Source organism: Panthera tigris, chromosome F3, assembly GCF_018350195.1.
Source record: "Panthera tigris isolate Pti1 chromosome F3, P.tigris_Pti1_mat1.1, whole genome shotgun sequence".
Taxonomy (NCBI): Eukaryota; Metazoa; Chordata; class Mammalia; order Carnivora; family Felidae; genus Panthera; species Panthera tigris.
Genome location: NC_056678.1, coordinates 36,054,288 through 37,207,720, shown reverse-complemented (window position 1 = coordinate 37,207,720; position 1,153,433 = coordinate 36,054,288). Strand labels below are relative to the sequence as shown.

Genomic DNA, 1,153,433 nt, shown 5'->3' with positions numbered 1-1,153,433 from the left:
ACTATAAGTAAGTACAAGGTTATATTTTTGTCCTTTAAAATTTACCTTCTAAGAAACTGAACTCAGTTGCTGCTATATTATTCTTGATATCACAGAACCGAACTAGTCTTTGAATGAATTATACAAAGTTAACACAGGCAGCTGCTAAGCAAACTTTCTCACCAAACTCTGCCAAGTTATTCCAATCCTGACCTGCACCATCTTGTAATCGCTCTCTTGCTCTTTTCCACAAACCACAACATCATGCCAAACTGTGTGCGTATGTCTTTTAATGTACACAAACATATACTGGAAATAAATGCACTTTTTCTGACACACTTATTAAGTGAAACTGTGATCTTTCCGGAGATATCCTCCAAAGAATAAAGACTGTTACTTTAAATTAATAGTAGGAATCACAAACATAATGGTGTTTGTTTACCAGAAGCTATCTAGAAGTTTATATGACAGACTTTAAATATAAATAACTCCCCCAAAAATTGAAAATTGAGTTAATAGTGATTATAGACTTACAAACACTAAAACAGAATTACATAATTGAGGACATCTACCTAATTTTATTTTTGGAAACCTTCTGATTCTGTGAAAATCCATTCTTCTAACTAAAGAATGATAAAATCTTAGAAAGACAGCATAGAAACAGCATTATTTGGGTTTTCACAAGAAAATACCTTACATATTATACTTAGAACTAAAGTCAGACAGCAACACGAATTGACTTTTAGTTTCTCCCAGTATTCATTGAGAATTTATTTACCTTCTAATGAAATTGCCCATTTAAGTGAACAAGGATGAACAGGACCCCCAACACACTTTCCCTAGACAGACTCACCTGCTACCATGCATAATCCACTGCCCCCTCTCTAGTGATGACGCCAAAGCTCTACCCCAGGCCAGACTTCTCTGCTGAGCTCAAGCCCCATATAACCAACTGCCTAGATATAGGGTCACCTGTATATCCCATAAACAGCCCAAACTCAACATGAGAGGCCTCCTCCTCCCACCACACTCAGTTAGCTTTGATGAATGTAGATTCAATGAGAAAAGAACAAGTTACTCTCTACTCTCTGCTTCAATAACAGGACTCTGAATTCTAAGTTGATCTGGTTAAGATTTCTACTTTGTTCTTCATCAGCAGTAGGCACTATGACATCTTTATAACAAAAGCAAAACTTGTATTCCCTTATGTCTTAGAGAATTTCAACTCTCACTTTCCCTAGTCAACAAACAGGAATTTATATGATTTTGATAGCCATTTGATTTGTAGGTACTCTGCATGGAAGGACCTATATGATTATCTTAACACCAAAACGACATGTAAAGGCCAGCTGCAAGCACATTTTGTGTAATATATGAGAAGGCTTCTAAAACCATACTGGGACAAAGTCTGTCCTGCCTAACACTCATGATCATGTTCCAACTGCTTATTAAAGACTACAAAGACAGTCAAAATTGCAAGAGAATGAGAAAATATTCCAATAAGAAAGAAAGACTACTTCTTCATGCTCAGTGATAGCCATCTATATATACCCCCACCCTTCCTCAATGAGGCAGCAAATACCATGACATAAATAAAATGTCCTAAGAATCTTCAAGAAACTTAAGTCTCTAATTTCTTTATTTCATCTCAATAAAGAGCCATGGCTACTCAAAGGTGGGGGTGAGAGGGGTAGGGAGAAAAAGGTGCTAGAACTGGCAATAAATGGCACCACCATCTACTCAGAGCCCCTGCCAAAACTGGGGGCTATCCTAGACTCCTCCTCTCTCTTATCTTCTCCAACTCATGCGTTGGGTCAGCTTTTCAGCCAACTGAGGTGTCTACCAAAGCTGCTGGGAAGACAAACAGATCCCGGCAATTCAGATCCCTCAAGTTATTCCCAGGGGAGACAGAGGGAGGGAGGGAGGGAGGGAGAGAGAGAAACAGACTTTTACAGCACAAGGAGGCAAGTACTCTGACAGACACCATCCCAGGTGGCAAGAAAGATGCCAAAACAGGCTGTCAGGTCAGCAAGACGTCGAGGAGGAGACTCTGGAAGCAAGTTCTAAACAATGCATGGGAGCCAACCAGGCAACAAAGAGGGAGGACACTCCTGACTAAAGCAGGGAGTGATGAGGGAACTACAAATAGTGAGGTAAGACAGGAGCATCAGAGGCAAGAGCCAAGGCCCAAGTCATGCTTTTAAGAGACTAGAGGATTGGAAATTATTCCAAAGATAGTAATTTTAAGCAAGAAAAAAAACCCACCTCGAAGTGGGTAGGAGGTGTTGAGGGTGGATCATAAAAAAAAAAAAAAAAAAAAAGCATAGATTGAACAAAGATGTAAATACGTAAATAAATTTAACTCAATCCTAAATTTTAAAAGGGGAAAAAAAAGTATATACTACAGTAAGTTCTTTTTATAAAAAAACAAAGTAACACTTTTTCTTGGTAAATTTTTTAATTTTTTTTTTAACGTTTATTTATTTTTGAGACAGAGAGAGACAAAGCATGAACAGGGGAGGGGCAGAGAGAGAGGGAGACACAGAATCTGAAACAGGCTCCAGGCTCTGAGCTGTCAGCACAGGGCCCGATGCAGGGCTCAAATTCACGGAACGTGAGATCATGACCTGAGCCGAAGTCGGACGCTTAACCGACCAAGCCACCCAGGCGCCCCTTTCTTGGTAAATTTAAAGTATACACATACTATCACCAAAGTCTAGATTTTCAAGTCCAAACTTATTTTTTTCATACATCCCTTAATATATTTTTCTTAACACATTTTTTTAACAAATCTACCTGAAGTTGCCTTTATGGTAATCTTGAGTCAATTCTGACATTCGTTCCTGATGGATTTATGACCAACTAAGAACCAAGTAAAAAGATATCAAAGCACTATAGCTTTTATCGCTATTAAAATCAAACTCTGAAAACATAAAGGTACAAGTAACTCTTTACAATCACATTACGGGAGAGTAGAAGGCCAATCTTCTTAGTAAGTATGCAAGGCCTTTCATAATGCAGTATCTGGGTATCATTCCAGGCTCATTTTTTATGTGCTTCTTCATCAATTCATGAATACACAGTACATCTTTGGTACTCTTGGCATAGGCCTTTTTGTAAGTCCTTTATATGCTTTTAAAAATAATTATTGACATTGTGATTGTTGGGTTTTTTTTTTTAACTTTCAGCAATGAAAGCTATGAAAAGCTACTAAATAAAATGTATCTATTTTGAAGTGGAACAATTTTTCTCTATGGCAGCATCTGATGGCCTCATATCAAACAATAACCCTCATCAATTCCCACTTAGTAATTATTCTTAAGAGAGGACTAATTTCCAGTATTAAGCTAGTTATTTCTTATTTAACTCCATTCAATATTTTCTTCATGAGAGGATGGTTAGAACATCAAAACAGGATTCATCTGACAAATATGCAGTCAGCACTTTTTATGGGCAGAGAGAAGTTGCTCCCCCTTTACAAAAAGCCACACCCACTTAACTTGAACTAGGAATGGCCTTGCCCCTAAGGAAAGGAAATATAAGGATACCTAGTAAACATTTAGTAAATCAGCCTTAGATCAATTTAATCCGACTGCTGGCCCATTTTAACTTCAAGTCCTAATTCCAGGAACTCAGACCCTTCTTCCTTGTTGCCTGAGCCTCTAACTTGTGCCTAATTGCCAAACTTCCCTCTGTCTCTACTCCATAATTCCTCCTCACTTCCATCAACCTCACGTCTGGCATACCCCTGTTTTTCCTAGTCCTGGTTCCCATGTCATCCTATTCTGAGATCTTTCAGAATGCAGAATCCAAACCCAGACTCGTGCACTAGATCACTGAATACCTCAACATTTACCACTTACAGATCAGACCTTTAATTTATATCACATAGTAAGACCTTCCTCACACTATGCCCTACAGGCCTTACAGGGACATGTGCCTGGCATCCAGCACAGACTTCCCTGAAACCAATTACTCAATTGTTCTGGACATTCTTTCATTCTAGGATCTGCCCAGACTTTCTGTCCCATATCATCACTGGGATGCAGGCATCTGCCATTCCCTGAATGGCCAGTTGTGACAAAAATGGTCCTAAGTCCTGCAGGAAACACAAATATGTACAGGACATGATTCACACCTTCCAGATACTTACATTCCAGGAAGGAAGCTAAGATAAGTAACTACAGGGAGAGTCAACAGGTACTAAAAGCTTAAAGAAGCAAAAGAAAGATTTCTTTATATCCTCTGTATAATATCAGAGCAAAGCCTTAAAGGATGAAGATTATTTTAATATACTGAGATTGAATAGCTGGAATGTAGAAAATAGACACTAAAAGAAGTGAGAAAAGCGTATTAAAGCAATAAAGCCACACAGGTACAAAATGTATCCAAAAAAAAAAAAAGGTAAATGGTCAGATGTGACCAACCTATAAAAGAGTATAAAGAAGTGAATCTAGACAGATAGGTCAGGGTCAGTCTGAAAGCGGTTCCAATGCAGAGCCATTAAAAATAGTTGAGCCAGGCAATATGATACAGTATTTGGTCACTGCCTGCTCCCATATTCTGTAATTAATAAAAACTGAAATATTTTTAAAAGCATAAAGCTAGATCTTGCTTAGATTATTTTTTTACTCACCCCCAGCTACCTACCAACAACCTCCGAATTTCTCGTTCTTCAATCAGTGAATTGGTGGGACCCAGTAGGAAAATGGGGAGAATAATAAAGGAACAAATAGAAAAAGAACCATTAAGTGAACAGAAGCATAGACTCTTTCATCTTACAAATGCTGGAGAACCCCAGAGATCAAATGGTCTGTCCCTCTGCTTTCTGACAAGTATGCCTTCCAAGTTCAGAGAAACCTCACCTCACTGTGAAACGAAGTTTAACACCAAATCCTATCCAATCAACTGGATTGTCTTCTGAACAGCATATGCAAATACCCTGCAAAATTCACACAAAAAAAAAAAGAAAAGAAAAGAAAAGAAAAATGGGCATTCAGGTCTTACTGTAGAAACACTGGCATTCAAAAGATGACAACTCAACACATGAACAAAAATGGCCTAGGAAAGGGAGCACTGCCTGTTCAGGGACCACACACCGCGAGACATGAGTCCCAACGTATCCTAACTCAACATCATCAGTGCCTCGTTAGAGCCCAGGCTCCATTTATATTATCTGAACCATTCAGCACACTACCAATGCTCTCTCCTAAACCAGACATTCAACTCTTAAACTGAGTTCTTTGAGTATTAATTCAGCTCACACAAAGAATCAGACTCTGTGCTTGGCATTTGAAAAGATATAAAAATGAACCTGAACTTAATCCAGGACTTCAATACCTTCTTTGTCAAGCTGCCTCTTCTTACTATATGAAAAAAGAAGGGGGCAGAAATGGTCATAAACAAAAAGGGCCTGGATTGATTGATAAACTACAAATCAAGAAAAAGGTGTTAAAGAAAAACACTGATAGAAAGTAGTTTTTAAATGACCAAGCAGGTTTTGTTGAATAAAGAACACAACTTGCATGCAAAGATCGGTATCTAATGACAAGAAGGGAAGTTAGAAGCGACTCAAGCATCAGACACTTGTTATCAATGGAAATAAGACAGTCATGGAAAAAGGAACAGGTTACTCATCATGATGTTCTTGAACACTTTCCAGCGTGGCTGGATAGGCAAGGCAGGAGAGCTCAGTGCAGCCAAGCCCAGGAACAGGACTGAAAACCACAGGAAGGACTGAGGTAGTGGTCACTGGAGGCAAAATCTCTGAGCGCAGGCAAAGGGTTTTTGCCCTGAAGCAGAAAGCAAACCATCTCAGAGGTAAGGGAAGTGGTAAGCTTTCACACCTAGCTGAGAGAAATACTGTAGAAATGCCAAAAATGGTGAGAACAGCCTACGCTATAAGCAGTACATTAACAAGGGACCATTTGTCGGGATAGAACACTAGACCTGCTATTTTCTTTCACTTGCTTAAAGTGAAGTTTTCTCTCCTGCAACTAGTATACTAGTAAACTATATATTTATTTATAAATATATACTATTTATTTACAAAATATTTAGACTTTATCTAGTTGATTCTAATTGCTTTGTAAGCATCATTTCAATAACACCCATCCACCATTTGAGCTGAGACATGGGCACCCATGCTAGAACAGCCTAATCATTAGATACAATCTGTGCCAAGCGGCTGCACACCCCAAGCCAGAAATGCTAGCGGTGGGAATGGGCTCTCATTATAAACAAAAGTTTTCTCCATTAAAAAAATATTTTTTACAAAGACCACGTGGCATTTCTCAGTGTGGCCTGAGGAACACCTGCCTTACTTATTGTAAATGTAGGTTCCCATCACAGTCTTTTTAAAGTAATCTCTATACCCAACATGGGGCTCAAACTCACAACCCCGAGAGCAAGAGTCCCACGCCCTACTGAGTGAGCCAGCCAGGTGCCCCTCAACTTGTTTTTAAATGTCAGTGCTTGTACTTATCAAATCAGAATCTCCAGACACAGACATTCTGAGGACTACAGTTTGAAAAACATAGTCATAGGACAAATGCTTTGAGAATATAACTTGTCTTGGTAGTAGCAAAAAAGTCACCCATATATTCGTAAACAGCTCTAAATATTTTGTAAATTACCTTCAATATACAAATAGATGTAACTATTTCAAGAAATCATGAAATAAATCCTTTAGGATTCATTTGATTAATCTCTAATCATTCTGCTTTGTAAAGCAGAACTTTCACTGAAATAGGAAACACATATAATAAACAAATTGAGAACCAACTTCTAAGAGACAGACATGACTACAGAAATAAAGGAAACAGAACCAATCATGTTCTCTGAACCACAGCAAGAGAAGAAACTAGAGGGAGACACTGCCAGTGGCACTGCCCAACATTTTGGGCTTATATACAAGAAGCAATAGGGGCATCCAAGTTATCTTCAATATACCAAGATGACAAACAACATGAAGGCTGGCTTTTATGAATCAAGGTGTCTAATATAATGAAATACGTGTTTACGAAATATTGATCAAACAACTACTCATGAACTTTCTGGCCTTTACTCTCCTATCTATTGCCTCTAAGCGCTCCTTCCTAGGAGTAGCCTCCACATCTCTCCAGGGAGACAGCAATCCTGTTGTTCCTCACTTTAGATGCAAAAGAAATACTTCACCCCTGCACCGTCAGGCAGGGGTGATTCACTCAAATATTCGCTGACTTAAATCATGGCCCTGATAGGGGCAATCAGAGGTACAATGTCATCACCCCATCAGCAAGTCTTTATTGAGCACGTACCATGAACAGAGCAATATTTTGTTAAATCAGGAGGAGTGAAAAAAAAAAAAAAGAAGAAATCATGCGCCTACTATTGAAAACATTACAAAGGTAACACAAGGCAATATTGACTGTTATGGAATCAAGCACAGCATGGATTAGCAAGTTTACATCCTTAGGTTTTAGTTTATTTTCACAATAAATGAAAAGGTCAGTTTACACAATTTATAAGTTTCCTTCCAGTTCTGAGAACATCTGATGTAGTGAATCATGCACTTAAGGTCTCCTAAGGGGAAGCACAGGATGATAATGGTGAATGGAAAACCTGATTTTAGAAGAGCTGTTTAATGGCAGCACTAGGATACTAACTACAGATTACATATGTACACGATAATGTGGGTGTCTTTATCTCTTAGGTACAATTTCTTTTTTTTATTTATTTATTTTGAGAGAGAGAAACAGAGCACATGAGCAGGGGAGGGGCAGGGAGAGAGGGAGAGAGAGAATCCCTAGCAGGCTCTGTTCTGTTAGTACAGAGCCCAATGTGGGGCTCAAACTCACAAACTGTGATATCATGACCTAAGCTGAAGTCAAAGAGAGGATGCTCAACCAACTGGGCCACCCAGGCGCCCCAACTCTTAGGTACAATTTCTGCACAAACTTAAAATATTCTCTTCAAAACAGAAAGGTCAGAAATCTAAAAACCTGTACGGTAATGAATCTAAAAGAAAAAGTATAGATCTTGCTTATTAAACCTTAAGTGTAAGAGTAACTGGTGTCCTTAAAAGAGTACCAGAGACTCATACAGAGACACCCAGTAAGAACACCATGTGACAGAGGCAGAGATTTCAGTGATATCTGTCTAAAGCCAAGGAACTTCAAGGGATGCCGCCAACACCCAAAGCTAAGAAAAGGCATGGAACGTCTTCTCCCTAGAGCCTTCACAGACAGCATGGCCCTATGCACACCTTGATTCCTAATATCCGACCTTCAGAACTATGAAAGAATAAAATTCTGTTGTACTAAGCCACTCAGTTTGTGGTAATTTGTTGGGGCTGCCCTAGGAAACTAATATAGGTGTTAAGAGCCAGGGTCCAGAGCATACAGTTCCTGGACCACGGCAGTCACAGTATGGTTCTGGGGGCCCCCAAAACAGCAGTATCTTCCTTATTGTGGCTGTGTCTTCGTTAGGATGGCGACGGTGCGCTGTCCCACTGGCAGCCTTACGATCAGGGATGAGGCAGCAACTCCCTTGGTGGCCTGGTAATGGGAAACCTTGCTGGAAGCTCAAACTCCACCCCTAGCCCCTGCCCTGCAACCATCAAATACTATTAAATACAATGTCATGAATTCCTTCCTACTTATAAAAACAGAGAATGATTACAGGAGTGATAGGAGAACTGCCTGATAAAATACAACTCTTCATCAACAGCTGGTATTTTAAACACTCAAGGTCATAAAATGATAAAGCCATGTTGAAAACAACATGACATTTAACAATGAAAATATTTATCAAATGTAGAAACTTTATTAAAACTTTAAATGTATGTTGAAAGTTGTTAAAAATGCCAGTTTTTACTGAGTACGTTCCCTGCCATACTATTCTTAATGTGTTCTAACACCAGACTGTAAAGAAAACAAAAGTGAATTTGTACGTTGCCATAAGAAACTGAGAATAAAATATCGTCTCCCATAAATTAAACCATCAATAAGCATCCTTTCTGTATATCTTTCAACTAACTTGTATTTGTTAAATAAAAAACCATGCCTATAAAGTGTTTGCAATAAGGGCATGTCATTTTCCTAAAACAAATTACCTATTGTCCAGTTCTGGTGTCCTTACGACAGTATGCAAACAGATCACATTACTTTACTGTATGGTCCACCAGTTAGATATAAAAAGCAATGGAAAGTTTGCAATCCCTTTCATTTTAGAAGTACAACAACTTTTCATAAACATATCTGTTCAATTTTCCCAATCCTAATGTAGTAGAGGATATGTGGCTTTGTTATGGTTACAACCACAACAAAAATTACAGTAATCTGCCAGGTAAATATGAGAATATGAGGAAAATATTCTCACGATAACAAAAAGCAAAACTGTAAGACTACCAGAAAGAATATTTTTAATTTTGCCATTTCCAATTAGTATTTAAGGATCGTTTTGCAACTCCCATTTTTCATTATCCAAAATATAACCCGCCCCCCCAAGCCTCTTGTGTTTTTTCCTGCCTGAGGAACCAAGGATTAATGCCTTCTCCCCATACTCCAAAAAACATAAAAACATTCTCAAACATGGGAACCAGTAAATTATGAATATGGAAATCACAGAGCAGAGAGGAAGAAGAATTCAAGCAGAGAACACAGAACAGACAGCAGACCTAAGGCACAGTGGGCAACAGGGCCTGTCATCAGAAGAAACTGAGAACAGCAGATGCGTTTCCTACCACTGAAGGTCCTAAAAACAGAAATAGGTGAAATGAAACTAACACTTAGAGCCTACTATCATACCTTTACAAAGATGTTTTCATTTATTCCTCAAAGCAATCTTACCTGAGCTGAGAAAACTGGAGTCCCAACCAATCAAGTAATTCAACCAAGGTCATAGAGTAAGAGGCAAACCCAGGCTTAGTCTTTTTCACATGATGGTAAACACAGAAAATGATCAGTATTTGTGCAGCAGGGTTGGATAAAGGAAAGAGGCTCCTTGTAGCTGGTGGCAACCAGCCTGGAAGTTCCGAATGCCCCAGGCCCTACCTGGCTACCCGGAGAGACAAATACTCTGGCACACCCAGAACTCACTCCTGGCTAGGGCTAGGAAACTCCACTGAGTGATGTCAAAGCCATTGCATTTTCCATTCCATTCTCTGGCTTCTCAGCAGCTGCACCCAGGTCAGCCTACAGCCAATTCTTAAAACAAAGGGAGGAGGTATCCCACACACAACCCAAGCCACATACACCCTGACTTCAGGCCCTCTCCAGTAATTTTTTTAAACTGGGAGAAAGTCTTTTATAAAAGACTACATCAATTTTTTCTAAACAACAACAACAACAAAAAAAAAGACGAAGAAGAAGAAATCTGCCCACTGTCTTGCTCATGCCAGAAATTCCCCCTAAAAGTAACAGAAGCAGTCATTCCAATCAGCCTAAAATAAAAACTATGAGTTAAAGAAACACACCAAAATACATTTATATTAAAGTGTTATCTGTCAATCAAGCAAAGATTAAATATATGACATCAGATTCCATCTTGGTTTAGTAAGAGAGAAGCTAGAGAGGAGCACATTCATTCAGTGTCACAGGATAGGTGTGGGGACCCCAAGAGGCAAAGAATGATAGAAAACTTTGAAAAAGCAGATAAATGTAAAAGAGGTTCTAAGACTTATGAAGTCTCTGAGATGAAACACAAAATTGGGGTATGAATAACTGGGCATTATTCTGAGGGGACTGGGAAAGATCAAGAGATTGTCGCAAGCATTCAAGAACCAAAAAAGGCTATGAAATACTCCTGTGGAAAATACACATCAAGCCAAACATCAAAGGTCTAGAATCTTATTTAAATCTTTGGTATTATCTTCTAGAGCTGGGGTGGGCCTCCAGCCTATTTGTGCAAATAAAACTTTACTGGAACACAGCCAATGACAGAGACCATACAGCTCACAAAGTCAGAAACATTTACTCTCTTGTCCTTTAGAAAGTTTACAAACCCCTGTTCTATACAAAAGCAGCCTGGAATGAGAAAGTTACCCTTAACTACTCACTTACACTGATTATCAACAGAAGACCCATAGCAAGATTTACAGAAAGGTCTATCTCCATTAAGTAACAGTATTTCTAAATTTTTACAGACCAATTAAATAAGTTCCATTCACTTATACCCTGTTCTGATTAACACCGTGGATAGCTATTACAAAACAGTTCATTGTGTAAGCTCATTATATAAATAATACGGCAGAGCTGTTACTTTGACAAATGTTACAGTTTTCCTGCTCAAGAAAAATAAGAAATGTTTCATGATCGGGGCCCCTGGGCAGCTCAGTCAGTTAAGCATTTAACTTTTGATTTCGGCTCAGGCCACGATCTCATGGTTCATGAGTTCCAGACCTTGAGTCAGGCTCTGTGCTGGCAGTGCAGAGCCTGCTTGGATTCTCTCTCTCCGTCTCTCTGCCCTTCCCATGCTCTCTCTCGTGCTTTCTCTCTCTCGCTCGCTTTCTCTCTCTCTCTCTCTCTCAAAATAATAAACTAAAAAAAAGAAAAAAGAAAGAAATGTTTCATGATCATCTATCTGCCATCCTTATTCTCACTGCTCACTAAAAACCATGAAACACATTCTCTGTTTTCATCAGAATGAAAAAATATTTTATGAAGATATGTAACATGCGGTGGTAATCAAATTATTACTCATCAAAAGAAGAACCAGTAGTTTGGAAGTTTTCTAAGAGTGAATTGTTATACGTTAGTTTTACACACATGAAAAAATTCTCAACTGCCATTTTATCCTGCAAATAAACATATTTCATTACAATTATATAACCAAATGTTATCGGGGAGCCTGAGTAGCTCAGTCGGTTAAGCGTTTGACTACGGCTCAGTTCATGACCTCACGGTCTGTGAGTTCGAGCCCTACATCCGGCTCTGTGTTGACAGCTCACAGCCTGGAGCCTGCTCTGATTCCGTGTCTCCCTCTCTCTCTCTGCTCTTCCCCTGCTCGCGCTCTGTCTCTCTCAAAAATGAAATAAAAACATAAACAAAAAAAATTATAACCAAATGTAATTTGCCTATATTCCCTACAAAAATGAGGGGAGGAGGAATTAAACTGAAACACTCAAAAATATGAAGAAACACTTCTTAAAGCATCTAGCAATATATTTATGAAAATGTCAATAAAGTAATTGCGGATAAAGCAGTTCAGAGAAACAATAATCACATACGTCATTTCCAAGACATCCTCAAGCATTACACTAAGTATATTACCATGTTTTATATATAATGTACTAACTAAAATTCCACCCACAAAACTCTAGAGCAAATACCTGAAAGGACAAATATTTTAATTTGAAGGAAACCAGGAATGTAGACAAGAGGGCTGCTTTGTGTAACTGCAGCTACAGTGAAAATTTTTTAAATACCAAAACCTATTTAAAAAAAAAAAATCAAAGGAAACAAACCTGAAAGGAGTTTTGCAACTTATCTAATTAAACAACTTCTTTTCCAAAACTGCATTTAATCACCATTCTCTCTTTTCAGATACCCTGAATGGTGGCTACCTTAGTAACACTACAGAGATACGTTTTAAAACATGAGACAGTTTGGTTCTAGAAACTCTGTAGACGTCTCTAATGATATCTCAGACCACATCTTTATGGAGAGGAAAAAAAAGGAAATCTACATTTCAGTAAGGGCACACTAGTTGAGAAGAAAAGAGCACCTGAATGTTTGCAATAAATCAGAGCTCAAAACTTTCTATTGTAACCAGCAGGAAGATGAAGGGGAGGGAAGCGTGAGATTAAATACTTACATACACAAACTATAACCGCGTTTTCAGTCATTTAAAACGACAATTCTGATTTTTACAATTTGGGTACGTTATTAAGCTGGCCTTAAATCTCCCCTCCTCCACCAGTATGTTGCCATCATACCAGACGTGCTTTCCTCATTCTTGGAGTAAGTGCTGTTTTATTGCACTGGAAAAGAGCTCTTGAAATTGTCCAGCCAGGAAAATGCCTAAGTGGGAAAAGGAATGGAGGGTGCTACAGGTATAATCTTCATAAACGAGCCTGAATAGTATAGAGTATAGAATAAAACTGCACTGAAGTTACGCTCTTTCCTTTTTAAATTGATACAGATTTTTAACCGTGGAAAGATTCCCAAGTAACTGTGGAAGAGTTTAACAGTTTAGATTCTGACATTCCCTGGTTTTCGTTTACAGGTAATTTCAGAGTAAAACTCCGTGAGTCCACCTGGACATTTAGTTTGATCACCTTCGTTTCTTATCAACTATAAAGCTTCAATCGCGGTGGTGAGTCCAAGATGCAGCTCAATTATGAAACGAGACGTACACGACGGGTCAGAGAAAATTGGAACTTCCTCTCCTTTATTCTTACGTATCTATTTCTCATCCCTCAGACTGGGAACCCTCCACCAGCAGACATCCTTCCAGGAGGAACTTTCTCTCCCTCCTCCGAGCCCAGGGCTGGGGTAGGAAGTACCCGCCCTCCCGAGCGGGGAACCGCGGTGTCCTCGCCGCTTATTGGCTGTGGAAGCCGTCAGTGCCGCAGAGGGCGGGGCCTCCCGGCTGAGAGCAGAATCTCAGGCCCGCACCTCTCCGAGGGTCCGTGGGCTTCCCAGACCAGAGAAAGCAGCCAGCCTCCACTAGGGGTTCCTTCCCCTTTTTTATTTTGCGAGCCCTCCTCTCTCAACGTCCCCATACAGTTTCTGCCCGTTTGACTCCTCCACGAGGCAATTTTTTCTAAGCTCCAACATCTCTTCCCCACCCCAACAAGCTCCCAGTCTGGGACCAAACAGAAGATGCTGTGGTTTGGGGAGTTAAGCAAGCTGTGGACTGCATCTCCCGAGGATAGCAGAGTATTCCTTCCTCTGTAAATGATAACTGTTTAAGTTTTATGTTAACTGTTTTAAGTGCATTGGCCTTCGGCAAGCATTAAAGCCAAGAAAACTCGGCACCTCTTCAGTAAGAGTTGCCACTTTCAAAGTTACAGGGTTCATTGTATCTCCTGTTTAACTATCCACCGTTTTCAGTGTTTTGTCCGGTTGTCCCTAATACTAGGTCACACCTGCAACAGCTCAAGCTCCTGTACAAAATAAGTTTATCATACATACATTCTGTACTTTATCCTATAGAGCAACCTGGCGAGAGACACAGCTATCGCCTGCAAGGAGTGTGCATACTTCTTGAAACTACAAACTCTTTGGAGGAAGAATTAGACACAGTGGTTCTCTTATGATGGATACATGATGTTCTACAAACTACACGCATTTGATTTTTTTCAACAGCATCTCTATGATCAGCAGAAGAGGAAAATCATTTCATTTTTGTAATGTGTTTCAGACTTTCAGTTCCATCACCAGAACTGCCTCATGATGGGAGCCTATCTTATTGTAAAATAAACACAGTTTTAGTATTTATGCCTAACAAGGACTACAGCTACGAGAGAACACGATTTATCTATTTGATACATCATCTCCCAAGGCCTACAGCATACAGGAAAGAGACAAGAAGGTTCTTCAGATCTCACTGCAGCATCTGCTAGGTTGTGTTGCTTCCTGACACCGTCCTTGGGTAATGTGGCCAACTCATTTTTCTTTTGGGGGGTGCCCTTCTTCTCTCTAGCCTTGGCCTCAATTCTCTATTTCTTTTCCATTACCACGATTACCAGCAAAGTTCTCTATTGCCTTGCAATCTCTCTCACATTTGCTAATCCTGACAGGGTCCCACTAAAGCCCATTCTCCAACAGGTCCGCCGTCCTCTCTCTACTTCTCAAACCACTTCAGCTTCTCGCTTAGCTGCACGGCTCCCACCACCCACTGCCTCCAGTGAACTTCACTCCTCTAAATCTGGCTGCTGCCGAATCCTGACAGCTGGACTTAACCAATCGGCGAGGGATAAATAACCGCCGCCGCCAATGAGCGGCAGCCGGGGGGTGGGAGGCGGGACTTCGCCTAAGTTCCTCGGGTCCTGAAACCAAAGACCTGTTGCCGCCGCCGCCGTGGCCGCGGAGTTTCTTAGTTACCGCGGCGCCCACGGCGGCCGAGGCCGCCAGAGCCCCCGCCGGGCACAAAGCTCCTGCCGCCCGCTCCCGCCACTGCCAACGAACTGGACTGAAACCCCCACCCAGCCCGAACGCGGCGCGCCCCGCCCCACCTCCCCCGGCGGGGGGATCCCGGAGGCCGCCCCGCGCCCTCCCGACCTCCCCCCCCCACCCCTCCCGGCTCCGCAGGCGGTCCCACCCGGCCGGGGCCGCCCGAGACCCCGGCAGCCACTCACCAGGAAGTTGGGAGTTTTCCGTTCTCCTGCCCGCGAGGGACCCGGGGCGTGCGGGCGGGCGGCTCGGCCAGGCGGCGCCGCGGAAAGGCCCGCTGGGCCGGGGGCTGTAGCTGCGAGGCCGGGAGCCGATCGCCACCTCCCGCCGCGCCGCCCCCGCGGACGCTGCAGGCGCGGGCCCCCACCCTGCGCAAGGAGAGGCGCGTCCCGAGTGCGAGCCTAGCGGCGGCCCATCCTCCCGAGACTCCCGCTCCTCCTCCCGCGGCCGCCGCTGTCAGGAGTGTAAACATCCCGGCATCCCCGAGGAGAGGGGCGGGGCGGGCGCCGGCCCCTCCCCGCGCCCCGAGTCCCGCGCCGCAGGTCCCGCCGGCTGCGCGCCCCGGCCTCCCGCTCTCCTCCTCTAGGCGCCGTGCACCCCGCCGCTTCCCCGCTGGAGCCGAAGCCGTCGGAGGGGGCCCCTCTGGCGTGTGGCTCCCTGTTGTCAGGCCTGGCGGGATGGGCGGGGGGTGTCCATCTGCCCACCCCCCGCCCCGAGCCCCCTTCCCTTACTTGGAGCCAACTTCCCTCTGGGCCGGGTCGGCTGCTTTTTGAGAACTTGTCTTTTATCCATTTATGTTCAAATTATCCCACTTGCAAGCAGTAAGCCGAACCGGTGACGTCCCCTTTCTTCTGGATCACAGCGTTTTGATCCCATCCTCTTTCACTAGGTGGTTTAAACTGACTTTGCGCTAAGCACACCTTACATTAAAGAGGCCTAGCTTAGAGAACAATGGCTTTTAGGACATGTCTGAAAGGTGAACGAGGTGGTTTTGTATTGGGAATCTTTGGCGGGGGGGGGGGGCGGGAAGTAGGGGGGGGAGGATATACCAGAACCCTAGTACAGGAACTGCAAAAGGCTTTACTACTTCGATAACTGGACACGTATTACTGGGAGACGACAGCTAGGAGGCAGTATGGAGTCAACCCCACTTTGATTCTAATCTCAGTTCAGGGATTATTAACTTTGTGACCTGGCCTCAAGTTATTTTACCTCTCCCGGGTATCAGTCTCTTTGTATAACGAGAATAGTAATAATACTCATCTCTAGGATTACGGTTAGAAATGAGATAAGCAAAGTGCTTAAATACAAGAGCCTAACATGTAAGTACTCATTAAGTAGTTGTTACTGCCCTTAGGTCTTTCACTAGTTGGACTTACCTACCAAAGGGTAGAGAGCCAAGAATGAGTAGATTATAGCTCAAATACTTCAAAAGTTAACGCTATGTAGTTAATATTTGGAAAGTTTATTTTTAGCAAAAAATAATAATAAAGATCTCAAGAAAAGATGTTGATTCGATTGGCTCAAGAAGTAATAATAAATATACTAGGCACTGTTCTAAGTAATGAAGATACAATACTTACCAAGATACAAAGTCCCTGCTATCATGGAGCTTATATTGTAGTAGAAAGGCAATAATAATAATCAAAAGCCAGTAAATACATACTATGTCAGATGGTGATTCATACAAAAATGAAGCAGGATAAGGACACGGACAGGGAGCATGCTGTTTGAAATATACTTATGTGGGAAGGCCTCTGACATTAGAGCAGAGACCTGATGGAAGTGAGAAAATGAGCCATGAACAGCAAATGCAAAGATCCTGGGTAGAAGTGGGCTTGGCATGTTTGAGGAATAACCCAGAGGTAAGCATAGCTAGAATCCAGTGAACCAAGGGAAAATACTAGCAGATGAGATCAGAAGAGGGGGTAGGTACAGGAAGGGGCAAAATATAGAACCTTGTGAAGTTTTAGAATTTATTCTGAATGAAGTGGAGAGCCATTGGAGGGGTGACCAAATCAGACTCAGTTTAGGAGAGAATAGCTGCACTTTGGGAATAGACTGCAGAGTCAGAACAACTAGAAGAGGAGACTATTCCAATGGCCAGGTAAAAGATATTGATGACTTAGACCATTGTAGTAATAACAATGGTCAGATTCCAGATATATTTCTAAGATGCACCGGTTATATTTGTAAGATGCAGCCAACAAGACTGGCCAGTGGGTTGGATGGGGGGTAAAAAAGGAGGCAAAGATGAAGCCAATGAAGTTGGTATTTGAACCAGATCATTCTGCCACATCACACCAAATTAAAATCAGTCAAATAAGAACAGTGTCACTTGAGTCATACATAGGCAGGAAATAGTCAAACTTTTGCAGGAAAAATAATCAGATATTGCCCAGGTAAAGACACTTCAACCTTCCTACAGGAAGTAGGATTAAAGCTTGGGGGGAGGGGAGCTTTTTGTGTGTGTTTTACTATCTTTTGCACTATCTTTTAAAAAGTGTAGATAGATTGATAGATAATAAAACATCCCAGTTGAAATAAATTTCAGATTCATCTACAGACCAGATATTTCATTGATGTGAAGAAAATGCATACACCTTATGAACACTGATAAGCAAATAAAATGAGCTCAGGAAGCCCTTGTAGTCACAAAGACTTTGTCTAGGAAATATCCTATTAGTGGCTACAAGGTGTCCAAAGTATTGATATCATCTGTGTGTGTCCTATTCCTTCACTTGAAAAGACAATAAAGTTACAGCTATGTAGTAGTAACAACCTTTCAAAGGTTAAGACTGTCAGACCTGAATCCACTGCACTTTCTCCTTGTGACTTTTTACCACCTTATGTGGAGGAATGGGAGGGCTGCCCACGCCACCTGCCCCTGGCCTGGAGCAAATGCTAATGGAAAAAACCGAGAGATCTGGCCAAGGGGGCTCCTCTAGCCCCACAGAGCAGAGTTCTGCTTCTATTCATCTCCCACGCAACCTTAATCCAAAAATGCTGTTTGGATCCACGAAACACCCTGATTGTAATCCTTTACCTAATTACCTAATGAACTATGTTTATACCTAATTACCATGTAATACATGCCATTAACTATCAGGTTAACTTTGCTGTGAATGATATTTGATTATTATACCTAAAGCCTGTCAGTTTATGCCGAGTCTTCATATTTTATTATTCGTATAGCTTTGCTGGCCCCCCATAATTAAACATAAAAATTAAAAGTAGCATTGATTACCAAAACCATTTTTATCCATAGGCTAAACCAGACCAGACGTTACATATACCAGGTTCATCGTAAATTCACCTCCTCTGTAAGGAGAGAAGCTTGCTAGAAAAAAATGTTTTTTCTAGTGAAGGATGATGAAGTAATATTAAAAATAAGTCTCCTTTGAAAAAGATCCTAGCCACTGGGGTAGACCAGAAATGTCTAGTCTTCTGGACTCACAAACATAGGGCTGGCAACAGGTGTACTTAAAAAGCTACTAGTGATATTGGCAGCCACTGAATTTGGCAGCTAAATGGTGATGAGGCTTAGTCAAGCTGTTGAAATGTCTGGACTAAACTGGGCCAAGAGGAGGAAGTCAAAGTGCAGACTGCAGACAACCCAGGGGAGATCACTTTTCTCTAGTCCTGGCTGTGGTCACTGTTCAGTGTCAGAAAATAAATCTTTATCTTTCTTTGAAAACACTCATGAAAAATATTAGAAAGCTGTTTTTTCACTTTAACAGCCCCTTGCAATTAATTTTCAATGGATCATGTAAATGAGCTTCCTATGCAAACAATAAAACCAGCTTTAATTTTATTCTCACATCAAATCCCTAGAATTCAAAATCAGAAGGGCAACTCTGCTATGTCCCCATGATCTAGTTATGGTATTCTGAGAGTACAGTTCATAGTTAAAAGTTGTGGTATGTGTGGGGCGCCTGGGTGGCTTAGTCGGTTACGCGCCTTATTCTTGATTTTGGCTTAAGTCATGATCTCACGTTTCGTGAGATCGAGCCCTACATTGGGCTATGCCCTGACAACGGGGAGCCTGCTTGGGATTTTCTCTATTCCTCTCTCTCTCTTTCTTTCTCTCTCTCTCAAAATAAATAAACATTTTTAAAAATTGTGGCATACTGACAGTGGCTTTTGCCTGGCTATTTTTGCAGTAGTTACAAAACTGGGGAAACATTTTAATGCACCATATACATATTTTTATAATATATATTCTTAATGTAGGGAAATGTAATATTTTGTATCGGTTGCAAAACAGGAAACAATACAACTAGCAGTCATGTTTGTATTATGATTTTCTGTGGTTAACAATCCAGTTGAATTTATGCTTTTTTGTCTCCTTAATGTAAAAGCCAGAAGGCCAATATGCAATGGGCCAAAAGTCAAAGCAATGAAGGAAATACATTTAAAAACGACTTCCCTTTTCACACTTGTACACTCTATCCTTGATTTGGAGCCAGACTGTGAGGCCATTTCACAGGACACACTCTCTTCAAACAATGGTGGCCTTCTCACAGAATGTTCACGAGCACTCCTCAATTATCTGTGTTCACAGAGATTTGTGGTGATTTGCTCATCAATCCCAAAGATAATTTTTAAAAGTACAGGTTTCTCTAGAATATTTTGTGTGCATGCATCCACCCTGAGAAAGGGATGTGACAAATATCCTGTGATTTCACAAAGCAGAATGGAAAGGTGTCCAAGAGGTCTACCTAATCTGTGCCTTTCCTCTACATCTTCTGACTCGTCAAGCTCTTTTTTGTGCTTTTCTCCTAACCCTGGGATGCACCGTATCCATTCAAATCTGAACAAATGGAGCAATTTTCATTTTTCCAAATGGGAAAAAAATGACAAATAATAAGTGTTTCTCTTTACTTTTAGTATTTCCGCATGGTTAAACTGAGAGACTACTCTCAGGCTACAGATCTGAAAGTACGTCCTAACAAAGTCAACGCAAGAGGTGAAAAGTTGCATTCACTATTGTTTTTATCTTTCTAACCCTCTTTGCTGATACTTAAGCCTTATTGCTTAAAACATACATCTCACCAATCTTTTCCTCAACTGTTCTACTTAATGCCTGAAGTGTACTTTAAAACGCTTCAGTAATTATTTCTTAAGAAGTTCAATTGTACTGTTAATGTTCAATCTATTTGGAAATACAGGATGTGAGTAAAGCCAGATTTGGAATCATGCCACATCAAACTCACAGACATTCTTAAAGCCGACTCTTATTGTCTTTCTGACAATAAGCCTAGTTAATCATAAGCAGTCTCAATATCCTCCACAATTTTGTCACTGAATTCATTGTTGGGTAAAATTCAAATTATGGAGACATTTTATTTCTTCTTTATTATCTCTATCATATCAGCTTTTTCATCTAAAAGTTAGTATTATGTAGAGGAAGGAATACCTAAGACAACACTCTGCAGAATAAAACAGTATCATTTCCAGAGCTTGAGAATTCGGGGGCAAAAATCAGAAACGTGCTTAAAAACTTGATGAAGTGCAGGTTCTCAAAGTCAGGGCAAGAACCTTTAAATTCATAAACCATTCAAGTACTGAAGAAGGCAAGCCAATATTTACCTATAGGCTTATGGGATAATCCGTTCTTTGAAAGAGTAGGAGCAAACAGCAGACTGTCAGCATGGAAACTGCAAACAGTCCTAATTGGACAATATTGTTACATTTGCTCATCAGTGTTATTTATCACTGTATCACTAATGGATTCATTTAATCTGTGGAACTTTTAAATCATTTCCCAAAGTAATTTATATATAAATATATGATTATTATTTTTGTATATAGGTTATTTTTAAATGTTATTATAAAAGCTTATTTTGAAGTTGTATTTTAAATATACATGTAAAATTTATTTAAAGGTTTTATATATGTAAACAGCTTCAAATAATAATTTCGGGGGCCCCTGGGTGGCTCAGTCAGTTGAGCGTCTGACTTGGTTTCGGCTCAGGTCATGATCTCGCAGTTTGTGAGTTCAAGCCCCATGTCAGGCTCCATACTGACAGTGCAGAGCCTGCTTGGGATTCTCTCTCCCCCTCTCTCTCTGCCCCTCCCCTGTTCATGCTCTCTTTCTCTCTCTCAAAATAAATAAATAAAAATAATAATAATTTTAAAGTATATAAATACACACACACACACATACACACATACAATGCATAGTTTGGGCAACCCAAGTATGCAACTATTTAAAACTCCATTTTTTTTCTTTGTTCTTTCCTTGCTCAAATTGAGAGATAAAAATAATCACCTTTTTCTGAAGACAAATAACTAATAAAATATTACTTCTTTGTGTTCTAAATTAAGTGAAATTACATACTTTATCAGGTCTATATCTTTAACTCTTAAATAGACAGATATGTTTTACTCTTTACAATAGGAAGTTTGTAGAAATAGCATAATGTAAATTAGAGATAACTGGGGGGGAAAACATGAAAATGAATTCTGTCATGTTTTGGTTTCATGAAACATGAATTAGTTTCAATTTCCTGTATGAATTTTTTAAAAATATATTTCTATTGTCACTACATAGCCAAGCCTTTATTTCTAATACCTAACTAACAATATTTTAGTCCACTTCCTGTCTTGAAATCTAAACATGTATAGCGATTATATTAAGTCAGAACAATCACACCATCTGAATCTTTGCGGCTGATTGTTTAGCCTCTAAAAGCTAGACATCTACTTTTATCACTTTCAGAACCTAATATTTTAATTCCCTTTGTGGATATTCTATGTATTTCCCTATTTCACAATTCTTTGAAGTTACGTGTACCTAAATGCTACAAAAATCAAAAGCAATACCCACATCTGTTTCTTAACACATGTGGAGATAATCAGCTGCTACATTAAGAGATTTTCACACCAATAAGGTGGCAGCAGCTCATGAGCCAGTGCTGGGGCCAGTACAACTTTGGGATAGAATTCCATCAGTAGTTCACCTGTGGGGTTCTCCCTACGATGGCAGAGTATGATGTGATGCAAAGGAAAAGATGGTGGGACCAAGGTGCGGAATGTAGGTACCAACTCTAACAAAATGCGTGGAGGGTTTCCTGTTATCACCGCCCAAGATAGCAAAGGGAAAATGAAACTCCTGTATTAATAGACTTGCTCTTCTCCTTCACCAGTGAAGACAGAGTAGTAAAGTGTCCTCAGGTGAAACACGAAAAACTTCCAGAAGATGCAGCCAAGAATTAACTGCAAGAAGGAATCCCTAACTTTGCAGAACAGGCTCTCAAATACCCTTCTCTGATGAAATTTGAAATTGAATTTAGCTCATCTCTGGCCTGGTTTAAATATAACCTGTCCCAAAACAAGATGGGCTAGAATCACATAAGCTTACCTATTAGTTTACGTAAATCACAATAAGCTTACATAGTAGCTAGGTAGCAGTCCGGCTCCAGGAAAACATGGAAATAAGTCCAGTTTGTCCTTGTTTCACTTTTATTCCCCTCAGTACAGAGCTTTGTTCTTATTTGCCATCGTGGATTAACTGTACGTGTTTACTTCTGTAGTTTGAAGAGTACTAAGTGTTAGTGCATATCACTGTGTTTATTTTTCTGGCTGAAACTTGTGATTAGTATGCAGGCTTCCGTTCCTTTGGTTCCTAAATGTTTTTTGATCTTTGATATCCTTGTCAAAGTGTATATGCTTTTGGGGGAAAGCCACAGCACCTTTGAGGAGGAGCAGACAGTCTGAAGAGAACAAAGAATGAGATGCTCTACAAAGGAATAACGAGAAGGGACCCACTTTAGATTGGACAGTCCAGGAATGCTGCACTGAGGAAATGACACTTAAAGTAGCAGCTAAAGGGTATGAAGGAGGCAGCAAGGAGAAGCAGCTGCCCTGATATGCAAAGGCAGCCACATCTGTCTTTCCTCCCTTCCACACGGAAGAAATGCAAGCAGGAGCTTACAGCCTCAGTTACAAAGATGTTAACTCAGTGGCTTCATTTTTATTAACTGAGAAATGGATTACTACTGATGTAATAAATAAAGTTTCCATCTGTGAAAAGGAAAACTGGAAAATTTTTCTACCAAGAACACCTCAGAATTATGCCAATGCTTTGGGAAGGGTATATAATTATTCTTTGCTGCTTTTTCTCTTGCTTTTCTACCTCTCTCCCTTCTCACCCCTTCCCTCCACCATCTTCTTCCCTTCTTCCTCACATACTTCTTCCTTCCTTTCTTCCTTCCTTCCCCAGACTTATTTATTAAATGTTTCCCATGAGTTAAGATTCTAGTAGATTCTGCAAATACAGCATTTCATTACTTCTTTTTTTTTTGTAACATTGAACCTCTGTGAGTTGGAATGCATCCCATAATTAATGATATCTTAGAATCAATGAACTTTGATACAATGGTACACAGAATGAATCTCTGTTAAAAAAAAAAAGAATATTCTGATTGAAATCTGAGTCTGAAATACAAATTATAACTAAATTATTATGCAAGGATTAGTGAAGAAGGCACTAAATCAAATTTTTCCTATTTCTTTTTAAGTTCTATTTAGATTTAGTTTACAATTCAATGTTTGCTGGTTTCATTGTTTTAATAATTTTAGAAATCTGAAAATAATGGGAAAATAATTTTGAGTATATCTCGAAAAGCACATCCAGTAATTGGCCACTATGAATAAAGCATTTATCACCACCAAGTGGCTGAATAACTTAATTGCAGGAAAGAGTATAGAAGGAAGGAAGGAAGGAAGGAAGGAAGGAAGGAAGGAAGGAAGGAGAGAGGGAAGTGAGGAGGGAAAGAAAGAAAAAGAAAGAAAGAAAGAAAGAAAAAAAGAAAGAAAGAAAGAAAGAAAGAAAGAAAGAAAGAAAGAGGAAAGGGGAAGGGAAAGGGGGAAGGGGAATGGAAGGCAGAGAAAGGAAAGGAGAGGAGAGGAGAGGAGAGGAGAGGAGAGGAGAGGAGAGGAGAGGAGAGGAGAGGAAGGAAGAGGAAGGAAGGAAGGAAGGAAGGAAAGAAAGAAGTTGCCAAGCAAACTCTTAAATGTTAAAAAAAACTCTCCTAGGTGATAGCAAGTAGAGTGTATTGAGACTGGTTATAATCTCTACATTTCCAGTAGAAAAATTGAAAAAGAATAATAAGTGCCCAGAAAAGGTGGGAGTAACAAATACTTGTGAAGAAAAAGAGAAAAAGTACTCCTTTATATATTTGTGATTGTATTATCTTGGAAAAGAGTTCCATAAAAATGTGTGTGTGCGCACACATGCACACGTATATGCACACACGCATACACACACACATACACATAAGCCCAATCAGACGGATGTGAAATGCATGCATTTGCTAAAGTAGAGGTCCAAGGAAAGATACAGCTCAGGGGTTCTCAACCCCAGCTATACCAGACCTCATCTGCAGATATTCTGCTTCAATTAGTTTGAGGAGTCTTTGATAATTAATACTTTTAAGAAGCTCTCTAAGGGATCTTAATGTTCAGCTTAGGTTAAGAACCATGAGTGATTGCTATTTATTGAGTTCCTACTATGGCTAAAACTCCATAGTAAGTACCCTTGGGGGATATAAAGGGTTAAGGAATATAAAGTTAAATACTCTGAGGGGTGTAAAGAATAAGTTCTATAAAGAACACACAATAATATGATCCCCAACCACCATAAACTCTACCACTCTCATTGCTAAGTATTTGTGAGACTGGTATTAGATTAGTAGTGTCATCTGTTGGTATTGGCAGGATGCATGTGAACCTTCCATGTGCATACACACACACACACACACACACACACACACACACGCCCAAATAGCACATTAATAAGACACACATAAAACATCGAAAGTCTCATGATTTGTTTCATTGTGCTACACAAGCAGTACCCTCCACCAGTGTTTCTCAAAATGTGGTCTGCGTTAGAATCGTATGGAGAGCTTTTTAAAAATATCATTGCCCTACCCAGGACTATAGAATTTCAGAGAGTAGGCCTAGGGATTCTAGAAATCTGCATTTTTAAATAAGCTCCCTGATGATTCTAATTCACAAAAAATTTCCAAGCTACTGCTATAAATCAGTATTTTTTTTTTCCCTCCTGGGGATAGTGTTTGCCTATGTGAATGTGATCTTGGGACTTGGGGGTAGAGAGTGATATTATATCTAGGTAGTGAAATAAGTTTTGCCTGTGGTCAAAAACATTGCCTTAAGTCTTAATTACCAAATGTGTTAATGATGTATCAGTAATGGTCATTGTCAGGTGCAGGGAAATAGATTAAGTCGTTGTTGGCTATGTACAGTCCCTACATCCTAGCTGCTATATTCATTGCTTCCTTCTACAGAAGAAAAGTCAACAAGTAAGTCATATTATTATAAAGATAATCTTGGAGACACTCCTGTTTTTAAGAAAATGCTTGATATACCTGGTATTCTAACTATTATTGGTAACACATTATTTGCGCAAACTGTGTTCACCACAGTGAACTCATATAGGAATATTTAGGGATATTTTAAAAATTCAAGGGAATCACAACAATATCTGGCATTTGTCAGACATCTTATGAACTACTAACTCAAGGTATTTCACTGGACATTAAATAGAATTATATTCCTTTTAATGACATCATATCTTTGTCTGCAACTGAGTTCTGAGAGATCGCTGAGATTAAAAAGGAAGTATCACGAGGTAATCAATGTGGAACCAAAAATGATATGGAGATGTCCAATCTGATGCTGAGGTTTGAGAAGCTGTGCAGTGCCCAACAGACATTCACATCTTACTAGTAAGCAATTTGATTGTTCAAGAATGAAATAAAAATAGCATTTGCTGGACCACTTGGGTGGCTCAGTCAGTTGAGCATCTTGATTTCAGCTCACGTCACGGTCCCAGGGTTGTGGGATCAAGCCCCAAGTCTAGTCCTGCATCAGGCTCCATGCTAAGTGTGGAGCCTACTTGGGATTCTCTTTCTCTCCCTCTGCCCCTCTCCTCTGCTTGCTCTCTCTCTAAAAATTAAAAAAAAAAAAAGCCTTTGTTCTTTCTAATTGTATGTATTTTTTTTTTTCAAATGGCTACTAAGTTGTTAGAACATGAGTTCTAAGTTGTTTAGATTTAACTACTTGGTGAACTAAACTGCTAGGTTCTGTATGTTTGTTTCTTTGTTTCTTTGTTTTGCCAAGGATCTCTGTAAAAAAAAAAAAATTACTGATACACTTCAGGGCACCATGAACTGAGAAAGTCTGGGAATCTCCGCAATCTCTACAATCTGATTGTAGCATACCAGTGAATTGCAGCATTAGAGCTGAGAATTAGTGCTCTTGACAATCTGAATTTTAATATACCCGAATTTGGTTTGTCTCCATATAAACTCATCTATTCAACCAATATTGACTGAAAATTCGCTGTAAAGTACAAAGTACTCAGGGGCACATACTGATGAATGATACAAGACTTCCCTTCTAAGTACCCTTTATAACTTTCCTACACAACTACACTTTCTACAAAATGAACTGTTTAGTTATAAGATCTTTCTTCTGTGCAACACATGTAAAAATGCCCTATCCCTGAAGAGAGAATTAGAGCAACCATTAATTCCATCACGTTACCATTTTCAACTTCCCCAAATTATGCAGATTTATCAATAATTCAAGAACACTTCATGTGCCATATACTTGACAATTTGAAGCTGTCAGAGCAATAGCTTTAGACAGAGTAGCAAGATGACATTTGTGGCTAAGGAACAGGCAGGCCGACTCAGCATTCACTAACATGATCATTACCCTTCAAGGGAGAAAGATTAGTCACTTCACCTTTAGAGATTCCACTGGATGTGTTGGGCAACAAGGAAGGAAAATTTTAACTTTAGAACAATCTTATCCCACAGGATAAACACTCTTGGGAAAGTTCTACTAGTCATTTTTTTTTTCCTTTTTTAAACTGACTAACCCTACTAGCATTTTAAATAGGGAGACTCCCGATACCAGAGTAAAGTGATAAAAATTTAGTACTTGAAAATTTTTAAGTGCTGATCTAAAGAATTGTTTTATATTTTACCTCATAGCCAGAACGACTGTGCCATTGCCAATGCGTGCCAAGGGGGCACTGAACCAATTCAGGCCCTCAAATATTTTAAAGTTCTGCCTGACTCCCCAAATTATTATCATGTCTTTTAGTGCGACAGATTTGGACTTAGAGAAAAGCATCAGGAAAAACTTAAACTTTTAAAACATTCCTCCTGTTTCTTCAACGATTCCCTAATTAGACTTTGAATTATTGAATTATCAAGAAAATGACAAAAGAAGGAGGCGGGGAAGATGAAGGAGAAAGAGGTGGAGAAGCAGTGGAGGGGAAGAAGAGGAGGAGGAGGAGAAATACGTAAATATAACTACAAGAGACCTGGAATAAGTAAAATTTACAATAGTTCATCAAGGTGAAAACTGAACCTGGCATTACAAAATTTGCCCTTGTGCCAAAGGACTTCCACCAGTAAAAATAGCCATCCTTCTCTAGCTTAGAAGGAAACAACCTCATTTTACACAAGTCTTCTTTGTTGAAGAGATTTTTGTTGAAAACACTCACTACATCAAATGGAAGACCACCACCTATTGAAGCCACCAATACTTAAGGGTGGAAATAATAAGCAGTTTTCATCATATGTCTCCTTTGCTCCCCGTGTGTGGCCCAAATATGTTATCTCAACATTTCCACGTTTCTTTGTTCTTTCCCCGATTCGTCCATCAGGTGGAAAAGTGGTTCTTCTTTCACTAACCTTATGTGCTGGTGGATTATCTATTTTGTAGATCTGAATATAAATTAAATATGTTCATTTGCATAGGAAATTATAACTGCTAATCACTAGGATTTTTTTCTTAATTTTTTAAATGTTTATTTATTTTTGAGAGAGACAGAGCATGAGTGGGGGAGGAGCAGAGAGAGAGGGAGACACAGAATCTGAAGCAGGCTCCAGGCTCTGAGCACAGAGCCTGACACAGGGCTCGAACCCATGAACCTTGAGATCATGACCTGAGCCTAAGTCAGATGCTTAACTGACCGAGCCACCCAGGGCCCCACCATTTAGGACTTTTATAAATGTTTTACCTATACAACCTCCGAAGGTCAATTGGTACTCTTTTCAATCTGAGTGACGTAAGTAGGTAGCGGGTAGGTATTTTGGGGGGAGAGGAGCGGACATTGAGAAGGTTATTTACAAAGCTATTACTTAAATTCTGAAATACTGAGCTGGCTTGGCATTTGTTACAGGCTGAGTTGTGACCTTCCCAAAATTCATACTGTTGAAGCTCTAACCTCTAGTACCTCTGAATGTAACTGTATTTGGAAATGGGGCCTTCACGGGGATGATTAAGTTACTGAGAAGATGTGAGGGTGGGCCTTAATCCAATCTAACTGGTGTCCTTAAAGGAAGAGGAAATTTGTACACACAAAGGAGACTAAGGATATGTGTGCACAGAGAAAAGATAGTGTGAAGAGGCAGCAAGAGGGCAGTCACCTATTAAGTCAGGGAGAGAGACCTCACAGGAAACAAACCCTGCCGGCATCTTGATCTTGAACCTCCAGCCTCCAGAACTGTGAGAAAATACATTTCTGTTGTTCAATCCACCTAATCTGTGGTATTTTATTATGACAGTCCTAGCAAACTAATGTGGCATCTTAGGTGAATAACTAAAGTGTATTTGAAATCTTACCATGTTACTCAACCATGTTTTTGTCTGTTATACAAGCCTCCAAAAACCAGAGGAGATTCAGTTTTCTTAATTGAAGAACCCAAATGGAGGATGATGTTTAAATAATTGTTATAAAAATCTTCAATATTCTCCATCAGTAAGAATGCTGGTTAGAATTTTGGAAAAGAAATAAAAATGGTTCTGAGTTTACTTCTCTTTTAAAACTCCATGAGAGAAACAGTGCTCTGAAAATTCCAGTGGCACGTGATTTTCTCAACTCATTTAACAAGTATAATGTTTTTGAGATATGCCCAATTTACAGTGAAGGGTAGTTATTGCATTTGAGCTTAGCTGGCCTTTTACCTATGTCTCGTTAAATTTTTTAGTACGTTCTGATAGTTCTTTTGAATTTCATAGCTTTCTCTGAATTCCTATTTGCACAACACGTGCAAGTTCATTTAAATCTGATCGGTTTTGGTGGTTTGTTCCCATGAAAATGAGATCCATTCATTAAAACATTTCTAGAGCTCTTTGTCTGTAGAGTCTTTATATCTACCTCCACAAAAGTAATTAAGCTAATAAAGCTTGTATTTTGTAACCAACAAAAATGTAATTAAGAGGGGCGCCTGGGTGGCTTGGTTGGTTAAGCATCCGACTTCGGCTCAGGTCATGATCTCACGGCCGTGAGTTCGAGCCCCGCGTGGGCTCTGTGCTGACAGCTCAGCCTGTTTCGGATTCTGTGTCTCCCTCTCTCTCTGCCCCTCCGCTGTTCATTCTCTGTCTCTCTCTGTCTCAAAAATAAATAAATGTTAAAAAAAAATGTAATTAAGAGAAGATCTTAAAAATGTTAAGGTGATATGATGATGGTTATGAAGCATTAAGGATCCATAAGAAGAAAATAAATACTTATATCTCTCTACTAAATATCGGTTCTTAATGTGAGTTTAGTAAAATTTTGAGTCAAAAACTGTAATTCCCAAGGGGTTTATGTTAATATTCTTCTGCTGAGAATTCGCTAGAGAATCTATAGGACTACTGTGCTTAGTAACTACTTTCTCTGTTCCTATAAATTCTACAATTGACAGGTAGCTTAAAACCGAGGTTGCCTCCCTGAATCATTCATTAGGAAGGACAGTAAACAAGGAGAAAGAGCTAAGTTGGTAAGGTTTTTTCTGTTAAGATTTTGAGGGTTACAGAGGTCACAATGGTTAAGGGTGCTAATACTAATTTGTTTTCTTATTAAAATAGGTTATGCTCTTTTTCTTTTTTAACTAAACTAGGTTTCTTTCTCTAAAACATCTCTCTCAGTCATTCATCATCATGACAGCATTACCAGAACTGGGAGAATTGATCACACAGTCTCTCCTGAGGCAGGTGGTAATACAGCTCATTAATTTGGTGAGTAGGACAGATTTAAGAGTGATGTGACTTCCCTGTTCTCCAAGCCAGTCAGCTGATGCCCACTGTCCTCACTGAGTGGTAGATTATAACCAGGTAGAAGAAATGTTTTAAAAGGCCATTAAAAGAGCAATTAAAAACAATATGATATACTGGGGATAGCGTTATTATACATTTCTTACCAAAATGGCAGTATACATAACAGATTAGAGATAGAGTTGCAAATTTCAATGGAAACAACTGAGATTAACACCTATTATTATTCAGAGGATGAGTTTGGCACCCAACAATTAGATTTCTAGAGTCATAAATTTGAGTTTCAGTTATGCCCAAGAATGTATAATATCTTTATAGGGTAATTTTCAGATCCTGTTCTCCCGGTTACACACATGTCATATATTCCATACATATTTTTGCCTTTAGGATTTGACTGGTACTATTTATTAAACAAAATATTTAGAAATGTAATTCTGAACTATATTTTGTCTAGTGAAATGCAGCAGCATTATTCTACTTATAATTTATGAAATTCCTTCCAGATAACACATGTGCTATTACCTTTACTATTAAAAAAGGTGTAGAGTCATCTGTCAATACTTTAGTTGCGAACCCCATACTTAGTTCATGAACTATCTATACCCATATTTGGACTCACGTCAGGCAAGTGAAAGAATAGGAACCTAAAAATAAGGGTAATGTTAGGATTTGACAAAGCTAAGAGGTGGGTGTATTCATTCTTTGCTTAAAATCTGCCTTCATAAAAATTAAAAAAAAAACTAGCACGGTATTTTGTCCCAAAGAAAATTGTTGAAATTACTTCATTATTTTTATTATATTTATTATGGTTTTTACTTATGTTTTAGTCAGTTTAGGGTTGCTATACCAAAGTACCATAGACGATGTACCTTACAGGCAACAGAAATTTATTTCTCACAGTTCTGGAAGCTGAAAGTCTGAGAACAAGGCACCAGCATGGTCAGGGTCTGGTGAAAGCTCTCTTCCAGGTTACAGACTGCAAACTTCTTATATCCTCACATGGCTGGCAAGAGGGGACTCTGGGTTCTTCATGCCTTTTAAGGGTACCAATCCCATCATGAACGCTCTACCCTTACGACATCATCCAAATCTAATTTACTGCCCTCAAAACCCCTCCTCTAAATATCATCACATTGGGTATTGGGCTCCAATATGTGAATTTGAGGGGAGAGGAAGACACAAACATTCAGCCTGTATCAACTTCTCCTTGTAAATTCCACCTTCTACTAATAAGGAGAATGTAATGACTTTTTATTATGTACTTAGAATTTTTCTATGCCATTATAGTTCCTTTTTATTGATTATATTCAAACAGAAGTTTTTTGTCGAAATGTTACATCCATGTGACTTTTAAAAATCAAAGAGTTCAGAAAGATTGCATATGAAAAGTCACAGTGCTCTGCCCTACTTCCTTCTCACCTAGTCCTGTTCTGCAAACACAACCACTTTTACATGTTTTTGCTTTTAGCAATTCTGGTAGTTACCACCATAATTCTAAATACTATATGCTTGATCCATCAGTTTTAGGATCTATCTATTGGCTTTCTGCTCTGATAAACCAGGTTTTAGGTAAAAACTCCTCCAACTCTTCCCTGGAAAGTTTTATATCAATTATTCATTCATCCGTCCATTCCTTCACTCAGCAATTGCTTATTATTTTCCTATTCTAGGGAGATTTCTAAGTGCCTGGATACATCAGCTAATAAAAGAGATAAAATTACTGCCTTTCCTGAGACAGAAGCTGCACAATCATAATTATGTAAATTATATATAATATATAGGAGGTAATTAGAGCTATAGAAAAAAGGGTAAAATGGTAAAGCAGAAAGGGTAAGTGAGACTTGTCATACTTAGGGCAGGTGGGTCTCCAAGATGTAAGAGAATGGGCCATGCACATACCTGGAGAAGAGTGCTCTGGGTAGAGGAACCAACCAGTGCTAACGGCCAAAGCAGGTGCTTAGGAGCTTGTCACTCATATTTGATGAAGGAGAAGAGACCACAGCGGCAAGAATAGTGAGCAAGGGCAGGAGTGCCACATGAGGTCACAGTGGGACCACAGAGGGAGAGCCACAGATCATGGAGGACCCAGCAGGCTCTTAGAAGTCCTTACGCTTTTACTCAGTCATCTGTGAATTCTTTGCATGGTTGTGAGCAGAGGCATAACAGGATCTTTCTCATATCTTGAAAAGATCTCTCTGGCTGCTGAGTTCGAATATACTGTAAAGGGACAAAGAACGAAGCAGAGGGACCAGCTGGGAAGCTATTTTAGTAATTTAGGGCAAAGACTGCAGGAGCTGGGATGAAGATATAAGCAGTAGAGGAATTAGGAGAGGTCATTTTCTTTATTTTAAAAGTAGAACTAACAGGATTTCCTAAGATTTGGATTCAGGTTTTAGGAAAAAGAGATAAACAGATGATACCGCAGTAATTTTAGTCTCTCTTCAAATTATCCTTGTAACTTTAAACATAACATACTTAATGCTTTTATGTATGGTTTCATCAGGGTGGTAGACATCTGCCGTTACCTCCAGCCACGTTTCAAAGTCCCGTTTCTCTTGCATCTATAGCAGAATCACGGGACCCGGTTTCTCCCAACCAGATGCGTCCATTTCATGTGAACAACATGTGGGAAGAGAAACAGGCTCCTCTGGAATTTCCATTTGTGTGGGTGTGTGGATGGCAGTGTGTGGCAGATGGTGGCAGTGATAGTGGTAGTGGTTTGCCAGGGACGCATCATGGAGTTCCTGGAACAAAGTCCAACTGGTGGAGCAGCAGAAGCAGGTTCCTCTCAGTGGACAGCACCAAGGGTTACAGACCTGTTCTGCGACATACTTTTAGATACTATTCTCAGAGACAGCCTTAAGCCTGTTTTTGTTTGGTTCTGTTTTTAATTCCGCCAAAACTGAACTCTTATTGTTAGCTTTCCAATATAATTTTAATGATCTCCTTTCCGCTTAGTATAAAGTCAACGTCACCCGCCCTTGCTCGCATCTCAGTAACACCCTTGATGAATGCCAGCAACCAGAGATCTTGTCTTTTCACTCCCTGTTTTGTAAGAGGAGGGTGCTGATGGCCCTATCTTTCCCATCAGCTTACTCTCTACTTCCAAGGGCAATAATCTAAACTTGAACTTTTAGGGAATCAAGGTTGATAACATTTATATTTCGTTTTGTCGCCATACCGAAATCTTCTATGCTTTGTCTATAAGTTAATTCCAGAAGTTAAGAAACAATGAAACTTCAACTTTATGTAAATCTTGTTTGTTTCACATCCAATTAGTAGACCAACTATCCTATGTACCTTTTTTGTTTATCCTGCAGTGTCTTATTGTCTTTGGGCACTTCCTGTACTGACAACATTTATTTCATTCTTCAGACCATCCAGCTCCTTAAATCTAGGAATCTGATCAAATTTCTGGATCCTGTATTTTGTCCTAGGAACTTGTAATGTCCTCTATCCTCTGGTTCCAATCAGGACTAATTGTCATCTCAGCCATCTCTACAGCTATTTTCAGACCTTCTTTCTCTCTTCACTTTTCTTTGTTATCGTCACTAATTCTTGCATTCCCTGTCTCCACCCTACCCCCCCCTTTTTTTTTTTTTTTAGACATTTTTTTTTTTTTAATTTTTTTCAACGTTTTTTATTTATTTTTGGGACAGAGAGAGACAGAGCATGAACGGGGGAGGGGCAGAGAGAGAGGGAGACACAGAATCAGAAACAGGCTCCAGGCTCCGAGCCATCAGCCCAGAGCCTGACGCGGGGCTCGAACTCACAGACCGCGAGATCGTGACCTGGCTGAAGTCGGACGCTTAACCGACTGCGCCACCCAGGCGCCCCCTACCCCCCCTTTTTTAATTCCCTCATTTTTAGTAGGACATACTCAAATAATTTCCTGAGGAAGGTAATGTGGGAGATAATTTTCTAAATCCATGCATGTCAGAAAAAAATGTTTTTACTTTGCTCTTCTAATTGGCTGGTCTTTTTTTTTATTTTCTGGATACAGGAATATGGATTATGAATAATTTCCCTTCGAGATTTGAAAGGTATTATTCCATTACCTTTTTAGCATCGATGGTCCGATGTCTTGTAATTCTCATTCTTTTGAATGTGACCTTTTGCTCTAACAAGAATTCTATAAGGCAAGTATTTTTTTTGTTCCTATTTTACTGGAGAGCCAATATGAAATGAGAAAACTCAAGTAGAGCAAAGAATCTCCCTATGATTGCACAAATAGAAAAGCCAGAGCCAGACTTCAAATCCAGGTAGGCTTGCTCTCAAGTCTGTACTCTGAACCACCGTGTTATATGGCTTCTACAGTCTAGCAATTAGTACTAGTTCAGACCTGTGTGAGGACCTCGAGAGGAGAGAGAGCATTGCATGTTCCAGAACTGCAACTGAAAAGAGTCCAGTGTGGCTGCGGAGACAGGTGTCAGGAAACAAGACCCTGGCTGGAATGCGGAGTGATGGAAAAAACATGATGAGTATTTTGAACTGCATCATAAGGCCAAACATTTTAAGCAGAAGGCTCACAAGTTATGATTGGCAAATAATGGTAATAATACCTCATATCAGGATTCTCTGATGACTCTGTTGCCAGATCCATTGGGTACTCCTCTGTCCTCAGTTTACTCATCCTTTGAGCAGCACTTCCCCTTTCTTAAAACACTGTCATTTTCAGCTTCTACAATACCTCCTTCTCCTGGTTTTTCTCCTATCTCTCTGACAGTTCCTTCTTGGCCTCCATTGGTGGCTTTTCCCCTACCATTCAGTCTCTAAAGATACGTGCTCCTTAGACTCTTTCCTGTGTCTACTTTTCTTACTATATTCTCACTCTCTTCCATTTTTCTGGCTACAAATACCATCTTCTACTGATAAGTCCCAAATTTATTTCATTAGCCCAAACTCCTCTACTGAGCTCCAGACTTATGTACACAAGGGCTTACTTAACTCTCTACTTGAACGTATTGGAGGCATCTCAAAATTAATATACTCAAAGTGAAATTTTTTATTTCTCCCTGAAACTAATACCTTTCCCTATCTTCCATAATTTTCAATTACTCTCTTTCCTTTACTTCCCACATCCAATCTGTCAGCAAGTCTTGTCAATTAAACCTACAAAATATTTCAAGAATTCTTCCACCTCTCATCACTGCTTTTACCTCAGCCCAACCTCCCTCAACGCCCACTGCTAAAGCCTCCTCATTACTGTAGTCTCTTTGATTCCACTAGTGCTCCCTACAATCCATTTTTCCATACAGCAGTCAAAGAAACCTTGAAAAGGGTGAGTCATTGCATGTGACTTCCCCACCCCCAAAACTCTTTAATGGCTTTCCTTTTCATTTGGAATAAAATTCAAACTTCTTCTCATGGACCACCGGGTCCTTCAGATCACACAGTTAATATTTGGAAGAGCTAAATTTAGTATTTTTTAAAAAGATGATGTTGGTTAATTAGGGAAAAATAGGTTGAAAGTGGCCAAGAGTGGATACAAGAAGACAAGTAAAGGAAATTTTTGCAAAAATCCAGGCTACCTATTATGATGGCCTGACTGAGGCATTAACAGTGAAAATGGATAGCAAAAATGGACAGATTGAGATAAATTTACTTTTTTAATGATACAAATGTACCATAATGAAAAACACGCACAATTGCAGATGAAAGAAAATTGCAGAACAATATATATGGCCTAATCCCATTATTGTATTGAGTTGGAGGTAACTGAGTTATCTAAGTGGTTATCAAGTAGCCAGTTGATTGATTACACAGGTCTGAATATATAGGTAATAACTATTTTTGAAACATAAATGTAAAGATGGCAAATGAAGCCAGGAAGGTGGATACCATTGCTAAGGGGGAAAAGAAGCAGGATTAGGACAATGCGAGTGAATAATGCCAACGTTTCAGAGCAAGGTGTGCTTTTCTGATTCACTTTAATATATTCCACATACATGGAGTATCCTAATTGTTTTAATCTTTGCCAGTGTGGAAGAGGGGTGAGGGAAGAGGTCCTCTCATTGTTGTAATTCACAGTTCTTTGATTATCTATGCAATTATATATTTTTTTTCCATTTTTACCAATAACTGATACACATTTTCACCATAGAATCATTGGTTCCTGTCCTGGTTCTTAAATTGTTGTGTATGATTTTTATGAGTTAAGAGGGAAATATATACATGAGTGCAGTAACCCCAGTAAAGATCAATTCAATCTTAGATAGGTGAATATCTTTTATTTAGACTTACCAATCTCAAAGGTGACACATTCCACTGACAAGATTAATATGAAATGGTAAGCATGATGAATGTGAAGTGTGAAATTACACATTTGTAAAGGACAGTGGGACTATTTCTGAGACTTTCTGACCATATCTCTTAATTGAAAGATAATTAAGTGCTTTTTGGGAATGAGGAAATTTGACTAAATAAGCAATCTGAATCCTTGTAACTCAGAAATTCTGTGACCCATTCACAATATTATGTGATCACATCACCACACAGATTCATATAATTTATAGTAAGAAAGAAACTTAGAGACCCCTGAATTCATTTATTACATTTCAAGTGCATGTTTTGTACTATAGTTTGTTCTTTATAGGTTAGGAATTCTGGTATTTGATGTTGTGTGTAATAAAGTACTTCCTATTGCCTGATGCATAATAGTCATTTGATAAAATATTAAATAAACTCTCCCCCAACATGTTCTGTTTTGTAAACATGCAAGAAAACCAAGAACCAATAAGTTCAAGCATTTTCAAAAACTCACTCAAATAACAGCCCATTGGTTGTTGGTAAATATGACCACCGGTTCAATCTGAAAAGACAGAAGTAGTTTTGGACAAAACATTCAGCCAAAAGTGACATTCTAAGAGTAGCTACCCAATACTGTTAAACTACCACAGTAAATTTTTTTCTTTTTCTTTTCTTTTTTTTTTTGCCCTTTGTTGTATTGTGACTTGTCCCCCTCCCCAACTCCACCAGACAACCTCTGCCTCAAAGTAGATTAAAGGTAAAAACAAACACACACTCAATATTCAGCTTTTCAGTTCCAAAAATAGGTCTTTGAAGTCTGACAGAAACAACAGATGGGAAAGCCAGGTTATCCAATTCAAAAACAATATGATTAAACCATACAGTGAGGAAAATCTTGATGAGAGAGTGATTTATTGCCTGACAAAGGGTGGGGGGAAGACGGTTATTCCAGAGTGGGATCCTAGAGATAAAGGGAAAGGGGGGGATGGGTTGGAGGTAGAGTGTATCTAGAGATCAGAGATTCTGAAATGCCTTTTGGCCTGTGGCTGAGAATGTCGAAAGTGTATGTAATTAGAGACCACTAGATAGACTTCCTGTCCTGAGCACAGAGGTTTATTCCTACTTCCTGCCTAGAGCTCTGGGAAGAGATAACCTCAAAGTCCCACACTAATATGGAACAGACCGAGTGAAATATAGACAGTGGTATGGCAGGTCTGGGGAGAGAGAAGACGCTGAGATTGTGTTGGGGCCAAGGGCAGATTGCCCCAAGATGGATCACTTTGGCATAAAGATTATTTTGCATTAAAAGCAATCAAGACCCAGCCAATTTGGGAAAAGTCCTTTACCTCCCCTGACAACTGCCTAAAAAGAATTTAGATAAAGGACCTGCTTCAGGGAGAGAGCTCTTACCATTATACTCATCATACTCCATTATGATCTGAAGTAGGGAGAATAGTCAGGGAGGAACCTAGGGAGGCCTGTTTGATCAAAGTCCTCTTTGTCCCATTGAGGGGCTAAGTTATCTAGCAAACATTTGTTTACAGAACATTTACTCATTTTCATCTCCCTGAGGATTGTTTTCCTTCCCCTTGAAGTCCCAGACCCCCACCCACTTCTCCTTAGTTCAGGATGACATATATACCTATTTTTCGTGAGTATCTTTGGAACTTTCATGTCCATGGGATTCCCCATACATACACTATTAAATTTTATTTTCTCCTGTTAATCTGTCTCATGTCAATTTGATTCTTTGTCTGCCAAGATGGACCTTTCAGGGAAAAATTCTTGTTCCTTAGCAACTGCTACACCACGTAGGATACCACACACACCTGCCGCAAGCCACTCCACCTGAACTCCAACAGTTGGGAGACTGGAAAGTGTTGAAAGACCAGTGAGGGAAAGAGATCAGAGTCTGCATAGGGAGGCAGAGTTGCCAGAAAAAACACAACATGCCCGATTACATTTGAATTTCAGATAAACAACACATAATATTTTAGCATAAGTATGTTATATATAATACTAAAAAAAAAAAAGCTCTTCAACTGAAATTCAAATGTAATTGGGCATCCATAATTTTATTTACTAAATCTGGCAACTCTAGTTCAAAACTAGGTGCCAGGTTGATATACTGTTATTATTCTTAAAGTCAGAAGTGACCTGAAGGTTGGTGGCTGGAAAAATTACTGTGTCTATACTGGATTGGACAAAGGATCATGTTTTGAATTAAAATTCCTGTTCACCAGCAAATTTATTATTTACCTTTCTTATGTTTTCAAATATTTAAATTTTGCAGTTATATTTTCCTGCCCCGATGACAGTAAGAAGTCCATGTTTTGTATATGACAAGTGATATTAAGTGAAATGTAAGTTTATATTTACCATTAGAAAAAAAGAACGGAGAACTTTCTAACTTCACTGGTTGACCCTTTTAAATTATAAAAACATGAAATCATCTTAACAATATTTTATGAGATTTGGACTCCTAACCCTGCTAGTTACTAATTACTAGAAAATACTTGACCTGGGGGTCATTGTTATTATTGAAAGTGGCTTAAAATTCATAACATAAATATTACATAATCAATATTTTATGTGTTGAAATGTGAGAAGCTGAACGGTCACTTGCCAACAGATTCTGTTCTTCTTGTACTTCTCGTCATTTTTTAAAAAGTCATTTAAAGAGTAGCAGAGTAACCAATTGGAAAGCAAGTTTTAACTCTCAACATTCCATTAGGTTTATAATATACAATAAACCTCAAGGCTACCACTTTTCACTAGCCCTGCAAATTAGCCTGTCTACATCTAGGGTGGAAACGAAGCCAAGAATTGAGTGTTAAAAGAAGTTAACACGGTCTCTATTTAATCCATAATTCCTGCAATCCAGGCCTCACCACTGTTATGAGTAAAAAATGAGGAAGGTTTTAGCACTGACCAGTTCTAGGAGGAATTTACACTGTAAGGAATTTGACAGTGATGAGTGAGCTCTGATATCTCAGAGACTGATTTCTTTGGTGGAGTGCCAGTGTTCAAAGTCCCTGGTATTTAAAGCTCATCCTAATTGAGTCTTCTGTATTTTGTATTCTCAGTGAAGATTCGTGAAAAATTTTCACTCAGAGCTGCTTGGGGAGAGGGCAGGATTTATTATTGGAGAGTTCAGATTATTCTTAACAGAATAAAGTTGATGGAAACATTCAACTTTCTACATTTTAATTCTACTCCATCACCCATTGTAAGACACTCTGGATTTTAAGACAGCTTTTGGGCACCGAACAAGAAAGCAATATTAATTGCACATATGATGTAATGTATATAATGTATAATTAATGACCAAAACCCAATATATATGAATTATAAGTGTTTTCTAAATTCTAAATTTAAATTTCTATATAAATCATTACTAAATTTCCACCCAAATATTACATTTTTAAATCTTTTAATTTAAACTTAAATTTATTAAATTTATTCTCTTATTCAGCTAGTATTTATTGAGTTCCTACTTTTGCCAAGTGCTGTAATAACAAGACAGGCAAGGAGCTCACATCCTACTAAATAAAAAAGAATTATCTGAGAATTGGAGACATACAGTACTTTAAGTGAATTATTTAGAATCAGTAGCCTCAGTCAGGAATTAGTGGAAATAAAGATAATTGAATTTGACTATTACATTTCTGAGAAGCGTGGCAACCTGACAGTCATCATTTTTTTTTAACATTTTAGCAAAATTGCAACATGGAGGGGTTTTGTTTGTTTGCCAAAGTCACTGATTCTCTTGTTTTAAAAAATCTAGACTGAACCACATGAATATAGTTTGGGATGGCAACCTTCCATTAGAAACTGCAGAGAGAATTATAGATGACACCTTAGTCCCTAGTTTAAAATTACTAAATACCGTCATCGGTTGTGTTGGCATGATCTCAGGTAGCTTCATAGAGAAAGGGAGGTATATGAGAACAGTTTGTGTATTTTGATGCAGTCCCTTAAATCTTGTTATCACCTTTTCTATTAGCTTCTCTTTGCTTGCCAGTTTCCTCATTTGAAAGGGCTTTCAAGTTGCTGATTTTGTACGAAAGGAAGAATAGTCATTGCCAGCACTATCCTTTTTTCTACAATTAGTATTTCTAATCACATTAGACATGTTTTCAGTATCTAGAGAGGATGCCTGCTCCCTACAGCTATCATGAACCATTAACTTTAATTAAAATTTACAAGTCTAATGTTGTTACATCTGCTAAATGCATTAACTTCCATGTTAATTACCAAAATGTTAATGTTGCATTAAAATAATGTTCCCTTTTGACAGTTCATCTATAGTTTAATTATTTATTTTGTTAGGGAATATGTTCTAAACATTGAAAAGAGAGTAGACTATGAAGACAAATCAGAAAAATGAGATAGAATAGAAAAACTTCCAAGGAGTGAACCTTACGGTTCAGGCAGATGTGACTGAGGAATACCTGTATTCTTTACTCTGGATTGCAAGGCATTATGTCCTCTTGTCTTACATCTGAAATATTTTTTAAAGTAATGTTTCCTCTTGTTTTGCAGCTAGCTTATAGTGATAGCACTAATATTCATGTCTGATTCTTCAACTCCCAAGAGTTTACAAGGCTACACATTCCTTTATCCATATAAATCATTTAAAAAGAAAACTTCAGCTAAAAAAAAAAAAAAACCCAAAAGACTCTATATTTTCTATTTCAGCATTTATCTTTTAAAACAGATTTATTTCAAGAAGCTATCCAGTATACATTTGAGCAAATAAAAGTAACCAAAGGGAATTCTCAATGATCTACATGGATCACTGCAGTGAACTAATCAGTATGAATCAGCATCTCACACTTCATTGACAGGGATTATTCTATAATAATATTAATGTTTAACAATAGCGTTTTCTTGCCATGGGTGTACTTACTGGATAAATCCTTGACATATATAAGTTTATGCGCATGAGTTACTTTTCAAAAGGGATGCATCCTTCCAAAACAGGATTACATTTGAGGTTGAGCAAAATCTTAATCCAGTTTATAGGTTGCAGAGACCTTGCCTGTGTTTTTCATCACTGTGTGCCCCGTGCTTAGAACCCTGCCTAGTGTATGGTAGGCACTCAATAAATATTTAATAGTTGGTTGAATGCCTCTGTCATTTTTTTCCATTTTATAAAACATTATTGTATACTTTTTTTCTCTTGTGAGCTTTTCTGCGTGACTATATAATTTGTTTAAGTAAACATGCAAGTCTGCAGTAGTCTCTTTAAAAATTCTTAGTGGGCATATTATTTCTAAATACTTATCGTATACAGATCAAATTAAGCTGGTTATTTGGAAAAAATATCCATAGCATAAAGTTCTTTGTATATGAGAGCAATGAATTAGCTTCAAAAATAACACTCTATCAAAAAGAATGAGGAATCCCAATATTTCTTGAATTGCTGAGCAATGAACCCTTAATTCAAGTAGGTGCTGCCTTCAAAAGTTGCCAAAAGTCCAGATGGGGGAATTACAGGGCTCTATCTCGTTCTCCAAATTGGTAGTTCCATATCTTAGACACACAGCTGGACTGTAAGGCAGTTGTTGAAAGACTAAAGCTCTTGTATTTATCTCCTTATGTTTGTACATTTACAGTTATAGTTTAGAAAATGTTTCATATGCATTATCTCTGTGTCAGATCTTGCTCTAAAATGGATTTGAAGCAACTCACTGAAAACATGTGCTAAAAAACATTTGAGCCAACAGGGGAAAAATGGAATGGATAGCTAAGGCCCAAGAGAAAAGAACACAAAGAGATAAGCCACAAGTTCCTCATTGAGTTGGAATTTGGCCCTAAGCTTCCAGGATGACAAAGCAAAAGTTTACTGTAATAAATTATGTAGTCTTCAATGTCTGGAGGATAAAGCAAATAGATTCTAGAGTCAACAAAGCTATTCTGAACCACGGGCTCTAACCTCAGAAGAAACAGATCACGGGTGGCTGTTCATAAACAGACCTAGAGAAATGAGGTACAGTGGTTTCTCCAATAATTTTGTTAAGAAAATATTTTTAATTAATTTTTTTTGAATAAAATCTTAAGACACAATCCAGTATGTAAAACAGGTAAAGTCCAGCTCTCTCATTGTTCTGTGGCCCCAGGCAGAACTCATCAGCTAAGCTTCCCCATCACTTGGCCCAGAGACTCCAAGGGGGGTGGGGCCACAGTACCACCCACCAGTTAGGAGCTCAGACACTGGGTCTGACTAGCTCTTGCACCGCTGACTGTATTTGTAATCTGGTAAGCTTCTTAACTTCTCCGTTAGTTTTCACATTGTAAAATAGGAACAGGCATAGAACCTATCTCTTGCTTGAAACAGTATTGCACAAGCCTGTCGCTTGGTAAGTATTCTATAAATATTTGTTAAATATGTGAGCCAATGAAAGAAGCAAGGGCACTAATGGAGATGTTTTTGTAGATCTGATGGTGAGCTTAGGTTGTATTGTTCTGAGCGTTCACATTTCACATGAAGTAGAAGTCCAAGTTCTCTGCAGAAAGGGAGGGAGAGATTGAACTGGATTGCCAAGTGTAAGAGAGCATACCAACTCCAGCAATGGAGTGATTAGCACCCATTAGGGCAGGTGACCCTGAACTCATACTGTACCAATCCCTCCTGCTGTGCTCAGTGGCGAGAGTACAAGCACTGAAGGGTGGGTCCTGGGTTGGGTATTGCTAGGCAGAAGCACAGAAGGAATAAAAGGGCAAGAAAACTGAAAATTTGGGCAAGAAAAAAAATGAGGATTAAAATGAGTGCTTACCTCATTAAGTTATTGTAAGCGTTAAAGAATTAATATAGTAAAGGACTTAGAACAGTGTCTGCCACATAGCAAATAGGAAAAATTGTTTTATTTTTACTACTTTAAAAATCTAAGCTAAAGAGAGAGGGAAGTGAAATGAAAGGGGAGCGCAGGAAGAAAAAGAATGCAAAGGGAGCGGCTGATTTGTATCAAGAGCAATTGTAATGGGAACAATGGAGAAAATGATCTAGAAGGATAGGAGATTCTGGTTACAGAATGTGATGTTGAGGTAGTTTCTGATGAAAACCAAGTTTAGCACAGTAGTTCTGAAAGTCACTTTGCCTAAGAATCACCTGGGAGGATTGTTACAATGTCAGGACCCTTTCTCAAAAACTGTGATTCAACAGGAGTGGGCAATTGGCCTTGGAATCTGTATCTTATCAAGCTTCCTAGACAATCCCGGCGCAGCCAGCCCCAGGACCACACTTGGAGAAGTCTGGGCTAGGCTGTGACCCTGGCTGGTTGACGTGGAGTAGAAAGGCAGGTAATTGGAGATGAGGAGACCAACGAATAGGGAGGCCTGGGTGTGTGATGACTCAGCCCAACGGTTGCTGAGGTCACTCAGGATGGAGACCAGACAGGGTGGAGAAAAGGACTGTGAGCCAGAGGGCAAAGTCATCAATGAACAGGAGAAGGTACAGTGAGGGGTAAAGAACAAAAGGCTCTTCATGACAGAGGAGCTGGGGGGCAGGGTAAGGGATATAACTTCACAGCAAGAGTCTTATAGGAGCACGAGTCTTTCCAACAGACTAGAAAGTAAAGGTCAGTATTAGCTTTGAAAAGCAAGTTAGTAAAAGAATATGTAAGGAGATACTTATGAGAGAATAATAAGAAGCTTCCATTTAAGAAGGCTATTGGAAAAGCCATGTACACAGGGGAAAACTCGGTTTTGGTTAAAGAGTAGCATACATGCTATTAAGAAACTCAGGATATGGGAGAGTCATTAAATCACGGACAAAGTTCCAGAGAGTACAATGAACAGAAATTAAGGAGTGTAAACCGAGATTACAGAACAGGAGGCACAAAGTATTAGGAGACTAAGAATTTGAAAAAATAAAATTGGCCAGAGAGGGTTGACATTTATGGGAGAGATAGAGGAAATAGGATGTGTAGCACACGGACTAACATACTCACAAACTCAAGCAAACAAGGAAACTGCTCTTCACTGGGTGCCATGGTGGCTGGGGAAGAGGTTTTAGAAAGGAAAGGTGGCCAAGAGTTTTTAAAATATCTTTTGTTGGGGCACCCGGGTGGCTCAGTTGATGAAGTGTCCAATGCTTGATTTTGGCTCAGGTCATGATCTCACAGTTCTGTGAGTTCAAGCCCCTCATCGGGGTTTGTGCTGACAGCATGGAGCCTGCTTGGGATTCTCTCTCCCTCTCTCTCTGCCCCTCCTCTCTCTCTCTCTCTCTCTCTCTCTCTCAAAATAAGTAAAAATAAACTTAAAAAAATAAAATATCTTTTGTTAAATTTCTGTCTCATATGTTATGTGCAAGGTTCCCAAACTTTCTCAGCTTAATGTGTCCTTAGCAACTCAGTAATTTTTTCATGGCAGTCATAGGACAAATGAAATACTTAACAGTTCTGTTTATTAAGTAATTGGTCCAAACTATTTAATAAGTAATCGTGTCCTAAAAACTTAACTCTTTGAAAATAAAATACATGTAAATTGAACAAAAAGTAAGCTTTTATATTATTCTTTAATAATCTAACAGATTGCACACCACCACCCTTATTTCCTATCCCACTCTTTTTTTTTTTTTCTTAAGTTTACTTATTTTGAGAGGAGGGGGCAGAGAGAGAGGGAGAGAGAGAATCTCAAGCAGATGTGGGGCTTGAACTCTCAAACTGTGAGATCATGACCTGAGCCAAGATCAAGAGCTGGATGCTTAACCAACTGAGCCACCCAGGCCACCCTGGATATTATCTATATCATGAGGAGCCACCAAAGAGATTTTAACAGGAGGTAACATAGTCTTAGAAATATCAGTGTGGGGAAGAGATGGGAGGAGAGTGAGAATAGAGGCAAGGAGACAAGAGCTGCTGACAACAGTTCAGGAAATAAACTAAAAGCTAAAGCAAAGTACTGGTGGTGACTATGGAAAGAAGGAGGGTGGTGGTGTGGAAGGAAAGAGCTATGGTGGTTTCATAACTTGGCCCCTCAACCCTTTGACAATCTGCCCTTCAGAAATTGTTGTGACCCCTCTACTTGAATCTGGGTCCTGTGATTTGAATAACAGAATATGGTAGAAGCGACAGTGTGCCAGCTTCCGGGCTCAGGTCTTAAGCTACTAACAGTTTCCACTTCTTGTTTGTGGGGTGCTTGTTTTCGGAACCCACCTCTTGTCTCCTGGGGGTTCATTCCTTATACTGTGAGGAAAACTAATGGGCAGAGAGGCACACATGGAGAAGAACCTAGGTGCTGGGCCAGAGCCCCAGGTGAGCTCAGCCACAGCCAGCACCAACTTGCCAACCATTTGAGTGAGCCATCTTGAAGAAGACCTTCCAGTCTGACTCCAGCCACCTCAGCAGATGCTGCACAGGGCAGTGGTGAGCTGTCCTCTCCAAGCCCTAACTAATTTACAGCTTCATGAGCAAGTACATTCATGAGTTGCTTGTTTTAAGCTATGAAATTATGGGGTAGCTTGTTAAATACATCAGTCGATAACTGATACAAAAGCTAATGTTTACTTAAGGCATTATATGCACTAGACACTGTTCGCAGTACCTTACGTGAGTGTTGCATTTAGTCTTCTAAACAAATATTACTGATATCTCTGTTTTAGTTATGAGAACACTGAAGTCTAGAGCATTTCCCCAAGGTCATGCAGCTAGTTGGGGATGAATGAGGGGTAGGAAAGAGGAGGACCGAAGGTGGAAGGGCCAAGGATGGTGACCAACTTGTAAGTTCAAGATGTTGTTGCTGGACATGATGAATATACAAACATAAGCAAATACAGGAAACAGAAGAAAAGGGTAAATCAGGTTGGAGGGGGGATATGGTACTTGTGATTTGGGACATTTAGGTAAGGATGCATCCTTGACAGCATTTGGGGGTCTGAATCTAGACTTCAAAAGAGGACTTATTACACCTAGAGAGAGAAACTTGGAAACTACTAGATATAATGATCATTAAAACCTTGACGGTTGGCGAAATCATCCAGGGAAGGAAGGAAGATTTCGAGAATAAGAAGAGCCTGATACTCTGATTGTGATAAGATTTGTGACTTGAGGAAAGGAGAAAAGAAAATGCAGAGGCACAGGAGGAAAACCAATCAAGAGTGAAATGAAGAAATTCAAGGCATAAGGTCACTTAAACCAAGGAGAGGTTGGCCAATATTTTCAAATCCTACAGAAAGGATGAGCTACATAACACCTGGCCAAGAAGAGATTAACTTAGTGACAGAACTTTTAGTGGTGTGGTGAAACTAGAAAACAGTACAGTGGGCTGAAAAATGAACATGGGCTGCCTGGGTGACTCAGTCGGTTAAGCCTCCCAGTCTTGATTTCCACCCAGGTCATGATCTCGTGAGTTTGAGCCCCGCATCACTCTCTGTACTGACAGTGTAAAGCCTGCTTGGGATTCTCTGTCTCCCTCCCTCTCTCTCTGCCCCTCTCCCGCTTGCGTTCTTTCCCTAAGTAAATAAACTTAAAAAATATGAACGAGAAACTGGAAACAGTGAGGAGCATCACATAAGACTCTTTTTTTGCTTGAAAATGTCAAGGAAAACACAAACGAGACGACTTATGCAAAAAAGCTATCTATTGGCTCATATAACTAAAATATCCAAGACTATTTTTGGCTTTAGTCACTGCTGGACTCAGCAGCACCGATGACGTCACCAGAATCCAGTTTCTCTCCTTTTCTCAGCTAGTCTTCCACGTTTGCTCCATTCTAGGCTGGGCTCTCTCCTCGCGTGGGCAGACAGTCTGTTGCAGCTCCAGCACTGTGGATTTCCAGGTGCTGAGTCCTCCGTAAAGAAGACGTACTTTCTCCAGGACTTGAACAAAATTACTGAACTTGAGTCTAATTGGCCTGACTTGGGTCACACGTCCATCTCCGACTCAATCAGTGTTGCTCATGCCAATCAAGACATTGTTTCGGTCAGGTTCCCATCCCTAGGGGGCAGGAGGGACGGGTTCCTCTGAGGGAAATCAGATGAAGGAAGAAGGGATGCCAGCAACAAAAATAAGTCGTCGTAGTGATTATGTTCTTTCATTTTAGGGAGTTTGGCTGCAGAGGCAAGAAGAAAGGGAGAAGTATAGATACAGTGGGGGTGAAGGAGAATTGTAAGAGTAACAGCTGAAACAGAGGCTTGCGGTGTCAGGAGAGGGACTTGGATGAAACCACGGAGGAGGGTAGGGGTTGATTGCATCAACAGAACAGCTGGCCAAATTAACTTTGAGCTTGGAGGAGGGTTACCACTTCCTCTGAGACCAGACAGAAGGTGGAGGAACACCACGTTGAGGCACTTATGCCTCATGACCTCCATTTGATCTGTGATTTAGCAAGAGAGGACAGGGGCGGAAATTGGGAAGGGAGAGTTAGCTGGGGAAGGAACACGATGGTCTCTGTGGCAAACGGGAGAGTTTGGACATGCAGACAGGTTGCTGGGGCATAACATGAAGTTTTAAAAGAACATTATCCCCAGTTTAATTTGTTTGACATTAATGCCATTAGGAATCTCAGTGAATTAAACGGAACATAGACATCAGCTCATACAGTGGAAACCTGAGATAAAATTATGCTAAACTATGAAGATACTTTTACTCACTTATTGGCTAGCATGGGGATATTTTAGTGAGAAATCTTTGTTGGGAAATTAATACAGTCACTTGGGGATTCTGAGACCTCTGGTGTCTTCCATGAGGGTGGAGCTGATCCACTGAAGACAAGGACAGCAGTATTTTCTCTGTTTCTTAAGGAGAGGAAGAAAATGAGAGAGGGAAAAAAGAGCACACAGAAGACAGCACACTAAGACTGTGTTGTCTGTTCTGTGATCTTCAGATCCTTAGTGAAATTTTTGAACTTTTCAAATGGTTGCTAAAAGTAACTTTTTGTTTTGTCTTACTGTATATTAGTGGAGCTGTGTTTCTAACCTGGTCGAGGCAAGCACAATCAAGGCAATGCTGTGGACGCGAAAACATGGAAGCTGGTGATATCTGGGACTGGCATCTCCAGGAGTGATACAGGTCTCTGGAATTGCTCTTCGGGTCATTTAAGTTTTCTTGGAGGGCATATTCACCAGCGACCATACATATTTTTCTGGTCATCCTCATACATTTATTAAAATGATAACAGAAATGAGAAGGCATATGGGTAAAATTAAATGTAAAACAGATTTTATGTACCATGACATATCACCACTCAATTCATATAAATTATTATTGGGACTCTATTGGCAAATGTCTTTATAATGTTCAGATTTCTGTTTTCTTCATTCAAATCTACTTGGCTTTTTCTTTCAGGGATTGGACGTATTCTACGCAACACGAGAATAATGGCTGCAATTATTACTGTATCGGGCACCCTTTCAGATGTACATTGCTTTTGTACATTGCTTTACAAACTACAAAGTAGTAAATTCTCTGGTGTGAGATAGATTACAATGATTCTGTAAGCAATTTTGTGCATTTGAGAAAAAAATAATGTATTCCACACATTCCAGCTTTGGATTTTGGAAGGTATCAGGTATTACCATCCAGATTTACTACCGTGTTACTTCATCCTCATAATAAACTGTGGGGAAGCAGGGAAGGGTGTTAGCCTTATTCTGATAGCTCCTGTGATCTGATCAGGGCCACATATCCAATAATCCATTCAGGGCTTCAACCCAGGTGTTCTGTAGTTAGGAGCATGATGAGATATACTGATCCCCACAGCCTTCAAGCAACAGGAAATGCTCACTAGACTGCCACCCCCCACTACACACACACACACACACACACACACACACACACACACACACAGAGCAGTTTCCACTTTGTACCACAATTACCGTTTTGAACTGTGCTGTGACATAAAATTGTGATAGAAGAGCTGTGAGTCTGACTCCGAAGGTGGAATCAGTTCTCCTTCACCCCACTGCATCTTGAGGAACACCGTGGAATTATTTTCTTGGAAATTCATTTATCATGAAACGAGTAAGGTTTTACTCATATGTGTTTTCCTAATTCAATGCATTCAATATCTATTTAGCTATTTAGCTCTACAATGGGCCAGCCACTTCCTAGGCCAGGTTGATACTTCATCACATCTAGACAGTCACAAAGAATCAGTGGGTACTGGTAGAAAATACCAATGGATCTGTTTCTCAGTCTGTTATCATCTGTCTCGTCAAAAAAGATGTCCACTCATCATGCCTGATCTGAGTACCAAATCTTACAACTCACCTGTGGTAGATCGTTGCTGCACACTAAATGTTTATGTTCCCTCCAAAATTCATATGTTGCAAACCTAATGCCGAATGTGGTGGTAGGAGGTGGGGCCTTGGGAGATGATTAGGCTGTGAGAGCAGCACCGTCCTGAATGGGATCAGTGTCCTGATCAGAGAGGTCTGAGGAAGGTCCCTTTCTGCTTCCTCTAGATGAGGTTACAGCAAAAAGATGGCTGCCTAGGAAGCAGGTCCTCAACATACACCAGATCTGCCAGTGTCTTGATCTTGGACTTCCCAGACTCCAGAGCTGTGAAAGATACATTTCCCTTCCTAAGCTCCCCACGCTGCTATTTTGTTATAGCACCATGAATTAGTGAGCACAAATTCCCCTCATCCCAGTATACACACTCCACTGCCATGTGACTTTGTCACTTCTCTTATCCAGAGGTGGAATCTCTTTCTCCACCCCCTTGGATCCAGGCTCTATTCGTGACTTGCTATGACCAAGAGAACGTGGCAAAAGGGATGCTGCCAGATTCTGGAGCCTAGACCTCTGAAAGGCTTTACAGTTTCCACCTTGAGCCTCTTGGAGTGCTCCCCTAGGCTGCCATGGCATAGAGAGTTCCAGGATGTGAGACTACTTGGAAAAAGAGGCCTGGGCACCTGGGTGGCTCAGTCGGGTTAAGCCTCTGACTTCAGCTCAGGTCATGATCTCACGGTTCATGAGTTCGAGCTCCGTGTGGGGCTCTGTGCTGACAGCTCAGAGCCTGGAGCCTGCATCAGATTCTGTGTCTCCCTCATCTCTGGCCCTCCCCCGCTCACGCTCTGTGTCTCTCAAAAATAAGTAAACGTTAAAAAAACTAAAAAACAAAAGAAAGAAAGAAAAAGAAGACCAACTGTCCCACTTTAGAACAGAAAATGGACGGAGTAGAATGAGTGAACCCGGGAAAAATCAGCTAACCCACAGAATTGTGAGAAACCATTGTTACTCTTTTAAATCACTGTATTTGGAAGTGTTTATGTAGCACTAGATAACTGATAAAGAACTCTGGGGAGATGTCGGGATGTCTGTAGAGCTTCCATTCATTTTCTATGTCTAACGGAATATTTCAGATACTTGATAGACCATAAATAAGCAATGACATTTTTAGATTCTTTCTACATATCACTGGGTCCATAGATTTATTGGCCTTTCTGAAAGCCACTTTCAAAGGTGCAATCAAATATTTTTGCATTTGGAAACATTTCAATTATGTACTTTTTTTTTCCAAATGGAAAAAATGTGTATGACTTAGGATTGTGCTTTTTGGCAATGAAAAGGCTTTTGGGAAATGCACATAATTTCTGAAGGGCCAAGGAATGAATTCAGCCAATCACTACATATTCCATTTTTGTGTTACCTTCTTCCTCCTTCCAGAGGAAAGGATGCAAATCATCATAGATTCATTTCCTTTTACATAAATTTGAGCTCACTTAAGAATCATTTTACTTTATCTTTAATGCAGAACAATATTTAGAGAATCATTTTCAAGAATAGAATAAGAGAAAGGCAGTTTTTAGGGAAATCTTTTTTTCTAATAGTGCAGCAGAAGGCAGCCTTGCTCCTGGGCTTTGTTAAGTTACATAGATTTAATTGCCTGGAGCAGGTCTTCTAAAGTCAAGTTTACTAAAATGTGGGCCTTTGGGACCATACTTTCTGGAAACAAATGCTTTTCAAACATCTCATTTTATAATATATAGTTATATCCGGACTCTGCAGAATGTGAATATTTTAAGAATTAGGCTGTTGATTTGAAAAGAAATCAATATCAAATATACAATTCCTGAAAGTCACTCAAATTAAGGTAATTTTTTGCACATTTAAATGTTACTACCATTCCTAACTCACCCCACCCCCACCTCCTGAGCCTTTTAGCTCTTAAAACTGTCTGGAAACCAAACCGTACTTTAAAAATTATTTTTATGGGGGAAAAATGAAAACACATTTCACTTTTCTTTATGTGCGATGGTGCACCTTCCCATGACTCCTGTGTTTTGCCAGGGACCAGGAATGGACTTCATGACTTCTTACATACAGAAAGAGACAACAGTCAGAAAGCCTTCATTTGCTAATCCCAGGGTTTTTCTTCAAGATTATCAAAATGCCTGCTCTAATGGCAACTCCAACATAACTTTGCTTTAGTCAATGGCCCCTGCTGCTCCTTTTTTTTTTTTTTAACCCCACATGAGCTTAAGTATCTTTATTTAACTCTTTCACAGCACGGCTAGACCTGTTTCTCTCATCAAGAATGGGGCGGGAGCAGGGGTGGCGGGTACTTGTCAGAATAAATTACAATTTTTGGCAAGCATCTGTGTCTCTTACCCACTTAGGAACTAGAATATTGCCTTGTAAAACAGTGCAGCCCTTCTATTATTACTTAATTATAAGGCCAAAATAAGGACACTGTTTTATAGGCTCTTTTAAGGTCTATACATAGGATTTTCATCTTGGAACATATCAAAAGAGATTAGATTTTTCCTAGTCACCAGTGGTCTGGTTGTGAGGACACCAGCTTCTCAGATTGGTCAAGAACGCCAACCTCATGGCCCAAGGGGAAGTTATGCTACACATTGTCTTTGTCTACTTTCTCCTTCCCATAAATGAAAGGTTAACCACCTCAAACCTCAAACCACCTCAAACTGTTCCCATTCTTAACAACACAAGTCCCTCTGAGTCCCAAGAGAGGGGTTCACAATGATTGCTCCATGATGTTGGAGAAACAAGTCTCCCCAGTTCCATGAGGCACTTCAGGTTGACCGCAAAGTGCTCGTCTCTCCTCCAAACCTTACTCAACATGACACACACGGGGAGCTCTGTCTCAGCTGGCACCAGAGTCATCTGGAATCCCTAACCTCTACCCTGCCTTCTTAACCAAACTGTGCAATGTTATGCTGCAAAAAGGAGCAGACTTATAATGAAGAAGTATCATTTAGGAAAGAGCATGAGATGGTTTGATACATTTCTGTAGGTCAAGATTTGATTCTCTACTCCACTCCATCTCCAATCTTTTCCCTTTTTTTAACGTGTATTTATTTATTTTGAGAAAGAAAGAGAAAGCATGCATACACATGTGAGCTGGGGAGAAGCAGAGCGAGAGGGAGAAAGAGAATCGCAAGCAGGCTCTGCACCGCCAGCTCAGAACCCTACCCAGAGCTTGATCCCACAAACTGTGAGATCACAACTTCAGCTGAAATCAAGAGACGGATGTTTAACTGACTGAGCCACACAGGTACCCCCATCTTCAATCTTTATAATTAATTTTCTTCAAGGATCACGAAACCCCTGGGAGAACTGGCTTTTACCACCAAAACTTAGGGTGAGACATGTAAATTGGAAAATATATTTGATATCTAAAAATAATAAATATTAATTGGCATGCTAATAGGTGTTGAGTACATTATTTTTTTACTTAAGGGTATTTATTGAGAAGACACACATTTCAGTGGCTTGGTATGAAAGTGGGCTTCCTAAACCAGGGATCAATCCATGGAATAAACCTGCCCAGGTTTTTGTCTAAGCTGCCTTAACCAGTTTTAGGATTATACCAAGAACTAATTTATTTAATATACTAAGTACGAAAAGATGTACATATACTACAGATGACAATTTTTTTTCACTTATATTTGCACTGGATCTCAAGCTTTTTGAATTTTATGGGGTATTTCATGGTCTATATGCTGGAGTAACATAGTTAGTGGTTCTTGAATGTAAAGGGAACCATATGCCTGATTTTCCATGCCCAGATTTTCCATCCAGGTCTTTAGTTAAATTAGTGTATCCGTTGTATCAGTTGAGAGATAATGAACCAGATATTGATGAGAATATTAACAAATAATATTTATGTAAATGTTACTTTGTGCCAGGGACATTGCTGAGCACTTTTCTGGCATTATCTTCCAACCATCATAAGTATCCTATCCAATGAAGTTTTACTGTCCATTTTACAGATGAAAGAACAGGGGCTCCAAGAGGAACAGTCATTTGTGCAAGGTCACAGATAGAGGGGGCTGGTCTTTGCAGGTGGATGGGTATCTATACATGTAGTCTGGCTGACTAAGATCCTCAGGGTTTGAATCATAGGTTCTATTTGGTGGGCTTTTGAGGATCAACTTTTGTGACATGGGCATGGAAAGAACAACTGTAACACAGCAGAAGAGATTTACTGTGACCTAGACTCACCAAGAGACACAGTCATTTCAATAATGCTAGCAAAAGATTCAGTGATGTGGCTGGTTCACTGGGGGGTTAAACATAAATGGCAGAAATGAAAGGACATGCAGGATGTATTAGTTTTCTTTTTTTTTTTTTAATTTTTTTTTTCCAACGTTTTTTATTTATTTTTGGGACAGAGAGAGACAGAGCATGAACGGGGGAGAGGCAGAGAGAGAGGGAGACACAGAATCGGAAACAGGCTCCAGGCTCCGAGCCATCAGCCCAGAGCCTGACGCGGGGCTCGAACTCACGGACCGCGAGATCGTGACCTGGCTGAAGTCGGACGCTTAACCGACTGCGCCACCCAGGCACCCCTGTATTAGTTTTCTTAATACCATAAATGTGGAGGCTGAAACCAATATACATTTATCTTATAGTTCTGGAGATCAACAATCAGAAAAGGATCTCACTGAACTAAAACAAGAAGTGTGCATTCCTTCTGGAAAGAATTTGTTTCCTAGCCTTCTCCAACTTCTAGAGGCTGCCCACATTTCTTAGCTCATGACCACTTTCCTCCCTCTTCAAAACCAACAATAGCCAATCCAGTCTTTCTCATTCTGCATTACTCTGACGCTAACATTTCTGCTTTCTTCTTCCACATTTAAGGGTTCTTGTGATTATACAGTTAACCTGAACAACATAGCAGTTAAGGGCATTGACACTCACACACACACACACTCACACACACACATACACACACACACACACACACACACACACACACACACACAGCGGAAAATTTGAGTATAACTGTTGACTCCCCAAAACTTAACTACCGACAGTCTTCCTTTGACTGGAAGCCTTACCAATAATGTAAACAATCAACACTTATTTTGTGTGTTATATGTATTATATAGTGTATTCTTACAGTAAAGTAACCTAGAGAAAATTGTTAAGACAATCATTAGGAAGAGAAAATTCATTTACAGAACCGAAATGTATTTATAGAAAAAAATCCACATATAAGTGGACTTGTGCAGTTCAAACTCATAATGTCCAAGGAGCAACTGTATTGGGCTCATGTAAATAATCCAGAATAATCTTCCTAATTTAAGGTCAGTGACTGGCAACTTTAATTCTATCTGCAACCTTAATTCTACTTTGTCATGTAACTTAACATCACCGAAGGATCATTGTTCTACACATGAATACTATAGCAACAAGTGGTCCAATGGTAGAGAACAAAAAGGTATTTTTCAAGAGGACAAAGGGCTTCAGACTCCACTGATTTTATGGGCAGAGAATGAAAAACTGACAAACAGAAAGCAGGGCTTCAGGTTTAGAGACAAGCTTTGAAGAAAGGGTCTTAGGTTCCAAAACATTTGACCCTGGAGCCACACCAACAGCAAGGCTGATGATGCTGAACTACCTAAGTGTTCAATACGAATGATGTAAAAATCTTCCAAAGACATTTTTGTTCCAGGACCTGAAGTAAAACTGAACTCACAAGTGCAGATCAAGTATTGGGTGTTTTGTTTACTCATTTGGGAATCATCAGCTATATGACAGAGGCGCCATAACAGGAAGTAGAAGGTTTCAGAAGCCGACAGAAATAATTGGACGGTGGGTAAATTTATATATATATATATATATATATATATATATATATATATATATATGTGTATATATATATATAACCTTGGTCTCTCTCTCCTTTCTTAATTTCTTCCTATGGCATTCAAATTGTATTTTGTATTGTCAGTTTGTTTTAAAATTGTAATGGGCTCCAAGGATTTAAAAAAAAAGAAGCGTGGCTTGTTGAAACTAAAAACAGAGGAGTATTCTAATGGAAATGAACACCAAGCCTGTTTCAGATGGACTTGTGGGAAGCAGATTGATTGCTGCTGGGGTCTTTTGTGCTTGTGTGTGTCACAGTCGCAGACTTGGAATGCCAAGCCAACCGGGTGACTGAACAAAAAGAGCTCTCAGAAGCCTCCACCCAATCACAGCCAATGATGATGATGGTCCCAGAATATCCAAGGAGAGACAAAGTCAAAAGAGCTACAATCTAAAAATAATTCCACTGCATTCCCATCTCTAATATCATCTCTATCTTTGAAAAGGAAGGACAGGAGAAAAGACAAAGGAGCTGAGAGTTCGAGGAGAGAAGAGAGGCAAAAAAATGCTGTGAGAAATGGGCACTTGGTGTGTTATTTTCTTAGATTTATTTTCACTTGTTTTGATATTTTACAAAGAGGTAAAAAAAAATCATACTAAAGACTGTTTACTTACATAATAAACATGACTTTTGATACTATATAGATCAGCTGGTAGTTTTCCAAGTCATTAGTGGGACAGCTGCTTAAAATGAATTCATATCCTACATGGGCCTCTATCCTCACCCAAAGATAATAACACAAATAACAAACATTTGTGTGGTATTATACAGCCTACAGAGATCTATGCCCTTTCTTTAAAAAAAAAAAAAATCTTTCTACACTGAGATAAAACCACAGTTTAATGGTTTAGTTTCCGATTTGGTGATCTTTCTTTTTTTCATATTTCTCAACCATAAAATGGGAAGAATTCTAACACTGTATCTTTACATATTTGAAGACTACCATAAAAATATGTTGCCATGCTCTCTTTTGAGATTGCAAAATAAAATACTTTTTTTTACATATCAAATGTAAAATGATATTTTCAATCTTTTCAAGGTTGTTTGTCTTTAATATTTCTACCTCTAAAGTTTTGGCTTTTTTCTTCTCATTATACAAAATGATAATAATTCCCCTGATCTTAATGAATAATTTCAAATTCTAACAGAAAAACAAAAGAGTTATCATCACTATTATCCTTCAAACTTCTAAAGTCCAATTCATTTGCACACAATAAGAATATGAAAGATCTTATAGTAGTTTTCATTGGAAGTACCCAATATTCCAGACAATGCGGTATGCTAGAGTAGAAGGCAGTATGATAGAGTGGAAAGAGACTTGATTTTGGAAATCAAACAGAAATGGTTTGAATTCGGCATTTTACTGCTGTGTTTTAATTTCTGCATCAGCACAATAGATAAAATGATCCTTAACTCCAAGAATTCTGGGGAAACTTAAGTAAGTTTATATATTTTTTGAATACCTGGAAAATTAATCGTTCTATAAGTGTTAGATCTCCTGCTACTGTCCCTTTAAGTAGGCTCCACTGCTTGGGGTTGTCATAAGTGGGGATGTTTCCATAAGAATTTTACAGGATAAGATAGAGCACAATAATCAGTCTCCTGGAACCTCATGGCCAGAAACAAAGGCCAGATTATGTTAAAGAGCCCCGCCTATTCCTGATTTGAAACTCACTCAGAATGCATGAGACACTGGTTTTTTATGGTAGTTTAGCAAGATCGTATTTGATCTTCTACACCTTAACACCAGGCTTGAACTGTCACTGATTAGGAGGTGCCCACTGTTAGGTTCCTCAGTATCATGGCATCTGACTTAATTTGTCCAGGCTGCTTGAGTGGTAGCCTTGCGAGAAATGGCAGAGGCAAGACTCCAATGTTGGTCCTCTAACTTTAAGCTCTACGTTGCCTCTTCATTAGTTGCGTTTTTGTTAGAGTTTTTTTTTTTTTATATTTGCCCAGCATTTAAACCGTTCTTAGAAAACCAAGGTTAAGATTGCCTTCTGTCTTCTGAAAAATGTAATCCCAATTGTCCCAGAAATTTTCCATATTCACCTCTCGTTATTTACAGACTTATGGTACTTTGGCAATAAATGGCATACCTAGAGGCTGTGCCTCCATATAGTTGATATAGCATAAGAATAAAAAAATGGTTCCAGGCTATAGCTAGAAAAGCAAGATTGTATCTAGTTTTGCGTCTGTCACCATCTCTCTGATTCTGGGCTGGCTGTTTGGATCTCTGTTTTGTAATCCTTGCACCGTGCAGGTGACTATCATCCAAAGATACAACTTACAGCTTACAAACCAACGCCAAACAAAGACTTTTGTTCGACAACTGTCATTGCATCAAAATACATAAACCAAAAACTCTTTGACTCTAGGGAAAATGGACAAAAAATATAATTTTAATAGAAAAGCCACCCCTCATTGAGTGGGAGATGTCCAACGGAGGGGGTTGGCTTTAGGAGATCTCCAAGGTTCCTCTCCACCGAGGAGCCTTTATTCTAGTTATGAGGTCAGCGTTGATACAGTCGCCTTGCTGTGTCACCACATTGCAACCTCAGCCTCACTCTGCATGTCCAGTGGCACAGAATGTGTAAGGCAGAACTTCCAGGTCCAGTTTTGTTCAAGCTCTCCTTGTAGACAAAGCTACATCTTCAACTGAAGATTTTGGAACTATCTCACGGATTTGATTGCTGATGAGCAGAACTCATGGTTATGAAGCACTGAACCTATTTTTTTATCTTTCCAGGGGAAATGTTTGTGTGTTTGACTTAGGTGAAATGCAGCATAGGCATTTTTTTTTTGTTATCTTTCTTTTAATATCTATTTCTTTGCTACATTTAATGTTTTCAACTGCCCTCCTACTTCCTGGCTTAGGAGGAGATTCAAAGGTAGAGGAAAGTTAAAGAGTTTGAAAGTGTGGTTAAGAGTGTGCTGTGACTGCTTTCAGCTGAAGTGTTAAAATTGCCAGTAAATCAGAAAGAAAAGAGAAGACAGAGCATTTGCCCAAAGCCCAAAGCAGAATTTCACCAACATCAATAATTTTCAGGGCTTAGGAGGCTATTAAACATTTTCTCTACACATAGTTTTAAGCTCCTTTGAGATCTCTCACTGCATTCACAGATGTTTATAATATCTTGATGAGTCAAGCAATGTTCAACCTTAGAATCAAATTGTAAGTCCCCTCCAGCTCAAAAAATCTTTAATTTTATTATCTTTACTAACAAGTCTGGCATGCAGCTTTAAGACCATAATATGAAACTGGATCAGATGGTTGGTTGAACTAGTGGCTTATGACTTAAGTCTCAAAAATTTAGGAAAGTGCTACATCTAATTACACAAATAATACATTCACCACTTTTCATTTACGTTTTATTTCAACAAACAAAAACTGAGTCACTGTTCTCCACCAGTGCCTGAGCTAGGAGAGATTACAAATATGTCATCCCTGTACTCATGGGAGATCTTAAATAGGCCCCATGTATACACTATTAGTTTACTTTATAGTTTTCATATCATAAAATTCCTTATTTCATCTTGCATGGCATCGTGCCAACTGTTCTTAAACTCTACAATCTTAGGTACAACCACCATACAATTCCTTTGGTATTACTTCAACGTAGTAACAAAACCCAAGGCTTTTCTGTGGTTCTTCCAAAGATGAATGAGGACCAATCTCTCCCCAAACACATCCAGGTGTACAAAGACCCCTAGATCCCTTTGTAATGCTGGGGGAACCACTAAATTTGAATGAGTCTAACATACTTGAAAAAGAAAAGAGAAGATCGTCACTTGCCTTGTGAAATTCTAGCCACGTGGGTAATTATCTCAGGAAAGATGCCATAAGAGGATCCCTGGGTGGCTCAGTCGGTTGAGTGTCTGACTCTTGATCTCAGCTTGGGACTTGATCTCAGGGTCTTGGGTTCAAGCCCTGTATTGGGCTCCACACTGAGCAGGAAGCCTACTTTAAAAAAGAAAACAAAACAAAACAAAACAAAACAATACAAAGTTTCTGTCAGTGTTTTACAACCAGAAAAGATATGATATAGAAAATAGAGACATGTCTTATAGTAACAAAATATCCTTGGTTACACTGACATGAGCTAGAATTAGTAAGTAAAGTGATTTCCAAATGGGTACTTTCAGGACCCTTTGGCTTCTTGAAGTTTTGCAGGGACCATTGGAGCAGTAGTTACACCTAGAACTCATTTGATTATTTTTTTAAACTATGTTTTGTTTTACTTTGTGTAAGCTCTTTGCAGAGCTTAAAAAAAGAAGTGGGGCAGGAGAGTATGAGAAAATAATATAACAGGAAGCTGGCAAGTGGTCTTGAAATGATGGCATTATATATTTATTTGAACTATGCTTAAGTTCCTTGGTATTCATGGATGAACAGATTGGGAAAATACGGTGCAAATAACCTTGACTGGAAGGTGATCTGAAGTTCAATCAAATGCTGTGAGAAACCGAAAAAAAAAAAAAAAAAAAAAGCTTCTTATCAGATTCTGAACCCATTTCAACAGCCCTGGCTACATTTCTGAGATTACTCTTCATGCTATAGATATAGAGAAAATATGCCAGAATCTTCTAGCGTAATTACAACCAAATCTCCAGCCTCCATTGGTCCCTACCACACTGCCACAGGGTTAAAGCTAAACACTTCCTGTCATAAAGAGTCACTGTCAATTTTGTAGTCAGAAAACAGAGAAAGATATGAAAACACTACAATCCATTCCTTCCTTTAACATTTTATGAACTAAATACAGGTCCATATAGCTTGTGTCCAAAATAATCAGGGCAGAAATAGTCAATGAGTCCAATTAGAATGGCTCTGCAGAGTTAATATACAGTTTAAACATATTCTACATGTGTTTCCATTTTATTTTCCTGGTTCTATTAATTTTTTCAAATAAATCAGTGAAAAAAATCCTTGAGTATTTGTTTTTCTGAGGGGAGAAAACAGGTAAATTTGGGGAAGACCTACAAATGCACTGAATTTCTGTGGAGAAAAATGCAGAATTTATGACATGAATAAAAAGGAGGTTCACTTACTATTGCATGTCAAATTTATTTGACCCACTAATAAACACGCTACTCAGCATATCTAAATTATCTACGTAATAGAAAATATCAAAGCTACTTTTTACCTTAAATGTTTGAAATGGAAACACTACCGATATACACTAACCTGGACTAAACCAGCTGTCTTTATTTCTGTTCCCAATTCTTTTTTTTTTTTTTTAACATTTTTTTTTTATTTTATTTTTGAGACAGAGAGAGACAGAGCATGAACGGGGGAGGGGCAGAGACAGAGGGAGACACAGAATTGGAAGCAGGCTCCAGGCTCTGAGCCATCAGCCCAGAGCCCGACGCGGGGCTCGAACTCACGGACCGCGAGATCGTGACCTGAGCTGAAGTCGGACGCTCAACCGACTGAGCCACCCAGGCGCCCCTCTGTTCCCAATTCTAAGCGGCTGGGGGTTACTGGATCTATTCCCATGATCTAGATGATCATGTCTCCATAATGGATAATCTTACTAAAGTGCACAGGACACTTTGATGAACCCTCAATCTGTCTCCTCTATAAGTCACCAGGCCAACTATTTCAATTTCCCTTGTTAAGCCCACAGGCTCACTCTTTTAAGATACTACTTTGTAAACTAATTCATTAATGAAATGATAAACTTCTTTCCTCGAATTTCCCCTTTTCCTTTGGTCTTGGAGGATGAAATGTCCCTCTTGTCAAGGCAAAGTTTCCACCTGTGCTTTTGAACCAATTTATTATAATCCCATCAGGGGATTGAGCAATACTTATCTACAAATTTGTGCTTAGGTCTTAAATCTTAGGTACAGTTTTAGCCACATCTCTCTCATCTAAAGATACCCTCCATCTCTTTAAACTATTCTGACCAGGTATTTATACCTCCCACTCATTACCACTGACCGGTACAATGATAAACTCAAGAGTTTGTTTTCAGCACGCATCATACTTGACCTGTCAGCAGTATTTCACACAATCACCCTGTCTTAGTATGTTCAGGATGCTGTAACAAAATACTATAGACTGGGTGGCTTAGAAACAACAGAAATGTATTCTTCATGGTTCTGGAAGATGAGAACTCCAAGATCAAGTCACCAACATGGTTGGATTTGGTGAGAACATACTTCTTGGTTCACAGATGGTCCTTGTTGCTGTGTCATCAAATGACAGAGAAAAGGAAGACGGGAGAAAGCTCTCCGGGGTCTCTTTCATAAGGACACTAATCTCATTCATGTGGGCCCCACTCCTATGATTTAATCATTTGCCAATGGTCTCACTTCCAAATACTATCACAGTAAGGATCCGATTTCAACATATGAATTTCATGGAGACACACAACATTTAGTTTACAGCCATACTCCTTCTTCAATCATTTTCTCACTTAGATTTCAGACCACATTCTTCTGGCTTTCTTCCTTCCTTACTGAACACTCTTTCTCTGGGTTCAGTTCCACTTCTTGATCTTATGTGGTGCATGACCCAGAATTTGGTCCTAGAAGCCCTTCATTACCTCTCCCCTACTCCTCATGGGACCTCATCCAATCATTTGCTTTTAAGAACAACGTATATATTGAGGACCTAAAACATATGCGTGCGTGTGTGTGTGTGTGTGTGTGTGTGTGTATTTCTAAACTCTCTTCAAGCTTTAGATTTATTATATCTAACTGCTATTTAACATCTCCACTTAAGTGTATCATAGATATTTGAAGCAATATGTCTAAAATTGAATTATTGATTTCCTACCTAAAACCTAGTCCTCCACAAAAGCTACTTATCACTGATTCTTTCCCTTTTGTCCATTAGCTCTTCCACCTCCCCACATGTCATGTCCTATTCATGCACTGTCTTTTGGCACCAAAATTGAAACTGTGTCCAGTCAGAACCCAAACTCACTCATTACTTCTATCATTATTACTCAGGTCTACGCCACTATTAATTCCTGCCAGGACTACAAAAGCCTTCTAACTGGTCCCATTGTTTTTTCTTTTTTTTGACACTTATTCATTTTTGAGAGACAGAGAGAGACAGTGTGAGTGGGAGAAGGTCAGAGAGTGAGGGAGACACAGAATCTGAAGCAGCATCCAGGCTCTGACTGTCAGCACAGAGCCCAACATGGGGCTCAAATTCACAAGCCGTGTGATCATGACCTGAGCTGAAGTCAGATGCTTAACCAACTGAGCCATCTAGGTGCTCCCACATTGTTTTTATCTTACCCCCTAGGGTCCAGTCTTCACAAAGGAGCCCAAGGTCCAATTACAACAATATATATACATAATAATAAATATTTTAAGTTAATATGTAGGATAAAATCCACAGTGTTCTCTATGGCCAAGACCCTACATGATCTGGTGCCCAGCCTACCTCTCCAAACATCTCCTACCATTTTCCCATTTGCTCACTGAATTCCAGACCCACAGACTTTCTTCCTTCTCCTCAAATACTCTAAACTTGTTTCTAGCTTGTCTCTTTCCCATCACATTTACTTTGTTGAAATATTCCTCTTGTAGATCATCAATGACCCAAGAGGCCAAATTCAATTAACCTATTGCCAGATCTCAAACTATTGACTTTTCCATTGTGTTTGAAACCATTAATGAATCTGTTCATTACTGAAATTCTATCCTCCTCTGGATTTCTTGATATTGAATTCTCTTGATTTATCCATTAATTCTCCAAATATTTTATTTGCATTCTCTTGGTGGAATCCCTTTCCTCTGTCCAAACTTCAAATGTAGACTTCCAAACAAATAAACAAAAAACTATATGTAGAAAAACAGCTTGAAATAAATCACCAAAATGTTTCCTCAGGGTGTTGAGAGAGTTATCTATTTTCATTTTACTACTGTATATGTTCTATTTTTCTTTAATGAGAATAATTAACTTCTGTTTGTCAAATAGTGCATTCACATGCTTAACATTAGATAGAAATATTTATAATGAAAAGTGGTGTTTATCTTCTATCCAACCACCACCCCACACTCAATTCTACTTTTCAGAAAACAACTTGTAATCATTTCTTCTTTCTTCCTTTCTTTCCTTCTTTCTTTCTGTCTTTTATTTTTAAAGAGAGAAAAAGAGAGAGAGAGAGAGACTGAGGGAGTGGGGCAGAGAGAAAGAGAGAATTTTAAGCATGTTCCACGCTCAGAACCAAAATCAAGAACCAGATGTTCAACCAACTGAGCCACCCAGGCGCGCCTAACTTTTATCATTTCTATCTTGAGTCTTACATGCCTTTATGTCCCTAAACATTTATTTGCAGGAGTAGGATAGAGGCTGTTCTAATGTGGAACTGAAAAATACAGTGATATAAACTCTGGCCTCCTGGTGGAGGATGTGGCTCTTTTCCACAGACTTCATTGACTTTCTGCTTTAGCTGCACTCTAGCCCAGGGAAGGTGAAGAGAAAGAAGAAGGCAAGGCATGCTTTATTTTAAGGACATGATCTAAAGATTGCACAATACTGCATCTCAGCCTACTGTTGGCTATACCTAGCTGCAAGGAAAATGTCATTTTTGGCTGGGTGGCCATGTACTCCGATTTATTTTTATTGTATAGAAAGGGAGGATGAACATTAAAGGATCAATTAGAGGCCACGTGTATACACCTCTTTTTGAATAACCAGCTTTGGATGTTATCTGTTGACTTCTGCAACGTGACATGAAGATCTAGTTCATCCATACCCCCCTTCCCTTCTTCCCCCCCTTTCTCAGTAGAGCTCTATCACTAATATCGGTCCCACTATTGGTTATCTTTATTCCCTGTTGGTAAATGGCCATGCGGCCACCTGCATCCTTCCCTCCATTTCTCCATGTGGCAACTAAATTTCACTTTTGTGTTGTCAAGGTTGATACCATTTACATTCTTTTATGGGCCCAAAAAAGTCTTTGGTGTTTGCCTGTAGGTTGATTCTATAAGCTGGAAAACCAGATACAACACTTGGTGGCATAAACATTGATCACTCTTGTGCCCAGTGGTGTGCTTCAACACATTCTCTTCTCTAAAGAGAAGAGTTCATGAACACTCTCAAAAGAGGATCTTCCTGGAATCAAGTTTAAGTTGAAGATTTCTTATATCTTCGCCATTTATTCAAAATCATGTGACATTTTAGTTTTCTCTACTTTCGAATGGTGAATTTACTACGGTGAGTTTATTACAAATGAGACCTACTGAGTAGAACCCTTAAGCCTCAACCTTTCAATTCAAATAATATAATTCCCATGGTCAGTAAAGAATCATTCATCTATTAATTCAAATACAAAAATGAGTTAGCATATTACCTACTCTTCTAATTATGCATTCTTCCAGAACTACCAGTAATTTTGATTTACTGACAGAGAGCATATGTTTTGTTTTCATGACATTTAGTAGGAACATGCCATTAATCAGCCTTTTATTTTTCCTAAATCTGAAAATTCATTCCAAAAGAGTTTCATAGAAACTCTTAATTACTGAAAGTCATAGTTCTGCTACTAAATAATGTTCTGAATAATAAATACTATACTTATGGGGATTCATTATTAAATCCAGCTAGGAAACATAGCTAGGAATCACCTTTCCTAAGGCAAATAATAATAATAATTGCATATAATAATGTCTAACTTCTATGATGGGTACTGAAAATGAGAGTGCATTAATGCTAATTCTGTATATCATAGTAAAATAATTCTAAGAACTTCTCCAAAAGTAACTATTGGTCAAGCTGATAAGCATGAAATATCTACTACCAGAAATCTGTATGTCCTTCCTGATTGATCTTTTAGGACACTGTGTCTCTTCCAATACTACCCACAGGGGGTGGATAAGGCCAGAACAGGACAAGGTAATATAGATAATAATATTGACTTTGTGCTGAGATGATGTTGACATTAAATTCTGGCTCCAAGTTCAACCACTCACTAGCTTTGTGATCTTGGGCCAGTTATTTACTCTCTGTGGACATTAGGAAGGCAATTAGAAGCCTCACAGGAGGTAATCTTTTTTTCAGAGTCCTGAGTGATATAAAGGACTGACATTTCTAAGAAGTACACAAAACCTCAAACTCATAAAGGAAAAAAATTTATATTTTTTTCATACAATCTGAAAAACCCAATTTGCAAGGAAAACAAGAGACCTAGAGATGGTTACCACAACTAATAAAGAGCTCACATAAATCAATAAGAGAACAACCACATAAATTTAAAATGTGTCATAGGGCACCCGGGTGGCTCAGTCAGTTAGGCATCCAACTTCTGCTCAGGTCATGATCTCACAGTTGGTGAGTTCAAGCCCTGCATTGGGCTGACAGCTCAGAGGCTGGAGCCTGCTTTGGATTTTGTGTCCCCCTCTCTCTGTGCCCTTCCCCCACTCATGTTTTGTCTCTCTCTCTCTCTCTCAAAAATAAACATTAAAATAATTAAAATCAAATGTGGTAAAAAAAAGAATTTTAGAAAAAAAATACCTACAGTCATTGAGTATACGAAAAAATGTCTAACTTCTTTCATAATATCGAATATTATTGATCTAAAAACTAGGAGATAGGATTTTTCATGTAGCAGAAATTTTAAAAACTAACAAAAAACTGATGCCACCCAATTTTTGAGAAGATGTAGAGGAAAGGACACTCTCGTTCAGGTTGTTACAACCTCATCAACACTAAAAACGACCGATTGTTTGATCCAGTAATTCCGTTTCTGGCAATTTGGCCTGTGGATTTACTGTCACCATTTTTCCAACATGTGCAAGGATATTTATCGCAAAAATGATTGGTGATAGCAAAAAGAGGAACAAAGAAAGCAAAAATCAAAGGTATTATCAATAGGAATCTGAGGAAAGTGTCGTAGGGCGCAGATGGTTTGACTTAAAAAACTTGTTTTAACATTACGGGGGTGCGAAAGTATTCTACTGTATTCAGCAGAATCTGTATGCTGAATTTTGAATGTTGATCTTTTCCTGGGCTAGTGATATGTGTGTGATACGCTCTCATGATGCTGGGCAGTGACAGTGACCCACAGCGCCCTGTCAGCCTCCTGATCACGTGCATGAACCACCGGCACACTTACAACCATTCTGTACTTACACAACGCTTCGTTTTTCACTTACGGCAGAGTATTCAATAATTACATGAAATATTCGACACTTTCTTATAAAACAGATTTTGTGTTAGATGATTTTGCCTAACTGCAGGCTAATGTAAGCGGTCTAAGCACATCTAAGGCATGCGAGGCTAAGCTGTGATAGTGGGCAAGTTAGGTGTACTAAATGCATTTTTAAACTTAGAAGGTTTTCAGTTTGCAATGGATTTATTGGGCTGTAACCCCACTGCAAGTCAAGGAAGATCGACATATACATATGATATCATAATATACAGGAATTAAAAAGAATAATATAGATATTCTTTAAGTCATGTAAATACTTAAAATGGAGACTCCCTTGAATATATAATTTATTTAGGGGAATCTGATATTTTTACAAAATAGAATCTTCCTATTCAAAGCAAGGTGCTATTCTCTATTCACTTGAAATTTCTTTTATGTCCTTCTTCTCTACTGTCGTGCATATTTTTTTTAATGTTTGTTTATTTTTGAGACAGACAGAGAGTATGAGGGGCGGAGGGGGAGGGGCGCAGAGAGAGAGGGAGACACAGAATCTAGAACAGGCCCCAGACTCCAAGCCATCAGCACAGAGCCCAACCCAGGGCTTGAACTCGTGAACTGCAAGCCAAATCTGGACGCTTAACTGACTGAGCCACCCAGGGGGCCCCTCAATGACTTTTCTTCATATATAGTAGAGGTCAGCAGGCTACCAACATGAACTGAATCTGGTCTATTGCCTCTTTTTTGAATAAAATTTTATTGAAACGCAGCCATGCCCTTGTGTTTTCACCTTGTCCGTAGCTTCTTTTACACTGCAACAGCAGTGTTGAGTGATTGTGATAGACTATATGACCACACGCCTAAAATATTTACTCTGTCCCTTTACAGAAAAAGTATGCCAGGAAAGCTACTAAATTTTATGTATTAATTTATAAGCAACTTCCCTACTGAATTTTCTTACTGTCTGAATCATTTTTATTTCTCTTGGGTTTTCTAGATTTAAAAAATCATATCATGTGCAAGTAATGATGATACTGCTTCTTCTTGGGGTGCCTGGGTGGCTTAGTTGGTTGAGCGTCCGACTTCAGCTCAGGTCATGATCTCACACTCCGTGGATTCGAGCCCGGTGTCGGGCTCCATGCTGACACCTCGGAGCCTGGAACCTGCTTCCGATTCTGTGTCTCCCCCTCTCTCTGCTCGTGCTCTGTCTCCCTCTGTCTCAAAAATAAATAAAAACATTAAAAAAAATTTTTTTAAATACTGCTTCTTCTTCCCTTTTTTGAAAACGTTGACTCTGTCCTTGCTCTTACTGCATTGATGGAATTTCCAGAGAACTAGCGCATAATTCTGGCTTCCTACCTTTAACAGAAATTGTTCCTAATATTTAATTGTAAATTGTGACACTGGATTTTAGCTTGAAATGTGTGTTTTTATCATGCTAAGAAAACATCAATCAATTCTAATTTTACTAGAGTTTTATGTTAATCAGACTGGACCTTCTAACCTTTACCAAAGAAACGTTCACTATTTACGATCAGTTTTTAAACAATATGAACCCAATACTATAGTGCATTGATAAATTTCCCAACATGGTATACCCAGAGATGCACCATCCATACCTCCCTTATAGGCAGGATTTGCTTCCCAGTTGTAGGAAGTGTGGGGATAACATAGGTGCCCACTGTCAGGGTCCTCCAGGGTCTGCCTCAGCTGCAAAGAGTATTCTCCCCCATAGTCACACCCTTTATGGGCCATCATGCAGATCTGGTGACTCAACAGTGACAAGGCAGAAGCTCCTTGCTGGACTGAGATTTAGTAAGTCCTGCTTTGCAGTTCTCCCTCTGCCTCAATCCTTTCTCCTTCTTCCTTTCAGAGATGTTGATCCCTAATAAATATCTAATACCCCCAAACTCTGTCTCAATACACACTGCCAGGGAACCCAACGTGCTGTGCCTAGGGAGTTACCAAAGGGCTGAATCTGAAGTCCTTGCTGTGGGAAACATCTAAAACCTATATTCAATTCCTGTGATAAAAAATTTTCTAACATCCTAAGACATTTTCATATGTCACAGTAATTCTTATACTTTTGGTAGTTCTACTATTTGTGGTTTATAACTTTTATTTTAAAAGGTAATTATCTAATTGTAGCTAAAGATAGCTTTTGCTATCAATGCAAAAGATCCTTATTAAATACAGTGAAATATGGTTAAAATTTTATGAAGAGATACATTAGTTCCAGGATTATTTATTGACATAACTAAATATCGAACAAGAAGGAATTTGTAGAGTAAGTTGGGATATGTCCATGTGATGAAGTATCTTGTAACCATTAAAATTATATTTACAAAGACTTTTTTTTTTAATTTTTTTTTCAACGTTTTTTTAAATTTATTTTTGGGACAGAGAGAGACAGAGCATGAACGGGGGAGGGGCAGAGAGAGAGGGAGACACAGAATCGGAAACAGGCTCCAGGCTCCGAGCCATCAGCCCAGAGCCTGACACGGGGCTCGAACTCACGGACCGTGAGAACGTGACCTGGCTGAAGTCGGACGCTTAACCAACTGTGCCACCCAGGCGCCCCTACAAAGACTTTTAATGATAAGAGAAAGGGATGCATTACTATGGAGTTTAAAAAATTTTGTGCTTAAAAGGAGAGTATGAAATGTGCTCCATTTGTAGAAAGCAATGAGTATGGAAACACCAAAGCATGTTCTCTGGGGGAAAGATATGATCAGAATGTAAAATTGTACATACAGAACGATTTCAACTTTTCAAAAAAACCTTTTCATGGAAGAAGGGCTAGAAGAAAATAATTCCACATGTCTACAGTGGTTAATTACCACTTGGTGAAGAAATTACAGATGATTTAAAATTTCTTCATCATGTTCATTTTTATAATCAGAAAAAATACTCTTAAAGTATTTCCATTAGTTTTCTGGAAACATCCAATTCAGCCATACATAGTATAATATGACTCTTTTGAACTTTATATTAATGGAATTCACAAGGACTTAAGAAAGGATGCTTAGCAAGGCAATAGCCAAGTTGTTAAATATAAGTTGGCACTTGGGTAAGAAGTTTAGAATTTGATATTTGTAAACTGTACAGTTAGAAGCATTTATTGTCTACAGTATACTTGAAGTTATTTTTTAAAACAGCTTCATGACCAATGATATTTCATGCTTATATTAATTCTTAATTCTCTTAAATAAAAGTCTACTGTTTTATTCCAAGTGTCCTCTATAAAATAAAAAATATATATTACTAGATTAGGACTAAGAAGCTAAATAGGTTTGCATTAACTACATTCTAAGCTTAAAATTTTGTTTGATAAGAAGTAAAATAAGGCCACCTGGGTGGTACAGTCATGATCCCAGCATTGTGGGATTGAGCCCCACATCAGGTTCCACACTGAGAATGAAGCCTGCTTGGGATTCTCTCTCTCTCTCTCTCTCTCTGTCTCTCTCTCTCTCTCTTTCTCTCTCTCTCTCTCTTTCTCTCTCTGTCTTTCTTTCTCTCTCCCTCTGCCCCTCTCCCCCACTCGTGCATGTTCTCTCTAAAATTAAAAAAAAAAAGGAAGTATAATTAAATATAATTCTAATCTCTATGGTTAGTTCCTCAGGTAATTAAATAGTTTATGGAATATTATCTTTGAGAAGCATTTCTCTCCCTAGCACTCCTTGGTTCTCTCCTTCTCTAGAATGGTCAAGATAGGCCACCCTCACTTCTTCAGAAGTGCTTATGATTCAAGATTACATAGGAAAATGTAATTAATGGAAAAATACATAATAGAAAAAAGTATATATATAGAGAGAGAGACTGTCTATGGTCACTGAAAATTCCAGTGAGAAAACTTGGTGTTCATTAAATGTCCCTACTCTCTCAGATGGCTGCCATGAGAAGACACTCAATTCCCCTTTGGCTTGCCCCCTCTGAAGTCTTGGCCCGTTGTGATGCTTCCAGGACTTGATATAACACTGCCAGAAACTCAAACAAGGGACCTGAGTTCAAACCATTTGTTTAGTCACCTAGGCTGGCTTGGTGTCTGTATCACCTAAGGTTTATTCTTCACCCCACAGAACACACTTAGTCAAAAGCCACTAAAAGAAAAGAAAGAAAAAGAAAGAAAGAAAACTGCTCCAGTCCTGTTGAGACTACCAAGTTTTCTCAATGTCTTTTCCTACATTGTTATTTCTCCTGAGATGCCAAGGAAAGAACAAAATTTTTGTCTGTGAAAATTGGGGCAAGTTTCAAAACCTGGCTAGGTCTCCCCCTAGTGACAAAGTCAATTCATTTCTTCTAAGATACATTAGTTTTGCTTTTGTATTTATTTCACAAAATGTAAAAGGTACACTTTTTCCGAATATAAAACCTAGATGAAATTCTATTTACTTATTTACTTATTTATTTATTATTTAAAAAATTTAAATCCAAGTGAATTAACATATAATGTAATAATAATTTCAGGAATACAATTTAGTGATTCATCAGTTACATATAATACCCAGTGCCCATCCCAACAAGTGCCCATCCCAACAAATGTCCCTCACCCCTCCAGCATTTCCCCCCCACCCAACACTCCACCAGCAACCCTCAGTTTGTTCTCAGTATTTAAGAGTCTCTTACGGTTTGATTCCCTCTCTGTTTTTATATTATTTTTGCTTCCTTTCCCTTATGTTCATCTGTTTTGTATCTTAAATTCCCCATGAGTGAAATCAAATGATATTTGTCTTTCTCTGACTGACTTATTTTGCTTAGCATGATACACTCTAGTTGCAAATGGCAAGATTTCATTCTTTTTGGTCACCAAGTAATATTCCATTGTGTGTATATGTATCTTCTTTATCCATTCATCAGTTGGTTGACATTTAGGCTCTTTCCATACTTTGGCTATTGTTGATAGTGCTTCTATAAACATTGGGGTGTATGTGTGCTTTCAAATCAGCACTCCTGTATTCTTTGGATAAATACCTAGTAGTATAATGGCTGGGTCTCGGGGTAGGTCTAGTTTTAATTTTTTGAGTAACCTCAATACTGGTTTCCAGAGTGGCTGCACAACTTTGCATTATAAAAATGCTATGGAATGCATATGAACAGTATTAATGTATTAATGAGAATCCTGATTACATGGTAAATAAACATCGCAATTTGAACATTCAGGCATAATTCATAATAAACTCCAAAAACAACTCAAAGGCACTCTGAATTGTTATCGGTTAGCTAGTTATTGTGGATGAAGTCATAAATTCAATAATAGCAGAATTCCAAGATTAGTTTTCCCAATGCTAGGTAGATGTTAGTATCCATTACCTATTTTACTATGTAGTATTTATTCATGATTGTTAAAGAAACTGAGGCTCAAATAAGGTTGATGTATTGAAGATAATGTAGCTAGTAAAAGTTGAACCTGTGGTTTCAAGTTTTCCTGTCTGCTTTCCCAGTCTTTGAGCTCTGTCCTGCACTGTGCTAACACCCTGTGCCTCCCTATCATATGGCCTCACATTGTAACTGTACTGAGTCCGACTTGAAAATTTAGTACAACTTCATGCTTTTGTGCATTGCTCTGTTCTAACAATTCCTGTTTATCCTTTAAGCTCATCTCAGTCTTTGCTTCTTTGGGGACGCTTCCTTTAGTCCCTAGGCTCCCATTTATACAGCATCATGTACTGTCCAGTACCTATCATAATTCTAATCAAATAAAAATGTTGTCTGCCTCCACCCCCACCTCCTATACCCCTCAATTTGAGTCCCATAAAGGGATGGGCCTTGCACAGTCTTATAGATGTTTGCTGAATGAATGAGTGAGTGAGTGAGTGAGTGAGTGAGTAAATGAATGAGCAAACCTCACTCAAAAAATCTATGTGTCTAATGTCATTTTTTTCTGGCACCTCTGTGTAGTTAAAATTCTGATTACTGTGTTTCTGACACTGATCTGATTATTTCATTGTGATTTCAATTTCTGGCTACATCCTTGCTCCAGGGTTCACACTTTTTGACTGGGTTGAATCTCAAGTATCATACATGTAGCTTTTTCACCTTAACTGGAAGAAAATAAGCCCTTTCCCATGTTATGGTCAGTGTCGTTAAACTAATGGGGGAAAAAAAAAGGAACAGAGGATGCCCTCTAGATACAACTCTCCTCAAAGAAAGTGTAAGAAAATATATTTACTTTATAACCCACCACTTTTTGAGAAATTCATCTGTTCTGCCGATTAAGAGAAATGCAGTGAGAAGGAAGATACTTCACTTAAAATCTTCAAAGTGTAGCTCTCTTAATAGGTTAATATCTAGTAGGTTCATTGACCTTAGTGACAGACACAAAACCAGGTGTCTAAATTTTCTATTTAGAGTCAATATGCTACCAACTTCACTGTGTGGAGAAAAAGGGCACATGGTGAATCCCATTTTCTCACCAATTTATTTTAAAACTATTTTATAAATATGTAAAAGCTATAAAAACAATATTATTTATTAAACACAATACAGAATGGTTACTTTTGATCCTGTTAGCACATGCATTATTTTAAAACAAAAGATTTTCAGTATTTGCACCTGACCGAAAATACCTTGCAGATCTGTGCTTACCTTATGCATTTTACTACCTTGTAACCATAGGGTGTGATTTGCAACAATCCTTAGAATAAGCTGTTTTATTAGTTCAGTGACCCAGTAAGAGTATATATGTACAAAGCATATACATCAGAATATTTGTGATGCTGATTAATTACAGAGCACGGCACCTTAGAAGCATGTAAATGAAAAAGTGAATAACATATTCCATTATTAACATTCCTTTGTGAAGTGAGATGTTCAGAGAAAATGGAACAATGGCGTGCAGAGAAGTTGGGTCAGACAAGTGATAAATCAGTTGTGGAGAAATAGGGAAGGAATTATCATAAGCATTAAGCTATCATTCTAACACAACGAATGCAGAATGATAATACTAATATGGTAGTATTTGTAATTATAATTATGTTCCTTATAAATTATAGATCAGTTCAGAAAATAGCACTTTGATATTTTTAAGTAAACGTAGACAATATATCCACAACAATAATGAAAGGGTGCTTAGTAAGCCGCCATGGTATATTAAATCTGAAAATACAGTTCTCTATATTAACTCAAAGTAGGAATTTTTAGTTATTCCTATCTCCTCCATAAGACAAAGAGCATTCAATGTCCTCAATCTGCATTAAATATTTCACTTGCTCTTCATCTCTGAATGAATGCCAGCTAGGAAGCCCTTCCAATGACACCACACACAGATTAAAACAACCAAGACTTAGGAGAAGCACCATCAGTTTCTTGTGAATGGAACAGGTAGTGTGATGATGTTTCCCATAGACTTACCATTTTCAGGTTATCCTTTATCTCCCCTACCAAATTCTAACCTCCTTAAAAGCTGGATCTTGAATGAGATTTTGCCGTTTTGCAACATGGACAGACCTAGAGGGTATTATGCTAAATGAAGTAAGTCAGAGAAAGACAAATACCATAGGATTTTACTCATACGTGGAATTTAAGAAACAAAACAAAGAACAAAATAAAAAAGAGACAAACCAAAAAACAGACTCGTCACTATAGAGAACAAACTGATGGTTACCAGAGGGGAGGTGGGTGAGGGGATGGGTAAAATAGGTGAAGGCGATCAAGAGTACACTTACCATGACGAGCACTGAGTAACATATGGAACTGTCTAATCACTATATTGTATACACCTGAAACAAATACAGTAGTGGATGTTAACTATACTGGAACTAAAAATTTTAACAATTTTTAATTTAAAAAAAATAATAAGAAATTACAAAAACCCCAACAAATAAACCAGAAACAGACCATCAATACAAAGAACACACTGGCGGTTGCCAGAATATTGGGTGACAGGATGGTGAGTAAAATGGGCAAAGGGGAGTGGACAGGGTTCCAGTCATGAAATGAATAAGTCGCAAGGATAAAAATACAGCATAGGGAACGTAATCGATGGCATTATACCAGCATTGTGTGGTGCCAAGATGGTAGCTACACTTGTGAACATAGCAAAATGTACAGGGTTGTCAAATCATTATGTTGTACACCTGAAACTAATGTAACAAAGCACGCGAACTGTATTTCAATTAAAAAAACATTGGATCTTATTTGCATTTCCAATAATGCTGTTGACGATGCCATGTACATGGTAGATATCTGGTCATTTTTTTTAAATGACCACTTTTAGAGACAAGCCTGTTCTGTAATCTAGAACAAAGGAGAGTGGGAAGAAATCAGAGTGGAAAAAGGAAAGGAAAATCCAGTAGCATGGATGGATATCAGAATACTTCTATAGTTTTAAAAATATACAGATTCCTGGACACAACATCAGACCTACTGATCTCACATCTCTGGAGTAAGGCCTAGGAATCCTTACCTTTAATGTGGACCCAAGGCGATTTCCATGTTTAGCTGAGAACAAGAACCACTGGTTAGGTACCTAACCTTTCTTTTCCTAGCTGGTGTGCTATAAATTAGTGAAAAAAAATAACACCTTCTAGCTTTACATTTCTCAAAGTGCATACATATTATTTATATGTATATGAACACATATATTCACATATACATATTTTTTATGTATCATCTAATTTGAGCAATGTTTATTCAACAAATGATTACGTTGGTAGAAAAGTGACCTGGGCAGATTCCTGCACAGTCAATCAGTTTGCGCCTAAGTGGGTCCCTCCCCCAACACGGGTCCTCTTGTGTATCGTTTTGTGAGCTCACACAAGTGAAAGACATCTAATAGTCACATGCATAGGGACCAGTGTTTGAACTTTGGTCTCTGTGACACAATGAAGCAAAGAGCAGACTTTTCCTCTACTCAAACTCTCTCTAATCTGTTCACAAAAGGAAAACAAGAAAGAGCGTCCCTCAACACAGACAAAAAATTTCAAACTTTTTCAGGCTAGGATGATTAAAATAAAACTGACCAGGTTATAGATTGTATATTCCCTAGTATTGCATAGACACAACTTCTAGTGCATAATACTGGCAAGAACTATATCTTTTTCAGTCATACAAAAACATGCTACAATGAAGAGAGGATTGACAGATCAGAGGAGAGGTGAATTTCACTTCTGCTTCCATGTCAACTAAGACTTATTAAAAAACAATGTAAAACAAAACAAAATTTAAAAACTAAAAATTTCATTAAACGAAATGTATTTTCTGCCAACCCAGTTCCATAGACATAAAATTTGAACATTATTTAATACTAACATTTTGTTGACAATTATCTACCTCAAGTAAGAAATTTTAACTTTAAAAACTACATTACAAGTAGGAAGTTTGGGGGAACCTATTACACACAAAAACCATCCAAGTGGTCACAAGTAATCCCATATCCTACTTGATCATCTGCCTAAAAAGGTTTTGCATTTCATTTGTTAAAAAAACACTTTGGGGTTACAAAAAATGATAATTTGAAGAATAAGAAGGGTGAGATGGTGGGTGGGCAGCATTTATTAAAGATTTTAGTATATAGAAAGAAATGGAAAGGCATATCCATACCAATAGTGCTAAGTATTCAAAAGTGGTATCTGATTTGAAAAATGTTATTAATAATGCTGCAGAAAGAGACAATGTAAAATGAGGGAAAGTATATATTGTCATTGAACTCACACACAATTCCATTTTTGGCGAGATAATCATGGTGTTCACAGAATCATCCAAGAGATTTTATGAACCTAGTAATGGGAATTTCTTTTTCATTTGGCAGAAACCACAGCAATGACTAGTAATAATATAGCATAATAATGTATATATCATATTTATCATATATAATATACATGCTATTTAGGGAATGAAATACAAAACCAAATTGTTAAGATTATAACAGATGCAATGAATAAAATTATTTTGGACGATACAAAGCAATGTTAAATATTTCTCAATTATTATAGATCAAATTTTCATGTAAGCCATGCAGCATTTTTTAAAAAGTTATTATTGGGGGCACCTGGGTGGCTCAGTTGGTTGAGGGTCAGACTCTTGATTTGGGCTCAGGTCATGATCCCGGAGTCCTGAAACTGAGCCTCGCATCAGGCTCTGCACTGAGTGTGGAGCCTGCTTGGGATTCTCTCTCTCTCCTGCCCCTCTTCCTCACTCATGCTCTCTCTCTTTCTCTCAAATGAAAATGAATAAACAAGTAAAGTGATTATCAGATTTTTCAGATTTCCAAAATGCAGATATTTAGCCCAATGGCACAAATGGCTCCAAAAGAATTACATACACGTTAGTGAACTGTTTAAACCACATCTAGATGAAGCTAATTTGAGAGACTAAGCATACAACAGTATCACAAGCGTGTATGGACTTCCAGCACCTAATGCTTGCAAGAATGTGGAGAAACTGGATCACTTATTTACTGCTGTAAAACAATTTGGCCATTTCTAATAAAACTAAACATGTAACTAGCATTTGCATTCAGCAATCACACTCTGGGTCATCTATTCTAGGGAAATCAAAACTGATGTTCCTACACAAACGTGTACACAAATGTTCATAGTAGCCTTAGTCATAATAGCCCCCAAATGGCAATAACCTAGACGTTTGCTCTTCCACAGGTGAACAGCTAAACTGTGATACACTGACAACTATGAATACTACTTAGCAATAAAAAGAACGAACTAACCAATGTATACAACTTGGATGAATCTTGAGGGAATTGTACTGATTGAAAAAAGCCAATACCAAAATGTTGTTCACTGTATTATTCCATCTATGTAACATTCCAGAAATGAAAAAACTATAGAAGTGGCAAATGTTATTGGTTTGGGGATTAGGGATTGAGGAGAGGTGAAGCAAGCACGTTATGAAAAGGCATCGTTAGGCACTGTTGGAAGGGAAGAACACAGAAGAATAAAGTATAAATATAATGGTTATAGGGTAATTTAAGGGGGGGGATTACTTAAATAAAGGGATAATCTTTTAAGTTGGAAGAGGAAAAACCAACAAGTATGTATGGAAAACAGAATCGATTGCAAAAAAAAAATCCTCGGAAAAAGATTTAGGCATTGTATATTACGCATAGTGTACATTATGTAAATCTGATCGTGAAAAATTCAGGTAAGTTCTATCTTGATACCACTATATTTTAAATTATCCAAGATCAATACAACTATTTTTCAGTTACAATGAAATTTTGGAGTGTAGACACAACTTGAGATTTTTATTGACTAAGCTATGAAAAGTTTTTGCTACACTGATAAAGTCCTAAGAAACTTCTCACTCTTTTAAGGAGATACACCTGAATTTAGTAGATCCCACCAGCAATCACAGCTGGAGTATGGTGTGTGGACAGGGAATTGATGTCCTTACAGAACAGTTCCTAAATGTCTAATTTTTTCTGGGTGTGTCTTATTCCTCAGTGAAAGCCATTTAATATTCCATTGTTGTTTGGTCCCCTGGTTCCTTGTTCAGTAGCTCTGTAGAAGTTGTAACCTTGAACATGCACTATTGAATCTAGATTTTCAATTGTGCGAAAGGTACAAAATTGAGTAGGAAAGGGAAGTGATTCAAGTGTCCAGATCCAGTTTTGCCACCAATTTATGATATCTTATTTATGTCTCTTCCTTCCCTGTGCCTTTGGGTTTTGCTCATATTTAAAAAAGAATAATAATATGACTTAGCAAATATGTGTTAAGTGCTTCCTGTGTGCCCCATATAAAATGTGCAGCATACAAAACGTGCTTTCTCTGCTAGTCACCGGTGCTACAACCTCAGGTACATCATTTTCCTTCTTTGGGTCTCAGTGTGACCATATAATATGGATTTAGGGTAGACAATCTCTAGGATTCTCTGATCATACCACAGTGTGTTATTGTAGGAGTCAAAAGAAACAGACAAGGGTTGTGAAGTTGTTTGAAAAGCATAAAGTCTTTCATAGCCCTGCTCCAGTGATGATACCAGAGGACTGGAGCAAAAGCAGAGGGCTGGCTTTTTCTTTTAAAAAGCATGTTTTATTCAAAGCCCACTGATATCTAGACCTCATGGGCACTCTCTAGTTGGAAGTGAAACAAAGATGGAGTCACTTATAGTGGTCATGCTGAAATTGGATGTTCTAGGCAGGGATTGTGCCTCCCCCACCCTCACCTTTGAACTGCCTTATTACCATTTTCAAATTTGGTTCTTTAAAGAGTGGGTCTTCCATACGTCTGCTCTCTTTTTTTGTCTGTAAATCAATCTGAATTAGTTCAAGCTAGCGGTTTATAATCAGGCCCATTTTTTTTCTCCTTTTCAAATTTAGAAGTTGGTTTGAAAACACTTTGAAAGGAAGAAAAAGGGTTATGGACACTGAAAATAAGATAACATAAAAAATAATTTTTACACATGTATGCATCCACAGAACCACGAAGGGAAATTATCATTCATTGAAAGCATCTTCTTGCTGACAGGTAATAATGATGGCTAATGAGACTGACATTTACACTGTTCAACAAAAAAAAAAATATTTTTCTAAACATGATGTATAATTAACACAACTTGCACACAAATCATACACACGAAAAGCATCAAATTATCAAGACTTATGGGTGAATAATGTCCTCCAAAGGATTCCATTCAATCTTTTTGTGTTTTATGAGTAATTTTAAGACTGCTTTAGAATTTCTTCTTCTCCCATTCTTTGAAGGGAAGGTAAACCAGTTTACACTGATGAAAACTATCAATACTTTCATCTTGGAAGGAAGAACAAAAGGAATGCAGGGAAAGGAAAAAAGGAAGAGGGAAAAAAGAAAGGGTAACACTAGATTTTGAAGAAATGCCACTAAAAAAATGTATGTTACCTTCTATAGAGTATACATAATGTCTCATTATGTTTGGATCCTTTTTGTTTTTCTTCATAAGTTGGATTTTCTGACATTAGAAATAGTGTTCCCTCTCGGGGTGCCTGGGTGACTCAGTCGGTAAAGAGTCTGACTTCGGCGCAGGTCAGGATCTCCTGGTTTGTGAGTTCGAGCCCCGCGTCGGGTTCTGTGCTGACAGCTCAGAGCCTGAAGCCTGCTTTGGATTCTGTGTCTCCCTCTCTCTCTGCCCCTGCCCTGCTAATGCTCTGTCTCTGTCTCTGTCTCTCTCTCTCAAAAACAAATAAACATTTAAAAAAGTTAAAAAAAGAAAAGAAAAAGAAATAGTGTTCCCTTTATTTCTATTAACAATTATTTATTTTTCAAATATGATATGCTTGGATATGCATATTTTTCAAATATGATATGATATGCTTTTTACATTAGCAGCTGAGAGAAATAATGCTAGAGTAATCACAGACTTTTATATATGATGAAGGATAAGCCTCTTACCAGTCTACGTGGAATTATAAACACCAAGTGTGACTATATAGGTAAATATAGTAAAACTGTTAAGTTAGGGGGTTTATTTTGAGAATATTGAACTTGATTATAACTTTAGAAAAGACTTTCAAACTGACGGATGCAGGGGAATAATAACATGCTGAGAAAATAAAAATCGAATCACGCTTTACATCAGTGAACAGGGCCAGGGAAGCTTCTAGTCATAACTGTGGCAGAGTTCTGTACGCTTTAATTCCGCTTCATGAATTTCCCAGAAGTCTCCACTGCTTCGGTTCTCACCCGAGTCAGGAGTCAACTTTTCCATCAGCACTGCCTTTCCTGCAGCTTATCAACCCCAGTTCATCAAAGTCTTTTTTCCGCTCATTTCCTCAGAACTCTACATTCCGATAAACAAACAGCATTTCAACTTAGCATACATCTGTTAGAATATAGCTTACGATGGGCATTAACACTTCTTTTTCTCCAAAATTTCTCCCCGTAGGTCTTTCTTGAACCCGACCAAATTTCAAACTAAAAATATCCCCTAAAAATTTCCTATAAGTGCTATTTCTGTTCAAAAACCTACACTCATTCAGATCAAGGGCTTCGTCAAGTGATTTTTTTTCTTTCTCAGGTCAGTGTCTCTTGGATAGTGATCTGTTGAATTCTGTCTAGTCAGGTCAGGCTTTTCAACTGTTCCTCACGTATGCTGTTCATGGCCGCACTTGTGTTTATGTAATTCTTCTGTCCTGAAATGTCTTCCTGCCCAGTCACATCAATCTTTGTTTAACATGTAGTCAGCTACAGGGCACCTGGGTGGCTCAGCCCTGTTGGGCATCTGACTTCCGCTCAGGTCATGATCGCACAGCTCGTGAGTTCAAGCCCCACGTCAGGCTTTGTGCTGACAGCTCAGAGCCTGGAGCCTGCTTTGGATGCTGTGTCTCTCTCTTTCTCTGCCCTTCTGCTCATGCTCCGACTCTCTCTCTCAAAAATAAATAAACATTAAAAAAATTAAAGAAAATATAGTCAGCTAAACATCTGCATATAACTGCATGTATTTGCTAGAATATAACTCGATTTCCATCTCCCTAATGAAGTCTCATTTCCATAGTGATCTAATTCTTATGTAATCTGCTTCACTGACTTGCAATGGTACCTGTTCTTTTTATTTTTTAATCATACCTTGGTATTATTAAAACATTTCACATGAACTTGCAACTGTTTGTGCCCTTAGCAACTTAGAAATCTTAAAACAATCTGACCCTTAGGGGTGCCTGGGTGGCTCAGTCAGTTAAGTATCTGACTCTCGGTTTTGGCTCAGGTCATGATCTCCCAGTTTCACGAGTTCAAGCCCCATGATGGGCTCTGCGCTAAGTGTGGACCCTGCTTAGGATTCTCTCTCTCCCTCTCTGTCTGTCCCTCCCCACTTGCACTGTCTCTGTTTCTCCCAAAATAAATAAATAAACTTTAAAAAGTAAAATAAAATAAATAAAATAAAATAAAATAAAATAAAATAAAATAAAATAAAATAAAATAAAATAAAAATAAAAATAAAACAATCTCATCTTGATTGAGAAGCCTATAAGGAAGCATTCAAAATTTTTGAACTATGACAGGAGCTGCAATTTTTGAAGACTCCATCTTCTCTGTATAGCATGGATAAGAATTGGAATACTGTACCATTCCCAATGTTTAAAATCCTTTGGTAGTGTCCTATAACTTTCAGTTAAATAATGGTCTAGCACTGACCTGCCTTTAGAATTTTTTCTACTACAGATTTGTGCTGCCCTTTCCCTTTGCTCTATGCCTTTCACTTCTGCCACATAGAACTGTGTCTAAACTTATGAACTCATCATGCTTCCAGGATAAAGGATAGATGAGCAGCAGAGAAGGAGAAGCCCAGAGTAGACAATTACTTCAGAACAAGACAAAATGCTTAGTCATAATCTGTATGTAAGTCATTTGCTCTAAAAGATGAGAAATAATTGTTCCTGAACCTGAAAACAATCAATAAGTCGTTGATGGAATGAGCAATAAAAAGGACTTAGATGCATTTAATAGTTTAAGGAAGCAGGACTGGGTTAGATAAGAAAATCATGAAGAAATGTCCAGCTAATCGGATCAACTAAACATTTGGAAAATCTCCCACATGTATCAGCAACTGTATGTAGAGCATCATGATGTTTGCAAGTTTGTATTTCAGATGAAACTTAAAATACTGTTGTATTACTACTCATCATATTCCTTTATTTAAATCTTTGTACATCTCTAAACTTCTCACATTTTTATCCTGGAAAGCTGAAACTTCTGTCACTTCTGAGCTACCTGAAAGACACACTTGGACTCATTCTGGTGAAAGTGACCAGTGTACAGACAACACATTATAAAAAAACAAAATGGCCTCCTTAGGAAATTGTCTGATATCTCCTGTGTAAGTGTGATCAGTGACTAAAGGGAAAAAATGGCCTGTGACACTTGCAACTATGCCCAATCCCCATCTCAATAAAACCAGAAGATTGAAGAACATCTAAAATGATCCTTTACTCCCTGGAAAAAGACCCCCAAAATGGCCAAGAGATAGCTGAGAGAGGCCCCTCTCCATTTGCAGCCAGTCTAATCTTTTCTGAAGACAAATCTTGTATCTTTCTTTTGTGAAAACATTTCCATGGCTTCCTACTGCTCTCAGGATAGGAAAAAATTTGTGACATGAACCAGAAGACCCTGTATCATCTAGCCATGAGATGTCCAATACAGTTACCACTAGTCATATGTGGGTATTATTTATAAATAGATTAAAATTAAATACAATTTTAAACTGTGTTCTTCAATTGTATTAGCCACATTTTAAGTGATCAATAGCCACACATGTTTGGGACCCTGGCAGGATTCTGTTTCTTGATCTAATCACATAAATGTGTTCACTTCATACAAATTCATTGAGCTGAACATTTATATTTTTACACTGTCATATTTATATGCCCTACTTAAATTATTATAAAAACTTAAAAATGAATTTACTTCTTTATCTTATTTAAATGTTTGCTTCTAAAATATTGGTAAGGGCTTTCATCTAGCTCAAGATGGCAGACTGAATATGTGCACTTACCTCTATCCTTTATGGAGGTCTTACTGAAAAGACTCAAAGAGTATTTTTAAAGGAATGGAACCATAAGAGGGCAGGTAAACTGGAAGGAGGACTACCAAAGGACCAGAAAATTTCTGATTGATGGAGAAAACAAGTCAGGAAAATTTTATCCCAAAATACCAGAAGGAAGAATTGCCCTTTCCAAAAAAAGGCTCAGAGTCAGTCACCACAAAGAGAAAGAATGAACTGTGAGGACAATTAAATAGATAGTTGCCTTGGGTACAACTGAATCTTTAGGAAGTTTTCCTCCTTTCCAGCCTCTTCATATACAAAGTATATAAAGCAGAGATTTTATCCCTCAAGAATAAGACTCAAATTTGTTCCCCTATATGGAAAAGAAGTCCATATATTGTTGGAGCCTCCAAGAGAAGCAGAGCAAAACCATTAATGCTGAACCATCACATTGGTCACTAAGGAAATTAATAGAAAGAGAAGGCAGCTCCATCCAGTGGTGAAACATACTAAAACACTGCACCTTGGAGTAAAGCTCTCTTTACTTTATTAATGGTAAAGGTTCCTACAGGCCTCAGAATTTGGAGAGTCTAAAAGTAACCTTCCCATTTAAGAATGTGGCATGTCAGAAAAACAAACCATACAACTATACAACTTCAGAAGAAACACACACCAAATTCCTACAATAATCAACTAAATATTTATTCAAAAATATGAACAAAAAACAAGGATTCCAGTCACATAAGTAAAACTAATAACAAAGAGGAAAAAAATGCCATCAGAGAAAACAGAGACAATTTAAGAAAAAAATAATAAATTTTAAAATACATACATAATTAGAATTTCTATTGGCAAATTGGTAGGCAGTGCAAATAAGGAGGTAAAATAACTAACAATGGTATAAATAAAAGAAGAACAAAAGAAATTAATACAAATTTGAACGTGGAGGCAAATTCCTAAGAAACAAAAACAAGACAATAAACAAAATGCTGTGGATCTAGGGGATTATCACATAAAGAAGTAAATTCAAACAACAAGGCACTTGGATTCTAATATCCATGCTGGAATAGAAGAAGAGATCTTTGGTGTATAAATGTGTAGTAATTGAAATTCAGAGGTTTATATAAAACCAGTCTGAAGAGAGACTAGAAAAATACTGTTCAACAGTTTATGTATGTGACAAGGAAATTTATCCTTGCCCAAAGCTTAGGATTAGCAAGAAAAAAAAAACAGTATCAGAACCATATGGGAATTCAGAGTCAGAATTTAATCTATTTGAGGAAAGTATCTCCATGCCAAAAAATAATGTAAAATTGTCCCCAGTTTGGGGCGCCTGGGTGGCTCAGTCGGTTGGGCGGCCAACTACAGCTCAGGTCATGATGTCGCGGTCTGTGAATTCGAGCCCCGCATCGGACTCTGTGCTGACAGCTCAGAGCCTGGAGTCTGCTTATGATTCTGTGTCTCCCTCTCTCTCTGCCCCTTCCCTGCTTGTTCTCTGTCTCTCTCTCAAAAATAATAAACATTAAAAAAAAAATTGTCCCCAGTCTGGTTTCACTACATCTGATATCTGGCAGAAGCAAATCTAAAACTCTTATGTGTCAACCCTCCCACAAACAGGACCCAACAACTGTCACAGAGAAACCATAATCCATTGAAGATAAACTCATGATTAAAAATTACAGAACACATGCAAAAATGATTGAGCATGAGTAAGAGTCAGAAAATACAACAAACAAAATGATTTGCATGTCAAGCACTTAAGAAAGTATGATGCTCATAAATAGATCACGAAATAATTATGTTTAAAATAATTTAAATGACAAAAGGAAGCAGAAACTACAACAGCTATAGAAAACACTACAAAAGGAATAAACATATTTGAAAATGAACCAGATATAGCAGGTAGAAATGGAAAATATAGTCACTAAATTATAAAACTAAATGGATGGACTAAACAACACGCTAGATACTGTTGAAGAGATAATTAGCAAACTGGAAGATAGATTTGAGGAAAATATCCAATTATAGCACAAAGATATAAAGGGATTGAGAAGAGTAAAGAGAAGTTATAAGACATGGAAGGTAATATATGAAGATCTAGTGCAAATCTAAGAGGAGTTTCAAGAAGAGAATTCAAATAAAAAGAGGAGAGGCAGTGTTCAAAGAGATCATGGCTAAGGATTTTTCAAAATTGATTAAGACATGAATCCTAAAATCAGAGAAAGTCTTCAAGAAAAATAGATAAAGGTAAACTCTCATCTTGTCCTATTGTTGATAAACTCAGAACATTAAAGGCAAAGAAAATCTTAAAATCAACCAAAAAGAAAAGACAAATTACCTCCAAAAATAAATGAACAGTAAGGAGAGACATTAATTGATTTCTTCAAAATGCTAAACTATTTTTCAAGAGAAAGAGAAAAATACACATTTTTAGAACTTCAAAGACTGAATTTAGCCAAATATTCTCAGTGACAGAACTTCTCAACAACATAGTTTGAGAAGAAGGAAATTGGACTCAAAAGATACAAGTGTTTGTAAGAAGCAACAGGAAGCAAAGAAATTAGTAAGCATGTGAGTAATTAAAAAATTAATGGAAATAAAGTCAGATGAAAATAGGATTTAAGTTTAAAGTGGTTATTCAGAGTTTAATTGTTCTAAGGTTCTGATTCTCTTTGAACAAAAGATATAGTCACTGATTAACTTTAGGCTTTTATGTCAAATATGGATATTAAAATTCCATGTTAATAATTAAGAGACTTGATATGGAATCTGTCACTTCACACCAATAGTGGGAAAAGAGGGGAATAAGATAACTCAATCTAATAAAAGTCAGGAAAAGAAAAAAAGAAGCAGTGTAATATATTTTGAAATTATTACAATTAGTAATTTTTAAGGTAAATTATAGTCATCTAAACCAGAAATCACAATAAATTTAAACTAATTAAATATATCTATGCATATGTATGTGATCCACAGAGATTAAAGATCTCATAATGTTAAAAAAAAAGGAAGGTGCTACAAAAAAATAGCAATCTGAGAAACACTTGGGAATTTAAAAAGGTGATTGTTGAAATAAAAATTCAATGAATAATGTGATTAGAAAGAAAAGCTCTCAAGTCCAAACTAGTAACTATAACATGAAATCAAAAAATTTCCCATAATGCAGAATTATTTGTAAACCTACTATATTTCACAGAATACATATTTAACTCCTACTATAATGCACTATTCTAAGGACTTGACATTACCAAATAATCTAATATGATATTATCACCCTCATTTTGTGGATGGGAAAACTGAAGCACAGAAAAATTAAATAATTTTCCAAAAAGACAAAGAAAATAGCAAAGTCCAGAAACACAGAGGATAGATCCCAAAGTTCAAATATATAGGAATAAGAGTTCCAGAAGCAAAAATCAGACAACAGAAGGTAGAAAATAAATAATAGACATTATTATTTTAACCAAAAAATTTCTGAGTTAAAAAAAAATAGTTGCGTATTTTAATTAAAAGAGCCTACCACATACAAGCATATTAAATGGATAAAATGTCTATGCCTATAAATGGTCTAGATTTTGAAAACAGAAAGAGAAATCAAGAAAGTTTCCAGAGTGGAAAACCTGGTATCTTACAACAAAATGAAAATCACATTTCTCTTTAGCCTCAGTGAGTGCTAGAACACTGTGAAATAATTTCCTCTCACATTTTTGAAGAATATTAATAGAAACTATCAGTTATAAAGGAAGACATAAAGAGACAAAGATATAAAGATAGTTTGGGATATACAAAGCAAATGAAAAGAAAATTACCATCCATGCACTCATGTGAAAAAGTGTAAGTAGATTCCTTTCATGTTTTAAGTTTAAAGTGGTTATTCAGAGTTTAATTGTTGTAAGGTTCTGATTCTCTTTGGACAAGAAACATAAAAGGAATACCCACAAAGGATAACCGGGATACAAGAAAGAATGGTGGCAAGAAAAAGTGATCAAAAAAAAAAAAAAAAAAAAAAAGAATTCCATTGGACTGTGAGATTAAATTACTCATCTTAAATATTAGAGGATTGGTTATATAAAATTTCTTTCTTTTTTTATGTGTCCATTTACATCAATTATTTCTCCAGTGTATAATATTTATATCATAATTTAATGCACTTCAAGTACATTTACAGTACTGGGGGAAAAAATCCACATATAAGTGGACCTGTGTATATCAAACTCATGTTCAAGGATCAACCATACATATGAGAATATAACCACAGACAATATTCCTCATTAGAATAGATGCACAATGTCTAAACAGAATTTTACAAATCTTATTCAACAATTTATAAAGTGGATATAATACATCATGACCAGGTCTGATTTACCTCAGGAACACAATATCTATATTTCAGAAGAAGAAATAAATTTGCAAATAAATGGCAAAGTGAAATGAGCAGTGCTTTTAAAGGTTTTACATTTTCCTTTTTAAAAAAAAAAGTTTATGCACATAGTTGGAATTGAGTTCTTTGCACAATCCTGCAAATCCCTGAGCACTTTTGAAATAGAGGGAGAGAAATATCATAAGCATTAAAAGGTGTCACTGTGGCTAATGTAACATGAGTCTCGGCTCTGGAAGAGTTCACCTTGGGTTATTCTAGCTGAGCCAGTTAAGCACCTGGCAGTACGTACTGAGGGGACCAGGGCTCTCAACAAGCCACCCTGATGCTTCAGAGACACCTCCCATGCCACCATGAGTTCTGCATGCTGGGGACCAGAGGAAGAAATATACACCATGATTAGAAAAAACAAAGATGAGGCAGGTATTAATTGGAAAATTGAAAAGAGCTTTAACAGAAGTGCCAAAAATAATGTTTTTAATGCTTAATTTACTTTTATTTTCGTAATTGTCCCTAGAACTGTGAATCATTCTCCTTTATATTTCATACAAAAGATTTCTTTTTTTTTTTTTTAACATTTATTTATTTTTGAGACAGAGAGAGAGCATGAACGGGGGAGGGTCACAGAGAGAAGGAGACACAGAATCTGAAACAGGCTCCAGGCTCTGAGCTGTCAGCACAGAGCCCGATGTGGGGCTCGAACCCACGGACCGTGAGATCATGACCTGAGCCGAAGTCGGACGCTTAACCGACTGAGCTACCCAGGCTCCCCACAAAAGATTTCTTAAAACTATCTTTGTGACACTCCTAGGTTAATGGACCCCCCATTTTACCTTGTATTGTGTTATATATTAAAGAAAATGTCATCTATTTTTACAGTTAATGAATATTAATTAATTCTAATTCTAGAATAAAATCATAAATGGTAAGTTAGTGTCTAAAGTAAAATCATACATTGCTTTTAAAATTTATTTCCACAAACAGCTTAAAATTCAAACTAAAATTATATTATACCTTTTGGTGAAAACTAGATGGTAGGATTAATTTTTATACAACTAAAAATTCAAATAATCCATATAATCAAAAATCACTCTTTTTTCTTTTAAAAAAATCTTTTAAAACTCAATTTCATAATCACCTTGAGCCTACTGCTCTCTCTGAAGGTCTTGCATAGCCTATAGGCAAATGCAAGAAAATTCTGAAGGGTGGAACAAAAGGAACCTTTCCTGCCAAAATCTAGAGGAAAAGAACAGTGGGTCCAAGCAACCCACTTTCCAGACAAATGTTACTGGTCTTTATATTGTAGTTCCTTTGTGCGAGCTTTTCAATTAGTTGCTTCGAGCACAGTATTAATAACGATGAAGTCATAGTGTGAGCCCTTATTGAGCAGGACAGAGGTGTAAAGAGAAAAGATCCATGACTATAAATTGCACCCAAACTCTATTCAGCTATCTTACAAACCAATATTGCCGATTATAAAGAGAACCACGCAGGAAGATACAAATGGCTCAGGGCAAACTATCTTCATGATCAGAAAAAGAATTCAGAGAACCAATCCTACTGACTGCAAGCTTGCAGCATTGCTACGTTAGAAAGAATAGTCCCCTTATGATAAGCGGTATTATCCCCTTAATAGCTCATAATACCCTGTTGTACGCATTCCCCTTATGTTTTAATGCCAACACATCATCATAACAATTATTATTTTATTTTAAATATATACCTGAAAAAAATCTATCTGCGCTCTCTTTCTACTCTTTGGTCTCAGGGGAGAAAAAATGTTTTTCAAATACTCGTTGGCCTTGTTAATTTTTGGTCCTTCAAAAATATTATTTTATTTTAATTCCCTCTGCTGATCCTGACATTCAGTGTGCACTTGTAATGAGAAGCACAAGACATCTAATCGGTAGGTAACATTTGGTGCATTTTTCCGTCATGTTGAGACCACAGGCAAGACTTAGGATCATGCACTTTATATGTTCAAATATAGATTTAACACTAAGGCTAGAATTTTATTTAGTCTATTTATTTTAGTAAAAAGAAATTATATTTGGTTATACTTTGGTTATGGTTAATTCAGATTTTTCTACATTAATGTCCTAGGCTGGATCCTCTGAGAAGCAAGATAAAGACGAGATTAACAGTGTAAGAGTTCTATCAGATAAAATGTCTGGTGAGAGAAAATGGAAGGAGCTAAAAGAACTGTCAGACCACGATGCAAATCGGACCCCAGGGGAGAAAATGCAGGAGAAAAGAAGGAGGAAAAGGTTGAATGAACAGAAACATTCCAGAATACCATGCAATCTAATAAAAGTTCAGTAATAAAGTTTGCAAGTCTTGAGCCAAAGGAGGCCATCAGAGGCGACCCCATGTTTTCAGTAACAGGCCTGCCTTAATATCCCTGTCACATTCAGTCACTGGCTGGAAGAGTGATGGTGATGGATCTCAGAGGGCAGCACCTGGGACCCTTGGCCTATCACAATCCCCGTAGTTGGAGATCAACAAGGCTCATTCTCAAGGCTGTCAAAACTGTCTGCCATCAAACTTTTGGAAAGTATTTTTCCAAAGTTATGAGATAACTTAATCCAGACAAAATAGTACTACAACAGCCTTTCAAAGTGACATTTTTTGGTTAGAAAAAAAAACATGTGGTTCCAGGTTTTTAAAAATCTCACAAAGATTCTAATAGAGACCATTGTTGTTAATCTATAAGTGTTACAGGAATCAATTATGATATCAAATACTACAATAACAACATATTTTACTTCAAATATTTTTCATGGTGATTTTAAAGAAAACTCTTGATTTAAAACAAAATGGTGGCGATATATGAATTTAAAATAGTTTTGAAGATGGTTTTATAAAAGTAGATAAAAAGATAAATGATACAATGGGATCAAAGTTATATATCCTTGTCTTTAAAATATAGTATTTTAGGGATACCTGGGTGGCTCGGTTGGTTGAGTGCTGGACTCTTGATTTCGGCTCAGGTCATGATCCCAGGGTCATGGAATCAAGCCCCTGTCAGGCTCTATGCTAAGGGTGGAGTCTGCTTAAGATTCTCTGTCTCTCTCTCCCCTGCTCTCTCTAAAATTAAAAAAATAAATAAATGAAATAAAACAATCCTCATTAAAAAAATAAAGTAAAATACAGCATTTTAATCAGTTACCTTTCTTATTTCACTTGCTTTTCCAGAAAGCCCATGAATCTTGGTATATCTAAAAGCAAGATATGAAAACTATAGAAAGCTTATGAAAGAAACTGAAGAAGACACCAAAAAAAAAAAAAAAAAGGAAAAATGTTCCATGCTCCTGGATAGGAAGAACAAATATTGTTAAATGTCAATACTACCCAAAGAATCTACATATTCAATGCAATCTCTATCAAAATAACACCAGCATTATTCACAGAGCTAGAACAAAAAAATCCTAACATTTGTATAGAACCAGAAAAGACTCCAAATAGCCAAAACAATCTTGAAAAAGAAAACCAAAGCAGGAGACATCACAATCCCAAACTTCAAGCTGTATTACAAAGCTGTAATTATCAAGATAGCATGGAACTGGCATAAAAACAGACACATAGATTGATGGAGCAGAATAGAGAACCCAGAAATGGACCCACAAACGTATGGCCAACTAATTTTTGACAAAGCAGGAAAGAATATCCAATGGAATAAGACAGTCTCTTCAGCAAGTGGTGCTGGGAAAACTGCACAGCGACATGCAGAAAAATGAACCTGGACCACTTTCTTATACCATACAAAAAAATAAACTCAAAATGGATGAAAGACCTAAACGTAAGACAGGAAGCCATCAAAATCCTCAAGGAGAAAGCAAGCAAAAACCTCTTTAATCTTGGCTACAGCAACTTCATACTCAACATGTCTCCAGAGGCAAGGGAAACAAAAACAAAAATGAACTATTGGGACCTCATTAAAATAAAAAGCTTCTGCACAGTGAAGGAAACAATCAGCAACACTAAAAGGCAACTGGCGGAATGGAAGAAGATATTTGCCAATGACATATTAGATAAAGGGTTAGTATACAAAATCTATAAAGAACTTATCAAATTCAACACCCAGAACCAAATAATCCAGTGAAGAAATGGGCAAAAGACATGAATAGACACTTCTCCAAAGAAGACATCCAGATGGCCAACTGACACATGAAAAAATGCTCCACATCACTCATCATTAGGGAAATACAAATCAAAACCACAATGAGATGCCACCTCGCACCTGTCAGAATGGCTAACGTTAACAACTCAGGCAACAACAGGTGTTGGTGAGGATGCAGAGAAAGAGGATCTCTTTTATACTGCTGGTGGGAATGCAAACTGGTGCAGCCACTCTGGAAAACAGTATGGAGGTTCCTCAAAAAATTAAAAATAGAGCTACCCTATGACCCAGCAATCACACTAGTAAGTATTTATCCAAGGATACCAGTGTGTTGTTTCAAAGGGGCACTGCACCCCAATGTTTATAGCAGCACTATCAACAATAGTCACAGTATGGAAAGAGCCTAAATGTCAATCAACTGATGAATGGATAAAGAAGATATATATACACACAATGGAATATTGGCAACCAAAAAGAATGAAATCTTGCCATTTGCAACAACATGGATGCAACTAGAGTGTATTATGCTAAGCAAAATAAGTCAGAGAAAGACAAATATCATAAGACTTCGCTCAAATGAGGACCTTAAGACACGGAACAGATGAACACAAGGGAAGGGAGGCAAAAATCATATAAAAACAGGGACGGGGACAAAACATAAGAGATTTAAATATGGAGAACAAACAGAGGGTTACTGGAGGGGTTTTGGGAGGGGGGATGGGCTAAATGGGTAAGGGACATTAAGGAATCTACTCCTGAAATCATTGTTGCCCTATATGCTAACTTGGATGTAAATTAAAAAATTAAATTAAATTAAATATATATATATATATATATATATATATAAACATAAATGAATAAAAAATAAAAGCAAGACAAACTTCCTTAAATGACACAGAAATTTGTGACATCTCTAGAAAATTTCATTAAGAGGAAGGAAGTAACAGTATTAAAACATCTCACACAATCTCTTAAATGACTAATCTATGTTGAGAGTTTCCCAGTTTTAAGCAGCTAGAGAATAATAAAAAGACTTCCACATGTTTTCTATGTGTAACTAAAGTATGTGCCATACTTTCCCCGTGCATTTAATAATACACACGTATCGATTTGTGTTCACCAATTTATTGTAACCATTATTGTTTTAGGTATTTTGCCTCCAAATATGTCCTTGGATTTATCAAAATTATAAATATCAAGAGATTTGTTGTATTCTTTAAAAACATATTGAACCAGAACAGTGAAGGGAGAAGGCCAGGCCAGAAAGGGGAGCTCCAGCGCCTTCCAGAGTGTGAGACCCAGCACCCCTCTCCCTCCCCGGGAAGGAGTTGGTCCCCTCTACGACGGAGCTAATCCAGAAGAAGCTACAGGGAGACATGGACAAAGGGCTTGAGCTACAGCAGGGTTGAGTAAATCCATGTTAGGGAGGCAGAAGCTTGAGGCGCAACTAACAGAAAATGATATCGTGGCCCTGCTGGATGGGCCCAACGTGGTCTTTACACTTCTGGTTTCCTGCTGGTCAGGCAGGAGCTGGGAGAGGCTCCAGCCACAGTGGGGAAGAGGCTGGACTACATCACTGCGGATATTGAGCCGGCGACCTCAGAAGGCAGTCGAGCAACAGAGGGACAGGCTGGCTCACGTGCAGCAGCCCCGGGCAGCCCTGGGCAGGGGCTTCTGGGAAGGTCTGGCTCCTTGTGGGGGGAAGGGCAGGGGACCAAATGGGGCAGCTCTGGGGTCTCTACTGTAGCTAATAAAATGTGAAAACACCTGCCTGTGTTCTGACCAGCCAAAACAAAACAAAGTAGGGAGCCAAAGTTATTCAGTACACATACACAGGGTATTTTAGGAGTCTGTTAACATTTTTTCTCAATTTGCTGTTGTAAAATATTTAATAGCACTTTAATTCTTACATATTTTAATGCATTTGCCCCAGATTTAACAATTCAAATGTCACTCAAAGGACTCTCGTGTGCTATTTTTGTTTTAAAATATTTTATGAAAACACTTAAAACATACAAACATTCACAAATTTTGTGCTTTAGTCTTACTTCTACGTGTGCAATCCTAAGGAAATAATCCGAAATGTTAGAAAATTATGAGCTCTCAGATGTTCTTCACAGAACGTGTATAATATTGATATATTAAGGGAAATTACAATATTAGGGGAAATGTACAATTATATCTACTCAATAGAATATGAGGCAAACATTTAAAATTTTGTTTAAAAATTATAAAGAAATGTGGGGGTACCTGGGTGGGTCAGACTGTTAAGTGTCTGACTCCTGATTTTGGCTCAGGTCATGATGTCACAGCTCTTGAGATCAAGCCCTGCCTCAGGCTCTGTGCTGTCACAATCTCTCTCTCCTTCTCTCTGTCTTTCTGGGATTCTCTATCTCTCTCTCTCTCTCTTTCAAAATGAATAAACTTTTTTAAAAAATTATAAGGAAATGTAAATTCGGATTATGACATCGTATATTTAAAAATATGTTATATGTTACACATAAGTAGTTCTGTTTTTTTAAAATCTTAAAAATACCATCTGAAACAAACAACATTAGGATTGTATTTATATTGTTGTGTTTTACTTACTTAAAATCTACTTTCCCATACTTTGTAACATTACATTGCTTTTCAGAATTGAAAAATAATTTATATCTTCCAGAAAATGAAGGATGCAATACTTTCCAACTCATTCTATGAGGCCATCATTATTGTGATACCAAAACTTAACAAAGACATCACAAGAGAAAATTACTACAGACCAATATCCCTCATGAACATAGACGTAAAATGTTTAAAAAGAATCTTACAAGTATAGTTCAACAATTTATAACATGAACAATACATCATGACCAAGTGTGATTTATCCCAGGGATGCAAGGTTGGTTTAATATTAAATATCAACCAATGTAATTCAGTATAATAACAAGCTCTTAAAAAATGGAATGTGACTATCTTGGTAGACATAGCAAAAACACTTGAAAAAAAACCCACATCCATTCTTTATAAAAACTCTTACCAATCTAGGATTAGGAAAGAATTTCCTAAATCTGATACTAGGCCTCTACAAAACACCTACAACTAATATCATATTTAATGGTGAAAGGCTGAGTGCTTTGGCCCCCAGAGTGAGGAAAAACAAAACAAAACAAAAGGGATGCCCATATAAGAGATCAGCTTCTTGAATTCTTCTCTTCCCATGCTCTTGCATTCCACTCTACCCTAGTCACTAAAGCCCACGGTCATACCTTAGGCCTAGTAACTACCAATGACTGCAACCCCTCCATCAGCTCGATTTCCAAGGATATACTTTCTAATGCCTACCATATATCTTCCTAGCCCTTCCTTTTAATCAGTTAGCTACTGTTTTATAACAAACAATGCAACCTCAGAATTTGGTGGCTTGAGATAACAGCTTTTTTTCAAGTTTATTTATTTTGAGAGAGAGATAGCGGGGGCAGGGGGGGGGGTGGGAGAGGGGCAGAGAGAGTGGAGAAGAGAGAATTCCAAGCAGGTTCCATGCTGTCAGCACAGAGCCTGAGGTGGGGCTCACACTCATGAACTGTGTGAGATCATGACCTGAGCTAAAATCAAGAGTCAGATGCTTACCCGACTGAGCCGCTCAGTCGACGCTCTGAGATAACAGGCTTTTATTATTATGAGTCTATGTGTTGATTGGACGGTTCTGCTGGCCCGGGCTGGGCTGATCTCAGAGAGTCTTGCTCGTTTGTGGTCAGCTGGCCGGTAGGCTGTGTGCTAGCTAGATTCGCTTCATTTGGGGTGATTCAACTCTGCTTCACGTGATCTCCCATGTCCCAGGCTGATTCTCATGACAGAGGCAGAGATCTAAGAAAATGAGCAGATATGCTTAAGGCCTTACACCCTAAGATGACATTGGGTCGCTTGAACCACATCCTATTAAGTGAAGGAAAGTCACAAAGCCAGCCTACATTCAAGAGGAGAGGCCTGGATGCATAGGGGATTGCATATCAGGGCCATTTTCTGCAATTAGTCTATCACATCCCCCCACAACTCTGACTTGACATCTTTCCACAGAACTACCTACAACCCATCAAAATCACCCTTCTGGTGTCACCTCATCCGCTTGTGTCCTCACTTCCCTCCTATCTGGTTTAAACTCAATCGCTGATCATTGTCATCATTTCCTCGCATTCATTTCTCCATGGCATTCTCTGAAGTGAGATACAGGCTGGGTGAAATCACGGCTCTTGTCAGTGCACCTTTCCGTCAGCTTCAGTCCCGCATTCCTGTTGCCCCAGCTGGCTGCAGAATAAATGCACAACGCTGAGTTGTCTGACTTTAAATTCAAGACCATGAACTTCATGAACGTCTGTAATACTGCTGCCACTTCCCCGGTGCTTTCACTGTGCATCTCCCAGGGAATCGTTTCATACCCCCTCTCTCCTCCAACCTCCAACACTAGCTGCTTCTACGCTCACTGTCGGCTGGAAATGTGACACAGTGGGTGTCTCTGGACTTTTCATACTTCATCTGCCACCGATCAGCATCTCTGTTTCCTTGTACTACTGGAGATGTAGAGATGTTCTACGAAAGATACATACTCCCACCTGCCTGGGGAAGCCAACCCATCTATATTAGATTCCGTTCCCACTTTTTCCTTTCCGCCATCATCCATTTTTCTCTCCTATACTAGGTCACTCCCACCGTCAATAAAGATCTTTAGGGAAAAAAATTAAAAACATCAAAGAATCCTACTTCCCTCTCCAGAGACCTCACAGTCTCCTCTTCTCTTTATAGCAAATTCTCACAAGTTTTATCTGGTCTTTCCACGTCTCCAATTCTGCCCTGCCATTCTCTTTTACAATCACTCTCTTCGGGTTCCCATCTTCCTTCACCTTCAAGAAACATTTGGCACAGTCATTACTTCTTTCTTGAAAGCTTCTGTTCACTTGTCTGTCTGTATACCGCTCTCTTTTTTAAAAAATACACTCATCTCCAGACCTTTGTGCTTGTTGTTCCCTCTGCCTAAAATTCCCTTCCATCAAATATCAGTATTTCTAGCCCTCCCCCCACCACCTCCTTCAAATCTTTGCTCAAATATAATCTCAGGGAGTCATTTCCTAACCTTATTTAAAACCCGTATCACATACTCACACACATTCTGGCGCTCACTATTTTCTCTTAACTAAATCATATCATTATTTCCATTCACTCTATGTATTTATTTTCTTCTGTCTATCTCTATAAGATGTCAGGCCTCTGAGAACAAGGATATTTTTCTATTGTATTCACTCTGGGTAACCAGCACATAGAAGAGTGCCTGATACAGAGTAAGTGCTCAGCAAATATTCATTGAACGAACTTGATGAATTTCAATTATTTCACAACTGAGGACAAGAACGAGTGTTTCACGGTGGTTATCATCATGTTCTTAATTTGAAACCTCAATTGTCATCATTCTGACAACACATGCAAATCTTAAGTCACAAATATCTTGGTTTAAAAATACCATAAAGAAGTTCAGATAAAAATATAAGGCCTAGTCAACATGGTACAGTCCAGAGAGTGGTTCCCACACTAGAACCCCGGGCTTCTCTTTACACTTGCTCGATCACAACCTTCAGGGGTGGTGCCAGAGAGTCAGAATTTTTATAGAAGAGTCCTAAGAAATGTTGATGACTAGCTGAATTTGGGAACTACTACCGTTTTTTTTTTTTCTTTGCCCATATATTTTAAAACTTGGGGAAACATGTTATTATATTTTTACAATCAAATGAAAATATTTTCATCATTGTTTATGATACATTAATTATTTTTCCATTACCTAACACAATCACAGCTGTTGTTTTGCCATACATGTCGCTGAATAAGATCACTTTTTGTGCTGTCAGACCCTATGCTATCTGTCGAAATGTGTTGACATTTGACATCACCAAAGGAGAAGGTTGTATCTTACTGCATAGAAAACATGACACATGGGTGTATTATATTTAGGGCAAGCTCTATTTTCTTTCGTGAGGGTAGTTTGCTCTAAATAGCGGTTGAGTTTTGTGATGTGTTTTCAACATTTTTAGAAGAGGAAAATAAACTCAAAATGAGCTAGGCTGTGTAAACTAATTGCCGGCACAACTCTTTTGCTTTAACCTCACCCTTCTAATCAATGGGGAGAGTTTAGCTCTGGGTCTTTCTTACGGTTTCCAAGTAGAGAATGGATGAAACCAACCCTGGGTGGAATGAAGAAAACTGGCTTTAGACTTGGGAAGGTGTGTTCACCTTGCCATGTGACCATGATGAACAGTCAGGCATCCAATCCCAGGGCCGAGATACAGACATATGCACACACATGTTCTTTAGATCTCAAAAGTAGAGCTGCATTCTCTTTAGAATTCAGCACTTATTAAAGGCAGAATCACCAACAAATTGACACACAGTGACTTTACCTTTATCTCCTTCCTTTTGGAACGTTTTTATCAGTGAAGCTCCTAGGAAATAATGGTCTCAGGGACAAAATCGATTTTAAAATACAATATAGAAATAACAAAAACAACTGGCGTTTATTGAGAGCTTACTATGTACTAAGCACAATAGTTAACGCTTTAAATACATTATCTCATTGAATCCTATGAGGTAGGTGCTATTTCATTATTGTCGGTGTCTCCATTTTCCTGTGCCAGATTAAATCGCTTGCCTGAGCTCATACAACCCATAAGCGACTGATCCAAGACTCTGCTTCAGACCCGTTTGGCTGCAAGGCTATCAATCAGTTGGCTAAATTTCTTTGCTGTGCTGTAAATTTAATCAAAGACTTTGTAGGTTTCAAAATATTTCTCTTAAAGAGATATTATCCTGAAAATTGAGAAGATGAGTAATTCTTCTTTACTCAGTTTGGGTCCACTTCAAGAGAAATGCCAAGTGTCTGGGACCACAGAGAGGAAAGGGGGCTTTAAAGAAAAAACAGACCACGGCTATAAAGAGTCAGATGGCCAACATCTGGACAGCTTGTGGTCGAGCTGAATTTGCTGCTGTGTGAATTACAAAGGTATGACAAATCTTATACTCTGTTCTAATTGGCTCAGCCTGCTTGCCTTCGGTTTTTTTGGCACAGCTTCCCACATTTGAACTAAAATGCCCTTTCATGGAGCAGTGTATTGCTGAGGATTATCATGCAGACTTTCTGTTTTGTTTTCCACCTCACTTTGTTTATGTGCTGCAGGGGAGGGATCTCATAATGTTTGATGGCTCTTTCCATCATATTCTCTACCCTGTGCATAGAATGCCCCTTTGCATAAACCTTTGCAGTTATATGGGGATTTGTTCTTTGACTCTGGTTCTCCGGGACACCTACAGGAGTCCCCTTTTGCTTACCTCTTTGGATATCATGGACTGAGGGGCTCTCTGTGAGATTTTTTATACACATTGCTTCTTCAGCAGTAGCACCCCTTACATTCAAATGAATCGGGACAGATTTCTGTTGGCAACTTGGGGTTTCAAAGCAGATTTTAAATCTTGATCAAGGCTTTCTATTATTATTATTACTATTATTATTATTGATTTTAATTCCTACACAGGAAATAACTCATATTGTGATGTGGCAGAAACATAGCTGCTAAAACAATAATATTGAATCGCATTGGAAGGGCCAGACAATGAAGTGAGCATTTTATATGGATTACAACATGCTGTTCGCGCAACTATGAGTCAGTCCTAGAGATAAGGTAGCTCTTACCCTCTGTATCTTCCTGACATGGAAAGTGAGGTATAGAGAGCCAAATTAGTTCAGGGCACATAACTCTGGAGTGGCACAGACACAATTAAAACTCAAGTATGTCGGGGTGCCTGTGTGGCTCAGTCGGTTAAGCGTCTGACTTCAGCTCAGGTCACGATTTCACAGTCCGTGAGTTTGAGCCCCGCGTCGGGCTCTGGGCTGATTGGAGCCTGCTTCCGATTCTGTGTCTCCCTTTCTCTCTGCCCCTCCCCCGTTCATGCCCTGTCTCTCTCTGTCTCAAAAATAAATAAACATTAAAAACAAATTTAAAAAAATACTCAAGTATGTCTTATTTTAAAGTCATTATTTTTAGCTATTTATATTACATAGTCACTAGAAGAGATCAATTTGCCCTATGCTGGATCAGCGCTGGGTTAACCCTTTGGGAATTTGAAGATATGTAATAAGGAAACACAGGGAATGAAGTCATAAATGGCCCATTTCTTCCTCTATGTATGAAAAATAACACTGAAGAAAGCAACATGCTTACAGGTTCTAACCCCAACACTATCGGACAAAGCTTCAACGCATGTGAATCAGGGAAATTGTTTCACTTCTCACAGGCCTGGGTCTCCTCAATCAATGGGTTTTAGTTATCCTCTCAATCTAAGATTATAACTGACTATTTAATTACTGTGATAGTATTCTGTTTATAGACATGTGACCCAAAATTCTTTTTATCCAAATGTTAAACGCTTCTCCGATATCCTCTTAAGATTCCTAACTTCCTAAAGTTATTTATAACATCATTTCCATGTTTGTACTGGAACTCTGTTCTGAATGGCACACTCTGAGTCACCATCACTGTTCCATTTTATGCTGGAAATTTTGTCTTATATGTACTTTGCTTTCAGAGCTAGTTTGCAACTTCTTTCCCAAGAGGATACTGCTTTTCCTCTCAGTGAAAGAAACTTTGGAGGAGAAAGAAAGGGCATATATGGTTTGGTCGTCTCTCACCATCTAAGTACCTTCTGCAACCGCATGGGATTATTCACCGATCGCCAGCCCTGAGTCAACCCGCTCAGGTTTGTAATGACCAGCCTGGGTTGCAGAGGTGGGCGGGTGAGCGTTTGGCAGCAGTCTTAACCTTGCTGTGGAATTCTAGAAGCCTCTCCAGGGACCTCCAAAATCCTCCTATTCCTAAATTATTTTTCAGCAAAGTACAAGAGCATTGGGGAAGCCAGCAGGGGGAGAGAGAATGAAAAAGCAAGCTGGAGGCTGACCAAGAAATCATCAGAAAGGACAGCGATTTCCCCACGCTGAGAAGAAGTAAAAGATAAACCGCTTGAGGTGTTCAACTATTGAGGTATGGGGTTATGATAAAAGCAATGAAATCCTTCCTTACAGATAATAAAAAAAAGTTTAAGGAAGGTGAAGAATCAAGTAGAGGAACAAGAAAATTACAGGCCGTTCTCATTTCCAAAGCCTTTTTAACATCCTGGCACAAAAATGGATGTGATTGTGCAAGCAATGTGGGGGGGAAAAGCTCATCTCCGATATTTCAGGAGACTTTAATAAAAAAAAAAAAAAAACTGCAGTGAGAAAAATGTGTAAGTAAAATCAACTTATATGAGGATTTTTATTAAAAACAACAAACGACCCTAAGTCTCTAATGCCTGTTAAATCTTTCTAAAATCTAAATTTTGAACCTTTCTTGAATCTTTTTGAATCTTTCTTGAATCTTATGTTCTTAATGCAAACGTTCATCTTCATTTTGCCTGCACTAAAAAACTTCAAGTGCTCAGTAAATATCATGTTTGTAATTATTTATGTCACAAAATGGACATCTGGACTTTGGTTAAAAATTTAATTCCCTATAATAACACAAAAAATTCAGGTCTGACCTCCATTATTTAGATTTAGATGCCAGTATCTAAAACCATGGTCCATTGTAACTCAAAAAAAGTGTCTATCAATAATTCCAAATAAAGGGGTGCCTGCCTGGCTGAGTCGGAAGAGTGTACAACTCTTGATCTTGGGGTTGTGAGTTCGAGCCCCACGTCAGGTATAGAGAGTATTAAACAACCACAACAAAAACCAAGAATAATAATAATAATTCAAGATGCATATGTATCAACTTTTAAAGTTGAAAATATTTTTAATATATGCATAAGTACACAAAAAATATTGTACAAGTATATTTCTATCATTCCATCTATATATACATCAAGCTATTGTAGGTTTTGTTCCTTTACGATGGTGGAATTCTTAGAAATTTATTTTCAGGGTGCCTGGGTGGCTCAGTCGGTTAAGCGTCCGACTTCAGCTCAGGTCATGATCTCACGGCTCGTGAGTTCGGCCATGTCAGGCTCTGTGCTAACAGCTCACAGCCTGGAGCCTGCTTCAGATTCTGTGTCTCCCTTTCTCTCTGACCCTCCCGCATTCATGCTCTGTCTCTCTCGGTCTCAAAAATAAATAAACGTTAAAAAATTTTTTTAAATTTATTTTCTTCTCTCTGCTTTTGTACATTACACTAACTTTCCAAAATAGACAAATATTATTTTTGTAATGAGAAAATGGTTATTTTTGAAATATTTTAAAATTATGTTTCATTTTTCATCTTACTAAGCTCTCTTGATATTTGTTACCTAAATTATATTTTACTTATTGAAATACTATGTAAACTGGTGAAGGTGAATACATTTGCTGTCAGAATATCTAAATATCAGATACAGTTACTAAACAGAGAAAATAAAGATTAATAATATGAAACAATGCAAAGGAAGTGACATTTTTGTCATAGCTCTCTCGTTTTTTTAAGTTTATTTAGAGAGAGAGAGAGAGAGAGCGAGCAGAGGAGAGACAGAGAGAGAAAGGGGAGAGAGAATCCCAAGTAGGCTCCACGCTCCATACTGAGCCTGACCTGGGGCTCCAACTCATTACCATCTCACTACCGTGAGATCATGATCTAAGCCCAAATTAAGAGTGAGAGGCTTAGCTGACTGAGCCACCCAGGCACCCTTGTCCTAGCTCTCTTGATGGGGATTTACTATTAATAGCTAGGCTGACAAAGATATCTGTAAACAGTGAGGCTTAAGATAATAAATGGCAAAAAAAGCTGTGCTAGAATTTTAAAATTATTCTTCCTGTAAAAATAGGGCTCAGATGACCTTTAAAGTCTTTTTCAACTTTAGTATTCTCAGTTTATGTGACCCTTGAACAATGTAGGTTTCAACTGCACGGGTCCACTTATAAGTGGATTTTTTCCAATAGATACAGTATAATACTGTAAATGTATTTTCTCTTCCCCATGATTTTCTTAATAACATATTCTTTTCTCTTTTCTACTTTATTTTAAGAACACAATGGATAATACATATAACAAACAAAATATATTCATCAACTATTTCTGTTATCAGAAGGCCTCGGGTTATCTGCAGTCTATTAGTAGTTACATTTTGGGGGAATCAAAAGTTATATGCAGATTCTCGACTATATTGGTGGGGAGGGTTGGTTTTTCTAAGCCTGCACACAGTCTAAGGGTCAACTGTACACGATTTTAGATTCAAATCCAGTTTATTTTGTGGGCTGAATAGCCTAATAAGGAAGCAAGTTCTGAAAATATGCAATTGAATGCCATTAATTCATTTTTGCTGTTTACACTTCAACTTGTAAAATAAATGCAATTAGTGTTTTTAGTACTTAAGAAATCATCTGTCAAATAAAGATTTGTTAAAATGCATTTTGGGGGCAAAATAATTTTCTCTCTACTTTTCTACATTTTTTAAAAGTTTATTTATTTTGAGAGAGAGAGAGAGAGAGCATGAGAGTGCGAGTGGAGAAGGGACAGAGAGAGGGAGAAAGAGAATCCCAAGCTAGCTCAGCGCTGTCAGCCAGAGCGCAACATGGGGCTCAATCCCATGAACCGTGAGATCATGACCTGAGCCAAAATCCAGAGTTGGATGCCTAACCCACTGAGCCATCCAGGTGTCCCTCTACTCATCTAGGTTCCTGGCTGAGACACCCTTGTAATAAAAAAGCAGATTCACAGGAAAACAAACAAACAAACAGGTTTAAAACAGGTATACCTCCTGTACAGACCCAGGAAAAATTCATTAATGCTCTGAAACAGCCAAGACCATTACCTTAAATACCACCCTCAGCTAAAGACAAAATAAAAGTGTTAGGGAGACCACTTATGGGAGGTCACCAGGAAAGAATGGTGAACAAGGGTGTACAGATATGTCAATGCCTTCTCCATTGGCAAATTTCTAGAGATTTGGTCATTCCCCTCTTCCTGGTACACAGAGGGAGACACCCTTACAAATGCAGATTTCCCTTATAAATGCAAGTGTCTCTTAACAAAAGACTAACTTCTGCTCAGTGTTCAGAATTTCACCTGCGTCTGTTGCTTCTTAAAAATAATTAGCCTAAAATAATCCTTTTGCCAGAGGCATATTTTGGGGCATAAATTCTGTTCTCCTTTATACTGAGAAGCCAAAATGAAGATATCACATTCTATAACTTCATTTAAAAAAAAAAAAAAAAAAGCATTGTGAGGGGCGCCCTGCTGGCTCAGTCAGAGGAGCATGTGACTCAATCTCGGGCCATAAGTTTGAGCCCCATGTTGGATGTAGACAGTACTAAAAAAAAAATAAATAAACTTAAAAAAAAATCATTATGGCAATAGTCCAGGAAAGTAACTAAAATGACCCAGTGGAGTCAGTGGCTTCCTGTGAAGATTGGTTAAAAAGGCTGTGGCCCCTCATGCTGAGATAATTAACGCTGAAGCTCAAGACTGAATAAAGAAAAATAACAAATACTTGAAATTTGAACAATATATCAAGAGATGTAAAATAAGAGAAAATTCTATTTATCTGACAGAATAAAAATGCAGTTTGTTATTCAACAGACTGTATAAGTTGAAAATTTAAATATAGTTATGCCATGTTTATAAAAGCAATGTACATGAAAAAAAATATTATAAATTAAATTTTGGTAAATGGCATCATGTTAAAAGTAGTACAGGGAGCTCACTATTTAAAGTTAAATTTGCCTTACTTTTCCAAAGACTCACTCTTTTTCAAAATTTCTAATTTTTCAACTGTTAAGGTTCTGTATATTAGTGTCTCACAGTGAGGCATTATTATAGATTTAGATTTCATGTCACAATTGGTCCTTAATAGGTTATAAAGAATAGTTACGGATAATTTTTTTAACTTTTGAATTTAGCTTTCTTAAGAGACTTTTGTGCTCTCCCAGAATATCCCCTGAGTTCTACATTATAAAAGAAACCACTGTCCTGCACCAGGATGGCATTTACAATTCTTACCGTCTAGTTTAATTCTCAGCTCTATTATTTCCATGAAAAGGAAGAAGAAGAAGAAAAAAAAAAAACAGCCAATGGAGATGCTTACAATAAGCAGATTATCTTCTCCTCAGTTAATTTTGTAACGTAGGATGTTTTCTCATCACCACAAATATAGAAATGAAAGAACAGGTGCTCGACCCCTTATCCCTTACCGTGCCAGTCCACGTGAAAGAGATTCGGCCAATTCACATCACTTCAAATGGAGGATTATTTTAGATACATACATTTATTACCTTTTCTAAAATGGCAGAACTGTAAATACCCTGTTCCAGACACCATGCAGTTTTTGCCGCTTCAAACTTCCTAAAAGCCCCCAGGAGATGAGTCGGTATTCCTTTCCCGGGATAGAAAACCAAGACTTAGGTCCACACTGCTGAAACATGACTGAAGCGGGTTTATCGGTCTTCCGAAGTCATGCTATTTTTTAAAATGTCGTCTTTAAACCTTCCGGATAAAAACCTCCTGATTCGCCTTAAATATTTAAAATGCAGATTCCTGCTCTCCCCTCCCTCGCCCCTACACCCTAAATTCTTAGTCTGCCTGTCTTGAGGCTCAGGAATCTACAGTTTTATACTGCACTTTCTCCTTTGATCTCTTCATAAACTCGTGTATTTGGAACGCCCCTCTTTTCTTGCATCCTCTCCCCATTCTGCTCACATTGGCTTGTGTAAGTATATCTCCCTGCCTCCCAAACAGGCAGTGCAGGTGGGGGCCCTCCTGTTTTTGAGCAGACGTGAACATTGCTCCAGAGAAAAGTATGGCCACCCATCATCCTGGTATAAGCACCACCCTGGAATAGGTGACATTGACCCGGTTCCAGTATCTCAGTGAGAAAAAAATGAATTCATGTTTTGTAAGAATATGGAAAAGAAACTGCTTTTAATCCTTCTTTTGTTTTCCCATGGGCATCAAGCTTCCCTGCATTTGGCAGATTGCAGTGAGCATGACTCACACAAAGGTGAAAATCTCTTCAGCTGCTCTGTTGATCTCAGAGTGCTAAGACTGATTTTTCTTGCTTTTGTTTTTACCTCCTGGCTCTCGGTGCACTTAAAAGACTTTCTTATCCGGGAGTAGAAAATAGATAGAAGTGACACAACAACAACCAAATGTGAACCGATAATGTAGCAAATTGTCACTCTGATGCTGAGGAAGGCAAAGTAAGAAAAATCTTGGAGGCAGTAAGGTGAGCCTTGGATTGATGAATATGGCAGGCTTCTGCAGGTGGAAAGATGGCAGGGCCGTCTGAACAGGGGAAACCAGCATAAGCAAAGCCATGGGGTGGAAAGGGAGGTATGTGGTGTAGAGAGTGGATGTAAGGAAGTGAACTTGGCTGTAGAATAGCGATGTATGAGGTCAGATACATCAGCACACTTATGGAAGCGTCCATCTAGATAGCTGCTCGGAACAAGCTGTAGCTTGACCTCTTACGTGGAAAAGCTATTTGTCAAATCCTTCGGCATCTGAGATCACTGTAGGAATCCATCAAAAAGATGCTGGAAGAGTGTGGTGGAAGAGGCTACCATTCCAGAAACATTCTTTTCTCAGGCATGATTCCTCATAAATCAAAGGACCGGAGCCTGGGGAATGTGGATCCAATTGTTTTAAGGGCCTTTCAGTTGACCATGAATCATGATTTACTGGTTGATGACCACTCACTGAATGCTTATTCCTTAACAGTGTTACAGAGTGTGTCCTGATCTAAAAAACGAATGCCTTTCTAGTACTGTCAATTTCCGGTACTATTGAAATGTCTAGTAGAAGCTCGTTAGTCAGTTTTTTCATCTATGCTTAATGAAATGTTGAAAGGTCTCTCTACCGTAAAATCCATATGATTCCCTTTGTATCTTTTCTCAGAGATGTTATCACCAGCAAAGAATTTGATGCATCCGTGGTAAAATAGGGTAAACTTAACTTTTTAAAACCTATTTCCAGCCTTTATAAAAAATAAAAAAGTTACATCTAACTAGTAACATACTATTTTTTTTAAGTTTATTTATTTATTTTGAGAGAGCGAGAAAGAGAGCACAAGCAGGGGGAAGGGCAGGGACCCTGTCAGCACAGAGCCCAACGTGGGGCTCGAACTTATAAATGGTGCGATCAGGATCTGAGCTGAAATCAAGAATCAGACGCTTAAACCAACTGAGCCACGTTACGTCCTATTCTTTCTATGGAAATCCAATATTATTATTAGTCAATGGTTAGCTATATTGCTCAACTAACGATGACCTTCTGCAGAACCCATTTAATTCAAGCCAATGTAGCATGGTCCCAAATCACTCATCATTCTTTTTACAGAGATGATAAATTCTTACCTCCCAGTTGTCCGAAGATTTAATTAGTACCGTGCTGATTATTGATGGTATAATTTATATACCCTTTGCTCAGGTCACAACCTTTGTCTTTCAGTGAAATAACTTATTCAGTACACAAATTTGTAAGTATCCTTTTCTCAATGCTAGTGAAAGTGCCTATGGATATGTTGGAAGCCATGGAACAGGGTCCTGGGAAGGACTGCAAGGTGAGAAGGGGTTTGGGCATTGAAGTACATGACAATCATGGGATACATTAAAACAAGAATTAGCAAGCTTCCAAAACTGATTCTGTCTTATGCAAGCCAATTCTGTTGATTCTTGAAATCGTAGTGATACTGTCCTATTAGATAGAGTAGGATGAGCAGGTAAGGGTATGTATGATGGACTAGAGTGCTGGTGACCGTTTCCCCTGGGTTTCTTACATTTCTGCATGTCTTGCAAGCACAGGAACCAACTGCTTTTGTTTGAGACTACCATTTCAAGGATGTTTCATAGCAAACATCTTTGGAAGTTCTTTGGAAGGTAGAGATAATGCTTCCCTCCAGAGCAAGGGAAGACATATTTACTCCTCATTATAAAAGATATGGGTTCCATAAGCTTAGGGCTCCTACTCCAACCCAACGAATGTGCAGGTGTCACCTGACCCTTTTCACATCTCCCTGTGGGAATGAGTGTTCGGGAGGTTCAGGGAAGGTGGAGCCAGAAAACGCTGATACTCTGGCTACTTCTAATGCTATGAGGAATAAAGTCCTTTGTCTCTGACCTACAAGTCTCGTGTTTTCTACCAGCATCCATGTAAGTGGCAGGCTAACTTATTACCATGCAAGTAGGATAATATCTTGGGGCCTTCCCAATTCTTAACGTAAAGTAGTCCTTTAACTCTCATGAGCAAAAGAAGCCCTTTGATGTGATTGTCATTTGCAAGAAAGAAAGGAGGTGTTTTGGTAGGTCGCTCAAGTGAAGACTAAATTCTGATATTTAGCAAGGGCTTTCTGTGTTTAATACCTACATGAGACTTAAAATTTAAGACCAATTCTATCTTTGATAAATAAGCCTCAGGGTGCCAAGTCTGTAACAAGAAGATCAGTTTTCATTCTAAGGCAGAATCTGGTTTCTGGCTGTTGTAGCAAGATATTGCAAACCCTTCTACTTTGCCACCTTCTCAATGGAGGATGAATACTAATTTCCTTGCTTTTCTCAAAACCAGAAGAAGTTCTGGCCAATAAGACAAAACTGTAAGTCTGCTGGAGACTTTAGAAAGTCATTTGCTTTTTTTATTCTTATTAACAGAAGCAAATATAACAATGGCTGCACTCTTTTCCTCCCTTGAACATAGACATCATGTCGGAAGCTGCTGGGGAAGCCATCTCTCGACATGGAGGAAAATCCGTGAGAATCTAAGAGATCATCAAATGACCCCTCAGCCAATAAGCCAACAGCAACACTGTAAGAACAACAGATTCTCATTTATTTAGGTCATCATAAGTTGGTTTTCTGGTACTTGCAGATGAGGGATTTCTAACTATTATTCTCGTCTCGTTCTTCTCGCCTGTAAAAGAGATAAAGGACCTGCTTGCCATGCTCTGTGAGGTTTATGCTTTGTTTGGAAATCCAAAAGCTGATTCAGCAGGCATGTGCTGCAAATGAATTTCATTTGTTCCAACATTTGTTAATAAAAGCCAGAAAAAGACCAACGAGATAAAATTTATATTTCACTGCCACTAAAATATCCCATATGATGGATAAATATTCTTAATACTTAGAAGTAGAAAGAGTTGGTAAGAGATTTAAGAAAACAAAACAAATTTGAAAAAGGACCCACAAATATTTACAATAAGAATTCTAAGAGGAGGGAAATCAACAAAAGCAGGAAAAGAAATAGAAAGAGAGCAAATCTCAGTAGCTTTGAGAAGTATGGTAGGCCAAAAAATACCACCGCCACTCCCCAAAGATATTCATATTAAATCCTTGGAATCTATGAAAATTACCTTCTATTATAAATGCTAGTAGGTTAAGGATCATGAGGAATGTCCTTATAAAATAGAGGCAGGAGATTGGACACGGACCCACAGAGGAGAAGTGATGTGAAGACAGAGGCAGAGATTGGAGTGATGTGGCCACAAGTCAAGGAGCACGAGGAGTGTTGGGCAGCCACTAGAAGCTACAAGAGGCAAGGGATAGACTCCTTCTAGAACCTGCAAGAGAGCGCAGCCCTGCCAATACCTCAGTCACAGACTTTTGGCCTCCAGAACTGGGAGAGAATGAATGTTTGTTGTTTCAAGCTACCAAGTTTGTGGTAACGTATCATGGCAGCTCTGAGAACTAATACAACGAGTTAACTGAAGCACCAGTGTATGATAAAGGAATCTCCTGACAACACATAGAATAAATACATGATTCCATTTGTTTTAGCAAATGTTTATTGAGAAATGACTATGTGATGCCCCAGGTTAGAGGTTTTAAGGTGAATAAAAAATTCTTGCCTTTGGGAGATCTCAATATAGTGAAAGAAGACAACATTTACATAGAGAATTGTAATATGAGGCAGATATGATAAATCCTTTATTAGTAGTACAAATGAAGTCTTCTAGGGATGTGAAACAGTTTCTGTCTTTTGGCGATCCAGGAAGACTTAGTGACCATATTAGAAGATACTAGGGTTTGGAATGGACTTTGAAGAATACACACTGAAGAAGGACCCAAGGGCAAAAGACGTATCTTGAGTGAAAAAAAAAAAGAAGGAAGGAAGGAAGGAAGGAAGGAAGGAAGGAAGGAAGGAAGGAAAGAAAGAAAGAAAGAAAGAAAGAAAGAAAGAAAGAAAGAAAGAAAGAAAGAAAGAAAGAAAGAAAGAAAGCCTGAAGAGAAGAGCTATACAACTCCTCTGGCTAGAACATAAAATTGTGGGGATCTCTGAACATCATGCAAGGAATTCAGACTTTCCTCTGTGTGCAGTAGGGAATCACGGCAAGTTTTTGAGCAGGAGCACTGTATGACCACTCAGTCCTCTGTTTACAGTGACAATCCTGGTGGCAGTGTATGGGACAGACTGGGCAGAGGATATGGAGAAATAGTAGGTAGGACAGTTGAGAAGCAGGGAGATCAGTTAAGAGACTATTGTAATTCTCTGGAAAAAGGGCCAAAATTCCTGAACAAAACAGTGACACTGGTAATAGAAAGGAGAAGATAAATTCAAGGAGCATAGCAGAAGTAGAGTTCTCGGAATAATTCAGAGTGAACATGGATGGGAAGAAAGGGGAGAGTGAAACAATTTCAACCCTGAGCAGCTGGTATTCTATTGTCTGTTACTACATAACAAACCATCCCAAACCTCAATGGCTTAAAGCAAGAACCAACTAATTATGCTGTTTTGGAAAGACATTGCTACATAACAAGACACCCCAAATTCAATGTCACAAAACAATAACTATTATATTGTACTGATAGATTATGCATACTACTAGATTATGTACTACTAGATAACTTTTCTTCATTTTTGCTCAGGGCTGTATTGAACCAAGGCCTGAACGGATAACTCATTAGAGCCTCCAAGCACAGCCCTCCACACATCCTGAGATTGGGAATCCAGGCGTGGCTCTGTCCTTGGCTTTGCTGTTTCCGTGACATTTTGTCTTGAAAATTTCCAAGCCTTAGAGTGTAAAGGTTTTGTCTGTACAGACAGACACACATATATTCCTGCCATAGGCTGTCATGCTCACTGAAATGCTTCCACTCAGCAGTTTGTGTGTGCAGGGCATTAGGCATCCACGGCTATCCATCCATCTATCATCCATCCATTTGTCCATCTATCCATCCACAACAAGATGGCAGGATTTTAGACGGGGCACAGTGGGGATGGCTTGTCTCTGTTCTATAATGTCTGTAATGTAATGGGAAGTATCTAATGTCTAGGGGTGACTTGGACATCTAGACCCAGAGCTATTTGGAGGCTTATTTATTTATATGTCTGCCACCTGGGCTAGGATGACTCAAAGCTGGACTTAGCTGGAACGGTTGTCCATAGCACCTACATGTAGCCTCTCCAAGTGGCCTGAGCTCCTCTAGCATGATGGCTGGACATTGAGAGGAAGAATCCCTGAAGGGAGCATCCAGAGGGCACAAGACCAAGGCAGAAGCCACATGGTGTTTTATAACCTAGTTTCAGCAGTCACAGAGCAGCATTTCTTCTGTACCCAGTTGATAAAGCACTTGAAAGCCTGTGCAGATTCAAGGGTAGGGGACTTATATCCCACCACTCTATAGGGGGAATGCCAGTGCAATAGAGCATCTAGAATGGGGAGTTTTGTTATAGTCATGTTTGGAAGACACAATCTGCCACACTCATGATCTGTGGGTCAAGAATTCAAACAGGGTATGGCAGGGATTACCTATCCTTACTCCACAATGTCTGGAGCTTCAGCCAAAAAGAGTTAAATGACGGGGATTGACTTGAAGCCTGGGAGCTAGAATTGTCTGGAAGTTTCTTTACTCTCAGGTCTGGCACCTAGTCTAGTGTGACTAATGGCTTGAGCTTATGGTGCCTCTCTCTGTCTCTGGCTTTCCTTGGAGACTATCCATGTGGCCTCTCCATGGTTGTCTCAGGAAAGTCAGACTTCTTACATTGCGCCTCAGGGCTCTAAGAGCAAGCGTTTCAATATAATAAGGAAGAAGTTCATGGCCTGCTATGAGCCTTGGAAGTCACATTCTGTCACTTTCACTGTACTCTGTTGGTCAATGGAGATTAAGGCTATGCACGTTTACAGTGTAGGCACACAAACCCACCCCTCAATGGGAGGAGCATCACAGAATTTGAGTGTCTATTTTAAAATGGCCACACTGGAAAAATGGTGCTATCAAAGTCAAAGATATATAAGCTTAAGAGTTTAGATGATGAGATTTATTAATATAAATGTGTGATATCTAGTAGAATCTTGGCAATATGAATCTGAAGTTCAAGAGTCACTCCCAGAGAAATAATAAACTCATGAGTTAATTAAAACAATGAGAAAATTAACAGTGAGTAAATTCAAAATAAGTAAATTAAAATTCAGTGAGAAGGGGCCGAAGAACCCAGGTATAGTGGATTCTGTTGGTTATTCATCCAGTGTTCATCCCCCACTCTTTTCTTCTGACGGAATCTCCAATTTGCTCATGGGCGCCACCCTGGATCTAGGGTTATAGCCTAGCTTGTCTAAGCCAGCCCTGGGAGTCCTGTTCTCATTGTCATTGATTGGGTTTGTGACATCATTCTTGTCAGGAGACATGACATAAAGTTTGTTGGGGGTTTCTAGGAAGGACTTCCTCAACCTCTATAAAGAAGCAGGGAGAGACTGTCCTTTTTTTTTTTTTTTTTTCCCTTTGCATCTAATCATGTCTGAGGATCTGAGAGTAGGCAAAGAAAAAGCATGGCCAAGAAGATTCTGAATGATCATTTCAAAACTCCAGACTGCATGTTTTGTGATCTTGTTATTTAAGTCAGATTGAGTTGAGGTTTTCTGATACTTTGAACTAAAATAATCCAACCTAAATATGATCCCTGCCAATATCCCCAAACTACAAAATTTCCAGGATACACCTCAACTTTGTCTCTAAAATTGAGGAATTAATGGGTCACCTGGTGGCTCAATTGACTAAGCATCTGACTGCAGCTCAGGTCATAATCTCACTGTCTGTGGGTTCGAGCCCCACATCCAGCTCTGTGCTGATAGCTTAGAGCCTGGAGCCTGCTTCGGATTCTGTGTCTCCCTCTCTCTCTATACCACCCTCACTCTCATTCTGTCTCTCTCTCAAAAATAAACAAACATTAAAAAAAATGACAATAAAATAAAATAAAATTGAGGAGTCAAGATAATCCAGTTAAAAAGAATTTTGAAAACATTTAGCATTATTTACTTAGTATTTTTTAATTACAGATATTATACCAATACCCTCTATTATATAGTATTTGACACACATTTTAACACATAATTATGTCATTTGCTCCTTACATCTTTTGGAACTGGGTAATGTGGGCATCATTTCTTTCATTTCCAAATGAGGTAAATGAACATTCTGCCTAAATATCTGTGAAAATTAGAAATGATTTAAATAATAAATCTTATTCTACTTGTCACATTTCACTTTGCTTTGTAGATAGTACCTGTTCACTGCATATTTGCATATCTTAAATTTATAGCAGCTGCTAAGATAATTTTGAAGGCAAAAAATAATGATTATCTTTAAACACTGGCCAATATAAAATACTCTGGCAAGGTTTTACCCATAGACAGGCAAAGAATTGCAAGGTTTGTTTACATTAAATGCTCAGTCAGCTTGAAAAATGGTGGCAGATTTGTTTGGTGCTTAGTAACCCTTATGCTTTATGGGAAGAGGTCAAAGAAAGAGGAGGAAGTTCAAGACATTATTCTTTGAGTCTAGCATAGTACCAGGAGCACCGGTGAGCCTATCTTATTATTTCACTGACGATAAATTTAAGTGCTGGGCTATGTCCCATGAAATGAGCATTGAGGAGCATGCTATCCATTTTAAATCATCTGTTTATGATGGCTCTTTCCTTCGCTGTTACAGATATTAATTGTAAAGGTAAACATTAGTTTTAATGGCTAGCTCTTCCTTTACCATTTTTCTTAGTCAAACTCCATCAAATTTGACAAGCAAACTTTGACAAAAACATATTGTTTTATCACGTCTGCTAAATTAGCTTGTTGCTGTGTATTAACTTAAAAGATTACTTTAACTGTTACGCCAACAGTCAGAAACAGATGGGATTGCTGCAAGACGGTGCAGAGAGAGAAGCTCTTGGGACGTAGACTGGTTTTGTTGTCTTAATGAGACCTATTTGGGAATAGTTCTGTTTTCACATCCTCGCCACAAAGGAGAACGATTTTTTTCCTGTTTACAAAAAAAGTGGAAATTCTTAAACCAAAACAATATTCTCTAGTGGAAAGGTGTTATACAAAACCTTAAAAAAAATTAATTATTTAAAGTGCGTGTTCACACTACCAGAAGTCTATATGGATCTTGAAAGGAAAGTTGTTCTCCTTAAGCAATCCTTTTGCAAGCATTTGCAAATATTTCTTGTGTGGAAAAAAAAAAGGAATAAGAAGTTTGAGAAGCAGTAAAGATTGCAAATGAGAGAAAAAACTGGAAAGAACAGGATACAAAAAGTATCAAGTTTCCTCCCAATGCTCGATGACTTTGGGTGTTCTGTGTCTTCATACTTTTAATAATTCGGTGTTAAGGCAATGCAGAGTTTGAGACTAGGCTCCTGACTCTGGAAATCATTTATTCATTCCTCAAATATTTATGAAGCACCAACTATACGCCAGGCATTGTAGTAGGTGAGCGCAAATGAACACTGCCCCAATCTCATTGAGCTCGTATTCAAGAAACTAAACACGCAAAATGGCATGAGTCTGCTGCGTCACATTTTGCTATAAAATTCCATGAAACTTTTGTTTTGGTTTTGGTTTTTCCTCTTTGAGCTATAATATCTACCATCTGGATTGTTTTTATAGATGTCCATTCTTTTCATTTTCCCCATTGCCCCTCATTTCTTATTTTCTACCCATAGTCAAATCTCGTAAATATATTGTTAGTATTTGTCTCATCAGGACATTCATTTTCTGCCTAGGTATCCATCTGAGAGTTATTCCTCACTTGATCTTCCAACCAGTAGACATTAGGGTAAAGACCATTCCCAAATAAAGCAGCTGAAAAACACCAGGGAATATTTCAACTTGGGATTCTGTGCCTTCCTGTTTTACAACTTTATCCCGCCCTTCATTTTATTTTAAATGTTTGAGAATAAAGGAGCAGCTATGGGTACCATCTGCTTAAATCCCTCTACCTTGTCCAGATCATTAATGAAGACAATAAAAACTAGTTCTCATGAGAAAATAAACCATTATTAAGAGGAAATCAGGATATATACACCGTTTTCTACTTCCCATGAGCAACATATTTTGGATGTAATAAATATCTTATTTTCACTTAAAAATTGATATTTCATGCACACTAGACATTAAAGACTATATGTGGTGTTTCATAATAGATTCTGCTTTCAAGGACCATGGCTTTTAGTGTGGAAGTTAAGACATACACAAAACTATAACAACATGATGGAAAATGATGTGTGCATGGAGGGAAAGAGTTTTATATATTCATTTATGTGGTGCTTGTTGTGTGCCAGGCACTCTGCTAGGCACTTGGTATACAAAAGTGGATCAGACATGGTCTGTCAGAGGTCTGGGATGGCGGAAGTCTATGGGAGTTGAATCACCTAAAGCTTATAGATGGCATTTGTCAATGCAACTCTAAATTTTTTTCTTTAATTATTTTAAATGGATCTTATTCAGTTATTTTGTTTAAGCATCAAGTATTTTTTTAATTTTTTTAAAATTTATTTTGAGAGAGAGAGAGAGAGTGAGTGACAAGCAGGGGAAGGGCTTAGGAGGGGGAGACAGAGAATCCCAAGCAGACTCCATGCCACCAGTGCAGGGCCCAACAAGCGGCTCGATCGCATGAATCGTGAGATCATGACCTGAGCTGAAATCAAGAGTCAGACACTGAAACCAACTGAGCCACTGAGGTGCCCCTAAGCATGAAGCATTTTAAGTAGGAGATCCCATGTAATTTCCTGTGTGGTGTGTTCAAGCCTAGGAGGCTTTACTGGATGGTACCTATACCTCTCACTTATACCTCATTCAGAGGCAAACTTGTGGGGAGAAGAGGAGGGCAGACATATTACAGATTGGGGGGGGGGGGGAATCTATTTTAATTCATTGTTTAAAAAGGTTTACTTTAGTGTTGATGGGAAATGTTAATTGCAATATGATAGCACAAGCCCCTAGTATTTTCTCAATTTTAACAACTAGAAGTGCTTAACAAGTACCTGAACTCTAGCACATTCCACATCAAAAAGCCGGCTTTTCTGTTCACTTGCTAACCAGATGAAAGATGACAACTCTACAAACCTAACTAGCACTTCACACAAAACTGATGTTTTGTTAATGGGGGAGCTAATTACTATGCCACTTTCTTGGCTTCAATGTCTTGAATTCTTCTACTTGCTTATGCCTGGGGCACAAAGAATAACAAAACCCAACACAAGGTTTTCTGTGAGTTACATTAATGAAATAACCCAGCCATGTTTTAATGGAATAGTTTGTCATGAAATATACATGAAGGACCCGGTGCCCTACCTGACTAGACATGACAATTGAACTTGGTGTTTCCCATTGTGGCAACATGACCATAAACATATTAACAAGTCCCATAGTGTGATCAACAACAGATGTAGAATTAAAAGTGTTGACAAGTTTCATCAGGTATTTGGGCTTTATGTATTTTCCACCACGTTGAAATCCCATCGCTCCTAAAAACTGCCTAAGCAACTGTTCTCTCTGAAAAGCTGTTTGCCGTGAAAACATTCCCTTTTGTTTCATGCTTCGACTGGATAAGCAGGCATAGATTCCCTTGAACCGGCTCTGGGGGGGAAAAAATCTACTTTACAATGCCAGCTTCTTATCACAGAATGGATCCTAAACAATTCTCCAAAATTTGAAATAGGCACCCCTCAACGCATTTTTTTTTACCATACACAGTTACTGAAATACTTTTTTTTTTCTTTTTCCCCCACCTTGGGAAGCAGCAGTATGAAATACTTTTTAAAACAAGCCTAATGAAATAAAATCAGCGATTTGATGAATATCCATCAAAGCAAAAAAAAAAAATCGTTTAAATAATATCAAGGGTGGGTTTTTAGCGAACATCTGATGCTTTGTGTCTTCTGACATCTTTCCCTTTTGGGAATTTTCCACCAACCACTAGTGGGGTTATCTGTACTCTGGCCTCAGGACCTCAGAAACAAGGTTGAGCACATCCCCCCGGGTGGTTAATCAGAACGCTTCCCTCTCCAGGCCCAGAGATCCCATCCCATCAATGAGCTATAGTTCCAAGGCAGAGCCATCAGAATTTTCCTCTGGGCTTTCGCCAAAGTTCTTGGGAAATATATGCTGTCCGGGTTCACTAACCATAAGAACAATATAAGTCTAGAGCTGCTAGTGGTATATTTGCTACCACTTGGGAAGAGCATTCCTGCCAACAAAACTAACCTAGAAAAAAAGCAGAGCTGAGGGATGGCAGGAAAGGAAAAGCGTGTAAGAGCAAGATTGAGAATAAGAAGGACACAGAAAAATCTTGGGGACCTCGTTAGAGGTCCCTAGTCCTAGCCAGGCCTGAAAACATCCACCTCTGCAATTTTCGGTGATGTTAGCCATTTACTCCGCCAACCCCACCTTTTTTTTTTTTCTTAAGCTAATTTAGATGGTCTAGTACTGGGGTTGGCAAACTTTTTCTCAAAAGGGAGTAAATAGGCTTTACTTAAGTTCTGGATACCATATGATGTCTATTGCAACTACTCTGGCTGTAGCATGAAGGCAGCTGTAGACAACATATAAACAAATGAACATAAGTGGGTTCCAATGAAACTTTTATTGTGGACACCAAAATTTAAATTTTGTACAACTTTCTTGTGTCACAAAATGTAATTTTTTTAATTTTGTAAAAACCATTCAAAAACATAAAAACCAGGGTGCCTGGGTGACTCAGTTGGTTAAGCGTTCGACTTGGACTTCAGTTTAGGTCACAATCTCACGGTTCATGATTTCCAGACCCACATGGGCTCTGCTTGGGATTCTCTCTCTCCCTCTCTCTGTCTCTCCTGCCTCTCCCAACTCATGCTTTTGTGTGCACTCTCTCTGTCTCAAAATAAATAAATAAACTTTAAAAAAAATCTTAAAAAAAAAAAAAAAGACCCGTAAAAACCATTCTTAGCCCCCAAGGTATACTAAATAGTCAGTAGGTGACCTTTGGCCCACAGGCTATAGTCTGCCCTGTCTTGGTCTAGTGTGGATTCTTCCCCCCTACCCCCGCCCCTGCCCTTTCCACCAAGACACTTAGATTTTTCTTTAGAGATATAACTCTTTCCCCATTCTATGCTATTCAGTTAGAGTAGGATTAACGATACGTTTAGCTCTAGGAATGGGTTTGATTGGTATAAGCCAATAAGAGAACACCATCTCCCTGGCCATAGGGTTAATTCAGGAGTGGATCAAGATGGAATTTAATCCAATGAGACCTGAGGAAACAGTTGCTAGGGCTCTGAAAAATAAGTTTCCTCTCTTCTCCCCCTACCCTCTCCATATTCCAAGCCATCTCTCAGAGATGTGCTTTCTTTTTTTAGTTGGTAATGCAAGGAAAGAGTATTTGAGAATCAAATTGCTACAGCCATTAAAAAACAAACAAATGGGGGCACCTGGGTGGCTCAATCAGTTGCATGTCCAACTTTGGCTCAGGTCATGATCACACGGTTCATGAGTTCGAGCCCCACATCGGGCTTGCTGCTGTCAGTGTGGAGCCTGCTTTGGATCCTCTGTCTCCCTCTCTCTTTGCCCCTCCCCTGCTTCTGCCCTTTCTCTCAAAAGTAGATAAACGTTAAACAAACAAACAAACAAACAAACAAAAACAAGCTGGGTTCTAGGAAGCAACCCCATGAAGCCTGGGGGTAGAGCTGACGCAGAGCTGAGAGATCACGTGAGTTGCTCTGAGCTAGATCATTTCTGAAGCCAAGCTACCCATGGGCTCTTCCTTTATAGAAGTTGATAAATCTCTTTCTTTGCTTAGCCTTTAGGGGAAAAAATTGGGACAAATATTCTGATAGGTTTCTATGTCTTAAGATAAAAATAATCCTGATGAATTCAAAGAAAAAATCGAAAAGCAACAACCTGCCTGATCCATGAAGGGGTCACCTGGCTGAGTTTAGGATCAGGCCTTCAGACTCAAGCACTTTATTTGTGTGTGTGTATCAAAAGTTGTCTGGACTCTGTAGGAATTAATTCACGTCAGACAAATACACAAAAGGCAGTATACCTATTTATAAACAGAAATTCCTGCCCACTGCACACTTAGGAAAAACTCCAAACTCCTTACTTCTGCTACAAGGCCCTGAAAGGCTTCCCTCCTCTGCCTCCTCTCTAACCTCACCTCCTACCACTGTCCTCCCTGCTCACTCCACCCCCACCAGAATGGCATCCTTACCCTTTCTCAAACATGGTAAGTGAGAAGGATATTATAATTGCTTTTCCCTTCACCTGAAGTCCTGCTGATTCAAATCTTAATGTGGCTCACACTCATTTTATTTCGGCGTCTGATGGAAAATCACTCCCACAGAGGCCTTTTCCTGATGACTTTGTCTAAACTAACATGGTCTTCCTCCCCTACTTACATACCTCCAGCCCTTCTATGCCCTGATTCTACTTTAGTGTATTCATAGAAATTTCACCCAACTGAAATTATATTCCCATTGTTTTTAATAATCTGTTTTCCCCACTAGGATACAAGTTCCATAAGGAAAAGAACCTTGTCAACCCTTGTTGACCCTTGTCAACAGTGTCAACACCACTGTATTCCCAGTGTAATGTCCCAAATACTCATAAATGGTTGCTGAATGAAACAAGATAGAAAGAGAGAGACAGAGATGGGTTGGGGGGTGGGGGGTGGAGAGGGAAAGAGAGAGGGAGAGCAAGAGGGAGAGAGAAGGGAGGGAAGGAAGAAGGCAGAAAGGCAGGAAAGGAGGGAGGAAGGAAGGAAATCAGTCCATGCAGTCTTATTCCTCTAAGAAAATCCACAGAAGCAAACAACTGACTTGCAGAAAATATCTGGAAAATATAAGTCATACTGAAATTTTCTCACCTAAAGATCACAGATGGATAATTTAAAAACAGACCATTATCATGAATGTAAGTGTAAACCATCTCTAGGGTAAGATACTTGCCAAATAACATAATTTAACTGATTTACATGTATATAAGAATTTATAGCTTGCAAAGCATTTTCACCTAGATTTGCATTTAACTCTTATAAGACCTTCCTCAAGAAGATGTTGTTATATCTCTTGTATCAATGAAACTGAAGCCCAAAATTTAAATAAGGAATAGCTTATAGTTAGCAGATAATAAATGGAAAAACAAAAACAGAACTTGAACTCTAAATCCTCCGGCTTTGTTCTACTCTAATATGCTACCTCCTTTTAGCAATGACAAATCCTACCTAGAATGTGTTGATTTACTTGCTTCAATTTCCAAGGGTGACCTAAACTCGTCTCCATTTTCTCAGGATCTGTGCACAAAAACTCTAGTGGAATAGACCCCAGGAGGGCCTGAAAATCTGTGTTAAGTTCCTTAGCTCTATCCAAGATCTATTGTGCTCTAGTGTTTCTCAGACTCGACTGTGCATATAAGTCACCCTGGGAGTCTTGTTAAAATGCAGATTCTGATTCAGCTGTTCTTGAGTGTGGCCTGAGTTACCCAATTTCTAACAAGCTTCCAAGCTATCCATCCACAGGATTATACTTAAAGGAGCATGTCTAGAGGATATTTATATGGATTTTCAAATTGCAATGTAAGTATCACAAACTGAGTATTTGTGTCCCTCCAAAATCCACATGTTGAAATCTCAGCCCCAGTGTGATAGTATTTGGAAATGGGGCCTTTAGAGGTAATTAGTACCTTTATAAAAAGAGGCCAGGGAGCTAGCGCACTCTCTTTCTACCATGTAAGGACACAAGAAGTTAGCTGTCTGCAACCTGGAAGAGGGTCTTCACCAGAATCCCACCTTGCTGGCCCCCTGATTGCAGACTTCTGGCCTCCAGAACAGAGAAATAAACATGTTGCATATGCCACCCAGTATATAGTAATTTGTTATAGCAGCCTGAATTAAGACAAGTAATTAGCATTGCAAATAAGATCAAATATTTATTTTAATGTAATGGATGTTTGCCATAACTTTCTCCCCTCCAACTACCACCACATCTCAGTTTCCCTGATTTTTTTGGTCCTATTCTCTTCGGGCAAGATACCTGGATGACTCGAACTCATCATTTGTCACTCTGCCTCTACTGCTCCTGGTCTTCTACTTGTTCTAAGGCAAAATGTATGGGCCAAAGTAGAGCCTAAGTGATGCCAGGAACTATATTGAAAGTTACCATGTACCATTTACCAAGATCATGAGTTGCTACCCAGCTTACAGGTAGCAGCTAGCAGGCTACTGTGTACAAATTCAAAACCAGTCATTGAAGGCCACCCAGTGACCTGTTGTAGCCAAAGTATACCTATTTGATTGCCAAATAGTGTTGCAATATGTTGTTACCAAGAATATTTTTCTGCCATGTAATGAAATCCTCAGTGTAGCAATCATTAGGTGGCTCAAAAGTAGAGTGTATCTTACTCATGAGATAACCTCCAAATGTTTACCATCTGTCCTCTAGCTCTCTTTCACATTCGATTTCTGTAAAGGTGTAATTACAGAAGCTGGTTTCCCCAGAAGGTTGCTGAGTATTTTTCAGTGGAGATAAGAACCTCCTTTTTCTAGGTGCAACATAAGAGGGAGTTTGGGGTTTCTGGTTATTTAACCTCTGTGGTAGTTTCCATCTAAAGAGTCATCCAGTGGTTGAATTCATTTACTCAGGACGCCGACTGATTACTGCAAGGAACTAGAGCCAAGGGAAACTAGGTGGCCTCCTATACTAGGTAGAACAGTGACTCCCCCCACAAATTCTAGCCCATCGGAAACGTGTATGAGTGAATTTATTTTGTAATAAGGCCTTTGAGGATGTAATCAAGTTAAGATGAAGTTATACTACACTAGAGTGGCCCCTAATCCAATGACTGGCGTCCTTACAAGGAGAAGGAGATTTGGACATGGGAAAATGCCATGTGGTGATAAAAGCAGTAATTGTTGGGATACAGCCTTGAGCCCATGGTCGCCACTAGGACAGAGAGAGAGGCAAGGGAAAAATTCTCCCTCACAGTCTTCAGAAGGAGCAGGCCAGCTGACACCTTGATATTGGACTTAGAGCCTCCAGAACTATGATACAAAAAAAAAAAAAAATGCTGTTGTTTTAAGCCGCCTGGTCTGTGGTCATGTGTTATGGCAGCCCTTGGAAACTAACACACCCCTAAATAAAAATGTGCACAAACCCAGCTGTCAGTTCACTAATGAAGCATGATACTGGGCTCTTATCAATGAGTGATTGAGGATGCAAGAAGCAGCATTAAGAATAGTGGCTTTATTCTTAATAAATCTTTATCTAATTCTTAGATAAAGGTAGCCCTAAACCAGCAAAAGAGGAAAACGGGTAGCTGGTTTACACCTAATTTACACCCACATCTATCCCAGTACCTATTTTCTGAGAAGCTGGATACAAGCATTCTATGATAGCCTCTTTCAACTTTTCCAGAGATTTAGTTAGGCTCTTAGGAAAGTCTATCTGCCTGGCTTCATGATCAATCAAGGCATTTCATTTTATTTTTTTTAGTCTCCAGGCTAGCTATAAGCACCTACTTTTGTAATAGCACGTATTTTTGTTCAAGCACTTACTTTTGTAATAGACGTCTTAGGAAGTTTTATAAGGCTCTAAAGTTCTTTAGGTTGCTGAGCATTTTTAATTGGGATTCTTAATAAGATCAGGATCCCTTTTTGTTCCAAAGCATTCCAAAACTATGTACCACCCCCAAAAGGATATCTTATCTGTATATTTATTAATCTCTAGCTAATAACACACTCTGATGTGCACAATGAGCACTGCCATCTGGTCAGGTTTTACCACTGGCAAGAAGTCATATTCTAGAAGATCTGTTACAGCATATTCTACCTGATATTTTTCTGTTTCAGACGAAAGATATGACCCACAATAGAGAAGATTAAGTTTGTTTTCTCCTCAAGTATTTCTAACAAATATATTTTGACTATATCTAGCTCATAACTAAAAGTTTGGTGTTCATGAATCTCCTCCTCTTTAAGTTATAGAAGAAGAATATAAGAATTCAAACTATTACAATGATAAATGGAAATATGTGCACAGGAAAATAATAGGATTTCATAGGTCGTCAGGCTACTTGTTAGTAAATGTGTGTGTTTCAGCAACAAAGGCTCTGCATCACAAAAGACCATCAAATTTAAAGGAAAGTCTCAGATTAAATTGGTAGAAGCCTCCACTAGTTTAGCTGCTTAGACAAGGTGAGTAGACTTTGCCACTGGATGATCAAGAAAGAGATCATTGATCTCTGATAGTTACTATGAAATTGAATCAGAAGTCCAAAGGCTTATCCATATCTCTCATATACGAACAGAAGTTCTAATGATAGTCAAGGTCAAACCAGAGCAGGTGGTGATAGAAGGGCTAATTTTAAATCTGTTCATGTTTAGAATTCCAGAAATTACCAAGGATTTAGTTAAATCATTTGGGGGCATAACAATTTCAGAAAAGTTGCAGAATCATTGCCTAGAGTAGACAATGAGACTCAAGACATCCACTTGATTGTTTCTTAGTTACTAGCTAGGAAGAGTGTGAACAAGCCAAGGGTCTGTCGGAAATAAGGGATTCACCACCTTGGGATACCACTCTTTGGGAACCTTATGTCCTTTCTGAGCTAAAACAATAAATACCTAGAGGGACCCAGAGTTGACCTTATCTTGAGAACACAACAAACGGTCATTCACATATTAGATAAAATAAATCACAATGAAATGTATGTCCTTGAAGTCTAGATTGATTATGTAAAGTAGAATGGTGCCTCAGCAAATTCTTAGAGCAAACAGCCCAAGTATATTGTTGACTTTCCCAGGAGAAGGGAAAAAAAAACTATTGACTGTTTTGATTTAAGCTTCATAATCTAAAGGAACATTAAAGAAATTTTCACAGAACAATAATCTACAACTGTAAAATATGTCACCTCAAGAGGCACCAGAGATGAAAAAATGTTTGGGTTTAGCCCAATAGGGAGGTAGAGAATTATTATTCTAATAATGTTCTGAGGTTGCATAGAAAGCTTTTAACCTCACCTATTGGGAATTTTAATGGGGACGATCAGAGTGTTACAAGGGCTGTGGAAGGTATGATGAATCCTTTAATTATTATTCTTTCAGCTATTAGTTTTGGTCTTTCTTTAGCTTTTAGTTTAAGAAGGTATGGTGCAAGTTGGGGTAGAGGTTAAAATGAATCAATCTGAACCTTGATATGTGCAGCCCCAATAATCCTGCCTATATCTGTGGGACTTTGTGTCCCCCTAAAAGGCTGCATCTCCTTGAGATCTTTAGTCTGGGCTTGATTTAGACATAAAGGTGTTGATAAATCAATATCCAAATTAGATCTGATTGCATTATGAATAGGGTGGTCTTCAGGGGCATTGAGGAAAACATCATCAGAAGTATATTTAATCTGGCAATAATATTTGAACAGTAAATTCTTCCCTGTCAAGTTAGCTGGTATGGTATCACAGAGGAGGAAAGAATATTTCTCGGTAAAGGTTCAAGGGTAACAGTTAATGGCTGGGACATGGAAAATGTCTGAAGATTCTTAGATATATCCATGATCTGAGAAGCTCGTTGACTTCAAGGGTGATGTGTAACAGTGGTAGGATTAAGATTGATAAATCTATCAGTATCAATAAAAAAATTTGCAAGTTTGTTTATATTTAGACAAATTTTTTTTCTCTTTGTGAATTCAAGGGCAAAACGAGAAATTAAGTGCTTGATTCTCCTTCCTTCAGAGCAGGGTCCAAGGTGCTTCAGATCAGTGTGCTGATTCTCAGGTGAGGGTCCTAGACTGCAGAGGTTAGTCTCTGATGGATCCCAGGTGCCCTACGATACTGTTGAATGCCTAATGTCCAAATATCACCAAACTTTGCACCCTCAGAATTCTGCTTGTTCCACTCCCTAAAACTGTTGGAGTTCTCTCCTCAGGATGATGCTTACCGTGAGTTGTTTTTCCATGTAAAATAACATCACAGCAATATCTTTAGACAGTGACTGATGGAAACATAATCTGGTTTTAGAGGGAGAGGGCCAGGATCTGAGTAACCTGATAATCACTTTCCAAATGAGTGAACGTCAATGGGCAATGTCATATCTCTGATTTTTTTTTCTCACCTGTGAAATGAAAATGCTAAAGTATAAGCTTACAGCATAACAGAAGAAACTAAACAAAGTCGCACTAAACAAATTTGTTAACTATAGATTAATAAGAAAAATAATTAATGCAAAATTATTAAAAATGATAACTAGTGAAGTTAGTGGTAGAAATTTTAGCTTCTCTAAAACTGTAATGAGAAATAGTATTTTTGTCAATAGACTGCACCACTATCTAACATCTAACACTTTATATTAATTTTTTATTAGCAGTACACAGATATTTTCAATTTCCAGTGAAGGCATAGGACCCACCTGGTTCTAAAGTTGTCATTGGCTAATATTTTTGCATTCTTTGTACCATTTCCAGGGTTGTCATTGTTGTTTTCTCCTCTGATATGTGACGCCTTGGAAATTTAGCTATATTAGTCACCATCTTCATTAAAATGAAACTTTATAAATTATAATACTAGTCATTAATAGATATGAGATATTGACAAGTTCAGAGGAAGTATAGAAAAGAATTAAGTATTTCCTTTTAAAACGGAATAATCTCAAAATAGCTACCTAGTATCATTGGGTAGTTTTTCCTTTCCCTTACCCAAAATCCTCTGTCCCTGCCTCCTGGGTCCATCCTTCCCTCTCTTGGCCTGTAAGGCATTAGAGACTGCTTTGAAGGCAACCTCTTGGGAAGCCATGGCCCTGATTTTCCTCCGGTGAATTAAGTATTCAGGTTACCTGAGTGCCCAGTTCCTGCTCATAGTTGCTGCTGCTTTCATTTTCACCTCTGCTCTGCACTTGAAGGCTCCTAAGTGCCTTCTAACAAGCATCTTCATTCACATCCTCACTTGCTACGTGACAGTCTATTTTCCACATCGCAGCCAGCTTATCTTTAAAACACAAATCTGACCGTATCCCTCCTTGCTTAAAGCTCTTCAGTGACTTCCTGATGCGATAAGGCAGTAAAGCCAAGTATCTCTTCCCAGATTACTAATTCTGACATGATCTGGATCCTGCCTGCTTCAGATCTCAACTCCCTATTACCTGTCTCCCTGCTCAGTCTGCTCCATCACGCCCCCTTTTGCGGACTCAAACACAGCAGGGGCAGTCCAATCTGTTTTACGTTTGCTTGCCTTCTCCTGAAATGTTCCCCCAGACAAGGGGGTCTTTATTAGAATTCAAATCTCTGTTCAAGCATCACCTCTTTAAAGGAGACTCCCTGCTATCTAATTGCTATCACACTAACTACCCTGTTTGCTGCCATCTTATTACTTCCCACTCTGGCTTTTTTAAGTTTACTGATTGGTTCATATGTTTACTTTCTATCTCCTCACAAGAATATAATCCCACCTTTCTGCTTAAATCTGCCACCATTAAATCCTCAGCACCTAGAACAGTGCCTGGAACAGAGTAAGTGCTCGATAAATATTTATTAAGAGAATAAATACAACCCATATAGATAAAATTCTCAAATATTCTTGAGAGTCATAAATGCAAACTTGACTCTCTAGAGAGAGATACCATGTTTCCTCTCTAGAGGGCTTGATATTATAAAGATGTTGATTCTCCCCAAATTTAGCTTTTAAATTAACACACTCATAGTTCCAATTCTAATCAATGAAAAGATTCTAAATTTTATCGGAAAATAATTGTTAGTGAAAAATAAATTTGCTAAGTAGTCAAAATATTTTTTAAAGCAAAGCAAAATATAAAACAAAGAAACAGCAGGAAGGGGGACTTGCCCACCAGACAATAAAATATATAGATGCTTATCCTGAAAAAGAAAAACAAAACTGGAGGCATCATGAGTCCAGCTTTCAAGCTATATTACAAAGCTGTGGTTGTCAAAACAGTATGGTACTGACACAAAAACAGACAAATAGATCAATGGAACAGAGCAGAAAACCCAGAAATGGACCCACAACTATATGGTCAGCTCATCTTGGATGAAGCAGGAAAGAATATCCAATGGAAAAAAAGACAGTCTTTTCAACAATGGTGTTTGGAATACAGAAAAATGTAACTGGGCCACTTTCTTACACCATACACAAAAATAAATCCAAAATGGATGAAAGATCTAAATGTTAGATAGGAGAGTGATGAACCACTGAATTCTACTTCTGAAACCAATATTGCACTATATATTAATTAACTAAAATTTAAATTAAAAAAAAATAAAATAAAAGCCAAAACAAAACAAAACAAAACCCAAAAGTATATATATAGATGCTTAAAGTACTAGGGATAGAAAAAACCAGAAATTCCAGACAGAGGCAAAAGAAATAACTATTGCCTCTATCCTGTTGAAAAAAAATCAGTAAAATTTCCCTCTTGTAGCTAATAACTTTTATATAACAACAACAACAACCCATAGAGTCAAAGTATGAAGTAGGATAACATTCACAAAATGCATTATACTTAAAAGATCACCTCCTTAATATGTCAAAAGCTTTTCAAATTATTAAGAAAAAAGATGAATGCTTTAGCAGAAAACAAGTCTAAAAATTCAAAGCAGCAACTCACTGGAGGAAAAATATAAATGTCGAAAAAATTATTCTCTCTAGCGATTTAACAAATGCACATAAGAACAAGATGAAATTTTTATTATCAGATTGACAAAGATTAAAAACAAACTACCTAGAGTTAGCGAGCATGTAGGGAAATCAGAATCCCTCATCCACAAGAAAGCATAGAAGAATGTTTTGGTATAGCTCTTAATGGAAGCCATTTTTTCCACTGTGATTCATAAACCTTTAAAATTGGCAACTTTGGACAATTCTCCTTTTAGCAACTTATTGAAAAATTTAACTGGACAAATCATAGATATGAGAACGTTTCTTGTTTAGTTGTTTAGAAGGTCAAAAAATAAAACACAGTATAGGGACCCCTGGCTGGCCCAGTTGGTAGAACGTGCAGTTCTTGATCTCGGGATTATGAATTTGAGCCCCAGGTTGAGATTACTTAAAACTAAAATGTTTAAGAAAATTAGAGACGGTGTAAACGTGTATATCATGTGAGTCTAACTGTGGACTATTATATAGCAATAAAGAATGATTGAATAGCAGTGTGTTAACATGAAAAGATATTCATAACATATTAAGCAAAAAAAGCACATTTGCAGTTTATAGAGTTTGCATTGTAAAATGAATATATTTATGTTATATTATAAATTATACTATATTATTAGAAAAAAGTCTAAGCACTTACAGAAGGTTAACTATTGTTATCTCTAGTGATTTTTTTTCTTTGTGCCTACCTGTATTTTCTAATTGTTATGTAATGAATGTTATTTACATAGTAGAGAAAGCTTGGGAGCTTTTGTGGAGGAGTTAATAACTGATATCTACTTGGCTGCAGATATTGTTTCCAAGCCTATATTTCATGAGCAAAATCTATATTAAAAATCCAAGTATCTTTTGAGTTAGAAAAAGAAAAGTATGTGGCGACTGGGTGGCTCAGTTGGTTGAGCATCTGACTTCAGGTCAGGTCAAGATCAGGTCATGATCTGGCAGTTCGTGAGTTCAAGCCTCACACTGGGCTTGCTGTTCTCAGAGCATAGCCTGCTTCAGATCTTCTGTCCTCTCTCTCTCTGTCCCTCCCCTGCTTGTGTGCTCTCTCTCTCTCTCAAAAATAAATAAAACATTAAAACATTTAAAAAAAGAAAAAAAAAGGTATTACCCAACACATAATTTCAGTACTCCACCCACATAAGAAACTAGGTTTACAATTATAGCAACCCCTTTGTGTTTTCCATTACTACCAAGTAATGTAGCCAATAAAGAAGCTTTGAAAAGCAAAAATTAAGCAATAAAGTGTGACAGATAATGCGATTATTGTATGGTAATGAACTCCAGAGGCATCAAAAGTTTGATATATTGCTGAGTACAACTATTTCCCTCGGGTATAATTAAAATCTGAAAAGCTTGCACCAGAATCACTGATATAAATAGTCCTTCTTGTAGATAAATATGTTTCCAACTGTTGTATGGGTGCTTTAGTTGTATTCAATTATGCTGCACGATAAAAACATAACTAAAACTGATTCTGAACTAAGGTTTGGGAACAATCAAAGCAGCCCAAATGATTAAACCTAATTCTAATAGCATAACTACACCAGATCAGTAAAAACACCACCACAACAATTACTAACACAGCATAGCTCGGAGATACTTCGGGTTTGGGTCCAGACCACCACCATAAAGAGAATATCACAATAAAGTCAAATGAAATTTTCGGTTTTCTAGTGCACATAAAAGTTATATTTACGCTACGCTGTAGTTTGTTGAATGTGACATAACGTGGAGTCTAAAAAAAAAAAAGTACATGCCTTAATTTAGAAATACTTTATTGTTAAAAATTGCTAACCATCATGTGAGCTTTCAGTGAGTCATAACCTCCGTGCTGGGATAGGGTCTTCCTTCCATGCTGATGGCTACTGATGATCAAGGTGACTGTGGCAATTTCTTAAACTAAGACAACAGTGACGTTTGCTCATTGAGCGACTCTTCCTTTCATAAACGATTTCTGTGTACCACGCGATGCTGTTTGATAACATTTTACCTGCAATAGAACTTCTTTCAAAATCAGAGTCGTCCCTCTAAATCCCTACTGCTGCTTTATCAACAAAATTTATTCTAAATATTCTACGTCTTTGGCTATCATTTCAGCCACCTTCACAGCATTTTTTTTTTTTTTAAATACTTTATGTACTAAAAGTGTTTATTTTTGAGAGAGAGCAAGCAAGCAAGGGAGAGGCAGAGAGAGAGGGAGACAGAGTATCTGAAGCAGGCTCTGCGCTGACAGCAGCAAGCCTGGTGCGGGGCTCCAACTCATGAACGATGAGATCATGACCTGAGCCAAAGCTGGACGCTTAGCCAAGGGGAGCCACCAGGCACCCCTTCACAGCATCTCCACCAGGATGAGATGCCAAGAAACCGCTTTCTTTGCTCATCCATAAGAGGCAACTGCTCATCTATTAAAGTTTTATTATGAAATTGTAGCAAGTCAGCCCCATCTTTATCAGGCTCCTCCTCTAATTCTAGTTCTCTTACTATTTCCACCACATGTGCAGTTACTTCCTCCCCTGAAGTCTGTACCCTTCAAAGTCATCCATGAAGATTGCAATCGACTTCTTCCAAACTCCAGTTCATGTTATTTGACCTCTTCTCATGAATCACGAATGTTCTTAATGGCATCTGGAATGGCGAATTCTTTCCGGGGTTTTCACTTTACTACTTTGCCCAGATCTTTCAGAGGAACCACTATCTATGACGGCTATAGCCTTACAAAATGTATTTTGTAAATAATAAGACTTTGAAGTCTCACGGGCTGCAGAATGGATGTTGTATTAGCGGGCATGAAAACAACATTAATCTGATCGTACATCCCCATCAGAGCTCTTGGGTGACTAGGCTCATTGTCAGTGAGCAGTAATATTTTGAAAGGCATCTTTTTTTCTGAGCAGTAGGTCTCAACACTCGGCTTAAAATATACAGTAAACCATGTTGTAAACAGATATGCTATCATCCAGGCTTTGTTGTTTCATTGAGAGAGCACAGGCAGAGTAGGTTTAGTGAAATTCTTAAGGGCCCAAGGTTTTCAGAATGGCAAATGAGCATTGGCTTCAACTTGAAGTCACCAGCTGCGTTAGCCCTGAACAGGAGAGTCAGCCTATTCTTGGAAGCTTTAAAACAGGCACTGCCTTCTCTCTAGCTGGGAAAGTCCTAGATGGCATCTTCTTCCAATAGAAGGCTGCTTTTGTCTGCATGGAAAATGTGTTGTTTAATTATCTTAGGTGGTCGGGGTGCCTGGGTGGCCCAGTCGGTTAAGCATCCGACTTCAGCTCAGGTCATGATCTCGCAGTTCGTGAGTTTGAGCCCCACGTTGGGCTCTGTGCTGACAGCTCAGAGCCTGGAGGCTGTTTCAGATTCTGTGTCTCCCTCTCTCTCTGCCCCTCCCCTGTTCATGCTCTGTCTCTCTCTGTATCAAAAATAAATAAACGTTAAAAAAAAATTTAAAAAAAATTATCTTACGTAGACCTTCTGGATCGCTTGCTGCAACTTCTACATCAGCACTGGCTGCTTCACCTTACCCTTTTATGCTATGGAGACGGCTTCTTTCCTTAAACTTCAGAATTCAACCTCTGCTGGCTTCTGACTTTTCTTGTACAGCTTCCTCACCTCTCTCAGCCTGCATAGAATTGAAGAGAGGTAGTGCTTTGCTCCGGATTAGACTTTGGCTTAAGGGAATCTGTGGCTGGTTTGATCTTCTCTTCAGACCACTCAAACGTTCTCCATATCAGCAATAAATCTGTTTTACTTTCTTAGCATTTATGTATTCACAACTTGGCTGTTTCCTACAAAAGGCCTAGCTCTCAGCCTATCTTGGGTTTTGACATACCTTCCTCACTAAGGTTAATCGTTTCCAGCTTTTGATGTAACACGAGAGATGTGTGTCTCTTCCTTTTTCTTGAACACCTGGCGGCCACTGTAGGGTTATTCATTGGCCTAATTTCAATATTGTTATGTCTCAGGGAGTAGGGAGGCCCAAGGAGAGGGAGAGAGATGGGGGAGTGGCTGGTCAGTAACGGAGTCAGAAGACGCACAACATTTATCAACTAAGTTTGCCATCTGACATCGTTTGTAGTGCCCCCAAACAATCACACTACTGACATCAAAGATCACAGCTCACCATAACAAACATAATAATAATGAAAAAGTTTGAAATATTGTGAGAATTATCAAAATGTGACACAGAGACATGCACTGAGTAAATACTGTTGGAAAAATGGTGCTAGTAGACAGACTTGATCAACACAGAGTTGCCACAAACCTTCAATTTATAAACAACATAATTTCTGAGAAGCACAATAAGATGAGGTATGTCTATACAATTACAAATATCACAGTATTGATAACAGCAAAAGACTTCTAAATATCTGTCGGGACAGATAATCGCCTATGTCCTATAGACCTAGAAAATAAGCCCATTAGATATTGAACATTTTATTATTTCAAACAGAATGGATTCACCAAGCAGAAATTAAATCTGAAATTTCGAGCCTATTCAACCTTATGTGGATCCTAACTGGAATGCTCTGTTAAAAAACATCAAAACAAAATCAAGGAAAAGTAAAAACCAGGCATTTGATATTAGCTGATTTTTAACTTTTAAAGTTGGTAAGGGAACCGTGATTATACTTTTTCGAGTCCTTATTCTTAAGAGATATATTTTAGGGGCACCTGGGTGGCTCAGTCGGTTGAGCGTCTGACTTCAGCTCAGGTCATGATCTCACAGTTCGTGAGTTCGAGCCCCGAGTAGGGCTCTGTGCTGACAGCTCAGAGCCTGGAGCCTGCTTTGGATTCTGTGTCTCCTCCCTCTCTGTCCCTCCCCCTACTCATGCTCTGACTCTCTCTCTCTCTCAAAATTAAATAAACATTAAAAAAATTAAAACAAAAACATGTTTAAGAGATACATTCTGAAACATTCAGGATAAATGATATGTCGTCTGGGATTTGCTTCAAAATAATCCAGTCGGGGTGGGAGGTGACAGATGCAACAAGACTGTTGAAGCAGGTGTCAAACTCAAAAATAAAATAGTCAGTTATTTTACTTGGAAATAACAGAAATTGCAATTCGAGACAAGCAAACTATGACAAACCATAGGCAAGTCCGAAGAGACAAAAGGAAGGTCAGCTTTTTTTAGGTTAAGAAGAAATTAGGGAGGGTTGTTTTCAACAAAAGCTCATTGGAGAAGAACTACGGCTTGAGGCTGTGGCAGGTTCTCATTGGCTGCAAGGGGCAGCTGGTGCATTATTGCCAGGCAGGGAGGAACCTTCCTTCTTTTTCTTAAGAGCAGAAAGTAAATTCCTATATGAAAAATGGAGGTCCTTGGGTGGCTCAGTCAGTTAAGTATCTGACTCTTGATCTTGGCTCGGGGCATGATCTGACAGTTCGTGGGTTCAAGCCCCACATCTGTGCTGTTAGCACAGAGCCTGCTTGGGATTCTGTCTCTCCCTCTCTCTGCCCTTCCTCCACAGTCTCTCTCTGTCTCTCTCTCTCTCAAAATCAATAAACTTTTTAAAAAAACTCCTATATGAAAACTGTCCTCTCTTATTAAGATAATTTGTAGCTTCCTCCTTCCTCCTGATTATCCAGGATGCAGTGAGTGGTATATGGGCGAGAGGTCCCCCTTCAGGGCATCCCAACTCCAGGTTAAATGAGTTTTTTAAATTTATTTTCACAAGTGTGATGATCACATGTGGGTTCATTATACTATTCTTTTCATCTTTTGAATGTCTGAAATTTTTCATCAGAATTGTTTTTAAAAACATATTTGCTTCAAAAAGAGTTCCTATACACTAACCATTCTGCTTTACTGTATATTGTGTACCATTTGATGAAAGAAGTCACTAGAAGGTAAAGTCATTTTTAAAAAATTAGCTTAGTTGGTGATGCATAAAATCTCATTTGGTTCAATAAGAGTTGTACATTTTTGAAAAGGGGGCAATAATGATCATCAAAATATAAAATCAAATGAGTGTAAACCATTGAGATGAAAGCAAATTAAAGTATAGAACTTTGAGTGTGAGTCAGATTTTAATATTCTGGAGTTGGCGATCATCACCAAAATGGTGGATGGACAGTTGGGAAAAGCATCCTATTTGAACGGAATTGAGATAATTGCTGAAAGTAGTGATTTGTAAAAAATCAAATTTCTTGGGAAGGGCAAGTATTATGAAATAAAAGGAGTCTAGGGGCGCCTGGGTGGCGCAGTCGGTTAAGCGTCCGACTTCAGCCAGGTCACGATCTCGCGGTCTGTGAGTTCGAGCCCCGCGTCAGGCTCTGGGCTGATGGCTCGGAGCCTGGAGCCTGTTTCCGATTCTGTGTCTCCCTCTCTCTCTGCCCCTCCCCCGTTCATGCTCTGTCTTTCTCTGTCCCAAAAATAAATAAAAAACATTGAAAAAAAAATTAAAAAATAAATAAATAAAAGGAGTCTTAGCAGCTGTTTATCAATGAAGTGGAAATAATTCTATTGACCATATAAAATAAATAAAAGGGAAAGATGGAGAAATAAACAAATCAATTTGCTTTCAGATACAATTTGAAAGATTGCCAAACATCACACTTTCTCTCTTTAACTGGTAATTAGATTTTCTCAACATTCTGTTTCTCTTCTGATTTTCAGATATCTTCTTAAGACCCCTAAATGAGTACAAACAAAATCAGTTTGTTCAATTGTCCACAGTAGGTCTATGTGTAGAGAAGGCCAAATGGAGGGTCACCTGATGACTGTTCAGCTGCAGATATTCCACCTTCATCTATGTATTCTTGCCTTTATTCTCTTAACTATTTATTGCGTTTCCTCTATGTGTATGAGCCTGTGCAAGTCACTAGGAATCTAATTGGGCAGAAAATACTGACATTTGGCAATAATATCGGAGCCTCAGGTTCCACATAAAGTCACCAAAAGCCAGTTGACTAAAGTAATCGTGCATGACCTTATTCATCAAATCTGGCAATTCACTGGTTTACTACACTTTAAAATATATATATTGTAAAGTTCACGGAAATTCACATTGGATGGCTTGGCACCCTCTTCCCTGCGCTAAAATCTCCTCTTCTCTCTAATTGTTCTTTATTCTCCACTGTCTTCTCTCTTTCACCTCCCTCTTTCTCTAAACATCTCCTCCTCTCTCTGACCTTCAGTCTCCTCTTCTCTCAGACACCCAGTTTCCCTGAATCTGCTCCTCAGTTCCTCTAGTCCCCAAGCAGGCAGCTCAGAGAGTTGTTTCTCAGCTCTTTGTCCACATTCTCCAACCTAAAGTCCCCACTGTGTCCCCAATCCTCCACATGGAGCAGAAGCTGAGCAAGAGACAGATCAAATATTTAAATGTAGTTATGAAAACCTATCAACTAGAACATTTTTTAAGTTTATTTATTTATTTTGAGAGAGAGAGAGAGAGAGAGCACAAGCAGGGGAGGGTCAGAGAGGGAGAGACAGAATCCCAAGCAGGCTCAGCACCATCAGCTCAGAGAGTCCCATGCGGGGCTCAAATCCACAAACTGCGAGACTGTGACCTAAGTCGACATCAAGAGTTGGTCACCTAAGTAACTGTGCCACCCAGGTGGCCCTATCAACCAGAACATTTTAAAAAATTCTCAAAAGAAACTATCTGAAAGCAATTTTATTCTACAGAAATATCTCTAAAGTTTATGAATATGTTTCTTAAAGTACAAGAAACAAGTGTTTTGAAATCAGTAAATTTAGAAAATTGGTCCTAGGGTAAAATGATTCTTTGATGAATTGGCATTTGCAAATTTGGCTTTCGTTCAAATGTCATCAGGCAAATCACATTGCCTCCAAGTCTGAGAGAGACACTCAAGAGAGCCATGCAGGTGACATAAAATACATGTCCAGAACGAGAGTCGCTTGACTTTCCCCAAGGGCTCCAGGCCCACCTTAGGCTCTAGGACAAGGGTAAAATGAACCTGCTCATTCAGAGCTAAACTGACTGGCAAACCCTATGTGTGGATATAATAACCAGGTTCCTGCATGGAACCTTCTTCCTTTTCTTTTTATTGAGGTAAAGTTGACATATAACATCACATTAATTTCAGGTATATAACATAACAATTCGGTGTTTGTATTTATTGAGAAATAATCACCACAATAAGTCTAGTTAACACCTATCACCATACATAGCTACGCATTTTTTATGTGTATGTTGAGAATTTTTAAGATTTATTCTCTCACCAACTTTCAAATACTGCAATATGGTATTATTAACTACAGTCTGTACATTACACACCCATGATTTACTTATTTTATAACTAGAAGTTTGTACGAATTTGTTTATAGTAAAAGCAAGGCTCGTCTCTGGAGACTGAAAAGCTTTAATCAATATAGAGCAACATTTCTCAAAACATGTTCTGCTAAATATTGTCTCTATTAGATGTTCTGCCAAAAAATCAGTTTAATCTTAAATAAGTTGGGGGGAATGTCAAACACAGTGTCCTTTATTGATGATGCATAATGCACATTAGTATATTAAATTCTTACAATACACTATGAAAAAAAAATGAAATCCTGTCTTATTGTGATTTTTGTTGTTGTAGTGGTTATTTGATTCCTCTCTCTTTGATTTATTTAAATAACTCATTACTTTTTAGAGGTCATTTAGGACATGCCCTGCCATTTTGACACTGTGGGGGTTAGTTTCATGCTGTTTTTTATTCTGAAGTTTCTTCAAGGAGGGCCTTTGCTTGGCAGGGTATGGGGAAGGGAGGCATGGAGGGAATTAGCCACACAAAGCTGTGGTGAATGAGTATATCATCGAAAATAATCAGAGCTGTACTACAAACTAACAAGTGAAATCCCCCAAGTGATGTGATCAAAAATGCTGAAATTAACAAATTATAATTGATGCTGTGATAGCTGTAGGCAGCTCAGGGTAAACCATCAGCATAATAAGGTGCTAATCCCGTATGAGGCCTGAAAACCCCGATATTGAGACTTGCATTGAATAAGTTAAGCAGAATTAAGGCCAAAAAGTCATAATAAAAAAATAATGTAAGTGAGATTGTCACTTTCTCCAGGGGCCGATGAAGACCCGGAGTAAAAATAAGTTAGGTTTGATCTCCTTGCCCTGCTGTTTATACAACTCAACCCAGACAGAAATCCTGCTGACAGATTCAGGGCACACCTTCCAGCAGTTATAAGTGGCAAGTGCTCCACTAGCATTGTTCCCCGATTCATTCCAAATACTTATGACTTCCATGACCTCGCTCTGTCTACACCTTCCCAAAGAATTCCAAGACACCTATAGCAGAAAGGCAGTCCCAATCGCAGTTATTACTTCCCACTGCCTCCTGTATCTAATCAAAAGTATTCTGGATTTTCACCAAGTTTCCTTTATTACTTCCTGATTTTTTTTTTCTACCTCTACCCACTTTTTTCTGCCCTTCGGTTCTGAAAGATTTAATTCCTGTGTTGTAGTAGGTTTTACCCAAATGACTCAGAGCGATGAATAAGTAAATATATAAACACAAATAAATAAAGGAATAACTAAATAACTAAATAACATTAAACATAATGTTTAACTCTTGGCACTTCTACTGAGTATACGTTTGTCACTTTTGACTTAGTAGTCCAATTTCTCGATCCCCTATTGTGCCCATTGTTTTCAACCGTAAAACCTGAAATGAGGAAATAAAAAAGCAAATGCCTTACTCTCACAACAATTGTTTCTATTGCTTTCTTAAATTCAGGCTCAAATCATATCAACATAGAGTATATCAACATTGAGCTCCACGGCATTTTATTCCCATATTCTTTATGTTTGGGGGTTCCCAATAACCTCATATAATACATAATCACCTTATTGTTTTGCATCATGAAAATGTTTTTTACGGGTATGAAATCCTCTTATTTATGAACCCAAAAAGGAAACCTAGAAGCTATAGATGTTCAATTGTGAGAGATGCAGTCCGAGTATGCCGAAATACCTAAAGAAATCTTTAAGTGGCTCATAAATAATTGAATAAACCAACCAGCTAGCTCAATTATACCAAAAAATGATTGCTTAGTACCCTATGTTATATCATTTGTGGTAAGAAGCATTTGAAGTTAAATATAAATTTAAACTCCCTTACCACTGCTTATGGTTTCCAAAAAGGCCTGTCTGGTAAGGTGAAACTTTCCATGCTTGGTCTCAGCCCAAAGGGGAAACACTGATGGGGAGTTGAAGAAAATGCTCGACAAAGACTAATGATTTATGAAAGGTAAAAAATGTTTTTTTTTTAATTTTACCACAAAGAAATTATTTTGAGAATACATAGTTAATCTAAAATATGTGTGTTAAAACCTCTACACGAATTTGTTACCTGGTAAGGAAAGTTATCAAATAATTTGAGGAAATTTATTTCACTCTAAGATAAAAAATTTACATTGGTGTATACTCAGAATAAGGATATCAACTACATTTAGAAATGTATACATTTACACACCTGACAAATTCTCAAAAGCTTATACATACACAAAACTTTGCTATCAAACAGTAAAATGTATTTTTGGTTTTGCCTAAATTTGCTTGGGTTTTATTTACCAATCTCCACCTTAGGTAGGTGGTAAGAAAGCACAACTACTTTGAGAGTGACTCTTGACATCTTATTTGTGACCCAGAGTTTGTTGTAACAATGTACCTTCAGATCTTCTAATTCCTAAGTGTATCTCACCTCCTTCATGAAGTCTTCCCAGATTAACTTCACCTGAGAGTGCATGCCATTCATCCTTGAATATTCTTTCATGAAGTCACCCTTAGCAATATGTTGTGTCCCTCCTTTCAGCTTTAGAACTCAAAAGCCCGGGATTTAGATCTATTATTAATTTTGTCTTCCCCAGACTCCTAGTCCAGGAGAGTGATCTTGACAGATACATGCTAAGTACATCCACTCCATCTTTCTCCTCACCGAGTTTAGAAAAAACTGCCATCCGACCACAGACAACAACCCCACATTATACCAGCAATACTATAACTGAACTAGGAAAATGAAACAGAAAGGGAAACAAGATTTAATGATTCTATTTAGAGTGTGATAGTAGTTATCTTCAAATACATGAAATCTACTTACAAAAAGATTCAAAATTATTTAGCGTGTTCCAAAAAGTTGCATTATTTCACTTTAAAGAAGAATTTCTGAATGACTTGAGAAGTCAAGAAAAATGGAATGAGTTGCATTAAGAAAGAGTAAATTCTCTCGATACTGGAAGACTTCAAACTGAAACTGGATTCCCAATCAAGATATTGTGGAAGGAACCCAAGCCTTAGATAGAGAGTTGGACCACGTGTGTCACCTCTAGGGCAACTTCAGACACTGAGGTTCTCGGCGGGTTCACTAATTTTCTAGACATCTTTGCTAATTTATTTCAGGCTTCTGGTACTGAGGCAATTGCCAACACCTAAAATTCTTTTGAAGACAAAGCTAAATCGTCAACAGACCATTCTTATCTCTTCTTTAAAATGCTCTTTAAAAATGTTTTAAAAACCTTCATTGTAACGAGCCACTGAAAACCTTTTGGTGAAGAGCTTTTACTGGAAAGATAAGTACTCAGAAAGAAGATAATTGCACCAGGAAATCAGAATTTTTCCTCAGTAAGGTAACATTTTTTTAAAAATCAATCTAACATGGCCAATTAATGTGTCAGAGAATAATATGCCTTCAGAGAGATAAATACTTGAGCCTCCTTCCCCTTGAAATAAATGACATCCTAATGCTCACAGAAGATCCTTGGGGAATTTTTCTCTGACACTAAAACAAATATATGCAATTCATCATCAGAGAATTAGGAATGAGCACTCAGCTACTTGGTTTACTTCCACTGTGATGCAGCAGATTTTGGTACCCCCCGGTGGCAAGATTCTAAAACATGGAGGCTGTTCCTCTCCAGAGCCACACCCTCTATATACTCGGTTGGGAAAAGGGGAAAAGGTTCTTTCCTCTGCTCTCAGCCCCACCATCTTTTCTTCCCATCTCTCTCTTCTTTGGCTTTCTCAACTCAAAATAAATTAGTAGAATCAGCTAAGAGAACGTGATGGTACAAGAGGGGTATTTAGAAAAGGAATACCAGTTTGAAACAAGCCATTCAGCCATCAAGTTTCACCTGCATTCTCGAGATCTTCAATGCAGTAAAATGTGTGCTCCTTTTAGACCACAGCTCATGACATTTTTTTTTTACCCGAAAACTATCCCTGATAAAGGTCACTTAATCTCCAACCTGCTAGCACTATTTTTAATACCTTTCCTTATTACTCCTCAGTGCATTCAAATAATCACATAAACATTCCATTTATCTGTGCCAGAGCTGGCTCACTTAACAGTCACAGACTAGATCTGCCAAATCTGATGCTGGTCTGGGGGCAGTGCTTTGTTAAGATATTTTTTGTGTTATTATTATTTCAATGTCTTCATTTTCACCAAACGTCCCACCAATCCCAGATGCCTTACATATGCTAACCTTCGCACCTTTAGATTACCTGTCTGGCCCCTGTAGGCATTTGAATTTGCATCTCTGAATTTTATGCAAAAGTACTTCCCTAATGACCTTTAGGTTTGTATGTCTATCATACGGCAAATTGAAGGTAGGATGTGTCTCATATCTACTGCACCTTTCCTAACATCTAAAACAGTGTAGGCATTGAGTATTGTACAGATTTGGCAAACACTTAATATTTGAGAAAAAAATGATTATCAGAAAGTCTGTTTCTTAGAATTTCTTATGCGTGTGTGCAGGACGGAGTCAAAATATGACTTTATTCTGCCTCCATACTAAATAAAACTCCTGTTCCTTATTATGGCCTAATAGGTGGAAACATTTTTTTATAAACAGGTTTAAAATTTTTATTTTATTTTTTACAGAGGGCAAGGATTGGTGGAAGAAAGAATATGACTTTGTTAAGCCTAAAAAAAGCCTTTTTTTTTTTTTTTTTTTTTTTTCATCTAACTGGGTCCTGGGCTTGATTATAAACTCCCTGGAGGAGAATGCTGTGGCCATTTGACATTCTGGGCACACACAGGAAGAGATATTTTAATGAGGAGAGCTACTTTTTTTCTTTTCTCAGTGTCCAGAGAAATCTCATGGAAATAGAGTGTCTATTTAAATAAATATGATTTCAAATCTGTCATATGAATTTGGATATGCTACTCCCTGAGCAAGATCTAGCTTGAATTGAACCGTTTTTAAGTAAAATTTTGAAAATGGAAGGCTGAAGATTTAGAATAGGCCCAAGAGTCAAAACAGGGACAACATAGAAACACAAAGAGGTCTGCCAAGTATATGAGGGTGGATTTCAGACAACAAAAAAAATATAATTGGAAATTTTCTTCACAAGTATAATTCCCTATTTTTGGCACATTTCCCCACTTCCTTTTTCTTCCTTTCCAGGTTTCCTGTCCCTGTTCTTTTCTATAGGCTCCTCCAACACCTCCTCACCATCCTATTGTGTCTGTGGCTCGCCTGGATGCTCCATTTTTCTAAATGACTCCACCATTCACGTCCCTGTTCTCACAAACACCCACACTGCTACCCTGCTGTCATGACTGCTTCCAGTTACAATGCACACATATCAGATACCAGTCCACAGAAACGATTTCAGGTACAGCATTCAGCCAGCACATTAAAAAAACAACAGAAACAAGCACATGGTTGGGAACTTTTATTGAAGGGTAAAACATTTGTGCAACTACGTCCCATAGAAATGAGTGGGTTTTAGAAGGCCATTTCTTCTCTCACAGAAACTCAGATGTTCTTAATTCTTTTCCTCTCAGCACATTGGATAGCATGCCTCTTTCATTTATGTACTCAACTCCCAGGCAAGAGGCTAAATCAGACTTTCAGGGCCAGGCTGTCTCCAAACTTGCTTTTCTTTTCTTTAGTCTTATCTTCCATTGGCACATGGGCATTTTTTTAGTGTTTCCGGTAACACTGCTTTTATTTAGTTGCCATGTATTTTGTAAGGTTACACACAATTCCTCTTGATAACTTCTGCAGTTTTCATTGTGAAAACTTAGCATCCACAGTCAATGACTAACTTTTTAGAGAAATGTATGGCCCATCTGTCATCACACAAAAGTGGAGTTGACCACATGTCCTTTGAGAGTTTTCAAACAACTCCCAGAGCAAGTGCCATGACCCTTTCTCTGCCTGATTGAATTCTATCAATAGCCTTTCTTGCGGCCAAGGAATGATATGGAACCTGATTAGAAATTATGAAAACAGTGTGTTTAACAATTCTTAAAACACCCTCAAAAGGGAAGCACTGTTTAATCCATTGTGTAGATAGCTGGAGACACAAAAAATCTAGTTACTCAAGTGACTGTCTTTCTTGACTTATGGTTTCCTACCATCTCATCAGTCAAATGTCTGAAGAGAGCTGATGTCATATTTTTAAGTGGCCTGAAATACCAAAATGATCATTTTTCAAAGGGCTGTTTCTTCATTTAGATACAATGTCCAGGAGTCTTTTCACGAAGGGCTCTCTCATTACTACCAGAGAGCACTCCTTTCCAAACCACTGTTAAGGAAAAGATTATTCATGAGAAACTTCTCATACTTTATTTAAAGTTTTCATGGGATTATGAATAACTTTATTTTTCTTTTTTAAAAATAGTCCCAGTATCTCTTATCATACTGCAGATTGAAGGTAGGAGGGACAGAGAAAGAGAATCCCAAGCAGGCTCCATGCTCCTTGCAGAGCCTGACACGTAGTGGAACTCACGAACCGTAAGATCATGACCTGAGCTGAAATCAAGGGTCGGTCACTTAACCAACTGAGCCACCCAGGCGCCCTGAGTTATGAATAACTTTAAAACAAGAATACTTCAAAAGAACACATTCCTGTTTAACTCTAATGAACTAGGAAGAAACTGTACTGAAATATTTCTTGCTATTTCATCCATTTTGATGTGATGAAATTTGCTGACAAGTTTATGGGTTTAGGAGTTCAAACTCAGAATCCAGCTATCTACCATGCAATCTGGGACAATTTACTTAACTTCTACAGCCTGCTTTTCTTTGTCTGTAGGCTGGAGATAATAAAACCAACTTTATAGATTGGCTAAGAAGATTAAATAAGATAATACATGCAAAGCAGCAATCACAGTACCTGATAGAGCATGCATTAACAGGTGGAATTAACATTACCGATTTAAATCAAAACATTGCTTAGTTATAATGATTTAGGTTGGACTTTCAAAACTGTGAGATACTTATGAGAGAATAATTTTAAGGACTCTAGATTAGGTCTATCAGTTTATTCATAGACTTCTTTATATCAATTTATTCATAGACTTCTTTATATCACCATTATTATGACGTTCATGTAAAAAATGTGTAAAATAAAAACAAAACTACTTATGTAAACCTTAAATCAAATAGTTTGGTATTAGAAGGGACCATGCAGAAAAAATACATATTCAGTTATTCGAGTTAAATGTCATTGTCAAGCAGGTGCACCAGCAGCAGTCCCTGCCCTGAGATGAAGAATATGCAAGGGATTTATTAGGGAAGCACTCTCAGAAGGAACCAGTAACAGACAGGGGAGGCTGGATAGGAAGGAAAAGAAGTGAAGCAAGGAACCACCTCAGGCCAAATCCCAGTCTTCCTGAATCTTACGGGAGTTCTCGAGTACAAATTGTGTACAGGGTTGGGTTTATCCTTGCTCAAGGCAAGAGAGCTGGGCTTGGCACCCTTTAGTCTTTGGCAATGGGCTGCAGACTGTGGGTTGGAAGAGTGGAGAATCTAAACTCCAAACACTTCAGACTCTGGGGCAAGTAGACCAAGCAGCTCCCGTAGGCCAAGGGCAGTGCTCCAGAGAGAGTGATAGGTGGGCTGTAAAAACCCCAACCACACAGAAGTGAGAGGGGAGTGGGGGGCTGGGGAAGGTAGGAGGAGGGAGCACACAGGAACAGTACAAGGGATAAGGGGATCTAAGAGAATCCGAGCGGAGCACTGACAGTGTCCCCTACTGTTACACATCTTACAATGCGCGAATAAACCCAACTTCGTAAGAGAACCTATTTGCAAATTCATGTGATTGTTTAGAAATCAAATAACAAAATAAACTAGCATATGTTTCCTAGCTGCCTGCTTAGCAGTCTTTCAGGAGTGTCCTCACATAAAGAAAAGCCTGAGGGGCACCCGGGTGGCTCCGTCGGTTAAGCATCCAGCTCTTGATTTCAGCTCTCGTCCTGATCTCAAGATTCCTGAGTTAGAGTCCCGTATCAGGCTCTATACTGACAGTGCAGAGCCTGTTTGGGATTCTCTCTCTCTCCCTCTCTCTGCCCCTCCCCCATATTCTCTCTCTCTCAAAATAAATAAAACTTAAAAAAAACAAAAAACAACCAAAAAAAGGCTGATCCGTTCCTCTGGATTCCACGTTCTCACTATCTTATTCCTTTATCCCCTTCTTCCCAGCCACAGTGATATTTGTTAGAGCAGCAAAATGCAACTCTGATCATTTTGTTTCTACACTTAAAATATTAGAATTTTCAGTCACTCCCATCGTCTAATGTCCAGACACACACTGTTCTGTAAGGCCCTCATGGTTGAGCTTCTGTCTACACCTCCAGCTTCATCAGCACGGCTCCCTGTGTCCCATTTCCAGCTGTATACTACAGAAATTCCCCAAACATACGTCTTCTCACACTGCTCCTTCTTCTGATCATACTCTCTGCCTTCCCTCATTGACCTGAATTTTTGATTTTATGACTTACTTTAAGGTAATGTCCTTAATGTATTTCTATTATAAAGTGAATAGCAACTTTACACTTATTTCATTTACATATCTGTGTCCTCTTTCCTCTCATCTCTCTAGTCTGTACTTTCTTCCAAGTTGGGGAATTAGTCATTTATTTTTGCATTCCACATGTCTAGCACAGTGTTGACATTTCATAGATGCTCAATAAGTTTTTACTGAATTAATGAATTAGAACCAACTTAGAATGCTAGATCTGTTACACAAACCATTTGATCAACATGTGACAGATGTTACCTCCATAGACCTAGCAACCTCTAGATTCCATCCTCTTAGTTTAGAAATATCCCTGTCCTTGCCAACAGACACATTAAAAGATGCTCAATATCATGCATCATCAGGGAAATACAAATCAAAACTATAATGAGGTATCACTTCACACTTGTCAGAATGGCTACAATTAAAAACACAAGAAACAACAAGTGTCGGTGAGGATGTGGAGAAAAAGGAACCCTGTTGCGCCGTTGGGTGGGAATGCAAAGTGGTGCAGCCATAGTGGAAAACAATATGGATGTTCTTTAAAAATTGAAAATAGAACTACTCTTACGATCCAGTAATCACACTACTGGGAATTTACAAATAAAACCTACGAAAACACTAATTCAAAGGGATACATGCACTCATATGTTTATCGCAGTGTTGTTTACAACAGCCAGACTATGGAAGCAGCCCAAGTGTCCATCCATAGATGAATGGATAAAGATAAGGTGGTGTATGTACAATGGAATATTATTCAGGCATAGAAAACAATGAAATCTTACCATTTGTAGCAACATGGTTGGAGCTGGAAAGTATAATGCTAAGTGAAATAAATCAGAAAAACACAAATACCATAGGATCTCTCTCACTCATATGTGGAATCTAAGAAACTAAATGAACAAACGAGAAAAAGGAAAAAGAGACAAACCAAGAAACAGACTCTTAACTATAGAGAACAATCTAGTGATTACCAGAGGGGAGTTGGGTGGGGGATGGGGAAATAGGAAATGGGGATTAAAGAGTACATTTATGGATGATGAAAAAATCAATTAAATGATAAAAAAACAAATAGCCCTCTTTTTTTTTTTTTTTTTTTTTTTTTTTGAGACGGAAAGAGAGCAATGCACACAGGGAAGGGGCAGAAAGAGGGGGAGAGAGAGAGATAATCCTCAAACTCAAGAACCTCACGAACCATGAGCTCATGTCCTGAGCTGAGGTTGGATGATTAACCAACTGAGCCACCCAGGCACCCCAATATCTCTGTCCTTTTAAGGGAGCATTTCCACGCAGAGTACTATGCTAAACATTTAATATAAATTTAGCTTTCATCTCTCAATGAATGAATTCTTTCTCCAAAAGTTTCCTCAGGGGTTTTAGACGACAATTCCTGATGAGAGAACTAAGCGATTTTTGATAAACATTTCTATAGCGTGAGGTAAACAGCTCTACATAATCAATCCTTTTTTAAAAATTTTTTTAAATTATTTATTTTTGAGAGAGAGAGAGAGAGCGTGCGCATGAGCTGGGAAGGGGCAAAGAGAGAGGGGGACAGAGGATCCGATATGGGCTCTGTGCTAACAATGGCAAGCCCGATGTGGGGCTCAAACCCACAAGCCATGAAATAATGACCCAAGCTGAAGTTGGATGCTCAACTCACTGAGCCACCCAGGAGCCCCTCTCATAATTAATTCTAAGCCACAGTTTCTTCTCAGCAAACAACAAATGCTAGAACTGCCACTTTAAAAAGAATGACATGGTTCTACATTCTTTTTCTGTTACGGACATTAGTAGCCTGATTCCTCAGACACTAAATACTTATTGTGATAAAATTTATGAAAGTAGATTTCTTTTTTAAAAATCCATATAATCCATCCACCTAGTTAAACACTAAGATGTGTCTACATGTGACTTAAAGTAACTCTCATTAAAGAGTTGGGTTCCCAGATGGTTAGATCTCTGCTTGGCCATGTGTGTCCCTGGTGCCCAGCACTGGGCTTTGACCCCAAATGCCCATTGGTTGAGTGGACAGATAAATTAATGAGAGCCATAAGAGAAAAGTCAAAAATACCAATCATAACATGTTTCTTCAATAATTTTCTTTGTTGAGAAATTAGAACAGATAGTATCTCTGTAATTCCTTTTAGTTAAGTGGTCCTAATTTTGCTGAAAATACTTTCATATTAGCAGCAGAACTCTAATGTAGTTGGGATAGAGTGGGGGGAATGAGAATCAATCTCACTCACATTATGATCCAGATCCAGGCGTGGTAATATGCTCATTTTCAAGGAAAGGAATTACTTTGTTTTAACTAAGTTTCCATTAGACCTTAACTCTTTTTTATTTCCCCCATGTTTTATTTTGAAAAGTTTCAAACCTACAAAGATGTTGAAATAGTATAATGAACACTCATATATGGTCCACCTAGAGTTACCAATTTTCAGCATATTGGTAGTTTTGCTTTATTTCTCTCTCAAATATCTGTGCAACGTATACACACACACACACACACACACACACACACACACACACACACATCTTATATATTTCAATTTTTTCTCAACCATTTGAAAACAAGTTACAAACATGATAATCCACCTTAAATACCTCAGTAACTTCCTCTCCTAAGAGCAAGGATATTCTCCTTCACAACCACAATATGATTATCACACTAAATAAATGCAAGACTACAAAATAATTTTATTTTTTTTAACATCTTTATTTATTTTTAAGAGAGAGAGAGAGAGAGAGAGAGAGAGACAGCATGAGTGGGGGAGGGGCAGAGAGAGAGAGGAAGACACAGAATCTGAAGCCGACTCCAGTCTCTGGAGCTGTCAGCACAGAGCCAGATGCGGGGCTCGAACTCATGAACCGTGGCATCATGACCTGAGCTGAAGTCAGACAACCAACTGAGCCACCCAGGCACCCCCACAATAATTCTAAAATACAAGTCCACATTCAAATTTCCCCAATTGTCATCAAAATCTTTATAGCTGTGCTGTGTGTATGTATGTACAGGCGTGTGTCAGTGGTATCCACAATCCAACCAAGGAATACACCTTACTTTTGGCTGCCAGGTCTCTTTATAGAGACTTCTTTAACCTAGGATACACCCCCCCGCCCCCCGCCTCGTCTAGTATGATCTTTCATGACATTGATATTTTTGAAGAATTCAACTGTCTTGCAGATGTTGAGCTTTTTACAACCTGGATTTTTCTGATTCTTACCTCATGATTGTATTCAAGTCGCACATTTCTTGAAAAAGTACTACATGGGTGATGGTATCTACTTTCCATGGCATCACAGGAGACACATAAAGTGAGTTTGTCCCATCATTGGTGACTGTACATTTGATCTCTTCTTTAACATGATATCTGCCAGATTTATCCATGGTAAAGGTAACTTTTTCCTGTTTATATTTAATACATAATCTGTAGGTAATAACTCAAGACTACGTAACTACCTTGTTTGCTCACAAATGCTTACCTAACAAGTTTCATATCCATTGATAATCCTCGCCCGAGATGGTTATACAGGGGGCTGTAGTCATTTCTTTTCAATTCTATTATTCCTTTTGCATTTATAAACCACTGCTGTTCTGTACAGAACTTTAAAAAATATCCTTATGTATTCACACATTCGTTGTTTTTTTTTTTTTTTTTTTAATATTTATTTATTTTTAAGACCTAGAGAGACTGAGCGCGAGTGGGGGAAAGGCAGTGAGAGAGGGAGACACAGAATCCGAAAGCAGGCTCCAGGCTCCAATCTGTCAGCACAGAGCCCAATACAGGGCTTGAACTCCTGAATCTTGAGATCATGACCCAAGGCAAAGTCAGATGCCCAACCAACTGAGCCGCTCAGGCACCCCTCACACATGGTTTTTTTTATTTAGGTTTATCGTACATTTCTCCTTTTTTTTTTTTTTTTGGATGAGATTGCCCAGTTTGGTTTGTAGGATGTTTCTATGCAGCTCCTGTGTCCCTTTGACATACACCCATTATTCTTTGTGTATACTCTTGCTTTCTGAAACAACAGAATGTTTCAGGCTTACATTGTACTTTTCCTTGCCCCAGGCATGGAATCAGCATGGAATCTCAATGGAGCCTAATTCCTTTAAGGGTAGAATGGAATTTGGAAACCACCAAAGATTTGTTGGTGTGCTTTACTGCTACAATTTAAACTTCTTAAAAAAAAAGGTTTCTGGTTTATCTTGTGTCACCAGTGCCTAAGCTCACAATCCCACTCAGTGTCGGTGCTCAATAAACACATGTCAAATGTTGACATTCTATGAAATGCATACACTTATAAAAATTATTATGTATTTTTTAAGGGTATTAGAATTTGGAATATCTTTCATCCGCAGGGTCTCCAATCGCATTTTATTATGTCACATTGGCAATCACAGACTTGGACTTGGAGTGGAATCTTAAATGAACTCTTTCCCTTTACGAACGTTGATCGAGTCATAAGTGTGTTCTCATTTTTTAGAGTCCTTTTGATAATGACAACTATGTGTCTGGATAGATATATATATATATATATATGTATGCATATATATATATATGCATATATATGTGTACATATATATGTATATACACATATATATATGTATATATGTATATGTGTATATATATATATATATATACATATATCCATATCCATACAGAGGACCAGATACGTATGCAGCAAAAATCACATAAAAGAAATTTGGGATTCAGTGTTAAAGATTTTTTCCCAAAATTTACAAATTGTACCATTTTGAGTATCCCCATTCCTTAGTTGTTTGCTGATTTTCAGTGTATCCAGATTCAAGTGGAAGAATGGTATCCATATTCCGTCACTCTAAGAGGAGCTGAGTTCTTTAAAATTATTCTATTTAAATGGCTACTGTGGATGCTGTGACTTCGACTCTATTTCTACCAAATGTTGAAAGAGTTTTGAACTAGGAATTAGGCATCTTTTTTGCTCACCCTACTTATTTTTTCCTTAACTTACATTAGTTCCAAGGGGGTGAATTAAATGGCTTACTGGGTTTTTTTTTCTTCTTTCAAAAGCTACAATTTTCCGAAATGGCAGGCTGCCATTGAAAGCAGAGTGGTAAGGCGCCTCTCTTGTGGATTTAAGCTGTGGCTGCTGGCTAAAAGCTGAAAGGGCCATTTTTCAAGCAGCACTTAGGTTTTAGGAGCCAAGAGAGTCCTAAAATCTAAAGTGTCTCTGCTTTTACTGGGGGAAAAAAAGTTAATTTTTTTTTGAAACCAGGAGAGAGTCGGTGTTTTCACTAGTTTTTCTCCTTCACAGTCATCATAATTAAGAAAACCGTTTACCCAAGAGCCTTGACTAGCATATAATTGGCATACAATATATTTTCCTGAAAGTGTCACTAGTCGAGAAGCCACCTTCAAGATTCCTATCTTAAACCTGGATAGGGATACTTCAAACGTGCATCTTTTATGATCTTGTTTATGTAAATAATATTTTATATCAATCTTCAATAAATAAATATAATGCATATTTAGTTATATGCTTAGAAGGGCCTTCATTTGTAAACCAACAAAATAGACATTGTTCATGTTATAAAAGCATTTTGTTTACATAAGGAAAGGGACGGCACATTATGCTAAAGCAACATATTTTAAATAATGTTTTTGCTATAATTTATCACCCAAAAGACTGAAGGTGACCCCTTAGGACTTCAGCACCTAATGAAAGGAGAAAAGGAGCTTCAACTTTTTCTAAAGAAAACACAGAGAGGACTATAATTCTAGGTCAAATACCCTGATGCCATGCTATATTGGCTGAATGATTTGAAGGAATCCTTGAACAAATATGTGATTTATAAATAACAAACTTCAATAAGTCTTCCTTGACAACTTAGCTCTTCCTGGCTCTGATTCCAGGCATTGCCTTGTCGGAGATTGTTCTTGGTTAGAAATCCCTCATTCTTTTAGTTGAGGAACTTCTCTCTGGGTTCAGCTTTCTGTTATCAGTAATGGCCCCTTCTAATAGAATAATAGGACTGCTTTTTCTTGACCTCCACTCTTCACATATGCTTAAAATAATTCTAACAGCTAGTAGTCAGTATGAATTTATCACTTGCCATCAGGGTGCATATGCCCACACCAGGACACCAGGTTGCTTGTTACCTTGATGTCTTTTTTTTTTTTTTTTTTTTTTTTTTTTTTTTTTTTTTTTTTACTGCTGCCAGTGAAACTGGCCTCTGTCTTTGCTTCAGCCAAAGGCACTTTGCAACTGCTAGAGGTCACCCACCACTCGCTCATTTGCCTAAGGAAAGTTTAGTTTGTGACTTCATTATAATCTACAGCAGCATTTGACTAAAGGTGGACTTTTTCATCATGATTTGCTAAAAGTGAGATAATGTTTATTAATTATATTCAGTCCGTTTAGACCCCTAAAAACAATCTAACACATGGCATGTTTAGATGATTTGAAGAAAATTATTTAATAAAAACATGGGTGGCTTATTTTCTATGAGGCATAGAAATGATAAGAAACAAATATTCTAGGGACTAAACAGGAACATCTAGGGATCACACCAACTGAACTGCTATCATTAATGCCCAAAGATATTTGATCAGTTATTCATTTGACATTCTTTGTGAGAAAAGAGAATTGTTAATAATTAATATGTCCATCCATTGATGGTCAGTTGCTAATTGATAAATCTATTGATAAGAGATTGATTAATAGTAATGCACTACCATGCAGCCATGTAAAAGTTGCCCTCTATAAACTGACTCAAGAGATATTCTCAAGTGAAAAATGCAATTTGTTGAATAGTATGTATCACATGATCTCACTTCTGTTATTATCTATACGCATATACATATTTTAAATATGAAATCTAATCTACCATCAGCACACATATGTATGCATACTTCACGTACATAACACATATATGCACATATAATAAGTATGTATCATTTTTACATTCAGAGGGAAAAAAAAGCAATTAGGATTTTTTTTTTTTCTTTTTTTAATTTTAGAGAGAGGGAGAGCATCAGCCAGGGAGAGAGGCAGAGGGAGGGAAGAAAGGAGGGAGGCAGAGGGAGGGAGAGAGGGAGAGGAAGAGAAAGGAAGAGGGAGAGGGAGAGGAAGAGAGAGAGAATGAATCTTAAGGGAGAGTGAATGCTCAGTGCTCCAAGCCCAATGTGGGGCTCAATCCTATGACCCTGGGATCATGACCTGAGCCAAAATCAAGAGTCAAACGTTCAACCGACTAAGCCACCCAGGCTCTCCCAGCAATTAAGATTTCTTAAATAAAGAGGATTTGTTAATGATATGATAAAATACTGACAATATACACAACTTAGAGGAAAAAAGTCACAAAGCAGCTGTATGGTGTGATGCCAATATTTTAAAGAAGTGTGTGTGCAGACACATGCATTCAAGTAACCACATGCAGCTGCATAGGAAAAAAAAAACTGAAATAGTCACAAAAATGTGCAAAGTGCCTATTTCTTGAAGGTAGACTTTGTTTTCTTTTTCCTTACTTGTCATTTTCCTCATTATCCTTTTCTTAATATTCCATGCTCTAGTAAACATCAACTATTTTGCAAATAGCTTTTAAAGAAAAAGACTGTACATAAGAGAATTTATTGAAGCATTGTTTATAATAGTCAAAATATAGAAAGATATACATCAGATAATTAACATTGCTCACCCTGAAAATGGGTGGGGATGGGGACGGAAGGATAGGAATGGAGAAAGGTAGAGAGATTATATAATGTGTGTGTATGTAGTGTGTATTTGCGTATGTGTGTGTATATAATGTATACCTATACTATATATATGTACACATACATACACACACACACACAGATACATACATATACATAACACACGATTCAGCCAACAGTCAGATATGGTAGGATGAATATGCTTCATCCCTTTTGCCCTGCAGCCCTGACTCTTCCCCTTCCCCAGCTCAGGAGGGGGATCATGCGAGGTGAACCATCTGTCTGATTCTGGACCATCAGTCCATGAAAAGTTTTTCTGATTTTATTCATGGTGTCAACATCTCCAAGAAGCTTCCTTAACAACTCACTCCAGCCCATGTGCTATTTTTATTTCCATTTTCAGTGCTCCCATAATAACCTTTATCACTGCACTGGGAAAACTATATTTTAGGTACCAGCCTGTATTACCTTATTCTTCTTTGTACTTTGTACCTCTACTATCTACACAGTGCAGCACCTAGTAGGTGCTCATTGAAGATAGGTGTGTATTTGTTGTGTATGAGTGAATGATCAGATTCATTCATGGAGATGTCTGCCAAAAGGTTGGACCCTGCCAGTCACTCAGGAGCTGCCCTATGGCAAATTCAAATGCCAAAGTCAATCTCTGATATATTTCTAAGTCAAGACACCAATTCAGATGTTATACATGAAGACCTGAAATACTGTGTCCCCAAATGGGGAAATAATATCCCATGGGGACAAAAATCTATTCTTGGGTGTGTGTGAGAAAAATATCTAGATATTACAGTGGTTTCCAGTCTCCTAAAACTTAATTGCACCAGATAACATCTTATTCCATAATATTTAATTTATCCCAATAGAAAGAAATTAAATTTATTTATTTTTAACTTCTTTAAGTAAATTTAATTAATTAATTTAAAATAGATTCCCATTAAGAATCACTGATTTCAAATCACTGGCACTCTGCCTGGATGAGGACCAAAACTCTACGGTAAGAGATAAAAAGTAAATTGCCTAATTAATGAGCTCCCATGTATCTTATTTTAATTAGAAGAAATCCAAGGTATATATTTGGGTCTATAAAATACTCTTGTACTTTTTGCTAATGTCCTTATCACACCTGACATAATACGTTAGCAGAATAAAGACACTGACATGGAAGAGAGAGGAGACTTGATAATGTGGAATCAGGACAAGAACACTGGCATGAGTCCATGAGAAAAGGAATAGAGCATGGGAAGAAGGAGGGTTGAGCTGTGTCTTTCCATTGAGAGATTTGTGAGCTGACAAAGTAACAGAAGACAGGTATGGCCTGCAGCCAGCCCCAGGCATTGTCTTAGATTATGCTCCAAAATATAATATTAGGAACCATGTTGTTGCCATTCTCTTGCTTCAAGGATCAACTCTGCCAGTTGTATTTCTATACCAATTACCTAGCTTGATCAATTCTCTTGGCCTTAATTCCTGCTGGTCTGGCTTCTTCCTTTTCTTCTTCTTCCTGTCACTGAGGTCTCAACAGTTCAAATCTTGGCACCAAGGGCCTTTCCAATTATGTTTATTAAGTGACAGTTTCATACCACATGGACTCTACCATCTTATAAATTATTGTGTGTTACCTATCCCACATATTTTTTTAAACAAATAAGGATTACGTTAGTCTCTAATTCATCATTTTCCAAACTGTGTTCTACAGAATGCTAGTGTACTAAGATGTGAAAGTTGTTTCTTTAATATGAATGATGAATATGTCTACTATTTACTTAACAGATAGTTGATATTTCTTCTCACACAGGAATGGAGGAAAGAGACCTGTTCTGGGATCCAACCCTAGCTTTATTACAATTTTCCAGATGGTCATTGGCAGGTCCTTCTCTCTCCTCGGCCTCAGATTGTTCACTACAAAATAACAAGAGCCTCTCTGAGGTCACATCTAACTAGGAATCCACAAACATTCAAGTAATGCCCAGGATGAGAGTCTTTAAGTTATTTTCAGATGAAGAAGCTTTTTCAAAAAGCTAGTTCTCACAAAGATACCGCAAAGTGCACTAACCATCAAATAAGAACATCTGATATTTAAAGTCCTGGCAGCTAAGTAACCAAAAGAAATCTGAAAAAGGAGTAATCAAGGCAAAATTTTGTTTTCCTTGAGATATTTAAATTATTCTATGAACTTAGACATAATACATAATAGCTGCTTGATCAAACTCTTGAATTTTCTGAGAATTATGAAGTTTTAAGATAATATTTCTTTCTTAAGCTCACATATTAATACTATCTCCAATTCTGTATCCTAAAGACCAATTTAAAAATATCTATCCAGGGGCACCTGGGTGGCTCAGTTAATTAAGCATCCCACTTTGGCTCAGGTCATGATCTCACGATCTCATGGTTGGCGAGTTTGAGCCCCACATTGGGCTCTGTGCTGATGGGGCAGAGCCTGCTTGGATCCTCTGTCTCCCACTCTCCCTGCCCCTCCCCTGCTCGCTCTCTCTCTCTCTCTCTCAAAAATAAATAAATATTAAAAAAAAAAAAAGATCTATCCAGATCTATTCACTCATTAATTTGTTTGTGATTTAGAAATGTGAAGGCATCAGAACTGAGTCTGAATGACAAGTTCTTATACTTGGGAAACCCCATTAAATCCTCTCCACTTTAATTTCTTTATTGGAAGGGCAACAATGTCAATATCTGGCACAAAGTAGCTGAGCAGTAATTGGCACTTAAAAAAAAAAGATGTTTCTTTAAAGAAATATGAAGAGATTCAAGGTGTACATAATTATGTAAAAGTCCCTATGAACTCTCAGAGGGCAGAATTTGTTGACCCAGCGATTTTCAAACTTATTAGTAATTACTTTTCTTTAGTGCACCACTTATTAATATCTTAAGGGACACAAATATTTATTGGATAGTCTAAATATTCCTTGAAATAAAACACCGTTATAATTTTATCACATAACTCTAATTTAATCCCTTTCAATGAGATTTTAGTCTCTTATTTTTTTTAGAGCCAATGTAGTACTGAGAATATAATAGATATTCAACAAATGCTTGTTAAATTAATCTTCAAAGAACTTGTAAGGAACATGGGCAGAGTAAGGTCTTAGCAGACGTGGTTCTCAATGTGCTGGTGGCTAAACTGGCCTAAGAATATTTCCAAAGAACCGAGAAAACGTTTCTGAGGCTGCCCAAAGCTGCCAAGGGACCCAAATTGATTGAAAATTCCTGTGTTTGCTTTTTGGTCATTAGGACATGCTGCAGGACATGGTGACTTCCCACTCAGCAGGACCAACTACCTAATTTGTGGGGCCCAGAGCAAAATGAAAATGCAGACCCTTTGCTCAAAAATTAAGAATTTCAAGACAGTAACAGCAAGGCCCTTCTTAGCATGAAGTGCAGTGTGTCTGTACAGATTACATGCCCCTGAATGCTCAAATCTGAGAGGGAAGTCAAAAGCAACAGTGGAAACTGGAAAACCGTTAAGTGAGGAAATGATAGTGTATTCATTAGGAAGAATTTGGAGAGTCCTCTGTGTAGGAACATTTTCCTTCTGAATCCTTCCTTTGGACTATGAGGCAGAAATACATGAAGACCTCATGGAAAAGGGGGAAGAGAAGCTTGGTTCCATGATTGAATGTAGCATCCTACACTCTCCACTGACTCAAAGTGTTGCCGGATCTTTTACCCGGGGTTTGTTATCTTGTGGCTTTGAAGAAGGAAGAGGTGGGCACAAAATAAAATGAGCAGCAGGCAAAAGTTTATCAGAGAATAAGATTAGAAAGTAAGAATAGTAGGAAAGCTCTCCTTACAGAGAGGGGGCATTCAAAAGTGATTCGAAAGTGAATGCCTGAGGACTATAGGCAGGGTTTTTGTTTTCTAAAGTTCTGGTCAGCCCCCACTTCCCTTTCCCCTTATTCCTTCTCAGGTCCTACCCTTATGGGCTGGGTAACTCTAGGTTGTCCATTCCTGATTGTCCTACCCTTATCGGCTGGGTTGTCCATTCCTGATTGGCTCGTTTCCATCGTATGAGGGGTGGTCTATGGCCAAATCTTTCCTTGTTGGTCATAGGTTTTATGGTCTACTTATTTTTAGTCAGGTCTTTTGTAAAAATTCCTGAGGGAAACTTGAGGGGGAGTAGGTGGTGTCTATTACATTCTTAAGAGGGACCTTATGCCTGAAGGGGTTTGTAGTCAGACATTCCCAGCATTGTTACAAAATATGTGTCTTTCACTCATATGTGAATCTTGAGAAACAGAAGACCATGGGGGATGGGAAGGGGAAAAAAATAGTTACAAACAGAGAGGGAGGGAGGCAAATCCCAAGAGACTCTTAAATACAGAGACAAACTGAGGGTGGATGGGAGGGTGGGGGAGAGGGGAAAATGGGTGATGGGAATCGAGGAGGGCACTTGTTGGGATGAGCACTGGGTGTTGTATGTAAGCTAATTTGATAATAAATTATATTCATAAAAATGAATAAATATGTGTCTTCTCCCCCCCTCCCCCCACCCCGCTGTCCCCAAGACTTCAGGTCCTAATCCTTTCCTTCTCTGCCTATTTTATCCTATTTTTCCCTATCATAAAAGTAGCACAGGAAGGCTAATTGACCTCATGGGTGACTGCTGCTAGCATAGGGAAGGGTAGTCAGTATAAAGAGGAAGGGAAGTGGTTTGAGATTCAAAAGGAAATTGTATATGTAGTAGCAACATACTGTGCTGTTATAGTGAAGCAGTTTCTTTTTATTATATATGGGAGCTTATAAACATATAAATGAAAGAAAAATGTTATTTTTTAAACAACACTATTATTGGAGAGGTAAGCTAACAAATGAAGATACAGTATTATTTCTAAATAACCCAAAGGAATTGTGTTTTCACTTATTCTACAATAATGACAACTGTCTAGAAATGAGTTCCACTTTTAGCATGACAATCTCAGGACTTCCAAGGACCCACTCCCAGTAAAACTAGTGAAAATTACTTTAAAAAAATTTTTTTTTAATCTTTATTGTTGAGAGAGAGAGACAGAGTGCGAGTGGAGGAGGAACAGAGAGAGGGAGACACAGAATCCCAAGCAGGCTTCAGGCTCCGAGCTGTCAGCACAGAGCCCGATTCAGGGCTCGAACTCACAAACCATGAGATCATAACGTGAGCTGAAGTCAGACGCTTAACCGACTGAGGCACCCAGTGCCCCGAAAAAAAAATTTTTTTTTTTTAATTTTTAACGTTTATTTATTTTTGAGACAGAGAGAGACAGAGCATGAACGGGGGAGGGTCAGAGAGAGAGGGAGACACAGAATCTGAAACAGGCTCCAGTCTCTGAGCTGTCAGCACAGAGCCCGACGCGGGGCTCGAACTCACGGACCGCGAGATCGTGACCTGACCCGAAGTCGGCCGCTTAACCGACTCAGCCACCCAGGCGCCCCGCGATAATTATTTTTTAAAAAACCAAACATTTAAAGTCCCCAGAAATAGTCTTAAGGGCATACAGCAAATGAAGAAATATTTATACAAGAAAACCTACAAAAGCTCAGTAAGAAAAATGAGAAGTGAGTGGTATTTGACCAAGACTTACTTCTTTCTTCCAGCTCAGTGACTGAAACTTTACTCCAGATTGATGCAGCCAAGAACAGAGTTTGCTCTCTCCTCAGTTCCTAGTCAAAGGCCTATCCTCTTAGGAAGGGGATGGGGCAGGGGAGAAGCAGGATATCAACATTTCTCATCCTGCCCCCAGCTACCAGTTGTTGAATCTAATTTCCTGACAAGTACAACCAAAAGATAGAGGCTCCCTTCTTCCACCTGTACCCCACTCATAAGGTGGAAACTCTGTCTTGGGTTTGGCACCACTAAGAATTCTGGAGCATTAATTGCTCTTGCCCAGGATTATAAAATGGAGGTTCTTCACAGAGCACTCAGTTCCTAAAGTGAAGATGTAATTAAAAGAAAAGCATGCCCTTGTCCCAACCCCCAGCTTCAGGGTCTTGGCTCAGAGATTGGGCGGGGCTATGGAAGGGAGGGAAAGCAAGTTGTAAGACAGAGAACTCCATATCTCTTTCCATAATAGGGAAGAGACTGGTAGATTCTTTGGAGATAGAGGCTACCCCGTAAGGTTTCTAGTTTCCTGAAGACATCTGGGGAATAAGACTGCGGGGTGGAGCCCTCCTGAGGTGAGAACAACTCTCAAACTCTGCTGGCAAGGATTATTCTGTCAAAGGAGCCTGCCTTTGATTGGATCCATCTGTGGAACAATTCGTGCCTGGGGGCATTGTTGAAAACAATGGAGAAGCAGCCTGCGGTGGAGTTCAACAGCTGGTGTGGTCAGGAAAAGAGTCAGAAAGAAGCTTGCCAAAACCACCATCATCCAAAGGTGACCGTGGGCATACCTAAGGCTGTACCCCTGAGGAGAAACCTCAGAAGCTTCACAATGTGGATGGAAACAGACTTCACTAAAATAATTCAGCCAGTCACTACAAATAAAAAAGTCAGTAACAAGCCCCTAGGTGAGGGGAAACCAGTACCCAGAGTTGCTATAATATATTAGCTAAAATCTCTAGTTTCCAACAAAAAAAAGATTTATTAGATGTACAAAGAATCAGGAAAGTATGACCAATACATGGCGGGGGCGGGGGGGGGCGGGGGGGGGGAGGTGGGCAGGAAGCAGGCAACAGATACTTATCAGAGTGATCAGATATCAGATTTAACAGATCAAGATCTCAAAGTAATCATTATAAATATGTTCAGTGAGGTAAATGAAACCACAATTAAAGAATTGAAGGAAAATGTAATGATACTATCACACCAAATAGAAAATATCAATAAAGAGAAATTACACAAAAGAACCAAATGGAAATTCTGGAGTTGTGTCTATGGCAACGGATTTTCTCCAAAGGTGCCAAGACCATTCAATAGAGAAAGAATCATTTTTTCTCAAAAATGGTGCTGGAACAACTGGATAGGCACATGAAGAATGGGCACTTTGTACAAAAATGAACTCAAAATGGATGAGAGACCTATAAATAAGAGCTAAAGCTATAAAACTCTGAGAAGAATACCAGGAGTAAATCTTCAAGATCTTGGATTTGGCAATTGATTCCTCGATAGGACACCCAATGTATGATCCACCAAAAAAAAAAAAAAGATATGTTGGAATGCATCCAAATTAAAAACCTGTTGTGCTTCAAATGACATTATTAAAGAAGTGAAAAGATAATTCAGGAAAGGGAGAAAATACCTGCAAATCACATATTTGATAAGGAACTGGTATAGATCTTTACAACTCAATAATAAAAAGACATATATAACCCAACTTAAAAATAGGCAAGGACAGGGGTGCCTGGGGTGGCTCAGTCGGTTGGGCATCTGACTTCGGCTCAGGTCATGATCTCGTGGTCCATGAGTTCGAGCCTCGCGTCGGGCTCTGTGCTGACAGCTCAGAGCCTGGAACCTGTTTCCGATTCTGTGTCTCCCTCTCTCTGACCTTCCCCCGCTCACACTCTGTCTCACTCTCTCTCTCACAAATAAATAAACATTAAAAAAAATTTTTTTTAAATTAAAATAGGCAAGGACATTTCTTCAAATGGATATATCAAATTGGATATACCAATATCCAATAAGTACATGAAACAATGCTTGATATCATTAGTCAACAGAAGAATGCAAACCAAAAACACAATAAAATAGCACTTCAAACCCACTAGATATTCAAAAAGTCAGATAAAAACAAGTGTTGGTGATGATGTGGGCATACTCCTATTTATAAGGATTCATCAAAGTAAGGATCCCCAAGTTCCTGGGAAGAGGAAAGTGGGTTGGCCATACAGCCTTCCCCTGGCCTGTCTCTGATCTTGCCAGGCTACCTGAATTTATGGCATATGTTAGCAGCCACCCAGCACAAGTCAAAAGCCTCTGTTCTAGCTTTCTGCTATTCATGGAATATGAAAGGACCCTTTCTAATATGTAAGCAATAGTCATCCAAATATAGTCTTTCCACCCTCAAATCCTGTGCCTGGGATCACAGGAAAGCACTATGATATCTTTTCAACAAGATGTCTTTATTCACTAAATGCTGCTTTGTTTGACTTCTGAATCAATACAGTCTGGTACAACTTTTGGGGAAAAAAAAATTACCTTAGATCGGTGTATCTGGAAATAGTTCAAAAGTCAGAAAAGAGAAGAATAAAGGAAATGCCTTTTTCTCATTGCTACAGAATTTTCCCTCTAGGTTCCCAAAGTCCACTTTTTGCTATAGGTTGATCCTAGTTTGAAGAACCAGGATTAACCAAATGACCATGTGAAAAATAAATTTCTGTAGGCAAATTCTTATGTAAGATTGAAAAGAAAACCCTCTGGATAAGAAAATGATTAGTCTGAAAAAGGAGGAATTAGTCATCTTCAAGTAGTTGGCAGGTTGTTATGATAGATGTCAGAGTCGTGTAGTCCAAAGAACATAGGAGGGACTTTGTACTTCAGGGAGTGGGATTTGAGTAGGTACTGGAGTATTCCTTCATGAACACAAGCTGACCAGAGAACCACTGAGGCTCCTGAACTGTGAACTCAGGAGCTCTACTGGGCAGCACGAAGGAGCTTCTCCTCCTTCTGCTTCCCTATCCTCTCTTTGAATTCTTCTAGCTCTCAGCGCTGGTCCCCCTTCTCAGGTGGCCACAGCTCCCTCTTGTGCTGTATGACCTAGTCATCAAACCACACAGCCTGCCTTTGTATCACCTTGAGATCCAACAGCTGTTGTAGGTCAAGTATCCACCATGTATCTTGCACACAGTACATACTCAATAAAAATCTGATTAATGAATTACCTATCATCTTCTAGAAATATGAGCAAAACTGAAAGATTATGTTGGAGGAAAAAAATACCCAAAAACTAAGTCCATACAAACTAAAATTTATGCTAACAACTTAGGAATTTTCAAGAGACAATTGATGATGAAAATGATTATGTCAGGGGCGCCTGGGTGGCGCAGTCGGTTAAGCGTCCGACTTCAGCCAGGTCACGATCTCGCCGTCCGTGAGTTCGAGCCCCGCGTCAGGCTCTGGGCTGATGGCTCGGAGCCTGGAGCCTGTTTCCGATTCTGTGTCTCCCTCTCTCTCTGCCCCTCCCCCGTTCATGCTCTGTCTCTCTCTCTGTCCCAAAATAAATAAAAAACGTTGAAAAAAAATTTTTTTAAAAAGAAAATGATTATGTCAAAAAACAAAGTAACGACAAAAACACCATTGCCAAAATGCTTCTCATCTTAAGTGGTCAATATTGGTTACGAAAATCACCATTCATTTTCTTGTCCAGGCTGGAAATCCCAACGCTATCCTCAGCTCCTTGGCTCCAGGGCTCCATCTAACCAACCACCTGTTCCAGTAGATTCTACTTTAGTGATCTCCATGTCCATCATTGCTTTTCTAGGCTTGACACTCATCCTTTATTCTTCCAAATTATTGTAAAGCTGCTCTTATAAACCATAATATTTCTTCCACTCCACCTCCCATTTTCCACACACATCTAATCATGTCACACAATGCTTAACCCCCACCCCCAACCCCCGCCATGATATCCCAACTCCATGCATAAAAGGCTCTTCAAAATCCGGTCCCATTCTGACTTCCAGTCTTGTTTCCCTGTCACCCGCCAGAAGCACCCTCTTCTGGCTTGCTCCAGCAGCTTACCTCCATTTACTCTTCTATAACAAGCCCTGTGTTTTCCTGCCTCCAGGCCTCTTCCGCTGCCTAATATGGTATTTCTCTTTCTCGGTCCTTCTCCCCTGCCTGAGTCCTACTTCGACTTTAGGACTCACCTGACTCATCACTTCTCATTTCCTACCTACAGTGCCCTCTCATCCCCCTCCCTCAGGCTGAATTAATTTCCTCCTCATCTATATTCTCATGGCCTCATATACTTCCTTACTTATCACCTTGTATTATGGTTATGTCACTTACGTGTCAATAAAATTTTTAAAGGAAAGGACTTAGTGTTATATTTTGGCACCAGGCCTGGTATAGAGTAGATACAGAGTCTGTTGAATGAAACTTCCAGTAAAAACAATTCAGGCATTATGATCTTTGGACCTGAAGTTCTAAAATTTCTATTGACCAAAGAGGCAGGGCAGTAATAGGTAAGAGGTCAAACCTGCTTAGACAGCGTAGATTCAAGTCATGACTTGGGTCACCCTGAGGACTTATTTAACTTCTCTGTGACCCAGTCTCCTCAACTACACATTGTTGATGATAGTACTATCAACTTCAAAGAACTGTCCCTTGGAATAAATAAAATTACCCATGTCAAGCAGGTTCAATAATATCTAGTACATATTAACTGCTAAATGAATGTTAGCTGTATAAAACTTCTGTCATATTGACAAGAAGACTCTGCATTATATATTTTATTTTCAAAATATAAAACTTCTACTATAATCAGGACTTAAGGACATTTAAAGTTAAGATTAGGGTTATTACAAAACTTAGATATTAGTTAACGCTTGATAGTAAAAGTAGGAAGAATCAATGTTAGAGGGAATAAGTTTTGAGTCAGCCAGAACTGCTTTCACATCCCAACTCAGTCAAAGTCAAGCTATGCAACCCTCAGCAAGTCAATTAACCTGTTCTGGCTTCAGTCTCCTGACCTCTAAAATGGATGTTATAATACATAGCCTGTAACCCACAAGAGATAACATGAGCCTGGTGGTATGTAATAGGCTCAAAAAAATAATAAAATAAGAAAGACAGTGATTATTACCATGAGATCAGCCATCTGTGAAAGAAGTCCACCTTGAAATATGGTCTAAAATTAGATTGTTGAAGGAGTATCTGAGTGGCTCAGTCCACTGAGCGCCCAACTTCAGCTTAGGTCACGATCCCACATTTCATGGATCCGAGCCCCACATCAGGCTCACTGCTGTCAGCAGAAACCCCGCTTCAGATCCTCTGTCCCCCATTCTCTCTGCCCCTCCCCCACTCGTGCTTACTTGCTCTCTCTCAAAACATAGGACATAAAAAAATAAACAAATAAAATTAGACTGTTGAGAAACATTTAGAACCCGCAGGTCAGTCAACCTTACTGGGCACTTAGCTACAGGAAAATATGATTAACTGGGAAAAAAAAAAAAAAAAACCAGAATGACTTATTAAAAGAATGTGTTAACAGAAGGGCTGCAATCTGCATAGAATGTAAATGCATGGAAACACAAGAGCCAAGATTTTGACAGTGTTTATCCAACTCTGAGTCAGAAAAGAGAAAAAGAGACACTGAGCATAGAAGATGAGTCACAACAGAAGCATATGCTGTGGAGCAGAGAACATTCACTAAAATTTACCATGGCATCATTAAAATATCATTCAAAGTAATTCAACTCGTGGGATGCCTGGGTGGCTCGGTCAGGGGACCAGCTCTTAATTTTGGCTCAGGTCATGATCTCACGGTTCATGGGATCAAGCCCCTCATCAGGCTCTGAGCTGACAGTGTGCCAGAACCTACTTAGGATTTTCTCTCTCTCTCTCTCTCTCCTCGCTCTGCCCCTCCCATGCTCGCTCTTTCTCTCTTAAAATAAATTAATAAGCTTAAAATTTTAAAAAGTTATCAAACTCCTTTTGCTTTGATTCCACAGATACCAAGTGATATTCCATCTATTTATATGTCCTGCCTTGTGACTTAATTCTAGGAACTGCCATTCCTGAGGGGCAGAAACAAACACCTGGATATTAGAAGGATATATTTTCTGGAAGTTAATACATTTTTGCTTTTAATAAAATTAAATGTTCATTGCTGTTTTTGTTCAGACGGTTAACATGAGCCAGACTGGAAGAGGCTGGTGAAGTCTGAAGACACGGGGAAAATTTAGGATGCTTTGCTTTCAAACCAGAGGAAAAGTTCCCTGGGTCAGAAAACACCACCACATGACTGTTTCCCTGAGAAAACCTGTCTAGCTGGCCGGCTCACTTACCTCCACGACATCCCGACTCTGACAGTATGTCTTTAACACCAACCACTGATGTGTAGTATGAATTACTCAGTTTGATGATTTTCAGCCCTAAAAAGAACATCCATTAGATACTCTTGTCTTTCTCACACATAGAACAAGAAGAATCTTGAAATTATATTAGGTATCTTGCTAAAGTCCATACATCATGTGTTAACAGAGCAGGGATAAAAATCCTTAGTCCCATCCTAGACTCTGATATTATCTCAAACCTACTTTCATACTGATGGTCATTTTCTCTTACAAAATATTATTTACTGTTGCTAACAGGCCAAGAGTAGGAAAGATTATATTAATAATGCCTATAAAGGTATATTAATCTTGGCATACTACAATAATCTTCATACGTCATAAGGTAATTTACATACTCATCAAACTTGGTTTCCAGTCTGGTCCTCACTAAGATGTTTGTAACAACTCACCCACAAAAGATGTTTTAAGGTTTAAATGAAAATGGAATCTAGCATTCTATTTTCAAAATATAGTCATATCAACACCACCAAACACAAGCTAAATGTTTTCCAAGTATGTTAAATCTAAGGATTACAGAGCATTTCACAGTTTACTTCTTGGTTAAGGGTGGCATCTCAAAATATGGACCATTGGTTTTTAAAAGCTGCTCAGCAAGACATATATGTGAATCAAAAGGCATGCAAAACTGGGAAAAGAAAAATGAGCCCTGATTTTTATTTCCAAAATCTATTACATGAAAACATATATCCTCTTAAGAAAAGAGAGAGACACTCCCCTCCCCATTTTACTCTTAAAACGAAGGATGTGTGAAGTATTACAGCCCCCAGAGAGGAGTATTTGACTCACAACAGACTACGTGGTTTCACACCTTTGTTACTATACTAATCCAAACAGATGTAGAAATACACAGCCACTCATTCCATAAAGAGTTTCTAGGTTACTTATAAAATTTAGAAATCTTCCTTAAAGATGCAAATTTTCCTTCTGTTTATCATGTTCCTACCATGGGAATATGCTACTAAATGGGCCTGTGGTCAAATTTATTGAAAATCCTTTGAGCTGCATTTTCATCAAATATTTTTAAATGTAACAAAATAGATATATTTAATATTTACTAAATCGGTGTTAATGTGTTCAGAGATCAAAGAAAAAATGAGCTTCACCTTAGTGCCATCCATGGGTTCCAAGTCATTGCACTAAAGAGAGAGAAGGATCCAAAAGGCACCTAAACCCTTATTTAGTGGTGAATTCTACACATTGATACCATGTCACCTAAAAGGCTTGTGAATATGGCAGAACAGTGATGCACTGGAAAGGAGAGCCAGACTGAGCCATAGCAATTAACTATGATATATGATATTCCCCAAATCTACTCCAGTCTCAGTGGAGAAATTGCTCAACCTGTCAACAGGAACACAGTTGTACAAAAACCCGAACCACTATGCAAACTATGTACCTATGCAAAGTCCCATTTAAATCAACCTAGTGATATACAGTCTTTTATATTCATCACTCCTGAGGTGTTGCCCCAGCCCACAGCCTTGTCAGAGAACTTCCATGGCCCACCCACGTCCAGGGAAAAATTTGGCCTTCTGGTTTGTACCATATGACCCCACCTCTCTGGCATGGCCCTGACTACATGGGACCTATCAGAATCTCTCTCCAGGAGTTTAGAATTATGAGAGGGGAAAATCGGTAGCCACTCTGATCTTTGATCTCAACATGTGCACACAGGAGCTGTGGTGCAGCCATGTTTGATCCCATGTTGAGTAGCAGAGCGGCAAATGCCCAACCAGAGAGAGGGGAGGAGGAGGAGAAAGAGAAGGCAGAGGAGGAAGAAGAGGAGGAAGAAGAGGAGGAGGAAGAGGAGGAGGAGGAGGAGGAGGAGGAGGAGGAGGAGGAGGAGGATGGGGCCGATGTGTGTCTGAGTCAGTTGAGTGTGGACTCTTGATTTCAGCTCAGGTCATGATCTGACGGTTCATGGGTTCACACCCTGGGAGGGGCTCTGTGCCAACAGCTCGGAGTCTACTTGGGATTCTCTGTCTTCCTCTCTCTCTATGCCCCTCCCCTGCTCACGTTCGTTCTCTCTCTCTCTCTCTCTCCCTCAAAATCAATAAACTTAAAAAAAGGAGGAGGATGGGTGCCTGGGTGGCTCAGTCAGTTAAAAGTTCAACTTCAGCTCAGGTCATGATCTCACGGTTCGTGGGTTTGAGCCCCGCATCGGGCTCTGTGCTGACAGCTGAGAGCCTGGATCCTGCTTTGGATTGTGTCTCCCTCTCTCTCTGCCCCTCCCCCACTCACGTTCTGTCTCCCTTTCTCTCAAAAATAAATAAACATCAAAAAATTTTTTGTAAAAAGAGGAGAAGGTGATAGAGGAGGAGGAGAAAAAACAGTAGAGACAAAAAACCATGTGGAGATGTGGGGCGGAAGAGGGGAGGGCAGGGAAAAGAGATACGACCTGATTCCCAGTATCATTCCACCTCCTATTTCCAGTCCCTCAAATTTGGCTGCGTTTATTTCCTCCAGTTCAATTTTCCCGGAGGCTGGATGGAGTGAGTTCTGCAACTTAGTCTATTATGGCTCTTCTTACCTTCCTCTTTGAGATGTCTAATCATGTCCACCTTGAAACAGCATATTTCTTCTTCCCAACTGCTTCCTTCTCGTAATTTTCAGGCAGAATTCTCTGAAAAATATTTCTCTAGGCGTCTATTGCTGCAGCCAACGAGGCAAGTTTGAAATAATCGATCCTTGTTCTCACGTCTCTCTTGAATTTGGGACTTTTAGGCCCCTTTTTCTTAACGAGTATTCCCTTTTAAAAGCTACTTACGTTTAATCAGAACCAGAAACATACAAGCAACGGCCACCGCAACAATGCCTTTAAGAAGCAGCTGTTTTGCCTTCACTTTGATTTCCGGTTAGTCTGTCTGCCGGGCTTGTTTCCAGGCTTTACAAAGAAAGAAAAAAAGGAAGAGAAGACCTTCTATCTGGCTTTCCATATTTTTTAATGATTTAGCACACTGACCTGCCAAAAAGCCCAAGGCTCAGAGACCCTAATAAGGCCTTATAATAATAGAGTTTCTCCTCAGAGCAAACTTCTCCTCAAGAGCAACTGAGTCAGCTGGTTCACTGTGTAACAAGTCCCCTAACGAGCTGTGTGTCTACAGATCCCCGCAGAACCAGATAGGAGGACCGAGTTCCCGGGCAGCCAAGCAAGGGGATTCGGAGTCGGATTCGGGCCGATGCAAAGCCTCGGCGAAGACACGGCTCCAACCTCTGACACGATGTGGATTCTGGTCTTAAAATTGTGGGGCTCACGGTTTTTCTGGATGAGATGTCACGCTATTCTTGAGAGTTCAGATGCCGGTCGAGAAGGTCTTGTTTTGTTTTAACATGGGGGGGCGTGGGACAGTTTCATGTCAGGGCACTGTCATGAATTTGCTTACGGGCCTTTCGCCACCTCTGCCTCCCTGCCGGGTGAAAACCTTCTGCCTGGTGACACTGGGTAAACACCAAAGTCTAAGTGGAAGTTGCCTGCCTGTGTTTTAAGGGTTAATAAGCAGATGATCTGCACCTGTTCCCCCCCCCCCCCCCCCACCCGCGCTAAAGGGGAAAGAAGTTGAAGTCCACAGGCTTTCAATTCAGGACAAGCATGTCACAAAACTGTGCCCTGACAAAGAGTTCTAGGGCAGATAGATGACTGACTGATTCAGTCATTGGTGGCCATTCTCCAACGTGTGTCGAACCGGTGGGAGAAGGTGAGGTAATCCGAGCTAGGGCCTCTTGAAGTTGCTCCCAGCCATACGGTTTTATTCTTTGCAACTCCCAGGAATACACTGACGCTTTTATTTGCCTGCCCCCTGTTTGTGGAAATAGTCACGAATCGAAGTCACGGCCGCGGGGCACGCGCCACCTTTATTTAACACTCACATTAATTAATGAATTTTACCTGTTAGTCAAAGGCCTTTCTGTAAATTGTATTTTGAGGACTCGGGCTCTAAGACGCAATCCCCATTTCCGGGCTCTCCACGTCTGGCCGCCTCCTCCTGTCAGGCCCGCTCATTTCCTCCGGTACCGTGACTCCAACAATGCTTGGCGGGTCCAGGGAACCTCAGTCTGTTGCTCCTGCCACCTTTGCAAGGTCCTCGGCCCCCCTCGTGTCATCGCTCGTCTCCTGGAGCGGCTCCGCTTTCCTTGTCCATCATGATAATTGCTCCCTCCGTTAGGCCTTCACTCCCAAGACCCTCTCTCACTTTGTCTTCCTTCCTTGGCAAAGCTCCAGGTCCTGCCTAATCCGCGCCTGCACCTGCTCAGCCGATTGGGGCTGCAGACAGGCTGGGCTCTGTTTAAATTCACCACCAGAACCTTAAAGGGGCCCTTCCGGCTGGCAGGCCACTCGGCCATCCGTTCCCAGTCCATTGTTTCGCATCCACTTTTCAGCAAACCTCCAACGCCTCCTCACCTATTTTCTCGCTCAGCTGGTCACCTCGCTTCCTCTTCCACTGAGAAAATGGAAGTAATCAGTAAGGAACTCTAACCACCGCCCCCCCCCCCCCCGCCCTGTTTTCACCATCACATTTACCCACTCCTTGCATCTGTGCTACGAACTCTTTTTTCTCCTTATTTCAAATAAACTGCCTTGCCCCTTGGGGGCACTCAATCCCTCATTCACCTCCTCCAGAAAATTCACCCTGCAGACCTCCGCCTCTATCGACACTATCAGTTTCCTATCTCGGCCACATCTTTCCCGCCAGCAAACACACATCACGTCATTTATTCCATTTTAGCCAAATAATGTCAGTTAATTCCACAGTAACTGCTTACGGAGCATCTCCACTTGAATATCTAATTAGTACCTCAAACTTAACTTTTCTAAATCCAACCTCCTGATGTCCCCACCCCAGGCCTTTCCCCCTATAGCTTTCCCACCTCAGCCAATGGCATCTCCATTCTTCTGGTTGTTGAGTTGGAAGTTTTTTGAGTAGTTCTTAATTCCTTCTTTTCATGGCCCATATCCAAGCTGTCATTTTAATCTTAAAAATATATCCAAATCTGGGAGGCCTGGTGGCGAGCGACAGACTTTTGATTTCTGCTCAGGTCACCATCTCATGGTCGTGAGATAGAGCGCCCCCTTGGGGCTCCTCGTGGGTGTGGAGCCTGCTTAAGATTCTCTCTCTCCCCCTCCCTCCTCTACCCTGCTCCCGAGTGCATGTGCACTCTTTGTTCCAAAAAAAAAAAAAAAAAGAAAGAAAGAAAAAAAATGGGTCATCTGGATGGCTCAGTTGGTTAAGCAGCTAAGCATCCGACTTCAGCTCAGGTCACGGTCTCACAGTTCGTGAGTTCGAGCCCCGTGTTGGGTTCTGTGCTGATAGCTCAGAGCCTGGAGCCTGCTTCAGATTCTGTGCCTCCCTCTGTCTTTGCCCCTCCCCTGCTCATTCTCTCTCTCTCTCTCTCTCTCTCTCTCAAAACAAATAGACATTTAAAAAAAAAAAAAGTCCAAATCTGATTGTTTCTTGCCACCCCCATTTCCTTATCCTGCTTAAACCCGCTGTTTCTCAAAAGGTCTATCACAGTGGTCTCCTAACAAGCCTCTTAGCTCCCTTCAGGTTCTTTTCAACATAACAGCCCAAGTGATCTTCTTTAAACATTAGACATTTAGACATAGTGCATCACACCTCAGCTGCTAACCCTCCAGTGGCTTTTCCCACCTCACAGAGAATTCAAAGTAGAGTCCAGTGAACACCTGGCAAGACTCTAAAGATCCACATTGTTCCCCCGCAGTAAGGCTCTGAGCTTATCTCCTTTGGCTTTCCCACTCCTGCCACACTGGCCTCCTTTCTGTTCTTCCAGAACATTCAGGCCACTCGGGCCAGGAATTGCCTTTCCCCAGTTAGCCGCATGGCTCCCTCCTTCCTTTTTCCTGGTCTTTATTCAACCTCAGCTGGCTCCTCATTTGAAATTCTGACCCCAGCAAGCACTCCCCTACTCTCCTGCTTTGCTCTATTCTCCATAGCAATCCATCAGCATCCAACGCCATTTCCATAGGGAACCATTTGTGGTTCTGCTCTCTTTCACCACCACGGACAATGAACTGAGAATGCAGCCTTCATGAAGGCAGGGGTTTTGTCTGCCTGCTGCTTTATTCCCAGCACCTGGGGCAGTGCCTGCCACATGTATGCCCTCAAAAACTGTTTCATGAATTAAGAATTTTGTAGTGACACGACCCTAGTTTGTAGTGCACCAGTGTTTTAGGTCGTGCCCTTGTATTACCTGCAAAGCAAAAATGGTGAAAAGTCACTCTTGCCGTCTTACCTCTGGGCTGGCAAGGGGGGGAGGGTTGGGGGGGACTGTTTGTTGATACAAATTAGGAGCAAAGAGAGGAAAGTTACTGGGCAGCCATAACAAAATACCATACACTGAGTAGCTTAGCCAACAAAAATTTATCTTCTCAGTTCTGGTCATAATCAGGGTTCTGGCTGATTTTGTTTCATCGTTTCAGATGGCTGCCTTCTCTCTAGGTCCTCACAGGGCCTTTTCTCAGTAGGTATGCAGGGAGCTCTCTGGTATCTCTTCTTAAGACACCAAACTTAGGGCATCAGGGCCCAACCCTTACAACCTCATTTAACCTTAATTTCTTCCTTAGAAGTCCCATCTCCAATGACTGCCACTCTGGGGGTTACAGTTTCAACATATGACTTTGGAGAGGACACAAATATTCAGTCTATAACCCGGTCCCATTGAATCATCTTGCCTCAGGCCTAGCACAGAGTAAACTATCTTCTATTTTTCTTTTTTAAGTTAATTTATTTTTTGAGAGAGAGAGAGAGAGTGAGTGAGCATGAGTGGGAGAGGGGCAGAGAGAGAGGGAGAGAGAGAGAGAGAATCCCAGACAGGCTCCAATGTGGGCTCGAACCCACAAACCAGGAGATCATGATCGGAGCTGAGATCCAGAGCGGTGGCTTAACCCTCTGAGCCACCCAGGTGCCCCCCCGCCTTGCTTTTCCTAATGAGTGATGGCATATATGGAATTCAATTCTTAGGATATTTTTTTGTTTGTCCTCACACACAATATCCTTTTGATGGCGATAACTATGCTTTTCCTCCCTGATATGATTATTATGGCTCTACTCACTGCTCAACTGTATTACGTCTCATTCACAAACACAAAATAAAAACACTACCTAGTATTGGAGTTTCAAGGTTCTACTCATGATCTGATTCCTTAGTAGTACACAAAGGGTCCAAGATTTGCAAGTGGTTTTTCTTACTCCAGTCATACAGCTACTAACATTTGCTATGCTCAGGCACAAAGATACAGGCCACAAAGACCACAGAAGAAACATGTAACACTGTCCCTAGGTTTAAGAAGCTTGTGCTCTTAGAGAGGAGAAAAGATTTACGCAGAGCACAGCAGTACAATTAATACAAGACATGATAGAGTGAAGCGGCAAATAACGTGTCACAGACAGTATGTGCTGTAGAATGACAGAAGCTTTCTGTGCAATTTGAACCCAATGAAGCCTCTTGATGGCATTTCTATGTATGAAAGTACTGTTGTGGTATTTTTTTTATATAAATTTTTTTTCAAGTTTATTTATTATTGAGAGGCAGAGAGACACAGAGTATGAGCAGGGGAGGGGGCAGAGAGAGGGGGAGACACAGAATCTCAAACAGGCTCCAGGCTCCGAGCTGTCAGCACAGCCCGACGCAGGGCTCGAACTCACAAACTGCGAGATCATGACCTGAGCCAAAGTCGGTCGCCTAACCAACTGAGCCACCCAGGTGCCCCTATTGTGGTATTTCTTAACGTTTATTTATTTTTGAGAGAGAGAGAGAGACAGAAAGAGCGTGCACATGCATGAGTCGGGAAGGGGGCAGTGGGACAGGGACAGAGGATCCCAAGGGGGCTCTGTTCTAATAGTGAGCCCACGCGGGGCTCAAACTCAGGAACCATGAGATCTCGGCCCGAGCCGAAGTTGGATGCTCAACCAGCTGAGCCACTAGGGTTGGTTTTTTAATCTCAGTCAACTTTGATCTAATATGCTATGTGAGGATGCAGAGAAAGGGGAACCCTTTTACACTCTTGGTGAGAATGTGACTGGAGCAGCCACTTTGGAGGCTCCTCAGAAAGTTAAAAATAGAATTACCCTATGATCCAGCAATTGCACTATTAGGTATTTACCCAAAGGATACAGAAATATTGATTTGAAGCCACACATGCACCCCGATATTTACAGCAGCATTATCAACAATGGCCACGTAATGGAAAGAGCCCAGATGTCCAACAACTGACGGGTTGATAAAAAAAGATGTGGTATGCATGTACAATGGAACATTACTCAGCCATCAAAAAGAATAAAATCTCGCCATTTGCAACAACATGGATAGAGCCAGAGTGGATTATGCTAGGCGAAATAAGTCAGTCAGAGAAAGACAAATATCGTATGATTTCACTTATATGTGGAATTTAAGAAACAAAACAGATGAACACAGGGGAAAGAAAAAAAAAAAGAAAGAAAGGCAAACCATAAAACAGACTCTTAACTATAGAGAACAAACCGAGGGTTGCTGGGAAGGAGGTGGGCAGGCAGATGCTCTAAATAGGTGATAGACATTAAGGAGGGCACTTGTTGTGATGAGCACTGGGTATTATATGTAACTGATGAATCACTCAATTCTACTCCTGAAACTAATACTACACGACTTGTTGACTAACTATAATTTAAATAAAAACTTCAAAACAAAACAAAACAAAACAAAAATAATATGCCACATGAATTTCAAAAACACACCAGTAGAAAACGATCCTGATTAGGAGAGCGGAAACATGCCACAACACGACTTCCTGGTCACCAGTAGGAACAGGTAACTCCTCTTTGGACACCGTAAGTCTTTAAGGAAGGGAAGATAGCTGGGTACTGGTCAGAATGATTCCCTTTGGTTGCATACTCACTGTTTTCTCTACATCAGGACAAAATTGTCAGTCACCAGAGGCAATTGACACATGAGGCAAACTGTTACCTTGTAAAGTAAATGTGTGAGAGGGCAGAATGTTTCTTAAATATTGCTTTCACACTTGTGAAACGGGTAGTAGAATTTTTGAGTTCTTTCGGGGAAAAACTTTTTTCCTCCCTAATTTCTTAGAATGGATATGAATATAAAACATTTGGCAAATTTCGTAGCATAATGTTTACTGTGTAACCTGTATGAATATATGAAATGAAATGCTGAAATTTTCTGACCATGTAAAAAGAACCCGAGTCTTACTTAACTCGATTCCTTATCTATGGAGTGTTCACTGCATAAAGGAAAGAATCCAAAATTTTTGATATTTCATTATCCTGAAAAAATACCATGTGTATAAAGTGATGTATTCTGTATTCTAAAGCCAAGAGCTTCCCCTGCATATAAATCCAACAGCTGCGTTTCTAAAGATATTAATGACAACTAGCCTGTGTCAAGTTTGACACACTGTCACCTAATTGTGATTATGAGTGGAAGGCTGCCACTTTTCAAGGCACATGACTTCCTTATGACTTAAGTCCTTGTGTCCTGAGCAGGGCACATTCTACAGTAGCCCTGGGTGTTTTGCAATTTATCTCTGAAAATGGTTGGACACAACAATAGCTGTAAAATCTACTCAGACCATACTGATGTTTTTAGTACCCTTCATAAAAAAGTAGAATCTTAATGGGTTATGATAACTTCTAGGATGTGCTTTTATCACCTAAAAACCAAGCGTTGCAAAAATTTGGACGCTTTGGTTCCTACGATGTGTCTCTATCAACATCATACTAGAGATTGTAGTGATAGAATGGAGCACATAGTAGTTCACGGTCTCCCCACCCCCCAGCTTATAGAAGAAGCCTTTGGTTTTCCCCGGGACCATTGTTCCCTTATCAATGAGGCAGGTAGTGAATGGAGAATGAGAAATCAATATAGATACGATTTGGCCCCCCACACACAAATGTTATAGTCTCCCTTTTCTTCTATTAGGCTGTTCTCACTGCTCATAAGGCTTCTTCCCTTCTTTCCACTTCCTGCCTAATTTTACAGTCTTCCTTTACGAGGATCCTAGGGCCCAGGTAAATTAGCTGCTTCTCTACACCTCCACATGCAGTATTTGCCTCCTTTTCTTGGTACTATTGTTGTAACCACTCTTCGTTCATATATTTTTTCATCCTATTCCACCCTGAGAATTCACCTCCTCAACCCTTCTTAAATTCCTGTAAAGCTGATTGTAAATCCCAAGAACTATTTCTATAATCATTTCAGTCTGAACTGATTTTTCTTTTTCATAAACACCCATAGCAATTATTGGCCACAATAACTCTGGCTCCCACCAATTTTTAAATGTTGTCGTTTTTGACTCAAATTTCTCTTATCTACTCTTTGCACCTGGGCAGAATTGTAAATCTCTTGAAGGCAGTAACCGTGTCACCATCATGTATTTAATTCCCTAAAGCAATGGTCCTCAAATTGTGGTCCCTGGGCCGGCAACATGAGCATTACCTTGGAACTTGTTAGAAATGTAAATTCTTATATGACACCCAAGACCTACTGAATCAGAAATTCTGGAGTTGAGGCCCAGCCATCTGTGCTTTAACAAGCCTTCAGGTTATCCTGATGCTAAAGTTTAAGAACAGGTGCCCTAGAGCATCTAAAACAGTGCCCTGAACATACTATTATATATTCAATCCACATTCACTCGATAAATATTTATGGAGTGCCTACTACATGCCAGGCATTTTGCTAGGGATATAGTGGAAAAGCCGAAATGTCCCTGCCCTCATGAGTTTATAGGCTACTTAGGAAGGCAGACATAATTAAGTAATCTCACAAATAAATATAAAATGGCAGCTGTCATAAGTTGTATAAAGGAAAGGCACATGAGGCTATGAAACCTTATAGTGGAGAACTGATCTTGTCTAAGCTGTGCTTCTGAAAAAGTGTCACTCAAGCTAGAAATGAAGGATGAATATGTGTCTAACAGGTGCAGAGGGACTAATGCACATTCCAGACTGAGGGAACAGCATGTGCAAAGGCCTGGGTGGAGGGGGAATGTGACCCGTGTGGCTGGAGCATAGAAAGTCAGGAGGACCATGATGAAAGATGGGCCTTCCATCCCAAGTTAAAAACTGGTCTTTTTTTTTTTTTAAATGATGGGATGCAATTTAAGAAAGTATAAAAGCAGGAAGATGGGTGGGATTAGTGTGGTGATTAGACGTGTCTCGAACAGATCGCATAGTACGGGACAGGGATTAAGGGCAGCAGGAGTGGCTGTGGCAGCAGGGATTAAAGGCAGCAGGAGGAACCAGTTAAAAGCTTTTATTTTCATCCAAAAAAGGAAAGGCACAAGGTTCGACCACAGAGGTGGCAAAGGTGGAGGCAGATTTCAAAAACATTTTGGAGTAAAAATTGACAGAAATTGATGATGGGTTGGATATTAGAGATGAAGAAAGTTAGGTGTCACAGATCGGTCCAGGGTTTCTGGCTTACATAATGGATAAATGATGGTGTCATTCCCTAAAATAAAACAATAAATAAAATAAAAAAAACAATCAGATCGGTTGACAAACAGGACAGAGTGGAATGAATTTCTGTGTATGGCTCCTGAAAACACTGGAGAATATGGCCACACGGGGGAAGAACTGTATATAGGAGATGTAAACCTCCTGTACTGTGACAAGGGAGAAGAGATCTGGCATCCTGATGTGGCCAGGTTGGTATGTGTTAGCAAGCATTGACACAGTCCTGTCTGATAGATGATATTTTCTAAGTCATCTGCATACGAACAGTGGGATGGTGTGGTGTCATGGAGGGATGATGTCAGAGGCTTGACAAGAGTGGAGCAGATCTGAATTGTTGCAGAGGGTGAGAGATTCGTTTATCAGAAGAATACTTGAACCACCAGGAAATCTTGAGGTAAACATTGGGAATTTATCACAAAATCCCTGTGACCTATTGTGCAAATCTCTCCAGCCATGCTCAGCTGTTTCACTGCGGTCATGGGAAAAAATGGTCAGGCTCATCCAAATCTGAATGTTTGTCAGTCAAATGTGGTGAAAGATGGAGTGACAGAGACTAGACTATTAGCAAAAGTGTACAGGTGAGTGAATGAATGAATGAATGAATGAGTGAGTGATGAAAGAACTCTATTCCATAAATATTTTAAATTTAGTTCCTTGAACATGATGAAAATAATCACAGCCAGACCATAGTACATGTGATTGTCTATCATATAACCTTACACTACTTCTTCTAACCTTGCTTGAAGGCAGCCCACATCTAACTATTCCAACATTTGCTTAGGATTTTGGCTGTCACCTCCCCTCTTCATATGTTCCATCTGATGAGCCAAAATTGCAGTGAGCTTGACTTTAACATCCGGGGCTGACCCTGGGGAACGGTTCCAGGATCTCATTACTGGTGACCTGATTGGGAATGAAAGGGCCGGAGTTATGCCTGTGGCATTGATAAAAGCCACCATGTCCCTTCTCATGCTGCCTGCATTCCAGCAGGGGTTGAAACCAGCCTCTATCTGCCTCGCCTATGTGATATGTATCTTCTCTGAGACAAAATGAGAATATGGCCCTGGAAAAGTTAGAAAGAAAAAAAGAACAACGGGAAGGAAGGAAGGAAGGAAGGAAGAAAAAGGAAGGAAGGAAGGAAGGAAGGAAGGAAGGAAGGAAGGAAGGAAGGGAGGGGGGAAGGAAGGAAGGGGGGAAGGAAGGGAGGGGGGAAGGAAGGAAGGAAAAGGAAGGAAGGAAGGAAAAGGAAGGAAGGAAGGAAGGAAGGAAAGAAGGGAGGGAGGGAGGGAGAGGGGAAAGGGAAGAAGGGAGGGAGGAAAGAAGGAAAGAAGGAAGGAAAGTGGGAAGGGGAGAGATCAGGAACTTAACAGGTCAGAAATCATATGAAAATTCATTAAGAATTTGCATGAAAATACAAAAACTCAAGTTCTTTGTATACTCAGTTCTTCTATGCTTTTCCTTTTTTTTTTTTTTTTTTTTTTTTGATTTCTGCATTGTGAATATCCAAGCAGAGGACTATTTTTAAGAGAGAGGGAGAGAAGAATAGCCCAAGTAATGAGGCATTTCCAAGTACATGCAGAGATTTGGAAGCATCCAGCACTTACCTTACGGCTTCCAGACTCTGCAACGGTCATGACAAACTGGGCCCTAATTTCACGACCATTGGGCACTGCTAATACATATCATGCAATGACCTGGGCACATCTTGGCTCCTTCTCAGGAGTAGAAACACCATAAAGTAGGGTTATCCAGACAAAAGTGTCATTCTCCTTTTCTGTGAGCACATCTCTGCCACAGTGACCATGACACCTGCTCTCCCTACATCCTCATTTGCGGAATACAAAAGGGTGGTGGGTATTAATTCCCTTCTCCAATCTTGGATCTCTGGTATTGTTTATCAGTCTCCAGTATTCTTCTTCATCCCTACTTTTCAGTTTTATTCCCTGGAGATCTAGTAATGATCCTAACACTTTGTTGTCAGGCAGATTTCCCAAAGAATGCCCTTAATTGAAACAAAATCCAGACAAAAATTTCCATGAGAAAGAATCATGCCAGAGCTTCAACAATCAACACATAAGAACGGAAAGAGAACTAGAGGTATTACAGGATGATTACTTTTCAAATTCCTGGTGGACCCTAATGAAACCAAATAAGGACAGAAGAGCAGGAAGTTCAAGAGAGAAACAGCAGCACGCGACCGACTTGAGAATGAAATTTTGCTATTTTGATAACCTTTTAGAACATCTGTTCTCAAACTTTTGGCCTCACTCTTAGACTCTTGATATTCGTGGAGGACCCCAAACATCTCTTGCAGGTTATTTATATCAATATTTGCTGTATTAGAAATTAAAACAGATTCTCAGAGCTGCTTCTGCTTTCAATCTGTTACAATGTGTTGTTTTGGTTACAGTATATAAAGAAAATTTGGCCTCATTAGAATAGGTAATTGGAAAAGAGAGGACTATTTTAATTGCCTTTAAGATAATTGTGAATAGTCTGATGGCACCCAGCCTTGGCAATGGTAGTTTCTTAAAGGTTAGCAGCAATATGGGATCTGGAAATATGACCATGAACTTCTCATACTCTCTACACTCATGAGAGAATAAGAGTGAAAATGGCAAATAACATCTTCGTGTTATTAGGCAAATAATGTTGACCCTGTGGAAGCCCTGAGACCCCCCCCCCTTGGGACTCCCAGTGGCCCTGGTACCATACTTTGAGACAAGTTTGTTTAGAATCCCCACAAGGAGACTACATGACTCTGACACGGAGTGGATAGATTCAACTGTAGTGTAAAATACTGTGTATTATCACCTCTGTCTCTAAAAGACATGTTTTTCACTAACTAGAAACTATGATAGGATTGTGAAGCATTAAAGTTGAAAGAAACGTTGAGAGATCATCCCATTCGGTTCACTTGTTTTTAAGGTGAGGAAACTGTTAAAGAAGGCCAGGGCTAAGTTACGTGGTAAAACTGGAGCCACTCTGCTAATTTGGGAGACACAGACACATAATCTATCCCCTTTGTGGATTGTGGAAAGAATACTGGGAACCTTAACTGTGTAGAGTATTTTTACTGCCTCAGTTACTCTTCCCACACACCCCGATGAGGAAAACAACACACCCTGGTGTTACTATAATTCTTTAAATCCTAGAGGAGCAAAAATCCCTTTGTTTAAAAAAAATTTGTTTCATTTTCCAGCCTTACCCATTGGTGTACATCTGATCTTAAAAGAAGCCATCTTAGAGTTCTGAATGGCAGTTAATCTAAAGGAAAACTGAGAAAAAGTTAAGCCGAACACCTTTTTGTTATATAGTCTGTGAAAATACCATCCTTGAACTTGCACAGTCCACAGCCTGCGCAGCCATATGTGGCATCCCTCTGCAAACTTCCAACAATGTTAAAATGTTTATGAAAAAGCAAGACGCAAAATCAAACCTTACAGATGATCCCAATGGTGTGAAAAACATAATGCTCCTGTATGGTTTGTCCAGTAGAGATTCATTCCCAGTCTTACCACTTTGAGTCTGTTCACGCACCATGCTCGAGGGATCAACAACCTCACACCACTGGCTCATAGTGAGTTCACCTCGAACTAAAACTGATTAAGTTTCTTTCACATTCCATGTTCAGTCCTCCTATCCCTTTCTCCCCACGCTTTCCCCACCACCCCAGAGTCCAAGAGTTTTCAAGCTATGTCTTGCCAAAACACAGAGGCTTTAAAGAAAGGTGGGGAGGAATTGGAAGGGGGTCCCCAAGTCTTCCACTCCCATCTCAACCGGAACAGGTTTTATCTTAGATATGAGAATTCGGGTAAGGTTTTATCTGATGGAAGTATTATATGGTAAAATAAATCTAAACCTCATCACCATAGCTTAAAACGGCAGGTTGATTTTAGGGCCTCCATGTAGCTTTACATTCTCTTTCTACTAAACTATCTCTTGGGTTCAAACCAGCGTTCCAACTTCTTGGTATCTTTTCAATTCTGATTTTTCCATCCGCCGTATTTTCTGTCCCTCCCAGCTTTGTGCCATATGCAAGTGTGATCAGCTTCACAGCTCTGTCCTCACGCTAATCCAGTTAATATAAATGTTGAAAAGTACAGAGTCCTTGAAAAAGCCCCTAGATGCCCCCCTCAGGGTATATTAATTCATTAATTGGCACTCTCTGGGACTGGATTTGTGAAATCAGTTATCAATCTATGCAGCTAGACGTAGCAGCTCTCCTGCCTTGGGCCCAAATTGAGACTGAAACCTGTTGAATCGCGTCTGGCAAAAGGGGCAGGCCTAAGAATAGATTTGAAGGAGGTAGTTGGCTGAGGACTTTTGTCTGGGGCTGAAGAAGGAAGGAGGGTTGTGTACAGATGCCTGGGAGTGAAGTGGGGGTGATTTTAAGATGGTATTTCTCTGGGCTCTCTGGCCGGCTCAGTGGGTCAAGCGTCTGACTCTTGATGTTGGCTCAGATCGTGATCTCATGGTTTGTGAGTTCGAGTTCTGCGTCAGGCTCTGCACTGACAGTGCAGGGTCTGCTTGGAATTTCCTCTCTCCCCCTCTCTCTCTGCCTCTCTCCCCCATGCTCTCCCTGTCTCTCAAAATGAATAAATAAACATTAAAAAAATAATAAGATAAAATGGTGTTTCTCCCACACATAGTCCTGTGGACTGGTATCAAGGTCTGGGGATAAAAGAGGCCATAGGCAGAAACGGAGGGAAGGAGTGTGATAAGGGGGTTCCCGCAGCACTACTCAGGTCCCAAGTGATGAAGTGCACCAGTGAGTGGGGGAGAAGGCATGTTTCTTCTTTGGGAACATTGAGGAAATAGCACCTTTGGCACAAATGTTGCATTCTCACAGTTGGCATGGTCACATGGCTTTACAAGCAGACGACACCCAGAGAAACCAGAACAGAAGGGGGGAACATGAGGGCTCCTATTATGTACCCAACAGACGGATACATTGGTAACTCTAAAACACCCCTCGGGGATTTGCAGACGTTTCCAGAAGGGGGTGTTAAGAGAATGGTGGAGGGGTCCCTGAGTGACTCAGTCAGTTTTAAGCATCCAACTTCAGCTCAAGTCGTGATCTCGCAGTTCGTGGGTTCAAGCCCCGCATCAGGCTCTGTGCTGACAGTTCAGAACCTGGAGCCTGCTTTGGATTCTGTGTCACCCTCTCTCTCTGCCCCTCCCCCCGCTCAAAAATAAATAAAACATTAAAAAAAAAAGAATGGTAGGGATGTGTAAGTCCTTTAGAAGCAGAAGGTGGGTAAAAATTGAGATTTGGATGTTTGAGGTTAATGTGATACCTCCATAGTCCAGCTTGATGAGGTCTGGAGAGATGCTAAACTAGGCATTTTATTACTCAGTACACATTTCACCCCAAAGGACATTTATAGCTTATTGAACCCCAAATGCAGTCTTCCAATGTATACCCTAGTTTTTGCTACTTTCTAAAAGATGCCTGACAGCTGTTTGGGTGAGTTTTCTAAGAGGAAAACACCTTTTATATAATTGCCATTCCTTCCTCATGTTGAAGTTCCTGCCTTTCAGACTTTCTATACCCTTCCCAATCTGAAGAAATGTCCCCATCACAGAAGTTATGGAGGAAATAGAGGAACTGAGTGGAATCCCAACAACGGTTGGTGATGAATGTTATTGAAGAAAATATCTAAACTTGTGTTTTCTTCCCAAACTTACCTGATCGCTTGAGAATAATTGTGATATAACAGAGTTTAGTCCTCTTGCATGGAGTAAGGGTAAGGCAAGACCCCCCGCCCCAACTTTTTTTAGCACCTAAGGTCCAGGTAAACCTTGGGATCAGGTAAATGTTAGAAAGAGGGTAACCTCTCTTTTTTACAGATGTTGAAACTCACACCAGCTCTGTTCAAGTGATTCATTCAAGGTCATACCTTCACTTTCCATCTCCCTCCCTCTGGCTGCCACAATCACTTTTGTTCCTCTCTGCACTTTTGTCAAAATCTGTAACAGGTCTCAGGACTAGATGCAAAATTGTGGTTTTCAAAGCGAACACCTAAAATCCCCCCGGGCCCCAAGATGAGGCCCGGGGTTGCTGTGTTCGAAGAGGTTGGAGACAGAAAGGTGGAGCCACAATTTTCCACACGCCTTTTTCTCTCCAGCAGAACAAGCCTGATTCTTACCTGTTTTTTATATTCGCTTTTGTGAAAACAGTTTGGCAAGCGAGCTTTTGTTGCTGAAAAGAATTTGAGAGAAGCTGATCTAAAATATTCCCGTCTGCAAACTTGATCATGCTTAAAGTTCACCTATCTCGAAAAAAAAAGAGCCTCTTATTTCAATGTTCATTAATCCTTGTTGCTAATAACACCTACATATATCTATCTAAAGGTCATACTTACTTTATTAATGGGAAGATGGCCATAGTATACTGATTACCATTTATCTCAAAAAGTTCATGCTTAATAAGGACTATTAATATAGATTTGGTGGAGGAAATTAATATGTTTTCTATTGTGAAGAATACCAAAACCAACAACCATCCTCGGAAAATAATAGGATCTATAAACACCAATGAGCTGTGGCCTCTTGGGAAGAAAACAGCATGCTGCCTTCTCTTAACATGGGCATTCTCGACTGAATGAGGCAGCCTGTGGAAGCGAGGCTGTGAATACCGCAAAGGTTTCATACCAAACTTTGATCTATGTGTAAAATTTGCTTTCGCTCTGCATTTATACCCTGATACGATAATGTTGTTGGTTAGGTGTTAGACGTACTTGGTGCCAGCAAGAGGAGAAAATGGAGCTTAACACTAATCTGGCACCAAAAAAAAATATTTATGCTTATCGAAATGCGAAGTCTGCTTGGTGAATATACAAGAAAGTCTGATCAGGGCAATACACAATCTCACGCAAATCAAGACTCAGAACAGAAAGACAGACAAGTGATGGGGGCAAGAAATAAATGCCTTTGTCTTCCTGTAAGACGTTATGATTCAGTAGTATGATTGTGTTTTTATCATTAGTGATGCTGCTCTTTGAGTTTTTAAATTCTTTTCAAGTGCACCTTCAAAAACTAAGAGTGGTAAGTTCTCTTAACAAAATGGATCTCTTACTATTTTGGAAACAAAATAGTAACATAACCAAAAGGCTTAGGGCAAGGAGATCCTGTGCTTCCCCGTCGAGGCACCAGGACTAGTCCCTGGAATGCTCTCCATATCAGAAATGGATAATGGTGATGGGTGTTATATGCTACATTATATGCCATGTTATATGCTTATCATTCTGGAGAGATTAACCCCAAGAAACATTTGTTGGTCTTAAAGATGGAAAGTAAGACTTGAACAAGTCCCGCTGGACCCATATCTGTAAACTTTCCCCTGACTTACATCATGAAGAATTATACGGGCCAGTAGAAATTCATAATGAAAGCTGCTCTTGAGTTCAAGTCAAACTGTCTTCTTCAGTCTATCCTATCCACTAATCTATGAAAAAGTTACTGCTTCACAATTCAATTTTTAAAAATGCTTACCAAGCAATTGTTGTTTTCCTAGCACTTTTAGAGAGACATTAGAAGTATAAGATATCATCCCTTTTCTCAAAACAGGTATAATATTTGAGGGAGACATAAGAAATAATTAGACTTGCAATGTATATATAATAAAGACCTAACATTACTCACATCAAGTGTATGGGACATACAGTGAGTTATGCTGGGGTCAGGAAGGACGACATTGATCATCACAAATGTTGGTGGGAATGCAGACTGGTACAGTCGCTGTGAAAACCAGTATAGAACTTCCTCAACAAGTTAAAAATAGAATTACCCTACAATCCAGTAAAGCCACACTACTGGGTATTTACCCCCAAAATACAAAAACACTAATTTGTAGGGATATATGCACCCCTATGTTTATGACAACATTATTTACAATAACCAAATTATGGGAGCAGCCCAAGTATCCACTGAGAGATGAATGGATAAAGATGTGATAAAGATGAATGGATAAAGATGTGATACACACACACATAAATACACACACACACACACACACACACACATATGAGATATATGCACACAATGGAATATTATTCAACCATAAAAACTAATGAAATCTTGTCATTTGCAATGTCATGGATGGAGCTAACAACAAGTGAAGTAAAGTCAATCAGAGAAAGACAAATACTGTATAACTTCACTCGTTTGTGGAATTTAAGAAACAAAACAAATGAGCAAAGGAAAAAAAGAAAGAGACAAACCAAGAAACAGACTCTTAACTATAGAGAATGAATGGATGGTTACCAGAGGGGAGGTGGGCAGGGCACAGGTTAAGTAGGTGATGGGGATTAAGGAAGACACTTGTGATGAACACTGGGTGCTGGATATAATTGTTGAATCACTATATTGCACATCTAAAACTAATATAACACTGTATGTTAACTATACTGGAATTAAATTTTTTTTAATAAATTAAAAAAACAAGTGCTAGTGAAGACGATTTTCATAAAGATACAATCAGAATAATTTTAAGAAATGATAGTTTTGAGATTCAAATCAACTACCATTTATTATTTCTCGTGTCCCAGGTACCACTCTATGAGCTTTATCAAAATTATTGTAATTTCTTAAAAAAATACCAGAACTGGAAAAGAGCATGGAAAAAAACTACATAGAGGCTATATGACAGGTCGAAGATATTAGGTGATTTTATTTCTTCTGAAATGTTGATATATTAGTATTATGCAAGAAATAAGTAATAAAGAAAAAAATCTACGATTTAGGCAGATAAGAAGCAATGAAAAAAATGTTATGAATAGAGAAGATGTGGTGTGCAAAATGGTGACAGTGAAAATAGCCTGTGATACTGACAAGGAAGGATTAGTGCCGGGAAGGAGTGAAAAATAAACTGAAAAGGTAAAACAGTCATACTATGAAGAACCTTAGCTTTCTCGGATAGTTTGTATTTAATCATACATACAGTGGGAATCCATTACAATTCCTGAAGAAGAAGGTGTAGCTGAAAGTCAGTATTTTGAAAGATTACCCTTGCTGCATACAGGAAGGCTTCTGAGTGGAGAGAAATGAGACATAAAGGGACCCACAAAGTTGTAGTTGCAGTATAAGGAATGCGGGCAAATCGGGGCTTCGACTAGAATCTCAGGGGAAGAGGTAGACTATGAACTCAGGTCTGTCTGTCCAAAGCCTATGATTCTTCTTCTTCGGACACCTGTCACATGGCTGGAGCCAGGAAGAGTCTTGGAGACTTCCTATACTCCAATACTTCTCAAACTCCTCCACCTGGGTATTCCTAAGGAACTGGGGTCCACCTACATACCAAATTGTTCTTTGAACTAGAAGATTGTATGTTCCCAGTTTGAGCAACACTTACTTTCTCCGATTGTGTGTCCCATTTGTTTCAATACACAATCAATTATTTTAAAATTTTATCAAGTAAAATTAATAAGTATATTCTATTCCAGTTATACACGGACGGTGAAAGCTCTCCTCCACCTCCTCCAAATAAAAGGTAACAAGGCTCTTTTTAAATCTCCACCATCTTTTAGGTCACATGATTCTACATTAGTAAGAAAGCTATGTCATATAATTCGTTTAAATATAATCCAAAATACATCTAAAATACCTTATGACCTCCTACACAGAATATCTTCCCACAAGCTAGGAAAACCTAGTTCCAGTGAGTATAGTGGTAGCGGGTATGGCAAAAAGAGATCAAGAGGATTGACCGAAGATATACAAAAAAAAAAAATTTCGGCACAGGTCGATTTCGGCACAGGTCATGATCTCACAGTTGGATCCCCGCATCAGGCTCCGTGGTGGTGGTGCAGAGCCTGCTTGTCATTCTCTCTCTTTCTTCCTGTCTCTTTCTGCCCTTCAGCACTCTCTGTCTCCAAAAATAAATCAATAAACTTAAAAAAAAAAAAAAAGGATAAGTAGGATTTGGTAGCAAAATGGTATAAAATAATTTTTAAAAGAAAAGGCAATGGGAAAATTGGTAACTCGATGACTCCCAGCCTGCGTGACCAGGAGAAGAGTAATCTCATTAGCAGAAATGGAAAAGTCCGGAAGGACAGTTGGCTGAAGAGGAAAAAAAAATGTGTTCAATTTCATTTATGCTGCCCTTCAACTAACAGAACAGGTAGGTGGGAATATCCCAAGAAATATATCTGGGGTCATCACTAAAAAGTTGAGCCTTTAAGAAAGAATGCAGTTTGGAGAGAAGCGAGCAGAGGGGAGAGGAGACGTGGTGCTGGACTGTGATGTGCTCGCTCTGAGTCAGCAGAGCCGGGGAGGAGAAGCAGCAGGTGCACTGCCCGTGGCAAATGCCAGTCAGGGAGATCGTTTTAAAGACAGGCAAGTAATAAGGGGTGTAAAATCTGGCAGGAAAGCAAATGTGAATAAAGACAGGGAAAACGCCATGATTTTGGTAAGAAAAAGATCATTGCTAACTTAAGGGAAAATGTTTCAATAGTGCAATGGGAATAGAACTGAGATGAAAGAGAATTTTAGAGGAATGGGGGAGAGCAGCTGATGAGCTAAATAGAAACTGTGAACATTTATAGAAAATTCCATGAAGTAAAAGTCATCAACGTTTTGTAATAATTGTAAGGTTTCTTTTTTTTTTCTTTAAGTTTATTTTACTTATGTTAAGAGAGAAAGAGAGAGAGATTCCCAAGCAGGCTCCATGCTGTCAGCGTAGAGCCCAAGGCAGGGCTCAATCCCACAAACCCTGAGATCACTGACGTGAGCCGAAATCAAAAGTTGGATGCTTGGGGCGCCTGGGTGGCTCAGTCGGTTAAGTGTCCAACTTAGCTCAGGTAATGATCTTGCAGTTCATGGGTTCATGCCTTGCATCGGGCTCTGTGCTGACAGCTCAGAACCTAGAGCCTCCTTGGGATTCTGTGTCCCCCTCTCTCTGCCCCTCCCCCACTCATACTCTGTCTCTGTCTCTCTCTCTCTCTTTCTCTCTCTCAAAAATAAACATTAAAAAAAATTTTTTTTAAAGAGTTGGATGCTCAGCTGACTGAGCCACCCAGATGCCCCCGTTGTGATGTTTCTAAATGAAATATAAATTGCACTAACAATTCAGGAGCTATAGATAGGAGGTATCAGTATATTGCTGCAATGACACTGCTTCAGCAATGGTTTGCTTTTTTCAAAAAATAGATCCTCAGAGATTTAAACTGAAACTCTTGATATCCATACTTTTGTGAAGTTCACAAATGTCTGAACTAAGAACAATACATGTCTGTCTGAGTGCTTTGTTTCAACTGAAAATAATAATAATAAATAAGAATTTGAACCAGACATCCTAATAAGGCTCTTTCTAGCACCAAGAGTGATTCCATGGGTTTATCTATATCTGAGTCAAAATTCAAACAAAAACAAAACCCATAGTGGTCATTTATATTGGTAATACATTCCAGTACAAGGTACTCTAGAAAAATAGAATACCAGAATTGATACCATATGCTTCATAATCCAACACTTAAAAGTTAGGTGTTCAGGCTATTAAAGGTGCATATATGGTGAAATGTCTCTTGGGAAGCCTCAGATTCTAGCTTGGTCTATTATATAACATGCATATTTAGCATACCATAATATTTGCTTTTGTGTACATATATATGGGTGGATGAACTGATTTATACTTCTTGTTCATTAATGAACTCATTGAGGTCCGGCCACCTTAACAGACTAATAATGCTCAATCTAAACCAAAATATATCCTCTCTGAATTGTGAAAGAAACCTAGTGTGCCTCTTTTAATAGATGAAATAAATTAAACTATTCATTCCAATGAAATCCGTCCTCCTTTTTTTGTTGTTGTTATGGTTGTTTATGTTGATATATAAACATTAACCAAAACTTTGTTGAACAGAAAGTTCAAAAAAGCAACATAATTGTAGTAAAAAACAAAGTTGTGGCCAAGCTCTCTGAAGACAGTAACCTACATAGAACCTAGAAAGATTCCTGATTTAGCAGGGACACTTCTGGAAACGTAGCTCCATGTTAGGTTAACAAAGAGTAGGTCTATTACAATATCTCCAACTAAAGGAAAATTGCCACTATTTTTCTTTTTTGTTTTGCTTTTAGTTAAAAATTGGTTTGCAAAGATGAGCCTTCTTTCTTTAAAAATATATATCTTTTCATGAGTGTTAGAAAGAAAGTCTACAACACACACACAGATACACACACACACACACACACACACACACACACACATGCTGCCTGGTGATGCTTCAGAAGGAAACTGAATAAAGAACTATATTGGAACCCTTGGAAATATAAAGATGTCATTTAAAAAGGCAGAAGGAGACCGCATATCTCTGCTGAAATAATAAAGTAACTATGTAAGTGTATTTATAAAATAAGCCATCTCAATTTACATCATAGAAAAATACCATCATTTAATTATTTACATCATAACATTTTGGAGGTTTTTATAGCTCTTTAAAATTCCTGTGGAGCATCTAGGTCAATCTGGTAGGACGCTACAAATATTATATTTAAAATAATTCTCCACTCTATTTTTCTTCTGAAAAACCACTCTTGAATTCAAACAGCTCCAGCTGCTTGAAATGGTGAAATACCTTTGTGCTTTTCAAAAATCACATCTCATAAAGGGCATTTATTCTATAGAATTAAAGTTTACTGAATAATAAATATAACTTTAAATGATGCAATCTGTCAAAACCCTTGAATGTCAAAGTTAAAGCCGATAGCCCTGCGTGAGTTTTGCTACTTTGGAAAAGGAAAAGAAGCAGAATATGTAAAGGCAACTTCACCTTTGAATTTCTTCATCTTTGTATATTTGTCACAAATAACAATTTAAATATCCTTTGAGGTTAATATTTTCTGGTTGAGTGGGAAAGTACAGAAAAAAAATAATATATTCATGCATAACATGAGACAACAGAGACTGAAGCGTCTTATTTGTAGCAAATTTTATTTTCAAATAACCATAAAAGGTATTCAGTTACTCTTCAGATTAATTTATAAGATCATGCAAGATGTAAACAAGAAGTTCCAAAGGAAAAAATTGTTCCTGACAATTCTAATATGTGAAGAAAAAGTACACAGAAATGCACACCAGGAACTTTTGACATATGGCTAATACCTGGATCTTTATTCTCGCCCGCTTTTTGTCATCTCAGCACAAGATAAATGTAGTGCAAAGAAGCAAAAATTAGTAATCCAAGGAAAGAAAAACTTGCTAATGTGATGCATGATAAGGGAGCATTTACGATATTAATATTCACAAAGAAATGTTGGAAGTGGGAAGTGATGTTAGATTAGAAAAATATCTATTTTGCAGCACAGATGAAAAACAATTTTGTTATGGTGATTATGTTGCTACTCACATCATATTCATAGGCTTTTCCTTGAATCCCATGCACAGTTCTGATTTTTTTTTTTTTTTTTTTGGTTTGGAAACAGGTAAAATAAAATGAAAATCTTCCCAGAGGGCATTAAAAATAAGACATTAACTTAGAATTTATGTTGCAAGTAAGGTAAATGGTAATTTGTAAAGCAAAGGACTGTGGCTTTACATTAGACGGTTTTTACTTATTTGAGTATTCAGAGTTGGTTCTCAATTGCTAAGAGTATGAAATATTTGAAAGGCCAATCCAGAGTTTATCTACGTATGGTTTCAAAGAAACTACAATGTCATTTCACTAATTTGGACTGAGTGATAGTATCCTTATTTAATCCTTGTGTCTAGAGACCATAAAACATAAAAAGTATTGAATCACCTCGAGAGTACACAAACTCTCTACAAGTAAAGATAGCTTTAACACACAGTTGAAAATTAAAACTCCATACCAAGTTGGGGGTTTATATTTATCTTTGACAACAATGGTATCATCTTTAGTATTCTCCCGAAGAGCCTAGAATGACACGACTCCACATTTCCATTCCAGAACTTCCCACTTCCAACGCTTTTCTCCATGATGCCCTTTGCAAGCGCTCGCGCAACACAAAATGAGATGCTATGTAAATGTGGTTTATAAAATGCTTTGACTTCAAAGAAAGCTTACTGGAAAAGAGTGTGCTGTGGGTTCTACAGGGGTTTTGTTAAATAAAGCGATCTGTTTTTTAGGTGATGAAAAATCACCTTAAAAGTCTTAAAAGTGTTTGCTTTGGGTCCTTTATTATGGAGTTTTATCCTTATTTGAGGTATGAAAAACCTACTCGCTCTCTAAGTCAGCATTAAGATGGCTACTCACCCAAGGGGACAGATGCTAACTCTCTGTAAAGCTTTTTTTGCCCGAGATCAATTTGCCAGAAGTTAGACTAACCCAGGCATCCGGGAGGTAGAAACTATGAAAATTTAGTACCTTGCTCCCTTCTGAGAAGTCTACATCCCTCTCTTCCATGCCCAAGAATGAGTGTGTGGTTTGCCCAGACTCAAAAACTGCCATGCATCATGGGAAAGCATGGCAGACCTTCCAACTCTACATCACATGCTTTTTTTTTTTTCCCTCTTTCCACTCACATAATTAGTGCTCCTTTCTTTTACTTTTTCAAAATGTGCCTGTTTCAAATTTGTATTATTTTTTTCAGATGTCTAATTGCAGTTACGTTCTTTCCCTCTTTGGTCTCCTCCCGCATTTCACATACCAGACAAATATTTAAAGGTCTGTAAAACCAGGCGAGGCTCCAAGATATTTCTAACCGAAACTGCCATAGGTGACAGCACAGGGAAAGAAAGCAAAGTTGTAGGACAAGGATTTGAATAAACGGGGTGCAAACGTATTGGAAAATCTATTTAAGTTGCTATAGCCATGGATGAGGTTTCAATGAGGCATAAACATTCAAGTTCCTGACAAAACCAACATGTTTCATGATCAGTCAAAATAGTCTACTTGTCATGATGCATTGCATTTTTTTTTATTTTTTTAAAGAGTAAGTTGCTCTCTCTTTTAATTTTTTTTTTCCTTTTTTAGTATTCAGGAAGTGAAAGCATTTAAGAAAACATTCAAAGTTCTGAGAATACATGTAAGTGAAATATTTAATGTCTGTCATTCATAAAAGTTACATCATTTACATAGGGTTCATTTGTATATAATAAAAATTTCATCATAATGAAAACTTTTCTGGAAAGTTATATGTTAATTTGTTTAACATATGCTTTGGATATACAGCTAAATAGGAATCGTTAAAAAATTCTTTCTTCAAATATTCCCTTTAACAATTAAAAAAACCTCATTCCTAAATATTTGTTTTTCTTTCCACTTGCTCCTTTGTTTGTAATATCATATGTAATTTGAACTATGCAAAGATTGGATCTTTCCATAGTTCAGAATATATTTGTATACTTCAATAAATTTGCTCATTGCATAGCAAACATGTAAACTTACACAGGATCTATAAATTTTACCCTAATAATCTAAAAACGTTGCTGAAATTTTACATGATAGTTTAGTCTAAGGTTTATTTTTTGTTGTAATTTGTGTTTTCTCTGTGGGGTTTTTTTTTTTGTTTTTTTTTTTTTTGGTAATTATTAATACATGGGCCAATTGAATACAACAAATAAAAAGTCATGAAAAGTTAAAAACCAAGTAAGTCATTTTATCCTAGACTACCAGAATTTAACCTCATTATATTGTTTGGATTTTTTTTTTTTTTTTTTTTACTAAGTATAACAAGTTGGAAATGTATTGTGCTGCCTCTTAAGACAGTGTTCAAAAGTAATTTCAACAGTGTGTATTTAACATAAAGTTAACTATGTTCGCGTCAAATAAAATGTTTATTAATGAAAGCTATTTATCATACAAGAAACAGCAAAGATAAGTCATCATACAGAGATGTACACTAGGAGTGACAGATGTAAAAGTGCATGCAGAGATTTCTGTTTAAAAAGGAAGTAATAAACAATAATACTAAAATTACTGGGTTTTGATTCCTATACTCTCAAGTGAGTGATAGCTTTTCTTTGAATTTACAATTGGAAAATGCCATCAACAGATAGGACTAATACACATTAGCAAGCAGGTGAAATGAATGTTTTTGGACTTTATTTTACAACTACTGTGCTTGACAAATGTGTGGGATTTTTTAGCAATAATAATTTTCTTCAAATATGGGGTGGGCATATTACTGCCAGGTTGCTCTGGTTTATACACGGCTTAACTAATTTTGTTTTAAACCACATAACTTTAAGCCTCCATTTGTGTTAGACACCATAAAGAACAGAATTTTTGTTAACATTCAGTAAATGACATTTAAGTCTCTCTCTGTCTCTCTCTCTCTCTCTCTTTTTTTTTTTTTTTTGGCTCAATAGATTTTAAAATGTATGATTATCATAACCTAATATTGTCTTTGTCTTCACTGCAGTGGATTTCCGATCAAACTTTTCCCCTTCTTTTAATACTTTAGGGAATTTTCAAACGTCGGGATGTTTGGCTGTAATGCCCCAAGATTTGTTCTCCCTGAAAAAAATCATAGTGACAATTTATTAACTACAGAGCAACTTGGCTTTTAGGGGTCTGCAATTTCTATTTTGATTTACAAATATCCATTTGTGCTCAATAGACCTAACATTAAATCTTAATCATAGTTAAGTTTCTTTTCATGCAATTACTTTGCTAATTATCTTTTATTTTTTAATTCTAAAAATTGGGCAGAGTCAAATCGGTGGGGCATTACTTTTATTATAAGAAAATATATTAAAGGTAATTCGAGGTTGAATTACATTGCATATGCAACGGTGTGTACATTTAAAATGAATCAGAAGTTTGGAAATCTGAAAACTATTTGTATGTTTGAATATTTAAAAATTGTTTGTATTCCCACTTTAATAGCTTTTACATATAGATATTGGAAACACACTAGTACAGTTAAACCTTAAATTGATGGGAAATAAAACTCCTTAGATTCAAAATGGTTTATTCACACAAATTTAATAGGATATATCACAATTGTTTGGTCCATAAATATTTAGGGGAAATAGTTTCTATACAATGCATTTATCAATAAACAAAGAAACATGGACAATTTTGCTAGACCACTTACTGTACTATAAACACGAAGCTCAATATATAAGATTATTGAATTTATCAACTATATTTGAAAGAGTGCACAACTGCTTTCTATGACATGTCTGTCCCCTCTAACAGGATACACCATAAAAAGAGTTTCGGAAATAAGAGGTAAAACAGTACAAAACTAGTGAGGTGTCAAAAGGGCTTAAAACAGTTAATTTAACAAACAACACATATATCCTGATTTTTCACAAACTTACTTCCAAGTTATATCATAAGGCACGTAGGAGAACTGAGTTATAATTAGTCTACTTAATAAAGTAGATCTATAGTACCATACATTGTTCTGTCAAAGAACAAAATTTATAAGTATCAATATTTTACCTGTAAAAGTGTATTAATAAGATCTCAGCCTTACCAAGGTTGTTTGGTCTGGTTAGTGGTAAATGCCCAAAATGTAATAGAAATATGAAAAGTCAAGATTTAAGCTCCATATAAGATGATAACCACACTTGCTAAATATATAATGGCAATCACACCTTTCTTCTGTTACAGTGTTAACTTATCTTCCATCATCTTTTTTTTAAAAAATAAGCTACTTTCTGTGCTAATTTTCTAAAGACCCTGAGCAAAAGTTACAATAATGCACTTTAATGTGGGCAGTGAACTGTCAATATGTAACCACACATTTATACAGCCAGAAGGACACCTTTAAAATCTATTAAATAGCCACTTCGACCACCAAAGGAGATTTAAGGGGTCCAAAAAGTGGAGAATATGTGCAAAGTTATTCTTAACAATCCACTAAAGCAAGACATATATCTTGACTTCTTTTTTATTTTTTTTAGGAAATCCACAATCTAATTGGTATTTAACTACAACAGAAGCGTATAGATGAACATTCACCACTGCCCAGACCATTAAGATTTTAGCTTAAATTAAAAGAAAAATAATGCTACTGTAAACTAGGAAATATATTCAGATCAGCATCCACGAGGCTTCTGAGTTTATCTACTTTAAGACTAATAACTTTAAATCTGTAATGCCAGAAAAGTTTTTTTTTTCTGACAAATATATCAACCTATGCCAAAGTAAAATAAAGCAAAACAAACCAAAGAATTCTCATTGTCGATATTAGTCTACTAAGGTTTTCTTTTTTAACATAATTCATATAGAATGCCAGATACAATATCATGGTACAGCTGAAGCCAATTAATAGAGCTATTAATTAAATTATACTGATTTTTTTAACTTCTTAAAAAATTATATTTTGCTTATTTCCATTTTCCCTAGGAAAAAAAATTAATTTAGAAAGAATGGTTTTAGAACTATCATTTTTAGCTTTAGGTTAACAGTATAGAATTTCAAGCTCTATATGGAATTTTCATAGATACACAGGGAGTTTAAATATTTTTCAAATGTTGAAAAGCAAATAACTAACAAGTGTTCCTGGGATGTACACCCCTAAAGAGAAGGAAAAGTCACATTGCTAGAACAGATTTCTCACCTAATTAATCTTTAATATTTAGAGCTGCTATAGTTAATGCTTTTTGTTTAATCATATTCCTCATTTGTAAGATGAAAGAATAATCAAAACATTTTTTCACTTTTAAAATTAAAAAAAAAAAACAATGTGAAGTTTTCAAAATTCCATAAGTATACATACAATCGCAAGATTTAAAAAATAACTTTAATTATCTGATTCTTTATTAACCTAATCATTTAATTGGGAATATGATTATTTGCCCATTATCATACCACTTTTTTTTTTCTTCGAGATTCTGGAAATAAGTAACATACAATTTTAAGAGGCACTTATTAGAATAATTCAAAAACTCTCCTTACCAACTGAAAGCTCTAATTAATTTTTTTAAAAAAATCCAAATACACATTGTAGACAAAAACAAAAAAAAAAAAAACAAAACCAAAACAACAACAAAAAAAAACACTTTGTAAAGGAGACAATTCTGTAAACTCATTTGCCAAGTGGCTGCAGATGCTACACACCAAGCTGTTGCTTTTATTTCCCAAATATCTTGTGGGTTAGAAAAAAAAAAATCTTGTAAATAATAAAATAATAATAATTAGAATAATAATAAAAAGAAGAGGAAGAATGAAAAAACAAAAACAAAAACAAAAACCAATGTTAGAAAAGGTTCGTTAAGGTAGTTTGTGAGGGGCTTCCGGATTCGTGGCTGTCCATGTTAGAGGTCACGGATGTCACTACAGTGATAGTGGGATTGGTCAGGTCTGTTAAAGTGGTCGCTGTGCCGGGTGGAGTGAGAGCGCCGCTGTCTGCTGAGGGCGGGGCCGGAAGCGACGTGCCATCAGCTTTATCAACACCCCCATTCTCCTGCCGCAAAAGGTTCCTTCTGAATTTGGCTCGTGCGTTTTGGAACCAAACCTGCAAACCAATCCCAATTGATTTCTTTACCGATGTTTATTTTAGACTTCTTTTGTTTCTCTCTCTCTTTTTCTTTCCTTTTTTTTCTTTTTTTTTTTTTCTTGCTTCCTTTTTTTCTTTTTTCTTTTTCTTTTTTTGAGAGTATGTTTTCTTTTTAAATATAATTGTTTTTATTTTTCTTGGGAGAGAAGGGCTGGGGTTTGTTTTGTTTTTGTTTTTGTTGTTTTTGGTTTTTGGCTTTTTTTTTTCTTTTTTTAAACAGAGTATTTCAAGTAATACTATGGGTACTCCCTCTCAACTGCATATATCCCCCCAGCACTAACAAGTGCCACTTGGGACAACTGATGCTTAAATGGAGATACCATAGACATGAAAGCACAGAGATACAAGGGGGAAACTATATCCTGATTCCTTAAGCGATTGTTATCTTTTGAGAATGAGGAAAGGCAGGGTCATTGAAAGTTTCACAAAGTAAGAAGGACTCCTATGAAATGAACATCACTGAAACAGATTTCAGGCTGTTCTTGAGTCTGACATGTGATAACTATTCTCCACATAGGAAAAACCCAGGGCCACAGACCCCAAGCAGCCAGAAACTGGTCGGTGGAATTTTAAATGCCTGCTCTTCGTCACTGAGAAGTAGAAGAAGATCACAGGTGACCCACAGCAACCCACTATAATTTCATGAGTTGTATACTCTTACCCTTACAAGTCTAGAAAAACAATTGGACAGCAGGTCTAACTCTCAGTATTTAGTTTTGCTCTACAGTTTGTTAAAATGGGAAAATTCTTGCTACACTTGGTTGCTGAGACACATTAACCATGGCTGTGGCTTTTCCGGAGTTGAAAAAATGAAAAAAAAAAAAAAAGAAAAGGGTCGATCTGAATTTGGAAGGTCATGGCATGTGAGTGAGGCTGCCAAGAGTTTGCTGAAGTAAAACAGCACCAGCGGGTCCCCCTCAAGTCTGTGCACTGAGCCTAACGTGAATGGAAATCTCTAAAGCCACAACTTGTACAAATAACATCACCCACATTAGCAGAGCAGTGAGGTGAGCTGTGCTGGCTTGGGTGGCCCCATCTCTCCATCGATAGGAAGGAAGAATGTGGCTGCATTTCAGAAGATCCTGGGTCTCTCTTTGGGCACCCTCCCGGAAGCCCCTGCAAAATTTCCGCACACCCTCTGGGGAGATAACTAAGGTAAACTAATGAGAAGCAGTACAGGAAATATCTGTATTGCTCTAAACAGGGAAGAGAACTGTTTTTACTGGCAAGGGTAAGGGAGATTTATACACAGCCAATGATGGAGGTTTCTTACCTGCAAAACTCTTTTGGTGAGGCCTGTTTTCTGAGCAAGCTGCTTGAGGTCCTTGGCATCCGGGTTGTGGTTGATGGCAAAGTAGGATTTCATGGTCCGGAGCTGGTGGTGCTTGAAGGAGGTGCGCATGCGCTTGGTCTTCTGTGAGGGTGGGTAAGGCTGCTGATCCCGGTCCAAGTGGTCTGCCTCGTTCTCGTTACAACCTGTTGCGGGATCAGTGAACAAACAAACAACTGCTCAGTGGGAAGTCCCGCACTTGCTGCAACGGTAGCGGTAGCGGGCTGTGCGATGCTAGGATAATAAAGCAACGGTGGGAAAAGCTGTCGACCCAATTATAAGCTGTATCGAGACAAGACAGAGGTTAATTACCAAAGTCAGCCAAAGCAGCCTCTTCACGTGGCCACAACCAAAGTTTCTGTAATGGAAAAATGTTAGATAAATCCTCTCTTTTGTATAATGGTTGCTGGAAAGCTCGAGAAGATGAAGAAGTCGCAAGTGTGAAAGAAACATCCCAGGGGTAAAAAGGATCGACTCTAATACGTTTATGCACAACCGCACCCTGCCCTACAGCGCACACAACAGTTTTTAGAGACTCCACACTTTGTCTGTGTTTGTGAAATGAGACATACTCCCTGAAGGCACTGCTCTTTGTCATGAGGGATATGCAAACCATTTCATCTCTCTCCAATCTGAGAGTTTCTGAGAACCCACCAACTAAGGAAGACTCTAAGTCAGTTCCAATTTTTAGCTTGTTCTGAGTCTTCTCAATCAGGAAAAAGGTGGAAAGTAACTGGAGAAGGGGGAGAGTTTTACAAAATTAGAATTTGTAGATTTCTTATGTAATCCCAAGAATATTATTTTTGAGTGTTTTTAGCTATAGCTGCTTAATATAGGGCAATGCCAGGAAGAAAACAGTTTTCCCTTGGAGTTATTTTAATAAATATTTCTGAAAGAGAATGAGCCCAGACTTCTCTTCACTCAGTTCATGCCTGAAGCACTCCCCACAGCTCACAGTTCAGAGACACTGCTGGTGCCTATTTCTCAGCTCAGATCTTGGCCCTCTTTGCTGTGGATGTTTGTGAGTGGGATTTGAGCTGTGCCCCTGGCTGGTCTGGCAGAAAGAGGGTGACATCTCTCTCCCTGCAGAGCTCTCCTCAGCATTGAGGGTAAAACGACCCAGACTTTGAAACCAGCCTAAGAGTCATTATCCCCAGGATGTAAAGCTGCACATTTAAAAGGTCATTTCCAATAACCTCCTGGCTCTGTGTAGGAAATATGACTACAAAATGAAAAATGTTTTTTGCTAAATATTTACTGATTCAACCAACTTCTCAACTTAAAGGGCATGGCAATTTTTTTTCTTTAAACCCTTACTTCAGGTATTTATACAATGTATTTTCAGATCTGATCATCCTACATTTTAGCACATTATACTAGAATATCTAAAATTAACCTGATCATGTTACTTGGTGGCATACTACTTTACTGAAGAAAGTAAAACATTTCTTAATATTAGCTCTTCTGCTTGGTAAAATATTATTTGCCTGCTATGCTCTGGTTAGAATTATGTTCTGAAACTTTCTGGTAAACCAGCATAATCAGCAGAAACAGTAGTTTGGGCCATCAACCAAGAGGTCAGGCACATCACAAAACCCATTTAACAAGAAATTTGCTCTATTGTAAGAAGACATTACATTAGGCATGAATTAATGTTTCCTTTGTTTAAATTTCCATAAGATACACAAGGAGGAGGGCACATCTGGCAAAAGAGCAGATGAGTTCATTGAGAGAAAGATTATATACTATTCACCTTTGGGTCCCCTGCGTCAAGCACAGGGCCAGGACTCAAAAGCATTCCACCAAGATTTTGAATCTTTGTTCATCAATAAAATCAAGTGACTATTAATGCAAAGCCAAGTCAACTTGAATGGAATCCAAGTTGGCCATATACATACAAATGTTGAACATATCCTTCTTTTAAACTGCCCAGAAAAGTAACATACCCTCAGAGATAAGAGAAAGAATATACGCTACATTTTATCCTATTTTAGCCCAGTGGGGGATATGTTGGGTTCAAATATTCTACAGAATTGCACTTTCATATCCTCAAATGGATGAAACAGCCTCTTAAGACCTACTATAAAACTATATTTATCTCTAGTAAACTGAGCTATATTTCACAACCAGATTATAAATGTACCCACCACAAAATGGTCAAAGAGGCACACCTGGCTTTGGGGCTTCTTCAAATAAGATTTCATTCTTACCGTATGTGAGTAACATTTAACTTTTCCTGAACAGCACATCAGATTGAATATTACACTTAGAGGACTTAACTAAGTGCTTAACTAATGCCCTTAGCCACTGCCCCAACTCAAGGTATTATTTCTTAGAGATGAATGTGATTCCTAACCTCACTATGTACTCATTAGTTTTTAAAATGAAGTTTATGAAAAATAATCATAGAACAGTGTGATTAAACTGCTTTTCTAAATATGCATTCTACATTCATTATTGCTGATTAAAAATTCAGCAGATAACGTTAGTTCATTAAACACAATTATGGGACTTGTTTCCACACAGTATATGGTTCAGTGTGTAAGAAGATTGTTAGCTCTTTATTAAACAGATATTACTGTATGCTTTTCCTGTGACGGTGTTATCATATTACTCAACTTAAAAGAGCAATCTACTTCTTCCACACGGTAACTCAGTGCATTATCCTAAATTGTTTGTGTTTAACTACAGATGCATTGTATAAACTTGCAAGTGATTGTGTTTCCCCAGGGTCTACTTCAGAAGTATACTTGTTTCCCCCCACCCTCTGAATTATGAGATGGAATGACAACTCTCTTAAAACTACTTTAAATGTCCACCTATAAGTACACATCTGACACACTATAAAGTCAGTGAGAAGATCTAAATATTTTCTTTTCCAGTCACTGATGAAATAATGGTCACCTGTACTAAAGCCAGTTTCTGTTCCGAAGGTATGTAACCTTCTGAGAACTAACTGATCCCTGGGAGACCACTAGGGGTCAGTGCCAGGCTAATTTCACAACTATCAGGCGCTTTCGACTCCAAGAAAACCCAAGGAAAGCAGATTTTAAAAACTGGCAAAAATTTAGTCTCGCCACTATCTCTAAGTTACCCAAATAGGAGCTGCCTATCCTACACTAAATCTTCACTCCTGGAGGGCTGCCTTTCAATCTAGGATTCCAAATAAACTATGTCTCTTTCTAAAATATCTGCCTGGGATCTGCACCGGGAGGATTAACTAAATTGGTAATATTCTCACTAAAAGGCATTTGCCAGATGTCAAACACTAACTGATCTTTGCCACCTTTCACATCTTCTCTGGACGTCTTTGAATCATAAACATATTTTATGTATATGATTTTTTTTAATATATCAATTCATAGATTGCATTTTAGTGTCAATGCTACTGTTTCTGAAACTAGTTTACAATTAAGCAGAGATGGCAATATAAGACCCAAAGAAAGCAAAAATAATGAGTTAAAACTGTGGGTCCATCTCATTTTCTACCTTTTAACATGTTTTCAATTTGCTGAAGCTTTTCTTTTGCTAGTTTTGTAACAAACTGGCATAGATGGTTAGATGCATAACCTTTTTTTTTTTTTTTAACAGTGGGATTGATTTCTGGTCATGTATCTTTGATCCAGTTTCTCTAGATTATTTATTTCCATCTGATTTTAAAGAAGTATGTACTATTCGTTTGTATCTCTAGGAAAAGTCCAGAAAGGATGGGGTGGATACTAATTAAAAGACATCCAGTCTGAGGTCCTGTGATGTTCAAATTCCGGATAGTGAGGCCTCAGCAACCGTCTCCTCCTGCAGGAGCTAAACAGCATCACCTTTCTCGAGAAATCTTGCGGCATTAATATACAAACTAAAGGCCTAAGTGGAAGGAGATTTTCATTCTTTTTTTTTTTTTGAAGATATAAATTTGTATTCTCTAGCTACCACTAAATTCTATTGTCCTTAAAGCTCCCAGCTCTTCCCACTAAAGGAAGATCCAAGGCGAAATCAAATTGAGCTAGTTAGATTAAATAAACAAGCGGAAAAAATAGGATTGCTTCCCTGTGGCTAGAAATGTCCACCTTTTTGCACACTTTCTCGGGCGGAGGGATTCCCTCTCTCCCAAGGACTCTCCGGTTATGTGGGTCCCGGCCTCTCGGTCTCTGTCTCTGTGTCTCTCTAATTAGGGCATTAGGGCCTTGGTGAGTGGCTCGAGATTCCGATGTCATCTTCTATTAATAAAGAACAATTAGTGCCCTGCCTGTCCTGCTCCGGGGACCTCGCATCAAAGGAGATGAAATGAGCGCGCTGGGCAAAGTGGCCCCGAACCAAACCCCCGCGGAAGTGCAGCAGGGACGAGCGCCAGGCCGCGACCCGCAGCCGGGGGTTGGCAAAACCCGGGGCTGCGCCCGCTGCCCCGCCACAAACCGATCCTGGTGGGGTCTGGAGCGAGCCGGCTGGCCTTTTCCCTTGCTCTAGCGACCCTGGCCTGAACCCCCTAGGGACAAACGTCGCTGCGCTGAGCTCCCTGGTCGCTAATCTCCCTAGGACGCCGCGCGCCGCGCTGGCCGGGTCGGGATTCCTTCTCCTCAGTTACATCAGCCGAGAACCCCAGGAGGCAGCCCAGCAGAAGGCTGGGGGGAGCCGCCCTTCCTGAGAGGCTTCCCCAGGAAACTCTGGGCTCCGAGCAGGCCTATTAGTTCCAAATGGTTCACGCTGGCTGTGTGACCGTGGGTAAATCACTTATCCTACTGGATAACTTTGAGCCACAATGGCTCAGACACCATACCAGGCACTGGGGACCGGAAGGCAAAAACCAGCAAGATCTGTGCTCTGGGACGTCCATGCTTTGGCTGGTACCTGGGTGCTCATGGTAACAGAGTAGGGTTGCCACAATGAGGGTCCCTCGGGTCCCTTCCGGTAGAATGGACTCCCTAGCCTGAGTCTACTGTCGGCTGAGATTCCCAGGTTTCCCAAGCATTAGCCTGGGGGCTTTCCAGACCCCCCTTTTTTCCCCAGTGTCTGGAACTCCTACGAAGAGCTTCCTTCCTGCTTGGAGTTCGACGTGCTCGACAAGGTCCATCCCTATCCTCACCTGGGGGATGCAGAGCAGGGGCAAGCTACCAACCATGGGAAACGGATGATTGAGAGATATTGATAAGTGATACATGTCTTCCCAAAGCAAGGGAGAAAGTGTGCTCTCAGGCCTGTTGCCTGCATTTCGTTTTTAATTAAGACAGAAGGCTGGTGGAGGATAAAAGGGTGGCCTGTCACACCACCGCGCTGCCTCAGTGGTCCTGACCTGGAGTGTCTTTCAGTTTTCCAGGGGCTCTGGAGGTCCTGGTGGCTTATCATACAGGGAATGAGCTGGCTGGACGACTGCCCTGACCTATGCAAGGGGCAGGCCAGCTCAGCTGTGGAGGGTGATTCCTACCCTTACAGCTGCTTTTTCACCAAGACCAGGGATTTGGTTTTCGACACTCTTGCCAACTGTGTTCCTGATTAACTCTGGGCTGGTGACCACAGCCTCTGCTCCCTCTAGACAGACTGGAGTTGGGCTCTGAAGATTTTTTTTTTTTCAGTATATAGGAAAACCTCCTCCAGGATCTATAATTTGGCTTCCACACAGGAATTGCCCTGGGGCTGTTTTGCTCCAACTGGGAGCCAGAAACTAATGGGCTCATTAACTAATGGGCAACAAGGATTTGGCTCTGCCTGTTTGGGGGAAGTCATTGCAGCCTCATGGTTATGAATGTGTTTTTTGCCACAACCTAAATAAAGGTCCCTCTCTCTCTCTCTCTTCCCTCTCCCCCTCTCCTTCTGTCTCTCCTCTGTTTCTCTCCTTCTTTCTCCTCCTTCTGAGCGAAAGGGAGGTGTGCTGACGAAAGGGGAGTGTTAAGCAAAACACTCTTGCCACCAGATCTCCGACGGGAAAGGAGTTCTGCGGAATCCTCCGCTGGGCAGCCAGAGGCCAGGGCTGCTGGAGGGGTGAGGGGAAAGTAGCAGGGCTCACCTGAGTTGTAATTGACGATGTCCACTCCCAGCGCTGGGCTCTTCCGCTTCCGGGGCCGCCCTTTCTGCACGGTGCCAGTGCCGTTGAAGTAAGGCAGGGCCAAGCCGCCGCTCTTGGCCGCCAGCTCGGTGTAGCTCAGCTGCGGTGTGTACTCCCCTTGCAAGAGGGTCTCGAAGTGGGCGCGGCAGTACACCAGGCTGTCCTTCATGCCAAAATGGTCGCCCGTGGTCAGGGTCTTGTTGCAAGTGGAGCAGGTGAAACAGCTCAGGTGGTAGACTGAGTCTCGGGCGCGCATGACCATCTCGGAGGCGGAGATGCCAAGGTGGCAGCGGGCACATCTCTGCACAGAGAACCTTCTGGAAAAACAAACCCGTCAAGTCAGGGCGCTGGTTGAGGCAAAGACGGGGCCATCTCCCACCCGTGACACCTGGGGTTTGGTCAGCGGTGGCCCAAGACGGGCACGTAGGAGGGTTCCGGGAGAAGAGGACACGGGTCCGTTTGCATTTGGTCATTAATTTTGTTTACTTTTTGACCTGTTCTGGTGAACCAGGACAAAAAAAAAAACAAAAAAAAAAACACCTTACATTAAAATAAGAAGAATTGGGTAACATCCTCAGTTTCCTTTTCTGTAAAGATTAAAAGGAAAAAAAAACACAACAAACAAAAAGCCAAACAAAACAAAACAAAACCAAAAACCTGCACTTAGCTAACTCGAACGCTATGGAAAGAATCTTAAATTTCAACGCCGAGGGAAAGCGTTTCATCCGTTACAAAATATCTTATGAAGGGTGGTATTATTATTATTATTATTATTGATATTTATGGATGTGTGAGTGTACGTGAAAGCATTCAGACAGACGCGTTCGCAGAGGAAAGCTTATTCTTTTTTAATCACCTCTCTCCTCTGAGAGCAGAGCGAGGTCACTTGCACATAACTGTTCTCTTTCCCACCCCAGAAAAATAACTGGGACGCATCACAAAAAAACATCCCCCGAGTTTACTCTCCAGGCTGACCAGCACGGCTCTAACTCGCCGTGAATGGAACTCAGAACTGAGTGGCTTAGGTTTGTTTCACCAACGGCGATTATTCCTTTTCATGGTCATTTACGCGATTTCCCGCCACCCTTGTGAAAACATAACACCCGGATACGGCCGCCTGGGCCACCAGTTCATTTCCAAGGTGCGGATCTCGCCCCGTTCGTAGTAAACGGAAAGAGAGAGAGAGAGAGAACACCCCGCTTCGGTGTTGGTCGACAGACACGCGTGCATTCAAGATTCCGAGCTTTCCCCAGATCCCCTCTACCGAGCTGTGCGGTGTCGGGAATGGGTGCTATTCACTGGCAGCTCCAGACCTTGGGGGTTCCTCCCACCCATCCTCACTGCCCTTGGTGGGGGTGGCTCAGCTCGAACCCGTCTGCAGTGGACTTCCCTGGTCTCGGGATTGGTAACAGTACCCCGAAGGGGCGAAAGGGGGCGAACCGAGGGGAGGCTCCCCGGCTCGGGCAGGTGGCCGCGCCAGGTGTACCAGGGCGTAAGAGATAGATAGGGGCGGGAATACCTGTAGTAATCCTCCTTGCAGTAAATGCTACCGTCCTTGGCGAAGCAGGTGAGCTCCGACTCGAGGGCCAGCTTACATTCACAGCACTTCAGGCACCTCAGGTGCCACTGTTTGTCCACAGCCAGCAGGTAGTACCTGTCCGAGATCTTGCCCCCGCAGCCGGCGCAGAGAGCGGGCTTCTCGGGGCTCAGCGGGGGCATGCCCTGCAAGGCAAGCACAACGCACCGCTGAGGAGGACGTGCGGTGGGGACGCACAGCTTCGAGACCCCTCTCCGAAGCTCAAGTCGTTTGGGGAGCACCTCCAGGGGCAGGGGCCACAGTGCAAAGGCAAACGTCGGGGAAAAGTTCCCCGCCGCGACTCACTCCATTTCTGTAGTGTCTGCCTGGACCCGGCGTGCGCATCCTCCTGGGACTATTAACCTAAAGACGCGTCGGCCACCTCGAGCCTCTTTAAAATGCTAGGACCGCACTGAGCAGAGGTTGGGCGGGTGCTCCCCAATTCGCATGTACAAGCTAAAAATTGTGGCTTTCAACGCACACAAAACTAAACAACGGAAATTTTTACTGGGGAGTGGAGAGGAGATTTGGAAGAACACAGACTTTTTTAAGACATTGTATTTCTCTAAATTCCTATGGGCAGAGTTAAGTTAAAAGGAAGGAAGCGATTATTATACCCGTGCTCACAATTTGGTCTACATTGTTTTGATCTGGATAGATTTGGCTGTTCTCTGTTTTTCAGGGATATGGGTCCCCTCCCCAGTAAGGGTATAAAGTGCCTGTTCCCAGGAAGAGTCTATTGTCTGGTCCCCTCTGCACAGTCCCTCTTTCCCCGGCATTAACATACCCAGGAGATCTGTGTCCTGAAAATCTGTTTAGTGGCCAGGTTAAGCTTCCCGCCCGCTGACCCACCGACAGGGCCGAGGATGAGGAAACCTCACCTTGACCAGCCCAGCCCCGCCACGCAATTAGAGTTTGGGTTGCTGCTTTTTGTTTTTAGACAAGATAGTCACAGCAAGGAAAAAGAAAAAGAAGGAGGTAACCGCTGGACATCTCCCTCAAGACTAGCAGGAATGGGTTGGACTTCCCCACAAAACTTTGGCGGGCCTGGAAAAGTAAAGTCCCGTCCTCTACTCAGACCAGCCCCCACCTCCTCCCCGGTACAGAATTCATGTTGCAAATGTGGAAACACCCACGAGCTCGGCAACTTGGTGGAACCCCAAACACCACTGACCCGCTCGGGGCAGAGTACCGGGTTAGTTTGCGCTACAATCCCCGGTGTGTTGCCAAAGGATGTGCACAGCTCTGTTTGGCTGAAATCATTTCCGGAGACTTCTGCAGTTTTCCCCTCCCGGCTCGTAAGTGGGAAAGGGAAGCACATAGACTATTAATTGGTTTTCTTTATTAATCGGACATGACTTTCATTAATATGAATAGCGGTAACAGTGGTCGTTGATTACACCGCTCAAGGGCTCCGAAGCTCTCGCGCTGGGGCTAGGTGCCCGGCTCCTCCGGATTTTTATTAGGTTTCCCCCTGCACGTTCCACCCGGCCGGCCCGGAAGTTGAACGCCGTCCCGCTTCGCTAGAGGGGCCGAGCCGGGCTGCCCGAGACCCCGAAAATCGCCGGCTTAGGCAGTGCGGAGCTCCGAGCGTCCCGAGAACTGAAGGTGGCCCAGTTGAGTCCGAGTCCTCTCCAAAGGTCCGGTCACCACACCCAGAGACTAGAGCCACCTGGGCTCCTGCTTGGCCCGGACGCCCCGGCTGCGCGCGCCGTCCGCGCGTTGCCCGCGCCCAGCTCGCCCTCCCGGCCGCCACCCTCGCCGGGGCGGCGCCCGCAGTCTGGGGGGAGCGGAGACCAGAGGTTGGGGGCTGCAGAAGAGGACATCCCCATCCTCTCACTCCCGGCCCTCCCTGCTCTGCCGGGAACAGCTGCGGCAGAGAGTTGCGAGCTCACGGTCTCGGTCGCGGAGACATTTCAAGCCAGAAAGGCGGCCGTTTCTTAGCCCGGCAGGCAGTGGGCGCGGAGAGAACCCACCCGACAGCCGGGAACGGACGTTCCCTGGGACCCTCCATCCTCAACTCGGCCGGCCAGCGATGGAGACCCGGCTTCGCCGAGCGCGCAGGGGCGCCTGCCTCCCGCCGCCGAGGGGGCCCTTCCTTACCGCGTCGCGGCCGTTGAGCTGAGCGCCTTTGGCCAGGCGGGCCTCGGTCTTAGATCTGCGCTCCATCTCCTCCATGATACCTTGGATGTGGCCTCCGGAGATCCCGTGGAAGAGCATGGCTGGGGGACGGAAAGGACACGAGTTGTCTTCTGCTCGGCACCCCACTATTTCCATATACACACGCCCGCGGCTCTCAGCTCATCCGAGGGAAGGAGCAGAAGGGACCGCAGAGAGCTGCGTGTTGGAGGAGCGCAGAGGCGCTCCGGGACAGAGGGCAAGAGGGAGAGAGGGAAGAAGAAAGAGGCAGACGGAGTGGAAATTGGTCTGCTCGGAAAAGAAAAAAAGAAGGGGGGGGGGGAACCCCAGCGTCTCCCTGAAGGAGATGTGCAGAAAACAAACAAACAGGGGCGGAGGGGAAAGGAGACGAAGAAGGCGAATCTTACTGCTCTGAGAGATCGAATTACTAATGGGAAACAACACTGCAGCGGGGGGAGGAAAACAAAATCTGGCGAAGAAAGAAAATAGTTTCGAACACAAAGAAAGAAAAAGAAGTGCTATTTTCAGCGGTCCCTGGCTGCTTGCAAGTTCCCAGTGCCTGTAGGTTGGGTTGGGGACTGCTCCTGCCGTAGCTGTGTCCAATTTGTTAAGAGACTAAAGCCAGCCCATTTTTGATAATTTAGTAGGAGGAGTTCTCTCCCTGGAGCTGCCACGGATTTTTATTCAGACAACAAAGACCTGTCACACTCCTCTCAACCCCCTGGTGATGGGCAAGCAGGGACAAACATTACAAAGGGGAGGGGGCTGGAGGGGGGGAGTAGGAGGGGGCATTTACTTCCCCCCCAACACACACACACACACACACACACACACACACACACACACATCCTTCCAAGAGTTCCCAGTAATCATGTTTTAAAGGGGAAAAGGAGCCCATATTGTCCCCGCCCTTGTGCAGGAGGCAGAAAGCCCATCTATTTGGTCCAAGTTCAAGATCAGACCCCAGCTCAAGGCACACAGAATGTCAGCTCCAAACTTTGGGTTTCCTCTTTGTGGACTTTCACGGTCTCTAGGTTGCAGGGGCTCCCAAATAAGTAAATGTTAAACAGAGATTCCTCTCTTCCCGTCTTCTTCAACTCACTTTTTAAAAGCAGGTCTCCTCACCTCTCCTAGAGGCCCTCCACCCTACCAGAGCCTGGAGCACCACCACCCCCCCAAGTGAAAAACAGGCTAGGAGAACCTAAGATTCTTGCTATTGGTGGCAAAAAAGCTTTTCTTTGAAAAATGAATGTAGAGGACGAGGCATGGACTTGTAGTGGGGAGTACTCAACTGAACCATGATGTGGGGTGAGGTGTTCTCTTACCCAATTCAGGTTTGCAGGTAATCTGCTGGGGATCCCAGGGTCCCCCTTGAAACCTGTCGATGCGGGCAGCAAGTGGAGGACCCTGAAGGACTAGGTGCCTGCCCTGTTGCGTGCTGTTCCCACTGCCCTTGTCGGACGGGGACTTGTAAAACTGGATGTGCCGCAATTTTAGGAGGATGTGAAAGGGGCTCCTCGAGGTGGAGGAGGGGAAGGTGAGAGCTGACAAGCAGAATGGCAGACCTGCGCCTCACAAGAGGCGGGATTGTTCTGTCTCCCTCTGTTCCCGTTAGCGGTGGCCCCTCCTTGGCCCTATTAAAAAGTGTCCACAATACTCCGATATTGTCGATTCATGCAAGCCACCAGAAGCCCCCTAGGGGCCCGAAGCGCACAGCAGCGGCAGGAACCAGCCCAGCTTTAACCAGGGAAAGTAGGAAGCTGGGGCTGCTCTCTGCTTCTTTCCTTCCTAGTGCCTGCCTGTTTCCCACCACCCCCATCGGCTTTCCCAGGAATGGCTCACGTCCCGACACATCCTGGATACCTCAGAGGGGTATGCTGGTGGCAGACTTGCTTCCCTCTAGGGAAACTGACTTGGAACAGCGGCCCAATTTGGAAAGATGAAGGGAGACAGGGAGGGAGAGAAAGAGGAGGGAAAGATGGAAGAAAGAAAGAAAGAAAGAAAGAAAGAAAGAAAGAAAGAAAGAAAGAAGAAAGAAAGAAAGAAAGAAAGAAAGAAAGAAAGAAAGAAAGAAAGAAAGAAAGAAAGAGATGGGAAGAAATGAGAGAATGAAAATGAGAGGGAGAGGAAGGAAGGAAGGAAAGAAAGAAGGAAGGAAGGAAAAAAAGGCAGGCAGGCAGGCAGACAAGAATGGAGGGAGGAAGGGAGCTACTCTCTGCAGCAGTCTGACTTCCTGTCCCAAAGCTTTGCCTTCTGAAGCTGCTGGAGTCACCTCTTCCATGAAACCCAAGACTCCACTGCTTCCCCTTGCTCTTTTCTCAGGGTCAAAAATAATGTTATTTGCAGACTGGACGCTGTTACAGTCCTCCGGGTGCCAGAATACAGCTCATAAAACACAATTTCACACAAAAATGAAGCCAATCAAGTGAACTAAGCTGGAGACCTCCCCCCCCCCCCACTTTGGCAGCCCTACTGGACAGCAGGGCTGCTATTTACTGTAAGTAATGTAATTAGCCCCTTTGGATGGAAATCAATGAGCTTTTCAAACCCACGTGCACAAATGAAGGGCCCCAAGGAGGGGCTGGGACCAGCAACCCTTTCAGAGACAGCAGGTCCTCTCACAAAGGGGCAGATTGCCTTCCCACAAGTCAACAGCTAAATGGACTCAGACCCCAAGGAGGAGGAGGAGAAGAAGAAAGAGGAGGGGTTTCTGAGAAGAAAGTTGGTTAGTTAACCCAAGGAAGCTCCAAGGAAAAAGTAAATTTGGGACCTCAATCCAGGGACTGACTTTGTCTAGTTTCTGGATTAAACTGCCGCTCTCCCCCCCCCCCATCACCACCTACCAAATGGGGGTGTTTGGAATTTGGCTTGGCTGTTATTCGATTTTGGTCCGGGTCAGCAAAAACGAAGAACCCAAGAATACCACCCTATTCTTGCAAGAGATGAAACTTTAGAGACTCTTTGAAGGGAAAGTTTAACCAACAACTGCAAGAAAAAGCCAGAGTTCGGTGAAGTCTCCAAGGAAGCCAATCACAGAAATGATGTAAACCATCCACACATCCATCCACCCATCCATTCATTCTTCTTTTCCACAAGTATTTGTTAATCATCTATCAGGTACTGGCAGGGCAGACTCCCTTCTACAATAGTCTTTGGGGCTGGATCCCAGCTATGCCTGCTTTTTCTTATAAACTCAGGTTATAAGTTCCTACACCCGGTGGGAGTTGCTACTTCCCATAAAGAAGCCAACTGCCAGGAGTCTTCCTTCGCAGCCAATGTAGGAAGTTTTTAGAAAGCTAGGGGTGGGGCAGGGGGTGCTGCTGGAGTTTGGGAGGTCCTTTTTAATCCTGCAGAAATTACTCCCCATCCACCCAGCTCTGCCTCCTCTCACATTTCCTTGAAGAAGAAGCCCACGGTGGGGGGGGAGGGGGGAGGAAATGCTCCAAGAACTGGGTGTATCCTTTTTGTCTTGGAGCCCTTGAAAGATACCTAAGAGGGCCCCCCTTACTACCCCTTATTCACAAAGGACAGCAAGCACTTTAAGGAGAGCATCTTTGTAGCTCAGACTTCTTTCACCTATGGTGAGGAGGGACTGGAGCCAGTCGTCCCTCAGAATAGCCCAAGAGTGCTCTATAAAAGTCGGAGTGTTCCCTGGTTCATTTCCTGGGGCTCCGCCTATCTAAATGGGACAGGTGCAGTGGGCTCCCCCCACCTGGGGCCCATAATAGGATGTCAACTCTCCTCTCTGAACTCAAAGCTGTATTTGGAGCAGTGGGGCAGAACCCTGGCCAGGTGCAGCCTTCCTCACAATTGGGCACACGCAGTTCACTCTTTTCAGTGCTCCAGGATCCATCCATCTGGCTACTGTTGCAGCTTTCAGAAGAGCGGGCGTTTGGTCTCTAGCAGGGCAGAGGAGTAGGGACGAAGGGTTCAGGGTCCTGGAATCTCCACGAAAGTGGCAACTTTGTCCCAGACACCTGCCTAGAAAAACTCCTCAGAGAGCAAGAGACAGGAAATAAAGGGAATGCATTGCTCTGCCCTGGGAGCAACCAGAGAGAGAAAACCCCAGCAGACCCATCTCTTGATAAGATAGGCAACTCAAGTTCTCTTTATATCTGAATCTTGGAGGCCAAGATCCTGTGCCCCGGGTTTGCCCTTAAAAAGGCAGAGGTCACCTTTCCTCCTGACCCAGTTGAACTGTTTGAAGAGCCCCCTTGGTCTGAAAGGTGCAGCTCTGGAAGCAGTGTCTGGCTTTTGGCACTGTTGAGAGCGTCCCAGGGCCCGGGGAAATCAACGTCATCTGGGGTTAGGCACCGCTCACTCAGTGCTGTCACCCTGGCTGCGCTGGGCGGAGGGTCAGCGGATGTCCTCGAGCCACCGGGCCTTTTCTAGTCGGTGCGCATAGGGAATCTCTACGTTCAAACAGGTCCAGACGGGCGCTGCAGCACGGGAGCATCTCTGACTCAGCCCTGCTAGGAGGGCCTCCCTCCAGACAGATGGGAGTGGGCTGAGCGGAGCTGGGCCGGGGGGAGTCCTCCTGCGCCGAGGGGAGACCCAGGGCCGCGCCCCAGCTACGCGCCATTAGAGCCCCACAGCCCTGCCCCTCTGCGCTCTCTGAACCACGCACCTCGTCGGCACCCTCAAAGCCACCTGCCCATCGTTCGCTCAGTTCAAATCTCCTTCCTCCGTGGCCCCTGGCTTCTTTTCCGGGGGGGGGGGGTGGACGGATGCCACGTCCGAAATCTGAAGCCCTTTTACCTGACATTTGCCGCGCCGCTGGCCCTCAGCCGCCCGAGGAATAAAGGAAGATGTCCCGCACCACGGCCTCTGAGGTCGCGCGCCGGAACCGGTGCGCGGGTTTGCATTGAACAAAAAATGTCCGGGAAGCCAGTTTCCAGTTAAGCTTTACACAGGTGAGCAGCGGTGTCAGCCCTGACCCCCCATCCTTTCCGGTGGGGAGACGCCCCCAGCAGCATCGGGGAGGGTCGAGGGCGCATCCCTCTCGCCGCCACGGATAACTCGCGGCTCAGCACCACCGTGACCTCCACGTCCCCCTCTCCATCCTCAAAAAAGTCAAAGACATTCAAAAAAAAAAAAAAAAAGGCAAAAGGAGGGAAACGCAGCTTTCAGGAATCTTGGCAGGAGACTGAACGAGACTACGTTTTAGAGTCTTCTAAACGTGGTTTAATTTCTAACACACACACACACACACACACACACACACACACCTCTTTCTTACACCCAGTGAAGGCGCTCACACGCGTGTGCGCGCACACAACACACACACTCACCGATGTGCACAGCAGCCCAAGAGAAAGGGCAGAGGACACGAGAAGGAAACTGGTGTATAACTCACCTGCCTCTAGAGTGGTGCCGTTCAGCATTCTTAGAGCCAAAGGAGTTGATCACGCTGTAATGGTGGCTGCATTGGCAGAGAAAAGCCGCGCGTCAGCCGGGCGGTGCGGCCCGGGGCCCTGGGCGCAGTCTACCACCCCGCTGGGATGGTGCGTGGGAACCGCTCCTCCCGCCGCGACCTCGGGCGTCGGGCGGCTACGAGTGAAGCCCGGCCTGCCTCCGCTAGTGCTCGGGACGCTCCTGGGGCGCCCTGCCGTCCGGGCGCACACCCAGGCCGGAGAACTGCTCCTGGGAGACAACCCCCGTGGGGATCTTACCTTGAGGTCCAGACGTTTCCCCCCAAGAACCTGATCCTCGGCGAGGGAGGGCGGTAGGCTGCGGCCAGAGGTGCGGGCTGGTCCCCAGGTCTTGGCAGAGGGTTCCTCTGCTAATCCAAATAAATAACCCGTTGGGTGGAAATCAAGCTCGCTCGCGCTCTCTGTCTGTCTGTCTCTCTCGGAATTGACCCGAATCCCTCACCTCTGACCCGCAGCTCCTTCCACCTGTCTTTTATTTTCAGTTTATGCTTCCAAATCGGGAGGAGGAGGAAGGGGTGGGCAGAGGGCAAAGACGCGGGCTGGTGCGCGGAGACGCGCTCTGAGGCTGCGTTCAGCCCTTCCAGCCTCTCAATAATCAGGGGAGGTGTTAATGGAGGACTCGGCTGTAACTGAGCCTCATAAAGCCCAGAGCATCTTGAGGCTTGGGCGCAGCGGGGGTGCTGGGGTCCCGCGGCGCGCCCTGGGCTCCCGGCCCCCCAGCAGGCCTTTGCCTTCCTGGAGCTCGTACCTAAAAGATGCTGCCGCCAGCTGGTGCCTGCATAGACCGTGAATGGGCGGTAGCTCCTGCGGGAAGCCGGGCTAAGCCATTGATTGCTCCCCCGCCGCATCCCCGCCTTCCCCTCCCGGTCCTTCTTCACTCTCGGCGCTCCCGGGCTGGGCGCCGGGGACCCAGCACTTTGAGGTGCACTCGGCGCACCACAGCGGCATTCCCAGTCGGGTCAGCGCGGGGGCTGGAGGTGTCTCTCCCACCGGCCCCGGCTAGGAGGTGCGGATGGCGATTAACCGGGAGAAAACCGACTCAAACCTTGGGGGATGAGCATTCTCGGGGTCACAGACAGACTCCCAGACCCGGGACGGGGCGGGGGCCAGGTTACCTGGTGTCAGGTTCCCGAGGGGGCTGCGTCGCCCCAGCGGCCCCGGGCGCAGTCGGGCCTCGGGGAAGCAGAGCGAGAACCGGGAAGCCGGGCCTCTGGCCAATTATTTACTCACTCCCCCACCCAGTGCGCTCCTCGCAGTCGGCGACGGGGGGGCGGGGGGCTGCTGGGAGGCTCCTGCGCGGGTGCGGGAAGGGCGTGCGAGCAGCGAGATTGGCGGCTCGGGGCTGCGGGGTCCGGGAGCCTGAGCGGCCCTCCCTCCCCCGCCCCTCCCCGCGGTGCCACCGGCGCGGATCCTGCGCGGTGCGTGGGCTGAGGGCGCCGAGGGCCGGGGCGCCCGCGCTCGCATCAGCCGCCTGAGAAACTAGTGTGGGATGGGGGCGCCTGAGGCTGTGCGGGGCGGGAGGGGGGGGCCACCTCTTCACCAGACCCGCAAGCTCCGCCACACGGCTTAGGGGTGGTAAGGGATCCAGCCGGAGGCACGAATCCAAGCCCGCTGGCTTTCCCTTTCCGTCCCAAATCCCGGAATGTGGCGCAGAGCACCCAGGACAGAGACCCTGGTTCCACTCAAACACTTGGCTTCGGGGGCCAGTCCCACCGGCGACTAGTTCCACTACTTTACCTTTAAGTTCCCCTCGCCCGCGACGTTTCCCTTCCCATCTTGGTCCCCTTGGCGCTCTCTCTCTCTCTCTCTCTCTCTCTCTCTCTCTCTCTCTCTCTCTCTCTCTCTCTCTCTCTCTGTCTCCTCCAGACCCCCACCCCCACCCCCCGCCTTATTTCGGTCCGTTTTCTCAGCCAGGGAGGAGACGAGCCTCTCAAGTTTAGCTTCTATGCTCCCGGCGAGGCCAGCGAATGGATGGATGGTTGGCGATACCGACCAGAAACGCTTAGGTGCTTTCATTCATTCCTGTTCAAAGCAGAGGGTTTTTATCCTCTTTGGGGTCACGAACCGTTTTAGATATTTGGGGGGGGGGGAAGCATTCACTCTACACACACACACACACACACACACACACACACACACACACACACATCACTAGGTGCGCGCTCACTGAAGCGCACACCGGAGCTCACGCTTTGGTACAAATTTTGAGTGGCAAGATGTGGGTCATCATGAATCTCCCAATCCCTCGAGAGCCCATGTTTCCCAGGTTTACACTGTTTTACACCTTTAGTCTCAAAAAAGGGGGGTCGTGTGTCTGGAGATTTTGCGACATGAACCCAATCTTGAAACCGTTTGTAGGGAGGAGGGTCAGTTCAGCGCTGGGGCGCCCACACACAGCAGGGCCCCCGGGGTAGGCTGGGCGTCCAGGAACGACTTAACCCCTAAGTAGAGACAGCTGAGGGCTGCTCTCCAACCTTTTCTCAAACCAAGTTCTCCACAAAGGTGTGCAAGAGGGTGTTGACAATCCCCTCCCCACTACACGCACGCGCACACACACTTAAACATCTCACTTTTTTTTTTTTTTTTTTTTTTTGAGGGCAGAGGAGAGTTTTGGCACCCGGAAGTACCTTTTAATTGTTGCAGGGTAGTGAAAAATAGCACCGACTTTTAAATCTTCCCCCACAGAGCAGACGTCCAGAAACTCAAGCCTTTGGTGGAAGATACAGAGGATGAAATGGCAGGTGTTGGTATGGAGTGGAGAGGGAGGTTCCTTCTGGGCTGGCCACAGACTGTGAGGTCTCTAAGTGCTCAGAGGAAGGCAGCACACTAAATGCCATTCGCCTGGTAGTAAGCCGGCTTCCCTAGCTTTGTCTGGAGATTAATTTAAACCCGGCTGCTTTCTGGCAGTGGAAAAGCACATGCAGGAACAGACTTTGCAAATGCCTTGGATAAAGGGCATTGCGGTGGAACAAAGATCGGCCCAGGGCCCAGCAGCATCTATCTCCCCTTCTGGTGGACCCTTCTTTTCCAAACACACCAGGTGTGGGAACCCCAAGTTTCATTTGAAAAAAAAGGGGGGGCATTCTCTTCCTTGCCCTGCAAAATCAAATGGGCTAGCCAGACTTCTGAAGAGAGCGAAGTATGCATTGCAATTCACCTGCAGTGAAAACTACCAGGACAGGGCCCTAGAGAAAGGAGGTCCCCCTGCTTCAGGGAATTTATGCCCATCCTCCACCAAGGTAAACCCCACAAGAAGATTCCCCAGTTCCCCGGGTTCCAGCGGGTCTTTCTATGTTGGAAACAATCTAGAAATTAATTCCCCTTGACTTATGGTGACTTATGATAGGAGTCTCCAGAAACCATGAAAGTGGAGCAGTGCCAGGGTTGACTTAAACTGGGAAGTTTCTATTTCTCGGCATCCACATGTGTTTGTATACACACACCCAATAAGAAACCTGAATTTTTACTTTACAATGTGTGAATACAATATAGCTTGGAGCTCTTGCAGTGAGGCCCATTTATGTGGCCATATTGTGTTTAATGTGGGAGCAGCGCCCGCCGCCACCCCTGACGTGTGGTTCACAAGCATCTCCTCAGAACCACAGCGGAGAACTTCAGACCTTGGCTACCCGGCCCCAGATGCTGGAGAGAGTAAGAGCGCCCCCCACCCCCCAACGGCTACTCCTTCCTGGTTGCCCACAAGCTTGAAGTTCTGCCAGAAAGAGTCCCCCATGACAATCATCCCTGAGGGACATCGGAGTCCTTTTTCTTGGGCCAGTTTCCTACGGTAGGAAGAACACGGGGAGGAGGAAAGAGCTGCCTCTAGGAAGGAGACATCCCATAAGTTATTTCCGTCTGTCAAGGGGCTTTCTCAAAACACTGCCTTACACGGTGCTTTTCAAAATGAACTTCTTTTCCTCTTTCTCTTGTTTCTTCAGAAAGATGACCTTTTCAGGCTCCATTTCTTTCTCTTCTCCCTCTGGGGACTGCTGAAGAAAGCACCATCCAGCTCCCACCCAGAAGGTGGACTTGGTAATCTTCAAATCTAGTGGAAAACATTGAGCTATCCGGTTGCTTCTTGACCTGAGAATAGAAAGGAAATTGGCTCCCAGGAGTCCATAAACCTGTCCGGAAAGCCTGACTGCCTCCACAATCGTAATGCTTACCTCCTTCTCCTATTCCCCTCCTCAAAATGATTTCTATAGAGAGGACAACACCAGGCCACAGAGACTGACTTTTTACATCCCAAGAGGCTGCCAACACCTCACAAGGCCCACGGGCAGGGTTACTTAGGGCACCACAGTGGGGGCAATAGCAAAACTGGGGCACTAAAATGCCAACGTTTTGGGAAAACAGCTTAATATTTGACGTAAAAATAACAGCATAAATCACAATCAAGGGGGGAAACCAGAACTTTACTGGGCTTCCTTTTCACTTATTTTACAGTTTGGAATGTCTTTTACTTTGACTCGAAGATGTGAGAAGGCACCAGAATCTCTTGGTTGCTCCAGATCTCTAAAACTCGTATTCAGGCCATAGGCAGAGCCTAAGAAAGACCCCTGAGATGCCCGAGAGCCTTTTGGATTCTGTTGGGAGAAGAGGCTGAGGGCCAGCTCTGGGCAGAACCAGTCTTCCAATGCACAGCAGCCTCATTTTACTGAACAGCTTCCACTGGCAAGGAAAAGGCTTTCTGGGACCATTGTCCTCAGAGGGAAGCAGGGAAGAGAGTGTAGAAACAATAGTTCCTGCAAGCTCCTAACCCAGGTTGGGTCCTGATACCCCAAGCTGTCACTGCAGTGAATGGAATGGGCATAGAGCTAATACAATGTCCTAAGACAGATTTGCCTGGGAAGTGCCATGAGACATGGAGGAGGGAACTGTGGGGGGAGAGAAGAAAGAATGGTCTAATCAGAGGCATCTTAAGCAGCCCTGACCCTCAAGTCAGAATGATTTAGAGTTTTTATTGAGAGAACAGATGGAAGATGAGAGCATTTCCTGATGCAGAATGGCACTTCTTGGGCACTCATATGCTGCACAATATAGCATTATATCAATCTTCTTATAGCTCGAGATATAAATAAAATGAAGACGGTATTCAAACCCTTCTATTTGCCAGCAACCTCCCTTGGGTTGCTAACACTGAGGAGAAAACAGTAGGAGAACGGAGGCTATAAGAAAAATCGAGAGCTACTAAGGTGACCCGATTGCTACTATTTATTTAATGGAACAGTCATTATTTTCTTTCTTCAACATATGTGTCTGATAATGAAGCAAAAAGAAAGGAAAATAACTATCAATGTGCCACTTCAGAAACACACAAACATTTGCTAGCTTTTTCATTTTATTGATGTTCTTTTAATATATGTATTTATGATTAAACTAGTGCTCAAAGACTAACAGCACAGATAGCAATTCCGGATTAGAGTTTTTTTTTGTTTTTTTTTTTTCTAAATACAGGCTCAATAAGATGGAGAACAGAGAAGAAATTGTTGTCAAACATAAAAATATGAATTGAATTTCTTCCTTTTCGATGGATCCTTAACATTGACTTGACCATATGGACACTGCAGAAGAAATAAAACAAACTATTAATGAATTATTTAACAAGCTTCTTGAAAAAGTGTAACACTTCTAATAGTGAAAAAAAAGAGGCTGCTAATAATGTTATATAGATCATTTGATCTATTGGGTCCTGCCGACTAAGAGGAGAATAATGGCAACCTCTGGCAAATGGTCCTAATTAGGGTCCAAGAATCACTTCCTAAAGGCATCCTTCCAACTTTAAGAATTTTACTGTCAAAAACTCACTCTTAGAAAATTCTCAGGTCCTCAATTTATGCAAGGCTCTTATGCATTTGATTAGAAACAGCTAATGGCACAGGTAGAAACACACATAAATGGGAAGACTTAATTTTTCATTACTGGCTATAGTTAATACATGCATTTAATGTTTATTCCTTCATTGTAAAGTTGGTCAGTTAAAGGAAATAATACCTCCTTACCCCAAAACATACAGTCAAAATGGTCTGTAAATAGAGGTTGTTACCTGTTTATAATCTTAATGCTATAACAATTTACCTTACTAATGTGCTTTTTAAAATTTTTAAAAAATATTTCTTTGAAAGAGAGAGAGAGAGACAGAGACAGAGAGAGTGACAGTGGGGGAGGAGGCAGAGAGAAAGGGAGACAGAATCCGAAGCAGACTCCAGGCTCTGAGCTGTCAGCACAGTGCCCCAAGCGGGGCTCGAACTCACAAACTGTGAGATCATGGGCTCGAACTCACAAACTGTGAGATCATGACCTGAGCAGAAGTTGGACGCTTAACTGACTGAGCCACCCAGGTGCCCCAATTACTAATATGCTTTTTAAAAGTTATGGTGACACACACAATCCCATTTATTTTTTTGCTCAACATAAGGAAGGATTAGTTAGTTCACCTTAATCAGTGAGCACAGAGATATATTCACTGAAATATACGTCTTAGGAGATACACAACACTAAGTTTGGGAGAGCTATCTTCATGGTTATGAAAATAGAGTAGAAAACAGCCACAGAAAGAATGGGAGAGGGAGAGAAGGAAATGAAGAAGAATAAAAGAAAGAAAGGGAAGGAGGGAAGGAAGAAAGGAAACCACCCTCATTGAAAGGAAACCCACTTCACAATGCTGATCAGATTTCTATTTATTCAGCTAATAATGAAGACAAAAATGTTGTCTGGGATCTAGTTTGTAATATTCTGGATTTCTTTTCCTGCCCTCCTTGCCCTTGCCTAGTGAATATGACTTATTTGAAACCTCATGAAAAGTTTCCTTGTAATAACGAACTCCCATGAATCTCAAATCACAGCATCTCAAGGAACTGATGCTCACAATGAAAAGTTACAAAATTCCATTAACTTTAAAGGTCCTATGTCGGTCCTAAGGATTTCCTTGTCCTTGGCTAAAGCTGCCTGTGAAAAGTGCCCTCCAGGTCTATTAGGCTTTTTTCACTTGACTTGTTTTTCAAATACTAGGTATTTACGAAGTTACAGAAGCACCGAAAACCTGCTGGTGTAATGCGAGAATTTGCTACTCACGTGTCTGCAGGCAGACCCGCAGCATTTGCCTCTCTGCAAGTGGGCAAGCCGTGTAAGCACCAGATAGCCAGTGGCTGGATCCGTGTAGTTTAGCTGGCCAGCCTGAAGAATAATGCAATGAAACAATTCATTAATCTCAATATTCACCATATCTCCTCACCATAATTTCTACTCATAAAATACTGCAAGATTTTCTTTAAACAATATTAAACTTCTTCCCAGCAATTCTGGTGGCACTTGCAATTAAAGACTGAATGCATTCCAACATTACATACAATCCAACTTTATGTGACATAAGGAGAAAATATACAGTTTGAGAAAAATGAGAAGTTGATGGAAAAACAAGAACTCCTCTATACCCAATGACTATGTAGCCACTGCTCAGGTATTTTTCATTCAGTTTCTAGGTAACAAGTTTAATAACAGGTGATTTAGATGACTTTAAGAGCTTAAGAGGCTGAAAATGAACTTTCACTCAGAAGTTGCAGTTACAATTTTAGTACTTAAAATATGTGGATAATGATTTAAACTTACAGAAGAGGTGCTAATCAAAACCAACAGTCCTTACAGAAAAGCATTACCTTGCTATTATTGGACACTTTTCTTTACCTTCATGATGTGTTACTCCATTGCACATTTTATACTATTTTCTGTTTTTGGAGTGTTGTTAGTTCTGTTTTTAAGTGAAAAAGGTATTGTTTTAACATATTAACACGCACTGCTTTCACAAGGTTGATCAAAAGCAACTTTTACTACACCACTTCAGACGTCAAGGAAGCATACTCTACTGACATTTGAACTCAGTTTTTAAAAAGTGTCCCAAGTACATGATATGAAGGCAAAGGACATAATGTGGCCTATCCTGTGAATTTGGGCCATGGAGATGATATTATTTATCCTTGAGATTTTGTAGAGGAACCTTCTCTTGGGCTGTTTATAATAACCCATTTAACCACAAAGTAACACTGCATCATTCATGTATAGAACCTTTTCATTAAACTATGTATGACACCTGAATGTCTTCTAACATACTTTTGTATGTGCCACAAGTTACTTCTTCTGAGTGTCTTCCTTAATGACTAGTTAATCTGGCTGAGAATTTAACCAACTGTGCTTCAAAGACAAGGCATAGAGCAAGAAGACTTAGGGTTCAAGTCTAAGTCTACTCTAAGGCATTCCAGCAAAGCCAGACCAGGACCAAAGAAACCAGCAAGCAAGTCTCAAGGCCAGTCTACAGGGCCTCTCAGATCTCTTGGGACCACAGAGGCAGATTACACGAAACCAGGAGCAGTAAACTACTTTAGAACGATCAATTGTCAAGACCTCACTTCTTTATGAAACCTGGGTTTGAAGACTTGGAAGAAAAGCCAAAAAACACCAGGAACTCTGTCAGCAGCCTTCTTTCCACTTCTCATAGTTTCTGGGAGTCTTCTGAGGGCAATCACCTAGCAACCCAGAAGCCTACCAGATTGCTCCTGCATTTGCGCCCACTCTCCTGATTTCCCTATTGACTGAGGAACTGTGAGCTTATCGGCTGCCCCCACAAACGTGATCTGTCCTCAGTAGATAAGCCTCAGGTAATGGTGGCAACAAGGATATGACAAGAATGCTGACAGTTTACAAGATGTTCCGTGATACAGATCAGCACAGGGAGAAAGAGACCCATCCGCCTTGAGGTGTGGGAAAAGGACCATGGTGGGGGGGGGGGTAGGGCTCTGATTTGTTGAAAAAGAAAAACAAACCTGTTATTGTATTTACTTCTGGTCTCCTTGACATTCATTTCACTTGTGCTCCTGACACTGATGAAACAAATGTGGATTTCCTAATTTTTCCTTTCCCAGGCTGACTGAACCTGTCTTTACATGCCACTGCTGTTTGCTCTAAAAAAGATGAAACTTTTGCTTATATTTACCATATTTATATGGTGATGTATGGCAACAAATTACATATGTTATTTTCAATACAGTATAAACAAGAACACTCAAAAGCTGTCTGTCATTTCCTGATGAATCTTTATGCAGAAGTTTCAACACCTGAATGAGCCAAACAGTGGATTCCCAGGGCCTACTGTCAGCGGGGGGAGAAAAGTCAATTTTAGAAAATCTCCAAGGTTTTCTTCTCTACTTCTTTGGTACAAGCAACACCAGATATTAAGGACTGGTCACACACAGTGTGTGTGACCTACTTAATAGGTTACTTTTACATCGCGTTTGTATCTTCATGATAGAGTGCACGTGCTCTCTGAAGATAATAAAAACATAAATATGTTCCCTTTACACTTATGTGGTCTGAGGTGTTAGATACCGTGGGCGGAAATGGTAAATTGTGATATTGGTACTAATAAGGGATTGTCAAATCCCCAAGCAGAGAAAAACATAGCTCAAGATTGCCTAGGAAGAATGTAAACGCCTGATTATAGTTTCTCTTACAATTGTGCTGTTAGGGTGCAGAGAAAAGACGAAAGGAGAGCAAAAATTAAATTAAAAATAAGTTTGGTTCACTTATGCATTACTAATATCATTGGATAGCGAAGTGTTTAACTGATGATGCAGATAAACACACAACCTATTTTTTCCTGACTTCTCAGCTCCTCTACCTCTTGCATCAATTCCTAACAACCCGCCCCCAACACACACACACACACACACACACACACACACACACACACACACACACGCGCGCGCGCGCACAAAAGCATGGTGGGTTCCAAAATGCGACCAGTTTAGCTCGGACGCTGGTCAGAAAGGACCCACACTTAGCACAGATATACATTAACTCTGTTCGGAATAGCAAACTGCACAGTTTTCAAGCGAAAAGGTCGGAGCAGGAAGCGCGCGTACTCGTCAGACGCCAGAGGCTGGACTGCGCGGGCTTCCAGGAACCTCTCCCGCTGCTCGGGGCGCGCAGGCGCACCGATCCCGGGCTCCCGCGGGGCCTGGGTGCGGCGGGGCGGGGTGCGGCGGGGTGGGGCGGGGCGGGGCGGGGCGGGCAGGAGGGGCCTCACCGCGCACGCGGCGGCGTGCAGGTCTGCGATCCGCCTCTCGGCCGCCGTTAACTCTTCACTCTCCCGACTGCTCGCCGCTCCCTCTAGTCCGCCTTGCGAGCAGCGCCCGGAGCGTCCGCGGTCTTCTTTAGAAGCGGAGCAGAGGGTTAAGCAGAGGTGCCGTCGGAACCCTCCCCCGACCCAGAGAAGTTTCGGAGGCAGAGCTGCTTGCGGTTGCGTCCTGAGCGCGGCGCGTGCCCACGCCGGGATCTGTCTGGCCGCCATGGCCGCCGTCGGCCCGGAAAGGCGGGGCGCCTCGCGCTGGGGCCCGGCGGGAGGGCCACGCGGGTCCGGGCTGCGCGCTGGGAGGCCGGCCTCGGGCCTCGGGCCCGCGCCGCGAGGACCCAGCTTTCGGCCTCCGCTGCTGGGTCCTGCTGCGGAAATAAAAATGGACTTTTTAGGCGGCCGATGAAGTTCCAGCACGATGCGGGGACGGGGAAGAATGGGCCATTTCTAATCTTGGGGCCTAAATTCTAAGCGGACATTTTTTTCTCATGTCACATTAGACTTGAGATCATTCAGCATAATCGCCACACCTGTTAAGATGCAAGAAAGGGATCAAAATACCCTAGGTTTGTTTATGATCAGCTAGGGTCTGTTCAGAAAAGGCTGGGCATTTACAGGTAACATGCACTATGAATAAAGCTGGCCTCGCCTAAAAAGAGGACCAAAAGTGAAATCGCACACTGAATAAGAAAAGGCAGTATTTTCATGTTGTTAAATACTTGCAAAATCCAGACAAAATTCTATCCTTTCTGAAACGTAAAAGTTATCGAGATACCCCCCCAAAATTGAATTTTGAGAACATTAGCACAAGCCCAGGAGGCAATTTCAGGTGTTAGAATTAAATTAACACCACTCCTACCCCTCTCCCTCCACCCCACCCCCTCAGCCTGCGTTTCTGCAAAGGAGGGTTGAAGAGTAGCCATTTTGTAAGTGTTCTTCAGTTTTCAAGAATTGAGGGCAGGAATCCATCCCCGAGGGCAAGATTGGATCGTTGAGTTGCACAGAAGTTTGACCAAGCCACCATAGGCCATCACTACTTTTTTTTTTTTTTTTTTTTTTTTTGGTATCTGCATTTACCATGTCTGGAATTTACTTAGTAGGTGCTGATTGAACCGACCGTATTGGCCCATTAAAAATTTCATAGCGAATTAGTATTTTTGGCAACTCTGTTTCCTTTGTGTTGGAATCATCAATTAGTTATTAGTTTAAAACCAGGAAGGCTAAAGAGGGACCTAAAGAAAAAAGCAGTGCAAAGGTGGGACGAAACTTGAGAAGGGACTCCATCCACCACAAGTCAGGTGTGTTTGTGTGCTTTTTCCCTAACCAAATTCTGGAATAAGTAAATAAGTCTAGAAGTTCAGATTGATTGCGTTGTTTTTTTAAAATTGAGGATAAGGACCTATTAATAATTGGTCTTGGCATTAATTCAAAGGGTGGGAACAACATTTTGCAGAGATGAAATAGTCTAGACCATGTTCAAATAGAAAATACATACTCTTACAACGGGGTTAAGTATTTTTACATGAAGCTTTTGTTCTGGTGGATGGGGGGGCGGGAAATCTTTGTGTTAATAAAATAGTTCTGTATTCTGATCATGATGGTCACACAAGTCTACACATGTGATAAGATATAGAACTCTATACACCTTGTTCCCATATAACATTCTTCGTTTTGGTATTGTACTATAAGTATGTAAGATGTAACCATTGGGGAAACCTGGGTAAAGGGAATCTATCTTTGCAACTTCTTGTGAAACCGTAATTATTTCCAAATCTAAGAACAATAGTTTTTTAAAAAAAGATGTAAAAATGGTTTCCAAATTACTTGTTAAGGTAGATCACTGAATTAGCCAGAACCTTTCTACATCTTCTCCATTCCCAGGTTTAAAAATCAGCCTTTTTGGTTAAGGCCCTTTGGGCGTTTAGGCTGAGAAAGCTGTTTTGTACTATTAACATGTTACTTGGGTGTGCATTCTTACAGATATTTATTTTTTAAATATAATAACAGCTAGAAATCTGTGTGATTAAGAGTTTAATAAAGTATATTATTACAAATAATTTGTAAACATTTGATAATTATCATTTAGACATTGAATAGATTATCTGCCTCCTTCAATTTTCATTTGATTTTCATACTTTAGAGTCAGTGTCATTTCACATCCAGTAAATTTCATTCATTGTGTCTCTTGTTTCAAAAAGCCTCCTCAGGGCTTGACCCTTACCTTATTTTAGCGTGTCTTCATTTCTTTTTCAATTCTCCACACTCACAGTGGACAAAACCGTATGAACGTGGGGGCACAGCGTCCTACCTTAGAATGGTAAAGTAAGTCCTCACTTTATTTGCAAAGCATTTACATCCAGATATGCTTTAGGAAGAGTTATTTTGTGTCACATATCTGCATGTAACATGAGATTGGATATATTTTATACTTCTTCCCATCATTTGAGATGCTTATGTTGATAATGAACATGATTGTTATTTTGGAGAGGAGGAGGAGAGGAGTTCAAAGAAATGCATTCCCCTAGGTTTCATCTATATTAATTTTTAAATAGATATGGTAGGCGTCTCTAGGTTTCAAGATACAGATCACACAACTTAATCTGGTTACAATAAAAGGAATTTGCTCATTTAACTATAAAGCATGACCTGATTCAGGGCTCAACAATATTATCAGGGCTCAGTCTTTCCATCTTCAGCTATGCCTCTTTACTGTTAATTCCCTTTTGAGTCAGGTTCTTTTCTCATTGGTGAAAGATGGCTGCAAATGGCTCCCAGGGCTTCATCCTTTCTCACCCTTGTCCATTTAAAATGAGAATCTTGTTATGAAGCTTCTAGACAAGAAGAAGCCTTTTTGCCCCCCAAAGTCCTAACAGTATCTCTCTTCACCGTGTGTCCATTCCTGGACCAATCTTTACAAGTACATGTTATCCATCAGCCAACCAGGCCCTATCTCTGCAACCGCCTATGTGCAACCCCATCTAAACCCCTGGCTGCGAAGGGCCTGTATTGATGCTGGGGGCACAGTTAACAAGTGTCCACTATAGTGTGACTTGCAAAGGCAAAACAAATTCTACCAGCCCACCCAGTTCTTTTAGGATTTCGTATTTAATTGTGATTTAAAACATTCTGTCACGGTTCCTCTGGTTCTCCTCTAGATGTCCTTCTTTTGATCTCCCACAATTATCTACCTCATTTGAGCTTTCTATATGATTCTTTTTTGCATTGTTTTCCCAACAGATCATAAACAAGACAGTAATGTGTCATGTACATCTTTGTTTCTCCACAGCCCATCTTACAGTACTGTGACACTTAGTGAATAATAAATAATGAATTTTTGGATGGATAAATGAGTCAGTGGTTCTTCATTCTCAAATACATATTCCTAACTACTGGACAAAATTTCCATATGAAATTTTAAAATTAACATTCTATACACTATTTGGAAATATTTACATTATTGGTTGTAAATAAATACTTTAAAAACTAGATGGTAAAGATACTAACTGAAATCTTATTAAATTGTATTTATTAAAGAAGATAGGGTCACTTTACTGACAAACAGGACACATGCATACATTATCAAATCATCTAAGCCCCTGAAATGCTATCTCTAAATGATTTTACATGCTATCTTTTAATAAACTGCCCTATTAGTATTTAATAAATTGCCCTATTAATAAATTGCCCTATATGTATGCCCTGTTAGTGGACAAATTAGTGCTGGAGTCACAGAGCTACCCACAGATTTCTTGTCCATATACTGCCTGTTTTGCACAGTTCTTTTTGGACACTGATTTATGTATTTGATGTTTTTCAAACAGCTGAATGGTGTGTTATGACATGTCATGTTCCATGTATAGTGCATTTTCACTATCAATTCTTATGATTGAGAGCAAATGTTACATGCCCCTAAGGTTGCCTATAGGGAATCTTTGTTTCATTTAATGGGACATCCAATAGCACACTTTGTTTCACAGAGCTGGTCTTAGAAAATTCTTTGGGGAATTATAAACACTTTTGTTTGCAAGCCCAGTGAATCTCTGCTGACTCCACCACGGATGCTGCCCCACCAATGCTGCATGCCCAGAGCACTACTGCACTTGGCTCTTACGTTCCTATTTTGTTTTTGTTTTCTTCGATGAGCTGTAGAAGGGCTATACAACATGAAGTAATCTAGCCATTTACCTCTTCTTTCATCCTCTCTGTCATTCTTTTTTTTTTTTCAACGTTTATTTTATTTTTTGGGACAGAGAGAGACAGAGCATGAACGGGGGAGGGACAGAGAGAGAGGGAGACACAGAATCGGAAACAGGCTCCAGGCTCCGAGCCATCAGCCCAGAGCCTGACGCGGGGCTCGAACTCACGGACCGTGAGATCGTGACCTGGCTGAAGTCGGACGCTTAACCGACTGCGCCACCCAGGCGCCCCTCTCTGTCATTCTTTAATGAATAGTAGTCTACCCCAATTGCCAACTTAGTGTCAAGGATAACTTGATGGTTAAATCCAGTGTATGTAGACAGTACTTACCTGACTAAAACTGCATGCTGCTTTCACAGCAGTCCATCATCTCCCCTTCTTCAGTAGTCTTCAGCCCTTCTCACTACGAAATAACTTCCTGAGGGGGGCACCTGGGTGGCTCAGTTGGTGGAGCATCCGACTCTTGGTTTTGGCTCAGATCATCGTGATCTCACGATTCATGAGACTGAGCCCCATGTTGGGCTCCGTGTTGACAGCATGGAGCCTGCTTGGGATTCTCTCTCTCCCTCTCCCTGACCCTCCCCCACTCATTTCACACACACTGTCTCAAAATAAATAAATAAGCATTAAAAAAAAAAACCACTTCCCTGAGTTTATCCATGCTTATGTTTTTAATCTATTACATATTTGCTAATAGTCCAATCTCTGCTTCAGAATCAATGCTTATGAGAGCGACACCCCTATCTATCCATCCACCTGCTGGACACCAGCACTTAGAAAATACCCCAAACTCATCATATTCGAGATGAACTTAATCATCATTCCCTTTGAAATCATCCCTGTTTATTGTCTTTTTTTTCCCAAATGTTTGTTTATTTTGAGAGAGAGAGAGAGAGAGAGCGCGCACGTGAGTGGGGGAAGGGCAGAGAGAGAGAATCCCAAGCAGGCCCAGCGCTATCAATGCAGAGCCCAACATGGGGCTAGATCTCAGGAACCATGAGATCATGATGTGAGCCAAAATCAAAAGTTGGATGCTTAACTGACTGAGCCACCCAGGCACCCCTGTTGTCTATTTTAAAGGCACAGCCATCCAACAATTCGTCTAATTTAGAGATCTTGGAGTGATCCTTAACTCTTTCCACATCTTCCCATCCAATCACCCACAACCTACCTGTTTCAGGTTTGCTTATCTGCGTCTCAAACCGGTCCTCCTTTGCCTCAATCATTGTTCTAGTTCAGGTCATTATCATTTCTTTCCCCATGACTACAGCTAGAGCAGAATGGTTCATTGATGTAAATAATAAATAATGAGGGCATATTCTGTATCAGGGCCTTCTGCTGAATGCTGGAGACTTATTGTTCATATGTTGTGTGTGCTATTTATTCTGATAAAAAAAAATGACCCTTATCTTTTTGGAGTGGTGAAGTTACACCTGTCCTTAAAGCCTCAGCCCATATGTTGTCCCCTCCAGCAAACTTTCCCTGACCATTCACTTTTCTGTTACCCCAGCTCCTCTGCAGGCTGGGCTGGGCACACCACCTCAATGCTCCCAGTGTATCCAAACCCTACACTGTACTTTCTTGTTGTGTAGTTTTATGTTTATGAGGGCTTTTTAATTGGCAGATTGTGAGACCTTTAAGGGTAAAGACTGTCTTATCTTTGTAATTATCTAGTAGCACAAGTACATAGGAAAGGCTAAAAAAGAAATGCTTGTTGAAATGTGTGGATGAATGAACAATGGGAGCAAAACCCCACATCTGAGTCACACAGCAAAGAAATGATACAAATGCCTTCCTGCTCATATTCACGGTTAAGAATCAGTATTGGGTTTTATCAACATATCAGTTGTTCTCAGGATATTGTTCTGAGACACAGTATACCAAGATAACAAGGTAACTATGATTTTATTTGGCAATCTACTTATTAAGTTCCCCCCAAACGGTCATTGAATTAATGGTAAGTGCAGTGTATGGGCTGCATTTCAAATGAAGTTAAGTTTATGTTGACAGTGAAGTCCAGCCTTGTTAACCCTGAACAATCATTCCAATTATAAACTACATGCACACAATCACTGTCACATAAAATATCAAGACTAATTACTTCTAGCCCTTTTGTTATGCAAGTATTAAAAATGAAACCTACTCTTAGGTATATTCAATATTAACAACGCAATCCCCACCAAGAATATTACTTTAAAAATCCAGCAAGAATTTAGTTCCATTTTTTACCTTATCACACACAAAAAATGGGTTAGTATCCTGCTTTTAAAATGATATGAGCAGCCACTGTTGTATAGGATTTCCCACATACCAACACAGTTGTAAAGAGATCTTGGTTAAGGCCATAAATACAACATACAAATCAGAGCATTGTTCTCTGCACTCTTGTTGCTGCCTGAGGGAGCAAAGCATGTCCACTGTTCCATGACTGGAATGAAAGGCACACTGAGTTTCAGGTCAAATATCCATGACATTGACGTGTATGACTAGTCTACTGAGTATGATGCATGTTAATATCTTCCCAGTGGTGGTGTGAGTGATATGCCTCAGTGATCAACACAGCACGCACGACCCCTTTAGTCTCTCTACAGGTGTAAAATTGATGCATCTTTGAAATCGTGTGGAATGTGAATCTTTCACGTGCAGTTAAACTGTAATATTGCTGTGTGAATTGTCATATTTGTGTAATTCTGTAAGGATGGCATCAACACCAGTTGCTCTATCTGATGATATTTTTGATGGCACATTCCGGATGGCATTGTTGTGAGCTAAACCTGTTTGTACCACATCATGGGACCAGTAATAAAACAAAAACCAAAGCATCATGGCTGACTGAGCACAGTGACAGTGCTCTGGCCATACTGTGATTTTTTTTTGAAATGGTGGTACATTTGGAACACAACTGGGTAATTCATCCACCAGTCTAAATTCCATGATAGTAGTAACATATATATTCTGCCTGCCATTTTATTCTGCTAAGAACAACAGAATAAAACCTACTCTTATGTCTAATTCTGACCCATAATTCTGCGGATGAATAATCCTTGAATGGTAGCATGTGGAAATAGTGTTGTCTTTGAAGTCCTTGAGTTGAATCTTTATCTGTCTGCTTCCTAGTCCGGTGACATTGAGATTATTTGACTTCTCCAAGCCTGGGTTTCCTCCTCTGTAGAATGTGAAAATTATCTCAGAGCTGAATTACCGTAAACACTAAACGAGATAGTGTATATAGAACATTTGACATGGTGTCAGGCTCACGAGTTCACTATTGCTACCATTGAACCAGGAAACTACTGTGTTTTCAGTCTTTCTGTATGTTAGCTCCTAGGTGCTCAGTAGTTCCGTTGCTATTTTACTATCCATCCTTTATGGCATGAGATTTAGCTTCCTTGAACAATTAATTACTTTTTACTCATAAATGATAAATACTTGCTAGATGTTTGCATAACTAAACAGTTTTCAATTACTTAAAAGAAAAATCTACACCACACTAAAAATCTTCTGTACAGAAAAGGAAACAACAAAATGAAAAGGCAATCTACCGAATGGGAGAAAATATTTGCAAACCATATATTGATAAGGCATTAGTATCCAAAATATGTAAGAAACTCATATGACTCAATAGTAAAAAACCCAAAGACCCCATTATGAGATGGCAAAGGACCTAAATAGACATTTTTACAAATAAGACATAAAAATGGCCAACGGGTATATGAAAAGGTGCTCAACATCGCTAATCATCACAGAAATCACAATGAGATATTACCTCACACCTTTTAGGATGAATATTACCCAAAAACACAAAACAAAAAAGTAACAAGTGTTGGCGAGGGTGTGGAGGAAAGGGAACACTTGTACACTGTTAGTGGGAATGTAAATTGACACAGCCATTATAGAAAACAGTACTGAGGTTCCTCAAGTTCAATTAAAAATGGAACTAACATATGATCCACCAATCCCACTTCTTGGTATATATCCAAAGGAAATGAAATCACTATCGCGAAGATATGTCTGTGCTCCAATTTTCATTGCATGTTTATTTACCAAAGCCAACATATGGAAATAACCGCTATCAGTTATGTATGTGTTAGTCTGGTTGCCTCTTTTTAAAAACAATAGCATTACAGAGATATTGAGGTATAACTGGTATACAATAAACTACACATATTTAATGGGCACAGTTTGATAAGATATACCCATTAAATCATCACAACAATCAAGATCATGAACATATTTATCATCTCATATTTTTCTTATGCCCTTTCATAATCCCTCCCTCCCAACCCTCCTTTTACCATATACTTGAAGAGCATGTGTATTCTGCTGTTAGGTGAAATGGTCTATAAATATCAATTAGGCCAAGCTATTAGTCAAGTCTTCTATGTCCTTGATAATTTTCTACTTATTTATCAATTCTTAAGAGCATTTAAATATCTGACATTAAGTTTGGATTTGTCTATTCCTGCAATTTTGTCAGCTTTTGCTTTATGTGTCTTGAAGCTCTGTTATTAGATGCATAAATGTACAGGATTATTTCCTCTTGATGAATTGAGTCCATTATCATTATATTATGCCCTTCTTCATTTATGCTATTTTTCTTTGTTCTGAAATCTGTTTTGTCTGATACTAATATAACCATTCCAGCTTTCTTTTGATAAGTGTTGGTATGGTGCATCTTTTCTTATCCTTTTACTTTTAACTTACTTTTTTTTTTTTTAACTTAAAGTGTGTTTCTTATAGGCATCATATACTTGGGTCTTTTTTAAAATTCAATTTCACAGTCCCTGCCTTTTAATTGATATTTAGACCAGTAGTGGCCAATGGTGGCTCTCCAAAATATATGTCCATGTTCCAATCCCTGGAATCTCTAAATGTTACCTTTTTTGAGAGACAAAGAAGGTATTTTTCAAATGTAATTAAGCCAAGGATTTTAAGATGAGGAGATCATCCTGGATTATCAGGGGTTTGGGGTTTGAGAAGAGTCTAAATCGAATGATAAATGTCTTTATAACAGACATTCAGAAGAAAAGACTACGTCAAGGTGGAGGCAGAGATTGTGGTGATGCAGGGATTGACGTGATGCAGCCATAAACTCAGGAACAGTGGGACAGCCATGAGAGGACGGAAGAGGCAAGGACTGTATTTTCCCTTAGAGCCCCCAGAGGGAGTTCAGTCCTCCTGGATTTTGAACTTCTAGTCTTCCAAACTGAGAGAGAGCAAATTGTTGTTTTAAGCCTGATAAAATATTTTTGTGTCATTCAAGATCCAATAGTCCCATTTCTCCCTTCAAAAGTTTTGCATATATATACACAATGTGATCTCTCAATCTTTGTGACGCCTTGTTTGTAAAATTGATCTCAATAATTCTCCTCATCCACATATTCATATTCCCTCACGTGATTTTTGCATCTCCTCCCACTAAGGGGTGGGTTAATCTTTCCCACTTGAATTGGAACTTGGTTATACTACTGGCCAGTGTGACTTCAGCAAATGTGACACAAGCAGCTGCTTGAAAAGCACTTGTGCACTGAAGCTCCCCCTCTTTTAGTTGGAAGCATGAGATCATGATGCAAAAAAGCCCATGCTAGGCTTTTGCAGAGGTCTTGAGAAGAAAAATCGGAGCACCCTTGCTGACATCCAGCATCAATTGGCAGACATGTGAGTAAGGCCATCTTAGACAATCCAGCCCCAGGCAATCTGTCACATGAAGAGGGCCTCATGAGTGATTTCTAGAGAGGAGAGAAGGACTGCTCATCTGGACCTGCCCAAATTGCTGCCCGCAGAGTCATGACCAATTTAAATGGCTCTTGGTTTCAGACACTAAGTATTGAGGTAATTTGTATTACATCAATGGTTAACTGCAACACTCTCCTAAACTCCTTGTTCTAGTCAAAGGAGGCTAATTGCAATAACAGACAATACCAAGATCTAAGTGGATTTTACACCGTGAAAGTTTATTTCTTACATAAAACCCACTGAGGATGTTTCTGGTCAGTCAGCTCTCCTCATCAGCCCTCCTTCAAGCAGCGATCCAGGAATTATGTCTTCCTTAATCACTTGGTGTGCTATTATCTAACATATCACCTCTCAGTTCACTGAAAGGACCATCTCAGCCTGGAAGTGACTTCATTCACTAGCCATATTGTCTTACCAAGATGTAAAGATGTAAAGTAGATAGGGAACGTATCCTGACTCTGTATTTGCCATCTCTGATTTATCCACATAGCCCTTTGTTATTCATACTTTCTTAGGACATGAACAAGTGTGTGTCCCTTCTTCCCACACGGAACTGTAACCTTAAAAATAGAGTCCTATCTACTAGTTTTTCTTGCAGTACCCAATCTAAATCCTTGTATATGGTAGAGATGCCCTAGTAAAGATTTATAGTCTTATATAATTTTCAATGTACATTAAGAAACTCTATTTTATTTAATTCTCAGCAAAATTTAAGATAGTAAATATATAATTATCTCCATTTTTACAAATAACAGAGCTGATGATCAAGATTTGTAAGTAATTTGTCCAAAGTTACTACCTAGGAAATGGCAGAGCTGGAACTGAAACCGAATAACCTGAACTCTAAGTCTTTATCACACTACCAGACACATTTATTTAAGTAAACTAAATCTTTGTCTTTTTTCCCCTAATTTATCCTATATCCAATTCAGTCACTGAATTCTGTTCATTCTTCTCTCATAACATATTTCCTTTCCTTTGAATTCTTATTGCAATTTTACCTGGTTTAGGTCATTGTCACTGTATGCCTAACTTACTGCAAAAGCCTCCTAAATTGTACCTACTGCCTCTAGTCTCCTCCTTCTCTAATTAATTCTTAATGCTGTTGTCAAAATAACAGTACTCAACACACCATTTCAATAGTCATTTTCTGGTTTAAAAAGCCTCAATGTCACAACTCTACATGTAGGAAAAAATATGGACTCATTAGCTAGGCATTTATGGTACTCCCATACTTTGACCCCTGAAATACCTTTCTAGTCTTATGTCTTGTTACGCTGTAGGTCACTCTGTCCTAGTCAGACTAATCTACCCAATCTCCCCTAAATTATCCATGTTGTAGGCATGTTATTTTGTCTCCACATCAGTTATTTCTTCCCTATGCCCCCAATTTTTTTTCACTGTCCATTCCTCCCCCATGGGTCCCTGAGAATAATTCTGACTAGTCTAAGTCAATCTTGGAAATCCCATTCTTCCTGCAGTTATTGATTTATGCAAATTCCTGGCCAATGAGACATGGGGGAATTTCCGCAGAGAGGCTTCTGGGAATGGTTTTCTTACTCTTATAAGACAAAAAGCACTTTGGTTTCCAGGTATATGGCATGGAAGATATGCTTAAAAACACCCCTACAAAAAGTTTAATTGCAAACATTTTTAAAATGTATTTTTATATTTAAATGTACAATGTATTGTACATATGTATAATTGTACATATTGTACAATGTAACATGTATTTTGTATTTAAAATGTATTTCTGTATTTAAATACAGTTAAACCTGAAAAAGTAGGGGAAAAGTCCAGGCAGCAAAACCCCAAAACTGAACTTAACATTAAAGTGGTAATTAATCTCTAACACTATTGTTGCCCTGGAGAACTTTGTTAGTCTTGGTAACTATGATGCTTGAGTTTTAGTGGATGAGTGAAGTCAGGAGATATGGCCTTGGCCTGCGCCAAATGAGTAGTTTCAGCCAAGATCCTGTTATACAGCTTAGGTATTCGAAAAGCTACACTCTTAGTCAGGGCCAGGACTGGGGTGAAGTCAGTAAGGCACTTAATTCACCCTATTCACAGCCCTGCCCTTAGTGAATGGGTAGACTGTAAAACAAATCTACCTCCCAGGAGTTAGAGTAGGAAGGGAACTTGTCTGTCTCTGCCTGGACGCCCCTAAAAATTTGTAAAGAGAGGTCTACCCACCCATGAGTTAGAGACGAAAAGTTTCATTTCCTACTGTATTAACCTGCTAGAGTTGCAATAACAAAATTCCCCAGATTAGATTGCTTAACCAGCAGAAATTTATTTTCTCACAGTCTGGAAGCTAGAAATCCAAGACTAAGATATCTTTAGGTGTGGTTTTTTCTGAGGCCTCTCTCCTTGGTTTGCAAATCACTGTTTTTTCCCTTTGTCTTCACATGGTCTTCCTTTGTGCATATGCATCCCTGGTGTCTTTTCCTTTTCTTATAAGGACACTAGTTCTATTGGATTAGGGCCCCACCATTACGACCTCACTTAAACCTAATACTTCTTTAAAGGCCCTAACTACAAATAAATCATATTGGGGGTTAGGATTCGACATATGAATTTGGGAGAAGTACACAATTCAGTTCATTATACCTACTTGGTCCATTAAAATCCAGGTCAAGATAAGAACAAGAATTTGTCCTGGGGTGCCTGGGTGGCTCAGTCAGTTAAGCAGCAACTCTATTTTGGCTCAGCTCATGATCTCATAGTTCATGAGTTCGAGCCCCTATTTGGGCTCTGTGTTGACAGCATGGAGCCTGCTTGGGATTCTCTCTCTCCCTCTCTCTCTGCTTGCGTTCACACATTCTCTCTCTCTCAAAATAAATAAATAAACTTAAAAAAAAAAAAGAATTTGTCCTAAGTTAGTAGAACCCCTGGCTGCCTGATAAAGCAAAATGAGAGAATAAATTCTCTCTACAGAGATAAAACTTCAATCCTGGCCCCATAAGATTTCTACAGAGAAAGTCCTGCTGATAGGATTCCACAACACACAATTACAAAGGACATGAGGAATCAAGGTATCATGAACCAACAGCAAACATAAATAACAAACAGTATACTTTAACAACCAAAACGAATAATTAAATTATCAGTTATAGAATATGAAATAATGGTCTAAAATGTTTAAAGAAATAAACATTGGAATTGCAAACATGAGACAGAAACAACAAAAAAGATTTTAAAAGCCAGATATATTGTAATGACAACGAATTGGAAATTCACAAATGAAAAACAGAATAATTAACGTTAAAAACTCAGTAGGGGAGAAGGTGCGAGATGGTAGCGTAGGAAGATCCCAAACTCATGTCCTCCCATGGACACACCAAATCTACAACTACAGAGGCACCTGGCTGACTTGTTGGTAGAGCATACAACTTGTGATCATGGTGTTGTGAGTTCAAGCCCCACTTTAGGGGTAGAGATTACTTAAAAATAAAACCTTTAAAAATTAAAATAAAATCTTAACAAAAAAATCTACAGCTACATATTGATGATATCCCTCTGGGGAAAAAAATCTGAAAACAGAATGAACTGTTTTTCATAACAAAAGATAAAAGGACTACACTGACATGGGTAGGAGAGACAGAGACATTGTCTCACACAAAACCACCCACGTGCACCAACACACAATTGAGAAACCTTATCAGACCGGTGCTCCTCCTGCAGGAGCAAGGGGTTGGTGCCCTACATTAGGCATCCTGGCCCCTGGGATCTACACCAGAATGATGAATTCCCAGAATGTCTGGCTTGGAGAACCAATGGTGCTGACATGGAGTGGGGGGGCCCCAAAGTGATGTAAAAAAACTGAGATTCTCTTCTGGGATAGCTTTAGTATAGTCTCACCAGCTCTCAGACCCAGAGGAAAAATAGCAATTTGAAAAGTACTATGTGAGGGAGATTCATTTGCTGATCTGGGGGCATCGGTGGGAGGGGTGTGGTACAGTAGAGATGTTCCCAGGAGACAGAGGAACTGGAAGATGCTATTGTACTTTCCCCATAATCTGCTAGCCCAGACAGACAAACTCGGGGGAAGCACCATCCCATTACCTTGCTGGGATGAGTGGGGAGTAGGGAGAAGTCTTGGTACCTGCTGAGACCACAGAGCACAAGAGATTGCAATGGTCTCCAGCTACCTGGCTATGTTGGAGAAGCATAAGCATTGGAAGCATTTTCCTGCTTCCTAGCTAAAATCTGTGAGTATAGGCAGTTGAGACACTCTCCTGCCGCATGGCTGGGGCTGGTGAGCAGGAGTGGTAGCAACATTCTCCCTCTCACAGCCTAAAGCTGGTGTGCATGCTCTAGCAAGGCACTATCCCACTGACTTGCTAAAGCCAGTGGATGCAGGCAGTCAAGCCATTTTCCCACTGTTTATCTGAAGCCATTAAGTGTCCCCTGCTTCCTACACACTCCAGCTGCCTTGCTGAAGACAGTGGGCACATGTAATCCACATAGGGGATACCCCTTGATCACTTGGCCCTGGTGGCCAAAAGGGCTGGCATTCCAGAGCTTCATGGGGCTCCAAACACCAGAAAGAGCTTTTGCAGGCTGCCACTCCCAGAGCACAACAAATACAGCAGACTGAAACACAACCCTAGTCTTTCTGTGGACAGAGCCTATTCACTTAGCCTGAAGCTTCAGCCTGAGGGACAGGCTTCAGTTTCCTACACATTAGGAGACTAATGAGGTGCTCCCAGGGAATGTAAGCAGGGAGACATTGTCCTTGTGTTCCCCCTTGACACTGCTACAGCTTGGCAAGACTTCTCAGAAAGGAGCTTATACACTTGTCTGGAGCCCAAATTTTTGCAACTATCATCCAGGGGACACCTGCATATCTCCTGGTCTGGAGGCCAGTAGCAATTACAATTGCAGCTTGATAGTCCATATATATCTGCATACTTTAAAAGCTGTTGCCTGAGTGTCTGGCTTCTAATCAGCCTGAAGTCGAATGCTAAATGAGACCCCTGCATCACTTACAGGTCTTGGTACAACCTCAACAATGGGGACATATCAATAATAAATCAGGCAGTTTAAACAATCACAAGGATTCCAGAGACAACCAGAGCTAGGGCAAGGTTAAATCAGAAGGGTCATCACCTACACAATACCACTCTTTCAAGACAGAGAGATAGCTGGTTTGCTTAATACATAGAAACAAATACAGAGAATCAAGCAAAATGAGGAAACAGAGAAAAATGTTCCAAATGAAAGAACAAGATAAAACTTTAGAAAAAAAACTTTGATGATATGGAGATAAGTAACCTATATGATAAAAAATCAAAGTAGTGGTCATAAAGATGCTCACTGAACTCAAAAAAAAAAAAAAAAGAATGGATGAATTCAGTGAAAAATTTAAAAAAGAGAAATAAAACATAAGAAAGTACCAAACACAAGCAATAGAGCTAAAGAACACAATAACTGAACTAAAAAGTACACTAGAGGGGTTCAATAGCAGACTGGATGAAACAGAAGAATGGATCAATGAACTGGAAGATAAATCAATAAAACTCACCCAGACACAGCAGCAAAAAGAAAAAAGAATTAAAAATAATAAAGATAACTTAAGGGACCTCTAGGACAGTATCAAGCATTACATTTGCATTACAGGGCTCCAAGAAGAGAAAAGAGAGAGAAGCAGAAATTATTTGAAGAAATAATGTCTAAAACATTTCCTAGTCTACCAAAGAAAACAGTTATTGAGGTTCAGGAATCCCGAAGACTTCCATATAAGATGAACCCAAAGAGAATCACACCAAGACACATAATAGTTAAACTGTCAAAAGTTAAAAAGTAAAGAGAGAATCTTAAAAGCAGCAGGAGAAAGACAAATCGTTACATGCAAGGGAAATACCATAAGGCTTTCAGCAGATTTCTCAGCAGAAACTTTATAACACAGAAGAAAGTGGCATGACATACTCAAAGTAATGAAAGGAAAAAAAAAAACACCTTCCAATCAAGGATCCTGTAGCTGACAAGATTATCATTCAGTTTTAAAGCAGAGATAAAGAGTTTTCCAGACAAGCAAAGGCTAAAGGAGTTTATCACTACTACACTAACTTACAGTAAGAAATATTAGTGACTTCTTTAAGCAAAAATACCTGGCACTAATTAAAAACAAGAAAACATAAAAAGAAAATTCTCAACTGGAAAAGGTAAATATATAGTGAAGGTAGTGGATTAAGTTACTAAAAAGGTTGAAAGACAAAAGGAATACTATTACCTATAACTACAATAATTAGTTAAGGGATACATAACATTTTAAAAAAAGTGACATCAAAACATGAAACATGATGTGAGGAGTGAAAATATAGGTTTTTAGAATGTATTCAAATTTAAGTTGGTGTCAAATAAAAATAGACTATTATACACACAGGTTGAGATATTTGAACTTCATGGTAACCATGAGCAAAATTTTAAAGTAAGCACACAAGAAGAAAATGAGAAAGGAATCTAAACATAACACACACACACACACACACACACACATCATCATCATCATCATCATCATCAACATCATCAACATCAAACCATAGGGGAAGAGAGAAAGAGAAGAAAAGGAACAGACAGAAACTATAAAAATAGCCAGAAAACTTTTAACAGAATGTCAACAACACATATCTATCAATAATTACTTAAAGTGCAAATGGACTGAATTCTTCAACCAAAAGACTGTGGCTGAATGAATAAAAAAAGAAAGACACATATATATACTGCCTATAAAAGACTCCCTTCAGAAGGACCCACACAGACTGAAAGTGAAGGGATGGAAACAGATATTCCATGCAGATGGAAACAAAAAGAAACCTGGTGTAGCTGTATTTATATCAGAGAAAAAAAAATAAACTTTAAAACAAAGACTCATATTAGACAAAGAGGGGCACTACATAATGATAAAGGGGTCAATTCAGCAAGAAGATATAACATTTACTAATATATATGCACCCAACATAGGACGACAAAATACATAAAGCAAAAATTAGTAGACCCAAAGGAAGAAATTGATAGCAATAGATAACAGTAGGGAACTTTAACACCCCATATACATAACCCAGACAGAAAATCGATAAGGAAACGTCAGCCTTTAATTACAAATTAGGCCAAATAGACTTAATAGATACATGTAGAACATTCCATCCAAAAGTAGTAGAATACACATTCTTTTAAAAGGCACATGGTGGGGGGCGCCTGGGTGGCTCAGTCGGTTAAGCGTCCGACTTCGGCTCAGGTCATGATCTCGCGGTTCGTGAGTTCAAGCCCCGCGTCGGGCTCTGTGCTGACAGCTCAGAGCCTGGAGCCTGTTTCAGATTCTGTGTCTCCCTCTCTCTCTCTGACCCTCCCCCGTTCATGCTCTGTCTCTCTCGGTCTCAAAAATAAATAAACGTTAAAAAAATTAAAAAAAAAATATCTTAAAAAAAAAAAAGGCACATGGAATATTCTCCAGGATAAATCACATGCTAGGTCACCAAAAAAAAAAAAGTCTCAACAGATTTAAGAAGATTGAAATTATATCAAGCATCTTTTATAAATATAATGGTATGAAACTAGGAATCAATTACAAGAAAAAAACTGGAAAAACTACAAATATGTGATAAACAAAAATGCTACTGAACAACTATTGAGTCATAGAAGAAATCAAAGGGTAAATAAATAAACAAATATCTAGGGACACATGAAAACAGAAATACAACATACAAAAATCTGTGGTATGCAGCAAAAGTGGCTCTAAGTGGGAAGTTCATCGCAATACAGGCCTATCTCAAAGAAACAAGAGAAATATCAAATAAACAATTTAACATTACCCCTAAAGGAACTAGAAAAAGAAGCCCAAAGTTAGCAGAAGGAAGAAAATAATGAATATTAGAGCAGAAATAAATGAAGCAGTGGAAAAGATCAATGAAACTAAGAGAAACAAACGGACAAGCCTTTAGCTGGACTCACAGGGGAAAAAAACCGGGGGTTCAAATTAAAAAATCAGAAATCAAAGAGAAGCTACAACTGATACCACATAAATACAAAAGATCACAAGAGACTACTATGAACAATCATACACCAACAAACTGAGCAAAAGAAATGGATAAATTCCTAGAAATTTACAATCTTCCAAGACTGAATTATGTAGAAATAGAAAACCTGAAAAGATCTATTCCTGGTAAGAAGACTGAATCAGTATAAAAAATCTCCCCAAAAACAAAAGATGGATTCACAGGTGAATTCTGTTGAACATTCAAAGTAGATTTTATACTTATCCTTCTCAACTCTTCCAAAAAACCGGTAAGAGGGAAGGCTTCCCAACTTATTTTTACAAGGCCAGCACTATCCTGGTACCAAAACCAGACAAGGTCTCCACACAGGCAAATATCTGTGATGAACATGGAAACAAAAAATCCTCAAAAATATTAGCAAACCAAATTCAGCACTATATTCAAAGTTTGATACACCATGTTCAAGTGGGATTTACTCCTGTGATACAAAGATGGTTCAACATCTGTCAATCAATCAACATGATAGACCACATTAGCAAAATGAAAGGTATAACTCATATTATCATCTCAATAAAGGTAGAAAAAGCATTTGACAAAATTCAACATCCATTTATGATAAAAAGTTTCAACAAAGTGGGTACAGAGGAAATGTACTTTAACATAATAAAAGCCCTATATGACAAACCCACAACTAATATTATATCCAACAGTGGAAAGCTGAAAGCTTTTCTTTCAAGATCAGGAACAATCGAGGATACCCAATATCCCCAGTTTTATTCAACATAGTATCGGAAGTTGTGGCCACGGTATTAGGCAAGAAAAAGAAACAAAAGGCATACAAATTGGAAAAGAAGAGGTAAAATGTCTTATATTCAGATGACATGATTTCTATATAAAGAAATCCCTGAAGATTCCACCAAAAAGTTGTTACAACTGATAAATGAATTCAATAAAGTTGCAGGATGCAAAGTTAATATACAAAAATCTGTGAGTTTCTATACTAATAGCAAACTATCAGAAAGGGAAATCAAGAAAACAGTTCCATTTACAATTGCATGAAAAAGAATACAATGCCTAGGAATAAGTTTTACTAAGGAGGTGAAATACAGGTACACTAAAAACTATAAGACACTGATGAAAGAAATTGAAGAAGTTACAAATAAATGGAAAAATATTCCATGTTCATAGATTGGAAGAATTAATATTGTTAAAATATCCATACTAACCAAAGCAATTTCTAGATTCAATGCCATTCCTATCAAAATTCCAATGAAAATTTTCACAAAACTGAAATAAATTCTAAAATTTGGATAGAACCATAGAAGGCCTCCAATACCCAGACCAATCTTGAGAAAGAAGAACAAAGGCAGAAGTACCATGCTCCCTGATTTCAAACTATGCTATAAAGCTATAATAATCAAAACACTATGGTAGTGGCATATAAAACAGACATGTAGATCAATGGAACAGATTAGAGAGCTCAGAAATAAACCCACAAGTATATGGTCAACTAATCCATGACAAAATAGGCAAGAATAGACAATGAAGAAAGGACAGTCTCTTCAATAAATGGTGCTAGGAAAACTAGATAGCTATATGCAAAAGAATGACACTGGACCCCTGTCTTACACCACATACAAATATTAACTCAAAATTGATTAAAGACATGATTGTAGGGGCGCCTGGGTGGCTCAGTCGGTTAAGCGTCCAACTTCGGCTCAGGTCACGATCTCACAGTATGTGAGTTCGAGCCCCGCGTCGGGCTCTGTGCTGACTGCTCAGAGCCTGGAGCCTGTTTCAGATTCTGTGTCTCCCTCTCTCTCTGACCCTCCCCCGTTCATGCTCTGTCTCTCTCTGTCTCAAAAATAAATAAACGTTAAAAAAAAAATTTTAAAAGACATGATTGTAATACCTGTAACCATAAAACTCCTAGAAGAAAACATACACAATAAACTCCTTGACATTGGAGACAAGGAAAATAAAACAAAAATAAAACAAATGTGACTACATCAAACTAAAAAGCTGCTGCACAGTGAAGGAGATCACCAACAAACAGAAATGCAACATACTGAATAGGAGAAGATATTTGAAAATCATGTATCTAATAAGGGGTTAATATCCAAAACATACAAAGTACTTCTACAACTCAGTAACAAAAAAAACCCAAAGGATCCGAACAGACATTTTTCCAGAGAAGGCATACAAATCCAACAGGTACGTGAAAATCTGCTTAACCTCACTAATCATCAGGGACATGCAAAAAACCACAATGAGATATCGCTTCATACTTGCCAGAATGGCTATTATCAAGAAATAACGAGTGTTAGTGAGTATGTAAAGAAAGGGAACCTTCTTACACTGTTAGTAGGAATGTAAATTGGTGCATCCACCATGGAAAACAGTTTAGAGGTTACCCAAAAAATTAAAAATAGAACTACAGCAATTCCGCTATTGGGTATCTATATAAAGAAAATGAAAACACTCATTCTAAAGGTTGGTACACCCCTATGTTCATAGCAACATTATTTATAATTGCCAAGATATGGTAACAACTTAAGTGTCCTTCAACAGATAAATGGATAATAAAGATATGACATACGATACTACTGAGTCATGAAAGAATAATAAAATCTTGCCATTTATGACAACATGTATAAACCTTGAGGGTATTATGTTAAGTGAAATAAATCAGATAGAAAAAGACAAAAACCACATGATTTTACTTACATGTGGAATCTAAAAATTAACAAACAAAACAAAACAAAGCCCAGACTCTCAGATACAGAGAACAGATTGGTGATTGCCAGAGGGGTGAGACTGGAGGGGAGAGGTAGTGAGATGTGTGAGGGGAATTAAGAAGTACAAACTTCCAATTATAAAATAAATAAATCATGAGGATGTGATATACAGCATAGGGAATAATCAATAATATTGAATTAACTTTGTACAGTGACAAATGGTAACTAGATATATTGTGGTGACCATTATACTATGTACATAAATGGCAAATTACTATATCGTACATCTGAAACTAATATAATATTATATGTCAATTATAATTCAATTAAAAAAAGAAATAACGTAAGCAAAATTCCTTAAAAAAATAAATACTGAGTGAATGAATTAAAGAGCCGATATAAGCACAACTGAGGTGAGACTTAGTTAATTGTCTAAATTGAAGTACAGAAAGACCAAGAGACAGGAGATTTGTAATAAGGGTAAAAAGACATAGAAGATAGAAGGAAGATAGAATTAGAACATCTAACATGTGCCTAACTGGAGTTCCAGAAGTCGATAATAGAGACAATGAAAAAGATTCTATAACTGATTGAAGATACAATCTGATTCTCAGATTCAGAAAGTACAATGAATACCAAGAGAATAAGTAAAAAAGCACTAACAAATATCATGGTTAATGTGCAGAACACTAAAACAAAGAAAATATTTTAAAAATAGCCAAAGAGAAAAAGGCAAGAATGTCTACTCAGGAATTACAATTAGACTTGAAGTCAGCAACGATGCAAACCAGCAGCCAGTAGCATAACAGCTTTAAAATGCTATGATAAAATCCCTGTCAACCTCGAATTGTATATCAAAGCAAGCTACTCTGTGAGAATAAGGGGAAAACAAATATGTTTTTAAACAAATATTTAAAATATTTACCATCAGTAGAAACCTAGTAAAGGAATTTCTTGATAATGTTCTGCAGAAAGAACAGACGTGAGAAGGTAAGATAAGCAATAAAAATGATAAAATGTGAGAAAAGCGAAACAAAGACTGATTATTTTAAATTACACTAATGTCTTGGTAACAAGATTTAAACAACACTATTAAATAAAGCTAAACTAATGGTGAAAAGTAAGTTGTAAGCCAAGAGAGGAATAAACAGAATGAAGGAATACAATAATCTTGTATTGTTTGGGAAGAAGAAAAAACTACAGAATAAACCTTAGGTCTAGTTAAATGTGCTTACTAAATTTCAAAGACAACCACAAAGAGTAAAAAATAGAGCACATAATTTTGAAAACAAAAAAAAAGTGGCATAAGGAAAAAAATCAAACCCAAATATGGCAGTAAGAGAGAGAAAAATAAAAAAAGGGGGATGAGTAAGAATAAAATTATAAAAACAAACTCAACTATATCAGTCATCATAAATAATGAACTCACTTCCTTATTAAAAAATGAAAATTAATAGAAAGCATTTTATTTTATTTTTTTCCCCAATATATGAAATTTATTGTCAAATTGGTTTCCATACAACACCCAGTGCTCATCCCAAAAGGTGCCCTCCTCAATACCCATCACCTCCCCTCCCCTCCCTCCCACCCCCCATCAACCCTCAGTTTGTTCTCAGTTTTTAACAGTCTCTTATGCTTTGGCTCTCTCCCACTCTAACCTCTTTTTTTTTTTTTTCCCCCTTCCCCTCCTCCATGGGTTTCTGTTAAGTTTCTCAGGATCCACATAAGAGTGAAACCATATGGTATCTGTCTTTCTCTGTATGGCTTATTTCACTTAGCATCACACTCTCCAGTTCCATCCACGTTGCTACAAAAGGCCATATTTCATTCTTTCTCATTGCCACGTAGTATTCCATTGTGTATATAAACCACAATTTCTTTATCCATTCATCAGTTGATGGACATTTAGGCTCTTTCCATAATTTGGCTATTGTTGAGAGTGCTGCTATAAACATTGGGGTACAAGTGCCCCTATGCATCAGTACTCCTGTATCCCTTGGGTAAATTCCTAGCAGTGCTATTGCTGGGTCATAGGGTAGGTCTATTTTTAATTTTCTGAGGAACCTCCACACTGCTTTCCAGAGCGGCTGCACCAATTTGCATTCCCACCAACAGTGCAAGAGGGTTCCCGTTTCTCCACATCCTCTCCAGCATCTATAGTCTCCTGATTTGTTCATTTTGGCCACTCTGACTGGTGTGAGGTGATATCTGAGTGTGGTTTTGATTTAATAGAAAGCATTTTAAAATATATATGCTGTTTAAAAGAAACACACCTACAATACGAGTACAAAAAAGTTGAAAAAGAAAAGGTGAAAAGGTATCTTGGCAAATTCTAACCAAGATAAAGCTGCTACAGTCACATTAATATCAGACAAAATAAACCCTAAGGAAAAAAATATATAATGCAAAGCCACACTACGTAATGATAAAAAGTGTCTAAGGTAATATGCACTTGAGATTATAAAATAACTTCCTAAATGTGTTTACGTGTGGCTGTAGAAATCTACAGCAAGCATCCTAAATGATGAAACTTTCAAAGAATTTCCTTTAGAACATGACATAAGACGAAGATAACTATTATCACTTCTGTTCAACAACGTGCTGAAAGCCTTCCTGAGCATGAAGACAAGATGGAAAAGTAAAAATTGTAAACCTTAGAAAGACAAAAATAAAACATTAAAAAATTGTCACAGAGAAGCACAAAAAAGTTTAGTTATATTATTAGAACTAATAAGAGAACTTAACAGGGTTACTCTTTAGAAGGAGATCAGAATCAATGTTGAAAGATCAACTTGACCGTATGCATGTTACAAATCATTAGAAGATACAGTTTTAAGAGACAGACTTACAATGCATGAAAAAGATAAAGCTATTAGCAAGAACTGTGCTAAGCCATACTGGAGAAAGTTTTAAAACATCATGGGAAGATATAAAAGATGACAAAGGCATTGAAGAAATACCAGGAATAGAGACTCCATATGATAGCAATATTGATACTTCAATTGATCCCTATAGTCAATGCATTTCCCATCATAAAAACCAACAGCGGTTTTCAATGAACATGAAAAGCAGATCTGAAGATGGAATCATTTTTTAAAAAGGAAGTATTTTTAGTGGAATTATTTTATATGGAAAAGAAACAGACTACGCAGGAAATTTTAAAAAGGAATAACAAGAGATCGGAGAGCGACTGTCCTATCATTTCCAGATCGTAAAAGTAATGCAATTAGAACAGTGTGGAGTTGGAAAAGTGATTGACTATAGTCATTGGGAGAGAGCAGACATGACATAAATGGATTTGCACATATAAAGAAACGATATGGAAGAGCAGTGGGGAATATGTGAAGGATTCAATAAATAGTCCTAGGACATTTAGGTAAGCACGGGATTTCTATCTCACACTATATGCAAAAGTTAGTTTCTGATAAATAAAATCCTTCAAAGTAAAAAGCAAAACTTTACAGTTTTCTAAATTTTTTAAATGTTCATTTATTATTTTTTGAGAGACAGAGTGAGGGGGGAGTGGCAGAGAGAGAGGGGGACACAGAATCTGAAGCAGGCTCCAGGCTCTGAGCTGTCAGCACAAAGCCCGACATGGGGCTCAAACCCACAAACTGGGAGATCATGACGACCTGACACTCGACCAACTGAGCCACCCAGGTGCCCCAAAACTTTACAGTTTTCTAAGGCAATATGAGGGATTACTTGATGAACTTTGAATTAGGATAATTTCTTTTTTCTTTTTTTAAAGCAAGCTCTATGGAATTTATCCAAAGGATACAGGAGTGCTGATTCATAGGGGCACATGTACCCCAATATTTATAACAGCACTTTCAACAATAGCCAAATTATGGAAAGAGCCTAAATGCCCATCAACTGATGAACGGATAAAGAAGATGTGGTTGATATATACAATGGAATACTACTTGGCAATGAGAAAGAATGAAATCCTGCCATTTGCAGCAATGTGGATGGAACTGAAGGGTATTATGCTAAGTGAAACAAGTCAGTCAGAGAAAGACAGGTATCGTATGTTTTCACTCATATGCGGAACTTGAGAAACTTAACAGAAGACCATGGGGAAAGGGAAGGGGAAAAAATAGTTACAAACAGAGACGGAGGGAAGCAAACCATAAAAGACTCTTAAATACAGAGAACAATATGAGGGTTGATGGGGGAGGGGTGGAGGAGAGGGGGAAATGGGTCATGGGCATCGAGGAGAGAGCACTTGTTGGGATGAGCACTGGGTGTTGTATGTAAGCTCCGAATCCCGGGAATCTACGCCCAGACCAAGACCACACTGTATATATACACTGTATTTTAGCCAACTTGACAATAAATTATATTTAAAAAGTAATAATAAACAAAATCATTGTCCATATGAAAAAGAATAATTAATTAAGCTGTATGCTCAAAATGGAGCTTCAATTCATCACCGTGAGATCAAGAGTCACATGCTCTACAGACTGAGCCTGCCAGGTGTCGTCTAGGAATATTTTCTTAAACAATATATAAAAAGCACAAAATATAAAGAAATTGATGGATAAATGTGGCTACATTAAAACTAAACCTCTGTCCTTCAAAATCTACTACTGAAAGGAAAAAGACAAGTCCGAAACTGGAAGAAAATACCTGTCATATGGACAACTGACGAAAGGTTATTGTTCAGAAAATATAATAAACTTGTACGAATCAATAAAAAACAACAGAAAATAATAAAAATTTCAAAACACATGAATAGTTATTTCGAGAAGAGGAAGCAAATCACTAAGGGAAAAAAATAAAAGACGTTCAACCTAAATTCCTCAGAAGAATCCAAATTAATACCACAATTTACAACTTGGTACTATTTTATAACGAAACAGATTGTAATAAAAATGTTTAAATATGACAACATGAAGTATGTCTAGGAACTGGAACAAAGGAAATAGTTACATTCTGTGGGTGGGACTGTAAGTTGATACAACTGCTTTCAAAAACAATTTAGCACTCTGATAAACTTGGAGATATGCATGTCTCACAGCCAATAATTTCACTTTTGGCAGCATATCTGATATGTTTTTCTGTAGCCTTGCAAAAGAATGTTCCTAACGTCAGTTTGCAATAGCAAAAACCTGGAAACTATGCAAATATCTGTTGTCAAGAGAAAAAAAATATATCGATATGGTCTAGCAACGGGATACTGCACAGCAGTTAGAACAAATGAACTGCAGCTATACAAAGCAACAGGGAAGGTTCTCACAAATGTAACATTGATGAAAAACAGTTGAATATATAGAGGTAAAGCTATTTTTTTAAATGTTTTATTTATTTTTGAGACAGAGAGAGACAGAGCACAAGGGGGGAGGGGCAGAGAGAGAGCGAGACACAGAATCTGAAGCAGGCTCCAGGCCATGAGCTCTGCCCCTAGAGGTAAAGCTATTTAAATAAAGTTTAAAAACATGCAACATCAACAATATATTATATGCAAACAGCAACAACATATATTTCAAAAACTATAAAGAAAAACATACATTTATGGTATGAGAATGTTCAGCTAAAATTCAGCAAACCCCGGGGCACCTGGGTGGCTCAGTTGGTTAAGTGGCCGACTTCAGCCTAGGTCATGATCTCATGGTTCATGAGTTCGAGCCTCGTGTCAGGCTCTGTGCTGTCAGATCAGAGCCTGGAGCCTGCTTCAGATTCTGTGTCTCCCTCTCTCTCTCTGCCCCTCCCCCACTCATGCTCTGTGTCTCTTGAAAATAAACAAATGTTTTAAAAAAAATTCAGTATACCCCATTACTGGTGTTTAAAGAACTGGTAAGATGGGGCCCCTGGGTGGCTCAGTCGGTTATGCGTCTGACTTCGGCTCAGGTCATGATCTCTTGATTTATGAGGTCGAGCCCCGACTGTGCTGACACCTCTGAGCCCAGAGCCTGCTTCAGATTCTGTGTCTCCCTCTCTCTGTGCCCCTCCGCTGCTCATGCTCTGTCTCTCTCTATCTCTCAAAAAAAAAATAAATGTTAAAAAATATTTTTTTAGAGAACTGGTAAGATGCAACATGGAATGATTCTACAACTGTTCTTCATTTAAGCATTTCTAAAGCAAGTGTCTCTAATTTTTAGGGTTTTTATTTTATTTATTTATTTTAAAAAATTTTTTATGTATATTCGTTTTTGAAAGACAGAGACAGAGCACAAGCAGGGGTGGGGCAGAGAGAGAGGGGGACACAGAATCTGAAGCAGGCTCGAGGCTCTGAGCTGTCAGCACAGAGCCTGACGCGAGGCTTGAACTCACGAACCAAGAGATCATGACCTGAGCCGAAGTCGGTTGCTCAACCGACTGAGCCACCCAGGTGCCCCAAGATTTTTATATTTTAAAACTTCTCTGGCTTATTTTGACCAATTGTTCCAGCTTGCTGATTCTATTATGAAAATTAAGACAGAACCTAAGTTTATGACAACAGAGGATAAGATGGAATACCCTAACTGTCCAACAATTTCTGGATTACGGACATTTTGGCAGGTTTTAAAATGGTATATGTAGCCTGGCCCCATTTTTAAATAAAATAACACACACATGCGTATACACACATAAACATAAATACATAGAAAAAGATCTGAAGGGGTGCTTGGTGGCTCAGTGGGTTAAGCGTCCGACTTTGGCTCAGGTCATGATCCCACGGTCCGTGGGTTCAAGCTCCATGTCGGGCTCTGTGCTGACAGCTTGGAGCCTGGAGCCTGCTTCAGATTCTGTGCCTCCCTCTCTCTCTGCCCCTCCCCTGCTCACGTTCTCTCTCTCTCTCTCAAAAAATAAATAAACATTAAAAAAAGAATGAAAAAGATCTGAAGGTATTAAGTTTTTTCAGGGTGGATGGATTATATGAATTCATTATGTTGTTCTTCTGATAAACTTTTCTGATAATGCCTTTGTAATAATAAAAATGGTCAAAGAAATTAGAAGAGAAGCTCATTGCTGAGCATTAAGTTGTTCCAGCTAAATAAGTATGCATTGCTAGCCCATAGCATTTAGCCATTGTATTCCATTACTTAACTATTGATGAAAGGATTTTTCCAACCAATCCTTCTTTGGATATGTGAATTTATTTTCCTTTTCTGTTAGGGATACTTTGGTGGAATAATTTGAAAAGCACTGCCTTCTGACGTGCTTCAGATAGTTACATATTAGTACACATATTGCTAAATCTCATTTCTAGCTATGTTCACCCGCACTTGCATAAGTAAAAGATCTGATCAGTTCACTGTCATTGATTTTTAAATTTTAACAGATGAAAACTCTTTTAAGTAATCTCATTAATTCTAGATTTTTTAAATTTCAAGCCTTTAATAAGATACACTTGACATATATGTCTTCAGAATATTTGGTCAGCAAATACTTAGCTCTCTCACTTAAACTGATGGTTAGAGATATACTCAAGTTCAGTTGCTTCAGATGCTTTGTATCTTCCTATCCAATCTCAATCTTGTTCCCCAAAGAAAAAGGGGATAATTAAGAGCAGTTCTTAGTTGGATAGACATTCATTAGTACTGTTTTTTACCTTTAAATTTTTCCAGTGCATCTTTTTTCCCCAAAATGTTTATTCATTTATTTTGAGAGAGAGAGAGAAAGAGTACATGCACGCAAGCAGGGGAAGGGCAGAGAGAGGGGGAGACAGAGAATCCCAAGCAGGCTCCCTGCTGTCAGCACAGAGCCGGATGTGGAGCTTGATCTCACGGTTCATGAGATCATGACCTGACCTGAAATCAAGAGTGGGACGCTTAACAGACTTAGCCATCCGGGCACCCCTCAAGTGCATCTTTAAGTGAAGTGTTATTTTTGAGTCTCTGAAAACTCTTATGCATTAGATATAATAGATGTTAAATAATTCTCATTTGATAGATCAGAGAACTGAATTATTATAGAGAACCTAAATCAAAGTGGTAATTTTTGTTATCAATATATTCTATTATATTTCTGTATATTTCTGTATATATCATATAACTCTCCCTGATTAATTAATGTAGGGGCCATAAAAATCTGCTGTTCAAATCTCCAGGGAGCACGAGTGACTGACAGACAGCTCCTGCCACTGCTCCTTCTTGATCCATATGGAAACCAAGGCAATGATTGAGCACCACAGGAATAGGTCCATTTTGGCAAGATGTAGAACTCTTATTGGTCCTGCCTAAACTCTTCTTAGAACTGCACTGTATGAAATTTTTCCTACCCAATCTTTTCCCCTTTCCTCTCTCCTTCCATAGGTATCAGAGCTGCAGTGGTCTTAAAGCTGTCCCTGCTTTCTCCTGCTGTCTCTTCCAATAAATATCTTGCCCATCTAATCCTGTCATGGCATTTACTTCTCAGAAGATCCAAACTAAATAGTGGTACTAACAGTGATCTGAGAAAACATATGATAAGGTGGGGATGTGTGACTGACTTGCTCACTCACTACCACAGAGCAAAGAGGTAGGTAGGTGGGTGGTGCACAGGTAGTCCTTGGCACAAGATGGTAGCCTAATTGCTAAATATTTCACCAGTAGTGACCCAGGAAAACATCCCGGCGAAGGAGAATGCCCTTGTAGGTGTAATGATTCAGGTACTTGAAAGATATTGGGGGAAATGCTTACAGACAGCAGAATCGGTTGGTTACAACTAAGCTGAATTGGTGCTCTGCAGAGGGAAAATGAGCAACTGAGAGCCATTAATAGTCAGTTAAAGAAGTGCAGACATAGGTGAGCAACAGATTGTAGGTCTAACGGGATCCATTTGTATGCTCAGCCTATACAAGTCTGGTATATTAATGTCATTACTCTGGCTGGGAAAATCTGGAACTTTGAAACATGGGGTGGAGATATCTAAATGGGTGCCCCTGGTATTCTCTGCAGAGTGACTTGAAGCCTCAGACTCTCTAGTAAGAGCTGGCAATTCTCTTGTGCTGAAAGATGCCTTAGAAGCTTCTCTTCTACAAGGCCTTCCTCACAGCTGCCTGTGCTTCCTTTCTTGGCTGGCAGGTTAATATCTAGAGTTAAATTTTAGCATAACCCAGCTAAGGACAGCCTGATAAGTAAGGAAATAGACTATCCATCAAGGAGGTATAAGAATTGTTAATAATATGTGCCTGGAGGAGACAGTGAGCATCTCTGGGATTGCATTTTCATGGCCAAAAAGTAAGACAAGATAAATAAGAACATTTGACTTGAAGGATCACTCTTGGAACTTAACATCCTCTCAATGATCCGAGGATGTGGCCAATTCATTGCTGGGGTGGTTTTTAGAAGCCTGGAAAAAAAGTTAAGAGCAATGAATGAAGTAGAAATGCTCAATATGGCCTAGGAGAAGGAAGAAGGAATAAAAATGCTAAGGGAAGTGAATATGTTGGGAATGGACATATTTTGTGAGAAACTCTACAAGAAGAATATGTTCAGTGGGATGACCCCACAGAGATACTATTCACTGAGCCGACTGAGAATGCACTGGTGAGAGAGTTTACAAATAATCATTGATGTGTCTCCTCTATAAGCCAGGGAGATGGAAAGAATCATGGTACTGGGTTTGCCGAAACCCATGGACATGATGGAGCTTTGATGTAACAGAGAACAGGTGTGATGATATGTAAGTACCAGAAGCCAGAATTCAGAACTATCATAATGTCTGGCTAGGTTGGAGGAACAGCCAAGAGAATCTGAACTGCAGGAAGTTATGGAGATAGCATCCCGAGGAACAGGGAGCCAACAAAACTGCTTCTTAACATGTACAAACAACAAAAAATGGTAAGAGTGGAAAAACAATGCTCAGGATGGTCACCCCAATAAAATGTCCAATCAATTGCTCAGCTCCTGGATCTGATGTAATTTTGGGATCCAGAACCCATTAATGAAGAGGTTGCCAGGTTCCTAGGAAGAAGAACCACGCAACACCATGACAAGTGCATAGTGTAATAAGTCCCTTGGTTCTTCCCTAATGGGACCATTTCCCTGAGTGAGAGTACACTGGATAGAGGTGAATATTTAGACATTTTGAGGGTCTATTGGATGCAGAGTCTGAGCTGACTTTAAAACTTGAATTGAAGCACTATAGTAGCTGTCACTGGAGAGAATAACTGGCTGATGGACCCAGCTGCTGAGCCCTAAAATCTATCACCATATTTATGCTGAGGCCATGCTTTCCCTGGGTTCTTCCAGCCAATGACTAGGCATGGCAGAAATACTAAGGCAGGACCATCCCTAGGAGATGCAGGACTCCCCTGACAGGCAACTTTTGCATTGAGGATCCCCAGACAGCCTTGTAATCTTTGCTTAGAACTGCAATGTTGATACTTCACCCAACCTTCCTGCCCTCTCTCCTTCACTTGGGGTCAGAACTACATCTTGATCTGTTGGTTCCTCCAGCCTGTTTTGGCTCCCTTTCCATTTTTTCTCACTAGTTCTCCCCCTAAATACGTTTCTAGCTTACAGTGAGTCTGACCCACTGTGGACACAATGGATCTGTAGATCCATCCAGTAGTCATTTCCCCAAGCCTTGAATGTGTTATCAATACTGATCTACTTGGCAATCGGAGTAACCCCAACATAGAGTCCTAAGCCTATGGGGTAAAAGCTATCACAGTGATGAAGACAAAGTGGAAAACTGTGCAATAACCCCCCACCCACCAAAATAGTTAACCAAAACCATTATTGATTCCAGAGTTCATTGTAGAGGTTAATGCCACCATTAAAGGCCTAATGAATGCAGGGGTGACTTTCCATATCATGTCATGTCATGTCATGTCATGTCATGTCATGTCATGTCGTGCCATATCAGCAGTCTGGCTCCTATAGAAATGGAAGAATAACTACAGAATACTGTAAACTTAACAGGCCTCAACTATGCCGCTACACCAGATGTGGTACCAAGGCTAGAATCGATTAATAAATCACAGGTAAATGATATGTGGCAATTGAAGTAGTGCACGCACTCTTTCCTATTCTGATTAGAAAAAAAGGAGGCTGTGCATCAAATCTGGTCAGCTCTCTGCTTTATAAATAAAGTTTTACTGGAAAATAGTCATGTTTACTCATTTATCTATTGTTTGACATTGTAACTGCAGAGTTGAGTAGTTATAGCAGAGGCCAAATGGCCTGCAAAGCCTAAAATATTACTATTTCTCTTTGTAGAAAATTTTGCTGACCCCTGGAAAAGAAGACCAGAATCAATTTAAATTGACATGGGATGAACAATAATTATAATTTTCAGTTTTGCATCAAGGCTATTTAGCCCCTTCACTTCCCATTATAATATAGTCCAAAGAGATTTAGACTCCCTGAACATCCTAGATATCATTCTAATCCATTACAGGGATTATTTCATGCTGATTGAACAAAATAAACAGGAGGCAGTTGAGAAATCTGGAGGCCTTGGTAAGACACATATACTCCAAGATGTGGGACAGAAATCCTATGCAAATTCAGAGACTTGCCACTTCAGTGATGTTGCTAGAAGTCCAGTAATCAGGAAAATGTTGGGATACCCCCTCCGAAATAAATCAAATTGCCACGTTTTGCCTCCCCTACCACAGAGCAGGGAGCATGACAGCTGATAGATCTCTTGGGTTTCTGGAGGCAATATATTCCACATCTAAGGACAGTTATCCAGGGATATGTTAGGTGACCTGGAAGACTACTTGATTTGAATGGGGCTCAGAGCATGAGTGTTCCATAGCAGATCCAGGCTACAGTGCAAGCAGCAGTTCTACCACTTGGGCCAGCAAAACTTATGGTATTGCAGGTGTCAGTAGTGGGAAAAAGCCATGTTGTGCTAATGACAAGCCCCGGGGGAGAATCACAACATAGGTGTCTGGGATTCTGGAACAAGGCAACATCTGCAGCAGAGCATGATATGCTTTCAAAAAATAGCTTCGTACATATTACTGGACTCTGATAGAGAAGTAATATTTGAACACAGGGCACTAAGTAGACTTGTCTACTAAGTAGACAAAATGATTTACCCAGTTAATGGAGTTGATATGATGGACAGATAAATGACATGTTGGCAGAGTCTCTCAGGGAGGCTATATACATAGGCCTAACAGGATAGACTCCTACTTACAAGACTAATCTAGCTATTGCTGCTTCTGAATGTCCATTCAGAAGAGACCAGTATGGAGTTCCTGATGTGGCGCTACACCTCAAAGAGACCAACCAGCCACTTGGTGGCCAGTCAACTCCACTAGGACCTTTCCATGCTGGAAGGTTCAGTGGTTTATCTTCACAGGGACACACACACACACACACACACACACACACACACACACACACCTATTGTAGGTAGAAGCTTGCCTTCCTTCCCTCAGAGCCAGGGCCAGGAGGCCCAGGGGTTTATAGAATGCCAGATCCATAGGCATGAAATCCCATACAATATAGCATCCAATCTAGGGATCCACTTCACAGTGAAGGAAGTAAGGGAGTAGGACCATGACCAGAAGACCTACTAGAATGCACAGTACAAAGTGAACTGTGGGCCACCAGCTGTGGCCGATAGACCAACCAACTACAACAGTGGCAGGTATAATTTGTCCCCCTACCCTCCCTTAACTGAGTTTGCCCTCAGGAAAAGAAGCCTCCAGAAATGCTAGAATAGCTAGCTGTTTCCTAAACTTGCCTGGAGTGGTAGATGTTTGAAGCACAAAGGTGAATTGTTGCAGTCATGGAAATATGCTCCTGGGATCTCCCGCTACAAGGAGCAAAACTTGACTGATAGCCCAAGTTGATGTTCCACTGGGTCCAACCCTGTGTTTTCGTAGATACTACATTGTCCCACAAGCCTCGCCTAACCAATGGCTAAGCACAACGAGGATACTAAAGCAGGTCCATTCCAGTGAGATAAGGAGCTCTTCCAACAGGTGACTTCAGGCAAGGACACTGCATCTGTCTGGCTGCACTTTTCCTGGAACTGAGCTGTATGTAGTCTGAGACTCTTCCCACCCAATCCCCCTTCTTTCTGTCTCCTTCCACTCAGTTCAAACCAGCATCTGCCCCTTCCCCCAATAAATCTCTTGCATGTCTAATCCTGTCTTGGCAGCTGCTTCTAGGAGCAACCTGAACTATTATGCTTGCATGCTTACAAAATACCTTAAAGTTTATGTTATCACAATGTAGATGCAGATGAAGACCTGAGTTTTAAACAGATTAGATGACTTGACTGGTATCAGTCAAGCTCCAATGTACCTCGGACCTCTTTCCAACATTCTTAGTTGACATTTAAAAGAGAGGCTGTGTTGTAATATGATGAAAATACTTCTTCCTTGGGTTGTTTCTGAAAAATGGGATTCTTCCACCCCGAATATGTCAGTAATTGGAAGCCTTTTGAAATGAGAACCATGGACTTGTTCCCTTCTGTGTCTTCCAGTTCCAAGAGCTTATGATTTTTCCCTGTAGATGAAGATTATTTATCTATTTATTTATTTATTTATTTAATTTATTTAGCTATTTAGCTATTTGAAGAAATGGGTCTCAGTGCTACAGACTAAAACCCTAGAATGATCCAGAAAAAGGAAGGTTACATTTGCAATACGTTTACATGATCTGGGGATCTGAAACTTGCCAAGCTTTCCTATCCTTTTTCTTCTTTGCTTCTTTTTGGCTACACAGATTAGTTTTCTTGCTCTTCTGACTCAAGAGGCCCTTATTTTCCAAAGTGGTTATGCCAATTTATACTCCCTCTCTCAATTTATTAGAGTACAAGGGGGAAAATAACTCATGAAAATGTCTAAGGCAAATATGAACTTTGTGTGTGTGGGGGGGTGTGAGGAAGACAAGAGAAGAGGGGTGAGTGAAGGAGACAGTGGTAGTAATAGTGATAAGAGAGCCAGGCAGGCAGGATGGAGATCCTGAAGGGCTTTGTAGATCTGGGTAAGAGGACTGGGGTTCAATACTGAGATGGGAAGGCATTGAGGGGTTTTATATAAGAACATAATCTTCTTCACATTTTAAAATGAATGGAAAGTAGAAACAATCCAATTCAAAAATGGGTATAAGAGGATGATTCTGGGAAGATGGTGGAGTAGGGAACACCAGAAATCTCTTCCCTACACAGACAAGAATTTGCACTGGCAGAATCTGTCTGATAGAACTATTTTGGAACTCTATAGTCTACCGAAGCTTGAAACTTCCAGAGGGGAGTCTTGAAGACTAAACTGCAGTTAATTTTGCTCCATTTCAGATCTTAGCACAGTAGCAGCTACCCATCTCCAGCTACCCATCTCCCACTCCTCAGCACTGTGGCAGGCAGCTGTGCATGTGTTTTGGGTGCTGATTGCAGGAGCCAGGGTGGGTGAAAGAACCTTGTCTTCCAAATATTGGGGATCTGTGCTCTGATTTCTGATGGCTGCTTCTGATCACAGAAAGGCAGGCAAAGAAGCAATGGTCATTGTGGCACCTTCCCCACTTGCTGTGAGCCCCTCCCACTTTGGCTGAAGTGGTTTCCAGGGCATTTAAAGGGCTGATGTCCTTCTCCCTTACCTCTTTCATTTTTATTTTTCTCCTTTTGGGAGCTAGACGTTGAAGACTATATTATTCAAAAGCAACTGTGTACACAGGGGAATTTAGAAAGTAACCATGCATGCCCAGGGGAAGGTGTAGTCTCACATACATCCTTGGCACGATAAAACCAAAACCAAAAATGAAAACAAAACCCAGTAAACACTGGGGAAGGAAGAGAATCTAATATCTAGTTACCATATTATGAGATTCAAATGTCCAGTTTCCAACAACAACAACAAAATCACAAGAGATACAAAGGAAATAAGAAAGCATGCCTCATTCAAGGAAAAACAAAATAAGCCAACAGAAGTTGTCCTTGAAAGACTTGATGGTAGATGTACTAGATGATGACTTTAAGATAACTTCCTTAAAGATGCTCAAAGAACTAAAGGAAAACATAGAGGAAGTTAAGACAAAGATGTATGAACAAACTAGAAATAGCAATAAAGACATAGAAAACCTACCAGGAAACAAAAAAGAAATTTTGGAGCTGAAAAGTTCAATAATTGAAATGAAAAAGTCACTAGAGGGATTCAAAGATTTGAACAGGCAGAAAAAAAGAATTCTCAAACTTAAAGATAGGACAATGGAAATTATTGAATACGAAGAACAGAAAGAAAAAAAGATTGAAGAAAAATATCTTAGGGATATATGTGGGATGCCATCAAACAGAACAACATATGCATTGTGGGAGTCTCAGATGGAGACAAAAGAATATTTAAAGAAATAATGGCAGAAAACTTTCCAAATGTGAAAAAAGACAGGACTATAAATGTCTGAGAAACTCAGTGAAATCCTAGTAGGATGAATTCAAAGACACCCATACTAAGACACATTATAATCAAACGTCAAAAGGGAAAGACAAAGAATTTTGAAAGCTGCAAGAGAGAAACAATTTATCACATACAAGGGGTCCTCGATAATTGTCAGAAGATTTGTCATCAGAAATTTTAGAGATCAGAAGGCCAATATACTCAAAGTACTAAAAGAACAAAATGTCACCCCCAAATCCTGTATCTGTAAAAACTATCCCTCAGAAGTGAGGGAGAAATTAAGACATTCCCAGATAAACCAAAGCTGAGGGTTGGCATTACCACTTGACTTGCCCTGCAAGATAGCAACTCGAAGCTATGTGAAGAAATAAAGATTTCACGGAAGGTAAATACATGAGTAATTATAAAGTTAATATTATTGTAACAATGGTGTTTACCTCCACTTTTTGTTTACTACATGATTTAAAAGACTAATACATTTTTTTAATAAAAAAATTTTTTTTAAGTTTATTTATTTATTTTGAGAGAGAGACACAGAGAGAACGAGACGGGGAAGGGCAGAGAGGGAAGAAGAGAGAGAATCCCAAGCAGGGGCTTGAACCCATGGACTGTGTATTCATGATCTGAGTTGAAACCAAGAGCCAGACGCTGAACCGACTGAGCCACTCAGGCACCCCCAAGACTAATACATTTAAAAAAAAAACTATTGATCTAAAAGCTAATATTACTGTAATTTTGGTTTGTAACTGCCATTTTGTTGCTTGTTTGTTCTTACATAATTTAAGAGACTTATGCATTATAAATTATTAGTTTATGTTTTGGGACACACAGTGTATGAAGATGTAATTTGTGACATCAACAACTGAAAGAGGTGAGGACAGAAGTGTTCAAGGAGCATAGTTTTTGTACATTATTGAAGTTGAGCTAATATAAATTCAAAGTGCTACAATTTTAAGATGTTAAATTTTGTCCTCAGGTAACCACAAAAAAATAGCTAAAGAATACACACAAAAGAAAATGATAAAGGAATTCAAACAGTTCACTATGATGAATTTAAATACAAAAGAAGAAAGGAAATGAGGGACAAAAAAGCTATAAGACATATGAAAACTAAGTAGGAAAATTACAGAGGTCTCTTCTTACCAGTAATTACTTTAAATGTAAATGAATTAATCTCCAATCAAAATACAGGATGGCAGGATGGATAAAAAAATGATCCAACTGTATATTGTCTATCAGAGACTCATTTTATTTTTTTAATATTTATTTATTTATTTATTTTGAGAGAGAGAGAGAGAGAGAGAGAGTGCACATGCACATGCGAGCAGGGGAGGGGCACAGAAGGAGGAAGAGAGAGAGTCCCAGGCAGGTTCCACACTGTCAATGCAGAGCCCGACACAGGGCTTGAACCCATGAACCATGAGATCATTACCCTAGCCAAAATCAACAGTTGGATGCTTAACTGACTGAGCCACCCTAGCACCCCAAGAGACTCATTTTAGATCCAAAGATAGAAACATGTTGAAAGTTAAAGTGTGGAAAAGGATATATTATGAAAATAGTAACCAAAGGAGAACAAGGATGGCTGTAGTAATATCAGACAAAACAGATTTTAATTCAAAAAAGCTTATAAGGGACAAAGAAGACATTATACGTTAATGATATATTAAGTATATAACAATAAAGTTTCAATACAGCAATAAGATATGGCAGTTATAAATATTTATGCACCTAATAACATTATAAAATATATGAAACCAAAATTGACAGAATTAAAGGAAGCAATAGAACTAATAATAGTTGGAGACCTAGTACTTCACGCTCAATAATGGGCAGAACAACTAGATGAAAGATAAGTCAGGAAATCGAAGACTTAACACCATAAACCACTAGAACTAACATGTACAAAACACTCTATACTCAATAATAATAGAATATACATTTTCTTATGTGTATATGGGGAATTTTCCGAGACTAGACTAAATATGTTAGGCCACAAATTAAGTTTCACAACATATTAAAAGACAGATACCACATAAAGTCTCTTCTCTGGCCACAACGGGATGAAGTTAGAAATCAATACAGAGAGAAAACTGGAGAATTCACAAATTTGTGAAAAATTACCAATATAGGGCAAAATATGATCCCATAATTCCACTTCTGGGTATTTATTTGAAGGACATGAAATCACTGTCTTGAAAAGATACCTGCATCCGCATGTTCATTGCAACACTATTTACAATAGTCAAGACATAAAAACAACCTTCAGTGTCCAGTGATGGATGAATGAATAAAAAAAATGTGTTGTGCATGTAGTATACATTTGTGTGTGTGTATATATATATATATGTGTGTGTGTGTGTGTGTGTGTGTGTGTGTGTGTGTGTGTAGACACATATATATATGTAACAGAATATCATTATAAAAATGAAGGAAATCCTGCCATTTGTGACAACATGGGAGGACCTTGAGGGCACTATGCTAGAGGAATATGTCAGGCAGAGAAAGACAAATACTATATGACTTCACTCAAATGTGGAATCTAAAACAAACAGGCAAACACCAAATTCATAGCAACAGAAAATAGATTGATGGTTGCCTCAGGTGGGGGTTGGGGGATTGGTAAAATGGGTGAAGGTAGTCAAAAGGTACGAACTTACAGTCATAAGATAAATACGTGCTGGAATGTAGTACACAGCATGGTGTAATTAGTAACACTGTATTGTATATTTAAAAAAAAGTGTTTTTAAGTTTATTTATTTACTTTGAAAGAGAGAGTGTGCATGCATGTGTGTACGACATGAGCGGGAGAGGGACAGAGAGAGAGAGAGAGAGAGAGAGAGAGAGAGAATCACAAGTAGGCTCTGCCCTGTCAGCGTAGAGCCTGAGGTGGGCTTGATCTCACAAACCATGAGCTCATGACCTGAGCTGAAATCAAGAGGCGGATACTCAACCAACTGAGCCACTCAGGCACCCCTCCTGTATTATATATTTGAAAGTAGCTAAGACAGTTGATCTTAAAAGTTCTCATCACAAGAAACAATTTGTACCGATATCTCGTGATGGATGTTAACTAAACTTATTGTGGTAATCGTTTTGCAGAAATACATATATCAAATCATTATGTTGTATACATAGAACTAATACAATGTTAGATGTCAATTATATATCAATTAAAGAAATGTCCAAAGCTAGCCAATCCCCTGTATATATTCTAGAGGAATATTTGATAGAAAAAATCAAATAACTAGGTGCCCTAAGGATTATATATTTATCTATAGCACGGTGGTTCAAAAGTTTAAAATTTGTTAACTAATTTTCATTAAAGTAAAATCCACATTTTATTTATTATTATTATTATTATTATTATTATTATTATTTTAATTCCAGTATAGTCAGCATACAATGTTATGTTAGTTTCAGGTGTATGATGTAGTGGTTCAACAATTCTATACATTATTCAGTGCTTGTCAAGATAAGTGTATTCTCAATCTCCTTCACCTATTTCACCCATCCCCCACTCCCCTCCCCTCTGGTAACCATCAGTTTGTTCTTGAAGTCCACAATTTTATTTTATTTTTTTATTTTTTTATTTTTTTTTAAAGTCAACAATTTTAAAAAGCCCATCCTCCTCACTTAAATTTCGAAAACTGAATATTAAGTCTCCAAAGTATTAATAACTGGGGGAATTATCTTCAATCATTCAATTAATAATTAATGATCTAGTTCAAAGCTAACCAACAACAGGGATATTCAGATTGATTTAATAATAAACTTAACAGTTCATTACTTTAAAAAATGTAGAAAATACTTATATAAGATTCCTTACAATTTGCAAATAAGAAATGGAATAAGCAAAAACCCCATAAGCACCCAATGAAGCTACATTTTCTTTATTAAGTTTTATTTTTACTGTTTGGGTGGAGTGTTTAGTGTTGGGTTCTCCATTATTTCAATGCAAGATGACACTACAGAGGTTGGTATCTTGAGTTTAAAGAAGTGGTGATGAATGCAGTGGGAAATAATCAGGGAGACAATGTCGGGGAGTCATCAGCGATAAAGGTCCATGAGCTCTTGACCTCACACGTGTGTGAATGACTTAGCAAAACAGAAGAGCTATAATGCTAATATGGCCTGGATTTCAAGAAAACAACTAATTCTATTGCCCTTTTGAAAGTGCAAAGGATAGAGAAAAAATGAGAAAAGATAATCTTCTGATACAAGAGATTATAAATGGAAATTACAAAGTAATTTACAAAGAATCATAGGTTTTCTAATCAATAAAAGGAATATAATTGAGGACCTTATATTAATACAGCCTTGTTTAACCTTTGATTGACATACCAGATATTCATCACGGGCATATTTTACTTTTATGGTACCATCTGATTTTGTTTTCCATTTGAATTTTCTTAGTTTTTAGTTAACATATTTTAAACTATTTCCTAGAAAGAATTACAGTTGGCTTGATGTGAGGTCAGTCAAATGCCATGGACACTACCATTTTCTCACTGCTGCCACTGGGTAAGTGCTGTGAGCTGATCTTAAGCTTCCATTAAATACACTCTGGTTTCTAGAACTAAAGATGAATAGAAAAAAGGGCCTCATGGCTACTTTCAGTTATCTGTAGTATTTTCATATGCAAAAGATTTTAGGAGGATTCAAGGAAATAAGAGGAGTAGAAGTAGGAGCTGTGAAACAAAAGTGCAAGAAGAAATCTTTAGGTCTGTAAAGGAAAAGGGTTGGCATTCACAGTTTTACAAGCCTGCCTCTGGGAGGCAGTAGGGTGCAGAGGTTGACTTCAAATCAACTACAATCGTTTCCTAGCTGTGTGATCTGTGCCTTGGTTTAGTCTGTGAAATAGGTGTAATAGTAACGCCTCCCCATAGGGTTTTTGTAAGAATTAAATGAGATGCTTCCCGCCGAGCACTTTCAATTGTGTCCAGTACAGAGTAAGCGTTCAGTAAAAGTTAGCTTTCTTATTATGGAATAGGCTGTCTGCTTTTGTAGATTCCCTATCAGAGGAATTTAAGCGGAGATGGAATAATAAATTGGTAGGGGTCTTATAGATTAAGATTTAAGCATTGGGTGGCCCCTTCAACCCCTGAGATTTTCTGTTTCTATCATTTTGTTTCCAGTGAATACCAAGGTATCTTTCATATATGACAAAGGTAGGATTAACCTGTATGTCATGCTTTTTTCCTGGTAGTACAATTTGAATCGTACAATCTCCTGTAGGTAATCTATGACCACAGAGGAGGGAAAAGAACGTCATCACTTCAGTCTGGTCTACATGCTGACTTCATGGAGCAAACCAACTATAGATGCCAGAAACCTAAGCAAATCTACTGAATTCAATTCAGGGAAAACATTAAGAAATGGCTCTTTGGATAATTTAGAATCTTGCTTATTTGATGGGAAAATTAAAAGGGGTCATGACATTTGTTGTTGATAAGACATAAATGGGAAAATGGACACAGTATATATTGTTAGTTGCCACTAACAATAGAAACATAATCATCATTTTTCAAGGTCACATCAAACATTGTAGCATTGGTTGTGATGCCAAAAAAAATGAATACATTCTTATTGTCTATCAACAGGGCAATAACTAAATATAGTACATTTTTACTATGGAATATTATAGAATTATTTCTATATCTATTGACTTGAGATGTCCATGATATATAGTTAAGTGAGTAAAGTGAGTTCTAGCACAGTATGTACAGCATTATCTAATATTTGGAACAGCAAACAAACAAGTAAAAAACTTCCAAATGCCTTTTGAATGTTTTTGTATATGAGGGGAGAGGTAAGGATGGTCACATGCCAGACAGATGACATTGGTTACCTTGGGACTAGGACTAGGGGGAATCAGATGTTTTCTATATATGTTAATGCATTGTTACATAATACATATTGCTTTTGGAATAAAAAAAACTTTTTAAAAAGTGTTCTAATTAAAGAAGAACTTCAGGGCGCCTGGGTGGCTCAGTTGGTTAAGCATCTAACTCTTGATTTTGGCTCAGGTCATGATTTCATAGTTTCGTGAGTTCAAGCCCCACATCAGGCTCTGTGCTGATAGCACAGAGCCTACTTGAGATTCTCCCTCTCTCTCTCTGACCCTTCCCTGCTCACAATCTTTCTGTCTTCCTCAAAAATAAATAATAAACAAAAAACTTAAAAAAATAAAAGTAATTAAAAAAGAACTTAATAATTACAAAAATGTACCTACAACGCAAATTTCTGAGGAAAAATACTCCTACTCTCCCTTCCTATCCTTATTTTTTGTTCATTTTTTTTTCTTCTTTCCCCTGACCCCCCCCCCTTTCTTTCTCATCCCTTTTCATCCTCCACTTCCACTCAAAAAACAAAGATATTTTTGTGGAAATGGAAATATATTATAAGTCAAGTGTTTTACCAGACTGGAAGTATATATAAAGAGGCAGTTCATTTTTCCCCCTTTTCCTCTCAAGCACAAAGTATATATCACAAAACTTTTTAAGCAGAATAGACTCTCCCTTGCCCCCTTCCCCCTATAAATGGAGTTCTGCCATCTACAGTGAAATGGAATTTCCTGAGATTATGCTGTGCAGAGAGAACATAAAAACAACATGCCTAAAAATATACATATTTCAAAAATATATAAAAAGATGTATATCATAAACATATAATATATACAACGTGTAATATATATATGAAGTGAAGCTTGTAGCATTTCCTCTTATGGTAAGAAATAGTGGCCAGTGCTCTAAAAGAAAAGTCAAATCTTTTGACCCTGACTTTATGCGAACAAGGGCAAAAAAGAATAAAATACATGAATTAGTCAAAATAAAGGGACAAATAAAGCTAAGATTTCAAGGTCTTTCAAGGTCTACAATGTCTGGACCCGTATATTTTATGCCCACCTGAATAATAGGATGTCACTGGGTACGCCTAACACTGTGACCAGGAAGTCGAGTAACTCTCAGTTTATAACAATAATGGCAACATGTCACCTGATGTTCCAAAGCCGGACTTCCATTCTCCGTCAGGGATAGATCAAATCGAGAGCGATTCCTCAAAGAAGATTGTTATTGCTAAAAATATGTGGTTTGCTCCAAGACCTTAGAAGCCAACCTTTGAATTTTTTCCCCTGTGTTTGACAAAAGTATCATAACTGATCATAGGCTCTGGAGTACAATAAAAGCTTCTAAATAGTAAGGACCCTTGCATTACATTTTTGTTAAGTTTTCATTTGCTCTGTGACCTATTAAAAGTATTAAGTCTTTTGGTAAATCTGCTAAATGGATGGGAACAGTATGCTTAAATGTGATGTATGATCCTTCCAAAATCAAAAGATGTTTATTTAGTACTGTGTCTCCTTCTTTATGGTAGACAGTGAAAAAGTATAGGAACTTCCTTTTCCCTTTGGAGAGGGTATATAGACGTGCTCAGTTTCACTGGCTCCCCAGAAATTTTACTGAAGCAGCAAATCTCTGCATTTTACTGGAACTAATATCCTATCCCTTGGCATACATATATTTTATCAGGACATCTTGCACAATAGCCACTATATGCTCTCTAGACCCTACCAGCATGTTGTCATCAATGGAGGGGACCGTATGAACTCCTGTGGGATGATGAGACAATAAATATCTCTGTGGACTCAATGGTGGCCCAGAATGAGTAACTTGTCACCACTGTGGAGGAAGACAGTAAAGTGTCCTGCTGTCCTGCCAGGTGAATGTAAACTACTTCTATGCTTTCTGATTGTCAGCACAGAGCAAAAATATTTACCAGCTCAATAGCTTTGGCGTACCATGTGTTGGTGTTATCAATTTGTTCCAGGAAAAAGACACATCTCTAGCAGCTGCTATAATTGAAGGCACAAATGAATGAAAACAATGCTTTGTGTATTATATAAAACATTTCCATGTGATAGGAATTTTAGACATTTGGATACTTACATTTTTATTTCTTGACTAGTTTTTTTTTTCTCTGATGCATGTGTTAATTAATTTGAAAGTTTTAAGAGTAAATCACATTTGATACAAATTAATAGCAATGGACTTTAACATACAGAAGATAAATACAATCTAGGGCACTTTTATGTCCTCTGGTTCATATTCCTGTGTGACCCTACAAGGCCATTATGAATGCCTTTTTTCGATACCCATTTTGATACGATAACAATGTGTGTAAAGAAATGGGACAGCATATAAATTAAATGGTCGTTTTTTGCTTTTAGTTATTTTCTGATTTATTTTTTAAACATGAAATTCTAAACATGAAATTAAAATGTTTTAGTTATATCAAGGAGATAACAAACTTTATCAATTTTAAGAAATTAGGATAGGGGCGCCTGGGTGGCTCAGTCGGTTGAGCGTCCGACTTCGGCTCAGGTCATGATCTCACGGTCCGTGAGCTTGAGCCGTCGTCGGGCTCTGTGCTGACCGCTCAGAGCCTGGAGCCTGTTTCAGATTCTGTGTCTCCCTCTCTCTCTGACCCTCCCCCATTCATGCTCTGTCTCTCTCTGTCTCAAAAATGAATAAAACGTTAAAAAAAATAATAAAAAAAAGAAATTAGGATAGAGGTCATTTGTTTGTGTTGAATGATAAAAAAATCTGGTTGTTCTTTCTCTAGACATTTAACATAAAGCAATTCCATACAGATTTCTCCCCATGAAAGGTGAATGCAGTCATTTACTTGTGCAGTTTTTTTATGAAAATATACTTTAATCTGGTAACATTTTGTTATCTGATGTTATGAATGCTTCTAGTTTATTAAGAGGGCTTCTAACTAGACACAGTTGGATTACTAAATAATAATAATCATCTCACATTTTCTCTGTTTCCAGTTCCCTTGTTTTCAATTACAACCTCAGGTCATAAAAATGCAAATTTAATATACAAATTATATTCACTTAAAAATATATTCACAGCAGCTTTAGGTGAAAACACAACTGCCTTTCACATAATTCAAAAATTAAAATCATGACATTTTCCTAAAACGAATATCTATAATGTTTTTTTAGAAGAAGTATATATTCACAAATGAGTAACTCTGCCTGGAGATTCTGATATCTGTGAACAAAAAGGGTTCTGGGTTGAAAATTTAGATGAATCACACTATAAAACTCGTGGCTTCAGTGCATCTTTGTACAGAAATGGTATTGAGCTATGCAAGGATTAAGCAATGGCTGAACAACATTATAAAATACCTAGAACACAAAACTCTTACAAAAATGCCAAATATGTAGGCTCTGAAGCATGTCAAAAATGTCAATCATGGCTATACTAATTTTTTTTATGGCTATGCTAATTTAACAAATATTTGTTGAATGCCTACTAGGTGCTGAGCTATGTTAGATACTGGGGATTCAAGGATGAAAAAGTCAAACAGCTTACTTATCTACTTAGCAAAGCATATAACAAACAGTTTGATTCCAACATGTGGCAATAGAGTGTTTAAATATTTATGGCCTTTAGAAAAGATAGACAGATTTGCATGAAGAAGTTGGAAAGGCTCCATAGAGGATGTGGATTTTGAGCATTAAGAGATATAAAAATACAGTAAATATACCACATGTTAGTATTCATAAAGTTGTTTATTCAAGGTATTAGAGAGGTACATATGAAGTGTACGCATTACCTATTGCTCTGTAACAAATTACCTAAAAGTCAGTGGCTTAAAACAAAAGTCATTTGTTATTATAGCTAATGTATCCATAAAGACTGGCTGAATTTCCACAGAAAGGCAATTACTTTATTTTCTATTCCATGTGAAAGCCTTACACCAGGGGCACCTGGGTGGCTCAGTCGGCTGAGTGTCCGACTTCGGCTCAGGTCACGATCTCACGGTCTGTGAGTTCGAGCCCCGCATCGGTCTCTGTGCTGACAGCTCAGAGCCTGGAGCCTGCTTCGGATTCTGTGTCTCCCTCTCTCGCTGCCCCTTCCCCGCTTATGCTCTATCTCTCTCTGTCAAAAATAAATAAACATTAAAAAAAATTTTTTTTAAAAGAAAGCCTTACACCAGAGTTAGTTGTTTTTGTTTCTTTAGACAAGAGCTCAGCAAACTGGTCCACAGGACAAATTTGGTCAGCTGCCTGTTTTTGTAAATAAAGGTTTATTAGAACACTACCATGTCCATTTGGTTACTCATTGTCTACGGATGCTTTTACATGACAAGGGCAGAGACTGTATGATACAAAGCTGAAAACCCCTACTGGAGACTAGATGATGGGAATGTGGCTATGGTGAACTTGAAATGTAGTGCTGTTACTGAGCAACTGCATTTTAAATTTTCTTTAATTTTAATTAATTTAAATTTAAGTAGCTACATGTACCTAGTGGCTACAATTGGGACACCCCATTTTAAGTTAAGTTCCCTGAGGCCAGTGACAATTTTTGTTTACCTTTTTTACCCCAATATGTCCTATCATTCTTAGAATACTGCTCTATACTTAGCAGACTCAATAAATGTCTCAACAAATATTTATTGAAGTAAATATGTCATGGCTGTTTTCCCTTATTTTAGGCAAACTTTAAGCAAGACAAAAAGCTCAAATATTTTTCCCAGGATAATTATTGTTGAGCTCCCCTCAAACGCACAAAAGCTTCTCTAAAATATCTCCAAATGTTCTAGTCTACTGGAATTTTTCTTTTTGAAAGAGCAGCTATTTTTGAGGGTCTAGTCCTCAGCATGAAGAATCCAACCAAAACTCTGGCCACTATCTTAGATGCTGGGGCAAGGCCCTTTGTCTCCAGGTCATTCCTTCTTGGAGGTGTTGGATGCAAATTGTTCTTTTTTTTTAATATACCGAAGGGAAGGACAGCTTTACCAAACCAAAGATTCTGTTATACTTTCCTCAAGGCAGGGGCCTTTTTACAGTACATTTGCATAACTAAATCACTCAAAAGACATAAGGGTAAAGTTAGTTCAAGGCAACTTTTTTTTTTTTTTTTGGCCTATATATTATAGATGCTTTAAGGAGTGAAACTTAACTGCTTTTTATACTCAAGAAAAGGGATAGACTGATAGAAAGGAGTAAAAAAAGAAGGAAAGAAAGAAGAAAGGAAAGGAAAAAAGAAAAAAAAATTACAAATGCTTTGCTAGGTATGTTTATATATTTTTCCCACTTTGTGGATGTACTCAATTGGTTTACTCAATTCTTAATTGATGGCCCTTGACGTCTAGCCCCAAACCCCATTTTCACGACTACAAATAACTACAATTCTACATATATCTTTGTGTACTTGATAGGGTTTTTCTGTAGGATACTGTTGAAACGAAAATCACAGGTCCAAAATGGCATTACTTGGGCCAGTCCAAGTTACCAAACCAGGGCTTAATACCTAACCTAACTGCAGTTTCAACCTCCTCCAGAAATATGTCTCAACCTGTCAATCAGGAATTTTTTGATAAGCACCACTGAAGTAATCTGTTGTATGGGCCCTCTCCAACCGCCAAGGGAAGGTGAGGTAATCTGCCCAATAAGACTGCCCACCTCCTGTCCTTCCCCCTAACATACATAAGGTGATCCTGCTTGCAACAATCCTTTCTTTTCCTCTGTTTACAACTTTCTTGCCCCACCCTCTTATAAAAAACGTACCATTTTGTACAACATCTCAGAGCACCCATCTACTTGTTAGATGGGATGCTGCCTGATTTTGTGAATCATTTAATAAAGCCAATCAGACTTGAAATTTACTTGGTTGCAATTTTTTGTTTTGTTTTTTGTTTTGTTTTGTTTTGAGAGAGAGAGAGAAAGAGAGAGTCCCAAGCAGGCTCCATGATGTCAGTGCAGAGCCCAACACATGGCTCTATCTCATGGTTTGTGAGATCATGACCTGAGCTGAAATCAAGAGTTGGATGCTTAACCAAGTGAGCCACTCAGGTGTCCCTGAATTTTGTTTTTTAACAATACATTAAGAGTATAAATATTTTATAATGTGATAGAGTGCCAAATTGCCTTCCTATTGCCACATGAAAAAAAAATCTATATTTTGGTTTTCTCCTGGAAAATTGGAAGTCTGGCCATTCTGGGCCTACGTTCCGACCACAGTTCAATGAACTGTAATTGGACAAAAGCTTCAGGCTTTAGACTGGAGTCTCTGTGGTCCAGTTCATCACGGTCCCCATGTCCCCACTGCCTGTTTCTTTAATTTGAGATACCAACACAGCTTTTGAGACTGTGTTGAGATACCAACACAGCAGTTTGAGACTGCTGCCTTAGCACATAGGTAGGAAGTAAAGAGTTTAAAATAAATAACTATATTCAGGATAAATAGAGAAAAAAAGGGGGGGGGGATATTCTACTCCTTTCCTGCCTATACTGTAGTTTTAGAAGCTTGGAGAAATGTATAGAAGATTTTAAAAATATATCTTGATTTTGATTTTTTTTATGTTTACTTATTTTTGAGAGAGAGACAGAGTATGAGCAGGGGAGGGGCAGAAAGAGAGGGAGACACAGAATCCAAAGCAGGCTCTAGGCTCTGAGCTGTCAGCACAGAGCCTGATGCAGGGCTTAAACCCATGAATTGTGAGATCATGACCTGAGCCAAAGTCAGACGCTTAACCGAGTTACCCAGAACCCTGAAAAATACATGTTGATTTTGAAAGCCAGACTATTAATCTGTAGTAGATTACGGGGACTATGATTTGGGCATTTTGAGATGATCTACTCTGCCACCAATTTACCACTGTGTAAATAGTGAAGTGAGGATCTCTTCTCTGATATGGTCTGAGGAATGGAGGGAACAGAGTAGGGACTGACTCATTTGCTTTATGAAATAAAACACTTTAGTAATTAGTTCAAAGTTAGAGCTCTCCTTTTGTAAAAAAAATTTTTTTGAGTACAGTTGACACACAGTGTTATTAGTTTCAGGTGCACAACATGGTGACTCAACATCTCTATATGTTACGCGATGCTCACCACGAGTATAGCTGCTATCTGTCACCGTAAACACTATTACAATACCACTAACTATATTCCTGATGCTGTACCTTTTATCCCCTTGACTTATTCTTTCTCTAACTGGTCAGCTGGATCTCCCACCCACCTTCACCCATTCTGCCCATTTCCCACCTCCCTCCCCTCTGGCAACCTTCAGTTTGTTCTCTGTATTTACAGGTCTGATGCTGCTTTCTGTTCGTTTATTCATTTGCTTTGTTTTTTAGATTCCACATATGAGAGAAATACATGGTATTTGTCCTTCTCAGCCTATTAGTTCAAAGTTGGAGCTCTTCTTTAAAAACTGGAAAGCTAATTCAATTTATGTGGAAATGTAATTATTTTGGCGATGATGCCAACAAATACATGTGAAAAAGAAATGAGATAGTGTGGGAAATAGAAAGTATTTTTCCTCCCTACTTTGCCAGCGTGCTGGTATAAAATTGTCACATGTTAGTAGCTTGGACTACATCTTTACCAAAAGAACAATGTTAGACCATCTAACAAAATACTTTTAACCCCTAAGTAGTTCATTGTGGTACTGCTTCTGATTCTTAAGAGCCTATCTGGCTTCAATTCTTCTCAACATGTTTAGGACTGAGAGAGCATGGGAATGGGAGGGGCTGGGAGAGTCCCATCGTGGGATCTCTCTAGCAGACAGATGGCAATATTTGCAGAAGGCTGAGAGGAGTGAAAACATTGAGGTGGGTCTGGAAAGGGGATGCAAGAAAGGGAGAGGTGTGGGATCAACACTGCAGTAGTGTGGGTAGGAGAACTGTTAAGTTTTTTGTATGAGCAGTGGTCATGCTCTGCTCATACCTGTCTTTGAGAAAACAGGCAATTCAGATAAAGGGAGTGCTGTTAACTGTCAGCCTCCAGTTATGGAGTCTTCAGGATATACCTCAGTGGTTGGGCTGGGGCCATGCTCTTCCTGGGGAGCATCTAGTTAGTAGCTGAGCACTAAGTGGGTGTAAGGCCTTCCCATGTCTACCCAACACGGGGCTCCTCTAACAAGCAAATATTTTCTCCAAGCTCCCCATTGGGCTGGCCAAGACTTTGTCACATCTGCCTGCTGTTTTGAGGTTCTCCTTGCCAAATTTTCATTCCTTTCCCCCCAACCATTCACAGGTATCAGATCAGCATCATATTCTGAAAGCTGTCCTTGCTCAATTCTGTGTCCTTCTCCTTTTATTTTTCACTAGTATTATTCCCCAGTAAACTCCTTGCTTTTTATCTCCATATCAGCATCTGCTTCCCGGAGGACCCAAGAGACATAGTAATTATCAGTTGTTTGTAAAATCAGTATTGCTAAGAAAATCAGTATTGTTAAGATATATATATATATATATATATATATATATATATATAAGCATTCACTAAGTAAATCTGATGCAAATGCTATGAGGTGTAACAGAGTAAATTAACTGTATGCAAATGCTATGAGAATTTCTTTCAGAATTAATCATATACTTCTAATCTACATAATATTGCTTAATTTCTTTTAATGGAAGAAAAAATAAGTATGTATTTTCCAGCCTTTTTATTGTCATTTCAGAATAACCATTTACATAATGTTTTCTTCATATTATTTCTTAACAGAATACTCTTTATATGTTGATGATGATCTCAAATTGTGCAGGACATTTACATGCACCTGATCTTGCTTGAGATTGTAATATTTACTAAGATGAAGGTTGTATAGATTTTAGATTCATATTCTGCTATCCTTTAACATTCATAAACCCAACATCTCCATCCTTATCACTGGATTTGAATTCTTAGGGCACTTGTTTAAAATTGTTTCCCCTCTTGTTATTATGAATTTTCTAGTTATTATTGAAAATCTTAGACATAGTCTATCACTGGCTCATTGATACACACACACCTAAATAATTGATTTGATGAAACCACAATAAGATATCACCTCACATCTGTTAAAATGGCTTTAATCGAAAAGGTAACAAATATTGGTGAGGAGGTGGAGTAAAAGGAACTTTTGTTCACTCCTGGTGGGAATGTAAATTGGTGTAGTCACTATGAAAAACAGTATGGAAATTCCTCAAAAAAATTAAAAACAGAACTACCATATGATCTAGCAATTCTACTTCCGGATATTTATCTGAAGAAAATGAAATCACTGTTTCAAAAAGACATCTGTACCCCCATATTCATTGCAGCGTTGTTTACAATAGCCAAGGCATGGAAACAACCTAACAACCTAAATGACATTGATGGATAAGGAAAATGTATACATGAAATGGTGCATGGTATATCATGGAATATTGGGAATACATGGAATGGTATAATGGTATATAAGGGAATATAATTCAGACATAGACAGACCTTGAGGCATTATACTAAATGAAATGTCAGACAAATACAAATACTGCACGATCTCACTTACATGTGGAGTCTAAAAACAAAACAAAACAAAAAACTTATATAGACAACAGATTGGTGTTTGCCAGAGGTAGGGGTTGAGGGCAGGTGGGTAAAATGGATGAAGCTAGTCAAAAGGTACAAATTCCCAGTTATAAGATAATGTATGTAATATATACATTACATGGGGAGGTATAATGTACAGCATGGTGATTATAGTTAACAATAGTGTATTATATATTTGAAAGTTGCTAAGAGAGTAGATCTCAGAAGTGTTCATCAGAAGATAAAAAAATTATGATTATTTGTGCTGATGGATGCTAGCTAAACTTATTGCAGTACTCATTTTGCAATATATACATGTATCAAACCCTTATGTTGTACACATGAAACTGATAACAGTATTATTGGTCAATTATATCTCAATAAAAATAATTTTTTAAGGGGCACCTGGGTGGCTCAGGGGGTTGAGCATCTGACTCTTGATTTTGGCTCAGGTCATGATCCCGGGTTTGTGGGATTGAACCCTGTGTCAGGCTCCATGCTGAGCGTGGAACCCAAGATTCTCTCTCCCTACCTCTGCCCCTCTCCCCCACTCACACGTTCTCTCTCTAAAATGAAAAATAAAAAAATTTAAAAATAATAATAAAATAATTATCTTGGGGGAGACTGGGTGGCTCAGTTGGTTAAGCGTCCAACTCTTGATTTAGGCTCTGGTCATGATCTCACAATCATGAAATCAAGCCCCAGGATGGGCTCAGCGGGAGCGTGGAGGCTGTGAGGAGCACAGAGCCTGCTTGGGATTCTGTATCTCCCTCCTCCTCCCCTCCGCTGCTCATGCTTTCTCTCTCTCTCTCTCTCTCTCTCTCTCTCTCTCAAAATAAATAAGTAAACTTACAAAAATACTGTTTTTTGAAAAAGAATTATTTTGGGTCCCTGGGTGGCTCAGTCGGTTAAGCGTTGACTCTCCCATTATCTCGCGTTTCGTGGGTTCGAGCCCTGCATTGGGCTCTGTGCTGACAGTTCGGAACCTGGAGCCTGCTTTAGATTCAGTGTCTCCCTCTCTCTGCCCCTCCCCCACTTGACTCTCTCTATCTCTCTCTCAAAAATAAATAAACATTAAAAAAAATTAAAAAGAATTATTTTGATGCAAAACAGTGTACATATAAAAGCAAGACTGAAAGCAAATCTCAGAAATAGATATTTTGTTTACTACATTTGTTTTCCACATTTATGCTCACTGCAATAGCCATATGCATATGTAAGTGAGGTATTAAGAAAACAAATGATTTATGTATTTATATTTAAAGAAGCTCTGGGTATAGCTTAGGTTCAGTGGGTACAGGAAGCAAATTATGGATCTAATGGGTCTATGATGCCTCTAAAGGACACATAGTATATCTTATTTTTTTCTTTTTGCCCCAAGGCAACAAAACGTCAACAATCTAGCAAATGATTGATTAAATGATTTAAGATAATGCTCAATACATAATTTGATACAATCTTCCCTCTTAGGGTCCAAGTTATTCTTTCAATGTTTATTTCTTTATGTTTTCATAATTTTTTAAAGTAAAGGTATGTAAAGCTTATGTTTTAAAAGGCATCCTTTACACAAGTTGTAAATATATATATGTATATATATATTACATATATTTTATGTATGTAATATATATAATATATGTATTACATATATTATATATATGTATGTGTGTGTGTGTGTGTGTGTGTGTGTGTATATATATATACACACACACACACACACACACACACATACATGTGTGTATATATATATATACACACACACACACACACAATGGAATCTTATTCAGCCATAAAAATTGAGGAAATCCTGCCATTTGCAACAACATGGATAAGCCTTGCAGGTATTATGCTAAGTGAAATAAACCAGACCGAAAAATACAAATACTGTATATCTCACATGTGAAATCTAAAGACAAAACAAAAAATTCAAACTCATAAAGAAAGAGACCAGTTTGTGGTTACCAGAGGTGGTGGAAGGGGGGGACTTAAAGGGACGTGGTCTAAAGGTATAAACCTCCAGTTATCAGGTAAACAAATACTAAGATGTAATGTACAACATGATGACTATAGCCAACACTGCTGTATGACATACAGGAAAGTTAGGAGAGTAAATCCTAAGAGTTCTTATTACTAGAGACATTATTTTTTCTTTCTTTGCTTTCTCTTTTCATTGTATCTATATGAGGTGATGGATCCTACGTAAACTTATTGTGGTCATCACTTCACAATACACATGAGTGAAACAGTCATGTTGTACACCTTACACTTACAGAGTGATGTGTGCTAGTGATACCTCAAGAAAATGGGGAAAAAAGACACCCCCAAGTAGTTGAATACTTTCTTTCAGCAGGTTTTTTGGTCTCTAAAAAAAGTGTTGTGCCTCTGATTCCTCTCAGCATGTTTTACTTACTTGGTAAGTGGTGCGTGTTTAATACGTTAAATGCCAAATCATACTTTCTGTCATCTCTTTGCTCTTCCTGCACAATTTTATATTGGTGTGTGCATTTGTGCGTTTTAAACTATTTTGACTTCACTTCAAATGGAAACGGCTATAAACAATGTGCTAAAGAAGCATACTGTCTGCACAGAAATGATTCTGTTAAAATCATTGATCACTTATGGATGTGGTCGTTGAATGAACCCAAACGTGTATATTTGTTTCCTATGGAGGCTCAAACAAGGTGCCACAGACTGGATGGCTTAAAACCACAGAAACATATTTGTTCACAGTTCTGGAGGTTAGAAGTACAAAACCCAGATGTCAGCCAGGTTGGTTCCTTTTGAAGGTTCTGAGGGAGAGTCTGCTCCATGCTTATAGCCTGTTTTTGTGAAAACCTTGGCATTCCCTGGCTTACAGATGCATCACTCCAGTTTCAGCCTGTTGTCACAGGGCGTTTTCCTCTGTGTCCATCTCTGTGACTCTTCTCTTTTTATAAGGACATTAGTCATATTGGACTTAGGATTCACCCTAATTCAGTTCAATGTCATTTAAAATTGATTACATAGGCAAAAATCCTGTTTCCAAATAAGATCACATTCACAGGTATCCAGGGTGAGGACTTCTTTTTGGAAGATAAGATTCAACCCCATAGCAATATGTAAAACTACATTTTTGTTATTCCTTTAAGTTTATAGATGGATTTAGCAGGTATTTTCTCATTTGATTTCAAGTTTGTTACCTCCTTCACAATGCATCTTCCTTCTCATGACTTGAAAGTAATTATTATGACTCATAACTGTTTCATGTTTAAGCCTGGAACCAGTAATACTTATTGTCAGCATATGAGATACCACTGCTTAACTCATTAAAACAATACAACATGAACTAGTTTACTATCCTGAGCATTTACATCAAGATGTTAATCATCTGATACTCTGATCTAACCTTCCAAACTTCTCCAGTATCTGACTGAAATCACTCAATATGGGAATCTGCAAATTATATCTTACCATTTTTCAATTTCCTTACTCTGAAATATCCCTAAGTTACAAAGGTTTTAGGTTAAATTTCATGTCCTACTATAAACATGGCTTTCTTATCAACACAGAAGGTTGGTATGTCTCAGCAGCACAAAGACGGGGCGTGTGGTGCAAAGAACACAGGCTTTGGACAAAATCCGATTGACCCCCTGTTCTGCTGCTATGAACTTTCTAAGGTTGAACACGTCATTTAACCTCATCTGCAAAATGGTGTTAATCGTTTGGAGGATTAAATGACAATGGCTAAATGACGAGTGTTAATACCTCCAGGAGCACTTATTATAGGCCAAGCATGTTCTAGGTGCTTTACAGATATTAACTTATGTACGTTTTACACGACATACATATGAGGTAAGTACTATTATTACCCCGATTTTAAAGAAGAGAAACTGAGACACAAGAAGGTTTAGTAGCTTTCCCAAGGTCAAGTAGCTAGTAATGATACAGCTAGAATTTGAACACAAGCAATCTGGCTTTGAAGTCCACACTTTTTTTTTTTTAATTTTTTTTTTAACGTTTATTCATTTTAGAGACACAGAGAGACAGAGCATGAATGGGGGAAGGTCAGAGAGGGAGGGAGACACAGAATCTGAAACAGGCTCCAGGCTCGGAGCTGTCAGCACAGAGCCCGATGCGGGGCTCGAACTCATGGACCGCGAGATCATGACCTAAGCCGAAGTCGGATGCTCAACCGACTGAGCCACCCAGGCGCCCCTTGAAGTCCACACTCTTAATAACACCATATTGCCTTTCTAGTAAGACATTTATTGGAGAGCCTGATCCAATGGTCTGTGCCTTTTGGCATTCATGTGGAAATGCATTCAGATATCTTTTTGTATCTGTGGATTGATGGAAATTCTGTTTTACTGAAAACTAGAACTAAGAAGGCACTGAAGATTCTGAGGTCAGAAAAAAGATTTACATGTAGAAAATATATCAAGCATGTCTTTGAAAGAATGTGGGAACTGTTCTCTCCCTCTGACAGTATTGTTTTATTTTTTAATTAATTTAATTTTGAAGATGCCCAACTTCTCCCGTGTTTGTGAGTCGCCACCAGGAGACTACCTTTACAGGCTTTAACTTCATGAATGTGTGTATGTGTGTGTGCGCGCATACGTGTGCATGCACGTGTGAGCAGTGGGGAGAACATACAATTTGTATGGACAGTATTTATACCATTCTTAAGATTTTGAAACTGTCCAGCAACACTTAAGTATCCTGATAACATTATAAACAAAACAGGTCATGAAAGTAGCCTCCTGACCTACATAAGAAAAAGGCATGTTGAACTCTAGAAATCAAACACTGTCTTTGATGAACTAATCTTGTAACTTCAACATTCACCAAGGAACAAAGTGTAAATAATTGGAAAGGAAATTTACCTAGATGTGACAGTCCAGACTCATACAGTGTGCAACAGTAGAACTCAGGCTTGTTTGCTTGAGTGGACATGAAGAGTTAATTTCTGGCTCATGGCACTAGATAGTGGTGGTCCACTATCTGAAGAGGGGCCGAGGGAATCTGGTAGGAGGGTAAATCAAAAGTGTCTGGCACATAAGAGCAGCAGGCTGTGGGAAGCCCCAGTCTCACTGCTGATAACTTATCTCTCTCCTTCCATTGAAGCTGGATCGTGCTATTTAAAATACAGTCAGAGTATATTTTATGTTTGTGGTACTAAGGAGGTATTTATACGAATTGAAACCTTTTAAAAATTTAAACCATGTCATATTTTAAACCTACCAAAATACACACAAAACAAAATGACACCCAGCTGAATGTTAAGCCACCCACTTAATAGGGTTTTTTTTTTCGTTTGCTTCCGTTTTTTCCTTCCTTCTCCCCTTCTCTACTTATATAAAATTTCAAACACATAACAGCAATCTTGTTTGTTATACCTCTGCCCACTTCCTCCAGCTCCCTAGATTATTTAGAAGCACATCCTAGCCATCACATTACTTCATCCACACTTCTTCTTAGCATTAATATCTAAAACATACAGATTATTTAGGTATATTCACAATAGGATTGTCTCACCTAAATAATAGTAATTCCTTATTACCCTCGAGTATTCATTTAGTATTCAATTTTTTTGTTTTTTCCATACTTTTTAATAGTTTATATGTTCTAAACAGAGCCAAAGCAAGCCTATACACATTGCAATTGATGGATAGATCTCTTAACTCTCTTTTAGTCTGTAGATTCCTCACATCTCTATTTTCTTCCTTGCAATTCATTTGTTGAAGAGACATACACTCCAGATTTTGTTGATTTCAGACCACTGGCTTGACTTAATATTTTTCTTTGCCCCTCGTTTTTCCACAAATTGGAAATTGGGTGTAGAAGTTTAAGCTGATATAAGTCCTCTTTTTTAGCAAGAATGTTTCATAGGTATATTGTGTATGTCTATCAGGGGCATATAATGTTGGAATGTCTCTCCTATGATTATTGCTCAGATTATCGTTTTCTCTTTAAAGAAATAGAGTGTTAGAGATACACTTAAAGTTCCACCCCACACTCCTTTCCTTCCCCAGACATAACTACAATCCTAAACTTTGTGTGCTTCATTTTCATAAATATTTTTATGCCTTAATTATATAGGCATATTTTTATAAACTAGATTTACAATGTGTTTGTATGCTTTAAAGTTTTACATAATTAGTATCACACTGCATGAAGGTACTCGCAGCTTTTTTGGGGAATTGATCTATGTTGATACATGAGAATCTAATTCATTTTATTTAGTACTACATTTAGAATTGCATCATACTAGGGGCATTGGGGTGGCTCAGTTGGTTAAAGGTCTGGCTCTTGACTTCGACTCAGATCATGATCTCACGGTTCATGAGTTTGAGCCCTGCATCAGTCTCTCTTCAGATCCTCTGTCCCTCTCTCTCTGCCCCTCCCCTGCTTGCACTCTCTCTCTCAAAAATAAATTTAAAATGTTTTTTAAAAATTATAAAAAAACATTGCATCATAGCAAATCCCAGTTTATTATCAATTTATCTACTTATGGACAGGTATGTCATTTTAATTTTTCCCTATCACAAACACAAGTGCAATAAATATTCTTATACCTACATCATTGAGCATATATACTCAAATTTCTCCAGGGAAGGAACCCAAAAGGGAAATTTCTAGTTTGTATTGGTAAAATGGAGCTGGTTTGTGCCAGCTCACGAGAGCCTGTTAGATTTCCAAAAGTTCTGTGAACTGGTTTTTAAACACAGACATTATTAAAAATTAAATGATATAAATTTACAATTAAGCACATTATATCAAAACCAAAAGCAATAAATCCGCCAAGTTCATCACTTACTAATTATTTTACCATAATTTACTACACTTTTATACATACTGCAATGATCTATGCTCTTGAGGGTATTTATACCTATTTTATGTGTATGGAGGAAACACTACCTAATAGTGTGACACTGGTTACCTCTTTCCAACTCTGCTCTGAGTGGCACCACATTGGTAGCGTGAAATCAGCCATGGTGGGAGTAGTCCCACCATAGAAATTGGACATGACTACAAATCAGGGCGTCATTTATTATTTTGTTGATGGTCTACTTAAGAAAGGAGATGGAAAAAGTTAACAAGGCAGATTAATCTTAATACACTGTGTAGACACAGTCCTTATGTTGTACATAGCCCAAAGAATGGGGAAACACTCTGAAATATTTAAAAAATTATCCAGTAACACATCCAACGTCACATTAAATGGTAACATTAAAATTTTTAGAGAAGTGATGGACTATTCAATGAATGATTAGAGCAATTTAGAGACCCAACTCACACTGTACTTGAAAATAAATTCCTCATAAATCGAAGATCTCTTTTTTTTTTCAATATATGAAATTTATTGTCAAATTGGTCTGAAAACACAGCATCTTTCTTTTGAAAGAAAACAGAAGAGAATCTCTTTGTGGCCAACAAGAAGAAGCACCACCCAGATCCATTTTCAAGAAAGGTCTCATTGACTAGCTACAAGCATGTGGATAAGTGTCAGCCTTTGGCTGTCAGCTTTGTCTGCATCTACCTCAGCTTTCAGGCCAAATTCATACTGTTGTTGAGGCGGCTGCTAGCAAATGACTGAGCAAGGTGGTTATTCAAGGTTCAAGCCATTTCCACCCAATGAAGAACTGCTTGGATGGGCAATCTTAGCTCTGGGGCTCCCATTGGGCTGGTGAAGACTGTCCAATATGCAATGTGGTTTGACAGTCCCTTGCCCAATCCTGCTTTCTCTCTTTTTTCTTTTTTTCTTTTTTATGTGTTGCCCCTAATAAGACTTTCACATGCTTGACTTCATCTTGGGGTCTGCTTCTTTTTAGGGAAGCCACCTGCAACACTCTTTATGACTTTGAATTAGAAAAGGATTTTTTCCTTTAATACCTGAAGTGTTCTACAATGTGAGTCCAACATATTAGTGTTTGGAATTACTGACTGTATTATGGTAAGGCTTGGATACAATTCCATGGAGTTTGGAATTCTTACACTGAATTCAGACTGGGTGCTGAAATGTTAAGAGTACTCTTTGTCTTCTGGGATTAAACAAACATTTATTGAGAAAAATACAAGTTGCCAGGCATTGTTATGAAACAGTAGAAGAGTCAAATACAAGTAAGGTTGTCCTTGTTCCCAAGGATCATAGAAACAAGAACAAGGCAGGAGACACTTTGTAGGGATGTTCTGGCCAATGGATCATACACTATCTTAATTTGTTCTGGTCAAATTAAGAAACTTAATTTGAAGGTCAAATTTGAGAAACTTTGGATGTTTCAGTTTCAGGTGGTAGCATCATTACATCTAGAAAACCACCCTAGATTTACTTAAAGGAAGAAATCATTCTTTTTTGGTGACAGAGTCTTTCTTATCTTATATCAAAAGGGCACTAGGATGTAACTATTGTGTAAGTGGAAAAATTTCTTACACTACTTAGCTAGTTAGCTGGCACCACCAAATGTACATCAGCCATGTCTCCATCAGATGGGGGAAGCTTATAAATGTTGTAACTATAAACAGAAAGGCTGTACAAACATGCAAGGAGTGTTCTCCTTCTACCACATATGGTCCTGTTCTGAGATCTCCGTCTTGATCTCTGATGGGTTGGCCCTTTCCTCCCAACAGTGGCCAGAAGATGAGCGCCATATGCTTAGAAATAGGAGTAGGAATGAACCCTTCAGCATCACTTGGCAATAAAATAATATACAATTTTTAAAAAGTTATTTAGACTGATATCGAGTGAAAAATGTGTACGGATGATAAGGAAACAGTTGTGTTCTAAGACTTTGAAAGAAGCAGGCCAACAATCCCTTATGACAGAGAGAAATATGTGTCTGATGAGGCCAGTGGCACTAGACTAAACTGAGTGATAGTGATGATTTAGAATCTGGCGTTGCAAAGTTTTTCGTTCTGTGTGTAAATTGTAACACCCCCACATCCACTGGACCTGAAATAGAAAAGATACTCTAACTCATCTCACTCAACCTTCAAAGCAAAGCTAATCAGAAGAGGAGCCGGGGGAGAGGAGAGAGGGTGAGTTTTATGCGTAACCTGTCAGGGAAGTAGTCTCTGAATTTAGTCTTTCCAAACAGAAGAGATTGCTTATTGTTTTCCTTGTAGACCTATCACACATTTGGCAATGTCCCAAAAACTCAATTTATTCTCTAGGGTCTTAGAACCAGAAAAAAAGACAAAGGAGAGATTTTTCTCATGGTCACTCAGAGGAAATGGAATGAAAATCTTGAGCAGCTGTAGTTAAAATGGAAAAGCCTTGAAGACCAAGAAAACTTCTATGCAAGTTCTGTGTTTGGGCTATTTTTAAAGTTAGAGTGAAGAGGCCTGAGAAAAGGCCATCATAAAAATATTTCATAGGCAATCTAGTTTAAGTGTAGCTGAATTTTGTTGAAATACTTATGGCTAGATATTTGAGGAAGATGGAGGAAAATAGGCAAAGTCACGAGTCACTAGTAGTCTTCTTTAGTGCTTATGGAAATTGAAATGATCTACTCTCACACACCCAGGCTTGAAGTCTAAGAATTCAACCCCTGAAACCCCCAGCAAGCCAATGGGGCTGCCTTTATATACTTCTTCACCCTGTCTCTGCCTCCCAGACCAGGGAGCCTCCATGGGAGATGAGCTATTTTGTGATCCCTCACTCAGCAAAACTAGTATTTTTCACCTATTTAATACACATTTTTCCCCACGTCTTTATTTGAAAATCAAATATGTTGTATCTTGATAGCCCATTATTATGTAATTGGCAGTATTTCTTTACTTCTTGATGGTAAATAAAATAATAGCATGTTTTATTCTTTTAATTTTGTTTAATATGAAATTTATTGTCAAATTGGTTTCCATACAACACCAGTGCTCATCCCAGCATGTGCCCTCCTCAATGCCCATCACCCAATTCCCCTTCCCTCCCACCAGCCAATCAACCCTCAGTTTATTCTCAGTTTTTAAGAGTCTCTTATGGTTTGCCTCCCTCCCTCTCTAACTTGTTTTTTCCCCTTCCCCTCCCCCATGGTCTACTGTTAAGTTTCTCAGGATCCACATAAGAGTGAAAACATATGGTATCTGTCTTTCTCTGTATGGCTTATTTCATTTAGCATAACATTCTCCAGTTCCATCCACATTGCTACAAAAGGCCATATTTCATTCTTTCTCATTGCCAAGTAGTATTCCATTGTATATATAAACCACATCTTCTTTATCCATTCATCAGTTGATGGACATTTAGGCTCTTTCCACAATTTGGCTATTGTTGAGAGTGCTGCTATAAACATTGGGGTACAAGTGCCCCTATGCATCAGCACTCCTGTATCCCTTGGGTGAATTCCTAGCAGTGCTATTGCTGGGTCATAGGGTAGGTCTATTTTTAATTTTTTGAGGAACCTCCACACTGTTTTCCAGAGCAGCTGCACTAGTTTGCATTCCCACCAACAGTGCGAGAGGGTTCCCATTTCTCCACATCCTCGCCACCATCTATAGTCTCCTGATTTGTTCATTTTAGCCACTCTGACTGGCGTCAGGTGATATCTCAAGTGTGGAAGTGTGGTTTTGATTTGTATTTCCCTGATGAAGAGTGACATTGAGCATCTTTTCATGTGAATGATGGCCTGTTTTAAAATACATTAAGTGAAATGTAATAACGGTAATAATATCAGCTCCATTTTTTAAAGACCTTCTTTGTATTAGTTCCAGTGCTAAGTGAACTACAATTAGTATTTTATTTACTATAACCCTCACAAAAATGTAAGAGGATCAGTTTCATCTTATGTATTAAAAAACAGACTGGGAAATCTTACCTTGAAAGAAGGAAGACCGTCCAGAATGCAGGTCTATCTGAATCCAAACTCTATGCTCTTTCCACTATGCTACATTGCCTCTCAAGATAGCAACAGCTGCCTATTCTTACCCAGCTCTATGAATAACAACAGCATAATGGGGGAGCTTGGTTGACACAGTTGGCTGAGCATCCAACTCTTGATTTTGGCTCAGGTCATGATCCCAGGGTCGTGGGATCGAGCCTTGTGTCAGGCTCCACACTGACAGTGTGGATCCTGCTTGGGATTCTCTCTCTGCTCCTTCCCCTTTTCTCTCTCTCAAAATGAATAAAATTTAAAAAATTTTTTAAAAATTAGTTATAAGCAAAATATTTAATTAAAAAAAAAACACGCCAGCATAATGATACTAGCAGCAAACACTTATATGGCATTTATACACTGTGTGTGTGTATATATTCATTTAATACAACATAGCTATAAAGTAGGCACCATTTACCATTATTATCATCCTTATTTCATGGAATAGGAAACCGAACCACAGAGGCACTGCCCAAGGGCACACAACTAGTCTGTGGCAGAGCCAGTGTTGATCCAGGCAGTGTGTCTCCAGAGACTTAACTAACCCACCTTGCTCCCACACTAGGATTAGCAATCAACATTAGGGAGCTCTCCTCTCAGTGAGAGCTCACAGCTGAGTGTCCACAGGATTTGAACACAATTCATTCATCTGTTTTCACGGAGTACAGCCATTTATATTCTAGGTTCTTGTCTTTTTCCTTCAGGTCCTATATGCCTCGATAGAGAACAGGATTTTGTAAGTTGCAAAAGAAATGTATATTCCTTCAGGGGATTTTATTGAATTATAAGGGCTTAGCCACATGAACACATTGAAGTAAATTATAGGGCAAGAGAGAACGGAATGAACATATTTTATACTTAATATGAACTAAGTATTTTGCTTATGTGACACATATTATTCTCGTAACAATCTATTATTGTTTTCCTGTACAGATGAAGATGCTGAGTAAAGGTGAGACATGTGAGATAATGTGAACAAAGTCACATCAATAGTGAAGGGGGAATAGAACAGGGGGAACCTGGGTGGCTCAGTTGGTTAAGCTTCCAACTTTGGCTCAGGTCATGATCTCACAGTTCATGAGTTCAAGCCCTGTATTGTGCTCTCTGCTGTCAGCACAGAGCCCACTTTGGATCCTCTGCTTCCCTCCCTCCCTGCCCCTCCCCTGCTCACTCTCTCTCTCTCTCTCAAAAAAAAAAAAAATTAGTGACAGAACAGGTCTGTCTGTAGCCAAAATCAATACACAATTACTGGTCAAAATACAAGAAGTCCATAAAGAGAAGGACAGGAAGAGAGAAAAACATGATTTGGAACAAAATATGGGCCCTAGTGGTGGCATTTCCTTTGGTCTAGAGGGCAGAGAGGGCATTCTAGAAAGCTGTAGAAATTCCATGAGAAAAGCATGAGAGTAGGAGTAACCTGCCATGTTGAGGACAGTGGCCCTGAAAGGAGTGAAGATAATTTGCAAGAGAGGGAGGAAAGCTTAGCTAACATTTTACTTCATAATACTCAGCTTTAAAAGACCATATGGAAAGTCTGAACCTGATCAGGAGCCAATGGGAGGCCATTATAAGCCCCCAAGAAATGTCCAAAGGACAATATCATAATTAATTAAATGAAATGATTATTTAGTGAACATGAGAGAGCACATCCATTAAATTACAGCTGAGATTAATGGAAATTCTAAATTAAAATTAAAAATCTGGCAAATGATATAGAAAATTCAGCCAAGCTTTTACCACAAATCTGCTGCTATAAAAAAAAATAGCCCAAGATCTTCAAAATAATGCCCAGGCAATTGAAAAAGCCAGCATGTGATTTATAATATGCCACTGATTTTGAAGAGCATTGGAAGGAGGTTTACTTAAACCTCATGAAGACAATGATTTAGAGCATGGAATGGAGCCACTAGTGTGGGCAGAAGTGAAAAAGGTTATTGCAAAAACAGCCTGTCTTCTCTTTTGTAGAAAAAAACCAGAAGTGGGGAGGATCTGTAGTCAATCAGCATGTCTAACGACAATATCACCCTAAAAAATGCAGGTCAACACCAGGCTTTTCAAAATTAAGGTGGATTTCACCTCCCCCCAACCTCCCTCCTCCACCCCCTCAATACCCCGCATCACCATCTTTTGTAATCACTACAGGATACAATCAGCAATGAGCTGGAACTGAGATTTGGAACAGAGCTCTGTCAAATCAATACACCAGCTGGAGCAGAAAGTCCAAGAAACATAAATTTCTTGGAAAATGACCCTGTATTTTGGCAATTATAACTGTGAATGAGAAAACTTCAGAATCTCAACCCTGAACAAAGTAGCAGGATCTTTTCCTTCCAACTCCTCTACAGTATGTTTTACTCATGTGTTTATTCCTGAGTCACAATTGTAGGAAAGCTTTCATAACGTTTATTCCTGAATGACTGAAGGATTCTGTGCTATAAAACAACACCAGATTTTATTGTACACTGTCTATTGAAATTGCCTACTAAAAGTTTTTGTCTCACCATGACGATTTTTCTTTCAGAGAAAGAATACTGAAAACGTATTTCTGTGGAATGCTTTAAAAATGAGAAATACAATAAACTTAGAATCTACTAATGTTTACAGTTTAAACCTTTCCATTTTTAAGTATAGAATCAGTATGCCAAGTCAGCCTGACTTGGAAGCTCCTGTAATCAGAATCCCAGAGAGTGGAAAAGAGAGACAAATGATAAGTAAAATTCTTTTGAAATTGCTGAGTTTTTCCTTTAGGCAGTATACAGTAGGGAACCTGAATAATTTCACCTTATTCTATAGTAAATAGATTATGCAAGTGCTAGGGTGTTTCTCCTGCAGAAATTAGTGTTCCTCAGTAAAACTCTAGAAACGATTTGATTGTGACCTGGAGTTTACGCAATCAGACAGAATCAAAGACCCATTTCACATTTTTTCAATGTAGGGATTTCATTTTTTGCCTCCATGTATTCTCGTATTCTTTCATTTGAGCTCTGAAAAGAAATGGTGTATACAGGTCCAAACTTGAAAACAGAAACTCCTCTCGGAATTAGGACCTGACTTATTTAACAGTCTGGTCCTGGACAACCTTGACCTCTGAGCCTCAGGTGTTTGTTTTTTGTTAACTCGCTTATTCAAGCTATATTTACTGTGTATCTGCTGTTGTGCTAGGCCCTGGGTTAGACACTGGGGTTACGCAAATGAACACTGTATTCGCAAACTCTGTCCTCAGGAAGCTTACAGCTCATGGAAAGAAACAGATATTAAACAAGACAAAACAAAAATACACATTAATAATTAGTTGATTTTTACCACAAATCTGCTGTTGTTAAAAAAAAATAGCCCAAGATCTTCAAAATAATGCCCAGGCAATTGAAAAAGCCTGTTAAAAAAAAGAAAAACACAGGACCAAAATGGCATCACTTAGGTTAAAGCCCCAAATCTTACTTATACCGAGACTTACTACCTAACCTGACTGCAGCTGAGATAGGGAAACTGAAGGGCTCCATAAAAATCTGCTTTTTGCTCCTTTCCTTTTTTCCATTCTTGCTAGGACCTACACCCCCACCCCACTTTACACAGACCTCATAATGTAAATACTGTAAGTCCTTGTAGGACATGGAGTTAATGATTTCTTTAGAATAGAGGACATCTAAGAAGGACCAGGTGAGAAGGACTGGAGGAAGCAGAGCATATTCCAGACCACAGGAACTAGACACCAAGGACCTGGGGCTTCAAGGAATAGTGCTTGGGGGTCTTTGCCTTGGTTCTGACTGGTCCCTGGCTGCCTGAGAAGACACATACACTCGACTACCAACCTCAGTAAAAACCCCCAGACCCCAAACATAGATGGGGGTCCTTTCTGAGTCTCTCTGAACTCTGTACCTGCACTCTCTCTAAACCTTCAATAAACCTTGCTTTCATCTCCTCTGGCTCATGTTTGATTTCTATCCTGAGTGCATCCAGGGACCCTCTTGGCTGGTCCTACAGGATCCCCTTAGGGTCCCTGGACCTGGACTGCCTGCTGGCATCCCAGTTTCAACCCCACAGAAATGTAAGCTTTAACCAGCAACACGGGAACTTCCTGGTCAGCACTAGGAAATTGACTGATAGACCCCTCCATTCCCCTTAGGAGGGTGACCTTGCCTACAACAATGGATCCTTTGCTAATTATTTTCCACTCCTTTTGTACCTTTAAAAACCTTTCTTTTTCTGTAGCCCTTTGGATATCCCCTCTACTTGCTAGACAGGACGCTGTCTAATATATGAATAAAGCCAAGTAGATCATTAAAACGCACTCAGTTGCATTTTGGTTATTTAACAGATTTCCTAAGTGTTAAGAAAGTACAGTAAGTATAGATTGACACCTCATAACGGAGGTTCCTAATCTTACTTTTGTGGATCCTAAATAATAAATTGTCACTGACACATGAAAAGCTCAATAAATGGTAGCTGAATCTGAAAACATGTGCCGTTTGGCTAATGTAGACACTGGGGGAAAAGCAGGATCAAAGTTCTCTGATTCCTATTTTAGTTCTGTTGCCTATCAGAAAACTGATAGCAGGGGCGCCTGGGTGGCTCAGTCGATTGAGCATTTGGACTTTTGGTTTCGGCTTAGGTCATGATCTCGCAGTTCATGAGTTCTAGCCCCACATCGGGCTCTGTGCTGATAGCGTGGAACCTGCTTGGGATTCTCTCTCTCTCTCTCTCTCTCTCTCTCTCTCTCTCTCTCTCTCTCTTTCTCTCTCTCTCTCTCTCTCTCTGCCTCTCCCCTGCTTGCACTATCTCTCTTTCTCAAAAAATAAACATTAAAAAAAAAAAAAGAAAAGAAAACTGATAGCAATCTTCTTACCGGGAGTCTGGCAGAGGGAAAAGAGAGAATTTCATGCAACAAATGCCTTAACTTGAGGAGAGAGAAAACATTTTAAGGAGTCAAATCTAGTATGTCTAAAGAGACATACCTTAAAGAACTCATTCATCTTTTTTCTTTTCCTTTTCTTTCTTCTTTTTTTTCATACTGCTTTGGTTTCTTTCTCAAAACTTAAATCCTTTAACAAGAGTTTTTGTTTGTTTGTTTGTTTTTAAGAAAAAAGCTTAGAACATGAAACAACAGTTCAAGTGCCGGTGGGTAAGGGATTTAACTGAAATGAATCTAATTCAATTTTGTGCAATTCACCACATTTTGATGCAGAAAAAAATAAAAGGAATCTGCCTTGCTAACTGAGTGGAGGCTTGTTCTGACCCCATTCATCACATTCAAGGACTATTCTGCTCCAAGCCAAAATAAAAATGTAATATTACACATCCCAGAGGCAGCTTAGGAAGCTTTGCAATGGCTTACCTGCCCAACTCAATGTATGAGGAAAAATATTGTTTTGTGTGTGATGATTCTGTTTTGCGTGTCATTACTTGAGATATTTAGGATATCTAGTGTTTCCTGTGGCCATCTTTAAGATCAAGAAACCAAGGCGAAGGAGGAAGTTACTTCCTCAGGGAAATGGTATTAGTCATGAGTAAAGCCAGAAATACTGTTGTCTGACTCACTCTGGTTGGATTTAGCTTCAGGGGACGGTGGTACAATGAAGGAAACTGGTAAAATGAACAGAGGGGGGAAGGGAAGAAAAAAAGATATAAAAGGGGGGGGGAATTGAAAGAGAAGTTAAAGAAAATTTTTTTTTAATGTTTATTCAGTTTTGAGAGACAGAGACAGCGTGCAAGCAGGGGAGGGACAGAGGGAGAGGCAGACACAGAATCTGAAACAGGCTCCAGGCTCCGAGCTGTCAGCACAGAGCTGGACGTGGGGCTTGAACCCATGACGGGAGCCAAAGTCGGCAGCATTAATTAACCGACTAAGTCACCCAGGCACCCCGAAAGAAAAGTTTTAAAAGGAGTGATTCTTCCATGTTAACTTAGAGTGGCTGACAATACCTCTGTAGAAATGTCAATGAAAAAAAGAAGTCCATGCAACGTCTTAGGTTACAGGTTTAAATTTGGTTCCTCTGTCACTTTGTTCTCTTAAAATTACACTATATTCTAATTGCTCATTTACTTTGTTGTTGTGGCTCAGCCTACAAATTTAGTTCAATTCAACTAATGTTAAGTTAGCCCCTATCATTCACAAAGATCTGCCCAAAGACATTCAAGAGGAAAATGTGAATAAGACATATTTTCAGCTTTTAAGTGGCTTACATACATGAAGTGATCAATTATCCCACTTTGTGGTTGTTGGTTTTTTTTTTTTAATTTTTATTTTAGTATGTTTTGGACTTATGGAAAAATTACAAAGATAGGACAAAGAGTTCCCAGGCACTTTATACCTAGTTTCCCCATCCCCATTATGAACATTTTAAACTAAGTGTGGTACATTTGTCACAACTGATGAGCCACTATTGGTACGTTATTAACTTAAACGCATACTCTTCTCAAGCTTCCTAGACCTTTGCTGTTCTAGGATTCAATCGGGGATACCACATTATATTCAGTATTCATCTCTCCTTGGGCCCTTCTTGTCTGCAACAGTTTCTCAGAGTTTCTTTGTATTTGACGACTTTGAGAGTTATAAAGAGTGCAGGTCAGGGGCACCTGGGTGGCTCAGTCTGTTAAGCATCTGACTTCAGCACTGGTCATGATCTCATGGCTCATGAGTTCGAGCCCCAAGTGGGGCTCTGTGCTGACAGCTCAGAGCCTGGAGCCTGCTTTGGATTCTGTGTCTCCTTCTCTCTCTGCGCCTCCCTGCTCGCTCATGTGAAGATACTATCAATATGACTTACTACTATTCATACGGACTTTGATCACCTGGCTGAGGTAGTGTTTGTCAGGTCTCTCCACTATAGCTACTTTCCCCCTCCCCTTTCCATATTATTCTCTTTGGAAGGAAGTCACCACACACAAGCCACACTTAAGGAGCAGGGAGTTAAACTACACAAATTATTTGGAATTGAGTATTTTTACAAATTATTTGGAATTGAGTACACACATTATTTGAAATTCTTTTTTAAAAAAAAATATTTTATTTTTCAGTAATTTCTACACCCAATGTAGGGCTCAAACTTAAAACACTGAGATCAAGAGTCACATGCTCCACTGAATGAGCCAGCCAGGCACTCTTGAAATTCTATTGCAGGGAAATTTACCTATTCTTCCTCATTTATTTATTCAGTCATTTATTACATTGATTTGACTCATGAATATTTATTTTATTTTATTCTTCGGGTTGCAACTCAATACTACTTCATTTTGTTGCTTAAATTGCTCCAGCTATGGCCACTGGGAGCTCTTTCAGCTGGCTTTTGAATCCCTTTGACATAGCCCCATCCTGTGAGTGTGTGTGTGTGTGTGTGTGTGTGTGTGTGTGTGTGTGTGTGTGTTTTAAGGTATTTCCTTACTTTCTGATACTAATATGCTCCAGGCTTATCTTGTATATTTTCTGATCCACTTCTAGAATCTGCCATTTCTCCGAAAAGTCCTGGTTCCTTTGGTTGAAGAATGGTATGAGAAACTAAGATGTGAGCATAGGTGTTCTTGTTACTACTAGGGAGTTGTTGCTTCTGGCCCTTCTCAGCTGGTAGAGCAAGGAAATACATGTGTGCGTGTGAACCTGTGTATATACTCAGTGACTATAAATATATCTATATGTAACCATCTGAATTTTAGGTTGAAGTTGAGTTCATGCTGTTATCTCCAACTCTACTCCGCTACCACATAGCTCATTCCAACCTTCATCTCTTCCTTATTTGTAAACTCCCACTTCGACAGTCAGGAACCTGGGTCCCGCGCACTTACTGAAGACTTCAATTGCAGTACACGTTTGTATAGTGGCTTCAGAGTTGTTAGCTTGTGTCCCTGTGGGAAACAGTGTCATCAACTAGAATACAGCTAATACTTCCTCTTGATTTTAATCCTCCAGACTCTACTCATTCACAGCCCTTTTAGTGAAGTTGTTTTATACATTTATTTTGCAGTTAGTTTTTTTCAGTCACCTGTGCATTCCCTCCTGGTTCTCCTGAACGCCTAAATGTTGTTTTTGTTGTTGTTTTGTTTCTGTTTTTTAGAGAGAGAGAGGACAAGCTGGGGGGGGGGGGGGAGGGAGAGAAAAGAGAGAGAGAGAGAGAGAGAGAGAGAGAGAGAGAGAGAATATCCCAAGCAAGCTCCATGCCCAGTACAGAGCCCAACATGGGGCTCAATCCCACGACCCTGGGATCATGACCTGAGCCAAAACCATGAGTCAGACGTTCAACCAAGTCATCCAGGTGACTCTTTTAAAAAAAACTTTAAATGCATTAAAGTTTGTTCTTTGTGCTGTAAAATTCTATCATTTTTGACAAATGCATAGAATCACGTATTCTACTACAGTATCATACATAATATTTTACCACCCTAAAAAAAATTCTCTTGTGTTTCACCTACTAAACTCCCTCCCACGACCCCCAACAACCACTGATCTATTTATTGTTGTGTCTTTTCCAGAATGTCATGTAAATAGAATCAAACAGTATACAGCATTTTCAGCTGGCTTCTTTCACTTAGACATGCATTTAAGATTTAGGCCCATTATTTGGTGACTTGACAGAACTTGTCATCACTTCCTGGTTATCACTTGTGCGTTTACTTGGCGGGCTTACCCATGATACTATAACTTTTATGAGGATAAAGACTCATCTTTCTTGTTCTTCATTTTATCACCAGTGCCCAGCACAGTGCCTAGTAAATAAAAAAGATCAATAGCTATTTGCTGAATAAGTAAATCCAATCAAGTCCTTTTAGATATTGTTGTGTAAAAGCTCTTTGCTCTGTTCTATTGCACAAATATTAATATTATAATAGTTCTTTGTTTTGTTTTTTAAATATTTTTTAAAAGTTTATTTCATTTTGAGAGAGAGAGAGAGAGAGAGAGAGAGAGAGAGAGAGAGAGAGAGGATGTGCACAAGCGGAGGAGAGGCAGAGAGAGAGAGGAGGACACAGAATCCAAAGCAGGCTCTGGGCTCTGAGTTATCAGTGCAGATCCTGGTGTGGGGCTTGAACCCATGAACCGTGAGATCATGACCTGAGCTGAAGTCAGACACTTAACTGACTGAGCCACCCAGGAGCCCCTATAATTAATTGTTAATATCTGGATTAGAACAAGAGAATTTGCTGTCCAATTTTATTTGCTAATTACTAAAAAATTTTTAGAATTCCTACAAATTTCATTTTAACATAGTATTTCAGCCGTAACCTTATCTGTGACAAATATGAAACTGCAATAGATAACTGGTTTATTTCTCTTAGGATAACGCATATAAGTTGAACATATAAAATTAGCACTGAAAAGATCCCAAATACTAACTGTTGGCATTAATTTTTACAACCTGAGAGAAGTCTCTATTTTTACTTACTTATATTTTAACAAAAAAAGAGAATATTACTTTTTAAATTATAAAACTCTTAAATCAAAATAGAAAGCACATACAGAATAACGCATACATCAAAATGGTAGAGCGCAGTGGATTTTCCAGAGTGAACATATTCAGGTAATCTTCACCCAGATCAAGAAATAGGATGTTGCCAGAACCTCAAAAGTTCCTGTCATGTCCCCTTTTAGTCACTACCTCCTATTTAAGTTACTCACTCTTCTGACTAATTTTGTCTGTTTTTGAACTTTATATAACTGAGTCATACATTACATATTTTTTTTTAATGTTTGGCTTCTTTTGTTCAACATTGTGCTTATGAGATTTATCCATTTTTTTTTTGTAGATTTAGATTTTTTTCATTGCTAGATAATCTTCCTTGTATGAATACACCACTACTTATTCATTCAATTTTTGGTGGGAATCTAGGTATTTTCTAGTTTGGGGTTATTATGAATAACGCTATTATAAACATTTAAGTGTATGGTTTTGGTAAACATAACATGAATGTGTTGACTATATACCTAAAGGCGGAATGGTTGGATCATAGAGTATGTGTAATATTATGATATAGCTGATCTTTAAAACTATGTCAGGATTTTACTGATTGTCCTAGAAAGCTAAAGTTGAATGTTTTTAAGTTCATAGTATTTAATAAAATCATAGCGTATTGTATTTCATTTGAGAATATGAATATAAATGTAGTGGGCAAAATCATGAGCCCCCTGCCCCATTCCCAAAGATTCAAATTCTAATCCCTGGGATCTGTTTAATATGTTACCTTACATAGCAGAAGGAATTTTGAAGATATGGTTAAGTTAAAGATCTTGTGATGGGGAGATTAGTCTGGATTATCCAGGTGGGGCTAATATAATCACAAGGGTCTTTGAGAGAGGAAGTAGGAAGGTCTGAGTCAGGAAGGAGGTATGTTGGCAGGAAAGAAGAGATCAGAGACAGAGAGAGTTAAATATGATACACTACTGGCTTTGAATGTGGAGGAAAAGGACCATGAGCCAAGGAATGCAGAGGACCTCTAGACAGGGAAAGGAAAGGGGACACATCCTCCACAGAAGAGTCATCAGCAAAGGAATGGGTTCTCCCTTTGAGCCTCCAGAAAGAACACAAACTTGTCAACAGTGATGTTAACTTAGATGACCCATTTCAGACTTCTGACCTGTAGAACTGTAATAGATTTGTTTTCCTTTAAGCCATTGAGTTTCTAATTTGTTACAGCAGCAGTAGGACTAATGTAATACTGAATGTGGTCTTTTATTTCTTTCTTTCTTGAAACAATTAAAACCTTTTCTGCAGGCTCTTGAGAAATATGAAAATTGGATTATATTTCTAACACCAAGAAAAATGATTTAAAATTCTTTTTTTTTTACTACCTGGGAATTTTATTATTTTTTCCTAAGCCTTTCATTTTAATTCCAGTACAGTTAATATACAGTGTTATATTATTTTCAAGTGTACAATACAGTGATTCAACCATTCTATACATTACTCAGTGCTCATCATGGTAAGTGTACTATTAATCCCCTTCATCTATTTCACCCATCCCCCCACCTACCTCCCCTATAGTAATGATTAATTTGTTCTCTCTAGGTAAGAGTCTGTTTCTTGGTTTGTCTCTCTGTCCTTCTTTTTTCCTTTGGTCATTTGTTTTGTTTCTTGAATTCCACATATGGGTAAAATTATATGGTATTTGTCTTTCTTTGACTGACTTATTTTGCTTAGCATTATATATTATACTTTCTAGCTCCATCCTTTTTGTTGCCAGTGGCAAGATTTCATTCTTTTTTATGGTTGAGTAATATTCCATTGTATATATATACCACATCTTCTTTATTCATTCATCTATCAACGGACACTTGGGTTGCTTCCATAATTTAGGTATTGCAAATAATGTTGCAATAAATATAGGGGTGCATGTATCCCTTTGAATTAGTGTTTTTGTGATTTTTTTGGGGGGTAAAATACCTAGTAGTGCATTTATTGGATCATAGGATAGTTCCATTTTCAACTTTTTAAAGAAACTCACGCTGTTTTCCACAGTGGCTGCATAAGTTTGCATTCCCTTGAATGTAGTCTTTTAAAAATGAGCTATTTTAAGTTCTACTTACATTTTTTAAATCAAATATCTCATTCTATTTTAGTACATAGTTTAATTTTAACAATAAAGATGACTCATATTTTGTATGTTAAAATCTACTGCATAAGAATTAATAAATGTAGGTTAATTTCAACTAAGTACTTATACAGGCTGCTTTTTAAAATACTGTATTTATTTTACTGATACCATATTTATCGTTTAGCTTGTCTTTCTTCCACAGTTTTATTTTTCCATTGGTTCCTTTTTATTTATTTTGTTTGGCCCCCATCATTTCTTAAGTTCTCTATAGAATTTCAGAGGGTAAAAATTGCTATTTCATTAGCTTCCTTGATCTCTATTTTAATTAAACCTGTTTTTGATCGAAATCTGGATAAGATTCATATAACCAACTGAATAGATGGAGGAAAAGTACAAGAATAAACAAGTGCAAGACCTATTAATGTTCTCTGGACTCCATCTTTCCCTGATTTCCCCAAATGTTCTGCGACCTTCCTTTTTCACTAGAACATAGCCCCTCTTTAACTCAGAAAAGAAACATTTACCACATGGATAAGGAACAGAAATAAAGAAAAACATGAGAATTAAATGAAAGTCCAGGAAAATTTTGATTGCCAACATATATTTCCCTAAATTAGACTATGGCCACAACCCTTGGCTAAATCCCAAACCCCAAAGCAGCAGCAGAGTAGCATCTGGGTGGGGATTATCTGATTTATCCAGGGGAAATCAAATCCACTTCAGGGACTCTGAGGCCATGTAGAAATTGTAACAAAGACTTAAATAGCAAAATTTTTAAAAATTGTAAATATGGCATTATTTTTGTACAGATTAGACAGGAAATATTTAAACTGTCTTAAAGTAGTAAGTGTACTAATACTTTGACCATTACAGTATTCCTAGTTCTAGATATACTGTGCCAGTTATACAGATGAGCCTGAAGTTGGGAAACACTACATACAAAAATTTTGTAAAGGAGTAAATTTGGGAATAATTATTTGTATGTATACGTGTGTGTGTGTGTGTGTGTGTGTATCTTTCATATATCTTTGTTTTGCAGAAGGATTAATAGAAAGTGACTGATACATTTAAATTGTTATTCTTGTCTAATTGGTGAACAGTATTTATAAATCCTCTTTGTTTTTCCCCCTCCTGGGTTTGCAGTCTTGTCTCTCATTACAGGCCGGTCAGGGGTGACTATGCAATCCTCTGTTGCAGGCTAGCTTGAAGGTCTAGCCCTGGGATCTAAGCCGCTGCAAATTTCTTTCGTTCAACTGGTAGTCTTGGTCAGAAGGAGAAGTAACAGGAGAGGACAGTGTATTGGGATTAATTACTAGAAAGAGTATGTGTGATTTCAAAGGAATATAAATAGGTTACCAAGTTGGGGGAGAAACAGATAAAATCAGGAGGAGAAACTCTAGTATGTTTACTTTCTTTGAAGCACAGAGATAAGGTGAGCCAAATATCCAGGTAGGTCAAGTTTTCAGTGAAGGATGAATTGAAAATCCTCCATGCCCACTTGCCCTGACAGAGGCCCTTTCCCCATGTTAATGACATTAAAATGGCAAAAGACACAACTGCAGCATTATTCAGAATAGCCAACATAGCGGGAACAATCTAAGTGTCTGTCAACAGATAAATGGATAAAGGCATGATATGTGTATCTAGATAGATAGATAGACAGACAGACAGACAATACAAAGATATTCTTCAGTCATGAATAGGAAGGAAATCTTGTCATATGCCATAACATGGATGAACCTTGAAGGCATTAAGCTAAGTGAGATAAGTCAGAGAAAGACAAATACTGTATGATCTCATATGTGAATTCTAAAAAATCCAAACTTATAGAAATAGAGTAAAAATGTTGGCAAAGAAGGGCTGGGAATTGGTGGAAATGGGAGATGTTGGTCAAAGGGTGCAAACTTCCAGTTATAATACGAAAATGTTCTGGGGATGTAATGTATGGGATGGTGAGTGTATATAGTTCATAATGCTGTATCATGTACTTGAGAGTTGCTAAGAGTAGATCTTAAATGTTCTTCCTACAAAAAAAGAAATGTTAATTATGTAACATGATGAAGGTGTTAGCTAAGGCTATGGTGGTAATCATTTTGCAATATATAAGGGTATCAAATCAACACACTGTACACCTTAATCTTATGCAATGTAAGATGGCAATTCTTTCTCAATAAAACTGGAAAAAAACAACAAGATACAAGCAAATGAGGGAAATAGTAATTAGAAGCAGAGCAATGCATAGTTTAGTTAGCTACATGTTGGGAGAAAGTCTTGGTAGAGGAGTCAGTCTGTGAGAGGGTGGTATTGCAGACAAAAGATGAAATCATGAAGGAAAGAATTCAAGTTATGGATCAAAAGTAAAAGGAAGCCACATACTCAAGTGCCTCTGGGATATCGGAGACTTTGGCTAAGTGGTGTTGATAATAAATCTTTGGGTTCAGTATGCATACATCTTGCCTGGTCTGGTTATCTGTATTGTTGCTTGGAAGTAACCTTGGTCTGGAAAGTTATAGAAGCTCATTTTCTTGGAAACCTCAGCAACTTGGCTAAGGACTTCAGAAATAGTCTCAGCCTGGCTAGATTTGTTCTATCAGGCCGATGTGATTGCTGTAAGAATTGTAACAACCCAGCATGGGAATAGGAGGGGAGTCAATGCTCTTCACCATTCACTGCCCTCTCCTCCACAGGCTGGAGTGAGTTTAATCCTTAAGGTAAACAATTTCAAAAAAGATACCTCTTTGAACCCTAACTGACTGCTCTGGAAATACTCTCTCATTGTCCCCCTATCTCCTACTTCATCCTTCTGTTTTGTATGAATTAAAGCTAGGCTTACAAATGGAAAACAAATTGTGTGTGTACTATGATTCAGCTTCTTATGAATGAAATCATACAGAATATATTCTTTTGTGTCTGTCTTCTTTTGCTTAACGTTATATCTATAAAAGTGATCCATGTTGCATGTAACAATGATTTATTCTTTATATTGCTGAGTAGTACTCTGTTATATGAATATACCAAAACTGATTTATATACGGTCGTATTGATTGACATTTGGATTACCAGGTTTTGGCTCTAATGGGTAAAGTTGCTATGAACATTCTTGTACATGTCTTTTGGTGGACATGTAAACTGATTTTTCCTAGGTATATACCTAAAAGTTGAATTTCTATGTCATGGGGTTATTTTGCATGTTATACTTTAGTAGGTACTTCCAAAGAGTTTTCCAAAGTGGTTTTAGCAAGTTACATTCCCATTAACAATGTATGAGAGGTCTAGTTGTTCCAAATCCTTTCCAACACTTGGTATTATCAATCTTTTTATAATTTTAGCCTTATGATAGTTATATTGCAAAATCTTTGTGGTACTAATTTTCATTTCCTTGAAAACTAATAGCATTGAACACTTTTTCATGTGCTTATTATCTGTTTGGATACCTTCTTTTAGTGAAGTGACTATTTAAGCCTTTTGCCCATTTTTTTTGGATTGTTTGCTTTTAAAAAAATCATTAATGGGTGATTTTAAAACATTTTCAGTATGTTTCAATTCTCAGATACAGATATACATATATATGTCAGATATTGATTATACAACTGTCAGATATTGATGGTACATATGTCAGATATAAATGTATATATCCCTTAGGTTGGCCTGTAAGGCAATGCACCAGAATGAGCTTGAAAGGACACACTGTAATCATTTTGCTTCATTTCTACAGTGTGTATAAGTTTTCTTAACACAGAAAACATTTCTGCTTTGTTTAATAAAATTAACATCACTATCATAGCTCTTCAGAAGGTACCTTTCTTTCCACCTAATGGCACATCTTAAGGATAATATTAAGAATAGCACCCCCCCAATTGCTTTCATTCAAATACAGGAAATGTCAAAATTATAGAACAAAAATGTCACCACTCCCACCACTCACTCTTTCATATATTTCAATTCATAATAACACAACATGGTCCCAAATACTCTGTCTTCACGTTAACAGAAATAAGTGGAGGAAAGGAAAACATACATCCAGAGCTGTATGAGGCCTTTGTCATAATGGAAAGTAAAACACTCTTTTAAGATTTTGGATAGATGAGGTGCAGCTCTTTTCTTTGAAAAGCGAGAGGCTCATTCTCAAGCTGAAAGCTTGAGAAATGGGTACAATTTCAGTAGAAACTGAAAACCTAGAATTGATGGTCTTATGATCATGGCTCCCTGTATACCCCTTGGAAAGAATTCACATTTGGAGACACATACCTCAGTTAGAGAAACTCTGTATTAAGACTTGTGTTAATCATTCACAATTGAAGCTGTTTAATAAGTTCTGTTACCAGAATTCTGAATTGCATTAGGGTGTACTGGACGCCTTCTGTTGGCCCCTTCATATCTCTCATCACCTTTCATCACCCTACTCTCTATTCTGGACAGCTGGGCTTTCATGGATTAACTCAACAAGTACCTCTTCCTTCTGGCTTCCAGTGGGGTTTGGACAATGGGAATTCCTGACAGGAGACCGGAGAATGAGACAGGGTGTTGTTAACCTTGACTCTTCCTCTGTGAAATTGCCTTGAGCCTACCGCATTCCTCTTCTGAAGGTCATTACTCTTTTGAGTCTCTCTCCCAGTTTCCATAACCCTTTGTCTTCATTCTTTTGGCCCTAGAGATGGAAGAGTTCTGCTGCTGGGAGCATGGTTTCCTGCACCACGCTCTGTAGCTTCCCAACATTGCCACGCCTCTGCAGTTAGTCCCTTTGTAAATAAACCCTTCTTAAACTTTATCCTAATTTGGAAGTGCCATCTGCTTCCTGTTCAGACCTTAACTGATACTCAATTTAGAGATTACTGGCTTTGCCCGAGTTCCCTTGGGAGAATAGCTCCAACTATGTTTGGAGCCAAAGGAGCTCAAGTTGGATATGGATAGGATATTCTGAGGTCTGAGAGGTGCAGACGCACAGAGCCATTCTATTGGTTTTTCTATTACATTGTTCCCTGCTATACCAGAATGAAGCAAGCATAAGAATGATCTAAACCTGGAAGACTTGGCTATTTTGGAGGCCTTGCTGGGTGGGTAGGCAGCAAAGTACCTCTGAAGGTCACAGCAGACTCTGCAGTGATGATAGAGATCCCACAGGAATCCATCAGCCTACAAAAAGCCTCCTAACAATAAAATGGACATTTACTGAAGATTAGGGAAAATAAGAGTTATAATAGCATAGGAAGGAAAAAACTTTAAAACTATTCCTTAGAAATAAGTGCTTCCATGTTCAAGGGACCAAATATTCAAACACCATTTCCCATGTTCAAATACCACGTTGATCAGCTTATCTAGAGTTTCCTTGAGGATGCTCAGAATTCCTAACTTAAGTGTTTTATGTCCCTGTCCCCTGCCATTTTATTTATTTTAAATTCCTATAAAACCTCCACCTACCTTGTGAGAACCCCTAATCTTATACTTATCAGAGTTTATTATCCCAGGATCCAGAATCTTTTGTCTTGTAGTTAATATCCCTAAACCTGGGTATTCAGTTTTAGAATAACCTCAGCAGGCCAGTCCAGGGTAGGCCCTCCAAATCTCACCAAAAAAGCTGGAGTGGAGAGGAGCACTCACAATAGTGTCTAGCCTTCACCTGAATGAGTATGGAAGGGTGCCCCACAAAGGGAAACCATTAAAGCAAGGCAAATGTTGACTCTGAAAGAGGATAGCCTCCTAAGGCTTTCTCCTTAAGGAGAAAGGGAATTACTTTCCAAACTGCCTCTTCCTTTGCAAAGCTATCTGTGTTAGTCTTCCGCATCATTGTGCAGAATGCTTTAAATAACTCATTTTCCTCCTTTCCCAAACTCTACCCTTTCCACATTGTTACCTCTAGTCCTAATAGTATTAAGAACCATAATCTTTACAGAGTGAAAAACATCTTAATGTATACTTCCTTAGCCACACACACATACACACACACACACAATCAAAGACCTTAAAAACTTTTCACTTCTGGCACCTGGGTGGCTCAGTCAGTTAAGCGTCCAACTCTTGATTTCTGCTCAGGTCATGAGCTCACGGTTCATGGGACAGAGTCGTGAGTGGGGTTCTTCGCTGACAGTGCAGAGCCTGCCTGGGATTCTCTCTCTTCCTCTCTCTCTGCCCTCCCCCATGCTCTCTCTCTCTAAATATAAATAAACATTAAAAAAAAAAAGCTTTTCATTTCAGTGTCCTGTAGTACTTCTAGCCTTATAATGAAAAAGAGCAGCACCTGCCCAGGACTCCCCACTCCCTGCTCCCATCCTTTTAAGCGCCTCTTTTTTTTTAATCTTGTATATTTACCTATATCTAAAAATTATGCTTATTTGGAAATTCTGGGTTTTTCTTTTCTGATATTGCTGACTGTAAATACCGTGATGAGCTGTTCCTTTAGGAAGGAAGCAGCTGTGACGGATACTGCTGGCACACAACCCTCAGCTGTCAGCTCTCTTCAGGGGTCCCTTCTGTGCCAACATGAGGGAAGCCCACATTGTATGAGTCATATACACAGCATATAAATTGCCAGCCCCCTCAGGGTGCCTGGGGGACTCAGTGGTTAAGTGTCCAACTCTTGGTTTTTCCCCGGGTCATGATCTCACGTTTTTGTGAGTTCAAGCCCTGCATCAGGCTCTGCGCGGGCAGCCAGGAGCCTGCTTAAGATTCTCTCTCTCCCTCTCTCTCTCTCTCTCTGCCCCTCCCTCACTCATACTCCCTCTCTCTCTCTCAAAATAAATAAAATAAAACTTAAAAAAAATGTTTAAGAAAAATCACCAGCCCCCTCATCCTGACTTGGGTCAAACTTTGAAGAGCTATGTAGTGTCAGAGCTTCCTGGAGGGTTGGCTGAGGCCTTCCTTGAGACTCCATTATAGCCCAGCCTCTGCTCACTCTTCCTTCTTTTCCTTCCCTTTTGAAGAATGTTCCCTAGTAAACTTCCAGCTGTCGAGCCTCCTCCCTCTCAGAGGAGGCTTCCGGGGAATCGCCTGGGGTATTACCACAGTGACTGCCTGCTACAGGACATGAGGCCTTTTCTATCCTGGACAACACTCCACTACCCTTTGCCTTGTCCCAGTTTCCTTTCATTTCACTTTCTTTGTTGTTGCATTACCGTTTTTAGGTAAATTGAAACAGACATGCTAACAAACACTTGGCTTTTCTCCCCTAAGGAAACTCTGGTTAACCTGATTGATTTAATGAGTCTGTTTTGCAGAAGTTGACCAACTACTGATAAGACCAGCCGAGACTGGAGCAAACTGGAAATTGTTGCTGGTGTGAAGAAGGAACCAACAGTGAATGAGAGTAACCTCTGTAACAACACACACCCCTGGATCTGCCCCCCACTTGTCATGTTTATGCTGCCATTTGTAATGAACACCTGTCCCACGAAGACATGTGATTCTGGAATACGCATGCTCAGAAAGGAGGGCATCTCCCTTTTCCCTATACCCAAACAGCATTTTCCATCCAACCTGCATACCTGGTGACATCCTGGCCCCTTGTCCTTAAATACACCCAACCCCAATCCTCCAGGGAGGAGGCAGATTTGAGGCTCCCTCTCCTGTCTCCTCGTTTGGTTGCCTTTCTAACAAACCCTTTGTTTGCTGCATCCCAGATGTCTCAGTGGTTGGCTTTGCTGTGCATCTGGCATATGAACTTGGAATCAGTTACAAAGTCAGAATGTAGTATAATGGCAAGATAGGTATTATTCACAGCTGGGTCACATCCTTTATTCTGACTATATTTTATTTCATGGACTTTTTCTTTCTCTCTTGGCTCATATTTTTACTTCCTCAGTTTTTGTACCAATTATCTCCTCATTCCAATTTTAAAACAAATTCTCCTTGGAAGATAGTCACAAATATTAGCTATTCAATGAGTCTTATATTATTCTTAGAGACCTTGCTCTTGGAGGCCTCTATTCTGTTCTAATCTGGTTGTTCTCTATGCCTGATGAAGACTGTTGTCTTGGTATTTTTGTTCACCATCATTCTGCGAATCCCTTCCACTTATCTCCCGGTTGAATTCCTTGTTCCCTGGATCCCATTTCTTCCTCTTTCTTGGTTTACTGCCTCATTGCACTCAGGGCACATTCTCTAGTAGTTTTCTGGAAAGAGGTTTATGGCAGGTAAACTTTTAAGATCTTGCATTTCTGAAATTGCAATTCTGAAATCTTTATTTTCTCCTCACACTTAGCCAATAGTTTCACTGAGTATAAAATTTTAGATTAGGAAGCATTTTCTCAGAATCGTGAAGTCTTTGTCTTCTAACTTCCTCAGATGCTTGTGGGAGGATCCTGTCCTTTCTTTGTGATTTTTGTTTGCTGATTCCTGAAAGCTTTGACATCTTCACAGAAACCCTGGTGTTCTGAATCTTTATGACACTATGACATATGTCTCTTTGTAGTCAATGATCTGGGAGTAAGCCCTTTCAGTTTTGAACCTCATGGTCTTTAGTTCTAGGAAAATCTCTTTCACTATTCCTTTGATAATATCTTCTCCCCATTTTTTGGTTCTCCCTTTCAGGTGTTGGACCTCCTGGCTTGAAAGTCTAGTTTTCTCTCTCTCTCTCTTTTTTTTTTTTTTTTTTGCTTTCTCTTTCCATTTGACTTTTTATGCTAATTAGGGAAAGTTTCTTAACTTTTTCTTCCAATCCTTCTGATGATTACCTTTCTACTTTATTTTTGCTAGTTTACTCCCAAAAGCAGGAGCTTTGTCCCTCCTCCTCCTCCTCCCCTTCCTCCTCCTCCTTCTTCATTGGTATCTGCTTTTTACTTCAGAGACTCAATAACTTGTCTGATTATAGTAATTATAGGTTTTTTAAAAAGATTTCCCCCTCATTTCTTTCCTCCTTTCTTTTATTTATATTTTCTCTGCCTTTTATATTGGAGGTTTTTGCAGATGACAGTGACACTCTGCTATCAAATTATTATTTTCATTTTAAGTGTCAGACACTAAAAAGCTGACTAGAAGCTCTGTGTGCTCCGATGGAGCTTGTCTTCTGGTGGACTTTACCATTAGGTCATTGTGTGGGGCTCAAAAGAGTCAGTATCTGCAGTTCTTTTCTCTATTAAGCCTGAAGTCTCTCCTTCTATTCTCTTCCCCACCTCATCAGCTATGCCGATGTACTTGAGGCTTAGAGCCCTTCCGGTTCAACTGCTATAGACAGTAAATGCATCTTCTGTTTGAGAAGGCGTATTTGCTTTGTTGCATGGGTAGGGGAGACCAGGGTTAAAATCCTACTTTTTAAAAGATTTTTAAATAGGTCTCTTCAGCCTCACCCACAACCCTGTTTCCCAAGATACTTATGGCCTCTGATCCCTTCATCTTTCCACAAATCTGTGAGGAGAGTTGATTCACATCTTTTGGACTTAAATGCTTAGATTTTAGCTTTCTCTAAACTGCTAAGTCAGTTCTCTTTTCTGTCTCCAAGATTTCTTCTTTTGTATGAGGGCATATATTTTTCTAGTTGTGTGTGTGTATGTGTGTGTGTGTGTGTGTGTGTGAGAGAGAGAGAGAGAGAGAGAGAGAGAGAGAGAGAAAGAGAGAGAGAGAGAGATTTTTCTCTTTGTGAACATTGCTGTGGGGTTTTGGAAGGGAGTGGAAATATGTTTTTATTTTTTTCTTGTATGATTAAGGCAATCTCCCGTATGTCTCCCCTTTTGTTCCATGTTTAAATGACAGTCTGAGGGAGAGTGAGAGTCTTACTCTTTCAGCTACATTCACAAGAACATTATAGAGTATCATTTCATTGAAAAGATATGAGCACAGAGTTAGTGACCAGCCTGGTGCATAGTATACAATGCTGCTAATTGTTACCTAAGAAGGCCCAGAGGTGAGAAAATATAAGACAGATTGGAGGACAGCATGACATTTGACATTCTTTGGGTGATTCAAATTAAGTATGTGGGACATGAAGATACAGAAATAGGAAAGGCAAGTCTCACACTCACCAGTCTGAGGACTTGAAGAAACACAATATGAATGAGCATGTCAATAAGACTTTTTACTTTTTATTTATTTTTTCCCTGAACATCAACCTTTATGCTGGGTGAAAAAGAAGATAAAGTTAAGTAAGACAATGTGTTGCTCCTACTTTGGTATACTTCAATGTAGAATTTAGGACTTACAACTTGTTTACTTCAAAAGGATAAGAGATGGTTTAATGTATCTATAAATACAGAATGGACTATGGGTTGAATATTTTCTGTCTGCCCTTCCAGATCACGTCTCCACCTGTCACTCTGCTATATGTCTTGGGAGGCTGACTTGGACAGGTTACATCAACTCAGCTCTTGTGTCATCTGCCTTTTTGTTGGATCCCATCAGAGGGAAGCTGCAACAGGAGATCTAGGGAAGGAAGGAGAATGAACTAAGGGTATTTCTTTCCCTGACACCTTCCTTGTATTATCTTTCTTCTCCAGCTTCCTCACCAAAGGTGACTACTCTAGTCAAGGCACCACCTCTATATGACTCTCTCCCTACTGTCTCCTCTTTTCTCATCATGCAGCTGATAACCCCTCTTACTCTGTAATTTTGGTGGGAAGTGCTGCTATAAGTATACTTGAGCTTCCAAATGATGCAAAATGTTGAACCTGAATACTTTTAAACAACTTGAGCTAAGTGCTCAACAGGGTGGTAAGTAATCAACATGATTACTGAGGTACATGGGTACGTGACTGAAGGGTCTAAGTTGCCAATAAGTGAATTTGGCGAATATATTTTAATGACTTTTCTTTTATACCCTCATACTTACCAACTAAGCTAAATGGATATGCTTCTAGTTTGCTGGCTAAGTACTTACTATTTTGCAGAGTATTATAACTGATTGATGTGGCAGGACTAAAAGAAGAAAAACAGGTGTTTATTCTGAAAGATGTGTCATAGTCCAATAAGGAAATCTTTCCACCTATTTCTGTATTCGCCACTTTCTTAGAGGCTTAGAGGGGAGGTTGAATCAACATTGATCCACGTGAACTATGTTGTACAGCCTGAGATTTTCACATGATGACAGCAAAACAAATACATCTGTGAAGTGGTCTTCAGGCAAAGGCTTCGTGTAAATGTGATATTAGAACAGAGGGTCATGGAAAGGTAAGGTACAAGGTAGCTTGAAATAGATCAAAGTTAAGATTTTTATGGACTCATAAATTATTTAAATCAATTTCCAAAGTTAGCCTGTGCCTTAAATACTACTTCATGTTCTCTTTCATCTAGAAAGACTATTGAATATCATAGCTGTTTTTAAAAAATGTTTAACATTTATCAATTTTTGAGAAACAGAGCGTGAGTGGGGGAGGGACAGAGAGAGAGGGAGACACAGAATCGAAAGCAGGCTCCAGGCTCTTAGCTCCCAGCTTTCAGCACAGAGCACACTGCTGGGCTTGAACTCACGAACCACAAGATCATGACCTGAGCTGAGGTCAGCTGCTTTACCAACTAAGTCACCCAGATGCCCCATCATAGCTGGTTCTTAAAGAGTATTAATTTGTAAAAAATTTCCATGAAAATGTTTGATAATTATTAAATTCTAATGACAAACATCATTCAGGGGGAAAAAGAGTCTTAAAACTGGCAATTTTCAGGGGCTCCTGGCTGGCTCAGTCAGTAGAGTACGTGTGACTCTTAATCTCAGGGTTATGAGTTCAAGCCCCACGGTGGGCATGGGAGCCTATAACAAAGAAAAAACTGATAATTCATTCTAAAAACATTGAATTTAAGCACTGATAGAAATATTGCCTTTTTAGGGGTGATGGTTAAAAGAAACACTGAAAGGAATATACCAGGAGCCCGTTGTATTGTTTTGCAAGATTAACTTATATGGTAATAAGAGATTGTATTCATCTTGTCGATATGTGAATATAAAACTCCACGGACCAGTTACATAGAAGCTGTCCAAGGGTTTTGAATTTAGATACCAAGCACCATAGGTAACAGGTGTGTTGGAAATGTGTTAATCGACGGACCTGCTTGTGTAAATGCATGGTGAGAGATCATGATTACTGTACCCTTCATGTGCTGCAAAGGGAATAACAGCTTAAAAGCACCTGCAAAGGGAGGGAAAGATCTTCTGTAGTAAAATGCTGGAGAAAGTAATCTTTTGGTCCACTAGTTAGCAAGAAAAGGATAGGCTTTTTTCTTCCTAAAGAACAGAGCACTATCTATATCTATCTATGTGGTTGGTCATAGTGGCCAAACTTCTGTTGAGGAATGTATCATTCACCTGAAGTCTTAAATGTCAGAGCTTAGCTAGTCTCTCCATAAACTCATGATTATCCGTGAGAAACCGTAAGGGAGAAGACGCTGCAGGTTCAGAAGACCATGTGACGGGAGACTAAATTTCATTAACAACACCCTGAGAGGAGCCAGTCAGCCGAAGGGAACAGCAGGGGGAATCCCCACCTCTTAACCCAGAAAATGCTCGTACCAGCTCCACCTCTACTTTTGCCACACATGCTGCACAATAATTCATCAGGTGGAAAGCTGTAGGTGTGACTGAGGGGCAGTACCAAGGATGATCCACAATCGTGAGGGGCTTCCAATTTGTTCACTGATTTATGGAAATGCAGAAAACACGTTTTTCAAACTACATGCAATTGTTCTCAAAAACAGACGCTAAGTCTTGTCAATATTGTCTTTCAACGCCTACAAGCTAGAAAAAGAAGTACTCAAAATATTGTTGAATAGATGAATGAATAAAATAGTAACTAGGTTTAGTAAAATGTGAGGGAGAGGAGAAGCAGGAGAGTCTGGGAGGTACCGAGTCTTGTATTAGATAAGGTTAGATTAAATCTGATACCTCTGAGGGAAAATCTATTACTTGCTGAGGGGAGCTCCTCTTTCTTCCTTCCCTCCTTCATATTATTAGAGTAAGAAAAGTATCAAGCACTTATAATCAAAGTCATTTAAACCTTTTACAGAAAGGGGCACCTGGGTGGCTCAGGCAGTTAAGTGTCCGACTTCAGCTCAGGTCATGATCTCAAGGTTCCTGAGTTTGAGCCCCACATAGGCTCACTGCTGTCAGTGAAGAGCTTCAAATCCTCTGTCCCCCTCTCTCTGCCCCTCCCGCATGCGCGCACACACACACACACACACACACACTCTCTCTCAAAAATGAATGAACATTAAAAAAAAAGAATCAACTTTTTACAGAAGATTCTTATTCAGTTAATATTAATGTTAGATATAGTTTTTCATTTCTTCTTTTATCTTTTTTATTCTTTTAAGCATAATTTTATATATTGAACCAATTGTCTTTTTGCACTCAAAATCTTAGGGAAACAATAAAGTTTTAGAGATGGATGCATCCTGAAAGTAGTAAAATCCAAAGTCTTAAGACTTCCAGAATAACAATAATATGCTATACAATATGCTATATATTATAACAATAATATTCTTTTCTTCTTTACATGGTGGTCACTCCATCATTGCATTACTCAATCAGTAAATACTTATTAAATACCAAATGGCCCCCAAATAATGTGGGATAGTACAGAGGGGATGCACACATACACACACACACACACAAACACACACAGCAGAAATCATAGTTTCTGCTTTAAAGTATTTCTAATTGGAAGAACTTAAATTATGTATGTGTTTAAAGCAAAGAGCAGTCAAACATCAAACAGCTGGAAATTATCTAAAAGTGCCTTGGAAACACAAAGGGGAAATGTTATTATGAACCAAAACCAGCAAAAGGAGTTTTTATGAAGGAGGCAGGACCTGGACTAGACCTTGAGGGACAGTTAGCAGGGAGACAAAGTGTCTCCCAGATGGGATGGATACACTGGCATAAAAGCTGGAAGGAAAAGGAGGCTGACACTTCTTACACCCCACGTCAGAAGCCAAAGTAAGGTGTGACTCTCACAGCAAGTGACAGGCTGTAAGTACCAGGCTGATATTACGGGAGGAGAAATGTTGCTTTGGGACAGTGACAGATGGCACTATTGTTTGGGAATTAATTTGAGTCTCAATGTTTTGTGCCTGCAACAGGTGTGCTGTGGATACTTTTAAAGAAGCTAATGGGGAATAGCTGAGCTGCTGGGTGTTCTGTTTAAAACATGGTTATGAAATGTAGAGTGGTGATTAGTTGGTTTTTAATTTTCATTTGAGCATAACTGACACACAATGTTACATTGGTTTCAGGTGTACAACATAGTGATTCAACCTCTCTATACCATATGCTACGCTCACCACAAGTATAGCTACCATCTGTCACCATACATCACTATTACAATATCTTTGACTATGTTGTTTGTGCCTTTTATTCCTACAACTTATTCATTCTGTTGCTGGAAGCCTGTATCTCCCACTTCCCTTCACCCATTTTGCCTGTCCCTGCACAGCCCCCCTCCTCCGTCAACCATCAGTTTCTTCTCTGTATTTATAAGTCTGATACTGCTTTTTGTTTATTGATTTCCACATATGATATTTGTCTTTCTCAGCCTGCCATATTTCACTTAGCATCATACCCTCTGGTTCCATCCATGTTGTTGAAAATGGCAAGATCTCATCCTTTTTATGGCTGAGTAATACTCCATTGTGTGTGTATGTGCGTGCGTGTGTGCATGTGTGTGTGTGTACACATCTTCTTTATTCATTCATCTGTTGATGGACATTTGGATTGCTTCCATATCTTGGCAATTATAAATGTTGTAATAAACATAGGGGTGCATATATCTTTTTGAATTAGTGTTTTCATTTTCTTTAGGTAAATATCCAGGAGTGGAATTACTGGATCATATAGTATTTCTATTTTTAACGTTACGAAGAACCTCTATACTGGTTTTCATAGTGTTTTTACCAATTTACATTCCTACTAACAGTGTATGAAGGCTCCTGTTTCTCCATATCCTCGCCAACACTTGCTATTTCTTGTCTTTTTGATTTTAGCTATTCTGACAGGTGTAGGGTAATATTTCATTGTGGTTTTGATTTGCATTTCCCTGATGATTAGTGATGGTGAGCACCTTTTCATGTGTCTGTGGGCCATCTGTAAGTCTTCTTTGGAAAAATGTCTATTCAAGTCCTCTGCCCATTACTTAATCAGATTTTTTTTTTTTTTTTTAGTGTTGAGTTGTATAAGATTTTTATACATTTTGGATACTAACCCCTAATCAAATGTATCATTTGTAACAATTTTCTCTCAATTAATAGGTTGCCTTTTCGTTTTGTTGATGTTTTCCTTTGCTGTGCAAAAGCTTCTTATTTTGTTGTAGTCTCCATAGTTTATTTTTGCTTTTATTTCTCTTGCCTCAGAAGACCTATCTAGAAAATGTTTTCTAGACTTAGAAAATGTTTCTATGTCTGGTGTTAGAGAAATTGCTGCCTGTGTTCTTTGCTAGAATTTTTATGGGTTCGGGTCTCACATTTAGGTCTCTTATCCATTTTGAGTTTATTTTTGAGTTATGGTGTTAGACAGTGGTCCAGTTTCATTCTTTTGCATGTAGCTCTCCAGTTTTCCCAGCAGAATTTATTGAAGAAACTGTCATTTCTCCATTGTAAATTCTTGCTTCCTTTGTTGTAGATTAATTGACCGTATGGGTTTATTTCTGGACTTTTTATTCTGTTCTATTGATCTATGTGTCTATTTTTGTGGCCGTACCATGCTGTTTTGATTACTACAGCTTTGTGGTATATCTTTGCTTTTTGTATATATATCATAGGTTTTGGGTTTGTGGTTACCATGACAGGAGGTTCATATATAATACATATATATAGCAGTCTATGTTAATTTGACAGTCATTTAAGTTGAAACATATTCTTTTAAAAAAAAATCTTTCTTTTTTGTATTCCCTCTCCCACATTTCATGAATATTCTGTCATATTTTACATCTTTTTATTCATAATTTTCTTATGTCTAATTATGACTATTTCTATTCCACTTAAAGAAGTCCCATTAACATTTTTTGTAAGGTTGGTTTAGTGATGATAAACTGCTTTAATTTCTGATTGTCTGGGAAACTCTTTATCTCTCCTTTTTTTAAAAAAATTTTTTTAAAAATATTTATTTCTTTTTGAGAGAGATAGTGTGAGCAGGGGAGGGGCAGAGATAGAGAGGGACAGAGGATCCCAAGTGAGCTCTGTGCTGACAGCAGAGTCTGGTGAGAGGCTTGAACTCAGGAACCATGAGATCATGACCTCAGCCAAAGTCATCTATTCAACCAACTGAGCCACCCAGGTGCCCCTCCTTATCTCTCCTTTAAATCTGAATGATAATCTTGCTGGGTAGAGAATTCTTGGTTGTAGGGTTTTTCCTTTCAGAACTTTGAATATATCATACCACTGCCTTCTGGCCTGAAAAGTTTCTGCTGAAAAATGAGCTGACAGCCTTATAGAGTTTCCCTTGTAGGTAACTTTTTGCTTCTCTCTTCCTGCTTTTAAAATTCTGTCTTTATCTTTAGCCTTTGACATTTTTTTTTTTTTCAACGTTTTTTATTTATTTTTGGGACAGAGAGAGACAGAGCATGAACGGGGGAGGGGCAGAGAGAGAGGGAGACACAGAATCGGAAACAGGCTCCAGGCTCCGAGCCATCAGCCCAGAGCCTGACGCGGGGCTCAAACTCACGGACCGCGAGATCGTGACCTGGCTGAAGTCGGACGCTTAACCGACTGCGCCACCCAGGCGCCCCTAGCCTTTGACATTTTAATTATGTGTCATGGTGTAGACCTCCTTGGGTTTATCTTGTATGAAACTCTATGCTTCCTGAACCTGGATGTATATTTCCTTCCCTAAGTTAGGAAAGTTTTCAGCTATCATTTTTTCACAAAAGTTGTCTGCCCCTTTCTGTCTTTCTTCCTCTCCCTCTCCTTGTTGTTGTCATCTTCCTCTTCTCCTCCACTCCTCTTCTTCTTGCCCTATAACATCAATGTTTGTTCACTTGATGTTGTCCAAGAGAGCCCTTAACCTATCCTCATTTAAAAAATTCTTTTCTTTTTGTTGTTCAGCTTGAGTGCTTTCCATTACCCTGTCTTCCAGATCACTGATCCATTCCTCTGCATTTGCTAATCTGTTGATTCCTTCTAGTGTATTTTTTATTTCAATTATTGTATTCTTCAATTCTGATTGGTTATTTTTTTCTACCTCTTTATCGAAGGTCTTACTGAGTTCTTCCACTTTTCTTTCTAGCCACGTGAGCATTACGGTCATTACTTTAAATTCTTTCTCAGCCATATTGGTTATCTTCATTTCCTTTAGTTCTTTTTCTGAACTTTTGTCTTTTCTTTCTTTTGGAACATATTCCTTTGTCTCCCCATTTTGCTTGACTTTCTGTGTTTGTTTCTACGAATTATGTGGAACAACTACTTCTAAACTTGAAGACATGGTCTTGCATATGATCATCTCTTATGTAGACTATATATAACTGGTGACTTTTGCTGGCTGTTTGGAGTTGTGGCTGTGTGGGCTAGGGGCCCTATGGCTCTCTACATAGTAGGCATCCTGGCAGGACAGCTTATAGAGAGCTGGTTAGTTTTGAGGAATGTAAGTAATTTGCTTCTTAATTTTTACTACGATCCGACTTGCTTATTTAGTCTAACTATGCTTCACCTAGTAACATCCTGTGCTTTGATGGCTGAAGATCCAGGAGACTTGGGTTTGAAGCCTACTTATATAACTTTGGGAGAGTTATCTTTCTAAGTCTAATCTGTAAGAGAGGGAGAAACACTTGGCCTCCCTCAGTGATTGTGAGGATGAATTGAAAAATGTATTCAAATATGTAATAAATCTCTTGACACATATTTTCCTCTTTCCTTTTTTTTCTTTCTCAGTTCTCAAACAATAGGCAACTATACTCAAGAAGACCACAAAACTTATCATATCATATAAAACTTGTGACAGTTTTTGGACTAAAAAGGAGCACTGCTGAAAATTATACTAGGGCACAGTAGTAAATTAAAACTGACCCTTACTATATTTCTTTATGAAAAGAGAAGAAAAAATAAATGAGAAAAAAAATTAAACCCCTATAAACCGTTGAATAAAACACTTGTGTAACAAGAGATGTTCTTGTGTTTCTCTACAAGGATCTCAAAATCAAAATCAAAATCTTTTTGCAATGTGTTTGGCAGTTCTCACTAAAAGTAGCAATGAGCACAATATTAACTGTAAACTGCCACTCTTGTTCCCTCATGGCATCATATTCTTTCATATTCTTTCTTCTCAAACTTTCTGGCTGATACATTCTGGCTGGTTTGGGAAATCAGGGACACCAGTAATTGGGGCCTAAAAAGACCTGATTTATATATATTTAGATTCCAGCATGATTAAGTTTGGGAGAGAAAATTGAATTTATATCATGGCCTTTCCTGAGAGAGATTTCAAGGAGGCACTGCAGCATAATGTGGAGGTGAGGTGTGTGGGAATAGTTTAACTTGTTATTAGAGACTTTTTGACATTTCACCATTTTATTTTTATGCTTTGAATTCCCTCACTAAAAGGTGGGAACAGAGATATTGACGTTGCCATTGAAATATTGCTGCCTTCTTTCATAGGTGACTTGAGTCTTATATAACGTGCCTTAATATTTGGTAGCAATTAATACTGTGCGTATAAACTTACCATTTAAACTTGATTCTATGCTTGCCAAGCAAACTAAATAGAGAATCGTAGTCTAAGAAGCTTCAGTCCTAATACATTAATTAGCACATGTGTGAGTCTAGGACATTATGAGTAAGTCAACGGAAACTGAGCTCTAATCTACTCTGGGTTTCTTGCAGGAATTGTTTGTAACCAGGTGCATCCATTACAGTGAGGGGACTTTTAACCATATGTTCACAGGACTTCAGGTTTGATTTCAGGACATGTTGGGGTGCTCTTAAAAGTCACTTCAGTGAATCTGTGGATCCTGTTCTGGCCTCATTAGGCTGCCAGGATCCTCCTTTGGGCCCCTGAATCAGTGTCACAGATTGTGAGGTAACCAGAGAGCATCTTAATACCTTCTTGGTGACAGCAAGCATCTGGCTCTCTTCTTTTCTTGGATGAATTTTTGCATGCTTTTTCTTACTACGTGTTTTAGACTTGTTGGTACATATTACCAAAATAATAGGACTCTATAAAAATGAGAGGAAAAACCTTTGCTTAGGGACTTCTGGGGCAATGCAGCATTAAAGCAAGCCCAGAGAAGACAATGCAGCTGATAACCTGAGTCAGAAAAGTTTAACCTATCACTGGGCTCCCAGCATGCCAGTAATCTCTATTTATAGGTGGGATGAAAACATACCCCCAGAAGTGGAGTGTCTTCCTGAATATTATGATGGTAATGGTGAAGGTTCACAGGATAGGAGTTTTTGGGCAAAGAAACGGAACCTCTCCAAAGAGTAGTAAGTACTAGTTTTTATAAATAGCTAGAGGATATGTATCAGGTACTCCAACTAAGTCAGTTTGGGAGTCAAGACACAGTTTTCTGGAAATGTGGGAAAAGTATAAGCTTGAAGCAAAAGGAAAGCATCTTTGGAGGCCTTGTGCATTGAAAGGAAGAGGGCTAAATCCGGACAGGGCAATGGCAACTATACAGCAGAAGACAGCATCTCCTAGAGCCAGAGGAGGCACACAAAAGATGATAAGATTTAAACACTGGTTCAAGGGCAAGTGATTGAACCCATCATAAGGTAATTGCTAATTCAGATCTACCCAGGCAGCTGTTTCTAGCATCCATTTCTTATAACATTCAGCTTGATGATGTAGACAGTTTATGTTCATTGGTCTCTTTTTTTTTTCTAGGCCCCCATTTGCATAGAAAATTCCTACCACATATTTTTTCCCTAATATGTAATTTTAATGTAACAGGTTAAAAATTCTAAGTCGAATGGAGATTAACTTAGCAAATATGTGGCATAAGATAACAAGAATCATAAAATATCTATCTTTATGAATATTCATAGAGAATTATACTTTAGTTTGGCTTTTTCATCTTTGAGAACCAGAAAATCCGATTTCCAGACTGTCTTTCCCCAAAGATAGTTTGTCTATGGACTAATTATGTTAAAGTTTTTTTCAACTTTAGCTTTCATTATTTGTAAAATGAAGAACAATATTTTTCTAGTTTCTTTTAGTTTTATATAACAAACTGTTTTAGTTTGTTACATAAATGCTTTTATATATCCTACAACTTGTACAAAGGACTTTTCAAAAAAGATATGACTTCTAAAGCATTTAATACTGCTTGTAACTTGGGTAAAGATATCAATGAGGGAGATGCCACATGATAATACGTTTTAATTGAAATATAAACCTAGTTTTATTTTGCAAGTGAGTGAGAGAGAGCGAGAGAGAAAAGAGATAGACATGTGCTTTATGAAGAAAATGGCTTTTAAAAATGGCTCAGTAGTATTTTGCAGGCCAACTTTATTTCCTGGTGCCTCTGGCAAACAGGGGAAAGTGCATTCTTCCACACAGGCGTTCTTGGAATAAAATGTCTCTAGGGAGTTCACTTCCTGCTTCATCATGCATCATACCTGTTTTACCTACTAATCTATACCTCACAGGACTATTGAGAGCCCTAGCTAATAAAAAGCGATCATAAAGCACTTGGCAAAACCACAACAACTATAAAAGGATACATGCAAATGTGGTAAGGCTTGCCTTTCTGGTATGTACATGAAGTCCTTGCGCATGAAATAGTGCAGTGACTCAAATGTTAAGAAATTTTTTTCTCTTTCACAAACTGGAAGTAGTTTTGCCAGCTGGCTTGCTGGAGTGAATTGTTTTGAACTCAATAGTAGGCCACTTGATTGAAAACCTTCCTCCTGATTCTAATATTAGACCTCTCCTCATGAATTTGTGCATGTATTACTTAAGAATTCATACCTGCTTATTTAAAGGGGAAGAGCAACATGTTTGTGTTAGAAAAACGTACAGAAATAAATGGGTTGCATGGTAATCAATGGTCTCGTGTCATCACTGAATAGGAATTAGTAGCACTTACTTGGTAGTCTTCTAAAGCAACCACTGTGAGAACACATTGTAATTACCATACACAGTGCACACACTAATGTTGTATGTTCCTGATCCACAATTCAACCTGGCAGGAAGTAAAGAGAAGACCCAGGGAGTGGCCGTATAGTAGATAGAAAGAGTGGTCAGTCCATCCTGATGTGAGGATTCCATTCAGTCGCAAACAGACTCTCAGGCTGAGTCATGAGTCCAGATGCCGCCATCCCACTCCAGCCAAGTGCAGCTATCCTGACTGCCAGGAGAAGACTCCTGGAATTACACATAGTGAATGAAGAATGGCAGGTGAGACTGAGTCCTTGTTACAAAGGAAGCAAATCCCCAACAAACTAAGAAGACCTTTATCAGTTTCATTCTGCTGCTCCTTCTCTCTCAGAAAAGATTACAAGCAGAGGTCTTCTTCAGAAATACTTGCCTATGTCTTGGGTGTGACATCAGAGACAATAGCAGAGAGAAAAGATGACATCCATACTTTTGAAGCCCAGGAGACTTCTCAGTCCCTGTTTATTTTTATTCTGGCTTTGCTTGAAACAATAAAAAAGGGGAGGTGGTCAAATATTTTGAAGTTTTGAATCTCTGTTTATCACTCTAAGGATCTTCTGCTGTGGAACCGTATGATGTCACCTGGTATTTGAGTTCAATGCTGGCATGTAGTGTTTTTCTTTTTCCCCCTAGAAGTGACCAGATTTAAGTGCATGTAATATTTACTTTGTTATTTTCTTATATTTTATGAAAGTGGAACTTGGCATATAGGAATTTTTTTATTACAGGAATTTATGTTGATCATTTCTCTATTTATATCAGAATTAGAGTTGCTTATAGGGGTTATTAATTTTGTTGGACTATTAATGTCATATTAGATGCCCCTATATGTTTCTTTCCACGAAATTCTAATGCCGTGGCTCATTGGTGTGATTATGCGTTCTCCTGAGAGTATTAAATGGGTGTGAGTGGAATAGCCATATGATAAAGATGTTTTTATTTATGTGGAGTGTCTGGTAGGTGGAGTTAGGAGATTCTTTCCCAGGCATTGCCACAGCGTTACACAAACATTGCTCTGTTTCTTGTAACCCAAATGAGGCTCCTCAAAGAGTCCATGAAAAAAATCTGTCTTCTCTGATTACAGTCTGGTGGTGATACTCTGCTTCAAATATTCCTTTTTCTTAACTCCAAAGACTGTTTTAAGTTTTCCAATGTCTGGCAGATGCCAAGATAAAGATAAGGATGAACTAGCAAGAGCTGGTCAGAGGTAAGAAAATTTGATTCTATAATTTTGGGCAAATCACCTGAAGTATGGAGGAAAGAGAGTATCTTTGCTGTGTTATTTTTGAGAATTTTATTATCTTTTTCACTAATAGTTTAGCAGCAAAAGAAACAAATATCATTCCCCACTTGCATTTTATAAATATTCGGATATATTCAGATTTGGTAATAAAGATGTTAAGAATAATCTGAGCCTTTTTGTCTCCAAAACTGGAAAACAACATTTTTTTTTTTTTTTCTTAGAGTTGGCTTTCAAATGAACACTGAACACTAACTTTACAGGCCATGAGTTGTGAAAGCAACAGGGGAAGCATACTTTCTGGAAATCTCAAATCTTCTCTTCTACTGTCTCTCTGTTTTAAAAGTAGTATATGTCATTTTGAAAGAGAACTTCACTTTCAGATTCAAATTCATGATGTTGCTAACTATAAAAAGAGTAATATACTTGGAGAATGTTCTTCTTAACATTATCTCAGTTGATATAAAAAAGCAGTTTCTGCTAAAATATTTTCAAGATGATTTTCTAAGGACTTCAAGAAATTTGACTTTGTAAATATTTTATATAAAGGACTTGTATCCCATAATAAATGAAGATGGTGATACTATTAACAAATTTCACCTAAGAACAATAATAGGAGGCAACACAGAGTTAGAGTGTAGGGAGTGTCTGACTTGGATACATGCTTATTATAACTCATGAGAGGATTGTGTCTAAAAGTTCATTTCTAAGTTAATTGTTTGGAACTCAAAACCTTGATATAAATTGGTAAAGCTCACAGTCTGCATAAGTCTAGTTAAGTTATACTGAAGTTGAAGTTCTTTAACAGTATTGTATCAAAAATACCATTCTAGAGTTTACAATATTGTTTCTCTTTCCATACTCCAAAAGGTAAGGAGCTGTCAGGGTAGAATGCAATGATCAAATGCATTCAAGAATAGTCAAGGAAGTAAGGAATACTTGGTAGTGGTGGTGGGGGGTGCAGGTTGGTAATATGTAAAAGTAGCCACCAGAGCCACTGTTCATCTTGAAGGTATTTGTTAAGCTAGATGAGCTTTGAGCACTTGTTATAGCCTCATGGAGCTTGAGCACCTTCCTAACGTGGGGAGTCCAATAGGATACCCCTCATAAACTGGCATTCCAAAGGAATTCAAGGGAAACTGATTGTCTCAAACACCGGAGCAGATGTGGAGGTAGGGTGGGGCAGAAATCCTCCTTAAAGATTCACAAATATAAGCCAGATCTCCCATGGTGGTCTGAAAAATTTCAAGTTGAGAATTTAGTATGAAAGGGTCCTGAATGGATAGTAACCCCCCAGACATATACCCAAAGATAAATAAATATTCTTTCCAGAGAACTCTTCTTTTCAGATCTCACTACATTTCCACATATAAAACTCCAAGGATCAGGTAGCATAAAAATAAATCATCACACATAGAAAAAAAAAGACACCATAAGTAACGGCTAGAAGAAAATCAGATAGTAGAATCAGACTCACAAGTGCTTCAGCAATTGGAATTATCAGAAATAGAATCTAAAATATGTATGCTAAATATATTTTAAGAAATTAAGCAAAGGCTTAAAATATGAATGAAGAGAAAGCAGATTTAAAATAATCAAGCAGAACTTTAGAAATGAAAATAAGATACACTAAAAACTAAATAGCTTTAACAGAAGATGAGACAAAGCCAGAGAAAGAATTAATGAACAGTAGGATATTTGCAAAATTATCCAGAATTCAGCTTAGAAAGATAAGAAAAAAGAAACTATGAAAGAAATGTTAAGAGATATGGAGAGCAAATGAGAATGTGTATACAGAGTCCCAGAAGGAAAGGGGAGAAAGAATGGAGTTCAGAATTTTCCAGAACTGATGAAAGTCAGTTTTAAGGATCTTTTAAAGGTCCTTGTAGTATCTGGCAGAAGGTGGATGGATATAAACTCAGAATTTAATGAGTTAAAATTTACCTGTTAAAATTAGGATAACCACTAAGTGAACAGGAATAGAGTACATAACTTCCAAACTAGAATCTAGGAAGAGAAATAGAAGCATAAACAAAACCAAAAAACAATCAATAATCCCAAAGAAGGCAATGGTGAAAAAAAAATATAGATCAGAAAAAAATAAATGGGGAGTACATTAGATGGCAAAAGTAAATTTCAATATATCAGCAATTATAAAGCATGGAATGGTTTAAATGCTTGGTCTAAGATTCAATCATTATTAGAGTAGACTAAAAGTCAAAATTAACACGAATTAGATAAATCTGAAACATAATGGCTTAGAAAGTTTTAATATAATGGGATGAAAAGAGTTATAATAATACTAGGCAAATACTAATCAGAAGAAAGCAATTTAGGGGTGTCTGGGTGGCTCAGTCAGTTCAGCATTGGACTCTTGGTTTCGGCTCAGGTTGTGATTTCACGGTTTGTAGGATCAAGCCCCGTGTCGGGTTCTGTACTGACAGCATGGAATCTGCCTGGGATTCTCTCTCTCCATCTCTCTCTCTCTCTCTGCCCTTCCCCTGCTCATGCATGTATGTGCACACTCACTCCCTCAATATAAAAACTAAAAATAAATTTTTTTTAAAAAAAGAAAGCCATTTAAATGCTAAGGCAAAAGCATTACTAAAATTAAAGAAGGTCAGAACGTAATGGTAAATTTACCAGGCAAATAAAATAATTATAAACCGGTTTGCATATTATAACACCCCCCCAACTATATAAAGCAAAAATTGACAGAATTATAAGCTGAGACAGACAAACCTAACAACATACTAGGAAATTTTAACTCATCTCTTCCATGAATGAATTATCGAGCAGATGCAAATATAGTAATAGAAGATACCAACAACACAATCATGGTAATAGAAGAGATCAATAATACGACCATAATACTTGATCGAGGCCTTTTGTTTGTTGGTTAGTTGGTGCTTTTTTGTTTTATTTTTTAGGAGCTGCAGCCTTCTAATTTAATTTTGAGAGAAACAAATAAGTTTGGGGAGATTGAAAATTCCCCACAATGGCTACTGAAGTTCCAAATTTCTTTCGGTTAAGTTGATCCATTTAGTCTAGAAATGCATATGAGGAAGGATCATAGTTTTTAAACATAAAACCACCAGAGTCCTAGTAGTGGGGGGAACCGCTACTGTCAAAGCATTTTGAGGACAGCGATCCCATTTCTTAGAGGTTTTTTTTTTTCCTAGAGCTAAGAGAAAAATTCCTAAACAGCACAGTTTCAACAGGAACGTCCTGGTTCCAGAAGGAATCAGACCAAAGGCCAGAACAGTTCCACTACCAACAGTCTGGTTCTGAAAAGGAATTGGATTGAAGGCCAACACGCTTCCAACAGGCACAGTTCCACTAGAAACAACCTGCTTCTAAGAAGGAGTCAGACCAAAGAACAGACAAGTACTCCCAGGAAGGATAGGCCTTCAAAACAGAACCCGAGTAAAGTCGGGAGAGCACAAAGAGAGTAGAGCTCTAAATCCAGGAAAAAAACTTACCCTCAAACTCCAGGGTTGGCAACTAAGCTGCGAACTCCATTGGCTCTGTAGCATCTGTTTGCTCACCCGCCTGAGAGTTGCTGGGGGTCTTCTCCGGATCCCACTTCTGATCACAAAGTAATATTCACCTTAAAAATAAAACTGTCAGATTTTTACCAGCAAAAATAAGTTTATTTGGGAATAACAGATATTGCAATTTGGGATAGGCAAGCTATGGCAAAACCATAGGCGAGATCTGATCAAGGAGGCACATTTTTGAAATACCTTGCCCAAGAACTGCTGAATATATACTTCTTATAAACACAGGCAAACAATTTAAAATAAGCTTAAAATAGGGGCGCCTGGGTGGCTCAGTCGGTTGGGCGGCCGACTTCGGCTCAGGTCATGATCTCTCGGTCAGTGAGTTCAAGCCCTGTGCTGACCACTCAGAGCCTGGAGCCTGTTTCGGATTCTGTGTCTCCCTCTCTCTGACCCTCCCCCGTTCATGCTCTGTCTCTCTCTGTCTCAAAAATAAATAAACGTTAAAAAAAAATTTTTTTTAAATAAGCTTAAAATATTAAAAAAGACTAATAGTTTATAGACTGTGTTCTCTGGCACCAATATAGACAATGTTCTTTGACAACTGTGGTCCTGAAAAATGTTAATATCAGTTGCTAAGTAGGAAATATTATCGCTGAAATATGATCTTGTGAGGATATATCACCTTGACTCTGTCATATCAGAAGTTCCATATGAAATGAGTATTACTAAAATTATACGACTGGCTTCAATAAACATATCACCAAAATAAGTGTATAAAACTTTTCCTTTTACTATAATTTTTAACAAATTGTGCAAATTGTGTCCATCTGTGTTTCTATCCTTTTACCTCAGTAATATCAGAATAGATAAATCGCCTCATCATGGTCAGCCTAAAAGCTGGTTTAAAAAGATTTGCTTTGTGTGTGCATATGCAGTGCCTTCCCTTCATAAACACTTAAGATAAATTGAAAAAAGATAGTAATTTTATATTATGCAGGGTTACGACTGTCACTTAAATCCCAATAAATGGATAGGGAAAACAATTGTATTAATATTTCCTTACCACTAATTAAAAACTCCTGATGTAGGCATTCCAGGTAGGGTTTGTTTGTTTGTTTGTTTGGGAAAAGAATGAATTATAATGAAAGAAGAAGTTTGAGAAATTTGGTAACATTTGGAGCAGAAGTGGTTTTCAGTTTACAGAATTTTTTTTCAAGGCTTTGGACTATGGTAACTTTTTTAGGTAGAAAAAAGCTTCATTTGGGAAAAAAATATGTGGTATAGATAGATTGTCTAATTTTGAAACTGAAATCCACAGAATAATTTCTTAAAAGATCACACAAATGTGTAATGCTTTTTAACTTGAATATCACGTTGTTCATGTGATATACAAGTAATAATTCCCATTTTACAAATGTAGGAACCGAGAAACTGAAGTGTCTCACCCCAAGTCAAGCTATGATGGTACTTCATGTTTAAATCTATTTTTTTTTGTTTCCCTTTTATGTCCTGACCTTATTTTTGACTATTAGGTCTGTGGCTATGAAATATATTTCACTTTGTTGACCAAGTAACACATATTTTGGCAAGAACATTTAAGATCTGAATAACTGTGCTTAATGTTAGGTTTTTGCTTCTGAATTAATTCCCAAAACTCATTGTATGACTTTTATGTCTCATGACTCACACCCTATTCATACCACACTTGATTTCCTCTCATCATCTTACCTTTTGCATGAATAAAGTCTGAAACAACCCCCATTTGGAAGAAAAACACTGTGGCCACGTGTAAGGTGGTAACGTTAATGGAAGAAGCCTTCTCCAGAAGATCTGTGTAGCAGTGCAATCCTGTACACTCTTTTAAGTGTGCATTAGAAAACTTTTTCTAGATCGCTTCCCAGTTGATTCTAGATATAAGGCAGAAGAACACGGAGAGCCAGTACATGGTAGCAGTAAATATCAGCATCAAGTAGACCTGTTCTGAAATCCAGCTTTGCCATTGCCCACTGGATTAGCTTGGCCTGTTTATCAACCTGCAAAATGCTGATGCAAGTTATCTATCACACAGAGTTCTGGCAAGTACTGTGGCGATGCATATAACCTGCTTAACAGGTACTTCGGTGCCCTGTAAATCTTAGTTTTTTATATATCAGCCCCTCTCACCCTCAGTTGGGCCCTCTCTGAGCTTCCTAGACTGCAGTTCTGTGAGGCCTGCCGCTTGGAGAATGTGTCCAAAGTCAATCCTTGGTATGCTGCAGTCCTGTGGCATAAGAACGTCTGGCTTCCATATGTGCAGGCGAGTGGAGCACTACCATTTTGCTACTCGACAAGGCTATTTAGCAGGTGCACATGTCTGAACATTCCTGAATCAGGAGGGGGGCGGCTCTGGATTTCAGAGAGCAGTAACGGGACACAGCTGGAGTGAGGCAGGAGCCAGGAGCATCAACTCGAGCTCCGAATGTGCAGCCTGAAACGAAATGAAACGGCCTAAAACGACGAAGGTTCTAACAAACAATACCTATTAATTAGTGATCCAATTCCGTGTGCATGCGGTGTGGAAAATACTGCAAAATCGAGGTACTTTTTCGGTTACTTTGCTTTTGAGGTGGGTTGTAGCCCTGAAGCCTGGACTGGACCCAGAAAGGAAGTCGGCTGCTCCGGGGCTGAGGACACAAGGGACACCTTGCGTTTCTGGCTCGGTTACAGAGCGGTACGTGGGTCATCCCGGCAGACACTTGCGCTCCCCTCGACCCTCCGGCCCCTCGGGGCGCGGGGGGACCCCGCCCCGTGTCTTCCTGAGGCTCCGGCCCGCGGGCCGCGCGGCCCAGGTGAGGCCGCCCCCGCGCGCGCCCCTTCCCCCTCCCGTCGACTTCCTGGTTTGCAGAAGGTGCTGGAGCCGCTGCGGGCGGCCCCGGTCGCAGGAACTGTGAGGCCCCAGCCTCGGAGGCGGCGGGGGCGGCGGGGGCGGCGGCCGGCGGAGACGGGGGCGGCGGCCGCGCCACCGCTGCCGCTGCTGCTGTCACAAAAAGGCTCCGGGGGGTGGGGTGGGAGGCGGGGAAGCGCCGGGGGCGCCGCCGACATGGGCCCGCCGCCGCCGCCGCCGCTGTGAGTTGCCTGCTTCCCCGCGGGGCGGCCGGCGTGGGCGGGGGCGGCGCGACCCTCCGAGCGCGGGGCAGGGGGCTTCCAGGCCGGCGCGGGGGCGGGACGGACAGCCCCACACCGACATGTAACCATGGACTGCAGGACCAAGTGAGTGGGGGTCGCGGGCGGGCGGGGGGCGCCCCGCGGCGGCCGGCCCCCCAGACGGCGACGTCGGCCCGGCCCCCGCGCGCGCGCGCGCGCGGCCGGCCGGCGGGACAGCGCTAGGCCGCAAAGCCTGTCCGGCCCCGCGCCCCCGGCCCGGCGGGGTCCGCGGGGCTCCTCCGTGAGCGGCCCGCAGCGCCGGGGCGACGCCCGCGTCTCTAGGTGCTGGAGGAGGCCTGGCGGCCCCTGCCGCCACCCGCTGTGGGTTTCTTGTTCCTCCCGGAGTGTGGCAGACGTGACTGTCGGTTGTCTGGTGTCCGGGAGGGCGTCAGCCTTGAGGTTAAGCGATTCATATTCAAAGCATTTTCCTAAGGCGAAGATAACCGTTTCATTTTTAAGTGCAGTTGTCAGTTGATCTGAGAGGTTTTCCTCCGGTTTTTCTTATTCAGTTGGCCTCTGATATTTGTTTACGTAGGCACTAGGTGTATGCACGATACTTGCAAAATGGTATCCAATTAGATAGTATTTTTATGTGCATGCTAAAGTATACATCAGTGGATGTTTTTCATCTGGACACTGATTATGTAAAAAGCAATTTGAGTAAGTGTGGTGATTTGTTTTGGGTCTTAGAGGTATGAGTTTTAGGTTTTTTGTTTTTTGTTTTTCCTCCTAAAGTTACTTTGCAAAGATTTTCTTCCTCCTTTACTCCCTGTTCACACGCCTCCCCCCAATTTAAAATAATGAGTACTGTTTATATTTGTATTAGTGTGGAAGGCTTGTAAAATTTCACAGTATAATTGAATCAATATTTACTTTTTTGCACCTAAGAGCGATTGTAAAAAATATTAAGAAAAGGGGAAAATTATGTGATTTAAAGTTATTTTCTTCAGTGTTTGATATGGGTGGGGGCAGCATAAGTGATTTAAAAGGTATACTTTCTGACATCAATTGGATTATGAGGGAGGAGGTCACCTAAGTCTGTATTATTTCCATTGAAACAAGTTAATAGTGGGAGGGCGGAGGATATGTATATTTCCAAATTAATTTATATAGCTTGTCACTTCCTGTGATTTTAGATTCTTGTAATAAGTTTAGAAAAGTTCATGTTTATTTAGAAGCCAAAACTGGCATCACTTTATTGAATGAAGTGCATATTAAAAACAGCCAATGTGCAAAGACACGAAGGTCTCCTTAGCAGGAATAACAGATAGATTAACACTTCGGTCACGTGGACATTGTGGTCTCAGAGTTTTGCCTAATCTTTTATCTTCTAGCAGAAAGACATTAAAACAGAACTATGTTAGAAAATGTGTCTCAGTAGATGTAAACTTGCTTTTTGAAATTAAACTAATGAATAGATTGAGTGTATGAAAAGTTAGTAAAGAAGTGGATAACTTCAGAATGAAGCAACCTTTTGTTCCTGGTGGGAGAATCTAATATTGAGGCAGATGTGTGATTTCTCCAAAGATAGTCGACATAAAGCAAGGTTTTTGTTGTTAGCCTTGCAGTTTACGTATGGTTTGCTACTTTAAACATGGTTGGCAGTAATTACATCTCAAGAGGAGCATATGCAAAGTGTCACCTTTAAGGAGCATTATGACTGTCCTGTGGTGGTCTAGAATGTGGCAGGTGGAACCAGGTATTCATCATTTACATTTATATTGAAAGTCTTTTTAAAAAAGCCTGAGAACCTGCTGGCCAGCTTTGTTGACAGGAAAAGGTGGAGAGATACTTAGGAGCGTACTGGCTTTCCAGTTTTGATTCAATGAGATAAAGTCAGTGCTTTACATTTATACAGCACTGAATACTTTATAAAGTACTTCCATATATATAAGTTGATATATAATCCTCACAATTATTCTTCGAAGTGAACAAGGCACTTTATAGGTGAGAAAACAGGCTGAGGTTAAATGTTTGCTGCAGGTCTCAGAACTCCTAAGCCTCTAACATTACTGAAGTGGGAAAAAACTTCGGTATTTTCTACATCGTGCTCATATAGTTTAATGGAACATATTGCAACAAGACCAAGATTAGTTTTTTGAGTTAAGAAAATATAAACTCTGCAGAGATGCTTAGTTATTTGTCGTAGGAAATAAATACCACAAATTTCTTCTTCTTTTAGGGAAAATCCAGAGAGAACCTTTGACTTGGTATTGAAAGTGAAATGTCATGCCTCTGAAAATGAAGGTATGTGTGTTTTGTTAATTCTTAAAATAGTTGAGTCTATCAAAACAAGTGTTAGTGTGGTAGCCTACCAGAACGTAATAGTATCAGGATAATGGTGGCACTAACTGTATGTTCTGAATGTAGCATCTCAAACTGCTGTTAATAAAATAGATGGCTAGGTCTTTGCCATGAGACTGTAGGAATCGTGAATGTTATCTGTACAGCTTAATTTTCAGGTGTACCTTAAGCCCATAGAACTCAGCTTTACCATTTGTTGGTAGAATGATGGTTAGTTTTGGCAGGAAGGCACGCTTGTCGTTTTCTTTCATTTGTCTTTTAAAAGTTAGCCCCTATTGTAAACATTAGTGGAAATTCTCCTACCAGAGCAATGGGAGCCACACCAGTTCCCTTCTAATGTTTCCAGAATGCAGAGTGCAGACTGAGTAGCCCCTTCTGTGGGATTTACCCCAGGAGCAAAGCACTTTCCGAGGGAGGTAAATAATAGTGTGACATTACTTGGAATGGTTTCAGCTGTCACTTCTAAATAATTTTGTCAGTTTTTTTCCCCAATTTGTCATATGTAATATGGGTGCATCAGGGGGAGGTGTGGTACAAAAGAGGAAGGGCTCTCTCTTCCTTTTTGACGTGCCCCTGTGTGATACGTTTTCATGGATATCTCCAGTGTGTGATTTCACTTACAGTGTACTTAGATTGTAGATACATCATGATGATTAAGTGTGGGATCCTGTGGACTGCTTGCCCACTCTAAAGACTTGGTGGCAGGTCTGCTGACACTCTTAGCTCCAGAATCTGGCCAGCAATTATATGCTCTTAAGCAATTTGGAGCTGCACACCTTAAAATAGAGGAGCCCAACCCAGCTTGTGGTGAAATGGACCTGGCTAATTTTAGGTATGAAGTCACACATGTTCCTGACTCCACCAGCCCTGCCTGCTGTACTTCTGGCCTGTTTGAACTATAGCTGTGATCAGGTTTGTCCCCAGGCAAGGAGTGGAGTGAGCCTACGTAGGTTGTAGGAAGCTTTTTCAAATAAAAAAGGTTATCTTTTGCTTTCCTACATGTATTAAAGTTGGTCTGTTTACGTTCTTTCTGGGCACAGCTAAATTCCCTTTGAAGACTGAAATGGATGCATTATTTTTTCAGCTCCAATTTAAATCTATTCTTTAGTGTATTTGTGGTATGAATAAGTCTTCAGAATACCTATACCATAACATTAGCTAAGGTGGGTGATGCTCACCTGATGTGTTTGTAAAACAGGCTGAATTCCTTTGTAAAACATGAGTACTCTATAATTTTAGATGCATGCTAAAGTGATTTTGTTACAAGGATCAATCTGCCTTTATATAACATCCGATCTGTATCATGTGTCGGAGACATTGTGACCTTTCCATAAGGACTTCTGAGTGTCTTCTCCTTCCTTCCTCCCTTTGCCCTTTGCCATTTTTTAGGAACTAGTTATTCCAGTTTTTCTCTTCTACTTCTGCCCTTCTTTTATTCCTTTCTTGCCTTTTTACTGTTGTTATTGTTTAAATCACTACTCATTAGAAACCTCTTCACTTGTATTTTAATAGTTTCTCCAGCCCAGTGAGTTTGGGGATATAACAAATAGCTAAAATGAACACTTTAGCCTCTCTGTAGGTTGCGATTAATCCATTCTACCCGTGTATGCCATTAAGATGACTCACGGGCAGCAAATTCTAAAGATTTTAAGAAAATTTTTTTTAACACTTTAAAAACGTTATTTAAGTACTATTTAAAAACAGAGAGAGCATGAGTGGGGAGGGGTAGAGAGAGAGAGAGAAAGAGAGGAGACACAGAATCTGAAGCAGGCTCCAGGCTCTGAGCTGTCAGCACAGAGCCCTACACGGGGCTCCACCTCATGAACCGTGAGATCATGACCTGAGTTGAAGTCGGTATGCTTAACTGACTGAGCCACCCAGGTGCCCCTCTACAGATTTTTAATAAAGCTGAAGCCAACCATATTAAAGGTATAAGTAACTGTCTTTATTTTAATTGTGGCTTAAATAGTATGAATATGACTAATATTTTTGGTTCTAACAAGTTACACTTTTTGTGCTTTAAAAAGTAATGCTACTATATAACTAAAATTTTATGTCAGATTGATGTTTCTAAATGTTTTGATTAACTTTCTACTTTATTGGTAAATAGTAAAGGGAAAATGCCCAGAAATTATTAGAGAGAGTTATTGGAATATTCCTATGTAACTGTCAATAAAATCTATTTATTTTAATGAATCTGATAGGTGCATCAGTTTGTTTAAAATAGGGTAGTTTTTGTTGTTGTTTTGTTTTTTTGCTAGTCTTCTGGTGAACATGGATGACATTCTTACACAGTAAAAAGCCTGAAAAACAAAATGTGTAAATTAGGATGTTTTGGGGCACAAATATAAAACCAATTTAAGCAATGAGTGAACTTGATAGTTCATTTAAGAGGAAGTCTGGAAGTAGGTCATCAACGATCCAGGTTCTTTCTCCATCTCAGCTCTGCCTCTCATAGTAACTGGTATCATTGGAAGATTTAAATTCCTGGTTGTAGGGTGGCTGTCAAGAGAAGTTGGAACCCTCCTTTCTCTTTTATGACCTTGGGGGGTGACAGACACTGGCTTTTCATGGCACTCTGTTTAGAGCCAGAACATTTCTTTCCCAGAAACTTCCAAAACATTGGATCCCAGTGGCCTAAGTTGGCATGGGCCCAACCATTCAGAAAATAATCATTGGTGGGGGTAGCGGTAGAGGGGTGAGTGGCAAGATTATCATGATTGATTATTACTAAACAACTGGCAAGGAGTAGATGTTGGGAAATCCATTAAAATGCTCTCTGCACTTCTCAGAATATTAGTTTATTTTTTGAAGATTATCTGTTGATCCAATAGAAAATACTATGCTCAGGGTAAACTTGTCTTATGCTAAGATTGGTAATATTACATATAGATAGTTGGCATGTTTCTCTTGTTCACTTTCTAATAGAGAGGTTTTAAATTCTCTCTTTTATTTACTTCACAAATATCTTCAGAGACAAATTACTATTTAAGTTTTAGTTGGTTACTCGAAATGGTACTAGTTGTTGGAATATAACTTAATATAGCTAGTTCTGATAAAAGGGTGATCTTCATCTGATCTATTGCTATTTGGACTTGTTTCAAAGACATGACATTGATTTTTTGACAACAACACGTTTAAAACACTGGGAAATAGTGTCATACGGAGGCCCCACCAATTAAAAAATTGTCACGAGTAGTTGGCGGTGTTTCTCTGTTGTGTTCCCTTGTGTTAGTAGAATTGGTTCTGATGGTATCTTGTGGACTGGTTGGCCCATATTTTCATGGATGTTTCCCTGGCGGGACAACTTCCCTAGTAACTTCTGTGGCAACTATCCAAGAGTGAAATGACAAAATTTAGATCTTAATACTCTCCCTGGTAGATTTCCTAGGGAATTGCTATTGTCACCCCTCTCTTTGCTGTCTTTCATGTTTCCCAGCAGCCAGCAAAGTACAGCCAGCAGTGATGGCCTCTCCTTAATTCTAATAGCAGAATTTGTTGTTACCACACTGCCCCTGAATTCCCCAAAGTGATTCAGGACTTCAGGGAACCGAAGAGTAACCCTTCCTCAATACAGAGTTGAAGATGCCTCCCCTTAGGGTTTTTCTTCCAGGCAATGGCCTTGGTACTGTAGCTTTCTCTTTTACATTTTGTTGAGAGCTCCACCTCCAGTGGTAGCAGCAACAGCAGCAGCAAGACTGCTAACACTTACATAGCACTCTGTGCTGGGCTCAATTCTGACCGTTCTGCATGTGCTAACTGTTTAAATCTCATGAACATCCTATGGGAGGGAAATGCTTATCTTCATTTTGCACACGGGGAAACCGAAGCACAGAGAAATGAAGAAACTTGCCCAGAGTAGTCTGGCTCCAGAGTGTGTGTTTTAATCTGCTTTTTAATAGATTTAAGCTAATTTAAAAAATCTGCTCTATTGCCTCTCAGATCAGGTCGGGAGAGGCTTCATTGTTACTATTCAAAGAAATCTTAGGGTATAATCTATATATGGTGCAGATATATATATATATATATATATTTGAAACAGGAGTACAGTGTCCTCCCTGAAATTAATGAATCCAGGGTAATTCCACGTAAAAAAAAATACCGAGCTCTTCCTTTGTGGTTATTGATGCTGGCTCAGGATATCCCCCTCCCCTAGAGATTTATGTCTCTGTGTTTAGTGAATTTTTTTTTAACGTTTATTTTACTTTTGAGAAACAGAAAGAGACAGAGCATGAGTGGGGGAGGGGCAGAGAGCCAGGGAGATTCAGAATCCAAAAGAGGCTCCAGGGTCTGAGCTATCAGCATAGAGCCAGACGTAGGGCTCGAAACCTCGAACTGTGAGATCATGGCCTGAGCCAAAGTGGGATGCTTAACCGACTGAGCCACCCAGCCGCCCCAGTGAATCTTTGATGTAACAGCTGTAGCTATTTATTAGTAGTTTTCACACATTTCTTTAGCAAATCTTGTTTTCTTTATTCCTTTCTCCTTTGCTACAGTAATTTCTGTTAGGAACAAATCTCTCTTTGCTACTGACTTTCTATTTATAGACCCATCCAACCCAGTATCAAGTTATCCACCTTTCTGATCTCTAGCTGTGTTAACAGCTTAACTGCCTCCTACTCTGTTCTTAAATGAGAACCTTAGGCCAGAGAATCCTAACTTACTAACCCCCATGCCCTGCACAAGAAAGGGTATTTCTAAGCTTGCTTTTGCATTTGATAAATTTTGTCTGTAGGGATGCTGTTTCCACAGAATCCATAGCATTTTGCTTCTGCCTGTATTTTAGCACTTACTGTTCTTAAGGTATGTCTGATATAGTAGTATATAGACATACAGCTGGGTCTGAGTGTCTGTTTGCTCTGCTTAAAATAAGTTGTTTAAGAACCGGGCCATCACTTATTAATTTGTATCCTTAGAGAAAAGCCTAGCGCAGTATCTGGCATGTTAAGTGAATATTTGCAGAATGAATAGAAGAAATTGGACCTAGCATGGTACCTGGCCATTGGTCAAATAAATGTGGATCAGATTAATTCACCGAGAGCTGCTTGTTGTAGAAGTGATCTTAAGCGTGTGATGGTATGACAGAAGCAGGGACAATAGGAACATATGACCATGTATATCTTGGACCAGTGGGCTTATTTTGGGATACTCTGCTTAAGCTCTTTCCATTCAGGACCCACATCTGCTTGCTCTCTTCTCCCATCACAAGATTTACTGGGACAGTTGCTATATATGTGTGCTTTGGAGTCTACCTTAAAGCCCATTTATTCCCCATCCCACCTACCAATGGGGATCCCCACACCTAGCATGGGGATCATTTAGAGTCATCGTGACTCGAAGTATTATTACCTTTACGTCGTAGATTGTTGAAGAAAAACTATTTTCTCATAGTTACTAACCAGGGACAAAATTTAATGTGGTTCTTTAGAACTATATCTTTGAGGTATGCCATTTTTGTTTTATTATAGAAAATTTAAGAATAGCTGTACTTTTATACTTGGCTTTGGAGTGTTGCGTGCTTCCTGGCATAGTCGCCTGCAAGTGTAAATAGCACATCAGCTTTCTGCGTTCAGTATTTGTTGCTTGATACCTTGATGGGGTGCTGCAGAGTTTGATTTTAATGGTTTGATTGTGACATATCTCATTAGGTACTTTGATATGTTCACATATTCTTTAGTTTGGCTGCTTCAATCCAAGGTCACTTCTTGGTTTTTAATGTTGACTTCCCACTGTTCTCTGTGGAGGATGGTGGCCCTCTCCTTCACAGGGGTGTGCCGTGGGACTGTTGCTTGGGCACTGCTCTGTTGCCACAGCCCCACAGGTTTGTTCAGGGTTTTTTCCTTGGAACAGTCTTGTTTCCTTGACCTGATATGTTCCTCATATTCTCTTGATACTCTCTCATTTGGAGGGTTTTCTTATGCTCAAATAATATCCCCTTTTCTTTGCCACCAAATCTTTATGTTTGATTTGCAAGGTATTGCAAGGCAATAATTTACCTTTTAAAATATACGTTTAGCAGTAGGCATTTTTGGGGTACTTTAAGCAGACAGCCAGAGTATTATTTTAAATAACAATGAAAATCAAAGGCGTTGAGTGTAAAGTATGTTCTCAATCAGTTCCAAAAGAATGTTTCTTCCTTGGAAATACTTCTTAATATTTAACATTCAGAATTTTTTTTCCCCATTTTAAAGCTCTCAGGGTTATGCTCAAGTAACATTAGAGAAACTAGGAGAGATTCTTTTTAAAGATATTTTTACTTGAGCCAGAAAGCATTAAAGATAGCTTTGAGAAACCGCTGAAACACTCTGGTGTTCCTATATTGTTAAGTTGAATGGTTTTCTTTTTGTATTTATTTTGGGTGTAGTTAGACTCTTAGTTTATATAAATCAAGGATAAGTTGATTTATTCCAGGTAGTGATTTAATTTTATCTGTAGAAAAGGGTGTCTTGTTTCATGGTTCTGTGGTGGTTCAGTCATTTTTGCTTTGTGGGAATTTGCCACAGGTGCTTGTCAATTGATTTTTGTTTTGTTTTGTTTTTTTAGAAGTATTTAGGAAGTTGGTGCTACTTGGGGTCTTAGGGCATATTGCAGAAGAGAACAGTGGAATACTAACACTGGAAGTTTCCTTAAAGAGCACCTCATACCACCTAGTAGAGGAGAGTTGGCTTTGATGGTCCTTAAAATTCCTCTGCTGTCATCTTGCGGGTGCCATTGTCATCATGCTGTCCGGTGACTGCATAAAGATGCTCGCTGTGAGCATTAAACAGGCCTACTCCATGCCAAGCACACTAGTTTTAAAGCTACCCCTCTTCTCACTGGTCTTCAAATAACAATTTCTTTAAGTAGCTGGTGTTACTTTATGTATTTATCTGATTAAAGTAATTCACACTGAGGTGTGAACAACTGATAGCCCTCAAGGGAGCATTTTAATTTTAAAGAAAGCCTTATAAAGTCGAATTAATTAAAAAGATGCAGTTTGCTTATGGTGGAAAGATCTCTGAACTAAAGATCGAATGTACTTCTGTCGGTTTCTAGTTAGGTTTTAACGTCTCTTCCCCCGTCTATGTTGACACTCCATTTGTAATTTGTGATTAACAGTTTTGATAAGTGTGTAAGTAGATTTACGTCTTTGTTCAGTGAATTCCATTAAGATATTTTTTTGTTTATAAATTTTCAGGTAATAAAATAAAGCTGTATGTAGCATATGATTATAAAGCCTTATTTATTGATTTATTTTTTTCTGATTAGGCTTCCATTTAAATGTTTCATAGAAATAGTAATAAAAATTACAATTTAGTGTTTATGTCAGTAAATGTGCTTAGAGCCTACATTTCTAGCTTATCTTCATGGTGACCATATGAAGTAGGGACTGTAAACCTTTTCATAAAGATGAGGAAATGGAAGGTGAGATAGCTTGCCAAGGTCACACAGCTCTAAGAGGTGGGGTTAGTATTTGAACCTGGTTTTTTTTTTATTCTAGAACAATGATATTGCGCTGCCTTTCAAATACAATAGCCATCTTTTTAAAATAGCGTCGAAATTTTCCTCAGCAATTTTGAAAAGCCACCCTTTTAGGAAATCCCCAACTAATTCTGGCTTGACCAGAGTTGTTGAGATATTAATTTTTAATAGACATCAAAAGATGACGATGAGAAGAAGAGCATAAACACCATATTAGTATTAGACATTCAGCCCTCTTTTGTTCATTCATTGAATGTTTCTGAGCGTCCAGCACAGATGAAGAGCAGTTAAAAAGATGACATTCGCGAAGTTTCAAATCAGTGATTGTAATAGCGTAGGAAGGCCTGTTTGAGTGAGAGGTTGCACGGTGTAGAGGAGTGAGCCTGAAGAGGGCACCCAACTCAGCTCTGTGTGGGGTGTGTGGGGGGACAGTGGGATAGAGGAGACAGGGGTGAGTCAAGGATAGTCCTGAGGTGATGGAGGGAGAGACAGTTAGAATCTATCTTGTCAGCTCTCAGTTGGGTACCAGACTTTTTCTGAAGTTGGTTGTAGTTTTACTTTGTATGTGAAATCTGAAGTGCATAACTAAGAGTAAGGAATATATTGCTTTTGGTATAAACATTTATATCTAATGAACATGACCAAGAAGCACTCTCTGTTAAGCGTAATCTGCCTTGACAGGGGGTCGTTCGGGTTTAGTTTTGTTAACTCAGCCTAAAACAGCTCTGACCCAAGGCGTGCGTTCCGCGAATATTTGTTGAATTGTTGAAGCACTGTTTTCAAGGTACTGAAATAGCTTTTAAAGAAAAGGAATGGAAATTGTAAAAGGTATGGGGAATTTAATAATTATTGTTAAATTCATTTCTTCTCTAAAAAGTATAACAACTTTGAACTGACGAAATGTGTAAAAGTGAAGCTTCAGAAGTAAAAGATATAAAAAGAAGTTGCTGAGTAATAATCCCTTTGATACCGGTCTTGTGGCAGTTATATTGTCTTGAACTTGATCTTTATCACCCTGCCTTATGCCAACCACTGGATTTTAGGTTTTTGAACATAAAGACCTCTTTGGATCTCTTGTGAATTTGCAGAAAAAGTGTCTTCTGCGTGGATGATATCCAATAATTGTGAAGTTATACTCTGCTGTTAACATGAAATTAGTAAATGGTGGTGCTGTATTTTCAATACCTATTTTAGATTTCTTAAACCTTAAAAAAAACTTTAACGTAAAAGAACTTTGAAAGACTGTAGATTTTTACATCACAAGCCATATATGCTGTATTTAAAAGTTGGGGGTTTTTTTTGATAGAACTGTGTTGATAAACCACAAACTCTGTAACTTAGTAGGCAGAACTGGTGAACATCAGATAGAGCCTTTTCCTCTTTCAGTTCCTTCTTATTTATCATTTGAATCTGAAAATAAAATGTAGAGCTATCAGTTTAGTGCATCTGATGGTCTTCTGCAAATGTGTAAGTGTCCATAAATTAGTCATTCCAAAAATAACATGTGTTGGTTTGGTAGCAGAAATGCACCAAGCATAAGGCTGTGTGTAGTATCCAAATTTATCATTCATTAAAATTAAGCTGTCCTTCAAAATTTGGTCAGCTGGGAGATTGTAAAATCTAGCCTTCTTACTAATTTGATTCGAGATTATTTGAAATCATTTAGGAATGTGTGTAGGAAACATTGGTTGAAGTGAAATCCAAATGAGTCCAGGTGTGTTTGAATACACTGGCACACGGTATGTCCTCAGGGTCTGTGCGGTCAAAGTACAGTTGCTATGAGATAAACTTGTGTGGAAGCCGTTCAGAAAGGATTCTGAAATGGCTTTTTGTTTTGAGATTCCAGTGTATTTTGGATATGATGTTTTGGAAGAGGAAGTTGTACATGTGGGTTTTTTTTTTTTTTTTGAAGAGGAAGTTGTTTAATATTTGGGGAATTTTTTTTCAAGGTCTTGGTCACTGTTACTCTTTTATAGAAATTAAAATAGTATTTTCTGTTTAATACTTATAAGTGACTAATGAGGTTAATTATTTGATTTTCAGAGAATAACGTGTTACTTCTTTTTATTTTGTTTCTTATTACTACAGGGAATGTGAGAACTCAATTTTGAAATGGTAGTTTTGCTACAAAAAGTGTGATTTTCGTAATGAGTATCTACAGAATAATTATTGACGATAAGGGCATTATAGTTGCATCAAGATTATGTGTTGTGTTCACTGTGTATAGGTTTAAATGTGTTATTGAAGCAATAGTAAGCTGAGAATTTTTATGTACAAAAATACTAGTTTCCAAGTTCTTAGTGGTTACTATTGTGTTTGTGACAGTGTTTAGTCTAAAAAGTGGAAAGATTAAAATTGAACACTAGTTGAAACTCAGAATCGTAATTTGTAAATATTTACTTCATTTTTAGCTTAATAGTTGAAAACAAATGAATCTTCAATACTTTACATGTGTTATGGTCCTAAATTTGGCCTTGGAGGCTGATGTACCTATCCAAAATTTTTCTTTTTTTTTTTTTTTAACTGTTTATTTATTCATTTTTTGTGTGTGGGGGGGTGAAGGGGCAGAGAGAGAGAGAATCCCAACCAAGCTCTGCACTGCCAGTCCTAAATTCTTTATAAAGCTGTTATGAAATCCATTTACTTATAGTTTACTTGATTTGGGAATTTATAAAATCTTTTGGCAATTTTTTTGACTCATTTCCCTCAGGTATTATCTAGGCAACAGTCTTTTTTTTTTAATAGATAGATATGGAAAGAAGAGGGATGGTCCTCATATCAAATTTTCTACTTTAAAGTTATATACTACTACTTTCTTACTTGTAAAATGGTGTTCAGAGTATTGAAAATGAAATTATTGAACACTTCTGAATTGCCTTCTAAATCGTTACAGTAAGACTAAATTCTATTTAGCATGATTTATAGTTTATATTTTTATGGTATTTTCATTCTTTGAAAATATATGATTTCTATTATGTTTAATATGTATGGCAGATTTAACATACACAATTTATATTTACTTTAAAACATAATTTGGGGCGCCTGGGTGGCTCAGTCGATTAAGCGTTCGACTTCAGCTCAGGTCATGATCTCACAGTCTGTGAGTTTAAGCCCCGCGTTGGGCTCTGTGCTGACAGCTCAGAGCCTGGAGCCTGCTTCGGATTCTGTGTCTCCCTCTCTCTCTCTGCCCCTCCCCTGCTCATGCTCTGTCTGTCTCTGTCTCAAAAATAAATAAAAACATTAAAAAAAACCCATACTTTTAAATATGACTAGAATTTACCTTTTTAGATATGGCTGAATTTCATTTTATCAGAACACAAAAAATATTTATATATTGTTAATAAGGGACTTGATAATACTTATTCTGAGTTAAAACTCTACATTTAAAAGCTAGGGGTGAAGAGAATAGATGATGGGTGGCTTTTGCTTGATTTATAGGTTGGAAGGGATGACTAAACAAGAGCTCAGTGCTCTTTAAGAGGTACCTTCCTCCCACACAGATATTTTTAACCCAGAAGGACAAGAGTGTTTCATCTTCTGCAACTAAGGGAATGACTGAAGACTCCATTTTCTACTTCTGGCATCTGTAATCAACAAATTGGGGGAATGGAGGCCTGCTGTCTGTATGCAACACCTCATGCCGTCTGCATGGAGGTGTTAAATTTTGGAATTTGTATTTTTTGCCTGTTTCACTTTTACTTTTTGGTGTATTTGGTGTTTACTCTTCTTTCATTAGACGTTTAATGTTTTTATATTTTTGTAACTGTTTTAGCTTATTCTTTTACTTTTAACCATACTTTGCTTTTTTTTTCTTATTATTTTTACATTATTTTGTTTGGTTTTAAAAAATCTTTATTGTTTAAAAATGTTTAAGGAAATATTTCTTTGGAAAAAGTTATTATTCTGATATAGAGTGTCCTTTGAACTTTTTTTCATGTTCTTCCAAGATTTCATTTAAATTCAAGTTAGTTAACATACAGTGTATTATTGGTTTCAGGAGTAGAATTTAGTAATTCATCACTTACATACAACACCCAGTGCTCATCACAACAAATGCCCTCCTTAATGCCCATCACCCATTTAGCCCATCCTCCCGTCCACCTCCCCGGAACCTTTTTTGTTTTTCTAATGAAGAGGGAAGGCAAGCTAGAAGAGGAGGGTGAATACAGGCATACCTCAGAGATAATGTGGGTTCTGGTTACACCACCATAAAAAAGCAGCTATCACAATAAAGTAAGTCAGATGAAATTTTTGGCTTCCCAGTGGATGCAAAAGTTATGTTTACCCTGGGCTGTATTCTGATATGTGTGAAATAGCATTATGTCTAAAACACCAATGTATATGGCTTAAGTAAAAAATGTTGTTAAAACTTGCTAACCACCATTTGAGGTTGGTTTCAGGAGTCATGCTCTTTTTGCTGGTGGACAGTCTTGCTTAGATGGCTGCTGACTGATCAGAGTGGTGGTTGCTGAAGGTTGGGGTGGCTGTGGCAGTTTCTTAAAATAAAGTGACTGACATTTGCTGCACTGATTGACTCTTCCTTTCACCAGCAATTTCTCCGTAGCACGTGATGCTGTTTGATAGCACTTTACCTACAGTAGAACTTCTTTCAAAACTGGAGTGAATCCTCTTGTCACTGCTTTATCAACTAAGTTACATAATATCCTTTGTTGTCCTGATGACCTAATGTCCTAATATCCTAAATCCTTTGTTATGATTTCCACAATCTTCACAGCATCTTTACCAGGAGTAGTTTCTACATCTCAAGAAGTCACTTTCTTTGCCTATCCGTAACAAGCAGCTCCTCGCCCATTAAAGTTTGATCATGAGATCGCAGCAGTTCAGTCCCATCTTTAATTCCAGTTCTCTTGCCGTTTCCACCACATCTGCAGTTACTTCCTCCACTGAAGTCTTGAACTCCTCAGCGTCATCCATGAGAGTTAGAATCACCTTCTTCCAGACTCCGGCTAACGTTGATATTTTGATCTCTTTTCGTGAATCATGCATGTCCTTAATGGCAACTGGAATGGTGAATCTGTTCCAGAAGATTTCCACTTTGCCCAGGTCAGAGGAATCCCTGTATGTGACATCTATAAGCCTTGTGAAATATATTTCTTAAATAATAAAACTTGAAAGTCAAAATTACTTTTTTGATCCATGGGTTGCAGAATGGATGGTGTGTTTGCAGGCATGAAAACAACACTAATCTTGTTGTACATCTTTGTCAGAGCTCTTGGGTGGCCAGGTGCATTGTCAGAGAACAGTAGTATTTTGGAAGGAATCTTTTTTTTTTTTTTTTCCGAGCAGTGGGGCTCAACAGTGGCTTAAAGTATTCAGCAAGCTGTGTTATAAACAGATGTGCTGTCATCCAGGCTTTGTTGTTCCATTTCTAGAGCACAGGCAGAGTAGATTTAGAATTGTTCCTAAGGGCCATAGGATTTTTGGAATGGTGAATTCTGTTGGCTTCAACTTAAAGTCACCAGCTGTATTAGCCCCTAATAAGAGAGTCAGTCTGTCTTGTGAAGTTTTGAAGGTAGACATTGATGTCTCTTCTCCAGCTATTCAAGGCATCTTTTTTCAGTGATGGTGGTTTTGTCCACATAGAAAATCTGTTGTTTAATGTAGCCACCCTCATTAATTACCTTAGCTAGATCTTCTGGATCACTTGCTGCAGCTTCTATATCAGCACTGGCTGCTTCGCCTTGCACTCTTATGTTGTGGAGATGGCTTCTTTCCTTAAGCCTTATGAACCAGCCTCTGCTAGCTTCAGACTTTTCTTTTATAGCTTCTCACCTCTCTCAGCCTTCATAGAATTAAAGCAAGTTAGGGCCTTGCTCTGGATTAGGCTTTTGCTTCTGGGAATGTTATGGCCGGTTTGATCTAAAATTTTCTCTCTGTCAGCAATAAGGCTGTATTGCTTTATCATTTGTGTGTTCACTGGAGTACATCTTTAATTTCCTTTAAGAACTTTTCTTTTGCAAAAAAAAAACAAAAAAAAAAAAAACACCTTCTCTTTTGCATTCACTACTTGCTGTTTGTCTCAAGAGGCCTAGCTTTCAGCCTCTCTTGGCTTTAGACATGCCTCTTCACTCAGTTTAATCATTTCTAGCTTTTGATTTAAAGTGAGAGACGTGTGACCCTCCCTTTCATTAAAAAAAAACACTTAGAGGCCACTCTGGGGTTATTGATTGACCTGATTTCAATATTGTGTCTTAGGGAATTGGGAGGCCTAAGGATAAGGAGAGAAATGGGGGAACAGCTGGTTGGCAGATCAGTCAGAACATACTCAGCATTTCTCGGTTGAGTTTGCTGTCTTATATGGCTGAGGTTTGTGGAGCCCCAACATGACGACTATGGTAACATCAAAGATCACTGATCACAGATTGCCATAACAAATATAACAGGAATGGAAAAGTTTGAAATACTATGAGAATTTCCAAAATGTGACACAAAGATATAAAGTTGTTGGAAAAAGGGCACAAATACACTTGTTTGGCACAGGGTTGCCACAGACCTTCAGTTTGTAAAAACTCAGTATCTGTGAGTGCAGTAAAGCGAAACACGATAAAACAAGGTATGCCTGTTATTACGAAAGGTAATTGTGGGGACTCTCAAAACAGACAAATGCTTACTGTTTGATTGAATGTGAATAGGTAACTCTCTCTTTCCAAGTGAACAGAAATAAATGGGTTTGATGACATGATTTTCTCAAAGCCTAAACTCTGGAATCGCCTTATGGATAAAACAGTATCTACCTTCTAAACCTCCTGGTGGAATGGAAAGATACCGGACTAAGAATTGAAACATGGCTTTCGGTCCTGGCTTTGCTGCTTATTACTTGTGTTAACTTGGTCAAGTCATTTAACTTCTATTAATTTTACTTTTCACAGTTGTAAAAAGTTTGCAATGCATAGCTCAAGAATTGTTATTAGAGTCAGATACAAAATGACACGAAATGTTTTATAAATTTTACCATAAAACACTGTATAGATATAAACTTCTATTTGGTTTCTATATGGTGGTGGTGTTTAAAAAACACCCAATCACTTCAACAGAAATTAAGTGTTAGTAATGAAATTTCCTTCCGTTCTACTGTATGTGATCAATCTGGAAAAGTGAATGCTAAAGGAAGGATACATAGTAACTTCCAAGCCCCCCATTCAATGTTGCAGAAGAAACAAGGAGAAACAAGGAGGATGGAAGAGGCCAATGCATTTTGGGCTGATGAGTTAAGTTAGTTTCACTTTGAAAAGGATGTGTAGCCGGAGAATAAGAATTTGTAGCACTAAATCTGATGGTACTCAGTTAAAGGTTTGGTGGCATCTGGAGGGATTAAGCAGGATTTGCAAATTGCAATGGGACTTTTCTTTGCACTGATTTCTTCCAAATTGTTCACACGCAAAAACTTCAGCTGGGAAGTAGGAATTCCATATATGTGTGAAATTTTAAACTTTTAAGAGTTCATATTGACAAGCTAGAAGGTAATTAGAATGGAAATAAACTAAGGGTTCACATGTCTGGCAGGGTGTTGGTGAGATGAGATTAAGGGTAATGTTACATAAGTGAAGGGTTCTCAATGGAAATGTTACCAGTTGTGAAGTATGTTGCAATTGGTTATGAGTTCTGTATAAACTAATAGTAAGTATTGTAATGTGTGAATGATTAAACATTATAACAATTTAAGGCCATCTCATAGTGACATCACTCTTACTCGTTTGTATTCCTGTCTCTCTTAAGTGAGTGCTAAGGGAATAGTGTAGCTGTAGCTAGCACTAGAAATTGTATGCAGACCTTGGGCTATCTTTCACTGCTACAGAACAGAATAAGCCACTGATAGGATAAATAACTGATGATTAAAAGTTACTCCAGTGTTAATTACTTGAAAAATTTATTTAGGTTTTGACAAACTCTGGATTAAGTGCATTGTAAATATGAATGCTATCTTTTATATGACTGGTAATTGATAAAACTTGAGAACCACTGCACCATACTCTGAATTGCAATCAGTGGTTAACCTTGAAGCAAGATTCTGCTATATCATCGATGTAACCTTTTTTTAGTAGATAATTTTACAGTTTATGAACTTCATGTTTTCTTTATTTGTTTTGAGAGAGAGAGAGAGAGAGAGAGAGAGAGAGAGAATATGTGAGCACCATGAGCAGAGGAGCGGCAGAAAGAGAGGGAGAGAGAGAAAATATTCTCAAGCAGGAGGCTGATGCGGGGTCCCATCTCACAAACCACAAGATCATGATCTGAGCCAAAATCAAGAGTCAGACGCTTAACTGACTGAGCCACCCAGGTACCCCTGAAGTTTACATTAAAAAAATTATTTAAGACCATCCTATGTATTCCTGTGTTCTCAGTGGCAGTGTTTCTCAACTTTATTTGTGTCGTAACACAGAGAAATTGACAGTGTATGGACATCTGGGCAAATGGACTTCATGCAATGATAAGTGGGTAACTGGCCTGGGGGCTCCTAGGCTTGAGGGGATTCTTATATTCTCACCCTTCTTAACTATTAAAGGGACACAGACTAGGTTGTTCTCTTTATGATTTCTTTGGTAAGAAGAAAATTGCTTTTTTATTCACTGTTTTTCTTCACTGCTGTTTGATGCTAACTAGGATGGCAGAACTCTAATGTTAGGCTGAATTTAGAAGAGTTTGGTTGGAGTTCTAGCTTTATGTTTTTGTGTTTTTTAAATTTTTTAATGTTTATTTTTGACGGGGGTGGAGGGGCAGAGAGAGAGGGAAACACAGAATCTGAAGCAGGCTCCAGGCTCTAAGCTGTCAGCACAGAGCCTGACGTAGGGCTCAAACTCATGAAACGCGAGATCGTAACCTGAACTGAAGCTGGATGCTTAACTGACTGAGCCACCTAGGAGCCCCGATGTTTTGTTTTGTTTTTTTAAAGTTTATTTATTTATTTTGAGGGAGGCAGAGATAGTGCTAGTGGGAGAGGGGCAGAGAGAGGGAGAGAGAGCTAGCTTTATGTTTTGAGTCTAAGCTCTTTGAGCCTCAGTTTGTCTTTAAAATGAGAACATTAGCAACCTTTCTCTTTCTACCATAAAACTGTGATGATCTATAGAGAGAATAAAATATATGCATATGCTTTTAAACAATGTTTATTATAATTTAAGCAAACTGTAAGTACCTCCCTTTCACAACTCACAGAGGAAGTAATTGGATGCTTTTGATACGTATGTAGTGTGTGTGTGTGTGTGTATGCATATATATATATATATATATATATATATATATATATATATATATATATATATATATAACGTATAATGATATAGAGTTTGTCAGTGAGGGCTTTTGACTCCAAAGCTAGGAGAATAAATTGCAGGATTTAATGCTTCTAATAATTGTGTATTAATGAGGGATGTATTACATTTATCTAAGTACTTCTTTGCATTTCAGGCTAATGCCTAGCCTGTTCTTTTCATAATTAGTTCTAATTGTGGGTTCTGATAAATATTATGAAAAACTGTCATATTCTTCTATTCTAATGATTTTTTTAAATAAGAAAGATAATGAATAAGATTCAGTATTAGTAATTCACACTTACTGAAAGTCTAGATATTCATAACATTTTTTTCCTGAATCATAGTCACCACTAAATTTCTAATGGCAGCATATTCTAATTGCTGGGAAAACACATAGGAATAAATAGCTTCTGGTGTTGCAGACTAAAACCACAAGAATAGTGGATGAGTAAGTTAATTCTGTGCATCACAAATGACTAAGCAAAATATTCTCAATCTTGTTAGACTCTATGATTAGGATCATTCTGGGCACATTTTTTTTTAAAGTTTATGTAACTTCTTTCTTTTTACATTTTTTAGAAGTTTATTCATTTTGAGAGAGAGAGAGAGAGCATGAGCAGGGGAGACGCAGAGAGAGGGAGAGAGAGAATCCCAAGCAGGCTCCACACTGTCAGTGCAAAGCCCGATGTGAGGCTCGAACTCACTAACAGTGAGATCGTGACCTGAGCAAAAACCAAGAGTCAGACATTAACTGACTGAGCCACTCAGGCACCCCCATTTTTGGCACTTTTATTGAAGAACTAGGCTGATACCATGGATGAAAATGAGGTTTTCGGTCTTTACCATACGTCTGTAATGTCCTTTATGGAACCTTAACAGAGCCTCACACTATTGCTAGAGTGGGGCTGGCCATTCTGATCGTGTGACCAGTGTATGTGGCAGTCTGTGCCTTGCCAAGGAGCTTTCAATCTGTTGTTAGCTGCAGTTTTTCTCAAACTGGGGCCTCTGAAACACATTCTTATGTTTGAGAGACTCTGATCTCCAGAATAAGGTCTACATTTCGGTCTAACTCTTTAGGCCATCCATGGCCTGGGCTCACATGACCGTTTGAGACTTGATTTTATTGGTCCACGTCACTCATGCTCAAACAAATCTTACGTGATCTTATATTGTTTGCTTTATGTCTAGAGTGCCATTACCTTACATTTCTACGTGGTCTGCCTGTACTCAGAGTTAAAGCTCGGCTTACACATGAATCTGCCTTCATGATCATTATATCAGTCACCTCTAAATGCATGTCGGTGTATTAAACCTACTATAACCAGGTTATACATTTGTTATAACCCAAGTTCTTTAAAATTTGTGTTTGTCTTAATGGCAGTTATTTAAAACACCTTTCGGTAACGGTCTTTTAAATCAGAAAATAATAAACACAAATGATAAAATTTCTACTATCATTATGCAAAGGGGAATACAAAAAAAGTAAGTCTGCCCCCATGTCAAATTCAAAGTCTCTTAGCACCCCTTCCTATAGAGTACATCGTTAACCATTTCTTCTACATCTTTTTCGGAAAATGTCAGTGCATTTGCCAGCATATTTATATAAATGTTCCCTTGGATGCATTCCATGCAAACTGTTTTCTCTTTTGCTTTATTTAATTTAGTTTGCAGATTCTTCTAATTGAGCACACAGAGCCTTAGCTAACTGCAGTATCATATGTTCTCTTGGTGACTATACTGTGGGCTGGTTTAGCTTTCTAATTTCTTTCCTGAGGTTTTCTGTATATTGCTTTTCCAACTTTAAGTTAATTTAGATATAAGTCATCTTGAAGCCTTTTATTTTTACTTGTTCTCGTTTGTTATTAATGCTTTCAGTTCTATAAAGTGGAAATAATTAGCTTGCTTTGAGAAATAGAAAATGTCACTTGCCTATCTGTTGTATAAAGGATATCTTTTCACCTTGGAATATGTATATACCGTAAAGACCTTTTTCCCCTAAAATTACAATTTGAAAATATTCTTTCATTGATGGGTTTAGTTTATTATAACATTTGGAAAATCTGGTATTAAAATCCATTTGTATTGTCTACTGTATATGATTTTGGGCAAATAGCTTATCTTGTTTTATGTCTCTCTTTTCTCATCTGTAATATGGTTTAATAAAAATCCATTTCATATTATGGGAGAATGTATATGTGAAAAAATGACAAATTGCAAAATGCTATACAAATTTTATAAGAAATTAAAATCAATTTACAGCTATATAAGCTTTTTCTCAACCTCTAACTGAAACAAGTAAAAAATATTTATCATCAAATTTTTTCTTTTTCTTTTCAAATTGTGTACAATTAATTATTTTTTACCTTCATGGCTAACATAGCTCTTAATGTTTCTCTCTTTTTTGCAATGTGTCTTAGAATTCAGTTGATAAGGTTGTTTGTACTATACTGAGTTTAACTTTTTAATAATGTCAGTTCTCTTTTGCATTTGTGAACACAACATTCTGTTTTTATTGAGAGAACCATTATTAAATCCCTAAAGTAAGATTTTTAAAAAAGCTTGTCTTCTGCCCTGAAGAGGCACAAGACCACCAATTCTGTTTAGGTTTCTCAGTATTGCTCTCTTTGCTTTTAATGTCTCTTGTTTTCTCTTTGTCTGTTTCCTCCATTAATTTACTTTTCTTTTGTTAGCTTTTCCACCTGGCCTTTGTATTATTTCCCAGTGCTCTTTTTCTTCCTGCTTTTTTGCTGCAGAGGCTATGTTGTAGTGCTCCCCGCTTTCTTGTCCCTTCTAGTCACCTTCACATTCTGTGTCATTTCTACATTCTCAGTCTGTCTTTAATAACCAGTTAGTTTCACAAACATTCGAAGTATTCTGCTCAAGCTTTAATCTCTGTGGCACACGTCTTTTGTTCCATGGCTTCTTTGTCCACCTGTCCATTTATCCATCCAAATGTATAGAAAGTCAGTCTTGATGCTTAAAGGAATGTAGAGTTGATACTAGTCCCAGCCATTAAGGAATTCATGAGCTGGTAAGAGAAAGATATATTTAGGATTGATTAAATTTGTTAAATTTTGGGCTCTTTCCAAGCCCCATCTGTAACTGCTACTCTCAGTAAAACACTGAGTGCTTGAGAGTCCACTAATTATAGCCAGATCTAATAAAGTTTTACTTTGGTCTTTGGTTTTACTAAGCTTTTTTTCATTTTTTATTATTGATTGATTGATTGATTGATTGGATTGACTGACTGACTTCCTATTTTGGGAAAGCTTTCCAGGTCATTAAAAGATTACTACTACTACTACTACTACTACTACTACTACTACTACTACTTCTTCTTCTTCTTCTTCTTCTTCTTCTTCTTCTTCTTCTTCTTCTTCTCCTTCTTCTCCTTCTCCTTCTCCTTCTCCTTCTTCTTTTTAATAAATTAATGCATGGGTGACCTCAGTGTCAAGCTGATAGAGACAGCCATTATTTCCTGCTGGTTTCCTCTTCCTGTCAGCTTTGGCAGCATTTCAGTAGGAATCCAGCTTTGACCAGGTGGTGTACTGAATGACAACTTATTTCATGTTTAGTGTATTATTACCAGTGAAGTAATGCCTGTAAGTAATTCCAGTTGCCTGGCCCAGTCATGCCCAGAACAGGAGGGACTCCACTCCATTGCTGTGTTGCATCAAGTTGTTCTTGCTGCTGTTGCAGCTTAGATACAGGTGTGGTCACTCAGCATCTCTTTTATTCCTGGGTTGTAATTCCATTCTTCTACCCTTTGGCCTGTGTGTCCCAGTTCTTATAATTGAGTTTATGTTTGTGTTGGTACTGCAGATCCTTCCTCAAATAAATGGTAAGTTTTTCAAAAGCAAGGAATAATATCGCATATACCTTTGAATTTCATATGCCTAGCATAGTGCTCTGTGGTTAGTAGGCATTTAAATGAATGTACACTAATAAATGATGATAATGTTTGCTTATATTTTATAAAGTAGCAGTAAGTTCCTTTGATGGCCGGGGCCAAGTGGTCATTAAAAGTGTAAAAGATATGTTTTTAGGGGCACCTGGGTGGCTCAGTCTGTTGAGTGTCCGACTTTGGCTCAGGTCATGATCTCGCGGTCTGTGAGTTCGAGCCCTGCGCCAGGCCCTGTGCTGACAGCTTGGAGCCTGGAGCCTGCTTGGGATTCTGTGTCTGTCTCTCTCTGCCCCTCCCCAACTCACCCTCTGTCTCTCTCTCTCTCTCTCTCTGTCAAAAATAAATAAACATTAAAAAAATTTTTTTTAAAAAGATACGTTTTTAGGGAACTTATATTTCAAATACTTTAGGTATCAACATGTGAGTTATGATCAAAGTTTTTCTATATTTGGCCAAGTTATTATTTTTTACACTTATTATTATTTTTGCTTACTATTTTTCTTTGAGGCAGTCTAGTCAATGCTAGACTAGTCTAGTCATTTTTCAAAAATAGAAATTCTTATTAGTTTAAGCTCATTTTATTTCTTCAGTATCTATATTTATTTATATATTTCCCTTTTACTAATTTTCTTGCCATTTTTAAAGCTCTGATTTTTTTTCTCTCTTTTGATTGTTTTGCTTCCCTGTACCATTATATGTATTTTTGTTTTACAATATACTACAGCTGCCAATATTCATTATTTGTTAAGTATTTTAGAATACTTGAGTTATCTGTTTGACCCTCTTACCAATCCAGTGTCCAGTCATTGGGTGGATACTAATATTGTCATTGTACCTTTGAGGAAACCAAAGCACAGAAAAGTGAAGTGGCCAGGTTCAGATAATTGGTAGACTTGAACCAAGATTTCAACTCTAAAACCCACTCTGTCCAGTACAGTTTGATTTTGTATCAGGTAAGTAGAGTAAATTGAGGAACTTGCCCCAAATCACAGAATCAAGTGAATTGTTTCTTTAGGTAGAATGAACTTTGTCCTTGCTAGAAGAAACTGGAAGTTACCAATACTACAGAGTAGCCAAATACTGTCAGTGTGTTGTGTCTATGTATGTTTGTGAGTATAAATAAATACCTTTAGGTTTTAGGAAAAGAGATCCAGACCTGTTGTGAAAAGCTCAAGTAAAAGAAGAAAATCATACAAAGAGACTAAAAAACTTGAAATCTCATCACCCAGAGAATATCACGATCAATTTTGTGTTGAACAGCCTATTATATATCTCTGTCTGAATACATGTGTGTTAATATTCAGTACATATTCCTAAACTGGCTCATCTGTCCATAATATCCTATAATCTGACCTTTACCAATTGACAGTTTTTCATGAACATCTTGTGTGTAAAAATAGCAGTCTACTTCATTGGATTTAATAGCTTACCTAGAATTCCACTGTATGGGCCTATTGTGCATACATCTCATTACACTGCTATTTTTATCTACTTTGGATAAATTCTTAGAGTGTCATTGTTGGACTTTTGATATGTATTGGCATATTGTCATACCAAAAGGTATGTATTCTAATCACTAACCATTTGTGGACCACAGTTTTCAGCAAAACCAGGTATTCTCTTTTTAAGACATACTAACAATATATTGTATTTAACTCCACACATCCCAAACGTCATCATTACAGTATGGAGTCACTATTAGAACATTATTAAAATAATTCCCATTTTTTCCAAGTTAGTTAGTCTTTGAGTCTTATATGTATTTTTTTAAAAATAGACTGCTTTTTAGAGCAGTTTTAGGTTCATAGCAAAATTGAGTGGAAACTACAGAGTTCCCATATCCCCCCTACTTCCACTTTCAGCCTCCCTCACTGTCACATTACTCCCAGTGTGGTACATTAGAATCGATGAGCTTATATTGACATATCACTGCCATCCAGAGTCTATGGTTTACATTAGGGTTCTCTTCTAGGTTTGAAAATTCCATGGGTTTTGACAAATGTACAATGACATATATCTACTATTATAGTATTGTAAAGAATGCTTTCAAAATCCTAAAAATCCTTCGTGCTTGTTCATTCCGTCTTCCCTCCAACTGATCTTTTTATTGTTTCTACAGTTTTGCTTTTTCCAGAGATATCTCTTCTCCTAAATTTTTGAGAACGTTTTTGCTTATCATTCTTAAATTTATATTTCTTTTGATTGATTAGGAAAATTGGCCATTATTTCATGTTGGTATTATTATTTCTTTCAGGCAGTTCCTATTTTTGTCTTTTGTACATTTGATAAAGACTTTCATTTTGTCCATATCAACCAATTATTAAAATCTTGACATTTTTCAATTTAACATTTACTTTTTAATTTGTTTATGCTGTTCTTCATTCATAACTTTAACATTTTTCCTAGTCAGATTAGTCTTTTTTTAATGGTTCTGTTTTGGGTATTTTTGCCAAAGATCTGAATCCAAGAAAGAAATTAGGAGGTAGTGTCTTAACATATTTCTGGTATAGGTCAGCTTTATTACAATTACATTCTTACTAGTATACAGAGAAAATCAAGTTAATTGAATTACACTGATATTATTCTCTTAAATGTTTGATAAGAATTCACTGGTGAAGTCACTTGGGCCTGGAATTTTCTTTTTTTTTTTTTTTTAATTTTTTTTAAGCTTTATTTATTTTTGAGACAGAGAGAGACAGAGCATGAACGGGGGAGGGTCAGAGAAAGGGAGACACAGAATCTGAAACAGGCTCCAGGCTCCGAGCTGTCAGCACAGAGCCCGACACGGGGCTCGAACTCACGGACTGTGAGATCATGACCTGAGCTGAAGTCAGCCACTTAACCGACTGAGCCACCCAGGCGCCCCGGGCCTGGAATTTTCTATGTGGGAAAAATTTTAATTGTGAATTCAATTTCTTTAACAGGTAAATGGCTAGTGAAGGTTTTTTGTTTTGTTTTTCTGGTGTTAGTCTTGGTAATTTTCATCTCTAAGGAATTTTCCTGTTCCATCTAATTGTAAAATATATTTGCACAAAACTGTTCATGATATTTTTCATCATCTTTTAAATTTCTATAAGATCTGTGGTAATAAGCCCCTGTTTCATCTAGTGTTGGTAATTTGTCTATTCTCTCTTGTTTTTCTGCATTATTCTAGTTAGGGGGTTACTAGTTTTATTGACATTTTCAGAGAACCAATTTGAGATTTTGTTGGTTTCTCCATTATTTGTTCATTATCTTGTATCATTATACTGATTTCTGCTATTTGTTATTTTCTTCCTTCTGCTTATGTTGGATTTAATTTTTTCTAGCTTCTTAATGTGGAAAGTTAGAACACTGATTTTTACACCTTTCTTTTCTTCCTAATCATAGATGTATAAATTTACCTTTAAGCATTGTTTTAGTTGTGTCTCACAAATTTTGACATATCATGTTTTCATTATTAGGTAGTGGACAATATTTTCTAATTTTCTTCTGATGTCTTTCTTGGTCCACAGTTTATTTTATATTTTTGTTTTCTAAATTTTTTTTTTAAATTTATTTTTGAGACAGAGAGAGAGTGAGAGTGGGGGAGGGGCAGAGAGAGAGGGAGACACAGAATCCAAAGCAGGCTTCAGGCTGTGAGCTGTCAGCACAGAGCCGAACGTGGGACTTGAACCCATGAACCACGAGATCATGACCTGAGCCGAAGTCGGATGCTTAACCAACTGAGCCACCCAGGCGCCCAGGTCCACAGTTTATTTAGAGATGTGGTGCTTAATTTCTATATATTTGAGATTCTTTCTGATACATTGTTATTGATTTTTTTAAAGTAGCACCTTTAATGATCATTGTTTTTGTTCTCAGTTATATTGAGAATTCATTTAGAGCAGGGACTTTAAACTTCGTTTTGCCATTCCTCTCTGTGTTAGTTTTGAATGATTTTAAACTAAATCCTAGTCCCATCCTTGGCTAACACTCTGAAACAACCTTGTTCACTTCTAATTCTGTGCCTCTCAAATACCTTATAATGCAGCTGTGTTGTAGCCAGTGGCCCTTGGACTTGGGACTCAGAAATTTTGACATCTAGACTGAATTCTGTAACTTCAGTCTGGACTCTTATAAAATGAGAAAAATCCTATCATTCTCTCAGGTTTGTGGTGAAGCCAAATGAGATACCAGTAAAAGAACGTATCACAATCCCTGGCACATTGTGCACTCTCAGTAAAGGCCAGTTATGTTGAGTTCAAACAGCACTTGAACATGAAGTATGAGCAGGGGATTCCTTCCTCTAGGACTAGTATTATTTGTGGTTATAATCAGTTTTAGACCCAACAGATGCTACCCAGCTTACTTCCCTTCTAGTGTTGCTTCCAGTTCTGAATGCAGTTACACAGCTGCTGCCTTGTTGAAGCCTAGATGCTGACTGAGCACTGTATTGCACCCAGCTCCTAAAAGTGCAAACTCTACCGATTTTTAATTTATTTTAATTTAGGTCAGAGAACATAGTCTGTATGACTTTGGTATTTGAAAATACAAGGGTATTTAAAAAATTTTTTTAAGTTTCTTGATTTATTTGGGGGGGAGAGAGAGAGAGAGAGAGAGAGAACAGCAGGGAAGAGGCAGAGAGAGAGGGAGAGAGAGAATCCCAAGTAGGCTCACACTGTCAGTGCAGAGCCAGACGTGGGGCTCAATCTCCTGAACTGTGAGATCATGACCTGAGCTGAAATCAAGAGTCGGACGCTTGAGATCTGACTGAGTCCATTTGAGCCACCCAGGTGCCCCATAGGTTTTTTTTTTTTTAATGGCCCATAATATGGTCTATATTTGGTGAATATTCAGTGTGTGCTTGAACGGAGTATATATTCTGCACTTATTGGATCTATTATATAAATGCCAGTTAGATAAAGTTGATTGATAATGCTTTTCACATCTTTCTTATCCTTATTGAATTTTTTGAGTCTATTTCTTTTAGTTCCTAGGGGAAGAATTTTAACATCTCCAACTATAATTATGGATTTGTTGATTTCCCCCTTTAGTTTGGCTAGTTTTAGCTTTATGTATTTTGAAGCTCTGTTGTGAGATGCATGCATGTTTTTGATTATGTCTTCTTTATTAACTAACCTAATGTATAGAATTTCTTTCTTTGTCTCTGGTAATGCCGTATAAGGTTACTTTGTCTAAGGCATAGAACTGCTGTAATTTTCCTATGATTAGTGTTTGCATGAAATTTTTTTTTCATTCTTTTTTCTAAACTATCTGTGTCTAATATATATATATATATATTTGGATATTCCTTTTCTATCCAGTCTGACAGTTGCTGTCTTTCTTAGAGTGTTTAGTACCTTTACATTGAATGTAATTATTGGTATGTTTCAGTTTAAATCTGTCATCTTGCTATTTGTTTTCTAGTTGTAAGGATTTAAATTTTTTTCTTTTTCTTTTCTATATTTTTCTGTATTAATGAGTTTCTAAAAAGTATTTTTATACCTTCCTCTTCTATTGGCTTTGTTTTTAGTGGCTCTACATTAGACATTCAATGATTGGTCTACCATAAATTGAAAGTATACCATATAAGAACCTTCCAACAGTAAATTATATTTACTCCCTCCCATCTTTTGTGCTGTTACTGTCATACATTTGATTTCTACATAGGTTATAATCCCCACAATAAATTGTTATTATTGTTGTTTAAACAATCAATTACTTTTTAAAGAAATTAGAAAATATAAAAAGTAGCCTTTTGTATTTACTTACATATTGATTATCTCTGGCACTCTTCCTTTGTATAGATCTGAATGTGTATCTCATACTTCTTTTAGTCTGAAAAACTTATTTGAATAATCATCATTGGTCAGGCCTGCTAGTGAAATGTTTTCTGAGCTTTTGTTTATCTCAAAATGTCATTATTATTTTGAAGGATACTTTTTTTTGGAAATACACTTCCAGTTTGATAATTTTTTTTTTAGCATTTAAAAAATGTTGTTCTGTTGTCTTCTGGCTTGCAAAGTTTTTGCTGTAATCTCAGCAGAATTTTTAATCATTATCCCTCTGTATGGTAATGCATTTTTTTCCCCTCTAGCTTCTTTTGAGATTTTTTTCTTTTTCTTTTGGTTTTCAGAAAAATAATTATTATGTGCTTAGATTTAGTTTTCTTTACATTTACCCTCCTCGGGGCTTTGTTGAGCTCCTTGGATGTGTGTGTGTGTGTGCGTGCATATGTAATCAGATTCAGAAATTATTGTCCATTATGTTTTTCACACTTTTTCTGATCACCCTCCCCTCCACTCTTTTCCCCTTAGTATTACAATTTATGTATGTTAGATTGCTTCACTAATCACAGAAACTTGCTTTTAGTTTCTCAGTGTATTCTCTCTCTGTGCTTAGTTTATATAAGTTTAATTATTCTGTAATAGCCAATCTGTTAAGCCCATATAGTGAAATTTTTGTTTCAAATAATATATTTTTTGGTTCTAGATTGTCTATTTGGTTCTTTTTTAGTAGTTTCTATTTTTCCACTGAGATTTTTCCTTCTGGTCACTCATTCTGTTTTTTCCTTTGAGTCCTTACGCCTATTTTTAATAACTTGTAATAGTTTCTTTTTGCTGCTGTATCAAATTAACCACAAACATAGTGGCTTGAAACCTCACAAATTTATTCTCTTACAGTTTCTGAAATTCAGAAGTCTGAAATGGGTCTCACTGAGCTACAATCGAGATCTCAGCAGGGCTGTTTCCTTCTGGAGGCCCTAGCAGATAATGTTTTCTTGCTTTTTTTGTAGAGGCTACCTGCATTCCTTGGCTCATGGCCCCCTTTCATCTTCAATGCTGGCAATGACCAGTGAGTCTTTCTCACATTTATCTCTCTGAGGCTGACACTTAGGCTTCTCTCTTTCGCATTTAAAAATCCTTGTGATTACACTGGAACAACCTGGATAATCCAGGATCCTCTCCCTATGTTAAGGTCAACTGATTAGCACACTGAATTCCATCTGCACCATTATTTCCCCTTTGCCATATTACCTAGCAGATTGACAAATTCTGGGGATTAGGACATGAATATCTCTGAAGAGTCATCTGCCTCCTGTATAACTCTTTTAAAATTATTATCTTCTAATTCTAACACCTGGTTCATTTTGGCATTTATTTCTACACACTACCTTCTCCCCACATGATTATGGGCTACATTTTATTGCATCTGCGCATATCTCATAGCTTTTGATTATATGGTAAATATTGTGGATATCATATCATTGGCAGTTTGAAATTTATTACTTTTAGTAAATGTTTTTTGTTTATCTGGGCAGCTTTTTTTTAGTGGACCAGCTTGATCCTTTTAAGATTTGTTTTTAATCTTTGGGTGGTTTAGGATCTCTTACTTCCAAGGTATATGTTCAGAACTGTACAGGATCTGAGATTTTACCACATTTAAGTAATAATTAGTTAGCTTATTAGTTTCATGGATGCTGTCAGATGACATGAGTTTCCTGGAACAGAAAGAATTTTATTGTGCATGGCACATCCAGCAACATGAATGTCAGCTGACTTGCCTCAATTTTCCTTGCCCCTAAATTACATGGAGGTGGTGTGGATGGGCCTAGATGGATACCTGCAAATGCAGTTGGTCACATTATAGGAGAGGAACTCTGAGCTTAGGACATCCAAATAGTATGTAGTGTGCATCCAAATAGTATGCAATAGTAAGCATGTATGCACTTTGCTCCTGGAGGGGGATCCTCTATCTTCCAAGGCTGTAAATTAATGTGCACTTTGCTCTAGTTGGGAGACAGCCTCTGTCTTTCAAGGCTTTTGCGTCACTTTATTTCATGTTAATAGTTTAAAACTTTTAAATTAAAACAAATTCTTCTTTTTTTTTTTTTAACATTTATTCACTTTTTGAGAGACAGAGACAGAGTATGAGCAGGGGAGGGGCAGAGAGAGAAGGAGACACAGAATCCAAAGCAGGCTCCAGGCTCTGAGCTGTTGGCACAGAGGCCGGATGTGGGGCTCAAACTCACAAACCATGAGATCATGATCTGAGCCGGTCGGCCACTTAACTGATTGAGCCACTCAGGTGCCCCCCCCCCCAATTTTTTTAATGTTTATTTATTTTTGAAGGATAGAGAGACAGAGCATGAATGGGGGAGGGACAGAGAAAGAAGGAAGCACAGAATCCAAAGCAGGCTGACAGCTCAGAGCCCGATGCAGGGCTTGAATCCATGAGCCATGAGATCATGACCTGAGGCGAAGTCGGCCACCTAACCAGTTGAGTCACTCAGGTGCCCCAGTAGTTTAAAGCTTTTAATGATTATATGCCTTATTAATCAAACATCCTGGAAAAGAGTCTAGTACAAAACCTGTTCAATGCCTCTGCTCCTAAAAAGTTGAGGGACCCATAGCATTATCTCCCATAAGTGTGAGCTTTTTGGGGTAGTCTCAACTGAATTTCCTGGGTGTTCAGTGTGGTTTTATCTATGTGCTATGTCTCTCAGTATTACATGACCTCCAGAATCTCCATTCTGCTATTCATGACCAGGTTTTGTAGATTGTCCCTCTGGGCACATATAACCTAGTGCTTGGCAAGAGACTTAATATGACCCTCATGTATATTTCTGAAGCTTTTTGCATTTGGTATTCTATCCCCCAAATTCTACCGCATCCCCCAACTTTATTCTTTCTTCTCTGCTGAGCAAAACTGCTGTTCTTTGCTTGGGTGCTGTAGTCTTGAAAATGCCTCCAGACAGAAAGACAGGGAGAAGTTCATGTAGTGTTCATTTCATACAGTTTTTTCCTTAGGGATCATAATCCTGTTTTGCCTGTTGCCCAACATCTAAAACCATTTGTTTCAAATATTTTTTATAGTTTTATTTTACATCGTTTATGGTGGGCTTGCTAGTTTTTTCCTGTTACTGCCTCATGGCCAAAAGTGGAAGTCTCCATATCACTTTAACTGAAATATTCATATGTGTGTGTGTGTGTGTGTGTGTGTGTGTGTGTATGTGTGTGTGTATATATATATACATATATGTGTGTGTGTATATATATATATATATATATGTATATATGTATATATGTATATATGTATATATGTATATATATAATTATGGTATCCAGACTGGTAAGTCATGGATCTTCTTTTTTCTTTTTTTTATTCTTCAGACTGTTTTATAAGTAGGTACTCAATATGTCGTGTTCCACAAAACATATAGTAGAAATATGAGACTGAAGTACAAAGTTTATTCTGAAGCACAAAAATGCTCTCCCTTGATGTTGTTATGATAATGATGAGAATGAGGATGTTACATGACAGACTGGTTTATAGCTGTGTACCTCTGTGTAAGCATATGCCTAACGTTGGTAACATTAAACTTTTTATGAACTGTTGCTGAGTTTTTTGAAAGGAAAAGAAATCACTAGGGAAATTAGTAAAAATTAGACTGCTGTGTTTGTACTTCTTTTTACTGAGACTTGAAATAGTGCCATTGTATTATATTTAATATTTCTCTATATAATTTTAATTTTTTTTAAAGTTTATTTCTGAGAGAGGGAGAGAGACAGAGTGTGAGCAGGGGAGGGGTAGACAGAGAGGGAGACAAAGAATTCAAAGCAGGCTGACAGCACAGACCCTGACCTGGGGCTCGAACTCACAAACTGTGAGTTCATGACCTGAGCCAAAGTCAGACACTTAAACTGACTGAGCCACCCAGGTGCTTCTCTATGTAATATAAATTTATATAGTAATTTACAGGTCAAAAAGAAATTTTACACACATTACTTTAGTTACTTTTGAATTTCTCACCAACTGTCTATGTTAGGTTCAATAGCTGTCTGCATTTTACTGATGAGGAAGTGAAAGCTCATTGAAATGTTCATACTAAAGGTTCCAAAGCTGTGAAGTCACAGACCTGGCACTGAAAATTGGGTGTCTGAATAAAGCTTAGTGCTCTTTCTGCACGCCATATCTGTGGGTCTCTAATTTCAATTTATTTCTTTATTTTGTGAGTGTGTGCAGTTTATGTGCATTTGATGTACTTTGATTTATTTCTACATGAGATCATGGAACTGAAAATTTAAATTCTTAATCTGGTGAGATTGTGTCAGCACTAAAGTTGTAAACTTTTTCTGTGTAACGGCTAAGTATTCAAAACTACTCTAAGAGGTTTTTGTTAATAGTAAGCTCTTTAGTAAAGGCATAAAGAGTATTTTTTAGTGTGTGTATTATTTCAGTCCATAATTATTTATTTTAAATTGCCAATTTGATAATTAGGTTTAAGCTATTGTGTAAAAATTTGTCAAGGATTGTATACTGATACATTCTCATATTGGACTTGTTCTACTGTAGATATTAGTATTCTAACATTAGAATCTACTTTAAGGGGCTCCTGGGTGGCTCAGTCGGTTAAGCGTCCGACTTCGGCTCAGGTCATGATCTTGCAGTTCGTGAGTTCAAGCCCCGCGTCGGACTCTGTGCTGATGGCTCAGAGCCTGGAGCCTGTTTCGGATTCTGTGTCTCCCTCTCTCTCTGACCCTCCCCCATTCATGCTCTGTCTCTCTCTGTCTCAAAAATAAATAAAGGTTAAAAAAATTAAAAAAAAAAAAAGAATCTACTTTAAATCATGTTAACAGTGTAAAGCTTCTTTAGTGATTATTTACTTTATTAATACCTATAAATAAGGATGGCACCATTGTAATCAACTTACATACTTACTTGGATAATATGTTCTTAGTTGTAATGCATTGGAAATGTTGACTATTTGGAATATATTCTTGAGTTACATTGGTTACTCTATCTCAGAGTATTTCAGAAGTACTACTACTTTAGTGAGAGGGCTTTTTGGCACGACATGTTATTTTCCACCAGCCAGTGAAATTTGTACTTGATTTGAGAAGAGGCTGGCTCTATCAACACATAGGATAATGATTTACTCGCCTTATTCTTTTTCTTTGTAGCCTTGAGAAATTCCAGGAAACAAAGTCTCTTTGTTAGAGGGAAAATACAGTCTTTATATGAAAAGCTTTGAATGCTTTTTTTTTTTTTTTTTTTTGATCAGAATACAGAAAGCTCTTTATCTTTTGATCCGTTGGATTTACTTATCAACATAGGTATCAGCTTTGCTCTTCACTCCTTCCCTCAGTATTGTAGGGCAAATCTTTCGGGCAGGCTGAGGAGCTGGTTTCTTTGGAAATTGTAACAGCAAGTGGATGTGACAAATGTTTATCTGGTTTACAAAAGTGCTTTAGAAGTGTAGTCTTCAGCTCATCCTTCATACCATTGCTTTGCTTGACTTCGAGTCTGAGGGAACTTATTTTTAGTTCTACTTGAACCAATGACAATACAACCTTGCATAAATCATTTCCACTTTCTTGGCTCAAATTCCTTTGGTTAAACAAAAGCTATAGACTATCCTAAAGCTCCTTGCAATTTAAACATTCTATTATTTTAAGTGTATTTGTAGTAATCTAGATTATCAACTCACCAAAGACAAGGATTTTATCTTACTTTTGGGAGTTTTCACAATATATAGCATGACACATCATTTGTAGTAATAGAAATTTGCTCACAGCCTCAATTTCTAAACCTCAGCTTTTCAAGAATCAGTTTTCCCTTTGTGGTGTCCTGCTTATTGTTCTCTTTTCTCCATCCCTGACTTTTCAAATCATTCAAATAAAAATGAAAAACTTTCCAGGGATCTACCATAGCCCTATCTAATCTGGTTCAAATCCCCTCTTTTTATGTTTGTAACATCCTCTACCATTCATTGCTCTTGCTCCCTCAACTATAGCCACACTGGCCTTTTCTGTACCAGGAACACATCAAAAATGCTCTTTAAGCCTTTGCACTTTTTGTTTACTCTGCCTCTACTGCTCTTCCCTAAGATACCTGCCTGACTAATTACTTCCTTCAACTTTTTGCTCATTCTCGGTGAGACTCACCTTGGCCAACTTCATGAAAATTACACACTTTTTTCTCCGGCACTCATGATTAAGTTATGTGCCCAGCCCTGAACCAAACACAAATTCAATTGAATGGAACTATCTACCAATACCTTAGCACTTTACACATTGTAATTTAGAAGTAAAAGTCTGATTTCCTAGAAATTGGTAGAAGCATTTGTAGACTCATTTATGTTCTATTGGAATGGGAACTCCATTCCTGGAATTGGGAGTGATGTTAATTTCCTTGGGACCACATAGTTCTCCAATGGAGATCAGAATCTTTGGAAAAAATACAGAGTCTGATGAAGGGACTGTATATGTCCTCATATATCCACATATATATGATGGTTAAGGTATGCTCTTTCAGTTATGAAGTTGGATTAAATTTGAGATGCTGTTTACCTGATAATGCTATGTGTGTGTGTGTGTGTGTGTGTGTGTGTCCATGTACGTACATGTATACTTATATAAATATTCCTTGAGTTGTTCATGTAAAATGAAATTCGATAGTACAGATTACTTCGGGTAATTTAATGGAATTATTAACATTATCATAGCACATTACACATTCTCATTTTCAGATAAAAGTATGATATCTTAGAAATTAGTGGAAGCATTTTGGAGACTCAGTTATGTTCTGTTAGAATAAATTTATGTGCTTCTTCTCCATCTGTTTATCTTCTTTGGTGAAAGTTCTTTTCAGATCTTTTGCTTATGGAGTTTTTTTTATATAACATGCACACACACACATACAGGATATGGCTACTTTGTTGGATTTGCAAGTTTTTTTTTTTTCCCAATTGTGTCTTGTCTTTTCCGTTTCTGAATTTAGTAGTTTCTTTTTACAGAGAAGGGTTCTTTGTTTTTTCCCATTTATTTTTTGTAGTTTCAGGTTTTTATTTAAATTCCAGTTAGTTAACCTATAGTGTAATATTAGGTTCAGGAGTAGAATTCAGTGATTCATCACTTACATATAACACCCAGTGCTCATCAAAGCAAGTATGCTTCTTAATACCCACCACCCATTGAGTTCTTAGTTTTGATCAAGTTCAGTTTATCAGTTTTCATATTTATTTAGTTCAATTTGTATCTAGCTTGCCTTTTGATTTCTTCTTTGACCCATCAGTTATTTAGAAAAGTATTATTTCAGTTCCAGATATTTGGGGGATTTTCTAGGGATCTTTCTATTATATTTGATAATATAACTCCAGAGATTATACAGTGTATGATTTGGATCCTTTAAAATCTATTGAGACTTGCCTTATGACCCAGAATATGGTCACTCCTCTTAAATATTACGAATGCATTTTTATGTCCTGCTTCTTTTGGGTGATCCTTTCTCCAGCCTCATGTAGTTTCCTTATATGTATCTACCGATCCACAGTCCGCTGAAGACTTGGGCAGGATAGAGAGGTTGGAGAGCGGGTGGCCTGCTGCAGATGTCTAGAGCTCTGTTCTGTGCAGTTTTCTCTTCTCCAGTACTCTTTTCTGTGCATTCTAGCTACCTTGGCCTTTCAATTTCCAAAATTCATCTCCTCATCTCAGGGAGATCACTAGGTTCTGACTGGGTTTTCTCTTCTTGTGCTGCATGCTGGAAACTGTCCCAGACAGTAAGCTGGGAGCAATTGCAAGGCTTACTTACTTGTTTTCTTTCTGTCAGGGATCACTGTCCTGCCCCGACTGATGTCTGAGAATTGTTTCATACTTTTTTTTTTTTCCAGATTCTCATTTATTAAAGATGGAGAGTCAATACAGCCCTTGTTACTTTCTCTTGGCTAGAAGCAGACGTCCTGTTTATAGATTGTAAAAGTACTGTGTTAAATATTCCATAGCTTTGGTTAGAGGAAAAGACATGGTGACTTACATATGTGGGACAAATAATTTTTGGAAATATATTTAGCACAGTAGTTCTGAAGATCTTGTGCCCTCTCTCTGCCAAAAAAGGGATTCTGCATCAGCATTTCCCATTTTGTGTGCTTTGTGACTTCTCGCACTAAATTCATCTATGAAAGAGACCCTGGCCCAGATTAGGTCATGTGTTGGCTCATTCAGTTCTGGCCTAGGGTCATATCTACCACATATGGATGTGACTACTGGGTCCTCACTCTGGGTATGGGTTGCTGCTGCCAGTAAAGAGGGAACTGTTGTGACCTGGGTTGTCACTCCCTTTGTAGATTCAATGTTGTTGTTTTCAGTTTTGAAAGGAAAAGGTTTATTATTAAGTCCAAATGAGAAAAACGCACCTTAAACTCAGAATTCAACATTGTTTCAAAATAATTTGTCATGAAATCTCCTTCTCCAATTGTAACTATATGAGATACTCCTCTTTTTCCTGTCACAAAACAGTGGGTACTCATGCTTGCTAATTCATACTAGATCAGAGAAAAGAGAAATGTAATAAACAGGCATCAGAGAAGTTAGTATAAGAGCAGTTGAAGGGCAATGTAGAGAAAATAAATTATAGGGAAATCATCAGATCCTGCTGGAAGAGAGTGGGCTGGATTTCTTTCCCTTCTAATGGTATTTCAGCACAATACTGGGACTTTTGCCATTAGAGCTAAGTAATGCTTTATTTCTTCAAAGACTAGGTAATTGGAAAACTCAACTGTACCTAGACTAAAGGGAGATGTGTAACAGAAGGAAGCAAGACCTTTTTTTAAAGCTGAGTTTTAAATCCTTATTTTGAAATTTACTAATTTTTATATAATTGGAATCTTGAGGCTTTGCAACCTTTAGTAAACTAGATTCTTACTACCTCTGTGAATGTCTTTGTTGTCTAGCTAAGGAAAGGTCTCCAAACCCATAAGGATCATGGCTGTACTCTCATTGTAGTAACTAAGTAGAATATCCTATGATACTTGATAGTAGGTAGAGGCAAACATATCTAACAGTAGAATGCAAACATCTCCATTTTGAGGAGATTCTGGAGTTCTGTCATGCTTCCCAGGTGGAATGTTGCTACATGGAAATCCACAAAAGTTTTAAAGTTTATTTACTTATTTTGAGAGAGACAGAGACACTGTGAGTGAGGGAGGGGCAGAGAGAATCCCCATCAGACTCCGCACAGCCCATGCAGAGCCTGTCCTGGGGCTGAACTCACGAAACCACGAGACCATGACCCAAGCTGAAACTAAGAGTCAGATACTTAACTGACTGAGCCACCCAGGAGCCCCAAGTCCACAAATTTTTAAGAGCTGCTATTCCATGTTTGTCTGTATGTTTTTTGGAGCTACTGAATGGTTGATTGAGAAATCAGGTTCCTGGAGCACACTTTAGATAATTTTTATGGGAAGAGGGAGGTAGGAGTGGAATCTCTAGTTTTCAAAAAAAAAAAAAAAAAAAAAAAGCTTCCCAAGTTATTGTTATGTACCTGAAAGTATGAAGTAATTGTCATAAGGAGTAGGGCTACGGTGGTGCAGAGATCCAGCTACTTGAACACGGGGAAGTTGACTGAGTCTGAATCCCACTATTTTATGGGAGAGGTTGTGGATATATTCATATGCTGCCTGATAGATGTTTGCAGGAGAGTGGTAGTGTCTCTTATTAGGCCCCTATTGCAACAACTGGAACATGATTGGGTTGGGCAAAGGCTGAGAGTATGTAATAGTATCATACAACAAAAGAGACTAAGGATGATTTGGACTGATAATAGGCCTTTCAATGTGTAAATAGACAGTCTTGGTTGGTTATCAAGAGAGGTGGCAACAGATTTTTGATGTCTCGCATGAATGCTAGTATTGACAAATCTCATTTATGAAATAAATATCAAAGAGACAGTGAAAGGAATAGGGGCTTGGGTGTATACTGAATGGTTACAAAAAAAGAGGAAGCTGTTTTCAGAATGAGTGGTACAACAAAAATATGGAAAACAGTCAGAAAAGTGTACAAAATCAGTAGAGTGTTGAAGCTAATGAATAGCCATCCCAGTGCGACAGGCATGGAGTCTGGGCTTTTGTAGAGAAGGCTTACACTATCAAATTTGTCATCAGTCATCTTAGGGATAATTTCTATGACATATATAGAATTTATCACTTCAGCTTAAAATACAAGAATTGGGCAAGCCATTTAATCTCCTTGAGTCTTAAAATGAGTGGATTAGATTACATAATACCTTTGGTTCCCTCTAACTCAAAATTTTCACTGTTTACATTCAATAAAAGTACTAATCTGTAGCTATGAACTCTAGAAGAGGGTTGTTTTACAGTTATTCCAATCTATATTTTCTAATCATATTTTTGGGAATCAAAGTCTAAATACTCATTGTACATTGATAATGAGAATAAATACACTTCTTTTGTTAAACTTGTTGGTCATGACTTCTTGAAATTATCAGGCTAATAATCATCCTCATAGGTTTCAAAAAACTCACATTTGTATTTCTCCTAAAATTTGGGAAATCAGTTGATATTGCTGTATGGGCTATTTAACAAAAATGATTTATTCCTTAGTTTTTTTATACGGTGTTTACACACCTGTCTCACATTAGTTGCTATCCATTAGTATTCTGCAGTTTCTTCTGTTTTTTAAATTATTAATGTAGTGTGTTATGGGAAATTTTGAAAAAAATAAAAAGATTACTTTTTCATACCATTAACATAAAAACATCTATTTTTGTGCATTCCCTTTTCAGATTTCAATATGAGCTTACTTAATGGGGTTTTAATCATATATAATATAGTCTGAATAATTTTCAATATTGGTTGCTGTCATGGATGTGAATTATAAGATTATGTATATTTTAAAAACTGCAATCCTCTCCACAGCCATCGTAAATATTCATGAACTCACCCATAACTTAATGTGCTTGAGAGAATTTTTCTTTTATTGCTATGATATGATAAAATATAAATTTGTCTGATGTACTTTATATTTACAGGTTTAAAAATATCCACAAATAGTTTTTATAAATATGGTCTGGTTCATGTACCATTGTACTTCCATTTTTAAGTTTTAATCAAATACATACTTTGTGTTTTACTTTGTCCTTTCAACATTTAAAAGTTGCACAATAGATAAATATTATGAAATATGAAAAAATATGAGTTTCTTTCAACTTCTGCATTTTGATCAGTTCCTTCAGTGATAAATACAGTAGTAAAATTTCTAATGAGAACTAGTGAGCGTAAAAATAATAAAATAAAAACAATAAAAAGATAAAAAATAATCTATTGTAATATTTTGAATGTATCTTTTAGTTAGGCAGATTTTTAAATGCAGAAGATTAGAATGTCATAAATAAGCCTGTGTATTATTTTAAGAGAGCGTATAGAGGAAGGGGTTGTATGTTAGTAAATACATTTACTGACCCATGTGTGAATTAGTGACCAAGATTGTTAAGGCATTGAGTTCCAAAAGTTTTTCTCTTATCTTTATGTTAAACAATGGAAAGTTTTACCGTATGGTCAAATAACATCTTCATCAGGTTCTCAACAGGATACCTTAGTGAATTTTCAGCTGAGTGCCTGACAGGATTTTCTCTTCAGCTAGCTGGTTGGATGAGAGTCTAGACGCTGAGAGGCCAGGCATTCGTGGGCCTCACAATATTGTTATTGTGCATGGGGAGTAGGAGCAGCTTCCTCTGATGTAGGGGCTCCGTGCCCACACCACGAAGACAAAGACATAGCTTTTGTTCCGGAGGAGAGGGGCTAATCCGACTGCTGCACACGGTGAAAAACCTTTTATGAGAGAGGGAAAAAAAACTTTCCTGGAAGGTGAAGGGTTAGCAGTTTAACCTCTGACCATAAAATAAAAAGCCAGTAAGGAGGAGAAAGTGTTGGGAGGGGGATAAGGTAGAAGAAAAAGAGAAGAAACAATCATCGAGGTCTGTATGTAGTGTTTATAAAAACAGGTTAAGCAGAGCTCTGTCAGAGATGGATGCTTGGGTTCTAGTAGTACGTGCCTGTTCCCAAATACATCTTTGATCTTATATTCCTAAACATAGGTGTTTAACTTTATTCGAAGTTTGAATCATGCAGACCACAGTATAAATCAGGAAACAATAGAAGTGTAATATTTTTCTTTTGCTTTTCCTCCCTAAATCAAGAAGCTCCATTACAAACTTCTGCCCAGTTCAGAATATTCATTTTCTTTCTATATGAGTGTAAGAGCCTGTTCATTCTTTTTTCTTGTTTTCCCCTAGTTTCCTTATTTAATATGAGCGTCTATCTTTACAGACAATAGAGAAGGATAGTGCACATCTCTGGTAAATAGTAAGACTCCCTTTCATTTGAGCTGTGGCATTTTGGCACCTATTGTGCTAATACACAGGTCTTTGGGTGTCAGTGTTATTATACACCTCCAGGGAGGAGCTAGTTGCAATCCTGATGTAAAAAGAATCTGGAGACTTCTGTCTCCCAGTATTATCAATATGGGGAATTTAGTTATAATCCAATTAGAATTGATGGAAGTTAACTTGTTAATCATTGAGTCATCTGCCCTCTTAGATCAACCAGTCTGCTATTTGCTTCCTCTTCTCTTATCAATCCAGTATCAGTCTTCGGTAATAATTAAGGTCTTAAGCATCTGGGCTCACTGCTTGGCTGTACTAATGTATGTAACTTATTCTTGAAAGTAACCATGTGTAAATGTAGGTAAACAGCAGCTTAGATTCTGTTATGTGACACGTAATCTAAAGCTGAGTCTGTCATGGTGTCATCTTTTAACTAACTTAGTATGGCTTCTGTTATTTGGATTTTCTTTGGTAACAAAAGATACGTCTTCATAGAATTACCCAGTTTCACTTTTACCCTGACAGAAAAAGAGAAAAGAGCTAGGGTGAGAAAAAGGGGAGGGGAAGAGGTGTGTGTTGGCTAGACAGTGATGATGAGGCAAGGGAGAAGAGAGAGGGATAGAAAGTAGAAGTTGAGAGTTGAGGGAAGGGGGATGGAGGTGAAACATAGAAAATGGATAAGTTAGGTAGGAATAGGTGTTAAACTATAGTACGGTGCTACGAGTTTTCAACTAATACACAGTCGAAGCTCATAAATATGGAAATTTGATAGGAATTACCCCTTAAGACTAAAGTATGGAAGGAGGTAGGTAATATTATAAAACAAGTAACCAGACTTGGAAAGGTCCTGAATGAGGAGAGGTAGATTTATATGAAAGGAAAGAAATAGCTAAAAATAACATGTGGTTTGGGCTAATGCATCATCTGCATTCTCCAAAGCTACATTTCTACATCCCATGTGTCCATGTTTGTCCCTCTTGACTTAAAATAATGAGTACTAATGATATCTGGTATTGATCTAAGGCCTCCATTGTGTTAAACACTGTTGAAAGCAGCGTGCGTATGTATGCATGCATGCATATAATCCCCACTTACTGTAACAGCATGCCACAAGGTGCGTACTATTATTGCCACTGCTTTCCAAGGAGACTGAGGCGCATTGTGTTAAGTATCTTGAGAAAGGTCACTCGTAACTAGTGAGTGGCAGTGCATGGCATGTCTGTGTGCAGTCTAACTCCAGAGCTTAAATACCTAGCCTCTTTTTTTTTAATGTTTATTTATTTATTTTTGAGAGAGAGCATAAGCAGGGGAGGGAGGGAGGGAGGGAGAGATAGAGAGAGAGAGAGAGAGAGAGACAGACAGACAGACAGACACACAGAATCTGAAGCAGCTCCAGGCTCTGAGCTGTCAGTGTAGAGCCCAATGCAGGGATTGAACCCATGAGCCATGAGATCATGACCTGACCTGAAGTCAGATGCTTAGCTGACTGAACCACCTGGGTGCCCCAAACACCTAGGCTCTTAACTACTATGCTGTGCTTCTCTAAAAATTCACTGAAGGTATAATTATATACTACCTAAAGTTTTAATATTCGGACAACGGTCCCCCAACTCTTTTATTGTTTTACTTTCTTAGTACTTCTTGTACAATAACCTAAACAGGAATCAATTGCTTACTTTCTGAGAGGAGAACGTGGTGTTAAAGTACACAAATATAAGGATATTTTTTATCTGTATCTCATGGATTTCAGGCTCATTTTTTTTTTCTTCTTGTCTTTCCTTCCTAATACAGTTTCTTATTTTTCTAAGTGTAATTCTGTTTGTTCTTCCAGTGACATACTTCTTCTCTTTCTGATTCCTCTATTAGTCTGTTTTCATCCATTGGCTGTCTGCTTTAGTCATTAGTTCTTCCAAGTTATGACATGAATACTCTCGAGAAGTTACCAGGATAAAGTAGCATCTGCTATTCTTCAAAACTCTGCAATGGCTCATATCCGTTGAGATTTCGACTGTCCTTTACGTTGCATTATGGGGTTGTCATGTGATAGTCTCAACATTTGTGAGCTTTAGTGAGCTACTTTTTAGAGTGGTAGACTCTATTCTGAGACTGTGTTTTCTTTGATAGTATGCTATAAAATTCAGACATCCCGAAAATGTTGAAATTTCTATAATGTATGTTTATACCAATTATGATTAAACAACCTATATCTGGCTTGTTTAAAAAAAGAAAAAAAAGTGTGGTTCTTAAGTTCAAGGCAACTGGTTTGTTAATACTATCCATTTTCGTTTATTTTAAAAAGTTACCTTAGATTCATCAGAATTAGAAGGGGATTCTGCTGCATTTAAGTGACACACTTAATGAACTTAGCTAAACAAGAACATCTTGATCCTAAAAGCCACCAGAACAGATAACAAAATTTCCACGAAATTGTTACTTTAAACATATGATCAATGTTCAAGAACTTTTTCCTTTTCTAATTTGTACTTCCTATAATAATACAGAGGTTAAAAAGTAATGGCTCCCTGACATACATTTGGCTCATATGGTATTTATGAAATGTTCAATTATTTATCCCAATTTAAAAATGAGGTAATTTTTCAGGCACCTGAGTGGCTCAGTCATTTAAGTGTCTGACTTTGGCTCAGGTCATGATCCGACAGTTCATGAGTTCGAGCCCCGCATCAGGCTCTGTACTGACAGCTGAGAGCCTGCAGCCTCCTTTGGATTCTGTGTCTCCCTCTCTCTCTGCCCCTGCCCTGCTCTCTCTCTTTCTCTCTCTCGCTCAAAAATAATAAAATAATTTTAAAGATTAATTTTTCTTCATGAAAAATCTGACTTTTCTTGACAAAAATAAGAATATCTGTCAACCCCGAGTCTACATTCCACATGGCTGGAGCTAAATGACAGCTGCCTTCTGGAGAAGGAACATGGGGTCTGTCTTTTAGTACACACCCCTCCATTTTCTAAATCTCCTGTAGGCTCACTCCACTCATTTGCTTTACCTGCATATCTCTTGGAGGCATTTAACCTTGAAATACCATTTTTCTCTCTGTAAAGAGGGAATATATTTGTGTAATGAATACATAACCGTACTTTGACTTTCTTCAGATTTTAAGGAAAATTTTAGGTTTTTTTGGCTTTATGCTACATTGTTTGGCACAGATATTTGATTCATTCTATTATTACCTTTTGGTGGAATTAATCAGACTTATGTTATATTTTGGCTCTCGTCAAAATAAGCAAATTCATGAAATTTACTCTAGGAATTGATATGAGAGTCAATAATCATATGTGCGTTATATGTGTTCATTGAATGGAGAGAATGAAAAATTCAGTAAAAAGCTGAAAAAGCTACTTTTATACACTACACATTAAGAATAGAACATATGATTTTTGCCTTCAGGAGCTTTATTTAAAGGAAGAGATGCCTGAGAACAAACAGGGTTGATGGGGAGTGGGAGGGAGGGGAGGGTGGATGATGGATATTGAGGAGGGCAGCTGTTGGGATGAGCACTGGGTGTTGTATGGAAACCAATTTGACAATAAATTTCATATTTAAAAAAAATTAAAAAAATGAAGAGACGCAAATAAGATAGTTAAGTAGTAGTATAAAGCAGTGTATTTCAGAATAACTGGTTCAAATGAGATGTGTTGTGTGGAAGATGGGATGTCTGTGTGGTTGCAGTGTTTTGGGAAGGCCTCAGAGCCTGGGTCCAGGCTAATACATAGAATTTGGAAAGATGGAGAAAAGAGAACATAGGATTTCAAGAAACGGATATAGTGTAAATGAGTAAATGTTTGGATTTGGAAATTAAGTTTATATGAAAGACAGGAGGTCCAGAATGAGTAGAAAATTTGTATTTGAGTATGGTGCAAAATTCCCTAGGTTAGGTAGGATGTAATTGGGTATGAAGTGCAGAATTTTGCTACACTGACTAGTCTTAATATATGGATTTATTTATTGTGTTAAAGTTGGGATATTTTACTTGGGGACTAAAATACATAGTGTAAAGTCTTGAGTTTTAGTGTAAGCAGTGGGGAGTCACTGAACATTTTTCTGTGAAGAGAGACATAATAAAGCACTCTTTTAAGAAGATGAATTTAGTGGCCACATGTTGAGAAGGGTGGAGTGGCAGGAAGACTGATTAGGTGTTACGAGTGGATATGGAAGAAGAGGATGGGGGAAAGCTACGTTTGAAAGCAAGAACTAACATGATAGGAAGTTGATTAGCTAAAGAGAATGAAGAAGGCACATTAGGCTGGTTCTGAGATTTTGAAAAAGCTTCAGTGCCTGGATTCTGTTAATAGAACAAGAGGGATAGCATGCAGTTTCAGGAGTTCGTGTAATTAAGTCATTGGAAAAATTGGGCATGAGATACAGAATTTTACTTTATTGATGCTTCTGAGCACCTATGTTTTATATATGGCATTATACAAATATGTTCTAAGTCCAGTGTTTGAAACAGTATTTGAAACTTGAAAAAGTCTGAAAGTTTTTAAGAAGTTTTGGGAAAAAAATAATTTCTTGACAGAAAGCTTGGGGCAGTGATTCTCAGCCCCTGCCGTACATTAGAATCACCTGAGGAATTTTAAAAACTTGCAGACATCCAGGATAGTCTGGGATGTGGCCAAAGGGGTCATTTTTTTTAAGGGGGAGTTGATATCCCTTAGGTATTGAGCAGAAAGGATTAAGAATCACTCTATATTTATATAGAGGAAATAATTTGTGATGAATGGAAAATACAGTTGCAGTAACAATTTTTGAAGTTTTGTTTTCAATTATGAATGGGAATGATCAACTTTCCCCCCAACTTTTCAACAAGAGAGAAAAGATTTAAGTTCTCTTATGAGAGATTTAGTTGGATATTAGGAAGAACTTTCAAACATTAGGTTTATTGAACCCTTTGGGAGGGGAACTAGGAGATTTGGAGTAGTTCCTGTGTATGTGCAGAATATATATAGATAGATAACTGTTTTAGTGAACGTAGAGGGGCCTGACATTCAGAGACAGGAGTCGGGGCCTCTTGAGACCATGGTAGCCTACTCTATAATATGGGTATTTTTCATCTGTCATAAATAGCTGCATCTTCTGTATACATTTATCTGTAATCTCACGTGACAATTACCCTTGTGAAACTGCTTGCTCCTATAGTCCATTTAGAAACCAACTCGGGGTGCCTGGGTGGCTCAGTTGGTTGGGTGACCGACTTCAGCTCCGGTCATGATCTTGCAGTTTGTGGTTTCGAGCCCCGCGTCGGGGTCTGTGCTGACGGCTCAGAGCCTGCAGCCTGCTTCAGATTCTACCTCTCTCTACCCCTCCCCTGCTCACGCTCTGTGTCTCTCTGTCTCTCAATAATAAATAAACATTAAAAAAAAAAAAAAAAAGAAACCAACCCAATAGGCTCCCAAACTAGATTACTGTTTTCTATTCAAAATACATAACAAAATCTTTTTAATTGTATGTTTTAAGAAAAATGGGTGAAAATTACTCTAGGACTTAATTATTTGCAAGCAAGTTCTGGCTAATAGCTTTCTTCCCCTTCCAGGAAATGTCTCTTGTTGCCAGTGTCAGTGTTACATTTACCGATCATAATACTGACTTCAGAGGTTAATGATATATACCCATTATTAAGGAAATTCAAGAAAATTCTGGATGCCATCAGAGAAGACTTTAGAAATAAAATACCATCATTCAGTTACAAACAGGAAGAAATGTCTATTCACATCTCTGCTTTCATTTGTTCTTTTATGTATAGCAACATAGACCTAAAATTTATCTCTTGTAATTGAGAACTGAAATGCAGTATCTAGGTTATGCCCATTTTGTTCATCATTATGGTTTTTGTTAACAATTTTGTTAATTTTTACTGTGGGTATTTTATTTTTATTAAAAATTTTTTTTAATGTTTATTCATTTTTGAAAGACAGAGAGAGAGCACAAGCAGGGGTGGGGTGGAGAGAGAGGGGGAAACAGAATCTGAAGCACGCTCCAGGCTTTGAGCTGTCAACACAGAGCCTGACGCGGGGCTCAAACTCACAGACCGCGAGACCATGACCTGAGCCGAAGTTGGACACTCAACCGACTGAGCCACCCAGGCACCGTTTACTGTGGACATTTTAAAGGTGTTACCTGGAAGTTCTTAGATCCTTAGGCTTCTTTAGCTTCAGGGTACAGATGGCATCACATTAATATTTAGACTCAAATGTTGACTGCTTGATAACCCTTAACTAGAGTACCTTCTAGATCTCTGTCCCATTTTAATATTTCTGTAGATCCCCCAGAATTGTGTCATAGGTATTGAGGAATTGCTTGCCTACCTCACATGCTATGCTTCATGCCTTTGCTCTTAATGCCCCACTGTAGTGATGCAGGAATTTCTCTAGACCTTCTTTTAGTGCTCCACCTGGGATGATGCACGTGACGCTGATGGATGCTGACTGTCTCAGCCTGGCCTGCACATTTCATTATTGCTGCTTTTGGCCTCAGGACTGCCATTCATGATGATGCAACCAGTCATAGCTCTTTAGACTTTAAATGTCACTTGATTCATCACAGTGTGGATTGCAGGTCTGCAAGGTGGGTAAGGAGGTGGCTCCTCATCATCTATGTTAAAGGAAATCTGCAAAACTAGAGCACATTCAGTTTTTACAAAATACTGTTTTTTCCTTCCCAGAATGCCCACATGACATCAAGGTCACTGAATCATGTCAGTTGGGATCTCTTGGGAGACTTTCCCTTTGACTCTTAGGCCCTATTACCAGGAATGGGGGATCATTTTGTAAGTTTAATTTTATCTGCTTCCTTCCCTTCTATTTTCAAATTGTCCATGTATGTCTGAATCCAATCCCAATATTATGTATGATCTCTAAGTTCTTTTACCAGGAGGTTCATTTTATATTTTATCTGTGTTCTTGCAATAGCCTTATAACTAGCTTCATTACTTTGTCATCTTTCAGTTTATACTCAGCACAGCAGCCAGGTGATCCTGATAAAATACATCAGGGCATTTTATTTCTTCAGTCAAACTCTTGTGTGGTTGGTTCTCTTTCCTAGAATAAAAGCCAAGTTCCTTTTTATGACTTACAGAGGCCTTGTGTTCTGCCAGCTACCCCTGTCTTTCTGACCTCTTCTTGTGTACTTGTTTTTATTTAGCACCGTGTTTCAGAGATTAAAAAAAAAATTTTAACGTTTATTCATTTTTGAGAGAGCAAGAAAGAGAGAGCGTGTGCGTGCGAGTGGGGGAGGAACAGAGAGAGAGGGGGACACAGAATCTGAAGCAGCCTCCAGGCTCTGAGCTGTCAGCACAGAGCCCAGTGCAGGGCATGAACCCATGAACCGCAAGATCATGACCTGAGCCGAAGTTGGACACTTAACCCACTGAACCACCTAGGTGACCCGAGATTTTCTTTTTCCTCCTTCTTTTTTTTTTTTTGTATGAACAAATAACAGTTTTTTCTCAAGGCTTTATTAGTGTTTTTCAAGGCTGTATAGTATTTCATAGGATAATTATGATATAACCATTTCCATACTAATGAGCATATATGTTATTTCCAAGAATTTGTTAGTTGCACAAAGTGCTTCAGTAAATATTGTTGTATGTATAGATATGTCAGGGTACATGAAACATCATATCTTGCATTGTATATATATATTTTTTGAGAATAATCCTTTCTTCCCAATACTATAGTCTTTAGATGTTCCTTTAGCAAGACTATGTTTGATAAATCTGTTTTGTATTTCTAAAAATATCTTTATTTTCACAATTCCTATGTATACAGTTCTTAGAAGACTACTTTTTCAAAAGTTTCAAATATATTATTCCACTGTCTTCTGGATTCCATTGCTGCTAATGAGAAGTCTGCTGTCAGTATAATTTTTGATAGATTGATTTTTGGAGTTATCTCTTTTTCTCTAAGATTCTTTTATAGATATTTATATCATTTTGTATTCTGTAACTTCATTATAATGCCTCTAGATGTTTCTTTCTTGAGATCTTAAGTTTGTTGCAGTTTCTAATTCTGAAGATTTATGTCTTTCACTGCTTTAGGAAAATTTAGTGATTATTTTTTCTGATACTGTGTCCATCCTTGCCTTGTTTTGTACACCTCTGTTTCTTAGGTCTGGTTTTTTAGAACTCTGAGTAGACTTCTCATTCTAGTCTTCAATTTTCTGTATCTCTTTTAGATTTCTCATTTTGGTCTCTCTGTGCCTCATTCTGTTTAATGTCTTTTGTGTTCGATTAAGTTCACTATATCTCTTTTCATTTGTATATAATCTGTTTATTCTATCTATTGAGCTTTTATTTAAATTGATTACTTATTTTATTTCTTAAAGTTCTAGTTGTTTTCAAAATTTGCCTTTTTAAAAAAGTTTTTTATTTATTTTGAGAGATAGATAGTAAGTGGGGAAGGGGCAGAGAGAGAGGGAGACAGAATCCCAAGCAGGCTCTACAGAGCCCAAGCAGAGCCCGATGTGGGGCTCAGACTCACAAACTGCGAGACCATGACCTGAGCTGAAATCAAGAGTCAAATGCTTAACCGACTGAGCCACCCAGCCACCCCAAAATTTGCATTTTTTTGAAAAAAAAAAAAGATGTTTCATTGCTTGCTTACGTATTAAATATTTATTCTATAATCCTTTTAAACATTCTTATTATATATGCTGTTTCAGATAATTTTAATATCTTAAGTCTTTAAGGGAGACAGGGGACTTAATTCTGTTGTTTGCTCCTGATGGTTTATAGATTTTCTATAGTACTGAATTGCAAACTCATCTTTGGCAAGACCTGGGTTCACTTTCTCTTCTTGAGGGAAGATCTCCTTGCCTGAGTATCTCTCTGGTATCATAGAATTCATTTTTAGGCTCTGGAGATACAAAGATAAACATGATAAGGAGTTATAGTAAACCCCATAGTGAATTTATTTGTTTGAGTCTTAAACTTCTTCTCTAGTTTGATCCTAACTTGAAAATTATTTTGTAAAAACAGTAGATGACATGGTTTAACGTGGTTCTTTGATATTCTGTTTTGTAAATTTTATTTTTCATTTTCAAATTATTTTAAAAATGTTTTTAGTAGTTATTCTTAATATAGCTCACACCGATTTTCATTTTAGCAAGTTTTGAGTCATTTTTATAGCTAGTGTAGTCATTATCTTTGGCTTTTTTCCAAAGGATTCAAATTGTGTCTGTTATATCCATGAGTGCCAGGAATCGACTATCTATCAAACAAGAGAAGCTTTGACCCGGTTTGCACTTCCGTTTATAATTATTTTTTGGTGTAATACACAAATTATTTTAAATGTGATAAATACAGTGAAACTGCTTTATGAAGGTCAATTAATTTTACACTTCTGAGGTTTCATGTAAATGCTATATTTCTTGAAAATCTATTTTAGTTTGAAGAGTTAAATACGAGTACTGGAAACAGTCTTAAATGCTCGTCTGAGAGCTAACAAAATATGGTCTCTTGTCTGCTTTCCTCTTTAAGGGAATCATAATGAAAGCTATTGCTTTGGGATATGATTAACATCTCAGCTGTCTATAAGGTATTTGAGATTTTGTATGAAAGATTATCTTTCTATAATCAACCTATTAACTCTCCTCCTACCCCATGTTCTTATAAAAACTTTCATGTTGGCTTTAAATGATCGGTATCTGAAAAACGTCAAAACATTGATTCTCAGTTTTAAGTTCCTTGTCATAGATTAATCAAGATTGAACATCTGTGGTACAGCATTTCTTTCCCTTTTTGTTGTTGATTTTTTTTTTTTAACTCTCATGAAGGGCCCTTGGGACAGATGGCCCCTCACTGTTGATGGTTCGATTACTATGATCACCCACAGCTTCAGAGGAGTGCGAAGAAAAGAAATTGCTTTCTTTGTCAAGGTGTTTTCAATTCAATTCTCACCCATTAGCCCTGTTTGGTTAAGTTTGGAATTACTCTATCAGGTGATTGATGAGGGTTTTCATTTTATTATAATAGATCTTATTTAAAAGAAATGGAAGTAGCAAAATGATATATCTAACCTGCCATGGATTATATTTTCTTAAGGTTCTTTAAAGCTCCATTTTCATTATTTTAGCTAGAATTTGCTTATGTATGTATAATTAGAGCTTCATTGTTTGCGGTTGTGATGCTAATTTTAGATCATTCTGGGAAGAAACATTTGGAAAGGCTATAATTGTCAATTAAATGGCTTCTATGAGTTTCAAAAGCACCGAAATAATTTTACAGGAGGAATTGCTTGATTATCCAGATAATTCTTCAGAGTGATGATAAACACAGTGGGATCATTAGATTAGATGTTTTTTTGCACCACTGCTTATATAAATTTTTAAGAGGGTGCACATACAAATTTCCTAAACTGGGTACTTTTAAATGTGTACATTATGTAAGGCCACGGAAAGAAGTGTGATCTATGCTATTTTTATAACTGGTTATAAAGTAAAACATATTCAAATAATTTCACTTCCTTGGTTTTTTTATATATGTAAATCAAACTCAAATGATTTCAGTGAAGAATGATTTTAGTTCTAGAATGGGAGTGTATTGATTTGGATCTATTAGTAATGTCCTTTTCTAAGTTTCTTCACACACATTTCTAAGTATTGTTCAGAGGAAATCAGTAAGGTTTAGGACATTACTTTACAAAAAAAGTATTTAGTTTGCTGATAATATCTTCCTATAGATAGTAAGGAAATTTTCTTTCTTTTTAAAAAATTTTTAATGTTTATTTTTGAGAGAGAGCAAGCATGCATGAAAGGGGGAGGGGTAGAAAGAGAGGGAGATACAGAATCCAAAGCAGGCTCCAGGCTCTGAGCAGTTAGTACGGATCCCGACGTGGGGCTGGAACCCAAGAACCCACAAACCATGAGATCACAACCTGAGCTGAAGTCAGATGCTTAACCGACTGAGCCACCCAGGTGCCCCAGTGAGGACATTTTCTAAACTTGTGAATATGCCTTAAACTGATGTCCATTCAATGAACAATCAAATTAAAGATCAACAAAGTAGAAAAAATTCGGCTTATTTATAGTGTGCTTTTATATGCAGCAGCATATTTTAGAAAGGATGTCATATTAGAAACAAGGATATCTGGATTCTAGTCTTGGCTTCAATATACTAGCTTCAGACATGGGATACAATAGAACTTCCTGAGTATAGAGTGATAAAAAAGAATCTTTAGGGTCCTCTCCCATTCAGAAAACTCTGTCATTCTATTCATACACAATGAACCTTTTTTTTTTTTTTTTTGGAAACTCCAAAAGGGGAGGAAAAAGCAAAACAGAGACCTTAAATTAGTTTTTGCATTCACAGATACTGGCATTCATTCTTTCTGTTATTCAAGTTGGAACTAATTGCTTAAATTCTATGAAAGAAAGTATTGTAAGAAAGCACAACAAAAAGTGTTTTCTCACAGATATCTTAGATAATAAGGTACAAAAAGACATATATCTTATTTAGATATGGACTACCAGTGTTTATGTGTATAGCATGTAGTGATAAAAGGAATAATGGACAATACATCTTCATGTGAATATAACCATAGCTCCCCATCATTGTTCTGTAAATCATATGGTTCCAATGTCATAAAGCACTTAACTTTGAAATGAAATGATTTTCATTGTTCTATAGAAGTAGAATTATAGTATTAGTAATTATCAGCACAGGAATGGTTTTTTAGAGAAAATTGTTTTTTTAAGATTTAGTAACACTTTTCTTGCAAATATTACCTCTTGCTATAACTGTTATGGTTGATATTTCTTCCTAGCCCTCTGAAGATATACCTTTTGCCAAACAAAATATATATGTAATAAAGGAAATTCTGAATTATTCATTGCCATATTTTAAAGAATATTTCCAATCAAGAAATATTAAATTCTTTTTAAAAAAATTTTTAATGCATATTTATTTTTAGAGAGGTAGGGTACACTCATATGAGTGGGGGCAGGACAGAGAGAGAGGGAGAGAGGGAATCCCAAGCAGGCTCCATGCTGTCAGCACAGAGCCCAATGTGGGGCTTGCTCTCATGAACCATGAGATCCTGACCTGAGCCAATATCAGGAGTCACTGATGTCAAAAGTCAAGAGTTGGATGCTTAACCAGCTGAGCCAACAGGCATCACTCCCTATATTCTTTAACATATGATACATAATGCTATACATGGTCTATGCTATTAGTTCTTTTTTTTCAATTTATGAAATTTATTGTCAAATTGGTTTCCATACAACACCCAGTGCTCATCCCAAAAGGTGCCCTCCTCAATACCCATCACCCACCCTCCCTCCCTCACACCCCCCATCAACCCTGTTTGTTCTCAGTTTTTAAGAATCTCTTATGCTTTGGCTCTCTCCCACTCTAACCTCTTTTTTCTTTTCCTTCCCCTCCCCCCATGGGTTTCTGTTAAGTTCCTCAGGATCCACATAAGAGTGAACACATATGGTATCTGTCTTTCTCTGTATGGCTTATTTCACTTAGCGTCACACTCTCCAGTTCCATCCATGTTGCTACAAAGGGCCATATTTCATTCTTTCTCATTGCCACGTAGTACTCCATTGTGTATATAAACCACAATGTCTTCATCCATTCATCAGTTGATGAACATTTAGGCTCTTTCCATAATTTGGCTATTGTTGAGAGTGCTGCTATAAACATTGGGGTACAAGTGCCCCTATGCATCAGTACTCCTGTATCCCTTGGGATTTCCTAGCAGTGCTATTGCTGGGTCATAGGGTAGATCTATTTTTAATTTTTTGAGGAACCTCCACACTGTTTTCCAGAGTGGCTGCACCAATTTTATGCTATTAGTTCTTAAGGTCAGTAGCATTGGTATCACTAGGGAACTTGTGAGAAATGCATTTTCTCAGACACAACTTTGACTATTGACTGAGCAGTTCTGGAAATGGGACCCAGAGAGCTATGTCTTAACAAGCTGTCTACACATTTTGTGTTGCATGCTAACATTTGAGAACTACTGAAGTAGGCCTTTAAGAAGTTGCTAAAATTCTGTTAATCATCTGTATGTTAACTTTAAAATAATTTGTAAAAATACCTTACTATGTATATTTCATTAAGATTAAATGTAGCCTGAATTTGGCATTTTTCAGCAATGAATTTGTTTTCACATTTTTTTTTTAAATTTTTTTAACATTTATTTATTTTTGAGACAGAGACAGAGCATGAACGGGGGAGGGTCAGAGAGAGAGGGAGACACAGAATCAGAAACAGGCCCCAGGCTCTGAGCTGTCAGCACAGAGCCTGACGTGGGGCTCGAACTCACGGACCGCGAGATCATGACCTGAGCCAAAGTTGGACGCTTAACTGACTGAGCCACCCAGGTGCCCCTGTTTTTACTTTTACTGTTGCTAGTAGTCTTAAAGTTTATAAAGTTATGCAATCTATGATTACTGTTTTTTTTTTTTTTTTTGTGGTCGATCAGTAGAGGTGATAAGATATCTAAGAAAGTGAGATCTTTACACTGGAGTGTGTGCCAAGGAAAAATGGCAGGATATTGGTTTGGATCTATGGCTTGGATCTATGGCTTTACCAAGGTCATCCGTGGCCCTCAATGAGACAATGAGTTGCTTTTTAAAATACTTCTATTATGGTCAGACTAGATATAACATTACAGTAATTGAATTTGCAAACTATTTTGGTAGAGGTAGTGAAAATTAAATTTTTAGGGGTGCGACATCAGCACAAGATGGCACAATCAGGGACCCCAGCCTCCATTCCCCAATAAAGATTAACAATTAGATAGCTGTCACAAAACAAAAACAGTTCTCTGAGAGACCTGGAGTCCACTTAAGAAATTAGCAACACAGTGTAACAGAAAACTTGAGAATAGCTACACTGGAGACAGAAAAACAGCTTTATTATGCCTGCATCACCTCATTCCCAAGCTGACATTGCTCAGTGCCAAGAGGGAACTTTCCATCTAGAAAGAGTTTCCATTCCAAGGAGGGGATAGTGGGTGAATTTCCCCACTTTTGGGGCACCACATTAAGGTCCTGGTTCAGTTTTACTCCATGCAAAGACTAGAAAAGCTGGTATATATAGTGATGGCTAGGAATGAGAAAGAAAAGCATGCTATCAATAGTAGTCACACAGTGGGAATAACTGTGTTTCCCAGTTGACCTGCTCTGTGAATTTTATTGGTTTTCACCCCACAGATATTTGTGTTCACTGATGCTAGCTGCCTGAGTTCTTTCTGCTCCTCCCACCCACCCAGCCTGTTTTGAGCCTAGGAACTACACTGGCAGCAGCCCAGGCCTCTACAGTTATATGGATGCAAGACACCATCCTAGACACCTCCATGGGTGACCCCCACAACTGTGCAAACACTCAGGGTTAGGTTTTCCAGCTGTGTACTTGCATAGTACCAGTCTGACACCTATCACCAGTCTCCACTGCTATGTGCATGCCTGGGGGAGGACTGTGTGGCCACAGGAGAGCCAGGGCCCCACAGATGCTTGTAGGCTTGGATTATGTCACTGGCCTGCACCATTGTGCTCAACTGGAGCTAGCCCTTCCAGCTCTGCCCCTGGCTGGATCCCCATCGTTAGCCTCCACTGCCATGCACTCATGGTGAGACACATGAGCAGCCACTAGTGGTTCAAGATAATACATGCTGAGAGCACATCTCTAGCACTGGCTATTACTGCTGTTTGTTCTAGTCCCTAGCCAGTGGGCCTGGAGGCACTGTTGAGGACCCTCACGGTCCTTGTAGTCTCAGTGGATGCCCTGCAGCATTTGCCAGGGATTGTATGGTTGGAAATGCTGTGGACCTCAATGGCCTGAGCCGAATGGGCCACCACATACCCCCAGACTTGATGCCACTACACATCTCTGCACTTGGTGCCTGACACTACTAGCTATGGAGTCACAGCACACTCCATTATGCCCCAACTTGCAGGTGAAAGTCAAATGTGTAGACACCTATGTAAGGCTACAGGGATCATTAAGAATCAGTGAAATATGACTCCATCAAAGGAGTACAGTGAATCTTCAGTAACTAGCCCCAAAGAAATGGAAATCTGGGTATTTCTTGATAGAGAATTGATAATAATTGTTTTAATGATGCTTAAGTGCTATAAGAGAACACAGATAAACAATTTAAATATATCAGGAAAACAGTGTAAGAACAAATGTGAAGTGCAACAAATATATAAAACCTTAAAAAAATTTTAATGTTTATTTTTGAGAGAGAGAGAGAGAGTATGAGCAGGGGAGGGGCAGAGAGAGAGGGAGACACAAAATCTGAAGCAGGCTCGAGGCTCTGAGCTGTCAGCACAGAGCCTGACGCGGGGCTCGAACTCACAGACTGTGAGATAATGACCTGAGCTGAAGTCGGATGCCTAACCGACTGAGCCACCCAGCCTCCCTGAAAACCTTAAAAAGAGCCAAATAGAAATTTTGGAACTGAAGAATGTAGTGACTGAATCAAGGAACTCAATGGAGAGCTTCAGCTGCAAGCTAGACCAAGCAGAAGAAAGAATCCATGAGCTTGAAGACAATATGAAATTAACCACTCAGAGGAGCAAAAAATAAAAAAAGAAAAAGAATGAAAGCCTTATAAGACACAATTAAGACAAACAGTCTACATACAATTGGAGTTTCAGAAGGAGAAGAGAGGCAGAAATGAGTAGAAAATTTATTTAAAGAAATACCAGCTAAGAGCTTTTCAAACCTGAGGATAGATTTGGACATCCAGCTTATGAAGTTGATAAGTCATTCCCAAATTTCAATCAAAATGGTCTTCTCTAATAATACATTTTAGAATACAACTGTCCATAGTGAAAGATAAAGAGAGAATTTTAAGAAGCAGCAAGAGAAAAATATTTCTCATGAAGGGTAGGAGCAGATTTTTCAACAGAGACCTTGCAGGCCAGGAGAGAGTAGAATGGTCTGTTCAGAATGCTGAAAGAAAAAGACTGCCCACCAATAATACTTTATCCAACAAAGTTGTCCTTCAGAAGTGAAGGTTGGAATAAAGACTTTTTGAAAGAAATACAAGCTGAGGTAGTTCATCAACACTATAGCTGCCTTACAAAAAATGTTGAAAGAACTTATTCAAGTTGAAATGAAAGGACATGAACCGTGAAAACATATGAAAAAAAATGACCCACTGGTAAAGGCAATTATGTTGCCAACTTCAGAATGCTTTAATACTATAATAGGTGGTATGTTAACCAGTTTACTCCAGTATCAAGGTTGGAGGACAGGGGCACCTGGGTGGCTCTGTTGGTTAAATGTCCAACTTTGGCTCAGTCCACGTGTGATCTCACGGTTCGTAAATTCAAGCCCTGCATTGGGCTCTCTGCTGCCCGTTCTGGATCCTCTGTCTCCCTCTTTCCACCCCTCCCCCACTCACATGCATGTACATACGCTCTCTCTCTTTCAAAAGTAACAGTTTAAAAAAAAGGTTGAAGGACATAAGTATTACAAATAGCTATAGCGATGATAATTTGTTAATGGATGTGCAATATGAAAAAGATGTCAAGTGTGACATCAAAAACATAAAATGTGTTTATGTCGGGAACTACAGGGAAGAGTTTTTGTGTGTGATTGTAAAATTTTCCAAGTAGGCCTCAGTGAGCAGAAAACAAAATCTATAGTAGATACAAGATAAAGAGAGGAAAGGTACCACTATGGAAAATCACAAAGACAGAAGAAAGGAAGAAAGGAACTACCAAACAGCCAGAAAACAATTAACAAGATGATAATAGTATGTCCTTACCTATAAATAATTTCTTTAAATATAAGTGGACTAAATTGTTCAATCAAAGGCATACAGTGGCTGAGGAGTAAGAAAACAACACCCAGCTATATGCTTTAAGAGACTAACTTAAGGCTCAAAGAGAAGTGATAGAAAAAAGTGAGCAGAGATAACTATTTGCATTACACAAAATAGACTAAGTCAAAAGTTGTAACAAGAGACAAAGTGCTGATATGATGATAAAGGGGTCAGTTTGTGAAGATTGTACAATTGTAAATACATATGCATCCTACATCAGAAAAGCTAAAGATATCAAGGAAATACCAAGAGATCTGAAGGGAGTAATAGATATCAGTGTGATAGTAGAGGACTTTAATACCCTGCTTTCAACAATGGATAAATCATCCAGGCAGAAAATCAATAAGGAAACATTGACTTGAACCATACTTTAGATCAAATGGCTTTAGCAGACCTATACAGAAGGCTCTGTCCAATAACAGGAGAACACACATTCTTCTCAAGAACACAGGGAAACTGTCTCTAGGATAGACTATATATTAGTTCACAAAATAAGTCTCAGTGAATTTATTTATTTATTCAATATATGAAATTTATTGTCAAATTGGTTTCCACACAACACCCAGTGCTCATCCCAAAAGGTGCCCTCCTCAATGCCCATCACCCACCCTCCCCTCCCTCCCACCCCCCATCAACCCTCAGTTTGTTCTCAGTTTTTAAGAATCTCTTATGCTTTGGCTCTCTCCCACTCTAACCTCTTTTTTCTTTTCCTTCCCCTCCCCCCATGGGTTTCTGTTAAGTTTCTCAGGATCCACATAAGAGTGAACACATATGGTATCTGTCTTTCTCTGTATGACTTACTTCACTTAGCATAACACTCTCCAGTTCCATCCATGTTGCTACAAAGGGCCATATTTCATTCTTTCTCATTGCCACGTAGTACTCCATTGTGTATATAAACCACAATTTCTTTATCCATTCATCAGTTGAGGGACATTTAGGCACTTTCCATAATTTGGCTATTGTTGAGAGTGCTGCTGTAAACATTGGGGTACAAGTGCCCCTATGCATCAGTACTCCTGTATCCCTTGGGTAAATTCCTAGCAGTGCTACTGCTGGGTCATAGGGTAGGTCTATTTTTAATTTTTTGAGGAACCTCCACACTGCTTTCCAGAACAGCTGCACCAGTTTGCATTCCCACCAAAAGTGCAAGGGGGTTCCCGTTTTTCCACAACCTTGCCAGCATCTATAGTTTCCTGATTTGTTCATTTTAGCCACTCTGACTGGCTAAAATGAGGTGGTATCTGAGTGTGGTTTTGATGTATATTTCCTTGATGAGGAGCGATGTTGAGCCTCTTTTCATGTGCCTGTTGGCCATCTGGATGTCTTCTTTAGAGAAGTTTCTATTCATGTTTCCTGCCCATTTCTTCACTGGATTATTTGTTTTTCGGGTGTGGAGTTTGGTGAGCTCTTCATAGATTTTGGATACTAGCCTTTTGTTCGATATGTCATTTGCAAATATCTTTTCCCATTCCGTTGGTTGCCTTTCAGTTTTGTTGTTTCCTTTGCTGTGCAAGTCTCAGTGAATTTAAAAGGATTGAATTATTTTTTTCCAAACATAATGGTATCAAACAGAAATAAATAACAAGAGGAAAAGTGGAAAATTAAAAAAATATGTGGAAAGTATTCACATACTGCTGAGCAATTGATGCATTAAAGATTACATCAAAAGAGATGTAAAAATATACTAAAATAAAAATGGAAGCATAACATAACAAAACTCATGGCATGGAATAAGAGCAGTACAAAGGGGAAGTTTATAGCAATAAATGCCTACATTAGAGAAAAAGAAATAAACAACTTTACACCTCAAAGAACTAGAAAAAGAACAAATGAAGCTAAAAATTAGCAGAAGGTAGGAGACAAAGATTAGAGCAGATATAAATGGAGAATAGAGAAGTAATAGAAAAGATCTTCAAAACTAAGAGTTGTATTTTTTTAATAACCTTTTTAAATATTTATTTTTGACAGAGAGAGAGCAAGGGAGGGGCAGAGACAGAGAGGGAGACACAGAATCTGAAACGGGCTCTAGGCTCTGAGTTGTTAGCATAGAGCCTGATGCAGGGCTCTAACTCACAAACCCTGAGATCATGACTGAGCCACCCAGGCATCTCTAAGAATTGTTTTTTTTAAAGTTAAATAAAATTCACAAAACTTTAGTTGGATTTACCAAGTAAAAAAGGAAGGACTCAAATAAATAAAATTATAAATGAAAAAGGAGATATTACAAGTGATACCATAGAAATACAAAGTATCATAAAAATAAAAGACTGCCATGAACAACTGTATGTCAACAATTAGACAACCTAGAAAAATGGATACATTCAGCCATTGAAACACATGACCTACCATGTCTGAATCAGGAAGAAATAGAAAATCTGAACAGACCAATGATAAATAAGGAGATTTAATCATTAGTTAAAAACTTCCCATTAAAGAAAAGCCTAAGACCAGATGGCTTTGTGGGTGAATTTGCCAAACATTTAAGAAGAATAAATGCCAGTTCTTATTATTCTCTTCCAAAAAATTGAAAAGGAGAGAACATTCCCAAACTCATTTTATAAGGCCAGTATTACGCTGACACCAAAAGCAAGATAAGGATAATAAAAGAAAAGAAAATTATAGGCCAATATTCCTGATGAATATAGATGCAAAAACTTTCAATGAAATGGTAGCAAACCCAAAGCAGTGGCACATTAAAAGGATCATTTACCAGGGACTTCCCCTTTACTTGCTAGATGGTGTGCTGCCTAATTTATGAATCACTTAATAAAGCCAGTTAGATCTTGAAACAAACAAACAAAAAGATAAAAAACCACGAGCAAATGAGATTTATTTCTGGGATTCAAAGATGGTTCAACATGTGAAAATCCATAAATGTGATAAACCACATTAATAGAAGGAAAGATAAAAGTCGTATCATCTCAACAGATCAGGAAAAGTGTTTGATAAGTTTGATCTTTCATGATTAAAACTCTCAACAAATTAGGGGCACCTGGGTGGCTCAGTCGGTTGAACATCTGACTTTTGGTTTCGGCTCGGGTCATGATCTCATGGTTTGTGGGTTTGAATCCCACATCGGGCTCCATGCTGACACTATGGGGCCTGCTTGGGATTCTCTCTCTCCCTCTTTCTCTGCCCCTCCCCCACTTACTCTCTCTGTCTCTCTCAAAAATAAACTTAAAAAATTTTTTAAAAATTAAAAAAGCAAACCTCTCAACAAATTAGATATAGAAAGAACATACCTCAACATAATAAAGTACACTGATGACAGCCCTACAGCTAATATTATACTTAGTGGTAAAAGGTGGAAATTTACCCTCTGAGATCATGAACAAGACAAGGAGGCCCACTCTTACCACTCTTACTTAACATAGTACTAGAAGTCTTAGCTAGAGCAGTTAGACAAGAAAAGAAATACAAGGCATCCAAATGGGAAAGAAAGAAGCAAATTTTTTGCTGATGACATGATCTTGATATAGGAAATCCTAAAGACTCCACCAAAAATTTTTTAGAACTCATAAACAAATTTAGAAACATTTCAGGATGCAGAATCAGCATACAAAAATAAGTTGCATTCCTCTACACTAACAGTGAACTATCTGAAAAAGAAATAACACAGTCCATTTATACGAGTATCAAAGACAGTAAAATGCTTAGAAATGAGTGTAATCAAGTGAAAGATAAAAACACTGAAAACTATATGACACTGAAGAAGGAAACTGAAGACACAAATAAATGGAAAGATATTTCATGATCATAGATTGTAAGAATTAATATTGTTAGCATTTTGTTCATATTAACCAAATCCATCTATAGAGTCATAGATGATTTTTATTTTGTATGTAAATACAATATTTATCAGAATCCTGATGGAATTTTTTTCATAGAACTTGAAGAACAATCCTAAAATTTATAGGGAACCACAAAAGACCCCAAATATCAAAAAACCAAAAACAAAAACAAAAAAAAATATTGAGAAAGAACAAAACTAGAGGCATCACACTTCCAAATTTCAAATTGTGTTACAAACTATAATAATAAAAACAGTATGGTACTGGCATAAAAACAGACATGTGGACCAATGGAACAGAATACAGAGCCCTGAAATAAATCCACATGTACATGGTCAACAAATACTTCACAAGGGAGCCAAGAGTACTCAATGTGGAAAGGATAGTCTCTTTAAATAAATGGTGTTGGGAAAACTGGATATCCACATGCAAATGGATGAAGTTGGATCTCTGTTTTACATCAGTCACAAAAACTTGAATGGATTTTGAGGACTTAAACATGAGATCTGAACCCATTAATCTCCTAGAAGAGGGGTGCCTAAGTGGCTCAGTTCATTAAGCATCTACCTCTTGGTTTCAGCTCAGGTCATGAACTTAGTTTCATGAGGTTGAGCCCCACATTGGGCTCTGCACTGACAGTACAGAGACTGCTTGGGATTCTCTCTGTCTCTTTCTCTGCCCCTTCCCTGTTTGCATGTGCTGTTTCTCAAAATAAATAAACATTAAAAAAAACTCCTAGGAGAAAATATAGATGATAAGTTCATTGACATCAATCTTATCAATGATATTTTGGATATGACACCAGAAGCACAAGTAACAAAAGCAGAAATCATTAAATGAGACTACATCAAACTAAAAAGCTTCTGTATATCAAAAGAAACAATCAAGAAAATGAAAAGGCAACCTACAGAATGGGAGAAAATTATTTGCCAACTATATATATATGTGTGTTTAGATTCCACATATGAGTGAGATCATACAGTTTTTGGCTTATATATCTGGTAAGGGGTTAATATCCAAAATATAAATGGAACTCAGAACTCGTACAATAACAAAACCCAAACAATTTCATTTAAAAAATAGGCAGAGGAGGGGCACCTGGGTGGCTCAGTCGGTTGAGTGTCTGACTCTTGATTTCAGCTCAGGTCATGATCTCCCAGTTGTGGGATCAAGCCCTGCTTAAGATTCTCTCTCCTCTCTCTCTCTCTCTTCCTCTGCTCCTCTTCTCAGCTCATGTTCTCTCTCTCTCTCAAAAAAATTTATATATACACACACACATACATACATACATACATACATACATACATACACACACACCCCACTTCTGGGTATATATCTGAAGAAGATGAAATCACTATCTTGAAGAGATACTTGTACTCCCATGTTCACTGCAACATTATTCCCAACAGTCAAGATATGAAAACAACCTAAATGTCCATCAATGGATGGATGGTTAAAGGAAATGTGTTGTATATGTGTGTGTATGTGTGAGGTGAAATATTATATATATCTGCATGTATATAATGAAATATATTCAGCCCTAAATAAAAAGAACATCTTGCCATTTGCAGCAACATAGATTGATCTTGAGGGTGTTATTCTAAGTGAAATAAGTCAGAGAAAGACATATACTCTATGATCTCACTCATATGGGACTCTAAAAACATGGAACTCAAAGAAAGAGAGAGTAGAATGGTGGTTGCCAGGAGCTGAGGGAGAGATGTTGGTCAAAGGGTACAAACTTACAATAACTTACAATAACATGAATAAGTTCCAGGGATCTAATGTATAGCCTAAGGACTATAGTTAACAATACCATATTGTATTATTGAAAATTGCTCTGAGGGTAGAACTTTAATGTTCTCACTATAACAACAACAAAAACAATAAGTTAGTAATTATTCAAGCATGTGTGTTATGTTAATTAGTCTTATAAAACATTTCACATAAGTGTTTATTGAATCAAATTGCACACCTTAATGTTATATGTCAGTTATCAATAAAGCTGGAGAAAGTAGTTTTCACTGTCTTTACCTAATTCCATGCCTTTCAGTCTTTTTTTTACCCAATAGCATATGTAGAAAATGATACTTACATGATAAACTTGGGAGGGAAGGAGTAGGAGATAGGGAGGAGAGGAGGGAAATTGATTTTCTCTTTTTCAATACCTGCCTCTGATCAGAGACCGAAAGCATTTTTATTCATTAGTGTAAGACCAGAAGTTCAGCCACCTGATTTCATAATTACAAATGCCCCACGTATTGATTTTACCTTATTTTTCAGTCCAATTTTCTTCAGACATATGTAGCAGATTTTTTTTTTTACTGAAAGTATACTGTTTTAAAATGCATTAGCATGACTTGGTATAACATTTAGTAATAATGGACTTTACAGAAAAAAGAAAACCTCACTTCCCTTTTTATTGGCTTTAAATCAGCAATTCATATCTATAACTACTCTTCTGTTTAAATTTTCTTTCCATCACTCATGACTGACAGAAACCTCAACCCTGACTGAATCTACCAATTATCTCCTCTGCCTAAACTGTTGGATGATGATGGGGAAATAGCACATTGTTGCCATTAAACACTAGGTTGGATGCCTACCAAATTGAGTGCTCAACTATGCCTGAAACAGTTATTTCACACTTCCTCCTTAAACCGCCAACAACTTCTCTCTTAAGCAGAGAGCTTTGCTCCTACTTTACAGAAAATAATTGGCAATTTTTACACAAAACTTTTGCTTTTGCACCACAGATTCTAAAATCTTGTGTTCATATCTTCTCTTTTCTTATAATAATGGAAAACATTTCCAGCTTCCCTCCAAGACTCATCTCACTATCATGATCAGGATCCTGTTCTTCCTGCCTTCTCAGAGATATCATCTCTTTTCTTTTTGGCTCTCTGCTGGCTCATTAATTCCTATTATCATTTAAACATGTTCAAGTCTGCACCATACTAAAAGAAAACAACAAGACAAATCTATCTAGCTTCATCTCGCTCTCTCTCCTCCTACTTACTTTCATCTTCCTTGTACAGTCTTTGTTAAATAAGTTGTCTCCATACACTGTCTTCCTTATTCATACTCACTGCATAATCTTCCTGAATCTGCTTTCTCCTTCCTATCCTTCCATTGAATCTCATTTTATTATGGCTTTATGCTTTACATATAGTTACCATTTTTTAGTTGTCACCTTGCTTACTGTTTTGCCACATTTGTTTGAGAATTTCTTAGATATAACTTCTTCCCTTGATTTTCATAACAGCACACACTCTTGCTGTATTCTTTATTTATGTCTAGTTGCTACTTCTGATTTTGGTTTATGTCATCATCTGCTTTAATGGCTTTCCACAATACCCAGCATACATTGTAAACTCTGTAGTCTGGCCCTAACCTCTCCAGCTTCATCCCTTGACATTCTCTTCCTTCCACTCTGCATTCTATATAGTTTACTTGTTTTTTGTTCCAGTTTCTAGAGTGCATTGTTCTTTCTCTTAACTTCCAAGACTTCCTGCGTATTGTTTCTCCAGTCTGAAATGTTGTCCCCTGCCCACTTTAGAACCCAAATCATCCTTTGCTTGCTTGACATTGATTTACATGTACTTTCCTTCCTAAGTAGCTTAGTGACTCTAAATTAGATTAGATTTCCATATGTTGTCCTGTAGTATCCTGTCCTTTTAGTATAATACTCATTAAATTTTATTGCATTATATATATTAGATGCTTTATTTTCTATAAGTTGTAGAGACCTGATTTTGTTTAGTTCACCATTATATCTTTATCAGTGGAAGAATAAAATTACATATTTTCTTTAATGAGTCTTGCTCATTTACATTCAAAAGACATCACCATTTCTTCATTAAGAATTTTTTTTTCAATTATTAAGCCAGTGAATTTTCAAGTTCAGTCCAAATGTTTCTACAGGATACCTTGTTTAAAACAATAGTTTGCACAAAAACTGGAGAGTTCCAGGTGTGCTATAGGACTTTGGAGGGCAGGGACTTTTCCTCTTTCTTTAGCACTGCATAGATTTTTGAATGGAATAAATTGAACTTAAACGGGACAGAGAAATGTGTTGATTCTAGAAATTACTTAAAATCGCTGCTCTTTACATCTCAACTAAGAAGGTTCTAGTCTCTCACATTGACTAGCCTTATAACTAAGACTCCTTGTTTTGGCCTCAGTTTCCTCATTCATAAAATTCTGATTCTGCAAGGTAGGTTAGTCAAACACTGAAAGCTATACTCCATCAAGTTACTTACTAATATCATATATTCTACCTTTCAAAAGTATTTGGTCTCTGAACTGTGATTTTATAAATACATATTTTTAAAGATACTCATCTATGAATGCCACAAAATTATGTAAATGATATTCATTTATGCAAATTAAAACATTTTCTTTGCATGTTTTAATTTCATAGTTTTATTACCCTGGTATTTTAAATTATTTTAGTTATTGTTTTCAGTTAGGGGCCAGAAAATGTGAAAGACCTGATTAAAAAGGAAAAAAAAATTTACTGAATTTATCTCACCCTTACATTAAAAAACCAAAATTGTTTGTAGTGTTTATTTAGTTTTGAAGAGAGACAGAGTGTAAACAGGGGAGGGGCAGAGAGAGAGAGAGGAAGACAGAATCCGAAGCAGGCTCCAAGCTCTGAGCTGTTGGTACAGAGTCCAACACAGGGCTCGAACCTACGAACTGTAAGATCATGACTTGAGTCAAAGTCAGATGCTTAATCGACTGAGCCACCCAGGTGCCCCTTACCCTACATTAAAAAAAAAGCCTTAGTCACGAATTTGGAATATTTGTGATGGTTTTGCACAAATAATATTTTAAATACTCTTATTCCAAATTTACTTATTTCATACAATTTTTATATTTTCCTTACTACAGTGTAAAATCTCTTATTAAAATAAAATGTTGGGGCACCTGTGTGGTTCAGTTGGTTAAGTGTCTGACTCTTGATTTTGGCTCAGGTCGTGATCTCATGGTCCGTGAGTTCAATCCCCATGTCCGGCTTTGGGCATGAGCAGAGTCTGCTTGGTGTTCTCTTTCCTCCCTTTCTCTTTGCCCTTCCCCTGCTCACACACACACACACACACACACACACACACACACTCTCAAAAATCAATCAATCAATCAATCAATAAATAAATAAAAGATTAACTACATTTATGTACAAATCAAGTATTCTTCCTTTCATATTTATTTGTTTTCTAGATTGTAGGTAGCAAAGGTTGTTTTCACGTTAAGACACAGAGTCTCCCTTGAATTGCTGGCAGACGTGGGTAAGGAGAACAGCACAGTGTATATCGGTTCTCACCAGCAGTGGTGATTTCTGCCAGCAGTTCTCATCCTTTCACCCATAAAATAAGCATAAAATTGACCTAACATTGCCAGATCGGATCTGGTATCTGGAAAGTAATCCTCAGGGAATAGAAAATTTCAGTCTTTGTGCATAAATTTAAGATAGGTTATAATAGTTTTTATCAGAGCCATTTTTTTTCTTCCTTTGCAGTACTCGTGAAAAGTTGTTATAGAGATGTGTCAGATATGGCATAAATCTAACAACACAGGCAGTATCTAAGTTAATCCATTTCAAAATATGGATTTATGTTACAATAAATTTTTGAGTGCTGATGTGTAAATTTCATTTAGTGAAAAGAGGATATTTTCCAATAAATAATTAAACAAGTAGATGCTGTTTTCATGAATTCACTTGTTCATTCTCTCTGTGAAAGAACAGATGATACAGAAAGAAAGCAGTATAATGGGGGATGAGAAAAAGGGAGTTAGTAAAATATACTTGGGTAAATGCTGTGAACAGGGGCAAACCATTATCTGTACAAGATAAATGTTCTAGTTTTAAGACATAAATGTAAAAAATTTATCAAACACATTTTCATAAATGACAGCTATAAAATTGAGATTGTTCAAAGGGATATTGTAAATACTCACATTGAAACTCTTTAACTCTGTTAATTATAAGAAAGAACTATTTTACATTTCTGTATAATTGATTTGCTTATATGACCATTAGTGTATTACATTTATCAAAGTAATAACTTAATATTTCATGAAGATTCCATCATATAACTTTCATTTTATGAGATTCAAATCCTAATAACTACCATTTTGGTAAAACTAACTCACACGTGTATATTTTCCAACATAACACTCACACATAAGTATTTTCCAACATAATCTTCCATGTCTTGAGTATTTGTAGGTGTCCTATAACACATGTCACGTTCATTTTAGAAATGTATACACTTTGTTTTACATGAAGGCATGATCATTTAATATTACCTTTGTGAATTTATAATGCATTATTTTTATATAAGATGATTAAATCTTATGTAAGATTTAATGATGTTAAATGATTTCTTATTTATTGACTTATGTGGAAACCTTTTATTCTTTAGTAAGTAAAAGGTTAATTATAGAAAGTATGCTTTCTTTTTAATTTAAAACAATGGAAAAAAATTCTTTTGAACTTAGTAAGTAATACAGCAAGAGGAGGTAGCTCATGCTAAAAATATTGCTAGGTAATTATTGAGTTTTAGAATTAAAACCTTGAAATTATATATTCTATAATATATAGAAATATAATATATAGAAATTCTATATAATAATATAGAAATTTGGACTATATTTTTATAAAAGCAACATGAAATAGTGGAAAAATGGAATAGAACTATAATTTTTTACTTTGAGAGCATAAAGTGATATCTTTGGCCTACTGAGTCTTTTTGCTTGGAGTGAAGTTCAAATCCTGTTGTGTCAGTGGTACTTGTTATTTACATTGTCTTCAGCTTTCAAAGGCTTTTTCAGAAGTAATATTATCCATTGTACACTATCCTTGGAAAGTACATCTATAGGTATTCAGAAGTTTTTTTTTTGACAGAATTAAAAAGCACATGACCAAAATGTTTATTAGTGCTAATTAAAAGGGCTTATTTTTAATATACTAAGTAGAAAAGAAACATTGAGAGAAACAATGAAAATGAAAAGCCAATGGGAATATTTATCAGGTAACATTGGTTTTTATATATGAATAAGTATATAAAATATATTGGAAAAACTTCTCTAAAAGCCCTGCGGATATCAATTATATTTTAAGTAAGCTTGATGCTTTATACCTACCAATTTATATTATTTTAAAAAAGACTTTATAGAGTTGCAAATATGGAATCTTAAAAGTGAATTTTGATATAAAGCATGCATTAATAGGTGTTCTTAAATATTTAGGATTTTAAATGGAAATTTAAGGTGATATATCTTGGTCTAATTTCTAAGAACTATAATATATTTGATTACATATTTAACACATTTATTTTTCTTTTCAAATTAAAGGTAATGTGTTCAGTGTAGTTAAATCTGAAAATTCATATTTCAGAATCTTAAAACTAAAGTATATAAATAAAAAAGTGAGTTATGGAAATGGTTTTTAATAATCTAACTAAGTTACCAATTTTATTTGTTCCTGTTCCTAAAGGTCATTTAAAGATCAAAATACTTTATTTTTAACCTAATCAACTGTAATATTTAAAGAAAAATTAAAAAATTCATTTTAAAAGTAGCTTTGACAACTTTAAGATAGTTTTATAAGGATGTTGGTGTAAATGTGTTCTCTGGCCTCTGTTTAATGATGTGTGTCAATTATTTACAGATCCGGTGGTATTGTGGAAATTCCCAGAGGACTTTGGCGACCAGGTTGGAACCACATAATTGTTTAAAACCGTTTAAAATTGGAGTACTATGATTATTACTACTGTTAATGCAACAACTACTCTAGCATATGAATTACTATACGTTTTTTTCTCTTGACCAACTGTAAGAAAAAGAAGCCATGTGTTCAGAATGTATATGGAAAATCTTCTTTTTTTTTTATGAAATTTATTGTCAAATTGGTTTGGGAAATCTTTTAAAGTTACCAAGTAGATGGGTGATGAAGAAGCCCTTGTATTAAAACTAATAAGAACTGAATGTTTATAATTTCAACATATTTTTACACTCTTTTGATTTCTCTATGGAATATATTTGGAAACATTTAAAATTTTTTTCCGTTAAAAAAACCTGACAATACCATACTTTGTTGAATACCCTTCTATTATTTCTGTCTACTTGAAGTAAGTAGTAACGGCTATAAATCTGTGATTTAGTTCTCTGCTTGTTACAATAATGTCTGAATCATTTACATATATAAGTTAAATTCTTATTTTTTACTTTTACATAATTTTTATCTTTTTTAATAAAAATGACTCTTAAAAGAAAATAAGAGAATTCAGAATGAATTTAATTCATTTGTACTTAAAAAATTTTTTTTAATGTTTATTTTTGAGAGAGAGAGAGAGAAAGAGAGAGCGAGCGAGCATGAGTCGGGGGAGGGACAGAGAGAGAAGAAAACACAGAATCTGAAGCAGGCTCCAGGCTCTGGGCTGTCCACACAGGGCCTGACATGGGGCTGGAACTCACGAACTGTGAGATCATGACTTGAGCTGAAGTTGGACACTTAACCAACTGAGCCACTCAGGTGCCCCTATTCCATTTTTATTTTAAATTACAGTCTTTTATAGTTCCTTAAGTATTTAGTCTGACCAAAATTATGCATTATTTTGACATGATCTATTGTAAATAGAAATTTTTTAAAATTTATATTATAGATTTATCATTTTGAAATGAATTATATAATACATGGTTAAATACCAATTTTTTTTAAATTTTTTTTAACGTTTATTTATTTTTGAGACAGAGAGAGACAGAGCATGAACAGGGGAGGGTCAGAGAGAGAGGGAGACACAGAATCCGAAACAGGCTCCAGGCTCTGAGCTGTCAGCACAGAGCCCGATGCGGGGTTCAAACTCACAGACCGCGAGATCATGACCTGAGCCGAAGTCGGACGCTTAACCGACTGAGCCACCCAGGCGCCTCCCAATTTTAATTTTTATAGAAATCGGCACTTTCCTGGAACTCTGCTAAGCAGATTCATTTATTTATTTTTTTTGTCTGCAGAACAGTGGGATAAAACAATCTCATCACTGTTAAAATTATAAAATGATATTAGTATGAGCTAACTCCTAAGTTCACAGATATGATTCTTACAGTTCTCATACTTTATAAAAATGAAAGCTGATAAAAATATTGTTTAAAGCAATTCATCCAGAAATAAGTATACAGAAAAATATTTGTTTAGAGAAGTTTATTCAGAAATAAGTATATAGAAAGGTGATTTTGATATGTGGAAGGATAGCTTTCTGCATGTGAAATCTTTGGGTAAGACTAGGAAATTACACTGAAAAAAATCAGTAAATGGGCATGTTAATATTAATTCAATAATGCAGCTCTTGACTATTTTCCACATAAAAAGAGGGGTATGCTCTCTTAATTTGATTTAGCTCTTTAGAGAAAGAATAGATTTATAAATATCTTAAGTATGCAGAAGTCCCAATAGTGAAGACATGATCTGGACATATGACATATAATTGGGTTTGTTCCCAAGTAATGTATAGTTAGATTAGAGCCTTCCTGACTCAGTTTAGCATTTTGAAATACTGTTCTTTTGGTCTTCTCGATTCTTTCTTGTCCACTGACCCAAGAACAGACCTCCTGTTCAGGTCACGTCTTGTTTTGTTTTTTATTTTCCCCCCTTAAACTGCCCCTGAGAATCCCTAGGAGACCTGAAGACTCCTCACCTTGGGTTCACATGAAGGCAGTCATGTATTTGTCGAGTTCAGCTGCAGTAAGTTGTTCAGTGAGAGCAACTGTTGCTGTCCTTCTTTGCGACTGGCTGGTGGTTAGGAATTTTTTACTTGGGGTTGAAATGTTGCTTTGTTCCCCAAGTTTGTGAGGTTAGTGGAACATTAGTAAGCCCTTGCACACTTCAAAAGCAGTTCACCAGGTAATGGTGATGAACATGCAGAATTCCAATTCACAGCAGTTACACGCTTTTTTGAAGGTTAGAGCTGAAAGGAGCTTTCGATACCATTTTGTTTAACCACTTTGTGTCCAAAGGAACCAAACTTTACGTAGGAATCTAGCCAAGGACCTTGAAGAGTGGTTTTGTTACATGCTTTTTGGTGAATATTCTGAATACTACAGATGGTTGAGGTACTCTGTATATTTCTCATTCTTACTGCTTACTATTGTCATATACTGTCTGCTTCTTGCTAAATAGCCTTTTCACTGGATCTGAGATATGCTTCAGTAATAATAATAATTAAAAAGCTCTTTATTTAGCTCTTAATATGTATTGGGCAGTATACAGTGTGCCTTAGGTACATAATTCATTTTATCTTCAAATTCACCTAGTACTGCTAGGAGATAGTAATCATCCTCCAAATTGAGGCTTAAGAAACTTGCTTGAGATCACACTGTTTATCAGAGGCAGAGCTACGATTTGAAGGCAAGTTTGTCTGATTCAAAATCATGTGCTGTTAGCAATTAAACTATATTCTTTCTGTTTGGAATGCTGACCCAAATCCTACCCACCTATTTTATTTTAACTCTTTTGAAAATACTTGCGGCACAGTCGGTTAAGCCTCCGACTGTTAATCTCGGCTCAGGTCATGATCTCATGGTTCACGAGTTAAAACCCCACATCTGGCTCTGCACTGATGGTGCGGAGCCTGCTTGGGATTCTGATTCTGCTTCTCTCTGCTCCTACCCGACTTGTGCTCTCTCTCTCTTTCTCTCTCTCTCTCTCTCTCTCTCTCTCTCAAAATAAACTTAAAAAATAATTTATCATAACAGTTTCCCCCACTCAGTATCATTATAATTTGAAATCAGGGTGTGATTGAATCTAAAGAAATAATATCAATTCATTATCCTTTGGTTCTTCTACATAGAGTTGTTGGTTCGTCAATAAACCAAAGTTGGTTTATTACCTGCTCCTCGGGTGTATTTTCCTTCTTTAGTTGGTGGAGGAGCCAGTGGGACCTCAAAATTACATTTCAGGAGTTTTGATTTTTTTGTGGTGGGAGGTACAGTGCAGAATTTTGTAGAGGGAAGTAGGAGATGAAACTGTAAATGTGAATGGGGCTGGGTTTTGGTAACATTAATGGCCTTGTTAAAGAGTTGGTCCTTGAAAGGAACTTGAGGAGAGTGTAACATAACAAAATAAGTAGGTTAGGAAGATTAGTCTGGAAGAGGTTTCTGAATGGATTGGTTGTGGGAGAAACCAGAAACAGGGAAATTAGTTTAGCTATTGTAGTAGTTCAGCTGAGGGCATCTGAGGGATCTGAAAGAGTTGGTTACATTAGGCGTGGACATGAAGATGAGTGTAAGGGGGGAGAGGGAGGCTTCAGGCAGGGGTGTTCTGGGGGGCATGGGGTAGAGAGGAACAGTGATGAGAGGACGAAACTTGACTTTTGACACTCCAGGAAATGTTGAATTACCTCTAGTCTGAGTGATGGAAGGGGACTTTGGGGATTGGAGAAGAATGGAGAAGTGTTTACAGCCAGGGGAAGTACGAAGCTGTGACCAATTTGAGGATTGCTAAACGGATTGAACTGATGTCCACTTTGTGTTTTGCAAATACATTGAGGGCTCTGGCTGAGAAGATTAATGCAGGAGACGCCCATCCATGCCACTGGTACTTGCAGTGTCTCTTCATACATCTGGGAGAGGTTCAGGCTTCTGTATAAAAGGAGTAATTTTGTTTCTTTTTGCTGCTATCAAGATACTCTCTCCTTTGCCCTTAGTTCTCTGTTGTTCATTTTTATGCTTAATGGCTTGAGGCTGTTTTGCAGAATACTTAATCCCCCCTACTCTCTGCTTGTCATTTTCAGGGTTCACATTTCTATAGCTCATACCATGCCCTCTTTGGACCATTGTTAGTCTATGTTTCTTGTAGGAGAGGAGTCAGTCTTTGTGAGAAAAATATACTTTTAGGGGAGAGTCAGAAATAAAATCTTATAAATGCTGAAATCAAACAGGTTTGTGTTTAAATAGTGGCTCTATAGATTGTGAGAAGTGTTGCTTTGGGCAGGGACTTAATCTCTCTTAATTGCTCATTTGCCAGATGGGACTGATTTTACTGATCTGACAGAATTATGATAATAATGAAGTGATCTGAAGTCTGTAAAGGACTCAGCATCATGCCTGGCATGTAGAAAACATTCCGTAAGTGTGAACTAATAGTTTGTTAAAATACTGCAAAGCCACAAATGTTTATTAATTTATGATGAGGCATAGATAAACCTGCTTTATGTAGACTGTCACTTAAATTTTTTTTAACATTTATTTATTTTTAAGAGACAGAGACAGAGCACGAGCCGGGGAGGGGCAGAGAGAGAGAGAGAGGGAGACACAGAATCCAAAGCAGGCTCCAGGCTCTGCGCTGTCAGCACAGAGTCCTAAGTGGGGCTTGAACTCCCGAGCTGTGAGATCATGACCTGAGCTGAAGCGGAATGCTTAACTGACTGAGCCATCCAGGCGCTCCTGTAGACTGTGATTTTTATAGGTGAATAACAAGTTTGAAAATTTCCCTGCTTTATAGACCTTCAGGAAGATTTATAGTTTAATAGCATAAAAGATACTAATATTTAAAAATTCTTCTCTGATGTGTGCTTTCTGACTTTCTGAAATTTCTGTGCCATTAGTTGATGACCACAGTGGGTATTTGCTGTTTAACTGGCAAAAGTTTGTTACCCTTTAGTTAGCTATTTTTATGAAAATCTTAAACTCTGTTTAAGATTTCCTTTTTTTTTCAGGGTGGCTATCAGCAGAAGTCATGGGACCACGGAGCCATGATCTTTTAGTAATGGCCAAGGCATCAGAAATCATTAAGACCTTTTGCTCAGTTTTTAGATAGGAAAGAAGATTAGGAAGAGTTGACCCTAGGGTCATACTTCTTACTTACCTTCAGTCTTTGCAGTACTTTTCCTATTTTCACACAAACTGCAGGTCATTATGCTCCTGGGCCCTTTCACATGCCTCAGATGACCTTTCCCTGTTTCTCTGATGTACCTTCTCCATAATGCAACTGAAGTGTATTATCTTCTGTGATATTTTGTGGCATTCCTCTTTTTGTGTTCTCGACTCAGTTTTGTATTACTGTGCCTGCTGTGTTACCTGAGTAATGTGAGTTACGTGGAGTACTTGTTTTTGTAGGTTTTATTTCAGTGAATGCTCTCACTTAAGCTTTCCCAGGCCAGAGACTTTATGTATTTATTTTTTACTTCTCTTTCCCTCACCCAATTGCTGTTGCCAATCTGTCATCAAACCCTATTGTTTGTGGGTCGTTTATGTCTCCTAAATCTCTCCACTTGTCTTTATTTCTAGAGTCCTGTCCGTAATTCACATATTCCCAACTCTTCTTTCTGTTTCTGTCCCTATTTAATTTATTCTCCACAGTGAAGCTGGAATGATCTAAAAGACAGTGGAATGATCTCTCTAAAAAACAAATACTCTACTCCTATCGCTAACTGTCATTGGTTTCTTACAATGTGCCAGGCAGTTTCTAGGTACTTGGCCTGTATTTGCTCATTTAATCCGAATAATGCCCCTGTGAAGTGAAGGGACTACTATAATTCCCATTTTACCGATGAAGAAACAGAACTACAAAATACTTAATTTACCCAGTGAAAGCCACACAACTCTTAAGTAGTAGAGCCATTATTTCAAGCCAGACACTGATGCCAGAGCCGACTCCCCTTTGACATCTTCAAGATAAGGTTCAGCTTCTTAACACCATCAAGTTTTCTTGTTTCGAGTCCTTTGTTTACATCTTTAGCCTCCTGTATTTCTGTCTCCCTTTCCATTATCTATTTAAAAAGTGGTCTGTATTTTATATTGGACATTAGTTTCCCTTCTGTACCATTTATTTGTATTCTTTGAACATGTGAGTCTTTCTGTCTGAAATGCTAATCTCCTGCTTGTACTCTCTTTTGCCCGTCTTTCTGGTCTTGGCTTAGAGGTCGTTTCCTTCAAAGGCTTTTCTTTATGTCACAGGTCTGGATTGAATGTACCTCCTGGGACTTCCCTTGGCATTTTATGCTTTCCATATTATAGCACTTATTATATCTGTCATCTTCCTTACTTTCTACTTACCCATTAGACTAAATGTATTTGAGACTACTATTAAAGAGTAATTTTTAAAAGAAAATATAATCATGACTCTAATACAGATTTAACATTTTATTTTGAAGTTTTTTAAAACTCATTAATTGATTGAAGGTATGAACAAAATGCTGTATATTATTCAGTAGGATATAGACAAATTAGGAATGCTGTAATAAATGTACAAATAGACATAAAAGTGGCTTTATCCACATGGGGAAAGGTGAGGGAGGAGGGAAATCAGTTGTCCTTCTGTGAGACATGTCTGTGGATAAATATTATTCTATGAGACATGTCTGTGGATAAATATTATTTGTATTGCTATCATTTATTTACAATTTAGGGCTGTAAAATAGCTTCAAGACAATGAAAGGCCCAGAGCCCCTAGAAGAGTGTGTCAGGCAATGGCTTGTTTCCCATTGAAAGCAACCAGTAATCTTTTGGTCCATTTCAATTTTTCACAAATTTTTCCTATAGTCTTATTCTTCCTCTTGCAAGCATAATAATTTCAAAGAAAGATTATTCTAGATAACAAAATAAATCATGTCCCTAAAGGTTTGGCCTGATTATTTGCATGGGTGCAGCAAGAGTGTTCATTTAGGCTACAGGCCTCCGTGAACTTACATACTTCAAACTGTGCAGTGTAGAACAATTGCTGAGTCTACAAAGTTAACCTTTTTCCTAAAGTTTTCATACAAGATTTCAGATCAGACTTTTAAAAGCCCCTGTTACTTGCTATCCCAAAGCTAGGGAAACTAAGTCCAAGCAAATATCTCTCCCAGATTTTACATGTACTCCCTAAAAATTTGGTAAATTCTTCTCTTCTCAAGATTCGCAAAATTTGTTAAGGTTCCTGGTGTGTGAGGAAGGGACTTTTCTTTAACACCTGTCAATTTGGATCCGGTAGCCAGGCATTAGGACACTTTTTCTGGGAGGACTTGGTAGGCTCCATAAGTACAGGTAATCTTTGTTCCTTCAGAGTGCCTTTGCATGGCTGATTAAACAAGCATCTTTCTCAAAAATGACACTTTTAAGGTCTTGGTAGTGCAATCAATGTTCCAGTAATATACTGGTAGAAAGAAAGATTTGTTGAATTTATGAAAGAAAACAACATTGCTGTGGAAAAATGAAGGAACTTAGTAAGAAATTCTGAACTTGGGGAGGGAGAGAATCAGTGAGAATAAGATGTAACTTAAACATAATTCAGTTTGTAGTAGCAGAGTTTACTAAATTTTTGTAGGTTATAGACTGTAGGAAGAGGAGGAAGGGCTTCCTTAAGTGTCCAGAAAATAGATCATTATACGGCATTCTTAATATTTTAAACAATAAAATTGCCCTCGTTATTATTCAGTACAATTCAATTAATTATTGTTTTGCTGGATTTTGCCTAAACAGTCTCATGGAAGTTTCTGCTTCTTGACCAAAGCAAGTCTTGGAAGTCCTGCTCCAGTCCACTGGAATAGCCTGAAAGTTACCTAATGATGTCAGCTCAAAGACCTGTATATCAGAGACTATTCTTTGAAGTGTCAGTAGTTTGAAATACCTGATACAACCTTTTTCCAAGGCTCTGAGACTGACCTATTTGTTAAAAACACAAACTCTGGCCTGTAGCTTATAGCAGAGCCTTAAGGCAAGCATCAGAAATAAAACTAAACTATCTGTAAATGATAGAGGGTTAATCATAATGTATTACTGATAATTTTCAAATTTAAAAGGTTGGGGGTGATGGGCATAAGATAGACAAGATAAAAAGTACAGCATAGGGAATATAGTTCATGATATTGTCATAACGTTGTATGGTGACACCTGCTAATTGCACTGATCATGGTGAGCAGTGCATAATATATCGAACTGTTAATTCACTGTGTTGTATGCCTGAAACTAATATAACATTGTATGTCAACTCTACTTTGATTTAAAAAAAACCCCAAAACAAATGTGAATGGTCTGGTGAGATTTCATAATAAAAATAAAATATGGAAAAGAAAATTTGGTTGTTTCTATTATATGAAAATTGAAGATAATAAAGCCAATCAAAAAGGTTTTAGAGAAAATGAAAGAAGAAATTAGCCTGTTTTCAAAGGAGTTAAAGTTATATCTGATGTATAAAGGTAGCTGAACAAAATTTGTGTAGAGAAAAAATCTTGAGATACAGCATACAATAATCCTGAGACATAATAGAGCAAGAATGTACCAGGAATATCAAGTAAAGAGATTTAGGATGTCTGAAGTAGGGCCTAGAAAAATGTATTTTTGTAAAACTTCATGGGTAAGTCTGATGTGCATACCTAGTTGAGGACTACTGGCCTAGAAGATGCCAGTATATAGAATAAAGAAGTAAAAGTTATGGCCAAGTAAGTGTTTAAAATAATAACTGAACTTATAACTGGCAATATTATATTATTGTCTAATGTAATTGAGCAAAGTATTGCCAGAACTCTAATAAGTATAGGAAAGCCTAACAGAGCTATTTCATAAGAGATTTGATTGTTTTTCTGGAGAGCAAAACACATTATGGATAGCAAGGACATTGGTGTATCTCTAGGGACTTCCCATAAAGCATATGATTTCTCAGATATTCATATTCATAAAATTTACATATGCAAGTTCAACAATAGTGCAGGCTAAGCATCTCTTCTGATTTTCCAGTGTTTTTTTGTGCAACCCTTATTGTAACCAAATTATTTCTAGCATCTCATTTTATAATATAAAAGAAAAGATCTCTGTGGTTTTCAAAGAACCTCTAGGAAGTCTCCAAATAGTTTTAGTTATAAAAACATATCCTGGAAATTTTTAAATTTTTTTCATATTCAGAGTCTGAGTTTGGGAAGGCAAAATTTAAAAAGCTGTTAGAAGATTCGAATGTTTGAATAAGATGGGATCCAAGAAGCTACACTTGGTTATTTGTTAAATCAAAGTGACAGTAAAATATTTAAAATAAATATGGTCAGGAATACTATTGAATAGCTATTTCATAAATGAACTTGTACTTTTTCTCCCCTTAACTAATAAAAGACATAGTAAACTCAGTATTAAGTGCAGAAAGTGCAAAATTCTGTTACAACACGGAATTTTGGCTATCTTGGAGGCACAAAGAGGTGAGAATAACCTTTTACATTGTAGGCAAAGACATTAGTAATCCAAGGAAGCAAACCCATCAAGGTTGAGTGGATTTTAATAATTATCATAACTTCTTTTCAGAGTCAGGTGTTATCAAACAAGACAGACAAAAGTCACATTTTGAGTTTGATGTAATTGTGGCCTCTCATGTTTCAGAACAACTCACACTTTAAGACATATCTCAGAGATCTGCAAGGCCAAACTAATTTCATCATCATCATGACCATTATTTTTATGTTGTTTTAACATGTAGCGCATCTCAGATTGCTGTCCTCAGATCAATTCCTATATCTGTTAAAAATTTATCCGCTTTAGTTTCTAATGTGGTTTCAGTATTCAATATTCAGTAATATATTATTATATAATAATATATAATAAATATTATATAGAGTAGCTCTTTACCATCCTCAATAAGTTCCAAGAATATAGGAGGTTAAAAAAGCCCAAGAAGTGCTGTTTCAGGACAAAACTAGTTTTGAAAACAAAAGCATATACACAGTTGTATTTATCGGACACTGTTGTTCCTAGTGTAGTCTCTTTTTTTGTTGTTAATGTTTATTTTTGAGAGAGAGAGAGAGACAGAACATGAGTGGGGGAGGGGCAGAGAGAGAGAGGGAGACACAGAATCCAAAGCAGACTCCAGGCTCTGAGCTGTCAGCATAGAACCTGACTTGGGGCTCGAACCCACGAGCAGCGAGGTCCTGACATGAGCTGAAATGGGACACTCAACTGACTGAGCCACCCAGGCACTCCTCTCGTGTAGTCTTAAATACTCATTAATGATAACTTTTAACCTAAGTAATTTCTATTTCACAGAAAAAGAAAAACTCTGAGGGGTGGATAACTGAGAACTTTATGGCATACACAAACATGTTAGCAGACTACCAGACCTCATGAATACCCATAATACAACTTTCTGAAACCACACGCATTCCATGTACATCTTTGTAAAGTGGGGAAAATGAGCACATTTGTTAACATGGCCCAAAGCATAACTATTTTATAGCATACAAAAATGAGAAAATTATAGACTTAAATTATGCTTAGTAATCCAATATTTTTATACTCTTTCTTAGGAATTATCTGGGCATCCAATAATTATACATTAATTAACTCAATAGCAGTTTAATATTTTGGTGACCTAAAGATTTTGGAAATTCTGTTTAAGCAGATATATAACAAAATATAATTACTGTTGAAATAAGTTTACCAAAATAATGATTCAATGTAGTTGAATAGAAATTTGCATTTTTTATAATAGAAATTTGCATGTCTATAACCTTAAACATTATATCATGTTAGCTTATTTGTTCAGTACACCTGCATGAGTTTAGGGAAGAAAAGCCCAGGGAGAATAAATGTATGCTTGTATTATATTTAACATTGATAAAGACAGCTATATGTATTAAACCAAATGATAAACCTAGATAAGTGTGCTAAAGATTGACCTTACTCATGTGAATTTGAATTCTTTAAGAATTTTTTTTGACAGCTAGCCCACTTGAAGTTTTAGAAGTTCAGTTTTCTTATTTTATAGGATTTTGGGGATATTCACTTTATGTACATATCTCTATAAACCATTCAGAACAGAGATCCTTTATTAAAAACTTTTTTAAAAGACTTTATTTTTGAGAGGACATTATGATTCACAACAAAATTGAGAGGAAGATACAGCAATTTCCCATATGCCTCCTGCTCCCCCACATGTATAGCCTCTTCCATTATCAGCATCACTCACCAGATTGATGCCTTCTATGCCATACCAAGGATGGACATACATAGAATTATCATAATGACCCAAAGTCTGTAGTTTTCCTTAGGGTCTACTCTTGGTGTTGTACATTCTGTGGGTTTGAACAAATGTCTAATGACATGTATTCATCATTATAATATCATACAGCTATTGTCACTACCCTAAAAATTCTCTGTGCTCTGACTGTTCATCTCTTCCTGCCATCCCCACCCCTAGCAACCACTCATCTTTTTATTTTTTCCATAGTTTTGCATTTCCCAGAATGTTATATAGTTGGAATCATAAAATATGTAACCTTTTCAGATTGGCTTCTTTCACTTAGTAATTTGCATTTAAACTTCCTCCATGTCTTTTTATTGCTTGATAGCTCATTTCTTTCAAGTGTTGAATAATTTTCCATTGTCTGTATGTACCACAGTTTTCCATTCACCTACTGCAGGACATCTTGGTTGTTTCCAAGTTTTGACAATGATGAATAAAACTGCAACAAACATCTGTGCAGGAGTTTCTTTAATTTATGAGACTTTGTAATCTAGTTTATTGAAACTCCCTAGAGATAAGGATATGATTCAGTAACTTAATAAGAGGAAAAGCCTTTCTGAATTATAGGCATAATAGATTCACAAACACCAAAAAATTTGGGTTTTTTTTTTTTTTAGGTATACTATATATAGTGAACAGATAATAGAGATATGTAGGAAGTTGAAGGTGAAAGTAATGCTATATTTTGCAAGGCCTTTTTAGTTGTTTTTGGGTCTACTCTTAAAAGAAATGAAAAATTTTGCCAAATACTGAATAAATGAACGTAACCTAAGCGATTAACACGTAGCAAAAGCTGTCTTGAAGTTATCTATGTAATACATTTTTGTTTGTTTTGCAAGGTACTGGTCTGGCAGCATAAGGTTGTAAACAAAAGATGTATAGTCCTTACCTTCCAGGAAGCTTTCCTTCCAGGGAAAGGAAGATCAGGCTAAGAGTCAAAAGTGAACTATCATTCTGTCTTCTACTAGACAGTAGAAGACTGACTTGAATGTGTGACTTGAAGGAAATAATTCTTTCTCTCTGAATTTCAGTTTTTCCCTGCATACATGGGGATGCAGGAGCAAATCGTTGTTTGTTGTTTTTACAGTATTCACTTCTACATATAATTGAAACAGAAGGCTAGGTGTAATAAATGCCCTGAAAATTACTAACAATGTAATGTAGAAAGTCTGTGAAGGAAGACGTTGCACACTTAAAGAAGCCAAGAGTTTAGTGGTTAGTAAGGAAGAGGAGATAGTAAGTTTAGACTAATTCTCCCAGTGGTGGCAATATGTAGTATACTTTTTGTAGCTTTTGATTAAAGGCTTGAGGAGGGAAGACCATGTTTACATAAAATAGCAAGAAGCCGTTTTAAAAGGAAAGATTAAAGATAGAAGCTAGGAGTTGATTGTTTTTATAGCAAGAATTAGCAGAGATGGCAAGATGACAGGTACTACTTGCGTATACACTATGCGTTATTTTTTTCTAATACTAGACAAATAAGGATAACTATAAGAAGTTCCCAGCTCCAAAAGACCTCACAGTCCAGTAGGGGAGACAAAATTAAATTGATCATGAAACATACTGTATGTGCTAGGATACTAATACACAGGCTGTAAGTATGAGAATGCATCACAACTCCAAGTGGAAAGTTTAGCTTTGGGCAGTGGTGATAAAGTGTGCTTTCCTCTTTAAAAAAGGTGGAAAAAATGAAGGACAGATGGCAGGGGCTGGTTTGGAAGAATGCAGTATTCTAGGAATACTCAGTGTCAGGAATGTTGAAAGCACCTTTGTTTCTTATATCTTCTTTACTGTCGTTCCTACCCTGACATGACTTGAGGAAAAGGGAGTAATGGGATGCGAGAAAGGGAAGTTTATCCTGTATATTTTGCATAGGTCCTGTCTACAATATTGCCTTTTGCTTTACCAAGATTTATTGTTAGCTGGAACATATAGAACAGTGACAGTTAAACTGGTATGCTGGAAGAGTGTGAATTTTCATTGATTATTTTTGGGATTGAAGGTTGTCAGAGACCAGCTTTTAGGGTACCACTGAAGAGAAGGCAGTTTACAGGTCTCTAAGCTGGCAGTAGAAGGATGTTTAGGAAGAGAATATAGTTGTGGCATCAGTTTCATGTTCTGATTGTATTCTGAGATTCCTTTCGAGATGCTGATAGTTAGGAGGAGTGCATGGTGGGTGATCTTTAAGCCTTATTCCTTGACCACTGAGTATTTTCCTTAATGTGGTCATCTTTTAAAGAATGACTGGAAGACACTACTATATACATATATATGTGTGTGTGTATGTGTGTGTATGTGTGTGTGTGTGTGTATATACATGTGTGTGTATGTATATATGTATAGTTAGGGTAACTGAGTATGGCACCCTAGTATATTGGAAGACACAATAATGAATGTCATGATTTGATATGGGAGTAGAGTGATAGCATGAGACTTTAGAATTTTATTTCTTGCGTTAAATTAGAAGACTTGTATATACATTTTATGGTATAGATTGGAGTTTGAATTTTGCCAGTTCTATGCCTTGTTCCATGAAACAAGTATCCTCTGCAATGAATGACATGATAGTTACTTCACAGGATTCAGTGCAGGGTTTAAGGTCTGTATGAAGCCCTTGGGTGGGCATTCAGCAAATGAGAGGACATGATCAAATTTTCTTCATACCATGTCCCTCGCTTTTCCCAGGTCCCATTTCTTATTTTTGCGTGTGGCAGTTCTGTTTTACTGCCCATTTCCATTCTTTTTTTTCTTTCATTGTGTCCAATTTTACTTACTCTTAAATCTTAGCTTGAAAATTAATTCTTCTTTGAAGGCTCTCCTGACCTCCAAAGCAGCCTGTCCGCATATCCATAGCTTCTTGGGTATACCTCTATAGTCTACAGTTATATTTCCTTTTTGAATGTGTCTATCTCCGTGTTTGTGTGTGTGCATGTGCGTGCGTGTGTGTGTGTGTGTGTGTGTGTGTGTGTGTGTATTTTAAGTTTCAAGGGGCAGAATCTTCTCATTTTTCAATTCTAACATCTAGCACAGTGGCTGGTACATAATATGAATGAATGGCTTTTGAATGACTAGATAAATGAGTGATAGACCAAGGGAAGTTGAATAATCTCATGATAGGTTATCTTAACCTTAGAAAAATAGGAACAAGATAATCTAAGAGAAATGGATTTAAGAATAGTATAGAATATTAAATTTAGGCAGATTTCACACTATAACAGAGATTCATCAAAATATGAATGAAAAGATGTGGCTTAGCAGAGGGGTTAGTCATGAAAATTTAGCAGCTCCATGACTATTTGTTCATGATGAATACCTGACTTGTGTGCTCCTTCTCTCTTTTTTAACCTTTCTAGAGAAGGTTAAAAAAAATTAAAATTCAAAAAAAAATTTGAAATTCAGCATATGTTGACAACATAGTATGTGCTCCCATGCTAGGTGATAAAAATGCATTTAGAAATGCTTTGAGAAAAGTGCACATATTACATGATAATTCTAAGTTACAACAGTAATAAAAATTCCATAAAGCAAATCTTGGGAGGAATTGTCTGGAAACAGTTTGAATGACAGTTCTAAGAGAGAAGAGTAGTGAGAAACTATATATTATACAATAACAGAAAAACATATTATAACCCTTCAGCTGTATTTTCATAGGTCTTTTACAACTGCAGGTAGCCAGCCAGTTAGCAGGTCCCAAAACAAATATACTCAGCACCATATACAATTTTCTTTTCATGTTCAGTGATGTCTCATTTTTAGTCTGCATGGTTTAGGAAGAATGCCTGTTCTTTATTAAAATTTTTTTTTTACATCTATCAAAGAAGAAACACAGCTGACCCTTGAACAACATGGGTTTGAACTGCACAGGTCCATTTATATGCAGATTATTTTCAGTAAGGTTCAGCACTGTAAAAGTATTTTCTCTTTCTTCTGTTTTTTATAACATTTTCTTTTCTCTAGCTTATGTTATTGTAATATACAGTATGTACATCATAAGTAATATATAGTAATGTACATCATACACTATAAGTATAGTATATACACGTATATATTACAAGTAATATAAAGTATATAATGCATATGACATGCAAAATATGTGTTAACTGACTGTTTATGTTGTCAGTAAGTCTTCCAGTCAATAATAGGTTATTAGTAGTTAAGTTTTGGGGGAGTAAAAAGTTATATGTGGATTTTCTACTGCATGGGAGTTCAGTGCCCCTAACCCCTGCATTGTTCAAGGGTCAACTGTATTTCTTCTTTTAATGATTTTAAAAGGATTTGGTCAGAACAAATAAAGTTTTTTATGATTTGAAATTGAAGTAGATTGGTAGCTGGACATTCTATAATTTTGTTTCTTGCATCAGTTATAAAGATGTAAATTATTTGAAAATAATCTATTAGATCTGAATATATTCACAATAAATGTTTAAATGCAGATATTTAAAAATTAGAAAAATTTTTTTGCTTGTTTGGACTTGATTATGTCATTTTTAACTATTCAGTTGATCCCATCAGACACACAAGAAATAATTGCATTCTATACCAACTATTGTTTTTCTAAATGGGAAGGATGAAATGTCTTATACCAATTTTTGATGTGTGATGGTTAATTTTTAACTGCCCTTATAAGCGTATGTATTATATATGGACACATATTTCTAAGGTAAATTGATTCCTTAATTTTTAATTCAGTAAAAGTTTGGAAAGAGATATGATTGATATAAGAGAATTATATAATGCTTGCATACTTTGTTTCATAGTTCAGTATTTTATCAGTGATCTAACTAACCCTGAAGTATCAATTACTTCTTATTTAATTTGTGTTTTAGATACAGCATTAGCTTTTTTGTACATTCTTTTGTCTAAAGAAGAAGCAGAATAAAACATTATAAATAACTGGCAAGCATGGAGGAAGTACCTAAAATTAAATTTAAGAAAATCACCACAATTATGTCTTTCTCTCTATCCATCTTTCTTTATATACACATGATTGTTTCTTTTGTAGATGCAGTGTTAGAATGCTTGAGGCCAAATGAGATCACATTCTTACTTTACCTGAATGTTATCTTCTATTTTCCACTGTTAAGGTTTTAAAATTTTATTGCAAACAGAGAAACTAATTTGGAAAAATGCAAGCGATATTTTAGAAATTTGCTTAATAGCTGAAGTATTTATTAGCAAACGGCAAGCTAGCAAGCTTGCAAAGCTAGCAAACTTCTATTGAAAAGAGTATTTCTGCATACATTTTAGATAATAACATTTGAGCCCCTGAAAAAATGACTTTATTTTTCTGCTTAAAGGTGCATAAGTTTTATTTTAATGAGCTCTTTAGAGGTGAGGTTTTTAGATTTATTTTTATGGCAGTGTTAATTATTATATTCTAATTATGCAAATGATTCAGACCCATTTTGGCACATCAGGCATTACTGGGCAGGCTACAGAAATGAAAAAAATAATAGATGATGCAGATTGAAAAAGGTAAATGTGGTTTCACAGAAAATTACTTTTTATTGTGGCAAAAGTAAATCTGGAATTAGTTCTATAAGGGGTCTTGAATCTTTGAGAGAACAGTTGAGAAATAATTTTTGCAAAGTAACATAACATAGGCTGAGGAATCAGAAGTAATTCTTCCAAAGTCAGGAGAGGAAAACAATATTTAAATATCAGATAATATTTAAATATAAAATAATTTTATTTATTATAGAAATAAATATTATAAAATAAGCCATATAGAAATATAATAATATTTAAATATAAGATATAAGAAACATGAAAGTCTGCCAGTTCAAAATGTTACATTTCAAATTTTCTTAATTTTTAATTGAAAAAGAAGTTAAGATTAGTTAACTGTGAAACAAAAATGGCAACAAAAGTAACATAGTTTCAGATGTTACTTGAGGGAAAAATTAAAATTTTTCAAAATTGACATAAAGTCAATATTAATTCACATGGAATATGTTACTTTGAAATAATCTTGCTTTTTATAACTGTATACTGCTTTAAAAAATAGCTTTGGGGAAATTTCTTTTTTAGGAATTGGCGTAAGTTGAGTGAGGCTTGTAGGTTACAAGAATCTGTAACAAACCATAAGTTGCCACCTTACCTTTTTGTTCGGTTATTTCCATTTTCCCTCCCCATTTCAGTACATTATTAACAGATGATAAGCTCTTTTAAAGTAGTATTCCCAGGTTGTTTACTAATGTTTAAAATTTAAGCCTAAAATACGATTATAAGTAGATATAAAAAGCATTTTACTACTAAAATTTTGAAGTTTAAGACATTCTCTACTAGCTGAAAGTGTTGAACTTGATCAACATATGGTACTGGCTAGCCTCATCCCCACCCGTTCTTTTGTTATCTTGTTATTGTTGTAAGGCTTAATGACAGTTGTAAGCCATAGTTGTGGATGTGGGGGTTAGTCCACCCTGGGGAGAAGAGGAGGAAACAGCAGTGTGGATTATGGAAATATGGATTGATCTAAAAAGAGACCTCTTGTAAAAGAATGGGCTCAAAGAAAAGCTAGGAAAAACTGATGAAAAGATGATGGAATATGATGTGAAAATGATCATTTGAAATCTTTCCTTTCATTCCCAGCTGCTATGTTTGGGAGAAAAGGAATGCATTTGTATGTTAAGGGAGAGCTAAAAGAGGCCAGATGAATAGTATTATTTATTAGATATATTTTCATTTTGGGTAAGATAAATTATGTGCATTTTAATAGACTTTGCATATGTTAGGCTTTTTAAATCTTAAAGACATAATGTTAGGTATAATATTTCATAGAAATGTTTCAAGTAGTACACAACACTTGGTTAATGTTTGGTTTTTTAAATAGATCTAATTTCAGAAATTAACTTGATGGTTGTTAAAAATTGAATATTTTAACCAGTTGTGATATCCTATTTATATATTCTATTTAAAATATTAACTATTTTTTACTATTATAAATTATTCAAATATATAGTTACATGTTAATTCATGTACACTTTGTCTAGATAAGTGATAACATTGCAACTTATCTTATAGTAAGCTAGTACTAAGTGATAACACATATTGTTACCCTTAGCCTATTTGACCAGAAAAGACAACAATGCAGTCTAGTGGTCATTTTGGTGAATGCAGACACGAGGTCCGTGTGGTTTTAACTAGTTTCTGATGTGCTTGTGTATAGTGAATGAAAACTTGTTGCCTGATTCTAAAGTTTGGAAAAAGTTAGATTGAGAAAAAGCCTGAAAGCATAGAAATAAGGCATTAGGAGGAGGAGGAGCATATTTTGAAGGAAGGATGGGGTTTTCAATTTTGGATATGTCCCGTATTCTGGTAGCGATGTCTTCTAAGTAGTAGGAAACCTCTGACTGGAGTTTAGGAAAGGATGATGACATGGTTCTACATAGCTGTTAAGTAGATGACCTGGGTTTTGAACCTCTCATTCTGGCTAGAGAGCCCAGACTTTCATCCACTGTGTTTAGCAGTAAGGTTAGATTCCCTATCGAGACGTGAAGCCTAAAGACAGAAGAACTCTGGAGACCACTGATGGAGAAGGCTTATGGAGAAGGAGTCATGAAGCAGCTCTAAAAGAAATGGTACTCATGGGAGGAGATCTAGATAAAGTGGAAAAAAGACATCTCAGGAAGAGACTTGTAAGCAAGAGTGGTTGTGGAGAAACCTGGGCTTCCTTAGGTCAAGGGGGAGATCACTTTCATTTTATAATCCCAAGTGTTTTTTTGCTTGGTAGATACTGAGTAAATGCATGTTACATGAATAAATGAAATGTGACACACTGCAGAAAAGTCAAGTTTGATAAATACTGGGGAAAAGGTTATTAGATGAAGAAATTAGAGATCGCTGGTGGCAGCAGCTGAGAAGAATCCGCGATAAGAAGTGATGGAGGGGCGCCTGGGTGGCTCAGTCGGTTAAGCGTCTGACTTCAGCTCCGGTCATGATCTCACAGTTCGTGGGTTTGAGCCCCGCGCGGGGCTCTCTGCTGGCAGCTCAGAGCCTGGAGCCTGCTTTGGATTCTGTGTCTCCCTCCCTCTCTGCCCCTCCCCTGCTCATGCTCTATATCTGTCTCTTAAAAAATGAATAAGTGTAAAATAATTTTTAAAATGATTAAAAAAGTGATGGAGACTTGCTGAAAAGACATCACACTTTTAAGAAAATTTTCAGGGAAAGAGAGAATTATTCTAGGTGTACTTTTGAGCTGACCAAAGGTTGAATCTAACTTCACAGAATTTATTTTAGTCTGGCTTACAAATAAGCCACTCCTGTTTTTATAATTACTCTTGGTTTCCATATATTCCAATACAATAACACGTTGTAAGGAATATATAGAAGGTATGAGATAATTTATTCAAGAGAATTATTTCTTCTTAACTGAGAAAGTTTATCAAATGACTATATGTAGTGTCTGGTTTATTGAGGCAAATCCTTTACAAGAGATTCAGGAAATTGTGTTTTCTCTTTAAGGTCATTTATGCCAAAGTGAGCTAGACTAAGAGTGATCAAAACTCATTGCTATTTGGTGAGGCCTGTTTGGTGGCTTTCTGTGTGTGAAAAGAACCAGTGTTCACAGTTCAATTTCTCATAGAAAGAATTTTCTGCATTACAAGAACTAAAACCAAAATTGGCACCTTTACTTATAATCTCAGCAAGAGGCCAAAGATTACGTCAGCAGGGAGTGTGAACTACATTTTTATTCCAAGAGGTGGATGTTCTATAATGGGTGGGGTGGAATAAGTTTGCAGAATAATAATAGCTCATAATATTTTTGTTTAGAATTTCAAGAAATATTCATTCAAAAAAAACTCCACCATGACTTCAAGTTTAATTGTAGTTTGACATATTAAAGATTATGGGCATGTACATTTTTTATAAAAGAAAAATCTTGGGTAATTTAAGATAACCTAAAATATATGGTCAGAGCTCCAGGAGTCTTGATTTATAGTCCTGCCTATTGACTATATCTGAATAAAGTTTTATTTTAATTATTAAGTACTTAGTTCTTGCTTTAGATTGAAACGGATAAAAATGTCTAGCAAACTTTATTGAACAGAATTCTTAAAGATACAACCGAATCCAGGATGTTTAGTCTCTGAGCTACAGGTTTCCTTGTCCATCTGACCATATACAGACAGCTTTGACCTATCCACCCATTTTCATACTTGAGCCCAAGATAAATACTGTCTCAACACTGACTCCCTCTGTTACAATTAACTTTGTTTAACTTCATGCTGCTCTTGTTACTCTAGTATTATTTATTTATTCTGGTATGACCCTTGTTCTGATATTTGACAGTGATTTTGTTTCAGATTTTAAATAATAGGATTCAAATTTAATTACTTTGTATTTTACTCCTCTGGAAGGAAAAAAAAATCAAGCCCTTATTTATAAGTCTTTTATTTGAAAGGAGTTAGATGTATGCTTTTACTGTAAATCTGGTATTCTCAGTAGTAATAAACAAGCGTAGGTAGAAACAGCATTTTCTTTTCTCTCTTTTTTTTCTTTTTTTCTCTTTTATTCTCTTTTTTGCCTCAGAACTTAATTTCAAGGGACTAGAACAAGGTAGGGCAGGAAAGACTCACATTTGTAATTACATATTATCTCATTTTTATTTCTCCCCATGATTCCTTCATGTCCTGGCCTGGCCCCCTTTATTTTTCCATACACCAGGTTGAACTTTGTTTCTGAAATATTAAGTATATAATCTTAATTCTTTATAAATATGGGAAATATCCACCATACAGAGACCAAGTGGGCATCAAATTTAGGCATCTGCAGATTATATGTTGGAACCTCCATGAAAACAAAGTGGAAAAAAAATACATATGATGGAGAATACTGGTTAGAAGCTTTGGCCTGTGAGATCAAGTCCTGACTCTAGCATTCGCTAGCCATGTGAGTTTGGACAAGTTACTCCGTCTCTTGGACTTCTTTTTTTGTTTGTTTGTTTTTCCCCCACATATAAAAGGAAACAAAACAGAAGTTGTTGTAGGGATGAAATGAGGTAATATATGTAAAGTGCTTAGGTCAGAACCTGGCACAGAGTAAGCAATTATTTTATTATATTTTAATTTAGAAAAAGAATCAAATAAGAAAACACGCAGACTCTTAACTCACATTTCCTTGAACTGTCTGCTAAGGCAAATTTATTCTGATGATGCTAAAACAGTGTTACTTAACAGGAGTTCAACAAGTTTTTTTTTTTTCAGATCATGAGTGGTGTGCCAGGCTCTGATTAGGCATGAGAGGAGCTCCAAGGTTGAATAAGCCCCCAAAGATTTTATAGATTCTTTTATTTCCATTGATCATGGTAATTGTAACTACTAGAACTTTCTAGTTTGCTACTGTCTTCATTTATCTCTGGTTACTGATGAGTGACATATCGTGATTATAATATTAGAAGTGGTTAAACACTCTATAACCTATATCTTGAAATAAATCTTTAGGAAAATAAAGACATGATGTGTTTTCATCGTTGTATGAGAAAATTTACCTAGTTGATGGCCTGGGGATATTATATTAGAGTATTTGTTGAGAGGAGCATAAAAATATGAAGAATCATGTTGATCCTTCATAATGTTGGAAAAGAGAACAGTCACTCCTGTCTCTTATCCATATGTTTTAACCAGCGCCATTTCCTTTCTTGGTCTTTATGTAGGCTAGATGCTATTTCTAAAGCACCAGACAGTTTATCCAGTCCCCTCTTGATGTCTCCATCTTTACTCCCGTATGTATCTTAATTTTGTGCCCTTGTCTGCATTGCTGCTATAACTGTCTTATTTCGGGCTGCCACCACTCACCTTGATTATTGCAGAAGTCTTCTGATTTCCTAGTCTTCAGTTTTATCCTTTTAAAATTTATTCTACACAGTGTAGCCAGTGATCTCTCTAAAATTCAAGCCCAGTTGTGTCTCTCCCTTATTTTAAACCCTTCAAAGCTTCCCTATTTTTCTTAGGGAGAGTGAACCATGATTTCCTGTCCAAACTGAGATACTTATTTATTAGGTGTTTTTGACCAATGATTTTTATATGGCATGATGCAGATCTTAAGTGTACAATGAAATGAGTTTTGGCAGATGCATACACCTGTGTAACCCACATTCCTTTAAATATATAGACTTCTTAGCACTCTAGGAAGTTCCTTGCCACTTTCTGGTTACTCATTGTATCCCCTACCCCACCCTACCCCATAGCTCCAGGCTACCACTTTTCTGATTTCTATTAAAATAAATTATAACTTGGATACCTTTGAGAGTAAAAGGGGAACCTATTGATAATTTTCTGAGAAGATATATGTGAAGTTGTTCTGGGCAAACCAGGAGGAATGGTTTCCCTACTCTTTGCCTTAAGTCCATACTTCTTAGTTTGCCTAAAAGCATTATAAATTCAGTCCCCTGCTTATTTCTCAAGCTACATTCTCTTACTATTTGTCTAAACTTTGTCCTTGCTGTTTCTAATTTTTATTTTATTTTATTTATTTATTTTTTTTAACGTTTATTTATTTTTGAGACAGAGAGAGACAGAGCATGAACGGGGGAGGGTCAGAAAGAAGGAGACACAGAATCTGAAACAGGCTCCAGGCTCTGAGCTGTCAGCACGGAGCCCGACGCGGGGCTCAAACTCACGGACCGTGAAATCATGACCTGAGCCGAAGTCGGATGCTTAACCGACTGAGCCACCCAGGTGCCCCATAATTTTTAGACTTTTGTTTTGTGCATATTCTTTCCTATGAGGGAAGACCATTTTTACCTCTTTTCTGCCTCTCTCTTCTCATTCTATAGCCTGGCCAGTTTCTCCTTCTCCCTTCGTTTCTCTACTTAGATAGGATTTTTTCCCTTAGGACTTTAACCACACTTCTCCAGAAGCACCACTCTCAGTTTGGTTTATATGTCTGTCTTCTAGACTTCCTGGTATTTTTCACTTTTCCTGCCAATGCTCTTATTACATTATAATGTGATTGTCTGTTATTCCCATTCATACATTAAGTATTTGGTAAATGAACATATATAAACATATTGGTAATTCATATAAATAAATTCACATGGAGTTTGCCAGTATGTGAGTACTGCTTAGACTATACCCTTTTAAGTAAATGGTCTTCATAGAACAGTTTATATTTTATAATTGTGTAACTATAATTTAATTCTTCCAAACAAAGCCTCCAAATAGCTAAATAGACAATTAATTATGATTTTTCCAAATTTTTAAAATATACCATGATTCACATTTCTGCTAGGTGATTTTACAGACTCTATGGGCTTTCAAGGGAAAAAGAAATAATAAATATACCATTGCTCCCAGGATATAATGCCCATCTAGAGGTATATTTTTCAAACATCTCAAAGTGTACAGTCCCTGATATAGGCTTTAAACTAAAGATTCTATTCTTTCTTAAAGAATCAGACAAATGACAAGATTCCCATCTGGTGTGTCACAAGATTCGCTGTCTAGGGAAAATTAGCAGTTCAGGCATAATTCTGGACTAGGTTTAAGGCAGGACCAGGAAAAAAAGATAATTAAAATTTACTGCTCTGGAATATATCCTTTTTCTGGTTGTCCTCTGTAATATAAAAATCAGTTCTCTAATGTGTGACCCTCACAGTGAATAGAGAAGATGTCATGAACATCATGACAGGAGGATTATCTGCACACGGCCTAGGTATGAAGAACCACAGAAATAATATGAATCAAGAGTCTTGCCGGACTGAAGAAAAATATACAATCAAGATTAACGAAGAACAAAGAGAGATAGCACTATTAAAGGGCGGTGACGGAAAGAGAGGATATATTTTCTGAGGGTACCCTTAACAAAATCTTTGCCAGAAACAAACAAACAAAAACACAACACGGTGTCTTTGCCAGGGAAAGGCCTAATCTGAGGTTGTAGAAGAAAGCCGGAGCTAGTTTTATTCCTCAAGTTGGTCAGTTCCTTACCTAGAATTGTTAATTAATCTTTATTATGTGGATTGATAAATAAGTACATGAAACAGGAATTTTATTAGTAAATCCTCCTTAAATGAAAAATGTCTGTTGGCATGATTCTCTGAAGATAGTTTTAATTCAAAACAAGTACCACTGTGGCAGCCCAAAGTAGGCTCTTGTAACATGTTAATATCATCAGATGTGCACATGGTATGACTTTGCAGGGTTAACAGAGTCTGCTTTTATTGTGGCTGGTTGTATAGAAATAGTAGAATATATTCAAATCTATATCTACATATATATACCTATCCGCATGAACCTATGTTAAATACATTAAAATTTTTCAAAGGAGGCAGATCAATTATTCAGTATAATATTTGTCATCATTTTAGGTCTCAGTATGCTAATGTTTTGGCACAGGTCATTGAACACAGGACCTTAATGTTGCAGTTACTCAGTAAATATTTGTTGGAATTCATATGATGTGTAAGAGTTCTTAAAACAAGTAACTAATTAATAAAAGAGCTAAGAGTTGTTAGGAGGTTTTTATATGTCTGTCATTGTCTAATCATTTATGTGGATTTCTGTTTAATCCTCACAGAATTCTCCTATAAATCCCCAAATAAATCCTCAGTCCTACAAGATAGATAACTTCTGCCCATTTTCCAGATGAGGTAAATGGAGCACATAGCCAATATCTTGTGGAGCCAGACTTTGAATATTAACTGCTGGACTCTACAGGATGGCGCCCTTGACTGTGATTTTCCATCTAACGTGCGTGCCTGCGTGCCTATATGTGCCTGTTTTGTAATGATCTAATCTTAAGTCTCCCTAGTTCTGAAATTCAGGAATCTTATTTCCTTTCCCTACACAACATCTAGCTGTGGATTGAAGTCATGGTAGCTTATAGGTTGACTGACATAAAACTTGTTTCTTCCTAAAGATTGAAGTCCTTTCCTACTCCTCTTAATTCTACTTATCTTGATTTAAATGACTGCTTGATATTCACTTTTAAAGGCTTTAGTATCTGTAAATGCAGATAAATATTATAGGCAATGTTCTATTTTATGTTATTTCCTTTGGTCTAGAAAATGTTACTAGTTAAAATAGGGGTGAATGAACAAAGAGGTATTTATCGGAAAGGGGTGAGACATTATATGGTTATTAGAAAAGAAAGGGGGTCTTCCTAAATGTTTTATTCTTAGTGGTGTATAATTGTTATTCAAGTCCTTGATTAAAAGGTAGAGTTAACCTAGGGATAAAAATTTGAAGGCGATTTTTAGTAGTATTTTTGACAAAGAAACTTTGGAAACCCATTTTCATATATCTAAATGTATGGTTTTCTTTCACAGCTTTTAAATGCTTCTCTTAAATTAATGAGGGAAATATATTATACTTTTTATTTGCCAGGAAAACTACCTTTCTCATTGTAAATATACATATTTTTATAACATCTCTCTGTCCTGCTTCGAATCTCGGCTTTTTCATTGGCATTGGGTTAAAACTAACATGATTGCAGACTACAGAGGTCTCTTCATCCTTCAACACTGATTGTGTTTCCATGGCACAGTTATGTTTATAGCAAAATGTATTTCCTCCTTGGCAGTTACTTAAATCTTCCAACAATAAAAATTCATTTTTAATTTTTGAAAGTGAAAAATAACTTGACCTGAGTTCCCAGCCTACGTAATTTTAGTGTCAGAATTCACAGACATACTGTGCTTTCCCTAATTTAAGGAGGAATGATGAAAGAGAAATTTATTTCTGATTGAAATACTACATAAAAGTAAATACCAAGAGAAAAATTCCACAGTGGGTTCATTTATTCTGATGGTTATTCCTTGGCTTAAAGTTTAAAATACATTCTCTAAATTTAAACAAACTTCTTTAAAAACATGAGAAGATGGTGTCTAAAGAGGCTATATGTATAACTTAACCATGTTAATATAATTTTACCTTGTAATAAAACACAATCTGGCTTGACCACCTTGTTAGTATAGCTGTATTTCCCTTGAAAATGTAAGGCATCTTGTGGTGCCCCCATGAGTTTGTGGTGGGGCCCTGAGACATCTCTGCGCACAGTGTGGGAATCTCTGTTCTGCTCTATGCAGCCTGCTTGTGACTGAACAGCTTAGTGCATGCTTCTTTTGAGAAAAAAAGCTGATTTCCCCCCATGTAAAGCACAGATTGAATTCATAGTATTAATTAATTTTCACTTATTTGGGGAAATAATATTCAAAATTAAGTAATCACCTTTTTAGAATTCTATGGCCTTGGTGAAAAATTAGAATTGACAAATAGCCCCCTTGTTGCTACAGAATGATTTTGAAAGTGTTACTGAAATGAATAAAATTATGGATATTTGAAAACTGTTCTTATATAATATTGTGTTATATTTTTCCTGAGAGCTTTGTTATAAATTTAATTACTTGATTAAAATTTTTGTAAGGAGTCTTAAGAAAGAAAATATGATACTCCAGCTTCTTTATATTAAATGACATGCCTCGTGGTTAGCAGAAAATGAGTAAGTCTGAATTTTGATTTTTTCTAACTACTCCAAGGCTAAGCTAAGCATAGACCACCATTTCCCTTGCCAGTGATTAGTTTAGGAGCGGCTCTGACCTTCTGGCTAATTAAATATAATGGGAAAGTCAGCCTGTGGGGCTTCTGGGAAAGGTTTCCTCTGATAAGAAGAGAAAACAGAAAGAAATGCTTCTTTCCCTGGACACTGCTGTGTCTTCATGTGGTGTGTTGAACTCTGGCAGCTTATTTCGTGACCATGAGTAGAGGTAGCTGAGGACAAAACCAACAAACTCAGGACAACAAAGCAGGACAGCAGATTCCTGGGTCCTCAAAGAGGATGTTGAATTAACCTGTCCTGAACAAATCGACCTTGTCATTTTTGCAGTGAAAGAATAACTATTCCTTATATATTAAGCACCCTACATTGATACAGTTAGTCTTATTTCTTAATTATGGATGGTATTCAAACTAAGTTAAAGAGTCAAGACCCTTATGGCCCTAGAGTGTGGGTGATCAAATGTATTTTGAAGGACCTTCCCGTTTGATTCTTAACACCTTATCTTCTAATTCTTACTGCCCTCCCATTGAGGACCTCTGGAAGAAGATAGTTATGAAATTCAATTAAGAGGACTTGAAGAATGACTGATTTTATTTGGCAATCGGGAAAGGGAAGGGGTCTAGACAACCACCATGTTTTGGTTTGGGTAACTGGGTAGGTGTTGCTGCTCTTCTAGGTGATAAGGACTACAACTAAAAGAATTACTTCAGTTTTGCATATTCTGAATTTGAGGTGTCAGAAATTGGTACTGCAGAGTAGTTAAATATATAATCCCTGAGTCAGAAATATCTAAACTGCAAGACGATGAGATTTGGTAGTTGTACTGGAACCTTGGGTGAAAACGAAATTGCCTTGGCAGATACACCTTATTGGTGTGGAAGAGAGGAGGTGTAGAACCTTGGAGGCAGGGGAAGAAGTAGTGGAGAAGGAAGAAAAACAATTAGTGATGTCAACAATGACATGACTCATTTCATCTTAGATTCTTCTCTGAGAAATTCCAAGACATTTGTAATTATTGAACTTTCATCAGGAGGTAGACTCTACATATTTTAGTTTTTTCAAAAAGTAGATTCTTAAATGCTTTTCCCCCTTTTATTTGATTAATTTGTAATGTTGAACAGTAGTGTTGTGGGATAAAGAGTTAATAAACCCCTCTAACACTAGCAGTTTACTCTCTTCTCCTGTATTTGACTGTACAGCTTATTAATACAAATGTGGGATACAGTACCAAAAACACCCACCCCAATGTATAAATTTTCATCAGTCCTTATTTCCAGTCATTTATAGGACAGCAGATGTGTTGTTTTTAGGGCATATGCATATATATGTGTTGTGCCCTTTGTATTTTGCTATTCATAATTGTATATTCTACTTCATTCTTTTTGTTATTACTATTTTTAACACTTAACATTTTAGTCAATGTGTTCTTTTTATATAAAAATAAAATATATTTGAGAGATTTAAGATGATCTGGAAAACTCAAATAATTTTTCTTGGCCAAGGAAATCAGGTATTGCCTGAAAACAAAGCCTGTAGAGAACAGAGAAACAAAACTTTTGAAGAGTATGATCTTAAATCTTTTACATAATCTATGGATCCCAATTCAGAACTGTGCGTGTGTGTTTGATATCAAAATCACCTTGTGATGGAAATATCAGACTTTATGAACACTTCCAATGCATATAAAAGTATAATTTCCAATTAACATTATTGCTGAAAGGATCCCCCCCAAAAAAACCCATTTGCGTGTATCTTATTCCTCCCTTCAACTCTCTCTCACTCTCTCTGTCTCTCTGTCTTTTCTTTTTTAACTTCAGTTTGAATAGCACCTGTAATTAAGGAAGAAAACCGAGCCCTGGGAGCTAGGTAGGACTTTCAGCTATTGATCTGTGTAAACCCAGCTTATACTGTCAGGGGAGAAACAGTCAACTGCTGAGTTGCTTTGTCACTGACATAAGCTGAGAGAGGATTTTTTTGTCTATACTGTTTATACACTAGTCTATAGACCTGCTGGCTGGTTGAATTTTAAAGAGTGCGGAGGTTTAAAGACTTGTCCCCTGAGGGATGCTTCTGCCAGTTGGGAAGCGAGCTGAGGCTGTTTTGCAGAAGTGTGTGCCTGTGTGTTGCGTGTAGAAGGAGGGAGGGGGAGGGTGTGAAAGATTGAGCAACTAACCGGGAAACGTTCTTCTTAATTTGAGTCTTAAAAAATTGATGGGAAATATATTACTACTTTGGGTGTATTTAGAAGTAGACAGTGAGTTTGAAATATCTATATTGTTACAGAAATTATATGAACTTTGTAGGGGGGATATCAAAATAGTGTTCATAGGCGTAGTGAATACGATAAATGGCTTCACTTTTTGTAGCAAGACAAGGATTGGCAATGGTCAAGTGAACTGTTTTCAGTTTTAGTAATTTAAATTATTTAAAGTTTAGCAGCTCTTTTAATTACATGTAACAGAATGCTTTCAATAGTCAAACAGCTTTTTCTAAATATGGGGTCTGTGCTCATATTTTTAAAGGTATGTATGTGTTCATAAGCAAACCAGGGTACCCTTCCCTAAAGGTAGAAGGTTGCTTTTTTACATGATGCTTTTCTTTCTGCTTTAGCGTCGTAAGGCTCTTGAAGCTTCCATAGGTATTGCCATTGGAATTTTGCAATGTGATGTTATTAATTAATACCTCATTATAGTCTACAGGTTAAAAGAACTTAATAGATTCTACTTTAAAACACTCAGTATTATGTTTCTGCAGAGGATTTAAATATTCAGATATTAATATTTTCTCTGGACGCAAATTTTATTGGTAAAGAGGTGGTAGTTTTGATGGGGGTGACTACTGCCTGAAGATATTTGCTCTTTTTTTCTTTTTGATAGGAAACATTCTCCTCAATCTCTGCTTTGTCTTGTAAAGTTACCTGGCTTTGAACTTATATGATGTGATCTTCAATTCTAAAGTTTAAGTTTAGAATCAGAGTTAATTTTTAGTTGTTTTTCATATATGACAAAACAGATCTTTCTCAGTTTTTTGCCAAGCGTCCATTATTTGTATTTTATTATGATTGTTAACGAGTATGACTTCCAAAAGCTTTTAAAATTATTTTATAATGACTATAAAATCACTGCAGGTTTCAAAATCAATAGGTTATTTTCTGTGCTCAGTTAAAACATTGATTTTCATATGAGACAATTCATAAACAAAAATACATAGAATAGAAGGTATGTTGTTTTAAATGTAAAGGCTTATTTTTAGATACGCATTTTTTTAAAGAATGTTATTTGAGATAAACTTGATGTTACTCTTGTTGAATTTACTGAGAGAAACATATACATGTGTTTCTTTAGCCATAGAATGTCTTTTTTTTTTTTTTTTAACCATTTTACTATGGGACATGTAGCGTTGTTTTACCTCTCAGTAATTCATTCTGCTGCCAACTTCATTCCCTTTTCTCTGCCTGCATTTTAATTGAAACAACATTTATATTTTTGAGCCAGGATCTGTCAGAAGTCCCTGTGGCTAGTCTGTGGTACAAGTAGCAGCAGACGTAGCTTACCCATATGGTGCGGTGCTTCTTGTAAAATCCATATGGCCTTGTTGAAGGGAATCCCAGCGGGGATGTGAAGGGTGTTAATACCCTTCAGGCCAGGCCTTTCCCTCCTGGGGCTTCCGTGGCATTGTCAGTGCAATCTGCCAAAGCACCAACTTAATTCCTTTTTAATAATCAATTATTTTAGTCTAGGAACCTGTGCTATTTTTCCTAAGGAAAAAAAAAAACAAACTTTTTTCCTCCCTAGAAAATGTCTCAAGAAAAGTTTTAACTGCATCTTTTAAAATATTCTAAAGCTTTTTTTTTTTTAATTTGCATTTGCAGGAAGTACTACAGAGTGTGCCCAAGTTCTGTTTCCCCTTTGACATTGAAAGGTACGGTATAAGGGTATATAAGCCATCATTCAAAGTAACTTCAACTCATCTTAGTGAGCACTTTAAAATGATGACATGTGTTTTTTAGTAAAAAGAAATGTCTTTCTCTTCACCGCTTCTAACAACAACACAAAAATTAAATAATATTTGGAGAGAAGTAGCCTTTTTACATCACTATATCTTTTGTTTTCTCCACTGTGGCCAGTTAGGAGTCTTAAGGATCCATTTCTTCCTTTTGTTCTTCAGGTACATATTGTAAGCACCTGCAGAAAAAAAAATATCACTATGTCCTTAATCAGAGCCTTAGAATTGTGTCTTTTAAAATGAGATGTATATATCCTGGTTTCTATCTCACTTCACCCTAATTGAAAAGACCATCTGTGTGATATTGTAAAACCCATGACTAGTTGTCTCCCAAGAATAGCTGTATAGAAATAGTGCAATATTATGGAAGGCTGCAGGGAAACCCTCCCAGCAGTTTTGAAAATCTCATTATGTTTGTATTTTACTGAACAAATACTGAATGAATAGAGTATTACCTGTGTGTAGTTGGAATTTCACAGAATATATGGGCCTTTGAGTGTAAAAACAGGTCACTTGTTTCTCACGTGATTTTCACACCCTATTATCAGTTTTTTTAACAGTATGATATGGGGGGTTTTAAAAGAAAATTTATTTTCAGAAAATATTTTGCTGAAGTAAAGATGAGTAAAAATCTGAAATTTACAATATTTAAGATCATGCCTTGTGAATGATGGGCTAATTGATACTAATAAGTATCGATACCCCTTGTTTTACCTCCTTTCTGGAGAGTAAATTGTGCTTGTTAAACTTGCAATTTTCAAACTAATAGCAAAGATAAAATAAACGAAGAAAAGCTCTCGAAAGTATATTGTGAACATTGAGCACTAGAGGGCACAGCAGGCACTAGAGGTTGTTTTTGAAGTTTGTGAAATTGTTTTCAAAACCGTCCACTTCAAAGTGTGTTTGGTAAATGTGCAGCACTTGAAATACAGGGTTTCCTGACAATTGAAAGCAATTTGTAGTATTGGCAGGCTATAGTAGTAAAGTAACTTACTTCTTTTTACCTAATTCCTGTGGCTGTTTCAAAACCCAAATTTTCGGTGCGATGGATATCTTACCTTGGGACAAGGAAGCAGATGTTCAGTTATGGTTGTCTAAGGGCAAGATTATAGCCAGTAACAGGAAATGTATTTCTATAGTTCAAATGCTGATAAAGATTCAGTGTAATAATTTACATTGCACCTTACACTGAAGTGTGACACAGAGTATGTGTGATAGCCTGACACTCAGGTCACGGTTCACTTAAATTCTTCATAGTAAGCTTTTTCTGTAGAAATTGCACTCTTGTTTTGCGCTTGGAAATCTACTCAGTGTATGGGTAGCTCTAGAAGAGAATGCTAAAAAAAATGCCAGTAGTAATTTTTATGGTACTTTACTGGGTGAGAATGTCAGCCGAAGAAGCAATTAAACAGAGTTGGTAGGGGCTGCCATTGGATTCTAAAGCAACCTGATTTGCTGTCTAAGCAATTTTAAAATAAAATCATGAAAATAGAGGCAGGAGTTGAGCAGAATCAGTCATCGTGTCTTGGTTCTCACTTCCATGGTCTCAGTAAGAGTATTTTCAGATTTATGAAATATTTTGTAAGTACTTTCAGGCATGTGCCAGCTTACGGTGAAATACCTTATGATTCCCTACTAAGGGGTGAGTCTGTATATGTTTAATTGCTCAGCCTGTAAGATGTTACAGCTTACTGTGATATTCAGCTCATGATTTCGTTTACACATTTCACACTCATTTTAGTTTTAGAACCTAGTTTTAGATTTGAGAACCAACTGATTGGGAAGGTGAAACCAGTGCCTCATGTAAATATATTCTTGTTTTGTTTTTCTTTAAGAAAATTCTCACGCAAAAGACACATTAAAGTTTTATAATATTGCTGTGTTTTAGAGTATCCCAGAATCAAGTTGGACAGCACTTTACCTTTGTACTGACAGACATTGAAAGTAAACAGAGATTTGGATTCTGCAGACTCACATCAGGAGGCAAAATTTGCTTGTGCATTCTTAGGTGAGTATTTGTAGTAAAACCAAAACAAACCAAAACTGGATGTATTAATCATTAACAGTGCCTTTCTTTGGTACTTTGTTGTGCTTAGGATGCTTAAAAATAATGTGTATAATATTTTTTTGCTTATATGTTTTCTCTAGATCTAAGTAAGTTGAAGAATAATTTTATTTTCTATATATAGTATCAATTAGGCTTAAAGATTTACCAGTAACAGTAAAATTTTTTTGGAAGAATTCACTCTTTTGCGATTAGTTTTTGTGGGTTTGTGTTTTGGAAAATTAAATATTTAGATGTGAGTTCAAATAATATATATGTCATCTGTGAAATAAGATGCAAAAAAAGGCAATGACAGTAATGCATGCTCTTTTCTACCACTGATCCAGAACTTGTATTTTTGAAAGTTAAGTTACTGCTTTAGGGCAACGGTTATAAACTGGTGATTCTGGGTCAGAAATGTTCAGAGATGTTTTATTGGTCCTGTGATGTTTTAAACATTTTGAAGATGTTTCTAACTTTATACATTGTAGTAAAATTTTGCCGAAAATTCAAGTTTCTGATTTCTTTTGCCAAATGGGAATGACTGCTAATTCTGGTCTTGCACTTCCCAGCAGCAGCAATAAGCTGGAACTAAGCAGCAGGTTTGTAGTTGTGCCATGAGTTTGCTAGTTTGTCACCAGTCCTGCCTGTCCTGCTTCAGTCGCTTACATCATCTGCTTGCCTCAATATGTAGTTAAGAATGTGTCTCCTTTTGGTAGACCTAGGGTTTTGAGATGCTGGCTGTTGACAAGGAAGGGACCTAAAAATTAGCTTCCCTTTAGTATGTCTTGATGAATCTGAAATCCAGATGTATTCCACAAAAATAAGATTCTATACTGTGGTTATAATATGGATTTTGGTCAAGCTAGATTCTATAGAAATGCTTGTAGGAAAAGAAATAACATTTAATAGTAAAATATTGCAAAGAAAGCTCTGGTGTAAATTTGATGTTCGTTTGCTGTTTAGCTACATTCATAGCATTCTTTGTGAATTTAGGTTCTAAATTCACTCAGAACCTTTGTTAGAGTTGGAGAATTTTCTTCAATCTTTATTTGAAAGTAAATGCTTAACTGTTTTACAAGTAATTATGTTTTATCTGGACGAGTATTATGCTTCAAACTAGAGGTTGCAATTCTTACAATTTAAAGCTGGTTGGTTGTGCATTGAGAGTGGGGGTGACAGTGTGGAAAATGGGTTGGGAAAGCTCCTTTTATCATTGTGTTTCATGCTGAAGTTTCAAAAGGGGGGTATAACCTTATCTACTCTGTCCAAGACAGGTTTGTCCTCAGAGAAAGACCAAAAGCTGTATGTCCTTCTAATTTTTCTCTGTCAATCTTAAGATTTTTCGTTAAAATGTCAAATTTACAGAAGAGTTTCAAGAATACTACAGTGAACTCTTGTATATACATCAACCAGATTCACAATTGTTAACATGCTTCTCTCTCTCCTTCCTCTACGTCCCTGTCAGTACACATACACCCACAAGCAAATTCTTTTTCTCTGTCTTTCTCTTAGGGTTGTTTTTGCTGACCCACTTGAGAGTAAATTACAGACATCATTTTTCTGTAATATTTGAACCTGCATTTTTACAACTTACCGCATTGCCTCTGAAATGAGTTCCTGATATGGATAATTAAAGATTATGAAGCTTTGTCTTCGTGTTGAACTGTTAAAATATTTTGAATACACTGAACCTATTCATAATTAGCAAACCGTTCTTAGATATTCAGAACAGTCCCTACAAATGTGCTTATAGAATAAACATTCTTGGAAATATCTGCTTAAGTTTAGGAAAGCCAATATTACTTCAGAATATTTACACAAAAAAGCACTATAGCTATTTGTTAAATTCGTGAATGACTGGTATAGTGTTCATGTCTCCAAACCAGGGGTCATTAATTTGGAGAAAGCAGATTCTAAAAAAGTTACAGTAATCGAGTTATTGTTGTCAAACTTGTATATGTAGAAGAACATCTGAGTGTTGTAGTACTTTTTGGATTAGGAATAGTTTGACCCGCAGAAAATAAAGTTATATTACGTACATTTAATGAAAGAGTAAAATCATACATGCCAATAAAGAAAACCTTTCACAATCTGCATTACTGGGTTATTTTATGTTTAAAAAATATTCCTTTTTCATCTCTATCTGTTCATTTATTTTTGTCATGTGACAGTGCTTTCTGGTAGATAAGAAATAGGTATCAAGGCTTTATGAAAAAAAAAATAGGGGAGAGTCTTTAATTGACAAGTTTCTATTCTCCAGCTTAGTTTTTCCTAGGCAATTTAAAAAAGACTGCCATCTCAAGATTTTAATGGCATAACAGAATTTTTGTCCTAAAAGGCAATGTGCTCTGTTGAGAATAGCCAGATTAGAGAATAGCCAGTAAATTAGAGAGCTATTTACTTTTAATAGTGAAAAAGAATTAAAACTTAGTGGAATTCAGCAGTGTATTCAGAAAGTTGTTGGGGCGCCTGGGTGGCTCAGTTGGTTGAGGTCCAACTTTAGCTCAGGTCATGATCTCATGGCTCGTGGGTTCCAGCCCTGCGTCGGGCTCTGTGCTGACAGCTCAGAGCCTGGAGCTACTTCAGATTCTCTGTCTCCTTCTCTCTTGACCCCTTCCCCACTTGTGCTCTGTCTCTGTCTCTCTTTCTCTCTCAAAAATAAATAAACATTAAAAATTATTATAGGTAAATACCTATTTTAAGCTATTAAAATAGCTTAATAGTAATTAATGTATGTCTTTGAAAATAATTTTAACAAATCTCTTAAATGCTATAGTAAGGAGAATAATGGTGTTCTGGGTCCTGGTTTGCCTATGAATTAGACCAGGTCTCCCCCCAGTTTAGATTTAACTTTATAATTATTGAAAGGAAGGATAAAACTTTAAATGTACTAGAAGAAAATATTGTTGGTTTTTAAAAATTACTGTAGTTATGAGTGCTTTTATATCCATCCCTACTATTGAATCTTGAGGCCAAAAAGATTGGCATCTTTGTATGATGATGGAAGCTTTTGTTAGATGACAACAATAATAAGGGAATTAAAAATACCAATAATGAGTGGCACCTGGGTGGCTCAGTTGTTTAAGCATCTGACTCTTGATCTCAGCTCAGGTCTTGATTTCAGGGTCATGAGTTCAAGCCCTGCTTTGGGCTCTGCACTGAGCGTGAAGCCTACTTAAAAAAAAAAAAACCCAAACCAAAAAAACAATAATGAAGTGATAAGAATATGTTTACAATCACTGTAACAGAGTTAATAGCCATGATACATAATAAATACCTACAAGTTAATGACACAGAGCCCAATAGAAGAATAAGTAAATCCTCAAAAAACTAGAAATAGAACTACCCTACGACCCAGCAATTGCCACTACTAGGCATTTATCCAAGGAATACAGATGTGCTGTTCGAAGGGACACGTGCACCCTCATGTTTATAGCAGCACTATCAACAAGAGCCAAAGTATGGAAAGAGCCCAAATGTTCATTGATGGATGAATGGATAAAGATGTGGTGTATATGTATATGTGTATATATACACATATAATACATACAATGGAGTATTACTCGGCGATCAAAAAGAATGAAATCTTGTCGTTTGCAACTACATGGATGGAACTGGAGGGCATTATGCTAAGTGAAATTAGTCAGAGAAAGACAAAAATCATATGACTTCACTCTTATGAGGACTTTAAGAGACAAAACAGATGAACATAAGGGAAGGGAAACAAAAATAATATAAAAACAGGGAGGGGGACAAGACAGAAGAGACTCATAAATATGGAGAACAAACTGAGGGTTGCTGGAGGGGTTGTGGGAGGGGGGATGGGCTAAATGGGTAAGGGGCATTAAGGAATCTACTCCTGAAATCATTGTTTCACTACATGCTAACTAGGGATGTAAATTTTTAAAAATTTAAAAAAAATTAAAAGAAAAACCTTATATGACTTTACCACCCCACCCCCCCAAAAAGAATAAGTAAAGTATCTGAATAACATATTCACACAGGAAATTTAAATAGCATATACACCTATGAATGATGCTCGGCCTTGCTGAAGGTGAAAGAACTGAGCACATTAAGATTGACAGAAGTGGAATAAAAAAAACAACATGAGGGGAAACAGACATGTCATGTACTGTTTATGGGACTATAAAATGACATAACCTCAATTTAATAATACCTATCAGATTTGTAAAATCTCATGCTCCTTAACTTAATTATAGGTCCACAATTTTAAATCTCAGGAATATTGCCCGTAGTCATCAGTAAAGTGTGAGCAAAGTTACTACAGCATGGTTTATAAGCAAAAAAATGGGACATAAATGTCCCTCAGTAGGAGTCGATTAAGTATGTTATGGTACATTCCCCAGTCTCCCCTGGTGACCAACCCCCCCCTTACCTGCTAGAATGTTCTCTGTGTTTTTCACTGATGTGTTACTCTCCCAGTGCCTACAATAGTGCCTGGCACATAGTGAATTCTTAATAGTTATTTGTTGAATAATTAAATTAATGTATAAATGACAGGATGGAATATTATTTATCTATTAGGGAAAATTATATATACATGCAGATTCTGACTCAGAGAAATGTTTATGATATATTGTGAAATGAAAAGTTTCTTTCATGGTACGTTCTTATATTAAAGAACAATTTATATGTGTATATAAATTCATGTATTTTAAGAAGTAGTTAACAATGAGAAAGAGCATATATTAACATATCATTGTATATATTTATAAAAAAGACTTAGAAGGATAGATCTCTAATTTTGTTTTACTTTCCACATTTCAGCATTTATCCATTTTTTTGTGTGATGAATGAGGCATTTTAACCAGCTTTTCCTTGTTCTAAAATCTATATATTAGAACTATAAATAGCATATGAAAATCAGTAGGAATTTAACCAGATCATCTTTTGTCAGTTAAAATATGTAGTCTCTTTGCAAGATAAGAGATTATTTTACTAGTGTGTTTTATTAAAGGCCCTTCAAAGGGAGTCACTTGATCATTGTGGTATAGCACAATTAAGAATGGAAAGGGTCGTTTCATTCTGTGCCCTTGCCTTTGAAATTTGGAGTCACAGTGTGTGAAAGAATGACCTTTGGAAGAGAAAAAAATATGGCTTGTGAAATGACTTTCCCATCCCCATCACGGAACCTGAGATTAGTGTTTTTCTATAATTTCAATTACGAGGTGGTTGGAGAAATGCTGCTATGTCTATAATTTATTTCCTATTTGTATCCCTTCCAACACTGCTCATTTAATTTCGTTGTATCCTTAAGATGTAGAAGAACGTTTGTTTGTTTCAATATGAAACCAAGACTTAGAATTTAGTAATTTTCTGAGGTGAGTGGGGAAGGAAGGTAGAATTATCTAATAAACTATTCACAGGACTAGTTAGGGCGATCAGGCCTATTCATCTGAAGACCAGGTTTTTTTGTATGTGTGGGTTTTTTTTTGTTGTTGTTGTTGTTTTTGTTTTGTTTTAAATTATGGAACGTGGTGCTTTCAGGGTTGTATGAGAGAATCACCTATGTTGGTATTCTGAGTTTTAACTTGGGAGTAATGTTTGATTCTGTTTTGTGGGAGTGTCCTAGTTTTCTTAGAATCCCACCTTAGTTCTAAGGCTTCTTAGAGTTTAGCCTTTAATAGGGCTAAAATTTTAGAAATATGACAAAATACTTGCATAAGCAAGAGACAGACATATATATGTCTTTAACCATGTTTTTCTGATAACAAAAATAATATATTTTACTAGGGAAAATGAGGAAGATCCAGAGAAGTGTAAAAAAGAAAATAAAGGCACTTGTATGTGCAACACTTACTTAAATTTTTGTATTTCATTCTTGCCTCATTTCTGTAAGACTTGTTAAAATACATTTACAAATCTTCCTGTCAGATAGCAAACTAAATAATGAACTTAGTCTTTAGTCAAAATTTTTAAAATGAATGCATGCAAGTACAGCAGTTTATAAATTGGGAAAGTTGCAGTGGCTTTCACAGTATCCCCTGTAAGTGCTAAGAGGTTTGCACATGGTCAATCGACAGTTTTTTCTTTCCTTAAAAGTTGAGATTTAACACAAAGATGATTTCCTTTCTGATTATAGTTCTCTAAATTTTTAGTTACATGTAACTTTACCTGGAATATATTATGACTTTCAAATATGAAAACTTTTCATACCTTGTCCGTGAACCTGTTGTGCAAAATCAGCCATTTATATTGAAACATACACCATTCTTAGGTGTTCCTCTGTGAGATAATACTGGTTTTATTATTTAGGGGTTATTCTCAATATTAAATGATTTAATATCCTTAGATAGAAATTAATATTTTTCCTGTTGTCTTTGTAATATTCTGCTAAACACTTTAAATTTTCTCTATTGTGATTAAATATATATTCACAAAAAAATCTTTTCATTTGTATTGCCTTCTAGTGGTTGTATTTTAACGATCTAAATTTTAAAAGAAAAATATAAATGTCTCTTGAGTTTGTTGATATTTAACAGTTTAAAATATTTTAGGTCCTTAAAGATAGTCATAATGAGGATGAAATACATTTAAAGGTGGTTAAGATTTTTAATATGAAGTAAAATCAAGTATAAAAGTTGATGTTTACTTTTGAATTTTCAGCCATGGTTGTATACTTTAGCTCTTTCTATGGCATATCTATCCTAGCTTAACAAGATTTCCAAAATGTTCTGAGATATTACTAATTTAAATCTTGCCATTGTTTGTATTTAGAATTGCTTTCACATGCTAACAAAAATGCAAGAAATAACTTTTTCTCCCCCTAATTTGATTAACATAATTTTAGAACGATAAAAGTGTTGCCAAGGGTTCAAAATGAAATGCCCTAATAAGGAAGACAGATTGATGTTTAGTGTTTAGGGCCTTTGTAGTCCCCTCCTGTGCCTCCCCCTGCACTTTAACTCATACCAAACTTGAAGCTTTCACACTCTTCCTCTGGGCAAATCCCTGAGAAGCAGAATGTTTCAATTTTACACATTTTGTGTCAATTTTCCAGACAGAAAAACAGCCTCTAGACATGAGACGTTTTTCTACGGAAAGGCAGTTTCCTTAGTTTTATTTGATTACTCTAAGTTAGGTTCCTGCTGATCACTTAGACTGTTAGTGGTTACCTGACTATTTGACAAAAAACATTTCCTTTCCTTTATTTAACCTTTGACTTTTGGATGTAAAAGTTTTATCAGCTCTATAGTGGAAGCACAAGTGTGGGGGAAGTCTTCTTACTGCCACAAAATGGATTCATGACTTTATACTTACTGTGTTTTGCCTTATGTCTTCACAAAAAATAAATAAATAAGAAAATCTCATGACTAAACTTGAAGAATCTCTTGCCTTTTAAGCAAATAATTGGTCTAAATGTATTTATTTTACATTTATATATGTTTGCAAGACTATGAGAGTCACGGTTATTCTTTGTTAGAGAAATTACATTTTTGGTTTTATAAGACTCAAGTAAAATATTGTCGTTATAGTGTGTTGAGTACATTTTTTTAGCTTTCTAGGATTTTTGTGGTTGGTTGTAAGAAAGCAGATTTTGACTGTCTTTGGGACTATAACATTTAGTGAAAAAATATTTTAACTTACAATTCATCAGTTTAAGGGCTTGTATATTAGTTAGAAATGGCTTTCAACATGTATTGTTTGAAAATTATCTTAAAAGCCACAAAAGTAAAAAACATGAGAATAACATTTCTTACCCAGCATCTTAAGCTTATATAATTTACAATGTTTTATAAATTTGTAACTTTTATAATATACGTGTTATTTTTACTATACACATTTTGTCTGTAAAGTTTGCAATGGAATCCTGTTAAAATATTTGAATTACTGATGACTTTGTGTACTCCAGAGCATTTTCTTTGTCATATGAAAGAATGAGCAGGACTTCCTGTTGAGTAGTTGCTTCATAACAAGGATTGTGAATTCAGTTACCTACCGGGACCAGGAACGGGATTCAAATGAGATACACAGGTTAAGTGTCTGACAATTAGAAGTCGGGATTAGTGTGGTGATCCAAATAGCACACACCACATCCAAAGACTGGAGTCATTACACAGCTCTAGGTACTTGTTACAGAGTGAAAAATGCGTGCCTGGTATTGCCAGTTCTTTTGATTTCTAAGAGGAGCAAGAAGTCCAGATTTTTATGTGAATTATCTCAGGTTTAGAAGGTGGCAACTTATTTAAACAACAAGGGTGGGTTGATCACACAAAATATGCCCATTGGGCTGGAGATGGTTAGTCTGCAGGTCGCCAGTCTGTATCCTCTACTCTAGATGCTATTGTTTATTAGCAACAGAAAATGCCCAAGCTTCCCTGATGTTTCTAGGAGCATGACTGGTTGTAGAATAGCTCCACTTTGATGTGTGATGTTTTTATTAAAATGTGAATGATATTTAGTCTTTAAAAAGGAGCTATAATTATCACCAAGAATCAGTACAGTTCACAAGTGCATGTTATGTGTAACTAATCACTGTGCTTTATGGCGACACTGGTGTATCAGGAAGTGCTGTAGAAATTCAAGTCTGTTTCTCTATCTCCTGTGAACAAATTATATACAGAAAAAGATATTGACTACACAATAGAGATTGAAGTTATAAGTCCTCCTATTGGTTAAAACATCGTACTTAGATTGTTGGTAAGTAGACTTACATTACTTTGAGAGGGATGTTGTTCCATGTTGTAGGCCATGTCCTTTCAAAATTTTCAAAATTTTTAAAATTTATAATTGGAAGGAATTGCCAATATGCTAGATGAAAGAATTAAACAGATCTTTATCTGCTGAGGTATTTGTCTATATGAACAAAATGTAATTTAAAAGGCTCTGGACAGTAGTTAGATAAACAAATTTTGGAAGATAGAATTTGCTTAAGCAGATAGAAATTATTAATAGACTGATTTAGGTTTAAACTGAAATATATTTTGTCATGGTTTATTTAGCTACCTGAAAATGTCTGCTCATTGGACTTGTTTATTCAAAGGTTGGATATATTATCAAACTCCATGCCTGCACTGGGTGATGGGCTATCTACCGTGGACCCCTGAGCAAGTATTACTGTCAGATTGATCAGTGTTCTAATCCTGGTCTTGCCATTTGGTAACTTTGTGACCCTGGATAATTTGCTTTAATTTAGTTTCGTCAATTATACACTATGGCATTATTTTAATAATTAAAGGAGATAACACATACAAAGTATGTAGCATGTTTACATACATATAGTTAGTGCTTAAGAAGTTTTATTCCCTGTTCTTCCAATTATTTTGACATAGAGAGTCTCATTCTTAGACTCTGCTCTGTATTCTCTAGATGGGCATAGAACTAATAAGTCATGTTACCCAAACAGAAATAACAGAGCATGATGGACCCTTACACATGACTATGAGAATATCCCAAATGTAAACTTTGTTGCAGTGTTTTTTTAAAAAATAGCGTTAGCCTGATTTACAGATGAAATCATATTAGAGGTAGTTATAAAACATCACTGTGTCTAGCAGTGCTGTAAACATAATTAAGTTCAGTGTTGAATTTGATAATTAAGACACTGAACGTGAGAACAAAATCCAGCGTGTCATGTATCAAGAACAAACATAGCTTGGTACCAGGATGAAATTCAGTAAGAGTTAGTATTCTTGGAGATCATAAAAAATAGCAGTAATTATATAGATACCAAAATACCTAACACAAATAAAACTGATAAATCTTGAGAAGTAACCTAAATGTTAATCAGTTATTTAATTCAATTTGTTTTATTTTCAAAAACAGTCAAATAATCTTACAAATAAATTATATAAATTAGCTTCTAATGAAAAGTAGGGTTTTAGTTCATCTCCACAATTTGAAAGAAAATTGAAAGAGGAAGATAGCCAATGAAAACTAATAATGTAAAGATGAAAAATCCAGAACACTGAAAAGCATATTTGCACTGTTGGTGGGAAAACAGTATGGGGATTCCTCAAAAAGTTAAAAATAAAACTACCTTATGATCCAGCAATTGCACTACTGGGTATTTACCCAAAGAATGCAAGAACACTACTAATTCAAAGGGATAGACGAACCCCTGTGTTTATAGCAGCATTACTTACAATAGCCAAGATATGGAAGCAGTTCAAGTGTCCATTAATTGACTAACAAATAAAGAAGATGTCATATAAATATTACATAATAATAAATTACATATTTAAATATAAATATGTGTATAATGGAATGTTATTCAGCCATAAAGAGGGATGAAATCTTGCCATTTACAATGACATGGAAGGAGCTAGAGAGTATATAATGCTAAGTGAAATGAGTCAGTCAGAGAAAGACTAATACCACATGATTTCACTTATATGTGGAATTTAAGAAACCAAACAAGGGAAAAATAGAGACAGAGACAAAGCAAATTATGGAGAACAATCTGATATTATGAGAGGGGAGGGTGGGGTGGTGATGGGTTGAATAAGTGATGGGGATTAAGGAGTGCACTTGTGATGAGCACAGGGTGATGTATGGAACTGGTGACTTAACTATATCGTATACCTGAAACTAATAGAATGCTCTATGTTAACTAACTGGAATTAAAATAAAAACTTAAAAAAAAAGAAAAGCATGCAAGATGAAAAGAGCGTTAATGTATTTTGTCTAGAAAAAGATTATCTTATTTTGTAATAACTTATGATACATTTATTATAATTTTTATTTTTATAATGGACCAAGAAAGAAGAATTCGGGTTAAAATGGTTTCACATTATTTAAGTAAGGTGGAAATGACAATATAAGGATTAACAGGTAGGCATGCAACCATCTAAAATCAATAAATTTTGCTTTATCTAAAAATTCTTGAGAGCAAGATAGAAACAGAACAGCATGCTCCTTGAATAGATTAGGTCTCATCTTATGTGAACATACAGATCTGAACTACATGACATATTGAAATTTTCCTGAGGTGACACTTTCTTCAGGCCATTAAAAGTTGAAATATGAATATGAAATGCTTGCAAATGAAAGAAATGGCACTTGTATCCAAGGAGCTGTGGAAGGACATTCTCCATGAAAATTATTTCATTTGAGTTATAAAGAGTGTAGAAAACATGATGTGGTAATTTGCATGGTATTGAGTTGATAATTTAAAAATAGTGTTAGTAATCTTTTTCTTTCTTTCTTTTGTGAGAGATACAGTAGAATAGCCATCTGAGCACTAGAGTTAAAGAGTTGAATAATTTAAATAAGAAAGTTGAGAATACCTATACTAACTTCTGATTTTCATGTTTCCCAAAGGCTGTAGACCGGTTGTTCTTTAGGCCTTTGTAGTTTATTCTTCTATTTAACTGTTCTTAGTGGGATTAGATTTTTTGTGTCCTATATCCTGGTGTTCCTCCTTTTTGCTTCACTGTCTCAGTTTGTTAAAGCCATCCTTTGGTAGTCTCCCAAAAATAGTGCAAAGGAGGTAAATTTCTGAGTCTGAGCATGACTGAAAATGTTATCAGTCTAGCCCCACCTGTGATTGGTAGTTTCTCTGGGCAGAGAACTATAGTCAGGGAGATAGACACGCCCCCCCCCCCCCCCCCCAGGTGGCACAGACCCTGGGCCTTGCCACCTGCTCCCTCCTCATTGGCTCTCTGACCTGTGTCAAAGTAAATTCCAGATCCTAGGAGAGAAAGTCCCTGGGAATGCAAACACATGGGGTGGGATGGGGAGGACTCCATGATGTCCCCTCCATTTCTGAAGAAAGCTGCCTTGCATTTTGAAGGCATTATCTTCTTACTTTCTGGAATTGCCTGTTTGAGAGGCTCAGTGGCATTTTGAATTTAATTCCTTTGTATGTTACGTGTTTTGTCTTTTTGGAAATTCTTAGGTGCTTTCTGTCCCTTGTTGTGGAATTTTTCACTGTGATATTCTAGTTTGGCTCATTGATTTTACAGTTCGCTCAGTGGCTCTCTCATTCTGAACACTCATATCTAGGAGTTTTTCCAGTTAACTTTTAAAAAAGAAATTTTTATTGCTGTTTTCCCTCTTTTCTTTCTTTTTGGAACTACTGTTAGTCAACTACATGATTGAGTCAGGTACATGATTGGTGCCCTGGTATTTTAATGTTTACTCTCCTATTATCTCTTCATTCTAGTTGCTAAGAGAGATTTTTGATTTACTTTCTAACCTTTCTATTGATTTTAAGTATTTCAGATTTCATATCTTGAACATCTAAGAGTTTTTTCTGTTTTTTAAAAAATTTTCTTCACTTCTTTTTTAGATTTCATTCTAAGAGCATTCTGTTCTTTATTCAGCTCCTAAGAATATTAGTGATAACTTTTTAGAGTTCTCATCTGTTGTTTGTATTGTCTGTGTTTACTTGGAATTCCTTTTATGTTTGTATTGATGTCTGTATTTCCTCAAATGTCTGGTGGTCGGACTGCTAATTTATATTTAAGATAGAGGCACTAAACTGCATTAGAAAACTTTGTCCATGCAGTGGTGGGTTTCATTCCAAGAAAATAGGACCTCTGAGGTTTTTTTTTGTTTTTGTTTTTGGTTTTTTCTTTGAAAGATTCCTGGATCAGTGTTTCAGGATCCTGGGATGGGGGGAAGTGTGCAAATATACTAGCTACTGGTCATTTTCCCTTCTGTTGGCACCTAGATTTTGGTGTTCTTTCTTTTGCTAAGTCAGTTATCATTCTTCATTTCCTTTTTGTCTTCACAAAACCATTCACCTGTGTTGCTGTTACTTTTTTCTCTATTTCTCTTGTCCTCATTAATTTATACCCTTTTTACTCATTTACTCATCATTTTAGTGCCATTTCCAAAGGGCACAGAGATAAATGTATGTATTCAATGTGCTACATTTAACTATAAGTTGGTAGATATTTTAAAATATAGGCATATTTTATATTATTAGTTAGTATTTACAATCATTATTTTAAAGAACTCTATAACAATTCTGCTGAATAAAGATACTATTTTAACTGTTATTCTGTTATGACTTTAGGTTACTCTTGAATGAAAAAGCATCTTTCATAGCCATTAATGAATCAGACATTATATGAAAAATACAGATAGAAAGTTGTTTTTCTAAGCCTTGTTCATTGACTTTTAAATTTTAAATTTGTTTTATATATATATATAGTGTGTGTGTGTTTGTGTGTGTGTGTGTGTGTGTGTGAGAATGTATACACACACACACACACACACACACAACTCTTGTCAGGATACAATTATGTAGTAAGAGCATCACACTGTTTCTCTTAGAAAGTAGTCTATTGTAGTAATTCTTTGAAAAAAAAGAATATTTGTTAATTGATACTTAACTGTACTGGTGTTTTGTGGTTTACTGTTCTTCTATGTGAAAAGCATACATTTTAATAAATAGAGCTTTGAATAGATTTTATATCTACTAGTGTCTTAATTTGTTAATAAGTGCAGATTTTTTGTGCACAACTGAATTTTGGACTTAGTATATTTTGCTTTCATAAAAGTTAATTATAGTTGTATCTAGTAAAATGAATTAAAATGAATTTTCGATTATATGTGTTTTTGGTATCTAAAAGCTTTTTTTTAAGTTAAATTTTGTTTTTTATTTTTTTATTTATTTTAATATATGAAATTTATTGTCAAATTGGTTTCCATACAACACCCAGTGCTCATCCCAAAAGATGACCTCTTCAATACCCATCACCTCCCCTCCCCTCCCTCCCACCCCCCATCAACCCTCAGTTTGTTCTCAGTTTTTAAGAGTCTCTTCTGAAAAAAAAAAAAAAATTTAAGGGGCGCCTGGGTGGCGCAGTCGGTTAAGCGTCCGACTTCAGCCAGGTCACGATCTCGCAGTCCGTGAGTTCGAGCCCCGCGTCAGGCTCTGGGCTGATGGCTCGGAGCCTGGAGCCTGTTTCCGATTCTGTGTCTCCCTCTCTCTCTGCCCCTCCCCCGTTCATGCTCTGTCTCTCTCTGTCCCAAAAATAAAAATAAAAAACGTTGAAAAAAAAAAAAAAAAGAGTCTCTTCTGCTTTGGCTCTCTCCCACTCTAACCTCTTTTTTTTTTTTTCCTTCCCCTCCCCATGGGTTTCTGTTAAGTTTCTCAGGATCCACATAAGAGTGAAAACATATGGTATCTGTCTTTCTCTGTATGGCTTATTTCACTTAGCATCACACTCTCCAGTTCCATCCACGTTGCTCCAAAGGGCCAGATTTCATTCTTTCTCATTGCCACGTAGTACTCCATTGTGTATATAAACCACAATTTCTTTATTCATTCATCAGTTGATGGACATTTAGGCTCTTTCCATAATTTGGCTATTGTTGAGAGTGCTGCTATAAACATTGGGGTACAAGTGCCCCTATGCATCAGTACTCCTGTATCCCTTGGGTAAATGCCTATCAGTGCTACTGCTGGGTCATAGGGTAGGTCTATTTTTAATTTTCTGAGGAACCTCCACACTGTTTTCCAGAGTGGCTGCACCAGTTTGCATTCCCACCAACAGTGCAAGAGGGTTCCCGTTTCTCCATATCCTCTCCAGCATCTATAGTCTCCTGATTTGTTCCTTTTGGCCACTCTGACTGGCGTGAGGTGATATCTGAGCGTGGTTTTGATTTGTATTTCCCTGATGAGGAGCGATGTTGAGCACATCTTTTCATGGGCCTGTTGGCCATCTGGATGTCTTCTTTAGAGAAGTGTCTATTCATGTTTTCTGCCCATTTCTTCACTGGATTATTTGTTTTTTGGGTGTGGAGTTTGGTGAGCTCTTTATACATTTTGGATACTAGCCCTTTGTTCGATATGTCATTTGCAAATATCTTTTCCCATTCCGTTGGTTGCCTTTTAGTTTTGTTGGTTGTTTCCTTTGCTGTGAGGAAGTTTTTATCTTCATGAGATCCCAATAGTTCATTTTTGCTTTTAATTCCCTTGCCTTTGGGGATGTGTCAAGTAAGAAATCGCTGCGGTTTAGGTCAGAGAGGTCTTTTCCTGCTTTCTCCTCTAGTGTTTTGATGGTTTCCTGTGTCAGATTCAGGTCCTTTATCCATTTTGAGTTTATTTTTGTGAATGGTGTAAGAAAGTGGTCTAGTTTCATTCTTCTGCATGGTGCTGTCCAGTTCTCACAGCACCGTTTGTTAAAGAGACTGTCTTTTTTCCATTGGATATTCTTTCCTGCTTTGTCAAAGATTAGTTGGCCATACTTTTGTGGGTCTAGTTCTGGGGTTTCTATTCTATTCCATTGGTCTGTGTGTCTGTTTTTGTGCCAATACCATGCTGTCTTGATGATTACAGCTTTGTAGTGGAGGTTAAAGTCTGGGATTGTGATGCCTCCTGCTTTGGTCTTCTTCTTCAAAAGTACTTTGGCTATTAGGGGCCTTTTGTGGTTCCATATGAATTTTAGAATTGCTTGTTCTAGCTTCGAGAAGAATGCTGGTGCAATTTTGATTGGGATTGCATTGAATGTGTAGATAGCTTTGGGTAGTATTGACCTTTTAACAATATTTATTCTTCCAATCCATGAGCAGGGAATGTCTTTCCATTTCTTTATATCTTCTTCAATTACCTTCATAAGCTTTCTATAGTTTTCAGCATACAGATCTTGCACATCTTTGGTTAGATTTATTCCTAGGTATTTTATGGTTCTTGGTGCAGTCGTGAATGGGATCAGTTTCTTTATTTGTCTTTCTGTTGCTTCATTATTAGTGTTTAAGAATGCAACTGATTTCTGTACATTGATTTTGTATCCTGCGACTTTGCTGAATTCATGTATCAGTTCTAGCAGACTTTTGGTGGAGTCTGTCAGATTTCCATGTATAATATCATGTCATCTGCAAAAAGTGAAAGCTTGACTTCATCTTTGCCAGTTTTGATGCCTTTGATTTCCTTTTGTTGTCTGATTGCTGATGCTAGCACTTCAACACTATGTTAAACAACAGCGGTGAGAGTGGACATCCCTGTCGTGTTCCTGATCTCAGGGGAAAGCTCTCAGTTTTTCCCCATTGAGGATGATATTAGCTGTGGGCTTTTCATAAATGGCTTTTATGAAGTTTAAGTATGTTCCTTCTATCCCGACTTTCTCGAGGGTTTTTATTAAGAAAGGATGCTGAATTTTGTCAAATGCTTTTTCTGCATCGATTGACAGGATCATATGGTTCTTATCTTTTCTTTTATTAATGTGATGTATCACGTTGATTGATTTGCGAATGTTGAACCAGCCCTGCATCCCAGGAATGAATCCCACTTGATCATGGTGAATAATTCTTTTTATAAGCTGTTGAATTTGATTTGCTAGTATCTTATTGAGAATTTTTGCATCCATATACATCAGGGATATTGGCCTGTAGTTTTGTTTTTTTCTGGGTCTCTGTCTGGTTTAGGAATCAAAGTAATACTGGCTTCATAGAATGAGTCTGGAAATTTTCCTTCCCTTTCTATTTTTTGGAATAGCTTGAGAAGGATAGGTATTATCTCTGCTTTAAATGTCTGGTAGAATTACCCAGGGAAGCCATCTGGTCCTGGACTTTTATTTGTTGGGAGATTTTTGATAACTGATTCAATTTCTTCGTTGGTTATGGGTCTGTTCAAGCTTTCTATTTCCTCCTGTTTGAGTTTTGGAAGTGTGTGGGTGTTTAGGAATTTGTCCATTTCTTCCAGGCTGTCCAGTTTGTTGGCATATAATTTTTCATAGTATTCCCTGATAATTGCTTCCATTCTGAGGGATTGGTTGTAATAACTAAAAGCTTTTTTACAATTTTTAAAATAGGCTCCTTGTTATTTGTATTGCTGTTATTTTGAAATTTACCATCCTAATTGAACGTCAGTTTCAAAGTAATTGATTAATTAAGTGCATAATCCTATTGTATTATGTATTCACTTCAGTAATCATTAAGAGATGACTGTATGTCTTGAAGGCTTTTGAAAATTAGTTTATTTTGCATTATGTTTTATTACAGTGGTTAAGTTTCATCCTATGAGTACTTTTGACACACTCATACCATGCATACCATGCTATAGGATTAAATAATTTTACTGCAGAGTTAAAATCGAAGTGTGGAATGAATAACTTTTATAATAGTACTTTGGGTTATTATTATTTTATACAGACTAGTAATAGATAACAGGTAGAATTTTACTGCTACCAGTAAGGAGAACATACGTATAGTTTTTTTTCTGCCCACCAGGACTAAGCTGTTTGAAATAATGCAGATTTAATGTTTGTCATCTTTTCTTGATTCTAGATGATACATCCATATACATTTTTAAAGTTTTTTTTTTTTTATTACAGTTACCTGCCATGGTTTGAAGTATATTACAAGCTTCTAAATACTCTGGCAGATTACTTGGCTAAGGAACTGGTAAGCTATGTTTTTTCCTTACTTTTTTTTAATGTGGTTAAATATACATAACATAAAGTTTACTATTTTAGCCATCTTTAAGTGTACAGTTCTGTGTCATTAAGCACATTCACATTATTCTGTGCAGCCATCAGCATCATCATCTCTAGAACTTTTCTGTCTTCCCAAACTGAAACTCTGCCCCATTGAACAATAACTTCCCTTTCTCTGCCCCTGAGTCCCTGGCAGCAATGATTGTATTTTCTGTCTGCATGAATTTGACTGTGTACCTCCTGCAAGTAGAATCCTACAGTATTTTTTCTTCTGTGACTGGCTTACTGGACTCAGCATGTTTTCTAGGTTCATCCATATTGTAGCGTGTGTCAGAATTTCTTGCCTTTTTGTGGCTGAATAATATTTCATTATATGTACACACCACATTTTGTTGATCTGTTCATCTGGAGATGAACACTTGGGTTGCTTCCACCTTCTGGCTCTTGTGAACAGTGCTCTTAGGAACATGAGTATACAAATATCTGTGTGAGTTGCTGTATTCAGTTCTTTTGAATATATACCCAGAATTAGAATGGCTGAATAATATGGTTATCCTATGTTTAATTTTTGAAGGACCGTCAAAACACTTTTCACATAGTGTTACCATTTTACATTCCCACCAGCAATGCACAAGGTTCTAATTTTCCTACATTCTCCCAACACTTGCTATTTTCTGTTTTGTTTTTGTTTTATTGGAATATCATTTACACACAACCTTTTATTTCAGGTGTACATAATGAGTTTACGTTTATGTACATTGTGAAATAGCATCACAATAACTCTAAGTACCATCTGTTACTATACCGAGTTACAGATGCGTGTGTGTGTGTGTGTGTGTGTGTGTGTGTGTGTGTGTGTGTGTGATGGGAACTTTAAGATTTACTTTATTAGCATCTTTCAGATTTGCAGTACAATATTATTGATTATGATTACCATGCTATACATTATATGCCCTTGACTTATTTATTTTGTAATTGAGAGTTTGTATCTGTTATTCTCTTCACCCATTTCACCCATCCCACCAACACTTTCCCCTCTAGCAACCATCAATTGAATTTGTTCTCTGTATCTATGAGTTTTATTTTTTTGTCTCTTTGCTTTGTTTCTTAGATTCTGAATATGTCAAATCATATGGTATCTGTCTTTCACTGTCAGATTAATTTCACTTAGCATAAATGCCCTCAAGGTCCATTTATGTTGTCACAAATGGAGAGATTTTGTTCTTTTTTATGGCTGAATAGTATTCCATTGTGTGAGAGTGTGTGTGTGAGTGTGTGTGTGTGTGCATGTGTGCCTCTTTATCCATTTATCCACTGATGGACACTTAAGTTGTTTCCATATCTCCGCTATTGTAAATAATACTGCAATGAACATAGGAGGCATATATCTTTTCAAATTAGTGTTCTTGTGTTCTTCAGATAAATACCCAGAGATGGAGTTGCTGGATCACAGTTCTATTTTTAATTTTTTGAGGAACCTCCAAACTATTTTCCATAGTGGTTGCACCAGTTTACATTTCTATCAGTAGTGCACGAGGGTTCCCTTTTCTCCACATCCTTACCTATACTTGTTATTTCTTGTCCTTTTTGCAATAACTGTTATGACAGGTGTGAGGTGATAACTCATTGTGCTTTTTATTTGCATTTACCTGATGATTAGTGATGTTGAGCATCTTTTCATGTATCTGTTGGCCATGTGTATGTATTCTTTGGAAAAATGTCTATTCAGATCTTCTGCCCATTTTTAAAATCATTGCTTATTTTTTTGTTATTGAGTTGTATGAGTTCTTTATATATTCTGGATATAAATCTTTATTGGATACATGATTTGCAAATATCTTCTATTCAGTATATTGCCTTTTTATTTTGTTGACGGTTTCCTTCACTGTGCTTCTAAGTTTGATGTAGTCTCATTTATTTTCTTCCTTCCTTCCTTCCTTCCTTCCTTCCTTCCTTCCTTCCTTCTTTCATTGCCACTGACTTTGGAGTCAGATCTGAAAAAATAACGTCAAAACCAATGTCAAAGAGCTTACTGTGTTTGTTTTCTTCTAGGAGTTTTATAGTTTCTGCTCTTACATTCAAGTCTTTAACCAATTGTGAATTAATTTTTGTATGTGGTATAAGATAGTGGTCTAGTTTCATTCTTTTGCATATGACTGTCCACTTTTGCCAACACCATCTATTGAAGAGATTGTCCTTTACCATATTCTTGCCTTCTTTGTCATAAATTAGTTGACTATGTATGTGTGGGCTCTCTGTTGTGTTCCCCTGATTTTTGTGTCTAGTTTTTGGCCAGTAGCATACTGTTTTGATTACTATATCTTGGTAATATAGTTTGAAATCTGGGGGCATGATGCCTTTAGCTGTGTTGTTTTTTCTCAAGATTCCTTTGGCTATTTGGGATCTTTGTGTTCCATACAAATTTTAGGATTGTTTGTCTAATTCTGTGAAAAATGCCATTAGAATTTTGATAGAGATTATATTGACTCTTCAGATTCCTTGGGGGTAAAATGGACATTTTAATAGTGTTCTTTCAGTCCACAAGACCAGACTATTCATTTGTGTCCTTTTCAGTTTCTTTCATCAGTGCCTTACAGTTTTTAATGTATAGATCTTACACCTCCTTTATTAAGTTTATTCCTAGGTATTTTATTCTTTTGATGCAATTGTATATGGGATTGTTTCCTGATTTCTCTTTCTGATAGTTAATTGTTAGTATAGAAACACAACAGATTTTTGTATATTGATTTTGTATCCTGCAACTTTACTGAACTTGTTTATCACTTCTAAGAGCTTTTGTGGTGGCATCTTTAGTGTTTTTTATGTATGTATGTATATATCAAATCATGTCACCTATAAGTAGTGACAGTTTTACTTTTTCCAGATTAGATGTCTTTTATTTCTTTTTTCTGCCTTGTTGCTCTAGCTAGGACTTTGAATACTTAGTTGAATAAAACTGGTGAAAGTGGGCATTCCTGTTTGTTCCTGATCTTGAAGGAAAAGCTTTCAGCTTTTCACTGTTGAGTATGATGTTACTTGTGGGTTTGTCATATATGGCCTCCATTATATTGAGGTACATTGTGTCTGTACCCCTTTTGTTGAAAGTTTTTGTCACAAATGGGTGTTGAATTTTGTCAAATGGCTTTTGTCTATCTGTTGAGATGATCACATGATTTTTATCCTTCATTTTGTTAATGTGGTCTATCACATTGCTTGATTTGCAGATGTTAAATCATCCTTGCATCCATATAATAAATCCCACTTGATTATGGTGGATAGTCCCTTTAATGTACTGTTGAATTTTACTTGCTTATGTTTCGTTGAAGATTTTTGCATCTCTGTTTATCAAGGATGTTGCCTTGTAATTTTCTTTTTTGTGTTGTTTTTGACTGGTTTTAGCATCAGGGTAATGTTGATCTCATAAAACGAGTTTGGGAGCATTCCCTCCTTTTCAGTTACTTGGAAGAGTTTGAGGAGGATTGATATTAAATCCTCTTTGAATGTTTGGTGGAATTCACAAGTGCAACCATCTGGTCTTGGACTTATGTTCGTTGAGAATTTTTTGATTACTGATTCAGTCTGCTTACTAGTAATCAGTCTATTTAGATTTTCCATTTCTTCATGATTCAGTCTTGGAAGATTGTAACTTTCTAGGAATTTATCCATCTCTTCTAAGTTGTAAAATTTGTTGGCGTGTAATTATTTATAGTAGTCTCTTGTAATCATTTGTATATTTCTTTGTTATCAGTTTTATCTTCTTTGATATCTGATTTTATTTATTTGAGAACTCTCTTTTTTTTCCTTGTGAGTCTAGCTAAAGGTTTGTCAAATTTGTTTCTATTTTTAAAGAATCAATTCTTTGATCTTTTCCTTTGCCATTTTAGCGCCTATTTCATTTATTTGTGCTCTGATCTTTATTATTTCCTTCCTTTTACTAAACTGGGTCTTCATTTGTTCTAGTTTTTTTTTTAAGTTTTTTTTTTTTTTTTTTTTAGATTTTGTACTTGATGTTTTTCATGTTTCTTGAGGTAGGCCTACATCACTATAAATTTTAGAACTATTTTGCTGTATCCTATAAATTTTGGTGTGTTGTATTTTCATTTGTCTTAAGGTATTTTTTTATTCTTTTTTTGATATCTTTGTGGAGCCATTGGTTGTTCAGTAGCATGTTGTTCAATCTCCACATATTTGTGATTTTTCCAGTTTTCTTCTTATAATTGATACCTAGCTTCTTACAATTGTGGTTGGAAAATATGTTCGATACGATTTCCATTTTCTTGAATTTATTGAGACTTGTTTTATAGCTTAACACACGATGTATCCTGGAGATTGTTTCATGTACATTTGAAAAGAATGTATATTCTGCTGTGTTGGGATGGAATGTTCTTCATATATACATATATAGTCCATCTTCCTGCTTGGATGATCTATTCTTTGATGTAACTGGAGTATTAACATCTCCTGCTATTATTGTATTGCTATCAATTTCTCCCTTTACAAATGTTATATCTTCTTGCTGGATTGACCCCTTTGTCACTGCATAATGCCCATCTTTGTCTTTTATTAGATTCTTTGTTTAAGAGTCTATTTTGTTTGACATAAGTATAACTACCACACTTTCTCTTGGTTTCCTTTTGCATGACATATCTTTTTCTATTCCTTCACTTCTAGTCCAGTCTGTGTATGTTTTTACATATGATCTGAGTCTCTTGTAGGCATCACATAGATGGACTAGTTTGTTTTTTAAATTATTTAGCCACTTTATATCTCTTGAGTGGATAATTTAGTCCATTTACATTTAATTATATATACTTATGAACTTGTTGCCATTTTATTTAATTATTTTATGGCTTTCTTATGGTTCTTTTCTTTTTCTATCTTCTCTTGCTTTCTTCCTTTTTGGTTTGATGGATTTATATAGCTGCATGCTTTGATTCCTTTCTCATTTTCTTTTTTGAATCTACTATAGGGTTTTGTTTTGCAGTTACCATGAGGCTTACATATAACAGCTTATATACATAATAGTCTAAGTTGACAGCAACTTAAGTTTGAATGCATTTTTACCCTCTCCCCATAAAAATATGTTTTATATTTTTCATATCAGGTTTAAATCTTTTTATTTTGTATATCCCATAACTAATTATTGCAGTTATAGTTATTTCTACTACTTTTGCCTTTTAACCTTCATACTAGCTTTAGAAGTATTTAACTACTACTTTTACTGTGTATTTAATTGACCAATCAGATTTTTATTCATATTTTTTCCTATTAATTATTACCCTTTCTATTCAACTTAAAGAAATCTCTTCAACATTTCTTATAGGGCCGTTGAGTGCTGATGAATTCCTTTAGCTTTTGTTTGTGTGGAAAGCTCTTTATCTCTCCTTCAATTTTGAATGATAAACTTGCAAGGTAAAGTATTTTTGGTTGCAAGTTTTTGTTTTTGTTTTTGCTTTTCCCCAGCACTTTGAATGTATCATGCCATCCCCTTTGGCCTGCAGAGTTTCTGCTGAGAAATCTGCTAATAGCGTTGTGGGGGTTCCTTTGCAACAAGTTGTTTTTCTCTTGCTGCTTTTAAGAATCTCTAACTGTTGATGTTTTAATTATGTTCGTATCTCTTTAGGTTCATCTTGTTTGGAAGTCTCTGGGCTTCCTGGATCTGGATATCTGTTTTCTTTTGCAGGTTAGGGACATTTTCAGCTATATTTTTTCAAATAAGTTTTCTGCCCCCTTTTGTCTTTCTGGAACTCCTATAATGTGGATGTTATTCTGCTTGATATTGTCCACAGGTCTTGTAAGTCCTGGTCTTGTAGTGCACAGCTATCTTTACTTTTTAAAATTAGTTTTCTTTTTGCTGATTTGTTTAGGTGAGTTCTACTGCCCTGTCTTCTAGATCACTGATTTCATCTGCTGTTGAACCCCACCAGGGCATTTTTCAGTTCAGTTATTGTATCTGTGATTTCTATTTGGCACTTTCCTGTTTCCGTCTTGTTAAAGTTCTTGCTGTGTTCATCCATTCTTCTCCCAATTTCAGTGAGCGTCTTTATGACCATTACTTTGAAGTCTTTATCAGGTAAATTACTCATTGCCATTTCTTGTCAGCTTCTTTCTGATGTTTTATCTTGTTCTTTCATTTGGAGTATATTCTTTTCTCCTCATTTTGTTCAGCTTTCTATGTTAGTTTCTATCATATAGCATTAGGTTTAACAGCTATCTCTCTCATGCTAGAAAGAGTGACCTTGTGTAGATGAACCTTATCATTTAACCTTGCCCTAGCTCTTGGTTGTCTCTAGAACCTTTGTGATTGTCTAAGCAGCCTGATGTAGTATTGCTAGGTCCTGGTTGTTGAGATAGTGCCACATTCTCTGAATATTCAAGAGGGAGAGATCTAATAGCTCCTAGTTTCAGGCTGATTGGAAGCTAGACCCTCAGGCAGCAGCTTTAAAGGTATGTAAATATATAATTTTGAGGGACAACAGTTAGAAAGCCTGCTTGTCTCCAGGGCCATCAATCTGGTGGTGTACCCTTGGCGACAAGTGGCAAAAAGTGTTTCACACAAGTGTGTGGACTCCTTTCTGTGCAGTATCAGTGAGTTGCAGCAAGTCCAAGGGAGATTGCAAAGATGATGTCCCCTGGTCTATGTTCACGTCTACATCCCATAGCCTGTAGATGTGTGGTAATCCTGAAGTGTGCCCTCAGTTGAAGCGCCAGGATAAGTAGATTGGAAGACTGGGAGTGTGTTTCCTTCTGCTGTCTATACAGTGCCCTGGGGGTGGTAGCCTACCAAGAACCATCTCTTCTATGGTTTCAGACCTGTGGTACCCAGAAACACAATTCTTCCTGGCCAGGTGCTCAAGGGGCATCCTCTATGTAGGCTGTGTTTTCCCACTGACTCTAGTGGGGCTGCAAGGATGGGGAAGGGCAGGAGGTGCCCACCAGCACGAGAAAGATAGAGGGAGAATGCAAAAATGACACCCACCAGCACCTCCATCCCAGCAGAGAGTTTGAATATGCTCCTCCCCCTCTGGCAGATGCTTTAAGATTAGCAGATGCTTAAAGATTAGCTCTTTATACTGCTACTTTTATGCTTGGTCCTGAGGCAGATGAATCTGTGTACAAGTTCTTTAAGAGTAGAATCTCCATGGGCACCTGGGTGGCTCAAGTCTCTGACTCTTGATTTCAGTTCAGGTCATGATCTCACCTTCAGTGAGTTTGAGCCCCTTATAGGGACTCGGAGTCTCTTGGGATTCTCAATCCCAACCCCTTCCCCCCCCCCCCCCCCACACACACACACACTCACTCACTCACTCTTTCTCAAAATAAATAAATAAACATAAAAAGAGAGTAGAATCTCCATTCTCTACAACTTTTTTTTAGTATCATTTATTCAAGTTGGCCAACATACAGTGTACATGATTTGCTCTTGGTTTTGGGGGTAGATTCCCATGATTCATTGCTCCTACAACTTTTTTTTTTTAACATTTATTTATTTTTGAGAGAGAGAGAATGTGTGAATGGGGAGGGGCAGAGAGAGAGGGAGACACAGAATCCAAAGCAGGCTCCAGGCTCCGAGCTGTCAGCACAGAGCCCGATGTGGGGCTCGAACCCCAAAACTGTGACATCATGACCTGAGCCAAAGTCGGACACTTAACCAACTGAATAATTTACTTTTAGAAACTCTTACTGTTAAATTGATACTTATGTACCTATAATATGTCCTTCTTTATGAGACCGTTGGTAATACTGAAATATATAAAAGAAAATATTGTGAGCAAATTCATATAATTTTAGTGTTCTGAGAAGAGGGAAAAAGAGAGACTGTATCTGTATTCCTTAATAGAGGAAAATACATTGTAGGTTCACAGAAGTAAAGCAGAAGTAAATCTATAACTGTTACATTTTTTCTTTTTCTTTTTAACCCAATGCCACAGCCTTTGTAGGTTGATATTTAGATTTTATAATTGAAGTTACCCTTACCTGATCAACATCAGGCAAGTTTAAAGTAATTTTGAAAGCTAGACTTTAAAAAAACTTCATTAGCCATAGGAATTTTGTTTAGACAGGGATTAATATTATCCAGAATATTTTGTGGATATATTTCATTGTTTAAATGGTCAAGAGATAAATTCTATAGTCTCTTCTCTTAAAGTCATTCTAAAGACTCTAATAGGCAGTTTTGTATGCACACTTTACAAACACAGAAATCAGAATTATTAAGTTTTGGTAGTTATATGATAAATTGTGTGAAGTTATGTGTCTCATATCCAAATTCCTTAAAATTAATTATTACCTATTTTGAATAATTGCCATTTCCTATGGTATATTGCCCCCACGTACACATTTTAAGAGAGAATAAAAAACATGTATATAAAAACTACCTTCATATATGTATTCCTGGGTTTATATGTATAATGCAGAAAAAGCAAATGTGCATATCAAAGTGCACTGTTATTGTATACATCCTATAGGGTGGATGTGTCATATATATATATATTTTTAATCCCATTTATTGTGAGTCAAGTAGTGACTGACTGATTGCTGTTAAGGAAAGACCTATTTAGAGTAACCTGTACATTGTATCTTAGTACAGTGATCATGCTAAATTGTATCTATTCCTTAAAAATTAGGTTTAAGATTTTAAAATTAAAATGGAAAATGGAAGCATTCAGTAATCTGATAAAAAGTTATATTGCTATTTTTATTCAATCCCATTTTGCTTGGATTTAATGATTTAAATAATTTCCTCTATAGATAGCATCAGTATATTTTATAATAATGAAGTTTTGCCAAATACAGATTTATACTAATTAGAGATATTGCTAGTATTCTTTATGGATAAATATATTTGGTTATCTTTTCCATATTTATTAAATTTAAATATTTAAATTTCAGGTATTTGAAACATTCTTGTGGAAAGCAGTTGTGTAAAACATGTCTAATGTGAGAAGGCACAGTGCATGATTTTTTCCAGTAGTTTTAATTATATTTGCTTAGTATGTATTTCACTTATAAATTGTACTTTTTAATTTTACTCTAGGAGAATGATTTGAATGAAACTCTCAAATCACTCTATAACCACCCAGTACCAAAGGCAAACACTCCTGTCAATTTGAGTGTGGTAAGTATTCAGCTATTAATTGATTTTTTTGAGTCCTAGCAGGTTCATTTAGGAAGACATGTGCCTTTAAGAAACTCTGCTACCTGAGAACTTTAATTGTAGTAATGACATTACTATGGTGATATTGGGACTTTTCGATATGTTCCAGCTATCATAACATATGTTGGATGTGTATTTTTGTAGTTGTTAAATCACAGATTTTTAAAAATTATACACTAAAAGTAATCTGTGAGGAACATTGATTTTTGGGTGAAATCTATCCATAATAGGAAATACACACACACACACACACACACACACACACACACACACACACACACACACATATTCACAATACCCCGCATAAAATGAAAACGGTATATAAATGAGTATTGCCACTATGCTCTATAACTAACCCTATGATTAAAATACTGGGTGAAGAGTTTCTTCTTATTTCCCTGCACTGCAACCCATCTTCTAGTATAATCAGCAAACACTGAAAATGTGATTGAAGTTTGTCAAACAGGAAGCCAGTGGTGGTATAGAGTATTTACTACTGAAACTTTTAATGATCACACTAGTATTTGGGGAGATTTTGTAAATGGTCAAAGTTAATTATCACAAATGTGGATATTTTCATTAATATTTGGGATCCAAATAAAGTGTTAAAATTAATTTATATTCCTTTTAGTTCTTCCAATATGATAAACAGTGTGATTTTTAAGGAAGAAAAAAATACATAATGATGCAAGAAAAATTGAAACAAAAAGTAAATTGAAGTATGTATAAACAAATTCATAGGTCATGTGCTTTTTTGCACAATAAAGAAACTGCTATTTTCATTATATTCCTTGCTTGGTAATAACTTTCTTCTTGACTAAATTTTTCCTGTAATTTTGTTTAATAGTAGTATTCTCTGACATTATTCTGTTCTATTTTTACTGTCACCACTATAGTTCAGATGCTTAGTACTTTAAATACTTCTTAGTCTAGAGTCTCTCTTTCTAGTCCTTTGTACAAAAGTCTGTCAGATTAAACTTCCTTCAGCTATATAAAGTTTCCTGCTGAAAACCTAAAAGCTTCCCATTTTCTATAGAATTTGTCCAAACTTCCGCCAGGTTGTCAGGACCACCCACTTCTTGGCCTCAGTCTACCTTTTCATTTTTGTCTTACTTTTTGTTTTTTTGTTTTTTGTTTTTTTTTCTAAATCGATTTTCTACTCTGGTCACATTGTTCTGTTCGTCTTCTCAAATGAACCTCGTGATTTCTCACTTGTACACCTTCCTTTTTTACTAAAGCCTCTTTGTAGATTATCCATCTTTAGTCTAGAACTAGCCACTTCCCACCTTTGTGAAACTTTCCTTTGCTGTTAACAGCTGAAAGTATTCTTTTTCCCCTGTGATCTCCACACCTTTATGTCTGCACCCTCTTTCCTCACTCACCGCCAAAGTGGAATTGTTTAGTAGTCATTTGGAGATTGGGGGCTGGAAAGCTAAGGATAACCTGGAATTTTTAACCCAGATATGAGAGTCAAGTGCAGAGATAGTTGTAGAAATGCTTGGGCTATTCAAAGGATGGACTATAGAGAGAATAGAGCACAGGCTAAGGCCTAATTGCCCAAATAGACTGTATGGAAGAAGAAAGCAGATTGAGTGAAAGAACGAGAGAAAGCTAAGGAGAAACTCAGATTTGTAGGTCACTGAAGCCAAAGGAATACAAGATGTATGGCTAGTGGGAATGAAGTAGAAAGGCCAAAGAAAAATACCAAGAAAAAAGAAAAGCTCCAAATTATCAAAAATAAGTGTCATTATTTGAAGGAGTTATATTTATAAAATGATTCTAACACTTTGTTAAGGGGTTAAGGAAATGTAGGTTCTAAGATAATAGATGCAGCTATTTTAGAGCATTAATGAGAGATTTTAAAAATGAACTCTTTAAATTTGAGTATCATTTGTTTAGGAGTAAATATCTTATGAAAATACATTTCAAAAATACTGGATATCGAAACACTTCACCTTTATTGGTAAGAATCGTAAATCCAAAAACTACTAGGCCTCTGAAACCTAAGAATAGAAGATACTGGTTTAAGTCCTGGTTACTAAATGTATGATGTTAAGCAAAAAAGTTGAAACTTTTTGAGGATTCTTTTTCTTCATTTGAGAAATCAAATGAGTCCATTTTTGAGAAAGTTGTTTGGGGATTTACATGAAATGACATATCTAGATACCATGAAAAGCTATACAAATATTAGTTATTAGTGAATTGAAGTTTTATTTCATATGGAGAAGATATTTTGTATTGTAGCTGAAATGATCTTTTTAGGGAACTTGAGTGTGTCCTATTCTATGTATGACAGTTATTTCTGTAATTTAAGCCTTCTTGTAAGCTTTTGAATCAGTAGTCTAGGGTAGCTTTAAAATCTTGTATACCTTTTCTCAATACAATATCTAAAGAACTGCAAAATCAGCTGGTTAATAGAATATTGCCTCAAATTCGGGTAAAGTCCATTTAGTAATTTCATTTGATTTCAACAACAGATTACTGAAGTACCAGGTCCAGTGAGTGCTATGCTCTTAATCAGTGGCAAAATTGGGGTTAAAAACACTGGTCTTCAGCTACTAGTAGAGGTTTTTGTTTTATGATGCCCAATTAAAATTGATCATCCTGAGAATTTTTGTTCCTCCACAAAGTAGAAAGAAAATTTTGTTTGTTTGTACAAATTCTGATAGAAAAATGTGAAAAGTCTTGGGAAACTGCTATACTTTCTTATAATTTCATGTTTCGTGAATGCTCCAGCACATGAATTTTTCAAGGCTTGACACTGTAGCCCCTAGAAAATCACTGAGATTGAATGAAAACTTAATACTTAATGTAAATTTTTATTTTTATGTTTCAAAATAACTAAATATCTAAAGGATTTTCTACTCTCAGTTGAGAATGAAAATACTTCTTTAAGATTTTTCTAGCATAAAATGAGCAAAGCAGCATTTAAAATAACATTTATAATTAGTGTTACTTTCAGTGGATAGTGTGGCTACATGGGTTTGTCTCAAATACACAGCAAATTGTGTAAACTTCCCCCCATGAAAGTAAAATATTCATTTTTTCTCTCATATATTATAAGAACCAAGAGATATTTATTGCCAGTGAGCAAGTTCTGAAAGATCAGCCCTTCCTAGTACCGGTGAGTTAAAAGGACAATGGGTTCTAAAAATCACTATTAAATTGAGACAATAATGACTTCTTTCACTGTGTTTTTAAGATGCACTCCAGTCCTTTGAGAAATGGTTAATTTGACTCATTTAAGAAAATTAATCATTTGGAGCATATTTTCTGTTTATACTGTCTTTTAAAGCATAGTTTTATGAAATGCAGAATTATTAACAAGCCCTCTAAATAAAAGTAGTTTATAATAAACACCAAATGTATGCATATTCTCCATTGTCAGTAGTAGTAATGTTACAGTGCATTCACAGCATGAGATTTCTGTCACATTTTTGTCACAAGGTCTCAGGAGACCTTGTGATTTATCTCATATTGTTCTTCTACCCTGGAAAATTATACATTATGACTATGCTAACTAGCCTGTTCTGACTAGTTCAACTGTGCCCAGTATTGGCCAGAATGTTTCTTTTCCAATCTTTAATTATAAAATGGCATTAAATATGTCCTTATATGATTAAGATAATAAAACAGTTTTGGAGATTAATATGAACAGAAAATAAAACAACTTTGGTGATTCAGTTGTGCTGATTTTGGGTGGTAAAATTTGGGAACATTCTGGGGAACATGAAGAAATATACAATATGTTTTTCATATAAGTCGATCTATGAACTGTTGTATTGCTTTATTACAGAAGCTAATTACTGTTTGTTTTGTAGGTGTATGAGGCTCATATTTTGAGATAATCACATTAAAATTTTTTAATGTTTAAAAATTATGTTCTATTACTGCTTTCTAAATAAGATAGTATTTCTAAATAATATAGTAGCTGTAATATAGTAGCTGATCTGTACGAGAGAAATTTGTTGTGATTTATCATAGAAACTCAGCAATCTTAATAGATTTTGATTTATTCTTGTGTAAGCAAACCTCATTATTTTCCAGTCTCTCTAAATGTGTGTGTGTGTGTGTGTGTGTGTGTGTATACATTTTTGTCTTGATAAATTTTTTCCAGGATTATTTCAATTTTGAAATTAAATAATTTTAACGAACACTTAATTCTTTGTATGAGAAAGTTACTGCTCAGTCTCATAGACCTGCTGTCTTATTTAAGAATCTCTCAAATTCAGAAAATCCTGAATGTTAATCCTTGATGTTTATTAATTTAGTTGATATTTTTTGTTATTTTTTTCTTAAATTATATGTAATGCTACCGAATTTTAATTCTGCTTTTCTTATGTGATTTATTTCTGTTTATTAGCATTCCTACTTCATTGCCCCAGATGTAACTGGACTCCCAACAATTCCTGAGAGTGTAAGTTTTCTGTTTTCTATGTTTTTTATGCTACTCATATTACGAATTTTATTTTGGCCTCGCCGTTTAAGAATTTCTGTATAGAGAAAATAATATGTTGTAACTCTCCATTTTTTATTAGAAATAATGAAGGAATAAGGAATAATGGTGTTATCTCTGTTTTGTCTTTATTGTGTCTGCTACTTTACTTCCTAAATATTTGGTTGTAGGTAAGGAAATTTTTATCAGAAAAACTGTTTCTACCATTGAGATAGTTTGGTAGGATCATATGTAATCAGTGAGGTCCTGAGATCCCCCCCCCCCCCCGATCATGTAGAAGAAATATGTCAGATGACCTTACTTGGGTGGAGGGGGATGAATACTGGCAATGGGAAATATTTTCACACACATGGTTTCTTTAGTTACCTGACTGTAGCATTTTAGATTATTTGTATGATTCTATGAAAATCTTATTGTCCTGGGCTTGGTTTCTTGATTTTAATTTAAGTGATACATATTTTGTAGGTCTTGAGGGGTACTACAAGAAATTATTGCTAAATTTTACATTTTAATTAGAGCCCTAATTGTAGCCATGTTAGAAATACTTCCAGTGTTTTAGTAGTTATTACAAATTAATATTCTGTAGAAAGATTTACATGGCAGGTAGAAGTGACAAAGAGGCTTTTGGTTGCTGTGTGAAAAGGAAATTTTCTCTTATGTAATTTTTTTCAACTTCCCTTGGAAAGATACAGTGAATCAGTGGAAATAATTCTATGAACAGTAAAAGATACATCAAAAACAGGAAAAAACATTCCAGAAATACTTACTATTTTTTTTAGAACTCTATTGTTCTTCCCAAAATGTTTTCAGACCTACTAAGTGTTTGGTTTCCAAAAGTACATGGGTTATGAGTGAGTGGAATCTAGGAAGACAGTTGTGAATTTTCCAGTATCAAACCAAGACTGTCAGTGGTATTTTTAGTACAGATGCGTCCAGATAAGTCCTGTGAAAAGATTAGATGAAGCTGTTTGGAATGTGGGCCTGAAATAGATTATCAACACAGCATTCTGTGTTGAGAAATATTTTTCCATCTAGAAATTACATTCTTTGATATTATAGGAAAAATACTAATGTTAAATGCCATAAAAGTAATTTTGTATATGAAGAGTTGAATTGGAAGGTAAGGTAGTTTTCAAATACACAACACAAGAAATGAATTTCTCCCCACTAAATTCAGCATCACTCACTGATATTATAGTTTTTGTTAGGTACCCTGCCATTACTAGTTGGTCCTGGTAGAATTTCTGCCTTTTGGAAATTGAAGAAAATTAGATTTCTTGTTTCCTTGCCCAACTAAAAAATTTTAGGCCTTCTAAGTCATAGTCTACCTGGTACTATGGTTTCAGTTGATTATCATATCTTATTCAGTCTTCTTCATTACTTTATAACTTTCTGATATGCTTAAGTTTGAGTACAGAAAGTTAAAAATCAGAGAGAGTGGATCTGAATGTCAAAGTTAATGTAGATTAGCCCAATTTTGTTTGTATGTGGGGGAAATAATATGAAGTGTTATATCAAGGAATCAAATTAGGCTAACCCCCAAATTAATTTGGTTATGGTGGAATAGAGCAGGTCTGACATGGGATATAAAGGGATTTTCCTTAATAAAGGACCAAAGATCTGCTTTATGAATCCATCTCATCCTCTGGGTTCCTTGTACGTAGTACATAGTATCAGGCAATGATGCCGTCTGCTGAGTGATTGGCAAACATAAAAAGACTCAAATGTATTTTCTGGAACAGCAGTTCTCAAAGTTCAGCGTATATAAGAATTATCAGGAATACCTTTTTAAAAAACAGATTCTTGGAGCCATACTCTGAAGATTAAAATTCAGCAGGTTTACAACTGGAGCCCAGGAAATGGGCTTCTTTTATAAGTACTTGGGTAGGGAGAGTGGAAAATGTGTGATCCTCTGATTGCCCTCTGAGAAACATTTTCCTGGGGTAGGATTATGTTTCAAATAATAATAGAATGTTACGTGCTTCGTGTGGCAGCAGGATAGTATCACATTTAATTATTTTAATGAATACCATTTTTAATAACAACCTCCTTTGAACCTTAAGACTTGTTGGTAAATGTATAAAATATTTTCCTTCATAATCACCATGAGCTATAACTTACACGATCACTCTTCACTTGTACAGAGAAATCTTACAGAATATTTTGTTGCCGTGGATGTGAATAATATGCTGCAACTCTACGCCAGCATGTTACATGAGAGGCGCGTCATTATTACCTCTAGCAAATTAAGCACTGTAAGTACTTCACACTTCTCCTTTTAAGTGGAACGTGTTGAGCATTTCACAAAAAGACCTACGAACCTCTGCAGACTTAGAAATGTTCTATGTGTATTAACAAGACAATATCTACATACTTTTTTGATATATGGTTTTAATCTGGCTCTTGAAGTACAAAAGTCTGATTTATAGAAGGCCTTCTCAGATGCATTAAGTCAGGTTAATTATTTTTTCTTATCAGGAGATGAGAGTTTTTTTTTTCTTTTTAACTCTCCAGAGTTCATTTTAGTGCCTTCTACCATATAAAGAATTCTTAAGAGCTATTATGAGATCTTTATTATTCACTTGTGGCTTTTTCCATTGGAACTACTTGAAAGAAATCAAGGGGCCATGATAATAGCTGCTATCCTAACCTGGTAATAGGTAGATTCATCTTTGTTGCCAAGTAGTGGTTTGGGAGTAGATTCTATAATAGTTCTGATTTGGAGGAGCTCTTCAGGCTGATAATAACTTAAAAGTCAGAGTACCATTCTGTTTTTTTTTTAATCACAGGTTTTATGCTACTCACTGAAATGTTCTTTTGGAAGGTCTTCACTATTGTGGTAAAGGCAGTGAGAATAAGAGTTTTCTTGGGTCAGAGAAAAATATTCAAAAGTATTTTGCTAGGTGTCCTAACTTTTTTCTACAAAGTATTAAAATTGTAATATTTTTACTAAAAATTTTTAATGTAAATACAATTTTGAGTAATGAACAAGGTATTTATTAAAAACATTTAGTGTTGCATGACTTTGCTTCCTTACAAATTTGGTTAATTGATAAGAATAAAATAATGTTTTTATGTTTTGCTCTCCCAGAGTAAAAATAAAAAAAACTTCATGCTGTAAAGTTTTAGTACGTTGGAAGCAGTTTTAGGAGTTCTCTAAGATATCTATGTAGTATTCAACAATGAAAAGATGTATGTTTAGAGAGACTAAATGGTCATCTGAAGGCCAAATAGCTAATTAGAGACACGTAAAGTGAAGCTGAGTGTCCTGGTCTGGTTTATTTCCATTACTCTTTATTTGAAAAAATACAATTTTGAGATTTTGAATTACAATGTTGATATACCCACTTTTCCAAAAAAATTGAAAATACATTATTTTACAGATTGAAAAACACATTGTGTACATTTAAAGGAGTAAGTATGGAGACATGATGTAGTACAGTCAGAGAACAAGCACAAGTCCTGACAGGTCATTTGCATTTTCTTAAAATGATATTGAGAAATGTAATCTGAATCATTTGGGACTTTTTATATATTTGCTTTTCTATTTTTAATTTACCATTGAGGTGAAACCATTCTTCCTTCTCCCTGTTCTCTTCCTCCTTATTTTTTAAACATGATTGTTTCAAGGTTATAAATAATATTTCTATATGGATATTGTCCTGAAGATTACAAAGATTGTACAAACTGTCTCAGAGGCCTAGGAACTAATTCTTATCATGAAACCTACTATATGGTAGGCACCTTGTAGGCACTAAGGATTCAGTAGTAAGCAAAGTCCAAACACTCTTGGAACGTATGTTGAACAGATGAAACAGAATTGAATGAAAATAGCTGTTGTATCTTATTATGGTGAATACCAAGGGATAAATGATAAGGAGAGTGTGTGTACAGGTTGAAAGGTGAGGGGCAGGCCTCAGTTTTATATAGGAAAGCTTCTTAAATGAGGTAATATTGAGCAGAGATCTAAATGAAGTGCAGGAGTGAGCTATGCGAATGAACATATACGCTTCCCTATTTACAAAAACATTTGAAATAAATCTGAGTATATGATTACTATAAAATAGTGGTGTTATTCTTTATTGCAATTTATAAACACATCTTAATAACTGGATAACTTATCTGTGACTCTATTTCTTCACATGTAAACTGGGAGAATGGTAGTAATAGTTATAATCTCATAGGGTTGTTGTAAAGATTGAGATATTTCTATCTCTGTATAGCTATATAAACACATATGTATATATACACACGTGTGTGTGTGTATATATGTATATATATGTATATGTATGTATGTATATATATGTATACATACATATATGTATGTGTATATATGTATATATGTATATATATGTATATACATATGTGTATGTATATGTATATATATGTATATATACATATACATACACATATGTATATACATATATATACACACACACGTGTGTATATATACATATATGTGTAATGCTGAGAATTGTATTTGCATAACATTCAATGTTGATTCAATGATTATTAGCTATAATTTTATAACGGACTAGTTCTGCAGTTTAGAGTAAAAATTAACATGCCTACCCTTTCACTTTATTTGAATTAAATAATAAAATTATTTTAATAAAGACTTGGTATTATTCAGGGAGTTGTTTCTTATGTCTGAGGTAAACTTTTACCAATTGTTTATGACAATTCATGAAAACTCGATGGTGATGTCACTTCTAAGTTACCAGCTTCGTTTTAATTCATTCTCTGGGGCAGTAGTACTGATAAAAGAAACATAATTCATGCTTGGTTTCATGACCCCCTTACCCTTCTTGTGTGGGGGAAGCTGTTTTACTTAAATCTATCTTGAAAAATTCATGTATCTATTTCTATATCTTCTGTAAATTCCATGCATAGTAACACTTAAGGTCAAAGACTGGTACTATAACATAAATTAGAAATAAACTATATTTTAGGAAGAATTTAGTGAAATCTCTGAAACACCCAAGGAAGGAATAGTTAAGTATCAATGAATTGACTGACTCTTAAGCTTTTTACATTCTCATTCTATATGCCTTGAAGACTACACTGTATTTAGTATTAATGCAACAAATTGTGTTTTACTCATTTTTCATTTTTTAAGTCTACAGCCAAAATTTTAACTATTGGAAGAGCACACGTAACTTAAGGCGTCTTTGGATCTATAATTTTATGTATAGTTTTAGGAATTTTGTTTGTTTGGGTTTACTCTTTAATAAAACTTCTATTTTATTAGAACCATATTTGTCAACCTTATAGTTGCTGGGTGTTTTAGTGAAGATACACTGGGAGAGAATCAATCAGCTTACTTAAAGGTCTTTTCTTAGGTGCTGTTTGTAGTTAAAATTATAATTTGTAATTTATAGACATTAACTTTAAAATAAAAAAAGTTAATTTTGAAATATGTTAGCAAAAGTATCAAGAGTCATATGTTTTCACACTTTTAATGAGTCCCTCTCCCCCATTAAAGTGTTGTATTTTTTGTTTGTTTTGTTTTTTCAAGTTTTTATTTAAATTCCACTTAGTTAACGTACTGTGTAATATTAACTTCAGGTGTAGACTTTAATGATTCACCACTGAAATACAACGCCCAGTGCTCATCACAAGTGCCCTCCTTAATCCCCATCATCCGTGGATCCCATCTCCCTGCCCACTAAAGTGTGGTACTTTGTCAGGACCCATTATTACATTTTTCTGTGTTGAAGTTTTATGAATTGGGACATAAACAATTTAGTCTTTATTCCATTGGTATATACATTATCAACTATACACAGAAGTGTTCCTGGTAATCCTGAACAAGAACATTGATTTTATACATGCTGTAGGCAGGCCCTAGATGTTTAAGCCCCAAGAGAATCTCGAGTAGACTAGCAGAACATCATACCAAAGTCTCATGTATTCAAAGCAAAGGAATAAATCATGATATTACAAGAGTATATCAGTTGACTTATTGCTGTTTTGTGACCAGAGGTAGAGAATATTGCTGTTTAAAGTCATGTCATTGGTTCTCAAATCAGTCAGGCATGAAGTCTTGTCATATGCCTCTATAATTGTACCTCACCAGACTTTCTTTAACTAGTCAGCTGGGGCTGTGTATTTTGTCTCAAACACCCGGCTGGCCGGCGTCTGACAGGAGCTTTCTCATCATCCTGTCAGTAATATGTTAACTAGAGTGTATCTTTGTGGCCTGTAGAAGCAGGTGGAAGAAATGCTTCTCTTTAAAGCAGATGTCTAAATGTTAGCTACTATTTTGACCAATATTTAGCTGGTAAATATCACCCTCTTAAAGGCTATAAGCACATTAGTTACAGAGATTGGATTGTATAATGCATGTTCTTTCTGGAATATTGAGAGCAAGCAATATGCTGTGAGTATTGGAATTGTGTTAATAAACTGTAATATCTTCCTTTGTTCTATCTAGTTGCCCCCAGGCATTTAAGCATATGCTTTTCTCTCTTTCTCTCATTAATTCCATCAAGGGCATATGCAAAAATAAATCTTGTGGTCTCTGGAAAATCAACTATTAAAATAGATTTTAAAATTGTAGATTTTATAGGGTTAGACTGAAGGGGAATCCGGGGGATTTTAACCTCTCCATCTAGAGTTTACATATTGATTTGGCTCTTAATGGTACCACCTGTATCAGCATTTAATCTGAAATCTGAAGTTCAGAGAATCTTTCTGGAGATTAAGAATTGAACAGTTGATGGGAGAACAAAGATCATCCAGGTCTAGTTCCTAGTTAAGACTGTTGAAGTGTATTTTTTCACCCCCTGTGTTTTTAAAGCTGCAGCAGAATGGTGCTTTGTTATCAAGACCTTTCAGGGAGAGATATTCTAGGAACAATTTTTAGATTTTTAATTCTTCCCAAAGCCCTTAGCAACCAATTATGTCAGCTGAAACCGTAGGTTAAGAATTCTACTTACCAGTGCATTGTTTGATGTGTATACCGCTCCTCTGAACATCATATTTTCACTCAGTGCTAAGTAAATGTGACCTGAGTATGGAAATAGGACCATTGTGGTAGCCCTGTAACACTCTGTTGGAAGATATGTGTGGAGGTAAGTCAGAGGAAACTTCTAAGACAGGAAAACTGGAGGTATTTGTATTGTGCAACTCTTGTGGCGATAGTTCTGTTCTTCACGGAAATGCGCACATATCTGTTTTCTGGTTTAGTCAATTTGTTCCCTTTAAAAGTTAACAATTGACTTTTAATGTAAAAATCAATTGTTTTAAATAACAGTTGTGTCACTAGCTAAGGGGCATATTGTCAATCGCTCGGTTCTGTCAGTTTTGTTCCTACCACTACTCCCATCTCCCCACAAGCAACCTCAGAAGATTTCAGTTTACTGTAGTATTTTCAATCTGGAATGACTGAATTTTGTGCTGTTCATGATTCTCAATCTTAAATATAAGAAAAATTATATATGTATTGTTCGTTTCCTTAGTAAAACTGCTATCGAGATCAATTGGGTTATTTTTAAATGTACCTTTTATATTTATATAAATATAAGTGTAACTCACTGTGGCTACCTCACTCAGCATCTCCTGGATGGACTGCATCCCATAATCTTCTTATCCCGCTAAGGGGCTGAGGGAGGGCATCCGCCCCCCTGTCTCATCTTCCTCCCCCACCTAAGTTCTGTAGATCCTTCCTCCTCAATCCTTTCTTCTGGGACCCCTGTGCTCCATTCCAACTGCCCATTGTCTTAATTCAGGCAGTTGTCATTTCCCACAAACATTGTTTTCAGATGTCTATACTGCATGTTAGCATTCTCTGCATTTACATAAAATGATGGTGATGATTAGAAGAGTAGTTCTAGCCAGGAATTACATATGCACTGTGAACTGCTTGCTCTTTAACTTCATCGTCACTTCCTATAAACTCGAGGCAGGACCTTCCTCCATCCAGGCACTACAGTAACTACCAGTCACTACCTACCTCTTAGGGCAGTGCTGATACATAGTAGGTTTCTAGCAATAATTTTTTGAGTCAGTGCTTTAAACTGCACTTTTATGGGTCTTCTTCAAATGTGTTTTGAATGCTTCTGTCTTCATCCCTCTGAATGTTTTCCAAAATCTGGTTTGCTCTTCAGAGGCAGAGTTTCTGTCAGTAACCGCCATTATATTCTTTCAATCTGAACTACCGTAGTACTTACCGTACACTTTCTCTCAAGTTAGAATTACTAGTGAGTTTGTGGAAGTCTTGTATTAGATATTTATCTCTTTGCAGGTTAGAACCATGGTGTGTGTGTGTATGTGTGTGCGTGTATTTAAAACTAATTTTTTAAATTGTGGATATCAGAGAAAAGTTTTTAAAATAAAATTTTTATTAATTGTATTATGAATTAGGGAGTGTCCATTTGATACTGAAAATGCCAGAGTAGAAATCTGTCTTTTTGACAAGTAAAAATGTGTCTGTTTGATTGTCCCTTTGACACTTGCCTCTTTAAATAATAGTAGTAATAATAATAATAACAGTACAGATTTCACAACTTCTGAAGTTTATAAGTTTATAAAGAATTTAAAGCTAAGACAAGGGACTGGAGTAACAAGGGATGGGCTAGCAAGCAGTGAAGAGAATGCTAAAGAATATAGGCATAGCATATATAAAGCAGCTACTAACCTTAGAATTAGGACTGAGATAGACTACCCAAGGGAGGAGCCCCACCTGGGTCTGAGATCTAGACCCTGTTGAAGAGGCCAGAGCCGTGGCTCATTAGATGGCTTATTAGAAGTTGTTGTGGTGCGACACTGGCAGAATTTGTTGGAAACCTGCCCTTGGGATGACAGACATCATCCTTTCAAACTTGCTAGAAAAAGCCACCTTAGGAGTGCTGAGGAATCTCTTCGCAGAGAGATACCTCACTGGCAACACACTACTGTGAGCCCACCTGAAGGGAAGCTATTTATCAGGGTTGTCTCACTGGAGACACTCGCCCGAAATAGCATTGGAGTGGAGGTTGTTGCCAAGAGAAGCTGCTGGCTGCTCAGTACTGCTGACAATTGCACCCTGCAGTAACCATATGCAGAAGCTTCCTGCATTATAGCAGCTAAGATCTGGAAAGGCTGCAAGCGTTGCAGGAGCCAGAGGCACTACTGCTACAAAACTGCCCACGGTGGGGAGTGTGGGAGAAACCTCTGGCCACTATCATTTATAGGGGTCAGGTGCTACAGGAGCTGCCTATTACATGGGGGCCTGGTAGCCACCTGAGCTACAGGACCTGGGCCCTGAGGAAGCCAGGCCCTTGACAAGCCGTAAGCTCTGCGGGAGCCTGCTGAATGAGTATCCTGGAACCAGGAAACAAAACCCTTTCTTCCTGAAATGTCTCTTCAGTGACCTTTCCTGACAAAGCTTAATATCATGCCAGCAGTTAAAAGGAATAAATGCCAAGGGGCACAGATCCATTTTCATAGATCAGACAGTAAGGAGGTAAATTAGGCAGTAAATTGATAACAGGTACAGTCCACCCCTTTAGATACTCATCTTCCATTTACACCCTTTTGTACACATTTGTCCTTCCTATGCAACAACAAATCAAATCTATATATCTTCCTTTAAGATATAGCTATCCTTTTTACCAATGTAGACATTTCCCTAAATCTGGAAAGGCACAGTCCTAAGAGCCGTTGTAATTATTCAGTTGCGATCACATTTAAATTTCTGTTAATCACCAACAACCTATATGTAAAATGAAAATGACAAGTAGAAGAAAAAAATGGTAAGCAGATAAAAATGAACACGTGCATGTGAAAGGCACATAAAAAACATGCGAAGTGACTCTATCCCTTATTTGTGTAACTGATCATGAGGCAGTATTGATATTTATGGCCTCCTTATTTCATTACCCATTCTGTATTTCCCTCACCCTTAGCCAGAACCTCAGATGGTTGGGTTCTTTAGCTGGTGTAGTGATATGAACTTTCACTCCCAAAAGGTCTGAATCCACAACTGTTCTGCTTTTTTTTAATGTTTATTTAAAATAATTTTTTTAACATTTGTTTATTTTTGAGAGACAGAGAGAGGCAGAGCATGAGCAGGGGAGGGGGAGAGAGAGAGAGATATAGAATCTGAAGCAGGCTCTAGGCTCTGAGCTGTTTGTTAGCACAGAGCCCAATGCGGGGCTTGAACTCACGAATTGCAAAACCATGACCTGAGCTGTAGTCAGACGCTCAACTGACTGAGCCACCCAGGCACCCCAATGTTTATTTACTTTTGAGGGAGAAAGCATGAGTGGGGGAGGGGCAGACAGAGGGGGACAGAGGATCCATGGTGCACTCTGCGCTGACAGCAGCAAGCCTGATGTGGGACTCAAACTCATGAACCAAACTGTGAGATCATGACCTGACCTGAAGCCAGACGCTCAACTGACTGAGCCACCCAGGGGTCCCCCTGCATTTTTTTTTTGTGATTGCTGTAGTTTTCCATTAACCTTTATTATTAGGCATAGAAATACTAAGAGGTACTCCAGAGAATCTCCTGGTTCCACACATGGTCTTTTTTGCCTCTTTTGTGCAGAAACAAGTCAATTTCCCTTTGGTTATTGAAATCAATCATTCCAGCTGGTAGGTTAACCCCGATTTTTAGCCTGTTGGTTCCGTGATATCAGGGGCCCCAAATGGTGAGGTGGCAATCTCATCTTCCAATGCACAGGGAAGCCTTTATCTATTGGGAGGTAAGATCTCCAGACCAGAAGAGCTCTTTATAAACTGCTAGGACCGGAGCTAGAACTTACACACATGGGTTATTAAGCGTAATAATAAGACAGTCATTCTCACTTCAACCCTTTGATTCCTACTCCCATGTATTCTGGCTATTGGAGAAACAGCACCATAAAATGCTTTCTCATTTAAAGCATATCCTGCATCCTACACTTTCAGGATATCATTTCCCAACTGGCATCGTGACTGAATCTTCAGGAAGCCATTCTACTATTCAATTAGGCCAGTTGGTTCTAGGTTATAAGTATTGGTAAGACTGGTTAACTTAATAGGCATGCGCCCATAGCTTTACTTTGCTATTAAATGAATACCTTGATGAGACTCAGTGCTGTGCAGAATGCCATTCTGATGGACATGTTATTCTATGCATCTAATGATTTTGGTTACTGGCAGAGACATTATAGTCAGAGAAGACCTTATCCAGATTATTTATTCCAATGAGGATGGACTTCTGCCTCTTCCATGATGGAAGAGTTTCAATGTAATTAACCTGCCACCAGATAACTAGCTGATTGCCATGGGGAGATATCTCACCAGAAGCATTCTGCTACAAAACCTTCTGAAGAAGCTACCAGGTATTACTGGTGGGCATTACTGACTACGGTGTACTGCCAGGGCCAAGCCCTGGAGAAGCACAGGCCATGTAGGATCCTGCCTAGAGAGCACACTGGAACAGGAAGCAAAAATACTTTCCTCCTACAGTGTATCTCCAGTGCCCTGTACTGACAAAGTTCTACTTCATCTTCTACTGACTTTAGGCTATCTGGAAAAGAAGAAGTCATCAAGGGCACAGATCCATTACCACGCAGGTAAAAAAGAGTGAATTTGGAGTTAATGGGCAATATTTTAAAGGCACAGCTTCCATGAATCAGATATTTTTTGTGATTTCCTACAATGATAAAAATAGTGTTATGAAAAGAGTAAATAATAGTTAACGATCTGAGAAGAAAAGAAAGACCTTTATTTTGAAGGAAATATTTAACATTGGTAAAGTTTTCCAAAGATCAGTTAAAACAGTATTGATTTATTCATTTGTACATTGATGCATATTTTTATTTGCCAGGTATTACATATTGGAAATTTTAAAGTTATTAATTAGAATCATAAATGTAAATAAATACAAATTAAAAAATAATCCTATGGTGTCAAGTGAACCAAGGCCAGCCAACGTGATAAGAACTCTAATATGCGAAATGTAAAAGGGAGAGTAGTATATTAAAGAGTGGACTTCAGTATGACACTGGTTCTTGAAAGGAATTTATGTCTTCTTGTGTAGGAAATATTTACTTGTTAGTGTGTGTGTGTGTGTGTGTGTGTGTGTGTGTAGAGAGAGAGAGAAAGAGAGAGAGAGAGAGAAATGTCACGCTATGTAATGTAGTTGGAGAGATAAACAGTAGCCAGATTGTGAAGAAACATGTTTGCTAAATTAAGGGGCTTAGATTTTATCCCACAGATTGTAGGGAGGCAGATGAGGTATATAGTATGATCAGTTTTATTTGGGGGAAGAGGACACTGGTGGCATTATAGAAGAAAAAAAAAATGGGGTAGAGAAATTCCTACTAACAGGAGTCTAGTTTTAAAAAAGCAAGGAATGACTAGCTCCTGAACTAGAACAGTGACCATAGAGGAAGATGAAATTGAGTTCATCTCATGAGTTTTAGGAACACTGTTAAGAAGGGGCTCCTGGGTGGCTCAGGTCATGATCTCGCAGTTCATGGGTTCAAGCCCCATGTCGGGCTTTGTGCTGACAGCTCAGAGCCTGGAGCCTGCTTCAGATTCTGTGTCTCCTCTCTTCCTACCCCTCCCCTGCTCGCACTCTATCTCTCTCCCTCTCAAAAATAAGTAAACATTAAAAACTTTTAAAAAAAGAAACACTTTTAAGGAAACGTTTGTTACATATAGAGGCCTGTTTGAAAGTAGGTAAGGAAGAGGAAGTATAGAATGACCCACAAAGGACAAATCTCTTTACCAGGTATTTATTTATTTACTTGCTATATAATGGCCGTGGGCTTAATGTCATTTAGTTACCAGTACATTGTAACTTAATAAGTGTGTGTGTGCCTATAAATATTCACATGCCTGTAGATGTTTATACATTAGTTCATATATAGATACATATATTTGCATATATTTGATTTGCATGCTAAATATACATATATGTATGTTAAGTATATTTGGGAATATTATATACGTTTTTAATGTTAGAATATACAATATATGTATAATTATTCATCCTCATTTAATTGTATATGATTTACAAGTTAAGAGTTATTAATCTGACTTACAAAGATTTAGAACTTCGTGATTGCTTTGCAATGGCAATTTTCTCTTTAATAATTGTTGATGGCTTGCAACCAGTTTTATTTTGTTCCTGGTAACATATCTTGAATTATGATTTTCAAAGATGCCTAATAGTTAAAAAAATAGCATCAACCAGTTGGATTTATTTATTGGTTATTTAAAACATTATCCCCAGATACGGTTGCCATGCAGTTATATTAGTGACATCTTCTAAATTAGAGATTTGTGCATTAGCCCTGACTACTTAAACAAAAAATTAGATTACTTTATATAAGCCATTTAACTTTTATCCTGAAGTTTCTTGTCTAAAAGCTGAGAGAATTGAACAAGAACAATCTCTAAGGTTCTTTCCAACTGTTAAATGCAGTGATTCTTTAATTGTACTGTTTATTTCCTAAATAATTGCCTAAATTATGTAGTTTTATATAATTCACATGAACATCTTAACCCATAGTCTTTTAGAATCCAGTGTCTACAAGTTTTTGAGAAGAGAAGATAGATAGATTTGAGCCATGTTGTGGTATTAGACTTAAATTTTGGTGGGAAGGTAGATGGGCCTTCTCCAGGAAAAGCAAAACTGCTGTTGAATTGACTCTGAGAGTGAGAAGTAGAAAGCAGGGAATTTGGGAATAGGAAAAGATCATGTAGGGAAGGAAATTTGTTTGAAGCCACTGACATTAATGTTTATGTGACAGTTACAGAGAATGAGAGTTGAGGAGAGGTTAGTATGACAGTAATGGTGATTTACACAGGGTAACTACAAGGCAGACTCCTTAAAGGCAGGAATTTTTTTGTCTCTTTTGTTCATTACTATAACCCCAGTGCCAATAATAATGCCTGGCACATGTTTGGTGTCTCACTTAGTAGTTGTGTGATCTTGAGCAATTGGTTTAACTTTGCTTCAGTTTCCCTATCTGTAAAATCATTAAAAGAATGCATACATAAAAGAACCAAGGAAGCAAGAAGAATTTAGAATTGTTTGGCTAGGACAAGCTAATAAACCAGTGATCATTGTTGAGATGATTAGAACTTTCCAAAGGACTTGGGTGTGATGGAAAGAAGTTAGTCTAGATTGATTTTCTTAGTAATTAAGTAGCAGAATTTGCCATCCTAATAGGATGAAGAAAGAGAATGAAATATAAAATAATATTTTAGTATAAAAAAGCGTGAAAAGTGTATAAATACTCTTTTTTATTATAAAAATTGCTATTTTTCCAAATGTTTTCTTAAAACTATCACTTGATCTGAATTTTAGAATTTTGCTTAAGTAAGAATATTTTATAGTAGGGATAACTTCATAGTTTTCAGATACCTGCTGCTACTCTTTTTGGTCTAAACTCTTAAATGGGAATGTAAATTAAATGTGTTTAAACAGATGGTTTCTTTATGCTTTCCACTGTTTTGTTTTTTTTCATTCTGTGAGGAATTTATCACGTTCCCATCTGCAGCAATTTATTCTGTATACCTATAGTTATTTATAGTGCATAAATTTCTGAATTAAATATTGATTCAGTTAAAAATCAAATGAAGTCTCTAATCTATATTTCTTGGTTTTTGTGCATAAATACATTCTTAGGGGATATAAATCTGCCCCTCAATAATTCATATAGAACTTCAGCTGAAGCGAATAGGACTTATCCATAAGGATGAGGCACAATCTAAGAGATGTGTGAGTGGTGTTGTGTCCATATGAGATCTTTATTTACAAAGTGTGTTGAATTAAAATTATGCTGTTTTCATTGTGGTCACACACTAGATGACTTGTTTACCTGTGGTCTCCTTGCAAATCTGATAATGTGGCTTTCTCCTTAAAATATGTGTCTATTTAATTGCTTCACACATGGCTTAGTTTCAAAAGGGAAAGAACTTTAGTTTGGCTGCCAACTAAATGTTCTTGCAGATGCAAAATGAGATGATAACTGGTAGAATTTTTATCAATTGTCTTTTTAACATCTGAGAGAATCTGTTGCATTGGTTTCCTGCTGAAGTTGCCCACTGTGATGCCTGAGGAAAGTTTTGTAAATTGGGTCTCTGTCACAGACCCCAAGTTTTTCTTATAAAGGTTAGCTGTTCTTGATTGTTTAGTGCAGAGACTCATTCTCCACTGTGTAATTAAGATAGAATATTTTCAACCAGTAGATGTTATTCAAAGCCCCATAGTGTTGGGAATCCTAAATGCTTGTATGTCAAAAGGTAGTTTAAAATAATGGCTGTTGCCCTCAGGAGCCTACTTGGGTTGGTATCGTGGCTTTTATACATTCTAGGTATGTGATCTTGGGCAGTTGGCATAACTTTGCTGCAGTGTCCTGACCAGTAAAATGGGGATAATGAAGACAGAACCTATTTCATAAGGTTGTTTTGAGGATTAAATCTGAGTACGTCAAGTACTCAGAACAGTGCGTGGCACATGGTAAGCATTATGTTAACACCTGCTATTATTATTATCAATGACAGTATCTACATTAGACCTGGTAGCCTGGGGCTGCAAGTTCCAAGTGCCTTTATTCTCTAAGTTCACTATTATCCACTTTTATTGTCAAGTTTCTCGCCTTGACTGTATAGGCCTTATCAGTTCTTTTCTGTTCATATGGTTTCCATGTATGCTTATTTTATAATTGTAGTGTATGGGAGATACATGTTCCTAATGATTTTATTGTGTATTAGTCAGTACTGTGGGACTGTATCCAGTCAATATATTGAGTATGCTTTGTGAAATGATACGTGCATTTAAATATTCCTATGCCACTTAACAAAGATTATAAGGATTTTTAAAAAAATTTTTTAATGTTTTTATTTATTTTTGAGACAGGGAGAGACAGAGCATGAGCAGGGGAGGGGCAGAGAGAGAGGGAGACACAGAATCCAAAGCAGGCTCCAGGCTCTGAGCTGTCAGCACAGAGCCCGACGTGGAGCTCGAACTCACAGACCGTGAGATCATGACCTGAGCGAAGTTGGACGCTTAACCGACTGAGCCACCCGGGCGCCCCAAGGATTTTTTTCTTAAATCTTTATTTGGCAAATTTGTTTTTCTTTGAAAGTTATAGCCTAATATATATTATTCCTTATCTATTACTTCTTTAGTTTCTAGAGCATAATGGCTGGGATATGTTCTAACTCAAACAACTGAAACTTCTTTTCCCACCCTCTTTGCTTTCATGAAGAACTGGGGTATTAAAGAAACAGCTGACAGAATATTAGAAAAGCAGTGTCAAGTTCTAGTTCTATCACGAACCAGATGTAGATAGAGTCTTAGGTAATTCTAGTCCAAGGAACTATGATTGTCATTTTCCTGTGTGCTTAAAGAATCAGTATATTTATGATAATTAATAACTTAACAAGTAAAAAGATTCTTTTTAGTTGGCTTATAAATTGATCTCATTTCTTTATAGTACTTTATTCTGCAAACCAGATTTCTGAAATACATAGTTTATTTTCCTTAATTTGCATGGGTGTCAGAATGTTCTAGGTAAATAACTGGTTGTGACAGTTCACTCTCTCTTCAGAGGTATGGTCCCAGAAGGCCATCCAGTTCTGACCCTGCTTGCCTCTCTGACCTCGCCTCCTGCCGTTCTCCCACTTAGTTCAATCTAATCATGTGGACCTCCCTACTCCTCTGCGAAGATGCCTAGTCTGTTCCCACCTCAGGACTTTTGAATGCATTGTTTCATCTGCCTGGAATGTGCTTCTCCCCTGAGCTGTAACAGTTGGCTCCCTTGTATCAGTCAGGTCTCAGTTCAGATGTCACCACATGAGAGTATGTCCCTAACCCTCCTGTCTAAAACAGCCCCTCTGTCACTCTCAACCCTCTTACCCTGCTGTAGGTTTCCTCATAGAACTTACCTCTGACATAATATATACTTCGTTTTATTGTTTGCTTTCCCTACTAATATGTTAAGTTCCATATTCAGTACTGTTCAGTACTGTGTCCCTACGGCCTGATAGAGATTTATGATAGCACATAGCAGGCACTCAAAAAGTTTTTTGAATTAAGCAAGTAACTTATTATGGTATTTCCAATTGCTCAGTTACTTCATGTACTTCAAAGGTTGTAGAGATGATCTTTGGATGTATTTTGAAGGTGGGTCTGATGTATAGTCTGGTTGTATTAACCACCTATATGGAAAAAAATTGTTAATTATTACAAAGAATATGTCATGTTAGAATTGATCTGATCTAAGAATAAATACATCTCTCAGAGATAATGTTTACAGATCACCTAGCATATACTTCTTATTTTAAAGATTAGGAAATAGCTCTGCTTATAATTGCAGATATGCCAGATGTTACACAAACTTCTTAGTGGCAGAACCCTAATTTTGTCTATGATATACTTCATTCTTATTGTTTTGTACAGCTTACATATATATATAATCTGTGTTTCATTTCCTAGTAAATTTATTTCTTCTTCGTTGTGTTTTTTCACCTACTACTTTTATTATCTCTTCCACAAAGTATGTGTTGCAATCGTGTTTTCTCACATAGCTATTACATGCTGCTAGGGGAGTATGGGGGGTCTTTGGCATGCCTCTGCCTCCTTTGGAAATCTCCACTTGGATATCTCACAGTTAATAGAATCAATATTTGCAAAAACAAATGCCTTATAGTTCCACCTGAACCTAACACTTTTGCTGTATTACTTGAAATAATTCATCCTAGTTGCTTAGGATAGAAACCGTGGTTATGGAGAGGTAGTATTTTTACCTCTCCCTGTCACCTATCCCCTATATCCAAAAAGTTGCCAAACCCTGTAGAACTTCCTTCTTTCCTGGAGGACCTTGGTTAGCAGAGATGACCCTTTGCCACATGCTGGCCATTGCAGGTGTTTGGCAACTCTGTTGTCACATAAAGGAAGCACCCTCTATGAGGCCAAATTCATCAGATGATATTGTTGTGCCTTACTAACAAATAGTTCATAACTTCATTTAAGATGAGCATTAAGGACATAGGGAAAGTGTCTGGATAGCATTGAATAGAGTGCTTTGGACTCTGGGTGTACTCAGTAAAATAAGTTACCCTTAGTCCTCATTTTGAGAATGTACTTTTCTTCTTATTACACTGTTATTTTCTTAACAATAAAAAAGGAACGTTTTCCTTTTAACTTTTAAATGAGCTGTTTTAAAAGTCATCTGTGTACAAATGGAGAAATTGAGTAAAGTAGCCGCCTTTCAAAGCTATGTAAGTGCTTTTGGCCCATTGGGCTACACTGAAGGGATGGAAAGAGTTGGTACAGCCTTAAAGATGCCTAATTTACAAGGAGGGAGTACCTGAGAGAATTGGACTAAGTTACATCAACCCCATTTCATCTCCCTCTATGAGGGTTCAAATAAGACAAACCCATGGTCTGTCATTGTTAAGTGAAAGTATTTGAATGCCTCCTAGTGGCATATTCTGTGCTCTAATTAAGGAATTTTTAAAAATAATAGGTATTGAAGGAATACTGTAGATAAAGTATTAAAACTTGTAGGTGCAAAGTACTAATACAATCCTTTAATGATAGCATAGTAAATAAAAACAAAAAAATCGTTTGCCATATAAAATTAATTAAAAATCTAACTGGAAAAATACATATGATGAAGAGGGATATATTTTAGTGAAAATTTTTATGTTTTTGGTTCAGATTAGATTTCTTTAATTTTTTTTTAAGTGGGACAATTTTGCACTTAAATATAGACACATGTCTCTATTAAGATTGAATTGTTTTAATACATTTATCCTTCTAAATTAATTTGATTACTGCATATAAATTTTAATTTATTTGTATAATAAAACAGGAATAATGGTTAGAGAAAGTCTTTGGTTCATTTTCAGACGGTAGTATTTTTAAATTCCGATTTTCAAGTTGAACCAAATGATTTAATTAGTAAGCTTGAAATGCTGACTTGAGCAAAACTTTAAAATGAAGAATGCTGACTTAATTATTGCTTTAAACATTAAAAAAGGATCAGCACTTACAGAAATGTAATTTAAAATGGAAAACAAAAAGTCCCATGGAAAGAATTCTGATGAGGGTCAGTAGGAGGGAGGGAAGATAAAGTGGTATCCTTTTGTTAGGCATTTAAAAATATTTAATTAACTGCTTGCCCAAACAAAACAATTAGAATGGCAATTACCTTTAAAATAGCATCGATGTATTTGCAGCTGTTGTGATATAAGGCTAGGAAACAAAATGTTAATCTGAAATGAACAGTTTAAATATGGAATTATGATATACTTGGCTTCCTGTAGCACAGCTGTCAAGCTCGGGCAGCTCGCTGGTCAATAGTGACATTCTGTGTGTCAGTGAACAGCGTCTCTTGATACCATAACCCGCAGTTCACACATTACTGAAGCTCCAACTGTCGAGCATTCAGGTCCCCTGGTATTAGCGCAGCTTCCAGACTCTCCTGACTGGCTCATGTTTCATTCTTTGGCAATTTGCCCTAATGATATCCCTCAGGAGCTTTCAGCCTCCCTTCCTTTCCATATTTAATCGTGGTATATTAATCCGAGCGAGGCGCGAAGAGTGCTGCACACGTTGTAATTTCCTACAATTTCTCCTAAGCTGCTCACCCAGTTTTTCAGTCTTACTTTTATTTATGTTCTAAGCTTTGACCCCAAATGCTATCTTTTCAGGTAGTTATCACTGTCTCCGTAAGATGCCCAGGAAGCTGCTTTTGCTGAAAGTATTCTTCAGAGGGGCTTTGGCAACATCAGATCGGTTTTTGTTCTGGCAGATTTGGTACAGACAATGCGATTTAGGTCACTAAATAAATTGTTTTATGTTTGTCATTCATCTTGGATGACTTGAGCATGTCTTTTTGTTTGGAGGATCGGCATCTACTTACCGTTGTTATTATCCTTTTGCAAATTTTAGTTAACTGCCTGTCTCCATGGATCAGTTGCCCTGCTATACCCAATGTACTGGCAGCACATATACATCCCAGTGCTTCCGCCGCACCTGCTGGACTACTGCTGGTAAGATGACTTTTGCCAGACTCCTTTAAATCCAGGCTGTATGATTAGAAAAAAATCCGTTTATTTGTAGATTAGCGAAGGTTGGTGTATGTATAGACAAACGAAATCCCTGAAACTTGGGCTCGAGATTAGTAACCAATATTAAAAGCTGCTTTTATGAGGGCAGAGTAGTTCTGTTCAAAGCTGGCCAAAAAAAAAAAAAAAAATGTGTGTTTGGCAAACATAAAGTTCTTTAGATTTTGTGAGTTACTTCCGCAGACTTGTAGATAATTGCATAAAAAGAAGCGAATACAGCCTTAGTTGTGGTTAAGAAAACCTTACAGAAGTTATAGTATCAGTCCAAGAACTCCATATCCCAGGTGTCAGAATTTGTCTGCAGAGCCTGTCAGAAACCACATTGCCTCTGTCGGGGCACACTTTCATTACCTTTACCTTAGGACACACTTTGCTTCACCCCTCTTCCCTCAGTAGCACACTGAATACCAAATACCAGCAAAGGGGTTGCCTCTAATTCAGGGATTCCCTGAGTTTCTGGTTTAAATCAAAGTCTCGGCCCTAAGCCACCATGGAAAAAAGCAATGTTGAAAAGTGTTGGGACTAATTTTGAAATGCTTCCTGGCATTAGAAATAACTCCCGATGATCTCACCCAATGTGAATTCAACAACACCCCTGGAACTCTTCTGTTCTCTTCCTCTGGAAGAGTGTGTATATTCTCAGGCTGGACAAGGGTTAGACTCTGAAACAGCAGCCTTGGGATCTTCTTCTGGACCGTAGGATAGAATGTTCTCTTCGTGCATAATCATCTTCTGCAGGCATAGCTTACTTCTAAAGAATTCAGTTTTGTTTCCTCTAAACCATGCATGTGCACATACACACATAGAGAGAAGGAAATAATTTTGACTATAATAAATTTGTTTATATTATTAAAAACAAAGCTCTTTCAGAAGCAAAGTATTTAACTTTTTTGTTTCATGGAAAGCAGTTCACCTAAAGTATTTAAGGATTAGAGAGAGCCATTTAAATTCATACCTAGAGGTTTTCTGTTCAATTTTTATGACTAGCTCTCTTCAGATCAAGTGATTGTAATGATACCACATATATTTGGCCCCATATTGACGATACTAACATATTGTGTGTTTCCACAGCATGGTAATAGTATTGATAATGCTTTGAAGTAAGTTCCCAATGATCTACCACGCCATTCAGTCCTTTGAGTACTGGAAAGGAGAAAGTTTGGTGGGAGACTGTAGCTTAATTATATTGTGGAGTGTCACACACACAAGTCTGAGAGTTAAACTAGATCTATAAATAGGTTTTTAGGTATTCATTTTAGAGTGTTTTTCTGTGATCAACATAACTAGTATATATTAGCAGCCTTGAAGGCAGAAATGGCACTTGATTCACATTGACAATGCCATAGGTCTTGGCACATGGTGTTCAGTAATTGAAATTTATTCGTTTCATATAATTTTTACAAAAGTATTGGGAAACGTATTGATTTTTATTTATTATTATTGTTATTGTTATTATTATTTTAAAGTTTATTTATCTTGAGGGAAGGTGAGAGAACACGCGTGTGTACCCGTGAGCAGGGGGAAGAGCAGAGAGAGAGAGGGAGGCAGTGAATCCCAAGCAGACTCAGTGCTGTCAGCACACAGCCCACGTGGGGCTCTATCTCATGAACTGTGAGATCGTGACCTGAGCCAAAACCAAGAGTTGGACACTTAGCCAACTGAGCCACCCAAATGCCCCAATACATGATTTTTAAAAATACATGTCAAGTTAGTGGTTCAAGAACTAGCATTTCTAATGATGAAGCTTAGAATTATATTTTATCATATATAATGTTAAGCTATTTGCATTTTTCTATTAAAGTGTTCTGACCTCTGGGGTGCCTGATGGCTCAGTTGGTTGAGTGTCTGACTTTGGCTCAGGTCATGATCTCATGGTTTCTGTGTTTGTGCCCCATGTTGAGCTGTGTGCTGACAGCTCAGAGCCTGGAGCCTGCTTTGGATTCTGTGTTTCCCTCTTTCTCTGCCCCTTCCCTGCTCGCACTCTGTCTCTCTCTCTCTCTCAAAAACAAAGATTTTTTAAAAATTTAAAAAAATGTTCTGACCTCTTAGGAGGTAACTTCCCTTTAAGTTCAGTTGTCTGTAATGACTATACATTTAAGACTTTCTAAAATACAGCTATTTAGAAGCTATTCTGTGGTGTAGTTAGTTCTGTGCTATTCTTCCCAGAGATGTCTTCCCGATACTTTCTAACCCTGCATGAAGGTCTTCTGCTGCTTCCACTATGATGAAGGAAGCTTGGTCCCTGGAATTTTCTTACTAGTTTCTAACCTTGAAATAGCCTTTAGGATAAGTTCTAACAGCCTCCATGCCACACAGTTCCCTGTTCCAGAGAGTACAGCAGTGATTGATAATCAAGGAGTTATCTGAAACTTCCTAAACGTTAAGGTCACAATGATAGGCTCAGCTTCTATCATAGAAACTGGGTGTTGTGATTTCTTTTTCTTCTCTTTTATTTTGTCTTGTCTTTTCTTTTCTTTTCTTTTCTTTTCTTTTCTTTTCTTTTCTTTCTTTTTTTTCTTTCTTTCTTTCTTTCTTTCTTTCTTTCTTTCTTTCTTTCTTTCTTTCAAATAGCTGCCTAAGACTCTAGCTCTCTTCTGTCAAAACATTTTATGGACTAAACTATTTCTTGGGGAATATGGTTTTCTTCCCCTTGCATCTTTGCAAAGGATCTAGAATCATGCTGATTTGTATGCAAAAAGGGAGAAAAATATTAGAGATTATCCCTCCAATCTCATGGTTTTTGAATAAAGACTTTTTTATATTTCACTTCAAAAATAGCACCAGGAAGATTTGATGGAATAGATGTATATTTGCCACTTCTTTAAGGTGATTGGAACTTTCTGAATCCTGAGATAACCCTTTCTCCTGGAAGTCTTTTTGTTTTCCCACCTGGTATCTCTGGTGTTGACAGACTGTGGAGAGCCATAATGCCATCTTGTGACCATGCAGGTTTATAGCATGTTGGCCAACTGATGGAGCCTTGCTAACCTGTTTGTTCATTCCTTCATTTATCCATCCATTTGTACATCAAATATATAGAGAACACCTGTTTGCCTAGCAGTGCGTATAGTAAGGTAATGAGTAAAACTTCATTTCTGCCCTTGCAGTATCCACACATAGGAAAAACTTCACCCAGATGTGCATGGAGCACATACACACATGCACATGCACACACAAGAGGAACACAGAGTAATACTGTAGTACTGTAAGGTTTACATCAGAGGCATGTAAAAGAAACAGGGTTGGGGGCACCTGAGTAACTCAGTTGGTTAAGCATCCGACTCTTGATTTCAGCTCAGGTCATGATCTCACAATTTGTGGGTTGAGCCTCGCATTGGGCTCTGTGCTGGCAGAGCCTACTTGGGATTTTCTCTCTCTTCCTCTCTCTCTGCTCCTCCCCCGCTTGCACACACTCTCTCTTTCTCTCAAAGTAAATAAATAAAATGAAAACAGAAGCATAGATGAGGAGACACCTAGGAAGAAATGGCCCACACTGCTTGGTGGGGTAGGGAAGGAGACTGGGAGGAAATGACACCATCTACGTTTTTTCTGTTAATCTGTCAGTATAAGGGGAAAATGGGAGTTTCTATTGAACAGGTATAAGATTTCACTTATACAAGATGGTTAAGTTGTAGAGATCTGCTGCACAACATTGTGCTTAGAGTTAACAATGCTGTATTACAGAATTAAAAATTTCTTAAGGGTGCAGATCTCGTGGTACGTATTCTTACTATGTGAGATAGAGACAGAACTTTAATGTGGCAAGTGCATGATGTTGCCACACACTCTTAACCGTTCTGAGTCCTTAAACACCTAGGAGGTAGTATGACCCTAGTATCAGTAAAATTATAATCATTCATTATTTGTTCAAGAGTGGCTGAGTCACCTTTTTATTTTGGGAACCTATCTGACTCTTCTTTCCATGAAAGAGAATTGTTTCTTAAAAAATAAATGGAAAATCATGGTGTTTGGACTACCTAAGTTAATAGGCGGCTATTACAGTCTACCCATGGGTGGTCTCTGTAAGAAAACCAAAAAAGAAACAAAAAACGGTTAGAGGGTGATTACTTTTGACTAAAGATTAATTGCTACCCAACAGAAGAAGCATTCCTGATAGAGCCTTCTGTATGCTATCTTTGCAAAATGACTTCGTTGACAGAAAGATGTAGGACAGTTTTGCATGTGGATGATAAAACATCAGTGTCGCCAAGGATCTCTTCCTGAGTTATTAACACCCAAATCTAATTAGGAGATTTCAGCTAAGGGTTGCAGAATTACTTTTCATGAGATTTGGCTGATTAAATCTTAGGATGCACACAATCCAGTTTTCGTGAGAAAGAAACTATTCAGTAGAATGTGTATTTTATAAAACGTAAAATCTGTCTATAAAATATGTTCTATAAAATCTATATGCAAAACATCATAATCATTTTAATAAATTATGCTCTAGATTAATAATTTTTACAGTTTTGACATCTCTATGTTTTTTATTTTGTTAGGTATTAGTGAGATAAAAACACCTAGAGGTACCCAGTAATCTCACAGAAAAAGCTAGAAGTTACTTTATTACTAAGTTCTACATAGGAACCCTTTATTGAATTTTTATTCCAGCTTAATAATTGCTAAACATTTATTTTTTATATTTTAAGAAATAACTAACTTTCAAGAAATTTAAAAAATGTTACCTTAGATGTATTTCATAGGACTTCAATAGGTTAGCTGCTACTTTGGGCTCTGATTTTTTTTCTTGTTTATTTATTTATTTATTTTTGAGACAGAGAGAGACAGAGCATGAACAGGGGAGGGGCAGAGAGAGAGGGAGACACAGAATCTGAAACAGGCTCCAGGCTCTGAGCTGTCAGCACAGTGGGCTCTGATTTTTTGAAATCTGATCCACTCAAGTGTTCCCCTAACAACTAAAATGGAAATAATAATTGTTAATTTTAGGAGGCTTACATATTTTTTGATTAACACTCATTATATTATTATTATTTTTCCCCCCAAGAGAGAGCATGTGCTCATGTGTGTGCATAAGAGGGAGGGGCAGAGGGAGTGGAAGAGAGAGAATCCCAAGCAGGCTCCAAGCCCAACATGGAGCCCGACTCGTCCTTGGTCTCAGGACCGTGAGATCATGACTTGAGCTGAAATCAAGAGTCAGATGCTTAACTGACTGAGCCACCCAGGTGCCCCAACACTCATTATATTAAAATGTACTTAGAAATTTGAGATACCACAGACTTACTATGTTGTAAATTTTGTGGGTAGGATAACCTAACCTGGGGTAAATTGGAAGTTTGCACAGTAACTTGAATAATTTTCTACTATTTTGGATGTGGGGACAGCTTGACATATTTAAGATCTTGGGATTTGCCTATCCTGTTTTGTGAAAATGTTCTGAACCCAGTGTGGGAGCCCAGAACAGTTAGTGACATATATTTTATGTCTTCTGTGGAGTCCCAGAAGGGATTCCAGAGATGAGAACTTGAGCTAGGGAAGTAATCAGCCTTCCTTTATTTAAGCAAAAGTGGAACAGTCCACATTTTTCCTCCTGTTTCCTTTTGAAGGCAGAAAATCTGTTAGGTCTTAAGGATATCAAGGCCTGTAAATAGTTCTTAACGTTCAGTCAAATGATCCAAAATATCAGATCAATTCCAGATGGTCTGTTATATTTAATATGTATATATATATATATATATATATATATATATATATATATATATATATATATGAAGGAACAAAGCTACAAAAGAAAATTAGAATCTAGTACAATAAGAAGTAATGAACAGGATAATGAGGAGTCAAATAAAAACTTTAACCATCCTTATTTTTTTGTGGGTTCTGGATATATGTTAGTGGTTAGCCAGCTTCAAATAAATCTGGAGCTGTTTGAGGTTCATTTGAAAAACTGGGTCTGTCGAGGTGCCTGTTAGCTTTATCTATTACTGGTCCTCAGTAGCAAAGTGGATACACAGGAGTTTGGACTGATAGTGAAAGTGATGTTTGGAAAATTATGAAAATTCTTTTAAAAAGGCTGTTTTCATTAACATAGAAAATGTTTGCCTTAAATATAACACAAAGATGTCTATAAAAAGAAATGTCAAAGATTGTTTTAGCTATTTATTTGCATATCTTCTATCACCTTTGTAGACATCTGTCCATTCTCACGTTTTCTTGTTAAATAATATTTTGATTTTGAAATGTCAAGTTGGATAATTCCCTTCGTGTATTTCATGAGAAATGTTTTTGAAGTTACTAAGTAAGCCCGATTTTATGTCACAAAGATTATTTAATGTCTGTATGCTCTGCTGGAGTATAAGATCTGCAAAGGAATCTATTCTATTTATATCTCTTATTATTGTACCTAGACCCTAGCCCGGGTCCTACTGCCTGGTATGCTCCAGATTTTATCTGTAGAATTAATTAATTCAGTATCATGCTTAAACATATTTGAATATTTTTTAATTCATTAAAATTACTTTATTAATAAAAGCAAAAGTGAGATAAATAGGAATGTACAACATTTAAATGAAAGACAAGGTACATGAGCAGAAAGATAGTATGGAAAGAGAATGATAACAGTAGAGGAAGAACTTCTAGTTTCCAAACAGTGCTTGGCACATAGTAGGTCTTAATAAATATTTGGTAACTGATTCAAAAAATTTTGGTGGTGTAGTAGGTATGAAGCAATGATGATTTTTTAAGAGAATCGTAGAAATAAGAATCTAATTGAATATAAAAGGTATATAAAAGAAATGTGAAAAAATTTGCTAATTATTTAGGATATGTTTTATATGAAATATATGGAAGATTTAACTCAGGACTATGACTTAGGCTCTAATATTCTTCCTAACCAAAAAAGCTTTTTTAGGTGTTACTACTCTTTATTTAATTGTAAATGCTTTTGTGAGTTTTATGCCAAGCAACCTTAATTTGAATATATTAATGACCTCTCAGATTAAATTTGACTTTTATATATTGAATAATTTTAATTATCTGTAGTGGGCTCTATTAGAACCGCACATTTAATTAATTTAATTTTTTAAACCTTCTGAATTACTTATATTGTTTCTGTGTTAATGAACTTCATGAATATATACATTATATATTTCCAATTTAGTGCTCCGATGCCATACCTGATTGGAATACACTCCAGCCTCATAGAGGTAAGTATCTTTCAGACATGAGATACATGTGTGATAAATTAATGAATATAAATAATAGTTAAAACAGTTGTATTTTGAAAGAGAATCAATTGAATAGTACAAAGTAATGATAAGTTTCATATTTAGGGTATACTTACATGATCATTTTCAGAAATACTGTATTGGAATAATTTCATTTTAGTTAGTATACTGAATGACCATTTTCAATGGCATGAAACCCATGAAAATATGGTAAATTTGGTCAAGATCATATGGTAAATTTTAAGTACTAAAAACTTAGTCTTTGATGAACCACTTTCTATATGGCACTTGGGATCTTTTATATGTTTCTTTTTCACACCTTATTTTGAAGGTCAGAATTTATGTAGTTATGATTCATAAAGGGAAAATGTTTTTATTTTTCACTCTCCATTTTGATACAGTTTGTCAGTGTGCTTTTTCAAAATGTGGTTGGAATACACTAATCATGAAGTTTTAAATTAAAATATAGACTTAAAATATTTTTTAGTTTTCAGTCCTGTTGGGGATTTAGAACGCAGTAAGTTTTTTGCAATGTTATCACTTCATTCCAAAATGACTTTTGTGACTTATCATCACTACAGTGAAAAATGTTGAACTTTAAAGACCTTGAACTTGGAATCAGTGAGATTTCAAGAGAAGACTTCTTAGAAAATTAGAAAAAAATAAACAAAAGATTTGGATCTGAACAAAAGACTTGGGTCAATTGCATGGCATTATTATGCTATCTGATTTTCAGTTATATATATATATATATATATATATATATATGTATATACACACACACACATATATATGTATATATGTATATATGTATATATATGTGTGTGTGTGTATATACATATATATATATATATATGTATTGTGTGTGTGTGTGTGTGTGTTTGTGCATATTGTACTTTAAGCCAGTTTCTAATCAACAATCTAAATAAGTTAGATTTGGTTTTCTTATTAGTTGTTGTCACTGTATACACCATCAATCCTCACTCTGCTGATCAAGGAAGATCCTGCCGATTATATTATTATTATATAGGAGTGGTGAGGATCATGTCTGGAGAAATCATGTTCGGATAGTAGTCATGAATTATAGAATTCTGCATGTACTCTCGTTCTGGTCACTTTCTCCTTTTGCAAAATGCAAGGGTAACATTTTTATTTGTTTAATCATTAATAATATTGGATATATTTTAATGAACTTCTTTAGTAGACTTGTTTTAAGTTTGAAGTCTAAGTTGAATAACATGAGCTTTTATGTTTGTTAATTTTTAGACAACTTGTTTTACATGCCAAGGTACTTTCAGTGAAAGGTCACATTGTGTATGAATAAGTATTTAATCTGTTATCTGATTGTAGAATATATAACTGGTATTTTCTTCATCAGTATTTTGACTGTACAAAATCTAACCGCAGTTGGTTGGTATGGTTTCAAAGAAGTCATCATATCTGATTTTGATATTAATGCACATGTCTCTTCTTATTTAATGTATCTAATAGAATACATAATTTTTATAGTATGTTTACTTGTACAGATGAAAACTATTTAAAGTTGTTTATTGTACCTGGTGATGTTCTGTATTTTTTTACATAATGGTTCTATACCAACTTTTAAAACTAATGATTCAGCTTTTCCAAAATATTATAGAAATGGGTACATGTTTTAAAAATTCAGTCATATTTAATTGCATATTTATTAGACACGTATAGAGAAAATCATTATTTTTTTAAAGGAGCAAATTTAAGAATTTTTTACTTCTTACAGTATTGTCTTGGAGAAATTTCAGTCCATTCTAATTTTAAATTGAGTCAGCACTAAATGAGAAGGTTTACAGCCATGATTAGATTGGTTAACATCTCTGTATCTTTTATACTCTGGACTTACTGAACTGTCTTTTTAGTCAATTGTATTTAGTTTATTGGGTTTAATAGTCAATGAGAAGGGGTAATAGGAACTTCAAGAATGTCTTTAAACCAGTTGGGTACCATTTAGTAACTTTCTCCTTAATCTATTACAAGATACACATCCTGCCATTCCATTCTTATTATGTCATTATCAGGCAGATATTTTTAAGCAAAATTTGATCTTTCTTATTTTATATTAATGGCATTATAGTTCAAATGTGGATATATCTATTTACAAATTTTATGTGAGACTGAACTGAGTAATTTTTTACATTTTGTTTGGTTGCAATTACAATGAATTTTTTTTTTTTAGGAAGAATCAACATATTCCCTATTCTCTCTCTTTGTCAAGACAGTTTTGACATACGTTTTAGAAAGACTTCTAAACATAATTGTTCAAAGATGTGAAACTAATATCCTTTAAATCTTTCTTTTAATTATTTTTATGTAGTCATGACTGTAAGATGGCTGGAAATCTCTTTTTTAAAATGTAAATTTGCTTCCAAAATAAAGGATAAGGACATTTTGTTCTCCCTGAAAATTAGACTTTAGGGTTGAACTCAAAGGTCTGTAAATGATGGAGGAGCAAGTCAGTAGAGGCTCCAAGTGTGAGCATTGCATTACGTGTTTTAATATACACAAAAGATTCTAAATAAAATGTTGGCTCCATTTTGCAGGAACATGTGATTGCTGACCCCGGGTCATTTCCTTGCATTATCGTACATGATACGATAGTCACATTTGTAGTCACATTGCATGGAAGGCTTATATAGAGAGGATGTGAGAGAAAGACTTAACCAACCTTAGTACCGTACTCTTGTCCTTAATAACACTTTCAGTCTCTGTCCTAATATTATTTTCTTATTTTTGAAGAAAAAGTCAAATTTTCCTTTTTCTCTTTCCCGAGCCAAGCAAGCTTACGAACATTATGAGATATAATAATCTGAGACAGAGAAAATGTTATCATTTTATATGCTGTATGAATTTTTATTCCTATTTAGAAAATAGTTAAAGCCTGACTTGGAAGGAAACAAAGATAAAAAAGTGACATTAATCCAAATAAAAAAATTTTAATTACATACTATTTTTCCCTCTTTGCTAATGTAGAATTGTTCTCATTTTAGTGCATCTCAGTGTATTGATTTATTGAAATTAATACATTTTCCATTCTTACTGAATGGTCCCTTGGACAGAATTTAATATTCAGCTATTATCAGACATTTTTAAATGAAGGGCAAGTTGGAAAAAAGTATACATTTCATGTTAATACTAATTTTCTTTATTCAGAATTTAGCATTAGTGTCATAGCAAAACACTTAGGTGTCACATAACCATTATTCCAGGCTATTTAGAGAAACTCATTTCATCCTTTAACAAATGCACTAGGTTTCTGGATTAACTTTATAGTTTCTGTTAAAGGGAACAACTTAGAATTGAAGGTGAAAATCAAAATTATGACATACTTTTTCCACTCGAACACCATTGATATAAATGTATTGTTGCTTATAAAATAGGCTATTTTTGTAGTTATGCTGTAGTTAATTTATAAATAACTACATATTTATGTATATGAGCCTTTTTTACATTTATGTATACATATGGAAAGGAAAAGAAATGAGTTTATTTATAAATGTTTTGGTGAGAGTGTCACTATTGTAGGTGGTTCTCTGTTAATTTCCAAGAAACAGCCATCCTCTGACTCTTATTTTGGAATAATTACAATGTCTTTTACAAGATAGATTTTTGCTATCATATATCCCCCTGAGAATCCATATTCTACCCAGACATTATTGCTTTCTTAACATACAAATTCCCTACTCTAGACTACCATTTCCCTAGCAAATTTAACATTCTGCCTACTATGCAGAGGTTTGAAGTTCTAAATGGATCAGAGAAATTTCATTCTTGAATAACTTAAAACAAAAAAAATTGGGTTGGCCAATTTAAAATGTAAGGTATTTAATAATTCTCAAAAATAGCTCTTATTCTATAATGTCATTTAAAAAATACTACACTGAAATTAATTGACTTATCTCTAGTTGACCTATACAATTATGGAATTCTGAGGTGATATATTTCATTAATGAACACCTAATTTTTTTGCATCAAAAAATAATGCTATATTTGCTATCATTTAAATAAGGCAAATAGAATTATATGATTTGTTTAGGTATGCATAGTAGTCTAAATAGGGAAAATAAACCTTTGTATTTCCTTTCTTTAAGGATGAAAAATTTGATGAAATTCTAATTTACTGTCATTAGTCCACAAATTGAGATAATTTGACCATTTAACTAAGCTGTCAAACAGATAAGACAAGTCAAATAATCTGATAGGCTATTAAATTTCATCTTTTATATTAAATTCATGTATAAATAATGCAACAATTCCTTATTACCACTCTCTTTATCATTTTTCTTATTCAACTTACAGTCCTCATAAACAGCTTATACTGAATTGGTATGGAAGTACGGAGAAAATGTTTATTAGTTTAAAATTTAGTTTATAGTAGTCATGATTTTTGGCTTATGTTAGCCCTATAATGTGATTTTTGCTAAAAATAGGTGTAGAACTGGCCACAAGTTCCTGTATCATTGGACAGAAATTCAGTTGATAAGTTTTTAAAGGATGTAAGTTTTTCTGGTTTAACATAGCCATTCCGATTTTGTGAGTTTTTGTTACAATATCTCTTTGGTAGTTAAATTACATTTAATATCTCCAAACTAAATCAATGTGTTTAGATGACCAAACATTCTGTTCTAAGGATTTTTTTATCCAATCTTTTTGAACGGTTGTAGACAAACTTTCTTTCTTATAAGGCAAAGTTTTTTATATGTTCTTATAATATAGGATTTTTCTTTTTTATCCCCCAAGGCTAATTGTCATCAAGATAATTTTCTCTACATTTCTAAGTTCATTATAGTTTTGGAAGGAAAATATACTAAGATGTTTATTTGTACTTGTGTTTTTTAAACAGAGAGTGAAAAATAAATCATTGGAGGATGTGGTTATGTTAAATGTTGACACAAACACTTTAGAATCACCATTTAATGACTTGAACAACCTACCAAGTGATGTGGTAAGTCTGAAGGTTATTTTGTGGTGAACACATTATCTGTCTATCTATCTATCTATCTATCTATCTATCTATCTATCTATCTATCTACTTTCTCCAGGACCCTTAAATTACAAAGAGTTATTTTTCCCAGGTTTTTTTTTTTTATCTGAAATAAAAGGACTGAGTATGTGCATGGGTGTGAGAGGAATCAGTGTAGATTCTATATTTAATATTTTTACCTTTTGGCAGTTGAGGAGATGTTGAATGGAACATCATATTCCTATTGTAAAAGTAGGATCATAATTAAAAAGCTAGATGCATTCATTAGGCAGAGTTTCTTTAAACGTAAGTCTCTTCATCTCATCTTAATCATTATATTACAAAGTAGGCATTTCTGTCTGCCTAGTGGCATGTCTTGCAAAAGAATGAGAGAGTTTTTGAAGGCAAGAAGAAGAAGGGGGCCAATTATCGGCTTTTGCTTCCCTGCCACCTGCCAGTGCTTTTCCTTTTAATTAATGATCTGATGGCACTGGTCAATATAATAAGAAATGCTTGTACAGTTGGGGTCAGAAAATTCTGGCTTTGATCTCCCTCAACTTTCTGAAACATTTATTTGTTTTCTCTAAATTATTTCAGTTTTATTTTAATCTTTTCTATCCTGCTGAGGGCCGCAAGAATGAAAACCTACACTGTTTGTCATTTGCTTTGGCAGAGCAAAGACTGCTTACTTAGAATTCTATTTGTAAATTAAACTGCAAACCCAGTTTGTCATAAAAGACATCTGATCCTTTTGAAATGACGAAAACTGTCTTTTGTCTGTAAAGGCTGATAAATTAAGTGCCAGTTCTCTTCTGCTCTTTGATCTTGCAGAGGGTTTGTGTGTGTGTGCATGTGTGTGTCTGCAGCTTATAATAGGATATACTCTGTATTTCATGTTAAATAGTCTCCAAAAGTGCATTTTTGGCCTGCATATTCCTTAGAACAGGGCAAAATGCAGGCTAGTGCTGTTTCTGTATATATTTTAATGGCTATTTAAAAATATCTTTATAACATAGTTCTAAGTTAAAAATAACTCTCCTTTTTAAAAAAATCCAGTTTTTTCAGGAATATTAAAATCCATAAATAAAAAAAACCTTCATCATATATTTTTCTGCAGTATTGCAAGTACTTTGAAATCCTTATTAGAGAGTTTGAAAAAGTGAATTTAGAAATTTCAAACTCAAAAAATACAGTAATACTAGCTTTGATTGTTTTTATGGCTAGTGATAGGAAAAATGTGATTTTAAAGTTAAAATCAGATTATCTATGCCCATAAATAACCTAAAATACTTGCTGACCTTGAAGCAAATTAAATTGAACTACTTTATCTTACTGTAGTAAAATTTATGCTATGTATGAACAAATCCAAACCCAGGCCAGTAAAGAATTATATTATCTTTTTAGCTCATTATAACTAGATTGCCTCATTATAAAAATTTTGCAGAAGCTGCTAGAAATGATTAGAGTTATTCATTTAGAAATCCATCAAAGAATTCTTCATTGGATAGAAAACTAATTATGATATAAAGCCCCAACTTTTATAAATATTTTCTTTATGTGCAATGCATTTCCACTGTTAATGCCCTAAGTAGAAAGGATTGTTTATAAAAAAAAAAAGAAGAAAAAGAAAAATGAGAAAGAAATCAGCTTTTTTTGTGTCATAAAAATTTTTATAGTCAGTTTCAGTGGTAGCTAATTTCATCTCTTTGAGAAAAGCAATTTTTAATAGTAATTTTTTTTGGTGGGTGGTTCTTTTTTAACTGAGAAGTACTACTTTCCCAGTAGAATTAGTTTGATACCAAGACATTTATTTTAAAATATGACGAAGTTTAACAGTTCTACAAAATATAAAAGCCTAAATATGTGAAATGACAGGAGGGGCCATCTCACTGCTCGTTTATAAGGAACAGTTAACTGTACGTAACTGAAGTAAAAAGAATCTTAAAAAGGAACTCTGCAAAGTGATGTAGATATAACTATACGTATACTTGAGATTAAGGGCCCGAGACTTACAGACAGATTTGAACAACGAATAAGTGGATACAGCTCTGGGGTGGAACCAGGGCCATCTACTGAAAGTATGAGTTATTTTAAAGTTATAGTCATTTTCTACAAATACTTTAGGTGGTTGTTTGTTTAACCCCTCTCTAATAAATTTAGCTCTTTCCATCCATTTTCCAAAAGCTGTCTCTTGTAGTTTTACAGGAAATATGATAAAGTATCACATCATACTTTCTATAATTGTCAGTGTTTTAAATGAGATGTGTTAGAGTCACAAATGATCTTACTGAATTTTTTGTGTTGTGATCTGAAATAAGAGAAAATATTCTTGAATCCTGAAAAATACCCTGAAAAAATCCTGGTACTGTTTGATTATTTAATAAATTAACTCATATTTAAAAGGGGACCTTTTAAAATCATTCACCAAAGCATTTAAATTATACTTACAGGCTAGAGGACTTTCTATGCATGTGCACTCTATTACTGTGTCAGCCTGACCAGTGGTCTTGGCTGTTCAAAGGTCAGTGGTCACAGTTGTCCTGAATTACTAGTTCTTTTTTCCTGTGGACCCTCTGCTGTGTTGCATGCTGTAATCTTCTTAATGGCTTCATTCCAATATTCACACATAATATTTTAGATTTATTGACTGTTAGAAATACTACCATGCCAGTAGCAGTTCCGCTACTCTTAAGGTATTTAAAATTGGAAAAATAAATCAGGGCAAAGCTTTCAGGAATCCTTTGTTTTCCTTAAGGGAAGGGAAAAAACTCTCTTCCTGTCTTCTGACAAGAACACTTGTTTTTCGATTTCATCATTTCACTATAGATTTGGATCATTAAAAGAAAAAAAAACACAAACTTTATTGAGAGTGATTTTAACGATATTGATTATTACGTGGAATATCTTAAAAGCAGTAGACCCATTAAAATATACTTTTGTAGTTTTCTGTCTGAATACATTGTGATTTTACTTTTAGTGGCTATGTCAACTGTAGATACCTTCAAACGTGTAGGTTGAGTGTCTTGAAATAAAAAATAAATTTGAGGGCTGTGTAATAATATCAATTGAATTTAGTGTTATCATGCTATGTTTTTAACTGTGGGGAAAATGAAACAGTTGAATTAAATACAACATTTGAAATTTCAAGTGATGAATTCTTTTTAATTTTAGAAAATTTACCATTGAGACTCCTTCATTCCAAATATATACACAAATTTTGTTTCAATCACGTAATAGTTTGAAATGCTGTATTCTAAGGTATTAGTGCTCATTTTAATTTTTATCATCATTAATATTTTTAAAAGTAATTTGGGGAATTCTTAACTATTTCAAAAATAAATAGGACAACTCACTTCTTAGAAAATTAAGCTAATTAGAATTATAATGAGATTTAGGAGATCTCTTTGTGAAAAAATTAAATTAAAACAATTACAAACTCTTACAGATGAAAGCAGGTTAGAACTGACATCTGAAAAAGTTACATGCACTAAAATACCCATTACTAGGAAGTGAATTTTTATCTTTGTTGCTTTATTGTCTTTAAATAATTTTAACTGATTAGGTTTTAAATACTATACTCTCAGGTCAATATACTTATCCCTATTTTAGATAAGAAAATGAAGACACAGAAAGTATACAGTATTTCTACAGCATTAGTTCATATTATAGGTTCATCCTTTCACACTTAGACCATGGTCCCTTTCGTATAAACATTCATCCTCTCAAATACTAGACTGTGGTCCTTTCGTATAAACATGATATACAACGTAATCAGTAACTGTTCTGGAATTTACTGTAGAATCTTATTCTCTGTTCTAATCTTGCTTATGAAGTATCAGTGTGACCTATTTGATTTAAATTAGGGTTGTTAACACTTTAAAAAACTTATTTTCATCTTATATGGAACACTACTGGAAAATTATTTTTTTATTTTCTATTATGAGAGTATATAGGAAATATACACTTCAGCATTATTGTACAATTCACCATAGACCCTGGTATGTTACAGGATAGCTACATTTAGTATAAAGCGTAATTACTAAAATTTTAAAAATACTTTATTATAAAATGGAGTCATCTAAAATACTGTGCATCTTATAGTGACGCTTTCAAGTATCATGTGAAGGAATAGGTTAATGGTTTTATTGTGCAATGAAAAGACACAAATTGCTCTGAATCGCCAAAAATCATTAAAAGCCTAAACTTAAGGAAATACCCCAAAACTCTAACTTTAAGAAAACATTTAAGATATCTACATTTGAGCGAGTTAATTTAGGAAAAATTTGGAAAAGAATTGGCTATTTCAGAGAATTTTTAAAATCAGCCTTTTTAAAAAAAAAAGAAAGTATAGAAACCAATTTAACTCTTGCAACTGTGTGAATAGCTAATAGATATGTTTAATTTGTTGGATCTTTCCTCTAACCTAACATGAAGGTTTAATATGTTAAATTGTCATAATATATGTTAAAAAGAAAAGACCCCAGAGAATATTATATTAGTTCCAGGTTTGCCACAGCTCTGCTGTAATTCTTATCATGTTTAACAGTAAATAAATTCCCCAGCAAAATTCTAGAGTGGCAAGGTTAGAAAGATAACCCGATTTCATTCAGGTTCTAGAGTAACTTAGACGACGTTTTTGTTGTTGTTGTTGTTGTTTTGTTTTGTTTTTGGTTTTGTTTCTTTTTTTTAGTTTACTAGAGTAGACTTCCAGAGACAAATACTGCTTTCAGTTTCCCCCTGGAGAAATGCAGTCATACTCCCCTCAGTCTTCAGCTGTTAGAATCCAGGCACCTAGATGTGCCTTGCTCCCACCACACAGCCCAGTGCAGAGCTTTGTAAATAGTAGGCATTCAGTAAATGATGGGTGAAGGGAACCATAATTGCATTTCTTTTATCTTTTGTTATAAAAGTTGCTTTTAAAATCCCTGTTTAGAGTTATGCAGAACATTTTACAAGGATATTTTCATCTGACTTCCATAGTAATGAGAAGAAACGTGGGTGTATGTTTAATATACACTTTTGTGGCTATGAGCGTGAGTCAGTTTGGCTCCCGGGAAGGGGGGACCGTGTGGTGATGGCGGTCACTGTACCTGACTTTGGGTGTCGGTGGAAACTTACTATTCCTTTAAATAATTATTTTCAGAGACGTGATTTTTTTATACCAAGTTTTTTGTTGCTGTTGTTTGTAAGTAAACTACAGATTTTGCGATTTTTCCTACTGTTTTCTTGGTGTATATTTTTTTAAATCTAAAATGTAAATATGAAAGCAAAACAAAATGAAAAATAAAACTCAAAGCCTTAATTAACCACGCTTCTAAACTTGTAAAAGGCCTTTGTTATTTTCTCCCAGCTGAGTAAGAGCATCTGTCCCTCCCACTGCAGTGATCCAGGCTTTAGCAGCTCCCTCCTTATGTCTCTGTACTTTTGCCATTTTAAAGTTGATTTATAGTTTGTTACTCTTAGTGATTTTAAGTGCTCATGAAGTTCCTTGGCTTTCTCATGGGTTTTCATTTCCATCTAAATTACCTAGCTTTTCTCCAAATGTCTTTTTTTTTTCCTGTATCATCTTAATAGCATGCTTCTCTCTCTTCCTACTGCTAATGCGTAAATACATACATCATACATATACATATATCATATATATGTATATACACATATGTATGTATTTAAATGTAAAGGCCTTGATTTTGGCTTTAAAAATAATTTCCAATTTGTTTCTAGTTCTTTAAGTTCTTGACTTTTCCGTATACAAGACTTTTCATGTATATGATATTGTGAGTACTGTTACAAAAGCGATTCCGAAATCTTGCTGATATCATAATGACTTGGTGAACTTTTAAATGAATCATGTTCCTGGAGACCGTCACAGATCTTCTGATCCTGTTAACTAGAGATACTAATGTATAAGTGTGACAGGTGGCTCATGTATTTGTTCATTCATTCAGTTAGTCATTTATTCAGATATTTATCGAGCACCTACCGTATGCCTGTATTATGCTAGGAGCTGAGTGAACAGGAAGACATAATACACGGCTCTCATGGAACTTGCATTCCATTCATCAGAACCCAACCATGTGGCCACACAAAGTCAGGAGGGATGTTGGAAAGTAGCTGGGTCAACGTAGCTAGGTTGAGCTAGCTAGCACCAGTCGAAATTTAGGATTTCTCTTACCAAAGAAAGAGACAGTGGCTGTTGGTGGACTGACCATCATCTCCACCATAAGTACACTGAACAAACTGATTTTAGCCTGAGACTTCATTCTTACCAGTTTAAACACTCAGATCAGCTGTTTGTGGTGCAGTCAAGCTCAACATGCCAAAACATCAGTTTCCAGAATTGGCCTCAATGAGGAGTATGAGTAAGCCATGCAAAGTAGGAGGAGGAAGAATAGCATGTACAAAGGCTCTGCTGTGAGGACGAGGTTGGCAAACCCAAGAAATGGAAAGAAGTCTTGTGTAGCTGTAATGAGATGAGCAAAAAAGAGAATGAGGCAAGGTGAGGTTGTGGAGATAGGAAGTGTGATCCTAAAAGATCTGTAGTTCTTGTTAAGGACACTTGGACATTATTAGAAATTCATTGGAGATCTTTAGCAGAGGAATAGTGTGATCTGCTTCGACTTCTGAAGATATCATCTTGGGTTCTGGGGTCCTGAAGATTAATGAAACAGGAAGATCAGTTGAGGGGCCTTTTGCAGTAGTCTAGGTAGAGATGCTACCTTGAACTTAACAGTGGCAGGGATTTAGAGAAAAGTGGACGGATTTGAAGTCTCCATCAGTGGCCTAACAGGGCTTGGTGATGCATTGCATGTGGGAGATGAGAAAGGGTGAAGTGTTGAGGACGTGCAAGATTCCTTTGTGGGTAACTAGATGAGTGGAAATGGCGTTGATATTAGAGACACTGGCGTGACATTGGGCTTGATGGGGGGATAAGAGCAGTTTGTCTTACTATTGTCTTACTATTGTCTTACGATTGTCTTACTTACTTACATTGTCTTACTATTATAATGGCCTCTGAAAGGAAAATAGTTCTAGCTGCCCCTTTATTAACTAAGTTTTGAGAGGTAATTTCAGCATACACAGAGACAATGTAATGATACACTCTGCAAGTGTATCCTATGCTTTTCATTTGATCAATGTTAAAAGTGACCATTTTAATCCTCGAGTAGAAGCTTGCTAGAAAATTATATTAAGAAGGTAGGTTTTGTTTTGTTTCTAAAAAAAAAAAAACCTGCACATTAGAAAGATGAAGGAAGTGTGGGGATTTAATACCTGCTTCGTATGATAACCATAACATGTTTTAAGGGAGAATAAAACATTTTATCTTTGTAGCTTTTTTCTAAAGCAGGTAACTACTGGAAGCTCTAACTTTTCTAAATGTGTGTGGATTCTCGAGTGCAGCGTAGTTACATAAAAGGAGGTATTTAAAAACATCAGAGGCACATTTCAGAGCTGTGGAGGTTATCTAAATATTATTTCCAGACATTTGTATTTACCTTCTGTTGTTCTTTACCCTGATGTTTATCTTTGTGATCCTAAAAAGCAAAATTAAAATTTCTAGGTGTAGGGGTTAATTTCTGTTTCCTGAAAGGACACATCTGAAAGTCAAGAGAAAAATCTGTCACTTCTCTGAAAACTCAGCTCCTTTAATATGCTCTCCCTTCCTAACTCCCGGTTGGCATAATTACTTCATTACTCAGACTGTGTGCACGTGTCCTGCACTCTTTTAATTTATACCTGTTTGTTATGTTTACTCATGTAATTCCTTCCTTTTATTCACAGTCACTTTAGTGTTAAGAGGGTAAAAGTAGAGAATTGGTGGTAATATTATTCATGTGGCAGTGAACTCCCACTGTGCCAAACCCAGGTTATAATTCCTCCCGTGGATGGCTGCTTAGAAGTCTGAATTCTCACTGTATGAAAGGAATCTAAACATTTGATAAGAGCAATGAGATGCTGTTTATTCCTGAAGCTCTTTTCACTGCTTAACTTTTTTTTTTTTTTTGGTCTAATATAATACCTAATTAGACTTACAAAGATAATTTATTTACAGATTGAAGAATGTCATAAGAAAATCAGATGTCAGTTTTGAAGTAGTCTTTAGCCTTTGGAGGCTTGCTTACTCTCTTAAGAATATAAAGGGAAAATAATTGATACTTTTTCCATGTCACATAATGGGATTGTGTGATACTAGCCATGTGACTAAAGTTCTAAATGCTCTCCTGAGGTCAGAGTTCTATATGAGTATAAACTTTAGGATTTTAGGGGGAAAATGTACATTTATTTCCCAACTAAACTTAGAAGCTTGGAAGTTAAAGCAGAAAACGTTGTTTCCCAGACCAAATATTGAAAAAGTACAGAAGAGACATCACCGTTTTTATAGATAAAAACCGCTAAAAGCTACTTAGCACTGCAGAGGGCACTGGTAACTGGTGATAATTTACTCCAGTGATCTAAAGGACAGAGAAACAGCAAGGTTGGCACAGTCATCTCATATTAGAGTCATATCTTTCTGTCTAAAACTGATTTGAAAAAGTATTTCATTTTTACAGGCTATTTTTGAGCATTTATTTGTGCATCCAGAAACCCTTAACTCACCTGCCCTCTTGGTCTCTGAAAAACAGGAACAACCTCAGATCTACTTACTGATAGACCCCTCTGAGAGCAGGTCAAGAAAAACCTCCTTATGCAGTTTGTAAAGGTTGAAATAGTGTAGAAATAGGCAAAGGAACAATGTAGTCATATTTCTGGCCAGGTAACTAGTCTCATGTGTCTATGAAATTAGATAGTATGCCCACGTAGAATAGCACTTTTCAGTAGAAATGTGAGCCACATGCACAATTTTAACTTTTCTGGTAGGCATGTTAAAAAGTAAAAAAAAAAAAAAAAAAAAAAAAGAAAAGAAAAAGTGAAATTAATTTTAATATATTTTATTTAGCCAAATATTCAAAATATTGTTTCATTCTGTAGTCAATATGAAAATTATTAATGGGGTATTTTACATTTGGGGGGATAATAAATCTTCAAAGTTAAGTTTATATTTTACACTCATAGCAAATCCCAATTTGGACTAGTCACATTTCAAGTGCTTATGTGTCTAAAAGGCTGCTATATTGGACACAGCATTTCTAGAACAAGTGTTTCTTTTTTGTTTCCTATTTTCTACAGAGCTCCTGAGGGGGCTGAGAAAGTACACTGACTGATTTTGGAGGTGAAGACCGCATAATTATGGTTTGGTTAGGAAGGGCTTGTGGCAATGTGACAGATATTCTAACCAGCTTAAGCAGTACTGAAACAGTCAAGGACTTGGGGTCATGAAGGCTAAGTTATGGTTTGACTTGCCTCCATTCTCTGTAAGCATACATTATGATTGTCCTAAGAATACTGAATTTGTGGAGAACTGAAATGTCAATTTCATGTTTTGTAGAAAAATACACTCTGAGGAATTTTTTTTGCAAAGATATAAGTAAGGCATGACATGTTAAAATGTTTTTTTTAATTTTTGAAAGCAGAATTTTATTTTTTTAAGTATTTATTTATTTATTTATTTATTTATTTATTTATTTATTTATTTATTTTGCGAGAGAGAAAGAGGGTATGCACAGGGGAGGGGCAGAGAGAGAAAGAGAGAGAATCCCAAGCAGGCTCCATGCTGTCAGTGTGGAGCCCAGTGCGTGGCTCGGACCCATGAACAATGAGATCATGACCTGAGATGAAATCAAGAGTTGGACACTTAACCAACTGAGCCACCCAGGCGCCCCTTGAAAGCAAAATTTAAAAACAACCCAACCATTTACTTTTTATAAAACATGGAAAGACATATTCCTTCCATCATAAGCCTTTGGGGGGGGCAATTATTAAATACACATATTTGCTAGTCATTCTCATTGGTTTTCTTTAAGGCATTTGAAGCTTAAAAAACTTACTACACACTTTAGACAAAAGACATTAAGTCATAAGATTTGTTTTTGCATTGTTTAGCTGTATTTATTGTTTGACTATGTGGGTTACCTAAAAGTGTGCATTTACTGAGTTTGGATTTTAATAATAAAAACTTCCTGATTTATGCACTTTGTGGGCTAAATGAATTAGGCTCCAAACTTTTATCTGAATCTATGGAGCTTGGATATAAATTGAGGAGATCACAGCTATGGGGAGAAGACCTATCCAGCAAAGGCCTTTCTGCATAGATTATGAACATCATAACTCAATAATTTTTTCAAAACTGTGGTTATAATTGGACCCAATGGGGGTCTCTTTCTTTGATCAGATCACAGTAACTGTGACTTTACACTGGAAAATGTCACTACTGTGAAGGTTTATCACCTGTAGAGCTGGTCTTTCCTCTGATGCTGTGTTCATTTCTCATTAGCATTATTCAAAGTTTAGTTGTTAATTAGGTTGACACTTCAATTACAGTCATCATCTACAGGAGTAGTCAGGGCTGCTTGCATAAAGAAAGAAAAAATACCCTTCCTTGCATGTGTATGTAAAGGGGAAATGACATTATTTTGTTGTCTGTTAGTTTCATAAGGGTAAGAATATGCTCTGTTAAGGGAACAATCCAACCACAATGTGTCCCATCAGTTGTTTTCTTAAGAAAACAAGAGTTTTCACATGATTTCATGTTCCCATGTAAGGCATCGATGAGGAATATATGGGCACCAATATTGTTTATGTGTAGAGTATAGTTTTCTAGGATGTGTGAAAGGAATTGGTTGAGTCAGATGCACAGGAACATCAAATCACTTCCCCTTAAAAAAATAAGAGTGTACATGAGGATTATGATTACACTTCTAAAATATTCATCTAAGTAAGGGCCGTTCGTAAATAGTATGTATTCTGTAAAATACACAGAACCTGAAATTAAAAGATGCAAATGTATGAACAATCATAACAAATTTAAGTGCCTTGAAAACTTAGCAAACTCCCACGTAATAAATTTTCCTTTGACTTAAAAACATTATTTTAATCCAATTACTGGTTCATAAGGCAATGACATTGGACTCAAACCCAGCATGTTGTGGTGGGAAAAACTGGACAGAACTGGGTTGAAGGCTCAGTTTTGCCATGTATTAGCCACGTATTAACTGTCTAGTGAGGGCAAACTGATTCCCATCTCTGAGTCCCTGTTTCTACTATTCACAAATGATAGTACATGTGCCTTTCTTAGAATACTGGGAGGATTAGATGAGATGGCAAATAACATTTGCAGAACCTAATTCTCTACTCATGGAGGTTCTCAATAACTTCAATTTCTCTCCCCTCTTTTTGTCTAATAATGGTGGAAACTATTCAACAAATGAGTAGGAAATTACATATGAAAATGAGGCTTCCAAAAATAAAATTAAATGGTAGGTGATCCTGGAGGACCTGTAACAAATAACCTTACATGGCAGAAATGAACGATACCCAACCGGCTTCATCTCAAAACAAGTAGACACATGTTGTAATTGCTAAAAATCTGCAGAAAAGTGGCTCATGAGCAGTTTACTGTAAAATAATTAAAGCTTATTTATGTCAAGAGGCCTTGGGAAAAAAAGAGAGCATAAACCAATTTGCATTAGCACGTTACTATCGGCCCCTGCTTTCGTTTCAATTAACAGACCAGCAGGTGCTCTCTGCAGTTAAAAAGATAAGCTATCAGGGAGGAGGATGAGTTTTTGGCTGACCTGCAGACACTGTGGTTTGCCTGCTGATTGGGTTCGTACCTCGCTGTACCAATTTCTGAGGTGTTAATTTAACTGTTCCTCTCTGTCATGCAGGTCTCGGCCCTGAAAAATAAACTGAAGAAGCAGTCTACAGCTACAGGGGATGGAGTAGCTAGGGCCTTTCTTAGGGCACAGGCTGCTTTGTTTGGATCCTACAGAGATGCACTGAGATACAAACCTGTAAGCGTTTTATTTCATCACTATTTTCATTTGCTTTTTTTATGTTTCTTTGGAGTGGGACAGGAAAAAGAAACATTTTAATATCACACATGAAAAATGCATCATAAAGGTCTTTTAAAATCCAGAATGATGTGCTTCAAGACATTATGTTCTGTCTCCAATTCCTTGACTTTTTGGTTTTAGTTCTTTTAGTAACCTTTAGTTACTATTTCCCACGTTTTGCATATTATCTTATGTATTGTTTTAAAATTGGAATACTTAGCCTCTTAATGAGTTGTGTTAATGCGTTTTAATGGAACTACCTGATATGAGGATTAAGAAATTAACCAGGCAGTTGGGTTTTATAGATCAATGCATGTAGAGGTGACAGTACAACGTGCAAGTTTAAAAATATTAGAACTTGCAAATTTTGCACTATTCGGAAATTTATTGTCTTCCTATTCCATAACACTTTTCTAAGTGGGCTTATCTGTTTAGCATGTGCTAGCTCATTCTGCCATTTCTTTTCTCGTTTTAATACCCTAAAAATGATTACTATGTAGAATTGTAGCCAGCCAAGGTTTCAGATGGTCCAAAAGGTATAAATCAAAATATATTTGTTTCTCTTTCTGAATTACTGGTTAAATATGTGAGTCTGATTTTATGAAAATAATTACACTGCCCTTCCACGACCAGATAAATAAGTTATAATGGATAAAAAACGTTGAGTTAGTAATAAGTAGTGGACTTGCTATCTAATAGGAATTCGACCGTTAATTAAGTTGTGTAACCTTGACTCATTTCCTTGGTCTCTATAGACTTTGATCTTGTTATTTGGAGAATGAGAATTCTTGTACTCTCCCTGCCTACTTTTCAGAATTGGTGTGCAAACCCTGTTGTAAACTGTGAAACTAAACACATGTGAATGAGTTATATCCCTTCTAAACTGACTTCCCTATTCCCACCCAATGGCTCTTATATCTCCAAGGAGTTATTGGGTTATTAGGAGTCCTTAAATGGATAGGCAGGTCAACGGCTGTCTCTAGAGAAGTACATATATCTAATTTGCATGCTAATATTTTGGAAATATGTGTATAGTTTTTAAAGCATTGTAGAAGTCCTAGCACTGAATATGGTATACATGTGGGGGAATCACATGAGGGAAACTTTAAAAATTATTGACAGTTACATGGTCTCATTCTTTAAAAGATTGTACACCAATCATCTGTACTAATAAAAGTTTAAAATAATCTGGTTGTCAAATTTTTTAAAACAGGTTGATTTCGAGTTTACAGTACCAACAGGGATATTTAAGTATTACTTTGCTTAAATTTTGCCACATTTAAATAATTATTAATCTTTGTATGTTACATTTTTCTTTTCCTTTTTAAGTTTGTGAAGGACTTCAGATTTGAGGAAAGCAAATTGAAGAGAAAATTTTCTTAAATGATTTAAATTATCAATTGAGCAGACAGGGGTACAAGATTTCAATAATGACTTTTGTTTTTTAAATCTTTAAAGCCAGATTCCCAGTATCTGTGGGAAAATATATAATTTCATCATAGAACATCTTTCCTGTTTATTGGTCACATCTAATTATAAATTTGTTAAATTATCTACCTTTTTCCTTTTTATATTTGATGTTTTCTTTGTTTTTTAGTGCTAATTCTTTCTGGGAGTCAAAGGACAGTATTTTCCTTCTGTGTGTTTTTACATTTCTTTTGACTCCATCTTGAATGAAAGCATAATTTTTAAAGTATACTGAATATATTTAAACAGTTTTTTTAATTTTCAATAGAAATAGTTATTAAGGAAAATGACTTCTTTGTTGTGTATAAAATATTTTTGTTGCTGTTTAGGCATTGTCTTTACAAATGCCCTCTATTCTAATTTATTAAACGTACATTTACTTTTTATTTTGTGAACTCTTTTGGACATTTATATAATAGGTGTATGTCTTTTATATATTTTCTGATATATGTAAAAAAAAAAAGGGCCAAGTTCAGAAGTTACAATTATTTCATGGTTTTGTCTCTATTCAGAAGTATAGTTCAGTACTACCCTCTACCTAGTAGAGCACAACTGGAAAAATTTACTAAGTAACCTTAAATGGATATGAATTCTTTAACCAGGTACTACTTTTTAAAATGTCATGATTTTTTATACACATATAAAAGCAAACCATTATTATTGTTATTCCCCTTACGTTGACAAAATTAAACCTATAGATTAGACCTAGGAGTGTCATTCAGGGCCTTCACAATGGGCAAGTAGTCTGTGTCTGTCTTTACTTTTTTCCTAAACTTCGACCTCAATTCAGAGAATTCTGCCTGTGGCTCCAAATGTCCCAAGCTTCTCTGGCTTCCAAACTGTTATTTATAATGTTCTTTTTTCCTGGTAGTGCTTTTATCTTTCTTGCTTTTAATGGCCATCTAGTTCCTTCCTGATCCCTTGAAGCTATAGTTTCTACTGCCCTTTTTTCTGTGAATTGATTACACTTATTTTCTTTAATACATTTCTTCTCCCTCTTTTATATGTTACTTATTATAATTCTTTTGTTATTTTTACTGAGATTCATAATTTATTAATTGGTATTAAAATGATAATTGACCTTTAAGTACCCGTTGGGTACCAGGCATTAATAGACCTTTTAGATAGGCTATTTATTTAATCTTGATAAGCCTTCAAATATTACCCTTTTCATTTAAAAATTTTTTTAACATTCACTTCTGAGAGAGACAGAGTGTGAGTCAGGGAGGGGCAGAGAGAGAAGGAGACACAGAATCTGAAGCAGGCTCCAGGCTCTGAGCTGTCAGCACAGAACCCAATGGAGGGCTCCAACCCACGAACCATGAGATCGTGACCTAAGCTAAAGTTGGCGGCTTAACCAACTGAGCCACCCAGGCGCCCCGTAACCTTTTCATTTTAAAGATGAGGAAAATGATATTCATGGAGTGTAAATAACCTCACTAAGGCTCTCCAGCTAGTAAATAGTGGGGCCTACATTTGAATCTATTCTTTTCACAGTCCTGCTCTTGCTTCAGTGTGACAGGTTTCTGCTCTCTGGCCTCCATTCTTCTATCATACTCTCCTTGAGATCAATTTCCTGAACTTAACATTTCTTCTAAATGCAAGTACATGGAAGGCATTCAGTACATACTTAAAGAGAGACAGAACAAACGGTACAGTCTTAGGACTTTCCTGAAAAGGAGCACATGCCCATAGGCATACCATGGTGTGTATATAAATTGGGGGAATAATTTGTTATTTGTGCTACATATTCCCATTTGTGATTTTATCAACCTAGAGTAACTGCCCCTTCCTCCTCCCTCCAGTCTTCTGCAGCCTGGCTGGGGAACCAGTTAGGGGAAGTCCCCAGGATGATTTAAATGTCCATTTTCAAATGCAAATACCTGAATACATTCGCTAAATGCCGCCAAAGAGGAGCTCATATTTATAAATTACACTTAGAATGTCTGAGTGACAGTTCTAAATATGTTGTTACTTTTCTCATAGTTCCTTCTTATTTATACCTTCTAAATGACACCCTAGCACAATTGACAAATAAATTGTGCCGGCTCTTATTACAGAGAGAAATATGCAACTCTGTAAAGTTGTTGGAAAGTGATTTAAATAAACAATGGCTATTTTGCTTTCTTTGGATTTTAACCAGCAAGTTAGCTACTTTTTAAGATTTAGAAAACATGAGATCAAAGTAATGTGCTAAATAAGTTGAAGAAAAGTGATAACACAGACTCCAGAACCAGGCTACCTGGGTTCAGAACCTCCTTCTGGGAGTTACCAGTTGTATGAGTTTGGGCAAAGTAACTTCTTAGCGCTTTAGTTTCCTCATGTGTTTTTTTTTAAAAAAAAAAAAAAAAACAAAACAACTAATAATTCTTCTTGGGTTGTTTAGAGCATAAAATGAGTTCATAAATGTAGGTTACCTAGAACAGTGTCTAACATAAAATCAGTGCTATTATTACTAAAAATGACATTTTAGAAGTAGTAAATTTGGGGAGGAAAATCCCTTTAACAAAACTAAAATAAAGTACCCTCCTCTGATTCCCCAAAAGAAAAACACTGTTATAAACATCAGAATGCTTTTAAGAGATTGAATTAAATAACTAATAAAGGGTCATCAGTTGTACCTGTTTTATTTGTGTCACAGGCTATTAAAAATAAAAGGTTAAGTTTTGACCAACAGCTAATGCTAAGGAAATGTTTGCCTGAGTTAAAATATTGCTTATACGTTCAAAGGCATATACTTGATTATCCTGTCCAAGAGCATAGAAGTAACACTCAGATCTAGTCCTTTGAATAGTTAGGGTGCTGTCCTTTGTTCCAATCACTCAAGCTTTTCTGGGCGGCTGTGAACCTTGCTAATGGATAAAAAGTAAATTCCTTTTAAAATAAAGATTGGTTAGTAATCTGGCCCTCTGGCAAGTTGAAAGATTTGTCCTTCAGACATTTTTTGGATTATATTCCTTTAAACATTATCAGCAAATAATGTTATATTTTGTGATTAAACTTTAACAATTTAAGCACAGGATTGGCATCCATAATTTAAGTGGCCATTCACTAAATCTTTGCCTTCCAGTTTCCATTTAACACATTTGTAACTGTCAACTTGTTAGAGATTTAAAAATCTGAGTTGAAAAGTACACTTGCTCACCCCCCTTGGTTTTATGGTTACTAAAACATTTTAGACCTCCATTTGTCTCATTACCCAAGTTTGAGCCTGGACCTTTGGCTTTAAAGATGGTTGCAACCAAATAAATATTTGTTGTATATTTGGCTTTCTGATAGAATATGGTTGCTTTTATGATACTTTCTGTTCTATTATTATTATTATTATTATTATTATTGTTATTAACAGAGAAGGTGTTTTGCTTATCTGCTTTAGCAAAACTATAAAAATTCTGTACCACCACTATGGGATAGGTAGAGCTAGGGACTCTGATAGTAAGCGTTCATTTTTATATCCCTGATAATGTGTTTCATGAGAATAGAGAGTGTTTTTCTTTAAATAGTGGGAAAGAAAATATATATTGTTCATAGCATGTATAAAATTAATACGTAGCTCTATTAATCTTTTTTAGTGTTCAAATTTAACTAGAGTGCTAGAAACAACTGTATCTGATTTAGAAAAATGAATTTCTTTTCCCATCTTAACTTGCTGAATCAAAGGCAAATGGAACATTGATAGCTATTTTTATTCTAGGCAGATCTAATAACTTTAGGGCAAGCTCATATGTACTCATATGTACAGAAAGAAGCTTTAGCTGTAAATAATGATTAAAGTTTATGATTTAAATATAAGGATTTTTTTTCATCAATAATTTTCAGTAATAGAAAAATTATTGTTTTCCTGGTTAAAAAACTCTGAGAGTAGACTGTGGTCCCTTACATAATAACAACAACATTGGGACACTTGGAAGAAGAATGTTGTATCACCTGAAAAATCTTTTAAAATTATTTTCTGTCAGAACCTGAATATATTTGACTATTACCTTGGAAAACTGGTAACAGAGTGTTTAAGAGATTTAAAATTTTAAATAAACTATCGTTATGCAGACATTTTTGCTTGTTTATATTTGTTATATAACAGTGACTTTACATATTAAGCCCAAGTGTATTAGGGAACTGAATAAGCATTATGTGGATGCTTTGATTATATTTCATATCTTTACACAGTATCATTCTTTCTGACACCTTTATTCCTTTCAATATGAATTGTTACTAAGTTTTATATATATATAAAACTTAGTAACAATTCATATTGTTATATATATATATATATATCCGCAAAACATAAACAGAGATCTAGCCTATGTTTTCAGTATTTTCTTGTTCTTGCCAAGTTTCCTACTCCAGAAGACAACATAGAACTGGAAAGATGCCCATCCTAAAAAACACACTAAGCAAAAATATTGTATTAATTCAGTGATGATAATCACTTTGAAACTGAACATACAGTAGGGTAGGAAAAACAGCCCCATCTCTTCCATATCTTATCTGTGCCTTAATTATCCTGTAAAAATACTTCAAATATTAGCTAGTGGATATTTACTGAACACTCAAAGTGCAAAGTACTATGTTGAGTATTATAATAGGGAATGTAGAAATGTATAAGGATATAGTCCCAGACCTCAAAAATACACAAATAAAATGTATAAAAATAACCTTTAATTCAACTTAGAAAATCAGTGCTGAAAGAAAGATACATATTTTTAAGGCTCTGGGTTTCAGAGGAGGGAGAATTTACTTCTTTATGTTGAAGATGGAATCTAAGACTTGGCAAGGTAAATCGTGTGTTCCATAAGGGCCAGATTTATGGCACTGGAGGGCATTTCTTCTGCCATTTCTTAATCCATTCTTCTGCCACAACTAATTGATGGGTCTTATTTAAATACCATCAGATACAAACAACATGTAGTTTCTAGCACACTGGTTTTAATGGTACCTCTTCCCTTCCCATTATACAAGGGACTGAATGTGACGTTTGTTATTTTGTGGACAATTTGAACTTGAATCTGCTCTGATTTATATGTTTTAACAGGTAAATCAAGTATGAACTTTGGTATTTTTACTATTTATTAATAACAAACTATCTAGCAAACCTCATCATAGAATGCTGAGTATGTTGTTGATTCATTCTTAGTCTATATTTGTTGACTGACATAATACTTTAATGGTAAGTAATGTTGGTGGTTCCTTTCTGGAAAGTCTGGTTCTCCTCTCTGTAATAAGAACTTTACTGCCAGCCTAGTATTGAATGGTAGTTTTTCTTTACCTCTTTTCATGCTCCTTTGTGTGACATTTTATCGAAATGATTTCAATTTTGGTTCCTTTCTGTTGCCTCATCACTGTTCCATGAAGCAAAAGATTCAATTGCTTTACCATCACATCAGATTTTTACCATGGATAGTTTTTCATTTCCCCATTTATATGTTTCTACACAATTAATTCTGTGTCTCCACAGAACTATATACTTCCTTACTTGGTTTTTCAGTCAATGAACAATATAACGTTTAAAAAATAAATTGGATTATAGGTAGGTATTTTTCAGTTATATCAATCTTTTTCCCTAAGTAGAGTGATCAGCTTAATTTCAATGCTTAGTTCTGTGCAGATAATTCCTAAATATACATTAAACAACAAGTTTTCCAAACCTGAGTCTCTAGCTGTGTGCTACCCTACGTCCATGCATCTTCAGAAACCTTACTTACCTTTACCATGCCTTAATGAACTTTACTGGTGCCCTGACCAGATCTCCTCTACTGGCTGGCACCCTTTTCAGAGAAAAATTGCCCATGGCTAAGTAGGAAGTGCCTCCCTAGGCACCTCCACTCTTCCCCTGCCCCCCACCCCCCGCAGGGAAGACCTCATTGGCCTGACTGGCTGATAAAGGGTTTATACTGCCCTTGCTTCAAGATGGGAATAACTCTGCCAGTACATTTAGTGTTTTCCATAGGTTTAGGCTGAGGCTGATTTTCAACTGAAAACACATTGTTGCTTGGCTTTTTTCTTCTGCCCTATTTTGTTTCCCATATTTCCTAGTTCCTGAGAGTTCTCCATCAACAAATCATTTAAACAAGAATCCTTGTCTCAGGCTCAGCTTGGAATCTGACCAAAAACATGTGCAAGAATTGATTTTATCACCTTCTTAAATCTGTTTTTTTTTTTTTTCTGTATTTCTCTTCTTTAGTAAATGGTATCATCTTTTGATCCTCAAGCTTGAAATCTGGAAGTCATCTTTGACCCCTCCTTGTCCTGTTTCTGTATATTAGTGGTTCTTAAACCCTTTGTTGCTGAATGTCTTCATACTCTAAAATAATTATCAAGAGCTTTAAAGAACTTTTGTTTCTGTGGGGTATATCTTTTACTATTTATCATATTAGAAATTAAAACTGAAAATATTTTAAATATTATTTAATAATAATACAATACTATACATAAACATAAACCATATTTTTATGAGAAATAATTGTTTCTAAACAAAAAAAAACAATAGAAGAATGCCTTGTTGTACAGTTTTTCGAAAGTATGGGGCTTAAGGGAAGTTAGCTGGATTCTCATATTTGGTTCTGCTTTTGCTCTGTTGCAATATCACCAGTCGTGTAACCTCTGATCAACTCCATTGGATCCCATGAGAAAATAAAAGTGGAAGGGGCAAATAATGTTTCAGCATTGTTACAAGAATAGTTTTGATGTTGCAGACCCTGTGAAAAGGTCTGAATCCCTGGACCATTCTTTGAGAACCACCGCTGTATATCTGTTGATATACAGCCCAGTTGATTTTGCGATGAAATTGTACTTTTACAGATTGCATGATATGGAATAAATAAAACATTCCACATAGTCTTGAATGCCCATAACTGGGATAATTTGAAAGCATAGACTGAGTCTGAATGCAGCTCCTACCACTTACATGCTGTGTGATCTTGAGCAAGTTGCTTAACCGTTCCCCATATTTTAGTTTACTCATATATGAAGTAAGACAATAGTCAATTTGAGGTTTATGTGAGTTACTATGTATGAAGTGCTTACAACAGTACCTGGCACATAATAAGCATTACGCAAACATTAGCTATTATTATTACTCTCAGTAATAGTAAATAAGTCTCCTATAAGTGTTAGCTAATGGTTGTCATCACTTTTCCTTTCTGCTGCCTCGTTCGTCTTTTCTTGGCTGATTTATATCACACTGTTAATTGGTCTGCCTGTTTCCATTATTTCCTCTTGCCTATTAATTTATTTTTTAAAAAATACAGTCTTGTCACTTTATTGAGTAGATATTTTTGTGAGCTTCTTGATGTCTTTAAGAAAATAACTTCCGAATATATCGTAGACCTTTTTCAGTATGGCTTAATCTACCTTTTGTTTCTGTCTGGTACTTTGTGTAGTTCATATCCATTAGCCACTATGCCTCAACCAGTCATTTATTATCATCATCTGGTACTGTCTCTAATTCACACCCATCCCAAACACACTACCCACTTTTTGTCTGCCTCTCTCAAGACTATATTTTGCATCTTTGTTTCATAAAGCGTCCATTAGTTTTCCAAACCAGCTCAGATTTCCTCTGGGAAGCCACAGGAACTTCTAAATTAAATCTCTTATACTTCAGTAAACTGGGAATTAACTGGGAAAATCCAGACATAGTCACTCTACTTAGAACAAGAAAGGTTTTAAAACACTCAATCCTAATCCTGATTTTTAATCAGATAAAAAATAAATCAGAAGATCCTAAGCAGAGTTCCTTATCATGCCACCACTCAACCTGACCTGGATTTAAAAGAACTCCTACTGGGGAGTTATTTATAATCTGTTTGATAGCATACATCCCAGTAGGACAATAATTGAGACTCCTGTGTATTAATATTGCAAAAATTTAGAGCATTGTTAATCAAGACTTATTTTTCTTTCTCCTGAGAGAAAATTCTAATATGCATCAGGGCTTTTCTTCTTTGTTGTTATCAGAGATTCTTAGTGAACAGGCTGTGTTCATCATTTGAAGGTTAAGTTCAAAGCTTTTACCATGATTGGTGTTATCAAAAATGGATGGACAGCACATCTGAACTTTCTCTTGAAAGATTGAAAGCAGTTGCTAGAAGATTAATAAGGACAGGGTTCTTCCCGAATAATTCACATTGGCTAAAGACCATGTTATGCCCAATTCTTGAGAAAGCTCAGGTAGACTTTGCTCACATCCATTTTCCCTTACCTTGAGATTCTCCATCCCCCTGCCCTCCATTCTTTCCAGTCAAAAGAAATGCTTGATTGTAACATCGGAAGTCTAAACTGTTCAGTTAGAGATAGAATTTTATTTTTAAATTGACAAGTATTTCAATTGAAGATAGACCTTTGTATTTGAATTGAAGGCTGTTCTGCAGTGTTAATGACAACTTCTGGACACATTGTAGATACTAATAAAATATAGCTCACATGTTTGGGGGGAAATCTGTGCAATAAAAACTAACGTTATCAATAGTACTGATCACTTTGTAATGATAGTGTTGTAGTTGGCATTGCCATTAAGAAATGATTTGATTTTTTGTAATTTGTATTTACTTTTGAAAAGAAAATAAGTCCTACGGAGCAAAGTTTAGCTCACTTGCTATTTTGTTTATTGACTTATAGAAACATTTGTCTCCCAGTATAACTAGATATGATGCTGATACCAGGGAAGCAAAAACAATAGACCTTTATCTTTAACAGGATTGCCTGTTTGTTGTTTTCCCCCCCTCTGTTAGATTCTAAGTGGTGAGTTCTGTGATAGTGGCAAATACAGTGATTTTTGATTATCCAAAGTATATTTATATAAGTTAATCAAGTTTTTAAAATATATCATTGAAAATCTTCCCATAGCACTTAAGGCTGGCAGTAGTCAGTATCAAAATGCATAATTGCAGTTTTATTATGAGGTGTTGGCTGGCAGCTGATGGTGGATGACAACAATTAATAGATTATTAAATTGTCTTCTTTAATAATTTGTTTGAATTTTATATATTGTCTTCTGTAGCAGTGCTGTGTCAGAAGACTTGTTGTGATCGGTGTTCTGTATTTGTGCTACCTAAGAGGATCCACAGAACACTTGTGACAGTTGAACATTTCAGATGTGGCCAGTGTGATTGAGGAACTGAATTTTTAGTTTTGTTTAATTTTAGTAATTTAAATTTAAATAGCTACATGTGACTAGTGGCTAGTGTATTGAACAGTGCCAATCTATAGTGTCATTAGTTTCCATCAGACAGTGGTAACAGTTGAATTACTGTTAGATTATTAGTTTCATTATTTTGTTCATACAGGAGCCAATTTTCAGAATTTTACTTACAGATACCTATAATCAAGGCATTGAGTTGTCCTTAAAGTTAAATTATAATTAATCTTTTTTCTAAGGTCTGTTAGAAGGTGAACAGGCTCACTTTTTTTTTTTTTTTATTGCAACATAGAGATTGCTACAGGATTCATTATAATGAGTGGATCATTGTATTAACATTGATAATGGATTATCTCTGTTTTCATTTGGGTCATATAATTTAGCCACTTATCTTCACATGTATTGAACTGGCAAGAAGACCATTCAGGCTACTGAGGAAGTAGCAGGTGGTAGGGATCAGCCAGTAAGTGACAGTTTTCGAGGTCATGCATGGGAATAGATGGAATGAGTGGAATCTGTATTGAGAATTTAAGTTCTTGATAATTTGGAGGAGGAGCAGCTAATGGAGCATAAGCTACCACAAGACACTTGCAAAGTTACGATTACTTAAAAAAATAGGGTAAATTGAGGCAGGTACAAAGTGAGACTTATTCTAGAAAGTATTCAATCAGAATTGTGTTTGCAATCATGAAGAGAATGTTACTGTAAGAACTTGTAATTAATTTTAAAAGAAATTAATGATCAAATATAAATCGCAAAAATCATGCAGTAATTTTTATAGCAAGAGTGTTTTCTTTTTCTCTTTTTTTCCATGTTTATTTATTTTAGAGACAGAGTGAGAGAGAGAGAGAGAGAGAGAGAGAGAGAGAGAGAGAGACCATGAGTTTGGGAGGGGCAGAGAGAGAGAGGGAGACACAGAATCTGAAACAGACTCCAGGCTCTGAGCTGTCAGCACACAGCCTCATGCGGGGCTCAAACTCAAGAACTGTGAGATCATGACCTGAGCCAAAATTGGACGCTTAACTGACTGAGCCACCCAGGCCCCCTGAAGGTGTTTTCTAATAAGGATAAAATTGCAATTGCATACTCTTTTCAGCTATGCATGCTATTTTTAATACTCATAATTCAATCTAATAATATTAAACCTTTGTTTTTAGGTGATTCATTCTTACTCTGAGGAAGTGAAACTGAGCAATTTTAAGACCCCAGGGATCCTTGATTAGGAAGCTCTCGTAGAAGCTTATCAGTAGAGGAATATTTTTATGAGGCTGAAATTCAGCTATTATGTCTAAGGGTCTGTTTGACTCCCTTTAGACTTTCAGCACCTTGAGGTTGATTCTGTGTCTTACATTTCCTCTGTGACTCTCCATCTACCTCTTTAGAGAGACTGGTTCTCTCTGCTGACTTTCTTTTGACACCAAAAAATCTTTATTTCTTTGTAGGGGGAGCCCATCACTTTCTGTGAGGAGAGTTTTGTAAAGCATCGTTCAAGTCTGATGAAACAGTTCTTGGAAACTGCAGTTAACCTCCAACTTTTCAAGCAGGTAAGAGTGGGCCTCCATATTTCCTTCTGTAACAGAAGATTACAGAAATGTAACAAATGGCGTGGCACGTTTTTATCACTTTTATCAAAAGTTTGTCAAAACTCTGAATAATACTGTTCTAGAATTACAAGAAATTTTTCTTTCCTTTGTTAACTCTACAGTTACCTATGGCATGGCACTCTAGAAAGTTAAGTAATAGTAACTTTGTTATTAAAAAAAAATCTCCTCTATAGTACTAATCTGATGGTCTGTGAAAGAGATTCATTCACAGTTACAAAACCAGCACGACTAGTTTCATGTGAGCATCTAGGAGTTGGTTTGGTATGGTAGATTGATGATGGTAAGCAAACTATTTTTGTAGGACAGTCCGAATGTAACTCAGCTTAGAAAAACAGACTTCATAATTATAAATTCAAAAATTCAGAAAAAAAGGTCATCATCATACTGTGTATCCAGATTTTTGGCTCAGGAAATGTAGTCACAATTTCAAAAAGCAGTAGCTTAACATCAGAATTGAGAACGTTTAGATGTACTCATTCTTTCATTCCTGTGTGTGATCATAGCAAGTCTCTCAGTTGAGGCTCCTCTCAATTTCTGTTTACATAATTTAAATTAGGTTCTAAACACTTTATTTTCTTATTCCACATGATAATTTAACTGTCAAGTTACCTGTGTGAATTCATCGTTTAATGAAGACCAATAAAGTGCCATAAACTGCTCAGGACCAGGATACAAGCATGAGTAAAAATTCAATAGCTGAAACTGAAAATCTAATAGAATCCTTTGGACTGTTAAGAGAAAAGATCCCATGTAATTTGAGATAAGCTTCAAATTAAGTAAGTGATTTAATTTGATGGTGACAAAACCAATACTATTATCCATATTCTGAGGAAGTTTTAAACAATAATTAGAAAATACTCTGGGGGGGGGGGCGGGGCTATAACTATCTTCTCATATGTGAAGGTTTACCTTAAAGAAAGGGTTACGTTTACCCAATACCTAAAAGAGGCAGAAGCAGCTTTGATAGCTTTTAGGATCAAAGATGTCTTACGAATTTCTGAAGATGGAGTGGGTTACTTTTGGTGCTCTGTCACTAGAGGGCTCCAATATAGATTGAATTCCTTCCCAAGGTTGTAGAAGGATCAAGTGATGGTCTTTCTAAATGCTGAAGCGTACAGCACAGTGCTGTCCTAAACCAGTCATCCAGTGCGTGTTTGTGGAGTTAAATAGTGATACCCTTTTTGTAGTTTCATCTGTCAAGGAGAGATAGTACTACTTCCCATTGTCAACTCTGAATTGTGAAGATCAGTTCATATGGGGGTCAAGAATTGAATGGGTAATAGAATATTTAACTTATGACGTAACCTTTGGCCATAAGACTGTAACCAAAATCTTTTCATTAGTTATAATTCACATAGAGTAATTTTTGTATACTTACAATAAGCTCATATTTTTAGGAATCAGGAAGAGTTGGGTTAAATCTTGGCTTTCTCATGTAATAGCTGTTTGCTCATAAGTATCTGTCTCTTTTTCTTTAAAATAGAAATACCCTGTATCTCACAGGGTTGTGGTAAAGTTTATGTGAACTGATACATGTATACTCCCAGCAAAGTGCACAACACTTTGTAGAAGCTTATTGAATCTTAGTGTCTGCCTCATTTTAGAGCCATTACATTAATAAAGTATAAATCTGTGCAGGATTATTTTTAAATATAACTTGGTCAAAAAGGCTAAATGTAGAATACTAAAGTGGTCAATTAAAATAGAGCCCATTATATAGACAACTTAGATAGTTTACATGCACCAATTGACCATGTTCTCAAACTTGATACCCTTTCATGACCCTTGAGAAAATGATACTTGAAGTTTGGGGATTTAAAAGATTCCTATTGACAGTTTCACAAACTTCTAAAGATGAATAAGTTCCAGAGATTCACTGTACAACATAGTGCCTAATTCTAGTCTATTAAAAGTCTATCTCATGGTAGTGTTCTTACACACACACACACACACACACACCCCCAAAGGAATGCAAGGAAACTTTCAGAACTGTTGGATATTTTTATTACCTTGATTGTGGTGATTGTAGCAAAGTGTATACATATGTCCAAACTTAACACATTGTCTCCATTAGTTATGTTCAGTTTTTTGATTACCAATTACACTTTACTAAAACTTGGGGGGAAAGAAAAGAAACAAAAATAGGAATCAATTGGTAAAAAATTACCAACATAGATGAAGCCACAAAGAGACTATTGCTCTTTTTGAAAGAATATAAAAATATTCATTAGGTATAAATGATTGCTATTCATTATTATGAATTTGTGATCCATCATAGGTCAAGGACTCCTCCGGCTCTCTATTTAGCAGTGCTTATGCATCAAAATTGAGAGAACATGGGTCCAGGAGAGCAGCATATAATTTTAAGTTAAGAGTTAAAGTAGACTATTATTTCAGATAATACGGCCGGGAAGGATTCGGAGGTAGCTTACGTACTGAAACAATTTTAAATGCAGTATTTAAAAAACTGTTTTGTGGTGTGGAACAGGAGACAAAGCCTAGTGCTTACTTCCCAAGTTGAAAAGTGTAATAGGAGACCCTACTCCCACAAATCTGGGATGACTTAGTGTAAAAGTAAACAAGAAATCAAACTGCTCCTTCCCTTTATTCATTTCCTGGTGATTGTACCTCCAAAGCACTGGTACTGAGTGGAGGGGAGGAAAAGGTGCTGCTGAAAAGTAAACACACCAGCCTGTACAGAAATTTGAAGTCTGAATTAATAATTTCTGATTTGGTCTGATACAACTCAAGCCAAGTTTACAGTGATCCTAAATTGTTAGCACTGTCAGGCCCTAGGCAGAAGCAAACACACATCTTCTCTTGAGGAACCCAGGTATCAAAGAATTCTCCCAGCTAAAATTCCAAAGATAAATTTCACCGTTAGAAATTATAAGCATACAAGGAAAAAAAATCATGAGCAAGAACTAGCAGAAACAGAGGACCAAAATTGACTTACAAAGATTTTAAATATTGGAATTATCAAAATTAGAATGTAAAATAACTATGCTTAAAATGTTCAAAGGAATTAGGGGTGCCTTGGTGGGTCAGTTGGTTAAGTGTCTGATTTTGGCTCAGGTCATGATCTTGTGGTACATGAGTTTGAGCCCCACATTGGGCTCTGTGCTGACAGCTCAGAGCCTGGAGTCTGCTTTGGATTCTCTGTCCCTCCCCCACTCATGCTCTTTCTCTCAAAATAAGTAAATAAATAAATAAATAAACAAACATTAAAAAGTAAAAAAAAAATAAGATGTTCAGAGGAATAGAAGACAAGCTTAGAAATGTTCAGTATATAGGGGCTCCTGGGTGATTCAATTAAGCGACCAACTTTGGCTTAGGTCATGATATCATGGTTCATGAGTTCAAGCCCCATGTCAGGCTCTATGCTGACAGCTCAGAGCCTTGAGCCTGCTTTGGATTCTGTGTTTCTGTTTCTCTCTGCCCCTCCAGCACTCATGCTCTGTCTTTCTCTCTCTCAAAAATAAACAAACACTAAAAAAATGTTCAGGATATAAAAATATTAATGTGAAGCCAGTTTTTAAGACTGTAGCTTATAGGGGAGCCTGGGTGGCTCAGTTGGTTAAGCATCCGACTTCAGCTCAGGTCAGTATCTCACAATCTGTGAGTTTGAGCTCTGCATTGGGCTCTGTGCTGACAGCTCAGATCCTGGAGCCTGCTTTGTATTCTGTATCTCCCTCTCTCTGTGCCCCTCCCCTGCTCATGCTCTGTCTCTCTCTGTCCCTCAAAAATAAAATAAAAACATGAAAAAGACTGTAGCTAATACAATTCTGGTAGGAAGTATGTAACTGAAATTGATGGAAATTGATGGGTTGAACAGCAGATCATATCTAACTGAAGAGAGATTTACTAACCTGGAAGATATATCTGAAAAAGAAATTACCCAGAAGATAATGCAGAAGAATGAAGAAATAGAAAATATGAGAGGTTAATAGGCATGAAGGGTAGAATGAAAGTGTCTAAAATCCATTGGAATAAACTATAAAAGGAGAGGACAGAAAATTGAGGAGAGCGAGTAGTTCAAAGGACAATGCCCATACCAATAAAATATACCGTTGTATAAATTTAAGAAGTCCAGCATATCCAAGCTGAATAAATAAAAAGAAATCTATAACTACACCATATATTCAGCTCTAAAACATTAAGTAAAAATGGAAAAATTTAAAAATAACAAGATGGGCAAGATAGATTACCTTCAGGGAGCAACATAGTGACAGCTGAGTTCACATTAGTAATCCAGAAGATACTACCGTATCTTCAGCATGTGGAGAAAAAATACCTAGAATCCTATGCTGACTAAAATACATCTTGGGGCACCTGGGTGGCTCAGTCGGTTAAGCGTCCGACTGCGGCCCAGGTCAGATCTCACGATTCATGGGTTTGAGCCCGGCATCAGGCTCTGTGCTGATAGCTCAGAGCCTGGAGCCTGCTTCTGATTCTGTGTCTCCCTGTCTCTCTTTTCCCATCCCCTGCTCACACTGTCTCTCTCTGTCTCTCAAAAATAAATAAATGTAAAAAAAATTTTAAAAAATATATCTTAATTATAAGAGTGATATAAAAACATTCCCCACCCCACCTGACCCTGCCCCTCCCCCCCAAAAACCTGAGTTTGCTCCTTGTGTTGACTTTATTGATGTGTCTTCTTTGTTCCGCTAAAATCCCCACTTACTTAATCAAGTGCAAATGCCAATCTTGGTGTTGCCGTGAAGGTATATATATATATATATATATATATATATATATATATATACACACACACACACACACACACACACATATATATATACATATATATGTATATATATATACACACACACACATATATATAAATATGTATATATATGTATATAATTAAAACTCCTTATCATTTGACTTTAAATAAGGAAGATTATTCTAGATAATTTAGGTAGGTCTGTCTGAATCAATTGGAAGACCTTAAACTCAGAACTGAGGTTTCCCTGGGACAGAGAAGAAATCCTATCCGTGGATGAGAGCTTTGGCTTCTATGGGTTTAGCCTGCTCATGATTTTTCCTTCCTGATGCTTGTCTTATGAATTTCAGACTTGCTTAGCTAGCCCCTATTATCATGTAAACCAATTCCCGGTAATAAATCTCACCTGTGTATGTGTATTTGTGTTTGTCTATTTATCATTATATCTCCTGTATATCTCCTACTGGTTCTGCTTCTCTGATTGAACTCTGACTGCTATACCAGACAGCAGAAAGAGATCTTTAAGGGAATACTTTAAGAAAGTACTTCAGGGAGAAAGAAAGTTTTCTCAGATCCAAGATGGAAGGTCTGAGATGTAAGAAGAAAGGAAGAACAAAATAAATGGTAAATAATGTGGATTAAATTAAAACGATGTTAACTGTATAACACAGGCAAATTCTTCCACATGTTCAAGAATCAAATGGTTTCAATTCAGATTCCAAAAATTTCCCATTTTGATTATGGAAAAAGGGAGATTCTCTTCAATTTATTTTGTGTGGCTAAGATCATCCTGATTCCAGATCCTAAAACAGCATGAGAAAAGAACCTTATAGGTGAGCCTCACTCACAATCACAAATGGAAACATTTAAGCAAAATATTTGCAGCCAATTCTAGCAATGTATTAAAAGGATACTACTTTATGAGCAGCTTTCATTTATTCCAGAAATTAAACGGCCATTGCATATTAGGAAATCTATGAATGTAATTTCCTACATTAGCCTATTATTAGAAAAATCATTAGATCATCTTAACAGATGCAGAAATTTTTCATAAAATTCCTGATAAAAACTAAAAAAGAGGCATGATTGAAAGCAATTTCAACAAACTTCATACTTAATATTAAATACTACCTCTGAAAAAGGTGTTAGCTATTACCTTTGGAATCCCTAGCATATATAATTTAGCCAAAAAAAAAAAAAAAAGATTTAGAAGACACTAAACTGACATTACTTTTATTTCTTTGAAGAGAGAGACAGGTTTCTTAAGACATGAAGGAATAGCTTAATAAGTTTGACTTTATCAAAATGAAAAACTTTGATTACCAAAAGACACCATATTTGTAATAAATACAAACCACACAAGGACATAGAATCTAGAATTCAAGACAAAACAAAATAAGCAGGAACAGACATATTCATCCAATAGAGTTGTACAGAAGACTTGAGTTAGCACACGCAAATGGAGACACCTGAATGGCCGATAAAAGTGTGCAAGGTATCCAGCCTCATTTGGGGTCAGAGAACATCACATAAGAAAACACAATGAAATTTCACCATATACTCACCAGATTGGCCAAATTTAACAAAAACAAAAAACAAAAAACAAAAACAGAATCACAAAATTTGGCAAAGGCACAGAGCAAGGGACCAAGTTTTAACTGTTCATGGGGGTATAAATTTGCGCAAATAATTTAGAAAACACTGTGGCACTACCATTTAAAGTTAAACGTGCAAATTTCTTAGAAATTTCACTCTAAGTCGTGCACCAGAAATCATTTACTGACATTGCTTGTAAAAAGCAAAACACTGGCAGTAATCTCAGATGTTCATCAGTGTTAAAATGAACAAATCGTACAAACATTGTACAGTAGGAAAATTAAGCTGCAGCAAAACTGAAAATGAGTTAAATGAAAAAATCACTAAAGAATTACTATGATGAGTCTTTTTATGTAATATTTAACAGGAAGAAAAATTACATAGTATATTATTTAGGGAGACATTTGTGTGGTAAAACTATAAAGGCAGACAAGGAGAGGACAACCTGAAGCAATTGTGGTCTTTTCTGTGGAGAGAGAGGGGCACTCAAGGAAGGACCTTCTAAGGAAGGGAATGTTCTGGTGGTTTGCTTTATTATTTAAACTTAATTATTTAAGGCACTATTATTTGAATTATCTAAGTACTGTATAAAAACATTTATATATATATATATACACATATATATGTGTATATATATATACGTGTGTATATATATATATACGTATATATGTGTATATATACATATATATGTGTGTGTGTGTGTGTATATATATATATATATATATATATATATATATATATTTGTTTCCAGATCAGCTTGTTTCTATTGGGCTGTTTTCATTGACAGTTGACTTCTTAACCTTTTGAGACCTCAGTTTCTGCATCTGTAAGATGAGTTAGAGTAAAAGGTCACTAAGTTTGAGATACCTTTCGACTCTAACATTCCTTGATATTATGAAATAAACATAGCTTAGACGGATGATAGTAGGTTCCATTTGGATAAATTCCTCTTTAGATAATGGATTTGGAAGGAATCCCAGAAACAGCTTCTTAAATCCACCATTCTGACATCACCATGTTTCTGTAGCTAACAGCTTTTACCGAGATTTAAGCCATTATTTTTAGGACTCTTACCTTTATCTCATATTATACTAACACAGTAAAGGAAATTATTTTCTTGTGTATATTGTTCGTTATAAAGGTCACTGGAACTAAAGTTTTTTCTGCTCATTTTATTATACACTTTTCCTGGCTAAAGACCATGACTGAATTTGGTGTGTTGACCCAAGAGCCTAGTATACAGCCACAGACTTATGGGATCTCCATGATATAGGCCCTTTTTTAGATGGCAACCTATATTTCTGTTAAGAAATGTATACAATAAGTAAGGAGCTCAAGCATAGATATATTTTTTTTCCTAAAATAATCTTGCTTGCTTATATTCTACCTTTATCAGAGAGGAAAATGAGAGGAAAGATTCAAATTGGAAAAGGCTCTTTTGGTGTTCTTCCAAAACCCTTTCCTGCCTTTCATAGGACAATACAAATGTGTCTTTTTTAAACTTTTCCATCCAACAAAGTGCCCCTTGTGGTAGAAGAGAACACATGTTTTTGAAAAGAATAGGAATGTGACTATCAGAGACCATTGAAAAAGCACATTTAATAAAGCCATTTTGTATTTTTCAGAGACGTTTATATACATCGTGCATTCTATACCACAGTATAGCTGTGTTTATTTTAAAGTGAAAATGTTTTAAATAAATTACTGGTTAAAGTACCCTTCTCCTCCCTTCATCTTCAATTAAACTCAAGTTTTCAGGTAAATACATTGCATTCATTCTTTGGCTCTGAGTTCCTGGTCTCACCACCATGTGTAATGACATGCCTACCCCATTGTTAATAGCATTGGCTCTGGAATGCTCTGGAATGCAGTAGATCTGGGTTTGTACCCTGGTGTGCCACTTTCTCAGAGTATCACACATGGTAAGGTGCTTGGTCTCTCTCTAAGCTTTAAATCCTTCCCCAGTTTCTTATACTAATGGACTATCCAAATACCTTGAATATCCCTTCAAATACACCTTTCACGAAGTAAGGTTTTGTATATGCTGTACCATACAGCCAGTATTAACCCATTGTCATTCTTCCATAGTCTTCTCAAACATCAGCCCTTATCCAAATCAACATTTACCCTTACATCCGTTCTGTTCCCTTAGAGCTTTTGTTCATACCAGAGTTACAGCATTTAGTCTATGTTACTGTAATTTCCCTCTTACTGTGTTTTCCTTCACCTCTTTAAAGCTTTCCCTGATTTTCCTCCAGCTCACTAGGTCTGCACTCCTTTCTCTGTGCCTGTATTACTTTGAAAACATTTTGTTTGTTTATTCACTTTAACAGCTAAGTACTGAGCATCTTTTGTTGTTGTTGTTGTTGTTGTTGTTGTTCTTGTTGTTGTTGTTGTTGGGTCCTGCTCCTCCAAGCACTTGAGATTCAGAGCTGTGTAACCCGCTTTCATGGAGTTGTGATTTCTAGTGAAGGGAATGGGTTAACATACAACAAATAAAAAGGAAAAATGTCAGCAAGTGGTAAGTTTAGAGGGTATGAGATATTGATTGGGTGCCTAATTTTAGACCAGAGGTTCAGGAAAGGCTTTACTGAAAAGGCGATACTTAAGAGAAATCTGAAGAAGGGAATTAGTTTTGAGAATATCAAAAGAGGAACATCATTTCGGGTAGAGGAAATTGCTATTGCAAAGACCCCAAGGAGGGAAAGAACTCGGCATTTCCTAGGATCATAATTAAATCAACTGTGGGCAAGAAAGAAAGTTGCATCAGCTTAGGTTAGAAGAGCAGAAAGGGGACACAGATCTTGTAGGACTTTAAAGGCATGAGTTACATTATATTCTTTTTAAAAAAACATTTTTAAATGTTTATTCTTTTTTGAGAGAGACATAGTCTGAGTGGGGGAGGAGCAGAGAGAGAGAGAGAGAGAGACAGAGAGAGACAGAGAGAGACAGAGAGAGACAGAATCCGAAGCAGGCTCCAGGCTCTGAGCTGTCAGCACAGAGCCTGACAGGGGGTTCAAACCCACAAATGGTGAGATCATAACCTGAGCTGAAGTCAGAACATCCAACTGACTAAGCCACCTAGGCATCCCTTGTTACATTATATTCTAAACAAAGCAATATGCTGTTGGAAAGCTTTAGCTGGGGTGTGACTGGATCTGATTTGTATTTTATAAAGATTGCCCAGATTGTGCTGTAATGGATTAGAGGAGAGAGAGGTGGGTCTCTACATGGGTCTGTTGCAATTGTTCAGGAGAGAAGTGATGGTGGATTGGATGAGGAAGGTAGTAGAAAAGACAAAGCAAAACAGAGCAGGGTTTGGTTATGTTTGGGAGGTGGAATTGCCAGTTCTTGCTGATGGGCTGACAAGAGTAGAGGGAAATGCAAAATCAAAGATAATACTTGTATGTATATTTTTATATTGGCATTTCTAATAATTCTCTTTTTAGTTTACATACCAATTTTCTGTATAGATTGTGAGCTACTCCAGTACTAGGACCATATGGGACTCAATTCTGTATGTGTAGTTGCTTGCATAGGATCTTGTTAATGCTGGTGCTAAATAAATATTAATAAAATTTCTCTGTACAGTGTTTCAAAGTTACTACTTATAAAAAGTGATTTTGAAGACTAAGATATTTACATACTACAGTGATTAGCAGCCATACATTATATATAAGGACTCTAAGATTAGGGAGATGGATTTCTGCTTCATGAAAGTAAACTTTTCCTTATGACCGAAGAATACAATAACAAGTGTATATTTAATATATAAATAATAACATTAGTGTAAAAATCCTCAAGATCAATCCATTTCTGATGAGATCACTATTTCATGTCATTTGTAACCTATTTCATGTTATTGGTAAACATGTCAACCAATTCCATCAAATTTTCCTTATATAAGGAACATACTTTTGTGGGTATAAGTAGAAAATTCTCATACCAGTTCATTAAGAGAATACTTATCAGAAAATTAAATTAAAAATCATTTAAAAAGTTTTTGATGGACCTTGAACAACTGTAGGGTCTAACACATCTATTGTTGTGAGGGAAAACCTGAAAATTTATGATTTGATAAAATATATCCTTTGTAGTTGGGATGGGGGAGGGGGTTCGTGCTCAACTAATCTTGAGAAGTACTGTGAAGATGTACTACCATGATACATAAGGAAAATTCAGTACCTATTATATAGCTTGATACTTATTTTTCTAAAAGCATTTGACAAAGTGCTACTTCAAAGATTGATAAGTAGATTACAGTGTTGGAATATGAGGTAAAATAAGATGATGTTTAAAGAGCTGATTTGGGCCCATAAAAATAACTTTCTGTATACTCAGTACTTAATTTCAGATACTAATTTATAACACGTATTTCAAAATTCATTGTGTAATAATTCTAAAAATTTAAATTAGAAATTTATCATGTAATGGCAAAACACTAGATGGTTATGTAGTTATTTATTTATTCAACCAACATTTATTTGGTAAGTACTATTTGAAAGTCCACTTGCCATGTGATGGTTAGTTTTTTCATATTTGTTATAGATTTTAAAACAATTGACACATTTCCCTAAGGTATTATTGTACACAGAAAAATTGTAACTTTATGGTGGAGAAGCCCAGCAGACCCCACCTTGACCAGATGATCAAGGTTAATGTCACCAGCAGTAGTAACATAAATTGACATTATGAACTCCCTGATGAGAGTCACTGTGGATACAATCACCCCTATGGTATTCTTGCCAAAATATATAACCTCCATCTAATAATAAGTGTACATCAGATAAGCCCACATTGAGGAGCATTCTACAGTATGATTGGGCAGTACTCTCCAAAAGTGTCTAGATCCAAAGAAAGACTGATGAACCACAACTGGAAAAGACTGGATTAGATCCTGGAATAAAAAGAAGACCGTTGTAGAAAAACCAGTGTAACCTAAGTATAGTCTGTAGATTATTTAGTAGTATTATAACTACTGTAACTATGTCAATTTCTTGCTTTTGATAAATGTGCCATGGTTATATAAGATGTTATCATTAGGGGAAGTTGAGTGAAGTTTATGTGGGAACTCTCCATTCTGTTTTTGCATTCCTGTAAACCTAAAACTATTTCAAAATAAAAATTTTAAACAGATTCTTAAAAAAAATGCCAATAGGACACTCACATTAAGGTATCTTAATATTTTCTTAACAGAGTCTCTTTCATGTCACTATTATTATCCTTTGTGTTACGGTTTCTCCTGAAAGGATAGCTTTTGTTACAGGTATAATGAAAAGAATCCTTGCTCTATTCCTCTTTAATGTACCTTTCTTGTATACGTATTTTTGTATTTGTGATATACTTTCTATTTTTTCCCTCCTTTTTTTCTAGGCTATTTCTTCAGTGTCCTTTAGAGTCACAGTTATCTCCCACCTCTCCCCTAATGTTATAGTCCCCTCTTTATCCTTAGACGTCTCAGATATCTCCCTGGGGGTTCTTATGTAAGACCACACTGCATTAATTACCTTTATGTGATAAGTCCCCAGCACATCTTTATCACAGAGTCACTGTGTGTAGTCACATAAATGTAAATACATGTGTGTGTTTGCCTAGTATATATCTTCATGATTATGTGTATATACATATACATACTCACACCCATACATACACATACCTCACCCATATACTTACTTACATCTGTACATGTACACACATACATGTCCCTCCTGCATCCTTTCTTTTGGGAACTAGTGCTACCGTGTTGCCTAAACCAGATAATGAGGAGTGTTCTTTTCCCATGTGTTCACTGCTGACCTTTCTTGCATCCAGTTTCCAGTTGTTTACTATGTTCCATTGATTGATCTTTCTAAATATTGCTTAGATTGTTTTATTCTCTCATTTCAATGTCAATGACTTATGTTGGATAACTGATAACTGTTTTTAGCCACCGTAAGCTATCCTCCATTCTATATTAACAATTGTTCTTTCTGAAAAGCAAATCTTGTCTTTTTCCTATTATATTTAGGATAAAGTTCAAACCCCTAGCCTGGCACACAAAATCCTTCTTCCCCTTTTGTCTGGAATACCTGTCCAGATGCCTTTGCTACAGCCATTCTAAGTGATTTACTATTAGGTCTCTGAAAACGATTTCATGTCTTCATGAACAGCCCACATTGAGGGGCATTCTACAATACGATTGAGCACTACTCTCCAGAAGTGTATAGATCACCAGCGGCAAGGAAAGACTGATGAGTTACAAATGGAAAAGATAAGATTAGAGCCTGGGAATAAAACAAGACATTAGTAGAAAAACCAGTGTAACCTGAATACAGTCTGCGGATTATTTAATAGCACTATATCTATGTTAATTTCTTACTTCTGAAAAAAAAATAACTTGGATTGTAATAGATGCTTAACAAAGAGCGGGAGAGTAAAGGACAGTAATTATGAAGAAATGAAAATAACATTTGTTGAACCTGATCTATGAACTTAGATTGTAATCCAGGTTAATTTGTTTGGCTTTCTCGAGTTGTAAGCTCTGTAAAGACAAGGATCATTGTTTTTATCCTAATATTTAATACATGATAGACATTAATATTGTCAAATAAATAAAAACTGTTGAGTGACTCCTTGTTATAAGGGATATGAAAATGTCTTGACAGTTTTGATGGAAGAGCTTATAAAATTGATTGTAATGACGCTAATTTAGGGATAATACAAAACTTGTAGGAGTCAAGTGTTACTGTCAAATAACTGTCAAGTTACTGTCAAGTGTTACCGAATGGTGTCTGTAACTTAAACGTGGAGTCACATAACGGTGTAGGGTGTAGAAATGAAAATTCAGTGACATCCAGTGTACTCTGTATACTTTGTGTTATGGCCCACTTTCTCTGACTTACAAGATGTTGAATACAAGGAGTGAGTCAAAGGGTGCCTGGGTGCTCAGTGGGTTAAGCGTCTGACTTTGGCTCAGGTCATGATCTCATGGTTTATGAGTTCGAGCCCCACGTCGGGCTCTGTGCTGACAGCTCAGAGCCTGGAGCCTGCTTCAGATTGTGTGTCTCCCTCTCTCTCTCTGCCTCTCCCCCACTCACATTCTGTCTCTCACTCTCTCAAAAATAAATAAACATTAAAAAATTTTTAAAAAGGAGTGAGTCAAAAGCCATGTCTTCCTTTTATGTCACCTAGCGATTTTGGAAGATTTTAGAAAGCTTTTAATGTAAGTAATAGAATCCTATGAATTTCTACATCCTTAAAGGAAGCATGAAGGTACTTATGTATGGTATGTAATCTATAGCTAAGATCAACATATGCATTACTACTAAAGATTCAATAGGTTTGGAGTATTTGGAAACATTTGATATGTGAATTGTTGGGAGATGGTAATTGTATGATGCACTTATTTCATAACATGAAAAAATAATAAAACAATGTGGCATAGGAAAGATATGGAGACTTACTATCGGGAGGAAGAAATACACAAGGGGAGATAGCTTATCAGGACAAGGTGTATATATATATATATATATATATATATATATATATATATATACCTTTTTTTTTTAGCATCCTTTGCTAACTTATTTCAATTAGTATTTTAAAAAGTGTTTCTCTAAATGGGGTCTCAAATGATCAGCATCAGTTTACCAATACAAATGGATATTCTTGAGTCTCATCTTCAAAATGTCTGGTTCAAGATGCCTGGATTAAAACCCAGGAATCTACATTATTAATGAGGTGCCATAACAATATATACACTAAAGTTTTGGAAACAGTCATCTAATTATTCTGTATTCTCTCAAGTCAGCAGTATAACTTGAGTGTCTACTATATTTGAGGTAGTGTTCTGGGTGTTAAGATATATTGGAGAACAAGGAAAAATAGAATTATCTGACTTTGTGAATCTTTTATTTTTAGTAGGTAGAGGACAAACAATAGATAAATTATGTGGAGTGTTCAAAGATGATTAAGTACTATGGAAAAGTAAATAGAACAGGAAGAGGGGTCCTATTGGGGGTTAGGGTGGAATTTAAAATAGTGTAGATTTTCATGGAATATGTGGCATTTGAACAACTACCTGAAAGGTGGTCAAAGATAGAAGCCGAGAGGAAGATTTGGAAAGCTGTTACTGTAATCTTGGTGAGAAGTGATGGCATTTAAGAACTGGCTCAGGAAAGAGGATAACAGCTGAAGTCAGATTATGGATCCACTTTGAAGATAAAGTCAGTGGATATTCTGAAAGATTTAATATGAAATGCGAGAAAGAAGACTCCCAGGTGTTTCCATGATTTCTTGTCTAAGAAACTGGTAGAATAGCTGTCATTCTACTGAAATGGGGAAGATTATGGGCAGGAAATATTTTGGTTAGAAGAATGAGTTGAGTTTGGGCCATATTAAGCTTGAGATGTCTTTTAGACATCCAACTAGGATATTGGTTAGCAAATGGATAAGTAAGGCAGAGGAGAAAATTATACTAGAGATAGAAATTTGGGCGTCATCAGCATGGAGAGAACTTAAAGTCATTAGACTGGAGACCAAGTGAAATTATCAAAAGAGTGGCTATAAAGAGAAATGGCAAGAGGCCCATGGACTGGAAAATAGCAGAAGGCAATGGTGAAGGAGGCCAAGGGAGAGTGAGTGATCAGTGATGTAGGAGAGAATTCAGAGCAGTAGAGAAAGAATACCAAAGAAGGGATCAACATTGTCAAAGTCTTGTGACAAGTGAATAAAAATAAGGATCTGGAATTGACCAGTGAATTCAGTAATGTGGAGACCTGATGACCTCAGCAAGCGCAAGTTTGTTGAAATGGTGAGGCAGAAATTGTGGCTGAAGCATGGGAGAAGAAGTGAAGATAAAAATACTCACAGCTCTTTTGAGATTTACTGTAAAGCGCAATGCAGAAATGGGCATGGCTAGAGAAGTAAATGGGGTCAAGAGGAGAAATAACGTGTGTGGAGCCTGGTGGGATGATCTGGTAGATACAGAAAGCTATATTCGGGAAAACGGAAAAATTGTTAGTGGAGTTGGTCGTTGTGAGGAGCAGTTACTTCATGCACAGCAGGACAGAAGGCACAGACAGGGAGAGGACGAGGCGAAGGGGCTGGGCACATGTGCTGCTTGGAGCTTGCAGAATTTCTCTCTTAATGGCTTCAGTTTGTTTGTTTGTTTGTTTGTTTTTCTTACAGGTAATTAGGAAGCACGATCAGCTGAGAGGGAATGGGAGAAGTGGTTGGGTATTTAAGGAGGGAGAAAATACGAAGTCAGAGAGTGAATGGACTCGAGAAAAAACAGAATTGTCTGGCATCATTCAGAGCACGTTGGAAATGGCAGGTTGTGACTTTAAAATGAGAGTGGTCATCATGGTTGTCTGGATTTTCTCTCAATACCCAGAGCTTCCTACAGACCTACTGATTACATGCGTGCTCCTGCACCAGGGCGTTATTTATGCCGGTGGCTCCCTTTTCCTGGGATCGTCTTCTCCCATAAACTATGTGGCCTACTTCCTCACTGCTTTCAAGTCTTGACTCAGATGTCACCTTCATCATAATATCTGCCCTGACCACACTGTTTAAAATTGGAAGTTCCTTGCCCCAAACTCCCCAACCTTCCTTATGCAATTCTATCTTACTGTCCGACATTCATCACCTTCTAACACGCTACGTAATGTATTACCTTTTTTTATTTCATGCTTTCACTCCCCTTCTCCCCCACTAAATATTTAAGCATCACAAAAGATTTTTTTGTTATTGAATTATAATTGACATACAATATTAGTTGCAGATGCGCAAGATAGAGATTCAGTATTTTTATATATTATGAAATGATAATGATAGGTCTAGTCCCCATCTGTCCCCATACAGAGTCATTGCAATACTATTGACTATATTCTCTATGCTGTTCTTTACATCCTTGTGACTTATTTGATTACTGGAAGTTTGTACTGAATCCCTTTACCTGTCTCACCCATGCTCCCACCCCCTTTTCCTCTGGCAGCAAGCAGTTTGTTCTCTGTATCTGTGAGTCTGTGTCTGTTTTGCTTTGTTTTGTTCATCTGTTTTGCTTTTTTAGATTCCGCATATAAGTGAAATCATACAGCACTTGTCTTTCTCTTATTTCACCTAGCACAATACCCTCTAGGTCTATCCATGTTGCAACAAATAGCCATATTTCATACATTTTATGGCTGAGTAATATTCTGTTGTATATATACACACTACATCTTCTTTATCCATTCATCTATCAATGGACACCTAGGTCGCTTTCATATCTTGGCTGTTGTCATAATGAATATAGGGGTACATACATCTTTTTGAATTAGTGTTTTCATTTTCTTTGAATAAATACCCAAAAATATTTCTTTCAGTAAATATCCAGAATTGCTGGACAGTGTGGTAGTTCTGTTGTTAATTTTTTTGAGGAACCTCCATACTGTTAGCGGCTGTACCAATTTGTATTCCCACCCACAGAGCACAAGGGTTTCCTTTCATCCACATCCTCACCGACACTTCTTGTTTCTTGGGTTTGTTTTTTTTTTGATAATAGACATTTTGACAGTTTTGAAATATCTTGTTTTGATGTTCATTTCCCTGATGATTCATAATACTGAGCATCTTTTCAGATACCTATTGTCCATCTGCATTTCTTCTTTGTAAAAATGTCTATTCCGGTCCTCTGCCCATTTTAAAAAACATTTTTTTTGTTATTGAGTTGTATGAGATCTTTATATAATTTGGGTATCAGTCTTTTATCTGTTAATATCATATGCTAATATCTTCTTCCATTCCATAGGTTGTCTTTCAATTTGTTGATGGTTTCCTTCATTGTGCAAAAGATTCTTGGTTTGACATAGTCCTGTTTGTTGATTTTTGCTTTTATTGCCCTTGCCTGAGGAGACATACAGGCCTATCTCAAGAAACCAGAAAGTCTCAAATTAAACAATCTAAGTTTAAAGGAACTAGAAAAAAGAACAAAGTCCAAAGTTAGTAGAGGGAAGGAAATAATAAAGATCAGAGAAGAAATAAATGAAAATAAAGACTTTAAAAAAAACATTAGAAAAGATCAATGAAACTAAGACCTGGTTCTTTGAAAGGATAAATGAAATTCTAACCTTCAGTAGGCTCATCAAGAAAAAAAGAGAGCTCACGAGGGCTTGAATTTTTGTCTTTTTTTTTTCATTTCTGTATTTCAGGCATCTAGAAAAGTACCTGGCCTGTAGTAAACATTGAATTATATTGAATTATGATTGAATTAATTAATGGTATTGAATGATATTGAATTAATTATATTGAATTGAATGATTAAATTAATTAATTCTATGGTCTGGTGGTTATGAAGTTTAACTGACTTTATTTTGTTGCAAATTATTTAAAGCCTATCCGTTGATACATCCTAGAGAATACTGTTGTTCCATTAATGTTGTTTTAAATTATCAGTTCTAATAATAAATTGCACTGAATGGGTTTTTTATACTCTTCAAAGTGTTTTCCTGTTCATTATACCATGGTAGTGTAATTTAGTATTTTTACAGTTTTATTTACCTAATATTTGAAATGGAATAAAAATAACAGTTTATTTCTGTTTCCTCATGTGCTTAATTCTCTAGGTTTAGCTCTAAACTGACCCACCTTATTCCCATTTGTTGTCGCAGTTTGTGTTTATATATAGCTACTAACCGAATGCCTTGCATCTAGCAGGTGTCTATAGATATCTGTTGACTTAATTTATTGTAACACTTTAGTGTAGTTTTCACTAACCTGTCAAGGTTTACTGAGCATTTATAAGAAGAAATATTTAAATTAGACTACTTATTCTTTTTTAGCCCTAAAGCATTATATAGAAGAGAGATTTTAAAGATCCGCCAGAAATGAATGTATTTGAAGCATAATGTTTTACTGTATGTAAATGTTTTCTCTAAATTGCTAAAGATTTCTGACTCATTAAAAATGTATTTTTCTCTAGCTCTCAAGCCTTTATTATACTGGTTATCTTACATTTGTGCCCAAGAAGAGTTTCTCATATGAGATAAATTTTGAAATATGTTAATTTTTCCTCCAGGCTGAAAAAGGAATTGGGGAGTATAGGTTTGTTTACTGGGATGCTCCAGTGCCTCTGCTGCTTTGCTTCAGTAACAAGACTGTCACGTTAGCACAAAAAACAGCACTTCATTCCCATTTCCCCAGCTTGGTAAAGAATTGCACCACCGACCCTCTCTCCCCAGAACAGTGGTTTTTTTGAGCTCCTTTAAAGTCAAAATCTTTAAAAATCATATAAGAATATTAAAATTTAATTATTGTCATCCTCAGAGTGTTGATGGATTGATGGCAATTAAATATTTATGTAACATATGTCTAGACCACTAAAGGCATTTAGAACACTGACCGATTAATAGCATAACTTGTTTTGGATTTTTAGATTAAATGCCAGAAATGCACGGACTGGTGAAGAATTAAAGACCTGTGAAAAGCATACAATTTTTCTCATAGAGGAAAGATACATTGTCTACTGGCCATATATTTAAGTTTACTCTGTGAATCTGATCAGAACATATTCTTTATATATACATCAGATTCACAGACTATATATATAGTTATATATATTTGTATATAGAAACATATATATATATATATATATATATATATATATATATATATATGTAAAGAAGCTTACCACTAAGTCTACTCTTTATATTTTGTTGCATTTTTTTAACGTTTATTTATTTTTGAGACAGAGACAGAGCATGAACGGGAGAGGGCAGAGAGAGAGGGAGACACAGAATCGGAAGCAGTCTCCAGGCTCTGAGCCATCAGCTCAGAGCCTGACGCGGGGCTCGAACTCATGGACCACGAGATCGTGACCTGAACTGAAGTCGGCCGCTTAACTGACTGACCACCCAGGCGCCCCTATTTTGTTGCATTTTTAAAACCTTTATTTTATATTGAATTGTATTTTAAAAATCAATGTGGTGAATGTCCATTTTCATTTAACAATATTATTCACTGAAGCCCACTTAAGACAATAGATAATTTCTTTAAATGGACTTGATTTCATATTAAGATGGTTATTTGAAGGTCAGAACATTTTGAAAAAGCTTAGCAATTACAGTATCACAAAGAGTAGCAGGAAGTAGTTTTGCTACTTAAAACATTTATCTTATAACCTGTCACACTACTTTAAGATTGGGTCGTAAGGGGACACCCGGGTGGTTCAGTTAAGTGTCGGACTCTTGATTTGGCTCAGGTCATGATCTGAGTTGAGCCCCGCATTGGGCTCTCTGCTGTCAGCATGGAACCTGCTTCGGATCCTTTCTGTCTCTCACTCTGCCCTTTCCCTGATCTCTCTCTCTCTCCCTCTCTCTCTCTCTCTCTCTCAAAAATAAACATTAAAAAAAAAAAGATTGTGTCCTAAGGACTAATAAAATTCTTGCAATTATTGATGATTTGGAGGGAATATTATTACTGATCTTGATAATTATGTATATCCTTATTTTAATAAATTTTATCTACTTATAATTTATAAGAAAATTGTGGAATCTGTGCTATGGAATTATGTCTATGATTTTTTTGAGATTTCCAATTATGTTATTTATGATTTGGTGTGATTATTTAGCATGTTTAGTTTCAGGGTTTAATTTTCACTTCTGGAATGAAAAGCAAAATATTAAGATTTATGTAAAAAGCATCATCTTAATGCAAACTCTTAAATTCCTTTAAAAATCTACTTGCAACCTAATGTTATGTTTTATCTGTGGCACTTTCATTGTTATTAACAGTGTTACTTGTCATTACTTGCAATTCCAAACCAATTCTTCCAAAACTAACAATTACAAAGATACGTGTTTACTACTATATGGGTAACTACTAGCCAAGCGACAGTTTACAGCACATTATAGAGTCATAACTTTCCAACAGATAATATTTTTTAGTTCAAAATTACTTCTCTGCAAAGTAGCTAAAAATGCTCTTATCGTTTTTTACTTACTATGAAATCCTCCAGAGTTACTAGAACGGAGTTACCATGGACCCACTCCACTTGAGAAAAAAGAAAAAAGGTGTTATTGGTTATTGAATTAAAAATAGAAAAAGGAATTTAGAGAACTGTTGCCTTCAGCATTTTTCTCCATTAATACCACTTCTCAGCTTACTCCTCGGTGTCTGCATTTGGGTGTACATATATAGAATATATACTACAAAATCCATCTATTTTAAAAACAAACATTTTCATGAAAGATAAGTGTCTGTCACTGACAGGATTGTTTGCAGAGTCAGTGATAACATGTGGCATTTTACCAAGTGATTAATTTTTATTGGCTCGATTCACGAGTTCAGTAACACGAAGTAGTTACTCATGCTCGAAAATGCATAATCAGTAAATAGTTTGGGGATTTATCTCTTTTTAGACGATGAACTGTTCCACTCAAACTAAAATGGATGGATTATTTCTAGTAAACATAAAAATGAAAACCTTTTAAAAAGTCTTGTAGTCTTAATCTTTTAAAGCAAATTAAGTCCCTTAAAAGGATGTCTTACTTTGTGCCATTCGTCAGTAATGTATTACTTAAAATTTATCATTTTGCTTCACCTTATTTTTTTCACAACGATACTTAGTCCATCAAATTAGACCACTATAGTTTGATTTATAATGTTATGTTGAAAATCTGTGAAAGTCAAATTTTGCAAGCATTTTAAACCACTTTATTTTCAAATTAACCATTTATTATATGTAGCCGTACATTGTTACCACCTTTTATCTCAAGATAGAATGAAATGCATGATTCTATGTGTTGTAATTAGGTACCTTTAAAATCGTGTAAATATAGGACTGTTCACAATGTTTCGGTATACTTCAGTCTTTCAGCAGACATTCATTTCAAGCTATATGTTAAGCATTTGGCAGATATTAAAGATACACACATGAAACAGACAGTGATCCTGTACTCAGGAAACTCAGAAATTAATAGTGATTGAAAGGTGATGGTGGTCGTGGGAAAAATGGATTTTAGTATTTAACATTTATTCTGTGCCTGCAGTCTGGGTACTTCGTATCGTTTCATTTAACCCTTACAAAACACTAGAAGATATTTATTATTATTCCCATTTTATAGAGGGGAAACAGAGACTCAGAGACAAGTTTCCCAAGATCATAAAGCTAGTAAGTGGCAGAGATGTGATGTAAGCTTTTCATTCTCCAAACTCCATGTTCATATTTGTTTATACTATCGGAAATTTTTTGAACGCCAAGCATAACGAGACTAAAAATGGGTAATCTGTGGTACCTAGCTCTCAAAATTTTCTAATTTTTATGAAAGCAATTTATACTAAAAAAAAAAAAAGCTATGACTATATATCCTTTTAGGCTATGTCTATTTAAACCCATCTTGCCACCTCTTGGGTCAAAATTAATCTGTAATAATATAAAAGTAGTTAAACCACATTTTGAACTGGAAACTGTTGATTCATTTGTGTCTTAATTTTGGTCTGTAAGAGATTTCTGTTCCAAAGTCTTTTAACTGGTGTAACTTACTGCTATTAAATAGTTAAACCATTAAATGTTAAATTGCTGCCTGAGGAAAACTGTATTGCTCTATATAACTCCATTAGTTTTGTTCATTTAAATAGAAAACTGTATTTTTTTTAAACTAGAACAGAGTGTGAGAATTTTTTAAACGTCAAGGTACTTTATTTTAATTTGACTAAATTTAAAATTTTCAGGATAAAAAAAAATTGTAGCCAGGATTAATTCCAGCATGAAAACGAACATTTTATATCAGTCTCCAAATCTTCAAGTCTACGCTTCAGACATCATTTAAATCTTTCTTATGGTTACCCTTTGTGTCTTATGCAAGGGAGGCTTAAAGATACTTTACCTTCATTATGAATGGAGAAACCTCAAAACATTTGTAATATTTTTTTATAATCCAAGAAAGAGAAATTTCAGATGCCATAGATCAACAAAATAGAAAGTAACCAAATGCCAGTAAATAGTACATTCTTTTTCTTATTAATGAAGTAAGAGTCTGTACTGTACATTTTTTATTTAATAAATTAGCTGTTATTTATTAAGTGCCTGCTATTTCAATGTTTGAGATTTTTCTTGTCATGTACATGTAGATGTGTGTATACATGTACATATATGTGCATATTTTATATTTATGAGTGTCTGATATGAATCTTTTGATATAAGTAAAAATTTAATCCTATGAAGAAAGTGAAAATTAACATATTTGACACTTTTTAATTTCAGTTTATTGATGGTCGACTGGCAAAATTAAATGCAGGACGGGGTTTCTCTGATGTATTTGAAGAGGAAATCACTTCAGGTGGCTTTTGTGGAGGTAAAGACTAGTTTCAGTATGATTATCCATTTTCTGAGTAGCGATTGCCTTGACTTTTGCTCCTGTATCTGATACAATCTACTTCCTAAACAGTTGTATTTTCTTAAACATATAATGTTTTAGATACATTTTTTTCATCTTATAAGAGCTGTGGTATTAACTTATTTCATTATTCAAGGTGTTAAGATGGTCTCATGAATTGGTAGTTGTTTTCTTGGATAATCTCTTAATAGTAGTAGAACGAAATGTCACTGAAATGCAATTAGTTTATATCTTCCTTTAGTATTCTCCGCTAAAAAACCCACAGTGCTGGCTAATACTAAGTAAGAATTAAAGACCTGAGATCATAGTTGAAATATTAGATTGTAATATAATAGAAAACAAAAGATTTGAATACCACAGCTGCTTTTACATTTTAAGTGAGTGTGTTGTTATAGAAGCCTTTACCTTTTTTTTGCTTTGCAGAACACTGCAGCATGAGGAAAAGACTTTTCAGTTTACCATCCCATGTGCTTACACTTGTCACTGTAAAAAGTGCTCACTAACAAATGGAAGGCGTCGTATTATTTTGTATGTGTGAAACATAAGTTAGGTGATATTGCATTTTTATTTAATATAATGAAACTTAATATAATTAGTTACACTATTTGATATGTAAGTATTCAAACAACGTTGTAATTTCTAGGCAGTTAATGACTTACGAACTGGTACTTTGTACGTGATTGCTCCGGTATATAGTCCTGACTCTGGCAGAGAATTTTGCTGGAGTCCTTGAAATGTCATATGCATTCATTCAGCCAGTATTTGTGCTAAGTATTTACTGTGTGCTAGGCACTGTTCTAGATAACAGGGTGAACCAAACAAACAACAATCTCTGGTATGTTCATTTTCAGCTGGCATAATAGTAATTTTTTCTATTTATTTGTACAAGGTTTAATTTGGGAAAAAAATGTCTTTATGTGTGAATAAATAGTTGCTAGAATTGAGAAATAAACATGAAAAGACATAGTAATAAGTACTCATCTACACATTTGCCAAAATGTGATTTTATTCTCAAATAAGATTTATTTTTGCTCCATAAAAATACACAAAACATTGAGATAACTTGTTCGTGAAGAGAGGTCCAAATGAACTAAGCATATGGATCCTCCTCTGGTGTAAGTACAGCATTTCATTGAAAGCATTTAGCTTTGGGAAAAACTTAGTTTACTTGACTCAGCAAGTCAACCAAGTGTGGAATCATTCAGCTCCTTGCTTTCCTCAGCTCATGGGTAAAAATTTAGCTTCAATGGAACTTTTGTGTTAAAATAAGGCTTTTTTACTTTTCAACTCAGACAAGCAAAATATTGTCAGCTCATGGACAAATTGCTTGAGGCATCTATTCAGTATTTATATAACTGCTGTCTCATTATTTTTATGACCCGTGGGGCTAGTATCTTCTATGGAATTGAAGATGACATCTTGTGACAGTAATGGGTAGAACTATGATCATTTTGTATAGTTAAATTCTGTAGTCTTAACCATTGGTCCAGATTCCTCTGTAATAGAATAGAATAGAAGGTAGATGGGTTTTCTGGTGTGAGAGGGGTTACTAACATTGTTCAATAAAGGGCTTATGGTTTAAAAAGAATGGAACATTGATCGCCAGCTGGCATCTGACTTAGAGACTGCTATATTTTCAGTACAATTTCATGCCAACCACTTTATTGTCCCTCCTTAAAATTAAAAAGGTTTTGAACACTTACTTTAGTTTGGTGGGAGGGTGGGCAATACTGATTCAAAAGGAAAGCGTAGTTCAACAAATATTAATTTCAATGTGTACAGCAAGAAAGTATATTAAAAATTGTGCCTAGCTATTAAGTATTATTTTTAATTATTATATTTTAGGTTATTATTTTAGAGATACAGAGAGCTTATTTTTAGTACAAAATAAAGCACAATTTATTAGGACTTGAAATAAAAATGTGAATAATCTAATAAAAATTAGTAATGTTCTTATAAACGATGATATATATATGAAAGAACATTAGACATTTGTCATGTAGACTGCATTTGTAAGAAATAAGATGTCTTTATCATGATATTGAACTATTTTTCAAAGAAGTAAGTGGTTATAACTGCCGCTTCTCTCATAGTAATAATTATAATTGTTCCTACTTACTGAATATTAATATGTGACAGAATCTCTTACAAGAGCTCTACAAACTTGATCTCATTTAATCCTCACAGCACCTACGAAATAGTTTGATTACCTATCCCTGTTTTTATGAGGGCACTTATCTCAGTAATTTGCTCAAGGTCACACAGCTAGTAGTGCTAGGATCTGAACTCAACATGTATCTGTCTGGCTTCCAAGCTCTTGCTTTAATAACTATAATATATTGCTTTCTTATGATAGGAGATCTTCTTAATTAGAAGACACTCAGTAAACAAGAGTAGTAGTCAAGACTTCTCTACTGTGATTGGATAAAAGTAAAATTCCTGTCTCTTGATTATCTGTTGAAGATTTTTGAAACATAAAGCCCTAAGAAAGATCCCCGTAAGAGAAATCGACATTCATTAAAGCTGAAGAAAAAATTATGTTCCTTTAAGCAAAAATAGTTAGGGAATTTCAGAGAAGAATCTAATTTCTCCCCTTTCTGTGTCATTGCAACGGCTAGTTGCATGCTAGTATATGTGGTTGTGATAAAGTTAATATGAGCGTGGTGGAACCGTGTAATTATTGAATTACACATTCAATCTAGATTCACATTGAATCTAGAACTGTGGTTAAAGACTGAAATGCACACAGATTTCCAAAATCTGTTTGCTATCCTGTGAGTCCCTGTGGTCAGGACTGTGAAGAAATCCCTGTTACTCCCAATTGTTTTTCATGAGACCTTTGTAGAACACTCAACCTTAAGAGGAAAGTAATGTAAATATCAGGAAGTATGTAAAGGGAAGAGTATCCATGGAGGCTAAAAGGTAATAAAAGGGGACATAAGTAGAGCAGAGGATGCAGTAAACACAGATATTGGTCTATGAAAGAGTAGCTAAGGAATACTGAGTAGTTAAGAACATGGAGGTGGTTTTTTGTATTTTTTTTTTTTTTTCATTTAAAATAAGGCTAGTTTTGGGGCGCCTGAGTGGCTCAGTCGGTTGAGCGTCCGACTTCGGCTCAGGTCACGATCTCGCTGTTCATGAGTTCGAGCCCCGCGTCGGGCTCTGGGTTGATGGCTCAGAGCCTGGAGCCTACTTCCGGTTCTGTGTCTCCCTCTCTCTCTGCCCCTCCCCCGTTCATGCTCTGTCTCTGTCTGTCCCAAAAATAAATAAACGTTAAAAAAAAAAATTTTTTTTAAATAAATAAATAAAATAAGGCTAGTTTTTAAATCCCCTTCCAATTATTTAAACTTAAAAAAATAGAAATATTTTCAGATTGATTTTATATAGAAGCATGTAGTTATTCTTCATTAGTAGCATTTGTCTCTTAATTACTTTCTGATATATTTCTGATCAGTCTTTTATTTGTATAGTAGTATTTCTTTTTCTTTTCTTTTCTTTTTTTTTTTTTTTACTGACTAAGGCATCAGAGGAATTTGAAGAGATGGTAGGTGATCTTCAGTTTTAGTGACATTTTCCAGGCTTCACTGAACAATTTAGGTCAATTTATATACTTTTTGAACAGTAACTACAAATTACTAGAATTCAAACAAATACATTTGAAGATGAAGTCTTTGCACAAGGGGGAAACAAAGATATTTTGTCCTTGAGTGTGAGAAAATCACTTGTATGATGAATGAGAACAATGTTAAGAATTTCCTCAATAACACTTATTATTTCCATAATCCATTTACTTTAATGGAAAGACTCAGAGAGTTTTCTGGCATTCACATTAATTTTTTTGAGAAGAAAAACAGCCTCAAAAACATTTTTAAAGAATAATGTGTCTGTCTCATAAATTTTGTAGAAATAGAAGCTTTCAATCTGAAAGGCACTAAATTTAAAGAAACAAATATCATAATTTTTTTTAATGTTTTATTTATTTATTTTTGGGAGAGAGGGCAACAGACACGCAAGAAGGGGAGGAGTAGAGAGAGAATCCAAAGCAGCCTCCAGGTTCTGAGAAGAGCCCAACATCAGGCTTGAACTCATAAACCATGAGATCGTGACGTGAGCCGAAGTCAGACACTTAAGTGACTGAGCCACCCAGGCGCCCCTCTTTTTAAAAATTTTAAATAGGAGTACCTAAATTGTACCACATGTTTCCCTACCATTTTAAGTAGTTTATTTGGGGACTTCCTGTTTTCCCCATGCATATAATTCTGGATTATTATTGGTGATTCTGTCAACTGTTTCTTTTCAAAGTATCAGCTTTGAGCAGCCCCTTTTCCTTTCTAGTGTAATTACTTTGAACTGATACAGAAGAAATCTCATATATCTTAAGTTTTATCATATTTTATTTAGCAGTCTAAGAGGTGGAATTTCTGGGCTGAAGGACTATTTAACCAGGAATTCAAATACCCGGATTCTTATTATTCCTCAGTTGCTATCTTTGTGACCTAGGGCCACCTCAGAACCTTCAGTTTCCTCATTTGGCGAGTTATTGCAATAAAACTTGTATGTATGGTGTGTCTGTGATATGCTAGGTACTATACTAAGTAACATTGTAGCAACCAGGTTAAGGACTGGTCCCAAATAGCATAGTTTACAAAGATACAGTGGACTTGAGCCCCCTGATCTATTGGACTCCTCATTGAACTGTGCTTGGAATGTGCTGCTTAAGACACTACCTGCTTTGCCTATTTTCGAGTACAAAAACACAGCTCAAATAAGGTAATGTACGTAAAAACATTTAGTGGCCTGTGAAGAGCTGAATATGAGCTATTTTTATTCCTCACAACTCTAAATAAGATACTCTTCTCTAACTGCGCTGAAGTTTTCTGCTAGCTATTTTCTTTGTAGTTTGGAGCCTTTAAAAAATTGTTTTCTGGATGACAAGTATTCCAAAATGCCAAATAGTTATCACATAGAAGTTAGTGTTTTCTTTCCACTTTCTTAAATTCATTTTGGGAAGAGAATGAAAATAAAACTCTTCCCAGAATACTATAAGTGATAACCAGCCCTTAAATGTGTGATTTCTACCCAACCATTTATAGTAGAGAAGTTAAAAATATATGAACTGATGAGAACTTTGAATAGGTAAGCGTATATGAACAATCTGGATATAGTTATATTGTTTACTTTTTTTGTTAATAAAATCTCCTTAGAAATAAATACAATACAAATACAATAACTTGAATTTTTGTCATTTTGCAAGTGAAATATGATTTCAGAAAAATTGTTCAGGCCAAATACCACCTGGAACTCATAGGTTTTGAACAGTGCACATTTCACTTACACAGGCTATTTTAAGTAGACACTTTTTGCTATAATCATTTCACAAAATTAGAAAAAAAATATTTTGCCATATGTTTTCTTCCAGTTAAGTGCCGTGCTGAGTCGTAAGCGATGTTTTTAGCAATGGGGGTTGTTTCTTGATTTTTTTTTTTAAGTAGAGAAAGATTTTTAATTACAGGAGTAATTTTAGAGCTGAACACATTTTGCCTGATGTTGGTTAGGAATGCAAAGAGAACAGCTGGAAATAAATTCTTGGGCTGGAATCATTCTGCCTCTGTTTTATGACAGCAAGGTAATGAATTTTTTAAAAGGACACAACTATACACAAGTGGAGAACATGTATGGTGACAGATTTAACTAGATTGATTGTGGTGATCATTTCCCAATGTATCGAATCATTATGCTCTATATCTGAAGCTGATATAATGTTATATCTAAGTTATACCTCCATTAAAAAAAGAAGAGACCTTAATCTGTTTTAGGGATTCTTTGTACCAGATAGTCTTTGAATAGCCATGTTTTTTAAGCATTTAAATGAAGAAGGTACATGAAATCTAAGTCAGTTGATATATATAAACATTACTTGAGATTGTGTTCTTTTTTTTGCCTTCTAATACCATTTTATTGATTAAATTACTGTACTTGGAACCAAATATATGATTGCTAGGTTTTTAGAACTGGTTTTAAGGAGTCCACCTGTGATGAGCACCAAGTGTTGTACAGAAGTGTTGAATCACTATATTGTACACCTGAAACTACTATTACACTGTATGTTAACTAACTGGAATTTGAATAAAAATTTTTGAAAAAAGAATTGGTCAGCATTTGAACTTTCTAATAACCACAATGCCCTGTAGACTAAAACCTTCGTTTGTTTTATATTTCCTTGGGTACTATATTTTCAATCTTGGATTTACAACTAGAGAGTATCTACAGAACTATGACTGTAGTTTAATTGCATTAAAGTAAAATTTGCTATCAATTAATGTTATTTAAAAACTATAGAATATTTTGTCTTCAAGGTTCTTTGCATTTTTTTAAAACAATGTTTATTTATTTATTCTGAGAGACAAAGAGAGGGAGAAAGATTAAGAATCTCAAGCAGGCTCTGTGCTGTCAGCACAGAGCTCAACGTGGGGCTTGAACTCCTGAACCATGAGATCATGACGTGAGCTGAAACCAAGAGTTGGATGCTCAACCAACTGAGCCACCCAGTCACCCCTGGTTTTTTGCATTTTTTAATTCCTTTTTAGTTTTTTCTTTCTCTGTGCACTTGCAATATTATTTTTAAGTGAACCTAATTGCATAAAAGAGGCAAACTTTTTAAAGACAACATAGACATAACACACAAAATATGGTATAAAAGACATAGGAACCTTGGATTTTAAAAGAGACAGCATATTTTTCCTCTCTGAATACAGCATTAAAACGAAAGAAGATAGAGTGTTTTGACATATTACCTTCATATGTGACTAAAGAAAACTGGGTCTATTCTTGGAAATGCTAATTACCGTGTTTCTAAGAATTAGAGCAGTTTATTCTACAATACTATTGCCTTTTTCACAACATTGCAGATAAACAAAATTTGTTAAAATCCTGGAAGTATTAGTTCTTGATGAATTTTAGTTGATGGATATATTTTAGATCGAATAGTCCTGACATCTTATTTTTATATATTCCAGGGAACCCGAGGTCATATCAACAGTGGGTGCATACAGTCAAGGTAATGATAACCCTCCACCACTACTTCTTCCTTCACTCAAAATATATGGAGAAATGTTCACTAAAAGGATGCTGCTTATACTTATGCTATTTATTAGCAATACTTAAAATGTTTGTGTATTTTGTCACATTTTAAATATTTTTATTTTATGCTATTATAGTTTGATATTCATAATTTTAAAATGGAAAGCTTTTGTTCAGAGATAAATGGCTTGTTTTGAAAATCAAGATGTTTTTGTCACTTTATATTATATCCTAGAACAAAGGAATTAGAAGGAGAAATAGGATTTGAAAGGAGTTTTATCATTTCTGGTAATGTGTTTTGTTAATACGATTTTATTAAATGTAAAACTCACCTCCAGAGATTTAGACTGTATTGCCCAACCTTAAAACAGTTGATAAACTGTTTGAGTGTATTTCTTTTTTTTTTTAATGTTTATTTATTCTTGATGGAGAGAGACAGATAGACAGACAGACAGAATCTGAATCAGGCTCCAGGCTCTGAGCTGTCAGCACAGAGCCTGATGCGCTCGAACTCATGAACCGCGAGATCATGACCTGAACCAAAGTCGGATGCTTAACAGACTGAGCCACCCTGGTGCCCAGATTATATTTCTTTCTTATCAAGTTTTAACTACATACCTATGATGGGTCCTATTGCTCTAGTCTGCCTAAACTGCAAAGATGAAATGATTTTTAAATCATGTATTATACCAACTAAAGGAATGGAGTAGAGGGTTTACATTTTATCTGAAATGACCATATATGGTATATGAAAGCTTGAAAAGACTAAATCTGAAGTAACTTCTATAGGTCTTTGTTTAATTTGTAAGTAAACCTCTTTTTCTGTGCTATTAATAAAGCTTTGTTTTCAGGTTAATCTGGTTTTAAAAATTTTGGAAATACGTCTTTTTGTTTTGTTTGTTTGTTTGTTTGTTTGCAGAGAGGAGGTGCACTGTTTAACACAGCAATGACCAAAGCAACTCCAGCTGTACGGACAGCATATAAATTTGTAAGTTTTCTTATTGATAAAATTTTACATTTTCCTAGCTAACAGACACGTAAATCTAGAATACCTCCCATTTTTTTTCTTTCTTTAAAAAAAATGTTTTTTTAGTGTTTATTTGATTTTGAGAGAGAGAGAGAGAGAGACAGAGCATGAGTGGGGGCGGGGGGGAGGGCAGAGATATTGGGAGACACAGAATCCGAAGCAGGTTCCAGGCTCTGAGCAGTCAGACCAGAGCCTGACGTGGGGCTCAAACCCACAAACTGTGAAATCGTGACCTGAGCCGAAGTCAGATACTTAACCAACTGAGCCACTGAGGGACCCCCCATTTTTTCTCTATAAAAAACTTTTTAAAAAATTTGTGGAGTTAATATTGATCAAAGTGAATTCAGTTATTGAAATTATTGTGTAGAAAGGATATTCCCTTCATGTAATTTAAAACCAATTCTTCATTTTATTTCAAAGCAATCAAGAAAGTTGTGCACTCAAATTGCAACAGTCCCTAATGAAGTGCCATTTTTAGAGATTTGACTTTTTAATTTATTGACATATTTTAAATTCTCATTGTATACTGAGGTTCAAATAGAAAAAAAAAACAAACAGAAAATTAGGGTAAGTTCTTTTCCCTCAAAGATGCTTGACTCTCCATAATTAAAATTCTTCAGTGATTCTCCATGGCTTATAATAAAATAAAAACAGCTGTATCAATAGCAATAACAATAAACAATTAATAAAATTAAAATCTCTTTAATATGTTAACTAAGACCCTCAAGACCTAACCCCTTTTGTGTCCTGTTTCAATTCACCCCAATTCCCCGAGCTTACCCTCTCTCTCCAGATCCTGAGTGCTCCTCATTTCATGAATGCAAGATTTTCTCTTCTGCCTCTGTTCTTACACAATCCATTTCCACTACTTGGGACATTTATTTCTGGGTTTTGTCCACCGAGGAAACACTAATTCATCCTATAAGACTTAGTTTAGGCATTAGTTGTTTCCCTGAGAAAACATTTTCCAACCCCGCATTCACAGGGTTTATATACCTCCCAGGTCCTCATAAGACCTTCAGACATACCTCTGTTTCAGCACAGGTTTTCCTGTGGGCATCTTCATCTCTAATATTAGACTAGAGCTACTTGAGGTAGGAGCTAGTAGATTCGTATTCAATGAAGTAATTTTTTAAATGCCACAGGTCATGTATATTTCATATTTCTAAAAAATATTCAGGGCAGTAGTTTTGATTTTATAAGAATTTATCTTCAAATGCTTTCTCAGTAAAGGAAATGATATGATTGAATTAGTAATGGAATAATGTATTTTAATAAGTGTAGAACTTATATTCTTGCTGTGATGTACAATTATGACAAATATGTGTAGCCACCATTATTGTTGAAAAAAAGTCAATTTCAAAGATTACATTTTATAGTAGCACAGCTAACCTACAGAGTTGATTCAAAAATATGGTGCCAAGATTCTGAACTCTTTGAAGCCTTATCATAAAAATAAAAGTAGGAAGGTTTCATCATTTTGCCTTGGAAACATCAGCCTCTGCCTTTTGGTTGATTGTTTCATGGCTTTTCTGGATAACCTCTCTGTGTATATCACTCTATTTCACTATAATACTGGTGGTTTGATTTATATATAGTTTTGAAGAGATTTTAATTTTTTACAGTGAAGTAGCACTTGGCTGCCATGTGAAACATCAGACTAGCCTTGTTTTTCACATTCATTTAAGATTCTAAAAAAGGTTTCCCAGTCAAGTGCCCTTCATTTAATTCCTTGAGCAAACACTTGAAGTTTTTCCTCAGGCTCAGAGAAAATGTATTGTATTATTTTGCTAAGTATGTGTTTCTCTCCTTAATTTCACTCATATTTTCCCACAAAAACCCAGAAATAAAGCAAACATATTTAAAACTTCATTCATTATTCATATTTCTATCTTTCTAATCGGTATTTTATTTTTTTGCTGAGAATGCTCTTCTGCAGAAGAGTCAAATGTTTCCAGATTAAAAATTGTGCTCTCTGAAAGATTATTCCCTAAATTGATTTCAGGCAATTTAAGGTCTTCAGAATATACCTAATCACTTTCCTTTATTTATCTTATGATCTTGTGATCATGTTGTACATGAATCAAGAAGTCAAAGAGATTTGGGACAAGAAAGCCAATTTGTGACTTTCATAGTTGTATCTAAAACTCATCTTTCCAGGCTGCTCATATTCTGAATATGAACTCTTGAAATTCCTCCTTTGACCACAAATTACTATGAACAAAACTCCCAATCTCTCTTGTATGGGTTTCACAGAATTTATTTACTTGTGTTTCTATAGATAGTAAAGTTTTAAAAAAGGAACCGTGTTTTAAACTTTCATTCATTCAGTAAATTGTTTGAGTACCTCCCATGAAGAAGGCCTTATGCTGGTTATTTGAGTTAGAGCAGTGAGTGTGGCAGGTACTGGGAGGGGGAGAGGTACTGTTCCTGCTAATTTCATGTTTGTATCACTGTTACTTTGCTCTGTACTTTGCATGTACTACAAAGGAGCTGAATATATTTTGTTGAAGGAGATAATGACTTTGTCCTATACTTAGAACAGTTTTTCTGTACTTGAAACATTTTTTTTCTATGTGTTTTATACTTTTATTTTTCTGTGCTTAGAGGGGCCATAAAAAAACTAGAATTAACAGATACACTTTCTTAGAAATATAAAAAATAACAGTAAAGTGAATACATAATTGATTTGGCTAAAAGCGTTTCTGAGCCAACTTTCTTGTTAGGTTTTTGTATCTTAAATTATTAGCCAAAGCCATTTGCTGGGTGCTTCTCTGTAAAGAATACTTGTTTATTGGTAAGTTTCAACTTGGTAGATTGAAAAGGATAGAGCCTGTACCCCATCTTCCAGATCATCTGAAAGAGGTCAGTGGAGGAGGGTAGGACAAGAGATGCGTAAGGGAATCAGTCCATGAATTACAGAACCATGACTGACACTAGATTCAACTCTGTATACTGAAGAGCTTCTGGAAAGATTAGTGTGAATCAAGTGGATTTTGAAAGGTTAGAGAATATTTAGGTAAATTAGAATATGACAAAATGTGAGCAAATATGGATAAAAATTCTAGAAGATAGAGACAGGCACATTTTCTTGGTAATTTTTCATTTTTACCTAATGAGAATGTAGGGATTAATACAGGACCCTTTAAATAGATTCAGAGGCTTTAACAATAAAACAATGTGAAAATGCTTTATTAATTCCAAAGAACCATGGGAATATAATTTAGTGTTATTTGGCGTTTTAGGTTATCTTTTGCTATGTGTAGCATGTTTTGATTTTGCCTCATATACAATGAAGAAATAATTGTTTAGTTGAGTTCAAGACATTTCTTGAGCAGTTACTATATGCCAAATATTAGGTACTACAGATATTATCCGGAAAGAAATGAGAGCCTTCCCCTAAATGAACTTGGGAAGACATGTATTCACTCTTCCTAGAAGTAATTCAGGAAGCAGGACGGTTTGGTAGGAGCAAGAATATTGGAATTGGAAAGTCTTCAGTCTGTATGACCTCAGTTTCCATGTCTGTAGAATGAGACTTGTAATGCCTTTTCTTGCGTGAGGCTTAGATTCAGTAGATACATTTTAAAAACTTTAGTTCTTCCTTCTCCTTTCTGATGGGGAGAAGTTGGACTCAGGAATTAAATAGACCCAGATCTGGAATGAGGCTATGCAGACCGATCTCCTCTGAGTCACTTTCCTTATCTGTAAAAATGTCATAATAATTGTCCTAACTTCATAGATTTGTAATGATTAAATGAGCTGATACATGTTAGGTACCCAGCACATGATCAAATACTGAGGAAACACAACATAAATGTGAATTTCCTTTCTTTTCGTCCGTGGCCACTCTGAGTGGGAATTTCCAATGGAACAAAGGCCAAGGCCAGTTGTCTTTAGTTAAGTTATATCCCACAGGAATCACATCAGGACCTGAGACGCTCAAATACTGGAGCCAGATTCCCTATGGAACATGAAGATAGCATCTTTTGTTAAGTGGCTTTTAATTTATGCCGGAAAAACTGCACATGAAATAGCCATAACTTTAAAATATCTCTGCTAATAAAAACGTGTGTCTGCCTGTAAAAGCACTTCAGTAAAGCTTTGTAAAGTTGCCCGTTTCTTTAAAGTCCAAACATTTGCCCAAATAACCTGCTGCTGTGCTTTCTCCTTTCACCACCAGTTAATCACAATTGCAAATTAAGACTGGGCTGTGTTTTCTATAGCTTAGGAGGCAAAATAGGCTAAATGTTAGCCTTTGTATGGTACTAGTATGCAAATAGAGACTAATCGCGTTTTCACTAATTTAGATATAATAGTAAGTGGTGTGGTTTCCCTGAAGAATTAAGAGTTTTAGATTATAATTTGTTCTTTTTCTAAATAATATGAAGTTAGCAAGTTTCATGGAGTGTGATCTCATCTACTAACTCTTTAAGTGGTAATAGAACCATGCTGAGCCAGACACTTGCGTTACCTTTTTCTAGGCAAAAAATCATGCAAAGCAGGGAATAAAGGAAGTGAAGAGTAAGCTAAAACATAAGGTACGTCATATTCTTTTCATTCTTCCTTGATTCTTGCATTAGTTTGAAGCTCATACTTTACAAATCACATGAGATTTATGTTTTTAATGATGTTTGAAATATGCTTAGCCCTTTGTTCAAGAATGTATTTTTCATAACAAGCCCTCTGGCAACTATCTGCCATTCTGTATGCATCCACTGAATAATCTCTTTATTGTTTGCATATTTTATCACAGAACAACGGAGATCTTCAAAGATGCTTTAACAGGATGTATGTTTTCATAAAGTTGATTGCCTTGATATCACAATTGAAATTCTTGCTTCAAGCTGAGAATTTCTTTAAAAAGATGATCTTTGGTGCAGAATCAAGCCAGGAATGCCATCATTTGGCTTTATAGGAACTTTCTAACTGTAGCTACTTTAATTTGAAGCATGTTCTTAATTTATAAAAGATTGTGTTTGAAGATATGTATTTGAATCTATGAATATTGCATGTATATGAATATTTATGTGTATGTATATGTGTTTTCAATTTGATTACATATTATATCTTTACAGATTTTGTCAGTTGTTTTGAATATCTACCTTTGAAGAACAAATAGTACTTGAAACTTCCATTTTTGTGATGGAGAGTAAATAATAGCTTTTATTCATGTTATTCAAAAGAGATTAATTTAGAAATCATTAATGCATAATATATAAAAGTGCATTTTCTTCTGAAATAGAGTTTTTAAACTTACATTTGAAGCATTATTTTGGTATTTGCATCTGTATCGGATAGTTTGTCTAAAAGTAATAAAAGGAGTATTTTAAAATAATTCCTTGTATATTTCTTCATGTGTAGGAAAATGAAGAAGATTATGGGACCTGTTCTGGTTCTGTACAATATACACCAGTTTACACATTACACAATGAAAAGGGAGGAAATCTAGAAAAGCGTAAGCTTGCCCAGGTAAGGTTATTTACCCTTATGTCTCCAAATTCTAAAAGTATGTAATTCTGATTCATTCTTTAAGAACGATTTTGGACCCATTAATTTTTTTTTTATCATGTGATATGAAAACCTGCATTTACAGTCAAGATGAGTAGGTGGCATCTGGGCAGGCTGCAAGAGTATTAGGAATCAGTTGTTGTTCCAGATACCAGTCTCTACCTACTTTATTATGTTCTCATAGAGCTCTCCAGTACTGGGACAGAGGCAAGCATGTGATTGTCTTAGAGTGTGAACAGTTTGATGAGGAGGAGGAAATCACAGATTTCTACTATAGAAGTAAAATGAAACTCATACATGGGGATTTTACCATTAAAATAATCTATATAAATTAGAATGTAAAGTAATGTGTCTGGTTTTTCTAAAGTCAGATAATTTGTTTGCTATAAATATTTAAAGCTTCTGCTTATATGCTGATATTATGTAAAGTACCGTCCTGAAGAGGGAAAGTGTTCAGAATTAAAGCTATGCATGTCTCTGATTTTGCCTCATAAGTGTGTTTCTGAAGGTTTAAATGATACAAAATTTGTATACACCAAATCATATTTTAAGTGGCCTTAGAAAACCAGCTTTTAAAAAGAATCCTCAGCTGGATTATAGTTCATTTATTCCGGTCACTGACGTTTACAGACAAGAGAGCTGATAGCCAGAATGGTCACGTCACTTACCCTAAGACTCATAACAAGTTAGTGGCAGAGTGCGATGAGAACCCATCTCCAGTAGTCACTTAGCTTTCCTGGATCTGCGGACGCTGCAGGAGTAGAGATGGCCTTCAAGTGCTTCTACGTGTCATTAGGGATGGCGAAACAGTCAGTGAAGCTGTGTGGAAACTTTCGCCTTTGTAAAGAAAACCTATCCGTGTGATCATTCAGCACCTACTGTGTACCAGTCACTATTCTAGGTGTTCTAGGAGAAACAAAACACATCTCTGCCTTTGTGGGTCCTTTTTTATACCATTCTAAGTGCCTTCTCTATGCTGTATCCATTTATAAGCTTACATTTTTATATATCAGTATTGCTTAATTGCAGCGAATTGATAGTAAATGCTGATCGTATGACTTAAAATAAGCCCTTCAATGAAGTAATAATTCCACAAGCATGGAGACCTTCTCTGGCTACTACTGTTAACTGGAAAACATGTATTGACCTGTAAACTAATGATAGATTTGCAATCAGTAGCTCTATTTTTCTTCCACCACTAGTATGTTCAATCCCTATTGGTTCTCAAGCTTCAGCATCTTAAAAACTTCTGCAAAATGTTTATTGCCTTAACATTGGAGCATTTAGGTTATATTTACTATGGTGGATAGATTTTTGTGTGAAAACCAGTGGGATCTTTGTTACTTATAGGATGCTTTACGATAGAAAGAAAACACTTGAATTAGAGAAACGTCTGTCCTAAATGTTAGTTTTAAGTTAGGAAAACTATCTGTAGCTCCTCATTAAAAATTTTAAATCTTCCTTTCTTTAACATGGCAGCATATTTCTATGATAATTAAATTATAAAATATATTACATATGTATGGTTTTCTGTGTTTTCTGTTAATTCCTAGACAGACAATTTCTGATAGAGAAAACTGTATTAAGGAAGCCTTACAGGATAATAGGTTACATTCATCACATACTTATCCTGAATTGTCATGGCCATCATTTATTATAAAATCATTAACTCAACTATCTGTATTCATCAATAAGCATTTTGTGGTTTTCAGGTGAATATGCTAAATGATGACTCTAACAGGAATTAAGAGAAGTAGGGCTTATTGTTTTAAGAATTATAATATACTTTTCTTACTTGGTTAACAGAAATTTGTTAAACCAAAATGTTTAGATGGATTATGCAGGTGCTGCTAATGTCTGAATAACAGTCTTTACTTTTCAAGTGGTCTGAGTTTTAGTCAGTGTGTATTCTCCATATATATACATGTGTTCCATTATGTAAATAGGTGTATATATCCGTGTATATATATTTTAGCAGCCAAATTTATTAAGAGTCCATACTCCCAATCATTTGTACCCAGTAATACTTATCATAATTTAATGTTTTGTCTTTGCTTGTATCCAGGTATAGGAATGTATGTAGCCCTCTGGTAGGACTGGAGCTAGAAAATGGAAAAATCAAGGAGGAATATCAGCCCTCCCTACCCTTTACCTCCTAACCTGCTTCTCTCTATCTCTCCCTGGCTTGTTCTTCTCTCTGCATAGCTGTTCTTTGTGCATTCTGTAGATTGTCTTTCTCAGCTCCTCCATGAGCCTGACATTGAGCTTGCAAGGCCCTTGGTTCAAACAGCTGCTAGGAATGGGCCACAATGCCCACAGCCAATTCCTTTTGGAAGACTGTCAACAGCCCTCTTGGATCCAGCATTAATCCTTGGTTCAGTAACCTTTCGTCGGAAAAGCAAGGAGAATACCATGTTACCAAGGACAGTGGCGAGTAGTAGGGGCAAACAGGAAAAGCAGTTCTCAGAGAAGGGTTTTAAGGACTGTGACAAAATCTCAGAAGAGTTTTGCTATCTCTAGTTGCCGTGTCATCATTTGCCCAAGAGTCCTCTTTGCAAAAAAAGAAATAAAATCTATACTTTTAAGTACCTAGAGGCTGGATCTTTGTATCATAAACCTGCAGCTTAGTAAGTTTAAGGTCAGCCTATGCTAGTGGGTTGCTGTTGCCTCAGCTCTCACATGAGAGTCAAGCCACTTACACAAATGAAAAGACTACAGAGAAAATGAGCTTAGAATACATTGTTTGCATTTGGGGCAAGGAAGTCAGCAGGGACCAGGCATAGTCTACCGCCTTTTCTTTGCGGTCTGATACCACAGAAGGTTCCTTGGTTTACTTTTCAGTAGTAATCCAGTCTCATTGATTTAATAGAAGATATGATCTAGTATATTGTGCAAGAGATAGAAGCTGAGACTACAACCATGAAGATACTGTTTTATGATGATTTCCAAATCAGTAAGTAGTCTTAACTCCTGTCTCTCCAAGCACAATAATATTAGGATCTGAGCACATTGAGATTTTCAATTAAATACGTAAGCATTTCTAAGAATAGTCAAATATGGTTAAAGGCAGAATCTAGGTATCAATCAATACGTCAGAGACATTATGTTTATTTATTTATGTTCTACTTATATCCAAAAATAAATGGACATTTTACCAAGAATCCTAGAACAAAAGATTAAAATTGTTTAATTTATTTTAAATTTCTTTTAATGTTTATTTATTTTTGAGAGAGAGACTGATTGAGAGTGGGGAAGGGACAGAGAGAGAGAGGGAGACACAGAATCTGAAGCAGGCTCCAGGCTCCCAGCTGTCAGCACAAAGCCCAATGTGGGGCTCGAACTCACAGACCAGACCATGAGATCATGACCTGAGCCAAAGTCGGATGCTGGACCGACTGAGCCACCCTAAAATATATTTAATTTAGGTAAGACTCGAGGCAGAGAGAAAGTTAGTGCAGTAAGAAGCTAAGTCCCATTCCCTTGCTTAGCAGCCAAAATGAAGAGACTAACACACCTACCATGATTCATAATGTACAAGGATTAAAAAAAATTGTTCAGGAGGTATGCAGCCGTTCCAGGAAATGGGACTAGATACTGCAGGTCCACAGATGAAGTCAGTGTCCCGAGAGCTCGCCTCCAGTGGACGTACCCAGGAGAGGTATGTAGGGACAGAAATCTAGTTTTCTTTCTTTGTTCTCTTCTGTGCAGTGTCTATCATTTGAAATACTCAGGCTTAGTAATACCTCTCTCAAAGACAGCTTGGTTTCCGAAGAAAATATTTTTAAAAATAAAGGCTACGAGTAGAAATAAACTTAGAATGCACTTTTTTTTTTTTCTTTCTCTCAGGCTCACTGAGCTAGAAGAGTAGCATCCCTTTCTCATGTTGGAAATGGCCTCTCACTGAGGAACCGGTGTCTCTGGGCCCCATCGTACCTTTGATTATTCAAATTACCATCCTCTCTTAGAAGACTTGCCATGTGGTGAATTCAGTTACCTACAGAAATGTGATTCAGTAGGACTTCTGGGGTTTGGTGATCTAGATAGCTCTGAGGTCCTTCCTACTGTTTTCCAAACTTCAGTTTTTAGAGTTGAGTAACACCAAAGCACACTAGAGCAGACTTGGAAAACATGAGGAAGAGACAGATCCTTGATGAACAGTGAGGCCATCTGCATGTTTGTGTGAATGATGTGATTACTTTAAAACTCCCAACAATCCAAGCACACTGGGAACTGTTAACCCCATTTTTCAGATTTAGTAACAGCAAAGGGATGAAGACATGTGGCCAAAGTTCTACCAGGTAATAAAGAGCAGAGTAGGGATTGAAAAGCAGACAGACTGATTCTGGAATTTAAGTACCTAACCACTACAGGCCTGCCTTTGTGTTGGGTGGAATGTTTGTGGAGGAGGGGCCCTTAGAGACAAAGGTATGGTGTTGAGAGCCAGAGAGACTTGACTTTGAAACAACTACTAGCATTTAGCTTTGAGCAAAACACAGTGTCCCTAAGCCTTACTTTCTACATTTGTGCAATAGTAATAACGATACATGTCATTTTGCTAGAATGCTATAGGCATTATTATAGATAATATATATGAAATACCTGCCACATGACAAGCACTTAATAATTGGCCTCTACCCATTCATGCATATACATATATCTTGAACATCAGGTCTCTTATCGCAATGGCACTGACTTTCTTCTCTCTTGGTAGTAACTGTCCAAAGTCACTAACAATCCTCTAGTTCACTAACTAGACTAGTGGGGACCCTAAATTTGTCCGTCTTCATTCTAAGTAGGGATAACTTCAGATCCTGGTTTATGATTTGAGAAGAAATATACAGCTTATTTTATTGAGAAATCTCTTGATTTCTAAGTTTATAAGACCTCAAGTATCTCATTTTCTTGTCAGTAAAATTATCAAAATAAAGAATGTGAGCTTTATTTATCCTATTCCTTATCTTTTTGAGAAGTTGATCTCAGCTTTGTAAAGAACTTTACATTTCCAGTTTCCAGCTGGACATGTATAAATGGCACACTTTATTTTCATCTGTTTTTCAAAAGATGAAAATGAGATTATGGTCATTTAAATTCAAGAATGTATTTAAATAAGTGAAAAAATAACGTTTCATAATTTGGGTACTATAGAAAAGAACAAAATCAAAATGTATGTTGTTTTAAGCCTATATGCCATTACTTAGCTTATGTTGGGAATAGATTATGAATCTGCATCTACACCCCAACAAATAGTAATTTGTGTGCTGGTCTGCTAATTAGTACGGTTACTTCCTGTTTTGTTGATGAGGCTTAAATAAATGTCAAGGGTACAGCCATGAAGATCTCCCAATTAGGCTTCACATTTGTAAAACCCAACCCTTTTCCCTTTTGTGTGAACATGACAGTTCCAACAGCAGCCCCAGCCTAACAGGACTCCAGGGAAAGGATCCTCCTCGGGTTTTATTGAAAACAGGGCCAGTTGGGTCCATGGAGAATACTGCCACCGGTCATGGTGCAGAACAGTTTTCATCTTGACTGCACACTTACCTTCTTTCATCAATTCTATTTTAGAACAAATACTGTACTCTTAGTGAACAACATTTAGACTAATTCTGTCACTGAAAATTATGTTTTAAAACACTTATTTGTAAAAATGTACTGGAATTTTCTAAGAATGAGAAATTCCTTTAATGTGCAAAATTTATATGAATCTAAGATACTGCTCCATTTTTAATAATATTAGCCATTCTTAACTTACTCTGACAATTGTAATGTGTACGTATCTGAGTGTCTGTATAGGACACACACATGCGCGCCCGTGCGTGCACACACACACACACACACACACACACACACACACCCCAACTAGACTAGTGTACTGCAAGCAGGAGCTTAGCTATATTACAAGTCAACATTAACAGATGGATGGCCCTAAGCAAGCAAAACCACGGCAACAAAATCTAGTGAAAGTGGAGGATTGAAGCTTTTTGTTGTTAAGCCCTATTAAAACCCTGGCACACATACCACTCTTAACTATTTCAGGTCTGAGACAAATAGCAATGCACTCAGATTTATTTTCAACCTGTCCAGTTAACTGTGTAAAAGCAGCGTGAGGAATATGAATGGAAAATTATTTTTTTCAGTTGTAATATAATGTAAAGTAGTGTGCCTGTTGGTAAATACAACGTGGAACATAGTCAACACTTGAACCTAAATATAGTGATTAGAAATAGAGTTATGTTTAATAGTCATAATTTCTACTAATAAACCAAGTACTATTAAACTAGTGATCATTTATTCTGTTTTTAAAATATATTCACATACAGACCAATAGTTTATGGTATGAAGAGCTACCTTTAGAATGCATAAATAAGGAAGATATTTACACCGTAAAATGTGCTCTATGTGATTTTCCATTTTACCCATTATAGAAGGTGATAATGCACACTTCAAAAGAAACTATGCAATCATTTTGAGTCCTTAGGTATTTAATGGTTTATCAATCATCCTAATGGATTTATGGAATATAGCATGACTGCCATGAGTTCATTTTATAATTACAAGTAATACACATTTATATTTAAGGAATGTACATAGAAGTTGTATATACCTTTTTGGCATGTGGAGACTTGCAAGTAAGATATTTCAAAACCACATTTTGGTTGAATGGGGACTTAAAAGAAATTCTAGTATATAAGCATGTTTTAAAATACGAGCAATCAGGTGGTTTACACTTTACAGATAATTCCATATTTTAAAATGTTGCAGATGAAATTACAGTTGCTGTGAAATTTATAAGATTAAAAACTCAGATTCTCTAAATTTAGTTCCTAAGCATAATAAATGATGGGATCGTCATACCTAGTAGGATGTGGTGTATAGTATTGTGTTTCTGACACTCTTTTCTTCATTGGAATTCAGTGGACTCTGGGAATAAAATGAATGTAATTAAAGATAGCATTTGTTGCTCAGGTGACATAATAGATTGCAGAAAATGGCACACTTGTTGGGATCTTTGGAAAAATACAGTCCATTCAGTAGCTTTGCTTTATTGGTCAAGAAAGAAATGGCATAGTCATTGTTTGCAGAGGAAAGACACCACTTGCTTCTTCTGACCAAGAAAAAGGTAATTGCAAATCACAGTGAGAAAGATAATTGTGACCTGAGGGGACAGGGAAGAAATGGGTATATGAAGGAGGAGGCCTAGATAATTGGAGAGAATATTTAATGTAAATTTAAAAAAATAATAAAAGTAAGCTTAACCAAATTGTGATAAACAGAAACCCCTTATTTTTTTTTTTAGCATTTTCTGTGATTTAGCTCAGGATTAAGCATATTATGATGATCAAACTAAATTGTTGAATTAAAGTGATTAGGGAAATCTATTAGAAAGTTCCAAATGACAAAAATATTTTGAAATAAGTAGATGTGTTTCTATTAAAATATGCCCACCAAAAATACTGCCTAAATGAAAACACATTCTCGTAGTCTGTCCCAAAGTCACTCCGACATAGCATGTATTTAGTCTAAGCTATACTAATATCACTAATTTATAAAATTAATCTTTTAAGTCAAGTTGGAAAAATAAGGGTACTATATCTTTAATTTTAAATAAAGTTATTTTTTCCTCTGTTGTTTTCTGTTGAAATAATGTTAATTTCCAACATATCCAATTTGATTATAGTTTAAAATCTGTACCCCACCTCCACCTCCCCCCATTCAGTTATGGATTACAAGAATGCCCTCTAGTGGGCATTATATAATATTTTGATATGTATAATGATAGTTATAGACAAAAAATTTATAAAATTTGCCTTTCAGAATACTCTCTTTTAGAAACACAATGGAATACACATTGAAACATTTGTATTGTCATAAAATTGTTTGGGAACATCATTTTTTCAAAGAAATAATCCAAAGCCAGTTCCTTTCAGTAACTGGCTAGGACTTCATTTTTTAAACATTTAGCACTGCTGAATAATATCAAGTATATTAAAAAGAAGTAGTGGAAGATAATTTCACTTATGTGAATATGTTCAGTATGTATTATGAGGTAATCCTAGATTGAAATGTACCTTTTTAATATTATAATTTTACTCTTCAAATTTATTGCCACAGTTGACTATGTCATTTATTAGAAAGTCTTGAAATAAAAACAAAGCTACTTGGTTTTCCGTTTAGTAAATATAATGAATATTACCATTTTAGACTTTACATCAACAATCATGTCACTAATATTTTTCCTCCCTATTTTCTGTTCTATTTAACTTACAGTCCCCCCCCCCCATTACTTCTTTAATTGTTTTACGGGCTTTTGGTAAAAATAACAATAGCTCTCTCAAAAGTACCCCATTTTTAATGGACTAATTCTTATGTTCTCCCAGACACCCTGGGATAAAGAAATGATGATGTTCTTCCTGTTTTATATCTAGAACTGCTTTTAAGGTTGGTCAGAGATCAATGTTAGTGTTGATGAAAAGGGAAGCCAGTCTTTTCTTTGTAGGGGTTACTGCTGCTGCCTATTAATGTCCCTCAAGAGAGAAAAATTTCCGGGAATGTCAGTAGATTATAACTACCAGAGTATAATAGACTCTTATTATAATTTGAACTGGATTTGTGTCTACTACACATTATTATATTTCCTGATACAGAACACAAAATATCAGAGCAATACATAAATATCTTAACAAGTTAGCCTGTGCCCTCATGCCAGTTTCAAAATAAGACTACTGTGTTGGACCCTTCTCTGGAAGTTCTTTATGGTGTTTCTAATGTTTGAGAATAAGACTGCCATTTCACAGAAGCCTGTTCCCTCTTTGTGTTTATTGATGTCTTTGATATTTGTAAGATAATGCTTTTGAAACCGAAATACATATAGAGTAATTACAATTTCTGTTAAGATTCTTGCTTCTTGCTGGATTCACACAGAAATGTTTCTGTGTTAAGCCTCTCTCCATACATTTGCATATTTATGCTTATGACATAGTGATATGATAATCTGAAAAATAAAATCAGCTGTAATTATTTTACAATAAAATATTTTAATCTTGGTTATGTACTTTTTACAAACATAGTTTATTGAAGTGGTTGGAAATAATATTATTTTGTTAGTCATTACTGACTTTTTAATTGTTTATGCCAGCTAGAAAAATCATCTGCACATCATTTAGTGAAAATAACCACATTCTGTTTTACCGAAAATACAGTGGACTTGTCGTGCATTAAGAAACCTTTTTAAATGTTGAAATACTGAAACCCTGTCAGCAAAAGTGAAATTACAAATAGTTTGCCATATATCAAAAATTTATTTATCTGTTTTGCTTTGGGAATAATTTTTAATAGCTGTATACAACTTGTATTTATGCCGATCAACAGTTTCTCAGTACTGAAAAGTTACTGCAAGAGCTTTGTTAAATTTTGCATTTGCAAATATTAAAGAACAGGAAAAATAATAAAACAACATTTTAAATATTTACAGTTAACATAATTACTTTGCATATGTACTGTCCTAAAAAATTGGCTTAAAAGTATTAGCAATTCACAATCGTATTGCTTGTAACCACAGATGAGTAATGAGTACTGGTCTTCTTTCCTTCTTTCCATTCATTAACATACTTCAATGAGAGAGAGAGTCCTTTAGAATAGCTGGTACAATGCTGCCATTGGGTAGGTTGTATATAATCTCTAACAATTGAGAAATGATTTCTAAAGTACTGTGTTTCTAGGATGATTTTGATCCAGCATTTTGCCAAACTAAAGGAAGTCAAAACTTCCTGAAACTCCCTAACATCAGTAACACGAGTCTGTAAAGGATCAGTTCTGATTTCAAATATTCTATCTCTAAAATCTAATATGGAGATTTCTATTTGAATTCTAGAATAGTCCCCAACTTAATATTAATTCAAATAAGCTTCCACTAATGTAATTAATGGTGCAATATGAACCCAATGGACAATACCATAATGGAGAGACAATCTACCTCAATTCAACAAAAACTACCTAAATATCTGCTGTGTGCTAGTTTACAGTTTTCAAGGTCATGTACCTCCTCTGAACATTACTAGGTGCAAGGGCTACTTTCAAGATCATTTACTTTGTCTTACTGAATTTACAAACTCAGACTTTCCTTCCTTGACCTTTGTATCTATTCTTCCTTTTCACTTCTTAACATCACATTCATGACTAGGTAGAAAGACCCCATGTGGAAGGAAAGATCTTGGGCTTTGGAGTTTAACAAACCTGGATCAGAATACCAGCTCTGCTACTTGCTTGGTATTGGAACTTGAGCAACTTGCCTAACCTCTCTAATCCTCTTAAGCTTCAAATCTATAAAATGATGATAACTATGTCCACTCCCATAGAGTTACTGTGGAGATTGGAGTTAGTGATAGAATTTGTTTTTCCAACACTCACTAGAAGTTTAATAAATATTAGGTAATACTGTTTCTATTCTGTCTACAACAAGAACTTTCACAAAAATTTAATGAACACCTACTATGTGTTGGGAACAGAAAGAATTAGACCCATGGATAGTATTCCTTAGCTCTTGGATGCCCTATTCTGGTTTTTCTTGTGGTTGTTGTTGCTGCCGCCACTGTTGTCGTTTTTCTTGTTCTCTTTTCTCTTTGTGTTTCAGTTTGGATACTTATTTTAAGTTTGGTAAATGTATAGTGAAATATTTAGCACAGTAAAATTAGTTAACGTTTTTCATCTTACAGAATTACCACTTACTTGTTTTTCTCTAGCAACTTTCAACTATTCACTACGATGTTGTTAACTATAGTCATCATGCTGTTCATCACATTCCCAGAAATTATTCATCTCAAAACTGGCAGTTTGTACCTTTTTGACCAACATCTCATTTCCCCCACTTCCAACCCTTGGCAACTACCCCATCCACTTTCTGTTTCTATGAGCTTGGCTTTTTGAGGTTACACAGATAAGTGGCAGAGTATTTATCTTTCTTTGTCTGACTTATTTCACTTAGCTTAATGTTCTCAAGGTTTATCAGTGTCACAAATAGCAGGTTTTCCTTTTTACTTATGACTCAATAATATCCTATTGTACACATACCACATTTTCTTTATGCATTTATCCATCGATAGACATTTAGGTTGTTTCCATGTCTTGGCTATTGTGATTAATGCTTCAGTGACCATTGAGGCCAGATATCTGAATGAGACAGTGATTTCATTTCCTCCTGATAAATAACCAGAAATGGGATTGCTAAACATGGTAGTTTTATTTTTAATTTCTTGAGGGATCTTCATACGGTTTTCCATAGTGATTACGTGGATTTACAGTCTCACCAACAGTGCACAACATTCTCCACATCCTTGCCAACATTTATTATCTCTTGTCTTTTTCATAATAGCCATTCTAACAGGTGTGAGGTGGTATTTCATTGTGGTTTTGATTTCTATTTCCCTGATGATTAGTGATATTGAGCACATGTTCATGTACTTGATGGCTATCTTTATGTCTTCTTTGTAAAAATGTCTATTCAAGTTTCTGCTCATTTTAATTGGATTATTTGTGGTGTTTCTTTGACTACTGTAGGAATTGCATGAGTTCCTTATGTATTATGCATATTAACCCCTTGTCAGATATATGATTTGCAAATGTTTTCTCACATTCCATGAGAATGGAAGAAATTTTCATTTTGTTGATTGTTCTCATTTTGTTGATTGTTTCTTTTGCTGTGCAGAAGCTTTTTAGTTTGATGTAGCTCCACTCGATTTTTGTTTTTGTTGCACATTTTCTGTGCTTTTGATGTCATATCTAAAAAGTCATTACCAAGACTAATGTTACGGAGCTTTTTCTTGTAGGAGTTTTATGATTTCAGGTCTTATATTTAAGTCCTTAATTCATTTTGAGTTAATTTTTGTTTAAGATGAAATTTTTGCCGTTTTGTTATTTTGCCTGTGAATATCCGATTTTCCCAGCACCCGTTATTGAAGAGACCATCCTTCCACCATTCAGTGTTCTTACCATCCTTATCAAAAATAGTTGACTATATATGTATGGGTTTATTTCTGGACTCTTGATTCTGTTTCATTAGCCTTTATGTCTGCTTTTATACCAGTGCCATACTGGGTTTTTTTAGAGAGTTCACTGTTAGCATATAGAAATGCCAGATTGGTCAATAGAATTGACCTGTTTTAAAGTTCATTCATTTTATTTTCTTCAGTCTGCTGATGAGCTGATCAAAAGAATTTCTCTCTTATGGTTTTTTTTTTTCTGTCATTTCAATTTGACTCTTTTATATGGATTTCATCTTGCTACTGTCATCTCATCCGTTTATGCATCCATCTTTTTCTCCCCTTACCTTTTATGTCTGGTAGTTCTTGAGTACTGGGCCCCATGTGTGCATCACAAATTGAACTGCCTTGGATTTTGTTGTTGATATCATTACCTGCAGTTGGCTGCTATTATCTTGCGCTTAGAGTGGACTACTACCAGTGAAGTTTCTGGCAGGTTTTTCTTGGTGTTTCTCCATCACCCTTAGCTACATTAGAGCCACATAGGGGATCTCTCTCAATGTTTTTGCCCCTCCTCCAGCAATTAACTTCTGTTGCTGGTTACTTAGTCCTAGCCTTATGGGTTTTATGTGCTCTGGTCCAGCTTCAGCCTTAGCAGGTCTTGTGCCACTGTGCCTCAGATTTGGGGCTTTCTCAACATCCCTCCACTTCCTTTCATGGCAGATAAACTTTCTTATTTCTGCGACTGGTCGTGGGCAGTTTGAGGGCTGCCTGCCCCTCCCCACTGGTGATAGATTTCCACTTGTTAACAGAGTAGAGTCCTGTGCCTCTGAGTGTTTCTTGCTCTTCCCTAAAGGAGTTTCTGTTTTTTTCCTTCCCCCAGAATTTTGGGATTGAGTTTGCTGACTGTATGCCATGACTGTATGACTTTTCTTATACATAAATGAATGTTCTTATAAAGTAAGTAGGGCTTCATACATGCCTCCCTGCAGCAGCTTATCACCTCCTGCTTGCCTGTACCCCCAAGGGGAGCTCTTTTCAGTCTCCTGTCTTGCCCCTAGCCTTTCCCTGTAGCACCAGGTAATAGGGTTGCCTGATTTAGCAAACACACGATTTTATCTGTGGAAGAGGGCTTGCGAGTACAATCTCCCCTTGCCTTTGAGACTCCTAACTATTCCAAACTGACATCTTAGCTCATACTTGGTCTTTAAGGCTATTATCTTAGCAGATTTCTTCTCCCCTGCTTATATGCCAGCTACCTCTCTCCTCGTGCTTTGCCTGGAGGAAATAGGTCTTGTGTCTCATCTCTCCTCAGAAGGGCTTGTAACCCTTTGGAATTTGGTTTGCTTGGTTGCCTTACAATTCAGCTCTCTGATAGGTCTAAGAAGAATTAGGATTTGTGGGACTTTTTTTTTTTTAAATAACCCAGCTTTTTGTCATTGTTAAGATGGGAGTTGACATTCTTTTGCTATTCTTTACATTCTAAATGGAAGTGGAATTAGAGGCAAAATGAATTAAAGGGTATGATTCTTGGTTTCAAGGATTTAGTAAGACAGGAATGTACTTAAAATGAAATATTACTTTTATAAGAGATCATCTGTCAGGTGATACCTGAATCATAGAGAATTAAGTGAATAAAGCTAACCAAAAAGACCAGATCGTGGCGAACTGGAAGAACTGGTAAAGGGCTCTTGGATGTGTCTGGACCACTTAAAAAAATTTTTTTTTAGTGTTTCTATTTGTTTTTGAGAGAGAGAGAGAGAGAGACTGAGCACAAGCAAGGGAGGGACAGAGAGAGAGAGGGAGACACAGAACCCTAAGCAGGCTCCGGGCTCTGAGCTGTCAGCACAGAGCCCGATGCGGGGCTGGAACTCATAAACCACAAGGTCATGACCTGAGCCGAAGTTGGATGCTTAACCAACTGAGCCACCCAGGGGCCCCATGGACCACTTCAAAGTCATCCTCCTCAACTAGTCTCACATAGCAAGCACTCAACTGCTCAGAAGTGTAATTTTAATGCTTCTATAAAATCTTATTTCCTTAGTCTAATAACAGCCCTCATCAGCTGAATTCATCAGACTTCACCAAATACATATCTTGTTAATCCTTCCAATGTACTCTTTTGCCCTGACAGGAATGTGTCTTCAGTGTCTTTGGAAAAGTGTATTAATCTTTTGTCTCTTCACTGTGCCATTTCACCTACCAAGAATATTAAGACTCATGGTCATTCTGTAACTGTCCGCTTTAAAAATGAGGTTAAAACTTGCCATTTTAAGAAAGTCTTTCTCGGGTTAATTCTCAGACAGTTATTTCTTCTGAGTCTCTGAGAACTTATGTATCTAATGTAATTTTAACAAAAGGAGTTCTGTTCAGGGAGCTGGAACACCTGGGTTGGAATCTTAGGTTTGTCACTAGTCTAATCTTCCCCAAGACACTTCACTTTGTTAAGCTTTTGGTTCCCTAATTTGTAAAAAAAGAAAAAAAAATAGGGAAAATGTTGACCAAAATTTGTGATAAATTAGGTATTTAATGAAAAACAGTCCAGTATGTAAAATATCAAACACGCTGAAGCAAATCAGTCATAGATAAGTCAATTCACTCTGCTTTAGCCACTACCAATAAATTGCAACATGTGTTTTAAAACCCTTCAGTAAAATGCCATGAATTCTTAAGGTATTGCCATTATAATTACATATGGTAGAGTTTCATTTTTTTCATATTATTTCATGCATGTATACTTAATTTTTATTTATTTTGTCTTAAGCTTGGGGGTTTGCTATGGACTTTGGGTAAGCAAGGTAACACTTCTGGACCTCAGTTACTTCAACCCTAAAATGGGGACAGTAGCACAGAGAGTACCAATTTTTAAAAAATTCATATATTAAAAGCATCTTAATTTTATGAAGTCTAAAAAAGTGTGTTTTCCCATTCATTTACATATATCCCTTACTTTTCCCCCTTCTCCCAACCCCCCGTAAATTTAGACTTACTCAACATTTTGCCTTATTAGGATCTGTCTGCCATCTAGTGACAAAAATGGTAACTGCAAGATCACCTGGTCATTGTGCACCAGGGGAATGTTTCTCACCATTCAAACTGTCAGAAGTGCTATCCGGAAACCATTGTGGTGAAAAGAAAGGGAACATTGATCTTGCTTATTGTAGCTGAACCAAACTTATTTCTTGAAGTCTCTTTCAAAGTTAAGTTTGATGGTTTCATGACTTGGACCCTCTGCCCCTGTCACTTTCTGCGTACATTTGCTTGTGGTTTTTCCTTCATAAGAAATGCTTTTCCTCCTTGTTTTTACCAGTCCATTTTTTTTTGTTTTGTTTTATTCAATGTCTAGCTAGAGATTGAACTTCTCTAGTAAGATATCTTCTTGAATAAATTTTATACCATGCTGAAAACTTTCCTTTTGCTTTAGTGTAGTATTTTCTCACATGCTTAATAAGCATCCCTTGCTATACAAGTGTTTACTTCCAAAATTTTATGAATCTTTATGCTAGATGTGAATTTTACACTTCACATCTCCATGTGAGCAAATTTTTCTTTTCCAATTGTATGTGGGTAGAACCTAGCCGGAGTCTGATGGAGGACCTATGATATCCAGTGCCCCATCTTATTTTTAATTCCTCGTACTAGAATGATGTCAAATTCTCCAAAACTCTATTTTGTTTCTTCTGATGTCTTTTTGCATTCAAAAGATGTACCTTCTTCTCATGTAGTACTGGCTCCCACAAAAGCTGCAAATGCTAAGTTACTTGCTAATTTGTACAGCCGGTGAGTGCAGTTGTGAAACAGTGAAATGACCATTGCATTGTGAAATGACCATACAGCAACTTTGAAACCTCTTTATTTGATCCCAGAATTTGCCATTATTTATAGTATGTAATTACAGTCCTATACTGTTAATGTTGTTAGTATGTTGACTGAACCTACTTATTGTAAATATTATAATTTGACATCAATCATGACTGGTATTAATGGTCATTTAAATAAGTTTTCATCTATGATCAAAAAGTTTGAGTTCAGTTATATTCCTACAATGAAGGATAGTTCGTATTTATAACTACTGTATTATATTCAATAATTTTGCATTTTTATCACATATTTATTGAAAATCTTGAAAGGAGGGATATCTTTTTATTTTGTATGCCTCACAGCATGGAAGACAGTAGTGTGGGTAACAGGTGTTTAATGGATCTTTGTGGAAGGAAGAAATGCTAAGAATTTTTGAAAACTGAGATGTGGTTACTACCTTATTTTAAGGAATGCACAATAGCAGCTTTCAGTAGGTTCTCAAATATTTGTTGAAAGAAAATAAAACAATAACTGGCTTTCTGTTACTGTCCATTATCAGATCTTGCAAGTTTGGGGTGTGTCGTTTGCCTGTGCCCGCACCCCAACCAATTTTTCATCTCCCACTTTTTCTTGCAAGATTTTCTGATCTCCCCCACTTCCTTAAAACCCTCCATAAATTTAAATTTAGTCAGCTTTTTGCCACCTTAGTATATCTCTGCCATCTAGTGATCAAAAAGCTAATTGCAAAATAATGCACCCTTAAAGAACCCTGTGCACAGGCACAGGTTATAGCCCCCTCTGATAGCCGTCTTTCATTCCATTATATATTCTATGATCATCCCACCACAGGACCTTTGCACATTTTGTTCTGTCTTCATCTACTTAATACCTACTGACCTTTCAAGGCTCGATCCAAACCTCATTTATATTTTATATTTATTTTATGATTATTCAACTTATGTCCAACTTATTAGAATTTAATTTACATGAGGGCAGGGAGCCTTGTTCTCAGTCATCATTGTACCCTAACCTAGCCCATTGAAGGCATTTCTGTGATCTTTGTTGAGTGAACAAATGAATATAGTGCTTTTCTGTACCTCCTGGACACTGAAAATACTTATGTCACATAAGCAATTAAGATAGCATTTACTTCTTTATGTCACATAGTTTATCAGTTTTTTAATTCACTTAAATACTCAACAGAAACGACCTATTGTGTATGGAGGTATTCATTTATTCAGGAAACATTAAATGCCTACTTTAAGGAATAATTTTATACAACTCCATTGTTTTATTTTTTTCGTTAACTAATGAGGGAAATAGTAAAATGTTACAGTAACAGTAAAATGTTACTGATACAACAGATAATCCAACAAACAAATACTTAAGACAGGAATACTGAAGCATATATGTTAACAGATACCAAAACCACCAAAATCCACACCATAATAATTACATCTATGCTGGACACAATTCATCTCTATGAACACAAAACTTTCGTATTGCCACCAGACCTCCATAGGTTAACTTCTGTCACTGTAGGGTTACAAATAGTCAGAGACTATGAATGGTACGGATCTCTATAGTATCAGATAATCCTGGAAAGAAATGCTAGACAATTCCCAACAGTCCTTTGACAGGACACAAGTAGTTGTTTGCCCATTTCAAAATCTTTTATTACAGTTTTTCCTGTAATAATAATCTCAAGGGTTATTTGTGATCAAAAAAGAAGAAGAAGAAGAAGGCTATTCTCATTAGGTTTGTCCTGATTATTTATATTGGAACAGCAAGAATGATAATTAACTAACCATATAAGTCTTCTTGACTTTTCTTGATAAATCTTGAGCCATGCAGTATTGACCAGCACAAGGCCACAGAATTTACTTCTTTCTGAAAGTTTTCATAAGAAATCTTGGTTTGGGCTTATAAAAGTCTGTTCTTTCCTATCTTGAGGCTAGGAAACTAAGCCAAGACATCTTCTAAGTTCTATCTAAAATACCTATAAACTAGGGTGAATTTGTGTTGAAAAGTTCTCCCAATTTGCTGGTCCCTGTCCTGATGGAAGGGTACCTGTAAGGTTAGACTCTGTCAAGCAGGCACCAGGCAGGTTTTCCTGGGAAGGCATTGTTGCCATTGGCTCCACAAATATCACCAGCCTTTGTTCCATAATAACTACTACTTGGTTGTTGGATTTGTCTCCAGTTGTGTCCTTGCAAGGCAGATAAAGGCAATGAAAGATGCAGAGTACAGTAGAATCAGATAACCCCACAAAGGCTTCTAAACACCATCCAGAATTCCACTGATAGGACACTCCATACTCTTGTTCCTTTCAAAGTCTTTTACAGTTTTTCTGACATGAATATGTATCACACAGGTGCTTGGTTCTGAGGGTATGAGAGGTAAATTAGCAAGATACCTGCCATCAAGAATCTACCACTGTACAGTGGGAGAGAGAGAATTTGACCATGACCACAGTACAGCGGGATGGACAAGTTCCATGAGAAATACGTGTACAGGTATTCTAGGAACACACAAGATGACTGAGAAAGTATTTCCTGAAAGGGGAACTCGTGAGCCAGGGCATGAAGGATAATTAGAAAAAGAGGGGAAACACCACGGAGAGGGACGTTCTGGTACACACATCAACACATGTGTCGGACAGAGGCAGAAAACACGGGAAACCTACAAGCAAGGAAGAGGGTATGGTGGTAATGGAGCAGACATCCATCCGTATGGCAAGTGAAGGCTTCAGAGGCTAATTGAGCCAGATCCCTCTAGGCAAAGGTAAGAGGTACAATATTTATTCTGAAAACTGTAAGGAACCACTGGAGGATTTACTTAAAGAGGAGTGTAGCATTGTTAAGTTTAAAAAGATCTCTCTGTTAGCAGGTTAGAGGCCGTAGCATTCTACAGGGCGGAGACTTAGATTTTCAAATGAGAATCGATGGGTACAGACAGAGATAGTGGGGATGGGAAGGGGAATAAATGTAAGAGAAGAGCTGTTCAGGGAGAGGCATCAGCGGATGCAAAGGTCCTGTAGTGGAATAAGTCAAGGCAACCATAAGGGACTGAAAGAAGGCTGTGGTGATGCCTTGTGGGTTAGAACAAAGTGACTAAAGTGGGCAGGGCAGGCAGAGCCTGGTCTTGCGAGACCTGACAGATGAAGAGCAACACAAAGGCATTTATCTTTTCTGTTTGTTTCCTTCAACAAATATTTACTGAAAACCAACTAAAAGCTGCTTCTCTGCACTCCTTAAAAATAAGGCAGCAGCTGCATTTCATTTTCCTCTGACTTGTTGGCATCTCTTTATCCCGCTGACATCCAGGAAGCACCTATTATATACGTACTAGTGTTTTCCGTGCTGAGAAGCCATACAAAAGAGCTCAGAGGTCACAAAGAACATGAGGTGGATCACACTTCTCGAGAGCTCAGAGTACAGCCACGCAGGCGGCCACACAAACAAGTAACGCAGTGCAATTGATACATTGGCCAGACGTTTGGCCAATACGTGGCTACACAGAGGGCAAGTGAAGAGAAGGCTTTGTAGCATAAGTAGGAGTTTTTCCAGTAAAGAAGAAGAGAGGGTTTTTTTTTTCTTTCCTTCATTTTTTTTTTTTTTGTACCATGTCATCTCTTAATCACTTTATAATCATTCTTAAAAAAAAAAAATCTGTTCCCAGCTATAGGCCATATTATGAGTGTCTTGGTGCTTATTTCAGGAACTTGTAGATAATAATTTATAATGAAAGTGTTTATTGACCCTTGGAAACTTTCCTGTTATGCACTTTTTACTGTGAGATTTCTATCCAGGTCGGAAATAGATTTTTTTCTCTGAATCCATATAATACACAAAATTCATTCCACCAGCATTTGCATCTGCTTATTATCATTCTAGTTAGAAAAATAAACATGCATACCTCTTCCCAAAAGTCAGTTGTATTAAGAAAAAGAGCATATATTTTACATTATAAATATATTTAGATTTTATTTTTATTTTGTGTATTGAGATTATTTTTCTCTTTCTTAGCCATTTATATTTCAGTTTCTGTCTAGTTTCATAGGCAGGTTTTCAATAATGATATATCTGTGATTTATGAATCCAGGTAAAGATGTGCTGTTATTGGCTATGTATTAGATCCTAAAGAATACGTAATATATTTTCTGCAGTCTAAGCTTATTTGCTACCTATTATCCATAAAAGCTTTCTATTTACAAAATTGTGACCGGGTCTTTTTGCCCAGTGTTGTATGTTCTGGGCATAGTGGAAAAAATCCTTTATTTCCCCCGAAAGTACAATCCCTGAGTCCCATTCTACCAGAAACAGTAACATAGGGATAAACTGGGTTCATAAAAGCTCAGAAACTGATGATGCTTTTGCTAAATTAGCTGCCATTTTTCTCTATCTTGCATATGAATCAAACTGGAGCTTTTTTCTCCTTTTGTTTTTCTTTTGTGGGTGTGTGACCTTAACAAATTACGTAATTTGATGTCATCAAGCAGTTGACATATTCACTATGTGTCTCTGGACGTTGTCATTTCATATGCAGAGGCTGCAGTCCCTACTGCTTGATACATAGTCAGCAGCTGCTAATTAGAAGCTTATTTAAGACAGACAAACTGGCGCCTGGGTGGCTCAGTCGGTTGAGCGTCCGACTTCGGCTCAGGTCATGATCTCACAGTTCGTGGGTTTGAGCCCCGCGTCGGGCTCTGTGCTGACAGCTCAGAGCCTGGAGCCTGTTTCAGATTCTGTGTCTCCCTCTCTCTCTGCCCCTCCCCTGTTCACACTCTGTCTCTGTCTCAAGAATAAACATTAGAAAAAAAAATTAAAAGAAAAAAAGACAAACAATTTGTAAGAAAGTGTACTCAGAATATGCGCAGTACAAAGCTTAACACTCACAGGAGAGAAAACATTAATCAGTTGTAATTCTAATTTTAACTAACTCTGTTGTGAAAATTCATCACAAGATACACCATTTAACGGCATCCCTATGTAGAAATTGATAGAACTGTCACCTAGCTAGGACATATAAAACCAAATTCAAACGTATGAGTTTCACAAATAGGTGAAGTAGCTTCATAAAAAAAAAAAAAAAGTTGTCATTAACAAAACAAACAAACAAAAACCGAGAATCTAGGCAGACGTAGATAGAACATAAAAGTAACTTGTGGGAGAAAATGAACAAGGGATTGGCAACACAGGAGAGAAAGACCTATCCTGTTCTCGATAAGTGGTATGAGCTTGGGCAAATTATGGAGCTTCTGTGGCGTACTTCTGAATTTATCATGGGTTTTATTAGACTCTGAGCTAGTCAATGACAGAGACTCAGCCTAACTCAGCTCTGTATTCCCAGAACCTAGCCCCACTGTGTGTGTATATGAGAGTGCTTTGCAATGTACTCTACGAACGTAAATATTAAGCTATGTATTTATTATCTTATTTTGTATTAGTTCTTTCTCTTAGTTTTTTTTTTTTTTAGTTTACTTTTTGAGAGAGCGAGAGTGAGCAGAGGAGAGGCAGAGAGGGCGGGGAGGCGGAGGGAGAGAATCCCAAACAGGCTCCACACTGTCAATGCAGAGTCCGAAGCGGGGCTCAGACTCACAAACTGTGAGATCATGACCTCAGCCAAAATCAAGAATTGGACACTTAACCAACTGAGCCACCCAGGTGCCCCATTTTGTATTAGTTCTTAAATAGTCAATATTTTTTTATTTTTTAAATAGCAGCATGAAGTCTCAGCTCCCTCATAGTTTTGTTTGGTTTTAGTTCTGATTTGTTTTGTTTTTCAGAAAGAATTGAATGCAAGGCCCCTAGCTGGCATAATGTTAAGCCTATACGGAGGTCAGTGTTATAATGATGACTGATTTTTAGAAACAAAGAATTGTATTATATTTTGTGAGTTTTGGAGGGAGGGGAAAGAAATGTATTTTTCCTACAGAAATAATATTGTAAGTGGTAGTTGTGTTCCTAGGCCATTCCTCAAATTACTTTTCCTCATATACTTTAGACTTGTAGTCATAAAATGATATTATAGTTACAGGCCCCAAATACATAGCTAGTAACCAAACTTGTGGAGAAGCTCACTACACATTCTGAGCAGGGGCTACAAGAACATATTTCTCTATACATTCTTTCCTTTCTTCTACTCTCAGCACTGGCATAGAGGAGGGAGACGAGTAGGGATCCACTCCTGAATTATGAATTCCAGAAATTTGCTTACTCTTTATGTCTGCAACAGAAGAAAACAGCTATCATGGGTGCCTGGGTGGCTTAGTCAGTTGAGCATCTGACTCTTGATTTTGGCTCAGTTTGTGATCCCAGGATCATGGGATCGAGCCCCACATCCCACTCTGCGCTGAGCATGGAGCCACTTGAGATTTTCTCTCTCTCTTGCTCTCCCTCTGCCTCTCTCCCCTGCTTGTGCTGTCTCTGTCTCTCTCTCTCAAAATTACAAAGAAGAAGGAGGAGGAGGAGGAGGAAGAGGAGAAGGAAAAGAAGAAAACAATTATCTAGATTGGGAGATCAGAATTGGAAGACAGAAACTTCTCTGGTGATGTCATGGTTAAAGTCTACGAACTTCAGTTTTGCTGCCATCCGTTCAAAAGGATGCTTTGCAGCCATGGACACCTATAGCACTCAGACTCTGGCCATTTCCTGGGGCGCCTGCATGGCTCAGTCAGTTTAGCGTCCAACTTTGGCTCAGGTCATGATTTCATGGTTCGTGAGTTCGAGCTCCACGTCGGGCTCTGCTGACAGCTCAGAGCCTGGAGCCTGCTTCGGATTCTCTGTCTCCCTCTCTCTCTGCTTCTCCCCTACTTATTCTCTCTCTCCCTCTCTCAAAATTAAACACTAAAAAAAACTTCTTTAAAAAAAATTAAATAAATAAAGATGTGCCATTTCCTACTTACAGAAACCAAAACTCTTACAGGAAGTGACTGATTCCAGGTCTGATGCAGAAAATGTATAAGTTGAAATGAGACATTATGTTGGGCCAAAAGCAAGAAGCTTACTAAAGAACCTCTGAGGTCGCTTGTGTTTAAAGGACACAAGAGCCAACCTGAGTGGACTAACACTGGATCAAAGATAGGACCATTTAAAAAAAACTTAAATTATTTCATTGTGGAAAGAACACTTAACATAATTGAAACATGTTAAAGTAAAGAAAAGCTTATAAGAATTCTTGGATACCTTTCATACAGCTTCAACAATTATCAACGTGTGGTCAATCTTATTTCAGTGCCAGCTCCACCCATGATCCCTCTCCACCACTGGATTATTGTGAAGTAAATACCCAATAGCACATCACACATCATTTAACCTGCAAGTATTCAAGCTATATCTCTAAACATTAAGAGCCATTTGTAAAATGTAATCATGGTATAGTTTAATAATGGGACATCAAACATCAAGAAGAATCTACTGTGATAGGCTGAGCCATATGAGATATGTACAAATGATGGTGCCTTTTTAAAAACCCTCACAGCTCACTTTTAGAGATCATTAGGTATAAACTCATTACTCTGGAAATTGTTAAGCAAAAGAAAGAATCAAGGATTTATCCTACCTCTCCTGTACACATTGAATTTCAAAATAGTTAATAGGACAAAATTCTTGGTAGAATGCCAACAAGTAAAGATAGAAGAAATGCTTTTGAAAAGCATAATTTTGAAGCCCCTAATGCATAATTAACTTACCCAAGGATTATCACGGGATGCTAAAACCATCAAGTGAACAAAAATTCATAGTGGATGGTATCAGCCAACCTGAATCCTGGAGCCATTAATCAATCTTAGTGCCACCGAAAGTGAGACAACTTAACATTATGTGCCTCCTGGTCTGAATGATCTGGTGCAGTAAAAAACACATCAACACCTATAACATGTTCTTGCCAAAAACAGAAAAACAAAAACCCAGCAACTGAGTCTATCCAAGCTTCCAGATGTAACTGCCAGTTTACAGGAAGAGGATCAAACCACATGTCTAGGGACACAAATGGCATAAAGGGTGGAGAAAGTGGAACTGATAGTCTCTGAAGGAGACTTGACAGACACATCAACCAAATACAGTGTTAACCTTGTTGAGATTCTGGTCCAGATAAACAAACTAAAATATTTTGGGGGTAATAAGGGAATATGAAAACGGCCTGAGAATAGAGGATGTTAAAGAATAATTGTTAATTTGTATGGTATGATAATGATATTTTCGTTGTGTCTAAAGAACACTTACCTGTTAAAGATACACAATGAAGTGTTTCCAGGTGAAATGATGGGTTGTCCAGCTTTGGTTCAAAGCCTTGCTATTCAGCAAATAACGTGCAGATCAGGCAGCACTAACTTCATCGGAGAGCCTATTAGAAATGCAGAAACTCTGGCCTCATCCTTAGAACCACTGTAGAGTCAGAATCTACGTTTTCACCATGATCTCCAAGAGATTTGTATGCATACTCAGTTTGGAGGAGCACGGCTTTAAAATAATTGGAGAGATGGGATAAAAGAAAGAAGATTGGCAAATATTGAAGCTTATTGAAACTGGGGGATAAGTACATGGGGATATGATTGATCATAAGTCAAGTAGTTTTAAACCAGGGACTGACAGACCGGATCAGTGTGTGTGTGTGTGTGTGTGTGTGTGTGTGTGTGTGTCCAATCCAGTGATTTGTTCTTGTTTACTAGTTTGAGCTGTAAATGTTGACATAAATATTGCCTGATTCCCTCCCCTTATAACTGAACAGCTTGTCAAGTTGTTGGGTAATATTCAAAAACCATTAATGCATATTTCTTTTGAAAATGTTCTTGTCATGGGGCACCTGGATGCCTCAGTCAGTTAAGCGGCGGACTTCGGCTCAGGTCATGATCTTACATCTCATGGGTTTGAGCCCCGCACCAGGCTCTGTGTTGACAGCTCAGAGCCAGGAGCTTGCTTTGGATTCTGTGTCTCCCTCTCTCTGTGCCTCCCCCGCTCGCACTCTCTCTCTTTCTCTCTCAAAAAAATAAATAAACATTAAAAATAAAATTTAAAAAAAGGAGTCATACAATAAAAGTGTTCCTTGCCAAATAAAATTCTTCCTTTAAAATTTATGAAAAAGACTTATTTAAACTACTAATGCCACTTTATTGTCAATTCCCCTCTCTAGGGACGCTTGAAAAGACCTCTTAAGAGCCTTGATAGTGCTCTGTATGATGACGACCATGACGAGAGAGCAAGCAAGTAAGTCGTGATGGATTTTAGAATCCTACTAAGTGTTGTGGCCGAAAGGCAGGAGTTCTAGGATTTCAAAAGATAGTTGAAAGAATGTACAGTCCTAGAGATCAGATTTTGCTGCCTTACGGTGTTCTTCAGCAAAAAGAGCCAGTGCTCAGTGGAGTCTCATGGGGGATGAATCTTGAGATAGGAAGAAAGATAGACTTGAAATATCTTATTCTTGGAAAACAATGATGCCTACAGAAATATCTGGAATAGTGTTAAAGGAGAGATAGAAGCCCACCCAAGTTAGGCTCCTACCCACCTAGTAAAGAGGGGCAGGTTAAATGGCAGGAACAGTGATAATAGTCAATTAAAATAAATTGAGTCACGGGGATAGGAGGGGTTTAAGTCCATGGTGATAACAGAAGGTGAAATTCTAATACAAAATGTTAAAAATAATTTTACTATAAATAAGGAAAATAATAATAGTAGGTGTTTAATTTTTTTAAACAAGTTTGACATAGAGAATGACTCTTTTTTCTCTGTTAAGTGTATCTTTGTCTATATAAAGGAATATGCATTCTTCTCTAAAATAAATGAATAAATAAAGAGAAAACCACATACCAATATTGAGAGTTAACCTGGCTATAGCGAATCCTCCAAATGTTCCATCTACTATTTCTAAGGCTAATGTCCCAAATCCCACAGAATTAGACTGTGTGAAAAGCCCTGCTTCTGCTTCCAGATTAAGGACCCATAGCTATTTGTTTGTTTTTTCTTTGTGCATGTACCCAAAATTTCCCATATTTGAATTGGTATATACACATCTCTATGAAGAATTTGACCATGAACCAGTTAGCCATTTCGCTGTTGTTCCACTGAAAAGCACTTTGGTCTTAAGACTCTCTCACTGCTTGAATGTAGCCGGGGGAAGGTTCTCATATGCCTTGTGCGTGGCTGTAACTACTAGGATGTGCTTCATTTTCCTCCAGGTTATCCTCTGAAGATGGAGAAGAAGCTTCTGCTGATTTTTATGAAAGCGATGACTCCGTTGAAGCAAGAGTAAAGACTCCTTACTCAGGTGAAATGGACCTACTAGGAGAGATCTTAGATACACTGAGCACACACAGCTCTGACCAAGGAAAGCTGGCAGCAGCGAAGAGCTTGGATTTCTTCAGATCAATGGATGATATTGATTACAAACCTACGGTTAGTTGATTTTTCAGCCTTAAAATTAAATGAAAACATACTTACCCTTTGCTATGAATTGCTTCATGTTACATATAGTCCTAGTCGGTCAAAGCGTTTAACCTCAAACAGGTAAGTAGTCAAATCTTCAAAAATATAAAATTTAACCACGAAAAATTCCAGTATTTTCCAATTTTGTGTCCGATTCTAGTGGTTATTGTCATTAATTGAAAAAAAAATTATTTTGGGGTTCCTGGTGGCTTAGTAGGTTAAGTGTCAAACTTTGGCTCAGGTCATGATCTCACAGTTTGTGAGTTCAAGCCCCACATCAGGCTGTGTGCTGACAGCTCAGAGCTTGGAGCCTGCTTCGGATTCTGTGTCTCCCTCTCTCTCTGCCCCTCCTCTGCTCACACTCTGTCTGTCTCTTTCTCTCTCAAAAATAAATAAACATCAAAGAATTTAAAAAGAAAAATCAAAAAAAGAAAAAAAATGTTCTTTTATCAAGCATAATAGTCTCTTACGATCTGATTTTATAGTTGTCTTTTTGGGCACTTTTTTAGATCTGAAATGTTTCTACTTTTTTTTCTATATTTCCTGGATCTTCAAAAAAGTGTTTAATAAATGTATCAATTCAAGTAATTTTTTTATTATATTACTTTAAAAATGAGCAGTGTTTTAAACAAATTGAACTGAATGTTTGAAAAAACAAGAGATGGAAGTATGAGTGATGGCAACCATGTTGTGACTGTAAGTAATTCCAGAACTTGGCATTGACTATACGAGGTAGCTGGTCTGTTTGGGTTCTTGGGGGGGAGGGGACTTGGCAAGTTCTTTTTATTTAATTTTTCATCTTTATTGACATATATTTATATGTTTTCTTGTTAATAGAGCCATTTGCAGGTGTTCAGAATTCACTATTGATGCTATATTTCTTCTACGAGGAACTTCAAGTTCCCAGCCATGAAAGATACTAATATTTATTTCAAACTGGAAAATAATTTGCTGAAGTAATACTATAGACTCATGAAAATTTTTCTGAATTTGTGGTTTCTGCTTTCAGAATAAATCCAATGCACCTAGTGAGAATAATCTGACCCTACTTTGCAGTGGTTCTGGTGACCAAGTAGAGTGGCATCTCGGGCAAGATGATAGTGCCCTTCATGGCAAACACCTTCCTCCATCTCCCCGGAAGCGAGTTCCCTCTAGTGGTTGGACAGATTCTCTGTTTATCCTGAAAGAGGAAAACAATGAAAAACACCTCAGTGTTGACAATGTGAGGGGGCCCGCGGTCACAGAAAAGGCAGCTTCTGCTTCAGAACTGGATTTCCAGTTAGCTTCGCCTGAAGTTTCCGAAGATGAAAAGTGTAAAACAGAAAGGAAGGAAACACTAAGCCAGATTTCAGATGATCTGCTTATACCCAGCCTTGGGCGACATTCATCTACTTTTGTCCCTTGGGAGAAAGAAGGGAAAGAAGCCAAAGAGACTTCAGAAGATAGTGGACTGCTTCATGAAGTGGTGTCGTTATGTCACATAACATCTGCCTTCCAGCAAGACTTAAACATTTCAGAGGAAAACACAAGTGGAAACCAAACTTAAATCAACAGTTAAGAGTCACTCACGTGCATCTAAGCTTCTATGGAGACATTTTAGGATTCCATGTAATCTCTATGGTAAACAGAATTATATGTAGGAATGACAGTTGTTGGACTGTCTAAAAAATTATTGTTCATTTGGAGCATACATTTTTCCCACTCATTCATCTCGTGAGTGTGATTATATATTGATTGATTTTTTTAAATGTAAAGCTAATTCTCCTACTGTGCTCTTCAATCAGGTACTAGTTTGTATGTATGTTGGAAGTATATGTTGAACATATGATTTCCCAGTATTTGGTGCTTAATGCCATTCATTTATTTAAACTAAGTATGCATATATAACCCTTGCACATAACCAGTAGCTACTATTCTAATCTGGTTGAGCATGAACTGATCAGGATATCAAAACTTCTCAAAACTAGCCTGAAACTACTGAAACTGTTGACCCACTAACTGCCTTAATCTTAAGCCTATATTTAGCATACTTTAATAATTTATGGAATTACCTGTAAATTTTGAAGGATAAGTTATAAGTGTTCTGCAGAGCAATAATGCCTTTTTCTATTCATTGAATCAAGGACAAAATTAATTTTTCAAAGTTAAAAAGCTCTCTTGTGGACACTGCAACCATGTTTTCCAAAACGTATAAAGGTACACATTTACCTTTCACTCAGTGAAATATATGAAGTGCTGAATTACAATGTGAAATTGATGACTTCTGTTTACAAATGAGACACTTTAAATTTTTTTCCCAGTCTCTCTGTATGCCTTTGCTATCTAGGAATCCAGTCCCAGAAAGCCAAACATAACATGAACTATCCTGCTAAAGAAATATTCCTATCTTTTTTTTTCTTAACTAATAATTCTACATTAAATATTTTTATCATCTCAAATTTACTTTTTAAAATAATTGACTTTATAGCTTAGAAGTTTTTGATTTATAGACAAATTATGAAGAAAGTACAGAGAGTTCCCATATAACCCTATACACAATTTCCCCTATTATTAATATCTTACATTGGTATGGTACATTTGCCACAATCAGTGAACCAGTATCGATAGTCCATGCTTTATTCAGATTTCCTTAGTTTTTCCCTAATGTCTTTTTTGTGTTCTAGAATCCCATCCAAGATACCACATTACATTTGGTTGTCATGTGTCTTTAGATGCCTCTTGGCTGTGACATTTTCTCCGACTTTCCTTGTTGCTGATGACCTTGACAGTTTTGAAGAGTACTGATCTGGTCCGATAAATTGTAAAATGTCCCTCTAATAGAATTTGTCTGCTATTTTCCTCATGACTACACTGTGATTATGGGTTTGGGGGGAGGAAGATTCCAGAAGTGAAGTGTCACTTTCATTACATCATATCCAAGGTACATAATGTCAGCATGATTTATCGTGAATGTTCATGTTGACTTTGATAGCCTAGCTTAGGTGGTGTGTGTTAGATTTCTCCACTACACTTTCTCCCCTCCCTTCCTATACGGTAGTGTTTGTTTGGAAGGAAGTCACTGTGTACAGCCCACTCTTAAGGAGTAGAGCTTATGCTTCCTCTCCCAGAGGGTGGAGTAGCTACATAAATTATTTGGAATTCTTCTGCATAGGAGATTCGTCTCTTCTCCCTCAAATTCACTGTTAAATGTTGAAATTCATCTCACAAGGAATCATGCATTGACTGCTTCATGATAAGCTAGTTTGTCAGGAAAAAAAATCAGGAAACAAAAGCAGTGATGTTATGGTTAATTTGGTATTTGTGTATTCAGTATACACTCTGTACATCCCCAATCATGATTAGTTTTAAAAAATTGTCACTTTAGAAAAGATGTTTGAGAAACCATTCAAGAACCTCATCAGGACTGTACCCTAGAACATTTGCTGAAAGAATTTACTTGCGAGTTAAAAAAGGAATCTTGGAAGGGGTGTTGTTAAAAACATTGCTTAAAAATATTTATTCAGGTCAGTCTTTAAATAATTTAAAGAAATGACAAAGTTTTTTTCTTTTTACAACCACATCCCAAAATCTTAAGTGGATATGTTTTACTGAGGACAATTATTCATTCATGTTTATAAAGGAAGACAAGTCTTATTTTCCTTATAAGGATGGACTCAGTATACATTAAGGAAAAAAGTGTTTAATCCTTATTAAGACAAAAGTTAAGACTCAAGGTTCTTGTCAAATTTTGCCTTTATATACTCATTACAAAATTCCGTTTTACTTTGTTGAAGCGTATAGTAAAAAAAGTCAACTTATCAGAAGAGCTATTTTAAATGAGAAGAACAAAAGGTCATTCTGGTTGTGAATCTGCTTGGCAAATATTTCTTCATAATTTTTGAAAAGAAAAGCCTTTTTTAACACGACTGTTCGAATGAGGCATGGGAATGGGAATATTGTGAGTGTAGCATAGGTAAAGCTGGGGTTTTAGTCCATTTGCTTAATAGACATCATGGCTTCAGAAATGTAAGTTCTTCTGTCATCCAGTCCCCTCATGAGATGTTTGACTACAAAACTGTGTTGTGAGGGTATTTAGCCACTCACAAGCAAGTTTGCATGAAGGTATTTTAAACTGGATTTGTGCCTTATTTTAACATGCAAAGTCAGCTTTTATATTCTGTGTTAAAAAAAAACAACAACAGCAAAAACAAAATCTGTACATGTTGTTCTTGGAAAGAATCCAAAAGACTAGTATCCAAGAGACTACTAATCTGAAAGTATTAGTATTTCAAATCACTAATATTTTGAGTATTCAAAGTCTTCTCTTAAACTAGACTTCCCAGTGCTGTGGTGGATGTAGGGAGAGTGAAGTGAAGTGAAGATGAATTCTGAAATAAACAAAAGTATTATCTTATTTTCTGCTATGCTTATATTTTCTATTATAACTAAATGAAATATATGTGAACTCCCCTGCTATTTGAATTTTTTTTTCCAAGAAGCTACATCTGTTCCACAACAGAGTTGTATAAATGAATAGGACGTTTGGCTTTGGTAAATAGTCTTTCATATGGCCTCTAAACCATCATAATTCTCCCTGAATCCCACCATGGCTTTTATCCTCTTTGCCCTTAAATATTGCATTTGTGGTGTTTCAGGAGGGGATGGAAGAGTAGTGTGTGAATTTAGAAGCTGTCGTTTTGTTAAGTCAGTATGTTGTTAAGTGGCAGATTTTGATGGTTACCCACTTTAGCATATTTTAGAAAGGCACCAAAATATAGCAGGATTATTTTCCTGATTAAAAATGGATAACTCATCACTTAGGAAGTATTTATTGACTTTTATCAGTCGTATGCAAGGTACAGTATCTGAGGATTTTAGGAAATAAAATAATTAACCTAGTCTCTGCTCTGAAGGAACCAATTAAAACATTTGAATTTAAAAGGAAAAGAAATTATAAATCTCATTAATAATAATAATAATAATAATAATAATAATATATTTTGCTTAGAAGTTATTAGCCCAAGATTCTAACATCAAAAAAAAGTCTTTTAAGGCTGCTTAATCAGAAAATGCTCTAAGTACAGAACCACGGTACTATTTCCAATTTCATTAACTTTATTATTATAATGAAGTATAATAATGCTGCTATTTTAAGATATCTATTTCTAAAGGACAGACTTAGAGGCTCTTAGAAACTAAATGTCCTTGTTTATCTGATTGTCTGTCACCACTATGCTCAATCCTTTCACCAGGCAGCACAGGGCTCTATAATGGAATGATGCTTCTTTGCAATACTGAGGGCCACTTTACTTACCTTAGGGCTAACTGAGGGTGTGGGTGCATGTTGATGGAAACTAATTTTTACTGTCTTTATCTTGATAATAGCATTCTCTAGAAACGGTCTCTGCTGTCCCTGCCTCTTAAATTAAAACTGTGTCAGTGCTGTTGTTAGGATTCTGTGCTAAGATCCTGATGGTAGAATTCAGGTATGTTCATGAATTAGTTGTTTCTTAAATAGCATGAAGTAGACTCATGATGGAGAGGAGAAAACTGTGAATGTTCTCATAATCAGCACTAGATCTCCCTTCTCCTGCAGAAAATCTGGATTTTCAGGAAAAGATTATTTTCATGAATAAATTTTCTGATGCAAATTCCATTTTGTTTAGCGGAACAGACCCTGATTCTGGGTAGATATTTGTAAATGAGAATGTAAGTTTCAGAAAGTAAAACGAATACCCAAATCTCATCCCCCAAAGCACTTCTTATAAGGAAATAGCTTTCACAGAGTCTCTGTCAGTACTCACATCTTTCCTGTGTCGCGCCCAGTACTTTGCTCATGTCTGTTTCTTAAAGCTTACTTAAGAGGCAGAATTGTTTTTGAGCAAACCGCTTCGCATTTTCATTTGGTCATGATAGGGAATTATGTGTATTTAGAAAGATGCACATTTTATTTTGAAAATAATAGGATTTTGTGCAATATTTTTCCTGCATAATTTAGTTCATATAAATATGCACATCTGCTTTTCTAGCAGATGCCTTAAGGTCATGTTTTTCAGTATTTGTGTAAAATTGTATGTAGCAATGTTCTATGTGATTTTAGAAAAAAAAAATCCTTTATATTGTTGGCAGGAGAAATGTTTTTGTTTATTTAAAGTAATTATGGATATTGCATTATTGTATCATAACTAACTGCCTCAGCAACAATAAATATGCAATAAGGAAATCCTGAACCTTAGGTTAGTATTGACAATACTATTACTTTAAAAGAAATGTATATAGTGCAAAATGCTGATTTTACATGTGTACATGTAACAGATATTCAGTTCCACCACATAAATCTAAATGGCATTTGTATGGTGATGACCACATATGTAGATTGTAATATCCTTTGTGATGAATCTTTGGTAAGATTTATAAAGGGCATTGCCAATACTCCTTGACTGTCTATAAATTAAGTTAATTTTTGTATGGTGTACAGTTTGTTTAACCTTAGAGCTTCTATAGATTTCTACTTTTATTATACTTGAACGAGGCAGAAAAGCACTGTGGAATATCTGTAGCTCTGGATGCGATCTGCAAACATACCAAAAAATTAAACAAGGTACTGAACAGCAATATTAGCTGGATGCTTTCTATCCAGAAAGCTGTGTTTTCCTTCAAACCATCCTTTAATTAAGTAATTTAAAACATGCAATCTTTTATCTTAAAAGATTGCAAAGTCACAAATGATTACCTCTTTGATACGATAAATGTCCAGGTCTCTTTTGTCTCTGTGTTATTTCACTTCTCAGATGAGAGCCTTAATGAGGTACCTTAACAAATCCACCCTCTGGTTGGTTATGTGATGTTTAGGAAAGGACAGAATTAGAACCCTGTGCATGCTAAATGCACCACAGGCATCAAGTATAACTTCCATGTGGTAATTTTGAGAACCATCTAATGGTCATATACCAAAAACAAGACTTCTTGACTCTGTTACGATTTAGTACTTACAGCAATGCCTAAAACAGCAAGCAAGTATGAACTGCATGAAGTCCACAACTTAATATGCATAAAGGTTTTTTTTTTCTATAAAAGGTACATGAGGGGTTCAAAATGGAACTTTTCCAAAGGTTATTTCTTTTGCTTTAAATGACTAACTGTTTAAAAGTACTGAACATCTTGAGCTTTTTTGCTAGACATGGTGACAGATATCTGTAAACACCTACCCAGCATTGAGATTTGTTTCAGTGTTCTTGCATCCTTGAGGCTACAGTATAAATCATCTCTAAAGTTGACTACTATTGGGAGGACATTGTGCATAAAAGTGTTGTTTGGGGATTTTTAGAAAAATATGCAAACGCAAATATTGGCTGAACTACATACTACCATAAAGTGCCCAACAATGCAGTTATGAAATAAAATTGATCATAATTAAACTTTTGCATGGTGGTGACTCTTCTTTTATAACTAGCCAGTTATTCCCTCGGTGTTCTAGGTGACCTGCTGTCGGACCCAACTGTCTTCATCCCTGAGCTTTGTGACTGTTGCAGTGTAACTTCAAGCCTGAATCTTTCTGACAGGTCTGTTCGAGAGGTATCCATTCCTTCATGTATGGTCAACTAATTATATTCGGTTCTAAAATCATAGAATAGGTAAGTAGAATGTCACCAAATGTACCAGAGCAGGACCATCCAAGCCAAACGACTGTATTTATTGACTTTCGTTTACAAGTCGAGGACAGAGGTGAAATACAGTAAAGTATATGAACAATGCTCTAGAGACTGGAAGGGTGAATGTCTCATCCAAGAGCTATGATAGTTGCACGTAGGGCAAAAGTCAAATTCCTACTGAAATGAACATGAAATTTCCCTTCAGTTGCAGAATTTTGGGGGGGTAATATGCTGAGATTGTCTTGTTTCCATAGAAGCAGCTATGGTCTGACAACAAGAAAAGAGAGATTATCCTTGTACACGTAAAGTTTAGCTAACTTTTATTGATTTAAAAAAAGTTAACTTTTTTTAAATCAAAGTATAGTCGACATGCAATGTTATATTAGTTTCAGGTATATATTGATTTGAATTTTTTACATTTTGCCTACCACATTCACAAGGGTTAGTTTCAATACCTCTCAGTGTCTGTGTATGAGAGGTGGTCATATCTTTATTTTATTAATGCAGGAACAAAAAACACAATTGGATTTCCTTATGTATAAGTGAAAGAAAATATCCTCTTTGGAGTATTATTATGTAGTGAGTCTGAGAATTTTCTTGCCTAGAAGTAACAGAATGAGTTACAGCACACATAAAAAATTTGCACATACATGAAAAATATAGTATGAATAGCATAAAAATAAAATAGTGTACTTGTGGATGTTTCCAGGTGAATTAAAACCTTCCCCCAAGTTCTGCCATTGATTTGAGTCTGTTACTTAATTTCCCTGAAGCTTTCCATCTCTTTATTTAAAATAGAAGTTATCTGTTCTTAGAATGAATTATTACTGAGAAACTGTTGTGTAGATGTTTGAACTCATGGTATTTTGGAGTATGAAACTGTAACATAAAGCTATATGAATCTTACATTTATCTAATCTGGTAGCTCTCAAACCTAGCTCTTTATTAGAACTAGCTGCACAACTTTAAAAAGAAGAAAAAAAGAAAGCACCTAGACCGTGCCCTTAAGAGTTGCTGGAGTAGATACTGTAATTACTCCCATGTAGACCTGAAGAAACTGAGGAATAAAATAGATTGGTAATATACTTAATGCCCCATACCAACAAATGACCAAGCTGGGGTATGAACCTGACAGTTTGGTTTCAGCCTCCATTCTGTTAGGCAGAAATGCAGGACAGAAATTAAATGGCATGCCCAACGTGGATTCCCCATATGATTTTCTTTTCTATCGACTTTCCCCTTTATTGGACAAGACTTTTTTTTTTTTTTTTTCACAAAATGTACTATGCAAGATTTTAATTTTTTGAGTACAGAATTTCCTGATAACATTTGGTAAGATCGTGTTACTGTACAGATTCTTCATTTCTCTCTTTTTTTCCCCCATACTCTCCAGCTCAGTTAATTCAATCCCACCTAACCTTTGTATTATATATACATGTTCTCTGTAGTATCTCTTCCCTTTCTTTCATCCCTTTTAATTTTAGGTGCAGTTGTTGGATAGCAGGTCAGGGAACCCCATTTTGACTATGCATGGTAACTGTAAGAGAATGCTTGGTGAGACCAATTTTGAGAAAAAGGAAAGGTATAACTTAAGAATTTTTTAATGTGGAGCCACTGTTACACAAAGCTGTTCAGAGCATCTGAACACCCTTTCAACATCTTCACAGATGTTATCTACAACGTTTTTATTTTTCCCTGTTCAAGAAGCAGCATTGGTGACAAACGTCTTACTCTTCAGTTTGGTTTTGTTACTTTAGAATCACACTTATTCTTTTTTAATGTTTATTACTTTTGAGAGAGAGAGACAGACGGAGTGGGGGATGGGCAGAGAGAGAGGGAGACACAGAATTCGAAGCAGGCTCCTGGCTCTGAGCTGATAGCCCCCAACACGAGGCTCGAACCCATGAACTGCAAGATCATGACCTGAGCTGAAGTTGGACACTTAACCTACTGAGCCACCCAAATGTCCCTGAATCAAACTTACTTCAAATATGGAGACTGTTTCTTGTTGATGGTGTTTTCTAGTAACTGGCTTTAATTTTAAAGAATGTATTGAAAATGCACAAATTCCTTTTTAGAACTTCAGTTTCTAATTTGAGGTCTCACTTTGAGATACCGAAATAAACTGATGGTATTCGTTTAGAATTTAACTCAATTTTCTCCCAAATGTAAACTTAAAAAGGCATATTGAAGCAATAGCTAAGTTTTCAGAGATTTGATAAATGTCCGAATTAGATACAACCCATTAGGCAAAAATCCCAACTTGTGAGACAGACGTGAGGAGGAAATGCTCTGTTTTATACTATTGGCTCCTTATATACGGGACATGCTTATTGACAGACTGTTAGAAAACCTCTTGAGTTTCTAAACAAATGACAGTTGAGAGGCACTTCAAATTAGTCTTTTCAAAACTTCCTGCTAGAAAAATGTAAGCAGTGATTTCTCATCAAAATTATATTTAAAAACCGGGTGATCACATTATAGCAAAATAACATTCTGTACAACTACCAAGGAATACTATTGGGGGGGATTGTTGCAGAGTTTTGGTACTGATATGTATTTGATATTGATATATTGATATGTATTGATATTGACATTGATATGTATTGATACAACCTGCCGTTGTAAGGTGAACTAAAAGTCTCTGGAGATTTTGATTTCAAGATTTTAAAAGGATTTTCAAGTGGCTTTGCTAACACTATTTTATTACAAGGTGTAGGTTAGTCTGGGCTAACGGTGTTAACAGTAGAGACCATTATGTATTTTTTAACGTTTAAAGTGAATAATGTATACAACAAGCAACTGACATTCAGTTTGTTCCAGTGATTTCTCTACATGTTTGTTTAATGATTTTGAAAATGTTAGCATAGCAGGGAAGAATTTAGAGGTCATTTAAGACTTATTTGTATTTAAATTATTTGATAGAATCTGCATCACATTCGACCCTTGGCACATTGTAAAGCAGGTCATGATCTCCTTTTGACATCACGGGTATTTTGAATGACATACTCAGCAATGTGGAAATTTCAGCCTAATTAGCTGCCTCTTATTCTGTGATTTGTCTTGGGTATCCTTGCTTATGGGTTGAACTTTTTTTTTTTTAACCTTTCTCATCCTATTACATTTTAAATGTCACCAGACCAGTGTTTATATAGTTGGCTTCTCCCTTCCCTCTCTTTTCTATCCTTTACTACCTCTTCCGCATAGGAGCATTTCTTTCCGAGCTCTGCTACTTTTTCTGCCCTGGGCAGCAAAACAACCTCCTTTCAGGATAATTGACTCCTTTCAGAAATTTCTTGGCCGTTTTGTGCAATCTTTTCTACCACCACTGTTTCTCATCCCAGGTAAGATTTCAGAAAGTATGTTTGATTTCAATTAATTATGTTGTACTTGGCACCAAATGCAAGACATTTGGTGATTTTTTTTTCATGATGTGAATGAACTGGATCATTTCTCTATCAAATGTGAGAGAAGTATTAATACATGTACTGGTTTTAAAATCAGATTTGTATGTTCCAGATATGTTTGAATAATTCAAAACATGCATTCTGATAACCTCACGTGGGCTGGGAAGTTCTGGAAGCCCTAGAGGTCTGGGCATCTGTGAAACTGTCAGCAAAAGAATGAGTTGGGGAGTTGAGGCAGGAGGAGGGGACCCTCAGATCCCTGGGCTCTGAGAGAGCTCAGATCCCTGGATTTAATTAACTTCAGTGTTCGGACACCCAGAAGGTGAGAGTTGCAGAAATGTAGGGAGATGCCTAGGAGTCACCAGCTAGCTCAGTTTGCTCCCTTGTCTTAGATGGAAGAGGTAGCAGAAATTGATTAAGGGGTAGACTTTAAATCAGAATAGAATAATCTGTGCTGAAAAGTAAATAGTATTGAACAAAGTTAGATTTCCTTCCATGGGTCATAAAGGGCGATTATGCGGATACACAAGAAAGTTTAGTGGGTCACAACACTGATGGGGGAAAAATAGCTAAATCTATTTTACACTCACATGGCAGTTTGTTGCTATAATTATTAGATTGTCCTCACTTCTCTTCAGTTTGAGACACTTAAGTCTTATTACTACAGATTCAATATTTGAACTACATTAGTACTTGGCCAGAGAGGGAAGTTGGATTGAAATCCACGTACTATTCCGATCATCAGTCAAGAGGACCTCCTGGCTTCCCTTCTGTCTGTCAGAAAATGAAATACCAATGCGTTAGAGAAGTAACAAAGACTTTTAGGAGAATTTGATCCTGGGTTCCTGTGAAGATGTCTGTATTCTGGACCTCAGGGACCTAGTAATTTTAAGATCTCCATAACAGAAAAACCTTAAGAGTAAGGCTTAACCGAATTTTCTGTACAACAAAATGTTATCAAATTAAACCTACTCTTGGTGGTTAGTGTTTAGTTGTTTATCCTTTTGCAAAATTAAGCATTCCCAAATTGTTCAAATGGAGAGCAATGAGCTGGTAAAGTAAGTTTTCTGAATTACCTCTGTTATGGGGAAGCTAACCCAGAAGTTACCTTGTGGATAACTGCCCCAAGCAGAAAAAGGTTTTTGGATGCTGAGCAGGCTACTGAACGAATTGACCTATGAACTGACATATTCAAACCCATGACAGAAAGGGCTGAGTCACAAAAGGGTTCTCGAGCACCTATACTCTGGGGACTTTTAACAACATACACTTGTTTCCATTCAGGGTTTGCTTTGTTTCAGCCCCGAATGAGCTCTGATTTTGAGGCCTCAGCCTGCAAACCATGAGTACCTCCAAGAGGTGCTCCACTTAGAGCTGGACGATGGATTTGGGAGCAGTTTTCAAGGGGATGTTGTCACCTTGTCACCCACCGTATCGGGAGGCTCTGGGACTGGTTCTTAAAGCAGCTTTCCTTAGGCCAGTGCTGCCAAATATATTTGATGGATGTCGTTCCCAGGTTTCTGGAACCATGTAAAGTGAAGCCTGGGGACCAAATCACAGAAGAATGGGCCTAAATTGGAAACATGAATTTTTTCAGCGCTATTCGATGCAATGCACAATAGTAAAGTTGCACTTTTGCTGGAAGCAGATTGAAATGTGAAAGGTCATATTCACTCCAGAATTAAGGAAAGTTTCAAGGTTTGAATCATAACCCCATAGAGCATAAAACCAGGTGAAGCTGGCTAGCTAATCATCATTAAAAGGATGATTTACATCAAAATACATGGGTCAATCTTTCTTGCTCTTGATGTTCTAGATGATTGTGATTTCTTAACAAAAGAGGCTTAAGAAGTAATCCCTCAAAGCCTGGGGGGAAAAATCATGTCTGTTAAAGCAAAACTTTTTTTAAAAAATTATTCTTATCGTCAGTTGTTTGGGGGACTGAGAAACCTGAGACCTTTTGATTTATTTTCTGACATTTTATTGAGAGCCTATAAGTAGTATGTACAATTCATGTCAGTCTTAACAGACGAAGTGATTTCTTTGGGAGAGCCATCACGGGGCAATTGTGACTTATGGGAATGATGTGAAAAAATAATCTCTCTCTGCACAAAACCTGCTTATTTTACAAATACATCACAGGGTGATGTTAAGGAGGGGAAGAAGAGTGGTTACTCGCATGGTTTGCTTAGCAGATAGAGTGGAAGGTGGAAGAAACTGTTACCTGTGCTAGCCACTAGCCCTCCTGACATCTTATCTGAATGCTAATAATGAATGCTACACATTGTGTGCTTACAGCTAAGTGTTCGACACTAATAAGCATTATAATATGCCTAGGAGAGACAGAAGTGTTTTGTTCCCATTTTTCCGGGCAGGTCGCATCACTTGGATGGGGCAGGTCAGAAACTCAAACCTTAGTCTCTAGAGGCTCTTAAAAGGAGGACGAAAGTTTCTCTTTCAAAGAGCTGTCGTAAGGTTTTCAATGAGACACGCTGCGTGTAGTGCAGCAAGGGAAATACAGCCTGGGCCCTTAGCTGGAGCTCCCTCTAGGATCCCTCATTATCATTCTAATAATCAAAATTATCATTACAATGATGTCTTCTAGTTCTACCTCTACAATTACTGCCACTAATACTAATGGGTAATGGTAATAATCATGGCTACCCGGGGCGAGAGGACCTGTGAGGCGGTGATTATTTTAGGAAGTAAAATAGGGGCAGGTTTGACAGCTGATTTAAGTTACAATCATTTGTCGCTTCCTGCTTCTCTTTGCACTCACTGTGACTACACGAGCCCTGTGAGAGGCCGCTTGAAGGAGCCTTCCCATCACTCCTCGTAAACACACACCAGATGTGCTTTATCCATCGGCTGCCTTCCGCCAGCGTTCACCCAGGGCAGGAAGTAGGACGACTGTGTCCACTTTCCACCCCTGTCCCAAGCCTGTGAGCAGCTGCCCTGGAAGGACCGTGACCCTTAGCGCCACCCAGAGCTGTGTTTGCATTTAATGGATCCTCACCTAACTTTCCACTCTGAGAGAAATCAGGCATACATTTGTCATATTTTATTAGTAATGTACTAATTATTATGCAGATGGATACTGCATAGTCTACTCGTTCGTTCCTAGGGCAACAGTTCTGGAACGAAAGAAATGAGAATCAGAGAAGTACGGCCTATTGCCATATTCCTTAGTTGACCTCCTTGGTGTGAATAATTGTATCTCTGGAACCAGTTGCTGTATAACAAACCGCCCTAAACCCTTGTGGCTTCAAACGATGACTTATTATTTCTCCTTGTGGATTGATTGGGGTTTGTGTTTCTTTGTGGTTTTTTTTCTTTTTTTTTTTTCTGGTCTCACGTGGGTCACTATGTGGCTGCATCCAGCAGGCACGGTGGCTGCAAGCGGGCTCTGCCGGGAAGGCTGGCACAGCTGGGCCTCTCTCTCCACGTGGTTTTTTCATTCTATCCAGGGGTGGAGGAAAAAAAGCTGCAAGCCTTTTGCACCTGGCACCATTTCCATGACATTCTCTTGGTCATTCCAGCCCTGACGCAGGCGGAGGTCAAACAGACTCCGCCTCCTGATGGGAGGGCTGGCAATGTCGCAGTGCGAATGAGCCTGAGTGCTAGAGAAATGGTTTGGGCCATCTTTGAAAACAAGTTAACACAAACTGCAAAAATATGTATCAAGCGAAAGTTGCACCAACCCTGGTGATGCTGGATTTTTCTACTAAAGGTGAGGTTTATCTTGTTAAAGATACTTCAGAATAAATACTCCTTGGGGCTAATTTTGAAGCATTCCTGCATAAGCTTGTTCAAAGATGTAGAGATTTGGCTTGCAGGGCCAGCCTGTAAATTACCTCCTGTGTTTGGAGCATCCACAAGGAACAATTCACTTATTCATGCCTGCATGCATTCATTCATGCATATATTTGAATGTGTTTTCCTGGCCAAATCCCTAAACTGGACACGGTAAGAGGGTGAATAGCCAGATTAACTAGACGTCTTTTTTAAACTTAAAATATTACCATTGACTGTGATCTTTTTCTTCTTACCTGTGTTAATCCCAATAGGACCAACTTCTACTCTGATTTTTTTTTTTTTTTTAGTTGGTAGTTTTTTAAACTCAACTACTTTTTTTTCCTTTAAGCAAGAACTCTTTTTATCCTTCCCATGTAAACCTCTATTAAGAAGTTGTTCAATTGTCTTTAATGTTTATTTATTTTCGAGAGAGACAGAGACAGAATGTGAGTGGGTTAGGGACAGAGAGAGAGGGAGACACAGAATCCGAAGCAGATTCCAGGCTCTGAGCTGTCACAGCCCGACGCGGGCTTGAACTCATGAGCTGTGAGATCATGACCTGAGCCAAAGTCAGATGCTCAACTGACTGAGCCACTCTGGGATTTTCTGGTACCAGGTACAAATTTGTACACCAGTCATTCGTTATTTGTTCATTTATGCAGAAAATATTTATGGTGTTCTAGGCCTGTTCTAGGTAGAGTATACTGCAGTGAAATTAAAAAAAAAAAACAAAAAACAAAACTTGTCATCATGTAATTTAAATTCTAGTCAGGGGAAATAGCAAAAAAATATGTGATTTGTTGTGATAAAGCAGAGGTCAGGGAGATGAGGGGAAATGATCAAAAGAGACAGAGAGGGGTGCCTGGGTGGCTCCGTCGGTTAAGTGCCTGACTTTTGATTTTAGCTCAGATCATGATCTCACGGTCATGAGATCGAGTCCTGCATCAAGCCCCATATCAGGCTCTGCACTGGATGTCAAGCCTGCCTAAGATTCTCTCTCTCCCTCTCCCTCTTCCCCTTCCCTGCTTGAGAGCAGGCACATGCTCTCTCTCTCTCAGAAAGAAAGAAAGAAAGAAAGAAAGAAAGAAAAGAAAAGAAAAGAAAAAAGAAAAAAGACAGAGAAAAGCTGGACAGTGAGGTAAGAGGCAAATCAAGAAGAAATGGTGTCTTGTTGGGTGAAAAGTACTTGAAGACAATGACAATTGTTTCAAAGGCTGCTGAGAGCTCAGGTGAGCGAGGACTAAGGAGGGGCCACCGTATTTGGCGATGTGGCTGTCATCAGCGGCCCCCCTGACGTGAACTATTTCATGGAGGGGGGTGCAGGCAAAAGCCAAATTAGTCTGAGTTCAAGAGAGAATGAGGCGAAAGGAAGGAGAGGCAGAGAGTATAGAAAACTCTTTTGGGGATATTTTGCTAAAAGAAATGGGGAGGAATAGGATGGTAACTGAAGTGGGCTGCAGGAGAGAATTTTATATAATAGGAAATATGACAGCATGTTTGGTGCTACAGGAATGATCCAGCTCAGTGGAAAAACATGACGTGGAAGAGAGAGGGGCAATTTCTGGAATGATGCCCTTCAGTGGTTGAGAAGGATGGATTGCTCTAGAGCAGATTTTAAAGTATTCATGTTATTAAATTTTTTGAGCATATACCATACCCCAGATAAATATATATATATGGAAATAAACATGTTTACTATAACTTTTATTTATATGCTATTTTACTACATACAAACTGTTATCTATATGCTACTTTAATGTTTTAATTTCAAAACATACATAAAATTCTAACCAAATCGTCGGGGAAAAATATATAGAGAAATAAAAGGCCTAGTATTTTCCCTCCATACCCCACAGATAGTCTTATACACGTACCCCTTAAAGTGCATACACCTCACTTTGGGGTTCTTTCTTACCTGTAGACAATGTCACTATTTGACGCTGACTCTGACTTATCAAAGAACAGTTGGAAGGAAAAAGCTTGATCTTTTAGGTTTGAGAATTCGTGTTTTCCTCTTGTTTTCTGTCTAGGGAAGTGTGTTGACCTTCAGCTATCCCTTATAGAGAGCCATGACTTCAAAAGTAATGCTTGATATGATCTAGTTAAAAGATCTAATTCACAAGAGGATTCTTCAAATGCACCTTGAGGCTACTTTGTGTCACATGTATATCACAAAATGCAAAAAAAAAAAAAAAAAAAACAACCCAAAAAACAAACAACTCAGAAAGGAGATTAGCCACATTTCCATTTTTATTAGCTGATGTTGGGTCACTTTTTAAACATAGGTTATTCCCATGGCTTTCTTGAACCCATGATTAAAGGGGGAAAGTATACATCTCATCGTAGGTATACATACAACTAAAATCTTTCACCACAGGATAGGAAGATTGAGAAATGTATTTTGTAGTTTTCGTGTTAAAAAAAATGCGGTTTCCAGCTAATGAGCAAACTAAGGAAGGTGTCCCCAGGATGTAAGGGGTAAAAAGTTTAAGTGATAGGCACTTAACTATCCAGACACTAAGTGACTGGAGCTTTTCCCAGAAGACACTGCTCTGGAAGATACTTTTGCTAATTATGAGGCTGAGATCACTGGCACGAAAACATTGCTCTGTCACTGGCTAATATAATAAAACAATGATGTCAGGTTGAGCCACCATGAAAGGCTTTAAGGAGGCCAGAGGAATCTTCCCCACTGTTTCAATGAGACCCCAGTTGTAAATTGATATGTTCAGGTATGTCGGAAAGACGCTCAGATACAGTCATCACGTTCACGAGTGTGTAGATCTCTTTCTCGAGGAGACAGATGCTCCTAAATCAGCCTCTCCACTGCAGGGGGTGGCATCATGCTCCACATTTCCACTCGAGAGCCTTCCTTTTCCTGACGGCTGGGGCTGTAGGTTCCCTGAGTTGCCCTTTTGTTGGAGGCAATAACGGAAGCGACCACCGCCAGAAAGAGGATCAACAACAAGGCTGACGTCACTGAGCCGACGGCGGTGAAAATGTCCGAGACCAGGTCATCTGCCAACTGGAAGGATTGAAATAATTGTGATGTGAATGATAGAGAAGAGGTAAGTGTTCAGAGTGATGGAACCACCCTGGAATGAAAACCAACCAGAATGCTGGTGCCACTCAGTTCTGTAAAAAGACCAAGGTACTAAAGGGAAGTCAGATTTTCTTATTCCCAGGTCCTGTGAAAATGACTATATATGTAACACCTAAGGTCTAGAGTCAGAAAGTGTGGCATGAAATACCTCCTCTATTTATTCTGCTTCTTAATGTCTGTGACTGAGATCATTCGTAGGACATCAAAGGCAAAAGATACCCACACGTATATTTGTAGTCATTCTATAGCTATACAAACATTCATAGTATCTTCCCTCCCTTGCCAGAAGCTCTGGTTTTGGATCGAAGGAATAGTTGTTTCACAGCCTTTTTGGGGAAAAGAAGCAAATTAAATCAGTTGGGTCTCATGGGAAAGACCCCGAGACAGAGGAGGAACTGCGATGTGCTAGTCTTGCAGGCAGTTACCAGTCGTCACTTTGATTTGGATTCGATGTGACAATTGAATGGTTGTAAAAACACATGAGCTCGATGTGGAACCAAACACCTAGAAACAGAAAACTGTGCGTAGAGCCCTGTCAGGAGGAGCTGGGTCCGGGGCTCTCAGGGGTGTTACTTGTACACAGGGGTGTGTTTAATGTTCATTCCACTGTGTTTGCCAAACACTTTTTAGCAGTCGGTAACCCGAGGCTGTGATTTAGTTGCAGAGCAATATGACGGGTAGGAAGCAGTCACTAGATGAATTTTTTAACTGATTTTCAAAGAAATATGCCTGTCAGTAAAAGCAGCGTTACACAAGTTTAGCTTTTCATTTAGCTTTCTCTGTGACCCACCGCCCCCCACCCCCCACCCCATTACCAGACCAAGCTACTGTTATATATGGAGCCTTTGTTTATTTGAACCTCCTAGGGAATTTTAAATATCTTCAGTCTTCTTAGCCTTTTTTGGTTCACTGTGCCTGAGTTTCAACTATCATACAACTAATATAATATTGTACATCTTCACAGTGTTGTCTTAGCTGTACTGAATGTCATTCCTGCTCAAATGGGGTTCACTAGCCCGTTTGTTCATTCAACAATATTTATGGACCATCTACTGTGAACCTTTTATTGAGCTAGGAAATAAAAATACAAAGAGAATTCGAAGTTTGGGATCTGGAGCTCAGGTTCTGGTGATGGGAGAAGGCAAGGGGACACACACACACACACACACACACACACATGCACAAATGCTCAACAAATGCTCATAATACAATATAAATACAGATTATGATAGTGTCATAAATGAACTCTATTGGGGTGTAGTTGGAGGAATATTGGAATGAAGCATGTGATTATGCTTTGAAAGGTGAGAAGGCAAATATTTGAAGCAGGAAATTCTGCTTGGACAAAACAATTTGAAATAAGAAGGGCAAAGGGACATAAAAGTCCTTAGAGTTTGGGGCAAGGGTAAGAAATCCCATGTGACCAAAGATATTGTCCAAGAATGTGTGTTTGAATTGGGAAAAGATTTTAAAGTTGGTAAGAGATAGAACTATAAGGTAGGTTAATCTTACAAGAAACTTAAGTTTCTTGTCAGTGGGGGGTGGGGGGGCACCGAAGGAGTTTAAGCAGTAGAATGATGTGATCCGATCCGTGTTTTATTAATCTGGTTCTGGTTACAGGGTGATGGATGGTCACGGTGACGGTGGGGGAGAAGATGGAGATAGACAAAATAGGAGTGTATCTTATAAGTCATGACAAGCCATGACCTAGGTCTAAATTTACCAACGGAATGAGAATTGAAGGAGAAGAATGGTTGAGGGAGACTTTCGAGGTAGAGTGGCTCCCTCTTAGATTGTGCAAGGCCGGGCAGCAGCAGAGGAGTGATAAGGATGGCTGAGGATTCCACATTAGATGGTTGCGTGGATGGGAGATCCTCAACTGTGACGGGGTACACAGGAGGAGAGAACAGTTTTGTGCAGGAAGACTATGAGTTCAGTTTGAAAAAGCTAGTTTTGGTGCCTGGCAAACATTCAGGCATGTGGTGCTAACAGATACAAACAATCCCTCTCCTCTTTCCACTTTTCACATTGCTCCAGAAAAAACTCTGGGTTATAAGAGCTTAGGAGTAAAGTCTAAAGAGAATTCAAAACCACAGACGTCTAGTTTTGTTATGGTTGTTTTTAAATTCTTTTTTTAACATTTATTTATTTTTGAGAGACAGAGTGTGAGCAGGGGAGGGGCAGAGAGAGACGGAGACACAGAATCCGAAGCAAGCTCCAGGCTCCAGGCTCCGAGTTGTCAGCACAGAGCCCGACATGGGGCATAGAACCCACAAACTGGGAGATCACAACCTGAGCCGATGTGACGCTTAACTGACGGAGCCACCCAAGCACCCCCAGAAGCCTAGTTTTTGAGCAAAATAGTTTACCTCCACTACAGGGCAAGTTCTCCTGCCATACTGTGTGGCCATCCTTTTGTGAGTCCTTACAGCTTGTGTCTGCAAAGATAACCATGTGCTGGGAAACATGACTAGAGCCATAGACTTGGCCTTGAAAGGTCAAAAGTCTGAGAAAGACAGAACCCAACCAGCAAAAACCCTTGGTATTATGTAGGGAACTTGAGATAATGTCCACTCTTGTTCCTAGATGTTGGCTTAATCTTAATCTGTCCAGTAAATTGTGTCATCTTCAGGAGGAAATGACTGCGCTCCTGCACAAGTGAGTTAGTTGGGAGTGTCTACACCCAAGCAGAGAAGAGACAAGGCTTTTGGTTTGCTTCTCTTGTATGAACTTTTCTGGGCCCTTCTCATTCACCCCAAGTCTGATTACACTGGGGAAGCGAAAGCAACCGAGATCCTCTCATCTGCTGCCTTGCAGGGAAAGAGGGGGAGGGAATTATGGGGCGTAGCCTGAGGCCTTGTGAGAACCACAGTTCTGGCTGAACCAGAGGGCTGATCTACCTCACATACCTTGTGACCCACAAGGAAGCAAAGACCCTTGTCCACAGTGGCTTCACTGTTCTCAGAAATGTAAGAACGCAAGCACAAATTCAAGGCTTGAGATGCCTGTCACCACCTGCTACGGGACGCATGGTTAAGGCTCCAGCTTAGAGAGGCATGTCCGGCGCTTAAGGCTCAGTGTGTGTGAACACTCGCCAGTCACTTCGCCTCTCAGAGACTCATCTGCACCACCTATAAAATTGGAGATTATATGTCAAAGGGTGGGAATAAGGAAAGAAGCTGAATGCGAAAGACACAAAGCATGGCCTATGGTAAGTTCTCAACACATAAAAATAAGAGTGGCCTTTCCTATGTCATTTATCAACCTCGCCGGTTCTATGTACTTGTCAAAGGTAAACCAGCACTCCGCAGTACCTTGCAGTATGGCCAAGGGAGCCAACCTACAAACCTAATATTGCAATTCCAAGCTCCGGATAAAGGTTTTGATGAAACAGTTCGCCTAACTATATCAAATAGAGCATGTCATTAAGCTTTGGAATAAAGCTGAATGAGTAGGGTTTTGAAATTGCCTCTTGAGGGCCCTTTGCTTTTGAATTCCCATGGTTGAAAGGCCCTTTTTTGCCCAGCTATTCTTCAACTGTGCTTAAAATATACAGCCCTGCAATGGATCTTTTGATAACTGAGGCTGCTGTGACTGACACACGAGCTGACGGGGGCCTCCAGGTGCCAGCCTGTCCTGAAAAGCAGCACGGATGTCAGGCCAGACCTGCCCCGATGGGCTGTGCTCTCACACTGCACCTGTGAAAAACCTTGTTCTGAAAAGACCTACCCCTAATTAATTACACATTTCATGGAAGGTTCTTTGGTTAATGACATGATGCAATCTGTATTCAGTGATCATATTAATGTCCTTTTTAAATGTATATTTTATATGTGATAATTTAAACTGGAATTACTTTATATTCTGTATTTGCAGAATCAAATAAAGAAGTGTTCTTTTTTTTTTTTTTTTCTTTTTCTTCCCCCAAAGAGGATTCATTCTGAAACACTGACTGGTTGTGGCCTACATATGACCCAAGGCAAGGTGACACTCTGGAATTCTAAGGTGAAACTGCCAAACCTTATTTTGATTCTTCCCACTGGAGAGTATGCTGGAATATGCTGGAACCATACGTTTTTGGCTTTTGTGTGTGTGTTTTTTTAATTCTTGAAAAGGAATTTAATACTGTGTTTCTTCTGAAGTAAGACCAGACACAACAGGAACTTGTTAACAAACCAAAATGGGCTTAAATGCAGTGTGGCCACTGGTGTGGCATACATCTATATGCTAAGTGTCCCCACCTGTAGAGTGGGGACAGGAATTACCAGGTCTCCGAATTGTTTTGTACTGTAGCATTCAGGCACGCAGAGGGCGGCTCACAGGGCGTGGACACAGAAGGAGAACTCATTCTTTGTGGGGAATCTTATTTATTATTACCCAGAGTGACCCTTCCCAGGCTGGTTTTCCTGGTCCTGCTCGGGTTTTAGGACTCCTCCCGTCCACAAACCGTTGTGAAATGTCAGCACCCAGGCCGAGCTCCGGGGTGCTGATGGGGAGCCGGCAGAAGGCTGTGCGATCTGGCCCATCGGGATCCACTGGGCCCTCACTGATTGACTGCTGAACAGCTCACCTAATTTTGAAAACACAAAATGAGCTGGCCTGCCTGGAAAGAGTAAGAAATGAGACCATTTCTGTCCTCAGCCTCAGGATCTGCCTGTCACAATATTTAGGGCTGGTGAGAGCATTTGGAAGAATGTGAGAACAATACACACATTGGAAGGAGCCTGGGAAAAAGATGAAGCATTCTAGAATTTCCCAGAGAAACTCAACCTCACATTTCCAAGCGAAAACATTAAAGCTTTGACTTCAAGTGAGGACAGTCAAGGACCGATGTGACAGTTACCACCTGTTCGAACTTCTTTCTCTCAGGCCTGGGTTTCATAAAAATCAGCAAAAGTAGGTTTGTGGTTAAACAGTGGTGATGCTTGCGGCTTAAAACTGGCTCCTGGAAAACACTATAGGGGTGCGAACTGCTTCAAATCCTTTCTGGAACTCGATTATATAGATTATGTAAACATACATGGAGACAATTTAAGATAGGAAATTAAAATGTTTGAACGTGCCTGTTGGATCATGGGTTACATTCCAGCTTCAATATGTGAGTTTTTGAAACTGGTTTGTGGTGTGTGTTACATGAGTAGCCAAGTAAGACCATTATGTAGTATTATGAGAATCTGTGATTAATGTAAAAATTACTTTAAAGACGTGTTTTTTTTTAAAGCCAGTTATAATAGTTATCTCCTATCTATATAGCCAAAGCAAAGTGAGGACATGTCTTTAACTCTCATCCCACAAATTCACACACACACAAAAGAGAGAGAGAGAGAGAGAAGAACATTCCATATGTAAGACTGAGGAGAGCAGTTCCTATTAAATATTATTGCAACAAGTAGGTTTTCAATTTGGTGGATGTGAGAAACCTCCCACACAGACTTGAGTCCTTGAACTTTATCACTTATCAGGGAAATGCTAGAAACAGTCATGTCCATAGTAATATTGAATATATGCCAGAACTCTGTTTTTAAAATTAAACTCGCTACAGCAGCCAATTTTCAACCATAAATACACGCACTGTCCACTTTACAGTTGTAAGGGGGGAAATAGGGTCCTGGAAAAGCCAAAAGAGGACTTAGAAAGTGTCCTGGAACAATGAGGGGGTGATTCAGTCAGATGCTCCTTTCCCTGAATAAAAGGCTTAGTGATTGAAGAAAGTGTAGACATCACAGAGTGACTGGCCTTTCCCTCAAAGTGGCAAGCAGGCAGGTGGCAGGGCACCGAGGAGGGGCAGAGTGTCCAAACTGCAAGCCGAGTAGCATTTTTTCCCCTTGGCATTGCCCTGTCTCCTCTGCTCTGCTGCTCCCAGAAACACTCATGTTCTCCCTGGGATTGCTGGGGACAGAACAATGGTGAGCCCCAGCTCCCTCCAAGGACTGTGGAAGATTGCCCTTGGCGTGTGAAGCCCCTCACTAGAGAAAGGAATCCTGTATAAGGTCTTTCTCATTAATTCTCAGCAAGTAATCACACTCCTTTTGGACCATAATGATTGGAGGTGTCACCAGAGTCTGGGGATGGAAAAACCAGGCTGAGAGGAGAGTTCAGCCAACCACAGCACTGGAAGGTGCTATCCTGGGAACCTTCCCAAGTGATTTCCATACCCAGTCCGTTGAAAAGTCTGGAGTAGCTACTGTGGAAATTCGGTGTGGATACAGGGGAGATAAATGAGAAACCGGAACTGGATCCAGCATAAGGCTGCACGTTCGATGTTCTAGCTCTACCTGAAACCATCAGCGTCTTTTATGCCTTAGCCCAAGCACGGCACGGGTCCTCCTGTGGACCTTTAGAGAAAGAGCTCAATTTTTCTGAGCTGTGAAATGCGCTGTGACATTGATCACAAAAGGACACATTTGTTCCTGCATTCAACAAATAATTATCAAGCACGTACTCTGTACAAACACAATGCTAGTGAGAAATACACAGGTGGATGAAACTCTGGCCTTGCTGGTTGAGGCACGGGGTCTCTAATTCTTGCTCTGATGTCTCAAACCTCTTTCTTGCTTAAGACGTCAGATTTTAGGCAGGGGCAGAGAGGCAGTTGTAAGTTTGGAGACATTGCTTTCATATTTTTCTCTCCTTATGCGGGTGGCATAAGTAATAGAATTGTTTTTCTAGGAACACAGGCTTTAAGAATAACACTTCTCTCTCCCTCCCTCTCTCTCTCTCTCTCTCTCTCTCTCTGTCTCATACAAGAACTAAATCCCAACAGCCCAAAGTCAAGGTTTTATTGTGTTTTTTTGTAAGTTTATTGTTTACAGATAACAGCTACCATTTCTGCCGGCCCTGGGTCAGGGGTTTCCCAGATGTGCACACAGAAACCATTTTAATTCTCTTAACAGCCCAACTTGTGTGTGTGTGGGTGGGGGGAGATGATCATTTCCCGTCACTTTCTCAGGGAGGCCTTCCCCATCACCCTCTATTTGCAATCGGCTTTATTTCTCTCCATCACATAATGCCTTGTGACATCTAGGTAGTTCATGCGTGTCTCCCTCACTAGAGTGGAAGCTCCATCAAGGTGCACGTGCTTGTCTTCTTTGCTCCCATCTGTCTCCCTAGTGCCTGGAACAGAGTGTGTCCCACAGAGACACTGCAATGAGTGCCATTTGACAGAAGGGAGTTAAAAGCTGAAGAGCTTGTCCAGCTGCACGCAGTGAGCTGGAGATTTCGTCTGCACAGAACTTCTCCCTCTTGGGGTTCTTACCAAATGCAAACCTTAGCATGTGTCTGACTGAGGAACTGAAGGGGCCCGCTCTCACACTCCCGCTAGAGGGTAGGTACCATCCCTGGGGTGCTAGTGGCCAACACTGGTGGGGCAGATAAGGAGTGACAGAACCCAGGAGCCAGGTGGGCATGAAGCCAGATATTGGACACCATTCCTTTTTGTGAAATTAGCCACAAATAATGTTTTTACCTTTTCCTGCCTCTTAGAGCCAGGATGAAATTATCATCCGGGGGCACAAGCAGGGGCCGTTACAGAGGATTTAAAATAAAAATCCAACCAGCAGCCAGTTATCCTTTTGGACACATGAAACGTTCTTTTTGTCTCTGTCACGTGAACCACTGGACTTTATCCTGGCCTATTTTTGGTCTCAGTCAAACTGAGTGGACAGTCACATTCGCCTTCCCTTTTTCTTCTGTTTCTTTCTTCATTCCAGAAAGCAGTGGCTGTTAACTACAGACTCAGCATGTAAATCACACAGTGTCATGAGCTGCTAACATTTACAGTTTTTCAGTCCCGATGCACTTGAGTGCTGCGTCAGTCCACACCCAGACCTGCTCAGAACCAAGTCCCCTACTGCTCTATTTCTCTTTTCTGCATCCCCAGTCACAGCTTGGTTAATACCCTAATTTTCTTTTACCTGGGCAATTAAACTGTCCTCTAGCCATGGCGTTCCCCCCCCCCCACCTACAATCTACATCATCCAGCCAGCCCTATAAACAATAAATAATCAATCAATCAATCAATCACCTTGCTTAGCTGCCTTGGAAACCGATGGAAGTTTACTGCAGCAAACCTAGCCAGTGTCAAGCCTAAGTGGCTAAGTTTTAAGTCAAAGTCCTTTATTAACTTCCCCTGCCTCCTCGTGAAGGACATCATCAGTTACAGCCTAACTAGCACCCTGCATTCTGCCCAGCAACGCTCTCTACCCCTTCGCAACTAGGAATCGTCTGCTCCTGCCAATGCCGCATCTTCATGTTGAGGCGTGCCATCTATCCAATCCCACTTCTCTTTTTATTTTATTCACTTACTTTCAAAGTTTACTTATTTATTTTGAGAAAGAGAGAGTGAGAGAGCGAGCGGGTGCACGAGCGGGGGAGGGGCAGAGAGAGGGGGAGAATTCCAAACGGGCTCCATGCTGTCAGCGAGGAGCCCGAGGCTGGGCTCGGTCTCAAGAACCACACAGTGAGATCATGACCTAAGCCACAATCAAGAGTCGGATGCTCAACTGACTGAGCCACCCCGGTGCCCCCTACTTCTCTTTTTAGAACACCACTGGAACTTTCTCTGCGAGTTGCAAAGCCTCCCCAGGAAGCCCATGTGTCTCTACTCCCAGAGTCTCTTACATAGCAACACCCAGGCTCACCATACATGTGAGGAGAGCTGTACCTGGGCCCACACGGCATGTAGCATGCACTTGAATGTGCTATCGCTCGTGGTGGGTTAGGCCACATTCCACACCTCCCCTTAGGACTGTAAGGAATGAGTATCTATTTCCTCAGCAACTTTTCAATAATACAAAGTACAGTGCTTTGCACAAAGGGGCTGATCAATTGTCACTGACTCCCACACTTGTAATGCTTATTGCTCTGTTTAACGCATTATTAAATTCTTTTCAGTCAGTCATAGGAAGAGTTCTATATAACAGCCCAGAAAGTTTACTGGTAGTGAAATTCATTCCCTCATTTTTTCATGCATTCATTCACTCACTCAAATAAGTTTTACTGAATGCTTTCAAAGTTTCAGGACCTTAGGTCCTGGACATAAGGGATTCAAAGGCGTAGTTATTGTCTTTAAAAACCCACTATTTAGTGGTAGTGCCTGGGGCTTGGGGTAGCTATATAAGCAACCACAGTTCCATAAGAGAGGTGTTATGTTAGAGGTGAGTACAGGGAAAAGAAAACGGGGAAGGAAGTAGACTCCATGATGTCCCTCAAGTTTCTCAAAGGAAGTCAATGGGAGAATAAGGTAAAGAAAGTGTTTAAGGCAGAAGGAAACGCCATGATCCAGTGGTAGGGAGAACAAGAAGCATGGCTGGGGAGCTAGGACATTTCCTGCTTCCCTGGGGAGATTTAGGGAGGGCTAAGTGCTTATGCAGAGCCACACATGGGAGCAAAATAGAATGAGGAGCAGCAGCTCATTTGTCAGGAAAGTCTTTACCCAACCTGGGCATGGAACCCCCCCTACACACCATTCCACGAAACTGTATTTCCTCTCCCTCTGTGGAGTTAGGAGCCAGAATCACATTAGCAGTGTCATGTATTTTCTCTGCTGGTTCTTCCCTAGCACATATGACTTGTACCCCCTTATTAAAAATGTATCAGCTTCGGGGCACCTGGGTGGCTCAATCGGTTGAGTGACCAACTTCGGCTCAAGGCATGATCTCACGGTTGGTGAGTTCGAAACCCACAATCAAGCTCGCTGCTGTCTGCCTGTCAGTGCAAAGCCCACTTCCGATCCTCTGTCCCCCTCTCTCTGCCCCTCCCCCACTTGCGCTCTCCCAAAAATACATACATGTTTTTAAAAACTATCAGCTTCAAATGTCTAATTCTCTATTTTTATGCCAAGAGACCTTTACCAACCTGGGGTTTGTAAGGCAGAAAAATATTTCAGTTTCTTTATACCCCATCTCTGCCATCGTGCAGTTTTTATTTATTTATTTTTAATTTTTTAACATTTATTTATTATTGAGAGACAGAGAGAGACAGAGCAGATCGTGCATAGTTTTTAGAAGGTGATCGATAAATATGCTAATTGATTTTATACGTCATTTCAAAAGCAAGAGAATAGCAAATGAGTTAAATGGCAGATGGACTTTTGAGGCTCCAAGATACTAAAAAGACATGACAACTAGCAACTAAAGGCAATTGTTTGCGTCCTGAATTAAAAAAAAAAAAAAAAAGTCTATAGAAGACTTTATTGAGACAATTGGAGAAACCTGAACATGGGATGATAACTTTCTTGGATGTGATACCAGGATTGTGGTTGTAGAAGGAAGTCTTTTTCTTTGGAGATAGTTGCCGAAATATTTAGTGATAGTGTATTACAACCTATCTTTCTAAAGTCTGCAACCTACTTTCTAAATAGACAAAAAAAAAAAAAATGTGTGTGTATACACAGAGAGGTAAACAAAGATAGCCAAATGTTAAAAAAAAAAAAAAAACAACTGGTGAAGCTGGGTGAAGGGTATACATGTGCTCATTATACTATTTTTTTTCTGATTTTCTCCTACCCCCTCCCTCCCAAAAAAAAACCCCTCTCGGAACAAGAATATTTTAAAGTCATTCCTCCAAACCCCAAATTTGTAGATCTTGCTTCTTCCACTGTCCCTTCCTCTCCTGTTCCAGATCTTGTTGATCTCTCTCTTCTCTATGCATTTATTACCCAGTAAATCTTGCTCCCAGTGATGGTCTTATCTCCCCTACTAGACACTAAGATATTCATGGATTACATCAAATGTTAGTTTCCTCATACATCTGGCCCTAGCCCTGCTTCCAGTACCTCGCACAGTGCCAGGCACACGGTGGGTGTTCATGAACCTCCCCACGATCCCCTGGCGTCCTCCTTCCTGACCTAAAAGCTGTATTTTGGCTCTTTTCTCTATCAGAGTTCTTCCTTCTTTCCAACTTCTTCAGTTGGTCAGAAAGCTGCTATTAATTCACTCACATTCACATTATGCAGGAAAAAGAGTGCCGAATCCCTGACATCCTTCTGGCTTATCACATCCCCTGTTGGCAAAGGTAATCGAGTCCGTGTCATCGTATTTATAGCCCCCAAATCAAAACCAGTTGCCAAAGTAATGAAGGCCTATTGGTTTGTGTTGACTTAATCCATGTCATAGGAGCTGTAGGAGCATATAAGGATAATTTGACCAGCAAAAGGAAAGCCATAAAAATGATCAAAAAGCCAACAGATATGCTGAGAACACCAAGCTTATTTTACTGAGGATTTATGGCCAACTTATCAGAAAATTATTTGGCCCAAGTCTACATTCAAGTAAGTCCCTCAGTAATTCAGCAAAGATTCCAGCCTCAGGAAAAAAAAAATCGCCTCCTATAATGAGATGCCCCAGTCACCCCTAACTGGCAGCACATGTAGTTTAATTTTCAACAGTTGTGAGACTGCAGTAAATCCAGCTTTGGAATACCTAGTTCCACTTACACCTCGGACCTGCACCGAATTAGCAGAGCAGGAAGGCCCGGCTGCACCATCCCTCCTGACATACCTGCACGAGTGTTTATTAGTCAAATAGAACCAAAATGTCCGACATCCCCCAGATGGGCAGGCGGGCCAGCTCCTGCTGTGTCCCGGCAGAAGTGGATGCCAAATCACCAGGCTCTGCCACACTGTCAGCTGTGTCCCAGGCCCGACTCTGGAGGTTGTATTTTATTGACCAAACTAAAATTGGCTTCCCCTCGTGTAGGTGATAAAGTGTGGCTTGAAGTCACCCATGGAAAATATATTACTTTAACTTGGACAGCTTGTCATTGAGGTCCTTGTTTATATAATCTATTGTGCCATTTACTCTATTCTTATTTTAAAAAGCAAACGCAGAAATAAAAACCCTTTCTTCCAGTGTTTCATTGATGGATGTCCACACCCTGCACCTTCTCTTAAATAATCTCAGAAGTAGCAATTTCGATTGTCATTGTCTGTTTACATCAAATTATTGGACTTTCAGTTTCAAAGTCTGTCTTGTGTAAGATGAAAAACACAGAGCATGCTTTAATGGGAGTCCTTTCACTGCACGGCCTTCTCTGTCCAAAATAGTTTGAGACTTGGTATGTCTAAATAGAGACAGATCCTGCAAAACCGAGATTGGTCAGATCCCAAGTGAACATTACTAAAATTTATGAGCTGGTGGCAACTTAAAACACCAAGGTATCTTACAACCAGCAAAGATAGGAATCTTCACAGTGTGAGGATGTATGTTAAAACAGTTATTTAGTTTCAGAAATAAAGAATCCTTTCAGGAGTCAGGCTTTCAAATTCCAAATAAGCCATTTGGTAAAAGTCTATAGGTTTTTAAATTGGCAAGATTAAAACACACACACACACACACACACACACACACACACAGAGAAAAACCTTATGTTTCACTTTGTTAACAGTTCACCTAAATGTCCAAGAACACAACTGGGGAAAAGGATATGTTTACATTAGTATGAGGAATATAAAGCAATCTTTTTTGGTGGGACAGAAATAAGGTCTAACGCCATTTTCCTATTAGTTTAAAAATATCGCCAAACTAAAATTACCCTATCTCCAGGTGTAAATTTAGCACAGAATTTAACAGCTTATTATAAAATTAGATCAGACAATGTAGCTGAGATGGTTATATTATGTCTTTGGATCTCTAAGTATATACATAATTACAATATTAATAATGTCTGCATTATCTTTTGAAATAATAGTTTAGGAGATCCTTGCCGAGAAAAGACAGGACTTAGAAGTATTCTGTTCCTTTCCTACAAAAGGTTCAAACGACAAATCACATGAAGATTCTTCTCCTTTTGCCACTGACTGATTTTTAGTGATTTTTTTTAGTATTTTAGTAAAAAAAGATCAGATTTTCTGTGTCCTACCCAGTTCATAGGCCTCTTTAAGAAGAAATGACATAACCATAACCCAGTTAAAGCGTTTGATTATATTTTACTTCCATAATTTGCTATTAATATTCTAAAACTGTAAAGGTTTTTTTTTCCAGGATAATCTTTGCAGATTACTGCATTTTTCTCATATTCTGTGACATATGGACACTGGAATTACATACATTTTTTTCCCTGGGTTTTGAAGTAATTGCTAAAAGAATATTCCTCTTATTAACTCAAATAATCTGAATCAAAGGGAAATTTTGTTTTCTAAACTCCCAAAGAGACTTAGAACTGAGAATTCAAACTATAAATGAAGTTTCTTCAACCTTGTGATGCAGTACATCTCTTTCTTCTTTTTCCCATACCCCAGAATAGCACTTCTCTCCCCCTTTACAAAAAAAAAAAAAAATATTTCCCTTGGGTCTGTAACTTTTCTATTCAATCTACCATTTAGATTAGTTGTCCTCAGGGATGTGACTGTGTGAAGAGCCTCAGGAAGAAAACCGTGATTAGTCACTAGGCTTGAAGAACCCTCCCCAATTCTGTTTACAAGGACGGATGCCAATTCTCCAAACGTGCTCAGTACTCATGTTCTTTTCTGGGTCATTCTGCTTGCACAGCACAGATTAAACACACAGCCTCGGTATTTTCAGTGTTGTAAGGAGACGCATTTACATTCCACTGACAGCGCCCGGTGTAAAAGGAAGCCATCTGCTGCGATTTAACAACACGAGGAGGAGCAGCCACAAGTTGGGGAAGAGAAAAGGAGTCACAACATAGCTCCACTCAGCAAGCACTCCTCCTCATGTGGGAGACCCGAAGACAAGCCACCTCCATGTTAGAAGGTGTCTTTATTCTTAAGTGGGTCATAGAAGTCGGTCCTCTATCAAATGGTTTCATTGTATCTTTTACTGACATTTGTTTGCTACTATTTTTTAGGGCTCTTTTCCTAGTTCCAGGAACCTAGAATAAATATATAATTCTACCGCGTGGATAGCAACCAGGTCTTGGATTATTTGTGCGTTCCACCCGAGCAATCGATCTTCTCGATACCTAGTTCATTTTCCACAATGGGATTACCTATAAAATACTTGGGATCTAGAATGTGGTACATGGAGGGGGGGGGGAGGGTGAGGGGGAAGGAAAAGTAATTAAAATCAGAGGATTTAATATGTTCCTGGCATTTTACATGCATCTCATCTTAAATCTTCACAGAAATCTAACAATGCCGAGATGATTTCCCTTATTTAAATTTTTTAATGTTTATTTCTGAGAGAGAGAGACAACGCATGAACAGGGGAGGGGCAGAGAGAGAGGGAGACGCAGAATCTGAAGCAGGCTCCAGGCTCTGAGCTGTCAGCACAGAGCCCGACGTGGGGCTCAAACTCACGAACCATGGGATCATGACCTGAACCGAAGCCGGACACTCAACCGACTGAGCCACCCAGGTGCCCCGATGATTTCCCTCATTCAAAAGATGATTTAAGCAATTTGTCCAAAGTCACACAGCTAGCAAGCAGCGGACCTGGCATCCAAACTGTCAGACCTTGTTCAGGGATGCACAGATGCATCCTAGGTCGAGTGCTGTACAGATGCAACCTCCAATCTACCCTCAATTTCCACTGTGGTACCTTTAGTTGACATATTTACACACAGAGAGTAGAATAATAATGGTTATTTTATCTTCCAGGTCTCTTACTGTGTATAATGCATATATAACCAGCCATGCACCCCTGCTTTTCAAAGTTTAATTTTGTTTTTCTTTGAAGACTTTGCATGTGAAAATAAGCCTCAACAGGTGGAGGACTTTGTTTGTGAGCTCTAGGAAGGGGCCTAGCACACAGTAGGTGTCTGGGAGGTAAGCTGTATCTATAAACAGTGCCTGCACAGACCCTGAAAAAATCAGCAGGAGAACAAAGAAAAGGACCCATAATTCACAACTCTCAGTCCTATGCTTTTAACACCCCAGCATATCCATGAAGAAGTAAACTAACGAAACAATACAGAAAATCTCCCAGGGTTGCGGCTTGTATAAAACAGCCATGTGCTACCCTCCAGTTCCAACACAATGTTATCAGGCGATGATTAAGAAGGTAGCTGTTTCAGTGCTTCACAGGGTCAGGAATCAAGGTATCAAGCCAACAACTCCCTTTTAGGGGCAGCACTTAGATTGCAGCCATGTATTGCTTCCAACTGTAAATATTAACGGTTGGGAAAAGAAAAAGATCTTCATTGGCTCTGGGCTGCCTGAGCTCAGCATATTACACGGCATTATCTGCTGAGATGTAGATAATTGTACTTCTTGTTAACAAGTTTCCATGTATTTTCAACTCCATCAGCAGGTTCTTGAATCAATGCCTAGATTAGGTTTGACTAACATCAGCACAATTTGACTTTGATAGAAAGTTTGAAATTTATGCATAATTAAAAATTATACATCCATTTGCTAACTTCCAAGTAAAAGCAGCTAATCCTTCTGGATGCCACAACATTTATACTTGGTTCTCAAAACACGTTGGTCCCCTTGCCTCTGACTGAAGGAAGGAGTCCATAATGTTTTTAAGACACTGCGGAACATTTAGCAGCAGAGTAAGGGAACCTTTCACATTTCACCCATTGCCTAAGGATTTAAGGTTCCCACAAGCATGGGAGAACTGGAGAGTTGTTTTTACACTGCTTCTGAGACACTAAGTTTCAAAACTATTTTATGGGAGTTCTTATTTTTTGTAGATATAAAAATGGCCTCAACATTATTTATATGAAAACATGCCCACATATTTCACTATATATAAAGCATTATTTATAGTCCCTGAATTCAATAAATGCCAGTCGATGAAGATGGTGAAACACTAGTCCCTGAAATGCACTTAAGCTGTCTCATTGCAATGGCAACATTACCACCCATATAAAAAGTCTGATGCAAAAAGGTTATCCAACACCATCACTAGAAAATCAAGGAAGGCAGAGTTGTATATGTACAAAATGTTACAAAATCTAACTACTTTTATTTGTAAGAACACACTTTTATTTTGGATAGAAAAATTCTAATTGGCATATTCTCTGCCATGGATGTCTACAATTCATGGCATACTATACTTCTGCTTTAATGTATAATTTCAAGATCAATACCGTTCTATATTTGGAAAAGTATATGCAAATAGAATATATTGTCTTTCTCTCCTCTGTCAGCTTCAAGGGTCATGACATATCATATGTGCTCAAATTTTTTTGAGCCAACCCGATAAATTAAATGGTATAAAATAAATAAATGTGACACGAATGCAAAACAAATGCAAAAACAGACCCCTCAACACAAACGATGAGCGGCTCGTGATCTATCCAGGAGATAATCGGTATATTCGCCAGGCAGAGAGGAAAGCTCTATCTAGATCCATGCATTAAGCCCAATCTGGCTCACGCTTGGAACTAAAACGGTAGTAGCAACTTGTGATTCTGATTCCAATCTGTGTTCCCGGGAATGAATAAATCAGTGAACAAATCCTTAAAAGAGAATTGAACCAAGGCTGGTGTCCTTGGGATGTCCTGCTCTGGTCAACTGCGTTCTGTCAGTATGCAACACACAGCCTACGCTTCTCTCACAGAGTATTTTCTCCTAACAGGTAGCCACTTAGACGTTTTGCCCTCATGTATATGCACCTTCATGGTTCTCATAATGCATCCGGGTTCTTCACATGGCAGAATGCCTCTTTACAAAGGTGCACATTTTCTCGCTCCAAGGAGCAGTGGCCTGTAGTCCCCAGCCATGGCAGGGATTCTGTGAAATACACCACCATTTCTGTCTCAAGGCAGAGGACAAATTAGACACAGTTCTACAGAACCTGTACCTCTTCAGCTCACCCCACCAGGTTGAATGTGAAGCTCTCTGCTATTACTTAAAGTTTGCAAATAAATATTTAATTCAAGGTGCTTATGTTGGTTTCTGTAATTCAAGAGCATTTATAATGGTGATTAAGTGGCAATGGAGCTATATCGGCCCAAATGCACACAACCTTTCACCTCAAGAAGCAGCAAATTAGTATAATTTACATACTGCCAGCTGTTAATATCTTTAGCATCCACAGGACTTAATGGCAAAAATAAATAGATACCGGATCCTACTGGGGGCACAGAGCAGATTTATAGTCTCTTTCCTCATTTGCTCCCCAAGAACTATTCTTCAAAAGATTCCACAGAGTTCCCTGGGTATAACTGGTTTCATGAAAAACTTGTGTGTTTGTAAATCATTTGTAATGGTCCTTATTTTAACACTCATTTTATGATTAAGAAATATTAACATTTCTAAAATTTTCAGGTAGGGCAGTCTGCTCGAAAACAGTCTCTTAAGTGTTTAGATTTTATAGATTAGGAAAGGAAATAAGATTGTGTATTAGAGAGAAAGATGAGGCTTTGGGTTTAGGAAACTGCATGACTCCTCTTTAGTTAATGATTCATTAATTTGTTTAGGCCTTAGTTTTTGTATCTGTGAATTGGAAATTACACCACTACCAGTGGTTAGGATTCAATGAGGCATCGCGCGCTGGGTACTTTTGGTCACTCTGAGAGAAGGCACAACAGGTAGCAGAAGAATCCTGGTCACCTGAGGCCTGAGCAGGGGGGTTTCCCGTGCACTCGGCTGCTGACTCCCCGTGGGCAGTGAATGGGTCACTTTCAGTCTTCCGGCTTCCTTAGCTTTAAAAATGGATTGCCTTAGTCGCAAAAATGTTCAGTCCACCTACTGCTAGGTATAGCGTGCATCTTCTGTGGATCTGCTCAGTGAGGCAGTGCTTTAGGTGAGTAAATGTATTTCTTGATTTTATATACTTAAAGACAATGAAAAAAATAACAGCATCAATATATTGCCCCAAAGACTCCTTTTCAGTGCTGTTGGACTAGGGAATCGGCTCCATTTTCAGTGAAGGGAGACTTAATCTGATTATACTTGAACCTCCTCAGACCAAAACATCACAGGCCTGAAAATCCTTAATTAATGAATAAGAACTTTAGAAAGATTCAAATGAAGTTGGGGGGGAAAAAAAGGCGCTTTAAAGCAAGACTTAGGAACAAATGTATGCCTACAGAAAACTTTTAATAAGCAGAAACACAAAATTGGGCTAAAGCAAATCTGTCTTTTTACAAACTAGTTTAAAAAAACAACCTCCACCACTGCCCCCCAAAATCTGCTCAAGGAAAACTCCCTGTCTGTACAGCATTATAAAGAAAAAAGAATTTCTAGAACAAGGAATAATTCTTCTCCAATAGGGAAGAGTAAGCCTAAGAGTATCTTTGGGGAGCTTTCATTAATTAAATAAAACCATCACTGAAGAAAGCTGCTTTTTTTTATGGTGCAAGGTCCCTTCTGGTGAGAAGGTGAGTGCCGACTCACATGCAATCCCAAATGATAGGAAATAGCTCAGAGGAAACCATGGTGCAGGCCGAACTCACAGGATTACGGGATGACTCTTCCTTTTCTGGCTGGATTTTAGCAGACACCTGGGCGATTTAATCTACAATCTAGCCCTACCCTTCATTCATCCAGTTTTATATCCCATTATTTCCCAGCACTGTCTCCCTGTTCTAGGCAGGCCTCTCTACTCTCTGTACTTCATGTAATCCAAGCTTTTTCCCACTAGCACATCTTTACTCATGACCTTTGTCTCTCTTGAATGCTCTCCCATTTTCTGTCCTCCAAATAATCTGTCCCATATTTCATGGGCTCTCTTCATTCCCATATATTCCAGAAAAACTTCCCCTCTTATAACAGCTCATAGTGACCAAAATTATGTGAATTCATACTGTGCTTTTCACTCAGGAACGACATTAGGGATTAATGGCCTCCAGTATGTCTTATTTTTCCCTCTGAAACTAGATTGTAGTTTCCTTGAAATGATTACAGTTGGGATTATATATTACATTGACCTGATTCCCTGCTCCGGCCCTCTCTCCCTGTGCCCTACCCATTGTCAGACACGTTGTTGAAACAAATGTGTGGGCGGAGTGGTTACTTTGGGAAGATATTCTCCTTCTTACAGTTGCAGGGGATGGGTGGAAGGCGTTGACTCAAGCAGCTCTAGGCACCACCATGGGACTTGTGAAGACCGAACACTGCATTTCCTGTGGAGAGGCCCAGAACGTGGGCTCATCCCACAGGACAGTTAGTGCAGGGAAGGTGGCTTAGCAGGAGGATGAATTGGCAAGGAGGAGGTGGGAGTGGACAGCACAAATCCTTCAGGCTCGGTTGAATTTCGAAAAGGGAGAATATTTGGAGATGTCTTTGTAAGGCTTTTCTTTTTTTTTTTTTAATTTTTTTTTAACGTTTATTTATTTTTGAGACACAGAGAGACAGAGCATGAACTGGGGAGGGTCAGAGAGAGAGGGAGACACAGAATGTGAAACAGGTTCCAGGCTCTGAGCAGTCAGCACAGAGCCCGACGCGGGGCTCGAACTCACAGACCTCCAGATCGTGACCTGAGCCGAAGTCGGCCGCTCAACCGACTGAGCCACCCAGGAGCCCCTGTAAGGCTTTTCTGACAAGTGGTTTTATAAAAAAAAAAAAAAAAAAAAAAAAAAAAAAAGGTACATTTTGGTCTCATTGATGGTGCTCTTGGGGAAAATACCATTTAATTCTGTCTACCTCCCTATGCTCCTGTGGCTGCCGCAGGGCTCTTTCTACTTATAAATTCTTCTAGCTCTTTCCTGGATCCTCCTTTTTCTCCTGGCACCACCTATTTTTCCTAAGCATATTTTTGTCTCTCATTGCTTAGGGCCTCTTCAACAATCTGGGTGATGTTGATTATCTTTTTGGGGCCAGCGCCATCAATTTCCTCCCATCTCTCCTATCTCCAAGCCTTGCTCACTGGTCCCTATGGAAGTGTATGTCCTGACAGTGATTTTCCAGGTTTCCTTTTCAAATATAAAAACTCAGTTGTGTAAAGAACGAATAATCAACCAAAGCAGTGGACAATTATATATGTACTGTGATATTTATAGTAGGAATAAGAACCTGGGCATTCGGAGCTCTCTTTGCTAACAGGCACACAACTTTATCTGTGACTTAATTTCTTCAGTGAAAATCAATATAATTAACAATTTGGTAACAAACAAAACAAAACACAACAAAAACACATCAAGGGAAAATGTGTGTTTTGTTTTGCCAAGAAAATTGCTGCTTATTCTTTAAGACTTGGATCATGTATACTTTTTTAATGTTTATTTATTTATTTTGGGGGGTGAACGAACAGGAAAGGGGCAGAGAGAGAGAGAGAGGGAGAGAGAGAATCCCAAGCAAGCTCCACGCTGAGCCTGGCTCAGGGCTGGATCTCACGAGAGCAAGATCACATCCTGTGACGATATCAAGAGTTGGAGGCTTAACTGACTGAGCTACCCAGGAGCCCCTGAGGATCATATATCTTCTGTGTGAAACTTCTTTTCTCCCCACCTCTGGCAACACAAGAGTTTCTCTGTGCACACTACATACCGTTCATCCATCCATTTACTCCTTCAGTAAATACTGAAGCATCTGCTCTATCAGGCACTGAAATTACAAAGTTAAACGAGACATTCTGTCCACCTTTCTGTAGCTCCCAGGATGGAGGACAAGGTGACAAGTAAATAAAGACTTTTGTCGTATTGCTTACTGGTCAGAGGTACACATACCCCACCAATGTGAATTCATGTCCTTCAACTTCTGAACTGGATATTCTTAGGAAACGTGCTTGACCGCTCCCTGACTCTGTGCTCTCATCAGTAACATGGAAAATACGATTTCCTGTCTTGGGACTTTTGTGAATGATAAAGAAGACAATGTGTGTAATGACTTTAGCATAATGCCTGGCTCAGAGTGAGCCCTCCACAAGTATGAAGCATTATGATAGAGGTGTACTTAGCATGGTGTAGAAACATGAAGACACTCCCAGCACTGACTGGGTAGGGGAGAGAAGCAAGGAATGCTTCCCTGGCGAGTTTTCAGAACATATACATTTGACCAGGCAAAGAGGAATGAAATAAGGATTTAAGGCTCCAAAAGAAATGAGCAACATATCCTTTAAAATGTCTTTTTTTCGGGGCTTCTGAATGGCTCAGTCGGTGAAGCATGTGACTCTGGATTTCAGCTCAGGTCACGATCTCATGGGTATGTGAGTTTGAGCCCCGCATCAGGCTTCATATTGACAGTGCTGAGCCTGCTTAGGATTCTCTCTCTCTTCCTCTCTCCTTGCGTCCCCCTCCTCTTCTTCTCTTTCTTAATAAACTTAAGGAAAATAAATAAAATGTCATTTTTTTCAAAATTGCAACAGTGGTGGGCTCTTACTTGCTTTAGAGAAGATGAATTAACAGGACATGATTTTAATAATTCAACCGTATCCATCTTTGAAGAGAAATGACGCTTCTCTTCTCAGTCGCTTAGATCTTGAGGGGCTCTGTCCATCTGATAGAATGTAATGCTCTTCTAAATGCAGAAAGGAAGTCAAATTAAATATATCCCTGCGGGCTGCTCTGAGAGCGTCCTTGGGTGTCCAGATGATTATGTTACAGGTGTGAGCCCATGTCTTTATGGATCTAAACTTCCTCAGGGCGCCTGGGTGGCTCAGTCGGTTGAGCGGCCGACTTCAGCTCAGGTCTTGATCTCGCAGTCTGTGAGTTCGAGTCCCACGTCGGGCTCTGTGCTGGCAGCTCAGCACACTGTTTCGGATTCTGTGTCTCCCTCTCTCTGACCCTCCCCCATACATGCTCTGTTTCTCTCTGTCTCAAAAACAAATAAACGTTAAAAAAAAATTAAAAAAAAAAACTTCCTCTGGGATTGGCTCAGGATAGGGGCGATCTGTATCAAATTCCACTTCAGCATAAATAATAGGGCTTCTGCACATTTGATTCTTGGATGGAAATGTTCCCCTAATGGAGAGTGTGGCTCACTTATCCTTAAGACAATCTCATTACCAAAGTCCTTACTAATGACCAAGACTTGCCTTTTTCATTTTGCAAAATTGGTTGGAAAAAATGGGCCAACTTTCTGTATGTACCATGTACTATCACTTTCATTAATTTCAATAACTATGGGAGAGGTTGAATATATACCCACACACACAATTCTCTAAGTGAGAAATTGCCACTTTGAACGTACCTCAAAAGCACTTTGCTCATTATATCAGTAAGTTAGTGAATATTTATTTAGTATCTATTATATACATAACATGGTGCTGGCTGTTAAAAAATTCAAAGAAACATTTTAGTTTTAAAACATAACTTTTGGGGCACTTGGGTGGCTCAGTTGGTTAAGCATCTGACTTTGGCTCAGGTCATGATTTCCCAGTTCATGGGTTCGGGCCCCACATCGGGGTCTGTGCTGACAGCTCAGAGCCTGGAGCCTGCTTTGAGTTCTGTGTCTCCCTCTCTCTCTGTCCCTCCCTCGTTCACACTCTGTCTCTCTCTCTCTCTCTCAAAATAAACATTAAAAATTTTTTTAATTAAAAAAATGTAATTTTTCCTGTTAGATATCAACTAGTGATTTCAGTCATTTATCAGGCATTAAGATGTATTTTGCAACTTTGAATGACAAATATACTGGTACCTCGGTTTTCTTTTACAACATAATCTTGCTATCTGCATAGGATTATCAAAGAAATATTACAGGAAATGGGTATAAGGAATATATATTCAGAGCCACATGTGGAACTAAATTATACTCAGGGAGACAATGAGACAATCATGAATGTGCTTTCCAAATGATCAAATATACTTTACTGTAAATAGCCTATTTGTTTTTGGATGAGTTGTATTTAATATATTGCTTCTTTTCTGTATGTGATTAGTTTCTGATAGATTTCTACAGTTTACATGAAACACTCTGTGATTCAGAAATTATCACTGTGAGTAAAAGATAACTTTATGCCCTTTAGAAATAAAGAATTCTTCTTGTCTTCATGAAAGTTAAGAAAATAATCTGCATATATCCATAAATATATATTATGAGTCATGAAAGTTTTAAGTAGAAATAATATATTAAAAAATTACTAATTTTAAGTCAGTTATCTTGATATTTAAATTTCTTCATATATTAAATTCCCCAGAGTGTACCTAGTTTTCTACAAGTCATTCCATTTAGTCTTACAAAAAAGATCAGCAATGGATTCAATGAGCCGAAGTCTCATTTCCTAATGACAATATAAGTCATTCAAGAAGAAAAGCCATATTATATAAGAATATACACGCCCCATTAATGAAAATGAAAAAATAGGAAAAATTAAATTTGTGCCACGTTCAACTAGACAACAGCATGGTATTCAATTGCATACCAGAAATTTTCAGTTTGGTTGATCACTACTCTTTTTTTTTTTTTTTAACTTTTTTTAATGTTTATTTTTGAGACAGAGCGTGAGCTGGGAGGGGCAGAGAGAGGGAGACACAGAATCCGTTGCAGGTTCTGAGCTGTCAGCACAGAGCCCGACGCAGGGCTCAAACTTACAAACCACGAGATCATGACCTGAGCCAAGGACACTCAACTGACTGAGCCACCCAGGCGCCCCACTCTTTTCTTAATATATCGAGCCAATGCCAGAGTTCTTCTTGAGTATAGAACAATGGATAATATTCAAGAAAATGATAACTAACAAGATGCAATTGACTTCATTGTTTGCTTTGAGTCACTTGGCCAACTAATTGGTTGTATCATGTACACGTAATTTCTGAAATTACCTATCATAAATTTCAACTACATTTTGAAGAGAATGGAAATGTATCCAGTGAAACATAATGCATTCCCCATTGGGCAATAACTAGGATATAACTCAGTTTGCACAGAACAGTATCAGTTTAGGTTGTTGTCCCAGCATGATTATTAATAGTTCTTGCTTTCACTCTCATAATACTCCAGTCAAATAATAAATAATGCAGTCACCCTTGTCATAACCAACATACATCATTAAAGGAACATGTCAAGTATCTTCATGATCTACAAAATTATAAAACTCTATGGGCGGGGCTACACACGGAAGTCAGTTCTCCTGCCTAAGCTCTTGGAGAGCAAGAACACAACTTTTGTGTACATTTTGGTTGCTCCCCATGCTCGGCTCAGAGCCTTGCCTAGAGCAGATTCTTGATAAATAGTGGACAAATGGATAAATAAATATTTTAAACACCAATTTCCACAAAGTCCAGTATTATAGCAATGCAGTGATCCCATCAGGGAGATTTAAAAGATGATGAGATTAATTTGACAGGTACCTAAAAAAGCTGTTTGATTTGGTTAGCTAGTCAATTCGGTGACAAACTTCAGCCTGGTTGTTTCTCGCAGTTGTCTGTGGCTTAACACCAACCAATCCAGTTGTACCTCTCATCCCGGAGCCCCACTCTCCATCACCTGTTTCTGTTTTATTTTGGACACATGAAGAAATGTGCGCTGAAGGTGAAAGTCTATGTTACATGAATTCTGTGAAGCTAGTGGTGATGACCTCACATTAAGAAATGAAGAGCATTAATTATACTTGGTGAAGCAGAAGTCTTAATAATGTGTGAAAAGATGAAAGGAAAACAGATGAGTGAACTGAATCAGACCTGATTTCAGTGATTGAAATACATCAAAATAACATTCCAGAACCGTTTTTTATGTTAATGCTATATTTACTCCTTCCTAAATGCTAATTAGTGGAAACTCAGCGATAAGTGACAGTGCTTTTTAAAATAATAATTTGTAGAGAATGTCGTTCTGGGTACCTCTTTCCTGAAGGCCAAATTGAGAGCACAAAGAAACTGCCAGAGAGAGGAAGCCTCCCGTGCCACTGGCCAGTGCTCTGTTCTTACAGAAGCCTGAGGATGTGGGCCAGTTGGCATCATCCTTGACATCAGCCTTTATGATCAAGCACGGCTCTCACCCTCTCAGAAACCATCTGTGACTCTGTCATTCACAAATGACTCCAAATCCCTACTGAGTTTATTTTTACTTTCTGCTTTCCTCTCTTAGTTTAATGAGTTCTATAAATTTTGTAGTGTGAAGGGGAATTTCCTATTACTTGCTAGACGTACAAGGTCTCAATGAATACTTCCCACCCCGGAATTCTGGGACTTTTTGAACAGGTTCCTTCAGTCAGGCCCTCCATCAGTTTGCACGTATGTTCAGACCCTTCACTTAGCCGAGATAAAGATTAACTTTAATGATTAGACATGTCTGCTCGCTCCTCAAATCTTCTCTCTCCGGGTATTCTAGTTATTCTCGCTATCGTCTCTATTTGTGACAGTTCCTTCGAGAGATGTGGCAACAAGCTATAGGCACCACAAATTTAGGGTTGTATTGGAAAGGAGTTGTACTTGGTTTTCCAAACCATTCTTGATGACGGCTAACATATTTTTTTTGACCAGTTTGGACCACAATAACAGGGAAATTCCTGCTAATTGCCTCCACATCCCTTTCTTGGCTCCTCACTCAGAGACCTCAAGCCTTTCTTTAGCATTAGACTTGGAAACAAATGGTGTGGATACACCCTAGTTCTGATGCTTCTCGGATACTTGGTCCAGACAAATTCAGGTGACCACTTTAAATCTCTATTCATTTATCTTTAAAGTAAAGATAATAATGCCTCTCAGAGTTATCATGAGGGGGAGAAACTGGACTTACAAATATGAGAGCCTCTAAAATTGAAAGCTGTGCAAGTGCGTCTCATTATTAACAATTTCAACAGTATCATCTATTCCTTTTCTACCTTTCACAACAATTATTGGGGTGGTAGAAATGTGGTAACTTAACCTCCCAACAAAGAAAGCCCAGGACCAGATGGCCTCCCTGGTAAATTCTACCAAACATTTTTTTTTAATATGAAATTTATTGTCAAATTGGTTTCCATACAACACCCAGTGCGCATCCCAACAGGCGCGCTCCTCAATGCCTATCACCCACTTTCCTCTCCCTCTCACCCCCCATCAACCCTTAGTTTATTCTCAGTTTTTAAGAGTCTCTTATGGTTTGGCTCCCTCCCTCTCTAACTTTTTTTTTCCTTCCCCTCCCCCATGGTCTTCTGTTAGGTTTCTCAGGATCCACATAAGAGTGAAAACATATGTATTCTAACAAACGTTTAAAGAAAAATTAACTGCAATCCTTCTCAAACATTTTAAAAAAAATTGAAGTGGAGACAAATATCCAAACTCGTTTTATAAGGTCAACATTACCCTGACACAAAAGCCAAAGACATCCCAAGAAAAGAGAACCATAGGCCAATATCCTTGATGAACATAGATGCAAAAATCTTAGAAAAATACTAGAAAAGAAAATTAATAGCATACTGAGAGGATTATATACCACGATCCAGTGGGACTTACCCTTGGGATGCAAGGACAGTTCAACATATAAAAATTAATCAATGTAGGATGTATGGACGCCTGGGTGGCTCAGTCATTTTAAGTGTCCAACTCTTGATTTAGGCTTAGATCATGATTTCATGATTGGTGAGATCAAGCATGAACTAGGCTCTCTAAATGGATAACTGGTGTAATACATCACATTAGCAGACTGAAAGATAAAGGCACTCAATTGATTGTTTCTTTTGCTGTGCAGAAAATATGAAGTTTGAGGTAGTTCTAGATATCTATTCTTGCTTTTGTTATCTGTACTTTTGGTGCCATACCCATGAAATCATTGCCAAGACCAATATCATAAAACTCTTTCCTTATGTTTACTTCTAGGGGTTTACAACATACAAAAAGCAGCTGTGCTTCTATACACCAATAACGAACTATCCGAAATTAACAAATAATCCTATTTACAATAATATCAAAAGTAATAAAACACTTAGGGATAAATTTAACCAAGGAGGTAAAAGACCTGTACACTAAACACTATGAAATATGAATGAAAAAAAGTGAAGAAGATACAAATAATGGGAAGATATTCTGTGCTCATGAATTGGGAGAATTTATTTTGTTCAAATGTCAAGCCTAAAGCAATCTACAGATTCAATGCAATCCCTATCAAAATTTCAATGGCATTTTTCGTAGAAATAGAACAAACAATCCTAAAGTTTATATGGAACCACAAAAGACCCTGAACAGCCAAAGCAATCTTGAGAAGAGAGAACAAAGCTGGAGGAGGCATACTTCCTGATGTCAAACACAATGGGCTTGGCATAAAAACAGACACATAGACACATGAAAAAGAATCCAGGGCCCAGAAATAAATCCACCCTTCTATGGCCAATTAATTTCTGACAAAGAAGCCAAAAATAAGGATTATTTTTTCAATAAATGGTGTCGGGAAAACTGGATAGCCACACACCAAAGTATAAAACTGGATTCCTTTCACACACCATACAGAAAAATCAACTCGAAACGGATCAAGACTTGAGTGTAAGACCTGACACTGTGAAATTCCTTGACAAAAACTTATGGTGTAAGTTCCTTGATATTGGTTTTGGCAATGATTTTTTTGGATTTGATACCAAAAGTAAAGGCAATAAAAGCAAAAGTATTCAAGTGGGACTACATGAAGCTAAAAAGCTTCCACACAGCAAAAGAAACCACCCATGAAATGAAAGTCAACCTATGGAATGGAAGAGAATAGTTGCAAATCATATCTGATTGGGGGTTAATATCCAAAATGTATAAAGAACTCATACAACTCAATGGCAAAATACCCCTGATCTGAGTTAAAAATGGGCAGAGAAACAGAATGGACATTTTCCCAAAGAAGACACATCGATGGCTAACAGGCACATGAAAAGGTGTTCAACATCACTAATCATCATGGAAATATAAATCAAAACTATAGTGACAATGTCACCCGTCACAATGGCTGTCATCAAAAAGACAAGACATAACAAGTGTTGGGGAGGAGGTAGAGAAAGGGTGACCCTGATGCATGCTGGTGGGAATGTACATTGGTGCAGACACTATGGAAACTAGTATGGAAATTCTTTAAAAAATTAAAAATAGAACTACCGTATGATTCAGCTACTCCATTTCTGGGTATATATATCCAAAGGAAATGAAACCCTTATCTCAAAGACATAGCTGCACTCCCATGTTTATTGCAGAATTATTTGCAATAGCCAAGGTATGAAAACAACCTATATGTTTACTAACAGATGAATGAATAAAGAAGATCTGGTATGTAAGTGTAATAGAACACTATTCCACACAAGAAATAATTAAATCCTGCCATTTGGATCTTGAGGGTATTGGGCTAAGTGAAATAAGTCAGACAAAAAATAAAAAGTACTGTATGATCCCACTAGTATGTACAATCTAAAAACACCGAACAAAACATAGAAGCAGAGAGTAGAATGGTGGCTAGGTGCTGAGGGTGAGGAATGGGGAGATCCTGGTCAAAGGGTACAAACTTTCAGTTATACGATGAGTGACTTCTGGGAATCTAATATTCAGCATGGCATCTAATAGTGCATAATACTACTGTACTGCATACTTAAAAGTTGCTAAGAGGGGCATCTGGGTGGCTCCGTCAGTTAAGTGTCCGACTCTTGACTTTGGCTCAGGTCATAGTCTCATGGTTTGCGGGATCCAGCCCCTCATGGGGCTCTGTGCTGACAGCACAGAGCCTGTTTGGGACTCTCTCTCTCTCTCTCTCTCTTTCTCTCTCTCTCTTTCTCTCTCCCTTTCTCTCTGTCCCTTCCCTGCTCACACATAAGCTCTCTCTCTCAAAATACATAAATAAACTTTAAAAAGTTGCTAATAGATGGTAAATGTTCTCACCACACACACACACACACACAAACACACAAAAGAAAGAAATGGTAATTATGTGATGAGATGGAGGTGTTAGCAAAGGCTATGGTGGTAGTCATTTTGCAACATGTAAGTGTGTCAAATTGGCAACTTGCACATTCTAAACTTACACATGTTCTATGTCATTTATATCTCAGTAAAACTGGAAAAAATACTAAGAAAAAAATGCAAGTGCATTATAGACATGAAGAATGGAATACAAAAGGTCAACAGATCTATAATATGACTCCCAAATTTATACACCCAACTCAGCTATATCTCTTGAACTCCAGACTGGAATATTCACACTGATTAATAACTGTACTTGGATATCCCACTGAACCTTATACATATTCATTTATTAAATTAACAAATATTTTTACTTTTTTATTTTTTTAAAAAGTGTATTTATTTTTGAGACAGAAAGAGAGACAGAGTGTAAGTGGGGGAGGGGCAGAGAGGGAAGGACACAGAATCCGAAGCAGGCTCCAGGCTCTGCGCTGTCAGCACAGAGCCCGATGCGGGGCTCGAATCCACGAACCATGAGATCATAACTTGGGCCAAAGACAGACACTTAACTGACTGAGCCACCCAGGGGTCCCTTAAGTCAACAAATATTTTTAAATAATATTCACAAAATTTAACTGGAGTATCCCCTCAGAACTACACCTTCTCCAAACAATCATGAGGTAGGTCTTATAGATTCAAATTTTGTTAATTTACCCCTCTTCTACATTGCCTTTGTGTTTACTGTAACAGCCTCCTAAATGTGTCTTTTTGGGCCCAGTCTTGCATTTCTTTTAACTCATCTACACAGAAGCCCGGCTGATGTTTCTAAAGTGCAAGTATGATCATGCTACTTTTCTGATCGAACCCCATTAAGGACTCCCCATTAATTTTAGAGAAATGCCACGGTGAGTGATTTGACTTCCAAGGACTCACTTCTTCTATAGCCTCGGTTTTACTGTGTTCCCACTGCACTTCAGGCTCCAGCCACCCTACGCCCTCTGCAGCCCCCTCTGCCAGAAACAAGTCTCTACTGTTCCATCCCTCCTGCCACACCTTGACACTTGTTTACCTTTGAATCCCAGCTTAGGTTTTAGCCTTTCTTTGACTTTCCACATCCACCTTTAAGACTGGGCAAGAAAGCCCCTCCTAAGTGCTCCTTTACAGCTGGTGCTTAGTTTCATCCCAATGCTGATGCAGGAACTCTCCTTCACTGTTTGTCCATAAGCTCAACCAGACCTTCAATTTGTTGTGAGCAAGCACTGTGTCTAATTTACACGTGTATTCTCAGTACCTAATCCAGAGCATCACACATGGGAGGTATTTGTTAAGTTATTGTTGCATCGATTAAAAAAATAGAGAAGTGAAATAGTCCATATTAGTAGTAATTTTGGTAGTTGAACAACACAGATTTGTTTTCTTCACTGGTTTCCCATCTACATCACTAAACTCAAGTTTTATGTCTCACCATTTCCAAAAAAGACTCCATTTTCGTTCTGCAAAATTAAGCTGAGTAACTTCGATTTTAAAACTCAGAAATGGCAAAAGGATCTTTAAACACAATTTGGTGAAGATTTTGGAAGGTGGGAGATTTTGATTGTCCTCAGTGTTACCTGAATTTAATTATTTCTTCATGTTGCCAAAATGCTAATTTCTGCAAACGTTCCTATTTTCCCTACTTCCCTACACCCTAAAAAGGAGGGTAATAAAAACTATTCTTCAGGCACACACACACACAAAGAAGGAACAGGCACGGCCAAAAACAGAGACAGAGCCTTGTTTAGTTCCGATATCAAATCTTAAAAATAAGCAAAAAGAAATTATCTGGTATTCAACTAAATACAGGTTCTGTTTCAGAAACTTGTTGTAGAGGAGTTTGTGTGAATTTCTATCATTTAGGTGAGATAGCCCCTCCTGGGACCCAGGTTGAACCAAGTCTACTATGGGGGCAAAGTAAACCAATAGTAAAAATAAGTAGGGATATGATCAATTCTAGAATGTCAACTAGAGGAATACTAACCAGACAGGGAAAGTACACGGGACCTTGATTTTGATGGCTGAAGGTATTTACTTGCAGGGACACGTGTGGGGGAGGAAACCTCAATTCTGTGTTCATTATGTGATGTGTGTGTGTGTGTGTGTGCGCGCATGTGTGTGCGCATGTGCGTGTGTGTGCGTGCACACACATATGCGCATGCCTGGCTTGTGGACATCTTTGCATGCAAGACACAGTCAAGGAGAATGAAGACAGTTGTCAGAGGATGAGAAGTAGAGATACAGGAATCAGTTTTATTTTTCTGTGTAAATATGTAAAAGCCATAATCACACACAATGCAATTAAAAACACAAAAGAATAACAAGAAAAAGGAAGGTATTTTTGTTTTAAGTCAGAAATCTCATGACAAGACATTTGGAAAACAGAAAAGCAATTGACAGTTACAGTGACAACAGAGATCAGAATTTTACAGAGAAAGAGTTTGTGAATGACTCAAATATACTTGGAAGGTAACAAATCACATTGTAATGGCCTGTAAATACATCCTTACAGGAATGTCCAAAAGGAGTCAATGTGAAAACTGTATGTATGAGTTTTGGCCATAATCTACTTTATGTTTACTTCAAATATTTGGGAATGCAAATATTGATGAAGGTTTTCCCCAAGTCTCTTGTCACAAAGTCTAACTTTGGAACAGATCCATCTGAGACAGCAGTCTGCATGCTGCCTGAATGTGAGGGAAAAGGCATAGGGATTAAGGAAAGACTTCAAAATCAATTGCTTCTAGTTTGAAATGACTGCCAGTATTCTACAGGATAGGAATTTTCTGCATAAAACGTTCCATTGCTATTGAAAAATAAAATTGAACACATCTCATTTGCTTTTAGAGTATACCATTTTGTCTTTTTGTTTTGATTTGTTTTGAGTAGTATATTTAGGTTTTCCTTGGTCATTTCCACAGAAAAACAAGTTTTTTTAAAAAAAAAACAACAATTGGGAATAAATGAGTATTGGCTATCACCTGATGGCTAAATCACCCTCATGTTTTCAAACCAGGGCAGCTCCTAAAGACATAGACACATTTACCCAATTATATTTGTCTGGTCACTGTTACTGTAGTCGCTTTCTAAATTAATTCATAGGGTCAAACCACTTTCCCTTTAAATGAACACAATGTCTCCTTTGAAAGGGGGCATCCATACAAAGATATTTAGCAGAAATGCTAACATGCCAGTGGAAGCAATTAAAAATATCAAATAAAGCATTTTCTAAATTACTATTTTATTTACTCTATGAAAGCTAATAAATAAATAATTTTTGCATATCTCATTAGTTAATATACTAACTTAGTAGACTTAGTAGATCCATCATTTCAGGTATATATTTACAAAACATAATGCCAAATATATTCTAATTATGGAAGGTACTTTCCACACCTTCCATATGCTTTTATTATTTTTTCAGAAAGATACTCAAAGATGACACATTTACTTGTAAACTTTAGAAAAACATGCCTCCAAGAAATCAAGTTTTATAATATATATTTTTGGTGTATGGATATACAATAGTACTTTTTAAAATTAAATATGCCTTGAAAAACAATTCGAGTCAGTCCATTTGATAGAAATGTCAGCAAGCTCATAGATTTTAAGCAATTAGCAGAAAGTTACTCTATTTGAATAGAAAGTATTGTAGGAAAAAGAAATGGAAATAGTGCTTATGCGTCATTCTATTGGAGGAGAGGTTTTGGGGAATCAGAAATCATACTGGTGAGCTATCACTTGAGTTTTGATACCAATTATACCAGAAAATTTTATTTCTATATTTTAGGGATTTCGTGTGATTTCCTTCTTTCTCTTTATATATATGTATATGTATATATATATATATGTACATATATATACATATATATATACATATACATGTGTATATATATATGTATGTATATGTACATATATATATACATATACAAATATATATATATATACACATATATTTTTTTTAACTTACCAGAAGGTTGGCAACTTTTCATTAAAAAAATTTTTTTTTCATGTTTATTTTTCAGAGGGAGAGAGGCAGGGAGTGAGTGGGGGAGGGGGCAGAGAGAGAGAGAGGGAGACACAGCATCCGAAGCAGTATTTGAATAACAACATATTAAAACATAGACGGGTATGAAAAACAGTTTAATCGGTAATTTTAAAACTGTCAGGTCATGAATAATAGATGGGAATGAAAGAATATAAATGACTTAGGATCAGGGTGAATGAGGCAACTAACATTACAGAAGTCCACACAGCAGTGGAATGGGGGAGAAAATGTGATCTTAGCATAGTGGTCATTCACATATGGAAGCACTCAGAATGATAACGTATCTTACTGAGTACACTCAATGATGAGATGTTTCTGGTTATGTTAAGAACAATATTTTTGGGGCGCCTGGGTGGCCCAGTCAGTTAAGAGCCCAACTCTTGGTTTTGGCTCAGGTCATGATCTCACAATTTATGGGTTCAAGCCCTGAGTTAGGCTCTACACTGACAGCACAGAGCCTGCTTGGGATTCTCTCTCTCCCTTTCTCTCTGCCCCTCCCTTCCCAACACTCTCTCTCTCTCTCTCAAAATGAATAAAATAAACTTTAAAAAAAGAAAAATTTTTACATGTATAGCTGAAATAGGTAAATACTTGCTATTCTCATATTATGCTCGTGATCGCTTAATTAGCCCTTGAATTTATTTTGATTTTCAAGGTAGTTAGTTTTTTATTTTCTTTTTCAGAATCTAAAACAAGTCAAGGCATTTCTTGAAATTCAACGGCTTTTAAGTTTGGGAATGTCCAAATGAATGTTAATAATCTTCCGGTTCACCCCACTCAATAACTGCCTCATCATTCATGCGCAGAATGAGGTAAGAAAGAAGCTGAAAGAGATTCTGCCAGAGTAAGAGAGAGACATAAAAGGAGAGTCCGCTCACATCTACCTCACAGCGTTCACCAGCAAAGGCGACATCACAGAGGCACTGGAACTTGTTGACCAGGTCCTGGCACAGACCTCCATTGAAGCAGGGATCAGAGGCACACTCATCGATGTCCTTTTCACACCTTGAAAATAAACAGAACCAGCAGAAGCCTTGGTCTTTGTTGAGCAAACTGGCTGTGAAATGGGGAAAGGAAAAAACTCACCTCACCTACTTGGAACAGTGCAGTCTCATTTACCAGTTGCCACGCAACTTACATATTCCTAATAACAGGGGAGAGATTCCTTAAAATTCCCGTAACAAATTTTGTTTTTAAGGGAAACGATTTGTAGACACACACACACACACACACACACACACACACACACAATTAGAATGAGAAAACAGGTGCAAATAGTGAGAAACCAAGAAAAACCTGAAGAAACCAGTTTGTTCCTGAAGAGCATTAGGGTCTTTGCCACTTGTGGGTCAGTTTATTGGGGGCACATAGGAACCATGGGTGAGGCTGAATTTGCCAACCTGGAGGATACAGAGCAGGCCCAGGCTCCGGCTGCGAGGCTGCTAATGAATCCAGGCCTTCAGGCTGTGGGGGGAAAGAAAGTCCTTCAAAACTAGGGGGGGAATTGGTTTATTCTGGGAGATTTGGGATTATTTTCCTTTGGAATCCCATTGTTTTTTTTAACAAAAAGCAAAAGTACATATTTAGAAAATTTCAGTTGCTAATAAATATGTTTCATAGCTAAGTGTCATTTTTAAATAGTCAGAACGACTTTCAAAAGCCAAGTTTTCCCAAACAAGTGATATAGCAACTCTAAAAAGTGTACTGAAATTTTCCTCTTCCCTGGGATGCTGTCATCTTTCACCTACTCTTGTTATTTATGGAACAACTTGTTCTTCCGTATATTCACCGATTAATTCGCCAGCCACTCATGCAGTCGTTCAGTAGATATGTATTTAGCATTTGCCATTCGCCAAACACGCTGTTAGGTCTCAGGATAGAGCAGTAACTAAGGCATCTCTTTTACTTTGGGAAATTCATATCAAATGTTAGCTTCAAGAATCCCTAAAGAGAAGCTTACAATGTCGAAGCGTAACGTCAACAATTTTTCATTCCCCACCTCCCAAAAGGTACCACTTGCATGCATGAATCATCAGCTAATCACTAGGCTTAAAATGAAGAGAAATGAAGGGGTGAGTGGGGAGGCCCAACCCAAGGTATAAAGGAAAAAAGAAAAAGATTTCTTCCCAGAAAAACAGCTCCTTATCCCCTTGGATACCAAGCATAGCTGAGGCATTCTGTTTTCCCTTTTTGGCTCCGGCTTCTGGCCTGGAAGGAGACTTCTCCGATTAGATCTGAACAAAAGCTGACAACTTGCGAGAGCCTGCCAAGCACTCCGTCCTGGGTGGACCAGAGTGTCCACACCATTCATCATTTACAACCTGCCAGGATGACACTATAAAGTTGGGGGGTTAGCCAGGCAGAAGAGGAGGCAATTTGCAGGAAGACAGCTTTTCAATATCTTTTGGCGTTATGGAAGTCACATTCCCCTAGGCCTTCAGAGATTATCTAGTATTTTCCAGGCCTCTTCCAGCTCCTCTTTCTCCATTTCTTATCTATTTCTCTTTGGAACTAAATGGTGTATCACACATGCGTATTCCTTATAAACATTATTGGAGCTTTCATTAGAGGTTAATTAATACATGGAAAATCAAAATAAATAAATCCATTAACATGCAACGAATTAACTAACGATGCCTAAGGACTTTGAAAAGTACAGAAGCTATTGAGCACGTGTTCACTCTTTTAGAAATCCATTTGCCACAGAGAAGTTTATCCAGATGAAAGAGTCTTGGGAGAGGAAAGAAAACTTGGAGCTTCCTTTTCTTACCACATTTTAAACAAATACTTTGCATTTATTTATTTATTTACTTACTTACTTACTTACGTACTTACAGAGACAGTGTGCACGTGTGTGTGTGAGCAGGAGAGGGGTAGAGGGAGAGGGAGAGAGAGAGTCTTGGATAGCCCAACACAAGAGTTTGATCTCATGACCATGAGACATGACGAGAGCCGAAATCAAGAATTGGATGCTGAACCGACTGAGCCACCCAGGCACCCCAATAATTTGCATTTAAATGCAATATTTTTTTTTTAAATTTTCTAATGTTTATTTTTAAGAGAGAGAGACAGAGCATGAGCAGGGGAGGGGGAGGGGAAGAGAGAGAAGGAGACACAGAATCTGAAGCAGGCTCCAGGCTCTGAGCTGTCAGCACAGAGCCTGATGTGGGGTTCAAACCCACAAATTGTGAGACCATGACCTGAGCCGAAGTCAGATGCTTAACCGACTGAGTCACCCAGGTGCCCCATTATTATTTTTTAATGTTTATTTATTTATTTTGAGAGAAAGAGAGCATGAGTAGGGGAGGGGCAGAGACAGAGGAGAGAGAGAATCCCAAGCAGGCTCCGTGCTGGCAGTGCAGAGTTCAATGTGGGGCTCGATCCCACGGCCCTGGGATCATGACCTGAGTCAAAATCAACACTTGGATACTTAGCTGACTGAGCCACTCAGGTGTTCTCTCCCCACCCCATTTTTAAAGATTATTTTTTTAAACAAATGTGGGAGGAAAAGGAAATGTTTGTTGTAAATAGGCATAATGTATGAATAGCAGAGGAAAATCATCCAAGGCTTTGGATGAGTCTATGCATTGTGCCATTGAACATTAATGTGACATTAAGTTGTGACACTGAGGCAGGGAATAACCAGCACTTAAATATAGTGAAAGAATTCTTCAAAATTTAGGATAAGGAAATATTTGCACTATTTCAGAGGTGTATGGAATTGGAGGCCAATTGAATGGTCTCTGTGTTAGCAATATGTGGCATGGTAAAAATTGGTACCATAAAAAGTAGCATATGATCCAAGGTTATGTCTTTCGATGCACATATATGCTTGGACTGCCCGTGCCATCTAGAGCCAACCACTGGAAGCAGACTGTAAAGGCAGGAACTCGATTTGTCATTGAACGTTGAAAGGGCAAAATGTAAGTATATCCTAGACTGCCTGCTGTTTTGTAAAAAGGCAAAAGAGCTGAATCTGTGTAGTGCCCAAAGAGCCAGCTGGAAAAGAGAAAATTCAAAACTGTAATTGTCACGGAGCACAAATATATCTATTATTTTATTAACTACTCTTTTGAGAAAAATTAATCAGTCAAAATCTCATTGTCAAGTGCTTTGTATTCTAATTTATGCAATCTCTTCAATGCAGGAATTCTGGTCAGAAATTACTATCTTATCCTGAATGGCATATGAGATGAAGGAGCACTTTTTCCATTTTCTGTTAATTGTTGCAAACATAGATTTATTCATTTAGGTGAGCACATTCAAAAGATGAGCACAGGCTTTGAAGGCAGCTCAACCCTTCTGCAGCATATACCTGGATACATCTGACCTGTAACTTAATCCCTCAGCCTCAGTTTATGTAAAGGAAAAGTGGAAATAATAACACCTAGAGATAGAAGTGCTTAGGTGGCTCAGTCAGTTGAGCATCTGACTCTTGATTTTGGCTAAGGTGATGATCCCAGGGTTGTGGGATTGAGTCCTGCATTGGGCTCTGTGCTGTGCATGGAGGCTGCTTAAGATTCTCTCTCTCTCTCTCTCTCTCTCTCTCTCTCTCTGCCCCTCTACCCCACTCACGTGCTCTCTCTTTCTCTAAAATAAAAATAAATAAATAACAAGTAGGGATAACACTTATAAGATGCACGACTTAGTGCTCAACAAATGGTTAATTATTATCTGCTTCTATAGAGGTCTGCATCTATATCCTATAGAACCCTGATTTATAATCATTTTGGGGACACTGATCCTTATGAGAATCTGATAAAAGCTGTGAAGTATGTCCCTTTTTCTTATCTTTGACCTCATCTTCAGCTAGTCAAACACATATCTAAATTTGCCTACATTTTCAGCCAGCCACAGACTGTCTAAAGCCATTGTCCAACTCCGTATCACCAATCCTTGTATTATGTGAAGAACTGTTGAAGGGTTTCTCTGGGAAAGACAGACTCTTATGGGTAAGGTATATATACTTGTAGGGTTCTAGGTAATTCTATGAGGCAATCTTTCAGGTATATTTTTACTTTACTTCAACAACAACTATATTTGCATCATGTATGAGAGGTAGTGGGAAAGAAACATGAATCCAGAAGTACTTATCAGAAAGAAAAATACCACATTTTTTCAAAGACATATTTTCCTATTTGAAGTCGTGGCTAATAAAGTGTTCTTTACTTTGACCTAAACTGTAATTTTTCTTTTTTTTTTTTTAATTATTTGACTCTGGTTGGAGTCAAATTTCATATTTCAGCATGGATTTTCCTATGGGAACTGAGATGAAAAATTAGAGAAATCAACTTTGAATAATCCCCCTGTTCTTCAGCCCAGAATTTTCTTCTATGAAGTTCTAATGTGACTCACCATTCCCCAGTAAAACCTGGCGGGCACAGACATTTTAATTCGCCCTGGAACTCTGAGCAGTTGCCTCCGCTGTAGCAAGTGAGATTTGTCTTCTCATTCCCACAGACTGTTGAGGGTAATCTGGTGTGTCTAGAGAGATAAAAGTAACAGCCACAGCTGTTCATCTTGTTCATTTCATTCAAGAAAACTTTTTGGAAAAGTTCATATATGGAGTCAATGCCAAACTAATTAAGTACTCAGGCTGGCTGAGCTACAGATGCTTAATGGTGCTACATTATACCCAAATCTCTTTCTTTTAGTAAACAGCTCCTGCTGGAGGCTGCTAGAACAAGCATAGCTATATATCTTCCATTTCTACACAGTTTTCATTGGTGAGATAAGATCTGTGCTGTGGGGTGGCAATAAATTTAGGGGTGGGAAGAAACTTGCTCTAGCTTGTTTTGCTGCTGCTTTGCTAATAAATCAACACAGGCCAAAGGAAAACTGCATCTCTGTAAAGGCCAGGAAAGCCAGGACAGCGGTCTGGTACCCACGCACTCATGCGATTTCTCTGTAGGCTTTCAGAGCTGAACTCCTGTTGCCCTGCCAACACTTGCTGTTCCCTATATAATGATTCATAGCTTAGTGGAACGCAAGCCAAATCCATCTGGGAGGATTGTGTATGGCACTCAGTGGCAACTACATGCGAATGCAGAGTGTGGCTCTTTTGTATAACCACAAAGCTGTACCTGTTAAGGAATCCTTATGAAAGGCAGAACAAATTGTTAGAAGCTAAGCAGAACTTGACTGCAAGGCACAAGATCCACGGGTGTGAAGGGATTGATTAAAAAGATTTTAAGGGTATTGTGCTGGTCCTTTGACCCACTGTGCATGGTATCTGATACATAATTAATGTTCAGGAGATATAAGATGAATTTAATTTTGTCGTGTTGTGTGTGCGGCAGCTAATATGGAGAAATTAGCCTGTATGACGGTAAGTGTGTCTCTTCCCATAAGAGCTAATCAATTCGACTTTAAAAAGAAAATATCATAAGGACTTTTCAAAAGAACCAAAAATGTCAACCAGCTTTGAAAGAGGTCAATTAGCAATGCAAATGTGAAGCTTTGTATACATCTTACGTTTAATAAACAAGGTTTGAATCTCATTAGAAGGTACTTTTGAGAACTTTAATCTTTGAGAACTTGACTTTGATAAATTAGGCAGGAAAAATGTACTGGAGAACTAGTTACTGGGGCATATATGTTTACTTTACTTATCCGAAGTCACTGTGGCAATACTATTAATTTTGATCCTGAATGTCTTTTGCTTTTAAGCAGGCAGTTTGCCTGTTGGCAAATGAGTCCTTGTTAACTCATGGGAAGTGACACATAACTGGAATGTCAACACTTAACACCTAATACGGTGCCTTGCCTTCACAGGTTCTGAACAACAATAAATGTTGTGGAGATAAATACATTTTCTTACAGGTACGGCTACGTGTTCTGTCTGCTAGGAGATTCATCCCATTAGGGTACCACCTCTGAGTTAGTGTAATGCCTACAGGCTGCCAACCCACTCCAGGTGTTCTTGCCAAAGTCTGGGAATGTATTACTTGTTATTAACAACCTTCTCACCTCCCCATAATGACTCAATTGTTTAGTGAATTTAAAAGCAGTATGAGTTAGAAAAACAATAATGAAGTCTACTTACGTGGAAATATTGAAGCAATGTGACTTAGCTGGAAAATATTGATTCTTATTTCTATTTATGTAACATGAAATGGAGGTAGTTACTAGAATTAAAACACCACTTTTGTAGTTTTAGAAAAAATTGTGAAATACGTCGAAATGGGCAAAAGATATTACTGAGTATTCTTTCAGTGGAGTGTTGGGCGTTATAGAAAGGACCCTCTTTCTTTGATTTTATAGTCTATATGTCTTAGATTTTCTTTACTAAACTATTTTACAGCTCTGTAAGCTGCAGAAAATGACATTAGTACAAATGGATCTTGGTCATTGAAATGCAAATGAATTTGTCTGTAGTGCTACAATTGTCCAATATAGAAAAGACAGTTTCAAATATTAATTGTATTGCCCTATAGGAGATGAAATAGTTTTGCATTTATTAGTAACTTCATTTCCTCCTCTCTATTTATATACATATTTATGTTTATGTGGATTATAATAATATATATAATTATTATATATGTAAATAATTAGGTTGTCATTTGACCCAGTTTTTATATCTTACTGGTTCTCCTTATTAATTAAGGACTTAAAAACACGAAGACATGTTCATTTACATTTGAGAGTCATGATTTCACCTTCTCGAAATGATAATTTAGCATAGTCTTTTCAAGATCATACAAGGTTTTCCTGCCTGAAACAGCCAAGGGCATTGTTTCAGGGGTAGGAGTCCTGCTTCCTCAAATAATACTAAAACTGAACTTTTGGATTTATTGTAAAAAATATTTGCTCCTTGAGGCCTTAAGGCAGCCAAACTCTGAGGCTGCAGTTCATGAAACATATTCTAACAAAGATGTCTGGTCAAAACACTACCATGCTTCCTCGTAGAACATCCCAGCGTGTGAGATCCTGTCTACATGACCAAATTGTGATGGAAAGGACTCATGTCACTCCTGCTCAGCACAGCCTACATATGCACAGCTGAGGAGAGAGCTTTCCAATTTGACGAGGAAAATGTAGAGCATAGCTCCGAAGGCCAAGCCTTATATGAACTTCATGCTCACCTGCAAAATTTTCCTGTGAAGTTTCCAAAACAACGGCAAGAATAGCCATTGGTGTCGCTGATGCAGGTGGCCCCATTTGCACACTGGTGACTCTGGCAATTGTCTATATGCATTTCACAGTTCACACCGGTGAATCCAGGCTCACACCTGCAGTGATAGGCTGCCACTCTGTCGGAGCAGTTGCCATGGATACAGGGGTTTGAAAAGCATTCATCGATGTTGAGTTCACAGCGTGTCCCTGACCATCCCAAGGGACATAAGCAGTGATAAGAGCTGTAGATGTCTTCACAACTTCCTCCATGCAAACAGGGGTTGGAGTTGCAGGCATTTAACTGCAAACAGCCAGTAACCACTGAATTTATAGAGATTTTGAGAAACTGCTCTTCTTGGGGTTTATTAGTGAAACCATGAACATTTTCAAAGTAAGAGAGATAAATGCCACTGATTTCTATTGTACTGAGACACCCTTTCGGGCCCTGTGTATTGCCAACAGCTCGGTCACCCACATAAATGTCTGTATCATCCTTCAGGAAGTTGAGGCTTCCAGTAGCAACTGCACTGATCACAAAAGGTGCTTGGTTATCCACTTCCATTTGCCACCTGGAGGCCTGGGCCAGTGGGTCTGTCATGGAAAGAGTCACTTGGTGCCATATGCCATCATTCACGGACTGCACACTTGTAAGACTCAGCATATAAAAACTGTTGTCACTTTGCAATTGAAATAACAATCTGGAATCTTGAATGCTAATATTAAGAAATCCAGGCTCCTTCTCTGCGTGCAATACGACCATATTTGCATCCCTTGTTCTGAAACCAAATGTGATATTGGTGAGTTCTCTGGTAATATTCCCATTGCTCCTGAATAATATTTCACTGCTTTGTGCATTAAAAACAGCATTTGCAATACCTAAAGAGAGAAGGCAACACCAATCAGCAACTTTATAAAATCTGTCATGTTGGCTTCATTACCTTTATTAATATTAATGATCATCCTGTTACTACCATCATGTATTGATTGCTTGATATGTGCTAGGCACTGTGCTGGTTCTTTTTATGTTATTTCTAATACAGAATTCTGGAGCAAAAGTTTATTATTATCATCATCATCATCATCATCATCACCCTCATTTTATAAAAGGAGATATTGAGACTCATAGAAGTTAAATAATCTTTTCATAGTCATGTGGCTAATAAATAATAAGACCAGAACGCCAGAACTGGATGGTTTGATACCAAAACCCAAAACTACATTTCTTTTCCATTGAAAAGAGGCTACATGTTGAAACAATGTCTAAGAAAGGTGACAATGAGTGGGACCCAATGCACAACGAGAAGTGGACCTTGGATGGGGTGTTGGAAAAACCTACCCTTGTTCACTTGAGTAGAGAAAACCCAGTTCTCCACCTCCTGGGTGGTCTCCTTTCCTCTCACATGACCTCCACATTCACAGCACTTCTGACATCAGATGTGTGGGGCTTTCCCCCCACCAAGCAATTCTGTGCCTCATCATTTTCCCTCCCTTTTGGTTGTTTCCCATCAGCATGGAAATATACTGTAACTGCTCCAATCTTACAAAATAAAAAATTATGCAAGACCCAAAAGCGCTACTCACCTCGCCCTCACCCCACTGTTTCTTTAATTCCCTATCCCTTTCCCAGCACATCTTCTCCAAATAGTTCTATATTCTCATTGTCTCCATTTTCTCATCTCCTGTTTTCTTTTTAGTTACATGCCACTGGCTTTTGGTGCCAGTCACTTCACTGAAGCCACTCCTGTCAAAGTCACAATGACCTCTGGGTTACTCAATGTAGTGGTCAATTCTTGATTCTCACTTTCTGGCACTCTTTGGTAAAGATTGACCTTAAAATGCTATCTTTGCCTCAATTGTGGGGCACCACAGCCAACTGCCAACTTTTTTGATATAGACTATTCCTTTTGTTTGTTTGTTTGTTTGTTTGTTTATTGAGACAGAGAGAGAGGGAGAGAGAGAAACCTTGAGCGAAAAATGGGCCTCGATCTTGATCTCACAAACTGTGAGATTACGACCTGAAACGAAGTCTAGAGTTGGATGCTTAATCGACTGAGCCATCCAGGAACCCCAGATTTAGGCTATTCGAATTACTTCTCTGTGTGTCTGCTTTTATCATTCTGCAGATCAATAGAGCAATCACTCCTTAGCTCAAGACCTCCTTTGGTTACCATCGCATCTAGAAAGACATCCTAAATCCTAAACGTGGCCTGCAAGAGTGTCTGCGATCTGACTCTTGATTAACTATTCAATTCCATTTGCTAGCACCCTCTTCCTTATTCACATGCAACAGCCACAAAAACTTCTTGCCATTTTTGAAGACATCAAACTTGTTCCCAAATCAGGCTTTTTACTTGCTGTTACATATACTTGGAGTATTCCTTCCCCAGATCTTCCCACACATGGCTTTTCCTCAACATATGTGTTCAAATTTCACCTCCTCTGGGAAGCTTTCCCTGACTGTCCACCTTAAAATAGTTCCTTCCCTGTAGTCACTCTGTTCCATTAACTCCTACTTTATTTTCTTCACAGCATTTATAACTATTTGAAATTATGTTGTTCATTTGCCTACTTGTTCTTTGACTGTCTTTCTTTCGGAACTAGAACATGAGTTTATGAGATCAGGGACTTTCTCTGTTTAGATTATCACTAAATCTCAATGCCTAGAACATCGCCAGATATGTAGTAGGTAAATTTTACCAAATAAATAATCTGTAAAAATAACTCCTTCATCCTCCATTCTGTAAAGTGAGATAATGATTAGAAATGACTGCAGGAGAAAATTCAAGTGTTACCTTTCAAGTGTACAATTCAAATGTATTACTTGGATTAAAATTTCACTTGGTTTTATAACTTTTGACTGTTGTGTTTTTCCCACCAACCAAGTTTGGGGTTGGGATTAGGGAGTAAAGGAGCAACAAGTGTCTTATTCCATGTTTTTAAATAAATATTAAAATAACAAATCTCATTAGCTCTCCAACTCCTACAGGACGAATACTGTCTACAATGCTAAAGAAATTCATTTTACTAACACTGTGGAGCACACTGAAATCACTCCTCAGCTGGGTGAAATCACAATACACATAACAATATTTGTATTTCACATTTTCTTTTTGGGAACTTTATCATAAGAACACACACCTGTATATAAGATGGGTTGTAAATTTTTAAGTCTTGGTTTTCTGATAGGATGCCCTACAGGCAAACTCAGGGTGATGCATGAGCTATGCACTCCAGAGTATGTTATTCTATTAGGCCTAATCTTCTCAATATATCTTACTTGAAAGAAAATACAATAGGGTCATAAGATCACATAAAATTAAAATTACATAAAGTAGCAGAAGCATGTTCTAGGGTTCACACCTGTCAATTAGTAAAAACTCACCCCTCCTATTGATTTACATTTTATTCCTTCATTAAGATAAGTCATGCTTTTAAAACATGTTGAGACTTTTTGGGAGATCAGAGGCAAACTTTCTACTCTTTCTGTAGTGGGCATGCAGTAGCAATGAAGATTCACTTCACTCCTTTCTGATGCAGCGTGTCCAAATCCTAAACTGCTTTACATCAAAATGAAGACAATATACACCAGGGGTATGGTTCTTGGTCTGCACTATTTTTAGCAATCCTATTCTTTTTTCCCTGTGAAAATACTCCAAATGATTCAAACCCTTTTGTAGAACATAACTGGGTCCAAGACCTTTAATATTTCTATCAAACGATTAACAATAAAATTCATAATACATTATTTTAAATAAGCAGTTCAGAGATAGAACAATGGAAAGGTTGCATTTAAACTTTGGTGTCATGGGGCACCTGGGTGGCTCAGTCGGTTGAGCGTCCGACTTCGGCTCAGGTCATGATCTCACAGTTTGTGGGTTTAAGCCCCGCGTCGGGCTCCATGCCAATAGCCTGGAGCCTGCTTCGGATTCTGTGTCTCCCTGTCTTTCTGCCCCTCCCCTGCTCATGCTCTGTCTCTGTCTCAAAAATAAATAAAACATTAAAAAAAATTAAAAAGAAATAAATAAACTTTGGTGTCATATTAGAAACCAAATAGCATTCTTTATGCCAACTCATCATACTTTATATAGCATATATATCTGCCTTACTATACCATAATTCAGTTATGTATATTTAAAATATGAAACAAGTAACTATATTTATTCTAGAAAACTTTCCCAAGTATATACATATAGTATAACACATTTCATATATTCTTTAAATATGTCTTGACAATACAGAAACAGGGGTGCCTGGGTGGCTCAGTTGGCTGAGCGTTGGGCTCTTGACTTTGGCTCAGGTCGTGATCCCATGGTTGTGGGATAAACCCCGTGTTGGGACTAAAGGTTCTCTCTCTCCCTCTGCTCCTCTCCCCTGCTCATGCTCTCTCTCTCTAAAATAAAAAATGATAAAAAAAGAAAGAAAGAAAATACAGAAACAGAAAAGTAAACATATTCTCTTTTCCTCAGTCGCTGAAGCTCAGTCTAAACAGACTGTTGTTGAAATAAATTTGAGGTCAAACTATTCTCTGGTTCCAGTCCATTATTTTAGTGCAATGTTTTCCAAGGTGATATATATCACTTAAAGTCTGGAGCATTTAAGTGAAATACTGAGTCCCTTGAAGAAAAATAATGTCCTTTTATTCATTTAGCAAATGCTTATTGACAACATCCTATATGTTTGGCACTCTTCTAAGTGCTGAGAATAATGTGAGAAGCCAGATAGGAAATTTCCTTCCCTTTTGAAATGTATATTCCAGTGAGGAAAGGGATGATGAACAAGTAAACAAGTACATATACAACAGAACATGAAAGACTCATAAGAGATATGAAGAAAAATAAAGCCAGATAGGAGGACATTTGGGTTGGAACCTGACTAAAATGATGAAGACCACCTGCCCAAGCTGAGTTGAGCAAGTTCAAGACACAGGTAGGGTGTGATGGCCCCTGATGGAATGGGGTAGAAGAATAAACGGGGTAAGACATCAGAGGCAGATTGAGGACAACTCTTTCAAGAGTTTATCATGTTATAAAAGGAAGCAAAAAATGGGATGGTAGCTGGTGGCGATGGAGGGTGGCCAAGGGAAATTTGTTGTAATGAGGAAATTTGGCAGTGTGTTTATACGCTGACAGAGATGTTAATGGTGCTGAAGAGCAAGGGAAAAATTCCAGAAGCAAAATCTTCAGATAAAGGGAAGAGACTAGAATTCAGTGCAAACACGAAGATTTGCTGTTATTGATTAGACCGCATTATTTGAAGTAGGAAAGGAGAGAAAATATAAACAATAGTGTGGTGAGTATGTAGAAATGTCAAAATCGTGAATATAGTATTCAAATTCGCTAACATTTGGAAAACCATGGTCTTTAGTACTGAAGATGGTCAAGAAAACATTTCAGATTGAGGAAAATACTCAGAAAACAACAGAATGCCTAATGTGTTTCATTGTTTACACTTCAGGTTAAAAATCATCACATACACACACACACACACACACACACACACACACAAATTTTTAGATGTTTTATCCCCATTTTACAGAGAAAGCTTTAGATTATGGAGATTGGGTCAACTGCCTGAGGCCTCATAGTTAACAAAAGTCCATGAGCTTGCACTAGGACTTTATTCTGTATTCCCAATAAGGAAAGGAGAGCCAAATATTACTTGGTTAATTTCTTCAGAAATTAGCTTTAAATCATCAAGTACCTAGGTTTGGTGTTGCTCTGACCTCCATTTACTCCCCACCCCTCCCCTCCCTGCCCTCAGGGGCAGGATGGGGCATGAAGCCAATCTGGATATTATTATTATATTAGGTTTATTGTACTACTCAAGTCAGGGAGAAAGAGCCACAGGTTTCCTTGAGAAGCAGGTTCTGTATTCTTTTCCTGGGTTGCCTCGTGGAAGTGAAATACCCAATTGGATGGATGATAACTTTAAGCTCTACCTACATTCAAATCCTCGAGGCACCAACTGGCACTGGGCTTTGGGAGGACACGGGCTGAGCTGACACCACTGAACTTCCTCGCAGGCTTTCCCAGCTGTGTTCGCAGGGCAGGAACATGAGAAGTCATCCCACAGGGAATAGCAAACACCTCCATTGTGACAGGGGTTGGACTGAGGAGACAAGAAATCAAAGGTATAAAAAGCTCTGGCAACTAAATATGGAAACGGTAAAGGCAAGACCCCATAGCTGTTATTTTTACATCTTTACATCGTGAATTTTTTATATTCATTGGGTTATCAAATGGAATAAAACTTACTGCTGCCATTGCCAACTCTTTTCTGAAAGAGAAATGGGGAGAGAAACAAACAGAAGGAGATGAAATGAGAACTAGAAACGACATGGCACTGGTTTTCTACAACACAAAGAGGATTTTAAAAGGTATAATAACATTCTATGGAATTTCCAAATTACCAGGCATTTTCAATCACACCAATTACCATTTGAGGTAGAGGTTATTACTTCTCTTTTTAATAATGAGGAAAACACCTTCTTGTTACTCAAGATTTTAGTAAGAAGTGAAACTTGGTACCTAGATCCTCTGGGTCCAGATACAGTGACCTCTTCAGTTGCCCTGCCTCTCAATCAAAAACATACTATTATTATTCGAGTTCTTAAACGATTTCTCATAAAATACTCAAAGTTGAAGAATTTAAGAGAGAATTTCTAAGAGCTGAGACTATATTTATCCCATTCCCACTATTAAGATGTGATTTCGGCTAGTTACATAGGCTATCTAAACTTCAGTTTCCTTATCTGTAAATAACATAAATGGGGCTAACACAGCAGTCCTTCCACAGAATTGAATGGGTTCATCTATGTAAAATAGTACCTGGTATTTTGGAAGTGCTCGTCTAGTAATGTTAAGATGATTCATTTTTTTACATTTAGAAGTAAGCCCAGTGCATGGCAATAGTCAAGCTCAATAAATGTTCAACAGATATAAATGTGTTTCCTTCTTTTTCTTTGAAAGGTCATGTAGAGCTGACAAGTTCATATATTTAAATAGCTTTTGGAAGAGCATACAAAATACAAAGGAAGTAAAACATAGGTTCTGGGAAAATAGATTTCAGAGAATTTCAACTAATTCCTTCCAACTACCAGAAGGAAACTACCTACCACTCAGGGTTTTTGTTGTTGTTGCTGTTGACTTAATAGTAGTTCCAAACAATGGTTGTTGGGCATTTAATATAAAGTTAATGATCTCTTCCACAATGAGTTAATCCAGTTAAACTTCTGGGATGCCATTAAGAGTTTGGGAATTAAAATACTGTTATCCTTAGGTAGTTTGGTTGTTGTGGTAGTAGAAGCACATGTCTAGAGTTATCTTGGATGATTAAATAGACCATGATGCCAACAAGGTCAAGGTGATTTTTTTAATGGCTCAACATAAATCCCCCAGTCTTGCTGAAAAAATATTTATGAAGTTTTATTCTGTGGGTGGTGAGTCAGTAACATTATCTTCACATGCAAAGAATGGTTATAATAAATTATTTAATGAAACAATTTAGCACACAATATAGACATAGTTGGTTTGAATAATCCTACCTTGCACATGTTGTCTCCAGGACAGCCTTGGGTCACATTGACAAGAACTGGATTGTGGGATGCATTGTTTGTTGAATTTGGGAAGAATTCAAGATTTTGGTTGTTTAATCTTATATCTTGTATACAGCCTTTGAAGAAACCACCTTTAGCTTCAGTCTCTTGTATGTCAGGCAGGCCACCAATGTAGATGACATCTCCTTTTTGGATTTTCCATGTAGGGGCAGAAATAAATCCTAGGTTTTGTGAAGACTGGTATAGTTCAATTTTATTTGGCTTGATTTTCAAAGATATCAAGTGGGCATTTCCATCACTAAGAACAAATTTTACTACTAATTTGGAAGAACCTGGATGTAGCATTGCTAGTCTGCCATGCTCTAGCCAAACACGGATGTATTGATAAGTCCTGTTTTCCAAAGCTAGAAGTAAGCCCGATGGTCGATGTGTTCGAACAAACATGGAGACGGTGAAGTTGTCTCCATAACTCTTGTCAAGATTAAAAACAGCATATCCAGTGGAATCATCCTGGCCAAATCTGCCTGCTACATACTCTTCAGTGTCAAAATAGAGGAGGAGAAACAAAGAAGAAACATTTTAAGACTCACAAGTAAGAAGGGCCAGAAGATGAAAATACACACACACAAACACATACATATTTTTTACAATTTGACCCCTTTTCTGGAAACTTCCAAGTTTACTGAAATTTACTCAGTTTACTGAGTTTTCTAAAAACAACTACATTTTGGTTTGGAGTTTATAGCCAAGGCCCATTGATTACAGAAGAGAAAGATCTCTGTGCCAATAAACTTAAGAACCTCTCCTTTACTGCCTTAAAATGCTGGGGCTTAATGGTAGAATTTCAGATACTACTATCTCCCAACTTGGTGGAAGAAATTCGGAGAAAATGAGCTCTTCCTGTAACATCTCTAAGCAGACTGTTCAGGAGGCTATCATCTTTGCTATTTGAGGACATACTGAAGCAAATGTCATTAAATCGAATCAATCTTTCTAAAGAAAGAAATCAGGAATTAGATTCACAAATCCTCTTTGGGGATCATACTCCAAATAATAATAAAAGGCAAAGGAGATGAACAGAGAAGTCTTCCTTCTATGGTCCTGGTTGGGAGAGGCATGGGAGATAGAAAAGTAGGGGGCAAAGCTGAGCACTGAACTCACCAAGAATTTCATGTGGTCAAAGAAGTTAGTAATGCACGAATGTGTCAATATTATTGGTGTACATCAAATGAAGCAAACTCTTGAGATGTATAAAAATGAACGCTTACCTTCCAAAATATTGATATTTAGGCACTAAAGTCCCTGTCTTCTTAAAGCCTAGTTGGCAGTTGCAGACCAGACACAGATAAAGAAACAAACTATATGGTATGTCAGGTAAATAAATAAATATAAATCAGGTAAGGACAGGGAATAGGGAGTGCTGGGGGTAGGAGCAGAATTGGAATTTTTTAATAGAGTAGTCAGAGAAGTACTCTTTTAGAAGATAACATTTGAACAAAACCTCCAAGAATGTAGAGATATTTTTGCAGAAATTCAAGAGAGAATTAATGGTGGCTTGGGTCAGTGGTAATGGTGAAGGCGATGAGAAGTAGTCGGATTTTGGAAATATTTTGAAGGTAGAATCAACCTGATTTTCTAAGGTAAGTTCATCTCCAAGGTTTTTTTGCCTAACCAACTAGAAGCATTAAATTTCCATTCGTGCAATGAAAAGAAAACAGGAGGAGGGCACCTGTATGGCTTAGTTGAGTGGCCAACTCTTGATTTCGGCTCGGGTCATGATCCCAGGGTCGTGGGACTGAGCCCTGCATCAGACTCTGCGTGGAGCATGGAGCCTGCTTAAGTTTCTCTCTCCCTCTGCCCCTCTCCCCAGCTCATGCTCTCTCTTTCTCAAGTAATTTTTTTTTTTTAAAAAAGGAAAAAAGAAAACAGGAGGAACATATTTGGGAGGAGAGTGGGAGTCTATATTAAATTTGAGATGTCCTATTGATATCCAGGTGAAAATGTCTACTAAGCAGTTAGATATAGAGGTGCAAGGGAGACATTCTGGGGTAACTATAATAATTTTTGGATTTGTCAGTGTAATTAATGCTATTTTAAGCCACAGGACTAGATGAGATCACCAAGAAACAGTAAGAAACAACTTGGGGCAGTTTCTGGCAAGATGGAGTAAATGAGTTCTTCATTCCTAAACATGTGTAAGCAGGAGTTAGACCACTACCCTTGGCAGACACAAGAATTTAAAATACAGTCACTGAATAAAGTCCCTTCTATATCTAAGAAATTGTATTTCTAACAGGAGAAGATATTCAAAGTCCAGATGTATGGCTGAAGACACAACATATGTACATTGCCTCTACAAATCAAATATTCTGTAGAAGGCAAGAGGCCTTCGTTCCAAACAATATCTTGGAAGCTCCATGTTCTTATACACAGCCAGCACAAGATATATGCTGAGGCAACCTTCTAGACAGTTCTGAGAACTAAGCTTTGAGAAACCTTTTCCAGAACTTCCCTTAGTGAGACATTTAATTATTTTTAAAAGATCAATATGAAAATATTGGAAATCTCCATGTCATTCATGTTTAGTCAGCCGATTAAATCTATCCATTTCTGCTTGTTCATTGCAATGTGTACCATGATCGGGAAACATGGAAACAAGATCACGAACTGAATGAAGTTTGCCTTTGTAATTTTTAGTACCTCTCCTCCCTCTTGTACATATATGCACGATGATAGAAAGACTCCATGTTCTCGTTACAGCTTGTAAGCCTCTTTTGTAACAAGAATAAGCTCCCCAGCAAATATCACAGATAACAGCAAATACAGAATATTTTAGTTTTATGACTGAGGTGATATGAAAAATATAACTTTTCTTAAACTTATACCAAGAATCTTCGGAAAGAGAAGATTTTACAGAATTCCCTCCTTACGAAGACAATTTTTGAAGCCAAGCATTTTCATGAGGGTTAAACAGTTTCAAATAATGTAGGGGAATCAGGAAGCTGGGGGAGGTGGGGCAGGTAACCAATTCAGAAATTTGGTTTAAAAACATCATAACTTTCCAAGTTGGAAAAAATAAACTAAAGAAAACCAGAACCCACTGGCTTGGCATCCCTTGAAACTATTTACCAGGACAGTTAGCATCACCATGGTCAGTAGTAACCTCATGGGTCGCTGCATTTGGAAGCCAGTCAAAACGAGTCAGCATCTGTTTGTTATTTTGTATATGTAGTAAAAATATTGCCTTGGGTCAATTAATTTTTTCTTCAAAAAGTGAACATTGCCTCAGCATAATATCTCCTTTTCTCCTTAAAAAAAATCACAAAACAACTTGCCATTCTACTTAAAATATTACATCGAGCTAGTAGATGCCATACCTCATTGTCAAACAGGTCCATGATTTGTAATGAATATTGTGGTTAGCGGGGAGACCCATGAATAGTTTCTAATAACTCTTAGCCATTCATACATGGAATAGGGTAGAGGCTAAGACTGGTTTTAATTTTACTTCATATAAAGCAGAGAAGACTATTTACCAGATGTTGTCCTATTTCAATCTGCTCTACAATCTTAGGGTAAATTACAGCTAAACTTCAAAGCAGTCTGTTGCAATTACCTCTCAGACATTTTCAAGGCATGATAATAATAATAAAAAGAAACAGGTATGTATCGATCACTATCAACAGCAGTCTTTGGAACGATGTTGGAAGTTAAGGAGTTTGAAATAATTTCAAGGTGTGATTTGGTAGAAAATTTAGATCAATTAGTGTATGGTCTCTCTAAAATTTCACTGTTGTTACCATCCACATCCACATTTTTTTCCCCTTAGGATGCCTAGGCAGAATATCAGTTTTCTCCAATGCAGCCCTGGAAAATACACCTCTGAAAAAAACTGGTGGTCTATAAAAATGCTAAGTGGTAGCATTATTTTGGAGCAAGTGTGAATCGAACAGAAAGGATAGTAAGGGAGTAAATATTTCCTAAGAGTCTACTATGCACAAGACATTGACTAGTTCCATGTCTAATGGTTTTTTTCCCCCAAAAAGATTATTTCTCTTTCAAATAGGTTTATAATAAATTTCTGACATGTAGCAAATGGTAAAATTGTAATAGCACTTTGTAAACTCATCAAGATGAAAACTCATTTAGATAGGAGCTCTCAGCTTATTTTTTTTTACTTCTCTGCATGAGTGCCCTGGCATCTAAAGAATTCACTCAACATTAATTAATGCACATTACTAGCCTCTTCTTTTTTTTCATCAGTAGGCAACCAGAAGCAGAAGGACTGAGGGGTCATTATGTTTCCTAACAGGAGAAGCAGGCTGGGTATTTTTGTTACTGCTCTGCTCTCAGGCATAGCATTCCTGGGTGCCCAGCCATCTCTCACCTCTCAGGCAATTCAGGCCTTTGTAGGGCCGGTAGCAATCACATTGGTAATTAAGCCACAAGTTGATGCAGCGTCCTCTATTTTGACAAGGTTGTCTTTCACACCAATCCTTTCTCACGCAGCCTGCCTTGACATTTAATGATGAGCCAGATGAAATGTTCCCTGGAGTAATATGATTTGAATCAATTTTAATGTCTTGGAGACAGCCTACAAATGAAGGTGTGGATGGTATATTATAGATGTTAAGCAGAGCAAGGCCATTGCTGCTCGTTTCCACCGGTAAACCACCCAAAAAGGAGTTTTGAAAAGCACATGTTGATTGATCGTTTTCAAATGGAGAAGGAGCTTTACTGATGCACTTCTCCTTACAAGAGTTGTCAAGTAAAGTAAGGGTCACAGCCTCTGCAAACATCACCTCCACTGAGTGCCATTCTCCATCACTGGTGTTATGGGAAATGTACAGGAGCACCTTTGACTGATTATTGGCTTGAATTGACAAGTGAACGTAGCCACTTAGCAACTCCAGCATTATAAACATGTCCCCGTTGCCTCGGAAAAGTAGAAGTGCCATTGGCTGAACAGTCTGAAACTTGAGGGCTATGTTACAAATGAAGCCCTTGGCTGTAACTGGGCCACTTGTGATCCACAGGAAGCCATTGCCCTCAAAAGAAAGTGTGGTGACAATTTCACACAGCAATCCGGTAAAGCCAGAAGGACATAGGCAGCTGAATCCATGCTGGCCATTTTGGAAGTGAGGGATACATATTCCATTATTTAGACATTGGTGATGGGTACAGCCCAGGAAAAGATCAGAACAGTTCCTTCCTCCGTAAAATGTTCCCGACTGGTTATCAAATGGGCAATGGCAAGTATAATCGCCAGGCAAATTCTCACAAGTACCACCATTTTGGCAAGGGTTTGAAGAGCATTCATCAATGTCTTCTTCACAGTGGATTCCTGTTAAATAACAAAGAATACGTTGAAATTCCATATATTCAGATCAGAAATAGAAGTTTCACATAATGTTCATGTATAATCTCTGGAAGTGGAGAGCTAGTTTAGGCTTTTGACGTTAATGGAATAAAATGTGAATAGTTATCGAGGAAGCTAAAACTGATTATATCGTTCTGTGTACATTGTGCAGAGAAGTGCAGTCATGGGAGACCTTGAATTCTTCCTCCAGAAATAAGTTATTTGCCAAGTATAGTGGTTGACTCAAACCATTATTGCCAGACATTTTTGTGGAACTCAATATCATAAAAAATGATAAAAGAGGAAAAGGTTGTTCTTGGCAGTGATGCTTGGTTCATACTATTTATTTGGGGACTCTATTCTCTGATATTGTTTACCCTGTCCTAGGCTGCTGATTTTACTCTATTGTACTCGAAATTGGTGATTTTGCCTTTTATCTTGTTTTTACCTCTTCATAATCCCTAAAACTAAAGTTTGCCAGGTATATAAAAAGTCTAGACAACTCTCACCATGGATAGTTTCTAAGGTGAACAGAAGACCCTGTTTCCTCCTTTCCATAAGTCTAGTATAAACCATGAAATACTTCCCATAACACTCTGTCTTATAGTTTTAACTTCACTTTCTTTTACTTTTTTCTGGTTCCAAGTCAAAGAAAGATAATTAGAGAATTCTTAGAATTCATGTAATCAAAGTAACAAGAAGAAATACACCTTTCAAGAGTGATGGCTATTGCTTTTCCTGTGAGGTTCAAATGAACAAATAGGTTAACAAAAATTGACGTGTGTATAGCACAGTATGGTTTCCCCAACACCTTCATCCACATAACGTATCTGTGCCTACCACGGTCTTCTGAGGTTTTCAGTGCAGATATTCTTAGCTCTCTTTCACAGAGGATACTGAGGCTTAGAAAGACTGAAGTCTAAACTCCAAAGCACCCCCAAATCTGGTTTCTGGGTTTTTAAAATCTAATCTGACACACTCCATTCTTTCACTGATAATTTAGTGTATTCTCGTTTACTGTTATTACTAATGTGTGTTCTTATTTTCCCATTTAATTCCATGCCTAAATGTATGTGTTAAGAGTACAAAAATGTAAGATAACTTAAAATATTAAATATTAAAATTAAATTATAAAAATTTAATCAAAGACTCCGTATTGACAGGGTTAAAGATCTGAATCCCAGCTATGCTGTAAACAGGTTACATTTACTTTTGTGTCCCCATTTTCTCATCTACAAAATGGTGTTAATAGTAGTGCTTACCTCAGAGGGCTTTTAAATGACTGAATTCATCTCACATCATATAGGATGATCATATAACATGATCGTAAGATGATCATAATATCGCTTGATATATAAGATGATCATAACATTCCTTGATATATAATACATTCTCAATAAGTGTTGGTTGTTATTAGAAAGTAATAAACAAAAGAAATACCCTCTAATGACAAAATTCAAAGAGCACTATGGTCACTGAGAGAGACTGTTTGGAAGGTGTGGGTGTAGGAACGACCCACAAATTGCATAACTTTCCATAATGAGCATATTAGGCTAGAATCTCATTATATTGTGTTCTTCACAAAGGAAGGGATAATGTCTGTTTTATTCACCAAAATACGTCTAAACCACAGCATAGTGCCTTGTTCACATTTGATACCTGGTACTTAATGTTTGCATTATTTAATTAACGATGACCTTTGTAGTGTGATTAAAGTATTTATAATGCATTTAATCTAATCCAATTCAAAACCTAAGGTGTTTTTTTGGGGGCATATTTTCAGATGAATATATCCAATGTTTGTCTTTGCCCACCGCCATTATGTATGCAATTTAGACCCTTGAAGGGATCCTGTTGTACTTACATGTTACACTACTTGGATTGCTTTCACACAATCTTTGTTAATCCAAATATATTTCAAGCTCCATAAAAAGAGTGAACGTCTTATAAACTCAATTAGAACCAGCCACTGCACTTCACAGTGCTGAGCACATATGCTTTATGAAAAGCTTGATGAGCAGAAAAAATAAAACCAAATTGAACTGATTTGTTATGTCCTCATCCTTAGAGGTAAAAAAAAAACTGATATAGGAAATACATCCTAAAAGAGTGTTCTGATGCAAATTTAATTTAACTGAATTTATGAAGAGTCTAAACTTTTATATTAGAAGATATTTGACTTAAATTTGATTTTCACAGGATTTTGAGAACAAAAAAAAAATTCATCAGTAATCATTAATTAAGGAGACTATTGAACAAGTCATGGGTTATAATCAAAGAAAAATACTTTGGTTTTTTCCCCCACAGTGCCTTTAAACATTTAATTGAAGGAAGACTTTTCCTCCTTTGCTTTGTTCCTCCACCTGACGCACCAGAAACTCTGGGGGAAGCAGGCATTACCTCTCCTTTGACCAGCAGCTCCCACACTGCCGGTCCCCAACCCCGTCACTCTTGGTTTACTGAGACTCACTCCTTTACCAACTCTCTCCGTTGGGGTTCCTTCACCTTCTGACAGAAGCCTATAGGACAGGATCTCTTTCACACTGACCACTGACTGATATTCCTACCATGATTTCCATGTGGGCCTTACAATTTGTGTGCCTTTGACTGGTTGGAGGCGGGCACATTTACTTTCCAGTACAACAGGGCAGCACTTCTTTCTTTCTCTTTCCTGCTGCCTTAGGTGAAGAGTCACACCCTTTCTTCTGTAGATTCCTCGGAGAGCTGGAGAATCCAGTCCAAGTTGACCATGCTGTGACCCCTTCTCCACATTTAGGTGAGACCAGATTTCTTCTTGAAGCACCTCACTCTGCTTGGGGTTAAAATATAGCTTCCAACACCCAAAACTGAGTGGTGGGGTACAAGTCATAGCACAGCAGCAAGACTCTCCAAAAAAGTCTCTTCACAGACTCATTCCTTTAAACTACCTCTCAAGAACTTTCACATATGCTTAAAATGCATAAGCATTTTAAAGCCTGAAGCCTAGTATTTATTTTGACATTCTGCATTAGAGTCTTTCTCATAATTCACTTCGGTACCTCACAGAGACCGTATCTTGACCTCTTATTTGAAACTTCAATTTGTTTTGTCAAATTTACAAATATCTACTCCGTGCCCTATCCTCACATAGGACTGCAAAGTAGAAGAGACAGACATGGCCTCGATATGCCTACAATGATAATATTACATTATAATTACATTATAATAGCAGTACATATTTATGAAAATACATTGTACATAGTAGGTTCCCAATGAATGGTTAACATGTGAGGCTCAAATTCAGGCGACAGCAGAGAAGATCTATAAAGTTTTAGGGGAAATGCATTGAATCAGAAATAATCATAAATCCTTAGCTATGAAAACTCAATATTGAACATAGTGATTACATATCTACCATATGTAAAATACTGTAGATAACATGAGGTAGTAACTGGTCCCTGTCCTCAATGAGTTTACTGAAGAAAACTGTAAAAAATGAAATGATAGTGTAAGACAACACTGAACGGATTTCACTAAACAGTATATGATGAATTCCAAGTGAATTGTGTAAGCAGTAACTTAACAGTGATGAATCTCCCGAGGGAGATTTCTCCTCAGGCTAGGCTGGGCTAGGCAGGCTTGAAGGAGAAAGGATTTAATACAAGTTTTCAAGTATGGATCAGACTGACAAAAAGGTATGTGGAAATAACTGAATAAACAATAATTTATCATTGGAAAAGTATAAGACATTTAGAGGTGATGGTGGATTTGTCAATCTAGTTGGCATGGAGAATTTATGTATAAAAAATTAAGTCAAAGATTAAAGATAGACTAGAGAAGCCCTGGGGATATATCATTTTTATTGTTTTGCTTTATTTATTTATGTGCTTGTTCATTTATTTTCTAAATGCAGTGGAGAAAAATGGGGAATTGTTGAATGAAACACCAACATGGTTTCTCATAAAGATCAGTGACACAGGGATTTGTCACAGAGTAAAACAAGAAGAAACCAGATACAAGAAGACACATAGACAGCTACTAAATTTGTCCACACCTAAGATTATTAGTGTCTGCTACAAGACATTTCAGTTCTTACAATTTACCGTCTTACCTCTTCATTTACCCTTGGTTAGCAAGTAAGTACAAATGTTAGTCCTTTCTTTTGTTGCTTATTGTACTTCTTTTTATGAGTCCTAAAGTTTACGCATTTGATCTTCCGTACAATAACTACCAATAACATTTTTTCCTTTAAATACAAGCAGAGAAGCTAGTTTCACATTTTACTATCATGAAAAATCCCCAAAAACAAGATAGGAGAGAAAACTTGTGTTAAGGTCAATAGTCTAAAGAAAATAAACAGAATTAGATATTAAAAGCAGAATAATGAGCAGTAGTCTATGCTTTTTGCCTTGTTTAAAATCAGTTCTATTAACATCTCCAATGTAAAATAAGATCAGGCATATTTATTGGATGAGCCCAAAAGAGTGAAAGTGGAAAAAAGATGGAAGCTTCTTTTATTGGCTACTGGACCACTGGCAAAGAACAAGATCTGCTGTCAATCAAGATAAAAGGATTAGGGATTACCTGTGTCATTCAGTCTTCCTAATTGGGTTTTAGTTGACAATGAATTGGTTATTTATGTCCATGTATTTATAGTATGAGGTGGCTTGCTTGAAGTTTACTGTTATTTTGTTTATGTGAAGGCAGTTTATTTAATTAACTAAAACCTGTCACTTCATTTTATTTTTCTAAAGTCCTTTTAGTTTAGTGTCTAGTTCTATGATAAGACTGTATTTCAATGATATTCATGATAGGGAAACATTTTACTACCTGGTATATCCCATATTTTCATCAGAACATATAATATTAATGGATCAAAGAGACACAGAGTTTGTTTAAGAAAAATATCTTTGACTATTAAAATGACTTTCGCTTTCATTCCCCTTTATTGAAAGTCACAGATAACGAAATATCTAATGAAAAATTATTTCTACAAAAAGTATAGACAAATAAGTAAGTTTCATCTTTCTCCATTGTAATTGACTTAGATTTTTTAATTTTAATAAACAGAAATCCAAGAAAAAATTAAGTATAAAGACAAAGGGCTCAGTGCATAAACATTCCCTTTACTCATTGTTTTAAGTAACTTTCTCTTACTCAAAAGTTCTAATTTTCATTTGATAGTAATATCTGTTATAGCATTAACATAAGTTTTTAAATAAATGCCTTAAAGACTCTAACAATGACACCAATTAGCTCATACAAGTAACAAGAAAAGAGGGGTTACCTATGAGCATCGCCATTAAAACGTGAAAGCCTTGTGTCTTGGATCCAAACATTTTTCTGGACAAAAAGAGAGATCCATCCAAACACCTACTGGGTTGACAAAGCCAGTTCCTGAAGATCTCATACCATTTGCAAAAGTGGGGGCTTGTGTTTCAATGTCACCTTCTTTCTCTCAGGTGGAGTGTGAGGACTTAATCTTGACTCATTTCCTCCCCAAGCTGGATCAGCGGGGCTTAGTGTAAGACCCATTTGTGCTGCTTACCAAGTAGATTTGTTGTATTTTTAGAGATTCTTTGTACTCAACACATGGTACCTCCCCTTTTTAAGTCACACTAGTGAATGTTAATATGTTCCTCCACTGAATATTGACACTATTATCATGGAAAAATTAGTTTTGGGGAATCTAAATACAGATGGGTGTTTTTGGTGACTTATTATTATGGAAACAGAGCTTGATTTCAGTTTTCTTTACAACATTGGAAATGCTGGTGGGTTTTTGGTTGTTTTTTTTTTTTAGTTTTTCCTCTCGTGCTTTTAAATGAGTAGTTAAGAAATTCATGGCAACTTCAAATCTATTGAATATCTATGCAGGGAATGGAAAAGAAAAATTAAGAGAACAGCAGGAGTTTTCAGTAGACTTCACTGATATTGTGCCAAGAGTTATTTGTGTGGTGCTCTCCGACTTCAATTCCACCCCCTATGAAAGAATAACTAGTTTCTATTAGTCCTAAATATAATGGTATTCGATTTTAATAAAGCAGGATAATTTGAATAGGTAAGGCGTTTGGGACATAGTTAGAGTAATTGGTTGTTGACTTTTTAAAATTTTTTTTATTTTTATTTTTTACATTTTCTGAGAGGGGAACCTGAGGACTGCCAGAAGTTTCACCTGGGCAGTATAGGCTGAGAGGTCACTGAGTCCCACAGACTACCACAGTGCCTCAACGTTTTACCATTAGAGCAATTTCTTTAGGTTGAGACCTCATCTTTCGGAAGCCTTAGAAAAGATGCGAGTACTGCCTGAGAGGGGTGGTGACTATATCATGAGGCAGTCACTGGTGCTTTGTCGTGGACTAGCATCTCAGCTTAAACATCTGCCCTGCAACTGAGGTCAGGTAAGTTGTGATGGAAACCAGATGATAAGGCAGGAAAGACGTAAAGCAGAAGGCACTGCGACAGTGTGTTTCTTCATTCGTGTATTACTCATTCATCCTTGTAACAGGTGCTGGAGCTGCAGACAGGATGGGGAGTGAAACTACACATAGTCCTGCTTCACGCGGCCTGCCGTTTTGCAAGTGTACGGTCATAGGGGATCTTGGGCCAACAGGGACCTTGGGGACTGAAGGAGGAAGTTAATCCACGGGGAGGCCAGCTGCTGAGGGTGGGGTAGGGAGGAGAGGAAACATATTCAGAGCTCTTATTAATAGATCATGTTGCAGAGAGTTTCTAGTAGTTCTCAGGAAGCCAGAATGAAGTAGAATAAACATGGACCAAGGGTCACACACACAAAATAATGTGTTTCAAATCCCAGCTTTAATGCTCACAAGGCTATGAGAATTTGGGCAAATAGCTTTCTTTAAGCTGCAGTTTCTTCATAAGTGCACTGCACTTACGAAGTGGACATAATAAAGCACATTTTTTAGCGTGTATTTAGTTTTGAAACGGAAAGAGAGACAGAGAAAGAGAGAGCATGAGCAGGGGAGGTGCAGAGAGAGAGAGGGAGACAGACAATCCGAAGCAGGCTCTGCACTGTCAGTGCAAAGCCCGACGTGGAGCTCAAACCCACAAACCGTGAGATCATGTCCTAAGCCTAAGTAGGACACTCAACTGACTGAGCTACCTAGGTGCTCCAAAAGCACATTAAACAGTTATTTTTATGTAAATGTATTTTATGGAATGCTTGGAGCATAGTAGTCACTCCAAATAATTTCAACAGTTTGTTTGTTTGTTTGGGAGTGAGCGTGAATACAAACTATTTGGATAAAAATATAAAAGGCTTGCTTACCAAATTTGTAGGCAACATGAACTTGTTAAAGATCATGACTACTCTGAGGCAGAAATGATGGTTACCTACCCAGCAGTCTTTTCCCCAACACATCCTACCTCCCTTCCTTATGGGCAGAACATGCCTCCTACTACAAAGGGTGAAAATGACAAATATGTGTTTTCATAACCTCCTTTACCAGCTGGGCCATGGGCACGTGATTCAGTTCTGGTCAATAGGATCCTAAGGGAGTTCTGTTAGGGGAGTCCGGGAAAAGCTTTATTCTTAATATAAAAAAGATATGCACTTTTAGCCTGATATTGTCTTGTACAGATGTGTTCCTGGAACTGCATTAGCTATGCTACAGCCCTAGGGGTATAAGTTTAAAAACCATGCAAGATACTGAGAATGGGATCTTTGTTAAGTAAGATAATAGATTTTCCTACTATGTAAGCTAGTTTCAGGTGCGGATTTTCTTTGTGACCCAGAAGCATCCTAACTGATGGTGTTATGGTTATCAGGATCAAGAAAGGTCTTTATAGGCTTAAATGATGCACTCTTAAAGGAATTTTATCAAAGAAAAAATTTAAATTTGTACATTTTGTCCTTAAATTTTATTAGAATTTAAGCAAACTTGGAGAGAGTACATAAAAATTGGGTAGGACATGAGGGCATGGATTAAAAAAAAAAGGTACGATGTACAACCTGGAAATGTATACTGCAATTAGAAACAGACAGGGGCACCTGGGTGGCTCATTCGGTTGAGCATCTGACTTTGGCTCAGGTCAGGATCTCATGGCTTGTGGTTTTGAGCCCTGCATTAGGCTCTGTGCTGACAGCTCAAAGCCTGGAGCCTGCTTCAGATTCCGTGCCTCCCTCTCTCTCTGCCCCTCCCCCACTCACGCTCTGTCTCTGTCTCTCAAAAATAATAAATAAACATTAAAAAAATAAAAAAGCGAAAGAAAAAAACAAACAGATGTATACCCAGCACCACGGATAGAGCTAAATAACATGATGCCAAATGAAAAACAGAAGAAAATGAGAACTTTAACACAATACATATGTATTAACAACACAATAATTTATATGAATACATGCATATTGAAGTATATATATTTAATATATTACTGAGGTTTCCAAAAAGAGGAGAAAATATGAATGGGGGATTAAGGAAATGAATAGAATAGAATAGAATAGAATAGAATAGAATAGAATAGAATAGAAATAAACAGGTAATCCAAAATTTTCACTTGAACTAAACAAGACAGTTTTCCATAACCTGAGAAGACTTAATGTTTTTCACTTGAGATGAAGCAACCACAAAACTGGATGGAGGAGACAGTTTATCAGTTAAAGGCACATGAGTTTCAATTGACAATAAACTTAATTAACAACCAATAATAATTAGCATTAACATTTGTAGAATGTATTAGTTTATAGGTTACTTTCATGTCTATTATCCCAATTTACCTTTGAAGTGTGGATCCATGTTGATGTGGCTTCCAAAATTTTACGCGGCTCTGGGGCTGTCATGGGGAATAATGGCATCAAGGGTAAAGGAAATGATAATCCCTCTGTTACTCTAGTCTTGATCTCAAGATTTTCTTATTAAGTTTTGAGTCCTTTAAGAGGACAAGATGCACACTCCAATAAGGAAAGCTAATATACTAACCTTACTGAAATCATGTCATTAGAGAAATTCTTGAAGAAAATGAAGAGGTTTAACCTGGAGAAAAGCAAATACCAGAGCACATCAGAGGGGTCTTCACGTAGCTGAAAGCCCATCCCATGACATCTCATGTTTTATTTGGTCCCGCCAGGGAAAACAAGCATCAATGGTAAGATGCCATAGGATGTTATATTTATGCTCACTTGGCAGAATCTTCTCTTAATTGATGCTGATCAAGCATAGAATCAGGTGTCTTGGGAGACAGGACGTTTCTTGCCATTGAAGATGTGCAAATTCAGAAAGGATGTTACAGATGACATTTAAGAAAGGGTGGTTTGTAGAGTTCAATGGCCTCTACTGATTCTTGCAGTCCTGAGATTCGGTCATCATTTCTAAGTAAAGAATATGCTGTATGCATCATTTCTAAGTAGATAATAGAAGCAGAGACTTTCTAAGTGGAGAATATGCAGAATATAATAAGCTCCACCATCTTCCTAACTTTGTCACAGTTTTAGAAATCTATGAAAAGGGGAAGGCACTGAGCTCCTCCAAGGACTGCTGTAAGGTTTCAATGAGAAGACTGTTCAAAGCATGTAGTTTCGGGTCTCTGTAAATGCTTATCAAACACCACCTATCTTGCCATAACTTCCTACCTCCATTTTTAATTGCTTAAGAGGACAGTTAGGTTTCATGACACTCCTAAAGTTTCTCCATGTTGATTACAGTTAAATTTCACTTTTTTCCAGAGGTCAATGTTAGTGATCTCAACTATCCAGAACATAATCAAGAATAAAGATAAATCCTAAAAGTTTCTGTGTTTAAAAATAGAAATTGCAGGGCGCCTGGGTAGCTCAGTCAGTTAAGCTTTGGACTTGGGCTCAGGTCATGATCTCATGGTTCATGAAATTGAGCCCCGTGTTGGGCTCTGTGTTGACATCTCAGAGCCTGGAGCCTGCTTTGGATTCTGTGTCTCTGTCTCTCTCTGCTCCTCCCCTGCTCACACTCTGTCTCTCTGTCTCTCAAAAATAAACAAACCTTAAAAAATTAGAGATTGCAAAATCTATTAACTACTTCTTCAGGCCCTAGTTCATCATTTGTTATTATTTTAGACACAACTAATATAAGCTTGATTACCAAATATCAGAGCTTGCAATGAAATAGAATCAGTAAAGGAAAGGGAAAAGGGGGAGCGACCATGTATATTTTCAAGCAACGGGAAATGATGGTTGAAAGATAGTTGAAAGTGAATGTGAGTAGATGGAACTAACACTTACTGAGTCCTAAATCTGTGTCGAGCACTATGTTAAGGACTTCATCCTTGTGGTCATTTAATCACTTCAATAAATGATAAAGAGTATGTTGCTACCTTCATTTCACAGATGATGAAACTGAGCCAAGTTGCAATCGGTGCCCAGTCTATTAACTCCTGCGATGAGCCATTGTATTTTTCCTACAACACACTGTCTCCAAGGGAAACAATAGCTGGCATAAAATAATATTAGAAAGTATAACAGTTTGGAGATATTGACAAGAGAAGCAAATCAATGTCTATTTTACAGCCCCATTGCAAAACAACATAGGACAACGACATAAGTTAATAATGTAAGTCATCAATTAAATACAAATTGCATGTAATATTTTTTAATCCAGAAATGCAAGAAAATTTGTGACATATTTCTGAAGTATTTTAATACAAAATTATTAAAAGAAAACAAATTTTCCCACAAGAATTATAAAAATGTACTATTTCAAAAGCTCTTTTATGTGGGCCACTCCCAACCTGAATGACATCAGAAAAATGTGGTATGATTGGTGATTTGTTTTGTTTATTAAGATTGTGTATGTGTGCAGCATAGGCAAGAGATTGTTTCTTCCATATCCAGTCTTTTGTTCTATTTTGTTATTACACTGTTTTAAAGTTATGATTGCAGAGACACATACACACACTCTCCAGACCTGACATTTGTTCAGAACCATATGGTAGCTCAGATAAAAAATTCTGAGCCCAGAGGAAGATTTGATTCAGTCTATTGTGTGAAAAGTATTCTGAGATCTTCAAACGAAAGACAAAATAGCTGCAACAAAGCTTTGCATTTCAGTTCTACGTTGTACTTGATTTTGCACTTCAAACGTCGCACTTTGAAGCTCAGTGTATATAGGTAAGTGATTTTTAGCTTTTTTTTTTTTTTCCGCACTAACAAGTAGAAAATACAGCACGGCACAGGCTCACTCTTGTTGTCTTTACTTTGAAAAGTAATTTCAGAGAAACTCAATCCAGTTCAACCAGAGCTATCCTAATTGGCTTTGATCAGTAAATCATCAGAAACGGCTCTGCTCTTGCTTGGTCCTTTTTTTCCCTCTTCTTGTCAAAAGTGAATGATTAAACACTGGAGTTATGGCGAATTACAAAAACCTGCTTTGTATTGGGTTGGATGTGTTGCTGTTCCACGCAATGTTTGCTTTCTCTCTGCCACGGTAAGAACTGGCTTTACATTCTTTAGCAGAACTGTCATTTCTCACAAATTTATTAATATTTTTGCTCTGCACAGTCACAAAAATAATGTCAAAGGCCAAGTAAATTACTGACCTGGTAAGACCTGACGTTCAAGGCTCTCTACAATCTGGCTTTTATTTATTCCCCTTCCCCACCCCGCTCCCGGCCCCTACCAGCACTATTTCCCCCACTGTTCACTACATAAATGGTCTGTATTAAAATACTTTTAGAAAAGTAAAAATTAAAGCACTTTCAAAGTTCTCTCCCTCTCTTGACTTATTCAAAACCCAACTTTCTTTCAGGGTTCAGCGTGGTTGGCACTTAACTCTGTGGAATGCCTTCCCTGATAACTGTCAGACACGCTCTGTCCTCAAACATCTGAGGCTTGTCCAAATGGAACTCAGCATAGACTACATTGTATTGCTATTTATTGTTTAATATCTGTGATGTGCTTTTCTTTAACAGTATTATAAGGTTTGTAAGTGTAAATGCCTCTTTCTAGCTTTACTTTCTAATATACTTATTATTGAATACAACACTGCATACTATAAACTGTACTGTAGAATAGTACAATGTGTATATGTTTGAAGTGTAGGCAATACTGTCATGGGTTTCCAAAATTCATGCAAATATGCATCCAGTCTCCTCCTGCACAGAAGTAGAGTCTAAGGCATTAGAAGACAATTCTAGTTTATGAGTAAGGGTTTTGGACCTGACATTCATAGATGCCGAAAGCATCCACAAATGGACATTACAGATCTATTAATCCCTTGAAAGTATATGAAATATTTTGTGATTTGTTGTTACTGTATTTTCCATATTTTCTGGGTAGAGAATTTATAGTAGTGACTCTCTAATAAGAAATGCTTAGTGGAGATATGTTAAAAAATGTGGATTCCTAAACTACATCTCCAGAAACTGATTTTATAAATCGGGATTAAGCCTATGTGATAAATCACCCGGTATGTGAATTATCAGGTAATTCTGATAATGATGCTCCTCAGACATGGTCTAAAATTCCAACAAAATTTCAAAGGGATATTTTATCCCCAAAAGGCCCAAGAAACTCTGTTTGAAAGAAACAAATTGTATCTACCCATTAAAATGTATCAATTTGGGTAAACTGGCTTTGAGTTGACATTTTATTTATTTATTTATTTATTTATTTACTTACTTACTTACTTACTTACTTACTTATTGGGGGATTGACATTTTAAACTGTCCTTAACCAATGACAGTGATTTTCAGAACAAATAAGTTGATAAAGGTTTCTTGTTAAAAAATCTAGAACTACTTCACCAAAATATTTCTTTAAAATTACTATTTAGCCAAAACTCGAAGTCTTTAACATTCCATGGACCATCCATATGCTGCTTGTTAACTGATTACATCTCATTACATCCTTCATATGATAAACAGAACATATTCAATATGCACCAGGGCATTTCCCTCCACATTTTGTCTTTTTCCTCTAATCCTTTTTCCATTTCATCCTTAGGACATTCTTAAAATTAAAAAAAAAAAAAAAGTTTTTGTCAAAAAAGCTATTCGTACAAGCGGACATAATTTCTTAACTGTTTTACATATATTAATGACTAGACTATTCAGTAAATAAAGAAGAGGAAGGAGGTGTTTGGGGTCAAGTGTTTTAGTAATGGCTCTATTTAATGTGCATTCTACAGGAGATCATTTAGTTGCTTTGAGTCTCAGCTTTGTCAATAGCAAAGGGGAAGTGAGCTCATTGTACTGCTTACCTCTACATGTTGTTGTGAGAATCAAATGAGCAACTAATACGTAAATATTTTGGAAAATATAAAGTACCATACAACTGCAGGGTAACGTGTTTCTCTAAATGCTTTAAATTTGTTGCTTGGTTAAAAAAACAGAAATCCCATTTTTTTTAATGGTTTTTTTTTTGTTTTGTTTTTGAAGGAGAGAGAGAGATAGAGCGTGAGTGGGGGAGGGGCAGAGAGAGAGGGAGACACAGAATCTGAAGCAGGTTCCAGGCTCTGAGTTGTTAGCACAAAGCCTGACACGGGGCTGGAACTCACAAGCCATGAGATCACGACCTGAGCTGAAGTTTTGGATGCTTAACCGACTGAGCTGCCCAGGCGCCCCAGAAATCTCATTATTTTAAAAATTAAACTAACAAAATAACTATTTGAAATGTTAAACTTATATTAGAAATAGGTTTTATAAATATAAATTCTAAAAGCTATTTAATTAAAATATGCAGAATACTGAACACACTATTAGCAATGCCTACTATACTATGTTCAGATCATTGTGCTCAGTGTTTAAAGATTACTTATTTATGAGAAAAAAACACTGGCTATTTCTCACAACCTCATAGTGAGATAAGTATTATGAAGCTGCATAAACTGCATATGAAACTGAGCTTATACATTTTTCAAGATCACTGAATTAGCAAGGGGCAGAGCCAGAATTTAAAGTCAGATCTGGCAGTGTCCAAAGACCGTCTCATTAACTAGGATGCAATTTTGTCTCTCAAAGTTTTCTTTCTTTACACTTTCCATATATCTGTCATACATTTAACTGTATATTGATCGCAAGAAGTTAGTTTTAAAACTGTAAACACCCATGACACTAATCAACAATAATAGCAATTTGGCGTTTTTTTAGCAGGTGTACCATCTGTATATCATTTGTCTAATAGCTCCTATCCATGTCCCACCAAAATATATATGAAGACACGAAACATATGGGGACTAACAAATTACTAAAAAATAAAATTAAAAGATAACCTACTGTCTGAACTGGGAAGAATTCCTAACTACAAAACAAAGGAGTGGAATTCAACAAGGCCAATATAATATATAAATATAAAACAAAACAGAAAAGTAGCAACCGAACTGATAACTGACCTTATTTCATAAACCCCATCACCCGAAGGGACAGTGAGAAGACACAGTTCTCCTCTGTGGTCTGTCCTAATGAGAAAACCAGGCAAACGCCACCCAGCTGCTTTTTCGAGGTAGCCGGAGGACTATTTCCCTCTTCCAGTCTTGTATTTTGTCTTCCTACGTGCCGTCAGAAATTACAACTTGCGGAGAAGATAAGGCAACAGTAAAGACAGCCAACCGTACTTTATGTATGCCTCCCACAAGCGCCATTGGTATGCCCGCCTGAGAGAGAAAAACTCTGGCTGGAATTGGAACTTTGCCTATATTCCACTGGTCTAAGGGATCTCTGTCAGGTACGTAAAAATCCCTCTCGAGCAGTCTCGCAACAGAGGAGTACCAGCTACCTGAAATTGAGCAGGATCTGTCTTCCTACTGCCATCTGAGGTGGAGCTTTGACTGTTACCCAAGGTAGTCAATGACCATGTGCCATGATGGCTCACAAATTTATTCTGTAGGCAAACACTGGGTGTAGCTGTTGCTAGCCCTTGTTATCTATCCTTGCTAAGGAGAGAGGAGGGGAGAGGAGGGGGAGTGGAGGTAGGCGGGGAAACCACTACCAATGTCATATTGAGGTCATGTATAGTTAGGATGATCTGGCATCAAACAGTATAAAACCTAAATGAAACTTGCTTAAATAATGTTTGTTAGCTCATGAAAGAGGAAGTGCAAGAAAAGACACCATCGTGGTTGCTTGACCCCAAAACTCAACAAAGTTAGGGATTCAGTTATTTACCAGCTCTGTCCTATGCTGGATGAAGGTTCAGCTTCATCCCAGAGCTATTCTCAGTTATAGGATGGATGAGAGGGGCACTCTATCTACATGCTTCCTCATTCACATCTTTCCCATAGCTCTTCCTTAAGAACAAATAAGAGCTCTCCTAGAAACCATCAGTAAATCCTGACTCATACCCATTACTAAAGGAATCAGTGGCAGGTAGGGAGAGGAAATAGGATTACCCTTTGGAACTGAGAGTGGAGTCAGCTTCCCTGAGATAGCTGGCTGCTAGGAAAAGAGGGCTATTAAATAAATTAATGCTCTTTTAGGAAGGAGTAAAGAAAAAAGGAATGCCTGGTGCTCAGGATATATCATATATCCATCACATATCCCTCGTGCTCCACAAAAGAAAGAAAACATCACTCTAAAAAGTCAAATAACTTCTCTTTTTAAATTTTGATTTATAAAGGGATATGAAGAAAATTTTAGGAGATTGCACTATTTTTGTGATAATATGCATGAGAACTGGTTGCTATGTGTGACATAATAAGAAAGATGTATTTGGTCTCTAACCCCAGTTTCTACACAGAGCTCCTAAAACCCTTGTAATTTCCTGAGTGAAACTGGAGATAGTAGCGTCCTACACAGAGCTCCTAAATCCCTTGGAATTTCCTGGGTGATAAGAAGGTCTTTTGTTCTGAGGCAACTTTGGTGGGCTCCTGGATGGTTTCCAGAAGGGAGCCGGTCACCTGTGAGACCAAGCCAACCTTGGAAGTTTGGAACTTTCGTCCCCACCCCACACCCTTCAGGAAGGGGAGAGAGAGCGGAAATTGTCAGTAGTTAATCATATCTATGTGATACAGCTTCCATAGCAATCCCCAAACCATGGGGCGCAGAGAACTTGCAGGCTGGTGAATATATCAAAGTTCAGGTAGAGTGGCGTGTGTTCAGAGAGGGGAGGGAAGGTCCACACGCCACCACCTTGCCTTATGCCTCTCTTCCATTTTGCTGTTCCTGAGCTGTGTTCTTTATATATATACGTATATGTATGTATAAATGAAAATGAAATATATATATAAATGAAAATGAAAATACAACAAAATACAACATATATATAAATAAATGAAAATGAAATATATATATGTATAAATGAAGATGAAAATACAACAAAATACAACATATATATAAATAAATGAAAATGAAATATATATATGTATAAATGAAGATGAAAATACAACAAAATCCAACATATATATAAATAAATGAAAATGAAATATATATATAAATGAAAATGAAATATATATATAAATGAAAATGAAAATACAACAAAATACAACATATATATAAATAAATGAAAATGAAATATATATATGTATAAATGAAAATGAAAATACAACAAAATACAACATATATAAATAAATGAAAATGAAATATATATATGTATAAATGAAGATGAAAATACAACAAAATCCAATTATATTATTTCATATATAAATAAATGAAAATGAAATATGTATATAAATGAAAATGAAATATATATATAAATGAAAATGAAAATACAACAAAATACAACATATATATAAATAAATGAAAATGAAATATATATAAATGAAAATGAAATATATATATATAAATGATAACGAAATATATATAAATGAAAAGGAAAATACAACAAAATACAACATATATATATAAATAAATGAAAATGAAATATATATATATAATGAAAATGAAATACAACAAAATACAACATATATATATATAAATGAAAATGAAATATATATATAAATGAAAATAAAAATACAACAAAATACAACATATATATAAATAAATGAAAGTGAAATATATATATAAATGAAAATGAAATATATATATATAAATGAAAATGAAATATATATAAATGAAAAGGAAAATACAACAAAATACAACATATATATAAATAAATGAAAATGAAATATATATATAATGAAAATGAAAATACAACAAAATACAACATATATATACATATAAATGAAAATGAAATATATATATAAATGAAAATAAAAATACAACAAAATACAACATATATATAAATAAATGAAAGTGAAATATATATATAAATGAAAATGAAAATACAACAAAATACAACATATATATATAAATGAAAATGAAAATACAAAATACAACATATGTATATAAAAATGAAAATGAAATGTGTGTGTGTGTGTGTATATATATATATATATATATATATATATATATAAATGAAAATGAAAATACAACATTCCAAAACTTATGGGATCAGCAAAAGCAAGATTAAGAGGGTAGTTTACAGTGATAAATGCCTACATAAAAGTTAGAAGAAAGATTTCAAGTAAATAACCTAACACTTCAAGAAACTGGAAAACAAACACACTAAGCACAAAGTTAGCAGAAGGAAGGAAATTACAAAGATTAGAGTAGAAGTACGTATAATGGAGAATAAAAACAAAAACTCTTAGTTTATGAAACTAAGAGTTGGTTTCTTAAAAAGATAAATAAAACTGACAAACTGTTAGTTAGACTAGCTAAGGGAAAACACAGAAGACTCAAATAAATAAAATTAGAAATGAAAGAGAAGCCATTACACTCAATGCCACAGCCTTAAGGGAGAAGGAAATCCTATACCAAATGGGACAACTTGGATGAACCTGGAGGACATGATGCTAAGTGCTAAATGAAATAAGCCAGAAAGAGAAGGACAAATACTGCATGATCTCATTTGTATGTGGAATCTAAAATAGTCAACCTCACTGAAGCAGAGAAAAAAATGGTTGTTGTCAGGGGCAGGGGTGAGGGAGAAATGGGAAGATGGCAGTCAAAAGGTACAAAATTTCAATTATGAAAACCGAGTATGTCCTAGAGAGCTACTCTAGAGCATTATGCCCATAGTCTATAATACTATATTCTACTTAAAAATTTGCTAACAGGGTATATCTTAGGTTAAGTGTTATTACCACACACACACACACACACACACACACAAAGTAAATAGTAAAATATGTGAAAACATTTAAAATAGTTAAACCTGTTTTCAAAAGCAAGTCATAAACACATAATAAAAATAACTACTGTTCTAATTTTAAGCTTTGGAAACAGAAAATAATAAAAACATCAGCCTAAGTGGTAAATCATATAAGGGCAGAGATTAATGAAGGAGAACGCAGAATATGCGGTGGAATTGAAAGATTCAAGAGCTATGGGTTTATATTTCCATGGAGGGAAAATGATAGACATAAAAATAAACAACATATAAATACACAAATAAGTAAGTAACATAAATTTTCTCAAGAAAAAAAATTTAAATCAAGAAGAACAAATACAAATTTCCTGTAAAATCAGATACGAAGGAAATGGAAATATATGGAGAAATACAATTTGGAATTTGGAGTCAGATATTTAAAATCTGAAAATACTGTAAAGAGAGTATATGAGTGATATAATAGCTAGGAGAAATATTGCAAGAGGTTTCTATCGACAAAAGTTTCAGGCACTAAACAGTTTTTATAAATTAATAATAATGCCCACGCTCGATAGTCTCTTTGGGAAACAGACAGAAAGGTATTCAGTGCACTATAAACCTAGCATACAGCCAGTATCTAAACTTAGTTTTACCCAAAAGAAGATTATAAACCAATCATATTTATGTATACTGATCAAAAGTACTAAACGAGATATTAACAAACTAAATTAGAGGTGCATTTTTAAAAATCCTGGCAAACATTATCTTTAGGACACAACCTTTAAGATATGTGATCAAGGTTAACATCAACTTGATAAGTTCTATTGATAGCATGTTCCCTTGACATGATGTGATGAAATGGCACTTTACCTCTGTGGTCTTCATTCCAAAAGGAAGGAAGTTTAATTAAGAGAATAGCATCAGCCAAATCCTAATTGAGGGACATCCTACAAAATACCTGAGCAGTACTCTGCAAAACATCAAGGTCATCAGAAACAAGGAGTCTGAGAAACTGTCACAGCCACGAAGAGCCTAAGGAGGTGTGCCAACCATATATATGTTGGCATATACATATACATATACATATAAATGTAATATGGTATCTTAGATAGAGTTCTGCAACAGAAAAATACAACAGGGACAACTAAGGAAATATGAACAAAATATGGACTTTATTTAGTTAATAATAATACTGTATTAATATTGGGTCATTAATTGTGAAGGTAGCAAGCTAATGTAAAAGGTCAGTAATAGGGGAAATGGGGTGTATGGTATAGGGGAACTCTGTACTGTCTTTGAAATAATTCTGAAAATGTAACACTATTCCAAATAAAAAGTTTATTTAAAATGCATTAAAGGAAATGTAAGTAAAAACCATGTGACATAACACCCATTAAGATGGCTATTACCAAAAAAAAAAAAAAAAAAAAAACATACCCCATAAAATAGCAAGTGTTGGGGCACTTGGATGGCTCAGTCAGTTGAGCATCTGACTCTTAATTTCAGCTCAGGTAATGATCTCAGGGTCATGGGATGGAACCCTGCATCAGGCTCTGTGCTAAGCGTGGAGCCTGCTTGGGAGTCTCTCTCTCTCTCTCTCTCTCTCTCTCTCTCTCTCTCTCTCTCCCTCTTCCGCTCTCCCCTGCTTTCTCTCTCTCTCTTTCTCTCTCAAATAAAAAATAAAATAAAATAAAACAAAACAAAATAAAATAAAATAAAATAAAGTAGCAAGGTTGGTGAAGATGTGGAAAAATTGGAACGCTTGTCACCATTGGTGAGAATGTACAGTGTTGCAACCACTATGAAAAAGAGTACAGTGGTTCCTCAAAAGCTTAAAAACAGAATTACCATATGATTCAACAATCCCACATTGGGTGTATACCAGAAAGACCTAAAATCAGGGTCTCAAAAAGATATTTGTGCATCCATAACATAGCAGCATTATTTATAATAGCTAAATTAAGGAAGCAAGCCAAGTGTTTGCCTTTGGGTGACTGGATAAACAAAATGTAATATATATACACAATGGAATATTATTTAACCTTTAAAAAGAAGGAAACTTGGACACATGCTACAACATGGCTGAAATGTGATATATGCTAAATGAAATAAGCCAGTCAGAAGAAAAATACTGTATGATTCCACTTATGTGAGTTGCCAAGAAGAGTCAAATTGATACAAAGTAGAATGCTGGTTGCCAGGGGCTGGGCAGAAGGGGGAAATGGGAGTTGTTTGATGGAAATGAGAGTTTCAGTTTTTCAAGATGAAAAGAGTTCTGGAGAATGCACAATAATACGAGTGCACTTAACACTATTGAAGTGTCTATTTAAAAATGGTGAGGAAGGAAAGTTTTTGTGTGTATTTTATCATAATGAAAAATGTAAAAAATGAGAATAAGAAAATGTTTTTTTAAAAAAACACATTATAGGAAGCAATTCAAAATTATGATCATTCCAGAAATACGGATACTGCTTAAAACTGGAATATTTGTCAGTGGCATACATCAATATGTATAATAACAAAAACATGATACTTTCAATAGGTACTAAAAATCAATAACATACAACCCCATATCTAGAAAATACCATTCTGTTGGAATAGTGAAATGGAAGGAAGCAAGATCGACATGATAAAGTGCATCCTTTACCAAATGCGTAAATAATGGTAACTGAGTAAAGTAAAATTATGAATCTAATGAGTTAATATTTAATTATACTTAATTATAATCAGCTACACATTAATCTGAGCACATAATTACATTTAAATATACCTTTTGAGATTTGTCATCAGGTTTGGTCATCTTAGTAAGAGATAAAACAAAAATTGTAGCTATTGGAAAGAAACTATTTGCAAACAAAATATAATACATTTCATGCAATATTTAAAATTGAGGCACAGGGCACCAGGGTGGCTTAGTCATTAAGCCTCTGACTCTTGATTTCAGCTCAGGGAATGTTCTCACAGTTTGTGAGTTCAAGCCCTGTGTCGGGCTCTGTGCTGACAGAGCCTGCTTGAGATTCTCTGTCTCTGTCTCTGTCTCTCTGCCCCTCCCCTGCTTGCATTCTCTCTGTTTCTCTCTCTCTCTCAAAATAAATATATAAACTTCAAAAAAATTAAAAAAAATAAAACTGAGACCTGTACTAGGTCCTGAACATTAGCTCATTTTATCCTTTTAATAACTCTAGAAAATAGACATATTCACATATTTGGAAACTTGAGTCTTAAAAAGGTTAAGTTCACACAAATAGCAACTGGACCCAGTTCTCACTTAAATCTCTGTCCATCAAATCCTAAAGGCCTTTTTCTTTTCCTTCCTCCTGCTTTTTCATTTAAATTTTAGCTCTGATTTACAAAACCAGAGATTTTTCTACAGAACTACATAGTTTACCAAAATTACAGTTTTAGAAAATATTCCAGAGGACAGAGACAGAGAGGAAGGCAGAAGAAACACACAAAAATATTTTTGGGTGAGATTAGAATTATTTTTAATTTTCCTTATTCTTTTTTGGATTTTCCCAGTTTTCTACAATGATCATATTTTACTTTGATTTAGAAAAATGTAATAGACATTATGTCTGAAAACAGACCCACAAAAGCTTCCAAGTCTCTGAAAGCCCAAGTAAATGAAAGCCCAAGCCCAATGAAAATTTAAAGCAGGGCTGGATGAGTATCTGAGAAATCTATCAAAATGAAGCTGAATGGGATTTTTGTTTATTTTGTTTGCATAGTTTATGGTTTACTCTAGAAGAAAAAGGCATGATAGGTTTTGGAAGAGCACTAGAGATTCAAGAGTCTTCATTAGGTGTTTAACATCTTTGTTTTAAAAATGTATCTTTGTTGATTTCATTGTTTGTAAATGTCCTTTTACTTCTGGTTCCGCTGTTGGCTCCTGCCCTCAAAATCGCTGACCCCACTTTAATGACACAATGCTACGAAGGTTGTACCACCATCTAGTGGTGACTCAGGCTAACTGCAGAACCATTCATTCATTCATTAGTTCCATTTGTCTGTGAGATAAAAACAGCTGCTTGTGTACTTGCTATGTATTAGACATTTTGCTAAACCTTTTGGTTTTATTGATTCAGCATTCACACATGGTAGGCAGACTTCTAATATGGCCCCCAATGATCCCTATCTCCTGGTATCTATACCCTTGTGTAATCCCCTCTAATTGGTTCTGAAGTGGAACTAGTAATTTGCTTCTAAAAAAAACCCAAAATATGGCAAAGGTGATGGGGTGTCACTTCTGTGATTATGTTAAATAGATTGTGACTTCCATCTTGCCAGATGGCTCTTTTGATGACTTTGATCAAATTATCATTGTTAGAGGGTCCATCGCCATCAAGGAACTGAGGCTCTCTGTCCAACCACCCTCAAGGAATTGAATCCCACCAACAAGTACATGAGTGAATTTGGAAGTGGATTACTTCTCAACTGAACCTTCAGCTGAGACCCAAACTCTGGCTGGCACCTTGATTGCAGCCATAGGAGAGACTGAATTAGAGGGCCCAGCTAAAGGTATCACACATAAGCTATGAAGTAATAAATGGGTGTTATTTTAAGCTGCAGAGTTTTGGAGACGACTTGTTAAGCAGTAGTAGATAATTAACACGTCACAATAACTCTCTGAGGGAAGTGGCAGTACAATCCTTGTTTATAGGAACTTAAATCTCAAAAGAGATTAAATAATTTAACCAAGCATGCATACTAGTAGATACAACATGTGGAATTCAAAATAAGATGTTTGATTTACTAAACCATGTTCTTACCCAGTCTTTAATATCTGCCATCCTGTTTAAACATTTCCCACAAGCCAGGCACTGTACAAGGGACTGGGGACGCAGCGAGGAAAGATATCAAGAAGCTCACAATCTTACTGTGGAAAAGTGACAACTAAAGTAATCAACACTTGGATTAGAGTAACTTAAATGTTACACCCATTAGAGTGTTTAAATGTGAAATTGTAATGCACAAAAGATGTGCATCTGACCGCATGAGAACGGGATGAAGGTGCACCTTAAGGCATGAGGTAAATCAAGGAAAGTTTCTTCAAGATGACACCTGAATTAATAATCATGGAGGATGAATTAGAAATAACATTGCAAATGGAAAAAAAAACGTATGTGGAACTACATAGATAATTGAATATTTCCTGACTCCTGGAAAAAAAGATATATTTTTATTGTATATATGCACATATATGTTATACATAGTGCATATACGTGTCTGTATTTTATAGGAATGTATGTATATACTATATATATTACACATATAATATATATGTAATGACTTGATTCCTTTCCTAAAATGTAGACCTATTTTTTTAACTACCTTTTCTCCACTTACTTGCTTTTATATGTTTGTCTAAAATGAATTGATCATATATCTGTGTTTTTATTTCTGGACTCCATTTTGTTCCATTTACCTACATCTATCCTTTATCAATAGTACAATGTCTTGATTCTTGTGCTTCTACAGTAGATCTTGAAGTCAGGTACTGTGACTTCTTCAACTTTGTTCTATTCCAAATTAGTTTTGGGTATTCTATTTCCTTTGGTTTTCTATTAAATTTCAGACTCTCTTTGTCAATTTGTACCAAATACCAAAATCCTCCTGGTATTTTGATTTGTATTACATTATATGCATACATCAAATTTCGGAAAATAGATATCTAACCAGTATTGAGTTTTCCAATCAATGAACATTTCACGTGCGTTTATTTGGGTGTCTATGATTTCTTGCATCTGTGTTTTATAGGTTTCAACATGCTAATCTTGCAAATGTTGTGTTAGATTAATACCTAAGTATTTCATTATTTTTGTGCTATTGTAAATGATATTTAAAAAAAATGTTTCCATTTCAAATTCATATTCAATACTAGTATATAGGAACACAATTTTGTATATTTACTTTGTATTCTGCAACCATATTAAACTCATTAGTTCTAGCTTCTTTGTGGCAAATTCTTTGAGATTTTCTACTTAAATAATCACGTCTATTAATAGAAAGGATTTTTCATTATATTTTACAAGCGGTATAACTGGGCTTTTGTTTTGTTTTATCATAGAGCACTGGCCAAAGCCAGAGATACAATATAGAATAGAAATGGTTGAGAGTGGACACCTCTGTGTTATTCTCCATCTTAGAAAATATTCCGTCTTCCAAAATTACATGATGCTAGTAGCTAACTCTAGGTTTTTTGTAGATGGCCATTATCAGATTGAAGAAGTTTCCTTTATTCCCACTTTGCTGAAAGTCTTTATTTTTATTTATTTTTTTTAACGTTTATTTATTTTTGAGAGAGAGAGAGAAAGAGAGAGAGAGAGGTAGGGACAGAGAGAGAGGAAGACACAGAATCAGAAGCAGGTTCTAGCCTCTGGGCTGTCAGCACAGAGCCGGACATGGGGCTCAAACTACAAACTGCGAGATCATGACTTGAGCCGAAGTCAGACGCTGAACCGACTGAGCCACCCAGGCGCCCCTATTACACTTTTAATGTCTGTAGAATTTATAGTGTTTTCTCCTCTTTCATTCCTGTTACCGGTAATTTGTGTCTTCTCTTTTTCTTGATCAATTTGGTGTGATATTTATCAATTTTATCTTTCTTTTCAAAAAGCATCATTTGGTTTCATTTGGTTTTCCTCCTATTGATTTTCTGATTTCAAATTCATTGATTTTCATTTTATTACACATTATCTTATTATGTCCTTCTTTCTGCTTGCTTTGGGTTTAATTTGCTCTTCTTTTTCTAGTATCTTACAGTAGGAGCTTAGTTTATTAATTTGGAATCTTTTCACCTTTCTTTGTTTTTTAATTTTTTTTAACATTTATTTATTTTTGAGACAGAGAGAGACAGAGCATGAATGGGGGGAGGGTCAGAGAGAGAGGGAGACACAGAATCGGGAACAGGCTCCAGGCTCTGAGCTGTCAGCACAGAGCCTGACGCGGGGCTCGAACTCACGGACCACGAGATCACGACCTGAGCCGAAGATGGACGCTTAACCGACTGAGCCACCCAGGCGCCCCTTTTTTTACCTTTCTAATATAAGCATTTACTTGGATAAATTAGGGATCGTTAAACTTTTTCTGTAAGGGCCTGACAGTAAACATTTTAGGCTTTGTGATCCATGTGGCCTCGTGGTGTGAAAGCAGCTATAGACAATAAATGAATAGGTATGTTCCAGGAGAACCTTATTTACAAAAATAAACAGTGGTATGAATTTGACCAGTGCGCTACAGTTCACCAATCCCTGCTATAAATTTTTGAGATTAGGTTATAAAAAGACAGTGGCTTCTATCTTGAGCACACTGTGTTGCTCTCTCTCGGACTGCCTGCTGTAGGGAATCAGCTGCCACGTGATGAAGCAGTCCTGTGGAGAGGCTCACATAAATGACATTGGTAGCAGATCACTGCAGACTTGCCAAAGGCCATGTGAGTGAGTTTGGATTCTCACCCATTGGAGCCTTGAGATAATTGTAGTCCTATCGAATACGTTGATTGAAGCCTAAGGAGAGACTCTAAACCAAAAAACTCAGATGAGTTGAGCTTTGATTCATGGCTCACAGAAAACATCAAATAAAAAAAAAATTATTGGTATAAGCTGCTAAATGTTGGGTTGTTACACAGCAAATTAAGTAACTGATACAAATGGATAGTGTAACTACCTAACAGCATGCTTCTAATTGCCCCCTCCTTTGTGCCGTTGTTATTATGCATTTTACTTTTATATATATTATAGTATCCCCATATATCATTACTATATTAGCTTTAAGCAATTAGTTGTCTTTTAGAACGGTTAGAATTACGAACAAAGTGTCTTTTACACTTACCTTGCTTGAATCTACATTTTTAATGCTATTTGTCAAGATCTTCATCTCCTTGTATTGATCCAAATTTCTCTCTGGTATTCTATTCCTTCCACATGAAAGACTTCACATAATAGTTAGGCTACTGGTAATGCATTCTCTTAGCCTTTGTTGTCTAAAAATAGTCTTTGTTTTGCCTTCATTTTTGAAAGACATTTTCACTGGGCATAAAATCTCTGAGCTGACTTTCTTTTAAAGTATTTTAAAGATGTCACATTGACATAGTGCCTGATAGTCTGCTAAAATTCCTATCTTTGCTCCTCTGTATGTAATATATCTCTCTTCTTTGGCTACTGGTAATATTTTTTTCCAAAAAATAATGATACAAATGATGTATCAAGGAGTGTGTGTGTGTGCGTGTGTGCGTGCGTGTGTGTGTGTGAATTTCTTCTTAGGGTTCTCTGAGATTCCTTAGTTTGGGATACAATGTCTTTCATTATCATTACTTTTAGAGAATTTTTAGCTATTTCTCTTTGTCTATTTCATTTGTTTCATCTCCTTTCTTGCTGCTACTTCAATTACAGATATGTTAAACTGGTAATATCCCAGAGCTCTTGGATGAGTTTTTTTTTTCCCTCTTCATTTTCAGTTTGGTTAATTTCTATTCACTTACCTTCAAGTTCACTGACTCTTTCCTCAGTTGAAGTTGAAATAATTCTCATTTCTGATACTGTATTTTTTAAATATTTCAATTCAGTTACATTTGACACTTACTGGAATTTTTATCTCATTGTTGGAATTAACAATCTATGTATGTATATTGTCTCTTTTTTTCTCTAGATATTTTGACATATTGATCATAGTTATTTTAAAGACCTTGTCCACTAGCCCCAACATCTGGAACATCTCTGGGCCTTAGTTTTTAGCTGTTCCTGTATGCCTGCAGCACAGAAGTCATTTCTCTGTTTGTTCTTGTGGTGGTAAACTATTGTTTGTCATTAGGTGCTTGCTAGGGTGGTGGTAAGCGGCAAGTGTATTCTCTGTTGTGCTGGTAAACCTCAGTTTTAGGTAGGCTTCATGTGCTTAGCTCTTGGAATTGGACCTTTTCAGCTCTCCTGTCCCTCTTCCCCATGGCAGCCCAATTCTGGCTTGTGTCTGCAGCTGATCTTGTGCAGAAAAGAGTTTCTGATCTCTCTTCCAGTGATGGAAGCTTCCAATGGTGTAGGAAACTGAATACAGGGTTCTTTTCTGCCTCTCCCACAAGAAAGAAGGTTTTCTTCTATTCTTCTCCCAGGAGCAATGGGTCCTTCCTGTGCTCTGAAAGTGACAAAGTCTGCTGTCTCTTCCCCACTGGCTTAAGATTTTTGCTCCCTATGAGAGAAGGGTCTGAGTAGATGGGTAGGTTTTTTTCCTTCTCCGCAGTGGTTGCCGATCACTTCCTGCAGGCCTGAAACAAGAAGGCAGTTCTCTCTGGTCTGCAGCCCTGCTTCCTCCAGTCTTTCTAGGGAGTTCTTATTGAAGATCTGTGGAAAGGGACTGCAAATGAGTGCAAATTCCCACTGTGTCACTTCTATATTGTCACAGAAGCCTACACTTGGCCATTAGTGACTTAACAAATTTGATTCCTTCTTACTCTTTTGCATGATGACTGGTGTCTCTTCCTTCCATGCTCTGCCATAGTTGAGCCAATATGGGTGATCCTCCTTAACCTGTCCCTCCTTTGAACTCAATCTGTTTGGTTGTCTTTTACCTCAATTCTGTGATGAGTCCAAGAAGAGTTATGATTTTATATTTTCTTCGTGTTTGTCTTATAGATTGGGTAAAAGTGATATTCTTTCCAGAATTCTACATTCTAGACAAAAGCACAGCCACTTTTAACTTATGAAATTCCTATTATATTATAAAATGAAGAACTACAAAAACAGAGCTGAAGAACTGGATTATGAATTAAGTGTTTATATTAATCAAATTAACAGTTTAAGACCAACCAATACACGCAGGAGACTCTTGGTGGTAACTTTAAAAATCTAAATTTAAAGCTTTCTTGAAAGTGAGGCCAGGTTTCGGCTGTGATGTCACCAGAAACCCAAAATGTGCGAAATTGGAAAGGAGAGAAAGAGGGAGAGTAGCCAGGAGAACTGCACACTTGATAAAGTTTTGTTTGTAAGGTTGTTGCTTTGCAGCATGAGAGATGGGAAAAAGAGAGGAAGTGAATGATAATGAGACTTTTGGAGATGAAACTATAATCAAAGCCGTTGTGGAAATTAGAGAAGAAAGGCAGATTTTTCAAATGCTGGTCTATGAATGAGTGCCTAACACAGATTTTTTCTTTCCTTTATCACAGGTCCTCCCTGATTACCCCAGTATAAGGTAACATTTCATGCCCTAGAACACTTCTCTTGTAGCATACCACATATTACCACTGGCTGTGCATGGCTAGCATTTTGTTTACATGAGCTTTATTATTTTAATTAGAATAAAGTTTTTATGAGAGGAGAAGACAAGTCCCATTATTATTTATATACTCCTTAGAACTTAGCATAGTATGATTATACTAAGTAAATTTTTTTTTTTTTAATTTTTTTTTTCAACGTTTTTTATTTATTTTTGGGACAGAGAGAGACAGAGCATGAACGGGGGAGGGGCAGAGAGAGAGGGAGACACAGAATCGGAAACAGGCTCCAGGCTCCGAGCCATCTGCCCAGAGCCTGACGCGGGGCTCGAACTCACGGACCGCGAGATCGTGACCTGGCTGAAGTCGGACGCTTAACCGACTGCGCCACCCAGGCGCCCCTATACTAAGTAAATTTTTAATTGACAAAAGGCAATTGATTTTCTCTTCAGGGATATTAACCATTTATTTAGTTTGTCTAGGTATATCATGGTACTGGTCTCTTGATGTTCTCTGACCAAACTCTATCAGGGACTCTGATAGAAATGGATGAGCCCAGAAAACACCGTTGTCTCTGAAGTTTTCTTGAGACCACAGAAATTCTGCTTATAGGCTAAGGGGGCAGGAGACATAGATGTTCCTAAGACACACCTCTGGTCCCATGTTATCTATTTATTCACCCATCTACCTGTATATAACTTCATAGCTTATCATTACGAGTTTCAGAAATTGCTCTTTTCCATTTGTTTGAAATAATATTTTGGTGTCTCTCAAATTTTTGTCTGATTTGGTTTTCTTTCTGGAATTTCCTTACATGGCAAGCTACCTTTGGGTTGTTGACTACATGTCAAAAACTGGTAACATCTCCTTCAGATCCCTGAACTAGAACATAAAGGCAAACAACATCCATGGTCTTTTGTCTCCTGTTCAGTTCTGCATTTCCCAGTGAGGAGGAAGCAGGCACACAGTATCCTTTTACCTAGTCTTTGGACCATCAGCAATATCCTGTTTTACTCCACGCAGTTATCTGGCATCAGTCAAAGAACACAAAATTCACACAAGCTGTGAGTGTGTGCCTGTGTGTGTGTGTGTGTGTGTGCATGTGTGTGTGTGTGTACAGCATGGAGGGTTGATGCCAACAGAGAGAGGGTGCTAGGTAGAGGGGGTAAGGAAGGAGGATCAGAATACAGGGAAGATCTAGGGGTTCTATAAGGATGAAAAAAGAGGGGGGTGTAGAAACAGAACCTGATTTATTTTACACAGAATTTCTCTCATGTTCCAACTTGGGGCTTTATTTGAGGTAGTCATTTTTGTTTTTACAGTTCTTTAGTGAATATTATGCAATCTCCTAAGCAACTCACCAAAGGCGTGCACCTAAGGTGGGAAAATATTTCTGGCTTATGAATAAGTGTTTCTTGTTTCCATTTACAGAAAATTTCAGAGTGTCAAATAGTTTCAGCTATAATGTAACTTTGTTAAGGTCAGAAGAAACCTTTTTAGAAAGTTATCTCATTCAACTATCACCCTAAATAATGTTGGATTATAACAAAGTTATTAGATCATTTTCATTTATGAAGTAGAATAGTTATTTCCTTTTAATAATTTTTTTCAATGTTTTTATTTTACTTTTGAGAGACAGAGCATGAGCAGAGAAGAGACAGAGAAAGGAGAGACACAGAATCTGAAGCAGGCTCCAGGCTTTGAGCTGTCAGCACAGAGTCTGACACAGGGCTTGAACCCCCAAACTGTGACATCATGACCTGAGCCAAAGTCAGACGCTTAACTGAATGAGCCACCCAGGTGCCCCAGGAATAGTTATTTCTTTTAAATAGTTCTGCTGCATAAGCTCTGGAGACATCCATTAGTATAGTTCTCTTCAAATTCTAGCTTTTCATGGAAACTCTAACCTCAAGAAAGTCACTAAACCACTGAGGCCCAAACTTTCTTCTCTCTACAAGGCTGATGATAATAATAAACACACTCCAGGTTTCATATGAAAACAAAATGGTGTAAACAATGTTCCTTGATAACTTGGAGATACTCCGTTCTCATCTGACCACAACCTAATATAGATGCTTTTCTGGTATATAATAGGGATTCTGTGAGTGGTTTAGATAACCTACTGAATAAAACTGTTGTTACCAAATCTATAGAAATAGTGACAGCTACTCCTATCACTGACCAGAACGACGACCCTGCATTAAAAGTGACTTTAATAAAACTGAAATAAGAAAGATTCCTTGAAAGGAAATAGCAAAAAGCAAATTGAAGATTAAGGTTATTAGGATTTTTTAATTACCTAAATTATAATTTATAATTATAATAAATTAATAAATATAATTATAATTTGTTTTAATTAGTATGAAGTAAGTACTTTTATATTATCTACATTATATAGATATTAGATATATATAATACCACTCAAAACTTCATCAATTTGTAGGAAATTTTTTTTTAATTTTTTTTTTTTTACGTTTATTTATTTTTGAGACAGAGAGAGACAGAGCATGAACGGGGGAGGGGCAGAGAGAGAGGGAGACACAGAATCGGAAGCAGGCTCCAGGCTCTGAGCCATCAGCCCAGAGCCCGACGCGGGGCTCGAACTCGCGGACCGCGAGATCGTGACCTGAGCTGAAGTCGGACGCTCAACCTGACCGAGCCACCCAGGCGCCCCTGTAGGAAATTTTTTAAAGGATGCATGAACACTCTTCATATGTAGTGAAGATTTTAAAATTGGTCTTAAGACCTTAATTGTAGTTTTGAAAGAAAACTATTTTAACAGAAGCACCTTTTATTACCATATATTCACCTTCCTTTATTCTGTTTTCCAAAGTACATTTTTTAGAAGTAAGTAGTTTGGAAAAAAATAAAGTGAAAAAACACACCAATGTGATTTAATCTTCATAAAAATTCCATTCTTGCTAATGGAAGCAGAGTTTATAAAGGGCTATGATTAGAATAATATGTCATAACCCAAACATTTTAAATTCCATTGGGTGAAACATGATCTGTAGTACTAGTCTGAACTGTTTGGGCAATACTTTCTTGTAAGAGTTTGATTACTAAAATCCCTAAATCCTTAGACATGTTTAAAGTAAAATAATACGATTTTTCCCATTCATTTCACCTTTTAAATAATGAATTTTTATCCTTTGAAAAAAATGAGCACTTTTTAAGCAATTAGTAGTGCTGAGGGTACCTGGTACATTCATCTAGATTTTGCACAAGAAAATTGAAAACAGCCCAGCTATTTAACTGAGAATATTAGCTACTGAGCAATGTTAGCCACTCCTTCTCTTGCTATGCTATTGCGAGGGTCCCATGCTCTTTCCTATGGATTCTCTACCTAGCACATTGCAGAAGTTGAGATCCTATTAATTTAGCAACAGCAAGCCTAGCTTTTAAGAAACAATGGTTTCTATTAGTTCCCATGACTCCTTCTAGAAAGGATGATAAAATGTTGAGAAAGCAATCCTATTTGGGGCCGGGGGAAGGGGTCTTGTGTTGAGTCCTGTGCTTCTTTTGCATGTACTTCCAAATTTTAATCTGTTTTTTAATTGTATTTGTAATGCTTTGAAAGAACTTTAACTTGATTTACAGTCTTAATTGTATTTATGTTGTAACAATTAATTAGCTGTTGTATGTTGGATACTGCTACACAGCGTTTATGCATATATTGTCTGAGATACAAGAAGTACCTTCTCCCCGTGCCTTTTTCATCTGGTGCCAAGTTTAAAGACTACCTGCATTTGTAACTCGATTCCCTGCTTGGCCACTGTGGTGGCAGCTCCAGAAAATGAAATTTCCAAATATGCAGTTGCACTTTCTCATTTCTAACAGGACCTCATTTCCTTGTGAGAGAGCAATTTCCCTGGTCCACTGAAGATCTGTCGAATTTCTATCCAGTTGCACATCTTATAGCTGACCCACAGCACTTTTTAAAGTTATATTTTATTACAAGCATTCTGTAGTCATACTGATTCATTTAAGTGAGGATTTCGAGCTCTGCTGTTCCACTTTTTATGAAGCAGTAGTTGCACTGGAAACAGTTCATCCTATTTCTCTCTCCCCTTTTAGCTCCTTTGGTCCTTTCTTGGCATTCAACAATATTGCTAGCAGAGTTTGGAAAATGAACATCTACTAATAGTACCAGGAGAAATCATTAGTATAACGAAGAGAAGCTAACAGTCCAAATATCAGTGTGGAGTGTATTTTTGCTGATTGGGACTATTTTCCAAATAAGAAAAAAAAAACTATATATATACATGTATATATATATATGTGTATATATATATATATATATACACACACATATATATGTATATATATATACACACACATATATATATAATCACATATACATATATACACTTTTCAATCTGGCCAACTCCCAAGCTGGTATTATTTTTACATTGTGCTTAAACAAATAATTCTGTATATTTTCTATATAATCTATTTCTTTACTGCCTAGAGTCTGTTCAAGTGGAAAGTCTGAAATATGGAAATTGTGAAAGCAAATTATTTGAACCATCTTCATAGCTTCATTCCCTATCCAACCCAAGCCTTCTTCCAACTGTCTGTAATTAGGATCCTGTTAACCTGCAGGGCCCCTCGCCCAGCTATGCAGTCTCTGTGGTCTTACCTAGAGCAAGATATTAGGTGCCATCTTCCTCACTGGCAAGTGGGAAACCTATATACGTATAATATATAAGTTGAAATATACAACCTCAAAATATATTTTATATTAAACTTTATATTAAATTTACATACGTGTAATTGTATGCATGTATTTTTGGTTTCTTGCCTTGTCATCAGAGAGAAAAATTAGAACCACAGGTGTAGAGTAAGAGTAGAGGAAGGCCCTCAGGTGTTGGTCACACCGTCCTGGTACCTTCCTGGTTAGCTGAATGTGATGACGTGTCAGCAGGATTCCTGAGTTCCTTACTCCCTGGGATTTGGGCACTACAAGATGCCGTACCATGTACTAGCCTTGGAAGCCCTCCCCTGGCTCATCCCTAACTTCTTGAATACACTCCTCAGAATAAATTGTGCCTTTGCACGGGGACTCCCAAATTTCAGCAGCAAACTCTATAAGCAGAGGCCCCGGCATACGCAGACTTGGACTCTCTCAGATACTACTCTATCCAAGACTTGAACTTGACTTATCACCCTGCTAGGAAGGAGGGTCTACTGCTTCCTTCTTCACATTTTTCATAATTCTTGTTTTTGTCATCCACAATCGGACTCAGCAGCACCTCATGGAAAAACTTCCATTATGGCAATACACTTCTGGGAACTGGTTAAGTTCAACTGTAATAAACAAGAAGGCAGCCACTCAGATGTGCAAAACCCAAGAGTGGAATTTATTATAAAGTTTCAGGGTGCAACGATCAGAAGTAAAGATACTTGCTAGTCTGTGGAGTTACACATGATGCTCACTTCGCTTGTTAACAGGAAACTACAAGGCAACTACAAACATTCTTTACCATTTGAACTTCCTCTGATGTAATCATCCTCCATTACAGTGACAACTTCACAGCAGAAACTTGGTTTGCTTTTTTATTCTCTTCGAAATGATATCATTAAACCACTCTTCTGAAGGGATCAGAAGAAACTACAAGAAATTTATGAGACTCTGTCCAGCTGTAGACCCTTTGCCCCTCTATCAAAGTTGGGTGAAATTAGCCTATGGGATCAATAGTTATTATAGGAGGTGGACAGGCCAACAAGGCAGATGATTTTCTAAGGTTTCTTTCCTGAGGATACCACACTAAAAACAAATTTGTTTTCACTCCAACAACCTCTGAAGGGGATTTCAGAACGTTAGCTGTTTGATGAATGCTACTATTGAGACAGATTGGGATGTTTCTAATATGCCATAAAAGGGATTGTGTTTCTGGTCTCTAGGTGAATTCTCTTGCTCCTTCTAATTGCAATTGGCATGTAATCCCTTGTGCTGTCTACCACAGAACTGTTTCTGCCTTCAACTCTTGCCTGGGGAAATAGTTTCTTGGGAAAGTATTTCAACAATTTCTAGGGTTGTTTTTTTTTTTTTCTAATTTCACTCTAAAATATATGAATCTGCAATGGATAAATGACTATGTTTGCATAACCTTATTATTAAATCCTATCACAGAATATTCTTAAAGGCCTCAGGCTAGAAAATGATGGTTTTAACAGGAACTGTCTGTCTAAAAAGACATGTGATCACTGAGAATCATGAAGAGACTCTCCTGGGTTGTCTTTTTCATGAGAAAAAAAAAAAAAAAGGAAACTTAAATATTTTAATTAGCTTTTTTCTTTTTTTTTCCCCAGCTTTACTGAGATATAAAGAACATATAACTTTGTATAAGTTTAGGGTATACAACATGATGGTTTGATACACGTATAGTGAAATGATGACCACGAGAAGGTTAGTTAACACATCCAGCTCCTCACATAGTCACTTTTCTGTGGCGAGAACTTTTAATATCTACTCTCTTAGCAACCTTCAAGTATTCAATACACTATTGTTAAGCACAGTCACCATGCTGTACATTAGATGGTCAGAACTTATTCATCTTATAACTGAAAGTTTGTGCCCTTTGACCACTTTCACCCAATACAAGAGAATTAAAAGTTGCCTAAAAATTATAATAGAATAATAAAACTAATGGTATCACTGGTTATAACAGCATATAATTAATAATTAACATTATACTTAATAATGTTATAATTAATTAATATAATCGATATAATTAATGCCATGAATTAATGTTAGCAAATATTAATACTAATACGTTATGTAGAGAATATATATTATTACAGTATAATACCTTCTCATACGTGATTGCTATCACTATTATAAATAACCTGTTGAACTTGACACCGTGAAGAGTTGGGGTGATATGAGGAAAAAAAACTAAAGAAAGGAGAGGAACCTGAAAACTTACTTCCTATTTCCCAATTTTATCTCCTACGTTATAGTCATATACCTTGAGAGAATATCAAAGAGAATAACAAAGATCAGTTTCAAGAAATGCCTCCTTTATCTACTTGCAATTAAAAAAAATATTATTTTGGGAAAAACAATTCTCAATTGCTTTTTTATTTAAATTACAATTTGGGAATCAGGAACACGATTTTAACAAATGATAAAGTACAATTGTACAACTAACTCAACTAATTAACAACAGTGGTTTGTCTCAGGGACTGGAAGTTGTGATATAGAGAGAGGAAAAAAAAAAGGTCCGCAATAGCAGCATTTCAGAGGAAAATTCCCTTTTTAGAAACAAGTTACCTGAATTAATGAGCTTAGCTGACTCGCTGACTAAATCATATCCTTTCCTCCCTGGAAACTCCTCAGACAGAAAATCCTTCAAAGGTTTCTGCTTATCCTCTGAAGTGCAGAGCAAGTCCCATTTTATTAAAAGTCTCTCCACCTTTAATGAAGGAGATTAGTTTCACTTTCACTTTTTTCCATCCAAGAATCTTTACCACAGAGAAAAGATAACTGACAGAGAACAGGTGGTATACAAATCCTTCTAAAGCAGTGACTACTGCAAACAGGGCAAATGAGCAATATAAATATGCAAATGTGGTCATTCATGTCCTTATTATCCATAAATGCGAAACAATTAAGTGTGAAATGCTTTGGGGAATAATTGAGGTGAAATGGCTTGTATGTGCTGTGCGACAGTGAAATGCATTTTGGTTCTCAGTTGCCCACTTCGTTGTCATCCTTGAGGGTTTCACAGAAAGCTCTCCAGGCCTGTGGGACTCATGAATGTTAATTAACCCCGAGCAAAGATGACACCTACGAATGTAGAAAATGCATTTAAGATGCAGCTCCCCTCTCAAGCCTATATGCTCTAAACTTAGAATTAAGGCAAGGGTCATAAAACTAAAATGCCTACAAACACCAGGGGATCATCTGAAGAGGCAAGGCTGTTTTCAGTTCTGGCTACTGATGCCAGGTCGTCAAGTGGGAACGTGGGTCCAGGCCTTTGGATCTCTCTTTTCAGGTAACATATCTGGGAGGGTTTGGAGCCTGGTGGTCCGTGTTCAGGTCCCAGCTGGGCTGTTAGCTGTTGTGATCCTACTGAATCTCTCTGTGCCTTAATTTCTTCATTTGTGAAATTTAGATAATAATATCAGTAGTATTTCAGAGGACTTTTTAGAAGATTAAATATTAGAACAGCATCTGGCACAGAGAGAATGTAATTACTGTAAGCCATTAGTATCATTTAAGACAAGTCAGAAATCCAATTTTGCATTTGGGAGTCTTCTAACTCTTAAATGCTAGCGACTTGTTTTTCTTTTAAAATTATTGGATCTGCTGTAAATCAACCCCATCCAAAGTGAAAATCTGGACCAAGGCCCTCAGTTTGTGACTTCTGCATGAAACTTATTTGAGCCCGTTGAAAAGCTCTTATGAATTTCTGCTGGTTTTAAGGCTTCATGGCCATTATTAGGAATTATTTATTTGCTTGTATATTCTCTTTCCATTTGCAAAAGAACTTATACTTTTGATAGCTTACATTAAAAGCCACAGTCTCAACTATCCTGGTTGTCAGTAAAGCAAAAAATACACAGGTCATTTTAATAGCATGAAAATGTAGAAGGAAGAGAATAAGTGTCCTAGACAACTAAAGCTTGGAAACCTTATTGACACTGAAGAGAAAATGAACCCTGAGCTTCATGACAGCCAACACAAAAAGGGAAGCATCATGAGTTTGTAGCGATCACATGATCCAACAGAAGGAGATAGCATATCACGCTGTCAAAAGAGATTTCTTTCAACTCTGAACTCTAAAATTTCTTAAAAGGGTCTTTGTAAAAGGAGCATTGGGCAATTTAGCAAAGAGTGACTTAAGTAGCAGTTGTATTGAAAAAGTAGAGAATTTCTGTATGTAGCAGCTCCTTAAGCCAGCCCTCTGGGCATGCTTATTCATAGCCATGTAAAACTATTTCCAAGAGGCAGAAAGAGAGGATAACCTGCCCAGATATATCTGGACCACACAGAAATGAAGCTTAGAAAATCTTGAGGTAAAAGTTGTTAATATGATCCCTATTTTTTAGCTTTCCCAAGTATCAACAATTTTAGTGTGGGTCCATATGGAAATGTTATAGCAATATAGACATTTATGTGTTGACTAAAAGAAGATCCACAAGCCAGGGATTTGTATGGATTGGGGGGAGGGGTAAGCAAGTAGGAGTGGAGAATCGCACAGAAGGGCCAGGAATTCTCAAACTTTAACTGTGGGCCCACTCAAGTCCTTGAAGGATTCTGGAATAGAGCTCCAGAATTCTGCAGCAAAAACAGCAGGCAAATAACCTCAGCCTAGGAGATTTTTGAGAGCAGTTACCAATTTTCTACTTCTTTTATAGAAGAACTTTAGAAGAACTTTAATCTAACTCCTATAGAATGGCTGGTGTGGAACAGGCCTGCATCCTGACAGGTCAGCAAGGTTTTAAAAAGCAGCAAAATAGACTCTGAAAATGAGTTCTAGTAAATGCACCTTTATTGTCTTTTCTCCCTCCCGAGAATATAAGCTACGTGATGGCAGAGATCATCATCTGTTTAGTATTTTCTGGGCATGCAACAATGCCTGGTACAAAATCTGCTCTTAATAAATACTGGTTGAGTGTATGATCAGAGTTGTTTGTTAGTGTACATTCCGAAACATACATGCATAATTTTTTTTAATGACGACATTCGCTTTGGCAGATTTTCTACTTCATAGCTTCTGCTGGATACAACTGAGAAACAGGATCATTTGCAACTGAAAATAGGCTGCTTTATACACAGAGCGTTCTTTAGAAAATGTTTTACCATCCTAGAATGATCATTGTAGTATCTTCTCTGAGATTTACTTTCTTATACTAATACGTACATAAAGTATTTGACTAGATTAACAAATTTGAAATGTCTATATATCCTTAAAAGAAGTAAGACTTTTTCAATTCATTCATCCATTCTTTCACCAGTCACTTATCACATACTTTTGGTGATCATTAAGTCTGCACCAGGCATGGTGCAAGGTATTGGAAAGAAAATTGTGAGTCCACAAACCCCTGGGCTCAAGGGGGATACGTCATGATGGAAAATACTTATATTGGGCTTTCGGTACACTAGAGGCTGTTCTAGGCTTTTTGTTTATATTATCATTTATTCCTTACAACCACTCTGTAAATTAGGTTACTATTATTATCTATATTTTGTGAGGAAATAGAAGGACACAGAGAATAGTCTTCCTTTACACCAAGGAAGTCTGGCTCCACAGCCCATGCTGCCAACCACGGTCACAGTTCACTTCATCTTGCCCGATAAGGAATGCCTAGCATAGTGCCAGGCACACCGTGTGTATCTGAACATGACATATTGAATCAAACCTCTTATGGTCTAAAGGAGGAAAGCTTGTTTGGAAAGCATCAAACACATCCGAAGAAAAGAGTTTACTCCTCAAAGCCCATCAGTTATTTGGCTCCCTCACAACAGAGAGCGCAGAACATTTTTAAGAAGTTCAACTATTCCAGTGGTTGGTATGTATTTGACTTTCCTAATCGGTATGTAAATTTCTAAAATTTTTCATATGAATTAAGTGGCTGTGGAAAGTTTTTCTGTTAATTTCAGACAGTGACAATGCTCATTATTACTATTGCAATGAGTTGTACTATCATCTGAAAAATCAAAGGCTCTATGCACAACCTCTTGTGGCTTTAATCATTTTCTATGGGCTCTTGGTTTGACCAAATCAATTTAATACATGACAGCTAGAGGATTTATGACAAAGGACAAAATATAATTATGCTCATTAGTTGCACATATACAAATTAAATTTATGTCTAAATTTTCCATAGAGAAAATCTTTGGAAGATATCACTGTATTTACTAAAGAAAATAATTACAGTTCACCCTTGAACAACATAGTTCTGAACTGTACAGGTCCATTTACATGAGGATTTTTTTCAACAAATAAAACACAGCACTGTAAATGTAATTTCTCTTCCTTGTAGTATCCTTAATAATGTTTTCTTTTCTCTAGCTTACTTTATTGTAAGAAGACGGTATGTAATACATATAACATAGAAAATATGTGTTAATCAACTATTTATGTTATAGATAAGGCTTCTAGTCAATAGTAGGCTATTTAGTAGTTAAGCTTTGGGAGTGGGAGGACTTAAAAATTTTATACAGGTTTTCAACTGCATGTGGGGTTGGTGCTCAGCCCTATAGTATGGAAGGGTTTTAACCGTATTTATTCTGTGCAGCTGAAAGAATACTGTCTTTTTATTTTTCTCGGCATGCTTTCTGCAATCTACACTTGCCTGTGAAATATGGATTAAATGGGGATTATGCAATCTAAGTGACTCAAGCATAATCATAGTCTAAGATCCTCTCATTTCTCTATTACAATATAGTCTTTAAAATCACTGAAAAATCCACTGCTTTCTCCAATGTACATTGCTTAAATAGGCTAAAATATTAAAAGAGGGAGAATGACAATAGACCAGAGCAAGGAACCATTTAATGGAAATTGACTAAAGGTCCTAGTAAGGCATTGCTTAGATGAAGACTCATAAAGCTGATATTAATTAATGATCTTTCAGGATCTAAGAGTAATAATTCACACAGGAATGGTTCTCAGATGAGACAGTGGGGTCATGAAAGGAAATATATCCTTCACTAGAAATAGGGAGGAGCCGAGGAATCTCTTCCCTTTTCCTACTGCTTTTAGGTGCATGATTTGCATGCTAAAAATCCTCACCAACGAGGACAGTTCAACTAGGAGAGATGCGCCAGACGCGCACTTGCGCTGGCTCCTGGGCCTTGTCAGTCCTGCTGGGCTGCTTTGTGTAACTTGGCATGGTGATGTGTTCAGACAGGATGGATCAAAGCGCCCAAGAGCCAACTGTGAGAATTCAAAGGCAAAAGGCTTCAGATGATCTGGAATGTATCTTGGTGTAAAGCTTCCCGGTGTTTTAATTTCTTGTAACATTTTACCTTTTGGGGCTTTGCAGAATTTAACTATGGTTGAAGTTAAGTGCTCAGCTGGGTGCCTGCTTCTATCATTTTTCCTAATGAATGCACTATGAGCAATTGGATTATCTTACTTGGATTTTCTTACCTATTTGTCTAAGCTGTTCAAATCTTTTCACTGGAACAAATTCACTGAGCTTCTTCCTGCTTCTGTGGGGGAATGTGAGATACAAGGATGCCCTTAACTGCTAGATAAATCTAGCTACTTAAGTGAAAAACCACAGCTGGATGGCTGCTCTAAGCAATATTATGAAAGTGGGTTAAGACAAGAAATATAGGGCCTTATTAAAATTTCAAGGTCGATTGAGACAGGCAAGATATAATGAATGGTATTGGAGTTCGGCCAGGTCAATGGTGTTAAAACTCACTCAAAGACATAGATAAATTTGAGGCCCAGGCCTTTGTTTAACCTCCCATCCAAAAAATGATTCTTCTTTGCCAAAACTTTTGACGATATTCCAGAATATTTGTCTAATAGGTGACTTAAAAGCAATGCTGCTTTCAATTAATCACCTTGGGCTCTGCAGAACCCAGGTGTTAAGAAGAAAATCAGTCAATTCTTATCTTTATTTCCCTCTTTTCCTGTTTATTAAATCATTGAAACAAAATAACATATTAAAACATTTAAAACACAAAATGAAATGGTCACATACGGAAGAATATTAAAGAAACAAATGTCTTCATCATGGAAAAGTACACAAGAATGAAATCTTAATTCTATTGTTGAATTTGGGATGCATAGTTACGAAAAAGTTTTATAGTCATCACCTAGGTACCATCTTTGTGTTAAAATTATGTTAGCTTTAATAAGGAGAGACACACAAATTTCACTATTGGTCAAAATTCACCCAGAAAACAGGATTAGATATACATCTCCCACCTTATGAAACTTACACTAACCTTTAGCCCCAGATCTCATTGTTAGTATTCTTTTTTTAAGTTTATTTTTACTTATTTTTGAGAGAGAGAGAGAGATAGAGAGAAAGCAGGGGAGAGGCAGAAAGAGGGGGCAGAGAGAGAATCCCAAGCAGGCTCTACACCACCAGCACAGAGCCCAATGTGGTGCTCAAACTCACAAACCATGAGATCATGACCTGAGCCAAAACCAAGAGTCGGACGCTTAACCAACTGAGCTACCTAAGTGCCTCCATTGTTAGTATTCTTAGCTTACAATAAAATATTCTATGAATATGGAAAAAAAAACCCATCCCACTATTCTTTCAATGCACTTACTAAATGGGACTTAAAAAGTCATTTTTAAGGATCTTCTAACTATCGTCTTCAATGATACTTAGAAACTAGAATTTCATTATGAGTATTTACAATTGCCTTGATGCTACTTACTTCTAGGACACTGATCTTCAGTTTGTTTTTATATACATTCTTAGAGTTGGAAAGAATCAAAGAGGTCATCTAGTCCTTTCTATCACAGTCAATGGAAGACCTCATCTTTCCTACTCATGAAAAAAAATTCAATCACGTGCAACCTTGCTTCCTTACAAGGATGCCTGTCCATTTGTAGATAGCTTTAGTTATTTGAAAGCCATTCCTTTTATTGAGCTGAACTTTGCGTCTGTTATGACCTACACAGGTTTTAGTTGCCTTCTTCAGCAGAAGGTAGCTAACAAATTTATTGAGCTATGAATGGATGAAGCATACACTTTTCTGCCTGTGTGTTATACTTCAATAAATTATTTACATGAACCAAATAAGGGAGGTGAAATCACCATAATTGAATTATCACGGTTTTTCAATAGAAGGTAAACCACAATTTTGAGAGAGATGCTTTTAAAGAAAACCCATTGAGGAAAGAAAAGAACAGAGATAGCTTTTAACAGTTGAGTATCTGTGACACTTTTAATAAATGGTTCATTCAGATCTTCCTTTTTGGAGCCAGACTACCATCAGAGAAGTTAAAAACAAGTCTTAAACTTACATAGGTGCATCTCCAATGCATCAAAAGTGAGTCTAGTTCCTCTTTTCTCAAGAAGTTGTGACAGAGTTTTGGATTGGGGAATCCTTCATATAAAATTTTAGTGAATTTATTAAGAGCAATCATAAATGAGAGAAAGAGAGAGATGTGAGGAAGAATGAGCAAGAGAGAGAAAGATTAAGAATGGAGAAAGACGACAGTAAAACAGGCTAATCTCTACAAAACAGCTATATAATAACTACCTGGAAAAGTTCAAATAATAAAGCTATCTTGATCTACATTGTGAATCCAATTTAAACAAAAATTTACTTCTTTGTAGAGAGCAGACTATTTTGCTTGGTTAGATTTTTAAACTCTTAAACAGTTGGCTAGCACCTACACCATTGTGTGATACTTGGAAAGTACTAGAAGTTTCATATGTGCCAAAAAGGGCCTATCCACACACAGCCTTATCATATCGTTCCCCCACCCACACACACACGCTATGAGAAATAAACCAGGGAAGTCAAAATGGAAAAAAAGAATCCAAAAACATTGTTATATGTGAACAAAACCTTGTGCTCCTCCCTTGAGAAGCCAACTCAACCAGAGTAGCTATATGATAACATCTAACCACTAAAGTTACTTTTGTCATAAACCAATGAACTAAAAATACTCATTTCACCCAATGATAATGCCAAGGGAAACAGTAGGCACAGAGATAGAGCAACCTTGCCTTAAGCTATGAAGTGCTTATAATCACATTTCCAATAACTCGTACAGAATTGGCATGATCCATTAAAAAAAGAGATCATGAAATCATAAAAAAATAATTTAAATTTTAAAAGATTTAATTTTTATTTTTTTGATTTTATTTTTGATTTTATTTTATTTTTGAGAGAGAGAGACAGAGAGACAGAGCACACGCACATGAGTGGGAGAGGAGCAGAGGGAGAGGGAGACAGGATCCGAAGCAGGCTCCATACCTAGTGCAGAACCCCAAGTGGGGCTTGATCTCACAACCTTGAGATCATGACCTGAGATGAAATCAAGACTCAGACGCTTAACTGACTGGGCCACCCAGGTGCCCCAAGACTTCATTTTTAATAAAAGTATTTCTCACTAAAGTACAAACTCTTATAACACATTTGAGTTTTTCTTTTTTTTAATTTTTTTTTAACGTTTATTTATTTTTGAGACAGAGAGAGACAGAGCATGAACAGGGGAGGGGCAGAGAGAGAGGGAGACACAGAATCTGAAACAGGATCCAGGCTCTGAGCTGTCAGCCCAGAGCCCGACGCGGGGCTTGAACTCCCGGACTGCGAGATCATGACCTGAGCTGAAGTCAGACACTTAACCGACCGAGCCACCCAGGCGCCCCGACATTTGAGTTTTTCTTTGCAAATCTTTAAATTCCTGATACAAAGAAAGTTGGAACTGTGAAACTCAACGATGTTAGATGCTCCTAAAATTGAAGATCAATCAGAAATCTACAGAACACATTTTTCAAATTACGATATATCGACTTGCATGGAAAACTTAATTTATCAAAATTGGCATAGACCATAATTGGGGCAAGAATTCTGAACCTCAACTAATTATATTTGGTTAAGGAGAATGAAGGAATCCTCCTAGGATTCCTTAATGTTTTTAGCTGCTGAGAACAAAACTTTAACTGATAGGTGGACTGATGAGCAATACTTGCTGCTGAGAGTCCTGCGATTTGACTGAAGCTTCCACTGAATGGTGTTAGCTTTTATATTTGACAGACATTTGTTGGGCCTCCTATTATGGGTTAGGCACTGGACTAGGTCCTGGAGCTATATAATCAGCAAGACATTCGAAGCCTCTTTCATGGTGGACAATTCCAGTCAGGGCTGGGAGGGGAGAGCTAAAAAATAAACAGAAGTGTATGTGTGTGTGTATGTGTGTGTGTGTGTGTGTGTGTGTGTGTGTGTGTGTGTGTCTTTGTGCGCGTGTGTGCGTGCATGTACGTGCGCACGCACATGCACACACATGCATGTGTGCATTAATCATGTAGTAATTAATAATAAGAAGAAGTTAATGAAGGTAAGGAAATAGAGTATGTATATGTATATGGTGGGGTCTAGAGTCAGGGCATCTCATTTACTGAAATCCAAAAAGACCTCTCTGGAGAAGTGGTATTTGAACTAATATCTAAAAGAGTAAATGAGGGGTGCCTGGGTGGCTCAGTCGGTTGAGCGTCCGACTTTGGCTCAGGTCGTGATCTCGAGGTTTGTGAGTTCAAGCCCCGCGTCGGGCTCTGTGCTGACAGTGCCGAGCCTGGAGCCTGTTCCCGATTCTGTGTCTCCCTCTCTCTCTGACCCTCCCCCCATTCATGCTCTGTCTCTCTCTGTCTCAAAAATAAATAAACGTTAAAAAAAAATAAAAATAAAAGAGTAAATGAAACACCATTATGGTGTCCTGGAATCTTCGAAGAAGAGAGGCAAAACCTAGAAACAGAATGGCAGTGAGTAGGAAGAAAAGGAGACAGATGTAAAATAAAGAAATTAGACCCAGAAGGTGGAAGAGAACACTGGTAAAATGGTACCGAGAGGTCAAGTAACATGAGGACTGAAAGCTAAGCTTTGAATTGGCACAATGGGAATTATTGACAAGAAAGTTTTCACTGAAGCTATGGGAGCAGCTTGACATTAGAGGGTTAGGGAGAGTAAGAAAGTAGAGTACGTATAGACATCTCTCTGGAAGAGGTTGGCCTAGAGAAGTGGGATGACACCTGGAGATGCATTCTAGAGACCATTTTGATTTCAGATGGGAGACAGCCAAGTTGATGAGAGTGGTTTAGAATACAGTGGACATCAATGATGCAAGATACAGAAGAAATGATTGGTAAATGAAATTCCTTGAGTCACTGAGGACCCAATGCATGAGTGGAGGGCCTTGGGTGAGAGTGTAATATGGAAGGTAGTCCAAACATGGGCAGGTACTGGGATGTGGTGAGTAATGAAAAACAGGTAAATTGGCAGGTGTCAGAGTGTCAGTCTGCCTTGAACATTCAGGATCCCGGCAAATTCTTGCTGGCTGTGCCAAGAATGCAAGACCTGACCATTCTTCACCTGAGCCAACATTCGGGATTTTTTCTTTTCCACCAAGCAACTTTGAGGTGACATCTCTCTCTGGGACCAAAAGCAGACTGACTTACTGCTTGCTATGAAAACAGCTCTTAGGCTATGGATAATGACCTAGGCATCTGGTCTGCCACTTGGAAGACAACAGACTACAGATTAAAGATCCCTCTTTTTTTTTTTTTAAATGTTTATTTAATTTGAGAGAGAGAGAGAGCACACAAGCAAGGGAGGGGCTGAGAGAGAGAGAGAAAGAAAGAATCCCAAGCAGGCTCCACGCTGTCGGCACAGAGCCCAACACAGGGTTCCATCTCACGAAGTGTGAGATCATGACCTGAGTTGCAATCAAGAGTCAGGAGCTTAACTGACTGAGCTACCCAGGCACCCCTAAAGATATCCCTCTTTAGGGCCTTGAACTATGGAAGCAAATTTCAACTGTCAATCGGACAGTCTGGTTCAATCACACAGATGACTATAGTAAGAGCCCACTGTCTAATGAGACTGACTAGAATCAAGCTGCTCATCAAATCTAAACCACCCAGATCACTGCTATTACCACCATCACTGCTGGATTCCATTCTCATACTGGACAAAACAATACATTCACCATTATGGGCAATAGCAAAAAACTGTATGTTTGTGATCTAGAAGCCACCAATGCCTGTGACTCCTGCCAAAATTGGTCTGTCTTTCAGTGAAGGGGGCCACATTCCATGGAGCATTTCCTCTGCCTTCTATTTTTCTAGAAAATTGAGTACATTGGACCTCTGAGAGTCTCTTTCAATCTCTCTTTTTTTAAATATGAAATTTATTGTCAAATTGGTTTCCATACAACACCCAGTGCTCCTCCCAACAGGTGCCCTCCTCAATGCCCATCACCCACCCCACCTCCCTCCCACCCCTCATCAACCCTCAGTTTGTTGTCAGCTTTTAAGAGTCTCCTATGGTTTGGCTCTCTCCCTAACTTTTTTTTCCCTCTCATTCCCCCATGGTCTTCTGTTAAGTTTCTTAGTTTCCACATAAGAGTGAAAACATATGGTATCTGTCTTTCTCTGTATGACTTATTTCACTTAGCATAACACTCTCTAGTTCCATCCACGTTGCTACAAAAGGCCATATTTCATTCTTTCTCATTGCCAAGTAGTACTCCATTGTGTATATAAACCACAATTTCTTTAACCATTCATCACTTGATGGACATTTAGGCTCTTTCCATAATTTGACTATTGTTGAAAGTGCTGCTATAAACATTGGGGTACAAGTGCCCCTATCCATCAGCACTCCTGTATCCCTTGGGTAAATTCCTAGCAGTGCTATTGCTGGGTCATAGGGTATGCAAACTGGTGCAGCCACTCTGGAAAACAGTGTGGAGGTTCCTCAAAAAATTAAAAATAGATCTATCCTATGAGAGTCTCTCTCTTAAGCACATGCATGACTAACATTGATATTTTGCCACTATAGACATATTTTAAGGTTATATTGTTGCTGTTCCAGTGTGATCAGCTGACTCTTATTTTCAGTTTTCCAGGCTATCTACAACCAGACAAGAGTGTGTTGTTTTTCTCATAAAGGCCAACCAACAATTGGCAGATATCCAAGAAATTCAACAGCTATTCCATATCTGCTTATCATTCATTCTCTGGTAAGACTTCTGGCACCACTGAGATGTGAGGCAGACTTTTGGAAAATCAAGCCCAGAAGATTTTTTACTATATCTCCTTTACCTCTTCCTGGTCCACATACTTTATTGAGGCAGGCCACAAAACATAGCCATCACCAGAAAAGAATTATCTCGTGTAGGCCACCTCCTAGGCAATGATCAGAATGAAAAGGGTGAAAGGTCATATAGATTACTTTGAAAATTCATGATTCTGCCCCTACCATTAATAACCAGGCCACCTTGGTTTGTATATACTCTGAGTGGCAGCTCACCTAAAGGGGAGACTAAGGAATTGAGACTTTGATTCAGCTACCTGGATTCTTTTATTGAACTAACATGGTCCTAGATCATAAAGAGAATGTCCACTTGGTTGAAAATACTGGCCACCAATTTTTACAGTGGCCCACTTGGACCAATTTGAAAAATATAATGTACCACTGCAAATTTTTTAAATGACCTTTTCTTTTTTTTTTTTATTTTTTTTTATTTTTTTTTTTAACGTTTATTTATTTTTGAGACAGAGAGAGACACAGCATGAACGGGGGAGGGGCAGAGAGAGAGGGAGACACAGAATCGGAAGCAAGCTCCAGGCTCTGAGCCAACAGCCCAGAGCCCGACACGGGGCTCGAACTCGCAGACCGCGAGATCGTGACCTGAGCTGAAGTCGGACGCTTAACCGACTGAGCCACCCAGGCGCCCCTAAATGACCTTTTCATATTTATACTTGACTCCTTTCACTGAAAGGTACTGGTTCAAGCAGATATTTGGAGAAAAGGTAATGATATAGCTAGAGGATGGAACACATCAGTTACATAGCCATGGAAGGGAGAACAACAATCAGAACTTGAGGGCAGGACACTTTAGACTCTAGGTGGTTCAGGGGAAGGTGGAAATTTATACTCTCCTTGTCCCTTAGACCCAGCATTGCCGACTGGAAAACAATAACATGGTCTAACTGAATCCAGCAGCATCTGTAGTTGACAATTTATTTCACTACTGGATTTGTCTACATGCTATAAAAACTCTGTAGTCCTGGAGATCCTAAACTACTCTGCCATGCCTGACACCACCGATGGCATTCCTAAACCTGTCCCCTTCTCAACCTTGGATGTGTACAAACAGATGGACACGTATAATATTGTATCAATCCTAATAATGCAAATTTATATGCTCCTCCTGATGCCCAAGCAGCTTTGAGTTGTCATACATAGTAACCAAGGCTGCAACTACTCAGTGACACTGCCCAATGTACCACATTAACCAAACCAACATAACCACGATCTAAATCAAGTTTAGCAACAATTTCCAAACTGGAGTGAAGTGTGTTCCTCTGTATTATATATTTGTATGTGAAAGAATGCCTTTCCTTTGAGGGTGAGGGTTACTCATCTATTACCCCAGCGGTTATTAGTAATGACGTCAAAGAATTGCCAGGTGGGTCTAAACACCCTTGCATAAGTCACAGACTGGCTTTAGACTATATCTTGGCTATCTGAAATAATGGCTTCCCTGGGATTTACTCCATTTGCTGAGTTCAGGACCTTGGGGAGTAGAACTCAAGTCAATATTACATGCTAACCTTATCCTATTGCTTAGAGTCTCGTTGACAGTATCCTTTTTAAAAAACAAATTTTTTTAATGTTTTATTTATTTTTGAGACAGAGAGAGAGACAGAGCATGAGCAGGGGAGGGGCAGAGAGAGAGGGAGGCACAGAATCAGAAACAGGCTCCAGGCTCTGAGCTGTCAGCACAGAGCCTAACGCGGGGCTCGAACTCACGAACTGTGAGATCATGACCTGAGCCGAAGTCGGATGCTCAACCGACTGAGCCATCCAGGCGCCCGGACAGTATCTGTTGTATAAGGCAAATAAAACAGATTTGGTCCCAATCTCTGACAGTCAGATTAATCAGGGTGGCTAATAGAGTGGCATATTCATATGAAAAATCAAGTTTAGCCAAGAACACGCATGGCAATGGGATGGTTTGCTGGAAGAAGCAATCCATCATGCGCTTGTGTATCCTAGCAGGCTCTTGCTAAGAATGCCAAGAATGCATGGGCCTGACTGCATGGCCCCAGGTCATTCCTTGGGGTTGGTTTGACTGCAAGTTAATGTGAAGGATGAAGTAATGTCTCGCTCTCAAAGAGTAGGCTCCATACTGCTTTCTATAAAAACAGTGGATTCCCCATCTCAGTGTTCTTCAGTTGTGCCTCTGTCATACTCATCTGGTCCATATATATATAGTGTCAACTCTGTGGGACTTGTGTGCAAGAGCAATTGAGGTAAATCTGATGCTCATGCTGTTTGTTGTGTGGGCCTTTTTTTTGTGACTCAAAAGTCTTATGTCTTCTGCCAGCATCCATGAAGCATTCACATACTAAGTTACGAGCTTGTAATTAGGATGAAATCAAATCTCAGATCCAACAATAGGTTTAGTAGAGAGAAGATCAGGTAGTTCTTCTTTGACTGAAATCAGAAATCTGAAAATCAACTTAGAGTAACAAAGAAGGCAGTATTGGAAGTTTGAAGGAAAAGAAAGTATAAAAGGTCATCTTGGGAAGTGGAACTCCCAAAGGATTGTTTTCTAGTGCTAAGGGCCTCCTTGAGATGTGGGTCATAAATTTAAAGTGATACTCATCAGTGCAGTGGGTGACTTGTGAGATTTTCTCCAGCCACATTCAAATTGCTTGTAGATGTGGAGAAGGTAGAGTGTTAGGTCTAATCATAAGTGTACTTTTGCCAGGTAAGTGCAATGGAGAGAGACAGGGTCAGGGTTGCTGACAGCATATGCAAGGGAATAATTATAGGATTAGACTATGAAATCCAAGCTGGGATAAGGAATGAGGTAATTAGGAAAGAAAAGAAATATTAGAACAATTGACTAGGAACAATGAAAAAAGTCTTGGAGTTAAGAGAACTGGAAAAAAATAGAGGTTATGGTTAGAGAATAGAATGATTGAAAGTGAGGGTTTTTTGGTTTTTGTTTGTTTTTTAGTGAGGTTACTGGTGATGAAAAAACTGTGATCATAGGGTAAGTAGAAGTTGTGGGGTGGCAGTCATGGTGTTTAGAAATAAGTAGGCCAATGGGACATAATGGGTGCATGGACTTTCTGCATGGGTGTTGAAGCCTCTGAGAATGATAAAAGTACCATACTAAGATCTTCAGTGATAGAGGGGAAGGCACCAGGAGGAAGTAAGAAGGTTGCAGTGAGGACAGGAAGTAGGTGGCATCCTCCAAAGACGCAGGCTTTAAAATAAGTTGAGCGTTTGAATGAAGAGAGAGGAACGACTGCCTAGAAGTAACAATGAAATGACAGGGACATGTAGCTTATTTTCAGGACCAGTTAACTGGGATTTGGGAGAACAGAAAACTGCCTCCATGTGAGAGGGCTGCAGAAGAAATAATATCCTGAGAAGATAGCTGGATTTCAGCTAAAGCAAGTAGGTGAAAGAAATGTTTGGACAAGAGCTTAAGGTTATTGGTAACTGAGCTTAATAATAACGCTTGGGACCTTTAGCACATAGTGGGCAGTCCAGAAAAGGGTGGGAAATTGGGTGAAATTAGGCAATGCACAGAGCATTTTGGCATAAGAGACCAAGGCTCAGTGGACCTGGCATGAAGGGACTTGGGTGCTGGGGCATCTAGAGGGGACTGAGTTATGCTCACCTGTAGGTCATGGTGAGATTACTTCTAAGAGACTTTAGAGGAAGTTATAGTCAATTATGATTATATACTTTTCAGGAATTCTTATGTAACGTCTAGGAGGAGGTGAATAGGATCACTGCAGAAGTAGGAGTGGTTTTTACCAAGAGCAGGTATAATAATCTCCTTTGGGTAAAAAGAGATCCGACTCTTCTGTAAGAGATTTGGTTGATCTAAGGTTTTGAATACTTTCCCTAGGACTGGGACCTGAGCTGCTCAGGGCTCAAGTAAAATTCCAGGTGAATGTAATTTGAAGATGGTTGGGGAGAAGGAAGCAGGGGTGGGGGAGAAAGGTCTTTCTTAAGTGTCTTCTGCGTTACTGTCAGAAGGCAGACTCTAAACAACTACAGCAGTGAACTTCGGTATAAGGGTTGTAACCATTGATTAGGTCAGGTGAAGGTCACTAATATTGTTCTTCCCAATGATTACCATGCTCAAAGAAACTTTTGGGGATCTTGGGCAGCTAGAAAATGACATGTGGTGTCAATATGGCCACCCTCACAGGAAGCAAACATGCAGTTGATGACGTCATATGAGGGTTTGCATATGATGGTCCACTGCAAGCACATATCCTAGCATCTTCGCCCTCTTCTCTGAACATTTTGTTCAATTTCTTGCACTAACAAACACCTTTATATGATTAGAACATGTTACTGCCCTTACAGCTTTTTTAAATGGTGGTAGCCCATACCTCTCACAGGAAAATAGGATTTCAACATGAAAATGTACCATTCAGGTCCTTGAAGTTGCAAGGACAGCACCTATAACCTATAACAATGTGAATTATTGAGAATTGAATTACGAATTTCCTAGTGAAGAATTTATAATGGTGTTATTCCTTTGTTTTAGAAAATTAATCTTTTTCTGATACATGGCCAGAATATTTGATTTGGAGAGTTGGCATCTGTCTACTGATTATTCATTTGAGAGCTCTTCCTTAGGTCATTTGACTTCAAGTCAACAAAATGATGCTTACCTGTAAAGTAGCCAAGACCCTTGATGGCATGGTTATCTATCTATGTCATTAGGGTACCACAGATATGCCCATTCTCTGTATTTGTTCTAAGTTTGGTTTACCAAATCATAGCCGTTACATTTTCCTACTAGCTATAATATCTTAGTAGAGCGCGGGTAGTAAGTACCAAAACATGATTTTCAAAATTAATCTATGTACAAGGAGGTGGCACACTTTTCCTAATTATTGTAGTTACCATAGCAAAACCAAAAGTAGTTCAAGCAAAAATGTGCTCATACACAATACAAACAGTTTTGTGTATAGAGGTTAATATGCATAACAAAGGCAGAGGAAGTGAATTAGATGAATCTATTGGAAATATTAATACACATTTTATTAAGTAAGTAAAAACTGAAGCAACACTTGATCTTTTAGAATAATAGTCTTATATGTGTATCAAATATATTTAAGTTATTTAGGACCTGAACTCTCAAAATTAAAATTGTAAGTAAGAAAAACAATGAATCTCTCAGAACAACTATAAGCCTAAAACATAAAGTCAGCAAATGAACAAATCCTATTGAAAAATCTCTCTTTAGACAGGAGATATCAACTGTCCCATATACCTCAATACTTCATGAATATGTGACACTTTCAATGCTACATGTTTGGCTCTATATGCCAATTTCAGTTGGATTTAGGTAAAGTGACAGGTTTTAATTTTTAAGGAAAAGTGAATGCTTCATTTTTAGTAACATTGTGCTTGAAGCAGATGAACCTGAGAATTGAGAGCTCCTGTAGACAGTCACTTTGCCAGGTGGCTCTCATCGGGGTGTTTATTGTTAAAAACCCCGCTATTTCTGCCTGAGGTTTGAAGCCAGGACTTCACAAGATCCCCTGCTGCACTCCTCAATTCTTTCCACGCAGAGAGCAGATGGGTGAAGCAGAATAAATCCCAGCCTCAGAGGCAATAATGTAGCATTCCAGAGACCAGTGATGGTGTTGCTTTTAGTTGGAGTAAATGCTAATTGGAGTTGGGAGTGAAATTTAGAATGGAAAATTGGACTTGCTTTATGAGACAGTTGGGAAACTTGTTAAGGGTATTATCACTACCATATTTTGATAAACAGAAACAAAATGTTAACATTACAAACTTTAGTCAATTGTTTCCAATTTAGCTTGGTTGGTTAGAACAGGATGCTTCAAGGATAAGCACACAGGTCGTGGGATCCTGTCTTAATCTTTAAACTAACATGGTCCTTTGTATTAAAAAATGCTAACGTACCAAGTCATTTGGATTCTTGTAACTTCTAATAAATTCTATGTCACAAAAATAGCATAAATAGGTCATCTCTTCTGATCTGTCTGTATCTTTTTATGGTTTCGCTGAGGCAGTTATGCCACTGCCTTGTATTTTTGTGCATCTTTTTCATCATGGTTTTTCCGCTTTTGGGGGGAAGAGATCATGTATTTTCATTATTATATCCCTAGAACTGAGTCCATTGCCCCAAACTGGAAAGCTAAAACATAATAGAAAGAAGCAGCCAACATTCCTTCCAGTAACGGTCAAGGATGGTCATACAAAATAAAGTTAATTTACTGATTTTGGAATGGACTGAACAGTGTTATGCAACGACAGGCTTTCTTTGATTATAGGTTTATTTAACTTACCACTAAAATTATGTGACTATGTGGGTTTAAATAAACGCATCGACCTGTAAATCAAGTGTTTATGCACCATTATTATTTCAATTTGAGTGCTGCAGCTATGGGGACAAAACAGTCATGACAGTATGTGAAGACATTTTGCCAAGGAAATTTTATTTAATGATTTTGGGGAATTAGAGGATAGTAACCACTATTGCAACCAGACCCATGAGTTTCCAAGTCATTAAAATACCTAAATGGATCTTCATATTTTTCTCAATTATAACATTGAATGAGACTTTTGGTCTCTCTGGGCCATGATAACTTGCTGTACTTGGAATTCCCAGAGAAGCCACAGATAAAAGCTAGTCTTCCTTCAGAGGGGCTTGATCTTGTCACCAGAATTCTCTGCCTCCTTGTTTTCACTATTTCTCACTTTCCATAACCGCAAGCTCTCTTTATTTCTATCTCCCTGCATATTGTCTTCTGGGGCTCTGAGTTAACTTCTACTCTAGTATATTTCACTTTTTAATTATAAAAAAGTTAGAAAATTACATTGCATATGCAACCATAACCATTTTCAACACAGAAGGTAACTCTATACATAGTGAAGAGTAACAAACACATCCTTAATTATAATAAAAAAGAATAGTTTGTAGCTATATTTAACAACGCCAGTGGTTTCTTTGAATGGTGATCTGTCACTAAATGTATTATATAAAGAGTTGCATTTCTTACCATGATAGAAAAAAATGTTTTAATCTAATAAGTGATAGAACTGTAAACTTTTACAGCTGTATAAAAAATAAATTTGTGTCATTTATATCCTTAGCAGAGGCCAGTGGGAGCCCTGTGGCACCACATGAACAAAATAGACCAAAATAATAACAATGTAACAGCTCTGAAATTTAACTTATCATTGGACCCATAGCCCACCAAAGTAGGTCAGAACTATTTTCCAAAACTAAGCAGATCACTGCCTGCTAATTTTTTTTTTTTTTAATTCTGATAGGACTCAGAATCTCCTAACGTAACATCCAAAATGTCAAGGATTCAACTGAAAATCATCCATCATTCCAAGAACCAGAAAAACCACTAACTGAATGAGAAAAGAAAATAAACTGGCATCAACACTGAGTTGCATCAGATGTTGAAATTATTTGACAAGGATTTTAAATAAATCATCACAAAATGATTTAATAAGCAATTAAAAATTCTCTTGAAATAAAGACTGCCTAAATTTGGCAAAAGATATAAATCTACAGATTTGAAAAGCTGAATGAAACCCAAATAGAACAAACTCAAATAAACTGACACCAACACATCATAAATAAAATTCTGAAAGCTAAAGACAAAGTTGAAGGTATTATCACTACCATGTATTTTCTCTTCAAGCATCCAGAGAAATGATGCATTACCTATATGGCAACACCAATTTCAGTGACACCAGATTTCTGATTTTAAACCATGGTGTGTAGAATGAAATGGTGTATATTTTTTCAAATGCTGAAAGAAAAGAACTGTCAATTCTCTTCACGAGTTTTCTAAATTATATGTAGTGATTAAAACAAGAACTATAATACCATCTGATCTTCAAGACAATGATATTCTGAAATGGGAAAGATAAAGAAATCTAAATGGAAATAAAGTCCCTCTATTTCAGTCAAAGTGTTAATGTTAATACCAATAGGCTGTAATACCCAGAACCACCACCATGAAACTACACAAAACAATATACCCAAAAGTGCTATAAATAAATCAAGATGAAATCCTGAAAAACGGTCAAGTAACCCACAGGAAGGCAAGGAAAGAAAAACAAGGGAATCCAGAAGAAAACAAAATAAGAAAATGAGATACTTCAACATGAACATATCAATGATTACTTACACTAATTAAAAAGGCAGAAATTGACAAGATAAATTTTTTAAAGAGCTGACCCTACAATATGTGTTTAATATACTGTTTATAAGAAATTCATTTCAAAATCAATTACAAGTATAGGTTGAAAGTAAAAGGATGGAAAAAGATATACCATGCAAACATGAATTTTTTAAAAGGCAGGAGCAGTAAATTTCATATAAAAAAAAAAAAAGAAAATCTGAAAGAACTGACAAAAAAAAAAATTCCTAGAACTAACAAGCCCATATAGCAAAGTTGCAGGGGATAAGGTTAATATACAAAAGTTGATTGCTTTCCTGTATAACAGCAATGAACAAGTGGAATTCAAAATTAACAACACATTTACATTAGCACCTCAAAAATGGAATACTTAGGTATAAATCTAACAAAATATGTACCAAATCTATATGAGGAAAATGACAAATCTCTGGTACAGGATATCAAAAAAGAAATAAATAAGTGGAGAAATGTCCCATGTTCATGGATACGAAGATTAAATATTTTCAAGATTATTAGTTCACCCCAACTTGATGCAATCCCAACCAAAATTCCAGCATATAACCTCATAAATATGAACAAACTGATTCTAAAGTTTATGTGAATGGGCAAAGGACCCAGAATACAACACACAATACTGAAAGAGAAAAAAATTGGAGAACTGACGTTACCCAAGTTCAAGACTTCCAGACAGTAATCACATGTGGTATTGGCAAAATATACACAAATAAATAAATAGAACAGAACAGATAGCCTGCAAATAAACGTATGTAAATACAGTCGATTGATCACATACAAAGAGCAAAGCAATAGTCTTTTCAGTGCATGGAGGAACAAAAGATAGTCTTTTCAATACGTGGCAGGGGAACAACTGGACATTTACATACGGAAAAGTGAATTTAGATAAAAACCTTACACCCTTCACAAATATTAACTCAAAATGGACTGCAAACCTAAATCTAAAATGCAAAACTATAAAATGTCTGGAAGATAACATGGGAGAAAACCTAGATACCCTTAGGTAAGTTGATGACTTTCTAGATACAATACTAAAGACATGATCCATGAAAGAAATAACTGATAAACTGAATCTTATTAAAATTTAAAACTTCTGCTTTAGGAAAGGCATTATCAAGAGAATGAGAAGACAAAGTGGATAATTCCTCACGAAATCTCTCTTCAAGTACACAAAAAAACTAGGTTTTTTCAGTCTGTGCTGTAGTTAAATGTGGTCATATGACTAAATCTGACCAATGAAATATGAATAGAAGAGATAGCCACTACATTTGGTATTGGTCCATAAAAACCTAGATGCCATGCTCCATTTTCTTTCCTCCTGCAGTGGCTTGCTGCAGAAGAGCATGAGAAACTTGGAAACCATTTTTGAAGATGGAAAAAAAGAGAGAAGAGCTTGTGACCCTGAATCACCATTTAGAGGACAACTAACTGATCATGAGAACCCATTTTTGGAATTTACATCCGTGAAAAATAACTGATTTCATTAAGCCATAGAGATTCGGGACAGCCACGACTTCTTTATTCATATAGTCATTCTTGGCAGCTTGTCAAAAATTGAGGCCAACACACTTTTCCAGAACATTCAAGTGCCTCTCCTGTTTGGATCTGCAGACTCATTGGTCAATTATGTCCTTTTGTCTAATGAGGCAATATTTACAATGGCCTCTAACTTCGATATAATTTCCTCTTTATAGCCCTAAATGTAACATTTAAAAAATTTATAACTCCCCTAACCTGTTTCAAGAAGAATTTAAAATAGCTGACAAAAATACACATACTATACCAAGATCAAATATTTTTTTAAAAAATAAGAAAAAAAAAGGCATCTATAAGAAATAGGAAACTTAAATAATCCCAGGTAAGGTAAGTACATAAATATATTCCAGAAAAAAACTGTATGCTTATAGAACTCACATTAGCTGATAAGATTTCTAGCAGACTGTATGATCGGCAAATACGATGCATTCCACAATTTATTTCATGCTTTTTATCATTTATCAAGATTTTTTTGCATGCTTTTTACTAAGGGAAAAATCATGCAAGCTAGAAGTTGTTCAGGAAAAATATTACTTCTCCTGACATTGACACTGGGGACATTTTTCTCCTATGTGTTCTCATAGAGGGGACAGTGATTAAGGAAATGCCTTCTATAGCAAACTTACAACAAACAGTGCCATGAATCAAAGATCATTAAACTTCGCAACTGAAACTCTAAAAGGGAACAGTAAGTGAAAATAATAAGTGAAAATTTTCCCTTGTTTTCTTATTCCTTATTTACTTTTTTCAGAAATCTTCAATAACAACCTAAATGTTTTCCTCAGGTATCAATTACTCTATTGAAAAAGGAGTAAGATGGAAAAGTTAGATTGTAATTAGTTTTCTCAGTGGTGTCTATACAGTAGTAGGTCAGCCGCTACTCATTACCAAATGTGGGGACTGCCTCCAAACTTCTGAAAATGTTCAGAACACGGAAGCAGACACAAACACAAGTGCTCATTGGGAAACACACACGCAAACCTCCTCTGGGTTTCAGCGTAAGAATGTTCCGCATAAGAGAAAGATAAAATCGTTTACGTTTGACATACATGAACAATGTTAGCTATAAAGTAGGGGAGGAATATTCCTTGAGACTAGATCATTGTTCTCAGTGTAAATATAAATAAGTGCATTAACCTTTTACAGGCAAATATGAATAACACAAAAAGTTAGCATCATTATAAAATTTAGTAACATAAAAATTTCAACATTATCTGTTTATAAAGTAAAGGATTTGAGTCAGGCTCCGATTCTCAGTATAATGCATAAAAAATATTTCCCCTTTATACACCTCTTTTATCCTTATTTTTAACATTTTCCTCATGATTTGAAGAATTATGATTTATGAAATACGCTGTTTTTCATGCCCACAAGGGGGACCCTTTGCACCATAGCAGCAGAGTTTCTACAGCACGGATCTTACTGCTATTACACCATTTGGTTAAATGCATGATCTGCCATAAAGTGCTAAAAAGTCAAGGCATCTCCCCTCCCCTTGCCCTCACCTGTGAGTCCAGGGGGACAGATACAAACATAACCTGAGGCTTCAGGGTAGCTGAATGAAGAAGGCAGCTGAGCAATGTGTCCGTATTGTTTCTCTGAGGACAGCTCCACACACGCCCCACCAGAGTGGCAGGGGTTACTGTTGCATTCATTGATGTGAGTCTCACACTGGGCACCTGTGTATCCTGCAGGATAAAAGTTCAGAGAAGCTGCTAAGTCAAAGATCCTCAACCGTAGAGTTTAATGCCTGAAAGGAGGCCGATCACTGTGCTGCCACCAATTCACAAGACGATGTGCTGCCCTCAAGGAGCTAGCAAGAAGAAAATGGTAAAGGAAGGCTTCTTTTTTTTTTTTTTTTTAATTTTGCAAGTCCAATTTTTAAAATTTTATTTATGTATTTTTTAACATAATTTATTGTCAAGTTTGCTAACATACAGTATATACAGCGTACTCTTGGCTTCAGGAGTAGATTCCCATGGTTCATCACTTACACCAACACCCCATGCTCATCCCACCAAGTGTCCTCCTTAATGCCCATCACTCATGTTTCCTGCTCCCAGCCCCCCACCCCCATCAACCCTCAATTTGTTCTCTGTGTTTAAGAGTCTCTTATGGTTTGTCTCCCTCTCTGTTTGAACTATTTTTTTTCCTTCTTTTCCCCTACGATCTTGTTAAGTTTCTCAAATTCCATATATGAATGAAAACATGATATCTGTCTTTCTCTTATTTCACTTAGCATAATACCCACCAGTTCCATCCACGTTATTGCAAATGGCAACATTTCATTCTTTTTCATCACCAAGTAGTATTCCATTTTGTGTGTGTGTGTGTGTGTGTGTGTGTGTGTGTGTGTGTATACCACATCTTCTTTATTCATCAGTTGATGGACATTTGGGCTCTTTCCATAATTTAGCTATTGTTGATAGCACTGTTATAAACATTGGGGGTGCATGTGCCTCTATGAATCAGCGCTCCTGTATCCCTTGGATAAATTCCTAGTAGTGTTATTGCTGGGCCACAGGGTAGTTCTATTTCCATTTTTTGAGGAACCTCCACACTGTTTTCCAGAGTGGCTGCACAAGTCTGCATTCCCACCAACAGTGCAAGAGGGTTCCCATTTATCCACATCCTTGCCAACATCTGTTGTTTCCTGAGTTGTTAATTTTAGCCCCTCTGACTGGTGTGAGGTGGTATCTCAATGCGGTTTTGATTTGTATTTCTCTGATAATGAACAACGTTGAACATCTTGTCATGTGTCTGTTAGCCATCTGGATGTCTTCTTGGGAAAAGTGGTTATTCATACCTTCTGACTGTTTCTCCACTGGATTATTTGTTTTTAGGGTGTTGAGTTTGTTAAGTTCTTTATAGAGTTTGGATACTAACCTTTTACCCGATATGTCATTTGCAAATATCTTTTCCCATTCCGTGGTTGTCTTTTAGTTTTGTTGATTGTTTCCTTTGCTCTGTAGAAGCTTTTTATCTTGATGAGGTTCCAATAGTTCATTTTTGCTTTTATTTCCCTTGCCTTTGGAGATGTGTACAGTAAGAAGTTGCTGTGGCTGAGGTCAAAGAGGTTGGTTAAGGCCTCTTTGAAAATAGCAGTAGCAAAGGAATCACTTGTATAATAGTGATGAATATTTTTTAAAAGACTTGATTAATAAGGCTTGAAATAAAAATAGGACTTCAGGATAACCCTGATTCCCCAATTATCTTAAAGACTCCAATTCCTCAAATACTGAATTTTTCGCAAGAAAAAAATATGTAAGAAAATAGCCAAAAAGTCAGCAGTATGCACATAGCCAACCCTAAATTCTTTTCTTAAAACTCAAAGTACAGGTAAATGATTACTTCTGCACACTAAGACAGAATAAAAAATTATTTTCTATTTGAATGGATTTAGCTGACTCATTTTATTACAGACAAGAATAAAAACAATAGAACATTAATTATTTAGTACTTTATAAAAATATTATATGTAATATATATATATTAAGTATTATATATAAAAGACAGTTCATGCCAGAACTCTTTCTTTGGTTTTACATACATGTGCACCTGTTTAAAAAAACTACATATATTCACATACATAAATATACATATACATATACATATACATATACATATACATATACATATACATATACATATAAATATAAATATAATTTGTGCGTGTGTGTTGACATAAGTGCAATTCCACTATATACCTGCTTCTGGAGCTTACTTTTTTCACTCCTTTGAACAATCTATCCATGTTAGTAATATATATCTAACATAATTTTTAACTATTGCCAAGTATTCTGTAACATCAAAGTACCATAATTTAAACATGCACTTAGTGGACTGATACATGTTTTGCTAGTACAAACAATGTCGCAGTGGATACTATCATTATATATTCATGCTTGAGCAAATATCTGAGTATAACACTGGGGTCTATGCCTAGAGGTGGAATTTCTGGGTTATAGGTCATATACATTTATTTTAATAGATACTGATAAAAACCTGGAGTAGTTTTACCATCTATGTACTTACTAGCACTGGATGACTGTGCATATAGCTCCAAGTCCTTGCCAACATTTGCTATTACCAAATAAAATTTTTTAACAGTTGGTTAGATAAAAAAATAATACTTCATTGCTATTTGGGTTTACATTTTCCCCAGTTACTACTGAATTTAACTTTTCTGCAAATTTAAAAAAAAATCATTTCATGACTTTTTCTTGTTTTTCCCATTAGACTGTCTTTCCTATTGATTTATAAGATTATTTATATAGCACTATACATATATAAGCTGATATACGAAGTTCTTAAAGGAACATAATTTGATCTATAATACAAGTGACTTCACAGTCAACTAAAGATCTTTGTAATGTCACTTAACTCCTCTGAGAAATATGTTTTTAAATTTACAATCCAAAATTATAAAACTTATAAGTCTGATCATGGTATTTCTTTATTTTAAAATCATCCACTGGCTTCTGCTTTCACACAAAATAAAATTCAAAATCCCTAACCTAAAATGCCTTTTATTATCTGGCCTCCATCCCATCTCTAAATTCCTTCCCTAGAATGTCTTCTCCCCCAGGGCCTTTATGACACAGTTCCCTCTACTAGAATATCCTCCTCCAAGACCATGGTTGGCTAATGCTTAGTTTTGAGACTTAATCTTGTATGACTTTTCTCAGAATGACTTTTCCTCATGAACAGACCTAAGTATGATCCCTTCGTTTTCTCATATCACCCAGTTATTTCTTTCATTGCTCATATAATAATTTTTATTATTTTTTGTTATTTTTATGTAATTTATGTATTTCCCTCAATAGACTTTAAGCTCCACAAAAGCAGGGACTGCTTTTTATTTATTGACCCTTCCAATACTGAGCAATGCATAAATAGTTGACTTGCAATCAACGACTGAATGAGAGTCAAATAGCAATAACTATTTAAATTATAATTCTAGTTTTGCATGTAAATTAGAGAATTGACTATTAATAAGTAAATAATGAAAACATGATATAATTGCTCATTTTGTAATTTTAATAAAAAACCTGAATGGGTTCATATGTCAAATCATAACCACAACATAAATTCTGTTGCTCAACAGTATAATACATATGTCACATATGACCCTTGGGGTCTGTCTCAGTCATCTGAAGAAGACACTTAGATGAAAAAGGAAACTAAAAGCACATGTCAGATCACAATCCTTTGTGGTGACCTCCCCCCAAGAACCCTATGTCTCTTAAACCTGAATATCTACTTTTTTACAAGTTTTTGTAAACTGGTATTTGTTGTGCTACAGTGAACTTATTGAAGAACGTTCCAACTATTTTCAATTTTCTTCTCGGAGTAAGTCTCAAGACTCATGTGCAGGCCAGGTTAGGAAGTAATTTAAAGCCTTCATAAATCCTTTTTTGCTTTCTGACTCATATATTATCCTATTCCTACAGTGAACATTAGGAAGGTTCTGATTTACGGTCTTCCCAGCCCTGTCCCCACCACTGGGGCCCTGTGGGAATTCTGTCTGCTGCTCCCTTTAACTATGTATATAAATAGATTGCTTCAGCCAAGGCTATATTCAATAGTTTTCACAAGTTTCTCCATAAACTTTGTATGAAGAAACAATATGATATTGAGTCAAGTCCCCAGGGTTCTTATGTTTTTCTTTTTTTAAACAAATCCGATCTTACCTGGGTAACATGAAAACTTTTAAGATAAGCATTTAAAATGAATGACACTTCTTGTAATTAATTACTTTTGACATGAGGACCCCAGGCAATTACAGTGGTGGGTTCTTGCCATTGCCTTCAGTTGTGGTGGTCTTGTGTCTTAGATACAGGGTGGCTTGTAGCATCAAATCTTCTCTTTATATGTGACAGTAAGAATAGGGTATAAGGAAATTCTGCATTTTCTATCTGGGCAAAATCACCATTGTTCCACTCACCCAAGAAAGAAACTCAGAAGCAGACCTGCCCTAAGTCTGTGCCCCTTTCTTAATTTCCACATCATGTCTCTCTTGACATGAAGTTGTAGTTCTGGCAAATAGCCTTATCTCTTGTTTAAAATAGTGCACAACATTTTTTAAGCTAGACTCTCTGCCTTTCATTTTATTTCTCTCAATCATCTTCCACTAAAGTTCCAAAGAGTTCTTTTTAAATCAACAGGTCAGGTTATGGTATCTCTCTGCCCCACAGTGTGCAGGGCAGACAAACAGTATGTGATCTGGCTTGAGCCCTGTCTTGCCCCCCAGCCCCAGCTCTCTACCACCAGCCAGCCCTATGTAGTGCAGCATTTTGGAAAAATCATTTAAAGTTCTACAATTGGATATGCTCCTTTCCATGTGTGCCTGCAGCCCTTTCTTCCTTCTGTCCTCCTTTTCCTTCTTCTCTTCTTTCCCTAGACAAATAATGGGCTGCTATGTGCTAGCCATGGGGGTCTAGAACACTCAGTCTCCTAATTTTGGTACCTAGTTAACACTTACTGAGTGCTTACTATGGTCTAGGCTGAGCTAGGAACTTTATATATATTACTGGATTTATCTCTAAAGCAACTCTGTGAAGTGGATGTTATTATCATCTTTGCTTTGCAGATGGGGAAACTGAAGCTCAGAGAAGTAAAGTTTCTTGTCCAATATCACACAGCCAGTGAGTACATTTCTGGAATATGCTTAGTGATCTTTCAAATTTTCTAAAATGCTGCCTATTGGGTCAGGCCATCTCTGTACCTCTCCCTTTATTCCCTGTTATAGAATTTATTATAGCTTTTTATTGTACCAAAAATCATACTATACACATTTTTTCACACTGTCTCCCAACTAGAATTTAAATTCCTTGGAAGAAGGGACCATGTCTTTTTGATTCCAGACCCCTGATATATATAAATTATACTGAACTCCATGTGGTTTAAATGATTGAATCCATGAATGAGTGGAACACATATTGATTTGTCTTTTTTAAGGTAGGTCTTCTTAACTGCCTGACTTCATTACAAACCCTCTAGAGAACAGAAAATATTCTCAAATGTAATTCCTACCTCCTGTTGTAGAACCTGGTACGTAATAATAGTTGCTTTTTTTTTTTCTGAGTACCTAATATATTCCAGGCTCTACTTTCATAATTTTATTCTTCTTAATACTACAAGTCATTTTTCATCCCTCATTTACAGATGAGGAGCTGAAGAATGAAGAGGTGACCAACTAGGTCACTCAGTTAAGAAGTGATGGATCTGTTCTATTCCCAAACTGTCCACTCTACCTCTGCTTCCAGATAGAGATCCTTTACAGGGCGTTGTGTGAATGTTGAGTGCTGATTGATGACAAGAATGTGAAAAGCACATTTTGGAATATTTTCAGTATGTAAATCAAGCCAAGGACCAAAGGATAACAAAACATGCCCCGTTCATTACCTGCAAGTGGGCAGACAACCTACAAAGATTTCCGAGCCACAGAATTCCAAACTTCCTTTTACACTTTCACGTTTACTTGTTTGTTTTACCTACGAAATACATTTAGCCAAAGCATATTAAATGTCCCTTAGGTAGTGAGATGCCTTTCGATAGGAAGCTACTAACAACTTGACCCCAGTCTCCATGCTTCCTCCCCAACCACAGGATTACTTTTTCCTTAGACAGTAAAATGAAAGGCAGAAGGGGATAGATGATTAGTAAGCTTGTAACAACAAGATTTTACATAATCATATGTTTATCATTATTTTCCAGTGGATCAAGAAGACATGAAATGCTCTCTTATTTCTATCAGTGAAATCCCAGTGAGAATTAGGTTAAAAATATGTTAAGCAGTTTTTTTTTGATAAAACTAACAGCAATATTTACAGGTGACTTGCTGGCTCAAGTGTTATATAATGTTTTCTACTGATTCTGGTACTACCTCTACATTCTAGCCTAATTACCCTTTATGTGTAATTTTCAGTTATGGCTTATGTATATTAAACTAATAATCTCAATTATATTATAAATGCTGAGGAGAATACACCTATTTCTGGAACAATCATTCTATACCCTCTATGGGACCATTGTAATTATGTTGACTATGAAATATAATACAGTCGCCTAGGGTTTTAATATTGTTTCATGGGTTTCAATATATTCTAGGTATCAGTGAAAATATCTTGGAAGAAAAGGAAGCATCTTCAAGTGAATTTTTCTCCATGAAGACCATGCTAAAATTGATTCTTCTATTCATTTTTTTCCTCTCTGTTTCCTCTAGATGGTTCTTTTTTTTTTTTTTTTTTTTCAACGTTTTTAATTTATTTTTGGTACAGAGAGAGACAGAGCATGAACGGGGGAGGGGCAGAGAGAGAGGGAGACACAGAATCGGAAACAGGCTCCAGGCTCTGAGCCATCAGCCCAGAGCCTGACGCGGGGCTCGAACTCACGGACCGCGAGATCGTGACCTGGCTGAAGTCGGACGCTTAACCGACTGCGCCACCCAGGCGCCCCTAGATGGTTCTAACGATTAGGCGCATGGTAACCTACTTTAGACAATGCATAGTGTAGCAGTAGGTATGTGTGAGCAATGAAGAATTCAGTTGAACAATGATAACTAGTGGGGCGCCTGGGTGGCTCACTCGGTTAAGTGTCCGACTTCAGCTCAGGTCATGATCTCGTGGTCCGTGGGTTTGAGCCCCACATTGGGCTCTGTGCTGACAGCTCAGAGCTTGGAGCCTGCTTCAGATTCTGGAGGCTGCTTCAGATTCTGTGTCTCCCTCTCTCTCTCTCTCTCTCTCTGCCCCTCCCCTGTTCACACTCTCTTTCTCTCTCTCAAAAATAAATAAACAATAAAAAAATAACTTAATAAAAAACAGAATCTAGAAGAAAGAGTTGGTTTTAAACCTTTAACAGTAAGATTTTTTAGTTTACATTTGCCATAAGTGGTTTGTTTCTACTCTAAGCAAAAAAAAAAAAAAAAAGTTGGTGGAAGATATTTTGTCACTTACCAGGCCAGCAGTGACAAGTGTAATTGTCATCACTGTCCTCACATGTAGCATTATTGTGACAGGGTTTTGACCAACATAGAGGCGTCAGGGTCTCACAATGTGTCCCTGTGAATCCACTATCCATGCAGTTACAGCTATAGCTGGAGAGTAAAATGAAATTTTCACATCAACTCTTGGTCATATTGAGATCAAGTACCTTTATCCTGTCTCTTCCCCTGTCCATCAGTCTGAGACCCCGGGCATGGCTTTAACACTTGTCTCAAAAACTCTGGGGAATTATCTCTACAAACCTGAACACGTTATGTATTTCCATACTGGTACCTGATTATCTTTTGAAATTTATGATTATCTTTAAAAATTTCATGCAAAATTATTTGGAAACCATGATTATTTACTTCAGTTTCCTCATCCATAAATTGAAGACAATAGTACCTATGTCACAGGGTTATTGTGATAATTGAATGTGCATAGAAAGAATAGACATGGTATCTGAAACATCAGAAAACACTGAATAAATTATTACTAAGTAGTACTAAATAAAGTTGTTAATATTTGTGAAGGCAGTAGAGAATGATTTATACCACTGTGGTGCTCTTTTATATTTACAGCCCATTAATAAGGTCCCTTATGAAAAATGAAACAATAAATTATTTAAAAAAACAGGAAAAGCCCTCATTATATAAATTGTGACTTATGTTCTCTTATTTTTAGATTACAGGAATATTTTAGTCTTGCTATTTCTATCCATTCATTGGTTGAGTGAGATTATCTGAGAGACTCAAAACACAAATCTGATGGGGATACTTGTCGACTTTATCAAGAGGAGCTTTTAATTTATATGGGATCTCCTCAAGGATTTAGTATTATAAAAACACGGGGTTGCACACTCGGCTTTGATGAAATGAAGGTCTAGGGGAAAGAACACCTATGAACTCATAAAGACTTAGAGTTCTGTTCGCTATGGCTTGTGTGAATGTTTACCACCAAACACAGATAAGAAGATTTCACTAAGGAAACTGAAATATTAGCAAATGTAATAAGTCACTATAATTTGTATATGTATTGCTAGTGAGAAATCCTCTTACTAATTAAAATACTTACTAAAAATCTACTATATATAAGACATTAGAGACAAGAGCCCTGTACTAGAGGCTGGCTAGTGGGCCCCAATTCCTGGAAACTCTATTTGCATATCCCTTTGGTCTACAAGAAACTTGTTTGTTTTTTGTTTCTTTGGTGTATGGTTTCTGACCTTCCCATAAACCTCATAGAAAATGTGTTCATTTTTGTTGTGGGAAACTAAAGTCAGGTTGTATTTGTTGACCTTGTACTCATCTTCCCAAAATTTAGGTACTAAGAGAGAGAAGGGTAAAACAGAAAAATTATCCACGGCACATTACACAAAGAATTGAAAGGTGGCAAGGTTCAGTAGCCTTGTTTTGTTTGCATCTCCATAGGAAGCAAAAGCTTTGTGTATTTTCTGTCCTGATGTTTTCTGGAGGCAGTAAAGTATGGATGGGGGGACCTCCTGCTCTTCCTCTGCAGTACATGTGTGGAAACTTCCATTCTGGTCAGTCTACATGTTGGTCAGTAATCTGCCTTGAGGAATATAGATTCTTGTCACTGGAGAATGATTTGGGTAAAACTGAAAGTCACAGTCAAGACGTGAAATGTGATTAAAAGTTATACTTTAGAGTTTACAAAAGAAACATACAACTACATTGTTCTATTTAAAATCACATTATTTTGTTGGATATATTTGAAGTACATGTGCCTTTTACTCCTCCCGTTTCGAGTCTGATTCTCTTTGAAACTTAGATTTGGGATAAATTGGATCTTACTTATTAAATAAAGAAGAATTGGATTCCAGTCTTTCTTCTACAAAAAATTAACTGTGTGAGCTTATGGAGTCACCTAACTTCTCTGAACTTTGGACATCTAATGTAATGTGAGAATATGAATGCTCAGCTTGCCTTCCACTGAGCTGCTGAAGGATCCAACAAAACATTAAGTACTAATGTTCAAATTGCCATGCATTTGGTAATTCGGTATTCGTGGTTTAAATAGGTATCAGAAAGTTCTTTTTAAACTATTTTCTATAGGGGCACCTGAGTGACTCAGTCGGTTAAGATTCTGACTTTGGCTCAGGTCATGATCTCACGGTTTCTAAGTTCAAGCCCCGCATCAGACTCTGTGCTGACAGCTCAGAGCCTAGAGCCTGCTTCAGATTCTGTGTCTCCCTCTCTTTCTGCCCCTCCCCACTAGCTGTCTCTGTCTCTGTCTCTGTCTCTCTCTCCCTCTCCTTCAAAAATAAACATTTAAAAAAAATAAAATATTTTATATATAATCAATTACCATCACCTACATTTATTATATATATTGTATTAAGGTTTATTTATTTATTATTTTAAATAATAAAAAGCCAATGATAGAATCGGCTGAAAAGCCAATGATAGAATCGACTTCGGAGCAGATTCACATAGCTACTTCTCGCCATTCTACTCTCTCAAAAGTATTCACCCAAGTCTCCAAATACCTGGACATTCAAGATATAATCAATTTAATATCACTGCCTTTTCCAACACTGTTTATATACAATTTCTAAAGGACTTATTTTTCATCACTTGATTTATATGCTTGTAATTATGTAAATACCACCTTATATTCACATATAGAATAATCTATAGCTTTGTTTTTGCACTTTCCCTATCTATAACAAGTTTAGTGGAATTGAAAAGTCGGCATTTTTTTTGTAATATAAACAGTCCTAGATGATGACCAGAGTGACTTGGAAAATTCTCACTCTTGGGACAAATGACCTGTAAAGGATGAATTTTTGAGTAAAATCTGAATGTTACAACTTTTTGTCATTTAAAGTGCAAAGCAGGGATTCCTGGATGGCTCAGTTGGTTCTGACTTCGGCCCAGGCCACCATCTCACAGTTCATGGGTTTGAGCCCCCTATCGGGCCCTGTGCTGACAGCTCAGAGCCTGGAGGCTGCTTCAGATTCTGTGTCTCCCTCTCTCTCTGCCCCTCCCCTGCTCACGTTCTGTCTCTTTCTCTCTCTCAAAAATAAACATTAAAAAATAAAAATAAAAAAATAAAGTGGAAAGCAGTGTGAACATCTTCAGCTGAGGACACGAGCTCTCTAAAATCCCCAGAGAGGTACAGTAGTGGTTGGTTGGTCAGTGAGTTCTCTCTAAACCAATCGCCCAAACACAGGAGAAAACGTACCTATTGTGTCCATCTATGCACAGCCCTCCATGGAGACACGGCTGACTGGCACATTCATCAGTACTGAGTTCGCAGTGATCACCAAGGAATCCAGTGGGACAGTCACAGAAATAAGCCCCCAGAGCATCATGACAGGTTGCACCATTTAGGCAGGGCTGGGACCAACATTCATCAACTTCCATTTCACAGTTCACACCTTTTAAGAAAGTCAGCACAGAAAAAAGGAAAAGTTTTAGCACAGCGTTAATATTTTAGCTCTTTGCCAGTGCTTTATTTACCAAGGCTTTTTGTCAAACGTTATATTACCCAAAATAATTTTCCTCTTTAATTGTAATTGATATTAACTTTCTGGCATGCTTGTGGGAAGTTGCACAATGCAGAGCAGCTGTTACTTACAAAGAACTATTGGATACAACAGCTTGTGGCTTTTTAATCTGTTGAAACAAGTCATTTTTAGAATAAAGTTATTGTTAACTGTACTTTTGTTGGAAGCTTTATAGGGACTGGTCAATTTTCTTCATTATTTTTAAGCAGTTAGTTAGGCATCGTAAGGGGAGTGGGTGCAAGCTCAGACTCCAAAGCCAAGTGACCCAGTTTGGAATCCTGGCACAGCCACTTACTGGCTGTGTGATCTTTGGCAATTCCTTAATCTTTCCGTATCTCAGTCTCCGCACCTGAAAAATGGGACCACTACTTGTAATTACCTCATAGGATTATTATTACAATTACAATGTGTTCTGAAATGCTTATGATAGTAGGTGGTACTAAATGTTGCTAGAGGAAAAAAAAACAATACTTGGTCCTTCTATATTTATTGTACAAACATGATGTGCAATTATTTCCTTAAGTGCTCCTTCTGCATAAACATATTTTAAATTTAAAATTTCCATAGTGTTGTAAAATACTACTTTTAAATAGGAAATCAGTTTGTGACATAATATAATTAGTATAAGCTACTTCATTCTGGGGCACCTGGTTGGCTCAGTCAGTTAAGCGTCCGACCTCAGCTCAGGTAGTGATCTCACAGTTGGTGAGTTCGAGTCCCGCATCGGGCTTTGTGCTGATAGCTCAGAGCCCAGAGCCTGCTTCAGATTCTGTGTCTCCCTCTCTCTCTGCCCTTCGCCTGCTCGCACTCTGTCTCTATCTCAAAAATAATAAACAAACATTAAAAAAAAATTTTTAAAGAAGCTACTTAATTTTAAGGTAATTTACATGAAAAATCTCTATTTATTCTCCCCAAAATTGTAAATGAATATTTACTATGCAAAATATGTTTAAGACTTACAAAAGTAGTCACATGGAGATAACAAACCACCTTACTGGCTCTATCAAAATAATATTTGATATACCATAATCAAATTTGCATACATGTTTTAAAAGACACAAAAGGGCAAATATCTATATTTACCTATCTTTATTTCTATTCCTACAACCCAGGATAATAGATTATGTATTAAAATGATATTGAGGGATTTTCAAATGACTCAGAAGTTGCTAGTAGTCTGAGAATGTGCCCTCTTTCCTGACAGAAAAAGCAGTAGCATATCCTAACACTGCTGACCGTTTACAACAGTGACTAGGTTCTATAAATACCTAAGCTGAAAGGGATCCCAGCATATTAAATTTGATTGTTTTTTGAGAAGAAAAAAACTTAAAAATTAAATTTTATATTGATAAAAATATAAAGCTGTGGAACAGTATTTGTTGCTAGGTAAAAGGCTTGCCATTTGAGGCCAGGCTATTTCTTACCCAATCTGGGATTGAGATCAATCATAACTATTTTACTTGGCATAACTAAGGTCAAGGGAACGAACACTGAACTGGCCAGTGGAACACGTGTATTTTCATTCTCATTCTCTCTCTGAAATGGCTTTTCAGCAATGTTTTAGTATCTTCATTTCTGCCATGTAAAATAATACAATAACAACTATCTCTGTTTTCCAAGAACGTAAGACAAAAATAATAAATTTGTTAAAATATTTTTTCTTACAATTATTTTTTAGACATATATAGCAACTAAAATGATAATGGGTTAGTCCTCAGTAACTACAAGGCACAAAATTACCTCCCCTGAAATGACAACGATCAATCATAACCTTTTTAAAAAAATTTTTTTTAAATTTATTTTTGAAAGAGAGACAGTGTGAGCAGGGGAGGAGCAGAGACAGAGGGAGACAAAGAATCTGAAACAGGCTCCAGGCTCCAAGCTGTCCACACAGAATCAATCATAACTTTAAGCAAAGTGAACTATGCCCACCCAGGAATGTTTGGTCGATGTGGATTTCCATAGTGCTCTGTGAGCAGAGGGCAACTGCTACTTACTCGATACCTGCCATATGCGGTGTCAAGGCAAGGTGATTTTACATACATTCTTGTGCTTCATTCGAACTCCTTTAAGGTACATTGACTTGTCTGTGTCCCATGGCTCTTCAATGACTGTGTTTCTTCGATTCCTATCACCACCTATTCCCGTTCTTTTGCCAATCCACTTTTCCATAGTGCCTTTGCCTACATGACATTAGACTAATACCTTTGGTATCTTAGTCATCTATATTTGCTGCAAAGGATTAACATACAAAGCCAAACCAGTGGTTTAAAACTTGCTAAAACTTTTCCAAATTTTATTTCATAACTCAAATCAAATTCATATATTCATCTGCAATACACCCGGATTACTTCCTCGTGCTTAAGAAATACATTATAAGCCATTATTTTAAATTCTGAAGCTCCTCTTATAAATTGTAGCCCAAATAAAGAAATCGTGATGTACATACAAGAATGTGTTTCAATAGTTTAGATATAATTTCAAATTCAACTAGTTACTTTAGGGTGATTTGTTTGTATTACCTTAATATTACTTAACAACATGATTTTTATTGCAGTTTATCACTGCTCCTGATATAGACAAACATGATTTGGTCTACGTCTGCATGATGCCAAAGTAGCCGGATGAAATGTGGTAAATACAGCCAGTCGTCCATATGTTTTTGTATTTCCAGATGCTGGCTTCATAGATAAAACATCTGGATAACTATGATTTTGATTTTTCACTTGGATGCTTACTGTCACATGCTTATAGCCTTTCAATATACAATTAATCAACATTCAAAACATACCTGTACTTGTAGTCCATTCCACCTGAAAACATTCATTTTATGCCTAGTGTTTTTAAGTAGTGCACCATGTTATTATAACTATATGTAGCAACAGCAATTGAATACAGTTACAGTGAGTAGCACTTCTATGGCTGATTGTCTAAGAAATAGAAAATTCATGATTATAAAATTCTTTCACAAAAATTCATCCAGGAACCAAACCAACGGTTGCAGTTCATTAATAGTTAGTAATATGAAACATAAGAAAATAGAAAGGGTATGAAAAAAAAAAACAGGGTAAGGAGAACTCGCACCCAAAGAAGAAGTATAAGACAGGAAAAAAAAAATCCCCTGATGTCATTAGCTTTGGTGACTTACCAAAACTAATACTGTGCTAAAATCCAGAGGCTTCCCTACATAAATACAGGTGACCTAAGGTGTCATTAATTCCTGACAGTCAGGGACAGTTTCACTCTGAACTACTCAATCTGCACAAACTGTCAAAAGTTCAGAAAAACCAAGTATTTAACTAATATTGGCAACAACAGCAGTATCCGTTTTCAAATAAGATCACATTCTGAGGTACTTCAACATAGGGTGTAGAACTTCAACAGAGGAATTTGTGTGTTGGGAGAGGTCACAATTCAAACCTAACAGACTCCTTCTTGGTTTGCTTTTCTGTCACCATCTCGAAGTTCTTAATGACTTTTGAACTAGAGGCCCCACATTTTTATTTTACAGCAGAACCCACGAACTATGCAGCCTTTCTGCATATAAGCCCTTAATTCCCATTTAAACTTTTTATAACTGATATACGTAGAATGAGTTCTTTTTTTCCTGACCAAAACCCAATTGATACACATACCCGAGAGAGGAAAGATTTGAGTAGAATATTCAAACAAGCAGACTGTTCAGTTTTGGGTCCAGCCCTCAGGCACATAGTTAAAGATATAGCAAAAATGGGGGCGCCTGGGTGGCTCAGTCGGTTGAGCGTCCAACTTCGGCTCAGTTCATGACCTCACTGTCAGTGAGCGCGAACCCCACGTCAGGCTCTGTGCTGACAGCTCAGAGCCTGGAGCCTGCTTCGGATTCTATGTCTCCCTCTCTCTCTGCCCCTCCCCCACACTCTCTCTCTCTCTCTCAAAAATAAAATAAAAACATTTAAAAAAAAGATGTAGCAAAAATGAAGCTGGTGCAGAAGTTCCACACTCTTCAGTCTTGCTGTAGGTGAGCTGGGAATTTGATATCACCCCAGATAGGTGTTGGGATCCCAGGAGAGAAGCTGGCTCCACTTCCCTTATAGAACTTTGGAAAGACATCAGGACACACATAATTCCCAAGCCACTGTTGTACAGGATGGTAGAACAGAGAAAACTACACAGGACCTGGGTAGATGGAAATTAAATGGCTTTAAAGAGAATACTTATTGAAGCAAACAAGGCAGCCAAATGCGCTCTCCAATTAGTCCAACACACACTCTTTGTATCATGTTGAGTTAGGGAGTTATAAAAATTGTACCTGCTATTATTACTTCCCTTCTTCCTCTTTTCCTTTGCCATTCATCATGGAAGAGTAGAAAGAACATGGATTTTGTAGACAGACCACTTAGGACTAAGCTCTGCTCTGCCACGGCTAGTACCAAGGTTGGATTATAGTAAATGCTCAATGAATGGTAGGTATTACCTATAATCTATTTGTTCTTTCCTATTCTTCAATTCCTCTGGGTAGACAGAATTGTAAACGTTTTGAAGTCTTTGGAAACAAACATATCCCTGGAAGGGAATTTGGAATAGCTTCAGACTCAGTTAAAACAAATACAGATGGCATACTGAGAGTATAGGAGCTAGAGATGCACAAATTTGGAACAGTCACTATACTAAATACGATTTTAAAAGGGGTGGGGGGTACAATGGACATATAAGTAGCTAGTGAGCAATAGTAAATATATAGCCCGAATTTGGTAGTAAATGTTGGGATGGATCAATAGAGTTTAAATTAGGACAAAAGAAAGTAGGCAATAGGGGGGTTTTCCGGGACTGGAAAACTGCAACATAACAATTGCAGGTCAAGCACGAGAAGGTTTAGAGAACAATACAGGCACATCAGTAGAAGAGCTCTCCACAAAGTCTAGGCCTATAAGGAGATATCGAGATAGAGAAGGAGATTTTGGACAGGAGGAGTACGGAGAAGCCAGATGGCTAATATTCTGCTAAAGATGAGGTAAGAATCCAACCGAAGCAAAGACATCAGAAGCGCAGGTTGTAGTGACAACTTTGGTGGTAAAGTAGTTTTGGATGATGAGAGGGACTAACTTGAAGCTGCATCGGCATGTAGCTGTGGCAGAATAGATGGAGGTCACTGAAAACAGGAAGCTCAAGAAATTCTAAAAGCATGTGGGCCATCAAATACTCCAGTAGCTCCTAATTGGATTTGGATAAACTGAAAACTTCTCATCGTGGCATCAAAAAATCTTTGTAATACTTAGTTTCATTTCCTATCACGAATCTGTCATCACTCTATGTGCCAGTCTTACCAGATCATTTTCTTTTTCTCAAACCCACCATATCCCCCTACCCTCTAAGAGTTTAACATACTGATCCTTTCTCTCTCTCTCTCTCTTTCTCTCTCTCTCTCCCTCTCTCCCTCTCCCTCTCTTAGGTTCTTTCTTATTTGTCCATCTGATGAAGTCATCCTTTAAGACTTACGTTAAATGTCCCACCTTCAGTGAAGTCTCCCCTGATTTCCTTACTGGTTCCACCTTCTTGTGTTTTCATAGCACTTACAGCATTATATTTTATTATTTGTTACTTTCTTATCTCCAACAACTGCTTTAAAGACAAGGATCCTTGCTTTGATATTCATAGTAATAACTGACATTTTTTGAGAGCTTATTTCACATCAGGTACTGTGCTCAGCATTTTATGTACCTTATTTTATTTTGTGTGATCTTCAAAAAATTATCCATGAGGTACTACCTTTATGCTCATTTTCTTCAGGATGAAACTGAAGCACAGAGAAGTTAAGAAACTGATGCAGACCAACAGGCTAGAGAGTGGTAGGGCCAGGATTAGATTACAGGCAGTCTGAATTCAGAACCTGTGCTATTGGCCATGAGGCTACACCACAGCCCCGTACATTATGTTCTTCAAGGATGTACATCCTCTGTGTGTAGCAAACACCTGCCCCGTGACAGGTGTTTGGCACAGTTTGCTGAATTGAACTGAATGTGAAGAAGTTGTCTGGGAAAGAGAAGTCACTGAGAATACTGCGAGTGTCCTGGAGGAGGTAATAGCTTACAAAGAAAAGAAAAGAGAAGCGTAAGTGGTAAGTGAATGATGAGCCAGTGGTCTTTCAGAAGCAGGGGGTTAGTGAGAAAGCCAACCCTTCCTTCCTTGAGAATCAAGGAGAAGAAAAATCCTTTAATAAGGGTCTCATAGAAAGTGGTTTCATCAGATAAATGCCAAGTTCAAGTAAAGGCCAAGGAATTAAAGACACATTGGGAAAAAAAATAAAATGTTGTGTTTACTTGTGTTTAAGAAAAGACTATGGATGCAGCACCTGGGTGGCTCAGCTGGTTGAACGCCTGACTTCGGCTCAAGTCATGATCTCATAGTTTGTGAGTTCAAACTCCACATCGGGCTCTGTGCGGACAGCTCAGATCCTGGAGCCTGCTTTGGATTCTGTATCTCCCTCTCTCTGCCCCTCCCCTGCTCATGCTCTGTTTCTCTCTCTCTCCCAAAAGTAAATAAACATTAAAAATAATAATAATAATAAAGACTATGGAAGCAGGGGCCATTCTAATGAATTTCAGGAAGCTTTTCCTGTGACATTTTCACATAAACTATACATTAGCAGTCTAACCCTAGGCCAGATTGCTCTTCTGAACCCAACTATCTATAGGTTGTCTTCTCCACATATCCCAACAGACATCATTCTACAATTCCAAATACAAACTCTCTCTCCTCAATCCACCCTCTCTCATCCCTGCCAAACTTCTTCTCTCAGTGAATGATATTATCTCCAAATAACCCAAGCCAGATTTCTAGGAGTTACCATTATCTTGGTATTATTCCCCACATTAGTCGCCAAATCCTGTCATTTCTCCCTGGGAAACGGATCTAAAAGGCCATTGCTATTGCTACAACCTTATTCAGACGCTCAACATCTCTCTTCTTATCTTATTGCTTACTGGCCTCTCTCTTTCCAGGCATTCTCTACAGTTCTGAGAGTGGTCATTATAAAATACAAATCTGATTATATCATTGCCTGTGCAAGTTTGCAAATAGCTCCTCTTGTCTCCAGGATAAAGCCTTGGAATGTGGCAGAAGATTCAGAAAGATGAGGACTCTCCTGGTACCACCTACAATGACTCTCTTGCAGCTCCACTGTCTCATGTCTTTAGGCTGCACATAGGTGCCCCCTTTGCCTATAAGGTCCCATTCCTCATTCCTACTTCCTCCAGCTAATTCTAATTAGTTCTGAAAAACTGAATTTGAGCATCATGATGCCAGAAACTATACTTAACCACTTCCATCTGCCTTGGGTGCCACTCCACAGTTCTTTCATAATTCCCTGTTACATAAAAGTATGTATTACATATTTGACTGCAAATGCTTATTTGTTTATATTATCTACAAAACTGTCAAAGTGATTTTTTTTTGTCCTTTAACACTAAGGTCTGTAGCACACAGCACATACTCTTGAATATAGAAAATGCTCGATGAATTTTAAATGAATCATCCGGTCCTAGGTATAGATTAATTCACCCTCTCTCCCGAAAGGCAATCTGGTCTGCCAGGACAGAGGTCCTCAATGCTTCTGCGAGCCTGGGCCCACTCTCAATCAAAAACCGTAAAGGCAATTTTATGGCTTTGGCAAGCGTTTAAAACAAAACGTTGTTTCTGAATGACTGTGCCCTAAACTTCTGATCAGTGTTTAGAGACTGTGCCCCTCAATATGCATCTTTCAGCAATTACAAATCAATGTTATCATTCTGTGCCACGAGATAACGCACATCGTATGTTATCAGCCTGGAACAGGTCTTGTCACTGATGTTGTCCTCGTCACTCATTACAGTGGGGAGAGAGTGCACAACACGTGCCTTGTGGCCCTGACAGACTGCTCTGAACACCTTTCTCATTATCTTCAGAGCCCAGGCTTCAGAAATAATTGTACTCTCATTTTTGGTTAGCATGCTAAGTTTCAAAGTCTCCCGAATATATTTAATATCTAACAGGCCTCTATGCATAATATTTCCTTTTGAATAAGAATTATGTACACTGCACCTGAGTCCTTAAAGAATGATGCATTCTTACAGTTGTATCAATTACAACAATGATCAGTGCAAAGAGGTGCACTAACATTAGTTTCTATTACACGTATAGATTTATGCTACACTTTCTCCTGTATATCACATTTACATATTTAACATCCTAAAGCAAAGAACGGAGGCCAAAGACTTCATTCTCTGATTAACAGTGTCAAACAGGCATTATATTGATTAGCAAGCTGCTAATCAATGGGAAATTAAAGGCAGATTTCTTATTTTCAGTGGGAACATCTTTGGGTTTTTATCCAGTAAGATTTCTGGCTTGTGCATTTAGATAGACCTTTTCTAAGGAAACGAAAAAGTAACAAATACTTCTCACAAGACACTCACTTGAAGTAGACTTTACAAGCCTAGGATTTGCCTCTGAAAGACACCTGAATTTTTTCAATTTGAGGACTGCTCTTTTCTCCGTCATAAATTTACCATCTAGGAATTATGATGCACTTTATAATCAAGAATGTCTTGGTGTTGTACTATATTTTAGTTGCAGAAGTTTTCTTTCTTGGCCTACATGAAATCAGTGTAATTATCAGTGATGAATTCTGATGAAATATGAAAACAGTTTCGTATTTTTACATTATTGTTTTACAATATTTATTTACTATATCTATTTTATTACTATTATTTATAAATATTATTAATAATTTATTATTACCAAAAGAGTCTCCTCCAGCGTCCTGGCCTCCCTCTACCCAGGGACCAGGGCTCCCTGGTCTCTCACTGGAGGATCCCCCACACCGGCCCACCACCTGGCCAAGGCAAGGCAGTCATATTCCCAACAGATGTGCCTTCTGGGGAACAGACGCTTATAGCTAGGTTAGGGATGGAATCCCACGCTTTGTTCCCTAAAGAGCCCACTCCGAGGAACTGGCATCTCTCCACGGTGGTCATTCTGCAATTCTCTGGCTACCCAGAACTGCACTGCACCAGTATGTGTAACGCGGCCTTCTCTCCAGGCCTTGGGCACCTGGAGGCCTTCAGGCCTGAGGTCTATGGCCCAGTCTCACATCTGGATAGCCTCGTGCGTGGAGGGGGACGCTCCTCCCACAAGACAATCTGATACTATGGCTACAGAGAAGAAATAGTCATTCCCCATTTGGAAGTGCTGCCCGATGGGGACCCAGGCCTCTCCAGGAATGAGGGATCCCAGATATCTCTCATTCCAAGGCACCAAGGCTTCAGAATTCCCCATGTGTCTGACTTCAGGGTGATAGGGTTCCTTTGTGAAGGTGCAGCCTTTGGACGTTGGCAGACGCCTGGTTTTTCCCATAGAACACCATAGGGATCCAGCCTCTCCTGAACCTGGTCCTGGCCGGGTTCTGACCAGGGCTGGACGGGATTCCTCCTTGCTCCAGACAGCTGAGGTGGACCAATGTGCCCGATTAGCTCTCTGGCACCAAAGCCCCAGCAGCCAGGCCTATCCAGGTAGTAGGACCTCCTGGTATCTCTTGCTGGAGGACCAAGTATTAGTGCAATGAGGTGCATTAGCACTAGTTTCTATTACAGCTATAGATTTACGCTACATTTATGTCTCTTGTTGGAGGACCCCCAAGCAAGCCTGCCCCGCCTGGTCCTGGCAAGGCAGTCAAACTCCCCCAGATCTGCCTTCAAGGGGAACAGTCATCATTAGGTCGTTTCGGACGCGGAATTAGGCAGATGCCTATTTCCTACAAGAACCCGCTCTGGTGACCCGGCCTCTCCAGACCCAGGATGGCTTTCAGATCCCTGACTTCCCTGAACTGCACCCTTGGCAAGCCCAGTACATACCCTTTCAGCAAGTCTTGAACAGCCAGGACCCTCCAGGCCTGTGCAGCTAGGGCCTGGCGCCAACCACCTGCACATCCCCGGGGGGCAGGGTTGCCCAAACCCTGTGAGTCACTCTGAGGCGGGGAGCTGCATATTGGCGACAGTCCTCATTGGGACGTGATAGGGACCCAGGCCTTTCCAAGAACCAGGGATCCCAGACGTCTTTCATCCCAGGGTATACTGGTGCCACCAAGCACGGCTTCAGAGCTCGCGACATAACTGGCTTTCGGATGTCAGGGTTCTTTCTGAAGGTGCAGGCTTGAACACTGGCAGATGCCTGGCTTTCCCCCAACGTCCCAGGGTAGGGACCCGGCCTCTCCTGATCCGGGTCCTGGCCCGGAACGGAAACCGGGATGGGCGGGATTCCCGCTTGCCCGGAGCTCGGAGCAGGTCCCGCATGCGCAGTTGGCTCTCCTTCGGAGACCCCAGCGGCCACGCCGGCAGCCCTCGCTTCCGGGGTCTCCTTGGGGGGGATCTCCAGGCCTGCGCGCCCCGCCCGGCAAGGCAGTGGGGTCCCCCCACGTCTGCCTTTGGGGAAATAGGGCATCACTGTGGATGGCGGGGCTTGCAACTGGGCAGTTGCCTTGCGTCTCCACGACCCTCGAACTCTCCCGTCTGTGGGCGCTGGTAATGGCAAGACACCCTGGTGCACAGTATGTAGTGTTTCTTTATGAATTAGTTTTATTAACTTGCCGTTAGAGACCTGGAAATCAATCTCTTCCGTTTCTACGGGCTTTACTTTCCCAGAGAGACCTCCCTGGAATAACCTCTGCCTTCAGACTTGTTTTTTGGTGCTTTTCTTAATTCCTGTCTTATTTGTCCTCTTGTCTGCTTCTAGCAGCCGTGCAAATTGAAGAATGTTCTTGGCACCATTTTAGCATTCCGATCTTTCTAGAAAAATCTTAGAGGCTAGAACTAGTTCTAGGACTAGAAAGACTGGCTCTTGTTTGTCAGTCCTAAGAGCAGAGAGTGGGGAGTGCATTCTTGTGCTTTTTGGTAGCAGTGATAATTTCAGGGGTACGGTTGTCTGTTTGCGGAAATACTCTGCTTCCCCACGCCCGCTGCTTCTCCCAGCACTAACTCACCCTTCCTTCTTCTCTACACATTTTTTTTTTTTCTAAATCCACCTGGATGCTCTTCCTCCCACTTTACTCCTATCATAAATCTCAGAACATGTCAAAAGACATCATTTTATTTTAAAACACATCCCTGGGGTGCCTGGGTGGCTCAGTCAGTTGGGTATCCTACTTAGGGTCTCGCGGTTCATGAGTTGGAGCCCCATATGGGTGAACTTGAGCCCTGCCCAGGATTCTCTCGGTCTCCCTCTCTCTCTGCCCCTCATGTGATTCTCTCTCTTTCTGCCCCTTGCTCACTCACGCATGTGCTCTCTCTCAAAAGCAAATAAATAAATAAAATATATTCCTAGTTAATATGCATGACTTCCTCAATAGTAGCCTATATTTAATATGTATGTATCTGTGTATTTTTAGTATGTAACATTGGTAAGATATATATAAAGCTTAATTCGGAGTAACTCATTTCAAAGTCTCCAAGATGCTATGTTTGAGAAACACTCTACTTTTATAAATGGTTTCTATCTCGCTTAATTTTGAAGTTCCTTGGGATCATAATAGGAAAATCGTAATAGTTGCATTTTGTGCTAAATATGCCAATGTTCTACATTTCACACTTCTGTCATTATAATGTTTTAATCATAACAAATATCTTTCTTGTGTTTTTATTAGGATAATTGTCATTCCTAAATATTTGAAATGTTATAGTATTAATACATTCTTAACTCCTTGGTTTTTTGATATGGTGGCTTCAGAAATTAAATCCTTGCCTACACATATGGCAACTTTCCCATTTAAACATGTAAATAGAGCACAGAGATTATGATCTCAGTTAATCTGTTACCGAGTATGGTTCTAATATATTCCAAAAAGAAAGCAATTCAGTATAAGAAAAGGATACCTATGAAAAGTATAGGTAAAGATTGTTAAACGCTAGCATTTATACTAGCAGCAATATTTGAAGATATTAAAATAGTGACAGCCAGCATTTTCATGGCTTCATAGTTTATGGGAAAACTTTCAGTAAATCATTTCATTGCCACCGTGACCCTGAGAGTTAGTTGATATTATGCCTGTATGTTAGAGTGAGGACCCAGAAGCTCAGAACTATTTATCAATATCAAAGCACTTTCTTAGAAACCACTAGAACACATCAAAGCTGGGACTGGGAGCCCTGTCTTCTGCTCTCAAATTCCACAGCCTTTCCACTACACCCATTCTTCATATTACTACATATATTTTGGCTCATCCCCTCCTCACTCAGACCTGCACACCCACCCTGCTGATGGCTAGGAAATCACTAAGAGCAGTAGTCAGACAGAGGGGGGTTTAAAATGGAGCACGCCATTCACAGCTACTCGCTAAACCACAAACCAGCCGTCAAAGCAAAGATGACAGAAGAGACATTCACCCCTCGCTAAACCTTCTGCAGTCCTTCTCCCTTGCTCTTCAGCTCGTTCTTATTCATACAATAAAAGTACTAATAAATGTAGTCAGAGGGCAGAAGTTTCAGTTGAACATCCTGAACGAAATGCATTCCTGCTCTGCTCGTAGGCCACCTTTTCTGTGAAGATTTTCCTGATCCGAAGCAGTGTCATTGGCTCCTTTCTTTGTGCTGCGTCAGCATTCTGGTCAGAGAGCGATTGTAAGTTTTGTTTGCCTGCCTTCTCCCAGGGTAAACTGTGAGTATTTCGTCAGGGATAAATTTTGTCCTCGTCATTTTTATGTCTCCGTGGTCTGGCACAATGTCCAGTGCCATGGAAGCATGTCCTGAATATTTGCTGAGTGAATAGTATCTGTTACTTTGTGCGCTCATTCAACAAACGCTTGTCAAAAGCCAGAAACTTCATTTCTTCATAAAACTGTTTCAGATGGCTCTAGTTCTGAGCAAAAGCCTGAATACGTGCGTAATTTTTTTTTTATATGACGCTACAGAAATGATCAGTTTCATCATTAAGAGCATATAGAAAACCAGTCATTTTCCTTTGATAACATGAAGATACAACCCATGAAATCCAAATGTTTTCTTTTGCCTGCTACCCATTATTTGCCTTTTGGGTGTGAAAGATATTTGTTATGAATATGTATATTATGTGGGGAGTAAAATGTGAGGTATTTAGATAGATGCTCACAGAAACAATATTTAAGTGTTCTTTAAACTCATGTCTTACAGCGGGGGAGCCTGGGTAGCTCAGCTGGTTAAGTGTCCGACTTCGGTTCAGGTCATGATCTCATGGTCTGTGAGTTCGAGCCCTGTGTCGGGCTCTGTGTTGACAGCTCAGAGCCTGGAGCCTGCTTCGGATTCTGTGTCTCCCTCTTTCTGCCCCTCCCTGGCTTGCTCTCTGTCTCTTTCTTTCTCTCTCAAAAATAAACATTAAAAAGATTTAAAAAAACTCATGTCTTACATATTGTATATCTTTATATAAATATGGACTGTTAATAATTATTCCCAATAAATTGACTTAAGTTCATCAAATGGTTTATTTGTTAACTTTGTAATCAGCAAAAACTTTCAATAATAATGGTAATCATAATGATAATAACAATTTTTCTCATGAAAAAGCTTATATTTTATGATACACAATACTTTTATTTCCCCCAAATTAGTTTCATCACCGTTAAGTTATCTATATGAATTTTCATAGAAAAATGGTATTAAAAAAGTATTTAATTGATCAAAAATATATTTAGAGAAGATGGAACAGTAAGCCTAGATTCAAATCTCCTCATTGCCTGAAATTCAAATTGTGCTTTTGATAAATGCTACTGCAATGGCAGGGTTAGTGCCAATGGCTGTCAGAGTTAGTGACATCATACCTGTTAGTCTGGCAGAATGGATGAGGAATATTGGAGAAGGCACAGAGAAGAACATAAAAAATTATTAATAGAAGAAGGTCTGATAAATCATAAATGAGTAATTTATATGTAATTCAAAGGCGTAGAATAAGTTTCAAGTGTGCCTGTGAAAGACTGTATGAAAATATGGTTGATATGAACTACTGAGGAACACTGTTGTTCGAACTATTCTGAATAGACCTGTCCTGAATAATCTAGACCTCCCACCAGAGGGCAATAGAGAGCAGGTCAGGGAAGGTATGCTCGCGTTTTCTTTGCATGATCCATGATCCTTCTGTGTTCGTTCCTATCTTAATTAAACGTTAAAGGGGGAAAGGTGTTAACACTTGATACTTTTATTTTGTTCTTTCCCATGTAATGATAGTCCATTCACTTGGACTGTTGTATTATTGGGCGCTCTGATTCTACCCTAACAACCCCCTTCAGTATATACTCAACATAACAAGGAGAGTGATTTTCTTAAAATGTAAGTCAAATCATTCCAGTCCTCTCCTCAAAACTATCCAACAACTTCCCATCTTATTAAGAGCAAGAGAGAAAGTCCTTCCAGCCGCCCACAAGCCCCAATAGTCTGACCCTATTATGTCTTCTCCTTGCTCCCTCCATTCCTGTCACATCAGCTTCATTGCTGCTTCTCAGACTTTCCAGTACTCTTTACCTAAGGGCCTTCACATCTGCTGTTCCTCTGCCTGGATGCTATTCCACAAGACATTTGCTAACTCCCTTCCTTACCTATCTAGAATTTTCTTCATGTGTAACCTTCTTAGTAGCGCCTTCCCTGGTCATTCTACCTGAAGTTCAGTTCCTAATTCCCCTTATTTGTTTTACTTTGCTCCACTGTGCTTATCACCACCTAACCTACTATGTATTTTATTTATTACTATTTTATACATGTCTGTCTCTTCCCTCTAAGATGGAAGAGGACTTTTTCATCACCTCTTTATTCTTATATTTACAGAGCCTGTAACAATGCTTGGCACGTTGCAGGAACTCAATCTATATACACACCTGAGTGTATACGGGTGTTTGTGTGTTTTGACAACATTAATGGCTGGGTGAATTCAACAGATACTTATTTATTTTTTATTTTTTTAATATTTATTTATTTTTGAGAGGGAGAGAGACAGAGTGTAAGCCAGGGAGGGGCAGAGAGAGAGGGAGACACAGAATCCAAAGCAGACTCCAGGCTCTGAGCCCAAAGCAGGGCTCGAAAACACGAACTGTGAGATCATGACCTGAGCCGAAGTCAGATGCTCAATCTACTAAGCCGCCCAGGTGCCCCTGAGCAGATACTTATTTTTATCCATATCATCTATCCAGGACTGTTACTAGCAAAAAATACTACACACATACACACACACAGACACCTTTGTGTTGTCCCATGAAAATCCACATAATTGTCTACATCAGTGGTTTCTCAAAGTGTGGTCCCCAAACCAGCAGATCAGCATCAATATTGCATGGGAACTTGTTAAAAATGCACAGACCCCACCACAAATCTACTGAATCAGAAACTATATTTTTAAACTTTATTTATTTATTTTTGATGGGGGTGGGCAGTGAGAGGGGCAGAGAGAAAGGGAGAGAGAATCCCAAGAAGGCTCTGCACTGTCCGCCTGGTGTGGGGCTCAATCCCAAGAACTGTGAGACCATGACCTGAGTTGAAATCAAGAGTCAGACGCTTAACTGACTGAACCACCCAGGTGCCCCAGAACCTGTATTATAATAAGCTCTCTGGGTGAGTCTGATGCATGCTAAAGTTTGAGAACCACTGATAGAGATAAGTTTATTGAGCTGGAATAGGCAATTGGACTTTTAATGCATTCTTATTTTTCATGTTAGAGATTTCAAGTTTTGCTTGGATAAAATAAGCTTGGAAATATTCTGGCTTTAATAAATGCCAAGTGAGCCGTCTTCTTAGTGAGCCCTACACCTACCTTCCCATTCATCCCTGTAGTCACTCTTCCTGGCCAGGTCCTAATGTCTTATCCCTGGTCTGGATGGCTTTCTAACTGAGTAGTCTCTCCATGTGCTAACTAGTCTTCTAACTAGTCTCCATACACTTTAACACATTTTCGTGAATATAAAATGAATTTTTCGTATGTTGTCATCCTTGAAATAAAGATGCATCTTGCAATCAATAAGTAAATTTAATGGTGTTTCTTTTCTTATTTTCCAAAAGATTATTTTTGTGCCAAAGACCTATTTTTTAATGAAGGAAGTGAGATATTTTCCCACACTGTTTTGCTTCATCATGCATCAGATTGGCCTGGTCCTGCCCTCTTGTAGCCCCATTTTTCTCATGCTTCAGGCACCTTAACATGAAAACTGTTCATTTGTCAATCTGCTAATTTTAAGAAAGCCCTCAGTGAAAGAACGGTACACTGCATAAACTTGAACTAAAAGCAGCTACGAGCTCATGTATTCTTTCCATTCAAAAAGTCTGCAGCTGCTTCCTTTCTGCTTAAGTTGGAGTTTTTGCTTATGCCTGGCATTTTCTCACCAGCTCTGCCTCTCTCTGAGCCTATTTCTGCAGTTCATGAATCACCACGTAGGAAGCACAGTGGCGTGCACAGAGAAGGATTCCCGCAGTGTGAACCCCCTCTCCGCGGGCTACTGCTCTTTTCCCTCTTCTCCCTCTCTCTGTCTTTTAAAATTTATTATGTTTTCTTACTTTGCTGCACTGAGGAGCACAGGCTTTTTCCTGTAAGCCAGGTTCTTTATGATCCTCTAAATTTGGATGTAGCACACGGCAGCTGGGTTATTATAGTAGTTTCCAGGATTCATTGGGAGGTCTGGGTTCAGGCAGAGCATCTATGCATCCATGCTGATTACTAATAGTCTTCTTCCCTTCCCAACTCCAGCTTTTCCCTTGGTCCTAGAGACCTTCTTTGGGTTTCTCATTAATTGGCCTTGGTCCTATAGACCTTCTTTGGGTTCCTCATTCATTACCACAAACACTGGTCGCCATGGGATAGCGCTGAAGCAAAGCAAGCCTCCTTGTGGGTCTAAATGATGGGATATTACAAGAAAAGTTTCTAAATTAAGTTCACAAAAACCAAACTCCTGGCTCCCAGCCCTACCTATACATTAGATTCGTCAATTAAATTTGACTCTCTGAAGGTGGAATCTGAGCATCTTTGTTTCAGATCTCCCTGGCCTAGTCAGGGCTAGGAACTAGCTAATGCCTAGTCAGGGCTGGGAACCACTGATGAGCTCCCAGAATGCAGGCTGTTTTACTTGTGGAGATTGGTGATCAAGACGAAAATCATACCTTTGTGTCCGAATAAGCCTAACCAGCTAATATCAGACATAATTCTTACTGCCTGATGAGTCTGTCACTTAAACTCTGCAAGCAAGTTATATTTATGTCAACAGAGCTAAAATAATAAAAGTTAGTTGATTTCTTAGAGGGCAAGAGAAGAACATAGTCAAATAGGGAACAACTCTATTATACCAGGGTTTGGACAAGGGAGGTGACCTCATTGTGGGCTTTGAGCTAACGTTATGGTGAGAAAAAGGCATTGATTTTCATTGCGCCCAGCAGGGATACGATTTATCCACAGTATAAATTAATTCGTTGTAGAGTAAAATGTCTTATAATGGAATTTTACTATATTTCCCATTTGGAATATACTCTTGACATCTTTTATGCCTAAATTTATGCCACTGAAAGGATTCATTACAATCCAATTAATTGAAATGTAAAAAATAAAAACATACCTTGTAAAACATCATTTCTCAAGCTGTGTTTTGCCATTATGAGACTATTTAAGAACACTGTAGCTAAAATGGCTGAAACATTTCTTTGATCTCATGTCTGTTTCTTTCAGTCACCATTCGCAATATTGTACTAGCAGCAGGAAATAGAAGATACTATCTTAATTAAACCATAGTGGGTTTTAAATGTGTCCATTATAAACAAAAGCAATCCTACACCAGCCCCACAAAAGTTTATTTTTTTTTAATAAAAAATTTTAAACATTGAAATTCAATTGCTGTAACTCAGTTTTAAAAAAATAGACACGATGATTTGGCATATAGATAAGGAGCTTTTCACGTATGAGTACTGTTTTATAACCCCCTTTACTGTTCCTCATAACTTTTAGCTTAGTACTGTAATTAAAGGCAATCAATAAAATAATTTTCCACTTAACACAGCATTCTACCAACACAAAGCATAGAGAAGGTAAACTATTAATATGTTTACCTCAGTTTCATTACCACAAAGGGTGTCCAGAAATATATGGAAAAATTTAGAAAATTAAAACAATTCAGTAACAGTTTATTAAGCAGCCATTATTGGCTATGCTGGGCACTTTGGGAATAGTGCCTTCTCATAATACAATGACTGACATATAATAAATACCCAAAAAGGACTGATGAGTTAAAGCCTAAACATAATACATGACTTCTGTCCTTTAGGAAGTAATACTTCAGTGGGACGAGACAAAAACACAGATCTCTGAAGAACAGGACAAAGTTCACGAATAGAGGCGCAAACCACTACGGAAGTAATAAATAATTACTGTTGCAGTTGAAAGTGTTATTTCAGCAGATGGTAAATCAGAAATGCTTCTTGAGTTGGGCGAGAGTTGAATGAAGTACTGAACGTACAGAACGTCACAGAGTAGACACTGAATTGAGGGAGGGAGGGAAACCATTTGAACAGAAGATGAAGACAATTCAGGAAATGGAATGATCTGGTGGAAGGAGGTGGGGAGATACAATTACAATGTAAGGGACAAATTGTGGAGGGTTTTTAATGAGACGTGAAAATTATTCTCGTGTGGTGGGAAGCTCTCAAGTTTCTTCAGAAGGGAATGGCACACTCAGATCTATTTTAGAAGGATGATTTCAGGGGCACTGTTCAGAACAACCTGGAGAAGGCAGAGGCCGGAAATAGAATCTAGGAGGTTGTATAGTAAGTATACACAAGATGATGAGGACATGAGCCAAGGTACTGGTAACAGAGTGGATAAGCTCAATTTGGAAGACATGTTGGATGTCCAGATAGATTTTGAATATTCGTTTTAGGTGAGGATTGAGGGAAAGGGAGCAAATTTCATGTCAGAGCAACTAGGGAAATGGCTATTTTATAAGAGATGTTTCCAGAATGTGTAATATTAGAAAAATGACATACTGGGATACATTTTGAAGAGAAATACTTTACGAATAATTATATTGCTTAACATACATGGAAAAAGAATGACAAGAAAAAGAAGTAAGCGTGAAAGCGTTGCGAGAAGGCAAGTTGAAATTCAAGTACCACGGGAGGTTATAAAAGTGGCAAGCGATAAGGGAAATGTGGCATTAAAATGTGAAAAATGTCACAGCGAGGTGAGTCAGGAAGCACAGGAAAGTGGCGAGCAGAAGTCAGAATGAATGAATGGGAGAAAGCATGGATTAGTGTAGAGAATCCAGAGAGTGAAACAGTGCATCAGAGATGGTCACCATGAAGAAATGACCTAAATGGGTAACTGGTTCTGGAGGATAGGGAGCAGAGAAGGTAATAAATAACATGTAACCTTTTAGTGAATGAATGGTCAACTCGTTACTCTGTACTGAAATACCACCTCAACAGAAACTTGGTGAATAGCTATGAGGTACTATTATTTACTGTTTCCAAGAAATTAAACAAGAAGTGACTTCTTTATTAATAAAATTGTGGTTTAACTCATTTACCATATTACATCAGCCTTGCCATCACTGATCTGTTGACCACACCTTAGAACCCACTAACATGTATCCGTTCCATGGCCTGCTTTCCCGGTTGGCTGCAATGTCAGGCTTTGGACATTAGCTGATAGGCACACTTTAGCTAAGACAAAAGGAATCTTCTCTTGACGAAACTTGAAATGCCCTGACCTGGAAAGCTAGGCCTCATAGGGCCCACTAATTCTAGACTGAACTTCAGATTTAAATAATGTAAGGGCTCTATTTAAAACGACAACAGTGACATCTGGCAAATGTTTAAGCCCAGTGGATTTTTAGTAGTCTAGGATGCTTTCTAATTCCTGCCAAGACCATATTCATAAACAAGCGCCTAAGACAGTAAGTCACCTCTGCTTCTGTCATAGTGAAGAAAGGGAAAGCTGATTACGTCCTCTGGTATTCAAACGTGATAGCACTTACCAGAATAATCACGGGGGCAGATACAAGTGTATCTTCCTATCTCATTGAGGCATGTAGCTTCATTCTTGCAGGGATCTGAGACACATTCATCCACTTCCAGCTCACAGTGCCTGCCCTGATATCCTGGGACACAGAAGCAGGAATAGCCATTCATCCCGTCCTGGCACACGGCTCCGTTGTGGCAAGGGCTGGAAGCACACGGATCATGACCCTTTTCACAGAATCTTCCAGCATATCCTTCTGGGCAGATGCAGACGGGGTGAACAGGGTCCTGATGGCAAACACCTCCGTGTTGGCAGGAGCTTGTGCCACAGAAAACAATGGCAGTTTCACAGGTTGTCCCACTAAAACCAGGGGGACATTTGCAGAGAAAGCTCCTTTCTCCTGGGGTATTCACACACGTGGCATTTCCTTGACAGGGATTGGAGAAGCATGGGTCTTTCGTGTTGTCACAGTCTTTGTCCAAATCAATCGCTGTGTCCGAACAGTGGCAACTGTTGTCCTTTGAAGTATTACTGCATGTAGAATTGTTTCGGCAAGAACTTGCGAGGCACCTGGTGTCATTTTTATTGCCAGAGGAATCTAGAAGGAAATAAGAGATGTCAAGATGTTTACAAATAAATGGCTGAGGGTAAAAATAAAGATCTTCTTTCTGCTTCCACGCATCTCAAAGAAACTCATTAATGAAATACAGTTGGCTGCATTCTAATGATGAGTTTTAGCAAATGATGTCCAATGATGAGGTCTTTCATTAATGATGGTTTGTCATATAGTTGGTAATGAGAAACAAAAGTAGCTGGTTTCAGATTCTTTGCTTTTCCTCCACTTCCCTTTCTCGGGGCCAAGTGAGCAATGGAATGCATTGAAGCAACTGTTAAGTTGTCTCACACACACACATTTTTGAAATTCACATTCTCCCGTGGAGGATCCTGGAATATACTGGGAAATGACGTACAAAATTGTCCCTGAATATATTGCCTAACTAAAACTAATATTCAAATGAATGACTCAGTTTATGACTGCTTTGTCACAGTTACCCTTTGTATTCTAAAAAGAAAAGCATAGGAAGATGAAAATAACTAAAACAGGATAGAGTGCCAACTATTTATTGAAGGCTTGCCAGGTATTTCACATATATTATTCTAACCCTCATAGCAACACAGTGTTACTATGTACAGTTTACAGATGACAGATTAAATAAATCCCTCTGCAAGGAAATAGATGTAGTCAAGTTCATGCACTTTTATTTTCCTGTGGACTTGTGTTTTTATATGTGTCTCTGTTCTAGGGATACATTTTTTTGAAATTCTAATTGGAATAATAACCAACAGAAAAACAATAATTCTTTAATTTGTTGACAAACGCATTAGCTATGTATATGCATATAGGTTGTCCCCAAATATGCATAGATTATGATCACAGCATAGTTATTTTCTCAATCATGTATACTGAGAAGCCTTATGATTTCTCAACTCAATTGTATTTTCCCATGAAACACTGTCTTGCATGTGGATTCATCTACTATATCATTCTCTTATTTTTACTTTCTTTCTCTCAGTATTACTCACAAATATAAGAGTGGGCAACAGTACAGGCTTGTAATAAAAAAAATTACAAAACGGGGAGTTTGCTCTTAGGATATGAGACATAAATCAACTGTTGTTGGGAGAAAATAGTGTGCAAACTTTGAGAAATATGTAATGACAAATCTTTTCCCTCTCTTCCTGCAAAAGAAGAGGTGATTCTTGTAACCTGGTGTGGCCACAAGCAGGGTGATGAGAAGATACTTAAAAGAAATGATGGACTGGTGTGTCATACAAGAGTGAGAATATTTTCATAATTATCTTCTATGGAGTCTTTCTGGCAGCCAACAATTTTCCTCCAGTGCCTACACATAGAAAGTTAACATATGCTTATAAGGGCACCTGGGTGGCTCAGTCAGTTGAGCGTCTGACTTCAGCTCAGGTCATGATCTCACCGTTCGTGAGTTTGAGCCCCACATTGGGCTCTGTGCAGACAGTTCAGAGCCTGGGGGCTTACTTCACATTCTGTGTCTCCCTGTCTCTCTGCCCTCCCCTGCTCGCACTCTGTCTCCCTCTCTCTCTCAAAAATAAATAAGCAGTAAAGAAGAAGAAGAAGAAGAGGAAGAGGAAGAGGAAGAAGGAAAGAAAGAAAGAAAGAAAGAAAGAAAGAAAGAAAGAGAAAGAAAGAAAGAAAGAAAGAAAGAAAGAAAGAAAGAAAGAAAGAAAGAAAGAAAGAAATTAACATATGCTTATATATTATCAGGAGGGTTGATCAGAGAGCCAACATTTTCTACTCCCTATGAGAAAACTCAACTAACCATCCTTTTACTTTAGTTTCAGTCTTTTTGTTTTTTTCAGATGCTGGCTTTCCTATCACATCTTCAAATGCGATGTCTTAGCTGCAGTGTCACTTCCTGAGAGCTTTCTCTGAACTCCTTTTCTAAATTTTGTTGTTTTATTTGCTATGTTACATATGCTGTTATTTTTTTCTGTATATGTTTTCTATTTTCTTCATTAGAATGTTAGTTCTTTGGAGGAAAGGAAGAAACCTTGTCTGTATTTCCTGGGTCTGCAATATTACTCATCACGTAACAGGTGTCCATACATATTGGAAGGAAGGGGGAACATGTCACAACCGAAACATGGAAGGGTGCTGTGAAATCACATGTGTCAGGGAAAGCATACCAGGAAAAGCCTCACTGAAGAAAAGGTACTTGAGATTTTTTTTTTTTTTTAATGAATGCAAGGGGAGGAAAGATATTATTTGCACACAAAAGAACTAACGCATGAGGGGTATTGGCATTCTTGGCAATACTAAGAAAATTGTGAGAGGGTGTGGGGCAGGAAATGGGGAGGGATATGAAGAAATATTTAATAAGTTCAAACTTTTGGAAGCATTTAAAGTTCTTGTGTCCAAGCTGAGAAAACTCAGTTGAATACTCCAGCTGTCCTCTTAACTGCACCAGCAAGGGAGGGCATTGATGAAATTTGGTTTTCCATTTATTTTTGTTTTGTTTATTTTGTTAGTGGTGATGGTGATGCTGTTGGTTGTTTCCTTCATTAATCATCAAGCATTATCACTGAAGCCATGAAATAAAGAATTAGTGTGGGAAGACAGACAGCGAAGGAAATTGGCATTTATACCCAACGCCTTTCCATGCAACTTTTAAAATAGATTTCTAACAATATTTGTGTAAAGCGTTTTACAGATGGAAAGCTAAGCTTTGTAAGGACTAAGTCATTTGAATGGTGTCAAAGAGAGGAAGGATTTGAATCTCTGATTTGTTTGATTCTAAAGTCCATTTCTTTTTGCTGTATTATTTTGAAAGTTAGGATACTTACTGGGTAGGGTTTCTGATGTAAACATGATGATATTCGCATTAAGTGTTTTATTCTGTTCCTTTCCAAAATTCATGAAAGACGTGAAGGGATAACAAATAAGCACATTGAAAAATACTCAACATTATTTGCCATCAGGGAAACAGAAATTAAAAACAGTGTCACTACTTACCCACTAGAAAGAGCAAATGACAAAAATTGGCATTACTAGGTGCTCACAGGGTGTGGAAAAAATGGAAGTCTTATTCAAATCCTCTCTGTCTCTCTGTCTCTGTCTCTGTCTCTCAGTAACTAATCATTCTTGCCTGTGTGTTACCAGTTATATTAGTGTTTTCAAATATTGGCCTTTGACTTTGTATAGTTTCTCCAGAAGATCTTTGTTTTCTGTCCTAGATTTCTGCTTTTACATTTTTATTTTCTTAATTCTACTAAGATTTAAGCAGTTTAGCTTCTTACTTACTTTTTCAGGCATTCTTTCTAATTTATTAATTTAAGACAAAATTTCTGTGTAAGCACCGCTTTACTGCATTTCATGTGATTTCTTTTCAATGTTATTCAAATAAAAATATTTTCCGATTTTCATGGTGATTTCTTTCTTCTTTGAACTATGGAAAATCTGTAAAACTCAATTATATCAAATTGCTAACTGTGTTATTCAGAACTTCTATAACATTGGGGCTTTTTCTGCTTCTCTTCGTTGAGATTGATGCATTGAAATCTCTGACGGTGAATATGAATTTTTCTATTTCTCATTTTAGTTCTGACAGTTTTCACTTCTATATTCTGAAACTATATTCCTGTGTCACAGAAATTTAACATGGTTACATTGTCCTGCTGGCTTGACCCTCATAGGCATAAAATATCCTTTTTATCTTTAGTAATGCATCATACCTTAAAAGACTACTTTTACTGTTGTTGTACTGCTCTATCAGTCACATATCTCATACATGGCTGGAGGGAATACAAAATGGCATAGCCACTTCGGAAAAAAGTTTCAAAGTGTCTTATTAATTTAAACATACACTTATTCAGGAATCCCACACCTAGATATTTCCCCCAAGAAAATGAACACATAATATCCACACAAAACCTTGCTTGCAAAATTCATAGCAGCTTTATTCATAATGACTGACACTGGAAAAACCCCAAATGTTCATCAGTTGGTAAGTAAATTTTAATATATCACACATTGGACTACTACTCAGGAATAAAATGGGCAAATTACTGACCCAGTGAGCAACATGGAGGAATCTCTAAAGTATTACGTTAATTAAGAGAAACCAGACACAAAGACTATCTGCTGGATGATTCAATTTTATGAGACATTTAGACATTTTAGAGAAGGCAAAGTTATAATGATGGAAAGCAGCTCAGTGGTCACCAGGGAATGGAGGTGGGTGAAGGAAACTAATTGTAGAGTTTCTGTGGAAACATTCTATATCATGATTGTAGTAATAGCTATTGACCATATGTGTTTGCCACTGAAATTGGGTTAATTTTATTATATGTAAATTATACCTCAATAAATAACACATAGAAACAGTCCTAGGGGAAAAAAAAAAAGGACAAGAAGGAATGAAATCGTCATACTCACAAGATCCAGAAGGAAGGTTGAGGGGACAGCAATAAATACACATATACATACACTCATACATATAAGTGGAAGCTTGTCTGTAGATGGATGAGTCGGAATGGACTTAGTATACCAGAATAAGCAAATCCCAGGTGAGAGAATCCCAGAAGCAAGCCAGCTGATGCTGCGGAACCCCAGAAAGTTTCAGGAATTAGGGGTTCCAGGTACTCAAGTGGTGCTGAAAATGGGAAGGTTGTTTGGAAAACTTACCAAAAGTACAGTTAGATGCCCATGTTCCATCTTTCATCCCAGGAAACTACATGACTGCCCTTCCCCCATGAAGGCGATTCAAAGCCAAAGGCACAAGTGCTGGTGATGTGGGAGTGGCTGGCTCTGGTCTGATAAAAAAGGGGGAAGTGAATATCTACATACAGAATTGTGAGACCCTCCCCATCCTCATTTCTAATTCAGTTCTAAAAATGCCAGCAGCCAGATTTACTCCCTAAGCAGGAAATAATTATTTCTCTTGATGAGCCCAAAAGAAAATACTTACAGATATTGGTATTGGGTATCCCCATTGAAATGACCCAGGCCAATCACTCTAGAATAAATTTAATAAGCTAGAAAGTCCTGTAACATGAAATAAAAGAACTTTCCAATAGCTCTTTTTAAACAAATACATATATGAGTATATGTAAAGTGTATATATGCATATAGGGAATTGCTATCCTTTAATTATACTTTAAATGTTATTACAATTATACTTTAAATAATAATGATAAACAAACATCCTTGTATCCACTAATCAGCTTAAGAAACAGTAGTACCTCTTTATTTAATATAAACATATTTTTATGAGATTACCAGATGGAGAAAACCCTTTAAGATAAAACACTAAGAACAGAACACACACACAAAAAAATATTTTTTAAGTAATTTGGATGAGACAAAGACAATTTAGGGAGTGGACAAAAAATTATGAAACTTTGAGGTTTAACATATTCAAAGAGTTAAGGGAGGATGTTGCAGCAATGAAATAAGTATAGGAAGTTATTAGAATAAACTTCTAGATAACAAAAGAGGTCTTTACAATTAAAAATACAGTAGTAGAAATGAAAACTCCAGTTGAGTTACTTGAAAGGTAATTTTGAGGAAAATCTACCAGATGCTAGAAAAAAAATACTAACAGATTGGAAATGGGAGGTAGAAGCAGCAGGGAACCAGAGAGTGACTCAAGGAGGAGTTTCAAAATAAGAGAACAGGGGTGCCTGGGTGGCTCAGTCGGCTGAGCATCCGACTTCGGCACAGGCCATGATCTCACAGTTCGTGGGTTCGAGCTCAGAGCCTGGAGCCTGCTTCAGATTCTGTCTCCCTCTCTCTCTGCCTTCCCCTGCTTGTGCCTTATCTCTCTATCTCTCAAAAATAAACATTAGAAATATTAAAAAAGAAAAACAAAATCAGAGAAGAAAGGAAATGGGGTGGGAGGGGGAAGGAGGCAAGGAGAGGAGAGAGAAGGAATTTAAAATTATGACAGAAATACAGAAATTGTTGCCATAATTAAAAACAAGTGTATAGATTTAAAGTTTCTACTAAGTGCTGTAGGAAAATAATTTTTAAAAAATCCACAGCAAACCTCATCATTTTTATGAGGTGGAACAGAGAATAACTCATTTACAAAGCATCAGAATAACATCTGATTTATCAGCAGAATAACAGAATCAGAATAACATCTGATTTATCAGAAATCAGATAACAGAATCAGAATAACATCTGATTTATTAGCAGAAACATTGGAAGCCAGGGGACATTAGAAACATGCCTTAAAAATCCTGAAAGAAAATAATTTCTAAATTAGAATTCTATGCCCAGCTAAACTGTCAATCAAATGTTAAGGGAGAAGAAAAATATTTACAGAGATTCAGAAATTCAAATTTTCACCTCACACACTCGCTTTTCAGGAAGATTCTAGAAGATAGGTTCCATGAAAGTGGGAGTGTAAATCAAGAAAGAGACATGGAATCTAGCATACAAGCGTTCTAATAAAGAAACAGAACATTTTACTGAAAATTGCCTGCTGTACTACAGGTATGCTACCAGCATAGACATTAACCAGTGCTGAAAGAGAAAGCAGAGCTCCAAGAAGGAAAATGCAGAGTACCATATAGAGAAGTAATGGAAAACTAAACTCTTTTTTAAAATCTTCCTAGTATTAATTCTAGGGAAAAGGTTGCACATAATGGGAAATGAAATCATAATATACTGTGTAACCGCAGAGAGTTCTTTGTAATACCAATAATGCTAATAATACATGATTTAACCAAAGCAGCAGAGCTGTGGGGTGTGTGTGTGTGTGTGTGTGTGTGTGTGTGTGTGTGTGTGTAGTTGAAAACTACGGGAAAATTAAATCTACTTTTAGCATGGTAGGATTCCAATAGATTATGCCAGTATCAAAAGCAAGGGAAAATCTCAGCCTAGTATTTACAAGTATATAAATAAAAACCGTAAGAAAGATCTGAAAGAGTTTTAAGGAGTTGCTTCTGGAGAATGCACATTAGGAGTAAGAAGCAGGAATGGGGTTGGCAAAAAGTGGACTAGTGTTTCCCTTACAACGCTTAGAGACTTTTAAAGCATTACAGAATACATCTGATAAAGATATTTTTAAAAGCAAAAATGGATATTTATAATTTGGTCATGCACACTGACCCCCATCGCTTTGTTCACACATACACTTTGAATTATGTTTTCAGTACTCGTTCTGGACAAGATCATCTATCAAGCACATGCTTTTCCTGGGTCTCATCCAGGATGAATGGGAATATTGGCACCGTTTGCACACTTGCTTCCTGGGTTTATGGTGTGTCCATAGGTAAGATGCTAATGGGACCTCTTGGAAATGCCCCCTATGACCCAGGCGTTATTAACTGACACTTGAGCGGACTGTAGTAAACAAGCAAAGACAACTGCCTCTCAAAAAGAAACTTATAATTTTTCAAACTTACAAAGGACTTGCAATTTACTGCCTAATTAAAAATAGCTAAATAGCCAATTAAAGAAATAAGAATAAACTATGCATAGCCCAATGAAGTCATGAGGTAAGGGTTATAATTATTCCAGTTTTGTGCACCTAATTGAAAAAAATCTGTCATCTGTATATATTATTGTATTGTGCCTAGTATATTGTGCGAACACTTAGTCAACAATGAAGTAATTTTCGTTGTAATAATACCTTAAGAACAAAACTTATAGGGGCACCTGGGTGGCTCAGTCGGTTAAGCGTCCGACTTCGGCTCAGGTCACGATCTCGCGGTCTGCGAGTTCGAGCCCTGCGTCGGGGCTCTGGGCTGATGGCCCAGAGCCTGGAACCTGCTTCCGATTCTGTGTTTCCCTCTCTCTCTGCCCCTCCCCCGTTCATGCTGTGTCTCTCTCTGTCTCAAAAATAAATAAACGTTAAAAAAAAAAATTAAAAAAAAAAAAGAACAAAACTTATAAAAATACTTAAAACTATAATTGGAGGAGTTTAATTCCCAGGGAAATGGCCATTGAGAATTTTGTTCCCCACTTTCATATAAAATTTAAATCCAGAGCCAGAAACTACTGGATATGAAGTGCAATTGGTATTTTCAGACCAATTTAGATAGTCTGCCGAACTGTTTCCTTGCAGTAAAGTTTGCCATCTACTGGCTGTTGTAAGAAGTTCTAGAATTGTGGGTTTCAGACTTTTCTTTCTGTAAGCACAACAGTACTCCTTCAAGGAAAATATGAGTAATCCCAGTATACAAAATCGTAATGTGGACCAGCTCAGGTTGAAGGAGACCTTGTGGTCCAGTCACATAGCCTCCTGCCCTTTCTAAAGACAACTCCAAGGAGCCCTAGGGGCTGAGAATAGCAATTTGAAAATCTCTGTTCAGGAGAAAACAAGAAAATTTGTATGGTTACCATAATTCTTATTGTATTTGCTATTTTGGTATTGTGTATATCTATACATATATATGTGTGTATATACTTATATATATATACACTCTATTATTATATATAAGTTTACATGTTTATATACATATAAATATTTTTCAGAGAAGTAAAAACTAATTTGACCAGTTTCAAAGGAGATGAATGCCCAAGCATTAAATGTATTGTGTATGTGTGTGTGTATGTGTGGGTGTATTTTCTAATAATTCAATGTACTTGGAAAGCAGCCATTTTGGTAAGTTAGCTTAATTATAGGGAAGAATATATTTATTCAGAACAAAGAAACACTACAAGGTGATTTCGGGGAAGAGCATTTTAGTTTCCCAGAGATTACTATAAATAATATTTGTTCCTTTGTTTTTGATGATTTTAATGCACTTACCTATGAAACAGGCAAGTGTTTCTCTAATTTAAAAATCATCATCAAGAATCTGAAATTTTTGTCAAGTGTTTGGTTTTTTTTTTATCAATATGTTTGGCAACTTTTGTATTAGCCAACCATAGAAGATTTGTCACAAAGAGGACAGCGTAGTGGTGAGGAACAAAGTCCCTGAAGTAAAACACACCTACACTAAGTCTAGCTCACGGCCTGTTTCCTCAGCTGCAAAAAAAAAAAAAAAAAAAAAGGAGAAAAGAGTAAAATTTACTTCTTAAAGTTTTTGTTTTCGTGAGGATTCACTAGCTTAAATGGTTGATGGACATATCATAAGTGCTCAATAAATGTTAGCTCTTATTGTTATGTTTAGAGATAGTTTTGCATTCCTAATAGAAAATTCACTACATTAGTACAAAATATAGCAATAGCAATAACAAAAAAAAAAAAAAAAAGGCGGGGGGAGGTGGGGAGTATCATCCACAAACATATTTTCACTGCAGGAATTTTATTTTGGAAAACAAACAAACCCAAGCATATCCTTATAGGGAGAGCTTGTCGATGAACTAATTCAACATGCCAGAGACATTTTTTCCCATAAAGTACGCAGACTTGCTTAGGATCAAATGAAGATAAACATCAGTTAGACTTAGAAAAGATCTTTTCTCCAGGGTTGGGTTTTCACAAGAAGATATTTAACATCTCCCTATATATTTTGAGTACCACAAAATTTTGGCTCAGGGAAATACCTCGCAAAGTAAGCATTGCACAAGGCTTTCCCTGTTCATAAGACCTGCTCTCCTCAGTGCCTGTTTATGCACAACAAATGCTCAATGGATATTTCTTGGGGATTAATTGTCAAAGCCAAATCCTTACCTTAAAGATTTCCCTTGCTGTGTAAACTTTGTGTATGTATATATATATATATACACACACACACAGAGGCATGCATGAGTAATGACTGACACATTTTTTTTCTTTTTTTTTTAAATTTTAAATACCTTCTTATCACAACTATACTTAGTCTTTTCTTAGGATTTACTAACATAATTCTCCCCATTTGCTCTCTAACCACCTCTGTCTCTAGTTCTCATTTTTACTGACACTAACTTTAAAGTCAATGTCAGCAGAAGGGAAGGAACAATTGTTAATGCTGAAATCGAATGAAAATGGCAATTTTTAATATGCCTCATATGAGTCAGATCAAAACACTCCCCAATGTACTCCCAACAGTACAAAAACAGCTGCTTGCTCTCATTGCTCTGGGGCATATATTTTACTGTATTTTCCCCTGAAACTACTGAGAGATGGGCAGGGATTTGAGGAAGCAGAAGCCTGGGATGGGGAAAAGGATATGCTAGCTGTGGTACAGAATGATGTTTCAAACATACAAAGTCATAGGGTTTTTCTATTTTAAGTCTGATTTTTTAAGTTTATTTATTTATTTTGAGGGAGAGAGAGAGAGAGAGTGAGCTGGAGAGGGGCAGGGAGAGGGAGAGAGAGGATCCCAAGCAGTCTCCGCACTGTCAGCACAGAGCCGGACATGGGGCTTGAACTCACAAACTGCAAGATCATGACCTGAGGAAAAACCAAGAGTTGGATGCCTAACCGACTGAGTCACCCAGGTGCCCCTATTTTAATTCTATTTTTAATATATGTTTAACCTAATTTCATTTAAAAATGAGACAGGAAAAGAGGAATTGTAAACATAAAATTTGATATTTCCAGCAGCAACTACTGAGTGGTTTCTGATATTGTTCCATATAAAAGATCTTTTCCTACAGATGAATTAATAGACATTTGCTAATGAGTTATTTTATTGTATTTTATATTCACTTTGGATTTGCTTTTATTAAAACAACAACAAACTCGTGCCTTTACATAGGCTTTTTGTTTATATCCTCGGTATTTTTAGAAAACAGTTTTTTATATTTTATGAAGCTACCTTTCAAATGCCACAGTTGATTTCTGTAAATTGAAACACATTGACTTAATAAAGAGGACTTAATGAAGCTGTCAAAGAAAAATTTATTCTTTATTCAAAGTTTACTGTATCCTCAATTCCATTCAAAAATTTGATAGGTTGCATGGCTCTTAACATTTTGGTGAACCACCTAACACTTTCAATCATAGTTTAGATTTTAAACAGCAAATATTTGGGGTGTGCCAAGTTTTATTTTATTTTTTTGTGTGTGTTATTCATTTATTCTTTAATTCTTTTTGTTTCTTCTTTATTTTCCTAGTACCTTATTTTAAAGGAAGAAATCTGATGTTCAAAGACAAGTCTTTTCCAAAAGCTTCATCTTTCTTCCTTTTCTACTTTTTCATGAATCAAAAATTTATTTACATCCATAATGACTTGCTAAGGCAGAGGGTGTAAACGATGCTACTGGCGATAGAACAGAAATTTCCAGATCTGAGAATTTCAATTTCTAAGAGGAAAGTGGCCTGTTGAATTTTCTTTAGCCAGGCTTTCTGCAGAGAACAATATTTCATTCCAGGGATGGGGCCAGATCGCAGGAGAAGTGAGTGCAGGAGACATACATCTTTATTCAGGGTGTAACCAAAATGGCTTACCCGTGGTAGGTAGTCAATAAAACTCGTTGAATAATGAATGAGTGAGCAAGAAAACCTGAATTTTCATTTAAGCCTTGCTGTGAAGTTCTTACTTTGACCCCTTTTGATAAAATCAAGCAAATCTTTGGGTAAATCACTGACTTTGATGTACGGTGTGATAGGATCCACGTGGAACAGTTAAAATAAGAAGTAGGTGAACTCTATAAGGCCATTCCTTTTCTTTGCTTTCCTATGGCCTCAAAAACTAGGCAATCATTGTTTTATACGTGGTCTTCAACACCAAACTAAGGCCAATTTTATGTAATGTCAAGAGTATAATTTTATGGTCGCATAGATAGAGGTTTAAATTTTAGTTCTGCTATTTGCCATATCTGTGGTTTTAGCAGAATCAGTGTCACTGAGCCTCAGTGTTCTCATTTCAGAAGGAGATGCATGGTGCTTAAGAGCATGAACCTTTGGAGGGAGGTTTAAATCTAGGCTCTGCCACTTTCTAACTCTATGGATTTTATTAAGATACTTAACATTTCTGTGCCTTAGTTTCCATTTCTGTAAAAATTATAACCACCCCAAGGTTTACTCTGGAGATTAAATCAGTTAATGTACATAACATGCCTCATAGTGCTTGGCACAAAGTGCATATTAGCAGCCATTACTATTGTGATCATTATTGTTATTATAGTGAGGGGTAAAAAATATATATAGCATACATAAATTTCCCTTGTAAAAACCTGCAATAAAGGAATTATTTAGTCAATATTATTTCCTTTCAATGCAAAGTCCAAAGTGTATGTAGCTTGGGACCGTCCCCTTGACGAGCAAAGTACCATGTACATAGTTGGTGCTTTGTAAAAGCATGTCTAATAAAGGAATAAATCCAAGAGAAGGGAGGCTACACAATATTGTAAAGACAGTCTCTAGTTTTTGTAGTTCCAGGAAGTACAAGTTTATTGTCAGCACACATCCTCTGAGAATCTTGTGTCATAATCCTGGTAGGAACCCAATATTGCCAACTATGTATTTACCTCAATTAACTCACATGCAAAGGCTGAAACACGCCTTCCCTGCTCCGGTTGAGAAGACTATGGCCAAATCTCATTGGTGTCACCTGTATCTCAACAGGTGTCACCTGTATCTCAACATCCTTCACTATTATCTCCTCTACAGAGTCAATGGAATCAGTGAGAAACTTTTCCACAAAGAGATTTTAAATGCACTGTACATGACTGACATTCGGCTGGGTGCTTTTACATAAAACTTCTGATCATCAATATCATCACTGATGAAATCAGGGGGCTGCTTCTCTAAAGATTTCTTTTACTCTCAACACTTTCTCATGAGAATCAAACCTTCTGGGTCCTCATCTACACAGCCCACATACCTAAGCACAGGGTCTAGACTGGATCTGGTCTCCGTCCTTAGGGTTAGAGTGCTGGACCAAATGCACACTGCAATCACACACAACTCAGAGAAGATGCCCTGCCCTTTGTCGTCCTTACAACATAACTGAACAATGCAAACCGTGAAGGCCATTTTTACTGAACGTCAATCATTGAAAATGTTAATGAGGATATAATCATGTTCCTTTGATTTAAACTCATTTAAAGCTAATCAGGCCTAGACTCTTTATTATAATCCATGTATACTGTAATAATGACTGGATTTTCAATGACCTCTTCTACTTATGGAATAGACTTAAATTTTACTAGTTCCTTTGCCTCTAGCAAATTGACAATCCCACAGTAGAGTTAAAAGTATTCTTTAAAAAAATTTTTTTTAATGTTTATTTTTGACAGAGAGAGAGAGAGAGAGAGAGCAGAGCACAGCGGGGGAAGGTCAGAGAAAGAGGGAGACACAGAATCCGAAGGAGGCTCCAGGCTCCCAGCTGTCAGCCCAGAGCCCCATGCGGGGCTCAAACTCACGAACCACGAGATCATGACCTGAGCTGAAGTTGGACGCTTAACCGATGGAGCCATCCAGGCACACCAGAGTTAAAAATATTCTAAATAAAAAGATTTTTCCCACTTTATAAAGCCATCACTTTTTTCAGTGCTCAATGATTAACAAATATAATAATTTCAACATTAATTATAAAACCAGTCAGGATAATTTAGCTATATCACATTTTAATTCTAAAAAGTCAGCCTGAAAGTTCTAATATTTTCCTTTAGATTTGTACCAGAACATTAAGTAAGTATATTATACACAGTTAGGGTTAAAGAAAAAAAAACACACAAAATTGGCAAAATAAATGAAAAAAGCCCTTCAATCTTTAGCCCATTGCACAGTGTACCAAAATATAAGAATGAAAAAAATTGAATAATTTTTCAATTTTATTATTGATATTATACAAATGTCTCCAATTTATTGGTTCCTAGGGATAAATGTATCACCCTTGGTGTCTCATTTAACCCCTATAGAAAAATTGTGGGGCTGGAGGTATTACATCCATTTTATAAAAATTGAGGCTCAGGAATGTTAAATAACTTCTCTAGGTTATGCAGTTAATATATGGTAGATTAGTGTGCCAAAAAGACTTCAAAACATCTATTTGAAAAAATAAAATAAAAAAAAAAATAGAATCCAGAAAAAGAAACACCTTAAAAGTATCTAGATCAGCACTTCCTAAACTCTTATCATTCATAAGAACCACTGAGGATCTCATTAAATTGCCGATTCTGATTCAGCAGGTCTGGGATGGAGGCCTGAGATTAGGTATTTCCAATAAGCTCCCAGGGGATGTTGAGGCTGCTGCTGTTGTTCATAGGCTACATTTTAAATAGCAAGTTGTGTCTAATAGAAATGTAATGTGCGTATAATGTTAGGTATTAACACCTATATTGTTAAGTCTTCTAGTAAAAAAGTATAATGAAAAATTACATTAAAAAGTAAAGATAAACAGGTAAAATTAACTTGAATAATCTAGTTTTAACTAAACATGACTAAAACAGTATCATTTCAGTATGTAATTCATGTTAAAAATTCATGAGACGTTTACTTTTTTTTTCATACTAAGTCTTTGAAATCCTGTGTGTGTTTTACCCTTGTAGCACATCTCATTTCCAACTATTCACATTTCAAATACTTAAAGCCACACAGGATGGTGGCTGCTATATCGGACAATGTAGATCTCAACAGATTTTTGTGCAGGAAACTGAGGCCTAGAAAAACAATGTGTGGTTACAACTATGAGTAAGACATTAGTCTTGAGGATTTAAATTACCTTCTTTTATGACATGATTATAGTAATAGCCACAAATAAGGACATTTCAAAGTACTTTATAAGAGTTTATTAATTATGATGTATATTCCAATTGTGATATCCTTGGAAGTCTACTTTTTCCATGAATCTTTTCCATAACTTTGTATTCTTTGGATCTCTTGGCCTGAGATACAACTTTATGTTTAGCTGTGTACCTCCTTAATTTTTCTCTGTTAGTAAACGAACTCTTTAAGCACAGGAACTGTAATATACGCTTCTTTAGTATGTCTGCATATACAGCTCTGTATATTGGGTCTCGATCCCACTTTCAATACTAGCTCCTGAGTGGTGTAATAAATACGTGCTGATTGTTTGCTGATTAATTGGTTTTACCCCAACGAAATTTATTCTGCTCACTTTATGGCTCACTACACTTGAACAGAGAGGGAATGATTTATTTCTGCCAGGTCACTCTACGTTGTGGACTAGATTTGGGGAAAACCCAGGTTACTGTGGTTACTGGATAACTTGGAAGACATTGTGAATATATTTCATTTTCTTTTTATTCAGCTAAAAACCCCGTGGTACTGAGCGCGGCAAGTACAATGCCGCTGTGCCTTTGGTCTGGATAAGATTTCGAAGAGTTTATGAATGGCTCCCTGCCCAGTATGTTCTGGCACATGCTGTACTGAGCAGGGCCTTGGTGTATATAGACGTGCCCCAGCTCATCTGCACAGCCCCATGACACGCATGGAGAATGGGTCTTGATCTCCCAGGGACCTATTTGGCAGACTCTACCCCAGAAGGCTATGGCAAGTGCATATGTAATGAATTCTGAGGCTTCATTACTGAGCACAGAACACCGGGGAAATGAGAATACCGCAGCATTGTTTGAAAGCTCAGAGGGAGACGCATGGTTGCTGACATCTTTCTGAGAGTTGAAATAGAATATGTCATATTTGGAGTTGGTAGCCTAACTAAATAGAAAATAATAAAAGTGTAAGGATGGCTCTATTGTAGAAAGTGCACGCAAGTATCATCCCTTAGATGAAATCACCCTTGCTCATATATGCCAATAGTCGTCTCTTTCAGGAAGGCATGGATATGCCTTTGCACTTAAAATATTTGGGGGTAAGTGGGGAAAGAAGAAAGATGAATCCAAGAAAATAATTCATTAATTTCAAATCAATAAATTTAAAAAGTCAATCAATATCTTGTTTAATAATACAAAGTGTCTTTACTTGATATGATAGTTTAGTTTTAAACAAAAATACCATATTTATTCATCATTATGTACACCTTCAGTGTCCAACTTAGAGTAGATCATCAATAATTCATTACTGAACTGAACCAAGCAAGTTTAATCCCCATATCCCTAAATTTAACTGATCGTGTGACTAAATTTAAAGCTTCCATATCTTTTCTCTTAAAACGTTAAATCCAGCGTTCCATCATTCCTTTTTGTATGGTGTGTTTGTCATACATCCCCAGTAATCTTTCACTAGCAAAGGGCTCCTGAATGACATTTATGTATGAAATGTGGGTCTTCATTTTTTCCATGTTATATTTTACTATGTTAAAAGTTAATAAACTCAGAAAAATTCCATAACTTTCCTGTTATAATACTTAGTGAATTATAAGTTAGAGAGGAAACATGTCTAATGTGAAGTACACTGGATAGCATAACAAAGGAGTCATCGGGCTCCATTTGTTAGAGCAGAAAGATCACCACCAATCAGGGAACCTACCAGGTATAATAATAGTGTATACAAGATTTCGCTAAAACAAGAGCCTGCAGATAATCTGTGAGATAATTAATACATGTTATAATGAAGAATATTTACTGATTTCCACATTTTAGGTCAATACAATGAAAGAAATAGCTTTAAGATTGTTTCAATGTCATCATGTAGAAATAAAGTAAGAATGCTATCAATCATTTTCTGAAACGAAGGAGCCTAAGATCCTATCAGCTAAAGCCAGGTCTTTAAAAAAAATGTAAATGTTTAATCTTTACAAAATAAAAGCAGTATTTTGAAGGCCTCCATCAAATAAGCCAACTAATATTTATCCTTCAAGAGGATACTAATCTTATGGAATAAAAGGGGTTAAGAGACCCTTAAAGAATCTATTTACCTCGGGACTATTTCTAAAGCACCCTATCATGTTGTTATAGAAACCACTTGCAGCTCAAAATCTCCCATCATGATTATTGCTATAGTAACCACCAAAGACAAGAAGCTAGTTTTTCATCCATTTGCTATCATCCCCCTCCCCAAGATAGTTTTGCTTTTAGATGCTCCTATGATGCTAGAAACAAAGCAGAAAAAAAAAAGGAGTAAATAAATTTATGGGGGAAGAAAAAGAGAAACAGAGACAGAGACAGAGACAGAGGGAGAGAGAGAAATGAGGGCAACAGTCCAAGCAATAAGGAGATCCAAGTTATTTCATTTATACTTTATAGAAAAAAGATATTATTAATTAGACAACAAATCAACCTTTAAGCTGGTGACCAAATCTCTCTAGTTTCATCTTTTGAAACTCAAAGTAGTGAAAACTAGATGCAAAATATTGGTGTTCTCAATATTTTAAAGCCATCATTGAGAATTTCCCGATTGAATATATGCCTTTGCCTAGTGTTGTCTCTCTTAATATAAATCAAATTAAATATATAAAATAAACTTCTTGTAATAGTTTCTTATATTATTAGTTTCTAATATGCCATATCATGTTTAAAAAGTCATGTGTTGATAACAATAATTTATCTCTTTCTCCCCAAGCGTGAAATGAATTTTAAAATTCTAAGGTGATACTAACTTTTGGCATGGTTTTATGAAAAACTGCTCTAAATAAATAAAACCAAACTAAAGGATTTCTTTACTTTCTTGCCTCAGACTTCATCTTATCATATTGAATTGCCTTGTCTGCTAATAAGTAGCAAGTCTCAGTTGGATTTTATGGTTTATAGTTTTTAAAATTCTAGCAGACACATACATAAAACTGACTTTGAAATAGTTTGAAATCAGAGTTTTTTGGAACAAAACTCCTGTGTTGAGAAAGTGACACAACAATGATGGCGATAATGTTTAAAATCTGTCACCCCAGTGAAGGTCTTAGAAATTAGTATCCCTGGGGCACCTGGGTGGCTCAGTTGGTTAAGCAGCCGACTCTTGATCTCGGCTCAGGTCACGATCTCACAGTTTGTGAGTTCAAGCCCTGCATCGGGCTCTACACTGACAGTGCGGAGCATGCTTGGGATTCTCTCTCCTTCTCTCTTTGGCCCTCCCCTGCTCACGCTCCCCCACCCTGTCTCTCTCTCTCTCTCAAAATAAATAAATAAACTTTAAAAAAGAGAGAAATTAGCATTCCTTCTGAGACCAAAACCCGAAGCAATGATGTATTCAGTAGGAAATGATTGTTGCCAAATTCGAGTACATGAAGTCAGGATAAACATTGTATACTATTAAATCAATGTACTGCTATTAACCTCAGTCCATAATCTAAGATTGTCCGTTTAGAATGTCTAGGACAAGAAACAATTGCTATCATTTTCTAAACATTTTATATGGAAATGAATAATTTCAATCATTCAAAGGAGTGTTGGCCGTCTTCACTCTATCAGAGTATACATATAACACACATAAAACTGCATCTAATTAATCTCTCAGATAAGAGCAAGGTACTTTGTACAAACCAAACAACCTAACTCATTGTACTGAGAGTTGATTCAAATGTGTCATTGATTCAGCTGGTTGTCTTTGTTTGGGTATTCACGAAGTATAATTGAACTCTTAGAGAGTCCATATGAATGGAAAAAATAAATGTCACTTATGATACTTTTCTTCACACTTGCATATTTTTGTAACCCTCAGCAGTATTTGTTTCACATCTGTTTATTTTAGCTTTGTTCAGGCATAGCCTTGGAGACGAAAGGAGAAAATTCTCTGAAACCCTGTCTGGCTGAGTTGTGTTGACATGGTACTTAAAATCAACTCCAGGCTTTTTCCAAAGTAGTTACAATATGATAATCAACAGTGTATATGTGTCAAATAATAGGTAACACACAGACACACAGGAAACATTTAATACCACTTTGCGTGTGATCAAAGACTACTTTAACCATTTTGATTGAGTCAGTTAGGTACCAAATGCTTTTCTAGGATTATTCAAACTGACCTAAAAAATCATACCCACTGTGATCATAGATAGTGCATATATATCTTTCTTATCTGGTCTTGAATTACATTCTTCTTACACCTGAACATATCATTAAACCAATTAGGTTTTGTTGTTGTTGTTGTTGTTGTTGATTAAGCTGCTATGGAATATCTAATAATTTCAAGAAATAGCTGCCTTTCACCAACATCCACTTCTGCCCAACACAGAGTAGCTGGCATATGACCTATCCTCCCGGTATGAACAACTAAAAAAAGGGAGAAATATATGAGCTAACTATTTTCAGGCACTGAGCACAGTGTAAAACCATAATTTTTGTTAGAAATGAAATAAAGGTACCTATGATCACCTGGGATTTATATTTAGAATCACTTTAATGCTGGGGCAGGAGTATAATCAGACAAGGAGCAGGGTTTCTGAGCTGTGGAGGATGAGATCAGAGTCATGGGCTGTAGAAGCAATTAGAGTTTGCAGGTCAGAGCACCAGAGAACAAAAGGACACTCGTGATGAGCCAAAAGATTCATTAATCATCACAGGTTTTTGGGAGTCTTACCAGAAATCATCTGCTGAGAGACTGAGATAAATTGAAACACCAAAAATTGTGCGGCTGGAGTTCCATTCCAGCCAGAGTACAAATATTTCACTGAACATCTCAAGCATTGAGAAACCAGAAAGCCCTTGCTTTAGGAGTAAGGACTATACCATGAGGGAAGAAGATGTTATAGGATAAGGCAGCTATTCAGAACCAAAATAGAGCCGCAAAGAATAAAAGCAGGATTTATAAGAAAAACCCCTTTTTAACTGCCTGCCAGAACAAAATTCCAAATCGTTCAGAGCAAGCTCACATAATCAGGAATCCCTACACTTATGTGAATATACAGCATCTGATAAAAAAAATTAGCAGACATGTGAAAAACAGGAAAATGTGACCTATAATCATGAAAAAGTAATCATTAGAAATAGATGTTGAGATGACTCAAATGTGAAAATTCATAGACAATAACTTAATATTTTCAAGGGCTTACAGAAAAGGGTGAATGTGAGTAAACAAATAAGAATATCAGCAGAGAAAGAAAACTATGAAAGCCAAATGGAACTTCTTCTTTATTATTTTTTAAAACTTTTTAAAAATGTTTATTTATTTTTGAGAGAGAGAGAGAGAGAGAGAGAGAGAGAGAGCAGAGAGGAGGGGCATAATGTAATTAACAGAATCTGAAGCAGGCTCCAGGCTCTGAGCTGTCAGCACAGAGCCCCACATGGGGCTCGAATCCATGAACTGCGAGATTATGACCTGAGCTGAAGTCGGACGCTCAACAGACTAAGCCATCCAGGGGCCCCCCCAAATGGAATTTCTAAACTGAGAAGTGTATTATCTGAAGTGATGAATATTATTGATGGTCTGAATAGCATCCTGGGCCAGAGAAGGAAGGATCCATGAATCTGAAGATAATTAACAGAAGTTATACAATCTGGAAAATAGAAAAAAATATTTTTAAAAATGAACAGAGTTGCAGAAAACTATGAGGTAAGTCCAACAGGTTCTCATATATGTGGTTGGAGTCCCAGAGGGACAAGAAAAAGAATAGGGAAAAAATATCTGAATTAATAATAAGCAAAATGTCCCCATATTTGGTGGAAAAAAAACTACTTAGAGATCCAAGAATTTTAGCAAACCCTAATCAAAGTAAATAAAAGGAAAATCATGCCTAAGCACATTATATTAAAACTAATTAGAAAAATATAAAGTGAAACTCTTACAAGATGCCTAAGGATTGAGGAGAAGAGAACTACATTGCATGCAGATGAATGGTTTGATGACTAATTTCTCATTAGAAACATACGGAGGTCAGCAGGCGATGGAATGGAATTTTTGACATTAAAGAAAAAGATCTGTCAGGCTAGATTTCTATACTAGTGAAAATATCCTTTAAAAGGGAGGATGAAGTAAAAACACTTTCAGGTACGCAAAAGCTGAAAGAATTCATCAGTCACCAGTGTATCTCATTCCTCAGGCTGAGGAACTGACATCAGAAGAAAACTTGCATCTACAGGAAGGAATGAAGAGACTGGAATTCAAATACATTTCAGTAAATGCAAAAGGTTTCATATGCTCTTCTCTTGATTTTTTGGAAACAAAATTTACTGTTTAAAACAAAATTGATTAAACTGTGTTGTGGGGTTGACACATACATAAATGTAAAATGCATGTCAGAAATAGTGCAAAAGACAGAAGCCAAATAGAATTTTACTGTTGTAAAGTTATCACATTTTATGTGAAGTGGAACAATATTAACTCTTAAGTTGAGAGGGATAAGTTAAGGACACATGCTGTTATTATGAGAGCAGCAATTCTCAAAGTGTGGTATATGGACCTCTGAGGTCTTGAAATCTTTTTTAGGGAATTTGCGAAGTAAAAATTATTTTCACAATGTAATTAACATGTTAATTTCCTTTTGCCCTGCATTATTATTTGTCCTGAAAGTTTACAACCAGACAAAACTGATCAGAACAATGATCACCTTTGGATGTAGGGACTGACTAGAAGGTGGTATATGGGATATTTTTGGAGTGATAGAAACATCTATTTTCTTTGTTGTGTTGTTGCTTATCTAAAGGTATATAGTTGTAAAAATTCATCAAGTTATACACTTAAAATTTGGGTTTTTCACTGTAAGTAAATTTTATCTTACTAAAAGAATATGAATATTTCAATACATCTAAATATAGACCAAGGAATACAGAAGCAATTTTTTAAATGCTATTAATTTACTGTATTTCTGCTTAACATTCAATAGTAAGTTAAAATACAACATTGTCTTTTCTAAATGATTTCATGTTCTCAGTTTAAGCTATAGTTGACAAATAGCTTCCAGAGTCTATAAAAGAATGGTCTCAATGTTAGTGGGCATTTTTAAAAAAATGCTTAGTGTTTTAGAGTCAAGTAAGATCTCTATTTCAAGACCTTTTTCATACAATATGATTCTTTTATTTTTATGCAAACATTTTTATAGTATTGGAGATGAAAGCAAATATAAAATTTAGGGTTTTATTTTCGTATAATATTTGATATAAAAATAATAATATGCACTGGGGCGCCTGGGTGGTTCAGTCGGGTAAGGGTCCGACTTTGGCTCAGGTCAGGATCTCGCAGTTTGTGGGTGCAAGCCTCGCGTCCAGCCCTGTGCTGACAGCTCAGAGCCTGGAGCCTGCTTCGGATTCTGTGTCTCCCTCTCTCTCTGCCCCTCCCCCGTTTGTGCTCTGTCTCTCTCTGTCTCAAAACTAAATAAAAAATTTAAAAAATAATAGTAATATGCATATAGGATATATAAATATGATGCTAAAACATTTGTGTCCCTATTCTCATTTTAAGAAATAAGAGTTTTGGTCCGAGATGGTGACATAAGAGGCTCCTGAACAGCCCTCCTCCAATGGACTCGCTAAGTGTACAGGTGCACATGAGGCAATTCCTTGATTCCATTAATATATTAAAGAAAATGAAAAATACAAGAATGTTAAATGTGGCTATGTGTAATTTTTGAAGAAGTCCAGTATAAAAGCACGTTCTTTTCTTTTATTTGAATGGATAATGACCCCTATTTTGTAGCCATACTGTGTTTTTCCCACCCGCATAGTGTATCATGAATGACAAAGGCTACATACTTTGTTTGGTGTCTGTAGAGGTTTTTTTGTGTTTTCTTGAACAGTAACTAATAAACAGTATGTAGTTATCCTTCCATCCTAAAGTTTATTTTTATCATTTTGTAGTTTTTTTCAGGGAAGTTAAATTTTTTTTTTTATCTTATCAAATCTGAAGCAACAGGCCTAAGTTATATTGTTTATGGGAATGCTAGGACATGATCATTCAACTATCTTTAATTATCTGTAATTGCAGATGATAACTATTAATTAATAATTATTTTTATAATTAATTGATGATAATTCTTATTAATTAATTAGAATCAATAATTATATAATTGCTATAAAGAAGAGCAGCCAGTATGAGAAAATCCTTAGCTTTTACTCAGACTTGCATTGAGCATCACTACATAAATAAATTTAAACTTATTTTTTAAAACTTTCAGTGGGAAAGCACTTACAATATCTGACAGAATTAACGCCAACAACAAAATACCTCTAAAGCTTCCAGTCATTAAAACAACTTCATCTAAAATAATCATGCCCTGAGCCAAAGTCTGACACTTAACTAACTGAGCCACTCTGGTGCCCCTGTCTCATAACTATTTTAAAAGAAGGAAAGACACATTTGTTCCTTATCTGAAATTAGCCAAGGCAGTACACTGGATATCATGTGAATTATTTCATAGATGTTTGCTTAGTTGAACAGCCAATAATCAAATGCTAGATTGCATAGGAAAGACATAGTCTAGGGAGTTAAGAGAGATCTGCATTTGAACCCCTATCTCTGCACATGGCCCTGACATGTGACCCCTGAGCCTTCCCATTTGTGGATGCGAAAACTGAAAGTTTTAAGTTACTTAATTAAGTAGATTGCCCAAGGTCTTATTGCCAGCAGCCAGTTCATAATTTCCTCCTCCCAAGCGTGTTGTTCTACCACTACAACCAACAGATCCCTTGGCCTCTAACTCCACTTTAGCCATGACAGCAACAGGGATGTATTGCCCTCTAACATACGGAACTCTCCACACAGTGCTCTGCACATGACATGAACTCCAAATACTAAATGCTGCTATATTTCTCCCAACCTTAGTTGTTGTGTTTTTTTTTGTTGTTTTTTTGTTTTTTTTGTCTAAGCCTTTAAAATCAAACTTCTGGAATTTATGAAATTTTGCTGAATTAGCACTTGCCAGAGGAAATGTGTAAGCCACAGATTCAGGGAAATATTTTAACAAAGCTAACAATTTTGTCAAACATTAAAATGTATGTGTGAATTTAAACAACAATAATGATAATTCATTCAACAAATGTAACAAGGAATAGCTTTCACTTATTGAATATTCCTGGTTTGATAGGCACTGGCCTAAACACTTCCCGTACGTTCACTCTTTCAAACTTTCCAATAATCCTTGGAGATCAATGCAGTTATAATTTTCACTCTACAGATGGAGAAACTGGATGAAAGCTGAAATTGGTAGAGCGAGGACTCAAAAGGGCTACCTGACTTAGAAATGTGATTATTTCCTCAAGCCACGGCGCTTCTTACGGTCTGGATTTTGCTGATTATCCCTAGGTAGTGTCATTTAGTATGTTCTCTGTTCCTTCTAATTCTGAAATTACTGTTAAGCTAACAATTAACTAAATAGTTAACCAAAATAACTGTTCTGTCAAACTGAGAAAACTCATTTGATACAGGTTTGATTTTGAGGGGGTGGCAAGGCCACTTCGTAAGTGGTATTTTATACTTTCGATAGGAGACACATCATTTCTGGCGGCCGCTCTTTTCATGTTGTTGTTTCATGTTTCATGCCATGTTGTTAGCAGCCATTAATTCCTTAGAAGTTGCATAATCTTGCTACTTCAGTCCCACCGCTTCTTTCTTATTTATTGGTTGGAATACTGACATATACTGAGAAACTTTCCTCGTTATCTATTATCGGCTACCCTGAAGTACACCTTGCATAAAAAAGAAGACATGCTTTGTTTTTTCCTTTATTCACCCCTTTTCGAAATGAATTGATTCCCTAGTATCCTCCAAATTTGGCCAACATATCGTTTGTTTCTTTTCGTAGGAATGTCCCTAATTACCAAATGCTTATCTCTTTCTTATTGGTCTGTAGGAACTCTTTACCTGTTATAGATGCTGCCCTCTTTTGCTTGGTTTTCAATTTCTGAATGATGTCTCTTTTTTTCTACAGAAGTCCTTACACTAACATAGTCGAAACTTGCTGTTATTTTGACTGCTCACAACTGCTCTGGAAGCCTCATTCCTTTTTTTTCTATATAATCTTATTAAATTTTTTTTTAACATTTATTTATTTTTGAGACAGGGAGAGACAGAGCATGAACGGGGGAGGGTCAGAGGGAGGGAGACACAGAATCTGAAACAGGCTCCAGGCTCTGAGCTGTCAGCACAGAGCCCGACGCGGGGCTCAAACTCACGGACCGCGAGATCATGACCTGAGGTGAAGTCTGCCGCTTAACCGACTGAGCCACCCAGGCGCCCCCATACAATCTTATTTAATAAGTATTGGTCCTGGTCCAAAGGACAATTACATGACTACTGCCTAGCTAGTGTACCACGCACCCAGAGAGTGCAGAAAGGAATACATACCCCGTGCAGACCGATCACAGACCTCTTGAAAAGAAATTTATATTTAATACCCCCTACTGCAGTTGAGAGTGATAAGGACCCCAAGTCTTTAAGAACAAGTAGGTCCCCTTGCTGCCATGTGGAGGATGCCAACCATCACTGTTCTGTCCATTTCAACAAAGGCCCACTATGCCGTTCAAATATCTTCATACAAGTCCAAACTATTCTAACGAATGAACAACAAAATGTGAATACCAATGGGAACAGAATAATCTGTCCTGTTTATCTCTGTGATATTATGAACATCAGTGAGTATGCATCTGTACCTTATAACATAAATATAACATATTTATTTATACATATTTACATGTTTTCAAATTTATTATATATAAAAACATTTGGTGTATTATGAAATGCTAAAGAGATGTGGGGAATTATTTCTCTTAATAATCACTATCATCACAACAGCTCACATTTATTGAGAACCTATCATATCGAGCACTTTGAAGTTTCATCTTTATAACACCAGTAAGAGGTAAATCTTACCATTCTCCCTATTTTATAAACAAATATGCCAAAGATATCATCACCATTAAAGATAGCATTAGCAAGGCTAAATAACTTTTATTGAGCCCAAACTATTTGCCAATATTTTTTAAAGCAGTTTACATAGATTATCTCATTTAAACTTAGCAATAATCTTATGATGTAGAATCTGTTGTTATTCTCATTTTATAGATAAGAAATAGCAGAATGGAGAGTTTAAGTAAATTGCTCAAGATTATGTAGCTGGTCAATGGAAGGGGCCAGGTAAAGAGGATCAGAAATATTCCCCAGGCCATGTAGTTAAGGGAGGATAGGCCAGGGCCTGACATAAAGCTGGGGGCTCTTGCCTGCTGCACCATAAAGCTTATAGTACTATTAGATTAATGAATAACCTGGGGCACCTGGGTGTCTCAGTCAGTTAAGCATCTGGATCAGGTCACTATCTCACGGTTCGTGGGTTTGAGCCCCACATCGGACTCTGCTCTGGCAGTGCGGAGCCTGCTTGGGATTCTCTCTCTCTGTCCCTCTCTCCCTGCCCCTTCCCTGCTCACATGCTCTCTCTCTCTCAAAATAAATAAATTAACTTTTAAAAAATAGATTCATGAGTAACCCATCATCTATTAGCATAAACCAACTACCCGTCATCAGTGATCATTTTTGGATATTTCTATTTATTGTTTTTAAATTTTAAAACAAGTTTTACAAACAAAAAAGAATCAGCATGTATTGAGCACCAACTGTGGTCTAGGTATGGGCATTATTTAGTCACCCTCAGGCAAGTCTTCTCCTCTCTGCCCTCATAATCCCTGCTGCTTTCTCTAATGTTATTGAGGTATATTGGTCTCCTTCAGACTCAAGATCTCAATGAAAGAAATCACAGTTTATTCTCCTTAGTACTCCCAGGGACTTGCATGCTGTTTGGTACACTTTATTTTGTTAATAAACATTCATTAAACTGAGCTGCACATATAAAACCCTTTTATCCTATCAATTTTGTAAAACAGCTTTCATAATCCTCAAGTAGCATTGTGAACACCGGTGACTGGGGAAGGAATTTGCTTGAGGTTTCTGCCACTTAGAAATAGGTCCGAAACTTGAACCCTCAATTCTGACAGTGAGTCTAAAACTCACTACTACTCAGTTCTATGAGCACTTGCTGAGTTCTATGAAGACTTCTGCATTAAATATTGTATGTAAAGTCCAAGGCAAATAAAAAGTGCTTAATAAATATTAGTTATTTTTCTGGCCTCTGGGTACCACATGGATTCGAAAGAAATTGGAACCAAACAAATAAAATCAAGGTAAGTGGTCCTTCATTTTTACATTTCACAGTTACAGGGGAAAAAATAGGCTGCACAAATCAAGTTTCTTTTGTTAGTGTAATGCTAGGGAGCAAAACTGACAACATGATGCGTCTAGAATACAGAACATTCTATTGAGTTGTAATGGTTAATTCCATTTGCCCTGCTTTAGAAATGATCATCTGTGAGCTTTGGTGAGCAGTGAAAATGATTGCAGATGGCAAGAAAACATAGAACAGGATCTCTATCTGCTTGACTTTGGGTGTTTACATCCTTTTGGTGTCAGGGAATTTTCAGCAATGCACCCATTTCTTTCTTCCTTGGCCCCGTGCCTTGAGACTTCGTGCCCAAGCCCCGCTCTCAGCACAGAATTCTCTTCCTGCAATCTGAATGCCCCACATAACACCCCATCAAAACTTTCACTTGCCACCCACTGGATGTGCCAGCCCCTTTGCCTCGAGACATATATTCAGTTTCTCAGCAGAGTGCTTTCAATTTTCTGGTTAGCCTGGACTGTCCACTATGGGATACGTTCTTCCCTAGGCTTTAGAAAAACCCTAAATCTCAGACAGGAAATCTACCTTAATTGTCAACATAATTCTCTTTCCTGACACTTCAAGTATGCTCTCTGCTGTCTCCTAGTTTCTCCTGATTATTGGTTGGAATTTTTTCACAACTTCCCTTCTTTGACCATTTAATTTCCCTCAGGCAACCCAGGACCTAAATGTATTGTCCTACATTTTGAACTCTACACCAATTTGAACCTCCTTGTTTTGGAGCATCCTGGCCAAATGCTTCCTCTGAAACACGTTCTTGCACATGCCCAGCCCAGTTGTTTTCCTGGGTCTGACCTAGTCCTCTGCTTACATTCCCAGATGCTGTTCATTTTCAGACACTCTTTATTAATATTGAGACTGAATACTATTCTTCTTCTTTTTTTTTTTTTTTGCCCCTAACCATCTTTGGTTTCATTCCCCATAATTCAGTAACAAAAATATTCCCAGAATTGAGCCAAAGACTTGCTCAGTTTTTGTTTTGTTTACTTGATTAGATCCCAAAGATCAGTTTCTAAAATGAATGATTCATCACCTGCATTATGTAGATCTTAAAATATAAACCTTGCAACTTAGAGGAAATATTCAGAAAGATTGACAGTATTTGAGTGTTTTTAAGCTCAAGAAGAATGTAAAGTGTTCAGGTACTGATTATCAAAGACATTAAGAAGCTGATTGCAAAAGGCAAATAATTCTTCAGGTGCCATGATAGTTAATCCAAGGTAAAAAGTTGTAAAAGGACCCTGGTGAAAATTTGCAGATTATTAGCAGACATTCATGTAATCATTATTTCTCTTCTCTCTCTCTGTATACACACACACGCACGCACACACACACACACACACACACAGATTTTAATAAATATTTTGTATTTATATATACATATATATAATTTATTTACATAGACATATACATATTTTATATGTATTTATATATGTATATATATAAATATTGTCATTATTGTAACCACCAAATTTGTTTTGCAAAAACACTGACTTACATATTTTAAAATCTGCTTCAGACATTTTAACTGACTGTAGTATAACCCACAATTTTTTTTTCAAATACATGCCTACGCTTTTTATTTTCAATTACACCACATAGTTACCCACTCTCTTTACTTTAAAGGCTATTGATTCATTACCAAACAGGTTTATACATTTGACACCCATTACTCAAAACCAACAATTACATTACAGGTAGACTCCACACAGAGAGAAACGGAAATGATTTAAGAAACTTACCAAAAAATTTTAGAGACTGTGTGTTAGAAACATGAGGAAAGTGAAGATAATAGACTCAAGGAACATTAGAGCACAAAGAAAATTTAGATATTGCATCAGGGTTCAGTAGAAGATACAAAAATCTGCTCTGAATATCTTTAGTACAAATAGGTTTAATATAGAGGATTAGAAGCAAACATCGTTGGAAGGAGTCCAGAGTGGGCTCCAGCTGGGCTTCCAGGAACATCTTCCAGAACACTAGAGAACTACCGTTGAGCCTGCCACTGGAATTGGAATTGTTGAGTTTAAAATGCAGGGCCATGACTATGATCTAGGGATTAGGATGGCCTGGTTGTCACTGTCACCACTGTCATGGTTTTCGGACAGCCAAAAAGCAGGTAGAGAAACACTAGATGTGGAGGGTTGTCACTGCTTTGCCACAACTGTCTCTCGACATCGAAGCAGCTGGAGCGTGAACGATGGAATGCTATTGCCAAAATCCCTATGTCTTCATGGCTGCGTGAGCCTGTAGACGTAGCCAAAAAAGGGAAGATGGCTTTCACTTCACTTCTGCCTTCCAAGTGCTTTTAGCTGGTGGAATCTAATTCACCTGTAGAACCCCACCGGCATGGAAACAGAAATGTAGATTTTTTTAGCTTCCCAGCCTCTGCAATACAGAAAGACACATAGAAGGAGGATAATATAAAGGATGAGCAGGTCAAGACACAGTATCCACCACAGAGGTCACCTATATGAACTACCCTAATTTATAAGCAGTGAATATGAGAATTATAGAAGTTAAGCAAGAATATGGCTCGGCCAAGACATAAATTTGCCTTTACTGACTAAACCCAATATTCTTTTTCACTACACCCCACTGTCACTCGCACAGATCAGTCTCTCCCAAATGTTTAAACATTTAATGCCATTTGAAATTAATATCAATATTTTTAATATGGCCATTAGAAAAGCAAAGGCCAAATCAAACTTGAATTTTAAAAATTAGATAAAATTATTAAAGATCATATTATATTCCATTTTTTAGAGCTGTGCTTTGAGAATTTTAGGACAGGATTGTCTTAGTTGGTACTACTATATATCAGAAACTGGAGTTCCTAGTATTTCCTAATCCACCAATAGCACTAACACATATCAACACATAACATCTAGTTTTTAAAGGCATGCTGAAGATTTGCTGAAAGATCTCTAGACTACTGCCTTTCTCTTTTTCTAAAACACAACGTCTAATTTTAAATATTTTTAAACAGTGTTTTCTCGAAATATATGATGTTCCTTTTTTAATGTTACAATAAAAATAAATTTACCTATTAGATAAAGGTAAATAGGGGAAATTTAAAGTGACTTATTTAGATTTTATCCAAGGAGGGTATGAATCAAAAGGTCTAAATTTTAGTTTGGTTGCTACCATTAACCTCACCAGGAAAAGTCACTTATTTTCTCAGGGTCTGAATTTCTTCAGTTTCAACCTTGAGATGATTTGCCAGTTAGTAGAGGGGTTGAGAAAATACAGCTAGCGAATAGCTACTTTTAAACCACATCCAGAGCTATATATAAGTATAAGATGGCACTCTTATTTGTGAGGAGTCATAATTCTTTTACTTCAGAGTAAAAAGAAACAGAAAAAAATGAACAAGTTTTTTTCTTCGTTAGGAATAATTGACCTAGACATTTGGATTTGGGATTCATTTTAGCGAATAACTGATAATGAGAAAGTAGGAGGCTGGAGACCAAGTTAATAACATACAAAATGCTTGTATTTAGTGCAGCCTCATTAAAGATGAGAAATTTAGAAAATGTGCATGATTTAGGTATGCCTTGAGAATGTATCTTTAGCCATGAAGAACTTCACACACCTTCCTACTTTGCTCATGTTGCTCAGAGGGGCACTTAATTTCACTAACACATTCGGTGCTTCTGATTTTAATTTGATGTGGTTTCTAACACTGACAGATTTTAGTTCAAGCTGACCTAAAGAGCCTTCTATGCCCCAAGTTCATATCCTTCACTTTCTATCATGAGATCTTGTCTTAGACATTTTTACTGTGGCCTATGACGTGTGTAACCTTCTCTGACTTCTCCTGGATTTTTAATTTTTCTGTCAATTATTCAGAGACAGACCAGCAGACTCAGACTTTGCTCTTGACGTTTAACTCAACGTTGGCCACTTCTGTCCTCAACTTGTGTGCTTCAGACCCTTCTTAGTCCTTTTTTTTGCTTACTTTTTTGGTTAATTTTGAGCTTTGTAACTATATCATCTTATAGTTATTGGCATCATGCTTCTTGTATTCAATTTGAGATTTAAAAAAAATTTTTTTTAACATTTATTCATTTTTGAGACAGAGAGAGACAGAGCATGAACAGGGGAGGGGCAGAGAGAGAGGGAGACACAGAATCGGAAGCAGGCTCCAGGCTCCGAGCCATCTGCCCGGAGCCTGACGCGGGGCTCGAACTCACGGACCGCGAGATCGTGACCTGGCTGAAGTCGGACGCTTAACCGACTGCGCCACCCAGGCGCCCCCAATTTGAGATTTTTAAAATTCATGCAGGTAGTTGCCTGTGGTGTTCGTTCACTTTCAATATTACTTAATCAGTTATATAAATATATCATAGTTTATTATTTCTCTTCCGGTCAACACATTTTCTTTTCAAGATCTTTGCTATGAGGAACAACACTGCATGAACATTTTTACACACATTTCCCATTACACATACACATGGAAGATTTTTCCTTTGGCCTGTGTTCCTAGTAGTGGAATTACTAGACCATAGATTATATTATGTTCAAATTTGCAAACTAATGTCACACTGCTTTCCAGAAAGGTAGTTTTTCACTTCACCAAGAAGTAAAATATGTAATATAACCCTCTTAATCTATCCTTCGTTTCCCCGTAGCTACTACAGTATGTCTGTCCCTCAACCTCTCAAAAACAGTTGTCTATGTTCACCGTCAATTCTTACTCAGCTTTTACTCAGTACTCAGTCAACTGAGTACTCAGTACTCAACTCAGACAACTGCCATCTGTCTACTGTCCTCACCACTCCATGAAGCTACTGAAGTCAGTGTCACAGGTAATGCACTTGGAGTCATGTTCTTACTTGAATTCTTGGCATTTGAATTCTCTGGCCTCTCCTTCTTGAAAGTTCCCCCTCGAGTATTTTGTAATTCCACACTTGTCTGACTTCTCTCTTAACCCCTATAAACAGTGAAGGCTCTTTTGCAAAAATTTTCCCCTCGATCTACCACTTAAAATGAATATTTCTCGATGGTCCTCTTCTCTTCTCCCACACATTCTCTCTGCCTATGCAATCCTGAACCATCATGACTTTACTTGTTAAGTATAGTTTGATGTCTCCCAAATCTGAATCTCCAGGGAACTTGTCCTTCTTCAGCTTGAGGCTTTTGGATCTAACATCCTATTCAGTTTACAAACATGAGAACACCCCTCACCATTATTTCTCCCTGTACTTCCCACCCAACACTTCTCCTGCTATAATCCAAGATCTCAGTTACCAAGTTGATGGAAGCACTGACCGCACAATTGACTAAGCCAGATCCTGAGTGCCATGTTTGACTCTCCTCTCTTTTACCAACACATTCAATTAATCATCAAATCTTGTAGACTCTAACTCCCAAAGACGTCTCATACCCCAATCAGTATTCTCTTAGTCTAGGAAGGGACACAGGATCAGATGGTAAACATTAAGGAAATAAATTAAAAGAGAAAAAGGACACTTTGAATAGCAGGATTGTTGGGCAAGGTCCAAATAAAGAACATAGTTGAGATCATTGTAACTGGTGATGTTTCAAATGGTCCAAGTGCTTATGATAGAGAATCATGCCACAGGATTCAGTGATCCAATCACAGAGAAACTAGATATTAAAATGAGAAAATCCTGATGCTGGGGAGACCAAGTTAATGGAATTAAACTCATCTATCGGGAGTGAAGAACAAAGAGTATAAATCAATCAATGGAGAGAGTCTTGCTTACTGGGAGAAACCAGTTCCTGAAAGCCTGGAGTTCCAATGTCAGCTAAATGGGGTCTCAGTAGTAAATCATTTGGATTACTAAGTGCCAGGCACTGTTCAGCACTGTCGTAAATCACTTACTCTAATGATGTCAATTAAACTTTATAAAAACAGGTTAGTGTAAGTATAATTATTATTCCTATTTTACAGATGAAGAAGCTGAGGCTTAGAAGGGTAATTTTCTCAAGCCAAACGTCTGATAAGGGGTGGAGCCAGGACTCAGCCCCAGCAATCTGGCTCCAAAGACTCTGCTCATATCTTCTATGAAAAAATATTTCTTTTTATTACAGGTATGGGCATTACTTACACCTCTATTTTGCATAGGGAAAAACAATCCCAGAAGATTAAGCAATTTGTATTTTATAGTTTAGACAGTTCTAGAACTTAGATCTCCAAGTCTGATGTTCATAATTGTCATAAAATGCATTCATGAAGGAATATATTTTGTCTTGTCTGAAGGGAAAACCAAAAATCTCAAAAGGGTTTAGATGCCACCTCTCTTAGAGCCAGCAGGCAGAAACAAAAGAAGCTCCCTTCCAGCTACATGATGCCACACTTTATGATATGCCTGGCTTTTGTCTTTATGAAGACACAGTATGTTATTAGGGTCATCTTAGGTACACCAGGTCTCAGACAGAAATGAGATTAGTCCCTCAGCCATGTGTCACACTTAAAAGAAAATCTAATTCACAGTCTTATACGGTCCGACAAATACCTCCATTAACAAATCTTAATCATGTGGGTAGAAGAGGGAGGGTGACTAAAATAAAGCTACTGAAATACATAACAAGTAGTAGATGTAGCTGTGCCACAGATATGAAGGCTGGAGATTGAGCCATTCCGTTATCACTGAAATGCAACCTACGAAACGTAACATGCTGAGACACAAAGCCAATGAGATAGTAAAGTCCTTGAGTGACTGGTGCCAGGCTTTGGCTCAAAAAATCTGTATCCTTAGATATTTGTGTCCTATAACAAGACACTCCCTCCAGCCCCAAGTGACTTCTCCAGGTTTAGCTGCTCTAACCTGGATATCCCAAGCTGCTCTCAGTTGTCCCCACTTTTACATCCGGCCCATGTTCTTACCTGCCTTTTGGGATTTAATACATTACTTTGACATCCAGCTTTGGTCCTATAGTACTGAGATATTCAGTACCCAGATGACACCGTCCGGTGCCACATTCACGCAAACCTTGGACCGACTGGAAGCTAGAGGGCAAGAGAACAGCATCTACAGACCACTGAAAAAGATTACAATCAAGGATCCTATACCTGCTAGTAGGCTGAAAGATGTTTGTAGTTTTGTAAGAATTAAGAGGATGTCTCTCATATCATTTACGAAAAATTACTCCCCTCCCAAATACTCAAAATGATCTGAGGTCTTGATCTAGCACGCACCTCCCAGGAGAAGATAGATTAGAAAGAAAAGAGTGATACATGATGAAACTTGCAATATTACATACGCATACATGTATTTATATTTGTATGAATTAAATATAATATCTATATAATGTAATATACGTAATCTAAAATTTAAATGAATAAAGACCAGCTGTCTGGGAATTTAGCGCTGAAGAATCTGGGAATAGGAAAGACCAATAAATGAGCCCTTTTGAAATGGATATAAAATCTCTGGCTAATCCAGTTTTTACTATACAAATATAACAGCATGAACTAATATCCCACAATGTTGCATATTTTTAATAGTTGAACTGATATAAAATCAATTCAATGGGATTTTACCATATAATTTGAGGTTATTTTGAGTGTGGGATGTTTGCAATAACCAAGAACATTAATTAAAAAACAACATAAAATCAAGTATTGCAAAAATAAGGTAGTAGTACAATATTAAATTCTCTAATATAATGAAAAGCTACAGTAAACTACTTGGAAAGTGTCTTATGATCATTAGCCCATAGTGAAAGAAAAGTAAAACTCATTTCATTAGAATGGAAGAAAAAGACATACATGTCCGTTCTCTTGCATATTTTAATTTTTTAATTAATAACCCCATTAAAATGGAGTTTTAAACAGTATGTTGTTCAAGAAACGAATTATCTTGTACAGATACTTAAATATTAAAGATTAACATCTAAGATGTTAAGTGATTCTAGTTCTTGAATGACTACCTTTACTTAGAACCTAAGTGCAAACGTACAGAAGTAGCCAATTTTGAGATTGGCCCATGTGAAAAAATAGAGATGGTTAATGTTCATGGTGTATTTAGTTTCATCTCTTCTTTTGAAAGGTATTTATTTTTAAATGCCTTCTTTCTTTTTTTGTTTAAATGTTTATTTATTTATTTAGAGAGAGATGGAGAGTGAGCAGGGGAGGGGCAGAGAGAGACGGAGAGAGAGAATCCCAAGCAGATTCCACACTGTCAGTGCAGAGCTGGTTGCGGGTCTTGAACCCACAAACTGAGATCATGACCTGAGCTGACATCAAGAGTCAGACGCTTAACTGACTAAGCCACCCAGGAGCCCCCAAAAGCCTTCTTTCTTAATAAGAGTCCATTACAATTAAAAATGCATTTACAGGGGCGCCTGGGTGGCTCGGTCGATTAAGCATCCAACTTCGGCTCAGGTCATGTTCTCACAGTTTGTGAGTTCGAGCCCTGCGTCGGGCTCTGTGCTGACAGCTCAGAGCCTGAAGTCTGCTTCAGATTCTGTGTCTCAATCTCTCTCCCCCCTCCCCCACTCGCACTCTGTCTTTCTCTCTCTCTCTCTCTCTCAAAATAAATACAATAAACATTTAAAATTAAAAAAAAAAAATGCATTTACATCTACTACTAGGAGCCCAGCACAAGAAACAGTTCCCTGTAACAGCCTGCCATTTCAGCAGATACTTGTACATTTTTTTTCAAGTTTATTTATTTATTTTGAGAGAGAGAGAGAGCAAGAGAGGGGCAGAGAGAGAGGGAGAGAGAGAATCCCAAGCAGGCTCCACACTGTCAGCACAGAGCCTGATGCTGAGCTCAAGCTCACAAACTGTGAGATCATGACCTGAGTTGGAACCAAGAGTCGGACACTTAGCCAACTGAGCCACCCAGGCGTCCCAGATATTTTTACTCTAATAAATGGATAATTAGCATTTATTTTTAGCAGGATGGCAATGAATATAAACTTAATATTCTCCCACTACAAATACTCAGGAAAACAAAATCAAATAAAACAAATGTGTAGGTGAAGGAAAGAGAGATCACTGAGTTACCCAAAGAAAGAGTTGAAAATCAGCAGGATAATTATGTATAGCAACTTGTGTGGGTGTTCATCAACAGCGAAGAGAAGTGAAGAGGGGAGTATTGATCTTGTGTATCAGGAGCTTGTTTTTTTTTTTTTTTAATGTTTATTTATTTTTAAGACAGAGAAAGACAGAGCGCAAACGGGGGAGGGTCAGAGAGAGGGAGACACAGAATCTGAAGCAGGCCCCAGGCTCTGAGCTGTCAGCACAGAGCTCAATGCGGGGCTTGAACTCACGGACTGTGAGATCACCACCTGAGCCAAAGTTGGACACCTAACCGACCGAGCCATCCAGGCACCCCCAGGAGCTTGTTTTTTAATGCCCATGGAAAGCAACTGGGGGATTTGCAACCAAGGGTTCAGTGAAAAGAAGGCCTAACAAATAATCTTCCCACTGTTGAGGGTTTGAGGGGGCAACAGTGAAGATAATGGCTGTCTAGCCTTTGCATATCAGATCTCCAAGGAATCAAGACTCTGAGATTTTGCGTCTATTCCATTTACAGTATGCATTTGACCTGACGTCACCCTCCCCTAAGTGTGTGTGTGGCGGGGGGGGGGGGGGGAGGGAGGAGGTTGATGCACATACACACAAACACTAGCAAGGGAACATAGAAGCTATTCCTGAATCAATGGCACACTTGGCCTCTTGGCAAAAGCAAATAAAAAAGTATTCAGAGGGAAGCTCCCATAATTCTGATCACAAAATGTTCTCATAGAATAAATAAAAAATATTTTTTAAAGTAACCTCTGAAAGAAAATATCACAATAAAAAATTATAAGTCATGGAAGAAAACAAAAAGCAATGAGTTAACAGAAGCAATAAACAGGAGACTAGGGGTACCTGGGTGGCTTGGTCGGTTAAGCAACTGACTCCAGCTCAGGTCATGATCTCACAGACTGTGAGTTGGGGCGCTGCACTGAGCTCTGTGCTCACAGCTCAGAGCCTGGAGCCTGTTTCAGATTTTGTGTCTCTGTCTCTTTCTGCCCCTCCAACCCCCCCCCTCAAAAATAAATAAACATTTTTTAAAAACCTGAATATTAAACAGGAAACTAAACCCCAATCCTTGAGATAATAGACTGACAAATATGACTTTTATATAACTGGATAAAAATAATTATATATATAGCCATTTAAAATTCAATGAATTAGGGACGCCTGGGTGGCTCAGTCAGTTAAGCATCCAGCTTCAGCTCAGGTCGTGATCTCATAGTTCGTGAGTTCGAGTCCAGCATCAGGCTCTGTGCTGACAGCTCATAGACTGGAGCTTGCTTCATATTCTGAGTCTTCCCCACTCTCTGCCCCTCCCCCACTCATGCTCTGTCTCTCTCTGTCTCTCAAAAATAAACATTAAAAAATTTAAAAATAAATAAAACTGGATGAATTAAACACAGCTGAAAAGAGAAAGAGAAAATATGTTAGCAAGGTTAACAGATAAGAATAGAAGAAAAAGTTCCCTAATCATTTAAAAAGGTTACACAGACAGAATAGAAACAATGGGAAAGAGATAGTACCCAGGTGATAAAAGGCTCGATTCCTCAAAACCCATGAGAGTTGTGAAGCTTCAGATTCAAAAAGCTCAAAAAGTCTTGAGTGTGCTAAACAAAATGAAATAAAATAAAATAAATAAAAATCAATAAATTCCCAACCAAGGCACATCACAGCCTACAGAAGATGAAGAGAATGTGTTAAGCAACCAGAGTGAAAATAGAGACACCACAAAGGAACCAAAATTAGGGTAAGATCACAAGTCTCTACAGAAATAATAGTGACCTGAAGACAAAGACATAATACCTTCAAAGATAAGATAGCATTCAAAAGTTAAGGAGAAAATAATGATTTTTCAGAAGGACGTTTCCCATCGATTGACAGTACTATGGAATACTAACACATATACTTAAGAACTAGAAAAACAAATTGGATAGAAAAGATAATATGTTAAAAGCTTACAGTCAAAGAAATTATTAATATATAAACACTAACTGGGTAAAAATAAATTTATGTGTATAAAACAAGGAGATACAAGGAAAATACACAGCACAATAAATATATATATTATATATATATAAATATAAATATATAAATATATATAAATATATATATTATATATATAAATATAAATATATAAATATATATAAATATATATATTATATATATATAAATATATTTCAAATGAAATATAAAAACAAAATTTAGCTATAGTTCATGTGCAAGAAATTACCCTAAAACATGATGATACAGAAAGGATGAAATGAAACAATAAAAACATCACTCTAGGAAAATTATAAACCAAAATAAAACTGATATACCTAACTTAATACCAACCATCCTTTATAGAAAAAAAATGTTACTAGGAGTAAAAAGGAATAATTTCAAGTGGGACAATTTACCACACAGATACAATAATCACGAACTCGTATGCACATAAAATAAAGCTTAGAAACCCAAAAGTAGATGAAATTACAAAGATAATTTTCTTTATTCTTTGCCAACACGTGTGAAAGATTTTTAGTTCAGTAATCTCATAAACTGATAGGTAAGGTATTTTAAAAATCTCTAATAATTAATATGATGTGTTACTGGTACAGGGGTAGACAAAAGACGAATTGAACCAGAAAACTTAGAACCACCTATATATGCAGAAGTATAACGACAAGTCACTGGGAAAATAATGGACCATTCAATAAGTTATAATCTCTCAGAAAATTGATTTTAGTTGCCAACCACAGAATCCTCTCTGTGTTAAATATAAAAGAATTTTATGGAAGAACTTTGGATAGCCCAGAGCCTCTCTTGAAAGTCAAACATCTTGGCTCTGAAGGGTGCAGCCAAGAAAAATGGCAGCCCTACCACAAGGATTTCTCTAAGGGAAACTCCGTTGCTACTGCCTCTTGGCCTCAGTATTTTTCAGTACCAGATGCCAGAACTCCACCAACTTGCCTTTGAAGGAAAACAAACAGTTCTATCATCATGCTTGCCGAATATCGTTATGCCAAGGTCTACCGGGCAGAGCTGTCACTTCATCTGCCTACTTCAAAGTCCAAGTGTCATGCATGTCTATCTGTTTGATGGAATGTAGGTCTCATACCTGTGTTCTAGCTACCAAGGAGTCTGACTTTCACCTTGAGAAGATAATACAAAATGGGAAATTGTGTAACTGTAAAAACGGTGTTCAAAAATTGTTGAGTAGAACAATCATGTATTTCTGTGCATGCCTACTAGTCATCAACAGGCACCGTTGTTCCATCTGTAAACTTCAAAAATAAAACAATAGACTCCCACCTAATATAATAAAACTCTTCATCTTCAAAAAGAAAACACCAGGACCCTTTCTCCTCATATGCTCATTATTATAGATGTTAAATACAAAATGGAGACCAGACTTGGAAATTCCCTGGCTGAGAAAACCACACAAGTGAAACTTAATTTAACTCATTCTGCAAAACAAGTGAAACTTAGGTTATTTCTTGTAAATGTCTCTGATAATCATACAAGAAAATTAAGTCATCTTCCTAAATATCGTGCAAGATAATAATTTTTAACCAATCCCCTGCAATCTGGAAACCCCCATTGAAATAATCAGTCATTGTCAAGGTTAAACAACGTGCTCATTTTCACTTTATAAGCCTTCCTGTAAGCCTTGAGATTCATATCAGTATTTAAATTTAAAAGCTTCCAGTCCGTGAGCTTTCCTATGTGTACCATAAACTCTTACTAAATACTATTTATTGATTTGGCTCTTTTAATTTTTCTATTTCAGAATTTTTGACACATCATTCTCCAACTCTAGGATCTCTGAATGTAGTAGTTATCTATTGTCATATAATAAATCACCTTCCAAACTTAGTAACTTAAAACAACAAACATTTATTAACATGTAGTTTCTGTGTCAGTAATCTAGGCACAGTTTAACTGGAAATTTCTGTCTCAAGGTCCTTCATGTGGTCACAGCCATCCTGTTGGCTCGGGTTGCACTGCAGTCTCATCTGGAGGCTTAACAAGGGGACAATCTGCTTCCAAAGTCACCGGTGTAGTTTTGGACAGGTTAGTTCCTTGCATCTTTGGATTCAGGGCCTCAGTTCAGCACTGGCTGTTAGCCTTAGGCAACTCTTTGCCATAAGACCCCTCCATAGGGAAGATCACAATATGACAGCTGGCTTCCCTCAGAGCAAGGAAACAAGTGAACAAGAGTAAGCACGCCAGGTGGAAGCTACTGTTTTTTATAATCTAATATCAAAAGTGACATCCCATTACTTTTATATTATTTATAATAGGAACTAGGTTCAGCCATAGTCAAAGAGAAGGGGTTTCACAAGGGCATGGATACCATGGGTGGGGTAGGGGAGATCATTGTGGGCCATCTTAAGGATGCCTACTATACTGGGCATTTCTTTCCACATCTAGTCAAAATTTTATCCTGACATTTTATACCCTATGAAATAACTATAGTATTAAACATCAATAACAGTCCCAATATAAGATTGGATAGCAATAAGGAAAAACAGAAACAATTTTGTATGGAGTAACATGATATGATTATAGAATTTAGTAGTGTATGGATTGTGTTGTTTTGATAACTATGGTGGGTAGGAGAAACAAATCCAAATGTAGAACAATTGTCCAATTCAGTTGGAATAAATCACATCCCCTCCATATTAAAAGTGGTATAATATAATCAACCTGCTACGAGATGCCTTGCTAGTTATGTATTTACCCAAGGGGAAATGTTCTCATTCTTGTCATTGTTCCTCTGTATGTCATGTCTTTTTTTTTTTCCTCTGGCTGCCTTTAAGATTGTCTCTGTACCATTTATTTTGAGCAATTTGATTATGATGTGTTTTGGGGTAGTTTTCTTTATGCTTGGCATACATATGTTTTTGGTGTTTTGTTTTTGTTTTTGTTTTTGCAAAGGAGAAGAAGGCTTGGGGTGCTTTGAAGGTTGTTTTTTTGTTGTTCTCTGTTTTGTTTTCCTTTGTTCGATTTGTGGGTTTGTAGATTTTATCCCCTTGGGAAGTTTGCCCGTTATTCCTTCAAATATCTTTTCTCTACATCCCCTTGTTCAAGGACTCCAATTGCATGTATACTAGACCTCTTGAAGTTGTTCCACATCTCACTATTGCTCTGTTTTTAGGTGTGTTTTTTTGCTTGTTTGTTTTACTTTGTTTTGTTTTTAATCCTCACTTCTCTGTGTAGTTTAAGTTTTGGATAGTCTCTATTGCTATGTGTTCATTTCGCCCATCTTTCCTTCAATGTCTAATTTCTCATTAATCCTATACAATGTACTTTTCATTTAGTATATTGTTGTTTTCATCTAAGTTTGAGTTGAATCTTTTGTTTTATATCAACTATGTGCCTATTTAACTTTTTAAAACATCTGTAATACAGTTATAATAATTGTTTTAATGTCCTTATCTGATAATTCTAATTTCTGTGTTTGTGATCACTTTTGACAGACTGATTTTTATCCTCATGTGGGTCTTATTTTCCTATTTCTTTGCATGCCTTTTCCATTTGATTATGAATTTTACATTCTTAGGTGCTGGTTATTTTTATATTCCTATAAATATTCTAAAAGTTTGTTCTGAGATGCAGCTAAGTTATTTGGAAATATTTGATCTCTTTCGTATTTGCTTTTAAGATTTGTTAAGTAACACAAGAGTAGGCTGAGTCTAGAGCTGGTTATTCACCAATACTGAGCAAGACCCTCTGTTTACTCTATCCAACGTCCTGTAAATCATGAGGTTATCTAGTTTGGCCAGTGGAAATAGGTACTGCTCTCAGCCCTCTGTGAGTGCTGGCCACTACAATCTCTAATCATTTCAGGTCATATCCTTTCCCAGGCCTTGGGTAGTTTCATCACATGTATGAGCTGATCAGCACTCAGCTTAATACTCAAAGGAAGCTTCTGCAGATCTCTGGTATTCCGTCTCTGTGCAGAAATCTCCTCCAGTACTCTGTACTGTGAATTCTTTGGATCTCCTCAAAATTTGACTTTGCCCCTTCAAGTCAGTGATTTACTGAGCTCAACCCTGGTGCATCCTTCCTATGCTGTTACCTGGAAACTTTCTCAACATAGTAAACTCAGACAATTGTAAGGCTCACTTTGTTTGTTTCCCAGTCCTTGGGGATAACTGTCCTTCATTACCTAGTAGTCCACATCTTGAAAACCATCATTTCATATATTTTGTCAATTTTTTTTTATGCTTCAGACTGGAGAGTAATTCGAGTCCTTGTTATTCCATTTGCTCAAGAAGTGGAAGTGTCCTTCAGAATATGACCTTTAAGTGCAATGGATTGCTTTTCATTTTTACCTAAATTTATATAGCTAAGAAGGAAGGCAATTCCAGGTAGATAATTTGATTAGTTAGTTGTATTCATTCTTCCTTCTTGAGAAGAATGATTCTTTCTTTTTCTTTTTCTTTCTTTTTCTTTTTTTTTTTTTTTCAGGTAAGCCATAGGTAAACTGAGCATGAGTGAATGTTGCATTGTTACTACCTCCAACAGCTTTCTTCAATACTCTGTCCTTACGGTAAGAAGTCAGTGTACCCATTCTGCATTAGGGTCAGTGAGAATCCCCATCACAGGGTCCACTATAACCAATTTTGCATGCTTAAAATGTTTTCCAGACTCTTCCACAGTTGATCTATTTAGGTCTTCTTGCTTCAAGTGTCTAAATTAGTGAAGTGAAAGTAAATCTATGTTGATGAGTTGATGGATTAATGTAGAATTTTCTTTTAATAAGTGAACCTTCTGTACAGTCTTAACTAACAAAAGCAACAAACTCTGAGGAGAAAATTTTAGGTACTGCGGTAGACTATTTGGATTTATTAGGCTAGTTACAGTAGCATGAAGGTATTCAGTAGTTCAAAGGGCTAGAACCACCTATGTTATGTCCTCCCAATTTAGGGTTTATCAAATTCAGTCTCTTTATTATCAAGTTCTGCCTTTCTGATTCTAAAATAGAACTACTTTATATTTAATTATATTTTAATTATGTTTCTTAATTAACTCCTACTTATTTGGACTATATTCCAGAAATTCATTTTACCCCTCCTGTGACCTATGAATGTGTGGATACAATGCAACACAATGTGAATTTTTGGAATTCCAGAAGCACATAAATATTACATAATAAACTAATCTACCAACCTAAGTTTACTTTGAGAATTCTCTGATATTTATGAATTTTTATTCATAAATGTCCAATGATCCATGAAGAAGACAATTAATAGAATTCAAAGTAGTGTTCCTTTACCCTTGAACCAGAAACAAAATGATCCAAATGTTTAAATAACCAAAGCAAATTTTAATTATTCCTGTTGACCATATGACTTTGCTTGAAATTACAGATACAAACAATGTGTTTATAAAATTATAATGCAAAAAATGAGAACTGTGTCAGTAATCTCTTTTTTTAATTTTTTTAATGTTTTTATTTATTTTTGAGAATGAGAGAGACAGAACGCAAGCAGAGGAGGGGCAGAGAGAGAGGGAGACACAGAATCCAAAGCAGGTTCCAGGTCAGAGCTGTCAGACCAGACCCCAAAGCAAGACTCGAACTCACAAACTGTGAGATCATGATCTGAGCCGAAATCAGAGGCTTAACCTACTGAGCCATCCAGGTGCCCCAAGTGATTTCTTCTTAAAGCTGGATGGTGCATTAGGAGGTCATCCAAGATATCCAGTGGTCTTCAGGCACAAATAACCTGTGATAACACTGAAGATTAATTTTAACAAACAATGACTTTACAGTGCTGGCTAAGAAGTCCAAGAAGTACACATAGACCCAAGAAAACGTGTGTGTGTGTGTGTGTGTGTGTGTGTGTGTGTGTGTGTGTAATATTCTCCTCTAATTCAGAAAATAAGCAAAACTAAATTGGTAAGAAAAATGATAATTTATTGAAAAAGTTTCAGTTCTATCTAGATGATTCTTCTCATTACTTAATCAGCATGTCTCTCCCCTGGCATAGGAGGAACTTTGGGGTGCCTGGGTGGCTCAGTCAGTTAAGCATCTGATTCTTGGTTTCGGCTCAGGTGATGATCTCACAGTTCCTGGGTTTGAGCCCCACATCTAGCTGTACTGACTGTGTGGATCCTGCTTGGGATCCTCTCTCTGTCTCTCTCTTCTCTCTCTCTCTGCCCCTCCCATGCATGCACACACTCTCTCTCTCTCAAAATAAATAAGTAAACTTGAAAAAAAAGAAAGAAAGAAAACGGGAGGAGCTTTGTCTCCTGAGTCACGCACCTGTGCTCCACCTCCACACAGAATGTTTCACCACACCAAGGGCTACTTCTCATTTTGCAGTCAGTCACCACCTCGACTTCTGGACTGTGATCTCTCAGAAATCTCCTGTGCCCATCACATTGGCCTCAGCAGAGAGGCAAACTTGAGTCACACTATATCTACGTAGAGCTCAAGTTCACCATTATTCACCATTCCACTCCCCAAGGCTATAAAAGTAATAAAATCTCACAGAAGTTTTGGAGAAACAGAGAGACTTTAAAATATAGTAATACAGATGAGTTAAAGTTGAGAATTTGACATTTTTGTCTAGTCCTTTGTACATCCCTCAGCGAGGAATGTTTCACTGGTGATTTTCTCTGGAGATATCAACTTTTTGTCAAGTTGACCAATCTCTTCCCTCACCTTCTTATTTCCCATGGTCTCTCTATTTACTCTCTGACCCCCCAAATTCATGGTCATTTATTATTAAAAGTAATTTAGCTATCATTTTCTTGCACAATCTCCTTAGAAGCCATGCCCTTGGGGGACAAGGATCTTTGCCTTTTCACTCCCTCCAAACAATTATCCCAACTACCATCTAGTAACTTCCTACTCCAGGGGGACTTCAGTGTGGATAGGAACAATCCTTCACAGTTTAATGACTACCTCACACTTCAATAGTCTTCATCTCCAACCTGTTTCAATAACCAGCTCTCAAGACCACAATTTGTCACCATCCCTCAATCCCTGACATTTTTAGTCTCCTATGATAATCATTAACCTGCATCACAATATGATTTGGAGGGCAGAATAGGTTTAAATTTTATTATATGTGAAAGCATTGAGACGGAGACATAGTGAGAACCACTGATTTTAGTAATGATCATTTCAAAAAGTTGTCAATGAGGAAAAGATTCCAACCAAGCAGCAGATCCCCTTGTTCTCTTTCTAAAACAATTATAGTATTATAATGAACACTTGATCTCTCAGCTTTTAAAAGACAAGTGCAACAATTGTAAGATTTTTATTTGTTTACTATGTGTCTCAGCCTTTTACATACTGGAAAAGAAGGGTTAACTCCTGTTTCTTTCATCTTTTCTCTAGAGTCAGGCATGCCTGAAGATTTGACCTTTAGTCTTGCAGCAGCAACTCAGGAATAGTTATAAATTACCCCTGTCAGATACAAGATAAATGAAAGGCCTGTGTACTGGACTAAGCACGAAACTCATTGTCAAGTTTGTTTAATGAGTGATTGGAAACTAATGAAATGGAGCTGCCCTGGAAAGTGGGGGTTAGTCACATAGACCTGAGGAGATTAGACTAAACAGTTATGTTCATATGGCTTGATATAAAAGCTGAAGGGACCTCAGCAACTTCCCTAAGCTGAAGTTGTTTGTATCCAGTCAACTTTGTTCCTCGTGACTACACACACCCAGTGTGCAGAATGATTGGGACATCCAAAGCTGTACTTAGGGATCATGAGACCACTGCTATGTTGTTGTTATTTGTGCCATGATGCTTGACCTGTAAACTTTCTTAAAGATAACCAACCTTAGCGCTTGATGAAGCCTACTGTGAATCCTGAGTTTCACTGTCAATCTGAAATTAAGACCACAATTTTTGGTAAAGCAGAGAGGATGTCACACATGCATTATTTTATTTAATCCTCACAATACTCCAAAGAAGTTAGAAATATTCACCATTTCCATTTTGCAGATGAGAAAATACAGAGTTTGAGTGAAATGGGTCAGGGTCATATAGCTTACAATTGAAATGAACTATTTCTCATTTCTTACATATTTTCAAAACTGATTTCTCTCTAAGAAGCATATATTTTCAGCATCTTAGAAACAGAAAATATTTACTTAATATTTTTGTCAATAAATAGCTCCTTCTCTTAGCAGGAGCTCTGTGACTTAAAATTTGTTAGAATCACCTATATTGTTTTTAAATAAAATTTAGTATCAATAATATTCTATTTTATGATTATTAAAGATTTTTGCCTACTTTTTTTCCTACATCACATATATGTTATACCTGACATACAATTTGACATTCTGTATGTTTTTTTTTTCACTTATATTTTGGGGGAGACAAAATTTAACTTTTTTTGAGAAAGAGAGAGAGTGTGTGTGCACGCGTGTGCACGTGCAAACCAGAGAGGGGCGGAGAAGAAGGGAGACAAAGAGTCCCAAGCAGACTCTATGCCCAGTGTGAGCCCGTTGCCAGGGCTTCAGGACCTCAAGATTGTGACCTGAGCCAAAATCAAGAGTCAGACACTTAACCGACTGAGCCACACAGGCACCCCAAAAGTTACCTTTTGAATAAGTTGTTGACATCCTTTCCCCCTTTCCTTGCCATCTAGAGTAAATTTGGTTTTATTTGCTCATCTCTCCTACTCCTCCCCCAACCTCTGTGACTCGTTTTATCCATTCCAGCTTTATTCCTGGGTTTTTCTGATGCAAAATTAATATAATGGGGAAAGAGAGAAATGAGATTTGAGAATCCAAGACAGGAGACTTTTATTGAGATTTTTTCAAAGAGGAAGAAAAGGGAGGAAACTATGAGGCTTTTAGGAGGAAGGATATTTGGGAAGGCTGAGAGATTGGACCTGGGGAAGTGGGGAGAGATGGTGAGAACATAAACATGGAGAAAGAGGTTTTTTGAAGTTTTTTCTATGCATTATATTCTGTATTTCTATGTGTTTCTTAAGAGGCACCACAAAATATTTAAATTGCTTTAATTTTGGTTACTGGATTGTGTTTCTATCTTTGAAAGTGACCCTAGATACTGGAGCGTAAAGCAAAACAATTTATGTTTCAAATATTTTCTTAGTACAAATGCTGAAGTACAAATGTATCCATGTGTTTGATTGATTTCATTAGTACAATTAGGACAAATGCTGAAGTACAAATGTACCCGTATTTTTTATTGATTTCGTTAAGGCTATTTCTAATTTCTCAGTATATACAAATGTTATTTGTGGCTACTTTGGCATGTTAATCTTTGCCCTCGTTTTCAGTTATTATTTTCCTAGTAGAGTTACTGAGTCATTAGGTATGTACATTCATATTTAAGGCTTTGATCCATAAGGTAAAAATTTTTTATAGACTTTCTCTCTAGACTTTTTCTGTTTCCTGTTCCTATCATAGTAAATAGTCAGTAGTCCACAGTAAATAGTCCGTAGTATGGGCTCAGTGATAGTTATTAGCAAGTGAGAACTCAACTCTTCCTCTCCTAATTGGGTGTTTCCCTTGAACTTTGGAAGGGTATCTCCAACTGCCTCATGGACATCTTCACCTGAATGTCCCCCTTATATTTCAAAATCAAAATTTCAGTTTCTAAGTATTCATCCTGCATCCTTTACTGCATTTACCATTTGAGATGATGTCATACCATGTAAGATTTAGAAGCCTAGAAATCATCATCCACTATACACCCTTTCCCTCTCACTCATTTCTTATCAAATGCTAATCTGATTTTCCCCTAAATATTCTATGTCCACCCCTGTTTCTTCCTGTTTACTCTGGCCACAATGTTTCAGGTCCCCATCACTTTATACAAAGTCTTTCTACCTACAGCCTTGCCCCTACTTAGTACATCCTCGTTGTGGCCAAGGCTGAACATTCAGTGCTCCTTTTTAAAGTCCTTCAGTGTCTTCCCATCATCTTCAGTGGCACTCCCCAGTATGTGTGCAGAGAGTAGGTTATAGGACCTCCAGGGCTGCAGGAGGCATCACATGGTCATCTTTGGTTGTCAACCATCCTGACAATGTGAGCAAGTGTGGCAGTCATGTATTATCCTTTCTCTGTGGGCCATGATGGGAAAACACCTGGACAACTCTAACAAGAGGATGACTTTTCATGATCACATTTAAAGCCTTTTCTTACATGGACCCCACCCATACCCCCTCATCTCACATCAATTCCCCACTGGTGCAATTTTCTGTTAATGGGTCCCAAATGCACTGTGCCTTGGTGGCTTCTTGCTTTTTCTTACCCGTCACTCCCCTACTCTCCTCACTTCTTCCCTCATACCACTCTTTGCCATACTTTGAGAAGCAATAATCTTCCAACTCCTGTTTTGTTAAACTATGGATTAGCTATTCCTGGGGGGGGACCCGGGAATAACTGAATCATAACATTTGGACTTGGAACCCATAAAAAATCCACCACTTAAATCACCCCCATGTGTTTATTTTACACATTGTATAAAACATTACCGTACACAAAACCTCAGTGATTGATATAGTTTGCAAAACATGACTAATATGTGCCATAAAATAGCAAAATCAAATAGAGTTAAATAAAAACTTCATTAAAATATTTGCAAGAAAAAGAACAAGAAAGCTACTCTTCATTTAAAAAAATAAACAGCTATGTTGATGGTAGGGATTATAATTGACCCTAAGAATTAATGAGATATATCTTTGTGATAACCTGTACTGTAAGCAATTCCAATTTTAGAGTAAAAAATGATTACATTTTAGATTACCTATTAGAGTAAATAAAAATGCCTTAGAGACAATGAGAAAGAAGGAAATCATGCCATTTGCAGGAACATGGATGGAACTGGAAGGTATTATACTGAGTGAAATAAGTCAGTCAGAGAAGGACAGATATCATATGTTTTCACTCATATGTGGAACTTGAGAAATTTAACAGACCATGGGGAAGGGAAGGGGAAAAAATAGTTACAAACAGAGAGGGAGGGAAGCAAACCATAAGAGACTCTTAAATACAGAGAATAAACTGAGGGTGGATGGGGGGTGGGGGAGAGAGGAAAATGGGTGAAAGGCATTGATGGGTGTTGTATGCAAGCCAATTTGACAATAAGTTATACTTTAAAAAATGCCTTAGAGAAATGGGCCTGATAGCATACATGGTCAGTATGATATTTGGATTTTGTAAAGCCAGTTTATTCCTCAAGTTTATGATTCCTTGAAATTCTATCATCATCTCACAACAAATTCCCTTTGAAGATATACAATATGTTGATATTTGAAATTATACTTGTAGCACATGCTCTGGTGATGAATGATGTGGAGAACAAAGGCAAAAGAAATGTAGAAAAAACATTACATTTCCTTTCAACTTACAGCCTATTGACAAGTCCTCGAGATAGGCAGGATGACCTTCCTTCAGGAACTCAACTTCCTCATTGTTAATATTTTGCTAAAGGCAAAAGACAACCTTAGCTTGACATTAGCTCGACCTCCAGGATCCTGTGAGTCTTCTTTAACATATAAAAATCCCTTTGGAAACTTCCTTTATCTCTATCCCCCAAGATATATGTTAGCAATCATCCCCTAAACACATGGCCCTCTGATACACATCTGAAGGGTCTCATGACTGAAGTTTTATGAGACAGCAGAAAATGTCCCTTCAAGGTCCTGGAACCTTGCTTCCAAATTCCTTAGAGACTTGCACTATCCCTAACCCCCTCCCAACCTGAAAGTATGTAATCAATCGCTCCTCACAAACCCAGTGCAGCTCTTTCTGTCCATGGGTTCTGTCCCCATGCTTTAATAAAACCGCTTTTTTTGCATCAAAGACGTCTCAAGAATTCTTTCTTGACCATTCATTCCCAGACCCCAACATTTTACATCAATGGATACATGATATATAATTTTTATTTAATACCTTTTTTAAAAAAATTTAATGTTTATTTATTTGAGAGAGAGAGAGAGAGAGAGACAGAGTGTCAGCAGGGGAGGGGCAGAGAGAGAGAGAGAGAGAGAGACAGAATCTGAAGCAAGCTCCAGGCTCTGGGCTGTCAGCACAGAGCCCGATGTGGGGCTTGAACCCATATTTGCATTAATGTTTTCCTTCACAAAGCCAAAAGTCTGGATGCAGAGCTCTCATGCTATATCTATATAAAGGCTATGTAATTCTGGGGGGACCAAAATTTTTAAATTGCCCAATGTTGAAAAGGTCTCATGAATACTGGAATCAGTATTTCCAAATTCTGACTGCGATGTGGTATATTGAAAAGTACATTAAACAAACAAACAAACAAACAAAATAGATGTTTGAGTGAGCTATTCAGTGAATGGCTTTACTTTTCCTCTCTAAGCCTTAGATTTCTATGCAAAATGGAATAATTGTCTTTTTTGCAAGCTTTTTTGCAAGTATTAAATGAGATAAACTGTGTAAACTACTCAGTGTAAGGCCTGACAAAGACCGGTAACTAAGTTTAGTTGTACCTGACATCCAAGGAAAGTAGGATTCATAGAATCCTGTGATTTAAAAATAAGTAAGATTCTTGAGATTTATTCGATCCAAACACAAGCAATAGGACAATAAATGGGTAGGACTTAATGGGTTCCTTCTGCTTTTGACACTGAGTCCCTCAATACGGACACGTTTGCATCTCTTTTTTTTTTTTCTTCCAAGCCTAGAGAAACAGCAAGTTCATGCAAACTTGCCTTAGTTGGAGGGCTTAGTTCAACACCTCAAGTGGTCCCAGCAGCTAGTTAGCTGGCTCCTGCAGCTGAGCAGAAAATTAAATAGCGTATATATGCCCTGGTTTCAGTGCTCCATAGAGGGTTGCATAAAGGGAGCCAGAAGACAAAATAAATTAGATATAATGAGGCTAGTTAGGAGAAGAAAATTTCTACTTATTCCTACAATTATTTAGGTTAACAAACAGGGAAAATAATTCTTTAATTATTTTACAATTATCTTAGGAGAAAATGTAGAGATAGAGTCCATAATGTAATAGGCAGATTGCAGCAGCTTCTCTTAAGGCTTTTCATCCATAAAGTATTAATTAAACATGAAGGCCCCTGCTGAGGTAGCCCAATGCCTTAGCAAGCCTCCCTAAGCAAACCAAAACCTACATCTGTAACGCCTCAAAGTTAAGAAATCAAAACCTGGGTGTCTCAGTCGCTTAAGCACCGATTTCAGTTTAGGTCATGATCTCGCAGTTCATGAGTTCAAGCCCCACATCCTGCTCTCTGCTGTCAGCATGGAGCCTGCTTTGGATTCTCTGTCTCCCTCTTTCTCGGACTGTTCCACCATGTTCTCTCTCTCTCTTTCTCTCTCAAAAATAAATAAACCTTAAAAAAGAGAGAGAGAAATCAAAACCTGAGGACCACCAATCATAGTCAACTGGGTTTTCCCAAATAAAGGCAACAGCTTAAAGTATTAGCCAATCAAACAATTGCCTTACTTTGCTTCCACCTGCTGTCTATAAAAGGCTTCCCCCTAGCTCTTGTCAGGGAAATGCTCCTGTTTCCCATTTGGCACGGCCTGGTTCAAATGGATTTTCCTAAAATAAAATTTTTATTTTTCTCAGTTCTTCTTTTAACAACACTTCTTATAATAGTGTGTTCGTTGCAGTTTTTAGGCATTGATACCTAAATGTAAAGCCTTGCATTTTTATTTCTCTTCTCTTTTGCTACCCAACCTCTGGTAGAGATGTGTGATTTTGTGATATGCCTTCGTCCATAGTTTCCGGCACATAGCTCCTAAAACTCTTGTAATTTCCCAGGAGGCATCGGAGCACTGTTTTTACAATATTTGGGTTTTTGTCCTTGGTTCCCGAAATCGTTTCAAAGCAATAAAGTTGAAAGGAGTGGCTTGTTAAATCATAGTAAGCCCTCTAAACACACCAGTGGTTAAGTAGGTGATTTTTGGAAAACCCCTAGATAACCACAGGATGGGGGCTGGTTGCCCGGGGAACCAACTGTGTAATTAGGTGGTTGGAACTTTCAGCCCCATCACCTGATCCCTGGGGAAGGGAAAAGAACTGGAGGTTGATTTAATCAGCAATGGTCAATGATTTAATTGTCCTGACTATACAATGAAGCCTCAATAAAAAACCCTAACTGGAGGAGTTTGGAGAGCTTCCGGGTTACTAAACACGTGGAGGTTCCTGGAGAGGGCACAAAACCTCTGCATCCTCTTCCACCTTCCATGTCTTGCCCTAGGCCTCTCTTCCATCTGTGCCAGAGTTGTATCCTTGTAGAGTAAATCAGAATCTGGTAAGTAAACTGTTTTGTTTTTGGGGTTTTTTTCCTGAGTTCCGTAAGCCACTCTAGCAAATTACCAAACCTGAGAAAGTAGACGTGGGAACTTCTGATTCACAGCCAGTCTGTCAGAAGCACAAGTGACAACTGGACTTGCAATTGGTGTGCGAAGTGGGGGTGGTGGGGGTGGGTGGGCTTGGGAGACGGAGACCTTAACCTGTGCAGTTGGCACCGATCACAGGTACATAGTATCAGAATTGAACTGAATTATGGGACGCCCAGCTGGTATCCACAGAGAATTGGAGAATCACTTGGCGAGGGAAAACACACACAATTTGTGGACAGAAGGGTTGACGTATTGGGTGTGAGTAAAGTAGTGAGTACAGAGGGAAACAGCTTTTCCTTTCAAGGTTCTAGTGATAAATCAAGATGAAGACACATAGGAATTTATAACATACAAACTGGGTGTGCCATTCCCCAAATTTGAACTGAAATTAACATCAAACCATAATTTTATTAGGGCCAATTATTTCAGAGCAAGCTGGATTGTATTCCCTTTCAGAAAACATTTCTTTATATCACAAGACTAGTTTGACCTTTTGACCTAAATTTTCTATCCATACATCTGGAAAGAATGCCCAGATCAATGCTTAGACATCTGACAATATCTCAAAGTGTGATTATTCTCTTAGACCACAATGTGTACCTTTATACCTCTGTCCACTCCACTGTAGTATGGATATTCTTGGAGAATAAAGGTCTTTTCTATAGTCAATACCTAACTCATATTTAATTGCTTAAAAAAATATTTGTTGAAATGTTTGTCAATGTCATTTAAATCGTATGATTCATTATTCATTCACTTTAAATAACCATCCCCAATGGTTATTTAAATAAAGTTGTTTAGAAATATCTTCCTGTAGCCACTGGGTGGCTCAGTTGGTTGAGTGCCTGACTCAGTTTCTGCTCCGTTCATGATTTCATGGTTCATGAGCTTGAACGCAGCATCAGGCTCTGCACTGACAGTGTGGAGCTTGCTTAGGATTCTCTCTCCTCTTTCTCTACCTCACCCCTACTCACATGCACATGCTCTCTCTCTTTCTCTCAAAATAAATTAATTAATTAAAAATATATGTATTAAAAAAAAGAAAAGAAATATCTTCCTGGAAGTTGGAAACAAGAGAAAAATGAAGTAGACTATATTATTTGCTTCAAATATTTTCTGCCATAATACATCCCTGGTCCAATGACATCAGGCTTAGCCACAACCTGCTTTAGACAGTGAAATGTGAGCCAAAGTGACGTAAGCCACCTACAAGCTAAAGGTTTGAGAGACTTTACATGGTTCTACCATCGCTGTTTTCCCTCTGCCATGAAAACGCCACTTTCTGGAAAGGAATTTCCCCTTCCACTTGTGTGCCCAGATGAAAAAGACACATGAGGTTGCAATCAAACTGTACGGTGGAAACAAAATATAAATCTTTTTTGTTGTAAACCACAGAAATGTTGGGTCTCTTTGTTACTGTAGTGTAACCTAGCGAAAGCTAGCTCATAGGGGATGAGATTACTAAAAATACTCTTCTAAAACTCTAAGATTCAACCATTTAAAATAATCATGGAATCATCAAATGTAGATCTCAAAGAAAACTTGGTCATTATATAACCTACCCCCCCTCACTTTACAAATGAGCAATTAGAGACCTGTCGGCCTCAATGATGCATTCATGGACAGGCAACTGACTGTTGGACCAGGGCCTGAATCTGAATGTTCTGACCCTCCTTATTTAAAAATTGATGCTGACTGTAAATAATTACCCTTCAACTACATTTACGAGGAAGGATAACTAAAATTATAGAGATAGATGAAATCACAATGATTCGTTTACTGTGTGAAAAAGTTATTGCCGCTAACTCACAGTTGATTTTTCCAACAATGATACTTGATTTGCTAAGAACTATTTTCATTCTTTTTCCTTGTGCTCAACACTACAAATCTGAGGCCAGCTGACCAGGCCATTACTTGTTGAATAGACTTGGTCTCTGTGTGACGCAGACTGACCCGTACTGAGACTGAACCATAAACGCAACCTCATTAGCCGCCTGCTCTCACCAATTTGCCTAAAGTAGACTTATTTTAAAGGGTCACAGAATTTTGAATTTAGAGAAAAGAATTATTCAATAGGAATTATCAGGACAATTATGTAAAGTACCAAAAAGACTCCAGTGAGATTAACCTAGGTTACGTAGGAGCAATTCCTGCCTCTACAGAAATTAGTCACAAGAGTGGGCTAGCAGTTGAAACTGTAGACATGTTTAATTTGGAAAAGCTTTAAAGGTGAAATGGATACTTAGTTATCTAGAAATAATTTAAAAAAAAATAAAAAGCTTCTGACTTGTAACATTTGCCAAAATCCCTGTGATGCGATTACTTCCGCCATTACTCATTGCCGGCTAGAGTGGTTTAGTAGAGGACTTGCAAAATCCTAAACGTTTGTTTACCTTGTGGCTATTGTGAGCTAGGGTGAGTAATAGAACCTGAAAGACCTGAGTTTAAATCTTTGTTTATCACCTCATAACTGTGTTTTAAATATTTCACATAAGCTTTCTTGGCCTTCAGTGTCCTAACTGGCTTAATAATAACTTACTGTGTAGGGTCACTGTAAGAACAGACGCAGATAATAAACTGCTGACGCCTCTCCTGGTACTTTGCTCTGTTTTGCTTAATCCACTCCAGCGGTGTTGAACACTTTGCAATAGCTCAGACACTATAAGCACATTCCTGCCTCAGGACCTTTGTACTTGGCTGTTTCTTTGCCAAAATATTATTCACCTACATATCCTTATGGCTTGCCTGCTCTCTGTCTCTCATCCTTTGCCTTTCTCCAAAGCACTTACTGCTAGCTCACAATGGCACATTGTGCTTGTTTATTTCGTCTCTCTTATTCCATTAAAATATAAACTTTACAATAGCATGGATTTTGGTCTCTTTGTTGACATCCTCAGAGCCTAAAACAGTATCAGCCATGTAGACTTAAAAATATTTGTTGAATAAATGAAGTCATTGGATAAAAAAAAAAAACCTTTTAATATTTATTAATTATCCCATCTTGAGGCTAGGGACAACTAATCTTGCCTTGATTTCCCTCTAGAACCAGTAAACTTGCTGTTGCACCCAGCCAAAACCATTCAGTTCTAGTCATGCCCATTCCTACCACAGTGTCCTTTCTCATTCTGTGCCCCTTTTATTGTTATCATTGGCTTGAATTTTCCATTTAATAGAGAACAAAGGAAAAGCTAGGGGGTATATGAAAACCTACCTAACACATTGCTGTAAAACTTTGGAGAAGTTGCTTCATTTTATTAAATTGGGAAAGAAATTCTAGAAGATTGATTTAAAAGCATTAACATTGTCAACAAATAGGATCTAGGGGCACCTGGGTGGCTCTGTCGGTTAAACGTCTGGCTCTTGGTTTCGGCTCAGGTAATGGTCTCACAGTTTTGTGGGTTTGAGCCTTGTGTCGGGCTCTGCACTGACAGTGTGAAGTCTATTTGGGATTCTCTCTCTCCCCCTCTCTCTCTCTGCCCCTCCCCCACTTGCACTGTCTCTGTCTCAAAATAAATAAACTTAAAAACAATAGGATCTAGAGCTAGATGACTGAGTTGCTTTCCTTCTCTAATTTCACTGTTATGCAAAAACATAAGAGGAAAATAAAGAAAGGCATGTTCATAAACACAACAAATAATGTGTGCAGAGTAAAGTAATGTATAACCAGTGTTTTAAACCAATAATGGTAATATTTTGGTGCCCCAAATAACAAATACAGTTTCTGAAAGAGAAGCAGGTTAAAGTAACAAACATTTATTTAGGTAAAAGAGCTAGGCTATTTGTCTCAAGAAAATATGGAAACACATTTATGCCCAATCCTAGTGCCACTCTCTATCTTAGTCAGACTCTAACTTAATTTCATAGGGCAAATCCATGTAGGAGAAAATTTCTTTTTTTTTCTTTTTTTAAACTGTTTATGAGAGAGAGCGAGAGAGAGAGAGAGAGACAGAGTGCAAGCAGGGGAGGGGCAGAGAGAGACAGGGAGACACAGAATCTGAAGCAGGCTCCAGGCTTTGAGCCATCAGCACAGAGCCTGACGCGGGGATTGAAATCGCGAACTGTGAGATCATGACCTGAGCCGGTCAGAGGCTTAACTGACTGAGCCACCCAGGTGCCCCCTGTGGGAGAAAATTTCTGAGCACTCAATTTAAACCAAAAAGTTGACCATGTAGAAGGTGGGGATACTGTCAAGAAAGATGAAAAAAAGCGAAATATGACCATACTGTATTGACCACTTGCCATATTTTAAAAATCCTTTTATAACTCAATTCACATATATGAAGTTACTTTCACCCAATAAAAGTGGAATTAAGCAAGTTCATCATATATCAGAGTTTTACTCATAGTAGATACTATGGGATGAATTGTGTCTCCTGAGAAGGTATGTTGAAGCCCTAACTCCTAGGACCTGTAGTTGTGACTTTATTTGTAAATAAGGTCTTTGTAGATATAATCAAGGTAATGTTATTAGGATGGGTCCTGATCCAATATGACTGATGCCATTATAAGAAGAATAAAAGAGATACATATAGACAAAGGGAGAACAGCAAGTACTTAGAGATTGGAGTGATCAGCTGTAAAACCAAGGGATGCCAAGGACTAAAGACCACCACCAGATGCTAGGAAGAGGCAAGGAAGGATTTTACACAAGAGCCTGGGAGGAAGCATGGCCCTGCTGACACCTTGATTTCAGACTTCTGGCCTCCAAAGCCATGAGAAAATACATTTCTGTTGGTTAAGCCACCAGGGTTATGGTACTTTGCTACAGCTGCCCAAGGAAATGAATACCCTAGCCCAAAACTGGAAGAACCCAAGATAACTTTCACTAGGTGGCTGAATAAACAAACCGGTACATCTATACAATGATAAAAAAAAAAAAAAAAAAAAAGAAATGAGTTGAGTCACAAAAAGACATGCAGGGCCTTAACTGAATATTGCAACTTGAAAGAAGCTAGTCTGATTTTATGATTCCAGTTATATGGCATCCTGTAAAAGACAAAACTACAGACAATAAAATAATCAGTAGTTGCCTGGGGGTTGGGGCAGGAAGGAAGGGTCAAAAAAAGTAAAGCACGGGGAGTTTTAGAGTAGTAAAACTATTCATATAACACTGTAATGAATTGTCAAAACCTACAGAACTTAAGAGCACAATGGGAGAACCTTACTGCATGCAAATTTTAGAAATCATTTGGAAGGTCAGGGGATTCCAGGAAGGAATGTAGAGTGTGACACAACAATCTAGCTATACTACAAATGTATGAAACAATCACACAGAAGGAGGTGAGGGAAATGGCGCTGACGTAAGTAGCATTGGAAACAAGTAGAGTGTTAAGATTAAAGACAAAAGGAAATGTACATAAGTACTGTGCTCAAATTGATAGTTATTTCTACAGGATTGTGGGCTAAGAATCTGATGCTGCCATATACTTTATATACTTCTTAAACTGTATTTCCTGAATTTAAATAAGTAAATGGATGGCAGATGGTAGAAACCAAATTTCTCACTGTTAGAGTGGGAATTTACAGATAAGCAAGGTGAGGAAGCTAGAATAATCCATGTGATAATAAAGTTAGCGGCATTAGTATTAACTCATATCTAACTTATTATGTACCAATGTACATAAAAGTATATTTATAAATAAATTGTATATAAATATATATGCAAATGTGTATATATGTGTATACATCTGTACACATGTGTTAATATATACACAGTTACTTCTATGCTCTGTCAGCTAAGGTGGTCTAAACAAATGATACCCCAGTGACAACAAGCATACCTTACATTTAGGTCTTGGTTTGTATTGTCATTCTCTAGTACAAAGGAACCAGGGCCTGTTGGAATAAGGGCTTAGGCTAGGGCTGCCACAGGAAATATATAAGATAAGTCTGAAACATCCTGTAAAGCCAGAAAAGTAAGGTAGTTTTCAAAAAGCATATCGACAGAGGTTAAGTTAAAAGAGGACAGGAACCGACGGAAAGAACTCTGAGTGGACAAAGCTGGGACATTTCAATAACAAAGTAGTATCAGATTATAGCCCAGAATATGTAGTTAATAAGCATGGGTCCATGCTGATATCAATAAATCTTTGAGGGGCACCTGGGTGGCTCAGTCAGTTGAGTGTCCGACTTTTGGTTTCAGCTCAGGTCGTGATCTCACGGTTTGTGAGTTCAAGTCCCGTGTTGGAATTCACACTGGTGGTGGCATAGAACCTGCTTGGGATTCTCTCTCTCTCCTTCTTTCTCTGCCTATCCCCTGCTCTCTCTCTCAAAATAAATAAATTTAAAAATAAATATTTGAATAAATGTTTGGATAAATAAATGGAGAAAAAGAATCATATCTCCCACGCAAAGGAATCCCAAATAATTTATGTAGATATTCTGCCCTCCAGGATGGGGAGCAGAATTCCCCACTCATTAGGTGTGGGCTCTGCATAGTGATGTCCTTCCTAAGAGTACGGACAAATACCACCTCCCAGGTGATGAAGGTCAATATCAACAGTCAGAAATCATGTTGATTGTACATATCCTTGATATGATGTAATGAGAATGATGCTTTAACTCTGTGGTCTTCCTCTCAATGACCAATAATTCCAGTCTTACCATGAGAAAAACATCAAGTAAATTCCAATACTGGAGGATCCTATAAAATACCTAATGCCTTAAGAATTGTCAAGGTCATCAGAAATAAGTAAGGCCCAAGGAACTGCCGCTGCCTGGAGGAACCTAAGGATACAGGACAACTAAATGAAACTAGTATTTTGGATGGGATACCAGAATAAAAACAAAAGATATCAGATAAAATCTAAGGAAATCTGAATCAACCATGGACTTTAGTTAATAATATGAATACTGGTTTATCAATTGCTGCAAATCAACCATACAGAGATAAGAAGTTAAGGAGAGTTTGGGAAACTAGGTGTGGGATACAGGGGACCCCTCTGTATCATCCCTTCAATATTTCTGTGAACTTAAAATTATCCTAAAATAATAGAATCAAAAAAATAATAAAGTCTATTATAAAAAAGTTAAACAACGTAAGAATTTTAAAAACCAGGCAAAAGTGTCACGAAAACGGAAGCTATTCAACTCTTATAGCAAATGTTATAAAAATTCCATCATTAACTTACTTATTTAATGACTATTCCATGAGTGACTACCCTGAGTTGACTCAGTTGCCTCCCACTGATTTAGGATAGATAGTTTGCAAAACACCCATGATTCCTAGAGTCATGTATCACAATCTCATAACTAAAAAAGAAATAAATCAGCACAAAAATGATAATTCCAAACTTTGATACCATACAAGACAAACACAAAGTTCAATGTAAGTACAGATCACAAAGCTTAAGCGAGTATGAGCAAAGATGGTGTGAATGGGGAAGAGTTACACTCTTAATTTCATTTTCTAAAAGGAGAAAACTGGGCTTCTTGGATTTCCTATAAATTAGCAGTGAAATTTAAAGAAGACCTAAGAACTGGGGCACCCGGGTGGCTCAGTCGGTTGGGTGCCGACTTCAGCTCAGGTCATGATCTCCCGGTTCCTGAGCCCATGAATTCGAGCCCCGGATCGGGCTCTGTGCTGACAGCTCAGGGCCTGGAGCCTGCTTCAAGTTCTGTGTCTCCCTCTCCCTCTGCACCTCCCCCACTCACACTCTGTCTCTCTCTCTCTCTCAAAAATAAATACACATTTTAAAAAAATAAAGGAGGACTAAGAACTGATTTTTCTTGTCCACTTGAATTTCAAAATATGATATTGTAATACCATTAATAATTTTTGAAAATCACCAAAAATGAAAAAAGAATGCAATTCTCCCCAAAAATATGATTCCCCTAGAAGCTAAAATTAATTCTGCTGTATTATTTAGGGAACAGTGAGTAATCTTCACGAAGTATTGACTATTTTATTATAAGCTGACAAGATAATAAGTTTATGAAGAAGAAGATATATCTTTTTCTCTAATAATTATGTAGGCAATTTATAACATGTTGTTGCAAAGCTGTTAACTAGCACAGTGAATACCAAACTTTTAAATGTCTCTACACATGCAGAATTTAAAGAAGAGTAGGCAATTACTCCCTAATGAATAATACCAACCTCTGACCTCAAGTATTTCATGATAATGACATTAAGATTGGATAAATCAGACCATATCTTTATAGATTCTATTTGTTCTTTATACTTGAGATAGATTGAAAGGAAAATATTCTTTAAAATAACTCTATTCAGAGGTGCCTGGGTGGCTTAGTCAGTTAAGCGTCTAGCTGCAGCTCATGTCTGATCTTGCAGTTCATGAGTTCAAGCCCCGCGACGGGCTCTGTGCTGACAGCTCAGTTTTGGATTCTGTCTCCCTCTCTCTCTGCTCCTCCCCACTCACGCTCTGTCTTTCTCTCCTTCAAAAATAAATAAACATTAAAATAACTCTATTCAAATTCAGTTACTTAATAATTGCTGAGGGGTTCTAGAAGACTGGATAGCACCCCCAAAGTCATTGAAGTTATTTAAATAGCTTTAATAATAGTTCTGTCAAACCACATTTTATTTACATTCTTGACCGCGCTTTGAAGTTGGGTTAAAACAATTACTTTTAAATTAATCTAAATGTGGCATTTGCATAGGAAATATCCAGTTTGCCTCAAAATATATAAAAGATTAGTGAAATATTGCTATAAGTGACTTTTCTGATTCATAGTTGCTTCATTGTAGTTTCTTTAAAGCCCTTCATAACAGATTCATATATCAAGGTTGCACAGAGAATTATTACAAGGTGCTCTCATTATTTAAAGCAACCCCCAATAATGGACTATAGAAAAGTCTCCCTCCAATAAAATTCTCTCTTGACACATCAGAAGCAAAAAATAATAGCTCTTTGTAAATTATTATAGTTCAGTTGATTCCATACATGAGAACCAGTTTTGCAAATTGTGGAACATATAAGAAAACAACCGGGAAAATAATAGGAAATTCATTGCAACTCCACGTATAGGGGAATATCTACATGCTCAGGAAGAGGAGGTGAATGTCACTTCTGGAACTAATACTCTTCATGTCCCACTTGCTCCTCCAGAAGGAGATAAAGAGCATTGGACACTGGACAAACAATATAAATGGCATGCCCCTGGTAGGCAAGCAAGGTACCACTTTTATAAAATATACATATATAATATAACATATTATATTATATATAAATATATATAATATATAATATAATATATAATATATATAATATAATATAATAACATATATATATATGTGTGTGTGTGTGTGTGTGTGTGTATATATATATATATATATATATATACATATATATATAGTTTGGAGCCAAAGGTGACTTTTCTCTCAAACTCAAGAGAATATATTTCAAAACTCAAAAGGAGGAATCATTGATTCATTCAACAAATATGAACCTAATAACTAAGATTTTCTGTGTGCTTATTATGTTGTGGGTGTTAAGCCTCTTTCACATTATCCTTTCAAGGGAATCCCTAAATTTAAGCTAAGAGCACAGAAGGCAGAGCCAGACCATTGGATTCTAGTCCAATGTTCGCCATTCACTAGCACCCGCCTTGGGCAAGTAAATAAACTTGAATGTGCCTCAGGTGCTTCAGCTATGAAAAGGAATCAATGACAAATTCTACTTGATAGCTAGGTTAAGTATATTAAATGGGAATAATTCTTGGAAGGCTTATATTGCTTACCTTCTCTCCTAAAGAACCCTTTGAGGAGAGAGAGATGTTTATATTTTTACAATTTTAAGGATTCCTAGCATCATGATGTTCTCAGTAAAGTTTTCAAGAAAGATTTATTGGGTCGTGCAGAACTGGTGAACACCTGGATTTGAAATAGGGAGCTTGATCAATTACAGGCTCCTAGGATCCACCCAGACATACTAAATGTCTGGGGCTGTTCTCGAGACTGCATCTTCAACAAACATTTCAGCTCTCTGATGTGCACCAAAGGCTGAGATATGCTGATATAGCCATCTGAGGCTTGCTCTCTTATTCTATAAAATGTGGATGATTATAATAGTATCTGTTTGTATAGTTGTAAGAAATAAATGGAATATAGCACATATAAAATGCCAGCACATTAGACACTTCTAATAGAAGGTAGTGTTTTGTTCATTTGGCTGAAATATTTTCAAGAGTACCAAGAGATGCTATAAAATGTACTGTAAACTCACTTCACCTTGCATTTTATGTCTTATTTTTTTTGCTCCCTTTCTTCTCCCACCTGTATATCTCACCACACCATTTCTCTTCCTCACTTCCTATTGTATGGAGCCCATTTGAAGTCTCAAGAAGGATGAATAACTATTTAAATAACAACTCTTTTCAACAAATACATTGCCAAAAAACAAAAAACAAAAACAAAAACAATCCGTGTGTGTGTGTGTGTGTGTGTGTGTGTGTGTGTGCGCGCGCACGTGCGTGCTGTGTATTGCAATCAGGTAAATTTTACTGTTTATTTATTTAAAGTTTGACTTGGATTTTCTGTAATTACCCCCAGCTACCTACCTATAGAATCTACTCCTACTTTCACCCAACCTCTCATATATGCTCAGATGGAAACAGTGTAAGTAACAATCTCACGGGCGCAGCTACGGAAGGTGACCCAGATTACACAACGCTGGGCATTAATGCCAAGTCGTCTTGTTCAGTGGCAGCTGCTCTATGCTTTGCCTTATTGATATTCAGATTCAACAGACACAAATCACACAGCCCTTTTGACAAGCACACACTCTGCCTGTCTTCATTTGAAATGTATTCAATAGCTACTGTCCTCCATAAACACACAGCTGAGGCCATTCAGTCTCCTTTGATTTGCCATACTGTGATACATCTGACAAGATTACCCCAGAAACATTACTTCTGTTTTTATTTGGGGAATGTCTGTGGAATATAATATCTTCATTTATAGAACAGAAGCACACACAATAGAAAGGAAGCCCATTTCTCTCTGGCAAGAGATGCTTTGAACCATTATCCTTTGGGAAAAATTGAGATGATCCCCTTGATTAGGAGAGCAAATGTGTCAATACAAAGTTCTTTGAAAGTGAACATAAATACAGAGTATCGGGAATTAACTGCAATATAGCTTATGATGAACTTCGTTTTAAAGTATATCAATCATAAAGTGCCAAATCTATTTTGTAAAAAGTCTAACCGTAACAAAATATCTTCTTTGCTGTAAAGCCATTTCAGCCCCCTGCTTGCCACCACTCAAAGGGTTAAAAAAGAACATTTTCTGTATCTAGTTATTAGAAATCATAGAATCGGGATATTACTCACACTGACTGGTGCCAATGACTCGTTTAACACAGGACACCTGCTTACGTCAAATTCTTTGTGCTTCTTTTTTAAGTGTTGTATTCTGTAGAACATGCAACATTAACAACTATTTGCTAGAGATATTTAAGAGTCAGGAAAAGTGCCAAAAGTTTGATAAATGGAAAAGTCTTACTTTTTATGTAGGTGAGCAGTGAGAAACTGAGGTAGAAGATGAGCAGGTAGTTAATTTTCTTAAGTGCCATGGTCTTATTCAGAGGGCATGCTCTGATGTGTTGCTGGTGATCTGTCCGAGTCCGCTGGTGACCCCTGTTTGACTCAGAAAGGAGCGGGGGCCCCAGAGTCTCCTGATGCCATCCCTGCCTCTGCCTCTCTTACAGCTACTTCCCGGGAAACACAGGGACTTCAATTCAAAAAGCTGTTGTGCTTCTAAGCATCTTACACCGGAGGATGGGGTGAGATTTCAAACCTGGTGCAGAGTTTTTTCATGCTGGACTGGATTCATCTACCCCTCAGGTCTTTTCTCATGGTTTTCTTCCATTGTTTTTGTTTTGGAAGATTGCTTTAGACCATTCTAGAGTATAGTTTGATAGATATTCAGATGATAGATGACAGACACATGTAAAAATTATTTTTCTTCTCATTTTCTTTCTTTTTAAATAATGATATCATACTGTGTATATCATCACGCGGCTTGCTTTTCTCACTCAGCAATATGTCTCAGATGTTTTGACACATTATAAAATCTATTTAGTTCACACTTTTTAATGCCACGTGGCATTCCATACTATGGATGTACCAAACCATAGTTGTTTTTGTTTTTTTTCTTAACATATATGCTACCACAGCTTATTTATCCTTTTACGGGCATCAGTGATGTCTCCAATTTTCTTCATACAAATAATAGTTCAATAAGAATCATTTTACACACTTACTTGTACAAATGCAGAAGAGTTTAAAAAAAAGAATTTCTCTAGAGTAAATGCCAAAAAAGTAGAAATTGGTGGTTTTACATTATGTTCATTTTTTAGTTTAGCAGATACTTCACAAAATTTCAACCCTTCTCAGCTGTGTGTGCAGGAAGCTATTTCTCCATACTTTCCTCAACATTTGGTAATAGCAAAGGGCAAAAGATATGTCTACATTTCAATGGAAAGGGGAGCACATATATAGACAAGATCGGCCATTTGTTAATCATTTTTGAAGCTGGCTATTGGGTACGTAGAGGTTCATCACACTATTTATTCTGCTTTTGTACAGATTTTTAGAATTAATAGTAAAAATTGGCATTTTTAATTTGCATATTTTTCATATTAGAAAGATTGAGCATCTTTTTGACATTTGTATTTTCAGTGACTTGCAACTCATGTTGTTCACTTTCCTATTAGTTTTGTTTTTCATTTTATTGATAGAGTTGTAGCATTTCTTTATAAATGTTGGATCTTGATTCTTGGTCAGCAGTAAGGATGGAAAATACTTGCTCCCAATAGGCTCATTGTCTTTTAAATTTTTTATAGGTTTTCTTCATAAAGTTTTAACTTTTTATTTAAAAATGTAGTGTCTTATACACATTTACTTATTTTATGACTGTGCTTTTTATCTTATTGAAGAAAGCTTTTCTGCTGAAGACTTACTAACATAGGATCTGGTGTTTTATTCCAAGTTATCTCAATTTTTAAAGTAAGTTTATTAAAAAAATTTTTAAGCTTTGTAACTTTAATCCATATGGGGCATATTTTTATGAATTGTGTAACTTGTGGGTCTAAATTTATTTCCAAATGGATAGCCAGTGGTCAAAAACAATTCCCTGTGGATTTCAAATCTGAAATCCTGTATAAAATTCCAAGCTATATATGAATCTATTTTGGTTCATTAATTTTTTTTGTATATTTCTTTGCAAGTGAATGTAGTTGAAGTTTAAGTTGGGTATCTGGTATGGCAAGCCTAATTGAATCTTCCTTTTTCAACTTTTGCCTTCTCTTACACAGTTTCTCTTCCAGATTAACTTTATAAGCAATTTGTCAATCTCCACTGAATAACTCCTATTTGGATTTTAATGAGGATTGCATTCATTATATAACTTAATTTGGGGATAACATATTTACAATGTTGAATCTTCCCATACCTGAATAATCACACAATATGTAATACATATTGAGTCACTATTCTAGGTCAGACCCTTTCTAAGGCCTTTGTATGCATTCTCTCATTTAATCTCCACCATAACACTATGAGGTAGGTTCTGATTTTTTCTAGTATGCAGATGATAAAAACACAAACACTCAGTTATTTGTCTCAGATGTCAGAGCCTGATGAAGGGTGTCCCTTTGCAAGGGAAGAGAATAAAATAAGAAAGGGAGAAAACCAACAGCCACACTCTAGAGAACACCAATACTCCAGTACTTAATGATAAAAGGATAATAAGTCAGAGGTTGAAGAGGAAGAATGAGAAGAATGTGTTATAAGGGCAACAAAGAGAGGACAGTGGCGGGGTGGGGGGGGCGCCTTGGTGGTTCAGTTAAGTGTCCAACTCTTTGGCTTGGGTCTTGATCTCACAGTTAGTGAGTTTGAGCCCCTCATCAGGCTCTGTGCTACAGCTCAGAGCCTGGAGCCTTCTTTGGATTCCGTCTCTCTCTCTCTCTCTCTCTGCCCCCTGCACCCCGCTCACACTCTCTATCTCTCAAAAATAAGTAAACTAAAAAAAAAAATTAAAAAAAAAAGAGAGGACAGAGGATCAGGAAGGAGAGTCATAGACAATGAAAATGCTGCTGGAAAGTTGTTTGATAAGTGTCAAAAATTGTCAGTTGGATTTGGCAGTAACATTTGTGAGAAGACTGTCAATGAAGCATTGGAACAGAATTCAAATTTCAGGGGCACCTGGGTGGCTCAGTCAATTAAGCATGTGACACTTGACTCAGCTCCAGTCATGATCTCATGGTTTGTGAGTTTGGGCCCCACATTGGGCTCTGTGCTGACAGCATGGAACCTGCTTGGGATTCTCTGTCTCCCTTTCTCTCTGTCCCTCCCCCATTTGCGCATGCTCTCTCTCTCTCTCTCAAAATAAAGAGATAAAAAATAAAAAGCTTAAAAAATGGATTCAAATTTCAGTTATTTTTATGAATGCTTTGAAGGTTAGAAAATAGACACAGTGAATGCAAACTACACTTTCCAAAAAACTTAGTTGTGAGGAAAACATAGGGTGGGAGAGGCAAAGTTAAAAACAGATGCACGTATGGCAAAAGTTTTTTTCTTTTTAATACTGAAATGCATGAGACATATGGGAAGAACCAGTGAAGTTAAAGATATGGAAAAGATGAGGGATACTTAATGGAGCAAGCTTCCTGAGGAGGTGGGGGAAAGAGATTTCAAATGAGAGTAGCAAGCCTCAAACAGAAGAAAATACGACATTAAGTACTTAAGGAGAAAGAATTGAAGACTCCCTGAAAATAGAAAGGCAGTAAGTCATCTACCAGGTATAATAACAGGGAAGCAAGGGAAGGGTGTCACTGAATTGCAGTCTCATTCATCGGTAATGCTGCTAATAAATGCACAGGCATGATCTTCCCAGCAGAAAAAGGAGTGCCAGTGGAGAAGCATCGCTGGCCAACCATGGGATTACCCTAGGGATAGGAGTTTTCAGAGTGGAAGGGTAAGTGAGGGAGGGACTCACAAGTGGTTGTGAGAGACAATGGGTACCGAACTGTGTAATGAGGAAAGTGATTAACAGACAGGAAGGAAATAAGGTCCCCTTGGACTGGTGGTGTTGATATGATAGAGGAACAGATGATACGGAACTTGAGGTTGAATTTAGGCAACGGGACATTGATGTCTGTAACTATAAAACAGAATGCTGATCAGACGTGATCTAGGTTATATTAGAAACAATTGGTAGAAATTATAAGAAAATAGATTTGGGGTTAGCCTAAGAAAACTGTAAAACAATCAGCTGTTTAGTAAAGTTCACCTTGACATGCAGGTATTCAAGCAGCTTATGACCAACTGGGAGGGGAACCAAGTACAGCTTTCTCCACAAAGACTTCCGACATGCCTCCCAAATCTTTTTAATTCTATTTCTGTGACCTGTGAGGAAGTAGAATAGAGAGAGTGAGAAAAGTAGTTTTCTCTTGCTTACAGAAAATAAAAAATTATATATTAAAAATTTCCTCAGGGTGCCTGGGTTGCTCAGTCGGTTACACGTCTGACTCTTAATTTTGGCTCAGGTTATGATCTCATGGTTCATGAGTTCCAGCCCTGCATCAGGCTCTGTGCTGACAGTGCAGAGCCTGCTTAGGATTCTCTCTCCTCCTCTCCCCCTGCTCCTCCCCCACTTAAAATAAATAAACATTAAAAAAAAATTCCTCAAAAGCATTACAATCTCTTTCTAGTTAGCTTTACACTACCGGAGCACTTTTGTTTCTAGATTTCATTTGTATATATATCCTTAACAAAATATAACAATTCTTAAATTTTGGAATCAATGGACATTTCCTGGTACATATATTTCTGCTATGTATGAATTCCCTTTTCCTGGATCTGATAAGATCTTGTCATTTGAAAATAACGTTGAATATAGGTCTCAACTAACATAAATATTTTTAAATGGCCAATATTTCTTCCAGATGGTTGATAAACATGCCAAATGGCCTAGGACAATTTTAGATGTAATATCTAATTCTATAAATAATTTTAATGTCATAAATTGTAAAAAGATAAATAGAGTTTGATGATTATCTTAACACTGGGTTTTGATAAAATACCGACAGGAGATTTTTGTACTCGCTTCATTTTAACCCTATTGTTATTATTCTATTTTGGATTCCTACAATCTAATATTTTCATTTTGCATTCTTTTTGTTTATGCAAATGATCTCTGTTATATTTGGGTTGATGAAGATTTCAGTAATATTCTTCCCAAAAAATCAATTATTTTCGTAAGTGAAGGTTATTGGTAAACATCATCCAAAAATAAATTTCAATCAAGAGTTTAAAATCTGTTTATTCAAAGAGCTGGAGCTACATTTTAATCCAGAGAAATCTTTTAACCTTGACTCTTCCATTCATTTTATTTTCTGATTATATACTCCCAATGTTTATAATGTCATTTTCCAATAGTGTTGACTTAGTTAAAGACTGTTCCATTTGTTTTTAAACTTTGTTTCAGATTTGGAAAAGTTGTAGACTATAAAAACAAAAAAGAAAGCTAGATTTCATGAACAGATTTTAGTTGCCGGTTCATTTTCTTCTTCAACTAAATAAAATAAGCATTAATTTAATATAGGCATTATCTGTAGTCCATATAAGTAGATATCTGTTTCCTTACAAGTATAAGAGAAATAATATAAAGGGAAATGAGACACTCTATTATAAATACTGAACCAGGAGTACCTAGTACAAATGCTAGGGCTTTCTCTCTTACACCATCATAACCCCACAGGGAGTCAAGGACCCCACCCTCTGTTTGGGGAAACCTTCCAAGCAACCTGGTCTTTTAACACCAAGGATTTGAGGATACCTGGGGCAATTAGGACAAGTGTATACCAGGCCTGCATCAGGGCCTGTGATCCACAGTCCCTAAGCAATTGTAAGAGAAAGGTCTTCTATAATAACCAGGAAAAACAGCTGACCACTTCTTTCACACAAATGATGATATATGTTCAGAAAAATGGAGAAGGATGATTTCAGGCATTGGTTCAACATCCCAGATCTCTCTGGTGCTTAGCCATAGTCTTCCCAAGCCAACTCATCTATTTCTAATCTACCCCCACCTCTCCCACCCTCAACCAGGTCCAACTTACTCTTTTGTCTCCTGTCACTGACTTCTCCAGAGTCAAGCTCTATTACCCTCTCTCTGTTACTCCAGATCAGTTGACCCTCATCTAATAATCCCCTAAGGTGGATGCTGAGTCCCATATTTTACAAAGCCAAACATACTACAAATACAAAAAAATATATATTGATCAAGGAAAGGAACAAAAAGCACAAAGAACAAAATTATAAATGAAAAGAGAGATTTAATGATTAAAAGAGAGGAAAGGTGTTAAATTGTAAGAGATTGCTTTTTTATAATTCTATGTAAATAAATATGGAAATCTAGATTCAGTGCATAATTTTGAAGAAAGATACATATTACCAAGTCTGAACCCAACACAACAAACACAACAAAATAACTGAACAAAATACTGAACACAACAAAACAATGCTTTTAGTGTGTGACTTAGGAAGCAAGGGACAATTAAGGAAAATACCACTTTATATATTGTCCCATCCTTTTCTGTCTCTCATGTACCTCTTTCCTCACTTCTTCTGCTCTGGGATTAAACCTGCAATAAAACATTGGCACTTAAGCCTTGCGTCATTGTAGGAAATCCAAGCAAAGACACGCAAACACATAACATGTTTAAAAGACACTGTTTTAAAATGTAAGTTTTATTATTATTCAGGTATGATGAGGCCAAAAGATTAGTAGATAATTGCCCCTGAAAAGATAGTTTGTTATTCACAGTGCCCAAGAGGAAGGGAATACCAGGCTATGCAGAGACACGCGGGGAAACACCATGGTCAGTCAAGAGGCAGAAGGAGAGGAAGGAAAATGTGGGCAAAAGCCTTTATTGTGATTTCTGCAGGAAGGAATAGGTGAGAAAAGTGTTAATGTGAATAATTTTTGCAGGCTCTAGGCTTTAGAGGCTGTCTCTAGTCTGATACCTAGCCCAGGTTGTCTGATACCTGATACCTGATTTGGGCAAAAGAATAGTGGTCTGGAGTATGAGTCTGATAAAGGAAGTGGTGGGGGTGTGTGCTCTGAATTAATTAGTTCACATGGGAGAGGCATGCTTGCAGGGGAGTCTCATGTCTCTAGGAATTGGATAGTCCTGGGAAGGATAGTCTCTCAGTCTCTCCAAGGTCAGAAAAAGGTCCCAGACGTCAAAGCATTGGATATACAGAAAATAAAAAGGTGTGATTAATTGAGGCACTCAGTAACATCCAAAATACTGGACAAAGTTGAAATTTCAAAATGTCATGTAGAATGTTTATAAAGAATATATTTCCTGTAGAATATATAACCATAATTTAAATAATAGTTATAGTTGATAGGTGATAGATAGATAGATAGATAGAAGATAGCAATTCAGCTTCTATGCTTTAAAAAGACCATTATGAACTTTTATGAACTTCAAGAATGCACTGCATCAATACACTAGTTATCACAATCACACGTTAAATATGGAAGACAAATGGTTCATGCAATAGTTTGGGAAGAGTAAATGCCTTTAGTTCATCCTAGTTACAATCTCATTTTTAGTTCATGATGAAGTCCTTGTTTGCACTGACATTAATCTGGACTTGATTTATACAAAACAGTCTCCTTATTACTAACCTGATCCTTTTCACTAAACCAACAGATTTGCTTTAAAAAAAATTGAACATTGACTACCTGGCTCAAAATTACTGCTCTCATAGAAGTAGGAAAAAATAATAAAAATAAATAAATACATGATAAATATATTTCAGGTGGTAAGCCCTACTAGAAAAAAATTAACTGGGATATGAGGAACAGCATGTGCTAGGGAGGTAAAGGATTACTATTTTGTGGAAAGTGGTCAAAGAAAACCTGCTGATAGGTGGGATGAGCAGAAACCTGAGGAAATAGAGGAATAAGCCATGTGGCTTGCTTTGAGAAGTAATCCTATCCCTAACCCTAACGCTTTAGGAGGAAAATTCCAGGTAGGGATATCAACAAGGGCATCTGAGTTGAGAGCATGTTTGATGGGTTTGAGGAACAGCAAGGAGGTCACTTGGTTCCTGAATGAGCAAGGAGAATGGTTGAAGATGTCGGAAAGGGAAGAAGAAACTGGTTCTTGGAAGACGTTTAAGCCATGGTAAATGTTTGGCTTTGACTCTGAGTGAAATGTGGAGTTGTTTCAGGGTTTTGAACAAAACAGTAGTAACAGGATCAGACATTTAATTTAAAAGATTACTCTGGCAGCCATGTGGATAACAGGCGATAGGGCAGGATGGACGCTGGGAGACCAGTTAGTGAGTTATTGAATAACCCAGGCAAGAACTGGTGGTGGTGACCAAGGTGGTGACCAAGGTGATAATGGTGGTGGTGAAAACTGGTCAGATTCTGAATATACTTTGAAGGCAATGCCAATATGATTTTTTTGATGAATAGAATGTGGTGTAAAAGAAAGAATGAATAAACATAACTCAAAGATGTTTGGCTTGTGTAACTTAAAGATGAAGTTCTTTTCTTTTTTTTTTTTTTTTTTTTTGAGGAGGAGGAGGATATAAAAAATGAGAATTTGATGAGGAGGAAGAAGCAAGGATACAGACTTAGGCATGTTAATTTTTGAGAAGTCTGTTAGACATACAAATAGGTATGTCAAATGTATACTTACATAGGTAAGTCTGGAGCCCATGAGAGAAGTCTGCATAATGATTGCTCAGACGCTAGTTGGAGAGATGATGACATTTAGGGAGTAAAGAGTAAACCACAAGAAAAGTGACTAGGACTAACCCATCAGGCTCACCTATATTGGTGGATCTGGGAGAAGAAGATCAAAAAGAACCAGCCAGTGGGTAGAAGAAGAATCCAGAGAAGATGGTTTCTAAGAAGGCCAATAAACTATTTTGCCAAAAACAGAGTGATTAATTGGGTAATCTACTACTGATAAGTGAAATAAAAGGACAACTGAAAGCTGTTAGTTTAGTGACATGCAAGTCATCGACAACTTTAACATGAGAAATTGCAGTGCATTCAAGAGAAAATGCAAGGAGAGAAAATGCAAATAGCTTTGTTGGGAGGAGAACAAACAATTGATGTATAGCTGTGGTGTAAGAGATAGATGTATCCATATACACTCATACAATACACACATATTACTGAGTATATATGAACACTAAGGGAATGATCCAGCAGACTGTGAAGTTGCTGACATCTTCCCACTCTCCTTCTACTACCCAGAACAACTAAAGAAAAGGAGATTTTTCATGATCTGTATTTTTAGGGCTTAGTCCAAACCTGTGCTAGATACGCATGCAGTATTAGACTGAATCACCCAGTAAACCTGCTTTATCAACTCCATTCCAATCTTTCAGATGTGGGTGTGGCTTTGTTTTGAAAGGGAAAGTATGCATTAAGTACAGGCCTCTCCATTTTCTTTGTACACTTGGGAGGTTCTGCCCTGTGTATAGAATCCTTCCTGGCTTTTTAATTCTTTTAAGCACAAATGGTTTAATAGTTAATATTCTACGCTAATATGCTTGGAGGTCTCCGGACAGAAAGGTTTATTGAAACCAAATACCATTACAGGGACAGCATTAAGCTCTTTGCCACATGCTCATAGCGCTTTTTATGTTTGCCATATTTTGGCTTTTCTATAAAATTGTTATTTTAATGTTCAGTATTTCAAACAATAACATATAGTACCAAACAAAATAGAAATGAAAATGAGATTGTCTTTTATACATTGACAGTAACTGAATTAAAGGAATGTTGATTTTAGGCAGTTAATGATGACAATTTGATAATAAGTATTTATCAAATACTTATTAAGTTCGTGCTTACTATATGGCAGATTTTGTGCTACCTGCAAGATTCAAAGATTAATTTTAAAAATAGCCTCTGCCTTTGTTTAGTGAGAAAGATGAGTAAACAAAAGCATTTAATACAATAACTTTAATTTATTGGTTACTTCATAAGTTCCAGTGACTATTGCAAATGTGTTCAAGAATTTATTTAATCTTTACAATAACCTTAAAGTACAGGTACAACTGGTACTTTTATTTAATCAAGGATAAAAATGAAACACTGAGAGTTTAGGGACACCTGGGTGGCCCAGTCAGTTGAGCCACCAACTTTTGATTTTGGCTCATGTCACGATCTCACCTTTGAGAGATCTCACTGTTGAGAGATCGAGCGCCTAGTCAGCTTCACACTGGGTGTGGAGCCTGCTTAAGGTTCTCTCTCTCCCTCTTCCTCTGCCCCTCCCCCACTCGTGTGTGTGTGTATGTGTGTGTGTGTGTGTGTGTGTGTGTGTGTCCGTGTGCGCGCATGCACTCTCTCAAAAAAATAAAATAAAACATAGTTTAAATAACTTGCACAAGTCCACACAACTCACAAGGGGTGGAGCTCTTACTCCCATTAAAGAGGCAGGTATAGCCTTGTGGCCCATGCTGCCTCCAGTATAATGTGTTACATATCAAATAAAAGAGGTACAGAAGAACACAGTAGGTATAGAGAAAATGCCCCTAACCTCGCTTGGGAAAGGGCCCCTAAGATAAATCTTAAAGTATGAACCACAATTACTGATCTGAATAAGGAAGTGGAAGAGAGGTGGGGATGTCCTAGATCAAGAAAATATCATAACGCGAGATGTAGTGTTCTAATGAGTGTAGCGATCTACAGTTAACCTTATTGTAGAATGAAAGTGGGAGGATGAGAGGGAATAAAGCTGAGCCGGAATATAGTAGTCAAGTCTCAAAAAGCTAAGTTAATCAGGTTGGACACCACGAAATGGAGCAGCTGTCTCCAACTGGCTGTTCTGTATTAGGTTTTCTGGGGTAGGGCCAGGAATCTGCATTTTCAATGCTTCCTAATAGATTCTGATGCAACCCATTTACTTCAGGGAGTCTCAAGATCTAAGAATTTTTCAAGCAGGGAGCCAAATATTGTATATAAATTGGTCACTGCTTAGGAGGAGGATAGCTTTGCAAGGGGACAACTGAAGGCAGAAAGTCAAGGTACGAGGCCAGCACATTTTTTTTCTGTCTGAGATACCAGGGTCTGAACTGGGGTACTAGGCACTCTCAAAGAGGAAAAGTCAATTCAAGAAATACTGGCAGGACTTAGTTATTGATGGAGAGTGAAGAGTATGGGAGAAGCAGGCACCAAGGATGATGCCCAGGCTTCCGGCCTTGTAAACTGGGGTATTTAATGAAGACAGTAAAGCCAAAGAAATATGGAATTATTTTGAGTCTCAATGCTAGGCAATGTGGAAATGTGAAATAATCTAAAAATATAAATTGATTGTCATATACGTAAAAATATTTTGCTACAGAAAGCATAGGCACGTGCACATCTATACGGAGGGAATGGATTGGATACAAATAAAATACAAAGCAGAGCATATGTTCCCACAGACTTATGTGGTGGATTGCATGGTTCAACCGCAGTGCTAAATAAAAAACTCATGCCCAGAGTCAGGCGGTTTCAAGTTGGTCCATTTAGAACAGAAGTACAGCCAGCGGTCAAGCTCTAAGGCACTGGTCTAGATAATGGTGGAGAGAATATAGACATGATGTACTTAGGGTATTCAGGACTCCAGGCCCATGGGCTGTATTCATAACAGAGACTCAGGCCCAGAGGGAGAAAGATAAACAGATCAGCAAGCTCAGGCAGAAATTCAAATGTGCTGAAAAAAGTATGATGTGAATTAAAGTGCAAGAACAGTCTCCTAATCATGTGAGAGAATGTTCCAAGGACAAACCAGACTAATTCCAGTTCTAATGCTAATTCCAGCGTCTAATGCTTTGACAAAAATGTCAGCAGCTCTATAAGGCTCGGTCTACAGTCTGAAGTTCCCCTGTGACTATAGGTGAGCAAACTGGAATAAAGCAATTAATGGACAGGTACGAGAGTCTTTGTTTCTCCAAAACAGGCATATGTGACAGTAACTGAAATACATTCAATTTATGGGCTTTTTCTTACAGTTACTAATGCTCGTTTCTGACCAGGATGTGAATCATTGAAAGGTACTGACTCCTTAAATATTTTCCTTGGCTAGATTCATATCTAAGAAAGAGTTCTTAGATTATGAGTAACAGATTACCTTAAGAAACAAAGAATTTTTTAGCAGAGTACTTAATGCCCCATAGGAAAGATATTTTCTGAGCCTGGGTGGCTCTTGAGTTCAAGCCCCACATTGGGCTCTGTGCTGACAGCTTGGAGCCTGGAGCCCATTTCAGATTTTGTCTCCCTCTCTCTCTGCCCCTCCCCCTACTCACATTCTGTCTCTCTCTCTCAAAAATAAATAAACATTTAAAAAAGTAAAAAGAAAAGATAAGAACTCAAGAGAACAGTTTTGAGTAGAGTGGAGCCATGGTAGTGTAGAATCGAGACAATAAAAACCACATAATTTTATCGGGGTACTGTCACTCAAATGGATGAATTTCATTTTCTAGTCTGTCAAAGTCCAGGGAGAGAGAATCAGAGTAGCATCCCTAAGGTAGGTCAGTGCACATTGATTTGCTGTGAAGTACCACCAAACTACACCAAATGGAAGGGATAAGTCATCCAAAGGAATTTAGAATGTTGCTATCGAAAGAAGAGGAAGTAGGGGTGCCTGGGTGGCTCAGTTGACTTGGGCTCAGGTCATGATCTCCTGGTTAGTAGGTTCGGGCCCTGCATCTGACCCTCTGCTGCCAGTGTGGAACCGGCTTTGGATCCTCTGTCCTGCTCTCTCTCTGCACCTCCACCGCTTGTTCTCTCTCTATCTCTCTCAAAAATAAATAAACATTAAAAAAAAAAGAAAAGGAACTGGATTCAGGCAGCCAAGAGGAGCAAATGCCCATTATGAGCCTAAAGAGAAAAATTAATTAAGAATCCATGACAAGCTTGAGTATCCTTAAGAGGCTTTTAAATTTGAACAACGAAATCCCAATGACCAAATCATTGTACATTACGACATGTAAAAAAATCCGTCCACATTGAAGAAAATTCTCACTGCAAATGTATTGGGGATTTTTAAAATGTACTTATTTGTGTTACTCAGAGTTCTGCAAAAGTTTAATTGAGAGACATTTTTTAGAATTGTAGGGAGAGCACAAATATTATAAATTTGAAAAGTCACATAATAAGAAAAACCAATTATTTGATTAATTTATCGGCTATATGAACTTACCTTTGAAAAACTCTTATCATTGCCTTTGGAAATTATTATATTTCATTTAAAGATATGTGAAGACACATTTTTAAAAACTGATTTACTGAGTTCAGGTGGCGTTCCTGGTTCTAGTTAATCTATGTCCCTACTCAGAAATTAAAACAGATGAGGCCTTTTTGTTCTCTCTCTTCATTCAATTATCACCACTACAGAGGAGCAGAAATAGCAACAGAGCCTGGGACTCAGGTAGGAGAGATAAAACAGAAAAAAAAAATTCTGTTCACATCATAAATCATCATGACATTATTAAGAATATGAGCAGCTCTGAGTAGCTGTCCTTAATGATTAAATATTAATTTCTAAAATCCTTATGGGCTGAAAACTTGAGCACCCTATAGTAATTTTTTTCATCTATCTTGATATGAATAATGATTGCATAGAGTTTTGTGTGCATTGCTCAGGACAAAGGGAGGCAAAGGGATACAGAGGGATTCATGTGCTGATCCTGGTCTCTGAGGACCCTGGGTTGCCATCCTGGGTGAATAATCACAAGGTGTTTGAGCCTGCAGAATCTCCAGGAAGCTTTTTACCAAACGTGTGTGTTGTGGCTTTCTTCCCTTGAATGATGCTTATATCTATAAATAAACTTATCTAGCCTCTTTGCGGAGGAGAAGAGGGGATGTATGAATTGAAAGCTGAAGAGAGTAGAAAGGAAGCTCAGAATTTGGATCAATAGCCACCTGAAGCTTTTTCATCATTAGTAGCCCTAGGACATTTGGGATGAGCTCTGAGATTTTTCTGGGCCCAAGAACTTATTACTAAAAAAACTCCCCAAATTTCAGATTTCGAAGTTTGATCTCACCAGGTTTCCCTAAAAGTGGTAGGAGAAGCCATCAGCACAAACAGCTGTTATTTCTTTAAAACCTTGATTATTTTAGCAAATGAAAGTAGAGCCTTAAAGATTCAAACCCACTAAGAAAAAATTCAAAAAAAAAACCCCCAAATTTTAGAGTGAATTTAATTTACCATGTGATTCTTTGCTTTGCAAAATGACAAACCCATATGGTACTTTCCTTCCAAAACGTTCTGTGTATCTTTATGTTTCTTCACTATAAAATGAATTTTGTGTGAAGTATGATAGATGTGGACATTCACATCTAATTCTTTTGTGGTAGCATTCAAAGTCATTCATCAAGTGCCAAATATATACCAGGTTTAGAGAAAATAAAAATTAATTAATCTCTTACATTAAGAGCTCGTACTAAAATTGTTGTAGGTAATCATGACTGCAATGCATTATAACCGAATGAGATAAATGTTTTAAAACATGTTCAAAGTGCTATGAAAGCATGAATGCAAAAGTGATTAATTCTGCCTGAATATTTATTTTTTTGTCTTTTTAAATGTTTATTTTTAAGAGAGAGAGAAAGAGAGACAAAGGATAAGCAGGGGAGGGGCAGAGAGAGAGGGAGACATAGAATCCAAAGCAGGCTCCAGGCTCTGAGCTATCAGCACAGAACCCGACGCAGGGCTCAAACTTGTGAATCGCCAGATCATAACCTGAGCCAAGTCAGATGCTTAACTGACTGAGCCATGCTGGCACCCCATGCCTAAATATTTAGAAACAACTTCATGAAAGAGATGCCATTTTATTTATTTATTTATTTATTTATTTATTTATTTATTTATTTAATTTTTGAGATGCCATTTTAAATAGTCTTTTAAAGAATAAGTAAAAATATGCCAAGTAGCAAAGTGTGATAAAGGTATTCAAAGCTCAGGAGAGAGTAGAATATCATCACGTGTTTGTGGAATTGGCAAATAACTGGGATTGGCTCGTCCAAGCAATGCTAAGAGGAAAATATTAAGATATGTCTAAAAGAAGTAGACTAACAGCAGATTTTGTGACCTGGAGTGCCGTGCCAAGGACTCTGCAGAATCAATTCCTTATGATACTTTGAAGCACCATAAAGAAGGAAATGACTAGTATTTTAAACTGGTATGGTGGATAAAGTGAGCTCATCCAGATGATAGGAGTTGTAGTCATCTAGGGCAGGAGGACGAGTACAAACCATGGTCTGTAGACCAACTCTAAAGTGCTGCCTGTTTTTATGTAACCTGCAAGCTAAGAATGGGTTTTTATATTTTTAAATAGTTAAAAATTTTTTGAGTAGAATAATGTTTCATGATGTGTAAAATGCAGAAGTTATATGAAATTCAAATTTCTGTGTCCGTAAATAAAGTTTTATTAGAGCTCAGCCATGTTCATTTACATTCTGTATAGTCTACAGCTATGTTCACATTACAATGACAGAGTTGAGTATTTTGTGACTGAGACCATATGATCCACAAAGCCTAAAATATTTCTTACCTAGCCATTTACCAGAAAAGTTTGCTGACCCTTGATCTAGGATATAAACAAACTGGATGGCTAAGTCCAATATGAGTTACATTCAGAGAGATTCTACCACAATTGGTAAAATAGCAGCATCACCTAAAAATATTAATTGCTCTAAATATTAACGTAGTTCAAGTTCTGGTAGCTGATAAAAATCTTGAATAGAGAAAAATATTACTACAGTAGAATATTGAGAAACTGGTAACAAGCAGATAACCTCACTCTCCTTTTTCTTTTTAATACCACAATACCAACTGAAATGATTTTTTAGAAAAGAACATTAAAATATTGGAAAATCTCATATTGCACTGAAAACTTGAGGAGGAAGCTAGCTCTATGGGACACATTTTGAGGAATTTCTGACAGAATGTTTTGCGAACAAGACTAAAGGAAGCCAGAGAGAGTCATCGTGCAACAGCTTTGGGAGAAAGTAATATTCATTGGCAGGAAGTAAGTAGGAGAGACCTTTAGAGGAATAACGATTAAAGTCACAAGCTTTGATGTCAGCTGCATCTTCACAATATACCTCTATCTCTGTAACTTCACTCATTAAATATAGATGTATGTATTTATATATGTATGTGGGTGTGTGTGTATATATATGTGTGTGTGTGTGTGTGTGTATATATATATATATATATATATATATATATATATATATACACACACCAACTGTATACCAGGCTATTACATATTTTACAAGCTTAACATCCCTGAGCCTGTTTAAACCAGTACCCTATACTATAAAAATCAAATAACTACCACCACCACTCTGCAAACAGAAAAATAGATGCTTCGCTGCCACACAGTGCTTGCTTTGTGCTTAACATCTTTCTAAGCACCTTGTATAAAGTTGTCTCCTCTTATCTGCAGGAGATACGTTCTAGTGGATGCCTGAAACCACAGAGAGTACCTAACCCTATATATCCTATGTTCTTTCGTATACATACATACCCATGCTAAAGTTTAACTTATAAATTAGGCACAGGAAGAGATTAACAACCACAATAATAAGTAGAACACTTATAACACTGTGCTGTAATCAAAGTTATGCATATGTGGTCTCTATCTTAAAATATCTTACTGTATTATACTCACTGTTCTTGTGATGATGCAAGATGATAAAATGCCTTCACCCTGAGATGAAATGAGGTGAATGATGTAGGCACTGTGATGCAATGTTAGGCTACTGCTGACCTTCTGATGATTCACTAGAAAGAGGATCCTCTGCTTCCAGACTGTGGTTGACCCCAGGGAAAGAGAAGCCATGGATAAGGGAGGACTGCTGTACGGATTCATTTCAGTCTTCATGACATCATTTTATGGATGAGAAGATCAAAGAACAGAGAGGTTAAACAAATTGCACAAGTGTCCACAGCTTGTGACTGCAGAGCTGTGGCCAGAAATCAGTCTGTATACAGTCCTGCTCTTAACTACTTCACTGTACTATTTCTCCAAATAAAATAAAATATGTAAAGCAGCATGATGTCTATGTTTTGTTTGTTCAATAAATGGTGGCTATAACTATAGTGTCTAGAAATCATCTCAATATAGAAGTTATATATAACATATATAATATATATTATAATATATAATAACTATTACATTGCTGAATTGATATAATTTACCTCAAACAGCGCTCCAAAGTAAAATCTGAAAGGGGTAATTAACACAATGTAGGTGGACAGTAAGGGAATCTGAACAGAACGTAACCATGGAGCCTTTTGGAGAATACTGGTCTGCATATTCAAAAATGAATAAAGAGGAGAAAAGAGCCTTGTATCATCTTTGAAATTAAAACATTTACTTTATTGAATAAGAGCTAACAGATTAGAGGAATTGACTGAATAAAGGGGACAGCGTAAGAAAATGCCACAGGAGAATTGAAAATACTTTTCAAAAGATTTTTCCCTGTTTAACACTATGCATCAAGATAAATTTCTAATGGAAGAGTGATTTAAGTGAAAAAGGTAAAACAATAAATAATGCATAATAGAATATACATGCAACAACATCATTTTGGAATGGGGAAAACTTTCTGTAACTAATACCAAAACAAACACTATAAAGAAACATTTTATATTTGAACCAATTGAAAAACAAATGAAAACCTGAGAAAAATAATGGTAATCTATATGGAAAAAGATAAGTCACGTAGGCTGCTTTCTACCACAGGGCCTTTGCATATGCTGTTCTCTCTGCTTGTTACTGCTTCTTTATATCATCCTTTAATCCTTAGCTGAATTTTCTACCATTTATTTTAACATCAATTTCAGAAAACTTCCAATGTAAGATAATAATAATTTTATTAGTATATGAAATAGAGTCTTTTAAAGGCCCAGCCCCAGTCTTGACTCCAGTAGGCCCATATTTCTCATCTCATTGATCTCTTTTTTTCTCTTTTGGTGTTTTTCTGTACAGACACACCTTGGAGATATTGCACGTTTAATTTCAGACCACTGCAGTAAAGTGAATATCACAATAAAGTGAGTCACAATAATTTTTTGGTATCTCAGTGTACATAAAAGTTATGTATACACAGTACTGTAGCCTATCAAGTGCACAGTAGGAATATGTCTTTAAAAAACAATGCATATACCTTCATTTTTAAAATGCTTTATTGCTAAAAAATGCTAATCATCTGAGCCTTCAGCAAGTCATAGCCTTTTTGCTGGTAGAGATCTTGACTCAATGCTGATGGCTGCTGACTGATCAGGGTGGTGGTTGCTGAAGGCTGGAGTGGCTCTAGCAATTTCTTAAAATTAGACAACAATGAAGTTTGCCACATCAATTGACTCCTCTCATGAATGATTTCTCTCTAGCATGCAACATTGGATGGCATTTTACCCACGGAAGAACGTTTCAAATTGGAGTCAACCTACCCAAACCCTGCTGCTGCTTTATCAACGAAGTTTGTGTGATATTTAAAACCTTTCTTGTCATTTCAACAACCTTCATAGCATCTTCACCAGGAGGAGTTTCTATCTCAAGAAACCGCTTTCTTCACTCATCCATAGCAAGCAACTCCTCATCTGTTAAATTGTTACCACGAGAATGCACCAATTCAGTCACACCTTTGGGCTCTACTTCCACTTCTCTTGCTATTTCTACATCTGCAGTGACTTCCTCCACTGCAGCCTTGAACGCCTCAAAGTCATCCATGAGGGTCAGGATTCAATGTTTCCAAAACTCCTGCTCATGTTGACATTTGGACCCCTTCTCATGAATCACAGATGTTCTTTCTTAACAGCGTCTAGAATGGTGAATTCTTTCCGGAAATGTTTCACTTTACTACTCTGCCCAAATCCATTAGAAGAATCACTATCTATAACAGCTATAGCCTTGTGAAATGTATTTCTTAAATAATAGGACTTAAAAGTCAACATTTTACTCCTTGATCCATGGGTTGCAGACTGGATGTTGTGCCAGCAGGCATGAAAACAGCGTTAATTTCATTGTACATCTCCAGCACCGCTTTTGGGTGACCAGATGCAGTCATTGTCAATGAGCAGTGATCTTTTAAAAGAAATTTTTTTCTGAGCAGCCGGTCTCAATGGTGGGCCTAACATATTCAGCAATTCATTAGCGTAGATTAGGCATAATTCTTAAGGGTCCCAGGATTTTCAGAATGGTAAATGGGCATTGGCTTCAACTTAAAGTTACCAGCTGCATTATCCCTAACAAGAGAGTCAGCCTATCGTTTGAAGGTTTAAAGCCAGGCATTTCTCTAACCATGAAAGTTCTAGATGGTGTCTTCTTCCAAAATAAGACTGTTTGTTCTGCATTGGAAATCTGTCGCTTAGGGTAGTGACTTTCATTGACTTTCTTTTTTTTTTTTTTTTTCATTGACTTTCTTATCTAGAACTTCTGTATCACCTCCTGCAGCTTCTACCTTAGCACTGGCTGCTTCACCTTGCACCTTTATGTTATGGAGATGGCTTCTTTCCTTAAACCTCATGACCCTACCTCTGTTAGCTTCAAACTTTTCTTCTGAAGCTTCTTCAACTCTTTCAGTCATCACAGATTTGAAGAGAGGTAGGAGCTTGCTCTGTACCGGGCTTTGGCTGAAGACAATGCATAACCGGTTGGATCCTCTACCCGGACCACTAAAACTTTGTCCATATCAGCGGTAAGACTGTTTCCCTTTCTTGCCATTCATGTGTTTGCTGAAGCAGCACTTTTAATTTCCTTCAAGAACTTTTCCTTTTTCACTTACAACTGAATCTGTTTTCTGCAAGAGACCTAGCTTTCAGCCTATCTCTGCTTTTGACATGGCTTCCTCACTAAGCTTAATTATACCGAGCTTCTGATTTAAAGTGAAAGATGTGTGACTCTCCTTTTCACTTGAACACTTAGAGACATTTGTAGGGTTATTAGTTGACCTAATTCAATTTTGTTATGTCTCAGGGGAATAGGGATGCCTGAGGAGAGGGGAAGAAATGGAGAAATACCAGTGGAGAAGTCAGAACACACACATTTGTTAAGTTCACCATCTTATATGGGTGTGATTTGTGACACCCTAAAATAATTCTAATAGTAACATTAAAGATCACTAATCCCAGGGGCGCCTGGGTGGCTCATTTGGTTGAACGTCCAACTTCGGCCCAGATCATGATCTCACAGTTAGTGAGTTTGAGCCCCGTGTCAGGATCTGTGCTGACAGCATGGAGCCTGCTTTGGATTCTGTGTCTCCCTCTCTCTCTGCCCCTCTCCAGCTCATGCTTGCACTCTATTAAAATATATTAAAAATATATATATTAAAAAAAAAATCACTAATCCCAGACCAACGCAGGGCTGCCACAAACCTTCAATTAAAAAAAAAATGTAATAAAGCACAATAAACTAAAGTGAAATAAAATGAGGCATGTCTATGTTTGAAATATTTACTACATTATTTGGAGTTCGTTACAGTAATTACCATTTACCTAACATATGTTCCAACCCCGTATGTTAGGTAATAATGTCTCATTTTACAGATAAGGAAACTGAGGCCCAGAGGAGTCAGGTAATTATAAAAGGCTCAAAAGCACCAGAGCTTGGGTACTTCCCACTCAGTTATATTTTGTTTTGTATAATTTCTAGTTAGTTCATCTGCTAATTTTATGACAAATTAGGAGTGAGCCCTTTGTAGATGGAAATCTTAGCAGTGCTCAGTTTTGTCCTTCATAGCACCAAGCACAGCTGTGAGAACTTAATCATTATTCATAAAATGCTCTTACATGGTAAGGACATATTTTGTTGAAAGTTTGACATTTGGGAAAGGAGCCACTAAATATACATTTATAATTAAAATATGAAAATATACTTTCAGGCTTAAAATATGCAATTTTGATTGATATTAGTGTAGTAATCTTTCTGGTGTCACAATACTTTAAAGGGGAAATATTTACCAGAGTTTATAACATGTATCATTACTACTGAGTTAAATGCAGAGTATACTCCTGTGCTTATAGATTTAATATTGACTGAAGTACCTACTCGTGGTCAATTAGATTATCTAAGGTACAGATTCATGGGATGGTTGTTTGTCCAGAGTTCCAAAGTTCAAACTGTTTTTCTTTAAGATGCAAACTTCCCCTGAGCACTTTGCATTTTACAGACCAAACAAACCGACTCAGATAAGATGTTGGCTGCTCTCTAGGGAGTTCCTGAAAGCAATGGTGTGTGATACAGCTCTGCTTACTTTTGATGAATTCCTCCACGAAGAACATGTTTTCTCCGCCTTGCCTGTGGCTGATACCACCAGGGAGCAATTCCACTGTCACTGATGAATGCTAGCTAGGTCAGACCTTGTCAGTGCAGATGAAAGTCTTGTGATTAGTATTCTGTACCTTCTTACTAATGAACCTTCTAATCATGAAATCTGTCTGTACTTATAATGTTCTCCTAACTGCTAAGTGCCCTTGAAAGGTTAAATAAGTGGGAAATAGTACCATTGTTTTTCTTTACTTCCAAATTAGTTTCGGACTTACTGTTTATGACTCCTAGGGTAAGAACTGGTCATCACTATGACAGTGGTTATACAATTACAGCATGAAAACAGAAGTTACAAATACACAAAAACATGTGCAATCATAATTAAAAAAATGTTTTTGGAAACATCCACGCTTCTTGGAGAACATTTTGACAGTAGAAAAAATATAGAAGAATATTTGTGCCAGACTTTGCTAAAAAAGCATTTAATTGGAAAAATATATAGGTGCAAAATGTTTTGCACCAACAAGAATTTAAAAAGTGACTCCGAGGTCAACGTTTAAGGAAAAATCATTCAATATAACCTGAGTAGCTTTTGCCTTAAACTCAAAAAGGTATGTATTCTTAACTGCACAAGGATTTATTTGTAACTGCTAGAGATCATTTGCATATTTCAGTAAATCTGAGACATCATCAATTGTAAGGTATATCATTATTTTATACATGACTAAGAAAGAAAAAAGAGTGCCAATTAAAATATGACAAGATACTGATTGTAAGTCACATCAGAGATGTTCAAATGTAAAAAAAAAAATACTTCTTAGAATTGATGAAATGAGAATAACTGGAAAAAAACACATGGATACTAGATGGTGCAGAAAACCTTCTATGGTAGCATCATCTTTCCTGACCAACATTTCAACCAAAACTTGTACATCCAAGGCATAAAACTGAGTAGAGTCTATCTGAATTTCCACATCCTTCTTTCTATTAGTTTTGTTTGAGGAGTTACTCTACTCAGTTCTGTTAATAAAATGCTAGTAATTCATTCCATTAGGTGATTCAAGGGTCTGTAAATTTCTATAAAAAAAATCAGATGGTAAATATTTTATGGTTTCTGAACCACACAGTCTCTGATGCAACTACCCGTATTTAGCCAGTGTGGCACAAGAGCAGCCATAGACCATTATTTACAGGGGCGCCTGGGTGGCTCAGTCAGTTGAGCGTCTGACCTCAGCTCAGGTCATGATTTCACAGTTCATGGGTTCGAGCTCTGCATCAGGCTCTGTGCTGACTGCTTGCTCAGAGCCTGGAGCCTCCTTCTCTCTCTGCCCCTCCCCTGCTCACGCATTGTCTCACTCTGTTTCTCAAAAATAAATAAATGTAAAAAAAAAATTAAAAAAAACTTTATTTACAGACATTAAAATTTCAATTTCATATAAGTCTTGTATCAAAAAAAAATTATTCTTCTATTATTTTTAAAAAATCTCTTAAAAATATAAAAATATTCCTGGGACCTCTTCTGGGAAAATGGAGATGTACTTCCCCCTATTCCTTCTGCTGCTAATTACAACTTAAAACCTTGGGCACTGTATGTAAAGCAAACATAAAGTGACTCTGAAAGATAGAGGGAAGAAAGCAGACTGACAAGCTTACTCAAGCCTTAAGAAATGACACAATGATTAAGTTTCTTGGGTACTTTTGTTTTGTTCTGTTTTGTTTGGCATGATATATCCCAGACTTGGAACTGAAAAAGCCAGCAACTCAGAAATGCCAATGGATGCAAAAAACCTGTGGTCCCACTTCTATCTGTTCCAGCAAAGGGCAAATGGGAGCCTGGCCTTCCATTCCATCAGGCTGTAACAAGTCACCCCAACTCTTCTGCTGCAGTTGTCAGAGAAGGCTAAACAGGGAAAGAGGGTGTATACCCACTGCGTGGTAACAGACCCTTCCCCATATTGCCAATGGAGACTATGTGGGGAGCCTGGATTTCCAACCACATTCAGCAGTTATGAAGCATCCCTCCCCGCTGGGGTGGTGTCATAGGAACCTTACAGAAAAGTTAGAACACTTAACACTGCCCAGAAGTAATGAGACCACTCCCACTGCTCTGGTGTTAGTGAAGGCCACATGAGAGCAATAAGACATTTCTTCCTCTCTCAGCCAAAAAGGTACAACACTCTTGGATGTCAACGGAGACTGAATGAGTAACCTAGACTTCTACCCACCTGACATTAATTACAGTATACCCAACCCTTTCCCATGCAGTAGTGTTAGAGGAAGTCAGCTAGCACAGGTTTGTTTGTTTTTTTTTAAGTTTATTTGTTTATTTTGAGAAAGAAAGTGTGAGCTGGGGAAGGGCAGAGAGAGAGAGAGAGGGAGAGAGAGAATCCCAAACAGGCTCAGTGCTGTTTATGCAGGGCCTGACATGGGGCTCCATCTCACAAACTGTGTGATCATGACCTGAGCCTAAATCAAGAGTCAGATGCTTAACTGACTGAGCCACCCAGGCGTCCCACTCACACAGAAGTTTTAAGTAAGACCCAGAATCTTTTAATTTTTTTTAAAAAATTTAAAAATAAATGAATAAGACCCAGAATCTCTTAACATAATGTGCAAATTTTGGGGTTTCAATAAAAAAAAAATTACTCACTATAGTGGGAACCAGAAAGATCTCAAACTGAATGAAATAATAATAATAATCTGTGAATGCCAACACCAAGATGAAAGCAATGTTAGAATTACCTGACAAATATGTTAAAGTAGTCATCATAGCAATGCTTCATTGAGTAATTACAAATATCCTTGAAGCAAATAAAAGAATAAGAGTCGTCAGGAAAGAAGTAAAAAGTCTTAGTAAAGAAATAGAAAATATAAAGAACTGAATAGAAATTTTAGAACTAAATATACCATAACCCAACAAAAACACTACAGATAAATCAAAATGGAATTACAAAAAGTGATCTACACCAAGACAGAAAAAAAGGAAAAAGAGAAATAACAAACAGAAAACAAAAAGTATAATGGCAAATCCTAATGTATCAATGATTATATTAAATATAAATAGACAAAATACACCAACTAAAAGACAGAAATTCACAAAATGAATCTAAAATCATGACTTAATTATATGCTCTCTCTCTATAATAATACAGGCAGATTGAAAGCAAAAGATATAAAATGATATATAATGCAAACATTACTTAAAGGAAAGCAGAAATGACTATATTAATTTTATTTAAAATTGACTTCACTGGGATACTTGGGTAGCTCCGTTGGTCAAGCATCCGACTTCAGCTCAGGTTATGATCTCATAGTTTGTGAGTTCGAGCTTTGCGTCGGGCTCTATGCTGAGAGGTCAGAGCCTGGAGCCTGCTTCAGATTCTATATCTCCTTCTCTCTCTGCCCTTCCCCCCACTTGTTCTCTCTCTCTCTCTCTCTCTCTTTCTCTCAAATAAATAAATATTAAAATAAAAGTAAGATTGACTTCAAAGCAAATTACCTGAAAGAGGAACATTATATATACCAAAAATAAAAATACAGGCAATCCTAAATGTATATATACCAAAAATCAGAGTTGCAAAATATGTAAAGCAAAAACTGATAAAGCTGAAAAGACAAATAAACAAGCGTATAATTATAGTTGGGGACTTCAACACCCCTTTATTAAAAATTGTTACAAAAATATACACAGAAAATCAACAAAGATACAGAAAAACTCAACAACATCATAAACCAGCGTGATCTAAGTTACAGATTTACAGAACACTTCACTGAACAGCAGAACACACATTCTTCTCAAGCTCATATGGAATACATATCAAGATAGACCATAATGTAGGCCATCAACAACCTCAATAAATTGAAAATAATTCATATCATATACCTTATTCTCTAACCATAAACCAAAAAAAAAAAAATCAAACTCAAAAAAAAAATCAGTAACAGAAAGTAACAGTAAAGTCTCTATACTTGGACACCGTAAAACATCTAATGTTGCCGTCTTGCCAACTGGTTGGTTTCCTCATAGCATGTTTCAGTGTCGTTCTCCATTGCTGTCAGTTGGGACTTGCAGGAGTGGCAGTAACTAGAGAGATAAACTTTGGTGAATGGGAGCTCATGTTGCTGGGACGGTGAATTGCTTTCATCCCTGTACCCAAGGCTTCCCTATTCCTGCAACCATTTTACTAGCGCTGGCAAGGCTGATGACAGAGGCTGATTGATGACAAGTGGGTTGTCATTTTATCTATTCAGTGTTTCTTCAATAGTGGATCCTTTTAGATCGTGATTTACAAATATATTGATAACCTATTGCTATGTCACAAAGTCCTTTAATACTTAGCAGCTTGACACAACACACATTAATTGTCTTGCCTCATCTTATGTTTGGAAATCCAAAAGCAACTGCTTCTGGTTAAGTGTCCCTCAAGAGATTGCAGGAAATTTGTTGCCTAGGGTTGCAGTCTGGGTACTACATTCACATGGCTGTTGGCAGAAAGCCTTTTTTCCTCACCACATGGACTTTCCACTGTTTCCTGTTTCTTCATGATAAGGCATCTGGCTTCCTCCAGAGAGAGTGGTACAAGACAGAAGAAGCAGAAATCTATAGTGCCTTCTATAAACTAGTCTCCAAAGTTTTACATCATGACTTTTCCTTTTTTCTATTCATTTCTTCTATTCATTTGAAGTGAATCCAGCCCAAACTCAAGGACAGGGGAACAAGGTTCTACTTCTTGAAAGAGAAGAATCAAAGAATTTTTGGATACTTGAAACCACTCTCACAAGTGGTACAAAGATCTTTTTATCATGAGCCCACTTTCACAGGCGCTCATTCTCTAACCTACCCTACCTCTTTGTTCAAGTCTGTCAGGTTCTCTGGGAAGCAGACGCAAAGCTGGAGTTAGGAGGGAAAAAAAATGTTGAGGGAGGAGAGATAACATCTGTGAAAAACAAAAGGGAAAGACAAAATTTGGCAGAGACAAAAATCATGATGCAGGACTGACAAATTGTCTGCCAACTCAATGAAGAGTTCTGGAACAAAAAACTCATTAAAAGAACCCATAAGAGTGATCTTACTTGGGCAGAAATGGCCAGATCTATTTTACTCAGTCATTAGCTTCCCTGAGAAGAGTGTAACTTTGGCTCAAAAGTTGAGGCAGAGGGGCATCTGGATAGCTCGGTCAGTTAGGCGTCTGACTCTTGATTTTGTCAGGTCATGATCCTAGGGTTATGGGATTGGGCCCCGTGTCAGGTTCCATGCTTAGTGTGGAGATTCTCTCTCTCTCTCTCTCTCTCTCTCTCTCTCTCTCTCTCTTTCTCTCTCTCTCCCCTTCTGTCCCCCTCTCTCATATATATATGATATATATATGTAAATTGAGGCAGAGATTGAATAAGTAAGCAGCTATAGATTGTCAGCTAACCATATCCTAGTAGCATCAGGAGGAACATGTTTTACTCCCACCTGGGTGGCTCTTGATAATACCTTGACCTATCTTGATGGTTAATGGGCAAGTGTAACAGCTATGCCCTAAGAAGGGCATGGTGAGCCAAGGGCTCAGAGCCTTTATAGATGAGGATCTGGGTCTTACCAGCATTAATCCATCTAGAAGAGCTGAGGGTGAGGGTCATCTAAAATTCATAGTAGAGGAGAGAAATTATGAAGATCGGCTCTATCCCTGTGATTAGCTGTAGTGGAAAGTGCTGTGGTTAGTGCCACTCTTTTCTCCTTAAAGATTCCTCCAGAAGAGGCCCCCTAGGAACCTGGAGAAGCTGTTCCTGGAACTTATATAAAGATGTGGATCATACCATCCCCAATGCTATGAAAGATGAATTATAAATGACATGGGGTATCTGTGCCCTCTGGCCCTGCTTGTATCCAATCCACAAGGTAACATTTCCGTTTCAAAAGTACTGCTGCCCCCCCAGACCTTGTAAGTTGGTGTTTCTGATGGAATCTTGTTCATGATGAGCAGCCCTGGTAGCATGATCATTTAATGATTCGCAGCCAGATACAACCTCTCTATCAGGCCCAGTAGCCCATCAGGATTTATTTTCCAGGAGTTGTGTAATTCTCCACTGCAGATGGCCTGACCTTGCTCCAGAACTCCAAAGGCTTGCATTGTGATTCTTTTTCTTCCTTTTCTTCCTCCCTTCCTTTTCCTTTCCTTTCCTTTCTTCTTCTTTCTTTCACTTTCTTTCCTTCCTTCTTTCTTTCCTCCCTCCCTCCCTCTCTCTCTTTCTTTATTTTTTAATGTTTATTTTTGAGAGAGAGAGAGAAAGAGAGCAGGGCAGGGACAGAGAGAGAGAGGGAGACAGAGTATCCAAAGCAGGCCCTGTGCTGATAGCAGAGATCCCCACGTGGGGCTCAAACTCACAGTGAGATCATGACCTGAGCTGAAGTCAGACGCTTAACCAACAGAGTGGCCCGAACGCCCCTGTGATGCTTAAACCGGAATTTGGCCAGAGAGTCTTTTCCCCATTGTGTATCCCACAGATACATCCAAAATAACATGCTTTGCTGAATTGTTTGGCCCAAGCTGCAGAGTTAGTTGCATCATTTCCTCGGCTTGCTTCAGAACACTTTTCTGCTCTGGGCCCCACTCAGAAGTGTCAGTCTTTTACGTCACTTAATATATAGGCTGGAGCCATATTGCCATTTGTCAAATAGTCTGTCCTCAGAAGCCGGGGAGGTCTCCCATGCATTGTACTTTATTCTTCATAATGGAAGATACAAGATGCAGGAATTTGTTCTTTACCGTGGAGAGGATATATTGACATGCGTCAGATGACTGGAACTCTAAAAATATTACTTATGCAGCAGATCCCTTAAATCTCGTAGCATTTGTCTACCTCTTAAGTAAATGTATCTTATCAACGCATCTAAAGTACTGGCCATTTCTTGCTCATCCAATATGATTAGACTGGTGTCCTCTATTTAGTGTACCTGTCAACAGTGTTGACACAGTTCAGATCTTTTGGGATTTAAATTATGATAGATGATAAGAGAGTTAATCTAGTCCTCAGTCAAAATTGTTAATGCATACTTTTGTCCATTCCAAGTGAATATCTGATCCACTTTTCTTTTTTTTTTTTTAATTTTTAAATATTTATTTATTTTTGAGAGAGAGACAGAGTGTGAGTGGGGGAGGAGCAGAGAGAGAGGGAGACACAGAATCCTAAGCAGGCTCCAGGCTCTGAGCTGTCAGCCCAGAGCCGACGCGGGGCTCGAACTCACGAACCGCGAGATCATGACCTGAGCTGATGTCAGACGCTTAACTGACTGAGCCACCCAGGCGCCCCTGATCCACTTTTCTACTAAGGATGCAAAAAATTTGTTTGTCTAATAAATCTACCTAAGTTCTTTTTTTCCCCTGTCAAACATTTTTTTTTTAATTTCTTTTCTATTATCATGTTTTATTTCATGTATAGTGTACAGTTAACATACATACAGTGTTATATTAGTTTCAGGTGTACAATATAATGATTCAACACTTGTAACAGTCCTTAGTACTCATCACAAGTGTACTTTTAATCCCCTTTATCTATTTTACTCATCCCCACCCCCACCCCCATTCTCACCTCACTAGTTTGTTCTCTGTATTTAAGTTTCAGAATTTTTTGTCTCTTTTTTTTTCTTTGTTCATTTGTCTTGTTTCTTAAAGTGCACATATGCATTAAATCATATGGTATTTGCCTTTCTCTGGTTGACTTATTTCACTTAGCATTATAACCTCGAGATCCATCCATGTTGTTGCAAATGACAAGATTTCATTCCTTTTTATGGCTAACTACTCTTCTTTATCTTCTTCTTTATCCATTCATCTCTCACTCAATGGACATTTCATATCGTGGTTGAAATAAACATGGAGTGCATATATCTTATTGAATTAGTGTTTTTCTTTCTTGTGATAAAAACCCAGAAGTGGAATATGGTATTTCTATTTTTAAATTTTTGAGGACAATACTCCATACTGTCTTCCTCAGAGGCTACACCAACTTGAACTCCTACCAATAGTGCGTGAGAGTTCCTTTTTGTCTACATCCTTACCAGCACTTATTATTTCTTGTGTTTTTGAATATAGCCATTCTGACAGGTGTGAAGTGATATCTCACTGTGGTTTTGATTTGCATTTTCCTGATAATGAGTGATGTTGGGCATCTTTTTATGTGTCAATTGTCCATCTGGATTTCTTCTTTGAAACAATGTCTAGTCATGTGTCCTGCCCATTTTTCAAATTGGACCATTTCGTTTTCTGGTGTTGAGTTATAGAAGTTCTTTATATATTTTGAATACTAGCCCCTTATCACATATGTCATTGGCAAATATCTTCTTCCACTGCATAGTTGTCTTTTTGTTTTGTTAATGGTTTCTTTCATGCACAAAAGCTTTTTATTTTGGTGTACTACCTCTAGTTTAATTTTTATTTCCTTTGCCAAGAGAGACATATCTTGAAAAATATTGTTATGGCTAATGTCAGAGATACTATGGTCTGTGCTCTCTTCTTGGAATTTTGTAGTTTCAGGTCCTACATTTAGGTCTCTAATCCATTTTGACTTTATTTTTGTGTATGATGTAAGAAAGTGGTTGAGTTTCATTCTTTTTCATGTACATACCCAGTTTTGCAAGCACCATTTCCTGTTACCCATTGTATATTCTTGCCTTCTTTGTCATAGAGTAATTGATCATACTCTTGATTACTATGGTTTTGTAATATATCCTAAAATATGGGATTGTGATCCTCCAGTTTGGTTCTTTTTCAAGATTGCTTTGGCTATTCAAGGTCTTTTTTGGTTCCATACAAACTTTAGGATTATTTGTTCTAATTCCATGAAAAATGCTCTTGGTATTAAATCTGTAAATTGCTTTGGTTAGTATGGCCATTTTAGCAATATTTGTTCTCCCAGTCAATGAGCATGGAATGTCCTTCCATATGTATGTGTCATCTTCAATTTATTCCATCATTATTTTCTAGTTTTCAGAGTACAGATCTTTCACCTCTTTAGTTAGGTTTATTCCTAGGTATCTTGTTATTTTTGGTGCAGTTGTAAATGACATTGTTTTCTTCATTTCTCTTTCTGCTACTTTATTGTTAGTGAATAGAAAAGTAACAGATTTCTGTATATTGGTTTTGTATCCTACAACATTATTGAACTAATTTGTCAGTTCTAGTAGTTTTGTGGTGGAGTCTTTAGGTGGAGACATAGTATCATGTCATCTGCAAATAGTGAAAGTTTTACTTCTTCTTTACCAATATAGGCACCTTTTGTTTCTTTTTCTTATCTAATTGCTGTGCCTCAGACTTCCAGTACTATAGTGAATAAAAGTGATGAGAGTGGATATCCTTGTCTCGTTCCTGATATTAGGGGGAAAGCTCTTAGGTTTTCACCTAAGGGGATAACATTAGCTGCGGGTTTTTCATATGTTATATGTTATGTTATATCCTTATGTTAAGATATTCTCCCTCTAAACCTACTTTGTTGAGGGTTTTTATCATAAATGGATGTTATACTTTGTCATATGCTTTTTCAGCATCTATTCAAATCATCATATGGTTTTTACCCTTTCTCTTGATGTGATGTGGCATGTTATTTGATTTGTGAATATTGAACCACCCTGCATCCCAGGACTAAACCCTACTTGATCAAGGTGAATGATTTTTTAATGTATTGTGGTATGTGGTTTGCTAATATTTTGTTGAGGATCTTTGCATCTGTGTTCATGAGAGACACTGATCTGTAGTGTGTGTGTGTGTGTGTGTGTGTGTGTGTGGTATCTTTCTTTGCTTTTGGTGTTAGAGTAATTCTGTCCTCATAGAATGAATTTGGAAGCTTACTTTCCTCTTCTATTTTATTTGAATATTTTAAGAAGAATAGATATTAACCCTTCTTAAATTGTTTGGTAGAATTTACCTGTGAAGTCATCTTGCCCTGGACTTTTTGTTGTTTTCCCAAACAACAGTTTTGAGATTACTGATTGAATTTGAAAGCTAGTAGTACATCTGCTCAAATTCTTTATGCTTCCTGATTCAGTTTTGGAGGATTACTTGTCTCTAGAAATTTATACATTTCTTCTAGATTGTTCAATTCGTTGGCTTAAAATTTTTCATAATATTCTCTTATAATCCTTTGTATTTATATGGTGTTAATTGTTATTTCTCCTATTTCTGATTTTATTTATTTGAGTTCTATCTATCTATCTATCTATCTAATCTATCTACCTACCTTTGTGTGTATGTGTGTGAGTCTAGCTAAAAGTTTATTAATCTTGTTCATCTTTTCAAAGAACCAGCTGGTGGTTTCATTGATTTGTCCTATTTTTTAAATGTCTATTTCATTATTTCCTCACCAATTTTTATTATTTCCTTTTACCTACTGGCTTTGTGCTTTATTTGTTCTTCTTTTTCTAGCTCCTTTAGGCATAATGTTAGGTTGTTTATTTGAATTTGTTTTTTGTTTTGCTTTATTTTACTTCTAAGGTAGGCCTATATTGATATGATCTTCCTTCTTAGAACAGCTTTTGATGCATCCCAAAGATTTTGGTTCATTGTGTTTTCATTTTCATTTTCATTTTTCTCCTGGTATATTTTTTAATTTTCTCTTTGATTTCTTGGTCGACCCATTCATTGTTTAGTAGCATGTTATTTAACCTGAATGTATCTGTGTTCTTTCCAGATTTTTTTCCTGAGGTTCATTTCTAGTTTCATATCATTGTAGTAAGAAAAGATGCATAAGATGATTTCAATCTGTCTCAGTTTGTTGAGATTTGTTTTGTGGTCTAATATGTGATCTATGCTAGAGAATGTTCCATGTGCACCATGTGTTCTGGTGTTTTTGGATAGAATGTTCTGAATATATCTGTTAGATCCATCTGGTCCAATGTGTCATTCAAGCTACTGTTTCCTTGCTGATTTTCTGTTTGGATGATCTATCCATTGATGTAAGTGGGGTGTTAAAGTGCCTTACTAATATTGTATTACTGTCAATTTATTCCTCTATGTCTGTTAATAGTTGCTTTATGTTTGGGTCCTCCCATGTTGGGTGCATAAATATTTACAACTGTTATATCTTCTTGTTGGAATATTCCCTTTATCATTATGTACCTTCTTCTTAGTCTCTTATTACAGTCTTTAATTTTTTTGCAGTCTTTGTTTTAAAGTCTAATTTGTTCAATATAGGTATTACTACCCCAATGTTCTTTTCATTTCCATTTGCATGATACATGTTTTTCCATCTGCTCATTTTCAATCTCCATGTGTCTTTAGGTCTGAAGTGTGTCTCTTGTAGGTAGCCTATAGATGTATCTTGCTTTTCTATCCATTCAGTCACCCTATGTCTTCTTATTGGAGCATTTAGTTCATTTGTACTCAATTAATTATTTATGGGTATGTATTTATTGCCATATTGTTGCTTGTTTTATTGTTGTTTTTGTAGTTCTATGTTCCTTTTTTCTCCTGCTCTCTTCCCTTAGTGATATGCTTGGATTCCTTTCTCTTTATTTCTGCATATTTATTACAGGTTTTTGACTTGTGGGTTCCATATAGTTTATATATAACATCCTATGCATATAGTAGTCCATATTAAGATGATTGTGGCTTAAGTTTGAATGCATTCTAAAAGCATTAAATTTTAACTCCCCCCACCACACACATTTTGTATATATAATGCCATACTTTCCATTCTTTAATTTTGTCAATCCCTCAACTGATCTTTGAAGATCAGTGGATTTTACTGCATTTGTGCTTTAATCTCTTTATTGGTTTTGTAACTGATTAGTCTGCTTTTATTATGTTTGTATTTACTTGTGTTTTTTTTTCCTTTCCTAATTTTCTTACTCTTCGTTATGACCTTTTCCTTTCATTCAAAGAATTCCTGTTAACAATTCTTGTAAGGCTGACTTAGTGGTGATAAGCTTCTTCAACTTTTATTTGTCTGGGAAGTTCTTTCTCTCTCCTATTCTGAATGACAGTCTTGCTGGATAGAGTATTTTTCTTTGCAGGTTGTTTTCTCTCAGTACTTTTAGTATATCATGCCACTCTCTTCTGGTTTACAAAGCTTCTGCTGAAAAACCAGCTGATAGCCTTACATTGTTTCCTTTGTATGTAACTATATCTTTTTCTCTTGCTTCTTTTAAAATTCTCTCTTAATCACCATTTTTCACCATTTTAATTATTAGGTATCTTGACATCAACTTCCTTGGGCTGATTTTGTTAGGGGCTCTCCGTGCCTCTTGGAACTGGATTTCTGTTTCCTTCCCCAGATTTTAGAAGTTGTCAGCTATTATTTGCTCAAATAAATTTTATGCTCCTCTTTCTCTCTTCTTCTGGAATTCCTATAACATGAATGTTATTACATTTGATGATATCACAGAGTTTCCTTAACCTATTCTCACTTTGTATTATCCTTTTTTTTTCTTTTTGCTGTTCAGCTCGAGTGATTTCTATTACTTTCTTCCAGCTCACTGATCCATTCTTCTGCTTCCTTCAGTCTACTATTCATTCCCTCTAGTACATTTTTAATTTCAGTTATTGAGTTCTTCATCTCTGATTTATTTTTTTTACATATTCCATCTCTTTGTTGAAGCTCTCACCAAGATCTTCCACTCTTATCAAGTCCAATAAGTACATTTATAACCAGTATTTTAAATTCTCTATCAAGCATATTTCTTACCTCTGTTTCATTTAGCTCTTTTGCTCTTTTGCTGTGATTTGTCTTGTTACCTCATTTGGACATATTCCCCTGTCTGCTCATTTTGTCTTACTCTTCATGTTTGTTTTTCTATATTAGGAAAGTGAACTATGTCTCCTGATCTGGAAAGTAGTAGCCTTATGAGGAGGAGGTCCTATAGTGTTCTGTAGTGCAATGTCCCCTGTTCTCCAGAATCTGGTACTTCAGGGGTATGTCCTATGTGTGTTGTGTGCACCCTACTGTTGTGTTTGAGCTGAATTTGCCTCCATTCCAGTCTAGTAGCCTGCAATGGCCCCTATTTTCCTGTTGTGGACAGGGTTTTGTCCTTTTAAGGAGCCTGTCTGGGCTGCCTTGGGCTTGTAGTTAGGTCAGACCTGATTCTTGCACTAAGGCCATTTGCTGGGGCTGCTGTCAACTGCATGGCACTCTCCCTGAGAAGCTTTGGGATGTTGCCTGGATCAGATCAGATGTCTGCCTCCATTCCATTTGCTTGGGTTGCAGTGACACTGACCTACTGGGATGTCTCTTTGAGCTGCCATCTGTGAAGTTTTTATTGGTAGGTCAGGCCAGCATCAGTTCATATGTCTGCCCCCAGCCTGCTGCTAAGGCTGCTGTCAAACTGGGGTGTATTTACCTCCCTCTCTTTTGATGGCAGGAGTCACTTGGGGTGGTGCTGGCCACTGTTGGAGCTACTTGAGGAACGAGATTCACCAGGCACTGCTTTGGAGAGACTCTTGCTGAGTGGGTGGGTTGGATGGGGCAAATCTGCAGGAAAATGCAGGGCAGAGTGCAAGGTGTTAGCAAGCTATGTGGAAAGTGTTTGTGGTGGTTCCCACAGATATCTAGTTATCTAGGTTTGGAGAAGGTGTAGAGAAATAGTGCCTACCAGCCCTTTTGTTCTTGGAGTTGTCACATAAAGATCCCTGACCCCCAGCACATATTTTAAGATTAGCAAATACATCTTAATGTGTACCCCAGGCACTTTTCAAGTGGCTGCCTCTATGCTGCGTCTTGGTAGGGTTGTTTGTTATGCTGTCCCTTTAAATGCAGGTACTAGTTTCTCTCACCCTCCAGCTGTCCCAGAGCTGAGACTGCTTGCTGATTTATAAAGTACCTGGAGTTAAGCCCCACTGATTATAAAAAGTCAAGAAGTTAAACTCCTGGTTTTCAAAACCAAATGTTATGGGGACTCATCTTCCCAGTGTAGGTCTCCCATGACTGAAGTGTCTAGTGTGAGGTCTGTTCCTTCCCCTTTTCTGTGTGTATGTGTCCATCCCACTTTTGGTTAGTCTCCCCAGGAGTTTGGTTACCAGAGGGTCTCTTCCCCTCCTACCCTCCTACTCTTTTTGATGGGGCCTCCTCTCTACAATTAACTGTGTAAAGTCTTTTCCACTAGTCTTTAGGTCATTTTCTGGGTTAGGTGCACTGATGTGACTGGTATCTAGGTGTATCCATGGAGGAGGTAAGCTTAAGATCCTCCCACTCCACCATTTTCCCAGGTTCCTCCACCTAAGTTTTTTTTTAATTGGCTCAAGAAAAGGCATGTTATATCACATGGAAACTACAATTGGGACAACTACTTCACAGAATTTGTAGTATCTCCTGAAATTCTTCAGGTACCATCTCTCCTTTATAGAAATCAAACTGGTAGATTAAATGAAAACAGGGGGAAACACCACCTCTGTGTCCCTTAAGGAAGGTACAAATTTCTGCCATTCCTCCTGACATGGAATTTTGGTTTTTTATTTACACTCTTGGTTATGGGGGAAGCAGTTTCAAAATCTTCCACTTAGCTTTCCTCATTATGATTATTTCCTCACCTGCCCACCCCAGGCCAAAGAATCAAACTGAGGGTTGTGGTAACTATCAAGTATGTTCATGTCAATTATACTTTCAAGGACTAAGGTAATAAACAGTAGGTATATCTGTGGAACTAGTGGACCCCCTATGAACTGGATCTGAGCCAGGATTCTTTATTGCTTGGTCTTCATATGTCCTCAATATAGTACGGGTGCTGTGGCAAGATTTGGGGCTTCTGAGTAACAATGTCAATTCATATTCTGAGTTTAAGCAATACTTAAAATGTTTGGTTATTCACCTTTGCCTAGAGTATGGTCACACAAATAGTTGGCCATAGATCCTATTATGGTAGTAACAAAGAAATTATTCCCATATACACTTTTTAAGAGTTTTTCCTATTGGTGATCTGACCTCTCCTTTAGGCAATAGGTTTAAAAAGTAATTTAAGTCCAAAAATTGCACACAGAATTATGAATGATTATTGAAGCATCCAGCTTCAACCTTCTGGTCATCCATCCTTGATTTCTTTTCATTGTATAAACTGAATAGTATCCCAGTGGGTTACCCATCTATCTTGCCACTAAAAGAGACCATGTTCTAGGAGCCACAGACTCTCTATGAGTCAGGTATCTTGACTGCCACCCAAACCTTGTTCTTATTTAGCATAACTTCACCCACCTGACTCTTTACTGTTAAGCATGGCCATTAGCCTCCACAGTATTAGGGTCAATTGCCCCAGTTCTTTAGAAGTGTGGTAGTTTCCTATTGCTGTTGTAACAAATTACCAAAAATGATGGCTTAACATTATGCACATTTATTTTCTTGCAGATCTGGAAGTCAAAGTCCAAAATATGTCTCACTAGGCTAAAATCAAAGTGTTGGCTCAGCTGTATTCCTTCTAGAGACTCGAGGGTATAATCCATTTGCTTGCTTGTTCCAGCTTCTATAGACTGCCTACATTCCAAGGATGTGGCTCATGGCCACATCATTTCAAGGCTGCTTCCAAAGTCACCTTCCTTTCTGTCTCTGACCCTCCTGCTTTTCTCCTTTAAGGACCTCAGTAATTACAGTAGACTTATTTGCAAAATATAGGATAATCTGCTCATATCAAAATCCTTAATCAAACCAATAAAATAATTTTTGACATGAAGGTTACATATTCTCAGGTTCTGGGAACTAATACATGGACATTTTGGGGAGGTCATTATTCTGCCTACCACAAATAATAACCCTAACTATCTGGCCTATACAGAAGAGCTACTACTGTGATTCTTTCTGATGCTGGTGCCTCTCTTACCAACTCACTCCTCACTGTACCATAAATCATCTAGGCCTTCCATGGAACTTAAGTATTAGGTTAACTTTTCAGTCTTACATGGTATACCCACCCTAGCAGGCTCCCTTTGCCTAGTCTTTTAGTCCCTTCTTTCACCATCTGAGATGTCAATTCTGATGTTTCTACCTTGTTTATGATGGCTTACTTTCTCTATGTTACTAATGCCATTTTTTAAACATGTTTGCATTGTTTTCCAGGGTTCTTTCCAGGGTATTAAATTCTATATCCTCAGAGAGTGCTCCCATACTGAAGTTTGTCTGATGTTATGGTACATCCCTTGATTCCAGCACCCTTGGAATTCAGTCCCATGCCTTCTCTCCTGGCAACAGGCAAGTGGAATGCTGCATAAGAGAAGTCTGGCAGACTTCTCTTAAATTTGAAACACAGATTGTGAAAAACATTGAAAATGAGATGGGGCATTGGGCAAGAGCAATGTCTTCCTTGACACAAAGCTCTAAAAGACATTCATTTTTTATTTTAATTTTTTTTAAGGCTCTGACTTCTGTTAAAGCCTATCCCAAAGTGCTGTTATTCAGGTAAGACCTCCAACTGAATACATAAAGCATACCTAGTGCTTCATTTATTTTATGGTTGTATTTATGTTTATGTTTATATGTGTAAACTCTGTTAAATCTTCTTAACAAGTATATAAGAAAGTTCCCCTGAACTTTCTTGAGTACTTGTAAGTATCTTTAACACCCCTTCTTATTAAGTGCATGTTTTTCTACTTTCCATACAAAATGTCTCATCCATTCCCTTCTTCATTCTTATTTTTAAATCTTGACTATAAAACAATTTCATTTTAAATGTGGCTACACTAGAACTAGTTTCTTATTGCCCATTCTAATTTATTTAAGTCCTGTATTGTAGGTGACACAGACTCACTTATCATCAGAGTCAGGTTGCTGAGAAATGAGGACAAAAGCCAGGGAGGAGAAAATTCATCTTTCCTACCTTTATTTCACACATAAATTTTTAATATTCATTCCCAGTATGTTTTTACCTAAGCATCTTCAATACTTGTTAGGCCTCTCACCTTTTCTGGATCTATCGATTCTCCTCGCAGTTTAGCCCATTTTGAAAGGAGTTGATCTGAGAAGATGGGAGAGAAGGGCAGAAGAGCAGACTGGAGGCTCTTTTTTTTTTATTTCTCTCTTGGGGACAACACTGCAAATAGGCTGAACTCTTGTGGTAAGAGATGAAGTGAGGGAGGATGTCAGAAACGAAAACAGAGACCCTGAACTCATCTTCCCTTTGATGTGAGGCTGGCTGCTGTGGGCCCTGGAGAATTTGACTGATAAAATATTCAGAGCTCTTAAGCTTTGTGGTGAAGGATTTCCCCTTCTCACAGAATAAAAGCAGGGTCTACCGTGGCACATGAATATATATTTATAGGTATTATATATAACTTAGTGACTTTGCTTTAGATCTGAGTAATACTTGAACACTGTGGTCACAGCACTGCCTAGAAAGACTAGATCTCATATTTATTTTGTAGTTAGCTCACAGGAGTGTTAAATGTAATATTTGTATTGTTTTATACCTAAGAAATCTATTTCAGAGATAAATATCTGAAAGAAGGTCGAAGATTCTTCTGCCAATGAATTTACATCGTAGTCTCTCGTCTGCTAGTATGGAAATGGTACTGTCTCTTTTCATTTCCCGAAAGCTATTAAAGAATTTAAAAACTGAGATTGGATTTATAGATTAAAATTTTTTAATTAGAAATCATAATTTCACTACAAATATTTGGAAAGACTTTCTGTGAAAAATCCTTTTGTCATTTTTTTAGAAGACTAAAACAAGATAACCATAAAAATGTTTTTATGAGATTGTATAAAAATGATAAACCAGGAATTTAATCTAATTATTATTTGAGGTAATGTCTAAATCTTTGTTCTTGAATTTTTGTGTTTTATTCCAGTTGTAAGTCTTTTTTTTTATTTTCATTCCAGTATAATTAACATACATCCGTTTTAGGCGTAGAATATAGTGATTCAGCATTTCTCTACATTACTTAGTCTTCATCCAAATAAATGTGCTCCTGATCCCCTTGACCTGTTTCACCCATTCCCCCCACCACACTCCTCCCCTCTGGTAACTATCACTTTTTTCTCTATAGTTAAGAGTTTGTTTTTTGGTCTTGTCTCTTTCTTTCTTTGTTCATTTGTTTAGTTTCTTAAATTCCACATATGAGTGAAATCATATGGTATTTGTCTTTCTCTGACTTATGTCACTTAGCATTGTACCCTCTAGATTCATCCATATTGTTGCAAATGGCAAGATTTCATGATTTTTTATGGCTGAGTAGTATCCCATTGTATATACATACCATTCTTCTTTACCCATTCATCTATAGATGGACACAAGCTGCTTCCAAAATTTGGGAGCTGCAAATAATGCTTCAATAAACATAGCGGTGTGTGTTTTGGAATTGATGTTTTCATTTTCTTGGGCGTAAATACCCAGTAATGGAATTATTGGATCATAAGATATTTCCTTTTTTTTTTTTTTATTTTTGAGGAACCTTTATGCTGTTTTCCATGGTGGCTGCACCAGCTTGAACTCCTACCAAAAATATACAAGTCTTCCTTTGTCTCCTCATCCTTGCCAACACTTGTTGTTTCTTGTGTTTTGACGTTAGTCATTCTGATGAGTGTGAAGTGATATCTCATTGTACTTTTGATTTGCGTTTCCCTGATGATGAGTGATGTTGAACATTTTTTCATGTGTCTGTTGGCCATCTGGATATCTTCTTTGGAGAAATGTTTGTACTTATGTTCTTCCCATTTTTTAAATTAGATTATTTGGGTTTTTGGTGTTGAGTTGTGTAAGTTCTTTATAAATTTTGGGTATTAACCCTTTCTTGGAATTGTCACTTGCAAATAGCTTCTTCCATTTGTAGGTTGTCTTTTAGTTTTGTTCATTGTTTCCTTTGCTGTGCAGAAGCTTTTTATTTGATGCAGTCTGAATATTTTTGCTTTTGTTTCCCTTGCCTCAGAAGACATATCTAGAAAAATGTTGCTATAGCCAATGTCAGAGAAATTACTGCCTATGTACTCTTCTATGATTTTCATGGTTTCATGTCTTACATTTAGGTCCTTACTCCATTTTGAGTTTAATTTGTGTATGGTGTAAGAAAGTAGTCTAATTTCAGTTTTTTTACATGTAGTGCTCCAATTTTTCCAGCAGCATTTTTTTTTTTGCCATTGAGTATTCTTTCCTGCTTTGTTGAAGAGTAATTGATTATATTTTATGGGTTTATTTCTAGGCTCTCCATTCTGTTCTATTGATCTATGTGTCGTGTGTGTGTGTGTGTGTGTGTGCATGCCAATATTACACTGTTTTGATTACTGCAGTTTTGTAGTGTCTCTTAAAATCTGGAATTGCAATACCTCCAGTTTTGTTCTTCTTTTTCAAGACTGCTGTGGCTATTCAAGGTTGTAGTGATTCCATACAAATTTTAGGATTATTTGTTCTAGTTCTGTGAAAAATATTGTATTTTGATAGGGATTGCATTAAATCTGTAGATTGCTTTGGATAGTATGGGCATTTTAACAATATTTGTTCTCCCAGTCAGTAAGTATGGAGTATATTTCCATTTCTTTATGCCTTCATCAATTTCTTCCATCAATATTTTATAGTTTTTAGAACACAGTTCATTCACTTCCTTTGCTAAGTTTATGCCTAGGTATTTTATTCTTTTTGATGCATTTGCAAATGGGATTATTTTCTTCATTTCTCTCTCTCTGCTATGTGAGAAATAAATTTAAGAATTCTGTATACTTGCATCAAAGGGTTAACAAGGCTTAGGGCGGAAAGCTGCTACCTGGTGAAAGCACCCAAGGTTAGATTATAAGTAAAACAAGGCTTAAGGTGGAAAGCTGCCTCCACAGGACGAAAGCATCTGAGAACAGTTAGAGGCGGAAAGCTGCTATGGGACAAAAGCGTCCAAGGTTAGCTAGTGAAAAGGGTGCCTTGTTAGCCTTGAGGCAGCATGCTCTGGCAATCTTAAATTTTGGTGATAACAGATACTTAACTGCATTGCCCACAGAAAAATACTGTCCATCTGGTGTCTGGCACCAATATATCATTGTGCTTTAATCTCAACTTCTAATGCCACTCGCCTCCCCCCAAACCCTTTACTTCTTACACACACACACACTAATGGTAACTATCTTATTGTTTTCTTCTGCACATTCAGCACATATGTAAAATTTTGAGAGCTCAAGAAATACAGAGACAAAACCCCTGTTCAGGGTTGTCTCCTCCCGGACTAACCTCTCTTGTATTCAATTCTGTGTCCGCTCTCCTGCTGGACAAAAGAGAACTCCAGACTCAAAGTCTGCAACACTTCATTATTAGTGTATAGAAATACAACTGATTTCTGTATATTAATTTTGTATCCTGCAACTTTATTGAATTCATTTATCAATTCTGGTAGTGTTTTGCTGGAGTCTTTAAGGTTTTCTACACATAGTGTTACGTCATCTGCAAACAGTGAAAGCTTTACTTCTTCCTTACCAATTTAGATGCCTTTTATTTCTTTCTCTTATCTAATTGCTGTGCCTCAGACTTCCAGTACTATGTTGAATAAAAGCGGTGAGGGGGGATATCTTTGCCTTGTTCCTGATCTTAGTGGGAAAGCTGTTTTTCACCATTGAGGATAACATTAGCTGTGAGTTTTTCATCTATGGCCTCTATTATGTTGAGATATGCTCCCCTCTAAACATACTTTGTTGTAGGTTTTTATCATGAATGGATGTTTGACTTTGTCATATGATTTTTCTGCATCTATTCAAATCATCATATAGTTTTCATCCTTTCTCTTTTTGATGTGATGAAGCACTCTGATTGATTTGTGAAAATTGAACAACACTTGCATCCCAGGAATAAATCCCACTTGATTAAGGTGATTGATTTTTTAACGTATTGTGGTATGTGGTTTGCTAATATTTGTTGAAGATCTTTGCATCTATCTTCATCAGAGATACTGATCTGTAGTTTTCTTTTTTTGTAGTGTCTTTATCTGCTTTTGTTATCAGGGTAATGTTGGCTTCATAGAATGAATTTGGAAGCTGACTTTCCTCTTCTATTTTTTTGAATAGTTTGAGAAAAATAAGTTTTAAGTCTTCTTTAAATGTTTGGTAGAATTTATTTATGAAGCCATCTGGTCCTGGACTTGTTGTTTGAGAATTTTTTGATTAGCAGTTCAATTTCAAAGCTAATAATCAGTCTGTTCAAGTTTTCTATTTTTTTTATTCAGTTTTAGAAGGTTATTTGTTTCTAGGAATTTATCTATTTCTCCGATGTTGTCCATTTTGTTAACTTATAATTTTTCATAATATTCTCTTATAATCCTTTGTATTTCTGTGGAGTTGGTTTTTATTTTTCTTCTTCCATTTCTCATTTTATTTATTTGAGTCTTCTCTCTCTCTTTTTTAATGAGTCTGACTAAAGGTTTGTAAATTTGGGTGATATTTTCAAAAAAACCAGTCTCCTGGTTTCACTGACCTGTTCTATTGTTTTTTTGTTTTTTTTTTTTTTTAACTTTTTTTAATGTTTATTTATTTCTGAGAGAGACAGAGACAGAATGTGAGTGGGTTAGGGGCAGAGAGAGAGAAGGAAACACAGAATCCGAAGCAGGCTCCAGGCTCTGAGCTGTGAGCACAGAGCCCAACTCACAGCTCGAACCCACGAACTGTGAGATCATGACCTGAGCCCAAGTCGGACGCTCAACCGACTGAGCCACCCAGGCGCCCCTATTTTTTGGTTTGTTTTTTTCTTTCTATTTCACTTACTTCTGCTCTAATCTTTATTATTTCCTGCCTTCTGTTGGTTTGGAGTTTGTTTGTTCTTCTTTTTCTAGTTCCTTTAGCTATAAGATTAGTTTGCTTATTTGATATTTTTCTTGTTTTGTGATGTATGCTTGTATTGCTATAAACTTCCCTCTTAGAATAGCTTTTGCTGCATCTCAAAGATTTTGGACCATTGTGTGTTCATTTCATTCATCTCCATATATTTTTCTTAATTTCCTCTTTGGCTTCTTGGTTGAGTTCTAGTTTCATTAGCATTTAGTAGCATTTTATTTAACCTACATGTATTTGTGTTCTTTCCAGATTTTTCCTGTGGTTGATTACTATTTTCATACCATTGTAGTCAGAAAGGAAGCAAGTTATGACTTCAATCATTTGGAATTTGTGGAGATTTGTTTTATGGCCTAATAAGTGACCTATGCTGGAGAATATTCTATGTGCACTTTTAAAAAAAGGTATATTCTACTCTTTTGGGATGGACTGTTCTGAATATATCTGTTAGATTCATCTGGTCCAATGTTTCATTCAAAACCACTGTTTCCTTATTGGTTTTCTATTTGAATGATATTTCCATTGATAGGGTGTTAAAGTGTGCTACTGTTATTTTATTAATATCTATTACTTCCTTTATGTTTGCATTAGCTACTATATATATATATATATATATATATATATATATATACATATATATATATATATGTATGAGTGCTCCATGTTGGGTGCATAAATATTTTTGCTTGTTACATCTTTTTGTTAGATTGTTCCCTTTATAATGTCCTTTTGTGTCTGGTTACAGTCTTTGTTTTAAAGTCTATTTTGTTCAGTATAAGTATTGCTACCCCGCCTTTTTTTTCACTTCCATTTGCATGATAAATACTTTTCCATTCTTTCACTTTTTTTCACTTTCACTTTGAATCTACATTTGTCTTTAGGTGTGAAATGAGTCTCTTGTAGGCAGTATGTCAATTGGTCTTGCTTTTTTATCCATTCCATCACCCTAAGTCTTTTGGTTGGAGCATTTAGTACATTTACATTCATTTATGGATAGGTATGTACTTATTCCCATTTTGTTATTTGTTTTGTGGTGTTTTTGTAGTTTTTTTTTTTTCTGTTCCTTTCTTCTCTTGTTCTCTAGTCTCATAGTTTTCTGGCTTTAGTGATATACTTAGATTTCTTGCTGTTTATTTTTTGCATATTTGTTACTGGTCTTTGATTTGTGTTGCCATTAGGTTTGTATATAACATCCTATGTATATGACAGTCTATATTAAGTTGATGATTGTTTAAATTTGAACCCTTTATTTACTCCTCACCCCTCCACAACACTTTACGTATCATACTTTATATGGTGTCATATTTTACAACCTTTTATTGTGTGAATTCCTTGACTGATTTTGAGAGATGTCCTTATTTTTTACAACTTTTGTTCTTCCTTCTTTTCGTATTCCTACACATATTCTTTTTTTTCCACTCAAAAAGCCCCCTTTAACATTTCTTGTAGGGCTTATTCAGTGGTCATGAATTCCTTTCACTTCTGTTTGTCTGGGAGACTCTTTATCTTCCATTCCATTCTGAATGATAGCCTTGCTGGATAGAATATTCTAGGCTGCAGATTTTTTTTTCTCTCAGCACTTTGAATATATTCTGCCACTCCCTCTGGCCTACAAGTTTTTGCTGAAAAAAAATCAGCTGATAGCCTTGTTTTCTTTTCCCTTGTGTTTTTAAAATTCTCTCTTTATCACGACTTTTGCCATTTTAATTATTATGTGTCTTGACCTCCTTGGGTTCATTTTGTTTGGCAGTCTCTCTGCCTCTTGGATCTAGATTTCTGTTTCCTTCTTAAGATTTTGGAAGTGTTCAGCTATTATTTATTCAAATAAATTTTCTTCCTCCTTTTCTGTCTTCTTCTGGGATCCCTATAATGTAAATGCTATCATGCTTGAGGGTGTCACTAAATTCCCCAAGTGTATTTTCATTTTTTATTTTTTTTCTCTCTCATGTTCAGCTTGATTGCTTTCCAATACTCTGTCCTCCAGGTCTCTGAACTTTCTTCTGCTTCCTCTAGTCTACTATCTATTCCATCAAGTGCATTTGTTTTGAGTCCTTCATCTCCGGTTCTTTTTTATGTTTACTATCTCTTTATTAAGCGTCTCATTGAAGTCTTCCACTCTTTTCTCAAGTCCATTGAGTAAGTTTATGATGATTAATCTAAGTTCTCTATGAGGCATATTACTTATTTTAGTTTTATTTACTCTCTTGCTGTGATTCTGTCCTGTTCTTTTATTTGGGACATATTCCTCTGTCTCCTCATTTTATTTAACTCTCTGGGTCTGTTTCTATGTGTTAGGAAAGTCAGTATGTCTCCTGCTCTTGAAAGTAGTGGCCTTATGAAGAAGAGGTCCTATGGTGCGCTATAGTGCAATGTCCCCTGCTCACCAGAACCTGGCACTTCAGGAGTGTCTCCTATGTGTGTTGTGTGCATTCTACTGTTGTGGCTAAGCCACTTCTGCCTTCAGCCTAGTCATTTGCAATGGCTCTCTTTGCCCGTTGTGGACAGAGTTTGGTCCCTGTGTTGTTAGTGGGCTAGTCTGTAACTACCTTGGGCTTGAGTTGAGTCAAACCAGGCATTTTCCAGGTATTCAGTAGCACTGAAGTGCCATGTACTTTCCCTATATTGTCCCCTGAGAAGCTTTTGTTCGTGGGCAGGACCTGAAGTCATACCAGATATCTGCCTCTAGCTCACTGCTGGGGAAGCAGTGGAACTAGTGTATATGTGGTTATCTTCCCCTCTCCCCAAGGCAGGAGTCATTTTGGAGTAGTGCTGGCCCTTGTATGGGTTGCTTGCACACTGCCAGGCTTCTGGTAGCTCTTTGGATGGGCTCTGTCCAAAGGTGTATTGGAGAGGGTACATCCACAGGAGAACACAGGGTCAAGGGGTATGATATTAGCTAAGTTTGAGCAGGTCTCTCTCTGTGGGGTGGGTTCTGGAGTTGCTTTAGAAACTCCTTTATCAAGGCTGGAGGGGGAATGTCTACAGAAAAGCATGGTGGGCAGGCAGTACCAACAAGTTTAGTGTAGATCTGCTGTGGGAAGGGACATGCTGCTGCCCAAACTCCTGCCAAGGCTAGCCAGGTTGGAGGAGGTGCAAACCCAGAATAGTGCTGGGGGTGAGGTGTTAGCAAGGTTTGTGTGAGTATGCTGTTGGAGAATAACTAGATGTGAGGCCTGGCTGGAGGTACATGTCCATAGGGAACACAGGGGTGGGGGCAGGGTACACTGTTAGCAATCTAGGTAGAGAATGTTGCCATCATGCTCATTTCTGCAGGTATCTGTGTGTCTAGGCTGGGGGATGAAGGGGGAAAATGGTACCCACCAACTCCTTTGTTCCTGGAGAAGTCTCCCAATAATAACTGCCCCTGCTGCACGTACTCTGGGATTAGTAAACAAATCATCCTCTGTATCTCCCCGGATGTTTTAAAATTACTGCTTCTATGCTGTATCCCCACAGGGCTGTTTGTTATGCTGTGTCTTCAAGGGCATGGACTCAGTTTCCTCTTTTCCTTCTAGCTGTCCCAGAGTTGAGCCTGCTGATTTTTAAATTTCCAGATGTTAAAACCCACCAATTGTAAGAATTTGCGAAATTATACTACTTTGGTTTTCAAAGTCAAATGTTCTGAGGATTTGTCTTCCTGTGTGGGTCCCTTGTGTCTGGGGTGCCTGTTGCAGGGTCTGGTCCTTTCCCCTCTGAATGTCTGAAGTGTCCCTCCCTCAGACAGTCCTGTGAGTCCATTTAGCTCCAGATTGTGTCTCCATCCTTCCTGTCCTCTTCAATGTAGCCTCCTGTCTACATTTAGCTGTGAAGAGTCTGCTCTGCTAGTCTTCTGGTCACTTCCTGGGTTATTTACACTGATGTGGGTGTTATCTAGTTGTACCTGTGAGACAAGGTGAGCTTAGGATATTTCTACTCTGCCATCTTCCCCAAAAATCTAATGTCTAAAACTTTTACAAAGTGTTTATAACAGTTAGTAGTTTGCAAAACACTGTCATTTATATCTTATCATTTGACCCTCATGACAGTTTTATAGATGATATTATCATTAGCTAATTCCACTAGTTAAAAACTTGATCCCTCCCAGAAGTTCAGCAACATGTCCAAGTTTTCTTGATTAATGAATTGCAGAACCAAGATTTGACCTATATCTCCTGAAACTAGAGTGTGTGCTCTTTATATGCTATTTACATTTGCTACCTTTTGCTTGAGTAAATTATCTTGATCAAGTTTTTTGATGAGTCTGGATCTTATTTCCCTCTACAAAATACAGGAACTATTTTATTTATTTTAAAGGATTTTTCCAGCTCTACATATCATTTCCTTTTGTATATTCTTAGTAGACATGAAAGATAATTTTATTTACCTACTGAGCCAACTATAAGGAAAGAGAACCAGACATAATCAACACCTTATAAAACTGAGTAATCTGCCACCTGATGATTCTTTCCCAAGACTGAATGTAAACCTGAGTTATAACATTTATCCTAATACCTATATATGGTAAGGTCATAAAAAATAGAAAAAATATGAAGAATTTAAATGAATGCTATAATTGTTTCCTTTGGAAATTATTTAATTTAGTAAAAAAATAAATTAACAATCTTAAACTATTAATGTAATAAATATTCAAAAGGTGATGTATGTAAATTTACATTTCAGTACCAAGAAAGAGGATCTGAAAAGCCTAGATCATGAAACTATATTTAATATAGTTTTTTATATTTCTCTAATTGTATTTTTGATTTAGCTAATTTAATGCAATAATTATAACGATTCTCTGAATGTATTAATACTTTATAATAATATTGGAAGGTCAAAAAGCATGGGTTCAAGTCTCGATATTTTCATCTTAGCTGAGTGACTTTGAGCATATTATTTAAAATCATTTTGATTCAGTAACCTCAGCTATAAAATATTAGTACCTCTATTAGATATTGTGAAGATTAATTGGCATTCCATACAAATCACTTAGTACTGTGCCAAATACATAAGTGATACAAAGTATATGATGGTATTATTAACAAGCACACTATACAGCCACTGTTATTGTTGCATGTGGCAAAATCTTACAACTGTATGATCTTCTTAACTCCCATAGACCTTTGGTCATCTATTCTAGAGTGAAGTTATGGGTTTTCCCCCCCAGATTTGATTAAACCACAAGGAAAGGGTCTTAAGACAAACCTCATTATTCTTTTCCCATAAGATAAGAGACAGGCAACAAGTTTAAGGAGAGGACAGCAGGGGCTCCTGGGTGGCTCAGTCTGACTTTGGCTCAGGTCATGACCTCAGAGTTTGTGAGTTCGAGCTGGCATTGGGCTCTGTGCTGACAGCTCAGAGCTTGGATCCTGCTTCAGATTCTGTGTGTCTCTCTCTCTCCACCCACCCCCCAACCCCCGTCCTCTACTTGCACTCTGTCTGTCTTTCTCTCTCTCAAAAATAAATAAACATTAAAATAATAATAACAATAATAAATAAAGGGAGGATAGCAGAATCTAGGCTTGTGTCTAAGCAAAGAGGAAATGCCAAGATGAAGTTTATGAGTTCCGTTATAGAAAATGACTATGTCATACTTATTCTTTATTGCCAAACCAGGTTACTGATCTCAAAAATACTTATTATTTGACCTCAAGAAAAGTACACCATAGTATTCTTCCTGGTTACAGAAAGGAAAATGTATTATAATTATAATATATATTAAAATATTCGAAATGAGCAACAACTTAAAAGCAAGTCACAAACTGTTAACCTGAGTAGAACAATTTTTATAATTAATTTTTAACTACAGGTAGAAATGATCTTTAAGGAAATAATGGTATAAAAATAAAATAAGTAAACCTATAATACTAGTTTAATAACATATGAAAAATTGATGTAGCATGAAGAGATAGTTGATCACTTCATGGTAGAGTCTCATCTAATGAGTAGGTCAGGGGTCTGGTGTTGACAAGATGAAAAGATACATAAAATGGGCTCTTAAATCATATCAAAATCTGTAACTGTTAATACAATTAAATACACCTGCATATAACAGAAAAATTCAAAATAGAGGCTCAAAGAATTCCTTCCCTCTTCTGTCATCCTGTTGTTCATCTTGCCTCAATGTCCAAAATGGCTGCTTAAGCTCTAGCTGCTCTTCATGCTGGTGCTGCAGATACTGGGAAAGAGTAAGGAGGAGTATTGTAGGACTCAGACCTCATTTTTCAAGGAGACTGCCTGGAAATCCTACACAAAACTTATACAACATGTCATTGCACACTTAGTTATGCAGCCATGCATCTCTGAGACTGCGTGAGATTGGACAATGCAGTCTTTGACTCTAAGTGACATGCACCAACAAAATATTGCTCTTCTGTTAACTGACAGGAGAGATGGGCTGCTGAGGTAGGCAGTTAAGAGTCTGTACCACAAGATCAATTATCTAAATCAGAATCAGAACTGGAGTTCTAACAGTTGAGGCCAAGCAAAAAACACAATATTTGGTGGATATTTTTGAGACATTAACCCCACAATGGGAAGTGCCTATCTGCGAGTGTCTAAAATAAAATCAAAACATTACTGAGTAGCAGTGGTTGACATCAACAGGTTTAACATAGTTATTAAACAGTGATTAAGTCTGAGCCACTGCTCCAAGTCACCTATGTTTAGTCCTGGTATTAATTGTATCAGCTTGGGCAAGTTGCTTGATACCTTAGGTTCCTCATCTATGAAATGGGGGAAATGGTACCTATTTCTTATAAGAATTAAGTGAATTAAAAATGGAAACTTAGGGGTGCCTGGGTGGTTTTGTCAGTTAGGTGTACACCCTTGATTTTGGCTCAGGTCATGATCTCACGGTTTGTGAGGTTGAGCCCCGTGTTGGGTTCTGGGCTGGCAGGGTGGAGCCTGCTTGGGATTCTCTCTCTCTTTCTCTCTCTTCCCCTTCCCCCCACTCTCTCTCTCAAACAAATAAATAAACATTACAAAAAAAAAATATTGGCTATTATTATTTTCATACTTTATTAACATCATATCTAAGGCATACATTATCTAGTAACCTTCATACTATGTGAGATATACAATAAAAACAAAAACATTTTCAATTAAATGTATATGTTAGTATCGTGCTTATTAAATTTACATCTAATTTTAGACCACACGTTATTACTGTGTGTAAAATCTAAAAATGGGAAAGTGATTTATATTTTATAGAGAATTTTAATGAATACGTAGACTTCTGGGGACAACAACTGCAGAACTTTGCAATAATGTTGGTAGGATTATATTTTTCTTCATTATGAATTATTAACATACATTTTTCCAATATTAATAATAATAAAGTCACATATAGTATCCAGAAAAGAGAATAAAAGAATAAAATACACTCAGCTTATAAACCATTTGATTCTAGTTAAATCATAAGTATGTTGTAGAATAGAGTCCAGATTCGTATTAGTGGCATTTCATTTTATTTAAAGTTTTATGAAATCTACTCAGCATTCTACATTAGTTCTTGGAAATAATCAGCTCTCCCATATTATTTGTAAAGTACACTCATTTAAGAAACTGCAGAAATCTTGATACACTGACAAATTGCACCCTCCAGTGGAAAAAAAAATCTGTTTTATCCATTAAAATTGAGTGTGTTTCTGCATTGCGGGTTTGTATATTCAAATGTGTTTGTGCCTAAAAATTTTTCATGCAATTATGTTTTATTGTTTTCATGCAATAATGTATATCAACCACTATTCATTTTCCCTGCATCCCCAGGAAGTTGCTCTGAGTTTCAGAGTCTGTTATGTAAATAGTACATTAAATGTTGGGAAAGCAAAAAAGTTTTGAAAGACAAATTTTAAAAGAAAAGTAAAAGATAAAATTGGGCCATATATTAAATATCTTCTAGAAGAATAGTTTTGACTGTTTATTTAAAACAGTAGTACTTTAGATACACCTTATCATCAGGTAAATCTTTCTTTCTATGTCAAAATGTATATTATTTTGTCAATGTAGAAAATGTAAAATACTGTTAGTAAAATTATTAGTATTTGGAAAAAAACTAAAAGACTGATCATATCTGTATGTTTTTCACTCTAGTCTAGGAAGCATAAAAGCTAACACTAACAGGATGTGACAAGAAGCATGTTTTGAACACAGATCAGTTTGACTCTAAGACTAAACTCATTCCACTATATTCTATGCCGATTCTGTGGTTATTGTCCTCTTGTGTTACCTTCTGTTGCTTATGAATTGGTGGCATATGATCAAAATCAGCCATAGGTATCACCTAAAACAGGTTCTTTTCTTAACTGTCATCTCTCCTTGAAATCCCTTCCCTCTTCGGGGTGAGTGGGTGGGGGATGGGCAAAATGGGAGAAGGGGAGTGGGAAATACAGGCTTCCAGTTATTGGAATGAATAAGTCATAGGGACAAAAGGCATAGCATAGGGAATATAGTCAATGGTATTGTAATAGGGTAGTGTGACGATGGTAGCTACACTTGTGAGCATAGCATAACTTATAAACGTATCCCATCACTGTGTTGTACATCTGAAACTAATGTAACATTGTGTGTCCACTGTACTTCAATTAAAAAACAATTCCTCCCTCGTTGGCTTTCCTCTGTACTGCGACATGGCCTCTGAAAATCTCTTCTATTTCCATAATTCTTCTTTAGCTTTCATCTTACACACTCCAAGCAAAACAAAAGCCTGATAATCCAGGTGTGGCTACTTTTAACCCCAACATGCTCTTTAGAGGATTTACAGATCTCTTTCTTGGAGAGAAGTATGCTAAGAAATAACATTTTCCTTCGGTGTTACCACTTTGCCAAACATTTGGTGTCCTTCACAAATCAACTTAAATCTTTCTCTGAAAAGAAAGCAAACACAATATTTATCTCTGTTACCCAACACTCTTTTAGCCTCTGGACTAATTCTGACCCCTCCCCTTCTTCTTTCTTCTCCTTTGATCTCGTCTCACCTCCGAAGTCCCTGTTTGGAACCAACCTAGGCATTACCTGTCAGAGAAGGTTCCTTCTCACTCCTCCTGAACACCTTCCTTATCCTAATTCAATGTTTTGATGTTACTTGCTCCAGGTCTTATTTCCACTTTTTCTAAGTCCTTTATTTACTTCACTGTTCTACCTATTTATAAATGTATCCACTTTATTATACTTAGATCTCACTTTTTGTTCATCTATTTTAAAAAGGCACCCCCTACTTCCTAAACTTTTGTCTTACTGATTTTATTCTTTAACCTATTACTATCTCCCTTTTTCTCTTTTCTATTCTTTACCCAATTCAGGTTTTTTCCCCCCCTTTTCTTTTCTTTCCTTTTCTTTTTTTCCTATCAACCCCTCCATGTTAGATAGCAGGGTAGGACCACAGTGGAGACCAAAGAAAGAAGACAGTCTCTTATGTCTAGAGGAGGAACCTATTGATCAAAAAACACACAAATAAACTTAAAATTACAGCTGTGTTAAATGCTGCACAGGAGAGGTATGTGGTTTTATGAGAGTATGTGACTAGGTTATTAGCCTAGTCAGAGAAATTAACAAAAGCTTCTGTAGAGAAGAGATGAAGTAAAGTCTCATGAAAAGATGAATATGTGTAAGACAGTGAGTGCCACAGACAGGTGGCAGGACAAAAACCCAGCAAGGGGAGAGAACATGCAAGTTGATTTGCAAGAAGTAAAACAAGGCTGTGTTGACTGGAGCACAGACAGAGTGAAGAATGGTATGAGATTTAAACACAAGTGGGTTTGAATTATTGCAGGTGTTGTTCAGAATTTTGGTGTGTATCTTAAAACCAAAGGGATGGCATTCAAATATTTTAGCAGAGATCAGAGGAGTGGTGTGAAGATTCCACGTGAAATCTTATGTCTTACGTATTTGCCACGTGACATGACTTGGGGCAAGTTTCTCAACTTCTTCCAGCCCCATCTTTGAAATGGCAATAAAATGGGCCTTACAGTAGCAGTAGCATAAACAGCAGTAATGGTAATGATGGTTCAGCTTTATGGAGCATCCACCTTGCACTAGACGCCATTCTCAGTGTCGCAGGCATTGATCCTTTAGGTCCTATTACTACCATCCCTGTTTTTCAAATGAGGAAAGGGAGGAACAGAAATAAAGTGGAACAAAACAGCTAGTAAATGGTGGATTACCTACATCACAGGATTTTGCGAAGATTGAAAGAACTGGTATATTTCAAGCTGTGGCCACAGGATCCAGTACATGGTAAGCATTTGGCAACTATTTAATCTTGTATTGGAGATCCAGTTTCAAATTAAAATGAACAAGATTTTTAAAATGCTAGGTTGAAGTCTAGTCAATGACAGTCTCTCTCTTTTTTTGGCTGCTTTTGGCATACTTACTTTTAACACTTTTCTCTTTTTTTTAATTTTTTAACGTTTATTTATTTTTGAGAGAGAGAGACACAAAGCGCGAGCAGAGGAGGGTCAGAGATAGAGAGAGACACAGAATCCGAAGCAGGCTCCAGGCTCTGAGATGTCAGCACAGAGCCTGACGCGGGGCTCGAACTCACGAACCATGAGATCATGACCTGAGCCGAAGCCGGATGCTTAACCGACTGAGCCACTAAGGTGCCCCAATACTTTTCAAAACCTTTATTTTTTCCTTTTCTCCACTAGGACTTTCAGCTCGCTTGGACCTCTATAGTGTCATTAGCTACATGGATTTTAATCTTCTTATTGTCTATGTCAACTATACTGTACTACTCTGCATATCAAAACTTTCCACTGGGCTTTCCCCTACGTAAATACGCTTCTCTAACTTCTTCACTGAATACTCCCTCCAACTTCTTTTGTTGTTATTGTTGAAGTGTATTTGGTGAACAACATTATTAGTCTCAGGTTTACAGCATAGTGAGCCAACATTTATAAACATTATCAATTGATCACCATGATAAATCTGGCTATCATCTCTCACCACACAAAATTGTTACAATATTATTAACTATATTTCATACGCTGTACATTATATCCCTGTGACTTATTTATTTCACAACTAGAAGTTTGTACTTTAACCCCTTCTCCGGTTTCACCTCTTTCCCTGTTCTTCTCCCCTCTGGCTTCTCTGTATCTATGCATCTGTTTCTGTTTTGTTCACTTGTTTTGTTTTTTAAGATTCCACATATAAGTGAAATCACGTGGTATTTGTCTTTCTCTGTCTGACTTATTTTACTTAGCATAATACCCTTTAGGTATATTCATGTCGTTCCAAGAGAGGACATCATCCTTTTTAGAGCTGAGTAATATTCCATTATATATATCCCACATCTTCTTTATTCATTCATCTTTTGATGGGCACTTAAGTTACTTCTACATGTTGGCTACTATAAATAAGGTTACAATGAGCAATAGGAGTACACATATCTTTTCAAATTAGTGTTTTCATTTACTTCTATTCAAAAGCGGAATTGCTAGATTGTATGGTATTTCTATTTTCAATTTTTCAAAGAAACCCCATAGTGTTTTACATATGGCTCACCAATTTACGTTCCCACGAACAGTGCACAAGGATGCCCTTTTTTACACATCTTCATCAATACTTGTTATTTTTTTCCTTTTTGGTAATAGCCATTCTGACAAGTGTGAGGTGTATCTCATTGTAGTTTGGCTTTGCATTTCTCTGATGATTACAGATGTTGAGCATCTCTTTGTGTGTCTGTTGTTCATCTGCATGTCTTCTTTGGAGAAATGTCTATTCATGTCCTCTGATTATTATTGTTTCGTAAATTTTCTCTCTTTTTTTTTAATTTTTTTTTAACGTTTATTTATTTTTCAGACAGAGAGAGGCACAGCATGAACGGGGGAGGGGCAGAGAGAGAGGGAAACACAGAATGGGAAGCAGGCTCCAGGCTCTGAGCCATCAGCCCAGAGCCCGACGCGGGGCTCGAACCCGCGGACCGCGAGATCGTGACCTGAGCCGAAGTCGGACGCTTAACCGACTGAGCCACCCAGGCGCCCCATAAATTTTCTCTCTTTAATACCCATCATCCACTTAGCCCACCCCCACCCACTTCCCTTCCAAATCTTCCATTTTTTCTCTGTAGTTGAGTCTGTTTTATGGTTTGCCTCCTCTCTCTTCTTTTCCCTCTACGTTAATCTGTTTTGTTTCTTAAATTCCACATATAAACAGAATACTATGGCATTTGTCTTCCTCTGACTGACTTACATCACTTAGCATAATATATTTTAGCTCCATCCATGTCATTGCAAATGGCAAGATTTCATTCTTTTTGATGGCTGAGTAATATTCCATCGTGTGTGTGTGTGTGTGTGTGTGTGTGTGTGTGTGTATACCACTTCTTTTTACATTTATCAGTCAATGGAAATTTCGGCTCTTTACATAATTTGGCTAGTGCTGCTGTAAACATTGGGGTGCATGTGCCCCTTCAAATCAGTATTTTTGTATCCTTTGGGCAAATACCTAGTAGTGCAATTGCTGGGATGTATGGTAGTTGTATTTGTAACTTTTTGAGGGAACTCCATACTGTTTTCCAGAGTGGCTGCCCCAGTTTGCATTCCCACCACCAGTATAAGAGGGTTCCTCTTTCTCTACATGCTGCCCAACATCTGTTGTTTCCTGTGTTATTAATTTTAGCCATTCTGACAGGTGTGAGGTAATATCTCATTGGAATTTTGATTTGCATTTCCATGATGAGTGATACTGAGCAAATTTCCATGTGTCTGTTAACCATCTGGATGTCTTCTTTGGAAAATGCCTACTCATGTCTTTTGCCCATTTGTTAACTAGATTTCTTGTTTGAGGGTGTTAAATTGGATAAATTCCTTATAGATTTTGGATACTAACCCTTTATCAGATATATCATTTGCAAATGTCTTCTCCATTCCATAAGCTGTCTTTTAGTTTTGATGATGGTTTTCTTCAGCATGCAGAAGTTTTTTATCTTGATGAAGTCCCAAAGTTCATGTTTGCTTTTGTTTCCTTTGCCTTCGGCAATGTGTCAAGAAGTTGTTCTGGCCAAAATCAAAGAGGTTGCTGCCTGTGTTCTCCTCTAGGATTTTGATGGTTTCCTGTCTCACATTTAGGTCTTTCATCCATTTTGAATTTATTTTTGTGTATGATGTAAGAAATTGGTCCAGGTTCATTCTTCTGCATGTCACTCTCCAGTTTTCCCAGCACCATTTGTTGAAGAGACTGTTTTTTTTTTTCCACTGGATATTCTTTTGTGCTTTGTTAAAGATTGATTGACCATATAGTTATGGGTTCATTTCTGGGTTTTCTATTCTGTTCCACTGATCTATGTGTCTGTTTTTGTACCAGTATCATATTGTCTTGATGACTTCAACTTTGTAATACAGCTTGTCTAGAATTGTGATGCTCCCAGATTTGCTTTTCTAAGATTGCTTTGGCTATTCAGGGTCTTTTGTGGTTCCATACAAATTTTAGATTAATTCTAGCTCTGTGAAAAATGCTGGTGGTATTTCATGAAGATTGCATTAAATGTGTAAATATTTTTGGGTAGTATAGACATTTTAACAATATTCTTCCAATCCATTAATATGGAATGTTTTTCAATTTCTTTGTGTCATCTTTAATTTCTTTCATAAGTATTTTATAGTTGTCAGAGTACAAATATTTTAACCCTTTGGTTAGGTTTATTCCTAGGTATCTTATGGGTTTTAGTGCCTTTATAAATGGTATCAATTCCTTGATTTCTCTTTCTGCTTCTTCATTACTGATGTATAGAAATGCAACAGATTTATGTACATTGATTTTTTATCTTGTACTTAACTGAATTTGTGTATCAGTTCTAGCAATTTTTTGGTGAAGTCTTTTGGGTTTTCTACATAGAGTATCTTGTTGTCTGCAAATTGTAAAAGCTTGACTTCCTCTTTGCCTATTTCTTTTTGTTTCTAATTGCTGAGGGCAAGACTTCAAGTTCTATGTTAAATAATGATAGTAAGAGTAAACATCCTTGTCTTGTTCCTGACCATAGAGGAATATCTCTTTTTTTTCCCCATTGAAGATGATATTAACTGTGCATCTTTCATATATGGCCTTTATGGAATCACTGAGTTCCTTAAGTCTACATTATGCTTCAACATTTTTCCCCTCTTCTATTCAGCTTCACTATTTGCCATACTTTTATCTTCTATAGTACTTATTTGTTGCTCTGTTTCTTCTATCCTTGTGGTCATTACCTCCAGTGGATTTTGCATCTCAGTTATAGCACTTTTTATTTTGGCCTGACTAGTTTTTTTGTCTTTTATCTCTATAGTAAGGGATTCCCTGATGTCTTCTGTGCTTTTCTCAAGCCCAGCTAGTATCCTTATGATTGTTGTTTTAAATTCAGGATCAGGCGTAGTACTTATATTTGTTTCAATTAGATCCCTGGCCATGACCTTTTCTTGTTCTTTTTTTGGGATAAATTCCTCCAACTTGGAATTTTGTCTAGGTCTCTGTCTTCTCTGTGTTAGGAAAGCCTGTTATATTTTCTGCTCCTGAAAGTAATGGCTTTATTATGAAGAGGTCATATATTGTCCAGGGCCTGGTGCTTCCAGAAATGTTTCTGGTGTATGCTGTGTGTACTTTAATGTTGTGTCTTGGCTGCTCTTTCCCTTAGGTCAGTCCTCTGCAGAGTTTCTCCTGCAGTGGGAAGTGTTTGGACTTTATCCAGATTGTTACAATTTTAACTAGGTGTGCCCTGGTTTGCTTGTTAAAAGAGGCCTGATGGTATTTCCACTAAGAGTTGAAGTTTTGCAGCATTCTATGGTCAGTGGACTTGGTGTATGTGAGGGGTTTGTGCTGGTCTTCTGAAAGAGGGGTCTGCTGCTCTGGTTCTCAGGTACATTTGCCCTAATAAAGAAGCACCCATAGAGTACAAGTGGCCGGACTTGGTGTCAGTGGCCCAGGCCTCTGCTATTCGTGCTCTGCTGCTCACTGAAGTCAGTCGATGCTGATGAATGGGAGAGAAAACTGGTGCCAGCCCTCTCCCTTGTCCTTAGAGAGGGGAGTTTGCACCTGCTGCTATTTGGGAAGCCCTCACAGAAGAGCTAATAATCTCCTCTGTTGTGTCTCAGGTATCCCTCAGATCCCTGACTTCATCCTGTGTCCAGGCCATCTGCCCACACAGAAGTATAGTGCACCTGTGTTCTATCCCAGACAGGCTGCCAAACTCTAGGGACCCAGATCCATGCTGGTTGTCTGGAGTAGGGTCTCACTGTGCTGAGGCTGGTGTAGGTTTGTCTGAGAAGGGCAGTCACACCAACGTGCAGAAGCTTGGAGTTTAGAATAAAGCACAGAAAAAAAAAAGACCTCTGATTATTTTTTAATAGGCTTTTTAATATTGACTTGTCTGAATTCTTTACATATTTTAGATATTTAACCCCTATTGGTTATATCATTTGCAAATATCTTCTCCATTAAGTAGGTTGACTTTTTGTCTTATTGATGATTTCCTTTGCTGTGCAAAAGCTTTTTGGTATGATGTAGTTCCATTTATTTATTTTTGCTTTGGTTGTCATTGCCTGAGGAGCAGATTCAAAAAAATATTGCTATGATTGATACCAAAGGGCTTATTGCTTATGTTTTCTTCTAGGAGTTTTATGTTTTCCAGTCTTACATTTAAGTCTTTAATCCATTTCCACTTTATTTTTGTATATGGGGTAAAATAATAGTCCTGTTTTATTCTTTTGCATGTAAATATCCAGGTTTCCAGTACCATTTATCAGGGAGACTGTCTTTTCCCCCATTGTATATTCTTGTATCCTTTGTCAAAGATTGACCATAAAGATGTGGGTTTATTTCTGGACTTCCTATACTGTTCTATTATTTTCTGTGTCTGTTTTCGTACCACACCCATAATGTTTTGATTACTATAGCTTTGTAGTATAATTTGAAATCAGGGAGTGTGATACCTCCAGCTATGTTCTTCTTTCTCATGATTTCTTTGGCTATTCTGTGTCTTTGTGGTTCCATACAAATGTTAGGATTATTTGTTCTAGTTCTGTGAAAAATGCCATTGGTATTTTTTATAGGAATTGCATAGAATTTGTAAACATTTTTGGAGATTATGCAACTTTAAACAATATTAATTCTTCCAGTCCATGAGCACAGTATATCTTTCTATTTATTGGTGTCAACACCAATTTCTTTCACCAATGTCTGTAGTTTTCAATGTCTAGGTCTTTCACTTTGTTGGTTAAATATATTTCTAGGTATTTTATTCTTTTTCATGCAACTGTAAATGGGATTGCTTCCTTCAGTGCTCTTTTTGATTGTTTATTATTACTGTATAGAAATGCAACAGATGTTTGTATATTAATTTTGTATCTGACAACCTTACTGAATTTATTTATTAGTTCCAATAGTTTTTTGGTGGAATCATTAGGGTTTTCTATGTATAATATTGTGTCACCTAGAAATGGGAAGAATTTTACTTCTTTTTTTCCAATTTGGATGGCTTTAATGTATGTATGTATGTATGTATGTATATATGTACAATTTTGGTCTTATTGCGATGGCTAGAACTTCCAATACTGTGTTGAACAAAAGTGGTGAGAGTGAGCATTCATGTCTTTTTCCTGATCATAGAGAAAAAGCTTTAGGCTTTTTACTGTTGAGTATGATATTAGTTAGGGGTTTGTTCTATATAACCTTTATTATGTTAACATACTTTCCTCTACTCCCACTTTTTGAGAGTTTTTAACATAAATGGATGTTGAATTTTATTGAGCGCTTTTTCTTCATCTACTGAGGTGATCTTTTGATTTTTATCCTTTTTGCTAGTGTGATATATCACATTGATTTGTGGATATTGAACCAAACTTGCATACCTAGAATAAATATCACTTGATTGTGATATATGATCCTTTTAATGTGCTGTTAAATTAGGTTTGCCAATATTTTGTTGAGGATTTTTGCATCATCTATATTCATCAAGGATATTGGCCTGTATTTTCTTTTTTGTGGTGTCTTTATCTGGTTTTGGTATCAGGGTAATGCCAGCTACAAAGAAATGAGTTTGAAAATATTCCTTCCTCTTCAATTTTTTAATAGCTTGAGAAGAATAAGTATTAATTCTTATTTAGCTATTTGGTATATTTTACTTGTGAAGCCATTTGGTCCTGGGCTTTTGTTTATGGGTAATTTTTTGATTGCTGATTCAATTTCATTACTAGTAATCAATTTAATTACTAGTAACAAAACTGTTCAGAGTTTCTACCTCTTCCTTTCTCAGTCTTGGAAGAGTGTATGTTTCTAGGAATTTATCCGTTTTTTCTAGATTGTGCCATTTGTTGACACATAATTATCTGTAGTAGCCTCTTACGGTACTTTGTATTTCTGTGGTATTGCTTGTCATTTCTGATTTTATTTGGGCCCTCTCTCCTTTTTCACTTGATGTGTCTTGCCAAAGATTTCTCAATTTTGTTTCTCTTTTCAAAGTACTGGCTCTTTGAAGTTCCATTGATCTTTGTTTTTTTGTATATGTGTGGTTGTTGTTGTTTTTTTTTAATTTTTATTTTTTTAGTGTTCATTTTTGAGAGACCAGTGCAAGCAGGGAAGGGGCAAAGAGAGAGGGAGACACAGAATCCGAAGCAGGCTCCAGGCTCTGAGCTGTCAGCACAGAGCCCAATGCAGGGCTTGAACCCACGAACTGCAAGATCATGACCTGAGCCAAAGTCGGACGCTCAACCCACTTAGCCACCCTGGCGCTCCTGTGTATGTGTTTTTTAAGGCTCCAGTTCATTTATTTCCACTCTGATGTTTCATATTCCCTTCCTTCTACTATATTTGGGCTCTGTAGCTCTTTTTCTTGTTCCTTTAGATGTAAAGTTACATTGTTTATTTGAGATTTGTTTGTTTGTTTTATGAAGTAGGCCGACATTGCTATAAATTCTTCTCAAACAACTGCTTTTGCTACATCCCATAGATTTTGGAATATTGCATTCTCATTTTCATTTGTCTCGGGTATTTTTAAAATTTCTCTTTAATTTTTTTGTTGACTTACTGGTCATTTAGCAACATGTTTAGCCTCCATGTGTTTGTGGGTTTTATTTTTATTTTTTTCAATTTTTTCCTTGTAATTGATTTCTAGTTTCATACTGTGGTAATTGGAAAAGATGCTTGATATGAGTTCGGTCTTCTTAAATTTATTGAGACTTGTTTTGTTGAATCTATCCTGGAGAATGTTCCATGTGTACTAGAAAAGAATGTGTATTCTGCTGTTGGACAGACTGTTCTGTATTTATCTGTTAGGCTCATCTGATTTAATATATAGTTTAAGTCTAATGTTTCCCTGATCAACTCAGATGCAAAAATTCTCAACAACATATTGGAAAACTAAATTCAACAGTGCATTAAGTGGGCCATGCACCACGATCCAGTGGGGTGTATTCCAGGAATATAAGGGTAGTTGAACATCTGCAAATCAGTAAATGTGAAATATCACATTAACAAAATGAAGGTTAAAAATCATATGACTACTTCAATAAATGAAGAAAGGCACTTGAAAAAATTTGATATCCTTTCGTGAATAAAACTCTCAACAAACTGGGTATATAGGGAATGTACCTCAACATAATAAGGAAAGACCACATCTAACATGACAAACCCACAGCTAACATAGTTAATGTGAAAAGCCAAAGCTTTTTGTCTAAGACCAGGAACAAGACAAGAATGTTCCATTCTCACCACTTTTAGTACGGGAGGATTTAGAGTAATGAGGCAAGTAAAAGAAATGAAATGCATCCAAATCAGAGAGAAACAAGTAAAATTGTCTTTATTTGCAAATGTCATGTCATTAAATACAGAAAATCTTAAAGCCTCCACCAAAAAACTTTTAGAACCTAATAAACTAAGTCAGTAAATTATAGGATACAAAATCAACATACAAAAATCAGTTGCACTTCTATGCACCAACAACAAACTATCAAAAGAAATAAATTATTAAAACAATTTGATTTATAATAGCATCAAAAGAATAAAATACTTAAACATAAATTTAACCAAGTAGGGGAAATATCTGTGCGTTGAAGATTATAAGACTTTGATGAAAGAAATTAAAGAGTATACAAATAAATGGAAATATATTCTGTGTTCATGGGCTGGAAAAATTAATATTGTTAAAATATTCATGCTATGCAAAGCGATAGATCGTATCAGCAGTATAATAGCATTCTCCATAGAAATTTTTTTTAAAAAGTCCTAAAATTTGCATGGAGCCACCAGAACCCCAAGTAACCAAAGCAATCTTGAGGAAAAAAACGAAGCTGGAAGCATCAAACTTACTGATTTCAAGCTATGTTACAAAACTATAGCAATCAAAATAGTATAGTATTGGCATAAAAACAGACACAATGCTAAATGGAACAGAATAGAAAACCCAGAAATAAACCCATGCATATATGGTCAGTTAATTTTTTACAAAAAAGCTAAGTATATACAATGCAGAAAAAATTGTCTCTTCAATAATGATTTTGGGAAAACTGGACAACCACGTGCAAAAGAATGAAACTGGACCCTGATATTCCACTATACACAAAAAACTAACTCAAATTGGATTAAAGATTTGAATGTAAGACCTGAAACCATAAAACTTCTAGAAGAAAACAGAGAGTAAGCTCTTTAACATTGGTCATGGCAATGACTTTTTTGCATTTGACAACAAAAATAAAAATTAACAAGTGGGACTACATCAAACTAGAAAACTTCTGCACAGCAAACATTCAGCAAAAATGAAAAGCAATCTTCAAAGGGAGAAAATATTTGCAAACCACATATCCAAAAAGGAGTTCATATCCAAAATATTCAAGAAACGAATACAACTCAATAGCAAAAACAAACAAACAAACCCTCCGAATAACCCAATTTAAAAATGGACAAAAGATCTAAATATACATTTTTCCAAAGAAGACATACAAATAGCCAATGAGTACATGAAAACGTGTTCGAAATCACTCATCCTCAGGGAAATGCATACCAAATTTATAAGATATTACCTCATACTTGCTAGGATGTTTATTATCAAAAGACAAGAGATAAATGCTGGTGAGGATATGCGCAGTGGTGGTGGAAATGAATATAGCTACTATAGAAAACAGTATGGAGGTTCCTCAAGAAATTCACAACAGAACTATCATATGATTGAACAATCCCAATTCTGGGAATATATCCAAAGGAAATAAACCTATTGTTTCAAAAAAATATATGCACTCCCATGTTTATTACAGCATTATTCACAATAGCAAATGTTTGAAAACAACTTGATGAATGTAGACACATGAAAGGATAAAGAACATTTTATATGTTATGTATATATTGATATATATGATATATAATGCATTTATATAATATTAATATATTATATATAAATAATATCTATTGTATATAAAATATATACATAATGTATATGTTATATATACATTATGTGTATATATGATATATATACATTATATATATACATATATATGTGTGTGTGTGTGTGTATATATATATATATATATATATATATAATAGAACATTACTCAGCCTAAAAAAAGAAAGTCCTGTCCTTTGCAAAACCATGGAGGACATTATGCTAAATGAAGTAAGTCAGAAAAAGACAAATACTGCATGGTATCACTAACATGTGGAATCTGAAAACCAAACAAATAAGCAAACAAAACCCTTGAAGTCATAGAAACAGAGAGTAGTAAAGTGGTTGCCAGGGACTCAGAAGCAGGGGAAATAGGGAGAGATTAGTAAAAGGCACAAACTTTCAGTTAACAGATCAATATGGTCTGAGAATCTAATATATAGCATGGTGACGATAGTTGCTAACTCTGTACTATGTAACTGACATTTCCTTGAAGGATAGAACTTAAATATTCTTACAAAAAAAATAAAAGTAAGTAAATACATGAAGTGATGTATGTGTTTATTAACTCAATGGTTGGAATCCTTCCACAATGTATGTGTGGATCAAATCATCATGTTGTACAGTAAATCTTACAATTTAATTGTCAATTATACCTCAATAAAGTTGGACACGAAAATGTTTTCCCTCTAGTTAGCAGCGGAATCCCTAAGACCACTTGAAGTTTTTATAGTCATGATGTTTTCATAATAAGGTGACAAACCTTTCTTATTCCTTGCCCAGCATGTGTGACAAAGCTCTGACTTTGGAGTCCATAGTCTATATGAGCCTGCAAGTACTATGACCTTATCTGACACTTTTTCTTTATGGTATTTTTTAAATTTATTTTTTGTTATAAAAGTCCATGTTTACAATAGAAAAGTTGACATTTTTTTAATTAAAAGAAAGAAAATCTTACATCACCCTACCACCTAGAGAGAATTTCTGTTAATATTTTGGTGCAGGGCCTTCTAGTCTTCATTCAGTAAATTTTTTTTCTACACACGTGACCTTACCATACAAATAACAATTATTCTTTTTTACACTTAAAAATTATTACACGCTATTACAATTACAAACATGAGTATATCATTTTTATTGAAATATAATTCATATACCATAAAGTTTACCCTTTTAGAGTATACAGTCCAATGGGTCTCAGGATATTTGTACAGCTGTACAACAATTACTGCAATCTAGTTTTAGAAGAGTTTCATCAGCCCCAAAAGAAACCTGTACCTATTAGCGGTCACTCCCCATTTGCCCCTCTCCCTAGCACCTAACAACTAACTAATCATTGTCTTTGTCAATTCCCCTATATAATTCATAGAAACAGAATCATAGAATATGTGGTCGTCTGTGTTTCACTTCTTACACTTAGCATTATTTTTCAATGTTTAGGCATGCTGTAGCATGTGTGAGTTATTCCTTTCTGTAACAGAATATTTAATGCATGAATATACCACATTTTGTTTATCCATTCATCAGATGATGGACATTGGGTGTTTACCACTTTTTGACTATTATGAATAATGCTTCTATGAATATTCATGCACAAGTTTTTATGTGAACATGAGCTTTCAGTTCTCCTATGGGTGGAACTGTTGAGTCACCTGGTAACTTCATGATTAACTTTTTGAGGAACTGACCTTTGAGAATGTTTTCCAAAGCAGGTGCCCCATTTTATGTTTCCACCAGCAATGTTTGAGTGTTCGAACTTTTCCACATCCGTGCCAATGCTTGTTGTTATCAGTCTTTTTTAATTAAGACCAGCCTGGTGGAGGTGAAGTGGTAGGTACCTAATTGTGGTTTTGATTTGCATTTCCATAAAGACTATGATGTTGATCATCTTTTTATGTTTCTTGGCCTTTATATATTTTCTTTATAGAAATGTCTTTTCAAATCCAATGTTCATTTTTAAACTTGAATTATGTTTTATTTTTGATTCATAAGTTTTATAAAATATATTCTGTATACTAGATCCTTATCAAATTTATCATATAAAATATTTTCTTCTCTTCTAGGGAGTGGCCTTTTTACTTTCTTGAGAGTGTCCTTTGGAGGGCTTGAATGTCACTTTCCAACTCTGCTTTTCTTATATCCTTTAAATCTCATCTATTGTTTTCTATTGGTAGAGACTAAAGGGAGCCAGCCTGCAAAGCTGAGTTCCAGCCCCAGCATCACAATGCAGAGTATTGAAGGGTGGACTTGAAGTCAGTAGACAATAGCTTAATAAATAGCACGTAAGAAAGTCAATCTTCCTGTGGGGTTAGCAATTGTACGATATTTTGTTGTTCACAAAAAACCCCACAAGCTTTTAATATTGTTGAGCCTTTCTATTAAATGGTTGTTTTCCATTTCATTGATATCTGTTCTTTGGTGTTTCCAATCTTATAATTTCTTTGAAATTTGTGGGGGGGTTTTCTTTTTGTACTTTCTTGAAATAAATGCATAAGTCAAGAATTTTCCATTTTTTTATTTCTAGTGTATGCGTTTAAAATGAAAATAGCAAAACAAAAAAAGTTAAAATTGCCCTCTAAATATGATTTTAGCTGTATCTCACTTGTTTTGATATGTATTTTTTATTATTATTCAGTTCAAAATATTTTCTAATATTCATTTTGATTATTTTCTTTTATCTATGACCTTTTCACCTGTGGGCTACCCATGTATTAATGCATTTCCAAATATTTGGGGTTTTTAAGTTTCCTTTTTGCCATTAATACATTTATAATGTTATATATAATAATTAATATATAAAATATTATATAAGAGTATACTTATCTTTTTATGTCAGTATATATGAAGTAATTATATATACACATGAGGATAGAGAAATAAAAATGAATGAATATATAAAATATATAGATAATTTCATACAGGCATACATATTTGGAATTGCTATGTCTTCTCTGTGGATTGTAAATTGTATGATTATGAAATGTCCTGTCTCAAGTAACTCATCTTGTGTTAAAGTTTACTCTGTCTGATATTAATATTTTATATTAATATAGTATATTAATATATGTACACTTAATATGTTAGTCTGTCTTGGTTAGTAGTTTCATACATAACAAAATTTTCATTTTCCAAATATTTATTTTTAACTTTTCTTTAAATTTATATTTAAATTTGTCTCTAGTAATCATCATGTAGCAAGGTTTGGTCTTTTTAAATTCAGTCTGTCAATCATTGTCTTTTTAAATATGATGATTTGGTCATTACACAGTTAAATAATTAATTATAACATTTGGTTTGAAATCTATCACCTTACTATATTTCTCTATTTTTCCACATGCTCTGTTTCTTTTTCTCTCCTTTCTTTTCTTCTTCTGAATTCTTTTTTCAGTGTTCAATTTCCCTCCTCTATTAGCTTGTTTATCAAATATTCTTTTAATTTTGATTTTAGTAGTTACCCCAGAGATTACAACAAACATCCTTGAGTTATTAAAGTTGTATATAAATTAGAACTTTTAATATATGCTGGACAACTCAGAACTTGAGAAACTCTTAATTTCATTCAATGTATCTTGCCTTTTATGTTATTATTTTGTTAATCCCAAATTATTATTATTGTCATTATTGTTTTCAGAGTCAATATTAATTTACATTTACTCATGTTGTTCTTTATTCTTTCTTTTATTACATTGTCTCCTCTGTCATCATTGTTTTCTTTGCCTAAAAGTCTCCATTTGGTATTTCTGTAACTATAAGTGTGCAGCTAACAAATTCAAGATTGGTGTACTCTAACCAGTTTTTGGTTCACTTCTTATACGAAGGATTTGTTCACTGGATATCTAATTCTAACTTGACAGTTATTTCATTTTAGCATCATTAAGATATTATGAAGATGTCTTTTGTTATTTTTTTTTTCAATGTTTTTTATTTATTTTTGGGACAGAGAGAGACAGAGCATGAACGGGGGAGGGGCAGAGAGAGAGGGAGACACAGAATCAGAAACAGGCTCCAGGCTCCGAGCCATCAGCCCAGAGCCTGACGCGGGGCTCGAACTCATGGACCGCGAGATCGTGACCTGGCTGACGTCGGACGCTTAACCGACTGCGCCACCCAGGCGCCCCTGAAGATGTCTTTTGGATTCTAAGGTTTCCATTGAGAAGTCAGCTCTTGGTCTAATTTTGTTCCTATAATGCCAACATCTTTTTTCGTGGTTGTTCTGGATGCTCTCAAGATTTTTTTTCTTATTTCTGATTTTCAGCATTTTTAGTGTGACACATCCAATTTGATTTTTTTTTATCCTGCATGAGTCCAAGTGTTACTTGAATCTCTAGCTTGATCTCTTCCATCAGTGGGAAATTCTCAGCCATTATCTTTTAATGCCTCTTCTTCATTCTTATTTTCCTCTCCTTCTGCAGTTCTATTCAGATTTACATTAGTCTTTTCATGTGTTTCACGTTCTTTTCTCTTTTCTGTATTATTCATTCTTGGTGTCTGTGTTTTATTTTGGAGATTTCTTCTGATTTATCTTTTAGTTCAGTGGTTTCTCTTTAGCTCTTTCTATCTCAGGTTAAATCCATCCATTGTTTTTAATTTCATCACGTGTATTTTCCTATTTTAGAATTTCTAGTTAATTTCCTTCTCTTTGTTGAAATCTTCAACATTCTCTACCAATTTCTTGAACATATTACTCATAGTTTCTTTGTTGTTGTTGTCTTTCCAATAAGTCCATTTTCTTGATCTCTTGTGGAACTGTTTTGTCTACTTGTCTGTTTTGTCTCTCCCTTTTTTGGAAACATCCTTTTGTGTGTATGTGTTTGATTTGATGCTGGATATTGTGTATTAAAAATTGACAAATTAAGAGTCTGGATGATGTCATCTCAACTGAAATAGAATTTAGTTTTGCTTCTGGCCAACAGCTAAGCTGAGAGAAGAAGAAATTCCAGATTGCCTTTCTTAAATAAGGAATTTAAAAATATTAAGGTCTTTAGTCCTGTGATTTAGTCTATCTCTGGTACAGTTTTACTCCTAGGTTGGGCCTTTTAGGGGCCCAGTTGAAAACCTGGGGTGTTTACTAGGGCACTTGCTTTTTTAGTGATCCTTAAATTTCAATTTTTATCCCTTGCTTCATGAGTCTGTCAAGTTCTGCTCAGCATATCAACTTTTCAGTCAGTAACTGCTTTGAGGGAGAAGCTCCCACAAACGACAGGATCATCTCTTTGAGCTTTTTCTGCAGATCGTGACCTCACAGTTCCTCACACACAACTTTGATAGTTATCCCATGCATTCAAAACAGAAGCTTTGGTTAAAACTGTTTTGTCCTAGCTGTTCATGGTGAGAGAATTGGTTTGAGCTACTTAATACACCATTATTAATACTAGAACAACTCCATTCAAGTTTTTTAAAGTTTACATAGTTTATTTAAAAGTTTTATCCCTGAATTGCTTCTGAATTCTGATTCATGGTTAGAGTGACCTTCCCCATTTTACTGTTAATAGAAGTTTATGTGTGTTTTGTTATGGTATTTTTATGGTTTCAATCTTTATGTTGAAAATTTTTATCTGTTTGGAATTTATCTTGATCTGCTGAGAGGTTTATATACAACGTACTTTTAGTTTTGATGCTCATCTCTTTACCTATTCTAATTTACTTAACAGTCTATTTTTTTTCACAGACTTGAATTTTATTTTTCTACGTACTAAATTCATCTGTGAATTGAATCCCTGGGCTTTCTGTTTTCCTGTTGTTTATGTGTATGTCTCTATTCATGTGTCTGTGTGACATTTTTTTTAATGACTTTGTTTTGGATTAACTATCATGCAATATCCTGCTTGCATTTAAAGTGTATAATTTGATTAGTTATAACATATGTATCCACTAGTGAAACCATCACTACAATCAAAAGAATGAGCAAAAGTTTTCTTTCGTGTCCTATTTTAATCTATCATAAACTGACCCCCACCTACTGTAACCAAGCAACAAACCGATTGGCTTTCTGTCTTTATAATGTGCATCTTCTAGGATTTTGATAAAAGAATTAGTTAGAATATACTCATTTTGTCTTTTATTCAGTATAATTGTTTTCAGACTCATCTATATTATTGCCTTTATCATTAGTTTGTTCTTTTTTATTGTCAAGTAATAGTATTCTATATTTTGATTTACAATTTGTTTATGAAGTCACCTGTTGTTGGACCTTTGGGTTAATTCCAGGGTTTTTTAAAAATTTTTAATTCCACTATAGTTAACATATAGTGTTATATTAGTTTTAGGTAATTCAACAATTATATGTACTACTCCGTGCCCATCATAAGTATACTCTAAATCTCCTTCATGTATTTCACCCCACTTCCCGCCCGCCTCCCTTCTGGTAACCATCAGTTTAAGATGGTTCTTTTATTTGTTTGTCTCTTTTTTCTTTGTACATTTGTTTCTTAAATTCCACATATGAGTGAAATCAGTCTTTCTCTGACTGACTTATTTCACTTAGCATTATACTTTCTAGATCCACCCATGTTGTTGTGAATAGCAAGATCTCATTCTTTTTATGGTTGAAAAATATTCCATTGTATATACACACCATTCTTCTTTATCCATTCATCTATTGATGGGTATTTGGGCTGCTTCCATAATTTGGCAATTGTAAATAATACTGCACTAAACTTAGAGGGCATATATCTTGTGGAATTAATGTTTTCACTTTCTTGGGGTAAATACCTAGTAGTAGAATTACTAGATCATATGGTAGTTCTGTTTTTAATTTTTTGAGAAACATTCATACTGTTTTACACAGTGGCTGCATCAGTTTACGTTCCCACCAACAGCATATGAGGGTTCCTTTTTCTCCACATCCTCATCAACACTTGCTGTTTCTTGTGTTTTTGATTTTAGCCATTCTGACTGGTGAGGTGATATCTCATTGTGGCTTTGATTTGTGTTTTCCTGATGATGAGTGATATTGAGCATTTTTTCATGTGTCTGTTGGCCCTCTGGATGCTTCTTTGGAGAAATGTCTGTACATATGCTCTGCTCATTTTTTAAAATTGGATTTATTTGATTTTCCTGGTGTTGAGTTGTAGACGTTCTTTCTATATTTTGGGTATTAATCCTTTATTGGATATGTCATTTGCAAATATCTTCTCCCATTCAGTAGGCTGTCTTTTATTTTTGTTCATTGTTTCCTTTGCTGTGCAGAAGCTTTTTACTTTGATGCTGTCTGAATAGTTTATTTTTACTTTTGTTTCCCTTGCCTCAGGAGACATTTCTAGAAAAAGGTTGCTACAGCCAGTGTCAGAGAAATGACTGCCTATATTCTCTTCTATTATTTTTATGGTTTCATGTCTCACATTTACGTCCTTAATCTATTTTGAGTTTAATTCTGTGTATGATGTAAGAAAGTGGTCCAGTTTCATTCTTTTGCATTCAGCTGTCCAATTTTTCCAGCACCATTTGTTGAAGAGACTTTTTCCATTGCATATTCTCGCCTTCTTTGTCAAAGATTTATTGACCATATAAGTGAGGATTTATCTCTGTGTGCTCTATTCTGTTCTATTGATCTAGGTGTCTTTTTTGTGTGCCAGTATCATACTGTTTTGATGACTATAGCTTTGCACTGTGTCTTGATACCTGGGATCCTGATCCTCCAGTTTTGTTCTTTTTCAAGATTGTTTTAGCTGTTCAAGGTCTTTTTTGGTTCCATAAAAATTTTAGGATTATTTGTTCTGATTTTGTGAAAGCGCTGTTGGTATTTTAATAGGGATTGCATTGAATATGTAAATTGTTTTTGGTAGTGTGGCCATTTTAACAATATTTGTTCTTTCAATCCATGAGTGTGAAATGTTTTTCCATTTCTTTGTGTCATCTTCAATTTCTTTCATCAATGTTTTATAGTTTTCAGAGTACAGATCTTTCACCTCTTTGGTTAAGTTTATTCCTAGATATTTCATTATTTTGGGTGTAATTGTAAATGAGATTCTTTACTTAATTTCTCTTCCTTCTACTTCATTTTTTTGTGTATAGAGATGTAACAGATTTCTCTATGTTGATTTTGTTTCCTGTGACCTTACTAAATTCTTTTATCAATTCTAGCAGTTTTTTCATGGAGTCTTTAGGGTTTTTCATATACAGTATCATGTCGTCTGCAAATAGTGAAAGTTTTACTTCTTCCTTACCAATTTCGATCCTTTATTTCTTTTTCTTGTCTGATTGTTGTGGTTACGAGTTCCAGTACTATGTTAAATAAAAGTGGTGAGACTGGACATCCTTGTCTTGTTTCTGATCTCTGGCAAAAATCTCTCAGTTTTTCCCAATTGAGTATGATGTTCCTGTGGGTTTCACATATGACCTTTATTATGTGGAGGTATGTTCCCTCGAAACCTACTTTGTTTAGGGTTTTATCTTGAATGGATGTTATACTATGTCCATTGCTTTTTATGCATCTATTGAAATGATCATGTGGGTTTTATCCTTTTTCTCATTGATATAATCTATCACATTGATTGATTTGTGAATATTGAACCACCCTTGCTTCTCACAAATAAATCCCACTTGATAGTGGTAAAGGATTTTTTTAAATGTATTGTTGGATGAGTCCCATTTTTACTATTATAAAGTTGCCATGAAATATTGTATATTAGACTTTGTGGATATAACGCTTTGTTTCCCTTGGATAAAGATGGAATGGTCAGCTTGTATGGTGTGTGTAAGTTTAACATTTTTTGAAATTGCTCAACAGTTTTCCAGAAGTGTAGGATATTTCTGATTGATCCATATCATAACCAACACTTGGTATCAATAGTCTTTATAAGGTTAGTTATTCTAATGGATATATAGTGGGATTTCACTGTGATTTTAATTAGATCTTCTTTGAGATGCAATATAAAGATAATAAAGATCTTTCATGTGCATATTTTCTTTCATGAAGTGTCCAAATGTTTTGCTCACTTGCTCATTTTATGTATATTTTTCCTTCTCATTGGTTATAGAAGTTATTTTTATATTTTGGATATAAGTCTTAGCCAGGTGTATGTTTTTAAATATCTTCCCCTAATCTTTGAATTGCCTTTTTACTTTCTTATCTTTTGAAAAAGAAGCATTTAATATTAATGGAAACCAGTTTAATGATGTCTTTAAATCTATAGATCAATTTTTGGAAAATTGATATCTTTACAATATTGATTCTTCCAATCTATGGATAAGACATCTTTCTTCAATTATTAGGTCTTTAACTTCTCTGAGGTGTGTTTTAGGAGAAGGGATCAGAAAACAATGGCCAATAGGTTAAAACCAGCCCATGGCTTGTTTTTGTACATCCAGGAGATAAGATTAAATTTTACATTTTATTTTATTTTATTAAGTTTATTTATTTATTTTGAGAAAGAAAAAGCATGAGCAAGCAGGGGAGGGGCAGAGAGAGAAAGAGAGAGAATCACAAGGAGGCTTCATGCTATCAGCGCAGAGCCTGATGCAGGGCTCGATCCCATGAACTGTGAGATCATGACCTGAGCTGAAATAAAAAATTGGACGCTTAACCAACTGAGCCACCTAGGCACCCCTAAATTTTACATTTTAAAGGGTTGTCAAGAAAATGGAGAATAAAATGGGATAGAGACTATCTGTAGCTCAGAAGCCTAAAATATTTAATATGTGGCCTATACAGAAGAAAGTGTGTCAGCCCTGTTGTAGAGAATTGTGTATAAACGTCTTGAACATCTCATTAGATTAGTTCACAGGTATTTTATATTTTTTTAATTAATTTATTTATTTTGAGAGAAAAAGAGACAGAGCAAGCAGGGGAAGGACAGAGAGAGAGGGGGAGAGACAGAGAATCCCAAGCAGGCTGCACACTGTCAGTGCAGAGCCTGACATGGGGCTCAATCTCATGAACCATGAGAGCATGGCCTGAGCTGATATCAAGAGTCATACACTTAACTGACTGAACCACCCAGGTGCCCTGATATTTTACATTTTTAATGCTGTTGAAAAACTTCTTTTTATGATTAAGTTTATTTAAAATGTTACATTCTTGGTACATATTTGTTGTTCAATGGATATTCAATGAATAAATGAAGAACAACACGTTCACTTTCTCAAAAAATTTGTGAAACGGTCTGCTAAAGGATGTTGATTTAAGACCATGACAGATCAGCAGAAGGAAAACACCGGAAAGAGATTCTGGAGAGGGTAGGTTTCATTTCTTCTGTGGCTTTCTGTCTCTGCTCTTTCCTCATGGGCCCTTGCCCCACCAGATAATTCCTCTGGCAAAAACTTCTGACATCTTGGAGTGATGGCAGTTGATGCTATATAAGTGAGGAAATTTAAAAGGCATTATTTTTAATTTTTTAATCCCTTATTGTTCATTGCTGGTATATTAGTCAGAGTCCTCCAGAGAAACAGAACCAATAAGGTGGATAGATAGAAATATAGATGTTTTAAGAAATTGGTTTACATGTTTGATTGCGGGGGCTGGTAAGTCTGAAATCCATAGGGCAGGCCTGTAGACTAGAAAGTCAGGTAATAGTTGATGTTCCAGTCTTGAGTCCAAATACCTCAGGGCAGTAGGCTGGAAAATCAGGCAGAATTTCTATGTTGAAGTCTTAGAGAGAATTGCTTCTTTAGGAAAGCCCAGTCTGTGCCTAAGGCCTTCAACTGATTACATGAGGTCTAACAAAGATTCCCTTTTTGACCAAACTTTAATCGGACTCCTCTAAGCTCTTTTTCAACTAGGTCCTGACTTTTGAGCTTCTGTGTCTGTCTTCTTTTTGTTCAATTTTAACAAGAACCCACAAACTCAGTTTAGCCAGAATCTCCCAACCTTACTATCTAGTATCTTGTTCCACATCCTTCATCAAACCCTAGACAATGACTAAACATGATGGCTTGCCTTTAGCAAGAATCCTATTAGGTCAGGTTAGCCAGAATCCCCCACTTAACCCTGATGTTTCCTTTTAATAATTTCCCATCTACTGACACGCCTCCTCCCCTAGTCTGCTCCTGGGCTATAAATTCCCACTTTTCTTTGTATTTGGAATTGAGGACAATCTCTCTCCCTACCACAAAACCTCTTTGTGGTAGACGCCCTGAATACAGTCAGCCTTACCATTCTTTAACAAATGTGAGGAATAATTTTTCTTTGACAGTTTCATCCATATTATGGAGGATATTTACTTTACTTAAAGACTACAGATAGGAATGTTAATCACATCTAAAAAATACCCGCACAGCAACATCTAGAGGGTTGATCAACATTTGACCATGTTGACAGATACAATCATCCATCACAATGGTGTAGTATTTTATTTTGCATGTTAACTTTGTGTTCTACAGTCTTATTGTATGAACTAACAGTGTATCCATAGTTTTTTCCCGTAAATGTCTAATCATGTCTTCAGCAAACAATTTTATTCTTCCATTCCAAGCCTTATACCTTTTATTTTTTATCCATGATAATGGTCTCCGTTAACATAGCAAGTTAAAGTAATGACAAATGGCGTTCTTCATGCATTCTCAATCTCCGTGGAAATCTTCAGCAGTTTTTGGTCAAGTACAGTATTTGCTGTTTGTTTGGGGTTTTTATGTTTGTTTTTTGTGGTTTGTTTTTTTTTTGTAGATTCCCTTTATCTTACTAAGAAGATATTTTCATTTTCAGGTTAAGAGTTTTTATTTTTTTGTTAGTATTAGTATTAGTATTAGTATTAGTATTAGACATATTTTTTTAGGGGAATGGGGCAGAGAGAGAGGGAAAGAGAGAATCCCAAGCAGGCTCTGTGCCCACAACCCAGGGCTCAATCCCAGGACCATGAGATCATGACTTAGCTGAAATTAAGAGTTAGATGCTTAACTGACTAAGCCACCCAGGCACCCCAAGATTTTTTTTAGGTCATGACTATGTGTTAAATTTATCAAATATACTTCTGCAGCTATTGAGATGGCCAACAGTTTTTATCTTTTATTATTAATAAGAATTACATTAGTTTATTTCCAAAGTTAAACGATTCTTGTATTCCTGTATTAAATCCAATTTGGTTGCATTATAACCCTTTCTCCCTCCCTCACTCTCACAACACACATACATACAACACACATATACACACACATATACACACAACACACATACACAACACTTGGATTTGGTTTTAAGATATTTGCACCTAAGTTTTTGAGTGAATTTGACCTGTAATTATCATTTCCTGCAATGTCATTCTCAGGTTTTGATATTATGATCATGCTGGCCTCATAATACAAGGTAGAAATTATTCCCTTCCTCTTTTTAAATACATTTTTTGGAAGAATTGTATAAAATTGGTAATTTTTCTTCCTTAAATGATGGAATTCACTATCTAGGTTCTTATCTGTAGAAAGACTTTTTAAATGAATTTACTAAGAATAAGACTGTTAAACCTTTTATTCAATTGTGATAATTTATGATTTCCTAGGAATTTGTCTATTTTGTGTCAATTTTGAAATTTATTGTTATAATTGCTTATAGTACCTTCTTCTTATCTTTTTAGTGTGACTAGAAGAATCTGTAATAATACCTTTCTTTATACCTCATGTTATTTGTTCCTTCCTTTGTTGTTTATATTCTTGCTGGTGACATATCAATTTCATTTCTGTTAAAATAATTAAGTTTTGGTTTTTGAATAGTTTGTCCATTTTATATTATTGGATTTATTGGAATAAGATTGTCCTATCAACTTTTAATAATTGTAGAATGTGTAATGTCTTCCTTCTTTTTGATATAGGTCTATATTTTTTCTTAGTCATTTTTGCTACAGGCTTATCAATGTTGTTTTTTCTCTAAAAGAGCCAACATTTGGTTTTGCTGATCTGTAAATATGCTTCTTTTCTATTTCATTAATTCCTATTGTACCCTTTTTCTTGCTTTTCTTTATTTTCAATTTACTCTTCTAACTTCTTGAGAACTTAGATGCTCATTCATTTTTAGCTTTTTTTTTTTTTTTTTGGTATCATGTGAACTTAAAGATATAAACTACCCTTAATGCATGTCTTTAGATATATATATCTCACAATTTTGCTATGCTGCATTTTTAATATCATTCAGTTCAAATTATGTGGTAATTTCCATTGTGATTCCTTCTTTGAACCATAGGTTACTTGGAATTTATATTAGTTTCCACCATATGGAAAATTTTAAATTATTATTATTGTTGCTATTCACTGATAGTCTTGTTACATTTCTTTGAAATACATTGATATTGCTTTATGGTGTAATATCTGATCAACTTTTTTAACCTGATCAATTTTTTTTAACCGGATCAATTTTTATAAGTGCTCCATATGTATACTGTAGCTGTTAGATGCACTATTTCATGTGGGTCATTTATGTCAATTTTTAAAGAAATGGTATACTTCTGAGTAACTATCTTCTGATCTAATCAGCTACTGTAAGTTACTATGTGAATCTAGATTTGTCTTTCTCATTTCAGTTTTGTCAATTTTTAAAGTGCAGGTTTGTATTATTTTGTTAGAAGATTATATCCATCCTTTTAATCACTACAGCATTCAGTTATATTTTCTACATTTCTAAGATTTGACAGTCCATCAGACAGATTTACTTACCACTCATTCAATTAAGTATGCAGGGAAGACTAGCAAATTCCATTAGAACAACTAAACTGTTTTGTGTATACAGACATTATTAATGGTGGAATGTTTTTGGAAATTTTTAAGGTAAATTCTAAAGAACTCATCTGAATGTCACCCTGTTAACAGTAACAGCATATGCATTCAACAGGATTTAGAAAACTGTTAAGAAAATAAACTCTTGGGTTTATATTTGCATTTTCTCTTTTTCTTGCCAGAAATTTCTCAACTTTTTAAGTATTCTAATATACAGATTTTTGCTCTATTGTTTCTCTTACATTTCACTTTTCTTTTTCCATTTCTTTGGATATATTCATTTTCTATCTTGTTTTAACCTTTCTTCTGTTTTAATAAAAGAATTCATATCTATACATTTCAATCTATATTCAGAGTACTAAGTACTAATATAATGATAACTTTCATCTGTAAATTACTAATCTGCTTGCGTATTTTTAATAATTTCTTGTTTTTTCATTTTCCTTTCAATTCTTTCATTTAAAAAGTATTTTTAATATATTTATTTTATTTTCTGTTTTTGAGGAATCCCGTATCTTCAGGCTTCGTGCATCCAAAGCCTACAGATACTGTTTTTATAGTTCTTTTACTCTTTTATAGTTTACTTTTTATAGTTCTTTTACTCATTTTAGATGACTGGTTTCTGTGGGATGAGTCACCCAGGTGATAGGAATCCTTATCCATAATTCATGTGTGTTTTTGCTAGGAATTTTCATTAAAAGTTTTAACTATTTTCAAATCACAAGACAATTTGAGTCGGTCGGTTTCCTCACAGTTTCTGTCTTTTCGTAGGAGAAACTCCCCTCCACTTCCCTCAGTTCTTCCACTGACAGCGGTGGCCCTTCTAGGTTCCAGCTATGCTTTGTGGTGGGGTGATAGGTAGAGTGGGGTCACCAATCTGGTTACCCCACTTATTGGGTTATCCCACTCAGCCTCTGCCTTATTTTCCTTGCGTCTGTAAAATCACACGATCTAGGACTTTGCTACTAAAAATGTGGCCCTCCGACCACAAATATCAGCATCACTCTGTTAGAAATGCAAAATCTTAGGTACTGGTTTCAAAAAGTTGTTAAGTATTTTTCTATTTTGGCTTCGTTGCCTGCCCTAACAGCCGTACACTTATATGTACATTTTTCAATGCTTTCTGTGTTCATTAAGAAGTTGCATAATAATTTTAGGATCAACAGCGTTAGCTGTTTAAAGCAGAAAAAAAAAAAAAAAACCCACGAAATCGCAACGTCTGTTCTTTAGTGTGTTTGCTAAGACTAGCTTCTGTCCGTTGCTGCGTGAGCGATCGCACACTATTAAAGCTATTAGCGAAGATTTGTGCTATGGTGCCTCTGCCAATTTCTACTAAACTCATCAGTGTCCCCCCACACCCCCTACTCCCCAGCGAGGCTTCCCGCAAAGCTTCGACTGGTTCAATCACAGTAGGCCACCAAACCACCGCGAAAACCCGGAGTAACGGATTTGGGGCGTAGCTAGGGTCCTCCGGGGAGCAAGGAGAATTTACGGAGCCTGCGCAAAGACGCGAGCGCGCACATGCGCAGTGGTCGGTGCTGGGCCGCGCGCCGGTCGCTCCGGGAGGCTTGGAGGCTGCGCGCGCGGTTGACGTGTTCCGTGGCTGCGGAGGCGGCGAGGCTCTGGGAGGGGAAGGAGCGGAGGGAGGGAGGGTGAGGTGGGGGCTGAACCCGGAAGTGGGTAGGCGCTGGAGCGAGCGCGCCGAGAGTGGAGCTCAGCGGCTGGGAGCCAGCGGGGGAGCCCTGGGTTCCCGGTAATGGATCTGTGGGGATTTTGCCCAGGGAAACTGGGGTGGGAAGGGTAGCGGGTTCGCCGTCGGCGAGCGCAGTCCCCTCCTGGGCAGGGCCTGGGAAGGCTCTTCTGTTTCCTTTAGTCGTCCCTCTGGTTGACCCTACTCCTCCTGCTCTGCGCCCCTCCTGGGGCCGTCTCCTGCCGGGTGATTTTGGCCGCGGGACGCTGTCTGTCCCCGAGGAGGTGTGCCTTGCCCGCCCTGGGAAAAGGCATGTTAATGGAGAGACCTGGATTTCGCGGCCGCGACGGCCTTATTGTCACCCACCCAGCGTCCCCAGAACCATGAATGTAGCGCGCCTCAACCTGCACCCTCAGTGTTCTTGGAAGGATCGTTCCCTTTTCGCCCTCCTTGTCTCCACCCTGTTCGTGAATTTAGGCACGAAAGGTGTGCTCTGGCTTCCTTTAAAATTATTCTTTTGTTGGCTGTCTTTTATAACCCGGCCCTCCTTGTTCTCCACCCTAAAACCTTAGCCTCGAATGAGTGGAAGCTGTGACTTTATCATAATTTAGTTCTGATTTGGAAACGATTAGTAGACGAATGCCTTGAACGATTTAGGATTGCTTTGCCATAGAGTTATTTTACGTGGTTCTTACTCTTTTGCAGACCATGAAACCCTCGGGCACGCCCCTCCAGAAGCTATTAACCAAGACAATCTAGTTGTTTTTTTTTTTTTTTTTAAATAAATCCCTTAAGACACTTATGAAGTTTCTTGTTCTGAAATTGTTGTACTGCAATGAAGAAAAGGAGAAAGGTTACTTCAAATCTTGACGAGAAGATCCACCTAGGCTACCATAAAGATTCTTCAGAAGGAGATGTTGCAGTGGAGTGTGACGAAGTAACCTACACTCATTCCACAGAAAGACCGACTCCTGAAGCTCTTCACTGTTACCAGGAACTTCCTCCCTCGCCAGATCAGAGAAAACTTCTGAGTTCTTTGCAGTATAACAAGAATTTGCTGAAGTATTTAAATGATGACAGGCAGAAGCAACCATCTTTCTGTGACTTACTTATCATAGTAGAAGGAAAAGAATTTAGTGCACATAAAGTTGTTGTTGCTGTTGGCAGTAGTTACTTTCATGCGTGTTTGAGCAAAAATCCAAGCACTGATGTTGTCACCCTGGATCACGTAACACACTCAGTTTTTCAGCATTTGCTTGAATTTCTTTACACATCAGAATTTTTTGTGTACAAATACGAAATACCTCTTGTTTTAGAGGCAGCAAAATTTCTGGACATTATAGATGCAGTTAAATTGCTAAATAATGAAAATGTTGCCACTTTTCAGTCTGAGCTGTCTGAAAAGTCATCACCAGAAGAAACACTAAGTGAATTAACTGGAAGACTATCAAATAATCATCAGTGTAAATTCTGTAGTAGACATTTTTGTTACAAAAAGTCTTTAGAGAATCATTTGGCTAAAACCCATAGGTCCCTTTTATTAGGGAAAAAACATGGGTTAAAAATGCTGGAGAGAAGTTTTTCCACGAGAAGATCAAAAAGGAATCGGAAGTGTCCTGTTAAGTTTGACGACACCAGTGATGATGAACAAGAAAGTGGCGATGGGTCAGACAATTTGAATCCAGAACATTTTGATAAGGAAAAGTCCGATAGAAATGATTCTGAGGACCCTGGAAGTGAATATAATGCTGAAGAAGATGAGCTAGAGGAGGAAATGTCAGATGAATACTCTGACATTGAAGAACACAGTGAAAAAGATCAGAATGATGCAGAAGAGGAACCTGAGGCTGGTGATTCTGTAGGAAATATTCATGAGGGGTTAACTCCTGTAGTCATTCAGAACAGTAACAAAAAAATACTGCAGTGTCCTAAATGTGATAAGACATTTGACCGCATAGGTAAGGAAACTTTTTTCTGTCTCTAATAACTTACTTTTCTAGATATTTTAAAGGTGATAGTTAAAAATAAACTTTGAAGGTAACTTTTAAAAGGAATATTTAATGAAGATGGGTATTTGATAGGCATTACATATTTTATACTGTTTTAAATTTCTTTCGATTCAGGAATTTAAGGTTTTGGGGGTTTTTGTGGGGTTTTTTTTGAAGGAATTTAAGTCTTTTTAGCCTTATTTTCTCTTCCTCATGCCCCACTAAAAGGTGACAGATCATTAGTTCAAGTATTTGGTATGGAAAAACTCCACAGAGTATTAATAATTATGAATGTGGTGCTTTGATTTATATGTTAATTTCATAGCTAAGTGCTGTTTTCAAGTCATAGAAAATTGAATTAGATTATATTAGAGTAAATTTAGTAGTTTGTCTGCTATTTCCCCTTGAACATGGCAATATCTGAATTAGAAATGTAGTCCCTTCTCAGTGTAGGCTTATAGTTAAGAATAAAACTGAACTGGATATAATTTAATTCTGTTGGTAGAGACTTTTGGAAATGTCTTGATTAGTAGTAGTCTTTGGTTATTACAATAACAAATCAACTTTTCCTTTATTAGAAAAGTATATGCAGGAAATGTGATCTCTAACCTTAAGTTAAAAATACATCCGTGAACATTTAATTTCAAGAGGTCTAATATTTGGAGATGTCGTACAGGAACTGTTCAAATGTGAACTTTTAAAGTGCAACAATTATTTCTGTATAAATCCTAGTTATGAAATTGTGAAATATATTCCACCACATACAATGATAAAAGGAACATTTAAGTTCAGTTTGACCTTGTAAAATTACTTCTACGGTTTAGTATATCCCCATGTATCTTGCAGTTTTGAGTACTTATGTTATTGGGTTAGGTGGAAATTGATTTTATAAGGTATTAGTAATCATTTGCTCTCAAAATATGGGACAGTACACACCGTGGCATAAGTGGTAACCTTTTTTGGCTTTTTATTATGCCTTTGAATCTCCAAATCAGAATATTTTTGACAATCCAGTTTAATAATTACTTATTACTGTTTTTACTGTGTTTGAGGCTCTGTATAAAGGTGGATAAAATAACTTTTCTTGGGTAACTCTATTGGAAGAGCATAGGCATATAAGGAACTTGCTAAACTCAGCCTGGATAAATGTTCTCTTAGGGTTATAAACAAGTGCTATGAGGAGTATAGAGAAGAGAATAATTTTTGATTGGGACACTAAGAACATGTTATCTTTTCAATGGATTCTACTTCTTGGACTTTGTATTCTTAGTGCATGCCTCCCTCTGTTCTGCCTTAATTTGACCTGATTTGACTTGAGATGAGTAAGCAGGGGTCAGTTCCCAAATGGCATTGTAGGCCCAATACTTAACATCTCAAACACAGCACTGTGAGATTCTTTAAGAGAGAGGAGTTCTATGTTCAAGTAAGATTGAAAAAAAACTATATTGTATAATTCATGGTCAGTATTAACTCCGTCAAATTCTCTGGTAAAGAAACCTGGTAATTTTATTTAGCCTGGCATTTCCTCAAATTTTACTGTAAGACACTTTTGTGGTACTTCTTGTAATTTCCAAAAAACAAACAAACAACAAAAAAAAACCCCTACAGTTCTTTGCACACGGTTTGGGAAAACACTGCTCAGGATTAAGTTGCTGATGTACTAAGAGGAGGATGTTTTGCAGCTTTTTTTACCAAGGGCAGCCTAGATAACTGTGAGAATCAATAGGTCACATTGTAGACTTACTTGTAGCCTCCTTTTCTGAACGTATTGGACCTTATACTCCTCTTTTATCCACGCTTCTCTTTTGCTTAAGCCTCCTTGGGGCTGCTTGCCTTCCCCCAAGATTAAGAGAGAGAGAAAGATTGGGATTGAAATTCTGTCATACTAGTTAAAAAAGCAGGAGTTATATGGTTGTCAAACTGCCTGCACTTTTGAGTCCAGGTCTTGGGCAAGTTACTTAACCTGTCTGCATTCTTGTTTCCTCATAGTGGAGTGGGATGGTGCTAATATAATGCAAATGGTACCTTCTCGTGGAGAGTATTATGAGGATTAAATGAGATAGTCTTGAATCATTCAGAATACTGTGTGAAATTTAGGTGTTCAAGGAATACTAGCTACTCTTATTGTTCATTAGTTTAATATAGTTATTGAGTATGTCTAATGTGCCTACTACTGCTAAACAGCTATGAAATGATGTACTCTGTGTTCTCAAGAAGGTTAAAGTAATGAATACATGCAAAAACACAGTCATACTGTAGTGAAGATAATCTCATCAGGAAAAATTCAGAAGACTAAAGGAAACGGAAGATTTCATAGAGCAGGTGGCATTTGAGCTGAGAACTAGAGAATAGGGAAGGATTTATAGGGCAGAAGGACCAACATATGTGAATACGTTGAGGTATATTGTGTTCTGGAAATTGCTGAAGGGTGGGTGATCTCACGGTGGGTGAGGAGGCATATTGTAAATGACAAGAGATGAAGATTGGCACATAAGCAGAGGTTAAATTTTGCATGGTTTTTATGCTGTAACAGAAGAGTTTAGATTTTATCCAGTGAGTGACCGAAACTTGAAAAAACTTTGACAAAGGAAATGAGAGCCTGTTGAAGTTTTAGGAAGGTCTTGCTGGCTTCAGTACAGGGAATGAAATTTGAAAGGACCAGAAGTATATTGTGGGCTTGGACTAGGAAGATGAGTAGCGTTGAGAATGGGCTGTTGGATGAGGGTAGATCAGAGAGTTGCACTGAAAATAGATTAAGTGGACTGGGTGATGGATAGAATTTAATTGTGAATTAGGAGAAGACTTGTGTTTCTTAAATGTCCTCCCTCCATTCTCATGTCCACCAGAAATCCCGTTTATTCTTAAAAACAAAAACAAAAAGAAAAAAACAGTTCGAGGACTGTTGAAGCCTGGTGTCATCCACATTCCTATCATATGATTTAAAGATGTCTACCTCGATTTTTGGTTGTTATTTATTTCTCATGAGATTTTAAGCCTGAAATTTTTGTATCTTTTGGTTATTGCCCTTTCTTGATACCCAGGGTCGTTTCAAATAACAAGTTTTCAGTAAGCTCCTATTTAGCTGAACTGAATTGAAAGGTGAGTGTCTGACTTAACTTTGGACTTGGAAGAAGCCAGTTGGGCTTCTTTATCGGGTTCTGACTTTGCTGTCTTGGAGTGGGTTATGATAATTAATGAATAAGCTGTGGGACCTGCTGGAACCATTAGCTCCACAATATGTAGTCCACTAATTTGATTCCATTACTTTGGATCTTTTATCCTTTCTGATGCATTTAACAGTTGCTTGGAGTGGGACTTCTGATCCAGTTATATTTTTCCTTAGGCTACCAGCTGTCTTCCTCAGTCTATTCTCATGCAAATAAGAGTCCTTTGACCTTTCCCCCTTAAGGTTAAAGTGGGTGAAAAAACCTAGTGGGTGAAAAGGCAAAAATAGGGAAAAGATGACAGATGGGATGAGAGAGAAAATTTGGATAATTTATCTTTTTTATTGTTCCTAGTGGGAACTAAAATCTTTCCTTGGATTAAATTTACAATCTCTTCTAGAGGTAGAAAATGTTTTATAGCTTTTTAAAAAATGTGACTCTCTAGACCATCCTGACAGAGATTCCAATTTGTTCTTAATAGAGAAGAGTTATAACAGTGACACAATACTTTAAGGTTAAATATCTTAGTTATGTATTCTTTAGAGTACGCCATATGAATAAATTCAAAGAATAATAGAAGATTTAGCAATATCAGATATATAATGAGCTAATTTGGCGATGTTTCTCTTTGTAAAAACTGCTCACAAAACCTGACAAAGGTAATTTTGCATGACCTATATGGGGGAATAATAAATTCTTAAGCACAAGGTCAAGTTTTTCATGTGAAAATTTCTTTAGAAGTGTCTTTTCTTTCAGAAAAATTTCTGTGGATGAAATTTGTTAATGTTATGTGTTTTGGTAATCAAGAATGGTCGACATAGTAGATTATTCTCTGAAGGAATACAATGTTTTATTGAAAATTTATTTGAAATGCACACTTTGATTTATTGTTGAATTTTCCCCACCCCATAAAAAAAGAAGTGGATATAGATGACTATATTTATGCTGAGTGCCTCCCACACTGCTACCAATTTTCTTAAATATGCAATTTAATATCTAATTAAAATTTTTCCCCACTGGCCCCTGGAGATCTACCTGACTCTCATGGGGTCAGTGTTTCCTCAGAAGTTATGTCTTTCTATTGTTCAGAAATGCAAATCCATAGAGATAACTGGCCTTGCAATGCCAATATGCATAAAATTGAATTAATAACTTAACAAAAAAGTTTTTTCACTTTAGATATTCTTAATGTCATAATGAATCATTCAAGTTTATATATTTTCATTGGTCTCCTTGGACTCATGAATTTATTTAAATGAATTTTTTAAAATTTTGGCTCTTTTGGTTTAAATTTTTTTTTTCTTGGTTAAATCTTACTGGTCTGTAGAAAAATGGAAGTTTAATAGTTAAAGGTGCTTTTGATTTTTAAGTTAACTGTCATTTTGATGGTTTTAATATTCAACTACATGTAACTTAATCATTAAATTAATCGTTTAAAAATTACACAGTATACTCTTGATTTGTTTACATTTTTTCCATAAGTATGTGTCATTTATATAATTTTAAAAAGCAAGTTTAATAAAAATGAAATGTGAAAACTTTCATAGTCAAGGAAAACTTTTTAATTCCATGCAATGACCTCAATCTTTTCAAAATTAAAATTGTGGGATTTTAGTACATATTGATAATGTTTGGATTCTGTACTTTTTATCTAATTGATGTATAATAAAGGTTAAGGATCTAATCATGCATGCCATATTATGATAGAAAAAGAATAAGATCAACTCAGAAGACATTTTCCCAAAGATATTATAGCAGTAATGGTCTGATTATACCCTGAAAAAAACAATATAAATCTGTGTTCGGGATAGTTCAAGGTCAGAGATACGTATATTATTATACAATATGCATATTTACACATGTGCTTATACATAAATTGAAGCAAAAAAAATGCACAAAACTAGTGTTAGTACACTCTGATATTTTCTACTCTATTCCTTTTTCTCCCCATTGCTAGTCACAACTCAAGTAATTTATTTCATGAACACTAATGAACTTTAGTTTGTAAAACACTGACTTAAACCATAACATAGTTCAACTCTTGTTCTATAAAACCTACTTATCTGTAACATTTATCAAAAGTCATTTCAGATTTCACCTTGTGGCACACAAGAACATTTCCCCCAATAAATTCCAGTATTAAATCTCATCCCTTGAACACAGCAGAAGTATTCGTGGTAGAGTGTGTATATGCATGTGTAAATGGAGACTACGTCCTAGAGGTGGCAGACAGAGAACAGAGGTGATAGGCCATTTTAACAATGGCAGGGGGAAAAAGTCAAGTTCTTCCAGTGTTCTCAGAGAGCTGAAACCCCAGTTTGATCTGTTATAATATATATTCATATGTCAGCTCTATCCGTATTTATATTTGAGGTATACCTACATGTCTGCACTGTGACTAGTAATCCATATAATAATAGTAATAAATGACTGATTTTTATTAGTGCTCACTATGTGCAGGAATGTTTTAAGCATTGTGTCTATATTAACTCATGTACTTCTCAGAGCCCCATGCAGTATTAATAAACGCAGGTACACAGAAGTTAAATATTAGCCTAATTAAGATCACACAGCTAATTTAGCAGATGACCAAACACTAAATTTTCTAACTATGTATATGTAAAAAATGCATCAACCATTATCTATATGGTCTATATATAAATACCTAATGGATTTTTCATCATACTTTTGTTTTTCTTGGCCCATAATTGTCAGCCTTCCCTCTCAACCTCGAGGAAAATACTTTGGTTCCCTTCCCTGGGTATTTTTATGTAAGTGCAATGTAATTAATTTTTAGGTAATATACTATGTGTTTATTAAACTTAATCGTACATAAATATATATAATAGATTGGTGAACTCATTTATTTTATTAAGTAGAAAAATAATTATGATTGGGGTGCCTGGGTGGCTCAATCTGTTAAGTCTGCCTTCGGCTCAGGTCATGATCTTGCGGTTCATGAGTTTGAGCCCTGCATCCGGCTCTCTGCTGTCAGCACAGAGCCCACTTCAGCTCCTCTGTCCACCTCTCTCTCTCTGCCCCTCCTCTGCTCTCTCTCTCAAAAATAAATAAACTTAAAAACATAATAATTATGATTATCTTTTTTCCTCAGTGTCATAGAATATTTTGGGTTTTTTCTAATTTCTGTGATCTACATAGAATATTTTTAAGTATATGACTGAAATACCATACTTTTACGTTAGCTTTGGCCTGAAGAAAAATTTACACATTTATTTTGCAGGACAAAGCAAAGCTAGCTTTTAATTGAAAACTGCTTCTCTTACCAATAGTATTTTTTCTTATTTTTATTGCTTTTTGCTCAAAAGAATCCTTGAAATTTCTATTTTAAGCTACTAGATGTGCACATTCACAACTTCTATTACAGAATAATAATAGCCAACGTTAATTGATAACTTAGACACCGTTAGAAGTGCTTTAATGTGTATTCATTTATGCCTGTGACAGTCGTTTGAGGTAAATACTTTCATTCCATTTTTTTCAGCTGAGCAAGATTTGAGGCATAGAGACGTTATTTGTTCAAGGTCACATAGTCTGCTATTTAAAGAGCCAGCATTCATATCTAGGTACATGTATCCAGGATCTGTGCCCTTACCTGTGATGCTGTTCCGTCTCTGGACTTTAGAAATTTCTGTTCTAAATAACGATGTGAAAAAATTTTAGTCTAAGTAGGAATATAAATAAACATTAAGCCAAAAAATATCTTTGTATTTCATTTTTTATTGTAACTTTTTCTCCTGGAAAGTCTATGTTAAAATTTCTTGATTTTTTTTTTTTCCCCTGTTGGAGAAACCTATAACATTGTACAGAATTTAGGTGTGTATTCAGATAATACAAATCTCACGTTAGTATGATTCCTGGTATCTGTGCATTGATACCAGTTTATTTTTTCCTTTTCCTGCTTTCCCTGATACTGCCCATATACGTTGGCTTCAGCACTTTAGCGTTACACATGCATCAAAGTACAGGTGATTTACTTGTTTTCTAATATCTTAGGAGTTGGAGAGATATTATATGAATATGTTGTAGTGAAGTATAGGTTTTGTTGAGAATTCTAGATTTGTCATACCCTTTCCAGATTACCTTCTGTGGGAAGAGAGATAAAACTATCATATATTATAAGATACATAAGCATATTATTTTTCCTTTTTAAGATGTTTTTAAAAGGACTATCAAATCTGAAAATTTCAGTTCATGGATATACATAGTAAAAGTAAAATATAAAAACACTAAGTGTTAAATGAAGAATAGATCTTTGCTGAAGGTCAATTTTAAATGAAAAAAATATGTATATTTTATGGGGCGCCTGGGTGGCTCGGTTGGTTAAGGGTCCGACTCTTGGTTTTGACTCAGTTCATGGTCTCACAGTTCACGAGATCAAGACCTGCACTGGGCTCTGCGCTGGCAGTGTGGAGTCTGCTTGGGATTCTCTCTCTCCCTCTCTCTGCCCCTCCCCTGCTCATGCTCACTCTCCCTCTCTTTCAAAATAAATAACATTTAAAATATATCTATATATTTTAAAGTTTTAAGTTCCGACAATTTGCCAACAGAATGTTAAGCAAATTTACCCAAAGTCTTGTTTTTTAAAATGTGTAAACACGAGGGGCACCTGAGTAGCTCAGTCAGTTGAGCATCTGACTTTGCCTCAGGTCATGATCTCAGGTTCCAGCCCGGCATCGGGCTCTGTGTTGACAACTCAGAGCCTGGAGCCTGCTTTGCATTCTGTCTCCCTCTCTCTGCCCCTCCCCTGCTCACACTGTGTGTGTGTCTCTCTCTCAAAAATAAATAAGCATTAAAAAAATTGTAAACATGAACAATTTTTTCTAATGACTCAAGTTTTCAAGGAAGGCAGTGAGGTCAAAGTAATAAGTGTTGAGGTTTATCAGAGATATATACTGTATTTTAGGTATAAACTTGTGTGTGGGTGTGTGTGTATTAAATGTTACTAGTCATGAGATTTTATTGCGCTGTCAAATTTCAGTCACTTTGTACCAAATACAATGAATTTAATTTTAGTTTCTCTCTTCTTATAGGGAAATATGAGAGCCACACACGTGTTCACACAGGTGAGAAGCCCTTTGAGTGTGATATTTGTCACCAGCGCTATTCGACAAAGTCTAATCTAACTGTTCACAGAAAGAAGCACAGTAATGAAACAGAATTTCATAAGAAGGAGCACAAGTGCCCTTATTGTAATAAACTTCATGCAAGCAAGAAGACTTTAGCCAAGCATGTTAAGAGGCAAGTATTATCTTGCTTCCATAATATACTTTATTGTGCCTTCTAATTTAAATATGGAGTAAGCTAAAAACATTTATGGAGTGCTTGTCTCCAATTCTTTCGTTGCTTAGTATTTTGCAAACATTTTTGATTGCAAATATATTTGATTACAGATATATTAAGAGCAGCAAATGTTTATAGTTTTTATTGATGCTATTGAGATGAAGTTTTTTAATGTTGAAACAAGAACTATAGAAGTTTAAGATAGCATTTTGGTCATCCTGTTTTTTATTTTGGGTTTTGGCAAGTATATTTTCAAAATCTATGTTTTTAGACCTAGGAAACTTATTCCTCATGCTCAACTTTGTCTTTAGTGTATAAAAATTTGTGAGAGAAAGCATGTTTAGTCAGTGTTCCATATTTAACTTTAAGAAAGGAAATTTACTGAAATTTGGACTAAAAAAAATCAAGTGAATTACCTTGAAGATTATCTGTGAATAGCTAGGTTTCTGAATGTATTTAAAATTTGATTACATTGTCTTTGACTATTTCTGCATAAATTTAGGCATATACATTCATTTATTAAATGTTAATGATACCTATATTCTTAAGGTATTTACATGTGTCTGTCTCTTAATGAAAGAAATCAGTGCCTGATTCTTACAGTCACTGTTGACAGATCATATGGAATACTGACTTAACTAATGTAATCTTTTCCTAACAGTCTTTTTTTTTCCTTATAGATTTCATCCTGAAAATGCACAAGAATTTATCTCCATTAAGAAGACTAAGAGTGAAAGTTGGAAATGTGATGTAAGACCTTTTAATTTGTAGTAAAAAACCAAAATAAATATAATGTTACCTTTGGGGAAAGTAATCAGAAATTAAAAAAATATAAACTTAGCTTATCTCACTTTTAGAATCTTACACAAAGTTATCTTAATATTTATAAATTAAACCCATAAGGGTTAGTGTTTAGATGGTGGACCTGATGGAAATCTTAGTTTTTATTTCTTATTTAAAAAAAATTTTTGTTTCTTATTTATTTTGAGAGAGAGACAGAGGGAGAGAGAGCAGGGGAGGGGCAGAGAGAGCAGGGGAGAGAGAATCCCAAGCAGGCTCTGCACTATCAGTATGGAGCCGGAGCCCTGTGCAGGGCTCCAACTCATGAACTGTGAGATCATGACCTGAGCCAAAACCAAGAGTCAAACGGCTCAACCGACTGAGCCACCCAGCGGCCCCAGTTTTTTAGTGAAACTACCATACCGTGTACTTATGTTGTGTATATAAACTGACATTATTATGCTAACAGGAGTGTAAAGTGTTTAGAATTTTCCCTCCATTTCTAGTTATCTGTCTCAAAACTCAGGGGCCTTTAACAACTGTCTTATTATATTCCACCATTTTGTGGGTCAGTCATCTAAATTTGGAGGACAGCTTTGCTAGGTAATTCGGTTCCACATGTTGTCATCTGAAGTCACTCAGTCGTTTTCAGCTGACACAGATGGTCTGGTGTGTTTTGGGGCCACTCATGGCTGGAACTTGATGTTGGCTGACAGCGAGGAGCTTAGCAAGGACAGTTGGCTGGGGACCTTGGTTCTTTTCCCCTTTGGTCTTTTCATGAGGCTACTTGATCTTTTTTCTAGCATGGCAGCTAAACTCTAAGAAGCCTAGGTGAAAATGATAGGAGTTTTTAAGGCCTAGGCCTCAGAAGTCACTGAGCATCACTTTTAACACATTCTGTTGGTCAAACAAGTCCCTACAGTCAGGTCAGATTTAAGGGGAAGGGAATTCGTTTCTGTTTTTCCAGTAGTAGCAAAGAATTTTTAGATACCTGTTGTACCACATTCACTAACATCTTTTTCATTATTTAGGTAAATATTGTTTAAAGGAGTCACAAGCTGTCATTTGTCTTCCTTATTTTCAGGCTTCAGTGTATTTATACAGCAAAATTTTCACTGTCTCTCTGATTTCAGCTTGCAGGAATTGAAGTTAGTTATTAATTATTTGGGTCTACATAAGTTGGTTTCTTCTCCTTAATAAGCTTAATTATACTCAGCTGTAAAATGGTGATAATAATTATATCTACCTCGTAGGATTATTGTGAGAATTAAGTAAAATAAACCATGAATTATTTAGCATGTGCCTGGTATATAGTACATGCTATATTATTATTGTTGTTGTTACTGTTGTCATTGTTAACAGCCCCCGCCTTTTTTTAATAAAAGAAAATTGAGACTTTATTTTTCAGAGCAGTTTAAGTTTTACAATATAATTGAGAGGAAAGTATATTGATTTCCCATACCCCACTGCCCCCACAAATGCCTGTTCTCCCCCATTAACAGCATCCCCCTGAAGTGGTATATCTGTTACAGTGATGAACCTTCATTGACCTCCCCCTTTTTAAATCTTGTGTCTGCCAGATTTCTCTAAAAAGCTGTATCTCTTCCTTTTGACTACTTTAAGAGATAAATTCTAAAATTATTTTTCTGCAGTTTCTTGCTCCTATTCCTAATTACGTATATGGCAACAATAATAAAACCTATTTATGATATATAAGTGATTTAAAAATATAAATTTAATGGATTTTAGAAATCTTGGCTAGAATTAAGGTATTAAGGTTACTGTGTAATCCTAGAAATTAGCCTATTAGAAATGTAAGGAGTGGAAATTCAGCAACCTTTAGTATGAATTTAAAAGAATTCCTTACTATAATTCCTCCAAGGCTTTTTTCTGCATAATTAAAATTTGATTCTATTTTGGGTAACTTTTCTGTTGGGAGAAATTTTCCTTTAACTGCTTGAATTCATGAGTTTATTTCTCATCATGAGCTTTGTATTTTATTTTTAATTCAGGTTTCCTTATGTTTTGCATACATTTCTCTTAGATTTGTAAGAAATCTTTTACTCGAAGACCACACTTGGAGGAACATATGATTCTGCATTCTCAAGATAAACCTTTTAAGTGTACCTATTGCGAAGAACATTTCAAATCGCGATTTGCACGGTTAAAGCATCAAGAAAAGTTCCATCTGGGTAAGCAAATTACTTTTTCTAAAAGCAGTCATAGTAATTATTGATTATCACATCATGCTAGAGGAGCCTGCTGCTGTTGAACCACTTAGGGGAAGGAAGTCAGATAAATTGGGAGGAATACTGGATTTGCTACTGTTCCTAGAGATGAGTAAATATGTTGATGTTTTGTTTTGGTGGCAGATGTGTCTGTAGTCATAAACAGCATTTATTCATAGTTAATTGGTGGATAGATCTCTGAGTGCTTGAATAAGGCATTTTTGTTGGAAAAAACTCTTTTTTTAAGGGAATAAAATTAACTTAGTATATGTGGAATTTAGCATTGTATTTGACGAATCCTCTGTCTAATGCTTACGGCCAAGGTGGAAACCTGTGTGCCAGATGGTAGTACAGTTAGGTACATTTATGACAGTCAATACTGCTAGGGAATTGTCGTCATCCATAGTAGAGGCCGTTTGCTGTGCAGCATTGGTGGTGTAGTGGTGAGTATGGCTGCCTTCCAAATTATAGGCGTGTGTAGCTAATACACCAGAAAATAAAGATTAAAAAAAAAAAAAATCTTTGTGCTATACAAAAGGTTAAAATAAATGAAGTTAAAAGTAATTGAGAGTAAATACAAAGTCATAAACATGGGAATTATCTGACCTTTGGTCATTGGGGATTACAGAACTATAAAATGGTATAGAATCCAAACTCCTTTATTTATAGATGGGCTTAAAAGCAGAAGCTTTTTAGGCACAATCTGAACCAGTAATGTCATATGACTGACAAAAACTACTGTAGTTTTAAACTGTATTAATAAAAATGTATTGTTCAGAATCAGGGAGGTAATTATCTCACTGATTTTAAATTCATCTGGAATACTGAATTCATTTCTGGATACTGCATTCAAGATAGATATTGACAAGTACATTCTCAAGAGGTGGGTAATTATGGTGACATAAGGTCTTAAAATTATGTCATGTGAAACACTTTTGAAGGACTTTGAAATTTTGTTTGGGAAAGGTAGAGCACCTATCTTCAAAAACTTTTGAGACTTTATTGTTCAATAAGGAACACTTAAATCTTTATAATTGTATGTAAGACTAGTGTATGCTGGAAGATTATTTTTTAGCTTAGTCCTTTTTTGAATTGTCCTTAGTAAGTTGATCTATCATAGGATTTCATCTTGGCATTTCTAAGATACCATCATATGAAGCAAGTTTTATAATTATCAGAAATATAGTTGGAGACACGTTCATGATTGCATGTTGCATGTGACAAGTTTCTTTATACATTAGTTCCAGGAAAAAGAGTTTCTCTTGGGGAATTGGTGGGCTTCTTCCTTTTTGAGGTGAAAATCATAGGTAATCCCTTTTTGTCCCATGTTATAGAAACATCATAGCAAAATATAATAATTTTTATGGTGAACATATTTGTTTCCACTTCCTTTTTCTGTTCCTGATTTTCTATTTCAGCTTTTGTTAAGTATATCATTTAGTAAATAAATAGGCATTCTAAGAACATTGAGTGGAAATCCTAAGGTATAGATTTAGTTTCAATTTAGAAATCTTTTAAAGTATTGGAACTTATACATTGAAGTAAGTTGTCTTGCACAATAGTTATTTTTCTATCAGTAAAAGTGTACAAGCAGATTCTTGAACTGACAACAGAGTTGTTAAAGAAAGCATTCTTGAAAAGATGGTTGAATTAGAACCAAGTGTGCATATGTTTTATATATGTACATGTATATATTGCATATGTAAATATATATGACATATGTATGTTTTGTATACACACACACACAAATTCTTTTGCATCCCATCTCTGTTTCTGTTTACTTGAATCACTGTATGTTAGGTTAGTGGTTCAGGTCTGAGGTGTGGCCCAAGAATTTGTATTTCTAACAAGTTCCTAGGTGATGCTGATGCTGATGGTCCAGATACCACACACATGAGTATTACTGCTTTAGGCTATTCTGGGTCATATTCACACCGCCTACATTAGGATTATATATTCTGTAAATCAGAGGGGGTGATATCTAAGGAATACAATCTGAACAGTTAGGGCAGGAGAATTTTTTTAATGTTTATTTATTTATTTTCGAGAGAAGATGCAAGCAAGAGAGGGACAGAGAGACAGGGAGGTAGAGAATCCCAAGCAGGCTCTGCCCTGCCAGCACAGAGCACGACATGGAGCTCAGTCTCGCGAACTGCCAGATCATGACCTGAGCCGAAATAAAGAGTTGGAAGCTTAACCGAGTGAGCCACCCAGGCGCCCCAGGGTAGAAGGATTTTTAATGTATCTCCATGTATAAGTGTAAAAGTTACAGTAGGCTTTAAAGTCAAATCTTCTAATTTTATCCTATGTAGAGAGTTGGAGTGAAAATCTGCTTTACTAACTTCCCAGCGTAGCTTCATAAATAGAAGTTCAAGTAAGTTTAACTGTATGCAAAACTGGATATCTAATAGAGGGGAAAGAATGTAGGTATTTCATTTGAAAAACTCTGATAAGTAACTGAGCATGAAAGAGAAAGCTGCTTTCTTTCTTCCCCCAACTGGAGCCTTCAGTAGCACATAAAGTTATTTCACTCTCTGCCTAACTTACTCTTGCTGTAATCTGCTCATCTTAGCACTTTACTTACTTCATTTCTTTATCTTTGTGTTTATGCTGAATCTTTTTTTCCCCACTTTCTTGGAGCCTTTTTTGGTGAAGAGGGATGTAAGAGGAGGCAGAGATTTTCCATAGCACTGCTTTGCTTAACCCAGTGCTAAATATGAATTAAGAATCAATAAATACTTGTTGAATGAGTTAATAAATGAATAAAAGACTCAGATCTCATGGAAGATGAAACAAAAATATGTTGAAGATACTTAATACATTTTGAGGTCGTCTCTCAAAAACATGTTGAAATTCCCCCCAAAACTACTGTGGCTACTGAACTGTTTTGCTTATAGATGTTTCTGAATTCCAGTGTCCAAATGCCATTTTCTTTCCATTGTTCTGCCATGATTAATTTCTCATTAGAGTTCACAGTAGAGTCCACAGTATTTTCAGTCTAGGCAACGTCGTTAAAAATGTGTGGTTTTGAGGAATGACAATATATTTCCAGATTATGAACTCTTTGAAGTCCTTTGTTTATTCGACCAGAGTTTCTCGGTACCTCTTCTCTCCAGAAATCTGGTATATAACATTTTTTACTTTATTCTAGTCTGATTTCAAACTAAGAATTGGCCATTTCAATTTATTAACCCATTACACTATTCAACATTTATTATGTTAGATGCCACACCCTAAACTCAGCTCTAACCATATAGAGGTGATTGTAACTTGCCTTCTAGGAATGAACAGTCCAGAAGAGAAGAGAAAACTATAAATAAATAACTTTATTGTGTTATAATATATGTACTTACAGTGGTAGGTATACATTGACAACATGCCCATTAAGTTTAACTTAGTATCGATTCTTTAAACTTTAAATGTACACTTTCTTTCCTTTGTAGGTCCTTTTCCATGTGATATATGTGGTCGCCAGTTTAATGACACTGGAAATTTGAAACGCCATATAGAATGTACCCATGGTGGAAAGAGAAAATGGACTTGCTTTATCTGTGGAAAATCAGTACGAGAAAGGTGAGGAATTATCTACGCACCCAGAAAAACCCTGGTACTGTTATATACAAATAATTAACAAATATAGTTTAGAAGGATTAGGGTAATGCCAGATGTGAGATATTTGAATTTATGCTTTAATTTGAAATTTAAGGATATGCGAAGAAATTGTATAAAATGTTATAGAAGATGATATGAAATCAGGATTTTCAGGTTTAGATAGTGAATTTAACACAGGTCACATTTTATTTCTTTCTGGAACTCTAATAAAACTACATTAAAAGTTATTGATTGACTGATTTAAAAGATAGTAAGCTACAGAGACAGGGAGAACAGAAAGATGACAAGAACAACACAGATTTGGAAACTGGAAAGCAGATGAATCAGTGGTAACTGACTTAGCAGGTCTAAGAAACACAAATCCCAAGGTGGTGATGGAGAAATTGAGAACATAGTTTACATCAGAGAATCCACAGAAGGAATAGGAGTAGGCAGTATCAGATGCCTCTGGAACTAGAGTGAAGGGGAGGCAGAACAAGGAGCACTGGAGTAAAAACTTCTTTAGAAGTTCTATTCTTTGGATTTTCTTCTGACACCCACACAGGTCATTGCCGGTGGGCACCGACCCCTCTCCCAATTCAGCAGATAGCTGGACTGGACTATACCATGTTGTCCTATGATGAATGCTTTCTGAATTCTGGAAGCAGTGAGCCCCAGGCCTTATCCCTTCTGACCTCTTGGGTTTTAGATTTTATTCCCCCAGCAGTAGTTAGAAAACAATTCTCTGAAAATCTGAACAACCAAAGTGCAAATATATTCCCTAACAAATAGTACACCTAGATCACCTGCTGTGAAGTCATCAGGGCCCCCTCATGCTCTTTGACCATCCCATCCACTTTTTAGTCTACCACACTTAATCATGGACAGATAGAAGAATTAAAAAACAGAGAAAGAAAACCTTTAATGTAAAAGCTAGATTCCAACACAATCAGGAAGGGGAAAAAAAAACTTGAAGGAAACAGATTATCCAGAAAGATGAAAACTTCCAAAAAAAAGAAGATAAACAACTGTTATGGATATTCCATTGAAGATAAAGTTGAAGATAAAGAATCCATTACACAAGAACAGGATGCTATATAAAAGAGTCACATAACAAATCACGTTCAAAGTATGATAGACAAAATAAACAGCCTAATGGAAGGATTGAAGAATGAAGTTGAGGGAATCTCCCAAAAGGTAGAGCAAAAAGATACAGAAATGTAAAATAAGGATTAGAGCATTAGGGAACCAGTCAAGAGGTCTAGAAAGAAAGAACGAACAGCGAAAATAGCAAGGGAAAAAAAAATCATCACTGAATAATTCAAAATAATTTCCCAGAACTGAAGCACATGAGTTGCCAGACTGAAATTACTCATCAAATGCTTAGGACATTAGATGAAAATAAACCTACTCCAAGATATATTGCTGTGATATTTCAGAACACTGGGGACAAAGAGAAGCTTCTATATGCTTCTAATTTTCAGGGAAAAAAAGTTACATATGCTGAATTATGAATTAGAAGTACTTGGACCTCTCTCTGAACGGCAACACTAGAAATAAGATGATGCAGTTGTACTTTCAAAATTCTGAAAGAAAAGTATTTCCAGCTTAGAATTCAGTTCTTAGTTAAACTAACAATCAGACCTAAGGATCATAAAGACATTTTTCACGATACCAAAAAGGTAGTCTTTGATGTACTCTTTCTCATGAAGCAACTAAAAGGTATGCTTCACCAGAATGAGAAGGTAAACTGATGAAGAGGAAGATGAGGGCTACGGGAAATAGGAATTCTAATACTGGGGGGAGGCAACAGGAATTCATAGGAGGATGGTGAATGAGGTTTCCAAGTTGTCAGTTGTGCAACATGTGTGTGCAATGGGTAGTTAGCCCACACTCGTGGTAGTAGTGACCCATGACACGTTGGGGCTGGTCATTGCTGAGATCCCTGCTAGCATGTTTCCTCTTTTAAGAACTGGGAGTCAGAATGCTAGAGCAGGTCCAACCCAAAATATTTTTCTTTTAATTTAATGTGGTAAGAACTTTTAACATGAGATCTACCCTCTTAATAAGTGTTTAAGTGCATGATACAGTATTGTTAACTGTAGGCACGATGTTGTGCGGCAGACCTCTAGAATTTACTCATCTTGCATAACTGAAACTTCATACCTATTGAGTAGCAACTCCCCATCTCCTTGTCCCTGATTCTGATTCAAATTCTTATCTATACTCTGCCACTGTATGGCACGTGTATGCCAGTGAAGTTCCTATGATTATATTTACACCTTGCTGCTTGATTTGACTGAGGATATTTGTTTGATTTCACAGAAATGTTTTTTGACCTGTCCATGGGAATTAGAGATAGTTCATAGTAAGTTTGGAAGCAAAGTGTATACAGTAGCCTATTTACTTTGACTGTATGTATTTCTGTCAGACTTCTCGTACTTGATCCACTCTAGATTGTCAGATGCCCTGATTGTGGTGAACCTTACGTTTTCCGGTATTTATTCATGACTTTACCCACTGACATGCTGGAAAGGGATTTTGCTAGTGCTCAAGCAAGCTACAGCCAGACTTTGATACATAGACCCTATTCATTTTATCTCGTGGGCCCTTTAACTAATAGTGGCAATATTACTAGATTTGTACTTGCTACTCAGTTTTTCAAAAATATACAGTATATTGTTTAGTGATATATACTACTAGGTAGTAAAACAAAGAAGAGCGGGAATGGTTGACATACGTGGTTATCCCTGAGAGAACAGAGTAACGTGGAGGCATTCTAAGGTATAGCAATATTCTATGTCTTACTCTGCATGTAGATGTAATAATACTGTTCTTTAAACACTATTCATATTTTATATCCTTCAGCATATAAAAGTTCCATAATTTAAAAACATTAGAAATGCCACTTTCTTAAAATAACAAACTGATATCATGGTAAAATAGGAAAATCAGTATGCTATATTTATATGAAAACTTGTATTTATAGACTGGTAAATTATACTTTATTTTATGCCTTATATATTATTTTTATCTTAAAGGTCTTTCTATAAAAACAAAAAGCAGACAAACCAAAAACTAAAACAACCTTCCATCTTTTTACTTTCAATTACTTAATACATAGGGGTGCGAGGATAGTTTTAGGAATGTTTTCCCCAAAGCTGGGTACACCTGCAAGCCCCGGGGTCAAGTGTTGCTGGGCCTTGTAGAAGAGCACCATCTACTGGCATAGATGAGGCATTAACAAATGAGCCAGGTCAAGTTATCCTTGCAAAATAAGCTACATTAGGCTTTGTTTTTATGACTAAACTAGTTTTGTCTGCTCAGGGAATTTTCAAGGCTGGTCTCTGTTTTTTATTTTAACAAACCCATATCGTGTCAGTAGGGCTGGAGGCTTTAGAAATGGCAATAATTGTCTTCTTTATATTATTTCCCTTCTTCACATTGGCATCTGGAAGTCACAAACACCTGTGAAGATTTCCTTGGCTTAAAACATTCTTTTAATAGATACTGAGCACAATTTGAAAGGAATAGTACTGATAAACTGGATTCCTTCTATATTATTAAATTCTCTCCACTAAAATTCACATCAGTTTTACTTAATTTAGTAGTGACAGTTGAGCATTTTCCATTCTACTTCTTGAAAGTTGCTTAAGCTATATAGTTAAATCTTTGAGCAAACCAATGGCAAAGGAAGGCAAAGTTAATTTTTTTTTTTAAAGAAGAGAGACAAAACAAGCATGATTATGTGTTCGTGAGACTAATTCAATAAAAAGCAAAAATACTGTTGGAGAAAGGGAGAATTGCCATATATCTTTAGCTTGAACACCTTTCTAGTAAGCTTTCTAGAAATCTATGTTTAATATAAATATTGGTATTAAAAAAACTTAAGATAAATGTGTATTTTTAAAATACAGGACTACTTTGAAAGAACATTTGAGAATCCATAGTGGAGAAAAACCTCATCTTTGTAGTATTTGTGGACAAAGTTTTCGTCATGGAAGTTCATACAGGTAAGTCAAGCCATTTTTTCTCTGTATTAAGTAAGATAAATTATGTCTCTTTTAATTCTCTATTTTCTTATCACTGCATTAGTTCATTGGTGAATTAAAACATTTTCTAGTACTCGTGGTAAACAAAATTATGCAAAAAACTCTACTTACAAACTTTTCCCTCTACCTTACAGCTTTTAATATTGTTTTCATTCTGTAGTACAAAATATTAAATAATTTCTTCATCACCAAGTTTGCTAGATGCTTTACTGTCTGAGTCGCTGTCATTTAAATGTTTATTTCATTACTTAATCTTTGAATTAAATTCATTAAAGCTCTGATGTTCTAATCTCAATGCATTTTGTCACTCTTGGCTATCAAAGAAATGGTGTGAAATATGGCAAAATTGAAAACTGTAGGATTATCAGTTTTGGAAAGTCTTTTGTGTATTATTTGTAACCTGTATAATTGTTTTTATAGCTGAATTCCTGACCACATTTGCAGTTTGTGAAAAGTTGGCTTTTTCCTGAATAAATAATAGGTGACTACCTACTGTGAGATATATGTACATTTTAAATTTTTATTAATGCTCCTAAGATTTTTAATCATAAGGCTTTAATTTTTATACTTCCATTTATTATTTACCTCTTTTTCATTTTAAACAGAATGTGCCCCCTTTAGATGTAGTTCAGTCAATTTTGCTGGTTATAGTTATGGAATCAACACCTGTTTTGGCAACTTGAGAGCTTGTTTGGAGGTTCTAGCAGGGGAGTGCAGCTACTTGTATACCCTTGACCGAAGAACGGTCCTCCTCTATCGGGGAAGGTCGTCCTCTTCAACTGATCGCGCAGCTTCGGGAGAGACGCACATGGAGCAGTGAGGGAGGAAGGGGACACCCGCCTGGCCAGGCAGATCAGCCGAATCAACCCTGGCGATCAGTGGGGTGACAGATGTCGCAGCCAGATCGCCCTCACATCGTGTTTCGGCAACTTGAATGGGAAAGCTATTCATTTCACTAGGGTATATATAGATGGAGGATTATGGGGATACGAATAATTCAAGTTAAATGAATTTGAATAGTTTAAACCTTTATAATCTGTCTTTGGGTGACTATAAAACGAACCGGACTTTGGTTAGTGTGAAGAAAAGTAGCAAATGTAACTGTCAGCAAGTTGATTACTTATAAAATTTACTTAATTCTCATACATCAATTTAGAAGTGGTATCCATCATCCAGGACAGGATTCTTAATTATTTGCTGTATCATATGTTTTTTTCTTTTTTTTTTTCATGAAATTTATTGTCAAATTGGTTTCCATACATGTATCATATGTTTAAGTCACTTACCTTATTTGTCTAATTCCTTCCGACTCATTCCTACTTTTGCTATCTCTGAAACTCCACCAGCAGACAGATAACAACCCTAGACATTTAGTACATTCTAAAAAGTCAGGAAGGAATGCCATCCAGACATAGTGTATATGCACACTTTGAAGTGCTTTTGTGAAAGAGGTGAGTAGCAACCCTGGAGTAAGGTAGTGAAAAGAGTGGGAAAGACGGAACGTTAGATGTAGAGCACATAATGTATGAGGGTGGCTGAGTAAACAGCCCAATTTCCCTTACTTAATCAAGATTTTCCCTTTGGTGGCACCAGCTTTTATGCTCTTCAATTTCTTTCTTTATAGACTTCATTTACGAGTACATCATGATGATAAACGATATGAGTGTGACGAATGCGGGAAAACATTTATTCGTCATGACCACCTTACAAAGCACAAAAAAATACATTCGGGTAAGGTGTATTTTGTAATGATGGTTACAAAATCCTTTAAAAAAGCACCTGAATAGGACATACTACATCACGTTTATGTTGGCTATAATTTTAATAGTTTTAGTAATATATATGCTGGTCACCCCATCAATAATGCTGGTTCTGAAAACTTTCTTTTAAAACATCTGAAAGGGACATAATTTTATGACATGTTTTTGTTCACTGCAATTTTAATAATCCGGTTGCCTTTTATGCCTACAGACTATATTTTGAAATTTGTTTTAATCAAGTTCTCAAAATTTGCACAATGCATATTATGTGGATATGTGCAGTAATTGGTATTGGCATTTCTATAAAGAGAGATGCCAAGATAACATTTTTCATTTTTATTGGATTTGAAAGAAGTTAGCAAAACAGATGGTTGAAGAGAAATGATTATAATTGGGTGTTAACATTAATGTAATAGTGAATTTTTGAAACCCTGTCTTTGGAAAAGAGTACCTTAATAGTCCTGATCAATTTCAGATCTTTATACTGTATTTATAATTTTTATATTCTGGGGCTTTCTTTCATATTTTCTTCTCTGATTGATGTTCAGAAAGAGCTAAGAGAGCCAACTCTGTGAGTACAATAATTGGAAAGAGCCATCTCTATAAGCACAGTAGAACAGGTGCTTATTATTATTTTAAACAATCTAAATATGAAGTATGCAACACATGTAATTACTTTCTTAAATGATCCCAATCAGGGGCACCTGGGTGGCTCGGTCTGTTAAACGTCTGACTTCGGCTCAGGTCATGATCTACTGCTCGTGAGTTCGAGCCCTGCGTCGGGTTCTGTGCTGACAGCTCAGAGCCTGGAGCCTGTTTCAGATTCTGTGTCTCCCTCTGTCTCTGATCCTCCCCCGTTCATGCTCTGTCTCTCTGTCTCAAAAATAAACGTTAAAAAAAAAAATTAAAAAACAATCCCAATGAGGTTACAAGTTGCAGTTGTTATCAACTGTTATCAACTTTTAAGAGATGCTAACAGTTTGATGACTTTTTCACTGGAATTATGCATTTTCATTTTTAGGAGGAAGATTCTAACTCCTAATTCTAGAGATCACATGCCTTAATTGCATACTGGATTAAGTTAAGAGTGATTTTTAAAGTGCAAGCCTTTATAACTGAATATTAGAGATGAGAAATGGGACTCATCTAGAATTTTCCTTCATATTTGCATTTTAGCTCATTGCAAATGTGTGAAATCCCCACAGATGAAAAATATTTTTTTAAAAAAGTACAAAAATCTGAAAATGTTCAGGTCCTTTTTATAAACAGTAAAACAGCCTTATCTTGATTCAGTGTGTTTTCATTTGAAGTGTTTGACATCTAGACTTATATATTCCTAAAAAATTCCTGAGTTTTGAAGTCATTTCATTTATCTTGCTCCGTTACATTGAGAGGTAAGATTTGAAGTCTTCAGCAAAAAGGCTATTCATTCCTTCTCCAGGTCGGGAAAAGGATTCACATCCGTGAAAAAAAGCATAGATTCATTGAAGAAAGGTACTTTAGTAAGGAATATAAAGCAGATAGCCCAGAATAAAGGGTGGCTTTACTTTTCTGGTTGATTTCCTATCATATTATCCTGTTGTTTGATCATCTGTTTTGGGGGGAACACTGAAGTGCATATTATAATCAAACTATTTGGGTCTTTAAGGTGAGAAGGCTCATCAGTGTGAAGAATGTGGAAAATGTTTTGGTCGTAGGGATCATCTCACTGTTCATTACAAAAGTGTACACCTGGGAGAGAAAGTATGGCAAAAGTAAGTGAAAAAGCAATTTCTCATAATTACTGCATTGGATAAGTGTAGTTTGGGTGAGAGTTATAACTGGTCTCATAGTTTATTTTGTTTAATTGAGGATAGGTTAACTAGCTCTTTTTTTCTAGCTTCTGTAGCTTCTCTGTTGACCCAAAGAAATTGAAGGAAATATTGTTGTTTACTTGTTTTCAGTTGACTCAAGGCTAGGAGGTAGTAGATATTGAAGTTAATAACTAGTACAGTCTTGGCATTCTTTGGGCATTTCATTTATCTTTGGTTGCTGTGGCTCTTAGCAAAAAATAGAAATGTGCTGCCTATATACTATACTTAAAAAGAGTTACTGCTGGAAATGTTTCTAGTCAGAATTTAGATTTCTAATCACACCAAGCAGTTAAAATGGTATTTTCTTTGGGGGGCGGTGCCTGGGTGGCTCAGTCCGTTGAACTTCCGACTCTAGGTTTTGGCTCAGGTCATGATTTCACGGTTCGTGGGATTGAGCCCCGTGTTGGACTCTGTGCTGGCTGTGTGAAGTCTGCTTGGGATTCTTTCTCTCCTTCTCTCTCTACCTGTCCCCCTCCTCTCAAAATAAAGAAATTTTAAAAATAAATAAATTAAATTAAATGGTATTTTATTTGAAGGAGGCATGTGCTGTCCTGAACACCAACTTTTAAAAAAAATTTCAATATACTTAACATACAGTATTATAGTAGTTTCAGATGTATTCAACAATTCTGTACATTACTCAATGCTCATCACGATAACTGTACTCTTAAATCCCTTCATCTATTTTACCTACGCCCTGCCCACTTCTCTCAGGTAACTTAGTTTATTTCCTAAAAGTCTTTTTTCGCTTGTCTCCTTTTTTCTTTAGAACACCAGCTTTTTAAGCAATTTAGATATTCAGGGTTAACTGAGATTAGTTGTTGAGTGTGTTATGTTCAGAGAATCCATGTTCTTGGACTAGGTGTTTGACACAAATGCTAAATAATGCACATGGTCTAAGGTGCCAAGAAACTGTAGTTGTAGTTTAATAGCACTGATCGTGATCAACAAAATATATATAGTACCTTTAAATGTAGTAAGTGACAGAACACTTTGAAGAAAAGTAGGAAGTGTTGATTTCTGTCCATTTTCTTACATTTTCATATACTGGTTTATTGTTTCTTTCACTGATTTTGTTCAGTGATTCACTCACTGAATCAATGTATTCATGGTAGTCATTGAATTCTTGTATTCATTAGATAATAGGAATGCTGCCAAGGGCTGGGATAGAAAGATATACATGATTCTGTATAGAAAAGAAAATAAGAATTTCAACATATTGTTTGAATAGGTAGAAAATAGACTGAACTGCATACTCACTTGCTTCAGAAATTCTGTTAACTTTTTCTCAACCCCTTTATACCCTTAAAAATTATTCAGTATCTCAGGAGCTCTTGTTATAGAAATAATAATATAAAAAATTATTATTGTTTAAGTAAACTCTACAAATCATATTAGAAATTCAGTTGATAAAAATGAAGACCTTGTTCATTAATTCACTTGAAAATCGTAATATACCCATCACATGCTCACATAAAAAGCAATTTTGTGAAAAATAGCAACTTTATAAAACAAATTAAAAATATTAAAGGAGGGGCATGTTTGGCATTTTTGTGTATCTCTCTAATGCTTTAATAGAATATAGCTGGAGTATTGTATCTGCTGCCATGTGTTATTTTGTTTGAAGTAAATGAAGAAAATCTAGCCTCACTCTATACATCGTTGGTAAAAGGTGGGGTACTGTGATAGCAGTAATCTTAGATAATTGTGGATATTAGTCTTTGCTGCTATACCCAAACTAAGGAAGTGGTAGTTTCTTAAAGGTAGTTGCAAGGTGAAATCTGAAACAAAATTAATGAAGTTTTTGTACTCTGTTACACTCAGCCTATTGGTCTTGTACTTGAATGATTTTTTTGTACCTACGCACAAATTGTAATACATTTGTCCTTTGGAAAACATGGGTTCACTAAATTATGGCAATTTTCTAAATGTAAGCACATTTCACAGTACAGGATCAACAAATCACATGTGTTAATATTGCCTCCAATCTCTCAGAAAGGAGTATTGGGAAGCTGTCAAGATCACAAGGGCAGGTGCAAGTTTTCCAAAATTTTTATACTAGCTTGAAAGCTCAGACTTTATCATTGCTGACAAATATTGTCATTTTTTCCCTTGATGTGACAGGTTTCCTTCCTTTAATTTTCATGAAAATATCTGGCAAAAACTCAAGTCTGTAACTGTGGTCTGTCTTTCATTCTTTCAAGTAAAATGGTATTTCATGAAGAAAGTGGCTACTTCAGCTCACAACTCGGATTCACAAGTGCTTTGCTTTGAGACAACCATTATGCTTTGGTATGCCGTAGAAGTGCTTCTTGTGTCCTTCCCATTTCATCACAAAAAAACATTAAAAAGGCCACACTCAGAAAGGTTGAAAGTTAGTAAAATTATAATTTAGCCCCTTTCCCACTTTTTTTTTTTTTTTTTTTTCCTGTGATCGCATGGTGGTAAAGAGCACAATGACTGTTAGTACATTTTGGTACCACTCCCTTGTTTGGAACTGAGGTACCAGCACTTTTATCCACCATTTCTTTTGTATGTGTCATTAGTGTAAATGTCTACATAATGAGAAAGGAACATAAATGTTAAGGTATTATTTTGAAAATAACTTTGATCTTATAAACCCTATGAAAGAGTTTTGGGATTCCCTCCCTGCCACAAGAGCCTGCGGACCTGTCTGCTGGCCTAGATAATTATGGAACCAGAACCTGTAGGCTCCACTTTCTACGAGGGCTGGCTAATGGTGGATCTAGAATACGGAGCCTTACATATCATTTTATGGAACCAATACTTATTCCTATGTGATAAAAAGCCATTGAAAATTTTAAATGAGGGGCACCTGGGTGGCTCAGTCGATTGAGTGTTGGACTTCAACTCAGGTCATGATCTCATTGGTTCATGGGTTCGAGCCCTACCTCGGTCTCTGTGCTGACAGCTCAGAGCCTGGAGCCTGCTTTGGAGTCTGTGTCTCCTCTCTCTGACCCTCCACTGCTCGTGCTCTGTTTTTCCCTCTCTCTCTCAAAAATAAATACACATTAAAAAAAAACTTTTTTAAATAAAGGAAAATTTTAAACAAGAAGGTGACACAGTTGGATTTCTTTTGGGGTAGATTACTCTTATTGATGGGTGGAGGCTGGATTTGTGGTGGATAAATTAAGACAAGTAAATCAGCCAGTTAGAAGGCTGTTAGAATTTAGGAAAAAGATGGTGAGGGCCTAAACTAGGGAATAGAATTAGTAATAAACAGTAGCAGATACTTATTTGAAAAATACTTAGTTTTTTTAATTGAAAGAATGGTAGCAGTCATGGATAATTCCTGTTTTCAAGGAATTCCTGTTTTCAAGTGGGTGGTTGATAAACCAGCCATTGAGATAGAGAATACAGAAGTTGGACTAAATTTACAGAAGGAGACAATGAATTGTTTGGTGTGTATTGAGTTTGAGATGCCTAATAGAAACTCAAACATAAAATGTGACAGGTAAATAGAAGTCTAAATCTCAGAAGTGAAGTCTGAGCGTTTATCAAGATTTATATGTGAATATGTAAAAGCAGATTATCCAAGGAAAGAATGTGGGGAGTGATGAAGGTTAGCACCCCTCCTCCCACCCATTATTTTATAATGTTTCTTCTTCCCTTCTATAGATCTAAATTTCTTAGCCACAACACTATAGGCATTTGGGGCCAGATAATTATCTTTGTTGGGGAGCTGCCCTGTGTAGTGTAGGTTTATTCATCAGTATTCCTGGCTTCTATCCACTAGATGGCAGTAGCACCGACTTACCTCCAGTTGTGAAAAAACGAAAATGTCTTCAGACATTACTAAATGCCCCACGGGGACAAAATTGCCCCAAGTTGGGTACCACTGCTTCTTTCTGTATGTGCCTATGGTGACCCTGTTTATATCTCTATTTGTATTTACTAGGGATATGAATGGAATAGGACAAACCAAGTATGTTGGTTACAGGTCTTTTGCTAAGTTTATCAGTGACACTCCGTTATCTTTAAAAAAAAAATTTTTTTTTAAACTTTTTGTGTTGTTTTGTTTTTGTTTTTTGGGACACGCAGAGAGACAAAGTGCGAGCAGGGGTGGGGGCAGAGAGAGAGGGAGACACAGAATCCAAAGCAGGCTCCAGGCTCTGAGCTGTCAGCACAGAGCCCAGTGCAGGGCTCGAACCCATGAATGCGAGATCGTGACCTGAGCCAAAGTTGGATGTTAACTGACTGAGCCACCCAGGCACCCCTCCCATTATCTTTCTAAATGTTTGTTTCATCAGGTAGAAGTAAGTTTCTAGAAGACAGGACCTTGCATAGAGTTTTTGTAGCCACTCTTTAAATGTTGAGTTGAATGAATTGAAAAGTGTGAATAGCATTTGAAATGTTAGGCATACTATTGCTATTGAATATTGTAACAATATGCTAAATATTCCAGTAAAACCAAGATGTTAAGAGCAAACTGTCTTACAGAACATTATAGTAGCCTCTGTTTGAGTTAATTATTTTGCCATGTGTTCAATTAGATATAAATTACTTCCAGGGTGAGATGATAGACTTTTAATAACTATAACTTAAATGATAATCATTTTACACATATCTTAATCCTCACAATTAAATTGGAGTCTAGGATTGTTTAACTCACAAAGCGTATTCTTAGGCACTACACTTTACTGCCTGATAAGTTAGGTTTTGAGTAATTTGCAGCTTTTTATGTCTATTAATTCGTAATAAAAATAAAAGGACTGGTATCTCATTCTTTTTTGATTTAGGTATAAAATTTATTTTTAAGTTCAAGTTTATGATACTTATTATATTTGTTATAAAGTGAACCAGTTTGGAGCAGTGTCACCTTTTTGATGAATGAACATTTTTGAGAGTACTGCAGTTTTTTTTCAGTCAGACTTAGCGTCTATTTTTTAAATTAAGGTATGCTTTACAGACAGAAAAATGTTTTTTTTTAGTCTGTAGTTTTGCACATTTTGATAAATGCATGCAGTCATGTAATCATTACCACAGTCAAGATATGGAATAGTTCTATCACCCCTAAATTACCACTACACCGCTTTGTTCAACTCCTTTTTTCTTCCTTTAGCTCATCATTGATCTGTTTCTGTCCTAGTAATTTTTCCTTTGATATTTTTAATAGCAAATAATAATAATACAGAAGTTCAGTGATTTAAATCTTAAAAGAAAGGGGTTTAAAGTTAAAAGTCGAAGGACCTCTTTGTATAGATTCGTTCACTGAATATAACTGGAGGAGGAAGAACCAGAGGTAAGGTTGGTACATTTTTTTTTAATTTAATTTTAATGTTTACTTACTTTTGAGAAAGAGAAAATGAACGAGTGGGGAGGGGCAGAGAAAGAGGGAGACAGGATCTGAGCAGGCTCTGCACTGACCGCACGGAGCCCAATGTGGGGCTCAAACTCACGGACCCTGAGATCATGACCTGAGCCGAAGTCAGACGCTTAACCGACTGAGCCACCAGTTTGGTACTTTAAAAGTAATTCCACATTCCTTTGGAGTTCTATGCTTTATTAATGTGAGAATTCTATGTATAATTTTTGTACATGATGTAACATATTTTTATTGTGTTATTAAAGTTATATTGAAAACTCAACCCTTTTTATTTTTCTTAGATACAAAGCAACGTTTCATCAATGTGATGTTTGTAAGAAAATTTTTAAAGGCAAATCAAGTCTGGAAATGCATTTTCGGACGCATTCAGGTAAAAGTTAATAGGTACTTTACATATATCTTTGTGTAATTATTCAGGATAAAATATGGACATTTAAATTTTGTTGTTCTTGGTTAAATTTTTTGCCTTTTCCCCGTACGATTTTTATTTATTATGTTAAAGGTGATGTCATGAATGAACAATATTCTGCACTTTGATTCTCTGTAAGCTTCAGTACTTTTGAATATTATTTTGTAGAATTTGGGAAAATTTTTTCCCATAGGGAATTTACTCAACTTCTAGCTCTAATTTTCCCCTTTTCTGGAGGTTTTTGGTTCTTCTATATCTGTAACTCTCAGAAGACATTTCTTTTTTTTTGTCTTTTAAAACAAAAAATCGGTATGATTTGATTGTCTTGCTTACCAAGTTACTGTTGTATACTTTCCTTTTCACTTAGTGAGTTGTGATTTATAGGTAGTTATAGTAGAATGATTTGCTTCAGCTGCTTCCCAGAAGATATCATTTCCTAAATCTTTTTTCCCCCTTGGTAATGCTACCATATTTTGCAATACAGACTATGTTGGATTCTTTCTTATACGTTGTCTTACTCCTTGTTTGACTTCCCACATAAATTGACAATTTTTAAAGCTTTCCTTTTTAAAAAAGGAACTTACTTATGCATTTATGGCTGCTTTGTTTTATATTTATTTGGATTTTGTCAAGCTACTGTTGTAGAAGAGAAAAATAACTGATTTCATAAATATCAGAATGAGAAATAACAATTTGGGCAATTTCAATAGCAAAGAATTGTAGTAAAGAATTTATTACTTATAAAGTGCTGCTGTTAAAAAAATTTACGGCTCCCTACAAAAGAAAAAGTCACAATTTGGGGATACATAAGTAGGACAAAATGAGGAAACTATACTAATGATATCTTCCATATTAGTTATTAATAACAAACTTAATAAACTCATGATTTAAAAGAAATGATGAACTTACAGAAAGTTAATTCAACCATTGATGATTTAAGAATTATAAAACTGCAGGAATTATTTTAGAGGAGAAACTTATATAATAAGGACTGGCTTTATAATTGCATGAAGTTTTTTGAAAACATTCACTTATAGTAATTTGTCGATGACCAATGATAATGTAGAATTTCCATTTCTGAATATCTTGGTTGGAATTTGGGACAAGTCGTTCTCACGTTGAAAACTGAGGACGTGAGGGGCGCCTGGGTGGTTCAGTCGGTTAAGCGTCAACTTCGCCTCAGGTCATGATCTCACAGTTTTGTGAGTTTGAGCCCCGCGTCGGGCTCTGTGCTGACAGCTCAGAGCCTGGAGCCTGTTTCAGAGTCTGTGTCTGCCTCTGTCTCTCTGCCCCTACTCTGCTCGTGCTGTCTCTCTTTCAAAAATAGTATGAAGACTGCTTGGAATTTTCACTTTTTAAATAGAGTATGAGCTCTATTATAGAATAAGACAAAGATTATGGCAGTTATGAAATGAGAATGAGAAATCACCTAAAGCAGAGGTCAGCAAACTTTTTTGGTAGAGGGCTAGATAATAAATATTTAAGGCTTTGTGGGCCAGACAGCCTCTCTCATAACCACTCAACTGTGCTTTTGTTGCATGGAAGCAACTATAGCCATGTAGGTTCAAATTAACATGACCGCATTCCAGTAAAATTTTATTTGCAGAAACAGGCAAGAGGCTATGTGTGGCTTTTGGGCTATAGTTTGCCAGCTCTTAATCTAAAGTGATCAGAAGGCTACCCAGACAGGACTTCACAGTGTGGCTGTTCCATGAACTGGTTGCCATGTTCCCAAGTCCATTCCTGATATTTATAGGTCCAGAAAATCATTTTTACATCTGTACACAAAGATTATAAGTATTCTTAGGAGTTCTTCATAATTACCATTGGAAATAGATTCACCAGAATGTCAGATTATTATTAACCCTGTAGAAAATGAAGAGTGTACTGGCCAAGGTATCCTTTTTCTCTAATCAAGGAAGTAGAGTTGCTAAATTTGTTGATTAGAAAAACTACTAAATGTAGTTCTAGACTAAGGTAGTAACTTTATGGAATAGTTTCTCAAGGAAATGGTGAGGGATACTGAGTCATCTTTACCCATGTAAAGATGGGTGTCTCTTTTGGGACCAGAATAATTTTGCTCCCCAGATTATTTTTCCCTAGCCGGGATGCCTTTAGTACATTATCTAAATTGCTAAATTCTTATTTTTCGAATCCCCTTAACTAGACTCCATGTAGACATTTTTGTATTAGTATATTCTTTCTCTAGACAAGGTGTAACTAATGGATTGGTTCCAGTTTTCGACAGGTCAGTACACTTAATTGGTTCAAATGAGTAGATATGATTAGTGCCTATTCCCAAACTTGCAAATAGTAGATGCTTAATAAATATTTGTTGAATGAATTAGAGAAATTGGTTGGAATACAGATGTAAGATTTTCTTCTGTAAAGGGCTTATTCTCATCCATTATGTGTTTTGTTTGTTGTAATTCTCAGAGTAGTGATAACATCTGTTCTTCAGCAGTAGGCTTGTTGAAATGTAGTGCATTTATTTTAAACAGGCATTAAGGCTGATAAATTTAGGACTTGACTTTAGAGTTGGCAGAATTTTTTTTTTTAATGTTCATTTTTGAGAGAGAGAGTGTGAGCATGGGAGGGACAGAGGTGGGGGGGATACAGAATCTGAAGCAGGCTCCAGACTCCAGCTGTCAGCACAAAGCCCAACACGGGGCTTGAGCCCATGAACCGTGAGATCAGGACCTGAGCCAAAGTTGGGACGCTTAACCGACTGAGCCACCCAGGTGCCCCTAGACTTGGCAGAATTGTTTACGCTGTATGTAAAGTATCCAAAATTTAATGAACTGCTCAATGAATTTTTGTAAATGAATACATCCACGTAACCACCACTCAGATTGGTATATAGGACAGTACCAGAATTGCAGAAGTATCCTCTCTGGCTGCAAGGAGTAACCTCCTTGCAAAATAATCATTATTGTGACTTATATCACCACTAATTAGTTTTGCCTGTTTGAACTTCATATGAATGGAATCATATAGTATGTACTCTTTTTTGTCTGGTTTATTTCACTCAGTATGATGTCCATGAGATTCATCCATGGAAGTGGTTTGTTTCTTTTCATTTTCATATGAATATACCACACAATTTATTTATCCCTTGAACTTTAATGGACATTTGGTTTGTATTTACTTGGATCTATTATGAATAAAGCTGCTTTGGAAATTCCTGTTCATGATTTTTCATACACAAATGCATTTATTTCTCTTGTGTATATGCCCGGCCATGGGATTGTTAGCCGATAGGATGCGTATGTTCTACTTAGTAGACACTACCGAACAGTTTTCCAAGGTAATTGTGCCAACTTGTAGTCCTACCAGTAAGTATATGGCTTATGAGAATTCCAGTTGCTCCAGGTTTTCACCAACACTTGATACTGCCTTTTTTTAAAAGTTATTCTGATGAATATGTAGCACTGTCTCAATGTGGCTTTAATTTAATTTGCATCTTTGTGGTAAGTAATGATATTGAGCACCTTCCCATATACGTATTGGTCATTTGAATATCCTCTTTCATGGAGCACCTGATTAATTATTTTGCTGATTTTCTTAAACTGGATTGTCTGTCTTTTTTTTTTTTAATGTTTGTTTATTTTTGAGAGAGAGACACAGAGCGTGAGCAGGGAAGGAGCAGAGAGAGAGGGAGTTACAGAATCTGAAGCAGGCTCCAGTCTCTGAGCTGTCAGCACAGAGCCTGACACAGGGCTTGAACTCACAAACTGTAAGATCATGACCTGAGACAAAGTCGGACATTTAACTGACTGAGCCATCCAGGCGCTCCTGTCTTTTTCTAATTGATTTATTATAAGAGTTCTAGCTATATTCTGGAGATGAGTCCGTTGTTGGATATCTAAATTTCAGATATATTACGCTCTGTGACTTGCCTCTGAGCTCTAGTAATGGTGTCTTTCAGTGACTGAAGTTTCTGAGTTTTATGTAAGTCACATATCAGGTTGTTTTTGTTTTTTCGTTTTTGGGTTTTTTTTTTCCTTCTGGTTAGGTTCTTGCTATATCCTTTTTAAGAAACTTTTGCCTATTCCCAGGTCGTTAATATTTCTGTTGCCTTCTATTTTAACTTACATATTTAGATTATGAACCTTCTCTAATTTACTTGTTTCTTCTTAGGTTGTTAGGTAAAGATCAAAGTTCTTTTTTCACTTGTTTTCCTTTTATTTATTTTTTTCTTTTTACATGTGGCTTTCTATAACCAAGAACCATTTATTGGAAAGATTATCCATTCTTTATAGCATTTCATTGGCATATTTGTTTTAAATTAAATGATGCTGTGTGTGTGGTTTGTCTCTGGGCTCTGTTCTTTATACTGCATTGTCTGTATATCCTTGCTCCATTGTTGCTGTACCACTTAAATTGTTATGGCTTTTGATATCTGGTGATGTAACTTACCCAACTTTGTTCTGTTTTGGTGTCTTTGTTAGTCTTGTTCCTTTATGTTTTTAGATAGATTTTGAAACAACTTAATTAATTTCTAAACATAAAAATCTGCTGGGAATTTTATTGGAATGTCAGTGAATACATAGTCAGTTTTTTCCTAATTGATTATCTCTATTATATTGAATCATCAATCCATGAACAATCCCTACCCTAACTTAAGTCCTTTTACTTTTCTTGATATTGTAGTTTTGGGGGGTACCTGGCTGGCTCAGCCGGTGGAGCATCAACTCTTGATCTCGGGGTCATGACTTCAAGCCCCACATTGAGTGTGGAGCCTACTTAAAAAAAAAAAAAAAAAAAAAAAAAAAAATGTTACAGTTTTTAGTGAAGATATCTTAAACATCTTCATGAGATTTATATATAGATGTTTGATGTTTTTGTACAAAATTATAAATTGTATTTATTTGTATTTGTTTTTGATGTATAGAAATGCAGTTGAGTTGGTATATTGACTTTTTATGCAATGACTTTGCTATAGTTTAAGTTCTTTGGATTTTCCAAGGATACAAGCTGGCCATCTGTGAATAGTGACAATTTAATTTCTCCCTTTCTGAATCCTTTTCTCTCCCTCTCTGCCTTATTGCTTTGGTTGACATCATCAGTGGTGTATGAATAGAAATACTGATAGTGGACGTCCTTGTCTTATTCTCAATCTCCAGGGAAAAGCTTTCAGTATTTCATAATTAAATATGATGTTTTCTGTATATTTTGTAGATACTGTTTAACAGGTAAACAAATTACCATCTATCCACGGGCACCAGGGTGGCTCAGTCGGTTAAGGGTCCGACTGGCTCAGGTCATGATCTTGGGGTTCATGAATTTGAGCCCCACATCGGGCTCACTGCTGTCAGCCTGTCAGTGCAGAGCCCACTTTGGATCCACTGTCCCCTTCTCTGTGCCTCTCCCCTGTGTAGGCTTTCCCCCAAATAGATAAATGTTAAAAAAAGAAATTACCATCTATTCCTGATTTATTTACAGTGTCATGGATAGGTGTTAGATTTTTTCCTATATTTATTGAGGTGATCAGATCTTTTTCCTTTGTTAATGTGACAAATTACATTGATTGATTTTTTTAATATTAAATCTTACATTCCTGAAATAAACACAGATTGGTCGTGTATTATCCTGTTACTATATAGTTGAATTTAATTTGCTTATATTTTGTTTCTTTTTTTCTTTTTGGCTATGTTGTTTAGACATACTCCTTTTTTTCCCCTCATAATATCGCTGACAGGTTTCGTTATTATGACTCTGCTGGCATTAAAAAAATAATTTGAGAAATAATACATCTTTTTAAATGAAGTGGATGAGTTTATGTAAAGTTGGCATTATTTCCTCATTAGTATTTGGAGGAATTCACTGATAAATCCCTCTGAACTTATTTTCTATGAAGAGATTTAAGTCAGAGATTCTTGGGGTGCCTGGGTGGCTCAGTTGGTTAAGCGTTTGACTCTTGATTTCAGCTCAGATCATGATCTCATGATTCATGAGGTCAAGTCCGCATTGGGCTCCACACTGATGGTATGAAGCCTGCTTGGGATTTTCTCTCTCCCTCTTTTTCTGCCCCTCCCCTGCTCTCACTCTGTCTCTTAAAATAAATAAAACTAAAAAAAAAAAAAAAAAAAAAAAAGATTCTTTAATAGTTACAGAGCTGTCATTTTTTTTTTTATTTTTAAAGAACTCTATTTAATCTAAAATATGAAATCTATCCACCAAATTCAAGGTATCATATTATGTATCTTTTCAATGACTATAGGATTTTTTGATATTTCCTTTGTTTAGACATGTTTTTTATTTCATTTCTGCTTTTTTTGTATTTCTATTTTATTTGGGTTAAATTGCTCTTTCCCTAGTTTTTTTATATCGGTGCCTAACTTATTAAATTGTAGCATTTCTTTTTTTTATTTATGTACTTTAATGTCCTAAGTTGCCTTCCAAACATTGCTTTCAGTCCCACACTTTATGTTTCATGTTTCCATTATAAATAAGTTAAAAATATTTCCTAATGTCTGTTCAGATTAATTCTCTCATTTATGGCTTATTTCAAATTGTATTGCTGAATTCCTAAATATTCGAGGGTTTTCTAACTATTTGTATGTTACTCATGTCTAGCTTAATTCTACTTTTGCCAGAGAACATGTTTTATTATTCGAATATTCTACATTCTTACTGATTTTTTTTTGTGTGCTTATTCTATAAGTTACTGAGAGATCTATGTTAAAATCTATTAACCTATTGATTGAAAATTATACTTTTTCATCTTGAGTTCTTTAATTTTTTGCTGTATATATTTTGAGGCTGTGTTATTAGATATGTACGGATTGTCGTATCTTTCTGTCCCGTGGTCAAAATATTCCTCTTTATGTTGGGATAAAGATTTACCAGGTCTCTTTTGGATAATGTTTATATATGTTTTTTTTATCTTTTTACTTTCAGTCCTTCCGTGGACTTGTATTTAAGATGTATGTCTTTGGAGCATCATTTTATCATCTATTATGATAATCTCTTTTTACTGAGATACTTAGTCATTTAAATTTTACGTGATATCTCATTTATTTGGATTTAAATCTATCATCATGCTATTCGTCCCATCTCTTCCTTGATGCTTTCTTTCTCTTGTCTTCAATTCCTTGAAATCACAAAGGATTTTTATTACACATTTTCACCTCGGTGCTTGTCAGTTGTATGTTCTTTCATTGTTCGTTAGTAATCACCCTAAAGATTGCTATGTGTATCCATAAATTATTAGTCTACCTTAAGTTAATTCTTTATCAATTTCTAGACAACGCAAAAAAACCTTACAACACCCTTACCTCTCACCTTTTATGCATTGTATGTATTTTAATTTTACATATACTTTAAACCACATAAGACATTATTTTTTGGTTTGTTTTAAATAACCCATATTATTAGGGCACCTGGGTGGCTCAGTCGGTTAAGTAGCCAACTTCGGCTCAGGTCATGATCTCACAGTTCGTGAGTTCGAGCCCTGCATCGGGCTCTGTGCTGACAGCTCAGAGCCTGGAGCCTGTTTCGGATTCTGTGTCTCCCTCTCTCTGACCCTCCCCCATTCATGCTCTGTCTCCCTCTGTCTCAAAAATAAATAAACGTTAAAAAAAAAAAATTAAAAAAAAACCCATATTATTTATTTTTAACCATATATGTGCCCTTTACTGTTTACTGCTTCCTGCATTCACATTGTTCCTCCTGGAATCATTTTCCTTCCACTTGCGGACTCCTTTCGAGCGTATCTGCAAGCACCAGGTTCTCTTAGGTTTCGACTGTCTGAAAATGTTTTTATTTTACTTTATGGAGAATATTTTTCCTGACTATGTAATTTATATTAGCAGCTAATTTTCTTTCAACATTGTAAATATGTGATTTTTTTCCTCCTTGAACCTCTTTTGTTGTTGAAAAGTATACTGTTAGTCTTATTGTTGCTCATTTAAATGAAATGTCTCTTTTTAATTGGCTGCTTTTTTCTCTTTAATTTTTAGTAGTTTTATTATAGTGTGCACAGATGTGTGGTTTTTTTGCTTTGTTTTTTTTTGTATTTTGTGAGGTTTGTAGAACTTACTGGGTCTGTGACTTGAGATGTCTTTTCTTTTGTATAGGGTAAATCTTAAAACTCTCCTCTTTCTAGGATTCCAGTTTATTTATGTTAGATATGTTACTTTGTCATATATATATGTGTCTGTGTGTGTATATATATGTATATATATATATATGTACATATATATATATGTACATATATATATACATATGAATATCATGCTTTTGTATATTTTCAATCTATTTCTCTTTGTGCTTCTACATAGATAATTCCTATTAATCTATTTTCCATTGTACTAATTATTTCTTCTGTGGTGTCTAATATGCTATTAAATCAATCTACTGAATTATTCAGTTATCTGTTCCAGAATTTTCTTTTTCCCATAGTTCCAATTCCATGGTGAAATTCTCTTTTCCTGTGTTTTCTTGAATATATTAATCATATTCATGTTAATATTTCAGTCTTATGTAATTTCTCTTCACCTTTAGGGCTATCTATTATCTTTTTTCCCCCCATCTCTCAACATTTGGTCATTTGGTTCTGTTTCTTGACATGGCTGATCGTTTTGAAATGAACCTTCGATTTTGTGAATGAAAAATTGTAGAGGTTCTTGAAGTTGTATTCTTTCTCAGATGTATTTAATTTTCTTCTCACAAGCAGATAGAATGAGATGGCATGGGTCACCTCTTATCTATTTCTGATCTACCTTTCTCCTAGTTCATCATTATTGTGGTGAGACTTAAACTCTAATCTTCATCTCCCCAGTATCCTTGGGTTTGCTAAAATATCTTTTCATCCCTTCAGTATCCAGCCTCTGGTTTCTAGCTGTCTTATCCAGCAGATGTTCATCTTGAGAGCTGGCAAATGTCAGTATTTTTGTTCATTTCTCTGTTGTTCTTTCCTTTCCAGGCTCTTGACCCCTTAAATCCTGGGTAGTCCCAAACTCTAGCTTTTATCTTCCCATTCCAGTGGAATGCCATCAGGCCCTCGGCTGCCACTTGACCTCTTATTTCCCCTACCCAGGGAATTTATTTTATTTATTTTTCCCCATACCCAGAGAATTTCTTTATTTATTAATTGTCACTAAATCTGAAAGTACACTGAGGAAAGAGCACATGTCCATACCTTCCTGTGCCTCCAGAATCTTGGCCCCTTATGTCCTGGCTGCCTTGTTTGTGCTTCAGTGCCTCCAAAGAGTAGATTCTTTGAATTTTAAAAAATCTTTTATCTTTTCCTCTTCACTAGCAAGAGACATAGTTATGATATAAACTACTCCATCAAATTTGAATGCAAGTTCTCGTTATATTTTCATATACTAATTTTTAATATCTAAACATAACTCATCTATTGGAAGACATTTTTTAATTCTAAAGACTCATAGGTTACTATGATTTTAGCTGAGAAAGAGATTACATTTCTTTGAGCATTGTTTTATCTATTTCCACTCTTAAAAAATAGACTCCTTTCTGTGCATCTTGCAGGAGACCTTTCCTTTGTTTCCTTAGGTCTCTGATTTGTGATCCTGAGATTCACCCAACTTGAGTTCATTGTTATCAAATAGATAATTTTGCTACAGAAAGCCTTGCCTTGCTGTAGAATGTTTCTTCAATAAGTATTCCTCTTTTCATTAAGTCCACAGTATTGACCCTTCTCACTGTGTATCTATAAGCACCCCATATTTACTTTTTAAATATAATAATATCAACATTTCCTTTGTGGATCTTTGTCTTATAAACATAAATTGATTTTTTCTGTGGAAAAATGAAATTTGTTTAAAATGATCACAGAAACTTCTCAGAGAAATATGCCTGAGTCCCAGCTTCCTAACAGTATTTGTGGGACACTGGAACTGATTGACTATGACTTTACATCATCTATAAAAGCTTTTAATGAATGTGCTTAAGAAACTATCATGGCTAATACTGTGCCAAAAGAGAATACTTAAAACCAATACTTTTATCTTTAAAACTAAATTCTGTGCTTGTTGGTGGTGTTCGTAATGCTATGCTAGAGTTTCATTTTTTTTTTTTTTTTTTTTTTTTTTTTAATTATAGAACACTCCTGGCATGACTGGTTTTAATGCCAGGAATTATAGAAAGTTCTTGCATTTTAGAAGTGTAATTTTTTTTCAGAACATTCTTTTATAACCTTTTTCATATTGTCCCTCATTGTAGGCATTTCAGGTGAAATCAAATGTTGGATACAGTGTGTTCTACACACAGTTGCAAATACTATCTTTTCAAGAATTTTAACCCTTTATAAATGTTTTACTTCATGTTTTACTTCCTCTTTAGTGACATCAGTCATGATACTAGTTCAAAAACAAGTAGAAATGTAATAGTCCAGGAACCAGCATCCCAGCCTGTATACATTTTCTGTACTGGGATTTGAAAGTTCCTGTGGGCCACAAAATAACAATTAATAATATTTAATGAATAGTTAATTGTTAGGTATTAGTGGCTCAACTTGAAGGTGCAATTCTCTTAATTTTCTAGGAGAACTGGCTTTCTTTTAAATGGAAAGATAAAACAGTGATATCAACAAACCCATGTAACAATATAAAATCTTTCCATTTAGTTTTAAAATATATGCCTTGTGTTTGTTGTGCAATTGTATGTCTGGGTTTGTTTTCTCTTGCTGCTGTAGTAAATTACCATAACCTTAGTGGCTTAAGTAATACAATTGTGTATGATCTTAGATCTCTGTTCGTGAGAAATCTGACATGGGCTAAAATCTAGATGTTGGTAGGGCTGCGTTTCTTTCTGGAGGTTCTATAGAAGAATCTCTTTCCTGCTCAGTTGGGTTATGATAAAACCGTCTTTGAGCTGTAGGACCAGGACCCAGGTTCTAGTTTTATTACTTGTGGTAAGCTGAGAGCCTTTCCCAGCTTCTAGAGGCCACCACATTTCTTGGGTCCTGGCGCCTTTTCCCATTTTCAAAGCCAACAGTGAAGGGGTTGAGTTCTCCTCTTGTTGCCTCTCTCTGATGCATTCTTCTTCCGTTATCTTCTGCTTTTGAAGACTCCTGTGTTTAAACTGGGCCATGCTGGATAATCCAGCTAATCTCCCCATTTCTAGATCTTTAATCTGCAAAGTCCCTGTTGCTATGGAAAGTAACATATTTACAGCTTCCTAGACTTCCTCTTTGGGAGGTCATTATTCTGCCTACCACACTGGCTAACCTAGGAATTTATGATGTTTCATATTAAAAACAAAAAGGAAAACAACAAAACTACAGCGTAGAAACCTGATCAGGAGGGACTGAAAACTAGTTCGGGTTCCTTGTTCTTTATCCTGATCAACTCTCCTTACGTTGACCTCAGGCCAGACATTAAGTATCACTACTTCTTAGTTTGATTCTAAGAACTCAGTTAATCAGAGTTGCTGTTTTAATTTTAATCCTTCTTGGGTGGGAGGAAATCGGATGTTTCTGTTTTATACCTTTTTTAGGGGCTATCGTGGGAATAAAAACAAGCAATAATAATAGTCTGTGAGTCCATCATGTACTTATCTTATGCCAGCTACAGTTCTCAGCACTGTGTGTTTTCTTGTTCAATCCATTCACCATCTCTGAGGTAGGCACTATTGTTGCATATTACTGGTGAAGAAACTATGCTTAGAAGTTGGGCGTCTTGCTCAAGGTTTGGCTGGTAAGTGGTACAGCTAGAATTCAAACCTGGATCTTTTTAATGTTTGAGCCCATTGTCTTTACTGGCTTCCTGTACTGTCTCCATTTTGTGATAGCATATAATATCACTGCTTTTGTTAAGTTCTTGTAAGTATTCGTGTGGAAAATTTGCTACTTTAAATCATTGTCTTCCCAACTGAATGCATTTTACCTTAATTTCATTTTTGTTCATAACAGGTGAAAAACCATACAAGTGTCAAATTTGCAATCAATCTTTTAGAATTAAGAAAACTTTAACAAAACACCTGGTTATCCATTCTGATGCCCGACCTTTCAACTGTCAGCACTGTAATGCAACATTTAAGCGGAAAGACAAGCTGAAATACCACATTGACCATGTTCATGGCATAAAATCTCCAGACGATCCTCTAAGTACTTCTGAGGAAAAACTTGTATCCTTGCCAGTAGAGTACTCATCTGATGATAAAATCTTTCAAACAGAAACAAAACAATATATGGACCAGCCCAAAGTTTATCAGTCAGAAGCCAAGACTATGTTACAGAATGTGTCTGCTGAAGTGTGTGTTCCAGTAACATTGGTTCCAGTTCAGATGCCTGACACTCAGAGTGATCTGGTGCGTCATACAACCACGCTCCCACCATCTTCTCATGAGATCTTGTCACCACAGCCACAATCAACTGATTATCCCCGAGCAGCTGATTTAGCTTTTCTGGAAAAATATACTCTTACTCCTCAACCTGCAAATATCGTTCATCCAGTACGACCTGAACAAATGCTAGACCCTAGAGAACAGTCTTATCTTGGAACACTACTAGGCCTTGATAATGCTACTGCTGTACAAAGTATTTCTAATAATGAGCATCATTCATGAGTAAATCTAAACATTCCACAGACTTTCTTGATTGTTATGTGCTAATGGTAGCCTAGACTGATGGCTTTTAAATTAGTAAGGCTGCTATTTTTTCATTTTTCTCTAGTTTCTCAAGTCCTCAGAACCATTTCAAATCAAGAAAAATATGTATTTCTGTTTACTGAACATACGAATATTTGGACACATTTTGAGGTATAATATTTGAAATGAACATTTTTGTGATTTTTAAAGATAACTTAGTGCTTAATTTTTAATGGTTCCTCAAACTTTTCAATATTACTAGCTGTTGACTTTATGGTTTTGTTTTTGTTTTTGTTTTTGTTTTTAATCATCAGTGGACGTTTTTATTCTTCTTTAGTTTCAATCCTCTTTTCTCCCTTCCACATCTTCCAGAGAAGCTTAAGGACCATGTAGCCTTTCAGAAAGACTATAAGAGTACACTGATAATTGCAACTCTTCTTATCCTAACTTAAGATTCATTATCATTTCTTCTGCATTTTTAAAATTTGAAGTTAGATCTAAATTTGTAGGGAAATCTTGGATATTTTTGTGTTGTTTTTTTATCTGGCCGTAATTTCAGGTTATTATTAATCCTTTGGTCTTTTGATAAACTCAAAGCCAGAAAGCTAACTTAATGTAAGATTAGCTTGTTAAATGAAACGCAGAATTGAAATAATTATTCAAAGGATTGGTTTTTGCCAGTGCTTCAGTTACCATGAATACAAAATGCAAACATATGTGCAGGTGTTAAATTATACAAAGTTGAAAAGGTATTGAAAGCAAATTATGACCGTTTTAACTAGATAACTTTCAAGGTAAGTTCACCTTTTATATTTTGTCATTTATTTAGAAACAATAACAGCACATAATAGCATATATCTTCATTTCACTAAAGGAGGGGCAATTATAACTAATCAGTGAAATTTAATTTATAAGCTACTTTTGGTCTCATTTACTTTGGCTAAGTGAAATTCTGGGAAACAGAACCTACGTATTACGTATGTAACTGTTAGGAAAGGTGCCAAATTATAAAATTTATGTCCCAACTAAACTCCATGTTTACTTTAATTAAAGGGAACCACTACTTGTATACAGATTTACATGTAATCTAGATCTTTATTTTGCTTTTCAATAAGCCTAAGGCCTGTAATTATCCTTGATTTTTATTTTTGTAGGAGACAAAAGTTGAGGACTTGGTGAGAGGAAATAGCAGTTAGAGCAAAAACCTCACTGATAAAAATTGAGGAAAAAGTCAGTCAAAATTACGAAATACCTTTCAAGATGTGCACTTTCCATATTTTCAAGTCCATTTAAACTTAAACTAGGATGATATTTCCTAGGAGCTGCTTGAATGATTAGAATAGGCAGGGTTGATTTATTATTAGCATGTCATTTGTATGTAAACTACTGGAAAATAGCAATTTTAAGATTTTTCTATTTCAGTTTTGTTTACACTCCTAATTGCTTTAAGCACTTTTTTTTGTGTAAACTGTAAAGTCTGGCCCAGCCCTTGTGAAAAAAATCACAAATAAAATAATGAAGTTTTAATGAATAAAATTTAACCACTTACTAATGGGGAAACTTGTTTGCTGAAGCACTTAAGAAATGAAGGTACTTTACAGGAATATTCACATCATATTAGTGGAAATAAAAGAAAAAAATGTTGAGATTGAGGCAGTTAACCAAAGTAGCTCATATAAGTAACAAAACCAACCCGAGTTTTGCCTCAGTTATCAAGGTTTGGTTGTAATTAGTCTAGGACCAGTAGATATAATTAATGTATTCTTTTCAAAACACTTTTACTTTTGTGTGAAAATGTTATATCTGGGGTACTTATGTGATAAAACTTGACTGTATGAGGTACTATTAGTCTGTTAGTCTTTCAAATTGACTTTTAAAAATATGTCTTTATGTTTTTTGATTCCTCTCATGAAAACAAGACCTTCAACTCAAAAACTTACTATAATGAAATGAAGTAATACCTAAAAGTATACCCTGCCTTACATATAAACCGTTGTAGAAAAGTTTGGACTTCTAAAAAGGCAATGGTATATATGTGTCTGTGTATGGTATATTATATGCTTGGTAGCAAGAAAGAAATAGGGTGTTGCATTTTCACATTGAAAAGAATACTTTGCTTTTTTGAAGGTATTTAGGATTCTTTTAATAATAATTTCCTAATTCTATAAATACATAATTTGATCATAGGAGTTGGTTTACAGAACGAAACTTTTCTGGAATACATCTCTTACATAAAATGAAATAGAACTATATTTAGTTATTATTGTAGATAAACTTGAATACTGGTTTACTCTTTTATAAAATGCTTTCACAGTTCTCTTGTTTAACCTCATAACCAAATCTGAAAGAGAAAAGACATGCTGTGTTCCCATTTTAGAGATAAAGAATCCGAGGTTAAGATAAAGGACTCACTTAAGCTCTCAGCATTAAAAATGGCAGAGCTACTAATAGGGAAAGAAAGCTAGCATTAATAAATGCTTACTGAGTGCCAGGCACTACATTTTCTCATGTAATTTTAAACAGTCTGAGAAGTAGATAGTATAATTCTTGTGAAGAAATTATCTCAGTGGGTGGACAAACAAATCTGCTGCCTCTAATTTCCAAAATTAGAATATAGAACATTTTAAATTGTGAAAACCTCATGGATTTGGGCAAACTGAATGTATATAAGTTGTTGAAGTTGGCACAAAAAATATGAAATGAGGCCTACTCTTTTCAGTTAAACTTTTGTAATATTTAATTTGGAGTATTTGGACAAGTGTTCCATTAACTCTAAAATCCATTAATTTTGTAACTGTACTTAAATTTTTGAATCTTGCAACTAAGTTTAGCCTCATTCAGAATTTTTTATTTTATGAGCATAATTTATTGTTTTAAATTAATTTTTTAGCTGATAGCAGTTAGCACTTAATATGTAAATTGAATAATTTATCAAGTGTAGAAATGTGTTAACCTAATCAGTTTTTCCTTAAATGCACCAAAGATTTTTAGTAGGTATTAAAATAGTTTAAAAGAATTAAAATTCTTTGTTGTTCGAATAAATATTTGTCCAAAGAAGCACAGTTGAAGTCCTAGGATTATGGATTTAAAAAGAAAAATCATTAGTTTGAATACTAAGATTAAGTGTTTGTGTTTATATGTATAAAAATAAAAACAGAAGAAAATACTCTGGGAATAGTCATACTGACAAACCAATTACAAGTAAGAATACTCAGTTTTCCTCAGTTCAGTTAATTGAATGTTATGTTTTAAGTGGACACTATTAAATGCTAAATAATAAGCTTATTTTTTACACTACACTATTAAAATAATTTTGCCTTAGAATTTTTTTTTAAGACAAGTTGAAGTTATTTTTATAAGAAACCCCACCTATATTTTGCAGCCTAAAATACCATTTAAGGTTAGGGTTTGTTCTTCATGCCAGCAAGATTTAACCAACGAACTGTAAAGGTAATGATCTTTGCATACTTTTAAGTAATTTAGTTGTTTTTGCTGGGAGAAAAAGAGTAGCAAAAATAGGGTTTTAAACTGGTGCTTTATTAAGTGACTTCCTTTTAAGTGATTGTAGGTCATGATATAGGTACACTAATTTCTGTCAACTTTAAAAGTGTCAAACATCTTTGCAGAGTGACTGTAACTGTTAAGGGCTAATAAGTAATTAAATATCATTCATTGCTTTTCAGTCTTTAATCGCAAACAAAAACACAGTTAAACTGGTATGTTTATAAGTTTGAGTTCTCTTCCTACCAGATCATTCTAACATATCGCTGATGAAAAGTCAGATTTAAAGCTTAGCTCTTTGACAGTGTCCTTTTTATACCCAGTCTTTTCTGAATTGAATACTTTGTGCCTTTTCAATGTGTTGTAGTTGCTTAAAATTGATTCTGCTGGCTAGATTGTACTGGTTAATAAATGATTTTGATTTTGTTGTTGTTGTTGTTGTTGTTGTTGTTGTTATGGGTTTTATGTTTGTGCTGCCTGCTGGTCAGGCAATACTTTTTTTAGATTACTTTATGATTAGGAAAATGGCACTAAGTAATAGTGTGAACATTTATTTTTGTTTTTGTTTTTGTTTTTTTAACTCTTTTGTGGCCTTTATAGTTACTGTGAAGCCACTCCAGGGCCTGTCTCTAGATGCTTATTAGAGGAATCTGACAAATAAAATAAAATGATTAGTGTGTCTGCCTCTCTGTCTTCTCCTCCCCCCACCCCCACCTTCCTTTTTAAAAATAATCAGGTCCCCATATCCACACAGCTCTCTACATTGAATGGCTTCTCATTTCAGTTTGCCTAAAACTGAACTAGAGGTGATGGTTCGAGATGAGTTTCTCATTAGGAGCAGCAACATCCCAACCAACATATGATTTGAGTTGATGGACTCAGGAAAACTTAGGACTTTTAAAGTCATACTTGTATAATTCTAAGATTCAGTGTCAAATTTAAAATGACTAAAAATACATTCTTTAATAAGGAACAGGTAACATTTCTAAAACTTTAAATAGTATTATGGTAAATGTTACTTGCGATTAGGGTGAATAATGGATAATGTGAGAACAATTTTCTAAATAATTTCTAGGAACTATAGGCACTTCTTCCTTAGATTTCCGCCCTCCCTTTCTTTCTCACATTCCTCTCTTCGCAAAGTCTGTAGTGTTCTTTTGGGGGGATCACCCCTTTGTTTCCTCTAATGTTATTTCAACTTAAAGATACTTTTATCTAGAATATTAGCATGCTTTCTGCCCTTCTCTTTGGAAGTAACATTAATAAGATAGAAGAAATAGGATTAGGTTGTGTGGAAGATGAGAGAAAGAAGGTCTTGGTAGAGAGAGTGACTATGTTTTGTTTCCTCTTCATGTTTCATTCAACTTGCTATGTATTGATCTTAAATCTATGACTATTAAAAAATCCCAAGAGAGTTTAAATTTAGTCTCTGCAGCCATTTATATAAAAAGAAATTAAGAATTATATCAGAATAGAGGTTCTACAAAGACGGACATATCTTTTTTTAATTCTTAAGTACAAAAGTAATTTAGTGCTTGCATTGTTGGAGATTCTAAAACATTTCTTGAATGAAGAGCATGTACACTTTTCATTGTTATTTCGCCTCTTTGCTTGGTATTCCTGCTTGCGTTAAAGTTGGACAGTGTACTGTGGTGTAATACAGAATTTTTTGTTTCTTCCAACAATTGGACTTTTCTTATCCCTATAGACACAACTGTATTACAATTGATGAGTGTGGCTGCCAAAAATAATAATAATAATGAGTACAGAGGTGGGCATTTAGCTGCTCCATGTTGTGTAGTAAATATTCTGATTAAGGGGATTTATGATGTACATTAAAGTGGAAATGCTTTTGAACTTAGTCTTCAGTCTCAAATCATAAGTTTTGTTTTTAATCATTAAAGGACACTTAAAAGCAATTACAAAGAAAAATCTAAAATATCAAAATTCATTATTTTGTCAACTGTGTGTGAAGTATCTTGTGAGTTACATATTTTAGCTGTCTCATGTTTCATAAATACAAATGTCTTTATAGAAAAATTCAGTTCTCTGTGAAGACTAGGAAGTGTATTGTATATTGAACTAGTTTGTTGTGTTATTTTGATATTTAAAATAAATATAAAGTTCTTTGGTCCTACCTAATACAGCATATCTAGGTTTTATTGAACATATTTTAACAGCATGGGAATGCAGAACATATTCTGCATGTCTCCTTAAAAAATTGAATGCAAAGACCATAGACAAATAGAACAAATAGAACATCTGGCTTACCATACAGTTCCAACCATAACCAGGCTTTTTCTTCCTATATGAAATGGTCACAAGGAAATTTGCAATTTTCCCAAGTTGTAGATTGAGACAGAGGCTGCAAAAGACAGTTGACCCTTGAACAATGTGGGTGTTGGGGGAACTGACCCCTGGCACAGTTGAAAGTCTGTATAACTTTTTGACTCCCCAAAGGCTTACTGCTAATAGCCTATTGACTGGAAGTCTTACCAGTAACATAAACATTAACATTTTCTCATGTAATTTTAAACAGTCTGAGAAGTAGATAGTATAATTCTTGTGAAGAAATTATCTCAGTGGGTGGACAAACAAATCTGCTGCCTCTAATTTCCAAAATTAGAATATAGGACATTTTAAATTGTGAAAACCTCAGGAACACATTTTAGCTGTCTCATGTTTCATTTGCATGTTATATGTATTATATGCTGTATTCCTAACAATATAGTAAGCTAGAGAAAGTGTTACAAAGAAAATCATAAGAGGAAAATACACTTACAGTACTGTAACAAGTCCTGTAAGTGAACCAGTGCAGTTCAAACCTATGTTGTTCTAGGCTCAGCTGTATTTGCAAAGATGAATGTAGGGTAACAAGCAATAATGCAATACTCTGGAACTATTAACAACTGTGATACTCCCACCCCCAGATCTAAAGGGATGAGGGGAGAACACCCATGTTGAGAGGCCACCTGTTCAACTATGAGTTGCTTTTAATGTTGAGATGTAGTGAGTCCAAGGCAGGAGAGGAGTGGAGGAAGTAAGTACCTTTAGTGACCTCCCTCTTTGAAGCAAAACAGAAGCCATGGAGTAAGAAAAACTATTAATGTAGCATATATAGAATGCAGATCAGAATCCCACAGCAAAGAGCAGCCTGGAAAATAGTGGAGAGTGGAAAGGAGAGGCAAATAAAAAATATCCAGTACAGTTCATTCTGCTTTTTTAAAAAAATTGTGAGTTAACAGCATGTATGAAAAACCGTGAAGGAAGAACACATATAAACAAAAGGTGCTATCAACATGTTAAAAAAAGGTGAATCAAACCTTTCAGTGACCTAAGCTTTAGAGGGCTTGTATGTTCAATGTTAATTTGATGAATAACATTCACAATATGAAATAAGTGCAATTGAAAATAATTGCAATTCATATTAACATTTTTTTTGCTTAAAAAAAACTAGTAGTGTTCTCATTGTGCATCAGTCCTAAAGGATTCCACAAACAAACAAACAAACAAACAATATTCTTTAAAAATTGTTAACAGGATTCAACTTTAGGTCCTGTTGAGTGTCAGTGAATATAATTTAGTATAAACCTCACCTTTTTCCTTTTGTTTTCTACTCAGAGACTTTGCTTTGTGTCCCCATACACACATCCCCATACACACATCCATATATTATTTTTTAATTTCTTACTATCTTTAGAGGCAGTATGGTATAGTGGGTAAGAGCAAGAATATGGACCAACTGCCTGTGTACATATCCTAGCTTTGCAAGCTTGCTGTCTTGTATGGTCTATTGCTCATCTGTAAAATACAAATAGTAGCTATCTCACAGGGTTGAAGTAAAAGTTGAGATGAACGTGTAAAGGACTTTAAACAATCCCTGGCATATAGTAACAGTAATATGCAGGCCATAATCATTATTATGAGATACCTACAATTAAGATAAAAACCAAGAAGTTATTTGTCAAGGGCACTGCCTGTCAAAACCATTACTTATAAATTATTGGGAACCTCGGTTCTCTTTTGTTTATCTAGTTTTGCTACCAGTATCCCCGGGGTAAGAACCAGCACGTAACAGAATTACTGAGCACCTGTTATGGTCAGTGACTGAAATGAGCACGTTGATACAATTATAAATTTAATTTTCTTCATTTTTCTCCCTTTCGTCCCCAGGAAACCGCAAAAGAAGAGCTAATGAATATAGTGCTGGGTGGGGCATATTAGATGAATGATTTAAACTAATTTTTTGCCTACCTAACGGTTTTACAAAGGTGGACCTCTGGGCACCCGCAATGATTGCTACCTTTAATGTGGAAGTGCTGTTACTCTCTTCCCTTTAACCCAACCTGTTTTCAAATAAAAAGGCGAATTTCAATTCTAACCCGTAGTTTCAGGGTGTGCCCAAGACTCTGCCACGGTTTTCGCCCCCTCCTGGGAGACACGTTGCGGCCGAGACGATTATTTAAACAAGGCGCTGCCGTCTCATTGGCTAGGGGCTGCTGCTCATTGATTGGCCTTGTGAGGAGGTGGGCGGTGTCCGGGCGCGCCCATTGGTGGAGGCGAGAAGTTTAAACCGAGGCTAGGGCCACAGTTGTTTTGCTCCTCTTTGGAGTTTGCGAATTTGAGGCGTTTGTTTCTTATTTTTTCTGGCGTGTCGGCTCCTGGAAACGAAAGCGGGGGGGCGGATTCGCTCTCACGACCTCCACAGCCGCCTCCGAGGGGACGCGGTCGGGGTCCCCGCTCCGGAGCAGCCCTGTGGACGAGGCGCCAGAATTTCCGGGCGGCGTCTCGAAGCTGCCATGGCGACCCGGCGTGCGGGGCGAAGCTGGGAGGTGAGCCCCACGGAACGGAGGCCGTCGGCCAGGCCGCGGAACTCCGCGGCCGAGGAGGCGGCAGCTTCCCCGCCCGTCCTGTCTCTCAGCCACTTCTGCAGGTCGCCTTTCCTCTGCTTCGGAGATGTGCGGCTGGGAGCCTCGCGGACGCTGCCCCTGGCCCTGGACAACCCTAACGAGGAGGTGGCTGAAGTGAAGATCGCCCACTTCCCAGCCGCCGAGCAGGGCTTCAGCATCTCGCCGCGATCGTTTGAGCTACAGGTAGGTGGTGGGCTGGGCGTGCCCCGGCCAGCGCTCCCTCGGCGGGCTCTCGCGCACCCTCCCTAGGAGGGGCGCGGCTTGGAAAAGAAACCCACAAATGAAAGACCCGTAGATCCTTTTCGCCGACTCTGGGCTGGTCCTTGTCCCACCGGCTCTCTGGAAGCCTTGGGTGGGCGGTAACTTGGGCGGTGACCGCATACCACCGCGCGTGCACCGAGCATCATTAGAAGCGTTCTAATAGACCTCTATTAAATAGCTTTTTAGTAGACCTAAGGCGTTGCCAAAGACTTGAAGTTCTAGAGTTAATACTCTTATCTATCCATCTGTTTTTAAGATTGCCAGAAAGAGCAGCTTTTAAAAATGTTTTGCTTCCTATCAGTCATCTTCGCATGCATTTTAGTGTCCATATGTATCAGGGAAACTGACTCCAAATAGAGTCAGGGTAACTATGCAGGTGCAATAGTGGGCTTTGTTTTGGCTGAAGGTGTCTACAGCAAAAAAATGAAAACACCTGTTCAGGGTTTGTTTGTGCTTTTTTGTGCTTTTTTTTTTTTTTTGTATGCACGCTTTAATATTTTAATCCTTTTTCCCCTTTGCTGTAGTGTACTTTTAATGGGGAATCCAATTTAATTTTATGACTTGTTTCAAGAACAACCTGGGTACCTTTAATGCATTGCGTTGACCGTGATAATGTTCCCATCCCTCTTACCAACTAGAAAATTTATGTTCTTATTTTGATTGCTGTGGCCTTTGCATTGAGTAGAACCTCTGAAAGTGTGAAAATAAGCCACACTTTCAATGCGGAGTGGCTGATGCGGAGTCTGACCAGTTGTCTAAGCAACTGCTTCATAAGGTAGTGGGAAGAGGTTCTCATCTGAGGTCCATAGACGTGTGTGTAAGCAGTGGTTCATTTACACTTAAGAACCTTTGTCTCCCCTCTTTTCTGTGGACAGATAGATTTTTTTTTCCCGTCTATGTAATACTTTTTTATTTCTTTTTGTTATGTGGACTAAAGTTGTTTTATGGTTTTTAATTTTGTATTGTTAGAATATGCCGTCTTACAGAGTAAAAGTTCACTTTTTTAAAGTTACATTTTTATTTCATTTTCTTAATGTTTATTGATTTATTTTTGAGAGAGGAGAGGAAGAGAGCAGAGGAGGGGCAGAGAGAGAGAATCCTAAGCAGGCTCCACACTGTCAGCTCAGAGCCTGTTGCAGGGCTTGAATTCAGGACCCATGAGATCATTACCTGAGCCCAAATGAAGAGGCTGCTGCTTAACCGACTGAAGTACCCAGGCGCCCCTCACTTTTTTAAAGTGTTATAATTTAAAACTAGCTGTTTATGATATTTTATGATTTCTACCCTAAAACAAAACTTGTCTTTTCTCCTCTGAAAAACAACGGACACAATTTGTTTTGTCATTGTCGGGGTTTTGCATTCGACAAATTCCTGCCGGGCTATGGGCTATAGATGCAATTAAGATTTTCTTATAATTTTATTTTCTTGTTGAATCTTGTTGTTATTAGTGGCTTTTTTCCTTATCATGAAGTGAGATAGGGTAGGAAGATATATTTGACCTGTTAGATGTTATTATGGTGTAGAGTATTGGTGACCAATAATTATTAATCCTCTACTATGTCTAAATTGTACATAATATGTTTTGGTTATTATACATCACTACTTCTATAGTCATTCAAAATGTGTTCTTTGATTACAGCCTAAAGAAAAAATTATTATTTCTGTTAACTGGACACCATTAAAAGAAGGCCGAGTAAGAGAGATTGTGACATTTCTTGTAAATGATGTTCTGAAACACCAAGCTATATTACTAGGAAATGCAGAAGAAAAGAAAAAGAAAAAGGTAATAAGTTTTAATCATTCTGTGATTTACTCTAAGAAAATAATAACATATAAGAATCATTTTATATTTATATTTATATTTTGATAAGTCTAAAAGTAACATGTCTGATATTGCTAATTGAAAGGTAATTTTCAGTAGCTGTCAACCTAATCTGTATGTTTTGCTTATTTTTGCAGAGGAGTCTTTGGGATACAATTAATAAGAAGAAAATGTCAACTTCTTCAAGTGATAAGAGGAATTCCTATATTCAAAATGTTAATACAACATTTTATGTTTCCCAAAAAGCTGATAGAGTTCGGAGCCCACTACAAGCCTGTGAAAATTTGGCTATGAAAGAAGGCTGTTTCCTAACAGAAAACAATTCTTTAAGCCTTGAAGAAAATAAAATACCAATATCACCTATTAGTCCCATTTTCAAAGAATGCCATGGTGAGACGTCCTTGCCTCTTTCTGTACGTCGATCTACTACATACACATCTCTTCACGCATGTGAAACCGGGGAATTGTTGAAAGTAGAAGGTGCCGATGGTTCAGAAGATTTTAATTTTAATGAGAAAGTGACAAGTGAAACTTCCTTTAGCTCCATACATAATATGAGTGGCCAAATTGAAGAGAATAGTAAGCTTATTCTTACCCCGACCTGTTGTTCAACTTTGAACATTACACAAAGCCAAGGAAATTTTCTAAGTCCAGATTCCTTTGTAAATAACAGCCATGCAGCTAATAGTGAACCAGAGGTAGCTACATGTCTTTCATCAGATACATTTAGGAAAGATAATTCAAGTCCTGTGCATTTGGAATCAAAAACTGTACATAAAACTTACCGGACAATTTTAAGTCCAGATTCTTTCATAAATGACAATTATGGACTAAACCAGGATCTAGAACCAGAGTCAATTAACCCAATTCTATCCCCAAATCAATTTGTCAAAGATAATATGGCATATATATGTATATCTCAGCAAACATGTAAATTATCATCATTATCAAATAAAAATTCTCAGGTCTCACAGTCTCCTCAAGATCAGAGAACAAATGGAGTTTTACCTTGTATTCGTGAATGTCAGGGTTCACAATCTCCTGAAGCTATTTTTGAAGAATCCAAAACTTTAGAAATGAAGTCAGATTGCTACAGTTTTACAAAAAATCAGCCTAAATTTTCTGTAATTCAGAATATTTCTAGTTACAGCCATGATAAACGTACAAGACGCCCAATACTTTCTGCCACTGTTACTAAAAGCAAATCCACTTGTAGCAGAGAAAACCAAACTGAGGCTAATAAACCAAAGGCAAAAAGATGTCTCAACAGTGTTGCAGGTGAATTTGAAAAACCAACAGATACTCAAAAAGAGAAAAGTGGTTTTCAGTCTTGTCTTCCAGTTATAGATCCAGTGTTCAGTAATTCTAAGAGTTATAAAAATGCAGTAATTCCTTCCTCAAAGACTGCTTTAGTTGCTCGCAAAAGAAAGAGTGAGGGAAACAAGGAAGATGCAAATGTGAGAGTTACAGTTACAGAACATACAGAAGTACGAGAAATCAAAAGAATCCATTTTTCTCCTGTGGAATCTAAAATGGCAACTGTTAAAAAAACAAAAAAGATGATAACACCCATCTCAAAACATATTAGCTACAGAGAGAAATCAAACCTGAGGAAGAAAACGGGTGAGTCTTGTTTGTAAAATCTTTAATGAAAGTATACGTATAAGGAGCATATTTTCTGTTTCTTTTGGTTTGGTAAATGTCCTGTTGATAAGCTTGCATTAAGTTGTACTTTTCGTTTACCGGTTTGCTTCGTACAAGATGGAAAAGGGTGGGGCTGAATTCTAAAATCCTTTTGATTTTGCTCTTACTTAAACTTTGATATTTTGTTCATTATGATGTTTTTGCCTTAATTTTAATGTAAAAAAAATACTGCATTAAAATATTTACCTTGATTACCCCAGTTACCTGGTACCCACCTCAAGTTTTACACCCAGGGGAAAGTACTTCACTTGCCTCACCTTAGTCCAGGCCCTGACTGGAAGAGCTAGTGGTGTCCCTGGATCCCATATTACCGTCTGACAAAATGCAGAAGTTGTCTTTACATACTCTGTGTACCTCATGACATTATTCTCCCTCAGCCTTTACTTAGCCATTAATTAGCAACCTAGATAGAGCCCCAGAGCTCTATATTCCTTTGGGAAAAATGTCATTGCTCCTTCCCCAGTACAACTGGACCACCAAGACTACCTCAAAGACAGGACTAATTCCATCATGCCCTTTTAACCCAAATTACCTCATGGTAGTTAAGGTCCAGGAAGGGAAACAAACCACTCTACTTATTTAACAGATAATTTAAAAGAATCCTAGAGCTCCTAGGAAGTATCACACATCTGTATTATCTCATTTCTCTTTGAACGTCCCTTCCTTAATTTGAACCATTTTCTATATCTCTCCAGCTCTTTCAAGTGTCTGTGCCCTCTGGACTTACTGTCTTCCATTAGCATTATCTTTTCTAAACATTCCCTCAGTTTCTTACCTTGCCGTTTGCATTGCCACCTTCTCAAGTTATGTCTGTTTTCTTTCGTATTCCTCTGACCTTGGGCCTCTTAATGGAATAGTGGACCACCTTCCTCCTCACATCTACTATTGTTTCTCCTTTCTTCCTTGAAAAACAAACAAAAAACAAACAGCAACAAAACAGCTTGAAGCTCATTTTTCATTCTCTTCCACCCATGTTCTTCCTTGTTACAGTAAAAGATTACTCCCAAGATTTTTACATTTGGCTTCTCCACAACTACCGTCATTATCCTTGATGATTTCAAAATCCTTGTAGTGTATCCTTTCAATATTCTGGCTTTTTGATTCCAATGTACCTAGGCCACACTCTCCTAAAAGTCTCCAACTCCAATCTCCAATCACCATCTCTGTGATTTTAGCATTTTCTCTTGAAACCCAGCTCCAACATTTTTTCTCCTCTTCATACACACACAATCCTTTAATCTATCATGGTTTCCACAGTCCTCACCCTGACGTGTCCTTACTTTCCTACTTATACAGCTTGGATTCCATAACGCGTCATCATCATTTAATTCATCTCTCTTCTCCCTCGTTGTATTTGCCTAGGAAATTCCATCCCAATCCAACCCTCTCTGCTCTGTGCTTGAACCTTGCTGGTTGGTCTTTAATGACCACTAATTTCAAGCAAGCCCTTAACTCTTTTTGGCTACATCTTTTCGGACTTACTGGCTTTTATCGATTTACTGTAGACTATCTTCTCCCTCCGTTCTTTTCTCCCGAAACTTCTAACACCTCTCATTCCTCCTCTCTCATCCTTGATAATAGGAGGTAATATTTACTGAGCATGTGTTCTGTCAGACCCAGTTGTAAGTGCTGTACTATTACCTCATTTAATACTCATAACAATTACACAAAATAGTTATAATCAATACAGTATTTTTTAATGTTTATTTTTGAGAGAGTGGAGGGAAGGGGCAGAGAAAGAGAGGGACAGAATCCCAAGCAGGCCCTGTGCTGACACAGATCTGTGCACACAGCAGATTCTGTGCCCTTCTACCCAAGGACGTTGCTTTAGCAATTGTCTTCTCTGTCTCGTATCTTCATTTTTTACTCTCTAATGGGTCATTTCTGATACAAATATGCTGTTATTACTTCCATCTCTTAAAACAAAAACAAAAACACCTCTTATTGATACCACTTATCCCTCCTGCAGCCCCTGCTCCATTCTTCTGCTTTCCTTTGAGCAAAACTGCTTGCAAGTACCTAAGTATTCACTTTGTGATAGTTTGCTGAGATATGGGCACTTTTTTGTGTAAACATGAATTAAAAGGTGCTTTTTAATGCAAAAAAGTCACTTAGAAAGTTGCTTGTATTAGCTGTTTCCAATTCCTCTCCTATTTTTTGAACCCACTTCAATGGGCTTTTGACGACTTCACTGAAACCTTTCTTATCAAGGTCCTCGATACCTCCCTACTGTTAAATCCAGTAGATATTTCTCAATCTTCATCTTGAACTCTTAGCAAACTCTTGGCTGCTTTGAGCCTCTGCCTTCTTGGAACGCTTTATTCTGCCATCCCCTCTCTCTCCTGGTTCTCTTCCTATTTCGCTGGCTGCTTCTTGGTTCCTTGTTCAGTGCTCTTTATCATCCCGGCCTCTAAATCCTGGAGTAAGTGAAGGCTTAGTCATTGAACCTTTTTCATACTTTTACTCATTCTGTTAATGATCTCCTTCCATCTTCTAGCTTTCAGTGCTGTCCATACATGGCAGCCTCCCAATTTTGTATCTTTAGGATGGACTTCTAATCTGTAGACTCATTTATCCAACATGTAATGTTTTTGCTTCACTGTCTAGTGAGCATCTTTAATTTGTCCAAAGCCAAACCTTTACTGTCCCCTCTTCCATGATACCTGGCACATACCTGGCATGTTGCTTCCATCACAACACTTGCTACTGTGACCTCTCATCTCAGGCCCAAGCCTTGTAAATGTTCTTAAGTGTCTTTCTCTCCAAACTTTTCTTTATAAATTCAGACAGTCTGTCTGATTCCAAATTCAGTCCATCAACAAATTCTTTTCTTTCTTTTAAGTTTATTTATCGGGGCTCCTGCATGGCTCATTCGGTTAAGCAGCCTACTTTGGTTCAAGTCATGATCTCATGGTTCATGAGTTCGAGCCTGTCATCGGGTCCTGTGCTGACAGCTCAGAGCCTGGAGCTGCTTCAGATTCTGTGTGTTTCTCTCTCTGCCCCTCCCCTGCTCACTCGCTCTATCTCTGAAAAATATGAATAAATGTTAAAAAAAAATTTAAGTTTATTTATTTTGAGAGAGAGACAGCCAGAGGGGTAGAGAGAGAGAGAATCCCAGGTAGCGCAGAGCCCGATGTGGAGCTAGAACTCCGGAACTGTGAGATCATGACCTGAGCCGAAACCAAGAGGCGGATGCTTAACCAACTGAGCCACCCAGGTACTCCGAACAACAAATTGTATCTTCTCTTTCTTCCAAATACGGAATCTGATCACTTCTCACCATTTCCAGTGGCACCTGATTTAGTCTGTGTCATTGCAGAGCCTACTAACAGACGTTGTTTTCACCTTTGGCTTCTCTATAGTCTATTTCCCAGTAGCAACTAGGGCAGTACTTTGAAATCTTGGAGTGTTGTGCCTTCAGCTTTGTTCTTCTTTCTCAAGCTTGCTTTAGCTATTTCGGGGCTTTTGTGGTTCCATGGAAATTTTAAGATTGTTCTATTCCAGTGAAAAATGCCTTTGGAATTTTGATAGGAATTTCACTGAGTCTGTAGATCACTTTCGATAATATGAACATTCTAACAATGTTGATTCTTTAAATCCATGAGCCTGGAATGTCTTTCTGTTTAGTTTTGTCTTCAGTTTCTTTCATCAGTGTCTTACAGTTTTCAGTGTACAGGATTTCACCTCCTTGGTTAAATTTATTCTTAGACATTTTATTCTTTTGATGCAATAGTAAATGGAATTGTTTCTTAACTTCTCTTTCTGATTGTTAGTGTATAGAAATGCAACAGATTTTCATATATCGATTTTGTATCCTGCATCTTTCCTGCGTTCGTTTATTCCAACAGTTTTATGTTGGAGTCTTTAGGGTTTTCTGTATTTAATATTTCATCTGCAAATAGTGACAGTTTTACCTCTCTCTTTCTAAATTGAATAACTGTTATTTCTTTTTCTTGCCCAATTATACTATGTTGAATAAAAGTGGCAAGAGTGGGCATCCTTGTCTTGTTTCTGACAATGTGTCTTCTTCCATTCTTACCTGGTTTTTTCCTCAGTAATTCAAATCTTTCATTTATTTCAAGTACTGTAATCAACTTTTATTAACTCTACTCCCTGATGAATTTGCCGCTAGGTACCTTCCCTAAGCAAATTTGAATTCAGTGTATACGACATCTTGTATGTACCTGTAAACTCTGTTTCTTTGCCTGTATTGTTTCCTTGTTTCCTATAGATATTATCTGACTAGGTAACAAATTCCTTGAGAATAAGGAACGTACATATATACCTTTTTTATTTTCTACAAGGTGTACGATAAGTGATGAATGAATGACTTACTAAATAAGCCACTGAAGTGTTGACATTTGAACCTATAGTTTCTTTAAGGTGGCCACCTAGTTGAGCCTCTTTGCAGGGTTTAGAAAGAATTAGACACGCTGAGTATCTGATTTATGAGCCTATATGAGAGCATGGTAAGTCACTAAGAATGATTGACTCTTCTTTCTATTCTGATGAACCTAGGAGAGCAGAGAAAGAAGACAGTTTTCCTAGATGCATTTATTCAGTATTTATAAGGTGCCTGCTGTGTGCTATGCATTGTTCTAGGCTTTATGGATATGAGGGAGAAAAGGTAGAATTTCTGTGTTCAAGTTGTCTCAGTCCTCTGACTGAGCTATGCACAGGGAATCATGAAAGCACAGAAATGGAGGCACTTTACTTGGCTTTTGTGAATGGCGAGGAGCTGTGAGATAGTTCCAGGAAAGGCTTCTCACAGGATAAAATGGCTCCAGGCAGAGGGACTAGCTTCTGCAATGTTTCAGAATGAGGATTTTTTCCTCTTAATGTTTAAAAGGTTCAAACACAAAGAAACTCAGAACCTAATAACTATCATGTCACAATTGACTGTGTTCCTTATTTTCACAATTGGCGAAGATTTGCAATCCTTCTAAATCAAAACTAAACAAACTTTTCCTCTAAAGATCCAGATAATAAAAATTTAGGTTTTGCAGGCCAAATGATCTCTATTGCAACTACCAGACCTCCACTATTGTAGAAGGAGAAAGAGTCATAGACAATGTGTAAGTGAATAAGTGCAGCTGTGTTCCAATAAAATTTTATTTATGTACACTGAAATTTGCATTTCATGTAATTTTCAAGTGTCGTGAAATACAGTCATTTTGATTTTTTTCTTAACTTTTTACAAATGTAAAAACTATTCTTGGATTGTCGACTGTACAAAGGTGGCTGGATTTTGCCTGTGGGGCATAGTTTGCCCTCTGCTGCCTTTTATTAGCTCTTCATATTTAGCAGGTGTATAATCTGGTGAAACTTGCTTTTGAGGAAGTGAACTGCTATCCTGATATAACCTATATCAACCTAGAAACGATATCACTTTGCCACTGTGACTCTTATTATACTTTTCTTTGTAGGTACCACCTACTGTCTCCCTCAGTCCCCTGGGTTAGATAACCTGGACATCATCTGCAGTTCTCATTCTTCTATCACCTGCCTAGCCAGTGGTTGTTAAGGCTTGTAGGTTCTATTAGAATAACTCTTTCTAATTTGTCTCTACTGCTTCTGTTTTAATTTAAATTCTCATAATAGCTAACTTGCGCTACTGTAATAGCTTCCTCTTAGCTTTCTATCTCTAGTCTTGATCCCTTTTATTCCATTGGCCACTGTTTTCTAAAATGTAAATGGTGGCATCACCTCCTAGATTTGAGTCTTTCATTGGCAAACCAGGTACTTCCAACTGACTAATAGTGCAAGCTCTGGGACTATAGTGCCCAGCTCCGCCACTGACTAGCTTGTGTGACTTTGACCAACTTGCTTAATTGTTCTAAGCTCCAGTATCCTAATTATATAAAACGAAAACCTATTTTTATAGAAAACCTATAATAATAATAATACACTTCTTATAGGTTTTCTGGGATAATTGCGTGAGGTATTCTATATTAAAAGACTATGCTAGTGGCTGCAGCAAAGCGTTCAAACATTAGCTGCCACTATTATTTTTACTATGATTGAAGTCTTTTCTACTTCTTTCAACCTCTTCTTGTATTGCTTTTCTGATATGTATTTTTTATTCAGGCACATTGCAGTTCTGTCAACAGGCCACATGCCTCATGCCTAACTTCCACTTTAAGAGTCCACTCAAGTGTATTCCCATTTAGGAAGACTGTCCTGCCCTTTTAAGTGAAGTTAGCTGTCCCTTCTCCTTGTTCTCATTGCTGCTTAAATGTTGTATTTTTCCTCTATGTATTGTATTGTAATTCCTTTTAAGCTTCTGTACTAGACTGAGAACTTCCTAAGGGGTGGGGCCGTATCTCAATTCTGCATTCTCAATACCTAGCATAGAATCTGCAATACATACATAAAATAAATTGTGATTGAATGTGACTCCTAGCTTCTATAGGCACACAAGATAAAGTGTAACTTCTGGTGTAGAACTTCCAGATGTAGGTTTTATTGACCACCAAGTTCATAGCGTAGTACAGGGTACATAGTAGTTATTCAGTATTTGCTAAATGGATGTGATACTGAAGAACGAAATTTAACTTTAAGACAGTTCATTCATGGAACTTATTTCATTTTTAATGCTATTATTCTACTTTCTAACTTATTTTAGATTCATTAGTATATAGAACTCCTCATTCTAAAACAAGCAAAAGGACAAAACCCGTTGTTGCTGTGGCACAGTCTACTCTGACTTTCATAAAACCATTAAAAACAGGTAAGTGTTTACTATCTTTAAATTCACTGAAAAACTGCCATGGAATGAAGCATGAATGGCATTTGAAATGGAAATGAATTGATACTTTTTTGTTGCATTAAAGCCTCGAGGCATTTTAAAATGTGTATTCAGATAACAATTAGGATATTTTCTCAGACTTTGGTGAAATTGACTCAGGTAACAGGATTTTTAAATAACCAGGAAGTACAGCTCTACTTTTTCCCTTTAAACTTTGATTATATTTTGTACCTAAAACGCTTTCAACTGTTTGCACTAAATAGTGGAAAAGCGAATATTGTTCAGTGTTTTAAAGGTGGTTTTGCTAGGAAAAATGGTCTTTTGCTATATATTGCATAATAATGTAAAAGAGAACTTCTCATGCAATAAACCGATTGTATTCGTAGATATTCCTAGACACCCAATGCCGTTTGCTGCAAAGAACATGTTTTATGATGAACGCTGGAAGGAAAAGCAGGAGCAGGGCTTCACTTGGTGGCTAAATTTTATATTAACTCCTGATGACTTCACTGTAAAAACAAATATTTCTGAAGGTAAACATTAAATTAATGTTTAAGTTAAATAATACTGTTTTAACAGATAGTTTTTAACATGAATTTTCATTTTTTAAATTATACATATATATTATAGTTAATGGCATAGCTCAGTAATTCATTGACATGAATGCTAAAGATTCATATAAGTGAGAATTTTTAGGGAATTCTGTACTGAAAGTACTAAACTTTTTTTTTTTCTTTTTGCTTACCATTCTTGTTCATCAGCCAATTCAATTCCAGCCTTTCAGGGGAATGAGTTTTATTTTAATGCAAGTTCAGTCTGAATTAACAGTGAAACATGACTACTAAGAAATCCAATTCAATCTTAACCACATTAATAAAGTGTAATGTCCTGGTGAATAAGTCTAATAGCCTTACATGACCTGATCCTTTCAGGCATATTGTCTTCCCTTTTTTTTTTTCTTTTTTTGTCTCCACTTTCACATACCTTAGTTTGAGATGTGTGTAGGAAGACTACAGAATTTTGAGGAATCTTAAAACCAGTTGATATGGAGAAACATCTCAGTGTTTGTTCTGGAAAAGGGAAAACTCAGATGTAGAGCAAGATGGAAACATGCTGTCCTTCAAACATTTGAAGGCTTTTTTCCTGAGAGGAAGGGAAACTTGTGCTACTCTTGCATAGAAATGATAGGGATCAATCAGTTCAACTCAAGATAAGGAAGAATCTTTGTAAACATTTAAATTGCCAAGCCATCGCGTAGGCTGTCTTTAAGATGATAGTTTCTCCACTGTTACAGTGTTCAGGGAGAGGCCAGTCTATATTTGTTAAAGAACAATATATAGGATTTTCACAGTAAAAGCCCTTTGACTAGATATCTCTAAGGCTGCTTTTCTTTTTCTCCAGAAGTAAACACAGCCTGATACTTAGTTCTCTTGGGAGAAAATGTGTTTTATAAAATTTCAAATTGCATTTCAAAATTTAATTGAATTTTTTAAAGTCACATTCTTTAAGAGACTTTTTTTTGCTTTTAATTTATGCAGAAGATGGAAACAGCGAAACCAGTTAGGAGACTATTTTAGTCTAGGTTAGAGTTGATTGATAGTGTTGAACTTGGATAATAGTGGTGGGTAGCGCTAGAAGTAACTCTCAGGTTAGACTTGGGATCCATTTTGCAGGTAGAGCTCCAGGTTGCAATGATAGAATGGCCCACGTATTGAGTGAAGAGTGACACTCATGTTTTGAGACAGGAAAGAGAAGAGCAAGCTTGTAAGGAGCAGAGAAGAAATCCTATTTTGGCCATCTTAAATTGCATGTATTGCTGGATTTAAGGATATGGATCTATAGTTTCACCGGAAACATTCTTCCTTTTGTTTTTACCCAGTAAATGCTGCTACTCTTCTTTTGGGAGTGGAGAGTCAACATAAAATCAGTGTTGCTAGAGCTCCTACAAAAGATGAAATGTCTCTCAGAGCTTACACTGCTCGGTGCCGGCTGAATCGATTACGTCGGGCAGCATGTCGTTTATTTACTTCTGAAAACATGGTCAAAGCTATTAAGAAGCTTGAAATTGAAATTGAAGCTAGGCGGTTGATTGTTCGAAAAGATAGACACCTCTGGAAAGATGTGGGTAAGAAGATATAGAAATCTTGAGATTAGTTCGTTGAAAACACTTGAGATTTTGTATTTTAGAGTCAGATTTGTGCATGATTTCACTTTGCTGCCTACCATCTTATACACTTTAATATGATCAATATACATTTAAGAATGGATATATATTTAAATTAATTGATTTCATGTATGTGATTATCTCTTTTTTCCACTGATTTCTCTCCATAAAATTTTATTTATTGTCTCTATTTGATTAGTGGTCTGAGCTTACTTGCTTTTCACATGCATTTCAGGAGAACGGCAGAAAGTCCTGAATTGGCTGTTATCATATAATCCTTTGTGGCTACGTATCGGCCTAGAGGTAAGTATATACACTTCAGTTTTTGAAATGATATACTTTAAAAAAAGTATACTGTAAATTTTTTTTATTGTTTTTAAGACTTTTTATTATATACTTTTATTGTGTACTTTTTTATTATATATTCCTTTAGTAGACTTTTTATTGTATATTTTTAATAGATTCTTTAATAAAATATAGTTTCACTTATAAAGTCATTTGGTTAGTTTAATTGATCTTTGAGTATAAAATTTAAGGTCCTTTAATAAATACTCATTAGGTAATTAGATCATGCCATTATGTATTATTGCCATGTCATCACAAAAGAACTTTCCTGGTAGTTTTCTTAAATATCAATAGCTTGGTACTTGATATAATAACAGGTATAGTAAACTCTTTTTTGAGCTTTTACAAATGATCATACTGGGCCATTTTAAATATATTTCAAATAATTGAAGCCTCTTTAAAACCCAGTGAGGTGTGTATTATTATTTCCATTTCACTGACAAAACTGAACCTTAGATTTTAAGTAACATGCCAGATGCCAACTAATAGTCAGGATTTGAGACTATGCCAGTCTGATGCCAGAGTCCAAACTTGTAGCCATGTTGATGTAACTCTTCCCATAAAAACGTTGAATCTGAGTTTTTCACTTGGTGCATAGCTCAATAATACTTAGGATTTTAAAACTGAATGGAAAGGACCTTAGCAGTTGTAAACTAAAATTATGATTTTATTTAAAACATCCTCTCTGTGTTTATAGATTTCTTTCGTCTTTTACTGGTACACTTTTACATTTTCTTTAGGCTTTTTGCCATTGTCATGTGAGATATTCTGTTCTTCAGCTTATTCCAGGTGTTGGAATAGAATGATCTTTGGGACTGAAAGGAATTGTTAGCAATAATTTGGCTCTTATTTATCAAGAAGCTGTGGCACAAAGAGAACAAATGATAAGCTTACTGTGGTCATACAGCTGGATAGTGTCATTGCTAAGATTTCTTATTTCAGTTTAGTGAAATAAGTATCAACCAGCTCTGCTTCACAAGTCAAATGATTCTAGAACCTTAACTGGAGTATAATCCCTCTATTTGGGACACAGCATTTTGTGCCAAAGGTAAAAAGCAAGAGGTTTAGGTGGAAACTTAATGCCTTTTAAAACTTCTGCTTGGATATAATGTGCATATTCCACCGGCCAGAGCACATTATTTGGCCAAACACAAATGAACACGGACAGCAAGTCCGTGGCAGTTGGTGGGGATGTACAATCCTTTTAGAGGGAAGGGAGGGATGAGTCCTTGTGAACAAAATATTTTACCTCACCGCCACACCTTCAGGTTCTGGTAGTGGGCATAACCTTTGAGGATTTTAAGAAAACATCAAAGGCAAAAAACATAAGTAAATAAAAATGCAGTTTTTCTATTTTGGCATATACTTCCTATGCTTTTATCTCTGTATTTTGTTAACGTAAGGTTATAGGGTATAATTTGATATGTTTTTAGTTTTTTCTAATCACTTTAAAAATCATTAAACTAGGCATGTTGATGTTAAACTAATTTCGTATTTAAATCATTAATTATAAATGGATCTGAACTTCCCAAATTGTTATCTTAGATTATTTGCAGATGGGTTTCCACGTGTTGACTATTAGAAAATTTTGAATATTTTCGTTTCTGTTGTACCTTCATGATATACTTAGTGCGACAATTCTAATTGAATTTGAACAATATGCCTACGTTTGGTAGTTTTTGGGTTTTTTTTTAATGTTTGTTTCTTTTTGAGAGAGAGAGCGTGAACAGGGGAGGGGCAGAGAGAGACAGGGAGACACAATACGAAGCAGGCTCCAGGGTCTGAGCTGTCAGCCCAGAGCCCAATGCAGGGCTTGAACTCATAAACTATGAGATCATGACCTGAGCTGAAGTCAGTCACTTAATCAACTGAGCCACCCAGGCACCCCATACATTTGATAGTTCTTTAAAGGAAAACATTAAAATGTAAATATCACTTGTCAGATACTTAAAAATTTATCTTAGCCTTGAGCTTTTGCCTTTTTTCATCATATACCATATGCACTAAAAACTGCACAAAACATACACACAGTTTAAAGAAGTTATTTGGCACATATCATGTTATTTACATACTATTTAGAAAATAGAACATTAGAAGATCCTTAGAAGATCATAGTCTGCTCTCCCCCTCTTGTATCCCTTTGCTTCTTAAAGGTAACATAGTCTTGACTTTAGCTTTTAATTTCTTTTCAGACAATTTATGGAGAACTCATATCTTTGGAAGATAACAGTGATGTCACAGGGTTGGCTGTGTTTATTCTGAATCGCTTACTTTGGAATCCTGATATAGCCGCTGAGTATAGACACCCCAGTGTTCCTCATCTCTATAGAGATGGTAAGTAGTTCTGCCACCACCGCGTCCTTTCCACACTCTGCATAAATGCTGTCTTCTTATTCTTCCTGTCTCTGTTTAAATTTTACCTTCTTAGAGCTGCCAATATGAATAGTCAGTCTCTGTCTGTACTCTCTTCCCTTTCTTTACCCTCATCATTCCCCATCATTTCCTCCATCACTATAATTATTTTTACCTTTTTATTGTCTCTACTCACCCTGTCCCCAGAAGTAGGCAGTAAGGCCTGCAGAGATCATAGTAGTTTCAGTTTGCTGCCACATATGGCACCTAAGATGCTACCTGCATAGTAGGTGCTCATTAAATATTTGTTGCATGAGATAGACTAAATCACTTGATGCCTCTGTTTCCTCCTCTATGAACTGGAAATATTAAATGATACCTGCCTCATAGAGTTACTATGAGTAGTACATGAATTCATATATATAAAACACTGAGAAAGGCACATAGGGTTCTATTTATGCTTACTATTACTTTTCTTTATTAGCACATTGTTATCGTATTTTCAGGTGAAACTTGTCTTTCACAGATTAACTTGCTGTGCTTTTTTGTACTTCATTGAAGGTCATGAAGAAGCTTTGTCTAAGTTTACATTGAAAAAGTTGTTGTTGTTGGTTTGTTTCCTTGATTATGCCAAAATCTCCAGACTTATTGATCATGATCCTTGTCTCTTCTGTAAAGATGCTGAATTCAAGGTATAGCTTTCATTTCTTTTATATCTCACATTTAAGACTTTTGCTTGTTTCTATTGTGTATTTTCTCCTTAAAAACTTTGAAGTTTCCCAAAGAACAGTAGTCTGGAGTGGAATAGTGTGTAGTCCGTCTTACTAGTAGTTCTAACCCCACCTAACCTAATGATTGACCTTTCACCGGCACACCCTATTAACTTTGATTTGAGAATCAATGAAACTATACTTCTGAGGAATTAACTTCGGGTTGGGGAGAGATTTCACTCCTAATTTAGCATATTATCAAATTAATACAGGGGCGCCTGGGTGGCTCAGTCAGTTGAGTGTCTGACTTCGGCTCAGGTCATGATCTCACGGTCCGTGAGTTCGAGGCCCGCATCAGGCTCTGTGCTGACAGCTCCAAGCCTGGAGCCTGCTTTGGATTCTGTGTCTCCCTCTCTCTCTGACCCTCCCCCGTTCATGCTCTGTCTGTCTCTGTCTCAAAAATAAATAAACATTAAAAAAAATTAATACTAATTTTTGGAGTCTATTATTATGAGTAATTTTTTCCAAGGCCTTAAATTGGAAATAGATGTTCATTATTACTGTATGGTATAAAACCGACATTTTTTTCTTTAAATGTTTATTTGTTTAGTTTGGGAGAGAGAGAGAGAGAACACATGCAGGAATAGTGGAAGAGCAGAGAGAGAGAGAGAGAGAGAGAGAGAGAGAATCGCAAGCAGGCCCCGCACTGTCATCACAGAGCCTGATGTGGGGCTCAATCTCATGAACTCTGAGATCATGACCTGAACTGAAACCAAGAGTCAGACACTTAACCAACTAGGCCACCCAGGCACCCCCTGACATTTTTTTTTTTTTTAATTTTTTTTTTTCCAACGTTTTTTATTTATTTTTGGGACAGAGAGAGACAGAGCATGAACGGGGGAGGGGCAGAGAGAGAGGGAGACACAGAGTCGGAAACAGGCTCCAGGCTCCGAGCCATCAGCCCAGAGCCTGACGCGGGGCTCGAACTCACGGACCGCGAGATCGTGACCTGGCTGAAGTCGGACGCTTAACCGACTGCGCCACCCAGGCGCCCCGACATTTTTTTATACTACCATTAATTTTACTTTATTTCTATATGCTCAGAAATTTAAGAATTTGTTATTATTGTAAACAAAATTATAATTTTGGAATATAATACCTGCAACTTGTTTTTCCGTAGACTAGTAAAGAAATTCTTCTGGCTTTTTCACGAGACTTCCTAAGTGGTGAAGGTGACCTTTCCCGTCACCTTAGCTTTTTGGGATTACCTGTTAACCATGTGCAGACACCATTTGATGAATTTGATTTTGCTGTTACAAATCTTGCTGTAGACTTGCAATGTGGAGTGCGTCTTGTGTAAGTATAAGAAATAGAATTATTTTCCTTAATGGAATAGACTAAAATGTTCTAGAAAACACTTTTCTGTATATATACAGTCTTTCCTGCTCTTTCATATAATGCAATAAATTTCAGGATTAAAAAACTGGGGGTAAGTATCTCCAACACTTTGGTAAAATGTGTCAATTTTAAACCATGTCTCCTGTCCACAGTTTTTTTTCCATGCTGGCAGTGACTAGGGTCACTGTGAGTAGGAACTATTGATGCCCCAGAATAGGAGTTGGGACAAGCATGGAACTAATTAAAATATCAAACATTTAAGTATCACGTGTATCATCAATGATTTCATGAGTACTCCATCACTTGGGACCAATTCTAGCAGTATTAATAACCTTGTTTTACATATGAGGAAAAGTAAGATGAAGTGACAGGCCTTGCCCAAGTTTTATATCATGATATTGAGACGTAAACTCAGGATGTCTGGCTTCAAAGCACACAGCATCTGTCAGTAACAAACTAGAATCTTCGAAATTGGCTGTTATGTGAATTCAGTGTGCTGTTCCTGCTTTGGGAGGAGTGGTCGTGAGCATGGTACTATAGTTGACCGCTTTAAGATGTCCACATTGGAGACATTTGTCTTATTTCTAGGAAACTCTCCAAATTTATGTTACGTTTGACATTTGTGAGGAAGGGATCTCTGGAAAAATCCCCACTTCTTCAAAAGCAACATACATGTCACATGCTTCCTTCTAAATTAAATTTCCATGAACATTCTTTTCTGATCATATGTTCTCACAGCAAGGTAATAGCTTTTGAACTTTATTGTAGCTTTCTCTTACTTGAGCAGTTTCCATAGAGGCTAGCGCATTGGCTGAAAATGTTTCACATGTTATTTTTGTATTTAATTTGTTCATTTCATAAATCCAAGCCGCCACATCTGTTTTCTGGCCAATAAGAATTCACATTTTTAGACTTTTTCCACTTTCCAGGAGGGGCAGTGATTGGTTTCATGTTTAGTGCTATTTTCCACAATGAAAGACATTTTTTATGTTTTTACAAGAGTTACTGAGGACTTAGCAGTATTGAACATTGATGCTTTTTATTTGATCAGAACCTCTCACTAGTTAAGAGACTTGACCATGCATACCAGATTTCTACTTTCCTCAGTGTCAGCAAAATGATCATAGATCTTTCAAGTTACTTGAGAATGCTTGAGAATGGTTGATGTACTAATGCCATAGGTGATGAGGTGGTCTACTGCTGCAGAAATGCTTCATATGTTGATTGGGCAGTTGACCTGGAATGATCTTAAGTTGCTTTCTAACCTTTAGAAATTATGGTTCTATAAACAATTCTGCCAAATTTTAGCTATATATAATAATCCATTGAAGCTTGCTTTTTCTATAGAAACACTGATTATTGTCTAGTAGATAAAATACTAGTGACCTAGATGATATTAGGGGTTTGAATTTAAATTGGAGTATATGTGTCTTTTTGAGATAGGTGTTCATATTTTTACAATAATCTGGTGTATATAACAGGATGGCTTTGGAGTTTGATAAAACTGAGTTTGAGTTCTGATCTCAGTTCTGTCATTATTAGCTATGTGACCACAAGCAATTTACTTAATTTGTCTGGGCTTTGGTTCCTTCATCTGCAAAAAAGTGGGATAATAATGCCTGATTGTGGGATTTGCTATGAGGACTAAGAAAAGACAGCACGTCCTTGATTTGAAGAACACAGTAGCCCCTCCATAAATACGCTTTCTCCTTTCCTTTCCCTGTAGAACTCTGTTATTTTGTTCATGTGTTCATTTATGTGTGTCTCATCTTTTTTTTTTTTTTTTACATTCTGTTCATAGACCTCAAACCCCAGGCTTAAAATGAGAATGACTCTTATTTGCTAACTATGAAGCAACAGTTTTCAGATAGTTTTTTGGGATCTTTCTAACCTAAAATTCTTTAAATGTTGGAAATTTATGTGGGTGATAACTGTATTTAAATAAATTTCATCTTACGTATATATTTTATTTTGTTTTGTTTTTGTTTTTATATGTGTGGGGGGGGGGAAGTTAAGTTTATTTGTATTTATTTTGAGAGAGAGAGGGAGAGAGAGAGAGAGAGCACAAGCCAGGGAGGGGCAGAGAAAGAGGGAGAGAGAAAATCCCAAGCAGATCCCATGCTATTAGCATGAAGCCCGATACGGGGCTCAATCTCACAAACTGTGAGAATATGACTAGAACTTCACCAACTGAGCCACCCAAGCACCCCTTTTTTTTTTGTTTTTTAAAGCAAAGTTAAGTTTATTTTTTCCTGTGATAAGGACAATCATACACTGACAGATTCTTAGCATCTCAGTGTGGGGAAGGTAAGGACAGGATATTTATGACATTTTGGGATATGGTTTGAGACCCATCTTTTGATGCAGGGGGCTTTTCCTATATATTTTTATATGACAGTGTCATCTGAAAATTCCTTTATTGTTAGGCGAATCATGGAACTTCTCACACGGGACTGGAATCTCTCAAAGAAACTCAGGATCCCTGCAATAAGTCGTCTTCAGAAGATGCACAATGTCGACATTGTTCTTCAAATTCTTAGATCACGAGGAATTCAATTAAATGATGAACATGGTAAAAATTGAGTCAAGATAAAAATTTTTCTTCTCACCAAAAATTGATATATACATAGATTGTGCTAACAAACTGATTTCATTTACAGGAAATGCAATCCTATCTAAGGATATTGTGGATAGGCACAGAGAAAAAACTCTTGCGTTACTTTGGAAAATAGCATTTGCTTTTCAGGTATTGTACATTTTGTAAATTTTGCACTTTTTGTCAATTTTCAGTACTGATTTATAGAAGCATTTTGCATCAGATGAGGACTAGCAAAATTACTAGGCTTTATTCTGTCCCAGGAACTGTGGTAATTGCTTTATATATATTCCAATTTAATCTTCACAACACCCGTGTAAGGTAGGTGTTGTCATTACTTCATAGGTAAGAAAACTAAAGCTAAAAGTTACCTTATCGATAGGAAGCAGAGACGAGACTAGAACCCAGGATCGTGTGGTCCCAAATCTTCTGCATGATTCACGTGACACACATTAACCACTATGCATTCCACTGCTTCACAAACTATGTTTACCTTAAGGAAAAAGACTAACTTTTGTGGGTTACAAATGACACATGAAAAACATAAAGAGACTTATCTTTTTTTGTGTGTTTCAGGTGGATATTTCCCTTAATTTAGACCAGTTGAAAGAAGAAATTGACTTTTTAAAACACACACAGAGTCTGAAGAAAACAACATCTGCACTGTCATGCCATTCTGATGCTATTATCAATAAGGAAAAAGACAAAAGGAATAGTGGTTCCTTTGAACGATATAGTGAGAGCATAAAGCTGTTGATGGATTGGGTAAATGCTGTTTGTGCTTTCTATAATAAAAAGGTAAGTTTCTTTGTTTTGTTTTGTTTTGTTTTGTTTTGTTTTGTTTTGTTTTACTTCAGTGTCTTTAAATACATTTTGGTTAAAGTCAGACTTCAATTCCTAAAATATTTCATTGCATTTCTTAAATAATTTAGTTTATATATGAGCAAACTTGTCCTCAAATGAGTGAGGATATTTTCACTTACTGTATTTAATCTGTCACCAATTGCGTAATGCACGATTACTAAGAACAATTGTTCTAGTCAGGAGTTTTAATAGGAGACACTTGTATAAAACTGGGACACCTAAGGATCACACCCTTTTTATAAAGGTAAATTCAAATAAACCCCTCATGCAGGAAGGATCAATAGAGAACCTGACCGCTGGGTACAAGGAGGAGGAAAAAATCTAAGTTGAGTGTTTTATTAGACTGATACTATATTTCTGTGTGAACTATACCTTTAATTGTAAATATGTAAAAATGAATAAAATATCTGGTAGGGAATATGAAGTCAGAAAAATGATACAGAATACATGTAGCTAAATATAGTAAAGTATTATATCTTGAACGACTCTGGTTATAGAAAAAAAGTCAGATAGATGGATCATCTTCTACGTTTTAACTAAATATTAGAGAGCCACTAAAGATTAGCGGGGAGTGTGTTCCAAACCTTTCTCTTAACTTCTGGTGTTGCTGGCAATCCTTGGCATTCCTTCACTTCCAGATACATTATTCCAATCTCCACCTCTGTTCTCACATAGCATCTTCCTGTGTCTGCCTCTGTGTCTCTCTCCATATAAGGATACCAGACATACTGATACTGAGAACCCACACTACTGCAGTATGACCTCATCTCAACAAATTAAATCTGCAATGAGTCTATATCTGAATAATGTGACATTCTCGGGTCCTAGGAAGGACGCGAATTTTTTGAGGGATCCTATTTCTCCCAGCACGATAATCAAAAAATTTTTTTCATGTTTATTTATTTTTGAGAGAGAGACAGAGCATGAACAGGGGAGGGGAAGAGAGAGGGAGGGAGACCCAGACACGAAGCAGGCTTCAGGCTCTGAGCTGTCAGCACAGAGCCCAACTCAGGGCTCGAACTCATGAAATCCGGAGATCATGACCTGAGCCGAAGTTGGACACTCAACCAACCGAGCCACTCAAATTTTGTTTTTGAAATAGAATTTTATAATTGAGAATTTGGCTATAAATATAATATTCTTCTAGGTCCTATTAACCCCTAATGTGATATTCTCAGCTATTAAAAGGAAATATGGACCATAAAACCACTAATAACCTGTGTTACTATATAATCCCAGCTGATTATGCTTCTGGTATTTCCATCAGGTGGAGAATTTTACAGTGTCTTTCTCAGATGGTCGTGTGTTATGTTACCTGATCCATCACTACCATCCTCACTATGTGCCTTTTGATGCTATATGTCAGCGTACTACTCAGACCGTGGAATGCACCCAGACTGGATCAGTGGTGTTAAATTCATCCTCTGAATCTGATGGAAGTTCTCTGGATTTGTCTCTTAAAGCACTTGATCATGGTTAGTCCCTTTTGGCTGATGAACGTTTCAAGTTTTTTCTTTGCCGTGTGAGATTTTTGACTGGACCTGTCTAACCTCTTTTTTATTTGCATAGTAGAAAACACTTCAGAACTATACAAAGAACTGCTAGAAAATGAGAAGAAAAATTTTCAGTTGGTCAGGTCTGCAGTTAGAGACCTTGGTGGAATACCTGCTATGATTCATCATTCAGATATGTCCAATACGATTCCTGACGAAAAGGTAAGTAAAAGAAGAGTTTCTAGCTAAGAATAAGTCTCAGAAGGTGACAGTAAAAGTTGCACAATCTCTGTTAAACATCTGCTTTCATCTCTTCTGTTGTCTCTTAGGTGGTTATTACCTATTTGTCATTTCTTTGTGCAAGACTTTTGGATCTTTGTAAAGAAACAAGAGCTGCTCGACTTATACAGACAACTTGGAGAAAATACAAACAAAAAACAGACCTAAAACGTCATCAGGTACTACTAAAAAATGAAAACACTGTAATGTGAATTGTACTTCGCAAAATGCCAGTTGGTTGATTCCTGATAGGATTTTTACGTTTTATTGATGTGTGAAACTATGGACATAATTTTAGTAATTGTGTGTGTTTTGAGTTAGGGATGGATATTTCTCCCTAACTCCTGATGTTTGCTTCAGTGGATGTGTCTTCTGGCCGCTTTCCCCAGGTTTGCTCCGGGGGAAGTAGAATAACTTACTTCCTTTGTAAATTTGTAAAAGTAAACTCAGGAGACCTGACTTAGCATTTGCTTCTTCTTGGAATCTAATGTATCTCCAGGGAACAGGAGCTTTCCATGAGGTTTTCATGCTGTGTTCGGGGAGGCTTGGTGCTGGAGTGCGCCTTGGGTCTAGGCGTCTAGTGTCTGGTTTTGCAGTTCAGTTAGCCAGTTCATTCTGTCTGTCATGAAACTGTTTTCCAGTGTTTTCTGTATTAGTTTATTTATTTTTTAATGTTTATTTATTTTTGAGAGAGAGAGTGGGGGAGAGAGAGAGAGAGACATGGAGCATGGGGTGGGGGAAGGGCAGACAGAGAGGGAGACACAGAATCTGAAACAGGCTCTCGGCTTTGAGCTGTCAGCACAGAGCCCGATGCGGGGCTTGAACCCACCAACTGTGAGATCATGACCTGAGTCCAAGTCAGATGCTTAACTGACTGAGCCACCCAGGCTCCCCTCTTTATTAGTTTAAAAGTGGTACTTTGGTTTCTGTTGTTTTATTTCTCAAGATATTTAGGACCTGGGCATAGGGATAGGAATGTTACTTATTATTTCCCTTTGTGACCCTAATACTATACAACTTTGTAAACAGAAGTGATTTTTTGAGTTTCGAGAAAAATGTGATTTTTAACCATCTGTTAAGTGGTGTTGATCAAGTTGAACAAACTATTTTAGTCCTTTTTTCTACCTACTCCTTCCACTAATAATACCATATTCACTTATTTGGAAAATCAAACAAAATAAAATGAGCAACCATGCTTGATACATTTATCAGGTATTTCAGAAATACATTCCACCCGATACTGCTCCTCAATTTTGAGTTGCTGTGCATTTAGGATAGAGTCCTTAATAACTCTATAAAAACAGTTACATTTTGGCAACTCTTACACATACCATGTATTTTGTCATAGTTTATCAGACTCAGAAATAACATTAATTGAAATTTGCTTTCACCCTACTCAAACTCTTGGTAGTAACTTTTGGGAGCTAGGCAGTGGCTTATACTCACAAATGGTCTTTTTTGCTGCCGTATCTTCTTTGTGCCCTCTTTTGCCCTTCATCTTCTCAGGATCTGCCTCCTTGCCCACATATCCCTTCAAGGATAACTTTTGTACTTTTGGAAGCTTGTAGGAGAATTGCTTTAGGAGAGTTTTCAGCGAAGACCCTTTCCTGGCTAGTTCTCAAATTATTTCATTAATTCTGTTTATATGATATTAAATAAGATATTTAAAATCCCAAGAAACAGATATTTATCAGAATTTGTGGGGGGTCGGTGAGTGGCAAATGAAATCTTCCGAGATGATCTTGTTTTAAGAAGCTATAAACTGCAGAGATTTCTTAGCTCTTTGCTGGTGAGATCATTTTTCCTGATTTACTTCTTTGATATCAGTAGTAGAAATTTCCCTATGTTTTAGAGACCACTGCTTTTCTCCTTTCTCAGGTGACCATGCTCCCTCTCTTATACAATGATGCTAACACCCAATTATATCTTTTCATTTGCTATTTGGGACATTAAGCAGTAGGTTCCCTGTATATTCTCATAGAAATATTATAAGTTAATAAACCTATAAATACCAACTTGAGATAGCTGATTTTTCAGGTGTTGTAATTCGTATAAACTATCCATTGAGAATAGAATGGCTCAAGTTCTTGCAGAGACAAGTGAAAATTGACTAATGGCCCAATTACCTAATGAATGAAGCAGGATTGTCCAACGGTCCCCTGACCCGTTCTACCATTTAGTTCTTCCCGTCAAAGTGTCGGCACAAACTGCAAAGCAAAGTAAATCCCTGTGTTTGGCTCATATGCAAGGTAAAATAAAACAAGCCTGTAACAGGTTGGCTGTTGGCTGTCCAACAGCATAGGATTTAAAATGATGACGTGGTCTAATTTAGAAAACAGTCAGTGACTGCCAGCATTGGAACTTTCACCATCAGTTTGTATAAGTTTTCAAAGTTGCTGATTTCATCACATGTTCACCTCCTTGAATTTGTCTACTTTCCATCTGTAGCTTCCCTAATGTCACATAAAATTATTCCATTTACTTTGCTTGAGATTGAGATAGCCTTCAAACAGGAAAGTGTCAACTTACCTTAGCCTACTATATCTAAGAATGCCCCTTGCTCTTAGAACTTTTGACTCAAATGCAACTTTTGACTCCATTTTTAAGCTAATAGGAAATTCCTTTTTAAACCCAGATTTTAAAAATTGTGGTGAAGAACACATATCATAAAACTTACTGTCTTAACTTTTTTCAGCGTACAGTTCAATAGTGTTAAGCGTGTTTACATTGCTATGAAACAGAGTTCCAGAATTTAACTTGCACAACTGAAATTGTGTTCATGAAATAACTCCCCGTTTCCCTCTCCCCCAGCCCTGGAAATCATCGTGCTACTTTCTATTTCTATGAAGGGTGACTATTTTAGATGCCTCATATGTGTGAAGTCATGCGATATTTGCCCTTTTGTCAGTGGATCATTTCACCTAGTGTATGTCCTCAAGGTTCATCCATGTTGTAGCTTGTGGAAGAATTTCCTTCATTTTAAAGGCTGCATAGTATTCCGTTGTGTGTATATACCACATTTGGTTTATACATTCACCTTTCACTGGGCATTTGGGTTATTCCCACCTGTGGGTTCTTGTGAATAATGCCTCTGAACATGGGTGTGTCTCTTTGAGACTGTACTTTCAGTTTTTTGGAATATGTATCCGGAAGTGGGATTGCTGGGTCATATGGTAGTTTCAGTTTTAAATTTTTTTTGAAGAACTGCCATACTATTTCATTGCATTTTACAATCCCACCAATAGTGCATGAGGATTCCGACTTCTCCACATCCCTGCCAATACTCGTTAATAGTACAGAGATATCTCATTGTGGTTTTGATTTGCATTTCTCTGATAATTGGTGTTGTTGAGCATCTTTTCATTGGTGTGTTAGCCATTTGTATGTCAGGCTATCGGATATTTCTGTTGTTGAGTTATAGGAATTCTTTATATATTCTAGGTACAAGTACCTTATTACATATATGATCTGCAAATATTTTTTTTTCTCATTCTGTAGATGGTTTTTCTCTCTGTTGATTGTGTCCTTCGCAGAAAATAATTTTTTTGTTTGATGTAACCCCATTTGTCTACTCTTTGTTTTTGTTGCTTGTGCTTTTGGTGTCATCCTATAAATCATTGCTAAATCCAATGTTAATCAAATTTTTCTCTATGTTTTCTATAAGTAGTTTTATAGTTTTAGGTCCTGCATTTAGGACTTTAGTCCATTGGGAGTTAATTTATATGGCATAAGAAAAGGGTCTAACTTCTTTCTTTTGTATATGGATATCTAGTTTTTCCAGCATCGTTTACTAAAGAGACTGTTCTTTTCCCATAGATCATTCTTGGTACCCTTGTCAAGAATCATTTATCCACATATATGAGGGTGTATTTGTGGCCATTGGCTATTCTGTGCCATTGGTCTATATGCCTGTCTTTCTGCTAGGACCACACAGTTTGATTATCGTAGCTCTGAAATATGTTTTGAAATTGTGGCAGGGGGGATGCTTTTAATTTGGCTATCTGTAGCCTTAAAGTCCATATGCTTCACATGGGACTTACTGACAGTGATATTAGATGGCTTACTCAGTTTGTTGGACATAATTCCGCAGCCCAGTTTTAGAATTGTCTAGTCTTTTCTCACTCAGAAGTGATCTAATATATGACTCTCACAATTTGTTAGTATTTGTTTCAATCCATTAACTACATTTTGCCTTTCTTAGAGTGGCAGTTTGATCCCTTCCGTAAGTGAATGTGTTCCCATACTGTGCGGTTTCCACTCAACAACTGATTAGGATTAATTAATAACTAGAACCTATAGCTAATATCTGTGTAGAGCCCACCCTTGGATGGTGAGCTGTCCCATTTAGCTAAAAAGAGGTTGTCACACATGCTATAAATTGTTCTTGCCATAAGAGGGAATGACTTCTATTCTAGTTTCCAGTTCAGGTAACTGAAATGATAAATCTAGCCTTGAAGAGTTTGGCAAAGTGATTGCCTAGTTCAAATCCTGGTTATCTTACCAGTGGACTGACAATCTACTTGACTGCTCTGTCTCAGTTTCCTCATAGTCATAAAATTAGTACCTGTTCATCTGCTCTTATAGTTGTGTGAGATTTAGATGAACCATTCATGAAGTGTTTAGAATGGTGCCTAGTGCCTAGTAAGTATTTAACCTATGTTGTTTTTCTTAGTAATGCATTATTAGGAGTCACGGATCTAGAGACATGTAGGGTACCAGCCTATAGTGCTCCCAGGGTAGGTGGCTCCTCTTTGAGCACCTGTGCTGTCGGGCATAGGTCCTGATACCACTTCTCATAATCCAATATTCTTATCTTTTGAGTGTCTATGCTGTAAAACCGTTGTAGCCTGTGCTAAAAGTGGTATTTTGCTGCTTCTCTCTTTTTGTTAATTCTTTTGTTCAAGTTGTAACAAAACAATACTATATTCTATTGTAAGGCATTTTGTTTATTTTAGGGTCTCTTCCCCAACACCACCCCCCCCCCCCAGTCCACCTCTTTTTAAAAAATCAAACATGAATCTGGGCCATAATCTGATAAACATACCATATTTAAATTGCCTTTACATTTATTATTGACAATCTGTGGTATATCAAACATGTGTATGATCTTTATTTTAGACTTATATTTACTAGGAATTTTTGTTTCATCCTATAAATATATATGCAAATCCACCTATCGGACCATTCATCATTCCCAGAATTATCTTTACTCCAAAGATGAGCCTGTCTTAAGTCTGAGGAATGTTTTATTTTCAGGATCAATTTGATTAATATTTAACAAATTATTTTCTTACAAATAATGGTTTAAGGTCTTAAGTAATTAAGTTTTTGATTCATATTTGCTTGTTTTTGTTTTTTGTCTTCTGTTTGTTTTTTTTGTTTTTTTTTAGGAGAGAGACAAAGCTGCAAGAATCATTCAATCAGCTGTAATCAGTTTTCTATCTAAACAACGATTGAAAAAGGAGATTAATGCAGCATTGGCCATTCAGAAACATTGGCGAAGACTCTTAGCACAAAGAAAGTTATTAATGTTAAAAAAGGAAAAACTAGAAAAAGTTCAAAATAAATCAGCATCAGTTATTCAGGTATAGAATCCTGGTATTTTGAATTTAAAAAGTTTTAATGACATTTTTAAGAAAGAAAGTAAAATATAAAGTTTTAAAGTATCTCTTAGGCTTTCGTGTTTTTCTCGTACTTTAACAAATATTTAATACTTTCCTACTACCTACTACTATGATCAGCATAAGGCTCAAACAAATCAAAATGCTTCCTTTGTTTTGAAGGAGCGAATAGTCTTAATTCTTTACCCCTTCTGTCTTTGTTTTATATTAGAGGTTTGCAGTCTTCTCCATGGGACATGCTGACCCACTGTACCATTTTACTTTGTATGTCCACAAACTCTACCATGCTCTTTTTTTAATCTTTACTATGAGTCCTGGAAACTTCTTTTGGGATAAATGTGTGCGTTTTCCTCTGTAGCCCACTTAGTTGGTATATAATGAAATATTACTTATAATCTATATATAGAATGCCTATGTTAGTTTCCTGCTTAGAAAAAATTTTTAACATATCTACTTTGCATAATAGACATATTCCATTCCCCATAACTTCGTGTGAGGTTTTGATATTAGATTCTATTTTGATAACATTGGAGAGGTGTACTATTTAAATTTGCCCTATGTAAATGTCATTGAAGCTTCACCCCATAATTTTATATTTTATAGATTCGGAAATTTTTGTGTCTGGCTACTACTGTTGATAAGTGAAGGATTCTGATTTAACAAATTATCTTTTTTGAACCATTTTTAAATGTGAAATATTACCCATAGAAAATTGCACAAAACACAAATGTAGAGCCTGATAGTTTTTCACAAAGTGAATACCCATGTAACCACCACCTAGGTCAAGAAATAGAATATTGTCAGCTTCTCAGAAGCCATTTCTCAGTCCATTAGCTTCCTCACCCCAGCCCAAAGTAACCATTATTCTAATATATGCTAATCATGCCTTTTTTCTACACATCTTCTTTAAACACTATCATTTTGTCTTGCCTGTTTTTTTTTTTTAAATTTTATCTAGATGGGTCCAAACAATGTAAATTCTTTTATTCTACATTATTAAATTTGTGATATTCATTAGTGTTGAGTTTAACTGTGGTTTAACTTTCAGTCTCTAATATTCTGTAATTTACTTATAATATTTTAATTATGCATCTCTTTATAGTAAGAGAAATAATGTGCTGTACACATTATTTCTCATCAGACTGAAGAGTAGAAACAGAACCACAATTGACACATAGTAAAGGAATAAGGCAGTATCTGTTGAAAAATCTTAGAGGGTCCCTAACTCTCCTCACCCATGGGTGGGTGTGCTTGGACCAAGCACAGGTGCATAACAATGGGCAGTGCTAATGGAGACAGAGGTACCTCGCCCCTAAAATGTTTTCCTTATGTGTAAGGAAAATTCATCTGCAGTAGGGAATTCTTCCCCAACCCTCACCCTGACGAAGGAATTAGGGACCGTGGGTAGTATGAGAAGGAAGCAACCTTGGCTATTCAAGAAATAAACAGTTTGTCATTTCTCAGATCTTTTCAGAATACTACTTTTTGACCATGAGTCTATAATTCCAAAATTTGGGAAGAAGTAATTTTATTTTTAATGAGAAAAATGAGAGTGATCTGGCTCACTTGTTTCTCAAATTCCTGTGTTTAAACTATTAGACCTGAACAGGGTCCATCACGTAAACAGTTTCCAATCATTACCAGATAGCTTAGCAGTCTTGATATTAAGGAGAAAAAATACAAAATCTAAAGGTATATTTATAGGAAATTACTTAGAATCAATAGATAGCAGAATGTCACTATAATTTTATTTTGACTGTTTCTTATATGTTATTCTAATAGAACATAAACTTGCTTATATTTCTTATGTTTCTGAAACACAGATGCAATATAAATACCATTAAGATTGAGATCATGATTTCTGAATTGGCTACAGCTGTGTCAATATAGAAACTACATAACTACAAACATAAACAAAAACAAAAGAGACAAGTAATTTCCAAAAATATATTGTTTTTTTAATTTAACTTGTTTATTTTTAAGCAAAATATTAGGAAAAATACTTGCAGAGGTGTTAAGTATAGAAAGTTATGTCTGTTTTACTTTGTGTCCTTTCTTACATTTCAGAGGTATTGGAGAAGATATTCCACTAGAAAACAGTTTCTGAAATTGAAGTATTATTCAGTCATCCTGCAATCTAGGATAAGAATGATAATAGCAGTTACTTCTTACAAACGATATCGTTGGGCTACAGTTACAATTCAGAGACATTGGCTTGCTTATTTAAGAAGGAAACATGATCAACAGAGATATGAGATGCTAAAATCATCATCTCTTATAATCCAGTCTGTGTTCAGAAGATGGAAGCAACATAAAATGCAATTACAAATAAAAGCTGCAATAATATTGCAAAGAGCTTTTAGAGAATGGCATGTCAGGAAACGAGCTAAAGAAGAAAAATCTGCTGTTGTCATACAGTCATGGTATAGAATGCACAAAGAACTACAGAAATATATTCACCTTAGATCTTGTGTTGTTATCATTCAGACAAGGTTTCGGTGCCTTCAAGCCCAAAAGTCATACAAAAGAAGAAAAGAGGCTATACTGACTATCCAAAAGTTCTACAGAGCACATCTGAAAGGAAAGACTGAGCGCGCCAACTATTTGCAGAAACGGGCTGCAGCCATTCAACTACAGGCTGCTTTCAGAGGGATGAAAGCTCGTAATTTACGCAGACAAATTAGGGCTGCTTGTGTTTTTCAGTCATACTGGAGAATGAGACGAGACAGATTTCGATTTCTAAACCTTAAGAAAATTACTATCAAATTGCAGGCACAAGTAAGAATGCATCAGCAATTACAGAAATATAAGAAGATAAAGAAAGCTGCCCTTATAATTCAGATTCATCTTCGAGCTTCTATTTTAGCCAAGAGGGCTCTAGCATCTTACCAGAAAACCCGTTCTGCTGTCATTGTTCTACAGTCTGCATATAGAGGGATGCAAGCCAGGAGAAAGTTTATTCACATCCTCACATCCATTATAAAAATTCAATCATATTATAGAGCTTATATTTCCAGAAAAAAATTTCTGAGACTGAAACATGCTACAGTAAAGTTACAGTCAATTGTCAAGATGAAACAGACTCGTAAACAGTATTTACATCTGAGAGCAGCCGCACTATTTATCCAGCAATGGTACCGGTCCATAAAAGTGGCTGCACTAAAGAGAGAAGAATATGTCCAGATGCGGGAATCTTGTGTCAAACTGCAAGCTTTTGTTAGAGGTCACCTCGTTCGAAAGCAGATGAGGTCACAGAGAAAAGCTGCTGTTTCACTACAATCTTATTTCAGAATGAGAAAGATGCGGCAGCACTACCTGGAAATGTATAAAGCAGCTGTTGTCATTCAGAATTACTATCGCGCTTACAAAGCACAGGTCAGTCAGAGGAAGAACTTCCTGCAAGTTAAAAGAGCAGTTACTTGTGTGCAGGCAGCTTACAGAGGTTATAAAGTACGCCAGCTAATCAAACAGCAATCTATAGCTGCTCTTAAAATTCAAACTGCTTTTAGAGGCTATAGTAAAAGGAAGAAATATCAGTATGTGCTTCAGTCTACTATCAAGATTCAGAGATGGTACAGGACATACAGGACTGTTCGTGATGTAAGAATGCAATTTTTAGAGACAAAGGCAGCTGTGATTTCTCTCCAATCTGCTTATCGTGGCTGGAAAGTTCGAACGCAGATCAGAAGGGAACTTCAAGCTGCAGTGAGGATTCAGTCTGCTTTTAGAATGGCCCAAACCCAGAAACGGTTCAGATTGTTCAAAACAGCAGCATTAGTCATCCAGCAACATCTGAGAGCATGGAGCGCGGGAAAGAAGCAACGTATGGAATACACTGAACTCCGTAACGCAGCACTGATGCTTCAGTCTACGTGGAAGGGAAAAATAGTGAGAAGGCAGATTCGAAAGCAGCACAAATGTGCTGTCATCATACAGTCATACTACAGAATGCATGTGCAGCAAAAGAAGTGGGACATCATGAAAAAAGCTGCTCGTCTGATTCAAATGTATTATAGGGCGTACAGGATTGGAAGGAGACAGCGTCAGTTGTATCTGAAAACCAAAGCGGCCATAGTCATCATACAGTCTGCTTACCGAAGTATGAGAGTAAGAAAAAAAATAAAGGAGTACAACAAAGCGGCAGTCGCTATACAGTCTACATATAGAGCTTACAAAGCCAAAAAAAACTATGCAACCTACAGAGCTTCTGCTGTTCTAATTCAGAGATGGTATCGAAATATCAAAATTGCAAACCGTCAACGTAAGGAATATCTTAATTTAAAGAAGACAGCAGTTAAAATTCAAGCTGTTTTTAGAGGTATTAGAGTGAGAAGACGTATTCAACACATGCACACAGCAGCCACTTTCATTAAAGCCATGTTTAAAATGCATCAAGCAAAAGTAAGATACCACAAAATGAGAACAGCAGCTGTCCTCATTCAGGTAAGATACAGAGCATATTGTCAAGGTAAAATTCAGCGTGCAAAGTACCTGACAATTTTGAAAGCTGTTACTGTTCTTCAGGCAAGTTTTAGAGGAGTAAGAGTTAGACAGACTCTCAGGAAGATGCAGAATGCAGCAATACGCATTCAGTCCTGTTACAGAAGATACAGACAGCAAACGTATTTTAATAAGTTAAAGAAGGTAACACAAACAGTACAGCAGAGGTACCGGGCAGTGAAGGAGAGAAACGTACAATTTCAAAGGTATAACAAATTAAGGCATTCCGCCATATGCATTCAGGCTGGTTTTAGGGGGATGAAAGCTAGAAGACACTTAAGAATGATGCATTTAGCTGCAACTCTGATTCAGAGGAGATTTAGAACTCTGAAGATGAGAAGAAGATTTCTGTCTCTCAGGAAAACCGCTCTTTGGGTTCAGAGAAAATACCGTGCAACTGTTTGTGCAAAGCATCACTTACAACAATTCCTGCAGTTACAAAAGGCGGTCATTACACTCCAGTCATCATACAGAGGATGGGTGGTAAGGAAAAAGATGCAAGAGATGCACAGGGCTGCCACTGTCATCCAGGCAGCTTTCAGAATGCACAGAGCACACGTGAGGTACCAGGCCGTGAGACAAGCCTCCGTTGTAATCCAGCAGCGACACCAAGCGAACAGGGCTGCCAAACTGCAGAGACAACGTTATCTCCGACAAAGACATTCTGCCCTGATCCTTCAGGCTGCATTTAGGGGTATGAAAGCGAGAAGGCATTTGAAAATGATGCATTCCTCTGCCGTGCTTATTCAGAGCAGGTTTAGGGGTTTAGTGGTAAGGAAAAGATTTGTTTCCCTCAAAAAAGCTGCTGTTTTTGTGCAGAGGAGATATCGGGCCACCACGTGTGCCAGGCGTCACTTGCATCAATTCTTGAAAGTACAAAAGGCAGTCATTACAATCCAGTCATCTTACCGAAGACTGATGGCAAAGAAGAAGGTTCAGGCGATGCACAGGGCTGCAGCTCTCATCCAGGCCACTTACAGAATGCACAGGACGTATGTTACCTTTCAGGCTTGGAAACATGCCTCAATTCTAATTCAGCAACATTACCGAATATACAGAGCTGCAAAACTGCAAAGAGAAAATTATGTCCGACAAAGACATTCTGCTTTGGTCATTCAGGCTGCATATAAGGGAATGAAAGCAAGACAGCTGTTAAGAGAAAAACACAGAGCTGCTATCATAATACAAAGCACATATCGAATGTATAGACAGTATCTTTTTTACCGAAAGATTCAGTGGGCCACAAAAGTAATCCAAAAAATATATAGAGCAAAGAAGAGGAAAGCACTTCAACACGATGCACTTAGGAAAGTAGCGGCCTGTGTTCAGGCAGATTTCCAGGACATGATCATAAGGAAACAGATTCAGGAGCAGCATCAGGCCGCCACTGTTCTTCAGAAGCATCTTAAGGCCTCCAAAGTAAGGAAGCATTATCTGCACTTCAGAGCAAAAGTAGTCTTTGTTCAGAGGAGATACAGAGCACTAACTGCAGTGCGTACCCAAGCGGTCATTTGTATACAGTCTTCCTACAGAGGCTTTAAGGTCCGAAAGGATATCCAGCGTATGCACCTGGCTGCCACCCTAATTCAGTCACTCTACCGAATGCATAGGGCCAAACTTGATTATCGGGCAAAGAAAACTGCCGTTGTTCTTATACAGTATTATTATAGGTCATATGTCAGGGTAAAAACGGAAAGAAACAATTTCTTAGCACTCCAGAAATCTGTACGAATTATTCAGGCTGCTTTTAGAGGCACGAAAGTTAGACAGAAATTGAAAAACCTATCTGAGGCAAAGATGGCAGCCATTGAGAAGCGATCTGCATTCTGCCGCCACGGAACTGAAACTCCGTATGAAGCTGTGCAAAGCTCAGCACTTAGGATTCAGAAGTGGCATAGAGCTTCTCTAGTTGCTTGTTCACAGGAGGCAGAGTGTCATTCCCAGGGCAGGGCTGCAGTAACGATTCAAAAAGCTTTTTGTAAAACGGCCACAGAAATATTGGAAACACAGAAGCATGCTGCCCTACGAATTCAGTCCTTCCTTCAGATGGCTGTGTATCGGAGAAGATTTGTCCAGCAGAAAAGAGCTGCTGTAACCCTACAGCAGTATTTCAGGACATGGCAAGCAAGAAAGCAGTTTTTATTGTATAGGAAAGCAGCATCGGTTTTACAAAATCACCACAGAGGCTTTTTGTCTGCAGAACCTCAAAGAGAAGCATATTTACACGTTAGGAGCAGTGTTATCATTATTCAAGCTAGAACAAGAGGATTTATACAGAAACGAAAGTTTCAGAAAATTAAGGATAGCACCATAAAAATCCAGGTACTTGTACATTTAAATGTAACGCTTGCATTCTTTCCTTAACCAATATTTGTTAGATTTATAAAATGAGTTTAAGCAGATCATAAAACATAATACTTAGTTTACATGACCATTTCACTTTTCTTCCAAAATGGAACGTTTTTGAGAGTGGGAAAAGGAAACTAATAATTCAGCTAAGACAGTGCAGAACTAGAATTCCTCTGGACATGATCGCTCTATGCTTGTTGCATTTCAGTGGGTGTTAATTTTGAGAATATAGTTTGATTATAGTTTTACTCTTTTGAGTAAAATTATTTTTTAAGTGAGAAATTTAAGCTAAGGTAAAGTGATATTTGGCCAAGTTTAGGCCAAATGGTATAATTTTATCCCTCTACCAATCTGCTAATGAGACCTACTTAAGCTAGATAGGCCGGTGTAGTTTATTCAGAGCATTTAGCACTTCTGGTTTCCAAAGCAATTTTATATTATTTTTTTCATTCTATTATTATTATTATTATTATTATTACATATAACATATATATACACATTATATTAATATGTATGTATAATATTTATATATTATATATACATTATATTAACATGCATATGTATAATATATTAAATTATACATATATTAAGTTGAGATGTTATGCTCAAGAATGAATTGGAAAGAGCCCACTAAAATATATCCAAGGAACATTCTAGTTGTAGGAGATAACAGGGAGTTCAAAAACTAGAGCAAGAGTGTGTGTAGTACTGTGAAAAGAGTGATTGGAGACCAGGATGGCAATAGAGGGAGTGAGATTGTGGATAGCTTTGTAAGACATAGAAGGGTAGTCCTTTTCCATCGGATTAAAAGAAGTTCTAGAAGAGTTTAAAAAGAAGACCAGAATCATATTTTTATTTTGAAAATAATTGCTCTGACAATAATGTGGAAGAGGGACTGGAAGGGGAGCAAGACTAGAAGCAGAGAGACCAGCCAGGAGGCTGTTGGCAGTAGGTCAGGTGAAAGATAGTTTAGTGGTGGCAACGGGATTGCAAGGATTCGTTTGAGTGGAGGGCGTACTACTTGCATCACATAGAGCCTAAACGAGCTTTCAAGCCACGTGCGCGACTTAAGTAACAGCAGATGCTACCATTTGCTGACAGAGGCAGCAGAGAGGAGCAGACTGGAAGATTGATGAGGTGTGCAGTTTGAGGTACATGATGAAGTTGAAGTGTCTAGCAAGGCAGCTGGCTGTGTTTGGAGAGTAGTACAGATTTCGGAATTTGACTTCTACATTATTGGCATACATAGCATCGTTGAAGTCATGGAGTGACGGGATCACGTAGGAGTAATGTGGAAAATGGGTAAAAGGAGAGAGCCTGCTGGGGACTCCAACACTGAAGAACGTCAGCATGTGAGAACATTGAGAGGAGAAGCCAACACATGGTAGTAAGAGGGAACAAGAAAACTGAAAGATTTATAGTATCAAGAAACCAAGGATTGAGGGAAGAAGAAACGAATGCTCAAATTCCAAATGCTGCCAAGAAGTTAAGGGTTGAAATGTGTTAACTAGATGTGTTAGTTAGGGTTATATTCAGTTGAAATGACAGAAAAGCCACAGTAACAATCTTAGGAAATTTTGACTATTTTTCTCATACATGATTACATTTAAAAATTATACTTTACACGTCTGGTTTTTAACATATCCTTCATGGTCTCAAACTTTAGTGCACATTGAAATCACTTAGAATTTTTAGAAATACTGATGCCTGGCTCCTACTGTGAATACCAATATGTTGGTGTTCAGGTTTGTTTACATAAAAGCCATATATAATGTGCTCTGAGTAAGTTAAGGACATCACAAGAGTAATTCTTGCTTGTCAGCTGAATTTGGAGCTTGATCCCCATGTAGATTGTGGCTGCAGTATCTGTTTGGAGTCAAGACTTGGGTTCAGATCTTGACTCTGTCGCTTACTGGCCTTGTGGTGTAACAAGTCTCTTCTTCGTCAACGTTGATTTCTGTTTTGTCAAATAGAGATCTTAATAATCATCTCACAAGATATTTGTAAAGAATAAAGGTACTTCTTCCACTTACTACCTGCACATCAACAAGTTACTCAATTTCTTTGGGCCTTGTTTACTCGTCTCTAGATTAAATATTATCTACCTATGTTATTATAAGGTTTTAATAGTGCTTAGTGCGAAGGGCTTAATAGGTTATAGCTGTCACTTACACATGTAGTCAGCTGCAAGGTTGCAGAAATTGGAAAAACTGATAGTCCTCAGACAGATAGTTGCTCTCAGGATTTTGCTGCAGCCTGGACACAAAACCCGGGATACATGTGAGGGAAGTGGGTGGGAGGTACGAGAGATTCCTGTTCCTTCCCAATAAGTAGTCAGTGTGTTCCTTTGCTTTCTGTTCTTCCAAACGGATTGAGATAGTAAGGACAATGCACGCATCTGGCTTTTCAGACATTATACATATATTAAAATTTAGGAATATTTGTTAAGGTTATATTAGGCTTAGCTGTCAGCCAGCCAGGGTACGTGTGATAAAGCATATAATTGGTGTTCACTGTGGTAAGCCGCACTGTTTCAGGGGGCTCATCTATGTCAGGAATGAATGAGCCTAATAGAAGAGTCATCATATGACTATATTTCTGCAATTGATTTTTGTCTACTTAGCATTACATTAGCTATCTTTAATACTGATTTTTTTTCAATTAACAACAAAAAAATACATATCCTTGCATATTTTTTATATTTATGTATTTAATAGGCTGCGTGGAGGAGCTATAAAGCCAGGAAGTATTTATGTAAAGTGAAAGCTGCTTGCAAGATTCAAGCCTGGTATAGGTCTTGGAAAGCACGTAAAGAATATCTAGCTATATTAAAAGCTGTTAAAGTCATTCAAGGTTGTTTCTATACCAAACTGGAGAGAACACGGTAATGTATCATAGCTGTGTTAGGGGAGTATGAGGGTCTGTGTGTGTGGTAGCTAAGTCTTTATGTAAAATAATACTGCTTATTTCTTTGTCTTTTAAATATTTGCTATGCCTAGCTTGTATGGTTTCTTTTGTTAGTGTTATCTCCACTGATGAAACAAAATAAGACTCTTATTTTTTGAGATAGAGCCTTGATACAATCATTTTTCTTTTTTCTTTTTCTTTTTCTCTTTTTACTTTATATTAGCCCCCCTATTTTACTTTAATGAAGACCTAATTACCAACTTATTTTTGTTCATTGTATTTTCCTGTTCCTAGTTCATTTCTTTGAAACACATTTTCTGAAGCTCTTATCAGATTATCTATATTATTTTTTTATTTCACAGTGTAAGAATTTTCCCCCAGTTACCAGAATTGATGAATTATTATATCAGTGATGGTTTTAAAGATTGTTTTAGGAGAGACTCTAATGTTAGAAGAGTTTCTTGATAAATTCCACAGGTGGAAGCTCAGTGCTTACCATATAAAGATATAGTTGCTGCTATCAGCTGTTAAGGACCAGTAGTACCTAAGTTTCCTGTACCAAAATCTTGAATTTTTCTCATTGGTGCTCAGCTTTATTTTCTAAGAAATGTGGCAACACGATGTAAGTTAAATCCATTCTCAATTTTTATGTGTTACTGCTATGTTGGCCCCTAACGTTTAATCTCTGGCCCTTAGTTTTTAAGTTTTTCTCTAGTTCTCCTTACAGAACATTTCTTTTCAGATATTTGTACGATACCTGGCTTCCCTTTCAAACAAATTTCCATTTCTCATTTGCCTGATGCTGTTCTAATCTCCCAAGTTCTTTTTGTGACCCGCTCCTATCTGCTCAAAGACTCACTTGCAATATGGACCCAGATTTTAGACTCTGCCGTTACTTCTGTCAGCATCCCCTTTATCTAGGCTTTGTGTAGGTCCGGATAATTGTACTTTCTTTTCATCCTGGTTGGAGTTCTTTCTCATTCTAGAAATTCATATTTCTTGCTACGAACATTGCCAATTGCAAAACTTCTTTTTCATTGTGTCATTTCGTGTGTGTGTGTGTGTGTGTGTGTGTGTATGTAGAATTCTGATTGCTAGAATTAAAGTATAAATTGTTCTTTTCCACTTTCTTTTTTTCTTTCATTGCCTTTCTTATTTTTTCTTTCTCTAGTATTAAGTAGTGGGGGGGGCAATAAATACTTACTGAGTAAATTAAAGAAATTTGTAATTGCTTTCCAATGCCTACTTTTTAGGTTTTTGAATATGAGAGCATCAACAATTATCATTCAGAGAAAATGGAGAGCTATGCTTTCTGGAAGAATAGCTCATGAGCACTTAATGATAAAAGTAGGTAAAGAAAGGGGGAAAAAAGCTCATTTGCAAAGAGCCATTTTAGGAAAGAAAACAAAAGGAATTGGTTTTTTTTGTTAGCTATACATTTATTTTAAACACGTCATTGCAGTCAACTAAAAATTATATTCACCCTTAAAAATACACTTTATGAATATATTAATTTGTATATTTATATTTAAAAACTATTCTGAAACCCAAGTTTGAAGTAAATTTTAGAGTAAATAATTTATTTGGAGAGAGTCATAATAGATGTAGCATATTTTGTCTACTATAAGTCAAACAATAAAAATTTTTTAAACTACAATTGGTGGCCTATTCAAAATATTTAACATCAAAGTTTTAGAATAGCTGCAGTACCTATAGTCTTTTATTAAAGAAAGCAAAATTAAAATTTTATTTGTAAATTTCAATGTAATATTCACTATTATTATATAGCTATTATTATTATGCCTACTAGTGTATATTTACTAATTTGATCCTCATAAAAACCCTCTGGTGTAGTGATTATTAATTGAAGTAGTTAGTATTCTTATTTTACAAATGAGGAAACTGAGGTCTAGAGAGGTAAAGTGACTTGCCCAACGTCATCCGGCTAGTTGGTGGGGAATCTATGTTGTAAAACAGAACGAGTGCCCATTTTAATTTATATACTTCTTTAGGTTTCTTAGAATTGGTTGTCAAGATGTTATATAATCGAGGAGTCTAAGATGTGCTGGTTCTGAGATGTAGTCTTTGGTTCTTAAAGCAACAGACAGCTTCCCTGGTAGTTGTTTATAATGCCCATTCTGTTCTCTATATTGCTAGCACTTTTATTAAATGTATTTGTTCTTTGGTAATATTAGTCCTTTTCTCCCTCACAATGAGAAGTATCAGGAAGATGAGAGGGAAAGAACACCAGATATCTATTGACCTTGGCTTGCACCTTCATAAAAACCTAATTTTTAGCTATAGAAATTACATACAGTCACCTTATATATGAAATATGACATTCTTAAGCTAAAAATGTAAAAAAAAAAAAACAATCATAATTACACCATCTCATTTTTCATTGAGAAATTCAAAAGCCTCCAGTGGGTTGAAATTATTATTCCTTTCTGTTAAGTCACTCACAAATTTTTCCTTGTAGAGACATCAAGCTGCTTGTTTGATTCAAGCGAATTTTAGAAGATACAAAGGAAGGCAGGTCTTTCTTCGGCAGAAGTCTGCCGCTTTGACCATACAGAGATATATACGAGCCAGGAAGGCCGGGAAGTGTGAAAGGATAAAATATGTTGAATTAAAAAAATCTACAGTTGTTCTACAAGCACTAGTGCGCGGTTGGTTAGTAAGGAAAAGAGTAAGTATTTTTAAGTACAATACCTCAGTCTTAAGAAATGAAGGTATGTGGTGTTAAATTGTGTTAAGAAATTTTAGATTTTGGAGAATAATTTCAGAACTAATAATATAACCAGTATAACCTCTCAGCTTCTGCAGAGGCCTATAACAAGATCACTGGTTGCTATAGATTTTTGTTTTATGAGCCTGTTTCTCATAGATGCTCACCAAAAATGCAAACTAATTTTTTTCTTGTAATGAATCTTAACAAAGAAACTGAAAGAAGGATGAGGGAGGAGCTCCAAATGTGAAGGAGGTTGTCATTCAAGTAGCCTTTTGCTACCACCCAGCAACTCTGAGGTGTTGTTAGCTACTGTTCCTGTGATAACTTCCACATCTTCAGCAAGAAAGAATCCCTCCCGGGGAGGTCACAACGTTTTTGGCATCAATGTGCAAAGCGCTGTCAAAGACAAAATACTTAAATTTGAAATTAAAAAGGAGAAATCTCTTCTACTGTGTTCATTAAATACAAATTAGAGGTCTAAAGGCCACTATAGAGAGGTTTTGCTGCAAAGAGTCTTGTGCTAGATTTGTGCTAGACTGTCTAATAACCGGAGAAATCCACTCAGATAATTTTGTCTGACTTACTATCACCGTCTCCCAACAGTTCTCCCAACATTTTTGTGAGTACTGTATTCATAGACTTCTCATATTATAGTTAGTACATCGAAAGCTTTATTTACTGTTATTGTGTAGTCCAGTTAAATTAAATGCTGTTCTTTAGTAAAGTGCCCAAAATATAATTTTGCTTTTTTATACTCTGAGTTAGGGGGTACACATTTGGAAATATTGTATAGTAAAAGATTATAATCACTTTGAGTTCCATCAATGTAAATAATTTCAGTAATTAAAAGTTAATTTATTATTGCTAATTTATATAATTCAGTATGGAGGATATACAAAAATAAACACTGATCGATTGTCTTAAGAGTCAAATGTGCGGTTAATTTTTTATTTCTCTTTTAGATTTCAGAACAGAGAACCAAAATTAGGCTTCTTCACTTCACAGCAGCTGCATATTGTCACCTGTCTGCTCTTAGAATTCAAAGAGCATATAAACTTCACATGGTTATGAAGAATGCTAAGAAGCAGGTTAATTCAGTCATCTGTGTTCAGGTTGGCTTTTCCTTTGCAGTAAAACTATGTGGTAGAATTTTTGTTATGAATTTTTTATTTTAATAAATAATTTCAAAATACCTTATGCTAAGATCATATAATATTTAGCCTTTTGCTTTAGGATGACATATTTAGGATGGCTTGATGGGCTAGAAATAGGTTGATGTTTTATGATACAGGAATAAAGCTATGAATTATTTTCTGAAATAATTGTACTCATTTATACTTGTAGCAAAGTCTGAGAGTACCTGTTTTTCTACATTCTTGCCAACACACAGCATTAAAAGACTCTGGGTTTTGCTGTTTTGATGAATGGCAAATTGTATCTCATTTTTGCTTTGGATTTCCTTTGATTGCAAGCAGTTCTAAAAAATCTTTCGTGTGTTGACTATTCAAATTATTATCTGTGTATTGTGTGCTTTTTCTTAATGTATGTATATATGGGTTGTTTTTTCCATATACTTTGCCCATTTCTCTTTTGCATCTTCTTTTTTCTTATGATTTATAGGTTTTTATGTATTCTGGGTAAGAACTCTGTATACATTAACATATACTTACATATAAAATACTGAGTTAGAAAACAAACTGCAGAAGAACACATACAGCTTGATAGAATTTATATAAATTATGAAATGAAGGCCATGTTGTACAGGGTTAAATTCACACCCTCCCCCTGCTCAGTGAGTGCTAGAGGATTTGTACCAGATGGAGTGGAGAAGTAATGCCACTGGGGAGGATTGAAAGATATCAATCTAATGTTCTATTTATTTCATTTATGTATGCATGTGTATGTATCTATTTATTTATTTTAAAAACCTGAAGTTAAAAAAAAAAACAAAGCCTCTAATGTTTTAAACAGAGATGGTTTCGAACAAGATTACAGCAAAAGAGGTTTGCTCAGAAATGTCACAGTGTCATAAAAAGTCAGCGTGAACTTCAAGAACATATGAGCCAGCAAAATAGAGCTGCATCAGTAATACAGAAAGCAGTACGCCGTTTTCTCCTCCGTAAAAAAAAAGAAAAAATTAATAATGGAATCACTAAAATTCAGGTAACTGAAAACATTACGATGTTAGTTCCAGACTCTGGTTTATAATTCACCTACGTGAGACATCTAACGTGTTAAAAACACAGCCACATATATTTTAAAAAGCTGAGGTTCACCAATAAAATAACTCATAAATGCTATGTCATTGCTAAGCCCTTTATTTTCAGATTTCCCTAGAGACATTTATGATGAAGACGTGAAAAAATACCTTAGCATTTAAAATAGACTTAGATATCTTTGGTCAGTGAATGATGCTTCAGGTTACATACAGGAATATGATATACATTTTTCTTTCCAGAAAAATTGATTTTGCTATTTATTAGAACCTGACTTGAGATTTTATTCGCAAAGTGTCTGATTACATCATATGAATTTACGGAAAATACTTGTTTTGTAGAAATAGTTATAAATGTAAATTCAAAACATCATGGATTGTAATCTTACAATCACTGTGTTTTGTCTCTTTAAGGCATTATGGAGAGGATACTCTTGGAGGAAGAAAAATGATGGTACAAAAATTAAAGCTATACGACTAAGTCTTCAACTTGTTAATAGGGAGATTCGAGAAGAAAACAAACTCTACAAAAGAACTGCTCTTGCACTTCATTATCTTTTGACATATAAGCACCTTTCTGCTATTCTTGAGGCTCTAAAGCACCTAGGTTAGTTTGTTTTAACAATAGCTTGTATGAGGGTAGAAATGCATTTTTACCGTTGAGTGTGCAAAGAGTGTTATAATACAATATTAGCTAAAACTTCATTTTGTTGCTGGGAATTTATTTCTCTCTCTCTCTCTCTTTTTTTCTCCTCCTTTCAGAGGTAGTTACTAGATTGTCTCCACTTTGCTGTGAGAACATGGCCCAGAGTGGAGCAGTTTCTAAAATATTTGTTTTGATCCGAAGTTGCAATCGTAGTGTTCCTTGTATGGAAGTCATCAGATACTCTGTGCAAGTCTTGCTTAATGTCGCTAAGGTAGTAACATTTTGATAATGAGTTGTTCATTGGTCAAGAAATCTGATCCAGCAAATTAAGTTCATGCTTGCTCACCACTGGAATTTAGATCGCCAAGTTAGAATTACTTTGTGGGCAAGAGTCTTAGGTGGGGGAAATGTTTAATGCATTAACATAATTATACATAGAAACACTAATTTTTTATGATTTTATTTCTTGTCTTTATGATATTAATAACAATGATTACTAACATTTATTGAGTACTTACGATGCGCTAGCGTTTTTCATGCATCATTTAATTTAGTTCATAACAATATCCTCTGAGGCAGTTCATGTTATTCTTGTTTAATAGAGAAGGAATAGTAATCCTTATAGAAATTAAGCCTCCTGCCTCAGCACTTGAATGTGATAAGTGGTAGGGCTGAATTTGGATCCATTTTTTGTCCACCTCTGGAACTGGTGTTCTTATTCACTGCATTGTATCCAAGCAGTAGAACCTCTTATAATCATGTCTGGCAAAACATGATTAAGATATTGCTTCAACTTAGTTACCCTGTATGTCATACTCTGTATAGGTATTAGAATTTACGTTTTTGGCGTTGGACTGATGGCAGATATCTGTACTAAACTATAAATGCATGTAATCAAAAGTATTGAGATGACAAATTTATTTTCCCCAACCAACCCTTCAGCCACAACTTAGAGGCACTTTATCCAGTATTTTCTTTCTGAGAAGGAGTGGTTAAGAACACCAGTGTTCAGATCATAGCTCTGCAGCTTACTTTAGGTTACTTAGCCTCTTTGTGCTTCATGTTCTTTAACTGTAAAATGGGTACAGTAATAGTATCTACCTCATAATGTTATTGTGAGGATAAAGTGAGTCAATATATATAATGTGCTTCATACGTAGACGTACTAAATAAATGTGAACTGCTAATATTGTTTTGTTGTTATTTTTGTCTTAGTATCCTTCACATGATTTGTTCCCAGGCAAATTTCAATATGAATCTAGTGATACAATGAGATAATTGAGGCAGGAAAAATATCTCCTAAATTTACTAGTTTCAAATTTATTTTATTTTAAAGCAAGTGCATCTTCCTCTCAAGAAGCATGCAGTAGGGTAACTAATTAAATCTTAGCCTTTATCAGTATTTTACCCTATGATTAACTATCACAGATAAGTTCTGTTTTTCCTGAGAGATTCTCACTAAAATTGCCCTGTTTTTGAGTTTGTTTTTATTTACTTCAAGGTGTTCATGTTCAGGGATTCTAGATTTGATTCACATTTTATGGCACTTTAAAGTAGGTGGGAAGAGAAAAATTACAGTGCAGATATGCATATAAAATGGATTCAGAAATGATAGTAATATCAAAAATTCATTTCATGAAGTCCCTTGCACTGGCTGTAGATAGTCCAAAAAGTTGGTCCTAAGCTTTCTTTCCGCTTGGGCTATTTCTAAGAGCATATGCATTTATTATAACTTTTGCTTTCTTTCTGTTCTCTTCAAGTATGAGAAAACCACTGCAGCAGTTTACCACGTAGAAAACTGCATAGACACACTATTGGACCTTTTACAAATGTACCGAGAAAAGCCCGGTGACAAAGTTGCAGACAAGGGTGGAAGCATTTTTACAAAAACTTGTTGTTTGTTAGCTATTTTATTGAAGACAACAAATCGAGCCTCTGTAAGTATTAATTATCTTTCTTTCAGGTATCTTTCTAGGTTTTCAGGTCTAAGACTTTTACACTTTTCCTTCAGTAATTATCACAATTTTTAATTAAGTTCATTTATTTATTTTGAGAGGGAGAGAGAAATAGAGAGCAAGTGGGGGAGGGGCAGAGAGAGAGAGAATCCCAGGCAGGCTCTGCACCATCGGTACAGAATCCAACACGGGGCTCGAGTTCACGAACTATGAGATCATGACCTGGGCCAAAGTCAAATACTTAACTGACTGAGCCACCCAGACACCCCAGTAATTATCACAATTTAAATAGGGTTTTGTATATGTTCAAACCTGCCTTTTTTGTTGATATAAGAGGTGTTTCTAACATATTAAAGAAACTGAATTTCAAAAATAAAATGTACTATGGCTATAGAAATAGCCATTTCCCTTTTACTTGAGGAAAGAAACAAGTGATCCTATCCAGGTAGAAAACCACATATATGTGGCTCCACATCTTCTTGTTGTAACCCGTAAGTACATTTCAAGTTTTTCCATGGTGAGACCTCTCTAGGTGTTACAGTCGGCAGAGAGTTGACCGTAGGCTGTAATAGGATTCTGGCCTTCACTGTGAGAACAAAACCACTGAAGGATTTACGTAAGAGAGTATGCTCCAGTTTGGGTTCTAACATGACTTTGGCTACTGATTGAAGAATAGATTTGGGAAAATGTGGATGTATGAAGACCGTTCAGTGTGGATGTAGGGAAACCAGGAAGGAGGGAAATAAGAGATAGAGATAGAGAGAGATAGAGATAGAGATAGAAATAGAGATAGAGATAGAGATAGAATTATAGATATAAATATTAATATAAATATAAATATAGATACAGTGGTCTGGGTAAGAAATTGTACTTGACCTAGGGTTGTATTATAAGAGACAAGTGGATAACGTTGGAAACTAGGAAGAGAGAAAATTCACAGGCTTTGGTAACTCCATATAATACATATATTGACTATAATATTTACCTTATTATTCAGTATGGAGTTAAGTGTACAATTTTTAAATATTTGCCTTTTTTATAATTGTCTTACAAATTAGTTTATATAATGTTAACCAATCTAACTGCTAAATTTGGAAAGAATGGCTTTTGATTTTGTTAAAAGCTCGTAAGTTTACACTATAGTGGTTCTTATTGTTGCTTTTACTAACATAGAAGGCTACAAAATTGTTCCCAGTTTTAATAAATGTACATTTTCTTTTTTAGGATGTTCGAAGTAGGTCCAAAGTTGTTGACCGTATTTATAGTCTCTACAAACTTACAGCTCGTAAACATAAAATGAATACTGAAAGAATACTTTATACCCAAAAGAAGAATTCTTCTATAAGTATTCCATTTATTCCAGAAACACCCATAAGAACCAGAATAGTTTCAAGGTAAGCAGTAAATGTACTCTATAGTTTTGTGCCACTATCCATTCATTCATTCATTCATTCATTCATTCAGCAAACATTACTGAGTATGTACTATAAAGCAAGGTACTGTGCTGGACAGTGGAGAAACAACATATGAGTAAGAATAGAATCCTTGGTAACTCTAAAGTAGACAATCTCAGTAAATAATGAAGCAATAACACCGTGGCTTTGGGTATTTAATAGTCATTCAATAAATTCATTGTATTAAATAGTTAAGTGCTAAGTCTGAAAATTAGCTTTTTATAAGCTTTGGCGTATAAACTTTTTTTTCCTGCATGTAGGACAAACTATTCTGCTTGGAAGCTGCCAAAAATCCCTCGTGGCCAAAATATCAACTTCCAACTCCTCCCATAATCCTCCTGGTACTTGAAATTTCTCCTTCTAGAGAAGTTCTTTATGAGACCTTGCATGAGTTTCCTAGAACTGCTGTAAAAAATAACCACAGACTCATTTATTCTCTGAACATTCTTGAAACCAGAAGTTCAAAACCAGGGTGTCAGTAAGGCCTCACTCTCTCTGAGGGTTCTGTGGCAGACTCTGTCTTTGACTTGCAGTTTCTGTGACTCTAGGTGTTTTTTGCTTGTTGCTGTATAACTCCATTCTCTGCCTCTGTCTTCACATGGGCCTCTCCTCCTTCTCCCTCCTCTGTGTCTCTTAAAAGGACATATGTTGGATTTAGGGCCAGTTCCAATAATACAGGATGATCTTATCCTAAGATCCTTTAGTTATGTTTATCTGTGGAGACCCCCTTTCAGAATAAGGTAACATTAACAGATGCTAAGGATTTGGATGTGGATGTATCATTTTGGTGTGGGGGCCACCATTCAGCCAACAGCCAACCTATAGAGATAATAGTAGCTTAACTAGTTTAAGACATGTAACTTTAGAAGTTTAAAAAAAAAATGGGTGTTAGCTTACCTGGTTAACCAAGTAGACACCTCCATCAGTGTCAGAGTAAGAATGGTATAGAGCTGAACCCTGTGCTTTAAGGCGCTGGACTTGTGATTATTGTACAGCATGGAATTACATAGTTCAGGAGAATGACCATAAATAAGCAAATAAAGTATCAAAGATTGTGGTTGCTATTAGGATAGAGTATCACTCAGAGGGCCTGCTAAAATTGCTGTGACTAGGAAATTGTCTCTGGGATATAATTACAAGAAGTAAAAGTAAGGAAGGACAGAAGATAGAGTGGGAAGGGACGTTGAAGCGTGGGTTTTGTTTTGGGTAAGTCTGAGGTGCCTATGAGAAATTAGAGGAAAAGACAAACAAGCCATTAGAAAATCAGGGCTGTGGTTCTGGCCAGAAGAATCAGTCTAGAGGTTTAAATTAGGTAATCATTAGATTCAGGAATCATTAGGTAGCATTCAAGACCCCCGCAATGAACGTGATCACCTCAGGGGAAGAGAATACCTAGAAAAGAATGCCCCAAACTGACCCTCAGAGTAACCCCAATTTCTCCAGAATTGAGACAAGAGAAAGAACCAGCCAACAGCTCTGGACAGGAATTGCTGACTGGATAGACGCTGTTCCAGACTGGCGGCACATCAGCCCTTCAGCTTGCTGCTAAGAGGCTGTTAGATGAGGTGTGAAACTTGCCCCTTGGACTCAACAAGATGGAAGCCAGTGGTGAGGCAGTGACACAGAGTCATGAGGACTGCAAACAGGTGCAACACATCAGATGAAAAATTGATGAGTCTATAATGATACTAAAGAAAAAACTCATTGCTTACCCTTGAAGGATGCTAGAGAAACCACTCATGATACTTACTACGGGTAAAAGGAAGGAGTCAAGTCTTTCCCATTTTTTTTTTTATACATACTATATCTTAGGTAACCAAATGGTTGTTGTAGAAAAGTTTTCTATAAAAAAAATTCTGTTTAATAAATGCAGAAGGTATATGAAACTATTATTATTTTGTAGCCCCTCATGAAATAATAGGTGTGCTCTGGGCCATGAACATGCATGTTTGATAAAAGCTTTAGATGAATTAAATCGATGTTTGTGGCAGTAGTCAAATCCATTGATGAATCTCAACATCACAAAAAGATAAGACCACCCGATATTGTGTCTCCTGGTACACAAGACCATCTAAATATGATTCTTGTCACTAAAACAAACCTGAATCACCTCACACCTTTTTGTGCTACTCTAATAAGTGTGACCCCCAGACCAGTGCCAGGCTGCAAAGTCTGTTACTGCTCTGTGTTGCTAAAAGTTCAGGAGCATAGAGTCAGCATTTAGAAACTTAGGTAGTAATTTAACCATGCTACTGCATAGTTTGTAAAGTCAGGTTTATTGGGATACAGTTTACATACAGTAAAATTCATCCTTTTTAAGTGTAATATTTGTTGAATTTTTTATGACAAAATTCGGTCTTCTGTTATAGAGAACTGTAGGAACATTCTTCTGTTAGAAGGTCTAAATTGGAATTATAATACTGATTTAAGGGACAAGTTTGTTATTATTTATGAATTTATTTATGACCCAGAATTTATAACATTAGAACTTCAGCTATGACTTTTACATTTTATTGAAGCAACATTAAAATTTTATTTTAAAATAATCAAGTTAGCATTTTCTGAGTTTACCTTATTAATAAAAGATTTAATTGGTTTTGATGAACTAAATTAACTCATGATGTTTTATTTCCTTCCTTCCTTCCTTCCTTCCTTCCTTCCTTCCTTCCTTCCTTCCTTCCTTCCTTCCTTTTCTGCCTGTCTCCATTTCTGTGACTCAGCACTTCTCTGCCAGGCATAAATCCTACAGTGTTGACAATGCACTATTTTTTGACCTGGGTTAACATTAGCAGTTTGCTTTATAATTACTCATTATAACAAACTGTGTAATAGTTGCAAATTGAAATTTTGATTGCATATTTCACAATATAACATAAAAATAGCACTTGCTTGAAACTTATTAATGAGGACCATTTCTATATATGATTTCTACTTAAGGAATTGGTAAGTTTTAATACTAATTATGTTTTTAAAACTGTAATTAACATGAATGAATAACTAGCTTCCCCTTTTTTTCAATATAGTCACTTTTTTTAGGTAGAATTTACCAGCAGTGTATACATGCACCCTTTATATATGTATGCAATTCAGTGACTTGACAAACGTGTACAGTTGTGAAACCACTACCAACTGAGATAAAATATTTCCATCACACCCAAGTTACCTTGTGCCTCTTTGTAATCAGTTGTCTCCTTTTAGCCCCTAGATTCAGGCAACTACTAATCTTATTTCAGTACTTTTAGTTTTGCCTTTTTTATATGGTTACCCAGATGGAATCATACAGTATATAGCTTTTTGTGACTGGATTCTTTTTTTTAGCTTACTGTTTTTGAGGTTTACTTATGTTGATGCATAAATTAAAATTTCATTTCCTTTTATCACAGAGTACTATTCCATTGTATGGCTATACCACGCTTTGACCACTTAACAATTGATAGATATTTGGATTTTTAACAGGAAAGAATAAGAAGATGGAAATGCATATCATAGTAGGGATTTATGTGAAAAAGATGTATGAGCTCCCCTCTGACGAATGCTATTTTCTTAATGAAGTATGAGATTATAAACATTAGCTCAAAAGCAGACCAGGGAGGGTATGTATGGAAGGGACATTTGAAAAGAAGAAAGGAATAAAATGGTTATCTTGGAGAAAGAGGAAGCATACTCGGCAATTTCAAGCACCCATTTAACTTTGTAATTATTGACATAAAATCAGTCAGCCTGCTTCTGCAATTTTTCTTTTCTTCCTATTCAGCTGTACAGGAATGGAGAAGGCAGATATTTGAATTCAATTTGGAATCCAAATAGAACCTTCCATTTGAATTTAATAGAGAACAATAGCGTTAATGAAATTTGCTAAGGGGATTATATTGATGGCCCTAAGCTAGACAAGGAGGGAAGTGAGATCAGCATTCGGATGGATGGATGGATGGATGGATGGATGATGGGTACATGTTGAGGTCAGTGAATCAGAGATCTTAGGGTGGAAGAATATGTGCAGTGAACGTATTAAATCAAAAGACATGGATAGATCAGAAGTGGTGGGAGAATGGCAGCCTCAGATTGAGATGTCAGTGGTGGGGTACTTTCTGGGGATGACAAAGGCTCTTATGTGATCTCGTAGAAAAGGGTTGGTTAATGTAGAACAGAAGGAAAGGGGCAAAAACTGACAGAAGAGGTTGTTGGCTTTTGGGCTGCATGAATGTTGAAGTTACTAAGAATGGTGGCAAAAGTTGAGAGAAGATCAAGAACCAGGTTTACAAAGAACAAAACACCGGAGGTTGACAGATGACCCAGAGGCAGTGGTGAGCTAAACAGCATAAACTTCAAAGGAAGAAGGATGACAAGAAATGCCTGAAAATAGTAAACGGCAATAATATGAAGCCCTCTCACCTGTTAAAAGGGAAGCAATGTGCTCAGGAGTAGCCACATTTTAGTTCAGACAAAACAGTGAAGGTAACCCCTTGAAGAGAAGAACTTTGTTAATGCAAGATTTTTATTCTTTTCAGACTTAAACCAGATTGGGTTTTGAGAAGAGATAACATGGAAGAAATCACAAATCCCCTACAAGCTATTCAAATGGTGATGGACACGCTTGGCATTCCTTACCAGTAAATGTAAACATTTTCAGTATGTACAGTAAAAAGAACTATTAAAGCTAATCATGCATGTGTAGAGTGTTTTTGGCTTTCTTTTGTACAACTTCTAAAATCCAATTTTGTATTAAAATTAAAATGTATATATATATATGCATATATATATATAAAACAATAACTAAACTGTTGTTCTTTTGTTATTTTATGGCTTTATGATTGTGAGAAACCACTATCTCATGAAATGATTATAACACTTATTCGTGTCTGTTACCTTAAAATATTATATTAGTCTGAATATAATCATATTCCAGAAGGGAAAAGAATAGCTTTATTACTCTCATTTTATAGATTAATTGAAGCATTTTTCTAAAACAAGTTTTGAAAATACGAGATTCTGCCAACACACTTAGAAGTGACAAGGGGATAAAATAATCTCACAAATGCCCCCAGACAACATCTCCATTTGTTTCCTTGACGGACTGGACCATCCAGACAGGCAGGGGAGCTCCTCTAGGGAAATTAAACTCCACCTGCCCTTGTATATACTAAAAACCCTTACCTTTGAACTGATTGGAGTTCTAATTTGACCTGGAAAGAGTATGATGTTGCTTACAAGAGAAACTTGTCACCTAGTCATATACATAGACCTGATAATGATTAGGTGTTAAAACCTAATTTGGTATTTTCAACAGTTTTGGGTCACTATTACCAATACTAACCCAGTGTGGTTTCAGGGCCACCAAAGCCTAATTCCAGTGGCTGTTTGAAATCTGATAGTGTCCCAAAATGTGTCCATATATGGAAGCCATAAAAGTTTTTAACTTTTAACTTTTAACTTTTAAATTTTAAGTTTTAAAAATTCATTTAACTTTTAAATGAATCAGTAGTAGCTAAAAATGCAGAGACCACTTAACTACTTAGTTTTCTAATTTGTTAGAATAAGGATTACACCTAATTAATCTGAAATTGGCTGAGATTTGGTTAGGATAGCTCTGAAGACCGTTGTGGTATATCAAAGAATATATTGAAGTTAACTCTAGAATTTGTGATATTTCTTTGCTATTTTTTTTCTCCCAATAAAGTGTTCTAGGAATTCTTAGTACTCAGTATTTTTCAAACATGATTTTTGTTGACTCTCCCAAATGCTCTGGGTTTTTTTTCTTTCATTTAAAGGAATTGTAGTATAAGAAATCTATTTTTTTTAATGTTTTTACTTATTTTTGAGACAGAGAGAGACAGAGCATGAGCAGGAGAGGGGCAGAGAGAGAGAGAGGGAGACACAGAATCTGCATCAGGCTCCAGGCTCTGAGCTGTCAGCACAGAGCCCGACGCGGGGCTCAATTCACAGACTGAGATCATGACCCCAGCTGAAGTCAGACGCTCAACAAACTGAGCCACCCAGGCACCCCAGATATCTATTTACCTTAGTAAATTAGGCTAGGATACAATGTTTATTGGTATTAATTTCCTTTAAGATGATTTTAACCAAAAAGTATTTGTACCAGAAATATTTCTATGAAGTTAATACATGTAAGATGACTTCCACGTGTTAAAAATTTTTCCGTTGTTGAAATTCAAACTAATCTTTTAAAATTTTATGTAATATCCTATATTTATATTAAGAGCATTTCTCCCAAATTTATGTGATAAATCCATATCATGATTCTAAGACCTAAAAGCTAAAAGGCTTGCATGTCTGTGTTGTAGGTCATTGTATATTGGTTGGGAGGACTGGTTGAGAAGAAATGAAGCCTATTACTTCAGAAGTAGCTCTTTTCTACAGAGCTAGTACATTATATTAAAGAAGGAAAATAAATGTATTCACTGCAATCTAATTTTAGTTCACATGAGTTTATTATTAATGGTGAAGTTAGGTGAATTTCAAATTAACCTTCCTGTTAACCGTAATTAACCCAAATGTCCAGTAGATGTCATTATAACCATACTGTGTCATTTTTTAAATTTAGTTTTAAATGATAGATAAATGTATTGTTACATAGCTATGATTTCTACAAATAAAATCCATGCTTTAGATCCTTGGAAATTTTATCTACATATTCCTAGCACAGCTTGTTATTCCTATTATACTTCGGCTTCATGCTTAAGAGGAAGAAATTCACAGTATGCATTCTGTATTCAGAATTGTTGAATTTTTCTCAATAGGTAGGTGACTTTTTTCCACATTTATTATCTTTAGAGCTTCTAATTTTTGCTTATAGCAATGAAAGCCTAGTACGTTTAAAAATCTTTACTGATTAAGAAAATACTATAGCAATTGGATTGCTTGTTGCTAGTAGCTACATTTTGCTAATAGTCTTGCTTGCTTGCTTATTTATTAAAAAAAATTTTTTTAATGTTTATTTACCGTTGAGAAAGAGAGAGAGAGAGCACCTGGGAGGGGCAGAGAGAGAGAGGGAGACACAGAATCTGAAACAGGCTCCAGGGTCTGAGATGTCAGCACAGAGCCCGATGAGGGGCTGGAACTAACTAACTGTGAGATCATGACCGGTGCCGAAGTTGGACGCTTAACCAATTGAGCTATTCAGGCATCCCCTATTTATTTTTTTAAGTAAACTCTACCCTCAACATGGGTAGAGGGGCCTAAACTCACGACTCCAAGATCAAGAGTGGTATGCTCTACCAACTGAGTCAGCCAAGTGCCCATCTAATAGGCTTGGTTTTTAATTTGTGTATTGTTCAAATAGCCATTGATTCTTGGTGTAAAGAAAGAGTGATAATCTGTCTTTCTGTTTTCAATAAAGAGGGAGAATTCCAATGAAAAAACTTTGCTTATAACTTACCAGAATTAAAAATAATGGAAATATTTATTTCCAGCTAATGTTTGAGAGCATGTTTGTTTTTGAGTGTGTGTACAAACTCCCAACCCATGTAAAGGAAGAAGGAAATATTCTAAAAACTTGATTATTTTACGAAATGTTTATGGAGGATCACTTAAAGTAGCTTCTGAAGCTTATATAAATTAAGGACTTTTTTACCTAAAAAAATTATAGATGCCTATTTCAGAAACAGGTTTTAGGCCATAGTTTTAGTCTATGAATAATATTCTATTATTACTGCAGATAACTTGTTTGTTTGTGAAAGTGGTATTTTTTTAAATTATGATCTAAATGAGTACAAAATGAAATTTGATCTAAACTTTGCCCTTGCTTTGCCAAAGCATCATTGTTTCATACCTGCTGAACATTTTTTGAATATTTAGAATAAATTCTTCTTGCTGTCAATCTTCGCAATTGATCTTTATCAAGGTGCATTAAAAGAGTAATCCAATAACATATTTACTTCCACGGTGTTACTGACGAATTGTTCACAGTGCTGTTCAGTGTCTTCCTTCTATTGGTACTTTCTCTTCGAGGCTATCTAAATTCCAGGTATGCCTGGTGGTTCATTCTGTTAAGTGTCCAACTCTTGATTTTGGCTCAGGTCATGATCTCACAGTTCATGAGTTCAAGTCCCACGTGGCTCTGTGCTAACAGAACAGAGCCTGCTTGGGATTCTCTCTCCTTGCCTTTCTCTGCTCCACCTTTGCTCGTTATCTGTCTCTTTCTCTCAAAAATAAACATTTAAAAATAAATAAATTCCATTGCCATTTTCATAAAAGGACTTTTCATTACATTTGTGTTCACATTTGCTCTAAGGTAAGTGCTGAGTTAATGGTAAGTTGTAGCAATCTGCTCCCCATCGTACCCAGGCAGCTTTCTCAGGGAAAACTCATCTTGATTCATAGTCTCACTATGAACACGCAGATGTTTGCTCTTTAACAACTTCCATATTGTGCAAGTTGGGGATACTCTTAACTTCAGGTTACCTGAAAACCAGTCAAGGAAATTTGACCACAAATGGTGAGCCAAAAGGTGGCTCCAGACAGATACTGGTATTCAAATCACTGAGAGTATTGCATCACATCGCTAGTTTATCCAGGTAGAGACTAGGCAGACTCCTAAATCAGTTTGAGTCCAGTTTTTCCTCTCTGGGAAAAGAGTCAAGTGTATTCTAGCCTTAGCCGTTAGCACTGGAGCTGAGAGAGACAGCTAAGAGTATTATTTTCAGGTCAAACCCTCTATTTGCCGTATCTCCTGTTTCTTTTATTGCAGACTGTTTAACCCATTCCTTCCTCCCCTGGCTCAGCTTTACTAATTACTCCTAAAGCAAACAGTAACATCAGTCTTTCCATGGCCTACCCTTTGCCCTATTCCCAGGGATGTGTGTTAGATTTGACAAAGAATTATAGGCCTGTCCTTGCTGCTTAGTAATGGGACTGCATATACCCCTCATTTGGCCACATAAAGCTGTGATGGCTCTGACATTCCCTTAGGAGCATGTACTGTCAAAATTAAAGGTATGAATGTTGTGTCTTGTGCACTGATATTGTGCTGTGCTGGTACACAGCAGTACAGGGCCAGTCTTGAGGCAACTGGGTCAGTCAAGATAGAAGAAAATTTTGTGAGGAGCCAAAAACAAAAAGTGGTGTAACTCCATCCATTACTTTTCATTCTCATTTTCACCTCCTGGTCATAGAGGCCTTTCCAGTAGAGTCTTCTCTTTGCTCTTTACATCATATTGAATGTGTGAACAAGTTCACTTAGTTGACTTAGCCAGCCTTTCAAATCTTTTCCCCTCCTGGTTTATTTGTCCATTATAAGTTTCAACGAGACCCCTGCTCTAAGAGTGTGAATCAATATGGTGTGTCTACCCAATATGTTTCTTTGCATATTTATACATTGGTAACATCCTCAAGAATACTTGTTATGGTCAAACATAATCTTAAAATTTCTGTATAGATGAGTAGTGTTATATCATTGTGTTTACATTTCTCTAATACTAATGATGTTAAACATCTTTTCAAGTGTTCTTTTCCCATCCATATATCTGATGACAAGCCTGTTCAAGTCTTTGTCAATTTTTAAAAACTGGGTTGTTTTCTTAGTAAGTTTTGAGAATTCTTTAAATATTCTGGATAGTAGTCCTTTATCAGATAAGTGACTTGCAAATATTTTCTCCTTGTCTGTTACTTGTCTTTTCGTTCTCATAACCGTGCCTTTTGAAAAGCAGAACTTCTTATTTGATGAAACCTAACTTACCAATTTTTTTCTTTCATTCATTATACTCACGGTATTGCATCTAAAAATTCATTACTCGGGGCGCCTGGGTGGCGCAGTCGGTTAAGCGTCCGACTTCAGCCAGGTCACGATCTCGCGGTCCGTGAGTTCGAGCCCCGCGTCAGGCTCTGGGCTGATGGCTCGGAGCCTGGAGCCTGTTTCCGATTCTGTGTCTCCCTCTCTCTCTGCCCCTCCCCCGTTCATGCTCTGTCTCTCTCTGTCCCAAAAATAAATTAAAAACGTTGAAAAAAAAAATTAAAAAAAAAATAAAATAAAAAAAATTAAAAAAAATAAAAACTCATTACTCAACCCAAGGTTACAAAGATTTTCTATTATGCTTTTCTTCTAGAACTTGTGTCATTTTAGTTTGTTGTATACTTTTTGAGCCATTTCAAATTAATTTGTATATGTTACAAAGTATGGATCAAAGCTTATTTTTTTACATATGGACAACCAGTTGTTCCAGGCTGACTTCTAGAAGAGACTATGCTTTCTCCACTGAATTGCTTTTGCACATTTGTCAAAAATCAGTTGACCATATAAGTATTGGTCTCTTTCTGAAATCTCTTCTTTTCCACCAATCTGTTAAATTTTTATGCCAGTATCATGCTGTGTTGATTACTGTAGCTTTATAATAAAGCTTGAAATCAAGCAGTGTACATCCTCCAACTTTGTTCTTTTTCAAAGTTGATTTCACTATTCTAGGTTCTTCCCATCTTCATATGAAATTTAGATCATTTATTAATTCATTTCTTCTGTTTACTTGGAATTTCATTTGGTCTTCATTTTCTAATTCTCAAAGTATATGCTAAGTCGTTTTGAAATCCTTTTTTTTCTAATAGGTAGGCATTGCTATAGATTTACCTCTAAGTATTGCTTTAGCTGCATCCCACAAGTTTTGATATATTTTTTCATGTTCATTTAGTTCAAAATGCTTTCTCTTTTGATCTATTGTTTGACCCATGGATTATTTACATATGTGTTTAGACAGCAAATTCTTGCAGATTTTCTAGATGTCATTGTAACTTAATCCAACTCTAGTATTTTTTATGATTTGGCTTCTGTTAGGTTGATTGAGACTTGTTTTATGGCCCAGAATATGGTCTGTTTCACAAATATTTCATGTTCATGTGAATAAATGTCCTGCTATCATGTAGAGTGTGCCACAAATATCAGGTAAGTCAAATTAGGTGATAGTGTTGTTCAAGCCTTTTGTATACTTACTGTTTTTCTGTCTACTTGTGTCAGTTATTGAGAGTTGGCTATTAAAACCTTGGACTTTAAATGTGGATTTTTCTATTTCCCCTTGAACCAAAAACCAAAACTGATTAAATTACACGTATTTTCAAGCTCTTTATTAATTGAGGAGATCTTTAGGATTATGTTGTCTTGATAAATTGATCACTCTATAATTGTAGAATGAACTTCTTTATTCTCAGTAATATTCTTTGTTCTAAAATCCATTTTATTTGACTTAATACAGCAATTCCTGTTCTCTCTCTCTCTTACATGTTACAAATATTTAATTATGGTAAAATACACATAAAATTTACCATTTTAACCATTTTAAATTTATTGGCATTAATTATCTTTACATTGTTCCATACTCCAGTTCTCTTTTGATCATTGTTAACATGTGTATTGATTTCATAATTCTGTAACAATTCACACAAACTTGTTGAATTAAAACAACAACAATGTATTCTTTCACAGTTTGGGAGACCATTCATCTGAAACCAAGGTGTTGGCAAGGCTGTGCTCTCTCTTGAGGGTTCTGGGAGAAAATCTGTTCCTTGCTTCTTCCACTTTCTGTTGGCCCCAGATATTCCTTGGCTTCTGACCCCATCATTGTAATCTCTGCCTTTGTGGTTACATGGCCTTCTCTTCTGTGTAATTTCCCTCTGCCTCACTCTTATAAGGACATTTGTCCTTAGATTTAGGGCCTCTGTGATGATCCAAAATGATCTCAAGACTCTTCAATTTAATTACATCTGCAGAGACCCTTTTTGGAAAAAAAGACTCCAGAGATTACAATATAGACACATCTTTTCCGGGCCACCATAAACCCTCTACATATTGTGTATCTATCCATATTTTACTCTTTAACCTATTTGTATATTTGTGTAGGATGGGTTTCTTGTTGAGTTCATATAGTTGGGTCATTGTATTTTAATCTAATCTGCCAATCTCTACCTTTTACTTGAGATGTTTAGACTTTTTACAGTTAATGTGATTATCGATATGGCTGAGTTTAAATCTATCCTCTTCCTGTTTATTCATCCTATCTGCTTTCCCCACTAAAACCTTTTTCTTATTTTCTGACCTGTTTTGGATTAAATACTTGCTTTTTTGTTTTTTATGTTTTGTTTTGTTTTTTATGATTCCAACTTATCTACCTTGTTGGCTATTACCTATAACTCTTTGTTATGTTACTTTCAGGGTTACTTTCAGGTTTCTAGTAAATATCTTTAACATCACAGTCCCATTTGTAAGTGGTATTATAACACTTCACATATAGTATAAAGATCTAATATATTATATTTCTGCCTTCCCAACCTTTGTTTTATTGTCAATATTTTACTCTTAGCATGTTATAAACCCATAATAAAGTATAATTTTCATCACTTTTGCTTTTAACCATCATATATCTCTTAAAAGATTTAGATAATCTAAAAATCTTTAAAGTTACTCACATAGGTGCTATTTTGAAGTGCTCTTCAGTCTTTATGTAGACTGAATACCACATTTCCATCTGGTATCATTTTATTTAATCTGAAGGAATTCCTTTAATATGGTTCATAGTACAGGTCTGTTAGTGAAAATTTCAGCTAATATATATATCTGAAAAAGTCTTTATTTTTGGCTCTCATTTTTAAAAAGTATTTTACTACGTATAGAGTTCTAGGATGCAGGTTTTCTTTCTTCTAATTTTTGTATACTTTAAAAATGTTGCTTCCATTGTTTTCTGGCTTGCAATGTTCCTGACAAAAAGTCTGCTCTCTTCTTGTTTTTGTTCCTCTGGGCTGTTTTTTCTTTTCTGAGCGCTTTACAATTTTTCTATCACTAGGTTTAAGCAATTTCATTATATTGTGCCTTACTGTGATTTTATTTACGTTTATTGTTCTTAGTGTTTGACTATCTTTGATCTATGATCTTATAGTTTCCACCAAATTTGGAAGATGTTCAGCTATTATTTCTTCAAATAGTGTTTTCTTTCCTCCCCATCCTCTCCTTTGGGGACATTGTGAATTTTACCTATTTTGCATGCTGGATAATTCTGTACTCCTATAAATACTTTTGAGCTTGTTCTGGAATTCAGTTACTTTACTTGAAAACTGATCCTTTCTGGTCTTGCTATAAGCTTTGTTAGGCAGGAACAGTTTTTCTCTGCTACTGAGGTAAAAACCCGAGAACACTATGAATGCCATGTAAATCATGAAGTGTTCCACTCTGACTCACGAGAGCAGGAATTATCCCCAACCCCCAAGTGGATTCCAGGAATTCCTCCCTTTAATCTTCTCGGGTGGTACCTTCCTTGGCCTCTCATGTTTTTCTCTCAGATGTTCTAGTCAGTACTCAGCTAAAAACCTAAAGTGGACCCTCTGCAGATCTCTGTCTATGCAGCTCTCTTCTCTCCTGTACTTTGCACTCTGACCCCCTACCTGCTTTGGTTTCATAACTCACAATTCCATCTCCTCACCTTGGGAAGACCACCGTACTCTACAGTGTGGCAAGAAACTCTCAGGCTGTGGGGTGTTTTTTGGGTTCATCTCATTGCCTAATCTCTAATGTCTTAAAAACTATCGTTTCTTAAATTTTATCTTCTTTTTTTTAAGTTGTTTCAGGTGGAGGGTGTATCCAGTTCCTGTTGCTCCATCGTGGCCATAAGCCGAAATCTGACCAACCAATTTTTGTTCCTTCCTTTTTACTTCCTTGTCTTTATTTATGACAATCACGTGTAACTTTTTGCGATTACTTTAACCCTTTAATTTATTAGTTGCACATTTTTAAAACATCATTCTTTGGGGCGCCTGGGTGGCTCAGTCAGTTGAGTGTCCGACTTCAGCTCAGGTCGTGATCTCACAGTTTGTGGGTGCGAGCCCCGCGTCAGGATCTGTGCTGACAGCTCAGAGCCTGGAGCCTGCTTCGGATTCTGTGTCTCCCTCTTTCTCTGTTCCTCCCCCACTCCTGCTCTGTCTCTCAAAATAAACAAAAACATTAAAAAAAATTTTTTTTAACCATTCTTTAACCTAGAATTTTTTTAAAAAAAATTTTAATGTTTATTTTTGAGAGAGACAGAGAGAGAGAGAGAGAGAGAGAGAGAGCTCAAGTGGGGGAGGGGCAGAAAGAGAGGGAAACACAGAATCCAAAACAGGCTTCTGGTGTCAAGTTGTCAGCACAGAGCCGAACACTGGGCTTGAACTCCTGAACTGCCAGATCATGACCTGAGCCGAAGTTGGACACTTAACCGACTGAGCCATCCAGGTACCCCAAACCTTGAAATTTTAATCCTGAACCTTGACTAATGATAATTAAGTAGGCATATTACTTCTGCAACTTTCTTGAAAGACCTAAAAACATACAACATGCCTTGAGTTCATTTCTTCACTCCTCCTGGCTTTGCATTATTGATGCCATGCATTTGAATTCATGTTTCATTTTCCTTTAGTCTACAGCACTCCATTTAGCAGTTCTTTGGTAGAGTTCTACTGCTGGCTTACTCTTTACGTTTTAATTTATTTGAATACTTCTTTTATTTTTAAAAATATTTTTAGTAGTTAGAGCATTCTAGGTTGGCAGTTATTTTCTTTTCTTTTTCTTTTTAATGTTTATTTATTTTTTGAGAGGGAGAGAGAGTGAGTGTGAGTGGGGGAGGGGCAGAGAGAAGAGAGGGAGACATAGAATCCGAAGCAGGCTCCAGGCTCTGAGCTGTCAGCACAGAGCCCGATGCGGGGCTCGAAACCCACAAGCCATGAGACCATGACCTGAGCCGAAGTCAGACGCTTTGACTGAGCCACCCAGCCGCCCCAGTTATTTTCATTTATGGCAGTTATTTTCATTTAACATATTAAAGATTGTTATTCTGCTTTCTCCTTTTTTCATTTCAACAGTCCTATTATTGCTTGTTTGGAAGTAACGTGTTTTTTTTTTTCTCTTAATGAGATTTTCCCCTTTCCTTTTTTTTTTTTTTTTTTTAACAGGGGAATTCTACCAATCATTTATTTTATTTATTTATTTATTTATTTTTAATATATGAAATTTATTGTCAAATTGGTTTCCATACAACACCCAGTGCTCATCCCAAAAGGTGCCCTCCTCAATACCCATCACCCATCCTCCTCTCCCTCCCACCCCCCATCAACCCTCAGTTTGTTCTCAGTTTTTAAGAATCTCTTATGCTTTGGCTCTCTCCCACTCTAACCTCTTTTTTTTTTTTTTCCTTCCTCTTCACCATGGGTTTCTGTTAAGTTTCTCAGGATCCACATAAGAGTGAAACCATATGGTATCTGTCTTTCTCTGTATAGCTTATTTCACTTAGCATCACACTTTCCAGTTCCATCCACGTTGCTACAAAAGGCCAGATTTCATTCTTTCTCATTGCCACGTAGTATTCCATTGTGTATATAAACCACAATTTCTTTATCCATTCATCAGTTGATGGACATTTCGGCTCTTTCCATAATTTGGCTATTGTTGAGAGTGCTGCTATAAACATTGGGGTACAAGTGCCCCTATGCATCAGTACTCCTGTATCCCTTGGATAAATTCCTAGCAGTGCTATTGCTGGGTCATAGGGTAGGTCTATTTTTAATTTTCTGAGGAACCTCCACACTGCTTTCCAGAGCGGCTGCACCAATTGCATTCCCACCAACAGTGCAAGAGGGTTCCCGTTTCTCCACATCCTCTCCAGCATCTATAGTCTCCTGATTTGTTCATTTTGGGCCACTCTGACTGGCGTGAGGTGATATCTGAGTGTGGTTTTGATTTGTATTTCCCTGATGAGGAGCGACGTTGAACATCTTTTCATGTGCCTGTTGGCCATCCGGATGTCTTCTTTAGAGAAGTGTTTATTCATGTTTTCTGCCCATTTCTTCACTGGGTTATTTGTTTTTCGGGTGTGGAGTTTGGTGAGCTCTTTATAGATTTTGGATACTAGCCCTTTGTCCGATATGTCATTTGCAAATATCTTTTCCCATTCCGTTGGTTGCCTTTTAGTTTTGTTGGTTGTTTCCTTTGCTGTGCAGAAGCTTTTTATCTTCATAAGGTCCCAGTAATTCACTTTTGCTTTTAATTCCCTTGCCTTTGGGGATGTGTTGAGTAAGAGATTGCTACGGCTGAGGTCAGAGAGGTCTTTTCCTGCTTTCTTCTCTAAGGTTTTGATGGTTTCCTGTCTCACATTCAGGTCCTTTATCCATTTTGAGTTTATTTTTGTGAATGGTGTGAGAAAGTGGTCTAGTTTCAACCTTCTGCATGTTGCTGTCCAGTTCTCCCAACACCATTTGTTAAAAAGACTGTCTTTTTTCCATTGGATGTTCTTTCCTGCTTTGTCAAAGATGAGTTGGCCATACGTTTGTGGGTCTAGTTCTGGGGTTTCTATTCTATTCCATTGGTCTATGTGTCTGTTTTTGTGCCAATACCATGCTGTCTTGATGATGACAGCTTTGTAGTAGAGGCTAAAGTCTGGGATTGTGGTTCCTCCTGCTTTGGTCTTCTTCTTCAAAATTGCTTTGGCTATTTGGGGCCTTTTGTGGTTCCATATGAATTTTAGGATTGCTTGTTCTAGTTTCGAGAAGAATGCTGGTGCAATTTTGATTGGGATTGCATTGAATGTGTAGATAGCTTTGGGTAGTATTGACATTTTGACAATATTTATTCTTCCAATCCATGAGCAGGGAATGTCCTTCCATTTCTTTATATCTTCTTCAATTACCTTCATAAGCTTTCTATAGTTTTCAGCATACAGATCTTTTACATCTTTGGTTAGATTTATTCCTAGGTATTTTATGCTTCTTGGTGCAATTGTGAATGGGATCAGTTTCTTTATTTGTCTTTCTGTTGCTTCATTGTTAGTGTATAAGAATGCAACTGATTTCTGTACATTGATTTTGTATCCTGCAACTTTGCTGAATTCATGTATCAGTTCTAGCAGACTTTTGGTGGAGTCTATCAGATTTTCCATGTATAATATCATGTCATCTGCAAAAAGCGAAAGCTTGACTTCATCTTTGCCAATTTTGATGCCTTTGATTTCCTTTTGTTGTCTGATTGCTGATGCTAGAACTTCCAGCACTATGTTAAACAACAGCATTGAGAGTGGGCATCCCTGTCGTATTCCTGATCTCAGGGAAAAAGCTCTCAGTTTTTCCCCATTGAGGATGATGTTAGCTGTGGGCTTTTCATAAATGGCTTTTATGATCTTTAAGTATGTTCCTTCTATCCCGACTTTCTCAAGGGTTTTTATTAAGAAAGGGTGCTGGATTTTGTCAAAGGCCTTTTCTGCATCGATTGACAGGATCATATGGTTCTTCTCTTTTTTTTTGTTAATGTGATGTATCACGTTGATTGATTTGCGAATGTTGAACAGCCCTGCATCCCAGGAATGAATCCCACTTGATCATGGTGAATAATTCTTTTTATATGCTGTTGAATTCGATTTGCTAGTATCTTATTGAGAATTTTTGCATCCATATTCATCAGGGATATTGGCCTGTAGTTCTCTTTTTTTACTGGGTCTCTGTCTGGTTTAGGAATCAAAGTAATACTGGCTTCATAGAATGAGTCTGGAAGTTTTCCTTCCCTTTCTATTTCTTGGAATAGCTTGAGAAGGATAGGTATTATCTCTGCTTTAAACATCTGGTAGAACTCCCCTGGGAAGCCATCTGGTCCTGGACTCTTATTTGTTGGGAGATTTTTGATAACTGATTCAATTTCTTCACTGGTTATGGGTCTGTTCAAGCTTTCTATTTCCTCCTGATTGAGTTTTGGAAGAGTGTGGGTGTTTAGGAATTTGTCCATTTCTTCCAGGTTGTCCAGTTTGTTGGCATATAATTTTTCATAATATTCCCTGATAATTGTTTGTATCTCTGAGGGATTGGTTGTAATAATTCCATTTTCATTCATTATTTTATCTATTTGGGTCATCTCCCTTTTCTTTTTGAGAAGCCTGGCTAGAGGTTTGTCAATTTTGTTTATTTTTTCAAAAAACCAACTCTTCGTTTCGTTGATCTGCTCTACAGTTTTTTTAGATTCTATATTGTTTATTTCTGCTCTGATCTTTATTATTTGTCTTCTTCTGCTGGGTTTAGGCTGCCTTTGCTGTTCTGCTTCTATTTCCTTTCGGTGTGCTGTTAGATTTTGTATTTGGGATTTTTCTTGTTTCTTGAGATAGGCCTGGATTGCAATGTATTTTCCTCTCAGGACTGCCTTCGCTGCATCCCAAAGCATTTGGATTGTTGTATTTTCATTTTCGTTTGTTTCCATATATTTTTTAATTTCTTCTCTAGTTGCCTGGTTGACGCACTCATTCGTTAGTAGGGTGTTCTTTAACCTCCATGCTTTTGGAGGTTTTCCAGACTTTTTCCTGTGGTTGATTTCAAGCTTCATAGCATTGTGGTCTGAAAGTATGCATGGTATAATTTCAATTCTTGTAAACTTATGAAGGGCTGTTTTGTGACCCAGTATATGATCTATCTTGGAGAATATTCCATGTGCACTCGAGAAGAAAGTATATTCTGTTGCTTTGGGATGCAGAGTTCTAAATATATCTGTCAAGTCCATTCCCCTTTCCTTAAATTTCCATCAGTCTTATGCTGAAACTCCAATTAGAAGTATGATAGACTTTTTGATGATGTCTATATGCTCCTACTACTCCTAGTAGCACACAACAAAACTGGCCTGGGCATGTGCTGTTTTGGTCATGATCTTGAAGTTGAATCAGGAAGACACCAGCACAATGCTGAGGTCAGGACCATACCACATTTACTGTCATTGCTGTCAGCAGTAAATATTCCATAACCTGTCCCTTGACATTATGAAGTTAGAAACAAGAGTTTCTGATTCTTCTGCAGCAGTTTAGTAAAGCTTGTGCTTCCAGGATTGTTCAAACCAGGCAAAATGGCAGAATCAACATAAATGTGGCTTCTGCTTTATGATATTCACTGTTCACATCTATTTTTTTCTGAACATGTATCTAGTGGGTAAAATCTAGGTCGGTACAAGAGCCATAGTGTCCTAAAGTTTTGGAAGTGTACTTTGGCATGCATTAAACAAACTTTACAGGAGATACAAATAAGAGAAGTGAGCCAAACATTTCATTGTTTATCCCTAAAGTGCCAACTTTGAAAAAATGTTGAGTGGAAATGATATTTTGTCAAGCAAGTATATAGCCCATAGAATATACTCAGTTATATAATTAAAAAGGAACTGTTGTTATATTCAAAACCTATAGGAAGTAGATTTTAGATTTTTATTATTGACAGATAAGGTTTAGAGATAATGAAGGAAGAAAGAAGGAAAGAGAATTAGAATGACATATTTATGATTTCATCTTTTATTATCTTTTGATATTTCCACTAAAGGCATTATTACCCTTTTTTCTCCCCCAGAATTGGGATATACTTCATTGGACTGTATTTATGAAATTTGACTTAGGATTTTGTTTTTTTTCTTTTTAATTTTTTTTAATGTTTATTTTTAAGAAAGAGAGAGACAGAGTGTGAGGGACAGGGAGAGAGGGAGACAGAGAATCCAAAGCAAGCTCCAGGCTCGAAGCTGTCAGCCCAGAGCCTAACGTGGGGCTTGAATCCACAGACCTTGAGATCATGACCTGAGCCAACGTTGGTCGCTTAACTGACTGAGCCACCCAGGCATCCCAAGATTTTGTTTCTAAGACAATGTTTAATGCAACTTTTTTAGGATCAGCAAACTGTGGAGTACTAAATTATTCTCAGCAGAGTTTCCACAACATGCTTGGGAAAGCTACTATTTTTACCATTATTTTAGAAATGTAGAAATGTAGGGGTAAATGAGTTCTCATTTTCCAAAGCCACAATCTGGATATTGAGATTATAAATCAGAGCTGAGTGACTCCAAAGTCTTCACTCCAAACCTGTAGTACATCAACAGTAAATAAGCAAGCAAAACTAGACAGGAAATTCCTGAAAAGGGAAACTTAAGTGTGAGGCCTACATTAATTATTAAACGTTCACATATATTTTATAGCTAGGGTAGCTAATGGGACAGGACTAAAAAACATGGCTAGTTTAAATGCCGAAACATATAAGATTATTTAGCATATGAGAAAGGTGGAAATGCAGATCAGAGGCAAAATACATGAATTATTTGATAAATAATGGGATAGCATGGCAACTATCTGGGAAAAAATAAGGTTGACATGTTCATGAAGATTTATTTTATATTCATTGATTAAAAATTAAACAAGGGAGGGCACTTGGGTGGCTGAGTAGGTTAAGCTTCTGATTCTTGATTTTGGCTCAGGTCATGTTCTCACAGTTCATGAGATCAAGCCTCGCATCAGGCTCTGCTCTGAAAGCACAGAGCCTGCCTGGGATTCTCTCTCTCTCCCTCTCTTTCTCTCTACCCCTCCCCCATTCTCTCTCTCTCACTCTCAAAATGAATACATAAACATTAAAAAAAAGTTAGCCAAAGGAGTATTGTAAGATACTATAGCAATAATAAAAAAAAAAGTTGTAGTAATTCTAACAATAACACAAACCCTGTAATCTTCAAGGAAAAGATTAATTTGCAAAATCCACTGTGCCAATTTAAAAGATAAATAGTATATCAAGGAGAAAAATGTATAACTCAAAATCACAGACTAAATCCATTTTTTCAAATATATAAAAAGTGCATACAAGTTCACAGCAAAAAGATCAACACTTCAATAGAAAAATGAGCCAAGCTGGGGACATGTGACACGTGTAGTACTAAACATTGCAGAAATTCTAGCAATGATGAAACATGGTAGGCAACTTCATTATCCAATAATAATTTAATTTATACATCCATATACTAGAAAACTGATCTAAAAACAAATAAGGAAGTCACTTGGGCATTGCTATGGAGTGATCTCCAATATATACTAAGTGAAAAAGTAATGAGCTAGAAGGTATATATTTGCTTGTTTACACCGAAGATAACTCCAGAAAAATGCAAAAGGTATTGAGGGCATTATTTACCTTCTACAGAGGAGAAGTGGGTGACTGAGGAACAAGTGTGGGATGGAGAGTTTTCACTTTGTACCCTTTGAAGTTAGCACCATGTAAATATATTATTTCAGAACATAAGACCTTTAAAATTATGTTGTTTAGCTTTGTTCTTACTTGGAATAAAAGAGATTCTTCCAGACTTTTAATTTTTGAAACACTAAATATACTCCCTCATTTAGTTTAATTTTTAGATGTAATACACTTACTACATTTACTGAAATTAGTAGATGCTGGCAACTTTTAATTGATTAGAAATTTAGATACTGAATTTTGATAACATATATTTTACTTTTTTAAAAAGAACTTCGAAGCCTGGATCTATCACTAGCTTTGTGGTCTTTGACAAACCAACTTCAATACTTTCTATGAAAGTATTCTTTTATTAAATTAAGCCATAAAAAAGGCTGAAATGCTGGTACCCACAACCACATGGATAAATGCCAAACATTATGCTCAATGAAAGAAGCCTTACAGAAAAAGAGTCCTTGTGTTTTCCATGGATATGAGGTTCTAGAACAGACAAGTAATACGATTGGTGGAAAGATGAGAACAGTGGTTACCTATAACAGGAGTGAAGGTGAGGACTACCTGGAAAGGAGTCTGAGGGAATTTTCTGGGTGATGGTGATTGACAGTGGTCTGAGGTATACAGGTGAATGCACTGTTCAAGACCCACAGAGGTTACTTTTAACAGTTGCACATTTCTTTATAAATTTCATATGAAAAGAATAATCTGTAAAAAATACTGAGCTTCAGTTAATGATATATTTGCTTAAGTAGAGGGGCATGCACGGATATCTGCAATTCGCTTTGAAATGAATTAAAAAATGGATGAATAGGTGAATAAATATGTGATTTTGGAAGTGTAATATAATGTTAATGGTAGACCCAGGTGAGAATGTTTGAAAATTTTCAAATTAAAAAAAAAGAAAAAACTTTGAAAATAAGCAGAGGTATATCCCTAAACTAAAAGTCACCTAAAATGCCCATGAACGGTAGAATGGATAGATAATTTGTGGCATATTAACAGAATAGAATACTATACAGAGAAGGAACTATCTACAGCACAAGATGAATCTCATAAGCAAAATATTAAACAAAAGTAGCTAGACATTAAAAAAAAAAAAAAAACACTCCATGATTCCATTTATGTAGTGTAAAACCAGGCAAAACTGATCTACACTGGTAAAAGTCAAAATAATGTTTCAAATAGTTACAAAAAGAGAGGGAGGGAGGCAAACCATAAGAGACTGTTAAGTACAGAGAACAATCTGAGGGTTGATAGGGGGGTGGCGGAGAGGGGAAAATGGGTGATGGGCATTGAGGAGGGCACTTGTTGGGAGCACTGGGTGTTGTATATAAGCGAAGAACCACGGGTATCTACCCCCAAAACCAAGAGCACGCTTTATGCACTGTATGTTAGCCAATTTGACAATAAATTATATTAAATAAACAAACAAACAATGTGATTTCTTAAAAAAAAAGTAATGTTTCATATCAGGGTGGGCATATTTAGTGACTTCTGAGGTGCTGGTATATTCTATTTCTTATTTTGAAATGGGTTCAGTTGGTGAGAATTCATGTTCTGTGCTCTGATTATTTATGTGCCTTTTCCCTTAATATATTTTAATAAAAAGTTACATAAATTAAAATAATAATAGCTCTTATCTCCCCATCTTACTTTGTTATTTAGATTAAAACCCATGAAAATGTAAACTCCATGAAGACTATAATTTTAATCTTTTTTTTTCACTGCTATATACCCAAGATTAGAACATGACCCGTACATAGTGGTCACACCAAACATTTTTTATCAACGAATGATAATATAGCACAGTGTTAATTCCATCACCTGCCACAGAATACAAACACTCTAAACATTAGATCTTACTATAATATTATGATATCATTGCTTGACACAATTAAGGTCATTTTTCTCTTCCAGCAGTGCAACCTAGACAGCACTGTATTTTTACATCAGGTATCATTATCTCATGTTTCTAAGTTCATCTCTCCTTTTGATCAATGGTGGTAGAGAAATCAATGGCCACAGGTGAACTTTACTCCATGGACTTACAATAGAGAATTGAAGTTGAAAATTTACCTTGTTTTTTATGCAGTCTGAGTTAATTATTTATGCTGCCGCTCTTGTTGCCCTTATAGGTGATCATGCCCTTATTGGACTCTGGCACCAAAAATTCTGTCAATTAACATAGTTGTGTTATTTTAACATTATTCCAAAAATGGTTTAAATGAAAGATGTGTCTTGTTACAAAGAGACTTAGACAGATGTTGTAAATAATTAACTTTTTCTTCAGGCAAAGTATTGTGTACTTAATGAGGAGTCCCTAGTGCTTTACAATTGTTACAATCTTTCTGGGGCACACCACTGAAGATGAGGTCGAAAGACTTGGCTTTTATCATCGTATTAATCATCTCAGGAGAACTCTATGCAGAAGGTAAATTGAATTTTTAATACTCTTATTCCCTAAAAACCATAAAGGGAAATTCTAACATCCACTTAACTTGAACTTTTAATATAGTCTTTCATTTTTGTGTATCAACTTTATAAAAGCACAGTTCTTATAAATAGAATTTGTTATAGTTAGGCAGATTTATTTTTCCTTTGGGCATAACTAGTAAGTATTTTTGTAGTATTTAGTATTTTGTAGTATTTAGAAAAACAAAACAAGACAAAACAAAATCCTGCTTTGTATCTCTAGGTTTTAGGGCATAGGAGATTAGGATCTAAATACCTCAAAGGGTTTTCAGGCTAACAGTACCACCATTTAGAAGTCGTATGTTAATCTTAATTCTAACTTCATAATTGAATTGATTCATAACACTGCAAAGCTTGTACAAATTTAATTCTCTGTTCATAAAGTGAGATGTTAGTGTGGGAAATTTGAAAAGAAAAAATAGCCATAAATCATCAAGATTTTTGACTCTACACCCTTTGATTTTTACCCTAATTTATTTATTGGCTTAAATCTTTAAGTTGTGATCAGGAGGACCATGTAATTGATTACACAGACAAGGATACTTTTGAGAGTGAGAGGGAGCTCTATTAATAATTGTGTGGGACAACCGTTGCAAATCAAGAGTGTCCAGACAAACCAATATCTGTTGACTCCCTGACTCAGAAATCTTCATCTCCAGACTTTCCAGTGTGTGAGTTAGCGAATGTGAGGTAGGCAGTGTACAAGTGTGCATTATTTAGAAATAATTAAGCTTTAGGGATAAGAAACCAGACGGGTCATTAGGTGTCAGCAGTGTGAATATACAAAATGGGAAACCACAGCAATAAGGCTTTTCTAAAATAAACACCTTAGGGAATTTGTTGAAATAAAATATCTTACAGATTATAATTGCCTTTTAGGTGAAGAGTTTACTACAAATTGTGTACCCCAAAAAAGTCTGCTATTAAAACAGTAAAAGTGAAATAAATAGAATTCATCTTATTCGATACATTTAATTCTATAATAAAATTATTTTTTAGGAATAGTTTCCTTTGGTTTCATTTTTCTGTCTAAAGAGAGAAAAACCAGCTGATACAGTTCTCTATTATCTTTATCATGAAGACATTGCATTTTCTAGATAATTTCCTAATTTTTACATGGTCATAATCTTCTTTCTCCCAAGCAAACAGAAAAATAACCTGCTTGAAGACAGGGACCACAGTCTCATGGTCACCCCCACTGGAAACCTAACAGGCAATAACTGATTTCATAGCATGCAATCATCATTGGCCTATGAAAGGTGCCACTTTTGCTCTATTTATATATTTCTTCCCTTTATCCCTGATCCCAAACTCCATTTCCCCTAGCATCAAACTGAGAGCCACTATAATGTGTTTGATATATTCTTAAATATGTAACCATCTTTCTGAACTATGTCTGCTTTTGTGTATGTGCTTGACATTCACATAAAAGCTTGCCATAGATTTTCTCTCCTTACTGGTTTGTTTTACTTGCTATCATTTAAACATTTCCATGTTGCTCAATCTATTTTGTTGCTACTGCTACATAGTGTTTCATAAATTTTACTTATCCATCTTCCTAGTGATGGACACATAGTTACCTCTAATTTGCTTCTAACCACAAATAACTCTGAAATAAATGCTGTCCATATAATCACCCTATTTCTTTGTTGTAATTTCTCTGGCATATATATATTCACATGTGTGTTAATAATATTATATTTTATATTTTAAAGTTGCTAAGAGAGTAGATCTTAAAAGTGCTCATCACAAGGAAAAGAATTTGTACCTGTGTGGTGATGGATGTTAACTATATTTATTGTGAGATCATTTTGCAATATATACAAATATATATGTGTAATCATTATACTGTATGCCAAAAACTAATATGTTGTATATCAATTATACCTCGATAAAAATATTATGTAAGTACATATAATATTTACTTATGTGTGACAGGCATCTGTCACTCAATAAAATGTTTGTGAGAGTCACCATTCAGAATTCACCACTTGTATTGCTGTATACCATTTCATGGAATGCATAGTCTAAAATATGTTTAACTTTTCCACCATGAATGGGCATTTGGATTGTTTCCAGTTTGGGACTACACCAATAATGCTGCTACAAACATTCTCTAAAATGTCTTTGGGTGCACAGATAAATACTTTTTTTTCTTTCTTCTTTCATGTTGTTGATGTGGTGTATTACATTGATGGATTTTTGTATGTTGAATGATCCTTGCATTCCAGGAATAAAGCCCACATGCTCATTGGTCCTTTTAATACGCTGCTGAATTCTCTTTGCTGCTATTTTGTTGAGAATGTTTGCATCAATGTTCATAAGGGATGAATGCTTTTTAAATATGGTATGTGCATATTTTGCTTTAATATCGCCAGAGATAGTTGAGTACTTTTTACTAGGTCTGTGACCATTTACATATCCTGTTTTGTAAATCTCTTGCTCAAGTCTTTTATTTATTTTTAATGGGTTGTCTTTTTCATTCTAAATTTAAAAAAAAGCCATTCATTTAAAAATTCTGTACGTTTGCAAATCCTAAGCAGAACTTCACCTATTCTAGAACTCTGCTGTCCAGGATAGTGACTACTAGCCACATACAGCTATTGAAATGTGGTGAGTCCACACTGGGATGTGCTGTAAGTGTAAATATGCACTGAAGTTCAGACTTAGTAGGAAAAAAATCATGAAAAATAATTTTAATATTTGAAGGGGTCAAATAATACCTATTATTAAAATTAACTTCAATTGTTCCATTTGTTAACGTGACTACTAGAGATTTTGAAATTACATGTGTGGCTTGCATTATATTTCTGTTAGTGAGTGTTGTTTTACAAAGCTAGGGAAAGCTTCCCTGAGGAAGCGGCCTGACCAATTTTCTTCTTACTGTTGGGTATTGGGATTACAAGCAGATTAATTCTGATTGAAAAACTTGTCACAGAAGTGCCTTAAAATTTTAGTTAATAAAAAGAAGTACTAGTTAAAGTGGCTGTAAACATTGCGAATTTAGAAATGTTGGGGTGCCTGGGTGGCTCCGTAAGTCAAGCGTCTGACTCTTGATTTCGGCTCAGGTCATGATCTCATGGTTGTGGGATGGAGCCCCGCACCTGAACGTGGAGCCTGCCTAGGATTCTCTCCCTCTGTCCCTCCCCTCCTCCTCCTCCCCCCACCCCCCCCCCCAAAAAAAAAGTATTGCCATTTGGTTTCATGGTTTTAGGTATGTTTTTCAGTTTTCATCTTGATATTTACTCATTTCAGAGAAACCCTGTGGCTTTCCTAGTGTGGAAAATGGAAGGATTGCCCAATATTACTATCCTTTTAAAAGCTATTACTTTCCAATGAGAATAAATGAAAAATTGTCATTTTCCTGCTTGGCTGGTTATTCAACTGCAACTGGAAAACAAGAGGAGCGAATCACATGTACCCAAGAGGGCTGGTCTCCAGAACCACGATGCTTCAGTGAGTTGGTGGCCTGTGTCCACAAAATATGTATAATATGCGAAGAGAGTAGTCTGTAAGGGTCCAATAAAACCTGGCTGGTGGTGAAAAGTTTTGGTAGATTAAGAACAAAATTACTGGTCCAGGGTCTCTGTTACAAAATGAAGGCATATTCTGAAATTCTATAAATAATGTTTCTTATTAAAATGCTATTGTCTTTATTTTCAGTAATAACCCTGTGAAGAGAATAAAAACATTTATTGAAATTGGTGTTATCATACTGCCAGAAACAGAGATACAAATAAGTTACTTTAAGGAGTGAGGCACTTACACAGATAATGTGCATAGGAAGCCAGAAAAAAATGCTTGTCACTGGCCATAGGAAGAAGAGTAAGATTGTTACTGTAGTGTTTTATCCTTTGAAAGACTCATCTCTCCTTTGTGCACCAACTTCTTCTCCCATAATGTCCATTAAAAAATGTGTTTTCTGAATTTTGAGTTCAAATTTAGGAAAAATAAATCTGATGGATCTGTCTCATTATTTAATGCCAGGCTACCCTATAGTCAAACTATTAATTAGCTTCCATCAGACCAGGTGACCTCTCTCAAACAAAGAATTCTCTAAGCTCTGTTTTGCAGAGTCGAGGTTTTAGATGAATCTCTTTCATTTAGAAAGTCGGTATGTGCTTGTGTTACACAGTGTTAAAAATTGTCAAACACAGTGGACTTAAAAATATTAGGAAGTGAATTCAAATGAAATTGCTTCTACTTGCCATTAATGGCAATTAGTTAGTGGAAGAGCGCTGTTAAATTTTCTAAAAGTAGATGTGATAGGTGTAGGTGTCACTATAAAAACTGAAGTTAATAAATACAAAGAATGTCAGTATGAAGTTGAATCGATTTTTGAAGTTTGTTACAGAACATGCAGGATACTTCCAAAATTAAGGAATTTGGGAGTGAAATTTGTTCTTCATTCTTTAAATTCCAAGAATAATAGGGGCACCTGAGTGGCTCAGTTGGTTAAGCATCTGACTTCAGCTGAGGTCATGATCTCACTCTTCATGAGTTTGAGCCTTGTGTCGGGCTCTGTGCTGACAGCTCAGAGCCTGGAGCCTGCTTTGGATTCGGTGTCTCCCTCTCTCTGCCCCTCCCCTGCTCACCCTCTTTCTGTCTGTCTCCCTCTAAAAAATACATAAACATTAAAATAATAATAATAATAAATAAATTCCAAGAATAATATTAAACTTTTGCCTTATTTTTACAGCTAAGTAAAAGACAAACTTAAGTTCACCAAGTTAAACAAAGAATTTTTTTTCCCATAGAAAAATGCACTAAGCCCGAGCTGACAAATGGTTACATCTCTGATGTAAAATTATGGTACAAAATTCAAGAGAACATGCGTTATAGTTGTAATTCAGGATATAAAACTACTGGAGGGGAGGATGAAGAAGTGGTTCAATGTCTTGCTGATGGATGGTCTTCTCAACCCACCTGCAGGAAGGAACATGGTATGTGTTTAAGAACCATTTCCTAAAACCGAAGAAAAGGGACAGTGAGGCTAGTACTTTCTTATATTGATAGGCATTTTTATTTAATAGAATTTATTTTTCATCATGTCTGCAAATGCAAGAAGTTGGTATTATATTGTTTTTCTTAAGTGCTAGGTGTTTCCCTAACCCAGGGGTTCTCAACTCCTAAAACACACCTACTCCAGTAGCTCCTACTTATTTGTTTTGATATTAATAGACTTTTATTTTTAGAGCAGTTTTAGATTTGCAGAAATATTGATCAGCTAGTACAGAGAGTTCCCATATACCCTTTCCTGCCCTTGGCCACATACAGTTTCCCCTATTATTAACATCTTGCATTGAGTGAGGCGTATCTGTTGCAATCGATGAGCCAATGTATAACCAAATTCATACTTTACATTAGGGTTCATTCTTTGTGTTACACATTTTGTCCAGTGTCTAAGGATACATATCTACCAGTAAGGTGTCATGCAGAATAGTTTCAGTGCCTAAGAGCCCCCTGTTTTCCACCTATTCATCCATTTTTTCTTCCCTCAAACCGTTGGCAGCCCTCATCTTGTTTTTTAGTTGTGGCAAAATACGCATCACATGAACTTTACAATTTCAACTGTTTTCAAGTGTACAATTCAGTAGCATTACGTACATTCACAATGTTGTCATCACCATCACAGCTGTTTCCAAAACTTTTTCATCAAACCGAAGAGAAACTCTCTACCTTTAATAATCCCCTACACCCCCCCACCATACCCCAGTACCTGGTAACTTCTATTTTCTGTCTCTGTTTTCTTATTTTAGAAACTTTGTATAAGAGGAGCCATGCAATACTGTTCTTTTGTGTCTGGCTTATTTCACTTAGCACAATGTATTCAAGGTTCATTTATGTTTTAGCATGTATCAGAGTTAATTTCTTTTTATGATGGAATAATATTCTGTTATATATATATGTATATATGTATATATATAACATTCTAATATTATATATATATATATATATATATATATATACACATATAGCATTTTGTTTGTCCATTTATCCACTGATGGACACGTGGATTGGTGACAATTCCTCTAAAAGTTAAACATAGAATTATCATACGATCCAGTAATTCCACTTCTAGGTATATACCCAAAGGAATTGAAAGCAGGAACTCAGTCTACACCAATGTTGGTTCCCAGCAGCAGTTTTTCACAACAGCCAAAAGGTGGAAGCAGTTCCTACTTTATACTAATAAAGAAAAGAATGAAATGGAATAAAATAAAAAAACCTTAAACCTGTTCCTTGCAACATATGTAAATTCCTATTTCCCTTATTAAAGAAGAATTCAAGATAATGCCCATGATTTGTATTGGCAGATGCATATCGGATACACTTAAAATAATCCAGTAACTTGAATAGACATACTTTGTTAACGTGTTGTCAGTTGCTTAAACTGTACAAATCCTCAGATGGCACATAATCAAAAAATTGTTACTGAACAAGCCTTTAGTTGAATTGTGGCCTTTTTTCAACTACACTAGAGTAGAATTTTAAGAATAGAGGGGGTGCCTGGGTGGCTCAGTTGGTTAAGCAACCAGCTCTTGGTTTTGGCTCAGGTCATGATCTCATGGTTGGTGAGATTGAGCCCCGCATCAGGCTCTGTGCTTATGGCACAGAATGTGCTTAGGATTCTCTCTGTGTCTCTCTCTCTGTCTCTGTCTCTCTGCCCCTCCTGTGCTTGTGCAGATCTGTCTCTCTCTCTCAAAATAATTTTTTTTTTTAGAAAAAAGAGTATAAGACTGGTGCATTAACACACAAGGTGTATTTAAAAAAAAAAGGGAATAGAGAGACAAAGGCAAACTGGCTGTTTTTCAATTTTGCCAAAGATGATTCCACCAAATATGCTCAAGATTTTGTGAAAATACATTTTGAGATTTCTTTTTAATATTATTATTTTAATGATAAAATTCATAAAATAAATAACGTTGATTTTTGTTTTTAGAAACATGTTTGGTCCCTGAATTACATCATGGAAATTATTCCACAACGCAGAAAACATTCCAGGTGAAGGACAGAGTACAATACGAATGCACTGCTGGCTACTATACAGCTGGAGGAAGGAAGGCAGAGGAGGTAGAATGTCGCACATATGGATGGTCTCTTACACCAAGATGTACCAGTACGTTCTCATTTTAAAGATGATCTGGTCTCATTTAAAAACTTTCTCTTATATGGAAATGTATATAAATTGTCACCCTGATTATGTTTCATTTTTCATACTCTTTTTTGCTTCTGGTTTTAATTATGTCGATCATAGGCTTTGATCAGTTAGAGCTCTCAGGGGCTTCATACGTAGCTCCCTCGCTGAGGTCTGTTGAAAGTCAAGCCTCCACACAGGAAAAAAAAATAATTAAAAAAAAATTAAAAAATAAATATAAATCTCTCAAATAGCAGAATTTCTTTTAGCTCAGATAATTAAATTAACATAAGCCTAATGATATTTCATAAATATAGGAATTGACAAGCTTTTATATGTATTACAAAATATGGCAAATTTACTAATTTCCATTCCAGATATGATATATAAATAGATGAATTTTGTTCAACAGAAAAAATGACACTTTCTTTTGTATTTTATGTCGTTCTTTCATTTTTAGAATTAAAGTGCTCTTCTTTAAGATTAATAGAAAATGGTTATTTTCATCCTATAAAGCAAACTTATGAAGAAGGAGATGTAGTTCAGTTTTTCTGTCATGAAAATTATTATCTAAGTGGATCTGATTTAATTCAGTGCTATAACTTTGGTTGGTATCCAGAATCTCCTGTATGTGAAGGTAATTTTAAAAATTTCACACTCATACAAATAAAATGTCATGTCTTAATCAGCTTCAATTTTTTTTTAATATATGAAATTTATTGTCAAATTGGTTTCCATACAACACCCAGTGCTCATCCCAAATCAGCTTTAATTTTTATGAAAAAATATGTTTCTGATGATATCTAATCCATGTCCTGAGTGCTATCTTTTAAGATAAATATGGTCTTTTAAATCAGCGCTATTTTCACCAATATTTAATACATTTAAATTTGAAGAAATCTTAAATTTTGCATTAGTTTGTAGAGTGGTTATAACTTTTAAACTCTCTTATTATAAATTTAAATATCTTATTAACAATGAATAAATTTTCTTTTTGAGAATTACTAGATTCAATTATTCCAAGCTGGCAGCTTTGTGAGGGTTTCTTTCTTATTTGGCTACATATTTCCTGATATGAAAATACAGTCTTCAGAACACTGGGGGTAAAGAATAGAAAAATCAACAGAATATTAACCAGAGTAAAAATGAAAAATATGATCCTCTAGTAAGAGCTATTGTAAAATGTAATCCATGGGGTAAATTTCTATCACTGGACATGTCCAAGAAGATAGTATGATCACCTGTTGGAAGGCAACAATCCAACAGTCATTTAAATGTACCTACAATGAGATATGAAAGAGATCCTAGCCTAGCAGAGGGAACAGATTTGAAAATTGTTCATTTGAAAATGAACACATTGATACAATGTGACAAATATAATAAAGTCAGGTATAAAGTATTTGAACAAACATTGAAGATTTTGAGGTATGGGGTGCGATAGCATTTTTGGAGGTGTTGGATAGTATTGGAACTGAAAGGTAAGTAGGAGTTTCAGGATTGGGAGAGATGGGGAGAAGTAAAGGTCTTGATAGCCTTTTCTCTGTAATATAGAAAATAATGCCATTATTGACAGGCAGGAGGAAGACAGGAAAGTGGAACTTGGAAGAGGGGGTGAAGCTAGAAAGAGTGAAAGGGGGAGATGACCAGAGGTATGAGATGGGACTGCCCAGAAGGATCCTAATTCTTTAAATGCACCAAATGATAACTTCAATGTTTTTGTTTTTAATTTTCCAGTCCTGCTCAAGAACCTTGGTCTAACAGTAGAGAGGAAGATTGTTAGCAAATTACCTGCCGCATGTTATTTGAGAAATAAATGGCAAACCTACATTATGCCCAACCCCCTCCCCCATCCAAATTAGTCAGCATGCCAGCATACCATGTTATTTTCTCTAGTAAATAGTCATTAGATGTAAGGTAGGCAGTGCAGTTGGCTGAATAATAATAAATTATATCCTAATCTCTGGAGCCAGTGAATGTTACCTCATTTATAAAAAGGGACTTTGCACATGTGATAAAATTAAGGATCTTGAGGTAGGAATAATTTCTGGGATTATCCATGTGGGCCCTAAATGTAATCCCAAGAGGGAGGCAGAGGGAAATTTGACTACAGAAGAGGAATAGAGATGTGACAGTGGAAGCAAGAAGTTGGAGTAATAGAAGGAAAGGTCGTGTGCCTAGGAATGCGTTCAGCCTACAGAAGTTTAAAAAGGCAAAGAGGCTGATTCTCTCCTAAAGTTTCTAGAAGGAATGAAGCTTTCCTGATGTTTTGATTTTAGACCAGTGAAACTGGTTCTGGGCTTTGCCTTCCAAAACTGTAAAGAATAAACTTGTGCTATTTTAAGCCACTTAAGTGTGATAATTTGTCCCAACAGCAATAGGAAATTAATACAGTCTGCATTTTAGAATAGTTAAGAAGATTTTATTTAATTCATATAGACATGGTACAAGAACAGATCCACCAGTTAATAGTTAATATACTTACTTCAGAAGCTTTAGTTTATCTATATGAGAGAAATAATTGTCCCTGCTTAATAAAGTTACTTTAGGAATAAAGGAGATAATGAATGCTGTTTTAATTTACTTGCTTTTATAGTTTTCTATTGGTGTATAACACCGCTATTACAAATTTAGCAGCTTAAAACAACACATTTGTATTATTTCATAATTTCTGTAGGTCAGGAGTCTGGGAATAGCTTATCTGGATCCTCTGCATCTTTGTCTAACAAAACCGCTATTAAAGTGCCAGCTGGGGCTTCGGTCTCATCTGAGGCTTGACTGGGGAAGAATCTGCTTTCAAACTCATTGTGGTTGTTGACAGCATTGAGTGCTTTGCATACTGCTGAGCTGGGAGCCTCAATTTCTTCCCAGCTGCCTGCTGGAGTCAGCCTTCTGCTCCTGGCCTTGTTGTCTCCCCATTTGGAAGCTCACAATGTGGGAGTGTGCTTTTTATCAAAATCAGCAGGGAGAGAGTCTCTCGACAAGAATGGCCTTACAGTAGTATGTTGCATATTATACATACATAATCACATACATCCCCTTGTCTTTGCCACATTCTATTGGTCAGAAGGAAGTCACAGTTCCTGCTCAGTGGGGAGGGGTATCACACAAGGAAGTGAACAACAAACACATCAAAAGTGGAGATCAAGGGGGTGACCTAGGGTCTGTCTTCAATACTTCCTATGGTACTTGGCTCAATGAATGTGTTTATTAAATCTACCTATTATTTTCGTAACTATATGACTAAATATGGTGATGTTTTTTATAAGGAAGAAGAAACCGATGTCCTCCACCACCTCTGCCACTAAACTCCAAAATCCAAACACATTCAACAACTTATCGTCATGGAGAAGTAGTTCATGTAGAATGTGAAATTAATTTTGAGATACAGGGATCAGAAGAAATACGTTGTGAAAATGGAAAATGGACAGAACCTCCAAAATGCATTGGTTAGCAACACCTTGAATAAGCTTTCCCTAAAATGAGGTTTGCATGTGTAGCTAAACGGTCTCTTTCCTTTCATTTGTTTCTTTGCAGAACAAAAGGAGAAGATAGCCTGTGAGGACCCACCTTTCATTGAGAATGGCAGGGCAAACCCACACTCTACGATTTACTACAATGGGGATACAGTGGCGTATGAATGTAAAAGCGGGTATCATCTCCGTGGATCAAAAGAAATAACTTGTAAACGTGGAAACTGGACACGTCCTCCTGAGTGTGTTGGTATGTATGCTATATTTACCATCAACAGCTAAGCCAATTCCGTACAATTTTTCACTCTCCTTATTTAACCCACACGCTTATAGCAAGACACTACTGCCTACTACTGCACCTACTCTACTACCGTTTTCGCGTGTGTGCAGCCATCCATAGAATTTGACCCAGTATAAAGAATTGGGAAACTAAAAAAGATTTTTGAATGTCCATTAGTGCTAAGCACTGTTATCTGACCTATTTTATACCATGATTTCTGAGCTTTATATGAAATTACATAAGTAACAGTGTGCTTCATTAGAGAAGTAAATAAGGGCATATTGGATTGGGTGACTGGCCATGATCATGATCTACTTCCTCCCCCTTTATGTCCTGCAAAGTTATATTAGCGCACTCTGTTACTGACTTTGAGTCAGTCCTTCTGATATTACTTATGCATCTGGCCAGTCTGAGCCCTACATCCTTCTGAGACATGTCTCTGGTCTTTTGTTTTGCTGATATGCACAAGCAGGCTATACTGCCACTCCTAGGTGCTACCCTTCCTGTCATCCTTCTCATTTCTCGAGCTCTCCTAGAAAGATCTCCACAAACATGTTTATTTAAGATATTTATTGCATAAGAGAAAAGCTATGAAGGGTGCTAAAGAAATCAGCAGATAAGAAAAAAACTAAAGGGAGAGAAAAAGTAGAAAATCTCATCCACGGATTGACTGAGATCTGAGATGAAGGGAATGAGAATAAAAAATATAAACAATAAAAAAAACTGATGATAATATTTGGGTTATTGTTTACCTTTCCATACATTTTAAGAATATATCTATTATGATTCATTCATAAGCAAAAAAAGTGACAAATATGCATATACGTTCTTAGGTGAAACATTTGCTGTTTATTCTTACATAGTAAATTTTTAAAATATTTGAGTTGAATAGCATTTTTCTCATTTCTGGAGAATTTAGAAATCAATTGTCCTGAATCAATTGTCCTAAATATTGAAGAACTAGAGTATGGGTAACTTTATGATATCATTATGTTGTTATAAGTTCATATTAATTTTAAAATAACCACTTTCCTTAGAAAATAATGAGAATTGTAAGCCTCCACCTGCTGTAATAAATGGGGCTGTTGTTGATGGATTACTAGCAAGCTACACAACAGGATCCTCTGTGGAATATAGATGCAATGAATACTACTTATTGAGTGGGGCAAAAATATCTCGTTGTGAACAAGGAAGATGGTCACCCCCACCCGTTTGCTTAGGTAAGATAGAGAACACATTGTGGTTTTTTTTAAATAAAGAGATGCAATTGACATATAACATTGTGTAAATTTAAGGTGTACAATGCAGTGAGTTGATGCACATATGTATTTTGAAATGTTTACCACAATAAGGTTAGTTAACATTTCCTTCACCTCACATAATCACCATTTTTTGTCGTTCTTATCATTATGAAGATCTACTCTCCTGGCAACATTCCAGTATCAAAATAATACTATTGACTATAGTCACCATTATGTACATTAGATCCCTGGAACTTATTCCGTTTATAACAGAACACGCTGAATTTCTTTTATGATTATGTGTCTATTTTTATGTGATTTTTACACATTTTATGGCATGGAAAAGATGAATTTTGTATAAACTTTTTCCCAAATGTTTCTTTCTCTCTCTCTTTTTTTAGGAGGTTTTTATTTTATTTTTTTAAATATGACTTATTGTCAAACTGGCTTCCATACAACACCCAGTGCTGATCCCAATATCCCTTCGCTTTTCTGTAAACAGAAAATCTAATATCACAGGGTCTAAAACTCCACTAGTTCTTACCTGTTACTTTTTAAAAATTGTGGTAAAATATGAACAATAAAACTTTACCATCTTAGGCATTTGTAAATGTGCATTTCAGTGGCATTAAATATATTCACATTTTTGTGACTGGTTACATTTCGTGTCATCTTTCTCTGAACTGAAATTTTCCCTTACTAGGATCATCAGCATCTCTCCTATATTGTCCCCAGAATGTCATTTGGAGAGGATAATCAATCCAGTTCCTTCCTTGCTAGAGCATATTGTTAATAGCTTTCTTGGCTATCAATTCCTCACTTGAATGATCACCTTTCTTTTATTTTGCTGAGCAAATAAAGACATGCTTGTAATTACTGTAAATATATTTTGCATTAAGACATGGTATATAGTTAACAATGTGTCAAATGGAGAATTAAGGCAGCTATCTAAATAATTATCTAAATTGAGATAACTTTCAGAAAATAATATTCACCTTTCACTTCAAGCCTATATATTTGCCTCATTTTTGACATTGCTAGTCAAAATTATATTTAAAGGAGTATAATTGGTCACTACAGTTGCAATGAACTTCTTACATTGTGACTTCTATAAATAGGTAATGGTATCATAAACTTTCTATAAGTTAAAATAAAATAGTAATTTAATTAAAAATGTTAGCCTTTCAAACTATAAATGTAAATCATTGTTATTTACTAAAAAAATAAGTACATAGAAGCAACTAGAAGAAAACAGAAAATATCAGTAACTTAGGAGGAAACAAAAGCTGTTAATTACTTAAATAATAGTTTTCTAAACCTTTTCATACACACACACACACACACACATGCAACGCATATTTATAAAAAATATATGCTATCATGAGAGGCTATGTAACTGGTTTTTTCCCCACAAACTATATTATGAATGTGGTTTGATATATTTGTACAATATACATTTTAATTGATGCATAGTATTCTATAATGCAGATATGCCATAATTAAATTAATCACTTTTAATGGAAGTTTAGTGTGGTTTCAACATTTTTATATTCCAAACAGTACATTTTTTTGTACTAAATGTTTGCACACTTAAAAAACACTTTAGTTTTTGATTTTTAGAATTAAGTATGTTTCTTTCACATGTCTTATTTTGTTTTAGCTTTTTTTTTTTTCAGATTTTCTGAAGGAGAACTTTGGATGAAAGAAATTTGGAATTTTAATTATTTTTCTGTAAATTGTCAAATTGTCCTTGAGAAAGTTAATCTGATTTATGACCCTACCATCAGTGAATCAAAGTAGCACTTTTCTTAATCTTTGTCAACTTGATTATTTTAATCTTCACAAATTGTTAATCCAACAATTAAAATTATTTTAATTTGGTTTATTTAAGTATTAATAAATTGAGTTTATTTATTTGATTTGGTTATTTAAGTATTACTCAATTGAGCATTTGTCAATTTTCTAGTGGCTGGCCACAGGTTGTTTTTTTTTTCCAATGACCTTGATTTTTTTATACTTGTAATAAAAGTTTTATTAGTATAAATTATATTATTCACTTGACAATGATGCAAGATATAACAATGTATATTGCAACCATTTTTATTTTCCTTTTCTTTATACTGTTTTCATATATATAAGTTTAAATTTTAAATCTTAAGCTCTTTCCATATCCCCTTTGTGGTTTCTCTGTTCCAAATCATTCTTAAGCTACTGTTCTCATGCAAATTCAGATATGTCTACCTATGGCTTTTCTTTTTTATAATTTTTTAAATGTTTTAAGTGTTTTTTATTTATTTTTGAGAGAGAGAGAGACAGAGCACGAGTGGGGTGGTGGGGAGGGGGAGACACAGAATCCAAAGCAGGCTCCAGGCTCCGAGCTGTCAGCACAGAGCCTGATGCGGGGCTCGAACTCACGAACCGCAAGAACATGACCTGAGCCGAAGCTGTACACTTAACCGACTGAGCCACCCAGGCACCCCTACCTGTAGCTTTTCTATTGCTTTCCTATTTTTATAAAAGTTTTTGATATTAAGGCCTTGATGATGTGATTGATAATGCATTGAATGGAAGTACAGTCATCTCTGAGGATGGAGACTAAATGGAAATAGCAATGGAAAAGCTAGTAATGAAACAACCTCATAAGGAATAACAAGGTTTAGGGAAATCTGTCATTCCGTCTGGAACAATTGTCTCGAGACACACAGACTTGGTGCTCATAAGTCAAAGCAGATACGGAATGAAGACCATTTATTGTCATCAGGGCAAGAGGGCAGAGTTCTGTACATCTTATTTGTCCTCAGAAACTGCAAGTACTCTCACTACAAATGGGGACAATGGTGTAAGGAGCAGAATCTTCCATCTGTGAATTATTGTTCCAGTCATTATGAACCTCTTCAACCTCCCGCCGATCTTCCCTGTCTCATTCTACTCCAGCCACTCTGGTTTCCTTGGTCTTCCTCACACAAGACAAGTATGCTCTTACCTCAGGGCTATTTCCTCTTCCTGGAACGCCCTTCCCTCAGAAAAAGCCATGGTTCACTGCTTGACCTTCTTCAACTCTGTGTCGATACTACTTCTTAGGCTTATCACAACCATTTGACTTAAAAATTACTTCCCTTACCCCATCGCTCTGATAGCCCCTCCTCTCCCTCCACTACTTATTCCCCATCTAATTTATTATATGTGGTTTTAAGATGGCCACAAATTATAAAACCCATGTATTTAATTACTGCTAGTTCATTTGTGTTTCTCCCATTTAGAAGGTAAGGTCCATGAGGGTAGAGATCTTTGTTTTGTTCTTTGATATATCTCAAGTGGTAGGTGTCCCACAAATATTATACAGTAAATATGTTTGCTATGTCATGATTTTTATTTAGAGGGAGGAAATCATGCTTAACCTAAGTGATTATTATATATATATATAATATATATATATGTTTTATATATATATAACATATTATATAACATATATATATGTTATATAATATATATATATATGTTTTTTTTCTTTTTACTGAAGTATAGTTGGCACAAAATTTTACATTGAGGGATACAACATGGTGATTCCACAAGTCTATAAGTTATGTTACACTCACCACCAATGTAGCCAATATCAGTCACCTTACAACACTATTACAATGCCATTGACTACATTCCCTCTGCTGTACTTTTTATCTTCATGATTTATTAATTCCATAACGGAAGACTGTATCTCCCACAATGTGTGAAGGGTCACACATTTTGCCAGTCCCCATACCCCACTCCTTTCTGGCAGCCATCAATTTGTTTTCTGTATATATGGCTCTGTTGCTGCTTTTTGTTTGTTTATGCATTTGCTTTACGTTTTAGATTCCATATATAAGTAAATCATATGGTATTTGTCTTTCTCTGACTTATTTCACTTAGCTTAATACCCTGTAGGTCCATCCATATTGTTGCAAATGGCATGATTTCATCCTTTTATTTAAAAAAAAAAATTAAACATTTATTTATTATTGAGAGACACAGAGCATGAGCATGGGAGGGGCAGAGAGAGGGGAAGACACAGAATCTGAAGCAGACTCCAGGCTCTGAGCTTTTAGCACAGAGCCTGACATGGGGCTCAAGAGACCATGACCTGAGCTGAAGTTGGACACTCAACCCACTGAGCCACTCAGGTGCCCCATGATTTCATCCTTTTCATGGCTGAGTAATATTCCATTATATGGACACTTGTGTTGCTTCCATATCTTATCTATTGTATATAATGCAGCAATAAACATAGGGGTACATATATCTTCTTGAGTTTGTGTTTTCATTTTCTTTGGGTAAATATGCAGAAGTGGAATTATGGGATCATATAGTATTTTTATTTTTAATTTTTTGAGGAACCTCCACAATGTACACCACAGTGGCTATACAAATATACATTCGATCAAGAGGGCACGAGGTGATTTTTTTTCCCCTTCTACATCCTCACCAACATTTGTTACCTCTCTTTTTGATTCTAGCCATTCTGACAAGTGTGAGGTGATATCTCATTGTGCGTTTTTTTATTTAAAAAAATATTTTTTAACATTTATTTATTTTTGATAGAGAGAGACAGAGCACAAGTGGGGGAGGGGCAGAGAGAGAGGGAGACACAGAATCCAAAGCAGGCTCCAGGCTCTGAGCTGTCATCACAGAGCCCCATTTGGGGCTCAAACTCACAAACCATGAGATTGTGACCTGAGCCAAAGTCAGATGCTTAACCGACTGAGCCACCCAGGGTCCCCTATCTCATTGTGGTTTTGATTTGCATTTCCCTGGTGATGAGTGATGTTGAGCATCTTTTTATGTGTCTGTTGACAATTTATATGTCTTCTTTGGAAAAATATCTATTCAAGTTCTCTACCCATTTTTTAATTGGATTATTTGTTTTGTGTGTGTGTGTGTGTGTGTGTGTGTTGAGTTGTATAACTTATTCATATATTTTGGATATTAACCCATTATCATATATATCCTTTGCAAATATCTTCCCCAATTTAGTGAGTTGCCTTTTTGTGTTGTTTATGGTTTCCGTTGCTGCACAAAAGCTTTTTATTTTGATGTAATCCCCATAGTTTATTTTCACTTTTGTATCCCTTGCCTCAGGAGACATATTTAGAAAAATGTTACTAAGGCCAGAGTCAAGAAGATTACTGCCTATGTTTTCTTCTAGGAGCTTTAAGGTTTCAGGTCTCACATTTAGATCTTTCATCCATTTTGAGTTAATTTTTGTATGTGGCATAAGAAAGTGGTCCAGTTTCATTCTTTTGCATGTAGCTGTCCAGTTTTCCCAGCACCACTTATTGAAAAGACTTTTTCCCATTGTAATATTCTTGCCTCCTTTGCCATAGATTAATTGACCATATGAGCATTTCTGCACTCTCTGTTCTGTTCCACAGACATATGTGTCTATTTTTGTCCCATGCCATGCTGTTTTGATTACTTCAGCTTTGTAGTATATCTTGAAATCTAAGATTGTGATCCCACCAATTTGGTTCTTCTTTCTCAAGATTGCTTTTGCTTTTGTGGTTCCATACAAATTTAAGGATTATTTGTTCTGGTTCTCTGGAAAGTGCTATTGGTATTTTGATAGTAATTGCATTGAATCTATAAATTGCTTTGGTTGGTATGGACATTTTAACAATATTAATTCTTCCAACCCATGAGCATGGAATGTCTTTCCATTTCTTTGTGTAATCTTCAATTTCTTTCATTAGAGTTTTATAGTTTTCAGAGTAAAGGTTTAATCTCCTTGGTTAAGTATATTCCTAGGTATTTTGTTCTTTTGGACATATTTATAAATAAAATTAAAATTACTTTCTTATTTTCTCTTTTTGCTGCTTTGTTATTAGTGTGTACAAATGCGTTTGAATTCTGTGTATTAATTTTGTATTCTACAATTTTACTGAATTCATTTTTTTATTTTAAATAGTTTTTTGGTGGGGTCTTTAGGGTTTTTTGTGTATAGTATTATGTCATCTGCAAATAGTTACAGTTTAAATTTTTCCTTATCCATTTGGATGCCTTTTATTTCCTTTTTTTATCCAATTGCTGTGGCCAGAGTGTTCAAGTGGTATGTTGAATAAAAGTGGCAAGAGTGGGCATCGTTGTCTTCTTGTTCTTGGTCTGAGAGGAAAAACTCTGTTTTTCACCATTGAGTATGATGTTAACTGTGGGTTGACATTTGTCATATGCTTTTTCTTCATCTATTGAGATGACGATATGGTTTTTATTCTTTGTTTTCTTGATGTGGTGGACCATATTGATTGATTTATGAATATTGAACCATCCTTGCATCTCCAGAATAAATTCTGCTTGATCATGGTGAATGATTCTTTTAATGTATTGTTGAATGCAGTTTGTTAATAATTTGTTGACGATTTTTTCATCCATGTTCATCAAGGATATTAGCCTGTAGTTCTCTTTTTTTTGTAGCGTCTGTCTGGTTCAGGTATCATGGTGATGCTGGCCTAATTGAATATATTTGGAAGCCTTCCTTCTTCTCTTATGTTTTGGAATAGTTGAGGAAAATAAGTTTTAACTCTTCTTTAAATGTTCAATAGAATTCACCTGTGAAGCCATCTGGTCCTAGACTTTTGTTTTTTGGGGATTTTTAAAATTACCAATTCAATTTTGTTACAATTAATTGGTCTGCTCAGATTTTCTATTTCTTCCAGATTCGGTTTTAGATTATGTTTCTAGAAATTTATATATTTCTTCTAGATTGTCCAATTTTCTGGCATATAATTTTTTGTAGTATTCTTTTATAATCATTTGTATTTCTGTGGTGTAAGTTTTTACTTCTCTTTTGTTTCTAATTTTATTTATTTTTGTTGTCTCTTTTTTTCTTGAGAGTCTGGCTAAAGACTAATCAATTTGGTTTATCTTTTCAAAGAAACAGCCTCTAGTTTCACTGATCTTTTCTATTTTTTTTTTTTAGTCTCTATATTATTTATTTCTGCTGTCTTTATTATTTCCTTCTTTCTACTAACCTTGGGCTCTTTTTGGTTCCTTTGGATGTAAGGTTATACTGTTTATTCGATTTTTTTGTTTCTTGAGGTAAACCTCTATTGCTATAAATTTCCCTCTTAGAACTGCTTTGCTGCATCCCAAATATTTTGGATCACTGTGTTTTTGTTTTCATTTATATCCATGTTTAAAAAAATTTTCTTCTTTAATTTCTTCATTGATCCATTGGATGTGTAGTAGCATGTTGTTTAGCCTCCACCTGTTTGTGGGGTTTTTTCCCCATTTTTTTCTTTGTTATTGACATCTAGTTTCTTACTGTTGTAAGAAAAGATGTGTGATATAATTTTAATGTTTTTTAATTTATCGATACTGTTTTGTGGCTTAACATGTGATCTATCCTGGGAACGTTCCATGTGCACTTGAAAAGAATGTGTATTGTGTTGTTTCTGGATGAAATGTGTTAGGGATATGTGTTATGGCCCTCTGGTCTAAAAGTTCATTCAAAGACACTGTTTTCTTATTGATATTACATCTGGATGATCTATCCATTAATGTAGTGGGATGTTAACGTCCCCTACTACTAATGTATTATTGTCAATTTTTTCCTTTATGTCTGTTAATATTTGCTCTATGCATTTAGGAACTCCAATTTTGGGGTGCATAGATATTTATAAGTGTTATATGTTCTCATTGGAATAATTTCCTTATCATTATGTAATGCTTCTTGGTGCCTTGTTATAGTCTGTTTTAAAGTTTCTTTTGTCTGGGGTGCCTGGGTGGCTCAGTTGGTTGAGTGTCCAACTTTGGCTCAGGTCATGATCTCACAGTTTGTGGGTTTGAGCCCAGCATCAGGCTCTGTGCTGACAGCTCAGAGCCTGGAGCCTGGAGCCTGCTTCAGATTCTGTGTCTCCCTCTCTCTCTGCCCCTCCCCCACTCATGCTCTGTCTCCCTCTGTCTCAAAAATAAACAAACTTTAAAAAAAATTAAAAAAAAAATAAAGTCTCTTTTGTCCAATGTAAGTATTGCTACCCTGGCTTTTTTTTTTTTTTTTACTTCTATTTGCATCGTATTTCTTTTTGTATCATTTCACTTTTAGTCTCTATGTACCTTTAAGTCTTAAGTGCATCTTTTGTAGCTTAAACAATATTTTTAACGTTCAAATTAAGTGGTTTAAATTTATAATATAATGATAATAAGAAGAAATGTATAAATTCATTTGATAGCAATATAATGTATATTTTATTATGTATATGTTTGAGGGGCTTTAATAATGTAAATGTTAAATATAAAACATTGCTTCTGATACCTATCAGATTTTTATTTTAAAAATATATTAAGCTTCATACTTGTCAAATGAGTAAATAATTGAAAAGAACATTTTTTCTTACAGAGCCATGTACTATTAATGTGGATTACATGAAAAGAAATAACATAGAGATGAAGTGGAAGTATGAAGGAAAGGTCTTACATGGAGATTTAATAGATTTTGTATGTAAACAAGGATATGACTTATCTCCATCAACCCCATTGTCTGAATTATCTGTACAGTGCAATAGAGGAGAAGTGAGATATCCTTTATGTATTATAAAAGGTAAAATAATAGTATTTTCTGACAATTTCTCAGGTGATTAATATCACTACTTGGGTTCAAAGTATAAGAAAGACCCTACACAACTCACTATCATCATCTTCTAATATACAACATTGGTAATGATCTGATTAATTTCCAGTAAGCACAAATACTTAAAAAAGATGACTATGCTGACATCTTTTAATTCCAATAAGTCAATTTTATAAAGGAAGAAATTAATAGGTCTTATAAATATCCCCAGACTATCAGGGGACTGATCACCCTAATGTGAGCAATCAACAACTCTGGAAAACATTGCCCTTCTTGGGGTTTGCTGGGTTTGTATTGTCTCAGAAAAGATCTTGATACAGACTGGGAGATTCTTTGTGCTCCTTGGACATGGAACTATTACTTTTAATAAGAAAAAAAATGTAAGAAGATACATACAGAAAGCCTGGCTTCAATGGGGTTTCATACATTTTCACTTTGGCTACATAAAAAGGGAAAAATAAAATCATGATTGTTAATTCTTTGCCAGTTTTAAATGTGTATTTCAATTTTATAATAAGATTCTAATTCTTGCAATAATCAATTTTATGATATTAAGTTATTACAGAATGCTCTCAATATTTGAAATTTGACAGCTATTTTAAAAATGCTTTTACATGAAATGTGCCATTTTATTTCCATAGCAATATTAAAGTATTGGATGCTTACTATATGGAAATTCATTATATCCTTCTAAAATTATTTTTGCAGAATCTAAAGGAACGTGTGCATATCCTCCACTTATTAAAAATGGAGTCATGATTAGTTCAACATTAGGCATCTACGAAAATGGTTCTTCAGTAGAATACAGATGTTTTGATCACCATTTCCTTCAAGGGTCTAGGGAGTCCTATTGCTTAGATGGAGTGTGGACTACACCACCATCATGTTTAGGTATGTACTACTAAATATCCCACTATTTAATAAAATAAAAACCATATTTTTTCACTTTCTATTCTCTTTTAGTTGATATAACACTATTATAATGCTTAATTTGCTATATTTGTGCTTCAGTGTACCTATTCAATCATTAGTTCCTCTTCTTTCCTTTAGATCATGAATAACTATTGTCCAGCTGGTTCTAACAAGTATTATTAAATACAAATATACACCAGATACTGGTGTTGTATGGGGCTATACAGTGACTAAGTCATAGTGGTGTGGGTAAGCGTGTTAACAATTATCATTCAGTGTGATTATAATAGGAAACATGAGTGCAATGGGGAAACAAAGATAGAAAGTTGAAGCAAGTTAATGCCTTATTAGTGAAGTATCTGAGTAGAAGTAACAATATCTACCAAGATTCTCAGAAGTCAAAAAAAAAAGCATATCTTTAAATAAAAAGAAAATTTTTTTGTGTCCATATTTGACTTATTTGCTATTTTATTTCACCAGCTTGAACTTGAGTACAATGCTGAGTAGAAGAAGTAGTGGATATCTTGTTTCCCAAACTCATAAGCAAAACTTTCAATAATTCATCTTTATTTACAGTGTTATAAAGTCTTTAAAAATCGAATTAAAAATATAGAAAGCTCTAATTTCTATTTTTCTAATTTTTTTTAATCTTCAGGGAGTGTTTAACAATACCTATTGAAATGACTATATGAGTACTTTTCCCCCCTAGAATTATAATTGCTTCTTTTTGATTGTTAAAAGCGGGATTATATTCCTCTAATAAATCACACTTGGTTGTGATGAATCATGATTTTTTACATGTTGTTGGGTTTTATTTGCTTATATTTTACTTAGAAGTTTTGCATCTATTTTCATGAGAGAGATCAGTGTGTTATTTTCCTTTTGGGTTTGGTATGAACTTTCTACTTATTTCATATGGTGAATTGGTATGTTCCTTCTTTTTGAATTCTCTGGAATTTGTGTAAGATTGGTACTATTTCTTCCTTAGTAATTGTAAGAATCCATCAAACATGCCATTTGGGCATCAAGTTTTCTTTGAGGACAGATAATGACAGCTGTCAGTTTTGGTAGGGCGGTTTCTAGGAATTTGTCTATCTAAATTGTCAAATTTGTTGACATAATGTTCACAACATCTTTTTACATTCTTTTTAATGCCTTTAGTGGTGAGTCTTTTGCCTTTACTGCTATTAATATGTATCTCTTTCTTTGTTGGCATGTCTTACTAAGGGTCTACAACTTTTACTAGGCCTCTCAACTAATATTTGTATCATCAAATGTTGCTTATGATTTTATTAATTTATGTTCTTATCCTTATTTCCTCTCTTCTAATTTCTTGAGTCTATTTTATAGATCTTATTTTTATTTTTTTATTGTGTTAACATTTATTTATTTTTGAGAGACAGAGAGAGACAGAATGTAAGCAGGGGAGGGGCAGAGAAAGGGAGACAGAATCCAAAGAATCAGCACAGAGCCCGACGCAGGGCTCAAACCCTCGAACGGTTAGATCATGGCCTGAGCCTAAGTCAGAGGCTTAACCGTCTAAACTACCCAGGTGCCCCTATAGATCTTCTTTTAGCTTTTTAGATAGATACTTAAATTACTGATTTTCAGCCTTTGTTTTCTTTCTAATATATGAATTTAAGGATATAAATTTCCTACTGAGCACAACTTTAACTTTATCTCACACGTTTTTACATTTTGGAATTTTATTATCATTCAGTCATTCAGTTTAAAAATATATGATATCATGGGGTTCCTGGATGGCTCAGGTCATGATCTTGTGGTCATGACCTCACGGTCATGAGATTGAGCCCTGCTCAAGATCCGCGCTGACAATAAAAAACCTACTTGGGATTCTCTCTCTCCCTCTCTATCTGCCCCTCCCCAGCTAGCGCTCTCCGTCTCCCTCTCTCTCTCTCCTCTCTCTCTCTCTCTATATATATTTTTTTGATTCATTTTGATCCATATCCATTTTGATATCTTGTATGCACTCTGAGGTTTTTAGGTTTTGAACATTGGAGGATTTTCTTTTGTTACTGATTTCTAATGTAAATCCCTTGAGACATTTTTTTTTTATAAGACTTGGGTTTTTTTTTTTTTAGTTTTTAAAGGTTTTTTTGTTGTTTTTTTTTTTATATTTCAGGTATTTATTTAAATTTTAGTTAGTTAACATATAGTGTAATATTAGTTTCAGGAGTACAATTTAGTCATGCGTCACTTACATAGAACACCAGTGAGACGTACTTTGAATTATATCAATCCTTTGAGTTTCATTTGATACTTACTTTATTACTGTATTTGTGGTAGGTACATGTTCTTTTGAAATAAATGAATAAATAATCGTCAGTGTTGGATTCACTGCTGCTGCACATGTCAGTTGAATTTTGTTTTCCATGTTAAGTTCATTCATATCTGTGCTGATTTGTGTTTGTTTGTTTTTCTATCAGTTGTCAAAGGAAGTATGTTAAAGTCTCTCCCGCTGTGCATTTAAAAACATTTCTTATTTTAGTTCTGTCAATTTTTGCTTTTGTGTTTTCACGCTGTTCTTCTAGGTACACACAAATTGAAGCATATTAAACCTTGGTGTATTGGCCCCGCCAAACTTTAAGAGAGTCTTCCTTTGTCTATGCCGTGCTTTGTTTTTTCTGGTTTTGCCTGAAGTCTACTTAAGCTGTCCTAGCGCACTTTTGACAAGTATTTACAAGGCATACATTTTTATCATCCTTCAACTTTCAATTTTTTGGTTTCTTACTTTCAATATGTATGTCTTATAAGCAATATATAGTTAATTTTAAAGGCATACTTTTTCAGTCTGACAATCTTTCTCTTTATAGTATTTAGTCTATTTATATATTAATATAAGTACTGATATATTGGGGTTTATAGCTACCATCTTACTGTACTAGATATATATCCTATGTGTTCTGTATTCTTTTCTCTCTCTTTTTTTTCTTTTTCTTTTTTTTTTTTTTTTTGCTTTCTTTTGGGTAAATCAATTCTTTTCATATCATTTTACTCTCTACTAGCTTGTTGGTTATAATTTCCTCTTGGCTTCCTTTAAGTGTTATCATAGATATTACATAATTCAACCTGGACTTATTACAATTGCATACAAATTAGTACTTTTACCACTTCTCCAGGACGCAGAACACCTTGACTTGATTTACCCTTCCCACTGTTTGTACTACCGTCACCCAGTTCATTCTCCTTACAGTTTAAGTCTCAATGATACTGTGAATATTATGTTGTTCAAAAATACTCTTTAAAATTTGTGTTTTTTCAGTGATTTGTTTCTCATCTTCTCCTGCTTCTCTCTGTTTCTGATTGGGATCATTTTCCATACGCCTGAAAAATATTATTTTTTTATTATTTTCTCAGTTTTTGTTTGTCTGCAAATTTCTTTATTTTCCTTCCCTTTTGAAGAGTTATTTTTGCCAAAGGTAGAAGTCTAGTTTGGTCCTCATTTTTCTTTTAGTGCTGTAAAAGATGTCTTTTTATCCTTTTTTGCCTTTTGTAGTTTTTGTTTGTTAATGTTATTCATAATTGTACTTCTTTGAAACTAAGTTTCTTTTTGTCCTCTGCTGGTCCTGACATTCTTTTCCCCTTTATCTTCAGTGGGTTATTTATGCTGGGCCTGATGTGGGTTTCTTTGAGCATTTCATTCTTCAAGTTGGTAGCACTTCTTGAATCTGTGGCTTGATATTTTTCATAGGTTTTGGAGGTATCTTTTATCTTTTTTTTTGTTTCCATTTGGCTATTTTCTACTGATATATCTTCCAATTCATTAACCCTTTCTTTAGATATGTCCAGTCTGCTTTAAATTCATCTACTAAGCTCTCAATATCTTTGCATTTCTAAAATGTCCACTTTATGCTTTTGTGTGCGGGTAGATTTGAGTTCTCTGATGAAAGTCTTTACCGTAACTTCCATTTCTTCACCATGTTAATCCCACTTATTTCAAGTTCTTGTCTGAAAATTCCATTATCTGGATCATCTGTAGGCCTATTTCTATTTCTAGCCTAATTTCTTGCTATTTTTATTAACAGTTGATTGAATATCAAATATTATTCATGGAAGTTTCTAGTAGCTTGAAGCAACAGTGCCATCTTGTTCCAGAGAATACTCATCTCATCTTCTGGATAATAGTGTAGGGGAAATTGGTCTCAATCTAATTAGAAGTGAAGTTTTTTCCAGGCTTATTTTCAATCCTTTGTTTGCCTCTACTCATAGAATGTAACCCTGCAAGGTTCTTCGCTAAGAATTTTGGTGTTCATACTAAGGTTCCTCCTTCTTGACTGGCTATCATATTACTGGAAGACTACCAACAGTTTAATATAGCTTTCCATACACTTTCTGCTTGGCCCTTTATGCTCTCATTTCACACAAGTCAAGAATAGGCAAATGCTTCAAGGGAAAAACCCATGCCAAGTATCACGTTCATTCTCTGCACCTCCCATTACTCTGGGTCTTGACCCTTTAAGTCCTGGCTGTCATGGCTGACCTAAACTTCCATTTTTTCTATCCTCAACAGCACTAGATTCCCAAAAGATCTGCTAGCCCTATGTTTGTTGTTGATCATTTTCGACACAGTCTCTCAGCTCATGCTGAGAATCACTAAATCTCCAAGAGGAAAATGCCCCTAGAATGTTGGATTCTTCTGAATGAGCTTTTACCAGAATCTTAGCACCATGAGTGCTAAACTGACTGGCTTGGGAATTCTCTAATTCCTTGAAATTCTTGCTTTATGTCTTTTCAGATTTTCCATGTTTTAGTATAAGTGCTTGTCTGATATAAGCTATTCTGTCATAGCTGAGAACAGAAGGTCCATGAATTAATTTTTAACTTGTTTTAATTAAAATTTCATATTTTGTAGAACAACATTTTAAATTATAGTGCCATTTGACCTGATTTTCAAAGCTATTTTTCAGTGACTACAAAGACTCTCTTAGAGTCTTTCTGATTATCTTTATTCATTTTTATTCTATCTATAGAACTTCTAGCATAACAGCAGATACATAGGGATTCAACAAATATTGAAATCTTGAATAAAGAAGTTTGTTAATGTATTATATGATTCATATGCTCTATTAACAATTCTGGACCTTTAACCTATCTCAGAATCTACTGTTTAGTGCTAGGTCATTCAAGAGGCAAATAAGGACACAAATAACTTCATTTTCTAAAATAAATTGACATTTTTAAAATATCAATATTTTTATTAAGGAAAAAAAATCAAAGAAATTTATCAGGTCTCCTAATAACCTTTTTAAATTTTTGTTTTGTTTTGTTTTAATGCATTAGTGGAAGGACACAATAATATTTTCAATGCTTAGAATTTAAAGCACCTTAATCCAATATTGATATTCCTTAATAACTGGAAATTTAAAAGAGAGAAAACTGTCAGCCACTCTGGATGCCATCAGGTGATAGAGTTTGAATCATTGTTGAGAATCCAGCTTCTTTCTACATTTCAATAATATCTTATCTATCCAACAATCAAACAAATACTTTGTCTCGTGGGGATTTTATTTGAGCTTTCTGAGGAAAAAAAAAATAAGAAAAGGATGCTTACTTGAATAATTGTTAGTAACTCTCAATGCTCTTTATTAAAAAACACCTTTATTTATTTGCTATCTTTGAAAATCTTAATGACATAAAGCTAAGTGACTGGCAGGATATACACTTTTTTCTTTGCCAAATCCAGGACCACAGAGATAAATGGCAGACTGTTTTCTGTGAGCTTTGAACATATTTTCCAACTCAAATATTAATTCTAACTAACTTAGTTGCCACTCAAATGCCTGGGAATTTTAAGGTCATCATGAGTAGGAAGCCACAATGCTTCCTGTTAGTGCCAAGATGTGTCAAGATTATTTTCTTCTTTTTATTTTTCAGAGCCTTGTACGTTATCTTTTGTTGAAATGGAAAATAATAACTTACTCCTGAAATGGAGTTTTGACAACAGACCATATATTTTCCATGGCGAGTATATTGAATTTCTTTGTAGGAGAGATACATATACAGATGAGTCCTCTATTATAGGATCTGAACTCAGAGTGCAATGTGACAGAGGGCAGTTAAAATATCCAAGATGTGTTCCAAAAGAAAGGTAAGAAGAAACTTGTGCCTACAATTAATTATTTTCTTCATGTTATCCAAGAGATTTTTTTTGTTATAAATTTCAGAAATATTAGGTTCTATGACACTCCTACTTTATGGTCATTATAAAGGAAAAAATAATTTTATTTTTTTAAGCCAGGCAAACTCCTAGAAATATTAATTAATTCAACAAACTTTCTGAGTTGTCTGAAGTCAAAGTGTTGTTTGTATTTCATATTTGTGACACTTGGCAACTTGGCAAATCAATTTATATGGGCAATATTTAAATGTGGAAAAATTAACCTATATGTTGAGATGGAAAATCACATTTTCTCCCACCTCTCAGTATAGACCCAAGTATGAGTAATAAAGATGGGGGAAATAAGGGGCACCTGGGTGATTCATGAAGCCTGCTTGGATTCTCTCTCTCTTTCTCTCTCTCTCTTTCTCTGCCCTTCCCCACTCACATGCCCACTCTCTCTCTCTCAAAATAAATAAACTTAAAAAATATGAGAAACAAAACTGTACAAATCTTTCTATTGATAGAAGAGCATATTGATAACAATGATTAAAATTATGTTATTTTCAGGAACACATTTCTGTGCAAGAGCTTGGAAACACTAAAGTGTTTCCTCATAGGACAGCTTAAAAAAATATATTTTATACCTTTTTGTTTGTTTTTTTCCTCATTCTTTTCTGGTTTTTATTTGAGTATAGTTGACACACATATAGTTGTAAAATTCTGTGTTTCGGGGATACAACATAATGATTCAGCAACTCTATTGTTATGCTATGCTCACCACAAGTATAGCTACAATCTGTTACCATGAAATGCTATTATAATACCATTGACTATATAACCTATGCTGTACCTTTTATTACCATAACTTACTTAAACTGGAAGTCTGTATCTCTCACTCACTCCCCTTCTCCCATTTTGTCCATCCCTCCATCCCCTTCCTCTCTAGTGACCATTTGTTCTCTGTATTTATAGATCTGTTTTTGCTTTTTGTGTTTTTTTTTGTTTTTTAGATTCCACATATAAGTGAAATTATAAGGTATTTGTCTTTCTCTGTCTGACTTATTTAAAGACCCTGAATAGCCAAAGCAATCTTGATAAAGAAGAACAAAAATAGAGGTATCACAATTCTAGATTTCAAAATAAACTACAAAGCTATAGTAATCAAAATAGTATTGTACTGGCACAAAAATAGACATACATAAATGGAACAAGATAGAGAGCCATACTTACATTGTCAATTAATCTACGACAACGGGAGCAAGGATATACAGTGGGGAAAAGAAGTCTTTCAATAAATGGTGCTAGGAAAACTGGACCGCTACCTGCAAAATAATGAAACTAGGCCACTTTCTTACATGATACACACACACACACACAACTCAAAATGAGTGAAAGACCTACATGTGAGACCTGAAACCATAAAGCTCCTAAAAGAAAGAATAGGTAGTAATCTTGTCTTTGGCCTTAACAACATTTTTCTAGGTATGTTTCCGGAGGCAAGAAAAATAAAAGCAAAAGTAAACTATCAGGACTACATCAAAATGAAAACCTTCTGTATAGCAAAGGAAACCATCAACAAAACAAAAAGTCAACCCACTGAAAGGGAGAAAATATTTGCAAATGATATATCAGACAATGGGTTAATATCCAAAATATATGAAGAACTTATACAACTCAACACACACACACACACACACACACACACACACACAATCCCCCAAATATTCCAATTAAAAAATGGACAGAGGACATTTTTCCAAAGAAGACATACGGATGGCCAACAGACACATGAAAAGACAAAAGACACTCAACATCATTCATCACCAGGGAAAATGCAAATCAAAACTATGAGATATCATCTTCCACTTGTCAGAGTGACTAAAAACAAAAAAGACAAGAAATAACAAGTGTTGTCAAGGATGTGGAGAAAAAGGAACCCTAGGGCCCTGTTGGTGGAAATGTAAATTGATGCAGCAACTATAGAAAACAATGTGGAGGTTCCTGAAAAAATTTAAAAATCAAAATACAATATGATCCAATAATTCCACTTCTGGGTATTTACCCAAAGAAAACAAAAGAAAACAAAAACACTAATTCAAAAAGATATAGGCAACCCTTTGTTTATTGAACCATTATTTACAATAGTCAACATAGGAAAGCAGTCCAAGTGTCCACTGATAAATGAATGGATAAAGAAGATGTGGAATATTATATATATAATAGAGTATTACTCAGCCATAAAAAAGGATGAGATCTTGCCATTTGTGACAACAAATGATAAATATGATAGAGAGTATTATGATAAATGAAATAAGTCAGACAGAGAAAAACAATAACCATATTTTATACTTCTTGATGAATGAAAAATAATTCTGCTTTTAGAAAAATATGTTACAATAATACAATGAAATGATGTAAATGCAAACAATTTTATAGGATCAGGATTTTGACCTTTTAGATGATGCAGTATAAAATGGAAATTATACTTTATGTTCAATTAAGAATATTATAAAAATAACTTATGGCAAAGTGTATGTGTTACTGTCCTAGTCATTGTAAACAATGAACTGTATGAACAACATTAGGACAACTTTTTAGATACTTTGAACACTCTATTAAAAAAACATTCATAAGACACACATGGGTGGAAAACTTTAAAAATAATTTTTAACTATGGTAAAATCAGTGGAGGAAAATTTTATATGTATTTAAGTGTTTTGGATTTCTCATTTCCAAGAGAAAAAGAGGTAAATAACTTAGAAAAAATGTTCAAAATATGGTATTATTGTATCAAATGACATTGAGTGTTTAAAAAGGAATTAATTGCTGGTATGATTTACCAAGTTGGGCAACTTGCTTTCAACAATAGTTAGTTAAAACAGTGACTAATTATATGAAATGTTGAAGGGCTAAGAATGTAATAAATACTTGACCAGAAATGGTGCTTATTTCAAAAATCTCTCTCCTTTTCTGTCTTTCTCATCAAGGATGCTGTCTTATCAAGAACACTTAAGGACATAAAAATGCATGGCAGAGAGAAGAATAGTATATCAACACATCATAAAATCTTTTGTAAAACATGATTTTTAGAAGAAAATACAAATCTCTAAGTTTTTACTTGCTTGAGGATTTGAATCTAAATTGTCTATGTTGAACATTTTTTTATTTATAAATAAGCCAGAACATGTTGTTTCCTTTCTAGTTTGAATGATTTGACATGTAACTTAACCTTTATTGAATATTTTCCATCTATTAAAAAGATTGATCTACATGCAAAAATGTTTTTGATACCTATTATCCATTCATTGTGCTATACTGTTGCCTTCAATATATGTGAAAAAATTCACATTTGTCTTTATCATATTCATTAATGTTAGGGTTTTCTGTTACTTTTAATTCAATCTTTATGTCAATATTAAGGAACCAAACACACTAGAGATAAGAAACTATACATCATATAAGAGGATTTACTTTCTTAAATACAGAAGAGACTACCCTTCAGATTTCCTAAATGTAAAGAATTTTAGCAATTAACTATAATATTAGCTACAAGATTAATAATCAAATTGTGAGGTGGTGAACTATCCACATCTTAAAATGTTGCCCAAGGAACATGGCTTAAAAAAGAATAACCCTCTCCATTTTTTTAATATAATTTATTGTCAAGTTGGCTAACATATAGTGTATATGGTGTGCTCTTGGTTTTGGGGGTAGATTCCCGTGATTCATCACTTACATACAATATCCAGTGCTCATCCCAACAAGAACCTTTCCATTTTTATATTTTACACTTGCAATTAATATTTTTAGGTTACGTAATTGTTGGAAGCATGCAGATTATGAAATCAAAAATCTGTCCTGCAAGCAACAAAGCCTGAGAGTGTAGTATTACCAGCATCTTTTGAAGTGTTCAAATGGCCACACTGTCACCTTTCTGTTTGAAGGACAGTTATACTTCCAATGGTTATTACAGTTCATTCAGAAGCACATGTAATCACACTACCCCTGTCAGGACTGGTTGTTGTTACGAGAACAGCACATTTTCTTATCTAGAAGATACTCGGTTCATCGAACTCAAGACCTTCTCAATATGATGACATTCTTTAAACCCTCAAGTTACAATTTTCCACTGGTGTGCTAAGGGATACCTTCTTGTAGTGAAGCCACACTGGACCCAACTCTGTGGATTAAATAAGACTTTGTTCAGTGTTGAACATGTATACTTCAGAACTGTCCTTGAGTCGATAATCATGATTTTAATATTCTGTAGTTGTTTTCCACAGTGGATCCCATAAAATTGAAATTTGATTGAAATTAAATATCAACAGCAAAGTGTTAATCATTTTCAATTAATGCATCAATCAATCCATTAATCAACAATATTGAGCACCTGTTATATCCTAGAAAATAGAAGATTTGCTCAAGGCGGGTAACTCTCTTGGGAATATGTATTCAGTATTGCCATATCTTCTGATTTTTTAATGGTGAGATCTCCTCTGATTTTGATATGTGGAGGGGGATCTAAAAATATTTTGTGAGCAATGTGGCTCATAAGCTGCCAATTTGCCAACTGCAAATGCTGAATAAATGAACATGTGAAAAGTACAACACTGGAAGCATGTATAAAATAAAGTGATGGCATGGAGGAGGTGGTAATTAACTTTTTGGTGGGTGTATAAAGCTTCCTGGGAAAAGCCCAAGGTCTGCAAGGCTAGAGAAGACATCCCAAGTAGAGGAAACGGCACACACAAAGTCAAATATCAAGCACATACCATATGCTAGGCATCATGCTGAGCCCTGTAGATAAAACAGTGAATATGATACGTTGTTTCTACTGATATGGAGCATTGTGCTTTGATGGGAAAGGAAGGTATTAACTAAATCCTTACATGATGACATGTGCCAAGAAAGACATGTCCATGAACACAAGGAGATGCAGCCTAGTCCCAGATGCTCAAGAAAGGCTTCTTTGAGGAAGTGATACATCAGCTGAGACTTGAAGGGAGAAAAGAAATATTTTGAGTAAGGGAGGATCATGCAGAAAACATGTGCAGAGAATATGATGTTTCCAAGAAGATAGTAAATATCCAGTATGGATTGAGTGGAAGGAGTGAAGGAGAGAGGGGAACAAGGTAAACCTGGAGAAACTGGAGTCCCATGATGAAGGTCTTTGTAGGCCAAATCAAAGATTTTGGAAGTCACTGATTGAAATGAGATGTTTCTAGTAATTGCTAAAAAGACACCACTGACTGCCATAAGGAGAGAATGGTCTGAAGGAGGAAAAATGTAGGCATAAGGACAGCCACTTTTAGGGAAAGAATGCCATCATCCACGCAAATTATGATAGTAATTTACTGGAGGTTGTTGGGGAAGGTCATCAAAAAGACAAGGCAACCAGTTGACCTGTGAGCTGTGCCCCAGATCCTAATCCCTTCCCCTGTCCTTGGAATATGGGTTCCATTTGCCTTTCCTGCTCCCTGAGGCTACTCCAATGGCATAGACTTGAGAGAGTCTTGTGGTATTAAGAACACCTGCATGGCACACATGACTGAACCTAGTTAAGGCCTCTATATAAACTTCAAGATCTGATGAGCAGGTGCAGAGATCTAGCCCTCTTCCTGCTGCCCAAGGCAAACTTCATATGTAAGTTCACTTTGCTTACTAAAACTGCCACCTACCAATCTGGAGCGGGCTGCCTCTTTTTTCAAACTCTGCCCACCCTCTGAGTACGGGGGCCAATTTCAGATTATATGTGGGAGGCACCCAGGAGGGTTGCAAATCAACAGAGGCAGCAGCATGGACGGTACAAGCTAGACTGGAGCAAGAGATGCTTAAGATGTGAAGTCACTATGATGGTGACTGATTAGATGCGGGTGGGGGTGAAGCAGAGAAAAGGTTCAGGAGGACACCTTGGTTTCTGGCTTAAGTGGATGCTAGCCATCTAAGTGTAATCAGAGGAATCAGAGCAAAAAGCAGTGCAAGGGAGTGGGGATTAGCATGAAAAGTTTAGTGTCAAAAATGTAATTTTTGAGGTATTTGTTGGGTAGCCAAGGAGAAATATGAAGGAGACAGTTGATTCTTACAGTCAATGCTGTAGTGAATGACCCACATTCAGAAACAAAAGACTTATTCTCTCAGCTGCTGTAAGTTCTCAATTACCAGCGTCCTAAGTCAGTTGCTTCAGCTGAAGAAAATCCTTCCTCCCAAGGTCATAACTCCTTCCAAGGGTGACCTGCCATTGACCACTGACTGGTCAACAGGCATTCTTAAGGAAAGACCCTTCATTCCAACTCAGGACACTTTGAAAGGGACATTCCAGCTTCAGATCTACCCCTAGAGTTGGCAGATATCACTGCTTCCTTCCTTTCCCTTCCATGGGTATGGATCCTAAGAGTATTCCCTAAAAATGCTCTTGGCTGTTAATTTCCATCTCCTAGCCTGGGAACCCAACCTGTGAGAATTATATAAGCCTGATTATCAGAACAGAGCTCTGGGCATAATTTCCAGTTGTCAGTTAGCAGATGTCTATTAAAACTAAGTTAATAGATGAGTTTTTCAGGGTTAGGTTAGAAGTCGGCCTAGTTTAAGGCTTTGAGGATACCTGAAGCTTAGTGACTTCCTATAGGAAAAGGTATAATGAAGAAAACTGATAAGGAATGGCTGGACTGTTCCAATGAAAACCAGAAGAGTTGAGGACCGAAAATAGTGTTCGGATATTATTGATTACCTTGAAAGAAACAGTACCATTAAGTGTGAAATGGAGATAGGAACAGGCTGAGGGATAAATCTAAGGTACAAAAAACAGAGACGTGACTGTAGTGAGCTGGGCAGTAAGTGTGACAGTGAAGGGGAGAGAGGTAGGTTGGCCTGGAGGGGGAGGGAGGGATAAAGAAGGGTTTGTTTTTTTAATGGAATGGAAGAAATCAGAGCATGTTTTCATTAAATGGGAATGGGTCAGTAAAGAAGGACAGGTTGGAAAATACTGAGAAAATATTGCATAACAAATTGCAGAGGATTCTTGCAAAAGTGAGAAGAGATGGGACCCAAGACCCAAGTGGAGGGTGGCTCTTGGCTGGGAGGTGATTCATGTCACATAATTTCTGTCTCCTCTGTGAAGGAAGGGAAGTCACTGCTGGGCATGTGGAAGGGATATGTGGGCAGAGAAGTTGAAGGATGGAGGAGACCAGAGAAACTCGGAACAAGTCAGAGGGTGAGGGGATAAGCAAGCACAATCCAACAAGGTGATCTGGCAAGCTGTAACCGTTTCAATGAATGATCACTTCAATGCGATGTGATGTGTGATGTGCTGAGAATAATGTTACCATAATGACCAGTTTGCTTTTTAGAGAGCTTCATGTTGCAAGATTGTCTTTAGCATAATGAATATGAAAGCAAACAGTGTTGACATGATTTGCCACCCCTGCAATGTAGGACAGATGAGTCCACGATCAAAGAGTCCCTAACAAGGTGATTGCCCTAGGGTAGCCCACAGTTTAAAAGGGCACTGCCTGGTGGTGCAGAGAGAAACTAATTTTTCAAAGGGAGAAGTTCATAGATATCTCTGTTTCTTCATAATGAGAGATCGAAACCCTAGAGAACATCACACATTAAAACTGAATTCAGGGAGGGGCTCCTGGGCGGCTCAGTTGGTGAAGCGTCTAACTCTTGATTTTGGCTCAGGTCGTGAACTCACGTGCAGCTCAGGCTCTGCACGGACAGTGTGGAACCTCTTTGGGATTCTCTCTCTCCCTCTCTCTCTGCCCCTCTCATGCTCTCTCCATCTCTCTCTCTCAAAATAAATAAACTTAAATAAATGAATTCAGGGAAACTTAGCATGATTCCTTTGGAGGAAAAATGGAGAGCATGAGAAATGTAAAAAGTCTAACCGAAACTGAAAAATGGTTTGCCTAATATACTTCTGAAACGTAAACTGAGGACTAATCATTAGACAATATGCAAGGTTTCAACCAACAAGAATTTTAATTTGTTTTTATATACTTGATTTTTATTTTCTCATGAACTGTTTTACTCTTTTTAAAAAATTTTTTTTTAATGTTTATTTATTTTTGAGACAGAGAGAGAGCATGAATGGGGGAGGGGCAGAGAGAGAGGGAGACACAGAATCGGAAGCAGGCTCCAGGCTCTGAGCCATCAGCCCAGAGCCTGACGCGGGGCTCGAACTCACGAACCGTCAGATCATGACCTGAGCTGAAGTCAGACGCTCAACCGACTGAGCCACCCAGGCGCCCCAATGAATTGTTTTACTCTTTAGATGCACACCACGTTGTGTTTTATATACTTTAGTCTTTAAATGCACCTTATAAGGCCCGCAGAAGGGAACCCATGGTAGGGCAGTAGCACAGTGGGAGACCTCCCGTCATGATTTGGTCTTCGTTCCTGTTACTCCTGGAGGCCAGGAGCCCCGCAAGCATTGAGAACCAGGCACCCCGCAGACCCCCCTGTGCTATGCCACAGCTGTGACAGCCTATTCAGAACTTACCCATCTCAGGTTCCTTAGTGCAGGAGCGCACCCGTGTTTGGTGATATGGGTGCACATTGGAGGACCCAGTAGCACTCCCCAGAGGCCCAACACTGATGTGACCAGTCTCCTGTCTTTTCCTTCCACCTCCAACACGAAGCATTCAAAAAAAAAAAAAAAAAAAACTGAAAAAGGAGAAAATAAAGACTTGTTTTTTCTATATGCCATTTATTGGAAGAAAACTTCAAATCATTCCTTAAAGAGTTTATTTATTTATTTTGAGAGAGAGAGAGAGAGAGAGAGAGAGAGAGAGAGAAAGAAAGAGAGAGAGAATCCCAAGCAGACCCTACACTGTCAGCACAGAGTCGGACGCCGGGGCTCAAACTCACAAGCCCTGAGATCGTGACCTGAGCCAAAGTCAAGAGTCTAGTGCTCAACCAGCTGAGCCACCCATGCGCCCCCTAAGACTTTCAATTTTGCTTGGTATATGATAGACCTATCCCCATATCAACACACATGGATTGATCTCATTTGTTATAAGATCTAAATAGTATTTCAAGAGCTGGAGGTAACATAATTTATTTAAGTAATCTCTCATTAACGGACTTTTCAATTGTTTTTATCTTCCTCACTTCCTTTCTACCTTCCTTCTGTTTTTTTTCTTCCTTAATTCCTTCCTTCATAGGTTACAGGTGGAAATCAAATAATATAATTTAAAGCAGAAGTGAAATAGAATTCTAAATATATTTAAAAGAACAAATATAAATGCCAAGAAAGATCTTAACATGAAATAAAATCAGGTGATGGAGGAGAAGGAGGGAAGAAGCGAAAGGAAAAGATTGTAAGCTAATTTTATTGTTTCTCACGATAGAGACCAATAGACATTGTCTGAAGCTTGTGGGAGTAACTAGAAGCAGGAAGTATGTCAGACAGGCAGTAAGAAGGCAAGGAAGTAAATTTTTTAGCTTAAAATACTTCAAGTGAACAAAATATAAGTAACGAATATAGAACACTCTAACAAGCGGTCAATAAGGTATATCTTATAAATTTATGTTAATTTTGTACCTAAATAACAGTGAATGTGAAGCAGTCATGAATACTGGTCACATACATTAGGCCATAAAAAATTCTAATTAAATTCCAAATAGACTAATATAAGCAAAATTCTCTGGTTATATGCAATACATTTACAACTTAAGCAAAATAAAAGGGGCCGTTCTCCTAAGGATGTACAAACTTTCTATTCGACAGGTTGGGTTTAAATGGAAATATGAACTAAAACTGCCGAATTTCTAGAAAACATGAAAACATTACCTATCAGACTTTATGGGCTATAGATAAAACAATGCTCAGAGAAAATATCAGCTTAAATATATATATCAATTAATGTTTTTAAAAATGGACTAAACAGCCAAATCTAAAAGCTGGAGGAAGAACAATAAATAAAATTTTAAAAAGAAGAAATTAACACAAGGAAATACAAACCTTAATAAAATAGGAAACATACAGACAATAAGTAAATAAAAATTGAGCTTTTAAAAAAAGTAGCCAAAGAGAAAGATGAATAGAGAGATAATAAAGCACAAATATAAATAACAAGAAATGATATCGAGTAAATAATGCCTCAACTCACTGCAAATCAACTTCTTACCCCATTATTCAGTTTATTCTAATCTGGAAAATTCAGGGAACACATGTATATCTCAGCCTTAATTTTTTTTAATTGACTCATAGCAGACATACAATGTTACATTAGTTTCAGGTATACAACACAGTGATTGGAAAAATCTATACATTATGCTATGCCCACCACAAATATAGCTCCCATCTGTCACCATAACAATGCTATTACAATACCATTGACTATATTACCTATGCTATGCCTTTTATCCCCATGATTTATTCATTCCATGACTGGAAGTCTATACCTCCCACTCCCCTCCACCCATTTTGCCCATCTCCCCACCATCCTCCCCTCTGGCAACTGTTTGTTTTCTGTATTTGAAGGTCTGTTTCTGCCTTTTGTTTCTTTGTGTTTTAGATTCCACATGTAAATGAAATCATATGGTATTTGCCTTTCTCTGTCTGACTTATTTCACTTAACATAATACCATCTAGGCCCTAGAACTATATAAGACACATATACATATACCACATCTTGTTTATCCATTCATCGATCAATGGACGCTTGGGTTCCTTCCATATTCCTTATCTTGGGTATTGAAAATGATACTGCAATAAACATAAGGATGTAAATATCTTTTCAAATTAGGTTTCCTGTTTGGGCAAATATCCAGAATTGGAACTACTGGATCATATGGTATTCCTATTTTTAATTTTTTGGGTAAACTGCATATTGTTTTCTACAGTGGCACCGTTAAGTATGATGTTAGCTATGGGTTTTTCATATATAGCCCTTATTATTTTGAGATAGATTCCTCTAAGTCCACTTTGTGGAGAGTTTTTATCATAAACAGATGTAGAATTGTATCAAATGCTTAGTCTTTATCTATTGAGATAAACATATGATTTTTATCCTTTGTGTTGTTGATACGGTATATCAAGTTGATTTGCCAATATTTAACCATCCTTACATCCCCAGAATAAATCCCACCTGATTGTGCTGAATGATTTGTTGATGTATTGTTCAACGTGATTTACTAATATTTTGGTGAGGATTTTGCATCTATGTTTATCAGGGATATTGACCTGTAATTTTCTCCTTTTTTAGTGTCCTTGACTTTGGTTTCAGGGTAATGCTGGCCTCATAGAATGTAGTTGGAAGGTTTTTTCCTCTTCTGTTTTGGAATACTCTGAGGAGAATAGGTATTAACTCTTTTGTAGAATTCGAGTATGAATCTATCTGGTCCTGGGCTTTTGTTTGTTGGGAGCTTTTTGATTACTGATTCAATTGCGTTACTAATAATTGATTTTTTATTTCTTCTGATTCACTTTGGAAGATTGTATGTTTCTGGGAATTTATCCATTTCTTCGAGGTTGTCCAATGTGCTGGCATATAATTCCCCATAATAGTCTCTTAAAATCCTTTGTGGTGTCAGTTGTTACTTTTCTTTTGTTTCTGATTTTATTTATTTTTTTCCTCTTTTTTTTTTCTTGATGTGTATGGCTAAGGCTTATCAATTTTGTTTACCTTTTCAAAGAACTGGCTCCCTGGTTTCATTGATCTTATCTCTTTCTTTCTTTCTTTCTTTCTTTCTTTCTTTCTTTCTTTCCTCCTTTCTTCCTTGTTCTCTTTCTTTCTTTCTTTCTTCCTCTTTCTTCCTCTTTCTTCCTCTTTCTTTCTTTCTCCCTCTTTCTTTCTCTTTCTTTCTTTCTTCCTCTTTCTCTCTTTCTCTTTCTTTCTTTCTTTCTTTCTTTCTTCCTCTTTCTTTCTCTTTCTTTCTTCCTCCCTCTTTCTTTCTTTCTTCCTCTTTCTTTCTTCCTCTTTCTTTCTTCCTCTTTCTTTCTTTTTCTTTCTTCCTCTTTCTTTCTTTCTTCCTTTCTTCTTTCTTTCTTTCTTTCTTTCTTTCTTTCTTCCTCTTTCTTTCTCCCTCTTTCTTTCTTCCTCTTTCTTCCTCTTTCTTTCTTTCTTTCTTTCTTCCTTCCTCTTTCTTTCTCTTTCTTTCTTTCTTTCTTCCTCCCTCTTTCTTTCTTTCTTTCTTTCTTCCTCTTTCTTTCTTTCTTTCTTTCTTCCTCTTTCTTTCTTTCTTCCTTTCTTCTTTCTTTCTTTCTTTCTTCCTCTTTCTTTCTTCCTCTTTTTTTCTCTTTCTTTCTTTCTTTCTTTCTTTCTTTCTTTCTTTCCTATTTCATCTGTTTCTACTTTTATCTTTATTATTTCCTTCCTTCTGCTAACCTTGGGCTTTGTTTGTTGTTCTTTTTCTAGTTCCTTTAGGTGTAAGTTTAAGTTGTTTATTAGATTTTTCTTGTTTCTTGAGGTAAGTCTATATCACTAAAGATTTCCCTTTCAGAACTGCTTTTGTTACATCCCAAACATTTTAGACTGTTGTGTGTTCATTTTCATTGGTCTCTGTGTATTTTTTTTTATTTCCTCTTTGATTTTTTCATTGACTTATTGGCTGTTTAGTAGCATGGTGTTTAGCTTCCTTGTGTTTGTATTTTTTTCCAGCTTTTTCCTTGTGATTCATTTCTTGTTCTACACCATTGTGGTGAGAAAAGGTACATGATATGATTTTCATCCTCTTAAGTTTATTGAGACTTGTTTTGTTGCTTAACATCTGATCTGTCTTTGAGATGACTCCATGTGCACTTGAAAAGACTGTATATTGTGTTGTTTTTAGATGGATGTTCTGTATATGTGTTAAGTCCCTCTGGTCTAATGTGCTGTTCAAAGACACAGTTTCCTGATTGATTTTCTGCCTGGATTATCTATCCATTGATGTAGTGGTGTGTTGAAGTCCCAGATTACAGCCATATTGTCAATTTCTCCCTTTATTTCTGTTAATATTTGCCTTATGTATTTAGATGCTGCAATGTTGGATGTATAGATATTTGTAATTGTTATATCCTTTTGTGGATTGACCCCTTTATCATTATGTAATGCTTTTCTTTGTCTCTTATTATAACCTTTGTTTTAAAGTCTCTTGTCTAATATAAGTATTGCTACATGGCTTTTTTTTTCCTTCTATTTGCCTACTGTATCTTTTTCTATCCTTTCACTTTTACTCTGTGTGTTTTTAGGTCTGAAGTGAGTCTCTCACAGCAGCACAGAGAGGGCTCTTGTTTACCTGTTCCATCACCCCATGTCTTTGATTGGAATATTCAGAGCATTTACATTTAAAGTAATTCTTGATAGGTATTGGGGCACCTGGGTGGCTCAGTTGGTTGAGTGTCTGACTTCAGCTCAAGTCATGACCTCACAGCTCTTGAGTTCAAGCCCCATATCCAGCTCTGTGCTGACCACTCAGAGCTTAGAGCCTGCTTCAGATTCTGTGTCTCCCTCTCTTTGCCCCTCTACTGGTCATGCTCTATCTCTCTCAAAAATAAATAACCATCAATAAAGTAAATATTGATAGGTATGTACTTATTTTCATTTTCTTAACTATTTTCTGGTTGCCTTTGTAGTTCTCTGTTCTTTTCTTCTTCTCCTTCCACTTCCCCTTGCCCCTTCCACTCCTCCTCCTCCTCCTCCTTCTCCTCCTCTTCTTCCTCTTCCTCCCCCTCTTCCTTCCCCTCTTCCTTCCCCCCTTCTGTTTCTTTCTTTCTTTCTTTCTCTCTTTCTTTTTTCTCTTTTTCCTCATGAGTGATGACTTTCTGTGTTGTTATCCTTGACTTTATTTGTCTTTATATTTTGTGTATCTATTATAGGTTTGGGGTTTGTATTGGCCATGAGGGTCAAATATATGATCCTAGGTATGTAACAGTCTGTTACATACTTATATACTGTTAAGTTGATAGTTTAGTTTGAACTCATTCTAAAAGAACTTCTTTTTTACTCTCTCCTCCATGTTTTATATAAGTGTAGTTATATTTTATATAATTTTAAAGTAATTTTCTTACCTCTGATTATGGCCTTTACGTTTGCACTTAAGGAAGTCCTTTTAACATTTCTGGTAGAAAAAGTTTAGTGGCGATTAAATCCTTTCACTTTGGTTTCTCTGGGAAGCTCTGTTTCTCCTTCAATTCTGAATGATAGCCTTGCTGGGTAGCATATTCTTGGTTGTAATTTTTTCCCTTTCACCTCTTTGACTATATCATGCCTCTCCTTTCTGACCTACAAAGGTTTTCTGCTAAAAAATCGGCTGATATCTTATGGGGCTTCTCTTGTATGTGATTTTTTGCTTCTATTTCACTGTTTTCAAAATTCTCTTTTTATTGTTAACCTGTGACATTTTAATTATTATGTGTTGTGGTGTGGACCTCCTTGGGTTCATCTTGTTTTGGATTCTCTGTGCCCCCTAAACCTGGATGTCTGTTTCCTTCCCCAGGTTAGGAAAGTTTTCAGCTAGTATTTCTTCAAATGAATTTTCTGCCTCCTTTACTCTCCCTCTTCTCTTTCTGGTACTCTTGCAACACAAATGTTTGTTCACTTGATGTTGTCCAAGAGATCCTTTAACATAACCCCATTTTCTGAAATTCTTTTCTTTTTGTTATTCAGATTGAGTACTTTCTATTACCCTGTCTTCTAGATTGTTGATACGTTCTTCTGCATTTGCTCCTCTACTATTGATTCTCTCCAATGTGTTTTTCATTTCAATTGTTGCATTTTTCAACTCTGATTAATTCTTTTTTATCTCTCTGCTGAAGACCTCACTAAGATCTTGCAGTCTTTTCTCCAGGCTGGTGAGCATCTTTACAATCATTACTTTAAAATCCTTGTCAGGCATACTGCTTATCTCTGTTTTGCTTAGTTCTTTTTCCAGGTTTTTGTCTTGTTCTTTTGTTGGGGGCACATTCCTCTATCTCCCCATTTTACCTGACTTTCTGTTTTTGAATCTTTGAATTAGATGGAACAGCTACTTCTCCTAAACTTGAAGGAATGGTCTTGTGTATGGTACTCCCCCATGCAGACTGTGTATTTGGTGACTTTGCTGGTTGGTTGGAGCTGTGTCTGGTGTGGGCTGGGGATTCTGGGGCACTCTGTGCTGAGACTTCCTTGGTGTGATGGCCTGAGCTGAAGTGTATGTGGGCCTGGGTGGTCCTGGGGCTCTTTGAGCATAGGGAACCCTGGTAGGACATAAAGCTGAAGTGGGCATGGGCCAGGGTGGTCCTTGGATTCTCAGCACAGAGGGTACCCTTGCAGGATAGCTGAAGTTGAACTGGGTACAAACTGGGGTATTCTGGGGCTCACCATGCAGAAGGCACCCTGGCAAAGTGGCTAGAGCCAAGGCAGGGCATGGGCCAGGGAATCTGGGGCAATCCACATGAAAGGCATCCAATGGGATACCTGGAGTTGAGTTGGGTTATGGGATAGGCAATCCTGAGGTGCCCCATGCAGGGGGCATCCTGGTTATAGCTAAAGTGGGCATGGGCTGAGGTATTCCTGGGGCTTTCTACTCAGAGGGCACATGCAGAGGACAGCTGAAACTGAAGTGCATGCAAGCTGGGGTGACAAGGGTACTCAGTACAGGGATCATCCTGGCAGGGCAGTTGAAGCCAAAGCAGGGTACAGGTTGGGGTTCCAAGGTGCAACCAAGGCAAGCACAGGCTGGGGTGTTCCTGGGTGCTCTGTGCAAGGAGTACCTTGGCAGGGTGGCTAGAGCCAAAGCGGGCATGAGCCGGGAGGTACAGCAGTGCTCTGCACTGAGGGGTGCCTTTGCAAGCCACCTGGACCCAAAGTGATGTGGGCCTGGAGTGTTCTGGGATGCTTTGTATCTGTGTCATTTTGGTGTGATGGCTAGAGCTGTAGTGAGCTCTGACCGGGGGTGTCCCGATGTGTGCCTTGCGGGGCTGCTTTGGTAGGATGGCTAGGGCCAGTGTGGGCTAAGAGCCAGGGGCTCCCTGAGGCAGTAGGTTTGCTGTGGTGCTTGGATCTTACCTCAACCATGATGGCAAGGTGGACAGGGAACACAGACTGTGGCAATGGGCAGCTCTACGGAGAGAGTTCCAGTAGCTCCCCTGCCATTTAGTGGATTTCTAGGGCTAGTTCCCTTACGTTCTACTTGCTCTTTGAAACCAAGGATTTTTTTTCCTGTGCACCAGAGTGTCTGGGCCTGGGGTGCATCAGGGACTGCAGCTCACTGAGGTGGCAGGCCAGTTATGGCGCCCAGAACCCTTCACCCATCTGCACTATCAAGGTGAAAGAGGAACAGAAACCATGGCACGTCCAGCCTCTCCAACCCAGGGAGAGTGCCGGCAGCTGTCTCACCACTTGGCAAGGTTCAGGCCTAGTTCCTTTAAATACTAGTTGCTCTTTCAACTTAGGCTTTTCTCTGTGTCCCAGGGCTGGCAAATCTGATCTCTCATAGTGTCCGTCCCCACTGACACTATGAGGCAGTTTGTAGGGCTGGGGGGGGGGGGGGGGGGGGGGGGGGCGGGGGGGCGGGGTTAGTTCCCTTTGTTACTGATCTCTTTCTCTCTTGCCATTCTGTGTGGTCTCTCTGTCTTTGGTTGTGCAGAAGCTGTGCCGTCAACCCCCAGTTCTTCTTCAGGAGGAATTGCTCTCTCAGTAGGTAGCGATTTCGTGTGGAGAAGATGAGTTCAGGCTCTTCCAACATCAGATCAGACCAGAACTCCAAACTTTGTTTTATTAACATAATTTTACCGTTATTATGAGTAGTACTTTTTCTTTTCGCACATTCAGAGCTCTATCCTAGTCAAAGAATGTAATAAGTTTCTAATCACTATTTAAACCATTCAACTACATACATCTTTAAGTGTACTTGTTTATGTTGCCAGCGACATCATTTTAGTTCAAAATTGTGGAAGTCCCTATTCTATCATATTCTTATTTTTCAATGTACACAAACACACAAAAAGAAAGCAAAGAGGCTGGAGTGTTAAGACCTGGTAATGAGACAGTCATGTGACATGTCCGGTAATTTTGTCAAGGGTGCAAAGCCTTAATCCAAACGAGAGTGGAGGGTATTAGGCAGACAAAAATAAAATAGAATGGGATTATTTAGCAGTGGTAAAACATAATGATCATGAATTTTGAGAGATACCCATCTGCCTATTTAGTTTTCTCCACAACGCTTGGCTGCTTAAGTACTGGGATAGAGAAGACTGATGGATAAGTTTCTTCCATATGGAAATTTGTTAGACTAGACCTTCAAAAGAAGAGAGAGGCAGGAGATTTGAGGTTGATTGCGAAAGAGTTTGGGCATAATAAGACTTTTAAGGGGAGGTATGAAGAAAGGAAATAAATACTGGGCATTTAAAGATAGGAGGAAAACAGGGCAGCTGAGTGGCTCAGTCAGGTAAGTGTTCGACTTCGGCTCAGGTCATGATCTCATGGTTCGTGAGTTTGAGCCCTGCTTCAGGTTTTGTGCTGACAGCTCAGAGCCTGGAGCCTGCTTTGGATTCTGTGTCTCCCCCTCTCTTTGTCCCTGCCCCCCACTCGCACTTGGTCTGTCTGTCTCTCTCTCTCTCTCTCTCTCACTCACTCAAAAATAAACATTAAAAAATATTGTTTATAATAAAAAAATTTTTTAAAGATGGGGGAAAGTATTAGTTTATTAAGTTTAGAAATGTCAAGAAGGCTTTTCAGGTTAGAAGAGTTTTGCTCACTCCCAGAGGGAAGTCTGGTTAAGAAAACCACTTAGACTTAATTTAGTTGTATACCACTTCTTTGTTCTTTGACATTATTTTTCAAGTAGAATGCACTTCAAGAGAGAAAAACCTACAGTTAGTAATAGAATAGAGGGGTTTGGAGACACCTGAGAGGAGCTTCTGGTTTGCAAAAGTAGCTCATGTTTTCTTTCTCAAACCAGGTGACTGAAGGTTAGTTATGAGGAAAAAACCCTGAGAAGGAAGAGAATATACCTGAGAATTCATGTCAGATGCACACCTATTTCTTCTTTTTTTTTAATGTTTATTTTTGAAGGAGAGAGAGAGAGTGTGTGAGCAGGGGAGGGGCAGAGAGAAAGGGAGACACAGAATCCGAAGCAGGCTCCAGGCTCTGAGCTGTCGGCACAGAGCCCAATGTGGGGCTCGAACCCACAACAGTGAGATCATGACCTGAGGTGAAGTCAGGCGCCCAGTTGACTGAGCCACCCAGGCTCCCAGATACACACCTATTTCTGATAGTGTAGGTCTCCTGGCAATGACTTTTCCTAGTTAATTATTTTCATTTTCTTTTGTTCTAAAAATGTGCCAATTTTGCTTTTCTTCTTGAAGGAATTTTTCACTAGACATAATATTTTGAGTTCAGAATATTTGATTTTAGCACTGAAAAACTGTTTTCCATTATCTTCCAGCCTCCATATCTGCCAATAAGAAACCAGCCTTCATTGAAATTATTTTTCCCCTGTATGTAATGCATCATTAGTTAATGGTTGTTTTCAAGATTCTCTCATTATCGTTAGTTTTTGGTAGTTTGTATTTAATATATTTTCTTTTTATTTTTCTTGCATTGACTTTATTAATTTTTTAGATCCCATATAGTTATGCCAGTCATCTAATTTGAGGAACTGATGATCTGGCTTCTTCAAATATTTCTTCTTACATATTCCTCCTTTCTCCATTCCTTATTAGCCTCCATTTACACATTTCATTTTTCTATTGTCCAACCAACTGTTCCCACACTCAGTTTATAATTATTTTTCTTTTTTCTTTAGATTGGATTATTTCCATTGTTTATTTCCATTATTTCCATCTATTTTTATGCTCACTATCTTTTGTCAATTCCATCTATCTTAAGTCTCCCCCATGAAGTTTTTCTTCAGATGTTGAATTATAAGTTCTAGAATTTCTTTCTCTTTTATAGTTTCTATTTTTCCACTAATGTCTTATGTTTTTACTCATCGAGAGCATATTTTTTTATTATTTCCTTTAGAATAGCTATAATTCTTGTTTAAAATACTTCTCTATTCCAATATCTGGATCATCTTATAGTCAATATCAGTTACCTGTCTTTTCCCTTGAGAATGGGTTTAGCTCACATTCTTCTAGTTATTTGTATATCACATAATTTACTCATCTGACAACTGTCTATAAAGGAATGCTTTCTGGAATTGCCAGTCTTATACTCCTTTTGTATTTTTTTTTAATTTCTTCACATCTTGGAAGAGAGTAGTAAGCTAAGAATAGCACATCTTATCAAGTACTATACTGCTACTCAAACAACTTCCTTAGAATTACGTGCCACAAAATAGTTTGAGAAAGAAATTCTCAGAAACTGAGAAAGAATATCTAAGTTTAAAATACTGCTATGTATTGTGCTCTAAATAAAATATTTTTATAAAGATTTTTATTTTTATTCTTGCGAGAGACAGCGCAAGCAGGGAAGAGGCCGAGAGAGAGGGCGGGGTGGGGGGACAGAAGATCCAAAGCAGGTTCTTCACTAACAGCAGCAAGCCCAATGCAGGGCTCAAACCCATGAATCAATCACAAGATCATGACAAGAGCCAAAGTTGGAATCTCAACCGACTGAGCCACCCACGTGCCCCTAAGTAAAATATTGTGTATGTATTTTATCATTCTAAACATTTTAAGTTAGCAGTTTCCTTTTAAGATTTCCTCCTCAAACTGGAGGAGGAAAAATAAAACTTCTGCCTGCCTTTCTCCTATCCAAGAAGTCAGCTGTTTTAATAGATAACCACTGTGGGTTCCAACTTTTTACTTTTTTATTCAACCCCATCAATCTTTGAGTTAGTATAAATTCACTATAGGGGTGCCTGGTTGACTTAGTTGGTTGGGCGTCTGACTTTGGCTCCGGTCATGATCTTGAGGTTGGTGAGTTCGAGCCCCAGGTTGGTCTCTGTGCTGACAGCTCAGAACCCGGAGCCTGCTTCCACTTCTGTGTCTTCCTCTTTCTCTGCCCCTTTACTACTTGCACTCTGTTTTTCTCTCTCTCAAAAATAAATAAACATTAAAAAACTTAAAAATAAATAAATAAATAAATTCATTATAAATTCTGATATGGTCTTAATTTTTTATTTTATTTTTTAATTACCAGTGTTTGTCCTGATTTTGAAATGTTGGCCACAGTTTTTAGAACACTTTATTGAGATATAATTCACACATCATACAATTCACCCATTCAAAATGTATATTCAATGTTTTGTTGTATAATCACAGAGTTGTACACTCATCACCACAATCAATTTTAGAACATTGTCACTGTTAACTATCAGCCCCTGCCTCCCTACTCCAGCCCTAAGCAACCATCGACCTACCTTCTGTCCCCTCTACACCTGTCTATTCTGGACATAACCTACAAATGGAATCACATAATACGTCGTCTTCGTGACTGGCTTTTCTCACTTAACATAAAGATTCTGAGGTTCATCCATGCTGTGGCATTTGATAGCACTTTATTCCTTTGTTATAACCAAATAATAGTATGTAAGATGCATGTTTTGTGTATATTGACAAGCATCTGGGTTGTTTCTATTTTGGGGCTATTATGAATAATTCTGCTAAGACATTCATGTTACAGTGCTTGTGTGATATATGTTTGTCTTTCTTTTGGTATATATCTAGGAGTAGACTACTGAGTCTATGATAACTCTATTTCAACCTTTCAAAGAACTTCCAAATTATTTTCCAAATTGGGCGTATTGCTTTACATTCCCATCAGTAGTGTATATGTGTTCTAATTTTTCCACATGCTTAACAATAGTTGTTACCATCTGACTGATTATAGCCATCCTAGTGGGTGGGAAGTACTATCTCATGGAGATTTTGATTTAGTTACTTAATGATTGATGGTGTTAGGTATCTTTTCATGTGTTTTTTGGCCATTCGTACATCTTTTTTGGAGAAATGTCTGTTTAGACCTTTTGCTCATTTTAAAATCAGGCTGTCTTTCTATTTTCACTCGTAAGAGTTCTTTAATTCTGGATACGAGTCCCTTATCAGATATATAATTTGCAGCTATTTTTTCCGATTATATCTGCATGCTTTCATTTTCTTATTAGCATTGTTTAAAGAATGAGGGTTTTTAGTCTTGATAAAGTCCAATTTCTCTATTTCTTGATTGTTTGTTTTGATGTCTTATCTAAAAATCTATTGCTGTATCTCTAGTCATGAAGCTTTTAAGAAATTGTTGTCACCATTTTCATAGATACTTAAAAAAAACTTGCTGGCCAAAAAAATGTTTTAACTATACTATGCTACCTAAAATACAGGAACATGCAAAGGACATTTCTAAAAGTTCCTGTTCAGTATTTCCCCAAACTATGGTACATCAAAAAATAACGGAGCTTTGGTATGAAGTCAGCCTCCTGGCCCACAGCACAGAGTTCTTATACTCTCAATCTTCTACTTTCTTGGTCTCTAATCACAGTTCTTGATAACTCTCATCTAACTGTAAAAGTAATATAATTCAAAATGAAAAATTATAAAATGTAGGAATATAAAAATTTACAAGTATTCTAATTTCTGAAACCACAGACCACATAGAATTATTACAGCCAAACTTTGTGTTTACTCTCAATCTTTTTTAAGTATGCATATCTAGATAATCCTATAGATGCACTATTGTAACCTAATAATTTTCATTTATGGTTACCTTTTTGTATGCATGTATCACATCTTGACTATAATAGAAGTTCTGCACTAGGATTTGTAAAAATTTTAGTCTTCCACCCATTTGTGGAAGATGGTGTATTTAGTATTTGATGAGTAATCAGCCTCCCATCAGAGGACTTTTTAATATTTACTAATGCTTGCTACAAGCATAAAAGGTGACAGTTTTTGTATTTAGGAAACATTTTTTTAATGTTTATTTATTTTTTAGAAAGAGGGAGACAGAGAGTGAGCAGGGAAGGAGCAGAGAGAGGGTAGACACAGAGTCCAAAGCAGGCTCCAGGCTCTGAGCTGTCAGCACAGAGCTCGACGCGGGCCTCGAACTTAATGAAATGTGAGATCATGACCTGAGCCAATGTCGGATGTTTAACGGACTGAGCCACCCAGGCACCCTACAGTTTTTATATTTTATGATGTGATAGAAAGATGGAAAGCCTTGAAGTTGTCTTATACATTTTAGACAATTAGAAGAGGTTAGATGGGACAAAGTACTGAATTGAGGCACATGCTCACTTTCTGTGGGTAATATATGAACAGGAGACCCAGCACTATGATTTGACCCAGGTATAATATGGTCCACCTAATAAGTGAAGCGTTGCTCTTGGTTTATAAATTTGTGAATCTCTGAAAATTCAGAGTTCAAAATAAAACTGAGATAAGCAACACTCGAAAGAATAAATACATTAATTATAGAATTGCCTATATAATGCATACTTACAACATACATATAGCATTACTTTAAAATTTATATTCAGGGAAATTAATGCTTGTTTCATTCACATCTGGGATATTCAACTTCCCCTTCCTGACAGATTGCCCGAAATGACTGTATTGACGTGTTTGCTTTATGTGGCCATTTACATTCAAATTCAACAAAATCCCCTGTTTTTACATAAAGTTTTTTGGTGTCTTTTCCTCTTAACTGCACGTTATATTTGTTCATGTTATCTTCAGATATTATACATGCATCTGAAAGAATTGAAAAAAATACATCATTAATAATATACCTTTCCCTTTCCAAGAGTAGTGACATTTCTTTTAAGAATATTTTGGAATTAAATAAAATTTATGAAAGGATATTAAAAGCTAATATTTATTGAGTTTGCCCAGTACTGTTCTTAGTACTTTGCCTTATCTCTAAACACTGTGCATCATTTCCCTGAGCTACACAACAGGAGATGGGGGCTCAGAAAGACTGAGTAATTTCTCCAAGGTCACATAACTTAATGAGTATTTTGAACCAGAATATGGACCCTGGCAGTTTGACTTCAGAGTCTGTGCTCTCAGTTACTGTGCTTTACATGCCTAAAAACCACATGCCATACAGGATTAAATTAAAATGTTCTGTTAGGGTCAGTGTTATTCACCCTCCTTCCCCAACTCAGGATTCTCTTTTACATTGTTTCCAAAATGTGCATAGTGTGAGCATACGGATGTATTAACATCTTACTAAATATTACAGTAAAAACAAGTTTACTTCTGTCTATCAGATATACGGTGCACAATATATATAAAAACCAACCATCTCTTAAAATATTCACTTAGCATATTCTCGAAGGTAATTATTTATCAATAAGACCAAAAATTCTACTAGCTATTATATTAGCTATTATATTTCTTATTTAGAGCTCCTTTTCCACAAAGTAATTATCAGTGGGTTGTCACTTTTTTGCAACATTGATTTCTGTAGGAAAGCAGTATTACCTTCCCCCCATGATCAGAGTCCCCTCATTCATTTTTAAATTTAGCATTTTGAGAGGTAACATTCCCCTGAGTAAATAGCATGCCCAGCAGTACTAAGCAGCATGTTCTCTATAGCCCATCATCTCTGATATAGGAATTGTTCTGAGTTTTAAAAATAAGCACATGGTTAAATTTGAGGAGCCATCCTAGGCAGTGGTGACCATAAGGAACTTCTTTTCGTACCTAGATTTGTCCATGCCCAGGATTCTAAGGTACATTACCAAGTATTTTCCTGATGACATATGATAGACCAGTCCTTTTACTGTTAGAGTGAGGTTGATCTTTTTTCTCCCTCACTTTTTTGTAGACAGGAGAGGCCACCATAGCCTCAGGCTTAACTACATGAAATTTGGAACCAGATTCCTGTGTCTGATTCCTAGCTCCACCAAATACTCGCTAAGTGGCTTGAATCCATGTAAGATAGGTTTTCAGCTGAACTGAACTTAAGTAAAAATCATCCTATGAAATTAGTCCATGAGAGCTTTACTATGAATATCAAATCTCAGACTCTAGGAGAATACGACAAACTCACCTATGCATTTTGGTGGTTCTGACCACTGTCCATTTCTGCACGTTACATCTATGGAGCCCCGAAGTTCATAGAAAGACTGGCAATGGTACTGGACTTTTGATCCTGGAGGATATACTGTTAATGGGAATGAGGTGATATCTCCATTGCTAATAGGTGGAGGGGAACCACAATATTGTGTTGACTCTGGAAAATAACATTTATGTGTTGAGAGAAAACCGATATGTAGTTTAAATAAATTAGTATAAATACATTTCTTTATATTATATGTTTGATGTTTAATATGATGTCTGCAAGCTCAAATAACTCATTATATAATTTCTACAATATAACCTGATAACCAAAAATTATAGTGCTTCCCTTCACCCATAAGTCAAATACACTTAAGTACTGAGTACATATATCTTATAAGAGCACGTATTATAAGGGCACCCATAAGTCAAATAAACTTAGGTATTGAGTACATATGTATTATAAGGGCATGCAACTAGGAATAGTTTTTATTTAATGTGTGATGAACAGATAAGTAAATCTTATCTGGTCTACTGTCCACCTCCTCCATAAATTTTTTTATTTAAAGAGGAAAGGTAAAAATAAATTACTCCCTTCCCATTTCTATTCTCTGGGACAACTGTTACTTTCTGCAAGTAGCATGTACCTGTGAAATGAATTATTGACCTACTGCCTTCCATTTATTTTCCAATTCCAAATAATAGCGTAGGCATCTTTCTCTGTCAATAAAAATTTCAACTTCATGTTAAGAATGGCTAGGATACATTCCATTGTACTGATTTATCTTCCTACATATCACCAAGGATATAGATACGAAATGGCCAAATAAATAATCTTATCCTGAATAACTTCTTCTATTTCTTGTTTCATTGAGTGACTCTTCCTGTATTTTTCTCGGACTAACTCTTTCACGTGGGCACTAGATTCTTTCTCCATTAAACTCAGCAAAGACCATGAATCGTCCCTTTTGGCTGTATTAATTTGTCCTTCTCTACCAAATCATTCATCGACATACAAATGTGTTGAAAATGTCACAATGTAAGGTAAAATTTCCCTTTATCCACACCCCATATCCAGCTACTGCCTCATTTCTCTCGTCCCTTTAGAGCAAACCTACTTGTTTCCTATCATCCCTGATCTTACTTTATCAGCCCACATTCTCTCTGGAACACACTGCAATTAGGTATTTCCCAGTGCTGAAATACCTCTAAGCAGAGCTACCAATAACTTTAGGTACCTAAATCCATTGTTCAATTATCAGTCATCTCGTCCAGTTCTAAGTAGTCTTTGACATGCTTGCCCACCTTTTGAATGATATTGTGTAACATGTCCTTCTGAAGTATGTCCTTGATATTGCTTCTGGGACACCAGCTCTGATAATGTGATTTATGATAAATATTTGGTATTATTCCCCATTCCTGGCACAGAGATCCTAAAACTCTTGGAATTTCACAAATGATGAGAGAAGTAAATGTGTCTTCTGTTATGTTCGTGAGATGACTTTTATAAGACCTGTAGGTCACCAGAGGATAACCTGGTTGCCAGGAGGGCTAACCATGTGATGAGGGGGTTGGAACTTTCATTCCCATCTTGACCTACGGGGGAAGAGATAAGGGCTGGAGGTTGAATCAATCACCAATGGCTAATGGCTTAATCAATCATGCCTATGTAATGAAGCCTCCATAAAACCCCAAAAGGACAAGGTTCTGAGAGTTTCTTGGTAAATACATGGAGATGTGGGAAAAGTGGTGGCTGGAAAGGGCATGGAAGTCTTGTGCCCTTTCCCCATACCTTGTCCTATACATCTCTTCCGTCTGGCTGTTCCTGAGTTATATACTTTTATAATAAACCCATAATCTAGTAAGTAAATGTTTCTCTGAGTTCTGCAAACTGCTCTAGCAAATTAATCAAACACAAGGAGGGGGGTTGTGGGAACCTCCAAGCTATAGCCAGTCAGTCAGAAACACACAGATGGCAACCTAGATGTGTGACTGGCATCTGAAGTGGATACGAGAAGCAGTCTTCTAAGACTGAGTTCTTAACCTGTAGAAATCTGATGCTAGCCCTGCATAGTGTCAGAATTGAGTTGAATTGTAGGACACCTAGCAGGTGTCTAAGAGTTGCTTGTTGGATGTGGGGGAACCCCGCCTCCCCCAACACACACAATGTAATTGTGTCCTAGAATCATTTTATCAGCCTTCCCTAGTTTTTCTGGGTACTATCTGGCTACTCCTCATTTCCCAGATCTCTAATAATGGAGAGTCTCCAAGGCTGTCCCTTCGACCTCCTCTCTTTGTTAGCCATTTGGGCTCTCCATGTGATCCCATCCAGTCCTGTAGCTTTAGAAATCATCTATATACTAGCAGTTACCAAGTTTACATCCTAGCCCTGACCACTCCCAACTGCCCATTCTATATCTTAAGCTGCATATCAAGTAAACACACTTAATAAAAGTGGATATCCAGTAAAGACCTCCAGCTTCTTTCTTATACGGTCACTGTTGTAAATACCTCCTAAAGAAACAGTTTTTAAAAGTGACAGCATTGAGTAACTAGATGACAATTTAATGCTTCAAAATACGGTGCACCACATAAATCATAAATTCTTTTTCCTTTTCTTTAGATAAAGCAAAGAAGATTAGTAAATACTTTTTCAATAACATTATTTAGAAATAAACTACTAACCAACACACTGGGGTAATGACTGCCATTTTCCACTTTTACACACAATTTCTCTTGCTCCGTGAAGTAGATAATTTTCTTTGCAAAGAACAGCTACTTTTTCTCCATCCTGATAATTCACTGTGGTTAGCATATTCTGAGCATTAGGTATCTGAGGTGGAGGTGGGCAGAGTTGTGTCTCTTTTCCTAAAAAATATTGGAATTAACTTATTTGATTAATAAAATCTAAAGAAAACAGCTCAACAAGATAATATTTCAGTATATTTCAGTATAACGATTGTGTATGTATGTATATTTTTAGGTATATATATGATGCTATAGTGACAAATGTACTTTATGTTAACATAGTTTAAGGTTTAACAAGCACTTTTGGGGTACAACCATCAGATTAAAATTTCTCTGGTGTTCCCTTCTATTTCCTATTCATTATTCTGTCTCTTGTACAAATTAACCCTTTTAGTTTTTTCTAGCTAATTTATATGATTCAAATAAGTTATGCACATGTTATTCAAACAAGTGAACACAAAAAAATTAAATTGGTAATAGTAATGAGGGAACCAATTAAGACTTCCCTTAATAACCTAACCTTTGATCTCAATAAAAGCTTTCGTGATTTGCCTTTTGTTCTAAACATGACAATGACTGGTGATCAATGTAATTAGAATGCTTCTGTTTGAGTAGAAATTAACTTACTTTTGGTTGCTTGGTTTGTTCTAAGGGATAAATTTTAAATGGCCAATTTGGATGCCAAAACATCATTAACTGAGCCACAGTCCCACCTCCTGACCTGGAGTCATACAGTGTTCTCCTTCAGTTCATTCCCCACCCCCCACCCCAGGACAGAAGCTGCTAAAGTGGTACTTCCCTTCAAAATTATTACAAAGAAATTAATACATATTTTTTTATCTCCCACTATACTACTTTCTTTTAAAACCAATATAGAAGAGTGAGCTTATCTCTCCTGGTTTCACTACATTTAAAAATATACTAATAATTTATAGTAAACATTTCCAAAATTATGTGAGTAGAACCTAAGATCAGTATAATTTCAGCGAAAACACACATACTACCTGGAACCTGAATTTTACATTGGGTTTATTTTTTCAAGGAAAGGAAGGCACATTAGAATTCTATACTTCAAATCCTGTAAACAAAAGCTATTTCTGTGAAAACCCAGAGGGTTCTCTGAGAGGTGGGACCACTCATGCATATTTCTATGCTCTATGTGACTTGCCCTATTTGTTTATTGGTTTAAGAAATATATGGCATAAAAGAATTTCATTCCAGTGTCATCATTATTCTAGTCAACCTTTAACAGGGTCAGTCTTTAATTATCTGTTTTGCCTCAACTAACTCTGCAAAAGAAGATAAAGAATAGCCTGATATTACTGTTATTGCACATTTTCTGTTGGTGAAGTCTGGCTCATAGGCCAGAGGACAAGCTATGAAAAGTACATGAAAAGAAGATAAGACACATTCAATAGATAGATGGGGCAGTTTGCCCTGTTACGTAGACGTTTTCCTACTTTGGGTGTCCCATTTCCCCTTTGTTGAAGAATTTTGTAGTGTCATTTATTCATTTCTGTTCAGGTGTGCAAATATTTTTATTTAAATACAAAGTCACAAGGATGAATACTTGTTGAATTTCATCAAGACTCTTGACTGAGCATCAAGGTGTGTGATGCCAATCTTGGGAATCAGCAACCATGTGCTGTTTACCTCCTAGAAGTCCCAAATAGGGAAATAGGAAGGTTGACATTGTCTGTAATCTCAAACATAAATAATAATTTAAAAAATGTAAACCAAATCCCAACTAACCAAGTTAAATATTCAAATATCATTGCTATTATATTTTAGGAAAAATATTATGCATGATTACGTCAGTTGTCCAACTTACTTTCCTTACAGAAGTATGGACATTGTCTTTAGAAATTTCAACCTAGTATAGATATAGTGTAGTTGAAACAGCACTAATATAAGAACCAAGAAACGAGTTCCAGTCTTGATTTTGGCTAAGTGACTTCTTGGGGTCTTGTATTCCTGGTCTGTAAAATGAAGGACTTTGTTGTGTTTCTTAAGAGTAAGTCTGGCAGGAGCCTGGGTGGCTCAGTCAGTTGAGCGTCCAACTCTTGATTTCGATTCAGGTCATGATCGCAGGGTCGTGGGATTGAGCCCCGCATTGGGCTCTGCACTGAGTGTGGAGCCTCCTTAAAATTCTCTTTCTCTCTCTCTCTCTCCCCTTCTGTCCCTCTCCCCCACTCACGCTTGCTCTCATTCTCTCTCTGTAAAATAAAAAAAGAAAAAAATAAGTCTGGCAATCTGAGTGACAAATATTTGCCACTTGATAATATCCTCACCTAATCTCCACCTGCCATCTACCACCATTTCTCGAAATTGTTATTAAACTCTTCTTTCAGCTTTCAATAAAGCTTCCTCCTCAGTTTTCTACCTCATTCTGGAAATATAATTTTATTATCTATAAGTACAACCTTTAAGAAAATCAAGTTGATGCAATAAATCAAATGTTCATGATTTTTATCTAGCTCATATCGAATATTTGGGGATTTTAAATACCACTGTTAATGTGTTCTGTATATTTTATAGAATTTTTAGTATTAAAACTATCAGTAATCTGACAACCAGGAATGGAGGAATGGTACATTATATACCGCCTTATCTAATACACAAACATATTAGGTTCTGATGTGAAATCAACAATACAGAATAGATATTAATGTGTATGATATGATAATAGGATTAATAATGAAGTACCATTAAGGTGTAATATTTTTAATGCTGCTGCTTCTCCATATAGGCAGATATGTTTTATTCCAGAGTCACTTGAGTGGCTCTCTCAGACAAACATAAAGCATCATGGGGAATGAGAGCGGCAGGATGTCTTGTTTTTGTCATTTGGCCCAAACTACATTTTTTCCCCAAATGGAGTTAAGGGTATGAGTAGACTGGAAAGGAGAAGGGGGGTTGTCAGGAGGTGAAAATATTTACACAAAAAAACTTCTGGGATTTAAGCAGCAATAAAGCAATAATCCCATTTTCTTTTCCCCAAGATTTTTTGTGTCGATCCTGCCAAGATGAAGAACTGACCAGGAAATATAACACGGAAATGGAACTCAGGACTCCAAAGGAAACTCCAGGAAAAGAGAGGTGAGCATTCTGAAGTCATCTCAACATTGAGGATCAGAGGGAGACAGATTTCCCAGATGCTTTCTTTTTGTTTTCTAACCCTAACATCAGACTTTAGCAGGGCACTTGGAAAAGGTTGACAGATGTTTTGGTTGTTTGTTTCAGGACTCTGGAAATTTTAACAGTTGTGCTAGCCTTCATACCACTTGTAAATTTTCTTTTAAAACTCTGCTATTTTGTGGCGCCTGGGTCGCTCAGTTGGTCAAGCGTCCAGTTTCGGCTCAGGTCATGATCTTACGGTTCGTGGGTTTGAGCCCTGCAACGGGCTCTGTGCTGACAGCTCAGAGCCTGGAGCCTGCTTCAGATTCTGTCTCCCTCTCTCTCTCTCTGCCCCTCTCCCACTAGTGCGCTCTCTCTCTCTCTCTCTCTCTCAAAAGTAAATAAGTGTTAAAAAAAAAACACAAAAAACCTCTGCTATTTTATTTATGTTTATGTTTCTAGTGGCTTTCTCATCCTTTCACTGTTCCAGGAAGGATAAGAGCAGCAATGTGACTTGCTTTTTTCCTTGGAGGGGCATATTATATTCTGGAATTTCATTTGTTGGTTTCTTAGCTCTCTTATAAGACTGTTTAAAATAAAAAAAAAAAAACTATAATTTTAGAGGTGCTTAGGTGGCTCAGTCACTCTTGATTTTGGTTCAGGTCATGATCCCAGGGTCATAGGATCAAGCCCTGCATTGGGCTCTGCGTTGAGCATCCAGCCTGATTAAGATTCTCTCTCTCTTCCTCTCTTTTCTCTCTCTCTCTCTCTCTCTCTCTCCCTGTCTTTCTCTCTTTCTCTCTCTCTCTACCCCCCACCCCCACCCCGGCCCCTCTGCCCACTCACACATGCTTTCTTTCTCTCTCTCTCAAATTAAAAAAAAAACTATAATTTCATACTTTATCTTGATTTTTCTTGTTTTACGGGTATAAGTAACATTGTCTTCTTCCTTTTCTTAATAAAAGAAACTAGATTCTACAGCTATAGTAAAGTTCCTCTTGTGGATATTAAATGTGGATTCACATGTATGTGTTTAGAGAAAATAAAAACTAGAAATTACACATATGTGATTAAGTAGAAGGAAAAATGAGGAAACCAGTGAGGCCACAAGAGGAACTTTACTATAGCTGCAGGATCTAGTTTCTTTTATTAAGAAAAGGAAGAAGACAATGTTACTTATATCTGGAAAACAAGAAAAATTCGTGTCTGTGAATTTATTTATTTTTTAGCATTTATAAGGGCTATACTATAGCATATCGTAAGGCAACTTGCTTTTTTCATGAACTATGATGTTTTGAGACCCATACATGTTTGTATATGCAACACAAAGCATTAAAATAAGAATATTCTTCTTTCCTTTGCCTAGTCTTCCTAATTCAATTATACCAAGATTTAAAATGAGATGATAAATGATAAAAAAACTTTTTTTTTTTTTTTTTTTTTTTTTTTTTTTAGAAACAGAGAGAGCATGCAAGCAGGGGAGGGGCAGAGAGAGAGAAGCCTAAGCAGGCTCCATGCTTTCAGCACAGGGCCTGACGTGGGGCTCAGTCTCACAAGCCATGAGATCATGGCCTGAGATGAAATCATGAGTGGGATGCTCAATTGACTGAGTCACCCAGACACCCCAATAAAAAACTTTTTAAAGACATGCCAAGAGATTATAAATTATGCTCTGCTCCCATTAAACTGGTATTGCACGCATGAGAGGCTAAAAGGATGAGTTTTAAAGAGCCAGTAGTAAAGGTTTCCTTAAAGAGTGCTGTCTGCATGTTATATCATGGGAGAGAGAAGGGTAAAATCACATTCCGCTTAGGCCAAGCGAAAGTAGGAAGCTTCTATACAACTGCTTTTCCCAGGGAATTAATGGTACAAAGAACAGTTTCTGACTCACACTTGAAATTTGAGAATAACTGAAGTAGTCTGTCTGGTAACACCTAAAGGCATGCCTGCACTGGTGATATTTTCCATTTCCAAATCTCAGTGGCTAGGATGGAAACCACAGGTAAAGGCTAGCTGTGGGTTGTCTTAAAAGGGCTTTCCATGAAAAGTCAACTGTGGGGAGTGAAATAACTCCAATGGAAAAATGGACTTGAAATCCAGGATTGCTAGAACTTTGTCAAGACAACTACCCTAGGTTAAGGGAAATCTCCAGAAACAGCATTCTCCTAAGATCTGTAAATGCCCTTTTCATGGGATTTCCCTTTTCAATTAATGTTTCTAACTCCTTCATTTTCAAAACTGTATTCTTATATTATTTTTCTTATATTTGTATATTCATCTAATTTTGGCTTATAGAAATGTTTATTTGGACCTACCCACCATTCTTCTTGACTAGAGTAGAATTGATTAGCTAGGTCTGCTCATTAACCTTTATAAAATTATTGTTATTTCCCAGATCAGCTGTAAGTAAAATATTCTATTTCATTCATATCTTCTTTTACATTTATTATTTTGCCTCCTAATATCTGGAGTTTACTTTTCCTAGCCTAGGGGAGATAGATAATAGATGAAAGATAGATGATAGATAGATAGATACTAGAGCCAAACTTATTATTTTAAGGCTATACATTTCACTCTAAATTTTGGTTAGGTTGCCTCTAAGGGGTTTTACTATATGCTCTGAGAATTATAGTTCTTAGTAGTGTAAACACTATGTTATTAGGTTATTTGGAAGTGAATTATTTCACAAAATGAAGGGTAAGGAAGTAGATAGATATTATTATTACTTTTAAGTATTATTTCTTTGTGGTTATAAAAAGTAATCTATAGGGTATTAATATTTGAAACTTATGAGAATTATTTAATGCACAATCACAGATTAATGTAAACATTACATGGGCACAGAAAAGGCTTTAAAATGGTTGAAACACTCAGAGCAATACTTCACTTCCTTACATAAAAATAAAAATATATTGAATAAAGAAATTTAACAAAAATAAAAACATTTTAGTGGTTTTAAACAAAATATAGTTACCCTAGCTTCTTGAAATTGTTACTTCTTTAAATTTAATATATTTTACTTTTTACCCTCACAATTTCTGATAACACCACATTCTTTTGTTAAGAATTAATATTTCATCTTGCCGATATATATTTTATATGATTTATTTCAAAGGATGATTTTGAGTGGTAAATTCCCTTCATCTCTCCTGTGTTTAAACATGTATTTATTTTGTAATCATCAATAAATGCTTTGGGTATGGAAAACACTGGTTGCCAATTACTTTTTCTAAGCACTTTGAAGATAATGCTCCATTTTATCCTGGCTTCTTATATTATTGCTGGTGAGAAGTCTGAAGTCTACTCTGTTTTCTCTATCTTGTTATTTCTCTGTAAGCATTATATCTTTTCTATGCCTGGTTTATTTTAATTTAATATGGTGCCCACTTTATAATTGTTTGTAATTTATAATCCTGTTGCTCAAATTAAATAATTTGAAAACAAGCCTTTGAGGAATGTGAGATTTAATATTAGGAAAATAATTCCTTGATCATTTTTCTTCCCAGACTAATTTCTACTTTTGGTCCAGACTTTGTCATGTCTGTTAGTTTAACCTTCACAGTGTGTCATTTGGGTTTTAGTTGTTTCCCAACATCATTGAAGATTGAGTTTTTGTTCTATTTTTACCGTTCTTTTTTTTTTTCTTTTATCATTCAAGAGATTGTAACAGTAAAAATGGGTTTACTTCATCACCTTTACCAGAAGGCAAGGGCTCTTAAGTGATAATATTTGAAAATAGTGTTGTGAGTAGTTTCTATCTTCACCATCAACTTAAAAATTTATGTGACGCAATAAACAATTTAATTTAAAAACATGCTAATTACAAGACAACTTTTCTGATAAAGATGAAATAAGTTCTACAAAATCTGGGTTTTTTTCTCTTACAAAAATATCTCTAAAACAAATCTTACCTCTGCAGTTTGGTTCAGGATACCAGTTTCCATTTATGCAGGATATTTGCATCTGTGCACTGTTCCCCAAACATCTGTAATTTATTCTGGCATTATGATTATATTCAGGCATACGCGGACTTAGCAGTTTTCTTCGATAAAAATTTGGTATTTTGCAACTCTTAAGTTGGTCTGTTGCTATTCAAAAGGAAAATATTGATACATGAGCAGAATATTGAACAGAAACTAGCAATTATTTCAGTAAAATATCTGAAATATTAGCGGCATAATGAAATCATGTTTGATGCCTTTAGGCCATATCACATAAAACTACTCTTAATTTCATTGCGTAGGCTATACTGGCTGTTGAAAAAATGAGAAAGAAAATTAAAAGCTGTGTTCCATTTTGAATGACAGAAAAATATGTCAAAGTTGCTTAGGAAATGGGAATGCAAGACGGATTAGTCTGGTCCAGGGTTTTGACTGGAGAACAGTCCTTATGAAACTTCATTCAGCCTAGTTTTTTTTTTTTTTTTTCAATATATGAAATTTATTGTCAAACTGGTTTCCATACAACACCCAGTGCTCATCCCAAAAGGTGCCCTCCTCAATACCCATCACGCACCCTCCCCTCCCTCCCACCCCCCATCAACCCTCAGTTTGTTCTCAGTTTTTAACAGTCTCTTATGCTTTGGCTCTCTCCCACTCTAACCTCTTTTTTTTTTTTTTTCCTTCCCCTTCCCCATGGGTTTCTGTTAATTTCTCAGGATCCACATAAGAGTGAAAACATATGGTATCTGTCTTTCTCTGTATGACTTATTTCACTTAGCATCACACTCTCCAGTTCCATCCACGTTGCTACAAAGGGCCATATTTCGTTCTTTCTCATGGCCACGTAGTACTCCATTGTGTATATAAACCACAATGTCTTTATCCGTTCATCAGTTGATGGACACTTAGGCTCTTTCCATAATTTGGCTATTGTTGAGAGTGCTGCTATAAACATTGGGGTACAAGTGCCCCTATGCATCAGTACTCCTGTATCCCTTGGGTAAATTCCTAGCAGTGTTATTGCTGGGTCATAGGGTAGGTCTATTTTTAATTTTCTGAGGAACCTCCACACTGTTTTCCAGAGTCAGCCTAGTTTTTAAAGGCCATGAAAAGATATGCGTATCTGATTGTTTCCCACTAAATAACCACATATCTGTGGGAAGTACAGTACTAGGAGAGATAAGTCTGGATTTCCCCTGAGGTTCAATTACTCCCACATTTCAGAAGCTCAGTAAAGACCCTGACCCAAGAAGTCAGAGTATGCTCACAGGAAGAACCCCCTGATAACAACACTATTGAGCCTTAGAACATGCATTCACAATGGGCCACATGCTTGTCTACATAGTTTTTATTGTTACGATTCTTCCCTTTTGTCCATAAATATGTAGCTCATCACGGAATCTTTCCTTAGGGTGTCCAAGGATGGCATAATGAGACATGAATTGCTCTGCTACTGCTTTTCTTCCAAGTGTTTTTTAATCCATGTTCTAAATCTCCCCTGTGTGATGCTAGTGATTGGGTATCTGTATTTCCCTCATATAATAATTGTTGACCATGAGCACATACAATTTACACCTTTTTATAACAGAGTCCAGTCTCTCGGGGCTGGAAAACATTCCCTCCCTGTAGGTCATCATGAATTGCCAGTGGCCAAGGTGTCTGCCAGGCTTAAAGAAGCACAACAGCGACAGTTTTCATCACCAGAAGTGGGTAGGTCAGTTGATAATCCAAAAGTCTAGGAAATGAGGGAAGAGAGTGGGTCTGGGTTTTCCACTTTAGAATCTTGAAGAACAGCAACAGAGAGTGCCAGTTTTTAAAGCTCAGAATTAAAGGCTTTCATATTTTGAGATTTCTGGAGATAGGACGAAGGAGAACAGTAGCTGAGGGTATCAGGACAAAACTTGCACATACTTATACATTACGGCTGAGAGCCCAAGACTGCTTGAATGCAGTTGAGAGAGCACGGCACACAGCCTGATGGATTGATAGAAAAACCTGAAAGAGATTTCACTACTTCTGCGGAAGAAAATGGACAAGCTGATCAGAAAATCTGGAATAGAGTTAAAAGATTTAGAGGCACAGGAAGAGTAAGAATCAGGCCTAGTTCCTAGGTCCTGCCTTCAACTCTTTCTCTAAGAGGAGAATCCAAATATCCCAGACGTAAATAGAACTCAGGCTACATGGTTGTTATTTTGGTGGTTGTTTCTGGACCATGTAGAGATAGTTTCATGAACTAAAGAAATAAAATAAAAGAGATTAAATTGTGATTATTTATAAAAATAAAATATCCAAATTCATTATTAGAACTAATATGGGAATTTAGCAAGATTGCTGGAGACAAAACCAATATACAAAATAAAATATAATCCTGTATATAGAAAGTATAACTCTTCAAATATATAAATTAATAAAAGATCTCAAAATAAAATATAATCCTGTATATAGAAAGTATAACTCTTCAAATATATAAATTAATAAAAGATCTCATTTTATCAATAGAATCCCAAAGAACTTAGGGAAAAAGCTTATTTAGAAATAATTTTAATGAGAAATGTATATTATTATATATAAATTTTAATATAAGACCTGACTAAATAGATTGATGCATTATATTCATGGGAGGAAGAATCAATAATAAATAAAATTGCAATTCTGGCCAAATTTACAAATTTCATGTAATCCCAAACAAAATTGAACCAGAATTATCAAAGAATTTAGTTTTAAAATACAGATAGAGGGGCGCATGGGTGGCTCAGTCAGTTGAGCGTCTGACTTCAGCTCAGGTCATGATCTTATGGTTTGTGAGTTCGAGCCCCACATCAGACTCTGTGCTGACAGCCCGGAGCCTGGAGCCTGCTTCGGATTCTATGTCTCCCCCTCTCTCTGCCCTTCCCCTGCTCATACTCTCTCTCTCTCTCTCTCTTTCTCAAAAATAAACATTAAAAAAATTAAAAATAAAATAAAACAGATAGATTCGGGCATTTTAAAGAATAGTTGCTATGATTATAATAAGTAAAAAAGATTGCTGTAATAATAATGATTTTTTCCATATTACTATAAAAATAGACAAACAGGTTAAGGGAACAGAATAGATAATCTAGAAATAGATATAAATAGGGTACTAGTAATGGCATGGGGGAAATAAATATTAGTAGAAAATAGAACAATTCACTTAGTATTGACATAGTTTTCCACATCGACACAAACAAAAGTACTCTAATACAACATAAATATAACAAATAAATTAAAAAAATAAATCTTAGTAATGAGATTTTAATCCTTAGAATAAAAGGGAATATATTTATGCACCTAAAAAATGAGGGATTCCTAAACAAGATACACACAAACATGCAAACAATCGAAAAAAGAAAGATTGACAATTGAGTTTAAACAAAACCCTCCAATGAAAAAGGCATCATAGAGAAAATAAAGCAAAAAAAACTTTAAAACTTTAAAAGGTTTGCAATATAATTATGAGAATATTTAATGCAGAACCCAAATCTTAAAAGGAGAAAGAAAACACAAAGTTAAAGAAAAATGTTCACTGCACGTAAGAGAAAATCTAGCTACCGACAAATACTTGAATTTACACTCAATATTACTATCAGTCAGACAAATGAAATTAAATACGAGAAATGATTTTGACCCACCGTCTTGGTGCCAGTTCAAAAATATTAAAATATCAAGTGAGGGCAAGAGGAGTAAGGTCTCCGTATACATCTGGCAGTACCTTGTAAAATCAAAAGTATCTACAATCCAATACCATCAATTCCACTTGCAGATGTATGTTTTAGGAAACACTGAAGCATGTCTTTTATACCAGGACAAAAAAAAAAAAAAAAAAAACAGTTTCCATTTCCAATAGGGTAATGAAGTGATAAAGCAAGGTACATTCTCAAGGTAGATTACACCACAGTAAAATTACAATGTTGAAGAAAAAAACACTTTGCAAGTAGACAATAATTTTGCATAAGCTTAGGGGAAAAAACACAAAAATTTCCTCCAACACTCATATATATATATATCAAAAAGTAGAATGGAAAGTACAAATTCTACTTTCTACTTGATTGGAATTTCCCTTGGGAGGATGATGGGATAATGGATACTTCTGTTTTTCTTTCATGTTTTCATTTCAATGATTTATTCTATTACAAAATATTTAAAGCAAATAATGTCAAAAATATCAATTGTGAATAGTGTAACACAGATGTTTTACAGCATTCTTTTTTTCCCCATTTTTTTCAACTTTAACCAAAAATCGAATCAAAGTACCTTGGCTATGCCTTCTCATCTAGAACCCCTCTGGGACTACAACACGTTTAGGCTGAGGAGGAGAGATGAGGACAAGTTTTGAGACATTAATTCAATTAAAATGTCAAGCAGCGTCTATATAGACTTCCTATGTGTATGACAAAGTCTAGACCAACAGAAGGTAGAGTGCGGGTATGTGAGACAAAAAAGAGAGCTGATACCAAGTGCACCGTGCCCCAGAGGAGGAGCTTGTGGGATAACAACCAAAAATAATTATGAAATGAGTTACTGACACAGAATCTTAACACTTTATGCAAATAAAGTAATAGAGTATTGCATAAAATACTTTATGCAAACCTAAGCGAATGATTACTCAGGCAGTGAATTAGAGACTGGGTCCATACAGATGAGCCCTGATATTCTGGCACTTTATAATCTAAATGGAAGACAAGTATCTATTAGGTACATGACAATGATAAATGTACAGACAGACAACACAGTGGAGAGGCTACATCCTTCTACTAGAATTTTGAGATGAGCATATGGCTACTGGAAAATAAACCAGGAGAGGTTACAGAGGTGAGTGAATTTTGAGTTGACTCTTAAAAGGTGAATAGTTTTGCATATGATTACAGCAGAGAAAGACATTTCAGGAAGAGAGCAAAGGCACAAATGAGGAAAGGCACAGAGATTTAAAAGAACATGGCTTATCCAGAAGCTAAGGAAAATCCATTTTGCATAGCTCCATCACATGGTGAAGATAGGATCCAGCGGTAGATACCTAGGAAAAGCAATCTGATATTACCCCGAAGCAGAAGTCCCAAACTCTCCTGGTTCACAGAGCTCTAAGCATCTCAGTAATTTTTCACAGTGTTCATAGGTCAAAGAAAATCTTTACAAATTCACTTTCCTAAGTAATTAGGAGCAAACAACTTAGTAAGTATCTTATATCCTGTTTAATACCTGATGGGCACCAGCATGTGCTGGTGTGACTATATTTACTGACTTAAAAAATTATAAACAATCAAATACAAACTTAAGAAATGTATTCTCACCAACACACTTGGGAAGTTCAGTCCACATTCCATCCATACAAGTAATTACATTATTTCCAACCATTGTATATGCATTTCTGCAGTGCAGTTCCACAGAAACACCAGGTCGATAGGGAGGGACTGAGGGCTGGGCATAGCCATTCTTGAGGTGAGGTACATATCCACATGTTTTCACGTGTTCTAAGAAAATGTAATAAAAGATCTGCTTACTTTTAAAATATTTCAAATATATACATGTAAATATATATATATACATGTATATATACATATATATATGTATACATATATACATATGTGTATTTCATATACACATATATATATGTATATGAAAAGTGCAAAGTTTAAACTGTTGTGTTTAAACATTAACATCTATTTACCAAAACAAGTAGGCAGATTTGTCCATTCTCCATCAATGCACTGTATGTTCTTAGGTCCCATCATTAGAAAAGCAGGATTGCAATCATACTCCACCATTTCACTGTGTCCATATTCTTCTTTCCTTATCTGTTTTGTTTTACCATTGGGGAGTTGAGGGGGTTGACCACATGACTGTACTTGCTCTATCATAAAGAAATTGTTTAAATAATGCTTAAATAGTCTTATAAATCTGGCAAAACGTGGAGTTACTATTTTGGTTGACCTAGAACTAAATTACATTTATGCTACATTCCTATTTTCTTCAGGTTTGCTTTTTACAGTGTACATAGTGTATTGTGTAAAGTCTATTCTTTTTCTCAAATATTGATGCTTTTTCTATAAATAATTCTGAGCAAAGAAAGATGCACAATGAACACATATACCGATCACTTAGATACATATGAATGTTACATTTTGCCCAATTAATTTTTTTGTGAAGTAATTTAAAGTAAATGACAGACATAGTAAGATTTGACTTCTAAATTCTTCAGAATACCTAAGAAATAAGAACACTGACCAGCATATACAAAACATCTTATTGCATTTCTTTAAGTTAACAATTTTTAGGGCAATCTTATCTTCTTTCTATATGCAAATATCCTGATTGCGCCTACCCCCCATATTGTGCAGGTTATTATAACCAAGATATTAATTGTACCCTTGAAGATTTTAAAGTAGTTCAATGATCTGGATATCATATAAAAGTAAGTAGTTGTCAAATATGTGATATGATATACATATGCCATTATAGTTTTTATTAATTAATACCTTTAAATATATAAAATAACTATCAAAAATTTTGAAAAAGTAATATCATCTGAAGCAAGTAAAAAAATCATAATTCTTTTATATTGAATAATCCATATATTTATTTGATTACTTCTTACTTACTTAATAAAATATAACAAGGCCCACACAATATTTTTTAAAGTATTCTTTTTTTAAATTGAGTTTGGGGAAAAATCCCTAACATTTCTCAGTCCCGGTGACTATATTTTGATCTATAAAACTCCATTCCATGTTTCAAAGCACAGAGGTAGAACTACCCCTTGATAAAGGAAACATAACTAATCTATGACCCAGCATCCCTCCTTCTTCTCAATTAAAATACTACTTTTGCCATTTTTTTGCAGTTTGTCAGATTATAGATATAAGATCCGATAAAATACATAGACATTAATATAAAATTTTATAAGTTGTTTCATCAGCTCTAAAATAAATATTGACCTTTACATGTTGGAAAATTAGGTGACCATCCAAAATGATAGCATTGAACTGAATCTGGTCCAACTCTTACAAGTCCTTGTCTGCAGGAAAATTGCAACACATCTCCAGGTGTGTATTTTTCTTGTTTTGGATAAACATGTATGTTAGCTTCTAAAAATGGAACAAGACATTCTGTATCTAAAAAAAATAAAAGTAAATAAATATGTGTGAAATAATCATTGTGAAATTAAATTTAACATGTGCAATACAAAAATAAGATTAGGGGGACTTCATACGCAGAGATGCTTATATTCTTACCTTCAAAAAATAAGCTAATTATTTACACCCAATAAATATGTGTAAGCCCCTTTTAAGAAATTAACATTTTGAACAGCAAAGTAAAATTTTGTATGACAATCTCCTCAGGACCATAATAAATGTATGTAGTATATGGACTTTTTCAAAAAAATGGCTAAGCAACATGGTTAAGTTGCTTCTAGGTGTTCTGAATCTTTCCATTATACCCAACCACATCTCTAATATCTTCCTAAACCACATCTATAATAACTTTCTAAATACCAATGCATTATGAATGCCTTCTGGTTCAGGTAAAAATGGATATATATATGAATATGTATGTGTATTTTTCTCTTCTAATCTGTATTCGTGGTTCATTTATAAAATTAGATATTGAAATTCACATGTAAAAATACAAATGACATTCAAGACAAATACTCTCAAATCAAGCACAAAAATATGATGAAATATTTTCTAATTAAATCTCAGAAATACTATTTAAACTAGCCAGTTTTATACATTGTTACCGGCAATTTAATAGTTTAATAACAGTTTGTACAAACCCCCTGGAATGTGACTCACTCAGCTTTAGTAAAATTTGTACCCATGCATCTCTGTGTTTTATTCCAATAATTTTGCATGACAGTTCTTTACTTACTGGTTGTTTACATTCCCTTTCTTATCCAATTGCAAAAAAAAAAAAAAAAGCTATTGAAAATAATTTATCTTGGCTGATGTAGGATTTTCTAGCTGCTTTATTTAAGTGTAATTATCACAGAGTGTTGTAGACAGAATAATGGCCTCCCCAAAATGTCCACGTCCTAATCCCTGAAACCTGCAAATATGTTACCTTTCCTTGGAAAAACAGACTTTACAGAAATGATTAAATTAAAGGACTTGAGATGGAGAGCTTATTTTGAATTATCTGGGTGGTAGTGGACCCAATGTAATCACAAGGATTCTTACAAAAGGGAGCAGAGGTGTCAGAATCAAAGTAGGCAATATGACAACAGAAGCAGAGGTTGAAGTGATATGACGAAGGGCCATGAGCCAAGAAATGCAAAGGGCTTCTAGAAGCTGTAAAAGGCAAAGAGATCGATCCTTTCCTCGGACTTCCGGAAGGAAACATGATTCAGTATCTTGATTTCAGGACTTTTCACCTCTAGAAATGTAAGATAATAAGTCTGTATTGTTTTAAGTAATTAGGTTTATGGTAATTTGTTACAGCAGCAGTAGAAAACTAATACATATGGGAAAAAATGTACAACCATATTTAAAAGGCACATGATTTGGCATGACCTGAGGCATTCTGGGCTGCATTTGAATCAAAGACTTTGTGTAACACCAAGAATGAACTATAATGTAAGCTATGGACTTTGGGTAATTGTGATGTGTCAATTGTCAATAGCACCCTGGCCTGTCAAGTTGAAAATGGGACAGATTATCTTGCATGTGTGGCACAAGTAGTATAGAGAAATCTCTATACCTCCCCCTCAATTTTGTCATGAAACCCAAAACTGCTCTAAAATAAACAAAAACACCAAGTCTCTGGCTATAAACTATGAGTAATAATCCAATGACACGGAAGAGGATGAAAGTCAAGGAATAAAGTATCTAAAGTGACTGCAGCATGTATAACCAACTATAAATTTGGTAATGTTTGCTTAGTTTTGAATTATGAGGCAGTTTTAATTCAAGGTACCTTGAAAATAGCTTTAATTTTGGTCATAAATATTATAATGTACATGGCATATAAACAATCTTATTTTGGATGGGCTAAGTGCTTTTCAAAGATCTGTTATTATATCAACATTTAATGTTGGTCTTTTAAAGCTATATGGAGACACCTTAAATTTAGATTATTGTCCATTAGGAAATATCTTTCAAAAGAGTCTAGTGAAAAGAAATATATTCAGAATTGCTTCTATTTCCTGGATAAAAAAGTACTTACGATAGCATTTGGGCAAATGACACCAGTCATATTCACTACATACCATGAAATCTATGCTGCTTCCAATCTGTTTTTATTTTCTAAGTTTACTTATTTATTTTAAGAGCGAGAGAGAGAAAGAGAGCAAAAGAGAGAGCATGAGTCGGGGAGGGGCAGAGGGAGAGGGAGAGAGAGAATCCCAAACAAGCACTCCACCATTAGCACAGAACCCAACGTGGGGCTCAAACTCCAGAACCATGAGATCATGACCTGACCCAAGAACAAAAGTCAGATGCGTAGCCAACTGAGCCACCCAGGGACCATGAAGAAATTTTTAATATATATATTTTTTTCTCTAAGCAAAAAAATAAATAAATTTTTATAAAAATGGATAAGCATATTCTGATTCAGACAAAAACCACTGTCAACTACAATATCTGATTTTAAATATTTTTATGAAAATAACCACACTGAAAATATCAGTGTTTGTTTAGTAAATACTGTCATGATAAGTTAATAAATATGGCCATTAGGAGAAAAAAAATAAGGGTTATGCCAGGGAAACTACAACCTAGAATTATTCTTTCAGTGCACAATTTTCATTTATTAAAAATAACTGTGGGCGCCTGGGTGACTCAGTTGGTTGAGCACCGAACTCTTGATTTCTCAGGTCATGATCCCAGGGCTGTGGGATTGAGACCCACATAGGGCTCCACACTGAACATAGAGTCTGCTTAAGATTTTCTCTCTTTCTCCCTCTGTCTCTCTCCCCCGTTCATGCTCTCTCTCCCTCTAAAATAAAAAAATAAAATAAAATAAAAATGAATTAGCCATAAATCCTCAAATAAAACATTCTAGGAAACAATGTAAAGTATATTAAGTTTTATATACAGTAAGGTAGATTATAAATAGATGTATTGTTTTTTAAAAAAAAAACGAGAGCAAAGAATTCTTGTCAGTAGAGTTTTGGCATGCCCAAGAGAAATCCAATTCAGTAATCTAATAATTTCCTACAAAGTGTTATGGGTGATTTCCAATAAATCAGACCCCTGCATTAGGCTTCACACTGGTTTGGGGTTACTAGTAGGCAGAATTCATTTAACTTGGGAGTATCAGACCAGGTCCTGCATCAGACCAAAAATGGCACTGAATTCGTAACTGGAAAACCAAATAGGAAATAATAGATAGTAAAACAATTGGCTCTAGAGGATTGGGATATGGAAACGGTGCAATGAGAGTACAAAAAGGAGTCCATGTATAACTCACGTGAGGTCAGAGGTTTTTAGGCAGACTGTTCATTCCTTTAGTTTTCAGTAGTAGTGTTCCATGAATCGATATGCTCCTTGTTTTTACTGTAAATGACTGTGGTGGGCTAAATAATACCCCCTCAAAGATGTCCACGTTCTAATCCGCAGAACCTGTGAATGTTACCTCACATGGCAAAAGAATTTTTGCCAATGTGGTCAAGTTAAGGCTCTGGAGATGGGGAGATTATCCTGGATTATCCAGGTGTGACTGATTTGATCAGAGTGATCCTTACAAAAGGCATGCAAGAAAAGTCGAAGTCAGGCAGAAAATGATGTGACCACAAAAGGAGAGGAACAGGGAGAAAACTATTTAAAGGAGCCAAACTGCTGGCTTTGATGGGGGAGGAAGGGGCCCCAAACCAAGGGGCCTCTGGCAGCTGGAAAAAGTATGTAAACAGTTTCCTTGCTAGAGCACCGGAAGGAATCAGCCCGGCCTACACTTTGGATTTAACCTAGAGAAACTGATTTTGGATGTCCTAGCCTCCAGAACTGAAAGAGAACAGACCTGTGTTGTTTAAGCCATCATGTGTGTGCCAATTTGTTACAGCAGCCACAGGAACCTTATAGAATGACACACTGAAGCACCAATTTCTGGGAGTTCTGTTAAATAAATTAGCTTTAAAGTTTGCCTTTATCAGCTGAACTGTAGCCTATAAGTGTATTATCACATATGTCCGCAAATGACCTCTGACCTAGAGTGAGGTAGCCACGCTAAAAATCATTTTGATCCCTGAAGCCTATAGGACTTTCACTACAATAGCAGAAACTTCAGAATTTTAGACCTTATTCATTTTTGAAAGGTTTTTTCCCAAATACATTTTTTAATTATACATAGTCGTGTATCAAAAAATAAAAAAGAAGTATATGAGTGGCTGGTAGAGCAGATACAGTGCTCTCTCCATCTTTAATAACTGAGAATTAAAGCATAATGTTTAAAGCTTATAGCATACTTCTGAGACGTTTATGTACAGTTAAAATTCAAAAACGGCCAAAACAAAACTGTTCAAACATAATATTGGGATCTGATGATAAAAACAAGCATCAACAATTTGTTTTATCAAGTAATATAATAAACTACAGTAAAAAGAGGATGCAACAAAGTATAGAAAATCTTAAATGTAATCCTGTTAATGTGAATTTACTACTTGGTAACATTGATATGTATATTAGAAACAATTCATAAAATAATTTTTGTTTGCCTGAACCTATAAAAGTCACTGTAAGAGAGAAATCAATGTCTCTCTCTATATTATATATATGTAGATATGTATGTATATGGTAACATACGTAAATAGGCAGATAGATAATAGAGGTAGATAGATGATGATGATAGATGATAGGTAGGTAGATAGATAGATATAAATAGATGGTTTATTGTATCAGGACTGCAATAAGGTTTTGTACATATTTTGATCTATACAACTTTAGGGGATATCATTTATACAACTTAAGCAACTGTATGCAGACACCTATATTGGAACACAGGCTAATATTGTTTTGTGTTGACTACCTGTCCTGGTGGAGACCTTGCTATGCTAGGAAAATAAAATCACAGTTTGCTCCTGTAAGAAAATCATGGTGGTACTTGAAAGGAGTTTGATATAAGACAGACTTCCCTGAAAATGTACTTGTTATATTTAAGAAAATATTAGTGAGGGCGCCTGGGTGGCACAGTTAAGCAACCGACTCTTGATTTCAGCCCAGGTTATGATCTCTCAGTTGTGAGATTAAGCCCCTCATCTGGCTCTGTGCTGGGCATGGTGCCTGCTTAAGATTCTGTCTCCCTCTGCCCCTACCCCTTTCGCATGTGCGTACATGCTCCCTCTCTTTCTTTCATTCTCTCTCTCTCTCAAAAAAACAAAAAACAAAAGCAAACAAAAAAACAAAAACAAAAACAAAACCTTTTTAAGACTGTAGCATTAAGAGTAAAGCCAATATATCTTTAAAGCATATGATTTACAATGTTAGTAACATTGGATACCAAATTTAAATGCACATGCATCTCATGATTGATTTACGAAACGATTAATGATTTTATCAGCATTTCCACAGCTTCTTTGGGGAAACAAAAAGTGTGCATGCTCCAGAAAAAGTTTAGAACTCTTGTTCTAGATATTTATTTTTCTCTATTCTTTTCCTGCATTCCTCTTATCTATTTTTTCATCTTTTTGTGTTTCTTTCCACCATTTCATTATCCATTCTTTATTTTTCCCCTTGCTACTCTAATTCTTTTTATTTATTTATTTTTTTCAGATTATTAGGTTTATTACAACCATCTTCTAAGCTGAAAGACATTCTTCATCATCCTTCACAGGACCACAAAAAATCAGGGTCTAATTCTTTTTAAAAGCCATTCCTCACTAAATATTTGTCAATAAATTAACATAGTTGGTAGAAAATAAGAGCTTCCACCATGGTGGAAATAATTTAGGGATTTAAAGAAAAATCATTAATCATTGTTACCTAGATAGTTCAGCACACTCACTTTGTAGATCAGTAATCTCAGCTCAAATAGGTAATCATTTACTCATGGACCCAGAGGTAATTTTTCTCAGAACCCATGCTGGAGTCCAGTTGTTCTGAAACATTGTTGACTCTCCACGGTGTTCTCTCTCTCTCTTTTTTTTTTTTCATGTTTATTTATTTTTTGAGGGAGACGGAGAGGGGAACAGAGGATCCGAAGCAGGCTCTGTGCTGACAGCACAAATGGTGGTATCGTGACCTGAGCCAAAGTCAGTTGCTTAACCAACTGAGCCACCCAGCTGCCCCTGACTTTCTCCATGGTGTTCTTGATCCAACACCCCACCTTGGATACACAGAATTTTTCAAAGGCTAACGGAGTCTCACAAAACGTACACAGCAACCAGCTTGAGTGGGTTACTACTGAGTTGAGTTGTCAAATTGAGTTGTCAGGCTTCTAAAATACAATTGCTGGGCTGATGATTGCCATCATCTCACAAAAAGGAAGAGAGCTGGTACTCGAGATGAGATAACAATGAAATATTTATACCATAACTGAAGCCTTCTAAATTATGAGCCCTGTTCAACCACTGGACACTTCAGGTAGGAAGTCAATAAATGTGTTCTTTTGTTATTTTTTTGCAAATATTAGTCATGTGCAAGCCCCTCATAATTGAAAGAGGTCGTGGCCTAGCTTACAATACGTAACCGAGTGAGTATTGTAATTCAAGCCGCTTTAAAAAGACTCTATTTTCTAGAAGAATTTAAATATTGAAGTTGCAGAATCACATTAAAAAAAAAAAAGCCAATCAGAAGACTTCATTTCCTGATAAGATGGAGTAGCTGGCGTCAGCATAGCCTCCAACTGGGAAAACATTAGAAAACTGTATAAAACCTCTCTCTAAAAAACTGGAAACTGGCTGGTGCGAGTCCGTGATAATCAAGAAAAGGGGGACAAAAAACCACCCAAACCCCAAAGTTTGATCCGTGGTTGTTTCAGCTTTCTGGTGGCACTTTCCAGACTGTGTGGCAGGGAAGGAGAAGCTATACAGAGTCCAGCGGGAAGAGCAAGATCACAGTTTCGGAGACCGTGGTGGCTAGAATTTACAGGGCAGAGTAACAGAGAGAGCGTGTTATGATGAGAAAGAGCCAGAGACGTTTTAAGAGTGTTCTTGAGTCTTTGGTTGTGTACTAAGCTGTGCAGACAGGATAGAATTCCATGAGCTGGCTTAAGAGTGATTGCCAGGGACTCTTAAAGATGAAGAATTACAAGCGTTCGCCCAAATCTGGGAGGTCCCGTCATATTATAGTTTCCAAAGGAATTGTTTCCCAAATTCCAAGCCACTCGTAAATAAACCTAACGCTTACAGGTACAAAATAGTTTAAACATAAAAACTGACAGTTTATTGAATTCAGCATAGGAGTTTAGTATACACACAGAAAATAACTATAAAAATCTATCTTAGTCATAGGACATTTTTAACTAGTATTGGACATATTTTCACTTAAATACTCTCTTCAGCTTAATACTCGAGTTTTAAATTAAGTTCATTTTCAACTAATGTGATAATTTTCATGGAAACAATTAAAGGGTGTTACTTTAACCTAAAGTTACAGCCTTCAAAGTGTTTGTGTTGTCTAATAACTTTACCGACTGCATACATTATATTTGTGTAGGCAGGCAAACTTTGCTATCTGTACATCTATCCGACACAGTTGGAACTGAAAAACAAATGCATAATGATAAAAGCAAAAGGTGAAACCTACATTTAGCTTCTGACAATAGATATATTTATTTTATTTATTTATTATTTATTCTTTGGATATATTTCTTTTAAAAAATCGCATCACATGTCAGGATGTGAAACGACAGTATTTTACTTACTGGTGGAACTGCATTTGGGGGGAGAAGACCATCCATCTTCCAAACATGTAATGATGTCAGTATTACCGGGAAGGCTGTAGCCGATGTCACAGACAATTTGTACAGTGTCCCCTTCCAAATGTGTTTGTCCTGAAGATGCAGAATGACCATTTTCCACAAAAGGAAAGAAACACAGTCCTAAGGACCAAAAATTGTTTAATGTACAAGGTGGAAGTGTTAAAAAAAAAAAAAAGAGCAAACTAAATTTGTGTTTTGCAATGTTTTAAAAAGAATGTCAAACTCTCAAAACTGAAATCACATATAAAAACAAAATTTCAAAAGAATTTAGATCATACTACTATATATATGATGTTTACTATATGAAATATAGTCATATATTCCATATTTGGAAGTAAATTAACATTTCATTTTGTTCTGTGGTTTTTATTTAAAAATATTTTATTTTTATACACTTTTCCAGGTACAAAACAAGATTTTAATATACCCATTTCTCTCTCAATTTTCCTAAATGTTTCTTATAGAAGGAGAAAGACCATTACTGTCTCCTTTGTTGGTTCATATGTTCTGCCTCCCATTGTTCTTTGCTTAATATTATCTATTCTCTCCAGAGTCTGCTCTTCACGTTCATTGAAAGATATCATTGTAAGAACAAAAGAAGGGATTTATGGAAAATATAAAAGTGAAAATATTTACACTTATGCAATCTTTGCATTGCAGGAATAGTAAGTTTCAAATTGTTGCAAATAGTAAGTTTCAAAACAGAATGAGTATGTAGAAAGACTTGTTTTAAAATTTTTTTTAATGTTTATTCATTTTTTTTGATAGAGAGAGACAGAGTGTGGGTGGGGGAGGGGCAGAGAGAGAGGGAGACACAGAATCTGAAGCAGGCTCCAGGCTCTGAGCTGTCAGCACAGAGCTCGATGCAGGGCTCGAACCCATGAACCGTGGGATCATGACCTAAGCTGAAGTCGGACACTTAAACAACTGAGCCACCCAGGCGCCCCTAGAAAGACTTGTTTTAAAGGAAAAGTATGACCAGGCTGATACGAAATATTAGGAACTGCATATTAGTAGTTCAACATATAAATCATCAGTTTTTAAAATTAAAATGTGTAAAGCACTTCTAGGTAATACAAGGAAGTTCACACATTTATTCTTCATTTGGTTTTCATAAAAGGCTTTTCAAGAAAGGGCTACATTTCTTATCTTTGCTGGCTTCTCTAGTCCTGATCCCCGTGATTGTCCACCAAGAGCCCCAAGAGCCCGACATCCCTTCCGGAATATCTTCTCTATTGACTGAATGACACATTCGCATCTACTGATCAGGGCATTTACTCACTGAGGCACCTGGGTGTTGGCGACCATCCTTCCTCCCTGCATGTTATGCGATTCCAAAAGGATTTTGAAGGAGACGCAAAGCTATATTCACAAGAATAATAAAAAGTTTTCCCAACAGGAACTGAGGAAAAGGGCGCATCTTTCTTGTCATCATAAAGAATTCCATGGTTGATTCTTGGAAAATCACAATGTCCCACTGGGAAAAAGAAAACAAAACTGAAGAATTAACCTACATCGGTGAATCATTAAGTCATATTTTAATCATCTCATTGATTTTTTTTCTTTCTTCTGGCTCAAATTCCTTTACCTTATGTGCCTTCCAGTGTACTAATTAGTTGAGAACAAAAAATGATCCCTACTTAAGAGTACAAGAGTATTTGAAAAGGCCATTGTCAATGCAGTTTATGTTTTGGAGTCAGGGGGAATAAAATCTCTTTTGCAGTAACTTCTAGAAGCAAATCCCCCACGGTTTAGGAACACGGCAGGGGGGGGGGGGTCAGCAGCAGTTGTGACCTGTCCCCACAAGGTGCTAGTGGTCTGGGGGCTCATCCATCCATTCCTTTCTCTAAGCTGATGATACCCGGGGGAATCTCTGCCTGAAGCCTCTGTGTCCTCTGGTTTTCCCTGGTGCTTGAGGATGAAGCGGTTTTGTTTTCCCCTTACGCAAAAAAAGGAAACAACTTCCAGAAATTCTGCTCCCAAACCAGTTAATTGGGAAAATTCCCTTCTGGCATTTATCTAGGGGTGACTTTCCCTGTCACGCGATATTTCACACGGGTGATGCTTGTGGCCTTTAGCCTGCAAAACCTGGAGTTTCTTATCTGACGGTTTACAATTTGACATTTGTCATTCTCTGGTAGTTTGGGAAAAGATATGGAGGAAGAGACACCCCCACCCTGCCACATAACACTGACATCCGTACCTTCCAGAATTCTTTTTCAGATCTGCTTTGCCCTCCCCTCAAATTACAGCATTTGATTTCCATGCATTTCTACCTACATATACTTTGCCATCCAGAGTGACTTCACTTTCATCTTCCAATTGTGCCTATTCTACCTACCCTTCAACGCTCATTCTACATTAAGAAAATACTCTTTGTGCACACAGCGATGTGCTAGCTCTGAAAGTTAACTTCTTCTGGCAGGCCTCCCTTATCCAGTCGCCAAAAGTAGGAGATAATATCTCTTGCTTAAGCTTTCGGATAAAAGCTTATGATGTTTCCTATGAAATACACTCCCTTATATATATACATACATATATCACATATATATATTGCATATATATATATATACACATACATACACACACACACACATAGTTTTGCTCTCTGTTTACTTATTTGCGTGTTTTGCTTTCCTCTGAGCACACTGGAAGGTGTAGACAGGCACGGAGCGTTCATTTTCTTTGGAGCTTTACCGCAGCCTGCAGCATAATATATTGCTCGGTAAATATTTCACTATTGAAAGCATGCAGAGTTTTTATAAAAGTGTTACCTTGATATGCTGCCTTTGCTTTGGGGCCAGTTTCTCAACAGGCACCTAAATGTAAATGCAATACAAACTGACAGGTCATTTAACATCTACACAGCTTTGGGATAGAGCTTCCCTGAAGGTTCTCTGGAAGACTAGACTGAAGATGAAGATCTTTTTCTGGGTTACGGGTTGTAAAAATTCTACATGTTAGTCTCACATTTTATACTTATTTTCCTCTGCTTTTTCCCCATTTAGAAATCCCCTCTTAATGCCGTATCTAACAGATGTTTAAAACAATATATACCAGACACACAGTTTTATATGTATATAAACTGTATATATATATACACATGTACATACATATGTATATATGTATATATATACTCATGTACATATATATGTACATATACATGTATACACATATACATGTATACACATATACATATATATGTACATATGTGTATATATATATATATATGCAGAGGCTGCTGCATAGTCTAAACAGAGAATTCGTATTTTCAAAATTTTTTGTTATTATTTGTAATGTTTATTTTTGAGAGAGCATAAGCAGGAGAGGGGGGAGAGAAAAGGGGGACAGAGGATCCCAAGTGGACTCCATGCTGACAGCAGAAAGCCCGATGTTGGCCTAGAACCCATGAACCGGGAGATCATGACCTAGGCCTAAGTCAGACAACTGAGCCACCCAGGTGCACAGGGAATTTGGTATTTTTAGTTGAGACTAAGCGACTAAGACTGCTATTGGAAAGCGACTAAGACTGCTATTGGAGAAAAAGTACTTTTACCCCCATCAGCTAACTGTTCTCCTGTGAGTACATCTCAATGCTAAATGTAGTAACAAATAAAAGTTTCAAATCCATAGAAATAGGGTTTTATAACTTTTATGAAGGTGGATCTCTTTTTTATGTTTATTTATTTTTGAAAGAGAGAGAGAGACAGGGAGACAGGACCTAGAGAATCCCAAGTAGACGCCATGCTGTCAGGGCAGAGCTGGACTCAGGGCTTGATCCCATGAACTGTGAGATCATGACCTGAGCCAAGATCAAAAGATGGACGCTTACCCAACTGAGTCACCCAGGCACCCCATGAAGGTGCATCTTCAAAGTAAAGCATTTTTACTGTTCCTATTTTTCTCTTATGTGAGGACTAAAGAGAAACTTCCCCAAAGAACTTCCATTGTAGTCTACGGCCATACCACCCTGAACGCGCCCGATCTTGTCTGATCTCGGAAGCTAAGCAGGGTCGGGCCTGGTTAGTACTTGGAAGGGAGAGCTTCCATTGTATGCAAAATTTAGCAAGCAACAAAATAGCAAAAGAAAGGCCTGCTGGAAATCAAACAAGACACAGGATTGAAACTCCACTTCCACACACGGTCTAATCAGCTGTCCTGGGCATTGTTAGAGGTTTCGTTTGCAGTTATTCGGATATGATGGTTTTTATTTCAGCGTGAAATAAGATGAGACAGCTTTCAACATATTTTAAGATGTGGCTTATAGTTTTAATAAAAAACGATGCACGATTTCCTTTCACTTTCAAATTTGCTAAAGAGCTCAGAAAAAGCAAAGAACTCATGGACATTTCACCAGTTTATTACACACAAAAATTAGGATATACTGTACTGTTTTACTAAAAAAGATTTTTCTTTATTGATGATAATTAGATCGAAAAAGGAAGTTCCTGATTTAATGATATTCAAATCTTAAATTAACAAATCTGTGAAAATGCAAACATTTTGAAGGTGTCCAATTTTTCTGGGGATGCTTTCTCTAGTCAGTGGCATTGCAGAGTTTATGGAGAATTACACTGATACGTGACCTTTTCAACTTCATTACATGCAGCTTTTTCATCATAGAATTCTTCCCCAAATGTTGTCTTTGGTAGCTATTCACACTTTGGAGCTTCGAGAACAGAGAAGATTCATTTCATTTGATTTTTTTTCTTAATTTCATATTAGAAAATATTGATGAAATAGATTCAAATATGATCCTTTATTCAAAATGTTCTTACATAATTATTCATTTTAAAACATACACACACACACACACACACATGCACGCACACACACACACACACACACACACATTTGAGACAAGAACAAAATATTTAGATCTGTTTTCATGTTTTCAACTTACCTTGCCCCTCAACAGTAGAAATCCATAAGATTAGAATGGCATTAATTAAAAGCAGCATGCTAGGTTAGCCCAATCACATATATTTAGAAATGGTCCTGCAATGGTGGTATAACTCCAAATCCCGCTTTCATTTGTGGTTATATGCAAACTTCGAATTTCAGTGCACTGCCGGGAAGCCAGTGCAGTGAAATACTTTCAGTAAATATCAAAGTTCGCAGAGGGTGGTGTGAGATAACTAATGTTTTCACATTAATACTTTAAAGTCAACACTTGATATTTATCTGAGCAAAATAATAGCTGTGCAACTTCCTTCTTGCGGTTCCTAATTTTCTAAGTTTGAAGCATTCAGACATGGACCACTGAGCAGGAAAAATAAAGCCCTTTCTTATCTTCTTTCTGGCCAGGAGGTCAGCTGTTTCAGAAAGCGACCAAGTGTAGGTCATCTGTCCTCATTTTAATACCATGTCAACCTTCAGTTATTATGAATTCTTCTTCACACTGGCATTAAGAATTAGGTTCCCTCTTAGTATTTTTTCAGTGTAGTCAAGAATAATTTTGCCAAATAATGCTTCCTGAAATTTTTGGACAAAGTGTATTTCAAACTCATTTAGGTGGGACTTCAAGAATGGCTATGACACACGTGTGGTAGACTCCGTCTCCAAAAGGCAGAAATAAAACTGGGCAAAATTATGTACAAAAAATAACCATGCAGAGTTTCTATAAACTGGCTAAAGAGCATACTGTTGAGAAATACTGATTAAAGAAAATCTCTGTAAATCTCACTAAAATAGAGTGGCTGCTCCCATCCTTCTCTGATTCCTGCCCAATTCTGTGGCTCAGAAGTATGACCTGGGATGGGCAAGGCAGGCATTGTGAACTGGCTGCTATGCCGCCCTGTTAGGGCAGAATGACTTTATGGCAGATCTTGGGAAAAAATCCACATGCAATGACACTGTTGAGTACAATAGAGATTAGAGTGGGAAACAATCTAGGAAGGCTGATATCTCCCCATGACACTGTTGTGTCTGTTACAACAGTAACAGATACTATTGGGGCAAGAAACAAAATGGCAGGCCAGCCAGAAATTTAACAGAAATTTTGCTTTGGAAGCAAAAGACAGCCAAAAAGGGCTACACTAAGATGACACTTATTGCTGATGGTCCAGAAATCACTGGACATATAACGACTGTGCCCAGTCAGACAAACCAGAGAAAGCCCTACGAGCTACTAGTCACTGGTTAAATGTGGAGCCGACTTTTATACTCCCTGAACTTTGAAAACATTTCCCAAACCACACACAGTTTCAGAGACAAAAGGTAGGATGTGTAGTGGGCCAGTGTGTTTAAGCATAACTTCCGACCAATGATAGGTTGATTTAATTAAGTTATGCTGACTCAGAAATGACTCCTAGGAAGTCAGACTAAAAAATAAGAAGAAATAAAACTTGGGCAATGACATCAAAATCTGCACGCTGCAACGATCAAGCTCCACAGAATTAGTCTGGGCTACTTAACAAATAAACAAGTTAGCAATAGCAACAGTCCTTGGTTGGAGAGGATTCGGAATTCTACAATATGTTATCTAAAATATCCAGTTTTTAACAACAACAATATGAAGAGACATGGAAGGAGATAGGGAAGTGTATCCTGAACACAAGAGGGAAAAGGGCAATAGAAACTTTCTTTGAGTGGGTCTAGATTTTGGAATAAGCAGATGGAGATGTCAAACAGCCATTATCAATATGTTCAAAGAACTAAAGGAACCATGTCTAAGAAATTAAACACAAGTATTATGACAATGACTTATTGAGTGAAAAATATGCAGGCCTCTTAGGTCAAGGTAGCCAGGGACCTGGAAACATCAGGAGAGGCCAGGTCACAGAAACTCTTGGGGTTACAAGGCATTGCCCAATTCCATGCCTTAACCTACACAAATGTACTATATTTTCACTGAAGGCAGAGCTGGAGGAATCTGGACCGCCTTTCCAGGGATGGGGCTGGCAGGCTGGCTGGGTTATCTTCTAATAAGAGACATCTAGGAAGTGTGATAGCTGCTAAAGCCAGGGACAACAGCAGATAATAAATATACGTGGGGACTATCATCCATTTTAACGGACCCCTCAGGACAATTTTCAAGGGGTAGGGTTTCTCCACCCTTGAGGTTATGCAGGTGGTCAGGGATGGACCTTAGCCACACAGGCTTGGGCCTGGGGGGACCAAGGACAGCTGCCCAAGGGTGGGTTTTGAAGTACATACTGCCCATACTTAAGCCTTGCAGGTCAATGTAGCCAGGACCTGGAATAAGCCAAATATTGGGAGAGTCTGGGTCACAGAACAGCCTATGGGGGGAACCTCGCATCTGCATAATTCCAAAGCTTTAACCTATACAAATGCGCATACTCCTCCAGAAGACAGAACTGGAAGAATCTGGACTGCCTTGCCAGGACAAGTCCTGGTGGGATGGCCAGGGTGTCCTCCAATAAGAGATAACTGAGAGCCTTGATTGCTGGAAAAGTCCAGAACCCCACTAGGCAACCAGTCCAAATGGGGATTGACAGTCACCAGTTTAAAGCTGCTGCCTCAGAAGATAATCAGGAGGGACTGGGAGGGCTTGCCAGGGTCTCCACTAATAAGAGACATTAGGGAAACTTGGTTGCTGGAGAATCTCCTGGTATCTCATCAGGCAGTAAGTCTGCGTGGGGACTGTTGTCCATTTGTCGGTGTCTGCTTGAAGCAATTTTCCAAAGGTAGGTTTCTTCATGTCAAAGCCTAACCAGGTGGTTGGGGTGTAGCTGAAGCAACAGAAGCCTGGGACCCCTTAAGGCAGCCAGTCCTCATGGGGCCTGTCACCCATATCAGTGGCTGCCTCAGAGGGAATTTCACAGGGCTAGAAACCTCCTCTTTTGAGGTTGTTGGGGATAAACCCTAGCTCCACGGGCCTGGAGAGCCTCGGTCACCCAAGGGCAGAATTCAGGGTATGTACTACACCTGTAGGAGCTATATAGTCCAGGGAAGCCAGGGACATAGGACAGGCAGTGACGGTATAAGCCGTCTATAGATGAAGCTACTGGGGTTACGAAGCATCTGCCTAATTCCAAGGCTTACTCTACACAAATATGCATATTCCCATTAGGGGCAGAACCGGAGGAATCTGGGTTGCATTGGCAGAGCGGGGCTAGGAGTGCTGACCATGGTACCTCCAATAAGAGACACCTGGGGGCCCCCTGATTACTGATGAACATCAGGGCTCCGTCGAGCAGCCAGTCCAAATGAGGGCACTGTTGCCAGATTAAAGCTGTTGCCTCAGAAAGACTTTCTAGGAGTGGGCTCCTTCTACTCAGGGGACATTCAGGTAGCTGGGGTCACCCAGAGCTCCACAGGCCTGGAGTGCCCCTGCAGCCCAAGGCCAGGTGACAGGATACAGAGAACACATGAGCAGGCGTGGCAGTTCAGGCTAGCCAGAAACCTGAAACAGGGCGATGTTGGGGGAGGCTCATCACAGGAGAGGGCTATTAGGTGTACAAGGTATCAGCCTAATGAGCAAAGCCTACCTGCACATTATGGAATATTCCTCCCCCTCCCCCCAAAAACAGAACTGGAGGTTTATTGACTGCCTTACTAGGAAGTGACCTGCCTGGCAGGACAGGGTATCTGCCATATGGAGGCACAGGGAGTCCTGATTCCTAGAGAAGCCCTGGAGCCCAGCAGGCGGCAAATCTACCTGGTAACTGTCACCCTTTTGCACCTATTGGCTCAGAGCAATTTTCAAAAGGTGGGCTCCTTCCACACCAGACACTATGCTGATGGTTGAGGCCTGGTCTGAATTTCACAGGGCTGGAGAGCAGGGTCTGCCCAAAGCCAGACTTTGGGGTACATGCTGCCCATATGCAGGTCTCCCAGGTAAGGGGTAGCCAGGGACCTAGAAAAGAGGTCAAACATCCAGAGATATCAGGTCCCAGAAGCATGCTCTTGGGGTATAAGGAATCTGCCTAATTCTAAGCCTCTAACCTACATAAATGTAAACATTCCCTCGGAGGTCATAGCTAAAGTAATCTGGATTGCCTTGCCCTGAATGGATCATATAGATGCCATGCTTCCTCCAGTAACAGATTCATGGAATCCCTGATTGCTGGAGAAACCAATAATCCTATCAGGTACCAGTCCAAATGGGGAATGCCTCTAGTTTAAGCTGGAGCCTCAGGATGATTTTAGTGGGTGTGGGCTCTCTCCACCCTACAGGTCAGCAGGTATTTGGGGACCAGCTTGACCTTCACAGGCATAGAGGGTCCAACAGCCAGGAACCAGTTGACAGAGTATGGACAAGTCAAGCATAGGCCCTATTAGTCAAAGTAGCTACAGTAACCAGGGACCTGGAACTGGACAGTGTTGGCTAAGGTTGGGTCACAAAAGGGGGCATTTGGGATACCTGCCATCTGCCTAATTCCAAGGTTTAGCATACAAAAAGACACACATTCCTGCTAAAGGCAGAGCTAGAAGAATCTGGACTGCCTTGCCTCAGTGAGGCAAAAAGAGATGGCTGAGAAACCCTGTAATAAGCAACACCTGGGATCCTTGATTGCTGGAGAAGCCTGAAATCCCATTGGGTAGCCACTCCAAATGGGGGCTGACAGTAGTTTAAGCTGAAGCCTCAGAAGGAGGCTTCAGGCTCTCTCTACCCTACAAGCTAGAAGGTGTTTGAGGACAGGCTTGAGCTCCACAGGCCTGGAGGGCCCCAAAAGCCAAGGGCCAGCTGACAAAGTATGGACCATACACGTACAGGCCATGCAGGTCAAGATGGTCAGAAGGAGGCTATTAGGGTACATGGCACCTGCCTAATTCCAAGGCTTAACCTCCACAGATGCATATACTCCCCCTGAAGACAGAGCTGCAAAAGTAAAGTTGGGCTTGACCGGGCAGGGCTGGGCTAGATGGCTGGACTTCCCTCCAGTAAGAGACACCTGAGAGCCCTGATGACTAGAGAAGCCTGATATCCCATCAAGAAGTCAATGCAAATGGGGACAGATTGTCTTCAGTTTTAAGCTGCTGCCTCAGAAAGATTTTTCAGGGGGTGGAGCTTACTCCCCGCTGATGTCATTCAGGTGGTTGGGGTCAGGCTGGAGTTCCGCAAGCCTGGAGTGCCCCCTGCAGCCCAGGACCAGCTGGTCGTGTGCAGACAGCACATGCATGGGCCTCCCCAGGTTAAATTGGCCTGGGATCTGGAATAGGGCGGACTTGGAGGTTTTTCAACTGCCTTGCTAGCCAAGGGTCAGGCCCACAGGAGAGGGTATCTGACATGTGGAGACACTGAGGGGTCCTGGTTCCTACAGAAGCTCAAGACCCCATCAAGAAGCAAGTCCACATGGAGACTCTCCTAGTAGAAGCTGTCAAATAGGAGCAATTTTTATAAGGTGGGCCCCCTCTCACTGGCAGCTACGAAGGTGGTTGGGGTCTAGTCAGTGTTTCACAGGCTCTGAGGGCTCGGTCTGCCCAAGACTGGCTTACAGGGAATGTATGTACCTGCATGGGTGGTGTAGGTCTGGGGAGCCAGGGTATCTGGAAGAGGGCAAGCATGTGGAGATGCAGGCTCTTGGAGTTACAAAGTATCTGCCTACTTCCACGCCCTAACCTACATAATTGTGCATATTCTCACTGAAGAAAGTCCTTGAGTAATCTGGAGTATCCCCCAATAACAGACACCTGGGAACTGTGATTGATCCAGAGGCCCAGACCTGAGGAGACAGTATGTCCTCATGGGGATTGTTGCTCATTGCCACAGTCAAACGGCAGTGATAGAGTACGTATTGTGCATGCACAGGTCAGGGTAGTCGGGGATCTGGAACAGTGCAAGTGCCCTGTGGGGCTGGGTCACGAGAGCAGGCTATTGGAAGTACCTGGCATCTGACTCTTCCCATACTTTAACCCACACAAATGTGCATACTCCCCCTGAAGGCAGAGCTGGAGAAATCTGGATGGCCTTGCCAGGGAGGGGCCAAGCAGGATGGCCAGGTACCCTCCAGTAAGAGACACCTGGCTGGGAACAATCGTGGGTGAAGCCTGGGACCACCTCCGGCAGTAAGTCCACACGGGGACGTCTGTCAGCCTTTTGTAGCTATTAGCTCAGTGCAGTGTTTGAAAGCTGGGCTCCCTCCACACTAGAGGCTACAGAAATGGTTGGGGTCTGGCTGGATTTCACAGGCTTGGAGTATCAAGTGTGCCAGAGGCCAGCTTAAAGATTGTGTACCGAGCATGTATGAGCTGTGCACATCAAGGTAGCCAGAGACCTGAAACAGACCAAGCTTCATGAGAGGTAGGGTTCACAGGAAAAGACTCTTGGGGCTAAAAATAATCTGGCTAAGTCCAAGCCCCAGCCTACATAATTGTGATTGATATACAAAGGTGCATATTCCCTGTGAAGGCAGACTTTAAGTGGTCCGGACTCCCCTTGCCAGGACTAGATCAATGGGATGACAGCAGTATCCTGTAGTAAGAGACACCTGGGAACCTTGATTGACACAGAAGCTCAGGACTTCAGCACACAGTAAGTCAACCTGTGAAATGACTGTTGCCCATTTCTACAGCTGTCTCAGGGCAATTTTCAGGAGGTGGGATTAGTCCCCCCCCCCCCCAATGTTGAGGCACCAAAGCAGGCTATTGGAAGTAGCTGGTATGTTCCTGTTTTCAAGATTTTAACCTACACAAATGTGCACATTCCCCTGGAAGACAGAACTGGAGAAATCTGGTTGGCCTTGCCTGGACTGGGCCTGATGGCCAGTATACCCTCCAACAAGAGACATTTAAGAGCCTTGATTGTTGGAGAAGCCAGTTACCCCATCAGGCAGCCAGTCCAAATGGGGGCCGTGACCAATCTAAAAGCTGTTGCTTTAGACAGATTTTCAGGGGTATGCTCCTTTGTCCTGGAGGCTATGCAGATGGTTGGATACTGGTCCCAGCTTCAGAGGCCCAGAGGGCGTGTGATGCCTCCAAACTGAGTGCATACTGCACATGCTCAAGTCACACAAATCAGGGAAGCCAGGGACCTGCAACAGGACAAGTGCTCAAGAAGCCTGGTTTCAAGAGTGAGCTCTTGGGTGTCCCTGTCACCTGCCTAATTCCAAGCCCTACCTTACACAAATGTGCATATTCCCCCTGAAGATAAATCTGAAGGATACTGCCCTCCTTTGTTAGGGCAGGGCTGAGCAGACCAGCTTGCGTATCTATCCTCTAATAAGAGACAACTGGGAGTCCTGGTTGATGGCAAACCCTGGGATCCCTACAGGCAGCAAGTTTAAGTCAAGACTGATAGTGGCCAATTTGCAGCTTCTGCCTCCATGTGATGTTGGGGCTGAACCCTCTCCACCAGCCTGGAGGGCCCCACCCCGGCTGCCTCAGGCCAGCTGAAGGGACATAAACCACCCATGCATGGTCAAAGAGGTTCGAAGTAACCAGGAACTTGGAAGAGGGTATAGATCCAGGTAGACCGTGTCAAGGAATAGGATGGTGTGGACAAAAGGCATCTGCCTCAGTTCAAACTGTAACCTATGCAAATACACATTTCCTTTGAAGGCAACTGGTCTGCCTTGACTGGGCAGGGCTAGGCTTTCTCACTGGGGTATTTAATAAAAGGCACCTGGGAATCCTGGTTGTGAAGAAGCCCACAACCCCTTCAGGCAAGATGTCTAAATGGAGACTGATAATGGCCAATTTGCAGCTGCAGTCCCCACACCTCTCCCCCCCCCCCCCCAGTGATATTTGGTGGTGGACACGCCCCACATCCTAGCCTATGTAGGTACTGGTGTCTGACACCACGACCACTCCTTCGAGGTTCCCAGCTGTCTCAGGGGGATGAACTGCACAGGTGGCACAGTTCGGGGTGGCCAGAGACCAAGAACAGGGCACTGGTCTTGGGAGGCTGGAATAGAAGAGTGGTTCTTAGGGACAAGATGCATGAGTACTTGCAATACCTGTCTCACCCAAGGGGCAATATCCCCTCTGAATCGGAGCTCAAGGCCACTGGACTGCCATGGCAATACCTATCCATTATATTCCCCCTCAAGACAGAACTGGAAGTTTCTCAACTGCTTTGCCATGGAGGGGTAGGGTGTACAGGACAAGGTATCTTCCATTAGGAGACACCTGGGAGTCTTGATTCCTAAAGCAGACCTGGGCCCCATCAGGCAACAAGTCCACATGGGGACTCACTGGTGCCCATTTGCCAACTTCAGAACATTTTTCAAAAGGTGGGCTCTCTCCATGCCGGAGGCTATGCAGGTGGTTGTTGGCCTGGCTAGAGTTCCACAGGCTTGGAGGGCCAGGTCTGCCCAAGGCCAGCTTAAAGGTATGTTCTGTGCATGCGCAGTATGCACAGGCCAGGGTAGCCAAAGATCTGTTACAGAATCAGGCTCTTGGGGTTACAAGTCCTCTGCCTTATTTCAAGCCTTAACCTATACAAATGCACTCATTTCCCCTGAAGGCAGATCAGGAGGAAGCTGGACTGCCTTGCCAGGGTGTTGCTGGGCAGGCTGGCAGGACTATCCTTTAATAAGAGAGACTTGGCCGTCTTAGTGGCTACAGAAGTCCAGGACCTGCCAGGCAGGTGGTCAGATGGGTACCATTTCAAGTTTAAAGGTGACACCTAAAAAGATTTCAGGACTGAGCTCCATTTACCCTGGAGGCTCTGCCAGTAGATGTGTATCAGCCCAACTTCACATGCCCGAAGGTCCTTGGCTGCCAAAAATCAGATATTGGGGTACATACTGCGCATTTCTTGGCCATGTAGATTTGGAAAGCCAGAAACCTAGAATCTGCAATGTATGGAGAATCCAAGTCTCAAGAGCAGTCTCTTGGCCTTCCATGGCATCTTTTTTTATTCCAAGCCCTAACCAACCCAAATGCACATATGGGAGCCAAGGCATGCCACCTAAAATGGGCCACTTTGGCATATTAACAATTTTGAATTAAAGTTATATAAGCAACAGTACAAGGAAAGCACTTAGACTTCCCCCCTCCTTTGTCTCCTGAAAGCAGGGAAAATATCTCATAAATAAAGAGGAGACATCTTGTACCAGGAGGTAAAGAGGCATCCGATCACCAGAGTTCAGGAACTCAGAGTCAAGAAGGCTGTATAAACAAGCATTTTACTTTTACCAATTTACTACCACTGCCCAAATTCTGTTTAAAATCCCTTACTAACTGAAGCTCTCAAACAAGTTTTCTTTGTCCTGTCAATTCCTCACAGATTTATCGCTTCTTTTTCTAAAAAATATAACAGCTGCCTGCCTTAGTCATTTGAGTCTCAATTTTAATATTGGGCCTCTGTGCACATGAAATTAAACTTTGCTTTTTTTCTTCTATTAATCTCATGTCAGTTTAACTCTTAAGCCAACTAGAAGAATCTTGAAGAGTATAGGAATATTTTGCCTCCACAACACTTGGTGAAATCGGCAGGATAAACTTCCCTGGCTGAACACAACTGCAGCTGAGAGATCCTGAGACACCCAACAAACACTGGAAGTAGGTAGGAATTTTTGCCACATCGGCCCCTGGCTCTCTGCCTGGGGGAGGGTGGGGCTAATGTATTTGAAACAAGTTAGAGGCCTTTTTCTCTCTCTTTCTACATTTAGATTAGCTCTAGAAAATATTTGTGGAACTGGTTGCTTGGACTTGATAACTCTAGTAATTTTGATAGAATAGTCTTCTCCTCAGACTCATGTCTGTTTGGACAAACTTTGCTGTGGGTTTTCTTTGTAAGAACCAGACCAAGTTTTGCCTTTCATCCTGTGCTATGTCCTAAGAGCTCAGCTTCGTGACCAACAAGAATATTCTCTTTGTCTCTACCATCCAGAGGGTGCATTTACTTGGATGTACCTTGGTGGTCAGTCTAATGGACTGGGGCTTTGAAACACAAGGTTATAAGCAGGACTTTCTGTCTGGCAAAGCCAGCTTTCAGGGCAGTTTGTCATAGAATGTTACAGCCCATAAGGGACCTTCATCATCCTACCCTTTGTTGCTTCTTATCCCTGGAAAAGTTCCATTCCAGTAGTACCTGCCTGGTGACATAGATGAGGGGGTCTGAGACTGGAGACCTCTTACATTTTTGTGGGAGACCAGAGACACTGTCTTCACCACACCATCATTGCTATTATTGGACAAGGATCCATTATCCAATGCACAACAAGCCAAATACTGATGCTGGTTTTGTGGCAGAGAAAAAGGGTTTCATTGCAGGATTCCAAGCAAGGAAATAGGGAAAAAAATTCTCAAATATGCCTCCCTGAAGGGTTATAGTTGAATGTATTTAAGGATAAGGGGTCAGGATGTCACAGGGTATGTAGGTTGAATGGAATATGCTGATTGGTTATAGGGGAAATGGGAGATGTCTTCCTTTCTGAGATGGGAATTCAGGAATCATGTCTTTTCATGGGACATATGTTCCTTAAATGGCAGGATAAGCATGGCAAGTGAGAGAGATCTCAGAGTGTGTCATCAAAGAGGTTACTTTCATTTACTCTTGGTCTCTTCTGTGTAACTGCAAGAATTCCTCCTGGTTTGCTCCAGTCTCAGCTAGTCTTGCTGGTGGTCAGTCAACTTCTGCAAAACAAGCTCATAAATCAATCAGGTTAACCAGTGTGTCCTTAGAGTGGAAGAGCCAAGCATTTTTTAACTCAGCATATTGGTTTTAGTCTTCTCTATCATTTGATCATTCCACTGTCTTGAGGGAAGACAGGGATGATGATCACTCTGGCTACTTCCTGCTGATTTTAGAGGCACAGTTTGGGGTTTGAGGAATGAAATTCTTTTGTACCTAGTTGGAAGCATTTTCTTGTTTCCAGCTTTGTATGTACATTTTGCATGACCAGGATAGGAGTTCCTTCTTTGACCATCTTAGAGTAACACTGTGCACACATTTTGTCACTCCAAATCTAGTAATTAGTATGATGAATATGGACATGTCCATTTTTATTAGTCCTTATACTATTAATCAATGCCTTGGGGGATCCATGAAAATAAACCTGAAAACCAGTCTGATCCCAGAATATCTTCTGAAATCTCTTGAAGCCAGGCAGCCTGTTGTCTAATTTTGTTTAGGTGAGCCTCTACTTTATAGGGAGTATTAGTATAGACACAGAGACATGTTTGCCACCATACAGATTCCCTCCTGCTCAGCCAAAATATAATCTAAAGCTATCCTTTTGTCCAAGACTACTTCTGCTAAAGAGTCCAGATACTTCTGTTGAGCTGCTAGAACTAAAGCAGTTTTATTGGCTAACATTTCCAAATTATAGATGGGTTTCTAGTCATATGTTCACGGGTTGCCACTTCCCCATGATAATAAAGTTCTTCCAAAGAAATAGCCTGTTCCATCTTCCTGATACTCTGATAGGTAACCTTGCACTTTTCCGCAAATTGAGTGAGTCACTGTCTAATATGGACCTACCCTCTAGTTCTAGTTCTGGAAAATGTTTTTTAAAGAATTGTTACAATGCTGAGCATCACTGGAATCATGAAATTTATACTATATGCCTATAAAGGGGAAGGGATTCTGTTAAGGTATGCATTATTTTATAACTTTTAATTTGCACATAGGAGAAAAGAAGAATATAATTAGTACACCTCTGCTGAACTAAAGAGAGAGATACTGGGCCCGAAAAATGTAAATTTGTGTTAAATAGACCATTAGTTACCACCTGTCTGTTAGCAAATGTCTGGTTTTTATGACCATGGGTTCCAGTGCCCTTGCATGAGCTACTAAAGGTCATTAGGAGGATCTCTAGGAGGAGTTAAAAAGAAACAGGGGACATATGACCCTCTGTTAACTATTCTGACCCAAGAGGTTAAGTCCATAGGGTTCTCTCCATAGAATGCCATGAAGTTAGGCACATTTCAGAAATTGGTTATGAGCATAACTATGGGGTCAGCATGATCATTTATGGAGAAGGGCTTCAGGTGACATATCCAGCAATCAGACAAGTTACCAGGAGAAGCTTAAGTCTGTAAAATTCTAACCATGGAATTATCTTTCCAAGCAAGAGACGACTACAGAGAAAAACCAACAATTGGCAGTAGTCATATTCCTCTGTTAGTCTGATTGTCTGCTGAATAACAACTTATAATCTGTCAAGGCTCCTAAGAATAGTTGGCAAATTCCCGTTCTGAAAGTGACTGAGTGAAGTCTGTGCTTGGAATGTGCCACCATCCAAGGTTAGGGCCATCCTGGCTTTTATGCTTTTGACTTGAAAAATTCCTGTCTCCAGTCTTATTCTGATAAGTAAGTCACAGTGATTGGATCGGCTGTTTTGGTACCAGCTTCACACAGGAATGATGAATCCTAGCTTGACACCTTTTAACTTGATAGAAGAGTGAGTAACGAATAAGACCTCATATGGTCCCACCCACCATGGCTAAAGCTATTCTTCAGGGTGTTTGTTTTTCTAGGATTTGAACAGCAACCAGTCACCAGGACTCAAATGGTACAATGGCACATCTGTAGGGTACATCCTTCCCTGGAAGCAAACATGAAATGGTGTGAAATTTGCACCGAGAGATTCCACATATTCTACAGTGTCAAGTTCTCTTACCCCAGTTCCCTCCAGATCTCCTAAATGATATTCAGAACAAAGGAAAGGTCTAGGTCTCCTATACATCATTCCATAAGGGCTCAATGGGAGCCTGCTTCTAGGAGCCACCCTTATCCTAAGCAGAGCCACCAATAAGGCTTTTTCCCAAGTCAGGTTAGTTTCCTGAGAGATTTCTGCTAATGTTTTTTTTTTTTTCTTCCAAAGGTATGGTTTATTGTTTTTAGTCTTTCAGTTGTGATCTCAAAGAAGCATGTGATCTCCAGTGAATACCTAGAGGCCCAGAGACTTCTTGAGTAACTTTGGCCACAAAGGCTCCTCTGTTATCAATCTGGAAGGAAAAAGGCAACTCAAACCTTAGAATAATTTCTTTTTATAAGGCTTTAACTACTTCTGAGACTTTTTTTTGAATGGCAAGGAAAAGCTTTTACTCATCCAGTAAAAGTATCTATAAATAGGGGAGGGTGGGTGATGGGCATTGAGGAGGGCACCTGTTGGGATGAGCACTGGGTGTTGTATGGAAACCAATTTGACAATAAATTTCATATATTTAAAAAAAAGTATCTATAAATACTAAGTATTTAAAGTTACTGGTAGTCTTTGGTTATCACCTTAAAGTCTATTTGCCAGTTTCTCCAGCCCTGTTCCCTTGAGTTTGAACTCCCTAAGTCCAGATGGGGGCTAGTCTTTGTTTTGTTTGTTTGTTTGTTTGTTTTGCATAAATCCTTTATTTTTGTATTAATTTCTGAATAATCCTTTGTATATTGCATCCTAGAGTGTACCTTTCTATCCAATGGAAGTTAGCATCGCTTCCATAATGGGTACCCTAAAGAATGTGGCTAATAATGTCTTCAATAAAGGGTCACCTGGGTGGCTCAGTCGGTAAAGCATCTGACTTTGGCTCAGGTCATGATCTTGCGGTTCATGAGTTTGAGCCCCGCGTTGGGCTCTGTGCTGACAGCTCAGAGCCTGGAACCTGCTTCGGATTCTGTGTCTCCCTCTCTCTGCCCCTGACCAACTCACGCTCTTTTATACATAAATAAATGTTAAAAAATGAATTATTTATTCTATAAGGTGTTTGGGGCTCAGCACAATTCCTTGTTTGTTGTAAATCCAGCCTTCTTTGGTGTATTTGTAGTCAATACCCTGAAAAAAAAAATGCAGATCTCCAATTAGATCCCTATTCATTAGCTCTGTCAAGAACTTCAGGGGGAATATTTGAGATAACTGTGTGTTGCATCCATGTCCAGAATGAAGGTTATTTGAGACATTAGAGTGTTAATTCTCACTGCTAAGTTGGCAGCCTGATCTGCCTGATTATTTCCTTGTGCAATCAAGCACTCTGATTTTTGGCACCTTGGACAAGGGACTATATAACTACTTCTTTGGGTTCATTACTGCCTCAAGTAAATCCAAAATTTCCTTAGGATGTCCCTGCCCCTCCCCAAGGTGAAAAGTCTCCTTTCCTTCCAAATATTCCATGAGCATGTACTGTGGAAAAGGCATATTTAGAATCACTATATACAATCAATCTGTTCTTTTTTCCTAGATCTAAAGCTTGGATGAGGATATTAAATCCTTTTGCATGAAGGTACCTGGCAAAAAGGCTTTGGCTTCCAAGGTTTGTTGATGGGTTAGCCTTCTGCTTACTGTGGTCCATAAAGTTAATCCTGGAAATGATCAATGTTTCCAAGTTTGGATCCTTAAGAGGTATATCTGTCAAATCAGGGGGGCTAGAATAAACTTGCTCAATTACTTGAATACAGGTGTGTATGTGTTCATCATTACTGGTTGGAAGTAACATGGCTGGATTTAAAGTTGAGACAGATTTTAGAATAACATTAGGATTGTCCAATAATATTGCTTGATATTTGCCCAATCTACCAGACATGAGCCAATATCCTTTTTGTTCCAGCAAAGGAAGAACACAGTGGGAAGTATGTACTGTGGTAGGTTGTCTCAGGGTAAATTTTTCTGCTTCCTGGAAAAGATCACAAGTTGCTGCCACAGCTCATACATATGCCAACCCCACTGTCACTATAGGCAACTGGTCTTCTCATGTTACCAAGAGTCTGTGTTAACACTCCAAGACTCACCCTCTATCTTTCATGAATGGACAAGTCTAAAGGCTTTCTTATGTCTGGAAGTCCCAGTGCTGGTGCCATGAACAACTTTTTTAATGACTTGGAATGGCTGGTGACATTCTCCTGTCCAATTATGGAGTTTATTGTCTCCTCAGTTGAGGGCTTCATTGAAAGGCTTAGCTCTGAATCCAAAGTTGGGAATCTAGATACGGCAGAATTCTGCCATACCTAAAAATCTCCACAGTTGCCTCCAGGTAGTCAGCATGGCAACCCTGATTAATGCCTCTTCCCTATCAGGGAGCAAACTTCTGTGCCCCTAAAGCCATTCAAGCAGAAAATATTTTACTTGTTGAGAAACTCGTCCTCTTTCTTGGACATCTTATCCTCAGTCAGCCAGAAAGTTCTGAGTCGAAATAGTCTTTAGTCTCTGGTCTTACCAGCTATCAAAATGTCTTCCACATATTAAAGCAAGGCACCCTCTGTGAGCTGAAGTTCTCACAGATCTTTAGCTAGAACCTTACCAATAATGGTGGGGACCTTCTTAAATCCTTGGGGGAGTACCATCCAGGAACATTGCTCCTTAATCTTAGTGTCCAAATCTTCCCATTCAAAGGCAAATAGATCTTGAGATTTTGGACTTAGAGGCACATAGAAAAACCCATCCTTGAGCATGGTGAACCAGTGAAAATCTTCAGACAAGGTGATAATAAGCAAGGTTTAAGGATTAGGTACCACCAAGTGGCTATATTCCATTATTTGTCTAGTCACTCTGAGGTCTTGAACAAAGCAATATTCTTTTGTGCAGTCTTCTGAACCAGCAAGATTGGAGTGTTAGGAGGTGAGTGACAGGGCTGAATTAGTCTTATTCCAAAAGGCAATCACCAGAGGCTAAAAACCTCATTTAGAACGTTCCCTTAGGGAACACTGTTTTAGGTTTGGAATCTTTGCCTTAGGGCAAAGCCTCACCTGGAAAGCCGTTAAGATTTTTGCCCAGGGGCCTCTGGGTGGCTCAGTAGGTTAAGCACCCAACTTTGGCTCAGGTCATGATCTCACAGTTTGTGGGTTCGAGCCCCGTGTTGGGCTCTGTGCTGACAGCTTGGAGCCTGGAGCCTGCTTTGGATTCTGTGTCTTCCTCTCTCTCTGCCCCTCCCCTGCTCACACTCTGTCTCTCTCTCTCAAAAATAAATAAATGTAAAAAAAAGATTTTTGCCCATCTGGTCCTCCCATATGCCCAAATGTTGGGGTTTACCTCTTGTAGAATCTCTTCTGACATATTCATAGGCTGTTACTCTCCTCATTGTAATATTGCCTGGAATTCGGAAGCTGCTCTGCTGGTACTTTAATATCTATTCACCCAGACAAAAAAGTGACTTGAGCATTGAGCTTATTCAGCAAGTCCCTTCTGAATAGTGGAGAGGGGCACTCAGGCACATACAAAAAACTATATTTCAAATAAGTTTTTCCAATCTGACAACCTAGGGGTTGAAAGAAGAGTCTTTACAAAGGCTCTCCTGATACTCCCATTACTTTCATAAAGCATAATTTTATTAAGTGAGTATTTAATACAGAATAGGTGGTGCCTGTGTTAATCATCCCGTTTTCTCACTTTCATTTGTGCCCAGGGATCCTTGTGAGAAAGGTTAATGGAGCCTGTGGATTGTAATAGAGTGTGAGCTTTGTCACTCTTGGTCAGTCTTAGTAAGCAGGGATATTTCAAGAGTAATGAGATCTTGCTCCCATTTCCCCCAGTACCTTTATTTAATCTAGGGGCAATTCTTTTCCGATGGTTTTCTTGTTTACAATAGGCACACTTCCAAGTCTCTCCTGTGAAGCATGCTTTCTGATTCTGATTGTCAGGAATTCTTACCTTGGCTTCGTTACCTTTTCTTTGTCTATCCTGCGTGAGGGCAGTAGCAAGCAAGGTCACTTGTTCCATCTTGCACTGTTACTTTTTCTCCTGTTCTTGATCTTTGCTGTTAAAGAGCATAAAGGCAATTTCTACCACTTGTGACATAGACATTTCTATGGCCCCTTGCAACCTCTTAGTTTCTTTTGAATACCTATGACACTGGCATAATTTCCCCTATCATTTGCATCTCAGTTGGGGTCAGCAGCCAGCACCACCATGGTAACTGCAGCCCTTATCGGATTGGCTAGAGCCTCAGCATGAAGCTTATCAGCTTCTTTTAACATCATTCTCCACTCTTCTGGCATAAGGAGAATGATCAGTAAACTATGTACATTTGCACAGATGAGGTTATGGGTGGCAAAATTGGGAGAACAAGTTTTTCATTCTTTTTGGGTCATCTTTATGTGTTGGCATATTATTTTTCCAACTAAACAAGTTGAAATTAGAAAAAGGGAATGTGCCCAAATCATTTCACCAAGTTGGTCACCATTATTTATTTCCCCAGTGGACACTTGCCTTAAAGGGAATTGCCCTGCCTAAATTTGAATGGTTCCCTGGCCAAATTTTGCTCCCCGCCCTGCTGGGTATGAGAAGGAGAGACTATTCCTTTTTGTTCTGACTCCTCATGAGCCTGGGACCCTAAGAGCCCATGGCTCTGAGGCTTGTGTAGCTGGAGCCCCTGCTGCATCTCCATATGGAGGTGGAACTGGAGTCTTTGGTGAATTCAGCTGTATTAGTTGAGAGGTCATCCTCTTGATCATTAGACTCTGATAAAACAATGCCCTTTGGGGGTTGGTTGTACCATAATCTTGTATTTCTTCTGTACCAGCTTGTTCTCATACAACAGCATGAAAGATTGTACATACAGAATTTCATCCATCTCACTTATCCTCTCTCTTACATAACGATTCTAACTGGAGTATAGTTTTATAATTCAAAAACCCATTTCCAGGCCACCTTTCTCCTGAGTCCATGGAGCCTTGTGGCCAAGCAGTATTACAGAAAAATATCACCACTTTTTCATGGGATAACTACAAGTTGCCCAGTTTCTAAAATATTTTTTTAATATTTATTTATGTTTGATACTTAGAGAGACACAGCATGAGTGGGGGAAGGGCAAAGAGAGAAGGAGACACAGAATCCTTAGCAGGCTCCAGGCCCTGAGCTGTCAGCACAGAGTCCAATGCAGGGCTCAAACCCACGAACCGTGGGATCATGACCTGATCACAACCTGAGCCAAAGTCGGATGCTTAACCAACTGAGCCACCCAGGTGCCCCTGCCCAGTTTTTAAGTATGCATGCCAAAGGACTGCAAGAAGGGATCAAATTACTATTACCCATGCTTGGGTTTTAATTTACGTCCTTTATCCTAACCAAGATATTGTCCATACAATGATAGCAAAGCTAGATACGCGTGATCAAGAATTCAACAAACAAGGAAACGAGAACTTCTTTGGGTGGGATCCTTAACTCTTCCTTGAGTGTCAGGATTTCCCCCAACCAAGGCTTCCTTTCAGAAGTCAAAGCTTCCTTGTGGAAGTCTATCAAGGCCCCTAAATAAGGATCAAGGAGAAGAGAGGAAAAACTTGTGCTGTCACACATAAAGTATTCAACAACAGACTTTTTCCAAATCAAGTCCTGTTTTTCCACCTCAAAAATGAAACTAAAGTGCTGAAGGCTGGCATCATCCCACTGTGGGGGAATCCCTAGATATCTAAGCAGCTACTAGGCCCCTTCACAGAATCCCAGGCAAGCAAGAGGTGGCAAACCACAGGCAGGTGTCCGGAGAGGACTGAGAGTCCTTCATGATCACCAATTTTGTTACCAGACAAGAGCCCATTGCCCAGTGCTCAGCAAGTCAAACACTGATGTTGGTTTTGTGGTAGAGAAAAAGGGTTTTATTGCAGGGCACCAAGCAAGGAGATGGGAGAAATTTTCTCAAATCTGCCTCCCCAAAGGATTGCAATTGGATGTATTTCAGGATAAGGGGTCAGGCTATCACAAGGTATATTGTGTGGATGGAATGTGCTGATCAGATATAGGGAAAAAGGGAAGGGAGGTGTCCTCCTTTCTGAGTATGGAAATTCAGGAATCCTATACTTTCATGGGACACATGTTCATTAAATGGTGGGGTAAGGGTAATGATGAGGGAGATGTGAGGTTATTTTCACTCACTCTTGGTCCATTTTGTGCAGCTGCAAGAATTCTTCCTGGTTTGCTCCAGTCTCAGCTAGTCTTGCTGGTGGTCAGTCAACTTCTGCAAAACAAGCTCATAAATCAATAAGGCTAACTAGAGTTTCCTTAGAGAATAACAGTCAAGCACTTGTTAATTCAATGTTTTGGTCTCACTGCCTGTGGAATGAAGATCTTTGCTTTCTTAGCCTATTTTTGGGAGTAAACTTTTGGATCATGGGTGCTGTATCATCTGTGCCCTCTCTGGGGACGTTTCTTGTGTCCATGGTCTAAACCTGGAGAGTGGCCCCAGTCTTTTTTAATTAATTAGTTAAAATTTTAATTCCAGTGTAGGTATACAATGTTATATTAGTTTCAGGTGTATAATATAGTGATTTAACAATTCCATATATTATTCAGTGCCCATCAAGAGATGTGTGTACTCTTAACCTGCTTCACCTTTTTCGCCCATTTCACCCACCCACTTCCCTTCTGGTAACCATCAGTTCTCAATAGTTAAGAGTCTGTTTTTGGTTTCTCTCTCCCTCTTTGCTCATTTGTTTTGTTTCTTAAATTCCACATATGAGTGAAATCATATGATATTAGTCTTCCTCTGACTTATTTCGCATAGCATTTTACTACCTAGACCCATCCATGTTGCAAATAGCAAGATTTCATCATTTTTATGGCTGAATAATAATCCACTGTGTGTGTGTACCACAGCTTCTTTATCCATTCATCTATCGATGGATACTTGGGCTCCTTCCATATCTTGGCTACTGTAAAGAATGCTGCAGTAAAATAGGGATGCAGATGTCCCTTCAAATTAGTATTTTCATAATCTTTGGGTAAATACTCAGCAGTGAGATTACTGGATCTTAGGGCAGTTCTATTTTTAACTTTTCAAGGAACTTCCATACTCTTCCACAGCAGCTACACCAGTTTGCATTCCCACCAACAGTACACGAGGGTTTCTTTTTCTCTGCATCCTTGCCAACATTTGTTGTCTCTTGTGTTTGTAATTTTAGCCATTCTGACAGGTATGAGGTGATATCTCATTGTAGTTTGGATTTGCATTTCCCTGATGATGACTGATGTTGAGCATCTTCTCACATGTCTGTTGGCCATCTGGATGTCTTCTTTGGAGATATATCTGTACATGTTTTCTGCCCATTATTAATTGGATTCTTATTATTATTATTTTTTTTTTTTGGTGTTGAGTTGTATTAGTTCTTTACATATTTTGGATACCCTTTATTAGATATGTCATTAGCAAGCATCTTGTTACATTCAGTATGTTGTCTTTTAGTTTTGTTGATTGTCTCCTTTATTGCCCAGAAGCCTTTTTATTTTGATGTACTCCCAGTAGTTTATTTTTCCTTTTAGGCCCCTTGCCTCAAGGGACATATCTAGAAACCTGTTGCTATGACCAATGTCAGAGAAATCACTGCCTAGAATTTTTATCTAGAATTTTTATGGTTTCAGGTCTCACATTTAGGTCCTTACTCCATTTTGAGTTTGTTTGTGTGTGGTGTTAGTGGTCCAGTTTCATTCTTTCGCTTGTAGTTGCCCAGCTTTACTAACACCATTTTTGAAGAGAATTTTTCCTATTGCATATTTTTGCCTCTTTTGACAAAGATTACTTGACCATACAATTGTGAATTTATTTCAGGCCCTGAAATAAATATTCAGGCCCTGAAAGCTGGGCAACTACAAGCGAAACTTTCTATTCTGTTCCATTGACCTATGTGTATTTTTGTGCCAATAGCATACTGTTTTGACTACTACCATTTTACAATACAACTTGAAATCTGGATCAAGATTGCTTCAGCTATTTGAGTCTTTTGTGGTTCTATATCAATTTTAGAATTGTTTGCTCCTAACTCTGTGAAAAATGCTATTGGTAGTTTGATAGGAATTACATTGAATGTGTATATTGCCTTAGGTAGTATAGACATTTTAACAATACTTGTCCTTCAAATCCATAAGCATGGAATATTGTTCCATTTCTTTGTGTCATCTTCAATTTCCTTCATCAGTACTTTATAGTTTTGAGTACAGGTCTTTCACCTCCTTGGTTAAGTTTATTCCTATGTATTTCATTATTTTTGGTGAAATTGTAAATGGGACTTTTTTCTTAATTTCTTTTTCTGCTGTTTTATTATTAATGTACAGACATGAATTTGCTCCAGTTTTTCCATAGAAAGGCTTTTTGGTTTGAGTCACTATTAAGATGATCCTAATCATCAGTGGCCAGATAATGAATCCTTTAAGTTGGTTATGATTGAAAGGAAACAAATTCTTTGTAGGGAGTTCTCAATTGTCTTATTTGTCTCAATTGTCTCAATTGTCTTAGTATAACAGCTAGCTTTAGGAACACCCTTTGAGAAGATGAAAGAACAGAAAGTAGACTTAACACAAAGGTTCATGGCCACATCCAGCTAATTCCCCTTATCAAAATCTGGCCGCATAGGCCTGTTTTAACTTTCCTTTCCCTACATGACTTACAGAAAGCACTCTGGCCTAGTCTCTTGCTTCAAAGAATACAGGTTACTCACGTAAATGCTGAAAGCTAGGAAATGAATTTAACACAAGCTCCCAAAGCTAGCAGTAAGCCTCACTTTACTCCTACTTTATAGGACTTTGTAATCGGGCCCTACCAGCTTCAGGCATTCTTACACAATGTCCTTTGTAGATGTATCCTAGACCCTTCACCAAAAAGAAATTTATATCCTCTTATCAGAAACATATGTTTTTTCAGTTATAAAGTCCTTTTATCTCCACTTTCAGAACATCAGACCAAATTCAGAAAGAAATTAGAAAGATTAGTGGCCATTCACAAAACGCCCTTCACAGAGAAAACAGCTGAACAGATCTCTATGTTCATCTATATGTATGTGTATTATGTATATTACAGATAAGGTTTTTTTGACCTTCAGATGGTATTGCCAAAATTAATTTGAAAAGAGCTCTATTTAATTGGCTAAACAGAATTAAGCGTTTATGTCAATTTGCTTTCTAAAATTCTAAAAAATAACATAAACACTAATCCAAATGAATTTCAGGCTCATGTGATCTGGGAAAATATTCAATAATGGTAACTTTAAAAACAAGTTTTCACTCTTATGTGGATCCTGAGAAACTTAACAGAAGACCATGGGGGAGGGGAAGGGAAAAAAAAAAGTTCGAGAGGGAGGGAGCCAAACCATAAGAGACTCTCAAAAACTGAGAAAAATCTGAGGGTTGATGGGGGACGGGAGGGAGAGGAGAGTGGGTGATGAGTATTGAGGAGGGCACCCATTGGGATGAGCACTGGGTGTTGCATGGAAACCAATTTGACAATAAATTTCATATTAAAAAATAAATACATAAAAATAAAAATAATGCCTTAAAAAATAAAAATAAAAAAATAAAAACAAAACTAACAGTTATTTTACCAGGAAAAGATGGGTTTATTTGGGAATAGCAGAGAATTGCAATCCAGGACAAGCAAGCTACTGCAAAACCATAGATAAGTCTGGTGAACAAGGGAGAAGTGTACCCTTTATAGAAGAAAGGAAAAGCTGAGAAGGCTGTTAGAAGCAAAATTCCATTACAGTAAACTGGAAGTTTGAAGCCTAGTGGCTTCTCATTGGCTGAATTATGACTAACTCTTATCGGCTGGGCTGTCGCCAGAGGAGGAGGGAATTCTTTCTTCCTCTTCCCAGGGTAGTAAAATATATCCATGTGCAAGGTCCACCTCTTCTCATTGAATTTGCAATCGACAAGAAGCAATAGGCATGAGAGCTCCTCCTAACTCCATTTTAGTAAGGCTTCCCTTTACTAGTTTTTACATTTCCCCCTTCTAACCAAGATCTTTCTTCCAAAGTCTCACTGATGAAGAGTCAGGTTCTTCATAGGTAGTGGTTTTGTCCTTCAGTGTCAAGAAGGACCTTTCCTGGTTGTCATGACATTGGAGAAGAAGGGCATAGCAGTTGGAAACCACTGAAGGCCACATTTGAGTAACAAGGAGGGTTAGGGGAATCTCTCAGGCACTTCCCATCTGAAGTCTATATCTTCTCAAGGTTGTAAGCTTTGGAGACCATATTTTTTTATTTTTCTTTTTTTTTTTTTTAAATTTAGATTCAAATACACTTAGATGTATGGTGTAGTATTGATTTCAGGAGTAGAATTTAGTGATTCAGGAAACAACAGATGTTGGCAAGGATGTGGAGAAAGGGGAACCCTTTTGTACTGTTGGAGGAAATGCAGACTGGTGCAGCCACTTTGGAAAACAGTATGAAGTTTCCTCAAAAAGTTAAAAAGTGAACTACCCTGTGACCCAGCAATTGAATTGGAGATCATCTTGAAGCACTAAGCCAGCATCACCTTAGTGGATACATCTTAAAGATTGATAAACAACAACGACAGAATCAAAAGTATCAGGATAATTCCAAACTGTATGTTGGTTCTAAACCAAGACCATAGGTCTAATAGTAACCAACTAAAAATATTTATTGGCATTTATTCCAACTTAGGAAAGAAAAATTCTTCCCACAGACACAAACCTAGAGTCATGTATGTCTCCTAGAAGTCCCTTTTAAAAGTGGCTATGAAGCAAAAGAGTGAAAGAAATAACCAGGTACATTTGGGAAGATGCATTGCAGGTATAAACAAAGCAATAGTTAATTAACTTTTTGCAAGAACAGTCAGCAAAGCTTCAGACGTATTAAAAATATTGTCCTCTCCAAGAGCTGTGGGTTTTTTTAACTTTATTTTTGATGATGAGAGAGAGATAGTGTGATCTTTATTTTTGAGAGAGAGAGAGAGACTGAGACCCTGACCCCGACCCCGTGTGAGCAGGGAAAGAACAGAGAGAGAGGGAGACACAGAATTTGAAGCAGGCTCCAGGGTCTGAGCTGTCAGCACAGACCCTGATGCTGGGCTCAAACTCACAAACCTTGAGATCATGACCTGAGCTGAAGTCAGACACTTAACCAACTGAGCCACCCAGGAGCCCCTCAAAAGAGCCATTGTGAAAACAAATATTATCCAGTAATACAGTCTGTAAAGTTATAAATTTGGAAACCATGAATTTGGATTAGAATACAACATAATAGTTTACATGAAAGAAAGACTTTTAGGAATTCTGAACCTTCTAACCCTTCAGAAAAGTTCATAATGAGATGATAATGAGGCTGTTCTCAAAAAGACCATAATCAAAAGAGATTTTCCCCCTTTTATAAAAGATTGGTAAATGCAGATAAGGGCATTTTCTTTCCACAAAGGGATGGAAGAAGCAACAGCAGGAAAAGGAAAGAAATGTATACAGACCTGGTCCAGGCATCTCGAGAAAGCTGTCTCATCAAATGTCATCTGCTTCAATTCCAGGAAATCTTAGTCACCAGATGGTTTTGCAGGTCCAGCCAGGGTTTGGTGCTTTCTTTAGATGAGTCACATGAATAAACGAGTATATTCCCTGGACTTTGGCAATATAAAGGTTGTTTAGTAGTACCTGATAAGGGCCCTTCCACTGAGGCTGAAGAGAGTTTTTCTAGAAGTGTCTTTTCCAATAGACAAAATCTCCAGGTTGCAAGGTATGATGCTTAAGATCTTCATCTTCCTGGAGTGCATGGTGAAAAGATTGTCCTACCAAAGCATAATTGTTTTTAATAGAAGCAACTAGGCCTTTACAATACTGAAGTATATTTCCTTTTATCAGCTGTGAGTCAAAGGTGGCAGAGGCCAAGTGCATTGGATGCCCTGTGATTATCTCAAAGGATAAAAGTCAAAGGGAGTAGATTTGAGTTAGAAAAACCAACATCAGTGCTTTTAGCCAAAAGATTTGGAGGGTCTCTACAAATTTTGTCAATTTAGTCTTTTTTCTTCCTGAGCTAATTTTGTTTTTTTAATTTTAATTCCAATACAGTTAACATACAGTACTATATTAGTTTCAGGTGTATAATATAATGATTCAAAAATTCCATACATCAGTCTGTGCTCATCATGGTAAGTATATTCTTAATCCCCTTCACCTATTTCACCCATCCCCCCCCCCCACCTCTGGTAACCATCAGTTCTCTATGGTTGAGAGTCTATTTTTTGGTTTGTCTTTTTTTTCTTGGTTCCTTTGTTTTGTGTCTTAAATTCCACATATGAGTGAAATCATATGGTATTTGTCTTTCTCTGACTGATGTATTTCACCTAATATTATAATCTCTAGATCCATCCATGTTATTGCAAATGGCAAACTTTCATCCTTTTTTATGGCTGAATAATATTCCAGTGTGTGTGTGTGTGTGTGTGTGTGTGTGTGTGTGTGTACGTACACCTTTTCTTTATCCATATATCTATTGTTGGACATTTGGGCTACTTCCAGAATTTGTCTACTGTAAATAATGCTGCAATAAAATAGGGGTGCATGTATCTTTTTAAATTGGTGTTTTGTATTATTTGGGTAAATACCCAGAAGTGCAATTACTGGATCATATGATAGTTCTATTTTTAACTTTTTGAGGAAACTAAACACTGTTTTCCCCAGTGACTGTACCAGTTTGCATCCCACTAACAGGGAACAAGTGTTCTTTTTTCTCCACATCCTTGCCAACACTTGTTGTTCTCTGTTTTTTATCATAGCCATTCTGGCAGGTGTGAAGTGATATCTCATTGTAGTTTTGATCAGCATTTCCCTGATGATGAGTGATGTTGAGCATCTTTGCATGTGTCTGTGGGCCATCTGGATGTCTTCTTTGGAGAAATGTCCATTCATGTCTTCTGTCCATGTCCATGACTTCTTTATATATTTGGAATATTAACCCTTTATAGATATGTCATTTGTAAATATCTTGTCCCATTCAGTAAGTTATCTTTTAGTTTTGTTGATTGTTTCCTTTGCTCTCTAGAAGCTTTTTTATTTTGATGTAGTGCCAGTGGTTTATTTTTGCTTTTGTTTCCCTTGCCTCCGGGGACATATCTAGAAATATGTCGTTTTGACCAGTGTTAGAGAAATTACTGCCTGTGCTTTCTTCTAGGATTTTTATGGTTTCAGGTCTCACATTTTAGGTCCTTAACCCATTTTAAGATTATGTTTGTGTATGGTGTAAGAAAGTGGTTCAGTTTCATTCTTCTGCTTGTAGGTGTCCAGTTTTTCCAACACCATTTGTTGAAGAGACTTTTTCCTATTGCATATTCTTGCCTCCTTTGTCAAAGATTAATATATATTTGTATATTTATTTATGGATTTTCTATCCTGTTCCATTGATCTGTGTTTCTATTTTTATGCCAGTACCATACTGGTTGATTACTATAGCTTTGTAATATAACATGAAGTCTGGAATTATGATATCTCCAGCTTTGCCTTTCTTTTTCAAAATTACTTTGGCTATGCAGGGTCTTTTTTGGTTCCATACAAATTTTAGGATTGTTTACTCTGGTTCTGTGAAAAATGCTGTTGGTATTTTGATAAGGATTGTATTGAATGTGTAGATTGCTTTGGGTAGTATAGATATTTTAACAATATTTATTCTTCCAATCCATGAAAATGGAATATTTTTACATTTCTTTGTGTCATCTTAATTTCATCACTGTTTTATAGTTAGGAGCACAGGTCTTTTTATTTTTGGTTAGGTTTATTCCTAGGTACCAGATTATTTTTGGTACAATTGTAAATGAGATTTTTTTTCTTAATTTCTCCTTATGCTGCTTCATTATTAGTGTATAGAAACACAAAAGATTTCTGCACATTGATTTTTGTATTCTACAAATTTACGGGATTCATTTATTCTAGTAGTTTTTTGATAAAATCTTTTGGCTTTTCTATATATAGTGTCTTGTCATCTGCAAATAGTGAAAGGTTTACTTCTTCCTTACCAATTTAGATGACTTTTATTTCCTGTTTAATTGCTGTAACTAGGATTTCCAGTACTATGTTGAATAAAAATGGTGAGACCATCCTTGTCTTGTTCCTGACCTTCAGAGGAAAGCTCTCAATTTTTCCCCATTAAGTATGTTCACTGTGGGTTTTTCATAGATGACTGTTATTATGTTGAGGTATGTTCCCTCTAAACCCACTTTGTCAAGGGCTTTTCTAATGAATGGATGGTGTACTTTGTCAAATGATTTTTCTGCATATTGAGATGACCATATGGGTTTTTATTCTTTCTCTTATTGATGTGATGTATCATGTTGATTTGCAAATATTTTTTTCAATTTTTTAGGTTTGTTTGTTTATTTTGAGAGACAAAGAGCAGGGGAGGGCAGAGAGAGAGAGAGGGTCCCAAGCAGGCTCTGAGTTGTCAGTGTGGAGCCTGATGCAGGGTTCCAAATCATAAACTGTGAGATCATAAACTGAGCTAAAACCAAGAGTCAGATGCTCAACTGACTGAGCCAACCAGGCACCCCTACTGTCTTGCAAATATTAAACCATCCCTGCGTCCGAGAATAAATCCCACTTTATCGTTGTGAATGATTTTTTAAATGTATTGTTGGATTCTGTTTGCTAGTATTTTTTTAATGTTTATTTATTTATGAGAGAGAGAGAAAAGAGAGAGAGAGAGAGAAAAGAGAGAGAGAATGAGAATATGTGCAGGGGAGAGGCAGAGAGAGAGAGAGAGAGAGAGAGAGAGAGAGAGAGAGAGAGAATCCAAAGCGGGCTCTGAACTATCAGTGCAGAGCCTGATGCGGAGCTTGAACACAAGAACCATGAGATCATGATCTGAGCTGAAGTCAGACACTTAACCAACTGAGCCACCCAGGTGCCCCTGTTTGTTAGTATTTTGTTAGGATTTTTGCATCTAAGTTCATCAGAGATTTTGGCCTATAGTTTTCCTTTTTTGTGGTGTCTTGATCTGGTTTTGGTATCAGAGTAATGCTGACCTCAGAATGAATTTTGAAGTTTCCTTCTGTTTTGGGGAATAGTTTGAGTAGAACAGGTATTAAGTCTTCCTTATGTGTTTTGTAGGATTCACCTGTGAAACCATCTGGTCCTGGACTTTTGTTTGTTGGAAGTTTTTTGATTACTGATTCAATCTCCTTGCTGATAATCAGTCTATCCAAATGTTTTATATTTTCCTACTTCAATTTTTGTAATTCATGTTTCTAGGAATTTATCCATTTCTTCTAGGACGTCTAATTTGTTGGCATATAGTTTTTCATAATATTTTTGACAATTGTGTTTCTGTGATGTTGGTTGTTATTTCTCCTCTTTCATTGATGATTTTGTTTATTCAAGTCCTTTTTTTTTTTCTTTTGAGTCTTGGCTATAGATTTATCCATTTTGTTGGTGTTTTCAACAAAATTTGAGTTTGAAACCAACTCCTGGTTTCATTAATCTGTTCTGGTTTTTTAGTTTCTATTTTGTTTATTTCTGCTCTGATCTTTATTATTTCCTTTCTCCTGCTGATTTTAGGATTCTTGTTGTTGTTGTTGTTCTTTTTCTAGCTCCTTTAGGTATAAAGTTTGGTTTTTTATTTGAGATTTTTCTTGATTTGATGTAGGCCTGTTATTGCTATAAACTCCCCTCTTAGAACTGCTTTTGCTGCATCCCCAAATTTTGGACCACTGTGTTTTAATTTTCATTTGTATCCATGTATTTTTTGATCTCCACTTTAATTTCTTGGTTGACCTATTCACTGTTTAGTAGCATGTTATTTAATCTCCAGGTATTTTCATTCTTTCCAGATTTTTTCTTGTGGTTGATTTTTTTGTTTTTTCTAATGTTTGTTTATTTTTGAGAAAGAGAGGTGGGGGCAGGAGCAGAGACAGAGTGAGACACAGAATCCAAATCAGTCTCCAGGTTCTGAGGTGTTGGCACAGAGCTTGAACCCACGAACCTCAAGATCTGAGCTGGAGTCTGATGCTTAACTGACTGAGCCACCCAGGCATCCCACTTGTGATTGATTTCTAATTTCATAGTGTTGTGGTCAGAAAAGATGCATGGTATGACTTCGATATTTTTGAATTTGTTGAGAATTGTTTTGTGCCCTATTATGTGATCTGTTCTAGAGAATGTTCCATGTACACTTGAAAAGAATGTGTATGCTGCTCTTCTAGTATTGGATATTCTGAATATATGTTAGATCTATCTTGTCCAATATGTCACTCAAAGCCACTATTTCCTTGTTGATTTTCAGTCTAGATGATGTGTCCATTGATATAAGTGAGGCGTTAAAATGCCCTACTATTGTTGTATTACTATCAACTAATTCCTTTGTTGGTAGCTTCTTTATGTATTTGGGTGCTCCCATGTTGGCTGCATAAATATTTGCAATTGTATTTTCTTGTTGGATTGTTCCTTTTATGATTATATAGTGTCATTCTTTGTTTCTTGTTACATTCTTTGTTTTAAAGTCTTTTTATTTTTATTTTTTTGGTCCAATTCAGTCTTAATAAATAGTGTTGCCAGTGCATTCAACTAACCCTGAGGATTGAGGATGCTGGTCGCAATGAAAGTGTTGTAAAACCAGCCAAATAGCATAGATGTGTCAAAACATCTGACCAATAAAATGAGTTCCTCAATCACTATGAGGTTTAAAAGGGGTATCCCAAGTAGGGATAATCTTTTCTAACATAATTTTAGCCACATAAGAGGCATTGGCCTATCTGCAGTGGAAAGCTGCAGTCCAGTAAGAAAACATACAAACCATGACTAAAACATATTTTATCCATGATATGGAGGGAGCTGTATGAAACTCATTTGCCAAGACTTAAATTGTTCGTTTGGCAATTTAACATGCCCAAGGATGGTATGGACACGTTTCTCAATATTGTAATTTGGACAAGAGGGACAACCAAGGTAGGCACTTTTTGTGGTCTTGTTGATATTTTCCCACCAATATTGGTTCATGAACACTACCATTTTATCAATAGAACAGTGGTTTGATGCATATACATTTGTAAGTAGTGGGAATTTTAGAATTTCTGGTAGAGCTAGATAGGTATTTGGTCCAAACCAGAGTTCTTTTTATCAAACCAACAATTATTAGATTTCTAATAGTGTTTCTTCTCTTCTGGAGCCAATTTTTGGGCATTGCTAATCACTTTTTCTCAGTTGTCATTTGGGAGACTATCCCTTGAAACATGACAGAGGTCTAACTATTGGTCTCCATGAGAACTGCATATTTGGTGGAAATATCAGCAAGGTAGTTTCCTTTGGCAACCTAGAAGAGTCTGAAATGTCTAAGAATCTTAATAGCTAGAGCTACTGGCAAAAAGTATGGTATCTAATAAATTTTTGACATAGGAGCTATTTTTTAATAACTATTTATTAATTTACATCCAAGTTAGCATACAGTGCAACAATGATTTCAGGAATAGATTCCTTAATGCCTTACCCATTTAGCCCATCCCTCCTCCCACAAACCCTCCAGCAGCCCTCTGTTTGTTCTCTATATTTAAGAGTCTCTTATGTTTTGTCCCCCTCCCTGTTTTTATATATTTTTTGCTTCCCTTCCATTATGTTCATCTGTTTTGTATCTTAAAGTCCTCATATGAGTGAAGTCGTATGATATTTGTCTTTCTCTGACTAATTTCGCTTAGCATAATACCCTCTAGTTCCATCTGCGTAGTTTTAAATAGCAAGATTTCATTCTTTTTGATTGCTGATTAATACTCCATTGTATATATACCACATCTTCTTTATCCATTCATCCATCAATGGACATTCGGGTGATAGGAGCCATTTTTAAATGTCTTCCCATTGGAGATAAGGAGACATCATTGTTTCCATACCATTCCAAAATTATGAGCTACCCCAAAGTCATCAGTATAAATGTTTGTAGTTTTATCCTTAGCTAAAATACACACTTAAGTAAGGGCATATAACAGCCTGTTGAGTAAAGGTAAAGGTAAAGGTGCTGCCTCAATGACTTCAAAAGGAGTTCCAACAGAATTCCTGGCATGATATTTACCATTTTTACCCTTTAATTAGTAACCATCAGTAAACTATGAAAAATCTGCATTGGTTAGAAGGGTTTCCTATAAATTGTCACAGGAAGTCAAAAGGTGATCTGTCAATGTTAAACAGTTGTGAGAGGTTTTGTCTGCAAAGGAGGGGAGAAGGATAATAGGGTTGAGATTACTGCAATGAGAAAAAGCTACCCGAGGAGCAGTTAATGGGAAGATTTCATAGGAGGTGAGGTGACCTGCGGAAAGGTGTTGAAGGTGATGAAAATTCAGCAGGGCATTTACTGCATGAGGCTTAAGGATGGTTAAAAGGGACCCTATGACTATTTCTTCAGTGGCCTTAACTTAAAAAGGCAGTGGAGGGAATGGCTCTGAGGCAAGGGGGATATCCCTGTGCCACAGGGTCTAGTTGTTGGCTGTAATACCCTATGGTATTACATTACATGGTAATGGTCTCCTTGATTTGGGGTGAACACTCCAAGGGCGTTCCCATTCTTCTCACATACAAAAAGGGAAAGGGAAAATTTGTAATTAGGGTGTCCAAGGGCAGAGGGCTTTATTATGCTTTTCTTTAGACTCTCAAATGCTGTTTCACCATGTTGCCAAATAATAAGACTAGGTTTGTCTTTTCTTAGTAAGGCATATAGAGGTTAAGCCTTAAGAGAGAGGTTTGGAATCCAATTTCAACAGTAGCCAGCTAATCCAAGAAAGTCTTATAATTGGAGTTTAAAGTTTTGGGAAATTCAGGATGCCTTGAAGTCTACCTAGATACAAATGTAGTCCTTGTTTTGAGACCAAGTTGCCTAAATATTGAAACTGAGGTTTAGCAAACTTTTCTTTTGAGACTTTATGTCCCTTTGAAGCCAGAAGTTTTAACATGTGCGTGCTGTCTTCCTGTGAAGACGTTTGAGAATGGAAGCATAAAAGCAAATCATCTGTGTGTTGTAAAAGTATAGGGCCTACAGAAAACTTTATATCATCCATATAAGCTTTTAAGGTTTGTGAAAAATAAGGACTCTCTGTGTAACCCTGGGGCATTGCTGTCCAGGTGGCTTTCCATTCTTCCCAAGTGAAAGCAAGAAGATATAGACTTCTTTTTCAAATGAAGTAATTAAAAATGCACTGCATATGTCAATCACAGTGAACAATTTGCTTTCAGTGGCAATAGATGTCAGTAGCATATGAGAGTTGGAAATATGAGAGTACAGAGGGATAACAATGTTATTTGTTGCACAGAGGTCCTGAACAAAATCTCCATCTTTGGCCACCAGGTTTTTTCACAGGTAAAATTGGAATATTACAGGGACTACTGTAGCAGATAATGAGACCCTGAACCTTGGAATCTCCTGTAATGGGCTTGATGCCTTGAAGGGCTTCTTTATTTATAGGGTATTAGTTCTAGGGAGAGGTTTTGAGTGATCTTTTTGAATCTTGATGGGAGGTACACTATGGACTCTGCACATATCAGTTGAATATTTTGCCCATAAAGAGGACGGTAGATGATCTAATAGGAACAAATGATCAGTGTCCTCACACTCAGCTATAGTACCATCAGAGACGAAGTATAGAAAAATGCCAAAGCATCACTTCTTTTCCCTGGTTGGCTATTTTAGTTACTACTGTCAAATTCTAGAATTATTTTCCCCTTTCAGGAGAAAGAAATTTTTGCATGATATTTTTCTAAGAAATCTTGAAATAAATAGGATGGGGGAACTAAAGAGAAAATAGTGTGCGTGTGTCTCAAAGAGCTTAGACAAAAGGGAATAGGTTCAGAGACAGGAGTTTGTTGGGATTTATTAGAGACCCCCACTCTTTAAACTGTTCAGTACTCCAAGGCAGAGGCTGCTTTATAGCAATGGAGTTAAGCACCAAGAATGTAGCTCTGGTGTCAGTAGGACCAAAGATTCATTCCCAATCTGAAGAGTGGTTTCTCTGATATGATCAAGACAAATGATTGGGAAGAGCTTCAGTAGCTCCTTGGACCCCCATCACTGGAAATTAGGAAGACATTAGAATGGTCAGCCAGAGGGCTGAAGGCACCTAAAGCACTTAAATTTCTAACAATCTCTTTTCCAATGTCCTAGCTCTTTGAAATAATAGCAAAAAATTAGGTTTCCTGTTTTGCTTAGAAGTCTTCACTCGCTAGAGTTGAACATTGAAAAATTTAGTGCTCTTTCCTTTAAATAACTCATCAAGGCTGCAAGCGAGCTGCTTTGTCAAATTAAACCTGGAGTGGATATGATTTCCTATTCCATCATGGTCTTTGTAACTAAAAGGGAAAGATTTCAGATAAGCCCATTAATAAACATCGTGCTAAATGCTACCCAAGGGGATTGAACATCTAACAGAAGACCAGAATTTTTTTTAAAGACAGTTTGGAGTCAAGTGTAATAATCATGAACACATTCATCAGGCTTTTGTGTTTGAGCTTGATCTAGCATCTTGCCAAAAGTTAGGGGTCTGTTTCTCTAAATCCCTTTCAAGATGTTCCTATCAGACTAGTTTCATTCAACGTTTGGACAGGTCCTCATCAACAAGCATGTGGACTAATTAATACAAATCTGAGAAATTGGGTTGGCAAGTTTTGAAAACCATGTTAAATCCTTCAGCAAACATATGAAGGTCTTCAGTCACTTTAGGAATCTCTTTATGGCTCACAATTCAACCTTAGCCCAAGAACATAAGAAACTTGGGATTTGTTTAGATCCTCAGAAGACTTAACTTTGTTTTCTTTTTTTTTTTTTCCAATATATGAAATTTATTGTCAAATTGGTTTCCATACAACACCCAGTGCTCATCCCAAAAGGTGCCCTCCTCAATACCCTTCCCCCACCCTCCCCTCCCTCCCACCCCCCATCAACCCTCAGTTTGTTCTCAGTTTTTAACAGTCTCTTATGCTTTGGCTCTCTCCCACTCTAACCTCTTTTTTTTTTTTTTTTCCTTCCCCTCCCCCATGGGTTTCTGTTAAGTTTCTCAGGATGCACATAAGAGTGAAACCATATGGTATCTGTCTTTCTCTGTATGGCTTATTTCACTTAGCATCACACTCTCCAGTTCCATCCACGTTGCTACAAAAGGCCATATTTCATTCTTTCTCATTGCCACGTAGTATTCCATTGTGTATATAAACCACAATTTCTTTATCCATTCATCAGTTGATGGACATTTAGGTTCTTTCCATAATTTGGCTATTGTTGAGAGTGCTGCTATAAACATTGGGGTACAAGTGCCCCTATGCATCAGTACTCCTGTATCCCTTGGGTAAATGCCTATCAGTGCTACTGCTGGGTCATAGGGTAGGTCTATTTTTAATTTTCTGAGGAACCTCCACACTGCTTTCCAGAGTGGCTGCACCAATTTGCATTCCCACCAACAGTGCAAGAGGGTTCCCGTTTCTCCACATCCTCTCCAGCATCTATAGTCTCCTGATTTGTTCCTTTTGGCCACTCTGACTGGCATGAGGTGATATCTGAGTGTGGTTTTGATTTGTATTTCCCTGATAAGGAGCGACGTTGAACATCTTTTCATGTGCCTGTTGGCCATCCGGATGTCAGAAGACTTAACTTTAAAGGGGCAGGTTTTAATAGGTTTAGGAGAGGAGAGGGTGGAGAAAGTTTTGAGGGCAGAAATTCAGCAAACATATTAGAATGAGGGATCAGGGGGAATAGAGGAAATGGGGAAGGTGCAGAGAGAATAGAAGATGATACCAGAAGTGGGGCCCGAGAGTAAGGCAGCTGTCACCTGTCTGTAGACAAAGATGGGGGAGGGGAAAAAGAGGCCTCAGAGCCTCTTTTCCTTTTTTTTTTTAAAATTTTTTCTTTTTGGTCTCAGTTAATAGATTTTGTTTTGCAGAGGCAATTTTATATTCCTGATGATGTTTGGAAGCTTCAAAATACCAATTAAAATAGGAAGCTCATTCAGTTTTGTCAATTTTAGATCATGGCTGTCCAATTCAGTTTTGAGAAAATTAAGTTTGAGGAGACTGGAAGTTCCCCATAATGGCTGCTGAAGTCTAAATTACTTTTGGGTAAGTCAGTCCATTTAGTTATAAACGTGCATGCAGAGGAACGATTGATTATAAACATAAAGCTGGCCAGAGTCCCAGAAGGTGGAGTGGGCACTTCAAAGCATTTTGATGACTGTGTTCCCATTTCTTAGTTTTTTTGTTTTCTTTAGAGCAAAATTAAATTTCTACACAGCACTATTTTGACAGGAATAGCCTGGTTCCAGAAGGAGTCAGACCAAAGGCCAGCAGAGTTCCATCAGGAACAGTCCAATTCTGAAAAGAGTTGAACCACAGGCCAGAAGACTACTGTTAGAGATTTTTTTTTTTAAAGAAGAGTGGGCTTAAAACATATCCCAAATAAAGCCTGGAGAGATTGAACACACATCTGTCTGCTCACTAGCCTTGGAGTTCCTGGGCATCTTCTCTGGATCCCACTTCTAGTCACCAAATAATGTTAAACTTAAAAAGAAAACTGCTAGTCATTTTGCAAATAAAATATGGATTTATTTAGAAATAGCAAAGAATTTCAATCCAGGACAAGCAAGCGATGGCAAAACCATACACAAGTGTGGAGAACAAAGGAGAGGTATAGTTTTTTTATAGAGGAAAGGGGAAATTGGGAAGGCCATTATAAACCAAAAGTCCATTGGTGCAAACTGGGAGTTTGGAGTATAGTGGCTTCTCATTGACTAAGTTGTGACTGTCTCTCATTGACTGGGTTGTTGCTGGGGGAGGAGGGAAGGCTTTCTTCCTCCTGCTGGAGTAGTAAAATGTATCCATGTGTGAGGGGGGGCCTGGGTGGCTCAGTCAGTTAAGCGTCTGACTTCAGCTCAGGTCACAATCTCACGGTGAGTTCGAGCCCCTCCTCGGGCTCTGGGCTGATGGCTCAGAGCCTGGAGCCTGCTTCCGATTCTGTGTCTCCCTGTCTCTCTGCCCCTCCCCCGTTCATGCTCTGTCTCTGTCTCAAAAATAAATAAATGTTAAAAAAAAATGGTATCCATGTGCAAGGTCCATCTTGTCCTGTTGGATTTGCAATTTATAAGAAGTGGCAGGGCATAAGAGCTTCCCCTGCTAAACCTCCCAATTCCATTTTAGTGAGATTTAATACATAGTATTAAAGCTAATTTAAGGTTGTTGGTTTAATTAAAATAGACACATCTTTAGACTTACCAGCATTCAATATAATACTTTTATCCTACATATGTTCACTAATCAAATAACTTCATGTTAACCCTGTTACAAAATTCATCAACAAAAATAACTTAGAATGATAACTGACATTTGTCTAATGTCTCCTGAAGTGTTCATGGGCAATCTGAACGCAACTGTTGGGAGCAAATGATTTACTTACACGTAAATTGAGCAAGTTTATACATAAATAAACTTTTTAGCAACAATTAAATTTTATGCATGCATACTTAAGAATAACTTCCAAGAAAACTCTAAAGTTTTCTTAGGTGATAAATTAAGTTAAATTCATTGAATATCTAGATCATTTCCAAATAGGATAAAATAGTGAAACATTAATAGCTGGACATAGGTTTATTTACTTTGGGCTTCCCTATTACAAAGGTCTGTAATTCTGGTGTGTTAATAAACATGTTTTGTGCTTTATTGAAAGATGGCACTATGAAGAAGCATGTTTATAGAAATTATAAAAAGTGTTCATAAATGTGCCAATATAAACAAAAATGCTAGTGTAACAGTTCACAATTGCTTACTAGATTTCACTAGAAATTTAAATTTCTACGGGTTAATAATTCTAATATATGTGGTTAAAGCTACTAGAAATAAGAACGTAAATATCTTCATATGCAAGCAAAGTAGAATGTATGCCTTCAATAAAAGAGGGTATGAGGAACAGAAATGCATTTTTGTGTGTGTGGGAAAAGAAAGTAATTTTATCCTAAAGAAGGATTGGAAAAAAGGAAACACATCGGACAAAATCTGAATATAAAAAAAAAAATGTAAAGGTTTATGGAAAAGCAATCTTTTAAAAGGAATTGTATGGGAGTCAGGACTGGCTAAGATTCAAATAAATTAAGTAAATAAATTACATAAATGAGCTTTATCAATCACACTAGTACAAAATTAAAATTATGTGTGTACTTTAGTAAACAAAGTTTTCTTAAACTATTGTTTTCTTTTTGATAAGATATTATAAAAGATCTTTTAGCTTTTAAAGTTACCTGCTTAGAAAAGAGAATTATTTTATGTTTTATCAAAAGAATCTGTTTTATATCTTCATCATTAGATCTTTGATTACTTAAGAAAACAAACTTCTTAATATTAAGTTTTTCTCACAACTATGTGACCTTCACTTGCCTTTGAAATCTTTTATTGTCGTTTTCTTTAAAAAGATAAGTATTGTTTCATAATGATTTGTGATCTTATTTAACCAGATGTTCAATCCTTTTTATATTCTTTGACAAACTTCCCAATATCAAATTCTAAAATGGAAGTCTTTTGACCACAAACGAAGTTTGAAGTATTCCAGAGGGTTCCTGGAACATTTGAAAGGGTTTGTTCTTCTACTATAAGAGAGAAATTAAACTAATTAGGCACTTTTGGTATGATATATAGCATGAGAAGCATTGTCAAATAAGTGATACTAACCTTTTTTTGATTATATTTGTGTAGATCTGTTGCTAAAATAAGTGTTTGAGAAACTGTATGAAATTTCTAAAAATCTGATATGTCCTGTTATCAGTTGCAATTCTAGTTGTTATCTTGAAATGTGTGTCACAGTAATAACCAAATATCCTTCTTGACTGCATTGTAATAAACCCTAATCAGATCTTTAACCACTGATAGTGTTAAGTCTTTTATCATTTACAATTTTACTTTCCCTCAAATGCTTTTATAAAAGTGTTCCTGTAAAAATTCTTCTTCAATAAGATTCATAAAAATGACTCCAGAATACAGGTTTCTTATAACTTTAAGACCAAAAGCTAAACTGGGTAAGCAATTTCCAGGACTAATGGAAAAACTAGATTTAAGCAAACCAAGAATTAATTACATGGTACTGAATACTGAGGAAGATGATTATTATTTTATGACTTTTTATTAGAAATACTGCTGATTTTTTAAATATTTCTTTCCAGATTTAAGGAAACTTTTTCTTTTAAGGTAACTAATTTACAGCAATTGTGAAATTACACCTTTATAAGCAGAATTGAAATATTTATCTTTTTCTCTCTACTTGATCCCACCGGAATTGAGAAACACTCAGTGAGCATTCTTGTGTTTTTTTGGCAATGTATATATTTGCATTAAGTTCACTAAGAATCTGTTCTCTTTATAACAGGACACAATTGGAAATATTGGTAATATTTTACCAAGGCTTTGACTGGAATGTCGTATTTGAGAGAAAAATGAATAGATTCAGATAAAACCAAACACCTTTAAGGAACTAAGATTGATTTTATAGAGCCAATTAAGCCTCTTGGAAAATCAGCCTGATATCTTACTTACAGGGTTACCAAAAGCCTTATCAGGTAAGTAAAGAAGGTCACTTTCTGGCAGGTGAAAGAATCCCAGGATATTTTGAGGACCCTAAGAAGAGAGAAAGTAACCCAATCTACAGGTATTACAGGCAAAGTCTGATGGCAAGTATTTGGCTTGGCTTTTTAGGCTTAAGAATGTGTTAAAAATTCAATCTGGGGGTTCCCTATAAAAAGTTCCAGCAAAGCAGATTTTAAAAAGCCTATATGATTAATCACTATTCTTGCTACATTTATGTCAATAATCAACCCAAGTTTATTAAAACTAAACTTATTTTACAAACAAATTAGTCCTAACTTGGCTAACGTTGAAAATGAGGGTAACTTCAGAGAAAAAAAAAATGGCTTCAGTAACACACCTGTATGGATATCATATTCTACTTCTGCTCATTGTTTTTGAGATTTTGTTTTGTACCTACAAAGTAGACTAACTCCTGAATTCTTCTACTTCCCTCCAAAGTCTGGCTACAAATCTCCAAAATTACATGTCCAATTTTCTCCATCTATCTGACTTGGAATCACTGAGAACTAAAATGCCCTTTTTCCTGAACCTACTAACTAAATATGACTAATTTGATGTAAGCTTCAGAGAAATCATTATAATAGCTCATATATAGACACTCTTCATACCTGTTTCTCTATGGGCCACTCAAAAAGATCGCTAGAGACAGCTACAAACCAGGAAAATCAGTCTGATTGCCACTGCCTGCTCCCACTCTTTGAAGATGCTTTGAGGCTAACATTCATGCAGGTGGTTGTGCACAGACTTGAGTTCTACAGTCCTGGAGAGCTCCAGCTCTCCAAGACTGGAAAATGGGGTATATACTGCACATGCATGGGCCATACAGGTCAGGCTAGGCAGAGACCTGGAACAGGGCAAATGTCAGGAGAAGCTGAGTCATGGGAACAGGGTCTTGAAGGTCCATGGTCTAATTAATTCCTACCTACACAATGTGTACATTCTCCAGAGAAATTTATCCATGTGCAACAGGTGGTATTCACTATTACCCAAATGCCTTTTTGTTCAGTGAGTAATCAAGAGCTACACAATTATCCAATGAATTAAGCGATCATTGTTGGGCTAGTATTATTTAGATTGTGGATCTGGCTAGTTCTCGTAACATTAGGGAGAGATTTTTCATCATGTGTTGGTTTTTTTTCAATATATGAAATTTATTGTCAAATTGGTTTCTATACAACACCCAGTGCTCATCCCAAAAGGTGCCCTCCTCAATACCCATCACCCACCCTCCCCTCCCTCCCACCCCCCATCAACCCTCAGTTCTCGGTTTTTAAGACTCTCTTATGTTTTGGCTCTCTCCTACTCTAACCTCTTTTTTTTTTTTTCCTTCCCCTCCCCCATGGGTTTCTGTTAAGTTTCTCAGGATCCACATAAGAGTGAAAACATATGGTATCTGTATTTCTCTGTATGACTTATTTCACTTAGCCTAACACTCTCCAGTTCCATCCACGTTGCTACAAAGGGCCATATTTCATTCTTTCTCATTGCCACGTAGTATTCCATTGTGTATATAAACCACAATTTCTTTATCCATTCATCAGTTGATGGACATTTAGGCTCTTTCCATAATTTGGCTATTGTTGAGAGTGCTGCTATAAACATTGGGGTACAAGTGCCCCTATGCATCAGTACTCCTGTATCCCTTGGGTAAATTCCTAGCACTGCTACTGCTGGGTCATAGGGTAGGTCTATTTTTAATTTTCTGAGGAACCTCCACACTGTTTTCCAGAGTGGCTGCACCAGTTTGCATTCCCACCAACAGTGCAAGAGGGTTCCTGTTTCTCCATATCCTCTCCAGCATCTATAGACTCCTGATTTGTTCATTTTGGCCACTCTGACTGGTGTGAGGTGATATCTGAGTGTGGTTTTGATTTGTATTTCCCTGATGAGGAGCGATGTTGAGCATCTTTTCATGTGCCTGTTGGCCATCCGGATGTCTTCTTTAGAGAAGTGTCTATTCATGTTTTCTGCCCATTTCTTCACTGGGTTATTTGTTTTTCGGGTGTGGAGTTTGGTGAGCTCTTTATAGATTTTGGATACTAGCCCTTTGTCCAATATGTCATTTGCAAATATCTTTTCCCATTCCGTTGGTTGCCTTTTAGTTTTGTTGGTTGTTTCCTTTGCTGTGCAGAAGCTTTTTATCTTCATAAGGTCCCCAGTAGTTCATTTTTGCTTTTAATTCCCTTGCCTCTGGGGATGTGTCAAGTAAGAAATTGCTACGACTGAGGTCAGAGAGTTCTTTTCCTGCTCTCTTCTCTAGGGTTTTGATGGTTTCCTGTCTCACATTCAGGTCCTTTATCCATTTTGAGTTTATTTTTGTGAATGGTGTGAGAAAGTGGTCTAGTTTCAACCTTCTGCATGTTGCTGTCCAGTTCTCCCAGCACCATTTGTTAAAGAGACTGTCTTTTTTCCATTGGATGTTCTTTCCTGCTTTGTCAAAGATTAGTTGGCCATACGTTTGTGGGCCTAGTACTGGGGTTTCTATTCTATTCCATTGGTCTATGTGTCTGTTTTTGTGCCAATACCATGCTGTCTTGATGATTACAGCTTTGTAGTAGAGGCTAAAGTCTAGGATTGTGATGCCTCCTGCTTTCGTCTTCTTCAAAATTACTTTGGCTATTTGGGGTCTTTTCTGGTTCCATATGAATTTTAGGATTGCTTGTTCTAGCTTCGAGAAGAATGCTGGTGCAATTTTGATTGGGATTGCATTGAATGTGTAGATAGCTTTGGGTAGTATTGACATTTTGACGATATTTATTCTTCCAACCCATGAGCATGGAATGTTTTTCCATTTCTTTATATCTTCTTCAATTTCCTTCATAAGCTTTCTATAGTTTTCAGCATACAGATCTTTTGCATCTTTGGTTAGATTTATCCCTAGATATTTTATGCTTCTTGGTGCAATTGTGAATGGGATCAGTTTCTTTAGTTGTCTTTCTGTTGCTTCATTATTAGTGTATAAGAATGCAACTGATTTCTGTACACTTATTTTATATCCTGCAACTTTGCTAAATTCATGTATCAGTTCTAGCAGACTTTTGGTGGAGTCTATCGGATTTTCCATGTATAATATCATGTCATCTGCAAAAAGTGAAAGCTTGACTTCATCTTTGCCAATTTTGATGCCTTTGATTTCCTTTTGTTGTCTGATTGATGATGCTAGAACTTCCAACACTATGTTAAACAACAGCGGTGAGAGTGGACATCCCTGTCGTATTCCTGATCTCAGGGGAAAAGCTCTCAGTTTTTCCCCATTGAGGATGATGTTAGCTGTGGGCTTTTCATAAATGGCTTTATGATCTTTAAGTATGTTCCTCCTATCCCGACTTTCTCGAGGGTTTTTATTAAGAAAGTTGCTGAATTTTGTCAAATGCCTTTTCTGCATTGATTGACAGGATCATATGGTTCTTATCTTTTCTTTTATTAATGTGATGTATCACGTTGATTGATTTGCGAATGTTGAACCAGCCCTGCATCCCAGAAATGAATCCCACTTGATCACGGTGAATAATTCTTTTTATATGCTGTTGAATTCAATTTGCTGGTATCTTATTGAGAATTTTTGCATCCATATTCATCAGGGATATTGGCCTATAGTTCTTTTTTTACTGGGTCTCTGTCTGGTTTAGGAATCAAAGTAATACTGGCTTCATAGAATGAGTCTGGAAGTTTTCCTTCCCTTTCTATTTCTTGGAATAGCTTGAGAAGGATAGGTATTATCTCTGCTTTAAACGTCTGGTAGAACTCCCCTGGGAAGCCATCTGGTCCTGGACTCTTATTTGTTGGGAGATTTTTGATAACTGATTCAATTTCTTTGCTGGTTATGGATCTGTTCAAGCTTTCTATTTCTTCCTGATTGAGTTTTGGAAGTGTGTGGGTGTTTAGGAATTTGTCCATTTCTTCCAGGTTTCCAGTTTGTTGGCATATAATTTTTCATAGTATTCCCTGATAATTGGTTGTATTTCTGAGGGATTGGTTGTAATAATTCCATTTTCATTCATGATTTTCTCTATTTGGGTCATCTCCCTTTTCTTTTTGAGAAGCCTGGCTAGAGGTTTATCAATTTTGTTTATTTTTTCAAAAAACCAACTCTTGGTTTCATGATCTGCTCTACAGTTTTTTTAGATTCTATATTGTTTATTTCTGCTCTGATCTTTATTATTTTTCTTCTGCTGCTGGGTTTAGGCTTTCTTTGCTGTTATGCTTCTATTTCCTTTAGGTGTGCTATTAGATTTTGTATTTGGGATTTTTCTTGTTTCTGGAGATAGGCCTGGATTGCAATGTATTTTCCTCTTAGGACTGCCTTCGCTGCATCCCAAAGCATTTGGATTGTTGTATTTTCATTTTCGTTTGTTTCCATATACTTTTTAATTTCTTCTCTAGTTGCCTGGTTGACGCACTCATTCTTTAGTAGGGTGTTCTTTAACCTCCATGCTTTTGGAGGTTTTCCAGATGTTTTCCTGTGGTTGCTTTCAAGCTTCATAGCATTGTGGTCTGAAAGTATGCATGGTATGATTTCAATTCCTGTATACTTATGAAGGGCTGTTTTGTGACCCAGTATGTGATCTATCTTGGAGAATATTCCATGTGCACTCGAGAAGAAAGTATATTCTGTTGCTTTGGGATGCAGAGTTCTAAATATATCTGTCAAGTCCATCTGATCCAATGTATCATTCAGGGCCCTTGTTTCTTTATTGACTGTGTGTCTAGATGATCTATCCATTTCTGTAAGTGGAGTGTTAAAGTCCCCTGCAATTACCACATTCTTATCAATAAGGTTGCTTATGTTTGTGAGTAATTGTTTTATATATTTGGGGGTTCCTGTATTCGGCACATAGACATTTATAATTGTTAGCTCTTCCTGATGGATAGACCCTGTGATTATTATATAATACCCTTTTTCATGTTACAGCCTTAAAGTCTAGTTTGTCTGATATCAGAATGGCTACTCCAGCTTTCTTTGACTTCCAGTGGCATGATAAATAGTTCCCCATCCCCTCACTCTCAATCTGAAGGTGTCCTCAGGTCGAAAATGAGTCTCTTGTAGACAGCAAATAGACGGGTCTTGTTTTTTTATCCATTCTGATACCCTATGTCTTTTGGTTGGCGCATTTAGTCCATTTACATTCAGTGTTATTATAGAAAGATATGGGTTTAGAGTCATTATGATGTCCATAGGTTTCATTCTTGTAGTGATGTCTCTGGTACTTTGTCTCACAGGATCCCCCTTAGGATCTCTTGTAGGGCTGGTTTAGTGGTGACAAATTCCTTCAGTTGTTGTTTGGGAAGACCTTTATCTCTCCTTCTATTCTAAATGACAGACTTACTGGATAAAGGATTCTTGGCTGCATATTTTTTCTGTTCATCACATTGAAGATTTCCTGCCAGTCCTTTCTGGCCTGCCAAATTTCAGTAGAGAGATCAGTCACGAGTCTTATAGGTCTCCCTTTATATGTTAGAGCACGTTTATCCCTAGGTGCTTTCAGAATTTTCTCTTTATCCTTGTATTTGCCAGTTTCACTATGATATGTCATGTAGAAGATCGATTCAAGTCACGTCTGAAGGGAGTTCTCTGTGCCTCTTGGATTTCAATGCCTTTTTCCTTCCCCAGATCAGGGAAGTTTTCAGCTATTATTTCTTCAAGTACCCCTTCAGCACCTTTCCCTCTCTCTTCCTCCTCTGGAATACCAATTATGTGTAGATTATTTCTCTTTAGTGCATCACTTAATTCTCTAATTTTCCCCTCATACTCCTGGATTTTTTTATCTCTCTTTTTCTCAGCTTCTTCTTTTTCTATAATTTTATCTTCTAGTTCACCTATTCTCTCCTCTGCCTCTTCAGTCTGAGCCGTGGTAGTCTCCATTTTGCAGCTCATTAATGGCATTTTTTAGCTCCTCCTGGCTGTTCCTTAGTCCCTTGATCTCTGTAGCAATAGATTCTCTGCTGTCCTTTATACTGTTTTCAAGCCCAGCAATTAATTTTATGACTATTATTCTAAATGCACTTTCTGTTATATTGTTTAAATCCTTTTTGATCAGTTCGTTAGCTGTTATTTCCTGGACGTTTTTCTGAGGGGAATTCTTCCATTTCGTCATTTTGGATAGTCCCTGGAGTGGTGCAGGACTGTGGGGCACTTCCCCTGTGCTGTCTTGAATAACTTGTGTTGGTGGGTGGGGCCGCAGTCAGACCTGATGTCTGCCCCCAGCCCACCGCTGGGGCCACAGTCAGACTAGTGTGTGTCTTCTCTTCCCCTCTCCTAGGGGCGGGATTCACTGTGGGGTGGTGTGGCCCGTCCCGGCTACTTGCACACTGCCAGGCTTGTGGTGCTGGGGATCTGGCGTATTAGCTGGGGTGGATCGGCAAGGTGCACAGGGGCGGGAGGGGCAGGCTCAGCTCGCTTTTCCTTCTGAGATCCGCTTTGGGAGGGGCCCTTCGGCACCAGGAGGGAGTCAGACCTGCCAGAGGGACGGATCCGCAGAAGCACAGTGTTGGGTGTTTGCGCGGAGCGATCAAGTTCCCTGGCAGGAACTGGTTCCCTTTGGGATTTTGGCTGGGGGATGGGCGAGGGAGATGGCGCTGGCGAGCACCTTTGTTCCCCGCCAAGCTGAGCTCTGTCGTCCAGGGCTCAACAACTCTCCCTCCCATTGTCCTCCAGCCCTCCCGTTCTCCGAGCAGAGCTGTTAGCTTATAACCTTCCAGATGTCAAGTCCCGCTTGCTGTTGGAACACACTCCGTCCGGCCCCTCTGCTTTTGCCAGCCATACTCGGGGGCTCTGCTTGGCCGTCGGGCCGCCCCTCCGCCCCGGCTCCCTCTTGCCAGTCTGTGTAGCACGCACCACCTCTCCACCCTTCCTACCCTCTTCCGTGGGCCTCTCATCTGTGCTTGGCTCCGGAGACTCCATTCTGCTAGTCTTCTGGCGGTTTTCTGGGTTATTTAGGCAGGTGTAGGTGGAATCTAAGTGATCAGCAGGACATGGTGGGCCCAGCATCCTCCTATGCCACCATCTTCCTAATCTCTTTCATCATGTGTTTATTGGCATTTATTTCAATCCATGGGAGAAAGTCTCTCCTTATGGGGACAAATTCAGAATCATGTATGCCTCCTGGGAATTTCCATTTATGGCAGCAATGGAGGCCCCATGGAATGTACCAGTGGGAGGCTTATGATGTTTTATGGATTTTTAGCAGGAATAGTTAAATGTCCCAATAAGCACTGACTTCTGATTCACAAGCTTTCTAAACATTGATTTGCCCATGGGAAATGCTGTCCATCTCAAAGAAAAATGAAACTAGGTAGAGGGTAGAGGACTCCAGCTAAGGTATGGTTATCGATAGATTTACTAGCTGATATTTTCATTGACCCTTTCAAGCCAGGAGTCAGAGGAGTTTGAGTGACATTATATGAGAGGCTATCCCTTCTTAAAGGAGTCTTTTTTAAAATCGTCACAAACAGGTATAAACTGGTTTGGGTGCAGAGAAACAGGTGGTATTCAGGTAAGGAAAAGAACACGCAGGAGCCAGCGTTGTATAATTGACAAAGTGGAGATGTTTAGTTGAATAATATGGTTATTACTGGGGAAAGGTTGAGGTAAGGTATAAGAACACCTGGCCATAACAACTTAGCTCAAAAGGTAATATCCACAGGCTGGCAGGTATAAGTGACAGCAGAATTGGGGACCAAAGAGAAGTTAGGTCCAGGTAAGGCCAAAGAGTCTCCAATATTAAGAATAGATCAGAGTTTCTGGTGTCATATCCAACACAGAGAGGTTCCCCCTTTTGCAATAGGCTGAAGAATGCAAATAAGAGTATTGTTTCTCTAACTGAAAGAGGAAGAAAAGTAAACAAGGTAAGAGGCAGCAGTGAGAAAAGTGTATTCAGGCCTAGTCTGGTCATCTTGGCAAAGCAGTCTCCTTCCACTGTTGCCTGCTTCAATTCTTGGATATCTTTAAGGTCACCAGTTGAGGTGCAGATCCAGTCAAGGTTTGACGCTTTCTTTAGCTGTGACAAGTGAATCTAAGAGTCTATGCCTCGGAGTTGGAAGCACAAGGGTTGGTTAACAGTACTTGGTTTGGGTCTTTCTAATGGGGTTGAAGAGAGTCCTTCCAGAGATGCCTTTTTTCAATAGATGAATTCCCCAGATTGTGAGGTGTGATGTTTAAGGTCTTCATCTCCTGGGAGTGTATTGTGAAAAGATTGCTATACAAAGCATGCTTATTTTTAATAGAGGCAATTAGTCCTTTACAATATTAAAGTATATCTCCTTTTATAAGCTATGAGTCAAAGAAGCAGGGGTTAAGTATATGCAGTGTCCTGATACAAAAAGAACAGATTTTTAGTGAACTTATGTAAACACATAGATTGTCATGAAAACTAAGAACATTTCATAAGAGTTTCATAATTCTGGAGGGATCAGATAGAAAAGGATAAATGTTTTAACCTTTGTTGTAAAGATATACTATACCAAATTGCTGTAAGTAATAGCTTAGAGAAAAAGGAGTTGATTAAATCTGGAAAACAAAATGTTAACACAATCAGTTTTCTATTAGAGTTTTAGAAATTCTACCAAGTTCAGTGTTAGGATCTTATATTTATCAAAACCTGTGTTCTAAAGTATTTGCCAAATCTTTTATGAATCTCTTTGAAGATGAAATACTTAAATAATAACTGTCCATAAATGACAAAGACATAAAAATAGAAATGATTAGAGATCTTATGAGAATTCATTGTGATGTAACTGATAAGGAATTGGGTCATTTTGTAACATTCAAGATAATAACATACCAGGACAAATCATGTTTCTAAGATTTCTAAGATTTCATACAATTTTTAGAACACTCATTTTAACAACATATATCTACACAAATCAAAGAAAGCTTAGCATCACTTATTTGACAATGCTTCCGATATAATTTAACATACCAAATAGTGTAATTCTCCCTTTTTACAAGGAGAGGAAACAAACCTGAGAAGTTGCAGAGACCATCTGGAAATTCTTAGTTACTTTTAGGTAACTTCAGATTTATGCGAAAAGGATCTAGCTTCCTTGGGGTTTTGTTTGTTTGGGGGTTTTTGTTGTTGTTGTTTCTGTTTTTGTTTTGCTTTCTTGGATACAAAAAAGGAGCAAAATTTTTAAATTAAATTTTATTTTTAATTTTTATTTTTTAACCTTTTTAAATTTCTTTTATTTATTTACTTATGTGTTTATTTTTATAATTTATTGTCAAGTTAACTAACATACAGTGTATACAGTGTAGTCTTGGCTTCAGGAGTAGATTCCCATAATTCATGACTTACATACCCAGTGCTCATCCCAACAAGTGCCTTTCTCAATGCCCATCACCCATTTTCCCCACCTCCCAACCCACCTTCTCCATCAGCCCTCAGTTTGTCCTCTGTATTTAAGAGTCCTTACAGTTCGCCTCCCTCTGTTTCTAACTTATTTTTCCTTCTCTTCCCCTATGGTCTTCTGTCAAGTTTCTCAAATTCCACATATGAGTGAAATCATATGATCTCTCTCTTTCTCTGACTTATTTCACTTAGCATAATACCCTCCAGTTCCTTCCATGTTGTTGCAAATGGCAAGATTTCATTCTTTTGTATTGTTTAGTAGTAGTATTACATTGTGGGTGTATATATATATATATATATATATATATATATATATATATACACACACACACACACACACACACACACCATATCTTCTTTTTAAAATTTTTTAATGTTTATTTATATTTGAGAGAGAAAGAGACAGAGCACGAGTAGGGAAAGAGCAGAGAGACAGAGACAGAATCTGAAGCAGGCTCCAGGCTCTGAGCTGCAAGCTGTCAGCATAGAGTCTGACCCAGGACTTGAACTCACAAGCAGTGAGATCATGACCAGAGCCAAAGTCAGACGCTTAACCAATTGAGCCACCAGGTGCCCCTATATACCATATCTTCTTTATCCATTAATAAGTTGATGGACATTTGGGCTCTTTCCATACTTTGGCTATTGTTCATAGCACTGCTATAAACATTGGGGTTCGTGTGCCTCTATGAATAAGCACTCCTATATCCTTTGGATAAATACCTAGTAGTGCTATTGCTAGGTCATAGGGTAATTCTATTTTTAATTTTTAAGGAACCTCCACACTGTTTTCAAGAGTTGCTGCACCAGTTTGCATTCCCACCAACAATGCAAGAGGGTTCCCCTTTCTCCACATCCTTGACAACATCTGTTGCCTGAGTTGTTAATTCTGTCATTCTGACAGGTATGAGGTGGTATCTCAATGTGGTTTTGATTTGTATTTCCCTGATGATGAGTGATGTTAAGCATCTTTTCATGTGTCAGTTAGCCATCTGGATGTCTTCTTTGAAAAAGTGTGTCTATTCATTTCTTCTGCCTATTTCTTCACTGGTTTGTTTTTCAGATGTTGAGTTTGGTAAGTTCTTTATAGATTTTGGATACTAACCCTTTATCTGATATGTCATTTGCAAATATTTTCTCCCATTTCATTGGTTGCTTTCAGTTTTGCTGACTGTTTCCTTCACCATGCAGAAGCTTTTTATCTTGATGAGGTCCCAATAGCTTTTTTGCTTTGCTTTCCCTTGACTTCAGAGACATGTCGAGTAAGAAGTTGCTGCGGCTGAGGTCAAAGAGGTTGTTGCCTGCTTTCTCCTCTAGGGTTTTGATGATTTCCTGTCTCACATTTAGGTCTTTCATCCATTTTGAGTTTATTTTTGTGTATATTGTTAAGAAAGTGGTCCAGTTTAATCCCTCTTCAGGTTGCTGTCCAGTTTTCCCAGCACCATTTGCTGAAGAGACGTTTTTCCATTGGATACTTTTTCCTGCTTTGTAAATCAGTTGGCCATACATTTGTGGGTCCATTTCTGGATTCTCTATTCCATTTGTCTATGTGTCTGTTTTTGTGCCAATATCATACTGTCTTGATGATTACACTTTGTAGTACAGGCTAAAGTCGAGGATTCTGATGCCCCCAGCTTTGCTTTTCTTTTTCAACATTACTTTGGCTATTTGGGGTCTTTTGTGGTTCCATACAAATTTTAGGATGTGTTGTTCTAGCTCTGTGATGAATGCTGGTGTTATTTTGATTGGGATTGCATTGAATGTGTGGATTGCTTTGAGTAGCATTGATATTTTAACAATATTTGTTCTTCCAATCCATGAGCATGAACTGTTTTTCCATTTCTTTGTGTCTTCTTCAATTTCTTTCATAAGCTTTCTATAGTTTTAAGTGTATAGATTTTTCACCTCTTTGGTTAGGTTTATTCCTAGGTATTTTATGGTTCTTGGTGCAGTTGTAAACGGGATCAATTCCTTGATTTCTCTTTCTGTTGCTTCATTATTGGTGTATAGAAATGCAACCGATTACTGTACATTCATTTTACATCCTACAACTTTGCTGAATTCATGTATGAGTTCTAGCAGTTTTTTGGTGGAGTCTTTCAGCTTTTCCATGTAGTGCATCATGTCATCAGCAAAAAGTGAAACTTCGACTTCTTCTTTGATGATTTGGATGATTTTTATTTCATTTTGTTGTCTGATGACTGAGGTTAGGACTTCCAACGCTATGTTAAACAATCATGGTGAGAGGGGGCATCCCTGTTCACTATTCTAATTTTATCTTAACTACATAAAATTATTTCTTAATATTCCTCTTCCATAAGCCTTCTACAACATTCAAGATCCATTTAGGCTTTGTCATTTTTAAAAAATTCAGGAACAATATGGGGCACCTGCTTAGCTCAGTGAGTTGAGCATCTGACTCTTGATTTCAGCTCAGGGTTCATGATATGGAGCCCCACACTGGGCTCCATGCTGGGTGTGGAGCCTGCTTAAGATTCTCTCTCTCTCTGTCTCTCTCCTTCACTCTAAAATTTAAAAAAATACAGGAAAAATAATTTTGCTTTAGAACAAAATCCTTTTTCTTACAAAAAAGTTCATCATACCTTTCCCTATCAAAAAAAGTTTTTTAACCTATTATTCATATATAGTCATTTTCTTTCACTCTGTTTCTAGTAGTTGTGTAAAAAAATGCCAACAATTTCAACTTTATCAGTTCAATGCCATTTTTTTCAATTTCAAAAACATATAAAGCTTTTCTAGAAAAGAAATGATACAGGACTGTTACAGAATAATTGCATATTTACTCTTAGAAGATAGCATAATTGCTTATGCATTACATTAAAAGAATGTAAAAGAATATAAACATGTTTTATATAATTATAATAAACTGAATCCTTTTGGAAATTACAATGTGATATTCACTCATGTTTTTAGGCTTATATTGACATTACTTTGTTAGACTAAGAAAGAACAGGCAAGGGCAATGAGATCCCCAAATTATTGTTGAAGATGGTTGAGATAAGTTGAGTAGGCAGAATATTTTTTAAAATGGGAAAATGATGGCAGAGCTATAAATATCTGAAAGCCACCAGAATTCCCAGCTTTCCAAATTGTTATAAGAAATGGAGAAAGTTCTTTTAAATAAAGATTGTTTCATTGAGTTAAGCACAGGACTATTCTATATGTTTCTACACTTACAGTTGAAAGAAGATTGATGACAGAATGATTAGATACAGTGTATTTGCAATGAGTTAAGCACAGGGCTTTTCCCTTATGCTTCTACACATAAGTTTACATCTTAATAAATAAAAGATGTTACTTAAAAGATGGCATATACTGTATAATCATCTTTCAAGTATCAATTTCTTTCATTAAGATAGAAGTGTTTGTAAACTTATATGTAGAAGCATATGGGAAGAGCCCTATGCTTAACACATTGACACTAAATTATGTATAAACTGTCATTCAAGTAACATCATTTTTCATTAAAATATAAGTGTTTATTAAATAGGTGATGGGAATTAAGGTGTGCACTTGTGATGAGCACCAGGTATTGTATGAAAATGTTCAATCACTACATTGCACATCTGAAACTAATATTACACTGTATGTTAACTAACTGAAATTTGAATACAACATGAAAATCAGTAAAAATGAACAAATAAATAAACATTATATTTATGTATTGTTGCCTGACTGCAATTCTAAAAAGACAGGGCAACAAAGCATGAGACTGTCAAAGAACAAGTGAAGTTTGGCCTTGAGGAATTATTATTGTGTATGTACAGGACAGAAAGGGTGGTCATTCTTGTACTGGTCTTTTCAGCTGGCTGCACAGCCCCTTTTGCTCAATTGACTGTGGTATAAGAGCAATGACTTTCAAACATATGGGTCATTCCACAGCAAGAAATATGTGCATGACATGGCCAAGCATATACCTATGTATATAAAACCACACAAGTAGCTGAAATAAAAGTTTAATAAATTAACATGTATTTCCTATTTTGCATTTTATGGAATTATTCTGTTTTGTTTATCTATAGACAATAAATGAATCGATATAATAGCCATTTATTATAGATAAAATTGAAGATATATATTATTCATTTATCTGTATAGATAGCCATAGATAATGTATTTTCTACTTAAACAAATGTTAACAATAATTCATCAATGGTCACTGACCATAGTTTGAAAAATAAGAGGGTACAGTAAATCCTTCTATAGTAGGAGAAAGCTCTCATGAGAGTTTGACTGTTTCTCCTTTTACAAAAATTTCACTGCTGTTTTGCCTGTATTCTTTCAGCATTAAAGCACACAGTTTGTGCAGAGTTAATTTATGCTTATTACTCTTAAGTGTTCTGATGATTTTTTTGGTTTTGTATTCTCAGATCTTCCAATTTCTAAAACTATTTGTAATCTTTGCTTTCCAGTGAAAACTATAAAGCAGACAATTATAAACTTTCCAACATATACTAGTATACTACAGCAAACTTATAAACACATTTCAAATTTTTAGAAATATATTCTCTTACAGTAAATTTTTCTCAGTGTAGCATAAAGCATGTTTATTAATAGATTCAAATGTTTTTTATCTCTCTGTAAAAGTTAAAAAGCCAAAAGTAGATTAACTTATGTTTGGCATTTAATGTTTAATCTTTGGAAATAATTAACATATTCATGAATATGCATTACTCAGTTTAATTTATTACAAAATTTTATCCTGTTTACATCTATTTAAATTATTTGCTTTTAACAATTATACTTGGACTGGATATTAAGCAGCTAACCATCATCTTACTTCTTTTGTTGACAAATATTATAAAGTTGGCATGAGCTTATTTGATTAATAAAACCAGGTAGAACATACTGGGACACAAATCAGCCGTCAGCAAGTACAAAAAGATTGAGATCATACGGTGCACGTTTTCAGACCACAATGCTACGAAACTCGAAATCAACCACAAGAAAAAATTTGGAAAGGTAACAAATACTTGGAGACTGAAGAACATCCTACCACAGAATGAATGGACTAACCAAGAAGTTAAAGAGGAAATTAAAAAGTATATGGAAGCCAATGAAAATGATAACACCAAACCCAAAACCTTTGGGACACAGCAAAGGTGGTCATAAGAGGAAAGTATACAGCAATCCAGGCCTTCCTAAAGAGAAGAAAGATCTCAGATACACAACCTAACCTTACGCCTTAAAGAGCTGGGAAAAGAACAGCAAATAAAACCCAAAACAAGCAGAAGACTGGAAATAATAAATATTAGAGCAGCAATTAATGCTATCGAAACACCCCTCCCCCCCCCCCAAAAAAAAAACCCAGTAGAACAGATCAATGAAACCAGAAGCTGGTTCTTTGAAAGAATTAACAAAATTGATAAACCACTAGCCAGTTTGATCAAAAAGAAAAAGGAAAGGACCCAAATAAATAAAATCAAGAATGAAAGAGGAGAGATCACAACCAACACAGCAGAAATAAAAACAATAATGAGAATATTATGAGCAATTATATGCCAATAAAATGGGCAATCTGGAAGAAATGGACAAATTCCTAGAAACATACACTACCAAAACTGAAAAAGGAAGAAATAGAAAATTTGAACAGACCCATAACTAGTAAGGAAATCGAATTAGTAATCAAAATCTCCCAAAAAAACAAGAGTCCAGGGCCAGATGGCTTTCCAGGGGAATTCTACCAAACATTTAAGGAAGAGTTAACACCTATTCTTTTGAAGCTTTTCCAAAAAATAGAAGTGGAAGGAAAACTTCCAAACTCTTTCTATGAAGCCAGCATTACCTTGATTCCAAAAACAGAGACCCCACTAAAAAGGAGAACTATAGACAAATTTCCCTAATGAACATGGATGCAAAAATCTTCAACAAGATATTACCCAACCGGATCCAACAATACATTTAAAAAAGTATTCACCACGACCAAATAGGATTTATACCTGGGATGCAGGGCTAGTTCAATATCTGCAAAACAATTAATGTGATTCATCACATCAATAAAAGAAAGGACAAGAACCATATGATCCTCTCAATAGATGCAGAGAAAGCATCTGACAAAATACAGCATCCTTTCTTGATAAAAACCCTCAGGAAAGTAGGGATAGAAGGAGAATACCTCAAGATCATAAAAGCCATGTATGAACAATCCAACGCTAATATCATCCTCAATGAGGAAAGACTGAAGGCTTTCCCCCTACGGTCAGGAACAAGACAAGGATGTCCACTCTCGCCAGTTATTCAACATAGTATTGGAAGTCAGCCTCTGCAATCAGACAACACAAAGAAATAAAAGGCATCCAAATTGGCCAGGAGGAGGTCAAACTTTCAGTCTTCACAGATAACCTGATACACTATAGGGAAAACCCTAAAGATCCCACCAAAAAACTGCTAGAATTGATTCATGAATTCAGCAAAGTTGCAGGACATAAAATCAATGCACAGAAATCAGTTGCATTCCTATACACCAACAATGAAGTGACAGAGAAATCAAGGAATCGATCCTGTTTACAGTTGCACCAAAAACCATAAAATACCTAGGAATAAATCTAACCAAAGAGGTGAAAAATCTATACACTGAAAACTATAGAAAGCTTATGAAAGAAATTGAAGAAGACACACACACAAAAAAAAAAAATGGAAAAAGATTCCATGCTCCTGGATAGGAAGAACAAACATTGTTAAAATGTCAATACTACTCAAAACAATCTACATATTCAATGCAATCCCTATCAAAATAACACCAGCATTCTTCACAGAGCTAGAACAAACAATCCTAAAATTTGTATGGAATCAGAAAAGACCCCAAATAGCCAAAGCAATCTTGAAAAAGAAAACCAAAGCAGGAGGCATCACAATCCCAGACTTCAAGCTATACTACAAAGCTGTAATCATCAAGACAGTATGGTACTGGCACAATAACAGACACTCAGATCAATGGAACAGAATAGAGAACCCAGAAATGGACCCGCAAATGTATGGCAAACTAATCTTTGACAAAGCAGGAAAGGATATTCAATGGGATAAAGACAGTCTCTTCAGCAAGTGGTGCTGGGAAAACTGGATGGCAACCTGCAGAAGAATGAACCTGGACCACTTTCTCACACCATACACAAAAATAAACTCAAAATGGATGAAAGACCTAAATGTAAGACAGGAAGCCATCAAAATCCTCGAGGAGAAAGCAGGCAAAAACCTCTTTGATCTTGGCCACAGCCACTTCTTACTATACACATCTCTGGAGGCAAGGGAAACAAAAGTAAAAATGAACTAGTGGGACCTCATCAAAATAAAAAGCTTCTGCACAGCAAAGGAGACAATCAACAAAACTAAAAGGCAACCGACAGAATAGGAGAAGATATTTGCAAACGACATATCAGATAAAGGGTTGGTATCCAAAATCTATAAAGAACTTATCACACTCAACACCCAAAAAATAATCCAGGAAGAAATGGGCAAAAGACATGAATAGACACTTCTCCAAAGACATCCAGATGGCCGATCCACACATGAAGAAATGCTCAACATCATTCATCATCAGGGAAATACAAATCAAAACCACAATGAGATTCCACCTTACACCTTTCAGAATGACTAACATTAACACCTCAGGCAAAAACAGATGTTGGTGAGGATGCGGAGAAAGAGGATCTCTTTTGCATTGCTGGTGGGAACGCAAGCTGGTGCAGCCACTCTGGAAAACAGTATGGAAGTTCCTCAAAAAATTAAAAATAAAACTACCCTACGACCCAGCAATTGCACTACTAGGTATTTATCCAAGGGATACAGGTGTGCTGTTTCGAAGGGACACATGCACCCCCATGTTTATAGCAGCACTATCGACAATAACCAAAGTATGGAAAGAGCCCAAATGTCCATCAATGGATGAATGGATAAAGAAAATGTGGTGTATATATACATACAATGGAGTATTTGCTGGCAATCAAAAAGAATGAAATCTTTCCATTTGCAACTACATGGATGGAACTGGAGGGTATTATGCTAAGTGAAATTAGAGAAAGACAAATATCATATGACTTCACTCATATGAGGACTTTAAGAAACAAAACAAATGAACATAAGGGAAGGAAAGCAAAAATAATATAAAAACGGAGGGGGACAAAGCATAAGAGACTCATAGATATGGAGAACAAACAGAGGGTTACTGGAGGGGGTGTGGGAGGGGGGATGGGCTAAATGGGTAAGGGGCATTAAGGAATCTACTCCTGAATACATTGTTGCACTATATGCTAACTAATTTGGGTGGAAATTAAAAAATATATATAATTATTATGTTGGAAAATAAATAAATAATAAATAAAACCAGGTAGAATAAATTGTTAATCTGCATTATATTTAATTCAGATACACCAAAGACATACCTGTTCTTATTAAACCAACAAACTTACATGTGTTTATTTATCGAAGATTATCTCAGATCCTGTGAACCTGAAAAACATTTGCATTGGTTTCTATATTTCTATAATATATATTTATATAAATTTATATATTTATATATAAATTATATTTATGTAAATAAAGTATATTTATATAAATGCTTAATTCTCTCTAGGATAATTAAAGAAATTTACAAAGGAATTTTGGCCATACCATCCAGAGGTAAAAAAAAAAAAAAATTACATGTCTATAACATATATAACATAGATCTACAGAGCACATAAATAAACATAGAGATCTTACAGCTTTTGTTCAGAAATGTTAGCCACGTCTCAGGTTTAAAAGAAAATAAATAGTTGGATCCAAATTATGTTTCTGGTAGGTAGACTAAGTTAAGATTATGAGTTCTGATGGCCAATATCTTTTACTAATGTGTGTGTGTGTGTGTGTGTTTAGAACTATTTTTCAAGTCGTTTTGTCTTTTAGAAGATTCTACATATCAAACCAAAGAACGCATTCCACGGTCTCCAAAAGTTTCAGAATTTTCTCTTACAACCATACCCCTTAAGGTAGACTTATCTAACATAAGTGTCACTCAGAATGGCCATTACAATTTCTAAGTGTCCAAAAGTTCACCCATTTTTCTAGAAAGGAACAAAATCCTGGCCCAAGGACCTTGTGGAACCTATCTGCTTTTGGATTCCCTAAAATGTCTTAATTATGAAGGGCTCACTTTTCTGACAGCTGTGCTAAAACACTGGGAATTATGTTATCCCCTGCTTTGAACAGGATGGGTGACTTACCAGGGAACTGAGGAAAGGAGATGCATTCATGAAAAACCCTGAATAAAGCCTGAGCGCTCAAAACATAGGAGCTCAAAGTCCACAAGAGACTTACCCTCAAACTCCAGAGTCACCAAGAAAGCAATGAGCTGAATACACTGTGAGTACTGGCCATGTTTGCTCAACAACCTTGGAATTGTTGGGGGTCTTCTCTGGATTCCATTTCTCTGATACCATGTAATGTCAACCTTAAAATAGCCAGTTACTTTGCTTGCAAAATGAGTTTATTTGTAAATAGCAGAGGAATTGCTATTTGGGACAAGCAAACTACAACAAGCCATAGGCAAATATGAAGAGACAAAGGGACGGTCAGTTTTTATTCAGTTTTTGGAGGAAATTGAGAAGGTTTTTATTTTTTAAAGTTCTCTGGAAAAGGACAAGTGTTCCAGGTTACAGAAGTTTCTCCTTGGCTGCAGGTGGTGGTTGGTGCATTGTTGTTGGGGCAGGCATGGATCTTTGTTCTTTTTCTTAAAAGTAGGAGAAGAAAATCCTATGTAAAAAGTTATCCTTTTCATAATCCTATGTGATGGTTATCCTGGCTGCAATGGTTATCCTGGCTGCAATGAGTAATATGAGCATTAGGAGCTCCCCTCCAGGGCTTCTGACTCCATTTTCGGTGAGGGAGGTTTCCTTCACTCATTTTTGCTGGAGTGTCTAGCGTCTGCCATATCCAAGCCCTCACCTATACTAATGCATGTATCCACAGTGAAGACAGAGCTGGAGTCATCTGGACTGCCTTGCTAGGACTGGACCAGGCAGGCTGGCCAGGGTATCCTCCAATAAAAGATACTTGGAAGCCTCAATTACAGCAGAAACTGAGAACCCCGGCTGACAGCAAGTCCCCATGGGCACAGACTATTGCCCATACAACTGACATCTCAGAGTGATGTTCACAGTTTAGGCTCCCTCTACTCTTGAGGCAACGCAGGTTGTTGTGGATGGCCCAAGCTTCCAAAGGCCTGGAGGGACCCAGCTGCCTAAAAGCAACTGAAAGAGTATATACAGCATATGCATGGGCTGCCCAAGTCAGGGTAGTGAGGGACCTACAGCAGGTCAATGTCCAGTGAGGCTGGCTCACAGGGGAGGGGCACTGTGTATCTGGCACCTGACTAATTTGAAACGCTAACCTACGCATAATCCATATTCCCCTTGAAGGCAGAGCTGGCAGATCTCCACTGCCTTTCCATGACTGGATCAAGCAGGGTGGCCAAGGTGTCTGCCGACAAAAGACAGCTGGGAGCCTTGATTGCTGCAGAAGCCTGGAACCCCAGCAAACAGTAAGTACACATGGGGACTGAATGTCACCTATTTTGATGGCTGCCTCACAGTGATTTTTGGAGGAAGGGGTCCCTACACCTATGAGGTAGTGTAGGTTATTGGGGACGAGAACTAGGTCCACAGGCCTGGAGAGCTCAGACTAGCCAAAGATGACTGACAGGGTGCAGGAGGCGCAGATCAGGCAATGTCAGGCAAGTCCAGGTCAGGCTGTTGGGGGTGCCCGGCCTCTGCCTAATTCTAAGCCTTAACCTACACAATTGTGCATAATCCCTCTGAAAGCTGTGTTGTTTGGAAGGCAAATAATACTCAAAGGCTGACTTTGTCTTTGCCAACAATTCACTGTGCAAATTTCACAAGCCAATAGAATACAAGAGAATGTCTTTTCATTAGCCACTATGGAAATAACATACTCCAAACCAAGGTTGGATTAGTCATACTATTGTTCTAGGCAAGGGGAGATGAAATGTATAAAGTTCAAGTTTAGTTGAGGCGTAATTTTATAGGAGGTGGTACCCAGAAGACAGGTTAGCCATCTTGGAGCTGAAGTCCAGATGCCAGCGCTAAAGTCTCGTGTAGCTAGAACATGTGGCTAGAGCAAGAGCACTGGTGTTGATGGGCGAGATCCCTTCTTTGAAGGGATACCACGTGCCTTTCACCACTGTCGGTAGAAGAGCCGTCTTAACCATGGCAGGAGCTATTTGCCCCTAGGTCTTCAAGAGTCATTTTAGATCAGCAGAGTGTAGCCTTGCCCAGACCAAACACTCTACGATAGTTCTCACAAATTCTCAGTATTTATAGTCTAATGTTCCTTTGCCATAGTCGCTTTGCTTCTTCATATATTTTTATTGATACACCTGTGACCAGGGCCCCCAGCAGCTGAGCTAAGTTATGAGTGAGAACAGATGAGATGACGACATCCTGACACAACTCCATTGTTGCACCAAAACAACTTCACTTCTAAGAACAACTTTTTTTGTCTTTGTCATAAGTAAGTGGATTTAAAATCATGTCAAACCAATACACAACAGTCGATCCTGTGATTTCAAATCACTCTAAAGCTAATACAAATGTCCTGTACAAACCTAAATTCACAAAGATATCAATCCACCCTGTGATCCTACAACACTTACAATATTCATCACAGGTGCTAAGTCATATTTGTGCAATATTTCTCCTTTGGCAAACATTCTCTTATATTATAGTTTAATGACCAGTTTAAGCAACCATATTCCTAATGTTATCAATATAAATATAACAAAGCTCTTTAGCATGGTACCATGTTTAATTATAAAGCAACCAAAAGTTAAGCTTCTTAAATGACACAGTTAAATTTCCATACAATTACGTTTCTAAGTAAAGATCATTTTTATAAAGTTCCAGGGGGTGCACGCTTGCACAGCACTATCAAACATGTGGTCAACTGCCATAACACTAGAACTCAAAACTGCCATTATTTTTATAAATGCACATTTTTGTTCTTTTAAATTCCTGCAAGAGTAGTTTGACTTTATTAATCTCACCTTCCAAATATACCTTCACTTTTCTTAAGTTTTCTAATGTGAGATTTACATTATTAATTTTGGAGGCTTGATGTGAAACATGTCTCTGGTTATTTTAAGGGTTCCTTTATCTTCTGCTGAACTTAATTAACATCTTTTTCCTTGTATTGTCTTATTCTTTACCTGTTGTAGTTTTACACAGGTAATGTTCTGTTCCTTATTTTTTCCTTGACTCCAATAGATAAGAGTGAGGTTTGGCTTAGAGCATACTAGCTCTATGTTATATATAACTGGTTGGGGAGGCATCAAAGCCATAGTCATAAGTACTTATACTATAGATATCTTCAAAGATCTAGCAGTAATAAAGGTACTTTGGATTCATTCCAACAATGTATCCTTAGGAACATGTTTTCCTTTTATCATAAGGGGTCTTTCCATAGCCAGTGGGCTCCACTGTCTCTTTTGATATTGGGAAACTGCAAAAGTGTGGTAACCTGAGATCATGTTTCCTTACTTAAGTGCCAATATTCTAATTTCGTAGTTGTCCAAGGAATAACAGTCATTAGAATGTATTATATCTACTTCTGGTTGGGCTGTTATCTCAGACAATCAGTATTAACCCAAGATTATAGCTGTCCTAAGAGTACTCCACATATCAGCCATCCCTAACTGTACATTGACAGTGTACATAAAACATATTTTGGGGTTTTTTTAGTGTTGCTATTTTTTAGCATTTTCTCTGGCTGCTTTGTTTTTTACTGCCATGTGAAATTTATGTTTTCTAACATAAGGCTAATTGTATCCATCTGTATACCCAATGATGACAAAACTGCCACCGCATGTGTGTTAAATTGAGAGCAAAGTTTAAGAATTTAATGTAATTTGATTTGGAATTGAGAAAAAGTAGCTGCCATTGTTCCTCCACTTAAGCCACCTACCAGTCCAACAAGGAACCATAAGGCTTTCCTTCCTTTGAGCTATCTGTTTTTGGCATGTTATAAGTTGGATATAAAGGAGCTGGATAAACCCAAGCACAACTTGGGGATTTGCATTTGCCTAGAAGGTCCTACATATTAAATTTTAATGTATAGACTATGATTATAAATTGCAATATGACTGGTATGGATTTATTAACAATGATTTCTACACACTTGGGGTAGAGATCTGTGATAGGAGATAGTAGCTTGATTATATTACAGAAGATAATGATATGTGTTATGTGCTAAGTTTCCTGGGTGTTCTCTATACACCACATAATGTCCCTGGTTCTTTTAAAGTCTGGGAATAATGTCCATAGATCCATTATTCACTTTCTAGTAGGTGAATATGGGTTAAACAGTATAAATCAGGAGTGTAGTAGATGATCAGTTTTTGGCCTATTTATATTTAAAGATATAATTCCTATTCTGTGTATTCAGCAGCTGCTCTTTTACACTAAAATGCTCACACACAAATCAGGAACTAAGTCCAGGTTATTTTCAGAGTCTCTGTGATGTGTCCAATGCTGCCTCAATTTAGTAGGATAAAAGTACAGAGATGCCCGGGTGGCTCAGTCAGTTGAGCATCTGACTCTTAATTTTGGCTGAGGTCATGTCAGGGTTCATGGGATCGAGCCCCTCATGGGACTCTGCACTGCCAGTGCAGAGCTTGCTTGGGATCCTCTGTGTCCCTTCTCTCTGCCCCTTCCTCTCTCTCTCTTTCAGAAATAGATATTTTTTTAAAAAAGTAAAAAATTCAGAACCTGGTTGACGATATATATGTGCTGGGTTATGATACCAAAAGCCAGTTAGTAGTTCAGGCCAATCTTCATCCTCCAAGTCAATGTCTAATAGGTTGTTGTTCAGAATCCTTGATGGTTCTTGTGGAGATTAAAATGGAGGTCGCCACTGCTTCATCAGCTTCCCTAAGTATTTGGTGTCTCTACTGATTGAAGCTTTCCCGGTGAGTAGATAGTGCTGACAGCAAAGGATGGGGTGCAGAGGCTGCATTGGTTGATGCCGGTGATGTTGATGAGTCCTCCGTTGCAATAAGGTGACTAGACTAGTGATCTCTGGAGAATGCGGAGGATGTCATAGACAGTGGAGTTGTGCCGGACCAGAAAGTGGCATTCCAGTTCAGAACACTGGCACAGCTCCTACTGCTGGAGCCATCAGAGGAGTATCCATAGCTGTAATGACTATGGTATCCAACAGGGAGAGATAGGCAACGGAGTACGGGCAGCAGGCAGCATGCTGCACTGACCCGTTAGTAATCTTGGTAGGGTTAAAGAGGCATCGTGGATTCATGCCTGCAAAATATAGTTTCCTTGGCATTTTTAATTCCTTCTCGTTGTTCTTGCCACCCAAGGATATCTACCTTTACGACGTCCGTTATTGCCTATATTCCCTCTAGCATAGTCGCCCTCCATCTTGCGAGGCTAAATATCAGGCATCTGGTGTCAATACAGTAAAGGTGGTGTTCTTACGCCTGCCATTTTCAGAGTCATCATATTATTTTCTTTAATGTGATGTAATGTAGTTTTTTCTTCAGTCATCCAGTAGGTTGTATTGATGGCAGGTACCATAATTTCCCTAGTACTATATATATACCATTATGGTTTTTTTTTTTAATGTTTTCCTTCTAGTTTAGATTCTGGAGTTTGTTAGTGGTCTCATCTGTAGAGGTGCTTGCAATATTAATGCAATAAGAGTTTTTCCATTCTTTCCATATTTATGGTTTAGAGATCTTGCCACCTCCCAGATTGGTTTCGTCCAAGCTTTTATATCAGGCTTATTAGCTTCTGCTTGAGTAAGCCATTACACCTTTCATTTGACCCAGACATGGTTGGGCTTGTAGGTGTAAGTCCTTTGTATCTTACTATGCTTTGTTCTTAGCCCATTCTTGTACTTGCTTTCCTTTGCAGTGGGGCCCCTGATTTAATTGGGATACCATAGCAAGCAATCCTGATTTCTAATGCTCTGATGGTAGATTTCTGATCATTTTTCCTGCAAGGATAGAGTAATCCTATTCCTGACCATGTGTCTACAAAGTGCATGCATAATTTGTTCTCTGGTACAGATAAGGGTCCTATACAATCATTTGTATAATCTGGAAGGGTCTGTCTGCTTCTTTGACCTTACAGAGTATTCATTAGTGACCTTCACACTTTAAACTTTCAGCAATTCCCACATTTCTTAATTTGAAAGTGGAGGTATTTGGTAGGTATATACATATTTATTTTCCTAATCATGTCCTAGTGCTTTGTGTCCCAGCATGATTTGTTTGGCGAAATGTGCCCACGCAATGATCCAATCAATTGGCATATTTGTGTGCTCAGGTTTTATGTTCCATTGTTCTGCTTGTTTATATATGGTTGTGTTTTGAATTGGTTTCCTCCTTAGTCGTGAATCATTGTATTTTTGTTAAATTTTGGGAATTTGGGCCTCTTTTTTAAAAAAATTTTTTTTAATGTTTACTTATTTTTGAGACAGAGAGAGACAGAGCATGAACAGGGGAGGGGCAGAGAGAGAGGGAGACACAGAATCCGAAACAGGCTCCAGGCTCCGAGCTGCCAGCACAGAGCCCAACGCGGGGCTCGAACTCACGGACCGTGAGATCATGACCCGAGCCGAGTCGGACGCTTAACCAACCAAGCCACCCAGGCGCCCCGGGCCTCTTAGTTTTCCTAGTGAGTTTGTCTATCTGGTCATTAAGTTTTGGTACTTGAGCCTTGTCTTTCTGATATGCCGAGACATGTGTGATGAACATGAAGACGTCAGCCAGTGCTATTTTCTGCCATATCCTTACTCCATATGTTCATATTTCCTATTTTCCAGTCATTTCCCCCCCCACGTTCCTGACCAGAGAGCTATTCCAACAGCTATTTCCCATGGGTCTGAGAAAGATATAGGTCATTCTGATTTTCTTTAACAGATTGTTCATCAGTTAGTTTTATGGCCATTAATTCAGCATATTGTGCTGATTTTCTCAAGCCTGAATCTGTCAGGGTTAGACCATCATTAGTCCTCAAGGCCACTGGCTGCTAGCATTCTCCAGATGGTGTCATGGAGGCTGATGTGTGTATAAACCAGGCATTACTGGGTGCCAGGGACCAGGGCAGTCCCCATTGCCCAACTGCTGGAGCGTGGATAGGCTTGCCCTCAGGAATTCTGGCAAGTCCACTATTGGCATAGTGGAGATTTTCTCAGTTCACACAAACTGTGTGTGAACCTGTTTGTCCTGCTTGGAAATATACCATTTCCATGTTAGGACTTTATGGTCAGGGCTCTGCTTTACCCATTCCAGAATAGGCTGTTGTAGCTTAGGTGTAATTAGTTTACTTTCTGTCAGTGGTTCTGAATTTTGTAGGGCTCATAGAGTACCTGGGTGAGCCTTTTAATTGGTTGGTGTCTGTTGTCGGACCACAGGAACTTCTTAGTCCAAAATACAGTTGGGTAATACTTGGGGGTCCTGTGGTGTTTTAGTCCAAACCCTTGTGAGTATAGGCACTCTGGTTTATATCCAGAGCCCTCATGAGATGGTATTGTAAGTTCTGACAGCATTTTTGAAATAAAGACTGCCTCATGGGTCTCCATCTAAATTCCCTACTCTTCCTATTTATTTCAAAAATGTGTTTTAATATCTTCAGATGTGGTATGTGCTATTTCCAATATCCAAAAAGTCCTATCAGTTTCTGAGCTGCTGAGTTTGTGGTACAAATGAAGCGCAATCTAGCTTGTCTGTGACTGGGTCTCATATATTCTGCCTTCAGAAGACCTAGAAATTTCAGTGTAGTGTCCCTGTATGTTACTTTGGTCAGTTGTCCATCCTGTGAAAGATTTCAATTAATTCTATAGTGACTCTAGTCTGTTCTTCCAAGTTATCACCACAAGTAAATGTGTCATCAATATAGGAAATGCTGGTTTGTGTGTGTTGTTTTCCTGAAAAACCTGGACGTTTTGTGTTAGAAAGTTGTGGGCTATTACTGGTCTCTTGTGTTAATCTTGTGGTAACCTAGTAAACTGATATTGTCTGCCTTCCCAATGAATGCAGTCATGGATTGGCTCTCCTCATCAATTAGAATAGCAAAGAACATGTCAGATAAGTCTATCACCATGTAATAAGTCCCGATCCAGTGGTGATACTGATTAGGATAATGCCTAAATCTAGGAGTACTTCCTCAATTTTGAGAGAGTATTTGTTTAACTTCTTCTAATCTACTGTAAGTCTATATGATCGATCTGGCTTTTTAACAGGCCAGATTGGATTGTTAATCGCAAAATATGGGGATGATAATTTGTTCCTTTAGGGGTTCCTGAATGTTTCTCTTAATTTTTATATGTCCTATTACATCTAGTCCAAGAATGTTTTCTAAATCGGGACCAATAAGGCATCTATCCATAATGAGTGATCTATCACATTGTTAGGAATCTATGTACCCTTGTCCCTGGGGTTAATTTTCACCTTAATCCTTCAACTAATTCCTTTTTATTGTTAAAGTTTTCTAAATTAGTAGGATAGCCTAGTATAATGGTACTTAGAACCCTATCTCTAACAACATAGTGATATATGTAGCATTTTTACTTACGAAGTGGTTTCTATTGAAATGGCCAGTATAACTTGAGTGACTGTCACCAGCTTGGGCCAAGAGACAGAGACTGCCCAGACTCTAGGGGGTTTGCTCTCCTCTGGCTACCAATGGCTTGTCTATTAATAGAATTAAGTTTTTTAAATGGGGTAACTATTCACAATAAATGGGTCAGTGGGTCTATACGTAGGTTTATTTTTCTTAGGTCTATTTACTCTAAAAGGTGGTTGTTTCCATTTCTCTGACACTGCACATGCATATTTTCTGGGGTTTCTCTTTGGGTTTCTATCTTCATAATTTGTTATAAAGAGTGGTAGTCTAAATGGCTTAGGTGGCCAAATGGGTCTTGCATATTTAGTTCTAAATGACCTATTTTGATTGCATCTATGTACATTAGGTGTAGGCCTGTTTTGTTGATAAACATGAGTGTTAAAGCCTTTATTTTGACTTAGTTCCTCAGCTGTTCTTATCAAATCAATCAGTTATCCTTTGTTTCTGGAACCTGCAAATACTATAATGCTTTTCTGTCCTATGGGGGCTCAGCTTTTAAACTGATCTTTTCAATTTTTTCTGTTGCTTCCCCATATATTGGTGAGAGTGTCCCCTATCATGAATCACAGTTAATAATCCTAATTTTATTATTATATTAGTAGATTCTCCTGTTCTCGATGGATATGCTTTTAGGGATAAATATATTAGGTAGAGGCCATCTTAATCTCCAGGTTGCTGCTAATCACAGATCTTCGTAAATCAGTATTTTTTCTCCAAATATTCAAAGGTGTCAAGTGGTAATGGGTCCAAGTTGCATAATATCTGCTCCTGTGAGAATAAAGTTTTGTCTTCTTTTGGGCCATGAATCTAATATTCACTGGGTTTCTGTGTCCAAATCAGTTTGTTGGAACTCCATTCCAATTTTTGTCATTTTTTTTTTTTTTTTTTTTGTCTAGTAAAGCTCTCTTCAGTGACTCTGATTCATCCCATATTATCATTTGTTTTAGTTTTGTGTATTTTCATGGGCTCAGCTTCTAGTAGGTTAAGTTACCAGGGTCAAATGGGTTAAAATCATCATCACTCCTGGGTATGAATTGTTGCCCTTAGGAGCAAAGGGATCTGGGTTTCTTCCTACCCTGGATATTACTTTTTGTGCCAGTACTTTCCCTTTCTGCCTATTGCCATCTATTTACTTAATGCTTCTCAGAACACTGGAGTGTTTTCCTTAGTTGCTGTTTCTTTCTTTCTTTTTCTCTTATTTTTTCTTTCTTTCTTTTTTTTTTTTTTTTTTGGTGTTTCTTGTGCCTTATTTTAGAAATCCTTCCCTACTTTGAAATAAGATAGTTTTTTTTATATTAAATTTAATAATGAAAATAAACTTCCGTGCAACAGTGAACACTATAATAAAATATAAGCTGTCAGATACAGGCTTTGTAAAAACCTTTTTCAAAAGATCAAAAAGATCAGAGTCCAAATCTTTTTACATGTCAGTTACACTCATTATCAGAGAATCTATGCTTTTTCCCTTGTGTGGAATACAACCTTCATATTTCCAGGTTCTATGTTTGTGTGGATCTATGACTGGGTCTCTGTGTTGCTGCATAACACTGCTTATTGTGATTCTTCTTCAAAGTTAATTCTAGTAAGACAGTTTACCATTGACCGAGGTATGTACAAAGTGAGGAGACGTTCCCTAGCATGTATTATAAAGCTATATAATGGTTTTGGCTATTCTTGGCTCTCTACTCTTCCACGTGAATTTTATTTTTTTTTATTTTAATTCCAGTATAGTTAATATACAGTGTTATATTAGTTTCGGGTGTACAATATAGTCAGTCAACCAAATCCATACATCACCAATGCTCATCATGACAAGTGCACTCCTTAATCCCCATCACTTATTTCACCCATCCCCCACACCAACCTCTGTTCTCAACAGTTAAGAGTATGTTTCTTGGCTTGCCTCTTTTTCACCCCTTTGTTTTGTTTCTTAAATTCCACATGAGTGAAATCATATGGTATTTGTCTTTCTCTGACTTATTTCGTTTAGCATTACACTGTCTAGCTCCACCCATGTCATTGCAAATGGCAAAAATTTCATTCTTTTTTATGACTAAATAATATCCCACTGTGTGTGTGTACACACACACACACACACACACACACACACACACACACACCACATTGTCTTTATCAATTCATCAGTCAATAGATACTTGGGCTGCTTCCATAGTTTGGCTATTGTAAATAATGCTGCTATAAACATATGTCTCTGAATTAGTGTTTTCATATTCTTTAGGTACTCAGTAGTGTGATTACTGGATCATAGGATACTTCTATTTTTGACGAAAATCCATACAGTTTTCCACATTGGCTAGACCAGTTTGCATTACCATCAACAGTGCAAGAGTGTTTCTTTGTTTCCACATCTTTGCCAACACTTGCTGTGTGTTTTATTTTAGCCATTCTGACAGGTGTGAGGTGACATCTCAATGTAGTTTTGATTTTGCATTTTCCTGATGATGAGTGATGTTGAGCATCTTTTCATGTGTCTGTTGGCCTTCTGAATGTCTTCTTTGGAGAAATGCCTGTTCATTCATTCCGCCCAGTTTTTATTGGATTTTTTTTTGGGGTATTGAGTTATAGAAATTCTTTATATATTTTGGATACTAACCCTTTATTAGATGTGTCATTTGCAAATATCTTCTCCTTTTCAGTAGGTTGCCCTTTAATTTTATTGTTTCCTGTACTGTGTAGAAGCTTATTTTGATGTAGTGAATAGTTTATTTTTGCTTTTATGTCTCTTGCCTCAAGAGACATAGCTAGAAAAATGTTTCCATGGCCAGTATCAAAGACATTGTCGCCTGTGCTCTCTCCTAGTATTTTTATGGTTTCAGGTCTCACATTTAGGTCTTTGATCCATTTTGAGTTTGTTTTTGTGGTATGGTATAAGAAGATGGTCCAGTTTCCCTAACATCATTTGCTAAGAAGACTGTCTTTTTACCATTCCACATTCTTTCCTGCATTTTTGAAGACCAACTGATCATACAATTGTGGGTTTATTTCTGGGTTTTCTTTCTTGTTCTATTGATCTATGGATCTATTTTTGTGCCAGTATCATACTATAGCTTTGCAATATAACTTGAAGTATGAAATGGTGATACTTCCAGCTTTTCTTTTTCAAAATTGCTTTGGCTATTTGGGGTCTCTGTGGTTCCATGTAAATTTTAGGATCATTTGTTCAAGTTCTGTGAACAATGCTTTTAGTATTTTGATAGAGATTGCATTAAATCTGTAGATTGCTTTGGATAGTATAGACATTTCAACAGTATTTGTTCTTCTAATCCATGAACATGGAATGGTTTTCCATTTCTTTGTGTCTTCTTCAATTTCTTACATCAATGTTTTATATTTTTCAGAGTACAGGTCTTTTACCTCTTTGGTTAGATTTATTCCTATTTTATTATTTTTAGTGAAATTGTAAATGGAATTTTTTTCTTAATTTCTATTCTTCATTATTGCATAGTAATGCAACAGATTTCTGCACTTTGATTTTGTATCCTGCAACTTTACAAAATTCATTGATCAGTTATAGTAGTTCTTTTGTGAAGTCTTTTGGACTTTCTATATCTAGTATTAGGTTATTTGCAAATAGTGAAGTTTGAATTCCTCCTTGCATCCGCCTTTTATTTCTTTTAATCTTATTACTGTGGCTAGGACACCCAGTACTATGTCAAATAAAAGTGATGAAAGTAGACATCCTTGTCTTGTTCCTGACCTTAGGGGGCAAGTTTTTCATTTTTCCCTCATTGAGTATGATGTTCACTGTGTGTTTTTTATATATGCTGAGCATGGAGCCTACTTAAGATCTTCTCTCTTTTTCTGCCCCTCTCCCCCATTCATGCTCTCTCTTTAAACAAAAAAAAAACTTTAAAATAAAAATTTTAAAAAGCATATAAAATCTACTTATCTAAGTATTACTACTTCAGCTCTCTTTTGACATCATTTGCATGATAAATGTCTCTCCATCCCCTCACTTTCAGTATGCAGGTGTCTTAAGGTCTAAAATGAGTTTTCTATAGGCAGCATATAGTTGGGTCTCTTTCTTTCTTTTATCCACCTGTCACCCTGTCTTTTGGAGTGTTTAGTCCATTTACATTGAAAGTAATGATTGATAGAGTGCACCGTGTCTAAGGGCTTGTGAGTGTTGCATTGACTGGTAGCTCCACCACAGTGGACCTGCCCTCTGCTCTCACCAGCTGAGCCATGGTCAGGCCCAGGCAGCTCTGCAAGGTGGTAGCCAGTGGAAGTCATAGGGACAATACACGCCTGGAGTTGGGAGCCTCCTCCAGCTAATGGACCAGATTTGGAGCAGTAGGAGATAAGCAGAACTTGTTGAAGCTGAACCTGAAGCTAAACAGGAAATCCTTGAAAACAAAGATGTGGTTGTTCAACACCTTCATTTTGATAGACTTGGAAGAACTAAGGATGATGTCATCATATGTGAAATTGGAGGCCTTTTTAAGGTAAAAACCTCATTGAGGTGATGTGGAAATCTCGCAAAGCCTGTGAAAAATTGCTTCACCTAGGAATATTAGGCAAGTGAATGTTTTGATTAATATATGACAAAGTGATGATGCACTTCCAAATGCACTAGACATTACCTTTGAAATAAGCCAGATTAAGGAGATTAATGGGAGATTAATGGAAGACCAGTCACACCATCAAGTGGGAGGGCATGTGGTGAGAGCTGGGCTGCTTCAGGAGGATGGCACCCTTTACTGTCAGGAAGGAAAGTGGACACTCACTGAAGTCATGAAGCAATGGTCATCAACTGTTGGAACTCCTCCATCTTGCCAAGAGGAGGTACTTTGCTGAAAGTTCACCAGGAACTGGCAGGCTACACCACAGGGGACATAAGCTTCATAAAAGAAGATTTCAAGCTTCAGTTGAATAAACAACTCATATTCGATTCAGTTTTTTCAGAATCTCTTTGGGGTGGGATGTTGGTGCCCATTGGCAATAAACCACCAAGTATTGCTGACACGTTTTACCTTGGAGGACCGACAAGTGTATGTGGGTTCAGTATGCACAGCATTGGGTCAGAGTGAAGGAGAATACGGAGTGGAGAAGCATACTAGGCCAGCAACCTACACCTGTATACCCCATTATTTTTCCAGCCAGGCCAGCATGGTTTCAGAGAACTACAGACTACACTTCTTTCTCGATGTGGGAACCTCTGCCACCTCAACTATAGGGAGGGTCCCAAGACTCATATTCATAAGCTGGCTGAGTGCATTTGCTAGTGTCATGGTGCCAGGATTGTCCCCAGGCTTGGCAACAACTTGGCTGGCACTTAATTACTGTGTCCCCATGGGTATGCAGCAGGGTGACAGGATATGTGATGGCATCTAATTAGAAGCCGGGATAAGGTTCCTGTAGCTGACACGTGTCCTTTACACCCTACAGGAAGAGCTCTGGAACTTGGGCAGCAGTGAGTCACTCAGTGCCACACACTTTCTAAGTAAACACATCTGAGTCATTCTTTGCAGTCCTTATGGTAAACCATGTCAATAAATGTTAAAGACAAAACAAAAATTAACTATTGATAGATATGTATTTATTGCCATTTTATCCCTTGTTTTGTGATTGTTTCTGAAGTTTTTCTTTCATCCTTTCTTTCTCTCTTTCACAGTTTGCTTGTTCAGTGATATATTTGGATTTCTATTTATTCTTTGCATATCTATTAGAGGTTATTTTTGGCTGCCATTAGGTTTGTATATAACATCTTATGCATATAGCAGTCTATAATTTGATGGTCATTTAAGTTTGGAACCATTCTTTACTCCTCTCCTCCCCAAATATTATGTCTATGATGCCACGATTTACATCTTTTTGTGAGTTCCTTAGCTGATTTTTTACAGAAATATTCATTTTTCTACTTTTGCGTTTCCTACTTTAACATTGTCACTTTGAAGAAAACACCAAAACAGTCCTCTTTAATATCTCTTGCAGGACTGGTTTAGTGGTCATGAACTCCTTTGGGTTTTGTTTTTCTGAGAAACTCTTTATCTCCCCTAT

General features: G+C 37.3%; 9 protein-coding genes, 3 long non-coding RNA genes and 1 pseudogene across 30 annotated transcripts in view; 7 read left to right on the top strand and 6 right to left on the bottom strand.

The window, feature by feature from the left end:
* Nucleotides 1-15,548, bottom strand: part of NEK7 (NIMA related kinase 7) — a 160,510-nt gene extending 144,962 nt beyond the window's left edge. For both annotated transcript variants that reach the window (XM_042976374.1, XM_042976377.1), the window contains exon 1: nucleotides 15,263-15,548. The gene's annotated coding sequence lies outside the window, so the exon portion shown is untranslated. The remainder of the gene's footprint in view (nucleotides 1-15,262) is intronic.
* A 27,158-nt stretch (nucleotides 15,549-42,706) lies between these two features.
* Nucleotides 42,707-48,764, top strand: LOC122235743. Of its 2 annotated transcripts, none has more exons than XR_006213766.1 (3): nucleotides 42,707-42,778; nucleotides 48,317-48,427; nucleotides 48,704-48,764. It is a non-coding gene; the product is annotated as an uncharacterized LOC122235743 (long non-coding RNA). The 2 variants fall into 2 exon arrangements; XR_006213767.1 differs by lacking the exon at nucleotides 42,707-42,778 and adding an exon at nucleotides 47,273-47,338.
* A 142,057-nt stretch (nucleotides 48,765-190,821) lies between these two features.
* Nucleotides 190,822-206,534, bottom strand: LHX9 (LIM homeobox 9). Of its 2 annotated transcripts, none has more exons than XM_042976782.1 (5): nucleotides 205,775-206,534; nucleotides 203,615-203,817; nucleotides 202,057-202,412; nucleotides 196,005-196,207; nucleotides 190,822-191,733 (listed from the first exon to the last, which is right to left on the bottom strand). In XM_042976782.1, the coding sequence occupies exons 1-5, from the start codon at nucleotides 205,946-205,948 to the stop codon at nucleotides 191,677-191,679; spliced, it is 993 nt and encodes a 330-aa protein (XP_042832716.1). In that variant the 5' UTR covers nucleotides 205,949-206,534; the 3' UTR covers nucleotides 190,822-191,676. The 2 variants fall into 2 exon arrangements, with proteins under 2 accessions (XP_042832716.1, XP_007096162.1); XM_007096100.2 differs by lacking the exon at nucleotides 190,822-191,733 and adding an exon at nucleotides 194,432-194,689.
* Nucleotides 206,535-216,447: 9,913 nt separating this feature from the next.
* CF3H1orf53 (chromosome F3 C1orf53 homolog) lies at nucleotides 216,448-323,731 on the bottom strand. 4 transcript variants are annotated; one of them, XM_042976474.1, is made up of 6 exons: nucleotides 323,268-323,731; nucleotides 322,478-322,656; nucleotides 320,729-320,856; nucleotides 221,321-221,733; nucleotides 218,317-218,418; nucleotides 216,448-216,806 (listed from the first exon to the last, which is right to left on the bottom strand). In XM_042976474.1, the coding sequence occupies exons 4-6, from the start codon at nucleotides 221,582-221,584 to the stop codon at nucleotides 216,735-216,737; spliced, it is 438 nt and encodes a 145-aa protein (XP_042832408.1). In that variant the 5' UTR covers nucleotides 221,585-221,733; nucleotides 320,729-320,856; nucleotides 322,478-322,656; nucleotides 323,268-323,731; the 3' UTR covers nucleotides 216,448-216,734. The 4 variants fall into 4 exon arrangements, 3 of the variants coding, with proteins under 3 accessions (XP_042832408.1, XP_042832406.1, XP_042832407.1); XM_042976472.1 differs by having other exon boundaries at nucleotides 322,478-323,731; XM_042976473.1 differs by having other exon boundaries at nucleotides 221,321-221,730; nucleotides 322,478-323,731.
* A 100-nt stretch (nucleotides 323,732-323,831) lies between these two features.
* Nucleotides 323,832-577,796, top strand: DENND1B (DENN domain containing 1B). 4 transcript variants are annotated; one of them, XM_042976468.1, is made up of 23 exons: nucleotides 323,832-323,998; nucleotides 326,115-326,179; nucleotides 393,278-393,321; nucleotides 423,951-424,000; nucleotides 425,973-426,092; nucleotides 443,381-443,450; nucleotides 452,520-452,600; nucleotides 455,704-455,763; nucleotides 457,003-457,056; nucleotides 459,240-459,350; nucleotides 476,987-477,087; nucleotides 484,280-484,325; nucleotides 489,220-489,321; nucleotides 501,102-501,227; nucleotides 513,315-513,416; nucleotides 536,021-536,111; nucleotides 543,170-543,210; nucleotides 544,153-544,221; nucleotides 548,745-548,801; nucleotides 549,625-549,732; nucleotides 574,680-574,753; nucleotides 575,722-575,938; nucleotides 576,978-577,796. In XM_042976468.1, exons 1-23 carry the CDS (start codon nucleotides 323,982-323,984, stop codon nucleotides 577,512-577,514), a joined length of 2,343 nt encoding a protein of 780 aa, XP_042832402.1. In that variant the 5' UTR covers nucleotides 323,832-323,981; the 3' UTR covers nucleotides 577,515-577,796. The 4 variants fall into 4 exon arrangements, with proteins under 4 accessions (XP_042832402.1, XP_042832403.1, XP_042832404.1 ...); XM_042976469.1 differs by lacking the exon at nucleotides 455,704-455,763; XM_042976470.1 differs by lacking the exon at nucleotides 489,220-489,321.
* A 15,248-nt stretch (nucleotides 577,797-593,044) lies between these two features.
* Nucleotides 593,045-725,273, bottom strand: CRB1 (crumbs cell polarity complex component 1). The gene is made up of 11 exons (XM_042976687.1): nucleotides 725,216-725,273; nucleotides 716,462-716,657; nucleotides 713,228-713,367; nucleotides 705,776-705,958; nucleotides 646,615-647,571; nucleotides 642,216-642,763; nucleotides 640,615-640,780; nucleotides 634,642-635,548; nucleotides 631,913-632,041; nucleotides 627,436-627,562; nucleotides 593,045-593,826 (listed from the first exon to the last, which is right to left on the bottom strand). Exons 2-11 carry the CDS (start codon nucleotides 716,641-716,643, stop codon nucleotides 593,611-593,613), a joined length of 3,555 nt encoding a protein of 1,184 aa, XP_042832621.1. The 5' UTR covers nucleotides 716,644-716,657; nucleotides 725,216-725,273; the 3' UTR covers nucleotides 593,045-593,610.
* Nucleotides 725,274-727,108: 1,835 nt separating this feature from the next.
* On the top strand, nucleotides 727,109-744,550 carry LOC122235965. Of its 2 annotated transcripts, none has more exons than XR_006214133.1 (4): nucleotides 727,109-727,344; nucleotides 729,319-729,409; nucleotides 739,297-739,488; nucleotides 744,438-744,550. It is a non-coding gene; the product is annotated as an uncharacterized LOC122235965 (long non-coding RNA). The 2 variants fall into 2 exon arrangements; XR_006214134.1 differs by lacking the exon at nucleotides 744,438-744,550 and adding an exon at nucleotides 739,806-740,487.
* Nucleotides 744,551-879,001: 134,451 nt separating this feature from the next.
* On the top strand, nucleotides 879,002-926,229 carry ZBTB41 (zinc finger and BTB domain containing 41). Its single transcript, XM_007096104.2, has 11 exons — nucleotides 879,002-879,089; nucleotides 879,732-880,984; nucleotides 889,230-889,437; nucleotides 890,160-890,229; nucleotides 892,304-892,451; nucleotides 895,931-896,060; nucleotides 899,996-900,091; nucleotides 901,755-901,861; nucleotides 903,539-903,644; nucleotides 909,372-909,460; nucleotides 921,384-926,229. The coding sequence occupies exons 2-11, from the start codon at nucleotides 879,862-879,864 to the stop codon at nucleotides 922,037-922,039; spliced, it is 2,733 nt and encodes a 910-aa protein (XP_007096166.1). The 5' UTR covers nucleotides 879,002-879,089; nucleotides 879,732-879,861; the 3' UTR covers nucleotides 922,040-926,229.
* A 3,931-nt stretch (nucleotides 926,230-930,160) lies between these two features.
* Nucleotides 930,161-982,259, top strand: ASPM (assembly factor for spindle microtubules). 5 transcript variants are annotated; one of them, XM_007096276.3, is made up of 28 exons: nucleotides 930,161-930,654; nucleotides 932,372-932,515; nucleotides 932,692-934,177; nucleotides 940,884-940,988; nucleotides 941,393-941,539; nucleotides 942,886-943,131; nucleotides 943,406-943,473; nucleotides 945,708-945,849; nucleotides 946,429-946,559; nucleotides 947,758-947,933; nucleotides 950,402-950,547; nucleotides 950,636-950,721; nucleotides 951,148-951,369; nucleotides 952,703-952,910; nucleotides 953,008-953,150; nucleotides 953,258-953,386; nucleotides 958,598-958,792; nucleotides 960,896-965,650; nucleotides 968,395-968,561; nucleotides 969,838-969,931; nucleotides 971,064-971,273; nucleotides 972,278-972,427; nucleotides 973,287-973,478; nucleotides 973,945-974,137; nucleotides 974,293-974,447; nucleotides 975,937-976,113; nucleotides 977,356-977,525; nucleotides 982,094-982,259. In XM_007096276.3, exons 1-28 carry the CDS (start codon nucleotides 930,361-930,363, stop codon nucleotides 982,197-982,199), a joined length of 10,437 nt encoding a protein of 3,478 aa, XP_007096338.2. In that variant the 5' UTR covers nucleotides 930,161-930,360; the 3' UTR covers nucleotides 982,200-982,259. The 5 variants fall into 5 exon arrangements, with proteins under 5 accessions (XP_007096338.2, XP_042832919.1, XP_042832916.1 ...); XM_042976985.1 differs by having other exon boundaries at nucleotides 953,005-953,150; nucleotides 960,896-963,271; XM_042976982.1 differs by having other exon boundaries at nucleotides 953,005-953,150.
* Nucleotides 982,260-1,000,902: 18,643 nt separating this feature from the next.
* Nucleotides 1,000,903-1,058,513, top strand: F13B (coagulation factor XIII B chain). 2 transcript variants are annotated; one of them, XM_042975929.1, is made up of 12 exons: nucleotides 1,000,903-1,000,983; nucleotides 1,004,280-1,004,480; nucleotides 1,005,782-1,005,967; nucleotides 1,007,968-1,008,144; nucleotides 1,008,623-1,008,799; nucleotides 1,011,429-1,011,608; nucleotides 1,011,697-1,011,882; nucleotides 1,012,950-1,013,132; nucleotides 1,021,519-1,021,719; nucleotides 1,022,458-1,022,640; nucleotides 1,028,557-1,028,770; nucleotides 1,058,444-1,058,513. In XM_042975929.1, the coding sequence occupies exons 1-12, from the start codon at nucleotides 1,000,920-1,000,922 to the stop codon at nucleotides 1,058,469-1,058,471; spliced, it is 1,980 nt and encodes a 659-aa protein (XP_042831863.1). In that variant the 5' UTR covers nucleotides 1,000,903-1,000,919; the 3' UTR covers nucleotides 1,058,472-1,058,513. The 2 variants fall into 2 exon arrangements, with proteins under 2 accessions (XP_042831863.1, XP_015399349.2); XM_015543863.2 differs by lacking the exon at nucleotides 1,058,444-1,058,513 and adding an exon at nucleotides 1,031,770-1,032,022.
* Nucleotides 1,051,183-1,082,325, bottom strand: CFHR5 (complement factor H related 5). Of its 2 annotated transcripts, XM_015543868.2 has the most exons (10): nucleotides 1,082,268-1,082,325; nucleotides 1,078,647-1,078,841; nucleotides 1,077,308-1,077,484; nucleotides 1,069,450-1,069,626; nucleotides 1,068,183-1,068,365; nucleotides 1,067,806-1,067,985; nucleotides 1,062,470-1,062,646; nucleotides 1,055,379-1,055,561; nucleotides 1,052,686-1,052,868; nucleotides 1,051,183-1,051,379 (listed from the first exon to the last, which is right to left on the bottom strand). In XM_015543868.2, the coding sequence occupies exons 1-10, from the start codon at nucleotides 1,082,323-1,082,325 to the stop codon at nucleotides 1,051,183-1,051,185; spliced, it is 1,710 nt and encodes a 569-aa protein (XP_015399354.1). The 2 variants fall into 2 exon arrangements, with proteins under 2 accessions (XP_015399354.1, XP_042831864.1); XM_042975930.1 differs by lacking the exons at nucleotides 1,055,379-1,055,561; nucleotides 1,062,470-1,062,646; nucleotides 1,067,806-1,067,985; nucleotides 1,068,183-1,068,365; nucleotides 1,069,450-1,069,626.
* Nucleotides 1,082,326-1,095,878: 13,553 nt separating this feature from the next.
* On the bottom strand, nucleotides 1,095,879-1,143,980 carry LOC102957081. 3 transcript variants are annotated; one of them, XR_006214179.1, is made up of 6 exons: nucleotides 1,143,537-1,143,980; nucleotides 1,138,161-1,138,227; nucleotides 1,101,007-1,101,088; nucleotides 1,098,790-1,098,895; nucleotides 1,098,172-1,098,268; nucleotides 1,095,879-1,095,984 (listed from the first exon to the last, which is right to left on the bottom strand). It is a non-coding gene; the product is annotated as an uncharacterized LOC102957081 (long non-coding RNA). The 3 variants fall into 3 exon arrangements; XR_006214178.1 differs by having other exon boundaries at nucleotides 1,138,188-1,138,227; XR_006214180.1 differs by lacking the exon at nucleotides 1,095,879-1,095,984 and adding an exon at nucleotides 1,096,436-1,096,508 and having other exon boundaries at nucleotides 1,138,188-1,138,227.
* A 5,041-nt stretch (nucleotides 1,143,981-1,149,021) lies between these two features.
* LOC102961365 lies at nucleotides 1,149,022-1,152,794 on the top strand (annotated as a pseudogene).
* The last annotated feature ends 639 nt before the right edge of the window (nucleotides 1,152,795-1,153,433 follow it).

Excerpts from the sequence above, each read along its gene's own strand:
- LHX9 (XM_007096100.2), bottom strand. The coding sequence starts at position 205,948 with ATGGAAATAGTGGGGTGCCGAGCAGAAGACAACTCGTGTCCTTTCCGT. Across the intron at positions 202,413-203,614 it reads TGCAAGGAGGATTACTACAG|AAGGTTCTCTGTGCAGAGAT; the intron begins GTATTCCCGCCC and ends TTGTTTTTCCAG. Across the intron at positions 196,208-202,056 it reads CATCGTCAATTACAACTCAG|GTTGTAACGAGAACGAGGCA; the intron begins GTGAGCCCTGCT and ends ATCCCGCAACAG.
- CF3H1orf53 (XM_042976472.1), bottom strand. The coding sequence starts at position 221,584 with ATGGCGGCCAGACAGATCCCGGCGTGGGCACGCGCCGCGCTCAGGACG. Across the intron at positions 218,419-221,320 it reads TGCACGCCGCCGCGTGCGCG|GCTGGCCAGCTAAACTACAC; the intron begins GTGAGGCCCCTC and ends ATTATTCTTCAG. Across the intron at positions 216,807-218,316 it reads GCGGGTCTGCCTGCAGACAC|TGTCCATATGGTCAAGTCAA; the intron begins GTGAGTAGCAAA and ends TTTCTTCTGCAG.
- DENND1B (XM_042976468.1), top strand. Across the intron at positions 543,211-544,152 it reads AGTGGGTGCATACAGTCAAG|AGAGGAGGTGCACTGTTTAA; the intron begins GTAATGATAACC and ends GTTTGTTTGCAG. Across the intron at positions 574,754-575,721 it reads CATGACGAGAGAGCAAGCAA|GTTATCCTCTGAAGATGGAG; the intron begins GTAAGTCGTGAT and ends ATTTTCCTCCAG.
- CRB1 (XM_042976687.1), bottom strand. The coding sequence starts at position 716,643 with ATGGAAGTTGATGAATGTTGGTCCCAGCCCTGCCTAAATGGTGCAACC. Across the intron at positions 640,781-642,215 it reads CTGGAGACAACATGTGCAAG|TCCAACCCCTGTCACAATGG; the intron begins GTAGGATTATTC and ends TTGTCTCCTCAG. Across the intron at positions 632,042-634,641 it reads TTCACAGGAAAATTTTGCAG|ACACACCAGATTACCCTCAA; the intron begins GTGAGCATGAAG and ends TTATCTCTCTAG.
- ZBTB41 (XM_007096104.2), top strand. The coding sequence starts at position 879,862 with ATGAAGAAAAGGAGAAAGGTTACTTCAAATCTTGACGAGAAGATCCAC. Across the intron at positions 901,862-903,538 it reads GCACAAAAAAATACATTCGG|GTGAGAAGGCTCATCAGTGT; the intron begins GTAAGGTGTATT and ends TGGGTCTTTAAG. Across the intron at positions 903,645-909,371 it reads GGAGAGAAAGTATGGCAAAA|ATACAAAGCAACGTTTCATC; the intron begins GTAAGTGAAAAA and ends TATTTTTCTTAG.
- ASPM (XM_042976982.1), top strand. The coding sequence starts at position 930,361 with ATGGCGACCCGGCGTGCGGGGCGAAGCTGGGAGGTGAGCCCCACGGAA. Across the intron at positions 952,911-953,004 it reads TCTTAAAGCACTTGATCATG|TAGAAAACACTTCAGAACTA; the intron begins GTTAGTCCCTTT and ends TTATTTGCATAG. Across the intron at positions 976,114-977,355 it reads AGACAACAAATCGAGCCTCT|GATGTTCGAAGTAGGTCCAA; the intron begins GTAAGTATTAAT and ends TTTCTTTTTTAG.
- F13B (XM_015543863.2), top strand. The coding sequence starts at position 1,000,920 with ATGAGGTCGAAAGACTTGGCTTTTATCATCGTATTAATCATCTCAGGA. Across the intron at positions 1,021,720-1,022,457 it reads TCCTTTATGTATTATAAAAG|AATCTAAAGGAACGTGTGCA; the intron begins GTAAAATAATAG and ends TTATTTTTGCAG. Across the intron at positions 1,022,641-1,028,556 it reads TACACCACCATCATGTTTAG|AGCCTTGTACGTTATCTTTT; the intron begins GTATGTACTACT and ends TTTATTTTTCAG.
- CFHR5 (XM_015543868.2), bottom strand. The coding sequence starts at position 1,082,325 with ATGCTGCTTTTAATTAATGCCATTCTAATCTTATGGATTTCTACTGTT. Across the intron at positions 1,069,627-1,077,307 it reads CCCCAAATGCAGTTCCACCA|ATACAGAATGTCTTGTTCCA; the intron begins GTAAGTAAAATA and ends TATTTTTTTTAG. Across the intron at positions 1,062,647-1,067,805 it reads TGAACTTCCCAAGTGTGTTG|CAACAGACCAACTTAAGAGT; the intron begins GTGAGAATACAT and ends CCTTTTGAATAG.